Source organism: Rhineura floridana, chromosome 14, assembly GCF_030035675.1.
Source record: "Rhineura floridana isolate rRhiFlo1 chromosome 14, rRhiFlo1.hap2, whole genome shotgun sequence".
In the NCBI taxonomy this organism is placed as follows: Eukaryota; Metazoa; Chordata; class Lepidosauria; order Squamata; family Rhineuridae; genus Rhineura; species Rhineura floridana.
The window spans coordinates 31,805,003-32,958,435 of record NC_084493.1 but is presented as its reverse complement, the minus strand read 5'-3'; the positions used below and the strand labels follow the sequence as shown (position 1 = coordinate 32,958,435).

Sequence of the window (1,153,433 nt, the reverse complement as noted above, 5' to 3'; positions counted from 1 at the left end):
AAAATCACCAACCTTGGAAAAAATGCTGGAAGCTATGTAGAGGGCAGTGAATCTGCTTTGGGTTTTAGCCTGAACTTTCAAGGAGCTTTCCAAGGTGCTGAAAACTTAGATGACAAGCAAGAGCAGATTCACTTCCCCACTGACATCAAAGCCACCTGTCTCTACTGAGCAAAACATATGTTTCTCATTGAGCATTAGAATCTTGGTGCAGCTACTTTTTGAAAATGTTGTGATCTAATTCTCTTTGAAGTAGAGGGGAGGGATAAGAAAAGGTACCTTCTCCCAGGAGAGTCTGTGAATTATGAATGACTGCATATACAGAGACAGACAGACAGATAGACAGAGTTTGAAAGCTTGAAAGCACTGAAAGTTATGATTGTTGTTATTATTCCCTCTGCAGGGCATGTAGCAGAAGGGGTGGAACCTTGTGGGGCCTGTGAAGGGTCAAGACAGGGAGAGTTAATAGACTACTAAAAGATTGGATTCTTTAGAAATGTGAAAGGGGCAGGAACCCCACAGAAACAGCCTCCCAGGAGAGAAAAAGAACACAGATGATGATGCAGAAATGCCAGAGCCAAAAGTGAAACTGACAATTGGCCACAGGAGAGCGTGTGGCGAAGCAGGCCATCGAGAGGCATAATAAATCCTGAGCTTATTGCTAATGACAAATGAGGAGGCTGACCTGCAGAATTAGTAGCCAAGGGCAAAGGCGCAGGGGAGTATCAAGGATAAATCAAGGGAGGAGGTGTCCTACTTGGCAGGGCTACCTGAATGTAATTCCACCTGCTGGACAGCGTGTGAGCAAAGGAAGAACGTAAACATACATACGTACTCTCATGCTAAGGCAAGATGACACAAAAAGCTAGGCAAGCCCATAGGCAAAAATTGTGTGTGTGTCTAAATAAATATGGGGAAGATGTTGCTGATGGGGGGGGGAGGAATCAATAACCTAAAGTATAGGTTATTTAATTGTATCAAACATTAATAAAATTGCTTTAGTTCTCATCAGTTATAAACTGTACTTTTCATCAGTTGCACTCTAGAACTCCCTGCCTAGGGACATTAGACAGGTTGTATTATCTTCAGTGCCTGCTAACAATGTTTCTGTTTAGGCAAGCCTCACCCAGACATGTAAAGTTGACATGCATTTTAATCTGTAACTTTAGTTTATGTATATTTTTATGTATACTTTTAATTGATGGTTTTATTCATATTTTGATTTTTTTAAACTTGTTTTTAATTTAGATATGACAATTTTAACATATATTTTATAATTATTTGTAAACTGCTCAGAGGTTTATCTACCATTATTCTGTGTATAACTGTTCTTGAATAAAAATTCAATAAGTCTGTTATCACAGTGCCTTTGTGCTGATTGGCCAGAGCACTGGAAGGCAGGAACAGGTATAGTTCTCAGTGGAGAGTAATTGAGAAGACTCCTGACTCCATGCCCTTTTCTATCAGAGGTGGGGAACCTGTGACCCTCCAGATGTTGCTGGACTACAACACCCATCAGTGTGCATACTGGCTGTGGCTGATGGGAGTTGGAAACTTTTCTTTTTAAAAGAGAGCTTTTAAATTGAGGGATGGGGCCCTGAATCACAGTGTGGGGACCAGATCCCTGGTTTTCAACTGCACAGGGACATTCAAAGTTTGGAGGAGGAGTAGAGAGGGAGAGAGAGGAATGAATTTTTGCTTTGTGATTTGTTAATGTATTTTATTGGATGTTGTAACTGCTGCTTTTTGTAAATTGTATTGTTTTTATTGATGAATTTTTATATTTGTGTTTATTTTTTTTGTAAGCCGCCTTGAGGGCCTTTTGGCCAAAAGGCAGGGTAGAAATAAACAACAACAACAATAATAATAATGCCCCATTTGGGTGGCTAAACTCCCACACTGCACATCACACACAGACACACACGTACATACTTGGAAATGATTCTGTTTGGGCCTTATAGAAATGAACACAAACCCTATCATGATCTTGCCTAGCTCCTAATACTTGCAAAAGGGATGGAGAGGAGAATCTCCTGGTGCATTGCACTAGTTCTGGCTCCAGCTTTGAGGAGCCACAGATGAATTAGTCTCTGGTGGGGAAGGTGACTGTGAGGATCCTGGCTCTGGTTCCAAGGGTCCTGGTGATGTAGAGGCTTATTCGGGGGCTCCCACCTGCCAGTCTTGGGTTTAGTGGGCCCCTCATCACCAGCATCAAGCTCAGAGCCAGGAACTTGTTTTCCCCTCTGAAGCTGCTATAAAGTGGAAGACTGTTAATTTAGGTTGTCTCAGTTTCTCATTTTTCCAATCTTAAATTCTGTTCTCTTCTGCAGCAATTTGTGGGATTTTTTTTCAAAAAATTGTCAGCATTTTAGTATGAATTTCTTTTAACATACACATTTATGTATGCAGTTTTGACTAGTGTACACATTTTTTCAAGCAATTTTGCCTAATATAATGCATTTTAATGTTATCCTCACTAATATATTAATTTTTAGGAACACTTTTTTCTAACTTATGAATTTTTGTAAACATTGTTTGGAAAACTGCATTGCAAAATTTGGAGAATTGCAAATTTTGAAGGAAGGCTATGTTTTGGTTCTCATATTGTTTCAGGAAGTGTGGATTTGATAGATTATCCTTTAAATGTGAACTGAATCAAATTTCCCCCTCATCCCTAGCTGGCAAAACTGTAGTCTCTGCATGGGTGTAGTCCACCAGGGTCATGGGGGGTCATAGACCTCTTATTTTTGAGGGGGGAGCAGGGTCCCAGCCAGGTCCCTATGAGCCAACCAGCAGAAAAGGGGAGCGTGTTAGCCACTAAGAAGAGTTTTTTTCCTTTCATGCTAATTGGAGCCAATCAAAGGGGAAAGTGGTGAATCAGACACTGAGAAGACTCTTCTCAGAAGCTAACACAGCCTCCCCTTTCATGCTGATTGGCTCCTGGAGATGTCTATTGTAGTGAAGTGTGGACTTGGAGACAACACAGAAAGCAAGGGAGCTGAGGAAAAATAGAGAGGGGATGTCACTGTGAAGGGCTGTGGTATTACTATAATGAAGAGACTGTGCACTTCTGAATTTGTCACTATACTACTGAGTTTCTGGCTCAGTGTCCTGATCATTTTTGGACTCTGGGGTCATGACAGCGACAAGGAGAAACATCATTCCACCTGAGAAGAACTAGGAGAGAGGACAGAAAGAACTCTCTACATTTAGAACAGAACCTTCATCTCTAAGTGGCTCAGGATGGTATGCCCCCGGCGGGAAGGATTAGCGCAACCATCACATAAGAAATCCTAAACTAATTCTGAGGCACTGCAGCAGCTAAAAAGGCTTCTCGGCACTCGGCACAAACTGAGATTAGGGCAAGAGCTTAAATTATTTCAAACTCACTGACTTCTCTGCTGATCCCAGTGCCAGATGTCAAAGCCTGGATGCGGTTACTGTCTTGCCACATTGCAGATGCTTTCTTTAGGGGCAACTGCATGTTTGGTATTTTCTTGCATCTGTCATTCAAATTTGGGAGGGGGGTGTTAAATTAATCACACACACACACACACACAACTTCATTTGATTTTAAAGTGACTCTCTGCTGCTTTTTCTCTTGCTTTAATGAGCAGGCACCTCCACAAATATCACAGAAAAGCCTTGAGAGTCTCACAGGCTTTTCTGAGTCATGTGTGAAAATTCATGTGGGAGCACAGAACAGGAGGAGAAAAAGGTGTGCATCACAATTGGAAGTGAGGCATTTCATACATAAACACACTGGGGGATTGTTAGCGGGTGGCCTAGGAGTCCTGACACCCAACTCTTCTTAAGAACAAAACTTTGCTTACAGGGCAGCTGGTCATGCTGCAAAGGGCAGAGCTGGTGAGACTCCAGCCACCCACCATCTTAATTTGCTCAAAAGCCTATATTCGCATATGTAAAAGTTATGCAAATAAATTGGCATTTGCACAAAGTCTGGGGAATTTGTATCAAGGACCTATGCCTGGAGACTTTTAAGTGCCAAGCAACACCCCTACAAACACACATAGCAGCACTTCCCAAACCATTACACAGACAGGCAACAGTGCTTCACTAAATCACACAAAGGAGCGCCCCTGCTTAATCTATTCCACTACTACAGCCTGATTACTGTAGCAAGTTTTTTTTCCCCCTTTTGGGAAGTAAGCTCCACCAGGGAAGCTTCATCATGATAAGGAGGTATGGTTGAGATCCCCCAGACTATTAGTACTGGGGGATGTCAACATCCATGCTGAGGCTACTTTGTCCGGGTCAGCTCAGGACTTCATGGCCGCCATGACAACCATGGGCCTGTCTCAATATGTTAGTGGCCCAACACATACATCGGGGCATACTCTTGACCTGGTTTTTGCTACTGGACATGGGGATAGTGATCTGGATCTGGGGAGTTTTACATCTCTCCCGTTGTCATGGACAGATCATTGCTTGCTGAAGTTTAGACTTTCAGTAGCCTTTTCCCTCTGCAAGGGTGGGGGACCTATTAAATTGGTCGGCCCCCGGAGACTAATGAATCCTGAAGGCTTTCAAAAGGCTCTGGGGGTTTTTCCGGCTGATAAGACTGTCGAAGCCCTGGCTGATCTGTGGAATGCAGAGATGACCCGGGCCGTTGACACGATCGCTCCTGCGCGCCCTCTCCTATGTAGAGCTCATACTCCAGAGCTGAGAGCGATGAAACAAGACAGGAGGCGGCTTGAGCGGAGATGGAGACGAACTCCCGACGAATGCAATTACGAGCTGGTTTGTGCTTCTACTAAGCTCTATGTAGGAGCGGTGAGGGCGGCGAAAAAACAACATTTCGCCGCCACTATTCAGTCATCTCTCTCCCGCCCAGTGGAGCTTTTTAGAGCGGTTCGTGGTCTACTCCATCCAGGCCTACAGGACATGGCAGATACATCGGTAGCCCGATGTAATGAATTTGCTGAGCACTTCCAGCATAAGATCTCTTACATTCGCCGGGACTTAGACTCCCATTTAATAGCAGTTAATCCTACTGAGGTGTCCGGAGCACAGTCTTGTCATGTTTTGTTGGATGAGTTTCAGTTGGTTCAGTTCAAGGACGTGGACAAGGTGCTTGGACAGGTTCGTGCGACCACTTCGGTACTGGATCCTTGCCCCTCTTGGCTAATAAAAACTAGCAAGGAAGGAACAGTTGGCTGGGCCAAGGAAGTGATTAATGCCTCTTTACGAGAGGGAGTGGTCCCTGGTTGTCTGAAAGAGGCGGCAGTGAGACCACTCCTGAAAAAACCTTCCTTGGACCCAGAGGATTTCAGCAGCTACAGACCAGTAGCGAATGTTCCATTCCTGGGCAAGATCCTGGAACGAGTGGTTGCTGACCAGGTCCAGGCGCTATTGGATGAAACCGATTATCTAGATCCATTTCAATCGGGGTTCAGGCCTGGTTTTGGCACTGAGACGGCCTTGGTCACCCTGTTTGATGACCTATGTCGGGAGAGAGACAGCGGGAGTGTAACTCTGTTGATTCTCTTTGACCTCTCAGCGGCTTTTGATACCATCGACCATGGTATCCTTCTGGAGAGGCTCGTGGAGTTGGGAATTGGAGGCACTGCTTGGCAGTGGTTCCGCTCCTACTTGGCGGGTCGTCTCCAGAAGATAGTGCTTGGGGAACATTGCTCGACACCGTGGGTTCTCCAATGTGGGGTCCCGCAGGGTTCAGTTCTGTCTCCCATGCTTTTTAACATTTATATGAAGTCACTGGGGGCGGTCATCAGGAGCTTTGGAGTGCGTTGTCATCAGTACGCTGATGACACGCAGCTCTATTTCTCCTTTACATCTTCTTCAGGTGAGGCGGTTGACGTGCTGAACCGTTGCCTGGCCGCGACAATGGACTGGATGAGAACTAACAAACTGAGACTTAATCCTGATAAGACTGAGATGCTGTTGGTGGATGGTTTCTCTGATCGGATGGTGGATATATACCCTGTCCTGGATGGGGTTACACTCCCCCTAAAGGAACAGGTTCGTAGTCTGGGAGTCATCTTAGACTCTTCCCTCACACTTGAGGCTCATGTAGCCTCGGTGGCCCGGAATGCGTTCTACCAACTCCGGTTGGTAGCCCAGCTACGTCCCTATCTGAGTAAGGAGGACCTCACATCAGTGGTACATGCTATGGTAACCTCGCGTCTGGACTACTGCAATGCGCTTTACGTAGGGCTACCTTTGAAGACGGTTTGGAAGCTACAGCTAGTGCAAAATGTGGCGGCCAGACTGCTAACAAGAACCAAGCGGTCTGAGCATATAACACCTGTGCTGGCTCGCCTGCACTGGCTACCAATATGCTTCCGGGCCAGATTCAAAGTGTTGGTACTCACCTATAAAGCCTTATATGGCGCGGGACCACGATATCTGTCGGAACGCCTCTTCCGATATGAACCGGCCCGTACACTACGGTCTACTACGAAGGCCCTCCTCTGGGTTCCGACCCATAGGGAAGCCCGGAGGGTGGTGACAAGATCTAGGGCCTTCTCAGTGGTGGCCCCCGAACTATGGAATGGTCTCCCCGAGGAGGTGCGCTTGGCGCCGACATTATCATCTTTTCGGCGCCAAGTTAAAACTTTTCTTTTCTCTGAGGCATTTTAATTCGTTTTAAGTATAAACTATTATAATCTGATTTTAGACTGTACAGTTTTTGTACAGTTTTTATATACTATGTTATATTATATTGTGTTATTTCTTATTGTATTTTTGATGTTCACCGCCCAGAGAGCTGTTGCTAGTCGGGCGGTATATAAGCTTAATTAAATAAAATAAATAAATAAATAAATAAACAGACATGTGCCGTTTAACTTGCCCTTAGTTTAATACTGGATTGAAATGTGTACTTTGAAAATTGATAACTTTAGGGGGGGAAATGTAGGATTTTCACCAAAACAGCAAAAAGAAGACCTTGAATTTTTGACATAAACAAACTGCCAAAACGAGAAATTTAACACGTGTTCCCAGCAATGCTAGGAATGGGTGAGAATTTCAATTCAGTTTGCATTTCAAGACAAATCTATGAAATTCGCAATTTCCAAAACACTAGGAGAACTGAAATGCAGCCATCCTTCAACATTTGCACTTATTCAGATTTTGCGATGCAATTCAACCAAACAATGTTTACAAAAATGCGTATGTTAGGTGAAAGTGTGCATAAAATATATATATTTCACATGCTGGTATCCCCTGTGTGTGTGTGTGTGCATGCGCGCATTAGGGATGGAAAGATATGTCAATTTCAATTCTCTCTGTTTCTCATTTTCCCAATCTTAAATTCAGTTTATTTCTTTATTATTTTATTTATATCCCACCCTTCCTCCCAGTAGGAGCAGGAGCCCAGGGCGGTAGTTGGGTGAGGATGTTGAGAAGAGATCCTCAGCCGACTTCCCAGCCAGGGTTCCCTGCTGGCTATCAAATTATATCCATTTTAGTTTGTGGTGTAGATATGCAATCACATAGCAAAGGTTTGCTGGCCACAGAGACAGCAGGAACTACATCATGAATTAATCACAGCTGGATGGCTTGGATCTGGGAGGTTCCCACATAACAGCACAATGACTATTTCTGACAGCTAACAAAAGGAGATGAGCCTTCTTGAAGCAAGTCGCACATGGCCTGCTGATTAAAATGTGAAGCACTCCTGGCTCCTCTGCTGAACTCTAGGGCAGCATAATCATGCCAAAGATACCTACCACAAGATCAAGGGAGCCCAACAGAGAAACTGTACAGAAAGGAAACTCTGGGCCTTGATAGGAAATATCTCAGTCACTGGGAGGCTTCCGGTAGTGAGGGGAGTTAGGCTTGGAGATAAGAAGTCCAAAAACAAGCCCAGTGTGTTAGCCCTCTTCAGGGGCATTGCTTGATCCTTAAAAAACCTGGGACAGAGGCCCTTGATGCAAATTTGCATAAAATTTGGTATGCTAATTAATATGTAAAGGTGTAAATTTAGGCTAACTTTCAGAGGGAAGACCACTCTGTAAGCAAATTTCATTTTTCAAAAATACGTTTTTAAAAAAGGGGGGGAAGGACAGGAGATTCAGGGCTTGGTGCAAAAGAACTGGGACTCAGGCAGGCCCCATCAGCCATCCCCTAAGAATGTCCTTGGACCCTCTCTGATTGATGAATGCTTCTTTATTTGTGACCTGTAATCTTTCAGTTCTGGACTCACTCTGATTTCCTGAAATGCCTGAACCTGTATTTCTCATTTCAAGTGTTAAGCAGAGCTTTCGCCAACTTGCAAAGACAGAGCTTCCCCAATTTTGAGTGTTGTCTTGCAAAAAAAATTTCTTGGTCTCCTTTTGCGTGCCCACCCTTGCTCAGTACCTGCCCAAAGCCATATGTCACTAACAGGCAGGCTTGTCTTCCCTTTCAACAAGGCCAAAGGGGTAAGGGCATAGACAGTGGCACCACATCTCAAAGGCCGAGTAAGCATTCCCTCGACAAGATTTAGACTGCTGCTCCCCAAGGGAGCTATATTACATAAAGAATTACCCAGAGATCAGAAATGAGGCATGTAGAAGATCAGCAGCTTTTCTTCACAAAACTCTTTTGAGGATGTAGACAAACTCTTTGCAAAAGTTGCTTGATGAATCACTTAAGGAGATGCTGATTTGGTGCACAGACTTTGCAGTGTGTGTGTGTGTGTGTTGGGGTTGCCAGGTCAGAAGCATCCCAAAACCTGAGATTTTAGGGGCGGGCCCGAGTGATGTCATGGGGCAGGCCCGAGTGATGTCATTAAGCATGATACATTAAGCATCAATCACAGTTGCTTGGAGCGTACAATTAAAAAAAAATCTGATTGGAAATTAAGATAGAAATCTTAGCTAAAAGATGGAGCCTGGGTAGGGAACATTTAATCTAGCCTACTTGCTTTCGGCAAGAAGGGTTTAAATGCCTTCAGGCCAGGCCAGTCACCAGAAGGTCACTGTAGGAAGAAAGGAGCCTAGTGTTGTGGAGATGTTAGATGGGAGCATTTGGGATTAAAGATGGATGCCCCTGAAGGCTGCAATTCTAACCACACATACTAAGGGACTAAGCCCCCATAGAACTCAACAGGACTTACTTCTGAGTAGATATAGTTTGGATTGTGCTGTTGGTAAAGCTTGACTAGGGATCCTCTGCAAAGACATCCATATCCAAGCAGGGTTGGCAACCCCCTGCCTGGAATGCCCTGCCCTTATCTTTTAATGTGGCTGCTCCAAACTTCTTTGCAGATTTGACCTTCACTTCAGAAAGAGGTCTGAGAAATGAGTAACAGTAAGAAGATTCTCTACACTTTCTGTCTGCATAGATGCCCTCATCCTTCCCCTGCACCCAGCAGAAGCTCTGGGTCAGGCGGGATGCAGTGGCATCTCATAGAGGACACCCTCCCCTTTCATGGGGTTTATGATTTGTCCTGGCCCAGAGCAGATTTTGTGGTAGGCACCCCCAATTACTTATTTTTCCTGTATGTCTTTTTCTGCTTTGATTTTGTATAGATGCCTTCTTCTGTGCCCTGCGCCCAGCAGAAGCCAGGCGGAACGCAGTGGCATCTCGTAGAGGACACCATCCCCTTTCCTGGGGTATATGATTTGTCCTGTCCCAGAGCAGAGTTTGGGGTGGGCACCCCCAGTTACTTATTTTTTATGATTTTATGACATGATTATGTATTTATGATATCAGAAGCCTGATTATTTTGATTGCATAAATGTATTGTTATTCTTGACGGGGAGAGTCCCCTGATCACAGTGATATATATATACCCCAACATATATTTTGGGGTTCAGAGACGTGTTAAGTTTGGTTTGAAGTTGCTGTAGTTGTCAACTCTTCTTTTTTAGTGTTTTGAACTTTCAAGCAAATAAGGAACTGGGAACTAGGAACCAACTTCAGCATAGTATCAGTTAAATAGATTAAACAGTCGTGGGGGGGGGCGGCTGATGTTTTGGTGTATATCTCGGGAACCAGACCACCTAGAAACTTAATCCTTTTTTAAAATTGAAGCTGAGAGTCTGGAGATTAAGGGGTGCTAGCCGGAGAGCCGGAGGGCCCCCCCAAAAAACAGAGACTCCGGCCAAAAACCGGAGACCTGGTAACTCTACTAGGGATGTCTGTTGTGGGAGAAGGCATTAACAAAGATCTCATTCTCATCCCCACAGCCAAAAGAAAAAGAGTGTGGCTGTGACTGTCATGAAGGGACCCTGCACTTCTGTGTGTAAAATGGTCTTAAAAGTGGCCCAGAAAATGTTGGTGCCCAAGGCTTAAAATTAGAGCTGAATGAAATGTTCTCACAAGAAAACTCAAGAGTCTACAACGGGCAAATTTTCTGTGGGCTTTAAGAGGGGAACTGGGGCTGGCAGGAAAACAAATGAAAGAGATTTAGGGAAGTTTAGGGCAGCAATGGGCCTCTTTTTTCTAGCGGGGGGAAAAAGCAACATTTTATTTTGCTGCTGCTGCTGACCTCCCTAAGAAGTTACTATTTTCTTTCTCCCCAAAGGCCCCAGTCATGGCCTCATTCCAGAGCGTAATGGGGGTGGGGCTGGGGCTGGGGCTGGAGGATGGCAGACTGGCTTGGCCTAGCCCTAATTAGTTTCATAGTCAGCTGCTGTTCCCATAGAATCCTGGGAGCTGTAGTTCCACACGTGAGGAGGGGGACACAGGAGCCACTAATTGCCAAGAAGTGCTAGGCTCAAACTGGGAGCTTTGGGGGTTGTGCGCAGCTGCCCCACGTGGTGAGCCACTGAATTCCCTCCCAAACGATCTCCGCCATGCCCCCGCTATGATGAACTTCCACTGGGCCTTGAAGACCTGGCTCTTCAGACAGGCTTTTGGGGTGGGTTAGGTTTATTACTACTGTTAAGATTTTAATGTTTTAATGTATTTGTATGTTTTTATTCTGTACGTCGCCCAGAGTGGCTGGACAACCAGCCAGATGGGCGACTAATAAATCTAATAAATAAATAAATAAATAAATAAAAACTGCCTGTCGGTGCATCTGCCTAGGACAGTTTAGCATCCTCGCTGGTACTGGACTGACCCATCCACCCAGGCTGACTGTTGGGTCTTCCTTGACTGGAAGGACTATAAAGAAGGTTCCATGCTCCAGTTAAGCTTTGCTCAGGCAACACTGTTTTCCTCACCTTTAACATCTTTCTGTATCCTTTGGTTGTTCTTTGGTTCTGTCTCCTGTGTTGTCCATCGATTCCTGACTTGCTTTCCAGCCCTGAAAGCTCCTTGAAAGTTCGGACTAAATCCTGGAGCAGATTCACTGCCCCACTGAGATCAGAGCCACCAGTCTCCACAGCTTCTAGCTTCATCGCTCAACTTTACTCACCTGACACAACTCCTCGTTCCCAGATCATGGCCCATCTCAGACCATTGCCTATAGTTTAGACCTGACGCTAATCCAGGATGCTTTTCCACCTGTCCTCTCAGACAACAGGTTTTTTTATTCCAACAGCAGTTCCATATATATCTTCAGTGCTCTACATTACCAATACAGTGGGAAATAAACGACTACGGTTCATTTTTGTATGCCTTCACCTACTGAGATGAGATACTTTACTGCTGGAGGAGCAAAACACGGAGGGGGTGGGTGGGTTGTAGGTGTAAATATAGCCAGATAATTCTCAGCATCCTCACCAAACAACAATCCCTATGATTTGGGGTGAATGAGAAGCCATGATAGGAGCACAGCTTGGAAGATTACTTTTAAAAAGGAATAAATTATAATTACTGTTACATGGCCCCAAAAAGGAATAAATTACCATTACAATTACAATTGTTCTGAAAGGAATTGATTACTTTACCATTACTCAAAAGTAATCAGTACAATTACACTTAAGTTACTTTTTAAAAAACCACTAGAGTGCCTACAAGAGTGCTGGCCTTGGCTGCTGCACACCTAAGTTGCCTAAAACAACATTTAAAATAAACACACACAGAGAGAGGTACAGTAGGGCCCCACTTTACGGCGCATTGCTTTACGGCGCTTTGCTAATGCGGCGGTCTCAATTAGACGCAATTGGACTAAAGCCCCATTCTTACTGCGGTTTTCGGGCATCGCACGCCATTCTATTCAATGAGTTCTGCTTTTCAGCAGTTTTTGCTTTTCAGCGGGGGTCCAGAACATAACCTGCCGTATGAGTGGGGCCCTACTATAGTAGAATAATTCTTTTTATCCATAAGATAGCAGTGGTGGTCTCTCTGCTGATTAGGGAGGTGGAGAGGGAGGCAGAGGCCACTACTCAGATCTTTGCATGTCAAACCAAGTGCAACCCCCCCCCCAGCCAGCAAGCATAATATCTCTCTCACTTAACCACCTCCCGGACCCTGCCCTGCCACCAACTGAGGGACACCCACCCAAGCAAACATTTTCCCCTGAGATGCAAAAAAGATAAAACACTGCAAATGCAACAAAGTAGCCAGGGAAGGCAGCAGACGCCACCTTGTGTGCCAAGTGCAAACCCAGTATTCACACACACATCAACTTTCACCTCCACAGTCCTTTATCTCCATTCTGTTGCTGCCTCCTCCTCCTTTATCCATGTTCCTGCCCTCCAGCTCCTTTTTCCCTCCACTCCATTCTTCACCCCCCATTTTTTAAAACAATTGTTTTCTCCACTCCACTCCACCCCATCTCGCTCTCCACCTCCTCCCTCGCTGCCTCCTACCCACCCACAGAGCATGAGGGAAAAGCAACACTGCACAGAAGCCCAGTTTGAGGCACATGATTTTCATTGACAAATCAGAAGAGCAGAAGACTTCCCCTGCTTCCCCCCCCCAAGTAATGCCCAAAAGTAATGCTGGAAACATTACAATTACTCCCCAAAAGTAATAAAATTAGTTCTCATTCTATTACAATCAAAATGTAAAGGAATTACTCACTCGTTCCTCAAAAAAGTTATGAATTACAAGTAATTCATTGCTGAGGATGTTGAACGGTTATTCACGGCAACCATGTATTTTTGCACTTAGCAAACCCTGATGTTTTAAAAGGCTTACCTACCTCGCTGCTTGTTTGTTTTTAATTCTCTGCTCAGGTTCCAGCTTTTCATTTGGGGTTTACAGCTGTCCAAAGCAGGGAAATTTGAGTAGCTGCTACCTGACTTGTTACCTCCGCACTGTATGCACAGCTCCGAGTCAGCATTCTGATGATTTAGCATTTATATTCCTGACAGCTGTTTATTCCTCTCAGTGTAATTCCAGAGACAGATGTCCAGAAGTGATTTACTGTCCCAGATCTATCAGAAAACATATTTAAGATATTTGGTGGTATTTAAATAATAATAACAGCTATTATTCAATAATGTTAGGGTAAAAAGGGGAGGGTCAGCTTTGACCATTAAATGGCTTTATCTCAAAACTTCAAAAATTAATTTCAGAATTTAATATACATAAAATTAAGGGGTGGGTGGGTGGGGATTTTACCCACGTATATGGAATGTCAGTCTTTGGGTGCTCTGCTCCTGTTAAGATAGAAGGGTTCTGCAATATTTTTATTTTGACAAAGGGGATAGCACAAATGGGGGGAAAGTAACAAAAAGGGTGACAAACAGGGTTGTGGAACGGCTTGTCTTCGAAGAAAAGATTGAAATTGCATGCAGGAGGTCCCAAAGTCAGTCCCTGGCATCTCCAGGTAGGGCTGGGAGAGACCCCTGCCTGAAACCCGGGAGAGTTCGTGCCGGTCAGTTCACTGCAGGCAACCCTGAGCTAGATGGTCCAATGGTCTGATTCCATTTAAGGCCACCTCCTGTGTTCCTACCTCACATCAAAAAAGATCTGGTTATATATTGTTATGGGCTTGGGGGTTGAGATGGATGATTTCTATGAGTCCCAGCCTCTGATTTGGAACCCTGCACCTGGAATTGAGAAACCTGCTTCACTGGTCAGATGAGTCTCTTTTGTTAATCTAATAGAGTGGTCAGGTGAGCTAATGGGTCTATCAAGTACCCATTAATTGGTGCAGGGAGATCCTGTTGTTATTGAAATTGCTCAGGAGAGCCCCCCCTCCTGGGTCCAATAAAAAGGCTTGCATTTTCTGTTGGGTCCGAGGAAAGGCTGGAAACTGGAGGCACACAGAGAGGCTGCCTGCCCGCCTGCCCCATGGCTTTAGGGTACCCCCTGTAAGCCTGATGGAAAAGCAAGTGATTGGACTGCTGATGATTTGAACCCCTCCATCTTAAGCTTGGGTTGGAATGTGTGTAAATAAACAAACCATATTTCATAAAGACATCACAGATGCTGCTAACCTTCTTTCCAAGGCAATCAAACTCCTGGGTAAGCACAGGGACCCCTGGAAATTCTCACCGCTAGGAGATTGGTTTGGCATGCAACAATATTCTGTTATTTAATACTATTCCCCTTTGGCTCTGTGAAAACCCTGGAAGAATGAAACAATTTAAAATTTAAGCCCAGGGCCCTGGGCCAAAGCCCCCCCTATACAGGGGGCGCAGGGCTAAAAAGCCTGCCTGTGCCTCCCACCTTTCTCTCCCATCCCATGACGGACATGCTGTGTGCACATGCCTACCATCAACCAAGATGGCAGTGGGGGCATCAGCCCCGTAGGGAAGCCCCCACTGCCATCTTGGTTGATGGCAGGCATGCGCGCACAGCACACATGTCAATCACAGTGATGGGAAAGGTAGGTGGGGTGTGCATGCGTGCTTAATGAAGCCCACACTGACTGTGTGGGTGTGGGTGCCTGGGAGCTCCATCTCTGTGATCCGCAGCAATGTCGGGAGCCCATGCTGTGGTGGATCACAGAATGGGAATGCTACCCTCTCACCCTAAGGAGGGGGCCTTCAGGGGCCCCTCTGGGCCATAGGGGCCCTTGGCCAGGGCCCAACCTGGCTGCCCTCTGGCACCTGCCCTGTTTATTGTATAGCTTTTCAAAACTTAATACCTTGCATAATCTGTTTGTGGATTTATAGATCTTGTATTTGTTTGTTTGCATAGCTCTATACAGAATACAAGGACAGCCCTGAGGAGTTTACAGTCTCAAATTCGACATAGAGGAAACACCAGAGGGAGGGGAGGGGAGTCAGAGATAAACAGGCAGGGCCAGCTCCAAAGGGTGGCCAGGTGGGGCCCTGGCTGAGGGCCCCTGGGGCTACAAGGGTCCCTGACAGGCACCTCTGCTACCCTTCCACGATCCGCAGCAGAATTGCTGCCGTGGAACACAGGGTGGGAGCTTCTGAGCCCCCGCCATTCCCTCACTCCATTTACCTTTCTCTGTGGTGTTTTGTTGCTGTGCGCACCCCTGCCATCAACCAAGATGGTGGCAGAGGCTTCAGCCCCTTAGGGAAACCTTGGCTGCCATCTTGGTTAAAGGCAGCCTTGCACATGCAGTGCACACAGCCGCAAAACACAGCCGAGAAAGGTAGGTGGAGCAAGGGAATGGCGGATGATCTGTGGTAGCGATCGTACCGCAAATCACTGAAGGGGAGCACCAGGGGCTGGGGCAGGCTAGTGCCCAAGAGCCCTGGCATGCCTGGGACCCGCCCTGTAGGTTGTTGTTTCAGCCACACATACTTAGGTTTGGTTACAGTGTTAGTTGCATTACAGCAGGGGGTTAAGCCAAGGTGTCACAGGAAATATGGGGTTGAGAGGAGGGGCTTGAAGGAAGTAAGAGAAGTGGGATCATGCAGGTGTTCTGGAGGCAATTCCAGGCATAAGGAGCATCAAGAGAAAAGGGACAGAGTCTTTTGACAGAGCAGGAGACCAGCAGGGGGTAGAGGGTTATGGAGCTGGAGGAGTGAAGATCATGGGCAGGGATGTAAATGTGTTGGGATATAAAAGTGGTGAGATTAGGGGCAGCAAGGCTATGGAAGTTTTGAGTTACAAGGCACTTGTGCTTAATCTGGGAGTGTCTATTTTATGGTACAAGCCTATAAAAATTAAAAAGTCAAAGTATGCTCCAAACTCCTTTTAGCTTGGGAACAATAGCCCTGGAAGTCTGTTTGAATGCCAATAGGCTCTGTTCCTAAACTGTCTGGGACCAGGATATTCTCACAACCATCCATCCATCCATCCATCCATCCATCCATCCAAACCCAAACACTTAGGCTGTGTTCACAGGATACTCTTGTTTATTCTGCACCCTGTGTGTTCCCACCACTGGTTTGGGAAGCAATGTACAAACGTTAGCCACAATCCATATCTATCCTGACGTTTCTTATGATATGCTCAGAGCTTAGAAAAGTTACTTTTTTGAACTACAACTCCCATCAGCCCCAGCCAGCATATGCTACATTTTGATGCATTTCCCCCAAAGCCAGCTTGGATCCAAATTGAGAAAAAGAACAACCAAGCTGTGTTTCAAGTTGGTAACATGTGCAGAGCATATTCTCTTTGTCACCACCCTACCTGCTGCCCGAGAAACAGTGGGTGGTCACACAGGACAGAGCTTTACTCCACTGTAGAACACCTCCAAGGGATTCTCCATCTCTGGCTCTGTTGCTACTGACCTTAAGAACATAAAAGGAGTCCTGCTAGATCAGATCAAAAGGCCTGTTGTAGTCCAGTATTCTGTTCCCATGGTGGCCTACCAGATGCCTGTGGAATACCTTCCACCGCGTGGAAGCCCTGTTCTTCTTACTCACCAGCCTAATGGCTCTAGCTGGCTGGGAAGGAAGGAGGGTTTCCATCACTGACCTTCATGCTCAGGCAGGCTTATCCAGGTGCCAGGTGTGGTCACAAACTTTTTAGGGCTTTAAATCTCATATCCAGCATCTTGATTTGGGTCCAGAAATGTACCCCAGGTGAACTTTATGCTCATATGCGCCCACTCAAGCCCCAAGATTGATTTTGGAGACTCTGTGATTAGTTAAGGCCTAATGATGAATCCCAGCAGGAACACAGCACCACAACTGCGGAATTCCCTTCTGTGGAAATCTGGCAAAACCCCTCTCTTCCTGTCATTAGATGTGCTGTGAAGACCTTTTTCGTTGTTCAAAGCTTTTTATGAGTCACTCGTCTTAGAACAAGAGCCAGTGTTTAAAAAAGGTACAAGGTACAAAGGGTTTAGATATATAGACATCTTACAAAACTTGTGGCAGTTCCAAAACTGCCAGTCTTATCAGTGACTGCTGGGATGTGTAGGAAGTGGCAGGGCGATCCCCCCAACTCCATTCTGGAGCAAAAAAGTACATTATAAGGTATATGGAAGAAACAAGGCATATCTGCTAGAGAATCATATACATATTTCACACTATCTAATCTGTCTGACTTTGTTGGGGTTTAACCCATTTCTGAACCCTCCAAGAAGGGGCAACAAGAACCAACAATTGCATCATAAGGTACATGACTGAAACTGGTACCACCTGGTAGAACCACATGCCTGCATCATAAATATCCAATCTCCCTGTTTTATATGTGACCTGTCCAAAATGAGACCATTAAATATAGTTCAAGCCATAACACGGTTGTACTTCCTCTGAAAAAACAGGTCCATAGTTTGGGGGTTCTCCTGGATCCATCTTTGTCACTAGAGGCCCAGGTGATATCAATGGCCAGGAGTGCCTTTTACCAGCTTCGGCTGGTAAGACAGCTGCAGCTGTTTCTGGACCGGCATAGCCTGACCACTGTTGTCCATGCACTGGTAACCTCCAGGCTGGATTACTGTAATGCGTTCTACATTGGGTTGCCCTTGAGCTTGGTCCAGAAGCTGCAAGTGGTGCAAAATGTGGCAGTGAGACTGTTCACAGGAGCAGGTATTGCCACTGCTGCTGAAAGAATTTATTTATTTACTATTTTATTCATATCCCACCCTTCCTCCCAGCAGGAGCCCAGGGTGGCACTGGCTATCTATGAGTTACTGGGCTAAGTGCAAGGTTCTGGTTTTGGTGTACAAAACCCTATACAGCTTGGGACCAGGATACCTGAAAGACGGTCTTACCCCTTATATACCCAGTGGATCACTGCGCTCTGCAGCTGAGGGCCTCCTGCAGGTACCATCTTGAGGTCCATTCCACACAACATAGGAAACAGACCTTTATTGTAGTGGCACTTTGGAATTCCCTCCCCTTAATATTAGACAGGCGCCATCTCTTGTTTTCTTCTCTGTGCCTATTGAAGACGTTTCTCTTTCAGCAAGCCTTTTACATAAAGACCTTATCCCAGTCTGCATTTGTGTTGGAATGGCTTTTAGAATTGTACTGGGATTGTTTTTAGATTTTTTTAAAAAGATGTTTTAAAGATTTTTTTTAAAAAGATGTTTTGAAGATGTTTTTTAACAGGTGTTTTAAAAATATTTTTAGTGTTTTTGTTTGCTGCCCTGGGCTCCTTCTGAGAGGAAAGGAGGGATATAAATTTAAAATAATAAATAAAACAATTTCCATTGTACTTAATTATACCTATGCATGTTGGTTCTGAAATTATAAACTACCTTTAGCAATAAAGTCAAAGTTAAAAATTGTTTTTGGTCTTTTGGAATAAATGTTTTTGTATTTCTTTGGAATTCACTCCCCTTATATATTGAACAAGTGCCATCTCTGTTGTCTTTCTGGTAAAAAAAATAACATACAGCCTGCAGAAAACTGCAACACAAACTCTCTATTCCAGACTTTTAACCTCAAACTACCCATCACTTCCAAATCACTAGGCGACATAAGGTAGTGGTAGATGAAGCCAATGAAAAAACACAAAACTGGTTAAAACAAATTATTAGTCTTCCTCCTCACTGCAGTCCGGGGGATGTCATCCTTTGTGGGATGGTGGGCACATTTGGAATTTTGGAAGAGTACTGTGGGCTTGATTTTTTTAAGTTCAGTCAAATGAGGCAGATTTGTAATTTGATAGTGATCAAGTGGGTGAAGGGACCTGTTAAAAACTGTGCTATATCAACAACATCCATTTTACTTACAGCAAAGAGCCAGAATTATTGTCTCTATGGTGATTCTTAAATTCTATTTTAAAAGTTTTATGCTGGTGTATTCTATGAGCTTCCTTCTGATGGTTTTTACTATTTATTACATGTACATTTACCCCTCATCTCTATATTCATTTCTGGGCTGAATTTAAGGTGCTGGCCTAAACCTAAAATTCCTCTCTGTGTATCCACTTGCCCAAGTCCTTCGAGGGAGGCCCTTTTCCTCATCCTGCTTCCTGAGGAGATATATGGGGTAACTAGGGGCATAGGATAGTGCCTTCTCTGTGGCAGTGTCTCAGCTGCAAAATGTTCTCCTCCCTGAAGGCACCAACATAAGAAGAGCCTGCTGGATCAGGCCAGTGGCCCATCTAGCCCAGCATCCTGTTCTCACAGTGGCCAACCAGATGCCCATGTGAAGCCCACAAGCAGGACCTGGGTGCAAGAGAGCTCTCCTTCCTGAGGGTTCCATCAACTGGTTTTCAGAAGCATACCACCTCTGACTAAGGAGGCAGAGCATAGCCATCATGGCTGATAGCCATTATGGCTGGTAGCCATCGCTAGCCTTTTCCTCCATGAATTTGTCTAATCTTCTTTTAAATCTATCCAAGTTGATGGCCATCACTGCCTCTTGCGGGAGTGAATTCGCAGTTTACCTAGGAGCTGCATGAAGAATAGAGTTGCCAGGTTCAGGGCCTGAGACTGATCCTGTATCTTTAGGAGAAGAGAAAGTCAGGCAAGTGCAGGTGTTCTTGCAACACTGTAATGGGAAAAACCACAAGGTGGGATTCTCCCTTTCCCCTGCACAACTTTTAAAGATGCAGAAGACCTCTGGGAGGCTGTCTTCTGTATCTTTAAAAGTTGTGCAGGGGAAGGGAAAATTCCACCTTGTGGTTTTTCCCATTACAGGGTTGCAAGTACACCTGCACTTGCCTGACTTTCTCTTCTCCTAAAGATACAGGATCAGTCTCAGGCCAGGAACCTGGCAACCCTAGTGAAGAAGTATTTTCTTTTGTTTGTCCTGAATCTTCCAAAATTCTTCATTGTCTGGAATTGTTGCTGTTTTTAATTATGTTGTAACTTGCTCTAGGATCACATAATGAAGGGTAAGTTAAAAATAAATTTAATAAATCAAAAGAATAATATTGCTAGTCACCTTAGAAAGACATGGGGTGGTATTCAATGCTAGTCCTACTCAGAGTAAATCCATTAAGGTTAATAGACATGACTAATTTAGGCTTATTAATATCAGTGGGCCTACTCTGAGTAAGTCTTAGTTGAACTGAATACAGCCCTTTATGTGGAAAAATGAATTAAACAGACAAAGAAAGAAAGGCTACAGTGTTAAACTTACTTACCTGGGAGTAAGCCCAGTTGAATTCAGTGGACCTTTCTTTCAGGTAAAGATGGTTAAGGTCACAGTACATTAGAAATAGCCAACCCTTTCTAAAAAGTGTTGTTTGGCCTATAGAAGGAGACCTGATAGGACGGGATAACTGTACCTTTCAAGTGAGATCAAGGGAAAGATATACATCCTGATAGGATTACCATTTCCTCCCTCCTTGTTGCCTTTGTAGTGCTGAGCACAATCTTGGCACAGCTGTTCCAGGTGGCAAACTGAGACAAATGTCTTCCTCATTCAGAGATTCACCTTGACCTAACCATAGGTGAAGCCAGAAGCCAGAGCCTTCCCCAGAGCAACATTCATATTGGGTAACGCAAGGACAGCTTTCACTGTTGCTGCAAGCTAATCACGTGGGCCAGACTGCAAAAGGAGACTCAGGATCATAGTATTACAGCAATTGATCTTCTTAGTCACATGTATGGGGCTAATATTAATATGTGATCCCCCCACACCTCTACAAACCAGCTGCTGATCTGGTTTATAGACTTGCCAGCTGCTGATCTTAATTGCTGCTTTATATGAGGAAACATATAACAATTGAACCCAAAGACAATAGCACAGATCAGAGATAATGGCAACTGAGCAATATTCGTTCTGGCAAAAGAGAAGGGCCATGTAGATATGAAGCTGTTTAGAGCACTGTTCTTCAACCTTGGGTCCCCAAATGTTGTTGGACTACAACTCCTATCATCCCCAGACAGCATGGTCAATGGTCAGGGATGATGGGAGTTGTAGTCCATCAAATATCTGGAGACCCAAGGTTGAACAACACTGGCTTAGACTGAATAAGGCACCAAAGGGTTCGTCTTAATTTTGGTCAGAAAAGAGACTTTTTCTACCTTCTTTGATCCTTAACTACATTGGCTGGAATTATCTGCCCTTGCAAGGGAGAAAGAAACCCACAGGAGGGATCTACATGAGGAATAGACTGTGCAGATTTCAGAGAAATATATTTTCCATGTATTCTCAACAGGAAGACGAGGGTTGCCTTTTTGCAAGCGTGCCCACACCAGTCATTTACTTCAGACAAGTGCAAATGAGAGGCGGGTATAACGTTTGTGTCCAGCCGTCCAGCCAGTGTCATTTAAAGCCCACGTGACACAACCAAATGGGCATGTAGAGAACATGACTTGGAGTGGATCCCTGAAGAATCTGAAACATGATGATTGTGAACTGTTCTCCACCATTAACAGTCACTCTTCCAAAAGAAAACCTGGACTGTGACAATGCATCTTTCTTGCCTGGATGTAGGATGGATAGATGTGAGTGTAAGAATCCTTTTGACTTTTGCTTGACTGAAACATAGTCTACTTTGAGTACAAAGGTAAGAAATTTCAGAGCTTGGAAAAGTTGCATTTTTAAACTACAACTCCTATCAGCCCCAGCCAGCATGGCCACTGGATTGGGCTGATGGGAGTTGTAGTTCAAAAAAGTAACTTTTCCAAGCTCTAGAATCACATCTGTGGCTCAGCCTACTCTTGCTTCTGAAGTCTGGATCCACCCACTTTTTGTCCTGCCCAGTCCTGGCATGCAGTCCTTGGAAGATTGCCCAGAGGGGAAATGCAGCCCCCAGACTGAAAAAGGTCCTGCATCCCTGTTCCAAAAAGCACTTCCTTTGAGTCTTGAACAAAGGAGGGGGAATCATATCAGCTCTGCAAGGAGATGCGATTTTCCCTGATGCAGCAGCAGAACATGCACCTCCCTGAGGTGGGACATCCACACCTTTCCTCTTGCCATGTACATGGTCTGGAAGCACTGGAAAAGGGAGCACCAATCACTCACTCTTCCTCAGTCCTCCAATCTTTAGAATCTCCCTCTGCTTAGGGAAATGGAAGCAAAACACTGCGAACAGAAGACACACAGGAACACCTCAGAAAGAGAATAAAAAGCTGTTCTTCAGAAAACGAATATCAAACACTTCCAACCACTATTATTCCAGTGGTTTAATTACATTAATATAGTACCATCTAGTGGCCAAATCATCAAACAAAACTAATACTTGATAACAACAAAATAATCAACGTCTTAAGGAGAAAACAATGGCTATGTGTTTGCTCTCCTTGCAAAATGTTTCAAATGCAACCCATGCTTCTCAGGAAGAACATTAGAGCAAGGAAAAAACCAGCTTGGCCCCATCCATCAGCCACAGAACAAGCAACTACAGGGATCTTGCTTCCCCCTCCCTGCCAGAAAAAAAACCCCAGTCAGTTGTGCAACTGCTAGTTGCCCTGGGACTCAGGAGCAGAAGGGATGAACAGTTTAGCCTCTGCCACCAGCCAGATGACTTAAGACCACTGCTCTTCCTGAATCCAAGGAACATCACTGCCAGGGGGAGACCAACCTGACTCCATCCATCGGCCAGTGATGGAGCAGCTATTCTAGTGCTTGCTTTCCTCTTCCCTCCCCATTCATGTTTCCTTTTTGTATTATGTCTGTTAGATTATAACCCTGGCAGCAGGTTCCCCTCTATTCAGCACTGGGCAGGCCTTATCTTGAGTACTGCATCCAATTCTGGACACCGCATTTAAGAAGGATGCAGACAGGTGACTTCCGGGAAGTGGTGCTGGCTGGTGGTTGTCTCTGAGGGAGCTCTGCCTCAGAGGAAGCTTTTTTCAGGTTAAAAGTCAGCCAAGAGGAATCTTGGACTGGCTTAAATGTTCTCCAAGGTACAGGAGAACCGATCAGATCTTCCACAAGACTTCGTTGAGCTGTCGGCGGCTGGAATTGATCAGGAAATTCCTGAGATAAGAAGGCAGCCGATCGGCTGAAGACGGAGTCAGGATTTTCACGCAAGCTGGACTGGAATGAAGCGAAGCGTTTTTTCTTTTCTTAAAAAAAAACGTTCTTAACCAGCGAGCCCACTTCTGCCTAAACCTTATCATTTGGCTTAAATTACTGCAATAAAAGGGATTTGTTTATGAATCAGCAATTGAGAAACCTGGGTGAGTCATACTTTTTCTCTTTTAAATATAATTAAGGAAGAAAGAAAATATAAACAACTTATTTACTTTTCTACGACAAAAAGCTGGCTTGAATTTGGACTTTTAAAGTTTAAAAACGGAGGAGAGGTAATTATTATATTTTGGACTATTTTTCTCTTTGGACTATTTCTTGTTGGATGAATCCGCTGCTCGTATATGCTACTAATTGTTTAGTCTTGGCAACCAGAATTGTTTTGCATTCTTGGATGCAGATAAGGACTGTGTTGTGCTGGCTGGATTCCAATTACAGGCCTGGAATATTAACTCTTCTTTTTGGTGGAGGGAAAAAAAGAAGAAATAGACTGCCCTTAGGTTCTGAAACAGTGATTAATTTTAGAAATTAAAGGCCTCTTTTTGAAAATGACAACTAAAAAAACAACTAAGGCCCAGGGGCAAAGAGGTTCTATTGATACACAGGAAGAGGATATACCCCCAGAAATGTTTCAAAAAATAATGGAAGGGATTAATGCTATAAAACAGGAAATTAAACAGGAAATGAAAACTGAATTGACAGATATAAAAGACTATATTAAAACACAAGTGGATGAGATTAAAGGGACAATTGGGCAAATAAAGGAGGATGCAAAAAATACTAAAGAAAAGGTACAAACCTTGGAGAATAGAACAGATATACTAAATCTGGAACTAGAAAAAAATTTGGACTATTTAGCTATGACTGAAATGAGAAATAAAGAGCATTGTTTGAGATTCCGTGCAATCCCTGAGGAAACAGGTGAAGACATTAGAGACAAAATTGTTAATGCTTTAGTAAAATTTCTGGACTTGAATGAAGATAGGATGGAATTTGAAATAGACAAAGTTTATAGAATTAACTCCAGATATGCAACAATGAAAAAAATTCCAAGAGATGTGCTTGTTCACTTCGTAAAGAAAACGACCAGAGACATGGTTTTACAGCAACACTTTAAATATACCTTTAAAATTGATGGTAAGGAAATACTGGTGATGAAGGAAATTCCTATTAGACTTTTACGTAAGAGAAAAGAATATGCTTTCCTTACAGAAAAACTTAAGCAATGCAAAATTCAATTTAGGTGGGACGTTCCAGAAGGAGTGATTTTTACATTCAGACAACAGAAATATAGATTGAATACTGTTCAAAAAGCAAGGGACTTCTTGAGAAAAGCTTCAAAAGATATGGAAGAAGATAAACTCAAAGATATGGATACAGTTCCTGGGAAACAAAGTCAACAAGGATACGCAGAGGAGGGGAAGGAAGATGATGGATCAAAAGGAGCATCAGGCAAATTTTAAAATACACGCTTAACGATGGATTACAAATATCTAACTTGGAATATAAATGGAGCCAACACGGCGCAGAAGAGAAAGAAAGTGTTTCATTATTTGAAAAAATTAAAATTGGATATAATTTGTCTACAAGAAACTCATATTCAGAAGAAAGATTCTAAATATTTGATTTGTAAAAATTTGGGTGAAGAATTTATTTCAGCTGGACCAAAAAAAAAAAATGGAGTTGTTCTCTATATTAACCCACAATTGCTTCCTAAATTGGTATTATTGGACGATAGTGGTAGATTTGTGGGGGTTGAAATTACTTTACAAGGTACAAACATTTTGATAGTGGGTATTTATGCCCCCAATGAAGATAAAACAAGGTTTTATACAGGACTTATGGAAAAATTGTCAGAGTTTTCATATGAGCATTGGTGTGTCATGGGTGACTGGAATGGGGTAATCTCACCAAAAATTGATAGGCTTTCTGAAAAAAATATCAAAGAGACACAAGGTAAATTACCGAAGATTTGTTTTGAACTCATGGAACATCTAGAATTGGTGGATACCTGGAGATATATAAATGATAATGCAAAGGAATTTACTTATTTTTCAGAAAGACATAAAACATTTTCGAGGATTGATATGATTTGGATGTCAAAAATTTTAGTGAAGGATATTTTTAAAATGGATATATTACCAAAAACTTTTTCGGACCATAATCCTGTGATATTAACTTTAAAAAAAAAAAATCTTGGATTTAGATGGAGACTAAATGAATCTTTATTACAGAATGATAAAGTAGTATAAGAATGTAAGAAGAAATTAAAGGAGTTCTTTGAATATAATTTACATAAAGGAACAAGTGAAAATATTGTTTGGGATACAAGTAAGGCATTTATGAGGGGATACTTTATTAAATGTAATTCTGAATTAAAAAAAAAGAAACAACAGAAAATGCAATTAATTTTGGAAGAAATAAAACAAAAAGAGGAAGAATTGAAAAAGAATCCAGCTAAAGTTTCTATTGTAAATCAAATTAAAATGTTACAGAAGCAAGTATCAATGTTGACAGTTAGAGAAATTGAAAGGAAATTAAATTTTGCTAAACAAAGGACTTTTGAATTTGCAAATAAACCTGGGAAATGGTTAGCATATAAATTAAGAAAAGAACGTCAAAAAAATATTATTTTAAAGATACAAGAAGGAGATGAGACGCTGACAGACAATGTAAAAATTAAAAAGATTTTTCATCAATATTACTCAACATTGTATAAGTGTCAAGAAATTCCATCTGAAAAAATAGAAGAGTATTTATTTAAACAGAATTTGCCTAAAATTACAGATTTTCAGAGACAAGTTATTAATGGCCCTATTACGTCAAGAGAGATATCTGAAGCTATAAATAAAATTAAATTAGGAAAGGCACCAGGACCAGATGGGCTATCTGCAATGTATTATAAATGTTTGGAGGAAGAACTCCTGCTACCTTTACAGTCTACAATGAATTCTATTTTGCAAGAGGGAAAGATACCGGATAGTTGGAAAAATGCTAATATAACATTAATACCTAAAGAGGACCAAGATTTAACTAAAACAAAAAATTATCGGCCAATATCTCTACTGAATAATGACTACAAAATTTTTACAATGATTTTGGCTGAAAGATTGAAAATAATATTGCAACAATTTATTCAGGAAGATCAATCAGGGTTTTTACCTAAAAGACAATTACGTGACAACGTCAGGAATGTTTTGAATGTGTTGGAATATTTAGAACAACGAAATGATAAACAAGCAGCTCTGATTTTTTTAGATGCTGAAAAAGCATTTGATAATTTGAATTGGAAATTTATGTTCCAGGTTTTGGAGCAAATGGACTTTGGAGACAACTTTATAAAATGGATTAGATCGATTTATACATCACAGAAGGCCCAGATAATTGTTAATGGAGACTTAACGGACTCATGTGAAATACAAAAGGGTACAAGACAGGGATGTCCATTATCTCCCCTTTTATTTATTTTGGTTTTAGAAGTGTTGCTTAGAGATATAAGGCAAGATAAAAGGATTTCGGGATTAAAAATAAAAAAAGAAGAATATAAATTGAGAGCATTTGCTGATGATTTGATAATTGTACTAGAAAACCCTTTGGAAGGAATTCATATACTGATGGACAAATTAAAAGAATTTGGACCTTTAGCAGGATTTAAGATCAACAATCAAAAAACAAAGATGTTGGTGAAAAATTTAACTTTAAGGGAACAGAAAGAGTTAATGGACAAGACAGATTTTACAATAGAAAAAAAGTTGAAATATCTAGGCATCATCATGACAAATAAAAACTCAAAGTTGTTTCACAATAATTACGAAAAATTATGGACAGAGATTAAGAAAGACTTGCTAAGATGGGATAAACTACAACTGTCATTAATGGGTAGAATATCTGTGATAAAAATGAATGTATTACCGAGAATGATGTTTTTGTTTCAAACAATACCTGTAATATCCTCTGATTTACCTTTTAAACAATGGCAAAAAGATATTTCTAAATTTGTATGGCAAGGAAAAAAACCAAGAGTTAAATTTAAATTACTTCAAGACGCTAAAGAAAGAGGAGGACTGGGATTACCAAATTTGAGACTTTATTTTGCTGCCTGCTGTTTAGTCTGGATAAAGGAATGGATCTTATTGAGGAATAAAAGACTATTGGATTTGGAGGGCCACAATCTGAAGTGGGGATGGCATGGATATCTATGGTATGACAAAGTAAAAGTAAATGTAGACTTTAATAATCATTTTATAAGACGTCCTCTGTTGAAAATATGGAATAGATACAAACCAAGGTTTTATTCGAAAATACCATTATGTGTCTCAAGTCAAGAAGCGTTTTATAGAAGAGAAATGTCTGGAAAAGAGAAATGGTTAACTTATCAAGAACTATTAGAAAATGTACATGGAGAATACATAATGAAAGAGAGAGAACAATTGATAAAGGAAGGATATAGTTTTCATTGGTTTGCCTATTTACAATTGTTAGAAAGATATAAAATGGACAAGAAAATGTATGGGTTTGAAATAAATAAATCTGATTTTGAAATAGGTTTGTGTACAAATGATGAAAACATAATTGCAAAAATGTATAAACTTTTATTGAAAATGGATATGGAGGAAGAACAAGTAAAAGAGTGCATGGTAAAGTGGGCAAAAAATTTTGGTCATAACATACAAATGGATCAATGGGAAAATATGTGGAAAAAAGGCTTGAAATTTACATTATGTTATAATCTTAAAGAAAATTTTTATAAAATGATGTACCGTTGGTACATGACTCCAGAAAAGCTGTCAAAAATGTATAGTAATGTCTCTAATGTTTGTTGGAAATGTAAACAACAAGAAGGATCTTTTTATCATATGTGGTGGTCATGTAAAAAGGCGAAATTATTTTGGGCACAGATAGGTAGGAAGATGCAAAAAATTCTAAAGATAAATATTCAGTCAAAACCAGAATTTTTTTTATTGGGTTTTATGGATAAACAAATAGAAAAGAAATATGGAAGAATAATATTATATATGATTACGGCAGCAAGATTATTATATGCACAAAAGTGGAAAATGGAATCAACACCAACAATGGAAGAATGGTTATTGAAATTAATGGACTTAGTAGAAATGGATAAATTGACATGTTTACTTAGAGAAAAATCGACAGATACATTTCTTAAGGAATGGAAACCTCTCTTAGACTTTTTGTTGAAAGATCAAAATAAAATGATGATACTGGGATTCGACGATTAATTAAGACAGCCTATGGAGAAAAGGGACTCTGTATGTATACATTAAGGGACAGGTTTGATGTATATTATATACTTATAGCTGATCTGCGACAAATCGGAAGTCAACTATTTTATTTTCATTTTTTTGTTGATGTATTGTTATGTCTTTTTGACTTTGTTTTGTTTGTTTTTGGAAAAATTTGAATAAAAATTATTAAAAAAAAAAAAAAAAGAAGGATGCAGACAAACTGGGACAAGTTCAGAGGAGGGTAACAAGGATGATTAGGGGACTGGAAACAAAGCCCTATGAGGAGAGACTGAAAGAACTGGGCATGTTTAGCCTGGAGAAGAGAAGACTGAGGGGAGATATGATAGCACTGTTCAAGTATTTGAAAGGTTGCCACACAGAAGAGGACCAGAATCTCTTCTTGACCATCCGAGACTGCAGAACACTGAATAATGGGCTCAAGTTACAGGAAGCCAGGTTTTGGCTGAACATCAGGAAAATCTTCCTAACTGTTAGAGTGGTACAACGATGGAACCAATGGCCTAGGGAGGTGATGGGATCACCAACATTGGAGGCCTGCAAGAGGCAGCTGGACAGCTGTTGGGTATGCTTTCATTTGAATTCCTGCATTGAGCAGGGGGTTGGTCTTATTGGCCCCTTCCAACTCTACTAGTCTATGATTCTATGATATTTTAAAATATTTGTACAGCTAATACTAATGCTAATACTAATAATATAAAAAGTTGGCTTTGTAGGCAAAGTTTAATTCTTCCTCGAAGGTAGGAAACATTATTTGTTTTACTAATTTATATACGGTTTTTATCAATTTTTCCTTCAGATGATACGTCAAAGCAATTTTCAGTTTAAATGTAAATATACTGCCTTCAAGTCGATTCTGACTTATGGCGACCCTAAGAACAGAGTTTTCATGAGGCTGAGAGGCAGTGACTGGCCCAAGGTCACCCAGTGCTTACAGCTTGATTTGACCTCGGATTTTTTATTAAGTGTTGTTGCCAGTTTTGATGTTGGGAGACTGTATGCAGAACAATACCGTGTGGTGATTGTAAGACGTACTCCTTACACAAAGAACACCCATTTTATGACGAAAGGTTGCAGCTTTGGGGGCTTTTTAGTTTAGAGAAAAGGCGAGTGAGAAGCGACATGTTAGAAGTATATGAATTATACTTGGCATGGAGAAAGTGGATAGAGAAAAGTTTTTCTCCCTATCTCATAACACTAGAACCCATGGGCATCCAATGAAGCTGAATTTGAAAGATTCAGGACAGACAAAAGAAAGTGCTTCTTCATGCAGCACATAGTTAAACTATGGAATTCGTTCCCACAAGAGGCAGTGATGGCCACCCACTTGGAGGGATTTAAAAGAGGATTAGACAAATGCATGGAGGATAAGGCTATTGGTGGCTACTAGCCATGATGGCTGTGCTCTGCCACCATAGTCAGAGGCAGTGTGCTTCTGAGAACTAGGTGCCAAAAGCCATAGGAGGGGAGAGTGTTCTTGCACTCGGGTCCTGCTTGCGGGCTTCCCCCAGGCACCTGGCTGGCCACTGTGAGAACAGGATGCTGGACTAGATGGGCCACTGGCCTGATCCAGCAGGCTCTTCTTATGTTCTTATTTAGAACAAACTGGAACACACATTAAGCATGAAAAAGCCCATCAGAAATCTATCTCTTTGGCTGCCTCAGGGCACAGGTTACAAAGATTTTTTTTTTTTTTAAGATAGATTAGAACTGCTCTAGTCTGCAGTGAAACACATAAAACACTGACTGGATTCCCTTAACATTACCGTGATTACTCTCTGTTATGCTAGATCTGTTTGCTTCTCTCTCTTTTTTTCCTTGGCATTTTAACAAAAGAATAGCAGTGATTCCATGTAGCATATGGAGAGTTTATATTTCAGGCTGTTGTGGGATCATCTTATTAAATGCAAATAGAGGCTCCTCACCAGGAAGGGAGGTGAACTCTGTGTATGCTTGTACCATTTATTTCTGAGGCTCATAATTCTTCAGCATGTCCCCCCCATTCAACTTAAACCCCTAAGTTTGTGTCACATATTGATCAGGTAAAATATTGCCTGGACATTTTTTTTCTCAGTAAGCCAACTGGCAAGTGCCTTGCCTTTACACTTAAAAACAGGAACAGTTCACTGGAAGATCTAGAGGCCTAAATTAAAATTCCTTCTATCTGCTGTAGACTCATTGTATAGTTTTGGGTCTGTTGCTTTGGTACACTTTCAATCTTGGGTGTAGCCAACAAGCCATGTCTTATAGCAGAAATGAAGGAACAATCCAGTGGCACTTCAAAGGCTAGTAAATGTATTATTGCATAAGCTTTCATGGATTACCAAGAATGATGCATTTGGTGAAGCAGACTCTAGCCAAGACAGCCTATGCCATAATAAATGTGTGAGCCTTTAAGGTGCTAATACTGTTGTTTTTGCTGTTTTGCTAAAATAGCACTAGGATCTACTTTACGGTTTGATGTGAGGATAAAAAGACTATAAACACTTTGATATATTTAAAATGCTATTACAAAAAGTAGCATGGTGCAAACGATGGTTCAGATGAGAACTCAGTGTGCAGAGCCTATATGTAGTAACCAATGTTGACTGCACTCTGCCTGCGCTCCCACTCGAGAAAGTCTGTCCCAGCAGGCAGCCACACATTGGATTTGCAGACGACATACATGTAAAGTCCAATGTTTATAGGCCTAAATATACTGACTGTGTCCTCCCAGATACTTTTTCTTAGATCTTTATGGTGGTTTTTTTTCATGATTCTAACCCCCTGCCCATATCCAATCAAATTAAAAATAATGGACAGCAGGCTAGAGATAGACTTTTGATTATTATCATTCTTTATTCATCAGTGGTTTTATACCCATTCCACCTCTGCTCCAAGGAGTTCAAGGTGCATTCATGTGTCTCCTTTCCCCATGTCATCCTTGCAAAACCCCTGTGAGGTAGGTTAGGCTGAAAGATGGTAACTGGCCCAAGGTCACACAGTGCACCATGGCTGATTGGTGATTTTGACTCTCATTTCGCAGGTGTAATATTTCTCCACCTTATTCCAAATACAGGAAAGAAGATGTAGAGCTGAATAAACTGGGAGCAAGGAATAATCTTTTGCCATAGATCTGGAAATTTATGAGGTCCCCTAGTTAACAGTCTTGTGTGGCCCCTTTAACCAATTCAGACTGCAGTCCTATACATATTTCATTTATCAGGGAGCAATGCCCATGGAATTCAGTGTATGTATGGTTTCTTCGGCATGAACCCACATTAGAAATTGTAAGCAACTCTGAACCAAGGAAAGACAGGAGTTCAGCTGAGTATTAATAAAACTGCAATGTTTAAATGTCCACCACTTTGTTGCAAACTAGGAGGATAGGGAGAGAATAAGAACAGGTAGAGGCCACACAATGTTTCTCTCAGCAGAGAAGCAAATGCGACATTTATGGACATCTTCTGAACCAAAGTAAGACATTTTTCAGTTTAGTTAGGTGCTAAGTATTTGTACAACTGCAATGCTTAAGTGTCCACTATTTGCAAGAGAGGAGGGTGGGGAGAAAACCAGAACAACTGGCTACACTCCTGTAAGCGCATTGGTCACGTGTCCATGACTTTCTAGCAGATCTTTCAGGTCCAATGGGCATGGTGGTGGTGGGGATAGATTTCAGTTGAATGCTAGGAGAAATAACAGTTTGACAATGGAACCAATTACATCAAGGGGTGGTATGCTCTCCCTCACTGGAGGCTGGATACCCATAAGTTGGGGGTGCTCCAGCTCTCGATTTTCTGCACTGAGCAAGAGGTTGGATTCAATGGCCTACAACCCCTCTCCCTTCTCTGTGAGTCTGTGTATTTAGGATTGCAGCCTTAATTTATTCAGAATAATTGACCACCTGCGGATTTCCTTATTCACAAAGGAAATATGGATTAGGGTCGGTTTACATGTTACAGCTACCATACTGGTGCCACTTGAAATAGTCTCCTTGTGGCAGCTACTCCTTCAGGCAGCTTTATCAGGCCATAGGTAGGCTCTACATGCAGGTGGCAAGATTGGACTAGAGAGCCAAAATGCAGCTTCCTCCTTTTAGATATTTAACTTGCAGATTCCCTGTGCAGAGGAAGCTGAACTCTAAAAAATGACAAGTCTAGTGACTCCACACGAATAGCATTTTAACAAGGCATCTCTTTTAAAAGGCAAAAAAAAAGGAACAAGATAGCCACAGTGACTTTTCAGCAACAGAGGCAAGAAAGTCCCTGGGCTCCTACTGGGAGGAAGGGCAGAATATAAATCTAATTAATTAATTAATTAATTAATTAATTAAGAGGTAGAGACATGTTATTAGTATTTAATTCCTTTCCCCCCAAACAATATTAATTTGCCTTTCCTTTTGCAATTTCTTTAAGATTTCCTACATGTTTTTATTGATCCCATAGTCACCTCATAGTTATATTTATAGACAAAATTGGTAGCTTCCAATTGGTTGCCTGGTTGGCAGGAGAAACAGTTACCTTGGTTTTTAGCACTGTGTAAATTTATGCAAGGCTGCGTGGGTGGCATATGTACTTGGCTCTGAGTTATATTTTCTTTAAAAGTCATCTTTTGATATTTTTGTAAATGGTTACAAGTTCTTTGAGATTACATTCCATCTCAAGTTTGTGATTTTATAAGTAGGTATGTGATAGCTTTCCTTAACAGATGAAACTGGCAAGTATTGAATTCCCAAGTTATGTACTATATAAGGATTAATTGCTCCCGGTATATACTTTAACCCAGTCTTGCAAATAAAACCTACAAAGAACTCTTGCCGGGGGGGTCGACACCCAAACCCAGGGCAATTGATCCCAGCCAGGCACAACCCATGCCTCCCTTACCAGGGCTGAGTTAGACCAACACCAACCCTGTAAGGTAGGTAGACTGACAACACCCCTTTAACCTGGTCAGCCACTCTGGGCCAAGGGGAAACTCAAAGTGCCAGAAATAGACCTGCCAAGGATTCCAAAAGACAAGAGCCAAAGATGCACTCCTCGTCTTGGAGCGTTAAGACAAAATACCCAACAATACAGTAGTCTGTGGCTAAATGGTCAAGGTGCTGGATTTAGAGCCAAAATCCCCCCTGCAATGAACACACACTGGTGAATAAAACTAGTAACTTTGCCCTACAGGGCAACCAGGATGATCAGGGAACTAGAAACAAAGCCCTATGAGGAGAGACTGAAAGAACTGGGCATGTTTAGCCTTCAGAAGAGAAGACTGAGGGGAGATATGATAGTACTCTTCAAGTACATGAAAGGTTGTCACACAGAGGAGGATCAGGATCTCTTCTCGATCGTCCCAGAGTGCAGGACATCGAATCATGGGCTCAAGTTACAGGAAGCCAGATTTCAACTGGACATCAGGAAAAACTTCCTGTTAGAGCGGTACAACCATGGAACCAATGAACCAGGGAGGTGGTGGGCTCTCCAATAATGGAGGCATTCAAGACTAGGCAAGCTGGACAAGCACCTGTCAGGTATGCTTTAATTTGGATTTCTGTAATGAGCAGGGGGTTGAAATTGATGGCCTTATAGGCCCGTTCCAACTCTACTATTCTAGGATTCTAGTCTTCAAGATTTTTAGTAAAATAAAGGCACAAACCCATATTTGTGGCATGTCAGTGGTCTAAGAAAAAAGAACCAACTCTCTCCTAGTTTAGAGAAGTTTCTTTGCATGGTTATTTTGAGAAAAGTTTAGTTACAGCAAGTCACTGGGATAGCTTCAATTTACAAGCTTGTTTTAATCAGTCTTTTTGGTATGTTCCCTCTCTCCCCTGAGATTTTGGGGTCACCTAATTAAAGTGATAAGCAGTAGATTTGGGCCAGACTAAAGAAAGTACAAAAATTAACTTATGGAATTGGTTGCGACAAGATCTGGTATTGGCCATGGGTTTGGGAAGGAGCAGAAAAATTAAAGGAGTAGTATAGGTCTATCAAGTTATCAGCTTATTCACCATGATAGTAGAACAGAACCTCCATACTCCGAGGAAGTGTACCTCTGGCTACCAGTGGTGAGGAGCAGAGGGCTATTGCCTTTGAGCGTTGCTTGTGGCCTTCCCAGAGGCAACTGTATGGCTCGCCAGATGCTGGAAACAGGATACTAGATTAAATGGATCTTTGGTTAAATTGAGCAGGGCTTTCTTCTGTATGTACTTATCCAACATCACTTTGTGCAGGTTTAATCACCTTTTAAACACTCTGCCATACTTGTAATGGAATGGCAAAAGGGTGGATTTCCCCACCCTTTCATTGCAAGTTTATGTCTGATTGCTCATACAGAAGACATGGGTTTGTGTTTATGTTAGTGAATCCAGAGAAAATGGGTGTGATCTTCTGTATTTGACACATCCACATATGATAAATGGGAAGATTGCTCCACACCCCATTCCATCCTGCAATCTTTTTGAATGCCAGTTGTGGTGGAGGAAGCAGCCAAGTCTGTCTTTTTCTGTATATATACACCAGGCTCAAACACAAATTGGCAACTAAGATTATATGACTATTAAGAGTTTTCCAAATATCCTCCCACCCCTATCTAAATGAAGAGATCAGTGTAATTCAAAAGCTTCCCCCATCTTCATGCTACCAGTTGGCTCAATGAAAGATATTCTTACAGCAGCAGGTGAACTATTTAGGTAGATTGCTGGTTAATAGTCAAAATGGCTGGATGCTGCATTATCGAAAGGAGGGAGATAATAGTTAGGAGTTGGTTTCTAGTGTCATGACCCCAGGCCAGGAATTCTGAAAGGCAGATTCTTTCTATGACAGCAGCCCCAAGAAGGAAATGGATCCACTCCTTGGTCCACCCCACATGGAGCTGCAGCCACTGGAGCCTGCTTCTCCTCTAAACCCCGAGGAGAAACTTCTGCCACCAGACTCTCATGCTTGCTTCACAACCTTTTCAGAACACCAGGAGAGCACTGAAGAGATATCCCCATAGCATGAAACCCCAGGGCCTAGAAGAAGCCAAAGGCTGTAGAGCATTTTAACTGGCCAGGTGCAGCATTCAGGATGTGGGGCCTTTAGTCATGGAATTCCTAGCACAGGCTATAAAAACCTGCCATTTGCTCCAGGACACTGGTGAGACTTCTTGTGTGTTCTGCCTCAGCTGCAGGACCATTGTCCATGGTGCTGATACCCACCCTACAAACCCACTACAAAGTGCTGATCTTGACTTGATTTTCTGCCTGCCTGTAACCCTGGGACTACTGACTCCCTCCTTCCTTGGGTCATCACCTATCCACAGTGGTGAGAATTTTGACGGATCAGTGTCGTGAGCCCTGCTGGAGGGGGGTGGACTAACAAGAACGAAGCGGAGGAGGAGGACGAGGAGGAGGACTTAGAGTGGGATGGTTGACCCAATGAAGGGCCAAGCGGGTAGCTGGACTCAGTAGGTGCCCCAGCTCTGAACTTTGACAGTTCAACCCCTGCAGTTCCAGATACCCCTGTGGAGAGTCAACCTGACCAGCCAGTTGTTTCCCAGCCCGATTCTCCCCCTCTTCCTGAGCCCTCGTTGCCCGCAGGCAGCCCTCCTCCCTCTGACAGGGGCTCCACCTTTGCCTTGTGCCAGGAGGTGAATGCAGCAGGAAATTCAACAGACACAGCTGAGGCAGAGTCTTCGTCTGGGTGTGCTCCCAACAGTGACAGCTAGCACACGCAAGCAGGGTGCCTGCCCAGCCTTACTTAAGCCGAGTGGAGGGGGAGTAGTTGCTGAGTCAACATCTTAGTGCAGCAAAGTTGTGCCTAGTTAGACCTAGAGAGATGCTGAGTTCTGAGTAAGTCGTAGGTGGATTCATGAAGCGCACTGAACTGAAACTTTCTCTTACTTCAATAAAAGAAAAAACATAGTGTGTCTGAGTTCTTCGAGTTTGAGCAGGACAATCAGGATATACTGATATTGAGAAATCTCTGTATGCTTTTGAATGGGATGATCACTGGAGTTTGGAGAAGGTGCCATTCCTCCAGTTTAGGGAGCGCAGCCTCTATGTTTGTGTGTGTGTGCATGCTCAAGTAACTTGCTGGGAGATCTTCTGCCTGTGGTAGGGGAGCTTCTTTGCCCCCACTTATGTTCTGTTTATATATTTGTAAATAAAGCAAATATTACAAAGATAACATATCTCCAATGTTTTCTCATCTAAAGGAAACCAAACCCAATAGCAGTACCCCTGGAACTTCTCACTGCTTAGAGAAGTGGGGGCACATAACAATATTGTTTCATCAATTCTGCATCTTCATTTCACATTGTAACCTTGGAACTAGCTTTGAATTTTAATAAGGCTCTTGCAAAGAGGGGCAAGTGGTGGAGGGAGCTTGTCTCCCAATGCAAATCTCTGGATTAGGGCCAGTAGACAAAATACAAATCCCAAGATTGCATACCCTCCAGTTAAACCCCTATGCAATGGGGACACAAATCGAATTGAAATGAATGGAGGTAGCTCAAGGACAGGGCTGGATCATACCCTGACATATATTGTGCTGGATTAATTTAATTTATGTATTTTAGTGCCTTCAAGCACTTCTACCGTGCATCAGCTCGAGGGCTGATTCCCTATTTATCCACTTCTTCTCTGACAGTCTTTATGAAAAGATTCAGGCATTTTTTAATTAGTTTGTTTCTGGAGGTGACCTGCCTTGTGATATAATACGCGCAGAACAAATATATCTTCAGCGCAGCAGCATGCAATGTGAAGAACATGGAATTCAAAACTTACCGTAGGCAAATGGTCAGAATTTCAACTTCAGAGGCTATTCAGGTCAGTCATTTGTTTGAGATATTGAGTTGTATTCAACTAAGTCCTCTTAGAGCAGACCCATTAAAATTACTGAAGCTATGTTAGTCATGTCCATTAACATCAATGGGTCTACTCTGAGTAGGACTAGGGTTGAATGCCACCCACTGTTCTTTATATATTATTATTATTAATCGTAATAAGGATCACACACACAGTTGCTACATTTTGCCTAACATACTATCTCATCATTTCTTTTTTAACGGCTTGTAGAATCATAGAATAGTAGAGTTGGAAGGGGCCTATAAGGCCATCGAGTCCAACCCCCTGCTCAATGCAGGAATCCGACTTAAAGCATATTTTTTTTAATAATGTTTTTAACCCTTTTTTAAGGTTGTTTTTTTAAATGTTTTTAATGCTGTTTTGTTTTAATGTATTTTAAGATCTGTTTTATGATGTTTTAAAGTGTTTTAGTGCTTTGTTTGCCGCCCTGGGCTCCTGCTGGGAGGAAGGGCAGGATACAAATGAATTAAATTAATTAATTAATAATAAATAATACACAACAGTTGTATGGCTACTTGCACATTGCCAAAAAAGAGGACAAAAAAGGACACTTTTTTTAAAAAAAAGCATATATATATATATATATAAATTGCATATTTATATGCATAGACTCAAATTTAGAAGTAATTACTTTAAGGCAGCGGTACACCTCACTATACTGGTGGAAGACTTCGGCCATGTGACTATGTGCCTGCTCAGTCTGCTGCTGCTGCTGCTGGGCAACTTCAAGGCTCCTCCTGCTCTCCCATTTTATAGGAGCACAGGAAGCTGCCTTATATTGAGTCACACCATTGGTCCATCTAGCTCAGTACTGTCTGTAGTGATTGGCAGCAGCTCTCCAGGATTTCAGAGAGGCTTCTCTCCTAGTCCTACCTGGAGATGCCCTTGAGGATTGAAACGGGAATCTTCCAGATACAAAGCAGATACTCTGCCACTGAGCTATGGCCCTTCTCCAAAGTGAATCTTATGGTTCTTTATCTTTAAACTGGCCTTGGACTGGGCAGCCCTGCTAATAGAGAACACCATCTTATAGAGGACTATCCTTTGTAGAGCAGGACATGTGGCCAACCTAATTTTTTTGTATGCTTCTAAATGATGGCAATTTAGAATATAGGCAAACATGCTTGCCAAATATATATTAACCAATACTGGAGGGTGGGGAATGTAATTGTTGCAATTTGAATTTGCTTGCTAGTATTTTAATTTGCATTCTCTAATTAAAATTCTCTCTGTAGTCCTACTCGCGTTAGAATGGACAATAATTATGGGCCATAGCTTAATGGTAAAGCACATGGTTTGCATGCAAAAGGACCCAGGTTCTGTCCCCAGCATCACTAGTTAAATAATAATACAATTTTATTTAGCAGACGCCCATCTGTCCGGCTGAACGGACACTCTGGGCGACGTACAATATAAAATACAATCTGCTCATATACATAATCATCACATTATTAATATCATAACATCTCATCTGAAGACCATCTTACATTAATATAGTGTAAAACCTAACCCACCCCAGAGATCCCATAGGCCTGCCTGAAGAGCCAGGTCTTCAAGGCTTGGCGAAAAGTCAACAGGGAGGGGGCATGCCGAAGGTCAAAGGGAAGTAAGTTCCAGAGGGTGGGGGCCACGATCGAAAAAGCCCTCTCCCTGGTCCGCACCAACCTAGCTGTCTTAGTCGGTGGGACCGAGAGAAGGTCCTGTGAGGCTGATCTTGTTTGGCGGCATATTTGGTGATACTGGAGGCGCTCCTTCAGATAAACTGGGCCGGAACCGTATAGAGTTTTAAAGTTTAAAACCAACACCTTGAATTGGGCCCGGTATACAACTGGCAACCAGTGTAATTCAATCAACACTGGGGTGATATGATCGCGGCGGCAGGTCTGCTTTATTAAGCGTGCCGCCGCGTTTTGTACCAGCTGGAGTTTCCGGACAGTCTTCAAGGGTAACCCCACGTAGAGCGCATTACAGTAGTCTAATCGAGAGGAGATCAGGGCATGTATCACTCGTGGGAGCAGATGTATGGGAAGATAGGGTCGCAGCCTCTGTACTAGATGAAGTTGGTAAAAGGGTCAGGTGTTAGGAAAGATCCTTGCCTGGAGCCCTGGACAGGTGCTGCCAGTCAGAGTAGATGGTCGAATACTCTGACCCAGTATAAGGTAAGGTAGCTTCCTATGTAACTGGATGTAGGGGCATTGGGGAAAGAAGAACTGAACTGGGCAGGTTGATTTTTAAATGAATTTTAAAATGTTAGTAAGACTCTTGATTAGCTTTTTTTAAGTATCACTCCATTTGAATATTTTCAGACTTAAAATTCTGAAATTGCCAAATTCAAATGTGTCTGTTTTTTTTTTTTAATGGTTTTGTTTTATCACCATCTGAAGCATGAACATGATCCTGGCTGGAATAAAGGCAGCTCAGAGATGAGTAATTGAATGTATGAACCTCCACAGATCCACCTTGAAAGAGAAGGGAATCCACAGGCTGGCCTAGGGAGGAGATGGGTAACCTGCTGCCCTCCAGAGAGCAGCTATCTGGGGCTATCATCCTTGCTCATAGGCCTTGCTGGCTGGGGCTGATGGCAGTTGGAGTCCAACAACATCTGAAGGGCTACCCCTGCCCTAGTGGAAATGGCTTATTGGGGACCTTGGCCCCAGTTTTGTTTTTTGTTTCTTTGTTTTTACTTGTGACAAGAAATCATCTGATTATTCCCCTATATTCTGAAGCAGGGCTATAATTTATTTTATTAACATATTCATATGTCACTTTTTCAACAACATCTGGGGCCACAGGTGCCTCATCCCTGATTTAGGGCTTTAAAGGATCATCATCACTGGCAATTTGCATTGGGATTGGAAAAACATTGGCAACCAGTGAAGACTAAGCAGTATTGGAGTAATATGCTCCAAATATCCAGCTCTCTCTAGCAATTGGGCTGCAGAATTCTGAACCAGCTGCAGTTTTTGGACTGTCTTCAAAAGCAGCCCAAGCAAGGTGCTATAATTCAGTATGGATGCACCCAAAGCATGTGTGACAGTGACCAGTTCAGACCTGCCTTCAGCAGCTGCCACAGCCTCACCACTACACTGAGCTCCTGCCCTGCTTCAGATGGCTGAGTTTGGGAGCATCAATTTGCTACCGTGACCCTGATGTTGCATCCCTGTGGGACACTGTAAGAAATTAAAACAATGGTGCCAAGCCACCCAGTACTGATTTCAGCACTAGTGCTGCTGCCACTGCCAGATAAGCCTTCTGGCAATGGAGACTGGTGGCTCCGATGTCAGTGGGGCAGTAAATCCACTAACCCTGGAGTGGATTCACTGCCCCACCGACACTGGAGCCACCAGTCTCCACTGCCTTCTGGGGCCCACAGAAGTAATGTAGGACAGGACAACAAGAAGTGGTGCGAGGGGGGGGGAGGCGCAAAGCTGTTACCACCCTGGGCCTGATCTGCCTTTTCAACATGGCAGATGGCACACCAGTCAAAGCTATGCAAAGACATTCTTGGCCACAATGGCAATCTTGCCCTAGGAACAATTCATCTGTCCACTAGACCAGTAGTTCCCAATGTGGGGGTCAGGACCCCCGGACGCCCACAAAGTCATCGCAGGGGGGTTGCAAAGAGCCAAGAGAAGAATTATTTATTAATTAAAAATAATAATTAATGGCTGCTCTGTGCAGCACCAACTCGCAAGCCTGCACTGCGTGTGCACACAGTTGGTACTAGGGGAGAGCAGGTCTCTTGTGCCTTAACCGCTGTGTGGCAGGCAGAAATTAAACAGAAATTCAATTAGGCCTTTTTTAGTATGGAAATATAATTATGGGGAAAACTTCACCTGTTGACATTCTGTCTGTTAGATATATTACTATAGTCATATGGACCTTCCTGACCCAAGTGCTGAAGAGAAGACATTGTTGCGTACAGATGGAACACTTGAAACCAGAGTCCAAATGCCCTGGCATCAACCAGGCTCTGTTCATCACTCTGGGTGGTTTACTTTTATCTTCTTCCTTTCCTTTCCTTCAAAATTTTTTAAAAGTTGCATGTATTGCTATAACCTGCCCTGGGACCTGCTGGTGAAGGGCAGGTAATTAATATTATCATCATATTTGGTTTTGTGATATAAAAAGTGACATTATTTACTGCTGCATTATGTATTTTTTCAATTAACAGAGACTTAAATTACAACAATTAATGTGGGTGTTGCAAAAAAATTTTAGGTTACAAAGGGGGTCCCATACTGATAAAGGTTGGGAACCAGTGCACTAGATCCAAGCTCTTTATTGCTACACAGACACACGCAGTTGCAATGTTGCTTATTCCTACATCTTCTTTTACTTAAACATACCATAGGGAAGAAAAGAGTAAAAAAAACCCTCTTATCCAATGAATATTCAGGACCAAACAAGAAAGCATTTTGTGACTGACTAAAGCAGAGAAAATGAAAATATTGCCAAACTTTTAACCTGTATTTATTGAATGAGTGGTCCTCAGACAAAGGATTTCCTTCCAGGTCACTAGCTTCATTGGGTTCATGAATGTCCATATCTGATACTACTCTCAGCGCCGAGTTCCCAAAAGATATGCCTGTGAAACTTCTGGTCAACACACCTGGATTAGAACAAAGACATTACTTTAATTGTTGGTGCTGGATTCAAAGCCACTCTAGTTCAACAGAAAACCATTTATTTAGGTTTGGGGGGTTTGCATGCTTTTCAGCCCTGTTGGATTCCCAAAGCAAAATACAGTTAAAAATGGTTAGCAATATGAATATCAATAAGAAGCAGAGGCCTACGGCCATACTACCCTGAACACGCCCGATCTCGTCTGATCTCAGAAGCTAAGCAGGGGCAGGCCTGGTTAGTGCTTGGATGGGAGACCGCCTGGGAATACCGGGTGCCGTAGGCTTAGAGGAAGGCAATGGTAAACTACCTCTGAATACCTCTTACCATGAAAACCCTGTGAATATATCCGAAAAAGGTTCATGGACATGAAGGCATATAACAACAAGCAAAGAGATGTAACAAACTCAAGAGCTGTCTAACCCCGTATTGTCTCCTCTGTCTCATACCAGTTATACCTAGTCTCAGCAAGAAGGGCCTTTCCCATATCCTGCTACTTGATCTTTTTAACTGGAGATGCCAGGGGTTGATCCCAGATTCTTTTGCAGGAAAAGTAGATACTCCAGCAGAGCTGCAGCCTGTCCCCTGATCAGTGGGAATCTTTCTGTGTGTTTGATTGGGATAACCATCTAAAACTAAGGAGGGTCTCTCTCCCATCCTCCCTCCCTTCCTCTCACACACACACATAGCTAAGGGGCAGAGAATGACATAAACCTAAGGGGTGTGTGTATGTGTGTGTGTGTGTGTGTGTGTGAGAGAGAGAGAGAGAGAGAGAGAGAGAGCAGTTTGGAAGAGTTGGGGGAGTCAGCAATAGTCAGAGCTTGGAATATTACTTTTAAAAGTAATAAATTACAGCTACAATTACATGGCCCAAAAAGTAGTAATTACTGTTACAATTACAGTTGCTCTGAAAGTAACTGATTACTTTACTTATTCTCAAAAGTAATGACTACAATTACATTTCAGTTACTTCTTTTAAAAAACACCTACAAAGTGCTGGTCTTGGCTGCCACACATCTAAGTAGACTAAAACATTAAAAATAAACACACACACACAGAGGTAGTAGAATAACTCTTTTTATCCATAAGATAGCAATGGTGGTCTCTCTGCTGGTAAGGGAGGTGGGGAGGGAGGCAGAAGCCACTACTCAGATCTTTGAATGTCATACCAAGTGCAACCCCCCCCAACACGCAGCCAGCAAGCATAATCTCTCTCACTTATCCACCTCCTGGACCCTGCCTTGCCACCAACTAAGGGACACTCACCCAAGCAAACATTTCCCCCTGAAATGCAAAAAGGTTAAAACACTGCAAATGCAGCACAGTAACCAGAGAGGGTGGTGGAGGCCACTTTATGTGCCAAGTGCAAACACAGTATTCTCTCTCTCTCACACACACACGTTGTCATCTTTCACCTCCACAGTTCTTTATCTCCATTCTCCTGCTGCCTCCTTCTCCTCCTTTATCCATGTTCTTGCCTTCCGACTCCTTTTTTCCTCCACTCAATTCTTCACCACCACCATCCCTTGTTTTAAACATTTTTTTTCCACTCCACCCTGTCGCACTCTCCACCTCCTCCCTCGTAGCCTCCTACCCACCCACAGAGCACGAGGGAAGAGTGATGCTGCACAGAAGCCCAGTTTGAGGCACATGATTTTCATCCACAAACTGGAGGAGCAGAAGACTTTCTCTGCTTCCCCCCGCCAAGAACTGCCGAAAAGTAATGCTGGAAACATTACAATTATTCCACAAAGGTAATAAAATTACTCCTAGTTCTATTACAATCAAAATGTAAAGGAATTACCCACTCGATCCTCAAAAAAGTAATGAATTACAAGTAATTCGTTACTTGTAACAAATTACTTCCAAGCTCTGGAGATAGTTGTGAGCTGACTGAAAACATTGGGACTGAGAGTCTCTTTCTCTGGGGAATTCTGATGTTGTGTAGAAGATCTGCTACATTGTAGAATTGCCTGCTGTTTGCCTCCACATATGTTCTGTTAGTATGGCTATCATTAGCTATTGATGCCTATATATTGTTATAGGAATTGCGGTTTGGTATGGATGATGCCTTTGGGACCCCTCCAAGCCTGCAATTCTGTATCTAGGAGGTTGGGATTTGTAGTGGAAGGAACCTGCTGAACTGGTCATACTCTTTGTTATGGTAATGGGTCTGTCCAAGTTTGTCAAGTACCCTATTTAGATGTCCAAAGACTTGGTCAGGAGCACACGTGTTCCCACAGGAACAACTGGCTGGTGATGCTCTTTCTGGAGGAAGGGCTAGGGCTTCCTCCCCACTCACCTGGCTAGTTTGATATGGAGTTGAGAGGAGACAGAGAGGATTGACTGCTCTCTGTGCTGAATCCAAACCTATGGCTTTGGGGACTTTCCTAGAAACCTAATGGGGAAGCAAGATCTGCTAGCGTGTTAATGCTGGGAGCTCTTTCATCTTATGCTTAGGTTGTATATATGTGTAAAAAAAAATATCCTAAAGACACCACAGTCTCCAGTGACCTTGGAAACCGAACTCTGGGTAAGCTCTGGATCCACCAGAGAATGGGGTGTACAAAACAATATTATTTCCAGTATTGGAGACAGTATGTCTCCAAAGACCATTTGCTGGGCCACAAAGTGCTGTTTCTGGACTCTTCCCATAGGCATTTAGTTGACCACTGTGGGAACAGGATGCTGGACTAGATGGGCCTTTGATCTGATCCAACAGAGTCCTTCTTATGTACATATATTTACGGAATAATCTCCTAGATGAGGTGTGCCTGGCGCCAACACTGTTATCTTTTCGGCGCCAGGTCAAGACTTTCCTCTTCTCCCAGGCATTTTAGCATGTGTTTTTAAATTGTTTTTTATGTGTTTCTAAATTTGTATATTTGTTTTTAATGTTTTTAATTGTTGTAAACCTCCCAGAGAGCTTTGGCTATGGGGCGGTATACAAATGTAATAAATAACAACAACAATAACAATAACAATAATTTGAAAAGAAAGCAGACTTCACAGAAACACAGTAAGTATCCAATGCTCTCTCATCCAAAGAAAACTGCCACTGAGCAGCTCTGTCTCTCAAACTTCTCACTTCTCAGGGAAGGGCAGAATTCACAACATTTTAATCTAGATGTCTTGGCAAAAAAAGTGCTTTGGTGCAAATGTTGGCAGGATTTAAAAATGAAATAGAGCAAAATGGTATCTTTGAGGATACTGAATGAAGGCTAGAAACTTTTCTAAAGATGCTGTAGCTTCCTGAAAGAGGCCTTTCCCCCAATTTACTCCTTAGTATGATATTCTGTGGGCGGTGTTCAATGCTAATCCTACTCTGAGCAGGCCCACTGAAGTTAATAGATAAAACTAACTTAGGTTAATTAATGTCCATAGATCTACTCTGAGTAGGTCTTAGTTGGCTACAACCCTTGAATATTTGTGAAACATAGTTTTTGCTTTTGCATCCTTATCAGCATGATAAACCTGTCTAGTAAATCATAAGGAGGAAAAATAGAGAGATGCATGTTTGTCTGTTCATAGGTAAATTATAGTAAATAGTCTGTTGTTTTATTGCATAATTGTATTTGCAACTGTCAGTTTTAAAGATAATTAAGTTTACAAGTGTGAAATAATGGAGGCGCAAGCAGTGGCTATTTCAGAAGTCAAGTTAGTTTTGGAATAATATTCTTGAATCAGCACACCTTGGTATGCATTTGTTTACTGAAATGCAGCTGTTATATTTAGAAGAAATAACTATAGAAAACCTGTTGGGTTCTTTAATTTTCTCTTTTTATTAGATGTGTGTAATCAAAATAATGAACCCACAAACGATGTACAATCTTTGGGTAAATCAACCCCCCCACGCACACACTTCAAGTAACATGAGTTAGTAAAGCTAAAATACACATTACCTCAGCCTGCTTGAGCTAGAATAGGCTGTACTCTGAAACATACTAGGAAGGAAACCTATTGAACACAGTGTGCAAAGATGCTTAGGAGATGTTAAGCTTATCCAGTTTCCCTGAGGTAAATGGGATTAAGGCTGCAGTCCAATGCAGCCATCCCATCAATTTGGTTTAGGTGTTGTGATTTGACCTGTGAAATCTTTTCCTGATGTATATAATATTGCTGTCCCTGATGTTATGTTGCTAGCAACCTGCTTGTATCAATTGTTCTGCTGACCATTCCCTTCTTCAGTAACAGTTGTAGGTATGGTTTCATATAATAACGACATCCTGTGACTTAAAATATGGTAGAGCATGCATGAACATAACTGACATCTATCTATGTATCTCATAGGCAACATATCTGTGAATTACTACTGAATAATCCACTGAAACATAGAAAACAAAGGGGCCACTACATAATCAGATGTCTTTCTTTCTTTCCTTAACTTGACCACGTTTTTTTAATCAACTGATGGGCTATTCAGCACTGGTGATAATCTCAATTTAATAAAAAGGATACAATGAGAACTGGGAGACCTATGTACGCCACCTTGAGCTCCTTGGAGGAAAGGTGGGACATAAATGCAATAATAAATAACTAAATAATGTATGGTTATTTGAGCGGTAATAACTATTTTACCACCACTGCTTTAAATTACATACACAACCACATTCTCTTGATGCATCTCTGTTGCATTTCTTCTCCTGGGTTTCTCTGTTTTAACAAGGAGCTATAAAGAGAGCAAATGCCAGCCCAAGAGAGAAAGTAACTTCTAAATATAGACTGTTAGGGTGGAAGGATTTGAAGACACTGCCGATAACGCACTTGGAACATTTCAGAGCAGGACCTATGACCTTACCTTGATAGTCAAGGAGAATGGAAATGAGCAAATGGGGGCAGACCTCCTTCAGCACGGAACAGAAACTGGACAAGGCACTGGGGCCTTTGCAAGTGAGTTTCTCCAAAAAATATTCAGCTTGCTTCTCGCCGCACTCCCGGGACAAAATGTCTTTGTACTCCTCCAAGGAAAAGATTCTCTCACATACCAGATATGACAGTACTTTCTGCACATCCAGCTCTGCTTCAATTCTCTCCCTGTGGTTGCTTAGGATTTCAGCAAGCCAGTCGTTCCTCTCTCTGTTTTCTTTTTTTGTTGGTTTTGCACAGTTATAAAACCAAGACTGAGCTGACCATCCAAACATGTTTGCATTTAGGCTAAAAATAAAAAAAGGTATTCCAACTCTTCGTCGGCTGTGCAGGCTTTAGCAGGAGATGGACGCATAATGTGGACAGAGGGAATGCAAGCACATATTGCCTGCCTATAGTAACTGCAATTCTGCTGGAACAGAGAAGGCCTATGTCAAATTATAAAATGGGGGGGGGGAGGATGTCCACGCACAGTGCTTGCCACCCCCTAAGAGGATTACTTTACACTAATTAGCCCTTTACAAACGTGAATAATCATCTCTGCAACCATAATGAGGGAGACGGAGAAATAGCTGGCTATGGTTACTTTATAATTCTGTAACAATTCTTGAAAAAAATGCCCTGTTTTGTAAGAAGAAAGGACTTTTTGAAGAAGACAGAATATCAGATGACTCACCCATAGCAAACTGGTATTAAAGCAAGAGACAAGTAAAGGATGTGTCTTCAGGTGGATAGCAAATTGGACATTCAGGGGGAGGGGAACCACCACCCAAATCCTAGCATGGTTGGTTGGTGATTGCTCCTTTTAAGTAATATTTCATAGGCAATATGTTATGTGTAACACATTTATGAGCAGAAAAGCCTAGGAACCATTCGTGTGTATTGTTCCTAGGCGGAGGGAGGAGGAGAGGGGTTTTTCCCCTTGAAGCCTGATATTGGTAACTTTTATCTTTGAGCATGTCTTTCATGAGTGCTGGTAAATTGTTTTAAAAAATGAAATGAAGTAAAATAAACCCTCATGTGAAAGCTGGACAGGGAAAAAAGCTGATAAGAGAAAAATCAACGCATTTGAAATGTGGTGTTGGAGAAGAGCTTTGCGGATACCATAGATTGCAAAAAAGACCAATAATTGGGTGTTAGAACAAATTAAACCAGAACTATCACTAGAAGCGAAAATGATCAAACTGAGGTTATCATACTTTGGACACATAATGAGAAGACATGATTCACTAGAAAATAAAATAATGCTTGGAAAAACAGAAGGGAGTAGAAAAAGAGGAAGGCCAAACAAGAGATGGATTGATTCCATAAAGGAAGCCACAGACCTGAACGTACAAGATCTGAACAGGGTGGTTCATGACAGATGCTGTTGGAGGTCACTGATTCATAGGGTTGCCATAAGTCGTAGTCGACTTGGAGGCACATAACAACAACACTTAATGAATTAGGATTAAGAGGTGAGATTCGTACAGCTCCAGTGTAGGTGTTCTGCCAGCAGTCAATTATTCACTGAGGATCATGCTTGCATAACATCCTCTCTTAACATGTAAATGTCTGAAATCTGCAGCAGGTGATTGTATGTTTGGTCTGTTTGCTTTCTACAGGATTTTTTTAGACATTCATACTGCCTCTATCACCAGGGGCACCTCCTTTCCTTAATCATCAGATTGTCACCTTCAGCCCTCTCTGCACAAGGTATATTTTCACATACCTTTTTGTTATTTCCCATTGCATCCATTATTTCCTTCATATGTACAACTTGGTCTACAGCTCCCAACAACCTCAGCCAGCTCTGGAGGACACCAGGATGGTGAAGATTGGCCTACAGCTCACCATGTCTTCTGATTTTGCTTGCAGACCTAACAGTTGATGAGGGCTGGGATAGCTCTGCCCTTTTATAATAGAATCTAATGTGAACAGAATGATCTCAGCACTTATCATGGCTGGTGTGAAAAGGTGTCCAGAAGTAGACTAGGTGCCCTCTGGCACCCTATTGTATAAATCAGTTTTGTCATGGGGGAAAAATTAGATTCAGCTCACATTTAAAGCTGAATTTTTCAAATTCGCACTTCCCGAAACAACATGAGACCCGAAACAGCATTTCTCTGAATTTTGTGATGCAGTTCTCCAACCAACCAACCAACATTTGAAAAAATGCATATATTAGTGGAAAGTGTGCATAAAAATTAACATATTAGTGAAAATAGCATACAAAAATGCATTATATTAGGAGAAATTGCAAAAATGTGTACATTAGTAAAACTGCATACAAAAATGTGTTTATTATAAGAAGTTCTCACTAAAATGCTGGATATTTTTTTTTTAGTCACAAACAGAAGTTAAGATTGGAAAAAATGAGAAACCAAGAGAACTGACAGATCCTTCCAACCCTACAGCTATGATGGGAAGGTGGTAGGTATTCTGAGTAGAAATGCAGCCATGGGAGGGTATGCTTGGCCTTTTCTTCACAATCTGGTTTTATTGTACATTTATTGTGTACTTCCTCCAAGGAGCTCAGAGTACTGTACATAGCTCTGGAATATAAACCTGGCTGTCAGGGCCCGCTCCAGGCATGACAGGGCCCTTGGGCACCAGCATGCCCTGGGACCCTCCACTCCCCTTCCGTGATCCGCAGAAACAGCCGCAGGAGGGATCACAGGACAGGAGCTTCTGAGCCGCCCACCATCCCATCCCATCCCCCCCGCTTCATCTACCTTTCTGCTTTTTTTGCGGCTGCGTGCACTGTGCGTGTAGCACGCATGCGTGCCATCAACCAAGATGGTGGCAGAGGCTTCAGCCCCTTAGGGAAACCTTGGCCACCATCTTGATTGATGGGAAACTGCAATAAACAGTGGAGAAAAATCTAAGTGAAGCAGGGGGATGGCGGGTGGTTCGGAAGCTCTTGTCCCACAATCCACGGCTCCTGTCCTGCTTCCGCGGATCATGAAAGGAGAGCAGAGGGCCCGCTGCAGCTCCAGCGGCCCTCGGGCCAGTGCCCCACCTGTCCACCCTTTAGAACAGGCCCTGGTGGCTGTCCTTGGGTCTAGTTTGCTACTAATCACTACACCATATCGACTCTTATTTATTTATTTATTATTTTATTTATATCCCGCCCTTCTTCCCAGCAGGAGCCCAGGGTGGCAAACAGAAGTGCTAAAAACACTTTAAAACTTCATAAAAACAGACCTTAAGAACATAAGAACATAAGAAGAGCCTGCTGGATCAGGCCAGTGGCCCATCTAGTCCAGCATCCTGTTCTCACAGTGGCCAACCAGGTGACCTTAAAATACATTAAAACAAAACAATGTTAAAAACATTTTTAAAAAACCTTTAGAAACATCTTTTAAAAAGGGTTAAAAACATATTTAAAAAACCACTTATTAAGAAGCAATTCTAACACAGACGCAGACTGGGATAGGTCTCAACTTAAAAGGCTTGTTGAAAGAGGAAAGTCCAAGGTGCCGAAAAGATAGCAGAGATGGTGCCTACCTAATATTTAAGGGGAGGGAATTCCACACAGTAGGTGCCACCACACTAAAGGTCTGTTTCTTATATTGTACAGAATGAACCTTCTGATAAGATGGTATCTGCAGGAGGCCCTCACCTGCAGAGCACAGTGATTGACTGGGTATGTAAGGGGTAAGACGGTCTTTCAGGTATCCTCGTCCTGAGCTGTATAGGGCTTTATACACCAAAACTAGAACCTTGAACTTGGTATAGTAGCAAATGGGCAGCCAGTGCAATTCTTTCAGTAGCAGGGTGACATGTTGGTGATACCCTGCCCCAATTAGCAGTCTCGCCACTGCATTTTGCACCAGCTGCAACTTCCGGACCAACCTCAAGGGCAGCCCCACATAGAGCACATTACAGTATTACATCCTGGAGGTTATGAGTGCATGGACAACACTGGTCAGGCTATCCCGGTCCAGAAACAGCCACAGCTGTCTTACCAGCCAAAACTGGTAAAAGGCACTCCTAGCCACGGAGGTCACCTGGGCCTCTAGTGACAAAGATGGATCCAGGAGCACCCCCAGACTACAGACCTGCTCTTTCAGAGAGAGTACAACCTCACCCAAAGCAGGCAACTGACCAATTATCTGAACTTGGGAACCACCAACCCACAGTGCCTCCGTCTTGCTAGGATTGGCTCAGTTTATTGGCCCTCATCCAACACACCACCAAGTCCAGGCAGTGGTCCAGGGCTTGCATGGCCTCTCCCAATTCAGTTGTTACGGAGAAATAGAGCTGGGTATCATCAGCATACTACTGACACCTTGCCCCAAATCTCCTGATGACTGCTCCCAAGAGCTTCATATAGATGTTAAACAGCATGGGGGACAAGATGGTGCCCTGCGGCACCTCACAGCACAACTGCCAGGGGGCCAAAAGACAGTCACCCAATGCTATTCTCTGAGAGCGACCCTGGATATAGGATCGGAACCACTGTAAAACAGTGCCTCCAATACCCATCTCACCAAGTTGTCCCAGAAGGATACCATGGTCAATGGTATCAAAAGCCGCTGAGAGATCAAGTAAGAATAACAGGGTCGCACTCCCCCTGTCCTCCCAAAAAAGGTCATCCATCAGGGCGACCAAGGCTGATTCAGTCCCATAACCAGGCCTGAACCTAAACTGGGATGGGTCAAGATAATCTGTTTCATCCAAGAGTACTTGCAACTGCTGCGCCACAACCCTCTCAATCACCTTCCCTAAAAAGGGGGTATTTGCAACCAGTCGGTAGTTGTTGTAGACCAATGGGTCCAGGGTGGGCTTTTTCAAGAGTGATCGGATCACCGCCTCTTTCAAGGCACCTGGAACCACTCCCTCCCGCAATGATGCATTGACCATACCCTGGATCCACTCAGTCAGACCCCCTCAGCAAGTTTTAATAAGCCAAGAAGGGCAAGGGTCGAGAGGACGCTTTGCTGGCTGCATCATCACAAGCACCTTGTCTATGTCATCAGGCCGCATCAACTGAAACCATTCCCAAGAAGTTGCAGCAGATGTTGTACTGGACACCTCATTGGGGACTACAGTAGATGTGGAGGGGGCATCAAGACTGCTACAGAGGTGAGCAACTTTACCCTCAAAGTAACTTGCAAACATTCACAGTGGGCCTCCGAAGGGTCTAAAATTCCATTTCCTGGAGTTGATGTCAACAGACCCCTGACAATACGGAAAGGCTCCACTGGAGGTGATGGAGGCAGAGAAGTGGACCTTCATCGCCACCCTCACCGCTCCACAGTAGGCATGGTTATGATGTTTTACTTGTGCCTGATCAGCCTCACAGCATGTCTTTTGCCACTTGCGCTCTAGCCATCATCCAGCCTGTTTCATTGCCCTTAGCTCACTGGTGTACCAAGGTGCAAGCAGGGCTCCACAATGCCTTACGAGGAAAGGTTGCAGCATTTGGGGCTTTTTAGTTTAGAGAAAAGGCGGGTCAGATGAGACATGATAGAAGTGTATAAAATTATGCATGGCATTGAGAAAGTGGATAGAGAAAAGTTCTTCTCCCTCTCTCATAATACTAGAACTCGTGGACATTCAAAGAAGCTGAATGTTGGAAGATTCAGGACAGACAAAAGGAAGTACTTCTTTACTCAGCGCATAGTTAAACTATGGAATTTGCTCCCACAAGATGCAGTAATGGCCACCAGCTTGGATGGCTTTAAAAGAAGATTAGACAAATTCATGGAGGACAGGGCTATCAATGGCTACTAGCCATGATGGCTGTGCTCTGCCACCCTAGTCAGAGGCAGCATGCTTCTGAAAACCAGTTGCTGGAAGCCTCAGGAGGGGAGAGTGTTCTTGCACTCAGGTCCTGCTTGCGGGCTTCCCCCAGGCACCTGGTTGGCCACTGTGAGAACAGGATGCTGGACTAGATGGGCCACTGGCCTGATCCAGCAGGCTCTTCTTATGTTCTTAATGCCGGAGAGGGCACTCCGGGGCAACCATGTCAAGAGCCCAACACGCCTCGCTGTTCTACAATGTGACAAGGGCTTCAACAGAGTCACCTGCTCTATCTACTGGGAACTCCCGCAGGGCATTCAGGAATCCTGTGGATTTCATTAGGCTCCGGGGGCAGACCATCTTAATCTGTCCACCTCCCCTGCAGGGAAGGATTGGAGCCATAAGTCTAAACTTCACCAGGAAGTGATCTGACCATGACAATGGGGTGACATCCACCCCCGCTATCTCCAGACCACCCCTTCCTCCATCTGGAGCAAAAACCAAGTCGAGAGTGTGCTCTGCCCTGTGTGTTGGGCCAGTAAGAACTTGAGACAGCCCCATGGTCGTCATGGAGGCCATGAAGTCCCAAGCTGGAACACTAGAGGCAGCCTCAGCATGGACATTGTAATCACCAAGCACTATTGTTCTGGGCTCCTCCAACACCACAGCCGAGATGGCCTCTGGCAGCTCGGTCAGAGAAACTGCCAGGCACCAGGGTGGCCGATACACCAGCAGCAACCCTAGTTTACTGTCTCCTCGGCCTGACACCAGGTGCAGACCCTCACAACCAGCTCCAAGACAGAGTGGTTTCCTGGTGACAGAGATGGAAGTTCTGTAGACCACAGCAACTCCTCCCGTCACTGCAGCCTGTGCTGGTGTTGCACCCAGTATCCAGGTGGGAAAAGTTGGGTCAGATCAACTCCTCCAGGCTCACCCACCCAGGTCTCAGTAATGCACACCAAATCGGCACCTTCATCCACAATCAAATCATGAATGAGATTGGTGTTATTGTGTACCGACCTGTCATTAAACAACAACACACACAGGCCAGTGGGCAAAGCAGATGAGGAACGAGGAACCCATCCATGAGAGAAGTGGCAGGAAGGAACAAGGCGCAGCTAGCCTTGTCCTTGTCTTCTATGGTAATTCACCACCTCCACATGGCTATATTTCTCTCTGCCCGTAATCACTGAAATTGGGGTGGCATCACCCATGTTCCTCCTTACTAAGGCTTCTCCTAAACACCTGGTATGGACCCAACACAAGCCCACCAAGAAAGCCTGCTGGAGCCAATTATCCCAGTAGGCCTCTGCAAGAATTGGGAACAGTCATACCCATTCAAACTTTTTCACACAAGGCCCATCTACTCCCCCTCCTGTCTCACACCCAGGGAGGGCCAGCCTTCTGCCAGTTACAGACTCTCACTCTGAAGGCATCTGGTGACTTTCTTCTATAATTCAGTTCACTGCACAGGCTCCCACCGTGTGCAGGAACTACACATGCACCACACACCCTCCCCACCACCAATCTCCTCTAGATTTGTTTAAAAGAAAACAAATTAAAAAGAAAAGGGAAAAAGAAAAGAGAAGGGTGTAGCACCTTCATGACTCCCTATGGGACTCCCCAAGGGGCAATCACCCTTTGGTGTTGTCCCTTTGGTGGCAACCCCACCAACAGCAAACCTGCTGCCCAAGGGCAGCTGGGCCTTTATGCCTCTTGCCCCAGCCAGCAGCTAATGCAAGAGGCTGCAAGATTAACTGCAGCCTCTCTCTGAAGCCAGGGTCAGGCAGGGGTCGCAGTCCTTGCAGCACTTACTTGGGACTTCAGCTGTCTTCAGGGAGAGCAACCCAAAGGAGCGAGCAGCAAACACCCAGATGCTCAGATACTCACTCTCTGGGCAGGTCTTCTTCAGCCTCCTAGTGCTGCAGCTGTTTCCAAGGACCCCAAGGGCAGCTGGGCTTTTATGCCTCCTGCCCCAGCCAGCAACTGATGCAAGGGGCTGCAAGATTAACTGCAACCTCTCTCTGGAGCCAGGGTCAGGCATTCTTAGATAGTCATGGTTAGATTGTCTTTGAGCCTTGAGTTTTTGTTGTTGTATAGTATTGATTTTGTGGTTTTATTGCTGATATATTGTGGTTTATATATTGTGGTTTTATTATTGATATTGATGTTGTTGATATTTTATTATGTTAATTGTGATTTGATTTGTAATTTGTTCTGTGATTTGTAATCATATTATTTATTTTTATGCAAACCACTTTGAGGTCACTCATGACAAAAAAGTGCTATTTAAGCTTATTAAATAAGTAAATAAAATAGAACAGATAGTATAGCCAACAGAATTGCAATTCTTTAATTTTGAAGATTTGATATGTGAACCTGAAGTCTGCCTATGGTATTACATCTATATACATACATCTATGTATACATCAGAGCTTGGAAAAGTTACTTTTTTAAACTACAACTCCCATCAGCCCAATCCAGTGGCCATGCTGGCTGGGGCTGATGGGAGTTGTAGTTTTAAAAAGTAACTTTTCCAAGCTCTGGTATACATATACAGATGCGCACACACACACTGTCTTTTTACAAAAAAAATACAGGTTGCCCACAGTCAACTTAGGGACCATGTTTTTTTAAACCAAATGCTCTAGAATACTGCCATCTTGTGTTTGTTGGTAGATATAACAAGCCTCTGCATGGACCAAAGTTGCTTGTTGACTTTGTAGAATTCTGCCAGCTTCCAAATAGTATTTATATTCACTAATAGGCAAAAACCCTTGCAGTTTAAGAATATACCTATAGCCCACAGGTATTTCTATCAAACTTTAAAAAGCAAGGAAATTGGACAGCTATAGTGAATGCACCAGGGGAGCAAGAGACCTGACCTCCTATCTGAGATATTGTACTGCCCTACAAATGCAAACACAATTTGGGTTGGTCTTTCACAGTCCAATCCACTTCCTGTGTAGCTTGGAAGGATTTGGTAACATGTGCCTCTGAGCATATGGTGAGTGGTGGCAACACCTGCCATCTCCAAAGACAGAGAATTATATTTTTGTATGTTTGTTGGTGTTCTTCTTACTTTGCTTCTTTCCTGTGTTACTATTGTTTCTACAGAGAATCTAATCTAGAAAATTGTATTTCACTCATTATTTCCTTCATTATTTATTTCCCTCATTATTCATCCTAGAAACCTGTGTTAAATTAATTTTAATAATGTCAAAGCCTTTTTATTGGTCAATGTCATATGATGGTGAAGATAACCTCCAATTTGAAAGGCTATGTTCTATTTCTATCTTGGGTGCATTGACAGTTGAATCTGAAACTGCAGTTTGATGTAAAATCAGACTGATTACAATATGTTGCTACTTAAGCAATAACTCGAGCTGTTGGAATAAACAAACTTGGCCTGCCCATGATGCATGTTTTCAGCCTGCTATGTTTAAACCATTTTATTTAAGGAAAGGTGGGCATGTTCAATTAAAAACATAGAGCACACCTAGGAATTTGCTAGAATATATTTCACCTCCCACTGTTTTATCTTGCGTAAACTGAGATACTCCTGATGTCCACTGCAGACTATTCTGCAGAATAGTGAGTGTTATTATTCCACAATTGTTTTTGAAGTTTTTAAGTGTATATTTTGCAAAGTGCTGCTGTGCTTCACATATTCACAGAAACAGAAGCAAAAGAAAATGATTTACTATAGGAAACCACTAAAATTGCAAAGCAAAGCAAACATATTGTTGCGTGCCTCTCCAATCTCTGTGTGGTGAGACTTCAGGGGTCCCTGAGCATATCCAGGGTTTGGTTTCCTTTAGGAAGAAGGTCAGAGGAGACTGTGGCGTCTTTATGAAATATGGTTTATTTATTTACACATATTCCAATCTTATCTAATGGTGGCTGGTGCTCAGATATCCCCTATAGGAAAAGCCCTGCTGGATCAGACCAAAGGCCCATCTAGTCCAGCCATCTAATCCCACAGTGGCCAATCAGATGCTTCAGTTACCGCTCTCCAGATGTTGCTGAACTACAACTCCCAGCAAGCATGATCAATGGCAAAGGATGATGGGAGTTGTACTGGAGGGCCAAAGATTCCCCACGCCTGATTTAGAGGTATGCTGCCTCTTGTTGTGGGGTAACTTATTGCCACCTTGACTAGTAGCCATCAATGGCCTTATCCTCCATGAACGTATCTAATTCCCTTCGAAGACCGATCCATGAGGGATGCAATGCTGTGCAAAGAGGAAGAACTTTGACTTACCTGTCCTGAAGTTCCTTCAGCTTCACGGGATGACCCCAGTGGGCTCCATCATTATGAGAGGGGGGAGAGAAAAACACACACACCCTTCTCTCTGTCTACTCTCTCCACAGCATGAGTCATTTTATACACCTCCAGCCTCACAATGCAGAATCAAGACCAGGCACGTTAAAGAAAGGGAAGGGAAAATAAGGAGAATGCAAAATGCAGAAGAGAGGAAAAGGAGCTGGGTGCTGGGCCAAAGGACAGGCCTCCCAGTGAGAGGGAGATGGACGGGAAAGGTGGGAGGCAGGTGGGGGCAGAGAGGGTCACCTGAAGGGGAGCCAGAGGATGGATGGGAGGTCCCTCCTCAGTGAAGGGTCTGAGGAGAAGCATAAGGAGGGAGGCAGAAGAGGGGATCCCTGAGGGAAGGAGACCATGGAGAGGTTTGACAGGAGTGAGGACAGAGCGGAGAGGCTTCAGGGCAGAAGGAGGAAGACCAAGAAGAAGATGTTAAATGGATCAGTGCAAGAAATACTGAGAGATGAATGAACCTTTCCTTCCCGTCCTTTCCTCCTCTTTCCATTGCAGAACCGCAGGTAGAGGAATTCCTCCCTTCATCTGAGGTTAGTATATGGGGGAATGAAAGTGAAGACAATAAAGACAATAATAAGAGTAGCTACAAAACCCTTTAACACGAGTTTCCTTGCCCCCACTCCCACTCCCACCCCCACCCTGGAAAAATACCGTTCTAGGTGTTTGCCCACTGGGATTGGGGTGCATCCCCCTTTGTGCCCGTTACTTTTGCAGTTTTGCAGTTTGGGAAAATAAAAATCTTAAACCTGAGTTTCCTCACTTTCAGGAACTGGCCAGGGATGGATTTTTTTTTTTAATCTGCGTGTCTGCTGCCTGCCATAAAGCCTGGGAGAGAGGGCCAGGAATCAGTTCCTTTTTCGACAGACTCAGCAGCCCAGGCAAATCAGTTGTGGTGAGTGAGACGCAGGATGAGAAATCCTGTGGGGAGGCCTGGGGATGGGATTTGGGAGAAATTCCATGGAAGCGAAGCTTGTGGGTCTGGCAATAGGGGGACTTCACAGACCTTTGGAACAGAAATACCAATCACCAGTGAACTCAAACCTTGAGTGTGGGCCTGAAGCAGCCCTTCAGAAGTCCGAGGGGAATTGACTTTTCTCTTCTCTTGGATCTCTTCTCAGGACACCATGGAGAAATGGGGGCGATTTCCAGAGCCCTTGAGGAGCCTCAGAATGGCCCTGGAATCTCAGGCATATTGTTGGTGGGTAGGGCATTTATTCACAGTAGTTGGGAATCAGCAATGGGGGAGGCAGTTGTTTGAGTCAGTGGCTGGAAAAGGGAAGCCAAGAGAAGACATGAAACCAAAGGAGTGAACAAACAGGCCAACTGTCTGATCTTGAGCTTGGCAAGGAGCTGTCAGAGCAAGGGCAACCCATCCCAATCAAGGCTCAGAGTGGACCAAAGGCTTTCATGCTTGCAGGGACAGATGATTCCTCCCAGTTGTGTGTGTGTGTGTGTGTCTGCGCGTGAGAGAGAGAGAGAGAGAGAGAGAGAGAGAGAGAGAGAGATCACAGAAGCTAAAACTTGACCAACCCCTCCAGGGGTGTTGCTTGCATCAATAGCTGGTGGATCAACAGAATGCCTGGCATGAAGGAAGCTGGTCCCTCAGAAGGATGTGGAGCCCCTAATCTGAGGGGCTCAGGCTGTGGGCCAGGCCTGGTCCTGATGATTGGGCCTGGGCTTGTGTCTGCTGCTTCTACCTCCAGTGCTAGTGGTCTCAGGGCTCCATCTGACCCTACTCATCGACCCCTCCTCATTGAGTCACAGCCGGGGCTTCTGCTTGGGGGGGATGGGGAGCTAGCATATCAGAAGACTAATTTAAAGAGGAATCAGAGAGAAGTTTGGGGCTCCCACCACCCCTGTCAATTGTTCACAGGTCTTAAGAGAACTTGATCTCGTACATTCCACTCCATCTTGGGAGGAGTTAAACACCTCTTACAGCACTCAAGCTGCCTCCCCAACTAGCAGCCCCTTGAGGCTGCTTTCAAATAATAATAAATAATAGAAATAATAATCATTGGTATTTGAGGATCCTCATACATTTCATGTGTTTCTAGTTGAATACATGATTATTTTGCTCTATGTGAACAAGAAAACACAGATCCCTGTTGGTGCCATTTGGACAGGACTTTGGGGCAGAAGCTTAGAGCCCCACTCAGCAGACGATCAGGAGGGCCTCCACATGCAGGAAGGCAGATGGCTTTGCACATTTTGAACTAACACATTACCCTCTGGGGTAATGTGGGGAATGCAAAGACTGCAGAGAGCTCCAAAAAGACCTCTCCAAACTGACTGAATGGGTGGGAAAACGGCAAATGCAATTCAATGTAAAGAAACGTAAAGTGATGCATGTTGTGAACAATAATCTTAATTTCACATATATGCTCATGGAGCCTGAACTGGCAGTGACTGACCAGGAACAAGACCTTGGAGTTCTCATGTATAGGTCGATGAAGATGTGGACCCAGTGTGTGGCAGCGGTGAAAAAGGCAAACTCTGTTCATTAGGAAAGGAATTGAAAACAAAACTGCTGATATCATAATGTCATTATGCAAATGAACGGTGCAACCGCACTTGGAATATTGTGTACATTTCTGGTTGCCTCACCTCAAAAAAGATATTGCAGAGTTGGAAAAGGTTCAGAAAAGGAAAACCAGAATGATCAAGGGCATGGAGCAGCTGCCTTCTGGCAATTTTAGTTTAGAGAAAAAGTCAGTAAGAGCTGACATGATAGAACTCGTGGACATCCAATGAAGCTAAATGTGGGAAGATTCAGGACAGGCAAAAAAAAGCACCTCTTCACACAGCACATAGTTTTATTTATTTATTTATTAAATTTATTAGTCGCCCATCTGGCTGGTTGTCCAGCCACTCTGGGCGACGTACAACATAAGCATACAATACGTAGGCATTAAAAATCTAAAAACAATGAAGATAAAATCTAACCCACCCAAAAGCCTGCCTGAAGAGCCAGGTCTTCAAGGCCCGGCGGAAGCTCATCACAGAAGGGGCATGGCGGAGATCATTTGGGAGAGAGTTCCACAGGGTGGGGGCCACTATTGAAAAAGCCCTCTCTCTAGTCCTCACCAGTCTAGCTGTTTTAACCGGTGGGATTGAGAGAAGGTCTTCTGAGGCTGATCTTGTTGAGCGGCATCCCTGACGATGCTGGAGGCGCTCCTTCAGATAGACTGGGCTAAAACCGTGTAGGGTTTTAAAGGTCAAAACCAACACCTTGAATTGGGCCCGGTAAACAACCGGTAGCCAGTGCAACTCCTTCAGCACTGGAGTGATGTGATCTTGGCGGTGGCTGCCTTTAATCAGACGAGCCGCCGCATTCTGTACCAGTTGCAGCTTCCGGACCGTTTTCAAGGGTAACCCCACATAGAGCGCATTACAGTAGTCTAGGCGAGAGGTGACCAGGGCATGTACCACCGGTGGGAGCAGATGGTTGGGAAGGTAGGGGCGCAGCCTCTGTATCAGATGGAGTTGATACAGCGCCGCCCGGCTCACAGCCGAGACTTGAGCCTCCATGGACAGCTGGGAGTCAAGAATGACCCCCAGGCTGCGGACCTGGTCTTTCAGGGGCAATCGTACCCCATTGAGCACCAGGTCCACATCCCCCAGCCTTCCCTTGTCTCCCACAAACAGTACCTCGGTTTTGTCAGGGTTCAGCTTATTCCTTCCCATCCAGCCACTCACTGACTCCAGGCACTTGGACAGGGTTTCTACAGCCAACCTCGGTGAAGATTTAAATGAGAGATAGAGCTGTGTGTCATCCGCATACTGATGACATTGCAGCCCAAATCTCCTGATGATTGCCCCCAGCGGCTTTATATAGATGTTGAACAGCATCGGGGAGAGGATGGAACCCTGTGGCACCCCACAAGTGAGAGGCCAAGGATCCGAGACCTCATCCTCCAATGCCACTCTTTGGTACCTACCAGAGAGGAAGGAATGGAACCACTGCAATACAGTGCCCCCCATGCCTAACCTCTTCAGGCGGTCCAGGAGGATAACGTGGTCAACGGTATCGAAAGCCGCTGAGAGATCAAGGAGGACAAGGAAGGTGCATTCGCCCCTATCCCACGCCCTCCTATCATCTACCAAGGCGACCAAGGCTGTTTCAGTCCCATGTCCAGGCCTGAAGCCCGATTGAAATGGAAATAGTTAAACTATGGAAGTCACTCCAACAGGGTATAGTGAATGATGGCCCCCAACTTGAATGGCTTTAAAAGAGGATTATCCTTATCCCTGCCATGTGCCCACAGGGAACTCTAGACAGCATCTTGTAGAGGGTCCTCTCTCATTTGCTTGGGTATATGATTTGTTCTGGCCCAAAGCACGTTTTTGGGGGGTGCACCCAGAGTTATGTTTTCCAAATACTTTGGCTAATTTTGTTGTGTATAGATGCCCTTTTCCACACCATGCGCTCAACAGGAAGCGCTGGGCCAGATGGGATGCACTAGTATCTCGTAGAGGATGTACTCCCATTTGCTTGGGTGTATTGTTGCGCGCCTCCCCCAATCTCTGAGCGGTGAGATTTCAGGGGTCCCTGCGCCCCTCCAGGATTTGGTTTCCTTTGGGAAGAAGGTCAGCGGAGACTGCGGTGTCTTTATGAAATATGGTTTATTTATTTACACACATTCCAACCTCAGCTTCAGAATGGAGGAGTTCAATGCATCAGCAGTCCAATATCCAGCTTTTCCATCTGGGTGCAGGGGCATCCTACAGCCATGATGCAGGGATAGCCTCTCTGCATGCCTGCAGCTCCAGCCATTCTCTAGCACACACTAAAAACTCCAAACACACTTCTTCCAACTCCCAGGACTGGGGGAAGAGCCTCTCCTCCAGAAGAGTTTCAATCACAGGCGGGAGGTATTGACATCTCATAGATGACAGGCATGTTTATTTGGCCTAAAGCAGATTTTGGGATGGACACCCCCAGTTACTTATTTGTATGACGTCATGTTACAATGTCATCATGCATTGATGAGCATTCCTCAACCCTGTTCATTTTGATTCAATAACTTTATTGTCGTGAAGAGGTCTCCCCCCCCCCCCATCATGGAAATATATGACACGAGGGTTTCCCAGCCTGTATTTCGGGGGGCATATACAGTTTACTTCGGAGTTCAGGAACTTTCCTTCTTTTCCCATGTTTTGAACTTTCAAGCAAATAAGGAACTGGGAACTAGTAGCCAGCTGCAGCATCCTCCACCGACACCCCCATCTAACTTTTCCCTCAACGCCTCAATAAACTGATTATTTAAAATTTAGATAACAATAGTTATGCGTGTGTGTGTCTATTCCACATTTAGAGGGGGGCGACGGCCACCCTCTTTCTCCTCCCCGTTCTCTGAGGCAACCACAGCCTGAGCGGCCGTTTGCAGGAGGCGGCGAAAGGGAGGGCCCGGGCCGGCGCTCTTCCTCCCCGCCTCCTGGCAGCGAGGCCGATGCGTAAGGGAGGAGCGATGGCCGTCGCCGCCGCCGCCGCTTCGGCCGCAGCTGTTGAAGGGATCGCCTCGCGCTTGGCCCGGCAAGAGCAAGAGATCCGCTGCTTGGCGGCCGAGATCGGGCGCCTGAAGGAACCCGAGCGCTGGCCCGCTGGCCCCGACCTCCCGCTCCCGGCCCTGCTCGACGCCAGCCCGGAGCTGCAGGCGCTGCGGGCCGAGAACGAGAAGCTCCGCTACCGCCTCCTGCACCTCCAACGCAGCCTCAGCGCCGAGCTCGCCCGCGCCGGGACTCCCCACCACCGCCGCCGCCCCCTCCAGGAGCCCGAGCAGCCCCGAGGCCCGAAGGTGAGTGCGGCCAGGCCAGGCCGCCAGCTCACTGGGCGTGCTTCCTTGGGGGCAGGTGGTTGGTGGTGGAAGAAACCCATCTGGGTTGCCTGGGGTTCGGATCGCGCTGCAAGACGGGGGTTGTGGGGACCTACTCTGGAGGAAGCCCGTTCATAATCTCCGAGGGGGAGAGGGCTTGATTCAGAGCGTGTAACAACAACAACAACAGCAGCTGCATTTATTACCCGCCCTTCATCCGAAGGCCGCAGGGTGGGTTACAACAATTTTAGAACACAGCAAAACAACCTAGGTTGCAATCCTGTGCACGCTTCCTTGGGAGACATGCCGTTCAGCTGGATAAATGACTGGATACAATCTTGTGCTTGCTTACTTGAAAGTAAACCCCATTCAGTTCGGGAGCGGAGTGGGGGAGGTTGCTTCAGAGCCGAGGATGCATGAAAGGTTGCGATCCTGTGCTCACGTCCTTGGAAAGAAGCCCCCCCCCTTCAATGGGAGGAGGGCGTTGCTTCAGAGTATATAGCGAATGGCTGGGGTATATAGTCCTAAAGGCCACTGGACTTAGGAAGGGAGCTTGCGTCTGAGGCCAGGGGGCATGAAAGGTTGCAATCCTGTGCCCTATTACTGTCCAGTTTTCAACGGGGGTGCTGGGTGCAAACTTGCGTACAGTTGTGTGGAAACACTATTCCCCTGGGAAGGGAGGGACGCCAAGGGTGTGCAGACTTACTCAGGCTAGAGCCCCATGGAAAGAAACACTTGTAAAGGGTTCCATAGGACTCAGCTGCATGAATTAACGGTGCCAGAGCAGAAGCAAGCCTGATCTGCCTGCGAGTCACGCCTCTGTCCTAACAGGAAACTGTTATGCCCACCTTTCTTGTTGCTGTAATGTTGACTAATAGAGGATTCCTTGGTGCTGAATGGCAAGGAACTCTGTAATATGCTTACCAAGGCGAGAACAGGATGCTGGACTAGATGGGCCTTTAGTGTGATCCAGCAGGGCTCTTGGAGCAGTGCACATCATGCCTTAGATCAGTGGTTCCCAACCTTTATGAGCACGGGACTACCTTTGTAAGCTGAATTTTTTTTGTGACCCCCCTCCCCCCAGGGAGGCAGGCTAGCTGCCAGGAAGGAAGGGGGAAAGCAGCCTTTCTTTGCAGGCTTGCTTCTTTTTGCTTCACAAGAAGCCCTCTCCTCTCATTCTAAGTCAGGGCATTGCCAGTAGCGGCAGTGCAAGGAGATGGGAATCAGTAATAGTAATCCCTGCTTCTTCCTGGTAGCTCCACCCTTAGCCTCCTTTGGCATCTGCCATGTATTTTATAGGCAGATGCCTGCCCTTAGTGCTCCAGAAAGACGCTCTGGCGCTTCAGCAAAAGGCCTCCCCTCTTGTTTGGAGCAAGGGGGGTGTGTCATCTGCAGTGCCAGTGGAAAGCATACAATGTCGAGGGAGTGAAGACTTTTTTAAAAAATTAATAAATAATTCATTTCTTTACTGTTCACGGCCCCCTCTGGATTACTTCACGGCCCCCCTGGGGGTCTCAGCCCCCAGGTTGGGAACCACCTTCTTAGCTGAAACCACAGGCCCACCTTCCTGGAAGTAAGCCCCATTGAATTTAATAGGGCTTACTTCGAGAAGACATGGGTAGTTGCAGACTTGCAAGCACTTGCTGTGGCATGTGTGCCTTGTCTATAGAAAAGGACTTAATTTTTTTGAGGGGGGGAGAGTTAACTTTTTGATAGGAACAAGTAAGACAGTCTTGTTAATAGCACTGACTCAAGGCTGAGGTGCAGCCTGGAGGAGAAAAAGGTTTGGGGGCTCGGGCCAGGGCTGACCCTGTCATAAATGAGGGTTGGCCTAAGCCACCTTGGGTTTTGTTACAGAGTGTCAAGTTGTCAGTAATTTCAGTTATTGCTATTTGCTTAATTTTGGGGAAAATGTCATTTAGATTTATCTGCCTAGGAGGGAAATACCTCTTACTGTTGTTTTTATCATAGCTGTCCTGGGAGGAACTTATGGTCGGGTATATGGGGTTTGTCCCATTCTGTTCTCACAACCACCCTGTGAAGTGGGTTGCCTGACAGTAGTAGCTGGCTTGGGGTCACCCAGTGAGCTTCATTGCCAAGAAAATGCTTTCAAGTTTTCAAAGTGTTTCACGTGCATGTTGTACTTGCAATCCTCACAGCAACCCTGGGTGGTAAGTCTATTGCAGGGGTGGGGAACCTTTGGCCCTCCAGATGTTGCTGAACTACAGTTCCCATCAGTCTTAGCAATCATGGCCAATAGCCAGGAATGATGGGAGTTGTAGTTCAGCAACATCTGGAGGGCCAAAAGTTCCGCACACTTGCTGTGTTATTATCCCCCATGTTGCAGATGGAGTGACTGAGGCTGAGAGAGAGGGAGACTGGACATTTCATGAGTTTCTGGCAGAGGGAAGAGTCAAACTGGGCAACTTCCTGATTCATAGCTCAGTCTGATTTGTATGTATCACTGATCTGATGTCGAGTGCCCGTACAAGAAGTTGCCAGTCTCTCTAAAACATATGGCACTTTAGTAATGTATTGTTTTAATATACTGGCATTACAATTAAGAATTCTGAGCTTTAGAAATTAATTTCCTTAATTTAACTCTCTCTCAGTCCTTGTCCTTTGAATGATTGATTCTGACTTCTTTGCTTTGATAGTGAAGTAGGTTTTCATATTTATATAAATGTAGTTCTGTCTTTTCTTTACTTAGGAGCCTCCCAATGCAAACGATGCTACTCACCAGAGTAAACATAAAAGGGAGAAGAAGAAAGAAAATCTAGCGGTGGATGGGTGTAGGAGTGAGGTATGCGAACTTTTTAGTGGGTCCAGATAGCTGCTGTTGGCATTTTCGTTGTTTCTGTTGCGCATGTGGGCCAGACTTGATGAGACACTGAAGATCCTTGTGCATAGTTGTCTTCTCTTGAGGCAATAGCAGTTGGGTGGGGAGTCATCAGGAAACCAGCAGTAGTATAGTGGCAAATTCAGAAGTGCAGGGTCTTTTCGTGTTAATAACAGCCACCACCACCCCTTATTTTGCTGCTGGGCTGAGAATGAGATCCTTGTTAATGCTTCTCCCACAACAACAGATATCCCTAGGAACCAATCAGCATAAAAAGGGAGAGTGTTAGCTACTGAGGAGAGTCTTCTCAATGGCTGACTCACCTCCTTTCACTCTTGATTGGCTCCAATCAGCAGGAAAGGACAAGGAAGCATGTTAGAAGACTCTTCTCAGTGGCTAACACACTCCCCACACTTCATGCTAATTGTCTCATAGGATGCTGAAGACATTGGGACCCTGCTCCCCAAAAAGTAAAGGGTCAAGAACCCCTGAGACCCTGGACGACTACATCCCTGGAAACCAGTGCAGAGGAGGAAAGGATCAAGCCCTCTCCCCCAGTGATGTGATCTTGATTTTTTATTTGGCAGTTCTGTGAGTTCCCTTCCTGCAATCTGAAGTGGTGCAGCTGAGGCAGAGGTTTACCAGTGTAGTAAGAACTGGGCCCAAGTTGTGCATCAAATTGTGACTTTAAGAGGTGGGCTATGATTATCTGCAGATTCCCAGTTTTCAATAATGAGCTGGCTCTAGCCAATAATGAGTTAGCTGTAGTCTTAGAGATGTGCAGTGATTTTATTTGGCATTTGTTCCTTTCCGTGGAACATAGCCCTAAAACATGAGGTGCATACAAACGACAGATGTTCAAAACAAGAACCAGCTAGGCATGAGGGTTTCACTTGGGTAGGGTAACAGCCTGAGGTACATATGTGATTTAGGATCTTAATCCAGAGGAGCTGCTTGAACAGGAAGATGTGAACTGCATGTACAGCTGGACCTTTTGTTTTTGTTTTTGCCACTGCTTAACAAAGAGACAAGCCACTTCTAAACAGTGACTTGCCTCTTTGGCAATAGGAGCTACTGTAATAAAAATGTCAGCCTAGAATAGGTGTAAAAGAGATTGGTGGAGGAAATCTGAAATGAATGGGAGCTGCCAACCTCTTGTGCAACTCCCATTCATTGCAGTGGGACTTGCACATGAGAACCAGGTGGATCATGCCCTATTGGTGTTGATAGACTGCAGTGATACTCCACTTTGTGCAATTTTTACAGCAACAGCAGGAACCAAGCTTCATCAAAGACAGGGTGAAGGTATATGAAGTGCTGAAGAAAGAGTATGATGCTCTCCTTGATTCCAGAGCATCCAGCCAAAGCAGGCCTATCGAAATCACATTTGCTGATGGGAGGAAGATAGAAGGGGAATCCTGGAAAACAAGTCCACATCAGATAGCTCTAGGAATCAGGTAATTTTGAGTGCAAAGTAGTTTCATTGATGGAAAGCTTCCTGAGAGCATTGTACATTTGTTCCCCTTGCTAAACTAAAATTAGAGGCTAGCAACTAAAAGGCTCACTTTGTTGTTGTTGTTATATGCCTTCAAGTCGATTACGACTTAGAGCAACCCTATGAATCTTTTTTGGATGTATTCGTAGGGTTTTCATGGCAAGAGGTATGCAGAGGTGGTTTCCCATTGCCTTCCTCTAAGCCTACGGCACCCGGTATTCCCAGGCGGTCTCCCATCCAAGTATGAACCAGGCCTGACCCTGCTTAGCTTCTGAGATCAGATGAAATCAGGTGTGTTCAGGGTAGTATGGCCGTAGGCAAAGGCTGGTTAGCTGATGTTAAATCAATGGGTGTCTACCACCCTTCCTTCCTCAGGGTATGTAGATATGAAGTAGTGGCCAGCTGGTCAGTAAGAGGATGATAATGTACTGGCATTTGATTTGCTAGCATGCTTCAGAGACACGTGGAAAAAGAACAAGTCCTGAAGGATGGAGGAACAAAACAAGCTCAGTTGTAGGCCCCCAGCTGGCCCCCACTCCAGTCTTTCTCACCAAGAAAGAATTTTGTGGCACCTTAAAGATCACAAATGCGTGGTAGCATAAGCTTTGATCGACAGAGTCTAAATAATCTGACGTCCTCAGATGGCCCTCAGGTATATACATGTGTGTGTGTGTGTGGATGCATGCAAAAGCATGTAGAGATATATAATATTTTTGTAAGCCATCACACTGTTGCTCATGGGGGTGGGGCAGGATGGCAGGCCACTGAGGCGAGGAAGCAAGGATGGTAGGCAGGCGAGTGAGTGAGCAGGCAGGCGAGTGAGTGAGCAAGCAAGCATCAGGAGGGCAAGCAGGCGGTGAGTGGGCATCAGAGGGGAGTGAGCAGGCGAGCACGTGGGCGAGTGTCAGGGTGGTGAGCAAGCATGTGGCAGCAGGAATAATGTGAGAGGCAGATAAGCGGTTGAGCCAGGAGGACGGCATAAGGTGCATACAAGCACTACAAATGCTCAAAACAAGGACCAGCTAAGCATGAGGGTTTCACTTGGATAGGATAACAGCCTGAGCTACAGATGTGATTTAGGATCTTAATCCAGAGGAGCTACGTAAACAGGAAGATGAGAACTGTATATGCAGCTGGAGCTTTCATTTCTGTTTTTGCCACTGCCCTGCCAGGCAGGAGGCTGGTAAGAGCCTAAACAGGGCGGTGGCGAGTGCCTGGGGGGGTGTTTTGGGAATTGCCTGGGGATGGGGGAATCTTTGCGGGAGGGGGTAGCATGTAAAGCCATAGTGGTAAAGTCCCTAGCAGAGAAAAAAATGTATTTGGTGAATTCAGAGGGAAATGCAAGAAATACAGTGTGTGACAGCTAAAGCTTGCACTGTGCTTATTTTGCATACATTTATTTTATATGCAATTAAACTTTAACATCTGTTCTTCCCCTCCCCCCCATCCATCTATCCATCTCTCTGCAACTCTATAATAAAAAGTTTAACAGCCTCAAAAGGAGGCCATTTCTGGCAGTTTTCTGCATGTGGTAACACTTTTTACATGTCTTTGCCCCCTTTAGCCGAGGACTTGCTGATAATGCCATCATAGCCAAAGTGAATGGGGAATTATGGGATTTAGATCGGCCGATGGAAGGAGACTCTACCTTGGAGCTTCTCACATTTGAAAGTGAAGAAGCTCAAGCTGTATGTAAACTTCTCTCTCTCTCTCTCTCTCTCTCTCTCTCTGTGTGTGTGTGCGTGCGTGCGTGCGTGCGTGCAAAATAATTTCAAAGCAAAATCCCTGATCCAGCAAGGGAGATCCATGTACAGGAACAAGTAGCCAAAGCATACACGAGTGCTTATCCACATTGCAGTTATTATGTGGCCCAGCTGAATTAGCTGGATGTGTCTGTATTTGAAAATATACCCTTATCCAGGGTTCCAAGTTGTTGCAAAGCTGATCTGGGCCGATGTAATCAGATCACAAGTAATTAGGGTCATGTAGTCATAACTGCTGCATGCTGAGCCAACCGGGGAGTGGGGTAGTTTGCCCAAGCTGTTTAACTTTGTCACCGTATGGATTGTGAAGAATTTAGAACTGGGGAAATGTGATGAAGCCTGGCAGCAGTGAAGGGATGGTGGAAGAAAAAGGTTATATATAGGGCAAGGGCTGGTGGACGAGAATGTGAGCCAGCCTTGTCTAATCATGTTCAAGTGGTCATATAGGACAGGAATGGGCAGAAAACAGGAAGCTGCCTTATATTGAGTCAGACCAATCTAGCTCAGTATTGTTTACACCCAACTGGCAGCGGCTGTCCCAGATTTCAGATCGTGGATGTTCCCAAATTATTTCAGTTGGACTTAGATCTGAGTAGACATGGTTAGGATTCTCTGTAATTTTGTTATTCAAAGAAACTAACAGTAAATAAAAACAACTTCCCTGACACTGCCATACAATGGTAAAAATCTCCTAGTAGATCTGTGGGTAATGTGCAGCTAATTGGCAATTGTTTTTGATTCCTAATACCTTAGCAAGTAAAACTGCAAGTTAAAAAAATCTGTAGTAATGGCCTCTCTTAGCTTCATAGTTCTTCACTTGTAACACATGAATATGAATGGATTGCTTTTGACTAGGTCTTTCTGTTGGCTAATTCTGTGCTTGAACTCCTGATCTGAAGCAACTTATCTGTACAAATCTATATGTTATCCCTGTGGATGGCTCAAGATGTGCAGTAGGTAATGGGGTCTGTGCTCTCAGTTGCCATTTTTCATCTGGCTCTGGTTGATGAACCTTAAGGTTCTAGAAAAAAACAAAAGTAGATAGTGAAATCTGCCTGCCTCTGGCATATGGGACATAGTACAGGTGGAGGTTTTGTACTGGAAAATGTAAATATTAGATTAGATATCAGCAACACAATCAGTGAGGGGGAAGAGAGGGGAATTTCCTAAGAATTAATTGTATCATAATTCATTTTTTTTCATGTAGGTTTATTGGCATTCTAGTGCTCACATTCTTGGAGAAGCAATGGAAAGTTATTATGGTGGATGCTTGTGCTATGGACCCCCCATTGAAAATGGTTTTTATTATGACATGTACATTGAAAACAGGTATTGTTTTGCCAGCAAGTGTTAACGTCTTGGAGTTGGTGTAGTATAATTAAAGCATAGTGTATAAACTTGGTTAATCCTAACTCTTCCTTAAAAGTATGTTAAAAGATTTTTCATCTTCACCATAGCATTAGCATGTAGAAGCAGTAACACATTCTGAAAAGGTGTATTTGTGCTTATAGTTCCACCAGTGGAAATGTAAAATTATGACTGCTGTTAATGAAAATGCCTTTGGTTGTAGAATTTCATACCCCAAAGGTGGTGGGCCCCAAGATTTTTGTATAGATTTTGTGTTAAACCAGAACAAGGATAGGTTTAGTCACCTTGTCCTTTTTATTTTTCAAGGTAGCAGAGAATGATTGAGTAGTGGAGGCAAATCTTCCATATTTAGACAACATTAGCCAATTGACTGCAATACTGTTTTTTACTAGGGCTTAGAATTGGCAGAATCAAGTGATACTGATGTGGAGTGTGTCAGCTCAGGCTGTAGTGGGGTTTTGGATGCTTGCATACTCTCTCCAACTCTCCCACCCCCATCTTTTAAAAAAAAATCTCTGTAAATAGCAAGTTAAAGGGAAGGGTCCAGTCAAGGCTCTTTGCTGGCATGCTATTTTTTCCTATGTGCTGGGAGTGCCTCTTAAGTTTCATGGGGGGACACTGAAACATGCAAACATCTTCCCACTTGGAGGCTCAAATGGCAGCCCAGGCAGAGCTTTGCCACTTGAATGTCTTGATTGTATACATTTTAAAATTTATTCTATTTAGTAAAATACTTACACCTTGGCTCTTCCAACAGTAATGTCCAAAGTGGCTAACAGTGATCAAAGGCAATTCAGTTAAAACAAAATTAGCAGTAAATAACAGTAAAGTACGCAGCAGCAGTAAGGTTGTTAAAACAGAAAAGAGCAAAGCCAAAAGAGCTAAATGGCCAGGGATGTGTTGAAACAAGCATCTTTTTACTTGGTGTCTAAACACAAACTGCCCTTCATCCTTGCTACTACTGTCAGAATCCAAGATGATGAATGCAATATTTATTTATTTATTTATTTATTTATTGTTGTATTCAACAACAAATTTTCCTCTAAAGTGCTCAAGGTGGCATACAAACATGGCTTCCCCCCTCCTGATTTTGTCCTGATGACAACCCTGTGAGGTAGGTTAGACTGGGAGACAGTGGCTGGCCCAGGTTCACACAGTGACCTTCATGGCTGAGTGGGGATTTGAACCCTGGCCTCAGTCCAACACTCTAATGACTGCACCACACAAAAGTCAATATTGTTCATTAAAGTGTTTGCCCTTAAATGATATATTTAATTATGACATATTTAAAACATATGAACACAGGAACATTGCAGATTGCTTTAATACTGAGTCAGACCGTTGGTTCATCTAGTTCAGTATTGTCTACACTGACTGGCAGCTGCTCTCCCAGGTTACAAGACAGGAGACATTCCCATCTCTACGTGGGGATGCCAGGGCCTCAGGCTACTGCCTTGCTCTGCCACTGAGCTATGGTGCCTTCCTAATGTGTCCCACATATCAAATGTATAAGAACTCAGTCTGCAGTCCTAAACCCAATTATCATGAGAGCAGGCCCCATTGATTTCAGTTGGACTTACTTCTGAGTTGACATGGTTAGGGTTCTCTGTAAGTTTATAATTCAAAGGAACTTTAACAGTAAATAAAACAACTTTCCTTAAACTGCCATGCAATGGTACATTAAAAAAAACACCTGTATATAATTTCCTACTTGTATGCTTTGATTCTGATCTGTGCTATTTGCCTTACGATTATTGGTCTATCTTTTGTCTAGAGGTGTATCTAGTACAGAATTCTCAACACTGGAGAACATATGTGAAAACATCATAAAAGAGAAGCAGCCCTTTGAAAGGCTAGAAATCCGCAAAGAAATCCTGCTGGATATGTTTAAGGTAAGTCTCTGGGTTTTCTAATGTCGGAAATTGCCCAAAGCAAACATTATTCTTAACTGTGGAATATGAAGACTAGTACTCCCTCACGATGTCTGTTTTCGCAGCATGTAAATGTAGAGACTCCCTCAAAACCTTGACACTAAAAAGAATTAAGGGCTTTACTCTTTCACCCTCTGGGGTACAGGGTCTCCTACGGTAGGCAATACAGGGTTAGATAGGTTAATGGTCTGACAGAATAAGGGTGCCTTCCCCAACCTGGTGTTCTCCAGATGTTTTAGACTACAGCTTCCGTCATCCCTGAGCATTGGTGATGCTGGGTGAAGCTGATGACAGTTGCAGTCCACACCATCTACAGGGCGCCAACTCGGAGAAGGATAGTAGTATAACTGAGCAATCCCAAATATCAGGAAGCTGGCAGAGGAGGAGCCACAGAAAGCTCCGTGGGATCCTCCTCTTGCTGAGGAGCCACTGGCCCAGCTGAACACTGGCTCTGATAGAAGCCATGCGCAGGAGCTGGCCAGGGAACGCTGGCACCGACAAACAGGCCTCCCACAGAGTGAGCTGTTTCCATAGGCCTCTATGGGAATTTTAATTTTGTTTTTACTTTGCCAGTCTTTTGTTTGGTGGAGTTTGAAGGGGGATCAGGACCTAGGGGAGGGGTCTGAACATGAGGAGGATCTCACGTAAGTCCGTCTCCCCCCACAGCTTCACCCCCACCATGCCTCTGGAAAGCCCCATTTCAGGGCTTCTGGTGGTCCTCTTGTCCGTCAGGCTAGCCGCCCCCGGCGGACTTCCGGCAGTGCCGACCTCCTGATGGAGCCATGTCTCCACCACAGTGGAGGGCTGCTGCTGGCAGAGCCTAGCAGGCCGGGAGTCTCCTGGCGCAGACAGTGCTCTGTGGCATCCAACTCACCCCAGCCTGGTGGAAAGGTGAGTTGAATTGTGCCCTCAGGCTCCATGTTCATTCAGAAAAATCTAATTCTCAATTTGTTTCCTCCTCCCTTTGCCTTTCCTCCCCTCTTCTGCATAGTATAACAAATTTAAATGTCGAATTCTGAATGAGAAAGTTGACACACCAACAACTACAGTGTACAGGTAAAAACATGTACAATTTTGACTCAGACTTTCAAATGACTACTCATTTTTTATAGTTGGAAAGGACATATTTGTAAGAAGAATAATTTTAAATTTTGAGAGAGAATTGCATGCTCAAACACAGTATAGAAAGAAAAATGATGCTTTTTTATATAATGAGAATAAAGTTGGTGTATCATTGTTATTAACAATGATATACTGGTAACTTCATCAGTGTACATGGTCTCTTATAGAAAATGTAAGCAAGGGCAGGTTGCTGTTGCAAAGATCCTACAGTCTAAATTCAACAAAAAGAGGTTCAGGTGAGGCAAGATCAAAATGTGCAAATACAGTTTCATGAAGTTCTTGTGTTTCAGATAAACAAATATAATCTGTGATATGCACACATAGGTTCCATCTTATATCATGCCAAATCATGTTATGCATAGCAATTGACCTGTAAATCAGAAATAAACTGGCTTGAGGTGGATTTTGTAGACAGTGCTTTTGTGCTATGTTTTGGGATGATGTCTAAATTGAGAAACTGTAATTACAGCTATATGCTTCCCCTCAAAAGCTGATACACCATGGAGATAAGAGTGAACTTCTGAAAATAATAAGTGGCACAAGGATGCAAAACAAAAGCAGACAAGCAGCTCTAAACCATTGTTTCCAAACCACATTTGGGAGCACAAACCATGGCATGGTGTGATGTCTGAAGTTTCATTTTAACTGTAAGAAGTTGAGATTAACATACAACTACATGTGTAACACAGAGTTCCAAGTGTATTATCTTTTGATTGGCTATTATTTTTTTCTAATTAGATCTTAACCTTTATAATCTTCTAATAGGTGTGGTCCACTCATTGACTTATGCAGAGGCCCCCATGTGAGGCATACTGGAAAAATTAAGGCCTTAAAGATTTTTAAGGTAAGGGAGTACTTTAAAAAAATTGGGATTTTCAAGACAATAAGTTTTTCCATGTTGAAATGAGGTTACTTTGTAGTAAATATGTGTAAAATTTCACTGTAAATCACATAAAACGGTATTACAGTTTTGTGTGAAATTGTATAATGAGCCACTCACATTCCAAAGGCTATTGTATTGTTTGGCTGTTTAAACACTTTCTTCTACCCCAAACAAAATAAAAAACAAAAATTTAATTACGTGTCAACTTTGCAATTTCTGTAAGTGTAACAAATATTGTTTTGGTGGGAGGGTGGGAAGTTGTATTATTTTATTGATGATTTTGAAGATGTTGGTGGTTAATTTGTTAACCACTGAAATTTTGTATAAACAGTGGTATACAAATCTATTTTTAAAAGAAATTTAAAAAATCATCTCCATTTTGAACCTTGATAAAGTAAACCAGCAGGGAGATCTGATTTTTTTAAAAAAATAGAAAATGTTTAATTTATTATATATTTATGCTATACCATCCAGCAGACTATCCCACTCAGGAAAAGTTAGAGAATTTAAAAATCAGGAAGCCCGACTCCCCAAAGAGTGTTTTAAAACGTGCACAATTCAACATCTCTTTCCCATATAATGAAAATATAATGAAAATGAACATCATTGATTGGAGGAGATGTAAGGAACATGCATATCTCCTTTTTCAGTGTGTAGGGACAGCTCTTTAGGATACCTCAAAGCCACAAGGTTCAGGAGGCCCTTGACAAATTTCTCTGTAAACTTTTCAATAGTCCTTAGAGTAAGGGTGTCTGCTACTAAGGGTTTCTTCCTGTACACCTGAGTACAGGTCTTTGTAAAAGGTGAACCAAGAAGTAAGTATCAAGGGAATTAACTTCTGCTAGTACCTTTTGGGACAGCTGTCACTTAAACACATGGGAGCTGCTAATTTGTTTGGGCAGCCAGGATCCCTGGTTACTTTGTAGCCCCTAGCCCTACCTTGAGATGCTTGTGGGAGGACCATTTGCATTTTTATTTTATTTTTTAGCTGAGTATTTTGAACTACCGACAAGGTCTGGTTATAGGAAGATGTTGCGTATTCCTCCTCTGTGCCCTCCTGTCTTACTGAATCAGCTTCTGCCTGTTGTTTCATGTCTTGCTATCTGAGGAAGCCTAATGCAAGATGACAAAAGGCACATTTTCAGAGAAAGGGGGCGGGGTAGGAATGGGCAACTGCATTTCTAGAACAAGATTTATTTTATCATCAGCCTCATTTTAATAACATAAGCATTAACCTTGCTGGATCAGACTAAGGGCCCACCAAGCCGAGTGTTCTGCTTCTGACAGCAGCCAGATGACCCTGAGATGTCAGCATGGAGGTCACTGCCTTGCTTGTTCCTGGCGTCTTCTGCACATGGAGGTGCCTTTCTATGGAAAGGGAGCGCTTAAGTTACTACATTAGGTTAGGTTATTAAATATAGTGCATCCTTGTAAATAAACTCACAAAAGTTAACCAGCCTGCAAAAATATTTACTAGTCTGTTGGGGGCTGGCAGAGAAGGGACTCCATCCATCCTACAGTACCCTGCTGCATTCTTATGCCAGGTGCGGAGGAGACGGCTTTCCTCCTCTGGGTGCCCACTTTCCTTCTGTGCAAAGAGGAGGGACAGAGTGCGCTCTTTCCTCTGCCAGCCCACACACTCTGTGCCACCCAGTTGCCCTGCGTGCGTAAGCTCAAGGCTGGTGTAGTATAATACAACATAATAAATACATTTAATACTAAATTGAAAGTTAAGGTGTTTTGTTTTGTGGGATCCCACCTGTTTTGCTAAATTTGTATTGGTCTGTTGCATTTGTAAGGATTTTATGTGTTTTATCATTGTAACAGTTTTAGTGCTTTTTATCATTGTGTATTCTATTGCTGTCCCTTTGCATGGGGCCTTATGGTGAGGGGCGAATAAGAAATCTTGTATATAAAATATACAATATATATATATAGTAAATACCCATAATGTATCCCGTCTCTTTGTGCACGCTGCCTTGTGAAGGCTATGCTTGAAAATGTGTACTGCCTTCAAGTCGATGCCGACTTATGGCAACCCTATGAATAGGGTTTTCATGAAGCTGAGAGGCAGTGACTGCCCTAAAGTTACCCAGCGAGCTTCATGGCTGTGTGGGGATTTGAACCCTGGTCTCCCAGGTCGTAGTCCAACACCTTAACACTACACCACACTGGCTTGAAAAAGAGTCCTATAAATACTTTAAATAAATAAACATTGGCGGGCCAATTGTATGTATGTTGACTCAGAAAGGAGAGTATCCCTGAGCAGAGATGGTACTTAACTAGTACCATCAGTGTGCATATACTCTGTAAAGGGCCACGAGGACAGGTCTCTGCCTTCCAGGAGCTTGCAATCTAAAATTCAGCAGAGGAAGGGGAGGCAAATGGAAGCAGGGTTAAATAGGAGGAGAATATACAACAGCTACATGTGCTTAGGCTGATTTATAGGAGAGCTTGGGAACAAATGGGGTTGTGCCAAAAGGTTCACAGAAAGGGTGGGTTTTGAGGAGGGACTTGAAGGAAGTAAGAGAGGTGGCATTTCACATGGGTTTGGGTAGGAACTTCCAAGCCTACAGGGCAGCAAGGGAGAAAAGGGGGAGTCATTTGCGGGAGCTGGAGAACTTGAGGAATGAAGATCACTGTCAGGCTGTATTTACTGGGGCTTACACAAATGTAAACATGCACCGGATTGAAGGCTTGGTTTCGTCAAGTGATGCTGGGCAATCTGAGATGGCTCAGGTCACCAGATGACACAATTTCATGTTCCTTTCTTGAGTAGTAACTACATTTAATCCATTTTGGGGTGGGGGGTTATCTTTTACAACATTAGAATTCTTCCACTTATTGGGAAGGAAAGGCCAGCATGGAAACGCTGCAGAGAATTTATGGAATATCTTTTCCGGAAAACAAGATGATGAAAGAGTGGGAGAAGTTCCAGGAGGAAGCAGAAAATCGAGATCACAGGAGAATTGGCAAGGTAGGGGCTTGTGTGCAATTTTTTGAGAAGTGTAAGTGCGAAAAGGAAGTCTCTCCTTGTCACCTTAAAGACCAATGAATTTATTGCAGCGTAAACCTTTGTGGACCAGAGCTCTCTGTTAAATGTGCAAAATGATATCCTCAAAGCTCAGATGTATACAAGAAAAGCACACTGACTATTTACAACAGTAGTAATTGGTGATGAATGCTAAACTGTTCTGAATGGTTGCTGTGCTTATCTTGCATACATTTGAGCTTTGCATAGAAATGTCATACTGTACTTGTTTTATTTCATGGGCATTTTGGCCCCTCTGCTTACCATTCTTTTCCCTCTATGTAGGGCGTGTGAGTGTGTGTGAGAGAGGAGTCCGCCAGCTAAGAATAACACTTTGTCCTGCCCAGAGCCTGAGACACAAGATGGAGACAAGGCTAGGTTTAATTCTCGCTTTATTAGAGTGATGCTTACATCCAAAGCAGTGCACTTCATAAACCTGTCTACTCCAGCTCACTATGTTCCCTAACTAAGCTACCTAATTAGTCTCTGCAGCGTGTGGGGAGAGTTGAATCAGCACTGGAGCCTGGGCGGGCACCTGCTTAAGTAGGGAAGGTCTTTGCCCATAAACAACGGCTCCTCCGAAGTTCCACCCTCTCAAGGACCCTTTTCTCGTGCTGTCTTGAGTGGGGTGGGGTGGGGGCGAGCCTCCAATGGCCCATCTGACAGCAGGGCTTCAATAGGCGATGGCTCGACTTCAGGGAGAAGGAAGCTGGTTGGCTGGGAAGCGTTTGAAGTGCCAGGCGGGGGTCGCTTCCCAACGGCTCAGGTGGGGGGTCTCACAGGCAGAGCAGGGACTGCCTCAATGGGGAGGCTGGCCGAGGGAGTCTGCGGGCTGACTGTGCTCTCCCTTCCTTCAACGCTCCTAGGGACCTCGTCTTCATCTGACTCCTCTCCCTGAGCTAACTTCTGGTGCTCCTGGGGCACAACACACTTCATACATGTGATGAAGTGAACTCCATGCAAGCTTATGCTGCAATAAATCTGATCATTTTTAAGGTGCCACAAAATTCCTCTTGTTTTTGCAGCAACAGATGAACAGTTTCCTCCCTGGAATTGTTAAAATGTACAGAAGAGAATTGTTGGCATGTTTCCAAAGGGAGAGTGTGACTCAAGGCTAAAACTCAGGACCGGAACAGTTCCAGGTCCATTGTCATTTAAAAACGTAGTCATTATCAGTCCAGCACTGCAGTGCTGTGTTGAGTGTGAAGTAGTTTAGTGACATGATGGTTAATAAAAAAAGAGAGAGAGAGAGCTGTGATCAGCATTTTTTTGCTTATAACCCCTAAAGAGCTGACTGGCACTGGATGAGATTTTGCTACCCATTGTGAAAAATAGCCATGCCATTGTTTAAAATCCTTTTGCTTGCTAAAGTGTATACTCCCTCACTCAAAATACAAAGCCTGAGAGGCAGCAACCTTCTAAATAAAAAATTACTACTTGCAACACATAATTAACCTGTGGAACTCATTGCCACTGGGTTTTCTGATATTTGCTTTAATCAATTACTTTCTTAATTTTTTTATTATGAATATGATACATTTCATAAGTGCTCAAAGCATTTTATCTCCATTAGCACAGTAATCTACAACACTGTTACACTTGTGTTTTTTAGATTTTTTTTTTAAGTCCAAGTAAAATTTGCAGGAAAGCCATGTAAAAGCTTTTAAAATAAATCAGACATTCTGTAAAGTAATTGAATCCTTTTCCATGAGGGGCTGAGAGATGCAGAAAGTGTTTTGCCTAAGGGCAGTGAACTGAGGTTTGATTTGGAGACTTCCAGCTCATACCTTGAACTCTTGCATCTGTGCGTGTTTAGTCAGAAGAAAGGCCCGCTGTGTCCAATAGGACTGGCTCCTGGATAAGCATATTTTTAGGATTGCAGCCTTGACCGTTCTCCTGCGCTACTTTTATTCTATAACATTTGTCTCAGTGGACCATAGCTGAGAACAGTGAGTGGCCATCTGCCCCCATCCCAGTTCAGTTTCACTGTAGAGAAATAATGGGTCAGATGAATGACCTGTCCAGGTTTGTATTTCATGACTTCACAGAAGAATTTTTTTTTCCTGACTTCTTTTAACTTCTGATGCTTGTACAGGAACAAGAACTCTTCTTCTTCCATGATCTGAGTCCAGGAAGTTGTTTTTTTCTGCCCAGAGGGGCCTTTCTTTATAATACGCTCTTGGAGTTTATCAAAGTAAGTGACTATATTAAACGCGTACTAATTTGAAATTATTATACAACCCTTTTTTTCCTGCAGAGAGATCAATGTTGGCTTATTTATTTATTTATTTATTTAATTTTTATAATGGCCTTAAAATATCCTATGAACAAATGACAAACTCATTCTTCCAGTGTGGATCCTTATTTAGCCAAAGCAGTATTGCGCACTTGCAAGAGGGAGATTCCAGCCAAGATTGCAGAAGTACAAATAATATTTGGGGGGGGGGGTAACCACCCTGAAGAGTGGGAGTCTGAAGAACAGCCTAGTGAGGCTGGAGCAACCTCAGAAGCCACAGAATACTGACTGACTGTTGGAGGGGGAGAGGCGTGGAAAACTGGGGTAGGGGGAATGGAATGGAGTATCCTAGAAAGGGGCATGGCTAATCGGATGGAACCCTGAACAGGACCTCTCCACACTGCAACATTTTGTAGCTCGTCCCACTTGTGCCACTGAAAAGCAAGTGCTGTGTTCTAGCAATGAGAATGTTGGACAGTGACTGGAGCGGCCCAGCTTTGCATTTCCACTCTGCCAGGAAGCTTACTGGGTGATATGGGGTCAGTCACCATCTCTCCGCCTAACTTTCCTTGCAGTGTTATGGTGAGGACAAAATTAGGAGTGTGTGCACATGTGTGTCACCATCAATGCTGTACTATAAATTCCATAGAGGTATATTGCTTTGAATGTAAAGTATATACATACTAGTTAACTGAGTATAAATCAGTCATGCTATTTTCTGCATGCTGGACTAGATAACCCTTGATCTGATCAGGAAAGCTATTCTTATTTGGAAGTCTATTTGTCATGGTTTTGGCTAGCACAATTCTTCTTGTTGTTGTTTTTGTTGTTAATAATAATAATAATAATAATAATAATAATAATTTGCAAGTCTAGCATAAGCTAAGGTTAAAAGGATGAGCATTTTAAAGAGTAAAAATTGCCATTTTGTTTTTTGGGAGTGGTCATGTTTTGCTTACATCATATGAAACTTACTAGTTCAGTTTACTGGTGCAGGAAGAATATCACCGGCGTAACTTCACAGAGGTTGTGTCTCCTAATATCTACAACAGTAAACTGTGGGAAACTTCTGGTCACTGGCAGCACTACAGCGAAAACATGTTCTCTTTTGAGGCTGAGAAGGAAGTGTTTGCCCTTAAGCCGATGAACTGCCCTGGACACTGGTTGGTTTTTTCTTTTAATTATTCTCAATTATTGTATACTATTTGGGACCGTATTTTAGTTTTCATTAAATAAAGGTGCCTCGTAAAGAAAAATCGTGCAAACTCAAAAGCAAGGGTGGGGGAGGTTCAAACTTGGGGGGCGAATGTGGCCCTCCGAGTCTCTGGCCATTGGGACTCTTCCCTGAAGCGCATCCCCTACGCCTTGCCTCCTCCTTGAGTGATTTTGTCTGGCTGGGCTGTGTCCTTGAACTCTGATAAAGCCTCTTGCTGCCCTGGATGTAGGATGTAGAGGGGTGTGCGCGGAAACTAATGTACAAAGGTAACATTTACATTTATTATTCTGGCCAAGCCCACCACCGGTATGTGCTCCCCGGACAGTCGCCCAGGAGGGAATGCTGCCCTTAGACTGAAAAGTTTCCCTGCCCCTGTTCAAGAAGATCTGTTTTACCAGAGCAACCTTTTCCGTGTGTGTTCATTCTCTCCCCTCTCTCTCCTGATCCTCGGGCCATCCTGCTTTTCCCCGTCCATCTCCTTGGTCACTCTGTTCCCTTTCCTAATGCCCTGAGGTTGCAACCTGACCCTCTCCCGCCCAATTACCCCAGATCACTCTGCACTGCTGCCCTGTACCCATAAGCTTACTGGGGGCGTGCAGTCCGGACCTCTTTTTTGTCTGGGTGCCCTTCAGAGCATATTGCTGGTGAAGTTCCAACTTTGTGATACCTTCATTGTTTAGAGAATGCATCTGGGGTCCAGAGGCATTCTTTGGGTAATGGATGGTGGCAGGCAACTGAAGGCTCACCAGAGCTTTGCTTTGGAGCATGAACCCAACTCCCTTGTTTTTGTTTTGTTGTGTCTGGGTGGGGGAAAGCAGCACTGTTGGATCTCTTAACGTCTTCACTTTTATGTTAAAGCATAAAAGCAGGTGCAGAGAGGACTGTGTATCTGTTCAAAGCAGCAGTGTTGGTAGAGGAGGGGTTGACCCATCACTTGTGCACCATCTCTCTCTCCCCCCCCCCCCGCCCCTGTATTACTCTGCAGTGGAGAAAACATACATACATACAGGTCTAATACCAACTTGGGATTGGGAGGCAAGGAAATTTCTATTGGGGAAATGGAATAGTAGAATTGTTTTTTTCAGAAAAATACAATACCCAAACCTCTCCCTGTACCACTGGGCCAATCAAATCTGGAGCTTTTTGTACCTGCTTTAAAGTAAAAAGAAAATGTCCTACCATGGATTGTATGATTTAACAAATGTAGTCAAAAAGTAAAAATAAAAATGTTAGGAGAACCAATTGCAGATCTCCGTATCCTTTGTAGTTTGGCCTTATGTTGTGAAGCCCACTGAGTGACCCTGAGCCAGCTGCCATCTCTTAATGTATCTCACAAAATTGTTGCGAAGATAAAGGAAAACTCATCTGGAGGAGGGGCGGGACATAAATGTTGTACATACAGTAAATAAACAGGTCAAGTAAACGCGCTTGGTTCTGTTAAGCTGCTTTGTGTCTCCTAGCTTGATGTTTGCCCACCGTCCCCGGTCCTGGAGGGAGATGCCTTTGAGACTTGCTGACTTTGGAGTTCTTCACCGCAATGAGCTTTCAGGGACCCTAAGTGGTTTGACTCGAGTTCGGCGCTTCCAACAGGATGATGCCCATATCTTTTGCACCATGGAGCAGGTAGCGCATTTATGGCCGGATTGCTGCAACAGAGGGATGTCTTCATTTTTTCCTAATAAAGGAGTTCATGTTAAGTTAGCTAGTGTGTGATATGAGTGCTCAGTAGATAGCAGCTATTCTGAAAGCGCTTCCTTTAATATTGAGATTTCCACAATAGATTTATTTCTGTTTTAAATTTCAGATCGAAAAAGAGATGAAAGGCTGTTTGAACTTCTTGCAGTCTGTATATGCTGTCTTTGGTTTTACCTTCCAACTACATCTTTCCACCAGACCCGACAACTTTCTAGGGGAAAAGGAGATCTGGGACCAGGCAGAGAGGGTAATATAGGAGGAGATTTAATGCTGCCATTCTAAAAAAGGGGTGTAATGTCTTAGGCCCTAAATATCTGAAAGACTGCCTCCTACCCTATACACCTTTTCAGGTATTATGCTCAACAGAGAAGGCCCTCTGGGAAGTTCCACCACGCTCAGATTTATTTATTGAGCAGGGGCAATACAGGGCATTCTGCGTGGCAACCCCTAAGTTATGGAATTCCCTCCCCACAGAGGTGCACCAGACACTTTCATTATGTAGTTTCCATCAAATGTTGAAGAGTCACCTCTTTACCCTGCCCTTTGATATCTGAGATGCATATTTTTAGGGCCCACCCTGTCCTTGTGACTGTAATTAGTTTTAAACTGTTTTCAATACTGTATTTTTAAATTGCTGCAACCCACCCAGCTACCTTATGGTGGAGGACCAGTAAGAAATCAGATAAATAATAATAATAATAATAATAATAATAATAATAATAAGCATCCATCGTAGGGACAGAGGTTACATCGCTGGCATTTAAACTTTGTTCTTGTAATTTGTCCTTAGCAACTCCAAAACAGTCTAGATGACTTTGGGGAGCCCTGGAAGCTAAATCCAGGAGATGGAGCATTTTATGGTCCCAAGGTTAGTAAACGTTTCTGCTTTCGTACTGATGTTCTTGTTGACGCTTGTAGGTGGAAGATAAATGACAAAAGCTGTGGTATAATTGTGCCATTGTTGCCCTTTGCAGATTGATATTAAAATCAGAGATGCTATTGGTCGATACCATCAGTGTGCTACAATTCAGCTTGATTTCCAGCTACCTATCAGATTTAATCTTACTTATGTGGGGTAAGTTTGCAAAAAGAGTAATTTAGAATTTGAGCTGATCTGCTTAAATAATTTATTTATTTATTTATTTATTTTATTCGATTTATTAGTCGCTCATCTGGCTGGAAACCCAGCCACTCTGAGCGACGTACAAAATAAAGGCATATAAACATCAGACATAAAAGTATATAAACATCAAAAAAGAAGCAATAAAACTAAACAACAAAGTAGAAGCTATCCCCCAACCCACACAGCCCAACCCAAAGATCAGAAAGTCCTCCTAAAGAAGCTCCCTTTTGAAGGCTGGAGGGTGGGGCAAGGCAGGTGGAAGCAGCCTCCCCTGATGGCAACAGAGTCTCTCTCCCCTCATAGTCCTTCTCTTGAGGCAGCTCCCTTTTGAAGGCTGGAGGGTGGGGCAAGGCAGATGGAAACAGCCTCCCTTGATGGCAACAGAGTCTCTCTCCCCTCATCATATGTAGGCCCCCAAACGAGCAAGGAAGATCAGGAGGACAGAGGGATCAGAGGAAGATGCAAATGGATCTGGGGGTACAAAGAAATGTGTTTACATGTTTAAGGCATTGGTGTGGCGTGGGACTAAGACTAGAGCTATGGTAAGTCTGGCTTTAGTGGAGCCACAGTCTCAGCCTCAGCAGCTCCCCCCACATCTGCAATGGGGAGATAATAATGCTGACTTCTTTTAGAGAATCCTTGTAAGGATTACAACACAACAGTGTATATGAAAAACTGTGAAAACCCTAAAGCCAGGGGCAAGGGATCTTTTTGGCTCCATGGGCTAGATCCTTACAAGGATCTGCCTTGCAGGCCAAATTTGACAGATGGGCAGGACCACACTGAACAGGGAAGTCACTTGTGCACTCAAATCAAGCTGGATTGGCCTCCCCTCACATTGGGGCAATTGAGGAAGCCTGGTGGGCTACGTTTGGCCCATGGGCCGGAGGTTCCCCACCCCTGTGCTAAAGGAATTGTACTTACAGCAAATTAAATTTTCCAAGTGCCAATCCTTATGCAGCCAAAATTGAGCCATCCATATACAACAGAGGAGGTATCTGCAGGCTTAGTAGAGCCCCAAGGTTTACAAAAATACAAAAGGTGGGGAGGGAGAAAGCCCAAAGGGCTGTGTTCAGTGTTAGTTCTACTCAGAGTAGATCCATTGAAATTAATAGACACTCATAACCTAACACCGAAGAGGTTCTACTCTGATATGACCCAAAGAGGGGGCTGAGGGGCCCCAAAACATCGCATTGAAGACTGAATGTGCTCAGAGGGCCCTGACAGTTAAAATGGGGGTTAGAGGGATAGGTGTGTGTAGATGGAATGGAATGTCTTGGAAAATGGTATGGCTGGAACCCTGATCTGGAACTCTTCAGACTGCAATGCTTTGTTGCAAGTCGCACTTGCAGCTACTGTTGTTACGACTACTAAATGCTAGTACTATTACTACTACTAATAAAAGGAATTATTAGTAGCAAATCTATATATGCTCACACAGGCCTGGGCACAGCAAATAGCATATTTAGTTTTGTACCCTGTCTTCTGGTAGCATACAGTAGTTTTAAAAAAATAAAATATGTAAGGCACACTAAATGGAGAACTAAAAAAGTTGTTTCTAGGCCAGCAGCAAAATATACTTATAGCAGGAGGAACAATAAATAAGTCAACCAAATGACTAGGAAAAGTGAAAATATTTTCACAGTTTGTCAAAAGATCACTAGGAAAGGGGCCAATGATACATAGCACTAGGTGGGTTGGTGGGGTGTTTTGAATTGACTGAATGAATGCAGAGACAATCAGAGGGAAGCCTCTTCCAATAGCCACGTGCAAAAGAACAGATTGATGATGGAAAGTCTGTTGTGTGTTCTGTAAATGGAACAGAACCTGTTGAAATGGCACTCCTCTTAACTCCTTCATTGTGAGAAGTAGCACAGAACGTAAGAAGAGCCAGCTGGATCAGGGCAGTGGCTCATCTAGTCCAGCATCCTGTCCTCGCAGTGGCCAAACAGATGCCCACAGGAAGCCCACAAGCAGGACCTGAATACAAGAGCACTCTCCCCTCCTGTGGCTTCCAGCAACTGGTTTTCAGAAGCAGATTGCCTCTGACTGTGGTGGCAGAGCACAGCCATCATGGCTAGTAGCCATTGGTAGCCTTATCTTCTGTGTAATGAGAAGTGGTGCCTTTTAAGGTGCTAGAATTAATTCCAGTAAAAAAAAAATGGGTGTGTGTGTGTGTGTTTTCAAATCAAGAAACCAATAGAAGTGTAGAAAATGTTCTGCCTTTTAACTTTCTTTCACAGGAAAGATGGAGATGACAAGAAAAAACCAGTGATCATCCATAGAGCTATTTTGGGCTCGGTGGAGCGAATGATTGCCATTCTGGCAGAAAACTATAGTGGAAAATGGTGTGTACCAGATGTGTATAACTGGAAATAATTTTGAAAGTTGCAGAGATTAGAAACCTGCCTCTGATCTTGAACACAAACCAAGTTTAATTTCCACAGAGATACAGCTTTTAGAACAATTCCATCATGTTATAGTGCAGCCCCAGCCAGTGTGATGCCTTCCAGATGTTTTGGATTACAATTCTGTGTTTTTTTGTTCTTTTTTACTACCATTCCCATCAGACCCAGACAGCATGGCCATGCTGACTTGGGTTGTGGGAGTTGTTCTCTAAAACATCTGAAGGCACCAGGTTGGTGAAATCTATCATACTGGATAATAGAACAGAAGCTTCTGTAAACCATTTCAGCCATTCACAATGTAAAAGCTAGAAGGCCCAATGCTCATGTGACATGGGCCATCAATAAAGCGCTTCCCCCCCATTTTGTGTAAATATTCTGTTTTCTTAACCCCCTCCCCCCAGTTAAATGGTTGGAACCTTTGGCCCTTCACATGTTGCTGAACCACAGCTCCCATTATCCCAAGCTAATGACCATGCTTGCTGGGACTGATAGGGGTTTAGTTCACCAGCGTCTGGAGAGGCAAAGGTTATCTGCACCCGTTTTATTGCGTTCACTGTTAGCGCTCCAGCAGCATGCTCTTTCAGGATGCTGATTGCTAGCAACTGTCAGGACAGTGATTTCTGGCAACTGAATGCTACAAAAAGTGTGACCTGGCACAAAAGTGTGGGCTGGCTCCTACTGGGAGGAAGAGCGGGATATAAATCAAATAAATAAACAAATAATGAGGCAAGCAAATCTTTAAAAGATGGTTGGGGGCACATAGAATACTTGCACAAGTAATTCTTTACCTGTGGCCTGCACTTTGTGTACACTGAATCTAAGAACATGAACACGCAACACAATATAAACTAACATTTCCATAATGCAAACAGTATGTGCATGTGTGACTTATAAGCACTGTGAGCAACTGCCAGTTAAATATTTTTTGATGTTTGGTGGGAAGGAAAAGCTTACAATAGCTGCATATTCACCAAGGTTCTTATTTTGGCCAGGCCCTTTTGGCTCTCTCCTCGGCAGGTCATGGTGGTTCCTGTTGGCCATACCTGTGAAGAATATGCTCAACAGGTAAGAGCAGAAGTATCAACAGAAAAGAAGAGTGGTGAAAAATAATTCCAGCTGCGTGACCACTAAACCTTTTTGGTTAGATTCAAGTGTAATAATAAATTACCATAATTTTCAGCAGGGTTGTTTCCTCTTTTTTAAAGTTGATTTGAATGTTATAGAGGGATCTGCAAGAGTGTTCACACTGCCAAATTTTAATAACATTTGAGTTTGGCTTGGGAATCCTTTAAGTGCTAGTATTTATATCTGTCTGTCCCTTCTCCAGGCAATAATGTTAGTAGCCTCTTCATCTGCTGGTACCATTGTGCAATTACATTTTGTTATCTTTACGTAAATGATTCTTTTAAAGAGAAGTTAGAAGTATATTATATAAAGAAAAAGGAACTATTTGTTCCCTATTCTGATGTTTAGAACTTCAAGAATATAGGTTGCATGGGTGCAGTCTTCAGCATGCTTCTGCAGGAAGAAGTGCCGTGAACTCAGTGGGACTTCCTTCTAAGTAAACACGGGTCATGGCTCAGTGGGAGAGCACATGCTTTGCACACAGACGGCCCCAGGTTCAAACTGCAACATCTCTGTGTAGGGCTGGGAAAGACTTGTCTGGAAATCTGCTGCCAATCTTTGCAGGCCATGCTGACCTAAATGGACCAATGGTGTGTGTCAGTATAAGGCTGCTTCCTAGGTCTCTGTAGGACCAGCCTATAAGTAACATTTCTTAGATCTAAGTGTATGCTTTAATACTGTACAACAGCTGTTTTGAAACTGTTCCAAGGAACTAGGATTATTTGGGAGCTGATGATTCTTCTGCACTGAGATGATGATAATGGTGGCCAAGCTTCACAGAAGGACAGCTACTTTACTCTTAAGAGAGCTTCATGAACAGGGAGGCTTCTCACATGCACTCTGGACCTAGGGAAATTATGTGGCCCAACATATACTTCACTGGTGGTGTCCTGGGTGGAGAGTCCCATTTGGAACACATCCCAGAATATCACACACGTGGGGTTTTGTGATAGACATGCAGCAGGTTCATAGTACACAATCAGCCATGGGAAGGGTTCCATGAGCACGAGAGTCTTGAAAATGTCTATATAATTTGGCACAGAAATGGTATTATCAGGTCATGACATTAATCCATTTTAACATTGCCTTTTTTAAGGTTTGCAGTGACTTTTTTACAGCTGGATTCATGGCTGATGTTGATCTAGATCAGAGCTGCACATTGAACAAGAAGATAAGAAACGCACAACTGGCTCAGTATAATTTTATTTTTGGTACCTGTGACTTTCTGTTCATCTCATTTGTCTCCCATCTTACTCGTATGTAAAATCCAAGATGCCTAGCACCACTAAAGAATGGTATCTTAGTGGTAGAGAGAAGAGACCTCATTATTTTACCCTTTTATTGGCAGCTTCAGGATAGCTTGCCCCAGTGGACTTCTTAAAAAAGGAAAGGCAAATACTAATTTCAGTGACTGGATGTGTCTTGCATCATGATATGTTCAAGGGCTAATTAGCCCTCTTTTGCCTTCCTTATGCTACTTAATAGTTTGTTTTTAAAGCGTACTTCCAAATAGATATATAGGAGCAAAATACATAGCCTAGGGAGAAATAGCACCAGCAAATGCTTCTTGCATCTGTATGTTTCCTTGTGAACCGAGGCTTCCTTTTTTGGTCATAAAGATACTAATTAAAGCACAGAAACATGTAGATATGTAGGAAAACAGTGGCTTTTCAAATTCATCTCTGAAGTAAGTTTTGGCCCATCTTTGAAACGTCGTAGCTGTTGACTGTAATTTCTTTGGATTCAATATAAGTACTCACTAGCCATTTGCTGAGCTACTATACAGTATAGAAGTGGAACGGAATGTTTGTAATGTTCCAACTGTTTGACAGTGTAACAAAATGTCAGCAGACAAGGCCTTGGGATATATGGAAGTGTTGATGGAAAAGAGTAGAAAAGGGAGAACGTAGCATCATCATAGTAGAAGGCAGCACACAGAATTCAGTAAGACTTCCTCCCAAGTAAGCATCTGTAGGATTGCAGCAGTAGAAGGTATAATGGTGGTGTCCCAAGTAACATTGCTCTGCATTGTGTCTTGCAGTGGTTGGAGAAAAGGAGAAAGCCAATAATGCTGTGAATGTGCGAAGGAGAGACAACAAGGTCCATGGAGAAGTTTTGGTCACTTCTGCCATTGAAAAACTAAAGAAGTTAAAAGCATCACATACTTTACATGCAGAAGAAGAATTCTAGTCCTTGCTGATGAAGAGTGTATTAAAAGAGGAATATCAGTTCTATCCTACACGTGTTCACCTGCAAATTAGTACTGCTGAGCTTGTTGGGCCTTACTTCCTGGCACCTACACTTTGGATTGCAGCCTTCCATTAGGGCAGTAGCCTGATGCTCACATTACTTCATGACATTCAGGAGACTAAATGTGTAGCTGATGCAGGTTCTTTTGAAAATTTCCAGATGGGTACCTGTGTTAGTCTGTTGCAGCAAAGACAATATAGTCTTGTGATACCTAAAGACTTAGGGTGGTATTCAGTGTTAGGCCTGCTGATAGTACAGGGATGGAGAACCAAGGTGTTGCTGAACTACAACTCTCATCTGCCCCAGTAAGCATAGCCAATGACCAGGGATGATGAGAGCTGTAGTTCAGCAACATCTGGAGCAAAAGGTTCCCCACGCCTGTCAAAGTAAGTCCATTGAAATTAATGGACATGACTAATTAGGCCCATTCATTTCAGTAGGTCTACTCTGAGTATAACTTAGTTGGATATAACCCTAGCAATTTTATTATGGCATAACTTTAACACCTGTAACTCAGGATAATACTGCATGCACCTGAAGCAGACTGTAGTCCATGACTTAAGCCATAATAAATTTGTTAGCCTTTGAAGTTCCTGTGCGATACTGTGAAAAAGTAGAAACACTGTTAGATCCCATGGCAATTGCATGCATCTTATTTTTAAAAAAGTCACATTAAATTACATTAAAAAGGCACTTGTGTAATTAAAAAAATCTTTTTCATATAGAACGTAAGACCATAGGAAGTTAGTACAGAAGCTCTATTGCAGCTACTGATTGCTGAGGAGAGCAAAATAACCTCAAAATGCAGAATGTGTATGCATGTTTGCAAAGTATTTTGAGCCATCTTATTTGTAGGCAACCTGTTCCTACTGAATCCTCTCAGCGGTATGTCAGGATATGCCTTTATGTTTAAATGTCTTGGCACCAAGGTCAAAAATGACTGAAGTGTAGAAAGTGACTAGCTCCTTCATTAGTATCAAACTCTACATTGCCCCGAGTACTGGCTTACATGAATGGTTGTGTTACAGTTCTGTGCAGCACAGTAAGGAAATACCCATATTTAGTGTTGCCACTTTGGGGGCATGATCCATAAAGAAATTGTCCTGCATGAGCCTCACTGAAAACATTCATTTGAGTGGAGTGTGCATGGAAGAACATCCTGGTGGATTGTGTCTTATGTTCTTATTTTAAAAAAACTGACAAATTACTTAGAGTTGTTCTCCCACTTTAGAGTCACCAATAAGTCCACATACAAGCTTCAAGTTAGAAGCTTTTAAGTTATGGTGCAATGTAATTTGTCTATTTTTCCCTCTTTTTTTGTTGAATAAAATTTCAGTACTCAGTTTGGTATTGTCAAAGTCATTTTCTTCTTTGAAATAACACAGTCAAGCTAAGATATTCCTATTTTACCTAAAAGTATACTTCCTTTTTTGAAAAAGTTGCATAGAAAAAGCTTCACTGCTGATTTACTACTGCCAGTGCCTTGAATAAGGACAAGAGGAAAGCCATTTACATTACTGTATCAAGACTGCAGCACCTCATGCTTAATTTATATTAATATCAAGATACTTCTAATTGCTACACTGTCTTCTGAAAAATGAACATGCTTGCTTGCTTCTTCTTTTTTAATGTATTCTGTGTGGATTACTGAAGTATAAGTTTCTTTATGGTTGACTCAAACCACCAGGGTTGGCCTTAAATTAATTTTAATGGCTGGGGTGCAAAAGCCAATTGACAGGTTTATACTATTACCCATGGTATGGAAAAAAGTGGTTAGGGGGAGCATTTTTCTCCTACTTCTTGAACTCCTTAGTAGGGTTAGCCACTGAAATTAGTGGACGAAGTTAGAACAGACAAAAGTAACCGCTTCCCACACAAATTCAGTTCTGTGATTTGCTGCCACTTGAAGATGTGGTGGTAGCCAGCAATTTAGATGGCTTTAAAAGGAGAGCAGATAAAGCAGTAGAGGAGGAAGAGGAGTCTTATCAACCAATGCTAGTTATGATTGCTAAATTGGATTGCTACCGTTGGAGACAGTAGTCCTCTGAATTACTTGGGTCCTATCTATTCACTATATCATAATGCCTTTTTTCCCTAGACAATCTCCCCCCTCTCAAGAAGGACAATGCACACAATGGAAGGAGGGAAAAGCAGAGGAGGGAGTAAAGTTATTGGAGGCCAGGACAAAGTGTTACCCTCATAAGCATGCATTTATATCCAGTTTATATCCAGGAGTTGTAGTTGAGCAACATGGCTGACCAAAAGTTGCCCACATCTACTCTATTGCCTTCCATCTAGCATGTGGGCTTTCTGTTAGTCCCGTCTCAAAGGGTTCTTGCGGTATAAACAGAATAGCAGTGGGTGGGAAGGTGTGTGCCACCTAAGTGGAAAGGGGGGATATAAATGTACTAAATATCTTGGCACAGTCATTAACCAAAATGGAGACAATAGTCAAGAAATCAGAAGACTAGGACTGAGGAGGGCAGCTGTGAGAGAACTAGAAAAGGTCCTCAAATGCAAAGATGTATCACTGAACACTAAAATCAGGATCATTCAGACCATGATCTCTATGTATGGATGTGAAAGCTGGACAGTGAAAAAAGCAGATAAGAGAAAAAACTCATTTGAAATGTGTTGGAGGAGAGCTTTGCGCATACCATGCACCACGAAATAGACAAATAATTGGGTGTTAGAATAAATTAAACTAGAAATATCACTAGAAGCTAAAATGATGAAACTGAGGTTATCCTACTTTGGACACATCATGAGAAGACATGATTCACTAGTAAAGATAATGCTGGGAAAAACAGAAGGGAGTAGAAAAAGAGGAAGGCAAAACGAGCTGGATTGATTCCATAAAGGAAGCCACAGTCCTGAGCTTACAAGATCTGAACAGGGTGGTTCATGACAGATGGTCTTGGAGGGATTCATTGGGTTGCCATAAGTCGTAATCGACTTGAAGGCACACAACAACAATAACAAAATAACAATTGTGTGTGTTTGTTCATATCTGTTCAAACTCTGGCAAAAGAAATGCAAGAAGACAATAAGGGATGCTAAAAAAGAATTTGAGGAGCACATTGCTAAGAACATAAAAACCAACAACAAAAAATTCTATAAATACATTCAAAGCAGGAGACCATCTAGGGAGGCGATTGGACCCTTGGATGATAAGGGAGTCAAAGGTGTACTAAAGAACGATAAGGAGATTGCAGAGAAGCTAAATGAATTCTTTGCATCTGTCTTCACAGTGGAAGATATAGGGCAGATCCCTGAACCTGAACAAACATTTGCAGGAAGGGATTCTGAGGAACTGAGACAAATAGTGGTAACGAGAGAGGAAGTTCTAGGCTTAATGGACAATATAAAAACTGACAAATCACCGGGCCCGGATGGCATCCACCCGAGAGTTCTCAAAGAACTCAAATGTGAAATTGCTGATCTGCTAACTAAAATATGTAACTTGTCCCTCGGGTCCTCCTCCGTGCCTGAGGACTGGAAAGTGGCAAATGTAACACCAATCTTCAAAAAGGGATCCAGAGGGGATCCTGGAAATTACAGGCCAGTTAGCTTAACTTCTGTCCCTGGAAAACTGGTAGAAAGTATTATTAAAGCTAGATTAACTAAGCACATAGAAGAACAAGCCTTGCTGAAGCAGAGCCAGCATGGCTTCTGCAAGGGAAAGTCCTGTCTCAGTAACCTATTAGAATTCTTTGAGAGTGTCAACAAGCATATAGATAGAGGTGATCCAGTGGACATAGTGTACTTAGACTTTCAAAAAGCGTTTGACAAGGTACCTCACCAAAGACTTCTGAGGAAGCTTAGCAGTCATGGAATAAGAGGAGAGGTCCTCCTGTGGATAAGGAATTGGTTAAGAAGCAGAAAGCAGAGAGTAGGAATAAATGGACAGTTCTCCCAATGGAGGGCTGTAGAAAGTGGAGTCCCTCAAGGATCGGTATTGGGACCTGTACTTTTCAACTTGTTCATTAATGACCTAGAATTAGGAGTGAGCAGTGAAGTGGCCAAGTTTGCTGACGACACTAAATTGTTCAGGGTTGTTAAAACAAAAAGGGATTGTGAAGAGCTCCAAAAAGATCTCTCCAAACTGAGTGAATGGGTGGAAAAATGGCAAATGCAATTCAATATAAACAAGTGTAAAATTATGCATATTGGAGCAAAAAATCTTAATTTCACATATACGCTCATGGGGTCTGAAATGGCGGTGACCGACCAGGAGAGAGACCTCGGGATTGTAGTGGACAGCACGATGAAAATGTCAACCCAGTGTGCGGCAGCTGTGAAAAAGGCAAATTCCATGCTAGCGATAATTAGGAAAGGTATTGAAAATAAAACAGCCGATATCATAATGCCGTTGTATAAATCTATGGTGCGGCCGCATTTGGAATACTGTGTACAGTTCTGGTCGCCTCATCTCAAAAAGGATATTATAGAGTTGGGAAAAGTTCAGAAGAGGGCAACCAGAATGATCAAGGGGATGGAGCGACTCCCTTATGAGGAAAGGTTGCAGCATTTGGGACTTTTTAGTTTAGAGAAAAGGCGGGTCAGAGGAGACATGATAGAAGTGTATAAAATTATGCATGGCATTGAGAAAGTGGATAGAGAAAAGTTCTTCTCCCTCTCTCATAATACTAGAACTTGTAGACATTCAAAGAAGCGGAATGTTGGAAGATTCAGGACAGACAAAAGGAAGTACTTCTTTACTCAGCGCATAGTTAAACTATGGATTTTGATCCCACAAGATGCAGTAATGGCCACCAGCTTGGATGGCTTTAAAAGAAGATTAGACAAATTCATGGAGGACAGGGCTAAATGGCTACTAGCCATGATGGCTGTGCTGTGCCACCCTAGTCAGAGGCAGCATGCTTCTGACAACCAGTTGCCGGAAGCCTCAGGAGGGGAGAGTGTTCTTGCACTCGGGTCCTGCTTGCGGGCTTCCCCCAGGCACCTGGTTGGCCACTGTGAGAACAGGATGCTGGACTAGATGGGCCACTGGCCTGATCCAGCAGGCTCTTCTTATGTTCTTATGTCTCTCCCCCTTTCCATCCGGAAAAGCTGAGTCGGCTCTTAAGGGAGGCCCTGCGGTTTCTGCTCTCACGGGGGCAGCAAAAAGCACAGCCTGAACAAGCAAGGATGGAGGGAACAGCGAACCCGGCCAATCCACCCACCCCTTAACAGTCGCGCATGCGTAGAGGAGAGCAGGCGGGGCGCTCCTTCTGTCGCCCGACTGGTGGACTTCCTTCGGCACCCGAAGGGGAGGAGCCAAGGGAAGTACCCGGATGAAGGCAAGATGGTGGCGCTGGCGGCGGCCGGGCTGCGATCGCTGAAGAGGCTCTGCCGCGTCGCCCTCTTCCTCTCGCAGCTCTACGTCCTCTCCGGGCGGGGTGAGTGTGAAAAGGCAAGAATATATAGGGGGTATTAGTTATTGGTTATTAATTAGCTGATTAATGCTAATTAATAACTAATAATAGTGGTGTTGACGTCTCGGGCCCCGTTGAGGGGAGAGGTGCTGGGGCTCCAGATTCCCCCCTCCCCCCACAAATTGGGAAGGTCTTCCCTTCTGAACACGATGGTGGGGTGAGGGGAGTATGTCCGTAGTGCAGTTACTTAGCGCTGTGGAAAATGCTCTCTGCACGTGCTCAGGGGTGCTCATCACAGACGTGCCTGGTACGTTCCGAAACGATGCCTCTAGCGATAGGTAAGAGGCACTCTGGCCGAGGAGTCGTCCCCCCTCCCCCGTGCAAATTCAGGCCTGCAGAGAAGTCCCTGGCACAAGCTGAGACCTCAGAGGAGGGTCTTCACTGCCTGTCCTCTCATTCCTGGCTTCCCTTGATGGATCTAAATGGCGATCACATCATGACTGCTGAGGGGATGTGTGTCTGTGCAGTTTATATTTGAAAGCTAAAGAAACGTAGAGATGGCTTAATCTCGAGCAAAGAGGGGGAGCCAACCTGTTGTTGGACTGCAACTCCCACCATCCCTAACCATTTTCTATGCTGGCTGGATTTGGTGGGAGTCGGGAGTCCAGCAAGTGTTTTTCAGGATTTGAGTTGACATGGGGACATCTGAAAGAGTGTTGATGCTACAGTCAGTATTGGTGGTGGCTGGTGCCCTTTGGGACTGGGAGGGTAGAAGGCAGAGAAGCCAACAATAGGTGGAGGCAGAACCAATGAGGGGCAGAGCCACCTATTTCTAGTTTCCTCGTCCTCCCTGCGGAGTTATACAGAGCCATAGGAGGAGGAAGCTGACAGCCAGGACCACCACGCGGGCTGATTGTAATTAAGAAGGCAGGTAGGTGGGGGTGGCTGAGGAGAGGCTGTGGCTGGTGGGGCAGCACCCCATTCGCCCTAATGGACAAGCTTCCACTGCTTAGGCAGTGCTGACTGCCCACTACCAAAGTGTCAAACATAGGGTATTCCATTCTCAGATGTCGGAACTCTGCACCAAAAGGTGTCCCCCAGTCCTACCACTGAATAGACCAATTGTGCTAAGGTCCTTCTCGCGGACTTCCCAGAGGCATCTGGTTGGCCACAGTGAGAACAGGATGCTGGATTTGATAGGCCTTTGGCGTGATCCAGCAAGGTTCTTCTTATGTTAATATCAGATCTGAACGTAAGTAAAAAAATGCAAAAGTGTCATATAAAGTCAGTTATTGGGGAGTCATCTCACTGCTAGCCTCTACTCTGACTGGCAATTTCTATCTGGCAGAGAGAAGTCTTTCCCAGGCCAGCAGAGAAGATGTAGTGTGAGTTCTTGCTGTGTGCATTGTTAAGAGGCCGTGTAAGAATGAGAGACCTGTTGCCAACTGTGCAAATATCAGGCAGTTGTTCTCCTCTCTCATCCCGCAACCCAACCCAGGGCTTTCAGCCCCAGGAATTGGTGCTGTTATTTTCCCTTCCTGCAGGGCAACTATTTATTTTTCCTGTTCAGATATCAGTAAGCGTGGAAGGCTAACAGTAGCACTCCTTGGGTTGAAGGCCATGGGCTGGGGTGAGGGAGAAGAGAAAGTAAATTCTGTTGGACCACACTTTTCAGACTAGTAGTTCACAGGGCAGGGAGAGTCAGTACTTAGTGGGACAGCTAGCCTGTAGAGGAGGAGCATAACTCAGTGTCAGAGCACATACTGTGCAATTTAATCCATTTTCTCTTACGAGCACAAAAAGGATTTGAACGTCAAATCTAATGTTCTGGACCACACTATCACTTCCAAATGGTAACGATAGTGCTTTAAAACTTGTTAGTATTTTGTGTTTTCCCCCTCCCCAGGGTCACTGAGCTTAGAACACTCGCTTCCCCAAACTCTGCTGGCAAATGTTGCAATAGTACCTACAAGCACACAAATTCCAGCGTCTAAAGTACCAGGTATGTATTTTTTCATTCTGTTGTGATGTTTAGAATGAAAATATGTCTTTGTAAACCGTTTTTTGCACAAATCTTTAGAGGTTTGTGAGATGTATTTGCCTACAGAGCAGCTTACACCTGGATTCTCTCTTCCCCCCTTTTTAAACTGAATTCTAGAAACAAATTTTTAAGTTCAAGGAAGTGGCTAGGAAAAGTAGGTCTTTACATTTGCTAATATAATATATGAAAGAAGATACACCCTTCTGTCATATAAAACTGTCTATCTTGATCCTTAAATCTTAAATTGATAATATTTCTCAACTCAGGGTCCCTCTTGTGAACACTGTCCCAAACTAACACCAATGACCTGTTCTGAAGGTGAGTGTTCCACTTGTGTATCATACACAGTGTGGCCTTTAATGGGAGAAAGATGGACTGCTTGGTTCACCTGTACAGGAAACAAAAAATATAAGAATATCTAACCAAGGGTTCATCTAATACAGGATCCTGTTACCCACACTGGCCAACCAAATGCCTTTAGGAATACAGGAAGCTGCCTTCTACTGAGTCCGACCATCAGTCCATCTAGCTCAGGATTGTCTTCAGAGACTTGCAGTGGCTCTCCAGGGTTTCAGAAAAGGTTCTGTCCCATCTCTACCTGGAGATGCCTGGGACTGAACATGGGACCTTCTGCATGCGAGAGAGGCACTCTGCCACCGAGCTATGGCCCTTCTTTTAGGAAGCCCACAAGTGGACCAGAAGGGCAGTAGCCCTCTGCTATTGTTTGTTCCCCAACAGCATGCATTCAAAGCATTTTGTAGCACTAAAAGCAAAAGTCTTTCTGGTGATGAAATCTTGTTATCGTGTCGATCTCTTGGATATTTTCCTTGAGTTAAAAATGAAGGAAGTCTTCAACTTGGAAAACAGAACAATTGTATCCTGCAGATAAAAAGCTGTTACCTCCCTAGTGGGTGTGAAAGGACATTAACAAAGCTGAAAGTTGTTATCCACAACTGATCAGAGGAACTGGCATGAACTTTTGAGAACAGATAAGAAGAAATGCTATTGTGCATGTGGTTACAAATAATATTGCCATGTAGTATTCTTAATGTCAGAGCTATATAAACATTAGTTGCTAATTTAATGTTGTACTTTCTCTTCTCACTTTGCATTTTGTGAGAATAGTATTTTTCCCTCTCCAGGGATGGCAGCTCCTATTTGTATGCCTGCAACAGTACTTATATTACCGTATATTCCGGTGTATAAGACGACTGGGCGTATAAGACGACCCCCAACTTTTCCAGTTAAAATATAGAGTTTGGGATATACTCGCCGTATAAGACTACCCCTGCTTATGACATGCAGGTACTTAGCAGGAAAACTGTCACTTATAAACATAAGGCTGTTTGTCATCAAACATGTAAACATAAAACAGTGCAAGTGGATTAAAATTCCCTAACGGCTCTCAGGGAGACCGCAGCTGTGGCTCCTTTCATTTTTTCCCCCAGTAAATTGCCTACGGCTTTCAGGGAGGCTGCGGCTCCTTTTGTTCTCTGGCGGCTGACGCAGCTCTAATCAGGAGCTTGCGATCGCGGCTTCCTGGTCCGCTCCGCGGCATTTTTTCCTGACTTCTTCGGCTTACTTACATAAGGAGCCTGTACATACATACTTTTGCCTCCTGAAGCTCAGTGACGTTACGGGAGATCGCGGCTGCGGCTCTCCCCCCCCCCCACATAAGGAGCCTGTGCATACGGCTTCCTTTGCCTCCTGAAGCTCAATGATGTCACGGGAGACCGCGGCTGCGGCTCTCCCCCCCCCCCACATAAGGAGCCTGTGCATACGGCTTCCTTTGCCTCCTGAAGCTCAATGACGTCACGGGAGACCGCGGCTGCGGCTCTCCCCCCCCCACATAAGGAGCCTGTGCATACGGCTTCCTTTGCCTCCTGAAGCTCAGTGACGTTACGGGAGACCGCAGCTGCGGCTCTCCCCCCCCTACATAAGGAGCCTGTGCATACGGCTTCCTTTGCCTTCTGAAGCTCAGTGACGTCACGGGAGACCGCGGCTGTGGCTCTCCCCCCCCCCTACATAAGGAGCCTGTGCATACGGCTTCCTTTGCCTCCTGAAGCTCAGTGACGTTACGGGAGACCGCAGCTGCGGCTCTCCCCCCCCTACATAAGGAGCCTGTGCATACGGCTTCCTTTGCCTTCTGAAGCTCAGTGACGTCACGGGAGACCGCAGCTGCGGCTCTCCCCCCCCTACATAAGGAGCCTGTGCATACGGCTTCCTTTGCCTTCTGAAGCTCAGTGACGTCACGGGAGACCGCGGCTGCGGCTCTCCCCCCCCCCCACATAAGGAGCCTGTGCATACGGCTTCCTTTGCCTCCTGAAGCTCAGTGACGTTACGGGAGACCGCGGCTGTGGCTCTTCCCCCCCCCCCACATAAGGAGCCTGTGCATACGGCTTCCTTTGCCTCCTGAAGCTCAGTGACGTCACGGGAGACTGCGGCTGCGGCTCTCCCCCCCCCACATAAGGAGCCTGTGCATACGGCTTCCTTTGCCTCCTGAAGCTCAGTGACGTCACGGAAGACCGCGGCTGCGGCTCTCCCCCCCCCTACATAAGGAGCCTGTGCATACAGCTTCCTTTGCCTCCTGAAGCTCAGTGACGTCACGGGGGACCGTGGCTGCGGTTCTCCCCCCCTCAGCAAGCCACCTAGAATTAACTGAGAGCTTCTGGCTGCTGCTCTCAGTATTGCTGCCACTTTACCTTTTTCACTGCAGCTCCAGAGCCTGCAGCTGCGGCTCTGTGTCAGAGCCCCTATCTGGGGGGGTTGCTCCGCCTCCCCCGGCTCGTCTGCGGCATCTTAAGCCTACCGCAACTGCCTTTAGAGTCCGCAGCTGCGGCTCATTCTTTCCCTCGTTTGCTGAGCCCAATCGTGCTCTCGCAGCCCAGCGGCCCCAGAGTTTTGGTTTGAGACTGTTTTGTGCTTGCTGGTGCGTTCCTATGACCGCCATTGCTTCTTTATCACCCCAAGCTTCTCTGATTGGCCAATTTTCCCGCCGTTTTTTGCGGCCGCCATTTCACCCGGTGTATAAGACGACCCCCGAATTTTTGAGAAGATTTTCCTGGGTTAAAAAGTCGTCTTACACGCCGGAATATACGGTCAATACTTTGTATTTCACAATAGCAATCCAGTTAACCTTGCTCAAATTCTTCCGTAATTTTTTTTTTGCTTTGAGTGTTAACAGCCAAATCTGCTCTAACAGGCCCTGAGAGCCAATTCCTTGTCTTTCCTTGTGGATGTGACCCAGAATTTTCCCCACAGAAATACCTCTGAATTCTGAAAAGTCCCTGGGGCATGCAGAAGGTCCCAGGGTCAGTACCGGTCTTCTCCAGGTAGAGCTGGGCGGGACCCCTCTCCTGGTAGACCAAGTGTGGGGAACCTTTGGACCTCCAGATGTTGCTGAGCAACAACTCCCATTCTCCCTGGCCATTGGCCATGCTGTTTGGGGCTAACTGGAAACCAACATATCCAGACTGCAGAGGGTCACATGGTAGACACCGTAGTGTACACAGTACTGAATTAGGTGGACTAAGGGTCGAGCTCAGAATAAGACAGCTTCCTATCTTCCTAATCCTAAGCATACGTTTCATGAAAAGGAGACCCATTGAACTCTTTGTGACTTATTTCCTAGTAAATATGCTTAGGATCATACTGTAAGACTGCAGCCCTTTGCACACTGGGAGATAAGCCCCATTGAATTCAATGGGTAAACATCTGTAGGATCAGGCTGCACATTAAAATATGTAAAATAGAAATTGAGCAGGTTAGGAAAAAGGAGTTGCTTAGGCATTAGATATCAGCAACTGAGGACCTTCAGATTCCCCCCCCCAATCTTTGGTGTGGAGAGTACTGAAGCTTTTATTCTTACCAGATTTTAATTCTTCAGAGGCTACAGCGATCCCCTCGTATGTGACCCAGTGCCCTAGTAATGGACTGTGCGGTCGACTGCCTCCAGAATGTGTGTCTTGTAAAAAAAACTATTCCTGCATCTACGGGAAAACAACTGCCATTGAATGTGAAACCAAATCCCAGGTCCATTGTGTTGTAAGTAGAACATAGTCATTTGTAATATGTGAATCTTGTGGAAATACTACACCTTACTTGTTTGAAGGAGAAAAATGTATAAATATGTAATTGTCTAGATAGTCTGTTCAGGAGATGTTGGATATAGATGAATAAGGTGATATTATTATTATTAATTGAGTTTATATCCTGCCCTTCCTCCTTTGGGTTCATGGAATCCATGGCGGCAAACAAATGAAACAATTTAACAAGAAAAAAAAAGCCTCCTGAAACAGTAAAACATTCCAAGACACCATTACAATTAAAAATATTTTAAAACAGGAAAAAACATTCTTAGTGATCTTTGGGTTGCCAGGAACAGTTGCCTTCCTATCAGATGGGTCAAAAGGAATGATTGCAAATTCCTCCTTGAAAGTCAGTAATAATGGCAACAAACGCACCTCACTGGGGAGAGCATTCCACAAATGGGGAGCCACCACTGAAAAGGCCCCGTTATGGGTCAGCGCCAACCTGCAACACTTGGTGGGTCCAGAGTTTACATTTTAGCTGGGACTGGTAACCTTTATTCATGGCATTTATATCCTGCCCTTCCTTCCAGAAGGAGCCCATTCCATAGTTCAATTATAGAGTCTACAGTGATCCCTTACAACATTGCATATTGTAATGTATATAAATAAGTGCATGTTTTTAAAAAATACATGTCCTGTTTTATGCACACTTTAATTTATTTATACATTTCATTTCTGAATCGCTTCCTGTGAAACACCCTGAAGTGATTTAGCACTAAAATACATGTAAATACAATTTCTAATCCAATGCAGATAAAGGCTGGGATAAAAATCTCCACTTAACAGGCTTGTTGGAAGAGGAAGGTTGTTAGCGGATGCTGAAAAATTAATATGAATGACCTGATACGTAACGGGAGGGAGTGTAAAAGGCTAGGTGCTGCCATACTAAAGGTCTGATTCCTGCACTGTAGAGAACAGACCTCATTATGAGATGGTATTTGCAGAAGGCCTTCTTCTACAGCAGCCTTTCCCAACCAGTGTGCCTCCAGATGTTGTTGGACCACAATTCCCATCTTTCCTGACCATTGGCAATGCTGGCTGAGGCTGATGGGAGTTGTGGTCCAACAACATCTGGAGGCACAGACAGAATGGCCTCGGTGGCACGGAATGCGTTCTACCACCTTCGGTTGGTAGCCCAGCTACGTCCCTATCTGGAAAGCGACGACCTCGCCTCAGTTGTGCACGCTCTGGTAACCTCTAGACTGGATTACTGCAATGCGCTCTACGTGGGGCTGCCTTTGAAGACAGTCCGGAAACTTCAGCTAGTGCAAAACGCTGCAGCCAGACTGCTGACGAAGACCAGGTGGTCCGCGCATATTACACCTGTTCTGGCGCGTTTGCACTGGCTGCCTGTTTGTTTCCGGGCTAGATTCAAAGTGCTAGTTTTGACTTATAAAGCCTTACACGGTGCGGGACCACAGTACCTGGCGGAACGCCTCTCCCGATACGAACCTACCCGCTCATTACGTTCAACATCTAAGGTCCTGCTCCGAGTTCCGAATTACAGAGAGGCTCGGAGGGTCGTAACAAGATCTAGGGCCTTTTCAGTGGCTGCCCCCGCATTATGGAACAGTCTCCCCGATGAGGTCCGCCTGGCACCTACACTTCTATCTTTTCAGCGCCAGGTGAAAACCTTTTTATTCTCCCAGGCATTTTAATCTACCTTTTAAGCTTTTAATGTATATGAGGTTATTTATTGTTTATATTTATGTTCTATTGTTCTTTTGATGTTACTGTATTTTATCCTATGCTGTACACCGCCCTGAGAGCTTTCGGGCTGTGGGCGGTATATAAATTAAACAAAATAAATAAATAAACAAACAGCTGGGCATATAAGAGTTGAGACAGTCTTTAAGGTATCCTGGTCCCAAGCTGTATTGGCAGTCAGTGGTATTCTTTCAGCAGTGGTATAACATGATGACAATATTCTGTCCCACTGAGCAGTCAAGCTGTCGCATTTTGCAGGGCAACTTCAGAGGCAGCCCCACATAGAGTGTGTTGCGTAAATCGATTTGGAGGTCACCAGTGCATGGTTGACAATGGTCTGGTTGTCCCAGTCTAGAAATGGCTGGTTCCAGGGGAACCTGCCTGCTCCTCAAGGTCTTGGACCTGTGGGGGTGTCTAGTTCATCCTCTAAGCCTGTAAGGACTCCTTTTCTGGTACTGGATCAGGACTAGGCATGACACATGCTGACAAATCAGTGTTGTGTATGTCTGTCCTTCCAGCAAACAAAAGATGGTACATTTTCCATAAAAGATCATTCTTCTCTATTTTGCCAAGAAATATTATTTTGCTACTGATACATCTACTGTGTCATGTTGCTTGTCAATTAAACACACCTTGCTTTCTAAAACTTTATAATAGAGAATCTGTGAATTATTCCCAGAAGGGTGACTTAAGATTTCTGATTCTCACACAGGATGAGAAAAACAATCGCCCAGAAACCTTCATGATCAACATGACTTGCCAGTTTTGTTGGCAGCTCCCTACATCAGATTACATCTGTTCCAATCCTACAAACTGTAAGACAGTCTCTTGTCCACGAGAACGATACAGCGCCAATTGCACAGTGCGGGACCATGTTCACTGTCTAGGTGAGCCATGACCTACTTGTGGGTATTTGCTGTGGTGTGGAGAGGGAAAGCTTCTCTCTGAGCACTGATAATGCTCTACATTGCAGTATCCTCTGCTGATGGTGTTTTGTTGTTCTCCATCCATCACCTTTCTTTGCTGGCAGCAGCTGATATTTTTGCAGTAGGGATATACAAGCTGGAGGAAGTTTGTGATCTTTGGTTAAGACTAAGCTGCATGGTATCTCGCTTATCATTAAAGGAAGTGATATACACACTGGCTCAGCAGGTGTTATTGGACTCCCAACTCCCATAACTCCTGACCATTAGCACTAGTCAGAGCACTGCGGTAAGCTGACGTGGCAGTGCTGTGACGCCACTGTGGATGATTTACAGTACTTAAGAGACTGTTGCTAGCATCACACCCAGCTACTCTTTCATCTCCCTATCCCAGTGGGTCAGGCCCAACGATATAATGATACGATACAGTGGTAGACAAACTAAGTGGTAATTGCCTACCTTCCTGAAAGTTCCTGGTTCACATATCCTTGCTATACTTTGCTGCAAGAGATGATAATCATCAACGTATGTGACTGATAGACTGAGAGGAAAGCTTTCCAGATTATCAGTTGTGCTTTTCCACGCTGGCATCGAGTCAGTGGTTGAGGAGCTGTTGAAAAGAATGATTGGTGTGTCTCCTTAACTTAGGAAGGATAGTGGGACCTGACCTTGACTATTAATCCCAGGCATTGTCACGATGATCAAATCTGACTAGTGATGAAAGTACCCCTTGGACCACACTTGCAATTCAGCAAGTGATAAGATCCCTAAAATTAAGGCTGCTGGGTAAGATGTTCTCCCAAATGAATTTTATAAAACTTTTGCATATACTTTAAAAATTCAGTTGAATAATATTTTTAATGAATATAGATTGGTAGCAAAAATACCAGACTCTTGGGGGAAATGCAAAAATAATATTAATGAATAAAAAGGGAAAAGACCCAACAGTGACTGCATCAGATTAGCCCATAGCACTGTTAAATCAGGGATCTAAAATGCTTACCTATTTTTGCAAAAAGATGGAGTAAGATCATTTCAAAGTACATACCGCCAATCTAACAGGATTCATTGTGAGGTGCTATTCATCTTTGTGGCCTTGGCTTCATGATTTTAATTGTGTGTTTGTTTTAAGGTAATCGTACTTTTCCCAAGATGCTTTATTGCAACTGGACAGGTGGCTATAAATGGTCGACAGCTTTAGCTTTAAGGTAGGAATAGGCATTACCCAATTGCTTGTTTTTCTGGGTATCGAGAATGTGGTCATCCTGCACTCAAAAAAGTTAAATTAGTAGAGCTGTCAGGTTATGAAAAAGTGTTAGTTGAGACGCTAGATTTAATGTTTCAGGAGCACACAACACCAGTTGATTGTGATCTCCTATATTTATTTATTTTTACTATTAAGACTGAAACATACTTTCATACTTGAGGCCATTTCTGTGCGTCTGCTGTCGGCTTTAAACAATTTAATTTCTGCAACGGTGCTTGCTGTTGCTGACCACAAATGGTTAGCCTGCCAGTACGCGACTTTTATTCTAGAGAGCAAAAGTTGCACAAAGCTTAGAACAGCTGCACTGGCTCCTGATCCAGTTCTAGACATGATTCAAACTGCTGGGATTGACCTATAAAGCCCTACATAGCTTAGGACCACTGTTTCCCACATGAACCTCCTTATGTGTCACAAGGTGCCGCAGAGGCAGTGCAGCAGGTGGTGACTAGAGACGGGGCTTTCTCTGTGGTGACATCCCAGATTGAGGAGTTCCTCCCCATTCACCTGGTACCAAAGTCTCTTGTCTGTTTGCTGTCTTTTGAAAATGGAGGCCGCCTCTGACATTTTGAGGTGGAATAACATATTGCGCCCCTACCCCACCTCGCAATTCAAGTTCCATAGTACCCAAGGCTGCTTGAGTTATTTTGGCACCTGAGGCAGAAAATCTAATGAGTACCTCTGACGGGGAATTTTATATATACATACATGTATAGCTAATGGGGAATTCAATATACATAAATAATAAGCAAAATATATTCTTTTATAAAGCTATAAAGGTTCATAACATTTTAATAGTTTAGTAGGAAGCCAGATCTTTTTCTCTTTGGAGCTGTCTCCCTGACTATGCTGGTTGTTTGGAACTACTTGTACTCAAAACAATTGATAACACTGTGCTGAATATCTCGGTGCCTCTAAGACGTAGAAAGAATTGCAGAATAGCTAAAATGCATAGCTCGCTAGCTGAGATGCTTAGCTCACTGTGAAAATGTACTTTCATTAAAACACCAAACTCACTAGAACACAATGCAGAGAAGTACAGTACCTATGCAATGCCTATGCAAAATGCCTGTGTAATACTATCATGTCTGTGTCATTCTGATGTGTTAAATCCTGATTGGTAGATGCTAAAGTCTTTGTCCTGAAATGTATAAAAACCCCAGGCCAACAGTGCCAAGTGGCAGTTCTCCACTCACTAGGAGGGAGACTGACCAGGTGTACACTTGTCATTCAGTAAAGGCCTACCTTTTTGCTGCAAGCCTATGTCTTCAAAATTTTTATTCAGGGACCCCCAGCAAAAGAACCCAAGGAGAAATACAAAATTCTCCAACACCTCTCTCCCTCTCCAGAAGTAAAAATACAACAATAATATATAACAATTTGGTGCCCTTTCATGACAGCCAAAATTGTCTGCTTTAAATGGATGCCTGCTTAATAGCAAGAAGAGCTGGCTGAAAATCTTACTGTTTGTCCAGGCCTTCAAGATTTTTGTTTGTTATTAGGGTAGGCCACTGCTGGTTTGTTTTATTTGTTTGTTTTAAATATTTTTGAATATGATAATTTGTACTGGGGGCGAAGTATACATTTCTAAATAAAACCTTTTCTGTTTTGGACTTGATGTTTGGTTAAGCCTGTAAAAACTGTCTATTTTATTTTAAAGCGGTTCTTAAGCATGTTGCCTGCTTATCCTTAGGACGGGATACTACCAGGTGTTTTTTTAAGTTCTGAACACTAGTGGAAAGTTTTCATATTTGTATTTAGGTCATCGGTAGACATTTAAAATACATAATTTTTGTAAGTCAATGTTACCTTTGGTATATTTGCTAGTTACAAACTATATAAATGCCTTGCTGTAGACATCAAAACTAGATCAGTTGGATGCCCAGATGTAAGCAACTGCTAAGACATTGTGTTGTATTTGCAGCATCACACTTGGTGGTTTTGGAGCAGATCGATTCTACTTGGGCCAGTGGAGAGAGGGTCTGGGCAAACTTTTCAGCTTTGGTGGCCTGGGAATCTGGACTCTCATAGATGTGCTACTTATAGGAGTTGGCTATGTAGGGCCTGCGGACGGCTCACTTTACATCTAACCATCAATTCAAGAAACATCGGAGGTGGATTGCCCTTGGGAATACACAGGCCTGACTTCAAAAGTACATCTCAAAGCACTTGTTTCATATTTTCACATATATTTAATGTACAGTATCTGTACTTAGCCTGCCTTTAACAAGGTAAAATAAACGAATGGATCATTGAATGATACTTTTCTGGAGTTCGTTTCCTTTTGGCTTGCTAAATGCACTTTATGTTTTCTATGAAAAAATGTTTTAAGTTGCACAACTAAAGCGCAGTGCTATTTCTTGGACAGCTGTAAGCTAATTCACGATAGTGGACGTGTCTATCAAGTTTCCTAACCATGCCTGCACAAGCATATTTTTTTAAGATTCAAAATGATGACAAACAAGTCCAGACTGCCAAGCAGAAATTTTGCTAGGACTTTCTGGTCATTTAAACTGTTGCTCATGTTTGTTACTCATTGTTCTGTACCTTTAATTTGTGAAAGATGTAAAAAATCTAGCCCATTCTGAAATGTTGAAAAGTATTAACAGAGCTGCTGAAAAATTTAATGTTGGCCTGAGTTTGCTTTGATAGATGGCATGTTCATCCTATACTTCAAACATTGTGAGTAACATTTTTAACATTAAACTATCTTCTGTTTATGAATCTATTCAAATAAATTGCTATTCTTGAATTGAACCTGTTCCAAACAAAAACTGAATGTATGTTAAGAACTACATGGAGGAATCTGGGTCCCTCCAAATGTTACTGGGTTACAACTTCCTTCTTCCCTGACCATTGGCCATGCTGGCGGGAGCCGATGGGAGTTGGAGTCCATGTGATGCCCCTGTAAATGTTGTACAGTAATTATGGTAAGTGTCAGTTTTGTAGGGTAAATGTGGTAAAGAGTGAGTGAGAGGGGGGAGTACATGGGTTGGAATGTTGAATGCTGAATTGTGATTGGCTGAGCATCTGGGTGATTGAAGGTATATATGAGAGAATGACAGTTGTTGGTTGGTTGCTGGTTCTGGGTTTTGGAGGGGTGGATTTGTGTTTAGGCGGGTAGTGAGGCAGGTTTTAGTTCTAAGATATATAAAGAGAAAACTTATATGTAACCACACGTATGTTGACTGAACTTATAGCGATCTTGTTTATTCCTTGTGTTATTAAATAAATAGTTTTGGTTTAACAACACGCCTGATCCTTGGCTGGGATGTTACAGACCAGAAGGGTGGGCAGAGCAAATACCAAAGCCGGGAACAGTATCAATGGTGGCAGCGGTGAAGGGATAGTGTAACAGCAGCAGGTATCCAAAGCAACCCAGGGCTGTAATCTTTAAAGGCAGAAAGATACAGGGGGGTTGTGGCCTGTAAGTGCACCCAGACACTACGTAGCAATCTATGGAGGAGACTAAGGCACAGTCTCAGGGCAGTATTGTGGTGTCAGGTGGTGGCGCCTAGTAGTGGGATCGTGAGACCTGTGCTGGGGCCAGTGTGAGAGATCCATTATGAGACCAGACCCAGAGTATGGGTCTGACAGTCCAACATCATCTGGAAGACTACGAATTCCTCACTCCTATACCATACATCTGTAAGACTGGTGAACGACTCCTGAATTGTGAGCACTATAATTTACATTCTGCTCTATTCTGGAAGCTGTTGCAAACAATAAAGTGCAGAGTGCTGGGAAGTTCAGGACAATTTTACAGATGCTGTGTTTTGTTCTTGAATATAACCTCTATGTAGGAAATATTGCCGCTGTGTATGTCCTGTTTTGTCTTCACAACAACACTGTGAGGTGGGCTAGATGAAGAGTTGATGACTGGCCCAAGGCCACCCAGTGGGAATTTGAAGCTAGATCTCTCCAGTCCTCGATTCTCACCATTGTACCACACTACCTCTTCATTCTCACTTGAATAATGCTCATTCTAATAGTAACAACTTCATACTAATAACTTTCACATCCCCCACTAATTTGATTCTTTATTGTTACGGTCAACGACCAGTGTAAAATAAACATAGGACTCTCAAAGAAGAATATCCAAATATACAAAACAGTAACATGCAGTAAAATAGGATAGAATGAAATAAGATAAAACTGTTAAAACATCAACATTATAAAATTCCAGGAGGAAACCTTTATGAGAGAGCTAGGGTCAATTCCTGGTGAGTTTTGCTCCCTGCAGCACAAAGTTTGGCAACACTAAGAGTAGTAGATGTATTTTGGTCAGAAAGGAGCATCCCCCATTCTCCTCTGCAGGAGAGGTCTTGCTGCTGTGCCCTCTCGCAACAAAATGAAGCTAGGCAACTTTGCATTGTTAATAGTACAGCATCTGTTCACAGGGGTGCTTTCCATATTCTGTGAAGCAAACTTAATTCTAAGCATTGTTGAGATGAAAAAAATATCTTTCATTTGTTTCTTGCACTATGTCTTGCTTTAAATCACTGCTGCTAGTTCAAAAACTTAAAAAGTGTTAGAAACAAAGATACATTTTTCATGGTGTTTGGTGATCACACAAGCAGTAGTACCACTGCACCATTTTATGTTACCCCTCAAGCCCTAATAGTGTGTAGAATCCAATGCAAATTTGCTACAGATTTTGCCAATTGCTTCTGTAGAAACAAAAGGAACCTTTCAAAACATATCATTTCCGGTACCTGCTCAGTAATTCCACTGGTTAGTATATTCTAAATTTTTATTTTATCCCCTGAATTCTTCAGTTACTTGTTTTCTGAGAATGGTACATGTATGTGTATAGGGCACAGTGGATGTGTATTATCTAACTTAATACTTTGGCTCTTGCAGGATTAAGAAGTGAATGTTATGATTGCTGGATAACCTTAGAAGTTGAGTGTTCTAACATAATGGCCTGTAATAAATGGTCTTTTGTTTCATTATGTTTGTCTCCTTCAGTGCTTTCCTTTCTTGCTGGCAATGAGTAACTGGTTTAAATATGAGCATATAGAATTGCCTTTATACTGTAACATTAATAGCTGTGTCAAGCCTTGTGGTGTCCTGACTGGCAGTGGTTCAGCCTAGGTCTAGGACAAAGACCTGTGGCTCTCCAGATGTTGGACTTCAGCTCCCATCAGCCTCACTCAACACAGCCAGGGGTCAGGGATGATGGGAGTTGTAGTCCAGCAATGATTGGAGAGCATCATGTTGGCTACCTCTGAGCTAGGGACTTGGGCAGAAAAGCATCTTTTCACCACAGTCTGTCCAATCCTTTTTTAAAGGAGGAGGGTGTGTCAGGCTATTTGTTCATGTACCTTAATACTGGCAGTTGCTCTCAAACGTCTCAGGACCTAGCCCATATTACTTCAAACCCCTTTTAGAGCTGGGGGTTGAATTTGGGCTCTTTTGCATCTCAAGCATGCTCTGTCCCACTGAGTTATATTGCCTTTTCCAAAATCACTGTTTATCCCTTACTATATGCCCCTTTGTGTAACAGACTGGCTTATGCCTTACCTGTGAAGTCTTGTATTTATTTTTGGCTCACCAGACCCCTGCCCATTTACGAACAGTGGCAATGGTACTGAATAGACAAGGTGGGGAAGGAAGTCAGACTTGGCCAGAACCATTAATTTTTTTAAAAAAAGAGACTACTTTGATCACTTCAGCACCTTCTATCCCACCTTACAGATATAAAACCACAGTTCTGGTCCCCCCAAAGATGACATCAAGACTACCCCCAAAAATAATAATTCTGTAACAAGAATTGGTGGGACTTGGCAGACTTTTGTTACTATGGAGTAGTTGGCTGTCTGAGAGCCAGTGTGGTGTAGTGGTTAAGGTGTTGGACTACGACCTGGGAGACCAGGGTTTGAATCCCCACACAGCCATGAAGCTCGCTGGGTGACCTTGGGCCAGTCACTGCCTCTCAGCCTCATGAAAACCCTCTTCATAGGGTCGCCGTAAGTCAGGATCGACTTGAAGGCAGTACATTTCCATTTTTAATTGGCTAAGATTCATGGGTGGATGAGGGAGAGGGGTGGAAGGCTTCCACTTCTTTCACAACCCCAGACCCCTGCTTTTCTCTTCCCTTGCGCCATTCTCCCAGCCACTGCTGAAGGCGGAGACAGCAGGCATTTCCTGTCCTCTCATGCTGAGAATCAAGCCAAGGCAGCCTGTGTAAAAGTCATGTAAATTCTGAGGGATCCATGGTGCAGATAAGTAGTAGTATTTATTAGATTTGCTAGTTGCCTGTAAGGTAACAAGTTAAAAACATAAATACACTTTACCATAAAAGCAAAATAAACAACCCCCATAACACCCTCAGAAAACTTGAGGGCACGCTAAATATCAAAATAATACCTCAGTCTTTCAAACGCTTTTGGGCCATGTTGGTGCATTGAATCAGTGATTTGATGGTCATGGGGGGGGGGCATAAAAACCCAGAGGATGTGTGCGCCTGATCCATATTTTTGTGTCATACTGGCACAATGAAATATGGGATCTGCAATTCTTATGGTTCAGTTTATGGGCAGAGATGCAGTGTGTATTTTGAGAATGGTTGCTGGCAGATTCTGGGTAGAAATCATGCAGATCCATGCATTTATTATTTATTTTATTAGATTTATATCCTGCCCTTCCTCCCAGTAGGAGCTCAGGGCAGCAAATAAATACACTAAAAACACTTGTAACACATCATAAAAACAGTTTAAAATATATTACAAGAAAACATCCTTAAAAACATTAAAATAAAACATCTTTTTTTTAAAAAAAAGCTTAAACATCTTTTTTTTTAAGTTTTAAAACATATTAAAAAGCAATTCCAACCCAGAGGCAGACTGGGATAAGGTCATATCAAGGTAGTGCCAGATCTGAGACTTTACCGTTCAAGTCTGTAAAGACAGTTATTACCTGTGATTTGATGGCAGCTTTGAAGGCATTCTCTGAACAAAAAATAACGCAAATGCAAGAGGGTCCTTTGTTAAAAATGCCTTGGATCAGACTTCTACCAGGGCTGCCCCTGAGGCTCCACTCCGGCCTACGAGCAAACACCCAACCCCAGCGGGTCTGTCTTCTGAGGAAACGTGCCTGCGATTGCTTGACAAGCCTCTCTCCAGTAACGCCGGCTGACGGCTTGTAAGTGGGAGCCGGAGGCTGCTTGCGTCACGAAGAGCGCAAATACGCCCAAGGGCCAGATGGTCCCGATCAGCAAAGGCCCAGCTGCGCAAGGGTGTTCCCTTCCGCCTGGGCGAGCCACGTGGGCCTAGCGGGAGGGAAGCTCGGCAGAAGGAGGATGATGGCGGCGCCTGAGCTGAGCCGCTTTTACAAGGAGCTGCCGAAAGTGGTGAGCCTTGCGCCGCGCTTTGCCCGCCCGCCTGCCCTTCCTCCCTCTCCTCCTCCGGGGTGGGTGGCGCCTGGGATTTAACCTCTTTCTTCCTGGCTCAGCACAGAGAAGAAGCAGCAGCATCACAAGCCGGCTGCTTACACTTTCAGCCTGAGCACCGGAGCCATCCAAGCGTCAAAGCCAGTGCTTGGAGACGCCCCGGATCTAGACGCCTCTCCCTCCTCCTCCCTGGCCTCTCAAGCCTCTGGCCACTGCGGTTGGGACCTTCCGGTCTCTCTTTCACACACACACATGTACACACTTTTCACACAAGTTATGTTTACATCGAACCCGGTTTTCACTTTGCCTTACGGGCTTTAGTCAAATAACAATATAAAATAAGTAATTCAGACGGACACAAAATACATATTGAGAACCCGGTTTTCACTTACTTTATTTATTTATTTATTTATTTCATTAAACTTATAGACTGCCCCATAGCCGAAGCTCTCTGGGCGGTTCACAAGACAAGAAAAACATCAGAAATATAATAAACATGTATCAATATAAACACATTAAAAGTTTAAAATGTTAAAAATTAAAACAATGTCAGCACATAATAAACATGTTAAAAAGCCTGGGTGAAGAGAAAAGTTTTCACCTGGCACTGGAAAGATAGTAGCGTTGGCGCCAGGCGTATCTCCTCTGGGAGATCGTTCCACAGTTCGGGGGCCACCACAGAAAAAGCCCTTTTCCGCGTTGCCACCCTCTGAACTTCCCTATGGGTAGGAACTCAGAGGAGGGTCTTTGATGATGAGCGTAGTGTACGGGCAGGTTCATAGCGGGGAAGGCATTCCAACAAGTATTGTGGTCCTGTGCCGTGTAGGGCTTTGTAGGTCAAAACCAGCACTTTGAACCAGGCCCGGAAACAAATAGGCAGTCAGTGCAAGCGGGCCAGAATCGGTGTTATATGGTCGGACCGTCTGGTCCCCATTAGCAGTCTGGCTGCTGCATTCTGCACAAGCTGCAGTTTCTGAACCATCTTCATAGGCAGCCCCATGTAGAGCGCATTGCAGTAATCTAATTTTGAGGTTACCAGCACATGAACTACTGAAGCGAGGTTCTCTCTGTCCAGATAGGGGCGTAGCTGGGCCACCAGCCGAAGTTGGTAAAAAGCACCCCGTGCCACCGAGGCTATCTGAGCCTCGAGTGACAGGGATGGGTCTAAAAGAACTCCGAAGCTACGAACCTGTTCCTTCAGGGGGAGTGCAACCCCATCCAGAACAGGTCGAACATCCCCCATCCTGTCAGGAGAACCACCCACCAGCAGCATCTGTCTTGTCTGGATTAAGCCTCAGTTTGTTAGCTCTCATCCAGTCCATTGTCGCAGCCATTCATCGGTTCAGCACGCCGACAGACTCACCTGAAGAAGGTGAAAAGGAGAAATAGAGCTGCATGTCATCAGCGTACTGATGGCAACGCACTCCAAAACTCCTGATGACCACACCCAGTGGCTTCATATAGATATTAAAAAGCATGGGGGACAGAACTGACCCCTGCAGGACTCCATACTGGAGATCCCAGGGTGCCGAGCTCCCCAAGCACTACCCTCTGGAGACGACCCACCAGGTAGGAGCGGAACCATTGCCACACAGTGCCGCCCACTCCCAAATCAGTGAGTCGTCCCAGAAGGATACCATGGTCGATGGTATCAAAAGCCGCTGAGAGATCAAGGAGAATCAGCAGGGTCACACTCCCCCTGTCTGTCTCCCGACAGAGGTCATCATACAGGGCGACCAAGGCTGTCTCCGTGCCAAAACCGGGTCTAAAACCAGACTGAAATGGATCCAGATAGTCGGTGTCATCCAAGAGTGTCTGGAGCTGGTTGGCAACCACTCGTTCCAGGACCTTGCCCAGGAATGGCACATTAGCTACCAGCCTATAGTTGTTAAGATTTTCCGGGTCCAGGGACGTTTTCTTCAGAAGTGGTCTTACTATCGCCTCTTTCAGGAGGCCAGGGACCACTCCCTCCCGCAGTGAAGCGTTAATCACTGCCTTGGCCCAGCCAGCTGTTCCATTCCTGCTAGCTTTTATTAGCCAAGAAGGGCAAGGATCCAACGTAGAAGTGGTCGCACGCACCAGTCCAAGCACCTTGTCAACGTCCTCAAGCTGTACGAGCTGAAACTCATCCAAAAAATTAGGACAAGACTGTGCACTGGACACCTCATTCGATTCAGCTGCTACAACATTGGAGTCTAAGTCCTGGCGGATGCAAGAGATTTTATCCTGGAAGTGCCTAGCAAATTCATTACAGCGCGCCTGTGATGACTCCACCATGTCCGTAGGGCCAGAATGTAATAGCCCTCGGACTATTTTAAAGAGCTCCGCTGGACGGCAGATCGATGATTTAATGGTGGCAGCAAAATATTGCTTCTTAGCTGTCCTCACTGCCCCTAAGTACAACTTAGTATAGGCACTTACCAGTGCATCATTGCATCCATCAGGAGTACGTCTCCATCTGCACTCAAGCCGTCTTCTATGCTGTTTCATCGCTCTCAGCTCCAAAGTATACCATGGAGCTGCATGAGCTCTACACCGAAGAGGGCGCACAGGGCGATCGTGTCAACTGCCCGGGTCATTTCTGCATTCCACAGTTCCACCAGGGCTTCGACAGGAGCTCCAGCCTTATCAGCCGGAAAACTCCCCAGAGTCTTTTGAAAATCCTCAGGAATCATTAGTCTCTGGGGGCGGACCATCTTAATGGGTCCCCCACCCTTGCAGAGGGAAGAGGTCGCTGTAAGTCTAAACCTCAACAAGCGGTGATCTGTCCATGACAAAGGGACCGATGTAAAATTCCCTACATCCAGATCACCATCTCCCAGTCCCGTGGCAAAAATTAAATCTAGAGTGTGTCCTGCTATATGTGTTGGGCCAACAGCATGTTGAGACAGCCCCATGGTTGTCATGGAGACCATGAAGTCCTGAGCCGCCCCAGACAAGGTGGTCTCGGCATGAATGTTGACATCCCCCAGCACCAAAAGTCTAGGGGATCTCAACAGTACATCAACATACTTTTTGAATAAAATCCCCAATGACAGCACTAGAAAACAAGCAATGACAAAATCGCACAGCATAGCAGATTCAAAACAGGTAACAATCTGAAAACTCAGAGGCACCAACAAACTAATTCCAGATTTTTTTAAAAAACAGCAGATTAAACTCTTTCAATATGCCTATTCTTTAAAAAAAAAAAAAACCCACAGTAGATTAAAACTATATCAAAACAAAACAGCGCAACTCTGTGTATATTTAGTTGGAAGTAAGTCTTGCACCCAGGGAAGTGTGTATTAGATGTAGATTTAGAACCAGCGTTCTGGTTTGAATAAAACTCCTAAGGAAAATAGCAATAATAATAATAATGTGAAATAAGGTTAGATAAAATGCAGTGCAATGAAGTAATGAAAGCAACGTATTTAAAAAGGCTAAAAATATAAAAACAAGGTAGTATCAAATCAGTACCAGTTTTAAAAAACCCGGAGCAGAGTTAAAGCAAGCTGTATTAAACATTAATAGGTTACTGTTCAATAAAATCCATTACTAAAATGCCAGGGCAAAGGAGTAACCCAGAGCAATCCTAACTTTGCCTTGGGGAATGGTTAGAGCAGTGGAGTCACCACTGCATCCCAAACCCTCTTGGCTACTGCCGGTCAGGGCAGAAGATGTGGGAGGGATTGTTTCAAATTGGGTCTCTCGCCTAGCAGTGGCTTGGCTTAGGATCCAAAGGATCCACCGCAGGCCCTGGTCTACCCCTGTAATGCCCCATTTTGGGGGTTTATGATGGCCACCATGAGCAGGAATCCCACCAGCAGTAGCTTTCACCATTAGCTGAGGCGTCAGCTCAGGGGGCACTGCAGGAGCCGCCACAGTGGCAGAGCCCCCCAACCAGTGGAGCCTGGCAAAGGGACACACCATCGACCAGTCAAATCTTAGCCACCTCCAAGAGTGCAGATCAGAGGCTAAGACTGCTCCCTGATGCTTAAAACATATGAGGGTATGATGTGGCTGTTCCTGTGGAGGAAATTCTACAAAGGGGGCACCAAGACAGAAAAGGCCCTTTCCCTGGTTATCACCTACCTGACCTCCAAAGGTGGGGTCACTCAAGAAAGGGGCTCTGATTCTCAGATAGGAAAGGCAATGATCCAGATGGATTGCACCCATTTTGCACAATCCAGCCAACATTAAGAACCATTACATTCCTTTGATTTTATTGGGAGTGTTACAACCCAGCCGTAACGAGATTTTATTGGAAGTAAGACCCACGGATTTCAATGAGATTTACTTCCAATGAGTATATTTAAGATTGTAGCCATTGGCATATGTTTAATTCTCTCCCACTGAAATCAACAAGATGGAAAATTGTTTACTCTTGGCTGGGTGTTATTCTTACCATTTTTTTATTGAGAAGGAAATGATGAGAATGTTATATATATTAACAAATTTCAGTGAAGAGAAAAATAAATACTTTTAAATGATTTTCCATAGTCTGCTAGTTTCCACACCAGGAATAAACATCCCTTCCAAAATTTAGTTGCTTTTTGCCTTCCCTCTGTTACATCCATAGAACTTCCTCTGGAAATCCATGCATATTCTCATACTTGGAGATACCATCCGGCTTTGTGCTGCTTCTCCAGGATTTTGCAATTGGCAGGCAAGATTCTGCCTATTGGTTGTCTCTAGGTTGGTTTTTATAAAACAGAAGATCCCCAGAAAGAAGTTGGTTGCTAAAAAGAGCCTTTTTGGACCACCTAGTTCTCAGTCATAGATGTGTTTAGGGAGGTAGGGAGGTGATTGTGGTAGCTCAGCAATAAGGGCAAGCCCGTTTTCTCCAGGCAATTTGTTTTCTTCTTAAGGAATGCACAGTTTTAAGTTGGTTGCATCAGAACTTAAGAAGAGCTATGCTGGATCAAACTAAAGGTCCATCTTGTCCAGCGTCCTGTAACCAAGCAAGACATGGGCACTTACTCTTGATTGTCTCTAGTGTCCGGTATTCAGGCAAACTGAGAAGTGCAGGGTCCCTTTGTGATAGTCACAGCCATGACCCTCCCCCTTTTTTGCTGCTGGGTTGAGAGTAAGATCCTTGTTAATGACTTCTCCCACAACAACAGTCGTCCCTAAGAGTCAATAAGCAGGAACGGGGGGAGTGTTGGCTACTGAGAAGAGTCTTCTTAGTGGTTGACACACCTCCTTTCTCTCTGATTGGCTCCAATCAACAGGAAAAGACAAGGGAGCATGTTAAAAGACTCTTCTCAGTGACTAACACACTACCTTTCATGCTGATTGGCTTGTGGGAAGCTGGAGATATAGGGACCCTGCTGGGACCTTGCTCCCCCAAAAGTAAGGGGTCTAAGGCCCCCCAAAACACTGAATGAATACACCCCTGGGTATATTGCCTCTATACATGGAGGTTCCAGTTAGCTACTCGTGGCTAATCATTATGGATAGAGGTACCTTCTGTAAGTTTGACTAAAAGGAACTGCCCTTCTGGATCAGGCCAAGGCTCTATCTAGTCTAGTGTTGTTCTCCCCAGCAATGCCAGCAGGACACTTCTGGGAAGCTCTCAAGGAAGCCATGAAGGAAATAGCCCTCACCTGTTGTCACTCTCACACACCAGTATATTGCCTCTGACGATGGCCATCACTGACTGGGGATGGGTGAGAAATTCGATTCAGTTCACATTTGAAGCCAAATCTATCAAATTCACCCTTTCCGAAATAATATGAGAACCGAAACACAGGCATCCATCGAAATTCACGCTTATTCGGATTTTGCAATGCAGTTCGCCAACCAAACAATGGTTACCAAAAGGCATATTTTAGGGGAAAGTGCCTATATGAATGAAAATAGCATACAGAAATGCATTATATGATGAGAAAGTGCTTGCAGAAATATGTACTTTAGTCAAAACTGCCTACAAAATGGGTTTGTAAGGAGAAATTTGCACTAAAATGCTGGAGAATTTTTGTGATGATTTTTTTAAAAATAGCAAATTGCTTAAAAAATATGGAGAACTGAATTTAAAATTGGAAAAATGAGAAACTGAGAGAACCAAAATTGACAGAACTTTCCATCCCTATCACTGACAAGTGGGACCTGCAACAAAATGTTGCAGAGCGGGGCACTCCTGTTCCGGGTTCCAACCAGCCAACCATGCCCCTTTCCAGGGCTCGCATGGTGGACTCAGTGAACCTGAGTAGCTTCAGCTCATATCTTTTGTGATCTGAAGCTAAGGCCAACAAGGGTAGTTTGAGAAGAAGTGAATACTACAGCCTAAAAGGAAACTCCCAATCCAACAGGGGGAGAATCCACAAGGTACCCACAGGTCCTCAGCTAAACAGAGATTCTGAGCCTTTGGCTCCAACCATCTTCAAGGTAGAGTACATTTTTTTTCAAACTCAAGGACAGAACAAGAGAAATGCTTAGCCCTTAGAATGTAACATTCACTCGCTTTCTATTGCAAAATGTAAGAGTCTGAAGAATCCTGTTGCTTGTTTACACCAAAGGAAAAGATTACATCATCAGTGGTGACCAGGGCCAGCCCTATCCTTAGGCAGAGGAAATTCCCCCCCCCAGCTGTTCCTGCTGAGTCCCTCTCAGGCTTTTCCCCCTGAGCGCCACAGCCATTTCCAATCTGCAGAGCCAGTATCCCAGTGATGCTGTTGTTGATGCCCATCCTGTGGCTGCTAACCTTGTCTGCTGCCCTCAGGTGCAGTGGAAGATGCTGTCATGTCACCAGTGTTGAAGGACAGATGGGCTTCCCTAGGTGGACTGGAGGGGATGTCCTCTCGTCCATCCAATGAAGCTGAAAGGTGGAAGATTCAAGACAGGCAGAACAAAGCTCATCTTCACATAGTGCATGGATGTACTGGAATTTGCACCCACCAGATGTAGTTATAGCCACCAACTTGGATGGATTTAAGAGGGTTTTAGACATATTCATGGCAGATAAAGGGCGTGATGGCTGTGCCATCAGTATTGGAGGTGGTGTGTCTGTGAATACCAGTTGCTGTGGATCACAAGTGGGAAGGGGACTTTTGCACTCAGCTCCTAGTTGCCAGCTTCCCATGGACATCTAGTTGGCCGCTGTGAGAACAGGATGCTGGACTGGATGGGTCTTTGCTCTGACGCAGCTGGGCTCTTCTTGTGATTAATCATCTGTATTGTGCCTACTCTGATGGTGGTGATTAAAACACATTTTTTAAATATCTGAAGATTTGTATTGTAGCAAATCAATTCAGTATTTCCCCCCCTACTCTTCTTGGTTAATTTGGCTTTTGCTGGAGGCCCACCCGTAAGGTTGCTTCTGATAACGGTTTTGGCTCCATCCCCAAGGGCGGGTGTGTGTGTGTGTGTCTATCGCTGATGTTATTATTTTGCTGCCAGTGTATTCCTAGAAGCCTTTTCAGTGTCACAACGCTGAGATATGGAGTCCATCTGTCTAGTCTTAAGACTTGGTGAAACTGGCTGAAGAAGAAACATGGAGAAATCAAAGCACTGAATGGGATGGATTCTCCTGTCTTGCCACCTTTTACAGGGATGATTTTAGTAGGGATAAAGCACACCTAATGCTGCATCTGGATTGTAGTCTGTTGCTCTCTTCAGTGTCGTTGCTGGTGGAGACAAAATGGCAGCACACAAGCAGTAGTGTTGTGGCAGATTCAGAAGTGCAAGGTCTCTTCATCATAGTCACATCATAACCCCTCACAGCCATGCCCCTTTTTCCATTTGCCCTCATCTCCCTTGCTCTCCCTGTCATCTCACGAGTCCGCACTCCACCACAACAGACATCCCTAGGAGCCAGTCAGCATGAAAGGGGAGGCTGTGTGTTAGCTACTGAGAAGAGTCTTCTCAGTGGCTGACTCACCACCTTTCACTCTGATTGGCTCCGATCAGTATGAAAGGACGACTCTTCTCAGTGGCTAACACATTCCCTTTTCATGCTGATTGGCTCGTACATAGGGACCTGGCTGGGAACCTGCTCCCAAAAAAGTAATGGGTTTACAACTCCCCGCATCCCCAGATGACTACACCCCTGCACACAAAAGGGAGGTATTATTAGGCTTGGAGGAACTCCAATTTTGTAGAAGTACCACAAAAAAGGGAAAAAATACCCAAAGAAAGGGGGGAAACCCCAAATAGCCCAGTGAGGACTGAGCAAGCTCAGTAGTTATGGAATGCTAGCTGACAGACTGGAGTAGAGTATAATGGAAGAAATCAGAGGTGGCTGACTGAAACTAGAACAGGAGCACCCCAGACTGCAACATTTTGTTGCAGGTCCCTCTTGTATCTTGTCTTGCAGAGATGGACAAGAGGAGTGTAAAGCTGCTAGCTGCATGTGGCTTCCTTGCCTTTTCCATAAGTCCCAGCTCTACTATTTAATCATGGGGCAGTGCCTATTTTCTGACACTTGCTTTCTGACACTGTCCCTATTTTATTCCTAATTTGCTTTCCAGGGAATGCCTTGTTAAAAAGTTGTTAGCATAAGTTTCTAGAGTTGTTGCTGTTTAGGACTTAGCTCTTCCTTGGGGCTCTTGCAGTTAAATCTCTGAGTAGGGGGCAGTGATGATGGATGCATCTTGTTTCTCATACACATGCATGAAAACGCACACACACAAATGGAACTTCTTCCCAACTGAGGTTAGACAGGCACCCTCCTTGTTAGAGATTAGACAGGCACATGACTAAGACCTCTTCGTTCCAGCAGGGATTTTAACATAGCATTTGGTTTTATTATGATGTGAATGTGTTATTGTTTGATTTTCCTCATGGCTTCTTTTTATGTACACCACTTGGACATGTGAATAGGCGGTACATAAATGTCTTAAATAAATATTGCAGAGACATTCTGGCTTGGTCTACTTTACACAGTGTTATGCTGTCCAAGTGGTGAGAAGCTCCCAGGGTGCAACACTTACCCGGGTCTGGTTTCCTTTGGAAGGAGGTCACTGGAGGCTTTTTGGTGTCTTTATAATGTTTACTTTTATTTACAAATAGGCAGGTTGAGCAGAGGTGGAGGCACACCTTAGCACTCCAACAGGAAACCAAAGTCCACTGCTCCCACATCAGGTCTCCAGAGAAAGTCAATCAGTGTCTCAAAATGCAGTTAGCTTACAGAGCCCCCAGAACTGACCTCTCTGCCTCTCTTGCATCTGTTCGTGTCTCACTCAAAAACTACAGTATATTGTTTCTTCCCACTCAGACACTTAGATTACATCACCTTAACTAATTGTGGGGGAAGGAAGGGCATGCCCCTTTTAGATATTTCCTAGGTGAACAAAAGACTTAAAGAAAATCTAATAATTAGTTTCCATGGAAGCACATCACCTGCAGTTACACTAACAAAAGATGTGCCTGACAACTTTGCCAGGACTATTATGGGAGTCGCCTGCAATATTTCTGGCTCTTTGAACCCTCTCATATCCAAATTCCTAATGTTACAATAATACAGCCTTTCCCAACATCTAAGGACCCAAAGGTTGGGAAAGGCTGCAGTAATAGACGGTAAGCCAGGTTTTGCAGGAGCTTATGTGTATTTTTGCCAAGGTCCAAAAGACAGCCAGCTACAGATATAATTGATGTCTGCAGAGCCAGATACAAAATGGTAGCTCGGGGGCCTACTGCACCCCATGAACTGTACCCTGGGATGTCTTGTATATAAAAGCACAGTTCTGCATCTGCATTAGCACAGATCTGAAGTTTAAAAAGCACAAAAGCGTTTGGGTTGTTGCTATTAAGTAATTGGGAGTCAGAAACCCGTGCCAATGTATTGCAAAACATCCAGCTATCAGTGCGTAGGTCCAAACCTGCTTTCTGCCTGCCCCTGTTGTAAGCCACTTAGAGGCAGGGACTGTCTCAATTCACTGTCCTGTACAGCCCATGACAAACTGATGGCTCCATATTAAGATTAAATAATAAGGGTGGTGATATCCACTATCCTGACCTAATGCTATCTCAGAACAGCCATAAATGCCAATTGAAACGCTGACAGTTTCTTTTGAGAAGAGTGCCCTTGTTTTTAAAACATCTGTTCCTGTTCAATGGCTTTTGAGATGCTTTGAAGCAAATTACTCAGCTCCTGCAAGACTGTATCAGACGCCAAGGGCTGCAGGAGAAACATATGGAACTAAAGCAAGAAGGTGATAAGGGATAGAAATGAGGCCCAAGGCACGTAGACTGCAGAAGTAACTGGGCCTCAAATTGGTCCCAACAGGCTTTGAGCTGTTTGACTGTGGAACAGACTGCCTCAGAAAGTGGTGGGCTCTCCTTCCTTAGAGGTTTTTAAACAGAGGCTAAATGGGGATACCATAATACCAGATTTTTTGCATCAGCAGGGGGTGAAGTAGATGACCTTTGAGGGCACTTCCAACTTCCTGATTCTAAGGACATTTTTGTGCAGCATAACCAGTAACTTAATTAGAGGAATGACTCCTCAAACTGCATGCCATGAGAAACCTGCCAATAAATTCAACCCATAAATTCACAACTAAAACCATCCACCAAGGAGGTTCTGCTCTCTTTCTCCGCCTGAATCTCTGTCCCAGAGAATTCTGTTTTCAATCAGCCTTGTCTGGTGGCAAATAACCCTGCCACATCTCTGCATCAAACATGTCTGGATTATTCAATTGCTCTCACTGTAGAGATGCCACAGAAGTACCAGCAGTTCAGCTCATAGGAAGAGCCTTGCTGGATCAGACCGAAGGTCCATCTCATCCAGCCTCCCATTCCTAGTAGTGGTCAACTGGATGCTTTTAGGAAGCCCACAAGCGGGGTGCGAATGCAGTAGCCATTTTTGCTGCTGCTGTTTCCCAGCAACTGCTACTGAGTGGTATGAAGCGCCTCTAGAGAAGCGCCATATAGCCATCTTGGTTAGTAGCCATTACCTCCATGAATGGAGGACATAGCTTAGTGCAGCCTTTGCCAACCTGCTGTCTTCTGGTGGTAGAGTGTATGCTTTGCATGCAGAACATCTCAGGTTTGATCCCAGGTCTTTTCAGGTAGGGCTGGGAAGGTCTCCTGCCTGAAACACTAGAGAGCCACTACCGATCAGTGTCAATAGAACTATTACTGAGCTAGATGGGCAGTGGTCTGTCTTGATATAAGGCAGCTTCTTCTGTTCTCTAATTCCTATTTTAAAAGCCATCTAAGCTAGTGACCATCAGTGCATGCAGTGAATTCTGTAAGTGAGTGATGTGCTCTGTGGAAAAAGTAGTTTCTTTTGTCTTTCCTGAATCTATCAATTCCATGAGATTCCATGAGATGAGAGTTTATTTATATCTTTTATTTATGAATCGCTTCCTATGAAGCACATCAAAGCTATTTCACAATATAATAAAAGTATTCACTAATAGGCAAAAAACCTTGCGGTTTAAGAATATAGCTATAGTCCACAGATCTTTCTATCAGACTTTAAAAAGAAGAATCCTCCGTGGCGCAGAGTGGTAAGCGGCGGTAACGCAGCCGAAGCTCTGCTCACGGCCGGAGTTCGATTCCAATGGAAGGAGGAAGTCGAATCTCCGGTAAAAAGGGTCGAGGTCCACTCAGCCTTCCATCCATCCATGGTCGGTAAACTGAGTACCCGGCATATGCTGGGAGGTAAAGAAAGGCCGGGGAAGGAACTGGCAAGCCCACCCCATATATACGGTCTGCCTAGTAAACGTCGCAAGACATCACCCTAAGAGTCGGAAACGACTCGCAGTATAAGGGCGGGGATACCTTTACCTTTACCTTTTTAAAAATCAGGGAAATTGGGCAGCTATAGTGAATGCACCAGGGAAGCAGGAGACGTGACCTCTCTGAGATATTATACTGCTCTACAAATTTGTCAAAATGCAAAGACAATTTGGGTTGGTCTTTCACAGTCCAATCCACTTTCTGTGTAGCTTGGAAGAATTTGGTAATGGGTCTTTCAGAGGGAGTATGATCAATTATCTGAACTCGGGAACCACCAACCCATAGCACCTCCGTCTTGCTAGGATTCAGACTCAGTTTATTGGTTCTCATCCAGCCCACCACCGAGTCCAGGCAGATCAAGTATGAATAACGGTCGCACTCCCCCTGTCCTTCTCCCGATAAAGGTCATCCATCCGGGCGACCAAGGCCAATTCAGTCCCATAACCAGGCCTGAACCCAGACTGGAATGGGTCAAGATAATCTGTTTCATCCAAGAGTACCTGCAATTGCTGTGCCACAACCCTCTCAATCATGTTCCCTAAAAAGGGAGTATTTGCAGCCAGTCGGTAGTTGTTGTAGACCAATGGGTCCAGGGTGGGCTTTTTCAGGAGCTGTCAGATCACCTCCTCTTTCAGGTCAGCTGGAACCACTCTCTCCTGCAATGATGCAGTGACCACACTCTGGATCCACTCAGTCAAAGCCCCTCGGCAAATTTTAATAAGCCAAGAAGGGCAAGGGTCGAGAGCACATGTTGCTGGCCGTATCATCGCAAGCACCTTGTCTACATCATCAGGCCGCATCAACTGAAACCGTTCCCAAGAAGTTCAAGCAGACGTTGCACTGGATACCTCATTGGGGACTACTCGTGCCCAATCAGCCTCACAGCACGTCTTTCGCCACTTGCGCTCTAGCCATCGTCCAGCCTGTTTCATTACCCTTAGCTCACTGGTGTACCAAGGTGCAAGCCGGGTTCCACAGTGCCAGAAAGGGCACTCCGGGGCAACAGTGTCAAGAGCCTGACGTGCCTCACTGTTCCACAGCATGACAAGGGCTTCAACAGGGTCACCTGCTCTATCTACTGGGACTCCCCCAGGGCATTCAGGAATCCAGTGGATTCCATTAGGCTCCAGGGGCAGACCATCTTAATCTGTCCACCTCCCCTGCAAGGAAGGATCGGAGCCATAAGTCTACACTTCACTAGGAAGTGATCTGACCATGACAATGGGGTGACACCCCCCCCCATCTTCAGACCACCCCTTCCTCCATCTGGAGCAAAAACCAAGTCGAGAGTGTGCCCTGCCCTATGTGTCAGGCCAGTAAGAACTTGAGACAGCCCCATGGTCGTCATGGAGGCCATGAAGTCCCAAGCCGGAACACTAGAGGCAGCCTCAGCATGGACATTGAAATCTCCTCCAACACCACAGCCGAGACGGCCTCTGGCAGCTCGGTCAGAGAAACTGCCAGGCAGCAGGGTGGACGATACACCAGCAGCAACCCTAGTTTACTGTCTCCTCGGCCCAACACCAGGTGCAGGCCCTCACAGCCAGCTCCAAGACACAGTGTGACAAGGGCTTCAACAGGGCACCTACTCTATCTACTGGGAACTCCCCCAGGGCATTCAGGAATCCAGTGGATTCCATTAGGCTCCAGGGGTGGACCATCTTTTAGAAATGAAAATATCAGCTGTGTGTGTGTGTGACATTCAGGTTTGGGATTGCGTGTGGGAGTTTTAACTCTTCTCTCCACCCATCCACTCACCCACCCTGCTGCTCCCAATGAAAATCCTCCCAAGCTGCTATTTGCATTCAGAGTAGACACTTTATCCCAGTCTGTGTCTGTGTTGGAATTGCTTTTTAAGATGTTTTTAAAGCTGTTTTTTTTAATAAAAAAATGTTTTTAAAGATTTTGTTTTAAAGAATGTTTTTTAAAATATGTTTTTAGTGGTTTTGTTTGCTGCCCTGTGCTCCTACTGGGAGAAAAGGCAGGATATAAATTTAATGAATACATAAATAAAAATCAATAAATCAAAAGCACCCCCCCTTTTTTTACAGTTCTTCATTGGCAAGGTGGTCCAATGTTTTCTCCACCTTTTCCAGCTCTTGCAATATCCTTTTGATGCAGGGTGACCAGAATTGTACAATTTCATAGAATCATAGAATAGTAGAATAGTAGAGTTGGAAGGGGCCTATAAGGCCATGAAGTCCAACCCCCTGCTCAATGCAGGAATCCAAATCAAAGCATTCCTGACAGATGGCTGTCCAGCTGCCTCTTGAAGGCCTCCAGTGTCGGAGAGCCCACTACCTCTCTAGTAATTGGTTCCATTGTCGTATGGCTCTAACAATTAGGAAGCTTTTCCTGATGTTCAGTCGAAATCTGGCTTTCTGCAACTTGAGCCCATTATTCCGTGTCCTGCACTCTGCGACGATCGAGAAGAGATCCCGGCCCTCCTCTATGTGGCAACCTTTCATGTACTTGAAGAGTGCTATCCTATCTCCCCTCAGTCTTCTCTTCTCCAGGCTAAACATGCCCAGTTCTTTCAGTCTCTCCTCATAGGGCTTTGTTTCCAGTCCCCTGAACAGCTTTGTTGCCCTCCTCTGAACCTGTTCCAGTTTGTCTGCATCCTTCTTGAATTGTGGAGACCAGAACTGGACACAGTACTCCAGATGAGGCCTAACCAGTGTTGAATAGAGGGGAACTAATACTTCATGCGATTTGGAATCTATACTTCTGTTAATGTAGCCTAATATAGTATTTGCCTTTTTTGCAGCCACATCACACTGTTGGCTCATATTCAGCTTGTGATTAACGACAATTCCAAGATCCTTCTCACATGTCGTACTGCTGAGCCAAGTATCCCCCATCTTATAACTGTGCATTTGGTTTCTTTTTCCTAAGTGTAGAACTTTGCACTTATCCCTGTTGAATTTCATTCTGTTGTTTTCAGCCCAATGCTCCACCCTATCAAGAACCCTTTGAATTTTTTTTCTGTCTTCTGTATTAGCTGTGCCCCCCAATTTTGTATCATCTGCAACTTGATTAGCATGCTCTGTACTTCCTCATCCAAGTCGTTAATAAAATGTTGAAGAGCACTGGGCCTAGGACCAAGCCCTGTGGTACCCCACTCGTTACTTCCACCCAGTTTGAGAAGGAACCTGGAAGATGTCATGGGTTGCATCAGGGAGGGAGAATCTCAGCCTTCGGCCCTGAATGCCTCTCTGCAGGATTCTCTGTCTGGTCTTTGGGGTCTCCCCTGGACACCCCCTCTCACTGGCCCTCCTTTCCACTCTCCTTGGGTGCTTTTGCCTGGCTGAAAAGGGCCCTTGAACTCCAGGAATGCTGCTTGCTTGGAGGATAGAGAGGAGGGGAGAGTAAATCAACCTTTTTCGCTCCACTCACTTTTACTTCTCGACCCACCCATCACCAGGCATATTGCCCAGGGAAGGTTGCATGGAAAGGAATGGAGCCTTCAGGCTGGAAAAGTGTCTCCACCCCTGGGTTTATGTCAGCAGTTAGAAATAAACACACAATGCTTACGGTTACCAAAGGAAGAGAGAGGCCTTTTAGGGAAAAGGTGTAAATGTTGGGGATGGAAGTGACCCTTGGAAGTAAACACTGATTTGCTTCTCATTCAGGAACTCCATGCCCACTTGAACGGCTCCATCAGTTCTGCTACCATGAAGAAATTGATGGCCCAGAAACCAGACCTTCAGGTTCATTATGGAATGACCATGATTGACAAGGGGGAAAAGAGAAGCCTGGAAGAGTGAGTATGCCTTAAGCTGTGGACCTTAAAGGAATGGTGCTGGAGGTTATGAGGTAAACATTACACCATCTGCCAGGCCCAAACCCCCAAATATAGCCCAGTCTTTCTGTACTCGTTGATCAGACAGGTCTGTGGTGTGCTTTACAGGCAAGAAGTCCCCATGCTGTAGCTCCTGGCTAGGACAAAGTTGCATGTTTTTGGAGCAGTTGTCCTTAATATGGGGCATGGACCTGATTTTGCATACCCACCCCCTCATTCTCTGCCAAACCCTTTGAGTGGCACTCCTGTTCCTTCTGTATTGCATTATTTTTTACTTACTTATTTATTTATTTATTAGATTGATATCCCAGCCTTCCTCCCAGTAGAAGCCCAGGGCGGCAAACAAAAGCGCTAAAAGCACTCTAAAACATCATAAAGATAGACTTTATCTTACAACAAAACATCCTTAAAAACATATTAAAACAAAAGATTTTTTTCAAAAATAGCTTTCAAAACATCTTAACAAGCAATTCCAACACAGATGTCCGGCATAATTATTGACTCCTCTGTCAACTCTCAGCTGACTGCATCCAGCTGCAACAGGGAATGATGCAGGGCCACTTTCTCGGCACAACTGAGAGACCAGCAACGTTTGACACCTCCTTTCCCTGAACTTTTCCATCTGAGCTAGTCATTAGAAGAGCTTGTCACTAAGAACTTAGATTCAATCCCAATCCATTTTCATTTTGTGTTGCTTTTTCTATTATAAACCTGAAGGTAAGGCTTTTTTTCTTTTTCTGTAGTGATGATGTATAAACTGCTCTGGGAGTCTTTTTTGGCTGAAGAGTGGAATAAAAATTCTCTAAAATAAATAAATGTTGGTTTCCCTCTATGTTGAAGCAGCAAAGGAAGAAGAGAATTCCAGAGCTGGGAAGCAACCACCAAGAAGGCCCCACCGCAAATACATTTCTGTTCTTTTCAATGTGACCATTTAATTAATTAATTTATTATTATCTATTTATTAGATTTATATCCTGCCCTTCCTCCCAGTAGGAGCTCAGAAGTGTCAGCATGTGGGGACGGGTGCAGAGTGAATCCTGCATAATATATGCAGAAATGTATTTGAAATGAAAGTGATATGATGCGATTGGAAAAAGCTAATATTTGAGGAATGTGTCGCTATGTCTTTAGTTTTTTTAATGTATTTTCATTGTAACTCTCTTTTTAACCTTCTGTTTCTGCAGATGTTTTCAGATGTTCGAGATCATCCATCAGGTTACCAATAGAACTGAAGACATATTAATGGTAAACTCATTAAAGCTTTTTAATGTGTGCTCTTTTAACATGCTTCTGAGAGAATCAACCTTTTGCTGCAGGATAGCAAAGAGGAAAAGGAAGCAACTGCTGGCCAATCAGGTTTTGTTTTATGTTTTGTATTTCTGGGTGTATTATTTATTTCTTGTTGTTGTTGTGTTTAAGGAACCCAGAGTGCTGTACAGAGTCATCTCTCGTCCTGCCTGACTCAGATTTTCTCCTTGTAATAACTCAGGTTAGACTGGGTGATTATCCCTGGCCAAAGGCCACCAATGGCTGAGCAGGATTTGAACTGGGCCCTTCCCAGTCCTTTTTTGAGGTTGACTTTGGTGTCCTATTTCCATACTGATGATCAGCTGATCATTGCAAAGAACTGAAGAAATGCATTCATAATTACATGTAGGGAGTGGTCAGATAAGGGTTGGCAGCTGAGCAATGATTAAAAATCCATGAGATGGTAGACAGCCGAATTCTAATAGTCAATAATGGATGGAGTCCTTTAATAGACAGTTGGAAGATAACTTACTGTGTGGAAATTAAAATGGACAACATTGTGAAATGAATTGTATATGAAGCATAGATTTTTATATTATATAGATCTTTTTGAATATTCTTTATATTTAGTGATGATGAACTATTTTTGGAAATAGATTGATAGAACCAGGTACGAGTGAGTTTGAGAAGTTTTTTGGTAATTTTTTTTTAAAGCTTTGAAAACGACTGTGGAACACTCTGTGGATATCATTTCAGCTTAAAATGCTGATATGATTTCAGGTAACCAAAGATGTTGTTCAGGAATTTGCTGCTGATGGAGTCAAGTACCTGGAGCTAAGGAGCACGCCCAGAGATGAGCAAACCACTGGTGACAAATTGTTTTTCCTTGTATTTTATAATTGTCTGCTGCTTCCCACTAAGCACCCCTACCTTCCAACTTCGTCTCCAAGAAGAATTGCTCTTTTTTTCTCCTCACTCCCCCCTCCCCGATACAAAAATTGGGACCTTGAAGAAGGGAGAGATCCATTTTGGAATGCTGAAACATCCAAATGCCCACCCCTAACCCCTGCCCTTGCGGGGTTGGCTCTCACTTTCCCCTCTCATTTATTTAATACAGTTATTTATTTATTTAAAATATTTCCATCCCGCCCTTCTACCCTATAATAGGGCACTCAGAGTGGCTTACAATAAAATTGAGCATGTACATAATACATTTGTACACAATAAAAATCACAAAAACATTAAAATAAATTAAAATACATAAAATACAATTAAAATACATAAGATAATATATATACATATACACACACATGCACACATATATGCATATATAGGGAGCGGTACTGAAGTTATGAATATCCCACTGAAAGTATGCTGGCATGAAAGAATCTTAGAACTTAAAAAGACCCCTGCTGGTGAGGCCAAATGCCCATCTAGTCCAACATCCTGTTCTCACAGTGCCAAACTGGACGTCTTTGGGAAGCCCGTAAGCCGTCTTCTGATTCCTAGGAATTGGTATTCAGTAGCTGATTGCCACTGACAGTGGACGTAGAATAGAGCCATCATAACTAGTAGCCATTGATGATCTTATCCTCCATGAATTTTGGACCAGGACATTCAGAGAAATCAGCATAATTATGGGTCAGAGAGTCATATAGATAAGCAACAAATCTGAATGTTGTTAATGACATCAGTTTATTCCTCAGGACTATTGTAATTAAGATCGAACTTTCAGTGCACTCAGGTGAACTCGGTGTGGAGTTGGGAGGGGAGATCTTGGTTATTACTGTTGCACTTACCAGTTCTGTATAATTAATTTGTCACTTACCTGTATGCATTTTATGACAAACAGTCAAATAGGTATTTGTCTTGAATGTTTAAAAAAGCATTCTAAGTGAGTTATACTATGCCTATTGATTCAATTTATGTTTATACCAGTGGTTTTTGTTTGTTTTACACATTTTGACTGATAGATTGCATTATTGATGGTTGTGGAAATTGCTTTGTGACCATCTGTGGTAAAAAGCAGTCTATAAATATTGGAAATAAATAAAAGACACAGAGAGAGTTTGGAACGCGTGCATGGGCAAACCTCTGCATCTTCTTTTAGGCACAGTGGGCCCACGTGATTGGCTGGCGCTGTGAAACCACTAGATTGTCCAGGCTTGGGTATAAATAGCCCCGCATTTTGTCCTTTCCTGGTTAGCAGTACTGACCCTCCTGCCTGCTGCATTTCAGGCTGGATCTCTCAAACTCTGTGGCTGCTGGCTCCAGCACCTTTCTGCAATAGCGAGTGTGACCCTGGCTTGGCAAATGCCCAGCCCAACATCTGGGCAATGTGAAAAGAAAGCAGTGTGGTCAGGGTCATCCAAATAGTGATACATGGATTTGGGAATGGCTGTAGCTCACCCAAACTCCAGCACGCAACCAGGGAGCAAAACACTAGAATAGCTCGGGGTGTGTGTGTGTGTGTTATATACACATACCACACGCACACACATACGAAAAAAGCATGAAACAGCACTTCACACAAGCTTGCGCTGGATCCCTTTTGGGATTTAGGTAATCACTGAAAATATATATATGATACTGTAATTAACAAAGCTGCTGTGAAAAAGGCGGAAACCTAAATGTTTTGCAACATAAATTAAACCTCTGTTTTGTTAATCACGGTATCATTCATATCTATGTAAATATATGGATTATACTTTATACTTGAAATGAATACAAAGACCTTATCCTCCTAGGTATGACCAAAAGAATGTATGTAGAAGCTGTACTTGAGGGTGTAAGACAATGCAAGGAAGATGGATTGGATATAGAAGTTAGGTAAGTTATGTGCCCAAGCCCCTGTGTTTTAAAACCCACCAGTTGTGGTGCTGAATCCCCTCCAGAGCCCATTCAGTGTTCTTCCTGTCTCCCTAGCCGTTTCTACAATAGTAGCCTCTCATAGCTAGTTCCTTTAGCAGGAAAAGAGATTTACTGCCACCATATGATGTTGTTGCCCTGGGCTTCTTTTGAGAGGAAGGGCAGGAATAATAATAATAATAATAATAATAATAATAAGACAGTCCAGTCCCTACATTACACTCCCATTTGTGAGCTGAGCAATTTTTATTCAAAGCTTTCAGGAAAATATTAGTGCTGCTGTCCTTAAATCAATTATTCCCAAATGATTCTTGCTAAAACGAATGAGATTTACTGTGGAATAATGCAGCAGCTTGACAGCTCACTGGGACAGAATATCGCCATTGCGCTACCACACAGTTGGAAGAATTTCACGGACTGCCAATTAGCTACCAGGCTAGGTTCATGGTGCTGTTACTGGTATTCAAAGCCCTCTACAGCCTGGGACCAGGATACCTAAAAGATTGCCTGACCCCTTATATACGTTGCTGCACTATGCAGGAAAGGGCCTCGTGCAGATGCCGTCTCATCAGGAGGTCCGGTCCATACAATGTTGGAGTCGGGCCGTTAGTGTGGCGCTGTTACCCTTTGGAACTCCCTCCCATTTAAGGGTGGAAGGATCTGTCAGTTTCAGTTCTCTCAGTTTCTCATTTTTCCACTCTTAAATTCAGTTCTCCACATTTCTCTAGTAATTTGTGTGTGTGTGTTTTTAAAAAAAATCCTCATGAAAATTCGTCAGCATTTTGGTGTGCATTTCCCCTAACACACCCATTTTTATATGCAGTTTTGACTAAAGTACACATTTTTGCAAGCAATTCCTCCTGATATAATACATCTTTGTTGCTTATTTTCACTCATATATTCATTTTTATGCACACTTTCCCCTCACATGTGCATTTTTGTAAACATTGTTTGGTTGGAGAATGGCATCGGAAAATTTGGATGTGTGAATTTCGAAGGGTGGCTGTGTTTCGATTCTCATATAGTTTCAGAAAGGGAAAATTTGATAAATTTGGCTGTAAATGCAAACTGAATTGAATTTCCTTCCCATCCCTCTTTACATATCAGACAGGTGTTTCTTATCTTTTTCAGTGCCTATTGAAGACCTTCCTCTTCCAACAAGCCTTTTAAGTAGAGATTTTTATTGCAGTCTGTATCTATATTGGACTTGAACATGCACTTAAATAAGTTTCTGTTGCTTGAGTTAAATCCCTTTGGGATATTTCATGGGAAGCAAATCATAAATGAAATAAATAAGTAGCATGAGAATTGCCCCTGAAATAGGAGCGGGACCGTAGCTCAACTGATCAAGCACCTATTCTGCATGAAGGAGGCCCCAGGTTCAGTTCCCAGAAGCACCTCTAGTGAAAAGGCTCAGGTAGCAGCTGATGGGAAGGACTTTCCCTTCTTTGCCTAAGACCCTGGATAGATGCTGCCTGTCAGAGTAGACAGTACTGGTCTAGCCTGACCTTGGATGAGACTTGCTTGTATGCCCTTTACACTCTTGCTTTTGTCAGCTGTCGTTATGTCCTTCGCATAGTTAAATCTGGGTATTTATTTTTATTCTAGGTTTCTGTTATCAGTGGATAGACGAGGAGGACCAACAGTTGCCAAGGAAACAGTGAAATTGGCCAAAGACTTCCTGCTTTCCACTGATGGAGTGGTTGTGGGTTTAGACCTCAGTGGAGACCCTACTGTAAGCTTTCGTTTAAATAAAACAAAATGTCACCGCCAAAACTGTCACATGTCCTTATCGTGTTTTAAGACAGACTTTGCCAGCCTTGGTGCCTTCCAGTTATTTTGGACTACTACTCCCATCAGCCCAGCCAGCACAGCTCAGTAGCAATCCAAAACAGCCAGAGGGCACCAGGTTGGCAAAGTCTGGTGTCAGCATTCTCTATTCATCTATATTTTCTTTCTTAAACTATATTTGTGTTTCTTTTCTTTTTTTAATCTTCCAAGGCAGGACATGGCAAGGACTTTCTGGAACCTCTCTTGGAAGCCAAAAACTCCGGGCTGATGCTGGCGTTGCATCTTTCTGAGGTAACATTGTGAAGCTGACACAATCCCTGATTCAGGCGCTACTACAGGGTTTTGCAGTGGGAATGCTTCATGTGACAGCAGGAGTATTTTGTTTTTGTTTTTTAAAAAACATGTCCTGTGTAGGGTTCCATGTGGACAGTGATGCTTTCAAGCCAGGTTATTGTTGCCTATAAGCAGAGCATTGGTGCATCAGTGTGGCCTACACTTGGGTTGCAGAGCCAGGGTGTGCTAGCTTTGTATGCATAGGTGCGTGTAGCTGAATGGTGGGAGACTGTGGAGGCTGGTCCATTAGGGCAACTGGGGCTTTGCCCTGCCAACCTCAGTCTCCCCTCAGCCATCCCACCCACCTGCCTCCCTTCTTACTTACAACCAGTCCAGGGGGTGACCCTGTGTGCCAGCTTCCTCCTCCTAAGTCTCAGTGGTGCTCTTGTAGTACTCAGCAGGAAGGAAGATGGAGGCAAAGCCAGAGTTGGCTCCTCTGTCTGCCATTGGCTTTGGCTCCACTTACTGTTCGGGCTCCCTGCATTCCGCCCTACCATGCGCAATGGGCACCAGCCACCACCGGTGGGAGATTCAGGACAGACCAAAGAAAGGCCTTCTTCAGACACCGCGTAGCCGAACTGTGGAACGAACTGTGGCCCTCTGTGGCTGCCTACACAAAGCATTTTGTTCTGTAATCAATGGGGGCTAAGTACTTGTTTTTCTGATGTAGTCTGCGTATAATCTAGATGGATTCCTTATTTTTTTGCCCCTGAAAAGCGCTCTTGACAAACTGGTTTCATTTTTTAAAAATAAAGCTCATTGCAGATTGATTCTGCATTACCCTGCAATGTGTCCATTTGAAAACAGATGCAAGTGGTCCTGGCAATGAGGGATGCATCCCTTCCTGCCCATTGACATTGTGGATGGGCATATGCCAAGACTGCAACCACTGCTTTCTTCTTCATACACCTGGGGCATGTTGCAGGGAGGCAAAGGCATGGCTGACCTAATCAAGGGGAGGGTTTTCAAACACATATCAGGTGACCACATTCACCCTTGCGGTTGGCAGGATCTAAAATCAATCTAGATTGAAAGCAGCATGCTCAAGATGAGCCTGAATGATTCTGGATTGAGAAAAACTACATTTTTATGCTACAGATGGGTTAGTGTGTGTTTGCAGCGTTTTTATTTCTTTTAGATCCCAAACAAGGAAGAGGAGACCAAGCTTCTCCTGGGTCTGCCACCTGACAGAATCGGGCATGGTACATTTCTTCATTCTTCATCGACAGCCTCGCAGGATCTGGTGCAGCTGGTTCGGCAAAACCGCACGCCTTTAGGTAAGGAAAGACGTTGAAGAAAAGCTTGGGGACCTTCGGATCCCCCTTTCTCTTGCTGTTGGGGCCTCTGGCATCAAGGCTGTCATTTGTTGCTGCTGTGACAACCCTCACGGCTGCAGCATTTTCTCAGGTCTATAACATGGTGAGCGAAGAGGAAGAAAGGAAGAGGATCCAGTGCTAGCTGCTCATCATTGGTTCTCGCCCTCTTTCCTGATGGCATCCAGGTGAAACATGTGCAGTCTCAAGCTTCGCAGTGGGATCTGGAAACGCTTCCCTGTGAAAACTCTCCCCACATCGAACAATTCTCAATTCAGATGAATAAATGAATAAATCTTAGACCAAACCCTCTTTCTTTAATATGGGGCCAATTTTCATGTGGAAGTGCTCTCCAGCCAGTGTTTCCCCACAAGATATGAGATGGGCCACTACTGACACCATCTCACGTTGACCCTGTGGAGACAACCAAACAACCCCAGGTCTTTGCAACAAGGTCAGCTGCTTAGTCTCCTTCGCTGTGCTTCCCCACTTGTGGCAAGCCGATCTTTGGGCTGCGTTGCCGGAATGAAGCATTGCATATGCAAAATGGCCACTCCTGCTTTGGCACAAGTGCATTGGCTGTGCTGTGCACCCACCCTCCCTCTGTTTCATTTCCTCTGACCCAGTTGTCTCTCGTCTTCCTCAGAACTCTGCTTGACATCAAACCTCAAAGGTCAGACGGTGCCTTCAAGTGACCAACACCACTTCAGGTTCTGGTACAAGACCGGCCATCCCATCGTGCTTTGTGTAAGGCTCTTGGAATTATCTGGGATAGAAAGAGGCAGAGCAGGGACTCCCTTTCAAAAATGATAGGGCAACCCCCATTAACATGGGCCAGGTTCTCTTCTTCATCATCCCCGAGTGCAGGGCACGGACTAATGGGCTCAAGTTACATGAAGCCAGATTTTGGCTGAACATCAGGAAAAATTTCCTAACTGTTAAAGCGGTATGACAATGGAACCCATTCCCTAGGGAGGTGGTGAGCTCTCCAACACTGGGGGCATTCAAGAGGCAGTTGAACAGCCACCTGTCATGTATGGTTTAGTTGAATTCCTGAACAGGGATTGGACTTGATGGTCTTATAGGCCACTTTCAGCTCCACTATTCTATGATTCCCTGATTCTGTGACTTTTATAGTCTTGCTTCTCTGTCAGAAGAATGTAAATCCTGCCAGATCAGAAGGCGGTAACAGTTGCAGCATCCGTTTTTTTCATAGTGGCCAATTGCATATCGCCAGCAAGGCTAGATGGCAACAGCCCTCCCCTTTTCTGTTTCCAGTACCTGACATTCACAAGCACACTGCCCCTGAACATGGAGGTTCTGCCCTACCTCTAATGGCAAATAGCTTCTGGTAGACCCATCTAAGAACAGTCTTCTAGATCAGACCAAAGGTCCATCTACCCAGCATCCTCTTTTCTCACAGTGGGCACCCCAATTGCTGGTAGGAAGTTCCCAATCAGGACTTGAAGGCGACAGCCCTCCTCTGCAATTGCTGCTCAACAGCTGGTATGCAGAGGTAGACTGTCTTTGAACATGGTGGTTCTATGTTGCCATCATGACTAGTGCCATTGATAGATTGCTAATGCAGTGCCTCTTTAAGGGATGAACGGCCAGCTGAACACACCAGGCAGTTGCAACCTAGGGCAGAATGGCACCTGGGGTACCTGTACTCCCCTTCCTTGCTGGTGGGAACCTTTGGCTGAATAGAACTGTGGTTTTCAGACAGTGTCAGCCTCTGCCAGCATGGCCAGTGGGCAGGGATGATGGGAGTTGCATCATCTGGAAGGCACCAGGTTGGGGTAGGTTCCCCTAGAAGCTTCTCAAAGGTTCCTCAGTGAGCAGATTGTAAGAGCAGGCAAACTTCCCTAAATGCCCATCTGGCCTTTCACTGCCAATCTTCCCCCTCAAAGTACAACCACAAGGAGGATGTTGCTGTATCCCATGCAGGAGTGTAGTGGCAAATCCAGAAGTGCAGGGTCCTTTCATGATAGTCATGCTACGCCTCCTCACAGCCCTGCCTCCTCACTCGCTGGCTTGCTGGCTGCCGTCTCCACACTCCTCAGTCCTTCCCAGGCATGCCTTCTTCCACAATGACAGAGGTCCCTAGGAGCCAATCAGCATGAAAGGGGAGTGTGTTAGCTACTGAGAAGAATCTTCTCAGTGGTTCACTTCTCTCCTTTCAGTCTGATTAGCTTCAATCAGCAGGAAAGGACAAGGAAGCATGTTAGAAGACTCTTCTCAGTGACTAATACACTCCCTTTTAATGCTGATTGGCTCATAGGAAGCTGGAGACATAGGGACTCTGCTGAGACCCTGCTCCCAAAAAAGTAAGGGGTCTAAGACACCCCCCCTGAGACTCTGGATGACCACACCCATGATCCAATGCTTGAGATCACATGAGGCAGCCCCGAGGTCAAGTAGGCCTGACCTTACCCGTTGACTTCATGTGCAGAAACATTAGCCTAGGGATGGGGAAACCTTTGGAGCTGCAGATGTTGCTGGACTACAGCTCTCATCATCCCTGACCATTGGCCATGCTGGCTGGGATTGATGGACATTGGAGTCCAACAATATCTAGAGGGCCAAAGATTCTCCATCCCTGCCATCGTAAGCTGGACTGTATACTATGTCAGGCTGTGGGCGGAGGATCGTGTCTTTGAACGCTTACGTGTATTGATAAACTTCCTGCAATGTGGAAAATCAGCATATCAAGGAACATACTTCTAGCCAAACCATTATGCTGATTTTCTGTTTGCAAGGTGGAGTTTGTTTGTAACATGGGGAAACATTCAAATGTGATGTCTCGCACCTGCATTCTGGAGTGGTATAATCGAGTCTGCTGCCTCTGGAGACCCACCGTGAGTGAGCATCCTACAACATGCCCCAGAATCCTTTGCAACAAGCAGGGGTTCTATAAGCAGAAGCACAGGAGATCCTCACAAGACAAGTTGACAAGTGGGACCTGCAACAAAAGTTGCAGTATGGGGTGCTTCCTATTTAGGATTCAAACCCATGAACTTCATTCCGTTCCCTTTGCCCAAAACAAAACAGGCAGTAAGAACTTTGCTGCCACTGGGCATGCTCAGTCCTCATTGGGTTGTTTTGAGGGTTTGCTCCTCCTTAAAATGTTTGTATAAAGATTTTGTGTATATCTAGAAACCTATTTGAAAATGGAAATAGTTTGAAATCCACTGAGACAGAGGATAGGTTGTGGTCTGGGAATGTGTTCTGTAACGTAGCCTCTTTAGTGTCCAAAGCCTACAGAATTAATACACATCCTTTCACAACTTGTTTTACCACTAGACCGACGATAAAGGTGTTTTTGCAACAGACCTGTCTCGGGAGTACCAGTTGGTTGCAGACACATTTCAGCTGTCCAAAACACAGATATGGGACCTGTCCTATGATGCTATCAACTATATTTTTGCATCCAGTCACACAACAGCAAAGCTAAAGGAACAATGGCATCAACTGAAACCATCTCTGCTTGAATAGTCCTATCCGAACAGCAACAACCATAATGTACGTGTTTCACATCATGTTTCCTGAGTGAGTTTGTACATTCAGTAGAATCTGCTGGTAGAGCTTTCTACTGAACTATACCCCTTCAGCTTACAGCTCTTGTTGTCGAATGGCCCCTGATGTAAAAACTCTCTGCCTGTAGAAAATGAGCGCGTCAGGGGCAAAGTTAAGCTAAACATTTCTTCCTGATATTCTAGTTTTCTATATGTAAATTAAAAAACAAAAACATTGGGGAGGCATCTAACACAGTTTGCCCAGGAAAAGGTTTGAGTGCTTAATTATATGAAAGGCATAAACCAACCCTTAATTGCTCCACGCAATGAATTGGTTGTGTTCAGCAATTCATGAAATAGATGAAGCAGTTTTTGTTGTGGGTTGTACGTGTGTGTGTTGAGATTTGCAATGGCACGGACAAAAATTACCTGATTGATACAGTGATAGGGAGCAGCCTAAAAACATGTTTATTTCTGCTGCAGGAAATCCAAATTGCAAACCAACCTCCCTTCCACCCAGTCACTGATTGACATGAGGCATGGTTCATTGCAAAGTTCTCTTGTTCATACCATGCTTTTACACCGCTCCTGATCATTTCAGCATAGCTCGTATGAGAATATGTTACAGTGGATATTGTCCCATACAAATCAGTTGTGGGGTACCACCTCATGTACCAAAATATCCCAGGTTGACCCTACAAAAATTAGGTAAGGGAATGTATTACAGCATAGTAATATGGATATATTTATATCAACTGTGCAAAAGCAGTAGGATCTAGGCAAAGACCAGGAGGACGTGACTTCAATGTGTTCCTTTTCAGTTAGCCTAGGGGGAAGTATTGGGTCTAGCCAAACCTACTGTGTCTTTCCATAAATCTCTACCTGGCCATGGTAGGTACATTTTAAAAGCATGGAATGTGCCTTCATACTGCCTTCAGCCATAAGGACAGAAACACATTCTTGATTCTATGAATGATATGATAGATGGGGCACATTTATCAGCAAATGTGTTAGCTTTGCTTTTCATGAAGAATCTGTCAACATCACAAGGCTGATGCAAAAACAAAGCCACATCAGGTTGGAGACCAGGTGCAACTTCTTCATCAGAGAAGCAACACGATTTTCCCTCTCCACCTCCACTGTGTGCACACCCTTTTAAAAAAGTGTATTCTTTGATGGATGCACTGCTATTTGCAGATGTAGAAATGCAGTCTGTTGACTCACACATTCACCTTTGATAACTTGCTCATGTGTATGAGACAAAACACAGAGTGGGCTTTTGGAAGGGCATATATATAGCTCAGTGGTAGATCAAGTCCCATTTGGAAGATCCTAGATTCAATCCTCAACATTTCCAGGAAAAGGGATCTCAGGGTGGTGGTGGATATTTAGAAAGACCATTGCTTGGCACCCTGGAGAGGAGCTGTCATTCAGTGTAGAGACAATGATTTGATCTAATAAAGGCAGTTTGATCAATTCATCTAGCCCAGGGGTATCCAACATGGTACCTTTCCAGCTGTTGTTGGATTACAGTTCCCAACACCCCTGATTATTGACCATGCTGGCTGGGCTGATGCGAGTTTTAGTCCAAAACAGCTGGAAGACACCAGATTGGGGAAGGTTGCTTTAAAGGCCTATTTTGTTTGTTTAATGTTTCAAGGCATAGCAGAAGAAAATTGTTTTTAAAAGATGTGTTTTTAAATTTGTATATTTGTTTTAATGTTTTTAGTTACTGTAAACTGCCCAGAGAGCTTTGGCTATGGGGCGGTATATAAGTACAATAAATAAATAAGATGTAGGAGCCTTTTCTTACTGTAGCAATAAAATATAAAATACTCTGATGCTATAAAATGTCAGTTGGCTTGAATACGAAAAGGAAGTCCTAGTTTTGTCTCTTATTGAGAGAGAAATATGTTGCTCCAATGGCTGTTTTTGTATAACTAGGAAATTCAGCAGACATTGCTCTGAGATTATGGGGTTTTACCACAGGCTTAAGCAGGTGATGCTCTTTGCTTTTCTCTGCTTCATGGAGGGCAGCAGGATCATGGGCATATACAAAGTGTGGGCTGCATCAGTTCATGTAGGAGGTTGTTATTATTTCTAGAGTGCCTCTATGCTGTTCAAAAAATGAGAAAGACAGTCCATACCACCACCACCCTTCCTCATTTCTCATGTAAGATCCTAGACCCAGAGGCTGAAGAAGAGAATGCCAGTGCAGAGAGATACATTTAAAGAGAATGCATTAAAATGCACGACAGTAATGCCTGCTGTCAGGCCCTCCCTTAGCCAGTGCGGGGCCCGGGGCATAAGCATAGTTGGGGGCCCCCCACATTCTTTCTCTCTTTCAAACCTCCCGCCCAGAATAAGCCAGCAAGTGCTGCCTGTAAATGCGCTGCACAGCTGATGAGCAGGCGGCAGGCAGCACAAGGAAGCCACTCAGGCAGGGGATTCAAACCTCCCGCCTAAAAGCCTCACGCACACCCGCTTCACAGCTGATGAGCGGAGAGGGGGAAAACTGCTCAGGCACACAGCCGAAGAGCGGGAGATTCCCCAAGAGCGGGAAGTGTCTGGCGAGACTGCATGGCTTAAAAGGAAAAACCCTGCCGCAGCCCAGCTTCTCATCTCCAAGCGCGGGGCCCCCCAAAGCATGGGGCCTGGGGCAACTGCCCCCCTTCCCGGCGTCTAGGGGTGGCACTGCCTGTTGTAACTAACGGGGGGCTACCGGAAGGCCCAAAGAAAGTAATGGGAGATGCCAATGCCCGTTTAAAAGGCACCAGTGGAAGTAGCCAGATTGAGCGTAGAGCATTTCAACAGCAGGGAAGAGAAAGGGCACAATTAGGGATGGTGTAAGAGAGGCTGCATGAAACCAATCACGAGCAGCTATTAAACAACAGTGGTGTAATGTTTATTGTAAAACATTACACCTCTGTTGTTTAATAGTCGTTCTTGATTGGTTTCATTTTGCCACTTAGATGTTCCCCTCCCCAGTTTTTGCAAAGAGAATCTACAGTAGACTTAACCCCAGCAAACTGTTCTCATTGGTGCTGGCAAGTTTAATAAAAGCACAAAGAGCTTAGAGGTTGTCTGGGATTTTCCTTCTCTTTCTTGCCTTTAACTGGTCCAGAGCCAGAGTCGGTCGCACACTGAAAAAGACCAAAGAGAGTTGTAATTTGTATGAAACAATCCACTTCCAAGGCCCCAAGGGAGGACATGTACCCTATCTTCCCAGGAGGGACATCTAGGAAGCAGTACAGGAAGCTGAGGTTCTCACAATGCAGGACACCCAATGGGAAAAAATTAAAGGAGGTTTCTTGCCTGACTTCATCCTTCTCCAGTGGTGTGATGGGAGAGGGGAAGCATAGCTCAAAAACTTTTTTTCAGAGCAGGTGCAATGATGCTATTTGTTGGTGTGTCAGGGTAACTGACAGGATCTCTCCTTGTTTTGTGAATGTGATGATGTGACTTTCAAGTTTGTTTGTGACATCAGCATACAGAATGAGAAAAATAAGCAGAGGCTAGACACTGCTTTCCTTTTCTTGCATGGGGTTCCGACTTCATAGAGCTGAAAGGGTAACATCCCTTTTCAAGACTGCATTTCAGCTGGTTAAAGATCTTTTGTTCAACGTGTTTTCAAAGTTCAACCTATCCAGTCAGAAACACACTTACTCCCAAGGAATTATGCCTAGTATTGCAGGGATTATGTTATCTACAGCTTTGTGTGTAGCTACCTGAATTTTATTTATTTATTTATTTATCAAATACTTTTATACCACAATCTCATAAAAAATATCAAACTGGTTTACAACAATAAAAAATGCAAAATTTAAAACAGTTGACAACTAACTATTACAGAAACGAACTATTATCTTAACTGTCTGCATAACGTGGGGACCTGGGAAGCTGAGTCAGACCCTTGGTCCCTCCATAAATCTCTACCTGGCCATGGTAGGCACATTCCCTTCCCTCTCCAGCTGCACTCTGTATGACGATCACTACTTCCAACCCTTGTTAGTGCCAACAGGATCTTTTCAAGCATTGCTGTAGTGAGGAGGGGGTTGCAGGTGCAGAGAGTTGGCTCAACCTCTCCACTCCCCCGCCCATCAGCTGTGACCTTCCTGGAAATAGCCCCGATGCTACAATTAGGCTCTAAAATAGCTTTCTGTTGGCTCCAACAGGAAGCTTTTTTCAAACCTAAAACCAGGGCACGGAAGGGGGATGCTATGGGCCACCAACTGCCAGTTTCCTCCCCCGACTAGGGTCCTGCAGGCTGAATCATAGTGTTGGAGGGAGTCCTGCAGGTCATCTAGTCCATCCTCCTGCTATGGTGCCACAGGAAATGCAGATCTAAAGCATCCCCAGCAAATGGCTGCTCAACCTTTTGTCTTAGAGCTTATTTTCCATAGCCCTGACCATCTTAACTTCCCTCCTCAAATCACTCCTTGGCAGCTCCAATTGAAAGGAATTGGACATGTGATGCTGGGTTCGGCTTTTCCCCCAGACCCAGGAGAGCTGCTGCCAGTCAGAGTAAACAATACAGGGATGTACAGCCAAAATAGTCTGACCCTAGTATACGGCAGCTTCCTGTGTTCCTGTGAAATGTATCAGGTTTGGATTCTTTATTCTTCACATTGCTGTCCCAGGAACCCAGGGTGGTGTGCATGTGGGTTATATCTTCTTTCATCTTCACAACACCCCTGTGAGGTATGTTTGGTAGATAGTGCACAGCTGGCCCAAGGAAAGCGCGGATTTGAACCCAGATCTCCCCAATCCAGGCTAGTCACTATCCCACACTAGCTCTGGATAATGCAAAAAAATCCTGTGGCTTCTTATTCCTACAGGCCAAGACATGGCTTGAGCAATGAACATGCATGTGTGAATAAATGGCAGCTGATGGCTGCATATCAGTGCGGCAGTCGAATCTGCTTCAGGTTTTAATCTGACCTTTCAAGGAGCTGTCCAAGGTGCTCTTTGGAAATTTGGGCTAAAACCCAGAGTGGATTTCACTGCCCCACTGACTTGGAGCACCAGCCACCACTGGTGTGAACTGGCCCAAACTCATTCCAAGAACCCATGTGTCGTCTGAAAGAAGGGGGGGACAAAGGAGAGAAAAGAGGGGGGGAGAGAATCAGGCACTGACCAAAAGGGTTGCCAGCTGTTCTCCAGGGCCTGATGGAGTTAACAACATTGACATAATTGATCCATTTCTGCTCCCATGGAAGGTCACGTCCTGAAGAAAGGAAACTCACTAGTTAGCACAGTTTTCCATGTGTGGAAGAAAAATATTCTGTTTATGAATTAACTGGGATACTGCACTCTCATCCCCACAATACACTTCTTTATTGAACAGAAAAAATAGATTTTGGGGTGATGGTGGGGGGAAATAATTACAAAAATTGGGCTGGACATTATCAGATACTTTATTGCCCTATATCAGGGATAGGGAACCTGTGGCTCTCCAGAAGTTATTGGACTACAGATCTTATCATCTCTCCTTGTTGGCTAAGCTGGCTGGGGGCTGGTGGGATTTGGGAGTTGGAGGGCCACAGGTTCCCTGCCCCTGCCCTAAATGGCCAGACCAGGAAGCATCACTCCACAGCCCAAATTATGAGCGCCCAAATGACGCACTCCTCCTAGGGTTAGATCCAGCCCTTGTGCCAATTCTGGACCACTCTAAGTGGGGCTCAGAGAGACTCTTGCCTGAAAGCCTGGAGAGCTGCTGCTGGTCAGTGTAGACAATACTGAGCTACATGGCCCAATAGCCAGGCTTTGTATAAAGCAGTTTTCTACAGTATATTCTAAGTGGGGACGAATGAACTGTTTCCAGTTTTAATCCAAACAAACATGCCCCAAGTATCAAATGTCTGGGAAAACCTTGATGAAGGGTTCCTTGGAATAGCATTATTTAGCTTTGGGGTGGCAATGAGTGATGAAGACATCTTGAGTCATCAGCTTAAACCCTCTTCCCCAAAAATGCTTTTACCTGCAGCCTCGGTTAGGTCAATAATCATGGCTCCCCGGTGTTTAATCCCTTCTCTCATGAATCCACGGTAGTCCACAATCTTCAAGGAGACAAAAAACAAAATTAGGAACATAGGAAGCTGCCTTATATTGAGTCAGACCATTGGGTCATCTAGCTCAGTAGAGTTATAGGATTCGGGGGTTGATCTGGATGATGTCTTTGGATCCGCTTCCAGCCTGTGTTTTTGAATCTATAGATGGAGTGGAAGCAGAGAAACCTGCTGTACTGGTCAAGCCCGTTTCTTTGTTAGGTTAATGGGTCTGTTAAGTACCCAATCTACATGTGTAAAGATGTGGCCAAGAGAAGATGTGTTGCCATAGGAATGAGGGTAGCCCTGCTCTGGCTGGAGCAGGAGGTAGATTGTTCGAGTGAGTCTGATGTGAAGCTGAGAGCTGGAAGGACAGAGAGGGGTTTGACTGCTCTGTGCGCAGAACCCCAAGCCATGGCTTTGTGGAGTTCCCAAGAAACCTAATAGGAAAGCAAGATCTGTTGGAGTGTTAATGCTGAGAACCCGTCTGTCTTACACTCAGGTTGTACATATGTGTAAATAAAACCATGTGTCCTAAAGAATCTACAGTCTCTGCTGACCTTTATTCCAAGGAAACAGAGCCCTGGGTAAGTGGTGGAATCCCTAAAAACTTCTCACCATGCGGAGACTGGGGTGCACATAACAGTATTGTCTGCACTGACTGGCAGCAGCTTTCCAGTGTTTCAGGCAGGAATCATTCCCAGCCCTACATGGAATCAAACCAGGGACCTTTCTATATGCAAAGCGGATGCTGTACCACAGTCCTTTCCTGATTACTAGCAAAGTCAAAAAGTAAAGAACCAAAATGCTTTCCCCAACACTTGTTCGGTAATAATAGTAATAATAATGATGATAATGAATTTATTTTTGAAAATTTCAGTGTTGTATTCTCCATAGTCACACCCATTGTGGAGAAGAGCCATCGCTCAGTGGTACACTTGGCTTTGCATGCAGAAGGTGTCAGGTTGAGTCCCTGCTGGCATCGCCACCTACTTGGATCTAAGGCAATGGAAGTGAGAAGTCTGGAGAACCACTGCAGTCAGAGTAGACAGTACTGGACTAGATGGATTAATGGCAGCTGTATATAAAAAACCTGTTTTAAGGATATCAGCATAAATAAATTGCTCAGTACTTACCTGCGTGCAAATGTAGCTCTGTGGGGGAATCGGGAGTCTCCTAACAACTCTCAGCACCTTAACAAACTACAGTTCCCAGGATTCTTTGGGGGGAAGCCATGTTTGTTTGAAGTGGCATGATACTACTTTAAATGTGTAGTGCTGATGGGACCATAGTGAAGATATCCTACCAGGATTAGTGTTGATAGTCAGCATAATTGGGCACCTGCCATGTGCCCACACCCTAGCAGGGTGCTCATGGAGAAGAGCCCTCCTGGACCTGCTCTTTTCTTTCAACATTGCAACCTGCTTGTTCACCGGCCTCTCAGATCGCGGCGGTGGTGAGGAGGAGCAAGAGGAGATGGCACTGCCTGCTTGCTCATGGGCTCTCTGGCTGGCAAGCAAGCAAGTACAGGGAGAAAGGCCGCAGTTGGGGATCATGGTGGTGAGGAGGTGGATGTATTGGCAAAGGAGAGAGGCGGCTCATGGTGGGGGTCTTGCCCAAGAGCCCTCCAGAATCCAGAGCCAGCATTGGCTACCGGTTTTCTCTATCCTTCATTTGCAGCAAATGCTTTCTCATTGTCATAAAATTCCAATCTGGCTGTATCAATTTCCAGAAAGGCTGCCATGCAGCGATAACAACACAATGTCTTATGACCTGCTAAAGACCAACACAGTTGTTACATAGTAAGTTTTTGTGGTCCATAGTGCACTCTGCTTTTTCAAATCTGATGTTTGCAAAAGTGGATTGCCAGTTCAAAAATAAGCTTCAAAATCTTAAAATTAAAAACAACAGATACTGTGCTTGCTCTGGAAAAATTAATCTAAGAGGAAGCCTTTGAAGTTTGCCTATGAATCTTCAAATACACACAAGTTTGCAGTGATGCCCAGCAGTTCCCACACTGGAAACTGGGTCAGAAAAAAACCTGTGCAAAACCATTGGCCTGTAGCCCTGATGGTGAATATACTCTTGTCTGTCCATAGAAATTGCAAGTGGGCCACGGGACAGGAGTGATTGCTTGAAAATACTGAGCCCAAGTGCAACTCTAAACTTTATTATTTATTAATGGATTTATATCCCACCATTCCTCCAAGGAGGTCAAGGAGGCATACAAACATGGTTCGAACCCTCCTGATTTTATCTTCACAATAACCCTGTGAGGTAGGTTGGGGTGAGAGACAATGACTGGCCGAAGGTCACCCAATGACCTTCCTAGGACTCTTTCAGCTAAGACTTAGAGCAGTATATGGTAGATACAGGGAGAAAATTCAAACTTTCAGCCATCAGCAGTATGTGCTTTTGGCTCCCTGTTCCCACCAGGAAATGGATCACCACTTTCTCCCACTCATCAAGGGCAGCCCTACATTGAGCTCATAGTATAGTAGTCCAGCCTTGGAGCTACATCAAGTTCAAGACAATAAAAATAGGAAAAGAATCCATACTTACGGGACTAGGAATATAGAGGTAGATGGGCCTATTGATGCCATATTCTGGGGAGATGGCATATGGAGGCATATATGCTCTATGAAAAGATAAAGTGGAGTTAACTTTCCTGCTCTTTTTCTGTCAAAATGAGCCATATGCATATCCTGCACTGCAAATTCAGAAAAGTTGTGCCTACCCAGCAAGGCTGTGCCCTCTGCCCAAGTTGCCTCATCATGCCATCTCACACACTTTTGAAATTTCTGTGTGTGTGTGCATGTGAGAGAGAACAAACGATGGGGTGCTGTGGAGGGGGGGAAGGAAAGTGGACAAAGCAGAGGCCTACTAATCCAGTAAAAGAGAAAAGAAAACTATTCCTGGCATGAATAATGCCAAAACAAAACAGGACCCACATTTTTTACTTGGGACAGTACTAAGTATTCTGTGGTTGCTCAGACTTCACTAGGCTGGTTTTTTTTGGGGGGGGGCTGCGATCCTCCTAAAGATTTTCTACTTCTGCAAGGCTGGGATTCCTACAGCCGTGCTGATTCCCCTCTCCTCACCCTTGCTTGTTAGTGCCCTTGTTTTGGCTTCAGTCCTCTCGGCACTTATCAGCCGAGTTTGGTATTGGAGTGATCAATGCACTAGGAGGATGCAAAGCATCTATTTGCCAACAGTTCACAGTCCTGGTACAGCTTACTGGAAGCCTGTTGACTGTCGTGGATTTAACAGAATGAACATTATATTGCAGTCATGCTACGCAGCTCCATCAACCATACAATTCCTGTTCTCCCCCACTAACGCACCCCCCCCCCCCAGCAAACATCAGTCCAGCACAACATTTTTACTCAAGTAAACAAGTGTTGGCATTTAAAATCAGTGGTGGCTGGTACTCATTGCAGCTTAGGGTTGCCATGTCAAAAGCATCCGAAACCCTGATATTTCAGGGGCAGGCCCTAGTGATGTCACAGGGCAGGCCCTGGAGCTGGCTGCATCCCATTGGGGGGACGAGGAGGAACTTCCTCCTCCTCACCCCCCCCATGGGATGCAACCAGTTCCGAAGCCAGGAGTGTGTGCGACAAAGGGCCTAAATCTCCTCAGGGAAGGGAGATTTGGGCCAGTTGACGTGCCCCCGGCCCAACCCTGGAGCTGGCTGGAGCTGGCTGCATTTGATGGCGGTGGTGAGGAGGAAGTTTCTCCTCACCCCGCCATTCGACTGCAGCCAGCTGCAAATCTGGAGGTAGCATCAAAGAAGTTTGGGCCTGTTGTCACGCCCCTGCCGACCAGAAACCAAAGAGTGGTGTGCCTTGCCCAGAGACCCAGGGAGCACTCTCACAAATGGAGTTTCAGGGTAAAACCTGGAGACCTGGCAACAGTGTCGCAGCTGTTGGGGTGGAAAGGCCAACAGTCACTAGAGCCAGAGGCAAAGAGAGGCAGAGGCAGCTTATTCTACCTTTGCCCCCATGTGGTTCCCTGCTGAGGGAGGTTGTACAAGCGCAACGCTGAGGCTACATGCATAGGGCCGGCACCAGAGGATGACCAGGTCAGGCTCTGGCTAAGGGCCCCTCCTTAGGGTGGGAGGGTAGTGCTCCCATTCTGCCATCTGCAGCAGCGTCGACTCCCACCCTGCTGCAGATCACAGGGAGGGAACTCCCAGCCCCCCTATACAGTCCTGTGGTCCTGTGATGCCCATCCACATGCCCCACCTACTTCCACGCCCCACCTACCTCTTCCGTTGCTGTGAATGCTATGCGTGTTGCGCGGGCACACCTGTCATCAACCAAGATGGAGGCAGAAGCTAAAGGGCTGATGTTCCTGCCGCCATGTTAGTTGCTGGGAGCCATGTGCACGCAGCGCGCAGGGCATTCTCATGAAGTGACAGAGAGGTAGATGGGGTGGGTGGCTGGGTGGGCGCTGCGGGCCCGGGACAGGCTGGTGCCCAAGGGCCAGTTATGCCTGGGGCCAATTCTGTTTATTTATTGATGTTTATTTATTTATTTACTATTTGATTTATATCCCACCCTTCGTCCCAGCAGGAGCCCAGCGCAGCAAACAAAAGCACTAAAAACACTTTAAAACATCATAAAATCAGACTTTAAAATATGTTAAAACAAATCATCTTTAAAAACATTTTTTTTAAAAACTTTCAAAATGTATTTTTAAAAAATGTTTAAAAACATTAAAAAGCAATTCCAACACAGACGCAGATGGGGATAAGGTCTCTACTTAAAAGGCTTGCTGAAAGAGGAAGGTCTTCAGTAGGTGCTGAAAAGATAACAGAGATGGCGCCTGTCTAATATTGTTGGACTCCAACTCCCATGAGCTCCAACCTGCATCAGGGATGATGGGGAGCTGCAGTCCAGTCAGGCCCAGTGCCAGCAGACGGCCAGTTTGGGCCTGACCAAGGGCCCCTGAAGGGCCCCTCCTTAGGCTGGGATGGTGGAGCTCCCACTCCACCGTCCACACCAGCATCAGGTTGCAGCAGCCAGTGCCCTGACACTGCCATGGATAGCAAAGTGGGAACTCACAGGCAACATCCCCCCACAGCTGGCACGGGCTTAAACAAGGCCTCAGCCTCACTTACCTTCCCCATCAGCATGTTGTGTGTGCATGCCTACCATCACCCAAGATGGTGGTGGGGGTGTCCCTAAGGGGTTGATGCAGAGTGCCATCTTGGGAGATGGCAGGCATGCACGTGTGGCGTGCGCATGCTGACCCAGGAGGTTGGTGGAGTGCACAGGAGTGCTGGGAAGTACGACATTGCAGGCCCCAGGCAGGCTGGTACCCATGGTCCCACTCATGGCTGGCGCCAGCCCTGAGTCCAGCAACATCTAGAGAGCCATGGGTTCAACATCCCTGACTTACAGGGGAAAGTTGTAACCCTGGAGAGTCACTGCAAATCAGTGTCAATTATACTGAGCTGGATGGACCAATGGTCAAGCTCGATATAATGCAGCTTCTGTGTTTTAAGTGGAGAGTGAATGGAGCTTCCAGATTTAATCCAAACACATAGAATCATAGAATAGTAGGGTTGGAAGGGGCCTACAAGGCCATCGAGTCCAACACCCTGCTCAATGCAGGAATCCAAATCAAAGCATTCGCGACAGATGGCTGTCCAGCTGCCTCTTGAATGCCTCCAGTGTCGGAGAGCCCACTACCTCTCTAGGTAATTGGTTCCATTATGTCCCAAATATCAAACATTTGGGGAAACTTTGGTTAGGGGGCCCCTAGGAATTACATGGTTTAGATTCAGGCGGCAACTGAGTCTGAATCCTAGCAAGATGGAGGTGCTGTGGGTTGGTGGTTCCCGAGTTTGGGTAATTGGTCAGTTGCCTGCTTTGGATGGGGCCGTACTCCCTCTGAAAGAGCAGGTCTGTAGTCTGGGGGTGCTCCTGGATCCATCTTTGTCGCTAGAGGCCCAGGTGACCTCAGTGGCTAGGAGTGCCTTTTACCAACTGCAGCTGATAAAGACAGCTGCGACCGTTTCTGGAACGGGATAGCCTGAGACCACTGTTGTCCATACACTAATAACCTCCAGGCTGGATTACTATAATGCGCTTATGTGGAGCTGCCCTTGAGGTTGGTGCGGAAGTTGCAGCTGGTGCAAAATGTGGTGGTGAGACTGCTCACTGGGGCACATATCACCCGGCTGCTAAAAGAATTGCACTGGCTACCTATTAGCTACTAGGCTAAGTTCTGGTTTTGGTGTACAAAGCCCTATACAGCTCCAGACCAGGTTTCTTGAAAGACCGTCTCATCCCTTATATACCCAGTTGATCACTGTGCTCTGAAGGTGAGGGCCTCCTGCAGATACCATCTTATCAGGAGGTTCGTTCTGTACAGTATAGGAAATGGAGCTTCAGTGTGGCGGCACCTACCCTGTGGAATTCCCTCCCCTTAAATATTAGACAGGTGCCATCTCTGCTATATTTTTGGCGCCTGCTGAAGACCTTCCTCAAGTCTGTTTTTATGATGTTTTAAAGTGTTTTTTAGTTCTTATGTTTGCCACACTGGGCTCCTACTGGGAGGAAGAGAGGGATATAAATAAAATATTAAATAAATTTGTGATGAGGACATCTTGAGGACCTTTGCTTATCCCAAAACAATTTTTTTACTTGTAGCCTTAGATCAGGGGTTCCCAATTGGTGGTCTGTGAACCACTGGTAGTCCACAAGGTTGTCAGGTGATCCATGGCATGTTTGTGGATTTGTGGTTGAAGACAGGAGATGACACCCAGATCGCATGAAATGTACACATTGATTGTTAATCGCATTTTTATTGATTCTTTCTTTTCTTCTGTCGTATTTTATTGTATTACAACTTGAATTCAGCATTGAGTACAGCACATTACAATTGCTACAACAGACAGAAAAATCACTAAGTGGTCCGCCAAAACTCTCAGCAATTTTCAAGTGGCCAATGGGGAAGAAAGTTTGGGAACCACTGCCTTAGATCAATAATCATGCCCCGCCCCCCCGGACATTGACTACCCCTGCTTTAAAACACAAAAGCAGGGCTCCTCCAAATTAAAACTACAGATGTTAACCCCCCATCTCATTTTCCCAGTATGAGCATCCCAGCTGATACTAGTCCTGTTAAGAGGAAAATAAATGTACCCATATGTTTTCCTTAACAGAGAAAAGCTGTTGCAATTGGAACATACATCTAGAAGATGGCATTGGGGAGACAGAGAGGATTAACCTTCCCTTCCAGTACTGTGATCCTGTTGCAAGTCAGAATGCCTGCCCGGCTGATTTTTAAAGAAAGAGACAAGAAATCTGACCACAGATTGTCAACATCTTGTCTCAAATTGCCCCTCACCCTTTAGAGCAGGATAGCCAATGTGGTGTCCTCCAGATGTTATAGAGTCACAGAATCATAGAGTTGGAAGGGGCCTATAAGGCCATCGTGCAAGAATCCAAATTAAAGCATACTCGAGATGTGCTTGTCCAGCTGGCTCTTGAAGGCCTCCAGTGTTGGAGAGCCCACCACCTCCCTAGGTCATTATTTCCAGTGTCGTACCGCTCTAACAGGAAGTTTTTCCTGATGTTCAGCCAAAATCTGGCCTCCTACAACTTGAGCCCATTATTCCATGTCCCGCACTCTGGGATGATCAAGAAAAGATCCTGGCCCTCCTCTGTGTGGCAACCTTTCCAGTACTTGAGGAGTGCCATCGTGTCTCCCATCACTCGTCTCTTCTCAAGTCTAAAGAAATTGTTGTTGGACTCCAGCTCCCACGCCCCATAGACAGGGGTGATGGACGTTGTCGTCTAGCCACATAGGGACAACCACAGCAGGCTCCCCATCCCTGCTTACAATTCCTCTGGCATAGCCCTAGAAACAGGAAGGGCTGCAGCATGAATTCAGCTAATCTGATAAATGAAGGTTTGAATAGCAAGGCTGTATTATGTATATAGAAATATTACAAATTGAACTGATGGCACTTACCTGTAGGAGAAAGCCATATTAAGTTCATCCCAGCACGTGGCTCACCCCAGATCTCATTATCATTTTTGGGCCCTATAGATATTAACCATGATCTCACAAAGGCTTCTGCCTGAAGCTGATTGGCCGTTGTGGTGTGTGGCATCACTGCCACAGACTGGGCCCCTGTGATGCACAGACTTATTATGAGCTGGAACAGAAGCATTCAGGGGAAAGGGAGGCTACACATTAGTTATGTGATGCTCATCCATAAATATCAGAACCCAGGTGCCTGTATGTTGGGTGGGTGGATGGGTGGGGAAACTCAGGCCTGGGGGCCGAATGTGGCCCTCCAGGCACCACTGTCTGGCCCTTGGGACTCTCCTTAGGCCACCCCACCCTGCCCAGGCCACCCCCCTCATCAGCCCTGCTCTGCAACCTCCTCATGTACATCTGCCTGCCTGGAATATATTCTTCAACTGTGATAATGCCTCCTCCCTGCCTGGGTGGACAGATAATGTGCATGTAGAAAAGCTTCTGACATTTGCATAGCTGGCATGCACCTTACTGTACAAACACTAGAGACTACATCCATTGTTCCACTCATATTTGCCTCTGGCCCTGCCCACCACTGGCATGTGGCCCTCAAAAGGTTGCCCATGAGGTAATCTGGCCCTTGGGCTGAAAAAGGCTCTCCACCCCTGCTCTAGAATCAGAAAATACTCAAGAATCAGAATTGGGAGGTATTTCAAAAGGTCATCTAGCCCAACCCCTTGTTGATGCAAGAAATCTGCTGCTACAGCATCCCCGATAGGTGACCTTCCAGACTCTGCTTTAATACCTCCAGTGAAGGTCTCCCTACTGTTTAGCCAAAACCCCTCTTTTTCTTGCCATTCAGACCGCTAGGCTTGGTTCCTGTCCTCTGGAGCAAAAGAACATACATTTGCTCCACCATCTACAATATATGACAGCCCTACAAAGATTTGCAGATGGCCATCATATCTCCCCTTAACCATTTCTTCTCCAGCCTACAGCTTCATATGTAGGAATGTTGTCAGCCACTGAATTCTGGAGATAGATGGGCTTTTTGTTTGACATTTGTAAAGATCTTCCCATAGTGAAGCGAAAACACTGGAGTTTAAAATAAAATGGTAGCCATGTCGAGGCTAGGGCATCAGCCCCCCAAGTTCAGTTCTGACCTTTACAGTAGAGTAACAAGGAGACAGTTTCACAATATACTTCTGGGATACCATAGCCTTATCTATTAACATTGGTTGATAGATACTTCAGGTATAGGGTTGCCAGGCTCTGGGCCTGAGAGTGATTCTGTATCTTTAAGAGAAGAGACAATTCAGCCAAGTGCAGGTTTTCTTGAAACAGTGTAATGGGAAAAACCACAAGGTGAAATTCTCCCTTCTGCCTGCACAACTTTTAAAGATACAGAAGACCTCTGGGAGGCAGGGCCTGGCAACCAAGAGGTCTTCTGCATCTTTAAAAGTTGTGCAGAGGGAAGGGAGAATTCCACCTTGTGGTTTTTCAGTGGTGCAAGAACATTTGCACTTGGCTGACTTTCTTCTCCTAAAGATACAGGATCAGTCTCAGGCCCTGAACCTGGCAACCCTAATCTGCACTATACATGTAAAGAACTCCTATACCACTTTAAACAGTTGTGGCTTTCTCCAAAGAATCCTGGGAACTGTAGTTTGTTATCAGCATTGAGTGTTGTTATGAGACCCCTGTTCCCCTCACAGAGGAACAGTTCCCTCTACAATTCCCACAGTTCCCTGGGGATTAACTGTTTAACCACTCTGGGAATTGTAGTTCTCTGAGGGCAACAGAGGTCTCTTAACGACTCTCAGCACTTGTAACAAACTACAGGTTCCAGGATTCTTTGGAGGAAGCTTTGACTGATTAAAGTGGTATGATACTGCTTTAAATGTGTAGTGCATATGTGGCTGAAGTGGGAAAACCACCAATTTACATATTCCAAAAAGAGGCAGTTTTAACACATTTACACATTCCAAAATTCAATTTTTACCTGTCCAGCTTTAAGTCTGACATGACATTTTAAAATTTTTGCAGCTTTTTATTCATACTACCAAAAGTACACTTTTTTGTCTAGAAGACATTAGGAAATGTCTTTTCAAGATATGACACTAGCAAAATGTCAGAAACTCCAGAGTTCCTTGCAAAACATTACATGAATGAGAGACTTCAACATACCATTAGACCAATGGGTACAACTCTGACCACTGCACATACTTTGCAAAATAAAAAGTTTTTCCCCATAAAATGTTTGGTTATAGCTGGCATATCTATATGAAGAAAAAGTAAAATGCAGCAAAGCTGAGGTTTGAAAACAAGAAAAATATAATGACAACATGTAGATTAAGAGCAAATACAAATATACAAAGCTACACAGATAGAAAAGCTTTTTTTTTTAAATGAAAACACTGCCTTGATCCAAGTCCTTGAAGTGGACAATACTGGAATAATTCACTTGTTTGATGTACCACACAAAGCTTATTCATTCTTCGTGGGCCTGTACCTTTCATGACTGTTATAAAATCCCTTTGTACCATCAGGTCCCTTGGGTAAGCGCAGCACGCCAACTGGTAACCCAACTGCATTCTGTATTTTGGGACTCTGCATTGGGCTACCTACTGGACTTTTCTCCTGTGTTAGAGTCTGAGCCTGCTTCCTCCTCTGAACCCACGGGCTGCTGGAAGGAGTAATACTACTGTCCGATGAATAATCTGCACACCTCCTCGACATCTCGGGACTGGTGCTCAAGCTAAGCCTGCCATCTTCGGCAAGCGGAGACATCCTAGATACTTTACGCAGCGAAGAAGGGCTGCTCCAAGGGCTGGACCGTGGAGACACGTTTGGGCTGAGATGATTGTTCTGATAGGCAGAAAGGCTTAATTTGTTGGAAGAGCTGCTTCTGCGTCCTGACATGGGAGATGCTGGGTTGCTTTCTGGCTCCGAGGAGCTGTTGGCTGAAGATTCATCACCAACAAACTGAAGTTCTTCAACTCTCTTGTTCATTGAGCGTGTTTTGTTAAGGCCCTTACTAGAACCTTCGTCGCGGCTCTTGTCTTTGACGACCTTCTTCTTTGGTGGCTTCATTCCAATGAGGACAACTTTCATGGCGTTTTGGTTGTCAGTAACACACATTGACTCATGAGCTTTGATGGCAGCATCTACTTCTTCAAACTCTATGATTGCACATTCTTTGGTTCCAACTTGGCTGTATCGGCTACTGAATCTCTTGATATCTGGGGGAAGATCCCGGCCAGGTTTGAGGATACGAACCGACGAAATGACGCCAAACGTGACAAAGGCTTTAAGAAGATGCTCCATGATCTTCTCTTGAACACACCCATTCTCTTGCCCTTTATCCAGAGGATGGAGATCAGAAACCAGGCAGATGTCATAGACAAGCAGCATTTTGCTAGGGAGATTCTCGCTAGGGAATACAGGGACGGGTGTATTTCGCCGAACTTTTCTACTGTCTTCATTCAGCTCCAGAATGTCAGAATATTTCAGGGCATAAGCTGTGGTTCTCCAGTCACGGGTCAATTGTTTTACCTGTAACAAAAAGGTAGCCCATTGAGAAAAGCCTGGAATAGTTTCCATGACTTATTAACAAATCGTATCAAAAATGGGACAAGCCTTCGTTCACCTGTGTAATTGTCCATCAGCCTGGGGTGAACACTAAGTGCATGGCAAAGCAAGGGACAGATACACACACTCAAACTACCTAATTTAAGTTGCTGGAGAGGAAAGTAGAGCACAAGGTGGCCTCATGGCTGCTGGGCCAGCTGCATGTCCAGCAAGAGAGCCAGGACTGGCATGCAGAAGGTCCCAGATTCAATCCTTGGCATCTTCAGGTAGGGCTGGGAGAGACTCCTGGCTTGAAACCCTGGAGAGCCACTGCCAGTCAGTGTAGACAATACTAAGCAAATGGACCAATGGTCTGACTCAGTAAAAGACAGCTTCCTATATATCCAAGCTGTTGCAAGGGGGTCCTCCAACCATCTGCAGAAGATTTTCAGAAGGCCTCAGCAAAAATCACCCCCACTTCCACGAGTGCAATGGCTTATTGTTATTCTATGGGCACAACTCTTTATTGTTAATAATGAATAATTTTGTTTATGACTTACTACTGCTTTTCCTCCTGTTTTTACTGTAATTTTAACCAGAATCTTGATATCAAAATTGTTGTAATTTAACAGGGCTGCCTAGGAAGCTTTGGCTGAAAGACAAGCTGAGAAATCTTTAAAAAAGAAAAATAGGTAAAGCTGGAATCATTCTTCAAAAAGCTTTGAGGGCCCTTTTGATGCTTACATGTCTTCTAGCTCTGCATCTTAAAAGAACATGCCTCATTCTGAATGTAGCTAAGAGCCAGTGACTCTATGCAAATATGAACTCTAATCACAGACTGAACTCTGGGACTGGTGGGGAGGAAGGCAGGGAGCCCAACAGTAGGTGGTGCCAGAGCCAACTAATTCTAGATTTGTCCCCATCTTCCTCCCTGCTGAGTCCTAGAAAGGCAACAATGAGACTAAGGAGGCAGAAGCTGACAGCTAGAGCCATCTCTTGGGCTAGTTGTAAGTAGGAAAGCAGGCAGGTGGGGCAGTGCCCCGTTTGCCATAATGGACCAGCCGACATTGGGGTCAGGTGCACAAAGGACACCAATAGAATGAAAGAACTCAGCTCTTCTGTACGCATTCGGAGTCTAGGGCAGTAAATGCACTAGTTGCTAGAGCAAAGCATTTCCACTAGCCACATGTGCTCTAGTGGAAAGCTGAAGGATCTTTGCATTGAAGGAGTGGTCTGGTCTAGTGGCTGTGACTTTTAGTACATCCGAAGAACAACGACTTAATTATGAGCCTAGTTGAACAAGTAATAAAACCATTAATGATAAAGGCTTTGTTCTTCTGACAGACTGACAATTTCGAAGAGTATTGGACATAGTTCCTTCAATTGATATTCTGTGAATAGACCAGCTGTGTGACATTGGGATTGAAAAGCCTTAGTCTAAGAGGAGCTGTATATAAGAGTATCTTCAATATGCTATTGCCATCAATCAAGATGCAGAAACCATTTCAGCTGGTGCACAGGACATATTTGATGTCTCATCGCACCTGTATTTTTCCGTTCTTAAAAGGACAACGCTGTTTGCTTAATACTAAACACAAAATGGTTTCCTTGGCTCTGACCTCCCAGCACCAGTGCCTACATACATCTGCTGCTGTTTGTGTTTCCAAGGAAAGGGCATCATCCCAACCAGTAGACCATCGCAATAAAGAACTGGAGGGAGAAAATCTTACCACACTATCTGGTAACTTAGCCCAGAGAGACTCCATAGAACCAAATTCTGTAGAGCTTGATCCCTTACAAGACAAACCAATTAGTCTTGTGCAGAGATTCAAGAGAACGTTTAAACAATACGGCAAAATTTTGATCCCAGTGCATCTTTTGACTTCCAGCATATGGTTTGGAGCCTTTTACTATGCAGCTTTAAAGTAAGCGATGAACTTATCATCACTGTACTTATTAGCTTTCAGCAAATCTTAACAATTAACAAACATAATCACTTCTGCAGTATGGTTCTTATTGTATGTAAAAAAGTTGCAATGTTCCATTACAGTTATTATTTACTACAATCTCACGTTGTAAGAGCATATTACAATATTAATACCAGTCTGTTCCAGTCACTTTCAGTCTTTTGAGACCTGGGACCCGCCTATAAGCCAAACATGCATTTGGAGACCAGTTTCTTATTTTTTTTAATTCATTTACATGATAGTAGCACTGCTGTTGCAACCAACCTTGGATTACGCTGTGACCCAATAGTGGGTCCCTGCCCGCCAGTTGAAGACCAAGGTGCTGCATGTAGCAATCCAGCATTAGTAGTTAGTTGTTTTAATGATGATTTTGTATTGTTTGTATGGTGTTTTATGTTTCATTGTAGATTTTGTATGTTACTTTGATATTTTTTATGAATTGCCATCTACCTTAGTGTCTATTCATCAAAACAAGCTTCAAGTTGTTTTTATGATGATGTAAGCAGTTTTTGATGATGATGTAAGCAGTTCCCAGGTCCCTTCTTTGCTGCAAGATTCTGAGGGTGAGCTGTGTTTGGGTCCTGGGTGAGAGCCAGGAGCCTGAGAGGGTGTGTATGTTAGAAGGGACTGATATGAGTTTTATTTATTAGTAATTTGTATTGGTGCAACACTTGTATATGTCGTATTATGTAACATTGTAACATTTGTTGTTTAAGGTTTTTTTGGTATTATTTTGTATTTTGTAGCATTATTGGATGATAGTATGATTATTTCTGTATATTTTTGACATTTCTATGGTTGTAAACCGCCTTGAGTGCAGTGATGTAGAAAGGCGGCATACAAATTAGAAATGAAATGAAATCTGGAGGGGGAATGGGTTGAGCTCCAATCAGTTGCGAAAACTCTTTGAAGCTGACTTTAGAAAACAACACAAGCTGCTCCCACCAGGTTTTACAGTAAAAAAGGGTGGGGTTTGACTAGCGTCGTGGCCCCCATTTTCAGAAAAGAGAGGTGGAGATGCCCTGGAACTGGGAGAACGGTGAGTGTGCTTCTACCCTAGGACCTGGTTTGCAGCATCTGAACTTGGCGGCAGAAACAGCCAGAGCTAATGAGAGGCAGGGCCAATTAATTCCAGATTTGTCCCCATCCTCCTCCCTGCTGAGTTCTACAAGGACAATGCTGAGCTTGAGGAGGAAGAAGCAGACAGGGAATGCCACCCCCTGGACTGGTTGTAAGTTGGAAGGGAGGTGAGTGGGTTGGGTGAGAGTTGGGTGAGGGCATGCTGAAGTTGCTAGGGCAGTCACCCAAATGGACCAGCCAGCACTGCACAGGGATCAAAGGTGTCCAACTCTTTTTATCTCGAGAGCCACTGCATGCCAATGGTGGGTGTGATCACAAGTGGCCGTGATCACCTCACAGTTCCTCACTCACACACAGCAGCTAGTCCCAGGAAATCTGGTGCCAGGGTGGGCAGAGTTGTCAAGGCCTTTCTGCCCATGCCAGCATGATGATGAGGATTGCCACTTCCTGCTGATCAGATCATTTGATGAACAGGGCAAGGGGCCAATGTTGGTCTCCCAGACTAAAGCCTCTCCCGCCCAGCCCCACAATGAAGATGAACGCTGCTCAGTCCCCACGGGTGCTTTGCACATTTCCCCCCACCCCCAGTGGCTGGAGAATTGGGTTGCAGGCTGGTGTACCACCAGGAAAGGCTTGACAGGACAGATCAGGCACATCGGCCACCAGTTTGCCACTCATTGGACATAGATGGACATTCCTCAGCCATACTGAAACTCACAGGAAAACCAGATACATAGAGACCCATCACCTAAAAAACCCACTCTGTTGCCCTCTCTGGTTGTAACCATCATTTTATAGCCACCATACAACAAGGGTCCAGGATACCTTAAGGACTGTCTGAGCCTTTGTATCCCAGCCAGCTAACGGAGATCATCCAGAGGAAAGCAGTTAGTTGCCCCCTTTTAAAGAGGCTCAACTGGCCCCAACCAGAAGTCAGGTACTTACTGTTACCAGTCCCATGTGCTGGAACACTCTTCCAGCAGAGATGCAGCAGGCATCCTCACTTTCGATTGACGTCTCTTGAAGACTTTTTTTGTACTGACAGGCCTATGCAGTTTTGTAAAATGGTCTTTTGAGTAGCCAGTCATTTTCATTACTGTTTGGTATTCCTTGGAACATGTTTTTATCTTAGTGTACACTGCTCTGAAGCTTTGCGAGAGGGGGGCTTGTAAAGACATTGATAAATTACATAAAAGCATACCTTTTTGAAAGATGTCAGCAGCTTAACACTGACATATCCCATCTTGTTTCTCCGCACGTGCTTCAGGAGGAAGGCATCTTTTTCAAGGTTTTCATCTGAGAAGTAATACTCAATCTGGGCCACCAGCTTCAGGATCAGTTCATACTCTGGAGGTTTCCAGTTGTGGCCAAAGCCATCCCCATCATTCTCACCACCACTAACGGGAGGGAGAAAAGAAAAAAATAAAATAAAAGGTTTTGATCAACTCCCTTTCACAAAATCATATAGGAGTAGAGTTGGGAGGAGCCTATATGTCCAACCCCCTCCTCTGTGCAGGAATCCAAATTAAAGCATCCCCAATAGGTGGCTGTCTAGCTGACTCTTGAATGCCTCCAGTGTTGGAGAGCCCACCACCTCCCAAGGTCATTGGTTCCATTGTCGTACTGCTCTAACAGGAAGGTTTTCCTGATGTTCAGCCGAAATCTGGCTTCCTGCAACTTGAGCCCATTATTCCGTGTCCTGCACTCTGGGATGACCGAGAAGAGATCCCGGCCCTCCTCTGTGTGGCAACCTTGCAAGTACTTGAAGAGTGCTGTCATATCTTCCCTCAGTTTCTCTTCTCAAGGCTAAACATGCCCAGTTCTTTCAGTCTGTCCTCACAGGGCTTTGTTTCCAGTCCCCTGATCATCTTTGTTGCCCTCCTCTGAACTTGGTCCAATTTGTCTGCATCCTTCTTGAAGTGCAGAGACCAGAACTGGATGCAGTACTCAAGATGAGGCCTAACCAGTGCTGAGTAGAGGGGAACTAGTACTTCATGAGATTTGGAAACTATACTTCTGATAATGCAGCCTAATATAGCATTTGCCTTTTTTGCAGCCACATCACACTGTTGATGCATATTCAGCTAGTGATCAACAGGAATTCCAAGATCCTTCTTGCATGTAATATTGCTGAGCCAAGTATCCCCCAACTTATAATTGTGCATTTGATTTCTTTTTCCTAGGTGTGGAACTTTGCACTTATCCCTGTTATTTCATTCTGTTGTTTTCAGCCCAATGCTCCAGCCTATCAAGATCCCTTTGAATTTTGTTTCTATCCTCCAGGATATTATCTATTCCTCCCAATTTTTTATCATCTGCAAATTTGATAAGCATTCCCTGCACCTCCTCATCCAAGTCATTAATAAAAATGTTGAAGAGAACTGGGCCCAGGACCGAGCCCTGTGGTACCTCACTCATTCCTTTTGGCTCAGTTTCTCATGACAGTTTACACCCTCATTTCTTCTTCTTCCCTCATTTCCACAGGGTGGAAACAATTCTTCCAAGGTTAATTCTCATAGTGGTTTAACAGGTAATCTCTCTTCCTAGGGAAATCTGGGAATTGTAGCTCTGTGAGGGGAAGAAAGCTCTCCTAACCGCTCTCAGCACCATTAACAAAAATAGACTAGTGGCAAATTCAGAAGTGCAGGGTCCTTCATGATAGTCACAGCCACACACCCTCTCCCCTTTTTTGCTGCTGGGTTGAGAATGATGTTAATGCCTTCTCCCACAACAACCGACATACCTAGGAGCCAATCAGCATGAAAGGGGAGAGCGTTAGCTACTGAAAAGAGTCTTCTCAGTGGCTGACTCATCCCTTTCCACTCTGACTGGCTTCCAATTGGCAGGAAAGGACAAGGACGCATGTTAGAAGGTACTTCTCAGTGGTTAACACACTCCCCTTTCATGCTGATTGGCTCATAGGATGCTGAAGACATAGAAACCCTGCTCCCAAAAATGTAAGGGGTCCTAAGACTCCCGAGACCCCAGATGACTAGGCCTCTGCATAACAACCCACAGTTCCCAGGATGCTTTGGGAGAAATCATGGATGTTTAAAGTGGCATGATACTGCTTTAAATGTACAGTGCAGATGGGTTACCACATTGAGTAGCCCGGCCTAGAGATTCTCCTACTTGCCGTTTTGATTCCTGGCCCACAGCAAAATACTTCAGTAGGAAAATCATGTACACTTTTGTGTATTGCAGGGGTGAGGAACTTGCAGCCCTCCAGATGTTGCTGGACTACAACTCCCAGCATCTCGGGCAACTGGCCAGTTGATGGGAGTTGTTGCCCCATAACATCTGGAGAGAAAAGCAACATATGGGGAGCATCTGGAGAGCACCTCCCTAATCTAGCCTGCTGCTCTGCTTCCAGAACTGATCGGCCCTGTTGTCTGTCCCCAGTGCTGGGCGTGGGATTTGAGCTGCTTCATCCGCCTTGCTTCAGCCATCTTTCCAGACGTTCGGTTCAAGGGCAAGAAAAAACAAACGTTTTCTTAAATGATGGAATTATGTCAGCTCCTGCTAAATGGATGGCCCACCAGAAAAATTAATCAAAGTGCTATTGTCTTACAAGTGACACTTGGTTTGGGGGGGGGAATAGCAGGCAGGCTTGGATACTGATGCCCCCACCCCCAAAAGTTTGCATGTGTCAATATTCAGAAAAAGAGTGATGAACTCTTACGCTTCTGGAGCTTTGGAGAGCCAAAGGACAAGCGTTTATCCTTGACGCGTGCCTCTGTTTGGTTTCCTGGATGACTCACTAGCAGATGAGTCACAATCTAATAAGGTTGTTTTTCTGGCACTCCAATCATTTATTTTTTGACAGTCATATTCTCTAGAATAATGTAATCCACCTCCTCCCGTTGGATATTTTGAATGCAAATCACTAGGATCTGTGAAGTCATTGGGGATTCTCTTTCTCCACCCACTCACCAAGACTTTACTTTGGATTCAATAAACATGCATTAATTCAGTTTAAAAAATGAGACACCATCTGTTGAACCAGGTAGAATTGGGATATTGATGTGTTTGGGCTACAATTGCTTAAGCTCTGCCCAAACCAGAGCAATGCAAAGATAAGTTGAGTGAGATATTAGAGCCGGACTTCAATGAAATTACTCAAGCATTTGTGTTCTCCCAAAATCTGGTTTCTCATCCTGTGTCATAGAATCATAGAATCATAGAGTTGGAAGGGGTCTTGTAGGCCATCGAGTCCAACCCCCTGCTCACAGCAGGAAATCCACAGCTACAGCATCTCCCGCAGATAGCTGTCCAGCCTCTGCTTGAAGACATCCAGCGAAGGGGATCCCACCACCTCCCTAGGCAGTCGGTTCCATTGCCGAACTGCCCTTACTGTCAAGAAGTTCCTTCTAATGTCCAATCTGAATTTACGCTCCTGCAACTTAAAACCATTAGACCTAGTCCTACCCTCTGGGGCAGCAGAGAACAAATCTGTACCCTCCTCTATGTGACTGCCCTTCAGGTACTTAAAGAGTGCAATCATGTCGCCCCTCAGCCTTCTCTTCACCAGACTGAACATGCCAAGTTCCTTCAACCTTTCCTCATAATTCTAATTAGAGATACACCATTAGGAAGCTGTCTTACACCAGATTAAACCATTTGTCATTCTAGTCTAGTATTTCCCACTCTGATTGACAGTTGGCTTTCCTGGGGTTCAGAGACAGCCCTCTCTCATCACCTGCTTACCTGATCTTTTTAAGTGGAGGTGCTGGAAATTGAACTTGGGTCCTTCTGCATGCAAAACAGCTGCTCTACCCACTGAGCATTGGCCCATTCTCAACTTTGGGGTCTGAAAAAGTTTCCTTTCAGAGTTCAAAAGAGCAAGGATCTAAAATGAATATATGTGCCTCCTGCTACAGAAATACTGTTTTTAATCTACTGATTAAATATGTGCATGGTTAATAAAATACAACATACGATCAATCAACTAAAATGCCTTTAACAGCGTTGGAGCCCTATTAGGAATAGACTAGCACAGTAGTTCCCAAACCTTTCCCCCCCACAGGCCACCTGAAAATTGCTGAGGGTCTTGGCAGACCACTTCATGATTTGTCTGCCAGTTTTGTAGCAACTGTAATGCACTGTGCTCGATGCTGTGCTTTTTTAAATGGAATTTTTATTTCTTTTTCTATTGCTTATACAGTATTTCATTGTTTTCCAGTGTGCACTCCATAGAATTCAAACTGTGACACAATAAAATGCAGTATAAAAAATAAAAGAGGCAATAAAATAATTAAAAATCAATCTTTATTATTTATTTGATTTATATCCCGCCCTTCCTCCCAGCAGGAGCCCACAGCATATGAATGCCGTGAACCACCTGAATGAAGCCTGTGGATTACTGGTGGTCTGGGGACCTCCATTTGGGAACCCCTGCTTGGGAACATTTACTGTGCATAAGCTTTCATGTCAAAGCTACAGATATTTTGACCTATAAAGCCCTACACGGCTTAGGCCCAGGCTATTTGTCAGACCATATCTCCCTATATGAACCTACCCGGGCTCTGAGATCTTCAGGAGAGGCCCTCCTCTCAGTCCCACCACTGTCATAAGTGCGATTGGTGGGGATGCAAGATAGGGCCTTTTCGGCGGCTGCCCCTAGGGTTTGGAACTCCCTTCCGAGGGAGGCAAGAATGGCCCCCTCTTTACTGTCCTTTCGTCGACAGGTGAAGACTTATTTATTCCAGCAGGCTTTTGGAGTAGAAGTTGTTTAGGACAGGACTTCTAGAGGTATCCTGTATTGTTTTATGGTTTGATCACATTATTCTTAAATTGGTTTTAGGTATTTTTAGGTGATGTTTAATTGTTTTAATGCTGTAATGAGTTTAATTCTATTTTAAATGTAGATTTTTATATGTCCAAATTATATGTACCCATTTTTAGTTGTAAGCCGCTCTGAGTTCCAGTTTTGGAAAAAGGGCGGGGTATAAATAAAGATAAAAATAAAAGATAATAATAAAGTCACATGAAACATGGATAGGAGCCTGATTACTCTGACCAATCTAACTTCCCTTAACTATTCAAGCCTTGGCAAGTTAACACACAGCAAAAAAGCAAAGAGGGAAGCACCCAAAAGTACCCCGGCCAAAGAGAGGAAAACCCACAAGGTGTCAAACGAGCAGACAGCAGAGAGTGCAAATGGGAATTTTATTGCAGCTGAACACATTTTGGGTGTTGACACAAGCCTTTGTTAAGGGCAATCTTGTGCAAATAACAAGCTGATATCTCATCAATGAAACAATCTCTCTTTGGCTGAAGTTAACACTCACACACACAAAATACACCAGACTTTGCTGGGCTGGGGGGGGGGACCTGTCTTCTAACCACTAGGTGACACAGGGTATTTTTTAAAGGAATTGTTCTGGGTGTCCATTTCTTCATTCAAATAGCTTGCATATGGAAGCCTCTCTACCATGTACAAGCCCTGACATTTGGATTGAGGTGAAAGTGATTCAGACTAAAAAAGAGAGTGAACAGAATTTTGTTAAGGAGTTTTACAGAAAGACCGTTGGTTTGTACTAACCCTAAGAATTATTGTGTAATGTGCCTCAATGTTCTATGTTTCTGTTCAATTTCACTAAAATTTCATCTCTCTGGTCAGTGTTCCAGTGCCTTCCAAACTCAATCTGTGTTCTTGGTTTATTAATTAAATTTTATGTGTCCATTTGCATCCAAAAGCTAGGACTGGGTGTCCATTCGGACATACAACTATTACTTAAAAATGCATTGAGATGGCACTACCCAGCTTGGCATCTATTGATTCTCTGCTTCAGGGATAGGGAGCCTGTAGCCCTCTAGATACTGTTTGATGCAACTGATCACCATCCCTGACCACTGGTGATGATGGGGACCTGATGGGAGCTGCGAGTCCAGCAACATCTGGACAGTGTCAGGTTCCCCATCCCTGGCTGACCACCATGACAGCTGCAAAACTCTTCATGCTCAACCCTTGCTTTCAGGCTGCCTTCATCTTCACAACATACTTCTTCCCTGAGCTGCATTTTTCCATTCCTAGGCTTTTGCACAACATTCCCCCCCCCGCCCCCATTTGTTTAAAATGTTTGGAACAATGCAGTTTTCACCAGCCAAGGCGAGGTAAACACTCATACGCACATGTTTCCTCTTTATACAAATACTTGTGTCCTCATTTCCAAAACAACCCTACCGCCAAAACATAATTTGGGAATTAACTGCTGTGTTTTGCAGTGGGCAGCTCTACAAAGGAGGGAGGTGGGGGAGAGCAACATCTTGCCTTGCTAAGGAGGTTTAAAAAAACCCTGGCTATTTTATTTTTCAAGTGAGAGAAATACAGACCACACACCCGTATTGTCAAGAATAGCTAAGTTTGGTCAAGCTAAAATGGCTCAACCAGAGGGAATTCTGGGGGGCTTTGTCGCAAAGACCTCTGGGATACTCTGTGCTGGGGAAACGCAAGTGTTTTAGTGCCAGACGGCTGCAAATTGCTAATGTCAAGAAGATGCAGCAGAGTCCTATCTGTTATCTCTTATCTGCTTCCTGAGATCAAAGTCAGGAGTTTGGGTATTGCAGATCAGGGACCACTTGGTGTGACTGTCTAGTCCTCCTTATCTTCAGAGAATGTGATCACGGGAGGGGCGCCAGCTAAGCCCCATAAAGTGAAGGTGATCCTTCAGTTACTTGTTCCCTATTCCATCTACCCTGACACACCTGAAGACTCTTGTAAGCCATTGGGAACCAGGCTTTCAACTTGAAGTCAGTATTAGCAAGGATAGGTAAACTTTGTTATTTTTCTTTGTCTGCTTGAATCTCTCACAGTGTTATGTAAATGTATCTCTTACTCAGCCCCTTTGAGGGTAATTGGCTTTAAATAAAGGAATGCTGCTCTCTTTTTTATATGTACCTTTCTTTTCTTTTAAGTAAACTACCTTTTCTTAATGGTGTGTATTGCTTGGAGTTAATGACTCTACATCCAGACTTTGACCACACACCACACCCATACTAGACCTTAATTTCACGTGAGACAGTCATGGCTTCCCCCCAAAAATCCTGGGAAGTGTAGTTTGTGAAGGGTGCTGAGAGGAGATTCCTATTCCCCTGACAGAACTCCAGTGGCCAGATTGTTTTAAAAGTCAGCCACTCTGATTGAAGCTTGTGCAAACAAAATATTATATTTGGTTACTGTACACTTTCCATCCTGGAAATGTATTGCAAATCCTTTCTTATCTAATGCAGAAACACTTGGCATGTTGCAACTCAATTCAGGTACAAATAAAATATGTTCTGCTATGTTTTCCATGGTTTCATGAGGTAATTTGCATTTTAGAACAATACTGACAGCTCCATGAATCTCCATGTGTTGGCCATTAGCAGTCTGAATTTTTCCTTGAATATTTCTGTTTATTTCATCAAACAAAGCTTCATTAAATGAACTGTGAGTTGTACAACCACTGTCCAAAATCCAATTGTTTGATTTTTGCTTATAATTATTTGCCATCAGAACCTTATGCACAAAACGGAAATTGCTTTTTTGGGGGCCTGCTCTCTGAGGTCTTTTGTTATTCTCGAGGCAAAAGCTGTTTTTGTCTTTGTTCTCTCTGTTTGAAATTTGGAGAGCTACCATTGGTTGAGAAGCTCTTGGGTAAGTCACAGTGCTTAGCCAGGTGACCACACCTCCCACAGGTAAAATAGCATTGTGATTGGTTCTTGGGAGGGGCTTTCCCCTTCCCTTTGTCCTTCCCACTGGCCAGGTAATTTGAGCCACTTGTAGAACTCTGATCAATGCATTCCTCTCTTAGCCTTGCAATGGCTTGTTTAAACTTAATCTCATGTTTGTCGTTTAAAAGAGAAATAAATGGTTCAAATCTCTCTCCTGCCCATAAGGAAACCCAACTTCTCTTGGTCATTAAATTCAAGCCCAGTTAACTTCAACTTGCCAAATATAGTAATCAAAGAATTTGTGTTTTTCAGTTTTTCTTTGTTTCCAGTCTCAGCTTCATCATCACTTGAATCAGCATTGTTTCAGACCCAAAGCTGGTAAAGCCAAATGAGGTCTGGAGTTTTTCCAGCATTTCCTTAGGTGTGTTACATTCAGTAACACGGACTAGCTGATCATCTTCAAGAGAATAAAAAATAATGGCTTTTGCAGTTGCATTTTTCTTTTCTCATCTCTTATCTTTTTGGCATCTTCCTGTGGCTTTGGTTTTTCAACACAGGAAAAACTTTGTCTACTTCTAGAGCAATCCTTATTCTGCTCTTCCACTGTTCAAGGTTAAGAGCACTCAGTTTGGGCATCCTTCTGGTAAAGGCTTTATTACCTTGCAAATGCATTCTTTCTTGCTGGTCTGAGAAGAGCTTTGGTTTGCAAATTGACTCAGAACAAATAGCAGCCAATAAAGTCTCTTTTAAAACTAGTGTCTGATACAGAGCAAAGGGGGAAACAAACAAACATGCTAAAAATGCACAAAATAAATTCCTGAAAAATCTGGTTTAATTCTCAGCATACTCTGGACCCATAAGCTGTTTGAAGAAATAGGACTACAAACTGTTCCTATTTCATTTAAACCAAACATATTTCTATCAAACTTTAAAAAGCAGGGAAATAGGGTAACCATAATGAAAGCACCAGGAGAGCAGGAGACTTGACCTCCTGTCTGAGATATTCTGTTGCCCTACACATTTATCAAAATGCAAACACCATTTGGGTTGGTCTTTCACAGTCCAATCAGCTTCCTGGGTGGCTTGGAAGAATTTGGCAACATGTGCCTCTGAGCATATAGTGAGTGGTGGCAACACCTGCCATCTCCAAAGATGGAGAATGACATTTTTGTATGTTTGTTGGTGTTCTTCTTACTTTGCTTCATTCCTGTGTTACTATTGTTTCTACAGAGAATCTAATCTAGAAAATTTTATTTCCCTCATTATTCATCCTAGAAAGCTATATCAAATTTATTTTTACTAATTTCAACGCCTTTTTATTGGTCAATGCCATATGATGGTGAAGACAGCCTTCTGTGTTTCAAATTGGAGGTTATGTTCTATTTCTATTTTAGGTGTATTAACAGTTGAATCTGAAACTGCAGTTTGATGTAAAATCAGACTGATTACAATATGTTGCTACTTCAGCAATGACTCTAGCTGTTGGAAAAACAAACTTGGCTTACCCAAGATGCATGTTCTGCAGAATAGTCTCCAATGGACATAAGGAGTGTCTCAGTTTGCACAAGGCAAAACAGTGATGGGGGAAATATATTCTAGCAAATTTCTAGGTAGCTGTATGTTTTTAATTGACCATGCCCCCATTTCCTTAAGTGGAGTAGTTTAAGCATAGCAGGCTGAAAACATGCATCTTTGGGCAGGCTAAGTTTGTTTTTTCCAACAGCTAGATTGCTGAAGTAGCAACATATTGTAATCAGTCTGTTTTTACATCAAACTACAGTTTCAGATTCAACTGTTAATGCACCCAAAATAGAAATAAAGCATAACCTCCAGTTTGAAACACAAAAGGCATATGGCATATGGCACTGACCAATACAAAGGCTTTGAAATTAATAAAAATAAATTTGACACAGATTTCTAGGATGAATAATGAGAGAAATATAATTTTCTAGGTTAGATTCTCTGTAGAAACTGTCGTAACACAGAAAAGAAGCAAAGTAAGAACACCAACAAACATCCAAAAATGTAATTCTCCATCTTTGGAGATGGCAGGTGTTGCCACTACTCACCATATGCTCAGGGGCACATGTTACCTGTCTCAAATAGAGGCACATGTTACCTGCCACAAATTCTTCCAAGCTACCCAGGAAGTGGATTGGACTGTGAAAGATCAACCCAAATTGTGTTTGCATTTTGACAAATTTGTAGGGCAGCACAATATCTCAGAGAGGAGGTCAGGTCTCCTGCTCCCCTGTGCAATATCCCTGCTTTTTAAAGTTTGATAGAAATAGCTGTTGGCTGTAGGTACATTCTTAAACCGCAAGGTTTTTTTCCTATTAGTGAATCATTATCATGGTTGATAGCCATAGGATTGCTACATGATATGGTGTTCAGTTTGGGTTGCAAGAATGAATGGAACAAACATGAAGTTTGTTCACCGCCCTGAGAGCTATTTCGGTAAGGGCGGTATATAAATTGAAATAATAAATAATAAATAAAGTGTGTGTGGGCGGAATCCTGTCTTTGCATTAAAATACTAAAGGCCACTTTCAACAACAGTTAATGTAAGAAATATACAAGATAAAAGCAGAAGGTAAAATAAAATCAGGAAACAGAAGCGGGACCCCACCTGAGGCATTCAGTACATCTGTAGTTAGGCAAGTTAAATGCGCAACAATGGAGGGTGGCCTACTAGGGCAAATCGGGCACTGCCTCATCAACTTTAATTTGCCCTCAACAAGTCCTGTGCCCCGCCTGTCTTCTTACTTATAACAAGCCTGGGAGTAGTTGTGGCTTCATCTGCTGTTGGTCTCCCTGCTTTCCACCCTGCCAGTCCCAATGGGCACTGGCTGCCACTGGTGCCTGTCCAAAGGGAAAAGCCTCTGCAAGCTAATGGAAGGTCATGGGGGAGAAGGCAAGATGAGAGTTCTCTTGGGTGAGAATTCCACCGTCTGGGTGTGACTTACAGAGAAGGCTCCCTTTGTGTTTCAGCCTAACACACTTTGGATACTGGTGAGACCAGAAAGAGAGACTCTTTCTTTGGACACCCCGTAAAGCCTACCAGACAGTTTTCCAGGTCACACACCCCATTTGGACTTTTGCCTTTGGCTATCAAGATATTCTATGCCAGGCCCTGCTAATAAGCCCAGATGGTTTTTCAAAGCACATTGTCTGCTTACTGAGCAAAAGCTATTCTTGTCATGACCCCAGAGTCCAGCAGTAACCAGGACACTGAGTCAGAAGCTCAAGCATCACCATCTAAGAAGCCAGTCTGGATTCCTGGCTCTGAGCCTGATGCTGGTGATCAGGGGGCTAATGAACCTGAGAGTGGCAAGCAAAAGACCACCAAACCAGACCTCACAGGGACAGGGCCCATAGAATCAGAGTTGGGATGCTCACAGGTGCTTTTGCCTGGTTCCAAGAAACAAAGTTTCTTGCCTCTCACGCTGCCCCACTAGTTCAATGACACACAGAGTGCTCCAGGAGGGAGACCATGGAGCACAAAAGAAGTGTCCATCTTGTGGCTAGAGGGCTGACCCTTTAAGAGTCTGCAGTTGTTCAACAAAGGAGGCAGAGCCTAGGAGAGAAGTGGACTGGAGGCAGAGGTTCAAAAAGCCTCTGGCCACCTCCAGCCCTTCTCAGAGCAAGTAGCTTACTTGGAGCTCTCCATGGTGCTGAGACAACCAACCTGACTTGCTTTATGGGTTGCTCTGCAGGACCAAAACTGGGCAAACCATAGCATAACATAATACTGAATATAATACAGAGTATTATAATGCATATAAATACAATAAACAAATTAAGTATATGTAAGAGATCATTTGCCCCATATGTGCCTATTTGATTACTTCTATGGCACTTGCACTTTTACAAGTGCCACATTCTGCACTGGTGAGGGGTCGATCCTTTAGCATGGCTATGCTTATGCTTTGGAACTCCCTGCCCATTTACATTAGCAGGCACCTTCGGTATATTGTTTTAGGCTTTGTTTCGGCAAGCCTGCCCAGGCATATAATTTGGTTACCTAAATTCGTTTTAAAAGCTTGATTGGTTTAGTCTTTTTATGATTATGATTTTATGTATATTTGCTTATAATTGGGTTGTGGCTTTTAGCTGTGTTTTATTTACAATTTTATTTGCACACTGCTGAGAGCTCTTTGATCAAGTGGCTTATAAGGCCAAAGTAGTAGTAAAGTAGTAGTGTAGTGGTTAAGGTGTTGGACTACGACCTGGGAGACCAGGGTTCAAATCTCCACACAGCCATGAAGCTCACTGGGTGACCTTGGGCCAGTCACTGCCTCTCAGCCTCAGAGGGAGGCAATGGTAAAACCCCTTGGAATACCGCTTGCCATGAAAACCCTATTCATAGGGTTGCCATAAGTCGGGATCGACTTGAAGGCAGTACATCATCATCATCATCATCAAGTAAATAAAATTTAGCAGCAGTATTGAAGTAACAATAAAAGCCAATGGGTGATATCAGTGCTAGTCCTACTCAGAGTAAACCCACTGAAGTTAATAGACATGACTAACTTAAGCTTATTGATTTCAGTGGGTTTACCCTGAGTAGGCCTTAGTTGAATACAGCCCTTTAAAAACACGCCACATATATTGTGGGGGTCTGTGTTCCCAAAATGTTGAGAAGAGAGGTAAGGGTAGTACTCAAGAATTAGCCAAATTCACAAAGGATGGATCTCACTCTTACAATTAGGACAGGTAAATGAATCCTCCATGTCCAGAGGTGGTGTACCACCAAATGCTAGCGGCTTAGGAGCAACAGTCGAGGTGGACTACTGCCTGCAAGTCCTTCTTGTGAGCCTCCACAAATAATCTAGTAGACCACAGTTTGAAGCAAGTTACTGGACTAGATGGGCTTTCATCCTGATCCAGCAGGGCTCTTATGGACATACTTTTTTAAGAAAAAAGGTGTGGGGCTTGGGGGTTGAGCCGGAGGAAGCTGCAGCTGAGCGGTAAGGGACTTTTCCTTGTTATTTCACATTTGTTTAAAAGCCTTGAATGCATCTGCAAGCACTGCTTAGATTCTATTTCTGGGCTTTCCTGATTTGAGGCACAATGTTTTCCAAGTACATCACTGGGTCTCAGACTAAACTCTTACTTTCACTACAAACTGAAATTGGTTTTGCTGTTACCTCATGCTAGGGTTACTTAAGGCAGACGTGGAGTACTCTTTCAGAGGGCAGAAAGGAAAATCTGGTTTTAAACTAGATATGCATTTACCAAAGTAACCCTAGGAGTTGTAGGTTTAGGCCCTCTGGAACAGGATTGTAGGTTCTAGGATTCCTAGAGTTACTTTGGGAAATACATGACTAGTTGTTTCTTTGAGCCTCCTGAAGAAGCTGTCTCCCATCAAAACAAATCCTCATGTCCCAACACTGACAAGAAATTGTAGCCTTGAGTGAGAAACTGCAAGCCTTATCAAATGCAACTCCTCCTTGCTGACACACGAAACCTTCCCAAAAGACTGCTAACACGCTTCCCAAAACATCTCTATGCAAACATGAAGGCTAGGAAGGTTAAATACAACAAAAACAAAAATGCCACATAAGAAATTGGGACACAGAATTTGTGTTCGCATGGTGCTCTATGGCTAGAGAGATGGGAGAAAAGAGGGAGAATGTAACTAGCCCTAATATCATCAGAAATTTATTTAGATTCCCTCCCATGCCCCATTCTCTCCAAATTTATGTATTCTTGCAATCAGAGTCTTTAGGACAGTGGTAAACAATGTGGTGCCCTCCAGATGTTGCTGGAGTACAGCTCCCATCATCCTTGCCCATTGCCCATGCTAACTGGGGCTGATGGGAATTGAAGTCCAACAACATCTGGAGGCCACCATGTTGGCTACCCTTGCTTTAGGAGGCCAGGCAAAAACAGCAGTAAGTGACGGAAGGAAAGACAGACACATAATGTCCCAGAACTACTTCTCTATACTGCAGCTATCGGAAATGCCCACAGCCAGCTCACTAAGATGGCAGTAATCTGAGACTGTGCCTTGAGTCTTCTGATTCATTTATATTTAGGCAACTCCCTGCAGAGAGCCGCTAGTGCGCACAGCCCAGAGGGAGACTTCAACAAGCCAATCACACTAATTAACAACAGCTTCCTAACAGGCTATCCTGCCCTATTTTGCAAAGCTCTGAAGAACCCAGCCATCCTAATCTTCTTTTTTCTTCCACTATGTAAACACCACCCAGCTGATGAGATTAACAAAATGCACCCCTCTGCAGTTGTGATGGAAACAGGTGCTCAGCAGGTCATTCATTTAGCGGGTGGTGGCAGAAGAATCTGACATAACACATATCAGTGCAGCACAAACATCCCTGTACTCCAGACATCATTTGGGGATGGCAAACACATTGCAGACTCCTATGCGCCCTAAGCTTACTGTCATCACCACATTGATGCTAACTACAGCTAAGGCTAATAACCAGGACTACTTGGAAACCACAGTTTGGAGTGGTTTTGTAAATGGTGGTTTGTTGCAATCTCTAGGTAAAGGGGACAAAAGGCAACAGGTCTTTGAGTTCCCAGTGATGTATTTAGGTAATTTTAGACTCTAGACCAGTGGTTCCCAACCTTTATGAGTACGGGTCCCCCTTTATAAGCTCAAAATGTTTTGTGACCCCCTCCCCCCAGGAAGGCAGGCTGACTTCACAAAAAGTCCTCTGCTTTCATTCTAAGTAAGGGCGTTGTCTGCAGTGGCAGTGCGAGGAGACGGGAGACAGTGATAGTAATCCCAGAATCATAGAAGAGTTGGAAGGGGCCTAATAAGGCCATCAAGTCCAACCCCCTCCTCAATGCAGGAATCCAAATCAAAGCAATCCCGACAGATGGCTGTTCAGCTGCCTCTTGAATGCCTCCAGTGTTAGAGAGCCCACTACCTCTCGAGGTAATTGGTTCCATTGTCGTATGGCTCTAACAGTTAGGAAGTTTTTCCTGATGTCCAGTCGAAATCTGGCTTCCTGCAACTTGAGCCCATTATTCTGTGTCCTGCAATCTGGGATGATCGAGAAGAGATCCTGGCCCTCTTCTGTGTGACAACCTCTCATGTACTTGAAGAGTGCTATCATATCTCCACTCAGTCTTCTCTTCTCCAGGCTAAACATGCCCAGTTCTTTCAGTCTCTCCTCATAGGGCTTTGTTTCCAGTCCCCTGAACATCTTTGTTGCCCTCCTCTGAACCTATTCCAGTCTGTCTGCATCCTTCTTGAAGTGCAAAGACCAGAACTGGAAGCGGTACTCCAGATGAGGCCTAACCAGTGCTGAATAGAGGGGAACTAATACTTCACATGATTTGGAAACTATACTTCTGTTAATGCAGCCTAATATAGCATTTGCCTTTTTTGCAGCCACATCACACTGTTGGCTCATATTCAGCCTGTGATCAACAACAATTCCAAGATCCTTCTCACATGTCGTACTGCTGAGCCAAGTATCCCCCATCTTATAACTGTGCATTTGGTTTCTTTTTCCTAAGTGTAGAGCTTTGCATTTCTCCCTGTTGAATTTCATTCTGTTGTTTTCAGCCCAATGCTCCACCCTATCAAGAACCCTTTGAACTTTCTTTCTGTCTTCCACAGTATTAGCTGTGCCCCCCAATTTTGTATCATCTGCAACTTGATTAGCATGCTCTGTACTTCCTCATCCAAGACGTTAATAAAAATGTTGAAGAGCACTGGGCCTAGGACCGAGCCCTGTGGTACCCCACTCGTTACTTCCACCCAGTTTGAGAAGGAACCATAGATAAGCACTCTTTGAGTACAATTCTGGAACCAACTGTGGATCCACCTGATAGTTGTTTCATCCAGCCCACATTTAGGTAGCTTGCTAATCAGAATATCATGGGGCTCCATGGGGCTTCTTCCTGGTAGCTCCACCCTCAGCCTCCTTTGGCATCTGCCATATATTTTATAGGCAGATGCCTGCCCTTGGTGTGCCTGAAGGACGCCCTGGCGCTTCAGCAAAAGTCCTCTGCTCTCATCTGAAGCAAAAGGGAGGTGTCCTCTGCAGCGGCAGTGGAAAGCAGACAGTGTCCAGGGAGTGACGACTTCTTTTTTTAAATATTCATTTCTTTACTGTACACCCCCCCGGATTACTTTGTGGGGGGCCCTGGGGGTCCCAGCCCTCAGGTTGGGAACCACTGCTCTAGACTTAATGGTCTTACAGGGGTGTGTGTGTTCCTCTTTTTAGTTTCTAATATGTTATTACCTCACTTGCTACAAAATGGGGCAAGCGAACTCCGTGGCACTTGGGGGCCCACCTGCTCATTCGACTGAGTGGGACCTTGGACACCTGCCTCAAAGTCCTGCATTGATAATCCCACCACTGCTCATTCCTCTCTTACACAGGAGAAATATAAACTCATTTCTCAATATTAATTACCCTTAAATGATTTTTCATTAAAATTAGAATTTATTATGTCTTGTTTATGTAGTTTAGTTCACCTTCTTGTGGTACATTTCCCTAAATACTGAGTTAGAGATTTTTTCCCCTCCATCATCTTTACTTTTTTGATTCATTCATCTTATATTATTTGTTTTATACAATTTTACCCAATAATGTTACTCTCTCTCTCTCTCTCTCTCTCTCTCTCTCTCTCTCTTAAAGTCAGTGGTCATTGCTCCAGACTATGGTGATGGCTACCAAATTAGGTGGCTTTAAAAGAGAATCAGTCAAATTCAGGGACGCATGGAACCTCCATGTTTAGCTACAGTCTACCTCTGAATATCAAGTGCTGGGAAGCAACAGTGGGGAAAGTTGTTGCCTTTGGGGTCTGCTTATGGGCTTCCTAGAGGCATCTGGAAATCTGGATTTATTTATTTTCTTTAACAAAATGTATATACCACTTGATTGTAATAAAACCTCTATGCGGTTCACAAGAAATATTAAAATGATCAATAAAAATCAGTTAAAAACAAGTAACTAATTTTTTTTAAAAAGATAATTAAAATTAACAGCAGACTGAAAGGAGATTAAAACACATCAGCATCTATGTGTCTGGATAGGCTTGCTGGACTAGATTTACCTATGGTCTGATCCAGCCAACATCTTGGAAACCAAGTTCTGTGAGGAATGGTTGCAAGAGCTGGGTATATTTAGACTATGAGAAGAGAACATCAAAGGCAGAGACAATAACTGCCTTAAAATACTTGCAGGGCTGTTATGTAGAAGATAGAGGTGTTCAGTGGGTAGGAAATGCAGGAAATGCAGGAAATCAGATTTTTTACTAAATATCAGGAGAAACTAAGAGCTTTGGGAAGGAGTAAGAGCTTTGAATAGTGGGCCCTTCTTTATTGGAGTTATTTAAGCAGAGGAAGGTTGGCTATCAGTCACAGATGCATCTTGCACTGCAGACCCTGTATTGACAGGGGGTTGGGCTAGATGACCTCCAAGATATCTTCCAACACTTTCTTCCACATTCTTCATAAAATTAAAAATGTTTCAGCTGGAGGAGGAAACTCCATTCAGCACATCCTTAGTTATTCTCCAAGAGGATAACATCTGTAACATGACTGGGGAATCTGCAGTCCATTGGATTTTTGTGGACACCCAATTACCATTATCCCTGATCACTGGCCACGCTGGCTTCCTAGGGCTGATGGGAGTTCAGGTCCCACACCATCTGGAGAGCCACAGGTCCCTCACTCCTGATCTATAAAGAGCAGAGAGCTTCAAAAGGCAGCCGCTTACACATTACGTGCACGGCTCCTCCGAGTGGAGCCAGACTGATTCAGAAGGATGGAAAAGCAAGGGAAGGCACCTCCTTCAGCACCTCCTCTCAGCCCTCACCAGCATCAGATTACAGCCGCTCCTCTCAGGTGCCAGATCAGCAGGAGATCCCTGCCACCCCCACCCCCACCCCCAGGGAGAAAACCTCATCCCCCAAGCTCCCTGCCAGAAGCAACTTTATAGCATCGCATGGGCTAGAGAGGCTGGAGAAGGATGAGGCAGTGCTGTGTCCTACTTGGTGCAACATCCGGCTCCAATTGCACCAAGCTTCCTGCTGGATTTGGGAGCCTCCAAGCCTCTCTTGCGTCAGGCAGAGCCTGCGTCCACGAGGACAGCAATGGGCTCTCCTGGGGGCTGCAGGAGACATGCATGCTCAAAGCCAGCCCACGTGGCAAGGTTCATTCTCGCGTGCAGCTAGACACATTTTGTGCTGTCAAAAAGTGTGTGCAGTGTGCCATACGTTTTTGTGCTGTTGAGTGTATGGGATTTCATAACGAGCTAGGTAGTTTCTAAAAATGAAATTGATGAGAGAAGTTAAAAAGAAATAGAAAATGAAGATAATACCGGTTCCTTTCAAATCTTCTTAACCTTATACTATTCATCAGTGCTTTTTTTGGTAAGAAAAGAAGAGGTGTGGTATTTATATCTTGATAAAAGTGCCATGGGCGCTAGCACAAAATGGCAGGCATGGGCAGTAAAAAAAGAGATGCCTTGATTCCATACTGGTGAGTATTGTCACACACACACAAAAAGCCCTGGTAATAGTATATTATGGGCCTAATGACTTTGCTAGTCTGGGAGCAGGCAGCATGCTGGCTGCAAGTGCAGTAGGAAGAAAAGGCTTAGAAGAAACCCCACCACGTGCCCGTTTACAGAGAACCCTCTCCCTCTTTTATGCAGGCATCTATGCCAGGAGAGAATATGTCAACAGGTAATGCAAGAAAGGGGATTGCTACCCTCGTTTCCATATCAGTTGCAGCAGAAGATCAGGCAGGGCTGGCTCCTCCTCCCAGCGTCCCTGACTACTGGCCATGCTGGCTGGGGCTGATGCGTTCCAGTAACATTTGGAGGGCCACAGATTCCCCATCCCTGACAGTCGGGTTCTGTACCCAGGGTTTGGATTCTACTCCTGCCCTGGTGGAGAGATGCAGCTAATGGCAGCTTTGCCCAGGGAAACCCCTTTTCTGCACAGCAGAGGGAAGGGAAGGCCAAGTCTCAGAGATGCTGAGATGGTGGTGATGATGCAACTGGAAAAGGATAAAGGTTGGGGATTAGGAGGGGAATGAGGAAATGGGGCAGGGGTAGAAAGATACAACGTCTTGGTGGGCGAGGTGCCTCATGGGCCATCTTCATGCCCAGAGACAGGGTGCTTTCCCCTAAAGGAAAACTATACAGAGGATTTGTTTTTTTTAAAAGGACCACATTCTGTTCACATCCACCTAGATCCAAACGGGGACGCAATGTGAAATGCATCTTTTGCAATCATGACAGAGTTTACTGGGGAAGGGCTGCGGCTCAGTGGAGGAGCATCTCAGCTGCAATCCCTGGCATCTCCAAGTCAGGCTGGGAGAGCTGCTGCCAGTCAGTGCAAACAATACTGAGCTAGATGGATCAGTGGTCTGACTCCCTATAAGGCAGATTCATATATAACAGGTGAGCAGAGCGGGACACTTGTCAGGTCCACAGCACAGAGGGAGGGGAGGTTTAACTCTTTGCTCCCCCACTGTGGTATGACAAATATCTCCCCCACCCCCCCTGCCACAAGTTTCAGGGAAGCTACTATTGGTGTAATAGCACTTGTGGGAAGATTTTTGGGGGATCATGAGGGGGAGGAAAGGATTAAGCCTCCCATCTCAGCATGCTGTTGTCCTGATGAAGTCTCTCTCTCTCTTTCACACATACACATGCATGCCTACCACGAATGTTTTCAAGAATCCTGATGTGGTTGCTAAAGATACATTTAACATCGCATCTCATTTTGCCCACACCAAAGGGAGACTGACCTTTTTGTGTATTGAATTGGCATTGGCTACTGTGTGAATGAAAGATGAAACACAGTCTCAGGCACATGGCCATACATGCATCAAATGGTGACTGTTCACCTAATCTGGGTACTTTGTGCCAGTTCCAAACTGTCTCATTCTACTTGCCTTGTGGCCAGGGGTCCGCTGATTCATCCGCCTGCTCTCCAGTGGTAAGTGCCCCTCCAACAGAGGGTGGAAATTTTTGCTCGTGGAAAAAACCCTGTGCTTTGAAGAGCAAAGGAGCATTTATGGCTTTCCCTTACCACTGGCTTTTTTTTTTCTTTTTTGCAAAAGCTCAGCACAAGATCCAACAATCTTCCATTTCCCAAATTCAGAGAATCATAGAATTTTTGAATTTGAAGGGACCTTCGAGGGAATCTAGTCCGACCTCTAGCAACAGTAGGAGAGGTGGATTGAGATTCACGTTAACTAGTGTGGAGCTAATTACAAAGGTGTGCAGAAACAGAGTAATGACATGGGAGAGAAGAAAACCCCTGTTCTGCTGAAAAAACAAACTGTGGAGTGAATGCAAGATATTAGCCCAGTGTGTTTCAGGCTGCAGCACTAAGCACACTTATTAGAAAGTAAGTGGTACTGAACATTGTGTAAACATACATAGGATTCTGCTGTAAGGGTGCAGCCTGAAACACAGCTCTAGGGAGACCAGCCCACTGAATGTTGTGGGATCTACTTCGGTGTAAACATTAACTCTTTTGTAAAAGGATTTTGACTGTGTTTTTTAAATTAAACTATTTTAATTACTCCTTGCCCAGAAAAAAAAAACCCAGGTTATGAAAGGACTAATACATGTAATATAAATAAATAAATAAATGCCCCCACAGCAGAGGGGGAAATGCCAGAGTGGGCGGTGCTTAGGATGCTTCCAGACAACTGTTTTATGAGAGGATGGGTGCTACTTATGCATGCAAGGCTTTTAGCACCCATACGAGCTCGTTGGCGTGAAAATGCCAAGGCCACATTTCCCCTCCGATTTAATCCAGATTTTCCAGGAAAAAGAAAAACCTGTTGCCAAGGTCCCGTTTGGGACGTTAAGCCCCCGTCTTCAGTAAATACGTATGGGTAGGCTTGGGCTGTAAACGCTGGCGAATAAAGCAAGCCTGCCTCGGTCGGTTCTAGCTCGCAGAAGCCATCCAATTCTTCCAAATAAACTTAATCCAAAGGAATGAACAATCAAGCGAAAAAACAACCCTCCCCCAGGGGGACCCAAGTGGACCAGATTATTTCGCAAACCCAGAAGCCGGAGGTGAGAGCCCGCGGCTTCCTCTGGGATGGCGAAGGGCGCGCATGTTCAGCGGGTGCGCCAAGGAACAAACCGCGAGGTGGGGAGACGGCGCCCTACCTGGATCTCCCGCCACCACCTCCGTAGTACCGCCCGGAATCGTCTTCGCTGCAGCTGCCACCGCCCAGCGGAGTCAGGCACAGGCGCCCGCGGCGGCGATCCTCGTCCTCCTCCTCGTCGTCCTCCACCTCGGCATCAGGGGCCGTGGCCACGCGGATCTCAACGGGGACGGCGCCCCCAGCCAGCTCGCCCCCCTCCTCTGGCTCTGCCATGCCCTGGCGCGGAGGAGAAGAGGCGATCCAGCAGCCGGCAGAAGAGCGCTGCGCCGCACCCCGATTCGCCTCCTTTGCCACGGCACTGAGGCCGCTGGAGCCGAGGAACCGCCTCCAGCCTCTCCTCCCCCCCGTTCCCCGCCACCGTAGGAGGGGCCGGGCTCCCGCCTCCTCCTCCCCCCCGTCTCCTCCTCCCCCCCCCCGCCTGCGTTGGCCAGAGCGCACAGCCGAAGGAAGGCGAGGGGCAAGATCAAAGGCCTCCGTCTGTGGGAGGGCGGTCTGCGCGCTGCCTCGGCCTCAGAAGATCTGACTGAGGATCGCGGGGGGGGGGGCGCAAGCAAAGTAGGGGAGGGGAGAACAATGTTTCTGTAATCAATGTCATTATTTGTAAAAAAAGTGGGGAGAAAAACGTTAGGGGGACAGCACCCCAGCACACACACCCCCAGCTAGGGGCCTGGATCAGGGGTGTGAACTGGGGATGGAATGATGTGTCAGTTTCCTTTCTCTCAGCTCCTCATTTTTCCAGTCTTAAATTCAGTTCTGCACATTTCTGCAGCAATTTGCAAACTTTTTTTTTTAAATCCTCATGAAAATTTAAGTGCTGAAGAATTTTCATTTGTTTGATTTTCTCTTAATAAATATATTTTTGTATGCAGTTTTGACTGATGTACACATTTTTGCAAGAAAGTTATCCTCATGGAATGCATTTTTGCATGTTATTTTCACCAATATATGCATATTTATAAACAATGGGTTGTTGGAGACCCACAAATTTCGGATAAGTGTGGATTTTGAAGGATGGCTGTGTGTCGGTTCTCATATTATTTTGGAAAGTGCAAATCTGAAAAACTCAGCTTTAAATGCAAACTGAATATAAATTCTTGCCCATCCCTGGCGTGAACACGGGCCTCTCCAGCCAACGTCTGACAAGCTCACCCTAGGACAGTCAATGCGGTGCCCTCATGAGGCTGGACTACAGTTCCCATCATCCTTGACCAGGCATTGGCCGTGATGGCTCGGGTTTATGGGAGTTGGAGTCCAGTGGCCTATGGAGGGCATCATGTTGGCTACCCCTGTGCTACTTGCTACAGCGGGCATAGCTATTGTGGTGCCTGCCACACTTTGGTGATTTCACCTCCCCTCACCCCTGACCATGCTGGCCTGGGCTGAGAAGTGCTGGGAGTCAAATGACATACGGAGTGCACTCTGTTCGCTGCCACTGTCTTAAGGTGCTATTCCCAGCTGCTCTCAGCTGCTCGTGGGCTCTGGCTTCTCTTTAGTGGTGTGGCGAGAGGGGCTCTCATTATGAGTTCCTGCACTTCAGCATTTACCACTACATGCACTGGGCTCAACTGGCATGCCTGAACTCTAAGCAAAAATCAGGGTTAAAATAAACATAAAATTTCAGTATAATTTATTCATTTTTTGCCCTCAGTGGCAATGACATTCCTAGAAATTGGCCAAGGTAAATCAGCACCTGGGCTAGAACCACTTCAAATTGCAGGTCTAGTTAGAAGACAGGACGTTCTTCTCTACAAATTCCCTGTGCGAAGAAGATTGGCATGTCTGAGAAGACAAGGCTAAAGTCTTCCTCTCCTCCCTAGATTTCCATATGTAGGGAATTTGTATGTAGAAACATTCAATCTAGTGATTCATCAAAGGGCTTCTCCCGAACAACAGGCATAGACCACCTGTGAACAGGGAGGCTAATAGCTGCTGACAGACGTTACTCCTCACTGCCCCGCCAGCCCCTCTCACATTGTGTATATTTGCCTGCCAATATGCATCTGAAGAAGTGGGCTCTAGCCCATGTGAGCTTATGCTACAGTAAATTCATTAGGCTGCATTCTAATACATGTCTACTCAGAAGCTCCATTGGGTTCAATGGGACTTACTTCCAGTTAAGTGTATATTGGGTTGCAGCCTTTGTTACGCGTGGGGTCTGGAAACCAGTGAGGAGCAGCTGAAAGAGGAGGGTATGCTTAGCCTGGAAAAGAGAAAATTAAGGGCGAGGGCATGATAAGCAATCTTAAAATATTCTTTGTTGGCGCAGCCTGGTTCTCTGTTGCTGCAAAGGGCAGGAGAAGGACCAAGTGGTGGAAACTGCAGGGAAGTAGATTTTGGCTCAACATTAGGAGACACCTTCCTAAGGGTGAAAGTGGGCTCTCCTTTGTTAGAGATATTTAAACCAGAGGCTGGACAGCCATCTATCAGAAATGCTTGCATCCTGCCACTGTAGACCATTCATTTAGCAGAGGGCTGGTCTAGCTAACCTTCAAGATTGCCATTCCATCAGGCTGCCTCGGTGAGAGAGATGAGAAGCGGGCCTCATCCCATCAGCTTTGCCGGAAGACCAGCTCCATCAGGCACCACCTATCCCTGAACTGTATCTATGCTAGCTGGTCATTATAAGAGCTACTATTTAAGAATTGGTGCCTATTTGCTTTTTTCCTGTTCCCTTCCTGCCCCTTTTCTTCCTGTGTGTCATGCTTTTTAGATTGTAAGCCTGCGGGCAGCGAGGGCCTTGTTTAAATTGATTGCATGTAAGCCACTCTGGGAGCCTTTTTGGCAGAAGAGTAGGGTACAAATACTCCAAATAATTAAATAAATAATAAGATCCCTTCCAACTCTTCCAATTCTCTGGGAGATTTATGTAAACAATAAAATATAAATACAGGTACACAATAAAAACATTAAATATTTTTCTTTCTTTTTTGCCATTCTTTTATTGGTACTTTTATTTTATTTTCTTTAATTGCAACCTGCTCTGAAAGCAGTTGTTTGCAAGTGGTACATTTGACAAAGGCTCAAATAAGTGAAAAAGTGCAAGGTGTGAGGTAAACTTTATTTAGTTAAACTGAATTTATGACAACCTAGCTGTTACCATAGGGCAGGGCTGTTCTATCTGGTGCCCTCTCCAGATCTTGGTGGAACTCCACCTTCCCATCATCTCTGGCCATTGGCCTTGTTGGCTGAGGGCTGATGGGAGTTGGAATCCAGCACCGTCTGGAAGACCACACATTCCTCAGCCATGGGAATATTAAAAAATCAGGCATCTCATGTAACTCACACTTGCGGTTTCCATATGAACGCCACTAAATGAATGGGCAGGATGATTCTTGAGAAAGCCGCCCTGCTCGCTACCTCCATTATAGTTGGTGGCACCTGGCATTCGCTAGGAAACCTGTGGTGTGCATAGTTCCACGGTTTGCGTCTGTGTTGGAATAGCTTTTTAAGATGTTTTTAACTTTTTAAACTTTTTTAAAAGATGTTTTGTTTTAATAAATTGTAAAGTCTGATTTTAAGATGTTTTAGCGTGTTTTTAGTGTATTTGTTTGCCACCCTGGTCTCCCACTGGGAGGAAGGGCGGGATATAAATTTAATTAACAATAATAATAATAATGTCTGTGTTCTCTTGAGGGTAGTCGACGTGGTACCCTCTAGCTGCTGATGGACTCCGGCTCCCATCAGCCTCAGCTGGGTAGGCGGAGCTCTTTGGCCACGCCCTCTTATCTCTCGAAGAGGGCCGCGAAGCATTGAGAGAAAGAAAGAGAAGGTGGGGGAAACGATCCCTGCAGGAAGTGACGGTTGCTATGGCGACTATCCGGCGACTTCCGGGTTAGGGGAGGAGGGGTGGCGCTCTCGGGGTCCCTTTCTCTCTGTTGCCGCCGCCGCCGTTGCGGCAGGGTCCCGTTGCCATGGTGCCCAGCAAATGTCGGCCTGCCGCCGGGGGTAGGCCACCACACGCCGTCTCGGTAAGCTGGTGGGGGGCTGTGAGGCGAGAGCTGCCCTACTCCTGAAGGGCGCTGGGTGGGGATGCGGGTTCATCCCTCCTCCTCCTCTTCCTCCTCCTCCCGCCCTCCTCTCTTTGTGGCGGAGCCTTTTCTTTCTCCATTGATCCGTCCCTTGTTTGCCGGGATGCGCTTTTGGGGCTGCAGTCCAGTACGACCCTTACCTGGGAGTAAGTCCCATTGAACCCAATGGAGTTTACTTCTGAGTGGGCATGTGTTGGATGGCGCTGTAAGAAATCCCCCCCGTCTCTCCCACCCCAGAATGTAATTTATTACCTTCCTCTGTATCTATGTTGCCATTTTCTTTTTCATTTGCATTCGTGTGTGTGTGTGAGAGAAATAAAATTGTGTTCGTACTCGTGTACGTATTTATAAATATATGCTTTTGTGTTATTGCTGTAGGTGTGTGTTTGTGTATGCGTATACACACGCGTGCTCTCCATAGCGCTGCGCACATGCATTTCTCAGCGTGTGTGTGTGCACACATGCACGCACACACAAACACACACATATCTATAGTGCTTTTCTGGTGTAAAAAAATGAGGTGCTGGTACTCGTATCTTGATAAAAGTGACGGAGGTGCCACCAACAAATGGCTACCATGGACAGCAAAACAAGAAGTGCCGGTGCTCTGTACCATACAGACACACACACACACACACACAGCTCTAACACAGAGACAGATTTATTATTTATTTATTAATTTAATTTATGAATCGCTATCCATGCAATGTCTCAAGATAGTTTCACAATAACAAACACTGGTAGCTACGCAGCTTCATATACTGCATTTTGTGTAATGCATATAGGGAGTGTATTTATAAACTTGTGCTAATGGGTATCAGATCATCTATCTGTTATATTTTTCTGTTTCCAGAGGGCAGTAAAAATCAACAAAGAGCCTTGTGGCACCTTAAAAGCAAAAATGTTAAACGTTTAAGGTGCTATAAGACTGATTTTTTTCCTTCAGTGCAATCACAAGCAGACTTACGAGGAAGCAAGTCCCATTGTGCTCAGTGGGACTTGCTTCTGAGTAAACATGCTTAGGATTGCACTGTTGCAATTTTTATTATTATTTTAATTACCATTCTCTTATTTGTATGGTGATTATCAGATCATTTTTCTCTTGTTATATTATTTTTATTTTTATTTGTAAGGTTATTGTCGTTCGTATTAGTGTTTTCAGATAATCTAAGTGGAATTATATGGGGGAGATCCAATTGTGCCATCTTGCTTGTGCAGCCGACTTCTGCTTGCACAAACAGGACTTGCTTGCCCTCCTCTCCCCCTGCAACCTCCTGTGTGTTTCCATCCCCCTTTGTCTCAGAAGACTGGGAGGCCCTTCAGAGCAGATGAAAGGGCTGCAAGGGGATTGAAGGAAGGGTGATTTTGTTGTGCCCACTGGTGTGGCATTTAATCTCATCCAAGGTTTTTATTTTTTATTATTGCTTTCTATTTCTCAGTATTGCATTTGCTACCATAGTTATCACTATTTTAATTTTTTTTAGTCTAGCATTCTCTGCATTCTAGTGTGTTACTTGCTATTAGCTACCTTCAAGTATTTTGTTTTGGGAGTGGGGTGGGGGAAATGGCAGGGTATAAATCCATACACGAGTAAACAAATAACTTTAAAATTATTTGTTGGATCAATGATTTCCATGATCATTTTAACTTATTATGCTTATTGAGTTATGTATTTGTGCATTATTTTATGTAAACATGGGATATAAATCCTTAAATAAATACATTGTTTTATTTGATCATCTGTCTCTCTGGTAACATATTTATTTTTTATTTATTTTGGATCAATGAATCAAATGTTCAACAGACCATTAAAAAAGTACAAAATCCAAAGTAATTGGATTTCAGTAGAAGCAGTTATTAATTATGCAAGGTGACGAGCTAATGATTATAGCAGGTCTTAGAGATTATTTATCTCTGTGATGTTTCTTCCCTCCGTTCCTGACATTTTGATTTATTGGTTACTGAGATTTGTTAGCTGCCTTGAAGGCCTTTGAAAAAGACAGGCAGGTCTATAGATAGGTTTACTAAAAAATATTCATTGGATCATCCATTTGTATAATATAGATTTATTATTTACTTGTAAACATTGTAACAACTTCTGGTGCTCAATCAGGGGGTACCCCTGGAACCATTGCCGTCCTTTGAGGCCGTGGTCATGAGGAGCCCCTGTTTCCAGCTATGGACTTTCCTGGGGATTGGGATAGCCTTCCCAGAATAATCTCCTGATTAGACTGTTTTGATGTGCTCCACATGGGGTTGCCCATGAGACCGTCTGGCAGTCCAGCTGATGCCAAATGCCATTGTCCAATTATTGGGTGGTGGAACTAGGTATGACCATGTTATACCATTTCTAAAAGAGTTGCACTGGCTGCCTGTTTGCTAAGGTACTTTGGTGTATAAAGCCCTAGAAGTCTTGAGGCCCAGGGACTTAAAGGAGCACCTCTCCTCATGTATGTCAGCCCATGCATTGAGATCTGTTTGGGAGTCCCTGCTGATAATTCCATCCTTAACCATGGCCCCACTTGAACCCAGTGGGAGCTACTCCTAAGTAGGCATGGACAGGTTTGTGCTGTAAAGGTTTGGGTGGCTCATTTCCTGACTAAAGCTACAGTCCTGTGTATTTTCTCTCTCCCTCCCTCTGACTCAACTTCTGAGTAAACATGCATAGGATTGGGCGGTTATTGTTGAGGGGGGAAGTTTATAAGGCATTCCAGTATCACTGGCCATGCTGGCTGGGGCTGATGGGATCTGGGAGTCCAACAGCATGTGGAAGGCGTCATGTTGGCTTCTGCTGTAGGGCCTAAACGGATGCAGACATGATTATACAGGCACAAGAGTGGCTGTATACAGGAATACCCCGATTTATGTACCTTTGTTTAATGGACCCTCGCGATAATGGACATACTCCATACTCCACCATTCCCCACTTAACTTACACGCACTTCGCAGTTACGGACACTTAATGGCATGACGCCGCTGCCATCTAGTGGCGATTGCAGTGCAGTACATGCATAGATAATCGCTTTACTTTAAGTATATTTTCACTTTACATACATGCTCCGGTCCCATTGCGTATGTTAATGCGGGGTATTCCTGTACTGTAGACAGCGTGGATTTTTCACATTCCGCAATGTTTAATTGAAAATACTCTCCCATGCCATTCTGATGCTTCCCATAACCTCATTTCAAAACAAAACCTTACAAAACTTATAGTCCTGAACTCAGAAATGCTTGCTTAACAACCCTCTCAATTTTCATGGCAATGCACAAAACAATCAGAGAGAATCGAGAGTTCAAAGTCTAAAAAGAGAGGAAAAAAACCACAGAGCTCTTTTGGACTTTTTCCTGTCAGAGTTCTCATAATCTGTTGAAATTCATTAAAAATCAGCCATGTTCACAGAGTACCTGGGATCCTATTACTGACCTTGCCCCATACTCGGACCTTCATCTTCTGCAGTTTAAAAGTTTAAAAAATGCCTGGCTGATTTTTAATTAATTTAATAAATTTTGCATTGAACTGAATGATAATGTCGAACCAACTGTCAGTGTTCTAAAAGCCAGACTCCCAGCTGCTTGGCTTGGCTAATCAGGGGGCCACAGCCACACGATTTCACTTGAGACAGTAATGGCTTCCTCCAAAGAATCCTGGGAAGTATAGTTTGTGAAGGGTGCTGAGAGGAGACTCGTATTCCACTGACAGAGCTCCAGTGGCCAGACTGGTTTAACAGTCAGCCACTCTGATTGAAGGTCTGTGAGGGGAACAGGGCATCTCCTAGCAACTCTGAGTACCCTTCACTAACTACACTTCCCAGGATTCTTTGAGAGAACCCATGACTGTCCAAAGTGGTGTGGATGTGGCAAGGGACAGCTTTAGCTTAAATTTGGGCGGGAGGCTACATGTGCCTGCTGTAGAATAAAAAGGTGGGGGAAACTCTGAAAAGCAATGATACTGTTCACAATGTTTTCCTTTTGGAAAGAAGAGAGGCTTCCCCTCTGCCTAGTGCCTACCCACCTACCCAATCCTCTCCCCTCCCCCTTCTCCCCTCCCTGCCCCTCCCCCAGGTCAGTGTTAGACTACAACCTGGGAGACCAGGGTTCGAATCCTCACACAGCCATGAAGCTCACTGGGTGACCTTGGGCCAGTCACTGCCTCTCAGCCTCAGAGGAAGGCAATGGTAAAACCACCTCTGAATACCGTTTACCACGAAAACCCTATTCATAGGGTCTCCATAAGTCAGGATCGACTTGAAGACAGTCCATTTCCATTTTCAAACATGATTGCACAGAAATAAATCCCATTAAACTCAATAAGCATGCAAATGATCAAACCCAGCCTCCCTTCTCCTCCTTCCTATCCCTTCCCTCTTGCCCCTTCACTCCCCTTTCCTTTGCCTCTCCCTCCCTATCCCCATCCCCTTCCAATCTCCTCTTTTGCCTTTCCCGTCCCCCCCATCCCCTTCCCCCCCATGGTCAGTTTTACCTATTTTAAGCATGATTGCACGGAATACTGTTGAACTCTGTAAGCATGCAAATGATCAAACCTGCCCTCCCCTCCCCCTTCTTTTCCCCCCTCCAATCCGCTCTTTCCCCCTCCCCCTCCTCTTCCCCCCTGTCAGTGTTACCTATCCTAACCATGATTGCATATGAGTAAATCCCACCGAACTCAGTAAGCATGCAAATGATCAGACCTGCCTTTCCCCTGTTTCTCTTCTCCACTCCCTTCCTCTTCCCCTCCCCTCTTCCTTCTTTCTCCTCCCCTGCCCACTCCAACCCTCCCTCCCTCCCTGCCCTGGTCAGTTTTACCTATCCTAAGCATGATTGCATGGGAGTAAATCCCACTGATCTCAATAAAGATGCAAATGATCAAACCTGTCCTCCTCCCCTCCCCCTCCTGCCTGCTCCCATCTCCCTCCTCCCCTCTCCCTCCTCCCCTCTGCCCTTTCTCCCCTCCCTCCTCCTCCCCTCCCCATCCCCTGTGGTCAGTTTCACCTATCCCAAGTAGGATTGCAGGGGAGTAAATCCCACTGAACTCAGTAAGCAATCAATCCATTGTCGGCAAACTCATACAGGATCCCGTTTCTTACTTCCCGGGTTAAAAAGCAGAGAAATTCACTAACAGGCAAAAAACCCCATGCGGTTTAAGAACGTACCTATAGCCCACAGATATTTCTATCAAACCTGTGCTTTCTTTCCAGTCCCCTGATCATCCTTGTTGCCCTCCTCTGAACCTGTTCCAGTTTGTCTGCATCCTTCTTGAAGTGCGGAGACCAGAACTGTACACAGTATTCCAAATGAGGCCTAACCAGTGCTGAATAGAGGGGAACTAATACTTCACGCAGTTTGGAAACTATGCTTCTGTTAATGTAGCCTAATTTATCTAAGTATGTTCATGGTGTGACAATTGTCAAGAATAGCTAATTTTGTCAAGTTGAAATGGGTCAACCAGAGAGAATTCTGGGAGCCTTTGGTTCCCTAGGACTCCCTACTGAGCAGGGTTGTAGAGTCGGAGTCGGAAGCAATTTTGGGTGGAGTCGGTAGAAATGTACCGACTCCAGCTTTAAAATAAAAACTTTCATAGGAATTTAGGAAAGTTTTCTTGTTCAGAAATTTTAATCAAATAAATATGTTTTATGTTCTATCAATCTAGCCTGATGATTCACATGGTGGTGATGAAATGCCTTGTGCTATCACTTTACTACAGTAAATTTGTTATTACTAGTTAATATACATTTGCCATTTATGAAGGAGTCGGTGTCGGACAGTAGAAAAATAGAGGAGTCGGAGTCGAAGGTTTGGCGTACCGACTCCACAGCCCTGCTACTGAGGGAGATCCGCAGCTCTGTGTCAGACAGACAATTTGCAACCTTGCAAGAAGATGCAACTAAACCTTAGCTGTTACAAGTGTAAAATTATGCATATTGGAGCATAAAATCTGAATTTCACATATACGCTCATGGGGTCTGAACTGGCGGTGACTGACCAGGAGAGACACCTCGGGGTTGTAGTGGACAGCACAATGCAAATGTTGACCCAGTGTGCGGCAGCTGTGAAAAAGGCAAATTCCGTGCTAGGGATAATTAGGAAAGGTATTGAAAATAAAACAGCCGATATCATAATGCCGTTGTATAAATCTATGATGCGGCCGCATTTGGAATACTGTGTACAGTTCTGGTCGCCTCATCTCAAAAAGGATATTACAGAGTTGGAAAAGGTTCAGAAGAGGGCAACCAGAATGATCAAGGGGATGGAGCGACTCCCTTACGAGGAAAGGTTGCAGCATTTGTGGTTTTTTAGTTTAGAGAAAAAGCGGGTCAGAGGAGACATGATAGAAGTGTATAAAATTATGCATGGCATTGAGAAAGTGGATAGAGAAGAGTTCTTCTCCCTCATAATACTAGAACTTGTGGACATTCAAAGAAGCTGAATGTTGGAAGATTCAGGACAGACAAAAGGAAGTACTTCTTTACTCAGCGCATAGTTAACTATGGAATTTGCTCCAACAAGATGCAGTAATGGCCACCAGCTTGGATGGCTTTAAAAGAAGATTAGACAAATTCATGGAGGACAGGGCTATCAATGGCTACTAGCCATGATGGCTGTGCTGTGCCACCCTAGTCAGAGGCAGCATGCTTCTGAAAACCAGTTGCCAGAAGCCTCAGGAGGGGAGAGTGTTCTTGCACTCGGGTCCTGCTTGCGGGCTTCCCCCAGGCACCTGGTTGGCCACTGTGAGAACAGGATGCTGGACTAGATGGGCCACTGGCCTGATCCAGCAGGCTCTTCTTATGTTCTTATGTTCTTATCTCTTATCAGCTTCCTGAGATCAAAAGTCAGGACCCCTGGGTGATGCTGTCTAGCCCCCTTATCTTCAAAGGCTTCAAAGGAGTGGATCATGGGAGGGGCGGAATATGGCGTTTTGCCTCCCCCCCTCCTTGTTGACCGATAAACTCCATAAAAATGAAGGGTGCCCCTTCAGCCTTTGTTCCCTTTTTCCATCTACTCGACTCGCCTGAAGTGTGACAGAGAAAGCCGTTTGGGAACCAGCCTATTCTACTGGGAGAATAGGACCTATGCTACTGTAAGTATAGGATCTTAGCTTAGATAGACCTTTGTTATATTCTTTTGTCTGTATTGAACTTCTCTCCTTTGTTATGCCAATGTACCTCCTGTAGCCCGTCTGAGGGCGATTAGCTTTAAGGAATCAAACTGTTGTTCTCTTTTGTATATACCATCCTACTTACCTTTAAATAAACTATCCTTTTATAAATGGTGTGTATTGGCTTGGAAGAAAGGAAAGATTTCCTTGATTGCTGAACACTACTGATTACTGTTAATGAATTAGGCTTAATCCCATCAATATTCACAAAGGTCTCTGAGATCCCTTCTCTCAGAGAAAGGAACCAGGAAGAAGGGTGGTGGCAGAACTATGGAGTAATTACTCCTGAAGGAGGGAGAGTTGTTGCCTGAGAAGCAGAGACCCAAAGGAGTTGGGACTGTTCTCAGAAGCAACGAACCCTCCTTGGAGTGCTGAGGGCAAGGGACCCCAGGGGGACAATTCTTTGACAACAATATCCTGAAAAATACACAACACTTAAAGATACACTGTGGGAGAAGTTACAAATGGGTAACTTGATTTCTTATGAACATTTAGTTATCACTGGCCTTGATGTAGATAGATTATTTGGCCCTTAGAATATTTTTATTGGCTAAATTCCTTCTCCATCTGTGCTTAAATTCTATATTCTTGAAAGTTATTAATACTATTTTTCAATTTGCAGGCAAGCAATTATGGGCTTCAGCTGGTTCTCCAAAGTACATCAGTAGCAGAAAGAACGAAACCTGTGAGACCTGAACTTTTATTATTGAGATACAGATGTAGTAAGCTACATAGTTGTATTTGATATTTGTGATGTCTTACGATATTTGTACACTACTTCCTATGAAACTTCCCATATTTTCTTCATCTTACTGTTAAGCTTATTACAATGAGAGTTAATGGAGAATATATTTTGTATTTACTAAGTACTTTCAGTCATTTCTTGAAATGAATAAAGATTCTTAAAAGTGGTAACCAGTAAACACTTAATCCTATTGTGTATATAATACTCTTTAGCTGTTGGGAGGCAGAGTTGGGGTCCCGGGGGCTTGGAAGAAGGGGATTCAGACAGATGGCAGGGAGGAGGGGGAGCAACTTCGCCCGAGTGGAGCGAAGACGAAACAGAGGAAATGCCAGATATAGGGTTGCTTAGCAACGGAGAGCCTGAGAGCTTTGGAGTTTCAGAATCGTCCCTGGACATTCCCACGCCTCCCCTTCTCCGAGGCTCAGAACAGGAGGGAGAAGAGGGAGGGCTGCCCAAGGCAGAAAAGCCGCGAGGCAGTTTACCATCAGCCCCCCCCATCCCCCATACTGGAATCGGAAACTTCAGAAGAGGAGGGGCCGATGCTTCCCCCTTCGCCGTGCACACGAAGACATCTGAAAAGACAAGAGAGAAGAGGGGGAAGGCGGGTAGTACCTGAGGGGCAGTTAAGGAGGAGCAAAAGGTTGCGCGCCCATTTGGCTCCTTCTTAAAGAACAAGCGGGAAGCAGCTCCTTGCTCTGTCAACTTTCTCTCAATGCCGCAGGACCTGTATTTCTGTACTGCTTCATGAGAAGACGCAGTCTTTGTTTGGACATTACCCTAATAAAACACGAATTAACTACAGCCGTTGGTCTGGTTCCTGAGTCTCATCCTGGGCCTGACAGCTTGACAGAGCCTCCTCAATCACCCTCAACGCTCTCTTCACTTGACTGGGACAAGATGTCAAAGGGAGCGGGGGGGGGAACGAACCCCACTTCCGAGACGGAAGAAGTGAAACTCTTGAGGACTAAGGTAGCTGATTTGCAGACGGATGTCCAAGCCCTGCTAGCAGCCGTCAAGGCGTTGAAAACGGATAATCAAGCCTTGAAGACCACGATAGACCAGATGCGAACAGCCCCTCCAGTTGCCGCAGTAAAGGTTCCCATTGGATTGCCCCCAAAATATGCGGGACAGAGTGATCAGTTGGCAACTTTCGTGGCTCAATGTGAATTATATCTGGATGTCAGGCACACAGAATTTCCAGACGATGGGGCTAAAGTCGCCTTCGTGATTAGCTTTCTGGAGGGAGAAGCTGCAAAATGGGTGACTCCATATCTGGTGAGAAAGGATACTGTCTTAAGAAGATACAGAGGATTTATACAGGAGATGACCAAGATGTTTCAAGACCCGCAAAGAGCTGAAACAGTAGCGCGGCAGCTAGGCGCTCTGAAGCAAGCTAAAGGGACTGTTTCCGAGTACACTAACGCTTTTAAAATTTTGTCCCAGGAAACGGGTTATAATGATGCCGCTTTGATGTTTATGTACCGGAGTGGATTAAATGCTGAAATCCTGGATGAGCTGGCCAGGACCACCCCTCCCATCGACCTGCCAGGGCTAATCCGGCTATGCCTACAGATAGATCACCGGATGGAAGGAAGACGCCTGGAAAAGAAGCAGGAGGTCCCGAGATACTCAGCCTCGGCATCCCGCAGCAAGGCCCTTTCCACTGCAGGGGCGGCAGGTAATGCAACTGAGGGACAAGGAGGGGCTAGGCCAAGATTGTCAGAAGAAGAAAAGGAAAGACGACGCCGGGAACGTTTATGCTTTTATTGTTCAAGACCGGGCCATGTGGCCAGAGACTGTGGACTGAAAGGGGGAAAGCCAAGCCGTCGGGAAACTAGAACACCCAGTCCACGTGCAGGCCGGTGGACTGGGGGCCGCATTGTATAAAGGCCCTCCAACGATCCAACCTCCCTCAAAAGGGGTGTTGGTCTTACCTATTCGGATTACAACTTCCAGAGGAGTGGTGTTTAATTCTACTGCCTTGATTGATAGTGGAGCCTCCACAAATTTTATTGATGCAAAGCTAGCCAAGCATCATGGAATTTCCTGGTGGAAACTGGACGCTCCCCTATCTGTGGAGACCATCGATGGGAGACCCCTGAAGTCAGGAGGGGTGACACAGGCCACGGAGGAAGTGAAACTTCAAATCCCTGGGCATGAAGAGTTCATTTCGCTATACGTGTCAGATCTCTCGAACTTTGAGGTGATTCTGGGAATGCCCTGGCTAGCAAAGCACGAACCCAAGATAAGTTGGAAGGAGGCGGTGGTGTGGTTCACCTCACAGTATTGTCAGGAGAACTGCCAACCTGAAGGAATCAAGAACACCTTGGCGGCGGCAGCGCAGGAGAGCGAGCAAGTGACCCTGCCGCTGAAGTATGAGGAATTCAAAGATGTATTTGATGAAAAAGAGGCAGAGACTCTACCCCCCCCACCGCCCTTACGACTGTGCGATTGATCTCGTGCCAGGAGCCAGCATCCAATCGGGGAAAATTTACTCGCTCACAGAGACTGAGAGGGAGGCCCTGAAGGAATTTCTGGATAAAAACCTGAGATGAGGATTCATACGTCCCTCACAGTCCCCTGCTGGAGTGTCACTATTGTTTGTGAAAAAGAAAGGGGGGGAACTCAGACCTTGTAACGACTATCGCGCATTGAACCAGATCACCATCCCTAACAGCTACCCGCTGCCCCTGATTTCAGAGCTGCTAGACCGACTGCGCTCCGCAAAAGTCTTCACGAAGCTGGATTTGAGGGGAGCGTACAATCTGATCAGAATGAAGGAGGGAGATGAATGGAAAACGGGATTCTTGACCGCTTATGGTCAGTTTGAGTACCTGGTCATGCCGTTCAGGCTTTGTGGAAGTCCAGGAGTTTTTCAAAAGTTCATGAACGACGTGTTTAGAGACCTGTTGGACACGTATGTAATCTGTTACTTAGATGATATCCTGGTGTTCTCAAAGAACCAGGAAGACCATGATCAGCATGTGAAAACGGTGCTGAAGAGACTGAGAGAGAATCACTTGTATGCCAAGTTAGAGAAATGTGGATTTGACCTCAATTCTTTGGGCTTCCTTGGGTACCGAATCTCAGCGGAAGGAGTGGAGATGGACCCAGGGAAAGTAAGTTGTATATTGGACTGGGGCCTGCCTGTTACCAAAAAGGATGTACAACGGTTTCTAGGGTTTGCCAACTATTACAGAAAGTTCATTCCAGGGTTTTCCAAATTAACAGCTCCTCTGACTGACTGCTTAAGGGGAAAGAAGAAGTTTCAATGGACAGAGAATGCCACCAAGGCCTTTGAGGAGCTGAAGAGAAGGTTCGCTTCTGAGCCCATTCTGCGCTTTGCTGACCCGACCCGCCCTTTTGTCGTGGAAGCAGATGCTTCGGATTTTGCCATCGGGGGGGTCCTTCTGCAATTAGACCAAGGGGGAAAGGAGCTGCACCCCTGCGCGTACTTCTCTAGGAAGTTAAAGCCAGCAGAGAAGAATTACACAGTATGGGAGAAGGAGCTGCTGGCCATCAAGGATTCTTTTGAGAACTGGAGACAATACCTAGAGGGGGCCTCTCATCAGATTGAAGTGCGCTCCGACCACAAGAATCTGGAAAGCCTCCAAACAGCCAGAAAGTTGAACCAGAGACAGATAAGATGGTCCCAGTTCTTCACTAGATTCAACTTCAAGATTATTTATCATGCCCAAGCCAAAAACCAGAAAGCAGATGCTTTATCCAGACAGCCACAATTCAAAGAAAGTGAATCAGATGACCAGCCTCAGTACGTGATTCTGCCAGAGAAATTAACGTTGGGATCGTGTCAGCCTTCATGGGAAGAGGAACTCAAAAAGGCACAACAAGAAGATGTAGACATGCTAAGATATAGGCAGGAGACGGGACAAGATCAAGACTCAGAAGTAACTTTCCACTGGAGGGATGGACTGTTATGGTTCAAAACAGCCAGATATGTGCCAGAAGGGGAATTAAGGCTCAGAATCCTATGCCAGTGCCATGATTCCGTCACGGCGGGACACTTTGGGATTTACAAAACCATTCAGAACGTGGCCAAGGACTTTTGGTGGCCTAAAATGCGTCGGGATATTGAAAACTATGTAAAGTCCTGCTCTGTCTGTATGCGGACAAAAACACAAACAGGAAAACCAGCAGGACTGTTACAACCGTTACCTGTCCCACACGAACTCTGGAAGGACCTATCCATGGATTTTATAACTGATTTACCCAAGTCCCAAGGAATGACAGCCATTCTAGTAGTGGTAGATTTACTCACCAAAATGGCGCATTTTCTTCCTTGTGCAGGGGCCTTAGAGGCTAAAGAAACGGCCAAGTTATTCATCAAAGAAGTCTACCGGCTGCATGGGTTGCCAAACAGTGTAGTCTCGGACCGAGGAACTCAGTTCACAGCCAAATTTTGGAGAGCCATGTGGAAACAGCTGCAGATGCAGTTAAAACTCTCCTCCGCCCATCACCCCCAGACAGACGGCCAGACGGAACGCGTGAACGCCATTTTGGAAAGATATTTACGTAGTTATGTGTCCTATCAACAGACTGATTGGGTATCATATTTGCATTTTGCAGAGTTTGCCTACAACAACTCCCTGCATTCCAGCACTCAACAAACCCCGTTTTTCGCTAATTATGGATTCCATCCTAAAGTCTTTCCAAGCAGCTCAGAGGGTTTGCTGGTACCGGCGGCAGAGAACTTTCTTAGGGAATTGCAGGCGGCGCAACAGACGTTGAAACAACAGTTAAACGAAGCCAAAACGGAGTACAAGCGAGTTGCTGACCTGCACAGGAAGGAGGCCCCCCCCCTGCAGCCGGGAGATCGGGTCTGGCTGTCCACCCGCTTCCTCCAAATGCCAGGTAAATGTAGAAAATTACAAGACAAGAGGGTGGGTCCTTTTGAAATAGAAACTCAAATTAATCCCGTGGCGTACCGACTGAAGCTACCTGACACGTTTAAAATACATCCTGTGTTTCATCGATCCCTGTTAACAAAAGCCACCCCTCCCAGTGAGTTACGGCCGGAGGAGCCTCCCGGAGCTCCGCTCCTGGTAAATGAGCAAACTGAGTTTGAAGTTGGGGAAATACTAGACTCCAGAATAAGACACTGCAAGTTGCAGTACTTGATTCACTGGAAAGGCTATGAACCAGCTGATAGATCATGGGAAGATGAAGTTGACGTGCATGCTCCAGACTTGGTAAAACTTTTCCATCAACGTTTTCCCCACCGCCCCAAGTCAGCAAAAGGGGGGGGCAGCTTGGGAGAGGGGATGATGTCGGGAGGTAGAGTTGGGGTCCCGGGGGGTTGGAAGAAGGGGATTCAGACGGATGGCAGGGAGGAGGGGGAGCAACTTCGTCCGAGTGGAGCGAAGACGAAACAGAGGAAATGCCAGAGATAGGGTTGCTTAGCAACGGAGAGCCTGAGAGCTTTGGAGTTTCAGAATAGTCCCTGGACATTCCCACGCCTCCCCTTCTCCGAGGCTCAGAACAGGAGGGAGAAGAGGGAGGGCTGCCCAAGGCAGAAAAGCCACGAGGCAGTTTACCATCAGCCCCCCCCTATCCCTCATACTGGAATCGGAAACTTCAGAAGAGGAGGGGCCGATGCTTCCCCCTTCGCCGTGCACACGAAGACATCTGAAAAGACAAGAGAGAAGAGGGGGAAGGCGGGTAGTACCTGAGGGGCAGTTAAGGAGGAGCGAAAGGTTGCGCACCCGTTTGGCTCCTTCTTAAAGAACAAGTGGGAAGCAGCTCCTTGCTAGGTCTACTTTCTCTCAATGCCGCAGGACCTGTATTTCTGTACTGCTTCATGAGAAGACGCAGTCTTTGTTTGGACATTACTCTAATAAAAACTGAATTACTTACAACCCCTGGTCTGGTTCCTGAGTCTCATCCTGGGCCTGACATTAGCAGAGACTCACTTGAAGTATCTGAACCTTCCATTGTTACCATCTGCAGGTTCCCCATTACCATAGGGCATGTACAGTATTGCTGACCTGTGGGCAATTGCAGACAGCAGTATAACTCTTCTGCTATGTTTTGTTGGAGTGTACACGAGTACACTCATGGAGTGTTTGTACACATGGAATGTAAAAGAATGTTTTATTTTAGTTGTCAGGAGCCACCGTGAGCACTTTTTAATAGGAGAATAGCAGAGAAATTTAAAAAATAAATATAAACCAGTTTGGATTCATAAAAACCATAGACATTTGCCTTTAGTTTTTCCCTGTGGATTGTTTTCCACTTAGGGTTGGTATCACATCTGTCAGGGAGCCCATGTTCACAGTAGGACAATGGGCACCCCGTTCCCAGTGCATATGATCTAATGTAGCCTTTGCTATCATGGTGCCTTCCATATGTTGTGGACTATAACTCCCATCAGCCCCAGCCAGCATGTGTGCAGCACTCTGGTGAGAACAGACAGCAACACTTCACTCAGCTATTGACTTTCTTGCCTTGGTAGGTAGTTCAGCTAAGGTACTTCACTGCTCTCACCCTGCTAAACGCCTCTTCAATTGTTTTTTTCTCCTGCAACCACTCAGTATATATGAGTACACAGTTTAAAAATCACTGTATCTTCTAGTTAAGTTCTATGTTAAATAACTCCTTTCAGTTACCTCTCTGGGAAGAGGTTATTAGGCATTCAAGGTTAAGAGGATAGTTATTTTTACTGTATAAGTATTTGCAGCCTGAATACATTTCTCCCTCAATCCCCTTTGTAATATTTCTTATGTACGTTACGTTCCCCACATTCACACTCCTATGTTCTAACAGCTTTTCAGAAGCAAGACATAAGAAAGCTGGTAACAAAAAAATTCTGTAGCAAGGAGAAATAACAAAGCAGCAGTTCACTCTGCTTCGACTCCCTAGAACCTATGAGGACATTGCCATGCTTGTAATATTCTGCTGCTATCCTTCCTGTCTTCCTTTATTTACCATTTACATCCCCCTAGAAGTCTTTCCCAGATTTTCTCATAATTCTTCTGTCTAACTGTTTCTCATATGGTTTCTTTTCATATGCAGCTCTGGTCATTTCCCAGGGGTTTGAGAAGCCTTCAAACTTTGTAGAACAAATAATTTGTCGTATGATTAGCAGCACAGGAAGCTGCCTTATACTGAGTCAGATGCTGGGACATCCAGTTCAGTATTGTCTACCCTGACTCGCAGCAGTTCTCCACCCTTTCAGGCCAGAGATCTTTCCGAGCCATACCTGCAGGAACCAGGGATTGAACCTGGAACTTTTTGCATGCCAAGCAGGTGCTCTACCACTGAGCTGTGGGCCTTCCCCATAAGAATGTAGTTGTTTATATCCTATCCCGGTGCCTGGCTGAATTTCTAAACCACACCAGTCTATCATTGGGTTGTTGTGTGAGGTCTCAGCATATATCTATAACCAAGTTCATGGCACAATCCTATACCTTTGTGTTCAGAAATAAGTGCCATGGGGTTAAGTGGAGCATACTTCCAGGAAAGTGCAGCCTCAGTCTCCTGCCCAGTTCTTCCTCAAATTCTTTAAAGTACTTTGCAGTCCCAATATATGCAGATCCACTTTTCTATTGCCTTCCCTGCATGCTTGCATTGAAGTATAATAATTTGTTGTAATATTTTCTGTTGCAGCTTGAGTTCAGATTACACAAAGAGCAACCGTATCTTCATAACAGGTTCTTGCAGCATGATCTTGAAAAGAATTATTCAGGGAAACTGGGTAATGTTGGAAGACTTCTCTTTCTAAAGCTATGCATGCTAACTGTGAAACGAATAGGTGTGCTTACAACAGTAGCATATTTTCATTATATGTAATTCATTTTCCACTGTTTCTTGAAATAGATGACATAGCTGCCTGCAGGCAAACCAAAGACAAAGTTCTCTTGTTTAGGGCAACTTAGCAATTCATACAGCAGATACAGTTGCTGTGGATTTGCTGTTGCTGCATTGGTGTTCCCTGCAGCAAACGCATAAAAGGGTGGCTTACATACCCAGTGGAGATGCTGCTAGTGGGTGGTTCTTCTGACCAGATGGTGGATGTCCAACCTGTCCTGGATGGGGTTGCACTCCCCCTGAAGGAGCAGGTTCGTAGCTTGGGGGTTCTCCTAGAATCATCTCTGTCACTTGAGGCTCAGGTAACCTCGGTGGCACGGAGTGCCTTCTACCAAGTTTGGTTGGTGGCCCAACTACGTCCCTATCTGGACAGGGATAACCTTGCTTCAGTTGTCCATGCTCTGGTAACCTCCAAATTAGATTACTGCAATGCACTCTACGTGGGGCTGCCTTTGAAGATGGTTCGGAAACTGCAGCTTGTGCAAAATGCAGCGGCCAGATTGGTAACAGGGACCAGACGGTCCGAACATATAAAACCGATTCTGGCCTGCTTGCATTGGCTGCCTGTATGTTTCCGAGCTCGATTCAAGGTGCTGGTTTTAACCTATAAAGCCTTACACGGCTTAGGACCACAATACCTGATGGAACGCCTCTCCCAATATGAACCCACCTGTACACTACGTTCAAGATCAAAGGCCCTCCTCCGGGTGCCTACTCCAAGGGAAGCTCGGAGGGTGGCAACAGGGGAGAGGGCCTTCTCAGTTGTGGCTCCCAGATTATGGAATGAGGTTTGTGACGAGGTGCGCCTGGCGCCAACAGTGTTATTTTTCCGGCACCAGGTCAAGAATTCCTCTTCTCCCAGGCATTTTAGCATGTGTTTTAAATTGTTTTAAATTTTTAAATTGTGTTTTAAATTGTTTTTAAAATATGTGTTTTAACTTGTATATTTGTTTTAATGTTTTTGGTTGCTGTAAACCACCCAGAGAGCTTCGGCTATGGGGAGGTATACAAGTGCAATCAATCAATCAATCAGGGACCCCCTGTCTGCTCAGCTTCCTAAGCCTTTTGCTTGGGTTTCCAAAGTCACAGATAATATACACTTGATGTGCATGTTGCAGGAGATACTGGTGCTCCTATAGTAATTATAACCCTATTCTGCTCTTTTATACTTTTGATGTTGTTTTAAACTTTTGTAATTGTATATTTTTTTCAAGACGTTTAATGTTGTAAGCAACGATAAAAGTAGTAATTAATACTCTCTTTTACAATGAGGGATTGAGGAGAGGAGCATGTCACCTCTTCCCCTGATTGCAGTCCCTGTTTTTCTCCATGGGTAGGAGGGATAACTTCTACAGTGGGGTGCCTTTTTCTACTTCTGTAGACTCTGGGCAGTTTAGAAACTGATCTTCCAGGGCTCTAAATCATGTGGCAGCCTACACAAATAGAAAAGGCTCTCCACTGCAGAAGTTCAGCCTGCAACAGGTGGAGGGCAATGAGGATGGGGTTGGAGCTATTCTGTTCCTCTTCTTCCTCATCACATTGGGGATTTAGAATTTTTGAATAGTGCCACCATCTGTCACAACTGTAGAGCTGTTTTTATTCTTCCTTATAGATGGGTGCAAGCTGCACTGGCACCTGTTTAATGGAAGTCACTCTAGGACAGCCTTTCCCAAGCAGTGTGCCTCCAGATGTTGTTGGACCACAACTCCCATCAGCCTCAGCCAGCTTTGCCAATGGTCAGGAAAAATGGGAATTGTGGCCCAACAACATCTGGAGGCACACTGCTTGGGAAAGGCTGTTCTAGGACTTCGTGGGTCCCTGATATTTTGTTTTATTTATTATTTATATATTAGATTTATATCCCTCCCTTTCTCCCAGTAGGAGCCCAGGGCGGCAAACAAAAGCACTAAAAACACATCATAAAAACAGACTTTAAAATATATTAAAACAAAACCATTAAAAACATTTTAAAACAAGCATCACATGGCCTCTCCAGATTCAGATGTTACAGAGAAATGGAGCTGGGTTTTGTCAGTGTAGTGCTGACACCTCATCCCAAATCTTCTGATCACTCCCAAGGGCTTCATATAGATGTTAAACAGTATGGGGGACAAGATGGTACCCTGCGACACCCCATAGCACAACGTCCAGGGAGCTGAAAGACAATCACCCACTGCTGTTCTCTGAAAACGACCTTGGAGATAGGATCAGAACCACTGTAAAATAGTGCCTCCGACACCCAACTCACCAAGTCAGCCCAGAAGGATACCATGGTCAATGGTATCAAAAGCCGCTGAGAGATCAAGTAAGAGTAACAGGGTTGTACTACCCCTGTCCTTATCCCAATAAAGGTCATTCATCAGGGTGGCCAAGGCCAATTGCGTTCCATAACCAGGCCTGAACCCACACTGGGATGGGTCAAGATGATCTGTTTCATCCAAGAGTACTTGCAATTGCTGCGCCACAACCGTCTCAATCACCTTCCCTAAGAAGGGGATATTTGCGAATGGGTGGTAGTTGTCGCAAACCAATGGGTGCATGGGTTCAGGAGTGGTCAGATCACTGCTTCTTTCAGTGTGGTTGGAACCATTCCCTCCTGCAACGATGCATTGACCACACCCTGGATCCACTTGGCCAAACCCCCTCAGCAAGCTTTAATAAGCCAAGAAGGGCAAGGATCGAGATAACACATGGCTGGCTGCATCATCGCAAGCACCTTGTCCATGCCATCAGGCCACATCAACTGAAACCATTCCCGAGAAATGGCAGCAAACATTGCACTGGACACCACACTGGGGACTACAGTAGATGTGGATGAGACATCAAGATTGTTATGGAGGCGAGCAACTTTACCTTCAAAGTGCCTTGCAAACAATTCACAGTGGGCCTCCGAAGGGTCTAAAACTCCATTTCCTAAAGTTGATGTCAACAGACCCCGGACAATATGGAAAAACTCCACTGGATGGCTACTTGAGGATGCGATGGTGGCAGGAAAGTGGGCCTTTGTTGCTGCCCTCACTGCCACACAGTAGGCACGGTTATGATGTTTTACTCATGCCCAATCAGCCTCACAGCATGTCTTTCGCTACTTGTGCTTTAGCTGTCATCGAGCTTGTTTCATTGTCCCTAGCTCACTGGTGTACCAAGGTGCAAACAGGGCTCCACAATGCCAGAGAGGGCGCTTGGGGACAACCATGAAAAGAGCCCTACACGCCTCATTGCTCCATAGCACAACAAGGGCTTCAACAGGGTTACCTGCTCTTATCTATTGGGAGTTCCCCCAGGGCATTCAGGAATCCAGTGGATTCCATTAGTCTCTGGGGGTGGACCATCTTAATCTGTCCATCACTCCTGCAAGGGAGGATCAGAGCCATAAGTCTAAACTTTACCAGGAAGTGGTCTGACCATGACAGTGGGGTGACATCCACTCCCCCCATCTCCAGACCACCCCTTCTGGAGCAAAAACCAAGTTGAGGGTGTGCCCTGCCCTATGCATCGGGCCAGTGACAACTTGAGACAATCGCATAGTCATCATGGAGACCATGAAATCCTGAGCCAAAATACTAGAGGCAGCCTCAGCATAGACATTGAAATCATCCATTGCCACATCCTGGATGGCCTCTGCTGGCTCAGTCAGAGAAGGTGCCAGGCAGCAGGGCGGACGGTATACCAGCAGCAACCCTAGTTTCCTATCTCCTTGGCCCGACACCAGATGCAGGCCCTTACAGCCAGCTCTAAGACAGAGTGGTTTCATGGTGACAGAGATGGAAGTTCTGTAGACCACAGCAACTCCTCTCCCCCATTCCTGCAGCCTGTACTGATGGTGCACTGAGTATCCAGATGGACAAAGCTGGGTCAGATCAACTCCTCCCAGCTCACCGAACCAGGTCCTAGTAATGCACACCAAATCAGCACCTTCAACCATGATCAGATTATGGATGAGTGTGGTCTTATTGTGTACCAGTGTGGCATTAAACAACAGCACAGGCCAGTGGACACAGCAAATGAGCAATGAGGAACCCGTCCATGAGAGGAGTTTTAGAAGAAGTAATAGCAAGTCTGATTCCCTGAATTTATTACATATATATTCTACTTTGCTCCAAGAAGTTTAAGGTGCTTTGCATGGTTCTCATCCTCCCCCCTTTTTTCCTCACAACAACCCTATAAGGTAGGTTAGACTGAGATGCAGTTAGTGACCCAAGATCAGCCACTGAGCTTTATGGGGATGTAAGCCTGGTGTCCTGGCTCCCGCTAACAGTATTGGACACGGGACTCTCGGCTCAGTTATTGCCAGTGGCTTTAATCCACAGGTTAAAAGCACTACAAGGCATTAAGCAGCATGGCTACTCATGTGAAGATGTTGTCGCAACTCTAGGAACACCTTCTGAATCCCCTTAATGGGGTGGTCACAGCTACTTTTGTGGGGCTTTTCTCTCATCTCAGGACTGGACAAGCAAGCAGGCACTCCTACAGGTAGGCTGGCTAATGGGCTCAGTTTGTTTGCACCAGCGCAGTCGATGGCGCATCCATGGTGACAGGTGTTGGGATGACTCTGCCAGATCCTCCTCCAGAATCCTCTTGTGGGATGAGGGTGTGCCTGCTGCAGGAGACGGGCTCGGCACATGATTGGTGGCTTGGGGCAGTCCCCTCAGAGGAACCAATGGCTCAAACCCTTCGTTTGCATTACAAACACCATGGAGGGGCCCTCAGTGGGCAGACCACTGGGCTCCTCCATAATATTCTCATCCACAGCTCCCGGATTACTGGGCCCCTCCCTTGCATCCCAAACTACCTCCTCCTCAGACCAGTTGTGCTAAGAGTTCTCCAGGATCTTCCTGACCCTAGTCTGATGCTTTAACTGCTACAGCAAACTGGCTTTAATTTCAGCAGCCACCGACTCTTGCAGTCTTGACCTGTGATGCTCTTATTCCAAAGATCCAGTATTATACTGGGTGTTATAACCCTGTATTCTTGACCATTAGTACCCTCAGCTTTTACCCTCAACATAAACACTGCCCTGCTGGGTTTGTCCATCTCAACACAGAGCTCTGGCACCAAACTGATTCACCTCGCTCACTGTTTCAGACCGTGTGAAGCTCCTGCTTAAATCTCTTCCTATCCACTTCCATAGCTAGCATAAACTCTTAAACCTTACTCACTATGGCATGCTTGCCTTAGACAGCCTTGTACTAACATAGTAGCCACAGGCAGCCAGGAATTCAGTGATAGAAAGGCAAGGAAATAGGACATGAGAGAGGTGTCTTAAGTTGTAAGAGGGAGACATTCATCCCTCCTTAGCCCATTCCTCTCAAACCCCTTCTCCCCCCCCCCATTTTAGAAATGTTGAGTATAAGCTCCTCAAGGGCAAGGACCTGTCTTTTTCTTTGCTTATGTTGCTTTAAGTGCCATGCACATTGGGCATGCTGTAGACTCGTTAATATATTTTATTTATGGATTGATAAACTGCTTCCCTAACAAGTGTTTCCAAAGTGATATACAACAGAATATAAAAAAAAACCCAAAACATATAGTAAAACAATCTAAAAACGGATCTTAAAAACATCACACAGATTCTGTAGAGTATACAATCTAAAATGGCTGTCACCATTCAGGGTAAGTCCTCTTAATAGCTGCCTAAAAGCAAAAATGCTAGGTGCTTGTCTAAGTTCCATTGAGAGCTGGAGCTATAACACTAAAGGCCTGGTTTCTGGTTGTTGTCAGGCATACCTCTGCGGTGTACAGAACTCTTAACTGTGCCTCATTAGAGGAATGTAGTTGCTGGGCAGGGGTATATGGGGCAAGGCTTTCCCTCAAGTAAGCTGTCCCCAAGTTGTATACTTGCCGGCCAACATGGAGTAGTGCTTAGGTTGTCTCTCAGCCTAACCACCTCTCAGGATTGTTTGTAAAATAAAACGGGGTGGGGAGAACTTCCCTGAGCTCCTTAGGAGAAAGGTGGGATAAAACAGTAATTAAATCAGTTTGATGCCTCTTCCCCCCCCCCCCCCCGAATGTGGTTACCATCTGGTTGCCGGCTGCGAGAACAGTATCATGTACTAGATGGGCCTTTGGTCTGATCCAGCAGAACTCGTCATGTTCTTAATATGCAGAAGTTAAGATCTAGGAAGTATATCAGTTTGGTAAATTTACAGGCATAGCTGATAATTTACAGGTTTATCTGATAAAGTATAGCATAATCTTATATATATTACTCAGAAGTTGCTCACACTGATTTCAGATGGGCCTATTCCCAAATTAGTGTGGAAAGGATTGCAGCCACAGTTTAATCTGTGGTGATGGTGATGAATGGCACTGTCATAATCCATATATTTTGTTTTTGTTCCTCAGATGGAAGATTAAGTCCTTTATCACGCAGTAAAAAGTTGTACGCCCCTGTAGCGCCTAATTTTGCAGACATTCCTGGTCTGGAGATGAAATACGGTGCAGGCTCTCTGGCAGCATTTGGAGATTGCTCCTTTCCTACGCCTTCGAAATACAGAATTCAACAGGCTTGTCATAGCACTGGTTCAAATATTTCAGGTAAGTGATGTGCATCTGTTTGATGCATAAAGTAGTACTCCAAATGTTTTCTTTCAAATGAAAGTCAAGTAAAGAGGACATGAGAGAGGTGTATAAAATTATGCATGATGTGGACAGAGAAAAGTTTTTCTCTGTTTCCTAAAAGTAGAACCCAGTGGGAGATTCAGGATGGATAAAAGGACGTTCTTCACACTGCACATAGTTAAACTGTGGAATTTGCTGTCACAAGATGTAGTGATGGCCACAAACATGGATGGCATTGAAAGGGGATTAGACAAATTCATGGAGGATCAGGCTGTCAATGGCTACTAGCCATGATATCTGTGTACTGCCTCCAGTATCTGAGTCACTATGCTTGAACTCAGTTGCTGGGAAACACAAATGAGACACTTACAGGACTCATGTCCTGCTTTTGGGCTTTGCATAAGCATCTGGCTGGCCACTGTGGGAAACAGGATGCTGGACTAGATGGTCAGATCCAGTAGGGCTTTTCTTATGTTCTTAGATATAATTCCACCTGGCTGTAGCAGAGGGAGAAGTGAGAAAGGTCCCTTATATCAGCTTGGCTGGGACCACTCATCATGTGACTCCTCCTCTCCCTGAACTGTCTCCTGATTGTGACCATTCCACCTGTTCATTATGTATGTTGGCATTGGTACCTGAATTTGCTTGTTCTCCTCTTTGTACTCGACACCATTTCCATTTTGCATTGTGTCTTGAATCATAATCCACCTTGAGCGCATTGGCAGAAGGGCAATGTGTAAATGTAGGAAGTAGGCAGAAAACTGTGTGCCGCTGCCCTAGTTCCTGCCAGCAGATTTTGGTTGCTTCGTTAACTCGGGATGGGGAATCTGGCCCTCCAGATGTTGCTAAACTGCAACTCCCATCATCTCTGACCATTGACAGTACTGACTGTTGCTAATGGGAGTTGAAGTCTAACAAGACTTGAAAAGCCACTGGTTCCCATCTTCATTGTAACTAATACATACAATGATTTATTTAATTGTTTGACAGATTTCAAGCAGTCTTTAAAAAAACCCCTGAAGCTGTGTTGTCCGATGAGATCTCAGGTCTGCTGTGTGCCTCTGCCTCTCCTGTCATAATGGGCATTGCATCCTCCTTTCCCTCTTATCTCATGCCTCTTTATCCCAGTTCAGTGGTTCCCAAACATTTTTCCCCGCAGACCACTTGAAAATTGCTGACGGTCTTGATTAAAAATCACTTAGCTTTTTATGCCTGTTGTAGCAATTGTAATGCACTGTGCTAGATGCTGTATGACTTTTTAAAATTGGATTTTATGCTTCTTTTGTTTCTTACATTTTACAGTATTACAGTTTGAATTCTTTGGAATGCAGATTGTAATACAGCAAAATCTGATATAAGAAGTAAAAGAAGCAATTAAAATGCAAATAAAATAAATATGAATATTTACTGTGGACATATGCCACCAGACCACTTGAGTGAAGCTTGTGGACCACAGTTTAGGAACCGCTGGTCTAGTTCTTACAATATTTGTATTTTGCCAGTCCTCCAGGGATCTCCCTCCATCCCCTGCATTGTATCTTATCCTTAGAACAATCCTGTGATGCAGATTAGGCTGAGAGATGGTGACTGGCCTAAGGTCAGTGAGATTCATGGCTGAGCAGAGATTTGTACCTGGATCTCCCCAGTCCTTGTCTGACACTCTTAACCCAGCCTTCCCTAACATGGCACCCTCCAAATGTTTTGGACTACAACTCCCAGCCCCCCTTTAGGATGCACACCTTTACGTGGGGAGGGTGGTTTGAGAGTGTTGAAGAAGCTGAGAGCAATGCTGTCAGGAGTCTAGACCAAGAGGCTAGACTCCTAGCAGTGCCACTCAGGGCGGAATGGTTCTAGTATGTAGGGACAAAGAGAACTATTATAATAGTTATTGTATAGAAATAGAAGATGACAACAAAAAGGAAAGAACAAGAACCTTATTCCAAAAGATTAGAGAAATGAAAGGGAAATTTAAACCAAGAGTAGGGATGTTGAATCAACAAGGGAACACACTGACTGACCAAGATGAAATTTATTTATTTATTTATTTATTTTTAAAACTTATATACCGCCCGACTAGCAATAGCTCTCTGGGTGGTGAACATAGATACAATAAAATACAATATAATACAAAACATCAGTCTAAAATCAAATTTCACAATCTAAAAACAGCAAAGGCTAAAATCAAATTACAAACATTACAATCATTAACAAAAAATTAAAATGCCTCGGAGTAGAGAAAGGTTTTAACCTGGCTCCGAAAGGATGATAGTGTCGGCGCCAGGCGAACCTCCTCGGGGAGACTATTCCATAGTACGGGGGCCACCACTGAGAAGGCCCTTGATCTTGTCACTGCCCTCTGGGCCTCCCTATGAGTCGGGACCCGGAGGAGGGCCTTCGTAGCAGACCGTAGTGTACGAGCCGGTTCATAGCGGGAGAGGCGTTCTGACAGAAATAAAAGAAAGATGGAAGCAATACACTGAAGAACTCTATAAAAGAGATGCCAGGATGACAGATTCATTCATGGAGGAACCGTATGATGAAGAACCAGACATTTTAGAATGCCAGGTGAAAGCTTCTCTTACAATACTTGGAAGAAACAAATCACCAGGAATAGATGGCATACCAATAGAGGTGCTACAAGCTACTGAGACACCAGAGATCATATCGCAAGCATACGTTGGATAATGGAACGGACCAAGGAATTTCAGAAGAAAATCACCCTTTGCTTTACATTACAGCAAAGCTTTTGAGATCATGAAAAACTATGGAATGGTTTAAAAGAAATGGGGGTGCCACAACATCTGATTGTCCTGATGCGCAGCCTATACTGTGGACAAGAGACTACTGTAAGGACAGAATATGGAGAAGCTGATTGGTTCCCAATCGGAAAGGGTGTGAGACAGGGATGCATTTTATCACCCTATTTGTTTAATTTATATGCACATCATACAGAAAGCAGGAGTAGACCAAAATGCAGGAGGTATGAAAATTGGAGGGAGAAATATCAGTAATTTAAAATATGCAGATGATACCATACTACTAGCAGAAACCAATAATGATTTGAAACGAATGCTTTTTTTTAAAAATAATTTTTATTCAAATTTTTCAAAAGACAAACAAAACAAAGTCAAAAAACATAACAATACAACAAAAAAAATAAAAAAAATAATTGACTTCCGATTTGTCGCAGATCAGCTATAAGTATATAATATACATCAAACCTCCCTTAATATATACATACATGATCACTTTTCTCCATAGGCTATCTTAGTTAATCGTCAAATCCCAATAACATCATTTTATTTTGATCTTTCAACAAAAAGTCTAAGACAGGCTTCCATTCCTTAAGAAATGTGTCTGTCGATTTTTCTCTAAGTAGACATGTCAATTTATCCATCTCTACTAAGTCCATTAATTTCAATAGCCATTCTTCCGTTGTCGGTGTTGATTCCATTTTCCACTTTTGTGCATATAATAATCTTGCTGCCGTAATCATATATAATATTATTCTTCCATATTTCTTTTCTATTTGTTTATCCATAAAACCCAATAAAAAAAAATCTGGTTTTGACTGAATATTTATCTTTAGAATTTTTTGCATCATCCTACCTATCTGTGCCCAAAATGATTTTGCCTTTTTACACAGCCACCACATATGATAAAATGATCCTTCTTGTTGTTTACATTTCCAACAAACATTAGAAACATTACTATACATTTTTGACAACTTTTCTGGAGTCATGTACCAACGGTACATCATTTTATAGAAATTTTCTTTAAGATTATAGCATAATGTAAATCTCAAGCCTTTTTTCCACATATTTTCCCATTGATCCATTTGTATGTTATAACCAAAATTTTTTGCCCACTTTACCATACACTCTTTTACTTGTTCTTCTTCCATATCCATTTTCAGTAAGAGTTTATACATTTTCGCAATTATATTTTCATCATTTGTACACAAACCTATTTCAAAATCAGATTTACTTATTTCAAACCCATACATTTTCTTGTCCACTTTATATCTTTCTAACAATTGTAAATAGGCAAACCATTGAGAACTATATCCTTCCTTTATCAGTTGTTCTCTGTCTTTCATTATATATTCTCCATGTACATTTTCTAATAGTTCTTGATAAGTTAACCATTTCTCTTTTCCAGCCATTTCTCTTCTGTAAAACGCTTCTTGACTTGAGACACATAATGGTATTTTCGAATAGAACCTTGGTTTATATCTATTCCATATTTTCAACAGAGGACGTCTTTTAAAATGATTATTAAAGTCTACATTTACTTTTACTTTGTCATACCATAGATATCCATGCCATCCCCACTTCAGGTTATGGCCCTCCAAATCCAATAGTCTTTTATTTCTCAATAAAATCCATTCCTTTATCCAGACTAAACAGCAGGCAGCAAAATAAAGTCTCAGATTTGGTAATCCCAGTCCTCCTCTTTCTTTGGCGTCTTGTAGTAATTTAAATTTAACTCTTGGTTTTTTTCCTTGCCATACAAATTTAGAGATATCTTTTTGCCATTGTTTAAAAGGTAAATCAGAGGATATTACAGGTATAGTTTGAAACAAAAACATCATTCTCGGTAATACATTCATTTTTATCACAGATATTCTACCCATTAATGACAATTGTTGTTTATCCCATTTTAACAGATCTTTCTTAATCTCTGTCCATAATATTTCATAATTATTATGGAACAACTTTGAATTTTTATTTGGCATAATGATACCTAAATATTTCAACTTTTTCTCTATTGTAAAATCTGTCTTGTCCATTAACTCTTTCTGTTCCCTTAAAGTTAAAATTTTCACCAACATCTTTGTTTTTTGATTGTTGATCTTAAATCCTGCTAACGGTCCAAATTCTTTTAATTTGTCCATCAATATATTAATTCCTTCCAAAGGGTTTTCTAATACAATTATCAAATCATCAGCAAATGCTCTCAGTTTATATTCTTCTTTTTTTATCTTTAATCCCGAAATCCTTTTATCTTGCCTTATATCTCTAAGCAGCACTTCTAAGACCAGAATAAATAGAAGGGGAGATAATGGACATCCCTGTCTTGTACCCTTTTGTATTTCACATGAATCCGTTAAATCTCCATTAACAATTATCTGAGCCTTCTGAGATGTATAAATTGATCTAATCCATTTTATAAAATTGTCTCCAAAATCCATTTGCTCCAAAACCTGAAACATAAATTTCCAATTCAAATTATCAAATGCTTTCTCAGCATCTAAGAAAATCAAAGCTGCTTGTTTATCATTTCGTTGTTCTAAATATTCCAACACATTCAAGACATTCCTGACGTTGTCACATAATTGTCTTTTAGGTAAAAACCCCGATTGATCTTCCTGGATAAATTGTTGCAATATTATTTTCATTCTTTCTGCCAAGATCATTGTAAAATTTTTATAGTCATTATTCAATAGAGATATCGGCCAATAATTTTTTGTTTTAGTTAAATCTTGCTCCTCTTTAGGTATTAATGTTATGTTAGCATTTTTCCAACTATCCGGTATCTTTTCCTCTTGCAAAATAGAATTCATTGTATACTGTAAAGGTAGCAAGAGTTCTTCCTCCAAACATTTATAGTACATTGCAGATAACCAATCTGGTCCTGGCGCCTTTCCTGATTTAATTTTATTTATAGCTTCAGATATCTCTCTTGACGTGATAGGGCCATTAATAGCTTGTCTCTGAAAGTCTGTAATTTTAGGGAAATTCTGTTTAGATATATACTCTTCTATTTTTTCAGATGGGATTTCCTGACACTTGTACAATGTTGAATAATATTGATGAAAAATCTTTTTGATTTTTACATTATCTGTCAGCATCTCATCTCCTTCTTGTATCTTTAAAATAATATTTTTTTGACGTTCTTTTCTTAATTTATATGCTAACCATTTCCCCGGTTTATTTGCAAATTCAAAAGTCCTTTGTTTAGCAAAATTTAGTTTCCTTTCAATTTCTCTAACTGTCAGCATTGATACTTGATTCTGTAACATTTTAATTTGATTTACAATAGAAACTTTAGTTGGATTCGATTTGAAACGAATGCTGATGAAAGTTAAAGAGGAAAGCGCAAAAGCAGGACTGAACCTGAATGTCAAAAAGACTAAAGTAATGAGGACAGAAGATTTATGTAACTTTAAAGTTGACAATGAGGACATTGAATTTGTCAAGGATTATCAATACCTCGGCACAGTCATTAACCAAAATGGAGACAATAGTCAAGAAATCAGAAGTAGGCTGGGACTAGGGAGGGCAGCTTTGAGAGAACTAGAAAAGGTCCTCACTGAACACTAAAGTCAGGATCATTCAGACCATGGTATTCCCGATCTCTATGTATGGATGTGAAAGTTGGACAGTGAAAAAAGCGGATAAGAGAAAAATCAACTCATTTGAAATCTAGTGTTGGAGAAGAGCTTTGTGCATACCATGGACTGCAGAAAAGACAAATAATTGGGTGTTAGAACATAGAATCATATAATAGTAGAGTTGGAAGGGGCCTATAAGTCCATCAAGTCCAACCCCCTGCTCAATGCAGGAATCCATATCAAAGCATTCTTGACAGATGGGTGTCCAGCTGCCTCTTGAATGCCTCCAGTGTCGGAGAGCCCACTACCTATCTAGGTAATTGGTTCCATTGTCGTATGGCTCTAACAGTTAAAGTTTTTCCTGCTGTCCAGTCGAAATCTGGCTTCCTGCAACATGAGCCTATTATTCTGTGTCCTGCACTCTGCGACGATCGAGAAGAGATCCCTGCCCTCCTCTATGTGACAACCTTTCATGTACTTGAAGAGTGCTATCGTATCTCCCCTCAGTCTTCTCTTCTTCAGGCTAAACATGCCCAGTTCTTTCAGTCTCTCCTCATATGGCTTTGTTTCGAGTCCCCTGATCATCCTTGTTGCCCTCCTCTGAACCTTTCCAGTTTGTCTGCATCCTTCTTGAAGTGCAGAGACCAGAACAAATTAAACCAGAACTGTCACTATAAGCCAAAATGATGAAACTGAGGTTATTATATTTTGGACACTTCATGAGAAGACATGATTCACTAGAAAAGACAATAATGTTGGGAATAACAGAAGAGAGTAGAAAAAGAGGAAGGCCAAACAAGAGATTTATTGATTCCATAAAGGAAGCCACAGTCCTGAGCTTACAAGATCTGAACAGGGTGGTTCATGACAGATGCTCTTAGAGGTCACTGATTCATGGGGTTGCCATAAGCCGTAATCAACTTGAAGGCACATAACAACAGCAACTCCCAGCAGCCCCAGGCAGCTTGGCCAATGCTCAGGGATGATGGGAGCTATAGTCCAAAATATCTTGCGGCTGGGGAGGGCTGCGGAATTTGTTACCATGCTGGTTCCTAGTATTCTCCCCACCTTCTTACTGTCCTGGTAGCTGTGCAGCTGCACTCTGGCGAACAAGTATATGGTATTTAGATGTACAGTTTGCCCCACCCAAAGTCTTGAGGCAGAAGCTACCCCTCTGTTCCCCCAACAAGGGGAGTGATCTTTCCGCCGTAACCCTGAGTCCTCTTTCCTGAATAATCATGGCTAATTCAGCATACATGTAAAGTTAGGATATATATTACCCTCTTGTCTTACCTTGCATGTCACTTGCAGGCCCATCCCACCAAACCTGCTTAGGACTGGGGTATGAGGAGGACTCCCCTTCCTTAACGTAGCATCAAGTCACTCATGTTCAGTGGTAGAGTCAGTTAGGTGTGTGTATTGACTTACAGTAAAATAGTTATAATACCTGAAGTGTTCAGGGGATTTTTTCCCACAGTTAAATCTTTTAAAATGTTTTATTTTTCTATTAGATAATATCACTTATGGGAACACTGCTTTTCCTCTAGTGCACCGTAGTACAGAAGAGAAAATGCAGCACTCTGACAGGCTGACCCTTGAAAGGTAAGGATAGAACTGGTGCATGATGCTTTTTGCAGTATTGTGTGTGTTTACTTGGAAGGAGATTTTATGAGATTGTGTGGCACATGCTCATAGGCTGCAGTCATAACACCACTTAACCTGGGAGTAAGCCCCACTGAAATCAGTAGGACTAACTTCTGAGTAGACATGGTTAGGATTGTGCTGTTAGTCTGTCTGAGGAGGCCTTGAGAAGTGGTTAATTTTTGGGTTTTTTAAGAAAAAGATTTTATTGAATAATAAAGAACATTAAAAACAATTAGGGGATATACATCAAAGAGTATTTGTTTTTAAAATCACATTATGGAGCCACTCTAGTATTAACAGTTGAATGAGGTCAATAGAGGAGCCTAATTTTTATAAATCATAGTGGTTAATCTGTAAAAAATTATTTAATAGATTTGTTCAATCACTAGTTGATAACAATAATAATTGGAAGGAGAAGAATTTTAACTAAAAGTAGAACAAAAGCTTTACAAGTTTTGAAAAACAGAAGTACAATCCATTTGAGGGGAGGGTAATGACATAATTATTAGGAAGAAAAGAAGTTCTGTCTTGGCCCTCTGGAATTAGTAAATATCTGGTACTGTTTTCAGTCAGTTTAGTAGTAGGAAAACAGAATTAGATGAAAGGGAAATGAGGATTGAGAAGGAGAGGATGGTGGCAGTATCTTTTTGTCTTGTTAAGCTGGGCAAGGAGTCAGATGGCAGATTTATATTTATGTTATTGTTCCTGCTTTTTTTTTACTTTGTGAGCCACACTTGGGGGAAAAATGGGAGGATGGGATACAGATAACAAACAAATAAATAAATAAAATAGCAGGTTACTATAGCAGTTGTTTTTGGGAAATATGATTGTAGTCAAAGCAGTCCAGACAGCCTTCCTGCACGTGCAATGGTGCTGTTAGGTTCTTATTAGGGGGACGAGATCACGACATTTTGGCTGCTCTGACCACGACAGGAAGCAAGAAGGAGAGGTCCATCGACTGCAGGTGAACCAACCTAACTCCACTTCGGACCAAGAGAACACGGGCGCTTTTTATATTTTATTGGGGTGGGGGCCTGCCTGATCGGCAGACAGGGAGGGGGACATGTGTAGACCAGAGGGGATTGCTGTGGGAGGGGTGGGGAGCCATGACATTATAAGGCTAGGCGGTAGATCCTGGAGAGGTGTGGGTGGCAGGCCACGCCAGTTTAGGGGAACAAGGGATAGATGCATTATACCCATCCCCTGTTCCGGGCCTGTCCACAACCAGAAGATAACTGGGGAATGTAAGACTCCATCCAACCTTCGACTGCTGTTGTGCAACGCCAGGTCGGTAGTTCAGAAAACATCGCTCATCCACGATCTTATCCTGCATGAGAACGCAGACCTGGTGTGTATTACGGAGACCTGGCTGGATGAGGCCTCAGCTCCCATACTTGAGGCCATGTGCCCAGCCGATTTCCAATACACACAGCAGCCGAGGATTGGTAGGCGGGGAGGGGGAGTGGCAGTTATCTATCGGGAGTCCTTGGTTTTCACCAGACCCCCTCTCCATGAGACCAAGTTTGTTGATTGTATGTACTGGAGGTTGGGACCAAAGGGCAGTTTAGGGATTCTGCTTGTGTACCGCCCACCCCGCTGCACGGCAGACTCCCTGACCGAGGTGCTCGAGGTGGTCTCGGGTGCGCGGCTGCTCTCCCCCAACCTATTGGTTTTGGGGGACTTCAACGTACACGCTGAGACCACTCTTACGGGAGCCCCTCGGGATTTCATTGAAACCATGACTTCTTGGGAACTGCACCTAAGTAATACAGGCCCCACCCATGTAGCCGGTCATACTATTGACCTTGTGTTTGTCTCGGGAGAGGAGGGAAGTGTTCTGAAAATGGGGGCTGTTTCTTCTAACCCGGTGTCATGGTCAGATCACTATCTGGTGAATATGGATCTCTCAATGCCACATACCGTCCGCAGGGGACAAGGACCGATTAGGATGGTCCGCCCCAGACGTCTGATGGAGCCTAAGGGATTCCTGAAGGCGCTGGGTGATTTGGAGCTCACTGAAGGACGCCCGGTCGAGACCCTGGTGGTGGAATGGAATAGGGAGATCACTAGGGCAATAGACCGGGTGGCTCCGAAACGTCCTCTCCCCCTGAATAGAACTCAGACTGCACCCTGGTATACACCACGGTTGCGGGGTCTGAGACAGGAGGTGAGACGACTAGAACGCAGGTGGCGGAAATCTCGCACTGAAGACGATCGGATACTGGTTAGAGCGGCAATAGCGGCCTACCAGTTGGCAACAAAGGCAGCAAAGAGGCAATTCTTTGCTGCCTCTATTGCGTCGGCAGAGTGTTGTCCCAGGAGGTTGTTCCAAGTGGTCCGAAGCCTGGTCGGTCCAGCTGCTCAGGAACCCATGGAGCACTCCAAAGCCTCCTGTGACACATTTGCGAAACACTTTGCCGATAAAATCGAGTGCCTGAAGAGCATGATTCCGTACGCCATGGTTACAGGCAGTAGGCCAGAGTCGGCCAGTTGCATTCCGGTCTGTTGGGATCGGTTTCAGCCTCTTCTCTCTGAGGAAGTGGACAAGGTGCTCTCTACTGTTAAGCCAATCACTTGTTTGCTTGATCCTTGCCCTTCATGGCTCATTATGAGCTGCACAGAGAGACTGGGCGAAGGGATCAAGGCAGTGGTAAATGCGACCTTGGAAGAGGGTGCAATGCCATCAGCCCTCAAGGAGGCAGTGATAAAGCCCATCTTGAAAAAGTCCTCCTTGGATCCCCAAGAGTTGAACAACTTCCGCCCAGTCTCTAATTTACCATTCTTGGGCAAGGTGATTGAGCGAGTGGTGGCTAAACAGTTACAGACACACTTGGATGAAGCAGATTACTTAGATCCTTTCCAATCGGGCTTCAGGACTGGACACGGACTGAAACAGCCTTGGTCGCTCTGTTGGATGATATGAGGAGGGCGTTGGATAGGGGAGAATACACATTCCTCGCCCTCCTGGATCTCTCAGCGGCTTTTGATACCGTTGACCATGGTATCCTTTTAAACCGCCTGGATTTATAACCGATTGGGAATAGGGGGCACTGTTTTACGGTGGTTCCGTTCCTATCTCTCCGGTAGGCATCAACGGGTAGCATTGGGGGATGAGGTTTCAGACCCTTGGCCTCTCAGTTGTGGAGTGCCACAGGGTTCTATCCTCTCCCCCATGCTATTCAACATCTATGTGAAACCGCTGGGAGCCATTATCAGGAGTTTTGGGCTGCAGTGTCACCAATATGCGGATGACACTCAGCTTTGTCTCTCATTTAAGGCCTCACCAGAGTTGGCTGTGAATACCTTGTCCAAATGCCTGGAGTCCGTAAGTGGATGGATGGGAGAGAACAGGCTGAAGCTAAATCCCGACAAGACCGAGGTGTTGCTTGTGGGTGATAAGAGAAGGTTGGGAGATTTAGACTTGGTGCTTAATGGGGTGAGATTACCCCTGAAGGACCAGGTCCGCAGCCTAGGGGTCATTCTTGACTCCCAGCTGTCCATGGAGGCTCAGGTTTCGGCAGTGAGCCGGGCAGCTTGGTACCAATTACATCTGATACAGAGGCTGCGACCCTACCTTCCTGTACATCTGCTCCCACGAGTGATACATGCCCTGGTCTCCTCTCGCTTAGACTACTGTAATGCGCTCTACGTGGGGTTATCCTTGAAAACGGTCCGGAAACTGCAGCTGGTACAGAATGCGGCGGCACACTTGATAAAGCAGAGCCGTTGCCGGGATCATATCACCCCAGTGTTGGTAGACCTACACTGGTTACCAGTTGTTTACCGTGCCCAATTCAAGGTGTTGGTATTGACCTTTAAAACCCTATACGGTTTCGGCCCAGTTTATCTGAAGGAATGCCTCCAGTATCACCAATTATGCTGCCAAACAAGATCAGCCTCACAAGACCTCCTCTCGGTCCCACCGGTCAAAACAGCTCGGCTGGTGCGGACCAGAGAGAGGGCATTTTCGATCGTGGCCCCCACCCTCTGGAACTCGCTTCCATTGGACCTTCGACATGCCTCCTCCCTGATGGGTTTCTGCCGAGCCTTAAGGACCTGGCTATTCAGGCAGGCCTATGGGATTTCTGGGGTGGACTAGTTTTTATGGGTATTAATTGAAGGATGGTTTTAGATGAATTGATGTTATGGTTTGTTGATTGTATATTGATTTATATATTGTATTTTGCATTGCTGTAAGTCGCCTAGAGTGTCCGTTCACTCGGACAGATAGGCGACTAACAAATATTTTTTTATTATTATTATTATTATTAAACAATACTTCAGATGACTGCAAATGGAACTGAGGGGGCAAACCCCAAAATAGCATCTGATGAAGTCAGAAGAACATACAACACTGCCTAATGCCAAGTCATACCAGTATTATTTACTCTGACAGGCAACAGCTCTCCAGGGCCACAGGCAGAGGGTTTTTTTTAACCAGGCTTGCTACCAGACTGTAGATGCTGGGGAGTGACACATGTGTTCTACCATTGAACCTTTTTCTCACTACAGATGTTTACATGGGGGGATGTGGCAGCATGCAGTTTCGTTCATATTTGTGTGGCAAGTGGCAAAAATAGCTTACTTGCATGGAAGCAGTGCAATGTCTGTTTTCCCATTTAGAAATAAGAAGAGGGACCTGCAACAAAGTGCTGCAAAATGCTCCTTTCTAATAGGAGCTTACCTATTTAGGCAGTCAGGGTGTTCATATCCTCACCTCCCCCTGGTTTTCTTTTTCAACTGCCGCTCATTATTCCCTGGCTTCTGAGCATGCTCAATCATCATTGCACTTTTTTTTGCTTAAAGTTTTTTATATTTCTGAAAACTCAGGCTTCTTCTGAGTGTGCCGATGCCTCAGTCTTGTTTCTCATGAGTTCAATCCTGTCAGCACTCATTGCTTGAGTTTGTTATTAGAAGGAGTGATCCCCTATGTGTATTGTCACCTGTACTACTTAAAAATTTCTTAATTTTTTTTCCAGGCAAAAGCTGACTGTTTGCCCAATTATTGATGGAGAAGAGCACCTTCGTCTGCTGAGCTTCCAGCATAACTGCATAACTCGGATCCAGAATATTTCTAATTTGCAGCATCTTATTTTCTTAGATTTGTATGATAATCAGATAGAGGAAATTAGTGGCCTTTCTACACTAAGGTCCCTCCGTGTCCTTTTGTTAGGAAATAACAGGTAAAAGTGTATGTGTGTGTGGGTGTGTGTGACATGCTTTTAGAATTTTTTTTCCCCAAGTGTTCCCTGTGAAGCTTGCATGAGGTGTGTAGCCAAATAAGTCACCCTATAGTTGTCAGAGACAGAATGCTACATAATTGACTTCTCATGTAGGAAAGTTGCTTGGGAATCATAATATCTGAAATCATGACTTGTCTAGCTATCTGTTTGCAAAGTCAAAGCCAACTCTGAATATCAATCAGTTGGGGCATTTAACTGTGACAAATATGAAGATGACTGAGGTGTCAGAGTAAGGCAGAGTATTTGTGGATGTTCAGATAACATAGTGGTTTTGCCAGTTTGCTCCTCAAACTAGGACACACCTCAGCAAATGACGAAACTGAGGTGGTCGCAGGTCACAGAGTTTGAAACCTGCATAGTTATTCTTAAGTATCTTGAAGTGAGCCTTTGCAAGTAATTGCTCAACTGCTGAAATGTTACGGAATATTTAGTAACATTCTAGCTGTTCAGTAGCATACAGAGCTCAGTGCAGGTGGGGATGTGGGCTGTCAGTGGCAAGGAGTATAGAAGAGAAGGGAGTAGGCAGTGTTGGTCAACTGTTATGCGAAGTCTGTTAATGTTGGGCCAAATTTTATATATGTATGTCTGCTTAGGCCTCATTCAGTAATGACTCTCTGTGGCATCACAACTGTTAGGTCCATCCACAGTGCATAGAAATGTAAATCTGGCAGCACAGGTATTTGAAGACCCAATTACTAATGAGCTGTGAACCTTTTCTATTTAATGTGTGAAAGATGGTACATACTGGCTTTGAATGATATCAGCCTGCACTTCAATAGAGAGCAAGCCAAAACTGAACATGAGATGGAATGAGGGATGTACGTGTCATGGCCCAGGACTTGGATTATCTGAGGATATTGGGACTGGGATCAAGTGGGTGCAGGAACCATTCCCAGAAAGAGACCCAGCTTTGCCCCACCAGCGAATCCTGTGGGAGGGAAGCCTCTGCAGGCTCTGATTCCTTCTTTCCCTTGTAGCCTAAGGAGGTAGCCCTGCCCTTTTGCTGTGGGGACTCCATCTCAGAGCCTTTAGCAGTGCAGAAGGGCACCTCTTGGCTTCTGCACTACTTTCAGGGTGCAGCTGGAGGCTCCCCAGCTCTACAGGAGCCAGAGGATGAGTGAACACCCTTGTAAGCCCAACATTTTCTTCAGAGAAGAAGTAGCTGGTAACACAGAATCTGCGGGCAGGACGACCTGTGCCCTCAGTAAGCTCCAGCTCATATCTTGCAGTGCTTGGGTGTCCTGGGTCTGGCCTGAATCTACCTGGCTCTACAGTATGTTGTCCATGGTCATGATCCCTCTGCCTGGGCTCCTGCCAAGCTTCATTGGCCACTCTTGTGGGTCAGCCTAGAAAAGGTGGGGAGGGGGCAGAAATGCATGCTCCCCTTCCACATACTTGAATGCCTCAAATTAGGAGGGGAGGAGGGTGTTTATTGGTGGCTAGAAATGCAAATTTGAAAAGGGGAGAAGCCACCAATAACAAAATAAATGAAGTGGGTGTTCGTCCTCCATATCCTTTTAACCATCCTTAGATTGGAGGAAGGGGAGTTTTCAGTGGCAGCCAGGAACAGATTGTTTGTGGACTTATATGCTCACTCTAATAAGAGGACTCAGAAACTTCAGTTTTCCCAAGCTGTTGCATCTTGTCTTGTATCCAGCTTCCTGCTTTGCCCAGGAGCCGAGCACTCTACTTCCAGGCTAATGAATGGGGGCTTTCCATATTTTTCTGACTCTTTTCAGCATGTTGACTTTCCCATTTACATCAGTAGCAGGGATTGATCAGTGCTTGAATCCCACTGTCCTTGTGGAACTTCCCTTGCCTTCAGTTTGGAAAGTTGTGCATGCTGGAGGTTTTTTGGTGCACTGGCGCTCTCATTGTTTTAGGTCAGATCCTCTGATGGTTGGTTATGCTGGATAGAAGCTGAAAACAGACTAAAGCCTGGTGGGGGTTAAATGGGAGAATCCCTTTCTTTAAATAAAAATACTTCTTCAATGCTTGAATGTTTCAGAATAAGGAGAATATCAAACCTGGATAACCTTGTAAGCCTTGATGTCTTGGATCTTCATGGAAATCAGGTATAATTTGCCTCCCTGGGCTCCTGCTGGGAGGAAGGGTGGGATGTAAATTTTTAAAAAATGCTTGTTGTAGTTGTACCATGGGATCCCTGTTGTTGGCTTTTCAGGAGCTACCCATCATGTAATACTACTTCATATCCTCTCCTTCTTTTTATGAGACATGCTGAATTGAAGGAACTTGTGGTGTTGGAGGAGCCCAGAACGATAGTGCTGGGTTATTTCAATGTCCATGCTGAGGCTGCCTCTAGTATTCTGGCTCAGGACTTCATGGCCTCCATGACGACCATGGGGCTGTCTCAAGTTCTTACTAGCCCAACACATGGGCAGGGCACACCCTCGACTTGGTTTTTGCTCCAGATGGAAGAAGGGGTGGAGATGGGGGGTGGATGTCACCCCATTATCATGGTCAGATCACTTCCTGGTGAAGTTTAGACCTCTGGCTCCGATCCTTCCCTGCAGGGGTGGTGGACAGATTAAGATGGTTTGCCCCCAGAGCCTAATGGAATCCACTGGATTCCTGAATGCCCTGGGGGAGTTCCTAGTAGATAGAGTGGGTGACCCTGTTGAAGCCCTTGTCACGCTGTGGAACAGCGAGGTGCGTTGGGATCTTGACACGGTTGCCCCCGAGCGCCCACTCTGGCATTGTGGAGCCCAGCTTGCACCTTGGTACACCAGTGAGCTAAGGGCAATGAAACAGGCTGGACGATGGCTAGAGTGCAAGTGGCGAAAGATGTGCTATGAGGCTGACTGGGCACGAGTAAAACATCATAACCGTGCCTACTGTGTGGTGGTGAGGGTGGTGAAGAAGGCCAACTTCTCTGCCTCCGTCACATCCTCAAGTAGCCATCCAGTGGAGCTTTTCCGTAATGTCAGGGGTCTGTTGACTTCAACTCCAGGAAATGGAGTTTTAGACCCTTCGGAGGCCCACTTTGAGGGTAAAGTTGCTCGCTTCCGTAGCAGTCTTGATGCCTCATCCACATCTACTGTAGTCCCCAATGAGGTGTCCAGTGCAACATCTGCTGCAACTTCTTGGGAACGGTTTCAGTTGATGCGGCCTGATGATGTAGGCAAGGTGCTTGTGATGATGCAGCCAGCCACATGTCCTGTCGACCTTTGCCCTTCTTGGCTTATTAAAGCTTGCCAGAGGGTCTGATTGAGTGGATCCAGGGTGTGGTCAACGTATCATTGCGGGAGGGAGCAGTTACAGGCGCCTTGAAAGAGGCGGTGATCCGACCACTCCTGAAAAAGCCCACCCTGGACCCATTAGTTTGTGACAACTACCAACCGGTTGCAAATATTCCCTTTTTAGGGAAGTCGATTGAGAGAGTTGTGGTGCAGCAATTGCAAGTATTCTTGGATAAAACAGATTATCTTGACCCATCCAGTCTGGGTTCAGGCCTGGTTATGGGACTGAATCGGCTTTGGTCACCCTGATGGATGACCTTTATCGGGAGAAGGACAGGAGGAATGCGGCCCTGTTATTCTTACTTGATCTCTCAGCAGTTTTTAATACCATTGACCATGGTATGGTGAGATGGGTATTGGAGGCACTGTTTTACAGTGGTTCCTAGCCTATCTCCAGGGTCACTCTCAGAGAATAGCATTCTGTGACTGTCTTTCAGACCCCTGGCAGGAGTGCAACCCTGTTATTCTTACTTGATCTCTCAGCGGCTTTTGATACCATTGACCATGGTATCCTTCTGGGCCGACTTGATGAGATGGGTATTGGAGGAACTGTTTTACAGTGGTTCCAGTCCTATCTCCAAGGTCGCTCTCAGAGAACAGCATTGGGTGACTGTCTTTCAGCCCCCTGGCAGTTGTGCTGTGGGGTGCTGCAGGGTACCATCTTGTCCCCATGCTGTTTAACATCTATATGAAGCCCTTGGGAGCAGTCATCAGGAGCTTTGGGGCGAGGTGTCAGCAGTATGCTGATGATACCCAGCTCTATTTCTCCGTAACATCTGAATCAGGAGAGGCCGTGAAAGCCCTGGCGGTGCCTGGACTCGGTGGTGGGCTGGATGAGGGCCAATAAACTGAGCCTGAATCCTAGCAAGACAGAGGCACTGTGGGTTGGTGGTTCCCAAGTTCGGATAATTGGTCAGTTGCCTGCTTTGGATGGGGTCATACTCCCTCTGGAAGAGCAAGTATGTAGTCTGGGGGTGCTCCTGGATCCATGTTCATCACTAGAGGCCCAGGTGACCTCCGTGGCAAGGAGTGCCTTTTTCCAGCTTTGGCTGGTAAGACAGCTGCGGCCATATCTGGATCGGGATAGCCTGACCACTGTTGTCCACGCACTGGTAACCTCCAGGCTGGATTACTGTAATGCGCTCTATGTGGGGCTGCCCTTGAGGTTGGTCTGGAAGCTGCAGCTGGTGCAAAATGTGGTGGCGAGACTGCTCACTGGGGCAGGGTATTGCCAACAAGTCACCCCGCTACTGAAAGAATTGCACTGGCTGCCCATTTGCTACTGGGCCAAGTTCAAGATACTAGTTTTAATGTACAAAGCCCTATACTGCTTGGGACCAGGATACTTGAAAGACCGTGTTACCCCTTATATACCCAGTCAATCACTGTGCTCTGCACGTGAGGGCCTCCTGCAGATACCATCTTATCAGGAAGTTCATTCTGCACAATATAGGAAACAGACCTTTCATGTGGCGGCACCTCCCCTTGAATATTAGGCAGATGCCATCTCTGCTATCTTTTCGGCGCCTTTTGAAGACTTTCCTCTTCAAACAAGCCTTTTAGGTTGAGACCTATCCCAGTCTGCATCTGTGTCAGAATTGCTTTTAATATATGTTTCTTTTAATAATATGTTTTTAACCCCTTTTAAAAGATGTTTTTAAAGCTTTAAAAAAAATGTTTTTAACATTGTTTTGTTTTAATGTATTTTAAGGTCTGTTTTTATGATGTTTTAAAGTGTTTTTAGCGTTTCTGTTTGCTGCCCTGGGCTCCTGCTGGGAAGAAGGGCGGGATATAAATCAAATAATAAATAAATAAACTTTAGTCTGCAATTTTTTTCAGAAGCTTACATCAAGCTAAATTTGCCAGTGGCTTCTAGAGTGAGGGTAGCATCTGTTTCGTTGGAGCTCTAAGATGACTAGATGACCTCAGTTTCACTTGTCCCTTCACCGTATTGCAAAGCTAATACGTTTTGGGTGTTTGTATTTAGAAAAAAGACATCCAGGGCTAGGGGGAGGGGAGGGAGAGAAAAGACACCTGATAAATGGTTTATGAAATCATGAATGAAGTAGATGGAGAAGGATTTTTTTCTCCTGTAGGCTACATGTTAAAAAAAAAGTTATCATGCTGATTCATTGTATTTGTACTCTATTTTTCAGCCAAGGTTGTTGTAAGCCACTTTGGGAATCAGTTAACATAATGGGAATCAATTAAAATTAACAATTTAGTTTGTTTCGTCACAGACTTTAAATGTCAAATACAACATAGGGTTATGAAGACAACTATAGCACACATACGTAGGCACACAAATTGTGCCTTTTAAAATAAGAGTATAAGAGAATTCACAGTCAGAAATAGTTAAAAATACAGACAATTTTGGCTCTTAACTAATCTTCCCTTTAATAATTATGACCTGGTTTTGATAGCTGCAGCAAGGAGCTTGGCCATATTTTCTGTGACCTCAGAGTTGGCGTCTGCCATTAAAACTGAAACAAGTTACAGAGGGCACAATACATTAGGAGAGTGTGTGTGTTTGTGTATTTCAGTCTCTTTGCCCCTGGCAGTTGATGAAATTTTATTTATTTTATTTATTTATTTATTTAATTTAATTTAATTTATATACCGCCCTAAGCCCGAAGGCTCTCTGGGCGGTGTACAAAAAGATAAAAACAAGCAATGTATAAATACAATAAATACAATAAATCAAAAAACAAAACAAACAAATAATAAAGAAACCAAACAACATCCAAAATACAAAATAATAATGAAAATGCTATTAAAACACACTTTAAAATGCCTGGGAGTATAAAAAGGTTTTCACCTGGTGCCGAAAAGATAGTAGCGTCGGCGCCAGGCGCACATCATCGGGGAGGCTGTTCCACAGTTCGGGGGCCACCACGGAAAAGGCCCTGGTTCTAGTCATCACCCTCCGAGCTTCTCGATGGGATGGTACTCGGAGGAGGGCCTTAGATGTTGAGCGCAGTGTCCGGGTAGGTTCATATTGGGAGAGGCGTTCCACCAGGTATTGTGGTCCCATGCCGTGTAGGGCTTTATAGGTCAAAACCAGCACTTTGAATCTAGCCCGGAAACAAATAGGAAGCCAGTGCAGACGGGCCAGAACAGGTGTTATATGAGCGGACCTTCTGGTCCGCGTCAGCAGTCTGGCTGCTGCATTCTGGACTAGCTGTAGTTTCCGAACAGTCTTCAAGGGCAGCCCAACGTAGAGCGCATTGCAGTAGTCCAGTCTAGAAGTTACCGCTTTTCTTCCCACAAGGAGCCCACTTCAGGTACAGGGTTGGCGTCGAGGGTCAGCTTGGTTGGGCATCTGCTGAAAGCCTACTGAAGAGAGTCCGCTGGACTTGTTGCAATGAGTAGGTTAACTCACTGAGGGAGGGGGCCCCTATGGAGGTTGTCTTCCCTGAGACCTGTCCAAAACCTGGAGCTGATGCTGTTGAGGTATCAGCCCTTCAAGAGCAAAAGGGCAGAAGGAGTCTCAGTGAATGCTAAGGCTTGCTTATGGTAAAAACTTGCATAATTGCTCATCAGTTTGTTTGTAACTGTATGGGGAGAGTACATGGGAAGAATTTTTCTCTCGTCATAATACAACAGTTTATCAAATGAAGTTTATTTGTAGTGGGATCAGGGTAGACGAAAGAAAGTCCCTCTTCACACAACACATACTTAAGTAATGGAATTTGCTGCCTTAAAATGTGTTGATGGCCACGCTTAAGTAGCTTTAAAAAGTCTTAAAATTCATGGAGCTTTTTTTCTAAATGGCACTCCTGTGTAGAGAGTGAGTATCTAGTTGTTGGGGAAAGAGAACAGACTGACAAAGAACATCATCCCTAATCTTATGTGTGCTCAAACTATACTGCAATATTTGAGTTTTGTTTTATATAATGTTTTGTTTATACCTTTGTTAACCCTATAATTTCTTATCAATAAAACCGTATATATATTGTGTGTGTGTATGTTTGTTTAAAAAGGAGAACTGTCATAGGAAGCAATTCCATCAGCACTGCAAAGGGACGTTTATAAATAAACTTCTATGAATTCTTTATGAATTCTTCATGAATCCCAGATTTCCTTTCTTCAGATGGATGCTGGTGCTCTTTAGGAAGCAGGCACTGCTAGGACTCCTAATGAGGAGCCATCTTTGGAGAGCTCCAGACTTCATTCTTAGCCATCTGTTGTTGTTCTCCATGATGATGATGCCAGCTATAAATAAGTATTTAGGTGTTTGCTTGCCAACCTTTTTATTTCCGTTATGTATTTCTTAAACAGTTGGTAACTGCTTTACTCATACTTCTGCTCTACAATTATCCTCTACTTGTTTACTTGGAAGTAAATCCTACACTGTTCAATAGGACTAACTCTCAGGTAAAGGTGCATAAGGATTTGTCCTTAAGCATTTAACTTCTTCACCTTCATACCATCCAGATATACAGTTCAATCTTAAGAGATGCTGCTGATTTTACAGTCATATTTCATGAGAAGGAGCTTGGCCTCAGTTGGTAAAATATTTCTTCTTCCTCTTTTACAGATTGGTATAATAGAAAATCTCAGTCATTTAAGTGACCTCAAAGTGTTGAATCTTGCCCGGAATTGCTTAACATACATCGAAAACCTCAGTGGACTGGATTCATTGACAGAACTTAATCTTCGATATAATCAAATCAGATTTATGGTAAGTGATTGAACTGAATCAATTTGTTCTAAAAATACTATACTATACTTTGACTGAACTGCATTGTAACTGGAGCTTCAAAACTAATCGTTAAGTTTCTTGTGTGGCTTTGCTGTAGTATCACATTGTTTAACATATTATTGACATGCGTAATTTTCAGTTTAAGCAAGAGCCTATAAATATGTTTTGTAAAATACCTATCTGCAAAGTGATGTGCCTAAGGGATATTTGAATTGATGATACCTCTTGCTCTAATTGGCTGAATTGCCCTAAGCCTTAGAGTCAAAGGTCATGGAAGGGTGGGCAGGCAGAAGGGTTCCTGGCGTCACTGGCTGAGCTGTTTTGTCTTTAGGGAGGGAACAGTGAAGAGGAAGGATCTGGGCAAAAAAGGGTAGGAGAAGCAGAGGTCTGAGAAGTCCACAGGGCAAGGAAAAGAACAGGTCTTAAGAAAGGAAGACTGGAGAAGAGCCTGGCTTAGAGGAATGAGTCGGGGTGCAGGGAAAGGTCAGAGAGAGTGGGAAGAGGTACACATCACCAAGGGTCTGCAGCAGGGTTAGAGAGATGGATCCCCCTGGAGGGCTGGATACCTTATAACACCTCAACTCTTGGCAGACCAAATTTGACAAGAGGGTGGCACTGCCCGTCTGTCATTCACTTGACATTACAGTGACATTGTGTGACTCAATCCCCCCTCCCCCGGTGTGGTGTGCGACACATTGAAGCCCCAACCATCAGCTGATGGTTGGGACTTAGAAGCAGTGCACAGCACTCTCTGCAAGCACCAACAATCAGCTGATTGCAGATAGGTAAGGGCTGTTTTATTGCTGATATTTGTAAGCAACTCTGCTTTGGGAGCCTTTTTGTTCTGAGGAGTGGGTTAAAAATGCTTTAAATGAATAAAAAAAGCTAGAGAGAAGCTGTTGCCAGACTGTATTTGAGCATACTAGCCAGGCTGTACCACCACTTGCCCCCATGCTAGGCACAAATGGCAGACCCTGCCAAGAGGGAACCAGCCCTTGTGACTGAATGAGGTTGGTAGATTAGACTGTGCCACTTCAGCCTGCAGGTAAGGAGTGGGTTTTTTGTATGCAAAAGCTCTGCAAAAAGCTCCTTTTAAGTAGAAAACTAGCACATATGGGGGGGGGAAAGATTTGTCCAATCCACTCTTTCCTGTGATACCTAATTGCAGGGAGTGTGTTTTCTCCACACACAAGGGTATGTTAAGCTGGTCATAAGAACTTTGTAACACTGAGTTTGTCTATTTTTGTCTTCCCTCTTTACTCTTTTCCTTTTATGTCCTAGCTTTTTAGATTGTGAGCTTGAAGGCAAGACATTTTTAAAAAAAAATTATTTGTAAGACACACTGGGAGTTTCTCCAGCTAAAGAGTGAGGGTATAAATTAAAATAAAATAAGAAAGGATGACTGGAGAAGAGCCTGGCTCAGAGGAATGAGCGCTGGGGGTGGGGGATGGAGCGGAGGCTGACCAGTCGGAATGGATGGTATCAAATCAATCACTTCAGAACTATACCAGCTCATTCTGCTGCATGTGTAGACTAGGTCATATGGTGATTCTAAGAGAATTTAGTTTGTGATGCTAATTTCATGCAGAGATCTGTGACAAGAGACTGCCTGGTGGGTCCATGTGTGGATGACTACATGTGGCTGTTAGGGTTCTTTCCCAGGTAGCCAGTTGTGCAGCTTTAACAGAGCTGTATTTTTCCCAGTTGTGAAGTCATTTATGTACATCTGTGTATTTACACATGCATTTGTGTGAAAAGAGTGATGAGGCTACTTTATTTTAATACTTTGGCTATTGGAGCTGGCTTGGGAGAGAAATGGATGAAATGGTATCATTTTTTCACTTCCCCCCCCTTTTCTTTTTTAACCTTTTGAGTATTTTCTACACCAACCTTCATCAACCTCAATTTCCATAAGCGCCAGCCAGGTGTAGTCCAAAATATCTGGAGGGCACCAGCTAAGGCTATTCTACACAAAGGCAAGAAACTGCCGCAGTCTGGTCAGCCTCTGGCTTCACGAACATGATCTCTCTGAAAGTAAATGGATGAGACAGAAATCCATTTCTTTCTCAAAGCAGGTAACTTCCCCCCCCCAATCTGTTGGGTAGTATCTGTGCAACATGAGCCTTTATTATTCCATGTGAATTCATTCAAAAAATCTCCATCTCCTTCTTGCTCCCATACCCACAGTTGTGAAGTTTGGTTGAAATCCCCACTTTGCCTATAGACCTGCATTGAAAAGATAGGAAGAGTCTACCTATTGCTACGTTAGCCACCTTGACAGTGTGCATAGAATGACTGTTAAAGCAGCAACTAATCCTTGTTATCTTGAGCGTAGACCGCATGTAGTGTTGAGAGTGCATTGCGATTCTGTCATGTCATGTGGGCAGATGGTTTATGGAAGGTCTGGATCTCTGAAGTCTTGCCAGAAGTTAAGGAAACCCCAGAGTAAGTCAAAATGTCTGCACGACAGAGCGCATCTTGCCTTTCACAGTGGGTGGAGATTAGCCTACAGTGGTATGGGTGAGAAACCTCATGGATTGGCCCATAACATGTGGCCTATATGTTTGTCCATCCAGCTCCTGAAAGCCAAGAGAGACCCCTGACGCTCTGCATCTTTGGTAGGTTTGTATCCGCTAATTGCTAACTGGAGAACTTTCATGGGCAGGAAAGTGGCCACACCCATTGACTAATCAGTTTGTGTGTGGGCAATGGAAAAATAAATTAAGTAATTAATCTATCTCAAGTCGTGAAAGACTTCATTGGCATTGCTAAATGATCCACCTTCCCTGTGTTCCCCAAAGGTTATCAAAGCTAGCAACTGGGTGTTGCAAACTTTTAATAATTTTGTGAGATGTCTTTATAACGTGGCTCCAGATTGTTAACCTACTTGGGGAACCAGGGAAATGCCTGAAGAGTGCAGATCCACTTCTTAAGAGTCTGTCAGTTGCAGTACCGTTACTGCCGGTTGGATGGCTACATGCATGAGTTAGCACTTTGAGGCTTTAGAGAACAGCATGGCTACAGAATCGGATTTTATTTTGCGCATCGTTTGATTGCAGCACACTTTCCCCAGCAGCTGAAATGCTGAGGTAGCACCTTGGCTCCTTTCTGACAAGCCTGCTCAAAGAGGCTGCTTCACCTCTCTCTCTCTCTCTCTCTCGCTCTCGCTCTCGCTCTCTCGCTCTCGCAGTTGCAAGCAGTCCAGCTTATTTTCCAAGGGGATCTCTCCACTGAAACACTCCCTTCTAACGTGCAGCACATAGGGATGGAGCTGCATGTTCGACAGCAGTCAGCACTGCAGCAAGGTTACAGTAAATTGCAGTAGGCATGTTTTGTCCTCCGGAGTAGTGGAGTGTTCAGAGCATGCTCTCTTCTTCAGATGCTGAACTTGGTATTTTCTCTCTCTCATTCTAGAAAGATGTGGATACTTTGCCCTGCCTCCAACGTCTGTTCCTCAGCTTTAACAATATATCTAGGTAAGCAGAAACTGGGGAGAGGATCTCTTTGCTCACTCTCACTGCCTCATTTACTGTTTCTCTCCTGGTATCCATTTAAAATCTAAATATTTTGCAGATGGATCCATTTGTCTGCCTGCTAAAGAAATGATAAAGTATATGGAGGAGAACAGCCATAAAACCAAAATTTTGCAAAGCCTTTTACTTTTTTTTAAATGCACAGAGAAGAACTGTTCCTCTCCTGTTTTAAAATATGTCCTTACTGTACCTAAGTGGAAGGTCTTGTCATTGATATTGCAGGATCAATATTATCTGAGTCAGTCTGTGACTCACTATAATTCTCATTATTTTTTTTAAAATGGCCTAATGGGGTTTAGATTATACAGCCCATTATATTTGCTCCAGACAGTAACATAAACTGAGATCTCTTTAGCTGAAGTTACCGGCTTCCATTTGTGCAGGTCTTTGAACATCCTTTTTAGATACCTAAGATGCAGCTTGTTCCTTGTTGTGCTTCTTTTGAACCAGTTCATGAGATTGGGGTAACTCACCTTTTACTGTACAAGAGCTAGTTGCATTTGAAAGGGAAATACATTTCATTCTTATTTTCCCCCTTTTATTCTGTATTTATATTTTAGCATGTGTTTTTAAATTGTTTTTTTTTAAAAAGAGTTGAGAGCTTCGGCTATGGGGCAGTATACAAATGTAATAATAATAATAAGAATTTTGGCTGTGGCATTTAATTAAGACTGTTTTCAAAAATAGCATATACTTTTCCCAGATTCCCTTATGCCTTGATCACAGTTGAGTACATCTGAAATCCTTGCTCAGAGGCAATTAAGTGTTACAGCAATGCTTCATTGCAGGATATTCAATCTGGGTTTTCAGCAAACACTCACACATTGGGAGGAGGGTAGGGAGAGGTCTTAATTGCTCTCAGTGGAACTTCCCCATGTGGAGCTACTGCTGCTTGTGTTTTATTGTACTTATATTCTGCAGCAATGGAATGGAGAAGGGAATTAATTGTAATCCATAGGAGACTGTTAGCCTACTATGGTGACAGGAAATAATGCTTGCAGGATACAGTTTAAACAGTGTGGAAGGGTATGTGCCACTTGCTGAATATGACATTTGTGTGTTCAGTACTTATGTATTGGCAACAGCGCTGAAAACCTACATTCAGCATGTAGCCTTCCATAGTTTAGATTTGGAATTATTATTTAGATATGAACACAGCTGTCTATGATGTTAAGCCAGAACACTCCAGCTTAATCTGCCCCGCCCTTTGATGGTTTGGATTGTTTTAGCTTGAATGATGCTTAAAGCTTAACAGGATTTCACTTTTCTTTAAAAAAAGAAAAGAAAAGAAAGTTGGGACCGGCACAGCGGTTGAAAGACTGCAGAGGTTTGTTGCTCTGCCTTTAGGATGTAAAACCTGCATTCGGTGGAAAATTACTTTCTGCTTCAATGTAACCATACATCATACTTCCAGTCTCCCACTATCTCACCAAAAAAGTTCTGCTAGATAACTATGGTAGTTGTGTACTTGAAGAGGGGAGCTTTTTTTTTTTTTTTTTTTAAGGAAAACTGTAATGTCTAGACTAGGGCTGAACTGAAGTGGCCCCATTCTGATTTCACCAACCTGTTCTCAGGCTGTGAAATTGGAGGAGGCCATTTTAATGTGGGGGGGTGAGGAGGATATCACAAACAGTGGTGAATTGTTCACCCCACACTGTTGTTAATGATCACATTCCCTGCTGTTTTTTGGGTGCCATTTTATTAAAAATGTACCTATCAAATGTCAGAGTGAGTGCCAGGCTTTGTGGCCTTGCTCTGAATTCGGCTTCATGATTCCACCTACCCAATGTGATTTGGCTTCAGACGCTATCAATATAGCCAAGTTTGAATGAGGGTGGGAAACATTGCCCTCTTGGACGGCTTTAAAAGAAGATTAGACAAATTCATGGAGGACAGGGCTATCAATGGCTACTAGCCATGATGGCTGTGCTCTGCCCCCCTAGTCAGAGGCAGCATGCTTCTGAAAACCAGTTGCCGGAAGCCTCAGGAGGGGAGAGTGTTCTTGCACTCGGGTCCTGCTTGCGGGCTTCCCCCAGGCACCTGGTTGGCCACTGTGAGAACAGGATGCTGGACTAGATGGGCCACTGGCCTGATCCAGCAGGCTCTTCTTATGTTCTTATGTTCTTATGTTCTTATAGTTGTGCCTTTTTGACATTTCCTGAACAGATGTCATGACTCCAACCCTGAGTAGCAGCTGGAAGTGTGACACAGAGGGGAAGGAACCAGCTGGATGAGGATCACCAATGGCACAACCCCTAGAGGTGCTGAATGTAGGCACTGACACTCAGTTGGGATCCCCAGAGACAGCACCCCGGAGCTGGAACTGGTTCCCTTCATACCAGGGGACTTGTACTCCCCAGTGCAGGCAATGCACAAGGCATGAGCTAAAGGAGAGGTGATGGAGTGCTAGGATCTAGGCCAGAGGAATACCCCTTTAAGGTTCTCCACTCTTCAGGAAGAAGGTGGAGCCTAGAGGAGCTAGTCTGAACTAAGGAGGATAAAACTCCTCTGAGCTCCCCGCTTCCTTGCAGCAAGTCATGTGCATGGAGCTATCCAAGGTTCTGACTCCAGCCTGATGCTACCTGCCTGATTAAACCATTCTCAGTTGACAGTTTTATCCCATAGACTTATGGCCAGGCCAGGACAACAGGCAGCTGTGCAAAGAGGGTTTCATGAAACTTTTCACTCCTGCCTAAAGTACCCTCCTCCAGATTTGAGCCAAAATAAATGTGTTATGGTCCTCTGGATCACACACTTACCTTCTTTCTTCACTCCTGTATATGACTGTCATACTGATACCTACAGATGCTGCCCACCTTGTCCTGTTTTTTTCCACTTCTGAGATCCTTCCATGATTTGGAAAATAAACTCCCTTCCCTGGAAACATTAAATGTGATCCCTGCCATGTGATAACATAAAAGGCAGTATATTCTAAAGCTTGGCTGATTTCAAAAGGAGCCCAGGGTAGAAGATGAGACTTTTAAGATGATGAGCTAGTATCAATCCCATGTTGTTCAGGTCTCTTATTCTGTTTCTTGCTTAAAATAATGGTTAATCCAGCTTGTCAGAATTAATCAATCCTTTATATGCTAGTCAGAAGACCAGTAGTGGCCTGACCTTGTGATAATGGAATGTCTATGCAGCTTGTTTAAAAACCCGATCCTTTGAGCTGGATTCTTGGTAAATTGTGCCAGGAGGGCTGTTTCTGAACATGTTGATTCGATGATGCATTCGTGTCCATGCAACCTTGACATTTTGCTTCAGAAATTATTGCTGTGTTGGAATTGGGCCAGGGTCACCTTTGTGAAATTGATCTTTCTCTCACTGGCATTTGTAAATCTGGCAAATTGAATTGGAGCATATATTGCTTCCTTGTGGCACTCAAGATGGGGAACCCTCAGTGTCTGAAAGAGAAGCCTTGTTATAGGACCTTTATATATTAAGATTTGGCCAGCTGATTTTTGAGATAGCCATGATGTTTATTTAAATCACTCATGTGATTAAATAAAATCTAATGGTTCATTAATATTAAGGTTTTCTTTAAAGTAGGAGCTTAAATTCTCAACACTCTAAAATAAAGATGTAATAAAGAGAGCAAAAAAATCAGCAAAATTTGAATTTTGAAAGAAGCAGCCACAGCTGTTTGGTCCTTTTACTGTAAGGAATGAGGGAAGGAGATATCCAGGTGTGAGGTTGTCCCTTAAATGTCTAAACAATTTGGCCATACACTAGACTCTGTGAACAGATAGAGAAAGCAAACTCAGTAGGTAAAATTAGATCTATCAACAACTGTGACCTTTTTTGCATTAATTCTCTTATCTCCATGGTATTTCATCATGAGATCTGTGTTGTCCCATATATGGGGACTGTGTATGCATAGACCAAGGCATCTTTATTTAAAGTATTTTTATCTCACTCTTCAGCCAGACAAAGGCTCTTGGAAAGGTTTACACATGTGAGCAATAAGTCAGTTTCCAGGCTTACAATCTAAAAGTCATGACACACAAGGAAAAATGATTGGGAGGGAGGAGGAAAAAACCAGAACCAGGCATGATTTCTCAGTTACATAATTCTTGTAATACACAGTTGGAATGGAAAGATTTCAAGGAAAGGGCCCCCCAAATGTTGCTGGTCTGTCAGCAGAGCTGACGGAGAAGCCCTACAGTCCCATCTCTCTCATCCTCTAATAGCCTGATGGAATAGCTACTATAGATGACCTACACAGAACCTGCTAGAGATCTAGACAAGATAAAAATCACCCTCCCCTCCTGTTAGAATTTGGTGCCTTTTGTCTGTTGATGTCCTCCTAGTGGCAGTTGGAGAGTAGACATTTTTTGGGTTGTGGTGCTGTCTCTGGAACTCGCTGCCCAGGGAGGCTCGCCAGGCACCCTTGCTGGAATCTACTTGACACCAGATAAAGACCTCCCACCTCCCCCACATTGCCATTTTAATATTTCAATTGTATTGGTATATTGATGGTTTTGAATATATATATATATATATATATATATATGAACATATATATATATATATAAAATCTATGTTCACTTTCACTTCAGGAATAAGCTGCAATAAACTCAGTGGAACTTACTTCTGGTGATGTGTGTGTGTGTGTGTGTTCCCACCCCCGCTGTCTCCCACAGCCTGCCCTTTCCATTGGCTCAATCGCCCTGCCCCCACCTGCGCTCTCTCCCACTGTCTGCCTCCTCCATCATACTGAGGTGTCAAAGAGCAGAGAGCAACGGATTCCGTTTGTGGTAGATTTCCATCCAGCATCTCCTAACTATCACCGAGCAATCAAGGAAAGCTACCCATTGCTGGCAAACTCTGAACATCTTATCAGAGCCATCAGCAGGCCTCCTGTTATAGCATTTCGCCAACCTCCTAATATGCGCAGACTGTTGGTGAGAGCTGTGCTTAAGCCACTTATCACCAATCCAGGGTCTCACCCTTGTCACTCCAAACGCTGTATCACCTGTGTGTACCTCAGGGAGACAGCCACGTTTACAAGCACTAGGACAGGCAGGACATATTACATCAAACAGAACATCACCTGCAGGTCCTCCAATATAGTTTACATCATCGAGTGCAAAAGACCAGGATGTCATATCCAATACATAGGAAAGACCACAACTGACCTACGCATGCGCTTCAGGAACCACAAGTCGGCAATCTTGACAAAAAAAGTGGAGCAACCAGTTGCAAAGCATTTTAACATCGAGGGTCACAGCCTGTTGGACTTTTCCATTACAGCGATAGAGATGCCAGCAGATCCGGCAGCATTGACCAAAAGGGAGAACTTTTGGATATATTCTCTGGACACATTGGCACCACATGGCCTGAACCTGGAGGACCACCACTACTTAGCTTCTGCAAATGAAGCCCCTCTGAGCATTCCATCCTCAAAGCTCTATAACTGCCACCTTGGTAACAGCATTTGTATGTTAGCAGCTGATGAAGGCGGAAGGTGAAACGTTTTGTGAATATAATAAAAACCTCTGTTTGGTTAATCACAATTACGTTTATATATATCTATATATCTATAGATATATATAGGTAAACTGCCTTGAAAGCTGATATTTAAGGGTGGAAGAGAAGTTCTGTAATAGCTAAATAAAATAAATATATGAAGGTCCGTGAGCAGAGCAAGGTAAAACCTTCCCACAAGGTACTTCACAGCACAATATGTCTACTCAGAAATAAGTTCCACTGTGGTCAGCGGGCTTACTACCAGGTAAATGTGTGCATCAGATTGCATGATATATAGAAATGGGGAATCTTCTCTTCTCCACTAAACTTTCCACAAAACATTTCTGTGATTACCCCTATTCCTTCAGTATTCCCCATTGGGTTTTTTCTGTTTTTTGGATGGATTTTATGTGTAATTTTTCTTCCTATTTTTGATATTCCAGAGGAGTTCACCTGAAAAGTGTAGCTTCCACCTCAGATGGCACAACTGTTCCATCTTTGCTACTGTTTTTATATTTAAAATAGTGTGTTATAATTTTGTTACAGTAGGAATTATTCACTGCTATATGATAGCACTTTTTTTTACATGTCACACACACAGTTAAGCTGAAATGCTCAGAACTTTGAAGCAGTATTTCTTCACACAGTGCTCTCTGTAGGGGAGGTGCAAATGTTTTTATTACTTTAATTACCCACCCCTCACCCTAAGGTCCCAGGGCAGGTCACAACAATTTAAAAGACAGCAAGAAAAACAAATTACAATCACAAGAATAGGGTGGGTCCTAAAAATATCTCTCTCAAATGTCAGACACCAGGGTAAAGAGGTGCGTCTTCAGCACACAATGAGAGCTGTACATTGAAGGTGCCGGATGCATCTCTGTGGGCAACTACTCTGGGCTCCTGTGCCTGGCGCTGGTAACCATGGCCAGCATCCCTGCTGCCTCCTACCCTCCTGGTGAGGCTCCCCACCTCCTCCTTTCCTAGAGAAAGGCAGGGAGGGAGTAGGTGAAGGGCCTGCAATGCTGCAGCTCCTAATACAGTATCAAAAGAGAAAAAAGTAAGCTGGGTGGAGGGACGTCACCACCACTAAAGTAGCTGGAAAACAACAATAAGCAAGCTGGGGGAGGGGCTGCCGCCATCACTATGAAGAGGAGGAGGGATGGCAGGGAGGGGGGCACACTACGATTTGCCCCTGTCTCCACCTCTTGAAATAAAAATTACCACAATAGATTCTTGCTCTTCTGGGGAGGGAGTGCTGGTTTTTCGTTTCAAAACCGCTTCTAGTGTTGGAAGGTCTGGTCAGGAAGTAGTGTGTGCGAGTGAAGATCTAGCAGATGTGTAATATTTTCAACCCTAGCTTTGAAGGTCAAGAGTATTTGTTTATTTTAGATTACTGGTTTATGTCTCTGCAAAATTTAATCTAGTATAACAGAGGATCAAAAAGTGTTTACATCTTACGCAGTTGGGAGAGAGATGCAGACTTGCAGTCTTCTTCTAAAGAGTTAAATGTTGAGAGTTAGCTGTTTCTATATCTGAATATTTTAATCAGTATCACTGAAGACCTTTCCTACTGGTACTATGATTCGGTAAATGTACAGGTCTTGGTTATAAGTAACTAAGGGTACTATCCAGCTGCTATTTATGCTGGGCTGAGGGTTGTTGGATGCTGTGTAGCTGCAGTGGAGGAGGAAGGATGTCAACACCACCAGGCTGTACTGCCAGAAGTCCCCCCCCCCCGGGTGCTGCCGGGGAACTCTGCTGCCTGTCACCCTGCTGCTGTCACCTGGGTGCTGCAGCAGCCCAGCTAGCTCAACCAAGACCGATGCAAGTGGAGCCAGTGTAAGGCCCCCAAAAGGGATGTGTTAGGGCAGAAACAAGGGGAGGGGGACTTTGCCACATCCAGAGTCTGTTTGACTCAGTCCTGCAGCCCTCTGTCTTGGCAGCCTACATGCTGGGAAAAGGAGTGGATGTAGGATTTGCACTTGTAATTGGCTCATGGGAGCAATATGTAATTGAGTTCAGCCCTGAGCTGACATTTTGCATTTGGCTCCACCCCCTGAGATGCTATGCCTGCTGGACCTCCAGGTTCCAGTTTTTTTTTTTTAAATGCAAATCCTTCAAGCCTGAAGTGTGCGCACTCCCCTAAACATGAGGAGACTAGTATATAGGCCGGAAGTGTGTGTGTTATGTGCCTTCAAGTCGATTACGACTTATGGCGACCCTATGAATCAGCGACCTCCAATAGCATTTGTTATAAACCACCCTGTTCAGATCTTGTAAGTTCAGGTCTGTGGCTTCCTTTGTGGAATCAATCTATCTCTTGTTTGGCCTTTCTCTTTTTCTACTGTTTTTCCCAGCATTATTATCTTTTCTAATGAATCATGTCTTCTCATTATGTGTCCAAAGTATGATAACTTCAGTTTCATCATTTTAGCTTCTAGTGATAGTTCTGTTTTAGTTTGTTCTAATTATTTGTCTTTTTTGCTATCCATGGTATCCACAAAGCTCTCCTCCAACACTACATTTCAAATGAGTTTTCTTTCTCTTGTCCACTTTTTTCACTGTCCAACTTTCACATCCATACATAGAGATCGGTCCTGATTGAAGGTTTACTGTTAAATCAGGCATGGGAAACCTTTGGCCCCCCAGCTATTGTTGAATTACAACTCCAATCATCCTATGGCCATTGACCATGCTTGCTGGGGCTGATGGGAGTTGTAATTCAGCAACAACTGAAGGACCAAAGGTTCCTCATGCCTGAGTTGAATCCTCACTGATAGAGAAGTCTCAGATAAGTCTCCCTTTGGCCATTGCCTCGTCCTTCCATTATCAAGCCACTGCCTTTATTTGCACTCATTCACTACTGTCACTTTCTAGGCTCATTTTATTACCTTCAGGGTCCGATTTCATGGGGGAGGGGCTTCTCTCTCTTTTACCATGCTGCACAAATATTGGAAGTGTAATTGGGTATATTTAACATTTCTCAAGGGGGTGGGGTGGGAAAGCATGCTTGCAGGTCCCGGAGGAAGAAGCAGAGAAAACATGTACACTTTTTTTCTTTTTTCTTTTCTTTTTTAAAAAAGAACCAGGACAGTTGTAACAGACAGCACGTTCCCCAGCAGACTCCATTCCCAACTGCCTCTATATTGGTCAATTAGCTGTAAATATTTATTATGGCAGATTGATCAGTAAACAATTTGGTTGAAACCCCAGGACAATGAAAGCCAAAAGTGATATGAAATGCCATAAGACCTGATCTGGATACAGCCTAATTCAAACCTTTGCAGCAGGAAACTCAGTAACCAGCAAACATTATAGAAGAACGCTGAAACATCCCATTAAGTTTGAAACAAAAATAAAACCAGCTATGTGATGAAATCTTGATCAGCTATTGTCAGAATGCTGCTTTATCCATCTGATATGGGGAATAATTATTATTACCAGTTATTTTTAATAGTAGAATAATGTTATTAATGGTTATTTTAAGCTAAGTAGCTGTAGAAATTGATGTTTGTATGTTTGATCAATGATGTTTGTTATTTCCTTTTGCTTTTCATTCAGTTTCGATGACATTCTGTGCCTTGCTGATTCTGCATCCCTTTCAGACATCACCCTAGATGGCAACCCAATAGCGCAAGAGACATGGTACAAGCACACTGTTCTCCATCATATGATGCAGCTTCGACAGCTCGACATGAAGAAAATCACAGTAAGAAAAACCCACTTGGGAAAGAAAACTGGGTTAAACCTTGAAATAAGGAAAATGCTTAGCAATCTCCTCTCATTTGCTTTAATGACAGTCCTATAATGTAGAGGTCAGAATGTTTGCTCAACTAGTCCTGTGTGAAGAAGGTGTATTTGGACTTGTGTTTGGAATTAGGCATCGAGTGGACTGTCTGTGTCTGTATAAGTTTCTCATTCCATAAGATCATTCTCTGAGGCTGTTCTCTGGGTGTCTTCTCTTCCAAAAGTTGGGCTGTGGCAGCTGGAAAGAGCCCCCCCTAGCCTCAAAGTGATAGAATTCCCTTCCCATAAATATTTGCTATTTATTTAATCTATACGCAGAACATATCATACGGAAAGCAGGATTGGACCAAGATGAAGGCATGAAAATTGGAGGGAGAAATATCAATAATTTAAGATATGCAGACGATACCATACTACTAGCAGAAACCAGTAATTATTTGAAACGAATGCTGATGAAAGTTAAAGAGGAAAGCACAAAAGCAGGACTACAGCTGAACGTCAAAAAGACTAAAGTAATGACAACAAGATTTATGCAGCTTTACAGTTGACAATGAGGACCTTGAACTTGTCAAGAATTGGCACAGTCATTAACCAAAATGGAGACAATAGTCAAGAAATCAGAAGAAGGCTAGGACTGGGGAGGGCAGCTGTGGGAGAACTAGAAAAGGTCCTCAAATGTAAAGATGTATCACTGAACACTAAAGTCAGGATCATTCAGACCATGGTATTTCCAATCTCTATGTATGGATGTGGAAGTTGGATAGTGAAAAAAGCGGATAAGAGAAAAATCAACTCATTTGAAATGTGGTGTTGGAGAAGAGCTTTGCGGATACCAAAAACACAAATAATTGGGTATCAGAACAAGTTAAATGAGAACTATCACTAGAAGCTAAAATGATGAAACTGAGGTTATCATACTTTGGACACATAATGAGAAGACATTATTCACTAGAAAGACAATAATGCTGGGAAAAACAGAAGGCATTAGAAAAAGAGGAAGGCCAAACAAGAGATGGATTGATTCCATAAAGGAAGCCACAGACTGAATTTACAAGATCTGAACAGGGTAGTTTATAACAGATGCTATTGGAGGTCGCTGATTCATAGGGTCACCATAAGTCGTAGTCGACTTGGAGGCACATAACAACAACAACAAACATTTGCTGGACACCAACTTCATTGCCTTTTTTAAAAGGAAGCTAAAATGGCTGTTCTCTTCGCTGTTGTTAAGTTTGGATATTATACTTAGCATTTTAGTTTTATGAGTATTTTGATATGCTTGTTGTAAGCCACTGTGAAACAGGAAGATGAGATGTAAATGTTCTAAATGAACACAGTGAGCAGCGCTCCTGGTTGGTTGGTAAGCTGCTTTAGAAAGTGGGTATTCAAAGTGGTTTATAACGCCACCAGAAACCCTCAGGCTCTTTTGGGCAAACCTAAGTAGCGCTCTTTGGATTCCAACCATAGTCACCAGCACTGTTTTAAAAAAACCTGAGGCTGAAAGGCTGACTTATCCCAGGCTGTCCAGTGAGTGTGTGGCTGAACTATCATTTGATCTCATGTCCAGTTACAGAGACACACTGATTCCAGTTGTTCTTTGTAACCCTACATAGCTTGTTTTATTTTATTACATTTATATCCCACTTTTCTTCCATAGAGCTCAGGTGGTATACATCAGAGTTCTCAGGCAGTCTGCCATCCAGACAGTGCCAGAACCAGATGTGTTTAGCTTCAGCCAGGTGGCTTGCGTCTTGTGCTTTCAGAGCGTACTCTGGATCCAAGGGGAGAAGTACAAGAAGTGGAATATCTGTAAATATTCCAGCTATGTCTCTTTAGGGAGGGAGTGTAGGTCAGTGGTGGTACACCTGCTGTGCATCCTGAAAGCTTCCTCTTCATTCTCTGGCTTCCCCAGCTAAAAAGAATCAGATAGCAAGTGATGGGAAGGTCCTCTCTTGGCCTGAGACCCTAAAGAGCTTCTGCTGATCAGCATGGACAGTACTGGGGTAGATGGATAATAATCAGATGGACTGGACTTCCGGGAAGGGTGACTTCGCTTGTGCCTGCTTTTGAGATGGGCTCCCGCCTCAAAAGAAGCTTATTCAGGTATAAATCAGTCAGAACATTTTTTTTTTGACTGATGAAATTTCTCCCGGGCAGGGAGAAACATAGAGATCAACCTCAAAAGCCTGTTTTTGTTGGGAGGACTGGATTTCATTAATTTATGAGAAAAGGTCCAGCCAGCAATGCCGGACGGACTTCCGAACAAGCTCTATCTGATTAATGCGATACGTTTATCTTTTCTTCAAAGAGAAAACGGAGTAACAGGCAAGCACCCTTCTTTCTATTATTTTTTTTTTACTTGGTTTAAATTGTTGCAGCAAAAAGAGATTTGTCAAATGAATCAGCTTTAAAGAGCTTCTGGGTGAGCTATAACTCTTCTCTGTTATTCACGAAATTAACAGCTTATCTCTGTTTCTATTGCAAAAAGCTGTCCTGGAAGTGCATTCTAAAGATATAAAGAGAAGAGGGATTTCTATTCCGAGGAACATTATATTGTCTGGGACTATTCTCTTTTTGGTCTATTTTATTTTGACGAATCTGCTTCTTCACGACGCCACAAACTGTTTTGATGCTGGGAGCTAAATTTGTTTTGTGTTCTTGAACATAGAGAGATAAGGCAGGCTGCTCTGTTTATACTGTGATGTCATCAAGCCTGGAATATTAACCCAATTGTTGCTGAAATAAGAAGTGGTTCTTCTTTATTTTTGTTTTGTTTTGTTTTCGTGGTTTTAAAAATGGCAATCAAGAAAGTGGCTGAGAATCTGGAAGTAATTATGTTTCAGAAAATAATGGATGAGATTGAGATAACGAAACAAACCCTGCGACAGGGCAGTAAGGAGCTGAAAATTGAACTGAGCAAAATGACGCAGGAGCTTAAAGAAATAGGGGATCCTGTGAGAGAGGAGAATGAGATCAGAGATGAGAAAAGAAAAAATAAAGGGAAGATACAAGCCCTGGAGATTGGAACAAATGTGGAATTGGAAAAAGATCTGGAGTTTATGGATATTAGAAATAAAATCTACTGTTTGGAATTTAACGTTATCTCTGAAGAAATTAATGAAGATATTAGAGATAAAGTTATCAATGGCTTGGATAATCTTCTGGACTGGAATGACGTGATGGAGCTTGATATAGAGAAAATCTATGGAATTAACTGCAGCCATGTGACAGTGGAAAAACTCTCAAGAGATGAGCCAGTGCATTTTGTAAAAAAGAAGAACAGAGATATGACTTTACAACAATATTTCAGCAACTTATTCAGAATTGATGGCAAGAAAATATTTGGGATAGAGGAAATTCCCATCAGACTCTTATTATATGACTATGGCTATGACAGCAAGATTATTATGGAATACTGATAATGGAAGATTGGACACTGAAATTACTGGACTTAACAGGACTATTGAAGATGGAAGATGGAATTAATATGGATAATGGAATAATGGCTATTGAAATGATTGGACCTAACAGATTTTGATGAGATGGATTAATCGATATGTTTATTTGGACTATGGTTATGACAATAAGATTATTATTATTATTAACGAGATGGATTAATCGACATGTTTATTTGGAGAAAAATTGATAGATATATTTCTTAAAGAATTGAAACCTCTCTTTGACTTTTTGTGGAAAGAATAAAGTAATGTTTATGAGATTTGATGATTAATTAAGATAACTACTGGAGGAAAGTGATTTTATAATATAATTTAAGAGACAGGATTGTTATATATTGTAGACCTACAACTGATTTGATCTGCGACAAATGGGAAGTCAACATTTTATTTTTTTGTTTAATCATTTTTGTTTTGTTTTGTTTTTTGTCTTTGAACGTTTTATGATTTTGTTTTGTATGTTTTATGAAAATTTGAATAAAAATTATTGTAAAAAAAAAAAGATAATAATCAGATGGACTAATGGATGAACAAAAAGGCAGTGTAAATTTGGCTAAAGCTAAACTTGTGACAATGACCATAAACTCAAGATTGTAGTGAAACAAACAATTTATTGATGCACAATGCTCAATAAAGAGCAAAGCCTTTCCGCTACTGTCATCTATTTGGATTCATCATGGCTACACTGTGGTTCAAAACCAGTCCTTTGGACCACAGCAGGGCTGGATTAACACCCTCTCCCCACCTCAGCGAATACCATGTGGAAATGACTAATGGAGCAGCTGGCAGATTATTTTTGTGTGTGTGTGTGGCAAGTTCTTGCTGGGATGGTGGAAGGCTACTTCTCCCCCCCAGTATCTTTTGGCTCTCAGGTTGGTGACTGCTGCCAGGCTGTCCTTCCACTTACTTGAATGCCAGCAGACAGTGTGGTGTAGAGCAAGTAGGAGGGGCAAGTATCCCAGCAGTTTTTTGTCCTCTGGGATGTTCCTGATGTCAGTCTGATCTCCCATTTGCTAATGAAGGTCTTGCTTGGGTGAGGGGGTAAAGCCTCCTGCTGGCTCTGGGTCTCCAAGCCAGCATCTGGGGTCAGGGTGTCCTTCCCCTTACTTGTGTAGCCATAGGGCAACTTCAGAGTTGCTCCCCTTTTGCATTAGAACCCGTTTAAACAGGAGCAACACTGAGGAAAATGCAGTTTTTGTTGCTGGTTTTCCTGACACGAGATGTCTGTGGGATGATCTGAAGTTGGCAGCAAAATGGTATAATCCAGTCCATGCTGCCCACTAGGGGGAGCCACTAGCACGGCGGAACAGTGGATGTAGCGCTTTCTTTTTTCTTGTTACATGTTAAACAGCTTCAGTTTAACTCAAGGAGTTTAAGGAGGCAGCAGGAGACCCGACACTCATGAACAAACGGGGGGGGGGGAGAGAGAGAGAGAGAGAGAATCTCTTTTTGATGTTAGCAGTTGTGTGCTCTCCTGGCCTGAATGAATAAATGAAGTATTTTTTTAATCATATCCCATGCTGTCAGTCTGTGTGGCACAAGACAACTGATCCTTGACCATAAAATCAGATAGGGCTGAGGAGAGGAAGATGGAGGTGAGGGTGAACAAGATGCATCTAGTTCAACTACACTCATTTCGGCTGTTTTGGTCGGGGAAAATATGGATTGAGGAAAGGAGGAGGGATTTGAAGTAAGACAAAGGTGCCATCATGTGTGTTTTGGTTTAAAATATCAATATTCAAGGCTAGTCCTATTCAGAATAGACCCATTGAAGTTAATAGACATGGCTAACTTGAGTTCATTAATTTCAATGGGTCTGAGCAGGATTCAGTTGCATACAACCTCTCATGTTGTAATAAATAACAGTAACTCCTAGCAGTAATACGTAGCTATTGCAAGATAGGTGTGCTTGTCTGGAGTGCTGTTGTAAGAGTGGTCTTTTTGAGAGGGACACCACCATGAACTCTCTCCTGTTGTCTTTGGTGTCTACACTGATCAGCAGAGTTTTCATGGTTTCATGCAGAGAAAGGCATTTCCTACCTATCTGGAGATGCCCTGGACTGAATCTAAAGGGGGGGGGGAGAGAGAGAGTGCAAAAGCATTTGCTTTGCCACTGAGCCATGATACATCTTTACAATGACTGTTTAGCAGGCTGTTTAACAGCTTAGGCTGACAATATTGGAAATTTCTTGTTTTAATATTATTACCATCTCTCAATAGACACTCACCCAGCTGCCACTGAAAAATACTAATTACAATGAGAACTTAAAAATATGTATGTCCCAAGTAAATGTGACATTACGGATTTTCTGTTTAGATTCACCTTCTGCTGAATACCCTTATTTCATTTTAATATGTAATGTCTATCAGCACATAAAGTGGATTCAGTCCTTTCTAGACCATTCTGTAAATAAAAATATATTTTACATTTTTAGAAACTTTTGAATAAACGTCCAAGAGGGATGCAAATCAATCAAAATAAATCTGAAAGTATGCTTCACAAAATATTTGTGTTGGAGAACCTCTTAACATTTGATTTCTTTGTGAACATTGCTTGGTTACTTGGAAAATATGCATTCTAAAAATACTGTGCTATGGAAATAGTTGAACTTCTCTTAGTGGGATTATACAGTCCACCCAATAGGGATGTTTTTGTTTTTGATGCAGAGTCTTGTTGAACTTGAAAGGTTCTTCATGACTTTGTGATGTTTTACAAACTCTAGCATGACTGTGCTGTTACTCTGGATCCCTTCCACCTCCCCACTCCCAATGGACTGATGTGACTCCTTGCAAAGTTTGACTAGTACAGTTGTGTGTCTCACAGTAAAGTGTCCTGGTTTTTTTACCCTAGGAAGAAGAAAGGCGCATGGCATCTGTTGCATTACGAAAAGAGGAAGAGAAGAGGCGTGAAAGCCACAAGCAGACCTTATTGAAGGTATCCAAGCTGTGGCATTTTAATGATGCAAATTGAAGGGAACTGAGCTCATTCCTCCCACCACTTGTCCCACCACCCCTGGCAGCTGTGCTTCTTCCTTATGGCAGCCCCTTCTCTGTCAGGAACAATCCCCTTCACACCCTCCATTATAGAATACTCATATTCTGATCTAGTCTGTCCATTCCTTCTGGATCAGACCACAGCTTCCTGCTTCTCACAGTGGCCAACCACGTACTTAAGCTCACCAGCAACTTGTCGAGAGGCATTCAGCCTCTGATTGTAGGGGCTCTCTAAAGCCATTTTGGCTAAAAGCCACGGAAGGACAAATCTATGGAGAAGGAGTCATAGAATGATAGAATAGTAGAGTTGGAAGGGGTCTATAAGGCCATTGAGTCCAGCCCCTGTTTAGTGAAGGAATCCAAGTCAAAGCATATCCAACAGGTACCTGTCCAGCTGCCTATTGAATGCCTCCAATGTTGGAGAGCCCACCTTTTCCCATGGCAACTGGTTCTATTGTTGTACCATTGTAATAGTTAGGATGTTTTTCCTGATGTTCAGTAGAAATCTGGCTTCCTGCAATTTGAGCCCATAATTCAGTGTCCTGCACTCTTGGATGATTGAGAAGAGATCCCGGCCCTCCTCTGTGTGTAAACCTTTCAAATACTTGAAGAGTGCTATCATATCTTCCCTCAGTCTTCTCTTCTCCAGGCTAAACATGCCCAGTTCTTTCAGTCTCTGCTCAAAGAGCTTTGTTTTCAGTCCCCTGATCAACTTTGTTGCCCTCCTCTGAACCTGTTCCAGTCTATATACCCATTTCAAACCATGTAAGCCAGTGGGCATCACTGCATCTTGTATTCCATAAGATAAATTGGCATTGTGTAAAGAAGCACTTCCCTTTGTCTGCCCTGACTCTGTGGCCCATCAACTTCATTGGATGACCCTGAGGAGTTCTAGCAGTATGAGAAGAAGAAAAAGAAAACTTTTTGAATTTCCCACTCACAATTTTTATGAACCTCTGTCATGTCCCTCCCTCAGTCATCTTTTTTGCAAACTGAAAAACCGAAAGCATTTTAGTATTTCCTTGTTAGAATCATCTTGATTTGGTGAGACAGAAACAAATAACCGGCTGTAATGAGCATTATTTGTGTGATTTCCATAATTCTGTTTGTTTTGATCTTGGTTTTCAGAATGTTTTTCACTTGCAGCAAATTGTGGTCTCAGCTTGTATATTTGTGTATCATTTCAGGAGAAGAAACGGTTAACTATTAGCAATATTGCCCGTCAGTGGGAGAGCCAACAGAATCGTTTTGCCCTTCCAACTTCCAGCCAAGAGAACAACAAAGACAATGAATCGTGCCCAAACAACAGAAGTGATCCATATGCATTTCCCGAGGAAACCAGGTATGGAGGTGTCATCCTTTGTACAGAGTGTGCACATAAGACTTCACAACCTCAGATGTGTCTCAAGAGTAGACAACCTGTAGACCTCCAGATGCTGCTGGACTACAGCTTCTTATCATCCCTGGCTGGTGGCCATTCTGGCTGGGGCTGATGAAGAATTGGAGTCCAACAGTATCTGGAGAGTCACAGGTTCCCCACCTCTGGTCTTTCTAGCTCAGCACACTATCTGGCAACAGATGCCCCAGGGAAGCACACAAGCAGATGGAAATAGGCATCTCTTGTGGTGTCAGGGCACAGTGGGTTCAGCAGACTAGGCTATTTGCACAAGAGGTGGCTGTTTAGGTCCCAGAGATAGGCAGACAGGAATCCAAAGGACCATAGTCAGATGATCAAATCCTTATTAAATTGGATAAAGGAATCCTTGTCAAATTTGCAGAGGACGCAAAATTGGGAGGTATTGCTACTTTGGAAGATGGGAATACAATTCAAAATGTTGCTGGTAAAATGGATATCTGGACAAAAACCAACAAAATAAAATTCAACAGAGACAAATCCAAAGTTCTGCCTTTAGGCAATTAAAAAAGTCAAATGTACAGAAATGGGCTGGGGGATACCTGGCGTGGCAGAAGAACATGTCAAAAGAATCTTTGGTTTCTTGTTGTTCATAAGCTGAAATGAATCAGCAGTGTGGTGCAGCTGCAAAAAAGGCAAATACTATTTTAGGCTGCATTTATAGAACAATTGTTCCCAAGACATGGAAAGTAATAGTTTTACTTTATTCTGCTCAAGTCAGACCTCCTATAGAGATTTGCATCCAGTTCTAGGCACATTTTAGGAAGGATGTAGACAAAGGAGTGAGTTCAGAGGAGGGCAACTAAGGTGGTCTGAGTTATGGAAAACAGATCCTGTGAGCAAAAATTGATGGAATTGGGTATATTTAGCCTGGCAAAGAGAAAACTGAATTGGGATACAATAGCACTTGTCAAAAACTTGAAGGACATTTAGTTGTCATAGAAGAGAGCAACGACTTGAACTCTGCTCTGTCCAAGTGAGCAGATCTAATGGGCTTAGGTTACTGGGAGGTAGATTTTAGCTGAATGTTAAATCTTGATTATAAGAGTGGTTTGGTAATGGAACCAATTTGTCTAGAAGTGTGGTGGCCTCTCGCTCACTAGACAGTTTCTGACAGGGAAGTTCTGACTTTTAACTTCCTGCACTGAGCAAGAGATTGGACTAGGTGGCCAACAGGGCTCCCTCCACCCCTGGAGCAGGCTGGCAAGGTTAATGCCAGCAAGCTAAAGCAGTGAGGGAGGTGTCTACTTAATACCCTCTCTTACAGATGCATAGTTCAGACTGAGGAACCAAGCCTGGCTCACAATTACATATGGCTGCACAGGTTCCTTTTGGTTCCTTTTGAGATGATTATGCTGTTGTTCTGTCCCTGACTTTTACAGGGGTGGTGCTGCATCACAGCAGAGGCACCCTCTTTCCAGAGCCCTCAGTTCATTTGCCTTATGTGTTTGGACAATTTCCTAGCACTCTACATGTTGCCTCCACCAGTGTCTGGTAACCAGAGGTATATTGCTGCTGAGTATGGAGATGACATTTAGTTGTCATGGGCCTATCCTCCATCATCTCAGTGAAGAGCCTAGGAACAGAGGTAGCTGCCTTGCACTGAGTCAGACCATTGGCCCATCTAGCTCAGTACTGTCTACACTGACTGGGAGTGACAGCAGCTCTCCAGGATTTCAGGCTAGGATTTCTCCCTGCCCCACCCGGAGATGGCAGAGTTTGAACATGGGGCCTTCTGCATGCAAGGCAGATGCTCTGCCACTGAGTTGTGGCCTTTCCTGATTCTTCCTCACCCACCCCCCAACAAACCCACATGTTGTACTTCCATTGTCAATATATTTTGCTCTGAAGGGTGAGAACACACATGCAACGTTTTTATTGAAATAGTTTGCTAGTTACAGTCTTATGGTTTCTGGATCTTGGTTGAAGGGAGGTTAAAATCATCTCTTTTAAAAAAACCCATCATTATTATTATTACATGTCTTATTCCTTTAACTTTTATCCTTCATCATATTAATTGCAGAGCGTGGGACCAAAGTACTGCCTGAGGCATTATACAACTGGATGGTCAAATTCCTTTAAAAATGAATGGAAGGGATTTGTTAGCTGGGGGGAGAAGTAGATTTGTTAAAGACATCTGTCATGGGTAGGCAGAGCCTTGCTCCAGGCATATGACACTGAAAAACTTTGAAGAAAGTTTACATTACACCGGTGTGTATCACAGAGAGTTGTTCACTGTGTGCAATTTGGGCTGTTCCATAAGCCTGAAATGTCATCATTCCAAGGTTTAAAGTAAATATGTGTCTGTGTGCATTCTCCAATGCTGCAACACCTAGTCATCCTTTGGAAAGGGTGCTTAGGCTTTTTTGTGACTCTTTGGTTCAGTTTGTTTTGGACACCCCTCATCCTTGTGTTAGTGTTTGTAATGGTGGTGGTGAAATTTAAATTACCAGAGGGCCATAAGAAGTACAAGAGGAAATACAGACCTTCCTCCTCTTGCTAAAGTAAATCAGAGAATCCTGTGTAAATGATAAGTGTACCAGGAATATTACAGCAATGTGCAAGTATTTATCATTAAAATTTCATGTTTGTGTTGCACTTATTGTTCCATTTGTAATTGGAAGACCAGGGTTAAGCTGTTGGTGCTAGCGAAGTCAAGAGAAATGTGGTGCATCAAGAAATTTTATTTACTTTAGGGAATGTTGTACCCTGTCTTTTGGTGTGAAGCCCTCAAGGTGGGTTACTTTCTTCCTCCTTCCTCTCCAGAAAGTGCACTAAAATAAATACAAAGAAAAAAAAAACCCTAAAAATAGGAACAGCAGGATAAAAGAAGCTTAAGAGCATTGGATGAAATTGAATAAATGAGCTCAAATCTGCCCTGGCGCCACTGGGTGGTCAGCTCGGGGCGCTGGCCAAGCGCCAAGTGGCCCAGAAGGGTCCCTAGGCTGGAAGGGTGGAGCTCCTGCTCCATGTTTAGTGCCATCATCGGGTCATCTGCATCGGGAGGGGCGTTTGGGGAGCATGATGAGCATCCATTCATTGTTACTAATGATCTTTTGAAATGGAAGATTTTCTGTGAAGAATAAAGCATTGGGAAGTTTTCTGTCGTACATCATTGGCTATATGGAAGGAGCAGATGCTTTGCAGAGAGTTTTTTGGCAAGTACATGATCTGGGTAGCTGTCCCGCCCAGAGCCGAAAGAATGAGGCTGGAGCGTGTGTGCAAGTAAATCTCGTTTTATTAGAGTAATGGATACATCAAAAGTATTGCGCTTCATAGGAAACCCTATGCTAACTCACTAAAGTCCCTAACTAAACTCTAGACATGCTCTGCAGCATGTGAAGGAAGTTGACTCAGCGACCTCCCCCGGGAGCAGCAGGCTTATATAGGAAATGTTTTCAAACGTAATCTCTGACTCCTTCGTAACTCCTGTCTTTGCCCTGTCCGTTTCTCGCGGCGGCGGGAACGAGGAGACAGGGGCCGTGCCTCCACTTGCTCATCCAAAGACACCTGCTCCCGAACAACAGGCTCGAGGTCAAGAGGCGGTGCCTCATTGGAATCTTCCTGGGAACTGCTTGGGAAAGGAGGAGCTGGCACTGCTTCTGAAACTTCCTCCCACAAGTTCTCTGCATCAACTGGGGGCGGTGCGCTCGGCTCCTCGGAAAGGGTGTTACTCGTGGGAAATGGCTGAAGAGCAGGTTGCCCCCCTCCCGCACGCTCCTGCTCAGACACAACAATCCCCAACTCTGCTTCTTCTGACTGTGGAGGCACCTGAAATTCATGCCCTTCTGAGTTGGCTGCAGCGTAACAGTAACAGTAACAGCGTAACTGTAGCTCAAGAAAGCACATCAAGTCACATAGAGTGTGATTATATAGTTTTACCATCAGGGTTTGTTATTTATTCAGTGAATGATTTCAGTTCGTAACCTCTGTGGCACCTGACGTACAATCTTTTTTGTTCTTTTGTGTGAATAACTTGATGTTTCCATGTGCTGTTCAATCCAATACATTTATTCTGCCATGGACAGTTTTTTCTGTTGCAAAACTTGATTTTTCTTAAAGTGCAGTGGATGACAATACCTGGGAAAGTATACATGTCCCTGAAACTGAGAGCATATTTACATTATAGGTGCATACTGTTTCAACATTTCTTCTCTCTTTCAAGGGATCCTGAGAACTATAGTTTGGTGGGGTGGGCTTACGGGGTTGGAGATTAGGAAAACAATTTTAGCACCCTCACCAATATGTCTGTATGCCATTGGTCTTCAACTTGGTAAGTCATGACTAGGGATTCAGTTCCCATTTGAAGGCAAACCTACCAAATTCACACTTTCTGAAAATATTAAAACCAAAACACAGGCATCCTTCAAAATTTGCACTTAGCCAAATTTTGTGATGCAGTTTTCCAACCAACCAATGTTTACAAGAACCCATATTATTAGGGGAAAGTGTGCATAAAAATGAATATATTAGTGAAAACAACTTACAAAAATGCATTATATTAGGGGAAATTGTTTGCAAAAACGTATAAATTAGTAAAAAATGCATACAAAAATATGTGTACTAGGAGAAATGAGCACTAAAATACTGATGAATTTCAGCAGGATTTTTTAAAAGAATTTTTTGCTTCAGAAGTGTGAAGAACTGAATTTAAGATTAGAAGAAATGAGAACCTGAGAAGCCAAAATGGACAAGTCCTTCCATCCCTAGTTATGACCCACACTCAGGCTAGCACTGGTTGCTATCCTGCTTTTTCTTTATTATTTAACTTTTCTCAAGGAGAAAGACAAAGAGAGAGAGAGAGATGAAGGGAGGAGGACTTATATACAGTAAAATATTTACCTTAAAACAAAACAGTGAGTCCAATGTTGCAGACTAGAAAGAAGTATGTTGTATGTTTGAAAATATTTTGTAGACAGTAGGAATCAAGTAAAGGACAACTAAGAATGCTCTCTTGATCATCAGCATTACATTACTCCAGGTAGCAGCCTTCCCCAACTTGCTTCCTTCTGGATATTGCAGGTCCCATTGTCCTTAACTGCTGGCCATGCTGGCTGGGGCTGATGGGAAGTGGAGTCCCAACAACAATTGGAGGGCACTAGATTGCATACAGTGTAAGCACACTGTATTTTCAACTTTCCAAATACTTCCTTTTGATAGGGATTTTGGTAGTTCGTTGATAAAACAAGCATTTCTTAATAGTTAAAGGAGTATATGATCCCCCATAGACACAGCAGTCTTCCAAAGTACTCTTTTTTCACGGGTATTTAAATCCTGGTTTTTTTTCTTCTTTTTCTCTCCCCTCCCCCATTGGCAGCATTCATTCAAAATATACAGCCAGTTTAATGAGATCAAACAAACAATCGGATAATGCTTATTTTGCATTTAGCAAAATCAGCTGAATGAAGCTGTTAATTCTTTGTGCATGAATAGACTTCATAAACATAGGCTCCTCTGAACAGCTCTTCATAAGCTGAACTGTCTGCCTCCCTAGTTGACGCCTGCACCTGTGTTATTTTAACAGAGACTGTTCTTTAACTGTTACTTTATTGATGATTCATAAGATAATTTCTGGAATTATTTTGGTCTTTTTCTCATAGCTTTGAGTTTGCCTGCCAAAGGCAATAATTGTAATTTATTTAAGTAAAAAAAAAAACACAAGACAAAAAAAATCTTTGAAATAATGGCATCAATGCTTCTTTCAGGATTCTAAAATGGAAACTTTGTGAGACTGGAATTTTTGATGACATAAAGTGGAGGCAGATTTGTCTGACATCCTTTCCGTATGCAGTATTTATTTGAAGGCATAAGTTCATATGTTCAAATAGCAAGTTACTCATTGTGGGACAGGGCAGATGAAATGCTGGCTCCCTCTTACCTAGGTGTGGGAGAGTAATTCAACACAGTTCACATTTAGAGGGAAACCTACCTCAGTGCCACTTACCAAAACAATATGCATACCAAAACACACTACTCTTCAAAATTCACACTACTCTGATTTTGCAATGCAGTTCTCCAGCAAAGTAAAATATACAAAAAGTGCATATACCCTGGTAAACTGTGCATGAAAATAACAAAAAAAATATGTTATTAGGGGAAAGTGCTCATCCAACATGTATATTAGGTGGAATTGCTTGCAAAACTGTGTATATTGGGAGAAATTTGCACTAAAAAAACCAGTTCGCAAACTGATGTGGAAAAGCAAGCTTGAAAATAAATTGGACTGCCTTCAAGTCGATTCTGACTTATGGCGACCCTATGAATAGGGTTTTCATGGAAAACGGTATTCAGAGGTGGTTTTACCATTGCCTTCCTCTGAGGCTGAGAGGCAGTGACTGGCCCAAGGTCACCCAGTGAGCTTCATGGCTGTATGGGGATTCGAACCTTGGTCTCCCAGGTCGTAGTCCAGCACCTTAACCACTATGCCACACTGGCTCTCTAAAGCAAGCTTAAGAGTGGAAAAATAAGGAACTGAGAGAAACCAAAATTGACAGATATGCCTATTCCTACACTTAGCCCTGGTTAAGAAACTGGGAACTACTGTGCTTGATCTGGTTGAAGTCAGACACAGACACGAAGATGTGCTTTTAAAAAAAATAGGTTTAATGGGAAATTTCAGTTCAGAGCACTTCATGAATCAGCTTACAGGTTACACAGGATTCATGATCTCTACTAGGAATAGCTAGGCACAACTACACTGCACTAAGATGTTGTCGCAGCAATTAGACATGCCTCCTCACCAGTCTCAAGTAAGAATGGGCAGGCTCCCTACTTGCATGAGACAAGTGTCACAGTCGGGAGCATGCACATGCTTGCACTTCTCGTCAGAGGGACAGTGGGAACCCTTTGAGACTACCAGCACCACAGCCTACGTGTTTGAGGCAAGGGCGGCTGGATCACTTCGGCAAGGTCCTCCTCTGGGAGGAGGGCTGTGCGGCGGTGATGGCAGGGTGAGCGAGGAAGGGGGGTGAAGGGAAGGCAGAGAGACAACTTCCTGATCGGGTGGGGCCTCATTGGTGGTAATTGGATCTATGGAGGTGGAGCTGTCACTTGTCAGCAGCACGGGAGCCTTCAAGTTCAACCGTGTCTGCATGCACATCACTAGAGCCTTCCCCCCAGTCCCAAATCTGACTCCTCGTCCTCATCGCTCCATGCCCTTTCCACGGGAATCATGACAGGAACCAGACTTTATCATGTGCCTTGCCACAGCCTTTCCCCTAAGAACACACGAGTCCGTAGGATCAGTAGGATCCATCTCTTCCAGCATCCTGCTTCCCACAGTGGCCACAGCTGCACATGTACAGAAAATCCACAAGCAGGTATTCCGTAGCAGTTCCATTCTACTGTCATGGCTACTGTGATAGGGAAGGGCCATAGCTCAGTGGCAGAGCTTCTGCTTTGCTCATAGAAGCCCCCAGGTTCAATCTCTGGCATCTCCAGCTAGGGCTTAGAAAGACTTCTGCCTGAAACCCTGGAAAGCTGCTGCCAGTCAGTGTAGACACTACTAAGCTAGATGAACCAAATGGTCTGAATCTATATAAGGCGGCTCCCTCTGTTCCTGTGCTTCCAGGCACCCTTTGCAGCAGGACACTTGGACGAGGTCTGCAGATGTAGATTTCTAAATACAGGACAGGAAGAGTTGCCTGGTCCTTTACCCTGGAGGCCCCTTCCCCAGCATCAAATGAATCAATGCTTGCAGAGGTTAAGTGCCCTTTCTATGGTGGCATCCCTTACTCTGCAACACCCTCCTCAAAGAGGTATGATGGGTGCCAACTTTGCAATCTTTTCTGCACCTCGTTAAAATATTTCTATTTGTCCAGGCATTTTAAATGATGGGATTTTGTTGTTGGCTGCATTATAGTTCAAAATCATTATTGCTGCCTGTTATTTTGCTACTGCATTACAAACATTGGTGTTTTATTCTTTGGTATTAGTATCTAGTTGGAATAGTTTTGTTCACCCTACCTGAGGTCCCAGGATGGGTTAAAACAGTTTAAAAGGACAGCATTAAAAACAATTAAAAACAACTTAAAATCGTATCATCACAAAAAATGAGGTGGTTTTATTATTTATTTTATGCATTGCCCTGGAATCTGTGTGGATGATAGGTGATCTAGAAGTGTTATAAATGAATATGTTATGATATGTTACGGTTTATTTCTGTGCCGCCTTTTGGCCAAAAAGGCCCTCAAGGCTGCTCACAAAGAATAAACATAAATACAAAATACACATCAGAAAAGAACAATACAGTTTACAAAAAATTAAATAACAAAATATTAACATTGTTAAAAAGCAACAGCAACATCTTTCAATAACAATACATAAATAAATCAAAGGGATAAAAGAAAAGCACTCTGTACATTCAGAGAAATTGAAGCCCCCTTTCCTCCTGGCTCAGCTGTGAGACCGGATGTGAGCTGGGCCAAAGGGGGAACGCAGCTGAAGCAAGAGGGTTCAGGGAGGTGAGGTGGGAAGGAGCATGGCTTAGCCATCCTCCCCTACTTGTCCCTTTTCGTGTAAGAAATAGACCCCAGCCCCACTTTTTACCAGGGCAGGGCAGTTGTTGTTATGTGCCTTCAAGTCAATTACAACTTATGGCGACCCTATGAATCAGTGACCTTCAAGAACCACCCTGTTCAGATCTTGTCATGAACCACCCTGTTCAGATCTTGTAAGTTCAGGTCTGTGGCTTCCTTTATGGAATCAATCCATCTCTTGTTTGGCCTTCCTCTTTTTCTACTCCCTTCTGTTTTTCCCAGCATTATTATCTTTTCTAGTGAATCATGTCTTCTCATCATATGTCCAAAGTATGATAACCTCAGTTTCATCATTTTAGCTTCTAGTGACAGTTCTGGTTTAATTTGTTCTAACACCCAATTATTTGTCTTTTTCACAGTCCATGGTATGAGCAAAGCTCTCCTCCAACACCACATTTCAAATGAGTTGATTTTTCTCTTACCGGCTTTTTTCACTGTCCAACTTTCACATCCATACATAGAGATCAGGAATACCATGGTCTGAATGATCCTGACTTTGGTGTTCTGTGATACATCTTTGCATTTGAGGACCTTTTCTAGTTCTCTCATAGCTGCCCTCCCCAGTCCTAGCCTTCTTCTGATTTCTTGACTATTGTCTCCATTTTGGTTAATGACTGTGCCGAGGTATTGATAATCCTTGACAAGTTCAATGTCCTCATTGTCAACTTTAAAGTTATATAAATCTTCTGTTGTCATTACTTTAGTCTTCTTGATGTTCAGCTGTAGTCCTGCTTTTGTGCTTTCCTCTTTAACTTTCATCAGCATTCGTTTCCAATCATTACTGGTTTCTGCTGGTAGTATGGTATCATCTGCATATCTTAGATTATTGATATTTCTCCCTCCAATTTTCACACCTCTTTCATCTTGGTCCAGTCCTCTTTCCGTATGATATGTTCTGCATACAGATTAAACAAATAGGGTGATAAAATACACCCCTGCCTCACACCCTTTTCTATTGTCCAGAGTATAGGTTGCGCATCAGGACAATCAGATGCTGTGGGACCCCCATTTCTTTTAAAGCATTCCATAGTTTTTCATGATTTAGACAGTCAAAAGCTTTGCTGTAATCTGGGTGATTTTCTTCTGAAATTCCTTGCTCCGTTCCATTATCCAACATGAATAAATCCCATCACTTCTTAATTTGACTTCCCCAACCCCATATAAAATCATAAACACACAACACAAGTAATTGAGGTGCATTCAGCACTCTGTCCTCTAGTGCCAGGCTTTTGCGCTAGCAGACAGGTGAGTTTTAATGTAGCACAGCAGAGGAATCCAATGCAACAGTTGCCCTAGCAGAAACTTGTGTACAACAAATTTTCCATCAAAATGATTACACATTCTCTCACATAATAGTGTTCCATTGGTGCAAAGCATTTCACCAGTGGAACAAGTATATCACTAAGTGATTTTTCAGTTACACGGAACCTAAGTCTGTTTAGACTTCACAACAAAATTTAAAGAAATAGATTTGTTAGGGGCCTTTAAAAATAATTTTGGGTTATGTTGTAAAAATGTTACATCCTGCAGTAGTGTCTATTATTGTTAATAGTTTAACTCCTTTCCTTGCCCTGAGAACTCTGTTAGTACAGTATTGAGAGATTTCCCCCTCCATCCAGTTAAAGCAAAGTTTTTTCTGTAATGTTTTCTTTACCTGTTCCAGTATCATGGAATTGCAGGGATGGTGTCAGAAAGGCTAAAGGTAAGAATGAGCTGAGGTTAGCGAGGGATGCTAAAAGCAACAAAAAAGCTTTCTTCAGGTATGTCCATAGTAAAAGACAGAGAAAAGAAACGGTGGCACAGCTACTCAATGAGGATGGCAAAATGATAACAGATGACAAAGAAAAGGCTGACATCCTCAATTCCTACTTTGACTCAGTCTTCTCCCAAAAAAAGGATCTGTCACTCTCCCGGGAAACATGAAGTAGAAGGGGCAGGATTGGAGCTTGAGATTGATAAAACAAATGGTCTAGCAATACCTAGTCACTTTGAACGAGTTCAAATCGGCAGGGCCCGATAAACTGCATCCTAGAGTATTGAAGGAACTGGCTGAAGAACTCTCAAAGCCACTGTCTATTATCTTTGCGAAATCATGGAGGACTGGTGAAGTGCCGGATGACTGGAGGAGCTAATGTTATCTCTATCTTCAAAAACCGCAAAAAGGAGGAACCGGGGAACTACAGACCAGTCAGCCTAACATCAATCCCTGGAAAAATTCTGGAGCAGATTATAAAGCAGTCAATCTGTAAGCACCTTGAAAAGAATGCAGTGATTACTAGGAGCCAGCATGGATTTATGAAGAACAAATCCTGCCAAACCAATCTCATCTCATTTTTTGACCGGGTAACTCCCCTTGTAGACTGTGGGAATGCTGTGGACATAATATACCTCGACTTCAGCAAAACTTTTGACAAAGTGCCCCATGATATTCTGATTAGCAAGCTAGCTAAATGTGGGCTGGACGGAACAACTATCAGGTGGATCCACAATTGGCTCCAGAATCGTACTCAAAGACTGCTTATCAGCGGTTTTGTCTCAAACTGGGCAGAAGTAATGAATGGGGTACCACAGGGTTCAGTCCTGGGCCCTGTGCTCTTCAACATTTTTATTAACAACTTGGATGAGGAGGTACAGAGCATGCTTATCAAATTTGCAGATGATACAAAATCGGGGGGCATAGCTAATACCATGGAAGACAGAAACAAAGGGACCTTGATAGGCTGGAGCATTGGGCTGAAAACAACAGAATGAAATTCAACAGGGATAAATGCAAAGTTCTACACCTAGGAAAAAGAAACCAAATGCACAGTTATAAGATGGGGGATACTTGGCTCAGCAGTGCAACATGTCAGAAGGATCTTGGAATTGTCGTTGATCACAAGCTGAATGTGAGTCAACAGTGCAATGTGGCTGCAAAAAAGGCAAATGCTATATTAGGCTACATTAACAGAGGTATATTTTCCAAATCGCATGAAGTATTAGTTCCCCTCTATTCAGCACTGGCTAGGCCTCATCTGGAGTACTGTGTCCAGTTCTGGTCTCCACACTTTAAGAAGGATGCAGACAAACTGGAACAGGTTCAGAGGAGGGCAACAAGGATGATCAGGGGACTGGAAACAAAGCCCTGTGAGGAGAGACTGAAAGAACTGGGCACGTTTAGCCTGGAGAAGAGAAACTGAGGGGAGATATGATAGCACTCTTCAAGTACATGAAAGGTTGTCACATAGCGGAGGGCCGGGATCTCTTCTTGATCTTCCCAGAGTGCAGGACACAGAATAATGGGCTCAAGTTGCAGGAAGCCAGATTTCGACTGGACATCAGGAAAGGCTTCCTAACTGTTAGAGCCATACGACAATGGAGCCAATTACCTAGAGAGGTAGTGGGCTCTCCGACACTGGAGGCATTCAAGAGGCAGCTGGACAGCCATCTGTTGGGAATGCTTTGATTTGGATTCCTGCATTGAGCAGGGGGTTGGACTCGATGGCCTTATAGGCCCCTTCCAACTCTACTATTATATGATTTTATGGGACAGGCTGTGAAGCTGGATTATTCTTAGTAATTTCCTGATCATGGACACCGTGATTCTTTAGTCATGCTCTCTATAGTAAAATGTAAGGTGTAAAGTAAGTTTCCACGTTCTTTCTGGAAGATATAATTAAATGGAAGAATTGCTCCACCTTTATTCCTCTAAAACTAAAGTGGCAAAAATACTACTTTTAATACAAAATAACCTAAACTACTTTACCCTGTTATAGCCTTGCAAAATTTATAATGATTCTTGGTATTTTCCGGGCAGTGAGCTTTTTTATTTCTCTCTCTTTTTGGTAAATAGGCTTGCAGTTCTCAGTGCCATTTACTCTAAAGCAAGACTGTTAAAGACAGTCTATGTTGGAGCAGGCAGGTTTTGGATGCAGTCAGAGCTTGCCTCCCCCCCCCCCGACTCAAGAGGCCTTTGTCAGGGCATTGTCAATAGTTTCTCCAGTGTGCACATTTCTGAAACTGCATTACATTTCTATACATCAAAATGACATAGGTAGTAAAACAAAAGATCTTTTTCTTTATATTAGACTGCTGAGCACATACAGGTAGAAGCTGTGCTGCTGCTGGTCAGGGTCAGGATGTGAGCCTGCTGTGGCCCCCAGAATCTGGGACTTGAGAATCTGGGACTTGAGGCATGCCACCAGGGAGTTTGCCCAGGCCAGCAAGGAAGCCTAGTAAAAACTGATAGGCTATACTCCCTGATAGTCTGTAAAAGCTTTCACTTACTTATCTGAGCACCAAGAGGACTGGAACTCCCCCCTCCCCTTGTGATAATCTACCACTTTAGAACTCGCCTTCTGCCACTTGACTGTAGCTTGATCTGACTGTGTAGTGAGGAACTGAAGTAACTCTTCCTCCCCCTCCCGAGATACCATCCTCATTATCTGCCATGCCCAAGAAGGAGTTTGAGTACCTATATTTCTTTCTGATGTGCTAACAGAGAATGCACTGAGGGGTTTTTTTTTGTGGTGGGACAGACAAATTAGGATCTATAATGCATCATGCACATGCATAATCTTGTATTTATGTGGAAGTTTGATTTTCATTACATTTTGATAGTGGAGTCAAGAGGTAGTATTTCATGCTAGTTCTACTCAGAGTAGACCCACTGAAGTTAATAATCAATCCTAACTATGTCTACCAAGAAGTAAGCCCTATTGAATTTAGTGGGACTTACTCCCATGTAAGCAGGATTAGGAGTGCGACCTAACTCAGGTTCATTAATTTCAGAGAGTCTACTCTTAGTTGAATGCAAAGATGTATGGGCGGGTCTGTAGCTTATGGGAAGAACAGGTGCTTTATATGTAGAAAGTTCCAGGTTTAATGCCCAACAGTTGAAATGGATCTGTGGTAGACAGACTTGGAAAGACTATGTGATGCTCTCTTCCATTGTGCTATCTCATGTAGCAAACAAAAACATAAAATAAAATTCAATCACTTCCTTGTTTCACCTTCTCCCCCCCCCCCCCCAGCATTTTACTTGTTATGGAAGTCTTCGCCAATGTGGTATCTTCCAGATATTCTGGACTACAAGTCCCATCAGCCCCAGCCAGCGTAGCCACCTGGAGGCACCAGGTTGCAAAAGGACGTGTCATGGTATAATAGGCTATCTTGAGAGAGGTAATGTTTTTATTTTTAAAAACGTCAACACAATCAAGTTTATTTCCAATTCCATTGCTCCAATTTTCTATGGAATTATTATTTTTTATTTCTGTATGTGAGGAATTTGAAGAATTGAGCCTGTACAACAGTCTACGGAAAGTAAACTTAATGCCCAAATGAACATTTTCTGGGTGGTGCCTTGACTCCTTTATATTTTCAGAAATAATGCCCAATTGATTATGGTGCCAGCGGTTTTTTTTTAAAAAAAATGTTGGCACAAAGAATGAATTCTTCCATATATAAGCTTGACCCATAAGTGCTTAGACAAATGAAAGCAGGTACTTTACAATATCCCCCTATCCCAAATATTTGACAGAGAAAGTTAGATAAAAATCTTTTATGTTAAATAAGCAAGGGCTTCATAGTTGAGTAGTTAGAAACCTAAATAGGAATATTCATAGCACAGCCTCTGTAAAGCATATTAGCATTGGAAGTACTTCATATGCACTCTCTCAACAGTCATGTAAGATAAGTTAGTATTATCCATACAGTGAATAACTACAACAAAGTATTGCAGTACATCCTTGGCTATTAACAGGAGTGCTTAGGTTGAGTTGACAGGAGGGGGAAGGGAGAGGAAAAATACTTGCCCCTTCTCTCCCATCCTCCTGAAACCTTCTCCTGCTGTGCTGTGTAGTGCTAAAGGGATCAGGTTTGGGACTGGCTGCCAGCCATGAACCCCTAAGCTCTTTATTGCTAAATTGTATGTGTGTGTGAGTAGGTTTCTGGAGAACAGGAAAGACAAAAAAAGTGTCCTTTTTCTTCCCTCCTGAAACCTCCCTGTTTTGTGCCGACCAAGAGGGGAGCTTTCTGATCTCATGACATGTGTTATCCTGACCCCCTCCCCCTCAATAAGCTGATGGGGGTTCAAGCAGGCCAGTTCCATTCTCTTCTTATCCTCACCCCACAAGGGGATTGGGCTTTTGGCAGAGTTCCCTTCCCCCTTAATTTCCAAACACATTTCAAAACACATTTGGTCCCTGGCAAACTAACAGGGACAAGACCATTAGATCTGCAGGAATGATACTGCAGACTGGTGGGCAAAGCTGAGACAGAGTTCCTTGCCAAAGCCCCCCTATGTGTTCGGGACAGAGGAGGAGAGTAGCACTTTAGCTACTTGCATGGGGCCGGGGGGCATCCACTTCCAAAGAGCATCTTGCAAGCTGATGCTGCCTTACAGCCCAAGGAGCATGTTTGTGTTTAGTTGTTAAGCTTTGCATTGTTACACAACTTGCTCCTAAACCACTGGAGCTGAAATAGTGTCAAAGCTTAGGATACCCTAGCAAAGTGATACAGTTCCTAAGCGCAATATGCCAAGTATTGCAAGCAGGGCTGTGGAGTCAGTACACCAAACCTTCGACTCCGACTCATCTATTTTTCTACTGTCCGACTCCACCCAAATTTGCTTCTTGTCAGTCAAAATTTATTTGGAAGTCGGAGTCGGTACATTTCTACCGACTCCGACTCCCACCCAAAATTGCTCCTGACTCCAACTCCACAACTCCGACTCCACAGCCATGATTGCAAGCTGTAGCTGGCTTCATACAATTTCTCTATATGATCTGTATGCATCAATTACCTGATCCATCTGCTGTAGAATGAAACACCCTCTTGCCCATCTTTAATATGTTCCTATATATGTGCATTATCCTAAACAGGAATACTACCATGTAAGAAACAACAGTAAGCTCATGGGCACAAAAATATAATGTTAATTCTTCTCTTCCTTTGAAAACTGTGCAAGGTGGAAGGATATTTGTTTGTTTCAAATTCCTATTTTTTAAAGATGCTTGATATTTAAGAGGTGACATTTTTCTCCCATTTGCCAAATTCTGTTTATCCTGTAGCAACAAGGCTATTCTCAGAGATGTTAGTCATTGTTACTTCTAGTAGCAATTAGGAGACAAAATGTTCCTCAGTTCGCCATCCTAGTTGCATGATGTAGTCATATTCCAGGGGCATTCTGGGTAGGGATTTGGAATGGCAGCCACGAAGAAGAGCTCTGCTATTCCAGACAGCAGCAAAAATACACTTTTAAAAAAGTTTTTTTTTCAGGAGCAAAGACGTCACCATTTGCTGTAATGGTAACCCCTTCCTTCAGAATTTTGGCATCTGAAATCACCCTCTTCCCATTTCAGAGTTCTGAAATTGGCCCCCACAGGCAACAGTGAGTCAAAAGTCAAAAATATTTAACTTTTGGCTTGGCTCTTGTAGCAATATTTGCTTTACAACAAGCATGCTGATACACTACAACTTTGTTCCATCCCTAAGAAGACAGACCCCTGAGAATCTGGCCTCCAAGGATTGCAAAGTTTACCATTCTTGCCCCTATGAATGGAAAAAGAGGTGTGAAAATGAGTGTTACTAAAGCAAGTAAAATGGTCACAATTGTGGGTTTGAATATAACTGAAGCTGCTTTATGCTGCCAGGCCATTTATCCATCTCTCCCTGTATTGTCTGCAATGATTACCAGTAGAAAGGATCCTTGCCCAGCTCTACCTAGAGACCCCAGGAACTGAATCTGGGACCTGCAAAGCATGTGCTCTACCACTGGGCTCTGGCTCCTCCCTGCAAATTTATAAGATTTATAAGATTTATTTTGAAGCGGCATCATGTCTGTCAGTTGAAGTGCGGTGCTAAGGCTGATACACAAATTGGTCAGTGTCGACACTACTGAGTTACATGGATCGTTGGTCTGACTCAACTTCTTACATACTTACCTATTTCACTGCTGAGATACAAGAGGCCCCATCTGTATTGGCATTCTGCCAGCTTTTAAAGACAAACCTGTTTTCAACAGGCATTTCCTTGACTCTCTACTTGAGTTTCCTATTTTAATTGCTGTGTTGTTTTAATGGGATTGTTGTATTGCATATTTTAATTATGGTGTTTATATTTTAAATGCTATGTAATTGTTTTTATACATTGTGAGCCATGTAGAAATCTATTTTGGCTTTAAGTGGTATGTAAATTAATCAGGGCCGGCGCTAAAGGGCGGCCAGGTCAGGCTCTGACCAAGGGCCCCTGAAGGGCCCCTCAATAGGGTGGAGGAGGAGTAGTGCTCCCCTTCCGCAATCAGCCCCCTGCCCATTTGCTGGCTTCACCTGCCTGTCTCTCCTGTCTTTTGCGGCTGTGCGCACAGGGCTGCCATTAACCAAGATGGCGGCCGAAGTTTCCCTAAGGTGCTGATGCCCCTGCCGCCATCTTGGTTGATGGTAGGGATGTGTGTGCCTAGCACGCATGCGTGCTAGCAACCAAGATGGCGACAGAGGCTTCAGATCCTTAGGGAAACCTCAGCCGCCATCTTGGTTAATGGCAGCCCAGCACGCACAGCTGCAAAAGACAGGAGAGACAGGTAGGTGAAGCGTGCGCGCTGGGGCCCGGGGCAAGGTGGTGCCCAAGGGCCCTGGAGTGCCTATTGCTGGCCCTGAAATTAATAGACAATTTTTTAAAAGATCTGTTCTACTGACATGGGTTGCTGAGCCATATGCTTGTGGGCACCTCACAAGTGCTCATTTTAAGTAATGGTTCTGTTTCTCCTTCCAGGTCTCTTGATTCACTTTTGAACAAAGCTCCACAAGGGCTGTCTGTCCTAGACTCACACTTGGTAGAAATAGAAGGTGACACTCTCTACTTATATGGTTCTGGAGCTCTCGAATCTCTGGATCGAAACTGGAGTGTTCAGACAGCTGGAAGTATCACCACAGTCTTCTTTATTTTCATAGACTTTGATGAAATTGTTCCAGTGTTACCAAAACTGAGGATCAAATTTTCCAATTCTCTGGTAAGAAGCTTATTTTTTGATCTAGCAGTCTGGGGTAAGTTGCAGGACATCCGAATGTTCAAGAAAAAACATAACCTAAGGAGGTGGCGGGCTCTCAACACTGGAGGTATTCAAGAGGCATCTGGACAGCCACCAGTTGGGTATGTTTTAAGATGGATTCCTGCATTGAGCAAGGGGTTGGACTTGATGGGCTTATAGGCCCCTTCCAATTATTCTATAAACCTGCTGGATCAGGCCAAGGCTCCATCTAGTTCAGCCTGTTGTTTCACACTGTGGCCAACTGAATGGCATCTGGGAAAGGCCATGAGCCGGACATGAGGACAATAGCTCTCTCCCTTCATTGCTCCCCATCATCTGATATTTGGTAGCACACTACCTTTGAATGTGGAATGTAGCACCAGTGTGGTGTAGTAGTTAGACTCTCAGACTAAGACTAGGGAGACCCAGATTCAAATACCGACTTGGCCGTGAAGCTCACTGGGTGACCCTGGGCCAGCCACATTCTCTCAGTCTGACCTACCTCACAGGCTTGTGAGGATAAAAAAGGATGAGGAATGCCATGTGCACAGTCTAGAACTCCTTGGAGATGGGATATGCATGCAATAAATAAATTCTATTTAGCCATCATGGCTAATGGCCATTAACAGTCCTGTTCCTTCTCCTTGGATTTGTCTAATTTCCTTTTAAGGTCATCTGATCCATGGCCAATTCCATATCTTGTGGCAAGAGAATGTCAAAAATTATGCTTTATGTGAAAAAGTACTTCTCTTTTGCCTGTCCTGAACCTGCAGCCAACCAAATTTGCCTTTTTGTTTATGTGACTTGATTTAGCTTGTCTGCCTTGCATATTAGTATGGCATGCCACATATCGCAAATAATTTATTGCACAGCCCTTGACTTGCAGTTGCATACATGGATGAGAGACACCCATGTTGCAGCAGAAACTGCAGTCATTCCTGGATAGCCTCTTCTGATTATACTTGCAAGTGGCTGCGTGTGCATGGTGGGCAAACTCATAAAATCAGAATTTGGCACGTGCTGCTGACTTCTATGATGGGACTGGAGAGGCTTATTCTTCCCACCCATAGAAAATAATTAAATGAAGAGCTATTTCAGTGACCTGATGCTTCTCCATAAATGGCTGTGTTTAATGGCACTTGTATACACATGGTGATTCCATCACAACATAGATAAATCAGCACCCAAATGCTTGTGTATGTGGCCGTGCTTGTTTAAATAGAAATTTGCATGCTAAAACATGTTTTGGAATGACAGATACCAAGATAATGTACAACAATGTGACACCTTCAACTTACTGTAATCCTATATACAGCATATGAAGTTTAACAATAATTGTACAGTATTGTACAAATTATTATTGAATAAATCATTTAAACAAAGAAATCTGCATGCTAACTTTGGCAAACAAGGGCAGAAATATCGAGAAACATTCCATTGTGGGCTGACTACCTTGTGTGGATCACCACTGCTCCCATTTGCTTGCCCTGCTAGGCCCAAGGTACAGGCCCAGAAGGAGAGGGCAAGGCAAGTGCGGAAAAGCTGCTCTGCCTCCTTGCTTTCTGCTTGCATGCTTGGAGAGTGCAGATGAACAGGCAGAGACAGCAAGCAGGAGGTCCTGCGGTGGACAGCAGGCTCCGTGCTGGGGTATGGGCCTTGGCATGTGCCCAGCAATGCCAGCCTCTAATTATGGTCCTGTCCAGATCAGAAATATTCAGTCCAGGTCCCAGGTCCGCAGTTATTGTCAGGGCTGGCCCAAGATGTTTTGCTGCCGGAGGCAGAGGACAAGATGGCACCTCCTTCTCCTCATATGAAAGCTGACTGGGCTGGCAATTGAATCTTACTGCAACACTGGCCATGTGACAGCCTCCTCCACTGCACCTGAGGTTAGCAGGGTGGTGCAGAGCAGAGGGCAGGCCGCGTGGCACTCAGCTCTATGCTTCATACCTCTCAGTGTCTGCTGCTGGAGGCGGCTGCCTCACTCTGCCTAATGGTCAGGCTGGCCTATTTGGTTGATTGCATTGGGTCTCGGTACAAAGGCCTAGTAAACATTACAGCTAGTAACCTTAGAAGGTCTTTTGACTACCATAGCCAGTCTGGTGTTGTCTGATGGTTTTAAAATGGCTGCTCAGCTCCGTGCAATCTTCCATCTTACACCAAATGTCTAATGCTGCTTGCCTGCTTGTTTGTTTATTTACAGCACTTGAAATTTAAGGAGACCAACCTTGTCATGTTGAAACAGTTCAATGCTCTAGCGCAGCTTCGCCGCCTTGAGCAGTTAACAGTTGACGCTCAGGGAAATCCAGTCATCAAGTTTTCCCTGTGGAAGTATTACGTTCTGTTTAGACTGGGCCATTTTAACCTGCAAAAAATAAATGGGACAGAGGTAAGCAAAGACAGTACTGTCAAGGCATGGGTTGTCAAAGTATTGTCCAGGTGCTTAGAGATGGTTCACATCATCCTACCACTAGCTTAGTTCTGCAGAAGACATTGCTTGTGTAAGAGGTGTACTCACAGTGTAGAACAATCTAAGGGACTTAGATTCAGAGCTTGGAAAAGTTACTTTTTTTGAACTACAACTCCCATCAGCCCCAGCCAGCATGGCCACTAGATTGGGCTGATGGGAGTTGTAGTTCAAAAACAGTAACCTTTCTAAGCTCTGCTTAGATTCCACAGCACTTTCTTGAGCAGGGCTATCCCCTCATCCCCAGCATGCCCCAGTTATGAAGGATTTGTGAGAGTTCTTCCTGTTCTGTGTTGCATTGCTTACATGTTAATAGTTTGCACCATTTTTGTGTGTGTGCCGAAGTAAGCCAACAGACCCATCAACTGAGCCAGCTCTAATTCCAACAGTAAAAAAATGAGAAAATGTTGTCATTGGAGGAACTAGGCAAGAAATCCTGAGATCAGGAAGGAAAAGAATAAAAATTAAAATGTGCACTGCAGGGTTTTGTTTTTTTTAACTATTCTGTCTTTTGATTAGTGTGGTTTGTTTAATTGGTGATATTGGTCATACAGGAAACCCTTAAATTTACTGCGAATTAGAAACCATTGTTTATAATTTGTTACAACCTGGGCTTGTATCAGATAACTAATGAAATATATCTAGATGTACAAATTGTAAGATATACTTTCCAGTTCTTTTTTGGCACACATTAATCGTGGAGCAGAGTGCTTTGGGGGGGGGGACAAATTACTAAACTTAACTGAAACCTCCCGCAGGGAGGAAAAAGAAAGTCAGGGAATACTTCCCTGCTAGTAATTTAGGATCTTATGAAGGAGAACATGCCATTAAATTTCTAACATTATCTTAGAATGGACATTTTTCTTAGCTAAATGTAACTATCTTTATGAGAACATTTTAGAACCATCTGGTATTATCAAGCAAAATTCAACATTCCCCACCCCCATTTATCTGTGACCTATTGGGGATGCTATGCAATTTAAATGTTTGAAAATCTAAAAGGATATACTGTTCCTGTTCTTTGATAGGTGTATTAGATTACTGGACAGGGGTTGACAACAAGTGCCAGCTGCTGTGGTGTATGGGTTGTGAGTGAGGCCCCTGATTCCAACCTTGGCTGAGCCAAAAGCTCAGTAGGCAAGCCATTGGCTGCATTTGAATGTAACACCAAACTGAATTGAATTGAATTTATTTAATTCGGTCCAAGACCAGCAGTGTAACACCAAACCATGGCTTGGCATTACAAGGACAAGCTGCAGCAAGCTTGCCTCTCTTCCTGTAACGCAGCCATGAGGAAGAGTTCAGAATCATTTTGCTTCTGTTTTAGATTAACCACCGTTTGTTGTGATACTAGAACCCGGACACAAACTGTGGTTAATCTTAGCAGTGTTTTGTTGCAGGGAGGGGGAACCTGTGGTCTTCCAGATGCTATTGGACTTCAGTTCCTATTAATCCCAGCCAGCATGGTCAGGGATTTTGGGAGCTGTAGTCCAACAACATCTGGACAGCCACAGATTCCCTACCCCTGTTTTATTGAAACAAGCCAGTTTCAAACCTTGGTTTATGAAACTGGTTTGTTTCAGCAATCCAGATTTAAGGTTAACCATGTAGTGATTGAGTATAAAGCTAAACTGCAGTGAATCTAAAACAGAAGTGGAAGCTTCCAACCTTCTCCTTGAAGCCATACTGGAGGAGTAAAGGGGGATTGTGTCATCCTGAGGCTCTCTGTGGCTAAACCTGGTAACACTATCAGTGGTTTTGCTTTATGTATGAACTCAGCCAATCTCTCTGTCAACCTGACGCAGCCCCACATCAACAATATGGGAGAAGGGGATGCTGTTGTACCTTATAGGGCTGTTAGTATAAACTGCAGAGAGAGAGTTTAGGTATTGTGGTTTTGAAAGATAATTGTAGAAAGGCTACGGCACCACATTGGGAAAGGCTGTTGTGCAGCTTGTTCCATGAGTGATGCAGTGAGCTCATGGGACGAGGCCCAAATCCTAGCCTTGTTGCCATGGAAGTGGAAGTTGCTATCTGGAGGTGATAAAAATATTGTCCTCCTACAAGGTTGTTGGAAGGATGATTGTGTAAAATGCTTTGAAATGCTGTGTATTATTGTCTGCAATACAGTAGGGCCCCACTTGTCGGCGTTCCGCTAATACGGCAGTGCCAGCGGGGTGATCAGCTGTAGTGCGGGGAGCTCCAGCCACTGCGCTCCAGCTGACAGCTATCAGGGATAGGGATCAGCTGGACAGGGATAGGGATCAGCTGACAGGGATCAGCTGGAGTACACGAGCTCCCCACGCTACAGCTGATCAGCTGGAGCTCACAATCAGCTGTAGTGTGGGGAGCTTGCGTGCTACAGCTGATCGTGTGCTACAGCTGAGGGGAGCTCTTGTACTCCACCTGATCCCTGTCAGCTGTAGCGCAGGGAGCTCTCCTGCTCCAGCTGATCCCTGTCAGCTGTAGCACGGGGAGCTTGCGTGCTCCAGCTGATCGCGTGCTACAGCTGATCAGATGTAGTGCAGGGAGCTCGCATGCTACAGCTGAGTAGGGCCCTGCTTTCCGGCGGTTTTTGCCTTTCGGCGGGGGCCTGGAATGGAACCTGCCGTATGAATGGGCCCTACTGTAGTAGCATAAATAATTGTCAGCTCAGTTGTAGTCTTTGCTGCATGGTCTCCGACAAGTTGCATGTCAGTTTTAGTTCTCTGTCTGCAAAATGAAAATAAAAATGACCTATTTGATATGATGGCTGTGAAAGAGAAAGGAGGAGGTTTGCAAAGCACTTCTGCATACTACAGAAAGGGCTCTTTGAATGGCGGATGAGAGTGGGTGCAAGCCACCCAAAAGTAAACACTTTTAAGTCACATTTGTTTCAGTGGGAGAGATTTTACTGCATATTAAACCAAGGAGTCCACAAATACTGTAGCCATTGGCAACCTTTAATTTTAATTCTGGTGACCAGCAGGAAAATCTCTAGCATAATCTATTATAGGAGTAAGAAGCCTTCGGCAGTAGAGGGAGGGCAGAGAGCACTTTTGTCAAAATGGCAGGGGGACTGATACACACAGGTGTTTCCAGCTGCTCCCCTCCGGCAAAAACTCCACACTCAGCAGTTAATACCAAAAGGACATACTTGTCTCTGTGGGTGTGGACATGGGAGTCCTGACCCCCTCTAGTTACCAGAAATCATGAGTGGCTGCCAAGCCAAGTCAAAATTTTTGGAACATTGTAGACACTTCTTCTGATGAAATTGGAAGCACTTTGGAGCGCATCACTGTGGCCCAGGTTGCACCCGTGTCAGCCCCTCCATCTTTCCCCTTTTGCAGGTAACACAGAACGACATGGTTATGGCCGAAAAACTCTTTGGTGTCTTAGCCTATGTAGCATCTTCAGACGTTCCCTATTGCCGCCTACTTTCGTTGCTTGGAGATTGCAGGTACAAGAGTCACTTTGCTTTGTAGGGATTCCTTGGAAGCAAAGATTCTGATATGAAAGCCAGTCATGCCCAGTTATCAGTGCATAGAGCTCCCTGGCATATTGCTTCCCCATTCACAAAGTAAATTCATGCACATGTAAACTGGAGGGGGGATAAGAAAAGATGTCTGATAACAGGGCTGGGGAAGACTGTATCTTGAGACATAGGGGTTGCCAGTTGGAATGGACAATGTAGGGTTAGACGGACAGCTTGTGCTTAATTTGCCTGCCCCGACTTACGAGCCTGCTTGAGAACTCCATTCCAAATTGGAGACCCTCCTTCAAGTCCCCTGCTGTTGCCTGCAGAGTTGGTAGGTACCTGGTAGAGGTACCCAAAATCTAGAACATCCTCCTCAAAGGGGTTCACCTGGCCCCTTCGCTACAGTGAAGACCATTTTATTTTGGTGGGTTGGTCAGAATTGTGTGATGAAGGGGTTAAGTGGCTGCTCTTGCTGCTGTTTTAAATCTGCCTCTTCAGTATGTTGACCTCCATGTGTGCTTCAGCTTTTTATCCTATTATTTGTATTGTGTTACCCTCTAATTGTCAAAGTCCTCCTTGAATACTCCTATGAAAAGGCAGAATATTTTTTTAAAAAATGATAAGTAATCATTTATTTATTTAGAAGAATTTGTGAACCACTTAACAAAAGAAACCCTAGGTCATATATTATGGTTTGATGATGACAAGAGACAGGGCCTTTTTAGTGTCTGCACCAGTATGGATGGCCCCCTCTCTGGATGCTTTTTGTAAGCTGACAAAAACACAGGGTTTTCCTGCTGGGGCCAGATTATCTCTGTTGTTGTGGCTTTTAAAACGATTTGTTGTGTATTTTAATATATTTTTTATTGTTTTGTGATTTTGAAATGTTGTAAGCCGCCCTGAATGATGCATGGCACCTTAAGAGCAGGACAGAAACTTTCATATAAAATTGAATAAATGAAATATTTAGTTTTGACTATTACTTTTTTTCAGTTTTCATTTCTGCCCCCCTCCACCTTTTTAAGATTTCTCGGCCCCCACCGCTTTTCTTGTTTTTGGAGACTCATTTATAATATCTGTCAAATATGTATATTAAGGGGTTGCAGATCTGAGATAACAGATAAATACCTTGGATGCATCAGGCAATGAGATGTGCAGTAAACTGGGAACTCATTCTCATGATTTTAAATGGACAAATACAAATGAAAGGCCAGTCATGCAATTGCCAACAAGGATCTGCTATAATTCAGTCCTGTAAATCTCTCGCTCTTTCTCTTTTTTCTGTCTGTCCTTAGGAAGAAACAATTGTGTTATCTTTTGGAGGCAAAGGGGAAGAAATTGGGGAGCGCAAGTGAGGATGGCCACGACCGCCGAAAGCTGGGAGGAGAAAATGCCAGTAGGTTGACTTTGAATTACACCACAAGAGATTCCCAGACAGAAAAGTTGGAGGTAAGGAGCCTGGGTGGAACAGGCGGTATGAAAAATCCCAACTGTTTGTTTCTGTTGCGGTAGCTCATCTACTTTTTAATCAGTTTCTTATATATTTTCTTTTGCTTGAAACAGCACAGCTGACTTCCATCCAGTAAAACAGTTTATTTCAAGATTTAACTGGGACATAACTGATACCTCTGGCTCTACAACCTACAAGTAGCACTATTAAAAGTATCCATAAAACTGACACACATACATTTGTTGTAAATGGAGATGGACAGGCTGGACTTACACAAAGGCATACTCTTTCTCCCCCCTCTCCCTCTTTATTCTGCCGTAAAATGAATATAAACAGGTTTGGGTTTCACTGGCAAAAACCTGTAGATATATATTTAGTGTGGATGTACAGTTGGGAATGAACAAATACAGATTTATTTATTTTCATTGACCGCCTTGCAGCCATAAGAGCTCCCAGGTGGTTTAAAATTCATGGTTGAATCAGTTGCGGGGGAGAACAGCAAAAGGTGGCTCTTTGTGTGTGTGAGAGAGAGATATACTGTATCCTCTACTGCTACTACCACCACCCTGGTAGCCCTCTAGAATTCAGGTAGTTTTCTTATCCTTTCACACACTCCAGGTGCCTCTTAAGTGCAGCGCTTTGGGTAAGTTTGTTTGGCACAGTTGATTAATTTACTTTGTTCAAAAAGTTTTTGTGATGTTTAGGGAAGACCTCCAAGTGGTGACCTTATATGTGTCTAGTCAGATGTAAGCCCGTTGGATTCAATAGCATGCGTTCCCAGGCAGTTGTGTTCAGGGTTGCAGCCCAAAGTCACAATAAACAGATTAAAACAGCCTTTTTCTCCAGAGGTGGTGAACACATTTGAATCCAGGCAAACCTCTCTGGCAATAGACCATTTCAGTGTTGTTGCTTTAAAGCTGATGAGATTGTAGAATCATAGAGTTGGAAAGGGTCTACAAGGCCATCTAGTCCAACCCCCTGCTCAATACAGGAATCCAACTTTAAAGCATACCTGACAGGTGGCTGTCCAGCTGCATCTTGAATGCCTGCAGTGTTGGAGAGCCCACCACCTCCTGAGGTCATTGGTTCCATTATTGCACTGCTCTAACAGTTAGGGATTTTTTTCTGATGCTCAGTTGAAATCTGGCTTCCTGTAACATGAGCCCATTATTCCATGTTCTACACTGTGGAATGATCAAGAAGAGATCCTGGCCCTCCTCTGTGTGGCAACTTTCAAGTACTTGAAGAGTGCTATCATATCTCCCCACAGTTTCTCTTTTCCAGGCTAAACATGCCCAGTTCTTTCAGTCTGTCATAGGGCTTTGTTTCTAGTCCCCTCATCATCCTTGTTGCCCTCCTCTGAATCTGTTCCAGTTTGTCTGCATCCTTCTTAAAGTGTGGAGACCAGAACTGGATGCAGTACTCAAGATAAGGCCTAATCAGTGCCAAATAGAGGGGAACCAATATTTCATGTGATTTGTAAACTATACTTCTGTCAATGCAGCCTAAAATAGCAGTTGCCTTTTTTTGCAGCCACATCAGACTGTTCCTTCATATTCAGCTTGTGATCAACAACAATCCCAAGATCCTTCTCGTATGTAGTATTACTGAGCCAAGTATCCCCCATCTTATAACTGTGTATTTGGTTTCTTTTTCCTAGGTGTAGAACTTTGCACTTATCCCTGTTAAATTTCATTCTGTTGTTTTCAGCCCAGTGCTCCAGCCTATCAAGATCACTTTGAATTTTGTTTCTGTCTTCCAGGGTATTAGCTTTTTTTATCATCTGCAAATTTGATAAGCATTCCCTGCACCTCCTCACCCAAGTAATTAATAAAAATGTTGAAGAACACTGGCCCAGGACTGAGCCCTGCAGTACCCCACTTGTTACCTCCCCCCAGTTTGAGAAGAAACCATTGATAAGCACTCTTTGAGTACGATTCTGGAGCCAACTGTGGATCCACCTGATAATTGTTCCATCCAGCCCACATTTCGCTAGGTTGCTACTCAGAATATCTTGGGGCACTTTGTCAAAAGCTTTGCTGAAGTTGAGATATATTATGTCCACAGCATTCCCGCAGTCTACAAGAGAAGTTGCCCAATCAAAAAATGAGATAAGATTAGTTTGGCAGGATTTGTTCTTCATAAATCCATGTTGGCTCCTAGTAATCACTGCATTGTTTTCAAGGTGCTTATAGATTGATTGCTTTATAATCTGCTCCAGAGTTTTTCCAGGGATTGATGTTAGACTGACTGGTCTGTAGTTCCCTGGTTCCTCCTTTTTACCCTTTAGCTCTCCTTCAATCATGTGGCACTTCACCAGTCCTCCATGATTTCGCAAAGATAATAGACAGCGGTTCTGAGAGTTCTTCAGCCAGTTCCTTCAATACTCTAGGATGCTGTATTTTGGGCCCTGCCGATTTGAACTCATTCAAAGTGATTGGTATTCCTTTACCATTTGCCTATCAATCTCAAGCTTCAATCCTGCCCCTTCTACTTCATGTTTCCTGGGAGAGTCATAGACCCTTTTTTGGAAGAAGACTGAGCCAAAGTAGGAACTGAGCACTTCTTCCTTTTCTTTGTCATGTGTTATCATTTTGCCATCCTCATTGAGTAGCTGTGCCACCATTTCTCTGTCTTTTACTATGGATGTACCTAAAGAAAGCTTTTTTGTTGCTTTTAGCATCCCTCGCTAGCCTCAGCTCATTCTCAGCTTTAGCCTTCCTGACGCCATCCATGCAATTTCGTGATACCTGCGTGTACTCTCATTTGTGGCCTTGTCTTCTTTCCACTTCCTGTATGTGTCTTTTTTTGTTTCCAGGTCATCTCTAAGCTTTTTGTGAAGCCACATTGGCTTCTTCTGCTGTTTCCCCCTTTTTTCCTTGTTGGAATTGCTTGCCATTGCACTTTTAGAATTTCCTTTTTTAGAAACTGCCACCCATCTTGGACTCCTTTTCTCATTAGGGTCGCTTGCCACAGAACCTTCCCTACCATTGTTCAAAGTTTATTAAAATCGGCTTTCCTGAAGTTCGGGGTACACATATGGCTACTCTCAGCTTTTGCTTCCTTTAAAATCAAGAACTCAAGTATAGCATGGTCACTTTCTCCCAGAGTTCCTGTAACTGCCATTTCATCCACCAAGTCATCTCTATTGGTAGAATCCCGTCAAGGAGAGCTGATCTTCTAGTTCCTTCCTCCACTGTCTGTAGGAGACAATTATCTCCAACGCAAGTCAGAAATTTCTTGGAGGGGCCATGTTTGGCAGAATTTGTCTCCTAACAGATATTGGGGTAATTAGAGTCCCCCATTACTCTAATCATCACTTCTCCTCGAAACATTAGCAATTTGCAAAAGTTTCATCCGTGTCTTCTCCTTGGTTGGGTGGTCAATAGTAGACTGACAATGTTCCTTTTATTCCTTGACCCATTAATTTTATTAAAATACTCTCAGTGGAGCTACCAAGCTCATTCTCCTGTATTTCTGTGCAGGGATATATATTTTTAACATATAGCGCAATTCCACTTCTCTTTCTATTCCTTCTGTTCTTTTTGAACAAGTTATATCCTTCAATTGCTGTATTCCAGTCATGGGAATCATCCCACCAAGTTTCAGTTATACCTATCAAGTCGTATTTACTCTCATGTATTAATATAATAATAATAATAATAATAATAATAAAATTTTATTTGTTAGTCGCCTATCTGTCCGAATTAACGGACACTCTAGGCGACTTACAGCAGCATGATAAAATACAATACACAATTCAAACACATTCATCAATTAAACTAACATCAAAAACATCAATTAATACATCAGAAACTAATCCACCTCGAAGTTCCTGTAGGCCTGCCTGAATAGCCAGGTCTTTAAAGCTCGGCGAAAACTCATCAGGGAGGAGGCATGTTGGAGATCGTAGGGGAGAGAGTTCCGGAGGGTGGGGGCCACAACCAAGAACGCCCTCTCTCTGGTCCGCACCAGCCGAGCTGTTTTGACCGATGGGACCGAGAGGAGGTCCTGCGTGGCTGATCTTGTAAGGCGGCCTAATTGGTGATACTGGAGGTGGTCCTTCAGATAAACCGGGCCGAAACCGTATAGGGTTTTAAAGGTCAATACCAACACCTTGAATTGGGCCTGGCAAACCACTGGTAGCCAGTGAAGATCTATCAACACCGGGGTGATATGTTCCCGGTGACGGCTACGCTTAATCAAGCGTGCTGCCGCATTCTGTACCAGTTGGAGTTTCCGGACCGTTTTCAAGGGTAACCCCACGTAGAGCGCATTACAATAGTCTAAGCGAGGGGAGACCAGGGCATGTATCACTCGTGGGAGCAGTTGTACAGGAAGGTAGGGTCGCAGCCTCTGTATCAGATGTAATTGATACCAAGCTGCCCGGCTCACTGCCGAGACCTGAGCCTCCATGGACAGCTGGGAGTCAAGAATGACCCCTAGGCTGCGGACCTGGTCCTTCAGGGGTAATCTCACCCCGTTAAACATCAAGTCGATGTCTCTCAACCTTCTCTTATCACCCACGAGTAACACCTCGGTCTTGTCGGGATTTAGCTTCAGCTTGTTCTCGCCCATCCATCCACTGATGGACTCCAGGCACTTGGACATGGTCTTCACAGCCAACTCTGGTGAGGACTTAAATGAGAGATAGAGCTGGGTGTCATCCGCATATTGGTGACACTGCAGCCCAAAACTCCTGATGATGGCTCCCAGCGGCTTCACATAGATGTTAAATAGCATGGGGGAGAGGATAGAACCCTGTGGCACTCCGCAATTAAGAGGCCAAGGGTCTGAAACCTCATCCCCCAATGCTACCCGTTGGTGCCTGCCTGAGAGACAGAAATGGAACCACTGTAAAACAGTGCCCCCTATTCCCAATCCCTCTAGGCGATTTAACAAGATACCGTGGTCAACGGTATCAAAAGCCGCTGAGAGATCCAGGAGGACGAGGAAGGTATATTCTCCCCTATCCAACGCCCTCCTCATATCATCTACCAGGGCGACCAAGGCTGTTTCAGTTCCATGTCCAGTCCTGAAGCCCGATTGGAATGGATCTAAATAATCCGCTTCATCCAAGTGCATCTGTAGTTGTTTAGCCACCACTCGCTCTATCACCTTGCCCAAGAATGGTAAGTTAGAGACTGGGCGAAAGTTGTTCAACTCTTGGGGATCCAAGGAGGGCTTTTTCAAGATGGGTTTTATCACTGCCTCCTTGAGGGCTGATGGCATTGCACCCTCTTCCAAAAAGAGTTCAAGTTTGTCCTGTTTGTTTCCCTTACTCTGGGCATTAGTATACAGGCATCGAAGACCATGTAATTTATGGCCTGGCTTCCTTACTACATTTTTATGAACATTATTATTACTGGGCCCTATTAGAGCTGTTCCCTCAGTTCCTTTTGTTGTGCACAAGCTTTTGTTAGCTGTTACTGTCAAGTTTATGTGTCCCTCCCCCTTACGATTCAGTTTAAAGCTCTCCTGATGAATTTCTCCCTGCTGTGGCCAAACACATTCTTCCCAGTCCTTGTGCAGCCCATCACTTGCCAGCAGTCCATCTTCCAGGAAGCGTAGCCCATGGTCCCAGAATCCAAATCTCTCACGTCGGCTCCAGTCATTCACCCAGAGAATTTTTCTTTCTCTTTCTACTCCTAAGTACCCGATAGGCTCTGTTGAGCTGCTCTCAATCGATAGTCTACCTTCCATTTTCTGAACCAATTGTAGATTTCGAGTAGTCTTCAAAGGCATCCTCATCCATAACATATTAAAATAGTCTGGCCTGCGTATGACCAGGGCATGGTATCACCTATTATATATTAATAGGTGGGGGCTGAGGTTGAGAAATGGCCAAGGCCAGCTAGTGCTTTCATTGCCAAGGTCAGATTTAAATTGGGGGCCTTCTCAGCACATAGAGCCATGTCTGTAAAATCCTTATTAAAGAACAAGAAAAGTGAGGCTGTGTAACAGGATTTAAAGCAGTGAATAGTATAAGAGGCAAAGTAATGGCAAGGCTTTACTCTCCATTTCCATTCTATTGCAAAAAATAGCAAAATAGGTCCTTTGAGGAATCTTGCAATCGAGTAAGGTGCAGTGTGTAGCAAGGTGCCCATTGTTAGGAAAGGCAGCATTCTATATGTGGCTGTAAATCAGAGGTAGCCAATGTGGTGTTCCCCCAATGTCGTTGGGCTTCAGTTCCCGTTATCTGTGACCACTGGCCATGTTGTCTAGGTCTAATGGGAGTTGGAGCCCAGCAAAAATCTGGAGGGCACCACATTGGCTACCCCTGCTGTAGATTTTGCGGAACATCCTATGGAAACAAGCGAAATGAGCATTAAATGCCAATTCAACTTGTCATCAACAGCAAACTGTTACCATAAATGTGACAGCTATTTTACCACTGAGGATGTTATGTTTTTAGATGGAGGCAGCTGGAAGGGATTTGCCTCTTCTTTTACTACGCATTAAAAACAATTCTGTGTGGCTTGGAGGAGCAAGTCATAACCTCACATTTTCAGCTGTGCTATAAATCAATTGGATTTAACACTGTGGCAGTTTCCAAAGGGCCAATTGTTATAGGGCTTTGTGGAAAGCCTTCATAAAAAGGGATTAGGATAATTGAACAAGAAAGCCTCAATGCTGTGACAATAGATTCTGCCCTCCCGCTTTGTTGGGGGGAAGCCATAAAGCCAGGCTTTGGCAAAATTGCATGGTTTTTCTAGATCTCATTGATCAAAAAATGCATCCAGCACAGGTGTGTGTGTGTAATGCAGAAAGATAAATTTAATACCTAACAATGAGAAATTATGCTGCCTGGCACAATATTAAGGTACACTGAATAAATTTGTGTATATACCAAACAGTTTCATATAACAATATACTTAAAACAATATTGACAGTGTAAGTTACTGCATCCAAATGGCTAATGCCTGCCAACTGTAAGAAATGCACTTTAGCAGCATTAATAATCACATCCAAATAGCTGATGACTGCCAGTTGTGATGTTAAAAGAAGCACATGCTGTGGGGTATCTGGTAATACCACTCTTACTTTTTTAGGCTGCAGTCCTAACCCCACTTCCCTGGGAGCAACCGCCATTGAATTCAATAGGACTTACTTCTGAGTAGACATGGTTAGGATTGCACTGTTGTTCTTTAGGTGCTGCTATTTTTCAACAAAATGAAATACAAGGGGGAGCACATACTGGTTTCTGCCAGATGTTAACATATTGGCAGTAGGGCTCTGTGGGAAGTTTAGGGTGGTACTCAGTCCTAGTCCTACTTGGAGTAGACCCTTTGAAGTTAGTAGACATGACTACAAATCCTGCCAAACTAATCTTATCTTGTTTATTGATCGGCTAACCTTCCTTGTAGACTGTGGGAATGCTGTGGACATAATATATCTCGACTTCACCAAAGCTTTTGACAAAGTGTCCCATGATATTCTGATTAGCAAGCCAGCTAAATGTGGGCAGGATGGAACAACTATCAGGTGGATCCACAGCTGGCTCCAGAATCATACTCAAAGAGTGCTATCAATGGTTCCTTCTCAAAATGGGAGGAAGTAACGAGTGGGGTACCACAGGGCTCAGCCCTGGGCCCAGTGCTCTTCAATGTTTTTATTAACGACTTGGTTGAGGAGATACAGAGCATGTTTATCAAATTTACAGATGATGAAAAATTGGGGAGCACAGCTAATACTGTGGAGGACAAAAACAAAATTCAAAGGGACCTTGATAGGCTGGAGCATTGAGCTGAAAACAACAGAATGAAATTCAACAGGGATAAATGCAAAGTTCTACACTTAGGAAAAAGAAACCAAATGCACAGTTATGAGATGGGGGATACTTGGCTCAGCAATACGGATGTGAGAAGGATCTTGGAATTGTTGTTGATCACAAGCTGAATATGAGCCAACAGTGCAATGTGGCTGCAAAAAAGGCAAATGCTATATTAGGCTGCATTAACAGAAGTATAGTATCCAAGTCACATGAAGTATTAGTTCCCCTCTATTCAGCACTGGCTAGGCCTCATCTGGAGTACTGCGTCCAGTTCTGGTCTCCACACTTTAAGAAGGATGCAGACAAACTGGAACAGGTTCAGAAGAGGGCAACAAGGATGATCAGGGGACTGGAAACAAAGCCCTATGAGGAGAGTCTGAAAGAACTGGGCACGTTTAGCCTGGAGAAGAGAAACTGAGGGGAGATATGATAGCACTGTTCAAGTACATGAAAGGTTGCCACGGAGAGGAAGGCCGGGACCTCGTCTCGATCGTCCCAGAGTGCAGGACACAGAATAATGGGCTCAAGTTGCAGGAAACCAGATTTCAGCTGAACATCAGGAAAAACTTCCTAACTGTTAGAGCCATATGACAATGGAACCAATTACTAGAGAGGTAGTGGGCTCTCCAACACTGGAGGCATTCAAGAGGCAGCTGGACAGCCATCTGTCGGGAATGCTTTGATTTGGATTCCTGCATTGAGCAGGGGGTTGGACTTGATGGCCTTATAGGCCCCCTCCAACTCTACTATTCTATGATTCTATGACTAACTTGGGTTCATTAATTTCAGTGGGTCTGCTCTGAGTAGGACTTAGTTGAATACAACCTTTACTTTTCACTATTTGTATCTTAAAACCATGGAGAGAGAAGGAAATGAATACTGATGGAAATGCCTTTGTAAGGTTTGGAAGGGCAATAAATTCAACATGCACACAATTCTCCCCTTCTGTGGCCTGCAAGATATACGTGTCGGATTTGTTTCTTGTCCTTCAGACACAACAAAGATATATTTATGGTGCCATTATGGAACTCCTCTAGAGAGCTCTCCCTCTTTTCCCTCTTTCTAGAGAGGTTTTGAAAAGGCATTCAGTGTTTGATTCTTTTTCTGCTGTTAGGATTATTTTCTGCTGTTTCCTGTGCTGCAGATTGATTTTTACTGCCACAATATATTTGTACTGTTATTTTGCCATGTTTTGATACATTTGTGGAAAAGCAAAGGGAAAGGGGTAAACTGATTTGAAAAATTGTATTTTTATACAAACATTTTTTGTGTGTTTTTATTGTTATTGTACACTGCTATAGAATTTTGTAATGTTTAATGGTTTGTAAATATTACGGGAAATAAATAAATACCATAATTGACAACAAAATATATTTCCAAATTAAAAAAATTCCAAGCAAGAGAAAGTAATATCCTGAACATCCCTGAATGCTCATGAGCACATTGCAATAATGGCTAAGCCATGCTTTCACCTTGACATCTGAATTGGGCCACTATTTTGTATATTTGTTTGAAGTGGAAAATACCTTGACATCAGGTAGTCATCTGAAGTCACTAACATATTTTTGTTTTCAGCGTCACTTCTCTTGCTTTATAGCTGAAAATTAGCTTCCTTTCCTTCTACTGAAGGAGCTTGGCAACACTCAAAACACTTGAATTCTCTTACACTGCTAGAAGTTGCTCCCAAAATACAGATCCCCTTACCTCTTTTGGTATCTCTTGTTCTCTTGGGAGTAACGTGTCAGCCACTGCTTCCCTTATGCCTCTGGTATTTTTGTAATTAAAGTTTGCTGTTCCAAAGGGATTTGTTTCCTGATCTTTGTCCTCGACAATGGTTCTTTTGTACAGGAAATGAAGGAAAGGAAGGACTTCTGCCATTCCTACATCCAAGACTTAGTGAAGGAAGCAGCTGACATAAATATGAAAAATGAGTCCTTGCAGAAACTCTGGCCTCAAATGTTCATTGAACTCGTCAGGGACGCAGTCATCGAGATTCGCAATAAGGATTCCTACAGGAAGCTCTGCTTACAGCGGATCGCCGATCAAAAATCATAGAGTTATGGCTTTCCCTGCACTTCAGTAGCACACTGTATTTTTCACAAAGGTCTAAAATGGTTTAAAAATTACCATCCTAGAACATTGGGTTTTTTTTAATATATAAAGGTTGCCTTGAAGAAACCTCGCTTACACAGTAAAATGTTCCCTCTTTCACATTTCCAGATGAATTTCTTTTTCTTTGTTCAATTATACACCAATGTGAGTATATATATATTGGCTTAAAGCAGCAATATGCAGTTCCGTTTGCATCTGTGCCATGGTTTACTGACTCCTCTCCTTTTTGTTACTGATGCTGCTATTCTTTGCGTGCCAGAGTTCTCGTATTAAGGGAAGAAACCCCACTCTCTCTTGCCCTTAACCTTTCATTTGTTTTCCTCATTTGACACTCTTGTTGCTCGAGTTGGGGTTGGGGTGGAATTTCTCAGTCAAAAATTCTGGATTTTGAGGACTGAAAAATAAATAAATTATTCTGTTTATCAACCTCATGAGCTTTTAAATAATTGTTTTGCTTTGGTAACGGTGGAACTCTGTAATACTGGGCGTAAGTAGCAAAAGTTACTAATAGACCCTGCAAGCATTAAGAAAGATGTTTTATAATAATAATAATAAAATAAAATTTTATTTTTAGGCCGCCTATCTGGCTGAATGAACGGCCACTCTAGGCGGCGTACATAATTAAAAATACAACATATAATACTGTTTTAACATATAAAACAATTAAGCATAATGTGCAATTCTAACACATGTTTGGTACTCCTACACACATTAGGGAGATGGAATTAGTGTCAAGTTCCTTTTGCCATGCAGATACTTACTTATTTAGGATTTATTCCCCTGCTCTACAGTCTCAAACTGGGATGGGGAACCTGTGGCCCTCCAGATGTTGTTGGACTACAGCTCTGATAATCTCTGACCATTGGCCATGCTGACCGGAGCTGATGGGAGTGATGGAGCAGGAGAGAGCTTTCCCTGCGGCAGCCCCTAAATTGTGGAACTCCCTCCCTCCAGAGGTACTCCTACCATCTTTGTTACACAGATTTTGCCACATGCTGAAGATGCATCTCTTTACCCTGGTCTTTTGATATTTTTGATATTTTGTATTGATACTTTGTTTTGTGGGACTCACATCTTTTGCTGAAGCTATACTGTTCCAGCTGGAATGGTTTTACTTTGTTTTTATAATTGCAACTGTTTGATTTGTTGGTATCATGATATATTATATTGTAACTCACTGAGGGATCTTATGGTGAAGGGTGGGTAAGGAATCTTATAAATAAACAAGTATTGGGGGGGCACCAGATCCTACATCCCTAGTCTAAAAAGACTGCCACGGTGGCATGCAAACATTTTAAAACATTAAAATGCAAAGCTCAAATAAAATGGTAGAGCAGGCAGAAAGGGTTGGAATTTCCTGCAGAATTAAAACCTAAGGGTTGTAGCCACCTAAGGTCTACTCAGAGTAGAACCATTGAAATTAATGTTCCTAAAGTAGTCATATCCATCAGTTTCAATGAGTCTACTCTGAGTAGGACTAACTTTGGATGCAACCTCAAAAATTGAAAAGGCCTTTTTTTTTGTCAAAAATCAAACATTTTGGGTGCTAGGCAGTATTCTAAACCATTTCAACACTTTCAGCCAAATGGTTGTATCTGCATTCACACCACTCACCTCACCTTGGAAAGTGGGGAATCATAGAATAGTAGAGTTGGAAGGGGCCTACAGGGTCATCAAGGCTCAATGCAGGATTCCAAATCAAAGCATTCCCCACAGATGGCTGTCCAATTGCCTCTTGAATGCCTCCAGTGTCGGAGATCCCACTACCTCGTTAGGTAATTGGTTCCATTGTCGTATGGCTCTAACAGTTAGGAAGTTTTTCCTGATGTTCAGTCGAAATCTGGCTTCCTGCAACTTGAGCCCATTATTCTGTGTCCTGCACTCTGGGACGACTAAGGAGACATCCCAGCCCTCTTCTCTGTGGCAACCTTTCATGTACTTGAAGAGTGCTTTCATATCTCCCCTCAGTCTTCTCTTCTCCAGGCTAAACATGCCCAGTTCTTTCAGTCTCTCCTCATAGGGCTTTGTTTCCAGTCCCCTGATCATCCTTGTTGCCCTCCTCTGAACCTGTTCCAGTTTGTCTGGATCTTTCTTGAAGTGTGGAGACCAGAACTGAACGCAGTACTCAAGATGAGGCCTAACCAGTGCTGAATAGAGGAGAACTAATACTTCATGCAATTTGGAAACTATACTCCTGTTAATGCCGCCTAATACAGCATTTGCCTTTTTTGCAGCCACATCGCACTGTTGGCTCATATTCAGCTTGTGATCAATGACAATTCCAAGATTCTTCTCGTATGTCGTATTGCTGAGCCAAGTATCCCCCATCTTATAACTGTGCATTTGGTTTCTTGCTCCTAGGTGTAGAACTTTGCATTTATCCCTGTTAAATTTCATTCTGTTGTTTTCATCCCAATGCTCCAGCCTATCAAAGTTCCTTTGAATTTTGTTTCTGTTTTCTGCTGTATTAGTGGTGCCCTCCAATTTTGTATCATCTGCAAATTTGATAAGCATGTTCTGTGCAAGTCGTTAATAAAAATGTTGAAGAGCACTGGGCCTAGGACCGAGCCGTATGGTACCCCACTCGTTACTTCCACCCATTTTGAGAAGGAACCATTGATAAGCACTCTTTGAGTACGATTCTGGAGCCAACTGTGGATCCACCTGATAGTTGTTCCATCCAGCCCAGATTTAGCTAGTTTGCTAATCAGAATATAATGGGGCACTTTGTCAAAAGTTTTGCTGAAGTTGAGATATATTATGTCCACAGCATTCCCACAGTCTACAAGGGAGGTTACCCAATAAAAAAATGAGATAAGATTAGTTTGGCAGGATTTGTTCTTCATAAATCCATGTTGGCTCCTAGTAATCACTGCATTGTTTTCAAGGTGCTTATAGATTGACTGCTTTATAATCTGCTCCAGAGTTTTTCCAGGGATTGATGTTAGGCTGACTGGTCTGTAGATCCCCGGTTCCACCTTTTTGTCCTTTAGCTGTCCTCCAGTCATCCAGCACTTCACCAGTCCTCCATGATTTCGCAAAGATAATAGAAAGCGTTTCTGAGAGTTCTTCAGCCAGTTCCTTCAATACTCTAGGATGCAATTTATCGGGCCCTGCCGATTTGAACTCATTCAAAGTGATTGGTATTCCTTTACCATTTGCCTATCAATCTCAGGCTCCAATCCGGCCCCTTCTACTTCATGTTTCCCGGGAGAGTCATAGACCCTTTTTTGGAAGAAGACTGAGCCAAAGTAGGAACTGAGCACTTCTTCCTTTTCTTTGTCATGTGTTATCATTTTGCCATCCTCATTGAGTAGCTGTGCCACCATTTCTCTGTCTTTTACTATGGATGTACCTAAAGAAAGCTTTTTTGTTGCTTTTAGCATCCCTCGCTAGCCTCAGCTCATTCTCAGCTTTAGCCTTCCTGACGCCATCCATGCAATTTCGTGATACCTGCGTGTACTCTCATTTGTGGCCTTGTCTTCTTTCCACTTCCTGTATGTGTCTTTTTTTGTTTCCAGGTCATCTCTAAGCTTTTTGTGAAGCCACATTGGCTTCTTCTGCTGTTTCCCCCTTTTTTCCTTGTTGGAATTGCTTGCCATTGCACTTTTAGAATTTCCTTTTTTAGAAACTGCCACCCATCTTGGACTCCTTTTCTCATTAGGGTCGCTTGCCATCGAACCATACTTACAATTGTTCTGAGTTTATTGAAATCAGCTTTCCTGAAGTCCAGGGGGCGCGTATGGCTACTCTCAGCTTTTGCTTCTGTTAAAATCAAGAATTCAAGTATGGTGTGGTCACTTTCCCCCAGAGTTCCCATAACTGCCACTTCATCCACGAAATCATCTCTATTGGTTAGAATCAAGTCCAGGATAGCTGATCCTCTGGTTGCTTTCCTTTTCTACTCTTCTTAGTACTGGAAGGATGGATGAAAAAACTATCTAGGCCCCCAAGTCCTTGAGTTTCCTTCCCAGAGCTTCAAAGTGTGATGTGATTTCTTCATAGCTCTGTTTGGCAGTATCATTTGTTCCCACAGGGATAAGGATACATGTCGGTGGGCTTGATGAGTGATGGCAACCCTTCTGTCACATCTCTAATCCGTCCTCCTGGTAGATAGCATACCTGGGAGTCCACAGATCTTCTTGGCATACTTGGGTTTCAATCCCATGCAATAGGGAGTCTCCCACTATTAGTACTCTTCTCTTCTTGTTGTGGGGCGTGGTTTCATTGGCCCTGCTTGATTGAGCTTCAGCCTCTTCCTCGTTGTCGCATGGGTCTCCTGTCATTATTCCACCACAGGCTGTCCTCCAGTCTCTTCCTCGAGTGGTTGAAAGCGGTTCCATAGTTCCACTGGTGAAGGGTGTCTTCTAGATCTCCTGCTCCTGTCACCCTTTCCCACGAAGTTTTCTCCACTTCATTGTTGCTCTCCAAAGCAGTCTCCTCTTCTGCTACCACATGCTGTTGTTCTTCCACCTCCACTTCTCTTTGCTCCTGTTGTTCCAGTGTTCTGTCTTAGAACTCTTCATCTTCTCTTATAGTCTTCAGTGTGGCCACCTGCCATTCCAGGCCTCTCACTTTTTCTTCCAACAGTGCCACGAACTGGCACTTGTTGCACGTGTACGCCAAGTTCTCAGGCAAGAAAACAAACATGGCACACACCTTGCAGGTCACAACTGGAGTATCCTTTCCATTCATACTCTCTTCTACCTTTTGTTTCTTTCTAACTACTTGTTTTGGAGTGGCCTGTGCTTTGTCCTGTCCTACTTCAGGGTAACCTTGAGAGTCACACTAGTATGCAGGGTGCTGTACAAGAAGAATTACTAATTTTTTTTTTAGGGACCTCCCCTTGACCTCTGTTGAGCTCCTTTGTCAAACTCCTAGTTGCTCTCCCTGTTTGCTCGCTCTGTTCTCTTGCTTTCTGAAAGCTGGCTTGCTTGTATCTCCTCTCCTGTGGACCAGCTGAGACAGCTTCCTCTGCTCTGCTCTGCTCTGCTCAGTTAGGAGTCAGGAAACAGAATAAAAGTCCCAGGACACACAGCTGCTGCTTGTTGCCCTCAGCAGTTCTCAGGCCACACCCTTAAGCCAATAGCTATCAGGCCACACCCCTTCCAGTCAAGCAGCTATGGAGCCCTTCAGAGCACTCGGCTTAGAGCGCACAGCTTCAGAGCCCTCTTGACAACATGAGGACACAGGGAAGAGCTTCTAAGGATCTTAAAGCTCAAGCAGGTTTGTGCAGGAGGCTGATCTTAGATAAATATCAATTGAACTAACTAATAACAGCTAGCAGATCTGTCTTGGTATATCTGTCTTGTTGATCTCTATTCTGGCTTTATTCAGATTCCTTATTGGCAGGCAAGTGCATTCAGTTGAGTATGCAAAGTGTGATGTTCCAAAGTGCAGGTTAATCTGTTCATTTGCACGCCTCAGTTGAAGAAGAATTCTTGCAGCAAGGAGAATTTGGTGTCCTGGTTACCTGCTGATTCAGGTTGGATTTCTTCAGTTGAAAGATTGCCCAGGCATAATCTGTCACCTGTGGCAGGTCCCCTTGCAGAATTCATGAAGACGGTTGGTATGGATCATCAAATTACAAGTGTGTGCCACATTTGCATTGGCTGCGCATCCATTCAAACAAAGAAGAACCACCAGCACTATTGAACTCTTTGCTGTTCTGAAAGACAGCTGTTCTTGAACTGTGTTTATTTATTTATTATTTGATTTATATTCTGCCCTTCCTTCCAGCAGGAGCCCAGGGCTAGGGAGTTGTTGGGTCCTTCCAGAATCTTTTTTGCATTCTCAATAAGAAAATCAGAAATGGCAGATGAGCTTTCATGAGTGACAGCTTGCCATGATAGTTTCCCCGGGACTACTAATGCGCAATCACAGGGAAATGTTGGTCATATTCTATGGTACACTCTTTGATGCATAGCCTCTCTTGTTTTCATTACTTCATTTAAACACAATAAGGATTTTATAGCAGCTATTTAGAGCAGTAGTCCCCAAACCTTTTCCCCCATGCACCACTTGAAAATTGCTGATGGTCTTAGCAAACCACTTAATGACTCTTCTGTCATTAAAAGAGGGCTGCTTCACACACCAAAAGATGTTTTAAGCATAATGTGCGATTCCAACACGTTTGGTACTCTTACACTCATTGGGAAGATGTAATTAGTGTCAAGTTCCTTTGTAGCAAACCCACATTTGCCTCTGCATAATGTGTGAAATGGCCCCAAGTTAAATAAGAACAGAGGATACAGTTCTATAAACGTCTGTTTATTTACGTCCTACGTTTTTATATTCTTCCAAAGCACGCAGTGTGGCTTATGCTTTATAATAGTCCAAAGACAAGATAGGAAAGGGAAGAGGATTGGTGAAGGAAGAGGGGAATAAGCGTCTTCAGGCCACCAGCTCTTCCAAACTTACATAATTTGTGTTTACAATTAGCCACTCAGTGGTTTGGATTCCTGGTGGGACAGTCCCTGTAGGAGGCAGTCCTGGAAGAGGATAAGCTAAATGGCAAGTGGGTCCCAGCAAGGCCGATGGAGGAGGGCCTCCTTTTCTCGCCTCTTTCTTTGAAGCAGCCGTAACGAAATGCCTGCTGACGGAGGCAGTTCTGGGAGAGGAGGAGCCAAAGGACAGTTTGCAACCATTGTAATGTGTCATGCTAGATGCGGTATGATTTTTAATTGTATTTCTACTGCTTCTTTTATTCCTTATATTGTATTTTATAGTATTACAATTTGCATTCCATACATTTCAAATTGTAATACAGTAAAATACAATATAAGAAAATAAAGAAGCAGTAGAAACACAATTAAAAATCAGTATGAATATTTAATGTGGGCATGCCACACACATAAGAAGAGCCTGCTGGATCAGGCCAGTGGCCCATCTAGTCCAGCATGCTTTTCTCACAGTGGCAAACTAGATGCCTGTGGGAAAGCCTGTAAGCAGGACCTGGGTGCAGGAACATTCTCCCCTCCTATGGTTTCCAGCAACTGGTATTCTTGTGAATATTGATGGCCATCAACTTGGAAAGAGGATTAGACAAATTCACGGAGAAGGCTATCACTGGCTAATAGCTGTGATGGCTATACGCTTCATAGTAAGAGGCAGTACGCTTCTGAATACCACAGGAGGGGAGAATGCTACTTTAGAAAAGACAATAAGAATAATGTTGGTCCATCTGGAAAATGGAAATGGACTGCCTTCAAGTAGATCCCGACTTATGGCAACCCTATGAATAGGGATTTCATGGTAAGTAGTACTCAGAGGGGGTTTCCCACTGCCTCCCTCTGAGGCTAGTCCTCCCCAGCTGGCCAGGGCCTGCTCAGCTTGCCACAGCTGCACAAGCCAGCCCCTTCCTTGTCCGCAACTGCCAGCTGGGGGGCAACTGGGCTCCTTGGGACTATGCAGCTCGCCCACAGCTGCACATGGGGCAGGCCACGTAACCCCTGAGCCACTCACTGTAGGGGTGATCTTTAGCTGGCCCTTGACGCCCAGGAGACATGAGTGGGGATTTGAACTCACAGACTCTGGACTCCCAGACAGGCTCTCCTCTCCACTGTGCTAGGAGGAGCCATCCCTAACCAGGAATGTCCTCCATCTCTATCTACAAATAGAAATTCACGGTAAGGAAAATTTCCATTTTCTAACATGCTATTAGAGGTTGCTGATTCATAGGGTCACCATAAGCAGAAATCGACTTGAAAGCACATAACAAGAAAACCTGCTTGTGGGCTCCCCATCGGCATCTGGGTGGCCATTGTGAAAAGAGGATGCTGGACTAGATGGGCCATTGACCTGATCCAGCGGTCTCTTCTTTGGTTCTTTGCCTGCGGCATGCCCACATTAAATGTTCATACTGATTTTAATTGCATTTTTATTGCTTCTTTTATTTCTTGTATTTCTATTTGAATTCTATGGGATGCAAAATTCTGTGGAATGCAAACCAGACCACCTGGATGAAGCTCACAGACCACTGTGGACCACAGTTTGGGAACTCTTGATTTAGAGGATAGGGGCCAATGGAGGCAGAAATCATCCATTATGTAACATAGGTAAAAGGTTTGCAAGCAGACCTTAGGATAGCGCCATTTCTCCCACTTTTGTGTACCATGTCTAGCCTCTCTCCCCTAGTCAACCTTAACTAGCCAAAAATTGCTATCCTGGAATAAATGCTAGCCATGATTTGAAAGGTTTTGTACCTCATCTCTGAGGAGCACCGAAGTAGGGCATTACAATAGTCATCCCTTCTTTCAGTCTACAGCTTTTGGTGAACAGTAAGTCTGCTGTCAAAACTTTTAACAGGTGCAGTTCTCGAGCCTCCAAACATGCGCATTTTAAGATAAAATACATGCATACACTGGGATGATGTATGTATTTAAATAAGGATTTTTGTAGGGATCTAAAAATCACACATTAGTGCAGAAATGGGGCAGAGCAGATTTATGAGTAAACATGCAAAATTAAAATGAACCAGAAACAGATCCAACCATCCCTAGAGCATATATACCTCTGCCATGGGAATTAGATACTCATATGACTTGCATCCATTGCAGTGCTAAGTAACTAACTAGTTCTGTTTGCACAAGGATTTACACTTGAACAATGGAACTTCCTCCTCTCTTTCCATGCACCCTCTAAATCTGTTCTGGGAGTTCCCCAAGCCCCCTAGCACAGGGTGCATGTGGGGGGAGGAGTGGGGAAGTTCTGTTGCACAAGCATAAATCCTTGCACTAACTTGAATACCACCCTGTGTACACGCCCTGTAAGGGTGTGTATCAAGTCCTGAAGTCTTTCATGGGTTGGACATGTTTATGCATCCTAGTGGTTAGAGTGTTGGACTGTGACCTGGGAGACCAGGGTTCGAATCCCCACACAGCCATGAAGCTCACTGGGTGACCTTGGGCCAGTCACTGCCTCTCAGCCTCAGAGGAAATGGAAAACCACCTCTGAGTACCACTTACCATGAAAACCCTATTCATAGGATCGCCATAAGTTGGAATCAACTTGAAGCCAGTCCATTTCCATTTCATACAGAACAAGAATCCAGATCTTGATGACTAAGGCATATCTCTTTTCCTGGTTTGGAAAGAGGATCTTAAATAAAAGAGCATGTGTGCAGTTTTGTTTATCTAGAGTCTCTGTAGCATGAAAGGAGCAGCAATTCAACACAAGATGCTTCTGCCAGCACTGGAAAGAGAACTACGTGTGTGTGGGGTGTGTGAGAGTATTTTATTCATGTGCAACTTGTTAGATAAGCAGCCTTGTTCGACAATAAAGATCCCTCTCCAAAGAATTTGTAGTTGCATTCTCCATCCTGCAGTCTAACTCTGAACCACCTTGGCACAAGTTTATATATAGACTATCTCCCCTTTTCATCATCTTAATTACAAACCTTTCAAAGTACAAAATTGAAACTATCCTACAGTTCAGCCCATTTCAGATGCACGTTTGCCCTTAGCATCTCATCCATTACAAACATAAATACATTTACTCCCACTCTGTTGCCTCTCTGTTAAAAAGAAGTCAGTGGATAGATCTTGCTAATTTTAGCCATCATTTTGCTACACTATTGAACTAGTAATTCATGGCAGCAAACAGGCAGCTAGAAATATAGGAGATTATTGTTGGCTTTTCTATTAAGTTCAAACTTCTTTTAACTTTTAAGTCATCTTGTTGCTACTTGTCAGTCTGTTTTTTTTTCTCCATTTCCCTCTGTCCCATCATTCATCAAACACTAAACTTCTTATTAAACCTCTGGGGCCGTTGCTAGGTACTCAAAAGATGTGAGGCCCAAATGTGCAGATATGAATGTATATGTATATATGCAAATTCAGGCTTCAAATGTCACAGAAGGCAAGCTAACTAATTTCTCATTCAGATCGCCCCAGATAAATGCTTTAGGTTGCAATCTAATACATGTCTACTCAGAAATAAGCTCCATTGGGTTCAATGGGGCTTTCTCCCAGGTAAGAGTGTATTGGAGTGCAGCCTTAGTTGATTTGCACCATAGCCCAAATCATTTCTTCTTCAGTTCATTTCCCCCCATCAATTTCTCAACAGATTCTGATCAAAATAAATTCAACTCCCCTTTACCCACCAAATCTTCTCTAGATGAAGTCACCTTAATTTCCCCGAATTAATGTAACCAGATCATCCTTCCCGCAATCTGATTTTCTCCAAATTTATTACCTACCCAGAAAAACTCAGGGCAGAGGAGGCTGGTCCATTCGAGCAAGTGTGTTGCTGTCCCTCCAGCCTCAGTCTGCCCCTAGCCAGTCTGCACCTGCCTGCCTTCCTGCTTACAGCCAGTCCATGGGGTGGCACTGCCTGTCAGCTTCCCCCTCCTCCTTAGCCTCAGTATTGCCCCTTGCAGAACTCAGCAGAGGAAAGGCTTGGGGGTCAAAACTAGAATTATTTGGCTTTGCTTGTCATTGGCTCTGGCCTCACCTACTGTTGGTCTCCATGCTTTCCACCCTACCAGTCCCAAGGGGCACTGGCTGCCACTGTATTTGGGACCTGTGCCCTATAGGCGCGCCGCTTTCATCCCCCCTGTTAAACCTCCATTCTCTCATGTTAAATCTCACTTTGCATCCTCTCTCCTAGCCCCTTCTGTGTGGAACTTTTTTACATTAAATGTCTGTCTGGTCTTCTTTTGTCTCACTCTTAAGAAATTATTTCTTTCTCTCCTGAAGATGTACCTGACTTCTGTTTCTTCCTGTCTCTAGCTTTCCCCTTTTTCTCCTCTTGTGCAAGTTTCCCCTTTCTGTCAACTCACCTCTGTTTTTGTGTACCCCCCCTTTAAAACCAAGAATGTGAGCCTGTGGAACTGGATTTGTATGTTTTACTTTTGTACAGTGTCTAGCATGTATTAGGCGCTTTTATTTATCATAAATGATGGTGGCTTGTAGATGGATGGCTCTCAGGAGGGGTGGGGGGAGGAAATTGCCCTGTCTTTGTGAGTCATTCCATCTGCAATGGCCCCACCAGTTATGAAGATTCAGCTTGGAGTGTTAGTGTGGAAAGAACTCCTCTGCAGAGCTGATCCAAAGTGGTTTATCTTGGACTCACTGGCATGAGAAAGCAAGCTTTTAGCTATATTTCTCAGGATCCCACCCTTTCTCCAAGGAGCTCTGTGTGGCTTGCATGGGGTTGCCTCAGTTTTTCTTTACCATAACCCCTGAGAGAGAGAGAGAGGTTGTGCAAATGTTGCTTGTTTAAGGCCAACAGTTGGCTTATAGCTCTGCAAGGATTTTATTTTATTCTGTTTACTATTCACAGTATCTGGTATTTTTTATCTCAAGACATCCCCCAACCCCAAAGGTGGATTCTACAATATATAAGAACAAAGTATAACACTATGAACAACGTCACAAGAAAATTGCACTAAAACACACATGGCAGCCATGTTATAGCACCAGAACCTAGGAAGCTGCCCTGTTATGAGTTCCGATCACTGGGCCACCTAGATCAGTATCCTCAATACATGCACTAACTATTTGCAGCATTCTTGTAGGGATGGGGGAGAAATTCAATTCAGTTTGCATTTAAAGGTGAACCTGTCAAATTCACACTTTCTGAAACAATATGAAAACAGAAGCACGGCCATCCTTTGAAATCTGCACATATCCGAATGTTGCGATGCAATTCTGCAGCCAAACAATGTTTACAAAAAGGCATGTTTTAGGGGAAAGTGTGTATTAAAACAAATAGTGAAAATAACAAAAATACATTACATTCAGAGAAATTGCTTGCAAAAATGTATGCATTAGTCAAACCTGCATACAAAATGTATGTATGAGGAGAAATTCACAGTGAAATGTAAAAGAATTTTCTTGAGGATTAAAAAAAACATCACAAATTGCTGCAGAAATGTGGAGAACTGAATTTAAGATAGGAAAAATGAGAAACTGAGAGAACCGAAATGGACCGGTCCTCCCATCCCTGCTCTGTAGGGCTTCCGAAAGGGCTCTCCCAGCCCCAGATGGAGATTCCAGGGACTGAACCTGGCAGCTATTCCATGCAGAGCATTACTCCGTCATGTTGGTTCTGAACTCACACAATGCATCTCTCTTGCTGAAGATAAGCTGGTCTGAATCTGGTCAGTGCCTGGTTGAGTTACTACCTGGCAATCACACTGGGTTTCATGTCAGAACATAAGTGTAATCAAAAGTGTAATCATAAAGTGTAATCAAAGACATAAATAAGGAAGGTGTTCCACAATGACTATACTATGATTGAAAAAGCTATATTCGTTCTGTCTTCCTGCATCACTTCCAAAATTGTATGAGAAATGGAGCAATGGGCTTCAGATGTTGACAGGTGCATGGGAGGGAACAGAAGAAGAGACTGACAGGATCAGGCCAGAGGCCTATCTAGTCTAGCATCTTGTTCTCATAGTGGCCAACCAGATGCCCTTGGAAAGGCCACAAGCAGGACCTGAGTGCAAGAGAGCTCTCATCTCCTGTGGTTTCTAGAGACTGGTAGTCAGAAGCATTGTGCTTCTGACTGGAGGCAGAGAATGGCCATCATGGCTAGAAGCCATTGATAGCCTTATCCTCCATGAATTTGTGAAATCCTCTCTTAAAGGCATTCAAGTTGATGGCCTTCACAGCCTCCTGTGGGAGCCAATTCCATAGCAACTGGCATCCAGAGGTATACTGCCTCTGGAAAGAGGGTGATTTTTTATGGGTTTCAGGTGCTTAAAGGTAAGAACCAACACCTTGAATTGGGCGCAGAAACTAACAGGTAACCTACAATTATGATATATTTAGTTGTATGCACCATTCTGCCAGATCCAGGCAACACCCTGGCAGCAGCATTTATAACACTAGGTGGGATATAAATATTTGAAATGATGTCTGTTTCGATGGGGGTAGTCCTGCAATGTCACGGTTTGATCCACAACACAATCAGTTCAAAGTTGTGTGTGTGTGTGTGTGTGTGTGTGTGTGTTTTAAACTGCCTTGCCTTTCACCTCACACATTTGGAGGCATCATGTGGATACTGAAGTGATGCGAAGTGAAACCCCCTTCTGTTTCTGGACTGCTTAAAGTGGGGAACATACACAAAATATGCTAGCCTTTCTACCCCCCTCCCAACATAAGTCTGTGTATTCTATACCTATGCAAGGATTAGGATAAGGGGGAAAAATCCCTCCCCTTTTGCATGGCTTAGGCTGTGGCTTTAACACTTAAGTGTAAGGGAGGATAGCCCAGAACCACATCTGGTTTCCATCAGCTTAAAATATACTGTTAGACAAATGATTGTAAAGTTAATTCAAAATACAGTGATGAAGAAACTAGGCCTATGAAATGTTGTGTTTGCATTACTTTATATACACCCATCGTCTAGACATCTTATTTGGGTATGCGAGAAACTTTAACAGCATTAATGTAATTTACATTTGGTGAAACAAGCCATGGCAGCATTTCAAAAAATGCACGGCTTTTCAGCCATGAATTGTCTTGGTGGTGTTTTTGCTATGTGCTAGTGCTGGTCCCATGCCTTCGCACCCATGGCAGGCATCAATGGACACCCTCTAGATTTATGATCAAGAAATCAGATTACAATCCTCCATAATCTGTAAATTTTGAATGTGTGCATCAACAGGATGTAGTAAAAATGTTTCCCCTGCCATGATTTTTACTGAACACCTGTTGTTAGGCTATCATTATATGAGGGGACTGCAAGTTAGTCTGGAGATCTTACAGAACAATGTCTTGTGAGAGATTAACATACAAAGACCTCTGCTGGATTAGACCAATAATCCATCTAGTCTAGCATGAAACCCAAAAGCAGGCCATGAAATGAACCTGGTGGGTTTGACCCCAGCAACTGGTATATAGAGGTATACTGCATTGGTATAGAGAGGTTTTATATTTTCATGAAGACTAAGAGCAATTGACAGACTTATCTTCTGTTAAATTATGTTAAGAACTCCAAGCATGGCCTTGTAAATACTACTGACATAACTCACAATAATTAAAATTCAGTATGACTTTTCACATTGCTGAGTACTGTAGAAGAAAGGGTTTATCTTATTGAAATGGTCATTAGCTACAGACAATAAAAATCTGACTCGCTGAATTTACCAGCTTGGGAAAAAGAGCTGTGAAAAGGGGACACAGGAGGCATGGCGGATGCTATGGATGGCACTGAGAACTGGTGGAGAAAGAGGATATGCAAATGTGGTTGTGTCATTCCTTGGATCCTCCAGTGCAGAAGGTGTTGGACTTTCTCTGGACAGTCTCTTCCTTATAACTTCCATTGATGGCCTTATAGGCCCCTTCCAACTCTAATATTCTATCATTCTATTCTGTGGGGAATGCTTTGATTTGGATTCCTGCATTGAGCAGGGGGTTGGACTTGATGGCCTTATAGGCCCCTTCCAATTCTGCTCTTCTACCCTTGTAATCTGTCTATTAACAGTGGAACAAATGCTTTTCAGGTACTGAGTGGCTTAGAGTTAGTATTAAAAAGTGCTAACTGTTTTTACAGAGGAGTAACCCTGTTAGTCTTTTGCAGCAAAAACAATGGAAAGTCTTGTGGCATCTTAAACACTAACAGAATAAATCTTAGTCTTTAAAGTGCCACAGCACTTTGTTATTTTAACAGTGCAATGAAATACCATGCCAGGTTATGTGAATTTTAACAATGCACAAGGCTGTTGTGTAAATTTGCAAGGGTAAATTTCTAAAATGAGCTATTAGCTATACATGGAGCAGCTTGATTGCAGTGCACCATGGAATTCAATTAACCAGAATCTTTCAACCAAAACCGTAAGTGTGTAAGTAATTGCCTCTGGGCAAATAGGTCATCCTTGTGGTTACCCAGTCTAAGCCATGGTCAGTTAATGGCAGAGTGCCTGATTATTTGAACAAAAACCGAAATATGAATTTAAATGTAAAAAAGTATAAAGCTTTTTGGATATGCAGTGTGTCAAAAATAATGATTGTAGCTGTGGTTAAGCTCAGCTAGCACTGAGATGAGGCATCAGAAAACAGTCTTTAAGTTAAACAAGACATTTGCTATGGTTTGTAACTTATTCTGCAGTAGTTCTATCCCCTTGTTCTGAACCAGTTTATTCAGGATAACAGTGTGTCTGACTCTGAAGTCAGATCCCGAATAGTTTCTTAAAACAGCTTCTTCAACAATTTGGGGGGATGGTAGATAAGTACTGCTTGTGCAATTCGGACACAGAGCTAATGCTGGACTTCATAACTTTTCTGCTGATTCTGCACTGGGTTTTGTGTCTTCTATATCAAGTTGTTAGATTTAACCTTCATGCAGACACGGCAAAATAAAACCCCACACTGGCTGACTTTGGGATATATTTGGACCCCAATGAGATTTCCAGTGGAAGGGTGGGGTCACTTTATACCCCAGATACCCCTTTTTTGGTCACCACAAGTGTGCTTGACACCACCAAAGCATCCTGAGCCAAAAAACACGTATTCAGAGGAGGTAGGATTTTTCTGAGCAGTATATGTTGCCCCCTTCTCCATGCATATTGAGTAACCAACACAATTTCTGGGGCATTTTTGGACTGCAGTGGGGGGTGGGTTCTGTTTCCAGAAGGAAAACAGTAAGTGGCAATTGGCTGAAATTTGGGGATGTTGTCCTAGAACAGCCTTTCCCAACCAATGTGCCTCCAGATGTTGTTGGACCACAATTCCCATCTTTCCTAACCATTGGCAAAGCTGGCTGAGGCTGATGGGAGTTGTGGTCCAACAACATCTGGAGGCACATTGGTTGGGAAAGGCTGTCCTAGAAGGACAACCCTGTAGGTCTACTCCTGTGTAAATGAAACAATAAAAGGCAGAAATTTTTGCTGGGGTATTTTTGGCCCCCAGTGTTTTTGTTTCCAGAAGGAAAACAGTAAGTGGTAACTGGCTGAAATGTGGGGATGTTGTACAGATTAAAATTTATGACAATCCCTGTAGATCTACATATGTGTAAATGACACAATGAAAAGTGCACCAGGGGCCAAAAAGTGCCCTGTGAATTTGTAATTAAATTACAAACTAGCCTTTTAATTTAAAAGTGTGTGATTTATAACATCCAGCAGCATCACCTCTGTGGAAGAGAAAGGGGCAGCCTATATATGCAGAACTTAAAATTGGTAAGTCCTAAAAATGTGTGAAAAACACCAAATGGAGAGGTCCAGGTGTGGCTCAGGTAGTATTCCCAGTTTACATAGCTTTCCTCTCAGCTATGCTGCTTTTTGCCTTTAATTGCAAATACCGTCCTGTATTTTCTCTCTAGGGCCATTTCTCTGTGTTGATCAGTTCCAGTTTCTCTAGCACCATCTTCACACCTAGCATGGAAATATCTTTGGATTTGGTTCCTTTTCATACATTGCTCAAGTTTATTATGGCTAATGTCAGTGGACGATTGATTAGGTGGTTCTTAGCTAAAGTCATTTGGAAATTTGAAGAGGGGCTGCCAAATACTGGAGCTTTATTCTGGTAGTTTAATTTTTACTATTTTCTTTTTTTCAGCACATAACTAACCTCTTTGAAATTGTTAAGCAGTTTAGTAGAAAATGAGCTTCAGCTCAATTAAAAACAATTTCCAGCAGAAATCTAGCCGCATCTTTGTACCTCATTGGGACTGAATCCTACGATGTTCTTGTTTTCCATAACTTTCTTCTGCATAACTCTGTGACTCTGACAAGGATGCATCTTTGCTTCTAAGTGACTAAATTATATAGAATCCCAACATCAAATTCCTTGCCCCCTCTCTGCTAGTCTCCAGTTCTCTTCCTAGGCCAAGGTGACATGGAATGGGAAGCCGCTTTCTGTTCCTAGGATTGTTTGATGGCGTTGACCATAAATCAAGGAAAGGCAGAGCTAACAGAGTTGGAACATCTGGCTTACCTTGACCAAAGAAAACACATCTTATCTGCCAGAAAGAAAATCCCTTGACTGCAGACTGCATTCATGAGCATACAAAGGGCAAGCAAAGTTTACAGCACAGTCAGAATAAGTCATCTTTTCCCTCATGAATCTGTCCAGGTTTTATGAACACGCTTGGAGATACTTCTCCAGGCTCTCTGCCACTGTCTGTGGTGTGGCATGGGATGACTGCAAAGAGAGCCTCCTTCGTTGTGGAATCAGAATAGTAGAGTTGGAAGGGGCCTATAAGGCCATCAAGTCCAACCCCCTGCTCAATGCAGGAATCCAAATCAAAGCATTCCCAACAGGTGGCTGTCCAATTGCCTCTTGAATGCCTCCAGTGTCAGAGAGCCCACTACCTCTCTAGGAAATTGGTTCCATTGTCTTATGGCTCTAACAGTTAGGAAGTTTTTCCTGATGTCCAGTCGAAATCTGGCTTCCTGCAACTTGAGCCCATTATTCCATGTCCTGCACTCTGGGACGATAGAGAAGAGATCCCGGCCCTCCTCTATGTGACTACCTTTCATGTAATTGAAGAGTGCTATCATATCTCCCCTCAGTCTTCTCTTCTCCAGGCTAAACATGCCCAGTTCTTTGTCTCTCCTCATAGGGCTTTGTTTCCAGTCCCCTGATCATCTTTGTTGTCCTCCTCTGAACCCGTTCCAGTTTGTCTGCATCCTTCTTGAAGTGCGGAGACCAGAACTGGATGCAGTATTCAAGATGAGGCCTAACCAGTGCCTGACTGGAATACCTTGCTCTGCACTTGCCTGTGGCCAAGTCTGTTTCCTTACAGAGTCACTTCTCTACTTAGGTCTTTTTGAGCTTTGAAGACAGGGGTGGGAAACCTGTAGCCTTCTAGACATTGCTGGACGACATAACTCCCATCATTCCCAACCACTAGCCATGCCTGCTGGGGCTGATTGGGAGTTGGAGTCCAACAGCATCTGAAGGGCTGCAGGTTCCTCCTATTTTAAGATCTTTGGGTTTTATGCTGTTTTCCTGCACTTTTTTTTAATAATTACATTGATTTTTTTACAGTGTTTCTTTGATTTGGTTTTCTACTGTATGCTGCTCCATGGAGTTCTGCCAGCCAGCTGAGTAGCAAAATATAAATATGCAGAGTAGACAAGGAAAACAGTCATTGAGCATATCGTCGTCAGGAGCTGCCAGGGCTGGATCAAGGGGCTCTTGGCTCTATGTCATTGCCGTGTCTGGTGAGCCACAAAACGGTGGTTTGGAGCATCTCTGTTGGCAGTGAGGAGCCAAACTGGCCCCGGCTACCCACACTAGGGGCCTTCTAGATAAGGAAGACTGCAAACGAATTCCTTTTGGGGATGAGACTTTGCTTGAGCAAAAAGGTCTTCCTGGCTATGTTCCCCAGCTCTGATTCCTGGCTTTCTTTCCCATTCCTGGCTTGAGTCCTGGTTTCTAGCTCCTGGCTCACCTCTGACAGCTGCTTATCGCTCAGCCTTGACAATAATGATGCTGAATCCATGATGTTGCATTGGAATCTGGGGCAACAGTAACTACCTACCTCCTGCACACATCCAACACTTTCCTGCTTCTTGCCATGATCCTAAGACACTGATTCTGATTGCAAAGGTCTCTCCTGATCTCCTAGCAGAGTTCTGATTGGATGGTGAAAGACTAATTTGATCAGCATCACCTAAGTGGCTGGAATATGACATTTGAAAACTGCCTTACACTGAGTCATCTAACCCAGTGATGGGGAACCTGTCGTCCTCTGGACTCCCATCAGCCCCAGCTGGCGCAGCCATTGGTTAGTGAAGATGGAAGTTGTCCTCCAAAAATACCTGGAGGGGCCCAGGTTCTCCATCCCTGATCTAGTTCATTAGCCTTCAGCAGGTGGATTGAGGCATACAGGTGGGTTGTGTCACTGATGCCACTGCCACTTTGAAGGGGAGGAGTCTCTTCCTATCCCTATCTAACCTGAATGTTGAGTGTACACTACCAGTGTGCTGTTTTTCTCCCTCCTATTGTCCTGGAGGGAGAAGGGGAGGTAAGGTGGAGCCCTACACACTCAGAAATGGAAGACGTATAGGGGGCAGTGGCTGCCTTTTGGGCAAAATGGATCTTTGAGCTCTGCTCAGCTTGGAAGTGGACCCCACATTAATATAAAGATTTCAGTTTGGCCCCAGCTCTTGACAAGCTGAGGGCCACTGAGCTGGCTTTGGTGACGGTAGGCAGGGTTGGTGAGTGAAGTGAGTTGGGGCGGCAGCCCCTAGTAATATTAAAAGAAGGAAGATAGAGGAACGGATATAGAGGTGCATGTTTTGGAAGTAGGCTGGTGTCGCTTGAAACATTTGCAGGACTGAAGCAGGGCCGGATTAAGCTGAGGAGGGCCCCTAGGCTGATTGGTGTTTTGGGGCCCCTTCTCCCTACCTTTCCGCTTTTTTTGCAGCTGCACGCACTGTGCACGCAGGTTTGCCATCAATCAAGATGGCGGCCGAGGTTTCCCTAAGGGGTTGAAGCCTCGGCCGCCATCTTGATTGATGGCTAAACGCAAAAAACGGGAGAAAAAGGTAAGTGAAGCAGGGGGATGGTGGGCAGTTCGGAAGCTCTTGTCCCGCGATAATTTTTTTTAGCTTATGCACGGGCCCCTAAGAGCTCCGGGCCCTTAGTCTTCAGCCTACTAAGCTTAATGGATAATCCGGCCCTGGACTGAAATAGTTATTAGTTAAAGCCATTTAAATTCGATGAACCACTTAAAAAGGAGAAGAAAACCTGATCCAAATTCACATTTTTTCAGGCCAGTGGTGAAGCTTCTCCAGCTACTGACTTAACAATTGGTCTTTCTTTTCTCATACATAGGAGAAAATCAAAATCAGGGAATTACTGTTCCACTAAGGCTACCATCCTATCCAGACCTTTTTTATTGGAGCCTGGGAAGAAGCCCCATTGAACTTAGTGAGACATGCATTTTTAATTGATTTTTATAAAACATTTCTACATAACCTTTATACTGAGTCAGACCATGTGGTTCATTTGGCTTAGTATTGTTTACACTGACTGGCAGTGGCTGTCCAGGATTTCAGGCAGGGAGTCTCTCTCGGCTGTACCTGGAGATGCTGCTGGAGGATGAACCAGGTACTTTCTCCATGCAGAGTAGATGCTCTACCACTGAGCTACAGCCCAGGGGATAAAATGTCAGTTATTTTTTTTGAAAAAGCATTCAGACATCAAGTAAACCATTTCCAGGCAAATATGCACTGGGTTGCACTATAAGTCATCAACATGATCCAGATGTCTGTTTAAACAGGGCAATTTATTGTAGATAGTATGGCGTTTTGATTCAATTATCTTTCTCCCAGACCTTTGCTTAAAAATGTAACTGTATTTTCACTGGCAAGAAGGGTGCTTCAGCTTGTGGTTTGCCTGGATTCAGATATTGTTATCCAGATGCATTTGGATTATTTGGAGTGTCCCTTCGGCAGCTCCTTGCATGTGGTCTGGCCTGGGGCGTAGAGGCTCTGTCCAAAACCTTTCTGTGCTGGTTAACCAGGAGACCGAGGAATGTCTCTATGCTCCTCTTGAATCAGGGGGTAGCCCTTGAAATGTGTAGCAAGACGTTTCCATCTTCACTCTTGCTTTTTTGGAAACGGTTCGTCCCTGAGCAAACATTTACCCACCAAGCTATTTGCTTCTCTGGCTCAACTTCAATTGCCTTGTCCTCCACTCTGACATCGAGCAACCACTCACATGTTTGCCTAAACTTTAATTAGCCCCAGTAACCACCATGGTGCTCCTGTGAAGGACTGGTAAAAGAGCTACTGATGGAAAGAAGGAATAGCCACTAACCTCTTCCTACCGGGCTTTGATGGGCTGAAACATCCAATGCAAATAGTTGCAGTGACCAAATTTTCTTTAACTGGAACCAACATTATACAAAACAATACAGAGATTCCTCAAAAAGATCTACATGCATAAGGAGTTTGTTTTTAACAAATGAATAATCCCTCTGGTCCCAAGCGAACACTAGACAATGCTTGCTTGCAAACTTTGTAGATAGGCAAAGATGGTGTAGCTGTTAGTGTATTGGACGAGGACCTGGTATACCTGGGTTCGAATCCCCACCCAGCCATGAACTTGGGCCAGCCACTGTCTCTCAGCCTGATCTACCTCACAGGGTTGTTTTGAGGATACAAAATGGGTAGGGGAGAGAATAATCTTGAGCTCCTTGGAGGAAATGTGGGATATAACTGTAATAATAAATAAATAGTTCACCAAGGCGCTGGACAATTCAGAATTACTTTTTTACAAGCATTTTTAGTCCCAAAGCAACAGGACAATTGCAGCAAGTGGCAAACTTAAAACTTGCATTTCAAAGGACATCGCCCTGAAATCACAGAACAAATATAAGAAACACCAAATATGCAAGAAGAGATTCCCCATCTCTTTATTAACTAACCATGCAAATACAGAGTTGTATATAGTTCTGAACAGAAGTCTATTAAAATTAGTGGACATAACTGACTTGGGTCAATAAATTTCAGTGGGTCTCCTCTGAGTAGAACTCAGCTGGACAGAACCCATAATTTTAATTTAACTTATACAAAGTGATGAGAACCCAGAAATGTTTAGCTCCCCAAGCAAAACAAGCTTCAGTCTTCTTCTCGCTCTGTACTGAGTGACTCCACCTGCTTGGATTAAACCAACCCATTCATCAATAATTTAAAATTGCACACATTACTGTTGTCACAGAACATCTGCCAAAACTGGGATGGGGAGTTGTCAGAAATTAAGAGTTGGATTATCTGTCCAAAAACTTTGTTTCTCTTCTGAGGCCTGGTTTAGGTTCCTCTGCCAGCAAAAATACAATGAGTTGATACTTGGGACAGGGCCTTTTCAGTGGTGACACCCAGAATTTGGAACAGCCTCCCCAGGGAGGTCTAGCCAGGTAGTGGGAGCTTGTATTTAACTGTATTGTTGTTCTACTGATCTCATACCCTTATCTGCCTGGGTCTGCCCCCTTACCTAATTAGTCAAAACATACCTCCTAGCTCTGCCGCTGAGTAGGTATATTTATTTAAATTCCTGTTAATAACCTTAATAACAGCCAATGATCCATTTTTAAGACCACAGGATCCTGCCTAAGTGTACTGAGACAAAGCACTTGTCCACCTGGTCCAGTATGGTTTACTATGACTGGCAGCAGCGCTCCATGGTTTGAGATAGAGGCCATTTGGGGATCTTCTTCTGAACTCTGCAGATGCTTTGTCTCCATGAACAATGTGCTCTTCTCCCATCCCAACTGGAGATGTCAGAGATTAAACCTGATAACTTTCGCATGTGCTACCCCTGAGCTATGACCCTTCCAGTATGTGAGAGGATAGGCTGCAAAAATGAATGCAGTTTTACTGGCTATCAGAAGGCAAGCACTGATGGAGTTTGATGGACCTCCATTGGAAGGTCATTCCAGAATATTGGTGCCACAGGAGAGAAGGTCCCTTTGTGCCTAGTCAACAGCCTTCCAACAGTAGAGTCCCACTAGCAGGACCCCAGAAGCTTCATACAGGAGGAGGTGGTCCTTAAGATATCCTGTCCTATCTTAGTTAAAGTTCTGTTCCCTCCCTCCTGCCAATCCTTCTTCAAATCCTTTTAGGAAAAAACTTACTGTTGGGTTGTTGTGGGTTTTTCTGCTAGGGTGGGGGGGAAATGACATGTACACACACCATGAGCAACAATGATGCAATCGTACCCCTTCCAACTTTCTTTAAAGGAGCTGCAACAGATTGATTTTTAAAACTTTTGCTTGGCTCAAGCAATCAAGCCCCTGACTAATCAGAAAGCATGCATAGCTATCTCTCTGTCTCTGTCTGTACATATGCACACATAAGCATGCACACATGCATGTAAAAAAATCCAGGTGCAGCACAGGAAGGTGCTTTATACTGAGTCAGATCTTTGATCCATCTAGCTCAGTAGAGTCTACACTGCCTGAAATGACTACATTTCAGGCAGGGGTGTCTCACAACTAGGGATGAGGGAGAAATTTGATTCAGTTCACATTTGAAGGGGAATCTATCCAATTCGTGTTTTCCAAAACAATATGAGAACCAGAAGACATCCATCCTTTGAAATGTGCAAAATTCTCTGATTTTTTAGTTCTCCAACCAACATTTACAAAAAATGCATATATTAGGGGAAGGTGTGCATAAAATGTGTATATGTATATACATAGAATAGAAAAATGCATTATATTAGGAAAAATTGCTCATAAAAATCGATACATTAACGCTGCATGAAAAAATGTGTTTTTCAGGGGAGATTCACACTAAAATGCTGATGAATTTTCACCATTATTATTATTTTTTTGAAAATCAAATTGCTGCAGAAAGGGGAAGAACTGAATCTGAGACTGGAAAAATGAGAAACTGGGAGAACTGAAAGTGGCATAACATTCTATCGCTATTGACAGCGCTCCCTAGAGATGCCAGGAACCTGTAGTCTTCTGCATATAACATGTGCTCTGTCACTGAGCTATGGTCCTCCCATCCAAGTGGACAGAACCATTTAAAAATGGCATCTCTCTCTCTCTCTCTCTCTCTCTCTCTCTCTCTCTCTCTCTCTCTCATAAAAGGAAATGGCTTTTAAGATAATGTCCTGTGTGAGATGTATGCATCAAAAGAAATGAAGTATGCATGCTTCCGTAATATCAGTTTTACCTTAGCCTTTGTTTAATCAACTGCAATTCATGCAGTTAATCAACTAAGGTCTTTTTTAAATCAAGCTAGTGCCCTAATTTATATTGTTCATGGAGGCAAAACATCTGCAGAGTTCAGAAGCAGATCCCCAAATGGCCTCTATTTAATATTATTTATTTAAGTATTTATAGGCTGCATTTTTTGTAGAATACATGAAGGCGGCTTGATAGAAGCACCTCCACTGGGACTCCTCTCCTTGAGTCACATGCAGAATTAGCAACGCTTTTTGTCGCCTCTGGCTTGCCCTCTCTTATTTCTCTCTCCCCATAAAGCTTGTCTGGGGCCATCAGGCTGAGCTCTGCAAATGGAACAATTCCTTTGATCTGCATCTCACACCCTGACCTTGGATCCAGGTTTCTACTTTTCTGAGGCTGGTTCACCGCTTGCCAAAAATGGGGAACAAAAAAGACATTCTTGCCATTTCTCTCTAATTAGCTCTAGTGCTGGACATTGGCAATTGCTTGTTTCCAGGCAACAGCTGGATGTAAACCCAAGTTAATCAAGTCTTCAAGGACCGGGCCATCACCTTGCATTACTCCAGTAAATCAGCCTGACTTGGAAAGCTAGCAGTTGGATTTTGTAAGCTGCCAAGAGTGTCTGTACGTGTTCAATAGATTGTGCATTACTTTTGTGAACATTCCAAGCTTGGTTTTCTTCGGAATTTTCCTGGGATAGATAGACCCATTCTCTGGACTCTTACCCCAAAACTGTGGTCCCAATCTAGCTAAATCCAGTTAACTCCTATTGAAACCAATGGAGTGTGTTACACATAACTAGCTGAAACTCCTGCGCCTTGCAATAGGACTGAGACAGCAATCCTATGCACACTTCCTTAGCAGTAAGTCCCACTGTGCCAAGTACGACTTTCCTCTCACCAAAAAGCATTGTACTGGTTTGGACATCACTTTAGCAGGATCAGGGCCAAAATATGTGCCAGGTGTGCAGTGCTGGCTAAATTATTTTGAGAGAGACAATGTTAGTCCCTAGCACCTTCAGTTGATCAGTGGATCATAGGTAAGGGAGATCAAAGCACTTAGGCAAAAGAATCACATATAGAAGGGGCACCCCAGATACCTTCATCCTGGCTTCAGAAAGACAAACATTTCTATCAACAAGACTCCATCTCATCTCTGTTCTTGTTCTCTTATTCTAACAGTTCTCTTATTTGTCTTTGTTATTTTTCCTTGACAGAGTTTGGGATTAGGGTGAATTCAGACGTGCTGGAGATCCCCCCCCCACTTCCAAAAAAAGGGTGACCATTTCCCTTTTATGCAATGATTGTATCAGCTAGGAAACTCACTGGTTGGCCTCAGTATCTCAATGGTATAGAGACAGTGAGAGCTGGGTGTAATCTGCATATTAATGGCCTTGCCAAAAGAAAAATATTACAGTTGAACCAGGTTCAAGGCTCCTGTGTTGTTATACAAAGTCCTGAACAGCTTGGGTCCAGGATGACACAAGGACTGCTCTGTGTCTGAGATCATCCGGAGGAGTGCTGTTAGCTGTCCCGTCAGGCATTTAGTGTCGCTAGTCCCATGCTATGCAGCACTCTTCCGGCAGAGATGCAGCAGCCATCCTTGCTTTTTTTACTTTCAGGCATTTCTTGAAGACTTTTGTTTTGTGCCAACAAGCGTATGCAACTGTTCAGAGTGTCTTTTGAGTAGCAAGTCATTTAAATGATGGTTTTGCATTGCTTTTAAATGTTTTTATGTTACTGTGCACAAGCCTGATGTTTTGTGAGGTGGCAGTATAGAGATGCTGTTACAGGTATAAATAAATGAATATACTATTCTTAAGTGTCTGTTAAATGTCAACAATTGCTTTTCTTTTCTTTCCCTCTACCCACCCCTCTAACCCTATCTGCTACTCTAAGAAAAAGAAAAAGAGCCACTTCACACCATGTTTTGTATCCTCCCTCTGCTTCCCTCATCATTTGCTGATAATCTCATTTCAGTTCCTCCGCCTGTATCCTACCCGTCCCCTGCCTTTTAAAAGACGTGGAGCTCCCTTCCAGTAAATCAATGTTTCTTTAGCACTCCACATATTTCTCACCTGCCTGCGTGCTCAGTCAAAGGGGAAGAGGAAAGTTCACTCTTGTCTCTTGCATATAGAGACATACCTTGGAGGGGCTGATGTGAAAATATGTTTCCCTTTTTTTCTTTCTGCCTTAGGGAGCTTTCTGTCTCTCTCAACAACTGCCTTGCTTGGCTTTGAGCTGAAGAAATGAGAGAATTTCCTGTCAAAGGAGGTTTAGATACCTCAATCTCTTTGAAAAGTACCTTGATCTCAGATATATTATACAGATTTTTAAAAGACCCCATCTTTACTGAAATGCGCTCTAGTTTAAAAATACGAGAATCTGTCAACATGGGTTTCTCTCCGTTCCTAATTTTTCCACTTTTTCAGTTCTTCACGTTTCCACACTAGTTTGTGATTTTTTTTAAAAAAAACCAAGTCCTTATGAAATTCTGCAGCATTTTTAATGTGACTTTCTCTCAATATGCACATTCTTCTGTGCAATCTTGCCTAACGTACACATTTTTGCAAAGAAACTGTCCCTTATATAGTTCATTTTTGTGTGGTGCTTTCACTAATAAATGCATTTGTATGCACACTTTTTCGTACTGTATGCATTTTTGTACGCATTACTTGGCTGGAAAACTGCATTGAAAAATTAGGAAAAGTTTAAATTTGAAGGATGGCTGTGTTTCAATTAGTGTATTATTTTGAAAAATGCAGATTTAGGTAGTCTTGCCTTTAAATGTGAATTGCACCAAATTTCTCCCCCAGGTCTACTCTAATGTGTTTCAACAATCTAACTGAAATGGTGATGAATATTCATGAGGAGAGGTATAGACAGATAACAGATATAGATTACAAACTGATGTGGGAAATGTAGACAACTGAATTTGAGAGTCTGGAAAATGAGAAATTGAATTGACATCCCTAGTTACAGCAGAAACAGCACACGTCATTGCGCTATCATGGGTATAGGAAGTCAGTTGTGTAAACTGCATTGTGGGGTATGTTTCCCCACTTTTTGCCACAGAACAGCTGTGAAAAATTAAAATGAGGCAGCAAACTTGGCAAATGTCCTTTTTCTCTGTGTGTTCTGACATCAGAGCAGTAACTTTTTATATCTTGTACTAGATGGTCCTTCCACAGAATCCCCTGGTGAAAGAGCTCGAGATGATGACAACATGCAGATAGACTGAACGTCTGACAAGTTTTAGCTTTCCCTGTTTTCCCTGCTCCCTCAAATGTCTACTAACAATTCAGGAGCATTAACAGCTCTTTTTAGAGTTCCGGGAAAGTTTTAATTCTAATTGTTTTTAATTCTATTTACTCCCTTATCTTGCCCGTGAAGTTTGGAGCTTTGATATAGCTAGAGCCTGGGAGTTTTGGGGTCTGACAGATTGGCTTCTGTCTTTTTTAAACAACAGGCTGCTATCTTTTTTAAGACTGTAAGCCTTAAGCTAATGCTGGCTATTGAGATTTTTGGAAGCTCAGCGTTCTACTCTTCCCTCAGTGGTCTGGAGGGCCGAGAGGCTCTTCATACTCGTTCTGCCAGAGAATATCTATCAGAGCTCCGGAGGATTGGAAAGGCTGCTATTTCTATTTTAGCAGCTGTTTGGTATATTAATCCTCTCTCTGGTTCGAGGACTTGGACTGCAAGCTACTCTGGTTAAACAGAGAGATTACCAAAGTTCGGTGATATTATATCTCCCCCAACGTCTCTCTTTTCTTTTATGTTGCATATTTTATGTGTTTTGGGGGGATATTTGTAAGAAAAGAAATTCATTTTGAGACTACTTTTGGGAGGAAACAAATTTCTGTGCTGCCACAACATAAAGCTCCTGTGTTGATGTAAGGTGGAAGACAGCCTCTGGAGTGCGCCTGGGGACTGGCCAATTTGGGTGGAAGGAGGAGTGAAAATCTACTTAAGAAGACTTTTTGTGAAGACAGCTTGGTACTTCTCATTGTAGGACTTACCACTTAGGAGTACCTTCCCCGTCTGAATGGACTCGATGTATATGATGTAGAAATAAGTCTTAAATAAGTCCATGCTGGGAGGAGGGGAATGTGTTTATAATACATAAATAAGTCTCTCTTTGGAGGAGGAGATTTTGTTTATATTTTGTTCTATGTTTTAATATAGTTTTGGTTTAATATTTTAATATTCAATAATTTTGATTGCTATTTTAACATATTTTAACAGGGTTTTCTTGTCTAGATTTGCCTATGAAAGGTAGGAAAAGATGTAGCTCTCTGAGCGATCTGGTGTCTCAACCACTTTTCTTCCTTTCAAAAGACCTCAACTGAAAGAGACGGCCTTTACTATTCCAGTCACGAATAGCATTTGCTGAGGATAATGAGCCTCCTCCTCTTCCTAGAGCTGGAGATGCTCCTCCTGCACCTCCTAAAGTTGAGGCTACTAACCTGAGCCTCTTCCCTTTGACTTATCTTTCACACAACTTTTGGCAAACCAGTGCTTTTGATGGCTGATAAGACACAAAATATCGATTCCCAATTAAGAGAAACAGTGAGGATCTTCATCCACTTAGTCTTTCTTGCTCCAAGCAGAAGCTTAGCTACTGGGAATCTTCATGCTTCCAATCAGCCCCCAGTATTGGCAGAGAAAGCTACCTCTTCAGCCCGATCTAAATCATCAGCTGACTAGATCCCCAAAGAAAGGAAGGAGCAACCTTTAGGGGGCACAGGATGACATCTGGTTGTACAGGCATACCAGGTTGTCCTAAATATTATACCCTTTAATGGAGGTATGCCATGGTGGGATTCAATTCAGATGGTTAAACATCACCTAAGGCAACTATTGGGGGTTAGATTCATTGATTTGAGAGCTGTTGAATTGCTGTCTTCTTTACCAACACACACCAGATTTCTCCTTAGTTTCAGCAAAACAGATATTCCTACTCTTTTAATCAGGAAAAGGTTTTTGCTTAATTCGTTTGGTATTTCTCCTACAAGAGTTTTTAAAGATCTATCCCTTAAGCCTCTCTTTCCTAACAGGAGACATGGTGGTGCCATAAGAGGTTCTGGCACTAGTTTTAACATTAAGGGTGTCAGCAGGAAGAGATCAGATAGTATAAAAAACAGTCTATCCAGGGTATTCCATCAGGCGGTGCAGATCCAAAAGGTACTAAATATGTTCAACAGACCACCGTGACATTTCCATCTACCTAAAATATAGCACCTAATTTACAACACGATCTAATCTCATTAAAAGAAAGCCCAGATTTAATTAAATGGGATGATCCCACATTTGCTGAGTTGCCCGTCTATAGTTATTCCCTCAAATCCTCCACAGTTGGAATTAAAAAAGGCAAAGTATATGCCTTCTATATCTCATTCATTATGCCAGGTCAGAGATGACTTCTGGAAATTGGAGGAGTCCCATCTCTTTGGTTCCTGTTCTGCACTCCCACAGGCAGAGCAGATAAATATCATAGAGAGGTTAATATTGTTGTGAGTTTGGGGGTTGAAATGGATAATTTCTATGAGTCCCCTTTGAGCCTCCAATTTGGAATCCTGTGCCTTGGGGTGAGAAACTCACTCTGCTGGTCAGATGAGTTTCTTTTGTTAAGCTAATAGAGTGGCTAGGTTTGTTAATGGGTCTATCAGGTGCTCAGCAACTGGTGAACGGGCCAGGAAGACCCTTTTGTGATTGTGATTGGGGCCAAGGAGAGGCTTGTGTTTTCAGCTGTCTCAGAGAAAGGCTGGGAACTGGAAGCATGGCTTTGGGGTGCCTCCTGTAACCCTGATGGAAAAGCTGGATATTGGACTGCTGATGCCTTGAACTCTTCCATCCTAAGCCCAGGTTGGAATGTGTGTAAATAAATAAACCATATTTCATAAAGACACCACAGTCTCCACTGACCTTCTTCCCAAGGAAACCAAACCCAGGGCAAGTGCAGGGACCCCTGAAAATCTCACCGCTCGGAGATTGGGGTGGCGCACTACAATATTGTTAAAATTAAGCTTCTGAGACTTTTTATAACTAATGGGAAATCAGATAAACCCCATGAGGATTTAACAGTTCCACTGCTACCAACCACTAAAGTACTCTCCCCAGTCTGTATAGTCAAGAAACCAGAGCAAGATGGAGCATTTAAAACTATCGCTGTCCATCCTGAGGAAGGACTGGTGGTTAAGCCTAATGCTCTTATAGTAAATGCTGGTGCCGCTTGCTCAAAGGATTGGGTTGGTTTCCAGTTTTTGGAATCTCATGAATTAGGCTCACCTCCTATTTCTAACCCTCCTAGGCCCTTTAATAAGCAGATTTTACCAATTATTTATTTATTTATTTATTTATTACATTTATCCCCCACCTTTCTTTTCATGATTGAAACCCAAGGCGGCTTACATATGGTTCCCAGGTGGTCTCCCATCCAGACATTGACCAGACCTGACCCTGCTTAGCTTCAGCAGGGAGCTGGCCTCATGTGCCTTCAAACCATAGCCTGGGACCGTTTATCACTGATCTGTCATGGAACTGAAGACTCCTATGTCCAACAGTGGATTTGTTTATATACCGCTGTCCTAAAATACAATCTTCAAACAAGTTTTAATGTATCTAAAAAGGACAACAGTAAACCTGAAAATAAAACCCATGTAGAAAATACTGTGTTTCTCCAATAGGCAGCAAAGCCATTTTGCACTTAAGAGTGGCAGTGTTTTTTTAGATCAGGAAGGTGTGTTGGAGGAACTTAACCCTATTGATTGACTCCCTAAGACACATAACCTTCCATCCTTGCTCAGATGTCTCTCTTGGAACATAGCGCATTGGAAGGGGAAGATTAGGGATGGATCATTTATTAATTACATCAAATCCTTTGATATTGTTCTGCTGCAGGAGACCTGGGCTTGTGAACAGATCATGTTCAATGGGTATATTGCTACCCTGCTGGCAGCAACTAAATCTTCAAGTAGAGATAGGCCCAGTGCAGGATTGCTTTGCTTGGTTTCCACATCCCTTAATGTGGAGGTACTTGCACTCCCTAGCTGCGGAACTGTTGCTATGGCAACCCTAATTACTTGTTTTCAAGTTTTACTGTTTAACATCTATGTCCCTCCAACTACATGTTCTGGTAAGAAAACCCAGTGGGAAGAGCTAGAACAATATATTGCCCATATTGAGGTAAAGTTTCCATTAGCACAGGTCCTCATGGCCGGTGATGTTAATGCCCGGCTTGGCGCCGATGATAATACACTAGCAGGATCATACCTGATCATACTGTAGGAATTGATCATACAATAGGGCAATCTCTGTATATCAAACATTCTAAGGATGTTACAATAATTTTTGCTGGCACGTGCTTAGCTCTTCTTGCATGCCACCATAACAAAATTATTTTGAATGGAAGTACTCCAGGCAATATGATAGGTGAGTTTACTTTTAGTTCCTTGTTAGGGAGTAGTACTGTTGACTATGTCAGTGTTACTTAGTCACTCAGAACGTCAATTCAAGCTTTTTACATTGATGACCATACAGAGTGATCACTATCCATTAGTGACATCAATTCAACCTCCCTGAAAGATTTATTTCGCTACTGGACCTCCATTATTGGACCCCTCTCTGTCTTCTTGTGTGAGAAGGATTAAATGGATGAATAGAACAGAGGGTAAGTTCCACTCTTTTATAGAATCTTCTGCCCGTCTTCAATTATATCAAAACATTCTAGTCTCTACCAGTGAAGAGAAGCTGTATTATTATGAGGTACTTATTTTTTATATCCAAGGGGCAGATAGTTCTCTGGCTGGTGGTAAATGTTGGAAGTGGGGCAAGAGCAACTTCTGTTTTGTTCTTTTGTTTATGTTCCAGAAGGGAAATAGAGTTAGGGTCCTCCAGATGGATAGGCTTGTTTACCTTTACCTGTGGTGCTCTGGCTGACTTCCTTTCGTTGAAGCTTATCTGCCCCTCCTCCTTCTGCCCTTTCCCCTCTTCTCTTCTCCGACTGTCTGGGAGAGAGCAGACACCTTTTGTCTCTGCTCTCTCTCTCCTAGCCATGAGGTCAACTCCCAAGCCTGGGCATTGCACCTCCAACTTAGTTAATTAGAACTAGGTATGCCTTTCTATCTACTATGTAGTTCTATAAATAAAGTAGCTTTTCTTATTTTACTAAGTCTCAAGTCTCAGTGATCCTGATGCAAGGTAAAAGCCTGTTTTCTTAGGTAAACGCACACACACGCTGGCACACTCATATTTCAGACCGCAGTTACTCTCTGCTCTGCTGCTTAAACAAATTTAGCACCAGCAACAGTAAATATTATAGGAACAAGAGCTGGTTTGACCATGATTATATGTTGCTTAAGAATCAGATTAGCCAGGTTTATTCCATATATTGTAATATAGGTGATAAATGTCTGCCTGAAGTATAAAATGAAACGAGAATACAAAGCATTTATCATTCAAAAGAAAAGAGCTAAAGAGAGAGGGAAATGGAATCAGCTACTATATGCCACACAAAAGAAGGATAGCAAATCATTTTGGTGAATTGTTACAGGGGCTCTCTCAGAGTGACAAGAACTCTTGCTTGCTGTATTTCCAGTTATGAGTGGGAAAGATACTTTTCTGCAATCCTTCAGGATCCAAATAATTTCTTATTGTGTAGTTTCCAATTGTCCCCTGATGCCCCAGAGTGGCAATCTGTTACTCTCAGTGAAATTATTGATTTGATTACTGAACGTAAATCTGGCAACACTCCAGGCCCAGATCACCCCCTGATCTCTTAAAATCTAATCCAGAATGGTGGGCTCTCCTATTAGCAGCTCTATTGACTTTTATTAATAACTCTGGAAAGATTCCAGATATTTGGAGTAAAGCTATTACAGTTCCCATTTTTAAGAAGGGTGACCGGTCCAATCTAGCTAATCATCATCCTATCAGCCTTCTTTCAGTTATTGGGAAACTTTATGCCAGGTATTTAAAATGTAAGTTTGTAACTTGGATGGAAGATAATAGTATAATGTGAGGAACAGATTGGTTTTAAAGCTGGCTGCTCAACTTTAGACCACTGCTGTGTGTTAGCTCACTTGGCAGAAAAATACACTTTATTTCTTGGTGGTAAGCTTTTTACTGCCTTTATTGACCTTAAGTCTTCAAAGCCTAATTTGGCTGGTTGTGGCATGGATTTACCCATTCTATGCTGATGGCAAAGAACCAGCTGGGTAGCCCAACCTAGGTGTGCCAGTCAGCTGTGGGAATGACCAGACACAGAAGCCAAGCTGGGATAACCCAGGGTTGCAGGAGGAAGAGGTAGGTAGGGGGCAGAGCCATGATGCTGTCAGGGGGCGTGCCAGAGGGTAGTGCCTGTACTGAGCAGTTGGGAGGGCCTTAGAGTGAACCAACACCCTGTTGAAGAGGATGGAGGAAGTCTGGGCAGTTCAAGGTTAGGTAGACCATCAACTCCCTTTCAACCTCAAGCCCCGAGTTGGTTTATTTATTAATATTTTTATTTCTTATATTTATACTCTGCCTTTCTTTCATCAAGAAACCTAAGACAACATACATGTGGTTCTCAGATAGTCTCCCATCCAGGCACTGACCAGACCCAGACTTGCTTAGCATCAGCAAGGTGGTGGCCTCATACATAGCCTGGGAACAATATGGGAAGTGGTGTTCTCAGAGCTTGGAAGTAACTAGTTACAAGTAACGAATTGCTTGTAATTTATTACTTTTTGAGTAACGCGTGGGTAACTTCATTACATTTTGCTGGTAATAGAACGAGTAGTAACTTCATTACTTTTGAGGAGTAATTGTAATGTTTCCAGCATTACTTTTGTGCATTACTTTCAATCATTACTTGGGGGAGAGCAGGGGAAGTCTTCTGCTCCTCTGATTTGTGAATAAAAGTCAGGTGCTTCAAATTGGTCTTCTGTGCAGTGTTGTTCTTCCTTCATGCTCTATGGGTGCTTAGGAGGCGACGAGGGAGGAGGTGGAGAGCGAGATGGGGTGGAGAAAACAATTGTTTAAAAATTGACAGGAGTGGAAGGAGAAAAGAGCTGGAGGCAATATATACATACAAAAAATATATGTGTTGGGGTATCATTGCTGGGGGTGGGGTGAGGGGATGTGAGATTCTCTTATGCCATTCTGTTAATCTTACGGATAAAAAAAATATTCTACTACCCTCTGTGTGCACGTGCTTATTTTTAATGTTATTTTAGGCTACTTAGATGTGCAGCAGCCAAGGCCAGCACCTTGTAGGCAATTTTTTTAAAAAAAGTAACGAAAATATAATTGTAGCAATTACTTTTGAGTAAAAGTAAAGTAATCAGTTACTTTCAGAGCAATTGTAATTGTAATGGTAATTACTACATTTTGGGGGGCATGTAACTGTAACTGTAATTTATTACTTTTTAAAAGTAATCTTCCAAGCTCTGGGTGTTCTGATAAATAATTGGGCCCCAGGCCATTCAGGGCTTTGAAAGTCAGTACTAAAACCTTAAATCAAGCCCAGTAACACATAGGCAGCTAATGCAGATTCCCTAGAATGGGTGTTATGTGTCTTCGCACAAAAGCACAACACTCTCACAACTGCATTCTGCACTAGCTGAAGTTTCTGAACCAGTCTTCAAGGGAAGGCCTACAGAAAGTGCATTGTAGTAATCCAGGTACATGAGTGTTTTCCAGCTTTGAATCTGGCATTCATGGGCTAAATAAGTTTTCTAGTCAGAATCTGGCAAGAGGAAAAACATACATTTTTTTTAATGTCCGGTCAGAAGCAGAAGAGGTTGTTTAATTCTTTTAAATTAGGTTACAGCAGCTTTGAATATTTTATACCAAAAAAATAGTATTATACAGCCACAAGAGTGGCTGTATACTATAGCCAGCATGGAGTTTTCACATTCTGCAATGTTAAATTGAAAATACCCCCACCTTACTGCTGCTTCCCATAAGCTCATTTAAAAACAAAACCTTACAAATCTTACAGTCCTGAACTCAAAAATGCTCACTTAACAACTGTCTACGTTTTCATGGCAATACACAAAACAGTCAGAGAACAGAGAGTTCAAAGTGTAAAACAAGAGGGGGGAAATCCAGACCCCGTTGGACTTTTTTCTGTCAGTGAAATTTGTTGAAATTAATTAAAAATCAGTCACATTCACAGAGTACCTGTAATCCTATTACTGACCTACCCCATACTCTGACCTTCATTTTCTGCAGTTTAAAAGTTTTTTTTAAAAGCCTGGCTGGTTTTTAGTTAATTTAAGAGATTTAACATTGGAGTCAATGATAAGCAGAGGAATGCTCAGCAAGAACCAACTGTCAGTGTTCTAAAAGCCAGACTCACAGCTGGTTGGGCTGCCTAATCAGGTGGCCACACCCACACCAGATTTGATTTCACGTGAGACAGTCATGGCTTCCCCCAAAGAATCCTGGGAAGTGTAGTATGTGAAGTGTGCTGAGAGGAGACTCCTATTCCCCTGACAGAGCTCCAGTGGCCAGAGTGGTTTAATAGTCAGCCACTCTGACTGAAGCTCTGTGAGGGGAACTGGGCATCTCCAAGCAACTCTCAGCACCCTTCACTAACTACAATTCCCAGGATTCTTTGGGAGAAGCCACGACTGTCTAAAGTGAAATAAAGGTCTGGTGTGGGTGTGCCCAGGTACAGCTTTGGTGTATATTTGGGTGGGAGGCTACATGTGCCTGCTGTAGAATAAAAAGGTGCAGGAAACACTGAAAACAATGATGTTGTTCACAATGTTTTCATTTTGGAAAGGAAAGGGGCTTCCCCTCTGCCCAATGCCCAGCCACCCAATCTCCTCCCCCCTCCTTCCTTCCTCCTCCTCCCCTTCCTGCCCTACCCCTCCCCTCCCTGCCCCTACCCCTCCCCTCCCTGCCCCTCCCCCAGGTCAGTTTCACCTATCCTAAGCATGATTGCATGGGAATAAATCCCACTGAACTCAATAAGCATGCAAATGATCAATCCATTCTCAGCTTGCCCATCCTGCCCTCCCCCTCCCACCTGCTCCTATCTCCCCCTTTCCCTCTGCCCTTCCTCCCCTCCCTCCTCCCCCTCCTCCCCTTCCCATCCCCTGTGGTCAGTTTCATCTATCCTAAGCATGATTGAAGGGGGGTAAAACCCATTAAACTCAATAAGCATGCAAATGATCAATCCATTCTCAGCAAATGTGCACAGGATCCCATTTATTATCTCCTGGATTAAAAAGCAGAGAAATTAATATCGAATAATACTGAATAGGAATTAGAATAAATGTATGTGTAGTTGTCACACTTCACATTGTTATTGTTCTGGCCTGCCTGCTAAATAACTGCACAGCAAATTTGTCAAGAACTTATAATCTAATGCAGGGCTTTGATTCCATCTTCTGGACAGCTTTCCTCTTGGACGCTGGGATATCTAAGCAGAGGGAAAAAGTAACCCAAGCCAGTTCCCCCTCAAATTTAGTTTGAGAGGTGACTCCTTTTGACGTCTGCTATTGACACAAAGGTTCATGCCACAGGAAGTGCCATACATCTGAATGATTAGCTTTTCGAGTGATGGACCTGTCACCCTGAGGAATGCAGTTCCAGATTTTTTGCATGTACTGCTGAAGGGCATTATTTTGGCATGAAGTATTGGGTGCCCTGGATCTTGTTGCTGACAGAAATTCTCTGCTTGAAGCTATTAGCAAGATGGCTCATCTGGCAAAAGGGAGGGAGGAAGATTTTGGAGATGGCTTGTTTTACAATGAGGCACCGAGAGCCTACAGTGAATCTACAACTGTCTTCCTCAATATGGTGTCCATCAGATGTTGTTAGACTTCCAGCTCCCATCATTTCTGACTATTGGCCATGCTGGCCAGGGCTGATGAGGGGTGGAATCCAATAACTTTTGAAGGGTGCCAGCTGGGAAAGGCTGATCTGCAGTCAGGACAATCTTCCTACTGGCACATTGGAGGAACTAGGAATGGGAAAGCTGTGAGCTGGGTTCAAATGTTGCCTGAATCATAAACCTCCTAGGTAGCTTGAGGCCATAGGCAGGGATGGGGGAGGAATTTGATTCAGTTTGCATTTAAAGTTGAATCTATCGAATTCACACTTTCTGAAACAATATGAGAACAGAGACACAGCCATCCTTCAAAATTCACACTTATCCGAATTTTGCAGAGCAGTTCTCCAACCAAACATTGTTAGCAAAAACACATATAAGTGTGCATAAAATGAATGTATTGTGAAAATAGCTTACAAAAATGCATTAGAAGAAATTGCATGCAGAAATGTGTACATTAGTTAAAGCTGCATAAATTCACACTAAAACACTGAAGAATTTTCATAAGGATTTTCAAAAAAAATAATCGCAAATTGCTGCAGTAATGTGGAGCACTGAATTTAATATTGGAACAATGAGAAACTGAGAGAACTGACAAATTCTTCCATCCTTACCTAACATATCTCTAAGACACACAAATGTGTTATATTAGGAGAAAAGGCAAAATGTGTGCATTAGTCTAAACTGCATGCAGAAAGGTGTTTAGGAAAAATTTGCAGTAAAATGCTGATGAATTTTCAAGAGGATTTGTTCTTTCAAAAAAATTGCAAATTGCTGATGAAATGTGGAGAACTGAATTCTAAGTCTAGAAAAAAATGAGCAGCTGAGAGCCCTGAAATTGACAGATGGTTCCATCCCTATCCAGAGGGAGGGGCTGTCCGCTAGTGGCGCAGCACATGCTTTACAAGCAGAAGGTCCAGGGAGGGGCAGGCCAGGCCAGGCCAGGCTTTCCTCTGAAGCTCTGGAGAGCTGCTGCCAGTCAGTGTAGATAAAACTTAACTAAATGAACCAATGGCCAGACAGTGTCAAGCAGCTTCCTATGTTCTTCAGCAAGTTACTGTTCTCTCTGCTTTCAGTCCAACCCAGATATGCTACAAGGATTTAAAAATCCTGATAGGGCTGTAACAATGCACTCCACATAGGGCTACCCTTGAAGGTGGTTCACAGCTTACAGGTGGTGCAGAATGGAGCTTGTCAGGATTTTAAGCAGAGCAATAAAAGGAGATAATGTGTGTCTGATCCTTAAACAGATGTGCTGGATGCTTGTTTGTTTGCTACCAGGCCCAACTGAAGGTGTTGGGATTGGTGCATAGAACCCTGAATGGCTGGGGACCCAATGAGCACCTCTCCCATTATCTGCTGACCCTGTCCTGAGAACTTGGGGAAGGCCCTGCTTGTGGTCCCACTGATCTACTTAGTTCACTTGCAGTGAAATGGGTCAGGCCCTTTTTGGTTGTGGCACTCCATCTGTGGAATGTCTTCCCATGCACTTGCTTTCCTTGTCGTAAGCTTTCTGCCATTAGTTGACATGGCCGGCCCTACTGTTGGGCAGAGTGAGGCAGCTGCTTCAGGCAGCTGATTTGGGATACCATAAAAGGGCAACAAATTGTTAGTTATTTCATGTTATTGTTGTATTTTTACTAGCACAGATAGGGAAAGGGGCTTGTGAGATTTTCTGGTGATAAAACAATTTGTCCAGCCTTGGTTATTATGCCCTTTGAGTTGTAGAATGAATAGGGATTGACAGAGTTATCAGTTTTGGTTACTCATTTTTAGTTTCTCATTTGTCCATTCTTAAGCTCAGTTCTCCACATTTCTGCATCAGTTTGTGATTTTTTTCTAGTCCTCATGAAAACCTTTCAGTGTTTTAGTGTACATTTCTCCTAATATGTACATTTTTGTATGCAATTTTGCCTAACATTAAGATATTTGCAAGCAAATTTCCTTAATAAAATGCACTCTTAACATTATTTTCACTCATACATGCATTTTTATGCATGCTTTCTCCAAATATACATGTTTTTGCACATATTATTTGGTTGGAAATCTGTCTCACAAAATTCGGAGAGGTGCGAATTTCAAATGAAACAGTGATTCAGTTTGCTTCTTGTTTCAGAAGCTGTGGACAAGGTTTTCATTGACATTCAAACTGAACTGAATTTCTCCAGCATCCCTACAACTGGAGGGGGCATCATTGGTTGTTGTTCAGCCTCAGGCAGCACTTTTTGTCTTGGACTGGCTCTGTCCATTGAAGATGGGTCTTTTCCTTTGAGCTTTTAGGGGATAAACACTATGTGGAACTCAGAAGTTATTATTTTGCCTGCTGTTGTACAAAAGGTGCTTATGATTGTAACGTGTTTGCCGAGCAAGGTGTTTTTATTGTTTTGTGATGTTGCATTTTATCTGATTGTGTTGTAAACTGCCCTAGGATCTTATGGGATGGCGGGTGGTCTAAAAATGAAAAAAAAATGAACTAGTAAGTTGATGAAAATAAATTAATAAAATATGCAAATGTCTTTGCATCTGCGAATGTTCTGGCCAACAAGAGCCAAAATGCAGGGATGACTGGCGAACAGTAGGCAACTGTTTGTGCTAGGGATTCCTTCAAAGTCTTGAACAAAGTCTTCATTAGGGCTTACCTCCTTCTGAATGCATTTCTCTATCATCTTATATCAGCTGGAGAGGCATTGCTTCTCATCTTCCCATTGACAGAAGCGAAAACTGACAGGACTTTGAATGGAATGTTCTTTGGAATAGGACCCACCTTGTGGGAGTGCTTCGCCAAGGATATTTCTAGCTCCTACTCTTTGTACTGTCTCTACTGACACATGAATGTGTTGCTGTATAAATATCTCTGGTCACCTTAAGATATATTTTAATGTGTGTTTAATGGAGGCTCTTTTAGGTTGGTTTTGTGAGGTGGTGATGGCTGGGATCCGGCCTGAAAGTGACCCACTTCCTTTGCAGGCATTTGCTGAGTTTCCATGATATCACAGAATATTCTGAAGAATCCTCCTACAAGATCTAGGTAAGGAGGGCTGAAGCGCACTTAAACTATGATCCTCCCGGGAAACATGAAGTAGAAGGGGCAGGACTGGAGCTTGAGATTGATAGACAAACAGTCAAGGAATACCTAATCACTTTGAATGAGTTAAAATCGGCAGGGCCTAATAAACTGCAGCCTAAAGTATTGAAGGAACTGGCTGAAGAACTCTTGGAACCACTGTCTATTATCTTTGTGAATTCATGGAGGACTGGTGAAGTGCTGGATGACTGGGGGAGAGCTAATGTTCTTCCTATCTCCAAAAAGGGCAAAAAGGAGGAACCAGGGAACTACAGACCAGTCAGCCTAACATCAATCCCTGGAAAAACTCTGGAGCAGATTATAAAGCCGTCAATCTGTAAGCACCTTGAAAACAATGCAGTGATTACTAGGAGCCAACATGAAATTATGAACAACAAATCCTGCCAAACTAATCTTATCTCATTTTTTGATTGGGTAACCCCTGTTGTAGATTGTGGGAATGCTATGGACATAATACATCTCAACTTCAGCAAAGCTTTTGACAAAGTGCCCCATGATATTCCGATTAGCAAGCTAGCTAAATGTGGGCAGGATGGAACAACTATCAGGCAGGTCAATATTCAGGGGCAATGGGGGATTTAGCAGTTACAGGGCCATTGGTCCACCATCTCAGGACTTGATGGGCCTCTGGTCTGATCTAATGGGACTGTAACTATGTTTTACATCTGATGCCCTGAGGCCCAGTATTTTATCTATTTATTTGTTATTACATTTATATCCCACCTTTCCTCCAATCAACTCAAGGTGGCATACATGGTTCTCCTCCTCCCCATTTTTATCCTCAGTAATCCCATGAGGAAGCTTAGGCTGAGAGACTGTGACGGGCCCCAGGTCACTCAGCGAGCTTCATGGCTGAGTGGGGATTTGAACCCGGGTCTCCCAGGTCCTAATCCAATACCCTAAGCACTACATCATACAGGCTCTTATTTATAAGACTTGCTTATGCTGCCCTTTAGGGCAGCTACCCTCCCAAGGTAGTTTGCCCATTATTGAATTGGGCCCTTGGGCTGAAAATGTTCCCTACATCTGGTCTAAATGATCTGTGACTGGGATACCACACTAACCTGTTAAGATCTTCATGCCCGGTTCAAAGTATCCCCATCTTCTGAGGTGAAGTGGATGGCAACTTGGGACAGGAACATTTTCTGCTGGGGTACCTTGTCTGTGAATATCTTTGCCCCGTCCACTCACCTTCCACTCTCCTTGATGGCATTCAAATGTTAGCACAACATGCTGTTTATACAGCCACGAGAATAGTGGCTGCATACTATAGTCAGCATGGATATTTTGCATTCCGCAATGTTAAATTGAAAATACCCCCCATGCCATTCTGATACTTCCCATAAGCTCATTTCAAAACAAAACCTTACAAAACTTATAGTCCTGAACTCAGAAATGCTTGCTTAACAACCCTCTCAATTTTCATGGCAATACACAAAACAGTCAGAGAGAATTGAGAGTTCAAAGGGTAAAAAGAGAGGGGGGGGAAACAGACCCCTTTGGGACTTTTTTCTCTTAGTTCTCATAATCTGTTCAAATTCATTAAAAATCAGCCAAGTTCACAGAGTAACTGTAACCCTATTAATGACCTTGCCACATACTCTGACCTTCATCTACTGCAGTTTAAAAGTTTATGTGAAGGGTGCTGAGAGGAGACTCCTATTCTCCTGAGAGAGCTCCAGTGGCCAGAGTGGTTTAACAGCCAGCTGCTCTGATTGAAGCTCTGTGGGGGGAACAGGGCATCTCCTAGCAACTCTCAGCACCTTTCACTAACTACACTTCCCAGGATTCTTTGGGAGAAGCCATGACTATCTAAAGTGAAATAAAGTTCTGGTGTGGATGTGGCCTGGGACAGTTTTGGTTTAAATTTGGGAGGGAGGCTACATGTGCCTGCTGTAGAATAAAAAGATGGGGGGAATCCTGAAAAAGAATGATACTTTTCACATTGTTTTCCTTTTGAAAAGGAAAGGGGCTTCCCCTCTGCCCAGTGTCCACCCACCCACCCAATCTCCTCCCCTCCCCCTTCCCCTCCCCCTTTCCCAGGTCAGTTTCACTTATCCTAAGCATCATTGTACAGGGGTAAATCCCACTGAACTCAAAAAGCATACAAATCAACAAACCTGTCCTCCCCTCCTATCCCCTCCTACTGGCCCCTTCCAATCCCCTCCTTCTCCCTCTTCCTCCTTCCCCTCCCCTCCACCCTCTCCTTCCTCCCCCTCTCCCATGGTCAGTTTTACCTATCCTAGCCATGATTGCATGGGAGTAAATCCCACTGAACTCAATAAACATGCAAAGGGTCAAACCTGCCCTCCTCCCCCCCTCCTGCCTGCTCCCCTCCCCCTCCTCCCCTCTCCATCCCCTGTGGTCAGTTTCACCTATCCTAAGCATGATTGCAGGGGAGTAAATCCCATTCAACTCAATGCAAATGATCAATCAATTCTCAGCAAACTTGCACAGGATCCCATTTCTTACCTCCTGGATTAAAAAGCATATGGTGAGTGGTGGCACACCTGCAAATTTTCTATATTTGTTTGTTTGATTCCGTTTATTAATTACTTCCCTTAAATTCCCTATATATAACAACAATTTAATATGTAAAAACCAATTTCAAATCTGACACAGATACAGACAGGGGTAATGATATCGACTTAAAAGGCTTGTTGGAAAAGGAAAGGCTTCAACAGGTGTTGAAAAAATAGACATGGTGCCTGTCTGATATTTAACGGGAGTTCCAAAGGGTAGGTGCCACCACTCTTAAGGTATGTAGGTCCGATTCCTACATAATAGGGAACAGACCTCCTGATCAGATGGTATCAGCAGGAGGCTCTTCTAGTATTTAAAAGATTGTCACACAGAGGAGGGCCAGGATCTCTTCTTGATCATCCCAGAGTGCAGGACATGGGCTCAAGTTACAGGAAGCCAGATTTCAACTGAGCATCAGGAAAAACTTCCTAACTGTTAGAGCAGTAAATAATGGAACCAATGACCTAGGGAGGTGGTGGGCTCTCCAACACTGGAGGCATTCAAGCCTAGGCACCTGGAGGGATTCAAGCCACCTGTAGGGCATGCTTTAACTTGGATTCCTGCACTGAGCAAGGGGTTGGACTCAATGGCCTTGTTGTCTCCCAAATGGGTTAGTTGCCCGGTGCGCAGTACAGCCAAATGACCACACCCAGGTTGAAGGGTCCAACAAACTTATTTCATTCTGGCCAGAAGAGATGCAAGGCAATAATTCGCAAAACAAGCACACCCCTTATGGGGATGCTACACTTTTATACATTGCAAGCAAAAATTCATAGCACATTCTAATTGGCCCCCTAATGCCATCCTGCCACCTTTCCATTGGTCCATCTTCTAACTTATGCATGCTCATCATTTCTTATGCACCCGGCACATTAATTTCTCCACCCATATCTGCATTCCAAGCTAGCCATCACACAACAGCTTCCCAGCACGTATTTTTACTGATAAGCTTCAGCACGACATGTAACTCCTCTAGGCCTCCTAAACTTCGTTTCTTTTTTCCTTGAAAACGCTGGCCCTTGAAAATGCTGGCCCTGAGTCATCAGCCTTACAGGCCCCTTCCAACTATATATTCTATGATTCTATGAGGCCCTCTCCAAATGCAGTTATCAATTGGGTATATAAGACTGAGAGGGTTGTTTTCCAGGCATTTAGGCTGTAACCCTATACATCTGGGATCGGGAACCTTTCTCAGCCCAAGGGCCACATTCCCTCCTGGGTGATCTTCAGAGGGCCCTATGCCAGTGGTGGGTGGAGCCAGGCCAAGCATGGGCAGAGCAATGAATACAAATGTTACCCTTGTATAGTAGGCTGGTTTCTACACACTCTCTCACACGCCTCTCTGTCCCTCATCTAGACAAGCAAGAGGCATTATTGGAATGTAAGGCCACATTCCACCCAGGCAAAAACAGTAAGCGTATGAAGCAAGGCCAGTTAGGGGCATGGCCTGAGGAGAGTTCTGAGGTGCAGAGAGGAAGACCTGGAGGGCCACATTTGGCCTCTGGAGCTGCTGTGTTTTGCTTTTAAAGGTCTCTCTCTTTTTCTCTGTTGTTGCCCATGATGTGCCTTGGACATCACAGCAGAGTGGCAGGATATGAATATTTTTAAATGCATGAAATGCTATTGCCTGCTCCACACTTCCAAGGACAAAACTGCCTGTGCCTGGTTTTCTTTGCGGGTGAGAGATCACTAGAGACCAACAGTATTTTGTAATCTTTGCTTTGTTTGCAAACATGTGAGTGGAGCATCAGCAGAGGCTCAGAGCCGCGAGCCCTCCTAAAAAGCAGCAGATTCCCAGAGACAGATCTTGCACCCCAAGCTGAAGTTCAGCCAACAAAAATTCTATGTTTATTTGGTTTTTGGTCTCTTTGTGTTGCTGACTGTTCTATTGATGTATTTGGCAAAAGCTGCTTTGGAAATTTTTATTTAAAAGGCAGAGTACAAAATGCATATGAATTCCCAGCACCCCCCTTTTCCAAACAGCAAAATGCAGTGCACACCCCTCCTTGTCCCCTATCTTAAATCTTCTACATCCCTCTTCAAAACACTTAACTGACCTGCAAGTAGCAGGAGATCATCTCCTAACAATGAGCTGCCATAAAAAGCCATCAACTGATCGTTCTGGGCTACCAGTGCTTGAGCAGAAACAACGGCAGCATGAGAAGCCGTTTGTATTCCTTAAGCAATCCTTAGAACAGGCCGAGGAGTCAAGAGATACATTTCTCCTTAGTTTTCAAGCTGAAAAACAAATGGCTTAAAGTGGGGAGCCCCTGCTCTTTTGTCCTCCAGATGTTGTTGGTCTCCAGCTCTTGTCATACCTGACCATTGGGCCATGTGCTGAGGTTGATGGGAGTTGGAGTCCAACAGCATCTGGAGGGCACCAGCTTAGCCAGCCCTGCTTTAAGGCCAGGCTGAAGAAGGCATTTCAAGGTAGGTGGTTCTAAACAGAACTTAGGGCAGATTTACGCCATACATTTAAAGCACATCTATTTAAATGACATGACGTCCCCCAAAGAATCCTGGGAACTGTGGTTTCACCCTCACAGAGTGACACATTCCCAGCAACCTTAACAAATGACAACACCCAAACTTCTTTGGGGGAAGTCATGTCATTTACACATATGTTGGATGTGCTTTACATGTGTTCAGATGCCTTTGGTGTAACCTGCTTAGATGGGGCCTTCAGTTGTCTATGACTCTCAGGGCCCACTGGGATATGAACCAGGAGCATTCTGAGCTGGGTACTGTTTCCCCTTGCAATATAAGGGAAAGGTGTGGCACTGTCATCTTCAGGCTCCACCCCAGACAGCCAATTGGCTCCTCCTGACCTACCATGCTTATAAATACTTCCAGATGAGATAGCACTTTCTTGATTTAGGCCTTGCTACCTGATGGACATATGCTGAACCAGACCCTTAGTCCACATAGGTGAGTATTGTGTATACCTGGGCTAGGGAATGGTGGCTCTCCAGATGTTGGTGGACTACAACTCCCATCATCCCAGCATTCCAGCCAGGCTGGCTGGGGGTGATGGGGGCTGGAGGGCCGCAGTATCCCCTGATTGGCTGCAGCTGTCCAAGGTCTCAGGCCAAGAAGGTCCTTTCCTATCACTTGCTACTTGTGCCTTTAAACTGGAGATGCCGGGGAGGGAATGTTCTTCTTGGCGATCACTCGAGTAAGATTGTCTTCCAAAATATAGTCTTTAACAATGGATCCGTCTGAATCTGTATCCACCGCCGATGTACCGGACCATGACTAGGGGCTTCTGGATTTTACAGTCCTGCCCCCGTCGCCATTTGCCAATTGTCATGGGACTTTTGTTATGGAAGAGGCCTGTGCGTGAATTTGTTTTATGTGGGGAGATCGGTGCACCACGATCAACACACAATCTTGACAGAAAAAGGCTTTGGTCCAATGGCATGGGTACCATGACGATTGGAAGTCCTTTATCTGCTGCAGCCTTCATCCGCCTTCACAGCCGTTGTAACGTACACATTGTTATCCTCCGCCTGTTCTACCATTGAGGACTTTCTTGGATCGTTCTTTGTCTGGTTCCTTTCCCTTGACCTTACCGCCATGGGTGACCCTGCTGGAAGCACATGACTCCCGACAGCATCGCTCACAGGGTTTATTGGAACATGCAAGCCCACTCACACTACAAATAAATAAAGTGATGATCCAGCGAGGGGGGAGGGAATGTGGGACCCTCTACATGAAAAACGAACGTGCTCTGCCTCTAAGCCATGGTGCCTTTCCTCCCGTAGGAGGCTGAGCAGTACTGTATACCCCTGCTATATATTTTAATTTTGTTTAATTTTTATGCTGGTTTAATCTTTTTTTACTGATTGTTAAGTCGCTTTGGGTTCACTTTTGTGAAGAAAAGCGACTAACAAATGTATGTAAATGAAGAAATACAGGACAAGGGCGGGGAATCTCAGGACCAGGGTCCGAATACGGCTCTCTAAGCCTCTCTGTTTGGCCGGTGGGTCTCTCCCCAGGCCAGACCCCTCACTGGCCTTGCTTTGCACCCTCCTTGAGCGTTTTTGCCTGGCTGAAATGCCGCCCTGGGCTCCTGCTGGGAGGAAGGGTGGGATATAAATCTAATAAATACATAATACATAAATGTGGCCTGGAACTCTGGGAATGTGTCTTGATGGCCTGGATGGATCATAGGGAGGAATGTGCAAACGCAGGTAGAAATTTGCCAAGTGTACAAAGGTGAAATTGTCATTTGTCGCTCTGCCTCTTTTGCCTCTATGGTCTTGGAAGATTGCCCAGAAGGGAATATGGCCCGCAGGCTGATCACCTCTGCTTTTTGGAACATTTTCTCCCTCTCCCATAACATTAAAACTCAGGGTCACCCGGTGAAAGTAGATTTAGAGCAGAATGCACAATTATTATTGTTTTTAAAAATCATTGCCACGAGATGTGGCGGTGGCCTCTGGCTTACATGTTATAAAAGAGGATTAGACACACTCACGTAGGGTAAGCCTATGACTGCTAAACAGAACCTTGACTATACAGAGGCAGTGGACCAATGAGAAGCAACTATGGGGGAGGGCTATTGTTTTCATGCCCTGCTGCTGGGCTTCCCAGAGGCATCCTATTGGCCACTGGGGGAAATGGGATGTTGGACTAGATGCACCCTTCTTCTGATCCAGAGGGGCTATTTTTGTGCTATTAAAAATAAAAAGGGAAACAGAATATTTGGCTGTTGGATTTTTGTAGCTTTACAGTCATAGCCTTTCTTTCTTTCTTTCTTTCTTTCTTTCTTTCTTTCTTTCTTTCTTTCTTTCTTTCTTTCTTTCTTTCTTTCTTTCTTTCTCTTTCTTTCTTTCTTTCTTTCCAACTTGTTCCCTTTTTCAAATAATCTTTTCATTCCTTCCAACTCAGGGACTGGATATAAGAGGATAAGAACATTTGTAGAGAGTTGGTCTATCGATGGTTATTGGCAGTGGTGACTACATGGAACTTCCAGGTCCAGAGGCAGTATACCTCTGAATACCAAACGGTAAAAGGCAAACAACAAGAGAGGGCTATTGCCTTCATGCCCTGCTGCTTGTAGGATTTTCAGAGGCATCTGGCTGGCCACAGTGGGAAACAAGATACTGGACTGTATAACCCAAGGATGGGGAACCTTGGGGCCAACAGATGTTGTTGGACCAACTCCCATCAGCCCCAGCAACATGGTCAACGATTAGGGAACATGGGAGTTGTAGTGTCTGGAGGCCACATCCCAGAGACAGACTTTTGGTCTGAGATCCAGCAGGGATCTTATTAAACAGTTTCATACATTTATCCATCTATTTTATCCTTGCAACAACCCTGTGAGGCAGTTTAGGCTGAGAGAGACAGTGGCCCAAGGTCACCCAGTGAACTTCATAGCTGAGTGGGTAGTCGAACCCTGATTTCCCAGGTCATATTAACCATTACACCATACTGGCTCTCTATAATTATTGTAAAGTCCTAATACCCTCTCATACAGGAATCATTTTCACCAAAACCACTTGTGTCTTGCATATGAAGATGTCATGGATTTTTTTTAAAAAAATGTTTTTCTTAAGGTTATTAAAAATCTTAAGACTAAATGCTCAGAAGCTCTGGAGAGTGGTACTGACAAGAATCCTTAAATTCCTTTCTCTGTTTACATTTCACCAATTTGATGGACAGGACCTTAAGCATCGTGATCTTGGGCGGAATGTGACTTAACATTTTGGTAGAGGCTGAACCGATAGTGGCGTGTTCCAAGGATATTGCCCAAAACACCCCAAGTTCTATGACTGAAGCTCCATGACTGGTCTAATTAATCCTCATTAGGCAGCATTGCTATTCTCTCTGATTGTGTGTGATTTAATACGTACTGCTAATTAGGACTATCAGCCAATTAAAGGCTATTTTTTGAAGTTGGCTATCAACAATGAAACACAAGTGTAGGATGAGCTGGAGGAGCTGAATGAACAGATTTTAAGACGAACTCTGCATGTGAGTGCCGTGTACAAAATTCAGAAATACAAAAATGCAAGTGGGACTTGAAACAAAATATTGCAATGCAGCCTTGCCTTCTAATTGGAGTGCTCTTTTTCTCCAGTCAACCAGCTACACCCTCCTCCAGCAGGCCATCCCATCCCTCCACCCACTCCCAATTTTCTGTTTTCTTTTCCAGCTGGTGCTCAACATTCTGTGGCTACTGAGCATGCTCAGTCCTCATCTGTTTTTTGGAGAGGTAGCAGGCCTTCCCCTAGGTTGTTGGACCCACACTGAAATACCATGTGTATAGTAAATGTTAAATGGCCAGAAAATTGCAGGAGCACAGGAAGCTGCCTCATACTGAGTCAGACCATTGGGTCATTGAGCTCAGTATTGTCTACTCTGACTGGCAGCAGCTTTCTAGGGTTTCAGGCAGGGCTCTCTCCGTAATTGAACTAGGGACCTCCTGTGTACAAGACAGATGCTCTGCCCCTAAAAAACAACACAAGAAGAACTAGCTGGTTTTATTTATTAATTTATTAATTTATTAAATTTATTAGTCACCCATCTGGCTGGTTGTCCAGCCACTCTGGGCGACGTACAAAATAAAAACATACAATACATTAAAACATTAAAAATCTCAACAACAACAATAAAACCTAGCCCACCCCAAAAGCCTGCCTGAAGAGCCCAACCCTCACTCAGCTCTCAAGTGCTGTGTGAAATAAAAGCCTTAACCTCAGGGCCAGTCCTGATTTGGAGGGTGGCAAATAATTTGAATTGTTATTGTATTTTTGTTATCGGGGGGGAGGGATTATGGTCCTTCAGCTGTCAGACTAGAGCTCCCATCCTCCTCTCTGACAATTCACAAGGCTGGCTGGGGCTGATGGTTGTCCAAAACCATTTGGAGAGCACCATGTTCCTGTATCCCTGGGTAACCACAACTGGTAATCTGAGGTACACTGTCTCTGAACATGGAGGATCCATATGACCGTCAAGGCTAGTAGCTCTTGATAGGCTGATTCTCCATGAATTTGCCAAATCCCCTTTTAAACCCATCTAAGTCCTCAGTCATTGTCATCGCCACATTTTGCGGCAGCCCTATTCATGAATGGGCAACATACTGTATGAAGGCCTTCCTTTTGTCTGTCTTTAATCTCCAGCTCATCAATTCACTGAAAACTTTAAAGAAATTCATTAAATAAATGTGTCAGTGAGGTTAATTCGTAGTTCATATCCTCCTGTTAAAAGTTGAAAAGCTGAAATATGAAATTCTCTTTCCAACTGCAATGTACAAGAAGATGCATCTGGGAGTGTTGCATATAAACACATAAAACGTTGTGATCATATCCCAGTTTGCATCTGTTTTGGAATTGCTTTTTAAGGTGTTTTTAAAGGTTTTCTAAAAGATTTTAAAAAAATGTTTTTAAGATGGTTGGTTTGAGATTTTTAAAGATATTTTAAGTGTTTTGTCCTTGTTTGCCAGCCTGGACTCCTTCTGGGAGGAAGGACAAGGCAGAACTTTAATTAATTAAACAATAACATTAGTAATAATAATATATTATTGTGGTTATGTTAGACTTGTTAACTGCTTGTTATACAGAGTCTTCCAAGAAATATACACATATTTAAAAACATGAATACATTATAATAGTGACACATTTATACAAATACACATGCATATACAAAACAGCCTCCCCCCTAACAGCTGCAGAAAACTTTGCCAGCCCTTTGCAGTGGAGGGGACTGTTTTATTGTGAAGATGGCAATCCTAAATATTACTGGAAGGGTGTGACTAATATGAGGGAGTGGCAGGAGGAAAAAAAGTAAACAGTGAAAGAAATGATTAAAAAAAAATCCCCCCACCCTCGACATTTGAACACACAGTCTAATACAGTTCTGACATGTGCAGGCAAGAAGCAGGAACCTGAGCGAAGAATCTGGGGTGCTCCAGGTGATCCATGTCATTGCGGTCTCGTTTTCCTTTTAATGACACTGCAACCATGTCACTGTTCAAAAGACTCATTCTTGTGTAACATTTTTTGCCCTGAAGAGATTCCCTTGTCAAGGCAGAGGAAGGACAGGGCCAGAATCTTGACAAAGAGTTTATCCCAAAGTCAATATTTCTGCAAAGTAGGGATGGTTCCTCCGTTAATTTTAATTTCCTTCAGTTTCCCCATTTCCCAATCTTAAATCCAATTTGGAACATTTCTGCATTTTCTGATTTTTTTCAAAAAAGCCTCATGAAAATTCATCACCATTTTATTGTGCATTTCTCTTAATATATACATTTTTGGAAGCAATTTTACCATACATATTTTTGGAAGCAATTTTTTCTAATATAATGCACCTTTCACCTAATATACACATTTCACCTAATATATGCATATACATCGTTTGGTTGGAGAACTGCATCATAAAATTCAGGGAAGTCCAAATTTAGAAGGACAGCTACATTTCCGTTTTTGTATTATACAGCCACAAGAGTGGCTGTATACTATAGCCAGCATAGATCTTTTGCATTCCGCAATGTTAAATTGAAAATACCCCCATGCCATTCTGATGCTTCCCATAAGCTCATTTCAAAATAAAACCTTACAGAACTTATAGTCCTGAACTCAGAAACGCTTGCTTAACAACCCTCTCAATTGTCATGGTGACAAACCAAACAGTCAGAAAGAATCAAGAGTTCAAAGAGTAAAAAGAGAGGGGGAAAAACAGACGCCTTTTGGACTTTCTTCTCTGAGTTCTCATAATCAGTTGAAATTCATTAAAAATCAGCCATCTTCACAAAGTACCTGTAATCCTGTTACTGACCTTGCCCCATACTCTGACCTCCATCTTCTGCAGTTTAAAAGTTAAACAAAATGCCTGGCTGATTTTAAAATAATTTAATAAATTTTGCATTGAACTCAATGATAATGTCGGGCATGCTCACTAAGAATCAACTGTCAGTGTTATAAAAGCCAGTCTCACAGATGCTCGGCTAGCCTAATCAAGGGGACACACCCGCACCAGACTTTGATTTCACTTTATATAGTCATGGCTTCCCCCAAAGAATCCTGGGAAGCATAGTTTGTGAACAGTGCTTAGAGGAGACTCCTGTTCCCCTGACAGAGCTCCAGTGGCCAGAGTGGTTTAACAGTTAGCTGCTCTGATTGACGCTCTGTGAGGGGAACAGGGCATCTCCTAGCAACTCTGAGCACCCTTCACTAACTACACTTCCCAGGATTCTTTGAGAGAAGCCATGACTGTCCAAAGTGAAATAAACACCTGGCCATATGGCCAGGGACAGCTTTGGTTTAAATTAGGGTGGGAGGCTACATATGCCTGCGGTAGAATAAAAAGGTGGGGGAAACCCTGAAAAGCAATGATACTGTTCACAATGTTTTCCTTTTGGAAAGGAAAGGGGCTTTCCCTCTGCCCAGTGCCCACCCACCCAATCACCTACCCTCCCTGCCCCTCCCCCACATCAGTGTTAGACTATAATCTGGGAGACCAGGGCTCGAATCCCCACACAGCCATGAAGCTGACCTTGGGCCAGTCACTGCCTCTCAGCCTCAGAGGACCTTGGGCCAGTCACTGCCTCTCAGCCTCAGAGGAAGGCAAAGGTTTAAGAATGTACCTATAGCCAACAGATATTTCTGTCAAACTTTAAAAAACAGGGAAATTGGGCATCTATAGTGAATACACCAGGGGAGCAGGAGACCTGATCTCCTCTCTGAGATATTGTACTGCCCTACAAATTTGTCAAAATACAAACACCATTTGGGTTGGTCTTTCACAGTCCAATCCACTTCCTGTGTAGATTGGAAGAATTTGGTAACATGTGCCTCTGAGCATATGGTGAGTGGTGGCAACACCTGCGATCAACACAAATAATAGAAAGAAGACATGACCTGTGCCAATCTTGTTTTAGCAGGGAGGAAGCAACATTATTAAGACAGTTGACAGAGTTCAGATAGTCACTTTAAATATGTCTGATTTACTTTGCAATTTTAGTGTAGTTTCCCATAGGAAATCATTTTCTTTTGCTTCTGTGTCTGTCAACATGTGAAGTACAGCAACACTTTCCAAAATTTACTCTAAAAAAGTCAAAAAACAATTGTGGAATAATGGCACTGACTATTCTGCAGAATAGTCTCCAGTGGACATCAGGAATGTCTCATTTTGCACAAGATAAAACAGTGGGAGGTGAAATATATTCTAGCAAAATTCTAGGTGTGCTCTATGGTTTTAATGGACCATGCCCACCTTGCCTTAAATGAAGTGGTTTAAACATAGCAAACTAAAAACATGAATCTTGGGCAGGCTAAGTTTGTTTCATTCCTCAAGTAGAAACATATTGTAATCAGTCTCATTTGACATCAAACTGCAGTTTCAGATCCAACTGTTAATGCACCCAAAATAGAAATAGAACATAACCAACAATTTGAAACACAAAAAGCTGTCTTCACCATCATATGACACTGACCAGTAAAAAGGCTTTGAAATTAATAAACATAAATTTGACATAGGTTTCTGGGATGAATAATGAGAGAAATAAAATTTTCTAGATTAGATTCTCTGTAGAAACAATAGTAACACAGGAATGAAGCAAAGTAAGAAGAACACCAACAAACATACTAAAATGTAATTCTCCATCTTTGGAGATGGCAGGTGTTGCCACCACTCACCATATGCTCAGAGACTCAGGTTACCAAATTCTTCCAAGCTACACAGGAAGTGGATTGGACTGTGAAAGACCAACCCAAATTGTGTTTGCATTTTGACCGATTTGTAGGCCAGTACAATATCTCAGAGAGTAGGTCAGATCTCCTGCTCCCCTGGCGCATTCACTATAGCTGCCCAATTTCCCTGCTTTTTAAAGTTTGATAGAAATATCTGTGGGCTATAGGTACATTCTTAAACTGCAAGGTTTTTTGCCTATTAGTGAATCATTTTGGGTATGACGTATGAATCAAATAGGTTCTGTGAACTGAGCTGGATTCCCCCCACCCCATCACAACCTACAAGACAGTTGGGCCATCATGGCTTCCAAGGTATTGGAGGGCTGGGTGATGCCTCTTGAGATGCAACTGGCTCAGACAAGACAGGTGTCTGGTGTGGGGTCTTCTTCTCAAGCGGCATCCCCTAAAATAACATGGGGATCTCCTGTGATAATCTCCTCTTGTCAAAATGAAGATTATGGGGATGAGGCCTGGGTGGAGGTAGTCAGGGAATTCAGCTGTGTCCCCTTGATGCTCATAACAGTAGATCTGGAAGCTCTTATACAGGCCAGAGGAATACCATTTGAGTCATTGTGGCCTCTTGCTAAGGATGGGTGGATCTGTCCACTGCAGTTTCTCTCTGTGATTTTTCCAATCCTCTGCACATTCCCACATCAGTTTGCATTTTAATTCATCAGAATTTTATTTATTTTTATATTTATAAAAGTATTTATAGACCACCTTCTTGCAAAGCATCATGGTGATGTACAACAAAATGAAATTATTTATACAACCAAACATTTGCATAGGCCTGTTGGCACAAAAAAAATCTTCAAGAGACACCTGCAAGTCAATAATGAGGATGCCTGCTGCATCTCTGCTGGAAGAGTGTTCCACAGCAAGGGACCAGGGATACTAAATGACCGACTTCTGGTTGAGGTCAGTCAGGCCTCTGTACCAGGAGATTTCAGTGTGAAATCCTCCTAATATAGACATTTTTGTTTGCAAGTTTGCCTGATATACATATTTTTGCAAAGCAATTTTCCCTGATGTAATGCAATTCTGTTTGTATTTGTATTTCACAAATATGTGCATTTTTGTACACATTACTTGGCTGCAGAACTGCACTGAAAGATTTGGAGAAGTGTAAATTTCAAAGGATGACTTTGTTTTCTATTTGCATCTTGCTTCTGAAAGTGCAAATTAGGTAGAATCATAGAATAGCACAGTTGGAAGTGACCTATAAGATCATCAAGTCCAACCCCCTGCTCAGTGCAGGAATCCAACATAAGATTAAGGGTAGCTTTGCTTTTAAATGCGAACTGAATCCCTTCCCCATTCTTTCCTATTGTCAGTCAGATGCATTGCTGCTCGTCTAACTGCTTTTCCTGTCATTCCTACATTAGGGGCAGGAATCTGTTTTAAATGGATTTATACATGGAATTTGGTGATTCTGACCAGAATGAGCTTTGCCTGCTTCAAACCATCTCTTGCATTGAGCACCCACTCATGTCCAAGACACTTGTGTGTTGTTGGGTTTTTTTTTTGTAAGCTACAAATTATAAGCAAATAGTATATTATACTTACATATGAAAAGTCAATCCCCATGTGATACTATATTTCTGCACCACCATTTTGTTTAATACATATGTATTTGTATACATCGTATGTATCTGCATATCCACAGGTTATTTAAGGAAATCTGGAGGGTATGTGTACATAAAATGCATATAATACTATGTGTATAAGAAAGCATATAATCAGTGCACATAACAATGTATATCATATGCAATAATTGTTTATATTTTAGCAGAACCTGGAAAAAAAAGCGCTTCTTGAGGTCAAGGAACGAGATGGGAGTGAGAAAAAGATCTATGCGGATCTGGTCAGCATTGAGATTTTCAGACAATTCCATCCCCCATCATCCCCCATTTGTGACAGGGCGGAGGGACCCCAGAACAGAGAAAATCCCTACTCAACGTCCTTCAGGACTTTGGTTCAAGTTTAGCTTTTCCCCTCCCTCCTCTCAATCCAATAATATTTTAAGGACCATCAAGCTTCTCCAATGAAGAGTCCTGCTGACCCCTTCCACCAGCCTCTCTTCCTCCCTTCCCATAATCATTGCCTGAACCTGATCCACAGCCGTGGTGACTTTGGGGCAATTCACACTTTGCTTTAGGTGTACACCTATCAATGTATTGTGTGAATGGAACAAGCAAGCACATACCTCTTACTGGCATACTCATCAGCCTGCCAGGATTGACTTCCTCATTCTTGCCAGGATTGACTGTGGTTCTCCGAGGAGTGTAGACTGGGTCTGCTCTCTGTAATGTGTGAAACAGCCCTCTCTAAAGTTCATGCATAGATTTGTAAGAAAATATAGCAATTGGGATTGGAATCAAAGCAGTTACAACATGTTTGTTGCATTTATCTACCACCTGACTAGGGTTGCCAGGTCAGAAGTATCTCAAAGCCTGAGATTTCAGGGGTGGGCCCAAGTGATGTCATGGGGGCAGGTCATAGTGATGTCATGGGGATGGGCCATAGTGATGTCACGGGGCAGGCCCAAGTGATGTCATTAAACATGATACATTAAGCATCAACCACAGTTGCTTGGAGCATACAATTCGAACAAAAACATTTCTCTGATTGGAAATTAAAATAGAAATCTTAGCTGAAAGATAGAGCCTGGGTAGGGAACATTTAATCTAGCCTACTTGATTCTGGCAAGAAAGATTTAAGTGCTAACCCAGTCACCAGAAGGCCATTGTAGGAAGAAAGGAGCCTAGTGTTGTGGAAATGTTAGATAGGAGCACTCAGGAGTAAAGATGGATGCCCCTGAAGGCTGCAATTCTGAACACACTTACTAAGCCCCATAGAACTCAACAGGACTTACTTCTGAGTAGATATGGTTTGGATTGTGGTGTTGGTAAAGCTTGACTAGGGATCCTCTGCAAAGATATCCATATCTAAGCAGGGTTAGCAACCCCCTGCATGCAATGCCCTGCCCGTACCTTTCAACATGGCTGCTCCAAACTTCTTTACAGATTTGACTCTTCCCTTCCGAAAGAGATCTGAGAAATGAATAAGAGTAAGAAGATTCTTTATCCTTTGTGGGCTGCTATAAATGCACTTTGACAGCCAATCCAATTCCTGTGAGTAATAACTGAGATAGAAAACTCACATGCTTTGATCTACCTTCACAGACAGCAGCTTGGGAACAACAGTTGCAGCCACACTTCCCAGTATGTGAATTCTCTTCTGCCACTATTGGGCAAAAAACAAACCGTCATGCAACCAACAAGGTGCATTAGTGGGTTTAAGGGGGTTGAGCTGAGCGCATGGAACCACTGTTTTTGCTTCTATGGATGTAAGGGAGTGAGGTTAAAGGTAAATGAAATGCAAACAAAAATAAAAATAAAAGACAGTGATGATTTCCTAAATGCAATACCGTACCAACCCCAACAAAATTCCTATGAGTAAGGCAGAAAACTCAGCATCCCGCAACCAGTCAGGATTCCTAACCAAAAACCAAAACTAAAACACTCCTGGCAGCCAGTCAGCCAAGGTTACAGAAATCCCCATGCAGCACAACCTGACCCAAGGGCTGAAGTTAGTGCAGAATGCTGTGGCATGATTGCTGACAAGAGTGAGACCCTATCAGCACATAATACCTCTGCTCTGAAATCTGCACTGGTTGCCGATTTGCTACCAGGCCAAGTTCAAGGTGTGCTTTCCATGCTACGGGTGCCACATAGTACTTGTTCTGCTCTTGTAAAAAATCAGTGCTTTAGTGTGGTAGCACCTATGCTTTGGAACTCCCTGCCTATTGACATTAGGCAGACACCTTCATTGTATTGTTTTCAGCACCTGCTAAAATCATTCTTGTTTAGGCAAGCCTATCCCGGCATGTAGAAGCTATTGTGTTTTTTATATATTTTGAATATTTTTAAATATTTGTCTTTGCCAATACTTCTGTTGTTTTAATTCCTTGTGTAAACCCCTTTTAGGTTTTTTACAATAAAGCGGTATATAATTGTTGTAAATAAAATACATAAATAAATTTTGGAGTCACTGTGGCCCTTGAGTCTCTTTCCACTTTTAGGAACAAAAGAATCTACCTTATACCAACTCAGGCCATTTGATACCATCTAGCTCAGTACTGATGACATGGACTAGCATTGGCTTCCGGTATTCCAGGCAATAGTCTTTTCCAAAAATTGAATTTTGGACCTTTGCGTGCAAAGCATATTTATTTATTATTTTATTTATTATTTCAATTTATATACCGCCCTTAGCAGAATAGCTCTCAGGGCGGTGAACAAACAAGATAAAATACAATATATCATAGTAAAACAAAAACAAAAACATGTACAAACAAACAACAGAAAGCACAACAAAAACGAAATACAACACAAATTAAGAAGGATACATGTTAAAAGTAGAAAGATTAAGAAAATTAAAAGATTAAAATGCCTGGGAGCATAAAAAGGTCTTTACTTGTCGCCGGAAAGATAGAAGTGTAGGCGCCAGGCGTACCTCTTCGGGGAGGCTGTTCCACAACTCAGGGGCCACCACAGAAAAGGCCCTAGATCTAGTAACCACCCTCCGGGCTTCCCGATGAGCTGGTACCTGGAGGAGAGCCTTAGATTCTGAACGAAGTGAACGGGTAGGTTCATAGCGAGAGAGGCGTTCCACAAGGTATTGAGGTCCCACACTGTGTAAGGCTTTATAGGTCAAAACCAGCACCTTGAATCTCGCCCGGAAGCAAATAGGGAGCCAGTGCAGATGCGCCAGATTAGGTGTTATATGCGAAGACCGACTGGTCCTCGTCAATAGTCTGGCAGCCGCGTTCTGCACCAGCTGAAGCTTCCGAATTGTCTTCAAGGGCAGCCCTACGTAGAGCGCATTACAGTAATCCAATCTTGAAGTTACCAGAGCATGAACAACGGAGGCGAGGTCGTCCCTGTCCAGATAGGGGCGTAGTTGGGCTATGAGACGAAGATGGTAAAATGCATTCCGTGCCACCGAGGCCACTTGGGCCTCGAGAGACAAGGAAGAATCGAAAAGAACCCCCAAACTACATACCTGTTCTTTCAGGGGGAGCGTAACCACATCCAGAACAGGGTGAACATCCACCATCTGAGCAGGGAAGGCATTCACCAGCAGTGTCTCGGTCTTGTCTGGATTGAGTCTCAGTTTATTAGCTCTCATCCAGTCCATTATCGTGGTCAGGCAACGGTTCAGCACATCAACAGACTCACCTGAAGAAGATGAAAAGGAGAAATAGAGCTGCGTGTCATCAGCATAATGATGGCAACGCACTCCAAAACTCCTGATGACCGCACCCAGAGGCTGCATGTAGATGTTGAAAAGCATGGGGGACAAGACCGACCCCTGAGGGACTCCACAATGGAGAGTCCATGGTGTCGAGTGATGTTCCCCAAGCACTACCTTCTGGTGACGGTCCGCGAAGTAGGAGCGGAACCACTGCCAAGCAGTGCCCCCGACACCCAACTCCGCGAGTCTCCCCAGAAGGATACCATGGTCGATGGTATCAAACGCCGCTGAGAGATCAAGGGGAATCAACAGAGTCACACTCCCTCTGTCCCTCTCCCGACAAAGGTCATCATACAGGGCGACCAAGGCTGTTTTGGTGCCAAAACCGGGCCTAAAACCGGATTGAAACGGATCTAGATAATCGGTTACATCCAAGAGCGCCTGGAGCTGGCCGGCAACCACCCGTTCCAAAACCTTGCCCAAAAAAGGGACATTCACCACCGGTCTATAGTTGTTCAAGTTATCTGGGTCCAAGGAGGGTTTCTTTAAAAGAGGTCTCACTACTGCCTCCTTGAGGCTACCAGGGACTACTCCCTCCCTCAAGGAGGCATTAACCACTTCCTTGGCCCAACCGGTGGTCCCAGCCCTGCTAGCTTTCACTAGCCAAGATGGGCAAGGATCCAGAACAGACGTGGTTGCCCGAACCATTCCAAGCACCTTGTCCACTTCCTCGAGCTGCACCAACTGAAACTCATCCAATAATGAAGGACAAGGCCGTGCTCCGGACACTTCAATGGATTCATCTGTCACAACATCGGAGTCAAGATCCCTGCGGATACATGCGATCTTATCTTGAAAGTGTCCAGCAATTTCGTTGCAGCGGGCTTCCGATGTTTCCGTAGTATCATGGGGGCCAGAGTGTAAGAGCCCACGCACGACTTTAAAAAGCTCCGCTGGGCGGCATAGGGATGATCTAATAGAGGCAGCAAAATAAAGCTTCTTTGCTGTCCTTACCGCTTTTGTATACAACTTATTGGTGGCACTTACCAAGGCATGATTGTATCCACTGGGAGTTTTCCTCCATCTGCACTCCAGCCTCCTCCTCTCATGTTTCAACTCCTCCCTGATCAGCCACCCAGGTTTCGGTTATACATGCCAGGTCGGCACCCTCCTCCAGAATTAAATCATGGACAAGTGAGGTTTTATTATGTACCGACCTGGCATTCAAAAGCAGCACTTGGAGATCCGAGAGCTGGCTGATAGGACAACCAACAAACCTGTGGGTATGAGGAGAACCGGAACAAGGCACAGACACAATTTGTCTGGGATGAGTTCCCCTTACCTGGCCTGTTCTCCTCCTAACGCCATACCTCCCATTACCCGTCACTACGTTAATTGGGGCCCCCGAAAGCCCCCCCACGAAGGATGGAATCTTTTCTCCCAGGCACATGTTAAAAATACACAAACTCACAAAGACAAGCAATCATACAATCATTCACCCAACAGTAACGCACACACACACCGAACAAACAACGTTAAAATTAATTAGTCCTCTTCAAACAACAATGGCAGTCTCGGGCCCCCCAGCCAAAAACGAGCCGCCAGCGATGGCACCAGGACAGCAACACAGCCCCAAGCAGCGACAACAGCGCCCACACACGAGCAGAGAAGCGGCGAAGGCAGCGGAGCCGCAGTGGTGATATCCTGGGCAGCGGCACGGTCCTCGGCGACGATGAAACGCCCGCAACCAGCGGCGGCGATGGCGGCAACACGAGCCGCAGCGACGAAGTCTCCGGCAGCAACACGGTCCCAGCAGCGGCGAAAACGCCTCGCGCGCAAGCGGGCAAGCGGCGACAACGGCGGCGCGGGCCGTGGCGCAGAGTCCCCCGCAGCGGCACGCCCCACGGCAGCAGCGACAACGCCCGCATGCAAACGGGCCGACAGTGGCAACAGCGGCGGCGCGGGCCGCGGCGACAGAATCCCCGACAGCGGCACGTCCCCCGGCAGCAGCGACAACGTCCGTATGCAATAGATGGTATCTCTCCTCATAGATGTTCTTGTAGGCTTCTAAAACTGCCGGATGGTCTTCTACTTCTTCCAGCTTCTGCCAGATTTAGTTTAAGATGTAACAGGCGCCTGTAGATGGTATCTCTCCTCATAGATGTAATCTATAGGTGTCCGTCACTCCCAGGGCCCAGATCTGCAACAGTCAATGAGCATCCGCCAAAGCAGGAAAGTGCAGATACACAGAGTGTCACAGATGCAACTCAGCTAAACACTAGCCGCCACAACACCACAACGTTATTCAGTATCAACTCTCCTGTTGGGCTATATTCAATCAGCATCCTCCTCCACTCAAGACTGCTGAATCAGAGATAACAGACCATGGCCTACAGAGGCCTCTCACAAACATTCATCAGCAGTATTCACCCAACAGGGTGGAACCAGCTCAACAGTCAAAGTAGATGATAAACTTAAAATATCTTTTTGTCTTTTTCTTCTTAGTTCCACAGTGATTTAGTTATAGTGTGGGTTAACTCCTATGATGTTCCTTTCTGAGTTGTTTTCGGTTGCTCTCAATAGCAACCCCGGCTCTGAGCTGCTCTAAGCTGCTGTAGATGCCAACAGATAGTACGCCACTCCCCAGCTGCAATCTTATCTTCAAGGCCGCTCAGTGGCGTATTATAATCTCATCCAAGACAGAGTGTAATTAAATAAAAACTCTTAACTTACACTCTCCTTGGGCAATGTTCCTTTATACGCCCCTTCCCAGCTGCAAGCAAGTGCTGTTTTGGAGTTGGAAGACATATGCCCTACCACTGAGCTACAGCCCTGTTTAAAAAAGTATCTTTTAAAATTGTTCTTTTCAATTCACTAATGAATGCATATCATACCTAGGGCAGATCCACACCATTCATTTAAAGCACATTCAAAGCACATTTGAAGCACATGAATCCCACCACAGAATCATGGGAACTGTAGTTTGTTAAGGGTGGTGGGAACTATAACTGTGAGGGGGCAACTACACTTCCCAGGATTCTTTAGGGGAAATCATATGCTTTAAATGAAGAAATATTTATATAGGCATGACTGTCAAAGATGTTTATTATTTACACAACCTGTAAAGATATTTGCAGTGCAATCCTATGTTTGTTTACTCAGAAGCAAGCCTCAATATATTCAATGGGGCTTACTCAAACAGGGAAGTGTGCACAGAACTGCAGCCTCAAGTGATAAGAAACACTCGCCCAACCAAAAATTCAGAATCATGCCACTTTAAGCTATTTTGCAAGTGTTTATACTTGTTTTTATGGTTATTGGATTTTTTCTGGTTGTGAGCTGCCTTGGTTTCCAATCAGCAATCCTACCTCATAGGGTTGTTGAGAAGACTCCTCTCTCTCTCTCTCTCTCTGGAGATGTAAAAATACATAGACCCCATATAATAGTTTATTGTCCAAATGAGCTGGTCATTGCAGAACATTTTTTGGAAAAAAATAAAGTAAGTATTTGTTTCCTACATAATAAAAGCAGTGATATCTATGCAAACCCTGCCTAACTGCTTTAAAAATAGGACTGGAGAGGGTGAGAAAGATTTACAACACAAACACAGTTCTTTACTATGTTCACTCAAAAGTCCCATTAATTTACAGCACAATCCTAACCATGTCTACTCAAAAGTAAATCTTATTGAATTCATTGAATTCACTGCCATGTTCAACAGCCCAGGAAAATTTAAACTTCTGTGACTTGTGAACACAAGAGAAAAAAAGCTGTGGTATTTACACAGGAAAAAACAATCGTTTTCTACCTTTCCAATTGAGTCTAAGGACTGCCTGCAGGCCCAGAAATCCCTTGTCAATCACAACCCTGACTTCACTTACTGGCTGCAAACCTGAAAAGGTGGGGTTAGAGCAGCCAGCAAAGAGATAATTTCACGTAAGGTGCGGGAGGGGGGTGTTTGCTGACGTTTTGGTGTACATCTCAAGAACCAGACCACCTAGAAACTTAATTTTTTAAAAAAAATGAAAGCTGAGAGTCCGGAGATTAAGCTGACTCACCCGGAGACTCAGAAAAGACCCCCCAAAGTGAAAGTATCCGGCCAAAAACTGGACATCTGATAACCCTACACCAGACTTCCAAGGAACTCAAGGAAAAGTGCACAGTGTCTGCCTCCTCTCTTATCCTCACAGCTGTCTTGTGGGGTAGATTAGGCCAAGAGAAAGCTTCATGGGAGAGTGGAGATTTGAACCCAGGTTTCTGGAGCCCTAGTAGTCCAAGAATCTAACCACTACATCATCATGATGCATGGAACAGGATTGGTCCCTGTCCTATGTTAGCACTTTAACATAACACTCTGAACAAGCTCTTACATAACGAATACACCAGCATTTTGATCTTTCTGTCGCTAAGTCACAGTAACACCGGTCTGTTGGGGGGGTCTGTCTTAATTTGCAGCAGAGCTAGAGACCTACAGCATGCATCATGTCCCAAGGGGGCTGTTTTGTATCTGCTTCCACTGTATTGCTTTTGTAAGTAAAACCTTACTTCTTATTTTATATTTGTAACAACAACATGCAGAATGCTTTCCAAGCCCCCCCCCAAGAAAAACGACTTGGTTCAGTAATGGGAAAGCAGTTTGCTTGACATAGGACTGGTGTTCCCTAAGTGGCTTGGTGTGTCATGAAGAAGGGGAAGTCCAGGATGCTTGTTAAGTGCAATTTTTTCCCCTTGGAAAAGAGCCATGTGCAGTGATGGAGCTTAATAGATAATGTATATAATATGAGGAAGTGAGTAAATACTGGGTTTTCCTTTTTTGGTCAGTGGGAGAAGGGGTACAGAACACAGAGGAAGCATCAAAGGGCTGTCTACTCCAAATCCCAAGATGACATCAAATGTTGTTGACAAAAAAATGGGAACATGTCGAATAAAAGCTTCAGCGTTTTACTGGCATGTGATGGCAAACAAGGCTTATTAACCATTTGCAAATGGACAGGGAGAATGTTGATTTCTGTTGGCCTTTTTCATCTGTTTCAAATTAACTGGTGGGATTCATTACTCACAAGCTGTGGTGATAGCCAGTTGTTTCAGTGGGTTCTATGCTTATTCTTATAGGATGAGATGAATTCATGGAATATTAGTACTGGGGCCTTTGGCAACTGCCAAGTAAGAGCCTGGAACTGGAGGCAGCTCCACCACCCACTCCTGTATACAGCTCCCCTTTGATTATCCAGCCTGGCTGCAGGTTGGAGCATCTCCCTGGGCAGTTAAGGATTCTTAGGTACTGGGATGGTGCCAAAGGGGGGGGGGCAAGCACCACCCAAAACAAGGAGCTCACCCACATAGTATATTTCACCCACCTAGGAATATACTTTGCCCCTTCTGTCCCCCCCCAAAGTTGTCTGTGCCCCCCCCATTTTTTTCCTGGTGCCATTGCTGGCAGGTGTCCAAGTGGCTCCATCCGGTCAAACTACTTACTGGCTCTTCTCCACAGAGGGAGGACTACAGCGGTTTCCTCTGGAAGCTGAAGGTGAGTTACAGGTGGTGTGGGGAGGTGCGGAGCTACCCTCCGGATGCTGCTGTTGCTGCAGTTTACCTGGGTGGGGTCTGGACAATGAGGTCCAAGCTGCACAGACACCAGATTGGTGTGTCCACATAATCCTGACCTTCATCCAGGTAAGCTGCTGTGATGCCAGTGTTAGAAGGGTAGGCCTGATGCTTTGCCCCACTACACCAGTTGCTACTGTTCGGGGTGTTGACCTAAGAAAACGAGAAGAGCCCTGTTGGATCAGGGCAAAGGCCCATCTAGTCCAGTACTCTGTTCCCACAGTGGCCAACCAGATGTCCCAACGGGAAGCCCGCAAAGCAAGATATGAGAACACCTGTGGTTTCCACCAGCAACTTGTACTCAGAAGCACATTGCCTCCGACCATGGGGTCAGAGCATAGCCAGCGTGGCTAGTAGCCACTGATAGCTTTCTCCTCCTCCACGAATTTGTCTAATCCTCTCTTAAATCCATCCAAGTGGATGGCCATCACTGCCTTTTGTGGGTGATGACCCCATAGTTGAACTATCCGCTGTGTGAAGAAGTACTTTCTTTGTCGGTTCTGAATCTTCCACCATTCAGCTTTATTAGATGTCCACAAATTCTAGTGTTATGAGAGAGGGAGAAAAGCTGTTCTCTATCCACTTTCTCCATGCCAAGCATACTTTTATACACCTCTGTCATGTCCCCTCTTAGGCTGTAAACACACCAGTCGCCAGATCAAAGCGCTTCCATTAGCCACGCCTGCAGGGGGAACAGGTTGATCTGCTGATCAGTTGCAAAATCTCTTTGAAGCTGAATTTTACAAAAACCCACTCAAGCTATTGCCACCAGGTTTTACAGTAAAAAGGGCGGGGTTTGACAAGTGTCGTGGGCCCCCATTTTCAGAAGAGAGAGGTAGAGACGCACTGGAACTTGCAGAATAGTGAGTGTGTTTCTAACCTTACTTGCCCATTCTATAATCTAAAAGGCCCCAAATGTTGTAACCTTACCTCAGGGGGAGTCGCTCCATCCCTTTGACCATTTTGGTTGCCTTTTTCTGAACTTTTTCCAGCTCTGCAAGATCCTTTTTGAGGTGAGACAACCAGAACTGTACATAGTGTTCCAAATGCAATCACACCATAGGTTTATATAACAGCTTTATGATACTGGCAGTTTCCCCCCCAGTTCCTTTCCTAATGATCCCTAGCATGACATGAGCCTTTTCTGCAGCTGTCTGAGCAAAGATAGCATTAGGAATACAGAAAGCTGTCTTATACCAAGCCAAAGCATTGGTACATTTTGCTTAGCGTTGTCTACACCAGATTTGAGGGCAGATTTGAGGCTTGTTGGATCTACTCTGTCTTTTATTGGAACCTTGAGATCTATCAGCTGGAGCCTGATCCAAAAGACATACAGTTAGGATTAAAGGGCAGGATGTCTCTGAGCACAATCTGACTTTGTTTTGGGGACCAGTACTGAAACAAGCTCACGGTCTTTCCACACAAACCTCTCCAGCAAGCTCTGGACTGCAGTGGGGCTGAGTGTGTGGGAAGTAGGGATGGGATTTGCTGCCTAGTCCCAATCCGCTTGTATTCTGACAGTCCGATGGTCAATCCTGATCTGCCATTTTTTTTGTTCTCACTTGCTTTTGCACTTGCCAATTCAATCTGCTATTGTTGTTTTTTTGGTGGCGAAAAAATTATGTAATTTTTAACATAAATGCTTATGTAAATCCATGGAAGTTAATGGATAATAGCGATTGTAATTACGAAAGTAATTACATACAATCGGGGGACTTTTTTTGGGGGGGGGAAGCCATGCCGATTATAGCCACGGCCTGCCGCAAGAAATTCGTGCCGGTCCGAAAAGACAGCGGACTGTTGGATTCAGTCAAAATCCAGTACTAAATCTGATTTAGCGGATATTCTCCCCCATCCCTAGTAGTAAATGACTGAGAAATTGCCCTATAGCCAGAGCTTGGAAATGTTACTTTTTAAAATTACAACTCCCATCAGCCCCAGTCAGCATGGCCACTGGATTGGGCTGATGGGAGTTGTAGTTCAAAAAAGTAACTTTTCCAATCTCTGCCTATAGCAGTACAGGGCATCAAACTAACACAGCTACCTCTCTGGAAATCCTTAAATCCAAGGACCTGGACACTTATTCAGCAGTAGCTAGGAGCACAAGAAGCTGCCTTTTGCTGAGTTAGACACTTGGATTGTTGACAATCTGGCAGTGATTCTTCAGGGTTTAGGAAAGGGGACCTTTCCAGTCCTACTTGGAGATGCCATTGGGGACTGAACCTGGGACCTTCTGCATGCAAAGCAGATGCTCTGCCACCATGGCCCTTCCCTCTCAGGTACAGCCTTACCCTTTTTCAGCTGAAGGAATCACATCCAAGGTTGGCCATCCCTCCAGTGGTGGTTATGATCAAGGCTGTTGTTGCTATATACACCCTCCGCCATCTCATTCACATACAGACATGAAGGCACATGCCCTTAGTCTCTCTTCTCCAGGCTAAACATGCCCAGTTCTTTCAGTCTCTCCTCACAGGGCTTTGTTTCCAGTCCCCTGATCATCCTTGTTACCCTCCTCTGAACCTGTCCCAGTTTGTCTGCATCCTTCTTAAAGTGCATCTGATGAAGAGGACTGCAAACCATGAAAGCTTATGCCATAATAAATGTATTAATCTTTAAGGTAAATATGAGAAAGGAGACCCCATCTCAAGATGCTCAAGATGCACTTCTTATTGATGTCTAAAGCATTTTGACCAGAATGGGCCTTCCTCGGGGGCATCAATGTTTCCTTATAGACATCTCAATAAAGTCCATGCTGAAAACATTGCAGGCCAGGTGTCAGGTACCTTTGGCCCTCGAGCTGTTGGTATGCTCCAACGCCCAGCAAGCATGGCCAACAATGGGAGCTGTAGTTCAGCAACATCTGGAGGCCCAAAGGTCTCCCATAACTGGCCTACAGTGTTTTCAGAACAGATGCTTTCTGAGGTCCATAGAAACATAGGGAACATAGAAGCCCCAGAGGAAGGCGTGTTCTGGCCAAAATGCATTCGACGTCAGAAAAAAGTGCATTACTCTTTGTTAAGCATCTTGAGATGAAGCCTCCTTTCTCATCTTTTCCATTGGATGCTTCCCATTTTTCAAGTGTGCGCAATTAGTCTTTGAAGTGCTACAAGATTCTAATTCTTTCATTTCATCTTCATTTTATTAAATTTATATACCCCCCATAGCCGAAGCTTCCTGGGCGGTTCACAACAATCAGCATAAAATACAATGAAACACATATTTAAAACAGTTTTTTCTTCCCATTCATTCATTCCGCGTATGCCTATTTATTTATTTAAAATATTTCTATCTTGCCCTTCCAACCCTACATTAGGAGGCTCTCAATAAAATCATACACAGTGAAAAACACAAAAACATTAAAATAGATTTAAAAACACATAAAATATACAGTTGAGAAATATAGGGGAGTGATATTAAAAGGGCACTAAAAAGGTAAAACTAGAAAGGGAGGGGTAAATAAAATCAGTTTCCGGCTCAGCCTCCAGTCCCTCCTAAAGGCTCTCTGGAAAATGATGGTTTTCAAAAGTGTCCAGAACGTCCTCAGGGGAGGAGCAGAGAGGGCTTCTTGTAGGGTTGCCATATTGCCCAGATAGCCAGGTTTTACCCGGATTCTATGCATGCCACCCGGCGCCCGGCTAGCCCCTTACGTGGCCCGGATTCTCAGCTTTAATTAAAAAAAAAATTAAGTTTCTAGGTGGTCCGGTTCTCGATATATAGATAAAAACGTCAGCCACCCCTCTCAACTGTTAAATCTTTCTTTAAACAGTACTGTACTATAGTACTTTGTAGCTTTAACCCCGCCCGTTCAGCATTGCAGCCAATCAGGGATTGTGTTTCAGTTTCATTCACCTGAGGCAGTGTCTAGAAAACAAAATGGTGGTTTCACCCACCCACCCCCGTTTATCTGAAAATCTCATAAATTGGGTAAGTATATACATTTCAGTTTTTTTTCCTCTTGTGTGCAGGAGTCAGAGCTTGGGCAGTGTTTTGAAAACCTTCCCAATACTTGCTTTTTGTAAAAGCAATGCTAATCCCATATGCCCAAAGTAAATCCCATTTAATTCAATAGGACTTACTTTGAGTAGACATGGTTATGAATGTGCTGAAAATCAATGGGACTTTCGAGTGAATGTAAAAAACAATTATGTTTGTGTTCAAACCCTTTCTGTCTCCAGTCCAATTTTAAAGCAAGTAGGCAGGGCTTACTTAGGTATTACAGTTTTTATTCTGTAGGAAAGTAATACTGATTTTTAAAAAACTAATACTGGTTTTTCTGCAATGACCAACTGGTTTGACAATAAACTATTATATGGGCTGTATGTATTTATACATCTGCTGTGTGTGCGTGTGCGTGTATGGAGTCTTTCCAACACCCCTGTGAGGTAGGGTTGGAAACCAATGCAGCTCACAACAAGAAATAAAACCATTTAAAATCCAATGACCATAAAACAAGTATAAACAGTTGCAAAACAGCGTAAAGTGGCATGATTTGGAATTTTGGGTTGTGTGAATGAAGTTGCTTATCACTTGAGGTTGCAGTTTTGTCCCTGTTTGAGTAAGCCCCACTGAATATGCTGGGACTTGCTTCTGAATAAATAAACTTAGGATTGCACTATAAATATCTTTACAGTTTGTGTAAATAATAAATATATTTGATAGTTATGCTTATATACATATTTCTTCATTTATCATATTTTTGGTTTTTGGTTAGGAATCCTGACTGGTTGTGAGATGCTTAGTTTTTTGCCTTACTCATAGGAATCTTGTTGCGGTTGGTATGGTATTACATTTAGGAAAGTGTTACTGCCTTCTGTGTTTTTTTTTCCTATTTGCATTTCACTTATCTTTAACACTCGGTTACAGCCATAGAAGCAACAGCAGCATATGCAAGGTAATTAACTCCCATTAGTGATAAGAACAAGAATTTATAATTATTATTTCAATTAAAACAAGAGGCTTATCAATACTTTGAAGAGGACCAGATATTTATTTTCTTTCTGAGGACTGGGTCTTTCATGATGCCCGGTGTGTGTGCGGGAGCAGGAGAGTAGTCGATAAGATCTAATTAGCAAGGTATGTGTGGGGTTGTTGCACACTTCCAGGCCCAGTTTCATTTTGAGTATGGAGGTGGAACCTGTGTAGATGTGGTTGAGAAATTTTGAGTTAAGCAAAGCTCTGCTTTTATAAAACCTAAGAAACATACAGATACTTTGAATGTCTGAGTGCCTGCACCAGTGGAATACTGGAGGAACTTGTAAAACTTGCTGCAACAGTATTTAGAACTGAGCATGTGGCATGAAAGACTCCTTTTCCTAACATTTTGGCTTGTTTTTCTCCACCCACCACATCTCTGAAATATATTGTATATGTTATGGTTAACCGTGCTGCTGCCCTGACTTACTTTGTTTGTTGCTATTTTATGTTTTTATTATGTTTTTATATTGATTGTGTATTTTTATTGTTTTTATTATATTTGTAAGCTGTGCTGAGCTCTGTTCTTAACAGCAAAAGGGCAGGATATAAATTCTCTTAATCAGTCAATAAATACTCCATAGTGTTGGAAACTAAAGTCTAGGCATTTAAAGCTGAAAATGTTGCTTTAAAAAAAAAGATTTCTCACATCTTTCCCCAGCTTTTGGTGGTAATTCCTAGGCACAAAAACAAAACAACTGGACAATCCAAATATTAACATGCAAATATTTGCATAATATGCAAATTAACCTGCCCGGATTTGTGGAACTGGAATATGGCAACCCTAGCTTCTTGGGGGTAAGGTATTCCAGAGCTTGGGGGCCACTTCTGAAAAGACTCTCTCCCACTTGCCTGTCAGGTTATGCATGCAGAGGAGACTAGAGGCAGATGATCTTAAATCCTGGGCAGGTACATATGGGTGTAAGCGGTCCCTCAGGTACATTGGTTGAAGGCCGTTTAGGGCTTTAAAAGTCAGAACCAGCACTTTGAATTGGGCCCGGAAACAAACTAGGAGCCAGCAGAGTTGATAAAGCACAGGGGTGATAATGTGATCACCCAGGCAAGTCTACACAATTCCTTTTGTCGTTCAAGGTTAGTTCAGGTAAATGAATAGAAATACCTTAGCGTCAACAGTGATCTAACTAAAGAGAGCACGATCTGCATTCCATCTCTGCCCACTCACAGGGGAAAGGCTCTCGGAGGGTAAAATCTGTGCTGGCATCCAACATGCTTTCTCTGTACATAAACATGTTGTGCAAGAGAAGAGTGATGAGTAAATTGCTTGCCTGAACTGATTAAAAGAGTTCAGGATTCTCCTGGCCTCAGTATGGGTTTTTTCTGGAAGGACAGAAGCCTGAATAAGAGGGAATAGAATGGAGTATTCTGCAGGAGGACGTGGCTGGCTGCAACCCTGAACTGAAACACTCCACACTGAGGCATTTTGTTGCCGGTCCCTCTTCTATGCATGCATTTCTGTTGCACATACTTAGGCTTGATAAGGCAGGAATCAGGCTGCCTGGGTCAGGCTGCCGGGCCATATCTGGCCCACCCTCTGCAGCCCAGTTTTGGTAGGTGAGTGGGGCCACCTACCTGTCAATCATCTGATGTCAGGTGATTCAAAGTTCAAAGGAAGACTGAGAAGTGCACTCTAAGTATCTTCTTGACTCCTCCCTTTTTCCTTTGCAACGTGACTACCAAAAGTGGGCCTAGCAGTCAGCCCTGAATTGAAGCCCTGCTCCTGGCAGAGACTGGCTGTTGAAAAGGAGCTACTGTGTGGAACCATTCTGAGTGGGCCTTGCCTTTAGTGACAAATTAAAAAGTGCTGAAGAGCAGCCTTGTTTGCAGAGGAATAATTGGGAATATGCATTAAGGCTCCCAGTTGCTCATTTGCACCTGTGGCTTTACTTACCCCACACCTGACATCTGATGTGGGGCATGTGGGTGTGGCTGGGGTGGAATGACCTCTTGGGCCATGAAAAGCTAAGAGGAGGACGCTGAGAGGCAGGCCCACCCCGTGGACCAGTTGTTGTAAGTAAGATGGCAAGGCAAGTGAGGGCTGGCTGAGCCACAGACTGAGGTTGGTGGGATTGCCCCCTGTTAACCCAAATGAACTAGCCTCCCCTGCTTGTGGTCAAATTAGGGCCTGTGGGTTGAAGTTTCCCCATTTCTGCATTAGTTTATGGGGAGTAAAGTGGGAATGCCAAAGGCTTAATGGAAAACAGGAGATATGAAGGGGGTAGCATCATGCAGGTGTTCTGGGGGGCAGAGTTCCAGGTGTAAGGGGCAGCAAGAGAGAAAAGATGCCGTTCTTGGAGGAGACTTACTGAGGTCTGAGCATGTTGGAGCTGGAGTGGCAAAGATCTGTTTCACCTCTGGAGTCATCAGGTTGATTTGCTAAATGTAGGTTGACACCCTTGTCAGTTGACCACCGATTATTGATTTGCACTCAAATATTTCATGATGCCCAGATGCTGCTGCTGCTGAGAGCACTGGCCTTTTGCCTCCAGGGCACAACTGCCTTTGAAAAGTTCCTTTCAGTTTTCATCATTTCTCTATGTTGTATAATATATCCGGAAGTGTAAGCCAGCTCTGGCATTCTGGTATTCCAGGATAAGAAGATGGCGAGCAATTCCGTGCTCAGTTTTAACAATGTTGAGGTATGTTTTTTATAATTATCTACTTTAAAAAAAGCAAATATCCTCATTTCTCAATAACGTTCACTTGTTTTGTTTCTGTAATTTGGGGTGGGGAACCAGAGGCCCGGTGCCTGAATGCCCCCCCCCCAGCCTCTGTATCTGGTCCTTGGAAATTTCCCTAGACCACCCCTTATCTCTTCAGGCCATACTCCTCAATGGCCCTCTTTTGCACCCCAAATATTTTTGCCAGGCTGGAACGTGTCTTGAACTCTCCTAGTGCCCCTTGGTTGTCTGGATGGAGGATGGAGAGTGGTATGTGTAGAAGGCCAGGCTACTGTATAAAGGTAAAATTTACATCCATTGCTCAGCCGGCTTTTGCCTCTGCACACACCTTCCTTGGGCATTTAGCCCTCAGAAGGAAATGTGGTCCTCCTGCTGAAAAAAGTCCCCCCCCGCTGTAATTTAAAGAACTGTCAAGATTATATAAAACAGTTCTATATATAGCCCAAGGCAAAATGAAATTGTTTGCTTGAGCGGGCTGAAGGTGGAGGGGTTGATCACTCTACTCTTCTTCTGCCTGTCCAGCATCCAAACCAAGTGGACTGCCGGAAGAGGGAAACTGCCTCCTCTGTGCTCAGTGAAATTCAGCAAGCTGTCACAGAAGGGACAGAGATATCCATTCATAGGATCACAGAAGAGTAGAGTTGGAAGGGTCTTATAAGGCCATTGAGTCCAACCCATGGCTTAATACAGGGAATCAAGCTAAAGCATGCCTGACAGGTGGCTGTCCAGATGCCTCTTGAATGTCTCCAGTGTTGGAGAGCCCACCACCTCCATAGGTCATTGGTTCCATTGTCATATCGCTCTAGCAGTTAGGATGTTTTTCCTGCTATTCAGTTGAAATCTGGCTTCCTGCAACTTGAGCCTGTTATTCCGTGTCCTGCACTCTGGGATGATCAAGAAGAGATCCTGGCCCTCCTCTGTGTGACAACCTTTCAAGTACGTTGAGAGTGCTATCATATCTCCCCTCAGTCTTCTCTTCTCCAGGCTAAACATGCCCAGTTCTTTCAGTCTCTCCTCACAGGGCTTTGTTTCCAATCCCCTAATCATCCTTGTTGCCCTCCTCTGAACCTGTTCCAGTTTGTCTGCATCCTTCTTAAGGGCCCTCCAGGCTTCACTATCAACCCTTGGCCTCTCCTTGTAGATCACAGCCCCTTCCTCCAAGACACACCTCCTCAGCTTAAATCTTCCTTGAATGCTTTTGCTTGGCTGGTACTGTGAAAGTGACCCCTGCTTACCTATATGGAGAGATCTTTAGCTTTTGGGGGGCTGGAGTGCACCTGCCTGTACAAAGGCAAGAGCTGTATCATTGTGCCACCCGCTTTTGTCTTTGGTTACCCTGGCAACTGTCATGCAGGCCCCAGAAGGTTCCTAAGGAGGGAGTGTGGCTCTCGGGCTGAAAACGTTTCCCTGCTCCTGTTGTACACTATTAATTCATTTTGATAGCTGCCTTGAACATCTCTGGCTGGAAAGACCTGCCTTGGGATATGCATTATGATGGCTGATAAAAGGACTTTTAAAAATAAAGTGAATTTATTAGGTCAGTTCCTATGTGAAGAGAGGAGCAGATTTATTTATGAATTTTGTAAACATAATTGTGTTTTAATGTTTTATTAAATTTGCAAATAATTTGATTTGAATTTGAAAATAAAATGAAAAAGAAGAAGTTGGTGTAAAAATCTCCCAAATAACTAAATAAACAAGTGAACAGAAGTAAAGATTTGACTTGTCAAACGCCCAACCAATATTTTACCTTCCCAGAATGTTCCGGGAGGATCTTTTAAAGTACTGTTTCTCCAGCGACCAGCAGGTGGCACTTGGAGCAACACTCAGTCTGTTTCTCTGCTTATTGACAAGCGCGTCGCTTTCCCCATTCAGCAGGAGGCTACCAGCAGGACTGAAAGAGAGTGAGTGTGCGTGCTTGCCCGGGAGAAGAACTTTTCCTTTGGGAAGCGTGTGGAGGGAAAGAAGCCTGCGTGGTCCCACAGGGCTTCCTCCGTCTTTGGGATTAGCTCCGGACCTCTTTGCATCCCACGTGGCTCTCTTGGAACAGCAGCTTCAGCCCCGAGATCTTCTGGAGAGCCAAGTGGCATTGACAAGGTAAAAAAACACAAAAAACTTGGCTGCAATTTCCAAACCCTGACCCTGCTCATTGCCTCCTTTTACCCAGGAAACTAGTTTTTGGTAATGAAGATGGCCTGCAGGGATTTCCTCCAATCAGGTGTGGTAGGGGGTACTAAATCTGCTAAACCTTGGGGGTTTGAATTTAGGGCAAAGGGTGAAGAAAACATTACTATCATCACGTGGTAATTCTGGAGAGGGGAAAGGGTTAAAGCCTTTTTGAACTGTAATGGGGAGCAGTTTTCAAAGGCAGTGGGGGGGTGCGTGTGCGTGCACGCGCATATAAACGGGTCATAAAATGCAGTTATAGCTCTTGAATTGCATTGATTTCAAACATGTGCTTAGCTCTCCCTGTGAAATCCAGGTGATTTGTAGCTTTACTCCAACCACGTTTATGTCGAAGTCCCATTGCATTCAGTGGGGCTTATTCCTTTGTAGGTGTGTGTTTACTTCTAGAATTGCAGCCTTCAAGGTGCATACTTTGGCTGGATCGTCATGGCCTCATTTTGCAAGAGGAGTTGTTCTGGCTTGGAACACCTGCTGTGTAGTTCCTTGATCCTGGGCAAAAGTGAAAGAAACCTGTGGTGCCTTGCTGCTGTTTCAAAGGGTTGCTGTTGTCTGTGCACATTGCAGTTGGGCTCCCAAATCGTGGATACATTCTCCCTCCTGCTTCTTCTGCAAGGGATCATTTCAGGATTACTCCCCTTGTGTCCCCCCCCAGCCTTTGGAAGTCTCAGAGTCATAGTAAGTGATAAATGTGTGTGTTTAAATGATGGTTGGGGGTGGGTAGGGGATGAACCGTGCTTCTCGTTGGGTTTGAAGTCTCTCACAATTGAAGGCGATACTGGGGAAGCTGGTTCCAGGCAGCATGCAAGCAAAATGTCTGCTTTTTAAAAGAACGCACAGAATTAATTACTCCACATTTTTGGCACTCTGGCAAGATATCTGTTGGGCCGAAGGATGTGTTTCCAGTGAAAATGTGTAGCGTGCATTTGAAAAAAAATATGAATGGATTTGGAAGGGCCTTTCGTTCCTTTGTAGATTGCGCCCCCCAAAAATGAATGGAATACAGCTCCATGTGGATTTTTTGGCAAGCATTCTGGGCTTTGTTTAATTACATTTTTATGCCATCATTACCCAACGGCACTCAAGACAGCGTGCATGGTCTCCCCTCTTTATTCTCACAATAGCCCAGTGAGGTAGGTTCAGCTGAGGAGTAATGACTGGCCAAACTTCACCTGGTGAGCATCATGGCTAAGTGGAGATTGGAACTTGTGTCTCCTTGCTCCTAGGCTGACTTTCTAAGGACTATGCTGCCTGCAGGCAGGATGTTCGATTCCTGACAGCTGCTGCTTTTGGACAGGTGTGCTGTTTTAAGAAGGGGGGGGGAGTGCATCTCCTCCCTGTCATGTTTTGGATCCCATGTGATTATTTCTTAAGGCAGCCTGTATCTGCAACTCTGGTTAACTGGTTCTACACAGTTTGTGATTATTATTATCAGCAGTGAAATGGATCTATGTATTAGGTGTGAACGCTAGAGGCACAAATGACCTTGTGACCTGTGATGATAACATGCTGTGGAAGATAAACAGGTTACCACAAGAAATGGTCTTACAAATCTTTGCTGCTTTGGGAAATTAATCTTAGCCAGAAGTGGACCTGTAGTCCTTGCCTCTTCTAAGAATCTTCCCTCTGCCAAACAGTTTTGGTTTCATGCTTTTGAAGTCTGAGACCCAGGTATGGATTTTTCATCCAACACAATCATACATGGGTTTTTCATTAGAATATTTATGTATTTTCCATGCAGTCCTCTATGGAGGGAAAATTTGCACATTAGAATTGTCCTTGTGTGTCTTGTGTGTGCATGTGCAGGCATATATGTGTGTAGGCAAGCACAGGAGGCAAAGCATCAAAGGGCACATCTTCTAAATATCATTTACAAAAGATTATGTCAAGTTTGTTTCTTCCCATCTTCATCCTTGTTTTCCAGCCTTTATATCCCTGACTTCTTTTTCAGGCACACCTGATTTACTTACGCTGCTCAGTGCTTTGGGGCTTGCAATGTGCTGTATTTCAGCCACCTGGAGTAAAAGTGACCCATGTAACATACTGATGGTTTGTTGCTGGGACTTTGCAGGAAGAGGCAGTGTTACTCCTGGGGTACTTGTGGTTGTGTTTCATGGTTTTCACCAATGGTAGTTGAGTGTTAAATTAGCAGCTCTCCACACAGAGATGTAGAAGTGAGTTTGCTCAAAATTTTTTATTTAATGGATGAATGATGGGGGAGGGATATTTTCCAAATCAGATGATTTTAGGGGTGCAGGGATGGGAAATAGATGGCAACTGGTACAGCAAGAATGTTTAAACTGTTAGGTCTAGTGGAAATGCCAGTTCAGACAGAAAAATGTCTTGGGCCAGCACTGCAGGGTGTGTGTGTGTATGTACATACACAGCAACACTGGAAGCTGCTTTAAACCAGGTCAGACTGTTCAGCCATCTAGCAGCAGATCTCCAGGGTTTCCCTCATCACCTGCAGCCTAATCCTTTTCAACTGTTGCAGACTGAAACTGGGAATGTCCTCCCCTCCTTTTACCATCTTATAATTTTATTTTGCTTATATATATGAGTACTTACAAGGATCTCTATATATGAAACTAGATATACAGCCCTTATTTTACACATTGTTTCCAGAGCTTGGAAACGTTACTTTTTTTGAACTATTTATTTATTTATTTATTATTTCAATTTATATACCACCCTTAGCAGAATAGCTCTCAGGGCGGTGAACAAACAAGTGGCCATGCTGGCTGGGGCTGATGGGAGTTGTAGTTCAAAAAAGTAACTTTTCCAAGCTCTGATTGTTTCCTGTTTCCTAAGGCTGTCATCGTGCTGTGGCACTGCAAACTACAGCATGATGGCAGTCTCCTAAATGCTGTAGGGTTATGGCAGGTGAGGTGGGCGGTGGTGACCAGGCAGCCCAAGCAACCTGCAGGGGAACAGTCATGACAAGGCGGGGCAGCTCCTCAGCAATTGTCTTGCTCTGCTGCCATCGCCACTCACCACATCGACAATGCTGTTTTAGCCTCAGTGGGAGGAGGAGGAGGGAAGTGGCAGGAGAGCAGGCCAGTTACTGAGAAGCTGCCCCGGCTTGTCCTGGGTGTTCTTCCACAGCTCGCATGGGAGAAGCAGGAGGAGGATCTTAAAAGGCTTTTGGCGGCTCTAAGGGGAGGGGTGGTGGTTTACACAAGGGTATTGGGTGGCAGGGTGGGCGGGTGAGCAAAGCGAGCAGGGGCAGCAGCCCTAGTATATGTATGTGTGTTGGGATTACTTTTTAAGATGTTTTTAAAGTTCTTTTAAATATGTTTTTAATATGTTTTCACAGGTGTTTTGTTGTAATATATTTTAAAGTCTGTTTTAAAAAAACCTTTTAGAGTGTTTTTAGTGTTTTTGTTTGCTGCCCTGGGCTCCACCTCCTGTTGGGAGGAAGGGCAAGATATATATTTAATAAATAATAATAATAGAAATGTGGCTGGCAAAATAATTATAAGAGCGAGCTGGAGAATGGAAGGCAAATGAGCTGCCCTTTCTCATGCTCGGTTGGGTCCAGGTCCACAGGGTGGACAGTGTGGGATGTATTTTCCCTTTTTCTTTTTTTTGCCCTCCCTCCCATATATGCCATATCAACTATACCAGCTGTAGGGCCGGTGTAGTTTCTCTATATGTGTTGGAGGAACAGGAGGGCTCTCTGGGCACCTTCTACCTGTGATAGATTCACTTTTAAATGCAAATGAAATTGAATCCCCCCCCCAATTCCTACCTGGGATGCCCCTCTTGGAGACCATAAGATTGCAGCCTTAGAGGACAATTCATTATATGCCATCCACTGAGGATCAGAGGTGTTTCCCAAACTTCTCATGAAATATAGGGCTGTCTAGCTTAAAAGCTAAGAAAATTGAAATGATCAGTGTATACACCTCCTCCTTTCTTAAAACAATCTAAAATGGGGAAGAAGCCTTGAAAGCAAAATATTATGTTTATGAAATTTATTAGGTGCATTACCTACCTCCTCTTTGCTTAAAGGTCCCAGGGTGGGCCGCATAGTTATAAAGCAATGAAATGCAACACATAAATTATGTAATGTAATTATAATTGAAACAACTAAGATCACTCAATCATAACCATTATAAAATCACTAACTGCAGAGTGACATTGTATAAATCTGTTTGATTTATCCATAAAAATGTAAATGTACTGCCTTCAAGTCGATCCCGACTTATGGCGACCCTATGAATAGGGTTTTAATGGTAAGCAGTATTCAGAGAGGGTTTACCATTGCCTCCCTCTGAGGCTAAGAGGCAGTGACTGGCCCAAGGTCACCCAGTGAGCTTCATGGCTGTATCAGGATTCGAACCCTGGTCTCCCAGGTCTTAGTCCAACACCTTAACCACTAAACCACATAAAGAGATCTAATTATTGCTGGCTTTTCTCAAACCGGGGACTGTGCCCTATCCATGAGCTAATCCCCTCTTGGTCTATTCAGGGCATCTCAATTTCTTCACTTCCTGTCATCTTCAGTCAAGAGGATCTCTCTTTTCTTTGCCTGAAATTCTGGAGAGCCATTGCCAGTCAGGTAGACCAGGGATGGGCAACCTGTGGTCCTCCGCATGTTGTTGGACTGCAGTGAGCCTGAGCCCAGCATAGCCCAATGGCCAACGATGACTGGAGTTGGAGTCCAGCAGCATCTGGAGGACCATACTCTCCCCACCCCCCATGCTCTGACTGGGTATAGAGTTGCTTCATATGTTCATCAGGCTGTTCTGAGATGTTTGGGGAACTGGGTGTTCGAAAAGCAGGCAATTTTTCTATAACCCCTATTTGCAGAATCGGTACCAATGGAGGCTGGTGCTCATTAGGCCTGGTGGGGCAGAAGGCAGGGAGCCCAACAGCAGGTGGCGCCAGAGCCAATGACAGGCAGATCCCACAAATTCTTGTTTTGTCCCCTTCCTCCTCCCTGCTGAGTTCTGCAAATGCGACCCTGAGATTGAAGAGGAGGAGGAGGAAGGTGACAGCTGGGGCCTCCCTCTGGACCATTTGCAAGGAAGAAGGCTGGCAGGTGAGGGCTGGTTGCAACTGGTCCCAGGTTCAGTCCCTGGCGGCATCTCCAGGAAGAGCTGGGAGAGATCCCTGGTCTGAAGTCCTGGAGAGCCACTGCCAGTCTGTGTAGACGCTACTGAGCTAGATGGACTAATGGTCTGTCTCAGCACAAGGCAGCTCCCTATGTCATGTGCTGAAGATGCTGATGGGAATCAGCCCACCCCTTTTGCCATCTTAGACCTGCCTCCATACCATCTCAGCTACTTTGGATGGAGAGAGCTAGTGTTTGTCAGGCTTCTGCTTTGCCGTACAACTTTGGTTTGCAGGATCTACCGCCTGGCGTATCTTTATGCAAGGTATGTTGTACAAGGAGATGCCACCAACACTGGGGCTTTTGGCATGGATGTAAAGTCAGTGTTATGTTTGCACCTGTTTTTATTTCAGTCCTTTGTAGCCTTTCATGTGTTTTCTACCTCTCTCTCCTTTCCATAATTTGGTTTCAAAACAAAGCGAGGGCCTTTTGCTTCTTCTGAGACATCTAATCAGTATTGTTAATTGTAATAGGATAGTGACATGAAAGCAGTTTCCCAGTTAGAGCTTTGCTCCTGTATGTGAAGAGAATATTATTTAATTGCCAGCGCAGTCAGTGCCCATGTTGCCTTAGAGCAGGGGTAGCCAATGTGCTGCTTTTTAGATGTTTTGGACTACAGCTCCCATCTTCCCCAGCCAGCCATGGCAAAATGGGCACCATATTGGCTACCCCTGCCTTGCAGAACCCAGTGAGCTTGCAATCTAAAATCTGACACAGGGAAAACTCCAGAGGAAGGGATGGAAATGGAGTTATGGGTAAATAGGGAAGAGATATATGGCTGGGTCATGTGTTTAGGCTTGGGGTGCTTCCAGATATGGGCAGTGTGGCTTAAGCTGGTAGTGGAAAAGCAACTTTGCTTCCAGATTTTGAACCCTGAAGCCACGTTGGCAGTCCCCCTTCAGCCCCAAATGAGTGGGCGGGGGAGGAGATGGTTTTCATTGGGACCACTGTGTGTAGCGAAAGGGTGAAACATTCTCTTCTTTCTCACTGTGCTCCTAATCAGTATTGCTTCACCACTGCCATTTAGGTGGCAAGGGAGAAAAGAAACAGAACTGAGAAGTGCTGTTTGGAAAGGGAAGGGCTAATGTGATCGAGTTGGCTGCTGGAGAGGAGAGGCAGACCATAGAGAAGGAACAGGCTAGAACACAAGGCAGAAAATGGCCCGCTCAGTCTGATCAGCCTGAATAACAGTACGATAGGCACGCTGCACCTGGGGAAATTGCACAGCTATTCCATGGAGTTTTGGGATTGTTGAGCTCTGAAAAGAAAAAGGGAAGCTGAACAGGGAAAATATCAGAGGTGGATTCCCCCCCCCCATGCAGATGCCCCATAAAAAGTAAACAAACAAAGCGTGGGAATTTCACGATAAATGTCCAGTGTAGAAGCAGTAGGGCCTGGGCATTGGGGGTTGAACCAGACGTTCTGGGGAAAGGTGGGTTTTGAGGAAGGATCTGAAGGTGGCATCACACAGGTGTTCTGGGAGATTCTTCCAGGCATAAGGGGAAGCAAGAAAGAGGGCAAAGTCAGGTATGGGGACTCTCAGGCAGTGGAGGATGGTGGACTGCAGGTTGTCGGAAAGGCCATATCAGGATATCCTTATTGCAAGGAACTCTGGACACTGCATGTAGATTCTGCCCCCCCCCATCCACTGTGAGGTAAGTTTGGGAGAGAAAGACTCTGCACTGAAGACCAGCTTGGGGGAGGAGTGTTGTCTGCTGTGATCCTGAGAAGGCAGAATGTGAAGCCGCATCCCCTTCTGTTCATTTCTAGTTCAAAGCACCAGGTCAAACTAACTGAGACATTGTTCCTGAGAATTGCCGGATGATATCTTGCACCCCTCTCATCTTTGCTGAAGAAGAGCTTGGAATAAGATGAAGAGCAGGGATGCCTTTTGTGAGATATGTTGCCGCAAAGTAACCGAAATGATTCTCTGCTTAAATATGACACACCCAGCCTTTTAACCATGCCAGTAAATGTGCTAGCAGTTAAGAGCTGGCTTCTATTGTGTGCGTGACCAGATGTTTTGAAAAAGGTCGTATAAACTCTTTAAAAAGAAACACAATTCTTATTTCCATGTAATTGCAGTCCTTGGAGTGGTTGACCTGAGGCAGCTTAATCTACGTAGTGAGCTGGTTTGTCATGGGAGGGAGTTATGATCTGGATCAGCCCCTTCGCCAATCTGGCGCCCTCCAGATGCTTTGGAGTAGCTCCCATTGCCTGGGGCCGATAGGAATTGCAGCCTGAAACATCTGGAGGGTGACAGGTTGGCACAGACTAATCTAGATAGTTTGTTAAGAGTGGGGGGGGGTTACTTCCAGAATGTCAGTATTTTGTGGGAGAGGTTAAAACACATATGAGGAAATTTTTAAGTTTGTGCTTTAAAGTGGTCTGTCACCCTAGGATAAGAAATCCACTTAAAAAAAAGAGAAACTTGCTCTTTGCCATTAGGAAAGTTGAAAAGTGTGGAACGAATGGATGATTAATAGGGAGATGTATAGACGTCATCTAACCCTCCTGCAAACAAATCAAAATGAATGCTCAATAAAGACAGTTTATAATGTAAGCTTTGTGCAAGCAAATCAGGATTAATAAACAGGTGACCGGGAGGAGTCCAGAGAGTGAGAAGGAATTAGAAGATGCTGAAAAAAATGGAAGACCATCTCCTTGGAACAAATGATTCAAAAACAATGATATCAGTGCTTGATGTCTGTACCTAGTTCCGATGCTGATAATTATTTGAAGAATTTGGAATTTCTCATCAACGGGAGTGGCATAAATGGGGGTGTGGGACAGGGAATTTGGTTAGGCAGGCTGGCCCTAATTCTGAGTTCAGCAAGGGAAGAAAGAAGTGGGTATATTTTTTTAAATAGACAGAGGGCTTTGACAAACAACTTCCTTTGGTTTTGTGACACATTATGCTCCTCTTCTGGAATACTGAGTTTTAAAAGCCAGATATTATACTTTGCTTGGTTTTGATTTCTGTGTGTGTTTGCTTTGAAGGGGAAAAAATGATACAGGTGCCACAATCTCTGAGCGGTGAGAGGTTTCAGGAGTTCCTGGGGTAGTTTACAACGTAATATTAAACAATAACATAATCCTGAAAGGGAGTGAAAAATCAAACAGAAAACAGAACCATTCAATAAAATCAAATGACAGGAGAAGGCCTGTAGCTCACTGGGAGAACATCTGCTTTGCAAGCCAGAGGTCTCAGGTCCAATCCCCAATGGCGTCTCCAGATAGGACTGGGAGAGAACCCTGCTTAAAACCATGGAGAGCTGCCACCAGTCAGTGTAGATAATGCTGAGGTAGTATAGCACAGTGGGGAGGAGAGCTTGGCTGGGAGTCCAGAGTCTGTGAGTTCAAAGATCACCCCACAGTGCAGCCGTGGGCAAGCTGCAGAGTCCCAAGGAGCCCAGTTGTCCCCCAGCTGGCAGTTACAGAGAAGGAAGGAGCTGGCTTGTGCAGCTGTGGCAAGCTGAGCAGGCCCTAGCCAGCTCGGGAGGACTAGCCTCAAGGGAGGCAGTGGTAAACCCACTTCAGTCTGAATACTGCTTACCATGAAAACCCTATTCATAGGGTTGCCGTAAGTCGGGATCGACTTGAAGCAGTCCATTTCCATTTTCCAGGTGGACCAGTATAGAGGGCAGCTTCTTATGTTTGTTATTTATTTATTTATTAGATTTATATCTCACCCTTCCTCCCAGTGGGGACCTAGGGTGGCAAAGAAAACACTAAAAACACTTTAACACATCATAAAAACAGACTTTAAAATATATTACAACAAAACAACCATTAAAAGCATATTAAAACAAGACATCTTTAAAAACATTTTTAAAAACGCTTTAAAACATTTAAAAAAAGCTTTAAAAAGATCTAAAAAAAGTAATTCCAACACAGACGGAGACCGGGATAAGGTCTCAACCTAAAAGGCTGGTTGAGAAAGGAAGGTCTTCAGTATGCACCAGAAAGATAACAGAGATGGCGCCTGTCTAATATTTAAGGGGAGCAAATTCCACAGGGTAGGTGCCACCACACTAAAGGTCTGTTTCCTATGTTGTGTGGAACAGACCTCCTGATAAGATGGTATCTGCAGGAGGCCATCACCTGCAGAGCACAGTGATCGACTGGGTATATAAAGGGTAAGACGGTCTTTCAGGAATCCTGGTTCCAAGCTGTACAGGGCTTTATACACCAAAACTAGAACCTTGAACTTAGCCTGGTAGCTAATAGGCAGCTGTTTATATGTTGATATAAAGCCAAGTGAGTAACAGAATCCATTTAAAGGCCCAGTTTCCTGAACCTTTCCAGAGCAAAACTCTTCATCTTGCCTCCGAAGGGATGAAAGTAGGAGTTCTTGAGTGGGGAAGGGATGGCATGCTGAAGTATCTGGGCTGTTACTAAAAAGGCCCTGCTCCTTATGGATGATAATCCTGCACCCGCAAAAAGTGCTGCCTTTGTTCTGGTAACTTGGATACAGTGGAGGCTTGTGTCTCTGATGTCTGGGCAGTGAATCGGCTCTGGGTTTTAGTGTGAACTTTCAAGGAGCTGTCCAAGGTGCTTCAGCACTGGAGCCATCAGCCCATTGCTTGGATATCTGAAAGATTGTCAGCTCCCATTTGAACCTGCCTGGATAGTTGAATCTTCATCCAAGGTCCCTGCCTTACAAGGTGAGACAAGCATAGGTGGGGACGCTTTAGTAATGGCACCCTCTACCAAAGGTCTGCCAATCACCTTTGTTACTAGGTTTTCACATCAGATGAAGGTCTTTTTATTTACCCAAGCTTTTTGATAAATGTGTGTCACAATCCTATTCCTGTTTATTCAGAAACAACAGAATGAAATTTAACAGGGATAAGTGCAAAGTTCTGCACATAGAACAAAGAAACCAAAGGCACAGTTATAAGATGGTGGATACTTGATTCAGCAATACTACATGTGGGAAGGTTCTTGGGATTGTTGTTGATCACAAGCTGAATATGAGCCAACAGTGCAATTTGGCTGCAAAAAAAGCAAACGCTATATTAGGCTGCATTAACAGAAGTATAGTTTTAAAATCACATGAAATATTGGTTCCCCTCTACTCGGCACTGGTTAGGCCTCGTCTTGAATACTGCGTCTAGTTCTGGTCTCTGCACTCCAAGAAGGATGCAGACAAACTGGAACAGATTCAGAGGAGGGCAACAAGGATGATGAGAGGACTGGAAAAAAAGCCCTATGAGGAGAGATTGAAAGAACGGGGCATGTTTAGCCCTGAGAAGAGAAGACTTGAAGGGATATATGATAGCACTCTTCAAGTACTTGAAAAATTGCCAAACAGAGGAGGGCCAGGATCACTTCTCAATCGTCCCAGTATGCAGGACACGGAATAATGGGCTCAAGTAACAGGAAGCCAGATTTCGGTTGAACATCAGGAAAACCTTCCTAACTGTTAGAGTGGTATGACAATGGTACCAATGACCTCAGGAGGTGGTGGGCTCTCCAACACTGGAGACATTCAAGAGGCAGCTGGACAGCCACCTCTCGGGTATGCTTTAATTTGAATTCCTGCATTGAGCAGGGGGTTGGACTCAATGGCCAACTCTATGATTCTACGATTCTATTCAGAAGTAGGTCCCACTATACTCAGTTGGGATTTATCCCAAGTTAGTGTGCATACAATTACAGCCACAGTGAGGCTGATTTTTATTTCTTGCTTACCAACTGTTTTAGATACTGTTTTCATAGATTGTTGCTTTTTAAATGCTAATCATGCTCTAATGTTGTACATTTGATTTTTGTTATTGTCTCTATGTTTGCATTTCAGTATATATTACGCCACTTTGTAGAAGTTTTAAAATTGAAAAGCAGGTGAGAAATTACTTAAAAATACAATGAAATTAATGAACTAAACTCCAGTACTTCTAGCAGGGCCTCTAACAGCTGGGATTCCTTTGCCTTGTGTTGTAAAATCTGAAGGCTCTAACAACAGGAGTATAGCATAGCAACATGAGGACAGAAGCAACACACATGTATATGCAGTAAGCAGATGCACAGGTAATAACTACAAACTCCAGAAATGCCCTGTGCACATCAGGAAGAGGACTAGGCCAGTGTTCTGGTCCTTGATGTGCTTGCTTTCCACAGCCAGGGAATTTTTGATTTTTGGGAGCATTTAATCATATGATCCCTACTCTTGTATGCTGAAGTGTTACGGTTCTGTCAGAAAGGCACCTTTCACATGCACGCCAGCTCTTGCAGAAAAAGTCTTTCCTTAGCAACAGAGGAAGCTGCCTTATAATGAGTCAGACCATTGGCCTATCCGGCTCAGTACTGTCTACACTGACTGGCAGCAGCTCTCCAGGGTTTCAGACAGGAGTCCCTCCCAGCCCTACCTAGAGATGCCAAGGACTGAGCCCTGGGGCCTTCTGCATGCAAAGCAGATGTTCTACACTGAGCTATGGCCCTTTCCTTGCCAACTCCCCTAAATGACTCTTGTCTGTATAACTAAGATTTATATTATGCATAGGGGTGTTTATCTTCCTATTATTGCCCTTGGAGGTGGTATGTGTGTGGAGGGAGGATATCCTAAAGAGTTCAAACAATAGTGCTGCCTCTGGACTTTGTTAAAAGTTGGAATTAATACATCTGCAGCTGAAACTTGTATTTGTTTATTTTCATGGTCTTTAATGTTTCAGGTATGACTGAGAAGTACTGATTCAGGGCGGGGGATTCAAAGAGGAAGAAAACTGGTTCTTTTTGCCAAAGTAAAACAATTCTGTTCACAGGCTTCTGGGAGGGGAAACTGGCACTACCTATTTTGCAGGTTGACCCTCTGGTCATGGGGAACAAATGGTGCCACTCAGTGCTTTTGGCCCGTGTAAGGCCACAGGCAAGTCAACGAGTTGTCTTGGGATTCTTGCCCACACTAACTTCCAGTAGACCAAGTACAGGCAATGGGTGATTTATACTATATACATATTACATTTCCTTACATATATCTCCCACTGCTCCTCTAGGTCAGGGGTGGGGAACCTCAGACACGGGCCAAAGTGTCCCTCCAGGCTCCTCTCTCTGGCTCTTGGGACTCTCCCCAGGCCATGTCCTTCATCGTCCTTGCTTTGCACCCTCCTTGAGTGGTTTTGCTTGGCTGGGATGTGTTTTTCAACTCTGATCTGATCTTGCTTGCCTGGATGGATTGTATGAGCAGGGCTGTAGTCGTCCGGGGTCTGGGAGGGTCTTAGACCCCTTAATTTTTGGGAGCAGGGTCCCTATGTCTCCAGCATCCTACAAGCCAATCAGCATGAAGGGGGAGTGTGCTGACCACTGAGAAGAGTCTTCTAACTTGCTTCCTTGTTCTTTCCTGCTGATAGTCAATCAGAGTGAAAGGAGGTGAGTCAGCCACTGAGAAGACTCTTCTCAGTAGCTAACATTCTCACTTTTCATGTGGATTGGCTGTTAGGGACGCCTGTTGTTGTGGAAGAAGGCATTAACAAGGATCTCATTCTCAAAAGGGGGGAATGGTTGTGACTAACAGGAAGGAACCCTGCACTTCTGAATTTGCCACTGCACTACTGTGTATGATTGTGTGTTGGAAGGAGTCTACTTTACATTCACTAGCACACCCACTTTTGCCTTTGGTCCTGCTGGCAACTTTGCATTTGGCCCTTGGAATGTTCCCCAGGAGGGAATGCAGCCCTTCGGCTGAAATAGCTGCCCCACCCTTGCTCTAAGTAATTGATTCAATTGTGAAATCTGTTTTCCCATGCCACTTGACCATCTTCGTTTGAAGCTAGTGGCCGTTTCCAGTGGATTCCAAACATCTAGTCATGCCTTGTATGCAGTGGAGGCTGATGGCTCCGATGTCAATGGGACACTGAACCTGGTCTGGGTTTTAGTCTGAACTTTCAGAACCTTGAACAGCGCTTGAAATTTCAGACTGAAACCTGGAATGGATTCACTGCCCTTCTGGTGTTGGAGCCATCGGCCTCCACTGCTTGTATGAAGGAGTTTGTTCTTTTGTCTGACCTGAATCTACTGCCTGTCATTTTTGTCAGATGACCCCCGGACTCTACTACTATCAAAGGCAGAAAAGACTTTTCCCTAGGGATGGAAGGATCTGTCACTTTATTTATTTATTTATTGCATTTGTATACCACCCCATAGATGAAGCTCTCTGGGCGGTTTACAACAATTAAAAACATTAAAAACAAATATACCAATATAACAAATTGCAGTTCTTTCCATTTTTTCCAATCTTAAATTCAGTTTTGCACATTTCTGCAGCAATTTGCTTTTAAAAATAAAAATCCTCATGAAAATTCATCAGGATTGTAGTGGGAATTTGTCACAATAAATATATTTGTGTTGGCAGTTTTGCAAGCAATATCTCCTACACATTTTTGTATGTTATTTTCATGAATGTATTCATTTTTATGCATACTTTTGTTGTCTGGTACATACATTTTTGTAAATATTGGTTGGAGAACTATTGCAAAAGTTGGATAAGTGAGAATTTCAAAGGATGGTTGTCTTTCATTTCTCACATTGTTTTGGAAAGCAAATTGGATAGATTTGGCTTTGAATGGGAACTGAATGAGATTTCTCCCTGACCGCTACTTCTCTATCTACGTTTCTCTTCACCAGGGATGGTGAGCCTGGTGCCCTCTGTAGTGATGAGACTCCCATTCCCATCAGCCTCAGCCAGCAGGTCAGGGATGATGCGTATTGTGCTCCAGCAACATCTGAAGGGCCAGAGGTCTCCCATCCCTGCTCAGTCTACACCATACAGAATTTTACAAACTTCTTTCTGTGTCCCCCTCTTTTTTCATTTACTTCTGATAATTAAGCATCACCAGAAAAGAAACTCTGAATTCTGCATACTATTCCATTTCAAACCAGAGAAAGACCACCTTGGAAGTTAGACTCTTCTCTTACGTCGCCTGATAGAAATGTTTGACACGTGCCAAACTGGGCAGTGTTCAAACGTGTGTAACCCAAGAGTCTGTCTCCCCCTTTCCCAATTCTCTGACCAAATCCACCACTAAAAATGTCTGTGTTATCCTGCTACATAGAGAATTGGGCTTTCTCATTTTAAGGGACGGGGTCGGAAGCTTTGGGGTCGGAAGCTTTTAGGCGGCCTGATTGACGCAAGCTGTTTGCTTTAGAAATAAAAGAAAAAATAGCTCCTTGTTGCATCTCAGACAGTAGTTGTCATTAGCCGGGTGAGGCTGAAGAATAATGTTTCCTGTCACCCTTTTTTCCACAGTACAGTACGGAAGTACCCTTTGACCACCACAACATCATTTTTCACTGGATTGGATTGGCCCTATATCATCCTGACATGCACTGTACTTTAATCTCTGTGTACACATGCTCACAATTAGCTGCGTGGAAGTATTTATTGTTTCCTAAGGTCTTGCTAATAAGATGGATCATAAAGAGAGACTAGTAAGACAGACCTCTGTTCCATCCAGAATACTTTTACTGTAGCTGAACCACAAATCCTATGAGAATGGCAATCTGCTTTGGGATATCATCATATTGTTGTTGGCAAACTCTGGTTCCTGAAAGGCTCATGCTGTTGGAGAGTGGAAATACTCAGCTTCAGATGTTATAAACAAGCGGAACAAGAGGAAGTGCTGAATTTTCTGTCTAGATGCCTCCACACAATCTTTGGAAGTAGTTATGGGTTAGTGTATTTGGGTATATTTTAGCTTTGCAAGCTTTGATCAGTCTTAATTGGTAGATCAATTGACTCAAGCCCAAGCTGGCTGATTGGTAGCAAACTTTCATTAGCAAACATGAGAAGTAACAGTGCAATCCTAAACCCCAGCTTTGCTGATTGGAGGGCGGTTGGAAGGAGCGGAGGTGCCTCTTTGCTGGTGGGGGAGCAGTGCACCACAGAGACTCCTGCTATGGTTGCATGGGGGTTGGCATTAGGCCCTGAAATGAGGCATTCTGGGGATGGGTGTCTTGAAGGCCTTTTGGCCTCAAAACCAAGATGGAAGGAAGCAAGGTTTATTCTAAGCTTTTCTTCCTTCTGTACAAGCAGCCAGCACACTGCCTGCCCCCAAACTAGTGAAGCCATTTGTCCCATAATATACTATTACCCGGGCTTTTTGTGTATGTGTGTGTGTGATGATGCTCACCAGTATGGAGTCAAGGCACCTCTCTTTTTTTGCTGCCCATGCCAGCCATTTTGTGCTGGCACCCATGGCACTCTTACCAAGACACAAGTACTGGCACCTCTTCTCTTTTTTTTAACAACAACAAAAGAATAAGGTTAGGAAGATATCAAAGGAACTGGTATTTATCTTCATTTTCTATTTCTTTTTAACTTTTCTTATCTATTTGTTTTTTAGAAACTACCTAGCTCCTTGTGAAATCTCATGTGTTCAACTGCACAAAAATGTATTTTGCACTGCACACATTTTTTTTGACACTGCACACAACGTGTCTAGCTGCAAATTAGAATAAAGTAAACCTTGGAAGGAAGGCCTCTTTGTTTGTTGGGGAGGTCCCAGAATCAGACTCTCCCTTTTGCCAGACTGAACCTGGCATAACCAATGCCTCGGGCTGGATGTGGCTAGGAACAAACCTGAACTTAATTTAGATAAGGTATATAAAGAAGAGGGGCTGCCTGAGGCCTCAAGTTGCCTTGAGGTCACCTGGAAAAGAAGATCAGAAGAAGATCATGGAAGATTCCTTGTTCTTATTGTTTTGTTTGGTTGTATTCTGTTATTTTTAATGCCGATTAAGTGTTATTTCATTGTTTAGTATTTTAGATCTGTTGTTGTTTCTGTATCATTTTGCTTTGTACATTGCCTAGAGTGGCTGGATGGTCAGCCAGATAGGCAATTAACAAATTGAATAAATAAATAAATAAATAAATAACTAATCTCCCTGCTCACCCCCAAATTAGAACTAATGGCAGAGGAGGGTGGTGGCAGCTGCGGAAAGAATAACAGAAAAGTTCCATGTGGCAAAACAAGGTAAGCCTGACCCCTGCACGCCCTGCCCGACATGGGCTGGCAGGGCTCCACCCCACTTAGGACTGCATTCTAAGGGTGTTCAGGATGGGTTTTTATTGTGGGATCTGTGCTGCTCATGCATACTTGGGTTTTTCAGCGTCATATGACATAATTGCCACCAGAATGCCAGCTGGCATTTCTTTCTCTCTCTCTTTGAGGGCACAGTCCAACCCCCCAGTGTGTAGCAGTGGAGGTTAATAGAGTGGCAGACCCACCACTGCATCTGGAGCCCACATCTCATGCTGGCCAGGGTGGAAGGTGGGTGTTCTGTAGTTTGGCTGGGGCAGCAGAGAGCTCCAGATCAGACCCACTGTGGGAACTTGCTGGTAGTTGAACCAGGTTAGGATCCAGTGGATCTGTTGCTGGCTCAGCTGCACCCCCTTCCGCCCTCTCCCTGCCCAGATAAACACCAGCTACCACCAGCAGTGTTGTCACCAACAGTAGCTTCTGTCCACCTGCAGTATGTGCAGGCACAGTTGAGAGCCCACCCCCACAGCCAGATCCTGGCTCTCTCAGATGGAGGGGCACCTGCACCTAATCCAAACTCCCTGTGGGGTAGCAGATCAGTGGTTTGGATTGCTCTGCCCATCTGGATTTGTCATTTCCAGGGGAAATCTGATATGTTCAATAAAAACTGTTGTCAACAACTCACGTGCACTGTTTCAGTCATCCTTTTACAGTATTAAGTGCCAGTCTCGATGCACGCTCTGGGTATACTTCGGTGCTTCTCTGAGGCTGCTTTGGATGTGGTTGGTGAGTGTAATAAGGGATGAAAAAGCGAGGATGATGATGATTACTTTATTTTCTTGAATTTATATCCTGCCAGAGTGGCAAACACATCAACAAAACAATTTAACAATAACAAAAGTGCATGCTAAAAACAGTGAAAAACATTCTGAAAACAGTTAAAGATGAAAGCATTCTCCCATCCAGTGTAGGGATGGAAAGATCTGTCAATTTCGGTTCTCTCAGTTTCTCACTTTTCCAATGTTAAATTCAGTTCTCCACATTTCTGCAGCAATCTGTGATGGAAAAAAATCCTCATGAAAATTCTCCACCATTTTAGTGTGAATTTCTCCTAATAAACATGTTTTTGTAGGCAGTATTGACAAAGGGACACATTTTTGCAATCCATTTCTCATCACATTATGCCTTCTTGCATGTTGTTTTCACTCATGTATTCATTTTTATGCACTTTCCTCTAATATCTGCATTTTTATGAATGTTGTTTACTTGGTGAACTGCATCCCAAAATTCTAATAAATGCAAATTTCGAAGGATTGCTGTTTTTCAGTTCTCATATTGTTTCAGAAAGTGCAAATTTGATAAATTCTGCTTGAAATATGAACTGAATCGGAATTCTCACCCATCCCTAATCCAGTGATCTCCACATTGCCAGGAACATTCTTCTCCTTAGGAATGGATGGTAGCCAAGGGGTAGACCTTTGCAAGTTGATGGCCCTGGGTTCAATTCCTGGCAATTGCTAGTTAAAAGGATCTGGTAAATTAGTGGTGGGGAGAGCCGACTTCTAAGAGCGGCTGCTAATCAGAGAAGACAATACTTGGCTAAATAAACAAACATTTATTTATTTATTTATTTGGTTCTGCTTATGAATCGCTTCCCATAAAAAATCTCAAAGTGATTTCACAGTCAAAACATCACCAATAAAAATAATTCCATATATGCAAACAATTAAAAAAAACCCAATTCCATATATAAAATAAATTAAAAACAATGTCTTATGTAAAAACAATTTCAAATCCAATATAGATGCAGACTGGGATAATGGCCTGACCTTCCAAGAGGCAGCTCCTATGTCAGTCTATCTAATGAGTGGTTTTCTTGATCATTTTGTAAACCATTTTATCCTTCTTTCAGTGTCTATAATGAGCTTTTGGCTGTGCTGTATGCACTTCTACTTAACTAACCAACTGACTTTTTTTTCATCAGCCCAGAAAGTTAGCAAAAGTCCAGTTCTGTGGAGATGGAGTTGTATTTGTTGGCATGGAATATAGCTTGGTGGTTGTCAAAGATGATGACAAACTAGGAATGCTGCTTTTGTGATGCATTTTAGGGGACAAACTCAAGGCCCCAACTAAGTTCACCAGAACTGAAGCAATCCTCCGTGTTGACTTTTGGATTTAGTCTACTGGAGTAAGCCTCCACAGAGACGTCATTAATGGAATAAGTTTATTGTTAAAAGGTTCCTATTGAGTGGGATACTTCTGGTCTATGGGCCTAATTAGGACCACCAGGCCTCTTGATTTGGCTTTTCAGGCTGTTTCGGCTAAGCCATGCTTACTTGCCTTACACCTGACATCATATATGATATCAGAGAAAGATGGGGCTTGGACAAAAGGAGCTTTGCAGGCATAATGGATCAATGGATCTGCAGAGTCTCATGTGCAGTGCTTCCCAAATAGACAGTATCAGCTGATTGTCAGCAGGTGTCTCCCAAGCAGTAACTATCAGCTGGTTGTCAGCACTTGGGAAATAAGGTGCTCAGCTCTTTCTCTGGCTAGATGTGTACCAGAGGGCTGCACCAGGCTTTCCTCTAGTCCAAGGGAGGAGGGAGTCTAGGTTGCACTTAAGAAGACTGTGTGCCGTTAATTCACCCTGTGGAATATAGAACATGACCTCCTCCTCTTCCTTAAAAATGCAGTACCCTTATTTCTGTTACTGATGCACATATTCCAGTTGGCAAATGTACAAATGGCACAGAAAAATCTCATATTTGGTGACGGTGGCAGGATTTAATGGTAAAAGTCACCCCCATGAACATTTTTTAAAACCTGAGCCCCTTTTTTATATATTGTAATATTTATTTAATATTTAATATTGATTTAATACTTAACCCTTTAAAGTCAAAGAGTGGAAGGAAATGAAGTATGTGAGAAAAATCCCAACTAGTACTATGTCAGGAACATATTCCGTGTTTTACCCTTCTCTATCTATTAAGAAGAAAAGAAACTGCATTTGAAAATGGTCAAAGCGGAGAAAATTATCAATGGGAAGAGAAAAATTGCAGGGAAATTCTTATGGGTGTGGTGCAAGGTTTTTGTCTTGCTTGCCTTGCTTTTGAGAGGGCTGAGAAGCGTTTCTTCACTCTACAAGCCATCTTATTCATTTATTTATTTATCTTATCAGTGTTCTGTGCTCTGCAGCCTTCCCAGGTGCCTGTGTGTCAAGTAAAGTAAATCCTCCCCTGGGCCTTTTTCCAGATCAGGAAGTTAGGGAGGGATCAGATCAGTGAGGGAAGTTAGGGAGGCTGTAGAGAGCTGGAGAAATGTTTACAGGGAAGAAAAACACATCCACTACCCAGTGGAGACTGGTCCATTAGAGTGAATGGGACACTGCCTTACCAACCTCAGTCTGCCCTCAACCAGACCCAACCAACCTGCCCTCTTTCTTATAACCAGTTCAAGGGTTGGGAGGTGGCACTGCCTGTTGGAGCCATTGTCCTCCTCCTCCTCAATCTCTGTATTGCAATTGGAAAACTCAGCAGGGAGGAGGATGGGGACAAAACTTGAATTCATTGGGTCTGGCTGTCATTGACTGTGGCGCCATCTACTGTTGGGCTCCCTGCCTTCTGCCCTACCAGTGCAAATGGGCAGCAGCCATCACTATCCTTGGTTATTTCATAATTATAAGGTAAACTCAAAATTCTACATCCACCAAACTTTTAAAGAAATTCTCCAGTGCCCTGAGAATGTTGAAGTAAAATGGAAGCCACTTTCTTAGAGGAAAAATATTTTTGGGAAGCTAGAGGACAGATTTCAGCGCAGCATGAAATTCAACTATACAACCATTCTAGGGTCACAGTCATATCTTTTGGGCCTTTCTGATGTTTTGCAGCCGACTCAGATGTGGTTCCAGAAATGGATGATTTAGTTGTGCTCTCTCATTGCCTATTCTGCTTTAAGCTGGCCCTGCAAAAGCAGCTCTGCTTCCGGCTTCTTGTACTGAGGGCACATCTGCACAATACATTGTAAGCAGTATCATACTACCAGTGGTGACTGGTGGCTGGTGCTTCAGCACCTTGGACACCTACTTGAAAGTTTGGACTAAAACCTGGAATGGATTCCACTGTCCTACTGACATGGAGCCACCAGATGCCACTGCATACTACTTTAAATACTCATGGCTTACCCCAAAGAATCCTGGGAACTGTAGCTTGTACAGGGTGCCGAGAGTTGTTAGGAGACCCCTATTCCACTAACAGAGCTACAATTCCCAGAGTGGTTTAATAGTCAATCCCTCTTCCCAGGGAACTCTGGAAATTGTAGATCTGTCAATAGGGGAATAGGGGTCTCCTAAGAACTCTCAGCACCTTTTACAACCTGTAGTTTGCAGGAATCTTTGGAGGAAGCCATGGCTGTTTCAAGTGGTATGATACTAACTGCTTTAAATGTATAGTGTGGATAGGGCTGCTCTGTAGCCACCTACAGTACCGGCATTTAGGCATCTGCTTAAAACATCTGTTCACCCAGGCTTTATTTCGCTGAAGGGGTTACGCTGCTATGTTCATCTGATCTACTGATTTGTGATGCATGCTGTACTTTTTAAATGAATGTTATTTTACTGTTGATTTCTGCTGTTCACTGTCATGATATATATTTTTTCTTAATGTTGGCAGGATATACTTTTTGTTTGGTTGTTGTTGTTGTTATGTGCCTTCAAGTTGAGTTCGACTTATGGCGACCCTACGTATCAGTGACCTCCAATAGCATCTTTATGGAATCAACCAATCTCTTCTTTGGCCTTCCTCTTTTTCTACTCCCTTCTGTTTTTCCCAGCATTAGTGTCTTTTCTAGTGAATCATGTCTTCTCATCATGTGTCTAAAGTATGATAACCTCAGTTTTCATCATTTTAGCTTCTAGTGACAGTTCTGGTTTAATTTCTTCTAACACCCAATTATTTGTCTTTTTTGCAGTCCATGGTATGGACAAACCTCTCCTCCAACACCACATTTCAAATGAGTTGATCTTTCTCTTATCCGCTTTTTTCACTGTCCAACTTTCACATCATACATAGAGATCAGGAATACCATGGTCTGCATGATCCTGACTTTAGTGTTCAGTGATACATCTTTGCTCCAACCATCAGGAAATGACAAGGAAACAAATTAGAAGACTCTTCTCAGTGGCTAGCACACTCCCCTGTGATTGGCTCACAGGACATTGGAGACATAGGGACCTTGCTGAGATCTGGCTCTCAAAAAAGTAAAGGGTCTAAGATCGCCTGAGACCCTGGATGACTTTGTTGTTGTTATATGCCTTCAAGTCAATTATGACTTATGGCAACCCTATGAATCGGCGACTTCCAATAGCATCTGTTATAAACCACCTGCTTGTGTTGCATTTTGGATACTCTGTTCATAGGGTTTTCCTATGAACTTGCCTTCCTCTGAGTCTGGATGCATCCTAATCTGGTGTCTCAGCTTTGACCATTCCTCCTTGGGTGTCCCTGCTAGGAGTCGAGGCTCTTGCTCTAGCCTCCTGACGGCATTGCTCTCAGCTGCTTTGACACTGTGCAGAGGAGGTTATGGCAGCAGCTGGGGGGGGGGAAGAGATAGTAACCATCAACCAACAGTCACCAGCAAAATTGCTTGCTTTCCCTGCATGTGGGTTTTTCAGCCCACACAAATTTAGGAACATAGGAAGCTACCTTATACTGAGGCAGACTATTGATCGGTCTGGTTCTGCACTGACTATCCAAAGATAGGGAACCTGTGGCCCTCCAGGGATAGTTGGATTTATTTTATTTATTTATTTATTTATTATACTTTTAGACCGCCCTTTAGCGCCAAGCTCTCAGGGCAGTGTACAACAGAATAAAACTACATTAAAATACAGGTGAGTGTGTGTACAATACAACTATAAAAACGTTTTAAAAGCAAGGTTAAGACAAAGATTAAAATAAAATTACAATTAAAATTAAAAATTAAAATGCCTGGGCAAAGAGGTAGGTCTTTACCTGGCGCCGAAAAGATAACAAAGAAGGCGCCAGGCGTATCTCATCAGGGAGGGCGTTCCATAATTTGGGGGCCACCACTGAGAAGGCCCTAGATCTAGTTATTGCTCTCCGGGCCTCCCTATGAGTTGGGACCCGGAGAAGGGCCTTCGACGTCGAGCGTAGCGAACGGGTAGGTACATAGCGGGAGAGGCATTCCACCAGGTATTGTGGTCCGATGCCATTAAGGGCTTTATAGGTAAGAACCAACACTTTGAATCTGGCCCGGAAACATATTGGTAGCCAGTGCAGTTGGGCCAGGACAGGTGTTATATGGTCAGATTTTTTAGTCCAAGTAAGAACTCTGGCCGCAGCATTCTGCACCAGCTGAAGTTTCCGAACCGTCTTCAAAGGTAACCCTACGTAGAGTGCATTACAGTAGTCCAATCTAGAGGTTACCAGAGCATGGATAACTGTGGTGAGGTTCTCCCTGTCCAGGTAGGGTCGTAGTTGGGCTACCAGCCGAAGCTGGTAGAACGCATTCCGTGCCACCGAGGCTACCTGAGCCTCCAGTGACAGGAGCAGATCTAATAAGACCCCCAAACTACGGACCTGCTCCTTTAGGGGGAGTGTAACCCCATCTAGGGCAGGTTGGACATCAACCATCTGGACTGAGAGCCCCCCCACCAACAGCATCTCAGTCACATCATCCTTGACCTATCACCGAATGGGCTGGGACTGATGGGCGATGAGGGTTGGCATCTGGAGGGCCACAGGTTCCCCATCCTGATCTAGACTGACTGGCAGTGGCAGCTGGTGGTTCCCTGTCAGTAGGGCAGTGGAATCTGCTCCAGGTTTTAGTCTGAACTTTCAAGAGTGGATTCCACTGCCCCACTGACATGAAACCACTAGCCACCACTGCTGACTGGCAGTGGCTGTTCAGAATATTTTTCCCAGAAACCAGTCCATCCCTCAGCCTTGATAGACCAGAGAACATTAAGCAGACTGTCCCACTCCTGCAAGGTGACAGCAGATTTATGAGAAGCTGATTGAGAAAATTATAGGTGATCAGAGTGTGCCTTCCCTTTTAATCTAGAAAAGCGGGATCTGTCTCCCAGTATCAAAGCACAGGTGGACAGCTTATGCACGGAGTACTTGTCAAGATAATGTTGGCGTTTTCTCGATGGATAAAAGACTGCTGTGTCTCGTTTTGAGGCAACACCTTCTTTCATCTGAAATGCTTCTCTCTGAAAAACGTCTGGAATTCTGCACTGTGTTTCTGCTACTTCAAACAATGCTTTGCAACTCATTCTTTTTCCCACTTTGACCAACCGCACTAGATAACAAAGTCCCATTAAAGTAAGATGACAGGCTTTCTAATCCCTCTCCTCTCAGGGCTCTGGCTGTCTTGCTGGTAAGTAAGAATGCTCCACGCGAGAGCTTTTGTGACTGATGCGCTCCCAGCAACTTCCTGTTGGGTGCAACAGACTAATTCCAACACTCTTCAGAGTTGGCTTGTCTCTCCCCCTTGTGTCCATTCAGTTTTCTCCTTGCAATATGTCTTGAAGGCTTCCTTATCTTACACCCCACTCTGTTGCTAAGGCTTGGTTGGTAACTACATTGCCTTTTCCCTCCTTAAGACAACGTTCCCCGCATGAACCGACCTGGATCCTGAGATCAACCTCTGAGGCCCTTCCCTGTGTCCTCCTCCAAGAGATATTCAGAGGGTGGCAATGACAGAACAGGTCTTTTCTGCGGTGGCCCCCTGATTATGGGCTGTTCTCTCCTCAGGGAGACTTGCTGTCATCCTTCTGGTGCCAGGCAAAGACTTTTTTTTTCCTTTGGGCATTTGGACATCACTCATGGTCAGGCTTTTTCCATTTTAATGGATTTTTATAGTATACAGTATTGTTTGTTCCTATAATCTAATTATTATTATTATTATTATTATTCCAGTTTTATAGAGGGAGTTGAGGACTAGCACAACACATTGGTAGCTTGTTCACCTGGTATAACTCTCTTGGCTTTTATGCAGGTGAAACTTTCATGTTATATAAGATCGTTAAATGACCCTCGATCTGCTCATTTACCGTAGCTCAGTGCAAAAGCATCTCATTTGCTTGCACCAATCCCCAGCATCTCCAGGGCTGGGAAAAAAACTGCCTGAAACCCTGCAGAGCTGCTGCCAGTCAGCGTAGACCAGTGGCTCCTGAACTCCCCCCCCACAGACTGCTTGAAAATTGCTGAGGGTCTTGATGGACCACCTAATGAATTTTCTCCCTGTTGTAGCAACTGTAATGCCCTGTGCTAGATACTTTAGGAATTTTAATTGTATTTTCTTGCTTCTTATGTTTCATAATGTATTTGATTGTAAAACGGAAACTGTACTACAATAAAATCCAATATCAGATATAAAAGAAGCAATAAAATACAGTTAAAAATCAATATGGATGTTTAATGTGATGACTGTGCCATCTGCTGTCGGCATCCAGAAATCAACATACACCTGAATGAAGCATGGACCACGGTTTGGGAACCCCTGCGGTGAACCATATTGAGCTAGCCAGACCAATGATCTGACTCGGTATAAGGCTATGTTCCTGTGGTACCACTGGAACATAAGAAGCTCATACCAGGTCAGATTGTTTGCTCATCAGTTTAGTAATGCTTACTCTGTTGTGATGGCTTTCCAGGGTCTCAGATCCTGTTTTAACTGGAGATGCCAGGGGTTGAACCTTCTGCATACAAAGCTGGTGTTTACTACTGAGCGGTGGTTCTTTCTTCTGTGTGTATCAGAATAGACAGCGTACACTGAATGCATTAGAATACCTGGGCAAATGATGAAGAAAAAGCCTTAGCCTGCCATCTGAAGCTCATCGAGATAGGCATCAGGCAAACCTTCCTGTGGGGAGTGTTTCAGAGTCGGGCCAGCATGGGAAAGGCCCTCTTCTTTGTCACCAGCCATCTAATTGTATTTATTCATATATTTTATTTCCTTATACATTTATATCACAGCTTTCCTTCATAGGAACATATATTGAGTCAGACCCACTGGGCCACTTAGCTCAGATTGCCTACACTGACTGGCAGTGGCTTTCTAGGTAGCGAATCTGCTTTCTGAACTCTTGAGGAGCTGTCCAAGGTGCAGATTCACTGCCCTATTGACATCAGCGACACCAGTCTCTGCTGTTTATGAAGCTTAGAGGCATGGTGTCATGATGGCTGGGATAATTCATGGAGGCATCTATTTTCATTTGAGAAGTACTGGAGTGTGCTGAGGTGGGTAGACTGCTGGTCACCATCAACAAAGCTGTAAATGAAGGGTGGGGAACCTTTTCGGACCGAGGGCTGCATTCCCTTGTGGGCATCCTTCTGGGGACCATATGCCAGTGGTGGAGAGAGTCAGAAGTGAAAGTGGGTAGAACAATGGATGTGACTTTTGTACAGTTGGATACATCCCAGCCACACCAAAGTGTGAGGTTTCTGACCCCTGTCCTCCCCCATCTCTCCATCTAGGCAAGCAAAGAGACGTTATCATTATCAATGTTCCAGGACAGATTCAAGCCAGGCAAAATCACCTGAGGACAGCACAGAGCAGGGCTGGTGAGGGTGTCGCCTGGGGAGAGTCATAAGGCCAAATAAAGAGGATTGGAGGGCCCCCATCACTGCCATAAATGGTTTGGGACCAGGATAGTTGGAGGACCCCTTCCCCAAATGTGTCTGCCCACTGCGATCATGGCATTTGGGATGGATACATTATGAAACTCCTTACCCCAGAAAAGCCCAAATGCTTTACTTTTTATTATTATTTTGGTGTCCTGTCAAAACTTTTTGGCTTCATTCTGCCCCTTTGGCTTAGTTTGTCCTCCACACTGTGCTAGTGGGGGGTTGTGGGAGTAGTAATCCTCAATAGTGTAGTGGCAAATTCAGATGTGTAGCATCCCTTCATGATAGTCACACCACATCCCTTCACCGCCATGCCCCCTTACTTGCTCTCCATTGTAATCTCCACACTCTTCAGTCCTTCCCATGCACACTTTCTCCCACAACAGATGTCCCTAGAAGCTAACTAGCATTAAAGGGGAATGTGTTGGCTACTGAGAAGAGTCGTCTCAGTGGCTGACTTACCTCCTTTCACTATAATAGGCTCCAATCAGCAGGAAAGGGGAAGGAAGCATGTCAGAAGATTCTACTCAATGGCCAACAGACTCCCCTTTCATCTTGATTGACCTGTAGACACTGGAGGCATAGGGACCTGCTCCCAAAAAAGTAAAGGGTCTAACCCCCCGAGCCTCCAGATGAGTACACCCCTGTCCCACTGTGTTTGCTACCCCAGGTTTATAGAATGTCTCATGCCACGCTGAGACAGAGGGACTCTGTCTCATAAGGCTGTTTAGACCACAGGGAAGGGAATACTGAATGCTGCATGGAAAAAAATAGAATAAAAAAAATTAAAATGGTTATTGATGCCCTGTGAGGAAGAGCAGAATCTGGATGGAAATGGCCAGTTCAGTTTAGTAACGCACAGCTGTACCACTCAATTGTCTAGAAATGTAAACCTTGTTGCATCAGACATAAGGCCTACATTCTAGTCTAACATCCTGTTTTGCACAGTTGCCAACTGGATGCTGAAGCTGATGCTAAGGTGTGGAGAACTGAATTTAAGACTGCAAGAATGAAAAATGAAGAGAAAGTGAAGTTGGCAGATTTGTCCATCTCTGCATGAGAATAATAGTCCTCTCCCACTGTTGTAGTATCTGAGGCAGCAGCAGCGCTGAAGCTCAGCAGAGCTGCCTGATCAGCTCTTTAGATGGGAGAGTCCCAAGAACACCATGTAAAAATAGGATCTTGTAATAAATATTTTTTGAAAGAATGCTCAGAAAGATTTGAATGCAGGAGGAAGTCTGGGCAGGTGAGGTTTCAATGTACATGCACACGCCCTCTCATGTGTCTTGAATTGTATGCTGTAGGATAGAAGTGCGAACTGGGATGGGCAAGAAATTCATTTCAGTCCACATTTAAATATGACTTTATCAAATCTGCACTTTCTGAAACATCATGAGAACTGAAAAAAGCCATCCAAACTTCTCACTTATCCACATTTTGTGATGCAGTTCTTCAACCAAGCAACAGTTGCAAGAATGCCTGTGTTAGGGGAAAGTGTGCATAAAAATGAATATACTGGTGACAATAACATAAAAAATGCATTACATTAGGAGAAATTGCTTGCAAAAATGTGTACACTGGTCAAAGCTTCATACAAAACATGTGTTTAGTAGGATAAATTCTTACCAAAATGATGAAGGATTTTCATGAGGATTTTAAAAAAAATTAGCAAATTGCTGCAGAAATGTGGAAAATTGAATTTCAGAATGTAAAAAAAGGAGAGAAACTGAGAGGACCCAAACTAACAGATCCTTCCATCCTTAGTGTGAACACAGGGAGTGGGAAGTTATCCAAAGGACATATGTTGTACGTACAGTAATAAAAAGGACTAGCTAAGGCCGGTCTTATTGTATAAGCAACAAAAGCTGTTCCTGGGGTTGGCAATATTTTTAGGATCAATGGCAGCCGCCAGCGAGATCACATAACTCCAGTGCTAAAAGAGTTGCACTGGTTACCAGTTGCTTGCCGGGCCCAATTCAAGGTGTTGGTTTTGACCTTTAAATCCCTATGTGGTCTCGGCCCAGTCTATCTAAAGAAGTGACTCCAGCATCATCAGCTATGCCATCCAACAAGATCAGCCTCAAAAGACCTTCTCTCTATCCCATCAGTCAAAACAGCCAGAGTGGTGAGGACTAGAGAGAGGGCTTTTTCAATTGTGGCCCCCACCCTGTAGAACTCCCTCCTAAATGATCTCCGCCATGCCCCCTCTATAATGAGTTCCCGCCGGGCCGTGAAGACCTGGCTCTTCAGGCAGGCTTTTGGGGTGGGCTAGATTTTATTCTGGATGGGCGCGCAGACCTGGCATGTATTACGGAGACTTGGCTGGACGAAGCCTCTGCTCCAATTCTTGAGGCCATGTGTCCGCCAGGTTTCCGTTATGCACAGCAGCCGAGGGTGGGAAGGCGGGGAGGGGGCGTGGCAGTCATCTATCGAGAGTCCTTGGTTTTTGCCAGACTCCCTCTCCATAGGACTCACTTTGTTGATTGCATGTACTGGAGGTTGGGCCCGAAGGGCAGTTTAGGGATCTTGCTGGTGTACCGCCCACCCCGCTGCACGGCAGATTCCCTGGCCGAGGTGCTAGAGGTGGTCTCGGCTGTACGGGCATTGTCCCCAGAGCTGGTAGTGCTGGGTGACTTTAACGTGCATGCCGAGGCCGCTCTCATAGGAGCCCCTCGGGATTTCCTGGAAACCATGGCTTCCTGGGAACTGTACCTAAGTAATACTGGGCCCACCCATGTAGCCGGTCATGCTCTCGACCTAGTATTTGTCCTGGGAGAGGAGAGAAGTGGTCTGAAGTTGGGAGTGATTCATGCCACTCCTGTGTCATGGTCAGACCACTACCTGGTAAATATGGACTTCTCGTTGCCATGCCCCCTCCGCAGGGGTGAAGGACCTACTAAAATGGTCCGCCCCAGACGCCTGATGGATCCGGATGGATTCCTGACTGCGCTTGGGGAATTGGAACCTGCTGAAGGTCGCCCGGTCGAAACCCTGGTGAAGGAGTGGAATGTGGGGATCACCAGGGCATTAGACCAGGTGGCTCCGAAACGTCCTCTCCCCCTGAATAGAACTCAGCTAGCTCCATAGTATACACCGCGGTTGCGTAGCTTGAGACAGGAGGTGAGACGACTAGAGCGCCGGTGGCGGAAATCCCGCTCTGAAGATGTCCGGACACAGGTTAGAGCAGCAGTAGCTGCCTACCAGGTGGCAATAAAGGCAGGAAAGAAGGCTTTCTTTACTGCCTCTATTGCGTCTGCGGGGTGTTGTCCCAGGAGGCTGTTCCAGGTGGTCCGAAGCCTGGTTGGTCCAGTTGCTCAGGAACCCTTGGAACAGTCAAAGGCCTCCTGTGACCTATTAGCAAAACACTTCGCTGATAAAATCGAACACTTACGGAGCTTGATCCCGCGCGCCGTGGACACAGTCGATGAACCAGAGTTGGCCAGTTGCAAGCCGGTAAATTGGGATCGGTTTCGGCTTCTCCATTCTGAGGAAGTGGACAAGGTGCTTTCATCTGTGAAGCCAACCACTTGTCTTACTGATCCTTGCCCTTCGTGGCTCCTTGTGAGCTGCAGAGAGAAATTGGGCGAGGAGATCAAAGCGGTGGTAAACGCATCCTTGAAAGAGGGTGTGATGCCATCAGCCTTCAAGGAGGCAATTGTAAAGCCCATCTTAAAGAAGCCCTCCTTGGATCCCCAAGTGTTAGATAACTTCCGCCCAATTTCGAATCTACCATTTCTGGGCAAGGTCATTGAGCGAGTGGTGGCCAACCAGTTGTCAGCACACTTGGATGAAACGGATTATTTGGATCCATACCAATCGGGTTTCAGAACTGGTCACGGAACTGAAACAGCCTTGGTCGCTCTGGTTGATGATTTGAGGAGGGCATTAGATAGGGGAGAATCCACCTTTCTTGTCCTCCTCGATCTCTCAGCGGCTTTTGATACTGTCGACCACAGTATCCTTCTGCTTCGCCTGGAGGGATTGGGAATTGGAGGCACTGTATTACAGTGGTTCCATTCCTTTCTCTCCGACAGGTACCAACAGGTAGCGTTGGGGGAGGAGGTATCAGACCCTTGGCCTCTCAATTGTGGTGTGCCACAGGGCTCTATCCTCTCTCCCATGCTATTTAACATCTATATGAAGCCGCTGGGAGCAATCATCAGGAGATTTGGGCTGCAGTGTCATCAATATGCGGATGACACTCAGCTCTATCTCTCGTTTAAATCTTCACCAGAGTTGGCTGTGGAGACCTTGTCCAACTGCCTGGAATCCGTGAGTGGATGGATGGGAAGGAACAAGCTGAAGTTGAACCCTGATAAAACCGAGGTACTACTTGTGGGGGACAAGAGAAGGTTGGGTGACATTGACCTGAAGTTCAATGGGGTGAGTTTACCCCTAAAGGACCAGGTCCGCAGCCTTGGGGTTGTGCTTGATTCCAGGCTGTCCATGGAGGCTCAGATTTCGGCAGTGAACTCCCTCCCACAAGATCTCCGGCATGCCTCTTCCCTAAGTGTATTTCGGAAAGCCTTAAAGACCTGGCTTTTTCAGCAGGCCTTCGGGTATCCGGGGAGGGTTAATCGATATGATTGTAATGCCTCCTACCCAGTTTTAATATTGTTGTTGTAGATCTATTGTTTTTATTGTATTACTGTATTTTATTAATTGTATTTTAATAATTTTGTAAGTCGCCTAGAGTGGCCATTGGCCAGATAGGCGACGAAGAAATTAAATTTATTATTATTATTATTATTATTATTGTTTCCAGATTTTAATGCTTGTTGTATTTGTATGTTTATTTTGTGCGTCGCCCAGAGTGGCTGGATAGTCATCCAGATGGGTGACTAAGAAACTCAATAAATAAATAAATAAATAAATAGGAGGTTTCAAGGAAGAGGCATGTGATGTGAAATGTATATCCGGGATCCTTTGCAATGTTGTGCAGGATGTTGGGGTGCAGCCCTCAGATCTCATGCAGCTGCGTGGAGGGATGGTCAAAATTATCAGTTTTGGTTTCTCTCGGTTACTAATTTTTCCAATCAAGTTCAGTTCTTAACATTCCCACCTAAGTTTGTGATTTTTTTTAAAAAGTGTTCATGAAAATTCATCCGAATTTACTGCAAATTTTCCCCAATACACAACTTTGTATGCATTTTTGCCTAATACACACCTGTTTGCAAAGCAATTTCCCCTTATATACGACATCTGTTATATGCATTTTAATGCATAATTTACCCTAGAATATGTGTTTTTTGGTATAAATTACTTGGCTGGAAAACTGTATTGTAAAATTTGGAGCAGTGCAATTTTTGAAGGATGGCTATTTTTGATTCACATATTGTGTTAGAAAGTGCAAATTAGAGGAGATATGATAGCACTCTTCAAGTACATGAAAGGTTGTCACACAGAGGAGGGCCGGGATCTCTTCTCGATCGTCCCAGAGTGCAGGACACGGAATAATGGGCTCAAGTTGCAGGAAGCCAGATTTCGACTGAACAGGAAAAATTTCCCAACTGTTAGAGCCATACGACAATGGAACCAATGACCTAGAGAGGTAGTGGGCTCTCCGACACTGGAGGCATTCAAGAGGCAGCTGGACAGCCATCTGTCGGGAATGCTTTGATTTGGATTCCTGCATTGAGCAGGGGGTTGGACTTGATGGCCTTATAGGCCCCTTCCAACTCTACTATTCTACAATTCTATGAATTGAATGTCTCTTCCATTCCTAGCTGTGTGACATCTGAAGGCTGAACCCTGGGATCTGTTTTGGCATTGTAAGAGAACTTATAGATTGATACTTAGAACATGTGGTTTGGGGCCATCCTTAGGAACAGAATCTCTCATTAAATGCATGCCCCACTTTTCCATTAATATTGATGCTCAAAGTAGTGTATGAATTCTTTTTAAAAATCCATTATATAAGCAATTAGAAACAGTTAAAACATGTAAAAAACACAATGTGAAGTCTGCAATTAAAAATACAATAAGATGGCAACATGAGATGAAGGTTGCAATCCTATCCTCACCTGAGTAAAGTCTGTTCAACTCAATGGGACTTACTTCTAAGTAAGCAGGCATAGGATTGTGCTGTAAAACTATCTCAGAAGAAAGATCATTAAAAGACTGAAGAAGCATGTTTTGAAATCCCATCTGTGCAAGGGAAGCAAGGGGGGGGTAATGAATCTCACTAGGGAGGGACGTTTAGGGGACCACACTGAAAAGACCCCATCTCTTACATCTGTCTGTCAAATTGGGGCCCTGAAACCTACCTCAAGCTTCAGGCTGCACCTAAAGTTTCTTGGTGCTGTGCAGAAATTAAGAACAGCACAAGCCATGCCTGCAGGCTTGCAGCCTGGTCCTAATAGGGGTATTACGTTACTGTTACTTATCTGGGATTTTTAACATGCACATAGGGCTTTCTCTTTTTGCAGCACCCCATAAATCAGGCATGTGGACCCTGTGACCCACCAGATATTGCTGGACTATGGCTCCCATCTCCCCAACCATTGGCCGTGCTGGCTGAGACTGATGGGAGTTGGAGGCACAACAACTTCTGGAGGGCACCAGGGTCCTCAGCCCTACTATATATGGAACTCCCTGCCACAAGAGGTAAAATCATCTCTTTTTATCAGTGTTCTGCTGGCATTTAGAGATGTTTCTTTTTAAACAGAACTTTGATTTGTTGTTGCTGTTTAATTTATGTGTTGTGGGTTCTGGGTTTTTCAGCATCCCTCTTTTCTTTTTTTAAATTCTGCTTTTAGTTCCATGCTGTTTTAATGACAAGATAATTGTTATTTTTGTTTCTACTTTTATTAGTTGCTTTGAGAGATCTGGAGGAGAAAAGAGCGATATTTTTTTTACAATTTATTATTACATTTATGTCTCACTTTTCCTCCAAGGAGTTCATACATAATTCTAAGTAGATAATTCTCCTCCTCCCCATGTTGTCCTCACAACAACCCTGTGAGGTAGGTTGGGCTCTAAGAGGCAGTGTCAGGCCCAAGGTCACTCAGTGAGCTTTATGACTGAGTGAGGATTTGAATCCTGTCATCCCAGGTCCTAGTCTGACACTCTAACCACTACACCATGCTGGCTCTTTATATCCCACCATACCGGGACATGCGTTTTTATATATCAACATTCACAACATTTTGAACATTCATTGCAACATTGAATGGGGATGCTACTTATTTTCTGTTCTCTGAAAAGCTATTTGCTTGGCCTCATTGGCTGTTAAACTTACACAAAAGGAATGAGGTTATAAATCAAAGGGAAATACTCCTCTGAAAGAAAAAAAGCCCTGAAGTTTCTTAGCTACTTCCCCTAGAATTGTCAGTAGCAGCTGGCAAGGGACACACTCTAAGCCGAAAGATAAATACCAGGGGAAATTTAGTTTGGCTTGCCATATATTTAAGTCAACAAGGCAAAATAGATTACATAGCACAGACCTATCCTGCGCTTGAGTGAGTCTGGGATATAAATCTAGATGATGTACAGTTGCTCCAGGTGAAAAGCTCTTAGCTGAACTTTCATGTTACAATGTTTGCATATACAGAGATTAAAAGAGACGCTGGGCTGGGGATGGGGGGGGAGGTTAGAGAGAGCACCCTACTTTGCAGGAAGAGTTTTAAGGCATTACTGATGTCACGTTGGGAGTTTGTGAAAGTGAAATTTGTCTGTGTCCAATAAACAAAGGGCAAAGTCATATAATCCCAAAGGAGCCGTCTCAAGAAAGTCAAAAGTGCCAATTAGGAAGTTGGTGGTTTCCTCCCCTCCCCTTTCCTGTTATAGTTTAGAGAAACATATTTAAGGCTGCAATTTTAGACTGGCTTACCTGGGAGTCAGCCCCACTGAACTCAGTGGGACTTTCTTTTGAGCAGACGTACAGTTAGAAGATTGTGCTGTTAGGTTAATTAACGTTGATTAAAAGCATTTTTTTTGGTAATTCCAGTCTTATTGCATTGGATCCAAAGATGCCCTTCTGTGAGAAGGAGTCTTCCAAAGAAGTTGTCCTTCCATGGATGGAAATACTCCTTTCCTAAGCAGAAGGTCATATTTTGGATCTAATTAGTTGTGTTTCTTCTGCTTGAAAAACTGTGAAGGGTCTTTGGGATATGGGTGGCTGGTCTAATGAAAATGGTTTCAGAGGAGATCACATCTTCATGCTTCGCCCTCTGAGTGTCTCTGTCTCATTTTTTATACTCCCAGCTGTCCACCTATAGATGTTTAATGTTTGAAAAGGGTTTATACAAGCAAAATTCAAAGTCTAAAATGCGTTATTGATTCTCTTCCCAATTCAGGACTGTTCCAGGAGATCTGAGCTATGCATGTTGGATTTTATGGGCTTTAAATGTTCTGCTTGTGCATAGATGCTCCAGGGGTATAATATCCAAGCCTGGCAGGTAGGGTGCAAAGGCATGATCAGACCTGTATCGTGCATAGAGAGAAGTTAAGGGACAGCATAGTCCAGGGGTAGCCAATGTGGCCTTCAGATGTTGTGGACTACAATTCCCATCGTCCCTTTTATTGACCATGCTGATGCAGTTGTTGTCCTCAACCTCTGAAGGGCACCACATTGGTTATCCCTGGTATAGACTAAAGTGGGTCAATTATGAAGTCCAATATGAGCATATGATGTTGTTTACTCATTAATGAGAGAACCTGGTTTGATCCAGGCATGCCTTCAGAGGCATACACAGACTTTCAAATGCATCTTGGCTATTGACTTGTAGAAATGATTAGTGTACAGTGGGAAGAAAAAGCCTTGGCTAATGAATTGGATGTAACCTTGAATGTGTAAATGATTTACAAAACCAGATATTAAAAATGTGGTATATTGTACTAGCACCACACTCAAAAAACATGTTTGGTTGTTTTTGTGTTCTAACGTTGTTTCTGTCATCTGTGTGTTGTACAAGGCCAGGTCAACGATTTAAGTATCACAGAATCATAGAATAGTAGAGTTGCAAGGGGCCTCTAAGGCTGTCAAGACCAACCCCCTGCTCAATGCAGGAATCTGAATTAAAGCAATATCTGAGAGGTGGCTGTCCAGCTGCTTAGTCTTGAATGCCTCCAGTGTTGGAGAGCCCACCACCTCCTAAGGTCATTGGTTCCATTGTCATACCGCTCTAACAGTTAGGAAGTTTTTTCTGATGTTCAGTAGAAATCTGGCTTCCTGTAACTTGAGCCCATTATTCCATATCCTGCACTCTGGGATGATCCTGGTCCTCCTCTGTGTGATAACCTTTCAAGTGCTTGAAGACTGCTATCATATGTCCCCTCAGTCTTCTCAGTTCTTTCCATCTCTCCTCATAGGGCTTTGTTTCCAGTCCCCAGGATGTGGGTGTCCCTGTAAAGATCCATGTGAATTGACTCCCATGTTACATCTTTGGATGTACATTAAGGTCTCAGGGCCAAAAGAGGAAGAAAATCCCATTTGAACTTGCTAGTGCTAACTTTGAAGTAAACAGTCAGAGGACTGGGCAGGAAATGTGTCTCAACTTATTCAGAGTTCAGAATTAGAATTTTCTTGGCATGGAACTTGGAATCCCCTGAACAGGCATGGATCCGACTGCCCCCTTGAGTTGAGAGAGCTGTTTAACTGTTTTTAGAAAAATTACAAGCCATGTTTGTCTTGGGCAGATAACTAAATCCAGTGTTATCTGGCCGATAATGTCAAAGTTTCTACAATAAACAGGTTGTAAGCTTTGTACTGAGCTGTGCACATGGTGGTTTATAAGATAAACCCTGGCTTTTCCTGGCAATCTTTCAGTTATCTGATTGGTTGACAGAAAAGGATAACACTTTATCTACAAGAAGCAATGCTGTAATGTTTTACTTCAGTGCCCTGCAAGTTGAACACTGTGCTAGTTGTAAGCAGCAAGGCGACAAAAACTGGGCCTGTAGAAGAGGTAGATTCAGTTTTAAACCTTATTCAACAGAAACAACAACAGTTAAAAACAACTTTATAGGCTTTGGGGGGCATTTTACTACCCTCTTCTTGGGATGGAGGGAGAATGTCATGTGGTTTGTATTTTCTGTATTTTTAAGTGAACATACGGGTTTTTTCAAACAAAAACTGATCCTGGGAAACTGATCCTTCTTGACACAACATGCGCATAGCTTACTGTGGGGCATTTTACTACCTCAAATTAGGGGATAGCCGAATCAGTCTATTTCGAGTCCATGCCAATTTTGCATGCATTAATTCATAAATTTGTTCCATCCTGTTTCTGCATTAATCTGCAATTTAAAAAGTGGTATGAAAGTTCATTCTTAAATAGAGATTTAAATATGTACTTATATAAAAATATGTATTTAAATATGTTTAAATGTATTTTATCCAAAATGTATTTTTTTCTTTTTACACATTTGGGTACTTTTGAGATGAGAACTGTATTGCAAAACTCAAAAGAATTGCAAAATCTGAAGGATTATGAGATTTTGAACCATATATTAGTTGGTCTGGGATGTGCAACTTAGGTTTATGTTTGGAAAAACCCCAGAGGATTTCAGTACCCCAAGACTTTCCATTGGCTGAGGTAAAAAAATTCCCAAATACAGGATTCAGGAACCAGTAGGGAATTCCTTGGGATATATTTTGTTCTAGTCTCTTTTTGTTTTGGAAGGAAAAGTCTCTACAGGTGCTTAAATCTACTTCCCTGGATCAATTTTAATGGACTTCTTTTATCTTAAATTGGCTGAGGTTTGAAGATGGTGTTGATAATGCACCAAATACAAGGATTCAGTTGGAATTGCTTTTTGAAAGAAAATTCTTCAGGGGAAAAAAGTAAATGATAATTGGCTGAAATTTGAGATCCTTGTTTACTGCCATGCAGGCATCAATGTTGCAGAACAAAGGTGGGGATCCTTTTTCAGTCCATGGGCCTCATTCCCTCTTAGCCAGCCTTCTGAGGGCTGCATGCCAATGGTGGGCAGGGCCATATGCAAAAACGGGGTGTGGTCAGAGGCAAAAGTGAGCAGAGCATCAGAGGTGACAGAAGTCAGGCATGCAAGAGCCAGAGGTGTGTATATATATATATATACACACACACAACTCTCTGTCTTCCATCCAGGCAAGCAAGAGGTGTTATCACCGTTCAGAAACATACTCCAGCCAAGCAAAAACAACAAGGAGGGTGTGGAGAGGTGTGGCCTGCAGAAGGTGCAAGGCCTGGGGAGACCCCCAAGGGCTGGATAGAGAGGCCTGAGGTTACCCACTCCTGTCCTTGAAGGACCACATTGTAGATCTATGTCTGTGTAAATTTTGCAGTGGAAAAGTTCTCCTGGGCTAGATTTTAGCCCATTTGGTTGGAAGACAGTTTAATACAGAACAGGACAGAACTTTTTAACTTTATATGTGATAAGGAATACATGCTCTCTCCCCAACCTCTCCTGTGAGGGCCTTCTAATTGTGAAGTCCAGGTAGGCGACCATTTTGTAGGAATACATAGAATTTCAGAAGCTGCTATATACCAGGTAAGACTGTTTTCCATTTAGCCCAGTATAGACTACTGTGACTGACACACAGATGAAGGCAAGGGCTCTGTTCCTATCAGTTAACAAAAAGCAAAATGTCTCTCCCTAAAAAGTAGGTGTGGAAGTTGAACCAGTGTTCAAATGAAGAATTATGTTGCAGTCACCTATACCAAGTTTCATGGTCATATCTCTGTGTTCCAGGCAATTACAATAAAGAGAGGCAGGTAAACTGGGAATCCTTTTCTGGCTTGGATTTTAATCTCAGTCAGAGGAGAATATGGTCTCTTCTATGTGACCACCTTTCAGATATCTCAACAGTTGTTCCATAGATGGCAAAGATTTGTTCTCTGTTGATCCAGAGAGCAGGACCGACTCTAATGGGCTTAAGATACAAGAGGGTAGATTAGGAGAAGCTTCCTGACAGTAGGAGTAGTCTAAAAAGTGAACCGATTACCTAGAGGGGTAGCAGGCTTTCTCTTGCTAGAGGTCTTTGAGCAGAGGCTAGGTAGCCAACTGTTGGGAGTGCTTTAGCTCCGGAGTTTCTGCATTGAGCATGGGTTAGACTAGAAGGCCTCCTCCTACTCTACAAATCTATGAATCCAGGGCTCCTAATGCATAGCACTTTTTTGCTTTTGAGGTGAGCATGCATTGACCTGAAATTTGTATCCGAGTGTCTGATGAATGAGTTTCACTGGCGCCTCTGGTTTTCTCATATGGAAGCCATAACCAGATGTTGCTGTCTCTAATAAGCATGTATACATTAACATGGCCCTTTGAATATAAGCTGTAGCTCTGAACACATCGTAAGTTTCATAGGAATGTGCTTCATAAGAAATGCTGATAAGTAATTGATCCTGGTTTTGTTTTGTTTTGCTTTTGTTTCCCCCAGGATTTTTCTATAACCACCCTGAAATTTTCTTACACTGGAAGGAGCTATTTTCTCCCAGACACATTGTAATTAAGGGTCCACAACCATGCTAGACAATTTTAAAGGCTCTTTAAGGTAAGTATTCCTCCCCCCAAGTGACATACACTGGACATTGCACCTTGGAGAATCTATTCTTATTTTCCTGCAGGGCAAGGAGCAGGGAACCTTTTTCAGCAATGAGGGCCACATTCCACCACAGGCAACCTTCTGGGGGCCACATGCCAGTGGTGGGTGGGGTCAGAGGCAACAGATATAACTTTTACCTTTGTGCTGTGGGCTGCATCCTAGCCATGTAGGAGGTGTCAGCACTTCTCTATCCTTATCAAGGCAGGCAAGAGGCATTATCCCAGGTTGAGGATGCATTCCGGCACTCAAGGAGGGCACAGAGAATGGCTAGTGAGGGGCGTGGCCTGGGAAGAGCCCAGCGGGCTGAAGAGAGAGGCCTTGGAGAGGTGGAGCTATTTGCTCCTTGGGCCTGAGCTTCCCCACTTCTGCTGTAGAGGCTGTCAGGGTGGAATGGGGTGGTTCACGTTTTTTAGGTCTTGATATTGGTTGCCTTCCACAATGTGACTTACTAGGAACACAATGGTAACCCTGTTCATAAGTTCCCCTCACCTGTGGAGGCTGGTGGCTCCAATATCAGTGGGGCAGTGAATCCGCTCTGGGTTTTAGTGCAAACTTTCAAGGAGCTGTACAGTTCAGACTAAAACCCAGAGTGGATTCACTGCCCCACTGACATTGGAGCCACCAGCCTCCACTGGCCCTTAAAGTGCAATCCTATGTTCACTCTGAAATCAGCACCACTGTGTTCAATGGGGGGAAGGGCTGTAGCTCAGTGAGAGAGCATCTGCTTTGTATTCAGAAGGTCCCGGGTTCAACCCCCAGCATCTCCAGGTAGGGCTGGGAAAGGCTGCCTGGAGAGCCGCTGCCGGTCAGAGTAGGCAACGCCAAGCAAGATGGACTAATGGTCTGACCCAGTGTAGGCAGCTTCCTATGTTCCTGTGCTTAATCCTTAGTAAATATTTTTCGGATTGCAGCTTTAATTTATATGTGTTTTCCAGATAGGTTAATTCAGCCTTTCCCAACCAGTGTGCCTCCAGATGTTGTTGGACCACAACTCCCATCAGCCTCAGCCAGCATTGCCAATGGCCAGGAAAGATGAGAATTGTGGTCCAACATCATCTGGAGGCACACTGGTTGGGAAAGGCTGGGTTAATTGAATGTAATAGTGACTTTAGCAGAGAGTGAAAGTACTGTCTCCATAGGAAAGCCTTTTCCTGCCCTATATTAACACATATTTGCAAGTGACACATCCCAGATTATTTTTGTTGTGACTCGCAGAAGCATTTTCCTCCTTGGCTGTGACATCTGTGTTCCCATTCCAAAGTACTGTGCTGATTTTATTTCTTTTCCAGTTTTATTTGGCTCTGCTTTGTGACTTTCTTGCATCTTAATATTGTCTGCCTGTAGCAAATCCCTGTGGAATCAGAAGGATCTATTTTTGTAAGGTTGGGAGGAAAGCTCCTTTAAAAAAAAAAAAAAAAAAAAGCAGGCACGGAAAAGCATGTAAGATGCAGTTAATTCAGCCAAAACAAACTATCACTTGACACAACATAAAATATATCAATATATTCACTTAAATCACAGCACACTGAATCAAAATGAGGAGGTTTTCCTCAGGAAGGACTGTATGATTCCTGCCAAAATTCCTCTGTGCTTGAAACAGAAAGTTGATAACAGCGTTGCAATTTGAGTCTACCAGACATATACCCAGAGCATGCTAGAAAGGAGCTCCATTGTCCAGTTGGGTTTCCACGCACACACACAGACAGGCCCTGATTATAATGTTCTCTTTGGAAAATGGTTGGGATAAGCTTGGTGTGGAATAATCACTCAAATTCTAAGGACTTTTAGCTCTGGAGTGAGAACTTTTAATCCGTTAAGCAATTTGCTTTGAAGATTAAGGTCTCTGCTCATTCCCAAAGAGTAGCCTCTTGCGTGGGATTCTTTGCAGAATATATTCATGGAAATGCACATCTTTGCACACAGATTAGTAAATCCTATTCCTTTCCCCCGCCCTTTGAATTGCAAGTAGTAGAACTGACCATGTCATGTACTTGAGTTCTTGATTTTAAAGGAAGCAAAAACTGAGTGTAGCCATTTGCTTACCCTGGACTTCAGGAAGGGCAATTTTAATAAACTCAGAACAATGATAAGTACCGTTCTGTGGCAAGTTACCCTAATGAGAAAAGGAGTCCAAGATGAGTGGGAGTTTCTAAAGAAGGAAATTCTAAAAGCACAATGGCAAGCAATTCCATCAAGGAAAAAAAGGGGAAGACAGCAGAAGAAGCCAATGTGGCTTCACAAAAAGCTTAGAGATGACCTGAAAACAAAAAAGGACACATACAGGAAGTGGAAGGAAGGCCAGACTACAAAGAAAGAGTACAGGCAGGTATCACAGAATTGCAGGGATGGCATCAGGAAGGCTAAAGCTGAGAATGAGCTGAGGTTAGTGAGGTATGCTAAAAGCAGCAAAAAAGCTTTCTTCAGGTACATCCATAGTAAAAGGCAGAGAAAAGAAATGAGGATGGCAAAATGATAGCAGAGGACAAAGAAAAGGCATAAGTGCTCAATTCCTACTTTGGCTCAGTCTTTTCCCAAAGGAGGATCTATGACCCTCCTGGGAAATGTGAAGTTGCAGGGGCAGAATTGCAGCTTGAGATTAATAGAAAAATGGTCAAGGAATACCTAATCACTTTGAATGAGTACAAATCCCCAGAGCCTGATGAATGCATCCTGGAGTATTGAAGGAACTGGGTGAAGAACTCTCAGAACTACTGTTTATTATTTTTGTGAAATTGTGGAGGACTGGTGAAGTGTCGGATGACTGGAGGAAGCCTAATGTTGGCCCTTATCTTCCAAAAGGGCAGAAAAGAGGAACCTGGGAACTACAGACCAGTTAGCCTGACATCTATCCCTGGGAAAATCCTGGAGAAGATTATAAAGCAGTCAGTCTGTAAGCACCTTGAAAGCAATGCAGGGATTGTCAAGAAAAATCCTGCCAGACTAATCTTATCTCATTTTTGATCGGATAACCTCCCTGGTAGATTGAGGAAATGCTGTGGACATAATATATCTTGATTTCAGCAAAGCTTTTGACAAAGTGCCCCATTATATTCTGATTAGCACACTAGCTAAACATGGGCTAGATGGAACAACTATCAGGTGGATCCACAGTTGAATACAGAATCGTGCTGAGTACTTATCAATGGTTCCTGCTCAAACTGAGGGAAGGTACTGTAGAACTTGGTCTTGGGCCCAGTACTCTTAAATATTTTTATTAAAGACTTAGATGAGGAGGTCCAGGGAATACTTATCAAATTTGCAGATGATACAAAATTGGGAGGGATAGTTAATATCCTGGAGGACAGAAACATAATTCAAAGTGATCTTGAAAGGCTGGAGCATTGGGCTGAAAACAATAGAAGGAAATTTAACAGGGATTGGTGCAAAGTTCTATACCTAGGGAAAAGAAACCAAATGCTCAGTTATGTGATGGGGGATACTTGGCTTAGTAATACTACACGCAAGAAGGATCTTGGAATTATTGTTGATCACATGCTGAATATGAGCCAACAGTGTGATGTGGCTGCAAAAAAGGCAAATTCTATATTAGGCTGCATTAACAGAAGGATAGTTTCCAAACTGTGTGAAGTACTTGTTCCCCTCTATACAGCACTGGTTAGGCCTCATTTTGAGTATTGCATCCAGTCCTGGACACCACACTTTAAGAAGGATGCAGACAAACTGGAATGGGTTCAGACGAGGGTGACAAGGATGATCAGGGGACTGGAAACAAAGCCCTATGAGGAGAGACTGAAAGAACTGGGCATGATTAGCCTTGAGAAGAGAAGACTGCGGGGAGATGTGATAGCACTCTTCAAGTACTTGAAAGGTTTTCACACAGAGGAGGGCCAGAATCTCGTCTTGAGCATCCCAGAGTGCAGAACCAGGAATAATGGGCTCAAGTTGCAGGAAACCAGATTTCGGCTGAACATCAAGAAAACTTCCTCACTGTTAGAGTGGTACGACAATGGAACCAATTATCCAGGGAGGTGGTGGGCTCTCCAACATTGGAGGCGTTCAAGAGTCAGCTGGACAGCCACCTGTCGGAAATGCTTTAATTTGGATTCCTGCATTGCGCAGGGGGTTGGACTTGATGGTCTTATAGACTCCTTTCAACTCTACTATTCTATGATTCTACGATTTTAACAAGGAATTCCCAGAAGAGAAAAACAGTGACTTAACCAGAGATAAGGGGCAGAAGAGGAGGACTGTCCCTGGGGATAGTTGGAGTGTGATTGATTGCCTGGCTTTCTCAGGAAGGTTAACCAGAACAGTTGCCTCCACAAGGGGGGGGGAGAGAACAATGTGCTCAGTGAAACCCTGAGGCTTGCAGCAGTTCAAAAAATTCTTCCCTAGACTCGCCTTCCTCCTGGATACCTCATTGCATTCTCCCCCCCCGCCTCGCCCCAACAGTGCAACATGGACTGAGCATGCCAGATAGCCAAACAATGTTGAACATCTTTTGGGGGAAGGGAGGAGAATGGAATAAAGTGTCCAGGACGAAGGCAGGGCTGGGGTAGACTTTTTTAAAAATTAACAGGGTCTGCCTATTTTATTGTTATTATTTCTTACCTGCCCATCACCATACTGTCTTGGGCATGTGTCAGCAATTTAGAAATACAATATTAAAAACAGTTTTAAACATGTCTATCCTCTATATCAGGAGTGGTGAACCTCAGACCCAGGGGGCCAAGTGAGGCCTTCCAGGCCTTTTAAACAATTCTTCATTTATTTATTTAATTAATAAATGTACGGATTCATATTTCAGCAGAAATCTCTAAGTGGTTTAGAAATCCCAGCAAAAAAGAATCGATATAATTAATACAATGCAAATTCAACATTTCCTCATCCCTCATTCTAAGTAACATAATTAAATATCTCTAAACAATGTATGCAAGTAATACAACTCAGAGCAACGAAGCCTTCAGGACTCCCCTGAAGCCGCTTCCTTCCTGGGTCCTGTTCTGTGCCATCCCTGAATGCTTCTGGCTGCCTGGAACGTGCCCTTAACTGTGATAACACCTCTTGCCTGCCTAGATGGAAGGTGGCGGGGTGTGTGTGTGTGTGTGAAAGATCTCTGGCTTTTCTGCATCTGGAACGTAGCCTACTGTAGAAAGGTAAGAGACGCATCTGTTGCTCCGTCCCCCATTGCTTCTGGCCCCACCCACCACTGGCATGTGGAAGGCTGTCCACAGGGCAGTGTGGCCCTTGGACTGAGAGAACGTTCCCAATTCCTGATCTACATTGTAGCTCAGCTTGAGCACCAAGAATAGGGAGCGTTATAATTCTAAACCAGTAGAATGAAGTGTAGCATCTGGAACAGGGAGACAAAAGCTACATCCTATAGTTTGTTTTAGTCTGGGTTTTTCAAAATTACTGCTGTTATTTTCCCCTAGACATTCATGTCCCTTTGAGGTTGTCCCAGAGAGACTTGATGTGTGGCGGTGTAAGTTTTCTGGTGGGCCCCGCAGTGATTAATTTAGACGCAGAAAGTGTCAGAGTTCAACCCTGCCTGGAAGTTGCTCTCCATGCTGACCTAGAAGCCCAGATGTGTGGTCTGTGGCTGCTTAGCAGTGACGGGGTATGTGTGTGGGAGAAGCTCTGGTTATATGATCCAACATAAGAAGTTGCTTGTGGTTTTGCCTGAATCTTGGAACTCAGCAGAAACTATTTTGTCCTGCAGGCTTCTAAGTTCTATAGTGGTCCTTGGATTTCAGCTTGTCATTCCGCAGTCCTCAATTGAACACAGAAAGGTAAGTTACACATGCAATGCAAAAGCCTGAACGTTGCTTTTGGTTATTTGGCAGTGCAGGATATTCTAAATCACTGTGGGTCAATCTGTTCTATTTTGCCTCCTGATAATTGCAGAGCTATTGCTGAAAACCAGCTACTTGTGTCATGTTACATGTGTTTAATGTGTTTTCCCCCCAGAGATTTATGTTATAAGACCACTAATTTAGCAAAGCAAAAAATGCAGGGGTTCCTAATCATGGATTTCTAGACATTATGTTTGGTTTTGCCCAAAGGCAGATGGAAAAGTGTGTTTTCTGAGTATAGTGTTAGGTAGATCACTATGATTTTTATTTTATTTTGTAGAGAGGAAGCTGGGGCAGTCAGTCGGGGGGAATTTAACCCACCACAACTTGCAGATGGATGAAGTCCTCATGAAAATTAATCAGCATTTTTTGTGTGAATTTATACATATTTGTACGTGGTTTTGCCTAATATATACATTTTATATACAAAGCAAGTTCCCCTAATACAATGCAATATGCCATTTTCTGTGTTATTTTCATTAATATATGCATTTATATGCACATTTTGAAGGATGGCTGTGCTTTGCTTTGTGCAATATTTTGGAAAGTGAGAATTAGGTAGGCTCACCCTTAAATGCATACTGAAGCAGATCTCTCCCTCATTCCTGCAATGAATCTATGGCAGAGACAAAGCACGCAGCTCCCACCGAACTCTGTATTCGTGCTGGGTTTCAAATGAGGTGGAGCTCAACTTGCAAAACTATCCCAGGCAGAAATTCCATTTCAGTTTGATCTCTGGGCTCAACCCTGCAATAACACACTGATCTGGTCATTAATCCCTCTAGATGAATGTACTTTTTCATCCTTAAGAATTCACCTATTGTGGGTGAGCAAATGGCATTTTTGCCCTGAAGGCACGATGAGATCCACAATGATTTTAATCTCTGTTGGAGGAGGGAAACCAACCAATTCCCTTGCCTCCACCCCCAGTAATAAGCATATGCTAACTACTGAGAAACGTAACATTTCCTTTGGGAAGCCCCCACACCTTGGATTGACAGTTCCATTGTTCCTAAAGAATGTGGCTGTTGCACTAAGGTGCCTAGGATCTTTGCACAGGTTACACAGGGTCACCAGTAACTTAACAGCTTAAATGTTCAAAACGTGCACCGTCCTAAATTGCTCCCTTTTGCGATGGACTGGCTGGCCAGGGCCCCTCAGAGCATGTTACTATTTAAATAATTGCATTGTTTGGACCTGAGATGGGCAGGCTTCTCTTTTCAGTATTGGGTTTGTTATTTATCTTGGCCTTGTACAGTGCCAGCATGGGCGACAACAGCATAATTAAGCTCCCAAATAAGAAGACATTGAAAAAACAAAACAAAAGTGTGTAAGCTATTAAAGGAAATGGAATAAGTGCAAAAAATCACTTCATTCTTAGCTCCAGAGCAAAGTGTAACAAAACTATAAATACTTTCTTTGGGCACATGGGATTAAACTAAATAAATTGCAAGTGGGAGGCTCCTTTTGCATTAGTTGAAAAGGTCTGGCGTTGGGGGACATTTTTCCAGCTCCTTGCGAGCACCGTTGGCGACCATCTTGAAGTGGCCCATTTTGCTGGGAACAAGGGAGGGTCTGAATTCCAGCCACCCACCCACCCAAGGGAAAGTTCCGCTCTGGCTACTGAGTCTGGAGAGGCACTCTTGGAATTTGTGTTATAGGACAGGATTCTATTCACATTGAGCTGAACTTTCAAACAGAAGGTGCACACTTATTAAACTTTGTGGGACCCAAATCAGCCACAGAACAAGAAAGTTGCTGTTTCTTCTCCTTGAGGCTAAGGCAGACCCCTTTCCCATGAAGTGAGAGTTCCTTATGAGCGAATGTCCATTTCAGTTTTTCATTTTACAAGTTCTCCACATTTCAGCATCAGTTTGTCATTTTTTTAAAGTCCTCATGAAAATTTGTCGGCACTTCAAATTTTTCCTATTACAAACATTTTTGTATGCATTTTTGGCTGATATCCATGTTTTTGCACATTCCCTTAATACAATGCATTTTATATGCTATTTATGCTTTTTTCACTTATACATTTTAATGCACACTTCCCCCTAATTATATGCATTTGGATGGAGAACTGGATCACAAAATTCAGAGGAGTGTGAATTTCAAAGGACAGCTGTATTTCAGAAAGTGCAGATTAGGGAGGTTCTGAATTTGCATTTAGCATTAAAATCTGAATTGGGCATTAAAATCTGAATTGCACCGCTTTTCTCCCTCTATGCTGCATACAGGGCTGTCCTGTCCATGTGGCAAGATGAAGCAGGCTGCTTCAGGTGGTGGGACAGAGAGGGACAGGTAAAGGCAGGACTTGATGACCGAATGGTAGACAATGGTGTTGGCTCCAGTAGGGGTGTGCAAGAATGTCACTGGGTGCTCCGCTTCAAGGAGTAAAATGTCTTGTGATGGCACTGGTTGGATCCTGAGTTTTAGATATGTTTGCTGGGGATGACAACAGATGAGCATTGGAATACTATGTTGGTTCAAGGAATTCTGTTGTTTGCCAAGAGGTGCTAGCACAAAGTAATTTTGTTGATATTAGGGATGGGCTCTGTTGGCCGGTGCCAGTTCAAAAGCATACCGATGAACTAACAGGCCAGTATCAAGTCAAGTTTGTTCGTTGTAGCTGCTGCTTTTACGGATCCATTTTTCCCCCCTTGCAAAAAATAATGATATTAATATCGGGAAATATAGATTATTTTAAAGGAAATGTTGATGTTTTGAAACTAAATATTGATATTTTGGAAAAAGAAGTTGATAAAGGAAATAATTGATAAAATTATTCTACTTAATATCAATATTTTAGATGGTGTTTTTTAAAGTCCATTTTTGAAAATAGCTGCGGAAAATCACCAGATAAACATCTGATCTGCAGCAACAGAGAATAAGCAAATTAATGGGAAATTCGGTACCAAATCCTAATTGGGTGGAATTCTAGCACACCCCTAGTAGGTATACATGTGGCATTAAAAACATAAGGCTTGCAACAAAATGCTTCTAATAATGAACAAAAATCATATGCAAAAACCAACCAAACAAACAAACCCTCCCCCCAAGAAGTCCATCATGAAATCAGGTTTCCAGGTAGGACGATCATCTACATTTTTGTGTATTGCCTTGGTGGGAAACCTGTGTGACACTCCCAATGTTGTTAGACTACAACTCCCATGATCCCTGACCAGTGGCCATCCTGGCTGAGGCTAGTGGGAGTTGGAGTCCAACATCATCTGGAGGGTTACAGATTCCCTATCCTTGGTTTATGATCATTGGATTGGCAGTGCTTAACTGCAGCTTTATTTAGTGTAAGAAAAAGTGAACACTTAACCCAAGGAGAGAAGTGGGAGCTATGATAGCAGGCCTGTGTATGCATTAGAATCTCCACAGAGCTGCCAATGAACATTTGGAAACTGGAGGAGGGGCCAAGTTTCAGCTTGAAGTCTGATGGCTCCCGGGCAGGGCAGATTGTCTCCTCTAACCTTTCCTTTGGCTTGTGTTTTCCATCACCATGTGCCACACTTGAGGAAGCTGGGGAGGATGGCCTCTTGAAATTGGGTCTTCTGAGAAGTGGAAAACTTACTTCAGGGACATGCACCTGGTGCCATCATTGTCAGTCTTTAGGTGGTAGGCTAAGACCTTTGTGTTCACCCAGTCCTTTGGTAATTCAGTTACCTTCCATTGTGGTGCTTATTTTTCAGTGGGGTGGGTAGGACTTGCCCTTTATTAACAAGTTTTGGATGAGCATATTACGTATTTTGAGTTCATCGCTTAATTTTTTCCTGGATTTAAATTGTTTTTATTTATGGTATTTTATCTTGTTGAATTGCTTTGAGACATTTTTTTTGTACAAAGTGACTGACAAATGTAAAGAAGTCATCATCATTTGAGGTCCTGGAGGGAGTGCTCCTGGTCACTGCCATTTTTAATCCCACAGTTTCCTTAAGCGAGGGCAGGGAGGATGCCCTGCCCAAATTCTAATTGGCTTCAGGATGTCACAACACAGCATTGTTCTGAAGCCAATCCGAGTGAGGACAGTGCTTTCTGACGTTGCTCAAAGGAGTTAAGGGGCAGGGGAATATGGCAGCAGCCAGGAATCCTAGGAGTGGAAGGGCTGTAGCTCAGTAGCAGAGCACCTGCTTTGCATGCAGAAGGTTCCAGGTTCAATCCCTGCATCTCTTGGTAGGACTGGGAGAGACCCCTGTCTGATATCCTGGAGAGCTGCTGCCGGTCAGTGTAGAAAATACTGAGCTAGATGGACCAATGGTCGGACTCGATAAAGGGCAGCTCCTTATGTTCCTGTGGCTTCCATTGTGGTGGCAGAAAGGTTTGCGCCTGGCTTTGCTTCTTCTGCAAATCCTTCAGATAATTTCCCCTCCCCCCATTTTGCAACCGGTGAATGGATTCAAGAAATTGGATAGGACTTTTGTGGCTCTAACTGAAGATCAGAAATTAGCAAATCACTGATGTTGGAACCACATTTTCTATGAAGATCTTGTTCAGTGGTGCAATTAGATACTTCTGAACTCTGGATGATGAGGGCTGTGGGGTGGTCTTTAGATGGTAATGCATATTATTTTAAAATGTGGGGTCACTCCTACTCATTCTGCTGAGTGGAGCCCTGGACATCTGCTCCAAAGTCCTGTGCTGATCATGCCACTGGCCTTGATCTCTGGTCTAATGTTTAGTACAACTTCCCTTATGTCACAATGTCACAGAGTTGCACCTTTCCCCACCCATATTCCGTGGCACTCATGGGGGGGCTTTGTGGGGGGATGGGGAGAGAGAAGAAAGGAAACTCTAGGGATGGATGTATTAGCCTATTTCCATTTTGTGTCAGTTGCACATGTGCTCCATCGTACGTCTCTTCTGTCTAATTTTTTGCGGATGGGAAAAAATCACACAACAATAGCATTTAAATTGTGTGTATTCACTAATAGGCAAACAAACCTTGCAGTTTAAGAATGTACCTATAGCCAACAGATATTTCTATGAAACTTTAAAAAGCAGGGAAATTGGGCAGCCATAGTGAATGCACCAGGGGAGCAGGAGATCTGACGACCTCTCTGAGATATTGTACTGCCCTACAAATTTGTCAAAATGCAAACACAATTTGGGTTGGTCTTTCACAGTCTAATCCACTTCCTGGATTCTTCCAAGCTATGCAGGAAGTGGATTAGACTGTGAAAGACCAACCCAAATTTTGTTTGCATTTTGACAAATTTGTAGGGCAGTACAATATCTCAGATAGGAGGTCAGGTCTCTGCTTCCCTGGTGCATTCACTATAGCTGCCCAATTTCCCTGCTATTTAAAGTTTGATAGAAATATCTGTTGGGTAAAAAAAAGTACATTCTTAAACCACAAGGTGTTTTTTTTTGCCTATTAGTGAATTTCCCTGCTTTTTAAACCGTGAGGTAAGAAATGGGATCCTGCACAAGTTTGCTAAGAACGGATTGATCATTTGCATGCTTATTGAGTTCAGTGGGATTTACTCCCCTGCAGTCGATTCTGACTTATGGCAACCCTATGAAACAGGGTTTTCATAGTAAGCGGTATTCAGAGGGTATTTACTATTGCCTCCCTCTGAGGCTGAGAGGCAGTGACTGGCCCAAGGCTCAGAAACGTGCTTTTTCCTGCTTTTCTGAACATCTCACAGATTGAATAAGTAAGCTTTCAGTCTTTTTCTCTCTTGTGTATAGGAGTCAGAGAGGTTTAAATTTTGAAGAGGGCAGTGTTTTGCAGTCTTCCCAAATTGAAGCTTTAATCCTCTTTCCTCTTCTCCCAGGTATTTTAACATCGGTTAAGCAAGTGTTTCTGAGTTCAGGACTATAAGTTTTGTAAGGTTTTGTTTTGAAATAAGCTTACGGGAACGATCAGAATGGCATGGGGGGTATTTTCAATTTAAGATTGCGGAATGTGAAAAATCTGTGCTGACTAAAGTATACAGCCACTCTTGGGGCTGTATAATACATTCTCACTAAAATACACATTTTGTATGCTTTTCAATATTCTTCCAATAAGAAATATTTGTGTACACAATCCTTCCCCCCACCCTCAGTTGAAACTGCATACGAAATTTGGAGAAATGTGTAATTCAGCTGATGGGTGTGCTGTGATCCTCATTTAAGTCGGAGACTGACAGACTAGGTCAGTTCACTTTAACATGCAGAACAAACTAATTTCTTCACCATTCCTAAGAAGCACAAAGCATCACAATACACTGCTAGCTGAACTAAAACATTAAGGAGAAAGGAAGAATTAGCCTCATGGCTGCAGCTTGTGACTTCTGGCTTTTGGTAGTGTGTGTGCTTCCAACCTGTGTTTTTGGGACAAGTTCAAGTTTAGGTTCCCTAGGCTTAGATTGCTTAATGTTGGCATTCCTCCCCAGTAATTTTATCCACCAGCTACAGGGAGAGTATTGTCCATAAATCAGTCGACAGGAGTCACAGGACAAATATCTCCTGCCTCAACAATGAGATTCCTTACAATCATAGTGCTGAAACAATTTTAAACTGGCACACTGATCTGTAGAAATGTTTTTTTTAAAATATGTTTTGTGTGTTTGTGTGTGTGTGTGTGTAAAACTGAACCAGGACCAACCTTGACCCACAGAGCCTTCAGCGCTGCTTTATTAGAATGGATTTGAGTTAAACCAGCCAGCCTGTTCCACACTGACACCTCCCCTCCCCCCAAAAAACCCCACATGTGCTTTTCCTTAAGCTTAAAACACTGCATGTATGTACGTTCTTAAGGATCAGAGAGTTTAGGTTTTGGTGAAGGAAATGTTAGGATTCCTCTGTGTGCACCTTGTACATCTGGTTTTGCTCTGGAAGGTAAGCACAGGAAATATAATCAGACTTGGAGGCTTGAATAGTTGGGGGAATGTTCCATTGAGATATTTGTAAATAGTTCGATATTTTCTTATGGCAAAGTATATTGGATATGAAGTGAAAACAAGAGAATCTGTAGTGTATTGGATGGGAATCAATTTAATCGCCAGTTCTCTGTCCCTGGACAGCTGTACTGCAGCCAGGAGCTTTCTTTACAGAGGATTTGTTTGTGTTTTATTTGTATTTTATTTATTTTTCACAACTATTTCTAACCTGCTCTTTCAGCTTTCCAAATGTCCAAAGCAGCATTAGTAAATAACAGAAATTCATTAATAGTGATGACAGCATCTCTGCCTTGGGTGTAATTTTTATGTGCAAAATAAAATAAAATAGAAACAGTGCAGCAGGTAAAATGAATGGTTAAATAGCAGTATAACAGCAGCACTAGCTGTTAAAGAATCCCGTCGTTAAGGCTGTTGGTATGGAATGAAACTGAAGTCTGGTTAGGTACACTGATATTTAAGGAATACTTTGAAATGAACATGACTGACTCAAAGATTCTAAGGAGAAGGACAATCCTGCCTACCCACTGCCCAAATTCCATACCTAGAGGCTAGGGATAGGCAAAAAAATTGATTCAGTTCGCATTTATTCACACTTTCTGAAACAATATGAGACAAGAGACACAGCCATCCTTTCAAATTCACACTTGTCTGTATTTAGTGATGCTGTTCTCCAAGCAAACAACTTGTACAAGAATGCATATACTAGGGCGAGTGAGCATAAAATGAATATAAGTGGAAATAACATATAGAATGCATTATATTAGGAGAAATTGCCTGCAAACATGTGTACATATGGCGCATGCAAAATGTGTTCATTAAAGCTGCTTTCACACATGGGGCTGATTGCGTTAGTTTAACAAATTAAAAAGATAGCGCTTCTGTCCCGATTTCTAAAATCCCTTTCATACTGCAGTACCTTTTGTGTTAAGGAAGTTGTTTTCAGCCGTTATACCGGCATTTTGTGCAATGGTCTTTTACATGGCTGCAATGAAAGTCTTGTTTTCGTCCTTCATCCATTATGCACATGCACACTGTTCCCCACTGTGTAGGAGATCTAAGATCTTGTCCTGTCACTATGCAAGCCCTCTCCCCTTAGGATCTGACTTTTAAAATTCTTTAAATTTGGGTGGGCGTTGGGAAATGTTCCTGCTATCTGTGCTGATGCAGAATACCGGTACAACATTCATCAGGCAAACACCCACCCACCCCACATGACTAAGGGGGGGGACGCAGTGCATGCTGGGATGCCTGTCACATGAGCGGCTGCAGCTAGCGAAAAACTCCTGCAATCTTCCGGGTTCCCAGCTTTCCTAACGAATTATTTCTGGTATCATTTATCATGGAAATTTGTGCTAAACTTCTACTACATTCCACTAGAATTCTGGAGCTAGCTTGTGCATCATGTGAAAGATCAAATATAATGCACAAATTACCAGGTAAGAAATCGTTAGAATAACGAAATAAAGTGCAGTGTGAAAGCAGTCTAAGAGAAATTTGCACTAAAATGCTGGAGAATTTTTATGTGAATTCTAAAAACAAAACCTTCATTGCTGCAGAAATGAGGAGAACTGAATTTAAGACTGGAACAATGAGAAACTGAGAGAACTGAAATTGACAGATCTTTCCATCATCAGTGTTGAGTAAGATTCAACTATGGGACAGCATCTTCCACAACATCTGAGACCAGCGGACTAACTTAGGGGCCACAGGGCAGGCCAAGTGGCATACACAGCTGTATCCTCCCACACCTCACCACCACTCCTCATCACCCAAAATCTGCTGCTTGAGACAGCCGCCTCTCTCTGCCAAATGGGGCTGCCTTTGAAGATGGTTTGGAAGCTGCAGCTTGTGCAAAATGCAGTGGCCAGATTGGTAACAGGGACCAGATGGTTTGAACATATAAAACCGATTCTGGCCCACTTGCATTGGCTGCCTGTATGTTTCCGAGCTCAATTCAAGGTGCTGGTTTTAACCTATAAGCTTTTGCGGAACACTTCCAAGACAGGATTGCTTGCATCCGTCAGGACTTAGACTCTGATGTTATTACAGATGATTCCATTGGAGTGTCCAGAGCGCGGTCTTGTCCTCCATTGTTGGATGAATTTCAGTTGGTGTAGCTTGAGGAAGTGGACAAGGTGCTTGGAATGGTGCGGGCGACCACGTCCGCCCTGGATCCTTGCCCATCTTGGCTGGTGAAGGCCGGCAGGGCTGTAACCACCGGCTGGGCCAAAGAGGTGATAAATGCCTCCTTGAGAGAGGGAGTAGTCCCTAGTAGTCTCAAGGAGGCAGTAGTGAGACCTCTTTTGAAGAAACCTTCTTTGGACCCAGATGTTTTGAACAACTACAGGCCGGTGGCGAATGTCCCTTTTTTGGGCAAGGTCTTGGAACGGATGGTCGCTGGCCAGCTCCAGGCGCTTTTGGATGAAACCGATTATCTGGATCCGTTTCAATCTGGTTTTAGGCCCGGTTTTGGCACCGAAACAGCCTTGGTCTCCCTGTATGATGACCTTTGTCGGGAGAGGGACAGGGGGAGTGTGACTCTGTTGATTCTCCTTGATCTCTCAGCGGCGTTTGATACCATCGACCATGGTATCCTTCTGGGGAGGCTCGCGGAGTTGGGAGTTGGGGGCACTGCTTGGCAGTGGCTCCGCTCCTACTTAGCGGATCGTCACCAGAAGGTAGTGCTTGGGGAACATTGCTCGACATCCTGGACTCTCCATTGTGGAGTCTCTCAGGGGTCGGTCTTGTCCCCCATGCTTTTTAACATCTACATGCAGCCTCTGGGTGCGGTCATCAGGAGTTTTGGAGTGCGTTGCCATCAGTACGCTGATGACACGCAACTCTACTTCTCCTTTTCACCTTCTTCAGGTGAGGCTGTTGATGTGCTGAACCGTTGCCTGACCGCGATAATGGACTGGATGAGAGCTAATAAACTGAAACTCAATCCAGACAAGACTGAGACACTGTTGGTGAGCTCTTTACCTGCCCAGATGGTGGATGTTCATCCTGTTCTAGATGGGGTTACACTCCCCTTGAAGGAACAGGTTCGTAGTTTGGGGGTCCTTTTTGACCCTTCCTTGTCGCTTGAGGCTCAAGTGGCCTCGGTGGCGCGGAATGCATTTTACCATCTTCGCTTAGTAGCCCAACTACGCCCCTATCTGGACAGTGACGATCTCGCCTCTGTTGTTCACGCTCTGGTAACTTCTAGATTGGACTACTGTAATGCGCTCTACGTAGGGCTGCCCTTGAAGACCGTTCGGAAACTTCAGCTAGTGCAAAACACGGCAGCCAGGTTGTTGATGGGGACCCATTGGTCCGCGCATATAACACCTGTCCTGGCCCGTTTGCACTGGCTACCTATTTGTTTCCGAGCCAGATTCAAGGTGCTGGTTTTGACCTATAAAGCCTTACACAGTGTGGGACCGCAATATCTGATGGAACGCCTCTCCCGCTATGAACCTACCCGTTCACTTCATTCAGTATCTAAGGCCCTCCTCCGGGTACCAACCCATCAGGATGCCCGGAGGATTGTTATTAGATCTAGGGCCTTTTCTGTGGTGGCCCCCGAACTATGGAACAGCTTACCTGAGGAGATACGCCTGGCGCCTACGGTACTTTCTTTTAGGCGCCAGGTTAAGACCTGGTTATACTCCCAGGCATTTTAACATTCATGTTTTATATTCAATGTTTTTTACTCTACCTTGTTGTGACCTTGTATGTTTTATTGTAACTTTGTATTTTAACTCTGCTGTTCACCGCCCAGAGAGCTATTCGCTATGGGCGGTCTATAAATAAAATAAAATAAAATAAATAAATAAATAAAATCAATACATGGCTTGGGACCACAATACCTGATGGAATACCTCGCTCGACACGAACCCACCCGTACACTACACTCAATATCCAAGGTCCTCCTCCGGGTGCCTACTTGGAGGGAAGCTGGCACCAAGGGAGAGGGCTTTCTCAGTGGTGGACTCCAAATTATGGAATGATCTCCCTGATGAGGCGCACCTGGCGCCAACACTGTTATCTTTTCGGCACCAGGTCAAGACTTTCCTCTTCTCCCAGGCATTTAGCATATGTTTTAATTGGTTTTTAAATTTGTGTTTTTAAATTTGTGTATTTGTTTTTAATGTTTTAATTGTTGTAAACCGCCCACAGAGCTTTTGCTATGGGGCGGTATACAAATGTAACAAATAAATAAATAATGGTAGGGCTGGCCATGGGGAAGGGGTCAATTTATGTTTATACTTTTATTCATATATGCTCTGCCAATTAGATGAGGACTCCATGGGTTACTCCCTGCTGTTCTAAATTCGCCTTCCCCAACCTGGTGCCTTCCAGATGTTTTGGATTACAACTCACGTTGGCCACTGCCAGCGTGGCTGTTGATGGGAGTTGTCCAAAACTGATGGCAGAAAGCTGGGGAAGCCTGCTCTAAACATACACATTCTCCATTTTGGGCTAGCTGACATATATCGATTTGAGAGAAAAATTAATGCAATGGCCAGTTATGCATTACCAACACAGAAGATTAGCATCAGGTCCCAGGCTATGGTCTGAAGGCACATAAGGCCAGCTCCCTGCTGAAGCTAAGCAGGGTCAGGTCTGGTCAGTGCCTGGATGGGAGACTGCCTGTAAGCCACCTTGGGATTCTATCATGAAAAGAAAGGTGGGGTATAAATGTAATAAATAATAATAAATGTTAAAAAATGTAAAAAGAGGACACAAGAGATCCCAATTTGCAGAAATGTTGCACGTGGTAATCTAGTGTATAGATGCAAATTTAGAAATAATTGCCTTGATTTAAATACATCTGAACATAGAGGGGACGACCGACCAGGTGATGCGTGTGCTTGCTCAGTCTGCTGTCCAGGGATGGGAGACTCCAGTCTCCTGTGCTCTCCCTCTTTATGGCTCCTTATCTTTAAACCAGTGAGCTCTCAAATAGAAGACACCTTCAGACAGAGTGCTATCTTTTGGCAGCCCTTCCAAACAGTCCTCTGTAAAGCAGGACACATGGACACCCCAGAAATCTAGGGTTGGGAAGGCTGAGAATAAAAACAGCAAGGGGAGTTGATTAGTTTTTGCTTGCTGTCGCAAAGTGAGGGGGCTGTGAGTCAGTAGCTGAGCACATGTTTTGCATGCAGATAGTCCTTGGCATCTCAAGCTAAAAAGAATTAACAGTAGCAGGTTTGGAAAAAGCCTCTGCCTGAGATCTTGGAAAGTGACTCGCAGTTGGATTTAAGGCTGCCTACCTCAGTATAAGGCAGCTTTGGATGGATGGATGAATGGCAGTCCATTTCATTTTTCATTTTAAAAATGGGATATGGCAGCCCTGCTGCATTTGGGGGCTGTGTTGCTCATTCTGCTCTACGATCCTTCCCTGATGGCATTGCTGGTTGTTGATCAAGTTGCTTTGTAAATGTTTGGGAACTCCTGCCCCAAAGAAGTGATTTACAGATACACTGCAGGAAACATTTGTTGGTGTCACTTGCCATCTTCAACCCTGAAAGCCATTAGATTTCATTGCGCTGTTGATCTTTTCTTGTGGGGGTGGTGAGGGAACGTTGGAATGCCTAGAATACAATCCACATTCCACCCATGCTCTTTCACCACAGGAGTTCCCAAACTATGTCCCATTGATCTCAACAGGAGCCTCAGCCCTGGTGGTCTGGAGGCATTGCATTATCCAAGTCGGTTGTCATTACTGGGCAAGACAGGCTGGTTGAAGCAAAGTGGGAAATGGGTTCAGCATAAGATGAGCCCTATTAGATCAGATCAAAGGCCCATCTAGTTTAGCATGCTCTTTCCCACAGTGGCCATTGTGGAGTAGTGGTTAGAGTGTCAGGCTAGGGCCTGGGAGGCAGGGTTCAAATCCGCACTCATTCATGAAGATGACGGAGCAACCTTGCGCCAGTCACTGTCTCTTGGCTTAACCCACCTCACAGAGTTGTTGTAAGGATGTTGTGAGGATGAAATATGAGGGAAAATGGGGGGGGGGGAATCATGTGTCCTTCTGGAGTTTTTGAAGGAAAGGTGGGATATACATGCAACAAACAAACGCACACAGTTACAACTCCAGGAAGGACATGAGGACCTTTCCTGCTGTTTTTCCCAAGCCACTGGTATTCGTTGAGACAGTCCATCAAAGGTAGGTAAACTGGCAAGCAAGTTAGCACCTGTTGCCGTGGAGACTGGCCCTTTTGGGCAAATGGGGCTCTGCTCCATCAATGTCAGTCTGACCTCAGCCACCACCACCACCCCTCCTGCCTTTCTGCTTACAACCAGTCCAAGGGGTAGCAGTGCCTATCACGTTCCTCTGACATTTTTATGTTGCCCTTGTGGAATTCAACAGGGAGGAGAAGGATGTGGAAAAAACTAGAATTAGTTGCCATTGGCTTTGGTGCCACCTGCTGTTGGTCTCCCTGTCTTATGTCCCGCCAGTCCCAATGGGCACCAGCCGCAACTGGGGAAAGGTCCAGAAAGAAATCGTGTCCAGCAAATAGGAATGGCTGGAGTGTGTGAAACTGCACTTAGTTCAATCCCCTTAGCTGCAAGACTCATTATCTTAAACACCAATCCACAGTGTCTTCATTGTTTCTTTGGCATGCAAGGTTAGGTCTGAGGAAGCTCTGGATGCTGGGTAAAATTGTTCCAAAGTGGTTTGCCCCCCAAGGATTCAGATAAGAAGTTTAAGTCCTTTCAGGTATGGGCAGTGTCACTGGTGGAGCAGTTATGCTTTCCATACCTTGCTGACTTCCATAGTAGGTTTGCAGACACAAAGATATCCTGTTTCCAGAGTACTGAGGTCCCTTAAACGTCACTCCCACCGATGTTCAGGCAAGCTTTAAAGAAAGAGAAATAACGTAGAAAGAATAGAAATGAAGACCAATTAAAGCAGCAGCATCAAGAGCATAGGAAGCTGCCCTATACAGAGTCAGACCACTGATCCATCAAGCTCATTATCTACACTGACTGGCAGCAGCTCTCCAGGGTGTCAGAGAGAGACTCTCTCCCAGCCCTATCTGCTGGGGATTGAACCTGCGACCTTTGTATTCAAAGCAGATGCTCTGCCACTGAGCTATGGCCTTTCCTTCACTTTAATGTATTGATTTCCTGCCCTGCTGACTGTATGAAAACAAGCCCTTATGGAAATATGCCATTGTATCTCCCCAAAGATTCCCCATATCACAAACCAAGTGAGGACTCTGCCCATCAGTGCATTTAGCGGTATCCAAACAGCAAAACCCAAATGTATGCCAAAACCTTTGGGTGAGCCTACTCATGTGCTAGCCTCTGTGCATTGATAAAGTATTGCATCATGTTACAAATTTAGCATTTCTGAGCGCTTAATACATATTCAGTTTCTTGTACAACGAGTTAGTTCTAGAATAATTGCCGCTTCTAATTCCGGCAATATTTCCTCCTCAAGGGTGTTCTTGCATAGTGAAAGTTCAACAACTGTAGACCAAGTCCTGAAATGTAGCTCTTGTTTCTTCCATGTCTAAATGGAAGTGGGGTTAGAATTTATACAGCAATTTCAATAGCTTATGGATGCCTGTGTTTAGTGGAATGTTTGAATGGGTTCCAGAGCCATGGTGCATGTTTGGGGAAATACATGTCTTGAAAAGTTATTTATCCATTATTCCCTATTTAGCAAGCATCTAAAGTCAACCCACCATGGGCATAATTCAGAAACATAAAAAGGAAGGCTAAGTGTGACCTGTCAAGTTATTATCAATATAGTCTTTGTCATTAGAGGTTTCTCTTGTAATAGCAAATTCTGGCAAATGTGGAGGCAAAGTTGAATTAATGGTGGCCTACTCCAAAATCTGAAAATGAATTCAAATTTCAGAGGTTTGCTTAATATTTAACTTCCATTTCCTCTTCCCTCCCCAACAAGCACACTCAAAAGCTCAGATGTCTGGAAGACATAGGAACAATTAAGGGAAGCAGCTGTTGAAGGATGCATACTGTAGATCCAGATTACTTACTACTTAATGACCCCAATCCAAGTCTAGATGCATACAGCAGCCAGAGCTGTGTTATTTATTATGATGTCCCCTATTAAATACTCTGAATACCACCAATCTTGTTTAGCAAGGAGGGATCCAGCCTCCCACTTCCTGGGCCAAACACTTGATAGGTGCTATTCAGAGTAACTGGGCTAGGGATGTGCTAGAATTCCACCCAATTCGAATTTGGTACCATTAATTCTTTTTCAGAGCAAAATAATACACAGATTGGTAAAAGCAGTGACTAGGGGATAAAAAACAAACTTGAATCAATGACAGCCTGTTAGGTCGACGGAATGCTTTCAAACCGGCACCAGCCAACAGATCCCATCCCTAGGTCATGCACACACAGTTCATATGGGGATTTGTGTGTATAATGGATGTTTGCTCACATAATCCCTCTCTAGCTACAGCAATTATGGGGAACCTGTGACCCTCCAGATGTAACAACTCCCATCAGCGCCAGCCAGTATGGCTAGGGATGATAAAAGTTGTAGTCCAACAACATCTGGAGGGCACAGGATCCCTATCCTTGAGTGACAGAATCCAAATGCATATGGCCCCAGCTGGATAAGGATGAATGCGTTCGTCCACTCCTAATCAGGGTGGTCAGAGGGGTGGATTTCCCCACTCTTTCAATGATAGTTGCCCCTTTGGTGCCTAAGTTGAAGGTTCCTGCACAAACGAAATATCAGATGCATTTCTGCCGGAAACAGAAAGAATTAAGGTAATTTTTGCAAAATTGCTCTGAGGAGTCTTCTGTGTATCCTTGGTTTTCAATGCACACCTATGGGTGACAGCTATATAGTTTTGCAACAGAATGAATATCTTTGAAGCTGTCTCTGTCAGGCCGTTGCTCATTCCGCCAGACTATTGCACTTCAGTCTTCATTCTGTGCCTTTGGCTTCATCACATATTGGGATACTTATCTATGATTGCAAATACATGGATTTCTTTCCCCCCTTAGGAATTAAAACAACAAACCGCCATGAAAATAGATTTACATTTCTAAAAAGAGTCAGATGCAGATAAGCTCTTCAGCTTGTCCTGAACTCAAGCACAGGAACATAGGAAGCTGCCTTATGTGGAGTCAGACCATTGGTCCATCTAGCTTAGATTGTCTACACTGACTGGCAGCAGCGCTCCAGGGTTTCAGGCAGGGAATCTTTCCCAACCCTATTGGAGATGCTGGGGAATGAACCTGGGACCTTCTGCATGTAAAGCAGACGCTCTACCACTGAGCTATAGCCCTTCACTTGCTGGAGAAGGCGCTTCTACTTGGCCTCCAAGTCAAACAGGGCTTTGTGCACCAGAATTTGGGCCTGGTGGCTAATGGGTATCTAGTGCGGAGTTGAAGGATCATTGTAATGTGATCCCATCTTTTTGCCCCACTTCACAGTTTGGCAGCAGCATTCTTAATTATTTAATATATAATATATATGAGAGCAGTTGCAATTTGTTTTCAAATTTGTTGACAAATGGTAAAACAGCTTTAGGCACCTCCATTCATATTATTTCTCTTAATTGTTCACATGAACCTTATGTATAAGAGGGCATTTCCTACAGATATGTGAGTATCACACTTGCTGAATGTGGGCTGTTTGGAACAACTATCAGGTGGATTCGTAGCTGGCTACATAATGGTATTCAGAGTGCTTATCAGTGGTTCCTTCTCAAACTGGAGGATGGTGACAAGTGGGGTACCGGGAATGCTTACAAAATTTGCAGATGATACAAAATTGGGAGGGATAGCTAATGCCCTGGAGGACAGAAACAAAATTCAAAGTGATCTTGATAGGCTGCAGCACTGGGCTGAAAACAACAGAATGAAATTTGACAGGGATGAGTGTAAAGTTCTACACCCTGGAAAAAGAAACCAAATGCACAGTTATAAGATGGGGAACACTTGGCTCAGCAATACGACATGCGAGAAGGATCTTGGAATTGTCATTGATCACAAGCTGAATGTGAGCCAAAAGTGTGATGTGGCTGCAAAAAAAGGCAAATGCTATTTTAGCCTCCATTAATAGAAGCATAGTTTCCAAATTGTGTGAAATACTGGTTCCCATCTATATAGCACTGGTTAGGCCTCATCTTGAGGACTGCATCCAGTTCTGGGCACCGCACTTTAAGAAGGATGCAGACAAACGAACAGGTTCAGAGGAAGGCAACAAGGATGATCAGGGGACTGGAAACAAAGCCCTATGAGGAGAGACTGAAAGAACTGGGCATGTTTAGCCTGGAGAAGAGGGGACTGAGGGGAGATATGTCAAGTACTTGAAAGGTTACCACACTGAGGAGGGCCAGGATCTCTTCTCAATTGTCCCAGAGTGCAGGACATGGAATAATGGGCTCAAGTTCCAGGAAGCCAGATTTTGGCTGAACATCAGGAAAAACTTCCTGTTAGAGCAGTATGAAAATGGAATGAATGATCCAGGGAGATGATAGGCTCTCTAACACTGGAGGCCTTCAAGAGGCAGCTTGACAGGCACCTGTCGGGTATGCTTTAGGTTGGATTCCTGCATTGAACAGAGGGTTGGACTCGATGGCCTTGCAGGTAGGGTTACCAACTGTACTCTTTTAAGAGTACATGTACTCTTTTTGAGATGGTGCAACAGCATAGTGCAACTTTTCACTTATCGAAGCCAAATGTACTCTTTTTGAAGTGACAAAATGATGGTATTATTTATTATTATTAAATTTATATACCGCCCGACTAGCGATAGCTCTCTGGGCGGTGAACATAAAATAGTATAAAAATACAATGAATAACAAAATAATATTAAAATACAATCAACAATACAATAAACATTATTAAAATTAGATCAATGTAACTTAAAATGCTTCAGAGAATAGGAAGGTTTTGACCTGGCGCCGGAAGGAAAGCAGAGTCGGCGCCAGGCGTACTTCCTCAGGGAGACTGTTCCATAGTTCGGGGGCCACCACTGAGAAGGCCCTAGATCTTGTCATCACCCTCCGGGCCTCCCTGTGAGTTGGAACCCGGAGGAGGGCCTTCGTAGCAGAACGTAGTGCACGGGCCGGTTCATATCGGAAGAGGCGTTCGGCAAGGTATCGTGGTCCCGCACCGTATAAGGCTTTATAGGTTAATACCAACACTTTGAATCTAGCCCGGAAACATATTGGCAACCAGTGCAAGCTGGCCAGAACAGGTGTTATATGCTCGGACCGCTTGGTCCTTGTCAGCAATCTGGCCGCCGCATTTTGCACTAGTTGTAGCTTCCGAACTGTCTTCAAAGGTAGCCCTACGTAAAGCGCATTACAGTAATCCAAACGTGAGGTTACCAGAGCATGTACCACTGATGTAAGGTCCTCTTTACTCAAATAGGGACGTAGCTGGGCTACCAACCGAAGTTGGTAAAACGCATTCCTAACCACCGAGGCTACTTGAGCCTCAAGTGAGAGGGAAGAGTCTAAAAAGACTCCCAGACTACGAACCCGGTCCTTTAGGGGGAGTGTAACCCCGTCCAGGACAGGGTATATATCCACCATCCGATCAGAGAACCCGTCCACCAACAGCATCTCAGTCTTGTCTGGATTGAGCTTCAGTTTGTTAACTCTCATCCAGTCCATTGTCGAGGCCAGGCAACGGTTCAGCAAATCAACAGCCTCACCTGAAGAAGATGAAAAGGAGAAGTAGAGCTGCGTGTCATCAGCATACTGATGACAACGCACTCCAAAACTCCTGATGACCTCTCCCAACGGCTTCATGTAGATATTAAAAAGCAGGGGGGACAAAACTGACCCCTGCGGGACCCCATATTGGAGAGCCCGCGGTGTCGAGCAATGTTCCCCAAGCACTACCTTCTGGAGACGACCCGCCAAGTAGGAGCGGAACCACTGCCAAGCAGTACCTCCAACTCCCAACTCCGCGAGCCTCTCCAGAAGGATACCATGGTCGATGGTATCAAAAGCCGCTGAGAGATCAAGGAGAATCAACAGAGTTACACTCCCTCTGTCTCTTTCCCGACATAGGTCATCGTACAGGGCGACCAAGGCTGTCTCAGTGCCAAAACCGGGCCTAAAACCCGATTGAAATGGATCTAGATAATCAGTTTCATCCAATAGCGCCTGGAGCTGGCCAGCAACCACCCGTTCCAAGACCTTGCCCAGGAATGGAACATTCGCCACTGGCCTGTAGCTGTTAAAATTGTCTGGGTCCAAGGAAGGCTTTTTCAGGAGTGGTCTCACCACTGCCTCTTTCAGACAGCCCGGGACCACTCCCTCTCGTAAAGAGGCATTTATCACTTCCTTGGCCCAGCTACCTGTTCCATTCCTGCTAGTTTTTATCAGCCAGGAGGGGCAAGGATCCAATACCGAAGTGGTTGCACGTACCTGTCCAAGCACCTTGTCCACGTCCTCGAGTTGAACCAACTGAAGCTCATCCAACAAAACAGGACAAGACTGTGCTCCGGACACCTCACTAGGATCTACTGCTATAACTTGAGAGTCTAGGTCCCGGCGGATACATGAGATCTTATTCTGGAAGTGATCAGCAAACTGATTACAGCGGGCCTCCGATGATTCCACCCTGTCCGGAGGATTTGAATGGAGAAGCCCCCGGACAACTCGAAAGAGCTCCGCTGGGCGGCAAAGAGATGATTTAATAGTGGCAGCAAAATGATGTTTTTTAGCTGCCTTCACTGCTCCTACATAGAGCTTAGTCGAAGCACTAACCAGCGCATAATTGTATCCGTCGGGAGTTCGTCTCCATTTCCGCTCAAGCCTCCTCCTATCTTGCTTCATCGCTCTCAGCTCCGGAGTATACCATGGAGCTGTATGAGCTCTACACAGGAGAGGGCGTGCAGGAGCGATCGTGTTTACAGCCCGGGTCATCTCCGTATTCCACAGAGCGACCAGGGCTTCAGCAGGAGCGCCAGTCCTATCAGCCGGAAAATCCCCCAGAGCCCTTTGAAAACCTTCAGGATCCATTAGTCTCCGGGGGCGGACCATTTTAATAAGTCCCCCACCCTTGCAGAGGGAAGAGGTTACTGAAAGTCTAAACTTCAGCAAGCAGTGGTCTGTCCATGACAAAGGGAGTGTTGTAAAACTCCCCACATCCAGATCACTTTCCCCATGCTCAGTAGCAAAAACAAGGTCTAGAGTGTGCCCCGATACATGTGTTGGACCACTAACATATTGAGACAGCCCCATGGCTGTCATGGAAGCCATGAAGTCCTGAGCCGCGCCAGACAAAGTGGTCTCGGCATGAATGTTGAAATCCCCCAGTACTATTAGTCTGGGGGACCTCAACAATATATCCGAGACCACTTCCGCCAGCTCAGTTAGGGAAGCCATTGGGCAGCAAGGTGGGCGGTACACCAAAAGGATTCCCAGCCTGTCCCTCTGGCCCAACACAAGGTGTAAACACTCCAGGCCAGTAACTGAATGAACATGGTGCTTGGTGAGTGAGATGGAACTCTTATAGACAACAGCAACCCCACCTCCCCGACCCTCAGATCTACCATGATGCTGGACCAGGTACCCCGGTGGGCAGAGCTGAGAGAGACCAACTCCTCCCTGCTCACCCACCCAGGTCTCGGTTATACATGCCAGATCGGCTGTCTCATCCACAATCAAATCGTGGACGAGGGAGGTTTTATTATATACCGATCTGGCATTTAATAACAGCAACTGGAGATCTGAGAGTTGGCTGATAGGACTACCAACGACCTTGCGGGTGTGGGAAGGACCGGAACAAGGCACAGCCACAACATGTCTGGACCGCGTTCCCCTTACCTGGCACGTCCTTCTCACAGCGCCATACCTTCCTTTGCCCGTCACTACGGCAATTGGGGCCCCCTCAAGTCTCCCCACCTGATGGATAAAACTCTCTCTGAAGCACATAATACAACTAAAATATACAACAATTAAACGTATAAAAACAGCTATATATACAGCCATATATACAGCATATAAACAAACATACATTCATGTAATCAGGCACCCATTCATCTCAAATTGCATCAACACACCAACAAAAAGTAAAGAAAAAGAAAAGAGGGACAGGTGGTAAGAATCAGTCCTGGCTGGCTGGGTACCTGGGGCCTGGTCCTGCCAGGCAGAAGTCCCTCTGGGAAGGGTGGTGGAGGTGGTGGTCCCGCAGCAGCAGCAGCACAGCAGCAGCAGCCTCTCCTTCCCTTGGGGCAATGCTTTCTTTCTCCTGCAGGGCCTGGGTCTCCCAGGCCACCTCAGCCAGCCGGCTTATGTATCCCTCCAAAGAGGGACAGGTGGTAAGAATCAGTCCTGGCTGGCTGGGTACCTGGGGCCTGGTCCTGCCAGGCAGAAGTCCCTCTGGGAAGGGTGGTGGAGGTGGTGGTCCCACAGCAGCAGCAGCACAGCAGCAGCAGCCTCTCCTTCCCTTGGGGCAATGCTTTCTTTCTCCTGCAGGGCCTGGGTCTCCCAGGCCACCTCAGCCAGCCGGCTTATGTATCCCTCCAAAGAGGGACAGGTGGTAAGAATCAGTCCTGGCTGGCTGGGTACCTGGGGCCTGGTCCTGCCAGGCAGAAGTCCCTCTGGGAAGGGTGGTGGAGGTGGTGGTCCCGCAGCAGCGGCAGCACAGCAGCAGCAGCCTCTCCTTCCCTTGGGGCGATGCTTTCTTTCTCCTGCAGGGCCTGGGTCTTACAAACCAATTTATGAGATTTTCAGATAAACAGGGGGTGAAACCACCATTTTGTTTTCTAGACACTAGGTAACCCTACTTGCAGGCCCCTTCCAACTCTATGATTTTATTTCAGAATTTTAAAACTAGTGCTGTTTCTTGTGAGCAAAAACCCTGTGAGCAAAGTGGTCCAGTTTTGATTTACACGAAGAACAGTTTAGGAATAGCAATGTCATCTTTGCCCTCTCCACCTCCCTTCATCCAGGCTACACAGAGTAGGTGAGCAGCATAATCTGTTGTCATGGTTAGACAAGGGATTATAACTGCTGCTGCAGGCAGGGCCAGGTCAGCAGACTGTAGCATTAGGATAGCCTTTCTTTAGCATTAATTTATGGCAGTTGCTCAGATGTAATTTGCCCATCCCAATCTCCTGCTGACAAATCCTGCTGCAACATTCCGCACCAGTCCACCATCTCATATCATAGACTTCAAACGTTTGTGTTTTTATCTGTGCCCTTAACAGTCTGAAGGTGCTCCCCACAGCCTGCACCCAATTCTTAAACTAGCAGCCATACTTTCATTTCATTCACATCTCTTCAGTGAGGGAGGCAGACATTCGCGTTTGACAAATAAATAAATAAATAAAATTAGATGATTACTCAGCTCTATCCCAAATGCTCAAACCATGTAGTAACTGCCATCTTACAATTACAGGGCAGTGTAGGATCCTCTGCTTAACATTCTTCAGGAGAACCAAATCATCTAGATAATTCAGATGCCCCAAAATTGGTGAGCAAGGACAAAGGAGATGGATTGAGGAAGTGAGCTACACCTTAGCAACTAAACTCTTGCAAAATTTAGCTTGCTTATCCCAGTTGCCAGTTGTTCCCACTCATTTCAATTAAATTGATTTGGGGGCAATCAAAACACAAGATACAAAAGTAATAGGTGAGGTGGTCAGATCTTCTACCCAAAGAACAAGAGCTGGCAGGCTTGGTCTTAATATTGAACTAGACTTAATATAAGACTAGGAACCAGGACCGCATATATGTACAAGCTAACCAAGCGACAGCTTAGGGCCTCACATTACGAGGGGCCTTGTGTTAGAAAGGAAGAAAAAGTTTACAACATTGCCACCGGGAAACCATAAACATCATACAAAATGAAGATAATTTTTGGTAGGTATTGAATATCATTGTTGCGGCTTGCTTGTCGACAACAGTAACAGTAAACAATTCTATAGAACATTGTACACGTGTGGCCTTTTGGATTCTTGTAGAAAACAGCCTGCGTGTATATATAAATTATATCTAATTTATATATTATAACGTTATGTTATATTGTTTAATTGTGTCGTGTTTGACAAACTCCTAAATAAAGAATGTGCACACATATAACATGCATTTTAATACCTATATTACACAACTATCGAATTCCGTTTAATTGTACAGCCCATATTTTGCATTTAAAATTTTTATTATTTGTTGAAGAGGGAAGGGCCTCACTCATGTTATAGCTTAGGGTCACAACAAGATTAAATCAGGGGACTGATTTGCCCATCTTTGTGCCTCTCTATGCCTTTTCCATTTCAGATCATGTCTATCAAATGGCAAGCCATTGTTTTAAAGTGTAAAGCACTTCGAATGTGTTGGCAAAAAGGCAGCATACAAGCATACACTGCACAAACAGACAGTATGTCATGGCATTTCTTGATTCTTGGCAAAGCCATCCGTCTCATAAGGCCTGTTCCTACATGACTGGTAGCCCTTGTGAGATCTCCTTGGGAGGTGCTGCTTGTGTGAATTGGTGGCTCCACGGTGGGGGGCCTGAGTCTGTGTTGGTATGTCTGTTGTTGCTGTCAGAATGGGGCTGTTTTAAGTCACTGCCAAACGGAGGTCAAACAGTTGTCTTTTGCTTTCCATATTTTGGCATCCTTGACTCCAAAGCTACAAATTCTCTTGACTTCTGAGGCTCTTCCTGCTTTGGCAGGAAAGCTTTCAAATTCCTTTAACCTGCACAGTTGACTAACTGCCTGTGTATTAAATAAGTCATTGCACACAGAGCTAAGAGATTAAATTACCAGCAATCTTAAAATTGTCCCAAATTGCTTGTTTCAGTCACATTGTCAGGGGGCCAAAATGTTGCACATATGATGCTTCCGCTTGAGGGCTTATTATGATTTTATTATCTAATATTCCCAGAGTGATTAACTTGTTGTTCATCTACCCTGATTGAGTATGTGCCCAGGAGTTACAGGACATTTGCCCCTTTCTTATTTAATGTTCCTATTATAGCCATATGAACATGCTTGCACTCAACATTGTGCATTTTTATTGTATTTTTAATGTTCACCGCCCAGGGAGCTGTTGCTAGTCGGGCGGTATATAAGCTTAATTAAATAAATAAAAATAAATAAATAAATAAACATTGGTTCAATAGCCGTCTTCACTATTAGCCTTGCCCTGGGTTGAAGATTTTGCATTCCAGACTATGCTCTGTTTTATTTTCTCTGTTATTGCATTTATATCTTGCCTTTCCTTCAAGGAGGTGGCATACATGGTTCTCCCCTCCCTGTTTTGTCCTCACAACAACCCTGTGAGGTGGGTTAGGCTGAGAGACAGGGAGTGGCCCAAGGTCACCCAGCAAGCTTCATAGTTGAGCAAGGATTTGAAATCTGGTCATCAGATCATCAACCTGACCACTGCAACACCCTGGCTCTCTGAATATCTGTTGAACTATACCCTCCTATCCTTTGGTACTCCTTTTGAACTCAGTCTGAACTTCTCCACTGAGCCTTGGAAATAACGTTCACATAAAGCAGCTGGTGGTGAGCGGTACTCCTAGCTTAAATGTTAGAAACAGCCTGTTCCATTGCAACATACTGTACCTGGAAACTGGTCCTGGACGTTCTAATGCATTTCGGCCAAAGTTCACTGGTATATAACGTTTGGACTGTGAAGCTGCAGAATGAGAAGCTCCATAGTTGGAGGCAGTAAAATCATAGAATAGTAGAGTTGGAAGGGGCCTATAAGGCCACTGAGTTCAACCCCCTGCTCAATGCAGGAATCCAATTTAAAGCATAATACCAGTTGAATACCAGTTGGTGGAGACTGCAGGAGGGGAGAGTGCCCTTGCACTCAGGTTGTGCTTGCATGGCTTTCCATGAGCATCTGGTTGACTACTGTGAGAATATGATGCTAGACTAGATGGGCCACTTGCCTGACTCAGAAGGCTCTTCTTATGTTCTTAAATAGGTATTTAAAACAATACCACTGACCCAGATCTCATGTGACAGCAACCCCCACATTTTCACCCTGGAAGCTGCATTGGGCTCTTGTCCAGACTGTGCTTGTATGGAGAGTCTGTAGATTTATAGCAGCAAAGGGGAACCTGTGACCTGCTAGATGTTGAAACTCAACTCCTATCATCCCCACCCAGCATGACCAATGGCCAGAGATGATGGGAGTTGTAGTCCAGCAACTGAAGGGCTATGAGTTCCTCACCACTGATTTATAGCCTCTGCTATTTTGGAAGTGACTTGAAATCTCTGCCAATTAACCATCAAAGTTTTTGTCTGTTTTTCAATTTAAGTGTGCCTAACTTGATTTAAATTTGCATATAAGTAAATGCACACACTAGTGCTGAAGCAAGAAATGCTTTTTCTTTAGTTTTGGATGATGCGTGCAAGCATCACGTTAGAAGAAGCATTCCCTCCTTTGTGTGAGAGAGAAAAAAGATACAATACCTACAATACCACTCGCCTTTCTGTGTTATAAATGCCCCCTGCCCCCCCCAAACCAACTCATGTTAAATTTCCATTTTGGTTCATGCTTTAGATTGAAGTGCCTAGAATTCTGCCTGCAGCAATTTGCCAGCAGAACTTGAGTGCTGCCTGGGATTAACACATGTGAAATTGTACCTTTCTGACTGCCTTGGGCCCTTCCAAGGTATCCTTTTATCTCAAATCTCTCCTGAAGTCTTCAGGCTTTAACAGCTGGGAACCCCCACCCCTACCCCCAGCCCTCTCCTGCCCCTCTCTGCTGCAGGCCAGTACTTGTCACTTATCAGTTTCCTCCTTTCCCTCTTTTGGATAACTGAATCATTTTAAGTGATGGTTTTTAGCTGCTTGCAATCTGATGAATGTCTTGTGACTTTGCAAAAGGTGCTGTTGAGGGCTATAAAATGAGGGCAAAGCAGCACAATGAAGGAAATTTGAGCGGTCTCTGATAAAAATGGACTTTGAGCCCTGCTGAACAGCGAAAGAGAGAGAAGTGTGTCTGTGTAGGCGCTCACAATTCATACTTTCGGGAAAACAGTTGAAGACATTTTTGTTTCAACAAGCTTGTCTAGCTAGATGATGATGGTGATCTATTAGATTATTTGTTGCTGACTAGTGTGTGTGTGTGTGACACACATACATACACATGAACTAGGGTTGCCAGATCAGAAGCATCCCAAAACCTGAGATTTGAGGGGCGGGCCTGAGTGATGTCACGGGGTGGGCCCCAGTGATGTCATTAAGCATGATAAATTAAGCATCATTCACAGTTGCTTGGAGCATACAATTAAAAAAAAATCTGATTGGAAATTAAGATAGAAATCTTAGCTAAAAGATGGAGGCTGGGTAGGGAACATTTAATCTAGCCTAGTTGCTTTCAGCAAGAAGGGTTTAAGTGCCTTCAGGCCAGGGCGGTCACCAGAAGGCCACTGCAGAGACAAAGGAGCCTAGTGTTGTGGAGATGTTAGATGGGAGCTTTGTGGAGTAAAGATGGAGGCTCCTGAAGGCTGCAATTTTAAACACACTTACTAAGGGATTAAGCCCCATAGAACTCAACAGGACTGACTTCTAAGTAGATGTAGTTTGGACTGTGCTGTTGGTAAACCTTGACTAGGGTTCTTCTGCAAAGACATCCATATCCAAGCAGGGTTGGCAACCCCCTGCCTGGAATACCCTGCCCATATCTTTTAACGTGGCTGCTCCAAACGTTTTTACAGATTTGACCCTTTACTTCAGAAAGAGGTCTGAAAAATGAGTAAGAGTAAGAAGTATCTTTTAAAATTGTTCTTTTCAATTCACTCTTGAATGAACATCATACCTAGGGCAGATCCACACCATTCATTTAAAGCACATTCAACTCCCATTTGAAGCACATGAATCCCACCACAGAATCATGGGAGCTGCAGTTTGTTAAGAGTGGTGAGAACTATAACTGTGAGGGGGAAATGACACTTCCCAGAATTCTTTAGGGGAAGTCATGCGCTTTAAATGCGAGTTGGATGTGCTTTACACATATTGTGTGAATCCACTTAATACATTTTGCCTGCATGTAAATTGTTTTAATTAATTTTTCAAAATGGAAATGAGCTATAAACTGTAGTGGGTGACCATGGGCTACTCACCATCTTTCAGCCTATCTGCCGCTCAGGATGAAAACAATGGAGAACCATGACTACCCCAAGGCATACTTAAAATGTAAAGGAAGTATTGTACAACCATAGTATGAAATCGAATACTTATAGGGACACAGCATGACAAAACTGGGTGGAAGTAACGAGTGGGGTACCACAGGGCTCGGTCCTGGGCCCAGTGCTCTTCAACATTTTTATTAACTACTTGGATGAGGAGGTACAGAGCATGCTTATCAAATTTGCAGATGATACAAAATTGGGGGGCATAGCTAATACCGTGGAAGACAGAAAGAAAATTCAAAGGGACCTTGATAGGCTGGAGCATTGGGCTGAAAACAACAGAATGAAATTCAACAGGAATAAATGCAAAGTTCTACACTTAGGAAAAAGAAACCAAATGCACAGTTATAAGATGGGGGATGCTTGGCTCAGCAGGACGACATGTGAGAAGGATCTTGGAATTGTCGTTGATCACAAGCTGAATATGAGGCAACAGTGAAGTGGTGGTAGGTAAATTTATTGTCTGTAGCCAGTGGCCATCACAATATAGTACAACCAATCAAATAGGAAAAGGCAAATAAAACCATATAAACTATAAAAGACTCCTATTACAAGAGATCACACATAATACCTAAAATGCATTAAAAGAAAAACAAGCCAAGGGGCTTATAGTTAAAATAGACTAGTCAAGGGCGGGTTCCGGACGCATACCCACAGTTGCTAAATGACCAGCTCTCAATTTCCCTGCCACCAAGGCAAATTTTGCCACTTGAAGTGTTACCCATGGATCGGAAGGAGCAAGAAGAACACACGTTTGCTCCAAAGGTGGTCTGTATCTCCAGGAGTATAAAATGGCAGCAAGGAATTTCCTTCTAGGCTTGGTATACAGCGCACATCGTAGTAAATAGTGCGCGATGTCCTCCACTTCAGGAAATTCACAAATACAGAGTCTTTGATGAATAGGGCGTTTTGCGTATCTCCCCTCCAAAAAAGCAGAGGGCATAGTTTGAAAGCATAAGGCCGTAAAGGCCTTTCTAAAAGCTGTGGAGGTCAGATAGACGAAATATTGTTCAAACCCAAAAGATGTTTTAACTAAGGGATACCACCGGGAAAAGGCTGACTGAGTAGAAGCAAACACGTCCTTCCTTCTTGAGTAGAACAGAAGAAATCTTACTTGGGGGGTGACACAGGAGGGCAAAATTTCTGTGTTTATCCCATATGAGGACAGCATTAATTTAGCGCGCATAGCCCAAGTGTTAGAAGAGGGGCTCTGTAGCTGCTCCAGAAAGCATTTCTTAACAAGGCGGGCATCATTCAAGGATGATAGTTTTAGCCAGTAACTGGAAAGGGCTGCATTGCACAAGGGATTCTATTGACTGGAGCCCAGTTTCCATCCTTAAAAGAGGGGCAGGCGTGCCTCTTGGGAGGGCAAGGATGGAGCTCAAAAAGGAATTTTGTATTGTCTCAAAAAAGGCGAAGTTGTCATGCCCCCAAATTTGGGCTCCATAAAGGAGCTGAGGGATCACTTTCCCCCGGAAAACCTCAATCATAGGGGAAACTAAACTGCCCCCATTAAACCTAAAAAAACGAAGAAGAGAGTGAACCGAGGGGGATGCTTTTAATTTCACTGCCTGCAGGTGAGATTTCCAATATTGGTTGGCCGTAAAGTTAACACCTAAGTATCTAGCATGGTGGAATTGGGCAATAGCCTGGTTGTTCAATTTCCAGCTATGGAATTTCCTTCTCTTTCCGAATACCACTACATTGGTTTTTTAATAATTAATTAAGAGATGTTCTTTGTTGCAAAATTCTCCCAAAGCTCTTAGTAGCCTCCTCATTCCAACCAAGGTGACGGCAACCAAGGCCAAATCATTGGCATAAAGTAAAACTGAGAGTTTAGTGCCCAAGATGGAAACAGGAAAGAACTGTGGGCCACTCAAGTCTTGCACGATATCATTAACATAGAAATTAAAAAGAAAGGGTGCCAAAAGGCAGCCCTGCCTTACCCCTTTAGTCGTTGGAACTGACTGCGATAGAAAGCCACTAGCGCCAACTCTAACCCTAAGTGAGGTGTTCGTATGTAGTATACATAGTAAGCAAAGAAGTCTTCTATCTATGTTAGTCAAGGAGAGTTTGAACCATAATCGATCTCTATCGATAAGGTCAAATGCGGGCGTGAAGTCCACAAAGGTGACAAATAATTCCTTGTTTCCCCTTCCAGCGTATTTTTGAATTAAATGGGATAGGATAAAGCAATGATCTATTGCTGACTTCCCTTTTGTAAAACCCACCTGCTCCTCCGTAATAATTGCATTTTCGGCAGCCCAATCTTCAAGCCTGCATAGCAGATACTTGGCATACAGTTTGGCCACTATATCCAGTAGGCTGATTGGTCGAAATTTTTTTGGGTCAGCCTTGGATCCCTTTTTGTGGATTGGTACAATTATGCTGACTCCCCACCCAGGAGGAACTTCACCTCGATGGTTTATGAAGGTGAACATTTTGGCGAGAATTGGTGCCCACCAGTGAGGATTTGCTCTAAATAACTCTGTAGGGAGCATGTCCTCACCTGGAGCTTTCTTTATGGGTAAGTACGAAATCAGAGTGGAAATTTCTTGGGGAGTAACGGGTTCCCACTCCGGACAATGGGAGAGGGTGAAAGATTCACCAACAAGAGAGGGATAAACCTGTGGCAAGCAAAGGGGGCAGTTGTAGAAGGCATTAAAATAGGAGCACCATTGAGAGGAGATAATTTGATTATCAAGGGGGAAGTAATTCTCCCTAGTCCCTTTAGACACTAGAGCCCAAAATCTATCTGCATTCTTTTCTTGAGATGCCAGACCGAGGTCCAGCCATTGCCGTCGGATATACCATTATTTTTTCCTTCGTAGAAGATTTTTATATTCTCTTCGAGCAGAGATGTAGGAGTTAAAGTTTGCTAGGGAGTCAACTCTCCTGAGCTTCCTCATTGCTCTTGTGAGAGATCGTTTTATTCTGGCACAGTCATACCAGCCAGATTTTTTTGGCCTAGGGACATAACATTTACTCATCAATGGTTTTATCTCTGATGTTATTAAGCAATAGTGATCCAAAGGATTGTCCACAGCCAGGAGTTGACCTCTGAACACCTGTAGTCTGGGGAGGATAACAATAAATTTGTGGCCGTTTGAATAGTGCCATTCCAACAAATCCCTCTAACGCCCTGCGGTGAGAGTGTCTCCATCGGCGCAGCAGGAATTGAATTATAGTCCATCGGAAGCGTGAAGCAGGCACGGATGGGAATATGATCACTCTCAGTTCTAGCCAAGACTGCGAATGATTCACAGAAGGTATTGCAAGGGCGAGAGAGTATCATATAATCTATAACGCTCTTTCCATTCGGACCAATATATGTATAATAATCCGAGGATGGATTATTAGGTGTGCCGTTACATATAACTAAATGGTGGGATCGGTTTCAGCCTCTTCCCTCTGAGGAAGTGGACAAGGTGCTCTCTACTGTGAAGCCAACCACCTGTCTGTTTGACCCTTGCCCTTCATGGCTCATTATGAGCTGTAAAGAGAAGCTGAGCGAAGGGATCAAGGCAGTGGTAAATGCATCCTTGGAAGAGGGTGCAATGCCATCAGCCCTCAAGGTTGCAGTAATAAAGCCTAGCTTGAAAAAGCCCTCCTTGGATCCCCAAGAGTTGAATAACTTCCGACCAGTTTCTAATTTACCATTCTTGGGCAAGGTGATTGAGCGAGTGGTGGCCAAACAGTTACAGACACACTTGGATGAAGCAGATTATCTCGATCCATTCCAGTAGGGCTTCAGGACTGGACATGGAACTGAAATAGCCTTAGTCGCTCTGGTGGATGATATGAGGAGGGTGTTGGATAGGGGAGAATATACCTTCCTCGTCCTCCTGGACCTCTCAGTGGCGTTCGATACCGTTGACCACAGTATCCTTTTAGATTGCCTGGAGGGATTAGGAATAGGGAGCATTGTTTTACAGTGGCTCCGTTCCTATCTTTCAGACAGGCACCAACGGGTGGCATTGGGGGATGAAGTTTCAGACCCTTGGCCTCTTAATTGTGGAGTCCCACAGGGTTCTATCCTCTCCCCCATGCTATTCAACATCTATGTAAAGCCGCTGGGGGCCATCATCAGGAGATTTGGGCTGCAGTGTCACCAATATGCGGATGACACTCAGCTCTATCTCTCATTTAAATCGTCACCAGAGTTGGCTGTGAACACCGTGTCCAAGTGCCTGGAAGCCGTAAGTGGATGGATGGGAAGGAATAGGCTGAAACTAAACCCCGATAAGACCGAGGTGTTACTCGTGGGAGACAAGAGAAGGTTAGGAGATATTGACCTGGTGTTCAATGGGGTAAGACTACCCCTGAAAGACCAGATACGCAGCCTTGGGGCCATTCTTGACTCCCAGCTGTCCATGGAGGCTCAGATTTCGGCAGTGAGCCGGGCAGCTTGGTATCAATTACATCTAATACAGAGGCTGCAACCCTACCTTCCTATCCACCTGATCCCACGGGTGATACATGCCCTGGTCTCCTCCCGCTTAGACTACTGTAATGCGCTCTATGTGGGGTTACCCTTGAAAATGGTCCGAAAATTACAGCTGATACAGAATGCAGCTGCACGTTTGATTAAAAACAGCCGTTGCCGTGATCATATTACTCCGGTGTTAATAGATCTACACTGGCTGCCAGTTGTTTACCGGGCCCAATTCAAGGTGTTGGTGTTGACCTTTAAAGCCCTATACGGTTTCGGCCCAGTTTATCTGAAGGAGCGCCTCCAATGTCACCAATTATGCTGCCCGACGAGATCAGCCATGCAAGACCTTCTCGGTCCCACCAGTTAAAATAGCTAGGCTGGTGCGGACCAGAGAGAGGGCATTTTCGATTGTGGCCCCCACCCTCTGGAATTCCCTTCCTTTCGATCTTCGCCATGCCCCCTCCCTGATAGGTTTCCGCCGGGCCTTGAAGACCTGGCTGTTCAGGCAGGCATACGGGATCTTTGGGGTAGATTAGTTTTTAATGCTGTTATTAACTGGGAGGGTGGTGTTTAGATTAATTATTGATTGTGGTCCTCATTGGTTTTTATAGTGTATTTTACTGTTTTATGTACGTCGCCTAGAGTGGCCGTTCATTCGGCCAGATAGGCAACTCATAAATAAAATTTTATTATTATTATTTATTATTTGAAGATAATTGCAAAGAGCGAGTGACCTGCAATATCATGCCCGAATCTCGTGAGTCTCTGTCCGGAAGGGCTGTCAGATCTTCTAGGGTCAGTCCAAGTTTACCACCAATTATGGAGTTGTTTGGGCCGATCCTAGCATTCATATCTCCAACCATTATAGTTAAAGGGTCAGAATTAGCTTGATATAAAAAATCAAAAACCCTTATATCCGACCAAAATGACAAACATGCATATTTAGAGTTAGCAGGGGGCAGTAAACATTAATTTAAAAGATTTTACAGCCAGAGGGCCAAGTAATTTGCAAGATTAGTATATTGCTGGAGGGGACCAACTCCAGCTGGAGAATAGCGGGGTTGTAGTCCACCTTAATTAGCGTCGCCAGGCCAGCTCGGGGCCTACCTCTCCTCCCAGGATTCGCTGCTGGTAGAGTAAAAGGAATATAACCAGGCAGCGAGGGGAAAGAAGATGAAATTACCCATGTTTCCTGGATGCAGAGAATTTGAAATTGCTGGCAGAAATCATAGAAGGAGGAGTCAGCAAATTTAGAAGCCCAACCCGCGACATTCCATGATACAATGTTCGTAGATAAACACTGAGTGGGAGGGGGCGTTCAAAGGGGCGGTGGAACATTTTCAACTTCCCTTAAAGGGTCTGTATGTTCGTTCTCCCGCATGTGAATAATCGCCTCACAGGTATAATTAGGTCTACTGACATTGGAAAATCTAGGTCTGGGCAAGGGTTGGGACACCTTCGGAGAGTATTTGGGGGGGGGGAACCCATTTCATCCTTCTCTAAAAATCTAACGTCTGTCCATGAGGGAATAGAGTGAGTATTCAAGACGCAAGACCTCCGCGCTAACTCTGATGAGGAAACAGTCTTTATACAAGAGGAGTCCGGCTTAGTACAGCGGGGAGCAGCAGTTTCCTGAGTGGCACTGATCTGTTTCTCTAGCAGCAAATGAGGAGGGTGTAGAACTCCCACTGCTTTCGTATCCTGTTGCAGATCATGGTGATTAGGCAAGATCAAATGGGAATAGATAATTCTATTCGAAAGGTGGTAAGCTAGTCTGTGTAGTCTTTGGATAATGTCATGCTGTTCTGGGAGTGGTAGTGCGTCGAAAGCATTAAAAGGGGATTCCTCCTCCACAGAAAACAGATCGATGGGAATATCGTTGTTGCACAGATTAGAGGGAGTCTTTAAGGATGGGACACTTTCTTCACCAGATCCAGCAAGGAGACGATCTGCAGTGGTGATCTCAGTATAGCTCAGAGATAAGGCCATTTACGGTTGTACATCCGAAGCTTTCTCAAGTGACCGAGTAAGGTTATTCTGTTCCTCCAAGACACAGGGGTTAGCTTTTCTCGGTAGATATAATACATGTGAAAACAACGGCAAGGGTCTGGCTGAATTCCTAAAGTATCTTTGTACCTCTATTCCATGTCTGCCTAATATATGTCTGTTTGCCCGAATGAGGTTCACTTGTTCCACATTCCTAAGCATCAAAAGGATCTTAGAGTTTACCGGTATACTGTAAAGGGGTTCCAATTTAACAACACCCTCGAAGAAATGAGTGAAGTGTATTAATAATATGATATTTCCCAAGTGGATACTTATCAGATGTGTTTAAACCCTGCACAAACAACAGTATTATTTTGTCTGGTATAAGTCTAAGCTTAAGAACATAAGAAAATAAGAACATAAGAAGAGCCTGCTGGATCAGGCCAGTGGCCCATCTAGTCCAGCATCCTGTTCTCACAGTGGCCAACCAGGTGCCTGGGGAAAGCCCGCAAGCAGGACCCGAGTGCAAGAACACTCTCCCCTCCTGAGGCTTCCGGCAACTGGTTTTCAGAAGCATGCTGCCTCTGACTAGGGTGGCAGAGCACAGCCATCATGGCTAGTAGCCATTGATAGCCCTGTCCTCCACGAATTTGTCTAATCTTCTTTTAAAGCCATCCAAGCTGGTGGCCATTACTGCATCTTGTGGGAGCAAATTCCATAGTTTAACTATGCGCTGAGTAAAGAAGTACTTCCTTTTGTCTGTCCTGATTCTTCCAACATTCAGCTTCTTTGAATGTCCACGAGTTCTAGTATTATGAGAGAGGGAGAAGAACTTTTCTCTATCCACTTTCTCAATGCCATGCATAATTTTATACTCTTCTATCATGTCTCCTCTGACCCGTCTTTTCTCTAAACTAAAAAGCCCCAAATGCTGCAACCTTTCCTCGTAAGGGAGTCGCTCCATCCCCTTGATCATTCTGTTTGCCCTCTTCTGAACCTTTTCCAACTCTATAATATCCTTTTTGAGATGAGGCGACCAGAACTGTACACAGTATTCCAAATGCGGCCGCACCACAGATTTATACAACGGCATTATGATATCGGCTGTTTTATTTTCAATACCTTTCCTAATTATTGCAGCACGGAATTTGCCTTTTTCACAGCTGCCGCACACTGGGTCGACATTTTCATCGTGCTGTCCACTACAACCCCGAGGTCTCTCTCCTGGTCGGTCACCGCCAGTACAGACCCCATGAGCGTATATGTGAAATTAAGATTTTTTGCTCCAATATGCATAATTTGACACTTGTTTATATTGAATTGCATTTGCCATTTTCCCACCCATTCACTCAGTTTGGAGAGGTCTTTTTGGAGCTCTTCGCAATCCCTTTTTGTTTTAACAACCCTGAACAATTTAGTGTCGTCAGCAAACTTGGCCACTTCACTGCTCACTCCTAATTCTAGGTCATTAATGAACAAGTTGAAAAGTACAGGTCCCAATACCGATCCTTGAGGGACTCCACTTTCTACAGCCCTCCATTGGGAGAACTGTCCGTTTATTCCTACTCTCTGCTTTCTGCTTCTTAACCAATTCCTTATCCACAAGAGGACCTCTCCTCTTATTCCATGACTGCTAAGCTTCCTCAGAAGCCTTTGGTGAGGTACCTTGTCAAACGCTTTTTGAAAGTCTAAGTACACTATGTCCACTGGATCACCTCTATCTATATGCTTGTTGACACTCTCAAAGAATTCTAATAGGTTACTGAGACAGGACTTTCCCTTGCAGAAGCCATGCTGGCTCTGCTTCAGCAAGGCTTGTTCTTCTATGTGCTTGGTTAATCTAGCTTTAATAATACTTTCTACCAGTTTTCCAGGGACAGAAGTTAAGCTAACTGGCCTGTAATTTCCAGGATCCCCTCTGGATCCCTTTTTGAAGATTGGTGTTACATTTGCCACTTTCCAGTCCTCAGGCACGGAGGAGGACCCGAGGGACAAGTTACATAGTTTAGTTAGCAGATCAGCAATTTCACCTTTGAGTTCTTTGAGAACTCTCGGGTGCATGCCATCCGGGCCCGGTGATTTGTCAGTTTTTATATTGACCATTAAGCTTAGAACTTCCTCTCTTGTTACCACTATTTGTCTTAGTTCCTCAGAATCCCTTCCTGCAAATGTTAGTTCAGGTTCAGGGATCTGCCCTATATCTTCCACTGTGAAGACAGATGCAAAGAATTCATTTAGCTTCTCTGCAATCTCCTTATCGTTCTTTAGTACACCTTTGACTCCCTTATCATCCAAGGGTCCAATTGTCTCCCTAGATGGTCTCCTGCTTTGAATGTATTTATAGAATTTTTTGTTGTTGGTTTTTATGTTCTTAGCAATGTGCTCCTCAAATTCTTTTTTAGCATCCCTTATTGTCTTCTTGCATTTCTTTTGCCAGAGTTTGTGTTCTTTTTTATTTTCTTCATTTGGACAAGACTTCCATTTTCTGAAGGAAGACTTTTTGCCTCTAAGAGCTTCCTTGACTTTGCTTGTTAACCATGCTGGCATCTTCTTGGCCCTGGCGGTACCTTTTCTGATCTGCGGTATGCACTCCAGTTGAGCTTCTAATAGAGTGTTTATAAACAACTTCCAAGCATTTTCGAGTGATGTGACCCTCTGGACTTTGTTTTTCAGCTTTCTTTTTACCAATCCCCTCATTTTTGTGAAGTTTCCTCTTTTGAAGTCAAATGTGACCGTGTTGGATTTTCTTGACAATTGACCAGTTACATGTATGTTTAATTTAATAGCACTGTGGTCACTGCTCCCAATCGGTTGAACAACACTTCCAAGCTTCCAAGATTTGACCACATGAGGCAATGAGTGGTCTACTGGTGCTTGACCAGGACAATCAATTTCCCCCTGTACCTCAGTAGAGTTGGACATATGAGGGCTAACAGATCGAAAAGAGTCCGAGAGAGGCACAACAGGGGGGGACGCTGGCTCCATTTTAGTCAGGTCCTTAAGTTTTCCCTGAACTGAAGTGCTATTGGAACGGGCATCCCTGGACTGTAGTAGTGATTCAAGAATTCTAAATAGCTTAGAGAAATTCATTTTCCTTGTCCTCATCTGTGGAGCCCTCAAATTCTTGATGTTTTTGTTTTTTTCATGTTTAGCACTGGCTTCCTTTTAGCGTCCCGATTTGTCTTTCTTACATTTGTAAGATTGGAAGATTTATGTGAAAACCCAAGGCTGCAGTTCCGTTCAATCGAAACTTGCGGAGAATCCGGGGCAGCCTTGGCTATAGCTGAGTCAGGGACTGAAGTCTGCGCTGTTTTCTTAAATTCATTTACAAGAGTAATCAACAGTTTATTTGTTTCAGTTATAAAGTTCTTAATACAGGCAATTTCAGACCCAATGTCAGCCAGTCTAGGAGCCAGGGAATTATATGGGGATAGTTGGGAAGGATCATAATTTTTGTAGTCTCCCATATACGCCACCGGAGGGTTAGATGGAGAAGATAACTCCAAAGTATCCTGGCCTTCCTGCACACCCTCGCCCTTAGTGGCAAGGTCATGCAATTTTGGAGGTAAGGTCAGAAAGGGGTTCTCTGCTAGATTCAATTCTGCAGCAAGGGTAGCTGTGGGCGAGATCGAATGGTCCCATGGGAGGATCCCCTTTGTATCTATCGACCAATCCAAAATAGATACACTTGGATCAGTGGTATCCAATCTCGGAGTCAATCCCTCCACAACGCCGTTGTCATCAACCTTAGGGACTGTGTTTTTGCCCAGAGCGAAGGTATGAGTATCCGGAGCCTTTTCCTTTTCCCTTTCCTTATCTGGTAGGATAGTGGGGAAAAAAATGAGTAATTTGCAGCTGCTTTACCCGTGGTAAATTTAACCCTTCATCTGGGAGGATCCCTTGTTCTCGATAAGCTTTCCTGGTGAGGACCATGACGTCCGCTTTAAGAGATTACTATTCTCCAGTTTACAACTAGCCACATCAACGTCATCCAAGTTTGTTAAAAGGGAATTAGGGTTAGAAGTTGTTGTGAAACAGGAGAAGCTTCAAAGACAAAATGACCAGAAGTAAAAGGGCTGCGTTCCGATGTAGCTGGTGAAAAATCTCTAAGGGAGATAAGGAAAGTAAAAACAATACCTCCCTCAACAGTTGGGAGCATTCAACACCTCCACTCAATCCTCCAGCATTATTTACGACAGCAGCCCATTCCAGGCGAACGAAACGAGGAAGTAAAAGGAAATAATTTGTCTGTCCAACTTAATTCTGGGAGTTAAAACCGAATGAGCCTTTCAAACTCAGAGGATGTTTGTGGGAGAGACAAAACGCCGTCCTTCTACCTGCAGCCATCTCCGGCAGCCATTTCTTTTTTTTTTTTGAGCCAACAGTGTGATGTGGCTGCAAAAAAGGCAAATGCTATATCAGGCTGCATTAACAGAAGTATAGTTTCCAAATCATGTGAAGTATTAGTTCCCCTCTATTCAGCACTGGTTAGGCCTCATCTTGAGTGCTGCGTCCAGTTCTGGTCTCTGCACTTCAAGAAGGATGCAGACAAACTGGAACAGGTTCAGAGGAGGGCAACAGGAATGATCAGGGGACTGGAAACAAAGTCCTATGAGGAGAGACTGAAGGAACTGGACACGTTTAGCCTGGAGAAGAGAAGACTGAGGGGAGATATGATAGCACTCTTCAAGTACTTGAAAGGTTGCCGCACAGAGGAGGGCCGGGATCTGTTCTCGATGGTCCCAGAGTGCAGGACACAGAATAATGGGCTCAAGTTGCAAGAAGCCGGATTTCGACTGGACATCAGGAAAAGCTTCCTAACTGTTAGAGCCATGCGACAATGGAACCAATTACTAGAGAGTTAGTGGGCTCTCCAACACTGGAGGCATTCAAGAGGCAGCTGGACAGCCATCTGTTGGGAATGCTTTGATTTGGATTCCTGCATTGAGCAGGGGGTTGGACTTGATGGCCTTATAGGCCCCTTCCAACTCTACTATTCTAGGATTCTATGAAAATATTTATATAAGCATGACTATCAAATATGTTTATTATTTATACAACCTGTAAAGATATTTATAGTGCAATCCTATGTTTGTTTACTCAGAAGCAAGTCCCAATTTATTCAGTGGGGCTTACTCAACCAGGGAAAACTGTACCCTGAAGTGATAAGGAACTTGTTCTTTTAACAAGTCTTTTAAGTTGAGACCTTATCCCAGTCTGCGTCTGTGTTGGAATTGCTTTTTAATAAGTTTTTAAATCTTTTCTTAAAAAAAAATGTTTTTAAAGCTTTTAAAAATGTTTTTAAAGATGTTTTGATTTAATATATTTTAAAGTCTGTTTTTATGATTTTAAAAGTGTTTTTAGTGCTTTTGTTTGCCGCCCTGGGCTCCTACTAGGAGGAAGGGTGGGATATAAATCAAATAATAAATAAATAAAAATAAATAAATAAACTTCATTCATTTTTTAAAAAAATCAGTATTAGTTTCCTACATAATAAAAACTGTGATAAACCCTGCCTAATTTTTTAAAAATAGGGTTGGAGGGAGAGAGAAAGATTTACAACACAAACACAAGTCTGCGCTATGTTTACTCACAGGTCCCATTAATTTACAGCACAATCCTAACCATGTCTACTCAAAAGTAAGTCCTAATGGAGTTCAATGGGGTTTACTCCAGGTACATGCTTTACTCCCAGAAATTGCTTTACTCCCAGAAAAGCAGATATTGGATTAAATACTTTCATATTCCATAGCCCAGGGTCTGACTCTTGGACAGAAGAGGAAAAAAAATGTTAAGCCATATTACTTACGCAAACTGCAAAAATCTTAAAGCCACCATTTTCTGACGTTCAGCCTAGGCGTGCCTGGATCAACAAGTCACAACTCTAGCTTCATTGGCTACAATCCTGAAAGGGCGGGGTTACAGCCAGAGCTTTGAAAAGTTACTTTTTTAAACTACAACTCCCATCAGCCCCAGCCAGCATGGCCACTGGATTGGGCTGATGGGAGTTGTAGCTAGAGCAAGGATCTGTTAAAAAAAAGTTGCGTGGGGGTGGTGGTTGACGTTCTGGTGTATATCTCGGGAACTAGACCACCTAGAAACTTACTTTTTTTAAAATTGAAGCTGAGAGTCCGGAGATTAAGGGGTGCTAGCCGGAGAGCCGGAGGGCACCCCCCAAACCGGAGACTCCAGCCGAAAATCGGAGATTAGACAACATGGAGGCAATTCTGGCTGGAGGTGAGAAAGGCAAGGGCAGGGCCGGAGATCTGGCAACCCTAACATTAACACATACGTATAAGGTCTCTGCCTTGGGGTTTTATTGTTTTAAAACCTATCTTGGTTGTTTTTTCTTTTTGGTATTGTTTTTATATCCAATTTTAGTTGTTTTAACTGTATGATAAATCACAATGAGATTCATAAACTGATAATATGATAATTCGCAACAGCAACAACAATGTGCCCTCATATATAACTTTTTTATGTTACCTGCAAGTAAAATTTCTCTGGGAAGATTATGGTAAAATAATAATAAAAATGGTCAATCTTAAATCAGGAGCATGTTTGTACAGAACCTTGAGCTCCTTGGAGGAAATATGGGATATAAATGTAATAAATAACTAAATACTACAATCGAGCAAGCAAATGGCAGTAGGAGGAGCCATGGGGGGAGAGAAGTAGCTTGCTCAGAATTGTCTCAATGAACAGTCAGCCTGAAAGAGGTGCAGCTGGGCATGGGTGGGTCTGATGAGAGACAGGACGTGTCCAGACCCCTCCCAATGGCTTGTAGGCCTCAAAGGGAGCCTGGGGAAAGCAAAGAAAAAAGGAACTGGTGGGGAGTGGTATGCTTGGTTATCTACCCTCCTCCAAACCCTTTCCCAAGGAGCAGAGCTTTTCTGGTCTGATGGGCAGACAGAGAAGGACTTGTGCCCCTGAAAGAAGCGAGGAGGAGCTGCCCTAAGTTCTGAGGGGTCGGAACCTGCAAATGGCAAAACATGAAATTTTGTAGAACAAATAAAACTGGGGAAGTGAAAAGCTGTCTTCCTAGAGCCAAAATGGCATCCAAGCTAGTGCTGTGGGAGCCTCTGTGGAGAGGAGGCCACAACCAAAAAACAAGCCATTCAACCGCAAGCAACATGCGGGGGGGAGGGGGAGCAGGGCAAACACCCTCTAGAAGCCCCTCTTAAGAAGAGGACAATAATGTATTATTTCACTTACTTCAGGGGCCCCTCTCTGAAGTAGGGATGGATGAATCTGTCAGTTTCATTTTCTCATTTTTTCAGTCTTAAGTGCAATCATCATGCCTCTAAAGTGATGTTTTGCGAACTGCCTTCCACCAAAGCCTCTGATTTTCTTGCCTTGGCTGTTGAGCGATGCGTTCTGAGTGTGGCAGAGTTGCTTTCAAGCTTGGTCATAATCTTTGACTGCAAGTGCTGCCTGTAGATCTTAATCTTAACCATGTTGGGGTGTGGGGAGCAAAATGTCTAATGACAGCATGGTGTTTTGGAGGACTCCCATTCTGAGGCAAAGAAAGTGACCTGTAATAATTGGGTGTGTGTAAGAGGTTAATCTGTGTACGTGCCTTGACCCATTTAGGCCTGAAGTAAGCTCCATATTTGTACATGGAAGAGTAGAATGGGGCTAAATATTGTAGAAGCAGTGATGCCTATTCTTGCAGAACGCATGTTTAGTCTGATCAGGGTAACTGACTCCCACATAAATGTCCATAGAAATGTACATATATGGAGATGGTAATGTGTATAGGGTAGACTTTACTAACCAGGTGTCCTCCAGAATATTTTTGGACTACAACTCCCATCAACCCCAGCCAGCAAATGCTGGCTGGGGCTGATGGGAGTTATAGTCCAAAGCATCTGGAAGGGACCAGGTTGGTGAAGGCTGGAATAGGGTTTTACAAGGATACTTTTATCCAGATTAGATCAGATTAGGTTTATTAAATCTTCACATTACTTTCCACTAAGGACGTCCTGAAGTGACTTACAGTCAAAGTAAAAATAAATTCGCATAAACTATTAAAAACAAATTTAATGGCGCATTTGTTGTATAGTTGGTGTCGTCCAAAAGCCTGGGAAAACAAAAATGTCTTTGCCAGTGCTGAAATGATGCCAAGGTTGGTGCCAATTTGGAGGAGTGCATTTCATAAATGGGGGGGGGAGTTGCTACACAGAAGGCCCTGTTATCTTGTCATCACCCTCTGGACCTTCCTCAGAGTTGGCCTATAGGCCCTCTGGTAATGAGATCTAGGTCTGGACAGGTTCATATGGAAACAGGCAGTCCTAGGTAAGGATGGAAGGATTAGTCACTTTTGGTGCTCATTGTTCCAATTTTAAATTCAGTTCTCCACATTACTGCAGCAATTTGCGGTTTTAAAAAAAATCCTTACAAAGATTTTCCCGCGTTTTAGTGTGCCTTTTCCCTAATAAACACATTTTTGCATACAGTTTTATCACATCTTTTGCAAGCAATTTCTCCTAATATAATGCATTTTTGTTTGCTATTTTCACAAATATATTCATTTTATGCACATTTTCTCCTAATATAATGCATTTTTGTAAACATTGGTTGGTTGGAGAACTGTATTGCAAAATTCTGATAAGTGAGAATTTTGGAGGATGGCTGTGTTTCGGTTCTCATATTGTTTTGGAAAGTGCAAATTTGACAGAGATGGTTTTAAATCCAAACTGATATGAATTCCTCCCCCTTCCCTAGCTGCATGAGAGGATTTCTGGGGTGGGGACTTACCTCGCCAACTGCTAGATTGACTTTCCCTCCACAAAGATCCCTTTCATTTTCTATGTAAAGATCAAAGAGGAATAATCAGACCTGTCACCAGAAGTGAGACGAGGAAGTGAGGTGAAGAAGATGTTGATGATTTTCTCACTTCATTCCCTCAACTGCAGAAGACCCAGAATCAAATTGCAGACAGCCTGATACGTTTACACATTTAAATGAATGACTTCTTTGTGAGGTTGATGGATAGAATACTGCCCATGCGGTTTTCCTTGTATCTCCACAAATAAAGGGGACTAGAGCCTTAGTTTTCAACTGAAAGCTGACACACAGCTACCCTCCCCCCCCCATATTTATGGTTCTAGCTTCAGCATTGTCAAAAGCTGTAGCATCTTTTAAGGAAATTTCAAGATCAATGCTTGCTGCACAATACAGTTCAGTGACGGAGGAAGGTGGAGGTAAGAGGCATTTCTCAGCTTTTTTAAGGTATCAAAAACTGGACACTTTCTGTATAAGCACACAGGCAGTCCAGTGTTTTGCCAAAGACATGCAGTATGACTTTCAGAGATTGTGGAGCGAAGCGGCTTTTATCCAAAGATGTGTCCGTTTCACGGTGAATTCCTGCTTTGCTAATTTGTCTGCTCGGATGCCCTTAGGTTCCACAAAGGATAGAGGAGCAAAATGCTGGCACAGAAGATGACAATTCGGGGATCCCTGGGACATGGGGCGCTTGGGGGCCCTGGTCGGCCTGCTCTAGAAGCTGTAGTGGTGGAGTGATGGAGCAAACACGGCCCTGCCTTCCGGGATATTATTACGAAAGGAGCTATCGTAGGCCTGGACAGTTCTCAGCCTCTGAAAAGACTCTTGCTCACCAGCAACCCCACCACCATGAAGACTTGCTGAATCCTTATTCTGGGCATGTCATCTCCGCCATCCGCACATCAGTGCCTCTTCACAGGAATGAGGAGCAGCTGCGAGCAGGCCTCTGGACCAGAGTCTCCTCAGCAGGCCATAACGACAGCCACTTGAACCAGGGAGCCTCAAGAGCAGGTCGGCTTTCTCAGTCTCGGAGGCGTAGCCCCAAGGGCGAAAGAAGGTATGGGGTTTTTTTTGCAGATGATAATAATAATGGCAGTCAAATCAAATCAAATTTTATTACGGTCAACAGACCATTGAATCATCCGATGAAAACAGATATTATTACAACCTCATTAAAAAAAATATAAACAGAATATATATAAATGAGTGAAATAATAATAAAATATTACAGAGGACCAAATAATACATAGTTGGTTTGGAGACTATCAAATGTATGATACATTAATCATAATCATAATCATCATAAATTAATAACAATTAAATAATTTAGGCAGCCACAAATCATGGCACTGAACATGCATGATGATGGAAATATATATTTTTATTTATGATATTGAATGAAAACTTTTTTTATGACATATCACTGTTCTTCAACCTTGGGTCCTCAGATGTTCTTGGACTAAAACTCCCATAATCCTCAGCTAGTTTAGCCACTGGTCAAGGGATCATGGGAGTTGTAGTCCAACAACATCTGGGGACCCAAAGTTGAAGAACACTGATTTATATAGCCCCCAAAAAAGGTAAAAAGGAGAAAACATTTAAAAATATAAATACAGAAAAAAATAACAAAAACAAAAATAATGACTGCATATAATAGAAAATAGTACTTTTAACATTTACATTTTTGGTGTGAGTGTAGGGTTCCTGTGGGTAGTCTGATTAATGCTGATTAATGGTGTATCTTTTTGTACACCGCCCAGAGAGCCTTCGGGCTTAGGGCGGTATATAAATTAAATTAAATAAAAATAAATAAAAAAAATATTATTATTTCTCACCTTTCCTCAAAGGAGTTCAAGGTGGCATATACAGTTTTCTCCATTTTAACCTCACAAACAACCCTATGCGGTAGTTAGGCTGAGAGACTGTGACTGGCCCAAGGTCACCCAGCAAGCCTCATGACTGAGTCGGGATTTGAATCCTGGTCTCCCAGGTCCTAATCCAACACTCTAACCACTACACTGTATGCATATGTATTTTTATACAGATATATACATTGTTATCTGTATCTGTTGATATACTGGTTGCTTTAGGAGATCTGGAGTGTATATGTGTACAATATATATATATATAATTTGTATAATAATGTGTATAATACAGAAGTCCATATTTTTAGTGGAACTCAGGGAGAAAATGTGCTCTTTGTTGAGATTAAGAAGTGAAATGGGAATGAGAAAAAACTGCAAATAAACTCAATGTTGAAATTTTCAGAAACTTCTATCCCTCGTGAAATGTCTGGAGGAAAAATTATGCACTATTTCTGGGTGTACTATGCTGAGCTCCTTTTGTGAGGAAGGGCGGAATATAAATTTAATAAATAAATAATAGCAACTGCACAAGTAGAGGCACAAACATTAAAAAATTAAGTATCTAGTCCTCTATTTGTGGAAGTAATGTTTTCAAAACATGTAGGCGAGACCTCCAGAAGATTCCTGTGTATAGGGCAGCCTTTCCCAACCAGTGTGCCTCCAGATGTTGTTGGACCACAACTCCCATCAGCCTCAGCCAGCATTGCCAATGGTCAGGAAGATGGGAGTTGTGGTCCAACAACATCTGGAGGCACACTGGTTGGGAAAGGCTGGTATAGGGTGATGCTTCCTGTTGGAGCATCCCACTCTAGCAGATATTGGTTGGAAAGAGCCAAGACCTACTGATTTTATTTATTCATTTACATCGTGCCTTTCACCATATGGTCGCAAGCTGGGTTACAATAACAATGGAAACAGATCCCAAACAAATAGTGATAGTTACATATGTACTTCCACTGAAATGGTTTCAAAGCATATGTGACTGCATATTTGAGGCCTGCTCTTGTTATATAGATAGCTCCCACCTGGGCTAATATGGTAATGTTAAGAATCTCTGCTCTTACCTGGGACACTTTTCTGTATGTTTATAAGGCAGCAAGTGTGTGCGTATTTCAGTACTTAAAACACTAGCATAATTGGCTCCTGTGTCATCAGTACTCCATTTCCATTGCAAGCCTGTCTCTGAGCTCTGTACTTTGGGGGTGCCCTCTAGGCTGCAGTACCAGCCAGCCTAAACATTCTGTCACATGACTCCAAGGGCCAATCACAGCTCACCAGACCCTTTATAAAGACTCTGCCTCAGAGCTTGCTGCTATTCCAAGCACGTAGTCTCTGGTGTACAGCATTTGCTAAGCACTTCATTTCTCTGATTACTGCCTTGGATCTTTTTGATTTTCTGCCTGGTTTGGACTACACACCTCCTTCTGGCCTAATTGAACTGACAGCCAATTGGCCCCCACATTTCTAGTTCTTTGACAATCCTGGAAAATGTAGGTTGTATTCAACTATGTCCTATTCATTGTAGACTCCCTGAAATCAATGAACCCAAGTTAGCCATGTCTATTAATTTCAGGGGGTCTACTCTGAGTAGGACTAGCATTGAATACCATTCTGTGTGTGTACACACAGTGGACACACCTTCCTACTTGTTTGCTGAGCAGGCTCTGCTTTAGGGGTTTATTGCATTCTTTTCTTACAGAGACAGCAGAAATGTCCCAAAGCTGAACTATTCCAGCAAAAGTACACATCAAAACTGGGCATTTAGATCATAGATCTGTTCTTTTTTTAAAAAAAGGAAAAGTGAGTTTGCATTTTGCAAAATGTCCTTTGTGGATATATAACATTCCCATATGGAATTAAATTCAGCTGTTTTGCTAGCAACTACAAAGCAGATTGAAAGCAGGGGGTGGGTTGGTGGGGTTTGGCATTGAAGATAATATTTAAAGTGAAATGGTTTAGTGTGATAAGCCTAATATGTTTTCTTAATTTTGCACAAACTCCAGAGGTCAAATGTATAATGCAAAGCAAGTGGCTTTGACTGTAGATAGATAGCAAAATCAATGGTAAAACCTTGTTGAACAAGTTGGCTATGGGGAATATCTAAAGATCTGAAGTTATTCCAATACAATAATGCATTGTATTGATGGAAAGCTTTTGAAATATTTGCTTCCTGCTCCCTCCCCTCCCATGAGACTAATATGCCAGACATCTATAAAACAATAAAATAAGGATTAAGATTTGTGACTGAGATGAACTCATTCTGGAGAACATCGTTCAAGATGAAATGGGACAGGATCCAAACCAAATAGCCTCCGAGAGCTGTGGAAGCCCTTCAAAGATGCAAAATATAACATTTGTACCTCTTGGAGACAAGTGGAAATGTCTTAAGGCTGCTGCTAGGCAGCTCACCAGGAAAACAGACTAACAAATGCAGTTGAATGATTGGTGCTGTGGGAGTCAAACCTGGAGCTCTACGAGTGCTGGTTCTGACTAGGGATGGGGGAGAAATTTGATTCAGTTTATATTTAAAGCTGAATCAATCAAATTTGTACTTTCTGAATAACAAAAAGGCACAGATTAGGGGAAAGTGTGCATTAAAATAAATACATTCGTGAAAATAAAATACAAAATGTGTTATATTAGGAAAAATTGCTTGCAGAAATGCGTACATTAGTCAAAACAATGTAAAAATGTATTTATTAGGAGAAATTCCCACTAAAATGCTGAAGAATTTTCATGAGGATTTTTTTTAAAAAAATGCAAATTGGTATAAAAATGTGGAGAACTGAAGATTTATTTGGAAAAATGAGAAACTGAGAGAACTGAAACTGACAGATCTTTTCATCCCTAGTTTGACTTTTAAAGCCCTTCACTGCTTGGGACCAGGGTACCCAAGGACTGCTAATCTCCCCACATGTCTACATATAGATATAATTATTTAACAGAGGGTCTTCTTCCACTGCCTCCATTGTCAAAGGTTCAGTGGGTATCTACTGGGACAATGGGTCTTCTTGGTCGTGGCTCACCTTTTGTGGAATATTCTCCCCAGGGAGACTTGCTTGATGCCTACCTTGATGTAATTTTGGTGCCAGGTGAAAACCTTTTTATTATTTTCCCTGGCATTTTAATCTCACTTGTTCATTTATGCCAGGGTAGCCAACATGGTCCCATCCAGATGTTGTTGGACTACAACTCCCATGTTCCCCACCTAGCATGGCCAATGGTAAGGGATAATGGGAGCTGTAGTTGAAACAAAATCTGGAAGTCTTCTGGTTCCTCATCTCTGATCTATGATAATCGCTTCTATGCTTTTTAAAGCTGTCTTTTTTTTTTAAAAAAGTGTTGGTTTTACACTGCTTTTATTATAATTTGGATGCTTCATAAGCTTCCCTGGGAATTTGTTGAGGTACAGGGTGTAACTCCCTATAAAGCATAAATAAGTAAATAATGAATGCACACCAGGCACCAGTTCCCTCCTCTCACCAGGTTTTCCAGAAAAGGAAAAGAGCAGGATGCTCAAGCCAGAATACTAACACCACAGACTCTAGCCCACCTGGTCCATGGAATCAGGTGATCCCAGAATGCCTGCCACTACTTCTCTAAAGCTCCACGTTCTGCTGCATTCTGCTAGTCTGTGCAACTGATTACCAGGGGTGCTGTTGTGGTGTTTGCACCGGGCTCCTGATTTCCTGTCCATTTCTTCCCCCCACCTTTTACATTTTTTCTTTTAAAACATACAGGGCAGGTGGGTGCGCTGCAAAGATCCCATCCCTCAACTATATTAATTTGCCTAGAGGTATCTGCTGCTATATATGTTAGCATATGTATTGCCCTGGGCCATGGGCTGCTTCAAATTTAAGTTCAGTACCAAGGAATCAGTGAGTCATTCAAAGTTTACTCACAAAGGAGACATTTATTGAGTAATTTAGCGAGCACACAGGCATATTCAATAACATGGAATGGGCTGCAAGGTCCTGGCATAGACACTTGCAGTCTGAACACTGAACTGGGCTACATGGGTGCCTTTTATAGCAAAAATCTTGGCAAAGCACGGTGACGGAATACATCATTAGCCGCTATCTTACATCAGATCATTGCATCTTGACAGGATACATGATTAATTATGTTATATCAACCTAGGCATCAAAGCTACCCCATAGCCTAATTGGCTATTGCTACTATCTCATTATCTTTGAAGTATCACAGTCTCTTGATCTAGGGTGTCAAGGCACTTGATGGATTATCCCATCTACGTGAGAGGACACTGTTCTGGTGTAAACAGGTCATCTTGACCTCTCTATGCGACCCTCCCTGGGCACATGCACTACTGTTCCTTGACGCGTGCAGATCATTAGAGCTATCTGGATGAGCTTCAAGGCCACCATCCTTGAGGGTACATCAAACGGTCTTCCCCAGCCCATTAGCCTCCTAGATAAGACACAGCTGGGTGTAGATTGTTTACCCATTGACCGTTCCTTGACCCAATCTAACAAGCTGAACTTCTTGCAGGTGCTTAAAGTTGAGAAAAACATAATTATAAGCTTCCATTTGCAAATCTTAACCTCTTAAAGGCAAGTATACATATAAAAATAGCCATACATATGCATTGCAACAATTACATGAATGCCCCATGGACTACAGCATATGGGGCGGTATATAAATGCAATAAATAAATAAAAATATAAATAAACATGTTATGCAAATTTATATTACAGGCCTGCAACCTGACCTAGCAATGCCCTTGCTTATTACGTGAGACTTGCTTACTATCTCTTTTCCATTTTCTCGTCCTTCCTTTCATTCTCGTACTCCACTTTTTGGTGAAGATTGGCTCCCAAAGTGGCTTAAAATTAAAATTCATGGAAACATATAGATAGGATCTGTCATGATAATATATTATCATTAAGATGAACACCTCTCTCTTTATTGCCCTGTCCAAACATTCTGCTCAGCTGCCTCGCCCACCTGTCAAAATAGCCTCTGGGGGCTGGGAGGAGCTAGGCATCCAATGTCATTACTTCAACAAAGTTAATAATGATAAATAATAATGAAACTGTTGTTGTTATGTGCCTTCAACTCGATTACGACTTATGGTGACCCTCTGAATCGACAACCTCCAAGAGCATCTGTCATGAACCACCCTGTTCAGATCTTGTAAATTCAGGTCTGTGGCTTCCTTTATGGCAGCCTTTCCCAACCAGTGTGCCTCCAGATGTTGTTGGACCACAACTCCCATCAGCCTCAGCCAGCATTGCCAATGGTCAGGAAAGATGGGAATTGTGGTCCAACAACATCTGGAGGCACACTGATTGGGAAAGGCTGCTTTATGGTATCAATCCATCTCTTGTTTGACCTTCCTCTTTTTCTACTCCCTTCTGTTTTTCCCAGCATTATTGTCTTTTCTAGTGAATCATGTCTTCTCATTATGTGTCATAAGTATGATAACCTCAGTGTCATCATTTTAGCTTCTAGTGACGGTTCTGGTTTAATTTAATGGGCTTCTGCTGGGAGGAAGGGAGGGATACAAATAAAATAATAAATAAAATAAAATAAATAAATAATTTAGAACAAATTTAGAACACCCAATTATTTGTCTTTTTAGTGGTCCATGGTATGCGCAAAGCTCTCCTCCAACACCACATTTCAAATGAGTTGATTTTTCTCTTATCTACTTTTTTCACTGTCCAACTTTCACATCCATATTTATTTATTTATTTATTACATTTGTATACTGCTCCATAGCCGAACCTCTCTGGGCAGTTTACAACAATTAAAACATTAAAAACAAATATACAAATTTAAAAACACATTTTAAAAAAGCAAATTAAAAACAATTTAAAAACCGATACATAGAGATTGGGAATACCATGGTCTGAATGATCCTGACTTTAGTGTTCAGTGATACATCTTTGCATTTGAGGACCTTTTCTAGTTCTCTCACAGTTGCCCTCCCCAGTCCTATTGATAATCCTTGACAAGTTCAGTGTCCTCATTGCCAACTGGAAAGCTACATAAACCTTCTGTTGTCATTACTTTAGTCTTCTTGATGTTCAGCTGCAGTCCTGCTTTTGTGCTTTCCTCTTTAACTTTCATCAGCATTCGTTTCAAATCATTACTGGTTTCTGCTAGTAGTATGGTATCGTCTGCATATCTTAAATTATTGATGTTTCTCCCTCCAATTTTCACACCTCCTTCATCTTTGTCCAATCCCGCTTTCCATATGATCTGTTCTGCATACAGTAGGGCCCCACTTTACAGTGCTTTGCTTTACAGCGTTCTGCTAATACAGCGGTTGTGGATTGTAGAAAGGCCCCGCTTTACAGTGCTTGTTCCGCTTTTACGGCGGTATTTTGCCGCTGGGTGCCATTTTGGTCAATGTAAGTCAATGGGATTCGCTTTACAGAGGTTTTCGCTTTACAGCGGGGGTCCGGAATGTAACCTGCTGTATGAGCGGGACCCTACTGTATAGATTAAACAAACAGGGTGATAAAATGCACCCCTGTCTCAAACCCTTTCCGATTGGAAACTAATCGGTTTCTCCATATTCTGTCCTTACAGTAGCCTCTTGACCACAGTATACGTTGTGCATCAGGACAATTAGATGCGGTGGCACCCCCATTTCTTTTAAAGCATCCCATAGTTTTTCGTGATCTACACCGTCAAAGGCTTTGCTGTAATCTATGAAGCACAGAGTGACTTTCTTCTGAAATTCCTTGGTCTGCTCCATTATCCAACGTATGTTTGCGATATGATCTCTGATGCCTCTTCCCTTTCTAAATCCAGCTTGGATGTCTGGCATTTCTCACTCTGTAATGCGCTCTATGTAAGAGCCTTTGTTGTAGAATCTTGAGCATTACTTTACTTGCATGGGATATTAAGGCAATAGTTTGTTAATTACTGCATTCCCTGGGATCCCCTTTCTTTGTAATTGGGATGTATATTGAATGCTTCCAGTCTGTGGGCCATTGTTTAGTTTTCCATATTTCTTGACAGATTTTTGTTAAAATGTGGACAGATTCAGTCTCAGTAGCTTGTAGCAACTCTATTGGTATGCCATCGGTTGCAAATACTCCATTTTTAGGGAAGGTGATTGAGAGGGTGGTGGTGCAGCAATTGCAAGTGCTCTTGGATGAAACAGATTATCTTGACCCATCCCAGTGTGGGTTCAGGCCTGGTTATGGACTGAATCGGCCTTGGTTGCCCTGATGGATGACCTTTAGCAGGAGAAGGACAGGGGGAGTGCGACCCTGTTATTCTTACTTGATCTCTCAGCGGCTTTTGATACCATTGACCATGGTATCCTTCTGGGCTGACTTGGTGAGATGGGTATTGGAGGCACTGGTTTACAGTGGTTCCGATCCTATCTCCAAGGTCACTCTCAGAGAATAGCATTGGGTGACTGTCTTTCGGCCCCCTGGCAGTTGTGCTGTGGGGTGCCGCAGGGTACCATCTTGTCCCCCATGCTGTTTAACATCTATATGAAGCCCTTGGGAGCAGTCATCAGGAGATTTGGGGCAAGGTGTCAGCAGTATGCTGACAATATCCAGTTCTATTTCTCCATAACGTCTGAATCGGGAGAGGCTGTGCAAGCCCTTGACTCCTGCCTGGACTCGGTGGTCGGCTGGATGAGGGCTAATAAACTGAGTCTGAATCCTAGGAAGACGGAGGCACTGTGGGTTGGTGGTTCCCAAGTTCAGATAATTGGTCAGTTGCCTGCTTTGGATGGGGTTGTACTTATTTTATTTGTTTATTTTTTATTAAACTTGTATACCGCCCCATAGCCGAAGCTCTCTGGGCGGTTTACAATAACTAAAAACAAATACAATTTAAAATACATCTTTTAAAAAACAATTTAAAACACAATTTAAAAATTATTTATTTATTGTATTCCTCTGAAAGGGCAGGTCTGTAGTCTTGGGGTGCTCCTGGATCCATCTTTGTTGCTAGAGGCCCAGGTGACCTCTGTGGCTAGGAGTGCCTTTTACCAGCTTCGGCTGATAAGACAGCTGCGGCTGTTTCTGGACTGGGAGCCTGACCACTGTTGTCCACGCACTGGTAACCTCCAGGCTGGATTGCTGTAATGCGCTCTATGTGGACCTGCCCTTGAGGTTGGTCTGGAAGCTGCAGCCGGTGCAAAATGTGGCAGCAAGACTGCTCACTGGGGCAGGGTATCGCCAACATGTCACCCTGCTGCTGAAAGAATTGCACTGGCTGCCCATTTGCAACCGTCCAAGTTCAAGGTGGTAGTTTTGGTGTACAAAGCCCTATACAGCTCGGGACCAGGATACCTGAAAGACCATCTTACCCCTTATATACCCAGTCGATCACTGCGCTCTCTGCAGGTGTGGGCCTCCTGCAGATACCATCTTAACAGGAGGTTTGTTCTGCACAACATAGGAAATGGACCTTTAGTGTGGCGGCACCTACCCTGTGGAATTCCCTCCCCTTAAATATTAGGCAGGCACCATCTCTGCTATCTTTTCAGCACTTTTTGAAGACTTTCCTCTTTCAACAAGCCATTTGGGTTGAGACCTATCCCAGTCTGCGTCTGTGTTAGAATTGCTTTTAATATGTTTTCTTTAATAATATGTTTTAACCCTTTTTTAAAAAGATGTTTTTAAAGCTTTTTTAAAAAGATGTTTTTAACTTTGTTTTGCTTTAACGTATTTTAAGGTCTTTTTATGATGTTTTAAGTGTTTTTAGCGTTTCTGTTTGCCACCCTGGGCTCCTGCTGGGAGGAAGGGCGGGATATAAATCAAATAATAAATAAATAAATAAAATCTGTTCCTGGTGATTTGTTTCTTCTGAGTATTTTAAGAGTAGCTTTTACCTCACGTTCTAAAATTTCTGGTTCTTCATCATACGGTTCCTCCGTAAATGAATCTGTCATCCTGGCATCTCTTTTATAGAGTTCTTCAGTGTATTGCTTCCATCTTCCTTTTATTTCATCTCAGTCAGTCAGTGTGTTCCCCTGTTGATTATTCAGCATCCCTACTCTTGGTTTAAATTTCCCTTTCATTTCTCTAATCTTTTGGAATAGGGCTCTTGTTCTTCCCTTTTTGTTGTCCTTTTCTATTTCTATACAATAACTATTGTAGTAGTTCTCTAGTTCTAGTTGCTGTATTGTTGCATTTAGGGTTCTGACCGTGTTTCAATCTCCTTTTGCTTTTGCTTTCCTTCTCTCTCTAACCATTTTAAGAGTTTCTTCAGTCATCTATTTAGGTCTTTCTTTTTAACTAGAGGTATTGTCTTTTTGCATTCTTCCCTGATAACATCTCTGACTTCACTCCATAGTTCTTCTGGTTCTCTGTCAACTAAGTTTAAAACCTCAAATCTGTTCCTTTTTTATCGTTATATTCTTCTGGGATGTTATTTAAATTATAATTTGGCATTATGATTGCTTTGTTGTTCTTCTTTAGCTTTACTCTGATTTTCGATATGACCAGTTCATGATCTGTACCACAGTCTGCTCCTGGTTTTGTTTTCGCAGGAAGTATGGAACTTCTCCATCTTCTGCTACCAATTACTTAATCATTTTGATTCCTATATTGACCATTTGGTGATGTCCATGCATACAGTCGTCTTTTCTGTTGCTCAAAAAATGTGTTTGCAAGAAACAAATAATTGGCTTCACAGAATTCAATAAGTCTTTCTCCTGCTTCATTTCTGTCTCCTAAGCCCCATTTCCCCACAATTCCTAGTTCTTCTCTGTTCCCTGCTTTTGCATTCGTCCCCCATGATTATGAGCACATCTTGTTTTGGTGTGTGATCAATTTCTTCCTGTACTTCTGCATAAAATCTCTCCAATTCCTCTTCTTCTGTGTGAATTAAATGATTTAAATGGGACTTATTCCAGTTAATTGCAGCTTTAGCTTTTCACTGGCTTTTCCATTTCCTGAATGTTTCAACATAGCTCTCTGCTCAAAAGAATGTATCAAAATACATTCAGAAATGCCTATGTTGAGAGGAAAATAGGTTTAGATATACATATTTTGGGAGTCTGCGTATTTAGAAAATATGCACTGAAATGCAAAATGTCGTGCAGCTTTTTTAAAAAATAGTACGCTGATGCAGAAATGCAACAGAATGGACATATGAGTGAACTTATGGGAAAATGGCATGGGCTAGAAACAGACCGATTCAGCCATTTCTCCTTAAGTTATTTAGAGAAGCCTGGAAGCAGGAAATTCTTTGCATAGGAAGAGGTTTTTGGGGATGGCCTGTTTTGGCTGTCTCCGTTTAGGGAGATTTCCCAGCCTGCACCTGTCCAGAGTTGTTCTGCAACAGTGCTGAAAATCTAGGGTGGCAGCCTTAGCAGAAGCTGTAGGTGGTTTGCTGCTTTGATAAATATGCCTCCAGGGCTGCTTCCTACATTATATTTTTCAGACACAACACGACTCCTGTAAGCCGCTCCCATGTCTTCATGAGTAACATATGGCTTTCTAAATGAGTAACACACCCAGCTGGCTTTCTCCCTAGCAGACTCCTGAAAAACACAACTTGATTAAAAGTTCTGAAGTTCACAAATCTATGGGCCAGTCTTGTATATTATGAACCAGGACCAATGAAAATTGGCAGGCTTTTTTTTATGCACTCTGTTAACATTTGTTTAAGAAATATTAATTCTGTCCAGTGGCAGCTGGTGGCTGCATGTCAGTGGGGCAGTGAAATCCGCTCCAAGTTTTAGTCCAAACTTTCAAGGAGGACAGCTCCTTAAAAGTTTGGACTAAAACCTGGAGCAGATTCCACTGCCCCACTGACATGGAGCATCACTGATCCTGCCTAAGCCTTTATATTTATAAAAAAAATCCTCAGGATGTCGTACAAAAAATCCAGAAAAATAAAAATACTATTTATGTATTAAGGGTTAAATGAAGTTAGTTATGTCCATTAATTTCAATGAGTCTATCCTGAGTAGGATTAATGTGGAATACTACCCTCCATTCTATCTTGCCCTTCCTCCAAAAGAAGGCCAAGGCAACAATAAAATAGAGTAAAAGCAAAAATGATACTGTGATACAAAATAAAACCAGAACACTATAAGACATAAGACATGGGCTCCTACTGGGAGAAAGGGCAGGATGTAAATCTAATAAATAATAATAATAAATAAGTAAGGGTACTGCCTTCAAGTCGATTCCAACTTATGGCAACCCTATGAAGAGGGTTTTCATGAGGCTGAGAGGCAGTGACTGCCCAAGGTCACCCAGTGAGCTTCATGGCTATGTGGGGATTCGAACCCTGGTCTCCCAGGTCATAGTCCAACATCTTAACCACTACACCACACTGGCTCTCTAGTAAGACATAAAAGCCATTGAGGAAAATTAAGGCTGCAATCCTATACCCACCTATCTAGAAGTAAGCTCCAGTGAACTCAGTGGGGCTTACTTTTGAGTAAATGTTCAGTAAAATAGAATAGTCTTAAGTATGTGCTTAAATACAGTAGTTATGGCACTCTAGTGAGGAAGTTTCAAAGCTGAAGAGGCCGCCACAGAAAAAGTCTCTGACATTGATAGCCACATGCGTGACTTGAAATGGCAAGGAGGAGCACCTCAATCACTGATCGTAACTGATATTGATCAGTTAAGGTTGTAGATCAGCGCTACAGCACATGCTTTGCATGCAGAAGCTCTCAGGTTCAACCTCTGACATCTCCAGGTAGGGTTGGGAGAGATCCAGGTTTGAAATAATGAGAGAGCCATTGCCAATCAGTGTAGCCAATACTGAACTGAATGGACCAACAATCTAACTTGGTATAAGGCACCATGATCATCAGTGGCTGCCAGTCAGCAAAATGGTTACTGGGTTCAAAGCCAACTAAAGTTTCTGCATAGTTTTCAGGGGCAGCCCCATATACAATGGGGCCTGTATGTTACTGAAGCTTAGATACATTTGGCCATATCACTTTTTAATATAATAATATAATGTGTTTTATTTTTGTTCCACCCTTCCTTCAGGGAGCTGGAGCTGAGGGTGATGCGTATGGTTCCCTCCTCCAATTTTATTATCACAACAGCCTTGTGAGGTAGAATAAGCTGAGAAATAGTGACTTGCCAAAGGTCAGCCAGCGAGCATCATGTCTCAGAGCTGCTTGGCAGGCGTCAAGGATGGAGGAAGGCAGACCTCCCACTTTTTCTCCATTGGCAGAGCATCACGAAAGATGAGGAGGTTTCTGAGAGGGGGTTTAGAGGCAGGTAGACAGTGAGGGAGGCCTACCTCAAGTTCATTTCCAGTTTGGATTAAAATCTGAGCTAAGGAAGAACTCATGGGATTGTGATGCTCATCTCGGAATCGCATTGACTTGAGCATTACGAGCTGAGCCCACTGAGATGTGTGTTTCTGAGCTTTGAAATGCAAATTTTGGACCATGTGGTATCAGAATGTGTGTCTTCAAGTGAAGCTTGGCCCCTTGTTGCCCTTTCCTTAGAAAGTAACCACCAGTGCTTGTTCATTGGCTTTGGGTAATTATAGGAGCTCCGTGCCTGTTTTTCTGCTGATGGAGGCTGGTGTGGGCTCTCATCTGAATCAAATCCTTTATATGCTTCCCTTTGCAGAAGGGAAAAAATGTAATTGTCAATTAGATTTATGAGAGGCTAATGAAGTGGGTGGGTAGCTTAGCCTTAAACAAACAGTATGAGTTGAAAGGAATTATGTCTCCCCCCGTAGTAATGAAAAACATTGACCTTGCTTGCAATTTTGTCAAAATATTAATGGGGGAGTGGGTGTGAGGGTTTCTCAAAGACATTTTTATACGTGGAAAGGAGAGGGGAGGAAGTAGCCAGAGGAAGGAAGGATTTGTACCAAAAAGTCATCAGCATCTCATATTGCTACAATGCAATTTCTCCTCTCTTAGTGCCAACAGAGCAGGGGGGAAAACCAACCCTCTTTTGCTGCAGTTTTATACCAAACATTTCTTCTTGTTGCAATTTATAGCAGAGGCCAGGCATTATATATTTTTGCATGAAAAGGTGTTTCTTAGCAATTAAAAACCAAATACTAATTTAGTGAAGACTCATATGTGGGGCTGAGTGAACATGTTGCCTTTACGTTCTGTACCTTGTTTACAGGCAGCAAAATGGGGGGGGCAGTTTGCCAAATTGAGTGATGGGGGAGCCATTTGTCATGGGGAGAATGCTTGCCTCCCCTCTTGTGCCACCTTTGTTAAAACATTCTTATCTATACCCCCCACTACTTTTTAAACTCCCCCTGAATGCATGCTTGGCACTTATGTTTTGGCAGTACGCCAAGGCACAACTTTTCACCCATGCCTTTGGTGATGGCTGAATGTGAATTAATCCTTTGGGATCTGAAGTTGCATATGGTTGTACTTTGGGTTGGTGTTTTATGCTGTTTGATCTTTAGATAATGATTGCATTTTTGTTCTTTTTGTTCTCTGCCCTTGGACTTTTACTGAAAAATCTAAAATAAACAAATAATGTAACAAATCTTATCATTGAGCCCTATCATTGAGCAAAGAGAGATTGGCTGCTTCAGGCGGCAGAAGCTGGGGAGTGGCAGTGTTGGAGGACAGAGCTGTGTGCGCTTGTGTGCCCATGTGGTTTGCCCTGAGCCCCCTAAGCCAGCCCCTCAGGTGTGGTGGAAGATGTTATTTTCTCTCCAGTGCTGAGGTAAGAGTCAGCTGCCATTCCAGTTGGCTTTTGTACATACCTCAGGCTGCAAAATGTCCTGGGTCCATCTGTCTTCTATGAAACATTTGTGTGGCTCATGCATGCACGTCCCTCTGGAGGATCATGCCCACAGTCTACATGATGCATGGACGTTTAGATAGCAAAATGGGCAATAAAATTGCAGCAGTGCAACATTCTTCTTTTGAACAGATGATCTTCCACTAGGCTTGCCAAAGGCGTTCCTCTTGTTGTCTGCCTGTACAGTATGGCTTGTATTTAAACTTTAATCACCCCATTTGCTTTAAAAGCTTGACAGTGAAATGGGAGTGCTTGGAATGTTAATCTGCACAGCGTGGTGGCAGCAATACACTACAGAAAGGTGATATATGGGTGGCTTTGCTTCAGACAAGGCAATAAATCCACCTGGCTGTTCAGATCACTTTTTCCTGCGTGAGGAGATGGCCCTGCAGCCTCGAGCATCATCCTGTAAGCACCAGCTGTTTGTCAGATTCCATTAAAATAACCCTCCAAGTATGAACTAGGCCGCAGCTAAGGCTGAGCATGGACAGATTTATAGAGAGAGAATTCTGAGAAATAACAGACTGGGCAATGATAACGTTTAAGATGTTGTGTGTGTCCTCCCAGCCAAGCCCAGAGGCTTGGCTCATGCCGGGGCTTCCCCAAGACATTTTGCTGCCCAGGATAAAGGACAAGATGGCATCCCCCCTTTCAGCGTACAGAGACTGACCTCACTGGGAGTTGAATCTTACTTCAACAGTGAGGATGGGAGAACATCCTCTACGGCACCTGAAGGCAGCAAGGTAGCTTAAGGGTGGGGGACAAGCTATGCATGGCACATACAGCTCTGTTCTCCAGCACCCTGACACTGCCCCCAGCATCCACCATCTCGCTCTGCCCAATAGAACGGCTGCAATTAATTTCTGAGTAGGACAGCCGTGTGGCCTCCTTTAGACAGGACAGTCTGTTGCTTGAAGGCATCCTTTGTCTAAAGGGCTGACTGGACAAGTCAGCCCTGTAACCATCCTACATTGTTAGGTGAGGCAGCCATGTTTCTAGGTGGGGCATTTTTTGGGGGGGGGAGGTGCAGAGCACCAGCCAATCTCCCACCACTCACTGGTGGAGAGGATGTGAGGGCCAGGCCAGGGGAAGGGAAAGGCTTTCCCCCTCACTCGTCCTCCATGCAGAGTGTGTGTTAACTTGCATAATGGCTATGTAAAGGTCAATTTTCAGAAAATTGAGTATAAACACAAGGAATTAAATGGCATATTTTTGTTTCATAAGAAAAAAGAATGTTAAGCATACAGTGAACGGGGATATCAAAAGACAGAAAACAAGATAGTTTATGCTATAACTAAAAAGTTAAAAACTAGTGTGGAGCTTGTTTTTCTCAAAAGCTCAGTTCTAATCTTATATCATGACAACACCAATACAAAAAAAACCAGGTTTAGAATCAGAGTAAGAGCACATTACAGTGCAACCACAGTCAAGCATTTAGGGAGAATGGTGCTAAGCACAATATGCATAATTTTCTTGTGGAAGTCAATGAAATTGAGTTCTTAATTTTGTGAAATAGTTTCTGCAGAATATACTTCCTTTTATAAACTTATACAAATGCTTGATAAAAATACAACAAAGCTTTCTGAATGGTGGGTTCACAATACTTACCTTTGGAGAGAAAATAAATACTTTACATGTGTCATTGGGCTTTACAAGGCTTCTTTTATTGTTTTATATTATTATTTGTATTATTTTAAATTGTTTTTAGATTTTTAAGTGCCTTTTACGGTTTTAAGGTTGTGTATAGTTTAATTGTATTTTAATTGTATTTTTCTATGTTTTTAACTACATGTAGTTCTATTTGTAAGCCGCCCTGAGTTCCAGTTTGGAAAAAGGGCAGGGTAAAAATAAAGTTTCAATTTCAATTCAATTTAGGTTAGATGCACAGAAATGAAAGAGTTGACTTTCTCTAGAGGATGTTACACACCCTAGGGGGAGCTAGACTGATTTAGTTACAGTAGGGCCCTGCTTCTCGGTGCCCTGCTTTTCAGCATTCTGCTAATACGGTGCCAGCGGGGCGATCAGCTGGAGGGGGGCTGGAGCTCCCCGTGCTACAGCTGATCTTCCCCTCCTTGGGAGCAATCAGACTCCCGCACTCCTGCTGATGGCACCGGAGGAGGGGATCTTCTCCTCGGGGGCGATAAGACTCCCGCACTCCAGCTGATCTCACTGGAGGAGGGGAAGATCAGCTGTAGTGCGCTATAGCTGATCTCTTCTGGCGCTATCAGACTCCCGCGCTCAACCTGATCACGCCGGGGGAGGGGAAGATCAGCTATAGCGCGCTACAGCTGATCTCCTCCTTGAGGGCGGTCAGACTCCCACTCTCCTGCTGATGGCGCCTGAGGAGGAGAAGATCTTCTCGGAGGTGATAAGACTCCTGCACTCCAGCTGATCTCACTGGAGGAGGGGAAGATCAGCTGTAGTGCGCTATAGCTGATCTCTTCTGGCGCTATCAGACTCCCGCGCTCAACCTGATCACGCCGGGGGAGGGGAAGATCAGCTATAGCGCGCTACAGCTGATCTCCTCCTTGAGGGCGGTCAGACTCCCACTCTCCTGCTGATGGCGCCTGAGGAGGAGAAGATCTTCTCGGAGGTGATAAGACTCCTGCACTCCAGCTGATCTCACTGGAGGAGGGGAAGATCAGCTGTAGTGCGCTATAGCTGATCTCTTCTGGCGCTATCAGACTCCCGCGCTCAACCTGATCACGCCGGGGGAGGGGAAGATCAGCTATAGCGCGCTACAGCTGATCTCCTCCTTGAGGGCGGTCAGACTCCCACTCTCCTGCTGATGGTGCCTGAGGAGGAGAAGATCTTCTCGGAGGTGATAAGACTCCTGCACTCCAGCTGATCTCACTGGAGGAGGGGAAGATCAGCTGTAGCGCGCTACAACTGATGTTCTCTTCTGGCGCGATCAGACTCCTGGACTTGAGCTGATCGCAGCCGAGGAGGGGAAGATCAGCTGTACAGCTGATCTTCTCCTCATCTGGTGTGATCAGCGGGTTAGGGTCCAGGCCCCAGTGCTACAGCTGATCCACTTTTTGGCGCTTTTCGCTTTTCGGTGGGGGTCTGGAACCTAACCTGCCGTATGAGTGGGGCCCTACTGTTCTCTAGTTTGTCAATGTTGTGTATGCTGGGTGAGGCCTAGCACAAAACAAGCTCAGATGTTTTACTGTTTAAGAATTATTAAATAAAGAAGCTCTACTTTATCCTAGGTCTCATCCTGATTAATATAACATGGTGTCAGAAGTTAAGAAATCCTCATAGTGTCTCCAGAGTAGCAGAGCTCCTGGGACAACTGAAAAAAACAAAAACAAAGGAAAGCAATGGCAAAGTTTTCCCCACCAGAGGCCTTTGATTTCACCAGGCCTGCAGCATGGCCAGATTGGAAGCAGAGGTTTTCCACATACCACATTGCTACAGAACTGAATGAAGAGAAGGTAGAAATTCAGGTATACTCCTTGATTGGGCCAGCAAGCAGAGCAGATATTTAAATAATTTGAGTTTGCTGCTGCTGCAGAGGACCAGGATGACTATCTCCTAGTCTTGGGGAAATTCAATAAATATTTTGTGCCAAAGAAAAATCTGATTCATGAGAGGGCATGCTTTCACCAGAGAGATCAGAAACCAGGGGAATCTGCAGGACGCTAATAAAAATGTTGAAGAGCACTGGGCCCAGGAACGAGCCCTGTGGTACCCCACTCGTTATTTCCACCCATTTTGAGAAGGAACCATTGATAGCACTCTTTGAGTATGATTCTGGAGCCAGCTGTGGATCCACCTGATAGTTGTTCCATCCTGCCCACATTTAGCTAGCTTGCTAATCAGAATATAATGGGGCACTTTGTCAAAAGCTTTGCTGAAGTCGAGATATATTATGTCCACAGCATTCCCACAGTCTACAAGGGAGGTTAGCCGATCAATAAACAAGATAAGATTAGTTTGGCAGGATTTGTTGTTCATAAATCCATGTTGGCTCCTAGTAATCACTGCATTGCTTTCAAGGTGCTTACAGACTGACTGCTTTATAATCTACTCCAGAGTTTTTCTAGGGATTGATGTTAGGCTGACTGGTCTGTAGTTCCCCAGTTCCTCTTTTTTGCCCTTTTTGAAGATAGGGACAACATTAGCTCTCCTCCAGTCATCCGACATTTCACCAGTCCTCCGCGATTTTGCAAAGATAATAGAAAGCAGTTCTGAGAGTTCTTCAGCCAGTTCCTTCAATACTCTAGGATGCAGTTTATCAGGCCCGGGCAGGTTCATATAGGGAGATACGGTCTGACAAATAGCCTGGACCTAAGCGGTATAGGGCTTTATAGGTCATAACCAGCACTTTGAATTGTGTCTGGAAACAGACTGGCAGCCAGTGGAGCTGTTGCAGCAGGGGAGTTGTATGGTCCCTGTAACCAGCCCCAGTTAACATTCTGGCTGCAGCTCGTTGCACCAACTGAAGTTTCCAAACAGTCTTCAGAGGCAGCCCCACGTAGAGCACGTTACAGTAGTCTAACTGTGGAAAAGCATTCCTGGCCACCGCAAAAACCTGGGCCTCCAGGTTTAAGTCTGAGTCCAGGAGCACACCCAAACTGCAAACCTGCGTCTTCAGGGGGAGTGTAACCCCATCCAGCACAGGATGAACCCCTATTCCCTGATCCGCCTTTCAACTGACTAGGAGCACCTCTGTCTTGTCTGGATTAAGCTTCAGCTTGTTCACCCTCATCCAGTCGACCACTGCTATCAGACACTGGTTTAGAACCGAGACAGTTTCCTTGGAATTAGGTGGAAAGGAGAAGTAGAGTTGGGTGTCATCTGCATACTGATGGCACCGAACCCCAAACCTCCGGACAACCTCTCCCAGCGGTTTCATGTAGATATTAAATAGTATGGGGGACAAAACTGAACCCTGAGGGACCCCACAGGCCAACGGCCAAGGAGTCAAACAGGAATCCCCCAGCACCACCTTCTGGGTTCGCCCCTCCAGGAAGGAATGGAGCCATCATAAAATGGTGTCCCCAAGTCCCATCCCGGTAAGGTGACCCAGAAGGATACCATGGTCGATGGTATCAAAAGCTGCTGAGAGGTCCAACAGAACCAACAGGGACACACTCCCCCTGTCCAGTTCTCTGCATAGGTCATCTACCAAGGCGACCAAAGCCATCTCCGTCCCATAACCAGGTCTGAAACCAGATTGAAATGGATCTAGATAATCTGTTTCATCCAGGAATCCCTGGAGCTGGGAGGCCACCACACGCTCTATTACCTTGGCCAGAAATGGGATATTAGACACTGGCCGATAATTATCCATAATAGAGGGGTCCAGGGAGGGCTTTTTCAACAAAGGCCTTACAACTGCCTCCTTTAGGCACATTGGAACTCTGCCTTGTAGAGAGGCATTTACCACTTCCTTCACCCACTCGGCCAGGCCCCCTCTGGCACTTTTAATAAGCCAGGCAGGGCAAGGGTCTAACAGCCATGTGGTGGGCCTCACCTTTCCAAGGATCCTGTCTACATCCTCGGGTTGTACAAGTTGAAAAGAATCCATTATTATTGGACAAGCAGGAGCCAAAGTTACATCCACTGAGCCTGTATCAACTATAGCATCCAAGTCGGAACGAATCTGAACGATTTTGCCTGCGAAGTGCCGTGCAAATTCTTGACAGCGGGCTGATAAGTGGCCTATATTACCCTCTCAGGGGCCAGAATGTAGGAGACCCCTGACCACTTGAAACAGCTCTGCTGGTCGGCTCCCCGCAGACACAATGGTGGCTGAAAAGAATAATTTCTTTGCTGCCCGCACTGCCATGGAGTAGGCCTTCAGATAGGCTCTAGCCCGTCTTCGGTCAGACTTGCTCCGAGTCTTCTGCCAACGTCGCTCTAGTCTCTGTCTCATTGTTTCATCACCATCAGCTCCCTGGTAAACCAGGGGGCTGGTTTGGCTCCATTCCGTGAGAGGGGATGCTCAGGAGCTATCATGTCCACTACCCTGGCCATTTCCCCATTCCAGAGGTCAGCCAGAGCTTCAACAGAATCACCTGCCGAGGTGAGAGGAAAACCCCCAAGGGCTCTCAGGAAACCATCCGGATCCATCAGCCTCCTGGGGTGCATCATCCTAATCGGTCCCCCACCCCTGCAGAGGTTTTGAGTCCCAGTGAGTCTGAACCCAACCAGGTAGTGATCTGTCCATGACAACGGAACTACAGAGAGTTCCTCCACACCAAGATTACCATCATCCCATCCAGCACAGAACACAAAGTCCAGAGTGTGGCCAGCAGCATGAGTGGAACCAGTTATTACTTGGGAACAGTCCTATTTGGTGATAGAATTGTTATTTCTGCTACAATGCAACAGGAAATATTGGGACAACTCCAGGAAGGTCATCAAGGAATCACTAAGTGCAGAGAATGTGCAAGATTAACTGCTTGGTGGCCACGAATAGGGCAAGACCTCAAGGCAATAATAGCAAACTGAGTTTTGCCAGACAAATAAACCTTCACAATGGAAGGAACCACCCATTACCACTCCATTGTCAGATAGACCGTGGAAGAGAGTGGGAGCAGACATCTGAGTTACGAGGACAAAAGTACTTAGTTGCAATAGACTATTTCTCCAGATACATAGGGATTGCATACATGACTGATTCAACAAGTTCTACTGTTACCAGTTGTCTGAAGAATATATTTGCCAGATGGGGATGCCCAAATGAACTGATAACAGATAATGGACCACAATTTTCAGGGAAAGAGTTAATTTTGTTTGCAAGGAAATAGTCACATTACAGCCAGTCTCCATTACCCACAAGCCAATGGGGAAGCAGAGAGAGCAGTACAAATAGCAAAGCGAATCTTATGTCAGGAAGATCCCTTCTTAGCATTGGTAAGCTACAGAGCAATACCTATCAACACAACGAAGTGCAGTCCTGCACAAATGATAATGGGAAGACAATTAAGAACACCAATTCCAACCTTAGAAGCAAATTTGTATCCTAAGTGGCCTGATTTGGGAAAAGTCTGTGTCACAGACAACATGGCTAAGAGAAACTACAAATACTACTACGACAGACGTTATGGAGTGAGGACACATTTCACTACAGGTGTGTTTTTAACTTCTAAAGGGTCCCTCCTAGTCTTGTTCCTGACCTTTATATTTTCCTTCCTATTGGACAATCAAGGGGAAAAAAATTAATGGTTACTATATAAAGGACTAACTAAGCAACTGGAAACTAATTGGGGAAAGCAATTTTTTCTGGTTGCAGAGTTATTTTTGTGCCCAGAAACCCTGAAAAGGCCTCATGCTGAGCTGCACACATTGGGAACATCAGAAATTTGGCCTGAGTTACAGCCTAGGTGGTCAGACATCTTGCTAACTGTAGTGGGCACAGCAATGTTTCTATTTCTCTAGGGCTGTTTTCATTCTTTGCTATCAAGTACTAAAGAAAGGGAACAAAAAAATAGCCACTATGATTGTCAGTAGAGTGAGTGCTTTAACAGACTAAAGGGTAATGGTGGGTAGATTTTTTTGAAGATCACTTTAAGTTATCTCTTTATTTCACCCATTAGCAATAAGCACCTAATCCTGCTGTTCTCATTATAATAACTCTGGAATAAACAAACTCTTACTTCTTACTGCAGGCAAACAGATATGCTTCTTTTTTGCTGGCTGAGTAGAGAACATAACTGAAACTGAAAAGCAGAGCACAGAAAAGTCCAAGGGGGACTCTTGGTCTTTTTTGGGCAAGTGTTTTCTTCAATTTTTAATTGAACTGCCTGTTTGATTATTATTATTTAATTAAGCCCTACTTTTGGGCCCAATTCAAAGTGGTGTTTTTAACTTGTTCAACCCTACAAGGCCTGAGATTCTAAATGCATACTTGATCTTGACAGGGCCAATAGTATTACTTGCATCAAATTGGCTAACTTAAGCCTAGTTCCCCGTCTTAAAATAAATAAATAACACTACACACTGAACCTTTTAAATGCTATTTGAAATGCTAGGTCTAAATTCGTCCCTTGGGTTGACATAATGGAGCACCAGAAACTCAACTCCTACCAGGTGCCTTAAAAAAATTCTGCAGAGCCTTGGAGTTTTATTCATTGTGATATATGTTTTGAAATGTTAATTTGAGATTTTAAAAAGAAGGCAGTGTCTGAAATTACAGAAGGCAGTATCTTGTAAAAATGAAATGATAAGCAATAAAGTGTGAGACGCTTGAACTCTGCTGGAAGACTGGAAGGGAGAGATACCCATCAAGGCAATAAAAGGTGTTTTATTTGAGTCTGCTGGAGTCGGCAGAGATGGGAAGAGGGAGGAGGGAAGGGGTGCAGGGATTAAGCTTTGTGAGATTTCCAATTGTTCTTGGATTCTTTTGAAGCGGTCAGTGGCATTGCTGGGGCCAGTATCCTTATCAGGAGTGAACAGCAGGGCTGTGGAGTTAGATGCCTGGAGGGATACCAGCAGGTTCTGCTAGTCAAGCTCTCCAGAACTGATCTGGGGTGTTATCACTGTTTCTAAACCAAGAGGGAAAGGCATTAATAACTTCAGTGGGGAGTAACAAGCAGGGAATTTTCCAAGATTGTTATGTGGCTGTTTTGGTTGCTGTTCATTCTTCTTGTCTTACCAAACCAGGGTGAGAGAGACATTTGCTTTGGTTTGCATTTGAATCTGAATTTATCAAATTTACACTTTCCAAAACAATACGAGAACTGAAAGGCAGCCATCCTTCGAATTTGCGCTGATCCAAATTTTGGGATGCAGTTCTCCAACCAAGCAATGTTTACCCAAATGCATATATTAAGGGAAAGTGTGCATAAAAATGAATAGGTGAGTGAAAATGACATACAAAATGCATTATATAAGAAGAAATTGTTTGGAAAAATGTGTACATTAGTCAAAACTGCATACAAATTGTGTTAATTAGGACACGTGATCACTAAAATGCTGAAGAACTTTTGTGAGGATTTTTGCTGCAGGAATGTGGAGAACTGAATTTAAGATTGGAAAAATGAGAAACTGAGAGAACTGAAGTGGACAGAGCCTTCCATCCATCCTTTCCACTAGGCCCGAGATTGTGGAAGGTTGGGAAGGTCTGAAATCAGGCCTTTGAATTGGGGGCAATGACTTTTGGGGGAGTCACTCACCATTCTTCACCATTGCAAAAACAGCATTTTTACTTGGTTGGCACAGCTGTCATTCCCTTACTCTCAGAGTGGCCCAGATGCAGGGCTGTTCCATTTATTTATTTATTTATTTATTTATTTATTTATTTATTAAATTTATTAGTCGCCCATCTGGCTGGCTGTCCAGCCACTCTGGGCGATGTACAAAATAAAAATATACAAATACATTAAAACATTAAAAATCTCAACAATAATAATAAAACCTAACCCACCCCAAAAGCCTGCCTGAAGAGCCAGGTCTTCAAGGCCCAGTGGAAGCTCATCATAGAGGGGGCCTGGCGGAGATCATTTGGGAGGGAATTCCACAAAGTGGGGGCCACAATTGAAAAAGCCCTCTCCCTAGTCCTCGCCAGTCTAGCTGTTTTAACTGGTGGGATAGAGAGAAGACCTTTTGAGGCTGATCTTGTTGAGCAGCATCCCTGATGATGTTGGAGGCGCTCCTTCAGATAGACTGGGCCGAAACTGTATAGGGTTTAAAGGTCGGAATCAACACCTTGAATTGGGCCCAGAAAACAACTGGTAACCAGTGCAAGTACTTCAGCACTGGAGTGAAGTGATCTCGCCGGCAGCTGCCTTTAATCAGGCGAGCCGCCGCATTCTGTACCAGTTGCAGCTTCTGGACTGTTTTCAAGGGTAACCCCACGTAGAGTGCATTACAGTAGTCTAGGCGAGAGGAGACCAGGGCATGTACCACAGATGGTTGGGAAGGTAGGGGTGCAGCCTCCGTATCAGATGGAGTTGATACAGTGCCGCCTGGCTCACAGCCGAGACCTGAGCCTCCATGGACAGCTGGGAGTCAAGAATGACCCCCAGGCTGCGGACCTGGTCTTTCAGGGGCAATTGTACCCCATTGAGCACCAGGTCAGCATCCCCCAACTTTCCCTTGTCTCCCACAAACAGTACCTCGGTTTTTGTCAGGATTCAGCTTCAGCTTATTCCTTCCCATCCAGCCACTCACCGACTCTGGGCACTTGGACAGGGTTTCTACAGCCAACCTCGGTGAAGATTTAAATGAGAGATAGAGCTGCGTGTCATCCGCATACTGGTGACACTGCAGCCCAAATCTTCTGATGATACCCCCCAGCGGCTTCATATAGATGTTGAACAGCATCGGGGAGAGGATGGAGCCCTGTGGCACCCCACAAGTGAGAGGCCAAGGATCCGAAACTTCATCCCCCAATGCCACTCTCTGGTACCTACCAGAGAGGAAGGAAAGGAACCACTGCAATACAGTGCCCCCTATGCCTAACCTCTTCAGGCGGTCCAGAAGGATACCATGGTCAACGGTATCAAAAGCCGCTGAGAGATCCAGGAGGACAAGGAAGGTGCATTCGCCCCTATCCAACACCCTCCTCATATTGTCCACCAAGGCAACCAAGGCCGTTTCAGTCCCATGTCCAGGCCTGAAGCCCGATTGAAATGGATGCAGATAATCCGCTTCCTCCAATTGCACTTGCAACTGCTTCGCCACCACCCGCTCAACCACCTTGCCCAGGAATGGCAGATTTGAGACTGGGCAAAAGTTGTTCAGATCTTGGGGATCCAAGGAGGGCTTCTTTAGAATTGGTTTTATTACTGCCTCCTTGAGAGCTCATGGCATTACTCCCTCTTCCAGGGATGTATTTGCCACCATCTTGGTCCCCTTGCCCAGTCTATCCTTGCAGCTCATAATGAGCCACGACGGGCAAGGGTCAAGTAAGCAAGTGGTTGGCTCTAAGGTTGAAAGCACCTTGTCCACTTCATCAGAAGGAAGAAGCTGGAACCGATCCCACACCACCGGAGCACCACTGGCCACCTCTGGCTCACTCACTGTATCCACAGAGCATGGAATGCACTCTTAATACGATCGATTTTCTCTGTAAAGTGCTTTGCAAACTCATCACAGGAGGCCTTAGCATGTTCCATCGGTTCCGGGGCAACTGGACTGACCAGGCTCCGGACCACTTGGAACAGCTTCCTGGGACAGCACTCTGTGGACACAATAGAGGCAGCATAAAAATCTTTTTTTGCTGCCCTCATCGCCACATGGTAGGCTGCCGCAGCTGCTCTACCCCGTGTCTGATTGTCGTCAGAGAGAGATTTCCGCCACCGGTGCTCTAGCCGTCTCACCTCCCACCTCAGAGTTCGCAACCGTGGAGTATACCATGGTGCTGTTTGAGCTCTATTCAGGGGGAGAGGGTGTTTTGGAGCCACCTGGTCTAATGCCCTGGAGATTGCAGCATTCCACCCCTCCACCAGGGTCTCAACCGAGTGCCCGTGTGAATGCTCCAAAGAATCCCCAAGCACATTCAGGAATCCATCTGGATCCATCAGACGTCTGGGGCGGACCATCCTAATGGGTCCTCCACCCCCGCGGAGGGTTTGTGGCACCAAGAAGTCCACCCTCACCAAGTGGTGATCTGACCATGACAAGGGGGTGATGGATGTACCCCCAATTTCCAGATCACTCCCCTCCTCTCCCGAGACAAATACAAGGTCAAGTGCACAACCAGCTACATGGGTGGGCCGCGTTAGAATAAGGTGCAGCTCCCAGGAAGCCATGGTATCCATGAAGTCCTGAGGCACCCCTGTGAGGATGGCCTCCGAATGTACATTAAAGTCTCCCAATACTAACAAGTTTGGGGACTGTGCACGACCACCTCCAGTACCTTGGCCAGGGAGTCTGTCGTGCAGCGGGGTGGACGGTACAAGAGCAGAATCCTTAGACTGCCCTTTGGGCCCAACCTCCAGTCCATGCAGTCAACAACTTTGGTCTCATGGAGAGGAGGCCTGGTGAGAACCAGATAATTGTGTGGCTGCTGGACGAACGCTCACACACGGATGCACACACACACTCTGGTTTCCAGTGTGAGCTTCCATTTGTTCTTCACAGTACAACAATGGAGCCAATTCCCTAGGGAGGTGGTGGCCTCTCCAACACTGGAGGCATTCAAGAGGCAGCTGGACAGCCACCTGCCAGGTATGCTTTAATTTGGATTCCTGCATTGAACAGGGGGTTGGACTCAATGGCCTTATAGGTCCCTTCCAGCTCTACCATTCTATGATTCTCTGTTCCACAATGACACTGCAACTATAGCAATCTGTGGAAAACAAAATAAGCCCCCCTCTCCCCCAAAAGGTGTGTTGCTATTGCAGTGGCTACAATGAAAAAAGAAGAAGATTCAAGTTGATAAAGAAAGGAGGACTCATTATGGTTTACCACAATGGCAGAGTTTAAAAAGAAAAGAAGACATACTGGTGACAGGAGGTAGACACAGAAACTGGAAAGAATGTGAACTTGTTCTCAAAATGCTAACTCGGGTTCCTTCTTCAGGAGCAATCTCAACCTTTCAAATGGAAATGCTGAAGAATAGCTGAAGCAACAAATACTGCTACCTGTCTGGTATCATGAAGAAGACTCTTAGGGTGAGACAGGAAGTCATATTTGTGCAAACTGCTTCAGTTGTTCTCCAGAATTTGAAGGTTGGAATTGCTCTGGAAGAGGAAGCTGTGCTCTAAAATGCATTGAGGTGTAATAAATCTTAACTGGCCCCAGGTTTGTTCTTTTTGTATTCTTAATAGTGAGCCTGAACTGGCTTATGTGATGAAAGCAAAGTAGAATAAACAGGGTGGGTTTTTTATGTTTTAAATTAGTTGCCAATATTAAAAGCCTGGAAAAAACACAAACGTAAATACAATAGCACAAAGTCTCAGAGAATCAACTGTGTGCAATACAAAGCTCTTGGCCCGTTTTGGAAAAGTTAAGCAGCCAAGTCTCCATAGAAAGGGAGTTCCACAGGTGTGCTGCTACTGAGAAAGCACTGTCACAAATAACCAAAATAGGGGTTGGGACATGGATTAATGGAATTGTTCCAACAAGCCTCTAATCCAGGAAAGTGGCCATAAATCAGTTTTGCCTTATGTGCTTGAAATATAAGTTTTGGTTCCCTTTTGTCTTTTAAGAGTTCCTTTTGCAGAGGGAAAGAACTACTCAAATTTGAGGAGGCTACCACTCATTAAAAAGAAAAAAAAAGTAGTATGGTAAGCAAATCAATTCTTTATTGGAGCAGTAAAATCTGTTGGCAGAGGAAAACTTATCGTCTGACATTTCCAACGTCAATCCCTCCAGACAGAGCATCTTTTGATCTTTGTCTATATGGCATTTTCATTCCTTTCCTGTTTCTCTGATTTTTTTTCCAGTTTCCATCTCCCCCCTCCATTCCTTTCTCTGGTTTACAGCAAGTCCAAGAAACAAGGACATTTGATTTTGTGACAAAGATAAGGGACCATACAATGAATTCATAGGGCATATCTAATCTATAATCTTTACTTGGTTTAGTAGTCATTCCAGCACTGTAGCCAGCCTTCTTTCTCAGATGGGGCAGACACATTTCTTGGTGGGGCATTTTTGGGAGGGGGAGGTACATAGCACCCATCAGTCCCCTCCCCCACTAACTGGGGGAGAGGATGTGTGGGCCAGGCCAAGGGAAGGGAAAGGCAGTGACCTTTCCCCTCACTCCTCCATGCAGAGAGTGTGTTAACTTACATAATGGGCTATGTAAAGGTCAAATTAACAGAAAATTTAGTATGAACACCAGGAATTAATTGGCATCTTTTTTGTTTCATAAGAAAAAAGGATGTAAAGGATACAGTAAACAAGGGAATACCAAAAGGTGTTAACTCTTTCTTGAAGGTCCCTCTTTCTAGTCTTGTTCCTGACCTTTAGATTTTCCTTTCAGTTGGACAATCAAGAGAAAACTTTTAAACTGGTTGCTATATAAAGGACTAATTAAGTAATTGGAAACTAATTGTGAAAAGCAATTGGATTTTTTTTTACTGGTTGCTAGGTTGATTTTTCTGCCCCGAAACTGTGAAAAGGCCTCATGCTGAGCTGCACACATTGGGAAAATCAGAAATTATGCTTGAGTTACAGCCTAGGTGGCCAGACAGCTAGCTAGTTGTAGTGTGCACAGCAGTGTTTCTATTCCTCTAGGGTTGTTTTCATCCTTGGCCATCAAGTAATCAAGAAAAAGAAGATAAAACAGCCACTATGATTGTGAGTATATTGAGCGCTTTAAAAGAGTAAAGGGTTCTTAGGGTAGGTATTTTTTTCAGATCACTTTAAGCAATAAGCACCCAATCCTGCTCTATTCATCATAATAACCAGAGCTTGGAAAATTACTTTTAAAAGGTAATAAATTACAGTTACAATTACATAGTCCCAAACAGTAGTAATTACTGTTACAATTACAATTGCTCTGAAAGTAACTGATTACTTTTTCACTACAATTGCATTTCTATTACTTTAAAAAAAAATGCCTACAAGGTGTTGGCCTTGGCTGCTGCACATCTAAGTAGCCTAAAACAACATTAAAAATAAACACACACATACAGAGGTAGTAGGATCATATCACGCCGGTGTTAGTAGATCTACACTGGTTACCAGTTGTTTACCGGGCCCAATTCAAGGTGCTGGTGTTGACCTTTAAAGCCCTATATGTTTTCGGCCCAGTTTATCTGAAGGAGCGCCTCCAGCATCACCAATTATGCCGCCTGACAAGATCAGCCACACAAGACCTTCTCTCGGTCCCACCAGCTAAAACAGCTAGGTTGGTGCAGACCAGAGAGAGGGCATTTTCGATTGTGGCCCCCACCCTCTGGAATTCCCTTCCTTTCGACCTTCGCCATGCCCCCTCCTTGATAGGTTTCCGACGAGCCTTGAAGACCTGGCTGTTCAGGCAGGCCTACGGGATCGCTGGGGTGGGTTAGTTTTTAACGTTGTTGCTTAAATGTATAAGGGGTGATTAGTTTAATTATTGAGTGTGGTTGTATTGGTTTTATATTGTATTTTTATTTTATTATGTTGATGTACGTCGCCTAGAGTGGCCGTTAATTCGGCCAGATAGGTGACTCACAAATAAAATTTTATTATTATTATTATTATATATAATAAATAATAAATAAAATAAATATACTTCTGTTAATGCAGCCTAATATAGCATTTGCCTTTTTTGCAGCCACATTGCACTGTTGGCTCATATTCAGCTTGTGATCAACAACAATTCCAAGATCCTTCTCACATCCGTATTGCTGAGCCAAGTATCCCCCATCTTATAACTGTGCATTTGGTTTCTTTTTCCTAAGTGTAGAACTTTGCATTTATCCCTGTTGAATTTCATTCCGTTGTTTTCAGCCCAATGCTCTAGCCTAAAGGTCCCTTTGAGTTTTGTTTCTGTCTTCCACAGTATTAGCTATGCCCCCCAATTTTGTATCATCTGCAAATTTGATGTACCTCCTCATCCAAGTTGTTAATAAAAATATTGAAGAGCACTGGGCCCAGGACTTCTGCCCAGTTTGAGAAGGAACCATTGATAAGCACTCTTTGAGTACGATTCTGGAGCCAACTGTGGATCCACCTGATAGTTGTTCCATCCAGCCCATATTTAGCTAGCTTCCTAATCAGAATATCATGGGGCACTTTGTCAAAAGCTTATCTCCTTCTCCTTTATCCAAGTTCTTGCCCTCCAGCTCCTTTTCCCCTCCACTCCATTCTTCACTACCACCATCCATTGTTTTAAACAATTGTTTTCTCCACTCCACTCCATCTCACTCTCCACCTCCTCCGTCATCGCCTCCTACCCACCCACAGAGCACGAGGGAAGAGTGATGCTGCACAGAAGCCCAGTTTGAGGCACATGATTTTCATCCGCAAATCAGACGAGCAGAAGACTTCCCCTGTTTCCCCCCCCAAGTAATGCCCAAAAGTAATGCTGGAAACATTACAATTACTCCTCAAAAATAATAAAATTACTCCTAGTTCTATTACAATCAAAATGTAAAGGAATTACCCACTCGTTCCTGAAAAAAGTAATGAATTACAAGTAATTTGTTACTTGTAACAAATTACTTCCAAGCTCTGATAATAACTGCATAATAAACTCTTACTTTTTAATGCAGGTGAGCAAACATGCTTTTTTATTGCTGGCTGGATAGAGAACAAAACTGAAACTGAAAAGCAGAGCGAAGGAAAAGTCTAAGGGATGGAATTTAACTAGCTCGTAATGCAGAGTTCTAATATTTAACTCTGCAAGGATCATGTTACTATACAGACTGTTTTTTTCAGGACGCTTAAGTAATTATTTATTTATTTATTAAAATTATACCCCCCCTTATGGCCAAAAGGCCCTCAAGGCGGCTTACAAAAACACGAATATAGCAATACATATGTCAATAAAATAATGCAATTCTCAAAATTAAATGACAAATAACATTATTAAAAAAAAAGAAAAAAACATTTAAATGTGTCACGATAAGAGAACCGCATTCAGCCAGGTTTTTTATACTTGATATGCTCTGCTCCGGAGTTAGGACAGTCTCAATTTGAAAGGACACAAATTGGCTCTTCTTCAGCTTTTTCAGGACCTGATCTTCGTGACTCCCAAAACCACCGTCCTCCATTTGGTAACTTACGAGACAAGAGACATGTGGCATTGCCATTTGCTGTAATGTTTACATGGCCTTTGGAACCTGGCCCATTTCAGTTGAAATCTTCTGCAGGACACTTTTGTTTCTAATAGTCCTCCGTTCATCTTCTTCTCTTCCCTCTGTTTCCTCTTTTTCTCCTCCCTGATCCTTCTTTCCTCAAAGGCCCGCTAGAGATAGATCCCAGTCTGGTTGGCTTCTGTACATGGAATCGAAGTGGAGGGGGTATCTTGTTCTTCAGCTCAGACAGTCAAATGTCTTGGGCTGGCCCATGCACCTGTGCCTGTAACAGCAGCTTGAAGCCTCCTGGGATCCGAACAGAAGCAACTGTAGGGTGATTGTGATCATGAATCCACCCTCAGTCAGGGAAAGTGTTCAGTGAGCAGACTTTGGGGGGGGCTCTTTCAGATGAGGCTTTTGTTGTGACCCTGCTGCATTGACTGAATTTTTCAGAGTCACATTCTCTCAGCCTAACCTACCTTGCAAGGTTGTTGTGAGGATGAAATCTTGCATGCAATCTTGAGCTCCCTGGAGAAAAAAGATGGGATATAAATGTAATAAATAAATAAATACATACATATATAAGACCCATAAAGAAACCTAAGGTATATTACTACTGGGAAATAAAGCCGTTCTGAGTGCAGACATTCATGTTGCCATTACAGAGTCAGCAGGCTAGCTCTCACACACATTATCAGTCTAACTAGCAAGACGAAGGAGGAAAGAAGTAAAGCCTGAGCAAGCATATCAACAAGTGGTTTTAAAAGAAGGAATCAGCGAGGGAAGAACAGGTTGCCTTTCTATCACCTTCCCCCCACCCTGCTTCAGGTTATTTGTTACAAGTGTTGGTGCTGTACTCTCAACAAATGGCACATACGGCCTGAACATCAGAAATAAAAATGGAAATGTACTGCCTTCAAGTCGATTCCGACTTATGGCTACCCTAGGAATGGGGTTTTCATGAGGCTGAGAGGCAGTGGCTGGCCCAAGGTCACCCAGTGAGCTTCACGGCTATGTGGGGATTCGAACCCTGGTCTCCCAGGTCGTAGTCCAACACCTTAACCACTACACCATACTGGCTCCCTTAGAAATAGAGGGAATTTATTTGCTTTCAACATTTCCCTTGCACAAGGGGTGGCATGGGGGCTGTCAGTGGATCAGAAAGCAATCCAGGCATCTCTCCAGGACAATCTAAATTACATTAGCCGGTCTCTTCCTTGGTTTCTCTATCAAACCAACAGTACAATCCAACTCAGAGGAAGCCGGCGTAAGTTCTGCTGGAGCAACAGAAGCTGGTGTAAAGTTCCACTGCATCCAGTTGCCATTCAGGAGCTTCTGAGTTGGCTAAACGCCAGCTCAGCTGGAAGTTGTGCGCAGGGACCAGAAAGTAAAAACCTGCTCCCCCAAATACTCCTACCGGGGAGTAAGCCTTCTCCATTGACTTCTATTGCAATTATTTTCTTAGACCGACATTTTCCCCAGCGCAACTTTTGCCTGGATTGGGATCTGCAAGAGTGCTTTGAACATGAGCTGGATATGGCCTAAGTCCCCTCCCCTTGACCCCTCCCCTAACACACCTCCAGCATGCCCCTTTTTCAGGCCTCACGCAGACGTACACCGGCTCCACTTGTGCTGGTCTTGGCTGAACTGACTGGGTCCTGGCAGAGCCCTGGCTGAGTTTGGCTGAGGGACTTACATGGGTGTAGCCCGGCTGAGCCAGGACCCAGCCGACTCAGGTGGAGATCTGCCGCATCCAACTCCCCTTGGCCCAGCATAAATGCAAGTTGGATTGCGCCCCAAGCCAGGATTTGTTTTACGATGGTAAAAACAAAAATGCATTCTAAAAGGCACATTACTACATTTTTTAAATTTTGAAATGGGAAACTCTATCAAAACCTTTTACAAGCCTTGTGGTACCGTGGAGCCTACTTACGTCTCTTTGAGCAGGAGATGGTTTTCAGTGATGTGCAGGAAGTGATGTCCACCTGAGTGACATAGATGGCGGCTGAGCCTTCCAATGTTTTTTTCCCCTCCTTCCGAATTTCACATCATCAGGTTTCCCTTCCATTACTAAATAATTTCCTCTATCAGTTTTTGGGCTGAACATAGTGGCTGCAAGTCGTAATGGTCTGCAGGTTCAGGAAGCAGCATGCATGGCAGATGCCAGCCTCTGGGAAGTTGCTGGGCCCCCTGAAGAGCCCACTATTAATACTTATCCTGGAGTCATTCTGGAGCTTTGATCAGTGCCACGCAGCTGGGCCTAGCTGCCATATTAATTTCCCACAGAGTCCTGGAGGAACACTGCATAGGGAAGGGGGCATTGTGGGAGCTTTAAATGTCAGTTCTGCTTGGAAGAGTTCTGCCCACCACCAGGTAAACCCACTGGCTTGGTGAATGGAGCAGGGGGCTCACTAGAAGGCACTTTGCATAGGACCCCCCTCAAACAGTGAACTGGCCCTGGAGGTATGTGATGTTGATTGGGAGCAACAGCAGGAGAGGGTTACTGCCTACAAGTGCTCCTTGTGGGCTTCATGATGCATCTGGTTGGCCAGTGTGGCAAACAGGATGCTGAATTAGGTAGACTTTTAACCTGACCCAGTAGGACTCTTTGCATGCTCTTTTGCAAGGCCGTCTGTCGGCTCGTAGAAAGCACTTGATCATGCAAGCCTCTTGGGCCTCCAGTGGCAGAGTTGGACCAACAAACATCTCCAACCTATGAGCCTGATTGTCCAAGGGAAGCACAGTCATACCTGGAACAATATGGGGACACTGGGATGCATGCCTGTGGGTACTTTGCAGGGCAAGTTGCAAATGACTCATAACTAAAACAACCCTACTTAAAACCTTTTCCCACATGAAATAAGACCTGAGCTAGAAAAAGCATGGACCCCATGTCTGTACTGTTATAATTTGTTTCTGGGTGGATGTGCTGCAGCCCAATTGCAGTGATGCTGAAATCCAGGAAAGTGCTCACTTTTGCCCTGCGGGAGAGAAAATAACAACAGCCAAGAGCATCCAAATTAACGGACATTCCACCAACGGACCACTGAATGGTGACTCAAGCCATTCTGATCTCTATGGACATCACTGCTTTCCTTACATAGCAACCGTAGCTACTGTGAATTCTCTCACAAAAGGAGGGGCCAGGCTCATTTTTCACTAAATAGTTAGGCAGAATATTGTCTGCAAATTTTGCTATATACCTCTGGATCTATAAGGTGTGTAGCAGCCCTACCTGTTGCCCTCTAGATGTTGTGGACAGCAACTTCCATCAGCCATAGCCAGCGCATGCCGTGCTGGTTAGGGCTGATGAGAGTTGTAACCCAAAATATCTGGAAAGCAACAGGTTGAGGAAGGCTGGTGTTGAGACATGGCCAGCCCCACCATTAGACTGACTGAGGTAGTGGAGCGGTGGGGAGGCCTTGGAGGACAGAGCTGCCCTCAGAATGCAGAAAAGGACAATGTTGTGTCACCTGCATTGAAGAAAGAAGCAGCTGCCTGTCTGATGAGCTTTAGTACCTGGAAATTGGGGGAAGAAGAGCTTCACCTTAGACATCAAAACGTTGTGGACTGGCTCTGTGTAGAGATGTTTTAAACACACACACACACACACACAACTTGTATAAACTTGGAATCTGAGTCAGGGTGGGCCCTAATGGTGGTGAGCCCTTTTGCCCATTGAATAAAAAGGCCTTGATTCATTGCCCCCATTCACGTCACCTAATCCCTGGTTCTCTTTGTTGCCAGTCCCTGACATCTCCTTTGGGAGGTCAAGCAGAACTCTTGTGGCTAGAAAATAAACAACAGGCCTGCAGTGGTCCTTAGGGGGAAGTTACCCGCAGCTTTACATGTTATCAGAGAGATAGTGCCTCTACTTCAGATAAGTCCAGTAAATCTGAAAGCCTCATGAGATGTTGAATGTCATGAAATCCTTGTCTTTCAACATGTGTTATCTGTTAAAACAGTAGCTTGCTTTTTGATGATAGCTTCCTTGCTAACAGCACTTTTTTTTTGCCTGAGTACTGTTGAGATGAATGCTGATTGAAAGGAATGCAACCCTTTCCCCTTTATAAAAGGATGACAAAACTTTTGGTACTGACAGTTTGCTTGGAAATGGAATTTCATACAGTTTGTCACAAACACAATTTGTGATAAGCAATATGCTCACTTTGCTGGGAACAAATTATTGCTTTATTATTTGAGAAAAGGAAAACTTTTATTTGTGAAATGGAGGACATCTCCATTTGTTTTATATTCATATCATTATCATGGTTTCTTTTAAAGAATCCTGGGGTTTTAGTGAGGACACAGAGACCTCTTCCCCATCGGTTTATGTGGTATAGGTTAACATGATAAAACAACATAATTGTGGGAAGAAAACAGATTAAATAGGACCCAGACAGCACCCTGGTACACACCATGGTTGCAAGGTCTGAGGCAGGAGGTGAGACGACTAGAGCGCCGGTGGCGGAAATTTTGCACTGAAGACGATCGGACACTGGTTAGCACAGCAATAGCAGCCTACCAGGTGGCAACAAAGGCAGCGAAGAGACAATTCTTCGCTGTCTCTATTGCATCGGCAGAGTGCTGTCCCAGGAGGGTGTTCCAAGTGGTCCGGAGCCTGGTCGGTCCGGTTGCTCAGGAACCAATGGAACACTCTAAAGCCTCCTGTGACATATTTGCTGGACACTTTGCCGATAAAATCGAGCGCCTAAAGAGCATGATTCCGCACGCCATGGATATAAGAAGTGGGCCAGAGTCGGCCAGTTGCATTCCGGTTCAATGGGATCGGTTTCAGCCTCTCCTCGCTGAGGACATGGACAAGGTGCTGTCTACTGTGAAGCCAACCACCTGACTACTGGATCCTTGCCCTTCTTGGCTCATTATGAGCTGTAAAGAAAGACTGGGCGAAGGGATCAAGGCAGTGGTCAATGCATCCTTGGAAGAGGGTGCAGTGCCATTAGCCCTCAAGGAGGTGGTAATAAAGCCTATCCTGAAAAAACCCTCATTGGATCCCCAAGAGTCGAACAACTTTCGCCCAGTCTCTAATTTACCATTCTTGGGCAAGATGATAGAGCGAGTGGTGGCCAAGCAATTACAGACACACTTGGATGAAGCAGATTATTTAGATCCATTCCAATCGGGCTTCAGGACTGGACATGGAACTGAAACAGACTTGGTCGCTCTGGTGGATGATATGAGGAGGGCACTGGATAAGTGTGAATATACCTTCCTTGTCCTCCTCGACCTCTCAGCGGCTTTTGATACCGTTGACCATGGTATCTTGTTAAACCGCCTTAAGGGATTGGGAATAGGGGGCACTGTTTTACGGTGGTTCCATTCCTATCTCTCAGGTAGATACCAACGGGTGGCATTGGGGGATGAGGTTTCAGACCCTTGGTCTCTTAATTGTGGAGTACCACAGGGTTCTATCCTCTCCCCCATGATATTTAACATCTATATGAAGCCGCTGGGAGCCATCATCAGGCGTTTTGGGCTGCAGTGTCACCAATATGCAGATGACACTCAGCTCTATCTCTCATTCAAATCTTCACCAGAGTTGGCTGTGAAAACCATGTCCAAGTGCCTGGAGTCCGTAAGTGGATGGATGGGCGAGAACAGGCTGAAGCTAAACCCTGATAAGACTGAGGTGCTACTTGTGGGTGATAGGGGAAGGTTGGGAGACATCGACGTGGTGCTTAATGGGGTGAAATTACCCCTAAAAGACCAGGTCCGCAGCCTACGGGTCATTCTTGACTCCCAGCTGTCCGTGGAGGCTCAGGTTTCGGCAGTGAGTCGGGCAGCTTGGTATCAATTACATCTGATACAATGGCTGCAGCCCTACCTTCCCATACATATACTCCCACAGGTGGTACATGCCCTGGTCTCCTCTCGCTTAGACTATTGTAATGCGCTCTATGTGGGGTTACCCTTGAAAACGGTCCGGAAGCTACAACTGGTACAGAATGCGGTGGCATGCTTGATTAAGCATAGCCGCCGCCGGGATCACATAACTCCGGTGTTGTTAGATCTACACTGGTTACCAGTGGCTTACCGAGCCCAATTCAAGGTGTTGGTGTTGACCTTTAAAACCCTATACAGTTCCGGCCCAGTTTATCTGAAGGGACGCCTCCAGTATCACCAAATAGGCCGCCTTACAAGATCAGCCACGCAGGATTTTCTCTCGGTCCCACCAGTCAAAACAGCTAGGCTGGTGCGGACCAGAGAGAGAGCGTTCTCGGTGGTGGCCCCCACCCTCTGGAATTCTCTCCCCTACGATCTCCGACATGCCTCCTCCCTGTTGAGTTTTCGCTGAGCCTTAAAGACCTGGCTAATCAGGCAGGCCTATAAGAATGTTGGGGTGGAGTAGTTTTTTGTATCTTTTAATTGCTGTTTTTGTGATGTTAGATTGATTGTTGAATATGTTGTTTTTATATTGTATTTTAAAATGTTATGTAAGTCGCCTAGAGTGTTTGTTCAGTCAAACAGATAGGCGACTAACAAATAAAAATTATTATTATTATTATTATTTAAGGAGCATTTAAAGAATTGTTTTTTCATAAATGACCTGCCTGACTTCTTTCTGGCCGAACTTCACTGGGATAATTATATCCTCTTTGGGACTTTTTTGTCAGGTTAAAAATCAGTGAATTTTATATGATAAAAGGAAAACTAATGTCTGTGCAAAACAATGAATGTAGCGTGCAAACCTGGGCAGAGTATGAAATAAGACTTAGGTTGCACCAGATCCTAGTATTCTTTTCACAGTCAGACTGAGGGCAACCATCAAGTGGGAACTTGGAGTGCTGGTAGTTAGTTGAGATGGGACTAGGGAGAAGGGAGACAGAACAATAGAACACACCCTGAGGCAGCACTGCTAAGGCAAATCTGCAATCTGAGTAGGAAGCCTTTAGATTCCTTCCACTTCAGGAGACCCAGTGGCTAGCCTGGATGGGTGGAGTCCCTCCAGTACCTGGGAACCTTTACTGCCCAGAGAGATATTCCATATTTTAATCCTGAGGGCGCACGACATGGGGCTGCTGTGCACAGAGCCATGGATTCCCAATTCTAGCCCTGGCAGCAGTCTTCTGATAATAGGGCCGTGGTTCAGTGGTAGAGCATCTGCTTTGCATGCACAGGGTCCCAGGTTCAGTCCCTGTTATATCCGGATTGGACTGGGAAGCATTCCTGTCTGAAACACTGGAGAGATGCTATCAGTTGGCATAGACCAAAGATTGGGAACTTGTAGATGTTGTTGGACTCCAACAACCATCAGCCCCAGGCAGCATGTTCACAGAGTACCTGTAATCTCATTACTGACCTTGCCCCATACTCTGCCCTTCATCTTCTGCAGTTTAAAAGTTAAAAAAATGTCTGGCTGATTTTTAATTAATTTAATAAATTTTGCATTGAACTGAATGATAATGTCGGGCATGCTCAGTAAGAACCAACTGTCAGTGTTCTAAAAGCCAGACTCACAGCTGCTTGGCTTGCCTAATCAGAGGGCCACACTACACCACACTACACCAGACTTTGATTTCACTCGAGACAGTCATGGCTTCTCCCAAAGAATCCTGGGAAGCGTAGTTTGTGAAGGGTGCTGAGAGGAGACTCCTATTCCCCTGACAGAGCTCCAGTGGCTAGACTGGTTTAACAGCCGCTCTAGAGGACTGAAGCTCTGTGAAGGGAACAGGGCTTTTCCTAGCAACTCTGAGCACCCTTCACTAACTACACTTCCCAGGATTCTTTGAGAGAACCCATGACTGTCTAAAGTGAAATAAAGGTCTGGTGTGGATGTGGCCAGGGACAGCTTTGGTTTAAATTTGGGTGGGAGGCCACATGTGCCTGCTGTAGAATAAAAAGGTGAGGGGAACACTGAAAAACAATGATACTGTTCACAATGTTTTCCTTTTGGAAAGGAAAGGGGCTTCCCCTCTGCCTACTGCCCACCCACCCGATCTTCTCCCCTCCCCCTCCTCCTACCCTCCCTGCCCCTCTCCCAGGTCAGTGTTGGACTACAACCTGGGAGACCAGGGTTCGAATCCCCACACAGCCATGAAGTTGACTGGGTGACCTTGGGCCAGTCACTGCCTCTCAGCCTCATGAAAACCCTCTTCATAGGGTCGCCATAAGCTGGGATCGACTTGAAGGCAGTCCATTTCCATTTTCAAACATGATTGCACAGAAATAAATCCCACTGAACTCAAAAAGTATGCACCCTGATCAAGCCCTCTCCTCCCTCCTATCCACTCCCTCTTGCCCCTTCCTTTCCCTCCCCCTCCAATCCCCTCCTTCCCCCTTCCCCACCCCCTTCCCATGGTCAGTTTTATCTATCTTCAGCATGATTGCATGGGAATAAATACCATTGAACTCGATAAGCATGCAAATGATCAAACCTGTCCTCCTCTGCCCCTTCCTTTGCCCCTCCTCCCCCCACCCCCTCCTTCCCCCTCCCCCTCCTTCTGCTCCCCTCTCCCCTCCCTTTCTCCTCTCTCCTCTCCCCTCCCCCTGCTCCTCCCCCATGGTCAGTTTTATCTATCCTAACCATTATTACATAGGAGTAAATCCCATTGAACTCAATAAGCATGCAAATGATGAGACCTGGCTTTCCCCTCCTTCCCCTCTCCTCTCCCTTCCTCCTCCGCTTATTATTCCACCTTTATTTTTGGAGTTTTTTTAATGTAAATTTTGCAAAGTGTTGCTGTACTTCACATATTCACAAAAATAGAAGCAAAAGAAGGAAACTTCACTAAAATTGCAAAGTAAATCAGACATATTTAAAGTGACTATCTGAACTATGTCAACTGTCTTAATAATGTTACTTCCTCCCTGCTAAAACAAGATCAGCACAGCACATGTCTTGTTTCTATTCTTTGGGCGGTGTTGCCACTACTCACCATATGCTCAGAGGCACAATGTTACCAAATTCTTCCAAGCTCCACAGGAAGTGGATTGGACTGTGAAAGATCAACCCAAATTGTGTTTGTATTTTGACCAATTTGTAGGGCAGTCCAATATGTCGGAGAGGAGGTCATGTCTCCTGCTCCCCGGGTGCTTTCACTACGGCTGCCCAATTTCCCTGTTGTTTAAAGTTTGACAGAAATATCTGTGGGCTATAGGTACGTTCTTAAACTGCAAGTTTTTTTGCCTATTAGTGAATATATAACTGAACTCATAATTGCCTACCTCAAAGCAGAAAACTGCATTCCTAATTTCAGGTTGCCAAGCCCTTGCAGGCAAAACCAAAGCTATTAACAGTTTCTTTTTAAGTAAGGTGTGAGTTAAGATAACAACATGAACCACGATAAAGGCATTAACAATAATAATAAAAAGGTGAGTTAAGCCTTTGTTTTCAAATGCTTATTCAATGAAGGAAATATGACTTTATCAGCCATGTAAGGTCACCTATTTCTGCAATAAAATTGAGTGAGGTTGGTTCAGCAATAAGGCCAAGCCAGAGTTTGGTGCTATGTGAATGAGCCTGGATGGCCTCTTGGCCTCGCCTGCTCCCTCCTTTCCTGGTTCAAGGCAACCCACAGTTGGCCTTTTCATCTGAACTAGCAAACCATGATTTTTCCTTGTTTTGCAAATGTGGTTTAGCAATGCAGAGCTCTTCCTTCATGCCATTGTCACAGAACGTCAGTTGAAGGTAAGAAAGGGAGTTGATGTGAATGAAGTCCGGCAGGCAGAACGTAAGGGCTTTTCTGGCTCAGATTAAAAATCTGAGTTGAAAAAGAGCTTTTGAGGCTGTAATACCTTGTGTTGGAAGTCAACATTATGAGTTCTCTAATTTATATTTCTAAATCAGGGAATGTGAATTTTGGCAATAGCACAGCACCTAGGCCTGTGGGCACATTTTGGATTTTTGAGCAAGTCCCATGGGTGCCACCCCTTTTGGTCACTTCTGACCCCTCCCCTGGATCAGCAGCACCCAAGCAACAAAGAGATGGATTAATCTGGATAAAAGTTAGTTCCATGAAGACTTTTGCACCTAAGTGCTGAATGAGGAAGTGGGAGAGAGTGTTACTCTTCCAGTGACTTCCTTCAGCTCCATGTACTTTTGGGAGAGAAAAAAAGGGGGCCCAGAGGCTCCATGGTTGCCAGAGGAAGACCTCAAGGGCAACATTGTACTCATGGGGGCCCCCTGTGATTTCAGTAATAAATGGAAATAAATGAATTAAGAAAGATATGTCCAATGGATTCAATTTTGGGGGAAATAGCAAACCAAAGAACTTTCGGGGCTTTAATGGTCACTTTGTATTTGAGGCATCATGTCATGCCCAGATTTGTATTACCAAGTCAGGAAACACAAATGTTGAGGACATTTCATCATGTAGTGTTTGGGTATGGGTTGTATGGGCTTGTGACATGCATTATAAAAATAAATGAAATAATTATGTGCTCAGTGGATTAGTTCCAGCCAGGAAAAAAAATGGTTTATTCTCACAGGCAATGCTTGAGGTATACACCAGGCCAGAAGGACCTGCAGGACTCAAGTGAGCCCTGCTACTTGGCACAGGAAAAAAAAACCTGACAAAACTGTGGGCATAAACTAATCTGATGTGTGGGAATATTATTTCCGAATTGCACACCTTAAAGTTTTGAAGGGGTTTGAAAGTGTCAAAAAAGCTAAGAGCAATGCCGTCAGGAGTCTAGACCAAGAGGCTAGACTCCTAGCAGGGGCACCCAAGGCGGAATGGTCAAAGCTGAGACACTAGACTAAGATATAAGATGTAAGTATACAATGGATACAATTATTATTATTATTATTATTATTATTATTATTATTATTATTATACCCCCCCTTATGGCCAAAAACACGAATATAGCAATACATACATCAATAAAATAATGCAATTCTCAAAAATTAAATAACAAATAACATTATTAAAACAAAAGAAAAAAAACATTTAAATGTTTCACGACATAGAATCAATTACAATTAGTCCAAACATCTGAATGGGAACAGATATGCAAAGGCTGTGATATGATCTGATGTTATACACTTATTAATGTTATACACTTATTAAACACAGTTTTGGACTAAAGATGAATTCATGCAATCTGTTTCCCCTCCCCCACATAATCAGTGATAACACTTGGCACATATATAACACTTTTAGAGAGTTCAGGGTGCTTTGCATACATTATCTGAGATATCCTTATGACAACACTCTTGTCTCATAAGTTAGGTCAGTATTTGTTTCCACCATATTGCAGTTGCTGAGAGCTGAGACTGACAGAGCATAGCTAGATCTCCTTTGGAGCATAGCTGAGCATGGTTCAGTCGTAGAGCAGCATGCAGAAGGTTTCAGGTTCACTCCCTGGGATCTCTAGGCAGTGATGGGGAAAAGCACTGCTTGAAACAATGGGAGAGTCCCATGTAGATGGACAGACTCAGAGGAAGACACCTTCCTATGCTGCATCCTTCCAAGCTGTCAGCTCATGTTTAAGATTTAACTGTTCCACAGTTCCTGCTTGCAGATTTGATGACCTTGGATTGGTTCATAGAATCATAGAATAGTAGAGTTGGAATAGTAGAGTCCAACCCCCTGTGCAATGCAGGAATCCAAATCAAAGCATTCCCGACAGATGGCTGTCCAGCTGCCTCGTGAATGTCTCCAGTGTTGGAGAGCCCACCACCTCCCCAGGTCATTGGTTCCATTGTTGTACTGGTCTAACGCTTAGGAAGCTTTTCCTGATGTTCAGCTGAAATCTGGCTTCCTGGAACTTGAGCCCATTATTCCATGTTCTGCACTCTGGGATGATTGAGAAGAGATCCTGGTCCTCCTCTGTGTGACAACCTTTCATGTACTTGAAGAGTGCTATCATATCTCCCTTCAGTCTTCTCTTTTCAAGACTAAACATGCCCAGTTCTTTCAGTCTCTTCTCATAGGGCTTTGTATCCAGTCCCCTAATCATCCTCGTTGCCCTCCTCTGAACCTGTTCCAGTTTGTCTGCATCCTTCTTAAACTGTGGTGTCCAGAACTGGACACAGTACTCAAGATGAGGCCTAACTAGCGCCGAGTAGAGGGGAACCAGTACTTCATGAGATTTGGAAACTATACTTTTGATAATGCAGGCTAAAATAGCATTTGCCTTTTTTTGCAGCCACATTGCACTGTTGGCTTATATTCAACTTCTCATCAATAATAATTCCAAGATCCTTCTCTGTAGTATTGCTGAGCCATTGGTGATGTTCAATGCTAGTCCTACTGCAAGTAGACTCATTGAAGTTTATTTATTTATTTATTTATTTATTTGATTTATTAGTCGCCCATCTGGCTGGTTACCCAGCATGGCTGGTTAATAGCATGGCTACCTTAGGTTTATTAATTTCAATGTGTCTACTCTGTGTTGGACTTAGTTGAATACAACCCATCCTGATTTGTGCCATGGGTAGGCTATTGTGGTGAATTGCCATTCCTCTTTTCTATAATATCTAGCTTCAATAATCACATGCAGTTTGTTGCGGACCACTCATATGTTGTCATAAACAGAAAAGCATCACCCTGAAAGAGGACACAGATTTGTATGTGTTAATTTTTTATTTATAGGTGCATGCTTAGAAGTCATTACTATAGTTGAAATACAATGCATCTCACCATAGCAGGGAAGACTGTGACCAGGTGACATGAATGCCTGCTCTGTCTGTTGCCCAGATGCTCATTGCTAAAAAACAACTTCAAGACCACTGCTGCTCTCTTTTTGGAGGATTCTTTATCTTTAAACTGGACTTGGACTGGACAGCCCTTTAAATAGAGGACTGGCTTCTGTAAAACAGGACATGTGACCACCCTAAAGTATGGTGAGCTACTGTGGTATAATGTTGGACTAGGACCTGGGAGACCAGGGTTTAAACCCCACTCAGTCATGAACGAAGCTCACTGGGTGATATTGGGCCAGCCACTGTCTCTCTGCCTACTCTGCCTCACGGGTGTAGTGAGAATAAAATGAGGTGAGGGGAATCATGTACACCACCCTGAGCTCCTTGGAGACAGGGGTGTAGTTGTCCGGGGTCTCAGGGGGTCTTAGATCCCTTACATTTTGGGAGCAGGGTCCCAGCAGGGTCTCTATGTCTTCAGCATCCTATGAGCCAATAAGCAGGAAAAGGGAGTGTGTTGGTCACTGAGAAGAGTCTTCTAACATGCTTCCTTGTCCTTTCCTGCTGATTGGAGCCAATCAGAGTGAAAGCACTTGAGTCAGCCACCGAGAATACTCTTTTCAGTAGCTAACACACTCCCCTTTCATACTCATAGAAGGTTGTATAATCTTAGAAGGAGGTGTAGCTATGAGGGGGATGGCTGTGATTATCATAAAGGGACCCTACACTTCTGAATTTGCCTCTACACTACTGCTTGCAGAGAAAATGGGATATGAGTGAATGAATAAATAGTGTCCTTTTCCTGATCACAGTTTCTTCTCAGCAAGGACTATTCTGGTGGAGAGCTAGTACTAGCAAAGGAAATTCCATGCCAGAGGGTCACCACTCCTGCTCTGTGGGGTTAAGCAGACACTTTGTATTGGGGTAATTTTCATGCATTGGGAATTAAGTCCCCCCCCCCCAAAAAAAGTGTTTCGGATGCAATATAATAGTCCACACTGCCCATGGTGATAGACATTTGCTAAATACTAATTGTGGGAAGTTTTGGTAAAATGATACTTTTTCCACAGAGTACAGTGGACTGAGGAACCTTGTAGTCCTGAAGATGTCATTGGCTCCGACTCCTATCTGTCCCAACTAGGATAGACAGTGGTCTGGGATGCTGGATGGCATCAGGTTCAGCTCAGAGTTCAGCTCAGTTAGGTCCATTGATATTCCTGGGCAAAACAAAATGGCAGCTGCAAATTGAATGGAAGCTGGAGAACTCCCAGGAAATGTGCAGCACCACAAATGATTTAATTCCCTCCTTTTTTGACATTTCTTTTGCTTCATCTGCACAACTTTGCCATGTTCTTACTTTTATCGTTTCCTCTACTTTTGCTTTGTCATCATAACTGCCTCCCTTTCAGCCTTCAAGCCCAGTTAAATGCATTTCAATCTGTCATGACAGAAAATGGAGAGAGGTGCCTCTACAGTGCCCACTGCTGTCAAAGAACAAGCAAAGCCATGTAAACAAGTCCTGAGTGACAGCTTCTCATCTGGCAGATTAAATCAACACTCTGGTTATACATGCTTAAAATGCGGAGATTGATGATAAACCCCGGGGGTGCACAAATGCTGAAAAGTTAAGGAAATGACTTGCAAAGATATTGGTGTAACAAGCCAACGTAGTGACAGTGGGAGAGGGTGAGTAAGAAAATAAACGCAAAGAACAAGGAATTTGGAAAGAGTCTTTGCACTGATAATTGGAGCTTCCTTGATTTCTGTAATGCCCCTTTCTGACTGAAAATGCGTATCAGAAATGTTGATTCCATGCTTTTGTCGTAGCTCAAGAAGAAGTCATTTTAATGAAATGCTCTGCAGTATGACAGGTGGCATGTATGCAGAGGAGGAGGGGACAGTGCTTGGCAGAGACCTGGATGAGGAGCTCTGCATGCTGAAGCACTGGGACCCCTTGTGGCATCTCAGTTGGACCATCAGGAGAGGGCATGTTTTGCCCCCATTGTGGCACTGTTTCCAAGTGCAGATTTTCCCCTAAGGGCATAAGAGAGTCCTCTCATGTTGCTCATGAGGCATTTTAAACATATTTTGCCTGCCCTTTGTCAGCTACACTGGTTCATTATCAGTTTCCAAACCCAATTTCAAGTGCTGGTTTTAACCTTTACAATCCTAAACAGCTTGGGACCAGGTTACCTGAAGTCTGCCTTCTCCCATCTATAGATACCTGGTCCTTATGATCTTATTTGGTGGCCTTGGTCTGGGTGCCCACACCAAATGAATTGACCACTAGGGAAGAGGACCTATTTAGTAGTGGCTCCCAGGTTATGGAAAGACCCTCCGTGGCGCAGAGTGGTAAGCGGCGGTAATGCAGCCGAAGCTCTGCTCACGGCGGAAGGAGGAAGTCGAATCTCCGGTAAAAGGGGTCGAGGTCCACTGAGCCTTCCATCCATCCGTGGTCGGTAAAATGAGTACCCAGCATATGCTGGGGGGTAAAGAAAGGCCAGGGAAGGAACTGGCAAGCCCACCCATATATACGGTCTGCCTAGTAAACGTCGCAAGATGTCACCCTAAGTGCCGGAAACGACTCGCACTATAAGTGCGGGGACACCTTTACCTTTTTTACCCAGGTTATGGAACAGCCTTCCCAGGGACACTCGCCTGGTGCCATCTTTGTAATCCTTTTTAGCACCAGATGAAGACATTTTTGTTCACCCAGGTCTTTCAAATAACTGACATGGTCTGGGCCTCTTGGGTTTTAAATCTGTACTTTAGCTTTGGGGGTGCATTGAGTTTGTTTTCCTGTTGTATTTATTTATGTTGCCTCTGATTTTATCATCTTAGTTTGTACTTATATTGTTTTCTTACTTGTTTGTTGTAAGCCAGCAAAAGAACTTTATGTTAAGGGGTGGCAGACAGTAACACTCATTAATTAGTGTTAATGCTGCCCTGGGCTCCTGCTGGGAGGAAGGGCGGGATATAAATCAAATAAATAAATAAATAAATAAAATTAACTAATATAACTCCATTAGTGTGAACTGTGCTTCACAAAGGTACAGGTCCCTGCTCCCGGGAGCTTAACATCCAACACTTAAAATCTAACACTTGTCACAGAGGAAGGGGAAGGGAGCAGGGAGCAAATAGAGAAAGATTGCTTTATATATACAAGCTTAGGCTTGCTTAAAGGCTTCATTCACTAGGGCATGAAGACATAGGCATTGACCCAAAGTTGGGCTTTTAGGAGGGTTCTGAAGGAAAGAGGTGACATCATGCAGGGGTTCTGGGAGACATCTCCAAGGATACGGGGCAGCTGCTTTTCTCAGTGGCCAAACTGTCATGACCTAGAGTCTTTGTAGAGGACTCTGATGAAGACTAAGTTCAGACTGCTTTTTGTTGGGGAGAATCGTCAGTAACTTATTTGGGATCCTCGTGTTAGGAAGCCACAGCCCTACCACCCTCCTCTGACTTACTGGTACTACAGGGGATTCATATCCATCTCCCCAGGAACACAGAATCCAAAGACTGCAAAATAAGGCGAGGTCCCTTTAGCTACCCAGCCAGCTCCACCTGGGAGGTGGTGCCTACCGTACTCCAGGTCTGGTCAGGCTACCTGAGGTTTCAGTTGGCTCTAGCTGAGATAACATTTTTCTGTAGCTGCCTTAGGAGGAGAGCACTTCAGCCAGCGGGGAGCTGGCCAGGGTCATGTTACTGATTGCCTTCTGACATTGCCTGCTTTTCCTGCAAGCCTCAAGCTCCCACAGAACTGGCCACAACCACATATGAATATAAGAATCTGCAGGATCAGGCCAATGGTCCATCTAATCCAGCATCCAATTCTCCACAGTGGCCATGCAGATGCCTATGGGAAGCCCACAAGCAGGGCTTGAGTGCAAAAGAGCACTCTCTTTTCCTGTGGTTTCCAGCAACTGATATTCAGAAGCATACTGCCTTCAGCCATGGACATAGAGCATAGCCATAAGAACATAAGAACATAAGAAGAGCCTGCTGGATCAGGCCAGTGGCCCATCTAGTCCAGCATCCTGTTCTCACAGTGGCCAACCAGGTGCCTGGGGGAAGCCCGCAAGCAGGACCCGAGTGCAAGAACACTCTCCCCTCCTGAGGCTTCCGGCAACTGGTTTTCAGAAGCATGCTGCCTCTGACTAGGGCGGCAGAGCACAGCCATCATGGCTAGTAGCCATTGATAGCCCTGTCCTCCATGAATTTGTCTAATCTTCTTTTAAAGCCATCCAAGCTGGTGGCCATTACTGCGTCTTGTGGGAGCAAATTCCATCGTTTAACTATGCGCTGAGTAAAGAAGTACTTCCTTTTGTCTGTCCTGAATCTTCCAACATTCAGCTTCTTTGAATGTCCACGAGTTCTAGTATTATGAGAGAGGGAGAAGAACTTTTCTCTATCCACTTTCTCAGTGCCATGCATAATTTTATACACTTCTATCATGTCTCCTCTGACCCGCCTTTTCTCTAAACTAAAAAGCCCCAAATGCTGCAACCTTTCCTCTTAAGGGAGTCGCTCCATCCCCTTGATCATTCTGGTTGCCCTCTTCTGAACCTTTTCCAACTCTAGAATATCCTTTTTGAGATGAGGCGACCAGAACTGTACACAGTATTCCAAATGCGGCCGCACCATAGATTTATACAACGGCATTATGATATCGGCTGTTTTATTTTCAATACCTTTCCTAATTATCGCTAGCATGGAATTTGTCTTTTTCACAGCTGCTGCACACTGGGTCGACATTTTCATCATGCTGTCCACTACAACCCCGAGGTCTCTCTCCTGGTCGGTCACCGCCAGTTCAGACCCCATGAGCGTATATGTGAAATTCAGATTTTTTGCTCCAATATGCATAATTTTATACTTGTTTATATTGAATTGCATTTGCCATTTTTCCACCCATTCACTCAGTTTGGAGAGATCTTTTTGGAGCTCTTCGCAATTCCTTTTTGTTTTAACAACCCTGAACAATTTAGTGTCGTCAGCAAACTTGGCCACTTCACTGCTCACTCCTAATTCTAGGTCATTAATGAACAAGTTGAAAAGTACAGGTCCCAATACCGATCCTTGAGGGACTCCACTTTCTACAGCCCTCCATTGGGAGAACTGTCCGTTTATTCCTACTCTCTGCTTTCTGCTTCTTAACCAATTCCTTATCCACAAGAGGACGTCTCCTCTTATTCCATGACTGCTAAGCTTCTTCAGAAGTCTTTGGTGAGGTACCTTGTCAAACGTTTTTTGAAAGTCTAAGTACACTATGTCCACTGGATCACCTCTATCTATATGCTTGTTGACACTCTGAAAGAATTCTAATAGGTTACTGAGACAGGACTTTCCCTTGCAGAAGCCATGCTGGCTCTGCTTCAGCAAAGCTTGTTCTTCTATGTGCTTAGTTAACCTAGTTTTAATAATACTTTCTACCAGTTTTGCAGGGACAGAAGTTAAGCTAACTGGCCTGTAATTTCCGGGATCCCCTCTGGATCCCTTTTTGAAGATTGGTGTTACATTTGCCACTTTCCAGTCCTCAGGCACGGAGGAGGACCCGAGGGACAAGTTACATATTTTAGTTAGCAGATCAGCAATTTCACATTTGAGTTCTTTGAGAACTCTCGGGTGGATGCCATCCGGGCCCGGTGTTTTGTCAGTTTTTATATTGTCCATTAAGCCTAGAACTTCCTCTCTCGTTACCACTATTTGTCTCAGTTCCTCAGAATCCCTTCCTGCAAATGTTAGTTCAGGTTCAGGGATCTGCCCTATGTCTTCCACTGTGAAGACAGATGCAAATAATTCATTTAGCTTCTCTGCAATCTCCTTATCGTTCTTTAGTACACCTTTGACTCCCTTATCATCCAAGGGTCCAATCGCCTCCCTAGATGGTCTCCTGCTTTCAATGTATTTATAGAATGTTTTGTTGTTGGTTTTTATGTTCTTAGCAATGTGCTCCTCAAATTCTTTTTTAGCATCCCTTATTGTCTTCTTGCATTTCTTTTGCCAGAGTTTGTGCTCTTTTTTATTTTCTTCATTCGGACAAGACTTCCATTTTCTGAAGGAAGACTTTTTGCCTCTAAGAGCTTCCTTGACGTTGCTCGTTAACCATGCTGGCATCTTCTTGGCCCTGGCGGTACCTTTTCTGATCTGCAGTATGCACTCCAGTTGAGCTTCTAATATAGTGTTTTTAAACAACTTCCAAGCATTTTCGAGAGATGTGACCCTCTGGACTTTGTTTTTCAGCTTTCTTTTTACCAATCCCCTCATTTTTGTGAAGTTTCCTCTTTTGAAGTCAAATGTGACCGTGTTAGATTTTCTTGGCAATTGGCCATTTACGTGTATGTTTAATTTAATAGCACTATGGTTACTGCTCCCAATCGGTTGAACAACACTTACATCTCGCACCAGGTCCCGATCCCCACTGAGGATTAAGTCCAGGGTTGCTGTCCCTCTGGTCGGTTCCATGACCAACTGGTCTAGGGAATCGTCATTTAGAATATCTAGAAATTTGGCTCCTTTGTCATGACTGGAACACATATGCGGCCAGTCTATGTCTGGGTAGTTGAAGTCACCCATTACGACCACATTTCCTAGTTTGGATGCTTCCTCAATTTCATATCTCATCTCAAGGTCTCCCTGAGCATTTTGATCAGGGGGACGATAGATCGTTCCCAGTATTAAGTCCCTCCTGGGGCATGGTATCACCACCCACAACGATTCTGTGGAGGAGTCTGCCTCTTTTGGGGTTTCGACCTTGCTGGATTCAATGCCTTCTTTCACGTATAGAGCGACTCCGCCACCAATACGTCCTTCCCTGTCCTTCCGATATAGTTTATATCCAGGGATAACTGTATCCCACTGGTTTTCTCCATTCCACCATGTCTCCGTTATGCTCACTATATCAATGCTGTTCTCTAAGACCAAGCACTCCAGTTCTCCCATCTTGGTTCAGAGGCTCCTAGCATTAGCATACAGGCACTTGTAAGCAATGTCTCGCTTCAAGTGTCTTTGGCACTTGTGGTTTGGCCTGTGGTAATTTTGCCCTTCTGAATTTATATCCTGTGCCCCTGCTCTCACAATGCCTACTTCTAGGCCTACCCCTTTTAAAATTTCATCATTTCTTTGGTCTTTATCCCAGGGGGGAGGTTTATTCCGAACCGGACCTTCCTCAGCTCCTGTCGGGTTTTCCCCCTGAGTCAGTTTAAAAGCTGCTCTGCCACCTTTTTAATTTTAAGTGCTAGCAGTCTGGTCCCATTCTGGTTCTAGTGGAGCCCGTCCCTTTTGTACAGGCCCAGCTTGTCCCAAAATGTTCCCCAGTGCCTAACAAATCCAAACCCTTCCACCCAACACCATCGTCTCATCCACGCATTGAGACTGCGAAGCTGTGCCTGTCTGGCTGGTCCTGCGCGTGGAACCGGTAGCATTTCAGAGAAAGCCACCTTGGAGGTCCTGGCTTTCAGCATCCTACCTAGCAACCTAAATTTTGCTTCTAGGACCTCATGGCTGCATTTCCCCATGTCGTTGGTGCCAACGTGCACCACGACCACTGACTCCTCCCCAGCACTGTCTACGAAACTATCTAAACGACGGGCGATATCCGCAACCTTCTCACCAGGCAGGCAAAACACCTTGCGGTCTGCATGCCCATCACACACCCCACTGTCTATGTTCCTAATGATCGAATTACCCACTACAAGGATCCCTCCACCCCCTGGAGATATATCCTCGGCACGAGAGGATAGCTGCTCATCCCCCAAGGAATGGGTCCCTTCTAAGGGATCGTTTCCCTCTTCCTCAGCTGGATGCTCTCCTTCCCCGAGACCATCGTTCTCCATGATAGCAGGAGAGCTATCATCGTTGGAGTGGGGCCCAGCTATAACGTCCCTGAAGGCCTCCTCCACACACCTCTCTGCCTCTCTCCGCTGTTCCAGGTCCGCCACCTTGGCCTCAAGGAAATGAAGTCATTCCCGGAGAGCCAGGAGCTCATTGCACCGAGGGCACACCCACGACTTCTGTCCAACAGGCAGATAGTCGTACATGCTGCAGGCGGTGCAAAACACTGGAAAGCCCCCACACCCCTGCTGGCTTCTTACCTGCATAGTTTTGTTTAAGGTTTATTATGTCAATGGGTTGGAGACTGTGGTTTAGTTGAGGTCAGGGAACAGACGGGTAGAGTGGGGGGGCCCTGGCCTCCTCGCCCTGCTGCCGAACTCGCTCTGCTGCTTGACTCGCCTTGACGCTTCGTCAGCTGGGGCTCCCTCTAGCTTGTGGAGCAGGCTCCCTCGCTAGGGCGCTCTGACTTTATATGTGTGGCTGGTACCTCCCAGCTACTGCTGCCAGCCAATGATGTGTTAATTGAGGCTGATGGCCATTGATAGCCTTTTCCTCCATGAATTTGTCTGATCCTCTTTTAAAACCATCCAAGTTGGTGGCCATCACTGCCTCCGGTGGGAGCGAATTCCATAGTTTAGCTATACAGCATGCTGGCTGTGTGAAGGAGGACTTTTTCCCCAGCTTATTGGATGTCCATGAATTCTCTAGTACAGTGGTTCTCAATCCTTTTTGCTTCACCGCGCACTGTAAAACATATAAAAAATTTCTGGCGCACTTTGTGTACAAAATTAAAAAAAAAAATTTAAACTATGAATAAAAATAACTTAATAATAATAACAATATACTTTCATAACATTCGCGGCACAGCTAGCCACCTCTTGCGGTGCACGAGTGTGCCATGGCGCACCGTTTGAGAATCACTGCTCTAGTGTTATGAGAGAGGAGCTTTTTTCTCTGTCCACAGTCTCCACACCATATATAATTTTATCCACTTCTTTCATGTAACCTCTCACTCACCTTTTCTCTAAACTAAAAAGCCCCAAATGCTGCAGCCTTTCCTGAATGGGGAGTTGCTCCATCCCCTTGATAATTCTGGTTGCCTTTTTCTGAACCTTTCCTTCCAGGAAGACTGTTAGTAGGGCATGAATAATGGCCCTTGCTCATTATTCATTGCCAACAACTGATATTTACAGACATACGTATTGGCTCTGCAAGGTCCCTTCCAATACTATAAACATGGAAGCTCTATTTGTTCTCTGTTGGTCCTTTGAGTAAAACTGGAAATGGCGGGAAGGTAGATCTTGGCTAAACACTAGAACAGCCTTTCCCAATCTTTGGGTCCGCAGAAGTTGCTGGACTACAGTTTCCCGTAATTCCTGACCACTGGCCATGCTGGCTGAGGCTGATGGGAGTTGTAGTCCAGCAGCATCTGGGAACCCAAAGGTTGGAAAAGTCTGCACTAGAAGAATTTTCCCAATGGGAAGAGCTGTTTGACAGTAAAATAAAGTGTCGGGAGGTGATGGGCTCACATTTGCTGGAGGTATTTAAGCAGAAGCTGAATGGACTTCTGCTGGGGATTCAGTAGCTACAAGTTCCCTGCCTTGAGCAAGAATCCAATCCTCAGTAGTCAAATGAAACGTGAAAGCCAACCCCATAGCACTGCCCACTCTATAGGCGTACTGTATTCATTCTGGGCAACTGGTTGCTGAGAGGAGGTATGGTGGGTGGTATTCAATGCTAGTCCAACTGAGAGTAACCCATTGGACTTGACTAACAGGAGCATTAATTTCAATGGGTCTACTCTGAGTAGGACTTAGTTGAATACAGCCCTACACGTCTGCTTTCTTGTTCCCTGTGGGTTGTAACCTGCTGTACTTGCTTTCTCTTCAGTTCTGTTTTGTCTGGCTGTATCAGTCTGGAACTCACAGCCAAAGGAATTGTCATCTTGGCTCTGAATGGCTGTCTGCAGTTTGGCCTCTGTCTCTTCAGCTACCTCTGCTCTTTAGCTGCTCAGGCCAGACCTTTCCACTAGAGATGGAAAGATATGTCACATTTGGTCCTCTCAGTTTCTCATTTTTCCAATCTTAAATTCAGTTCTCTGCATTTCTCTAGCAATTTATGATTTTTTTTAAAAAAATCCTCATGAAAATTATCCAGCATTTTAGTGCAATTTGCTGCTGATAATCACATTTTTGTATGCAAAATTTTGACAAATGTACATGTTTTTGCAAACAATTTCTCCTTCAGAGCTTGGAAAAGTTACTTTTTTGAACTACAACTCCCATCAGCCTAATCCAGTGGCCATGCTGGCTGGGGCTGATGGGAGTTGTAGTTCAAAAAAGTAACTTTTCCAAGCTCTGCTCCTAATACAATGCATTGTTGTATGTTATTTTCACAAATATGTTTATTTTTATGTCCACTTTCTCCTAGTATGCATTTTTGTAAACATTGCTTGGTTTACAAACAATGGAGTTTGTAAACCAGGAGGCAGGAAGGGGTTTGGGTAGCAATCCTTGCTAGGAGATTTGGTTCTTAACAAGGTTGCAAACTGCTCTGGAGAGATGGCTGCACTGGTCATTCTTGGACCTAAGAGCCTTGACTAGGACTAATTTCTGCTGCAATTTGGCCCACCTACCTGATCTTCTGCAGGGGGGAGCCACCAGCCATTTTGATTTCCATGCTGCCCTGGAATATCCAGTGTAGGGTCATCCCAGAACTTTGTGAGCTAAACATGGAGGGCTGGTGGCTTCCCCTGTTCAGCTTCTGCCACTAGCTAAGCCAGGAGTAACCAAAATGGTGCTTTCCAGAAGTTGCTGGACCACTGTGCCCATCAGAGACAACCTACATGGCCAATGCACAGGGTGTTGTAATAATTGAGCAACATCTAGAGGGCACCTCGTTGAGCTACGCCAGTGACTGAGGGAGTGAGCAGGGATGGCCACCGACATGGTTAGAAGAGTGCCTGGGAGCATCTTGCCAGGGCCCCTTCGAACCTGGAACTGGCCTTGAAGCAGTTTATTAAATTCATGTTTTTTTAAAAATGGTTGCTGAGTTAACTTCCTCATGTTTCCCCCCATCCCCCTGTCTCCTGTACTCAGAGGCAGAAACAAAGATCCCATTGGACCTGGGAAATATGGCTATGGGAAAGTGCCCTATATACTACCCTTGCAGACTGACACAGGACAGGTGCCAAAGCAGCCACGAAAACAGCGGAAGGCAGCCCGGAATACAGCAAGCCAACAGGGTGCAGCTGGTGGGACCCCCTTTGCTCATCAGGTAAACCCTTCGCCTCATCATGGAAGCCTGTACCAAGAAGATCACAGGTCTCCATTCAGGCCTCAGGTTGTAAGTGGCTCCATTTACCCACAGGCTGTTTCCCGCCTGCAGGCCTTCCCAGCATCTCAAAGTTTGTTCCATGGCATGGACTTGAGTGCGCATGTTCCCGTAGCTCACCAGCCAGCCCAAAGCCAGACTGCTGCTCAGAGGACCTCAGCGATCGTGTGCACTGGAGCCTACAAGCAGCACAAACTCTGCAACACAAATGTAAGTGGATGCCATTCTCGTTCATTTTTAGGAACTTTGCTGGGTTTATAGGGCTGTTAAGAGCTTCTCAGGAAGGGAAGAATTGCTTTGCTAGACAAGGTCCATCAAATTGGTTTCCAATAGCAGCCAGTTGGATGCCTCTGGGAGCTTTCAAGGAAAGCATGAAGGAGGGCCTGTGTTGTTTGTCTCCAGTACCTGGTGTTCAGAGTGCCTGCACATGGAGCTCCTATTAAATTATTATGACTAAAAGCTGACAATCCTGGAGAAGGGCTGCAGCTCATTGGTAGAGGATCTCTTTTGCATGTGGAAGTTCCCAGGTTCAATCCCTGGCATCTCCAGGTTGGGCTGAGAGAGACCTAGGCAGTTACCTGATTCACTTTGTATGTGCAGAATTAAGTTTTTTGCAATATTTGTACAATTTGTTTAAAAGACAACTTTGGATACAGATTTCACGTTTGGTACGTGAGTATTCAGATTGTCCCTTTTCCCGTTTCCCGTTCCTTTTTACTATGTATGCTGTGAGTTGATACAGATATTGATTATACTTATGTGTATTTTATCTCTAGCCCCTGACGAAGGCTGAGTTTTATGTGGCTGAAACGCGTTGGGCTCATTCTCTCAATAAATCAATTTGGATTTTTTTTCTTGCATTCCTTTGTCTCCAGCATCTTGGGTTTCCCCCCCTCATCTTTGCCAACTGTGGATCCACCTGATAGTTGTTCCATCCAGCCCACAGAATATGCTAATCAGAATATCATGGGGCACTTTGTCAAAAGCTTTGCTGAAGTCGAGATATATTATGTCCACAGCATTCCCGCAGTCTACAAGGGAGGTTACCCGGTCAAAAAATGAGATAAGATTAGTTTGGCAGGATTTGTTCTTCATAAATCCATGTTGGCTCCTAGTAATCATTGCATTGCTTTCAAGGTACTTACAAATTGGCTGCTTTATAATCTGCTCCAGAGTTTTTCCAGGGATTGATGTTAGGCTGACTGGTCTGTAGTTCCCCGGTTCCTCCTTTTTGCCGTTTTTGAAGATAGGGACAACATTAGCTCTCCTCCAGTCATCCGGCACTTCACCTGTCCTCTATGATTTCGCAAAGATAATAGACAGTGGTTCTGAGAGTTCTTTAGCCAGTTCCTTAAATACTCTAGGATGCAGTCTATCGGGCCCTGCCGATTTGAACTCGTTCAAAGTGATTAGGTATTCCTTGACCATTTGTCTATCAATCTCATGCTCCAATCGTGCCCCTTCTACTTCATGTTTCCTGGGAGGGTCACAGATCCTTTTTTGGGAGAAGACTGAACCAAAGTAGGAATTGAGAACTTCTGCCTTTTCTTTGTCACCTGTTATCATTTTGCCATCCTCATTGATTAGCTGTGCCACCGTTTCTTTTCTCTGTCTTTTACTATGTACATACCTGAAGAAAGCTTTTTTGTTGCTTTTAGCATCCCTTGCTAACCTCAGCTCATTCTCATCTTTAGCGTTCCTGACACCATCCCTGCAATTCCGTGATACCTGCCTGTACTCTTCCTTTGTGGCCTGGCGTTCTTTCCACTTCCTGTATGTGTCCTTTTTTGTTTACAGGTCAGCTTTTTGTGAAGCCACATTTGTTCCTCTGTTGTTTCCCCCCTTTTTTCCTTGTTGGAATTGCTTGCCATTGCACTTTTAGAATTTCCTTTTCTAGGAACTCCCACCCATCTTGGACTCCTTTTCTCATTAGGGTGGCTTGCTATGGAACCGTACTTACAATTGTTCTGAGTTTATTAAAATCAGCTTTCCTGAATTCCAGGGTGCACGTATAGCTACTCTCAGCTTTTGCTTCTGTTAAAATCAAGAATTCAAGTATGTTGTGGTCACTTTCCCCCACAGTTCCCGTAACTGCCACTTCATCCACCAAATCATCTCTATTGGTTAGAATCAAGTCCAGGATAGTTGATCCTCTGGTTGCTTCCTCCACTTTCTGTAGGAGAAAGTTATCTCCAACAGAAGTCAGAAATTTCTTGGAGGGGTTGTGTTTGGCAGAATTTGTCTATTGCTGTATTCCAGTCGTGGGAGTCATCCCACCAAGTTTCAGTTACACTTATCAAGTCTTAATTGCCCTCATGTATTAAGAGTTCAAGTTTGTCCTGCTTGTTTCCCATGCTCTGTGCATTAGTATACAGGCATCAAAGACCATGTGATTTATGTGTTGGCTTCCTTACTATATTTTTCTGAGGACTGTTACTGGGCCCTATTAAAGCCGATCTCTCTGTTCCCATTACTGTGCACAAGCCTTCATCAGTCGTTACCACCAAGTTTACGTCTCCCACCCCCTTAGGATTCAGTTTAAAGCCCTCCTGATGAACTTCTCCATGCTGTGGCCAAACACATTCTTCCCAGTCCCTATGGTTCAGTCCTGACACAACTAAAAACTCTAATTGTTTTCAGGGTAAGTCAGAGGGGCTCACACATCACTATTCTCTGTCTGCCCCCCTTCTTTTCTTAAAAAAATTCTTAAAAGAAAATAGGCTGCAATCTGGTTGGGTTTGTGACTCATCAGTATCTTTGATCAGCCAGCCTGATGCCCTCTAGATGTTTTGGACTACATCTCTTTTCAGCTGTGCTGGCTGGGGCTGATGGGAATTGTAGTCCAAAGTATCTGGGGGGCATCAGGTTGGCAAAGGCTGCCCTAGAGGAATGGTCTAAAAAACAAAGGAAAACAGGAAAATGGTCTAGTGTTTGATGCTAGGAAATCTATAATGTTTCTCCCCATTTTTTGTGATTCCCTAGTTCATATATTTGGGCAGTATTTTAATTTATTAACTGTAATGCTTTGAAGGCCCCTGCTGGCATCTAGAGAACACGGTGGTGTTTTTCTCTCCCTTTTATGTGGAACATTCCATGAGGTTAATATAAATTATCAAGGGGAAAGAGCTCTGTTAATTGGAATCCTGGTGTTGGGTCACTTCCCCCTATGGATTCTGCCTGGGACAGTTAATTAATTACAAATTAAGTCTATGTGCTTTGGTCCATTAGGTCATTTCCTCATTGTTATATTTTTATTGTTTTTTCATTTACGGCAGAACTTGCTTTCTCGAGACGACACTTTGGATCACATGAAGTTTGAGCTTAGCATTTTGGTTTGTGTGATTCTGAAAACAATAATGAAAAAGAGACTGGTGCCTTTTTTGGGTGGTTTATTATGACAACTTTATTCTTTCATGTTTTTGAAGTGCCTGAGGTTGTGCTTGGTGCAGTGCAAGTTAAAAACAAAAGCCACAGCAAGGCCCTGCTGATTGCCTAGAATCTGCAAACGGCACAATGGGATATGGAACCGGAAGGGAAAGGAATAATTAAAACAAACAAAACTGTGGGTTGTTTTTAAAGTGCAGCTAACGTAGATGGGAACTGTTGAGGCTTGCCAGATGTAAAGGTTGGTCTCAGCAGGAGGTGAAGTTTCTCCTATATAATGAACTGCATGAATTGTTAGTTAATATCAAGTACTTGTACAGTACCCAAGGTTCATGCAGCTCTGTTCAGCACTGGTTAGGCCTCATCTTAAGTATTGTGTCCACTTCTGCTCTCTTCCCTTCAAGAAGGATGCAGACAAACTGGAACAGGTTCAGAGGAGGGTAACAAGGATGATCATGGGACTGGAAACAAAGCCCTATGAGGAGAGACTGAAAGAACTGGGCACGTTTAGCCTGGAGAAGAGAAGACTGAAGGGAGATATGATAGCACTCATCAATAATAATAATAATAATAAATTTTATTTGTTAGTCGCCTATCTGTCCGAACTAACGGACACTCTAGGCAACATACAACAATATAAAATACAATATACAAATCAAAAACCACAATCATCAATTAATCTAAAACCATCCTTCAATTAATACACCATAAAAACTAATCCACCCCTGAAATCCTAATCAAGTACATGAAAGGTTGTCACACCTTATAGGCCCCTTCCAACTCAACTATTCTGTGATTCTATTATTTTCAGACTCATGTAAGAACAGCCCTGCTGCCACAGGCCAAGGCTCCATTTAGCTCACTATTTTCTTCAAGCAAGAGGGGCCAGCCAGAGTTACTGGGAAGCCTCGAGGCAGGATGGATGCATCTGTCCAGTGTGGTTTTCTCCATTTCTCATTCTCTTTGCCCCCCCCCTTCCCCACAAGTAAAGTGCTGGTGAAGCAGCACCCAGCAGGATGAAACCCCACCCCCTGCCATCAGCTGGTGAACAGAGGTTTCAATCCTGCTGGTGCTGCTTCATGCATTGATGCCAGTTGATGGACCGGTAGGCGTGTCTTGTGGGAATTGGCCTCGCAGGCCAACTTGGCTCCCTGGTGGGCTGAGACTGGCCTGTGGGCCAAAGGTTTCCCACCCCTGCTTTAAGACATGAAGAACCAAAACAGCATCATGACACAGACCTCATTTCCAGTCTTGCACCTGAGGAGCTGCTTGCTAATTTAGCCACAACAAATGTATTTTTAGCCATTTCAGAATTGCACATAAAATAAAATGCCACATCTCCTGAAAGGGGCTACAATTGATGGGCCTGTTTGGACATCCCAGGTTCAACTCCCGATGAATACATTTTGGAAAAAAAGAGAAAGCAATCTCAAGCTGACATCTACCAAACAAAAAATGCGTGAAGTGTCCTTAAAGCGTTCTCAAAATAACTAAGACTAGTCATAAATTATCCCCTAGTTACCACATTAGGTGAAACGGAGGTGTTTCCGCTGAAACGTGGCAAACGCCAGCTTGTAACAGCTGGTGTCCCTCCCCACCCCTTTGCTCTGAAATGAAAATTAAAATCTAACAGCACTCCAAAGACTGTTCTTTTAAAATCTCAGTGAAGTGTGACTAGATCAAATTCTGTTTTCTCCTTCCTGTTTTCGGAATCCCCACCAACTCCATTGAAATCCAAGACAATTTTCCTGGTTTTCACCCCGAGTTTCTCTTTTTGTTTTTGGTCTCAGTTTTTCACTTCATTATGCCTGCTTCTCCTAGGTATATTTCCCACCACTAATAATATCTCACCATTGCTTGGTATTTATAGCCTAGCCTGTGTCCTTCTCACTTACTGGTCAGCTAATTCAGACATACTTCACTTTTTCAACCGGTTCTGACAGCACCCCTGTCTGTGAACTCCTTCTACATTGCGTGCACACCTTTAGGGTTTGTTGCAAACTGTGTGGACATGCTTGGCTTTCGCATTCAGTGTGCCTGACAATATTTCTCTGGCGTCCATGCAATGATGAAAGTAATTTAAACTCAACATACATAACATTTACACAACCCTATCACCCATTTTGGGTGGAGGAACTTCAGTTTGGTGGCTAGATCTACATTCTGGCATTCCTGTTTTCCTCCTTCTCTAACCATTTTTCAAAGCCAGGGGTTTTCAGTTACAAATCATTGCCGCTAAATGGCTCTAATCCATGTTGTGTATAAGTGGCTATGTGCACACACTGCGTCTCGGAACCTTTGTGGGAGAGTAAATATTTTTTCACTAGTGAGCTTTGTGATTATAGGAAATAAAGTGGTACTCTCTTCTAAAGTGGTAAACTCTCTTCTAAGTGGCTACCAAAAAAAAGGAAAGAAAAGAAAAAGGTCAAATTCCATTTTGTTTTGTCGAGTGGTGAAAGTGAGTATTTGTGGTGTTTGCCTTACCTTAGTGTGTGCTGATGGGGAGATGATAAATGCCTCTATAGTAAATAAATTCGATTCTCCTCCTCCTCCATCAACAGAGCACACAATTATTAGTCAGGTTCTTGTTACCCAAAGGTCTTACAACATATTAAAAAACATAAATATAAATACATTGTGTGCATAGCCATTTTTAGAGTGGAAGAGGGCAGGTCCTTGCCCCGAGGGGCTTACCATCTAAAATTCAACAAGAGGGGATGCAACAGGACAAGCGGATGGAAGTGGAGGCAGGGATAAACAGGGAAGGAACATGCAAGAGCATGGAAATGGAATGGAAAATAGGATTGCTGAGGCAAGGAGATGGGTTTTGAGAAGGATTTTGAAGGAAGCCAGAGAGGTGGCCTCACACAGATGTTCTGGGAAGCACTTACAGGCATCGGGTGGCAATGGGGAAGGATCAGAGCCTCTGGAGGAAACCAGACACCTTCAGATGGCTGAGGGTAGTGGAGATGGAGGAGCCAAGGAATATATTAAGATAAAAGAGCAGAGGGAGAAAGGGATGGGGGAGGATTTGAAGGCAAGGCAGAAGAGTTTGTACTGGAGTAGACAGAGAACCATTGCAGGGATTTAGGGAGGAGTGTCACATGGTCCAAGTGATGGATTTGGGCAGCGGAGTACTGGAGAGATGCTGGTGGGCCAAGGTGAGATGATGGAAGACTGAAGCGGAAAAGAGTGCAATAAATGAAAATCAGGACACACTATTGTAATGTCTTGTTTCTCATAGTCCAGCCTTCCCAAGACCCAGTGCCCTCCACATGTTGATAGATGTTGGACTCTATCAGCCTCAGCAGTCAGCATGGCCAAAGGTCAGGGATAATGGGTGTTGGAGTCCAGCGATATCTGGAGGGCACTAGGTTGGGGAAGGTTGACAGAGTCCATTACACATAGTCAAGGCTCTGTTCCATCTGTTGTATACTGTGTTCCTTTAGTCTTCAATAGCTGGTCCAGCTTGCTTTGAAAGCTCTGACGTGTGTGTGTGTGTGTCCATTAGGAATGGGTGAATCTGTCGATTTCAGTTTTTCTCTGTTTCTCATTTTTCCTATCTGAAGTTCAGTTCTCCACATTTCCACATCAGTTTGTGATTTTTTCTCAGAAAAGGTCCTCATGAAAGGTCATCAGTAGTATAGTAGTAATTTCTCCTACTATATATACATATTTGTATGCAATTTTGCCTAATGCACACATTTTTATAAAGCAGTTTCCCCTAATATAATTTATTTATTATTTGATTTATATCCCACCCTTCCTCCCAGCAGGAGCCCAGGCTGGCATACAATGCATCTTTGTATGTTATTTACAGTAATATATGTATTAATATGCACATTTTACTCCAGTAAATGCATTTTTACACATTACTTGGCTGAAGAACTGCTCATTGCAAAATTCAGATTAAGTGTGAATTTTGAAGAATGGCTGCGTTTTGCTTTGCGTTTTGTTTCAGAAATCACAAATTAGATAATTTCACCTTTAAATGTGAATTGAACTGAATTTCTCCCCTACCCTGAGAACCTGTAGGCTAGAATAGCATAATTGTCCTGTGATGGCTGTGCTCTGCCACCCTAGTCAGAGGCAGCATGCTTCTGAAAACCAGTTGCTGGAAGCCTCAGGAGGGGAGAGTGTTCTTGCACTCGGGTCCTGCTTGCGGGCTTCCCCCAGGCACTTGGTTGGCCACTGTGAGAACAGGATGCTGGACTAGATGGGCCACTGGCCTGATCCAGCAGGCTCTTCTTATGTTCTTATGTCCTACAGTTTCTTACCAGTGGTTGAAAATGAGCCCTGCCAGCATATGCAATGGCAGGCTGGGCACTGCCTGGTGCCTTAGGGCATGTGCACGAGAGACAAGATGCATCCACCTCCACCCATCTGGGGAGGGGAGATGCTGAGCCCTGAAGGATGACTTTCACCAACAGCATTTCATTTATTTATTCAAAATTTATAACCCATTTACTACAACAAAAGGCCTCTAAGTGATTTATAATAAACAATCTAAAATCATGAAAATGCCAATTAAAAACAAATATTAAAAACAAATTACATATATAAAATCAGTAATCCTAAAACACTTATACTGAAACAAAAAGTTTTTTTAGCAGCCACTGCCTGCCTAATATCAAATGAGGAGGGAGTTCCAAAGAGTTGGTGCTGCCACCCTGAAGGACCAATTTCTTGCAAGTGCAGAATGAACATTATGGGGCACTTGTAAAACAAGGCACCCCCATTAGGCAAAAATCAGGATAGTGGTTTTTCAGGAACAGGTACCAGAAAAGGACTATCCCCGTTGAATAGGGACTGTTGGAAGTGCTTCCAAGGCCACCCTGGTATTCTTTAGGTACGTCAAGAGGAAGAACCTACAGCTCAGTAGTTGTGCACATCCTTTTCCTGCAAGAGGTCCTCAGTTCAGTCCCTGACACTTTCAGTTTTAAAAAATATCTCACAAGAGGTTGAAGGGAAAGGCCATTCTTTGCTGCAGGCCCTGTAGAGCTGCTATCAGTTGGAGTAGACGAGAGATGGGGAGGCTGTGGCCTGAGGTGAGGCAAGAGCTGATCTCAGGCAAGGGCAGGGCTCGGGCTATGCTGTGGGAGGCAGAGCTCTGGTGTTACTTCAGCAAGCATCACATTGAACTTGTGTCCTATATATATATAACAGCAGCAGCAGCATTAGCTGCTGGATCTCTGTTGCTAGCCTCGCCCGCACTGGAAGGTGCCTTTCAGTTGAAGGCCCCCAGCTGACTACATCAGACAGAACAGAGGAGACTCTGGACTTACTGGGGCCTCTGTGATGGAGTCCTCTGAATTTGAGGATGGCAATGCTACATGCTCAGCCTGGGGCAAGGACACCAAGGGCGCATCTGGTGCAGATGGTTCTGGGGCTGTCTCTACATGCCCTTCCTCTTCTGCTTCAGAGTGCTTGCCTTCATTCCTTGAAGATGAGGAATGAAACTCTGGGGTCATGACATGGCCCTCCAGATGCTGTTGGACTCCACATCCCATCATCCCCAGTCAGCATGGTCAGTAGTCAAGGATGATGGGAGTTGTCCAGCTTCACCAACTTCTGCTGGGCTGCAGGTTCCCCGCCTGGGAGTAGATAATATATGAGGCTTGAAAAGCACAATGATCTGATTTTTGTATGCCTCTGAATAACCCTTGCCAGTATTGCAAGTAGTGTTGGACCTCGAGGCAGTTTATTGGGGGGGGGATGGCAGGGGAAAAAGCTTGCATTCAGCTGGATGGGTGTATCACTTGGAAACCACATGTGCACCACCATGATGGAAGGAAGGTGGGATGTACAGTAAATGTAGGAAAATACTACTACCACTGAATACTACCACAACTGAATACAACTGTGTTCTTTTTTTCTTGTACACCGCTTAGAGATATTTTTATATATTAAGTGGTATAGAGATAGTCTAAATAAATAAATGCCACCACTACTGCAAATAACAACAATGTTCTTAGGTATAATGGCTTCCTAGGTTCCTACATGTTCACTACAGTTGGGACACTAAAACCCAGGAATATCTGATGAGACAAAGCTAAGGTGCTAGTTATACTGTGATCTGTGTAAGACAATCTGGGGTTTGAGGGGACACTTTTCAAGAAAAGCTGACAAGATGGTTGCTGATATGGGTCTAGAAATTCTGTAGTAGGCCAGGGATTCCAAAACTGTGGTCCATGAACCAGCAGTGGTTCGTGAGCTTCATTCAGGTGGTCCATAGCATGTCTGTGGATTTGTGGTTGAAGATGGGAGACTACTCAGTGCTTCAGAATCTCCAGAGTTGCTGGAGAACCTAATTGCTTCAGGTATATACATATATCAATCACTCCTGGATAAAGCTAAGTTTGATTGGCAGATTCTTTGGGAGCAGTGGAGAAAAGACCTAGAGTGCTCAGTAAGGGAACAACAGTGGAAGGCAGTTTTGGCTTCAGTGCAAGTAATTTCCTTGGACCTTAAATTGCATTTAATCCAACAGAAAATTTTATTCAGAGGGCAGGTCCACATCATACATTTAAAGCACATCCAACACACTTTTAAAGCACATGAATCCCCCCCCCCAAAATCCTGAGAACTGTAGTTTGTTAAGGGTGCTAGGGAGTTGTAGCGCTGTGAGGGGAAGAACACAGTTTCCAGAATTCTTTGGGGGAAGGCATGTGCTTTAAATGTGTGTTGGATGTGATTTAAATGTATGGTGTGGATAGGCCCACAGTGTATTGGACTCCTTGGTGACCACCAAAAATGCATTTCAGGTGCAGACAAATGCTAGCACCACTGTACATCTCCAGCATTTTTAATACATGTGAAAAGGTCCTGCCCAGTGGTAATGTTGTTTGGATCAGAAGTCCTTGCATAGACTAATCTAGTGCTACAAGAATATTTTACATTTACAGATGCTGATGCAATCTTGAACTATATTCCAATTTTATGGGACCTCAGTGAGGGGCAATGAAATTGGATCCTGCGGGTGCTGATGCTGCAATAATGGAAAGACCATCTCTAACCTCCAATTGTGCAATGGTTTGTTCACACTGGCAGCATAGGAGTGGGCAGCTTTTCACAGGCGGCAGCAGGGTGAGAATATCTTAGTCTGCATACATGGGTTTATTTGCATGAACTAGAATGTGCCTGGGCTTCACCGTTTAAGATTTGTCAAGTTTAGGAGCTAAATGACCCTTGACCTTTCCCCCCTTTCCCTCGCCTTACTTTTTGTGTCTCTCTGTGTGTAAGTGGCTCAAAATAAAAAAAAAATCAAAATCTGTATCAAATGGATTCCTGAACTTTTGTTTCCTGAACTTTTCATGCAATTGAGTATTGGTAAGTTGATTTTATTCAGTAATTAGAAGCTTTCAGAGTTGCTTTAAGTAAGTAAATGGAGTTGGATATATTGCTTGACAGGGAGGCTTGCATAATCTGATCAATACATCAGGTCCAAGTGATGGTCTCAACAGTGAAAACTAAATTTCGGTGCTGATTTGTTGAAATCCATTTCTGAATTAATTTTTCCCACTATAAACCTGGCTCCTCCAGGATTTAGGAAATTGCTGTTTTGTGTGTGTGAACTACAGGAATACCCCACATTAACGTACGCAATGGGTCCAGAGAGAGTATGTAAACCGAAAATGTACTTAAAGTGAAGCGCTACCTTTTTTTTCACTCAAACACAGTAGGCCTTATTTTAAGAAAAAGGGTAAGCTTACCTTTAGCTAAGTTCAGTGTGTGTGAGAGGGTGTGGGACTATGTGTGTTTCTGAGTTTGTCTATCCACTTGTTCCCCCTCCTTTCTTTCTCTCACTATTTTGGGGGGTTGTCTTCCCCATTTTTCCCCACCCTTCCCTCATTTGGGTTGGGGGCAGCGGCGGCTGCCGTTCCCCATTCCCTGTCAGGTGAGATGCTTTTGCGACTCTCAAGCCCTTTTTGCTGCTCTCGAAGTCTGTCCTTGCCACCCGCTTTCTTTCCATTCAGGCGGCGGCTTTGTTTTTTCGGCTGCTAGGAGCTTGCGGCTGCGGCTCCCTTTTTTGCAGCCCTTGTTGGCGATGGGGGCGGCTTTGTAATTTTGGATGCAGCTCCCTTTTTGCAGCCTTTGCTGTAGTCTCACTTAGCATTTTCAGCTGCGAGGTTTTCTCCTTCCCGGCTCGCTACCACGGCCGTCAGGAGACCGCCGCTGCGCCTCTTCCTCCCGGCTCGTTTCTACACTCTCTCCAGCTCGCTACTGCGGCTGTGAGGAGGCAGCGGCTGCTCCGCAGCTGATTCCCCCCTCCCCCCGGGTTTCCTTCTGCGGCCGTGAGGAGGACACATTGGCTGGTCTTATTTTTACAGCGCCGACTTCTTGTCCATACTCGCGAGTGTCCGTAAAGTGTATATGGGGAAGAATTTTGGTTCAGCTTGCATTTTAATGCAAACCTATTTAATTTGCACTTTCTGAAGTAACACGCAAACAGAAACACAGCTATCCTTTGTGACTCACATGTCTGATTTCAACATGCCAGCCCATCCAAAAAAGCATACAAAAATGTATGTATTAGGGGAAAGTGTGCTTATAAATGTGTATATTAGAGAAAGCAACATATAAAGATTAGGGGGATTGCTTGCAAAACTGATTTATTGGGCAACATTGCATACAAAAATGTGCATATTAGGAGAGATATGAGCTAAAATGCTGATGACCTTTACATAAATTTGAAAAACTGATGTGGAAATGCAGTGAACTTGAAAGTAAGATGGGGGGGAATGATAAACTGAGAGAAACCAAAATTGGCAGACTGATCCATCCCTTGTGCACCCAAGTGAAATAGTTTATTTATTTATTCATACATTTAGAAGATGCATATCTTACCTTTTGATTGAATGATCCTCAAGGTAGTTTACAATAGGTTGCAATAATAATATAGCCCCTGCCACATCAACCCTGCAGCTCTTATTTTCCTGACTGATGACTGGGTTTTCTAGCCCAGCAGGAATTACAAGAAGCTTGGGTGGTTCTGCAGTGCTATGCACCTGATCCAGGCATCCATGCAAGCCTTTTTCCAAAGTTTAAACACAGGGGCAATAAAGCCTCAGCACCTCATTCAAATAGAAGCCAAACACTCCCCCATCTAAATGTTTGCTAAGATTTACCCATCTCCTAAAATTTCCCTCCTTCCCTCCCTCTCCATTTCACAGGGGATGAATGGTTCCCCCCCAAATAGGGAGGGAATTTTGGTTCAGTGTCAGTTTTTGCTGTGGTTGCTTTAGCCACCTCACCATGCACTGAAAATTGATTTGGCTCTGCTATGGAACAGCAAGATGAGCAGCCTGACATGCAGGCAGCTATAACATGCTCTGGAATTTTGTCATGTACATGCAGCAGATTTGGGATAGAATAAATCATCCAGACCTGTAGCCAAAACGTTCTCTCTCGTGTGTGTAGGAGGAGATCGTTTTTCAAAGTTTAGAAGAAGGGGGACTCCTTGGCCCCTTATTTAAGTAAGACAAGTAAAAAACCCCTCTAAAAACAGTTTGATGAAATTAATGACAAAAAAGTGGCAAAATGACAATTTATTAGTAAAAAAAATGCAACCCTCTTCTCATGCTGGAAAATAGCTACAAAATAAAACCTTGCCTGGGGGCTGGGGAATAGCTCTGTGGTAGGACAAATGCTTTGCTTGCAGAAGATCACAGGTTCAATTCCTGACCTCTCTAGTTAAAAGGACCAGTTAGCAATTGACGGGAGAGATCACTGCTTGAAACCCTGGAAAATTACTGCTAGATGGTGTAGACCACAATAGATTTGCAGGAATGTGTTGATGCTGTTTTATTTTATTAAGGTATGTTGCTATGTACAATGCCATCCCACAGTTTTATTTTATATTTTTCTGGTGTGGGGGTAGGATTTGAAAGGTTATGATACTAATTTAACTGTTCTTACTAGGGAATCTTTTGGGTATTTTCTCTTTTTGTAACTTCTTTCTTGAAATATAATAAAATGTAAAAGTGTGGACCAGGGGTAACCCTCCAGATACTGTTGGATTTGAACTCCCAGCATTCGTAACCAGTATAGCCAGTGACCAGGGATTAAGGGAGTTGTAGTCCAGCAACAACTGGAGGGCTCCTTGTTGGCTACACCTTGTATAGGAGGTATTAGATGGGCTAATTATCTGGTATAAACCAGCTTCCTACAACAACAGTCAGAAGACTGCTTTGCCACTTGGTCAACTGTAGTGCTCTTTAGGCCCATCTAGTTCAGTTCTGTCTACACTGACTGGCAATGGTTCTCCAGGGTTTCAGGCAGTGGCCTCTCCCAGTCCTACCTGAAGGTGCTGGGGATTGAACACGGTACCTTCCGCATGCAAAACAGATGCTCTGCTACTAAGCTACAGCCCTTCCCTTTGGAAGCACTATATTCTTCTTGTGGTGACTTTGATTTGCGTGGATTGCCCCCAGTTCCATGTGTATTCCATGTGGGGTTGAAAGCAAGCATGTGGATATGCTCTTAGCTTATGTGAAGCCAGATTGCTGCATTCCTGGCATGTATATTTAATGTGTCTTTAATAATTCCCTGTAGATCTGAGCATCAGCCATTTTTCCGCCTGCAGAAATGTACGCTTAGAAAGCGTGATAAAGCATTCCAGTCTGTCTTCGGTTCTTTTCTCAGTTCATGTAAGATGTGTTACCTGAATATCTGGTGCATGAATGTGAAATACATCCTCCATGTGCAGAAACTTCACTTAGAAAATTGCTTTGTTGGTTTAATTGCATACAGGTTTTAGGAAGCTTTTGTGCGTGTGTGTGAAATGGTCTGTTGGATTCAAGCAAACACCATAAAATTTCTCCCTTTACCCAAATGATGTAGTGTTCAAAAGTAAAAAATGTGCATGCTGTTGGAAGGCAAACTGGAGTGGAATGTTTGTACAAGAGAGAGCCGAAAGTTTTACTGATGTCCTTGTGTTCGCAAAAGGGTATTCCCATCTCTCTTTTCAAATGTAAAGGACTTTTGCTTGAAATTTCCCTTGATGTTATTTCCAGGTTTACATCTTGTGCTTATTTTAAATATTTGTATCCCACTTTTTTTAGGATGAGGTCCTTAACAAGGCAACTTACAACACAAACTTTAAAAACAATACTGTACAAGAAATACATAATACAGCTATGGATGAAAGGATCTGTCAGCCTGAGTTCTCCCAGTTTCTCTTATTTCCAACCTTTTTTTCTTTAAAAAAAAATTCATGAAAATTCTCCAGCATTTTAGTGTGAATTTCTCCTAATAAACACATTTTTGTATGCAGTTTTGACTAATGTACACATTTCTGCAAACAATTTCTCCTAATGTAATGCACTGTTGTATGTCTTTTACAGGAATATACAGTATATATACATTTTTATGGACACTTATCTAATCTATGCATTTCTGTAATGTTCGGTTGGTTGGAGAACTTCAAAATTCCTGTAAGTGTGAATTTCAAAGGATGGCTGTATTTTGGTTCTCATATTGTTTTGAAAAGTGCAAATTTGATAGATTTTACCTTTAAAAGTGAACTGGGCTGAATTTCTCCACCATACCTGAATACAACCTATGAAACTGCATCAGGTACAATGTAATGAGTCAGCATAAAATTGGTATGGTGATGATACTTTGCTTTATTTCTTGCTGATATCTGAGACGAGATCCTGCGGAAGGGTTGATGCAGTAACTTTTGGCAAATGCTCCAACAGTCTGTAGTTGCCTGGAGCAGACCCTTGGTGGAGAGGTGGGGGGCTGTCATGTTGCTGGTAAACCACAGTCTCTATTCTGTTCTTTCCCCCCTTTGGGGGGGATGCCTTCATGTTGTTAAAATGATTTGCTGAACTGGTTATTCTTTAGGGTTCAAAACCTTCCCCAGCTTCTCTGTAATCTATCTCTACAAGATGTTACAGTTTCCCATCCCAATAGAAAGTAGTAAACACATAAGAACATAAGAAGAGCCTGCTGGATCAGGCCAGTGGCCCATCTAGTCCAGCATCCTGTTCTCACAGTGGCCAACCAGGTGCCTGGGGGAAGCCCACAAGCAGGACCCGAGTGCAAGAACACTCTCCCCTCCTGAGGCTTCCGGCAACTGGTTTTCAGAAGCATGCTGCCTCTGACTAGGGTGGCACAGCACAGCCATCATGGCTAGTAGCCATTGATAGCCCTGTCCTCCATGAATTTGTCTAATCTTCTTTTAAAGCCATTCAAGCTGGTGGCCATAACTGCATCTTGTGGGAGCAAATTCAATAGTTTGACTATGCGCTGAGTAAAGAAGTACTTCCTTTTGTCTGTCCTGAATCTTCCAACATTCAGCTTCTTTGAATGTCCACGAGTTCTAGTATTATGAGAGAGGGAGAAAAACTTTTCTGTATCCACTTTCTCAATGCCATGCATAATTTTATACACTTCTATCATGTCTCCTCTGACCCGCCTTTTCTCTAAACTAAAAAGCCCCAAATGCTGCAACCTTTCCTCGTAAGGGAGTCGCTTCATCCCCTTGATCATTCTGGTTGCCCTCTTCTGAACGTTTTCCAACTCTATTATATCCTTTTTGAGATGAGGCGACCAGAACTGTACACAGTATTCCAAATGCGGCCGCACCATAGATTTATAAAATGGCATTATGATATCGGCTGTTTTATTTTCAATACCTTTCCTAATTATTGCTAGCATGGAATTTGCCTTTTTCACAGCTGCTGCACACTGGATCGACATTTTCATCGTGCTGTCCACTACAACCCCGAGGTCTCTCTCCTGGTCGGTCACCGCCAGTTCAGACCCCATGAGCGTATATGTGAAATTAAGATTTTTTGCTCCAATATGCATAATTTTACACTTGTTTATATTGAATTGCATTTGCCATTTTCCCACCCATTCACTCAGTTTGGAGAGGTCTTTTTGGAGCTCTTCGCAATCCCTTTTTGTTTTAACAACCCTGAACAATTTAGTGTCGTCAGCAAACTTGGGCACTTCATTGCTCACTCCTAATTCTAGGTCATTAATGAACAAGTTGAAAAGTACAGGTCCCAATACCGATCCTTGAGGGACTCCACTTTCTACAGCCCTCCATTGGGAGAACTGTCCGTTTATTCCTACTCTCTGCTTTCTGCTTCTTAACCAATTCCTTATCCACAAGAGGACGTCTCCTCTTATTCCATGACTGCTAAGCTTCCTCGGAAGTCTTTGGTGAGGTACCTTGTCAAACGTTTTTTGAAAGTCTAAGTACACTATGTCCACTGGATCACCTCTGTCTATATGCTTGTTGACACTCTCAAAGAATTCTGATAGGTTACTGAGACAGGACTTTCCCTTGCAGAAGCCATGCTGGCTCTGCTTCAGCAAAGCTTGTTCTTCTATGTGCTTAGTTAATCTAGCTTTAATCATACTTTCTACCAGTTTTGCAGGGACAGAAGTTAAAGCTAACTGGCCTGTAATTTCCGGGATCCCCTCTGGATCCCTTTTTGAATATTGGCGTTACATTTGCCACTTTCCAGTCCTCAGGCACGGAGGAGGACCCGAGGGACAAGTTACATATTTTAGTTAGCAGATCAGCAATTTCACATTTGAGTTCTTTGAGAACTCTCAGGTGGATGCCATCCGGGCCCGGTGATTTGTCAGTTTTTATATTGTCCATTAAGCCTAGAAGTTCCTCTCTCGTTACCACTATTTGTCTCAGTTCCTCAGAATCCCTTCCAGCAAATGTTAGTTCAGGTTCAGGGATCTGCCCTATATCTTCCACTGTGAAGACAGATGCAAAGAATTCATTTAGCTTCTCTGCAATCTCCTTATCGTTCTTTAGTACACCTTTGACTCCCTTATCATCCAAGGGTCCAATCGCCTCCCTAGATGGTCTCCTGCTTTGAATGTATTTATAGAATGTTTTGTTGTTGGTTTTTATGTTCTTAGCAATGTGCTCCTCATATTCTTTTTTAGCATCCCTTATTGTCTTCTTGCATTTCTTTTGCCAGAGTTTGTGTTCTTTTTTATTTTCTTCATTCGGACAAGACTTCCATTTTCTGAAGGAAGACTTTTTGCCTCTAAGAGCTTCCTCGACTTTGCTCGTTAACCATGCTGGCATCTTCTTGGCCCTGGCAGTACCTTTTCTGATCTGCGGTATGCACTCCAGTTGAGCTTCTAATATAGTGTTTTTAAACAACTTCCAAGCATTTTCGAGTGATGTGACCCTCTGGGCTTTGTTTTTCAGCTTTCTTTTTACCAATCCCCTCATTTTTGTGAAGTTTCCTCTTTTGAAGTCAAATGTGACCGTGTTAGATTTTCTTGGCAATTGGCCAGTTACATGTATGTTTAATTTAATAGCAAAAAGCCTTGCATTTTAAGAACGTACCTATAGCCCACAGCTATTTCTATCAAACTTTAAAAAGCAGGGAAATTGGGCAGCTACAGTGAATGCACCAGGGGAGCAGGAGACCTGAGCTCCTCTCTGAGATATTGGACTGCCCTATAAATTTGTCAAAATGCAAACACCATTTGGGTCGGTCTTTCACAGTCCAATCCACTTCCTGTGTAGCTTGGAAGAATATGGTAACATGTGCCTCTGAGCATATGGTGAGTGGTGGCAACACCTGCAATCAGCCCAAAGAATAGAAAGAAGATGTGCTGTGCTGATCTTGTTTTAGCAAGGAGGAAGCAACATTATTAAGACAGTTGATATAGTTCAGATGGTCACTTTGAATATGTCTGATTTCCTTTGCAATTTTAGTGAAGTTTCCTATAGGAAATCATTTTCTTTTGTTTCTATTTCTGTGAATATGTGAAGTACAGCAATACTTTGCAAAATTTAAACTAAAAAAACTCCAAACATCATAATGGCACTGACTTCTGCAGAATAGTCTCCAGTGGACCTCAGGAGTGTGTCAATTTGCACAAGATAAAACAGTGGGAGGTGAAATATATTCTAGCAAAATGTTAGGTGTGCTCTATGTTTTTAATTGACTGTGCCCACATTGCCTTAAATGAAGTGGTTTAAACTCAGCAGGATGAAAACATACATCCTCTTTTTCCCCACAGCTAGAATCATTGCTGAAGGAGCAACATATTGGAATCAGTCTGATTTTACATCAAACTACAGTTTCAGATTCAACTGTTAATGCACCCAAAATAGAAATAGAACATACGTCCAATTTGAAACACAGAAGGCTGTCTTCACCATCATATGACACTGACCATTAAAAAGGCTTTGAAATTAATAAAAATAAATTTGACACAGATTTCTGGGATGAATTATGAGGAAAACAAAATTTTCTAGTTTAGATTCTCTGTAGAAACAGTAGTAACACAGAAAAGAAGCAAAGTAAAAAGAACACCAACAAACATACAAAAATATAATTCTCTATCTTTGGAGATGGCAGGTGTTGCCACCACTCACCATATGCTCAGAGACTCAGGTTACCAAATTCTTCCAAGTTACACAGGAAGTGGATTGGACTGTGAAAGACCAACCCAAATTGTGTTTGCATTTTGACCGATTTGTAGGCCAGTACAATATCTCAGATAGGAGGTCAGGTCTCTTGCTCCCCTGGTGCATTCACTATAGCTGTCCAATTTCCTTGCTTTTTAAAGTTTGATAGAAATAGCTGTGGGCTATAGGTACATTCTTAAACCGCAAGGTTTTTGCCTATTAGTAAATATGTATATAGATTACTTGGAGCTGCTATTTAACCCAGGATCTTCAGCATGCAAGGCATATGTGCTACCATCAGTGGAGGGTGGTACATTTGGACAAATGGGGCCTTGCCCTGCCACCCACAGTCTACCCTCAGCCAGCCATCATCTGCCTCCTTTCTTACCTACAGCCAGTCCAGGGGGTGGCAGCACTGCCTGTCAACTACCTCCTCTGTAGCCTCAGGGTTGCCCTTGTAGAACTCTGCAGGGATGATGGGGACATAACTAGAAATTGTGGGCTCTGCTTGTCATTGGCTCTTCCTCTGCCTACTGTGGGCCTTCCACCCTAGCGGTCCCAGTGGCCAACAGCCTCCACGCGCTACCAATGAGTTATGACCTTTCCCTTCAAATCAGATGAATCAAGTTAAGGCTGCAATCCTATACGTACTTACCTACGGATAAACTCGATGTGTCCACTGGAACTTTCTTCTGAGTTAAGATGCATAGAATTGCACTTCAGGGGGTACCTCCCCCCAAATTTATCTTGTCTCTATTGCACATGCATGAACATTCAGGTGCCAAGTAGCTTGGAATGGAGAGAAATTAGGTTTGGTTCACATTTCAATGAGAACGTACTTAATTCCCACTTCCCCCAAACAATGCAAACCAAAATTCAGCTATTCTTTGAAATCCTTGCCTCTCTGAATTTTGTGTATTTTAGAGGTAAGTGTGCACAATGCATATATTAGCAAAAATAACACACACAAATGCATTATATTAGGAACAATTGCTTGCAAAAATATGTATATTAGGCAAAATTGCATTCCTAAACATATGTACATTAGGAGACACATACTGAAATGCTGACAAATTTTTGCTATGACTTTTAAAACAAGAATCTGGAGACTGATGTGGAAATGTGGCAAATGTGAGCCAATGGGGATTGCTGCCATTGGTCTGAAGAGCCCTGATAAGCTCCAACCCTCTTGCCTGTGCTAGTGTGCCCACTGCTAAGGGCAGCAAGCTTGAATTAGAGCAAAGTTGCCTACGTTAGGAGCAGCCATCTATTTTTGTAATAAACTGATTGACTTTGTCGAAAACTCTTAAATGAGTAGAGGAATCTATCCCTAGGTGAGCTCTGTAAAAGGCGGTCCTGGATATAGTGCTCTTTGATCTGGCCTTAACCACATACACAAAGACAGTCCTTTGTTGGCCTATTAAATAATTTCCCAGTCAGGTATTTTGTAGGCAGAGTTTGAACTTTTCACACTCTGCAGCTGCCAATGTATCTTTTTAATATGTTCATAAGGTGCAGTGTATGTTTTCTCGTATATCTTTCACCAAAAGCTCAGATGCTCTCTTGGTGTTTAAATTAGCAAAGGACAGGATGTTGCAGAATAAATGAATGCAACGTACAGCAGGCAAAGTACATCCTTCAGCAATGTGCATTGAGGATGGGGGACTTGGGTCGTAATCTTTGCTATGGAGTTGGGGTATTACAAGCATGTCTGTTTGTTTTTTTTCCATCTGAGAAATGTTGGAGGACATGCCAATGCCATCTCCAGGTTTTGGAGGTCCTTGGACAAAGGTGCTTTTGGTAGGTAGCTGCCCTGTCCTAGCTTGATTAGAGTCTTCCAGGGGAGGCTGGGTTGTAGCAGTGGCACTTTCTGGAAGAACAAAAAATGTATTGTATTAGGAACAATTGCTTGCAAAAATATGTATATGAGTCAAAATTGCATACAAACATGCGTTTATTAAGAGACAGGGTCACTACACTGCTGCAGCAACATCCACTCTGCACATGCTGGAAGAATGATGTGGGGATAAGAAGCACCAGCACAAAAGTGGTAGAGCATCATGCAAAAGGTCCCAGATTCAATCCCTAGTATCTCTAGGTAGGGCTGGGAGAGGTTCCTTGCCTGAAACCCTGGAAAACTGCTGCAAGTCACTGTAGACAATACACTGACCAGTGGGTCTGAACTTCGTAGAAGCCTGCTTCTTATGTTCCTACCTCCATCCATTCAGTGAGCATATGAGAAGGAGTGAGATCACACTTCCAGTCCGTGCCACGCAACACTTGTATGCCTGCTGGCCATATCCTTGGGCCATGTTAGAATGAAAGGGAGTCTATTTGTGCATTACAGCTGTGTGTGCCCAGGGCTTCTCTACGTGTTCAGCAGGTACACCAGCTCCAAGGCAGAGGCAACATGGCATTTACTCATGCGTCCACCAAATACTGCCTCCTTTGTAATTTGGGCACTGGGCTATGCTTTTCTGTTCCTTCTCTGATTCAGATTTGCCACCTTCCAAGGGGTGCTTTGCAAGGAAGAAGAGGCAACCGGGATTTTGTTGCACGTGGCTGCAGTGTAATGTGTAGTTTGCCCTGCTACCTTGTGAGTTCTTCAGTACCATTGGCAGGCCCAGATCTGGTTCACACTAGCATCTGGTAACATGAGTGAGGAAACAGGTGCTGTTCCTATCAAATTGGCACAGATGGCAGAGGACATGAACCGATCCTGGTCGTTGGAAAATTGAACCTCAACTTCTATGCCTTGGAAGCTCCACGCTCCCGCTGTAAGCTTAAAAAAACACACTTAAGTGTTGGTGCTAGCTTGTAAGTGATTTCTGGAAAATTGTTTAGGCAGATTGGCTGAGACTGTGGGATTAGATTTTGCCAAAAAAATAAACCTTTGGATACAGATTTGTGTCTAGAAACAGCACACGGGATCAATGGCAAACATCTTAGCCAACTTTGCTGGCAAAACTCCATGTATGGTGCTCTGAACACTTGTGGAATGTGCTTCCCAAATTCCTTACAGTTGTGCAGCTTCAGTGTGCACATGCTCCATACGTTTAGATCAATGCATGTGGCAGAGGTATTTCATGTTGCATGTGGATTGTTTGCAAGGGGAGTTTTTCAGTAGCAATCACAGGTAGAGAGTCATGATTGAATTGGGCCCCAGGCCACACAGGCTTTTCAGAGGAGTGTGTGATTTTGCTTGATGGGGCACATCAGGAATAGTGCTGCTAGTATTTAGTTAGTTAGTTAGTTATTCTTTATTTGTATCCTGCCATCCTTCCAGGACTGGAACTCACGGTGGCTTCCAGATAAAAGCACATATAATTAAAACATACAGAATCGACATTAAAATGAAATTAAGCTATATCCAATATTAAAACCAATCATATGCTAGATAAAAAGGAATCAAAACCAATTTAAAAATAGTAAAATTCAAGCATTAGTAGTGCAGTTCCCAGCAGTCCCAACTTTAGCAACCGTCAGTACCAAAAGCTTGTTGGGATAGGAAAGTCTTTGCTTGACGCCGGAAGGACTGCAGGGAGGGGGTCTTGGCCTTGGAAGATGTTCCGGGCTATTTCATGGAAGAGGAAAACCCTTGCCTGACAGGCAGTTAATACAAGCCCCTAGATCAGCCTTTCCCAACCAGTGTGCCTCCAGATGTTGTTGGACTACAATTCCCATCTTCCTGACCATTGGCATTGCTAGCTGAGGCTGATGGGAGTTGTGGTCCAACAACATCTGGAGGCACACTGGTTGGGAAAGGCTGCCCTAGATGCTGCAAGGCTGGCACGCAATGGCTGATGAAGTTTAAATTAGTTATATATTGAATGAATGTGATGTGTCTGTGCCAAATTAATATGTGCTGCTGTAAGAAGAAAAATGGTTCATTAGAGGAGCCTGTGATTGGAAACATCAGTCAGCATGACTGTGCTTCCCTCTTGCCAAAATACTGATTTGAAAAATGTTTTTCAGAGTGAGAGTGTTTATAGAAACAGTGGAACAGTGGTGCGGAACCTGTGGCCATCCATAGATTGCTGGTCTACAACTCCCATCATCACTGGCTATTGGCCATTCTGGCTGGAGCTGATGGGAGATGGAGTCCAACAACACCTGAAGGACTACAGGTTCCCCACTTCTGCAGTAGAATTAAGTGGGACAGCTCTTCCCAGACTATTCCATTTCAGGTACCAGCTAAGGCAGGTGTGGAACCTTTGGCCCTCCAGATGTTGCTAGACTACAATTCCCATCCCTGGCCATTGGCGAAAGGCTCTCTATTCTTGAGATAGAGGGTTGTATGTCCCTATCATGGTGTTGGTGTTGGTGGGGAGGCAGGGTGAATTTCTATTGGCAGGGAAGTGAAAGAACATCCAAGAGCCAAAACTAGTGTTTCTGCTACTCCAGAACACAGTAAGCTAAAAATTTCCAGAGAACTGCTTTCTTTCACTGTTTTTTGTTTTTTTTTTGCCGGGGGGGGGATAGGAAAGAAATAGAGTTGGTCTTGTTATAATTCCAACATAATTCATACCATGTAACATTTGAAACAGGAATAAGCTTATAACATTCTTATGATCATACCAAGGATTACTGCTCAGTCCTTCCCCCAATACACATGTTGAGAGGCTCTATTCACCCTCAAGTAGGCTATACTTGTTTTTTCTGCATTAGCCTGTCCACCTGTTTCAAAAGAGATGATGATAGTGATGATGATGATGATGGTTCTGTTGGTTGCAGATATATTTGAAAAGCATAACTGTCCCTCAGATGCATTATCAATCAAAGTTGGGCTCAAATATTTAAGTGACAAACCTGTCACATTAAACTTATTTTTAAATCAGTGAATCAACTTTAAAAGTGCTTCTGATTTATTATGCTGCAGACTTTGTTGTTTTTGTTTTTTAAGTGTCTGTAACTGCACATAGCATGCTGGTGGCATGTATTAAAAGATGCATTCTTCTCTCATGCACAAGAGGAATGCTTCTTTTGAGATGCGCCATCTAAAAAAGAGAAACAACATGCTCAGCAAAACAACATGTTCAGAAAAACAACATGCTCATATTTTTTGGCTCATATGCAAATGTATGTAAATATAATTGATCATACAATAGATTCATATCTATTTAATTGGATTGTATGCTTATTCAGAATATATATTGGCAGCTGTAGTCTACATAAAATGGTAGTCTGTGCTTGGCATGGTGCCCCAGTGTTCAAAATGTGCATGCATTTTAACTACACTTGTGTAAGAGAAGAGGTGCATTCACCTACCACACTCAGAAATTTACATTTCAGAGACTCTGCGGAGGGAGCTAAACTCTCATGAATTGCAACATTCACACAAATAGCATTTTAACAAGGTTGTCTCCAAAAGAGAAAATCAGAACAGTAATTATCATTTTCCATGACCAAGTGTTGGAAAATAGACTTATGCCTGATGAATAGAAACAGTTGGAACTAAAGCTGAGCTGAAATTTCTCAATACATATTTTTTATATTTTTCTTTTTCTTACCCTGCCTAACAAAAGAAGGCCATTTTTGCAGATTTTCTCAGAATATTCGTATGTATCTAGCACACCAGCTACTGCTGTTTCTGGATCGGGATAACTTGGCCACTGTAGTCCGTGCATTGGTAACCTCAAGACTGGATAACTGCAATGCACTGTATGTGGGGCTGCCTTTGGGCCTGGTCCAGAAGCTCCAGCTATTGCAAAATACAGAGGGTAATCTGCTGAGGGAGGCAGACAGCCAACAGCATGTGAGACCTCTGCTAAAACATCTGCACTGGCTGCCCATATCCTACCGGGCTAGGCTCAAGGTTCTTGTGTTCATATTTATATAGCCCTGAGCAATTTGGGTCCGGGATATCTTAAGGACTACCTGAGCCCTTATATCCCAACCTGATCACTTAGATTGTCCAGAGGAGAGTTGTTAGTTGTCCCCCATTTTACAGAGGTTCAACTGGCTCAGCGGTCCCGTGCTATGGAACACTTTTCCAGCAGAGATTTGGTAGGCGTCCTCACTTTTGACTTTCAGGTGTCTCTTGAAGACTTTTTTTGTGTCAACAGGCCAATGCAGCTGTTTAAAATGTTTTTGAGTGATTGTTTTACATTGCTTTTCTACAGTAGTGTAGTGGCAAATTCAGAAGTGCAGAGTCCTGTCATGATAGTTATGCCACCTCCCCATATAGCTTTTCCCCCTTTCCCACTTCTCCTTGCTCTCCCTGTCGTCTTGGGAGTCCATACTCCACTACAACAGATGACACAAGGAGCCAATCAGTATGAAAGAGGAGGCTGTGTGTTAGCTACTGAGAAGAGTCTTCTCAGTGGCTGTCTCCCCTCCTTTCACTCTGATTAGCTCCAATCAGCACGAAAGGACAAGACCTCTTCTTAGTAGCTAACATGCTCCATTGTCATGCTCATTGGCTCATACATGTTTTTATGTTGTTGTACACTGCCCTGATGTTTTGCGAGAGGGAGGTATATAACTTAAACAAACAAACAAATAATAAAATATTCTCTGCATTTTTTGTGGCTCTTGCCACAATTCCCAAGAATGGTGCTAGGCCCAGGGCATTATGGAGACTGCAAAATGGTGGTCAAGCTGCTCACACTGTTGCTGCCACTTTCCTTAGGGGGTAAAAGAGAGAAGCTGTGCTCCTGCCACTGCTAATGGTGAGTTCTGCCCTTGAGAAACTTTTGGGGAAATTTCTCCTTCCCCTGGAGAAATTTGGTGAAATGGACTTCTTTTCCTGATGAAGAACTTCGAGGTGCCATTTGCACACAGCTCTAGTTGCAGCGTATAACAGATACCCATAGAACACCCTTTTCCAATCCTTGGGTCCCCAGATGTTGCTGGACTCCATCTCCCATCAGCCCCAGACAACTGGCCAATGGTCAAGAATTATGGGAACTGTAGTACAGCAACATCTGGAGACCCAACGGTAGAAAAAGGCTGTCATAGAGTGTGTGCTCACTGTTTCTCATCACAAGTCTTGCAAATTTTCTGTTTGACCAGAGACAATTGCAGTGGGACAATCAAAATGTGTCTGTTCTATACCAGGAGAATCTATGCTTCTGTTATGTCACCTTCAGCTCTCTTGAACATCATCTTTTTTGGTGAACATTTTTATTATTTTTTCTGTCTTATTCAATTACTATTCAATACACAAAGTGAAATCACATGTGTGAGACACTATCATTCTAAGTAAACAGAAACCTTAACAAAAAAATTAAGCAACCCCCCCCCCCCAATGCATGTGCACCATAACAAGAAAGTAAAAATCTCCAACAAAACTTAGCTTCCACTTATACAGTATGGAGAAGAAAGTAAGAGAAGAAAACTGTAAGAAAAGTGCAAGCATATCCTTTTGGGGGGGGGGGGCAAGGCTGCTGCCATATTTTCCAAGTCTGCATACTTGGTCTGTGTGACAGTAAAACTGATGAAAGCATGCCAAATCATATAAAAGGAGCCTGGATGTCCTTGACTCCTTTGTCTCTTGCCAGCATTGCAGGGAAGGATTATAAGAAACTGCCTCATGGCAGCTCAGAGTATTTTATTTATTGCTTACTATGTAATATTTTTTGAAGCATCACACTACCTGTGAATGCTTCTGCGCAGACATGCACCTGCACAGAAGTGTTCACAAGTAGCTTAATGTGGCAAGGTGAGGCAGTGCAATGGTGCCAATGGTGGTGGCACGCAGGTGAGCAAGAGAGTGAGAGGGGCAGAGGTGGCTGTGCTGGCTGGCCCTGGCCCTCAGTGGGTGTGAGGGAGTGGGGAGGGCAAGCCATGGGGGAGGGGGCAGGTGACCCATAGGCAGAGAGGGTGGGCTGGTGACCCATAGGGAGGGGGAGTGCTGGTGACTTGTTGGGGGAAGCACTGGTGACCCATGGGGGGAGTGGGAGTGCTGGTGACCCATGGGGTGGAGGCGGGAGGGGGAGTGCTGGCAACCCTTGGGAGAGGGGAAGTGTTAGCAACCAGTAGGAGGGAGCGCTGGCAACAGTAGGTGGGGTTGGCAAGTGAAGCAAGCAGGGGCGGAGCCCCTAGTATAAAAATATTTATATAGTGTCCCCTCATCATCAAGATATGTTGAAAGATGTATATAAATGCAGCAAAACATAAGATACCATAGAACAATACTACATAATCATAAGAATGACTGACTCATATTGAAACAGCAGCAAGTATTTAAAAAAATGAGAAAGAACCCTAAACAAGGAGAGAGAATCCCTTTGGTATGGGATTCCAGAAGACAGAGACAGATTCAAACGTTACCTTTCCAAGCTCAGTTTCAGCATCCTGAAGCTGTGTAAATCTGTCATGGAGCCAGAATGAGCAGTTAGGAGCAGGAGGAGCATTTCAGCTCTTTTAGGTCTCTCTTAGATTGGGAGCACAACAAGGCAATAGAATCCTTATCGAGGCTACATTCACACCTTACCTTTATTCCACTATTACTCCACGGCTTCCTCCACAGTCAAGGCTTCCTCCAAAGAATCCTGGGAAGTGTAGTTTGTGAAGGGTGCTGAGAGTTGTTAGGAGACTCCTATGCTCCTCACAGAGCTACAATTCTCAGAATGGTTTAACGATCAGTCCCTCTTCCCCAGGAACTCTGGGAATTGCAGGTCTGTGGGGGGAACAGGGTTCTCCTAACAACTCTCAGCACCTTTCACAAACTACACTTCCCAGGATTCTTTGGAGGAAGCCTTGACTCTTTAAAGTGGAATAATAGTGGAATAAATGAATAGTGTTAATGTGGCTGTAAACTTCGTAGTCCGGAGTTCCACTTCGCACTGTTTCTGGCATGAAGGTGTTGCTTAGAGTAGGTGTGAAGTTTGAGCCCAAGCTGAAGCCAGATAATGGCACTCACAACTGCTCCATAAGTGCAGTTTTTAATCTAAGAAGTATGTGTATGAAAAGGAGAGGTGTGCTGACATGTGGACAAATAAGAGAGAATGGGAGGGTCTGGGGAACCTTTGCCCCTCCAGCTGTTATTGAACTACCCATCAGCCCCAGCAAGCATGGCCAGTAGCTAGGCATGATGGAGTTATAGTTCAGCAACATCTGGAGAGCCAAAGGCTCCCCACACCTGTTCTAGAAAGAGGCAAAATTCAAATGGTTAAAGTTCCTTCTAAGATGGACAGCAAGAGTAACATCCCACCCCAAACCACTAATTCCAGATGATGGGGAAATTTGAAGTAAACAAGTACTGTTTTTAGCAGCATCTGTTATTTGACAGGAGGAAATCCACTCCTTTTAGGATTAGATAAAGAGTTTCAGTTAGGGGTCTCCACCCCACGGCCTTCACTTTGCCAATTTATCAGTTCACCCCTTATTGTAACTGAGGTCAAGCACTTTCTGAGTTTTTAAAACTCATGTCACAAAACAAGAAAGGGTCAGAGAAGGGGGTGTATGATCCCATAATGCCACACTGGTTCTGCCAAGTTCTTAGTGTAATTATGAACCCAAGGGAAGGTTGGCCAAGTGCTTCCATCTTACAAAGGGCGGCCAAACATAAAGTGCATTGCAATAATCTAGCCTAGCCCAGTAGTGCCACAGCTTTTTTTCTCCAGGGTCTGAGGCAGAGGCATTTCCCATCATCAGCTACCTTTTGTCTTGGAGACAGAAAATCTGTGGATCTCTAGATGTTGTTGCACTTCAGCTACTGTTAGCCCCAGCTAGCACCACCTGTGAGCTCTAGTCCAGCAACATCTAGAAAGCCACATGTTCTCCATCCCTGTTTTAACTGGAGATGCCATGGGGCCACACGTGTGTGTGTGTGTGTGTGTGTGTGTGTGAGTGTGAGTGTGTGTGTGTGTGTGTGTGAGAGAGAGAGAGAGAGAGAGAGAGAGGCCCCATACATACACAGAATGTATGCCCAGAATGAAGCTGCTGTGGCTTTACTACTCAGGGCTAACCTCTCCATGACAGGAAAGTGAATGCCAAATTCCTTACATTACTGAAGCATTCACGTTGGGGGTTGATGAACTCACTGAGGGCAACAGTAGTTCCTCTCGTCGCCAAGCAAGCTGGACACTGATTGATTTACACGCAGGGAGAAGCCAACAAAATATTTCTCACCAACCGCCTGCATCCCTGCCTTCTGTGTCTCCAAAGCTACTCAGCCAAGGAATGCGTTTTACTCCTCCTGTTCCCACTCTGCTCACCTCCTTAGTTTATGTTATAATTTCTCTCAAGATAAGCACATCTTGTTACCACCCAGAGGAAACTCTGGGCAAGTGAAGGGTAGATTTTTTGTGGGTATCATGTATGCTTTACAGACCCACAGTCAGGGATACTTATTTGTGATATAAAGAATTCAGCCTAAATAACTATTTCTTGGGGGTGGGCAAGGGGAGGAAGGCAGAAGCGGAAAAGGTGAGGGGAGAGAAAAAATGTTTTAATGTTTATGCAGTGTTTATATACTGATATCCACATGAGTTCTTGTGCTTTGGTTAAAAAAAAATAAGAAGAATTGTGGAGCACACAACTGCTCATACAATGGGATCAAAGTTGCATTTTGCAGCGTTTTATTAATGATTTACTGAAGGCCCCCCAAAAGGCTCTCAGAGTGGCCCACAAAAATCAGAATTAAGACTATTAATCATGACAGCCAATGCCATATGTGGAGGAAACCAACTGAAAACTGGTGAATGGTACATCTCTATAGATATTTCTTTCTTTCAGGTCTATGCCTGCCTTTGCAATTTGAGTATAAAATACAGACATATAAAGAACTAAAGCAGGTAAAATTAGCAAATGGGCAGAGCAATCCTAAGTATAGGAAGCTGGCAGAACTTACACTGGTATAGGTTACGCCTATTCCAAGCTCTGTTCAGGAGTGGGGCTGCTGCTGGTTTAGGCAGCCTGAGCCTGGCAGAGGGAAAACAAGCCTTCGAAGCAGAGCTCAATCCTTTTTTGCTGGTGTCAGTTCCACTGGGTTGCCAGGTCAGGTGACTGAGCTGAAAGAGGTTTGGAGTTGGTGTAAGTCTCTCTTTGCCCTGTCCTGCCCTCAGAATGCCCTCTTTTTTGGACTGACCGCGTTGTAAGTTCCACCAGCCTCAGTCCCACCAGCCGAGCCAGTATAGCCTCAGCTCAGCAAGGCTGAGGGAGTTACACCACTCTAGAGCTGGGACAGCCCAAGATTCCAAACTTGCTCATCTGATGGATTGTGCTATAACTTAAAACACCATTGTAGTGTGCATTGTACAAAATTTGGAAACACACAAACATAAGAAAGAAAGAAAATGAATGGAGAATTTTTAATATGTTGGTTCAACTCTGGAAACAAGATTTCCAAATTCACAATCTGGGGAGAAATTCAGGTGAGAAGAACTTCAGAAGTATTCCTAAATATATGTAGTCTTTTAAACTGGCTTAAAATTTTGCCAGCTCTCCCAAAATCTTTGCTCCTGCCCCCTACTGAAATCCAAAATGGTTTCTTGGAACATGGTCCTTATCCCACAATTGTACCCTACTTTCTCAGGTCAATTGCAAAGCCAGTCCTCATCTACTCCAAGAAAACTTGCCATTGGCAAGAATGAGATATTTGGAGCATGGCATGACTTCTGTTCATCTTTGCAAAGTAGTGGCATCCACCCACTTAAAAACAGAAGTGGCAAAGTTAAATAAATATCACTAATAGGCAAAAAAAACAACCCCTTGTGGTTTAAGAACGTACATATGGCCAACAGATATTTCTATCAAACTTTAAAAAGCAGGGAAATTGGGCAGCTATAGTGAATGCACCAGGGGAGCAGCAAACCTGATCTCCTATCTGAGATATCGTATGGCCCTACACATTTGCATGATGTTTCTTATGTACTGAATTGCTACATTTCCACCAAAACGTGACACCTTTTGCACTTTTTTCTCAAATATATATATTCACCAATAGGCAAAAAACCTTGCGGTTTAAGAGCGTACCTATAGCCCACAGCTATTTCTATCAAACTTTTAAAAGCAGGGAAATTGGGCAGCTATAGTGAATGCACCAGGGGAGCAGCAGACCTGACCTCCTCTCTGAGATATTATACTGCCCTACAAATTTGTCAAAATGCAACCACAATTTGGGTTGGTCTTTCACAGTCTGAACTACTTCCTGTGTAACTTGGAAGAATTTGGTAACATGTGCCCCTGAGCATATGGTGAGTGGTGGCAACACCTGCAATCAGCCCAAAGAACAGAAACAAGACATGTGCTGTGCTGATCTTGTAAGAAAGTTGATATAGTTCAGATAGTCACTGTAACTATGTTTGATTTTCTTTGCAATTTTCCTATAGTAAATCATTTTCTTTTGCTTCTGTTTCTGTGAATATGTGAAGTACAGCAACACTTTGCTTTTTAATCCAGTGGGTAAGAAATGGGATCCTGTGCAAGTTTGCTGAGAATGGATTGATCATTTGCATGTTTATTGAGTTCAGTGGGATTTACTCCCGTGCAATTATGCTTGGGATAGGTAAAACTGACCATGGGGATGTGTCTCCAAGTCTAAATTTCTTAAATTAATTAAAACCGGCCAGGCATTTTTTTGAACTTTTAAACTGCAGAAGATGAAGGTCAGAGTATGGGACAAGGTCAGTAATAGGATTACAGGTACTCTGTGAACATGGCTGATTTTTAATTGATTTCAACAGATTATGAGAACTCTGACAGAAAAAAGTCCAGCAGGGGTCTGGTTTTTCTCTCTCTCTTTTTACACTTTGAACTTTCGATTCTCTCTGTTTTGTGTATCACCGTGGAAATTTAGAGGGTTGTTAAGCAAGCGTTTCTGAGTTCAGGACTGTAAGTTTTGTAAGGTTTTGTTTTGAAATGAATTTATGGGAAGCATCAGAATGGCATGGGGGTATTTTCAATTTAACATTGTGGAATGTGAAAAATCCATGCTGACTATAGTATACAGCCACTCTCGTGGCTGTATAATGATGATCTTTGTTAGAGTTTTGTATAGTGTATTTATTAGAGGTGTGCAGAGGCCTTAAGATTCACTTTGTATCCATGTTTTTTTTTTTAATTCCAATCTGTTTTGGAGATGTTCTGTGCTTTCCTTACTGCAATCTTTGTTTCGAGTTTTGAGCTGCTCTGTACAAAATGAAGATCTGTGTTTCCCTATTCTTCATAATGAAGAATCTAAGAATGGCTATAACCTTTTCCCCTTTTTGGCCAAAGTGGATGAAATTTATAGGCTCAGTGTAAATTAATCCACAGAGTGCATTAAACCTCCCAAATTCAAAGATGTTTGGGGACTTTGGGGGGGATTAAAAGGGGGAGGGAGCAGGGGGTTGTGTCTTGCTCTTCTTCACCTCAAAATAATTAAGAGGTGGTTGAGTAGTGTTTTACAGGTTCTTGCTTTACAGTTTATTTTAAATTGCAGCTTCACACCAATCTTAGTTTCCAGTGCCTCCAATAGACCTTACAGGTCTTGTCTCTGTCCTCTGATAGGCCACAGATGTCAAATATAGGCTTTGTAATGTGACACTGTCAAGAATACTGTCTGAACAATTCTAAAGTGCTTTGAGATTTTTTGTTTTGTTAAAGCAGAGCAGTGTAAGATTAAAAAAACACCCTTAAATTAAACTTTTAACTTTTAAAAAATGAAAATCTTCCACTGTTCTTAACAAAAAAACCCAGAAAACCCCAGCAGCAATCCAGAGCCCTTCATTGCTTCGCAGGCAACAATTTGGACTTCCCTTGGATCAAGAGGAACATAGAGATGTAGGAAAACACCCAGCTGTTCTGTATTTAAAAAGTACCAAAAACAGAGCAACAGACTGCTTCGGGGCTTTGTAGGGGCCCTGATTCATCGTGGGGTATGATTGTGTTTTGACCTTTGGAGGAATGATGGCCCCCAGATCAATGGGGACTTACTCAAACAGGGATGTGTGCACAGAACTGCAGCCTCACGTGGTAAGGAACACTCACCCAAACCAAAATTCAGAATCATGCCACTTTTAGATGTTTTGCAAGTATTTATACTTTTTATGGTTATTGGATTTTAAATTGATTTATTTAATTTATTTACTTGTTGTGAGGGCTGCCTTGGTTTCCAATTGGCAATCCTACCTCACAGGATTGTTAGGAAGACTCCTCTCTCTCTCTCTCTCTCTCTCTCCCCCCCACCCCCTCTCTCTGGAGATGTAACAAATACATAGACCCCATATTGTCCAAATGAATTTATTGTCCAAATGAGTTGGCCACTGCAGAACATTCTTTTTACAAAATAAAACCAGCATGTTTCCTACATAATAAAAGCAGTGATATATATATATATATATATATATATATATATATATATATATATATATATATATGTAAACCCTGCCTAATTGCTTTAAAAATAGGATTGGAGGGGGGTGAGAAAGATTTACAACACAAACACAGTTCTTTGCTATGTTCACTCAAATGTCCCATTAATTTGCAGCACAATCCTAACTATGTCTACTCAACAGTAAGTCCTATTGAATTCAATGGGGTTTACTCCAGGTATGTGGGATTAGCATAGCAACTTTATTCCCAGAAAAGCAAGTATTGGATGAAAGCTTCATATTGGGAAGGTTTTCAAAACACTGTCATATTCAACAGCCCAGGAAAATTTAAATTTGTTTGACTTGTGAACAGAAGAAAAAAAAGCCTTTTGGTACTGCTGAAAGCTATACACTTACTCAGTTTATGAGATTTTCAGATAAACAGGAAAAAAACCAATCATTTTCTATACCTTTGCAATGGAGTCTAAGGACTGCCTGGAGGACCAGAAATCCTTGTCAATCACAACCCTGATTTCATTTATTGGCTACAAACCTGTAAGGGTGGGGTTAGAGCAGCCAGCTAAGAGATCATTTCATGGAAGTTGCGGGGCAGGGGCGGCTGACATTTTGGTGTATATCTCTATACCTAGAATATATATCTATATATATCTATACCTAGAAACTTAATTTTCTTTTTAAATGAAAGCTGAGAGTCTGGAGATTAAGCTGACCCAACCAGAGACCCGGAGAGGACCCCCAAAAGCCAGCCGAAAACTGGATGTCTGGTAATCCTATGCATACCCCTAGTATTTATAGTGCTGGGTTAAGAAGTACTCACTTGCAAGTTCTCACTTGCTCAGTGGTCTGAAAGGGTGTGAGATTTTGCCTGGATGGACAAATTGACTAAATATGGGTGTCTGACGGATAAACACAATTGGGCTCATTATGATAAATGAATGGGTTTTGTTTTACATTTAAACAATAATTCTTTGGCAGAGCGTTTTTCAAATCAATACGAATCCGTTTGAGACTTCTTTTCTGTATGAAGTTTGAATTATTGCTATGTGTTAACACAGATCTCCATGGAATTAACAAATGTCCAGTTTTTGTTATAATATGTGTATGTATTTTCTTGTTTTCTTTGGATTTATGATTTGGTTTAACTGTATTGTTTTGTTGGGAGGTAGGCAGTAAAATACTGTTAATTTGGTTCTCGGTTGAGAATGTTTGGGCTTCATGGGGGCAGGAGGGGTGCTGAAACAAAAGAGGGAGGTGATATGGACTCCCCTCTTTCATATTTGTGGTGGTGTATTGCCCATTTCAGAGGGGGAAGGAACTCCTAGTGCAAGTTGGTAGCCAGCATTTTTTATTTCCCAAGAATGACTGGCATGGCACTATATCAGCCTTTCTTAACCTGGTGCCCTCCACATGTTGTTGCACTCCACTTCCCATCAGCCCCAGACAGCATGATCAATGGTCAGGGATGATGGGAGTGGTAGTCCAGCAACATCTGGAGGGCACCAGGTTGGAAAAAGCTGGTTTAAAGCATCTTTGCCCAGTGCAGCCAGTTGAGGAGCCAGAAGGTGATTAGTGCTTGGACAGCTTTCAAACTTCCAGCCAATTTTTGTCAAATGGAAATAACTTTGACCAAGTGACCTCTTGCATTACACACATTTTCTATAAATATTCTAGGCAAGGGATATTTGGATGGGTTTTTAGAAGTGTATATATAAAAAATGTGAGGCTGTAGTTGGGAAGGAGAACAGCCAAGTTTGTAACTAGTTAAAGGATTTGCTCGAAATAGCAGTGGCCTCGAGTTGATGCCTGACTGGGATTGCTCAGAGAAGATCCCTTGGACAGTCAAGACCAAAGATGTCATTACTTCTGCATCTCACTGTGAACTGAGCTCCAACAGAAACTTGGAAAAGCGATGTTAGGAATATTTTTTTCTGTTTTCCAAATTTATTCTCAATTCGCTTTAAGCTATTGGCCTTCAAGGATCTGGGAAGACTGGTCAAGTTCAGCTGGCTGTAGTTCAAGTATGTACAGCCATTTTAGTTGGGGAAAATTCTTAGAAAGGGGTCACCCTGTGTGTGAATTTGCATGATCCTTCTGTTTTGATTGATTTTACAGTGCTGAATCTGAATTGCGATGTTAATGGGCCATCTGATGCTGCCTCTTTTCTGGAAATAGCTAAAGCTGCTGTAGATACAGCAAGAGTGAATTCCACATATGTATCTGTAAAGTAGCTTTCCACGCCTCTAGATGTTTTGTACTTCAACTATCATCAGTCCCAGCCAGCATGGCCAATGGTCAGGGATTTTGTGAGATTTAGTCCAAAACATCTGGAGGCCATTACACTGCAGAAGGCTGCTCTGAAGTGTTGCTACCTTTTTAATAAACCATTATTTATTAACACCTTTCGTGAAGCACTTTTTAGCAAGTCCTGTTACCTACATGTAGTTAATTTACTTATCTGTAATATTTTCTATCCTGCTTTACCTTTAAAAAGTTCAAGGCGCCTATTAACGCTAAAGTTAAAAATACATAAAATCAAGATTACTAAAAGCAGAAGAATACAATAAGATACAAAGCAGCAATTCAAACAATTAACTCCCTCCTCACAGTGAAAATAATTCAGTGTAGTGACCCTATCTGCAGAAAGTGGACCTTGCATCAGTTACATGTGCTCTGGTTATATTTATTCATTCATTGACTTTATATCCCACCCTTCCCCTGAAAGGAGCCCAGGGCAGCAAAAAGACTAAATAGAGACTAAACTATTGTAATGTACACAGCATAGGACTACCTTCAATGATGGTACAGAAACTTCAGGTTTTAGCCATTGGGCAGAGCTGCCATAAAGGAGAAGGCAAGATAAGCCTTCCAGTGTGTTTTTCTTTCTGTAGCAGACCCGAGTTCAATAAATCTTAAGAGTGTAGAAAGGTAGCAGATGGCTTGAAAGGAAGAGGCTGCATTATAACCTGGAAAAAAGGCAGTCTTTGGGAATGCTCAGTTTGTGTGTCTGAGTTCGTGAACTGAAAATCACTCAAATCTTGTAAGGAAGGTTTTTGGAATAAATGGAAGGTTTGGGACAATATGGAAATCAGCAGTCCTGGGGACGGATTAATCTATTTCTAGTTCGTGTCAACCATAATTTCCATTCTATTCCATTTCTCTCTGTCTTTTTCTTTTTTCTTTTTAAATCTTCTCAAAGCAGTAACAGTCCAAATGATTGAAAGCCAGAATAATTTATACCAGGATGCCAATTACGCCTATTCCAAACTCCATTCAGGAGTAATTTGACTTACACGACCCTTTTTGCTGGCTATGTGCTGCCAGGTTGCTAGGTCATGTGAACAAACTGAAAGGGGCTTGGAGCACCCCTTTTGGGGGATTTACCCTGGCCTTAACTCAGCTCGCTGAGCCCCAGCTAAACTAGGATTTATATCAGCATATCTCTGCTTGAGATGGCACGAAGAACTTCAGCCAACATTGCCCTAGCTGGCCCAGCTGGAGATCCTCCAGTTCCAAACTCTGCTTATCTTGGTGCATCTTGGTTTTGGATTCTTCTCTAAGTGTGTGTGTAGGTTTTTATTTATATGCAAAGAAAGAAATATTCCATTAAAGTAGAGAATACAGAAATGTTAAAATGTGATTCTCAACAGTTCTTACATATACTATAATACTGCATATGTTTCTATTTAAGCAGTTTGAGTTATTTTGATACATTTAAACTGCCAAGAAGAGGGTAATTCAATGGAAAGTTAACTTCTGATCTATGCATTACGTTGAGAGGTATGAATCGGATCATTTGTAGGAATTGGCAAAAACTTGATTTCCTCAAGGTTTCCCAGGGATGGCACTGAATAAGGACTGCTCCTTCTTGGCTTTGCATGCAGCTGTCTGTCTAGGTTTTGGTGCACAAGATTCCTCTGTAGGGATGAGGGCGGGATTCTCTTCAGTTTGCATGTACAAGGGAACCGACCTAATTGGCTCTTTCCAAAACAATATGTGAATCAAAACAGAGCCACCTTTCAAAATTCACACTTCTCTGGATTTCCACTGCAGTTCTCCAGGCAAGTAAATGCATATACTTGGTTAAAGTTTGCATAAAAATGCATATATTTGCAAAAATGGGTATATTAGGAGAAATTTGCACTGTAATGATGATGAATTTTCACAAGCATTTCCTTTTTTAAAAATAGCAAACTCATGTGGAAATGCAGAGAACTGAAGCTAGGTCAAACTGAGAGGAACCAAAATTGACAGATTAGCCCATCCCTCCCTGCTCTTTTTTCTAGTTGCTTATGCAGAAATTGCATCAGAATGGATCAGGGACTGTTTGGTCAGTTATTGGAATAGTTCCACCAAGAGAAGGGTGGCTTCTATAGCGCAATAAGCTTGCTCTTCAGGGAAGAGGGAGCATTGCAGGTGCTTGAAGATCAGGTGTCAGAGGCTTTGAGTGGACAGCCAGCCCAGGAACTGTTAGCTTAGGACCTCTTGGTTCCTAATATTCCCATTCTTAAATTCAGTTTTCCAGGGGTCTGCAGCAATCTGCGATATCCTTATGAAAATTCTTCAGCATTTTAGTGCCAATTTTTCCCAATAAACATATTTTGTCTGCAGTTTTGTACACGTTTTTGCAAGCAGTTTGTCCTAATATAATGGATTATTGTATGTTAGTTTCACCAATATATGCATTTTATACATATTTCCTGCTAATATATGCATTCTTGTAAATATTGCTTGATTGAAGAATGGCATCGCAAAATTCAGATGTGTGAATTTCAAAGGATGGCTTGGTTTTCATATTATTCTGGAAAATATGAATTCAATAAATTTGGCTTTAAATGCAAACTCAGTCCGATTCCTCCACCATCCCATGCAGCGGCTGTTGTTGAGCATTGTTGTTATGTGCCTTCAAGTCGATTACAGCTTATGGCGACCCTATGAATCAGCGACCTCCAATAGCATCTGTCATGAACCACCCTGCTCAGATCTTGTAAGTTCAGGTCTGTGGCTTCCTTTATGGAATCAATCCATCTCTTGTTTGGCCTTCCTCTTTTTCTACTCCCTTCTGTTTTTCCCTGCATTATTGTCTTTTCTAGTGAACCATGTCTTTTCATTATGTGTCCAAAGTATGATAACCTCAGTTTCATCATTTTAGCTTCTAGTGACAGTTCTGGTTTACTTTGTTCTAACACCCAATTATCTGTATTTTTAGTGGTCCATGGTATGCGCAAAGCTCTCCTCCAACACCACATTTTAAATGAGTTGATTTTTCTCTTATCCGCTTTTTTCACTGTCCAACTTTCTCATCCATACATAGAGATCGGAAATACCATGGTCTGAATGATCCTGACTTTGGTGTTCAGTGATACATCTTTGCATTTGAGGACCTTTCCTAGTTCTCTCATAGCTGCCCTCCCCAGTCCTAGCCTTCTTCTGATTTCTTGACTATCGTCTCCATTTTGGTTAATGACTGTCAAGGTATTGATAATCCTTGACAAGTTCAATGTCCTCATTGTCAACTTTAAAGTTACAAAAATCTTCTGTTGTCATTACTTTAGTCTTCTTGACGTTCAGCTGCAGTCCTGCTTTTGTGCTTTCCTCTTTAACTTTCACCAGCATTCGTTTCAAATCATTACTTGTTTCTGCTAATAGTATGGTATTGTCTGCATATCTTAAATTATTGATATTTCTCCCTCCAATTTTCACACGTCCTTCATCTTCCCAATCCCACTTTCCATATATGTTCTGCATATAGATTAAACAAGTAGGGTGATAAAATACACCCGTCTCACACCCTTTCTGATGGGGAACCAATCGGTTTCTCCATATTCTGTCCTTACAGTAGCCTCTTGTCCAGAGTATAGATTGCGCATCAGGACAATCAGATGCTGCGGCACCCCCATTTCTTTTAAAGCATTCCATAGTTTTTCATGATCTACACAATCAAAGGCTTGTAGACCTGAACTTACAAGATCTAAACAGGGTGGTTCATGACAGATGCTATAGGAGCTCAATGATTCATAGGGTGGCCATAAGTTGTAATCGACTTGAAGGCAAATAACAACAACAATAAAGCACAGAGTGATTTCCTTCTGAAATTCTTTGGTTCGTTGCATTATCCGACGTATGTTTGCAATATGATCTATGGTGCTTCATCCCTTTCTAAATCCACCTTGGACATCTGGCATTTCTTGCACCATAAATAGTAAGAGCCTTTGTTGTAGAATCTTGAGCATTACTTTACTTGCATGGGATATTAAGGCAATAGTTCAATAATTCCCTGGGATCCCCTTTCTTTGGAATTGGGATGTATATGGAACGCTTCCAGTCTCTGGGCCATTGTTTTGATTTTCCATATTTCTTGACAGATGTTTGTCAAAATTTGGACAGATTCAGTCTCAGTAGCTTGTAGCAACTCTATTGGTATGCCATCTGTTCCTGGTGACTTGTTTCTTCCAAATATTTGAAGAGCAGCTTTCACCTCACAGTCTAAAATTTCTAGTTCTTCATCACACAGTTCCTCCGTAAATGAATCTGTCATCCTTTCATCTCTTTTATAGAGTTCTTCAGTGTATTGCTTCCATCTTCCTTTTATTTCATCTCAGTCAGTCAGTGTGTTCCCCTGTTGATTATTCAACATCCCTACTCTTGGTTTAAATTTCCCTTTCATTTCTCCAATCTTTTGGAATAGGGCTCTTGTTCTACCCTTTTTGTTGTCGTCTTCTATTTCTATACAATAACTATTGTAATAGTTCTCTTTGTCCCTACGTACTAGTTGCTGTATTGTTGCATTTAGGGTTCTAACTGTGTTTCCATCTCCTTTTGCATTTGCTTTTGGTTTCCTCCTCTCTTTAACCATTTTAAGAGTTTCTTCAGTCATCCATTGAGGTCTTTTTCTCTTTTTAACTAGAGGTATTGTCTTTTTGCACTCTTCCCTGATAATGTCTCTGACTTCACTCCATAGTTCTTCTGGTTCTCTGTCAACTAAGTTTAAAGCCTCAAATCTGTTCCTTATTTGTTCTTTATATTCTTCTGGGATGATATTTAAATTGTATTTTGGCATTATGATTGCTTTGTTCTTCTTCTTTAGCTTTAGTCCGATTTTCGATATTACCAGTTCATGATCTGTACCACAGTCTGCTCCTGGTCTTGTTTTCTCAGAAAGTATGGAACTTCCCCATCTTCTGCTACCAATTATATAATCAATTTGGTTCCCATATTGACCATTTGGTGATGTCCATGTGTACAGTCATCTTTTCGGTTCCTCAAAAAATGTGTTTGCCAGAAACAAATTATTAACTTCACAGAATTCAATAAGTCTTTCTCTTGCTTCATTTCTATCTCCTAAGCCCCATTTCCCTACAATTCCTAGTTCTTCTCTGTTGCCTACTTTTTCATTCCAGTCTCCCATGATTATCAGCACATCTTGTTTTGGTGTGTGATCAATGTAGATGAGCATAGGAAAGGTTTATTTAGACATTGGGATTCTACCTGAGCCACTCTGCATACAGAGAGCTGGTTGGCAGCCACAGAGTGAAGTTGAACAAGATCCTTAGTAACGTGGAGATCCTTTACATTTCTCCTATTAATAATTTCCATGGAAAGGTAGACTTTTCTGGAGTGATACATCAGTTAGTTTTTCTCCCTTTCACTCCTTGCGTTTTGTTTCCAAAAATCCTAAATAGTCAGTGAACTACGCCTGACCCGGGGGAATCCAGGAGAGCTTGAGTGATTAGGATTTTTTCTTTTTGCTAGATCCTGGAGGGCCATGCAAACTGAACTGTTCCAAATACTTAGTGAGTACTCTAATTGCTTTTTGGGATGGTTCTGGCAACCAAGTGACTCACGTGGCTACTTTTCCAAATGTGTATCATCTCAATGCGGGGCTGGAGCAGCTGTGCTAATCTGCAGGTATTTAGCCAGTATGAACTTGCAAGTGTCCAGGAAAGTGATGGCATTTTGGAGGCATTTGGCCAAAAAGCTCCTAACAATGGCCAGGTATCCGGAGGAAAATTGCAAAATGCATTTCTGTCATTTACTTTGAAGAGAAATGGATGTGCTGAGGATGCAAGTCATTTCGTCCATGAGTGGGAAAATGGCTGCGGTGTCGTGGGGGTGTGGCTTAACAGACAAATGAGAGAAGGGGAAAGGATTAAGCCACTCTTTCCCCTTCCCCACTTCCCACCACTCTTTTGCCCCTGTTCACAGCTTTCCAAGACTTCATTTTTAAGAAGTTCAGGGAGGGCAGAGAGACACAGAAATCCATAATAGCCACCAAAATATCTAATAAGTGTCCCATAATCTGTGCTTGACTTAAAGATATTGGATTATATTCAACTACTTTTTACTCAGGGTAGACCCATGGAAATTAATGGACACAACTAACTTGTGTTCATGGGTCTATTCTGAATACAAGGCAATTGAATACAACCCATAGTGATATATTGATGTTACTAAGTCACAGAGGATGATTTGTAATGCATTCTTTTCTTTACTTTGTCTTTATTGATTTCCATGCAAACTTAAGTGCTATTGTATTTTTTCTTAATGCATTTTTTTAATAAAAAGATTTATGGTGTTTGTACCCAGGGCTGGCCCCAGACATGCCGGGGCCCTTGGGCACTAGCTTGCCCTGGGCCCTGGCACGCATGTGCGCACACACACATACACGTGTGTGCACGCCCAGGACCAGCCCCAGACACGCTTGAGCCGTTGGTCAAAAGCCTGCCCCAGGCCCCAGCGCTCCCCTTCTGTGACTCGCACATGGCGAGAGCTTTGGGACTCTGCCATTCCCTTCCTTAACTTACCTTATTCTGCGGTTGTGCCCTTAAGAAAGATGGCGGCTGAGGTTTCCCTAAGGAGCTGAAGCCTCTGCCGCCATCTTGGTTCATGGCAGCGATGCGCGCGCACAGCACGTGGAAGGGGAGCAGAAGGGCCCCTCAGGGGCTCCTGTAGCCTCAGAGGCCCTCGGGCCAGTGCCCCACCTGGCCGCCCCTTGGAACTGGCCCTGTTTGTATCCCAGACCACAGCTAAAAAGGCTGCCAGACATATAGTCAATTAAAACAGGACGGTCCCTGGCTTACAATAAAAACACACAATATCAAAATTTATGGAAAACTGTGATTGTGGAAAAAATAACACAGCATAAAAAAAAGGCTCACAAGGACAAGTACCTCCAAGACTCATTCTATCTTATTTAGCATCCTTTTATTTCTTACACAATGGATGCTTCTTTTACATGGAAACCCCCATCACATTATTGGGACACATGGAAATGGCTGTAATCTCAATGTCTTCTTCTTAATGACTTTCCTTCTTTCTTCCTTGTTCAACTACATAGCAAGACTTCTCATTTTCACTGAGATATGCTACTGGACAAAAAATTCTGTATTTCCCCAGACATGTAGCATGCCTTTGATAATGTTCATTGTCATATTTTAGTTATTACAGTTTGTGTTATGTGTATGTGTTAATAACCACATGAGGGACAAGAGAATGACAGAATGACATTCAACAGGGATAACTGCAAAGTTCTACACTTAGGAAAAAGAAACTAAATGCACAGTTATAAGATGGGAGATACTTGGCTCAGCAGTAAGACATGTGAGAAGGATCTTGGAATTGTCGTTGATCAAAAGCTGAATATGACTCAACAGTGTGATGTGGCTGCAAAAAGGCAAATGCTATGTTAGGCTACATTAACAGAAGTATAGTTTCCAAATCGCGTGAAGTATTGGTTCCCCTCTATTCAGCACTGGTTAGGCCTCATCTTGAATACTGCATCCAGTTCTGGTCTCTGCACTTCAAGAAGGATGCAGACAACCTGGAACGGGTTCAGAGGAGGGCAGCAAAGATGATCAGGGGACTGGAAACCAAGCCCTATGAGGAGAGACTGAAAGAACTGGGCATGTTTAGCCTGGAGAAGAGAAGACTGAGGGGAGATATGATAGCACTCTTGAAGTACATGAAAGGTTGTCACATAGACGATGGTCGGGATCTCTTTTCGATCGTCCCAGAGTACAGGACACGGAATAATGGGCTCAAGTTACAGGAAGCCAGATTTCGACTGGACATCAGGAAAAACTTCCTAACTGTTAGAGCCATACGACAATGGAACCAATTACCTAGAGAGGTAGTGGGCTCTCCGACACTGGAGGCATTCAAGAGGCAGCTGGACAGCCATCTGTCGGGAATGCTTTGATTTGCATTCTGGCATTGAGCAGGGGGTTGGACTCGATGGCCTTGTAGGCCCCTTCCAACTCTACTATTCTATGATTCTATGAGAGAGAGGTTGTGCTCGCTTGTCCTGCCTCCACTGCTGTGTCCTGCGCCAGTCCTTTCACAACACTGTCGATGTGTTCGGATGCAGGTCTGCAGTGAGGCAGCCTTCTAACCTGTGTTGGCTGTCCCAGTGGGGTGGAACTCTGAGTGCTTGCAGTTCTAGATCATGGGGACATAAGAAGCCTTTTAAGGTGAGGCCTTAACGCAGTCTGCGTCTGTGCTGGAATTGCTTTTTAAGATGTTTTTAAGACATTTTTAAAGTTGTTTTTTTTAAAGATGTTTTTAAAGATGTTTTGTTTTAGTATGTTTTAAAGTCTTGGTTTTTGAGATGTTTTGAAGTGCTTTTAGTGTTTTTGCCACTTTGGGCTCCTTCTGGGAGGAAAGGCGGGATATAAACTGAATAAATAAAGAGCCTGCTGAATTAGGCCGATGGCCCATCTAGTCTAACCTCCTGTTCTCAGATGGCCAACGAGATGCTTCTGAGAAGCCCACAAGAAGGACCCGAGTGCAAGAACAATCTCCCCTCCTGCAATTTCCAGTAACTGGTATTCAGAAGCATGCTGCCTCCGACCATGGAGGCAGAGCATAGCCATCATGGCTAGTAGCCACTGATAGCCTTATCCTCCATGTGTTTCAATGGAGCCTCAAACTTGGGTTGGGTGAGCTGCCCTGCTGCAGACATGCTCTGAAAGACAATTCACTTGGGCAGCTGCAATACAAACTGCTAGCTACCAGGATGAAAAGAATATGTTCAGGATTAAAGCAATCAGATATATATTTGATGGAGATTGTAATCTGCTTTGCAGAGGAAGTTAAAAGAAGGGACATTTTTAAAACAAACGAACAAGTAAATAAATGGTGATCTCTAACCGTGAGCAGCTCCTTAGGATGGTAAAGTTGGTAGTTCAGTGCTGGGCCCACAAGAGAAAAACCTGTGCCCCCCGCAGATGTTGTTGCACTCGCAGCTCCCATCAGCCCCAGCCAGCCTGCACAATGGTCAGGGATAATGGGAGCTGTAGATGAAAACATTCAGGAGGCCTTATGTTTCCTGTTCTGGATGTAAAGGAGGGATGAAGGCAAAAAGGAAAGGAAAGCTGAAGCAAGCTCGGAGCAGCATTTTGCACACAATTTAGAATGGGTGGGGAACCTCTGGTCTGGGGGCCCAATGCAGCCCCCACATGCCTCTCTCTGGCCCTTGGAACACTCCCCCGGCCACACCCCTTATGGGCCCTGCTTTGCACCCTGAGTATATTTCCCTGGCTGGAATGTGTCCTTAAACTCTGGTCACGCCTCTTGCTTCCCTGGATGGAGGACAGAGAGGAGTTTCTGTGTGTAGAAACCAGCCACCTGGTCAAAGTTAAAAGAATACATTCAGTGTTCTGCCTGCACATTCCTCTGGCCTCGTCCATCACCAGCATGTGGCCCTTGGAAGGTCTTCCAGACAGGAAAATTTTTTCCCACCCTTGTAATAAATATTTCCTGAGGCGTTTCACTGTCCTTCCTCAGTACAACTTGTGCAATCTCTCTCTCTCTCTCATTCTCTCTCTGGGTGGTGTATGCCTTTTTGAGTTTAGGAAAGGAACCATAGCTCAGTGGCAGAGCACCTGCTTTGCATGTAGAATGTCCCAGATTCAACCTTGGCCTCTACAAATAAAAGGATAAGGCAACAGCTGTTGGGAAAGACCTGCCTGAGGTTCTGGAGAAGTGCTGCCAGCCAGAATAGACAGTACTGGGTTAGATCAGAGATATCCTCTAGGTGATGTACAAACCTGGTAGTTCAGTACTGGGTCTGCAATAGAAGAACTTGTCCCCCTCGCAGATACTGTTGGACTTGCAGCTCCCATCAGCCAATGACCAATGACCAGTGATGATGTGAATTGTAGTCCAACACCCTCTAGAGGGTACCACATTGCTTACCTATGGGTTAGATGAATCAATAGTTTGACCTGGTATAAGACAGCTTCCTATGTCCTGTTTTACTTAGTTCATATTTACTAAGGTGATTTATATATTCTCCTTTCCTTTTAGCCAATGCATGCCAATGGTCTATGGTTTAGAAAAAGAATGGTAATGAACGTAATACAAAAGGGAAAAGGGATCATGAAAGGAAGAGGAAAGTGATCAAAAAACAGGTCATTAACCATTACAGGAGAGTATTTTGGGAGGGGAAGAGCCAGGTGGCAGTTGGTACCTGCTGATGGAAAGATCTTCCCTATCTCCCCTCTCCCTCATGCAGCCAGCTTGGATTGAGGCTATTCTGGGAGGGGAGGAACCATAAGAACATAAGAAGAGCCTGCTGGATCAGGCCAGTGGCCCATCTAGTCCAGCATCCTGTTCTCACAGTGGCCAACCAGGTGCCTGGGGGAAGCCCGCAAGCAGGACCCGAGTGCAAGAACACTCTCCCCTCCTGAGGCTTCCGGCAACTGGTTTTCAGAAGCATGCTGCCTCTGACTAGGGTGGCAGAGCACAGCCATCATGGCTAGTAGCCATTGATAGCCCTGTCCTCCATGAATTTGTCTAATCTTCTTTTAAAGCCATCCAAGCTGGTGGCCATTACTGCATCTTGTGGGAGCAAATTCCATAGTTTAACTATGCACTGAGTAAAGAAGTACTTCCTTTTGTCTGTCCTGAATCTTCCAACATTCAGCTTCTTTGAATGTCCCCGAGTTCTAGTATTATGAGAGAGGGAGAAGAACTTTTCTCTATCCACTTTCTCAATGCCATGCATAATTTTATACACTTCTATCATGTCTCCTCTGACCCGCCTTTTCTCTAAACTAAAAAGCCCCAAATGCTGCAACCTTTCCTCTTAAGGGAGTCGCTCCATCCCCCTGATCATTCTGGTTGCCCTCTTCTGAACCTTTTCCAACTCTATAATATCCTTTTTGAGATGAGGCGACCAGAACTGTACACAGTATTCCAAATGCGGCCGCACCATAGATTTATACAACGGCATTATGATATCGGCTGTTTTATTTTCAATACCTTTCCTAATTATCGCTAGCATGGAATTTGCCTTTTTCACAGCTGCTGCACACTGGATCGACATTTTCATCGTGCTGTCCACTACAACCCCGAGGTGTCTCTCCTGGTTGGTCACCGCCAGTTCAGACCCCATGAGCTTATATGTGAAATTCAGATTTTTTGCTCCAATATGCATAATTTTACAATTGTTTACATTGAATTGCATTTGCCATTTTTCCGCCCATTCACTCAGTTTGGAGAGGTCTTTTTGGATCTCTTCGCAATCCCTTTTTGTTTTAACAACCCTGAACAATTTAGTGTCGTCAGCAAACTTGGCCACTTCACTGCTCACTCCTAATTCTAGGTCATTAATGAACAAGTTGAAAAGTACAGGTCCCAATACCGATCCTTGAGGGACTCCACTTTCTACAGCCCTCCATTGGGAGAACTGTCCGCTTATTCCTACTCTCTGCTTTCTGCTTCTTAACCAATTCCTTATCCACAAGAGGATGTCTCCTCTTATTCCATGACTGCTAAGCTTCCTCAGAAGTCTTTGGTGACGTACCTTGTCAAACACTTTTTGAAAGTCTAAGTATACTATGTCTACTGTATCACCTCTATCTATATACTTGTTGACACTCTCAAAGAATTCTAATAGGTTACTGAGACAGGACTTTCCCTTGCAGAAGCCATGCTGGCTGTGCTTCAGCAAGGCTTGTTCTTCTATGTGCTTAGTTAATCTAGCTTCAATCATACTTTCTACCAGTTTTGCAGGGACAGAAGTTAAGCTAACTGGCCTGTAATTTCCGGGATCCCCTCTGGATCCCTTTTTGAATATTGGCGTTACATTTGCCACTTTCCAGTCCTCAGGCACGGAGGAGGACCCGAGGGACAAGTTACATATTTTAGTTAGCAGATCAGCAATTTCACATTTGAGTTTATTTATTTATTTAGTTTCATTTATAAACCGCCCATAACCAATGGCTCCCTGGGCGGTGTACAACATACAAAAGTACAATATAAAATACAAGTGCGCTAAACAATATCAAAAACAACTAAAGCAATTAACACATCAAAATACTTAAAAATATATTAAATATATTTAAAATGTATTTAAAATGCATTTAAAATGCCTGGGAGAATAGGAAGGTTTTAGCCTGGCGCCGAAAGGATAACAACGTAGGCGCCAGGCGTACCTCCTCGGGGAGACTGTTCCACAATTCGGGGGCCACCACAGAAAAGGCCCTGGATCTTGTCATTACCCTCCGAGCTTCTCAATGACTCGGTACTCGGAGGAGGGCCTTAGATGTCGAACAAAGTGCACAGGTAGGTTCATAGCGGGAGAGGCGTTCCATCAGGTATTGCGGGCCCACACCGTGTAGGGCTTTGTAGGGCAATACCAGCACCTTGAATCTGGCCCGGAAACAAATTGGCAGCCAGTGCAAACGCGCCAGAACAGGTGTAATATGTGAGGACCGACTGGTCCTTGTCAATAATCTGGCTGCTGCATTTTGCACTAGCTGCAGCTTCCTAACCGTCTTCAAGGGCAGCCCCACGTGGGGTGCATTACAGTAGTCCAATCTAGAGGTCACTAGAGCATGAACAACTCTCGGGTGGATGCCATCCGAGCCCGGTGATTTGTCAGTTTTTATATTGTCCATTAAGCCTAGAAGTTCCTCTCTCGTTACCACTATTTGTCTCAGTTCCTCAGAATCCGTTCCTGCAAATGTTAGTTCAGGTTCAGGGATCTGCCCTATATCTTCCACTGTGAAGACAGATGCAAAGAATTCATTTAGCTTCTCTGCAATCTCCTTATCGCTCTTTAGTACACCTTTGACTCCCTTATCATCCAAGGGTCCAATCACCTCCCTAGATGGTCTCCTGCTTTGAATGTATTTATAGAATTTTATGTTGTTGGTTTTTATGTTCTTAAGCAATGTGCTCCTCAAATTCTTTTTTAGCATCCCTTATTGTCTTCTTGCATTTCTTTTGCCAGAGTTTGTGTTCTTTTTTATTTTCTTCATTCGGACAAGACTTCCATTTTTTGAAGGAAGACTTTTTGCCTCTAAGAGCTTCCTTGACTTTGCTCGTTAACCATGCTGGCATCTTCTTGGCCCTGGCGGTACCTTTTCTGATCTGCGGTATGCACTCCAGTTGAGCTTCTAATATAGTGTTTTTAAACAACTTCCAACCATTTTCGAGTGATGTGACCCTCTGGACTTTGTTTTTCAGCTTTCTTTTTACCAATCCCCTCATTTTTGTGAAGTTTCCTCTTTTGAAGTCAAATGTGACCGTGTTAGATTTTCTTGGCAATTGGCCAGTTACATGTATGTTTAATTTAATAGCACTATGGTCACTGCTCCCATTCGGTTCAACAACACTTACATCTCGCACCAGGTCCCAGTCCCCACTGAGGATTAAGTCCAGGGTTGCCGTCCCTCTGGTCGTTTCCATGACCAACTGGTGTAGGGAATCGTCATTTAGAATATCTAGAAATTTGGCTTCTTTGTCATGACTGGAACACATATGCGGCCAGTCTATGTCTGGGTAGTTGAAGTCACCCATTACGACCACATTTCCTAGTTTGGATGCTTCCTCAATTTCATATCTCATCTCAAGGTCTCCCTGAGCATTTTGATCAGGGGGACGATAGATCGTTCCCAGTATTAAGTCCCTCCTGGGGCATGGTATCACCACCCACAACGATTCTGTGGAGGAGCCCGCCTCTTTTGGGGTTTCGAGCTTGCTGAATTCAATGCCTTCTTTCACGTATAGAGCGACTCCGCCACCAATACGTCCTTCCCTGTCCTTCCGATATAGTTTATATCCAGGGATAACCGTATCCCACTGGTTTTCTCCATTCCACCAGGTCTCCGTTATGCTCACTATATCAATGCTGTTCTCTAAGACCAAGCACTCCAGTTCTCCCATCTTGGTTCGGAGGCTCCTAGCATTAGCGTACAGGCACTTGTAAGCAGTGTCTCTCTTCAAGTGTCTTTGGCACTTGTGGTTTGGCCTGTGGTAATTTTGCCCTTCTGAATTTATATCCTGTGCCCCTGCTCTCACAATGCCTACTTCTAGGCCTACCCCTTTTAAAATTTCATCATTTCTTTGGTCTTTATCCCAGGGGGGAGGTTTATTCCGAACCGGACCTTCCTCAGCTCCTGTCAGGTTTCCCCCCTCAGTCAGTTTAAAAGCTGCTCTGCCACCTTTTTAATTTTAAGTGCCAGCAGTCTGGTTCCATTCTGGTTCTAGTGGAGCCTGTCCCTTTTGTACAGGCCCGGCTTGTCCCAAAATGTTCCCCAGTGCCTAACAAATCCAAACCCTTCCACCCGACACCATCGTCTCATCCATGCATTGAGACTGCAAAGCTGTGCCTGTCTAAATGACGGGGGATATCCACAACCTTCTCACCAGGCAGGCAAAACACCTTGTGGTCTGCATGCCCATCACACACCCCACTGTCTATGTTCCTAATGATCGAATCACCCACTACAAGGATCCCTCCACCCCCTGGAGATATATCCTCGGCAAGACAGGATAGCTGCTCATCCCCCAAGGAATGGGTTCCTTCTAAGGGATCGTTTCCCTCTTCCTCAACTGGATGCTCTCCTTCCCTGAGACCGTCGTTCTCCATGAAAGCGGAAGAGCTATCATCCTTGGAGTGGGACACAGCTATAACGTCCCTGAAGGCCTCCTCCACACCTCTCTCTGCCTCTCTCAGCTTTTCCAGGTCAGCCACCTTGGCCTCAAGGAAATGAAGTCGTTCCCTGAGAGCCAGGAGCTCATTGCACTGAGAGCACACCCATGATTTCTGTCCAACAGGCAGATAGTCGTACATGCTGCAGGCGGTGCAAAACACTGGAAAGCCCCCACACCCCTGCTGGCTTCTTACCTGCATAGTTTTGTTTAAGGTTTATTACGTCAATGGGTTGGAAACTGCTGTTTAGCTGAGGTCAGGGAACAGACGGGCAGAGTGCGGCGGGGCCTGGCCTCCTCGCCCTGCTGCCGAACTCGCTCTGCTGCTTAAGTCGCCTTGACGCTTTGTCAGCTGGGGCCTTGACGCTTCGTCAGCTGGGGCTCCCTCTAGCTCGTGGAGCAGGGGCTCGTGGAGCTGGGGCTCCCTCTAGCTCGTGAACCAAATGGCAGCTGGTGCCCAGCAGGCTGAAGAGGAGGCTTTGCTGCCTTGGCTCTCCCAAGCTCAGAAATTTCAGAAAAGGGCAACCAGAATGATCAAAAATTTGAAGTGACTCCCCTATGGGAGTTGCAGCATTTGGGGTGGGGTCATTTAGAGAAAAGGTGAGTCAGTGGCGACATGATCAAAGTGTATACCATTATGCATGGCATGGAGAAAGTGGACAGAGAAAAGGTTTTCTTCCTCTCATATAGCACTAGAACTAAGGACATTCAATGAGGCTGAATGTTAGAAGATTCAGGACAGACAAAAGAAAGTGCTTCTTCACACAGCGCATGGTACAACTATGGAATTTGCTCCCACAGTAGGCAGTGATGGCCACCCACTTGGAGGGATTTAAAAGAGAATTAGACAAATGCATGGAGGATAAGGCTATCAGGGGCTACTATCCATAATGGCTATGCTCTGTCTCCATTGGCAAAGCCAGTGTGCTTCCAAAGACCAGTTGCTGGAAACTGCAAGAGGGGAAGTGCTCTTGCACTCAGGTCCTGCTTGCGGGCTTCCAATGGGCAACTAGTTGACCACTGTGAGAACAGGATGCTGGACTAGATGGGCCACTGGCCTGATCCAGCAGGCTCTTATGTTCTTATATTCAAGTGGGATGGCTGCTGATAGAGGCTGTTCTGGAGAGGAAGAGCCGCACAGCAGCTGGCCACAGCCAAGCTGATGGAGGAAACCATGCTGTCTCACATTTCTAAAAATCTCTCCAAATCCCATGGTTATTACGGGGGGGGGGAGCCTCAGGAGCTGGCCATGTGGCCCTTGGGTGGTGGAAAATATTTTGCAAAACTCATTGATTGCATGTCTGTTGAAGGAGATCACACATTCACCAGTATGTTTGGATGTGATATATGATTAATGCATGTGAGAAGGTGAGCAATCGTGACCATTGTATGTGTTTCTAATATAATACTCCTGTTCCATATTTAAACACACTTTCTGTAAACACCAACTTCATTTTGGAATCTATTTGGACATTTAGATGGCATATATCAATCTCTGTGTGTAAATTAGGATGGATGTATTGACGTTTGTTGTATAGTTAATGGGAGCTGTTGGGTTTTTCCTTTCTCTTTTTCTTTTTTTTACTTTCTTTCTCCTGTTCTGTTTTTAATAAATTTGCAAGAAAAAACCATAATACTCCTGTCCTTTATTCCACAGGTGTGTCCTGAGAACAGAAGCATCAGGGAGGTACAGTGTGCATCCTACAACAACAAGCCTTTTATGGGGCGATTCTATGAGTGGGAGCCTTTTGCGGAAGGTAAGGGGAGATAAATCTCCATTTTTTTAATGCAATGGTTTCTTCCTTGGGTCAATATGATGCAACTTTCACTGTTCTGCAACACTATTAAACTGTTGTTGTTGTTGATTTGGTATGTATATTTAGAAAGACCAGTGGGGAGCATTTTACTCTCTCAACACATTCTGCAGCAGACTCTACAGCAAAGGTGAGGAACCTTTTTCAGCCCAAGGGGCCACATTGAGAGTGGGGTGCATGCCAGTGATGGGCAGATCCAGAGGTAAACGGGGGTGCAGCAATGGGTGCAACTCTTACCTTTTTAGTTATTAAAATATTTATATACCTTCCTCTCGCAAAACATCAGGGCGGTGTACAGCACCATCAACACAATCATTAAAATGACTGGCCACTCAAAAACATATTAAGCATCTGCATAGGCCTGTTGACACAAAAAAAGTCTTCAAGAGATGCCTGAAAGTCCAAAGTGAGGATGTCTGCCGCATCTCTGCTGGAAGAATGTTCAACAGCATGGGACTGGCGACATTAAATGTCCGACTTCTGGTTGAGGCCAGTCGGGCCTGTGTAATACAGGGGACAACTAACAGCACTCCTTTGGATGTTCTCAGTTACCAAGTTGAGATATAAGGGCTCAGGTGGTCCTTAAGGTATTCTGGACCCCAGTTGTCCAGGGCTTTGTAGATCAACACAAGAGCCTTGAATCTGGGCAGGTAGTGTATGGGTAGCCAGTGCAGATGTTTTAGCAGGGGTGTCACAGGCTGTTGGCTGGCTGACCCCATCATCAGTCTACCTGCTGTACTATGCACCAGCTGGAGGTTTTGAACCAGGCCTAAGGGTAGCCCCACATTTTGTACATGTAGGCCACATTAAAACCAACTAAAATCTGTGGTGTCTAGTTTTACCCTCCCTCCATACACACATTTCTCCATCCAGGCAAACAAGAGGCATTTTTGGTTGTTTTCAAATTGTATTTCATGTCAAACATGTCAAAACGGTTGTAACCCACTCTGGGACCTTTGGCTGAAGGGCGGGTGGTAATTGCTGCTGCTGCTGCTGCTGCTGATAATAATAATAATAATAATAATAATAACAACAACAACAACAATAATAATAATAATAATAATAGCTTAAGGACACATTCCAGCCATGCAAGAGAGCCTGGAGCAGGACCAGAGAGGGCTGTGGTCTGGGGAGAATCCTGAGGGCAAGATAGAGAGGCCTGGAGTTACCCATCAATGCACAGAAGTTGCCATACTGCAACAAAAATTTTTCATGGGAGAAGCTGACAAATAGGGATACCTGAGGAATGTAACGCAACCTAACCTGATCAACACATTTTGGACTCGTGTGGATTGAAACTTAGTTATCCACCAGCTTTTGTACTTCCCAGTTGTTCTGACATGGTTCTTGACTCAGTGCAGTAGACCCATGAAACCTTCTGCCACTACAAGTGTGTTAGCCTTCAAGACATCACAAGACTCTACATTTGGGATTTTTGTTGTTGTTGCAGCAGATTCATGTGGGTGGAATATTTAAGAGACGTTCCTTCTGAATGTTTTGAGAAAAAGAATGTGACTTTCTGAGTCCAGGGGGAGGGGGTTCTTCCTCATCAATTCTCTTTAAATATCTGAAGGGCTGTCACATCAAAGACTTTCAGTCTGTTTGACCTGTTTCGTAAATCATCCAAGTGCCAAGTCAGGGCATTTAAGGATATGGAGGAAGATGTTGGCCACATCCTCCACCTATAATCTCTGTGACACTGTGATCTGTGTAGAACTAACACACCTCTGGGATGGAGAGGAGCATCCTGGCAGCAGGCTCTGCCTCTGATCTATACATCCTGGTTTGAACGTTTGAAGGGAGCATATGTGTGAATGAATGAATGAATGAATGAATGAATGAATGAATGAATATTTATTACGGTCAGTGACCAGCAGAAATCACAGTACAAACTATAAAAAGCATTATAAAAGCTAACAGTACAATAACTGTATACTGATAAGACTATAAACTCAGTCTAAAAAACGTTCTTCAAACTCCAACGGTCATTGCTTTGGCAGCGCTTTTCGATATTTAATCACCGCATCACAAAAACTCGCGACCTTGGATGTTACTAGGGTTTTTTTATCAGCTAAAAGATAATGTACATAAAAAGCAGGGTCCCTACCCGGAAATTTCTGAAGGAAAGGAGTAATAAACCGGATGCGGAGGGCGTGATAAAGGGAGCATTCTAGTAAAACATGACTCACAGTGTCTACAGCACCAGTATCACATGGACAGTGACGTTCAGCGAGTGGGATTTTCTGGTACCTACCCTCTAGGAGTGCAGAGGGTAGGACGTTATGTTTGGCCAGTGTGAATGCTTTCCTGAGTCTGGGTATATGGAGGAGGGCCAGATAGCGCGCCGAGGTAAAAGCTTTTGGATAAAGGCTAGGGTCAGAGTTAAGACCAGCATGGGACAGGTGGTTTTGGAATTCCTTATCGAATATTCTCTGCGTAATAGCCGACTTCGCTTGGGAGAAGCCTAGCGCTAGGAGAGTAGAGGAAGAGAAACCCAGAACGGAAAGTTTAGTAAGTAGAGATTTTTTTCCATTTTGACTGGTACATATCAGATAACACGAGAGGGGCCAAACCGACTGGTGCAAAGATCAGTTTTAGCCAATACCTGAATTTAAGCACCCATATATGAGCCTCAGTGGTAGGCAGCCCAGCTTCAAGGTGCATTCGGGACACATGGGGGAGTGCCCAAAATGTTCCTGAGAAACTTAGTTTGAATAGTTTCAAAGGAAGTATAGCTGTCTATTTTCTGAAATAGACACTTATCTGGGCGCCATATAGTAATTTGGGAGATGACTTTAGCAGAGAATACCTGCAGCGCGGATGGAACGAATTGCCCGCCCTTCGTGTAGAAGAAGGAGAGGAGTGCCTTAGTGCTCCTCATTGCATTTGCCCTAGCATTTTTTGCCTGCAGGTGCCATAATCCGGAGGAGTGAAGGGTTATTCCCAGGTATCTGTATGCTAGTACTTGTTCTATGGGGATACCGTTTACTCGCCACCGATGTTTCACCCTCTTCCTTGTAAATACTACAACCTTAGATTTACTGTGATTAATGACCAGCAGTTCGTTGTTACAATAACTGGCGAGGGCTCTGAGCAGGCGACGAATGCCAGTACTTGTGAGAGACAAAAATACTACATCGTCTGCATATAGAAGAATAGAAAGAGGCCTATTCGACAAAGTAGGATGGTGCGTGGGGCATTGCGTCAGGGTTTTGATTAGGGAGTTAATATATAGATTGAACAACGTGGGGGCTAAAATACAGCCCTGCTTAACTCCTTTGAAGGTGGAAATGGGTCTAGACAAGTTGCCAGCGCTATTACATCATATACGAACCTGAGTATTCTGGTATAGGCCACGAATCAAAGCTAATAAGCGTCTGTCAGTATTGGTGGATTCAAGTTTTGACCAAAGCTTATCTCTTGGAATAAGATCAAATGCTGCCTTAAAATCAATGAAGGCAGCATAAAGAGTGCCCCCTGGCTTGGAGGTATATTTTTCAACAAGATGTTGTAGGACAAAGGCGTGGTCCAAGGGGGAGTGACTCGCCCCGAAACTGACTTGCTCTTCCTCCAAAATATTTTCCCAAATTTCCATCCAAATTTGCAGTTTTGAAAGTAGGTGACTTACGTAAAGCTTGCTGAGAATATTTAGCAAGCAAATCAGTCTATAATTGGCTGGGTCCGCACGACTACCCTTTTTGAAGATTGGAATAATAGTGGCAAGGCCCCAGTCCTCAGGAATGCAGACAGTTTGATCAATATTCATAAATAAAGCTGCCAGGACCGGTGCCCACCACTCTGGGTTAAATTTGATTGCTTCTGGGAGAATGTTATCAGGCTCTGGAGCTTTACCCAACTTCAAGTTAGTGATTAAGGAGGTGATTTCCTGAATGGAGACTGGGGGCCAATTGGGGAGATTGTTTGTGGGGTTCACTGCCCAATCGGCCCCAATTTGGCCTCCTGAGTAGATGTTATGGAAATGCGACTCCCATGAATTTGCGGGTATATGATAATTCAACGAGGTAGAAGTGTTGGGCCAACCCCTGGCTACCAGCTTCCAGAAGACGGACGAGTTCTTAGATCTTGAGGCTGCGATCAAGGACTGCCAAAGGTGAGCCAGCGCAGAACTTTCCCCCCGCTTAATTAAAAGTTTGTATTTCTTTTTTAATGCAAGGCACTCGGCAGGCATATGCGTGCATGGGAAACATCTTCTGTCTTTACATAATGATGTTAGAAGAGCTGTGCTGGATCAGACCAAATATGCTAATAACCTCCTGTGTAGACTACTGTAATTCACTCTGTGTGGGGCTAACCTTGAAAGCTGCCTAGAAGCTGCAAAAAATGGAAATGGACTGCTTTCAAGTCGATCCTGACTTATGGTGACCCTATGAATAGGGTTTTCATGGTAAGTGGTATTCAGAGGGGGTTTACCATTTCCTTCCTCTGAGGCTGAGAGGCAGTGACTGGCCCAAGATCACCCAGTGAGCTTCACGGCTGTGTGGGGATTCGAACCCTGGTCTCCTGGGTCGTAGTCCAGCACCTTAACCACTACACCACACTGGCTCTCCCACTTTCTGTTTATTGTGGGGGGTGAGATGGGGGGATCAAATTATTGTGATCCCCAAATCTCTGCACTGGCTGCCAGTGAGCTACTGGGCCCCATTCAAAATGTTGATGTTTGGTGTAAAAGGCCCTGGATAACTTGAGACCTAAGAACCTGAAGAGCCTTCTCCAGGGATGCCCTGTTTGTCCTGATGGTAGAGTTATTGCTAGCTGGGCGGTGAAGCAGGGCAGAGTGTTCTTGGTGGTGGCCCCTAGATTATGGTACTCCCTTCCCAATGTGGTTTAATTGTCTCCCCCACTGGCCACATCTAGGCACAATGTGGAGAACTCTATCAAGGCCTTCAGGACACAAATAATAATTTTTCTGACTCTGCTGTGGTGTTGTTCATTCTGTATTTTAATATGATGATGATGTTTTGATATTTTAACTGTTTATGATTGTGATGTTTTTATAGTTAATAGCCCTGTGCTCCCATTGGGAGGAAAGGTGGGATATAATTATGGGCTGGATTATTTTGGTTAATTTGATAGAAGCCTGCAGTTTAAAATTTTGGCTAGGTAAGCAGTTCTAGTTGTTTGTTCTAGGAATAATATTATCTGGCTATTATTAACATTGCTTACCCACCGTTCATCCAGAGGTCCCAGGGCGGGTTACAACAATCTTAAAATATGGGATTAAAAACAATTAACCTAAAAACAATCTATTTATGGATGCTTTTGTTTTTCCAGTATATTCTGACTTTCTCCCAGTCTGTCAGGATTGAGTAGACTGCGAACTGTATAAATAACAATAGCAATAACAATGCAAGGTTATTCACAGTTCACCATATAATTTTCCTCTTTGTGGGATTATCAGAGTTCTGTCCTAAGTGCTGTCGAAAGGGACATGGCAGTCTAACAGTGCAACCCTATACATATCTCCTCAGAAGTAAATCCCATTGAGATCAATTGGACTTACTCCCCAACTTAAGTGGGTATAGAATTGCAGCCTAAAGATAGTAACCTTTTTCACTGCAGTGTATTACAACATACACACACAGAGGAACAGCGAGTGAACGTGCCAACTTCTTTGCTGAGCAAGATGGCCCTCGGGAGCACTAGTCTAGGCCTTGTAATTACATGGAGATGATAATTGGTTCCATACCGTGAGCAGTGTGTGCCCCTGCTCTTTGAAGCAGTAACAGTGCATATGCTACTTTGGAAACCTCCTTCCCACAGTTCACCAGCAATGACTCATTCTATATGGTGCCAGCAAAGGAAGCTTGTGGGCATCAGGGTATAGCTTCTACCATTTCTCTTTCTCTCTCCTGAACAACACAGTCCTTTTTACACCTCATGTTTGTATTGGAACTCTTGGAAGGGCACCTAACCCATCATTTACTGCCAGGCCTGAATGATGGAGTTAAGAATAATTTTACTACCTATTTCTTAAGTGTGTGTGTGTATGAGAGAGACCATGGTAGGCATACAGTTTTATTTCTGCCATCTTCGCAATGGTGCAGCTGCAGTTTTAAACCATGTTTTGTCTGCTGCTGTTCCAGTATAAGCTTTCATCTTTATTAAGAGAGGCCATATTTAAGGGACTGAGAACCCTATCAATTTAGAATCAATGAAGGATGCTAGTTTGTATTGGAACAGGGGAACCTCACAATTTGTTAAAGAGAGGAGAGAGGTTGGCTTTTCGAATAGAGAGAAGGTTGAAGAGGTCAAAAGATGAAGAGTGCATAATCCTGAGAAGAAAATGTGATTGACTTGCAGGGCCGGCCCTACTGTTGGGCAGAGTGAGGCCGCTGACTTGGATGGCAGATGCCCAGGGTGGAAGCAGGCCCCTCACCATTCGTTCTGAATTCCCTAAACTATCCTGCTTTCATTAGGTAAAGTGGGGGCTGTTGTCCTGTTGCCACTTTGAAGAGTCATGTACCAGTCCAGTGGGATTCTGTAGGTGGAATGTGGGGTGGCTCTGTCGTATTCTTTCCTTCAGGCAGCAAAATATCTTGGGCTGGCTGGGCTATAACGTCTTGTTGACACCAAGATAAGTTATATTTTGAGGCAATTTTCCTAATGCCTCTTTATTAATTGAAGACTTGGGACACAATCTTCCACCTTATCCCTGGAAATTCAGCTGCACAAGCTGTATTGCATGACCAGCTAAGACATTTTCCTGCTCAAGGTGAAGGACAAGATGTTACTTCTCTGTTCCATGTAAAGAAGCTGACATGTTGGTGACTCCACCAATATTTTGTCCTACATGGGATAGAGGATGTTGCCTGCCAGCTGAGCCCTACTGTAGTTGCAGAAAGGGTGCTTCCCGTTGTCTGGGAGCTGATTTCCTTGTTTATTTTAAGAGAATAATATATGTTTTTGGGTATAACAGTGAAGTAGGACTCTGGTTTAATCCAGAAGAAAATGAATGGTCGGGGAATCAGTGTGCTAAAGTTTAGAGCCTCTTGAAAAATCCAGGTAAATTAGGTCATTCTATTTATCAGTGACTACGGCCATACTACCCTGAACACGCCCGATCTCGTCTGATCTCAGAAGCTAAGCAAGGTCAGACCTGGTTAGTACTTGCGTGAGAGACTGCCTGGGAATACTGGGTGCCGTAGGCTTAGAGGAAGGCAATGGTAAACCACCTCGGAATACCTCTTACCATGAAAACCCTATGGATTTATATATAGGGGTCACCATAAGTGGTAATCAACTTGAAGGCATATAACAACAACATTTATCGGTGAAAATAGCTGAGCTGAGTTAGCTCAGCTAGAGAAAGTTTAGAAAGTACCTGAGTCAGCATTAATTCCCAGTGCTGTCATTTCAAATATGTGTCTCTTACATACTAACATAACACAGACGTAAATGCCTAACCTGTGCTGTAGGGTAATTATCAGAGCTGTATCCTTCCCTTCCTCATTCCTCTGTTTTATTTTGGCCTTGATCATTTACAAAGAGATCTCCCCACCCCAACAATAATGAAACACATGCAAAATGTTGTATCAGAAGAGCTGATTCAAGACTTTGTTCCTTGTCTCCTGACTTGTTGACAGATTTCGATGTAATTGATGATTAGTCTGAGTGCTATAAACCAAGATTTAAGCTACATTTTCCTGCTGAACCATTTAGTGCTTGCAATAACAGGGGCCCCAACTAGGTGTGCTATAAATAGCATGACTGCAATTAATGTAGTGTAGGAAAGGGTGGTAGCTCAGTGATAGAATTCCTGCTTCATTTGCAGAAGGTCCCAGGTTCAATCCTCAGCAGTCTCCAGGTAGGACTGAGAGAGACTCCTGTCTGAACCCCCCTTGAGAATAGCTGCCAGTCAGAATAGAGAATATTGAGTTAGATGAACCAATGGTCTGACTTAGCATAAGGAAGCTTCCTAATGTGTCTAGTTGGTAACATTTACATTGTATCTTTGAGTGATGTGTGATCAGGATTTGGGCTATGTCGTCTGAAATGAGCTTTTGACACTCGTTGCCCTATTTTTGCCACTTCATTTTTAAAAAGCATCCTTGGAAAAAATTGCACATTTAATGCAGAGACAGGATGGAATGGGCTTTTGAATGGAAACATGTAAAATTGACATGAACAGGAAATAGACTGATCTGTCCATCTCCAGTCATATGTTTTCCGTAAAACAACATATGACGAATATTGGCATCTTGTATTAGAAGTGCAGTATAGTGGGTGATGATGGCCAATGAATAGTGCTGCTTGCTGGCTGGCTCACCCCTCATTCCACATCAAAGTTATCTATCATCTCATAACTTATTTGGGATATACCTGAGCATTCACGCTAACTTGTCATCATGCCCGCAACTCCACATCTTTACTACATCTTTGTTTCCTCCTATGTCCTGGGGTTGTATCCAGGGCTGGATTTAAACTTGTTGTGGCCCTAAGCTATAACATCAGTGAGGCCCTTCCCTCTTCAACAAATAATAAAAATTTTAAATGTAAAATACGGGCTGTGCAATTAAATGGAATTTGATAGTCGTGTAATATAGGTATGAAAAATGCAAGTTATATGTGTGCACATTCTTTATTTAGGAGTTTGTCAAACACATAACACAATTAAACAATATAATATAAGGTTATAATATATAAATTAGATATAATTTTCTGCAAGAATCCAAAAGGCCGCATGTGTACGACGTTCTATAGAATTGTTTACTGTTGTCAGCAAGTGAGCTGCAACAGTGATATTCAATACCTACCAAAAATTATCTTCATTTTGTATGATTTATGGTTTCCCAGTGGCAATGTTGTAAACTTTTTCTTCCTTTCTAACACGAGGCCCCTCGTAATGTGAGGCCCTAGCTATAGCTTGTTTAGCTTGTATGTAAATCTGGCTCTGGTTGTATCCAGCTAAGTCCTGCTCAGACCAAATCTATTGGAATTAATGGACTGAAGTTCTAATCTGAGTAGGACTAATGTTGAATACAACCCTTAGTTGTATACAAAAAAATGTAAGTTTTTTTTACATGTGCAAGCATTCAAATTCAGGGTCTCTGCCCCACTCCAATGTTTTGTATAGGGTGGCCATTTGTCCTACTTGACAGAGGAGAGTCCTCTATTTGGAGGTATCCCTACTGAAGGTGCGGCCAATCCAAGTCTGTTTTAAGATAAAAAGCTAAAAGGAGGAAGGGCAGGGGCCTTCAGGTTGCTCATCCTGGATAGCTACTGAGCTGGCATACAAGTCAGCTGCTCACAGTCTTTCCCATTATGGTGAGATGCATTGTATTTCTATTTAAGTTATAGAAATTGTTTCTAATTTTACATCTATACATATATATTGGTGTATGTAGATTTTATGCTAATAAGCACCCTTATATTTTGGTGATTTCATTTCCTCTGTTTTTGACGGTCCACGAGTGGTCACACTGATTTTAAAATGGAGAAAAACTACATCCCATGGTTGTTCTGAATGCAAATGTTTGCTCTAAATTTGGCTAAGATGTAGGGTTGGGGACATGGTGGGATGGAAAGGTTGTATTGAAGGAGAGATAGGTGGGGGCACAGATGCATGAGCAATGCATTTCCTGAGGCCCAGGGCAAAAGAGGCCTTTTAAAGCTTTGCCCAGTTTGAAATAAATGATGTCAGTTTAGTCTCCAGACACTCATCCTTCAGAATGGAAAGCAACAGGCACGTTTTCAGATGGCCTGGTGCATTGGCTTCATTGAATGCTTAAGTCCTCACATCTGTAGAGAAGACACAGTAAGATAATCCACGATGGATGCTCCTTGTGAGCTTGTAAATTCTTGGCTCAGACGTGGCCATCTCTGAAGCAAAAGCTGATGTTGTCTTGGCCTGCTGGCTCTTGTCTTCCACAAGCATTCACTTTGGGACCAACTAATACTCATCTTTTGACTTAAAATGTCACCATCCTGGTTACTTAATGTTGCAGCCAAAGTCCAGAATGATTTCCTCGTTAATTGCAGTTTACCTTAAATAAACTAATTTGAGTTGGTGGCCCTGCAGATGTTTTGACAATGTACATGCTTATCTCAAGAAGTAATCCAGCTGTGCTGTTTTTTATCCAGCTGTGATTACTTCCAATGTACCAGCTGTTTTATGGCTTTTTTTCTCATGGCAGTAGATTTCCCCTCCCCCGCGGTCACCATTCTTTGACTCCACCTGTTGGAGATTTTTTCTTTGTTATTTCTATTTCATTCTGGAAGGAGGATTTTTAAAGCTTCTATTTTAATTGTTTCCAGTTACAGCAGGACTACATAAACCAGTGTTTGTTGTTCTCACTTTTATGTGAACTACTGTTGTGGAGCCAGTTAGGGCAAAGGGCAAACCATAGCAAAAATTAGATGGGAGATTGAGGAGTCGTGAACTTCCAACAGGAAACATTGCATTTCTATAATATTTGAAAGGATTAATATCCCTGATTCAGAACTAGGGCTGGAAAGACCTGTCAGTTTTGCTTCTCTCTCCTTCTAATTTTTCCAATCTTAAATTCAGTTCTCCACATCTTTGCAGCATTTATTATTATTATTATTATTATTATTATTATTATTATTATTATTATTATTATTTATACCCTGCCGTTTTTCCAAATTGGAACTCACAGCGGCTTCCAGATAAAAAACACATACAATTAAAAAACCTACCAAAATTAAAAGCATATAATACATAAATGATAAATATAGACAAATATAATTAAAAAGTGTAGACATAATTAAAAATGTAGACAGGTATAATTAAAAAAATGACTCTAATTTAAAATAACATCAATTTGCAGTATATATATATATTTAAAATCCTCATGAAAACTCTCCAGCATTTTAGTGCAAATTTCTCCCTATTAACCCATTTTGTAGGCAGCTTTGACTATTTGAAACCAATTTCTTGTCATATATTGGATTTCTATATGTTATTTTCACTCGTATATTCATTTTTATGCATCCTTTCCTCTAATATGTACATTTTTGTAAACATTGTTTGGTTGGCAGTGCAAAATTCGAATAAGTGCAAATTTGAAAGGATGGTTGTGGTTTGGTTCTCGTATTGTGTTGGAAAGTGTGAATTTGATAGATTCGGCTTGAAATACAAACTGAATCAAATTTTGTGCCCATCCCTATTCAGAACCCATCTTCATCCTATGAGCAGTATTGGCATCAGGCATGACTAAGCAGCTGTTGGGAGGTGTGGCTGTTGGGAGGGCCCCTCCAAGCTGAACCCTGAATTTGGTGCAATATGTAAACTGCTCTTCTGGTATATGAAAAACCAGGAATATTGGTTAGTGGAGAAGGCAGGGGTGTAGTTGTCCAGGGTCTTGGGGGTCTTAGTCCCCCTACTTTTTTAGGAGCAGGGTCCCAAGGTCTACAGCATTCTACAAACCAATCAGCGTGATTTGTCACATAGAGGAGGACCGGGATCTCTTCTCGATCGTCCCAGAGTGCAGGACACAGAATCATGGGCTCAAGTTGCAGGAAGCCAGATTTCAACTGGACATCAGGAACAACTTCCTAACTGTTAGAGCCATATGACAATGGAATCAATTGGCTCTTTGACACTAGAGGCTTTCAAGAGGCAGCTGGACAGCCATCTGTCGGGAATGCTTTGATTTGCATTCTGGCATTGAGCAGGGGGTTGGACTCGATGGCCTTGTAGGCCCCTTCCAACTCTACTATTCTATGATTCTATGAGAGAGAGGTTGTGCTCGCTTGTCCTGCCTCCACTGCTGTGTCCTGCGCCAGTCCTTTCACAACACTGTCGATGTGTTCGGATGCAGGTCTGCAGTGAGGCAGCCTTCTAACCTGTGTTGGCTGTCCCAATGGGGTGGAACTCTAAGCGCTTGCAGTTCTAGATCAAGAGGCAGCTGGACAGCCATCTGTCGGGAATGCTTTGATTTGGATTCCTGCAGTGAGCAGAGGGTTGGACTTGATGGCCTTATATGCCCCTTCCAACTCTACTCTTCTATGATTCTATCTATGAAAAGGAAGGGTGTTAGTCACTGAGAAGTGTCTTCTAACATGCTTCCTTATCCTTTCCTGCTGATTGGAGCTGATCAGAGTAAAAGGAAGTGAGTCAGCCACTGAGAAGGCTCTTTTCAGTAGCTAACACTCCCCCCTGCTGTTTGGCTCCTGTCTGTTGTTATGGGGGAAGGCATCAAGGCCGGTGCCAGGTATGACTGGGCCCTTGTTCTGCTGCTGAGCGTGCTGCGTGTACAGGGCTACCATCAACCAAGATGGCGGCGGAGGCTTCTCGAAGGGGCTAATGCCCCTGCCGCCATCTTGGTTGATGGCACACATGCACGGTATGCTACATGCCCGTACATGCCTGCCATCAACCAAAATGGCATTGGGACATCAACTCCTTAAAGAAGCCTCCACTGCCATCTTAGTTGATGGCAGTCCTGCATGCACAGCAGCAGAACACAGGAGAGAGGTAGGTGGAGTGAGTGAATGGGCGGATGGCCTGGAAGCTCCATCTCTGTGGATCGCAGAAGGGGAGCACTATTTTCCCACCCTAACGAGGGCCCCTTCAGGGGCCCTCAGCCAGGCCACAACCTAGCTGCCCTTTGGCACCAGCCCTGGAAAGCATTAGGAAGGATCTCATTCTCATCTCAGGAGCAAAAAATGGTGTGTGTGGCTGTGACTATCATGAAAGGACCCTGCTCTTCTGAATTTGGCACAGCATTACTGGGAGAAGGGCTGTATCTCAGTGGTAGGACACATGCTTTGCACGCAAAATGTTCCACATTCAGTTCCAAGCATCTCCTGGTAGGACGAGAAAGACTCCTGCCTGAAATCCTGGTGAGCTGATGCCAGTCAGTGAAGAACACATTGAGCTTGATGGATTTGGTAAAGGACGGCAGCTTCCTTTGTCCCTGTGATGGTGTGAAACTGACATGAATGGGATACTGTCTTTCTGGGGAGAGCCCCCTGCCTACCTAGACATAAAGCTCTCTTGTGTCTAGACCGGTGGTTCCCAAATCTTTTTTACCATGGACCACTTGAAACCTGGCAGACCACTTACTGATTTTTCTGCCTTTTTTAGCAATTAATTTTACTTTTATTGCTTTTTTTATATTGTATTTTGTCGTATTCCACTCTGCATTCTGTAGAATTTGAATTATAATACAGTAAAATGCAATAAAAGAAATGGTAGAAATAAAATTAAAGATGAAGATGAACATTTAATGTGGATATGCCGCAACCCACCTGAATGAAAGTTGTGAACCACAGTTTGGGAACCCTCAGTCTAGACAGCAGACCTCCTTTCTGTTAAGTGTGTGTTTCCTAAGTGTGTTGTTCCTATGTTTGCTGCAACCCCGTCCTTCACACTGCTTTCCCAGTGGTGATTCCGAAGTGAATCGTGGGAAGGCCTGGCCCATCGCTGTACTTGACATATGGCATCTGTGCATCCTGCAACTTGGAGGTGTTGCACCTTCTCAACTATTGTGGCTAAAACAATCTCGGATTGAAAAATAATCAAATTATATTGCACTGAAATATGGGTAGAAACATCTTATGATAGCCGAGGGGCCACCAACCTTTTTGAACCAGAGGGTGCACCAGTCTCAAAATGGCTGCCATTGGCATGTGCCATAAAACAAAATCGGGTCCCTTGGGGACGTGGCATAACACAAAATTAGAGAGTAGTCGTGGTGAAGCTTTTCCCATAATTGTATTTCCATACTAGAAAAGGCTTGACCTGTTGAATTTTTGCCTGCCATACATCTGTTATGGCACAAAACTGTTTTCCCCCCAATACCAACCCTAAACCAAAGCCTAGGCTGTCATCCTGTATCCACTTATGAGGAAGTAAGCCCCATTAAACACAAACTTGCACTTGACGAACAGCAACAGGAGAGGATTGTTGTCCTCACGTCCTGGTTATGGATTTCTCAGAGGCAGCTGGATGCTTCACTAGATAGAATGTTTTAAGAATGTTTTTAACCATAACAGTTTTTTTTAAAAAAATGTTTTTAAGTACTTTAGAATCGCTTTTCTTTTGCTTGTTGTTAAATTGCTTTGTTGATGTACTTGCTGCCATGGGCTCCCTCAGGAGGAAGGGTGGGATATAAATGTAATAAATAATAATGAATAGTAGACCTTTGGTCTGATCTGGCAGAGCTCTTCTTATGTTCATATATATATATCCAGCAGGAAATTCTTAGCACTCTCAAACTGTATTCCTCAGGATTCTCTGGGGGACAAGCTGTCTCTTAAAACTGGTATAAGTATAAATATAAATGAAAAGAATATAGGTGCTATATCTACAGTGCTGTAGTTGTCCAGGTTCTTAGGGGGTCTTAGACCCCTTACTTTTCTGGGAGCAAGGTCCCAGCAAGGTCCCTATGTCTCCAGCATCCTATGAGCCAATCAGCATGAACGGGGAGTGTGTTAGCCACTGAGAAGAGTCTTCTAACATATTTCCTTGTCCCTTCCTGCTGATTGAAGCCAATCAGAGTGAAAGGAGGTGAGTCAGCCACTGAGAAGACTCTTTTCAGTAGCTAACACTCCTCTTTCATGCTTATTGGCTCATAGGGACATCTGTTGTTATTGGAGAAGGCATTAAGAAGGATCTCATTCTCAACCCAGCAGCAAAAAAAAGGGGGGGGGAGGGCCGTGGCTGTGACTATCATGAAGGGACCCTGCACTTCTGAATTTGCCACTGCACTACTGTGTATCTATTAAACAGAAATAGCTGGAAGGGATGAAAATGTCTCCAATACTGCTTTACTGTCTAAATCTGGAGCTATGAACAAGTAATAATATTGTCTCCAATGCTATAATAAATAATGCTGCAGAAGCAGAGTCTAGTCGCATACAAAAGAAGTGAATGATTATATATTAAAATCATATCTTGCCGTATAGCTGTATTAGTTTTTGGTTTGTTACTTCAGGGAAAACAGATGGGGGTCTGCAACATTCTGTACAGGGATGGGGGAGGCTTGGTTAAAAATATGAGACCCTTCCTAAATTTCATACTTAATCAATTCCTCTGTTTCCTGGCCATCTGCTATGCCTGTATTTATCTTGGAAATGGTAAATAAAGCCTGTAGTTACTCTGTTACTAGCGAAATATGCACAGTCCTCTGGGGACAACTTCTGAATACCCAAATCTGGATCCTGCCATTTTGGGAAGTGCATTTTTTTCCACTCTGACACTTGTTGAATCAAGTCTGCCATTTAATTAAATGGGATTCTATAAAGTCCTTAAGGGGATCCCAGGGAATGCAGTAATTATCGAACTATTGCCTTAATATCCCATGCAAGTAAAGTAATGCTCAGGATTCTGCAACAAACGCTCTTACCATATATGGAGTGAGAAATGCCAGATGTCCAAGTTGGATTTAGGAAGGGAAGAGGCACCACAGATCATATTGCAAACATACGTTGGATAATGGAACGGACCAAGGAATTTCAGAAGAAAATCACCCTGTGCTTTATAGATTACAGGAAAGCCTTTGACTGTGTAGATCAGCCTTTCCCAACTAGTGGGCCACCAGATGTTGTTGGACCACAACTCCCATTAGCCTCAGCCAGCATTGCCAATGGTCAGGAAAGATGGGAATTGTGGTCCAACAACATCTGGTGGCCCACTAGTTGGGAAAGGCTGGTGTAGATCATGAAAAAACTATGGAATACTTTAAAAGAAATGGGGGTGCCACAGCATCTGATTGTCCTGATGCTCAGCCTATACTCTGGACAAGAGGCTACTGTAAGGACAGAATATGGAGAAACCGATTGGTTCCCAATTGGAAAGGGGGTGAGATAGGGGTGTATTTTATCACCCTATTTGTTTAATCTATACACAGAACATATCATATGGAAAGTAAGGTGGGACCAAGATGAAGGAGGTGTGATAATTGGAGGGAGAATATCAATAATTTAAAATATGCAGATGATACCATACTACTAGCAGAAACCAGTAATGATTTAAAACAAATGCTGATGAAAGTTGAAGGGGAAAGCACAAAAGCAGGACTAGAGCTGAACATCAAGAAGACTAAAGTAATGACAACAGAAGATTTATGCAAGTTTAAAGTTGACAATGAGGACATTAAACTTGTCAAGGATTATCAATACTTGGCACAGTCATTAACCAAAATGGAGACAATAGTCAAGAAATCAGAAGAAGGCTAGGACTGGGGAGGGCAACTGTGAGAGAACCAGAAAAGGTCCTCAAATGCAAAGATGTATCACTGAACACTAAACTCAGGATCATTCAGACCATGGTATTTCTGATCTCTATGTATGGATGTGAAAGTTGGACAGTGAGAAAAGTGGATGAGAAAAATCAACTCATTTGAAATGTGGTGTTGGAAGAGAGCTTTGCTCATACCATGGACTGTGAAAAAGACAAATAATTGGGTGTTAGAACAAAGTAAACCAGAACTATCACTAGAAGCTAAAATGATGAAACTGAGGTTATCATACTTTGGACACATCATGAGAAGACATGATTAACTAGAAAAGACAATAATGCTGGGAAAACCAGAAGGGAGTAGAAAAAGAGGAAGGCCAAACAAGAGATGGATTGATTCCATAAAGGAAGCCACAGACCTGAACTTACAAGATCTGAACAGGGTGGTTCACAACAGATGCTCTTGGAGGTCTCTGATTCATAGGGTCGCCATAAGTCGTAGTCGACTTGAAGGCACATAACAATAACAAATAAAGTCCTTAACCTTGCCTGGATTGCACTTTTCCTTATAAAAACTGAACTCCACCACCTAAAAGTTTATTGCCATTTCATATTAAAGTAGATACATAGGCCAGATAAGACAATACCTTGCCCCCTACTGGACTATATCAATCTTTGTAGCATGGAATACAAACTGTGCAACTTTGCAAGCATCTTTTAACTAAACACACACACACAAAAAAACACAAAACCCCTGGAGAAAAGATCACCATCTCACTTTGCATAACTATCACACCATTTTTGTGCTTTCATTTTATTAACTTTTACCTCTGCCATAAGGAAATTTGTCCTTAACTGCAGACGAAGGAAAGCAGAGCTGCAGGACAAATTGAGAATGTCAATGTGGCTTGAAGACTATATGTGTATATTCTCATTGCAAGGTTTATAAACCACATCAGACTTCCTCCTAATTCCATAATCCTGGTAAATATGGCACATCTGGCACATCGAAGGCACTAGAGTAAAATGTTGCTTATACAACTTCTGTCATCTGGGATTATTGAGTATCTGGCTCGGTAAATTGTCTGTAAAGCTAAACTAACCAAATGAAACCAATTAAAATTAACAAGCTTACTGGCTTTAGTTGTCCCATATAGGACAGCAAGATGACTGAGCCCAGCAGCGCTGCAGATAACAGCTGGCTGGGGGAAATAACACAAGACTGACTTTCTGGAGGTCCATCTAATTTAGCATTATGATTCCAAAAGTGGTGAAGTAAATGGTTCTGGAAAGACCCTCTCCCCGCAAGCCGGGCATGAATCTGATAGCCATCCTTTGTTTGTTATTCAGATGTATGAAGCATTTGAACATAGAGGCTCCATTTACCTATCATGGCCTATTGGGAGAACTTTCGTCCATGGCTCTGATCCAGATAAAGTAAGCATTGGGACTTTAGTTAAATGCAACGGAGTTATTGGTCTCAGGTGGTGGGACTTAATCACAACTAATATTAGCTGGATTGGGGACTACAAAGCTAGTCTAGTCCTCTCTTGATACCACCTAAACAAGTGCTTGTTGCCATATCTGGTGGCAATGAGTTCCAAAAGTTATTTATGAGCTGTGTGAAGAAGTACTTCCATCTGTCAGGCCTTAACATACTGCCAATCAACTTCACTCAAAAACATAAGAAGTGCTTGCTGGATCTGGCCAGTGGCCCATCTAGTCCAGCATTCTGTTCACACAGTAGCCAACCAGATGCCTGTGGGAAGCAGCAAGCTGGACCTGAGTGCAAGAGCACTCTCCCCTCCTGTAGTTGCCATCAACTAGTATTCAGAAGCATATTGCCTCCAACTGTGAAGGTATAGCATAGCCATCATGGCTAGTAGCCACTGATACTGTTTTGTTTTATTAGATCTCACTTTTCCTCCAAGGAATTCAAAGCAGCATAAATGGGGCACCTCCACGAAACCCCTGTGAGGTAGTTTAGGCTGAAAGAGAGTGATGCTTCGTGGCTGAGTGGGGATTTGAACCTGGGCCTATTATGCTCCATTGCCTCCTAAGGACTAAGAAGAGGCCTGCTGAATAAGACTGAAGATCCATGTAGGCCAGCATTCTCTGTCACAGCCACCAACCAGATGCCTATGGGAAGCCCATAAACAGGAGATGACTGTAACAGCCATCTGCCCACTCATGTTTGCCAGGAACTGGATGATGATTATGATCACTGATACATACTATCTCCAGTACAATGGGAGAGGACTCCCTTCTGTATGCCATTCATAATTTTAAAAAGACTTTGTTTCAGATCTCTTTATTAAAACAAACAGAAACCTCATGTGTCTTCCTAGAAGCAGAAGAATCTGTTTCTTCTAAGTTTGCCTACACCAGCTGGTTTTAAAATAGGACAGATCTCTACGTCATGCTCAACACAGAGTTGCTTTCAATGATGAAATCTCTGTTATGCTCTCCTCCCCACCCACCCCAAGTGGTGGTCGGTGGCCTCTGGGACTGGTAGGGCAGAAGACATGTAGATCAACAGTGGGCAGATCCAGAGCCTGTGACAGGTGCAGCCAAATCATTCTAGTTTTCTGCCCATCCTCCTGCTGAGTTCAACAAGGGCAACACAGATTGAGGAAGAAGAAGAGGAATAGCCAGGGCCACCCTCTACAGAGGTTGTAAGTATGGAGGAAGGCAGGTGTAGGGACTGGCTGAGGTTGGTTGGGAGGTTTTCCATTTGCCCTAAAAGACCAGCCTTCTCTCCTTTATCATCATCATTATCTGCTTTTTGTCACCACTGTGGTTAAGCATACGGTGGAGAAACAGCCAGTCCCAGTGGTGTGTCTGTGCCCTGCCCGAATGGGTCGAAGTCAGACGTGGACATGAAGGTGTGCTTTTCTCTAATAGGTTTAATGGGAAATTCCAGTTCAGAGCGCTTCATGAATCAGCTTACAGGTTACACAGGATTCAGCATCTCTACTAAGAATAGCTAGGCACAACTACACTGCACTAAGATGTTGTCGTAGCAATTAGACATGCCTCCTCATCAGCCTCAAGTAACGATGGGCGGACTCCCTACTTGTGTGAGGAAAGTGTCACAGTTGGGAGCAGGTGCACATGCATGCACTTCTCCTCAGAGAGACAGTGGGAACCCTTTGAGCCTGCTGGTGCCACAGCCTACGTGTTCGAGGCGAGGGCGGCTGGATCACTTCAGCAAGGGCCTCCTCCTTGGAAGGAGGGCTGCAGCAGCAGCAATGACAGGGTGAGCGAGGAAGGGGGATGAAGGGACGGCAGAGAGACAAATTCCTGATCGGGTGGGGCCTCATCAGTGGTAATTGGATCTACGGGGGTGGAGCTGTCACTGTCAGCAGCATGGAAGCCTTCAAGTTCAACCGTGTCTGCATGCACATCACTAGAGACTTCCCCCCAGTCCCAAATCTGACTCCTCATCCTCATCGCTCCATGCCCTTTCCACGGGAATCATGACAGCCTGTGCCTTTTGGGACTGGTGGGATGGAAGGCAGGAAGCCCAGTACTGGTTGGAGCCAGAGCCAATGGCAGGTGGAACTGACTAATTGTAGTTTTGTCCCTGTCTTCCTCCCTGCTACGTGCTAAAAGGGGAAAACTGAGACTAAGATGGAGAAAGGGGACAGAAAGAAGGCAGGTACACGAGGTTGGCTGAGGGCAGACCGAGGTTGGTGGGGCACTGCCCCATTTGCCCTAATAGGCCAGCCTCCCCTGGACAGCACAATGGCGGCATAAGAAATAGTTTCTTCACACAACATAACTTATGGAATTCTCTGCCACAAGATAGTTTTAAAATGGGATTAGACTAGTTCATGGAGGAGAAGTTCTATCAGTGGCTATTAGCCACCATGACCATATGGAACCTGCATTTTCAGTATGAATCCAGGTTGCTGGGGAGCAGTGGAAAGCTTTTGCCTTCAGGAGCTTCCCAAAGGTATCTAGATGGTGACTGAAGGAAACAGGTTGCAGACTAGATCATTTAAAAAAATTATTTCTCACATTTCTATCCTGCCCTTCCTCCAAAAGCAATTTATCCTGCCAACAGACCTCACAATAAAATGTATACATCAATTAACATACAAAAATAGGATATAAAATGATCAAACATTTTGGCATGTGTTTTTAAATTGTTTAAAAAAATTTAAATTGTGTTTTAAATTGTTTTTAAAAGATGTGTTTTAAATTTGTATATTTGTTTTTAATGTTTTTAGTTACTGTAAACCGCCCAGAGAGCTTTGGCTATGGGGCGGTATACAAATACAATCAATCAATCAATCAATCAAAAAATCAATCAATCAATAATACTATTAACGTACAGGAAAACATGACTGCATTTATTTGAATGAAAAGTGTGCTTGTTTCATCCTTGTTCTCAACTGGACTTTAGCAACAGTTTCTGTAAACATTTTATGTGCATCGGAGATAAGAAAAAAATCCAGTTGATCTTCTAGGTTACAAAAAGGCTAGTGGATTAATCAACTCTTTCTGGTGATTTTTTTTAAAAAACACACAAAATAATATGAAAATTCTCCCTAAATCTCCCATTCGAAAGATTTGATCCATCAGGACTCTTCTTTATGTTCCCATTTACAGCATTGGGCAAGTGACCTTACAAATTATGGTAAAGATGATAAGAACAGGACATGAACAACGAAATGCAATCACATCTATCGGGTGGTATCCAACTGACCTTTTGCGCTAGGAAAGGATTAGTGCTGGTGCAGGGGGATTTGCCCTCCCCCCCCAACATGTGTGGTCCCCACTGCCTCCAAATCTGCTGCAGAGGGCTGGGGGAAGCCCCAGAACAGATGTGGAGGGTGTACAGGTGGAAGATAGGGGAAGAACACTGACAGAACCTTAGCTGTAGTGTTCTGTTGTTATACAACCCATTATCTTGGAAGAATGATTAATCCTAATAGATCAGTAAATCACAAACCACCAGGATTGGTTTGATAGTCTCAAATGGGTGGTTCACATTTAGGAACACTGGAAGCTGCTATATAGTGCATCTATCTGTTAAGCTCAATAACATCTACACTGACTGGTGGAGGATTTCAGACAAGGGTCTTTCCCAGCCCTATCTTGAGATGTTGGCGACTGGACCTGGGACCTTTTGTATTCAAAACTGATGCTCTACCACTGAACTATAGTCTTATGCCATAAGAAAAGAGAGGACTATAGGCAGCTGTCTCATACTGAGTCTATCCATCTAGCAATATACCAGTGGCTAGTATCTCCATGCCAGTAGGACGTGGAATATGCTCTGTGTTTTAATCCAAAATTTCAAGGAGCTGAAGCATTTTGGACAGCTCCTTGAAAGTTTGGATTAAAACCCGGAGCAGATTCCAGTGTCCTACTGACATGGAGCCACCAGCTGCCACTGCAATATATCGTCTATGCTTTCTGGAAGTAGCTCTCCAGGAGTTCAGACTAGTCTTTCCCAGCCCTACCTGGAGATGCCGGGGATTGAACTGGAGACCCTTTGTGTGCAAAGCAGGTGCTCTGCAAATGAGCTGTGGCACTTCTGTGGCCCCAGTGAAGAAATTATGCCGCAATCTCTGATCTTCTGCCTTTTTCATGCTTTCATTGTATGCTGTATGTTTCCTCTGTCAACACACTTACGATAATGGTACAAATAAGAGCACCAAAATCTATTTGTGATATCCCTGAGTTGTTGGAGAAGGTCCTGAGAAATGTCACTGTAAAGTACCTCAGGCACTTGCGATCCAAGAGTTCAGCCACCTGTCAACACTGTTGCTTGCCTCCCCTTGTACAATGGGCTCTCTTTCTTCCTCTTTTGAAATCCTTTTGAAATAAACTTTGCCAGCTCTGAATGAGTGCCTCTCGCCAGCAGAGTAACAGAGCCATGCATTAGCATGGCCAATTATCATTAATCTCCGTAAGTGATTTGTAGGTTTGTGTAAAGGGAGGGATGCATTTTTAAGGTTTCATTAACCAGGCATGAAATACTGGAGGTCTGACTTCATGCTGTTAGAAAAGGAGCACTAGCTGATTGGATCCAGATGCTGTCAGTTATATCATTGTATTGTGTGATGTTTATGACTTGTAAGCAAGGGTAGAAACAGACAACAGCTTCTGATTGCGAGTTGATATTCAGAAGCACTTACGATTTGGAAGCAGGATTGGCCTAAGATATTTTGCTCCCTGAAGAGCAGCAGCAAAAAGCAGCCCGATTGCTGCCAAGTCAAAGCGCTTAGTAGCTCTGAACAGAATGGGTTTTAAAGGAACATGTTATTTCAGATCAGTAGATAGAAGAAACATAACCTCCTTGACTATGTTGCCTGCGGGCTCTTACCATATGGTAAGATGTAGGCTTCGTAAACACAAATGGTCATATTCAATTAAGTCCTACTCAGAGTAGACTAGGGATGGAAAGATCTGTCCATTTCGACTTCCGGGAAGGGTGACTTAGCCTGTGCCTGCTTTTGAGACGGGCTCCTGCCTCAAAAGAAGCTTATTCAGATATATCAGTCAGTTTTTTCTTTTTTTTTGACTGATTAAACTTCTCCCGGGTAGGGAGAAACGAAGAGATTAACCTCAAAGCCTATTTTTGTTGGGACGACCAGATCTCATTAATTTATGGGACGAGGTCCAGCCGACGAAGGTGGGACGGATTTTCAACAGCAAGCTCTATCTGTTAAAGCGAACGTTCATCTTACCTTCTAAGAGAGAACGCACTAACAGGCAAGCACCCTTCTTTCTATATTTTTCTTTTACTTGACTTAAATTGTTGCTGTTTAAAAGAGATTTGCCAGATTGATCAGTTTTTGACATCTCACTGGGGAGCCATAACTTCTCTCTGCTACGCACTAATTAATAGCTTATCTCTGTTTTTGTTGCAAAAAGCTGTCCTGGATTTGCATTCTAAAGATATACACAGAAGAGGGATTTCTATTCCAGATTTTTATTTTGAAAAATATTATACTGTTTTGAGACTACTCTCTTTTTGGTCTATTTTATTTTGACGAATCTGTTTCTTGACGATTGCCATTAATTGTTTCGATCCTGGGAACTGCATTTTGTTTACTTAACTATTGGAGAGATCAGGCTGTCTGCTCTGTTTATACTGTGATGTCACCAAGTTTGGAGTATTAACCCAATTGTTGCTGAAATAAGAAGTGGTTTTCCTATATTTTTCTTTTAAAATGGCAATTAAGAAAGTGGCTGAAAATCTGGAAATAACTATGTTTCAGAAAATAATGGATGAGATTGAGATAATGAAAATTGAATTGAGTAAAATGAAGCAGGAGATTAAAGATATAAGGGTCCCTGTGAGAGAGGTGACCCTGGAAGGGGTCCCTGTGAGAGAGGAGACCCCGGAGATTGGAACAGGGGTCCCTGTGAGAGAGGCGACCCTGGAGACTGGAATAGGGGTCCCTGTGAGAGAGGAGATCCCGGAGATTGGAACCAACGTGGAACAGGAACAAGATTTGGAGTCTATGGACTTTAGAAATAAAATCTATTGTTTGGAACTCAATGTTATCTCTGAAGAATTGAATGAAGATTCTAGAGATAAAGTTATCAATGGCATGGATAATCTTCTGGACTGGAATGATGTGATGGAGCCCAATATAGAGAAAATCTATGGAATTATCTGCAGCCATGTGACAATGGAAAAACTTTTAAGAGATGACCCAGTGTATTTTGAAAAAAAGAACAGAGATATGATTTTACAGCAGTATTTCAGCAACCTATTCAGAATGGATGGCAAGAAAATATTTGGGATAGAGGTAATCCCCATCAGACTCTTACTATATGACTATGGCTTTGACAGCAAGATTATTATGGAATACTGATAATGGAAGATTGGATATTGAAATTACTGGACTTAACAAGACTACTGAAGATGGAAGATGGAAAATGGAACTAATAGAGATAATAGAACAATGGCTACTGAAATTATTGAACCTAACAGATTCTGATGTGATGGATTAATTGAAATGTTTATTTTGACTATGGTTATGACAATAAGATTATCATAATTAGTAATGAGATGGATTAATCGATATGCTTATCTGGAAAAAAAAATTGATAGATATATTTCTTAAAGAATTGAAACCTCTCTTTGACTTTTTGTGGAAAGAATAAAGTAATGTTTATGAGATTTGATGATTAAGTAAGATAACTACTGGAGGAAAGTGATTTTATAATATGACTTAAGAGACAGGATTGTTATATATTATAGACTTATAACTGATTTGATCTTTGACAAATGGGAAGTCAATATTTTACTCTTTATTTTTTCTTTTTGTTTTTTTTTTTCTTTTTTTCTTTTTGTTTAACTATTTTTGATTTTGTTTTTTGTCTTTGAATGTTTTATGATTTTGTCTTGTATGTTTTATGAAAATCTGAATAAAAATTATTGAAAAAAAAAAGAAAAAAAAGAAAAAAAAAGAAAGATCTGTCCATTTCATTTCTCCCAGTTTCTTATTTTTCCAATCTTAAGTTCAATTTTCCCCATTTCTGCAGCAATTTGTGATTTTTTTTTTAAATCCTCATGAAGATTTGCTAATAATTTAGTGCACATTTCTCCTAATAAACACATCTTTTTGTAGGCAGTTTTGACTAAGGCATATATTTTTGCAAGCCATTTCTCGTCATATAATGTATTTTTGTATATGTTCACTCATATATTCATTTTTGTGCACCCCTTTCCTTAATATATGCATTTTTGTAAACATTGTTTGGTTGGCGAACTGCATTGCAAAATTCGAATGAGTGGTAATTTTGACAAAAGGCCGGGTTTCTGTTCTCATATTGTTTTGGAAAGGGCAAATTTGATAGATTTGGTTTCAAATGTGAACTGAATAGAATTTCTCGCCCATCCCTAGAGTAGGCCCTTGAAACTAATGAACCAAAGTTAGCCATGTCTATTAACTTTGATGGGTCTGCTCTGAGTAGGACTAGCATGGAATACCACCCATAGAACTGAAGTGAGGTCACAGATAAATATTTACAATGATGTACAGTATATCACATGCATGCCTTGCCCCACATTCTGCCGCTTTTACACATAAGGAATTACTTGAGGAGGGCTGGGGAATGTTTGGGGGAGCTGCTGCTAATGCCACCCACTTAGGATCTGCCTGCTGAGGTAGTCACTTCACTTTGCGTATGGTAGGACCAGCCCTTTTTGAAAACTTCTGGATTGTGAATGGTCCTTTGAAAAGGAGTGGAAAGAGAGATCTTTACTTAAGAGCTGAACAATCTTGAATTTTGAAGTTCAGAAACACAGTCCCTTTAAACACATATTTACATGTTGTTTTGCTAGTTTCTCAATTCTATTCCAGCTGAATCATTAAGGCTAAAACACCATTTTATTTCCTCCCCCCATCCAGTAAAACAAATAAATGCCATGTGATTTGGGCCAAATTCATACTTGTTGATGAGGTTTTTGCTAATCCTCTTTTGTTAAATAGATACTTATTTATAGCTTTTTCTCTCCCCAAATAAACTGATTCAAGATAGCATGGGTGAAAGTGAGTGTTCAGTACTGGCTATATGAACCAGTCAGCCTTCCCCAGTTCAAATCTTGCTCAGACTTGGTCCCATCTGCAATTTTTTAAATCATTTCTTTATAGGCATATTTATAAACCATAAGAAAAATGTTGTGGAGATGTATAATAAAATAATTAAAAATCATGCATATAGAATTTTGGGTAGTATTCAATGCTGGCCCACTGTAATTAATAGACATTGGCAACTTATGCCCATTAATTTCAGTGCATGTACTCTGAGTAGAACTTACTTGAATACAACCCTTGTACTCAGGTAAGTGCTACTCAGAGTAGACCCACTGATAATTTTGGGGGGGTGGGAGAGGGCAAAAAGAACCAGAGAAAAAAAGTGGTGTGGAGAAAGTTCAGATGTCTTTGGGGGGCACTTTTGCAGGTAGAAGAATTATGTATTTTTTTCGCAGGGGGGCAGTTTGAAACAGTAGCTGTCTGCAGGGTTGTTATGATTTCAATCAAATTGATTGAAATCGTGATTGAAACCTCTTTTCTGAAGGACTCAATTTTACTGATTTAAATCACGGTTTAAATCACTAGTGAAGATTCTATTTAATCATCATTTTTTAGTAGAAGTACATTATTGTTTAATACAATCTTAATACATATTCAGAGTTGTAGGTTTCATTAGAAGGTAGGTACACACTAAGCAATTATTCTAAATTATTCTCAGATTAATTTTCATCAAAAATGGGATGATAATTTGGTCATTTTAGTACTAGAGCAGACTGAACTTGTGAAGTCATTCAGAAGAGGAACCAGCTCCCAGTGTTCAGTTAATCATGATATTTTTGTCTTGATGTGCCAGAATTACCACCACCAAACCGGCTTTAAATTGTACTAATAAGATTGTTTATTCTTCTGGTTAGTTTTCTTCTCCATCAAAACAACATTAACAAAACACACACACGGAGTTTTGAATGGTTAACTATTTCAGTTTTTAGATAAATGTAAATTTCTTTAAAAAAGAAAATTTAGGCAATTTAACCAAGTCAACATGAGAACCTTAAAATATTGGATGGTACAATTAACTCAGTCTTCATCTTCACCTTTGTCCTTGTTTATCGTCTTCCTGATGAGGTACGCCTGGCGCCGACATTACTATCTTTTCGGCGCCAGGTTAAAACTTTCCTCTTTTCCCAGGCATTTTAGTATGTGTAAAAATGTTTATGTTTTTTTAAATTTTAAGCTTTTAAAAAAACTGTTTTAAATATGTGTTTCATTGTATTTTATGCTGATTGTTGTGAACCGCCCAGGGAGCTTCGGCTATGGGCGGTATATAAATTTAATAAAATGAAATGAAAAAAATGAAATGAAAAAGAAATGCAGACTTTCCTGATTTTTCCGTTCCTACTTATTTCTCAGTTTAGAATGAATTAGTCTCTCTACACCTGCAGAAGAGGCTACTGCTGTTAAGAGCTGGATTACCACTTCAGTTGTCTCCTCCTTGTTCAGATCTCCCCAAATTCTGTATTCATTGACCCTCTTTGTCTTTGCATTTAGAGAGAGGCAAGGCAAGAGCAAGAGCAAGAGAGCGTGCACTTCATGTACAACACTTGTAGAATAGGACTGATCAGGTTATCCCTCATCTCCATAAACTGCTATTAACACATTGATAGAATATAATTAGAAGTTGTATAATTAGTATTAGTATTCAGAAAATTTTGAAATCTGAATTTAAAATTTAAAAATCCAATTTAAATTTAAAAAATCATTTTTTTTTAAAAAAATGATTTTTTAGCAACCTTGGCTGTCTGAGGCTTCTCTTTTTTAATCTGCTGCCTTTTCCTTCTTGCTTTAAACTGTCTTTCCCACCAGTTCCCTGCAGAGACAGTAATCTTTCATCTGTCCAGGGACAATGTACTTCACAACGAATCCAAGGAAGTTCCCTTCCTTCCCCAGGAAACCTTATAGGTTTTCATGGCTCTGAAGGAATGGCGGATCACTTGGGGAAGCACCGTAGCTCACTACCATCTGTTTTCGATGGTATAGGATCACAGGTTCGGTCAGTGGCATCTCCAGATAGGGCTGGGGGAGACCCTTGTCTCAAATCATGGACAGCTGCTTCCAGTGAGTCTGGGCAATACTGAGTTACATACAGCAATGGTCTGTCTCAGTATAAGGCTGTTTCTTCATTCCTATGTATGCCAGTAGATAGGGATAGATATATCTGTCAATTTGCCGCCCTGGGCTCCTACTGGGAGAAAGGGCAGGATATCAATCAATCAGTCAAATAAATAAATAAATGTTGGTTCTCTTGACGGGGAATTTGGGGATTCGTTGGACTGGGGCCCTTAAGGAAATTGAAAAGACAGGCGTGCAGCAAAGATAGACCTTTTTGGTTACGTGTGCACTGTCAGTCTCCCATGATGCTTGGTGGAGCTCTGCAACCTGGCGCTGCTTGCATAGGGTTTTTATACATTTTAGAACAAAGACAATAGCATATCCAATCAAGGGGTTATACATGAGCATTACGTAGCTGTTACACAGTGATTACGTAGTGGTTACGCTGTCTACATTAACTTCTAGCCAATCAGGTAATTTCTCAGTAATTCTAATACCAGGACATTTCAGTTATGAGCTATCTACATTACAATGTTATTTTGTCCCAGGCCTTGGAGAGCTGGATATTCAGTTCTGTTCTACATTTATCTTATCATTGGAGTCAAAACATACTAGTTACCATGGATACAGGCAGAGAGGCCAGTTCCAAGCAGACAGCACCAAAGTGAGAATGAGAGGATTTACCTGAGAGAATGAGGGGATTTTTATAATAGAAAATATTAGAAAAATTCTAGTTCCCTAAAGAAATATATTTGTATATAAATACAGTCCTCCTTCACTCTGTTTTCCACCCAGACGTCAGTTCTCCACATTTCTGCAGCAATTTGCATTTTTTAAAAAATCCTCATAAAAAATTTCTAGCATTTTAGTGCGAATTTCTCTAATAAACACATTTTTGTAGGCAGTTTTGACTAATGTACACATTTTTGCAAGCAATTTCTTATCATATTAGGCGTTTTTGTATGTTTTCACTCATATATACATGTTATGCACACTTTCCTCTAACACATTCATTTTTGTAAACATTGTTTGGTGGGCGAACTGCATTGCAAAATTCAAATATGTGTGAATTTCGAAGGATGGCTGTGTTTCGATTCTCATATTGTTTTGGAAAATGTGAATCTGTTAGATTTGCTTTGAAATGGAAACTGAATTGAATTTCTGCCCCATCCCTATCACGGAGGCACAGCAGTGAGGGAAACTGCTTAAAGAAAAAAAGGAAGAAAGTGAGAATGGAAAAAGTGAGAATTTTAAAAAAGAATAAACCCCAGGACTGCCACAGTCTCTCACTGCTAAAAATGTAAGTCCCCTGCCTATGAAAGTGTCCAGCTAAGAAATTCTCTACCCCATTCCCAAACGTGGAAAAAATGTCTTCCTGCCTTCATAGCCTGAGAATGGAGCTGCAAAACATTCAGTGCAGAGTCTTCCTCCAATGAAGGCACCCAAAAGTTCAAACTGAACTCCAAGTCTAAAGCCAAATTTTAGCAATCAGAGGGTGCTCTCCATTTTCCACACTGAGGCATGCTGAGCAGTGACACATTATGTGCACAATCAGTTTTTTAAATATAGTGAGGCCATTAGTGAGGATTGCAAGCTGTTCCTGTTTCACATGAAAAAAAGTGATTCTTCCGTCCAGTTTTAATACTTTGCAGCTCAGTGCAGCCTGTGTGTGTGTGTGTGCATGAGAGAGAGTGTAACTGAAATGACAAGAGTAATACTTCAGATGTGTTGGTAATCTTGAAAGACCTTTGGTATGACAAACTTTGCAGAGGTCTTAGCCATAGCTAGCATTTGTATGGCCCATTAGAGACTTAGCAATTCACACTCATGATTACAGTGAACCAGGGAATTATCCAAAAAGGTAGATCGGCGTTGTTTTTATATCATCACACTTCTGTAATGTTCTTCTCGCTGGCTTCAGTTCTCTGCTTTCAGCTTTTTGTACCAACTGTCAAATGTCTTGTGCCTCTATATGGGCAATCTGTGGCTTTTAGACAACTCCCATTATTCCACACCACTGGCCATGTTGGCTGGGTCTGATGGGAGATGAACATATGGAGATGAACATCTGGCAGGCCACAAGTTCCTCATTCCTGCTCTGTATGATCCTTCTCAGACACATCACTCTGCCAACTAGTACACCTTTCCTTTCCTTTCTAAACATAACACAGAACATTAGAAGACCCTGGCAGATCAGGCTGGTAGCCCATCCAGTCCAACATCTTATTCTCACAGTGGCCAACCAGATGCCTCTGGGAAGCCCATAAGCAAGACCTGACCCCAAGAGCACTCTCCCCTCCTGCAGGTTCCAGCAACTTGTGTTTGGAAGCTTACTGCCTCCAGCCATGCAGCTAGAGCATAGCCATTTTGGCTAGTAGCCATTGATAGCCTTATCCTCCATGAATTTGTCTAATCCTCTTTTAAAGCCATCCAAGTTGGTGGCCATCACTGACTCTTGTGGGAGCAAATTCTACAGTTTAGTAATGTGCTATGTGAAGAAGTACTTTTATTTTGTTTGTCTTGAATCTTCCAACATTCAGCTTCATTGGATGTCCACGACTTCTAGTGTTATGAGAAAGTTTTTTTTCTTTATCCACTTTCTCCATCCCATACCTAATTTTAAACCTCACCTCTTACTCACCTTACTCACTCTAAACTAAAAAGTCCTGAATGCTTTCTCTATTGCCCACCTGTCCCCTTTTCGCTTGCAGTTCTCTATAGCTGAAATAGTCTTCCAGTGGACATCCAGCCCTCTCTTCCCTAGCTTCCAATTCCCTCTCTAGGATCTTGACTCTGCTTTAATCAGGACCACGCAGGACACAGTCTAGCTAAAGTCAGGCACAAAGTCCCAATGATTTAAATGAGGAATGTAGGCACATGCTTGAATCTTAGGACATGCTTGAATCTTTCCCATACAGGTCAATGGGGCTTAGCTTGCACTGAATCATGCTGGTCATATATTGTGTTCAAATCTTTCTAAATAACCCCCATTCTTTATGCATTTCATAACATGGAGAAAACGTTGTTGTTGTTGTTGTTGTTATGTCCCTTCAAGTCGACTATGACTTATGGTGACCCTATGAATCAGAGACCTCCAAGAGCATCTGTTGTGAACCACCCTGTTCAGATCTTGTAAGTTCAGGTCTGTGGCTTCCTTTATGGAATCAATCCATCACTTGTTTGGCCCTCTTTTTCTACTCCCTTCTGGTTTTCCCAGCATTATTGTCTTTTCTAGTTAATCATGTCTTCTCATGATGTGTCCAAAGTATGATAACCTCAGTTTCATCATTTTAGCTTCTAGTGATAGTTCTGGTTTACTTTGTTCTAACATCCAATTATTTGTCTTTTTCGGGTCCATGGTATGAGCAAAGCTCTCCTCCAACACCACATTTCAAATGAGTTGATTTTTGTCATCCACTTTTGTCACTGTCCAACTTTCACATCCATACATAGAGATCAGAAATACCATGGTCTGAATGATCCTGAGTTTAGTGTTCAGTGATACATCTTTGCATTTGAGGACCTTTTCTAATTCTCTCACAGCTGCCCTCCTCAGTCCTAGCCTTCTTCTGATTTCTTAACTATTGTCTCCATTTTGGTTAATGACTGTGCCAAGTATTGATAATCCTTGACAAGTTCAATGTCCACATTGTCAACTGTAAAGTTACATAACTCTTCTGTTGTCATTACTTTAGTCTTCTTGATGTTCAGCTCTAGTCCTGCTTTTGTGCTTTCCTCTTTAACTTTCATCAGCATTTGTTTTAAATCATTACTGGTTTCTGCTAGTAGTATGGAATCGTCTGCATATCTTAAATTATTGATATTTCTCCCTCCAATTTTCACATCTTGGTCTAATCCCGCTTTCCGTATGATCTGTTCTGCGTATAGATTAAATAAATAGGGTGATAAAACACATCCCTGTCTCACACCCTTTCCGATGGGGAACCAGTCAGTTTCTCCATATTCTGTCCTTACAGTAGCCTCTTGTCCAGAGTATAGGTAGCGCATCAGGACAATCAGATGCTGTGGCACCCCCATTTCTTTTAAAGCATTCCATAGTTTTTCATGATCTACACAGTCAAAGGCTTTGCTGTAATCTATAAAGCACAGGGTGATTTTCTTCTGAAATTCCTTAGTCCTTAGTCTTATCCAAAGTATGTTTGTGATATGATCTCTGGTGCCTCTTCCCTTTCTAAATCCAGCTTGGACATCTGGCATTTCTCGCTTTATATATGGTAAGAGCTTTCGTTGTAGAATCTTGAGCATGACTTTACTTGCATGGGATATTAAGGCAATAGTTGGATAATTACTGCATTCCCTGGGATCCTTTTTTTTTTTTGAATTGGGATGTATATTGAACTCTTCCAGTCTGTGGGCCGTTGTTTAGTTTTCCATATTTCTTGACAGATTTTTGTCAAAATCTGGACAGATTCAATCTCAGTAGCTTGCAGCAGCTACTGAGATGATTTGTTTCTTCCAAGTATTTTAGGAGCAGCTTTCACCTCACATTCTAGAATTTCTGGTTCTTCATCATATGGTTCCTCTATGAATGAGTCTGTCATCCTGGCACCTCTTTTATGGAGTTCTTCAGTGTATTGCTTCCATCTTCCCTTTATTTCATCTCGGTCCGTCAGTGTGTTCTCCTGTTGATTATTCAACATCCCTATTCTTGCTTTAAATTTTCCTTTCATTTCTCTAATCTTTTTGTTCTTCCCTTTTTGTTGTCCTCTTCTATTGCTATACAATAACTATTGTAATAGTTCTCTTTGTCCCTACATACTAGTCGCTGTATTGTTACGTTTAGGGTTCTGACCGTATTTCTATCTCCTTTTGCTTTTGCTTTCCTTCTCTCTCTAACCATTTTAAGAGTTTCTTCAGTCATCCATTGAGGTCTTTCTCTCTTTTTTACTAGAGGTATTGTCTTTTGCATTCTTCCCTGATTATGTCTCTGACTTCACTCCATAGTTCTTCTGGTTCTCTGTCAACTAAGTTTAAAGCCTCAAATCTGTTCCTTATGTGAACTTTATATTCTTCTGGGATGATATTTAAATTGTATTTTGGCATTATGATTGCTTTGTTCTTCTTCTTTAGCTTTACTCCGATTTTCGATATTACCAGTTCATGATCTGTACTGCAGTCTGCTCCTGGTCTTGTTTTTGCAGAAAGTATGGAACTTCTCCATCTTCTGTTACTGATTATATAATCAATTTGATTCCTATATTGACCATTTGGTGATGTCCACGTGTACAGTCATCTTTTCAGTTGCTCAAAAAAAAGTGCTCGCAAGAGACAAATTATTGGCTTCACAGAATTCAGTAAGTCTTTCTCTTGCTTCATTTCTATATCCTAAGCCCCATTTCGGCACAATTCCTAGTTCTTCTTTGTTCCCTACTTTTTCATTCCAGTCTCCCATGATTATCAGCACATCTTGTTTTGGTGTGTGATCCATGTGATCATTATTGTTTTAATATTGTTATCATTTATATAACCATATTGAGACAAAAGGAAACCAAATTTGTTCAAAACAATTCTTATTTATTCTGTGCTCTTAGTTATATATGTACACAGCCAGCATGCATTTTCATTTGGAAAATGTATACCCTGTTTGTTAGACTTAAAAGGGCTTTGTCATGTCTGCCACTGCACAAATGTTTATTACCCGTTCTTTTATAAAAAGAGCTTTTAATTCTAACATTTAGCTGCTGTTAGGATCTCAGCTGCTGTAAGTAAATTTAACAATAACCTTATTTATAAAATGATCATTTAGGAAATAGACACCAGAAATGAGTAGCTACTGCTCACTTACTGAAAGAAAGACCCTTCGAGCAAGGGTTAGGGTATCTGGAATTTTTTTTCTGTCGAGGATTGTATTCCTTTGGGGGGAGGAATATTTTAGGGGCTGCATGCCAGCAGTTGGTGGGACTGGAACCAATGTTGCATGAGCCACAACCAAAAGATGGATAGGTCTCCTACTACTATTACTACTACCAGGAAGGGTCATAGCTCAGTGGTAGAGCATCTGCTTTGCATGCAGAAGGTCCCAGGTTCAGTCCCTGGCATCTCCAGGTATGACTGGGAGAGACACCTGTCTGAGATCCTGGAGAACCATTGCCAGTCAGTGCAGACAATACTGAACTAGGTGAACCACTTCAAGAAGGATGCAGACAAACTGGAACAGGTTCAGAGGAGGGCAACAAGGATGATCAGGGGACTGGAAACAAAGCCCTATGAGGAGAGACTGAAAGAACTAGGCATGTTTAGCCTGGAGAAGAGAAGACTGAGGGGAGATATGATAGCAATCTTCAAGTACATGAAAGGTTGTCACACAGAGGAGGGCTGGGATCTCTTCTTAGTCGTCCCAGAGTGCAGGACACGGAATCATGGGCTCAAGTTGCAGGAAGCCAGATTTCGACTGGACATCAGGGAAAACTTCCTAACTGTTAGAGCCATACAACAATGGAACCAATTACCTAGAGAGGTAGTGGGCTCTCCGACACTGGAGGCCTTCAAGAGGCAGCTGGACAGCCATCTGCCGGGAATGCTTTGATTTTGATTCCTGCATTGAGCAGGGGGTTGGACTCAGTGGCCTTATAGGCCCCTTCCAACTCTACTATTCTATGATTCTGTGATTCTATGACCAATGGTCTGACTCACCAAAAGGCAATTTCCTATGTTTTTCTTCTCACTCTTCTTCTCTCGTTCTGCCACCCCATTTTCCTCCTTTTTGCCACACACATGTGCTTAGACTGAGGGCCACATATGGTCTGAGGGCCACAGGCTCCCCTTCTTTGCATTAGAGGCATGCCACAGACAGAGCAGAAAGTGAGTGGCAGTTTTCACCTAAGTGAAATTTAAAGACATGAGGCTCTTGGCTAAACAGTTGTTGGAAACATATAATAAAAGGTGGGTCTTGTTTCGGTGATAAGATTGAGACAAATGGAGAAAAACAAGCTATTTTCCTGAAACGCATTAACATGTGAATGAAGTATCCATTAAGATTTTGGTCTGAAGAGATGTGTCGGGGCAAAGTGAGGTGAGACGAGGAGAGAGTCAGTACCTGTTTGTTAGAAGTAATTTAACTCTGCCTCTCTTCTTCTGCCAAATTTACTGGCACACCTCTTCACACTATCAAATCACTTTGTAAAAATAGAAACAACAAACTGGTTCTTAAGCCTTAACAACCTGCTGCATTGAGCTCTCGGAACCAGCTTTCTTGGAGACTCATACTTCAGAATCCAACAAAAATCTGTAATGCAGATCCTGTGCCCTTTGCTGCTCCTGAGCATAGTAAGCCAAGTTCCTGGCTTTCAAAGTCTACGTAGAGGCAAAGTCCTCCCAAGGCCTAGTCACTTTCACAAAACAACTAGGCAATTATTCTGAGAGAGTAATGTGATACAGAAGCAAGGTTTACGATGGATAAACAATGAGATGTTTGAAGATGGAGGATCAAGGGCTCAGCATTTTACTTGCCATGAAGACTGAGTAAAAATGGGGAAGGTTCATGCTTCTCCCTGTGAGTGTGGCCTCCCTTTCAGGTGATCTTTTGAGGAGTCTTTTATGAGTGTGTGGTGCTGCAGAGGGGCTGTGATCCCTCCCAAAAACCCCACACACATTCAGGAAGCCCCTCACTTTCTGTATTTGGTAGTTGAGCATTGGCTATTAGTTATTTATTTGTTTGTATGTCCTGCCTTTCTGCCTGACAACAAGGCCTCCAAGACTGCTGATATTAAATTTATTTATTATTTTATATCCCGCCCTTCCTCCCAGCAGGAGCCCAGGGCAGCAAACAAAAGCACTAAAAACACTTTAAAAATCATAAAAACAGACTTTAAAGTACATTAAAACAAAACATCTTTAAAAACATTTTTTAGAAAAGCTTTCAAGACTTTTTTTTAAATAGGTTAAAAACATTTTTTAAAAGTTTTAAAAATATATTAAAAAACAATTCCAACACAGACGCAGACTGGGATAAGGTCTCAACTTAAAAGGCTTGTTGAAAGAGGAAGGTCTTCAATAGGTGCCAAAAAGATAACAGAGATGGCACCTGCCTAATATTTAAGGGGAGGGAATTCCACAGGGTACTAAAGGTCTGCTTCTATATTGTGCAGAATGGACCTCCTGATAAGATGGTACCTGCACGAGGCCCTCACCTGCAGAGCGCAGTGATCGACTGGGTATATAAGGGATGAGACGTCTTTCAGGTATCCTGGTCCCGAGCTGTATAGGGCTTTGTACAAAACTAGAACCTTGAACTTGGCCCGCTAGCAAATCAGCAGCTAGTGCAATTCTTTCAGCAGCGGGGTGACATGTTGGTGACACCCTGCCCCAGTGAGCAGTCTCACCACCACATTTTGCACCAGCTGCAACTTCCGCACTAACCTCGAGGGCAGCCCCGCATACAGCACATTACAGTAATCCAGCCTGGACATTACCAGTGCGTGGACAACAGTGGTCAGGCTATCTTGATCCAGAAATGGCCACAGCTGTCTTACCAGCCAAAGCTGGTAAAAGCCACTCCTAGCCACAGATCACCTGGGCCTCTAGCAACAAAGATGGATCCAGGAACACCCCAGACTACGAACCTGCCCTTTCAGAGGGTGTATGACCGCATCCAAAGCAGGCAACTGACCAATTATCCGAACTTGGGAACCACCAGCCCACAGTGCCTCCGTCTTGCTAGGATTCAGACACAGTTTATTGGCCCTCATCCAGCCCATCACTGAGTCCAGGCAGCAGTCCAGGGCTTGCACGGCCTCTCCCGTTTCAGATGTTGCAGAGAAATAGAGCTGGGTATTGTCAGCGTACTGCTGACACCTTCCCCCAAATCTCCTTATGAGCGCTCCCAAGGGCTTCATATAGATGTTAAACAGCATAGGGGACAAAATGGTACCCTGCGGCACCCCACAGCACAACTGCCAGGGGGCCGAAAGAGAATCACCCAATGCTATTTTCTGAGAATGACCTAGGAGATAGGATCGGAACCACTGTAAACCAGTGCCTCCAATACCCATCTCACTAAATCGGCCCAGAAGGATATCATGGTTAATGGTATCAAAAGCCGCTGAGAGATCAAGTAAAAATAACAGGGTCATACTCCCCCTGTCCTTCTCCTGATAAAGGTCATCCATCAGGGCAACCAAAACTGATTCAGTCCAATAATGAGGCCTGAACCCAGACTGGAACAGATAAAGATAATCTGTTTCATCCAAGAGTACTTGCAATTGCTGTGCCACAACCCTCTCAATCACCTTCCCTAAGAAGGGAGTATTTGTGACCGGTTGGTAATTGTCGCAGACCAATGGATCCAGGGTGGGCTTTTTCAGGAGCGGTCAGATCACCGCCTCTTTCAAGGCAGCTGGAACCACTCTCTCCCACAATGATGTGTTGACCACACCCTGGATCAACTCAGTCAAACCCCCTCATCAAGCTTTAATAAGCCAAGAAGGGTAAGGGTCAAGATGACATGTTGCTGGCCGCAGGAATGCAAGCACCTTGTCTACATCATCAGGCCGCATCAGCTGAAACCGTTCCCAAGAAGTTGCAGCAGATGTTGCACTGGACACCTCATTGAGGATTACAGTAGATGTGGAGGGGGCATCAAGACTGCTACAGAGGTGAGCAACTTTACCCTCAAAGTGCCTTGCAAACAATTCACAGTGAGCCCCTGAAGGGTCTAAAACTCCATTTCCTGGAGTTGATGTCAACAGACCCCTGACAATACGGAAAAGCTCCACTTGATGTTTACTTGAGGATGTGATGGAGGCAGAGAAGTGGGCCTTCTTTGTCGCCCCCATTGCCACGCAGTAGGCACAGTTGTGATGTTTTACTCGTGCCTGATCAGCCACACAGCAGGTCTTTCGCCACTTGTGCTCTAGCTGTCGTCCAGCCTGTTTCATTGCTGTTAGCTCACTGGTGTACTAAGGGGCAAACCGGGCTCCACAATGCCGGAGAGGGCACTCGGGGACAACCGTGTGAAAAACCCGATGCGTCTCGCTGTTCCACAGCGTGACAAGGGCTTCAACAGGGTCACCTGCTCTATCTACTGGGAACTCCCCCAGAGCATTCAGGAATCCTATGGATTCCATTAGTCTCCAGGGTGGACCATCTTAATCGTCCCCACCCCTGCAGGGATCAGAGCCATAAGTCTAAACTTCACCAGGAAGTGTTATGACCATGACAGTGGGGTGACATCCACCCCCCATCCCCAGACCACCCCTTCCTCCATCTGGAGGGTGTGCTCTGCCGTATGTGTCAGGCCAGTGACAACTTGAGACAGCCCCATGGTCGTCATGGAAGCCATGTAGTCCCAATCCTGAACACTAGAGGCAGCCGCAGCATGAACATTGAAATCACCCAGCACTATCGTTCTGGGCTCCTTCAACACCACAGCCGAGACGGCCTCCGCCAGATTGGTCAGAGAAGCTGCCGGTCAGCAGGGTGGACGGTACACCAGCAGCTACCATAATATACTGTCACCTCGGCCTGACACCAGGTGCAGGCCCTCACAGCCAGCTCCAAGATAGAGTGGTTTCCTGGTGACAGAGATGGAAGTTCTGTAGACCAGAGCAACTCCTCCCCCCTGTCCCTGCAGCCTGTGCTGGTGTTGCACTGAGTATCCAGGTGGACAAAGCTGGGTCAGATCAACTCCTCCCAGCTCACCCACCCAGGTCTCGGTAATGCACACGAAATTGACACCTTCCTCTACAATCAAATTATGGATGAGATTGGTCTTATTGTGTACCGATCTGGCGTTAAACAACAACACACAGGGGCCAATGGGCACAGCAGATGAGCAATGAGGAATCCGTCCATGAGAGGAGTGGCAGCAAGGAATAAGGCGCAGATAGCCTTGCCCTCGTCTTCTATGGTAATTCACCACCTCCCCATGACTATCTTTCCCTCAACCCCTGATCACTGAAATTGTGGTGGCATCACCCATCTTCCATGAAAACTGATGTGTAAAAACACAGTAATAATACTGTTTTTAATATTGGGTTTAAAATTGTTGTAACCTGGGCTGGGACCTGTTGGTGAAGGGAGGGTAATAATAGTAATAGTAATAGTGGTGATGGTGGTGGTAATGATAATAATAGACTCCTTTCTCAGACTTATGATGGCTCTGGTGGGGGAATGCTGATAGACCTTATGGCTCATGGTTGTTTGGCTGTTCTAACTATTGCTGTTCAAAGGTGTCACCAAGAACATAGGGAAGAATAGGGTCCCTGCTGAATATGTGCTATCCAGGATCAGGTAGAACCAGTTGTTTTAGTCCCTGGAAAGATGGGACATGGCAGCTGGAGAGTCCTGATGATGTTGGGGGGCTGGTGAATACTCGAGGGGATGCTTATGGAAACTGTTCTCTCTCCAGGCCTTAATTGCTGCTAGAGATGGACAAGAAATTCAATTCAGTTCGCATTTCAAGCCAACTTTATCAAATTTGCACTTTCTGAAACAATATGAAAATCAAAACACAGCCATCCTTCGAAATTTGTGCTTATTCAGATTTTGCAATGCAGTTTGCCAATCAAACAATGTTTACAAAGATGCATTTGTTGGGGGAAAGTGTGCATAAAAATGAATATATGAGTGAAAATAGCATACAAAATACATTATATGATGAAAAATTCCTTGCAAATAATGTGTGCATTTAGTCAAAACTGCCTACAAAAATGTGTTTATTTTAGCACTAAAATGCTGGAGAATTTTTTAAAAAAATGCAAATTGCTGCAGGAATGTGAATTGAATTTATGACTGGAAATGAGAAATTCAGAGAACTGAAACTGACAGATGTTTCCCTCCCTAACTGCTGCTGATATGGCTGTTTCAACTACATAAGAAGAGCCCTGCTGGATCAGGCCAATGGCCATCTAGTCCAACATCCTATTTTCACAGCGGCCAACCAGATGCAAATTTGGAAGTCCACAAACAGGGCATGAGTGCAACAGCACTCTCCCCACTTGTGAATCCCAGCAGCTGGTACTCGGAGGCATACAGTGTAGAACATATCCATCATGGCTAAAAGCCATTGATAACCTTACCCTCTATGAATCGTCTAATCCTCCTTTAAAGCCCTCCCCTTCGGTGGCCGTCAGTGCCTCTTGTGAGAGTGAATTCCATAGTTTAGCTATTTGCTGTGTGAAGGACCTTCTTTTGCCTGTCCTTAGTCTTCATTGGATGGCTCCAGATTCTAGTATTATGAGGAATGTTACTACATAATATATTTCTAGTATTATATCTAGGATATATTATATCTAGCATTATTCTAGTATTATGAGGAAGGCCAAGTATGTAGGGATAGGACCATGGATCAGTGGCAGAGTAGATGTTCTGCATGTAGAAGGCTTCAAGTTCAATCCTTGCCATCTCTTGATTTTTTTTTAAAAAATGGTCAGGTAGTAGATGGGGAGCCTTTTGTGATCTATTTGGACAAACAGTTTGACTTGGAATAAGGCACCTTCTTATTTCTCTTTTTGCAGTCCCCATTGGTGGCAGTTTCAGCATCATTTTTCTTCATTCAAAAGAGCCCTGCTTCTTAATAACAAATATATCATTGTATAGCCAGATTTCGCTAGAGGACACTGCTGGCAAACAAAGCTAGTTCAGAATCAGGACACTGCTGTGTAATATGTGAAATTGTGAATTTTTTTGCTGCGTTTCTTTCTGCTATTGGGAGGATACCTTTATTGAAGAGGATTCCATGGATTCAATTATGACGCTAGAACACATGTTGATAATCTTTGGCTTAATCGTTTCCTTGTTTGTTAAGAATTCCTCAATGTTAACATCTGGTAAAATAACTCTACTGCTTAGGTCCCTTTTCTCCTCTATTTTCCAGATGTTTTCACTGATCTGTGGGGTTGTGTAGAAACAGCAATGTATTGTGAATCTTTGGAGATTTCTACCATTTTGTTCTGGAGAAATTGTTGAAAAAAGAAAGAAAAGCCAGGTGTGCATTTCTCTCTGAAACTATTAGCTGAAGTAGTTTTAACTTTCAGCAGTTCATGGATTAGTTTTTCTCTGAAGGGAGGGAGGGAGCACCTTGTGCAATTTCTTGTTGGGATAAAGAAATGTTTAGAAAGCTGTTCATCTTATAAAGCTATCTCGATTCGGGTGATTGAATCTGCAGAGGCTAGATCCTGTTGCCCAACACTGGATAACTCTACCACTTCTGGTTCCACTCTACAAATGTATGATGCATCTCTTGAGTGAATTCTAGTTAGGGATGCTTGCGGAATTTGATCTTTGTGAATTCTGATAGGAACGAATCTGATCCACACATCCTAGACTAATGTGCATATTGAAACAGGCTTTTACTCAGAGTAGATGCATTGAAATTAATGCACCTAAGTTAGTCATGTCCATTAATTTTTGCTGGCAATCCAGCACAGGTCCATTCCATCCTCTTTTGTGTAGGGATGGGGGAGAACATAAGAACATAAGAACATAAGAACATAAAAAGAGCCTGCTGGATCAGGCCAGTGGCCCATCTAGTCCAGCATCCTGTTCTCACAGTGGCCAACCAGGTGCCTGGGGGAAGCCCGCAAGCAGGACCCGAGTGCAAGAACACTCTCCCCTCCTGAGGCTTCCGGCAACTGGTTTTCAGAAGCATGCTGCCTCTGACTAGGGTGGCAGAGCACAGCCATCATGGCTAGTAGCCATTGATAGCCCTGTCCTCCATGAATTTGTCTAATCTTCTTTTAAAGCCATCCAAGCTGGTGGCCATTACTGCATCTTGTGGGAGCAAATTCCATAGTTTAACTATGCGCTGAGTAAAGAAGTACTTCCTTTTGTCTGTCCTGAATCTTCCAACATTCAGCTTCTTTGAATGTCCACGAGTTCTAGTATTATGAGAGAGGGAGAAGAACTTTTCTCTATCCACTTTCTCAATGCCATGCATAATTTTATACACTTCTATCATGTCTCCTCTGACCCGCCTTTTCTCTAAACTAAAAAGCCCCAAATGCTGCAACCTTTCCTCTTAAGGGAGTCGCTCCATCCCCTTGATCATTCTGGTTGCCCTCTTCTGAACCTTTTCCAACTCTAGAATATCCTTTTTGAGATGAGGCGACCAGAACTGTACACAGTATTCCAAATGCGGCCGCACCATAGATTTATACAATGGCATTATGATATCGGCTGTTTTATTTTCAATACCTTTCCTAATTATCGCTAGCATGGAATTTGCCTTTTTCACAGCTGCTGCACACTGGGTCGACATTTCCATCGTGCTGTCCACTACAACCCCGAGGTCTCTCTCCTGGTCGGTCACCGCCAGTTCAGACCCCATGAGCGTATATGTGAAATTCAGATTTTTTGCTCCAATATGCATAATTTTACACTTGTTTATATTGAATTGCATTTGCCATTTTTCTGCCCATTCACTCAGTTTGGAGAGGTCTTTTTGGAGCTCTTCGCAATCCCTTTTTGTTTTAACAACCCTGAACAATTTAGTGTCATCAGCAAACTTGGCCACTTCATTGCTCACTCCTAATTCTAGGTAATTAATGAACAAGTTGAAAAGTACAGGTCCCAATACCGATCCTTGAGGGACTCCACTTTCTACAGCCCTCCATTGGGAGAACTGTCCGTTTATTCCTACTCTCTGCTTTCTGCTTCTTAACCAATTTCTTATCCACAAGAGGACCTCTCCTCTTATTCCATGACTGCTAAGCTTCCTCAGAAGCCTTTGGTGAGGTACCTTGTCAAACGCTTTTTGAAAGTCTAAGTACACTATGTCCACTGGACCACCTCTATCTATATGCTTGTTGACACTCTCAAAGAATTCTAATAGGTTACTGAGACAGGACTTTCCCTTGCAGAAGCCATGCTGGCTGTGCTTCAGCAAGGCTTGTTCTTCTATGTGCTTAGTTAATCTAGCTTTAATCATACTTTCTACCAGTTTTGCAGGGACAGAAGTTAAGCTAACTGGCCTGTAATTTCCGGGATCCCCTCTGGATCCCTTTTTGAAGATTGGCGTTACATTTGCCACTTTCCAGTCCTCAGGCACAGAGGAGGACCCAAGGGACAAGTTACATATTTTAGTTAGCAGATCAGCAATTTCACATTTGAGTTCTTTGAGAACTCTCGGGTGGATGCCATCCGGGCCCGGTGATTTGTCAGTTTTTATATTGTCCATTAAGCTTAGAACTTTCTCTCTCGTTACCACTATTTGTCTCAGTTCCTCAGAATCCCTTCCTGCAAATGTTAGTTCAGGTTCAGGGATCTGCCCTATATCTTCCACTGTGAAGACAGATGCAAAGAATTCATTTAGCTTCTCTGCAATCTCCTTATCGTTCTTTAGTACACCTTTGACTCCCTTATCATCCAAGGGTCCAATTGTCTCCCTAGATGGTCTCCTGCTTTGAATGTATTTATAGAATTTTTTGTTGTTAGTTTTTATGTTCTTAGCAATGTGCTCCTCAAATTCTTTTTTAGCATCCCTTATTGTCTTCTTGCATTTCTTTTGCCAGAGTTTGTGTTCTTTTTTATTTTCTTCATTTGGACAAGACTTCCATTTTTTGAAGGAAGACTTTTTGCCTCTAAGAGCTTCCTTGACTTTGCTCGTTAACCATGCTGGCATCTTCTTGGCCCTGGCGGTACCTTTTCTGGTCTGCGGTATGCACTCCAGTTGAGCTTCTAATATAGTGTTTTTAAACAACTTCCAAACATTTTCGAGTGATGTGACCCTCTGGACTTTGTTTTTCAGCTTTCTTTTTACCAATCCCCTCATTTTTGTGAAGTTTCCTCTTTTGAAGTCAAATGTGACCGTGTTGGATTTTCTTGGCAATTGGCCAGTTACATGTATGTTTAATTTAATAGCACTGTGGTCACTGCTCCCAATCGGTTCAACAACACTTACATCTCGCACCAGGTCCCGGTCCCCACTGAGGATTAAGTCCAGGGTTGCCGTCCCTCTGGTCGGTTCCATGACCAACTGGTCTAGGGAATAGTCATTTAGAATTTCTAGAAACTTTGCTTCTTTGTCATGACTGGAACACATATGCAGCCAATCTATGTCCGGGTAGTTGAAGTCACCCATTACTACCACATTTCCTAGTTTGGATGCTTCCTCAATTTCATATCTCATCTCCAGGTCTCCCTGAGCATTTTGATCAGGGGGACGATAGATCGTTCCCAGTACTAAGTCCCTCCTGGGGCATGGTATCACCACCCACAACGATTCTGTGGAGGAGTTTGCCTCTTTTGGGGTTTCGAGCTTGCAGGATTCAATGCCTTCTTTCACGTATAGAGCGACTCCGCCACCAATACGTCCTTCCCTGTCCTTCCGATATAGTTTATATCCAGGGTTAACCGTATCCCACTGGTTTTCTCCATTCTACCAGGTCTCCGTTATGCTCACTATATCAATGCTGTTCTCTAAGACCAAGCGCTCCAGTTCTCCCATCTTGGTTCGCAGGCTCCTAGCATTAGCGTACAGGCACTTGTAAGCAGTGTCTCTCTTCAAGTGTCTTTGGCACTTGTGGTTAGGCCTGTGGTAACTTTGCTCTTCTGAATTTATATCCTGTGTACCTGCTCTCACAATGCCTACTTCTAGGCCTACCCCTTTTAAAATTTCATCATTTCTTTGGTTTTTATCCCAGGGGGGAGGTTTATTCCGAACCGGACCTTTCTCAGCTCCTGTCGGGTTTCCCCCCTCAGTCAGTTTAAAAGCTGCTCTGCCACCTTTTTAATTTTAAGTGCCAGCAGTCTGGTTCCATTCTGGTTCAAGTGGAGCCCGTCCCTTTTGTACAGGCACGGCTTGTCCCAAAATGTTCCCCAGTGCCTAGCAAATCCGAACCCTTCCACCCGACACCATCGTCTCATCCACGCATTGAGACTGCGAAGCTGGGCCTGTCTGGCTGGTCCTGCGCGTGGAACTGGTAGCATTTTAGAGAAAGCCACCTTGGAGGTCCTGGCTTTCAGCATCCTACCTAGCAACCTAAATTTTGCTTCCAGGACCTCACGGCTGCATTTCCCCATGTCGTTGGTGCCAACGTGCACCACGATCACTGACTCCTTCCCAGCACTGTCTACCAAACTATCTAAACGACGGGCGATATCCGCAACCTTCTCACCAGGCAGGCAAAACACCTTGCGGTCTACACGCCCATCACACACCCCACTGTCTATGTTCCTAATGATCGAATCACCCACTACAAGGATCAGCTTTTCCAGGTCCGCCACCTTGGCCTCAAGGAAATGAAGTCGTTCCCGGAGAGCCAGGAGCTCATTGCACCGAGAGCACACCCACGACTTCTGTCCAACAGGCAGATAGTCGTACATGCTGCAGGCGGTGCAATACACTGGAAAGCCCCCACACCCCTGCTGGCTTCTTACCTGCATAGTTTTGTTTAAGGTTTATTACATCAATGGGTTGGAGACTGCGGTTTAGTTGAGGTCAGGGAACAGACGGGCAGAGTGGGGGGCCCTGGCCTCCTTGCCCTGCTGCCGAACTCGCTCTGCTGCTTAACTCGCCTTGATGCTTTGTTATCTGGGGCTCCCTCTAGGGTGCTCTGACTTTATATGTGTGGCTGGTTCCTCCCAGCTACTGCTGCCAGCCAATGATGTGTTACTTGAGGCTGATAGCTCAACTATCAGCTGGGGCTTAACTCTTTAGGATTATCTCAGGCTTCCTTCCTTTGAAGGCAGGAAGACAGGCTTCCTTCCTGAGCGAGGGGCGGGGCGGAGAAATTTGATATGGTTCACATTTAAAGATGAATTTATCAAATTCGCACTTTCTGAAAAAAAATATGAGAACCAAAACATAGCCGTCCTTCAAATTTCACACTTATATGAATTTTGTGATGCAGTTCTCCAACCAACCAATGTTTACAACAATGCATATATTAGGGGAAAATGTGTATAAAAATGAATATATTAGTGAAAAATTACATTTTATTAGGAGAAAAATATATTAGTGAAAAAATAATGTATTTTATTAGGAGAAATTGTTTGCAAGAATGTGTTCATTAGTCAAAACAGCAGACAAAAATGTGTTTAGTAGTAGAAAATGCTGAAGAGTTTTCATGAGGATTTTTTTTAAAAAAATCACAAATTACTACAGAATTGAATTTAAGGTTGGAAAAATAACAAACCGAGAGAATCAAAATTAACAAGTCCTTCCATCCCTAGTTTTGTGCAGATTTCTTGAAAGATTAAACAAAAAGGCTTTTTTGAAATTGTATGCATTTCCCCTCAAATACGTATTTTCAGTGCTTTCCAATGCATTTTTCTGTAAAATATGCATTTTTGATGCATTTTTACCATAATGTATTTCTGTGCTCACTCTTTATTTGCACTGAAACTACATCGCAAGAAGTGTGTAATCCGATTGGAGCTGCATTCTGATCTGCAAGCAAGATCAGGACTGTTGAATTGGATCAGTCCACTGCAAAAGAAGGACCAAACAATTTTTTCCTCTCACTCTACAAGCATCTCAACCTGAAGTGAAGGTTATGATTCATATAAGTCTGTTGTGCAGCCTACTCATAACATGATGCAGATCTCGCACAGGTCTGCAGTACTTCAGGTGTAATGTAGTGATTTTATGGTTGTTAATTTTATATGGTTGTTTTAATGATTTACCATGTGAAGCTTCTGCGTGCTTTGGAAGGGTAGGGTATAAAAATATCTAATGAATAAAATGCAAAAATTATGAATGAGCATGGTTCTGATGTGGAACTTTTGACTTGTATCAATGTGACTAAAGTTTTTGCTTAGGGCTAAGTGGCGTTTCTGGTTTTAAGCTTTTGCCTCTACTTTTTGGGGGGCAGTGATGGTAAAAAGGGGTGCTTGAAATGGATATTTTTTGGGGGGGAGAAGAGACTTACCATTAGGAGTCAGTCAGCAGTTTCTATCCATTGCCCTCTTTTTTTGTTGCTTACTGTGGTAATTTTGACAGAGCTCCTCACACCATTTTTCTCCCCCAGAAAATCTCTGGAAAAATGTTTTGCCAAGGTGTTGCATCATTCTGGGGAGGAGGTCTGGGGGAGATCGGCCTGTATTTCCTCCCAAGAATCCCCCTTGGAATGACGCTATATCTTGATTTTAATTTCATTCCATCCCTCTGAAGCTGAAGGGGCAGCTGTTTTTAAATGTCTCCCCCTTCCACTGATTTCTGTGGGATGGAAATTTTTTGCAGCAGGTCTGGAGCTGGAATAATGTGTGTTGTCTGTGCCTCCTCTGTGCCGCTCATATCCTGTCCACTTCTCCACTTTGTTCTGCTAGCATATCTGGGGTGTCCCATGAGCATATCTAAGGTTCCACCAGTGCAGCATCCTGCCAAATCCTCAGCCATCGCACCTTCAGTTTAGGATTGTGCCGTAATTCATCTCAGGTCATGGTAAATAATGCTACTGAGAGTGGCTGTTGAGGCACTCCTGCAAATGAGCTCTTCTTGGTAAGTACATTTTAAAAAATAAAAATAAAGGAAGCAAGCCAAGTTGCTTACAAACCCTACATTTGCAACAGTTTGTTTGCTTGATTGATCTGCTAATCTGCTTTCCAGATTACGTCCAGGGGCAAGGGATGCAAATGCAAATCCCGGCCACTTTTGGAATGTATAGATTTTAGCACATATATGTGGGGCAGGAGGATGCAAAAGGCTCAAGGGGAGAAAAAGTTATGAGAATCTTTTTGTATCATAATTGCTGGTGAAACAATAATGTGACAGGCCTGGAAAAGGATCACAAGAAACTGTATGGCTACGTTTGGGTCTCTGCTTTAGATACCAAGTATAAAAACAGATCTCAGAGAATGGAGCCTGTTTTTTTTCACAGGGAAAGGATTTTTTTAAGGCTGGTGACATCATTGGAGTTGGAAATTATATAGATTTTTTTTCTGTGTTCCTTTGTTGCCATTATCCCTGATAAGGAGGCAGCTCATGCATGTAAAATGCATTCCTGCAAATACACCATCAAACTCTCCAACCAAACAAGGGGAGTTCATGAAGTATCTGTTGAGTAATTCCAAATGTTTAATCCACAGTTGCCAAAATGGCTCACTGGCCAGCAACTAGTCCAGGGACATTGGGTTGGAAAGAGTTGGGGACGGGCATTGCTCAGCTGCTGGTGGTGAATGGCTGCAGTTATGCTAGACTCAAATAATGACATCATAAAGCTAATTTATTGTGCAGCCTTGGCTTGGCTGCTTAATGGCTTTGCTAACCAAACGAAAATCCTACACTGCTGGCCAAAGAACACTTGCCTGCCTCTGTTAATTCTCCCATTGTCTGTCTGACTCTGTGGGGTTAAGCAATATGGCTCATCCCCACATCAGGGAATTATTATTTTTTAAAATCCTAGGTGCGCGGGTAAAGCGACAATTTTCCCATCAGGAGTTTAGTGCATGGGAAAGGGAGGGTTAACCCTTCTCTCTTCAGCCATAATCATGATGGAAATTAGTGATGAGGAAAAGAGCTCCCACTTGTGCTAATAGGAGCTTTTTAAAACTACTGCTAATTTCAGAGCAAGGGTGATTTCCAGCAAGATCTAAGCTGGAGAGGGAAGGATTAAATCTCCCTTCTCCAATGCACTGTGGTCTAGGGGAAATCAATGGCTTCCATGCCTGGGGATGAAAATGGTAAAAATCTGTTGATGTGGCTGTAAGCCACACAATTAGCATAACATGGGGTTAAACCCTCATTAAGGTTCCTTATTGTCTTCCCTTCAGGACCAATGTGCAGAGAATCTAGGACAACTGTGGTACAGTCTCCCAATACATTTTTAATTTTTTTGTTTTATTTTCTTACATTTATGGAACCCACCTTTCTTCCATCATGGAACCCAAGGCAGTGAACATATGGTTCTCATGCAGTCATCCATTCGGGAAATCTATTTTTTTATTTTACAAAAGTTATGTGCCTCTTGATTGTGAAAGACCTCTAAGCGGTTTACAAAAAAGATGATAGTTTCAGCAATGTGGTGGCCGGGGAGGAGGGCTAATGTGGCCCTTCAAGCCTCTTCAGCCAGCCCTCAGGACTCTCCCCAGCCATACCCTCATTGAGCGGTTTTTTCCTGGTTGGAATGCGCCCTTGAACTCTAATGATGCTTTTTGTTTGCCAGGATGGAGGATGGAAAGAGGTGTGTGGAAACGAGCCTACTGTTTCAAGATAACATCTACATTAATTGCTGTGCCTGCTTTTGGCTCTGGCTCTGCCCACCACTGGCATGTGGTCTTCAGAAAGTTGCCTAGAATGGAATGCGGCCCTGCTCCCGTTCTAGGATTTTTCCTAAAATAAATACATGCTTCTGTATTGGAGGGGCAGCACTGGGGGAGGAGTTTCTTAGCTGTCCCCAGTGTGATTTTCCTAATGTAAATACCATCCTAGCCTTGGGTTTAGGGTGGGGGTGGGGTTGTCCCACAGATACAAATGCCATTACCTTTAAAAGCTGAGGAAGCCTTTCAGTGCCCTCCCTTCTTGGTAAGAATGAGTAAATCTTCACATGCTCCAACTGAAAAGAAATTTAAGTTCTGCATCTGAGGATCTTCAGTATGTGAAGGAAATGGATATGTTGTTCTGTGCTGTCACAGTAACTGATAAGTGATCATGCTGGGTTTTTTGCTATCCGGCATGAACTCTTCAGCGTCTGTCAATGCAGAAGAAACACGTCTCAGCAGATTTAGGAAAACAAAGTCTTCACTAACACTGGAGTTATAACTTGTGGAAGTGGTTCCTGGAGAGCTAAGCTATGAGGGCATGAAGAAGGGGCACTTCTTCCTTACCTTTCTGTTGCTCTTCCTGCTGTGGAAATAAGGTTCCCTTTGCCTTTTCAATGTGGCTGAATGGGATAAATGCCTGAGAATATTATGGGAAAGAGAGGCTGGTCCATAGGCTCCTATTGAAGATGAGGAAGGATCAGAATCAGCTCCTGCTTCTTGAGATACAAGATAACTTTCTGCTCATCCTAAAACAGACTCTTCCAGGCACAAAGACATGTTACTTTCCAAAGAGTATGAAGGGATTTTGGAGGTCATTTAGTCTGACCTCCTGCCCAGTGCAGGATCAGGGATGGAAGGATCTGTCAATCTTGGTTCTCCCAGTTTCTAATTTTTCTAGCCCTAAATTCAGTTCACCACATTTCTGTAGCAATTTGCGATTTCTTTAAAAAAAAAAAAAATCTGAGGTTCTGCTGCGCATTTCCCTCCTGGAGTCAGTTGACAGAAGTCCAATATGACCATAAGGTGGAAAGCAAGTACTGCCCTATCCATCCATCTACCCTTCTCACACTATGTATGCTGCCTTGGGCTCCTTTGAAGAAATGCAGAGTATGAAAGCCCCAAATAGTGTAGAGATTACTGAGATGCTGAGAAGGAACATTTCTTGAATGTTACATTTCTCTAGGTCCTTGTCCCCTCCCCCCAGCCTTCCTAATAGCAACCCTTCTATTTATTTAATAGAACAACAAACCTCGTCACAGCCAGAGGCCATTGAAGCAGTGTACAGAGGTGATGTGCTGGGGACCCAAGCAAGGATGTGAAATTAAGGAGCCTGTTGGGGTGGGGAGCAAAGCCCAGATGTTGGCATGAGGGGAAGAGTTTTGTCCCAATCACAATGTTTCCTCATGTGCAGTTTCTTACCTTTTTCATGGATGAAATGTCCTGGAGAGCAGGATTAAAGCAAAAGCTGGTGTGTGTGTGAGTGTGAGTGTGTGTGTGTGTGAGTGAGTGAGTGAGAGAGAGAGAGAGAGAGAGAGAGAGAGAGAGTTTTGGGGGAGAGGAGGCAGGGAGGTTATTCTGAAGAAAAGTACAGATGAACTAGCCCCTCCCTGAAAATAAATTGGACTCTTTTTTTTTTTTAGCGTTTCACTGGAATGTTCCTCAAAGCCTTGAAGGGTTATGCGAGCATCCGGAATGCTCAAAAAGCCCACTTTAGCTACTGTTTGCCTCAGGGCTGACAGAAGACCTTGATGTGCACCGCCCAGACTTGATGTGCACCGCCCAGAGAGCTTGCTATGGGCGGTATAGAAATTGAATCAAATAAAGACCATTTGCTGATTGAGACAAAGGAAATGATAGCACCCTCCTGTTCTCTCCTGTTCTCTCCTAGTCTCATGCTGGATCCCACAGAGAAAGCATGAGGTTGGTCAAAGGTTGTTTGACTACAGACCGCTCCAAGTGAGCCACTAAATTCAACAAGGGTTGGGAGCAGACGGAGGCCTTTTAAGCTTCTGTACCAGCCAACCTACAGGCTCCACCCCCTTATAGAGAGCTCCAGAGCCTTAACAGGTCAACCCTCTCTCCTGAAGATGGACACTCTTCCTCTGTTCCATAGCCTCCCTCCGCTGCCCACTTGTAGGTGGCCTTGGCTCTTTTGTAATTGTCCATGTAGCAATTGTTGCAGAGGTTGCAGCTCCTGAACATATTCTATAGCAGCTGGGATGGCTATCGTGGTGGTGGGGTTCTGAAAAGAGTGTGGGTGATACCCGTAGTTGGCAAAGAAAGGGGTCTGCTGAGTCGGTATTCTGCCAGAGGCAGTAAGGACCCATTTGTCTTGCTGGTAGTTGACATAACAGTGGAGGCATTTCTCAAGGGTGTCATTGGTCTTTTCAGTTTGCCCATCCATCTGAGGATAGCGGGCAGAAGATTTCCAGCAATTCGAGCAAGGCATGCCAGAGCCGAGCAGTAAATTGAGGGCTTCAGCCTGAGACCAGACTGTTGGGAAGGCTGTGCAACCAGAATACATGTTTTATAAATAGCCAAGCCAGTTTCTTGGTGGTAGAGAGACCAGTCCAAGGAGTGAAGTGAGCCATTTTACTGAATGTGTCTAGCACAACCAAGATGGTAGTATTTCTCTGTGAGGGTGGTAGATCTGTGATAAGGTCCAGTGTCACCACTCTCCACAGTCCTGCAGGTGTAGACAGAGGCTCCAGTAAACCTGCTGGCAGATCAGGAGCATGTTTAGCTCTCATACAGGTAGGCCAAGTTTGTGCATACTTCTCCACATCATGTTGTACCCGAGGCCACCAAAATCCCCATGTGACTGCCTGCAGAGTCTTGAACTTTCCAGAGTGGCCAGCAGTAGGATTATCATGGTACTGTTTTAATACTTTGGCCCAAAGTTCTCCTGGGTTGCAGCAGGAGGGGGCTGATACAGGAGAAAGCTTCAGCACTTTTTGACAATGACAGCTCGGCCCCATGTTTCCAAACAAAGACAGGTGCAATGGTCCCAGTTTTTTGCATATTTCCACTTCCACATTGCATACATCCCGAGTGCTCAAAACCACAGAGCTGATGCACTCTCTCACAAGCCTGAATGCAATGTGTTTAGGGAATGACCCCCTCTTTGTCAATGTCATCCTGATGAACAAGATAGTGGTGGCCACTTGCACTGATCCCTGGATTGAAGAGTTGTATATAGCCCAATAATGAAATCCTTCTGCTCAAGAGCCAGTACAGGAACTTCAGGATCCCTCCCAGGAAGTGGAGCCAGCCTCTGTATGAGTGACAGGACTGCTATACCACTAAGATGCTTTGTATGTGCATGGCTGGCCCTTATGTTGGCTTTTATCCTCACAACAGCCCTATGAGATAGGTTAGGCTGAGAGATGGTATCCAGCCAAAGGTCACTCCAGTTAGTTTCATGGCTCAGCAGGGATTTGAACTTTTGTCTCCCTAGGCCTAGTCTGGTCCCCTGACCACCACACCACACTGGCTTGCCTATGTCCTCCAAGAAGTCGTTATCGATAGTAGACAGATGTGCACAGTCTGAGCTCATATATACAAATGAGCCACGATGGTATGTGAGAAGCAAGTTTAGAGTCCTCGATGTGTTTTTGCATGTTGGGCAGAAGGATGTAGCCTCAGGACTCAGCAGACTTCTTGGCACTGGGGTTACTGACAATATTATAAATAATCCGATATTGGGTTTCCTTGAACCTCAGATGTTTCCAGCATTTCTTTATGCGACCTGCCAATAATTTCAAAAGAATGGGAGCTAGAATCTGAGCCAATTAAAGTTTGTGTTCTGTTGAATAAAAGATCAGTGGAGATTACTTTTTAATAGCCACCACCTTCCAAAGTGCTCATTTTAAAAACAAAACAGAGGGTAATTTGTTGTATTGTTTGGCATAATCTTCTCCATTTCTCCCTCCTCCCTCACTTCCCTTAGTTGATTTACTGGCATCTGTGCTATTTGTGTTTACCTTGGCTCAGTCCCCAAATTTTCCCTTCTGTATGTCTCTTATATTTGTTGTGGGTTCACTCACGCTATGTGTGAGGGATGCCACTTGGGTTACTACAGGATGGCGGAGAGCTCCGCAACAGAGCACCTGGTTTGCATGCAGAAGGTCTTGTGTTTTACCCGTTTGGCATCTTTGATGATGGGAAAAGTCCTTATCTGCCGCTCCACTGCCAGTTAGCAAGCTAGTACAAGGCAGCCTCCTGTGCTCTAGATAGGGATTGAGGAGCAATTCATTTTCAGATCACATTTAAAGCTGGATTTATCAAGTGCTCACTTTCCGAAACAATTGGAACTGAAACACACCCATCTTTTAACATTTGCAATTATCTGAAATTTGCAATGCTATTCTCCAACCAGACAATGTTTACAAAAATACGTATATTAGGGGAAAGTGTGCATAACAATGAATATGTTAGTGAAAGTAATACAAAAAACATTATATTAGGAGGAAGTACTTGCAAAAATGTGTACATTAGTCAAAACTGCATACAGAAAGTGTTTATTAGGAGAAAGTTGCACTAAAATGCTGAAGAATTTTCATGAGGATTTTATTTTTAAAAAATCACAAATTGCTGCATAGTGTGGACAACTGAATTTATGATTGGAAAAATGAGAAACAGAGAATACTGAAATGGACAGATCCTTCCATCCCTAGCTGTAGATTTCTGCTGGTACTGAAAAAGGTACACCGAAGGCGCTTGCCTAATATCAATGGGCAGGGAGTTCCAAAGTGTAGGTGCTGCCACTCTGAAGGATCTATTCTTTGTCTGTGAGGAATGAAGTAGCACTTATAAAAGTGCCAATTCTACAGATTCAAGCGCTCAAGTGGGCATATCTCTCAAGTGGATCATGCTGTTTTCCTGAACCCTCCTCATGACAGATTCTATATACTTCACTTTGACCTGGGAAAAATAATAACTGGAATCTGGATACCAGAAACTCTTACACAAGCTAGGTGTGTGTGTGTGAAAGCTGGTACTTTAACTTGTAATTCCCCAGAGGTTCCTGGAGGCCAGTCATTGGCCTTGGGAATGGTGCCTCCCTCTGGGTCAGCAGGCAGGGTCCACTTCAGATGACTTCACCCTGGGGGAGGGGCCATCCCGCTCTCTTCCCAGACCGCCCTGCCTGCTGCAGCGTTCGATAGGGGCAGTTTTAACACGTCACCCTTTTATCATTCTTCTTTTTCTTTCTTTCTTTCTTTCTTTCTTTCTTTCTTTCTTTCTTTCTTTCTTTCTTTCTTTCTTTCTTTCTTTCTTTCTTTCTTTCTTTCTTTTGCCCTCCCTTCCCCCCCCTCCAGCCGTCCTTAGCTTAGCTTAGGGGCAGGGATTCACTTAGGCACGTCAGCGCGAACATGGAGGCTTTTTGCAGCAGGACTCATCTCTCCCTCGCAGAGGCGCAACTGCTACGCAGACAAGCGATGGCTACTACTGCTGTGCTGACCAGATTTCTCCCTCCACCGCGCATTGAGCGGAGAAGCTCGATTTCTCAGCCGCGGAAGGAAGAGTGGCTTTATCGGGGGGCCCAACCCTCACCATAGGATCGGCTGGGGTCGCAACGCACAGAGGTGCCATGGAGGAGGCAGATCTAGGCTGCCTCTTGGAGGAGCCTGAGGCCTCCAGCCACAGCCTTATCGAGGAGGGGCGTGGCCAGGTTTTGGCACCAAACACGTGCAACCAGCAAATGGAGGGGGTGAGTGCTGATTCTTTTGCCTTTCCCAAGGGAACAGGAGTTCCCTAAATTCCAGCATTGGGTGAAGGGCATAGTGGCCAAGGAAGTACAGTTCCTTATGGCCCAATGCCCCCCCTCATGAAAAGAAAAAGAGGAAGCCTTCCCAGAAGAGGGCTCAGGCAAAGAGCCAGGTCCCCTTCTCCAGTTTCCTCCTCCTCTTTCTCCCCCTCGCCCTCCTCCTCCTTCCACCATTTCTCCCTCATCTTCCCAGTCATCCCCAGAGCCAAAGAAGAGCCATGGCAAGGGCCACAAATGCTCTTCTAAGTCTAAACACAAAACTAAGATGAAAAGGGTTAGGAAAAGGAGACATAGTAAGGCAGTGGTGACTGCTTTGAGGCTTCTTTCAGAGGGGCAGTATTCTTCAGAGGACAGTGAGGAGGGGGAGCTTTTAGAAGAAGAGCTGGAAGCCCTACCTTCCAAGAGCAGGCTTTTCCAGGCTGAATTTTTTCCACCCTTAGTAGCTAAGGCTAGGCGGATCCTGGAACTCCCTGAAGAAAATGAGAAGAACCTAGAAATGTCAACACCCTCTACTTCAAAAGGTTCCAGATCTGTGTTTCCAGAGGGTTGACCATGAATGGCCAGCCTTCCCTTTCCGGATTCCTTTCATGTTTTCTGCAGCTTTTGCAGCCATGTCAGTGATGGCAAGGGCTTGCTTGCTCTGGGCAGAGGAGCTCGCATCCAGAGAGGATGTTTCCAAAGACATTAAGGACAGGCTGAAGAAAATCTCTATAGCATCAGCCTTTCAAGCAGGTGCTTCCAGGGACGCCCTGCAGTTCAATGCTAGGGCAATGGCAGCCAGCACAGTAGCACATCGCAACATCTGGCTACGAAGCTGGGAGGTGGATCCGGGTTCCCAGAGTCATTTGGCAAGTTACCCCTTTAGCGGGTCCAGGTTATTTGAGGACCCTCTGGATAAGGTGCTGATGGAAACAAGAGACAAACAGAAAGCCCTCCTGAATGCCAAGAAGGACGACCGCAAGTACAGGCAGCAACAATCCTTTCGGAACTTCAGATCTTATAGCAAACAGCGTTCCTCTGGAGGCTGCAAGTCACACCGGGGGAAGCTGGACAAACCTTCAGGAGCATCCATCTCACACCTCCACCTACTCTTCTGGAAACAAATTCCAGAAAGGAGCAAAGAAGGACCAGTCGGCATGATACCACATCTCCAGTCCCACAGGGAGCCATTGGGGGCAGGCTTCTGCATTTTGCACACATGTGGGCAGAAACAACAATGAACAGATGGGTCCTCCTTTTGAACCACTAGCCATGTGCAGTTTAAATTTACTAACCCTGAAGACGGTGTTCCTGGTGGCAATTACCTCTGCTCGGCGGGTGTCAGAGCTCGGGGCTCTCTCTTCTGATGCTCAGTTGTGTATCTTTCACACGGATAGGGTGGTTTTGAGGACAGACCCCTCCTTCATTCCTAAAATCAGCTCGCTCTTTCACAGGGCTCAGGAGGTGGTTTTGCCATCATTTTGCCCAAATCCTTCTTCCCCTAAGGAGAAGGCATGTCACACTCTGGACGTGTGTAGGACTCTGCATTTCTACCTAGACAGGACGTCAGGATTTAGAAAATCAGAAGCACTGTTTGTATCTTTTGGAGGGACCTCCCAAGGAGGTAAGGCTTCCCCCTCCTCAATTTCCCGCTGGCTTAAGCAGGCGATAGTTCAAGCCTACCAGTCTTTGGGAAAATCTCCCCCGGGGGGTTTAACAGCACATTCTTTGAGGGGGGCTTCTACATCAGCAGCATACAAGGGTAACTTTCCCATACTAGACATTTGTAGGGCAGCGACATGGGCTTCTGTTCACACCTTCTCTAAACAATATAAAGTCAATTCGTGGACCTCTGCTGATGCAGCCTTCGGGCAGAGAGTCTTGCAGAGGGTGGTTGTGACCTGCATTACTGGAATCCCACCCTGTTTAAGGGCTCTGGTATGTCCCAAGGCCAATGACTGGCCTCCAGGAACCTCCGGGGGGGAAACGGAAATTCTTGCCGTGAATTTCTATTCCCGGGGGTTCCAGGAGGACAGTCTCTGTCGCTTCATTCCGGGGTTTTCGGTCTATGCAAGTCAGGGGTTAGTGGCTTCTGCCAGCGCCCTACATGTGGGGTGGTAGTTAGGGCCACCCGGGGATTTCCTGGCAATTTCTACTCCTCTCTTCAGTTTCTGTTCAAGTCAGGAAACGTCGGAAGGATGGACTCCGACAGTCGAGTCAGGTGATCCGGGTGGGGGGAAAGGGGTGATCTTGCTTGTCCAGCTGGTCTGGAGAGAGCGAGATGGCCCCTCCCCCAGGGTGAAGTCATCTGAAGTGGACCCTGCCTGCTGACCCAGAGGGAGGCGCCATTCCCAAGGCCAATGACTGTCCTCCAGGAACCTCCGGGAATAGAAATTCACGGTAAGAATTTTGGTTTTTTCCATGCTGTTGGGTACACAAGTGAATTTATAAGTGCATTAAATTCTGTCTTAGTGAAAGATATTTTACTGAACCCAGAATATAGGCTGGTACACAGTATAAACAAATTGTTTAGATACAAGGTTGTATCTAATATTAGTCCTACTCTCAGCAGGCCTACTGAAATGGGTGGATGTAAGACCCCCACCTGTGGTCTGGTCTCGTAACGGATCTCTCACACTGGCCCCAGCACAGGTCTCTCATGATCCCACTACTAGGCGCCACCACCTGACACTCTGTAATGCAATACTGCCCTGAGACTGTGCCTTAGTCTCCTCCATAGATTGCTACCGAGTGTCTGGGTGCACTTACAGACCATAACCCCCCTGTATCTTTCTGCCTTTAAAGATTACAGCCCTGGGTTGCTTTGAATACCTGCTGCTGTTACACTATACCTTCACCGCTGCCACCATTGATACTGTTCCCAGCTTTGGTATTTGCTCTGCCCACCCTTCAGGTCTGTAATATCCCAGCCAAGGATCAGGCGTGTTGTTAAACCAAAACTATTTATTTATTAACAGAAGGAATAAACAAGATTATTTTAAGTTAAGTCAACATGTGTCTGGTTACATATAATAGTTTTTCTCTTTATATATCTTAGTCCAAAAACCTGCCTCACTACCCGCCTAAACACAAATCCACCCCTCCAAAACCCAGAACCAACCACTACCAACCAACAACCCTCCGTCATTCTCTCATTTATACCTTCAATCACCCAGATGCTCAGCCAATCACAACTCGGCATTCCTCAACATTCCATCCCATGTACTCCCCCCTCACTCACTCTACTTACCACATTTACCCTACAAAACTGACACCATAATTACTGTACAACATTTACAGGGGCATCACAGTGGACATGACTAATTTAAGTCTATTAATTTCAGTGAATTTACTCTGAGTAGAATGTAGTTGGAGACAAGCTTATGGTTTTCAAAGCCTGTCACTGGCATTTTCCAGAATGGGCTGTGTGTGCACACACTTGTAGGTGCAATTTTGCATCCTATACTCCCAGCCCCTTCTCAAATTGCAATCTGCTTGTGTACAAATTCAGTGCTGCAAAGATGGAATGAAAAGAGCACCTATTTATATATGTAGGTCCCAGGCTGTGGTCTGAAGGCACATAAGGCCAGCCCACTGCCGAAGCTAAGTAGGGTCAGTTCTGGTCAGTGCCTGGATGGGAGACTGCCTGGAAACCATATGTAAGCCACCTTGGTTTTTTTATCATGAAAAAGAAGGTGGGGTATCAATGTAATAAATAATAATAATGGTTAAAAATTAAAAAAGAGGACACAAGAGATCCCAATTTGCAGAAAATTTGCACCTGGTAATCTAGTGTATAGACAGGCCTTTGCAAAAGAGTCCTTGCCATGTTTAAAATATATACATGTGTACAAATCTTTTTCAGTATGCTGTGATAGTTTGCATAGGATAGCAATGGGCAGCAAGGATGGAAACCAGTCCTGATGGCGAGTGAGTAGGTGGCAGGTCAGACCAGTGAGGGGTCTGTCTGAGTTCTGGAGCCAGTGGCACCGATCCTGCTGTGGCCTAGGCAGGTCCTCCTGGTGCCTTTGTTGACATCTTTTTAGTGCCAGGTAAAGGCTTATCTTTCCCCCCAAGCTTTCCATAGACTAAGATGTTGTTTAGTTACTAGTGTGCTGCCAAAGCTTCTTGTGGCTGGAGTGAGGGTTGTTCTGTACTGTTTTTAGTGTATAATGTGTTTATGTTTTAAATGTGTTGTAAGCTACTTGGAGATCTTTGGGTAGCAAGCAATTGACAAGTCTAAATGAGGAGGAGTAGGAGTTGGGGTGACCTGGGGACAGTCCCAAGAACTGGATAGAGTGTGCCACATTTGCACACACACACCCAGCCTGAGGTTCCTCATTCATATTGTATAGGCTCTGTCTGCACCTTTGAGCCCCCTATTATTCCAGGATTCCCCATGTATTATTTATTTATTTTATTTAATTTAGATCCCGCCCTTCCTCCCAGAAGGAACCCAGGGTGGCAAAGAAAACACTCATGCTATTACACTGTGAGTAACATACAGATGGCAGGAAGTGGGGCAAGTGGGTGAGATCCCTCTGTATGTACATTCTAGTCATAATGTATGAATAGTGATGTTTGCAGATGCTGTTGGAGGGGAATATGCAATACAAAGCAGTGGATCCAGGAGCAGAATGTGGCATTTAAAAATGGTAAGTGCAAACATAGCTCTGGAATGTGGAAAAGCACTTTTTGAATAGTTCAGTGTGTCAAATGGCAGAAGTACACTTCCAGTTACTAACATTTTGGATTTAGCTATTTTAATTGCAATTTTCTTTCTTCTTTGGATTACATTCTCCTTTTTAAAAAAAATATCAAGGAAGATTTTCTCACTGAACAGCATTGCGGGTGGGCTATCATGGGAGATAAACAAACCTACCCTTCAGATAAACTTTTTTCCCTTATTTATTCTTCTGTATTTCACTTGTTTAACTTATGTTTTAGTGGTGTTATTGTTACTGGGGTTTTCTCATTCGAAAGCAGAGCTGAGGCAAAAGAGGGTTTCTCTATTGCTGTGGCCAAACTAGATGTGATACTGGGTAGCTTATAGTTGTTGCTTTTAAATTAAAAATACAGTCAAGGAGACTAGAACTGAAAAATCCACACTGAGAAAGGGAACAAGGGTTTTTTAAATGGTTTAAAAAGGCTTTCAGAATTGGGCTTTGGAAGGGGGCCAACTTGTTCACATCAGTTGCTTTGCATTCACGTATTGATTCTTTGGCTAAATTTTAGGTTATTCATTATTTTCAACATTTCAACTATTGGGCTGTCTTCTTGTGTTCCTGTTCTCTCGCACCTTGTCAATGTGGTTTGCTCTGCAGTGGACACAACCCCATGTGGATACGTATAAATCTATGTCCTCTGAAGAGGATGGGGAAGCTTTTCAGCCTGAAGGCATCTTTCATTTCTGGACAACTTTGAATTGCTAGAGGTCCAGGTGACCTTATGGGCTAGGAAGGCCTTTTAACAGCTTCAGGTGGAAGGACAACTATGGCTGTTTCTGGACCAGGATAGCTTGACCACCATTGTCCATGTGCTGGTAACCTCCGGGCTGGATTACTGCAATGTGTTGTATGTGGGGTAGCCCTTGAGGTTGGTCTGGAAGCTGCAGCTGTTGCAAAATGCAGTAGTGAGACTGTTCACTGGGGCAGGATATTGCCAACATGTTACCCTGCTGCTGAAAGAATTGGATTGGGTGCCAAGCTAAGTTCAAAGTGTGGGTTTTGGTGTATAAAGCAGCAACAGAAAGTGGCTAGCAAGTAAAAACAGGGGAATATGAGGAAGGAAACCAAAATGCTAGAAAAATAGGCGTTTATTTGTAATCCAAGCCCAACGCGTTTCAGCCTTTGTGTATTTAGGCCTTCATCAGGGGAATAAAAGCTGGCAAGAAGTATCTTCCAATAAGCAGACTGCTTTCACTGATGGTTTCCTTCCTCATATTCCTTTGGTGTATAAAGCCCTATACAGCTTGAGACCCAGATTTCTGAAATATCATCTCACCCCTTTTATACACCCAGTCGATCACTGCACTCTGCAGGTGAGGGCCTCCTGCAGACACCATCTTATCAGGAGGTCTGTTTCGCACAATATAGGAATCAGGCTTTTAGTGTTGTGGCACATTATCATCATCATCATCAACAACAACAACAACACTGTGGGACAGAGGCAAAAGTGGTGGGCAGGGAAGAGGCAAGAGTGGGTGGAGTAACAAATTGAAATTTTACTTTTGTACAGATTAGTTTCTACAATCACACACACTCCTACTAAGGCAAGCAAGATGACCCTCTTGGACTAGGCTGTACCAAGTGCCTCCTCCTTTACCCACTGTTGCTGACTCCCATTCACTTGTTTTGTTCCTCTGGGCCCAATCAGCATCACCTCTGAAAGAGAGGTGGGGGGAGGCAAGGTATGCACTGGTTTCTGCTCCTTCACTCTGCCTCCCTTTACTGCTCCCTCATTTGGAGATGCTAGTAGAAGAAAGGAAGAGGAGCAAAGAGGGGGGCAGATTTGTCTATTTCAGTGTTGCAATCAGTTCTTCGCATTTTTGAGGAAACAATTTGCATTTTTTTAAAAAAAGTATGAAACATTTTCTGCATTTTAGTCGGCATCTTTCTCAATGCCCATGTTTTTCAAAGCAATTTTCCCTAACATGCATTTTTGTATGTTATTTTCACAAATGTATACATTTTTATGCACACCTTTCCCTACTGTATGCATTTTCATACATGTTGTTTGATTGGAGAACTTTGTCACAAAGTTAGAAGTGTGCATTTCGAAGGATGGCCATGTTTCAGTTGACATATTTTTGGGAAGTTTGAATTGGGTAGATATGCCTTTAAATGTGAATCTCATTGAAGTCCTGCCTCATCCTTGGGAACAACATGGCCAAAAGGCTCCAGGGCTTGGCAGGGAGTCTTCTGTCTGGACTCTTATAAGGAGGAGTTGTAAACGGAGAGGTATTGCTGCAGAGGTGAGACTGTACTGGGATCATAAAGGGGCAAGCTTTTCCACCTGCCTTGCCCCCTCACCCCTGCTCTTTCTGACATATTTCTGGAGACTGCGCTTTACCAGGAAGATGAATGTATTTGGTATTTATTTGCTATTGCCAGGGCTGGCATGAGCCCACTTCAGACCCCGCCTCCCCCATGCATGCAAGCTGATATGTGAGGTGAAGCAACCTGGCATATTTAAGTGCCCGCCAACTGCGTGCACATGCAGGGGTGATGTTGTCTGGGAGAGCAGTGCACTTGCTCCGCAACCTGCGCCACTGTCCAGTTGTGCCCCATGCCCTGATACTGGCAGGGAGCTCCATCTTCCCAGCCACAGGGGCCCTCAGCTAGCAGCATGGGCCCTTGGCCAGTGCTCGATCTGGCCACCCACTGGTGCCAGACCTGGTTGTTGCTTTTTGAAATGTTAAGACTTTGCTGTCTTAAATTTTTGTAAATTGAACTTTTTTTTCTTTCATACTTGTATTTTGTATTTGTGTATTCTTTGTAAGCTGCCTTGGGGGCCTTTTTGGTCAAAAGGCAGCCTGCAAAATAAGCCATAACATAACCTATTAGCAGATGATTGATGATGCTGACCTCTGATGCTGGCTGCCACCGCTGTCTGATTCACCCTCCTTGCCACTTTAAATCTTTTTTTAAAAAAATAGTTGGAATTCCAAGCCTAGGATTTTGTCTTTACAGCAATCATGAGTTTGAAACAATAGAAAATAGTTCTGAATCTATGCAGAAGATAGAGAAAAAAGAAGAGGGAGAGATGGTCGCTACCTCCCTCTGCCTCTGAAGTGCATTAGAAACCCAAGTACTGTTGTGCTTGCATGAAGTCATAACTTGGAAATCTGCCAGTGTGCATGTGTCAGGGTGGAGGAAGAATGAAAAATATCCTGGGTATGTGTTGTTGCTTGTCATGAGGATATTACCTTTGCCCTGCTGGCAGTACTGATGTGTCTTCAGTGCAAACATTAGATGCTTGCTTTCTTGGCTACAAGTATAATTCCCTCAGTTTTTCATCTTTAAAAAAAAAAAATCCTTGTCAATATTTGCTCTTATTTGTGGTCTCTCTGACTCTGCAGTGGTTTACTTAAAACCACATTCTGCGTCTGTGTTGGAATTGCTTTTTAATATGTTTTTTAAAAACCTTTTTTTAAAAACATTGTTTTTAACCCTTTTTATTTAAGATGTTTTTAAAGCTTTTTAAAAAAATGTTTTTAAAGTTGTTTTGTTTTAATGTATGTTAACGTTTGTTTTTATGATATTTTAAAGTGTTATTAGTGCTTTTGTTTGCCTCCCTGGGCTCCTGCTGGGAGGAAGGGCGGGATATAAATCAAATAACAAACAAACAAACAAACAAACAAACAAACAAACAAACAAACAAACAAACAAATAAATAAATTCTTCTAAAGGTCTCTTCTAAGGTTACATTTTCCTCCTTGTGTTTTAAAAGAATGCCGCTCAACAAGATCAGCCTCAAAAGGTCTTCTCTCTATCCCACCAGTTAAAACAGCTAGACTGGTGAGGACTAGGGAGAGGGCTTTTTCAATTGTGGCCCCCACTTTGTGGAATTCCCTCCCAAATGATCTCCGCCATGCCCCCTCTATGATGAGCTTCTGCCGGGCCTTGAAGACCTGGATCTTCAGGCAGGCTTTTGGGGTGGGCTAGGTTTTATTATTGTTGTTGAGATTTTTAATGTTTTAATGTATTTGTATGTTTTTATTTTGTACGTCGCCCAGAGTGGCTGGACAACCAGCCAGATGGGCGACTAATAAATTTAATAAATAAATAAATAAAAAGAATGCATTGGAAAGAAATGGCCAGGAAATTGCTGAAGATGCTCCTCTTTGGGATGTGCAAACAAAATGACCAGATGTGAGAATCCTGGCCATGCTGCAGACTTTTTATTTTGAGGTTGATCTTACAGATGTGCATCTTTGGCTGCTTCGTAGGTGTTTCTGTTTCTAGGCAGATTACGGCTGCTGGTGGTGGTGGTTGGGGATGTGTGGATCTCTTAGTTATGGCTTTTATCAGTTTTTCATTTTTCCAATTTTCTCCATATTTTCCATACCAGTTTGTGAATATTCATCATTTCCCCTAACAGACACATGGTTTGTGTGCCATTTGGCCTAATACACATATTTTTGCAAAGCTTATTTTCCCTGATAGAATGCCTTTGTGTATGTTGATATATGCATTTTTGTACACGTTGCTTGGCTGGAGAACCGCACTGCAAAATTCAGAGCGGTGCGAATTTTGAAGGTGGCTATGTTTCAGTTCTCAGATAGTTTTGGAAAGTGCAAATATGGCAAGTTCTCCTTTAAAAAGCTCATGAAAATTCTCTAGCATTTTAGTGTGAATTTCTCCTAATAAAAACATTTTTGTAGGCGGTTTTGATTAACGTATGCATTTTTGCAAGCAGTTTCTCCAGATATGATGCATTTTGTATGCTATTTTCACTCATATATTCATTTTCTCCCCATACTTTCTCCAAGTGTATGTATTTTTGTAAACATAGTTTGGTTAGCAAACTGCATTGCAAAATTTGAATAAGTGCAGTTTTCGAAGGATGGCTATGCTTCAGTTCTCATATTGATAGTTTCCACATGAAATGAGAACTGAATTGAACTTCTAGGTGGGACACATGGCTCCACCCTCCACCTTGCTTCCTATTCCCCAGCATCTGTCACCTGATGTGGCCATCACACTTTGCCTGATGATGGGGCTGGCCCTATGTGCAAGGGAAATAACTCCCTAATGGAATCCACCGGATTCCTGAATGCTCTGGGGGAGTTCCCAGTAGATAGAGCAGGTGACCCTGTTGAAGCCCTTGTCACGTTGTGGAACAGCGAGGTGCATCAGGTTCTTGACACACTGGCCCCTGAGCACCCTCTCTGGCATTGTGGAGTCCGGTTTGCACCTTGGTACACTAGTGAGCTACGGGCAATGAAACAGGCTGGACGATGACCAGAGTGCAAGTGGTGAAAGACGTGCTGTGAGGCTGATCGGGCATGAGTAAAACATCATAACCGTGCCTACTGTGCGGTGGTGAGGGCGGTGAAGAAGGCCCACTTCTCTGCCACCATCACATCCCCAAGTAGCCATCCAGTGGAACTTTTCTGTATTGTCAGGGAAATGGAGTCTTAGACCCTTCGAACACCCACTGCAAATTGTTTGCAAGGCACTTTGAGGGTAAAGTTGCTTGCCTTGGTAGCAATCTTGATGCCCCATCCACATCTAGTCCCCAATGAGGTGTCCAGTGCAACATTTTCTGCAACGTCTTGGGATCAGTTTCAGTTGATGCAGCCTGATACAAGGTGCTTGTGACAATGCAGCCAGCAACATGTCATCTCAACCCTTGCCCTTCTTGGCTTATTAAAGCTTGATGAGGGGGGTTAATCAAGTTGATCCAGGGTGTGGTCAATGCATCATTGTGGGAGGGAGTGGTTCCAGCCGTCCTGAAAGAGGCGGTGATCCGACTGCTCCTGAAAAGCCCACCCTGGACCCATTGGTTTGCGAGAACTACTGCCCAGTTGCAAATACCCCCTTCTTAGGGAAGGTGATTGAGAGGGTTGTGGCACAGCAATTGCAAGTATTCTTGGATGAAACAGATTATCTTGACCTATTCCAGTCTGGGTTCAGGCCTCATTATTGGACTGAATCAGTTTTGGTTGCCCTGATGGATGACCTTTATCAGAAGAAGGACAGGGGGCGTGTGACCCTGGTATTCTTACTTGATCTCCCAGTGGCTTTTAATACCATTGACCATGGTATCCTTCTGGGCCGACTTGGTGAGATGGGTATTGGAGGCACTGTTTTACAGTGGTTCCAATCCTATCTCCCAGGTTGTTTTCTGATAATAGCATTGGGTGATTCTCTTTTGGTCCCCTGACAGTTGTGCTGTGGGATGCCGCAGGGTACCATCTTGTCCCCCATGCTGTTTAACATCTATATGAAGCCTTTGGGAGTGGTCATCAGGAGCTTTGGGGTGAGATGTCAGCAGTATGCTGACAATACCCAGCCTTATTTCTCTGTAACAACTGAATTGGAAGAGGCTGTGCAAGCCCTGGACTACTGCCTGGACTCAGTGATGGGCTGGATGAGGGCCAATAAACTGAGTCTGAATCCTAGCAAAACGGAGGTGCTGTGGGTTGGTGGTTCCCGAGTTTGGATAATTGGTCAGTTGCCTGCTTTGGATGGGGTTGTACTCCCTCTGAAAGAGCAGGTCCATAGTTTGGGGGTGCTCCTGGATCCATCTTTGTTGCTGGAGGCCCAGGTGACCTCAATGGCTAGGAGTGCCTTTTATCAGCTTCTGTTGATAAGACAGCTGTGGCTGTTTCTGGACCAGGATAGCCTGACCACTGTTGTCCATACACTAGTAACCTCCAGGCTGGATTACTATAATGTGCTCTATGTGGAGCTGCCCTTGAGGTTGGTGTGGAAGTTGCAGCTGATGCAAAATGTGGTGGTGAGACTGCTCACTGGGGCAGGGTATCACCAACATGTCACCCACATGCTGAAAGAATTGCACTGGCTACCTATTAGCTACTAGGCTAAGTTCTGGTTTTGGTGTATAAAGTCCTATACAGCTCGAGACCAGGTTACTTGAAAGACCATCTCATCCCTTATATACCCTCTCCGCTCTGCAGGTGAGGGCCTCCTGCAGATACCATCTTATCAGGAGGTCCATTCCACACAACATAGCAAGCGGATCTTTAGTGTAGTGGCACCTATCCTTAGGAATTCCCTCCTCTTAAATATTAGACAGGCGCCATCTCTGTTATCTTTTCAGTGCCTGCTGAAGACCTTCCTCTTTCAACAAGCCTTTTAAATAGAGATCTTATACCAATCTGTGTCTGTGTTGGAATTGCTTTTTAATGTTTTAAACCTTATTTTAAAAAGGATGTTTTAAAAGATTTTGAAATATTTTAAAAAATGTTTTGTTTTAATATATTTTAAAGTCTATTTTTATGATGTTTTAAAGTGTTTTTAGTGCTTTTGTTTGCTGCCCTGGGCTCCTATTGGGAGGGCGGGCGGGATATAAATCTAATAAATAATAAATAAATAAAAACAGGAACAGCAATTTACCAGTACAGCAGCCTTCACCAACCTGATATCCTCCATAGGTTTTGGACTACAACTCCCATCAGCTGCAGCTGGCACAACTGTGCTGGCTGGGTTTGATGGGGGTTGTAGTCCAAAACCTATGGAGGGCACCAGGTTGGCCAAGGCTAAGGTACAGAGACTTGAAAACAGGGACTGACCATGGTAAATTGACCCTGTTTGAGTATATGCTTAATCAGCTACGTTCCAGATGTGGTTCCTTTGAGGTTTTATTACAATCAAGTAATCTATAAATTCTGCTAAATAAAATAAAACTTGTTCCTTTGGTGTCTGCCCAAGTGAGCAGTATGTTACCTATACCTAGGAGCCACCAGCAATCAAACCCCAGTAGTTATTTGAGGAATCATCTCATAGTGAAAATTTCTTACAAACCAAATAGCAGCAGCAATAAAAATCTAATGCAATGTTCCTCGCGCTCACTTTTTATTTAGCTGTAAGCTAAATGAAGGGTCATCTTTCTTCTCTTTGCATGGCCATAGTCCTGTCATCCAGGCTGCACGTGCCCAGTTTGTTTTAAACAATGGGAAGTGTCATCTGTTTTCTCAGCAGAAACAATTTGATACGGCCTTTCAAATATAGAACCAGAGCATTAAAAAAAACAAGGTTGAAGTTTAGCTACTGCAGCTTGAACAAGGAGTTACTTGTTATCTAATTTAATTGGCAGCTTTATTCGTCTTATATGTCTGAACAGCAAACACATAGTTTCCAATGAAGGACCTTATTGGGTTGAATGGGTAAATTGGGTATAAGTGGGAGATGCATATTAAACAGAAACCCCCCTAAATATGTATTGTTAGGAATCACAGACTTCTAAAGGGCAGAGCTACAAATGAATTGATGGTTAAGTGGTGTGTTCTCTCCATTGTCAGTCTGCATGAAAGCTCTGACTGTCTTGGGTTTCAATGAATGACAACCTTCCCCAACCCGGAGCAGGCATTTGGGACCACATCCCTGATCATTAGCTATGCCGGCAAGGACTGATGGGAGTTGTCCAAAATATCTGGAGGGCATCAGGTTGAGGAAGCTGGATGTAGAGGATCAAAGCAAAATGTGCATGTAAAAAGCTGGGTTCTGCCTGGAATGTTGTGCGTGTCCCGCTGGATGCTGCCTCGAATGAGGGATGTACAGCCATCCTTCTGATTGCCCCCAAAGAGATTGAGCCTTTGTGAGCATTTCAGATGAACATATGCTAGTTGTACTCAGAGTAGACCCATTGAAGTTAATGGATCTGACTAACCTACATTCATTCATTTCAGTGGGTATACTCCCACTGAATACAAACTTTTGTGTTTACAAGGCCTACATCTTACCACGTGGTAAGAGCAGGCAGGCAGTATAGTCAAGTAGATTATGAAGTAACATGTTCCTTTAAAACCAATGAATTGCAAAGCTTGGATGTGCCTGGTGGAGCCTTTATGGTTTCTTCTGTTGCTGCCTTCAGAAAGTGGAGACTGTGTCCTGCCCAAACTGGTCAAAGTCAGACACGGATGCGAAGTTGTGCTTTTTAAAAAATAGGTTTAATTGAAAATTTCAGTTCAGAAGCCTTCATGAATCAGCTTATAGGTTCAACAGGATTCAGCATCTTTACTAGCAGTAGTGTAGTAGCAAATTCAGAAGTGTGGGGTCCCTTCATGATAGTCACTCCCACACCCCTCCCCCCTTTTTGCTGCTCGGTTGAGAATTGGATCCCTTGTTAATGCCTTCTCCCACAACAACAGACATCCCTAGGAGCCAATAAGCATGAAAGGGGGAGAGTGTTAGCTACTGAGAAGGGTCTTCTCAGTGGCTGACTCAAATCCTTTCTCTCTGATTGGCTCCAATCAGCAGAAAAGGACAAGGAAGCATGTTAGAAGACTCTTCTCAGTGGCTAACACACTCCCCTTTCATGCTGATTGGCTCATCGGATGCTGGAGACATGCTGCTGGGACCCTGCTCTCAAAAAAGTAAGGGGTCTAAGACCCCCTGAGACCCTGGACCACTACACCCGTTTACCAGGTATAATTTGGCACATTTGCACACTGTGCATTTGCAACTGGTTTTGTCAGTTGTATCTGGTTGAAATCTGTTTATAATCTTAGGCCTAGCTGAAGAGCATGGAAGCAATTTTTGCAGCTGTGGAGGGTGAAAAGTATTTTGTAAAAGAAAATCAGAGCAACAAGGAACATAAAGGAAGCAGTAGGTTTGAAGCAGTGGTTTTGATCCCCACTTTTTCAGTTTCCCTTTGAGAAAGCTATTAAAAAGTCTGTTAACTCCATTGAAAAATGATCACCTCTGCAGAAGCCTCTGTAAATATACCTGTGTGTACTGTAGGTAGGGATTGACGAGAAATTTGATTCAGTTCGCCTTTAAAGGTTAACCTATGTAAATAACACTTTGTGAACAATACACACTTTGAAAGCTACCTGGAAAGTTTGGTAGCCTGTGATGGTCTTTAAGTGCTGGCCGAAGACAGTCCATGTTTTGGTTTTCAGAATGTGAATATGGTGAGCCCTAGATGGGCCTGGTGGCTGAATTCTGCATTTGGATTTTCTGAAAAGTCTTCAAAGGAAGTTCCTCATAGAGCTTGTTGCAGTAATCTAACCTCAGCATAGCATATAACTAGAACATGGATAACTCTGGGTGCTTTCAGACAGCAGTTTATTCCATATCCCTAACGGTTCCTTACCTCATAATTTTTGCTCACTCGCTTTCTCTTTTGTTTTTGGTCTTTCACGTGACATAATGGGCAGTTTTGGAAATCTAACCAAATACAGAGGAAGTTTAGCATTTATTTCCATGATAAATGATTCCAGAAATATTCTGTTTGCAAGGCCTAAAAATATGTTAAATCGTGGGAGTTTTGTGCTGTCGTTTTCCCATGATCATGCTACCATCTCTCACGTGACCAGAGAGTGTGCTGTATGCCAGCATGCAATTCACTCACATGGCAACGTAATGAGATTTTAGATCCTCTCCAGAAAGACACCAGCAAAAATGAGAGGGGAAAAGCCCATGCATATCCGCACAGTGAATTTTGAGGGAACCACAGTGCGCACGTGTATAACGGTGAGTGATGGAAACAAATTGTTCATGGTAGCAGTGTGAAAGACATTTATTTATTTATAGAATTTATTAGTCGCCCATCTGGCTGGCTGTCCAGCCACTCTGGGTGACGTACAACATAGGCATATAATACCTAGACATTAAAAATCTAAAAACAATGAAGATAAAATCTAGCCCACCCCAAAAGCCTGCCTGAAGAGCCAGGTCTTCAAGGCCCAGCGGAAACTCATCATAGAAGGGGCATGGCGGAGATCATTTGGGAGGGAGTTCCACAGGGTGGGGGCCACAATTGAAAAAGCCCTCTCTCTAGTCCTCACCAGTTTGGCTGTTTTGACTGATGGGATGGAGAGAAGGTCTTTTGTGGCTGATCCTGTTGGGTGGCATAGCTGATGATGCTGGAGGCGCTCCTTTAGATAGACTGGGCCGAAACCGTATACGGTTTTAAAGGTCAAAACCAACACCTTGAATTGGGCCCTGTAGGCAACTGGTAACCAGTGCAGCTCTTTTAGCACTGGAGTTATATGATCTCGCCGGCAGCTGCCTTTAATCCAGCAAGCAGCCGCATTCTGTACCAGTTGCAGCTTCCGGACCATTTTCAAGGGTAGCCCCACGTAGAGTGCATTACAGTAGTCTAGGTGAGAGGAGACCAGGGCATGTACCACCGATGGGAGCAGATGATTGGGAAGGTAGGGACGTAGCCTCCGTATCAGATGGAGTTGATACAGCACTGCCCGGCTCACAGCCGAAACTTGAGCTTCCATGGACAGTTGGGAGTCAAGAATGACCCCGAGGCTACAGACCTGGTCTTTTAGGGGCAATTGTACCCCATTGAGCACCAGGTCCAAATCCCCTAACCTTCCCTTGTCTCCCACGAACAGTACCTCGGTTTTGTCAGGGTTCAGCTTCAGCTTATTCCTTCCCATCCAGCCACTCACTGATTCCAGGCGCTTGGATAGGGTTTCTACAGCCAACTTCAGTGAAGATTTAAATGAGAGATTTAGCTGCGTGTCATCTGCATATTGGTGACACTGCAGCCCAAATCTTCTGATGATAGTCCCCAGCGGCTTTATATAGATGTTAAATAGCATCGGGGAGAGGATGGAGCCCTGTGGCACCCCACAAGTGAGAGGCCAAGGGTCCGAAACCTCATCCCCCAATGCTACTCTTTGGTGCCTATCAGAGAGGAAGGAATGGAACCACTGCAATAGAGTGGCCCCTATGCCTAACCCCTCCAGGTGATCCAAAAGGATACCGTGGTTATTTAGTGCAACATGGCAGTATATCAGTCAACAAGCTATGATTCCTGGTACCGCAGTGTGAAAGGGATTTTAGAAATCGGGACAGAAGCTCTACCATTATAATCCATGAAACTAACTTAATAAGCCTCCTGTCTGAATGCATCCTCTTTCTTTCTATGAAGAGTCCCAGCTGAACCCTGAAAGGTTTAAAATACTTTCACAATAGGTTGCCATAGTAAAAACTGTTGCAGCGCGTGTTGATACCGAACAGTGCAGAGGCACTGGAGCAGGTCCGAACCGGAATAATGCAGGCCAGGCAAAGTACTTTGTAAGAGTCTTTTACTGACACTAAAGTTAACAAACGCAGTCCTCCTTCCATACCAACTTTCCCCCACACCAGAGCTGCCTTGAGTTCCCTTCTTATCTCAGCGGTTGCCCTTGTCAAAACATCTGCTGACCTTGGCAGACCTGGCACACTCTCTTGCTCTGCTTAACTCTTTTGCTTCAGGTTTCCAGAGCCTCTTTCTGTGAGACACACAGAACACATTACAGGTCAACAGCCCCCACCTGTGACTCACAGAAAGCAATATACATTTATCTTATTTTCAGTTATACATTACAATTTCAATACACATATATACACACATCATTTTTGTTTCTCATTACAGTCTCTATTTCCATTTCAGTTTTGTTTCTTTATTCATACAGTTCATTCAGCATGTCTGTTGACTTCATTTTACAACATTTTCTCAGAGTCATTTATGTTTCGTACATTAAGCATCTGTACTAGAGATTGGTATTTGTCTTCACTGAGTGGTTTCGTCATTATGTCTGCCAACATATGCTTTGTGTCACAATATTGTAGCCTAATGACTCCCTGTTGTACGCAATCGCGAATATGAAAATATCTCACACTGATATGCTTCGTCCTCTTTGTATTAGCTTCCGATGTTGCTAATGCAATACAAGTCTGGTTATCCTCGAATACTGTTATGGGCAAGACAGTATTCACATGTACTTCTTGAGCAAGTTGTGTAAACCACTGTATTTCGTTACAGGCAGCAGACAGACCCACATATTCTGCCTCAGCACTGGATGTTGCTACAATAGCTTGCTTTCTGCTGCACCAATCCAGTACTGAGCCATGCAATCTAATTACAATGCCTGTTGTAGACTTTCGACTGGCTAGGTCTCCGGCATGATCTGCATCGACATAACAGTCCATGCCTCCTTGTTTCTGTGCTGACAGTATTAAACCCTTGGTTCTTGTGCCTTTCAGGTATCTTAGCACTCTTTTGACCCCCATCCAATCATGTTCTGATGGCTTTTCCACTTTCCTACATAATATGCCTACGGCATTGCATATGTCTGGTCTAGATACCTTTACAAGGAATTGCAGTTTCCCTATCACATGTCTGTAAAACTCTGGCTTTTCATATGCTATGTTGCATTCTTCTTGCTGGAATGAAACTGTCATTGGTGTACTCACAGGATTGCATTCACTCATGCCACATGTCTCTAGCAGACGATCTATTTTCCCTGTCTGCGATAAGGCAAACCCACCATCTGCAGTGCATATTATTTCCGTTCCTAGATAGTGAGTAACTGGCCCTAGGCGCTTTGTATCTACCTGTTGTTGTAGACTATCAAAGAATTGTCTTTCTTCTGACTCTCCAGGGCAAATATATAAAATGTCATCAACATAAATAGCACAATATGTTTTCTTGCCATTTATGTTTTTCACATACACGCATGTATCAGCAACACATCTGGAAAAACCCATATCCTTTAACACTTCGTCCAATCGCATATTCCAGCACCGCGCGCTTTGGCGCAAGCCATACAATGATTTATGTAATTTACAAACTAAACCTGGTGTTTCGGTGAACCCTGCTGGCTGTTCCATGTAAATGTCTTCTGTTAACACTCCATGAAGAAAGGCAGTGCTAATATCGTAGTGAAACACCTGCATTTGATTTATTGCAGCAATCTTGAGTAACAGCCTGATTGATTCGAACTTTACTACAGGCGCGAACACATTATCATAGTCAGTGCCATAAATCTGTGTGTAGCCCTTCGCTGCTAAGCGGGCTCTATATCTCGTGACTATACCTGCACTATTCGTCTTTCTCTTAAATATCCATCTACATCCCACAGCCTTTTTTCCTTCTGGCAATGTACATAGTGACCAGGTTTTATTTTTCTTTATGGCATTGAGTTCTTCTTCCATCGCTGCCTTCCACTTCTCTTGCTCAGCCACCGGTAACAGAGCAATATCAGCCAAATTAGAAGGATCCCTTTGTGTAGTAACTGAGGCTACGACGTCTATATGGGACTGATTTGCTACAGAACATTCCTTCACAGCTGGCTGTGCTTTGTTTATGTCATGTATCTGCCTTATGTTTGCATCCTTTGTGGCGTGTATATTTTTATTCGCTCCTAACCAGGCACATGTAGGTTCAGCATGCTCACTCTGAACTATGAACATTGAGTCTTGTAATTTCCCCTGCATACATATTACATTGCCTTTCTGCACAATGCATCTATTCCCTTCAAAAGTTATTTTACAACCAATCTGAGTTAATTTTCTCACTGAAAGAATGTTATATTTTAAACCAGTAACTAATAATACATCTGTCAATATCGTTCTCAAATTACTTAACCTTATCGTGCCTCTTGCAATTGCGTCCCGAGTTAATCCGTCAGCCAGATAAATCTTCTCTTGCACAGGCTTTGAAGTGTAAAACAAACGTAATCAGGCAATTAGATGCACCACTGTCCAAAAGCCATTTAGTGCTAAGTGTTTTAGTGTCCTTCTCAGCAATAAAGTTTACACTTGGTTTCTGCCATCCATAGTCTCTGTTTCTCCTCTTCTTATTTAAACAATGTCTCTGTATATGTCCCCGGGACCCGCAAAAATAACAAGTTTTATTCTCTTGCCTGTTTCTTGAATAATTCTGTTGTGCAGCTTCAGCCTCTTTAGACTCAGTCCTTTTACTCTCTTGTCTTCTGTTCCATTCTTGTTGCAGCTTTTGTTCCACAAAGTCTAAAGTTAAAGTCCCATCAGGTAACGTTTCCATACTTGTTACCAAATTGTCCCATTTTTGATCCAATGAAGATAAGATGATATAAATCATTTGAACGTCACTGTGATTCACTATCTTGAAGCTCAGCAAACAATCTACGAAATTCAGCAAGATGCTCACTCACAGTCACTTCATCTGTAAAACGCATCTGATAAAGTTTCCTCGCTAAACACAGCCGGCTCCCTGCTGTTTGTTGCACATGGGCAGCCTTTAGCGTCTCCCACATCTGGTATGCTGTCGGCTCATTCCTTACATGTAGCAGTTGAGTATCAGACAGCCCTAGAATAATAAATGCTTTCGCGTTCTCATCTTTCTTCGTCCACGCTGCTGATGGAGCGGCCGGAGGGGTTTTTTCTATCACGTCATACAAATCTTCTTTGACCAGAACTGCTTTCATTCTCCACTTCCAACTGGCATAATTAACGGCACTCAATCTTTCCATCGCCATCCCGGTTGTCAGGTTTATTGCCATGTTGCTTACTCTTTTACTTTCCTCTATTTTCCTGCCTTCTCTCTCTTCAGCACCGGATCAGAACAGCACCAGAACCTCTTGCTTTGTTCTGTATGCTGGGCCCATAACCCGTGTTGCAGCGCTTGTTGATACCGAACAGTGCAGAGGCACTGGAGCAGGTCCGAACCAGAATAATGCAGGCCAGGCAAAGTACTTTGTAAGAGTCTTTTACTGACACTAAAGTTAACAAACGCAGTCCTCCTTCCATACCAACTTTCCCCCACACCAGAGCTGCCTTGAGTTCCCTTCTTATCTCAGCAGTTGCCCTTGTCAAAACATCTGCTGACCTTGGCAGACCTGGCACACTCTCTTGCTCTGCTTAACTCTTTTGCTTCAGGTTTCCAGAGCCTCTTTCTGTGAGACACACAGAACACATTACAGGCCAACAAAAACCCCACATTCCTAAAATGATGAGTGAAAACTTATGAACTAGTTTTCTCTGCCAATTGTGAGATTTCATGGGGTTGGTAAGGGATCTTGACACAAAGGATTTGTAGTATTGTTAACTGCAGCCTTTGCACATAAATCCTTGCAGAAGGGTTGAATGTTTTTAGGGTTAGGGTCAATTAAAAAGGTGGCTGGTTCACATCATAAAATGAGACATGCTAACACAACACAGCATCATTTTTCCAGCATGTACATTCTGTCAGCCATGGAAAATGCATTCCCAGCGACTTCCCGGAAGGAGTGCTGGCTGGTGGTTGTCTCTGAGGGAGCTCTGCCTCAGAGGAAGCTTTTTCCAGGTTAAAAGCCAGCCAAGAGGAATCTTGGACTGGCTTAAATGTTCTCCAAGGTATAGGAGAACCGATCAGATTTTCCACAAGACTTCGTTGAGCTGTCGGCGGCTGGAATTGATCAGGAAATTCCTGAGATAAGAAGGCATGCCGATCGGCTGAAGACGGAGTCAGGATTTCCACGCAAGCTGTACTGGAAAAAAGCGAAGCGTTCTTTTTTCTTCTTAAAAAAAAACGTTCTTAACCAGCGAGCCTACTTCTGTCTAAATCTTATCATTTGGCTTAAATTACTACAATAAAAGGGATTTGTTTACGAATCAGCAACTGAGAAACCTGGGTGAGTCATACTTTTTCTCTTTTAAATATAATTAAGGAAGAAAGAAAATGTAAACAACTTATATACTTTTTTTACAACAAAAAGCTGGCCTGAATTTGGAGTTTTAAAGTTTAAAAACGGATGGGAGGTAATTATTATATTTTGGACTATTTTTCTCTTTGGACTATTTCTTTTTGGACGAATCTGCTGCTCGTATATGTTACTAATTGTTTGGTGTTGGCAACCAGAATTGTTTTGCATTCTTGGATGTAGATAAGAACTGTGCTGTGCTGGCTGGACTTCAATAACAGGCCTGGAATATTAACTTTTTTGTTGGTGGAGGAAAAAAAAAGAAATAGACTGCCTCTAGGTTTTGGAACAGTGATTAATATCAGAAATTAAAGGCTTTTCTTGAAAATGACAACTAAAAAAGCAACTAAGACCCAGGAGCGAAGAAGAAGTTCTACTGATCCACAGGAAGGGGTTATACCCCCAGATATGTTTCAAAAAATAATGGAAGGGATTAATGATATAAAACAGGAAATGAAAACTGAATTGACAGATATAAAAGACTATATTAAAATACAAGTGGATGAGATTAAAGGGACAATTGGGCAAATAAAGGAGGATGCAAAAAACACTAAAGAAAAGGTACAAAGCTTGGAGAATAGAACAGATATATTAAATCTGGAATTAGAAAAAAACTTGGACTATATGGCTGTGACTGAAAGGAAAAATAAAGAACATTGTTTGAGATTCCGTGCAATTCCTGAGGAAACAGGTGAAGACATCAGAGATAAAATTGTTAATGCTCTAGTAAAATTTCTGGATTTGAATGAAGATCAGATGGAATTTGAAATAGATAAAGTGTATAGAATTAATTCCAGATATGCAACAATGAATAAAATTCCAAGAGATGTGCTTGTTCATTTTATAAAGAAGACGACCAGAGATATGGTATTACAGCAACACTTTAAAAATACCTTTAAAATTGATGGTAAGGAAATACTGGTGATGAAAGAAATTCCTATTAGACTTTTACGTAAGAGAAAAGAATATGCTTTCTTTACAGAGAAACTTAAGCAACGCAAAATTCAATTTAGATGGGATGTTCCAGAAGGAGTGATCTTTACATTCAGACAACAGAAATATAGATTGAATACTGTTCAAAAAGCAAGGGACTTCTTGAGAAAAGCTTCAAAAGATATGGATGAAGATAAACTCAAAGATATGGATATAATTCCTGGGGAACAAAGTCAACAAAATATGCAGAGGAAGGGAAGGAAGACGATGGACTAAAAGGAGCATCAGGCACATTTTAAAATACACTCTTAAAGATGGATTACAAATATCTAACTTGGAATATAAATGGAGCCAATACGGCGCAGAAGAGAAAGAAAGTGTTTCATTATTTGAAAAAATTAAAATTGGATATAATTTGTTTACAAGAAACTCATATTAAGAAGAAAGATTCCAAATATTTGATTTGTAAAAATTTGGGTGAAGAATTTATTTCGGCTGGACCAAAAAAAAAAAATGGAGTTGTTCTCTACATTAACCCACAATTGCTTCCTAAATTGGTATTACTGGATGATAGTGGTAGATTTGTGGGGGTCGAAATTACTCTACAGGGTACAAACATTTTGATAGTGGGTATCTATGCCCCCAATGAAGATAAAACAAGGTTTTACACAGGACTTATGGAAAAATTGTCAGAGTTTTCATATGACCATTGGTGCGTTATGGGTGATTGGAATGGGGTAATCTCACCAAAAATTGATAGGCTTTCTGAAAAAAATATCAAAGAGACACAGGGTAAATTACCGAAGATTTGCTTTGAACTGATGGAACATTTAGAATTGGTGGATACCTGGAGATATATAAATGATAACGCAAAGGAATTTACTTATTTTTCAGAAAGACACAAAACATTCTCGAGGATTGATATGATTTGGATGTCTAAAATTTTAGCGAAGGACACTTTTAAAATGGATATATTACCAAAAACTTTTTCGGATCATAACCCTGTGATATTAACTTTAAAAAAGAAAAATCTTGGATTTAGATGGAGACTAAATGAATCTTTATTACAGAATGACAAAGTAGTACAAGAATGTAAGAAGAAATTAAAAGAGTTTTTTGAACATAATTTACATAAAGGAACAAGTGAAAATATTGTTTGGGATACAAGTAAGGCATTTATGAGGGGATATCTTATTAAATGTAACTCTGAATTAAAAAAAAAAGAAACAACAGAAAATGCAATTAATCTTGGAAGAAATAAAACAAAAAGAGGAAGAATTGAAAAAGAATCCAACTAAAGTTTCTATTGTAAATGAAATCAAAATGTTACAGAAGCAAGTATCAATGCTGACAGTTAGAGAAATTGAAAGAAAACTAAATTTTGCTAAACAAAGGACTTTTGAATTTGCAAATAAACCTGGGAAATGGGTAGCATATAAATTAAGAAAAGAACGCCAAAAAAATATCATTTTAAAGATACAAGAAGGAGATGAGACGTTGACAGATAATGTAAAAATTAAAAAGATTTTTCATCAATATTATTCAACATTGTACAAATGTCAGGAAATTCCATCTGAAAAAATAGAAGAGTATATATCTAAACAGAATTTGCCTAGAATTACAGACTTTCAGAGACAAGCTATTAATGGTCCTATTACGTCAAGAGAGATATCTGAAGCTGTAAACAAAATTAAATTAGGAAAGGCACCAGGACCAGATGGGTTATCTGCAATGTATTATAAATGTTTGGAGGAAGAACTCTTACTACCTTTACAGTCTACAATGAATCTTATTCTGCAAGAGGGAAAGATACCGGATAGTTGGAAAAATGCTAATATAACATTAATACCTAAAGAGGAGCAAGATTTAACTAAAACAAAAAATTATCGACCAATATCTCTATTGAATAATGACTATAAAATTTTTACAATGATCTTGGCAGAAAGATTGAAAATAATATTGCAACAATTTATTCAGGAAGATCAATCAGGGTTTTTACCTAAAAGACAATTACGTGACAACGTCAGGAATGTCTTGAATGTCTTGGAATATTTAGAACAACGAAATGATAAACAAGCAGCTTTGATTTTTTTAGATGCTGAAAAAGCATTTGATAATTTGAATTGGAAATTTATGTTTCAGGTTTTGGAGCAAATGGATTTTGGAGACAATTTTATAAAATGGATTAGATCGATTTATACATCTCAGAAGGCTCAGATAATTGTTAACGGAGATTTAATGGATTCATGTGAAATACAAAAGGGTACAAGACAAGGATGTCCTTTATCTCCCCTTTTATTTATTTTGGTCTTAGAAGTGCTGCTTAGAGATATAAGGCAAGATAAAAGAATTTCGGGATTAAAGATAAAAAAAGAAGAATATAAATTGAGAGCATTTGCTGATGATTTGATAATTGTACTAGAAAATCCTTTGGAAGGAATTAATGTATTGATGGACAAATTAAAAGAATTTGGACCGTTAGCAGGATTTAAGATCAACAATCAAAAATCAAAGATGTTGGTGAAAAATTTAACTTTAAGGGAACAGAAAGAGTTAATGGACAAGACAGATTTTACAATAGAGAAAAAGTTGAAATATTTAGGTATCATTATGACAAATAAAAATTCAAAGTTGTTTCATAATAATTATGAAAAATTATGGACAGAGATTAAGAAAGATTTGCTAAGATGGGATAAACTACAATTGTCATTAATGGGTAGAATATCTGTGATAAAAATGAATGTATTACCGAGAATGATGTTTTTGTTTCAAACAATACCTGTAATATCCTCTGATTTACCTTTTAAACAATGGCAAAAAGATATCTCTAAATTTGTATGGCAAGGAAAAAAACCAAGAGTTAAATTTAAACTACTACAAGATGCCAAAGAAAGAGGAGGACTGGGATTACCAAATCTGAGACTTTATTTTGCTGCCTGCTGTCTAGACTGGATAAAGGAATGGATTTTATTGAGGAATAAAAGACTATTGGATTTAGAGGGCCATAATTTGAAGTGGGGATGGCATGGATATCTATGGTATGACAAAGTAAAAGTAAATGTAGACTTTAACAATCATTTCATAAGACGTCCTCTGTTGAAAATATTGAATAGATATAAACCAAGGTTTTATTCGAAAATACCATTATGTGTCTCAAGTCAAGAAGCGTTTTATAGAAGAGAAATGGCTGGAAAAGAGAAATGGTTAACTTATCAAGAACTATTAGAAAATGTACATGGAGAATATACAATGAAAGAGAGAGAACAAATGACAAAGGAAGGATATAGTTTTCAATGGTTTGCCTATTTACAATTGTTAGAAAGATATAAAATGGACAAGAAAATGTATGGGTTTGAAATAAGTAAATCTGATTTTGAAATAGGATTGTGTACAAATGATGAAAATATAATTGCGAAAATGTATAAACTCTTATTGAAAATGGATATGGAGGAAGAACAAGTAAAAGAGTGTATGGTAAAGTGGGCAAAAAATTTTGGTCATAACATACAAATGGATCAATGGGAAAATATGTGGAAAAAAGGTTTGAAATTTACACTATGCTATAATCTTAAAGAAAATTTTTATAAAATGATGTACCGTTGGTACATGACTCCAGAAAAGTTGTCAAAAATGTATAGTAATGTTTCTAATGTTTGTTGGAAATGTAAACAACAAGAAGGATCATTTTATCATATGTGGTGGTTATGTAAAAAGGCAAAATCATTTTGGGCACAGATAGGTAGGAAGATGCAAAAAATTCTAAAGATAAATATTCAGTCAAAACCAGAATTTTTTTTATTGGGTTTTATGGATAAACAAATAGAAAAGAAATATGGAAGAATAATATTATATATGATTACGGCAGCAAGATTATTATATGCACAAAAGTGGAAAATGGAATCAACACCAACAATGGAAGAATGGTTATTGAAATTAATGGACTTAGTAGAAATGGATAAATTGACATGTTTACTTAGAGAAAAATCGACAGATACATTTCTTAAGGAATGGAAACCTCTCTTAGACTTTTTGTTGAAAGATCAAAATAAAATGATGATACTGGGATTTGACGATTAATTAAGACAGCCTATGGAGAAAAGGGACTCTGTATGTATACATTAAGGGACAGGTTTGATGTATATTATATACTTATAGCTGATCTGCGACAAATCGGAAGTCAACTATTTTATTTTCATTTTTTGTTGATGTATTGTTATGTCTTTTTGACTTTGTTTTGTTTGTTTTTGGAAAAATTTGAATAAAAATTATTAAAAAAAAAGAAAAGAAAATGCATTCCCAGCATGATGTGTGGGGGTCTTGCTTGGTTTTTCAATTTGTGTTTTTGTTCCTTTGCCTCCTCCCACCCCCTGATCTTACAGAAGACCTGTGTTGATACTTTTTGCATTTCTGCAAAGTGGGTGAGTTGCCATTGCTGTCTTGCTTTGCTGTTTTGCTTGAACCAAAATGGCAAACTGTTTGCAGATCTCCTCCTTCAGCAGAACAGCACAGGGATTTCCAGGGTTGCCTAGCAGGATTTCTCAGAGGGTTCTTAACAGCCCTAGGTTGTCATCAGAATTTCTCCATAGCAACATTTAATGCCAATTAAAGTCATATTCCATCAAGCAAAAGGTGTATAAAATTATGCATGGTGTAGAGAAAGTGGGCAGAGAGATCTTTTTCTCCCTCTCTTGTAAGACTAGAATTCAGGGACTTCCAATGAAGTTGAACGTCGGAAGATCCAGGACAGATGAAAGTTAAATTATGGAATTCTCTCCCACAAGAGGCAGTGATGGCCACTACCTTGCGTGGCTTTAAAAGAGGATTAAACAGATTCATGAAGGATATTGCTGGCAGTGGCTACTAGCCACATAGACTATGTTCTACATATGCTATCAGAGCCAGTAAGCCTTTGAATACCAATTTCCAGAAATCACAAGTAGAGAGAGTGCTGTTGCATTAAGGTTCTACTTATGGGCTCCTCGTGGGCATCTGCTTGGCCACTGTTGAGAACAGGATGCTGGCCTAGATAGGCCTCTGGCCGCATCCAGCGGGCTCTTCTTAAGTTTTTATGTAAGCAAAGCATCTGGTGATTTTTGAGAAATCAGTTCCAATGAGGCAAGCAAAAATTCTTAGAGGGGCTCCACATATCCCTACTTAATGGTAAGCGGCGCACTCTTCAGCTCAGTTCAGGATTGGGGTAGCAGTTATGAGCATCACTGGAATATGCTTGGGGAGGGAAATAATTATTTTCCTCTTGAAAGCTTTAAACACATATTTAAGTGTTCAGGGAGAGACCAACGGGCAAGCCCAAAGATTCTTCCAATGTTTTGGGGTGGGTGGGAAGGGGAAGGAGCTGTGCAGTCCTTGAGCTTCTCTGAACAAATCTCAGATATCCACTAGTATATGCAAAGGCAATACACGTAGACTAAAAGGATATTCTGCATATGTCCTGAAGATGCTCCGTTCACATGTTGTGCTGTAGAAAATGTCTCGATTTGTAAAACATCTAAGCGTTTATACGCTGGGCAACCTTGTATTCTGAATTTTGTGCTACACACTTCAGCAGGCTTGCTATCCCTAATATGTTGATGCAGATGACATGATTGTCCCCTTTCATTGTCTCTGCAAATTGTTTTTTAATTCCCTATTTTAGTACGAATCTTTATCTCCTCATTAATTCAACAAAACACAGCAGGGGAGAGAGCAGAGTTGCAATAGTTCTTACCCCTTCCGTATTGCTGTTTTTTGGGGGAAAATGATGTTGCAGATCTTTGAATCCCTGGCAATTTTGAAACTAGTATTGGGGTAGATCATTCTTTCAGCAAAAGTTGGGAAAAATTCCAGAGTGACAGTTCCCTACTGCTAAAATGGGAATGATCAAATTCTTTTGCAGACTGAGGTTTTCCTTGAGGGAGGGGGAAGACTTGATGACATGCAGGTTTATTTCTTTTTAATAACTAACACACACATACACACGCATGCGCGCATGCATACATTCTGTGGAGTAGTTGCACGTATCTTGAACCCATCCTTGGCAAGAATTGTCACAGGAAGCAGGAAGCTATAGTGGTTTCCAGCTTGTTACAGACAGTTTAATGGGAAGTCATCAAGGCATTATCCAGGCCCCCCTTTTTTAATTTAGGGTGGTGGCTAGATTTAAGTGTTCTGGCAACTAAACAGCCAAATGCGTTTTTTCCTTTCTTTCTGGCAATGCAAAGAAAGGATATATAGAGATTGTTTCTCAGTTCCAAAGAGGGAATAAGAGAAGCATGTGAGGAAACTGATACATAAAAATATGGATTCCAGCAGAGCCAGGGCCAGGCTTGAGGGGGCCCTCAGAACAGTGCCAACTGAGTCCGATTGTAAACTGCCCAGAAAGCTTCGGCTATGGGGCAGTATATAAGTACAATAAATAAAATAATAAATAGATAAATAGATTGAGCTTACTCTTGGGCTTACTCTTAGGTAAATGGGTGTAGGATTGCAGCCTGAATCATGCAAAATAGGATAATATGTATGCATATTGATGCAGGTTGCAGAATTCCATGTTCCCCTATTGATGCAGGTGACAGAATCCTATTTTTTCAGTGCAGAATTAAGATTCCCTCCTGTAAGAGCATACATGGCTCTACTACTATGTATCTTTAAGTAGGTGTCATATGGTACAGGAAAGGAAAAAAACGGACCACTCAAAACTGAACACATTTTGAGTATTAGAGGATTTTTTAAGGATGGGGTGGGCTTCCCAGTCGCAGTGATGGTTTCCTCCTCTTCTTTATTTTAAAAATAGCAATGGAAGTCTTGGTCATTAGCCTATCTGAATGCTCCAGAACAGCATTGCATGGGGGGGGATTCTGGGAAAACAGTGGTGGCCACCAGCTGCTGGTCACCAAGCAGAAATCTGTTTTCAAAATAAAAATATTTTGTTTCTTGTGTATGTTTTACTGTTGTACATTGTATTTGATAGGTTTTCTGTGCTAATGTATAATTAAAGTTAATTTGTGTTTTTATTGGGCTGCAGCCTCTATTTGGTTGCCTTATTAATAAATTTAAATATGAAAAATAAAGAGAGAGAGAACCCCGACCACACAGCCATCAGTGGTAACTCTCCTCCAAATTCTTAAAATCCCCCCATTGCAGACCCTCCACACCAGTCCTCCAAGCCATTCTAGTTAATTCTCAGACTTGTTATTTTCAGGCAAAAGGACGAGAATGAGTACTATTTGTCCAGAATCGGCAAACACTAATGATGTGATTTCTGGTGGTTGTTGATTTTTTTTAAAAAAAACCTTACATGCTTATCAGAATGAAAATACTGTCTATGAATTGTGGTAGCCTATGGCTTTGAGCAATAAAGATTCATTTCATTCTGTCTATTGGTGTTTGGGAAATTAGAGAAGATATTTGAGAAATGTTGGATTTGTTGTTGGATGATTGCTTTAAAAAATAACCACTGGATCAGTTGTCTTTGGGGCATTGTTAGGAACACTGGATGCAATCCAATTTGAAGAAGATCAGACTGCACACTGTAGTAATTTTTGAAACTCTAGGCTTGCTTTTTCCTTTGCCTGAACAGCTGCAAGGAGAACTGATGGGGCTTCTGCTATATAGAAGGGGAATCACTCTGGCAGCTTTTTTTGGCTCGGGGTCCTTTTCAGAGGACACTAAGGATCCAATGCTTGAATTGATTGTCCGTCTTGCTTAATTCCACATAATGAATGTGACTTCTACATTTGGAAGCACTGCCTGGATGAATACATTTATTTATTTATTTGTTTATGTATGTATGTTAGAATTAATTTATGTGTGCACTGCTGGAGTTCAAATTTCTCTATCTACATTGTAGCTAGTAGAATCCTATAAATGTCAACTCAGAAGTAACCTCCATTGAGTTCAGTGGGATTTAGGCATAAGATTGCCTAGGGTTGCTTAGTAATAAGTCACAGTTTTATGCACAGATATGTAAGAGTAGTCACACTGAACAGAATGGGACTCTGAGTAACAGGATTGCACAGTAAGGCTACAATTTTATTTAGTGGATAGTAAATCCCATGAAACTCAGTGATATTTACTTCTGTGTAAATATGCTTCGCTTAAGATTGTTCAGGCTGCCATCCAATGCATGTCTGTAAGTAAGCATCATAAAGGTAAATGGTACTTCCTTTTGAGTACATATTGAGTTCAGTATTAATCACAAACAGCTCAATTCTATGCATGGTTATACTGATTTAAATCTACTGGGTTCATTGAGGTGGGTACAGAATGGCAGTCTAAAGCTTGCTGAACTAAGCAGGATAAACATCTGAGTATAGTCAATGGTTTTATGATTGTATATGATTCTTCTGTCAAAATAATGTAATATTTAGGAAATATATTAGCAAATTTGGGGAATCTTTAACATAAATATTGAATAGATCCCTTCCCCTTTGAGTGAAATAGTCATCTCTGTTCTTCGAACTTTGTAAAAACAAAATCTGGTGAATTTGATTTGATGCTATTTTCCTCATTTTAAAAATGTCACTGTGGCTTCTGTATTTACTGCAAAGTGCAGCTGATGTCATATTTTCTCAGGAAAATATTGTGAGAAAGTAGAGAGTCGGTCAGGGCAGGAGGGTGGGTTTGATTTAGTACTCGAGCACAATCTCCATTAGTCATCGTGCTCTGTTTTTCGTTGCAAGATTTCACAATGACATCTTGGGGTTATATCTGGTTTGCTTCACCACAAAAACTGCACTTCCCATCATCCTGACATAGACTGGCTGCATATGTGTTCATGACAAAGAGGCAAACTTTCTAGATGCCTTAAATGATTGTGCCCTATAACAGTTGGTCATAGAACTGACCAGAGGGATAGTGACCCTGGACTTAATCTTAAGTGGAACTTAGGACCTGGTGTGAGATGTGTCATTGAAGTTATTGGGAACAATGACCCTAGTGCTACTAAGTTAAACATACATGTAAATGGCCAATTGCTAACATGGTCACATTTGACTTCAAAAGAGGACACTTCCCCAGAATGAGAGGTTTAGTTAAAAAGAAAGTTGAAAGGCAAGGTCCAGAGGGTCAAATCACTCGAAAATGCTTGGGAGTTGTTTAAAAACACAATATTAGAAGCACAACTGGAGTGTATACTGCAGATCAAGAAAGGTATCACCAGGGCCAAGAGGATGCTGGTGTGGTTAATGAGTAGAGTCATTAGAGGCCAGAAGCTATTAGAGGAAAGAAGTCTTCCTTCAAAAAATTGAAGTCTTGTCTGAATGAGAAGAATAAAAAGGAACACAAACTCTACCAAAAAAAATGCAAGCAGACAGTAAGGGATGCTAAAAACATAAAAACCAACAACAAAAATCTTTAAATACATTCAAAGCAGGAGACCATCTAGGAACCCTAGACAGTTGGACCCTTGGATGACAAGGGAGTCAAAGGTGTGCTAAAGCAGGATAAGGAGATTGTGGCCTATTGCCGAAATAAAACACAAACACCACTCATTGGGTTAAATCATGGGCCACTTTATTAAACGGAATCAATTAGAATAATGTACCTGCAGAGGGGAAATCAAGTGCGGGAGCATTCTGATGATCCAGGCAAAGCCTGCTTGCAGCCATAGGGCGACCAAACCTTGCCTGAGCCTGGGGCTGCCTTGTGCCAGACCCCAGTTCAGGCCCCACCCTGAAGATGTGTAGGGGGTCCAGCCCGCATCACCGCCCCCCGGAGCCCTGAAACTCTGAGCTGATGAGGCACGTTGGCCCCAAAGGCGGCCCATGTTCTGCCCCCCGGGCCGTATAGCCCTGAGCGGCAGGCCCCCAGACCGCCAATCGCCCCGAAAGGTGCCTAAAGGTGTCACCTAGCTGCCCTTTCCCTTTAAACCTTTTCCTGCACTTCTTTGCCACAAAAGGGGGACAATAATAAATAATAATAATAAAATTTTATTTTTGAGTCACCTATCTGGCCGAATTAACGGCCACTCTAGGTGACGTACAACAGCACAATAAAATAAAATATAAAACCACCACAACAACATTCAATAATTAAACTGCCCACTCTTAAATGTAATCAGCAGCATTAAAAACTAACCCACCCCAGAAACCCCATAGGCCTGCCTGAATAGCCAGGTCTTCAAAGATCGGTGGAAAGCCATCAAGGAGGGGGCATGGCGGAGATCTAAAGGAAGGGAATTCCAGAGGGTGGGGGCCATAATCAAAAATGACCTCTCTCTGGTCCGCACCAGCCTAGCTGTTTTAACTGGTGGGACCGAGAGAAGGTCTTGTGAGGCTGATCTTGTCAGGCGGCATAATTGGTGATGCTGGAGGCACTCCTTTAGATAAACTGGGCCGAAATCGTATAGGGCTTTAAAGGTTAATACCAGCACTTTGAATTGGGCCCGGTAAACAACTGGTAACCACTGAAGATCTACTAATACTGGAGTGATGTGATCACAGCAACGGCTGTTCTTTATCAAACGTGCCGCCGCATTCTGTACCAGCTGTAGTTTCCGGACTGTTTTCAAGGGCAGCCCCACGTAGAGCGCTTTACAGTAGTCTAAGTGAGAGGAGACCAGGGCATGTATCACTCGTGGGAGCAGATGGACAGGAAGGTAGGGTTGCAGCCTGCATATCAGATGGAGTTGATACCAAGCTGCCCGGCTCACTGCTGATACTTGAGCCTCCATTACACAGCTGTGAGTCAAGAATGACCCCAAGGCTGCGGACCTGGTCCTTCAGGGGCAATCTTACCCCATTAAACACCAGGTTTATATCTCCCAGCCTTCTCTTATCTCCCACAAGCAACACCTCAGTCTTATCAGGGTTCAGTTTCAGCCTATTCCATCCCATCCATCCACTAACGGCCTCCAGGCACTTGGACATGGTATCTACAGCCAACTCTGGTGAAGATTTAAATGAGAGGTAGAGCTGAGTATCATCTGCATATTGGTGACACTGCAGCCCAAACCTCCTGATTATATCCCCCAGCGGATAGCATGGGGGAGAGGATAGAACCCTGTGGTACTCCACAATTGAGAGGCCAAGGGTCTGAAACCTCATCCCCCAATGCCACCCGTTGGTGCCTGTCTGAGAAATAGGAATGGAGCCACCGTAAAACAGTGCCCCCTATTCCTAATCCCTCCAGGCGATCTAAAAGGATACCATGGTCGACGGTATCAAAAGCCGCTGAGAGATCCAGGAGGACAAGGAAGGTGTGTTCTCCCCTATCCAACGCCCTCCTCATATCATCCACCAGGGCGACCAAGGCTGTTTCAGTTCCATGTCCAGTCCTGAAGCCCGATTGGAATGGGTCTAGATAATCTGCTTCATCCAAGTGTGTCTGTAACTGTTTGGCCACCACTCGCTCGATCACCTTGCCCAAGAATGGTAAATTAGAGAGTGGACGAAAATTATTTAGTTCTTGTGGATCCAAGGAGGGCTTTTTCAGAATAGGCTTTATTACTGCCTCCTTGAGGGCTAATGGCAATGCACCCTCTTCCAAGGATGCATTTACCACTGCCTTGATCCTTTCATTCAGCCTCTCTTAACAGCTCATAATGAGCCATGATGGGCAAGGATCCAGTAGACAGGTGGTTGGCTTCACAGTAGAGAGCACCTTGTCCACTTCCTCAGAGGGAAGAGGCTGAAACCGATCCCATTGAACCGGAATGCAACTGGCCGACTTTGGCTCACTCCCTGTATCCACGGCGCACGGAATTGTGCTCTTCAGATGCTCGACTTTATCGGCAAAGTGTTTCGCAAATATGTCACAGGAGGCTTTAGAGTCCTCCATGGGTTCCTGGGCAACTGGACCGACCAGGCTTCAGACCACTTGGAACAACCTCCTGGGACAACACTCTGCAGACGCAATAGAGGCAGCAAAGAATTCCCTCTTTGTTGCCTTTGTTGCCACTTGGTAGGCAGCTGTTGCTGCTCTAACCAGTGTCCGATCATCTTCAGAGCGAGATTTCCGCCACCGGCACTCTAGTCGTCTCACCTCCTGTCTCAGACCTCGCAACCGTGGTGTATACCAGGGAGCTATCTGAGTTCTATTCAGGGGGAGAGGACGTTTCGGAGCCACTTGGTCTACTGCCCTAGTGATCTCCCCATTCCACTCCATCACCAGGGCTTCGACCGAGCGGCCTTCAGCAGGCTCCAAATCTCCCAGCACATTCAGGAATCCTATAGGCTCCATCAGGCGTCTGGGGCGGACCATCCTAATAGTTCCATGTCCCCTGCGGAGGGTGTGTGGCATTGAGAGGTCCATATTCACCAGATAGTGATCTGACCATGACACGGGGTTAGAAAGAACAGCCCCCATTTTCAGAGTACTTCCCTCCCCTCCTGAGACAAACACAAGGTCAAGAGCATGACCAGCTACATGGGTGGGCCCTACATTACTAAGGTGCAGTTCCTATGAAGTCATGGTTTCCATGAAATCCCGAGGGGCTCCAGTGAGGATGGTCTCGGCATGCACGTTGAAGTCCCCCAAAACCAATAGGTTGGGGGAGAGCAGCCGCGCACCCGAGACCACCTCGAGCACCTCGGTCAGGGAGTCTGCCGTGCAGCGGGGTGGGCGGTACACAAGTAGAATCCCTAAACTGCCCTTTGGGCCCAACCTCCAGTACATGCAGTCAACAAACTTGGTCTCATGGAGAGGGGGTCTGGCGAAGACCAGAGACCCTCGATAGATGACTGACACTCCCCCTCCCCGCCTACCCACCCTCGGCTGCTGTGCGTATTGGGAACCGGCTGGACACATGGCCACAAGCGTAGGCACTGAGGCCTCATCCAGCCAGGTCTCCGTAATACATACCAGGTCTGCGCCCTCATCCAGGATCATATCATGGATGAGTGCTGTCTTATGGGCCACAGACCTGGCGTTACACAACAGCAGTCGAAGGTCGGATGGAGTCCTGCGTCCCCCAGTTATCTTCTGGTTCTGGACAGGCCCGGAACAGGGGATGGATATTAAACATCTATCCCTTGTTCCCCTAAACTGGTATGGCCTGCCACCCGCACCTTTCCAGGATCTGCCACCTAGCCTTTTAATATAATGGCTCCCCACCCTCCCCACGGTACCCCCCTCCGGTCTGCACATGTCCCACTCCTTGTCCGCTAATCAGGCAGGCCCCCCCACCCTTAAAACAACACCAGAATGCCCCAAATCCAACAGACAGTCTGAATCTCTGCTGGTTTTTTACAGATATTAAAAGTAGCCTGATCACTGTCCCCATCCACAGCGCAGAGTAAACAAGGCATAGACGGCAGATGACGGGCGCTACAAGTCCAGCCGCAGCCTTTACTCACAGGTCCCAAACTGGACCTGAGCGGCAGATCCAGCAGCCCTCTCTTGCTCCACAGATGAAATTGCAGCCAGTGGGCCTCTCGTCTCCCGTTGCTCCCGAATCTCCACCACAGCTCTCTCCTTGCCCACGCAGCAGTACTGTCCCCACTCCTCGCTACCCTCCCGGTACAGCCAATGGCTCCTCTTCTTCATCAAGGCCGGAATATCTCGCCGTCCTTCTCACCGTCCTTCTCCCGCGTCCCGCTTCTCCTCCCGTGTCTCGTTCCTCCTCCGGAACAGCCGGCAGAGGGCGCACCACACCGTGCCGATTAATGCCGCGGCCTCTCCCCGCTCCTCCGCCGCGAAACCGCCGGAGAATGAGGCGCGTGACGTGGCCCAGGCCTTGGGGCTCCACACCCTCAGCCAGCCGGTTCCTCCGCCCGAGCAGGCGGCGCCCAAAGGCAACCAAGCGGGAGGTGCAAGCGGGAATCGCAGGCCACAGCGGACTAAGCCTCTGCTTAGTCTCCCTTTACCCCACACCCGATAAGAATCTCGTGCAGACCCCTCTGCAGGTCCATCAGGAAGATGCCATCATTGCCTCACGAACTGCATGTCCACGCATGCCTGCCACTGAGGGCCTTGCCCTCCATGTCTGACCACAGCAGACGACCCAAGGCTACCGAGGCCTCAACTGCATGTCCTCACATGCCTGCCACTGAGGGCCTTGCCCTCCATGTCTGACCACAGCAGATGACCCGAGGCTACCGAGGCCTCAGCTGCATGTCCTCACATGCCTGCCACTGAGGGCCTTGCCCTCCCTGTCTGACCGCAGCAGATGACCAGAGGCTATTGTGGCCTCAACTGCATGTCCTCACATGTCTTGCCTTTCAGTAACCAAGGTAATTCCCACCCAGGGGAATGACCACCACCTGCAGAACCTTCCACCCTGAACCCTGCTGGAACAACATGGGTAGGAGACCATTCCAGCGCATACTCTGTCGACCCAGCCACCAAACCATGGCCCACCGTCAGAGGCCCAGCTGTGAACCAATGTGCGTTTGCGGCCCCAAGGCCAGACTATATAACTGAACACAGGAGGGCTTACTTCCAAATAAATACACACAGGGTTGTACAACTGATTGTACAACATCCAGCACAATAGGTTGCTATCACCCCTCCCCCAACGCCCCAATGGAACTGCAATATAACTGTTCAAAAAGCTGTTGCTTTATTCCGGACATTCATACGTAGCTGTGCATGTATGATTCCCTCTTTGGAAAGTGAAAACCACAGATATTCATTCCATCCCTAGTATTTAATGCTTTTTCTTCTGCCTGGACATGCTGAAAGGTCTCTTAAAAAAAAATTCTTAACTTGCCTTTTAGGTCTGGTACTCATCCTTAAATATTCCATGCAGCTCGGGGAATCATGTTCCGTAAGGTGCTTCAGGTCCATTTACTAGCTGACTTTTAGCAAAATAGCAGTCAGTAATTCAGGAGAGATGACTGGAGGGAGCCGTTGAAAGGCTGTGGGCTATGCGTGCATGTATATAATATCGGCCTGAGCCGATGCAGAATGGTTACAATGGAGAGTGGATAATGGATAACATCAGCTTTTGTGAAAGCTGCTCTTTGGCGAAAAGAGGAACAATTTATAGCTTACAGTTTGCGAGTGCATTATTTTTTGCAATTAGAGTTTGCAAAGATCTCCCCACCCTTCTTTCCTCCTTTCCTGTTGGAATATTGCCAGCTGGTAAAGACACCATTCTCCCTTCACTCTTTCCACATACAGAATTGACTGTCTAGAGTTGGGGGAGAGTGTCCAGGTACCCTTTCTGGACTGAATGAAAGATCTGGGGTGTCAGGCACCAGGGTTTTCATGAACCAGCGTTTCCTGGCTTAATTTCCTTTCCTTGGTTTCCACTACAAACCAGCCTGCCTGAACATTCCATCAAATGACTCCAAGGGCCAATCCTAGCCCACCAGGCCCTATATAAATCCTCAGCCCAGACCTTGCTCCTCAGCCCATGCAACTTGTCTCTGGTGAAACTTCCTAAATTTTTAAGTTGTGGAATTCTCTCTCCACAGAGGTATGTCTGGCACCTTCACATTTTTTGGCAAATGCTGAAGGTGCCCTTCTTTACCCTGGCTTTTGACATCTGGGGTGTGTGTTTTCAGGACCCACCCTATTCCTATGACTGGTTTTAATACTAAATTTAACGTTGTAATCCACCCTGGTGAAGGGCAGGTAATAAATTTAACAACAACTATATTGGATCTTGACCTTTGCCACGTTCTAATGCTATGCCTGCCTCCTGTCCTTTGTATTCCTGTTGCTGCTCTGGAACTCAGCCCACTTTGTCTTTAGACAACACACTTCCTTCTGGCCCATTTGGACACACATCCAGTTCCCCTGCTCCCAGAACTCAGCTCACTGGTGTTTGACCCTTGCTGAGACCTGATAGGGATTCGAAGTTATTAGGTAGGAATGTAGGAAGTTGCCTTATCCTGAGTCAGGACAACGGTCCATCTTGCTCAGTATTGTCTACATTGACTGGTCACAGCTCTCCAGGCTTTCAGACAGGATCCTTATCTAGCCCCAGCTGGAGATGCTGGGGATAGAATTTGGACTTTTTCATGTAATGCATGTTCTTTACTGTTGAGTTATGGCCCCTTTCCTAAGGCAGTTGGAATGATGAATGGATAGATGGACAGTTGGGTAGGGCAAATTGGCATCAAAATATATGCATATTAAAAGTTAAACGAGACATAAAGGAAAAATCAACTGGGCACAGATAACCTGTGCATCTGCCACATTATCAGCTACATGTCCTTGTGACATCAACCTCTGCTTACATTCCACCAATAAATTTCATCTTAACTCTAATAAAATGTGGCAGGGGGAGAGAAGATGCAAAAATCCAAATGTGTGCACATTGCAGAGAGTCGTCCTGGAGAGAATTCCTTTTCATCTCACTCTTCCATCATTGCAAGACTGAAACATCTTCCCTTTTTATCAGGTTCGAGTTTGACAGTCTCTGGCTATGGTTGGAGACAATCTGAGCAAGCCAGCTGGAATTAAATTTGGACAAATTTGAAGTAACAGTCATGAGGTCTTGTGAAATGGAGAGGATTGGGACATCCATCACTGATGAGGTTGGCCATATCTTGATGGGTGTGCCTTGTGAATGATTTATCAATGATCTTGGATGCCTGGGTTGTAGCAGTGACAAGCACAATTGTATTCTACAAGCTACACTGAGTGAAAAAGAGTAGTCTTTTCCTGTAGTCAGACCTACCAACTATCATTGATGCCTTCATAATCAAGGCTAGACTACTGCCACATGCTTTATTTAGGGCTGCCCTTGATGACAGCTCATTGTCATTGTCATTGTAGCCCACATTCTGAAGGTGGGTCATTGGGTGCATATTAGACCAATATTCCAGTGTTTGTTTTTATTATTTGGGTATTACATTATATACTAATTTAGTGCTAACATTATTTCCAAATGTGGCTTACAATGTGGAGCCACACAAAAATACAATTAAATAAGGGATATGTTTACTTGGGGTATGGGGTGGGTCTGTTTTGTTCTTGGCTGTTGATGTCATAAAGCAGAGGCAAAACTCTCTCTCTGCCAAAGGAAGGAAACGGAAGGATAGGTAGGAGGCTGAAGGGCTGGCTGTTGGTCAATGTGCTAACCTGTGGAAACATTTCTTACTAGGGATGGGGGACAAATTCAATTCAAGGTTTCATTTAAAGGTGAGCCTTTGCACTTTCCAAAAAAATATGCGAACTGAAACACAGCCATCCCTCAACATTCACATTTTCCCAACTTTTTCAATGCAGTTCTGCAGCCAAAGCCCAACATTAACATATTGGTACCATACACACACCTCAGTCTTTTGGATGGGCAGATAATTCAATTGCACAAATAAAAAAAAACATTCTTTTAAAAAGTTTAGTTTTGTGAAACCACAAAGATTTGGGCTTCACTCTTTTTGTGCAAGATGGATACCATGCCTCAGTTTTATATAAAGACGGTTGATTTTACTTAAAGCTCTCATTCCCAGTTTGGAAGGATTTCTGCTATCCCGCTTTCTGCTTTCCTCCGGCGAACACTGCCTGCTCATATATTTTCCTGTGATCTATGATTGGCCAAGATCAGAGAGCTTCCTGGGGTAGTAGAAGCATAACTTTTGAAGAATTAGCTTTGTCCTTGGCACAGCGGCAGCTCTGAGCCTTTTAATAAAGCCTTGGTTTTGGTTATCTCATTGTAACTAGAGGAATTTTTCTTAAGGACCTTAAGGGTCAGATTGATTAAATATTTTAAAAAATCTTCCAAGCTGGCAGGGAGAGAGAGAGAGAGAGAGAAATCCTGGTAATTGTTTGGGAACAGGGAGCTGGAAAACGCTTAAACCTTGTAATGATTCCATTATAAGATTAATATGCCACAGCAATGCCTGAGGGGAACCTTCAGTGGGGAGCTGAAGCCATTGCTGGCAATTACATTCAGGCAATTTAACTTTTATTAATGACCTTTCAGCGACTTGGCTGCTTACATATTGCCTTGTCTGATGCGGTAAAGATCGTTTTGGCTGCTCCACATTAAATCGTTCCACGAAGGTGGATTGCAAAACACCTCACTAACAGCTGTCCTGAAAGATACTATCATCGATTTATCCATCTGGCTGTTTATTTGTTTAGAATATTTTATCCCACATTTTGGTCTAAAGACCTTCAAGGCAGCTCACAACAGAAGCTAAAACAGTCTAGTGTGGTGTAGCGGTTAGTGTGTTGGACTAGTTGCTGAGAGACCAGGGTTCAAATTCCCACTCAGCCATGATGCTCGCTGAGTGATCTTGGACCACTTTGCCTCTCAGACTAGCCTACCTCACAGGGTCATTATGAGGGTAAAATAGGGAGAGAGAGAAGCATGTATGCCACCTGGTGCTCTTTGAAGTAAATAAATATCACTAAATTAAAGAATCAAAAATCTGACTTGGTGATCTTGGGCTAGTCACCGTCTCTCTCCTTCTCAGAGTTATTAATTTCATTTATTAATGGCTGGGTCCTAGGGAGATCTGTTGTGGGAGAAGGCATTAACAAGGATCTCATTCTTAACCCAGCAGCAAAAAAGATGGGGGGCATGGCTGTGACTATCATGAAGGGATCCTGCACTTCTGAATTGGCCACTGCAGGGCCGCTTGCACTGCATGACGCTACAGTCTGTCCTTCCCGGGATATCCCCCCTCCCCACCCTGTATACAGATATGATCATGTTTTTGTGCTTTTGATTTCCCTGTGCTTTTCACATTCAGTTTAAGAATCTCTTTCAAATGTAGTCACTCTGTTGCTCCTGTTTATTGTTCATCTCTACTATTCTGACTTTACATCTTTCTGGTTCTTGTTGCTTGTTAACCCCTGGATCACATCTTCTGTCTCATGTCTTCCTGCTCCCCCCTCCCTTAGTGATGATTATCCGTGGAATTCTTTACCAGTTAATTTTTTCCCTCTCTCTCTCTCTGTGTTTTTTTAATGCCTGGGCAAGCTCATTTATTTTGGCCGGCCTATGCTTCCCCACGCTTTTACTTTCTTCTCCTCTCCAAGGAAAGGCCTGTACGGGAGTGCATGCTTTGCCTGGAGAAGATCCCAAACTGAGTCCCAGGCATTTCCAGTTTGATGGTTGGGATATAAGCGATGGGAAGTAGCTCTGCTTGAAACCTTGGAGAGCCGCTGTTAGTAAGAGCAGACTTTACTGGGCTAGATGAGCAAATGGTCTAAATTGGTCTAAGGCACCTCCCCAGGCCTGTAGGTTGGGGAGTGCCCCCCCCCAAAAATTCCCCCTAACTTTTTTTTTACAAAAAAATAAATTTAGTATAGGATTTGTTTCTTGCCACGTCCCTACTTTTTTGGGTTGCCCCCCAAAAAGTGTAGGCTGGCTATGGGACTGCACCTCCCTACTCTTTCTTCTTAGCATTTGTCTAAATTAGATTGTAATCCCATTGGTTAGACCTTGCTTTTTTATGTGATTTTCATAGCCTTGTTTTACATCATCATTATCACCATCAATCATCATTATTATTTTTCCACCTGTTAATAGCACTTAAGGCCTTTGGAAATTGCATAGTATCATAGGCGTGTCACATACAACACAATATAAGTGTATTAAATCTTTCCAAAACAGTTGGAGCATAGCAATACAAAAAATATACTGTATGTGTTATATCTAAAGATGGGGGAGAAATGTGATTCAGTTTGTATTTAACCCCAAATCAACTGCACATTTTCTGAAACTGTATGGGAACTGACACACCACTATCCTTCAAAATCTGCCCTTCTCTGAATTTTGTCATGCATTTTTCCAACCAATGTTTACAAAAATGCATATGTTAGGGGAAAGTGTGCATAAAAATGAATATATTAGTGAAAATAACATACAAAATTGTATTATATTAGGAGAAGGTGTTTGCAAAAAAATCTGTACATTACTCTAAACTGCATAGAAAAATGGTTTATTGGGAGAAATTGCAATTAAATCATGAAAAATTTTCGTGAGGATTTAAAAAAAAATTGCAAATTTATACAGAAACATGGAGAACTGAATTTGAGATTGGAAAAATGGGAACTGGAGAGAACCAAAATTGACAGATCCTTCCATCCCTTGTTGGATCTTTCTTTTTTAAAAGCATTCATTAAATCAATTAATGGCTCCACTTAACAATAATTTAGGGAACAATGCATTTCTTAAACAAACTGAGTAGCACAGAAGAGGTAAACACAAAGTAGCTTTGTTTGTGTGTTATAGCCATTGACTTTGAACATACTTTATGAATTCCCAGAGATTTTAACATATTATTCACTTATTTTTTATGCTAATGACAGAGATTACTCTGTGTTGTTATGTTCCATAGGGTTTTTTCCCACCAGTAAACTTGTAAGCTCTTTGACTTTGTGAACATAAATATTCTTCTTGAATTATTGCTTGGAATGTTGCTTTCAGTCCTACGAGCTGAAACTTGATGTTCCTTTCTTCTTCCTCCCCTCCCCCTTCCTTGTTTTTCTGTGATGTGGCACACAATGCTTGTTCGGAGCTGCGTTCCAAAAGATTGTGCAGAGAACAGAAATGCTCATAATCTGCTGATCTTTCGGGGAAAATTAAAAAAAACTGCAGTGGAAGGTAAACTGAGGCCACCTTGGCACCATGCACCTTGGAGGAATTTCCATGCAATTCTCCTTTGTCTCTTACTATGCCTCCTACTCTTGTCATTGTCATTAAGGGACTTGCCAAATTCCAGATTTAGATTAAAGTTTGGGTTTCATGCCCCCCCCCCAAGATTTCTGCCAGGTGGTGGCAGAGTTTAATGGAGTGAGGCCCAAACTTTGAATCCTGATCGTTTGAAGAATGAATGTCATGATGGAGGAGGAACATTTTGCAGCCCCATGGAAGATTATGACAATGGCAAGAGGTCTCCTTTCATGGTGATGACATTTCCACAGTTTCTGGCTCTTTTTTCCTATCAAGAATTACTATTTGTTCTATTTTATATCAGGGATGGGCAAATCTGTCAGTTTTGGTTTCTCAATTTTCCAGTCTTAAATTCAGCATCAGTTTGTGATTTTTTAAAAAAATTCACCAGCATTTTAGTGCACATTTCTTCTAATATACATGTTTTTGCCAGCAATTTCCCCAATAGAATACTTTTAAAAGTTATTTTCACTTATATATGTATTTTTGTGCACAATTTCCTCTTCTATACATATTTTTGGTATATTTTGGTTGGACAATTGCGACACAAAATTCAAAAGTGCCAGTTTTGAAGGACAGATGTGTTTTCATTCACTTATTGTTTTAGGAAGTGTTAATTAGGTAGGTCCAATGAGGTAGTGCAAGCCAAAATGAATTTCTGTCCCATCCTTAATTTAAATAGTGCTTTTGTATAGTTGATTTATTGAATTTGCTGTGGTGATGGCCACTGGCTTAGAAAGCCAATTAAACAAATTCCTGGATGAGGAGAGGCCTATTTAGGACCACTAGTCATGCTGGCTGTGTGGAGACCATGTTCAGAATATCTGGAGGGCACATAGACGATCCCAGATCTAAACAGCAATACAATACATCTCTGCACAGCAGGGAAGACTGTGGCAAGGTGATCTATGTGCCTGCTCCATGTTCTCCCCAGCTGCAAACTGCTGAGGGGCAACTTTAAGGCCTCTGCGGTTCCTCCTTATGTTTTGTTCCTCAAACTTGGACCAGACAGCCAAGTTCGGACAGAGGACTCCTTCAGAGAAAGGAAATGCCCTTCAAAAAAGAAGCCTGTCCTCTGTAAAGTAGGACACATGGACACTCTGCATGCTTGTAATACCCCCATTTTTGTGTTAAAGGTCACTGCTTGCTTGACCCCCCCTCAAATATGCATTAATAAAGGCTCTGCCCTACCTGCTCTATGATGTTTCCATTTATTGTACAATTACCTTTCTTCTAGTGATTTGAAAGCCAAAAGGATGCTTATTCTTTCAGTTGAAGATATGCTTAGGGCACCCCCCTTCCCCAAATTGTCTTGCAATCTGTTATCAACAATTCAAAACACACATGAGCAGCTGCACTGTATGGGACCTCAAGCTGTGCACCCCATGGCGCTGGTCAGTGGTCATAATTGTACATTTGAGGTACATTCCTCCTCTCTCAGACACTTAACTTCTAGAGAGACTATTGAGGCGGGGACTGTGTGTGTGTGGTGAGGGGTTGAACCCTGATGAATGATTAGCCACAACTCACAGTAATAACATTTTAATAAGGGATCTCCTAAAGGCAGGATTAGGGACAGTGATTTACCCGGGACCAGAAAATAGGGACTGTTGCTGGTAATTCAGGATAGCTGGAATTTATGGGTTTCCCAGATCTTGGTTAAAATGCTAGCAGCTGGTCCAAAATGCAGCTGACACAAAATCCTGAGAGAGCAAAACTGTCAGGATGTTTGTCATTTATCTATTTGTAAAATTGGGCACTAGGCAAAAGCAGTTTTATTCACTCCTGCCTTTTAATAACATGTTGATAATGCTTTTTAATCTCTGCTGGTTGCTTCAAGTTTTTTATTGGTTTATTGATGTACATTCTGTTGTTTTTGAAGGAGTCAGCTGTTTTAAATAATTTTAATATTCCTTTTTTGTTAATTGTGATTAATTTTAAAAAATTGTGAGGGGCCTTAGTTTTTGAGATCCAAAAATACTTTAATAAATGATCCCTAACATTCAGAGACTGATGACCCATTAAATAGCAATTTGAGATATATCTGTACAGAAGAGACTTCTGATCTAAGACATGTTTTCTATAGGTTATGTTTGAACTATAGGTTTATTGCTCTCATTTTGGATAACGTGGGCAAAATGTGTCGTTCCTTGGAAGACGCTAAGTCTCTCTAATTAGCTGGCCTGTGCTGTGGCCTGGACCCTTAATTAGAGCTAATGGTTTAATATATGTTCTATGTGGAGCTATTATCCTGAGTACAAGCAGGGAGAAAGGGTGGTGGTCACTTGGTGTAGAAGCTTTTCCTTTCCATAAACTGTAAGGAAAGTAAGTTATGTAAAGATTAAAAACTTAAAAAGGAAACCGATGAAATTTGCATTTGGCCTGTCAGACGAAAACGTCACCTTGCTTCTGATGTGGAGCAGTGGAGACACCCTGTGGACGCATACGCTAAAGGCAAGTTCTGTTCTTGCTATCTGTTAGCGATCCTGTTCATTTTCCATACCTAATCAGCCTCTCTCAGTTTCTATTCTGTACTCCCTCCACCCATCCTCTTCCCCTTCTCTCATGACTTGGCAGGAAATCAAACTGGCACCCTCTGTGCCATTTTGTAGTAAACAAAAATAACTGACAATGTGCTGCTTTTTAACGGCACTCCAGAAGTGGCCACCTGATGCAGGATGCCTCACTCTGCTTAACGTTGTCGACGGTCCACTTCTTAGCGCTGATGAAAATCCCCCCCTGTAAATTTGCCACTTCATTTGCATGTAATGAAGAGGGGCAGTTTGGTGACTTTTTCCCCCCTTGGCAGAGATTCAATGATTTGATGTGTTGGGTTGGGGTCTTACTTACTGTTATCACTGGCCACAGCACCTCCCCCCTCCTTTTCAAACATTGTTTTGCTTCTCTTTTCCCTTCCTGTGCCCTCTTAGAATATTGCTGAGTTTGTTGTCTTTTCCATGGAAGCCTTTCAGACTTTTATTTAAACTTGGATTTTATCTGCTGAGTCTGTTGTTGTTTTGCTGTAATTGTAAATGCTTATCCCATTATTTATATATTTTATATTATCCCCCCTCCCATTATGACATCTTGGAGCTGAAACTGCCTGTCCTGAACCATTTTGGCTCAGTCCTATCAGTCCTAGTTCTGTTAGATGTCATGGGACTTGGGGAAAGGCTGTAGTTCAGTGGTAGAACATCTGCTCTGCATGCAGAAGGTCCCAGCTTCATTCCCTGGCATCTCCAGGTAAGCCTGGGAATGTCCACTGGCTGAAACCCTGGGGAGCTACCACCAGTCTGAGTGCACTAGATGGAGCAATAGTCTGACTCAGTATAAGGCATATTCTGTGTTCTGTGGGAAATCTACCTAGTAAGCAGACAGGACTGAGTCACTCTACCTCCCCTCTTCACAGAACCTTATAGGTTTTCCAGATACAAGCTTAACAGCTCTCTGGTTATGCTGCAATGCAGCTCCAGGCTTAATGAAGTCCAGCCTTAAGAACAGCTGAAGGAAGCTGACTCAGACTTCTCTGGAGAACTTCCAAGAGCTCCAGTGAGGATAACCATGCAAAGCCTCCTGTAAGACTGAAGAGCTCTTTTGGATCAGACCAAGGGTCCGTCTCGCCCAGCACCCTGTTTTCAGCAGTGGCCAGCCAGAGGCAACAGTCCACCCCAGATGTTTGACCTCTTCCCACTTCCTTTGGTATTCAAAGGAATACTGACTCAAACACTGAGGTCCTACCATATATTGTGGCTAATACCTATCGACAGACCCAGTATCCATACATCTGTTAAATCCCCTTTCAAAGCCATCTAAACTATTGTCATCACTAGTAGTAGCAATGCATTCCATAAGTTAACTGTCGGTTGTATAAAAGAAGCCCCTAGAAGCAGTTTCCAACATGTTCAGTTGCCCAGCAGTGGCTACAGAGAGAGTATACATGCAGCTATGCCCATTGATTAAATCAGGGATGAGGACCTAATGACTGTCCAGAAGTTGTTGTACTCTAAGTCCCATCAGCCCCAGTCAGCATGGTTAGAGATGCTGGGAAATGTAGTCCAACATCTTGTGGGTGGGGGGCACAGGTCCCCATCCCCCCAACTTAAATGATTAGAGCAAAAGGGAATATGTGGAGACACCCCTGCACTGACATCAACAGGAAAGCCCTTGTGTGCAGAGCTGCTCCATCTGAGGAGGCTTCTGCCCCAAGGACAGGAGTCAACTTATGAAGATGAGTGTTGAACAGATGGGAAATTATGGCAGCTCTAAAAAGCAGTATGCTTCTGAATACCAGTTGCTTTAAATCGCAGGAAGAGTGCTGTTGTACTCAGGTCCTGCTTGTGGGCTCCCCATAGGAATCTGGTTGGTCACCATGAGAACAGGATGATGGACTAGATAGGCCACTGGCCTGATCCAGCAGGCTCTTCTTATGTTCTTATGGTTTGCCTGTTGTATGTCTAGAAGCTCAAACGATAGTTATAGGTCAAGGTTGGAAACATTAGGCCTGGGGGCTGAATGAAGCCTTCTCGGGCTCTCTATCTGGCCCTCAAAATCCTTCCCAGGCCATGTCCCTTTCTTAGGCCACACCCCTCACTGGACCTGCTCTGCTTTTGCCTAGCTGGAAAGTGTCCTTGAATTGTGAGAATGCCTCTTGCTTGCCAGAATGGAGGTGCATGTGTATGTGTATAAACTCTGAAGTTTTGAGTGGCTGTGATGTAGCCTACTGTACAGAGAGCCACATCCATTGCTCCTCCCACTTTTGACTCTGGCTTCACCCACCACTGGCATGTGCCCTCCCCAAAAGTTCCACATGAGGTAATGTGGCTGTTGGGTTGAAAAATTCCTCACCCCGGAAGAGAACTAAGGTTAGTGCAAACCACGGTTTTGCATTGTGTCTGTGTGCATTTGTGTTCCAATACCCATCAGGAGGCCCTGGTTGGTGCTGAAGGGAGTTAACTATGCAGAGCTAATTACAGACATACCATTGGCCAACCAACAATAGTCTGATGCTTTGAAAACATATTCATAACTTTATGACATGCTGTGATCAGAAACAGGCGCCGGTATTTATAGATGTCTCATTTTATTGCTCCTTTATAATGATACTATCAGCATCTCTCCCAGGGTCTGTAAAATGCATTACCAGACTGCTCTACCCCATATCCCCCCCTTTTAAAACCAGAATCCTTGGCGGCATCCCAACTGTCAAAAATATTTGCAAAAGAACTGAGCATTTACATTTCCGAAGTGTCCCTGCTTTTTCATTCTAAAACTTTTGTTCTAGGGAGTGGCTTGGTTAATTTACTCTGACATCTGTAAAGAAATGCTGTTACTTACAATAGAATTTATTTTGATTGCTTTCAACAGAAGGAGGTGTATGAACTATATTAATCATGAAGGATCGTGTAAATATATTTTCTTAGGTCTAGATGGGCTATGGGGCTAAGCCTCTGGCACCACCCTTGACAACGGCTCTCCGGGCCCCACTGTCGGCATATTATCATAGATGTCTTAAAGTGGGAAATCTTGCATGTGTAGACTTCTCTATGCCCTATAACCTTGATCTTGCAGTTTTCTAGCATTCAGGGAAGCCTACAGTGTGATGCCCCTTCATGTAAATAACACATGAAGGGGGGCTAGAGAGATTGTTCAAGAAATATTAGGAATTATAGTTTGAAAGGCAGAAGTTTGCCTCTCTGTGTAAGATGCTTTTTGATGAACTGCGTGTCCTAGAGTTTATGTGTTTATTGTCTAATATTCCACACAATAAATAAAGTATCTGTTTATTTATTTTAAATATTTCTATCCCGCTTAATTATTTGCATTTCTTAGCAGTGTACATAAAAACAAGCCATACATAACATGAAACAATAAAACAATAAAATCATCATAAAACCACACATTACCTTAAAATGCCTGCTAAAACAAGAAAACTTTAGTCATAGGCCTGAAGTTCAACAAGGAGGGTGCCTGTCTAATCTTGCAAACAATTCTAATAAGAAAAAAGGTGGAAGATGGCAGAAGAAGCCAATGTGGCTTCGCGAAAAGCTTAGAGATGACCTGAAAGAAAAACAAAACAAAAAGGCACACAGGAAGTAGAAGGAAGGCCAGGACATAAAGGAAGAGTACAGACAGAATTGCAGGGATGGTGTCAGGAAGGCTAAAGCTGAGAATGAGCTGAGGTTACCAAGGGATGCTAAAAGCAACAAAAAAGCTTTCTTCAGATACATCCATAGTAAAAGACAGAGAAAGGAAATTGTGGTTCAGCTACTCAGTGAAGATGGCAAAATGATAACAGATGACAAAGAAAAAGCAGAAGTGCTTAGTTCCTATTTTAGTTCAGTCTTCTTGCAAAAGAGGGTCTTTGACTTGAAGGGTTAGGATTGCATCTTGAGATTGATAGACAAATGGTCAAGGAATAGAATGAAGTAATGAGTAATGAAGGAACTGCCTGAAGAACTCTCAGAATTCTTTGTGAAATAATGGAGGATGGGCAAAGTGCTTGATGACTGGATGAGGGCTAATGTTGTCCCTATCTTCAGAAAGGGCAAAAAGGAGGAATCTGGGAACTACACACCAGTCAGCCTAACATAGATCCCTGGGAAAATTCTGGAGCAGATTATAAAGTGATCAGTCTGTAAGCACCTTGAAAACAATGCAGTGATTACTAGAAACCAACATAGATTTATTTATTTATTCATTGTATTTATATACCGCCCCATAGCCAAAGCTCTCTAGGCGGTTTACAGTACCTAAAAACACTAAAAACACATATACAAATTTAAAACACATCTTTTAAAAACAATTTAAAACACAATTTAAACATTTAAAAACAATTTAAAAACAAAGAACAAATCCTGCCATACTAATCTTATCTCATTTTTTTGATTGGGTAATTTCCCTGGTAGACTGTGGGAATGCTGTGGACATCATATATTGTGACTTCAGCAAAGTTTTGACTAAGTGATCCATGATATTCTGATTAGCAAGCTAGCTGAATATGGGCTAGATGGTTGGTACAGTTGGTTACAGCATCGCATTCAAAGAGTGCTTTAGAATGGTTCCTTCTCAAACTGGGGGAAGGTAACAGGGAAGGTACTGCAGGGCTCGGTCCTGGGCCCAGTGCTCTTCAACATTTTTACTGATGACTTGGATGAGGAGGTGTAGGGAATGCTTATCAAATTTGCAGATGATACAAAATTGGGAGGTATAGCTAATACCCTGGAAGAAACAAAGTTAGAAGGGATCTTGATAGGCTGGAGCATTGAGCTGAAAAAAACAAAATTAAATTAAACAGGGATAGGTGCCAAAGTTCTACACCTAGGAAAAAGAAACCAAAGACACAGTCATAAGATGGGGGATACTTGGCTCAGCAATACTACATGCGAGAAGGATCTTGGGATTGTTGTTGATCACAAGCTGAATATGAGCAAACAGTGACATGGATGCAAAAAAGGCAAATGCTATATTAGGCTGCATTAACAGAAATATAGTTTCCAAGTCACATGAAGTACTCGGTCCCTCTGTTCGGCACTGGTTAGCCTCAGCTTGAGTACTGCATCCAATTCTGGACACTGCACTTTAAGAAGGATGCAGACAAACTGGAATAGGTTCAGAGGAGGGCAACACGGACACTCGGGACTGGAAACAAAGAGAGACTGAAAGAACTGGGCATGTTTAGCCTTGAGAAGAGAAGACTGAGGGGAGATATGATAGCACTTTTCAGGTACTTGAAATGTTGTCACACAGAGGAGGGCCAGAATCTCGTCTCGATCATCCCAGAGTGCAGGACACGGAATAATGGGCTCAAGTGACAGGAAGCCAGATTTCAGCTGAACATTAGGAAAATGTTCCTAACTGTTAGAGCCATACAACAATGGAACCAATGACCTAGGGAGGTGATGGGTTCTCCGACACTGGAGGCAGCCAAGAAGAAGCTGGACAGGCACCTGTCGGGAATGCTTTGATTTGGATTCCTGCAGTGAGCATGGGGTTGAACTCAATGGCCTTATAGGCCTCTTCCAATTCTACTATGTTATGTTTCTATTATTCTACTTTCATTTGGGGGGGGAGTTCCACAGGCTCAAGTATCTATGTGGTGAACATAGCATATCCATGAAACAGCATAAAAATATTTAATCAACATCTGACTACACAATAACTGCTGGGTTGAGCAGTACGTCAGCAAATACCTGTGTAAACAGAAGAGTCTTAAGCAGGTGTCTGCAACAAAGTTCTGATGGTACGTGCATAATATTAAGGAAATCCATAACCTAGGTACAGATGCACTAAAAGTCCTATTTCCTGTAGAAGCAAGGTGATCATCATATGGTACCCTTAATAGTGCCTCTCCAGCTGCACATAATCATTTGACATATATATGTCCATATATATATATGAAATGAAATGAAATTTTTATTTTGGTCCCAGACCAGCCGTATATATATATATATGTGTATATATATATATATATATGTGTGTGTGTATATCTATCTATCTATCTATCTATCTATCTATCTATCTATCTATCTATCTATCTATCTATCTATCTATCTATCTATCTATCTATATCTGTATATATATATGTGTATATATATATATGTGTGTGTGTATATATATATATGTATATGTATGTATATATTTTATTTATTTATTTTATTTAATTTATATACCGCCCGAAGCCCGAAGGCTCTCTGGGCGGTGTACATAAAAGGTAAAAGCAAGGACAATATATAAATACAATAAATACCATAACTCAAAAAACAAAAACATACAAACAATACAAGAACCAAATAACATTCTGAATACAACATAGTAATAAAATACTATAAAAATACACTTTAAAATGCCTGGGAGTATAAAAAGGTTTTCACCTGGCGCCGAAAAGATAGCAGCGTCAGCGCCAGGCGCACCTCATCGGGAAGACCATTCCACAGTTCGGGAGCCACAACCGAAAAGGCCCTATTTCTAGTCACCACCCTCCGAGCTTCTTGATGGGATGGTACTCGGAGGAGGGCCTTAGATGTTGAGCGCAGTGTACGGGTAGTTTCATATTGGGAGAGGCGCTCCACCAGGTATTGCGGTCCCATGCCGTGTAAGGCTTTATAGGTCAAAACCAGCACTTTGAATTTAGCCCGGAAACAAACAGGAAGCCAGTGCAGACGGGCCAAAACAGGTGTTATATGAGCGGACCTTCTGGTCCGTGTCAACAATCTGGCCGCTGCATTCTGGACTAACTGTAGTTTCCGAACTATCTTCAAGGGCAGCCCAACGTAGAGCGCATTGCAGTAGTCCAATCTAGAAGTTACCAGAGCATGAACGACTGAGGCGAGGTCGTCACTGTCCAGATAGGGACGTAGCTGGGCTACCAATCGGAGATGGTAGAAAGCATTCCGTGCCACTGAGGCTACCTGAGCCTCAAGAGACAGGGAAGTGTCGAAAAGAACTCCCAAGCTACGAACCTGTTCTTTCAAGGGGAGTGTAACCCCATCCAGAACAGGGTAAACATCCACCATCTGGGCAGAGAAGGCACTCACTAACAGCGTCTCAGTCTTGTCTGGATTAAGCTTCAGTCTGTTAGCTCCCATCCAATCCATTATCGCGGCCAGGCAACGGTTTAGTACGTTAACAGCCTCACCTGAGGAAGATGCAAAGGAGAAGTAGAGTTGCGTGTCATCAGCGTACTGGTGACAACGCACTCCAAAACTCCTGATGACCGCACCCAGCGGCTTCATATAGATGTTGAAAAGCATGGGGGACAGTACCGATCCCTGTGGGACTCCACAATGGAGAGTCCAGGGTGTCGAGCAGTGTTCCCCAAGCACTACCTTCTGTTGACGACCCACCAAGTAGGAGCGGAGCCACCGCCAAGCAGTACCCCCAACTCCCAACTCCGTGAGCCGTCCCAGAAGGATACCATGGTCGATGGTATCAAAAGCAGCTGAGAGATCAAGGAGAATCAACAGGGTCACACTCCCCCTGTCCCTCTCCCGACAAAGGTCATCATACAGGGCGACCAAGGCTGTTTCGGTACCAAACCCAGGCCTAAAACCGGATTGAAACGGATCGAGATAATCAGTGTCATCCAAGAGTCCCTGGAGCTGGCCGGCCACCACCCGTTCCAGAACCTTGCCCAGAACGGAACATTCGCCACAGTTCTATAGTTGTTCAAGTTATCTGGGTCCAAGGAGGGTTTCTTCAGGAGCGGTCTCACTACCGCCGCTTTTAGGCAGTCAGGGACCACACCCTCTCGCAAAGAGGCATTGATGACCTCCTTGGCCCAGCCGGCGGTTCCGGTCCTGCCAGCTTTCACCAGCCAAGAGGCGCAAGGATCCAGCACAGACATGGTCGCCCGCACCAGTCCAAGGATCTTGTCAACATCCTCAAGCTGCACCAACTGAAACTCATCCAATAAATGAGGACAAGACCGTGGTCTGGATGCTTCATTGAATCCAACTGCTATAATATTGGAGTCTAAGTCCCGACGAATGCAGGCGATCTTAGTTTGGAAGTGTCCGGCGAACTCATCACAACGGGCTACAGATGGATCTATAGTATCCCGAGGGCCAAGATGTAAAAGCCCTTGTACAGTTTTAAAAAGCTCCGCTGGGCGGGAGAGTGATGCCTTAATACTGACAGCAAAGTAACTCTTTTTTGCTGTCCTCACCGCTGCTGTATATCGCTTAGAGCAGGCACTTACCAAAGCATAATTGCATTCGTCAAGAGTCCGCCTCCATCTGCACTCAAGCCTCCTCCTCTCTTGCTTCATCGCTCTCAGCTCCGGGGTATACCATGGAGCTGTATGAGCTCTACATAGAAGGGGGCGCATGGGAGCGATCGTGTCAACCGCCCGGGTCATCTCCGTATTCCACAGTTCAACCAGGGCTTCAACAGGAGCGCCAGTCTTCTCAGTCGGAAAATCCCCTAGAGCCCTTTGGAAACCCTCAGGATCCATTAGTCTCCGGGGGCGGACCAATTTAATAGGTCCCCCACCCTTGCAGAGGGAAAGGGTTGCCGTAAGCCTAAACCTCAGCAAGCGGTGATCTGTCCATGACAATGGGGTAGATGAAATATCCCCAACCTCCAGATCACCATCTCCCTGCCCAGTGGCGAAGATCAAATCAAGGGTATGTCCCGACACATGCGTTGGGCCAGTAACAAATTGAGACAGCCCCATGGTTGTCATGGACGCCATGAAGTCCTGAGCCGCCCCAGATAAAGCAGTCTCGGCATGAACGTTGAAGTCCCCCAGTACCAACAGTCTAGGGGACTGCAACAATATCTCCGAGACTACCTCTGTCAGCTCAGTTAGGGAATTTGTTGAGCAGCAGGGCAGGCGGTACACCAACAAAATTCCCAACCTGTCTCTCTGGCCCAGCGCAAGGTGGAGACACTCCAAACCAGTCGTCACCTGTACAGGGTGCTTGGAGACTGAGAAAGAACTCCTATAGACCACGGCGACCCCACCTCCCCGACCTTCGGTTCTTCCATAATGCTGAACCATGTACCCAGGTGGGCAAAGCTGGGAAAGAGCAACTCCTCCCATATCACCCACCCAGGTCTCGGTTATGCACGCCAGGTCATGTATGTATATGTATATATATGAGGCAAGACAGTTCCAAACTGCTCAGGGTTTCATATACTAACAGTAAGACAATTAACATAGAGCTACCATTGATCCAATGGTAGCCCTACTCAGAGTAGACCCATTGAAATTAATAGACACAACTAACTTCTCTCCATTAAGTTCAATGGGTCTACTCTGACTAACACTTAGTTGGATGTAACCCACAGTCTGGAGGGGGGTAGGAGAGAAGGAGACACAGGCAACCTCTAGGTGGTTCCAACTTGACCCATAGTCATCTGAGACTGCCTCAACCCACTCTGGATGAATCCTGAATCAGCCTGAATCACTCCGATTTGGCTCAAGTTTCAGCCAGAGTGGTTGGACGACCATAGTAACAGCAGTTTGAAAATGGGGAAAAATGACCTAGAAGAGTGGTAGTTGGTGTTTCTTAGCTGGAATCCCACAAGCGGAGGCTGGAGAACCATCTGTTGGGGGTGCTGTAGCTCGGCAATCCTGGCACTGAGCTGAGGATTGGACTAGATGGCCTTCAAGGCACCCCTTCAGTGATTCAAATTGCAAATTCTTGATCAGTGCCAATGGCATCCCTTACTAGAAAACAATCAAGGACAAGTGGCAAAACCAAAAGGGTTCTATGGGGATACACTCTCATGTGGGAAGTTCTATGTGTGGTGGTCATGGGAAGGCACAGAACATGGTATCTATGTCTATAGCATTCATAGAATTTTAAGGTTTTTAATATTTAGGATTGTGAACTACATTACTCTATTTTGCAGAAGTTGAATATAGAGGAAAATCAAATATAGAGAATGGTACATGTATGGGTTCTGCTTGACCAGGAAGCTACTCTCTAACTAGCCAGTGCTTTCAATGTCATTATGTCAAAGCTTTTGACAGTTTATTACTTACACATGAGACATGAACACATACATGGACTTCATGGGAGGAAAACCATATGAATAGGGAGAAACATTTGCCAGGAGAAAATGAAATGAAATCAAGGAGCGGAACTGCTCCCTACAATGGATTGCTTTCAAGTGATATTCTCTAAGCAAATAAGATTCATCTTCAGGCCTAATAAGGAGAATATATCTCAATGCAATGAAATAAAAATAGAGCAAAACAAGGACAAGTCCTTCCATTGAAATATCCAAGCTTAGTTATGTGACTGGTTTAAACATCTTCATATGTGTGGGAAGTTAATGCGTACATTTTATGAGTGGAATTCTCTTGAAGCAGAACAATTTCTTGGAGTAAACAAATGGCATTCCATAGGGTCATTACCATAAGATTTTAATATGCAGCCCAGTGGTGAAATGCAGTTCTCAATCATGGTGTGTTATTGGAAGAAGTGGTGATTGAATGATGGAGATTTGCCATTCAGTTGCCCAGAATGGAACCCAGCAATGGGTTTTCCAAAGAGACATGGAGGAGCCCCTGCCAGGGCAGGCCTCAGTGCCTCCCTCACCGCCCCAAGTTAGCTAATAAAAATGGCAGAGTGGGGCGGCCAAGGCGGTGGTCGGAACAGCGGTAGCGGCATCGTTGTGTCGTTGGCTGCAGCCTGGGTAGGGACATCACCCTCCTGCCAGACGAGATCTTCCACAGTCTGGAGAATGCCAAGCGGTTCGCCATTGATATCGAGTTTCTTAACGTTTGGAGGTGGTTTAATTCCCAGGTCTTCCGGGTGGCCCCTCCGTTTGTCATAACCTATCTCGTTTATTCCTGGAGGACCGAAGAATTTGAATGTCTGAAAAGAAAGAACCCAGCTGACTGTGGAAATGACGAGTAATTTGACTGATTACGAAAATAGTTGCCAGCATTATTCTTGTTCTTGGCTTGTGGACATGTATATACAAGTATTTAAAGTAACACTTGCTCATTAATTTGCTTTAATAATGTTATTTGTTATCTAATTTTGAGAATTGTTATTTAATTTTGAGAACTGTATTATTGTATTGAGGTATTATGTTCTATTGACGTATTGTTATGTTCGTTTTCTTTTGTAAGCTGCCTTGAGGGCCTTTTGGCCATAAGGCGGGGTATAAGTTTAATAAATAAATAAATAAATACAGGCATCACAGGTGCTGAAGAATGGGCGGGATCCACTTGGTGTTCTTATGCTCACAAAAAGGCATTTGATCCAGTGGGATGTTCCACTAATACAGGGGTTTGGGAACCTTAGGCCCAGCGGTCGAATACCACCCTCCTAGCCTCTCTATCTAACCCTTAGAACTCTTTCAGGCCATGATCTCTCTCAAGCCGTACGCCTTGCCAGACTGCTGCATGTGTTCTCCTGAAGTGCTTTTGCCTGATTGGAAAGTCTCCTTGAACTGTGATAATGCCCCTTGCATGGAGGACAAAGAGATGTGTCTATTTTTGTTTCAGTGTAGAAACCTCTGACTTACATGACTGGGATGTACCCTACTGTATAAGGGTATGAGGCATGTAGTTGAAAGGTTGCCACACAGAGAATGGCCAGGATCTCTTCTCGATCATCCCAGAATGCAGGACACGAAATAATGGGCTCAAGTTACAGGAAGCCAGATTTCGGTTAAACACCAAGAAAAAGTTCCTGTCTGTTAGAGTGGTGCAACAATGGAACCAATTCCCTAGGGAAGTGGTGGGCTCTCCAACAGTGGAGGCATTCAAGAGGCAGCTGGACAGCCACCTGCTGGGTATGCTTTAAGTTGGATTCCTTCATTGAGCAGGGGGTTGGACTTGATGGCCTCATAGGCCTCTTCCAATTCTAATATTCTAATATTCTATGAATCTTTGATTTGCTCTGCTGAGCCCCACACACCCCAGAAGGTTTCCCATGAGGGGATATGGCCCTTGGACTGAAAACAGTTTCACACCCCTGCACTAATGAAAGAAGAGGGGAAACACTATTTCCTAATTCCCCTTCCCTCAGCAGGCTCCAGTCCCCCCTACAAAATAAGCTCCAGAGAGTTCCAGAACAAGGGTTGAAGGTGGTATGTGGGACTCGGGGAGGGAATAATAATTTAAAAAATCACCCTCTCCATAGGATCTCTGTATCTTTTCTCCTCTTTGCAGAAAAAGATCAGTTTGGCAGAGGTGAGTGAGCTGGAAAATGACCAGAGGACAAAGGGTTAAGTCACTGTTTCACCATCCATTCTTCCTCTGTGCTGAAATTGCAGTTTGTGACTTGAAAAAACTGCAGAGGGAAGAACAAAGGATATAGTGTTTTTTTAAAAAAGTAAGATATAAATGATTGTATACTGCGTGAATGGCTGACCTTTTCAATTGCTGCTACTGAATGTGACAGCCAGAAAACTCACAAGGCCAATCAAGTGAGGATTTAAGAAACAAATTCATTTTTCTTTCCTCTACAGTTTAGAATGATTTTTTTAAAAAGCAAAACACTGAGACCAATCAAACAGTCCTACAAATGTCTGCTCAGAAGTAAGCCCTTTCCCATCAAATTTGGCTTATTCCCGAGTAAGCGTTCTAAGATTGAGCCTGAAATGATAGGATGCTGTAGCAACAAAGTAGCCAACAGCTGAGGATTTATTTTTTGCTTCAAGCCAATATACTCATAAAAATGTCAATTACAGTGCTAGACGTATACTTCTGTTATACAGCATTATTCATTGCAGAACCCATAATTTAAAAGATGATGATGTTTCATAAGTGAAAACAGGAGGACATAAAGAGGTAGAAAAGACAAATTATATACTAAGTGAAAATAAAGGGATGATCAGAAAACTGGAACAGTCAATGTTTCAATAGGGTTATTAGAGAGTATGAAATCATACACAGGGCTTATCTGAAGGCCCTAGTTGAGATGTATGAGTTCTGTTTGCTGGTCCAAAAATAATTGAGTGGGATTTGAATGGCAGTTGTATTCTGAAGACCGGCATGTTTATATGGAAACAAACATTAGACCAGTTTAGACTATATATGTGGGCAATCTAATGTATCACATGGAAGAGAAAAGAAGTGCTCTCCCTGGGCGCATCATCCACATGGGGTTGGCATATCAAAAGTCAGCCAACACATATAAAATTCAGTGTGCATATCCCTCAGTCATAGGGGGTTGATATCCAGCATTTGCCCACATGACCAAGGCCTGCATATGTTGAATTTTACATATGGAAGCTAACTTCGGATGTGCCTCCGCACATGTGGATATGCAAGGAGAGCAGAAGCAGGCACATCTGTTCCTCTGTTCAATGTGATAGGCTGGATCAGCATGAAGATATTCCCTGATCCATCCCATTTCATTGTTAGATCAGGCAAAAGTCTTCCTTAGGGAAGGGTTGTAACTCAGTGGCAGAGCATCTGCACTGCATGCAGAAGGTTCAATCCCTGCCATCTCCAGGTACAGCTGGGAGAGATTCCTGCCTGAAACCCTGAAGAGCCACTGCCAGTCAGTGTAGACCATACTGAGCTAGAGGGATGAATGATCTGACTTGGTATAAGGCAGCTTCTTAGGTCCTGTTTCATTTAGCATTCCACATCCACCAGTAGCCAGCCAGGTAGCAGTGGAAGTTTGTGTTAGGAAGGTGGTACCCTCCCAGTGTAATAGGCCTCCGGTTTCTGGGAGCCAGAGACACATACTGGCTCTCACCATGGAAATAGTATTCTTCACAGAGTTTATGTAATACAAATCCTCCCCTTTCTCTCTCCTCCCCTCAAGAAGGGCTTTACAGTTGCATTTTCACTTTTCAGGCCTGCCCATAGGAATGCCTTTTTCTTTTTCTTTTTGGAGCAAAATGTATCCATTGTAACTCAGATGCTGACTGATTTGGTTAAGGTGCCCTAGGAAATAATCCGTCCCTGTGCCCTCTTCCCATCTTCCATTGAATTTAAAAGTGAACATAGTTGGCTGTGTCATTTTGATAAATAAGTAACTTTTTTCTCCCGAGATCCAGTGCCTGCAAGGGAAGAGGACCATCACCGCCCAGGGAGGGAGAGCCATCTGCCTGCTTTGCTGCTGCAGCTTGGCCAACATCTCTGCTCTCTCCTTCTTGGGCTCCTGCTCTGCACGTGGGCACCTTGCAGGACCAGGCTCCAGGTACTCAGCCAGCTGTGCCTGATACTGTTCCACCTGTCCCTTCTCTGGAGGGGATATATAAGCCGGCTGGCTGAGGGGGCTTGGGAGATCCAGTGCCTGCAAGGGAAGAGGACCATCACCGCCCAGGGAGGGAGAGCCATCTGCCTGCTTTGCTGCTGCTGCTTGGCCAACATCTCTGCTCTCTCCTTCTTGGGCTCCTGCTCTGCACGTGGGCACCTTGCAGGACCAGGCCCCAGGTGGCGTTTTACGTGGGAAGAAGAACGGTCTTAGAGCTGGCGTTTGGGCGCACAGAATACGGGACTGTGTCTTCTGTGTGGGTTTGAAGTGGATGAATGGGTGTTATATGAGTGTATGTTGTGAGTGAATGTGTATTTTTATGTATATGAGTTTTTTGTATTTATAGTTTATCATGTGCCTCGGGAAGAGATTTTATCATCAAGAGGGGAGACCTGAGGGGGCCCCAATTGCCGTAGTGACGGGTAGAGGGAGGTATGGTGATATGAGAGGGACGTGCCAGGTAAGGAGAACGCGGCCCAGACATGTAGTGGCTGTGCCGTGTTCTGGTCCTTCTCATACCCGCAGGGTTGTTGGTTGTCCTATCAGCCAACTCTCAGATCTCCAGTTGCTGCTTTTTAATGCCAGATCGGTACATAATAAAACCTCCCTCGTCCATGATTTGATTGTGGACGAGGTGGCCGATCTGGCATGTATAACCGAGACCTGGGTGGGCGAACAGGGAGGAGTTAGTCTCTCCCAGCTCTGCCCACTGGGGTATCTGGTTCAGCATCATGGTAGATCTGAGGGTCGGGGAGGTGGGGTTGCTGTGGTCTATAAGAGTTCCATCTCACTCACCAAGCAGCATGTCCATGCAATCACTGGTCTGGAGTGTTTGCACCTTGTGCTGGGCCAGAGGGACAGACTGGGAATCCTTTTGGTGTACCGCCCACCTTGCTGCCCAATGGCTTCCCTAACTGAGCTGACGGAAGTGGCCTCGGAGATACTGTTGAGATCCCCCAGACTATTAGTACTGGGAGATGTTTTGTTGGATGAGTTTCAGTTGGTTCAGTTCGAGGACGTGGACAAGGTGCTTGGACAGGTTCGTGCGACCACTTCGGTACTGGATCCTTGCCCCTCTTGGCTAATTAAAACTAGCAAGGAAGGAACAGTTGGCTGGGCCAAGGAAGTGATTAATACCTCTTTACGAGAGGGAGTGGTCCCTGGCTGTCTGAAAGAGGCGGCAGTGAGACCACTCCTGAAAAAACCTTCCTTGGTCCCAGAGGATGTCAGCAGCTACAGACCAGTAGCCAATGTTCCGTTCCTGGGCAAGATCCTGGAACGTGTGGTTGCTGACCAGCTCCAGGCGCTATTGGATGAAACTGATTATCTAGATCCATTTCAATTGGGGTTCAGGCCTGGTTTTGGCACTGAGACTGCCTTGGTCGCCCTGTTTGATGACCTATGTCGGGAGAGAGACAGAGGGAGTGTAACTCTGTTGATTCTCCTTGACCTCTCAGCGGCTTTTGATACCATCGACCATGGTATCCTTCTGGAGAGGCTTGCGGAATTGGGAGTTGGAGGCACTGCTTGGCAGTGGTTCCGCTCCTACTTAGCGGGTCGTCTCCAGAAGATAGTGCTTGGGGAACATTGCTCGACACCGTGGGTTCTCCAATGTGGGGTCCCGCAGGGTTCGGTTCTGTCTCCCATGCTTTTTAACATTTATATGAAGCCGCTGGGGGCGGTCATCAGGAGTTTTGGAGTGCGTTGTCATCAGTATGCTGATGACACGCAGCTCTACTTCTCCTTTACATCTTCTTCAGGTGAGGCAGTCGACGTGCTGAACCATTGCCTGGCTGCGACAATGGACTGGATGAGAACTAACAAACTGAGACTCAATCCTGACAAGACTGAGATGCTGTTGGTGGATGGTTTCTCTGATCGGATGGTGGATATATACCCTGTCCTGGATGGGGTTACACTCCCCCTAAAGGAACAGGTTCGTAGTCTGGGAGTCATCTTAGACTCTTCCCTCACACTTGAGGCTCATGTAGCCTCGGTGGCCCGGAATGCGTTCTACCAACTTCGGTTGGTAGCCCAGCTACGTCCCTATCTGAGTAAGGAGGACCTCTCATCAGTGGTACATGCTATGGTAACCTCGCGTCTGGACTACTGCAATGCGCTTTACGTAGGGCTACCTTTGAAGACGATTCGGAAGCTACAGCTAGTGCAAAATGCGGCGGCCAGACTGCTAACAAGAACTAAGCGGTCTGAGCATATAACACCTGTGCTAGCCCGTTTGCACTGGCTTCCAATATGCTTCCGGGCCAGATTCAAAGTGTTGGTACTTACCTATAAAGCCTTATACGGCGCGGGACCACGATATCTGTCGGAACGCCTCGGCCCTTACACTACGGTCTACTACGAAGGCCCTCCTCCGGGTTCCGACTCATAGGGAAGCCCGGAGAGTGGTGACAAGAGCTAGGGCCTTCTCAGTGGTGGCCCCCGAACTATGGAATGGTCCTCCCGAGGAGGTGCGCCTGGCGCCGACACTATCATCTTTTCGGCGCCAGGTTAAAACCTTTCTCTTCTCTGAGGCATTTTAATTCCTGTCAATTCTAAATTATTATATTTTGATTTTAGACTGTACAGTTTTGTGTACAGTTTTGTGTTATTTTTATAGTATTTTTAATGTTCACCGCCCAGAGAGCTGTTGCTAGTCGGGCGGTATATAAGCGTAATTAAATAAATAATAAAATAAATAAATAAAATAATGCATATCATACCTAGGGCAGATCTACATAAATAAATAAATTTACCTCTTTTCTTCTCCCTCAGACACACACATTTTTCTTAGGAAGTGCAAATAGAATGCATAAGAGAGTTAAAGAAACAGTGTGTTAAAAAAAGTGAATGTGAACCATTACTTCCTACTGAATAGAACAGAATTAACCAGGCAGTGTGGGGTCTTCGCCTACTCAGATGCTGCTTCTAAATGAAGGTCCTGCTGGGAACTTGTTACTTCTAAATAATTTACGATTCTGGAGTCTCCAGGTTGCAATGGGAATAGTCAAAGATCTTGCTCCACTGCAGTGGAGTAACAAAATGTGTGATTGCTTCACAGTGGGGTTGCAACAGAAACATCCATAGAATCATGGAAGGGACCTAGGGGTCATCATCCAATCCAGGATCCATTAAGCAGGATGCAACTACAGCATCCCCAATAGATGGCTGGGTGACTTCAGCACCTTGGACAGCTCCTTGAAAGTTCTGGAGTGGTTTCCACTGCCCCACTGACATGGAGTCACCAGCCACCACTGCATCTAGCCTCTGCTTCAATACCTCCTGCAAAGGAGAGCCCACCACCCTGAGGTAATTTGTTCCACTGTCAAGCAGGTTTTGCCATTAAGATGTTTCTCCTGATGTTTAGCCAAAATCTGCTTTCCTGTATTTATCTCCCATTGGTCCTAGTCCTGCCTTCTGGAGCAACAGAAAACAAGTATGCTACATATTTCACATGACAGGCCATACTGATGTTGTGCCAAAAATCTCTTCTGCATTTTTTTTGCCATTCTCCACATATTAAAATAGAAAAGAAATTGCATTTGGGAATTATCTAACGGGAGAGAAAATGTTGGTGAAATTCACATGGATAGAGTGCAGGGGTTTTCATGTACTTCCCACACATATGCGGAGGCCAAGGGGCACTTGTGTGTGTCCTTTTTGTCATTCTGGAAATAATCTCACCAGGGGTCTGCATGCTTCCCGGGTGCCCAATGAAAGCCCAAGGTGTTGCGCCCCAAGTGCAGGGAGAGTTAGATCAGGAAGAGGAGTCAGATGAAGATGAGGTTCATGGGGGCATTGGAGAAAGGGAGGGCTCTGACAGCCCAAAGACTCCCCTGGCCGGCACCCCCATTGAGGCAGGTCCAGCCCCTCCTGCAAGTTCCCTGCCTGAACCATTGGGAACTTCCCTTCGTGTGCTCCAATCCTGCCCATGCAGGAATCCCCACCTGGCACTTCAAATGCTTTCCTGCCAACCAGCATCTCGCTTCTAGAGCCCGCGTTGTCACATAGTGAAGCCCCGCTGTCGGATGGGCCATCGGAGGCTCGCCCCCCTTGCCGTGCTCGAGGAGGTGTGAGAAGAGAGACTTTCAGAGGGTGGAACATTGGAGCCATCATATACGCACAAAGACCTTCCCTACTTAAGCAGGTGCCTTGTCAGACTCTAGTGCTGAGTCAACTCTCCCCACACGCCGCAGAGACTGTTTAGGTAGAATAGTTAGGGAAAGCAGTGAGTCAGGGTAGACAGGTTTATGAAGCACACCGCTTTGGATGTGACCATCACGTTAATAAAATAAGAAACAGAACAAACCTCACCTCAGTTTGGTTCCTTTGTCTCTGGGCAGGACACAGGGGAAGATAACTCCTCCCATGGGGCTTTTATGCATCAGGAAATGGGGGAACCCAGGGAGGCTGCAGGGTGCTGGAGAAAGGTTTATTGGGGGAAAAAACACCATGCACCACCCTTGGCCATCTCCCTATGATAAGGTCAGCTCAAAACCTCATCCCAAGAAAATTCTAAAGAAATTCCCAAGTGCCCTGAGAATGAAGCAGAAAAATGAAACCCTCTTTTGCAAAGGAATACTGAGACACTAGAGGACATATTTTGACACAGCACTAGCCTGTACAGCTATTATGTCTGCTCTCAGTCTTAATCTTCTCCAGACTGAACATGCTCAGCTCTTCCAATCCTCTTAGGACCATCCTGGTCTCCCTTCTTTGGATACGCTCCAGTGTGTCAGTATCTGCCTTAAAATGTGGCACCCAGAACTGGACATAGTGCTACATAAGAGCTATTTTGGGAATAGGTTTCAGTACCTTGGACAGCTCCTTTAAAATTTAGATTAAAACCCAAAGAGGATTCCATTGCCCCGCTGACGTGGAGCCACCTGCTGCCAATGAGAAGCATAAGAAAAGCCTGCTGGGTCAGGCCAAAGGCCCATCTGCTCCAGCATCCTGTTCTCACAATGGGTAATCAGATACCCCAAAGAGATGCCTGCAAGAAGGACGAAAGTGCAAGACCACTCTTCCTGCTTGCTGTTTCCAGCAACTGGTGTTCAGAAGCGTACTGCCTCTGATCACGGAGGCAGAACACAGCCATCATGGCTGTTAGCTACTGGTAGCCTTATTCTCCATGAATCTGTCTAATTCTCTTTTAAAGCCTCATAGATTCCAAATCCTCATAGATTCAGTTTGCAAACAAATGTTCTTAACAATAGCATATTGAAACTCTACGTACATAGAAAATTGGAGTGCTTGGAGAGCATCTGTGATGTGCTAATTTTCTGCATGCAGGGATTTGTTTTTCATGGTTGAGTAAACACACCAGCTCCTAACACCATTCTGAAGTGGTACAGTCAAGGAACAGCTTTACCGCATGATAAAGTGCTTGTCTGGACAGCACTTAATCCCAGAATTCTTCTTCCTCAGATTTTCACATAGCTGTAGTGGAGTGATAACTTTGGTTAAGCCAGAGTTGAAGGCTAGAGTTCACATGAGAACATAAGAGCCCTGCTGGATCAGGCCAAAGATCCATCTAGTCCAACATCCTGTTTGCAACTGTGCTCAGCCTCATGCTTGGTATGAAAAAAATTTTAAATTTAGAATTAACTCTACTTTCATTCTTCCTTCCAATCATCCCAGCATAGTTACATTTGAAAGAGTTGTCCTATGGGAGGTTGAGAGATTTGAACAGCTCTCTCACAGAATGTGGCATAATTTATCCCGGATAGAAAACCATGCCCTTCATTCATTATCTCGGAATACTAACATAGTCATTAAACATGTCGATAAGGGAGGAGCAATAGTGGTTTTGGACAGGGCACATTATCACCAGGAGGTGATTCGTCAGTTAGAGGACACCAACAGCTATAGGCACCTTTGTAAAGACCCCACTCAGGACATCCAATTCATTATCAAGACAGTTGTACAGAAGGCTTTGGCCATGGGTTATATAGATAACAGCATTGCTGCATTTTTGGTAAAGGAGTGTCTTAGGTCACCATTATCCTATATTCTACCTAAAATTCATAAGGAGGATTTTCCACCTCCGGGTAGGCCAATAGTTTCGGGCTCTGGGTCTCCTTTGGAACCTTTAGCTCAGTATCTTGACTCCTTCCTTCTTCCTCATGTTATTCAATCTTAATCATATATCAAAGACACTGGGCATTTCATTCAGCAAATAGTTACAGATGAATGAGTCTGCCCATCTCATCACATTAGATGTTAATGCCCTGTGTACTTCCGTACCTCACGAGGCAGCCAGAGCTACAGTTGAAAGGATTTTACATTCACGTTCCCATGCAGACCCCCCTTCATTTTTTCTTAGATCTTTTGGATATTGTATTAGAAAATAATTATTTTCATTTTGACACTCATTTTTATCTATAAACCAAAGGGGTAGCTATGGGCAGTCCTGTTGCTCCTAGTATCGCCAACCTGTGTTATGACAGATTTGGAGAACTCTTATATCATTAACGCAACATGTAATCCTTATAAAATGTATTTCAGCTTCTATGGCTGATATATAGATTTTTTTTATAGCGTTCACCTGTGCTTCAGAAGTGCAGCAATTTTTTGTTTGGATCAATTCCATCAGTAGTCACATCAAATTTACATGTCATGTGCATCATCAACAAATTCCTTTCTTGGATGTTTTGGTGTATATTCATTCCAATCGCATTTGCTTACGAAGTTATAGGAAATCAACTGACAGGAATTCATTGTTGCATTTTCCTAGCCATCATCCCACACATCTTCGTAATAACTTACCATATGGGCAGTTTTTAAGATTGAAATGAAACAGCACTTTTACTCACAGCTACAACATATAGGCTGGTCAATTTTCTAGAGAATTATCATCAAGGGATTTTCCTAAAAGTGTCATCGCAGCATCCAGAGCCAGGACAGATTTGATTCCTAGACAATCCTTGTTACAGTCTCAGTCTAAACAGATGTCTGATAGATTATTCTGGTCCATTGAGTTTAATAGATTTGTCCAGCAATTTAAATGTGTCATATATAAACATTGGCATTTGGTACAGGATATACCTGGTTGCAGCATTTCTCCTGTTATAGAGTTTAGGAGAACTTCAAACCTGGCTGACAGACTTGTTCATTCTGATTATCTTCACAGAATTTCTCTTTCCCGTGACACTACTGACCATTTTCCCTGTGGACATTGCTCATGCTGCTGTCAAAGTCTTCAAGTGAAGCGGTTCACTAATCCTATTGACAATCACACCTATGTCCTTAGATCTTTTACTAATTGCAATTCACATCATGTCATCTATATTATTATGTGCCCATGTACCAAGATTTATGTTGGACAGACACCCAGACCTTTAAAATCCAGAATCACTGAACATAAAAGCAAAATACGTACTAACTCTTTGGAAGCTCCGCTTACTATGCATTTCCATCAATATCAACATTCACCTGAAGAGTTAATATTTTTGGCTTTGGAATGGGTGCAACCCTCTCCCTATAAAAAGGTTTCACTCACAGACATCTTACTTAAATAAGAGGCCTTTTCTGGATATACAAATTAAAATCTATATTTCCTGGGGGTCTTAATGATCTCTTGGATCTGTCTGTGTTTCTGTAATTTGTGTACTTGCCAGTATTTCATCTTTTAAATGTTCATACTATGTGTATATTATTAAAATATTTTCAAATTTTCATATATTGTTAAAATAATTCTTCTTGGCAAATTTCATTTTTCAAGTTATCCCAATATCTCATTTCCTATCATTGTTCAGCATTTCAGGTGGACCAGTGTATTGTGGGTTGCTTTCCCTCGCATACATTTAATTGGGTTCCTGTTATGGTCATCTACACCAGTTTCATTTACCTAGTCTCTTTTAACTGATGCCAGCAGCTGACCTTATTTATACCATAATTACAGATGAAATCTCAGCTTGGTTTAGAGCAGGGTTTGCTTCTCTCCTGAGAGTAGAAGTGGCTATTTTCTCACATGAGGTATGTAAATGGTTAGATGCTTTATCACACACACAATTGGCTGTTTTATTGATTGACTTCTTTATAATACTTGACTTATGTGTGGGTAACATTTCTCACATTTTAACAGATATTTAAAAATAGAAATAAAGATATTGAGACTCAAAGCTGGCTGCTGAAATTTGAATACTATGAATGTCTGAAGAAGCATTTGAAACAGTTTAACAATCTGGAATAACTGTCATCTTTACTTTATTGTGTCATTTCCCATTGCCTGTCATTGTATATTTTTTCATGTTACTATATTCACTGTGGCAGCATTTTGCATTGTTACATATTGTTGTTTCAGGTCCCATGTTCTGGGCCGCTCATCATAATTATCCATTCTGTTATTCACAGTCATTGTGCTTGCCTTTATTATTTTACTAGTTTTCATTTCAGCTGCGTGCCACAGTGTTTTCCATTTTCCTTTGCAGATTTGGGTAGTGACTTTTTCTGTGTATCTTGTGATTGCACTAGGAACCTTCTCTTTTTGGTTGGCAGTGGTATGAAAAACACACACACCCCTTTTCAGTGTCCTGAATCTACTGCCAGTTAGTGACACCAAGTTTTAATGCTGTGAGAAAGTGAGGAAAAAGATCACTTTTTCTCCATACACTTCATCATATCATGCATAATTCTGTATGCTGCTGGGTCAGTTTCCGATGTTTAGGTATTTGCAATTTTTTTTAAAAAAAACCCACTGTTTTGTGATTGTGAGTTGTGTTGGAAAGACTTTGAAGCCTTGTGCATACATTACAGCAGGAATGGGGAAACCTTTTTGTAAGCAATTCCCCCTTGATATGGTCAGCTTGCTAGCTCTACTGTTGTATCTCAAGAGAACTAAGTTCTTCTTTTTCATTGGTAATTTCCATAGTATCATTCATAGCCTTGGTACATAGAAGATGGTTCTTTTTTTACTTTCTTAGTTATTGAAACAAAGAAAGAGTGGTAACGGTATATATCTGACTTATTGTGACAAGTTTTGGAAGGGAAAGTTGGAATAGTGTCATATATTTTGTTTGGATTCCTGTTTCTTTCTTCCATTGTAGAAAATGGCTAAAGAATCTCTCAGGTCAAAAAGAAGGTCCTGGGAGCAGGCTGTTGTTATGCTTAATTAGAATGTGTGGCAAAACAATCCTTGAAGAGATGCTAAACAGATATGGAAAAAATGCCAATTTTAGATTTTTGGGTTTTTTTTGGTAGAGCTGCCTAATTAGGTTTCCTGGGTTGGTAGTCTGACATCAGTGGTTCCACACTGGTGTACTGCTGTGTCAAGATAAAGATGATCAAGGGTATTTACTTATTTAAGGCATTTATGGATGGGGTGGGAAGCAAATTCCAATGCAGAATCACCTGTTCCATCCAATGTGGGGGTTGGATTTGGTTCCTCTCCTGAATCCATATTGCTAGATCCCCGACTTATTATTTATTTATGATTTATATCCCACCCTTCCTCCCAGTAGGACCTCAGGGCGACAAACAAAAGCACTAAAAACACTTTAAAACATAAAAAAGACTTTAAAATACATTAAAATAAAACATTTTTAAAAACATTTTTAAAAAGCTTTAAAAACATATTTTTTTAAAAAGAAAAAGCAATTCCAACACAGACACAGCGTGGGATAAAGTCTCAACTTAAAAGGCTTGTTGAAAGAGGAAAGTTTTCAGTACGTGCTGAAAAGGTAAAAGAGATGGCATCTGTCTAATATTTAAGGGGAGGGAATTCCATAGGGTAGGTGCCATTACACTAATGGTTCTTGTCCTATGTTGTGCAGAATGGACCTCCTGATAAGATGGTATCTGCAGCAGGGCCTCACCTGCAGAGCTCAATGATCAACTGAGTATATAAGGAATATCCCAGTAGGCCTCTGAGAGAATTGGGAACAGTCAAACCCACTCAATATCTTTCACACAGGGCACGTCTACTCCCCCCCGTCTCACACCTAGGGAGGGCCAGCCTTCTGCCAGATGAAGACTCCCATTCTGAAGGCATCTGGTAACTTCCTCTTATTGTTCAGTTCACTGCACAGGCTCTCACTTTGTACAGGAATTACACATGTGCCATAGCCCCTCTCCACTACTAATCTCCTCTAGAATGTTTAGAATGTTTTTAATTCTAATTGTGTTTTGGAATGTTTGTAACTATTTTAGGTATGTTTTTCTTTTCCTTGTTAAATGGTTTTGTTTATTTTTGCCATCCTGGCTTCCTTCAGGAGAAAGGGCAAAACAAATTCACTTTCCCCTAATATATGCATTTCGTAATCATTCGTTGAAGAACTGTATCACAAAATTTGGCTAAGTGCGAATTTTGAAGGATTGTTGTGTTTTGGTTCTCATATTGTTTTGTAAAGTGAATTTGATAGACTCAGGTTTAAATGCAAACTGAATAGATTTTCTCCCCCATTCCTGTATCCTGCAAAGCAACTTTTTAGTTCAAATGATATCAGTGCAACTTTGAGTAAGGTACCTGCTGAGTAAGTTGGGAGATTTTGCAGAAGAGATGTGATTGGTTGTCCCTTTCAGGACAAAGGGTTTCCTTGGGTCAGGAGAATGAGGACAGCCTCCATTCCAGCCTCCAGACCCCTCCTTGTTTAGCCCTTCAGCTGAAGTCATAAGGCTTTCATCTCCAGCCCAGCAGAAAATGAAGAAAGCCTGGAGCCAAACAAGAAGGAAGTTTCTAATTACCCACAATAGCTACTATGTTACAAGCTGCTTGGCCAAGACAAGGCAAAAGAATAATGTTTGAAATTGAAGCAAAATAAGTTCTTTTGCAAGATGACAGTTGGGTCAGGGTGTAGGTAGGCTTGATAGCATGGATATCAGTGCTTTGCAAACAGGTTTTGTCTTATTTAGAATGGAGCAAGGGCTGGCAGTTTACCAGTGTTGGCTGTGCTCACTGGCTCTGCAGCTCCTCACTTCCATATGCTTTGACTAGGCTCCTGCACAAGAACAAGCAGCTGTAGTACACCAGAGGAACTTCCACTGATAATCACATTGGAAGGGAGGAGGGGATTTTAAGATGCTGCTGACGTTTGTTTAATGCCTGGTTTGAAAACAAACACCAGCAGCTTGTGATATTTGCCTGTGTTACAGGACAGCTGTCATGGCCTGACAGTTTTTCCTTTGGATAGGATCAGAATCCAAGCTAGGGTGGCCAGTTATGCATCTCCCAAAAAGAGGGTTGCTATTTGTATAAAATCTGCATATGCTAATTTATATGTACAGATGCCAGTTTAGAAATAATTACTGTCATTTAAACAGGAATATAATAAAATCTCACCAGAGTGGGGAACAGGGCTTTGGCCAGACTGACCTGCGTGCCGGCTTGCTCAGTCTGCTCTCTGGCTGGTGATAACTGTTGATAGTCAACTTCAAGGCCCCTCCTGCTCTTCCTTCTTAAGGTTCTTTATTTTAAAACCACATTTGGACAGGACAGGACTCAATTGACTAAAGGACTTTCCTCTGACCGCCCTTGAACTAGAGGATTGTCCTCTGTAAAGGAGGGCACATGGCTGCCATAATTCAAACTGGAGATGAATCTTGTGCGTCCTCCCAAAGATCACACTTCATGTGTCACCAAGGCAAGCCTCTGGGCTGCTTGTGATCCTTTTGAAGGATGAGTCAATAGTTCCTTCTCCTGCTCAACCTCACTTAAGCCTCTCTCTCTCTCTCTCTCTCTCTCTCTCTCTCTCTCTCTCTCTCTCTCTCTCTCTCTCTCTCTCTCTCTCTCTCTCTCTCTCTCTCTCTCTCTCTCTCTCTCTCTCTCTCTCTCTCTCTGTCTGTCTGTCTGTCTGTCTGTCTGTCTGTCTGTCTGTCTGTCTGTCTGTCTGTCTGTCTGTCTGTCTGTCTGCATGTATGTATGTATGTATGTGTGAGAGAGAGGGAGGGGGGAGGACATGCAGCCTTTCCTTATAATGGCCTCCATCGCAAGCTACTTTAAAATCTCTCCTCCAGCAGTAGCCTTGTTCAACCTTCTTCAGCCTGAGTCCAGCCCTCCTGGGACTTCAAGGTATCAATCCTGCAAGAACAAGGGAAAATGCTTAAAATGGCAGACAGAGCCCTACCTCTTGACAGCCCTGGATTGCGGGGGAGGGGACCCCAATTTCAATAAGTCTACTCTGAGTACAATTTTAGTTGAATATACAACCCATAGTTTATCAGTTCAATCTCGTTTGGATACCTATTTGGACATATGGGGTTGTATTCAGCTAACGTTTGCTCAGAGTGGATCCATTGAAATTAATAGACCTGAGTTAGTCATGGCCATTAGTTTTAATGGTTCTCTGAGTAAAAGTTAGTTTAATACAACCCATGGACTTCCTATATTAATGTATACATTTAAGTCAGGATTGATGGAATGTTTTTGCTAATGTCAGCTGACAATGTTTCTCTCTTTTACATGTGCAACAAAATTATAATGAAATGCAGATCTCTTGAAATTCAAAACTCAGTAACTTTCCTGGAGAGAAAAAAACACCATGCAATTTTCACAGTGAATCCACTAATTCTAGAAAAGCTCCTGAACCAGATCGGCAGGAGTGTCACAAAATACCCCCACCCACCCCTTTTTAAAAAAAGGTGAATTGATTTCTGCACATTAATGTGCTGAGCCAGCCCCTTTAAGGAGGATTCAGTTATCAGGAAAATGAAATGGAAGGCTTTTCTTTCATTTCTTTTTGGAGACATGGGAGGCTTGTATAGGCAAACAGAGTGAGAAGGGAATTTGATAACCATCCTGCCAGCATGGGTCTTGGATTTGGAGGTTAACCTACTCATTTGGAATCATTTTCTTCTTTTGGTTAGTCTAGAGTAGCAATGGGGGAGGCATTTGTTTGGTCCACTTTTCATAGCAGACCAACACACACATACTTCCTTGTGTATAGAAGTGCAACTCTCAGTTGGATTATGTACTTTTCCGGATTCTCAAGTACATTTTCGGTCAGCAAAGAAGTACATACAAAAATATGTATTTTACATAAGGGATGCATGAAAATGCTTGCTTTAGTGGTGAATGGGGATGGAAGGATATCTCAATTTCAGTTCTCTCAGTTTCTCATTTTCCCAATCTTAAATTCAGTTCTCCACATTCCTGCAGTAATTTGTGATTTGTTTTTTTAAGTCATGAAAATTCTTCAGCATTTTAGTGCAAATGTTTTCTAACACACACACACTACACTTTTATGTAGTTTTGACTAATGTACACATTTTTACAAGCAATATAATGAGCTTTTGTATGTTATTTTCACGGATATGTTCATTTTAGGCACACTTTGCCTGAACATATGCATTTTGTAAATATTGGTTGGAGAACTGACTTGCAAAATTCAGATAAGTGTTGTAAACCGCCCAGAGAGCTTTGGCTATGGGGTGGTATACAAATGTAATAAATAATAATAATAAAATAATAATAATTTTGAAGGATGGCTGTGTTTTGATTCTCATATTGTTTCAGAAAGTGCGAATTTGATAAATTCAGCTTTAAATGCAAACTGAATCACCTTTCTCCCCCATCCCTACAGGTGAATGCATTGAAAAATGTGCATTTTGTGTAAAAAGTGTGCATTTTTTTACATACAACTGTGCACAACTGCATACATATGTGTGTAATGGGATGCAATGGCATGCAGTGACATAGAGCAGGATGCAATGGCACTCAGTAGGATGGAACAGAATGGAATGGATTTATGAGTGCCAGCAAGACTGATCCATGATAGAATTAGCTGCCTATCCCATCCATAGCCTTGAGCACCTTGGACACATTTTATTATTTAAAACTTTTATACCCCATAAAAATTCAAGGCAGCTAACAATAATAAAGTGTGTGTGTGTGTGTGTGTGTGTGTGTGTGTGTGTGTGTGTGTGTGTGTGTAAAAGAAGCAGCTAAAACCAGATGAGAATATGACCATGTGCAGTGTCAGATCAAAAAATACCAAAACTAGTAAAATTGATAAAATGACATATTTTTTTAAAAAACAAAACATAACAATGCAAACAAAATACTAAGCAGAATCCTGAGCAGAAGCAAAGCCTTCCTACCAGAGACAGGGAACGTGTAGTCCTACCAGGTGTCTGCAACTCCCATCATCACTTACCATTGGCCATGATAGCTGGGTCTGATGGCAGCTGGAGTCCAACATCCAGATGACTACATGCATGTCGGGGTCTATATATATATCTGTATGTGTGTATGGCGGGAGGGACTCCCTGCAAGTAGGAATCTAGCACAGGAGGGAACAGACTGAACTAGATGCTATGTTTTTACTTGTAGAGAGTTTTATTTAAAAAAAACCCCACCTGTGGGAGTATTAAAAAATGGCAAACCCCACCTGCCACCCGTAGCAGCAGGGTCCACTTCATCATCACCTCAGGATTCTACCAGATTAGGTCTCAATCTGGTGAGAATCTAGACAAGTTATTACAGCAAAGGTTTTAAACCTGCCACATGAACAAGGAACTGTCTTGCTATTTTGGCTGTGTTAGTGGAAAAGACTGCTAGTTAATTGGAATGAACAAACCTACTGTCAGCATCCACCAGGGCTCTGACACCCCTGAAGGCCTACCACTGATGCTTGCCTAATACCACCTCCTCTTTAATTATTTTTTCCCAGGCAGTCCAATCAGTACTGGCCACCAGCCTTCATTTTAACTTCCTGCTGTGCCTCTGATGTAGTGTTGCTGCTGGGCATTGTGGGAAATTTCAATTGAAACTTCCAACCATTTGGCATCAGTTGGAACACTGGGTGTTGCTCACCCAGTGTCCTGGCTCTCAACCAGAGAAGCAGATTCAGGACTCCCAAGACTGGGTTTGCATAAAGCTTTATTCAAGATGTCAGTACAGGAATGTAGCATCAAAACATTTTAGATGTGAATCAGGATACAGAGCTCTGGCAGGTGCATTAGGCATATGGAAGTAACAGAAAGGTATGGCAACAACCTTATCACACCCACTTTAAATAAAAGAGAGGTTGGTGGGCACTCTACTAGCTAGAGCTAAATCTAGCACTTTCCAATCTTAGAAGTGAGGTGGGGACTTCTCCTTGGAAGAGATGAGGATTTCTTTAGCTGAAGCCATCTCTTGTCTAGCCTATGTGACTTTGGAAAAACTGTTATTTCTGGCTGTGAAAAATTATCTTCATCCTTATCTCTCCGGAAGAATCCAGCTGGTTTATTAGAGTCTATCTGTTCAAAGGCTAAGTCTGGGATGGGTGCCAGTGATGATTCCTCTCTCTCCATCATAGGTGAAGGGGGCTTATTGACAGTAATAGGCTCACTAAGCATGGAAGTGCCAGTGGTTTCAGGAAGCATTTTCCCCAGGGTTTCCCTAGCCCTCACGTCAACATCTGCAACCCCTTCTCCCAATCCTGCCAAGTATTCTCCATGGTGACCCATGACACTTAGGGTTGCTGGATGGATAGGGCTCCTGTGCTTTTAGCATGAAAAGCTGCATCCACTGAACTTTCCTCTTATTTATTTATTTAATTTAATTTATATACCACCCTAAGCCTAAAAGGCTCTCTGGGCGGTGTACATCAGAAATAAAACAAGCACAATATTCTATTCAACTATTACAGATCATCTCACCCTTTATACACCCACTTGATCAACATAGAAAGCTGTTGTGGCACCTACCCTCTGGAATTCCCTCCCCTTAAATATTAAACAGATACTGTCTCTGTTGTCTTGTTGGCGCCTGCTGAAGACCTTCCTCTTTCAACATGCTTTTTAAGTGGAGACCTTATCAAAGTCCACATCTGTGTTGTAATTGTTTTTAAGATGTTTGTAAATATGTTTTAAAGCTTTTTTAAAAAAAATATAAAATATGTTTTGTTTTTATGATATTTTTAAATATGTTTTTAGATGTTTTTAATCTTTGTCATTTGCTTGCCACCCTGGGCTCCTTCTGGATATTATTATTACTGGCACAAGAGCCCTGTCCTCTTTTTCACCTCTGTCCATCCCATTTGCTGCAGTCAGGTAAGCCTGCCAGGGCTCACCCGTATAGGAAGGGGCACACCAGAGGTGCTTCGAGTCCCTCAAACTGAGAGTCAGCCCTGCAGATGAATGACACCGTTTTAATGCTTTTAAACGAGGACTAACCAGTATTGAAAGATGTGGCTGTTTTATTCTTTGTATGTATGTATTATTTGATTTATATCCCGCCCTTCCTCTCAGCAGGAATCCAGGGCGGCAGTTAAAACTCACTAAAACTGTTAAAAGCAACATTCTACAAAAATAACAGGCTGCGGATGCTTTTTGGCCATGATGTGTAAGCCTTTTAAAAGTTGTAATTAAATAGTAACTGCCTCACCTCTTCTGTCCGCTTCCCATTTATGGTCTTCCATCATTATAACTTTGGCCACTGTACAGATCCATTAAGGGATTTGGACAAGCTGTAGGCCAGCTGCTTCTGAGCAAGTTCTGACGAGGCCCAGATTTCTCTGCTTTCCCTTTTAATTCTGTGATCTCCTGAGCCAGCAATCAATATAGACACCACCAAAAGCGGAGAGGTGGTGCACAGCTGTGAAGATGCAGAAAGGAATCTTGAGGGGGGAAAGTGGGGATAGGGGTGGAGAAAAATAGGGAATAGAATCCTTCAATTCAGACATTGTGATTGTTTGAATGTGGACCAGGTTAATCTGCTCCTATGGCTACGGATGGGGAAGAAATTAGATTCAGGTCATATTTAAAGGCAAACTTACCTCATTTGGACTTTCCAAAACAATGCATAATCTGAAAAACAGCCATCCTTCAAAAGTCACACTTATCTGAATTTTAGATTTCAGTTTGTATGCTAGAATACAGTTTGCATAAAAAGGCAGACATGAGTGAAAATAACATAAAATGCATTATATTATGGGAAATTGCTTTGCGAAAATGTGTATATTAGGCAAAAATGTGTATAGTAGGAGAAATTTGCACAAAAATGCTAATGAATTTTCATGAGTATAGGAGTATAGTAGTAGTATAGTATAGTTTATTTATATACCACTTTTGGGCCAAAAGGCCCCCAAAGTGGTGAACAAAATATTATAAAACATATTACAAAAAAGGTTACATAAGAAATAACCAGTAAAAATATACGGTAAAAATACAATACAACAAAAACAATGCAACAAGAATGCAACAAAAGCAAAAAAAATTGCAACAAAAACTATGTTTTCAAACGATGCACACAATTACCACAGCAGATGTGGTCTTAGGAGAGGCATTCCTTCTTTTCTCAGAGACGCATAATGCCTCTCCACCTCCACTCCACCTTGTTGTTGGTGGGCTGGTCCACCTGCCCAGGCTGCGGGGAGGATGTCCATCTCAAATTCATCCTGGCTGAAGTGCTCTGAGCAGAGGCAGGCACCCAAGCCTGGGATCCACAGCTTCCTGGATCCTGGTTCAATGCGAGTCACAGCCAACATCCACTTCTTCTTCAGCTCGTGGGCTTTGGGGAAGCTTACAGCCCTAACCAGAGGACGGAGACACGTCCCTCTCTCGAGTGCTTGACTTTCCACCTGAGCTACCCCTGCCAAGCTGACTCCATTCCATTTATTCTCTGCCACCCACTCCGCAAATAAACTTTACTCTCCCTCCTGGAGGCTGTAGTGATGACCTGACAGGTGGCATCACTTTCGGCCAGTGTGCTTCCTAAGGCTACACTGAGATCTGGACTTTTTAAAAAATCATAATCTGGTGTGAAAACATGAAGAGCTTAACTAAAGATTGGAAAAAAACAGAGAAAAACTGAAATGGACAGAATCTTCCATCCTTACTGAGTCATTCCTTGTGCTGTTTTCCCCACTTCACGCACTACAGGTGGAGATGTACTTATTTCTTAGGATTGCTAGATCCTGATACAAAGGCATAGGGTGGCCAGAAGCAAAGGGGGATGTACGTGGAGAGTTGCTACCTTACAAGGGGAAAAAATGTTTGGCCTGTTCCAATGTCTTTTAAATAACATTGTTATCTGCAGAAATAAATAGGGATAGCTTTTCACAGCACAGAAATAAGCATAGCTGGTTGGTTGACTGATTGATTCAATTTATATCTTGCTTTTTCACTGGCATCCTCAAATCATCTTGGAGTCATGGATAGGGTGATTTATTTTGGATTTAGAGTTCCTTGAATTGTTGTCGGAGATTAATGCACAAAGAATTTTTCCCTTCTACCCCAAACTGGATGTTAGGAGCTCTCTCCCACCACATGTATCAAAACTTGCATATCCAAAGCATTGCAAAGTAATTGCCTTGGCAAGAATGAATAGGTTTCCCTCTGCAGTTAGTTACATTAAGGCAGTTCAGAGGGATTCCCTCGGAGGAGCACTGGTGTCAGGGTAGACAGCCAGCTGTGGAAACCCTGGAACACAGTGCAGTCTTGTGTAGTTGTCCAAGACAGAAATTCATAGTAAAGTGTCTGGAGGACAAAAGGGATTAGAGGGAAGAGGACGTACTAGTCTTTCTGCTGTCAAGCCAGCCCCACGGGATCATATTTAATCTAGCCAGCTTCCTAGTTGCAGTTCTGTCCGTTTTAAAAAGGAATGGGCCAAATCTCATGTGGTTGACTGCCAGCATGATTCAGAACAGTGAAAGTGGGGAGGAAAGGGAGAAAAAGCTGGATAACAGGTGGTGGCTAAATCTGGATTAAAGTATCGAGTTAAACTGTAAATATATGTGACATTTCATCTTTTTTTAATGTGCTATTGTTTGTTAGTCCTGCTGTAATGTGGAAGATGAGGTGTGCTGTTTTGTTTTTATCATGCTCTGAGTGATTTATTTCTTGTATAATTGATGGCCCTTGGCCAACTAATAAAGACTTTGAGCTTTATAAAATGCATGTATGCATTAAAAGACATGTGAGATTTTTTTAAAAAGCAACAATGAAACAAAACAAAATGAGCCTAGCTGGAACAAGAGCAGAGGTCTGTGCCCACTTGGCCTGCCTCTCCTTTTAATTGAATTCTTCCCACCAGGAAGTTGGTGGTAGATGGCTCTATGGTCCCAGACTCCCTAGACCAGCAACCTTTCCCTGCCTCCCTTTCTCTCTTCTGCTCCTCCTGCACAGGGCATTTTGCATTCTTTTGCTGAAGAAATGTATTGTAAATTTCAGAGATGTGTGAATTTCAAACGAGAACTGCATTTCATTTTGTGTATTGAAGGGATGTGGTCTTCCAGATGTTGTTTGGCCAACAACCCCTGTCATTCCTGACCATGGGCCATGCTGGCTGGGGCTGATGGCAGTTGGGGGGCAACAACATCTGGAGGGTCACAGGTTCTCCATTTCTGGTGTATGGGTTGGAGAAGTTGAACATTGGGTAGGTTTGGTTTAAAATGCGAAGCCAACTAATTTTTCCCCTATCCCTAGGTAGAGGTAGTCTGTGCAGGGAGAGAGGCCACTGGTGGCATCTTGCCTCCAAAACCTGGAGCCAGCAATGTCCCTAAGTGCACCAAAGGCAGAAGTAGTGAATGTAGGAATGGGGAGCTCCATGCTCCAAACCCGTCCTCCCAAGCCTGTCTTTGAAGGGCTGTTTCTACTATGGTGGTTATATATACATAGCCCAATCTATCCATACTCATGATGATCTTTTCTTTGTTTGTTTCAGTTAAGGGCAGTCAGAAATGTGAACTCAACTGCCAAGCAGTAGGTTACCGATTCTACGTGAAACAAGCAGAGAATGTCATTGATGGGACACCGTGTGACCAAAATGGAACCTCTGTCTGTGTCTCCGGACAATGCAAGGTAGGGATGATGGCATTCTAGAGAATGGTTCATTGTATAGATATTGCTTTGTCCTGCCAGGATTTCTATCCACAAAGACAACCTTTTCTCTTTAAACCTAGCTTTCTCTTCTGTGTCCTTGCTTGTCCATATCTGGACAACATCACATATGTTAATGTGTTTTGTTTTTAGCTATTGAATGCATTGTTGGAAACTTTGTGCTTTCTTTGTAGATGACAAGTAGATGACGTGCAGGAAACTATCTTCTTGAAATTGGTCTGTTTTTACTCTCTACTTTATTCGGTTGTTTATTTGTCTTTATATTGTTTTAATTTTTGTTGTTGTTTGCAATGTTGAGTCCTGCTGAAGAAAGGCAGGCTGCAAATGTTTTGAACATATGCATTTTAAAGGAGTGTCTCACCTTAACAGTGTTACCCCGATCTTAAATTTGGTTCTTCGCATTTCTGCAGCAATTTGCAAAGAATCCCATGAAAATTCTTTAACATTTTATTGTGAATTTCTCCTAATAAATGTTTTTATATGCAGTTTTGACTAATGTACACATTTTTGCAAGCAATGTCTTCTAATATAATGCAGTTTTGTTTGTTATTTTCACCAATATACTTTTGTGTACAGTTTTCCCTAATGTATGCATTCTTGCATATATTGCTTGGTTGGAGAACTGCATTGCAAAATTCGGAACAGTGCAAGTTTTGAAAGATGGCTGTGTTTCGGTTCTCATATGGTTTCAGAAAGTGCAAATTTGATAAATTCAGCTTTAAATGGAACTGTATCAAATTTCTCCTCCATCCCTAGCCCCACATCCTCAAGGAGGTGTGCTCAAGAGTTTGCTCAATCACAATTATATTTCACATGTGGATAAATAGATTGGGACCAAGCTTGAGATGTCATCTGACCCTTGGTTTTCAGTCCTTCTCACAAAAAATCATGTTTAAAATGGTGGAAGGATCTGTTAGTTTTGGTTGTCTCAGTTTCTCATTTTTTCCAATCTTAAATTCAGTTTTCCATATTTCTGCAGCAATTTGCAATTTTTTAAAAAAATCCTTATGAAAATTCTACACCATTTTAGTGAGAATTTCTCCTACTGCGTGTGCAGTTTTGACTAATGTACACATTTTTGCAAGCAACATATTGTCAAATAAATATATTCATTTTTATGCACATCCCCCTAATATATGCATTTTTTGCAAACATTGCTTAGTTGGATAACTGGATTGCAACATTTGGATAAGTGCAAATTTCAAAGGAAGACTCTCATGTTGTTTCAGAAAGTACATTCGGCTTTAAATGCAAACTGAATCAAATTTCTCACCAACTGTAGAAGCAGTGTGCAGAAGGGGGAGTGGCCCCTGACAGATAATCCCGGTGGGTATGTGGCCATTCATAGAAGAAAAGTGGTCCATTCCACTTTAATCTCTCTACATGGAGATTTTTGAGATTCCACATATTGAAATATGTTGGGTCAGTACAATCTCTCTCTTTTTTTTTGTGCACCCTTGGAATTTCCTCCACTCCACCCTGAGAGTCATAGGAACTATAATTTATCAAGGGTACTAATTGTTAGAGAACCATTTACAAAACAGTGGTTTCCAGGTTCTATTGGAGCATGTGAATGCTCAAGGCTGTAAGCACACCCTCAGTGGACAAAATGTGGTTGGTGTGGGTGAGGGCACTGTTTCAGAAATATCATTTGAGGGAGCTCTGTCTTTTGACTGGTAATGCCCTCAGCTTGCAGTCAGGGGAGTTGGCTTCCAAATCCATTGCAAGTCAGGGTTTGAAGCACTGGGCTAAGAAATGTCAAAGGGCTGCCTCAAAATAAGGCGTGCCCTTTTACCATTAATGAGAGAGGCTTTGGCTCAGTGATAGAGTATTTGCTTCATGCTGGAATTGGCCTTAGGTTCAGTCCTTGGCATCTCCATGTTGAAAAAGCACCAGATAGCAAGCAATGGATCTGCCTGAGACCCTGAAGAGCTGCTGACAGTTGGAATGGGGATTGCAGGTCCAGATGCACCAGTGGCCTGAGGTTGGTATGAGGCAGCCTTCTATATATGTCCCTGTACAGCCTGTAGCCCTCTAGATGTTGCTGGACTACAGTTCCCATCATCCCTGACCATTGGCCATGCTGGCTGGGACTGATGGAGCTGGAGTCCCAACAGCTTCTGGAGATCTACAGATAAACCACTCCTGCTATGTAGGCTGGCTCCTATCATTCTAAACACAACATCCCTTGCTTGCAAATCTGACACAGGACTTAAAAGGGAGTATTCTCCTTAAGGTCCCTCTCCTGAGGGTGGGGCCATGGCTCAGTGAGAAAGCACCTGCTTCTTTACACAGGAGGTCCCACCTTCATTCCCTGCCCCCCCCCAATTAAAAAAGGATCTTTGGAGAGCTGTTGCCACTCAGAGATTATTTATTTGTTGCATTTATACCCCACCTTTCCTCAAAGGAGCTCAAGGTGTGCTCTTCATCTCTATATTATCCTGACAACAAGCCTGTGAGGTAGATTAGACAGAGACAGGGTTACCCAGCAAGCAACATGTCCCAGTGGGGATTTGAATCCTGGTCTCCTAGGTACTAGTCTGACACTCTAGCTGCTATGCCATGCTGGTGCAGATAAAACTAGGCTGTGTGGACAGATAGTTTGGCTTGGTGTGAGGCAGCATCCTATGTTCCCCTTGCTCAGCAGATAAAGGCTGCAGGCACACTAGTTGCTTCAAAAGCAGCCAGAGCATTTTCTCTGGCTGAGGGTTGAAATGACTCTGCCCAGGGCTGAACACAGCTCCCTTCCCCACTGCTGCTTAGGACCACCCACAGCAATCACTGTGTCTGCCTGAACCTACATCAAAGTGTTTTCATTGGACACACCTGGAATGGCAATGGGCTTGATGGCCATTCAGTTCTAAAGTCTCTATGAAGCTGACTTCAAAATAAAATGCACTGGAGCTGCAGCTTCTGAGGTAAAAGGGGGCAGAGTATGACTAGTGTTGAGTGTCCCCACATTCAGAAAATGGAGGTAGAGGTGCACTGAAACCAGCACAACCACAAGTGTTTGCTCTTTGCTTAAGAGACTGAAACTCTTTTCGACAGATTCTAATCAAACTAGTAGAATTATGGGATTAAAAATTAAAGGATCTGCCGTGTAGGAATGCAAAGATTGTTGCCAGTTGATTAGTGGAACTTGTACTTCCATTTCAAGTGATCTAAATGTTCCAGAAACAAAATTGGCATATCACTAATCTGCATTTTAGAGCGGTTAAGGAATCATAGCAACAAAATTGATTTGCCTCCCTGCACTCACCTTTGAATGTTGATGTCAGTGATCTTCTGAATACTTTGCTGAATATTTTCCAAATACTTGACATCTTATGATTTCTTGATGTCAATATTTGATACTATTTGTCAGTATTTGATCGCTGGAATGCAGTAGATCTGACAGCAGGATATTTAGCATTTGACTGTACTTGGAATTTGACAGTATTTGATAGATTATGTGAAATGGTGTTTAGTATTTGATGGCTGGTGTGTTCTTGTATCTGATGCTTGTCAAAACAATCAATTATTGTTTACTAAATTTGTATCCCACTCTTCCGACAAGGAGGCTGTGTGCATGATCTCGCAGCTCACAATTTTATCATTCCAACAACCTTGCAAGGTAGGTTAGGCTGAGAGATTATGATTGGTCACCCATTGCTCAGTGGGAAAATCAAGACACATCCCCAGTCTAAGTCCAATTGTAACGGCAGCTATGCCACACTGGCATCGAGAGACACCAGTAATTCTAAAACACCTAAACTCTGAATTTTGAGAGATTAAAAAATGTGTATCTGAAATGTGAATCCATTTTGTGCACTTGATAAATTCACCTTTATTTTTTATTTATTATTAGATTTATATCCCACCATTCCTCCCAGTAGGAGCCTAGGACGGCAAACAAAAGCACTAAAAACACTTTAAAACACCATTAAAAAAAGCCTTTAAAATATATTAAAACAAAACATCTTTAGAAACATATTTAAAAAAGCTTTAAAAACATTTTTAAAAAAAGAAAAGAAAAGAAAAGGTTTAAAAACATATTTAAAAAGCAATTCCAACATAGATGCAGACTGGGATAAGGTTTCTACTTAAAAGGGTTGTTGAGAGAGGAAAGTCTTCAATAGGTGCCAAAAAGATAACAGAGATGGCGCCTGCCTAATATTTAAGGGGAGGGAATTCCAAAGGATAGGTGCCACTACACTAAAGATCCTCTTCCTATGTGTTGCAGAATGGACCTCCTGATAAGATGGTATCAGCAAGAGGTATCACTTTCAGAATGTGAGAGGTGAATCTGGAGGAAAAGGCATCTTCCAATATATGTGTGAATGCTTCATCTTCAATCTAAGATGGGCAGTGTGGGTGGGAGAGCGAGAACCAAAAGTGAGTGATCTGCAATATCTGAAGCTGAGCTGTCACTGGGAGCGCAGAAGCAAGAGTGGAGCAGTGATTCTGATCTTCTCTGTGGTTTTCTTTCCCCTGCCCCCACTTTAAACTATTTCCCACTCATTGGAACAAAACTAGGGATGGAATTTTCTGAAAATGTGTATGTCAGGTTTATCAACACAGATTTTTTTCCCTAATTTTCTTCTTTCTCCGTAATATCAGGGAGAAGTTAGGTTCCGTGCCCCTGCCCCTCCTTACTTCTACTAAAAATATGAACAAGTTTCACATTGTTATACACATTATTATACAGTAGGGCCCCACTCATATGGCAGGTTAGGTTCCAGACCCCAGACGAAAAATGAAAACCGCTGAAAAGCGGATCAGCTGTAGTGTGGGGGTCTGGAACCTAACCTGCTGATCGTGCGGAGGAGGAGAAGATCCGCTGTAGCGCGCTACAGCTGATCTTCCCCTCCTTCCTGCGTGATCAGCTGGATTGGGGGTCTGGTCGCGCAGCTGAATGCTAGCTACTCTGGCAGAGGAAACAGAAAAAGACTCGCCTGCATATAAAAATCCAGTGTTTCAGAGAGAGCGCTGCCAGAGACCCTGCCTGCCTGCTGCACTAGCTTTTTCACCTGTGGGGTTCCTTGCCAGGGAGAGCTTTCCATCCGGTGCACGCGCACACACACAAGGAGCCTTGCTCCCTCTGGCAGCCCAGCTGCCTCCTCCGTGAGAAAGGAGGCTGGCAACGTGCCGCCAGCTGGCTCAACCCGAAGAGGCACGGAACTCTCCCCATGCTTGCCTGCCTGCCCTGATGCCTCCACTCACCCAGCTCCGCCACATTGCGCACATCCCCAACAGCCAGCTGGGCTGACTGCAGCAGATGGAACCAGCTGTTGGGGTATATGGGCGGCAGCTGCCTGGTGCGCTGGCTCCTGTGTATGCAGTGGGTGGCCTGGGTGCAGCTTCAGCTGGCCTCTGGCAGGTAGCCCACATTGTCCAGGGCCCGCAGAATGCATAGTGGCCGCAGCGCCAGCCAGGCCGTGCCTCCCCCGACAGCCCAGAGCAGCAACAGCAGCAGCCCCGACAGCAGGGCCAAGCCCCCGTTACCCAGCAGCAGCGCCACTGCCTTGGTGATAGAGCCCAGCAGGAGCACGGCCAGCCCCATTGCGCCTTCGCTGGAGGAACCTGCCTTGCTGCCACCCCTCGCAGTTATAGCCGCAGCCTGGTTAGGGGCTCACTGCCCGCCCAGCCTAGTGTGGTCCGGCTGATCGCGCCGGAAAGAAAACCATCCTCCCCCCCCCCAAGCCTGGTTTGTTTTTGTTTTTCCCGAAAAATGGGGGCAGGGAACAGAAAAACCCATTTGTTTTTTTAATTTTCCAGTTTTTTTCCAGGCCTTCACATCTCTAACACATTCTAGGTTTCCTTTAGCAACCGACACATAAACAGGTACATACAACAATGCACAGAACTATATAAAAATGCACATTTATTAATATGCTAATACGATTACATTGCAGAAACTTGGTAAAACATGAGGCTTGTCTCTTTTATATATATTTTATGCATAATACACATTTGTGTGTTCATGTAATTAGGCTAAAAAGAAAAGGCACAAGCAGCTCAGACATAATTCCATGCATAAAACTGTGTAAAATGGATTCCTCTTCCATCCCTAGGGAAGACACTGAATTCTTCAGATCCTATTCTTCCCCTGTTCCTCCTGAGAGATACCTCCAAACCACCACTACGTGCCCCCCTTTTGCCCTGCTGTTGCAGCTCCAGCTTTGGTGGAGCAAGGGCCATCGAAGTTCCTCAGGGGCAGGGAGGGGGGATACTATTGGACCTCTCTCTGTGAGGTCAAAGTGTTGCTATGGCCCCTGGACCACCCTCCCAGGCTTGCAAGAGTTATTTAGTCACACATTTGTTTGCTAAAGCATTTGTTTCCTGCCTGTTGAGCTACAAAAGGTCTACCAGGCAGCTAACAAAATCTAAAAATCCATTATGCAGAAGAAAATAATGATTTAGACACAAATGAGTAAGAGGAAACTTATTGACTTTTGGTATATATAGCAGCACAGTGCAGAAATGAACAGTCTGGTAAGACTAATGGTTGAAAGAATAGAGAAATTTAACATTTATTACACTCCTGGGAAATAAAGCCATTCTGCGTACAGGCATACATGTGGCCATGATGAAGGCATGAGGTTAATAATAATAATAATAATAATAATAAATTTAATTTCTTCGTCGCCTATCTGGCCAATGGCCACTCTAGGCGACTTACAAAATTGTTAGAATACATAGAATAGCATTCCCCTGCACTTGAACTTTTGATTTTATTAACTGCTTTGACTGATTGTTCTTAACTGTTTTAAGTATTGTGTTTTAACTTGTTTGTTTTACTGTATATTTTAAGGATGTTTAAATGTGATAATTGAATTGCCATTCCATATTTTAACTATGCATGCATTTTATAACTGATTTTATCCCCATCTGCATCTGTTGTTGGCATAGGAGTGTCTTCAGTCCAAGGGCCACATTCCCTCATGGACAAGCTTCGAGGGTCCACGGATATGCTAGTGGTGGTCATAGGCACAAATAAAAAGTGGGTAGGCCAGAGGCAAAGGTGGACAGAACAATGGTTGGGATACTTGTACAGTATTCCAGCTGTGCAAAAGTTGGAAGATTCTACACAAAAATATCTCCATCCTCCATCCAGGAAAGAGGCATTGTCACAGTTGGACACATTCTAGCCAGGCAAAAGATTTCAAGGTCACAGAACAGGACCTATCAGTGGTGTGGACACTCAGGCACAAAAGACAAGTCCATGCTTTGAAATCCAGTTTGTTCCTTCAAAATGCATACAAACAGCACCTCAAGAGAGAGTTAGGCCCTCTTCTGTGAGCATTTGGAAGGGGAAATTTTGAATATTATATATTAATACTTAATTAATATGAAAGCCTTCTGACTTGCTGCAGTGTGTGTGAATTTTGTGCAAAGCAACCTGAAAAGTATCTGTAGTCAAGGTATGCACAATCTGAATTTCACTGTTTTTCTAACAGAGCTTGTTTGGGGCTTATGCATGTTTCAAATTGTTTTGCAGTGTTGATACAGTATGTGTAGGCTGCAAATACAGTTTCTCCTTTCTCTAAAATAAATACATAAGATCTTAGGGTATAGTGACATCTAGTGTTAATCTGACACATTGTAGTATCAACCAGACTTGCATCTAATTGAAGTCAATGGCATTTAAGGGTGGAATTCTGTGTGGTTAAGAAGTGGCAGATGCTGTCAAAAGTGGCATCCTTGTGTCGAGTTTACCCCCATATTTCATAGGATCCTTTATCCACAGTCTTCATTTCCTGGTCCACCCCCCCAAGGGCAGGTAGGGGTGACAAATGGAAGGATCTGTTAATTTTGGTTCCCTCACTTTCTCATTTTTAAAGTCTTAAATTTAGTTCTCTGCAGTTCTGCAGCAATGTATATATTTTTTTAAAAAACCTAATGAAAATTCTTCAGCATTTTACTGGGAATTTTCCCTAATAAATACATTTTTAATACAGTTTTGAGTAAAGTACACATTTTTACAAGCAATTTCTCCTAACACAATGCATTTTGTATGTTATTTGTCCTAATATATTCCCTTTTATGCACACTTTTCTCTAACGTGCATTTTTGTAAACATTGGTTGGAGAACTGCATTGCAAAATTCAGATAAGTGTGAGTTTTGAAGGATGGCTGTGTTTCGGTTCTCGTATTGATTTGGAGAGTGCAAAATTGTTTTGGAGAGTGATAAATTCAGCTTTATATGGAACTAAATCACATTTCTCACCCATCCCTAGTAGGGGGCAGGGAAACTCACTGTATCGGATAAGCAAATCTACACATTTCAAGAGGTGAACTGAAACTAGTGATGCCATTTTGGTGATATACATGTGATTCCATCCTAAATCTGTGTTGGACTGAAGCCAGAATTTCTATATCCTAACATCTGTCTGCGGAGGAGGGACAGTCAAGGAATATTAGCAAGCTCTGTTGCAGATGGCCAGGTTATGGGGCCAGCAGGATGAGGAGCTCCTATTGGGTATGTGGAAAAGAGGGTTTGGTACTCTTAAAGATGTGTGTGTAGAGGGGGACTGAGATCTTCATTCTGTTCTCAGCAGTGGACTGAAGAGATAAGTCTTTGGTAAGAGAGAGACAACCAAATCTTTGGCCATATTAGAAAAATGGGACCTCCTTTTGTGACAAGCTATTTAGAAAGCAAATAAAAATCTACCTGTGATTAATCTTCACTTACCTGTATTGATTTGGAAAGCCTCCTTTGCAAGATCATGTCTTTTCAGTCTAGCAACTGCATTTAAGCAGTAACCAATGACTCATAAATCAACATATTTTTTCTTACACCCTCAGCTCTTGTCTCTGACATGTTCTTACAATACTGTGGTTAGCTGAGGCTGTCTCTTTGAAACAACAATGTGCGCTGTGGTGAGAGTGGTATTTCCAGAGAGCAGTTATGAAACATGACTGCAATGCAATATAACAAATCAGCTTTGCAATTGCAAGGTGTGTCGATTTCATATATCTACCCCCCAAAAAAGGTACCCCAGAATGCAGAGCCACAGAATTATAGGTCAAATATGGGAGTTTTCTACAATGCTGCAGTTGACATTGGGTCAATAGGTTTTACTAAATCACATAGACTAAGGTGGTATTGTTTTGTTATTAGTGTGCTGCCAAAGCTTCCTGTGGCTGTTGTGGGTTTTCCCCCATGTATTATGGTATAATATATTTGTATTTTTAGCAGTGTTGTAAGTAGGGTTGCCAGGTTTCTGGCCTGAGATTGATCCTGTATCTTTAGGAGAAGAGAAAGTCAGCCAAGTGCAGGTGTTCTTGCAACCCTGTAATGAGAAAAATCACAAGGTGTGATTCTCCCTTCCCCCTGCACAACTTTTAAAGATACAGAACACCTCTTGAAGGCTGGGCCTGACAACCAAGAGGTCTTCTGTATCTATAAAAGTTGTGTAGGGGGAAGAAAGAATTCTACCTCGTGGTTTTTCTCATTACAACGTTGCAAGTACACCTGCGCTTGGCTGACTTTCTCTTTTCCTAAAGATACAGGATCAGTCTCAGGCCAGGAACCTGGCAACCCTAGTTGTAAGTCACTTGGAGACCTCCAGGTATAACAGCTGTAAGTGGGAGTTCACTTATGGAACAACACTTTCCTGCTCTCTCATCCCTCTTGCACCCACCTGTTTTCATCAGAGTTGTCCTTGGGAATGCAGACTATGGAATGCGGAGGGTGCATATGGAGGGGGAATACTTGGAAATCATTGATTCTCCTTGGGCAAGCAAAAATGCTGTCAGCTTCTGCAAGGGCCCTCTTGGATCCAGCTCACCGAGTTTACTAATTTCAACAGTTCTTGGTTTTCTGGATTTTACAGAAAAGTGGTTTAAAATATAAATCCTTAAAATGTGTTTAATTGGCCTTTGGTGCCATCTGGTGGATCACTTGTCACTCTACTGCCCAAAGAATCCTACTGCTCAAGGAGCTGTTTGAAGAAGCAGTCATGGAGCCTGGACTTAGTAGTGACTGCTTGTGCTTTGAGAAGTAGTAGAGAATTAACTTCACGAATTAGAGGGGGAATAATAAAAAATAGGTTTCAGTTCTTGACCACAATGGTCAGTAAGTTTAACTGCCAATATCACAAATCTATGGTGTGACCACCCTTGGAATATTATGTACAGTCATTGGTGGCTGGTGCCCATTGGGACTGATAGGGTGAAAGGCAGGGAGACCAACAGTAGGTGGCACTAGAGTTGATGATAAGCAAAGCCAGTTAATTCTAATTTTGTTCCCATCCTCCTCCTCACTACTGAGCTGTACAAGAGCATCGCTGACACTGAGGATGAAGTTTACAAGTGGTGCCACCCTCTGGACAGGGTTCTAAGTAAGAAGGCAGGCAAGTGAGGATTGGCTGAGGGCAGATGGATATTGGTAGGGTAGTGCCTCAATTTTCCCTAATAGACCAGCCTCCACTTTGTACAGTTCTGGTCATTGGACCTGAAAAGGGGTATTGTAGAGGTGGAAACGGTTCAGAAATGAGCAATCAAAATTATCAAGAAGCTGGAGCAACTCCCATATGAAGAAAAGTTGTAACATTTTGGGCTTTTGAGTGAAGAGGATGGGGGAAAGCAAGTAAGGTGGAACATGAGGAAAGATTACAACATGGTAGATATTTATAAAAAACACTGAGTCAGTGGGACGGGGACATGATTGAAGTGTATATAATGATGCATGGTGCTGAGAAGGCAGAGAGAGAGAGAGAGTTTCCCCTCTGTTCTCATAACTTCTATTTATGTATTACATTTGTTGATCACTTTTTACAAAAAAGTCTCAGAATGACTGATAAAAATATGCACAATACAAACGTTACTAGAAAATAGATAAAATTCTAGAACATAGAAATGCTGCATATTTGTCCAGCAACAACAATAACAGGGAAAATATCCTACTGCACCACACAAAAAGATGAACAGCAAAACATGCCATGAATTACCCCCACCTTAAGATCCATAAGCCTGGAAGAAGAGGAATTTCTTTGTGACACTTAAAAGCTGATTATATTAGTGCCAGGTGTGGTTCCTTGGCAGAGATATTAGAACCCAATGGAGTCATCCAATGAAGATGAATGTTGGGAGATGCAGAACAGACAAAAGGAAAGACTTCATACAGTGCAAGTTAAACTATGGGAATGATCCAGAAGGGCTTTTCTTATGTTTAGGATCTGATCCCCTTCCTTCTCACCCCAGAAACCAAGCCTTACTGCCTAAGCAGCCCAGGAACCAAAACTTACTAGCTAACCAGTACAGAGCCACAGAGGGGCAGAAAGTGGCTTCTACCTCTGGACAAGTCATTCATCTTTATGCTTGACTTCTGGTACCATCTGTACGTATGCACAATCTTGATGAATCTTGATGAACACCTGCAGATATTCTTATATTCTATATGTTTGCCTTGTTCTGTTTTTTAATCCAGTTTTAAAAAGTGTCATTTTGTAAGTAGAATGTTCCGTAGGTCAGTTGCTTTGCTGGATAAAGAAAGTCCTAGTTTTTTCAGTCTTAAGTTTATTTTACCCATTTCTGTATCAGTTTGCAAATATGACTTGCATGAAAATTTGTACTTTTAGGGGTGTGCATTGGCTCTCTGATCTGGTTAAGAGCCTGATCCAGCAGTTGATCCAATCTGGATCTGATTGAAGGCTGACCCAACCCAGATCTGGCCCAAAACTGATTTGGGGACCTTGCACTGTGGTTAATAAAGGTTCAAAAATCCCAATTAATCTTGTGGTTGGGGGTGCGGAGAAGGAAGCATTCACTGGCTGATTGTGCATTTCCATCTCCTCCCCTCCTTGCTCCTGGACCATCCCCCCTTTTTGACATCCCCATAGTGCTGCAGATAGACCTGATTCAACCCAGAATGATCCAGGGCTACTTCAGTCCCATCCAGCCAAATCCCAGGTTGACCCAAATTGACCTGATTTCATTAGGGATCTGAGATTTATCTGGATCTGGTGTACATATTTTCATTCATGTTTCTCCTAATATACTCATTTTTGTATGTTATTTTCACTAATATATATATTTTGTGAAAGCAGCCTATATCATCATCATCAGACCAAAATTTTTAGAAAAAGTGTGCATGGTCTCCAGTTATACAGAACTCCTTTTCACCACACAAAGACATGACCACACTGGTGTGCTCCACTCTAAAGAATGAAATCTACAGTGTGTGTGTGTGTGTGTGTGTGTGTGTGTGTGTGTGAGAGAGAGAGAGAGAGAGAGAGAGAGACTGAGACTGAGACTGAGACTGAGACTGAGACTGACTCCAGAAGAAGCAATAAGATTTGGCTGACAGTGGCTATTTTGGATAGCAGTTTTAAAAACTTTTGGAAGCTCTTCCAGTCTAAGACATTTTGGCGCCTGTGGAGTGAAGGAATGAATATATCTGATCATAGATCTTGTTATACTCTTATTTTAAAAAGCACAATTTATGTGCATGTAGTTTGTCTCTCCCTCCCCGCTGCTGTAATTGTCTTGATAACCCTATACTGTATTTGATGTTTATGGTCTGTATACCAAATAAAATTAAGGTTAAGTCAAGGCATGTTTTGACATCAGTGGGAAGTCACAAGATGTATCTCCTCTGCTAGTTAAAACAGAACAACTTAGTAACATCCAGGAAGAATAATGTAGGTAGGACAGTGACAAGCATCAATAGTGTGAAAAATAGGGTTAAATCATTCATGATTAACTGACGCTCCCATATTTAGCTTACAAAAAAGAACAAGAAATAAAAAGACAGGGGAACTAGGAATGTGCAGGAGGAAGAACTGGATCTCAGGTGAGACCTTGCAGGTGTTCTCATGTGATGAGGGGGATAGTGAAAATGTGCTGTTGAGCTCTCCCCCACCCAGTACATGATTGTCACCCTCCATGCTTTGGAGGGCAAACGTCTGCATAGGAATGGGGGAGAAATTCAGTTCACATTTAAAGTCGAATCTAACAAATCTGCACTTTCCAAAACAATATGAGAATTGAAACACAGCCATCCTTCAGAATTCACACTTATTTGAATTTTGCAATGTAGTTTGCCAACCAAAAATATTTACAAAATGCATATGTTAGGGGAAAGTGTGTATCAAAATGAATATATGAGTGAAACAAAATACCAAACTGCATTACATAATGAGAAATTGCTTGCAAAAATGTGTGCATTAGTCAAAGCTGCCTGTAGAAATGTGTTGATTAGGAGAAATTTGCAGTAAAATGCTGGAGAATTTTTTAAAATTGCAAATTTCTGTAGAAATGTGGAGAACTGAATTTCAGATTAGAAAATTTAGAGAACTGAAGTGGCCAGATCCCTCAATTCCTACATCTTCAGCTGGGAACATTTGGAATCTGTTTGGGTCCTAAATTGTGTGGGAAGCTTTTGTGAGTACAGCAGGCTGCCTGCTGTGGATGCTTGGAGGGCTTGCAGGTGATGGGAAGGACATGATGGCAAAGGCAGAGCTAGCTAGCACGTCCATGCTCTCCCCTCATGCACTTCTAATTATGTGAAGGAGGAGAACACCTGCATCAGGCTTCTTATTTCTCGTGAGCTGGACACTGTGCTTCTGTTAACACAACCTAAGATTTCCTAGGTGTCCTTTCTGCAGCAGTGTGTAACTGAGCTGTTTTGCTTCCCGCTGGACTTGTAACTTGATTTTTACTAGTGACTGAACTCTCAGTGAGAATGTAGACATTTTGACTTTACAACCTTTTGCTTAAAAAAAAACCCTCCACCCAAATCCTTCACGCTGAGGAAGTCGTATATCAAACAGTGAGCTCCAAACATTATTGTGAAAGAAACTCGGTCAACCATAGCTATGGAGCCTGCTTGTTTAAAGGCACTCCAAAGCCCAACATCAAGTGAAAGGATCTGTGTGCTGCATCCTAAACATAAATTAGGACACTTGCCAACTTACATAAATGGCAGCGAGGGGAAAAAGCCAACTGTGGGAACCGTCAGCTTTCATGACTTAAAGAGTGGCAAAGTGCAGACATCACCAGGCAAGGAAGGATGTCTCTATTAAAGGAAGAATTATCTCTCTCTTAGGGATCTGGCCATAGTTAAGCATGGTTTGCTCAGCTGCTAACAAGGAAGTGTTCAGAGAGGTTTTTTTTTTTAAAAGAAGGGGGCCAGTATCTAGATATGTAAGAAGAAGGCTGGACTTGTGTCTAGGAAGAGAACATGAGGACGTAGGAAAGTGCCTTATACCAAGTCAGACCATTGTTCCATCTTGCACAGTATGTCTGCATTGTCTACATCAGGTGTGATGAACCTTTGGCCCTTCAGATGTTGCTGAATTCCAGTTCCCATCATCCCTGTCCATTGGCCATGCTTGCTGGGGCTGATGGGAGTTGGAGTTCAGCAACATCTGGAGGGCCAAACGTTCTTCACACCTGGTCTACCATATAGATGCTTGGCAAAACAGTGAGCATGTTTTAATTTAACTTCTTTTAAAACCAGTGTTGTGCTTCCTCTGTGGCAATGATTTTTTACATTTTTATTTCTTTTTAGACTATTTTACTGAATGATTCTCTTTGTTGCAGTTTAGCCATAGGCCATTATCATTCATTGATACAAACAGCACATGGACAACAATAAATCTTATGTGTAAACTATATGCAGCAAAAGGGAGTGATCTATTGATTTATTTTATTAGATTTCTACCCCACCCTTCCTCTCAGTAGGAGTCCAGGGTGGCAGAGTGATATGAATGAATGAAGCCCCAGTGAAAATGAAATGGAATGAGTGAAAATGCCAACTGTATCCCCACCAACATGAGCACCCTGAAAATCTCTCTCTCTCTCTCTCTCTCTGTGAGAGAGAGAGGAACAGACTTACTGCTGGCAGACAAAAGACAGTAATCTACTCACCAACTTATTTACCCTTAATGTCTTCATATACCATTACTCCTGCAGCATTGTGGGAAATTTTAAATGGCAGATGGCTTGCAGCTGTCTGCCACTGAATTGGCCTTGGCAGGTGCATAGGCTAGACCCAAAGGAGACATCAGGCTTGCTTGGACCCCAGCCATTGCCTGGAAATGCCAGGTACTGACACTAGACCTGAAGTGTACCATTTTAAATACAAATATATACAAAATCCAACATAATGCATGCCACCAGTTAACATCTGATTACAAACTAGCTATAGTTAGATTCCTGGTTTACTATCGCTCCCCATCAAGCTTCTATCCCTCATGCTTGGAGAAAGAAATTTGCAAGTGTCCCCTTGTTTTTCCAGTGCTTGACATCCAAAAGTTTGATTCTGGTCACCTGCTCCTGGCCCAGCTTTGTTGTTGTTGTTATGTGCCTTCAAGTCAACTACGACTTATGGCGACCCTATGAATCAGCGACCTCCAAGAGCATCTGTCATGAACCACCCTGCTCAGATCTTGTAAGTTCAGGTCTGTGGCTTCCTTTATGGAATCAATCCATCTCTTATTTGGCCTTCCTCTTTTTGTACTCCCTTCTGTTTTTCCCAGCATTATTGTATTTTCTAGTGAATCATGTCTTCTCATGATGTGTCCAAAGTATGATAACCTTAGTTTCAACATTTTAGCTTCAAGTTATAGTTCTGGTTTAATTTGATCTGACACCCAATTATTTGTCTTTTTTGCAGTCCATGGTATGCGCTAAGCTCTCCTCCAACACCACATTTCACATATGTTGATTTTTCTCTTACCCTCTTTTTCACTGTCCAACTTTCACATCCATACATAGAGATCGGGAATACCATGGTCTGAATGATCCTGACTTTGGTGTTCAGTGATACATCTTTGCATTTGAGGATCTTTTCCAGTTCTCTAACAGCTGCCCTACCCAGTCCTAGCCTTCTTATGAACATATAATGTTATATGTTAAAGCCCTCTTTAATTTAATGTTTTGGAATAGTGTGAGAGTTGCAACATACACATATTGAAACAAACATGGCTGTGTGTCTGTGCAGTTTTTATAAAGATAGTCATACTCTATCAAGTTAGTCATACTTTGCCAATACAACAGAGATTCTCCTCCTCTTCTTCTGATTTTAGAACTTGTGGCTGCTTGGTAATATTGATGGGCAACAGATTCAGGAACCATGAAAGAAGGTGCAAACTTCACACAATTCACAGATGTGCTTATGACCAGTGATTTAAGGATCAATCCAAACCCAAGATCCACCAGAATGGCGGGGGTGGAATAGGCAGATCTCTGGCTGAAGTTTCCCATCCCAGGTTAGCTTGAGATACACTGGTGTAGCGATTGCTTGAATTTTGCAAAATTCTGATTTGACACCAGATTTCCTATTTACTCGTGCTTTTTTTTTTTGTCCATGCAAATTAGTTTTTTCATAGTGGTTTTTCATGGCAGGAGTGGATTTTTTTTAAAAAAAATTGCCTCAAAAATATAAAGATTAGTATCAATATTTTGAGGAAAATATTGATATTGATATTGATAGTCCATTTAAAATATCATTTTTAATTTATAAAAATTATTTTTAAAAATATTGATATTAATATCAATATTTTTTCTGAAAAAAAGACTAGTTATTTATAGCAAATAGCAAACATTGATCCCTGATGAGGCAGTACCAGAAGGAATTTCAATGGAATGAAAATTGAACTTGCACCAAAATGCGGATCCCATCCCTATACTGGTATAAATCCTCCATCCTGGCTCAGCTGGGGCCCAGCAGAGGCCAGGGTAAGTCCTTAAAAAGGGGGGATTCTGGGGAGATGTACCCTTATTCCAAACTCCTTTCAACTTGATCACATGACCAAAAATGGCCAAAAATGTGGTGTAAGTCAAACTCTATTTTAAAGGCTTTTTAAACCTCTGCCAGGGCTGTGGGCCAGCATAGCCAGCAGCAGCAGCCTCGCTCCTGAAAAGAACTTGGATTAGAGATAATTTACTCCAGTTTAATTTAGGCTGTCATAAATTACGGTGGCTATATATAGCTTGGATTGCTCTGCCACAAGGCTTTCAGAAAGCATCAAGGAAATTCATGGTGCATGGGGTGAGGGGAGTAAGGCTGTCAATAGGGATGGAATAATTTTTGATTCTCTGTTTCTTATTCTTCCAATCTTATATTGTTGTTGTTGTTGTTGTTGTTGTTTATTTCTATGCCACCTTTTGCCCAAAAGGCCCTCAAAGCGGCTTACAAAAAATAAACACAAATATAGAAATACAATTAAAACAGTACAATTTGCAAAAAATAAATAACAAGATGATAACATTATTAAAAAGCAACAATAACAACTTTCAATGAAAATACAATAACAAATCACACTTTCCTAATAAATTCCTAACAATTAGATAATGTGTGCTATCAATATGTTGACATCAAAACATGATACCACTGAGGTGTCCTGCTGGTACTGCACCTGCCAGTCCTAAAACAGGAAAAGGAGCAGGAGCAGTCCAACTTTTTGCCAACATAGACATTGTCCACAGTTGATGTTCCGGCTGTCGTAGGTCATTGCAAAGGTGGAAACAATGGGCTTGGAAAGAAAGGAGAGGAAAGAAGTAGAAGCCAGCTCGGCATGGGTGGGTCTGCCCATGGGAGAGATGGAAATGGCAGGCTCTGAGAGGAAGGGAGAGGAAAGGGGTGGAGGCCTGCTCGGTGTAGATGGATCTGCCCACGGGGGAGGTCCCAGCGCCGGAACTCATATCGTTGGAGAGTTGGTACAGGTCTGCCATCACAGCTGGGCTGGACGATGAGAGGCCTAGCAGGGAGGGCGGCGGCAAAAAAGACTCGGTGGTGAAGATTGGCAGGCAGCACTTGGTGGCTCTGGGGCTTCAAAGGTGAAAGTGGCACAACTATCCTTCTGCCAAACTGGACAAGAAAAAGCCCAATAGGAAGGGCAGCGGCAAGGAAGACACAGCGGCAGAGAGGAGCGGCAGCATTCGATAGCTCCGGAGCTTTTCGAAAATAAAGGTGGCACAACTGCACCTTTCAGTTCTCCGCCTTTCTGTAACAGGAGGGAGTTCCAAAGGGTGGGTGCCACCATGCTAAAGGCCTGATTCTTTCCGAGTGAAGTGAACTTTCCAATGCAATGGGGGCCTAAAATGTCACAAGTCCTAAGCCTGTCACTTCTGCCCACTATTGAACACAGACTACAATGTTGACCTGCATTGAGAGCATACACTTTTCAGAGGGGGAAGAAGAATGTGTGAAGATTGTGTGTACAGGTTTTAGTGAGGAAGAACACAAATCTCTCCCTTTGTTCAGTTTACTTTTTGTACAGTCTGATGGTAATCTTTCCAGATGCTGTGAAGAAACTGGAATGTAACAGCGAGACTCACTAGACGGAGATGAGGATGGAATCAATTCCTGTTTTATTAAAGTAACATCGAAGGCAATATGTTTCATATTGCTATGCTAGCTCTCTGCAATCCCTAACTAATCTACCTAGGTAAACTCTGCAGCGTGTGAAAGAAGTTGAGTCAGCATCCCGGTCGGGGGAGCAGGCTTAAATAGGAAATGTCTTCGCCCTTAATCTCTGACTCCTTCGAAGAACCTCCCTCTGACCGAAGCGCTTCTCCCGGTGTCTGGCGTGGGGCGAAAGGGGGCATTCCTCAGCTGGCTCATCCAGCAATACAGCCTTGATAGGTGCTGATTCAGCTTTGAGATGTGGGGAAGCACTTGACATGCCAAGAGGGGAGCTTGGGGGGGGTGTGGAGTTGGTGCCCGCACCAAGACATCCCCCAACGGCTCCCTGGCGGTGTCTGGAAGCTGAGCCCAGTCTTTGGCGGGAGAACTGTCCGTGGGAACTGGCACAGTGTCAAACATCCCCCCTCCCGCCTCATCCTCGCTAGCCACAACACCGTCTGATTTTTCCCCTTGCTTTAGCAGCCGGTCCTGACACTCATCCAGCCCCCCTCCTTGATCCTCTTGAGAGAGTTGGGGCTTGACACAATGTCAGTTTCACAGAACTCCATGGCGTCATGGAAGGTATGAAGCTGAAATACCACTTTTTAAAAAACATGTCAGTGCTCACAATGATGTGAAATGGGCAGATTTACAGTCTTGCTACAGCACTCCACATGGAGATTGACACTGGCACGCTGTGTGATGACTACTGTGTTTTACAACAAATAAGAGAAGAGATTGTCCCCAAGGAGCAGAACATAGATCAGATATGGGTGGAGGTTTTCAGAGAAATGCCAGAGGTAGTGGCAGGCAAATGAAGTAACTAGTCTGTTTTGCACTTTTCATTCCTTTGTCTAATACCTACTGTAAGAGGGTTTTCAGTTTAATGACACAGCTGTAGATCAAGGACAGAAACAGGCTGAGTGATAACGTTGTGAAGGCCGAGTTGTAGGTGAAACTGAACATTATCTAGACTTCTTATAAAAGAACCCAGATCTGCCAGTTCAAGTATAAATTTAAAAAGCAGGAATCTGAGGACAAGCCAACCCAGCTTTAAGGTAAAAACATCACATTACATTTCAAGTATTTTCATATGAAGGTATCATGCTGGCCGCCTAGCTGCAGAGGAGTATAGAACAAGCTTATGTCTTTAGAGACTCTCCCTGGGGTTTACTGTTTTTTAATATGTGTGTGTGTGTGTGTGTGTGTGTGTGTATACTCTTTGTTTTAAAGGTTTTCATATTTTTTTACAGAATGACAACAAAAGAACAAAAATAATATAAAATAAACAAAAAAAATAAAAGGGGGTGTGCTCTCAGGCCTCTGAAGTCCTGTTTCCCCAACTTTGGGTTTAAACAGTAAAGGTGAATTAAAGGGGTGAAACTGGGTCCATGAATTTAGACAGGCAAAGCAACATGTAGAAATTTGATCTCAGTTCGAAAAAAATCTGGAATTTCCTCAGCCAGAGTTGGCAACTCTAGTTCCTGTCAGATGTTTTAGACTACATCTGCTATTGTCTCTGACCATCAGCAATGCTAACTGAGGCTGATGGGAGTTGAAGTCCAACAACATCTGGAAGTCAGTAGGTTGGGGAAGGCTGCATTAAATCATTACTGCACAATCTACAAGGCTGTGGACTGCCTCATATCTGCAAAGATGTGTGAAAACTTCTCTTTCCCCCCTCCCTGTATGTTTAAGAGAACCCAGAAAGTAGCCTTTCCCCCCTTTTTTGTATCACGTTTTTCTCAGGAGCTCAATTTCACAATTTAGTTCTTCCATTGCATTTAAATTTCACAATCACTGTGTTTGAATAAATTCAAATTGCAGTGTCAAGGAAGCCTCTTGAGTACAGTCTGGATTCTCATGCTGTGCAACTTCTTTGCCAAATCATAACTTGCCCTCTGACCTGACCTCCCAGGGTAGTGGGTGAAAAGGAACCTGAAACCATGTGATGATCTGTGGGGGTTTTAAATGAAACTTTGGGCCCCATAAAAAGTCTAACAGAAACATTTCACAGCTTTATTTATTCTATTATTTATTTATTTATTAGATTTATATCCAGTAGGAGCCCAGGGCAGCAAACAAAAACACTAAAAACACTCTAAAACATCATAAAAACAGACTTTAAAATATATTAAAACAAAACATCCTTAAATACATATTAAAATAAAACATCTTTAAAAACATCTTTTTTAAAAAAGCCTTAAAAGCATTGTTTAAAAAAAGCTTTAAAAACATATTAAAAAGCTGTTCCAACACAGACACAGAGCGGGACGAGGTCTCTACTTAAAAGGCTTGTTGAAAGTTTTTCAGTAGGCACCAAAAAGATAATGGAGATGGCGCCAGTCTAATATTTAAGGGGAAGGAATTCCAAAGGGTGGGTGCCACTACACTAAAGGTCCACCTCCTATGTTGTGCAGAATGGACTTCCTGATAAGATGGTATCTGCAGGAGGCCCTCACCTGCAGAGCGTAGTGATCGACTGGGTATATAAGGGGTAAGATGGTCTTTCAGGTATCCTGGTCCCAAGATATATAGGGCTTTGTACACCAAAACTAGAACCTTGAAGTTAGCTCGGTATTTAATAGGTAGCCAGTTCAGTTCTTTCAGCAATGGGATGACATGGTGGTGATACCCTGCCCCAGTGAGCCACCCCATTTTGCACCAGCTACAGCTTCCAGACCAACCTCAAAGGCAGCGCCACATAGAGCACATTACAGTAATCCAGCCTGGAGGTTACCAGTGTGTGGACAACAGTGGTCAGGCTATCCCAATCCAGAAATGGCTGCAGGTGTCTTACCAACCAAAGCTAGTAAAAGGCACTCCTAGCCACTAAGGCCATCTGGGCCTCTAGCAACAAAGATGGATCCAGGAGCACCCCCAGACTCCAGACCTGCTCTTTCAGAGAGAGTACAACCCATTCAAAGCAGGCAATTGACCAAATATCTGAATTCGAGTACCACATACCCACAGCGCCTCCATCTTGCTAGGATTCAAACTCAGTTTATTGGCCCTCATTCAGCCCACCACCGAGTCCAGGCAGTGGTCCAGGGCGTGCATGGCTTCTCCCGATTCAGTTATTACAGAGAAATAGAGCTGGGTATCATCAGTGCCTCAAATCTCCTGATGACCACTCCCAAAGGCTTCATGTAGATGTTAAACAGCATGGGGGACAAGATGGTACCCTGCATCACCTCACAGCACAACTGCCAGGGGGCTGAAAGACAATCACCCAATGCTATTCTCTGAAAACAACCCTCGAGATAGGATTGGAACCACTGTAAACCAGTGCCTCCAATACCCATCCCGCCAAGTCAGCCCAGAAGGATGCCATGGTCAATAGTATCAAAAGCCGCTGAGAGATCAAGTAAGAATAATAGGGTCGTACTTCACCTGTCCTCCCAATAAAGGTCAGCCATCAGGGCGACCAAGGCAGATTCAGTCCCATAACCAGGACTGAACCCAGCCTGGAATGTGTCAAGATAATCTGTTTCATCCATGAGTAGTTGCATTTGCTGTACCACAACCCTCTTGATCTCCTTCCCTAAAAAGGGGGTATTTGTGACTGGGCAGTAGTTGTCACAAACAATGGGCCCAGGGTGGGGTATTTCAGGAGTGGTCAGATCTCTGCCTCTTTCAGGGCGGCTGGAACCACTCCCTCCTGCAACAATGTGTTGACCACACACCCTGGATCCACTTGGTTAAACCCCCTCATCAAGCTTTAATAAGCCAAGAAGGGCAAGGGTCAAGATGACACATTGCTGGCCGCATTGTCGCAAGCACGTTGTCCACGTCATCAGGCCGCATCAACTGAAATCGATCCCAAGAAGTTGCAGCAGATGTTGCACTGGGCACCCTACTGGGGACTGCACTAGATGTGGATGGGGCATCAATATTGCTACAGAGGTGAGCAACTTTGCCCTCAAAGTATCTTGCAAACAATTCACAGTGGGCCTCCAAAGGGTCTAAAATTCCATTTCCTAGAGCTCATATCAACAGACCCCTGATAATATTGAAAAGCTCCACTGGGTAGCTACTTGAGGAGAAATGGACCTTGTTTGCCACCCTCACCACCACACAGTAGGCACAGTTATGATGCGCTCTAGCCATTGTCCAACCTGTTTCATTGCCCTTAGTTCATTGGTGTACCAAGGTGCAAACTGGGCTCCACAATGCTGGAGAGGGCACTCAGGGGCAACCATGTTGCTGTGGTCTATAGGAGTTCTTTCTCACTCACCAAGCACCCTGTACAGGTGACGACTGGTTTGGAGTGTCTCCACCTTGCGCTGGGCCAGAGAGACAGGTTGGGAATTTTGTTGGTGTACCACCCGCCCTGCTGCTCAACAAATTCCCTAACTGAGCTGACAGAGGTAGTCTCGGAGATACTGTTGCAGTCCCCTAGACTGTTGGTACTGGGGGACTTCAACGTTCATGCCGAGACTGCTTTATCTGGGGCGGCTCAGGACTTCATGGCGTCCATGACAACCATGGGGCTGTCTCAGTTTGTTACTGGCCCGACGCATGTGTCGGGACATACCCTTGATTTGATCTTCGCCACTGGGCAGGGAGATGGTGATCTGGAGGTTGGGGATATTTCATCTACCCCATTGTCATGGACAGATCACTGCTTGCTGAGGTTTAGGCTTACGGCAACCCTTTCCCTCTGCAAGGGTGGGGGACCTATTAAATTGGAGACTAATGGATCCTGAGGGTTTCCAAAGGGCTCTAGGGGATTTTCCGACTGAGAAGACTGGCGCTCCTGTTGAAGCCCTGGTTGAACTGTGGAATACGGAGATGACCCGGGCGGTTGACACGATCGCTCCCATGCGCCCCCTCCTATGTAGAGCTCATACAGCTCCATGGTATACCCCGGAGCTGAGAGCGATGAAGCAAGAGAGGAGGAGGCTTGAGTGCAGATGGAGGCGGACTCCCGACGAATGCAATTATGCCTTGGTAAGTGCCTGCTCTAAGCGATATACAGCAGCGGTGAGGGCAGCAAAAAAGAGTTACTTTGCTTTTCAAAACTGTACGAGGGCTTTTACATCTTGGCCCTCGGGATACTATAGATTCATCTGTAGCCCGCTGTGATGAGTTCGCTGGACACTTCCAAACTAAGATCGCCTGCATTCATCGGGACTTAGATTCCAATATTATAGCAGTTGGATCCAATGAAGCACCCAGACCACGGTCTTGTCCTCTTTTATTGGATGAGTTTCAGTTGGTGCAGCTTGAGGATGTTGACAAGATTCGTGGATTGGATGGGAGCTAACAGACTGAAGCTTAATCCAGACAAGACCGAGACGCTGTTAGTGAGTGCCTTCTCTGCCCAGATGGTGGATGTTCACCCTGTTCTGGATGGGGTTACACTCCCCTTGAAAGAACAGGTTCGTAGCTTGGGAGTTCTCCTCGACTCTTCCCTGTCTCTTGAGGCTCAGGTAGCCTCAGTGGCACGGAATGCTTTTTACCATCTTCAATTGGTAGCCCAGCTACGTCCCTATCTGGACAGTGACGACCTCGCCTCAGTCGTTCATGCTCTGGTAACTTCTAGATTGGACTACTGCAATGCGCTCTACGTTGGGCTGCCCTTGAAGATAGTTCGGAAACTACAGTTAGTCCAGAATGCAGCGGCCAGATTGTTGACGCGGACCAAAAGGTCCGCTTATATAACACCTGTTCTGGCCCATCTGCACTGGCTTCCTATTTGTTTCTGGGCTAAATTCAAAGTGCTGGTTTTGACCTATAAAGCCTTACACGGCATGGGACCGCAATACCTGGTGGAGCGCCTCTCCCAATATGAAACTACCCGTACACTGCGCTCAACATCTAAGGCCCTCCTCCGAGTTCCATCTCATCGAGAAGCTCGGAGGGTGGTGACTAGAAATAGGGCCTTTTCAGTTGTGGCTCCCAAACTATGGAATGGTCTTCCTGATGAGGTGCGCCTGGCGCCGACGCTGCTATCTTTTCGGCTCCAGGTGAAAACCTTTTTATACTCCCAGGCATTTTAAAGTGTATTTTACAGTATTTTAGCATTATTTTGTATTTTGACATTGTTTGGTTCTTGTATTGTTTGTCTGTTTTTGGTTTTTGATTCATTGTACTTATTGTATTTATATATTGTACTTGTTTTTATTTTATGTACACCGCCCAGAGAGCCTTCGGGCTTAGGGCGGTATATAAATTAAATTAAATAAATAAATAAATAAATGTTAAATGCCCAATGTGCCTCGCTGTTCCATAGCGTGACAAGGGCTTCAACAGGGTCACCTGCTCTATCTACTGGGAACTCCCCCAGGGCATTCAGGAATCCAGTGGATTCCATTAGTCTCTGGGGATAGACCATCTTAATCTGTCTACCACCCCTTCAAGTCAAGGGTGTGCCCTGCCCTATGCGTTGGACTGGTGACAACTTGAGACAGCCCCATGGTCATCATGGAGACCATGAAGTCCCAAGCCTGAACACTAGAGGCAGCCTCAGCATGGACACTGAAATCACCCAGGACTGCCATTCTGAGTTCCTCCAATAGCACAATTTTACAAGCCAGCACCTGTAATATTCACTGGTAATAAATACTGATCCTACTAAACTGGCCTTTCTCAGATGCTCCAGTTGATGCTGGACTACATCTCACATCATCCTTGACCATTGCCCAAGCTGGCTGAGGCTGATGAGAGCCCGGCAGCAGTTCTAAATATTTAATCCTAATATACAGCTGCCAGGTATTGATTGGTTTCTACGTCTAATGTGAGATGGCAGTTTTGGATGGTAGCTTTATTGTTTTTGGGTGGCAGTGTTATGAACTTCCTCATAAGCATAGCTCACTAGAAATGGAAGTTCCCCTATTGTGAGTGCAGCAGGATCTTTCGCTGGAGTTACCCGCATGTCACCCCCCAAAGTGTGTATAAATCTACCCTTAGCCCAATGACACACTCACAGGAAGTAAAATAAAGAGTGGTTTTATTAAGAGAAGAAACAAGGAAAAATATTGCAGTTTACAATTACAATTAACAAGGAGCAGCTTTCTAATTATGATTCATTTATTGAGCAATACCAGATAGACTAAAGCAAAGAAACTAAACTTATGCACACTTTCACATCAAGCTCACCCACACAGAAAGAAAAGGAAAGAAAGAAACCCAGAAGTTGTGTATACCTTTCCTGGAGAGTTGCTAGGAGTCTAAGGCTGGAGAGACTTTCGTATCTAGCCCAAAGAGCCAAACCTCTGCCCTCGTGTAACCAGCACTAGATTTGAAATATCTCACCCAAATCCTTAGCTCTGAAGTTCTGCAAATTGTCCCAAAGATGCTGGAGAGTGTTGGTAAGAAAAGCAGCTGTTGGAGCCCTCCAGAAGAGGAATTGCTGACCCTTCAAACCTCTCATGTTTTATACCTTTTTCTAACTAAACTGATCCCAGTGTAAACCTACTGTAAATGTGACCAGGAAAATGTGGACATGACAAATAAGAACAATGAAAACGTTTAGGAGTACTGGTGAAGGAATCTTTTTTTTCCAGAAACCATTCCCTGATAAGTTCCCAGATAATAGCTGTGATCTCCCTGCTGTAAATTCCTAATGTTTCAGATAATCATTACCCTGCCTTCTCCTAAAGGTTAAGATTATCATAAACCTTATGCAAACTGTTTGTTTGAAAGGAGCACCTGATTCTTACTGGGCAACATTCCCCAAATTTTCATAGGTCAGGAAGTCCATACCGTCAGGCTTTCAAATATGTAGCTGCTCAGAGGTCATGGAGAGGCTTTTTCCCAGGAATCTTTGCTGTTGCAGGCTTTCCAAACTCTGGTTCACTGAGGTGAATCAAAGATTAAAAATCCCCAATATTTTGTTCCCCATTACAGTAGCTTTATTGGTATGTATGTATGTATGTATTTATGCCTTATTTATTTTACACGGTTTTTACCTTGTTCTTTAACTAAGGCTCCCATAGCAGCCGCAGAGCTTGGAAAAGTTACTTTTTTGAACTACAACTCCCATCAGCCCCATCCAGCATGTTGTAGTTGTAGTTCAAAAAAGTAACTTTTCCAGGCTCTGAGCAGCTGACATAAGTTTTGACAAAAAAGGTCATTCCTGCCTGTAGGAATATAATTGTAAGAGGCATAACACAAAAGGAAAAGAGGTTGGGGAGGGAGAAGGAACACAAACAAAATCGGGCCTCAGGCCTAAGTCCCACTGAACTTAATGTGAATTTATTTTGAGTAGACATAAATAATCAGTACACATCAGGGTTGCCAGGTTCTTGGCCTGAGGCTGATCCTGTATTTTTAAGAGAAGAGAAGGTCAGTCAAGTGCAGGTGTTCTTGGAACCCTGTAATGAGATAAACCACAAGGTGGAATTCTCCCTTCTCCCTGCACAACTTGTAAAGATACAGAAGACCTCTTGGAGGCTGGGCCTGGCAACCAAGAGGTCTTCTGTATCTTTAAAAGTTGTGTAGGGGGAAGAAAGAATTCTACCTAGTGGTTTTTCTCATTACAGCATTGCAAGTACACCTGCACTTGGGTGACTTTCTCTTCTCCTAAAGATACAGGCTCAGTCTCAGGCCAAGAACCTGGCAACCCTGGGTGCAGCCTGGGTGCAAGTTAAACCTGGCACAAAGCAGAGGCCGCAGTGGAAGGAAGTGTCTTGTATGGTCTGGACGTGCAGTGAAGCTATCAACCTGCTTTCTGGAAGAGGTTCTTCAGCTCTTCATTTCAAAGAAGGCAAAACCTGATCTCTTGAAACCTCCCTCTTCAAAATTAATTTTAGACACACACAATACTGGAGTTTGTTAGAGCATTCTTCTATAACAGTGGTTCTCAAACTTTTTTGGTTCGCGGCGCACTGTAAAACATATAAATTTTTTCTGGCGCGCTTCGTGTACAAAATTAAAAATATATTCATATATTTTAAACTATGAATAAAAATAACTTAAACTATAGAAAACTATTACTTACCCTATACAAATGGGTTTCTTCTCATTTTTAAAATATACTTTCATAATATTTGAGGCACACCTAGCCACCTCTTGGGGCGCACCAGTGTGCCTGGGCGCACCATTTGAGAATCACTGTTCTATAACCATGATGCCCTTGTCATTCTTTTATTCAAATGTTCATCTTGTAGTTTTGGGCTGCATAACCCTCCCCCCCTCCACCACCCAAACTTCATAGCAGGAGAAAATTGGCCGGTGTGTTGGAAATCATGTTGTGCCTACGGGCTGGCAGTTGCAATTGCTCCCTGGCAGTATTTTATTTTAATTAGGCTTGTCTGTAGTTTTTATAGACTCCTGTGTGGTATAAATTGGAAACATACGTTAGCCGTGTACATCTCTCCTAGGAAGGAGAGGGTGGGCTTGGACTCGAGATCTGCTTTCTGTTATATTCTGAATGGAAAGTGCTTGTCCAGGCCTCTTTATCTGTTTCCCTCATCGGGAGCATGCCAGTATTAGTAATGATAGCTGCAGGTTGGCAGGCTGTTAGAATAATAGGAATTAGAGATGGTAAAAAAAGATTATTAGGTCACACAGACGATTCCCTTGAAAATACAGGTCTGTTCTTTATAGACCAAGTCGGGGTTTTTTTGTCTTTCCTTCTTCTATGGTTCAGTTTAGTCTACATTTGAGTTATGCATAAATACTTAAGCAGGTGGGCTTCCTGTAGGGAAAGGGTTTGTTTTGTTTTTGCTTGTTGGATGTTGATTTTGAAGACTGATTTCCTTATGCGAACAAAGAAGGAAAATGATCAAAAAGGGAGCCAGAGGTTCTAGGATGGGAAAGCTGCGGCCCTCCAGATGTTGCTGGACTACAACCCCATCATCCCTGACTATTGGCCATGCTGACTAGGCCTAATGGGAGTTGGAGTCTGACAACATCTGGAGGGCCACAGGCTCCCCATCCATCTTCTAAGATAAGAAGTGGCCATGAGAGAAAGGACAGGACTGTGTGGCTTAAGAAGGCCAAGGCTGGCACCATCAGATGGGGGCCCCAGTAGGGTCCACCTTGGAGGCCTTTCCCAGGGTCCCTTTTTACATCTTTTCACATTGCTGGTACATGAGGTAGGCCAATGCGACCATGTGTCATTGGTCCTGGACATATTTGCGCTGGCTGCCAGTGAATTAGTGGGCCCAATTCATTAGTGCTAGAAAGCAAAACCCTGAAAGAGTTGGGACCCCCGTACCTAAAAGGGCACCTTGCCCAATATCTTGGGCTCTACAATTTCCAGACGAGCTCGCGATGCCGCCGCTGGGGCTGCCCAGTTGACCGGGCCATTTTAGTGATAGTTTCCCATTTGTAGAATGACCTCCCTGGTGAGGTATGTCTGCTTCCAGGACTTTGAAAACATCCCTGCTTACCCAGGCATTTGATGGCTGAAAGATAACTGTTCTTGGCAGGCCTGAAATTATTAAGTGAGAGAATGTGCTTGTTTTTAATGGGGTTTTTTATGGTTTTCAACTGTTTTTACAATGTTTTTAATGATATTATTGTTAATGTGTTTGCAGCTCTCTTGGGAGGAAGGATAGGTTATAAACTGAATAAATGATAAAAAAATAATAATCATGGCAACTATTTTGGAGTCTCTCAAAATTCCACAGTTGCTCTTTTTCACCTCCATATTCACTTGAATTTCAGGTAATAATCTAGGGCTGATCAGAACCCTCCAAGAAAGCACCTTCAGAATTGCACAGATGCTTCACCTTGAGGACCACTGACTCCAGATTGTGCTTCTGTTTTCATTTTTTTTTAAAAAATGAAAATTTGGAAGCATCTCCCTGTGTGAATCTTTGTCTCTCAAATCTAGTCTTACAGCTAGGTAGAATAGAGGCAAAGATAACAAGATCCCAAACTCGTCCTCTAACACCAGAGTTGTGATTCTGGAGCTTGGAAGAAAACTCCTTTCCCTTCTTTGTAAGTCAACTCTTCTTCCTGCCAAGGGCCAGACACCTTCAGAAATGCAGACAGTGAGCGACAGCACTCATGAGCACAGAACAATAGGCTGTAGGGAGGGACAAATCTGCCATTTTTAATTTCTCTCAGTTTCTCATTTTTCCTGTCTTAAGTTCAGTTCACTACATGTAATGAGCCCTGTGTAGAACTCCTGGGAAGGTGGACAGGGGGATCCAGGGGAGGGGTCCAGTGATCTGCAAAGGGTTGAAACTGGAGAAGACTTTAGTAGTCTGGCCAGTGACAGCCCACCCAAGAGGCACCAGTTGCAATAGATGAGATGGTGTCTGACAGAGAACCTCCTATCACCACAGACCTTCAGACTCTGCTTTGCCTCTGAAGCTGCCTCCCGCTCCACCCCCAGGACACGCGGAGTCAGAGGTGTGGCTGGAGGAAGTAACTGGAGAGCAGCTGGCTGAGGGGTCTCCTCCCCCATCACCAAGGACACACTGCACAGGTGCGAACAGACTGAGCCTGACCGTAGGAGTGCCTGTTTGCTGGCCTAGTCCTGACCAGAGGTGTAGTCATCCAGGGTCTCAGGGGGTCTTAAACCCCCTTACTTTTTTGGATGCAGGGTCCCAGCAGGGCCCCTTTGTCTCCAGCATTCTATCAGCATGAAAGGGAAGCCATTGAGAAGAATCTTCTAACATGCTTCCTTATCTGCTGATTGGAGCCAATCAAAGTGAAAGGAGGTGAGTCAGCCATTGAGAAGACGCTGTTCAGTAGCTAACACTCTCCTTTTTTGTGCTGATTGGCTCCTAGGGATGTCTGTTGTTGTGGGAGAAAGCATTAACAAGGATCTCATTCTCAGCCCAGCAGCAAAAACAGAGGGAGGGGCATGGCTGTGACTATGATGAAGGGATCCTGCACTTCTGAATTTGCCACTGCAGTGCTGCTTGTGCCGCCTAATGCAGCTTGTTTTTCTCTTTCAGTCTGACCTTCACATATCTCCCCTCCTCACCCCACGTGCAGATATAATCATGTTTCTCTGCTTTTGATTGCCGCCCAAGTAGTGATCCGGTTCTGAGTCTACTTAAGTGGTCTTGAGGTTTTTTTTTGCCAAATTATTATGAAAACATCCTTGCTTGAGTAGCCACATCTAGCCATGCCATGAGGCTTGTGTAACTTGTAATCTGACCTACGTACTACGCTAGAATTTATTTATTTATTTATTTATTTCTTCGACTTATTAGTCGCTTATCTGGCTGAATTGTCAGCCACTCTAAGCGACATACAAAGCAGAACATGTAAACATCAAAACATTAAGAGACTAACAATAACGTAGAAGCAACAAGTTCCAATAATAATAGGGCTTCTTTCCTGTATAGTCCGGAGGTGTAACTACCAATGGAGGTTCCTGGTGTGAGCATCGAACCAGTGTGGTAATAGTTCATCTGCAAGATGTAAAGCAACATCCTTCCCTGATCTTAACATCCAGCAACTCCAAGAAAGAGAGGGGCGGGACAACAGGCCCTCGAAATCAAAACCAACAGGGCAGTTCTCAAGGAAGCCAAGGCAGAGGAGCCAGGGTGTAAATACGACTGATAACAAGCAAAACAAACAGAGGCCACATGGCAAAACGACAGCCGCCGCAGGGGCGCCTCCCACTCCTCAGAAGCCGAAAGATTATCACAGCAACGGAATTAAATTTTGCATTAAAAAGAATGGAGATAAGCATGTCAATGATCCTGATTCTGATTCTGATGGATTGAGTCAGGACACTACATTTCCACATCAGTTTGTGATTTTTTAAAAAAGTCCTTGTGATGGGCCACAGGGGCTTGCTGGTCCTTTTCCAGTACCTTGCCCTTTTAATAGACCCTGATTTGCACTACTAAGCATCAACCAGGCAATGGCTCCTGGGAGACCATATGTGGACCCTAGGGACAGGGAGACGCTTGATTCAATTCACATTTGAAGCTGAATGTGTCAAATTTGTGTTTTGTGAACAATATGAGAACCAAAACACAGCCATCGTTGAAATTTGCACTTGTCCAAATTTTGCGATGCAGTTCTCTGACCAAACAGTGTTTACAAAAATGCATATATTAGGGGAAAACGTGCACAAAATGAATATATTGGTAAAAATAATATACAGAAATACATTATATTAGGATAAATTGCTTGCAAATATGTGTATATTAGTCAAAACTACATACAAAATCATATTTCTTAGGAGAAATTTGCACTAAAATGCTGAAGAATTTTCATGAGGATTTTTCTAAAATAAATTCACAAATTGCTGCAGAAATGTGGAGAACTGAATTTAAGGTTAGAAAAACGAGAACCTGAGAGAGCTGACATGGACAGATCGCTCTCTCCGTCGTGGACAGTGCCTGGAGGTTCCACCTGTGCTAGGAGGAGCTGGACAGGGCTCTCCCATTCCTCTGTCTGAGGGAACGGATAGAGAGCAGCTGCAGGGTCTCAGCCAGAAAGGAAGGGTGGGGACCCCTGGGGGCTATAACATGCTTCAGAGAGAGGAAAGAGGGATAGTGGAAGTCCAGAGGAGAGGCTGGAGTAGCTAGAACTCTAAGGGAGTGTCCTCCACCAAACGAAGGGAGGCTTGGCCCTTGTTCCGCTGCCAGGGGCCAGCTGCAGACCCTCTCCTTAAGCCCCGCTGGATGGGGCCGAAGAGGGAATAGCATCATTTCAGGTTTGCCCAACCCCCTTCCTCCACAGGAAGGCCCTGGAGTCCCAGACTTGAGCTTGCCCAGGCAAACAGCATGGAAGCCAGGCATCCCAGGGGGAGGAGAGGCCTACAGAAGGACTGTATTACTGGTGAAAGTAACCTGGGGCAGGGTGGAGGCTGGCCTGTGAAGAAACAGGCCTCAAATAAAGCCACACTTGGAGCTGACCCACTGTGAATCAGGGCCTTCTTTCACCCCTTAATTGGTTGTGGGACCCTGGGATATATGGGGTACCCCTCTTTTGATGGCCTCCCCTCTTATGGTACAGCTCAGTTCTCATGAAAATTTGTCAGCATTTCTTCTCACATTTTGGTATGCAATTTTGCCCAATATATGCATTTTTGCAAGCTATTCCCCTCTTATATAGTGCATTTCTGTATATTATCTTCAACAATATGTGCATACTTCCCCCTAATATAAACATTTATGTACTCCAATCTCGGTAATTACATCACAACATTTAGAAAAGTGCCAGCTTTGAAGAACAGCTGCACTTCAGTTCATGCATTGTTTCGGGAAGTACAAATTAGGTGGTTTCACATTAAAATGTGAACCAAAACGATTTTCTCTCCCATTCCTGGTAAAACTGACATCCTTCTCTTGGTCAGGTAAATGATGCTCCATTTTTTCAGGTTGCTTCTGACTTCTGCCGGATGGGCTTCTTTGGGGAGAAGGGCGAGATATAATTTTAATTAAATAACAGCAGCAACTTTCTGCCTAAATGTAACTCCTTCTCCACTTTACCATTAAACATATGAGAACTGCAACCTTTCCATATATCCTCAGCCCAGGGAGGTTGGGGAAACAATGGTAGTGACTAAAATAATGAGAATAATACAAATGTATCTGCTGCTGTGGTTGGAATTTTATGAAGTACGTGTCAAAATTTGGTGTTAGCGGAATTCCCAGTGTTCTCAGATTGTGTGTGTGTGTATTCATTCTTGACCTGACGATTTAATGGCTTCCAATCATTCATCAGTGCTCTTTACCTTTTATAGAGAATAGATGAAATTTATTTGAAAGAGGGTTTTATTGTCATCCTGGTGGAAAATTCTCACCTTACTGGGATTTTGTTTATTTCTTCTAAACATATGTTTCCAAGTAAAACTGAGCATTAAAATAAATGTTCACTGTTCACTTGAGCTTCTTCACCCTATTATTTACTTACTTATTTATTATTAGATTTATTCGTTGCTTGATCCCTGAAGGTACCACAAAGCTATTCTGTTATGAGTATTATAGAAGGAAATTTTAGTGTGCAACTTTCCCCTCGCTCCCCACCCTTCCCTCTTAATTCATGAGCTATCTTGCAGGTTGTTTGTTAAAGCTCCTAGAAGGTCTTCTATGCTGTCTCAGTGCAACTATTCAGTAATTATACAGCCACGAGAGTGACTGTATACTATAGCCAGCATGGATTTTTCACATTCTGCAATGTTAAATTGAAAATACCCCGATGCCATTCTGATGCTTCCCATAAGCACATTTCAAAACAAAACCTTACAAAACTTGTAGTCCTGAACTCAGAAACGCTTGCTTAACAACCCTCTAAGTTTTCATGGGAATACACAAAACAGTCAGAGAGAATTGAGAGTTCAAAGTGCAAAACAAGAGAGAGAGAAACAGACTCTTGTTGGACTTTTTTCTGTCAGTGGTCTCCTAATTTGTTAAAATTAATTAAAAATCAGCCATGTTCACAGAGTACCTATATTCCTATTACTGACCTTGTCCCATACTCTGACCTTCATGTTCTGCAGTTTAAAAGTTAAAAAAATGCCTGGCCGATTTTTAATTAAATTGTGAAATTTAGCATTGGAGTTAATGATAAGCCCAGGCATGCTCAGTAAGAACCGTCAGTCTTCTAAAAGCCAGACTCACAGCTGCTTGGCTTGGCTAATCAGGAGGCCACACCCACACCAGACATTTATTTCAGTTTAGACAGTCATGGCTTCCCCCAAAGAATCCTGGGAAGTGTAGTTTGTGATTGGTGCTGAGAGAAGACTCCTACGCCCCTGACAGAGCTCCAGTGGCCAGAGTGGATTAACTGTCAACTGCTCTGATTGAAGCTCTGTAAGGGAACAGGGCCTCACCTAGCAACTCTCAGCACCCTTCACTAACTACACTTCCCAGGATTCCTTGGGGGAAGGAATACATATCCCTCCTGAAGAATAAAGAGGTTGGGGAAACCCCTGAAAAACAATGATACTGTTCACAATGTTTTCCTTTGGGAAAGGAAAGGGGCTTTCCCTCTGCCCAATGCCCACCCACCCAATATCCTCTCCGTCCCCTTCCCGCTCCTCCCCTCTCTGCCCCTCCCCCAAGTAAGTCCACCTATCTGAAGCATGACTGTACATGAGTTAATCCCATTGAACTCAAAAAACATGCAAATGGTCAGACCTGCCTTTCCCCTCCCCCTCTCTCTTCTCCTTCCCCCTCTCTCCTTTCCCTCTCCTCTCCTTTCCTTATTCCTCCCCTCCCCTCTTTGTTCTTCCTCCTCCCTTGCCCACTCCAGACCTCCCTCTTCTCCTCCCCTATGGTCAGTTTCACCTGTCCTAAGCATGATTGCAGGGGAGTAAATCCCATTGAACACAATGCAAATGATCAATCCATTCTCAGCAAACTTGCACAGGATCCCATTTTTTACCTCCCAGATTAAAAAGAAATTCACTAATACGCAAAACAATCCTTGCGGTTTAAGAACGTAGTTATAGCCAACAGATATTTCTATCAAATTTTAATAAGCAGGAAAATTGAGCAGCTACAGTGAATGTACCAGGGGAGCAGGAGACCTGACCTTCTTTCTGAGATATTGGACTGCCCTACAAATTGGTCAAAATGCCAACACAATTTGGGTTGGTCTTTCACAGTCCAATCCACTTCCTGTGTAGCTTGGAAGAATTTGGTAACATGTGCCTCTGAGCATATGGTGAGTGGTGGTAACACCTCATAGTGAATCAGCCTATATTTGGGTGAGTTGTGGAGGGCTCAATTAACTTGCATTGTCTCCTTAAGCCAGATTCATACTCTCTTTTCCCTTTAGCTAGGAAAAGCAGTGCACTGAGAGTCCTGCTAGGGAGCTTTCTATAAACCCTGTTTCATAGTTGCTGCTGCTGCTACTAAACTATATATTTTGTAAAGTTGTTTATTTGCTGTGCATTTTCACTCCTCTTAAGATATCATAAACAAACTTTCCATGATGGTTCTTTAAATCAAGGAACAGGTATTCTATGTTTGGATACAATTCAATGCCATTTTGAATCAAGACGGCAGACTGAACCTTTCAAAACCGCACTGATTTTAACCACTCATTTAAAGACTGCACTGATACTTTTGTTTCTTAGAACGTCTAATTAATGCCGGGGCTGAGGCTGGTAGTAATTAATGATCGGCATTGGGATGGATTTTTCTTCTCTGCTCCCACTGACAAGTAAAATCCTTTAATTTATGTTTGTCTTTCCATGTCCAGCATGGTTTAGTTGGCTTTGATATTCTGCATTTTATGACCAGATTAGGCAAAATGCTGTAAATTAGGGGTAGCCAATGTCAGGGCCAGGGCCAGGTTTCCGGGGGCTGTTGGGTACAGAGGGCCCCTCACAACCACCAGTGCGTGCCTGCTCACATCCTCCCGTCACCTGTCTTTGTTGCTCTGGGGCGTCGCTACCTCCTCCTCCTCCTCCTCCTCTGCCCATCCCTTCAGTGGCTGGAGGCTCCGGGTGCTCTGCTGCAAGCCCTTCCACAGCCACCACCACCTTCTGGCATCGAACCTCCATGGCATGAGAAACTTTGCCTCACAGACACTGTAGCCGCAGTGGTGTCAGAGAGGTGAAGTTTACTGTGCCATGAAGCAGCTTCCAAGGGGGTGGGGCCTGACATGCTTCTGGTGGCATTGGCTGCAGAAGGGCTCACAGCAGAGCACCTGATGGTGAGGGGCTCCTGTGAGCTCCTGGGCCCTCGGGCCAGTGCCCAACTTGGCGCCAGCCCTGGCCAATATGGTGCCCTCTAGATGTTGTTGGAGTACAACTCCTATCACCCCTGAGTATTGGCAAGGCTGGGTGGGGCTGATGGGAGTTGGAGTCGAACAACAGCTGGAGAGCAGCATGTTGGCTATCCTTGATATAGATCTTTTTTGTTGAAAGTAGTCACAGCGAACAATGGGCAGATGGATGGAGAATAAGCCCTTTGGAACGGGTTAACACTTCCTTCCATGGTTTCCCAGTTTTAACCACCACCACCAAGCACTCACAGGTATCTGTATGAAAAATAGCTGGGGTAGGTTGGGAAATAGGTGAGCAAAAGGGGTGCACACACAGTTTCTTGATCAGACCCCTCACCTGTTCTGAACTAAAATGCCTCCCATGAAATTCAACTGCAGAGATTCAGTTCACTTAATGGGCAAGTTTTGTATGTCTTTTGTTATCTAGAAGAACATTGGCATTGCAGAACAACAAGATGCAAGTTAATGCCTTCTGAATTATGAATCTGTCCCCCTGCTTTAATTCAGCTTCAGTTTGTAAGTTGACCTCCAACATGGAGTTAATGAGGAACATTGCAAGGCTGGCATGCAGAGGAAATGAAAGGATTTAATGTATCACCTAAGAGTTTCTTTTAAAACAAAAAAGAAATAAAAAGGTATACCATTTGCCTTTTCAGCATAGATTAATTATGAATTTGTTTTTTTTTCTGCTCATTTCCTTACTTTTTCTGTGGGTTACTTGTAGGATTTGGGGATTTTGAGTGTACTGTTGGAGGCTGAAGTGGGGGGATAGAGTAAGTACATTAATTCCACCCCATAATATTTAAACCCCCACAGTCATTTGTGGTTTGGCCACGTTACCATATTTAAAATCATGCAGCATCTTTCATGCTCCAGATCTGGTCCGGAGTATGTATCGAAGTAAGTGGATGAAATACAACCTCTTCTTTTAAAATCAGGCAATTTATGCTAATGCACAAACTGTGGATTATGCATGGATTTTTTTGAGATCTCGCCTTCAGTGCTTATGTTGCTTCTAAATTATAACCTTCTCTAAGACAGGAAAGGTATTTGGGTAGGGAGAGGCTTCAAATTCAAAATAAATAATGGCCATGGGTTTGATTTTTGCTGCGTGAGATGGTGATTACTGTGTTCTTTACCATTTCCATTGTGTTTCACCCAGGGATGTGGAAGAAGTTTCATTCAGTTTGCATTTAAAGGCAAACCTACCTAATCTGCACTTTCTGAAACAATATGAGAACTCAAACAGCCATGTTTGAAATGCATATATTTGTGAAAATAACATCCAAACGTGCATTGCATTTAGAGAAATTGCTTTGCAAAAAATGTGCATGTTAGGAGAAATTTGTTGCTGAATTTTCATGAGGACTTTTTTTGAAAAAAATCACAAACTGATTTGGAAACTGGAGAACTGAACTTTAGACTGGAAAAATGAGAAACTGAGGAACCAAAATTCACAGCTTCACCCATCCCTAGTTTCACCCTCACGGCAGCCCTGCAAAGTACATCATTTCTTATTCCCATTTTACAGATAGCAACTTGGAGGTCTCCAAGACTGACTTGCCTATGAGTTCATGGCAGTGGCAGGAGTTGAGCCCAGGTCTTTTATGTTCCCCAATCTGGTACTTTACATGCTGAGAGATCAGCATATGGAAACAGGATGGCCCTCTTCTACCACCAACTGCACACTGAGAAACATAGGAAGTTGCCATATACCAGGCAGGTCACTGGTCCATCTAATCCAGCACTGTCTACTTCAATTGGCAGCAAGTATTCAGGGCTGGGGTCTTCCGTGGTACTGGAGATCCTGAGGATTAAACCTGGGTCCTATTCTATGGACCTTTGCTCATGCTACAACTTAAGGATGGACAAATCTGTTCATTTTAGTCACTCTCAGTTTCTCATCTTAAGTTCAGTTCACCTATTTCCATGTACATTTTTTATTTTTTAAAAAAAGTTTGCTTGAACATTAGTACACATCTATTTACACATTTCTCCTAATATACACATATTTGCATGCTATTTCGCCTAGCATATGCCATAAGTAATTTTCCACAAATAGAGTGCATTTTGGTACGTTGATTTCATACACATATACATACATACATACATAGAGAGAGAGAGAGAGAAAGAGCACTTGTCACTAATATACATATTTTTGTATGTATTTGTTGGAGAGGTGTGTTGCAAAATTCAGAGAAGTGCAAATTTTGAAGATTTGTGTTTTGATTTGCATATTGGTTTGGGAAATGCAGATTTTTCAAATGAATTTCTCCCCAATGCTCAACTGAGCTAGACTATTCACATCCAGTTGAGCCTCTTCTATGCCTTTTGGTCAACTGAATGCAGGTTACTGTTCTAACAAAAACAGGAGTAAAAGTGCATGCAGGGGCCTAGGGAAGCAGCATGTCCTGCAATGCGCCAGATTTAGCTTGATGTCAATGGCCTGGCATGCTTGGAAAAGCAGGGGTGCACCAGATGTGGAGACAGCTGGTCAGAAAGCCTGGGTTCTACGGGCAGCTTATTCTGAGTACACAGGCTACAGATCTCTATCCATTGGACCACGTGTCCTAAACTGAATGAGAATATCATATGGGAAGTATTATTTTATTTATATTTTGGTATACCTCACTTTTCAACCAAAATTGGCTCCCAACTGAAATCCACAAAAAAAGTACAGTATAATTACTGGTGGGGTGTGATGAGGGGTTTACAGCAGTCTTTTCTGGAAACCTGTCACATGGGAAATTCCTGGACTGTCGCTACCTCTAAAAAGAGTTTCAGATGGACTCAGGGGCTAGCCGATAGCAAAGATGGCACCCTGCAGGAACACCTCCATTCAACGGCAGAGTCTTCTTCTTCATGGAAGTTGGTGATACACTCCAAGCTGCAGGGACTTCCTTCTAGAAGGAGGAAGCAGAAGGTGCTGCAGGTGGACTTAAGGGCTTGCTGATGGTGAAGCTTCCAGCTTCCAGAATTAGCTTGTCCATTCGTTGATACCAGCCTTCCCCAGTTTTGTGCCCTCCAGATGATGCTGAACTCCAACTCCCATCAGTCTTAGCCACCACGGCTAATGTTCAGAGATGATGGGAGATGGAGTCCAAAATGTCTGTAGGGCACTAGGTTGGGGAAGGCTGAGCTATACACAGACTGATTTCAAAAAGAAAATTCAAGAAAGACTTGGGTGTGTGAGTGTGTGTGTGTGTGTGTGTGTGTGTGTGTGTGAGAGAGAGAGAGAGAGAGAGAGAGAGAGAGAGAGAGAGAGAGACTCTTTCCATGTAGAATTTTCATGCAATTGAAGACATTACTTTGCATCTCAGTGTGTTAAAACATTATGTGAAAGAGACCCTTGGGACAGAGTTGACCTAGCGGCAAAAGCTTAAGAACCCGTGGATGTCATGATGTGGGAAGAATTTTCTTTCAAGCCTTATGCAGCAGTGATGTATACTTTTCCGCTATGTAACATGTTTTATTATTCATCAAATAGCCAACAGAGTTCAAAACATATGTAGGTAGTTACATTTTGGGATGCTCCACATACCGAGAAAAAAGAAAAAAGAGTGTGTATTTCATGAAGCTTCTGTAGTGATTCCAAAATAGCTTGGACAATTTATTTGAAAGAAACAAAATACTCTTATATTGGTTCGGGTTACAGCTAAATCATTTTGCAGGCCATTGTTATTAAGGCAATAAAATCCAAATTTGAAGACTCTCTCTTGATTACTCATGTTTGGGCATGGGCTGAAAAGAAATAGTTGTGGCACATAGGGCAAAAGAACAGCAGAAACCCTTTGCAGCATGTGGGCACCAGCTTTCCTTATTTTTTCTTTAGCCCCCCGCTTCTGTCTGCCAAAATCTTTTGTTATATGGAAAAACAAAAGATTTTGTAATAAATCCACTGCTGATTTTCTATGATGAACAGAGATGTGCAGAATCCTGCTGAAAAATGTCACTAGATTTATAAAACATTTTTTGGATGGTATTGAATGTGTGTCCTACTCAGAGTAGACCCACTGAAATTAATAGATGTGACTAATTTAGGCTCATTAATTTCAGTGGTCTACACTGAGTTGGACTTAGTTGAATACAACCCTTTGTTTTCCTTTGAAATTTTTCACCAGCAGAAAAATAGTTGCTGCAGATTTCATAGGAATATGCAAAACTGCCTTTGACCAAGTCTGATTAATGTTCCTTCTCACTCAGTATTGTCCATTTGAACTGGCACCAACTCTCCAGGGCAGCCTTATGCCTTTAAATATTTTGGTATTTTTATTTATTTATTTATTATTACATTTATATCCCACCTTTCCTCCAAAGAACTCAAGGTGGTGCACAAACATGATTTTATCTTCACAACAACCTTGTGAGGAAGATTAGGCTGAGAGACAGTGACTGGCCCAAGGTCTCCCAGGTTCCTCTCTGATACACTAAACACTACACCACCTGGTTCTCAATGGCCTCCAGTATGGCTGACAGTCAGGGATGATGGGAGTTGTAGTCCAAAACACCTGGAGGACATCAAGTCAGGAAAGACTGCTTCAAAGTTTTTGGCCTTGCTATTGGAAATGTTTACAGAATCTGCTTTGACTGGATTCTGCCCCAGATTTAGTAGTTCTTTATAGCTGCATGGTTTCTGAATTGGATCATGCAGGGATGGATCAAGCAGTCTTTTTCTAAGCCATGCCACTTTAACATGTGTTCACCTATAAGTCCTTTCCATCCTGTTTCCACATTAACCTGTAATTTAACACACATACACATTTTGCATGTAAATGCATTTCCCCCCTAAAATACACATTTGTAAATGTATTTTTATTTTTTGCCAACAACTGTTGAAATGTTTGGGGTTTGCAACAATCAAATTCCTATATCATCCCTAGAACATGGTAGGGTGGGATCGCTTTGTGGGTCAGATTTAAGGAATATTAATGGTCTTTTTTTCCACCTGGGAGAAAAAAAACTTTTTTTTACATAATGGTTTCTATTGACATCATGGTTTTCTGACAGAAAATAAGCTACAGTAGTCCACTGGGCTGGTTTTGGATGTTCAAACAAATTGCAGTTGGCTAAACACACTGTGGCTTAGCATTATGTGTGAACCAATGCCTGTTATTTGCAGGTGTGTAGAATTTACAGTTGCTCCATTGTTCTAGCTGTACACTTCTGTTGCTATGATCTCTGGTTTTGTCCGCATAAATAAAACACTGCTGATGCCTATCATGGCTGCTGCACATTAATGGTTGAAGTCAATGGAACAGCTGTGGTGTCTTGCCATGTCACACATACTTTTCCATGTTGTAACTATTCTAATGGAGCCAATGAAATTTGCAAATAGTAGAGTTGAGGTTGAATCTAGAGATAGTGAACGCCTTAAACAAATTCTCTAAAAATGTTGGCAACCTTATCAAAATCTGCAGTAATGCTCTAGAACCTGCTTATGCATCTACATCTCACAAGTTTCTAGAAGTATTTCAACTTTATTTTATTTTATTGTAAACCACCTAGAGGTTCTAATGGCAGTCATGTTGTATATAATTTTTCTTAAATACATTAATTACAGCACTGCTCACTTTACATTTTCATATAATCTGTAATCCAGCAACATGTTTTTTGAAACTCTTTTGTGTCAAAGTATATCCAACTGTCTTCTCTTTTGCTATCATGTCTTGCATCAAAGGCCTGCTAAGGAGTGAAAAACAGCCACTCTTGAAGACCCCATATCCCAGACTATGGTGCTCCTTGGAGCAAATATGCATGCACAGTTTGCATGGAAACAATTTCCAGATCCACTATAGAGGAATTATGGGGAAATATTTTAAGGGCCACCTACAACCTCATGATCCTACCACCCACTGATTATTTGGTGGGAGGCTGTTCTTTGTTCTACCACCTTCAGGGCCTTCTCAGCTGCAGTACCCAGACTGTGGAGCTTTCTTCTTTCAGAGGCTTATCTGGCCCTTTCCTTTTTAACTCTTGGATATCTGCAGAAGACTATCTCATTTTGATGGGCATTCAGTCCTGGTTAATTGCTTCCCCTTAGTTTGTATAGTTTTGATAAGGCTGATGGCTTTGTTGCTGAGTTTGATACTTCTCTTGGGATCACTTTCAGGTATTTTTTTTTATTAAGCATTCTTTTTATTCAATTTTTTAAGTGTACAAATCAAATTCTTCAAGTAAATATAGGTACCTACTACAATGTACTAACATATATAGTTTATACAATCAAAGCATGTATACATATATAAAAAGGGGAAAAACACAACGAGACAAAAAAGAAAAATGTTTCAAATTATGACAACAATAATTTTAAAAATTGCCTTGTGTTTTGTTTGCTCACTATTTTGAGAAAATTCTGGTTGATCATAATAAAGGTATTGCCCAACTGTTTTTTTTAAAGATTAGTCTATATCTTTAAAGATGATGATGATGATGATTCATTTTCCTGTTTTTATTTTTTTGTTCTGTTGCATGCTGCTTTGATAGCTCTTTCTGGGTAGAAAAGTGGCTTATAAATTGTAATATACCCAAGTAAATAAAATATGTGCAGTGTCTGATAACCTGAACCTTCCAGAGGGAATTGAAACTGGTAGTGGAAATTCTCTCAACGGTTTCCAAATCAAAACTTTTATATATTTATGTAACATTCGCATAACGGCCCTAGGAACTTCTTGTTAGACAAAAGATACTGGTTCATAATGCATCAGGAACATGTCTCCCTTAAAATATCTGATCTAGACAGTGGCTCCTTATGTTACTTACATTACTGTGTCTATAGTCTGAATAGAAGTATCTTTCCCTACAATGATCTTTTTTCTCTTCTTGTTGCGGACCCTATGCACACACTGAGATCATGGGGATTGCAGGGAGGGGGGAATAGGAGGGGTTCCAAAAATGCTATTTTCCAAGATGCTGTAGCTATCTGGATTTTCACTGCTGTGTTCTCCAAATCCCTCTGCTGCTGACATCAGCTGGTGTCTTGGCATTCTCGTACCTGTCACTTTGTTTTTCCACCTCTGGGAAACTCATTCGACTTTCCCCCTAACCAGCAATTCATTTCCACCCCCCCAATGCAGTGTTAATTATCAGAGGTAGGTGTCATTAGGGGAAATGGCAAGAGCAGTTGGCTCTGTTATCTTGCCAAGGTATAAGGCGACTGTTAAGGAGGGATTTAAACACAATATAGGGAGATAAAGTTACAACCCAAACTTTTAGCCTAGACTTGCATCAACTTAATTTTAGATGAGGTTCTGCTCTGATTCCACACCCATTGTGAGGGACAGTGCCTTCTTGGTAATGGCACCCTGGTTATGGAACAGCTTGGCATGTGAAATCCAGCCAGTTTTGTCTCTATAAACCTGTAACTTTTGCCTAATTTCCAAACATACCTCAATGGTCTTTCTTCCTAAGTTTCCTGTTGGGTCTCCTATTGACTGCACAGAAATACAGGCAGATGAGCTTGGTAGCTCCACCGATAGTATCTGGATTAAAATTAATGGGGCAAGTAATAAAAGAAATGTGGTGCTTGGAGTCTTCTACCGACCACCCAATCAAGGAGAAGATGAGAATGTAACTTTTGAAAAGCAAATTGCTTCCAGGAGGCATGATGTAGTAGTAATGGGGGACTTCAATTATCCCGATATCTGTTGGAAGACAAATTCTGCCAAACATGGCCCTTCCAAGAAATTTCTGACTTGTGTTGGAGATAACTTCCTCCTACAGAAAGTGGAGGAAGCAACCAGAGGATCAGCTATCCTGGACTTAATTCTAACCAATAGAGATGATTTGGTAGATGAAGTGGCAGTTACGGGAACTGTGGGGGAAAGTGACCACACCATACTTGAATTCTTGCTTTTAACAGAAGCAAAAGCTGAGAGTAGCCATACGCACACCCTGGACTTCAGGAAAGCAGATTTTAATAAACTCAGAACAATTGTAAGTACGGTTCCATGGCAAGCCATCCTAATGAGAAAAGAAAAGGAGTCCAAGATGGGTGGGAGTTTCTAGAAAAGGAATTTCTAAAAGGGCAATGGCAAGCAATTCCAACAAGGAAAAAATGGGGAAAACAGCAGAAGAAGCCAATGTGGCTTCACAAAAAGCTTACAGGTGAGCTGAAAACAAAAAAAGGACACATACAGGAAGTGGAAAGAAGGCCAGGCCACGAAGGAAGAGTACAGGCAGGTATCACGGAATTGCCAGGGTGGTGTCAGGAAGGCTAAAGCTGAGAATGAGCTGAGGCTAGCGAGGGATGCTAAAAGCAACAAAAAAGCTTTCTTCAGGTATGTCCACAGTAAAAGACAGAGAAAAGACACGGTGGCACAGCCACTCAACGAGGATGGCAAAATGATAACAGATGACAAAGAAAAGGCAGACGTTCTCAATTCCCACTTTGGCTCAGTCTTCTCCCAAAAAAGGGTCTATGACCCTCCCGGGAAACTTGAAGTAGAAGGGGCAGGATTGGAGCTTGAGATTGATAGACAGATGGTCATATTTTATTATTATAATCACTTTGAATGAGTTCAGATTGGCAGGGCCCGATAAACTGCATCCTAGAGTATTGAAGGAACTGGCTGAAGAACTCTCAGAACCGCCGTCTCTGATATTTACAAAATTGTGGAGGACTGGTGAAATGCCAGATGACTGGAGGAGAGCTAATGTTGTCCCTATCTTCAAAAGGGGCAAGAAGGAGGAACCGGGGAACTACAGACCAGTCAGCCTAACATCAATCCCTGGAAAAATTCTGGAGCAGATTATAAAGCAGTCAATCTGTAAGCACCTTGAAAGCAATGCAGTGATTACTAGAAGCCAACATGGATTTATGAAGAACAATTCCTGCCAAACTAATGTCATCTCATTTTTTGACCGGGTAACCTCCCTTGTAGACTGTGGGAATGCTGTGGACATAATATATCTTGACTTCAGCAAAGCTTTTGACAAAGTGCCCCATGATATTCTGATTAGCAAGCTAGCTAAATGTGGGCTGGATGAAACAACTATCAGATGGATCCACAGTTGTCTCCAGAATTGTACTCAAAGAGTGCTTATCAATGGTTCCTTCTCAAACTGGGTGGAAGTAACGAGTGGGGTACCACAGGGCTTGGTTCTGGGCCCAGTGCTCTTTAACATTTTTATTAACGACTTGGATGAGGAGGTACAAAGCATGCTTATTAAATTTGCAGATTGACTGGTTTGAGGAAGGTGAGAAACCCAGCAGAACCTACACCTTGCTGCTGTGGCCTCCTGCAAAACTCCATCTGCAGGCTTCCTCAGGTGTCATCTGCTACCCCCTGCAAGGCATTGGGTGCCAGCTGAAGTCAGTTGGGGCTAACAAGGGAGAAGACAACTGCCAGAAGGTGGGGAAGAGAGCGCCCCTTCATAAGAGCCACCTCTAGCCAAGCTTCCCCCCCCCAGTGTCAGGCTTCTTTTAACATGTGCCAGGGTAGGAGTAGTCAGGGGCCTGCCATTGAGGTAATACCGGGCAGGGGATGTAATAGTGGTGGGAGGCAGACTGGCTGTTACAGGGGAAGGAATATAAGACATCTTCGTGCTAAACCACTTTAATTCAGGACTTAATCCTGGATGAATGCGCTGACCTTGCTTGTATTACTGAAACCTGGCTAAATGACCAAGGTGGAGTAGGTCTCTCTGAGCTCTGACCATCAGGTTTTGTGGCACTCCAGCAGCCTAGATCCAGGGGACGTGGAGGTGGGGTCACTATTGTCTGCAGGGAATCTATCTCTCCTGTCAGGTACCCTGTCCCTAACACCTCCAGCTTTGAGTGTGTGTGCCCGGCGTTATTATTATTATTATTAATTAAATTTATACCCCGCCTTATGGCCAAAAGGCCCTCAAGGCAGCTTACAAAAACACGAATATAGCAATACACACATCAATAAAATAATGCAATTGAAAAAAGTTTGTGCTGTAAACCCATTCTTTCAATGGTGATATGCTCCCCTGGTGGCTGCTGCTACTTCGCACAATTTTCCTTTTCCTCTGCCCTCACTTCCCCGGCAACATTCGTCCACACTGCTTCTTAATCCAATTGGCTGTGGTGACCCAGATGATTTTGTTTATAGAGGTTTGTGACATCATCTTGTTGGCTGTAGTATTGTGACATCAAGAAAATTGTGGGCTGTCCCATCCAATTGGATCAAAAGTCAGTATGAGCCAAAAAAGGAAAAATTGGGTCAGGGAGACAGAGTGGGGATTCTGTTGGTGTACCGTCCACCCTGCTGCCCAACAGTCTCCCTCCCTAAGCTGGTGGAGCTGGTCTTGGCATTGGTATTGCAGTTCCCCAGGCTGATGGTCCTGAGTGACTTCAACATACATGCTGAGGTTAGACTCACAGGTCCAGCTCTGGACTTCATGGCTGCCATTACAACCATGGGGCTGTCTCTAATATCGTCTGGACCAAAGCATGTGGCAGAACACATACTTGATCTTGTGTTCTGTTTGGGACAGGAAGAAGGTGATCTGAGGTTCTTAGTGCCTCCGTTGTCATGGACAGATCACCACCTGACAGGGTTGAGACTTTGTGCCCCTGGTAACCTTCTCAGGGGTGAAGGACCGATTAAGATGGTCTGCCCCTGGAGAGTCATGGATCCAGATGGTTTTCTGAATGCTCTGGGGGATATTCCCAGCATGGCTGATGATACTGCCGAAGCCCTGGTCAATCTCTGGAATATGGAGGTGACCTGGGTGGTGGACACTATTGTTCCAAAGCGCCCTCTCCCACCAGGGAAGGCCCATAATACACCTTGGTTTACTCAAACCTTTGGCCTGATGAAACAGCAGGGACGATGGTTAGAGCGACGGTGGAGAAAAACTCAATATGCTTCCGATCGAACGCAGGCTAGAGCTCATTTTCGAGCCTATCATGTGGCGGTGATGGCAGTGAAGAAAGTGTCCTTCTCTACCTCCATTGCTTCCGCTCAGTGTCATCTGGCAATGCTTTTCTGGGTGGGCTGGGGTCTTTGGGGCTCTGCCCCTACATTAGACCCTAGGCCCTCAGTCGCTTACTGTAACATGTTTGTGAACAGGGCCGGCCCCAGGCATGTTGGGGCCCTTGGGCACTGCCCTGCCCCAGGCCCTGGCACTCCCCTTCACAACAGGATTGATACCACGGATTGCAGGGTAGGAGATCCCAAGCCGCCCCCCAATTCCCCCGCTCTAGTTACCTTTCTCTGTGCTGTTTTTTTGGCGGCGCACCTACACGTGCAGATTTGCCATCAATCAGGATGGTGGCTGAGGTTTCCCTAAGGGGCTGAAGCCTCTGCCGCCATCTTGGTTGATGGCACGCATGCGTGCTACACACGCACATTGCTACTATCAACCAAGATGGTGGCAGAGGCTTCAACCCCTTGGAAACCTCGGCTGCCATCTTGATTGATGGTAAAACTGCGCACGCAGTGCGCGCAGCCACAAAAAAGAGCGGAGAGAAAGGTAGGTGAAGCGGGGAAATGGCAGGCGGCTCTGAAGCTCCTGCTCTGCTATCCGCGGCAGCAATCCTGCTGCAGATTGCTGAAGGGGAGCTCAGGGGCCCCCAGGGGCCCTCAGCCAGTGCCTCACCTGGGCGCCCTTTAGAACTGGCCCTGTTTGCGAGGCACTTTGCAGATAAAATTGCTCGCATTCGGACTGACTTGGACTCCTCTTTAACTTCAGTTGTGCCAGATGTCCTCGAAGCGTCCTCTGTTCATTTTTCTATGGATACTTTTCAACTTGTAAAGCCTGAGGTTGTGGACAGGATTCTGGGAGAATCAAGGGCTACTACTTGTTCCCTAGACCCTTGCCCATCCTGGTTAATCAAATATGCCAAAGGGGTAGTGGCTGATTGGTTGGCATATTTAATTAACACCTCCCTAAGGGAAGATTCTATGCCATCATTGTTGAACGTGATACGACCTTTGTTAAAAAAGCCTTCCTTAGACCCTGTGGATTTTAACAACTGCCGCTCAGTCTCTAATCTCCCCTTTCTGGGGAAGGTGATTGAAAGGGTAGTGACTGCCCAGCTCCAAGTTTTCCTGGATGAATCGGATTAACTAGACCCTTTTAAATCAGGCTTCAGGCCTGGTCATGGGACAGAGACTGCCTTGGTTGCCCTGCTTGATGACCTACGCCATGGATCAGACAGGGGGAGTTCATCCCTGTTGGTGCTGCTGGACCTCTCGGCAGCCTTCAGTACGTTCGACCATGGTATCCTTCTGGGCTGTCTAGCTGGGATGGGATTGGAAGGCACTGTTTTACAGTTGCTCCGGTCCTACCTCACGGGCAGGACCCAGAAAGTGGTGCTGGGAGACTACTGCTCAACCCCCTGGCCATTGGTCTGTGGGGTACCGCAAGGTTCCATTTTGTCTCCCATGCTATTTAACATTTATATGAAACTGCTGGGAGAGGTCATCCGGAGATTTGGAGTACAATGTCATCAATATGCTGATGACACTATAGAGCTATCTCTCCCTACCACCTGATTGCAGGGAGGGAGCGCTCATCCTAAACTGGTGCCTGGAGGCTGTGAAGGGCTGGATTTGGGCTAACAAACTGAAACTTAATCCAGACAAGATGGAAGTACTGCTAGTCAAGGGAAAAACTGCACCAGGGATGGGGTTGCAACCTATTCTGGAAGGGGTTGCACTCCCCTTGAAGGAGCAGGTCCACAGTTTGGGAGTCCTCCTGGATCCTGCCCTGCTGCTTGAATATCAGGTGGCTGCGGTAGCCAGGAGTGCTTTTGGCCAACTTAAACTGGTCTACCAGCTGCATCCGTACCTGGAGGCAGTGGACTTGGCCACAGTGACACATGCATTGGTGACATCGAGGCTTGATTACTGTAACATACTCTATGTGGGGCTGCCTTTGAAAACTGTTCGGAAATTAGAGTTGGTTCAAAATGCAGCGGCCAGAATGTTAAATGGAACACAGCGCAGGGAGTATATCACCCCTGACTTATCGACTCCACTGGCTCCCAATTTGCTTCTGGGCCCATTTCAAAGTGCTGGTTCTGACCTTTAAAGCCCTAAATGGCCTTGGACTAATATACCTGAGGGACCGCTTACGCCCATATGTACCTGCACAGGATTTAAAATCATCTGCCTCTGGTCTCCTCTGCGTGCGTGGAATAAAAGATGTTAGACTGACAGGCATGTGGGAGAGAGATTTTTCAGCTGTGGCCTCCAAGTTTGGCACCCTCTACCCCAAGAAGTCCTCTCTGCTCCCTCCCTGATGGCTTTCCAGAGACTTCTGAAAACAATCTTGTTCCAGAGAGCCTTTGGGAGGGACTGAAGGTAGAGCCTGACACTGATTTTATGCCTTCTACGTTAAATTTTACCCTTGTAGTCCCCTTTAGTACCACTCCCTATGTATGTGTGTGTGTGTGTGTATTGTATTTTATGTATTTTAATTGTACTTTATGTATTTTAATTTATTTTAATGTTTTTGTGATTTTATTGTTTACAATTTTATTATGTACGTGTTTGATTTTATTTTTGTAAGCCGCCCTGAGTGCCCTATTATAGTGTAGAAGAGAGGGATAGAAATATTTTAAATAAATAAATAATTTATAATCTGCTCCAGAGTTTTTCCAGGGATTGATGTTGGACTGACTGGCTTTATTTGTTATTTCTTAATGTATATAAGGCTTGATGCCAAAATAATCTAAGTGATTTGCAAAATATAAAAATCATTATCCAACATTGTTAAAATGCACAATAATTAAAAATACACTATAAATAAAATTCATTATGAAATAATCCCATTAAATCACAGCAATTAAAATGAGAGATTCAGGTCAAGAAATCAAGATAATGTCTCTCTCTTCTCCCTAAATCACCTAAGTCTCAGGATCAGGTCATTTTTCTTACGCAAAGGCAGATGCTTAAACTCATAACCTTTAATAGAGAAATAGGCGCAAAACAGACACATGCTAAGATAGGGATCTGGCTGGGCCTAAAGGGGGGCAATGACCATAGAAAAATGAGTTAGCCCAATATTTTTCCTCCTTTAGTGTGAAATTTATATATGAAGCTTGACTTTTCTGCCATTCCTTGGATGTTTTTCCTTTGTCCAATCCGGGAAATAAATCAGAAGTTCATCATGGACTGAGGTTTATAGGGGTATTGGGTGGCTTTTTACACAACATGTTTTGTGTATCACATATCAAGAGTCAGCAGGAGAGCAAAGTTGCCTCAAACTTTCGTAGTAAAGGGTGGCCAATTCATTCCTTACAAGCATTCCCTTGAAACTCAGTGTGCATATTTGTAAATACACAGATATCACAAAACTGCCATAATTCTCTAGTGTGCTGCCCACTGAGTAAGGAATTGGGAGAGTAAACAACAACAACAACAACACATGGCAAATATAACAATGTTTCAAAACAAATTATTTCGTAAGTAGGTGTGTGTTATGTGCCTTCAAGTCAATTATGACTTATGGTGACCCTATGAATCAGCGACCTCCAGTAGCATCAGTTGTAAACTACCCTTTTCAGGCCTTGTAAGTTCAGTTCTAGTAAGTTCTGTGGCTTCCTTTATGGAATCAACCCATCTCTTGTTTGGCCTTCCTTTTTTTCTATAGCCTTCTGTTTTTCCCAGTATGACTGTCTTTTCTAGTGAATCATGCCTTCTTATTGTGTGTCCAATGTATGATAATCTCAGTTTCATCATTTTAGCTTCTAGTGATAGTTCAGTCATACATCTTTGCATTTGAGGATCTTTTCTTCCTTCCCCCTCCCAAAGGACTTGTTTATTCATTTAGAAATTTTGAAAAACATATATATTCATCAACAATCTAAACAATACTACTTTACCCCATTCCCCCCACATAAATCTCCCCTCTTCCCACCTATGCAACATCTTCCATTTTCCATTGAAATGCACAGTTACAGAGTCTGAGAATGTTAACTTAGCCATAGTCTTTCAAAAGGAGTTGGTACTTGACCTGTTCTTTCATCTTTTGCAGAGAAGAGTATGAAGGGCCACCAGTCCTTTCCGAAAGTCTCTTTGTTTTTCCTCTTTCCTTTTGCTAATCTTAAATTTTCTAATAGGGCAATTTCCCACACCTCTCAACGCCATCTAGTCAGAGGCAGCATGCTTCTGAAAACCAGTTGCCGGAAGCCTCAGGAGGGGAGAGTGTTCTTGCACTCGGGTCCTGCTTGCGGGCTTCCCCCAGGCACCTGGTTGGCCACTGTGAGAACAGGATGCTGGACTAGATGGGGCACTGGCCTGATCCAGCAGGCTCTTCTTATGTTCTTATGTTCTTATCTGTCCAACGTGAGACCTTCCAGAGTTTTCCAGACCCATGCAATCACCGTTCTGGCAGCCACCAACAAGAAGCCAATCAATTTTTTATAATGTAAATTCTGATTTCCGTCTCTAAAAAGGTTTAGTAAAGCCAGTTGTGCTGGAAAGATTATTTTTTGTCCAGTTATTCTTTGAATTTCTGTATGTATGAGAGACCAAAACTTGGCTACTTTATCACATTCCCACCACATATGCATAAAGGAGCCACCTTCCCCACATTCACGCCAGCAGGAGGGGTCCCCCGAGATAGTGATTCGTGTTAAATGTGCAGGAGTCATGTACCACTTTTGAGCAATTTTTAAAGCCATTTCCCTAAAAGATGATACTACTGATTTAAATGGGAATTTTAACCACATACCCGTCCAGATCTCATTTTCTATTTTACAACTCAATTCAGTTCCCCATATTTCTTTAAGTATTTGGTTACTGCCCATATCCTTTCCCAATAAAAACTTGTATAAGGAGGAGACTAGACCTTTTTCAGTATTGCCTGCATTCAATATTAATTTTTCTCTTTGAGTTGGTTCTTTTGTTCCCTGAGCTATAATGTAATTTTTCCTTATAAAAGTACTGATTTGGTACCATGTCAACCAAGAAATGCCCACATCCCCCAACTTCCTATGCCAGGTATCTTGAGGTATGCAATTATTATTGACATAAAAATCCTTTAATCTAAAAATATCATTTTTAATTAACTCTTTATCATCTATTAATCTTTCTTTCTTATAGAAATCTGGATGATTATGGAAAGGAACCAAGGGGAAAACACCTGGTAAAAACAGTTCCTTTCTATGTTTCCATACCTCCAATAATGGTGTCATTATTGTATGTTGTAATTTTATACTTTTTTTTACTTCTTTTTAAATATATGGTAGCCCTTTAGGATTATTACGACGTAATAGATATCTTTCCATTTGGACCCAATGTCTTTCTGTTTTAAGATCTAAAAATGAAATCATCTGATAGGCCTCGTAGTACAAAAGTAACTTAGGGATTCCCCATCCTCCTTGAGGACCTTTTCTAGTTCTCTCATAGCTGCCCTCCCCAGTCCTAGCCTTCTTCTAATTTCTTGACTATTGTCTCCATTTTGGTTAATGACTGTGCCAAGGTATTGATGATCCTTGACAAGTTCAATGTCCTTTCCCCCTCCACTCCATTCTCCAATCTTCTGTTGTCATTACTTTAGTCTTCTTGATGTTCAGCTGTAGTGCTGCTTTTGTGCTTTCCTCTTTAACTTTTATCAGCATCCATTTCAGATCATTACTGGTTTCTGCTAGTAGTATGGTATCGTCTGCATCAGAACTTGGAAGTAACAAGTAACAAATTACTTGTAATTCATTACTTTTTTGAGGAACAAGTGGGTAATTCCTTTGCATTTTGATTGTTATAGAACTAGGAGTAATTTTATTACTTTTGTGGAGTAATTGTAATGTTTCCAGCATTACTTTGGGGCATTACTTGGGGGAGCAGGGGAAGTCTTCTGCTCCTCTGATTTGTGGATGAAAATCATGTGCCTCAAACTGGGTTTTTGTGCAGCGACACTCTTCCCTCATGCTGTGTGGGTGGGTAGGAGGCAACGAGGGAGGAGGTGGAGAGCGAGACCTGGTGGAGTGGAGAAACCACTTCTTTAAAAAAAAATGGCTGGTGCTGGTGAAGAATGGAGTGGAGGGGAAAAGGAGCCGGAGGGCAAGAACATGGATAGAGGAGAAGGAGGCAGCAGCAGAATGGAGATAAAGAACTGTGGAAGTGATGACAACATGTGTGTGTGTGTGCGTGCTCATGTGTGCATGTGTGTGTGTGTGTGTGTGTGTGTGAGAGAGAGAGAGAGAGAGAATACTGTGTTTGTACTTGGCACACAAAGTGGCCTCCATCACCCTCTCTGGCTACTGTGCTGCATTTGCAGTATTTTAACGTTTTTGCATCTCAAGGGAAAATGTTTGCTTGGGTGGGTGCCCCTTAGTTGGTGGCAGGGCAGGGTCCAGGAGGTGGTTAAGTGAGAGAGATTATGCTTGCTGGTTTCGGGGGGGTTGCACTTGGCTTGATGTGCAAAGATCTGAGTACTGGCCTCTGCCTCCCTCCCCATCTCCCTTACTATGGGAGAGACCACCATTGGTATCTTATGGATAAAAAGAATTATTCTACTACCTCTGTATGTGTGTGTTTATTTTTAAGGTTGTTTTAGGTTACTTAGATGTGCAGCGGCCAAGGCCAGCACGTTGTAGGTGTTTTTTTAAAAAAAGTAACTGAAATGTAATTGTAGCGATTACTTTTGAGAAAAAGTAAAGTAATCAGTTACTTTCAGAGCAATTGTAAACCACCCAGAGACCTTCGGCTATGGAGCAGTATATAAATGTAATAAATAAACAAATAATTGTAATGGTAATTACTACTTTTTGGGCCATGTAATTGTAACTGTAAGTTATTACTTTTTAAAAGTAATCTTCCAAGCTCTGGTCTGCATAATTATTGATATTTCTCCCTCCAGTTTTCACACCTCCTTCATCTTGGTCCAATCCCACTTTCTCTATATGTTCTGCATATAGATTAGACAAATAGGGTGATAAAATACACCCCTGTCTCACACGCTTTCTGATGGGGAACCAATCGGTTTCTCCATATTCTGTCCTTACAATAGTCTCTTGTCCACAGTATAGGTTGCACACCAGAACGATCAGATGCTATGGCACCCCCATTTTGTTTAAAGCATTTCAGAGTTTTTCATGACCTACACAATCAAAGGCTTTGCTGTTTATCTATAAAGCACAGGATGATTTTCTTCTGAAATTCCTTTCTCCGTTCCATTATCCAACGTATGTTTGCGATATGATCTCTTGTGCCTCTTCCATTTCTAAATCCACCTTGGACATCTGGCATTTCTTGCGCCATAAATAGTAAGAGCCTTTGTTGTAGAATCTTGAGCATTACTTGTATGGGATATTAAGGCAATAGTTCAATAAATACTGCTTTCCCTTTGGTCCCCTTTCTTTGGAATTGGGATGTATATTGAACACCTCTAGGCTGTGGGCCATTGTTTTCTTTTCCATATTTGTTGACAAGTTTTTGTCAAAAATTGGACAGATTCCATCTCAGTAACTTGTAGCAAGCTCAATTGGAATGCCATCTATTCCTGATTATTTGTTTCTTCCAAGTATTTTAGAGTAGCTTTCACCTCACATTCTAAAATTTCTGGTTCTTCTTCATACGGTTTGTCCATGAATGAATCTTTCATCCTGGCATCTCTTTTATATTATTCTTCAGTGTGTTGCTTCCATCTTCCTTTTATTTTATCTCAGTCAGTCAGTGTGTTCCCCTGCTGATTATTCAACATCCCTACTCTTGGTTTAAATTTCCCTTTCATTTCTCTATAATCTTTTGGAATAGGGCTCTTGTTCTATCTTTTTTAATATGCTCTATTTCTGTACAATTATTGTAGTAGTTCTCTTTGTTCCTACGTACTAGTTGCTGTATTATTACATTTAGGGTTCTAACCATGTTTCTCCTTTTGCTTTTGCTTTCCTTGTCTCTTTAACCATTTTAAGTTTTATATATTTAATAAATATAATTTAATTCAATTCAGTAGCTGACTATAACTTAAACAGCAAGAAATCATAATGAAAATCAGAAAATATCTGAAAGCTGTTAACTAAAAACAGCCTCCATATATAGCACCACAAAGGCAAGCATCATTCTGCTTCCCCCCCCAATGACTGTTAGAAAATAGATTTATTTCTGAAAGTGTTGGAGATTCAATGAGCAGCTGTAATGAGGATCTTTGTTCCTTGCTGCTTGCTGTGTTGTGGCTCTGCAAGCATTTTTAATATGTGTCTTTTAAAATACTGAAGGAATTATTTTCAGGTCTAGTTTCTCTGAAGGTGTGATCTCAATTTAATTATAAAATCTGGCGGCGGATAGTCCTTCACCTATCACAGTCTAGGTTCGCACTCTAGGTGGGCTAGCCCTTTGAACAGAGCCACCAGACACTAGAAATAGATTAGAGAATTTATTATACGAAAGAATAGTCTCTAATACAGAGTTGGAAGGCTAAAAGTTTAACAGCACTAGATCAATGTACATACACAATCAAGAGCATTTTAAAATGATGGAATCCCATGTGAAGACACTTTACACCCCTGAAGGTGGAGTTTCCCCCTACAACTAATTAAATATCATTTCCAATTGCCTTTGCCAAATCCACTGTAGCGTCACAAGTGAAGTAAACTTCAAGCTATCTTATTGGTCCAGCACAAATACTGTGAGACCAATTCCCTGTTCTCGTGTGAAGTTTTCCTCATGTTCATGGGTGATCTTGCTTCTCTTTTCTTGTGATCAATATGTACCCTGCTGCTGGCCCATGTTTTTCCAATAACAAGATATTACCAGCTGTCTAGTTTATTTTGAGTACTTGGTCTTCTACTTTTAAGCAGTACCTTAGCAAAATTCAGCTTTTTCTCTTGCAGCACATACTTAGCCATTTGTTTACCCATAATCCCTTGACATTAGCCTGATTAGAAATAATGGGGTTCAATTCTCTCTCTCTCTCTCTCTCTCTCTCTCTCTCTCTCTCTCACACACACACACACACACACACACGCACACACACACACACACACACACACACGGTGTGTCTATAAGCTACAAAATTATAAACTGCTTCACAACAGCTAGTAACTTGTATATCTGATTCCTCTGTGCGTGTGTGTGTGTGTGTGTGTTTGTGTGTGTGTACACACACATAATATCCTGCTTTCTGTCATGGAATCCAAGATGATATACATGTGATTTCCAGGCAGTCACCCATCCAGGCAATGACCAGCTGCAAAATTATTCTGGGACAAACACAATCAGTTATTTTTTAATGCACATTTCTTGTGGTGATTATTATTTTGTCATTTCCTATGTTTGTGGCTTAGTGGTGAATCATTTTAAGAAAAAAAACAGTTTGACCAGTCACTTTTGACCACTTTCTCTAAAGCTGTTTCCACAAGATGATGATGACACAGTTAATGTTTCTCTGATAAAGTATGTTTGGATAACAACTTCCATATTTCAAAAGAACTCACAGCATTGTTTGAAACCAAAGCTATGCTGGAGTCTTATAAGCATCAGCTAAGGGCATGAACGGTGTAACAAATACATCCCTTTTTTGTTTGAGAATTTTCTGGCCAGATCCTAGTCCTCTTCTTGAGATTTTTATTGTTTAGAGGCCAGACACAAGCTGAGCAGCACTGCTATGAACTGGAATGACAAACATGTCAGTTAGAAATACTCATGCAAGAGAGCCAGGAGTCTAAAAAAAATTGGCTTGGGTGTCGCAAGAATTCACAAACCAGGTTTCTCTGGACGAGAACAAGGAGTTGCAGGGAGTTGGGAGGGATATGTGATTTTTGGAGATATGTATATTATGCAGATTTGCAACATGTGAAAGCTGATGCAGAGTGCAGTACTGAGCATCTTTAAATTTGTAGAAAACCAGGGAAAACCTAGGCAACCTTTCTGATAGGATTTTTTGCAGTCTAATCCTTTGTTTCCTAGGAAGTAAGCCAAGGGAACGTGCCACTATAGCTCAGTTGGAGAGCATGTAGTGGACCATTCAAAAGGCCCAGGTTCAATCTCTGGCATATTCAGTTGAAAAGATCAGGTAGGGATGATGATAAAGAACCACTGCATTGAGACCTTGGAGAGCTGCTGCCTGTGAGAATAGGCAATACCGGGTTAGATATTCTCTGATAGATAATACCCTGATCCTGTACAAGTCAGCTTCCTAAGCCCTAAACCCTATTGTGTTCAGTGGGGCTTTCTCTGAAGTAAGTCTGCATAAGATTGCAGGCTTAGTGAATTAATCAATTGAAATAATCAATTAATCAATCTTTTCTCATACTGAGAAGTTGGGGTGGTGGTGGTATTTGTGTGTGTGTGTGTGTGTGTGTGTGTGTGTGTGTGTGTGTGAGAGAGAGAGAGAGAGAGAGAGAGAGAGAGAGATTTATCACTGGTAGTGGTACCATTTCCAAGAATCCAAATGGCTGGCAAGTGTCATTTCTCCCCTCCCTCCCTCCCTCCTTAGATATCTCTAGAATGAGAGTAGGGAGCATTTCCCTCAGAATTGGCTTCATAACAATACTATATAATGTGATGTGATGGCATCATCATGAAGCCAGTGTGAGGGCAAATGCTTCCTGCCTAATTTTATAGGGAATTCTAGGGTGTAGTTGGGAATGGTGTCCACCAGCTGCTGGGATTCCAAGGAGCTCCATCACCATCAGGATAATGAATCCTTCTGACTCCACACCGACCCAGAAAACATGCTGATTTAGGTGGAAAAGCTCTGAAAAGAATGTTCAGCTGAGCCCTAGACATGAGGACCAGCTTTATAGCTTTCCAGACCCATGCCCAGCTCATTCTCTCCTTCTCTACATTGGGGCTCCTCAACAACTCAATTCCTTACCATTCTCCCAGCAGGAGCTCTCCCTCTACATGCCATATGTTGTCTGAAAACTGGTTACCTCTGCTGTCCATGCGGTGCCATCCTTCAATTAGCATCTCTCCCCTGCCACACTCCCCTGATCATTTACAATTCAAACAGCTGAAATACTCTGTGGTCCTGCAGCCAGCCATATGTCCTGTTTGCATTATCGCAGCCTTCAGCTCCATCTGCATGAGACCTGTAGTAAATCTCTTCATGGTGAAGGTAGCCAAGTTGGAACCACGAATTGTTTCTCAAATATTTAGCACAGCTTCTCCACTCCAACCTGACTGCAGGGAATGGACTTGACTCCAAGAGAGATACTAGTTGTATCCTTAAGAGATTTCCCCCTCCTTGGGTTTTCTTTTTTTTCCGGGGTGGGGAGGAGCTGAATTCCTCTTACGTTTGTCTATACAGACCTGCTAAATGGAAAATAAAACCATCCTGGATTGAGGGTGGGGGAAAAAGGTCTTGTGGAACATTTAATTTTTGTCATGTTGTTGTGAGACCAGTTTCCTCAGTTTGTCCATTTTTAGAATAGATACCTTATGTGAAGTTTGGCTTCTAGGCAATGCATACAATATTTTGGTTCTGGTGCCAAATGAGAAATGGAGAACATGTGCAGCATGAAATAAAATAAAACACCTCGGTTCCATTCACGGCATGTATGTAAAACATGTACAGTTCTACATAGTCAGGGTTTTGGCATCAGCTTTTAACATGGAGGTCTGGGAAAGGGGAAAGAAGGTCAGTGAGTCTTTCTTTGTCATTGAGGAGAAAAGATGGGACTGTTTGATAGTGAAAATAATTCAAACTATACATGATTCTGCCAATAAGGCCACATTCAAACCAAGCTTCAGCCACAGATCCCTAAGTCATTTAGAGTCAGCTTCAGCTCATCTCCTTTGAGCTTTGCAATGGGATTGTAGATGGTCACTGATCAATCATGGGCTTTCATCACCTTTCATCACCTTACTGAAACAAAGGAAAGGGAATTCTTAAACAGAAATTAGGCATGGCCAGATGTAAAACCACAAAAATATGAATTGGGATTTTGGGGAGGACAGAGTGTCCATTAGAGAGCCAGTGTGGTGTAGTGGTTAAGGTGCTGGACTACGACCTGGGAGACCAGGGTTCGAATCCCCACACAGCCATGAAGCTCACTGGGTGACCTTGGGCCAGTCACTGCCTCTCAGCCTCGGAGGACGGCAATGGTACACCCTCTCTGAATACCGCTTACCATAAAAACCCTATTCATAGGGTCACCATAAGTCAGGATCGACTTGAAGGCAGTCCATTTCCAGAGTGTCCATTACTGTTCTGCACAGAGTGGGAGACACAAGGCAGAGGCAAGACTGTAAGTAATTCTTGCTTTATTAAAGTAACGGTTACATCAAAAGCAGTGTGCTTCATAGCCCTAACTGTGCTGACTCACTGATGACCCTAAGTAGGCTAACCAGACATTCTCTGCAGCATATGGAGTAAGTTGACTTAGCACTCCAATCAGGGGGATGCCACCTTATATAGCCCATAATCTCTGACTCTTGCGAAGGACCACCTTGTGACCATCCCATTTCTTGCATTGTCTCATGCGGGGCGAAAGGGGGTGAGCCTCCGTCTGCTCATCTGACAGCAAAGGTTTGCTAGGTGCCTGCTCAATCTTGGGGGCAGGGTGCACGTTGGCCGGGAAGCATCTGAAGTGCCAGGCTGGGAATCCTGGCGGCGTGGAGTTGGCGCGCATGCTAGATCGCTTGCCAAAGACTCTGTTGGAGTGCTTGCAGTCGGAGCAGGAGCCCTGTCAGTGGGAGGGCTGTCGGTGGGAACTTGAGGGATGTCAGCATCTCCCCCTCCCTCAAGGTCCTCAAAAACCTTGTCGTCCTCCTCCGATACCTCTCCCTGATCCACCTGGGGGAACTGGGTCTCAACAATTACTGCCAGATCTAATTCTGAAGCCAGTGGGGGTTTGATCTGACCCATGCTGCTTTCTTTTCAGAGACTATTTGTCACAACTAATAAGTCATGTTTTTTACAGTTTCGAAATAATTAAGATCTGGTTGGTTTTGGGGTTTTTTTAGTGCTGACGAGCTCTTGTGTGGTTCCCATTATTATATTGTCTGTGTTATGGTATTATGGACAAAGCTGTGCAAACTTTGGCTTTGATCTCATGTTTGGCTACCACCACTGTTTGGGAATGCTGTGCTGTTGCAATGTCCTGAATTGTGTCATTTAGGAATAATTAAAACCAAACAGCCAGTTACATTTTATTTCCCATCAGTGACTCTTTCAACAAATGTGTTCAGTTTGTGAGCATATGCCATTTAGATTTGGTCCTTGGGCAAAGCAATCTCATAGGAACATAGGAAGCTGCCTTATTCTGAGGCAAATCATTGGTCCATCTAACTCAGTACTGTTGACACTGACTGGCAGCGGCTCTCCAGGTTTTCAGGCATATTCCGTCCAGTACTGGAGGTAGTGCAACCTCATCAGGGCAGGAACTGATCCTCTTCTACTGTGTAAAATGTCATGCACGCTGATGGCACACTCACACAACAATATTACTTTGCTGGCATCCCTGCCATGATGCCTGGGCAGCTCTTTTGTTTCTGTATGATAAAGGTGGTGCTTAGTCTAATTTAGTCTACATTTTAGGGCTGTATCATTTAAATAAAAACAACTGGATGTTTTCCACATTACATGGCCCATTAAACCAATACTAGCATGTTTTTAAAATTGCATTAGTGATACAAGAATCTTCTAAGCATCACTTGCAAAAGCAGCTCTAAATACATATTTGAGACCAATATGAATAATTTAACATGATTTGCACTTTTTTATGTTGCAAAGCCAATTTCCTCACATACGTCACCACATCTATCTCAGTGTAATTTTGGAAAAATTAAGATTTACACCACATAAAACTGAGGTCCATGTTTTATAGGAAACCATGAAGCATTTTAAAAAGCAAGTAATGTAGTATCTGGATCTATTTCTTGCAAGATAACCTGCTGTGCTCTTCTTGATCATATTGCAACATTTTCCTGCATTTAATTTAGGCATGCAGCAATAATGACTAATGTGAATCTCTACACCAACCTTCCCTGAATCTTTGATACATGACGCTCAGGATATACCTCCCTGATTAAAATGAGGTACCTTTAAGAACATAAGAAGAGCTTGCTGGATCAGGCCAATGAGGCAAACTTCCAGAGTGCTTTAACAGTCAGTCCCTACTGCTGGTATAGCACAGTGGGGAGGAGAGCCTAGCTGGGAGTCCAGAGTCTGTGACTTCAAATCCCCGCTCGTGTCTCCTGGGTGTCAAGGGCCAGCTAAAGATCACTCCCACAGTGAGTGGCTCAGGGGTTACGTGCCGTGCCACCTGTGCAGCCGTGGGCAAGTGGCATAGTCCCAAGGAGCCCAGCTGCCCCCCAGCTGGCAGTTGTGGACAAGGAAGGAGCTGGCTTGTGCAGCTGTGGCAAGCTGAGCAGGCCCTAGCCAGCTCGGGAGGACTAGCTTCAGAGAGAGGCAATGGTAAACCCCCTCTGAATACTGCTTACCATGAAATCCCTATTCATAGGGTCGCCATAAGTCAGGATCGACATGAAGGCAGTCCTTTTCCCTTTTCCCAGGGACCTGTAGCTCTGTGAGGAGAATAGGAGTCTCCTAACAACTCTCAGCAAACTACACTTCCCAGGACTCTTTGGGGGAAGCCATGACTGTTTAAAGTGGAATAAATGTATGGTGTAAATGTGGTTGGAATCATGCACCCTTCTCCCTGGATGGATGCTTTGGGGTCATTTCAGCATTTTTGTTGTTGTTGTTATGTGCCTTCAAGTCGATTACGACTTATGGCGACCCTATGAATCAGCGACCTCCAAGAGCATCTGTCATGAACCATCCTGTTCAGATCTTGTAAGTTCAAGTCTGTGGCTTCCTTTATGGAATCAACCCATCTCTTGTTTGGCCTTCCTCTTTTTCTACTCCCTTCTGTTTTCCCCAGCATTATTGTCTTTTCCAGTGAATCATGTCTTCTCATTATGTGTCCAAAGTATGATAACCTCAGTTTGATCATTTTAGCTTCTAGTGACTGTTGCAGGAGCCCAACTGGGCTACCCCTGCTAAGCTCAATGCTGGGAGGCCCTATCCACCAACAGTCTCAAGACACAAAATTGATGCTTTGATTAGATAGCTTTATTTCAAGCAATTGCTAGGGAGGTTGCCCAGAGATCAGATCTCAGTGCAAGCCCCCCGACATGTGGCAACTCTTCATCTTATATACCTTTAAAAAGTTACATGATTACACAATTATCACATGATGATAGATAACAATATGTCACTCCGTCCCATAACTTGGCACGAGTTTTCCTTACTTGGCATAAACAAGTAACTACATTTCTACGACATATGCATCTCAAGATAACTTTTCGCTTCCTTTCACATACAAATTACTCCCTTTTCAATATGTGGCAATGCAAACAAGCACTTTGGTACATTTCAACCATTAACTTTTTCCTCACAGCTTTATGAATGCAGTTTCAGCAATATGCATAGAGATATTGAGGCCTAGCCATTTTGGAGGGCTCACAAAACCTGAACCAATGTGGAAATTCTTCAACATGACAGTTCTGGTTTAATTTGTTCTAACACCCAATTATTTGTCTTTTCCACAGTGCATGGTATGTGCAAAACTCTCCTCCAACAACACATTTCAAATGAGTTGATTTTTTTCTTACCCGCTTTTTTTACTGTCCAACTTTCACATCCATACATAGAGATTGGGAATACCATGGTCTGAATGATCTTGACTGTAGTGTTCAGTCATACATCTTTGCATTTAATGACCTTTTCTAGTTCTCTTAAAGCTGCCCTCCCCAGTCCTAGCCTTCTTCTGATTTCTTGACTATTGTCTCCATTTTGGTTAATGACTGTGCCAAGGTATTGATAATCCTTGACAAGTTCAATGTCCTCATTGTCACCTTTAAAGTTTCATAAATCTTGTGTTGTCATTACTTTAGTCCTCTTGACGTTCAGCTGTAGTCCTGCTTTTGTGCTTTCCTCTTTAACTTTCTTCAGCATTCGTTTTGAATCATTACTGGTTTCTGCTAGTAGTATGGTATCGTCTGCATATCTTAAATTAGTGATATTTCTCCCTCCAGATTTTACACCTCCTTCACCTTGGTCCAATCCTGCTTTTCGTATGACATGTTCTGCATATAAATTAAATAAATAGGGGGATAAAATACGCCCCTGTCTCACACCCTTTCCGATGGGGAACCAATTGGTTTCTCCATATTCTGTCCTTACAGTAGCCTCTTGTCCACAGTATAGGTTGCGCATCAGGACAATCAGATGCTGTGGCATCCCCATTTCTTTTAAAGCATTCCATAGTTTTTCATGATCTACACAGTCAAAGATCCTCCATGGCGCAGAGTGGTAAGCAGCGGTAACGCAGCTGAAGTTCTGCTCACTGCCGGAGTTCGATTCCAGCAAAAGGAGGAAGTTGAATCTCCGTTAAAAGTGGTCGAGGTCCACTCAGCCTTCCATCCATTCATGGTTGGTAAAATGAGTACCCGGCATATGCTGGGGGGTAAAGAAAGGCCAGAGAAGGAACTGGCAATCCCACCCCATATATATGGTCTACCTAGTAAACGTCACAAGATGTCACCCTAAGAGTCGGAAACTACTCGCACTACAAGTGCACTGGTGGTGACCGACCAGGAGAGAGACCTCGGGGTTGTAGCGGACAGCACGATGAAAATGTCGACCCAGTGTGCGGCAGCTGTGAAAAAGGCAAATTCCATACTAGGGATAATTAGGAAAGGTATTGAAAATAAAACAGCCGATATCATAATGCCGTTGTATAAATGTATGGTGCGGCTGCATTTGGAATACTGTGTACAGTTCTGGTCGCCTCATCTCAAAAAGGATATTATAGAGTTGGAAAAGGTTCAGAAGTGGGCAGCCAGAATGATCAGGGGGATGGAGCGACTCCCTTACGAGGAAAGGTTGCAGCATTTGGGGCTTTTTAGTTTAGAGAAAAGGCGGGTCAGAGGAGACATGATAGAAGTGTATAAAATTATGCATGACATTGAGAAAGTGGATAGAGAAAAGTTCTTCTCCCTCTCTCATAATACTAGAACTCGTGGACATTCAAAGAAGCTGAATGTTGGAAGATTCAGGACAGACTAAAGGAAGTACTTCTTTACTCAGTGCATAGTTAAACTATGGAATTTGCTCCCACAAGATGCAGTAATGGCCACCAGCTTGGATGGCTTTAAAATAAGATTAGACAAATTCATGGAGGACAGGGCTATCAATGGCTACTAGCCATGATGGCTGTGCTCTGCCACCCTAGTCAGAGGCAGCATGCTTCTGAAAACCAGTTGCCAGAAGCCTCAGGAGGGGAGAGTGTTCTTGCACTCGGGTCCTGCTTGCACGCTTCCCCCAGGCACCTGGTTGGCCACTGTGAGAACAGGATGCTGGACTAGATGGGCCACTGGCCTGATCCAGCAGGCTCTTCTTATGTTCTTAAGTGCGGGGACACCTTTACCTTTACCTTTACACAGTCAAAGGTTTTGCTGTAATCTATACAGCACAGGGTAATTTTCTTCTGAAATTCCTTGGTCCATTCCATTATCCAATGTATGTTTGCAATATGATTTCTGGTGCCTCTTCCCTTTCTAAATCCACCTTGGATGTCTGGCATTTCTTGCTGCATATATGTTAAGAGCCTGTGCTGTAGAATCTTGAGTGTTCCTTTACTTGCATGGGATATTAAGGCAATAGTTCGATGATTACTGCATTCCCTGGGATCCCCTTTCTTTGGAATTGGGATGCATATGGAAAGCTTCCTGTCTGTGGGCCATTGTTTTGTGTTCCATATTTCTTGACAGATTTTTGTGAAAATTTGGACTGATTCAGTCTCAGTAGCTTGTAGCAGCTCTATTGGTATGCCATCTGTTCCTGGTGATTTGTTTCTTCCAAGTATTTTAAGAGCAGCTTTCACCTGCATTTAGGGTTCTGACCGTGTTTCTGTCTCCTTTTGCTTTCCTTCTCGCTGTGACCATTTTAAGACTTTCTTCAGTCATCCATTGAGGTTTTTCTCTCTTTTTAACTAGAGGTATTTTCTTTTTGTATTCTTCTCTGATAATGTCTCTGACTTCACTCCATAGTTCTTCTGGTTCTCTGTCAACTAAATTTAAAGCCTCAAACCTATTTCTTATTTGATTTTTATATTCTTCTGGGATGGTATTTAAATTGTATTTTGGCATTATGAATGCTTTGTTGGTCTTCTTTAGCTTTACTCTGATTTTCAAGTTCAAGTTCAAGTTCAATTTATTGTAGGGCCATAGGCCAACACAAATACAATATGCAATTCAAAAATATAACACAATATTATCATAATAAGTCAGTTAAAATTGTTGGTTACAATATATAGTGTACAATACTATATATACAATACAATATATAGTGTACAATATGAGATTGTCATAGTAGAGCAGTTGAAGTTATTAATTAATTTGGTTAAATTTAATTTAAATAAATTAGTTAGTTGCCTAAGACAAAGATGGCTCTTAATTTCTGAGCTGCCAGAGCAAAGAGGGATACCTTATGTGTTATCTCATGATTTAAGTCTGATAATAGAAATAATATTTTTTCCTCATCCATGAGCATCTCGTGGGAATCAAACCATTTCTGCAAAACTTTTACTCTCGGGTTCTGATAGATTGGGCAGTGTAGTATAATATGCGGGAGATCTTCCGCTCCGTCAGAGCCACAGACACATTTTCTTTGATCCTTTGGGGTTTTGGATATTCTACCCTCTCTGTCAGAATTAGGTAATGTGAAAAAACGGAGGGCCGTAAATGCACGTCTGAGAGGCACTGGTAGAGCCTGTAAGAGGTATGGAGAGCACACATGATCTTTTTTGAATTTCCAATACCATGTGGCAGTACTACAGTTTATTAAAGTCAAATGATCTAAATAGTTACAATGGTTAAAAATTAACTCACGGAGTCTCTTATTTGTGTCTATATGAATGAATTGCTGACGAGTTATATGATATCTTTGTAGAATTCCATCAGTTCTACTGTTCCAAGTAGTATGGAAGAGAGGGTGAGCAAAGCATATATTAAGTAGATCTCTGCCTTGGTTTAAGGTGGGCGATCTCCTAAATTTTAAGAGGGCTAAATGTATTCGCGCACTCAGTGGCGGGAGACCAGTTTCCGCTCGGAGCATGGCTGCTGGAGTTCCTTGGGGTAAAAACAGTAAACGCCTTAAGAAATTGTTTTGGATCGTCTCCAAGGCTAAAGTTGCTTTTTCTGTCCAGCCCCATATCGTTGCACCATATAGAACTTGAGGGATTACTTTGGCCTCATAGATTTTTAAGGCTGGGAGGATCAAGTGGCCACCAGTGGAGCGGTAGAACTTTATAATTGCACCCACTGTTTTTAAGGCTGATTGTTTTACAGATTGCCAATGATGTTTCCAAGTAAGAGTGTCCAAGAAAATTACTCCCAAGTATTTAAATAAGTGGCACTGTTCCAGCTGATGATTACCCAGTGACCATCTATGGCTCACTGGCCTTTTTCCAAAAACTAAAATTTTTGTTTTCTGGAAGTTAATGTTAAGCCTCTCAGTTGTACATAAATCGTGTAGCTTTCTCATTGATTTCCTCAAACCAACAGGGGCTAAGGAGAAGAGGACCATATCGTCCGCATAGAATAAAGTGGAAATCTTCTTTTGCCCTATAGAAGGTGGGAAGTACTGTATATCTGATAAGTCTGAGATTATATTGATTAAATATAGATTGAACAATAAAGGGGCTAAGGGGCACCCTTGTTTGACGCCCCTCTCTACCCCAAATGGTGGTGTCATGTGGCCATGTTGGTTTACTTTAACCTGGGCTTCAGTGCCTGTATTTAGAGCTTTTAATAGATATAAAAGGCGGCGATCAATGCTCATATTATATAATTTAGTCCATAACCTGTCTCTATCTACAGAGTCAAAAGCTGCGGCCAGGTCTATAAAGGCCGCGTATAGGTGTCTTGTGGGACCAGATATAGATAGAGTTGCCAGAAAGTTCAGAGTTAGACAATGGTCAGTTGGAGAAGACCCCTTCCTAAATCCAATCTGTTCGGGAGGTATAAGTTGGTTACGGCCAGTTCATGATCTGTACCACAGTCTGCTCCTGGTCTTGTTTTTGCAGAAAGTATGGAACTTCTCCATCTTCTGCTACCAATTATATAATCAATTTGATTCCTATATTGACCATTTGGTTATGTCCACGTGTACAGTCTTCTTTTCGGTTGTTCAAAAAATGTGTTTTCAAGAGACAAATTATAGGCTTCACAGAATTCAATAAGTCTTTCTCCTGCTTCATTTCTGTCTCCTAGGCCCCATTTCCCCACAATTCCTAGTTCTTCTCTGTTCCCTACTTTTGCATTCCAATCCCCCATGATTATCAGCACATCTTGTTTTGGTGTGTGATCAATTTCCTCCTGTACTTCTGCGTAAAATCTCTCCAATTCCTCTTCTTCTGCGTTTGATGTTGGAGCATAGACTTGGATGATGGTTATTTTAATAGGTTTCCCGTTTAATCTCATTGATATCACTCGCTCAGACCTTGCGTTGTAGCTCCTAATTGCTTTTGCTACATCACTTCTCACTATTAAAGTAACCCCATTTCTTCTTAATTTCTCATTTCCTGCATAAAATATTTTGTAGCTGCCTGATTAAATTGTCCCATTCCTGTCCATTTTAATTCACTCACGCCAAGTATTGTAATGTTGATACTTTCTATTTCTTGCTTGACAATTTCTAACTTTCCCTGGATCATGCTTCTCACATTCCATGTTCCTATTGTGTGCGTCATACAACTTCGGAATCTCCTTTCGCATCTGTGCGCATCAGCCTCTGGGCTTCCTTTTGGCTTTGATCCGTCTGCATCATTAGTCACAGCGCTACACGTACTTGTCCTTTGTTCTTCCCCAGTAGCTCGGTGAGTGCCTTCTGACCTGGTGGTCTCATCTTCCAGCACTGTTGCATTTTGGATATTCTGTTCATAGGGTTTTTGTGGTAAGAGGTATTCAGAGGTGGTCTGTAGTTCCCAGGTTCTTCCCTTTTGCCCTTTTTGAAGATAGGGAGTCATCCAGCACTTCACCTGTCCACGATTTCGCAAAGATAATAGATGGTGGTTGCAAGAGTTCTTCAGCCAGTCCTTTCATTACTTTAGGATGCAGTTCATTGGCACCAGAGATCTGAACTTGTTTAAAGCAATTAAGTATTCCTTGACTACTTGCCTTTCAATCTCAACCTGCAATCCTGCCTCTTCAAATTGTACTTCATGTTTGCCAGGAGACTCATAGACCCTCTTTTAGGAGAAGACTAAGCCAAAGTAGGAAGTGAATACTTCTGCCTTTGTCATCTATTATCATTTTGCCATCTTCATTGGCAGCTGTACCACCATTTCTTTTCTCTGTCTTTTAATATGGATGTAGCTGAAGAAAGTTTTTGTTGTTGCTGCTTTTGGCATCTCTCACTAATCTCAGCTCATTCTCAGCTTTTGCTTTCCTGACGCCATCCCTGCAATTCCGTGCTACCTGTCTGTTCTCTTCCTTTGTGGCCTGGCCTTCCTTCCATTTCCTGTATGTGTCCTTTTTTGTTTTCAGGTCATCTCTAAGCTTTTTGTGAAGCTGCATTGGCTTCTTCTGATGTCTTTTCCTTGTTAGAATAGTTTGCGATTGTACCTTTAGAATTTCCTTTTTTTAAAATGCCCACTCATCTTGGACTCCTTTTCTCGTTATGGTCATTTGCCATAGGACCTTACTTCTTATTGTTCTGAGTTTATTAAAATCAGCTTTCCTGAAGTCCAGAGTACATGTACGGCTACTCTCAGCTTTTGCTTCCTTTAAGATCAAGAACTCAAGTATAACATGGTCACTTTTCCCCAGCGTTCCCATAACTGCCACTTCATCCACCAAGTCATCTCTGTTGGTTAGAGTGCCTTCTGACCTGGGGTTCATGTTGCATTTTGGGTATTCTGTTCATAGGGTTTTTTGTGGTAAGAGGGATTCAGAGGTGGTTTGCCACTGTCTTCCTCTGAGTTTGGATGCATCTTAGTCTGGTGTCTCAGCTTTGACCATTCCACAGAATGAATGGGTGAGACCTCTGGATTTAAGATAAAACCCTGGAGGATTTGTGTTCAACATGGAAGGCATCCATATCAGCCCATTTCCTACGATTCTAGTGGTGGCGGTGGTCTGTGTGTTTGTGTGTGATGAGGGGAGGGGGAGAATATTGCTTTAACCCTCCTGGACCCCCTTTGTTTTGAGGAGGCTGCTGCTGTGAACTTTTTTGAAATGAAGTAGTTCGTAAAAAAGAAGGATTCAAATTAAAAATAGGCGAGTTGGAGTTCAGGCTCTTCTGGGACACCACAAAAGTTGTGCTTGGCTGCTTTGTGACAAGAAAGTAATTTTATTCAGTTTTGCTCTAAGGCCAAATGAATGTCTGGATTTCTCATGGCACACATCAAGAAGGACTGGCTTTTTTATAAAAAAAATAGTGTGTGGTTGCATGCCAGCATTAAAAAAATAAATAAATAAGGTGATAGAATCAGTTTTCATTGCATATAAATTAGCCCATTCACTTTATTTGGGGTTGTGGAGCTTAATGTCTAATTTGTCAGCAAGCAGTGGCTTCCCCCTTTGCTTGCTAATCTTCGGAGTGACCTGAAGTTACAAATGTTCCTCTGAGTTCAATGACCAAGCTCCCTTTTGGTCTCTGCAGTAATTGCTAGCCTTGCCACTGTATTACGATGGAACTGGCTCAGATTATGATCCAAGAAGGCATCTCAGTATATGGATGATACACACTACTGTTTGGTTTTTTTTTTAGCAACAACACTGCCATGCCATTGTGCTGCAGCCACACATGAGACTTGGGTCTGAATCCTTGAGACCTGCCAGATTGAGCATCCCAGACTTGTCAGCTGAGTCGGAGAAGTAAGATGATGCTGGCAATTTTTCTAGATGTTCTGTTAAGGTATTTGGGCAATGGATGGTTAAGAGTCATCTGAAGCAAAAGATGCAAAGCTCCTTTTGCTTCTCTTGACCTTTTGGTGCACCCCTTTTTTGTCAAGAGTCATTTGTATTGCTGAGTGTGACTCAGAACTATTGTGCAGTTACCCAAGCAAGGGACCCACTGGCACACCAAGGGCTTACATACACCTGCACTGGGAAAAGGTGTTAGGCAGCTATCTATGGAAGTTGTAGCACACTAGGAATCCAGTTAAATTGTGGCCCACTTTAACCCAAATAATGTTTTGAACATCTCAGTTTCTGAACTTCTCTCTGTGTCTCTTTTTTGCTGTCTTAACTTCAGTTCTCCACATTCCTGCAGCAATTTGCAGTTTCTTCAAGAAGATTCTTCAGCATTTTAGTGTAAGTTTCTCCTAATAAACACATTTTGGGATGCATTTTTGATGAACGTACACATTTTTGCAAGCAATTTCTCCTAATAGAAGCTTTTCTATTTTCACTAATATATTTATTTTATACATATTTTTGCCTAGTATATACATTTTTAAAAACATTGGTTGAAGAACTGAACTGCAAAATTCAGATAAGTGTGAATTTTGAAGGATGGCTGCGTTTCAGTTCTCAGGCTGTTTAAGAAAGTTCGAATTTGATAAATTCAACTTTAAATGTGAACTGAATAAAATTTCTTCCCCATCCCTAAATGAAATGCTGCTGAGAGTCTTATATCTGGGCTTGCAATGCCCTCCTCAAATATGAGGGGAGCATCACTATTCTTCTTTGGCTCCTTTGCCCAAATTTAAGCAGGATTTCCCCTCCAAGCTAAAGAAGAATTCTTCACCTTTCTTCCCTCCTAGCCTGCCTTCATAGCCATTCTCTGACACCCCACTGACAACTTCTGGTGCCTCACTGGGGAAGGGCCGTAGCTCAGCGGCAGAGCATCTGCCTTGCATGCAGAAGGTCCCAGGTTCAATCCCCGGCACCTCCAGGCTGGAGAACCCAACCCAAAACCCTGGAGAGCCACTGCCAGTCAGTGTAGACAATTCTGAGCTAGATGAATCGGTGGTCTGATTCAATATAAGACAGTTTCCTCTCTTTCCATGTTCATAGCAACCAGCTGAAGGAAAAGAGGTTCTTTCCCTCCCCCACTCCAAACCTGAAATGCTGCTATGCAACATGTGTGCAAAGCAGCTCTTGGGACATCCCACTGGGATTGTAAACATTATAGACCCATTCTTATCTTCAGGTGGCAAAAAATATTGGTCCACTTTAGTCTGTTTGGTATTTGGTAAAGCCACATCATCATCTTTGTCCAAATTCCTGGGTCTTTTAGATTCCTGGGTCATCACACTGGTCTTCAAGCAAGACCACTTATATCATATCTAAATTAAGGATTTCCTGGATGGAATCCAGCAGTTGTCCATCGACTCAAATAATCTCTGGAGAGTTGAGATTATTTGAAAAGAAATGTAAACATTGCAGTTGATAATTACCTGTTAAAATATGTTGAGAAAATGACAGTATTATTTATTTATTTATTGTACTTGTATACTGCTGCATAGCCAAAGCTCTCTGGGCGGTTTATAATAACACAGTCCGTTGATTTTCCCAGTGTGTATATATTGTTGTTTATATTTTTTTGTAAAAATTCAATAATATGGATACTAGTACAAATAATCACCATGGTGTGACCAAGAAAGGGATCTTTAGTCAACTGAAAAAGTGGTTGTACCCAACTCTCTTGTTTCAGGATAGGACTTGGGATGTGGCATTCAGATGAAAAGTAGCAAGGTACAGGTCAGACAGGTGAGGGCCAGGACCATGGAGAGCTCTCTATGGAGCAAGATTCAGGATTAGGCTGGATAGCAGGAGTATGCAGCGGTCACAAGATTCTGTAGCATTTGGAAATAGCCCAATATGTTTCAGATTTGCTCTGTGTCATTCTGATTCAATTCATTTTTGGGTCCAAAACTGTTAACTTCCTACTGAGAGGAAGGGTGGGATATAAATGTTGTCGTTATTGTTGTTAATAATAATAATAATAAATTTCAAAGTTCTGTTCTGTCCCCATTAACTATAATGAAGAATCTAAAATGGTTGTAACTTTTTTCCTTTTCATATAAATGGATGAAATTTGCAGGCCAAGAAGCCCCTATTTAATGAATCAAGCCTACCAAATTTCAAGTAGGACCATCGCGCGGTTTTGTGCAGGGAACATTTCAAGTCTCTAATTTTTTGATGCCGTTGGACACAAATTGCAGGAATGGTTGCCTCTTTTGAGGGGATGAAGTCTGCCTAAGTTCTCATGCAAGGGCAGGCATTACCATTTGGGGGTGGAAAAATAGAATTCATGTTCCCTTTGCTAGTTTTTTTTGGGGGGAACAATCAGTTTGAAAACTGGGAACATGAGGGAGGCACCTCTGGGTAAGAAACCTGGCAAAGTTCAGAGAAATAGGTCTGGGGGCTATTGTGCTAGGTAATTTTACCTTTGTTGCAAGAAAAGTAATCATTTTTTCTCATCACTCCCTCTTTCTGGAAGTGCCCTCCATATAAAGAGAGAGAGTGAGAGCTATGTTTTTTAATTGATTTTTTTAGGGTAAAGACTGATTAGGAAAGAAGCAGGCCAGTCCAATAGTCTAACTCTGGTGCTTATGCTGAGCATTCACAGCCCAAATTTGGAGGAGAATGATGACCCATGTGAAGAAGTAACATTAATTCCTCTCCCAAATCACTGTGATTGGAGTGCACTGGGGAAATAATTCACTGTGATTAAAAGCTAGACCTGTCAGTCAAAAAGAAAGATCCCCCTACCCCTCCACCCACTCCCTCTCAAGCTGTGGACATTTCCAGAGACCATCTGCACTGTGGGGTGTTGTTTAAGGGCTTTTGTTTGCCCAAAATTTAATTCTGGAGGTAGTTATATTTGCTGTTATTGGGATTATGTTTTTGTATTTTATTGTTACACCTTATCAATCATAAATGTATTCTTTACATTTATTTTATATTCACGAATAGGCAAAAAACCTTTGCAGTTTCAGAGCATACCTATATCCAACAGATATTTCTATCAAACTTTAAAAAGCAGGGAAATTGGGCAGTGTCCTCTCAACCCTTTCCCTTCTTGGTATTATTATTATTTATTTATTAAATTTATATACTGCCCGACTAGCATAGCTCTCTGGGCGGTGAACAACAGATTAATACAAAATACAATAAAATCCAATAAAACGAACCACAAAGTACAAAGAATGGGAGATCTAAAAACAATTACAATACAATTTAAAACAGAATTAAGTTAGATTAAAAGCCCTGGAAAAGAGGAAGGTTTTAACCTGGTGCCGAAAAGACAGCAGCGTCGGCACCATGCGTACCTCATTGGGGAGACTGTTCCACAGTTCGGGGGCCACCACCGAAAAGGCCCTAGTTCTTGTAACCACCCTCTGAGCCTCCCTGTGGGACGGAGCTCGGAGGAGGGCCTTTGATGAAGAGCGCAGTGTATGGGCAGGTTCATATTGGGAGAGGCGTTCCAACAGGTATTGTTTAAATTAAATTAAAGCTTGCTGAGAGGATATGTCCAAAAGGATCCAGGGTGTGGTTGATGCATTGTTGCGGGAGGGAGTGGTTCCAGCCACCCTAAATGAGGCAGGGATCTGACCACTCTTGAAAAAGGCTACCCTGGACCCATTGGTTTATGACAACTACCACCCGGTGGCAAATCCCCCCCTCCTTTTAGGGAAGGTGATCGAGAGGGTTGTGGCGCAGCAAGTACTCTTGGATGAAACAGATTATCTTGACCCATTCCAATGTGGGTTCAGGCCTGGTTATGGGACTGAATTGACCTTGGTCACCCTGCTGGATAAACTTTATCGGGAGAAGGACAAGGGGAGTACGACTGTTCTCTGGGGCAGGGTGTCACCAACATGTTACCCCTCTGTTGAAATAATTGCACTGGCTGCCCATTGGCTACTGGGGCAAGTTCAAGGTTCTGGTTTTGGTGTACAAAGCCCTATACAGCTTGGGACCAGGATACCTGAAGTATCGTCTTACCCCTTATATATCCATTTGATCACTACATTCTGTAGGTGAGGGCCTCCTGCAGATACCATCTTATCAGAAGGTCCATTCCGCACAAAATAGAAAGCAGTCCTTTAGTGTTGTGGCACCTACCCTTTGCAATTCCCTCCCCTTAATATTAGACAGTTGCTATCTCTGTTATCTTTAGGGTGCCTGCTGAAGACCTTCCTCTTTCAACAAGCCTTTTAAGTAGAGACCTTATCCCAGTCTGTGCCTGTGATGCTTTTAAAGTTTTATTTAAAAGATGTTTTTTAAAGATTAGTTTTAATATGTTTTAGACATATTTTATTTTAATATATTTTAAAGATATTTAGTTTTAATATACTTTAAAGTTTGTTTTAAAATATTTAGTGTTTTTGTTTGCCATCCTAGCTCCTACTGACAGAAAACAGTCCACCAGGGGTCTGGATTTTTTTTATTCAAGTTTCAGAATTTCAAGTCTGGATTCTTTCTGAGTGTTTTGTGTATTGCCATGAAAACTTAGAGAGTTGTTAAGCAAATGTTTCTGAGTTCAGGACTGTAAGTTTTATAAGATTTTATTTTGAAATGAACTTATGGGAAGCAGCAGAATGGCATGGGGGAGTTTTCAATTTAACATGGCAGAATGTGAAAAATCCATGCTGGCTATAGTATACAGCCACTCTCATGGCTGTATAATTTCTTTAACTTATTTTTTTACTATTTTGAATTTTGTTTTGTAACAGAGAATTATGTAACATAATTGTTGTGAGCTGCCTTGAGCATAGATTACTATGGAAAGGCAGTATACAAATAAACCATGATGATGATGATGATGATTTTCCCAGTCAGCTTGGTTTCATTTCAAAGACAAAAATATAAGGAAAGGCAATGCAACAGATACAACAGAGCTACTTGGCAGGCTGAGGTTTCTGTGACCTGGTTCAATATGCCTTGTTAATGGCATGATCTAACTTGTGGACGTGAGAGTCTTCTCCAGATCATCCCAATTCACTTGGTTATTGGGACACACACAGAGTTGATGCACATTCCTACTGGATACTAGACTCACTTGACAGCCAGAAAGGAGGAGTGTTTATCCAGTAGTAATCTTGATATGACTGATACTTTATATAAACTTTCCCCAACCTGGTGCCCTCCAAATGTTCGACTCCAATTCCCATCAGTTCCAGCCAGGATGGCCAATGACCAAGGATGATGGGAGTTGTAGTCCAAAATGTCCAGAGGTCACCAGGTTGGAGAAGGCAGCATGTTGTAATCCTGTAGAGGGAGGGGTGTGAAGTTGTGTATCTCTGGATGTGGTCTACTTAAAAAGTAAAAGGGATGCATTACTCAGATGTGCACTCTGATGGGGCTGAAATGGTTGCTGTGCTTTGTAGGGCAGGGGTAAAGGAGTTGCAGGTAAATCAAGGGGAAGTCACCTGATGCTAAGGTGAGGGTCAGAGCTTTGTCTCTAGAATAAGGAATGAACTCCCCACTGTCTGCTGAGGCTGTTCCTCCATGCCTCAAAGACTGCTTCCTAGGGAGTTTCAGGGACCACAGTAGGATCCATCCTCATAATCTTTGGAGCTCTTTCTGGATTGAGGAGGTTCAGGGTCACTCTGCTCCCCCCCCCAGCTCCATGAAATCCATGTAATACAAATGACAAATATATCCATGAGCAGTTGGAGGCTTGGATTCAGTTGTTGTAGTCGTTATGTGCCTTCAAGTTGATCGTGACTTTTGGTGACCCTATGAATCAGTGACTTCCAATAGCATCTGTCATGAACCACCCTGTTTACAGGGTGATTTTTCTTCTGAAATTCCTTGGTCAAAGATCCTCCGTGGCGCAGAGTGGTAAGCGGTGGTAACGCAGCCGAAGCTCTGCTCACGGCCAGAATTCTATTCCAATGAAAGGAGGAAGTCGAATCTCTGGTAAAAGGGGTCGAGGTCCACTCAGCCTTCCATCCATCCGTGGTCGGTAAAATGAGTACCCGGCATATGTTGGGGGGTTAAGAAAGGCCGGGGACGGAACTGGCAATCCCACTCCATATATATGGTCTGCCTAGTAAACATCACAAGATGTCACCCTAAGAGTCAGAAACAACTCGCACTACAAGTGCGGGGACACCTTTACCTTTACCTTTACACAGTCAAAGGCTTTGCTGTAAGCTATAAAGCACAGAGTGATTTTCTTCTGAAATTCCTTGGTCCATTCCATTATCCAATGTATGTTTGCAATATGATCTCTGGTGCCTCTTCCCTTTCTAAATCCACCTTGGATGTCTGGCACTTCTTGCTCCATATATGTTAAGAGCCTTTGCTGTAGAATCTTGAGCATGACTTTACTTGCATGGGATATTAAGGCAATAGTTCGATAATGACTGCATTCCCTGGGATCCCCTTTCTTTGGAATTGGGGTGTATATGGAATGCTTCCAGTCTGTGGGCCATTGTTTAGTTTTCCATATTTCTTGACAGATTTTAGTCAAAATTTGGACTGATTCAGTCTCAGTAGCTTGTAGCAACTCTATTGGTATGCCATCTATTCCCGGTGATTTGTTTCTTTCATGTATTTTAAGAGCAGCTTTCACCTCGCATTCTAAAATTTCTGGTTCTTCATCTTATGGTTCCTCCGTGAATGAATCTGTCATCCTTGCATCTCTTTTATAGAGTTCTTCAGTGTATTGCTTCCATCTTCCTTTTATTTCATCTTGGTCAGTCAGTGTGTTCCCCTGTTGATTATTCAACATCCCTACTCTTGGTTTAAATTTGCCTTTCATTTCTCTAATCTTTTGGAATAGAGCTCTTGTTCTACCCTTTTTGTTGTCCTATTTCTATACAATAACTATTGTAATAGTTCTCTTTGTCCCTATGTACTAGTTGCTGTATTGTTGCATTTAGGGTTCTAGCCGTGTTTCTATCTTCTTTTTCTTTTTCTTTCCTTCTCTCTTTAAACATTTTAAGAGTTTCTTCAGTCATCCATTGAGGTTTTTCTCTCTTTTTAACTAGAGGTATTGTCTTTTTCCATTCTTCCCTGATAATGTCTCTGACTTCACTCCATAGTTCTTCTGGTTCTCTGTCAACTAAGTTTAAGGCCTCAAATCTGTTCCTTATTTAATCTTTGGATTCAGCAGGCATCAAAATGTTTATTTTGGCTTAAATTCCAATTAATTATGTAGAACTTCAATCTTTGAAGAGATAGTTTGTTTAATCATTTTAATGCTGTATTTACCTTGATTAACCACAAACAATAAAAATCCATCCCTCAATATTTCAAGGTTGGGGTGGGAAGGGGAAAGGGGGGTGGCATTTTATTTACTCATTTAATTACTATCCCACCCTTCCTTCCAAAGGATCGCAAAGCAGCAAACACCAAAGTGGTAAAACAATACTATTAAAAATAAAATAAACACACATATTTAAAACTTTTACAGACATCTAAAAAGATGTAGAACAACCACATGCCCTCACAGCTAATAGTTTAAAGGTTGCCAGCCATCAAATGCCTGGGTAAACAGAAATGTTGTTCAATTCCTCTTGAACATTAACAGTGATGGAGATAGATGCCCCTCACAAGGAAAGGCGTTCCACAGACAGGGAACCATCAACGAGAAGGCCATGTGATGGGTCAATGCCAATGGGGGAATAGGCAGAAGCGGCACCCCCAACAGCTCCTTCTGTGCCAATCATAGATCCTGAGAAGGTTGCTATGGGGGGAGGCACTCCTTTAGGTGCTTGGGTCTCAAGCCTTTTAGGGTTTTGCATACTAGCACTAACACCTTGAATTGGGTGTTAGTTCACTGGCAGCTATGTAAATTTGGACAGTAAAAACAAAGTCAAGAATTGCCCTTGAGCAATATTTCCCTGTAAAATGAAGTGATCCAGTCGAGCTTTTATATTTTTAAAAAACGAGTAAAATACAAACTAACAAAAACAAAAAACCAGCAGTGATAAATGCCATGCTGGGAATCCGAAAACACTCATTAGATTAATCCAAAGGCTTTGGTTGACAAATCCTCCCCATAACATACCACAAAGGATTTTTTTTTGTTTCAGTTTCAGTCTTTTGCCACACAGCATTTCTATATTTATTTATTACGTTTATACCCCTCCTTTCTTTTCATGATAGAAACCCAAGGCGGCTTACATATGGTTCCAAGGCAGTCTCCCATCCAGGCATTGACCACACCTGACCCTGCTTAGCTTCAACAGGGTGCTGGCCTCATGTGCCTTCAGACCATAGCCTGGGACCATGGTGTAGTATATGTATGCAAAAGCAGTTGAATGACTCAACAGCCAGGCAACATTCCTCAGGGGAGGGTGATTTAACTCAGTGCCCTCCACTTGCTGTTCCCTACACCAGGGTTATAAGGAGGCAGCAATTTCCATCCCCCCCTGTGTTTGTCACAATCAGCACTGTTTCCATTCCACTACAGTTCAGCGTCCGCTGAAACCTGCGTTATTTGTTCAGCTATCTGTTGCAGCCAAAATGAGCATAATTAATTATATAATTAATTACATAATTAACATCAATGCATTTCAATGGAAGGGAGATGTCAACAACTATGTAGAAAATAATATAATTATTTATGTAACTTGAACTTGGTTGTTCAGGCTGAAAAACCAACAATAGCAAATACCACTAGCACACATATGAACGGTGGCCATTTCTGCTCCTATTTCCATTTCTGATGGAATTCTCCAGTGTCCATGCCCTACACTGTCTGAAGTGTACACTTGTATTCAAGTGAGATTATCTGTAAGCATGCACAGATAGTGATGGGGTGAGCATTCAGAGAGTTCCCCTCCCTTTGGAAAATGTGAACAGTCTTGCTCCAATGATCAGAGCAGCCTTCAAAACTGCTTTGGACTACAACTCCCATTAGCTCCAGCCAGCACAGCTTGTTACACCTCCCCCCTTCCTTGGGATAAGGATTTTTCCCCCTTGGGAAAGTGTGTGTGTGTGTGTGTGTGTGTGTGTGTGTGTGAACTGCCACACAGAGTGGAGGAGTGGCAGACCCTGAGTGGAAGAACTGCCCAACTTGTTTGTATGCCACTCAAGCAGGTAAACCTTATGCTCAGATTGAATTAGTTCAGATAACACCACTCCTTACAAAACCAAGTGCAGGGATGGAAGGCCTCTCCACCCCTTAGAGGGCTGGGGCAGAGTGGAACTGGAATCGATTCGGCCTGCTTTTTGCAGCAGATCATCCTGATCAGGCAGTGGCCGCTGGTGGCTCCATGTCAGTGGGTCAGTGGAATCCGTTGTGGGTTTTAGTGAGAACTTTCAAGGAGCTGTCCTAGGTGCTTCCTTGTATGTACAGACTAAAATCTGTAGCAGTTTCCACTGACATGGCACTACCAGCCACTATTGTGATCAGATACTGCCAAACTTAATTGTAGATTAAATCACAACTTCCTGTTGGATCATGCACTTCTCTGTAATTTGTGATGCTGTTTTGGTGTGCAAAAAGTGCACAAAAACAGATATTTTCCATAAAGGATGTGTACAAAATGTTTATTTTGATGCATTTGTTTATAAACGCATTGAAAAGTGCATGTTTTTCATTAAAAGTTATAAAAAATATTATGTATGAATATGTTTTATAGATGTTTTAATGTTTTGTAGTTGTTTACCACCCTGGGCTCCTTCTGGGAGGAAGGGTGGGATATAAATTTAATATAACAACAAGAGTGTACAATTTAAATATAGACATTTTGTGCAGTCTTTAAAAAAACCTACACAAAATCAGCCAAAATTCAACTTTGACTGAGAGCCATAGTTCAGTGGCAGAGCATCTGCTTTGCATGCAGAGGATCCCTGGTTCCATCCCCAGCAGCATCTCCAGGTAGGGCTGGGAAAGACTTCTGTCTGAAACCCTGGAGAGTTGCTGCCAGTCAGTGAAGGCAGTGCTGAGGTAGATGGACCATTGGTTTGACTTTGGTATAAGAGAGCGTCCTATGTTCCTGTGTGTCATCCCTACAAAGCTGCCATATTTTAGCGGTGATAATATGCCTAGAATTGTGAGTAGATGTATTTCAATTATATGAAAATCTTGTAGCATAAGCCTAAAAAAATAAATAAATGGCTTTAAAGAAAACCAAAGAGCACCAAAGATTTATGTGTTGTTTTCGGTTTAGCAACAAGACAGTGTCGCTGTTCAACTTATGAAATGAAAAAGGGATAAGGTATTTGGTGTTCCATTGACAGTATGTGTTCAAAGGCCCTCCCATCCATTCCAAATTTCTAGGGGAAAGACAGGCCATTTTTTTAAATCTCAGTTTTGAAAAGAATGATTTGCATGGGAGAGGAATTTTTGGATCTCATTGGCTATCAGAAATCCTCGCCTCTCCAACATGTTTGAAGATATGATTTGCTGCATACACAGCATGAATGCAAAGCCCAGAATAACAATACTCTAGTGGAAAGATTCAGACCCAGCTGGGGAGATTGCAAAGCTCAGCTTGTTACAGGAGGCCTAAAGACGATTGTCTGCCTTTGTAAGTGTGTGTGGGAAAACAAACATGGTTTAATTATTCTACGATTAGCATGCTCCTCCAATGAATTTGATAGCAGCTGCTTAAATTCATTGAGATGTTTCCCTGGAGAAGAATGAGCCTTTTCATGAAAGACATCGGCAGAAGAACACAGTGTGCCAATCAACTTTGGTTTGTCTTTGCGGAAACTAGTTGAGGTCAAGGAGTTTGTACATCTGTTAAACTGAAAAGCCAGCCTTGAGAAATAGGTGCTGTAGCCAGAGCTCTCAGGCAGACTGAAACCAGACTTGTGAGACCAAAGAAGGTTTTTCTTTAACGGGGACTCTCCCATTCAATGAGTTTTGACCGGAATTGTTCAGGTTGAAAAGTAACTAATTATCCTGAATGTGCTCATTAATGGACAGGATAATTTGAGGTTTCATTATGCAGGAAGGGCTATGGCTAAGCACCATACCCTGGGGAGGCTTGCTGTCTTGATGGTATGTTGTGGGAACATTGTGCTTCTGTTGTACAGTACATGTGGAGAGTTCTTGGGTTGAATGAAAGGTTTTGTCTGTCTGCAACAGATGTCCTGTGATTGCATTTGCTGAAAAGAATGTAAGTCTTCAAGGTTGTTTTCTTTCTTGGTGATTGTAGTTTAGTGGTAGAGCGCATGATTTGCATGCAAAAGGTTGCAGGTTCGATCTTCAGGTAAGGCTGAAAAAGTCTTCTGTCTGAGACTGGTGAGGATCTACCAGTCTGTGTTAATGAAACTGACCTAGATGGATCAATGTGCTGAATCAGTATAACAAGGTTGCCCCTGGATGCCCTCTCTGGCATTGTGGAGCCCGGTTCGCACCCTGGTACACCAGTGAACTAAGGGCTTTAAAACAGGCTGGACAACGGCTAGATTACAACTGGTGAAAGATATGCTGTGGGGCTGATTGGGTACAAGTAAAACATCATAACTGTGCCTACTGCATGGTGGTGAGGACGGGGAAGAAGGCCCACTTCTCTGCCACCGTCACATCCTCAAGTAGCCATCCAGTGGAGCTTTTCCATATTGTGAGGGGTCTGTTGACATCAGTTCCACGAAATGGAGTTTTAGACCCTTCAGAGGCCCACTGTGAGTTGTTTGCAAGGCACTTTGAGGGTAAAGGTGTTCACCTCCGTAGCAATCTTGGTGCCCCAACTTCATCTACAGTAGTCCCCAGTAGTTCACTGCAACGTCTGCTGCCAGCAGCGTATCCTCTTCACCCTTGCCCTTCTTGGCTTATTAAAGCTTGCTGAGGGGATATGAGCGAGTGGATCCAGGGTGTGGTTCATGCATCTTTGGGGGAGGGAGTGGTTTCAGCCACCCTGAAAGAGGTGGTGATATGACCGCTCCTGAAATAGCCATTGGTTTGTGACAATTACCATCTGATTGCAAACACACCCTTTTAAGGGAAGGTGATTGAGAGGGTTGTGGCTGAAACTCATGGATGAAACCGATTATCTCGACCCATTCCAATCTGGGTTCAGGTTTAGTTATGGGACTAAATTAGCCTTGGTCGTCCTGGTGGATGACCTTTATCAGGAGAAGAACAAAGGGAAAGCGACCCTGCTGTTCTTACTTGATCTCTTGGCAGCTTTTGATACCATTGACCATGGTATCCTTCTGAGCTGACTTGGTGAGATGGGTATTGGATGCACTGTTTTACAGTGATTCTGATCCTACCTCCAGGGTTGTTTTCAGAGAATAGCATTGGGCAATTGTCTTTCAGCACCCCTGGTAGTTGTTCTGTGAGGTGCTGCAGGGTATCATCTTGTCCCCCATGCTGTTTAACATCTACATGAAGCCCTTGGGGTGAAGGGTTAGCTGATGATACCTAGCTCTGTTTCTCTGTAACATATGAATTGGGAGAGAACATGCAAGCCCTGGACTGGTATTTGGATTCGGTGGTGGGCTGGATGAAGGTCAGTAAACTGATTGTGAATCCTAGCAAGACAGAGGCACTATGGGTTGGTGGTTCCCAGTTCAGATAATTGGTCAATTGCTTGCTTTGGATGGGGTCATACTCCCTCTGAAAGTGCAGGTTCGTAGTCTGGGGTGTTCCTGGATACATCTTTGTTGTTAGTGGCCCAGGTGACCTCAGTGGCTAAAGTGCCTTTTACCAGCTTTGCTGGTAAGGCTGCCAGGTAACTCTGTGGCAATTTCTGGACAAGGATAGCCTGACCACTGTTGCCCATGCACTGGTAACCTCCAGGTTCGATTACTGCAATGTGCTGTATGAGGGGCTGCCCTTGAGGTTGGTCTGGAAGGTGCAGCTGGTGCTAAATGTGGTGGTGCAACTGCTCACTGGGGCAGGATATCTCCAACATGTTACGCCACTGCTGAAAGAATTGCACTGGATGTTCATTAGCTACCGGGCCAAGTTCAAGGCCTCTTGCAGATACCATCTTGTCAGGAGGTCTGTTCTGCACAACATAGGAAGTGGACCTTTAGTGTTGTGGCACGTACCCTTTGGAATTCTCTTCCCTTAAATATTAGTCAGGCATCATCTTGGTTATCTTTTCAGTGCCTACTGAAGCCTTTCCTCTTTCAACAAGCCTTTTAAGTAGAGACCTTTTCCCAGTCTATGTGTGTTGGAATTACTTTTTTAGATCTTTTTAAAGCTTTTTTTTTTAAAAAAAGATGTTTTGTGTTTTTAAAGATGCTTCGTTTTAATATGTTTTTAAAGATATTTTGTTGTAATATGTTTTAAAGTCTTTTGTTTTTAAGATGTTTCAGAGCGTTTTTAGTGTTTTTGTTTGCCACCCTGGGCTCCTTCTAGGAGGAAGGGTGGGATATAAATTTAATAAATAAATACAAGGCAGTTCCTATTATTTGCTTTGTGTAGAGATGGCCAATGTGGCACCCTCTAGGAAATGCAGTCCAGCAATACCTGGTGGGCACCATGATGGATACCCCTGGATCAGAGACTCGGGGCAATGGGCTTCAGTTGGTGTGCATTTCTGTTAGCCCAGTGGGAATGTCATTACATCATGGCATAGCATTGCTTCACATCATATTCTTGGTAAAAATGAATGGCTGACCTCACTGGGCAGTCATGACATAGCATCATTTCCAATGTGCCATTCTCAACTAGGAATACAAGTGGGCTGGGTTACTGCAGCGCTGCCTTTACTTAAAGCGGCAGTAACCCTTTCCCCCCCACTTAAAAAATTCTATTCCAGTTTGTTTCTGTTCAGTTCAATTCAATTCAATTGTTTCAATTCAAGGTGCTCACACTAGTGTTTAAAACCCTAAATAACATAGGTCCCAAATATCTGGGAGACTGTCTCTTTCCCTACAGACCCTCTCAGGTGTTAAGATCAGCAGAGGGGGGCTTCTCAGTAGTTCTGCCACCCTTAGAAGCTCAGGGGTGGTGGTCCAGGAGAGGACTTTCTCTGTTGTAGCCCTTAAGTTGTTGAATTCCCTCCCTACAGAGGTGCATCTGGTACCTTCACTGTACAGTTTTCAGCAAATGCTAAAGATGCACCTCTTTACCCTGGCCTTTGGCACTTGAGATGTATGTTCTCAGGAACTACTCTGTTCCTGTGAATGTAATGTGTTTTAATTGTTTTTAATACTGTATTTTAAATATCTGTAACCTACCCTGGGGGCTACTGGTGAAGTTGTTGTTATATGCCTTCAACTTGATTACAACTTATGGCAACCCTATGAATCAGCAACCTCCAATAGCATCTGTCATGAACCACCCTGTTCATATCTTGTATGTTCAGGTCTGCGGCTTCCTTTATGGCATCAATCCATTTCTTGTTTAGTCTTCCTCTTTTTCCACTCCCTTCTGTTTTTCCCAGAATTATTGTCTTTTTCAGTGAATCATGTCATCATTATGTGTCCAAAGTATGATAACCTCAGTTTCTTTTTCATCAACATTCGTTTTAAATCATTACTGGTTTCTGCTGGTAGTATGGTATTGTCTGCATATCTTAAATTATTGATATTTCTCCCTCCAGTTTTCACACCTCCTTCATCTTGGTCCAATCCTCTTTCCGTATGATATGTTCTGCATACAGATTAAATAAATGGGGTGATAAAATACACCCCTGTCTCACACCCTTTCCGATGGGGAACCAGTCGGTGTCTCCATATTCTGTCCTTACAGTAGCCTCTTGTCCAGAGTATAGGTTGCACATCAGGACAATTAGATCCTGTGGCACCCCCATTTCTTTTAAAGCATTCCATAGTTTTTCATGATCTACACAGTCAAAGACTTTGCTGTAATCTATAAAGCACAGGGTGATTTTCTTCTGAAATTCCTTGGCCCATTCCATTATCCAACGTATGTTTGCGATATGGTCTTTGGTACCTCTTCCCTTTCTAAATCCTGCTGGGACATCTGGCATTTCTCGCTCCATATATGGCAAGAGCCTTTGTTGTAAAATCTTGAGCATGACTTTACTTGCATGGGATATTAAGGCAATAGTTCGATAATGACTGCATTCCCTGGGATCCCCTTTCTTTGGAATTGGGATGTATATGGAATGCTTCCAGTCTGTGGGCCATTGTTTAGTTTTCCATATTTCTTGACAGATTTTAGTCAAAATTTGGACTGATTCAGTCTCAGTAGCTTGTAGCAACTCTATTGGTATGCCATCTATTCCCGGTGATTTGTTTCTTCCAAGTATTTTAAGAGCAGCTTTCACCTCGTATTCTAATATTTCTGGTTCTTCATCATATGGTTCCTCCATGAATGAATCTGTCATCCTGGCATCTCTTTTATAGAGTTCTTCAGTGTATTGCTTCCATCTTCCTTTTATTTCATCTTGGTCAGTCAGTGTGTTCCCCTGTTGATTATTCAACATCCCTACTCTTGGTTTAAATTTGCCTTTCATTTCTCTAATATTTTGGAATAGGGCTCTTGTTCTTCCATTTTTGTTGTCCTCTTCTATTTCTATACAGTAACTATTGTAATAGTTCTCTTTGTCCCTATGTACTAGTTGCTGTATTGTTGCATTTAGGGTTCTGACTGTGTTTCTATCTCCTTTTGCTTTTGCTTTCCTTCTCTCTTTAACCATTTTAAGAGTTTCTTTAGTCATCCATTGAAGTCTTTCTCTCTTCTTAACTGGAGGTATTGTCTCTGACTTCACTCCATAGTTCTTCTGGTTCTCTTTCAACTAAGCTTAAAGCCTCAAACCTGTTCCTTATTTGATCTTTATATTCTTCTGGGATGATATTTAAATTGTATTTTGGCATTATGATTGCTTTGTTGGTCTTCTTTAGCTTTACTCTGATTTTAGATATGACCAGTTCATGATCTGTACTGCAGTCTGCTCCTGGTCTTGTTTTTGCAGAAAGTATGGAACTTCTCCATCTTCTGCTACCAATTATATAATCAATTTGATTCCTATATTGACCATTTGGTTATGTCCACGTGTACAGTCGTCTTTTTGGTTGTTCATAAAATGTGTTCACAAGAAACAAATTACAGGCATACCCCGCTTTAACATTTGCAATGGGACCGGAGAGTATACTTTAAGCGAAAATAAACTTTAAGTGAAGCAATTGTCTTCACTTGTACTGCACGCAATCACCACTAGATGGCAGCGGCGTCATGCCAATAAAGTGTACGTTATTGCGAAGCGCGCAAACGTTAAGCGGGGTATGGGGACGTATGGAGCATGTACGTTATAGCAAGGCGACATTAAGTGAAGCGATGTTAAGTGGGGTATGCCTGTATTGGCCTCACAGAATTCAATAAGTCCTTCTCCTGCTTTGTTTCTGTCTCGTAGGCCCCATTTCCCCACAATTCCTAATTCTTCTCTGTTCCCTACTTTTGCATTCCAATCCCCCATGATTATCAGCACATCTTGTTTTGGTGTGTGATCAATTTCTTCCTGTACTCCTGCGTAAAATCTCTCCAATTCCTCTTCTTCTGAGTTTGCCGTCGGAGCATAGACTTGGATGATGGTTATGTTGATAGGTTTCCTGTTTAATCTCATTGATATAATTTGCTCAGACCTTGCGTTGTAGCTCCTAATTGCTCTTGCTACATCACTTCTCACTATTAAAGCAACCCCATTTCTTCTTAATTTCTCATTTCCTGCATAACATATTTTGTAGTTGCCTGGTTGGAAATGTCCCATTCCCGTCCATTTTAGTTCGCTCACGCCAAGTATTGTAATGTTGATGCGTTCCATTTCTTGCTTGACAATTTCTAACTTTCCGTGGTTCATGCTTCTCACATTCCATGTTCCTATTGTGTGCGTCATACAACTCCAGAGTCTCTTTTCGCATGTGTGCGCATCAGCCTCTGGGCTTCCTTTCGGCTTTGATCCATCTGCGTCATTAGTCACAGCTCTACTCATACTTGTCCTTTGTTCTTCCCTAGTAGCTCGGTGAGTGCCTTCTGACCTGGGGGTCTCATCTTCCAGCATTATCTCGTGTTGCATTTTGGATACTCTGTTCATAGGGTTTTCGTGGTAAGAGATATTCAGAGGTGGTTTACCATTGCCTTCCTCTGAGTTTGGATGCATCTTAGTCTGGTGTTTCAGCTTTGACCATTCCGCCTTGGGTGCCCCTGCTAGGAGTCCAGCCTCTTGGTCTAGACTCCTGACGGCATTGCTCTCAGCTTCTTCAGCACTCTCAAACCCCCTCACCATGTTAAGGTGTGCATCCCAAGAGGAGGCTGTGCATTCAGGCATAAATTTAATGTGTAGCCCTTAAATACCACAGAATCTTTACTTAACCGCATTAGTTGCCTACCTTTCACATTCCTTTATTTCTGACTCTTTCCCTTCAAATGATTCCCTGCCCCTGAATCATACGTTTCTGTGCTATACACACTGGTGTCCATGAAGTACAGCTTCTTAGCCAGAGTTCGGCGCACAGCTAGTATGTAGTTTTATAGCACTGACTGTGGTTTAATTACAATGTCAGTGCCACGGAAGCAGATGCCAGGCAGGAAAAGGGGAGGAGAAGGAAGCAAATGTAATCAGAAATAATGCTATAAATGGATTCAGACTCCACATCTAATGTTATTGCTTTCCCTGCAAACATAGCTGGAGTGCAATATTGTAAACATTCCAAAATATTTTAATGTAACTCTTTAAACAGTGGAAATGTTATTCGGAGCCTGAACTGGCCACAAGCTCATCATACTTTAGCATTTTAATTAGGTGTGATCTAATCACCTTTCACTGCTCCAACAACAAGGCACATATTTATTTCAATCTGCAGCATAATTAAGAGAGTTTTGAACTGTTTCTACAGTCTCTCTCTAGTTCTCTCTTAAATTAGATTGTCTAAAACCACCATAAATATTTCCTAACACAATGCAACTCACTGGCCATAGTTTGATTCCATCTTTTGGAGGGAGTCTGTATGTCTAATTAAGTGTTGTATTGATTATTGTTTCCCTAATAGTTTTTTTTTTCTGTAATAGGAACACACTGGTGTGTGTTAATTATTAGGAACAATGCAAATGCTGTTAACATTTTGGAAATATACTTAATGTTGTTCATGACAAACATGCTTACTTTAGACAGCTGATTTACTGAACAAAAACTGACGGTAACCATGTGCAGGACCAATGACAATTTGGAAGACTTCTTAAATCAGCTTGCATGTCTCCTCCTGAGTCAGACATGACTGTTCTAAGCTTTTGCTACTATCTCACATCTGACTAGCAAACATGTAATGGTTCCAGTTTTGGAGAAGATTTACAAGAATATTCCTATAGGTATGTAGCGATTTGATACCTTGCTCCTAAATTTAAACCTATCCCGTCCAGAGTCGAAAGAATGAGGCTGGAGTGTGTGTGCAAATAAATCTCGTTTTATTAGAGTAATGGATACATCAAAGGCATTGCGCTTCATAGGAAACCCTACGCTAACTCACTAGAGTCCCTAACTATACTCTAGACATGCTCTGCAGCGTGTGAAGGAAGTTGACTCAACGACCCCCCACTGGGAGCGGCAGGCTTATATAGGAAATGTTTTCGAACATAATCTCTGACTCCTTCGTAATTCCTGTCTTTGCCCTGTCCGTTTCTCGCGGCGACGGGAACAAGGAGACAGGGGACGCGCATCCAACAGCTCATCTGAAGACACCTGCTCCCGAGCAACGGGCTTGAGGTCAGGGGGCAGTGCCACACTGGAATCCTCCTGGGAACTGCTTGGTAAAGGAGGAGCTGGCACTGACTCTGAAGCTTACCCCCACAAGTCCTCTGCATCAACTGGGGGCGGTGCACTCAGCTCCTCAGGAAGGGCGTTACTCGTGGGAACTGGCTGAAGAGCAGGCTGCCCCCCTCCCATTCACTCCTGTTCAGACACAACAATCCCCAACTCTGCTTCTTCTGGCTGCGGAGGTGCCTGAAACTCATGCCTCCCCCCTTCCTGTCCCTTCTGAGTTGGCTGCAGCGCAACAAAACCATCCTTGGCAGGTGCCTATCATAGCTTTCCTTGAACATATCCAAGGAAGATGAATTGACAGGTACATTATACAATGTATTCCATAGCTGAACACAGGTTAAGAGTTTTTCTCTGTCTCTACTGCTAAACTTGGTATGTTTAACCAGTATGTTGTTGGGGTTGCTGTGGTTGTTAAAACAGAGTAACACTGGAATTTTAAAGAAACTTAAATGAAGCCTCTTACCTTTTTTTTAACAACAACGAAGTCTGGAGCTCATTTGGTTATTGAATTGTGCTTTGACACAGGAGGAAAAACTCATGAAAGTTCACCAGAATTTTAGTGAGAATTTCTCCTACTAAACACATTTTGTATGCAGCTTTGATTAATGTACACATTTTTGCAAGCAATTTCTCCTAATGTGATGCATTTTTGTATGTTATTGTCACTAGTATGTTCATTTTTATGCATACTTTCCCCTTAGGCATTTTTGCAAAGATTGCTTAATTGGAGAACTGCATCACAAAATTCTGATAAGTGCAAATTTTGAAGGATTGCTGTGTTTCACTTCTCATGTTGTTTCAGAAAGTGCAGATACATTCGGCTTTAAATGCAAACTGAATTGAATTTCTTACCTATCCCTAGTTAACCGATAACAGCTCCCTAGGATTTCTGGCAGAGCTGTTTCCCGGCTCTTTGTGGAGCTGCTGGGGATTGAAGCTGGGATCTTTTTCCTGCAAAGCAGATGCTCTACCACTGTGCTTTGGCACTTCCTCATACCTTTAAGAAGGTATTTTCTACCTTGTGTAAAAGAGAGGATATTGGCTGGTGTGGTTTGCAATAGAAAAGTTGTGCTTAACAAAAGTCCCTCTTTTAAACTGCTGTTAAAGGTACGGGATCTCTGGTCACTCAGAGGGTTAGGAAAAGAGAACACTCACTGTTGTGAACAATTGTCTAATGAACATGCTAAGTATAAAGCAAATCTTGTCTTTGTCTCAATTTGCCAGATTCTTACATGTGTATCCAGTGCGTCCATGGCTCCAATGTCAGTGAGAATCTCACATATTTCCAAGCAGTCCAAATGGACTGTCGAATGCTCTTTGGGAAAGATCAGCCAAGAACTAGCTGATATGCAAGGATAAACAGAGTTTTAAAAGGCCGCAAGATGTCAGAGTAATTAGTCCCAGATAGAGATTTATCACAAGAAGAATACCTCTGTGTGTGTGTGTGTGTGTGTGTGTGCTTATAGTTTATCACAAATTCTTGAAGATTTGCTAAAAGACTGAGATAATTATGGACCTGCAAAGAATAGCCAGGACAGTGGATATTCTGGCTGCACAGCACAACTTTTTTAAAACAAAGAACATTTCATTACTCTGCTTTATTTATTTATTAATTTACAAATTTATAATCTGCACTTTCATAAAAATATATCAAGGTGGTATACAACATATTTTAAAAATCAGCAAAAAGCATCCATAAACCATTTAAAACATAAATAAATACAGATTGGTTAAAAAGAGAAAATTCAAATGGCAAACACCTGTCTAACTAGTATAGTTTTTAAAAGATGTCTGAAAGAAAAGAGGGATAGTTCCTGCTGAACCTCTACTAGTAGGAAGTTCCACAGGGCAGGGCCTTTCCCACTAAAGCCTCAAGGTGCATCATAAGGCATCAGAAGGTCCTTAAAGGACAAGACTATAATTATTACAAATGTTGTAATTTGCCCAGATTGACTTGTCATTCTACCCCCACTATCATGGGCCTCGTGGAGAGTTCTTAGCAGAGTGATCAGGAGGAGGAGCACTGAGATCCTAGGGAGGGATCCAGTGGGCTGCAACAGGAGGGGGCTACAACAGGAGAAGAGGTCAGCTCTGCCTCCTTCATTCAGGTTACATTTGGTGAAAGTCTGACAGTGAGCTGGCCCCTGTTCCACATCTCAGCCCTGCTTTGTTGCGTGAGCTGCCACTTGAGCCTTCCCCCAAGGGAGAGGGATTGGAGGCTCAACCTGAGGCGGAGCTGGCTGAAGTACCTCCACCCCTTTGGCCAAGGACGCAGGAATGCTGGCTTGCTAACCCAGTTCCGTTCTGAGAAACCTTCCCCACGCAAATAGAAGGCCTGCCCTGAGCCTACTTAAAGGATCTCAGGGGGCATGTCCAATTGCTGTAACAATGTCTTAGCTTGGGTAGTCATGCCTACTTATGCTGTGTAGAGATGCAGAATCCTGTGTAACCTATAAAATGATCTGTGAAATGCTCTAAGCTGAAATTCCACATTACAGTAAGCACATATTAGTAGCTATAGGAGGAAATTAACAAACTGTTCGAAAATGGTGGTGCCATAATATAAACTAAAACAGGGAGAGTGGAACATACAACTCCATAAGTTCTATGGACTGAGGCAGCCCAAATCTAGACTAGGAGGAATCATTTTTAAATGGATTTATACATGGAATTCAGCAACTTTTACCTGATCAAGATTTGCCCATATTGCACCACATCATGCATACATTGAGCAGCACCTGCTTATGTATGAGCTACTCAGGCAATATAGTTTTTTTTAAAAGGCTAATTGTACATAAAATCCTCATATACTATGTAATATATATGGAAGAGTCAAGCCCTATGCATTATTATATTTGGGCAGCATAATTTTGTAAGTGTTAATACTGACCTATTTTTATACAGTATTATGCATTGTTTTATGTATCTAATTATATGTTGGTTTCTTTAGGAAATCTGGAGTGTATATATGTGTAATATGCATATAATATTATGTATATAATAATGTGCATAATAATGCACCAGACATCCATATAATAATGCATATAGCAGGCAAGTATTGTTGGGATTTTCCATTGACCTGACAGGCTGGTATCAATTTGCCAAACTGTAAAACCCCCCTCACTTTTAAAGATCAAGGAACAAGATGGGAACTATAAAAGAATCTGTGCAGATAGGCATGACATGGAGATTTTCAAGAAATCCCATCCCTAGACTGGAGTCCCTTTAGCCGGCATTCCTCAAGCCCAATTCCAGTGAGTGAGAAGCATCCTAATCCCCTTAAGGGCCTCATAGGCTTTTGAGATCGCTTGCTAGTGCAGCCAACGCACCCCACAAGAAACTAGGGATGAGCTAGAATTGCACCCAGTTCAGATTTGGTACTGAATTTTCCATTAATTCGCTTATTCTCTGCTGTTGTGGATCGGATTTTTATGTAAAGATTTTCCACTGCTATTTTTGAAAACAGATTTTTTTTAAAAAAAGATCAAAATTAAGAAAGATGTTTTGATTGATATTTCCTTTAAAAATATTAATATAATTATTTTTTGTGAGGGGAAAAGAACTGACTAGCAAAAGCTGCAGTTAGCAGAAAAAGAATGAACTCATGTTGGTATCAGCCTGTTAAGTCAACAGAATGCTTTTGAACCAGCCAACTGATCCCATCTGTACAAGAAACCACAGATAGACGATTAAGAGATGCCTCATTTAAGGCTCTGCACTCCTCAGCGTAGAGGCAGAGCCTTTGAGGGTTAATCAGAAGTATAAAAGAACAGCTGAGACTGGGTCCTTTGGGAGCAATTTAGCTACTCCCTGGGCTCTGTCCAAGGTCCTGAAATACCTGTCTCTGATTGTCCTTGTTCATTGGAGTCTTAATCCAGGATTGGACCCTCCCTATCCCCTCTCTCTGCCACAGACGGTTTTCTGGACCTATATCCTCCTGACCCATCCATGGGCTCTGCCTCCCCAAGACTTAATCAAGGGGGTGAGATTTGGATTCGGGCCATGGCACTGGAGGAAGGAAAGATCCACCCCCTGCATTTTGTACATTTAAGGGTTACACCCTCCTCTCCCAGCACTGCAGCCCCAATCCAAAATCATTGATCCTTCCCAGTCCCCAGCAGCTGTATTTGCCAATTCAAAAACTACAGATGATCCAGACATGGATTTCCTGATTGTCTCCAAGCTCAACTTTGTTTTCACAGATAATAAAGCATTATCTTGGAACAGGTTGTGACTTGCTGTTCTTAACTAGGCAATGATTTATGATATTTTCAATATAAAATTGACAAAATAAAGCTGGCTTCTGGTTTTAGATTTTAAGCTAATATTTACTCAGAAAAGATTTGTACTTAACAAGGCAGACTGGTTCCAAATATTGGTTCAGACCATTAAAGACCAATCTTTTTTTCTTACTGGGCTTGACTGTGGCATGACATTATTGGCTTTAATCAAGGAAAAGCATTGTGGCAGAATAAACTGTCTAGTCTGGGTTGCTGAAATGAGTGGATGGATGCATATGAAGTAACATTTGGAGGAAAATTTGGAAGGTCCTACGTGTCCAAGGGATCTTGAGGAAAGTCAAAGAGGTTTCAGTATGATTAGCCACATTTCATGCTCAGACCTAAGTCATTCACTATCATGCCATTATGAACTAGGAAATAACTACCCAGAGAAGGTAGGTGGCAGATGCAAATGTGCTCTTCTTCCCACAGTGGATTCAGGCCTGGTTTATACAGTTTCTGCACTACTAAGAGAGAGAAAATAATACACATACCCCATGAAGAAAGCTTGCATCATTTGGGGCTTTTTAGTTTAGAGAAAAGGCAAGCTAGAAGTGACATGGAGAAGTGTATAAAATTATGCATGGTGTGGAGACTGAAGACAGAGGGAAAAAGCCTCCCCCATAACATTAGAACTCATGGACATCCAATGAAGCTGAACATGGGAAGATTTGGGACAGATAAAAGAAAGAACTTCTACACACAGCAATTAAGTTATGGAACTTGCTCCCAGAGGAGGAAATGATGGCCACCAACCTGCATGGCTTTAAAAGAGAATTAGCAAATTCATGGAGGATATCAATATCAAAGGTTACTAGCCACAGTGACTATGCTCTGCTTCCACAGTCGGAGGCAGGAGGCTTTTGAATACCAGTTGATGGAAGCTGCAGGAGGGGAGAGTGCTGTTGTGCCCAGCTTCTGTTTGTGGGCTTTCCATGGGCATCTATTTTTTTTTAGAAAAAAACATATATAATGAGAACAGGATGGCGGACTAGACGGGCCACTGGCCTGATCCAGCAGGGCTCTTCTTATGTTCTTATCCAACTATAGCACATTTTGCTGCCTGGTGTGAAGGACAAGATGGTGACCCTTCTCAGTTTAATGTACAAAAACCATTGAGACTGGCAATTGCATCTTATTTCAACACTGGCAACTGGACAATATCCTCCATGGCATCAGAGGACAGAAGGGTAGCTTAGATGCATCCACACTACTCTGTCCTCCAACACCATGCCACCACTCCTTGCTCCCCAATGTTTGCCGACTGAGGCAGCTGCTTCACTCTGCCCAGTGGTAGGGTTGGTCCTGCACTCCATATGGAGCACACACCTTATGTTCCTGTTGGAGAGTAGGAGTTCATATTCCTTTTTTTGGACACATAAATTGAGGAGGACTCCTAGATCAGTGACAGAGTTCATGAGTTGCTATCAGAAGGTCCCAAGTTCAATCCCCAATATCTCCAGCTGGAAAACATTTTGGGCAGCAGGTGATAAAAAAGACCTCTCTCAGCCTGAGTCCCTGGGGAGTTGCTGCCAGTATTGGGCTGCATAGGCAAATAGCATTAGTAAAAAGCAGACAGGTTCCTATGGTTCCTGCTTACTGGGAAGGGGCAACGTGGTGGTGAGGTCTGCACAGTGCAGTGCACTGGCACTACTTCATCCCCTTCCCAGTAAGCAGCAGCGACTCACCTGCTAGGAGGTTAGGTAAGTGCCTCCACCCCATCATGCCATCCATGAAGACTGCTCGGAAACTTAAATTGGTACAAAGAGCTGCAGCCAGAACGTTAACTGGAGCTGGACTCAGGGAACATACAACCCCTTTGCTATACCAGCTCCACTGGCTGCCAATCTGTTTCCGGGCACAATTCAAAGTGCTGGTTTTGACCTATAAAGCCTTATATGGCTTAGGTCCAGGCTATCTGCTAGACCGTGTCTCCCTCTATGAACCTGTCCGGATTTTAAGATCATCCGGTGAGGCCCTTCTTACTATTCCATCTTTCTCGCAAGTTCTTCTTGCCGAGACACAGAATAGGGCCTTTTCGATGGCTGCCCCTAGATTGTGGAATTCCCTCCCTAGCGAGGTTCGGTTGGCTTCCTCGCTATTGTCCTTTCGCGCCCAGGTGAAGACTGTTTTATTTAGGCGGGCTTTTAACTGAAAATGTTATAGTTTTAATCTATTTTGATTTAATCTATTTTTAATTGTTTTTAACATGCATACTGGTTGTTCTGATTGTTTATTGTTTTAATTGTGAGCCGCCCTGAGTTCCTCGGAAGAAGGGCGGGGTATAAGTATTTTAAATAAAATAAAAATAAATCCACTCCTGGGAATATGGCCATAGCTCAGTGGTAAAGCACATGGCTTGCATGCAGAATGTCCAGGTTTCATCTCCAGGTTTGAAAACCTGGGGAATTGCTACTAGTAAGAGTAACTATACTAGATGGTCTGATTCTGTATAAAGTGGCTTTTCACTATTCCATCATGAGCATAGCCCAAGCGAGTCTACAGAGCTTAGGTTGTCAATATAAAGCTTAAGCGACTTGTAGAAACTCTGTGTGCCAGTGTGTTGGTTAGATTTTATCATTATTGTTTTCAGATTTGAATGTCTATTATATTTGTATGCCTATTTTGTATGTTGCCCAGAGTGGCTGGATAGCCAGCCAGATGGGCGACTAAGGAATTCAATAAATAAATTGGCATTCCACTTTTCACTTTGAACAAATTTCAGAGCAGCTCACAATGAAATATTAACAACAATGGAATCTGACTTAAATATGCAATCAAATGTGAAACCAAATAGCAGCAGGATCAGATAAAGAATAGGATCAAACAGTGATAGAGTAATATACTAGACATGACGGGTACATGCTCCTTCCAGAATAGGAATGGATGAAGCTGCCAGTTTCAGCTTGTCTCAGTTTCTAATTTTTCAATCTTAAATTCAGTTCACCCCTTTTCCACATCAGTTTGTGAATTTTTTTTTAGAAAAATACCTATATAATGCACATTTTTGTGCAAACATTTTCCCCAATACTTGCATTTTTGTACACATCTTTTGGTGAGGAAACTGCATTGCGAAAGAAAAAATGGAGACGTGCAAATTTTGAAGGACAGCTGTGTTTCAGTTCACATACTGAAGTTCGGGACATGTGAATTAACAGATTTTTCTACGGTTCCAACGCCAAGGTCAGAGACGACATGCCTCTTGAATACCAGCCATTGAGGAACAGTGACAGAGAGCTACAGCTCTCACATCAAGCGTGTGGGCTTCCCAGAGGCACCTGGTTGTCCGCTGTGGGGACAGGATGCTGGACTAGATGGCCCTTTGGCCTGATCCAGCAAGGTTCTTCTTAAGTTTTTAATTAAACACTATATAAAGCAACAAATAAAGTAGACTGGAAATTATAGATAAAATCATGCCCTAAGCAGTTTGGGACTCAAGAACTTGAATGGGCATCTCCTCCCATATCAGGGCTGGTGTGAGGCATGACTGGGCCCTTGGGCACCAGCATGGCCCGGGCCCACGGCACCCACCCACACCTACCTCTCCCACTGTGATAAATGCTGGCTGCACTGTGCACACATGCCTGCCATCAACCAAGATGGTGGCCGAGGCTTCCCTAAGGGGCTCATGCCTCCACCGCCATCTTGGTTGGTGGCAGGCATGCACGCAGCACAGCCAGCCTTCACCCCAACGAAAGAGGTAGGTACAGTGTACAGGCGGGCATTGCGGCCCGGCATGGCTGTAGGGGGGTGCCTGGGAGCTTCCTCTCTGCAATTCACATTAGGGTTGGGAGCCAATGCTGCTGCAGATTGCAGAATGGGAGTGCTACCCACTCACCCTAAGGAGGGGCCTTCAGGGGCCCTCAGCCAGGATGTGACCTGGCTGCCCTCTGGCGCTGGCCCTGTCTCATATAAACCTGACCATAACTTAAGATCATTAGCCAATGTCCTACCCCAAATATTGCCTCCATTGGTTTTTTCCAAGAGAAAGGGCTCTTTCTCTGTAGTTGTAGAGTGTCCTTCCCAAGTAGGTCTGTCTGACACCAACCTTCTTGCATCAGAGATACCAGACAAATACCTACTTATTCAACCAGGTTTTTTTTTAAAAAAAAAAATCACCACCATCTAAATATTTTGATTTTTTGGTATTCTTGTCTGCTGCATTTTTGTATTGCTGTTGTTTTAGATGGTGGTTTTAAATTCTTGCAAATGTCCTTGAAAGCTTCCTGAGATAAGGTGGCATATACTGCATATGTTTCAAATAAACAATACAAGTTTCTCCTTAAAGGGTTTTCACTTGACACCTGAAACATCTGGCAGGGGGTGGTTGGAGGCACCAAGGATGAATTCTCTAGGAAAGGTATTTCACCCATGGAGTGCTACAGCTAGGGATGAGAAAGAAATTCAGTTTCATTCACATTTAAAGGTGAACCTCCCTAATTCCCATTTTCCAAAACAATATGCAAACTGAAATGCAGTCATCCTTCAGCACTTGCACTTCTTTGAATTTTGCAATACAGTTCTCCATCACCGTAATATGTACAAAGATGCATATACTAAAGTGTGCGTACAAAATGCATATGTGAGTGAAAATAAGATACCAAAGTGCATTACATTAGAGAAAATTGCTTTGCAAAAGTGTATTGGGCAAAATGACATACAAAATTGTGCATGTAAGGAACAAAATCACTGAGATGCTGGTGAATTTCCATAAGGACTTTGAAAAATAAATGTGCAGAATGATGTGGAAGCTTGGAGAATTAAATTTAAGATATATCTTTTTAAAAAGAAAAACTTGGAGAAACCGAAATTGACAGATTTATCCATCCCAAGCCACCACTAAATGATCCTTACCCAATCACTATTTGCCTATCCTGGGTAGCTGAAGGATAGGGAGGAAAAGGGCCTCCAGCAAAGATCTTAAAGCCCAAGGCAGGCTTGCTTAGGAGTAGGCTGTCATTTAGACAATAATATTATGGTGACCTTGATTGTACCAGTCCTCCCTTTAGCATGTCTTTCTTTGTGAGAACATGTCCAAATCAATCATACCTTTAACAGCTTGGAAAAGAAATCATGATTTTTTGTTAGGAAGTGTTGATGGGGCGGCGGAGTCCACAGCCTCCCTGTGAAAACTGAGTGTGGTTGCATATTTGACTCAGCATATACATCCCACAGATGTTTAAGGCATTGTATAGAAGCCCTGTCTAGCCTTGTAAATCTGCATCTTCAGACCACTTCAAAAGCAACTTGTGTTGCAGACCTGCGGGAGAAAAAGAGTCCAGTTTAAAAGACCAATCTGGCTTTTGTATACTCACAAAGTTCAAAATTCAGAAAGTTCAATATACCTTGGTAAGATTTACATTGGTTACCAGGGTATATAATGCAGATGTTTTTCATAAAATCTACTTGTGTTAAGTAAAAGCTGTGTCAATTTAAACTTTCAGTGGGTTTTTTCCCACACTAGACTCACAGAAGACCTCTGTCAAGGTGTGCTGAGGTGGAACAGTATCAACTTGATATCCTGCAAGAAGTTTTCCTGTTATGTTATGTTACATTTGGCTTCTGGTCCATTCTCATTCTTGCAGGAATATGTCTTTATTTTTTCCCCTTTCCATGGATAGAAAATGAATGGATATCTATGCATTTCATTTATTTATTTTCATGTTATTTTATTTTATATTACATTTATATCCCACCTATCCCCCAAGGAGTGCAAGGCGACATACATGGTTGTCCGCCTCCTATTTTATCCTTAAGACAACCCTGTGAGGGAGGTTAGGCTAAGTGACTGACCCAAAGTCTCCCAGTTATCTGCTTGTGGCTGAGTGGGGATTTGAATGCTGGTCTCCCAGGTGCTTTTCTGACCAAAGAAAATTCGTGCCAAAGTGGCTTGTAAGCCGCCTGTCAAACATACAACAAAATACAATTTAGGTCCATCTGTAATGCAACAAAGTTCTCAAAACACTATGTCAAAACTTTCCTGAAAGACAAGAGGACCAACACTAATCCAGCATAATATAAATTTATCAAAATAAGATTAAAACTACTACTTTTATGACTCAGAACAAATTAATTGCTAATTAATTAGTTGCTGACAATTTATATATGGCTGCACCCCTTAGTTTCTAAGTTATATGAAAAAGATACAATACAACTACAGTGTTAAATCTAACCCATAAAATCAGAAAAACTTTCTTAAAATGCCTGCTGAGATAAAGAAGTCTTTGTTAGGCACCAGACGTTCACCAGGGAGGGAGCCTGTCTCATCACAGCTGGGAGGGGGTTCCACAGAGTTGGGTTCATGATGATGAGCACACAGCTCCTGGTGGATATGAGCTGTGCATCTGAGCCATGGGGGATCACTAACAGTGACTCCCCCAAAGACCTCAGTGATTGGGCAGGTATATAAGGAATCAGGTGGTCAACTGGACCAAGTTTCTAAAGGCCTTGTAAATTAATACAAGAACCTTGCACTTGGCCTGGTAGCATATGGACAGCCAGTGCAAGCTTTTAAGCACTGGAGTTATGTGCTGTTGGTGGTCTGTCCCCACCAACAGTCTAGCTGCAGAATTTTGCACCAGCTGGAGTTTCTGGACCAGGACCAAGTGTAGCCCCACATTGAACACATTGCAATAATAGAGTATTGAGGTTACCAATACACCATGGCCAGGTTATCCCTGTCCAAGAATGGTTGTAGCTGGCATACCTGTTGGATGTTTTGGGAGTGCTTAGCATTTGGTGGTGATGGTAGCATTTCCCCCTTTTATTTTGACTGTATTTACCGCCACTGTAAGCTGTCTTTCAGCACATCTCAGATCCCCCCTAGTGGTGGCTCTTAACAACACCTCTTGGATGTCATGGATATTTGGGAGAGGAGACTTGGGACAGGTGACTAGGTGAGAGAAGATCCTATATGACTCAGCCACAGTGACAAGTAGCGGTAGCAGTAGGATTAATCAGCAGAGGAAGATGACCATCAGTTATGAGGCAAGTCTTTCCCTCTTGGTTGGACTGTGGGAATGGTCGTGGCATTCCCAAAGGCTAGAGTTAGGCAGGTGTTGTGTCATCTGAGATGCCCATTAAAGATGCCCTAAGAGAGAGACTCCACATTTGGCATCTGTACTGAAAGTGATGCAGGAAAGATCCTTCCCTGGGGATGCATGGCACCGCCTTGAGAAATCTAGGTAGGTGTTACTGAAAGAAAACAATATCTCAAGGTGGACTTGACATTTCCTGTTTCTGAAGGACTACTGAAGGTTGTTGGTTTTTTTAAAAAAAAAGCTTTGATAAGACTTGGGAATTTTCTGCACATTGCTATATGATGTACTTCCTAACCTTGGAAGAAAAACAAACAGGGCTATCCTTGCTTGCATGAAGCTCCATATAAGATTATACTGGAGTTATTTATATGCAATTCAGTCATACGCATTTTATTTATATGCAACTGAGGATCAGCAATAAGAGCTATTTCTTCATATTAGACGCTGGACAGAGGGTTGCTTGTACTGTTCTCTGTGTTTGGAAGTTAGGATGAAATGGTTGGCTCCTATTTTGGATACGAGATGACTGAACTGCAAGTTCAGGGTTAGGTAGTGATTCCCCCCAGCTGCCAAGATACCGACGAACACATTCTCTGACGGGAATGAAGTTGCCCCTTTTGTACTTTCTACCCTAAAGTAAAAATGACCTCAACTTTGCATCCTGCAAGGTGGAGGGACAGAAGTAGTGGTTTCCCAATTGTGTGCATACGATTGAAACCTGAACTGCATTAAGCTGATAGCAACTGCTGAAATGCCTTCCAAAAGCGAAAGCTTTTAAATGGTTTGTGACAACCTGCAGAGTAGGACTTACGCAAATCTTTAAGGTGGAATATGTCTCAGGGACACCATCAGGAAGGCCTTGCAACACCTTTCCATTGAGTTTGTCTCATGAATAGAGAGTCTCTCAGCAGGGCTTCTCTGGTGAAACTCAGAAGACAAGGCTGAGAGAGGGAGAGATACTCAACAGGGCATTTATGTGTGCAAGGGGACAATAATTTGTCCAAGCAAAATAGAGGAATGCTTTTTAGAATGAGGCAGCCAGAAGATAAATGGTGTGTTGGAATAGATCTTCAAAATGGATTCCCAACCCCATCTCCAAGCTAATTCCATGCATTGGAGTCAGCCAACAATTTATATTCTATTCAATGATCCAGTTAAGGGGAAAAAAAAACCTGCTAGTTGTTGACCATTGAACTGTACTGTCACTGAGTTTATTTTCCATCAAGTCTGCAAGCCTGGAATCTGTAGCTAGGAGGAGTTATGTCTTTGCCCAGTCTGGGAACGGACAGCCAAGGCCGTTGCCATGGTAGCATCAAGATAGACTGGGAGAGTTCTAGCAGCTATCTGTGTTGAGCTGAGTCTTCTGTGTCATGTCTTTGAACTGAGCACTTCTCTCCTAGGGGGGGAAGCAACTCTACATGTAATCTTAAAGCCTTAAGCCATAATGTCTTGTAGTAAAGACTCTTAACCTGATCTAATGCCTCGGTGGTGTTTCTTGCTCAACTTAACTCCAATGTAACGTATGCTGTTTCACGCAACAACGCACACACGTCAACAGGGTTATGGGCCCAGATCCACAGCGTGTTACACAAGAGTAAGTTGCTGGTCTGAACGGCAGATGGAGTTCCAGAGGGCAGCTTGATCGATTGTACCAGACAGAGGTGAGCAACATGGCTGTAAACCTGTCTGGGGGAGGCTTGCCAATGGAAAGATTGACGGAAAAGAATTATGCCAGCTGGAAGCCGAGGATGCGGGCTTTGCTGATAGAAGAGGATTTATGGGACATTATAGATGGACCCCCTCCGGCAGTACCGACCGCGGCCTGGAAGCGTCGAGACCAGAGGGCGCAGGCGTTTATAATCTTGGCTCTATCGGATTCTCAACTGATGTGTGTGAGAGATGAGCCGTCGGCTAAACAGATGTGGGACGCGTTGCAGGATTTGTCCCAGGATTGGCAGCGGAGACAAGAGGCAAAAAGTGCTGAGGAAAAGCAAAGAGCCAAGCTGAAAGAAGAAAGCAGCTGCAGACAGGAAAACAAGCTGGAGCAACAGCGGCTGAAATCTTGTTATGCCTGTGGGGCTTGTGGGCATCTTCAAAGAGACTGTGCAGTCAAGTGCAACTCCAGGGAAGGAGGCTTGAAGCAGGGAAGTGTGAACTTTGTTTGTAAACAGAAGTCTCAAGATTTAGGACCTGTTGACTGGCTTCTTGACAGCGGGGCAAGCCATATATTAATCAAAGACAGGAGTTTGTTTTACACTTCAGAAAATGTGCAGGACTTTGTTTTACTTGCGGATGGATCGCAGAAGAATGTGGAAGCCCGAGGACTGGTGAGGTTTGATAAACTTGGAATAATGTCAGATTGTTTGTTTGTACCAGAACTGCATCATAACATGTCGTCTGTGAGAAAACTGGTGAGTTGTGATTTTTCAGTCTTGTTTCACAAAGACCAATGTTTTGTAATGAGGGGAGATCAAGTGTGTTTGCAGGGAAGCCTTAATGATTCACAGTTTGTAATAAAGAGCAGTCAAGCAGGGTGTGCTGTGTTAAATGTTGAGGCACAGGTACATCAGGGCTGCGTCCATGAATGGCATCAAAGGCTGGGGCATGCAAATTTAGACACGATTAAGAAAACCCCAATGCATAGTGAAAACATGAAGTTGAAGGACTGTGGACAGTTAATGGATTGTGATTCTTGTCATAAAGCTAAAATGACTATTGCACCAATTAACCGGGAGGCTGAAAGAACCACAACAGCTCCCTACCAGCTAGTTCATGTTGATTTATCAGGGCCAATAAATGCTTCACGCAGAGGTGCAAAATTCTTCATGGTAATTGTGGATGATTTTTCAAGATTTTGTCATGTTTTTCTGTTAAAGCATAAAAGTGAAGCTGAGCAGAAGCTGAAACTGTTCATTAAGAGAATCAAAACTCAACATGGCGTCACTGTGAAAGCGATACACTCAGACCAGGGGGGGAATTCACGAGTAAAGCATTGGGTGACTTCCTCGAGAGTAAGGGAATACGCCAGACTTTCACAGCTCCTTACAGCCCGTTTTCCAACGGATCTGCTGAGAGAAAAAATAGGGTGCTTCAGGAAGCAATGAGAGCCATGCTGATGGATTGCAGTTTAGGGAATTCTTTCTGGGCAGAGGCGATTTTGTATGCGAATTATATTCACAACAGGGTGTTTCATAGTGCTCTAGGAATGTCTCCTTATGAGAAAATCACTGGTAGAAAGCCTAAAATACAACACATTCAAAAATTCGGGGCACGTTGCTGGGTCCACATTTCACAGGGAAAAAGAAGAGGCAAGCTGGAGCCCAGAGCACAGCAAGGTTTTGTTTTGGGATTTCAGAATGCATATTTCAGAGTTTGGTGTCCAGAAACACAACAATTAATCCTGAGCAGAAGCATTAAAGTTGCAGAGAAGCCTTGGGATCAAAGGCAAACAGTCATTCTTACAGGGTCAGATGACACACAAGCACAAACATTTAAGCCAAATCTAGACATAAAGGTGGAGGGCACACATATTCCACTCAGAGATCCGTTAAATGAGCTCATTTGTGGGAAACGAAGATCGAAGAAACACAAGGCTGAGGAAATGGAGGATCCTGGGCACGCTGTGCCAAGCACAAGCACAAATGGGGGGGCAGAGAGAGCAGACGCCCTAGTGCCTTTAAGACGTTCTACAAGATCAAACATAGGGAAACCGCCAGAAAGATTCACAGTGGGGGTGGTGACCAGTCCTGGAATGCACAAACAGGTTAACATGGATCCTGAAACGTTATATTTGACTTGTGTTCAGCCAAAGTTTGATTGAATAAAGTGTTGGCTAAATGTGCAGATATGTTCTGAACTGTACTGAAATGTAAACTGTATTGCAAGATGTATTGTAGAAATGTATCATTGTTATTGATGTCATGAATTACAGACATGATGGGAAAAAGGGGGAATTGTTGACCATTGAACTGTACTGTCACTGAGTTTATTTTCCATCAAGTCTGCAAGCCTGGAAATCTGTAGCTAGGAGGAGTTATGTCTTTGCCCAGTCTGGGAACGGCCAAGGCCGTTGCCATGGTAGCATCAAGATAGGCTGGGAGAGTTCTAGCAGCTATCTGTGTTGAGCTGAGTCTTCTGTGTCATGTCTTTGAACTGAGCACTTCTCTCCTAGGGGGGGAAGCAACTCTACATGTAATCTTAAAGCCTTAAGCCATAATGTCTTGTAGTAAAGACTCTTAACCTGATCTAATGCCTCTGTGGTGTTTCTTGCTCAACTTAACTCCAATGTAATGTATGCTGTTTCACGCAACAACGCACACATGTCAACACTAGTGATCACTTTTGATGTATTATTCCTGTTGAGCGCCAGCTATCCCAAGCGCATCAGGGAGAGCAGGCAGAGGAGGACGAGACTTTTGAGAGCTTTGAGAGAGGGGGGAGTGTTAGCAGCCCTCCAGGTTCCCTGGACAATCCCCTGGAAGACCTAGACTCCGCTCCACCTGAAGGCACCTTGCCACCTGCAAGCGCTCTGCCACAGCCATTGGGGAGCGATCTGTCTCACATGCTAACCTCAGGACTCCCCGCCTGGACCTTCAAATGTTTCCCCACCAACTTGTGCCCTGCCTCCTGAAGTCAAGCGAGCACCTAGCAAGCCTTTACTGACTGATGAGCAGTTGGAGGCTCACCTCCCTTCGCCCTGTGTGAGACGGTGCGAGAAGCGGGACAGTCAGAGGGTGGAACCACACAGGAGTTGGAGATTACAGGCGAAGACCTTCCCTACTGAAGGCAGTGCCCCCCTGGTTGAGGTGCTGAGTCCACTTACTCCACACGCCACAGAGAATGCTTAGTTAGCAGAGTTAGCATCTGTAGTGAGTCAGCCTAGTTAGGTCTATGAAACGCACTGCTTTTGATGTAACCATGACTCTAATAAAGAAAGAATTATTGCCAGTCTCACCTCCGTCTCCTGTGTTGGGCTCTGGGCAGCACAATTTCCCAGTGTTTTCCTCCATATTTTATTTTATTTTATTTTATTTAACAAAATGTATATACCACTTATTTGACAGAAATCCTCTGAGCAATTTGCAAAGAACCATCTAGAATATTCAATAAAATACCAATAAAAGCAAACAGTAAAAAAAAAAAGTTGATGCAATACCATGATATTGCCTAATATTAATGGGCAGGAAGTTCCAAATTGTAGATGCTACCACACTGAAGAATTGATTTCTTGCAAATACTGAGCAAACATTACATGACACTTGTAAAATACCAGTTCCATAGATTGAAGCAGTCGAGTGGACATATATGGGGTAAGGTGAGTCTTCAAGTAAGCTGGTCTTAAGCTGTTCAAGACTTTGAGCTGGTAACAAATCAGTAGCCCGTGCTGGTCTCTGAACAGAGTGTAATATGTGCTGACAGGATCTCACTTCCGAATGCTGAAGAGGACGTGAGAAGGTGGCAGTATCCTTACATAGCAAGGCAGCCATCCTCTTCCATTGGCCAGATGGCCAAAATGTCACCCCATCACACTACCTTTGGGAGGAATGCTCATGTGACTTCCTCAATGCGAAGGAGAATAGGGCAACTTCATATCTGGTCTAAGGGGCAGAGGGGTACCATTCACACAAAAAGCCCTACAGTGGAACTGAGGGAGAGGGAAAGTGGAATGACCTATACTGAGCTCCCCTAAAAGTTTGCAAACTCAGAACCAAACTAACACAAACTGGGGGGGGGGAGAGAACAAGAAAAGCAGCAGAATAAAAACAAATGGATTGAAATACTGATTTTCAGTGGTTTGTTAGGAAACAGAAAGTAATTGGGAAGAATGCCAACACTCTTCCCCCAAATTACTGTGATTGAAGTGCCCTGGGAAAATCATCCCAGTGGCAGTATCGTAGCCAATGAGGTTATTACAATTATTGCTAATTGAAAACCTAGACCTGTCCATTGAAACAAAAGATCCCGCCCACCTCTCTGCCCTCTCCTCTCTCCACCCCTCCCCAATCAAGCTCAGGGGATTTCCCTAGTCAGCTTGGTTCGCTTGAAATGAACTAAAATACAGAGGTCAGGTTACCTTAAATGGCAAAATGCAATATTTTGGGGGCACCCCTAAGTCCAAAGAGTGACTTGGGACTTAGGGAGTCCCTGACCCATCTTGAGATACCTTGTTAGCAGTGCAGCCCAACTCAGGTTTGTGAAAACCTCTCCCAAATCATTCCTATTTACCTTGTAATTAGGAGTGCACACAGATTTGATGTTTCTATTTTATGTATATTATCAGCCCTTGCAGGCCAGATCCATGTGGTCTTGTTGAACAACACTTTTTTTAAAAAAAAAATTCATATAACAATTATTTAAAAGGAGAGGGAAAGCATCAAAGCACCAACTCATCCACTCGCTTTTCTTCATAAACTACTAAAAATGCAGCCTATAATTGAGTAGTTTCCAAATTTTTATTTTCACTAGGTTAATCACCACAACTATGTTTTCTTTGTTATTTAAAACAAGGGTCACTCTGTTTGTTCTGGCATCTGAGTCATGACTATAATTTGCACCAAGCATGTAACAGATCTGTTATTTGCTCTGTGTCTTTTCCTTATTCTGGCTGACAGAGTTCATTGTGACCATTCTTGACTCAGCTTAATTGTACTTAGTTTCTTAAATATGTGACACAAGATAACATACAGTTAATGCACCGGTGCTTCTGGGCTCCCTTGTGGTTCAGTGAGGTACAATATGCATTTGTCACTTTTTGTGCTTCTGAAAGTTTTTTGTTTTGTTTTACAAAACATGCAGACATAACTACCCCAAATGGCAGTCAAACCAACTCCTTTCCACTGGGTTACTACCCAAAGTTGAGGGCCAACTAATGAGTTTCATGGCTGAACAGGTTTCTCTGTGTCTGTGCTGGGCCTTCATAACTATTTAGAGAGAGTCAGGTGCTGTGAGACTGGTATCACAGCCAGACCAGGCTAAGACCAGACCACCTTGCTAAAGATAAGCAGCTTTAGTCTAGACAGTGTCTTGATGGGGTACTGCATAGAAACCACATGAACATTCCTTTGAGCTCCATGATGAAAGAAAGGTAGGACATAAATGTAAGAAAACAAAAACAAGTAAGACATGAAGACAGTTGTTACCTAGGCAAAGTCCCTGCCTGACCTTGAAGTCTTCCGCATCTGAGGGACCTAAGTGCAGGCCTTAGTGAAGTCACGCTGGAACTTGGGAGCAATTGATCACCCAGAGAACACTGTGCAGAACCCTGTGCAGCCTATGAAAGTCCATTGTTTCCTAGTCATCGCTCCAGCACATCCTGACACCTTTGACCCAATGTTACAGCCACTTATATTGCCCTATGCTCAAAGTTAAGCATGCTTAAATCCCATTCATTTCAATAGTCTGCACACTTAATTTTAGATTGCATCCACTGAAAGGCAGAAAATGGATACCTTGTGGAACTTGGACTTTGTAGAAAGGACCACACAGCCCTCTGGGCGTTGCCTGACATATCAGTAATATCAGAACAAGATGAGTTCTCCTTGGGCTGTTCTCTTTAGGCTCTTTGCAGTGTGGAGAATGCCTTAGGAATTTGCTTTGTTGTTGGGGTTTTATTTTTTAATGTTTCCTTTTGGGATGAAGGAGCATTGGTGTTGCCTCATTCCAGCAGCTGTGCAAAGTTTAATCCAGGGTGTTTGATCCTGGTTTCAACTAAGCCTCGAGATTGCAGCCAATGGTTCATTTGGTGATTGGAGTTTGCAGTGCTGTGGTCCCTCTCAGCATCATTTACAATTATGGGGTCTGAAACCTGTTTTTCCCCCCCAATAAATGGATAGTAAAATGTGTCTGGAGATTAAACATCATTCTTTGTAGCATGTTCTCTGAATGAATGAAGTGATTTTGCATTCTAGATGATGTTAGAAGGGTGTATGGTCACTTGTAGAGAAATAAATGCGGCTGGTAGCTAGAGATGTGACGGCCCAGGAAAAAAGGGAACATTTGGGGGGAAACATTTGTGTTCCCCCCTCTTTTTTGTGGAAAAATATTTTTAAAATCAATGTTTTCCCCAATTTTTCAGTTTTTTCCTGAGTCTTTACATCTCTACTAATGCTAGCCACACTCAGAGTGGACCCTTTGAAATCAGTGGACATCCATTAATTTCAGTGGATCAGCTTTGAGTATGATTAATATTGGGTATCGGTCACTGACTTTGGAAATGCTGGATGTTTTGCCCTTTTGAGGCAGGACCTATCCACAAACTTAATGTCTCCCTTAGCCATACATAGGATTTGAGTCCATGACCTTTCACATTTCCTGATAATCAAAACCTAGTTTACACTGAGGTGGTCGCTCTGCCCATGGTTTGTACCACTCCAGAATCAGAGCTGGTTTAACATTAGGCAGAGTGAGGTGGCTGCTTCTGGCAGCAGGTGTTGAAGAACAGAACTGTGTGTGCCATACACAGCCTGCCCTGTGCCCTGTAAACCACCCTCCTGCCCTGAGATATGGTGGAGGACATTGTCCTCTTGCCAGTTTTGAAAGTAAGATTCAGCTGCCAGTCTGGCTGGCTTCTGTATGTGAAATTGGGAGGGTGTGTGTGCACGGTCCTGTCTTCAGGCAACAAAACGCACTTAGCTGGCCCTGTTCAGAATTGTAGGTAGGGTTTCACAGGATAGAATATTCCTCCACACAAAATTTCTCCTGCACTTAAAAAACTAGATGGTCAGGGACAAAACTAGGCTAAAAGCCTTCTCTGGGACATGCTGCTGCTTTTCTATGCAAAGGGAGTTAGTATGGCGCAGTAGCCAGGAACCTCCAGGCTTCTCTGTCTGGCCTAACAGACTCTTCCCCAGGCCACACCCCTCACTACACCCCCCTTGAATACTTTGGCCTGGCTGGAATGTTGCCTCTTGTTTGCCTAGACCCAGGATGGAGAGTGGTGTTTGAATAAATAGAAACTTCTGACTTTTGCATGAATGGAATGCAGCCTACTATGCAAAGATAGGGCTTACATGTATCGCTCCTCCCAATTTTGCCTTTGGCCCTGGTCACCTCTGGCATGTGGTCCCTGGAAAGTTGCCCACAAGATTATATGGCCCTCAGTCTGAAAAAAAGATTTCTCTAACCCTGATATGGGGGAACATTCATTGTTTTGATCCCCCACCTGAAGTCTACAGGGTTACAGCCCAGGCATGGATTGACCACCTCAGTGTGAACACGGCCTCATTCATAAGTTAATTAAGTGGGAATTTCATCTATGGTCAAGCCAAATGGAATGGGGTAGGAAATTTTAAAGAGGCAAGTTGGGCTAAGCAGCCATCCACATCAGACATTTTGGTGCCGCTGCATAGCACAGAAGGGACATCACTTCCAGGAAATGTCAGTAGCCAGCGGTGGTGTGTTTGTAAACTGGATGGATAACAAAAATCTGCAGAGCAGAAAGGTCAAGAAAATTAGTCTGGGACAGTGACATAACCATGATATGTTATGGAGTATGAGGCTTTGTGTATGGGGAATACTTGGGAATTCATCTTGAAGGGAAGAAGTCTTAGGTCTTCAACTGGCCCTAGATCCAAGAAAGCACTTAAACATATGCATCCTTTATTTTTAAGAGCATCAGTAATCCATTTGCTAAGCTACTCACCCTTGGATTTCCTGAAGTAAACTGAAACCTGATTGGGCTGAGACAGGGAAAGCCCATGACCCCCCCTCTTTCTCTCTCTCTCACACACACACATTCTTGGGACTGTTGTCCACACCTGACTATTTTGCCAAAGCGGGCGGGATGTTAATGAAATACAAAACTACAAAACACAGGTTAAAAATGTTCAGCTTTTGAACCACAGTGTCGTTTGTTTCAACTGTGCTAATAAGCACCAGAGGAGATGATTTTTTAAAAAACCCACACCAATATGTATCTTCTGTTCTGTTGGGGTTCCTCAGGAGTCTATTGTACATGGTGACTTTCAGTGACCTCATAAAATATTATGCTTCTTAATTCCATCTGCATACTGATGACTCTCTCCTCTACCTCTCTACCTCAGAACCTAGCTACACATCATGCGGGAGTCAGGGCATGTGCCTGCTGCCAATTCTCTCCCTCACACCAACCTGGTTTGTATTGCATTGCATCCAGTATTTCATCTTCCGCACTCCTATTAATTGCTTGCTGCTTGTAGGTAGCGCTTGCCCTACCATTAGGCAGAGTAGGGGTGGAAAGATCTGCCAATTTAGGTTCTCTCAGCTTCTTGTTTTTTCCAGTCTTAAATTCAGTTCTCCACATTTCTACAGCAATCTGCCTGCTTTTGTTTTTAAAAAGATCCTCATAAAAATTCTCCAGCATTTAAGTGTGAATTTCTCCAGTTTTGACTAATGTACACATTTTTGCAAGCAATTCCTCATCGTACAATGCATTTTTTCATATGTTACATTCACTCATATATTCATTTTTGCACACTTTCCCTTTCCCTTAACATGTGCATTTTTGTAAACATTGTTTGATTGGCGAACTGCATTGCAAAAGTCAAATAAGTGTGCATTTTGAAGGATGGCTATGTTTCAGTTCTCATATGGTTTTGGAAAGGGTGAATTTGACAGATTCGGCTTGAAATGCAAATGAGCCAAATTTCTTGCCCATCCCTAAGGCAGAATGAGGTGGCCATTTCAGGCAGCTAATTTGGGGTGCTATGCAAGGGCAGCAAATTAACTATTTAATCAATGAGGAGAGACTGATTAGCCTTGAGAAGAGAAGACTGAGGAGATATATGATAGCACTCTTCAAGTGCTTGAAAGGTTGTCGCATAAAGGAGGGCTAGGATCTCTTCTTGATTGTTCCAGAGTACAGGACATGGACTCATGGGCTCAAGTTACAGGAAGCCACATTTCAGTTGACCATCAGGAAAAACTTTCTAACTGTTAGAGCAGTATGACAATGGAACCAATTACTTAAGGAGGTGGTGGGCTCTCCAATACTGGAGGAATTCAAGAGTATGCTTTAATATGGATTCCTGCATTGAGTAGGGGGGTTGGACTTGATGGCCTTATAGGCCCCTTCCAAATCTACTATACTATGATTTTATGTATTACTATTGTATTTTTTTTCTCCCAGGGAGAGGTACATGTGGAATTTTCTGTTGCAGGTGCCAAAAATAACTTGGCCAGCTGTGAGTACTAAGCACCTTGACTTGAGAGGGGAACCATTTCCTTGCTTCGCTTCAGGCACCAAACTATCTTGGGCTGGCCCAGTCTGTGGGGGGCATTCAGGTGTTGACAGTGTTGCCCATCATGTCATGTACCTCTTTCAACAAGTGGATATGTGGAGTGGGAGGTATGTGGATCAGCAGAAAGTCCACAATCTCCATCACATGGAGCCATCCATTCCTGTGCTGTCTGAAAGTTTCTCCCAAATAAATTTTTTCCTGACCATTCTCCATCAATTAATGAGAAAAGAAATTATATTTTGAAATTTTCAAAGGGGGCAGAAAAAATGGTGAAATTCTCATGGGGGTGTGTGGCTACAGGGTTTTTGCCATGCTTACCTTTTAAGGTGGCTGGGGGGTATTTGTGTGTGTCCTTTCTTTCATCCCACAAATCATCTCACCAGTGCCCTGCACTCTGCAGCCTTCCCAGTTGACCATGCTTCTGTCTAGCCCAGGAGAAGATATTGTGAGGTAACTCCTCCCATGGGCCTTTTTCAGATCAGGAAGTGTGGACAGCCAGGGAGGATGCATATCAACAAGTTCAGGCAGCCAGAGAGGCTGAAGAAATGCTTCCTGGAAATAAAAACAAACACACATACACACTCCTTTGCCATCTCACAATGAAAATGTAGCTTCAAAACCCCACACCTCCCTAAATTCTAAAGAAATGTTAGTGCAGTGAGAATGAGGCAGAAAAACTAAAGCCTCTTTCTCAGAGGAAGAATACTTTTGTCCACAGGCCTAATGCTGTGAATTAAATTTATACTGTAGAACAGGACTTCCCAAACTGTGGCCCGTGGACCACCAGTGGTCCGCAAGCTTCATTCAGGTGGTCCATGGTGTGTCTGTGAAGGACACATACAATTTAAATTCTACAGAATTCAAATTGTAATACAACAAAATATAGGAAACAAAAGAAGCACGAAAAATACAATTAAAAATCTTACAGCATCTAGCATAGCACATTAGAATTGCTACAAGAGGCAGAAAAATCATTTAAGTGGTCCTCCAAGACCCTCAGCAATTTCCAAGTGGTCCATGGGGAAAAAAGTTTGAGAACTCAGAGGGTGGGACAGAGAATAAGACAGAGTCTGGAGTGGGGACACAATAAATTGGCTAGATCCAATTAAGCAATGGGGCAAATGGGGGAGAATTTGTGCATATCGTACAAAGATTAAAAGGATTTCCGTAATGATTTCCTGTTTCTGGAAGAGAATCCGTAACAGGAGAACGTGGAGGATTATCTCAAACGTAATAAGGCAATTCACTCATTTACATTATTCAGTGATTATAAACCAATTTGTGTTCTAAACAAACTCACACACAAATACAAACAAAGTTGGAAGTTAGTCAGAAAAGGTGTGAAAGGATGACACTATTTCCTAAAGTAGACCAGTTTACTTAGAAAACAACAGTAGTATGAACTATGGGGTCACAGCATTTTAGGCTCCCAAAGTTAAGGAGAAATATTATTCCTCAAAGCTGTCTGTGCAGGAGGAAGAGATAAGGGTAAGCACTAGTTCGTATCCAGGGAGACCCTGTGGAGCTCCCCTTGGCCATCTGCTGCAGTGTGGTCCTGTGTAGCAGAGATGAAGACCCAGGGCAGAATTTTTTCTCACACAGACGTAGGCTGCTTTCAGACATGGAGCTTATTGTATTAGTTTAAAGGATTAAAAAGGTAGCACTTGTGTCCTGATTTCTAAAATTCCTTTCACACTGCAGTACCTGTTGCGTTAAGGAACAGTAGATTTTTCTACTGTAGATATACTGGCATTTTGCGCAACTGTCTTTCACACGGCTGCAATGAAAATCATGTTTTTGTCCCTTACCCATTATACACATGCACATTGTAGTTCCCCACTGTGTAGAAGGACTAAGATCTCATCCTGTCGCCATTCAACTCTTCCTTTGGCATCTGACATATATACAACTAAGATATATATATTAGTTGTATAGACACAGGGGGTGGGTGGGAAATGCTGCTACTACCCGTACCTACGCCGGAATACTGGTACAATTTTTGTCAGGCAAAAAAAAGTGCACCTAAAGGGCGAGAATACACTGCATGCTCGGATGCCTGTCACGTGAATGGCTACAGCTAACAAACTCCCTCCCACAATGTTCTGGGTTCCCAAGTTTGCAAACAGATTATTTCTGGTTTTATTTATCATGAAAATTAGTGCTAAACTTGCACTATATGCCACTAGAATCCCAGAACTTAGCTTGTACATTGTGTGAAAGGTCAAACATAATGCGCAAATTACCAGGTAAGAAATCGTCAGAATAATGGAAAATAAAGTGCCATGTGAAAGCAGCCATAGGCACACACATGGTAAAGTGTTCTTTAGAACAAACATCCCAAAGTGGTTTTCCTACCTGGTTTCAGTTATTTTGAAAAGTATTTTAAGAACCTGTAATTGTTAGTGTGTGTGTGTGGGGGGAAGGGTTTGTGGAGTCCCCCCCCCCCATTTCCATTAGGGATGGCAAATCTATCCATTTCAGTTTCTCATGGGTTCTCAGATTCCACACTTAACTTCAGTTCTCTACATTTCCACATCAGTTTGCATTAAAAAAAAAAGTCCTCATGAAAATTCATCAGCATTTTAGTGCAAATGTATCCTAACATATGCATGTTTATTTGCAATTTTGCCTAATATACATATTGCTATGCACATTTTATCCCCAATATATTGGCTGTATGCATTACTTGGCTGGAGAACTGCATTGCAAAATATGGAGAAGTGTGAATTTCAAAGGATGGTTGTGTTTCTGTTTGTGTATTGTTTCAGGAAGTGCAAATGAGGCGGGGTTGCCTTTAAATGCAAACTGATTTGAACCCCCCCCCCATCTCTGGTTGTAAGGCAGACAAGCATAAATGCAGTAACTTGATCATGCATCTTTTGCATTGAAGACACAAGCCCCCACCTTTCTATGTCTCTTCCTATGGCAGGATTGCTCACACATCAGGGTATATACGCATATCAAGTCACTTCTAGGTGGATGCACTGTAATGTGCCAACAGACCTTCAGAGACCAAAGGTAAGAATCTGCCCTCAAAAGTTCACTCTAATGCATTGCAGATGAAAATAAGAAATTATTCAAAAATGACGCAGACAAAACATCTGCAATGATCTTGACTTATAGCTAAACTGTACTCCCTGATCAGAGAAATAAGATAGGATGACAACGTTGCACTGAATTGTGAAATCCTAACCCCACTTATTTGGAAGTGAGTCCCACTGATTTCAGTGGAACTTACTTCTGAGTAGACATGGCCAGGATTGCAGCTATAGATGGATTTGTGGACCATTAGCCAGTTCATTAACTTTGTTTTTAAGATGCCGGAAGGCTCCTTGCTGTTTTTGCTTCATCTGGAAGTACTTTTGCATTCCAACTTGTCACTGGAGTCCCAAGTGGCTTCTATGGCTAGGAGTGCTTATGCCCAGCTGAGGGTGATTCACCAGTTGTTCTTGGATTGGGATAGCCTGGCCTAAGGTGTCCATGCTCTGGTGACTTCCTGTCTGAACTACTGTAATGTACTGTATGTGGAGCTGCCCTCAAGGACAGTCTGGAGGCTGCAGCTAGGCAGAATATGGCTCCTAGGTTGGTAAGTGGAGCAGCCTGATGAGACCATGTATCAACCGGCCTGAAAGTGCTGCACTGGCTGCCAGTGAGCTACCAGACTCAATTCAAGGTATTAGTACTAGAGTATAAAGCCCTAAATGGTTTGTGACTCAAGTATCTAAAATATCATTTTCCCCAGTATCAACCATCTTGAACCCTATGATCCTTGGCCTTGTTGGTGATGCTACCATCAGGAGCTGCCCAGTTGGTGCTGAGACATCACAGGCCTTTTCAGTGGTTGCTCCCCATTTGTGGAATGCCCTCCCCGGTGTGGTGCGTCTGTCTCCATCACTAATGACTTTCAGGAGGAATTTGAAAACATTCCTGCTTACTCAGGCATTTGATGGCTGAAGAGAACTGTTCCTGGCAACCTGGAGATCACTGGATGAATGAATGTTTTTAGCTGTAACTGTGTTTTAGAATGTTTTCAAGTGTTTTTAGAATGCTTTTCTTTTGTTGTTAAATTGTTTTGTTGATGTGTTTGCCACCCTGGATTCCTTTGCGAGGAAGGGTGGGATATAAATTCAATAAATAAATAACTTTGAAACTGAACTTATATTGAAAATATGTATATTCCTGCATTGGTGAATGACAAAACGGAACACAAACTTGTGCAAAATAAACAATTGCAGTACTGCTCAGAAGATGTACAGGTCTTTGGGGCAGAGCATGAGAAACATCTATCCTTCAAAATGTGCACATATCTGAATTTTGCAGTGCAGTTCCCCAAACAGTGTTTACAAAAATGCATATATTAGTGGAAATAACATATAAAAATGTGTAACACTAAATTTTAGATGGGAAAAACAAGAAACAGAAAGAACTGACAGATCTTTCCATCCTTAGTTGCAACCTATTCCTCCCTCCATTCCCCAAATTATCTATTGCCAAGTTCCAGTTCCTCACCTATCTTTTTATTCTGGGGTTGGCGATTGAGGAGATAGGTGGCAGCTGGGCCAGATTTTATACAGGAATTGCTAGTTCCCAACCCTCTTAAGCAGTCTGCTTGGGAGACATAGCTATTGCAGGCTTCCCCCAGGCACCTGGTTGGCCACTGTGAGAACAGGATGCTGGACTAGATGGGCCACTGGCCTGATCCAGGAGGCTCTTCTTGTGTTCTTCTGACTCAAGTAGGTATTTTGCAGGGTTAGGTTTTACTGCAGAAATGCTATGTTTTTTGAGGTATTTGTAAACTATGGAGTTGCCACCGTTGTTTGACTCTGTCTCCATAACTCAATTATTTCCTAGAAACACTGGTGTGTGTGTAGTTAGAGCAGCAGCAGCAGCTTTAAAAACTTGTACTGTTTAATTGTCCAGAGGTACCTTCAGCCCCCAGTCCTCCAGCCATGCATGCCTAAGTTAATAAGGCACTGGCAAAATTCCTTGTGTAGAAAAAGTTGCTGTAGCTTCTTAAAGTTTTATAAATCAGAGCAGATGCCGGACTTCTTGTTGCCCATTTTCTGGTCCCTCCCCTTCTTTTCTTAATAGACACACACACGCACTCTCACACACCTCTTTCCTTAGCTCATTGCCCCCTCCCCAAGCAGGGAGAAGTCATTATATGCAAAGATCAGCTTACCAGTTGTCTTCAGAGCAGAGTGGCTGAGCGCAGAAGCTCCCAGTAGTTAGGCATAGTGAGTGAGGCAGAGGAGAGAGACATGCATTGAGCAACAGCCCAGGACTGTGATACTTTGGAGAGACCAGTCCATCTGTTAGCTGTTAGCACTTGGCAAAAGGGATCCCACCTCTAGGAGGGTTGTCAGGTTGGGTAATCATGTTTTTCAGCTACCTGTTATTAATATTGCTCCACTTTCAAGCCGTGAATCTAGCAAGACCTGAGGAAGAGGTAAGCTGAGGATAACACCTTGTCAGAAATCATCCCCACATTGTTTTTGCTCCTCTGCCCTATCTCTACCTGTCAAAAGATGGGAGGTTGTTCTGTGCAGTGGGTTCGCCAAATACTGTTGGTGCAACAGAAGGAACAGAAGTAGCTACTGAAATGGTAGTTCGCCTGGTTTGTTTGACGAGTCGATGCGTTGTGTTTTCTGTGAAATGAGATGAATATGTTGTGCATGCCAGGAGAACTTGAAGAAATTGCTTTAAATGCTGGTCTGTTTATTACACACTGCAGTATTAGACATCTGTGGGTGGGGCTGTGTATTTTAGAGAATTCTGTAGGAAGAAGTGTGTGATGGAAGTTTGCTATTTTTTGTCGTCTGGTTTTGGGAATGTCCCAGCTCTTCTAGTTATGAGCATGTCCAGTTCACATGTTTTGAGAAGGATTAACTAGCACAGGAATAGTGAAAACTGCCTGTTTTGGAATGCATGTCTGTGGTTTTATTTAGAATGTGTTTGGTTACAAGCATATTGAAAGGAGTATATGAAGTTGGATTCTCAGTCTGTGCCATTTAATACAAAGGTTGTAATCCTGTGCATTCTTACCTGGGAGTAAATCCCATTGTATTCAGTGGGACTTTCTTTGGAGTAGACATGCTGTGAGTGTGTTTAGTTGAAGGCAAGTTCCTTTGAAACCAATAGGTCTCATCTCTGTGTGCTTTAGATCTAAGCTTTCTATGAGAAATGTTGGAGATCAGCTGTGCCCTCCTACGTAGTTGAACCAAAAATCTCAGAGATCCATTATATGGACTGAAACAGATTTGGAAAGCCACACACCTCATAAAACAGTTTAATTATTTGAAAGACTGCCATAAATATGCTGATTGCATTTGCCCTTTCCATTAACTTCTGTTCCAACCAATTTCAATACATATTTATGTCTGCTTATAAAGATCAATGGATAGAAGTCTTCCTGTATGCAGAAGAATTAAATAGAAAGTGCCAGCTAAGCCTTTTGTTACTCTTGTCAGACATTTCCAGCATAGCTTTATAGGCTACTCTCAACTACTTTCCCTGTTGCTGGAGTGAGCTGAGCTTTACATCTGTGCCTCTAGCAGCTGGCTTGATGCTGCAGATCACTTTCACTCCTAGCAATATACTGTGTGCATGTGTCTTTGGAAGAGATGGGGGATGAATCCGTTCAGCAATTTCTGAAACCAGAGCTTTGTTTGGAAGTCACTCTGGGTAGGGAAATGCCTTGGCTGATGTAATTAAATAAATGCACAGAGCTCCTTGGAGTGGAGTCTGAATTAATTTTGAGTACATTGATGTTCACTGTGCCAGGCGGCTGCCCCTTGCCCTATGTTTGTTTGTAAAGTTCATTTAATTTTGTGTTGGTTTTTACTGAAGCAAATAGAAGTGTAGATGGACTTGGACACAGGAATCTGTCTTTATAAGGAGTCAGAGCTTTGGTCTATCTAGCTCAGAATTGTCTACACTGACTGGCAGTGGCTCTCCAGGGTTTTGGGTTGGGTTCTCCAGCCTGGAGGTGCCGGGGATTGAACCTGGGACCTTCTGCATGCAAGGCAGATGCTCTGCCGCTGAGCTACGGCCCTCCCCCAGTGAGGCACCAGAAGTTGTCAGTGGGGTGTCAGAGAATGGCTATGAAGGCAGGCTAGGAGGGAAGAAAGGTGAAGAATTCTTCTTTAGCTTGGAGGGGAAATCCTGCTTAAATTTGGGCAAAGGAGCCAAAGAAGAATAGTGATGCTCCCCTCATATTTGAGGAGGGCATTGCAAGCCCAGATATAAGACTCTCGGCAACATCTCATTTAGGGATGGGGCAGCAATTGAACCTGGGACCTTCTGCATGAAAAGCCAATGCTCTGTCACTGAACTAGAGTCTATCCCATAAGAATGTAGGTGTGATTTCTACTGTGATGACTAGTGCCTATAAAGAATCAAATAAGACTGACATATGCACGTAAGAAGTTGCCTTTTACCGGGTCAGCCCATTGGTCTGCATACCTCATGATTGCATAGAGTGACTGCAGCATCTCTCCAGGGTTTCAGATGGGGGGCTTTCCCAGCACCACCAGGAGGTGCCAGGGGCTTTGCATGCACAGCATGTGCTCCATCACTTAGCTATAGCCTCCCCCCTGCTAGACTTTCCTTGCCCTGGCTAGAGAGACTGTGGCTGCTCATATGGAAAGTATTTCTGTCACCACGGAGTGCACATGTGGTCTTGAGAAAACCATATGAAGCTCAAATCCAGAACGGCAGCGGAGGGTTTGGCTGCCAGCTGCCCTCATTAGCCATTACAGCAGACCCTGTGTTCTTACCTGGAAATGAATTGCTGCAGGAGGAGTTGCACCATGGAATGTTTTCACACTGTAAACTGGCTGTCACATGCTTTAGACTTTTCCCAGTCCATTAAGCTCAGCGCTCAAAAGCACACAGAATGTGAAAACAGGCTGTTTTATTATCTCTGAAACGGGGGGGGGGGACACACTGCTTTGCTAGACAAGAGGGAGCATGGCCTCATTGTTGAGGCAACTGAGCCAGCTTGGACTGGACTGGATCTTTCACCCAACCCAGTCAGCCAGTCGCACCTAGTTGGCTGGCTGGGGTAGGATAAGTGAGGAAGCCTTGCTGTGCAATGGGGGGGAGGGCTCTTTAGATACTAATATGTATAACTTAACTTACATCAAATGTTTTTATGCTCTCCTCTTTAATTGGTAATGTACATATCTTCAGTCTTGCAGGGCGGCTTCCTGCTCCTACTGCTGCGTGGGGCCCTGGGCATCTGCCCCAAAGTCCTGCCCTGATGGCACCACTAGCATCAGCAACAGGGGTGTCTTCCCGCCACTTCCTTCCTGTATTAAGGTTGAGGACAGTGGTAGGGTCACTGGCAGCTGGTGGCTCCGTGTCAGTGGGGCAGTGGAATCTGCTTTGGGTTTTAATCCAAACTTTCAAGGAGCTGTCCAGGAAGCACCTCTTGAAAGTTCAGACTAACACCCAGAGTGGATTCCACTGCCCCAGTGACATGGAGCCGCCACAGGGGCTGGTTTATGTTCTGTTTTTTGCTGATCTAGCTATGAATGGTTACTGCTCCTTTCAGCCAAATTGCCTTGCAATCATTAAAAGTCATAAGCCAACATAGCTAGACAGAAGGTTGGGAATCGTTTTCAGCTTGAGGGCCACATTTCCTCATGGGAAACCTTTTGCCAACCACATGCTAGTGGTGGCTATGGCCAGAAGCACACGTGGGTGGAGTAATGGGTGTGGCTCTGATCTTTGTACAATAGACCACATTCCAGCCATTCAAAAGCTATAGGTTTCCACACACAGACAGAGACAGTTTCTCTCTCTCTCACACACACATACACACACCCCTCCGTCCTTCATCCAAAGTCCACATCCTAGCCAGGCAAAAGCACTCAAGGAGGCACAGAGGAGGATGCAGTCTGGGGAATAGATGGTGTAGCCTGGGGAGAGTCTTGGGGGCCAGATGGGCAGAAAGACGCAAGACGTTGGTACTCTGCAGGTCACAAGAGAAGTAAGAAAGTTATCTGAAGAAGACAGAAAATAAATCTCAACAAACTAACCCTGTATTATGTAAGAATAGATGGATCAGCCTGTTTCTGTTTTGTATGAGTTCCACATCCATTGAGTCTTAATCTCGTTCCATCCTGTTTTCTGCAAATTTTTAAAACACACATTAAACTAATTCAAGTTGTATGCATTTTTATACACTTTCCATAAAATACAGATTTCCTCTCAAAAGTATGCACACTTTTTTCCATTTCCTTCACAAAACATGCATTTTTGTACTCGTTTGAAATGAAACTATATCACACAATTTGAAGAAGCGCATAATCTGACTATAAATTGCTTTCTGATCCTCACCTAAGCCTGGGAAATGAAAATTAGATACATGCAGACTGAACGAGCCAGGCTGACCAATCCCAGCTGCAGTGCTGCCCAGGCACTAGAAATGGGTGAAAAATTGGATTCAGTTCTCATTTCAAGCCAAATCTGTCAAATTGCACTTTCTGAAACAATATGAGTACTGAAATGCAGCCATCCTTCGAAATTCACACTTACTCAAATGTGGCATTGCAGTTCACCAACCAACCAGTGCTTACAAAAATGTATATGTAAGAGCGAAGTGTGCGTAAAAATGAATATATGAGTGAAAATAGCATACAAAATGCATTATATGATGAGAAATTGCTTGCAAAAATGCGTACATTAGTCAAAACTGCCTACAAAAATATTTATTAGAAGAAATTCACACTAAAATGCTTGAGAATTTTCATGAGGATTCTTTTTAAAAAACAAATATAGCAATTTGCTGCAGAAATGCGGAGAACTGAATTTCAGATTGGAAAAATGAGAAACGGACAGATCTTTCCATCCCTACTAGGTACCCAAATGATTTCCCCAGAATCTGAAACAGTTGTTCATCCCTGTGCACAAATTATACCTTGGAATGTTATATTGATGTGTGTAGGAATTTAAAATATTTTCCCCAAGCCCTGTTGAGAGCTACAGGAAGGGCTGTAGCCTAGTGGTAGAACATCTGCCTTGCGTGCAGAAGGTCCCAAGTTCAATCCCCGGCATCTGCAGGTATGGCTCGCAGAGAACTCTGTCTGAAATTCTGGAGAGCTACTGTCAGTCAGTGTAGGCAATACTGAGCTAGATAGACCAATGGTCTGACTTGATATAAGGCAGCTTCCTAGGCTCCTATGTATTCACATTTGGAATTCATGGTGGAAATCATCTTGCACATCATGTCCAAACACCTCTTTACAAAAAGAAAGATAAAAAGGGGACACTTGTGATTTTTCTCCTGTATCCATCTGGAAATGCTTTTCATGAAGCTGTCAGATACTGTGGGAAATATTGAGGCATACAAATGGCTTTCAAGCCTCAGAAAATGTTTTAATTAAAAGTTCGAAAGTTCTTGTCAAAATCTGGCCTAGCATTTCAATACAAAATCTCACTATCATCACCCTTTTAGCAGGTTGGCTTAATAATTATTTTGGTGTATCACTATGCATAGCATTCTTTTTGCATATTATTCCTCTGAGTATGCGCAGCTCTGTCTGGGAGAGACAAGTGTGTTAATGGAATTATTCTGCATCTTTCCACCAGAAGCCCATCTGGAAATGGGCCTGGCTGTGCATGTTCATTGTCTGCTGAGTAAACTGTACAGAGCTTTGTGCTGTTAGTGTAAGGTCTCTCTCTCTCTCTCTCTCTCTCTCTCTCTCTCTCTCTCTCTCTCTCTCTCTCTCTCTCTCTCTCTCTCTCTCTCTCTCGTGTCTCCCTAAGGCGATAGCTGGATTACTGGCAATGCTCACTGGGCTGTGGAGCAGGACACTTGTGGATCATGGAATTTAATTGCAATAGGGAATTTTTAAGCAAGGTTGCTTGGGTGAAAGAGAGATGGCCTGAGATACACAAAGCACAGAGTGCCAAGAAAGCTCATCCTAGGGGAGGGTTGTGGTTTCAGCTCCAGGCATAAGTGTTGATCTTGACCATGAGGCCTGTCCAAACACAATCTGGAACTCTGGTGATAAAACCATATCTGGAGTAGGGATGGAAAGATCTGTCAATTTAGGTTCTCTCAGTTGCTCATTTTTCCAATCTTAAATTCAGCCCTCCACGTTTCTGCAGCAATTTGCAATATATATTTTTAAATCCTTATTAATTTTTCCAGCATTTTAGTGTGAATTTCTCCTAATAATCTTTGTAGACAGTTTGCGCTAATGTACATATTTTTGAGAGTCATTTCTCATATAATGCATTTTTGCATGTTATTTTTGCTATTATATTCATTTTAATGCACTCTTTCCCCTAATATATGCAATTTTGTAAACATTGTTTGCTTGGCGAACTGCACCACAAAATTCAAACAAGTGCGAATTTCAATTCTCATAGTGTTTTGGAAAGTGTGAATTTGATAGATTTGGCTTGAAATGCTAACTGAATCAAAACTCTCACCAATCTCTACTCTGGAGTACAACTGAGACAAGCGTATTCTCTTCCAATCTTTTCCATCAAAATGCATGAGATGTGTGGACACCTCAGTGAATTTCGGGAGGGGACAAAACTTGTACAGTACAGAGTACTCTGGCTGATGCCCCCCATGCCTCTCCCCCATCATAAGAATAAGGCTACCTGATGAAATAATATTGCTCTAATGGGATATCCTAGGTAAAATAAAAATGCCAGTTCCTGGTTTGTCTAACTCCATTGCTTATGCCCTTCTGTCACAACCAAAACTTGGAGGATAAGGATGACCCATGTGTTTACTTCAACATGTTTCTGCCTGCCCCATCACTGGTGATTAGAGTGCACCAGGAAAATAATTCACTGTGATTAAAAGCTAGAACCTATCTGTCAAAATGAAAGATCTCTCCACCCCCTCCCTTCCCCTCTTCTGTTTTGAACTCTGGGTGTTTCCTCAGTCAGCTTGGTTTTATTTCTCAGAAAAGAAAAGGGAGAGACACTCGGAAGATTGGGGACTCGCTGATATGTTTAGAGACACCTTGTTAATGGTGCAGTCTGACTCACCAATAGGAAAGAATGTGCCTGATCACATTGTTATTCAGGGTGTACATTTTAATTAAAAGATGGGAATACACAATGCACAACCCTGCTATTTTGCATGATTTAATTTTGTCTGTACTCTGCCCAGGGCTCCTAAGAGAGAAAGGGTTGAACAAAGTAGCATTGTGCTGAAAAATTCTTCCACATTTTTTAACCATTCTCCATCAATGAATGAGAAAAGAAATAGCATTAGAAAATTATCAATGGGAAGATAATTTTTTAGTGAAATTCTCATGGATGGGCTGTGGGGTCTTTGTTTGCATTTATATTATTTTTGAGGTGCCAAAAGGGATTTATGACTCTTCATCATCATCATCATCATCTTCTTTCATTCCACAAATCTCTCTCAGTTGGTCTGCATTCTGCAGCCTCCCTGGGTGCCTCCAGTTCCTGAAAACACCATGCCATCCTCAGCTGTACTTTACAGGTGTGAAGCTGGGGAGGCTTCCTAATGTGGACCTGACAGCTATTCCCTGTTATAAATATTTTAAGTGAAGTCTTTTTTATTTTTAAAGAAATCAGTACAGATTTTTTTTTTTAAAGGACTTCCTAGGGATGGGCAAATCTACGAGTTTGGTTTCTCTCGGTTTCTCATTTTTCCACTCATCACTTCCCCACCTTTCCACATCAGTTTGCGATTGTTATTTTTAAAGTCCTCATGAAAGTTCATCAGAATTTTGTGCAAAATTCTCCTAAAACACATTTATTTTGCCTAAAATAAGCATTTGCGTAGCAATTGTCCCTTATATAATGCATTTTGTATGTTATTTTCACTAATATATGCATTTTAAAATACACTTTGCCCCAGTATGGACACATTTCTTGGCTAGAGAAAAATGCAAAATATGGAGAAGAGTAAATTACAAAGGATAGCTGTGTTTTGGTTCACATACTGTTTTGGAAAGTGTGAATTAGGTAGATTCACTTCTACATGTGAACCGAATTGACTCCCCCCCCCCCAATTTCTTGTACTTCCGTCCTTTACTGCTGAATAGACATGCAAAGGACAGCTTTCTCAATCTGCATGATGTATCCAAATAAGATGATAGTGAGTAATAATCAGAGGTACTCATTATTACTCCTTGTACCACATATCTAGAAGTGGTACATCAGCATTAATACTTGAAGTTTGCTTTGCTCTCTCTCTAAAACTAAACTGCTGTAATTTATTTTCATTCAGTCTATTTGCATTAATTTTAACAGCCTATAATCTATTCTTACAGCAGTTTAAACCTTAATTAAGTAATGGCTTGCCACCCGGTTGTTTATTTCAACAAAGCGTGATTTCATAGAAAGACATCCATCCTGACGTAGGAAGAACAGCGATACATTCTAAAAGAGGAGACATATTTGATTAAATGTTCCCACTTTCCCATGTGTGCTTGGTATTTGCTAACTTGAATTGAATTGAAACTTTATTTTTACCCCGCCCTTTTTCCAAACTGGAACTCAGGGCGGCTTACAAATAAAACTACGTGTAGTTAAAAACATAGAAAAACATACAGTTAAAATGCAATTAAACTATGCACAACCTAAAAACCATAAAAGGCACTTAAAAATCTAAAAACAATTTAAAATAATACAGATAATAATATAAAACATTAAAACAAGCCTTGTAAAGCCCAATCCTAAACACCTTCTATCCCAAAAGCCTGTCGGAATAAAAAAGTCTTTATTTGCCGACGGAAGGATGGCAAGGAGGGGGCCATTTGTGCCTCCCTAGGAAGGGAGTTCCAGAACTTAGGAGCAGCCACCGAGAAGGCCCTATCTTGCGTCCTGACCAATCGCACTTGCGAGGGTGTTGGGACTGAGAGAAGGGCCTCTCCTGAAGATCTCAGGGCCCGGGCAGGCTCGTACAGGGAGATACGGTCTGACAGATAGCCTGGACCTGGGCCATATAGGGCTTTAAAGGTCAAAACCAGCACTTTGAATTGTGACCAGAAACAAACTGGCAGCCAGTGGAGCTGTTGTAACAAGGGAGTTGTATGTTCCCTGTAACCAGCCCCTGTTAATTCTCTGGCTGCAGCTCTTTGTACCAGTTTAAGTTTCCGAACAGTCTTCAAAGGCAGCCCCACGTAGAGCGCGTTACAGTAGTCTTCTCTCATGCAGCTAAAGTACATGATTGATGGGGGCAATCTTGTCTATCTGGGGGATCCTTCATTTTCCAGTGGAGAAAAATAAGCCTTTCAGCCATAAAGAAGCTCTTGCATAAGCAACACTGACATGATATGCTAAATATACATACTACCGTGGCAATGATTTCAATGTGTAGTGTGTTTTTGCATTACCACTGGTGGTATGCCATACTGTTCATGCAGCACACCACAATGGTTATAACCGCTGTTAGTGATCTATGTGATGCATGGTAAACCAACCTGTCTCATAGTTGTTGATTGATAATTGTAGCTGGAAGACAGGCATGGTAACTGCAATTGCTGCTTAATTGTATGATTGCTCTGGAACCTGCCTACTGACTGCTTACATACACAGAAGTTTATATATCAACGATTGAGCTTCTGCAATCCCCACACACACTCACCCTGGTCCATTTGGGGTCATAACCATAGCTGGGAAATTTAGTGGAACTGTTTGTTTAAAAGAATGCTTTATGCCTGGTTGCTGTGGGTTATTTGGTAATGAAACAGCTGGATGTGGTTGCAGATGACACATGATTAAATGCTGCTGAAAGATTTATGTCGCAGAATAACAGGGCTACAGAGATTTGAGGGGATTCCTGCTCTTGGTTTGAAGACTTCTGGTTTGAATAGTGCATCACAACCACAGATTTCTTATATCCCCATCATTTCACCATTAATCACTGGACGTGGTCATGGATGACACATGCAAAATGCTGTGCGTAGATTTCCCCATCATCATCACTCACATGCTATTGCTACTGACTGGAATGTCGGAAGCTGCCTTGTGCTGAGTCAGACCGTCTAAGCCAGTGTTATCTACTCTTGATTGGCAGCAGCTGTCCAGGATCTCTGGCAGTGATTTTGCCCATCACCTCCTGTTTTGGGGTCCTGTTTAACTGGAAGTGCCAGGGATGGAACCTGGAACCCTCTGAATGTAAAGCATCTGCTCTGTCACTGAACTATAGTGCCCCCAGTCTCTGCATAGACTTTTTTGTGCATGGAGGTGAAAGCTTTCCTTCTCATGTCTGCAAAAGATCTTTTTTCATGTGAAAACCATTGAGCTGCTGATGCTCTTAGATGGGAAGCACCTTGGACAGCTCCTTGAAAATTAGGAAGCATCTTGGACAGTTCCTTGAAAATTTAGACTAAAACATGGAGTGGATTTCACTGCCACACTGACATGGAGCCACCAGTGGCCTCTGGGGGGATTTACAAGTGTGCCTCCATCTGTATCTATGAAATGTTGATAGGCATGAAGCACAGCACCAGTAAACAGCATGAAAAGACTTACTGTGCACAGCCACTGATTGTTCATTTTGGTGCAGGATTTTATAAAGCATGCATCAACTCCTTTTTGACAAATCTGCAGGCTGTCACATATCCCAATAAGGTCCTTTTTGCTCATGCAAATGATGTGTACTTAAAGATATATATTTTTAAGCTGCAAGCACTCCACCTTATCATATTTCCAACATGACTAAGAAATGGTACCTCAGCTAAGTAGCAAATCTCCCATTAAGAATGGCATGTACATAATTTATTTTATATTCTGTTGCCTAATCTGAAGCAAGTATATCAAGTATTTTCAAATGATATGATGAGTGAATTTGTGTTTACCATAATTATATCTTAATTAAATTCTGGTTTGGATGATTCCATCCCCTGACCAAGTGACCCATTTCTGATGGTTGCTTGAAAGCATATTATAGGCACTCACATAAAACCACATGTTGTCTCAGTCTGGCATCAACACATGGCATGGTTGGGCAAATGCTGGAGCCCACATATCCCAAGATGCCATCTACATAAATGATATTTGCTAGCATTGTAAGCTTGGGGGATGGTGCTGTTAAAGGGCAGATCTAGCATGGCACATGTTCCCTTTCATAGGTAGGCTGGGCTCACATAGTGACTGGCCCATGGTGAACTTCATGGATTTAAGCACAGGTCTCCCCAGCCAAAATTCAGCATGCTAACTGCTACCCTACCCTTTTGCCAACTTAGTATTCCATGACTATTAGTTAATCCTAATAAAATGCTGTTGCACTGTGTGCTGCTGATTTCTGGTGTATGTATATCTCACCTACCTGCATGTTTGGACGCTCCTTGGGGCATGACTATGCATGCTGTTTGCCAGCGTGGTATGGGGCCTGTCATACTGAGCTCCTGCATTTCCATAGGTGCCCCCAGACCAGTCTCCTCAGCATGCTGTAGGTCATGCTACAGCTCAAGCCCTCAGCCTCTAGCACCTGACCTCAGGGGCCCTGGGTGTGAAGAACCTATTGTGGATTTGGGTCTAGCCACTCCCTAGGCCCAGGCCGGCTCTGACATTATCCTGTCAGTGCTGTCTCCCGTCATGTATGCCATTCCACTATGTAAACTCGCCATTTGGTAAATTCCATTCATTCATTAGTGATCACTTGTGGCCGAGTAAGATTGTCTTCCAAGATAAGGTCTTTAACGGTGGGTCCGTAAGTGACTGTGGAAGCCAATTCTGGATCCACACAGCCCTCCATAGTGAAGACATAGGTTTCCAGATGGAAGATGGTCGTGATGAGGATTTGTTTGACGTGCCAGTTAGCTCGTTTGTCCCATTCACCCTGTATTTGTGCTTCTTTGAAGTCCATAGCGCCTTTGATAATAGCCGACCTCCATTTTGGACATTCATGGGCCGAGACTTCCCAGTTCTCGATGCTCATGTTACATTTTTTTAGATTTGCTTTAACAACAACTTTAAACCTCTTTTGCTGTCCACCGATATTCCGTTTTCTATGCTTGGGAGTAAAGTAGCTGCTTTGGAAGATGGTGATCAGGCATTCAAACAACATGGCCAGTCCAGCAAAGTTGATGTTGAAGGATCATTGTTTCAATACTGGTAGTCTTTGCTTCTTCCCAAACGCTAACATTAGTCCACCTGTCTTCCCAAGTAATTTGCAGAATTTCCCGGAGGCAGCGTTGGTGGAATCTTTCAAGAAGTTGAGAGTGGTGTTTATAAATGGTCTATGTTTCACAGGCGTACAGTAAGGGTGGTAGTACAATGGCTTTGTAAATAAGCATTTTGGCCTCCTTGTGAATATCCTGATCCTCGAACACTCTACGCTTCATTCAGGAGAATGCGGCACTTGCAGAGCTCAGACGATGTTGAATTTCAGCATCGATGTCAGCTTTTTCAGAGAGATGACTGCCAAGATAGGGGAAGTGATCGACATTCTCCAGTGTCACACCATTAAGCTGGATTGATGGTGCTGCAGAGGGACTAGTTCGCATCTGTTGATGAAGCACTTTGGTTATTTTAATATTAAGTGAGAGCCCAAGCTTTCCATATTTATTTTATTTTATTTATTTTTAAAACTTATATACCGCCCGACTAGCAATAGCTGTCTGGGCGGTGAACATATGCTTCTACAAAGACGTTTAGGATAGTTTGAAGATCTTTCTCTGAATGTGCAGAGACTACATTGTCATCGGCATATTGAAGTTCTACGACAGAGATTGACACTACCTTACTTTTTGCTTTCAGCCTACTGAGATTAAAAAGCTTTCCATCTGTTCGATATATGATTTCTACACCAGTAGGAAGTTTCCCCTCAATAAGGTGTAGAACCATAGCAATGAAGATAGCAAATAAGGTAGGAGCAATGACACATCCCTGGTTTACACTTGATCCGACTCTGAATGGATTGCTCTGAAAGCCATTGTTATCCAAAATTGTTGCTGTCATGTTGTCATGAAGGAGTCAAAAAATATTCACAAATTTATCAGGGCATCCAGTTTTCAGAAGGATAGTCCAGAGAGCAGTTCGATTCACAGTATCAAAGGCCTTAGTCAGATCAATAAACGCCATATATAAAGGTCGATTCTGCTCCCTGCATTTTTCTTCAAGCTGTTGTGCAGTGAAGATCATGTCCACTGTCTCCCTGGAAGGACGGAAACCATTTTGAGATTCAGGGAGGACATCCTCTGAGATAGATCGGAGGCGATTTGCGAGGATCTTTGCAAGGATTTTACCTGTGGTAGCAAGAACACAGATACCTCAATAGTTCCCACAATCTGTTCTATCACCCTTCTTTAAAAGGGTGATAATTATGGCATCCCTAAAGTCTTCCAGGATCTCCTCCCTCATCCAGATGTTTTTGATGAGCTTATGAAGTTGTTGTGTAAGTTCAGGCCCACCTTCTTTAAAGACTTCAGCAGGGATCCCATCAGGTCCACTAGCTTTGTTGTTCTTCATTTGTTGTTCTTCATTTGATTGATGGCTTTACTGACTTCATCCAAATTAGGGGATACTGCAAGCTCGTCTCTGGTTTGTTGTTGTGGAATTTGCAAGAAGACCTCACCAGCCACAATAGAGTTACGATTAAGGAGGTCTGGTAATGCTCTTTCCAGCGCAGTGCAATAGACTCTTTATCCTTAAGAAGTTTGGTACCATCCATTGAATGTAAGGGATTTGTACCATAATTTGTTGGTCCGTAGATGGCCTTTGTGTCATTAAAAAAGCCCCGTGCATCATGAGCATCTGCAAAATGCTGGATTTCTTGAGCTTTCTTCATCCACCAGGCATTCTTAAGTTCTTTAGTTCTTCTTTGGACCTCAGCCTTTGCACTGGCATAGATTTTTTTCTTAGCAGCACAATGTCTTTTTGCCATATCTGGAAGGCTTTCCTTTTTTTGTCAATAATATGTTCAATCTCACTATCATTCTCATCAAACCAATTCTGATATTTCTTTGTTTGGTATCCAATAGTTTGTTCACATGCTGCAACAATGGATGTCTTCAGTTTAACCCAGAGTTCCTCGACATTTTCAGGGAGTTCCATCGGTAGATGTTTCTTGAGAGTTGTTTGAAAGCAGGCTCACTTAATAGGATCTTGAAGGGCATGGATGATGGCTTTTTTCCTTGAAGCCTACATTGAGGAACAATATTAATGGCCATAGTGGATAGAATTAATCGGTGATCTGTCCAGCAGTCATCAGCACTCGTCATGGCCCTAGTGAGGAGTACATCACAACTATCCCTGGCATGGACAATTACATAATCCAGGAGATGCCAGTGTTTTGACCGAGGGTGCTTCCATGATGTTTTAAATTTATTTTTCTGGTGAAAGAGTGTGTTTGTGATAACAAGATTATGCTCTGCACATTTAGTCAGAAGTAGAATGCCATTGAGGTTGCTATTGCCAACTCCTTTTTTCCCAATGGTTTCTGGCCATAAATCAGAATCATGCCCAACTCTTGCATTGAAATCACTGAAGAGGATAATTTTATCCTCCTTAGGTATCTCTGATAAGATGGTGTCCAGCTGGGTATAAACATTTTTCTTGATGTCCTCATCAGCATCTAATGTTGGTGCATAAGCACTTAGAATAGTTGCCTGCTGGTTTTTGGTGAGTTTTAACTGGAGAGTTGAGAGTCGTTCATTAATGCCAATAGGAACTTCTAACAAGAGCTTCACAAGATTATTTTTAATAGCAAAGCCTACTCTGTGTATTTGTCGTTCTTGTTCAGGCAGTCCTTTCCAGAAGAAGGACTTTTTCTTCCTTCAGTTGTCCTTCTCCTGCTCTTCGAGTTTCTTGGAGTGCTGCTATGTCAATATTAAAATGTTGCAACTCCCTTGCAATGATGGCAGTCCTGTGTTCAGGACATTCACTATCTGTATTGTCCAGCAATGTCTGTATATTCCATGTTCCAAAGTTCAATTGTCTTTTGCAACCATTATGTGGTGACCCCACTGGATGCGATAATCCAGTCAGGGAGAGACATGAGACAGACTATGTTTAGGGCACCTTTTCTAGCCCCCTCCCCATACGGGGTGAGCAGAGTGGATCCTGAATAGGACTGCTCAGTCATGGATATAGCTGCTGAACTACTCAACTGCCTCGGTCCTTGAGCCAGGATGACTGAGTCTGTATCCATCGCCCATGTGCCGGTCCATGACTAGGGGCTTCCGGATTTCACAGTCCTGCCCCGTCGCCATTCGCTGATCACCATGGGACTTTTGGTTTGGTTTGGTTTGGTTGGAAGACGCCTGTGCGTGAATTTGTTTTATGTGGAAGATCAGTGCACAACGATCAACACACAATCTTGACAGAAAAAGGCTTTGATCCAATGACATGGATACCACGACGATTGGAAGTCTTTTATCTGCTGCAGCCTTCATCCGTCTTCACAGCCGTTGTAATATACACATTGTTATCCTCCGCCTGTTCTACCTTTGAGGACTTTCTTGGATCGTTCTTTGTCTGGTTCCTCTCTCTTGACCTTACCGCCATGGGTGACCCTCCTGGGAGTACATGACTCCCAACGGCATCGCTCATAGGGTTCATTGGAACACACAAGCCCACTCACCACTACAAAGTGACCATCCAGCGAGGGGTTGGTAAATTACTTATGACAGGATACATCAGTTTTGTTTCAGACTCACAAGTTGTAACTTCATTTGTGAGATTATTCTGAGCTGTGTAATGTTGATTACGTAGAGTTGGCTGATGCAATGAAGACCTTTCTGATTGTTCTGGACATTCCCCTTAAGGCAACTGGGAGCTGGGGAAAGAAAAGAAAGAAAAATAGTAGTCATCGTCCAGGTTTGCAATAAACTGACCACGAGTTGGTACTCATGTTATTCTGGAGTGCAGTGGCATCCTCAGGGAGAGGCTTTACAATGTAATCTCACATTCTGAGGTGTCCTTTTGAAAATGTGCCCATCTAAGAAGAAGAGCCCTACTGAATCTGATCAAAGTCCCATCTAGTCCAACATTCTATTCTCACAGTAGTTGACCAGATACTTGTGGGAATCCTGCAAGCAGGCTATGAGCACAAAAGCACTCTCCCCATGTGTGTTCCCCAGCAATTGGTATATTGTATTGTATTGTATTGTATTGTATTATTACCCCCAACTTTCCAGTGAAGGGGTGATGAAATTGTGAGAGGCATTTCAGCTCATTTCTTAGAAAGCAGAATTGCAGGATCTTTCCTTAGTAACTCGTACATGGAAGATTCAGATGCAGACATCTATCCTGGAGGCTACACAGCTAGTTCTCCAGCATTGGGCACCGAGGATTCTTCTTGCAATAGAAATGTGGTTCTTTGAATTAGAATCTGTTGCAATGAGGAGAAAGGTGGTGTTCCAAAAACAGGGGATTCTTTGATATGTTTAAGAACATCTGGGGGAACCTTTTAGTAATCTGTAAGTAAGGGGTGGTATTCAGTGCTAGTTCCACTCAGAGTAGACCCTTTGAAGTTAATAGCTATGTCCTAAGGTTCATTAATTTCAGTGGGTTTACTCAGAGCCCAAGGAAGTGGCTGAAAAGAGGAGTGGGAAAGGTCAGATGGTTTACTGAGAGGACAAACCATAAGCCTTTCCCAGACTGTGACTCAACCTGGAAAGAGATAGCCTTGCTACAGTTACCCATTTATCTGCCAAGATTTACATACTGCTTAATTAATTAACGAAAACCTATAAATAGTTTGCATAACACAATGTAAACATTGCTTAAAAATACCACTGAATTATTCCTTTTGCACACAACTATTTCCACAGGGGCTCTTTTCACACAAACTAAGGCGTATTCATAGGTCCAGGGAGGAGTCTCCCATTATGATGCTCCTGTCTCTCCCACACACATTCATAGAAGCCCTATTAATGTTGGGAAAGGGCAGCTGGGTAGCTTAAGATCTGAAATCAGAGCTTGATTCCAGTCCCTTTTTCAAAGTTTGTGTGAGTGGATATGTGAACATGAAGAATATATGAAAAAGGAGAGGAACTGAGAGTTAAAGATGTTTGGGAATGGTGCAAAGTTAACTGTGGCTGTTATATGTTCTCTTTGTTGTACAACTAAGAAAAAAATAGAGTTGAAAAACTGATTTTTAAAAAGAGCCATTCTGAAAGGTTTGTCTGTCCTTGAAAATGAGGCTGGTTCCTCTGTTTCATACAGCCTTTGTACTCATTCAGATTGGACTATGATCAGATGTGATCAAAGTCTTCTGTGCCTTGAAAGCACCTGAGAGCTGATGAGGCAGCTTACGTGGAAGCAAAACAAGTTGGAACATGTACACATTTGATGTGAAGTTTGGAATTATGCATCATTGTGTTCAGTGGGGAAATCTTGACCATGCAGTGACCCAATAAAAACTATAATAGGTTCCCATGAGTAAGGGTGTAATCAAGTAGGAAGTCGTCCCATAGAATATATGCTTCTTCACACATATAAATTAGCTAAATGGAAGAGCTGCTTCATACATGCATGTATGTTAGTTTGATGGAGAGCCCCTTAAGGGGCCCTGGCCCCAAGCGATTTAGGCCCTTGAAAATTAATGAAGGAAAAATGGATTTCTTTCCCCTTTGACACACACAGCAGGCATTAAAAGCAGGCCTCCGTGTACTAAGCAGAAAAAGGGTTAAGCTCACCCTGCTACAAAATTCCTGAGCATCTTTCTGTGCCAAATGGCTATGCATGACCGCAGATCATTAATCTGATATTGTTTGAACAAATGTGTACAATCTCTTAATGATTTTTTTTTTCACTATGTGATCTTGAAAACTGGGCTTCTGATCTCTTTTACTAATAGAGCAAATGGTTTCAGCTAAAGGGAAGTTTTATAACAGAATCTAGGTAGAATTGAGATAGAATTTTGGCTTGATATTGATTCTTTTTAAATAGCACCATGGGTATGATGTGTACAATTTTATAGAAATTGCCAGTCACTCTAAGAAAAGCCAGATTTGGCTTGTAATCATGTCTTCACCCAAGGAACATGCTGTTATGTCCTAGAGATGTTCCTTGACCAGCTTGGCTGATCAGAAACCATGATAGAAAGGAATGTAATGGTACATATTGGTTTCAGAACAGTACAAGATTATCAGTAATATATGACAATAGAATAGTGGTAATATCAGCCAAGGGGACGGACTGACATCAATAAACACAATGGGGATGGGAGGTATTTACTTGATTATGAATATCCATGAATTCATTTTAATAAAGTTATCTGGTTTGTTGGAAATATTTCAAGAGGGAAGAACTATTACAAAGAACTTAGGGGATTGGTAAAACTAATGTCATGTGTATTCAATAAGGTATAAAGGATCTGTTCAGACTGTACTTCTTTACAGTCCCTCTTAAATTTCTGGGGGGCTGTCCTTGCATATGCTTGTCTACCAAATAAAGGCCTACCTTTTTACTTTAAGCCTGTGTCATAGATTATTTAAAGGACCCCCAGCAAAGACCCCACAGGAGAAATAGAAAAATTCTCCAACGTTGATTTTTCTGGGTCTGGATCACACATTTGGTACCCCACAGATGACCACCTGGGGCAACACCAGAGACTGGGATCGTGGGATCGTCTGCATGTCAAGCCTGTGCTCTGCCACTGAGCTATGGCCCCTTCCAGAGCTTTGACCCCTTCCAAAGAAGGCTGCACATATTCACCTTGCTATTTGTCTGATTGTAGTTGTCTGTTCTGAGCAGTCAAGTTTGCATGATAGAGGAGGGCTATATGTACAGCCCCACATAAAGACACTATCCAGTTCTGTGTGTGCTTGAGGCTTGCAGAGGAAAATTGATAGTGTCCATTCACAAGTCCAAGTGAAGAAGAGACCATACAGGACCTTGGAGAGCTCCAAGTGGCCCTGCTAAGATTGTCTCAGCAGAGAGCCAGAACTAACTGAAGACGTGGTGGGCAAAGCCGTCCTAGAAGAGCTAACTAATTGGTTAAAGGGTTCTTATCTTATTTTGCAGCTTTTGGTTTTTGTGAGGCTGAGGATCCAAAGGTACTTCAGCTGACTCCTCCTCTGAGTGATAGGATGGCAGATAAGGTACTGATAGTTCTCTCCCTGAGGAAGTCTGAACCTCATCCTCAGTCTGCACTTCAAGGTCCCCAGGTTGTGGGTCATGACAGTCACCAATTCACACAATGGTCATAGGAACTGGGGATGGAAGAATCTGTTAGTTTCAGTTCTCTCAGTATCTTATTTTTCTAATCTTAAATTAGTTTCTCCACATTTCTGCAGAAATTTGTGAATTTTTAAAAAACCCTCATGAAAATTCTTTCTCTCAGCATTTTAGTGTGAATTTCTCCTAATAAATCATAGAATCATAGAATAGTAGAGTTGGAAGGGGCCTGTAAGGCCATCAAGTCCAACCCCCTGCTCAATGCAGGAATCCAAATCAAATACATTTTTGTATGCAGTTTTTACTAATGTACACATTTTTCAAGCGTTTTACCCTAACATAATGCATTTTTGTATGTTACTTTCACTAATGTATTAATTCTGTACACACTTTCTTTTAATATATGCATTTTTTGTGAATGTGCATCCACACACGTGCTGGGCATGGGCGTCTGGGGTCTCTCAGAACCCTCCCCGATATTCTCCCTTCCCCCAACTTCCCAAGGGATCTCATCCTCCTCTGATTCCTTTCCCTGATCTAGCTGTCCCTCAGTCTGGGGCACAACATCATCCACCTCTTCATGCTCAAATTCCCCCCACCCCACAGACTTGGGCTTATCCAGGTAGGCTTCATGGAACTCTCTCACCAGATCCAGCACATGAACATCAGTAGCTGCTTCCCAAGAATGCTCTGCCTGGTCATAGCACTTCCACGAGTCCAAAATCTGTTCCATCTCTTACTCCTCTTGCCCATCCACATCTATAGGTGGTGGTGGCACCTCCTGCACCCTATGGGGATCTGGATGCTGCGCCAGCATAAGCAAGGAGCAATGGAACACCAGGTGAATCTTGAGGGAGGGCAGTCACAAACAATAGGGTTGATCTGAGGGTCCCAGTCTTCTCGCTTCCAGTTTATGACATCGCGCCCGGGTTGGCAAATAGTGAGTGGATGGCCATATCTTGTCTCCCACATGAATTTCTGGCCCCGCCTGTTGATGTTGATCAGCTACTTTCTGGTAGTTGGACTTCTCCCTCTCCAACTGTTCTTTTGACAACTCTGCATAGCCCAAAGTTCCTGTACAAACTCCTCAGCCACCAGGACAGCTGGACTGGCATTGGGGGGTGGCAAAGGTTTGAGGGTGATACCCCAGGTTAGCAAAAAAGGATGTCTGCTGAGTGGTAGTGTGCGCTGCATTGTTGTAAGCGATTTCTGCTAGAGGCAGGAAGGACACCCGGTTGTCTTGCTGGTAATTGACATAACAGCGGAGGTACTGCTCTAGGGTGGCATTAACCTCAGTCTGTCCATCTGTGTGCGAGTGATGAGACGAAGACAGCCTCAACTCATTCTGCAGGAGCTGCCACATAGTGCACCAAAAATGAGCCGTAAATTGCAGGCCCCGATCCGAAAGCCGACTGTCTGGAAGTCTGTGTAGGTGTTAAATATTATGAACATATAGCTGAGCTGTCTCCCATGCATTTGGAAGCCCTGAGCATGGAATGAAATGAGCCATTTTGGTGAAGGCATCCACGACAACCAAGACTGTCATTTTCTCCTGAGAGGAGAGGAGGTCAGTAATAAAGTCCAAGGAAACCATTTGCCAGGGTCCCTCAGGTGTAGGGAGCAGCTCCAAAAGACCTGCTGGTCATCCCATGGTGTGTTTGGCTCTTGTACAGGTGGGGCAGGACTGGATGTAACACTCCACATCATGTTTTATCCTTGGCCACCAGAATTCCCTTGTGATGACCTGCAGGGTTTTAAAAACTTTGAAATATCCAGTGGTAGGAGAGTCATGGCACTGTCGCAGAACCTTGGCTCTCAAGTCTCCTGGGGGCACATACATAGCTAAGTAATGATACAGCATCCCCCCCTTCAGCGAGAAGTCCACTGCACTTCCAGGAGGCTGCCGCTCCAACTCCAGCCACCTTTCCTTAACCAAAGGATCTTGCTCCTATGCCGTTTGTAACTCCTCAAACCAAGAGTCCTGGCACGCTGCCGCCACCATCTTCTCGAGGGTATAATGAGTCACAGCGGTCTCTGGGCCTGATTTTCCAGATACTCCAGGCTGCTGGACAGTGCATCTGCCCTCTATTCTGCGCTTGTGAAATGTAATGAATCTCGAAGTGAAAATGAGCAAAGAATTGAGCCCAACACATTTGTCTCTGGTTCAATTTGCGCTCAGTATGGAGACTCCAAATTCCAATGATCTGTGTGAACTATCTCATGCTGTGCCCCTTCCAAGTGATGTTGCCAAGTTTCAAAGGCATCACAGTTGGCCAGTAGCTCCTCAGACACTCTCCTTTCTTGGCTGGTTGCAAAAGCACAGCTCCGATGGCCACATCCGAAGCATCCGACTCCATCACGAAAGAGCGTGTAGGATCCGCATGCTGAAGTATGGGTTCAGAGTGAACAGGACTTTTAACTCCTCAAAGGCTCTTTGTGTGGCTTCCATCCAACAGAAGGGACCTGAGCCCTTCAGGCAGCCCGTGAGCAATACGGTTTTGTCGGAGTAAGCCACGATTAACCTATGATAGTAGTTAGCGAACCCCAGGAACCACTGAAGATCCTTCTTTGTTTTGGGAGGTTGCCATATGAGAACACAATGAACTTTGCCCAAATCTGAGGGAGAAATATGGTATCACAGGAAGTCTAACGTGGTACTCCCTTCTGCTCTCCTCGAGGGCAGGTATAATAAAATACCTTACTTAAAAAGGCTATGTCCTTGTGGATACGACGAGATAGAAACTAGCGAGCATGTGCTTCTTCGTTGCTCCTTTTATCAAGACTTAAGACAACAACTAATCGTGCCCATTTTAAAGTCATTACCCGGTAGACCAGAAAGATTTTATGTGGATTATTTACTAGGGGATTGTTCTCCCCAAGTTACTCTTGTAGTTGCCAAATACACAGTTGCTGCAATCCGTTGGAGAAAAATATGTATCCCTGATTGTTAAATGTGTGCCTTTTAATTTTTAAATATTTAAAAACTTTTATACCTCTTCGTGAATTAATCTTTTGATATTGTTGCTAATATTTTATTGTATCTGGTTTTTTGACTGTAATAAAGTATACTACTACTACTAACGTGGTCATGTCAAAGCCACCCTTTTCCAACTTGGCATAAAGGTGATACTGCAATACCACTCGTACATACTCCTCATGTTGAGCTGGGTAGTCTGCGTAAATGAGGATATCATCTAAATACACAATCATGAACCAGTCTAGATAGTCTCTAAAGATGTCATTCATAAAACTGTGGAAAACCCCAGGCCTATTAGAAAGCCCAAACAGCATGACCAAGTAGTTGAACTGTCCATATCGGGTCTTGAAAGCAGTCTTCCATTCATCCCCCTCCTTGATTTGCACAAGGTTGTACGCCCCCCTCAAATCCAACTTGGTATAAATTTTAGCTGAACGCAGTCATTCCAGCATCTCAGTGATGAGCAGCAAGGGGTAGTGGCTGGGAATGGTGATCTTACTTAACTCTCTGAAGTCGTTACACAGCCGTAACTCCCCATTCTTCTTCTTGACAAACAGGAAAGGTGCCCCAGCAAGTTACTGAGACTGTTGGATAACTCCCCCTTTTAAATTGGTGTCTAGAAATTCCCTTAGAAATTCCACATAGCGTGGAGGCATTCACACTGGCTCTGACACGGGCTGCTGGTGCGGCTGCTTGAGCCACACCCTGTTGAGTAGCTTGGTTAAACAAGACATGGAGGTTCTGGTTCATGAGTTGGAGATTCTGGGTTTGTGTGCAGAGGTTCTAGACTTCTGCATACAGGGCTTTGGAGACCCCCTTCAGCTCACCTCCATGCCGTCTGTCATGGGAACGCTGGTGAAAGGAGGTGGTGGCTGAGTCAAGCTGTCATGCCCAGAGCCAAATGATTCAGACTGAGGTAAGGTGATGTTTTTTCTCTTTTTATTAAGGTTATGGTTACATCCAAAGCGGTGCACTTCATACACCTGATTACTCTGCCTCACTACTTTTCCTAACTATCCTAAGCAGTCTCTGCAGCATTTGGGGGAAGTTGACTCAGCACTTGTGCCTCGGACGACACTGGCTTAAGAAGGGAAGATTTTCACGTATAAATGGTGGCTCCGCCTGAGTTCCACCTTTTGAAAGTCTCTCTTCTTGTGCCTCTTTGCACGGGGTGAGGAGGGTGAGTCTCAGATGGCACATCGGTAAGGGGGGCTTTGCTAGGTGGCAGCACGGGCTCTGGAAGCTGGACACTGATTGGCTGGGAAGTGCTCGAAGTGTCCGGTGGGGATTCCTGTGCAGGCGCCGAGGGCACAACTGGGGAGTCTCGCCCCAACTGCTCAGATGTTGAACTTGCAGAAGAGGCAGGAACTGCATCCACAGATGTGCTGGGCATGGGAGTCTGGGGTCTGTCAGAATCCTTCCCAATATTCTCCCTTCCCCCAACTTCCCAAGGGATTTCATCCTCATCTGACTCCTCTCCCCGATCTAGCTCTCTCTCAGTCTGGGGCACAACAAGTGCTTAACAGACAATAACAGTCCCTGTTTACTGTATTTTATGTTATTTCCTTTCAATTATAAATTGCTTCCTATGAAACATCTCAAAGTGGTTTAACAATAAAACCATCAACCAAAACAGTTTTTTATATAAAAGCTGTTTTAAATCCAATGCAGATGCTCCAGTGATAAAAGGCTTGTTGAAGAAGAAAGGTCTTCCAATAGGCACTGAAAGACAACAGAGACAGTGCCTGTCTAATATTCAATAGGAGAGCGTTTGAGGAATTCAAAATAAGACAACAAAAATTATAAAATAATGAAGCAATTTAAATCAATAGTTTAAAGCACTGTTCTTCAACCTTGGGTCCCCAGATGTTGTTAGACTACATCTCCCATCATCCCCAGACATCATGGTCAATGATCAAGGATGATGGGAGTTATAGTCCATCAGCATCTGGGGACCCAAGGTTGAAGAACAGTGGTTTAAAGCAATAGTAAACAAACAAGTCACCATAGTTCTAGTTTTCTGATTAATCCCTGAAGATCTCAAGACACTACAAAGGAACTTATTTCTAGAAAAAGCCCGATGCATTTTGGCCTGTGATTATTCATCATGCCACATAAATTATCAACAATAAAATCAGACAAATCAGTTACTTATAAATTGTTTATGAATTCTGCATAGCACAATATAGATGGAACCACATGAACAACTTAAATACAACATAGATTAGATGAGGTAAAATGGAAGACCCTCTCCAGAGACGAAACTCTCATCATGCAAAACTGATGAATGTGGTGAAGGGTAACATGGATGACCTATCGATATGTCAGGGCTTAAGTACATCATTCTTTTTCTGCACTGATGACCGCCGCCTTGCAAGCTTGATCCATCATCTCCCCTCTGTCAAAGCTACAGCAAGACCTCTGCAGGGTACTTGTCAGATCACTTTGATGGGACACATTCAGACTGATCCGTTTCAAACCAGGGATTTCAACCACTGCAGGGTGACTTGCAGCAGAGTTAGGCATCTTTCCAAAGCCCTTTTTATTGCAACAGCCTTCAGCACACCTAACTCCTCACATGACCAGGTTTTCAGCAGTTTTGTTGTGAAAATCCAGATGTCATCTTACATTCATTTTATTATCAAACCAGAAGCCATGCATTGCATAATTTAAATTGTCAGATGGCTTTTGAGGTCTTTGGGAGTATCTTTTCCCATATGACCCCCTCCTCATAGCCACCTATTAGATGATAGGCTATAGAAGAATTTCTTTTGTAAATTGCTTTCAAGGGCTGTTCCCTGCAGCTGAAGGCCCCTTTTTAATTTCATAGAATCAGGGAGTTAGAAGGGACCTTGGAGGTCATCTAGTCCAGCCCCTTGATCAATGTGGTGGCATGCAGGCTGCAACTTCAGCATCCCTACCAAATGGCCATCTAGCCTCTGCTTAAATGCAGGAGAGACCCCTGCCACATACATACTTTCTGAGTGAGGCCTTTGGGTGAAGTATGGTTATAGGTTGTTCTATTATAGTTGGTTTGCTGATAGCTATTGTTGACTTATCCACTGGTTCTAGTGTTGGTCTTATATCTGTTTAATCTGGTGTTTCCCCCCTCTGATTGTTTTAAATGTTTGCTTGTTCTGTTTTGTAAGATGCCTTGTAGTCCTGATACAGAGAGCAAATAAATAATGTTGGCTTGTAATTGGCAGTTCAGCAGGATTTATTGTAGAAGGTTGATGCATGTGTTCCCCATAAGGCTGTGAATCAATAGGGTTTTTTTATGTTTTCTTTTCCCTTCATCCCTCAGTCCGGTGTATCGGTTTTAAGGTCAGTTGTACTTCACCCCCATTGTTAAACCTTGACACATGATCCAGAGCAGAATAATTTAAAATCCTAGATCCAGTCTTCATGACAGGAGCCAGAGAGAAAGAAACAGGAAGGAATTAACATGTGTAACTAAAGTCTCCCTCTTACTCTTCTCTCTCTTTTGGAAATGTGGGGATTTTTTTTCTCTCTGAAGGAAAAGTATTGACTCTCTTTTGGTATTTTGAATGCCTTGAAATGTTAGGATAATGTGAAACAGATGAAAAGCGGCACTGACTAAGGGCCTTTTCCAAAGCCTGTTGGTGAATCTTCAGCAAACGTCAGTGGGTTTGGGGATCGAACCCTTAAAACTATTTATAGTGTGATCACGGGAGAATTGAGATTATCTTTGAGAGTGTCAAATTCTCCTTAAAGAGAGAGATGCATCTCACTGTCCTAAAGCAAAGTGCTTTACATTTATTAGGGGATGGTTAGGATGCTTGCTTAATTCTAGGATATTTGGTAGCCGCATGCTGCTTCACTTGATTAACTGCAGCATCAAATGATGGTTGCATGTATGAATTGATTACTGTGTGTCAGTGACTTCTACTCATGATGTCTGTGTACTGCCTGCACAGAGCTTGGAAAAGTTACTTTTTTGAACTGCGACTCCCACCAGCCCAATCCAGTGGCCATGCTGTCTGGGACTGATGGGAGTTGTAGTTCAAAAAAGTAACTTTTCCATGCTCTGCAGTATCAGAAGACATGGGCCTCTGAATACCAGTTGGTGGGGATCACAAGTGGGAAAAGTGATGTTTTGTTCATGCCCTGCTTTAAGATTTCCCAGCAGCATCTGGTTGGCCACTGTGGAAACAGGTTGAAGAACTAGATGGGCCTTTGGTCTGACCCAGCAGGGCTCTTATGATTTTGCCACAAATCAAACATCACAAAAAAAGCTCTCGACGCCCCAATGGCTTTTCCCTGGCGTTGGTTCTCACATTAAGCTGCAAGGCATTGTGGCTTAGATCATCACGTACATCTTCTCATGATTCTTCTCTTGTATCATGCAAATTCATATCTGGAGATATCATTTGTATAATGCTTTCTGTCCAGTCAGCTTTGTTTTATTTTATTTACTTAAAAGATATATACACCACCCTTCAGCAGATATTCCATGGTAATTTATGAAAACAAAGGTAAAATACACAAATAATATATCAAGATACTGAAGGAATCTTTAATTGTGTGAAAATATATAATAAAGTCTAGGGGGATAAAAAATGTTTCTGCCTGTCATTGAAAGGATAATAATGGGGACTCTTGTGTCTCTCACACATGTATCACCTCCTACCTTTTCTCAGTCTGCATACTGAAGGAAATGGGTGTCTTTGGGCAGGCTCAGGTATGAACAAATTGGGCTATAGTGCTAAGTTATCCAGTGATGTATATAAATGCACGAAACATCCTCATGTTCTTCTCCATCAGCATTATTACCATTAATAGTGGAGGGGAAAGAATGGAGGAAGCCAGAAGGAGGGTTTGCACAGTGCTGACCTGCCCTCCGGCTCACTCCTCCCAGTAAGCCATGGTGACTCACTTGCGAGGCGGTTCTGTCCCACCTGATGAGCCACTTTTGGAGGAAGCTTCTCCACTATTGCTGTCCTTCCCACATGCCTCACTTCTTGCACAAGCCACTGAAAGAGGCATTTTGGGGAATAGGCTGTGTCAGGAACTGCTGACCGCTGCCCCATGATTGGTTCTCAGCTATCATTGTATGTGCTTTTACTGCTGCTTTGATCTTCTTTCAGTGTGGGTTTTAATTTTCCCCCATTGTTTTGTTGTTTTCATGACTGTTCTTAGCTGCTTTGGACATCTCCATTTGGAGGGGAAAAGGACAGTGTATAATTTATTATAAATAAATATGTAAATAGCAAGCAGGAAACTTCTGCTTACCTATCATTATAACTCTGTTTAATAACTGCTAAAGTGGAATTTATGCAGGCTTGAAGCAAAAGGACAGTTTCACTCTATCCATAGATGGCCTTTAAAATTACCTTGTCACTAATCTCCTATTAGATATAATGAAGCTCTATGTTGTCTTTGAGATGGATTCCATGGCCCAGGTCACATGTAACTCATTAAGGCCATTCAAAAATGTCTTTGTGATTATAGCAAGAGATGCTAGTAAAGATTCATCCTGTGGGTTCAATTTTTTAAACATATAGCTGCACAAATGTATTTTGAATGCATTACATATACAACTGGTTTAAAGTTTCATCCAAACAGTATGTCTGGAGATAAACTTTAAACCAGTGGTGGCCAGATTTCCAAAGACTGATTGCATCAGCCTGTGGAGTTGGCTAAAGTTCAGCAGCCAAATACTCTGTTTTGCTGAGCTAGATTGTTGTTGATTTGGTAGCAGTTATTGTCAAGGCAGTAGTTCTTCTTCTTCTTCCTCTTCTTCTTCTTCTTCTAAATATCCAGCTGTTTCCACCTCTGCCTTCTGAGACTTGCAAATTGCAATGTCACAAAGCTGCCTTTTTCTTTTGCAAGAGGCCCTGATGTAACTATCTGATGGGAATAAGTAGATGACTGTTTCAGGCAAAGATGAGACCCCTCCACCAATGTGGCTGTGACCAGCTGCCAGATTAGGTCCTTCCTCCCCTGCCAAAATTTTAGCCAATTACACCTGGCTTCCTCCAATGGAGAGGTGAGTCAGCAAGGCCTCTTCCTGGCTTAGCTGGGACCAACTCCTCCTCTCCTAGAACTGACTCCATCAGTAGCCATTCCAGTGGTGTCTGGTGCCCATTGGGACTGGTGGGATAGAAAGCAGAGAGACCAACTGGATGTGGAGCGAGAGCCAATGACAGGCAGAGCCAACTGATTCTAGTTTGGTCTACCTCCTCCTCCTTGCTGAGGCCTACAAGGGCACCACTGAGACTGAGGAGGAGGAACCTGATTGGTAATGTCACCCCTTGTCAGGCAGGTGGGGGCTGGCTGATGGCAGACTGAGGCTGGTGGGGTGCTGCCTAGGGTTGTCAGGTCAGGAGCATCCCAAAGCCTGAGATTTCAGGGGTGGGCCCTAGTGATGTCACGGGGGCAGGTCATAGTGATGTCATGGGGATGGGGCATAGTGATGTCATGGGGCGGGCCAAGTGATGTCACAGGGGCAGGCCCAAGTGATGTCATTAAGTAGGATACCTTAAGCATCAACCACAGTTGTTTGGACCATACAATTCAAACAAAAACATTTATCTGATTGGAAATTAAAATAGAAATTTTAGCTGAAAGATAGAGCCTGGGTAGGGAACATTTAATCTAGCTTGCTTGATTCTGGCAAGAAAGATTTAAGCGCCCTCAGAGGAGCCTAGTCACCAGAAGGCCATTGTAGGAAGAAAGGAGCCTAGTTTGTGGAGATGTTAGATAGGAGCAATCAGGAGTAAAGATGGATGCCCCTGAAGGCTGCAATTCTAAACACACTTACTAGGCCCCATAGAACTCAACAGGACTTACTTCTGAATCGATACGGTTATTATTATTATTATTGTCTTTATTTATACCCCACCATCCTTCCAAAACTGGAACTCACGGCGGCTTCCAGATAAAAAACACATATAATTAAAACATACAGAGTCTAGATTAAAATAAAATTAAACTAATTGTGCTGTTGGTAAAGCTTGACTAGTGATCCTCTGCAAAGGTATCCATATCCAAGCAGGGTTGGGAACCCCCTGCCTGCAATGCCCTGCCCATACCTTTCAACATAGCTGCTCCAAACTTCTTTACAGATTTGACCCTTCACTTCTGAAAGAGGTCTGGGAAATGAATAAGAGTAAGAAGATTCTCTGCTCTTTTCTGTCTACCTTGTGGGCTGCTATAAACTCACTTTGACAGCCAATCCAATTCCAGTGAGTAATAATTGACATAGAGAAAACACACATGGTCTGATCTACCTTCACAGACAGCAGCTTGGGAACAATTGCAGCCACACTTCCCAGTATGTGAATTCTCTTTTGCCACTATTGGGCAAGAAACAAACTGTCATGCAACCAACAAGATGCATCATCAGTGGGTTTAAGGGGGTTGAGCTGAGAGCATGGAACCACTGTTGTTGCTTCAATGGATGTAAGGAAGTGAGGTTAAAGGTAAATGAAATGCAAACAGAAAAATAAAAATAAAAGACAGTGATGATTTCCTAAATGCAATACCATACCACCACCAAGATTCCTATGAGTAAGACAGAAAACTCAGCATCCCACAACCAGTCAGAATTCCTAACCAAAAACCAAAACTAAAAAACTCCTGTCAGCCTGTCAGCCAAGGTCACAGAAATCCCCATGCAGCACAACCTGACCCAAGGGCTGAAGTTAGTGCAGAATGCTGTGGCACAATCGCTGACAAGAGTGAGATGCTATCAGCACATAATACCTCTGCTCCGAAATCTGCACTGGTTGCCAATTTGCTACCAGGCCAAGTTCAAGGTGTGCTTGCCATGCTACTGGTGCCACATATTTATTTATTTATTTATTTATTTTTATTTCATTTTTAAACCGCCCATAGCGAATAACTCTCTGGGTGGTGAACAAAACAAGATTAAAATACAATATTACAATAAAATTACAATAAAATCAGCAACAAGTTAAACGAAAAAAAAAATTAAATGAAACACATTGAACATTAAAATGCCTGGGAGTATAGCCAGGTCTTAACCTGGCGCCTAAAAGAAAGTACCGAAGGCGCCAGGCGTATCTCCACAGGTAGGCTGTTCCACAGTTCGGGGGCCACTACAGAAAAGGCCCTAGATCTAATAACAATCCTCCGGGCATCCTGATGAGTTGGTACCCGGAGGAGGGCCTTGGATATTGAATGAAGTGAACGGGTAGGTTCATAGCGGGAGAGGCGTAGTACTTGTTCTACTCTTGTAAGAAAACAATCCTTTAGTGTGGCAGCACCTACGCTTTGGAACTCCCTGCCTATTGACATTAGGCAGACACCTTCATTGTACTCTTTTGGGCACCTGCTAAAAACATTCTTGTTTAGGCAAGCCTATCCAGGCATGTAGAAACTATTGTGTTTTTTTATATATTTTGAATGTTTTTAAATACCTGTCTTTAACTGTTTTTGCAAATACTTTCATTGTTTTAGTTCCTTCTGTAAACCCCTTTTAGGTTTTTTACAATAAAGCCATATATAGATGTTGTAAATAAAATATATAAATAAATTTTAGAGTCACTGTGGCCCTTGGGTCTCTTTCCACTTTTAGGAACAAAGGAATCTACCTTATACTGAGTCAGGCCATTTGATACCATCTAGCTCAGTACTGTCGGGAATGCTTTGATTTGGATTCCTGCATTGAGCAGGGGGTTGGACTTGATGGCCTTATAGGCCCCTTCCAACTCTATTGTTCTGTGATTCTATGATGACATGGACTAGCATTGGATCTCCAGGATTGCAGGCAATAGTCTTTCCCAGAAATTGAATTTTGGACCTTTGCATGCAAAGCATGTGCCCTACCACTGAGCTACAGCCCTTTCCCTGTTTAAAAAAGTATATTTTACAATTGTTCTTTTCAATTCACTAATCTGGCTTCCGGGCCAGATTCAAAGTGTTGGTACTTACCTATAAAGCCTTATACGGCGCGGGACCACGATATCTGTCGGAACGCCTCTCCTGATATGAACTGGCCCGTACACTACAGTCTACTACGAAGGCCCTCCTCCGGGTTCCGACTCATAGGGAAGCCCGGAGAGTGGTGACAAGATCTAGGGCCTTCTTAGTGGTGGCCCCCGAACTATGGAATGGTCTCCCCAAGGAGGTGCGCCTGGCGCCGACACTATCATCTTTTCGGCGCCAGGTTAAAACCTTTCTCTTCTCTGAGGCATTTTAATTCCTGTTAATTGTAAATTATTATATTTTGATTTTAGACTGTACAGTTTTGTGTACAGTTTTGTGTTATTTTTATAGTATTTTTAATGTTCACCGCCCAGAGAGCTGTTGCTAGTCGGGCGGTATATAAGCTTAATTAAATAAATAAAATAAATAAATAAATAAAATAATGCATATCATACCTAGGGCAGATCTACACCATTCATTTAAAGCACATTCAACACCCATTTGAAGCACATGAATCCCACCACAGAATCATGGGAACTGTAGTTTGTTAAGGGTGTTAGGAACTATAACTGTGAGAGGGAAACTACACTTCCCAGGATTCTTCAGGGGACATCATGTGCTTAAGCATGACTGTCAAAAATGTTTATTATTTACACAACCTGTACAGATATTTGTAGTGCAATTCTGTGTTTGTTTACTCAGAAGCAAGTCCCAATGTATTCAATGGGACTTACTCAAACAGGGAAGTGTGCACAGAACTGCAGCCTCAAGTGATAAGGAACACTCACCCAACCTAAAATTCAGAATCATGCCACTTTAAGCTGTTTTGAAACTGTTTATACTTGTTTTTATAGTCATTGGATTTCAAAGGGATTTATTTCTTGTGAGCTGCCTTGGTTTCCAATCAGCAATCCTACCTCATAGGGTTGTTGGAAGACTCCATATACACACGCACACACATTGGAGACGTAAAAATACATAAAGGTAAAGGTAGATTCCACTAGGTGGTGACCATTGGAGCAACAGGGTAAGCTGTGAGCTCTGCTAACCCTGCAGCCTTTTCTTCGAAAAAAGCCTTGACACAAATTCCAAAACTCCTCTTAAAAATATCTGACGGAACCAGGAATATCTCCTGCAGAGTTAGATCAACAGCAGTACTTCTTATCTTGACAAAACAACCTCTCGCTGGACACATCGTGAATCAAAGCAACCTGAAAACCTTAAAATGGTGGCGAAAACATCAACATCATCAAAAAGTGAGTTAATACAACCCTTAATCCCTGACTCAGAGCAAGACCCAGCTACAAGCCTCCTCTCTACGCAAATTGCCTCCTTACAAAGTTCACTATTTCAAAAATGGGATGATAGCTTTAAAATCTTAGATGAAAAAATCTCATCCTTGGCAACCAAAATGGCCGATGTTGCTAAAACTGCAGATGAGGCCTTAGATTTAGGCACTCAACACACAGAGGTGATCAAACACATTATTCTCAATCAAAAAGAAATATTAACCCGCGTCGATGACCAGGAAAATCGAAGCCGTCGCCGGAATTTAAGAGTGCGTGGGATTAAGGAATGGACTGATAATAAAAATGTTATTCAGGCTTTAATATCTTGGTGGTCAGCAACCATGCCGGAAGCAGGCATTATTGCATCAGACATAGAACGCGCACACAGAAGTCTGGGTCCTAGCCCAAAAAATAATGCCCCTCCTAGAGACATTATAATTGCATTTTATAATTTTGCAAAAAAAGAAGAACTGCTTAAAATTGCACGTACAAAAAATCAAATCGAATTCGAAGGCAGCCCCGTCTTATTTCTACAGGACCTGAGCACTGCAACACTGCAAAAACGTAAAGCATTTCGCCCTGCTACAGAACTACTAAGAAAAGAAGGCATTAAATATCGGTGGGGCTTCCCATTTGCGCTAATAACAGAAATTGATGGCATTCAACATAAAGCATCAACTAAAAAAGACATGCTAAATTTACTGGCACTATTCAGCATCAACTCTCCGTGGGACGAAGAAGAAACAGAATCAGATGAGCTGTTCAATATGTTACTGGACTGTGACAATTTGAAATCCTTCCCTCATACCATGAGATGCAGAAGACGTCCAAGAGTGGACACAGTCAGCAACTCAATGACTACTCAAAGAGCACTGAGATCCACATCTACAAGGAAAAAATGAACATTCACGGATAGAACACTACAAGAATCAACATACAAACAGATTTCTCAAGGACTGAATCACAAATTTCTAACATGCACAAAGGCTAAGTTGGTGCAATTTATCACAGGCCAGGGTTGGCAGAAACATAATAAGCTATTTAGTTAAAAGTTTTATCTATTTGCTACTATTCAAATTTATACTATTTTATTCTTCTCAGAGGTAATAAACCTCAGAAATTCGACCGACTAATACAGGGCTGTCAATGACAACACCTGTAAGCACTCTGTCTTCTATTAGTCAGGTACGGGGGCTGCATGTTGAGGGGAAAGTTATGTTTTACTTGGGGTTCTCAGAGCTACACATTCAATATAAGCTATAATATATGGTTAAACACAGAAATGTTAAGATGGAAATGGTACAAAGATAAAGGATATTGGTATATTCAGGTGATCAAAACAATCAATGTACTTATCTCTAATGGCTGAACTTAAAATATTAACTCTAAATGTGAGGGGCATGGGAGACGTAATCAAAAGACGGAGAGTTTCAGACTATATCAAAAGTCAACAACCCTCAATTATATTTCTTCAAGAAATATATAAACCAAAACCTAACTATCATCTTCTTCCACATAAATATTTTGGTAAGCAATTCTTAGCTATGGGAGGAAATCACTCAAGAGGAGTAGGAATTGTTTTTGCTAAAACATTAGATTTTCAGATTCAAAAACAACACATAGACCCAGAGGGCAGATATATATTCCTCTCAGGACTATTACAAAATCATAATTACACTCTAGCTTCAATTTACTCTCCTAATACTAATCAGCTAAATTTTCTATCTAAAACACTCAAAAAACTCCAGAAATTCGCCACAGGTGAAGTTCTTATAGGCGGAGATTTAAACATGAGCAGTGACCCTATACTAGACAAAAGCATACAACTACCAAAATCGCTTGCAAAAACGTCATGTCCCATGCAAACTCTACTACAAAAACACGGGTTAATAGATGCATGGCGCCACATAAATACTAATATCAAAGATTACGCATATCAATCACCCAGATTTAAAACTTTCTCGAGACTAGACTACATCCTAGTATCTTCCACACTCCTCACTAATGTCACCAAAGCAGAAATATACCCCAGATTGGTATCAGATCATGCTGCAGTAGGAGTAAATCTAAACACCCTAAAATACACTCCATACAACTCAATATGGAGATTTGATTCTTCCCTTGTTACTGATCGATCAGTCACTAACACACTACAAGAAAAATTAAAAGAATATTTTGAATTCAACACTACCCCTGACATTATGATGAACATTTTATGGGACGCAATGAAAGCAACAATGAGAGGTCACTGTATAAATAAAATGGCCAAAAAGAAACGTCACACCGACCCAATTAAAACCCAATTATTAAAAGAAGTGGACAAACTAGAATCTCAATATAAACAAAATAATTCAGACACCACATTAGGAGAACTACAACAGAAAAAAAAAGAATTAGAAGCTATAGATTCTACGAAAATAGCTAAATCACTCTGGTATACTAAACAAAAATACTATGAATGGGGAAACAAACATTCCAGATTACTAGCTCATGCTCTAAAATCACAATATACAGCCACTACAATTACAACAATTTCACATCAAGAGAACATGACCTCTGATATTAAAGAAATCAATAAATGCTTCAGGGACTTTTACAATAAACTATATAGTACTACACCTATCAAAACAGAGGAACTTCAAAATTATCTTCTTGACTTTTGCCCACCCACTCCTTCAGATGCTCAAAAAAAAACACTTCTAAACCAAGATATAACAATAGAAGAGGTCTCTACGGCAATCAAACACCTCAAACACAATAAGGCACCTGGACCAGATGGCTTTAATAGCACATTTTATAAAATCTTCAAAGACACATTAACCCCACACCTCACACAATTATTTAATTATATCTGGTCAGGTGGAATTATCCCAGAAACCTGGAAAACATCCCGTATAATAGTTATACCTAAACCAAATAAAGATAAATCAAAAGTGGAATCCTATCGCCCAATAAATCTTCTTAACCAAGATCAAAAATTATTTACTTCTATATTAGCAATCAGAATCAATTCAATGATAACTGATCTTGTTCATGTAGATCAAACAGGATTCATTAAAGGAAGACATATATCTGACCCCATCAGAAGACTGCTTAACATCATATATCACGCCAAAACAAACAAAAAACCATTAGGTATTTTATCCTTAGATATATACAAAGCCTTTGATTGTTTAAACTGGAACTACCTAATTAAAGTACTAGATAAATATAAATTAGGAAATAGGATACTAAAAATGATTAACTGATTATATGACATCACTACTGCAGTAATTCGCACTAATAATTTGGATTCTGACCCCATAATAATACAAAGAGGAACGAAACAAGGATGTCCTCTCTCACCATTACTATTTGCTCTGGCTCTGGAATCTCTAGCCATGAAATTACGCTCACATGCTCAAATACAGGGTTATAAAATTAATAAAACTGACGAAGAACATCTATTCAATTTATATGCAGATGACATGACATTAATGTTAGGAAACCCATCACAATCAGCCTCAACACTTAAACTGATGCTTGAAACATTTACAGAAATATCTGGTCTTAAAATAAATTTCAACAAATCCTCTATAATGTTTTTTCATGTTGGCCCTCAAGACCAATTGATCACCCGCAGAATATTGGGAATTAATATATGTAACTCTGCTTTTAGATACCTGGGAGTCTTGATTCCCAAAAATACATCAAAACTGTTTTATATTAATTATTACCCTTTAATACGAAAAATGAAACTAGATCTTAATAAATGGAAAAAACTCAATTTAACCATAATAGGCCGAATAGCGACCGTTCGCATGAAAATAATCCCCAGATTTCTTTACTTATTTCAAGTACTTCCTATTCTTATCACACATACTACTATTCGCAAATGGCAAACCATGATAAATAACTTCATCTTTCAAAATAAAAGACCAAGACTAGCAATGACATCCTTTTACACACACACAAATTCTGGAGGTTGGGGTCTTCCGAATTTACATTTATATTACATAGCATTTCAACTTCGCCAACTTAGCTTCATCATAATGAAATCAAACAAATCTTGGATTAGACTAGAAGAAAATATGTTATCGAAAGACAAGATTTGGAATCTACCCTTCTTACCAATCAACCACAAATGGATTAAAACTATTAATAATCCATATACAAAATCCACATTCTCCATCTGGAAACAATGGCAATTAAAATTATCTTCAATATATTCCCCTTTAACTCCCTTACCTGCTTACCCGAAAGCAGGAGACGATTTCTTGAAAAAATATATAGAAATAGGAGAGGAGAAAAATTACTTTAGATTGAGGGATTTTTTTCCGCAAGGTAACCCAATCACTATTCAACAACTAAAAATTGATATTCCGTCTTGGAACTTAGATTGGTTACATACATACCAATTACAAACTATCTTAAAGGACCCTCAAATCAAAACATACGCTACTAAAAATATCACACAATTTGAAAAAATATTACTAGATAGTGGTCACTCTGGTAAAGGAATAGTCTCTAATCTATATAAAATATTACTAGAAATTGATATGGGAAAACTAACAGGTCTGAAAAACCAATGGGAAAAAGATGTGGGATATCAACTAGAAACATCTGAATGGTCTTCAATTTTTCATTCTAAACATAACAAAACAATTTCTGCAGCACATAAAGAAACTATGCTGAAAACAATTCACAGATGGTATTATACACCAGTACAACTTTCTCATATATCTTCATCAACATCCCCCTTATGTTGGAGAGGATGCAATCAGAAAGGAACATACTTCCATCTATGGTGGAGCTGCCCACAGATCAAAAAATTTTGGACTTCAGTACATACCGAACTTAACAACATTACGAAAGAAAAAATACACTTAACACCGGAACTATTTTTATTATCTTTATTCAAAGATGAAAACAAAACATTAAAATCAAAACATCTGCTATGTAAACTACTCATAGCAGCAAGACTAACAATATTACTACACTGGAAAAATCAAGATGGACTTAACCTGCAAATCTGGTTCAACAAAATATGGACGATAGCTATACTAGACAAAATCACGCTACATCTTCGATTTCTAAGAGGTGCAGCAAAACTGGAATTGTTTACGTCAGTATGGTGGAACTATATGGAATACACCTCACAACGAGACCTACATACCCAGCTTTCTTCATCTGCAAAAACTATCTGGTTTTCCTAAAGAAATAATAATACTCCTGCAATTTTAAACCATCTCATGATAATATTGTATTTAATTTTTACTTACTACAATAATCACCTATATACCAATACTTACCAATATACTTTCCATAACATAGCACATAAACCGAATCAAAACAGGAATTGGCTCTAAAGTAGGGGGAGGGGGGAGGGTATTAAAGTTAAATTGATGTATTTTTGTATCATTATATTATTCATGTTAAATTACTATAAAATCAATAAAAAACAACTTTTTAAAAAAAATAAAGGTAAAGGTAAAGGTGTGCCCGCACTTATAGTGCGAGTCGTTTCCGACTCTTAGGGTGATGACTACAAGGCAGACCGTATATATGGGGTGGGATTGCCAGTTCCATCCCTGGCCTTTCTTTACCCCCCAGCATATGCCGGGTACTCATTTTACTGACCTCGGATGGATGGAAGGCTGAGTGGACCTCGGCCCCTTTTACCGGAGATTTGACTTCCTCCTTCCATTGGAATCGAACTCCGGCCATGAACAGAGTTCCGACTGCGTTACCGCCGCATACCGCTCTGCGCCATATAATAGCTTATTGTCCAAGTAAGTTGGTCATTGCAGAACTTTTTTTTTAAAAAAAATCTGTATTAGTTTCCTTCATAATAAAACAAGTGATACCTAGGTAAACCCTGCCTAATTGCTTTAAAAATAGGATTGGAGGGGAAAGAAAGATTTACAACACAAACATAATTCTTTACTATGTTCACTCAAAAGTCCCATTAATTTGCAGCACAATCCTAACCATGTCTACTCAAAAGTAAGTCCTACTGAATTCACTGCCATCTTCAACAGCCCAGGAAAATTTAAACTTGTGAACACAAGAGAAAAAAAGACTTGGTACTTACTCAGTTTATGAGATTTTCAGGTAAACAGAAAAAAACAATCATTTTCTGCCTTTGCAATGGAGTCTAAGGGGCCCAAAAATGGAGGCCCAGAAATCCATTGTCAATCACATTCCTGACTTCACTTACTGGCTACAAACCTGAAAAGGCGGGGTTAGAGCAGCCAACAAAGAGATCATTTCACATAAGTCGTGGGTGAGGCTGACATTTTGGTGTATATTGCGAGAACCTGACCACCTAGAAACTTGATTTTTTAAAAAATGAAAGCTGAGAGTAGTGCTGCCCCATTCTCCCTAATGGAGCAGCCTCCACTGGTCATTCCACCTGATTGAATCCAACAGGCCCCCTCCATTGTTCTGGCCAGATCAATTGCCATTTGGGCTCCTCTTCTCCCAGTATTGCCTCCATGGACACTTATTCCACTTGGTTGTGTTAGGGACAGAGAGCAATCCCTTTCCCCCATCCCTTTCCACAACTGTTTCCTGCAATGGCCATCACATCTGGATTTGCTTATTTTCCTCTTCCTTTCCTACCTCCTTTTCTTCTACCATGTCCATTAAACGATAAGCTGACATTTACTAGATAGTGCTGGAGGACATTCCTCAGTAGGGATGACTCCTCCTACTGGTTGTGACAGGCAGGGTCTCTAAGCTTCTTTGTAGCCTCTCCTGTGGGAGGAGTCGTCCCTCTCTCCAGACCGGCCCTGCCTGCGGTCAGTGAAGGTCTGGAGTTAAGCTCTCTTCTCTATTTAGAGCTTCTTTCTTTCGTTTTCTGCTTCTACCTCTTAGTCTTTTTCTTATGCTAATCTTCTCCTCTCCTTGCGTTTGTTCTATTTCCTGCCTGTTTCCTTCCCCTCCCCTACCTTCACTCCGTGGGGGCTCGGGTTTGTGAGGCTAGGCTGAACCCGGCTGGGTTCACAGACGTTGGAAAGGAGGCCAAAGAAGGGCAGAGCATGGCTAGCTGCAGCGTGCCAGCAGATCAGCAGCCGCCCAGACGGGAGTCTCTCACCTCACTCCGCGGTGCCGCGTTTCTGCAACCCTCGCGTTCAGCGGGATCGCGGCTCCTGGCTCCCCCCCCTTCACCAAAGGCTTGCCTCGTTGCGAGAGAATGTCCCAGCAGGGGGGTGAGCGGCGCCCGCTAATGCGGCTCGCCTGTAAAGTGATTCCCGCGCTTTTCCCTCAGTGTCGGAGTCAAGGCCGCCATATTATGGCCTCACCTGCCTCCTCTCTGCCTTCCCGCCAAGAGCTTCACCACGTGGGGGAGGCAAGGGACCTAGAGGACTCACAGCAATCAGTCTTCTCTCCGTCCCAGAGCGTAGACAGCGGGGGGATGAATCTCCTAGATGAAGGTATGGATGTTCCCCCCCCCACTCGCAGTTTCCCAAATTTATGACCTGGGTTAGAGCTCATTGCTTCTGAAGTCAGTGGCTCTATTGCACACGCATGTAAAAGTAAGAAGCGCAAACATTCCAGGAAGCGCTCCCACAGGGGTAAGCGGAGGCGCTTATCTCCCTCCCCAGGCTCCAGCAGGGAGGACAGGCATGGCAGCTCATCTTTAAGAGACAGCCACTCCAGGTCCTCTTCCCTTTCCAATCAAGACATGATGCGGGGGGGCTCGCCCCCACCCTCCTACATTTTACACAGTGAGCCAGCTAAAGATGCACCCAGGGGTGACAAGGAGCACCTGGGTCATAGCGCGTTGGGGGGGATAGCAAGGCGTTCCTCCCCACAGACTCATGCAGGTCCCTCATCCTCAATGGTTCGGGATCAGCAGGCACAGGCACAGTCGCCCAGGCAGGCTCCTGTGCAACAGGTGGTATTATCAGATTCTGAAGACCTACTCGAGCAGGACAGGGAAGAGGGGGAGCTTTCGGGTGAGGAAATAGAAGTCACCCAGATGCAACCCAGACTCTTTGCTCCAGAGGTTTTTCAGCCGCTCCTTTCCAAGGCCCGCAGAGTGCTACAACTGCCAGAGGCTGAGGCGGAAGGTGATGCACCCACTCAGTCAGCCTCGGCAGGTGCAAAGAAGGCCTTCCCCTCCATGGACACTAAGCAGGTTTCAGTTCCCTTTCTCCAGGCATTTGATGACATGTGGGATGCTGAATGGTCATCCCCATGCAAACCAAAGCCATCCGCCAAGTGGGGAAAGAAACACTACGTCTTTGCCGACAGGATCATGGCAAAACTGTGTTTTCCCACAGTGGACCCGCCTATTGCTGCCCTTGCTAGCTCTGCAGTGATCCCTACAGAAGGGGAGGGGGGGCCTAAGGACCGGTGCGACAAGCAAGTCGAAGGGGCTCTTCGCAGGAGCTTTGAGGCAGATGCAGTCGGATTCAGGGCCGCAGCCACTTCCTCAGTTTTCTCTAGAGCGGTTTTTATGTGGGCCGAAGAGTTAGGGGCATGGGACGATGTCCCAAAATTTGTAAAGGATGGGTTAAAGAAAATGGCATACGCCTCGGCCCTGTCAGCCAACGCATCCATGGATGCCCTACAGTCTACAGCGCGCTCTATGGCTGCCTCCACTGTGGCAAGGAGTAACATTTGGCTCAGGCAGTGGGCTGTGGACTCAGGGTCACAGACCCGCCTCACTGCCCTACCTTTCTCAGGTTCTAAGCTATTCGGGGAGCCTCTTGAGGCCCACCTGGTGGAAACTAGGGATGAGAAGAAAGCACTCCCTATGGCCAGAAGAGAGGAACAGAAGGGCAGGCAGAACCAGTTTTTTCGTTCCTCAAAACAGCCCTCTAGATTTCACAGTCAACCTTCCAACAGGTTTTGCTGGGGCAGACAAGACAAAGGGGGTGGACATGTTTCCTCCATTAAACTGGGAGGCACCCCATTCTCCTCAGGGAGGAACCAGAAAGGGGTCCAAAAGGGCTCCTCCTCCTGACTGGTGGTCCCCAGCAGCCTCTCGCGGAGTGGGAGCCAGGCTTCTAGAGTTCGCCCCCCACTGGAGAGGCATCACTTCAGACAAATGGGTGCTGGACACGGTGTCCATGGGATATGCCATAGAGTTTCTTTGCATTCCACACGACAGATTTCGACCCACCCCAAGGTCTCGAAGGCCGGAGAAGCACCTGCGCCACCTGGAAGCTATTCAGCATCTGCTGAACATCCGGGCAATACAGCCAGTAGTTCCCTCGGAGAGGAAGTCAGGGGTTTATTCAATTTTTTTCTTAGTCGACAAAAAGAATGGGGACAAGAGGGCTATTTTGGATCTCAAATGGATCAACAGGTGGGTGGCCAAAAAACACTTCAAAATGGAAACCCTTCGCTCCATAACTGCAGCCCTAAGAAAAGGGGATTGGCTGACCTCTGTGGACCTCTCCGAGGCGTATCTACACATTCCAATTTGCAGACAACACAGGCGCTTTCTCCAGTTTTCATACGACAACAGACACTTCCAGTACAGGGCCTTACCGTTCGGCCTATCCTCAGCACCAAGAGTTTTCACCAAGGTCCTGGTGGTCCTGGTGGCACACCTCAGAACAATGGGGATATGCGTGCATCCCTATTTGGATGACATCTTGGTGAGAGCGCCATCCTGGGACCAGTCACACACAGGAACCCATCTCACTGTATCATGGCTCCAATGGTTGGGCTTCATAGTGAACTTGGAAAAGAGCATGCTGACCCCATCCCAAACTATTCCGCACTTGGGGGTGATCCTGGACATGCAACTTTTCTGCATGAGGCTCACCGAAGAAAGGGCCTTGAGACTTCAGCTGTTGCTTCAGGAAGCAGTTGCTGCACCAGCATCGGACCTGATGAGGCTAGCTCAGCTCTTGGGGTCCATGGTGTCAGCATACGACCTAGTTCAGTGGGCCCAATTCCACTCAAGAACACTACAACAGACCCTTATGCCCTACCAGGAGGCAATTCTCCTACGACACAGACGCTCGGTCTCCGTGCCTCCAACAGTACGGACAGAGCTCCGGTGGTGGCTGGAACCTCAGAGGTTGGCCCACGGAGTCAGCCTAGAAGAACCCCACGTATAATCATGACCTCAGATGCGAGCTTATACGGATGGGGGGCTCACCTGGACCACAATGTAGCCCAGGGGACATGGTCTGCAATGGAGCGGAGCTCAATATAAATATACTGGAGTTGCGGGCCATCAGACTGGGCCTACAAGCCTTCGCCCCAGAGATCAGGGGGAAGCATCTACTCATACGCACCGACAACTCATCGGCAAAATCTTATGTCAACAGACAAGGGGGCACGAGAGCGAAGGGCCTAATGCTTGAGGCGGAGCACCTGCTCAAATGGGCGGAAAGGCATCTTGCCTCTCTGAAGGCCGAGCACCTGGCCGGCACACACAACTTTGTAGCCGACTGGCTCAGTAGGACAGCTATCAAGGAGGCAGAATGGCAACTGAACCCGGAAGTTTTCCAACAGGTGGTGCGCAGGTGGGGAGAACCAGTATTGGATCTCTTTGCCACACCCGCAAACGCACATCTGGACAGGTTCTTCACAAGACATCCGTGTCACCAGGCTCAGGGCACAAACGCTCTAGTCACACCGTGGCCACAAGGCCTCCTGTACACCTTTCCTCCGTTTGGGCTGATACAACGCACGATCCAGCGGGTTCGGACATTGAGGGCGGAAATTATTATAGTGACGCCCTATTGGCCTCAACGTCCCTGGTTTCTGGACCTGATGAACAAGATGCGGTAATGGCCACCAGCTTGGACGGCTTTAAAAGAAGATTAGACCAATTCATGGAGGACAGGGCTATCAATGGCTACTAGCCGTGATGGCTGTGCTGTGCCACCCTAGTCAGAGGCAGCATGCTTCTGAAAACCAGTTGCCGGAAGCCTCAGGAGGGGAGAGTGTTCTTGCACTCGGGTCCTGCTTGCGGGCTTCCCCCAGGCACCTGGTTGGCCACTGTGAGAACAGGATGCTGGACTAGATGGGCCACTGGCCTGATCCAGCAGGCTCTTCTTATGTTCTTATGTTCTTATGTCAGTCGAGACACCCTGGCAGGTACCCTCTCGAACGGATCTTCTGATTCAGGGACCAGTCTGCTATCCTCGACCCGAACTGTTCCGGCTAACAGCTTGGAGGCTGAGCGATAAGGGCTTTAAGGGGAAAGTGCTTGACACGCTACTGGCCTCGCGTAGACAGTCCACGAACCGGGTTTATTCATCCACGTGGAAGGTTTTCCTGTCCTGGTGCTCTGCAAATACAGTGGAACCTTGGTCTCGAGACGTCAGGGGTCCCCTTGGGTTCCTCCAGTAGGGCCTAGATAAGGGTTTGAGCGCAGCCACAATCAAGAGACAAGCTGCAGCTCTTAGTAGCATTTTGTTATGCCTGGGGGGCCCCCGCTTTCCTCCAACCCATTCCTTAAACGCTTTTTAAGAGGGGTGACGCTGGTTTCCCCACCAATGATTCACAGGTTTCCAAACTGGAACCTTACCTGGGTACTGACGGCGCTGACGGGACCGCCATTTGAACCGATGGCTACCTGCCCCCTGAACCTCTTGACGCTTAAAACAGTTTTTCTGGTTTCCATCACATCGGCACGTAGAGTTTCCGAGTTGGGGGCATTGTCCTCTGACCCTCAATTGTGCGTGTTTCACCAGGACAAGGTAGTCCTCTGCCCAGACCCGGCATTTCTGCCTAAAATCAATTCTGTTTTCCATAGGTTGCAGGAAGTGGTTCTCCCTTCATTCTGCCCCGCTCCCTCCTGTACCCAGGAACGTAGGTGGCACTCGCTCGATGTGAGGAGGGCCCTTCGTTTCTATTTGGATCGTACCTTAGAGTTCAGGAGGTCTAAGGCCCTTTTTGTCGCCTTCTCTGGGAAATCAAAGGGGTGTAAGGTGACAACCTACTCTATCTCATGCTGGCTCAGAGCAGCTATAGCACGTGCATATGATGCTCTGGGTAAGGAACCTCCATTGGGTACCACGGCGCACTCAATTAGGGGGGCAGCGGCTTCAGCAGCGTTTAAGGGAGGGTTCCCCATAATGGATGTCTGTAGGGCGGCTACATGGGCTTCCCCACACATTTTTATCAGACACTATAAAATAGACTCATTCTCATCAGCCGATGCTGCATTTGGCAGGAAAGTGCTCCAGAAGGTGTTGCCTTCTAGCTAGAGGAATCCCACCTACAGTCCTGGTACACTGCTCTGTCATATCCCTACTGAGGAATGTCCTCCAGCACTATCTAGCAAAAATGGAAATTTTACTCACCGTGAATTTCTATTTGTAGGTAGTGCTGGAGGACATTCCACCCACCTCTTATTCCTCTGTTTCACCTTCTGGAGTGGAAGGGGGAATGCGGGGAGTTAGGGCTTCTGCCAGCGCCTTACATTTGCACACGTTGTTTAGTATTGTGTGTCTCCCTTCATGTATGACCCGTCTTCCAGCACGTAGGTTCCGTGTTGGTCTGTCGCTTTTCTTCAGCTTCTCCTGGTATAGGCTTCCACTCTAGGGACGTCTGGGAAGATGTGGATATGGGCCTGAGGAGTGTTCCTGGCTCTGTCAGTTCGGTCTGGAGCGAGGGACGACTCCTCCCACAGGAGAGGCTACAAAGAAGCTTAGAGACCCTGCCTGTCATGACCAGTAGGAGGAGTCATCCCTACTGAGGAATGTCCTCCAGCACTATCTACAAATAGAAATTCACGGTGAGTAAAATTTCCATTTTTTCTACTATGAATCTCCTTGAGCGCATTGGCAGAAAAGTATAAATATAGTAAGCAAATGAATAAGATAGGTAAGTAAGAAATGTGACAATGATTCCCAAAAGCTGGGTCTCAAGGCATGTAGGCAGGGTCCATGTGTGAATGTGCTCTGGATCCTGAAACTTCTATGAGAAGAAGTGGGGGATGCTTATTGGGATCTCCTTTTTTACTCTTTGCCCCCCTTCAATGCACAACCCTCCCATTGCCTGCTTTGCAGATTGCCAAACGTAGCCTGACAATGTGTCCTTAAAACTGGAACATACTGAGAGTAGGGTTGGAGGAGACATTCATTTGGTCTGCATTTTAAGGTAAACATCTAATTTACTGGCCGTGCACTTACCTGTGGATTGGAATGCAGCTATTGATTGGATAACACTCTTCTCCAAATGTTGTGATGCATTTTCAGTTTGTGTATTTTAGGGGTGAAATATGCCTAAAATATGTATAAAATGCATATAATTTAAATGCAAATTTTAAAAGAAACCTGTTGGAGCTATAATGGAACTAACACCGGTCTCTTGCTTATATTTTGGAGTTGTCCAAAAATACAGGTGTACTGGAATCTGAACTGTGAGTTGATATGGGATATGCTGGGTTATTTAATATCAAACAATCCCAAAATATTGCTGCTTGGTTATTTGAGAGATATTGCTCTTGAAGATGACTTAGAGATGATATTGAATATTTTGACTGCTGCCAAAATCAATATTGCAAAAGCCTGGAAACAGAAAACATTGCCCCCTATCTTTGAATGGTGTGAGAATATTTGGGATATTGTTACACTATCTAAGCTGATTTTCTATAGGAAAGAGAAATATGGATAGGCAAATAAGTTTATGGAAAGTTGGGTTGTCTTTTTGCAGCATTGGAACAACACATTTGAAGATAATATGCATCCATATAATTTGTGAACTTTATTATAAGATGTTGTCATATTTATGTAAGTAATTATGCATGCATTTTTCTTTAGTGAGATTTTATTTATTATTAAATAAATGTTATACGGGGGGGGACTGGACTGAATGGACTTACGTTAATCACATGCAAACTTGACATGGAAAGTCAAGTCTAGCTGAGAAGACCATGCAGAGAGCTCAAGACATCATCTCCAACTGGGTGAGAACTAGATATTTTGAAGGCATGTGTCCTGGACCATTGTGTTAAGGAATTCAGTGGTGTGACTATACAGCAGGGATTGTCAGTGTGGTGCTTCTGACCAAATATGCACCCACAAAGACCTCCCTTGGTACCAGCAAGGTCGTCTTCCCTTGCTGAAATTATGTTTCAGATTAGAATTATGGTATAGCCAATAGAACAGGTTACAGTGTGTGCTCAGATGCAGGATGTGTGTGGTGGTCACAACAGTTTCTCTGGTTTGGCAGTCCCTGCTCTATAGGAATGAATGATGCAGTAGTGATGTCCCAGAGCCACAGAGAACTTTCAACAGGGGAGTGTAGGAACTGGATTGAAATGTGACTGTATTATTATTCAGGCTTGCAAATTTCATAAACTCTTTTGACTCTGTTTTAACTGCAACCATTTGTTACTTTTGGAACTAGCACTTTGAATTTTTTTTGACCTGGCTAGCCTTCAAAGCACAGCTATTTATGTTTTATTTTTTTCTGAAAAGTGGAAAATGGCAGAATATTTACTTGAATTCTTAAATCTAGCATTGGGTTTCAGAGGGTTGAATCTCTTGATACATTTGTTGTTATATAATATTTTTTTAAATATTATCCTTCGGACAGTTTTTGTGCTCCAAAGTATACAAGGTAGCCTCTTGGTAGCAGCTACCTTTCACAGAGGCATGTCAGGAGTTGATACATTGTTGTACATAGGGTGCATTTCCCCAAGTGTGCATCCCTTACGTGGCATCAGAACTGGGAATTCAGAGGCAAGTCAGGAGGCTTTTATGCAAACATGCAAGAGTGCATGATCAGAGAGCTGCTCACACTGAATTGCCAGGCTAGAGCCAAGTCCTAGATAGGACTAGGTCAGGAATGGAGAGCCTGTGGCCCTCCAGACATTATGGGACTTGATCATCCCTGACCTTTGGCCATGCCAGCTGGGACAGGTGGGAGTTGCAGTCTAGCAGCATCTGGTGGGTCACAGGTTCCTCATCCTTGGATTAGTCAGAACCGCACATGACCCTTCAGTCATCTGATCCGTGCTGAACTGGTAGCTGCAACATCCCCGTGTCCACCAGCCCTCAAGGCACAGCAGTGCATCCGTCAGCAAGACAACATCCCTTTTATCTGATAATGGAAAGGGTAAGTGGTGCTCCTTTTCAGCTGATTGGGGGTAGGGAATACTACTGTTGTTGTTTTAGTTTTTCAGATTTTTGCCCAAGCCCCTGGAATTCTTCTGCCAATCAGAGTAGACAGTACCGGGACAAATAATCTGTTTGCTTATTTATTGATGGATAGTACTTCCATGACACTTTCAGGGCAAAGCCTTCCCAAGGTGGTATACAAAAGTTATTTAACTTCATATACTGTATGTGATAATCCAGCTTTATCTGTCTGTCTGTCTGTCTGTCTGTCTGTCTCAGTGTGACATTGTGCTTCCAAATAATTTGCAGTACAGTCCACTTGCTTCCAATCCAGCCCCCCGCCTTTTCCCCATCCTCCTGGAATCCATCCTATGGTGCCTGATACCTTCCCCCAGCCTGACTCCATCTCCCTCCTTTGATGGTTCGATGCTTATGGGTTGCATCCAACTAAGTCCTACTCAGAGTAGACCCATTGAAATGAATGGACCTAAGGTAGTCATGTGCATTAATTTCAATGAGTCTGCTTTGGGTTTACTTAGAATTAGATACAACCCTCAGCGTGTGGCTTTGTTCCAATGATGTAATATTGTTTTCTGTGTATATTAGGAGAAATATGCACTAAAATTTTGACATTTTTTTCTGTGGACTTTTTTTTAAAAGAGAGACAATTATGAACTGATGCAGAAATGTGGCAAAATGAATGGAAGACTAGAAGAATGAGACTCAGAGAAAATGAAATTGACAGTTCCCTTGAGACTGTAATGGACATTGTTTAAACAAGGGAATAATCCTTGTTAAACCAGAATTAAGGAGACGTAGAAAAAAACCAGACCAGAGAGAGCCAGGTGAATAAAGAAAGGGACTGGTCTGTATATGGGTCACAATTAGAGCTTCATACTTAGACATATAGTAGGACAGGAGATGGAAGGCCAGTGACTCAGTGGCAGAGCACCTGCTTTGCACGCAGAAGGTCCCAGGTACAATCCCTAGCATCTACAGGGAAGGCTGGAAAAGACCCCTTACAGCCACTGCCAGTCAGTGTAGACAATGTGAGGGAAATGGACTAGTGGTCTGACTCTGTATAAGGCACCTTCCTCTGTTCCTAGTCGGTAAGCTTTAGTGACGTTATTTGACATTTCCAGATGAAGGAAGATGAGAATCAGAATGTCTTTCATTTCACATCTCCTTTGTTCACCAGCACCAACTAACCTATTTTTTACATTTCTCCAAATCAGAGGGCTGAGGAAAGACCCCTTCCTGAAACCCTGGAGATGACATCGCCAGCAAGTGTAGACTGAACAGGACCATTGGTCTATCTTAGTATAAGGCAGCCTCCTATGTTTCTTTTGAGTTTTGCTCTCCATTTTCCTCTTTTGTTTGCAAGTTGTCTTTCTTCCTCCCTTCCTTTTTTTTTTTTTGGCGCAAAACAGTTAATACAGCAGATCAAATGTTCAAGTCTCAGAGTTTCAAGCTTTTGCTTCTTTCCATCTGCATATTACAGCAAAAGTGTTGGGTCTAGGTGTGTAAGACAGACAGCAATTGCTGCATTATTTCTGCAGAACTTGGCAGACAGTAGAACATTTGGGCAGTGTTCCTCCTTAGTTATAAGGTTTGGACAGACAGACAGACATATAGCTAGAGCGAGGATGCAGTGAAAGCTGCTATTCTGCAAAAACAGCGGAGGACCTCCTTAGGCATCCACATACATAGGGCTTGTTTTGTGACAGTACTCTCTAGTACGGCGTACTGGCACTTCTTGTTTGTTACCCATAGCAGCTATTTTAGGCAAGCACACATGAGACGTTTATTAAGATATAAGTACTGCCACTTCATTTTTTACCAAAAAAGCACTGCATGTACGTACTCACTGCAAGGTCAGTGGCAATGGGGGAAGCAGTGGCTGGATAGCAATGAACATACTGGGGTTTAAGGGAAAGGAATATGATGGGCATTTTCTTCATCTCCCTAAGAAAAAGGCTTATGGTGGTTCCGGAGTCATTTTTAAGGACTTCCAGCCCACAAATGTAGTTCCTCTAACAGTATCATAGAGTTGGAAGGGTCTTTGGAGGTCATTTAGTCTTTAGTCCCCTTCTCAATGCAGGATTTGTGTGTTGCAACTACAGCATCCCTGACAGATGGCCCTCCAGCCTTCAGTTTAATACCTTCAGCGAAGGAGAACCCACTAGCTCATGAAGCAGCCGGTTCCATGGATGAACAGCCCTTACCGTTAGGAAGTTTGTCTTAATATCTAGAAGAAATCTGCTTCCTTGGTGTTTCCACTCATTTATTCTAGTCCTGCCCTCTGGAGCAACAGAGGTCTGTTCTATCATCTGTGTGACAGCTCTTCAGGGTGTTTGAAGTCTGCTATCACGACTCCCTTTTAATCTTCTCTTCTCCAGGATAAACATACCCAGATCTTTCACCCATTCCTCATTGTTTTTCAGATCCCTAACGCTCCTTTAGATATCTTCCAGGTTGTCAATGCCCTTCTTAAAATGTGGTGCCCAGAACTGGACACAGTACTCCAGATGCAGCCTGACCACAGCAGAATGATCCTTCCCATGTTCTGGATACCATGTTTCTGTTAAATGCAGCTTAAGACTGGTGCACCACAGTCAGCTTTGGGGGTTGGCTTCCTCGGTCACCCACCAAGACTCAGCAGAGGACACTGCCTACCCCCAAGAGCTCACTGCTTGTGCTGATGCTGATCCAGTTCCTCCTTGTTGTTGATGGCTATTCACTAGTTTCCCCTAAGCAACTGAGCAGTGACAGAACCAAGAAGCAGCTTCTGCTTGCCTCACCATCTTCCTCTGTGTCAGGTGTGGGAAACCTTTGGCCCTCCAGAAGTTGATGAACTGCCATGGCCATCATCCCTGGCCACTGAATGTGCTCGCTGGGATTTATGGGAGTTGTAGTTCAGCAACATCTGGAGGGCCAAAGGTTCCCCACACCTGCTGTGCATGGTGGCTGGTAGGGATGGGATTTGCTTGCCTCCAATCTCTCTCTCACCTCCAGCATCATGGAGAATGAGAAGGCAGGCGAGAAGGGGCGCTCCCCGGGTGAAAGGATAGAGTGGCTGCCGCAGCAGAAGCCTCCTGAAGCAGGGCTAGACTGCAGAGGAGGAACAGGAAGAAGCGGCACCACACGGAGGGGAAGTGACAGGCTGCATGCTAGGGTGGGTGAAAGATCTGCTTCAATCTGACTGCCAAGGGTTGGAATTAAGCAGATGTTTGCCCATTGCAGCCCTGCAGTGTGGCACCTCCTGTGCCTGTTCTTCCTCCTCCATGGTCTGGCCCTGCTGGGGAGGCTTTTGACAGGCCTGCCTCTCTGTCCTTCCACCCAGAGAGGGCTCCTTCTCTCCTGCCTCCTCCTTCTCTGTGCTGCTGGGGTGAGCTGGGTGGAATGGATCTGGGGGGATGAATCCTATCCCCAGTGGCTAGGGATGAGCAAATATGTAGATTTAGCTTTCTCATTTTTCCAATGTATTATTATTATTTATTTTATTTATATACCATCCTTCCTCCAGTAGGTTCAGTTCAGTTCAGTTTTAAGTTCAGTTATCTGCATTTCCACATCAATCTACCATTTCTTTTCTTTCTTTTAAAAAAGTCCTCATGAAAATTCATCAGTGTTTTACTGCAAATTTATCCTAATATAAACATTTTTACATTGCAATTTTCCCCAGCAAAATGTGTTTTTCTATGTTATTTTCACTAATGTATGCATTTATATGTATACTTCACCCTAATATCTGCATTTCTGTGGCGATTACTGGGCTGGAGAACTTCATTGCAAAAATTGGAGAAATGCAAATTTCAATGGATGGTTGTGTTCCAGTTTGCGTATTGTTTTGGAAAGTCCCCATTAGGTATGCAAAATGAATCAAAATTCTCTGCCCTTCCATGGTGATGGTGCAGATTATGTCCAGAAAGAGAAGGCAAAGACAAATTTATTTTCCAGAGGATGCTCCTCCATTATTATGCAGTGATAAAAAGTTTACATTTACTGACTCTGTAATAGCGTTTCCTATCCTGGTTTCTAAAAGAAGTGTGTTTGTCAACTAACCATAACCAATTCCTCCCCACTCCTAGCAAATGTAAGGATATTTTTATATACTGTTTAACCTCATATATGGATGAGTTTGTAAACACAGGAACATAGGAAAATACTGTATACTGAGTCAAACCCAGTGGTCCATCTAGTTCAGTATTGTCTACACTGGCTGGCAGCAGGTCTTCAGGGAATCAAGCAGGATTCTTTCCCAGCCTTACCTGGAGAGACCAGGGATTGAACCTGGGACCTTCTGAATACAAAGCAGCTGCTCTGCCCCGAGATATTGGCCTGTAATTCAAACACAGGGCATTTGATGGGCCATTAATGCGGAGGGGAGGGAAGAGATGCAAGAGAACTAGGGCATTCTTCTAGTCTCATCTCTCATGCACATGTCAATAGTATTGCAAAAATTTGTAAAATATATTTTGGAATCTTCCCCAAATGGCAAGGTTCATTATCAGGGACAGTGTTACTTGTGATTGCAAGAAAATATGGAAAGTCACTGATAAATAGGGACAGCAGGAACATATGCTCTCCTCTGTTCCTTACCTTCTCCCTCCTAGACACCCCCCCTTATTTAGTTTGTAAGCTCTTCTGGCCAGGGATCTGATTTGTATGTTTGTGCGTATATATATATAACTCTGTAAAGTGCCACGTATATCTATGATGCTGTATAAAGAAAAGAGAAATTAAGTCTCTCAGAGGATGTAAAGTTACATATTTGTATGTTTCGTTTGTGGGCATTGTAATTGACGTGCCAGACTCCCTCCCACCCACCCCCAGTTGCCAAGATCTAAACATTCGGTACAAAAATTATTCAATTGCTGGCAGGGGTGTAGTCGTCCAGGGTCTCAGGGGGTCTTAGACACCTTACTTTTTGGAGGAGCAGGGTCCCAGCAGGGTCGGTATATCTCCAGCATCCAATGAGCCAATCAGCATGAAAGGGGTGTGTGTTAGTCCCTGAGAAGAATCTCCTAACATGTTTCCTTGTCCTTTCCTGCTGATTGGAGCCAATCAGAGTGAAAGCAGGTGAGTTAGATACTGAGAAGTCTCTTCTCAGTAGCTAACACTCTCCCCTTTCATGCTTATTGGCTCCTAGGGATGTCTGTTTTTGTGGGAGAAGGGATTAACAAGTATCTCATTCTCAACCCAGCAGCAAAAAAAAAGGAGGGGGGGCATGGCTGTGACTATCATGAAGGGACCCTGCACTTCTGAATTTGCCACTGCACTACTGATTGCTAGAGGTGAAAAATCCTTCATTTTTTCCCCTCTTCCATCCTCGAGTTGGGAGATTAATAGTATTTTCCTTACACAGAAAAAAAGGAGTCCTGATTTTCCCATGCCCTTCATGTATATATTTCTTTGACTGTTTCCTTATATCCCCTGGTATTTTTCTTAAGTGAAGAGGGGAGAAGGAAATCCCTTGCCATGTCTAGAGAAATTTATAGCCACCCTGCTATAAATTTAAAACTCAGTTATGGCTGCTAGCTTTGTACCACTCTGTGCTAGAGAAAATAGACCTAAATTTGCTGCTTTTTGTTTTGCTAAGTTATTACAGGCACATGGCAGAGCTGAAAAAAGGAAATGACTCAGGATCCCCCCCCCCCGCACTTGAATGCATTAGCGTGAGCAGAACTTGGAGCTTCAGTCTCCTTTTACATGACTTATTTATTAAGTGGTTATGCAATGCAAAGGCAAGAGGCCATGTAGATAGATTCCACTTGAGGAAATCATTCCATCTGGCAAACAAGTTTGACCTAACAATATAGACCCCCCCAAAAAAAATACAAGGATGAGGGTCATGTCTTCCCTTTGTGCTTCCCTTGACCAATAGTTATACATTTGAAGCATCTCCAGAAGGCCCCTGTCAAACCATGTAAAAAATATATTTTTAAAGTGTTGTGATGTTTATGACATTTATAACCTTGTAGGGGGGCTAATATCTTAGAAGAGAGAAGCAGGATTCAAGATCTTGACAAGATGGAAAACTGGGCCAAAATTAATTTCAACAAAGATAAATGTCTAGTTCTGCATTTAGGAAAGAAAAACCAGGTGCACAAATATAGGAGGGGTGATGTTTGGCTTAAGAGAAGTACATGTGAAAAGATTCTAGGGGCTAATAGACCAGAAGAGTTTAAAACACACACACTGAAATTCTAGGCTGCATCAACACAAGTGTAATGTCCAGACAGCAAGAAGTAATTATACTATTCTGTTTTGCTTCAGTCAGATCAGATCTCACTTGAAGTACTGGATCTAGTTCTGAGCACCACAGTTTATGAAGTGTATTGGCAAGCTCGAACACGTCTGGAGGAGGGTGACAAAGATGGTAAGGGGCTTGGAGAGCGACTATTATAAGGAAAGGTTGAAGGAGCTAGTGCTGTATTTTAGCCCAACTAAAGATTAGGAAGGACTTTCTGATCATACAGGTTGTTCAGTGGTGGAACAGACTTCCTTGGAAGGTGGTGGATGCTTTCAAGCAGCAGTTGGATGGGCACTTATCAGGTGTGCTGTAGCAGTGAGAGACTCTTGTCTGAGACTCTGGGAAAGCCATTGCCAGTCACCATAGGCCAGTCTTTGCCAACCTGATGCACTTCAGAAGTTTTGGACTACAACTTCCATCACCCTCAGCCAGATGATAGGAATTTGGGCAGGCAGAGAGCACACTGGGGAATATTTAACATAGAAATTAGCAAAGGAGAATTTTGAAGGATCCAGTTTAGATTCACCTCTGAGTAGACACTATTCCACCACCCCAATCTTTAAGAATTGATTGGAAAGCTATTAATTCATTTGGGACAGTTATCACAGATTTTACCCTAATAATAATAAAAAGTAATAATGATACCCCCCCAAAAAAATTAAATGCATCCCTGCTTTAATTTAACCAAGAAGATTCCATAACTTTCCATAATTATTTAAATTTATATTCTGCCCTTCCTCCCAGTTCCTACTGGGTGGTAAACAAAAACACTAAACACACTAAAACATCATAAAAACATATTAAAATATATTAAAATAAAACACCTTAAAATTACTTAAAGAAAGCACGTTTAAAACAAAACATATTTAAAAACATATTTTTAAAAAGGCTTTAAAACATCTTAAAAAGCAATTCCAACACAAGGTCTCTACTTAAAAGGTTTGTTGAAAGAGGAAGGGCTTCAGTAGGTGACAAAAAGATAACAGAGATGGTGCCTGTCTAATATTTAAGGGGAGGGATTTCCAAAGGGTAGGTGTTACTACACTAAAGATTTGCTTCCTAAGTTGTGTGGAATGGACCTCCTGATAAAATGGTATCTGCAGGAGGCCCTCACCTGCATAGTGTAGTGATCGACTGGGTATAGAAGGTATAGAAGGAGTAAGGTGATCTTCAGGTATCCTGGTCCCAAGCTGTACACCAAAACCATGAACTTAGGCCAGTAGCTAATAGGCAGCCAGTGCAATTCTTTCAACAGCGGGGTAACATGTTGGCAATACCCTGCCCCAGTGACCAGTCAGCCACATTTTGCACGAGCTGCAGTGTCCAGAACAGCCTCAAGAGCAGCCCCACATAGAGCGCATTACAGTAATCCAACCTGGAGGTTAGTAGTACATGGACAACAGTGGTCAGGCTGTCCCTGTCCAGAAACGGCCACAACTGTCTTGCCAGCCAAAGCTGGTAAAAGGCACTCCTAGTCACTGAGGTCACCTGGGCCTCTAGCTACAAAGATGGACCCAGGAGCACCCCCAGACTATGGACCTGCTCTTTCAGAGGAAGTACGACCCCATCCAAAGCAGGCAATAATACTAAAAATGAAAAAGTGTGTGAGAGAGTGAGTGTGTGTGTGTGTTAACTAGGGCTGAAACAAAATGCCCTCCCTCAAATTTGCCTCTTCATTCACATGTGGTAAAAAAGGGGTGTCCATTTTTCACAGGGGGTGGACTTTTGTGAAAGATTTGGGAAATCTTTGCTTTGGTGGCAGTGGTGGCTTTTTTAAACAAAAAAATATTTCTGCTGTCACCACAGGAATCAATTAGGCCCACCAATTTGTCACAAGCCACCCCCTTGGAACAAAGGCCGTTTTTTGTTCTCCCAACCTTGGGGCCTCCAGATATTTTGGACTACAACTCCCATCAGCCCATCAGGGATGATGGGAGTTGGGGGAGGTGACTGTAGCATCTTTGTAGGGGCTTTCAGAGAGGGTGGGAGAATTGTGACTGCCGACAGGAATGTCACCTCTGGCAGTAGCAAAAACAGAGTAAAAAAAATCAGGGTTTATCTTTCAGCGCAATTTCCACCATAATTTGAATGTTTTTTTCTGAATGCAGAGAGAAACCTAGGAAGTTATCAATACTCTTTCGGGTCCCTTTGACATTTCTATTAACATTACCATTGAAATTTTGCCTAAAACTCTTGATCCCACATGGTGCCTTCCAGATGTTGCTGGACTCAAACTCCAGCCCCAGCTGGCATAGCCAGTGGTCAGGGATTGATAGAAGCTAGAGTCCAGAAACATCTGGAGCGCACTAAGAATGGGGAAGAAATTCAATTCAGTTTGCATTTGAAACCAAATAAAGCCAGATTCGCATTTTCCAAACCAAAACAGTATGTGAACCAAAACACAGACATCCTTCAAAATGTTTACTAATCTGAATTTTGCAGTGCAGGTCTCCAACTAAGCAATGTTTACAAAAATGCTAAAAAAAGAAAAGAATACATGGTAAAAATAACATATAGCAATGCATTATATTAGAAGTTTCTTGCCAAAATGCGTACATTAGTCAAAACTGCATATAAAATGTATTTATTAGGAGAAATTTGCACTAAAATGCATGAGGATTTTCATGAGGATGTTTTATTTTTTAAAAAAATCACTAATTGTTGCAGATATGTGGAGAACCAAATTTAAGGTTAGAAAAATAAGATGCAGAGAGAACTGAAATTGACAGATCATTCTATCCCTAGAAAGCATCAAGATGGGGGAGTCTGGCCTAAAGTGAGACTAAAGTCAATTTTGAGGGGGGATCTTCCTGGTGCAAAACACTGACTTAATTTTGAGGGGATCCAAAAGGCTTTCAGCAGTATTCCTTTGGTGGTGATTACACATACCCCATATTTCTATGCATGCTTTGCTAGAGAAGAATTTGCTGAAGTCACCTTCACCTTGACTTTTTGAAGATTGTCAGTTGCTCTGAGCTGCTTGTGAAGCAGAGCAGGGCACAAATAAATTATTATTATTGTAATGAAAGTTAAGGGCCCACTTTGCCCAGATGCTTCCATAATGAAGAGGGCAATGTTGTATTCAAGCTCGGGATGGGCAAATCTGACAATTTTGGTTTCTCTCAGCATCTTTCCCCCCCAGTCTTAAATTCTGTTCTCCACATTTCCACAACAGTTTGTGATCTTTTTAAAGCCCTCCTGAAAATTCACTAACATTTTAGTGCACATTTCTCCTAATACACACATTTTTCTGTGAAGTTTTGCCTAACATGCACATTTTTACAAAACATCTACCATGATATAATGCATTTTGTATGCTATGTTATGTTTTATTTCTAGGCTGCGTTTTGGTCAAAAAAGGCCCCCAAGGTGGCTTATGCACAATTAAAAAACACAAATACAAAATACAAATAAAAACAATACAATTTACAAAAAATCAAACTAACAAAATTATAGCATTTCTAAAAAGCATCAACAGCTATCCAAAAGCATTCATCTTCCTGGTAAAGGGCAGTCCCCAGAAATATGTCACTGAAAGCAGGGGTGAGGGGGCAAAGCAGGTAGCAAAGCGTGCCCCTTGATGGTCCCAAGCACAGTCTCACCCCAGGAGCACTATTTTCACTAACAGAGACAATTTTCTTACGCATTACGTGGCTGGAGAACTGTATTTCAAGAGTTGGGGGAGTGCAATTTCGAAGGATGACTGTGTTTCTATCCACGTATTGTTTCAGAAAATGCAAATTAGAGAGGTTTGCCCTTAAGCTTGGACTGAATCTAATTTCTCTGCCAACCCTAAGCCAAGCCTGGTTTAGCGTTTTAAGAGACTTGTAGCTTATATACCATCCAGTTGGAGAGAACTTGTTCAGATTTAGTCTCCCTTGTGTTACTGATCCCCACCACCACTGCCGGTCATACTCCACTTGGTCATTTTTCATTTCACACCTGTGTTTGCTCCCACCTCTAACTATGTAAACAGTTGTTCCATTTTTTAACCCATGCACAATAAAATATTGTTTTAGGCTTGGAAACTCAACATCTGGATTCCTTTGCCAGTGATGGCAAACAGCGAATATGTTAGTTAATTAACTCTGCTTTCCTGGCATACACCCATCAGAAACGTAAGACACTCTGCCAACTCATAATGCCATGCAAGATGGCTTCCAAGGCCTGATAGTTTCCACACACATGCACCCATTCACACTCATAGGCACAGGCACAAAAAGATCGACAGAAACAGAGCCTTCTGCAGCACTAACACGGATTAAGCAAGGCACTCAAAACCTGCATCTGCTTGTTTGGAAAGCCTTTTTTTCAAAGGGAGAAAAAAATGAGGATTAAATCAAATCCCACCCATGATGTCATCATCACCAGTGCCTTAATGGATCATTGCACAAGCAACAACTGCAGGGCATTCTTGATGTACTTGTCAAAAAATTAAGTGAAGCTAAAGAACTGTATTATCTCCTATTTCAAGACCCCTTCCATTTAAGAAGCAAGCTCAGCCTTCAACTTTTTAAAGTCATGCTAATTTCATTAACTCAATTTTCTGACCTTCCCCAGGCTTTGGTTACACAAAAGCATCCTGAAAAGAAATAGGAATAGGAGGGCCCCTCCCTCCCTCACACTTCCCCAGGAGGTGAAGTATGAGGTTCTGTGTGAGGCACATAAGTCCTACAGTAGAGTTGTGGCCTCTAGGACCACATGGGAAGTTCACTATGGAGAAAAGAGGGTGGGTTTGATCATTTGTATACTTTTTGAGTTCAGTGGGATTTATTTCTGTGCAGTCATGTTTGAAAATGGAAATGAATTGCCTTCAAGTCAATCCCGACTTATGGCAGCCCTATGAATAGGGTTTTCATGGTAAACGGTATTCAGAGGTGGTTTTACCATTGCTTTCCTCTGAGGCTGAGAGGCAGTGACTGGGCCAAAGTCCCCCAGTGAGCTTCATGGCTGTGTGAGGATTTGAACCTTGGTCTCCCAGGTTGTAGTCTAACACTGACCTGGGAGAGGGGCAGGGGGGGAGGAGGGGGGAGATTGGGTGGGTGGGTACTGGGCAGAGGGGAAGCCCCTTTCCTTTCCAAAAGGAAAACATTGTGAACAGTATCATTACTTTTCAGCGTTTCCCCCACCTTTTTATTCTACAGCAGGCACTTGTAGCCTCCCACCCAAATTTAAACCAAAGCTGTCCCTGGCCACATCCACACCAAGCCTTTATTTCACTTTGGACAGTCATGGCTTCTCTAAAAGAATCCTGGGAAGTGTAGTTAGTGAAGGGTGCTGAGAGTTGCTAGGAGACGCCCTGTTCCCCTCACAGACCTTCAATCAGAGTGGCTGACTGTTAAACCAGTCTGGCCACTGGAACTCTCTCAGGGGAATAGGAGTCTCCTCTCAGCACCCTTCACAAACTACACTTCCCAGGATTCTTTGGGGGAAGGCATGACTGTCTCAAGTGAAATCAAAGTCTGGCATTGGTGTGGCAATCTGATTAGGCAAGCCAAACAGCTGTGAGTCTGGCTTTTAGAACGCTGACAGTTGGTTTTTACTGAGCATGCCCGGGCTTATCATAGGGTCCCAGCCAAAATTTATTAAATCAATTAAAAATCATCCAGTCATTTTTTTAACTTTGAAGCTGCAGAAGATGAAGGTCAGAGTATGGGGCAAGGTCAGTAATAGGATTACAAGTACTCTGTGAATATGGCTGATTTTTAATGAATTTCAACAGATTATGAGAACTCTGACAGAAAAAAGTCCAAAAGGGAACTCGTTTTTCTCTCTCTCTTTTTACACTTTGAACTCTCTATTCTCTCTGACTGTTTTGTGTATCACCATGAAAATTTGGAGGGTTGTTAAGCAAGCTTTTCTGAGTTCAGGACTATGTGTTTTGTAAGGTTTTGTTTTGAAATAAGCTTATAGGAAGCATCAGAATGGCATGGGGTATATTTTCAATGTAACATTGCGGAATGTGAAAAATCCATGCTGGCTATAGCATACAGCCACTCTCCTGGCTGTATAATTTAAAACAGTATAATTCTACTTGAAATGTGTAGTGCAGATGTGGCCAAAGACACATATAACAGCAACTAATCAGCATCATAATTATGACATAGAAAACTACTTACAAACCCAGTAACAGAAAAAACCCAAATTAAGCACACAGCAGCATCTGCCTATGAAGAACCAATAACATGAACAGTACCCTGACATATGTCCACAGTAGGGAGAATTCCGCCCAATTCAGATTTGGTACCAAATTTTCCATTGATTTGCTTATTCGTTATTGTTGTGGATTGGATTTTTATGTAGTGATTTTCCATGGCTATTTTCAGAAACGGATCAGTGTCTAAAATATTGATATTAATATCAATATTTTTATCTATATTTCTTTCAATCTATTGATATTTCCTTTCAAAATATTGTTATTAATATCATTTTTTTCTGAGGGGGAAAAACAGATCAGTAAGAGCAGTGGCTTGAAGACAAAGAATGAACTCAAATTGATACTAGCCTGTTCAGTTGATGAAATGCTTTTGAACCAGCACAGGCCGACAGATCCTAGTCCACAGGCAGACCACACCACTACTGTTGAAAAGCCCCCATCTCTAGTGATAGCCAGCCACACCTTTAACAGCAATAGGACACGCAATAGAACCTCCAAAGCACACATCGGCCCATGGGCAGGCAACTGCAGTGAGATAGCTCCTTCCCCTTTTCCAATGTGTGAGGAATAATATTTCCATTCCGTTTTCCACTGGTTAGCTGAAACAGACATACGGTGTCCAGTTCTAGACATCATATTTCAAGGAGTGGAGTGTGTCCATTAGAGGGTGACAAGGATGGTGAGGGCTTTGGAAACCATGTTCCATGAGGAACGATGGAGAAAGCTGGGTATGGTTAGCCAGAAAAAGAGAGGATTAAGGGGAGACATGATAGTGTTCTACAAATATCTAAAGACACAGAAGATGGAGCAGCCTTGTTCTCTGTTGCTCCAAATGGGTGGAAATTTTGGCTAAACGTTAGGAGAAATACCCTAATGGTAAGAGCTGTGGAAAAGACAATCTCAGGACATGGTTGGCTCTCCTTCACTGGAACTGCTTAAGCCAAGGCTGGATGGCCTGATTGGCAGCAACTCCTGACAACATCCTGCCAGGGATGCTGTAGTTGCCCTTCTGCATTGCAGATACTACATTGATCAAGGGCTTGGCCTAGATGGCCTCTAAGGTCACTTCCATCTCTATGATTCTATGCACATATGCAACACACCACACACTGATAGAAAGCAGGCATCATCACTGTATTGTTTCCGGCACTTGCTAAAAACATTTTTTGTTCCAGCAAGCCTATCTAGGCCATGTCATTTTAGTGCACAATATTAACATTAGTAAACTTCAGTAAGTATACATGTTTTAAAGTTCTGTTTTTATTTTATATTTTAACATTTTTATTTGGCTAGTTTTAATGCTTCCTTTTCACTGGTATTTTTAAAAAATGTTATAGACTACTGTAAACCACTTAGAGCTCTTTTGTTCCAGTAAGCAGTGTATAAATTTTCTTGAATGAACACAACAGCAATACAGAGTCAGGGGGCTGAAGGAAATGATTGGAAGGGGCTGAAAATAACAGCAAACTGCACACACTCCAATTCTGAATTAATGTCAGGAATTTTCCTAGTTGATGTGGAATTGAGGAGGAATGGGATGAAGACCAGTGCAAAGCCAGAAAACAAGGAAGGAATGGAGTAGAACTGGGAAATCCGCTCATATGTAGGAAGATGTTATGAGTCTGAAAGGAGAGGAAGGGCAAGAATGGAGTGATGGAATAAGGAAGGGTTGGAATCCCCCACCCATTCAACCTTATTTCCAATGGGCCCAAACTGCCTGTCAAATTTCACAGGGCTTTATATGGTTTGTAATACCACTGGTTAGTGGCAGTATCTGGCCACAAGAGTCTTTCAAGACTCGCTTGATGGCTCTTCTGGTGAAACCCAGGCTTGATACTGAAAAGTAAAGCAGGGCATTTAAATTGTACTGGATTATGTCAGAAAACTGAAGCCGCTTGAAGGAACTGTAATCTCATAATTGCGGCATGTCTCTAATCTTTTAATTTGTCTTGCATTTAGATTCCTGTTTACAGTAAACATTGGCAGTGCTTAACGGTGAGCACTCTAAAGAAGGGATAATTGTAATTCACATTTTGGGACATTTTCTAGCCGTTCTGCTAGTCTAAACTGGCTAATATATCAAAGCTTAAGAGCTTAATACTAAGAAAACAAAAAAGGTTTTGTTCTTCTAATTGTGATATATAGAGCAAGGATGGCTTGACTCCCATCTTGTGTGACCTGCTTTTTTTTAAATCAATTGTCTAGGTCTCAACCTGTTTCCAATATCCAACCATAGTTACAAACAAAACCCAGCAAATGTTGCGAGGCAAGAAATTCAACAGCCTGCAAGAGCCAAGTGTGCATGTTCAGAAACCCTGTGGTATTACAAACCATATAAAGCCCTGTGAAATTTGACGGGCAGTTTGGGCCCATTGGAAAGAAGGTTGAATGGGTGGGGGATTCCAACCCTTCAAGGGACATGAATTGTATTCACTGTTGTTGATGCTTTCAGTCCACAAATGATGCATAATTATGTTCCCCCTCTGCATCTGCCTTGCATTTCCTTTGCATTGAAATGAATGGGGTGAAATAATGTACTGACAACATAGTTTATTCAACTGATTATGTAAGTTACATAATTTCACCAACAGCAGACAGCAGGACATATAATACCATTTTCAGTGTAATATAACCTGCAAAGGAATGCTCCATGTTCCATACAAACTGGAACAGGTTCGAAGGAGGGCAACAACGGTGATTAGGGGACTGGAAACAAAGCCCTACGAGGAAAAACTGAAAGAACTGGGCATGTTTAGCCTCGAGAAGAGAAGACTGAGGAGAGATATGATAGCACTCTTCAAGTACTTGAAAGGTTGCCACACTGAGGAGGGCCAGGATCTCTTCTTGGAACAATGGGCTCAAGTTGCAGGAAGCCAGATTTCAACTGAACATCAGGAAAAACTTCCTAACTGTTAGAGCGGTATGACAGTGGAACCAATGACCTAGGGAGGTGGTGGGTTCTCCAACACTGGAGGCATTCAAGAGGCAGCTGGACCTGTTGGGTATGCTTTAAGTTGGATTCCTGCATTGAGCAGGGGGTTGGACTTGATGTCCTCTTCCAACTGTACCATCCTATGTTTCTATGTGACGAATACAGGTCAGAACAGAAAATGATGCCTTCTCACATCCCTACTCATAAGTCTGTTCCATTTCCATATTAATTTGTGTTTTTAAAGAAGTGTGTCTCTACATCAAAATTTACATTTCAATATGTATTTTGAGCATATGTTTTCAAAAAATAGGCATTTCTAGATGCATTGTCTTCCAAAAACATCCAGCTAGTCCAATATGCTTTGAAATAATCCTAGTAGAGAGGGGCAGATTGGGCAATTGTGGATTCTCTCACTCATTTTTCCAATCTTAAATTTAGGTCATCACATTTCTGCATCAGTTTGAGATTTATTTATTGTTTAAAAAGTCATCACAAAAATCTGCCAACATTTTAGTGTACATTTCTCCTAATATACTGGGGGTGTTCAGTGACTCTCTGTGGGGACCCAATAATGAAGGAAATTGGAATGATTAATGAGTCTTTCCCCCATCCTGAGTAAAAGCATGATGTCAATAACCTGGCATTACAATTCCCAACCCATCTGATTGCAATAAAAAGTGGTCACTGGCTCCCTATTTATTTCAGGATTCAGTACAAGCTTCTAATTTAAACTTTTAAAGCTTTACGTGATCTGGCTCCTCCTTATAGCCCTGCTCGGGATCTCTGCTCTGTAAACTCTGTGCTTCTGACCCATCCTAGGGTTGTTAGCTCTTTAGCATATCTTCATCCATTTTATCTTCATCCATTTTATCTTGGTGCTCCGTATTCCTGGAATTGTCTCCCAGAGCACTTATGGACTGCTCCTTCAATCTCAATTTTTTACAAGTTATTTAAAAACCTTCCTTTATTCCAAAAGCTTTTGGAATTTCAGCTTAGGGGTTTTTATTTAATTTTCTATAATTCGTATACCTAGATTGTATAAATTTGAAATCCTTGCTTTATCCTCTATGTTTTTATCCTTCCTTTGTTGTCCTCATTTTATTTTATTTAGATTGTATGCCTTTTGGGGCAGGGACTTGTTTTTATTGTTTTATTTTACATACAGTGTCATCTGCATGTGATTGTGCTATATAAATAAATAGATGATGATGAAGATGATGTTACTGGCAGACCTTGCTTTGCATCTTTGAATGTCACTTCCAATGCTGAGTTTTCATAAGACATTTAGAGATGAATTGGGCAGTATCAGTGTGTCTCAGCTTCCCCAGTTGCTCCCACCCTCCCACAATACAAGAGAGGTGGGAAATCTTGTCACTGCCAATAAACTAGTCCCAACTTGATTTACATCAGAGTTCTGTTGATTCAAGTGTTCTCTTTTATAAAGAAAACACTTGGCTGCCTTTCAAGGTAAAGGGAGGGGGAAAAACCCTCCTTCAAGCAATAAAACATTTTAAAGGACAGATGTCAAATCTTGTAATGGCAGATAACATTATATAAATATATCCATGCAATAAATACTATATGCATTGTGGGCTTCTGAAACAGGTACTATTACTCTCAGTAGTAAATTTTAAGGTGGCCATATTTTAAGAACAGGTCATTAGAAGGGGGATCTATATTACTGTTTTTCAACTTTGGATGTTGTTGGACTTCAACTCCCACAATCCCCAGCCAGCTTAGCCACTGGTCAAGGGATGATGGGAGTTGTAGTCCAACAACATCTGGGGACCCAAAGTTGAAGAACATTGATCTACATGAAACCCTATCCTAGAGGAAGGGAGTTTGCAGATGTTGTTGGACTACAACTCCCATCCTCCCTTGACCATCCCTTGGACTCCAGTCAGCTCAGCCAGCATAGTCAGTGCTCAGGGATGACAGGAGTGGGAGTCCAACAACATGTGCAGGGCCACAGGTTCGCCATCCGTGCTATACCCACTCGCTCCAAAATAACTGTTCTGTACTATAAATCCTTCACAACCACTCCCACCCCTTTGAGATTCTAAACAAGGATTGGAAAGGCATGAAAGAGGATGGGGGAAATCTTTGGTTTGGTTCCTGTTGGTTCCTGTTGGTGAGGTCATGACATTCCATGCTCTCTTCCATAATTATAGGCAACAATATATTAGGGACGGGCATCAGTTCTGGGTGTACCCACATAACAAGGTGTAGTCCTTCATATTGCTGAGCAAGAAAGCACTATTAACAAGGTCGGTCAAGATGGATCAGGGAGCCCCCAATCTTCTGAGTAGATCTGTTGCTTCCATTTTTCCCCATAAAGTTAAACAAGCAGATGGTGGTGGGGAGAAATTTGATTCAATTCACATTTAAAGCCAAATTTATCAAAACCACATTTTCTGAAACAATATGAGAACCAAAACATCCATCCTTCAAAATTCACAATTATCCAAATTTTGCAATGCAGTTTTCTAGCCAAATGATGTTTACAAAAATGCATATAAGGGAAACGTGTGCATGTATATATATTAGTGAAAGCAACATAGAAAATGCATTTTATTAGGAGAAATTACTTGCAAAAATGTGTACATTAGTCAAAACTGCATACAACAATATTTATATTAGGAGAAATTCACACTAAAACGCTGAGCAACTTTTAAAGAGGATTTTTTTAAAAGTCACAAAATTGGTACAGAAATGTAGAGACCTAAAGAGAAGTAGTGGGCTCTCCGACACTGGAGGCATTCAAGAGGCAGCTGGACAGCCATCTGTCGGGAATGCTTTGATTTGGATTCCTGCATTGAGCAGGGGGTTGGACTCGATGGCCTTGTAGGCTCCTTCCAACTCTACTCTTCTATGATTCTAAGATTGGAGAAATGAGAAACTAGGAGAACCGAAATTAGCAGATCCTGCCCATCATTACAGGCAGATATCCTCACCCCCTTTTCTTTTCTGACTGAGGAAAGACCCACAGCTCAAGATGGGAGAGAGTGGAAAGAATGAGGGGTATAGAGATTGAAGGGGCATCTTTCATTTTGATGGACAGGTCAAAGCTTTAATCACTGTGAATTATTTTCTGAGGCCACCCCAATGATAGTGATTTGGGAAAGGATGTTGACATAAACATGAGTTTGGGCTGTGAGAGGGGATTGTAAACAGTGGGCTTAGATTCCTGGGGTGGACTGTCTTCTCCAGTCATTCTTTTTCATAACAACAAAAAAGCCGTAACTTTCACTGTATTTTCTTTATCAAAAACGTTTCCAAGTTTTTTTTAATAATGAAGGTAAAATCATTTAGCATGATAGCCCCCAGAACTATCTGTCTGAACTTTGGCAGGTTTCTTACCTAGGGTCACCTTCCTCATGCTCCCCTCCAAAAAAACCTAGAGTTAGGAATATGATTTACATCTTCCCCCCCTCAAAAAAATAGTTAAACTGTGCCCTTGAAGGAGAACTGCTGCACCTATTAACTTCTCCTTAACACATAACCTCAGATTAAAATCTGAGCTAGAGGAGAATTCCTTGTTTCCTCTCACTCCTAACTGTGTTGATGGCAATGGCACTCTAGCTATAGGGAGAGAGTACCAGAACACTAGAACCCAAGGCTCCAGCGGCCCTGGGAAAATATAGCTTTCTCCAAAGTGATTGACACAGTAATAGCCTTGCAGTGTCAGAATGAGAGTAGGGTAGGGGTCTCATGGACATGAGAGTTACAAAATTTGGATTGGCACAGAAATAAACTAAGTCACACTGGGGGGCTCAAGGGGAAAATATTTTAGGGGCTTTACAAATCACTCCTCGCAATTTGATATGGAAACAAAAAGAAAACTTATTTCATTTGGGATATCAATAGGCAAACTAGGTGAATAGATTGAGGAACAATTCATTGAAAATTCCCACCATCTCCAATGTTCAATGGACTAAGAATGGGTATTGTACAACCTGTAACTTCTTTGATATACAAATTGCAGCTAGTTTTCTTTGCTTCTAATGTGAAACCCAAATGTCACTCAGAAAATGAATGATCCACATTCACTAGAATTCAGTTAGGCACCTTTGAAAACCACCCTCCCAACCATCAATATACTGCTTTTGCTCTGAGTACAAGACATCACAGCTTTAAAGCTCAGAATAAGACCTATCCGTCTTCCTATCAAGAGTGAAAACATAATATTCTTGTGCCCTTAGAAGCCCCCACAGCACATTTTATAGCAATGGCTCCTAATCAAATTCCATGCTGCTGCTGAATATTTCCCAGTCTTTCATGCCAAAGCTTCCTTGAGTCATCACCTGAAATGTTTCCATGAGTCAAAAAAGGGCAAGAATGAGGGAGAAAAGTGGAAAGGATGAGAGCAAAAGGACATGAGATCATGGAGAAAGCTGAAAATGAGATGGATGGTCAACCAAACCTGGTCTGTTATGGAGAACATCAACCATTTGTTCAAGACTAGCTGTGCCACAAGAAGCCTTTATCGCTTTAGGTATAGTAAGGTGGTATTCAGTGATAGAAAACTGCATATGGCTAGTGTCACACCTCACAACACATCAGATTTTACATCATGATGAGAAATGGAGGATTCAGGAACTGGAAAAGTATACCAACTCATACTTTGATGTGACTTTCTGATTTTACATTGTGTTAATCTAAATAGTTCAGCTAGAAAAATCGCAAGAGGCCTAACATTTAGATATCTGTCTGTGGGATTGTATGGGAATGACAAGTCCAGCCCCTTTAGTCTTCTGCCTTCTCAGCTTTTTTATTTATATTTTTTAATTATTGTTGCCCGACATCTGCTCTCCAAATGTGGGCCTGTCATTTTTCTTGTTGAATTTTCTTTCCTGCAACCAACCATGGATGAGAGAGGGAGAGACAAAAGGCCAAGCACTCAACACCTCCAAAGTCTAACTCCTTTCTCCTTTTCTTCTTCATCGCTGACAATAAACAAGATAGCCAAATGCCAGTCACTTATGTTGCTGAAAATGTTTCTGGCGTAAAAAAAATTTCATTTTGCATGGGGTTTAACTTTTTTTAAAAAAGGGTTTACTGAGGATATGCTCTTCTGGAAGAGATGCTGAACCCTAATCCACCTTTAAACCACATTTTAAAAATTGCATAAAGAATAAACAAAGAAGGGAGATTTTCTTGGAGACTGTGGTCCTATTGGGCATTCTGAAAAGGCTTAAAGCAGAGATCAAGAACTTGTGGCCCTTCGGATGTTGTTGGACAACAAGTTCCATTATCCCTGACAGTTGTCCATGTTGGCTGGGGCTGATGGGAGTTGGAGTCCCAACAACATCTGGAGTGCCACAGGTTCTCTATCCCTGGCTTAAAGCAACAGGGAAGGAGCATGCACAAGCACACTAGCTACAACAGGGAAACTCTCCGGAGACTCCCATGCACTTAGGAGCCTGGTTTTTGAGGTTTTCAAAGCAAATGGAAGCCCTCAGTAGTAGAGAAGGGCTCCCTGCTGCAGACAAGTCACCCTGGAACACATGGAGGGCAATAGTGACAAGGATGAGGGGACGGAGCTTGCATACTCATGCATGCTTTCTGCTCCTCTCATTTTGCTTGAAGCCAGGGGTGGGGGATCTGTAGTCCTCCAGAAGTTGTTGGACTACAGTTACCATCATCCGTGATAGTTAGCCATGCTGGCTGTGGCTGGTGAAAGCTGGGGTCCAGTAACATTTGGGGGGAGGGCACAGATTCCCCACTGCCGCTTTAAGCCCCTTTCAGATAAGATTAAATAGGGTTAATCTTGTCAAAAGAAATTTAAAAAGCACGAAGATTCAGGGGGCTTTACCCAATCAAGGGAGAAGTATAGCAAAGTTAAGATGAAGACTCAGAGTCCTGGAATTGGAATTTATATGCTATGCTAAATAAAGACAAAGAAATCATATAAAATAAAATATTCCTGGTGCAGTATACCCGTCAGCTGAGTAATTTTTTGGATCATTTTATCTTTGCATATCAATACTGAATTGCAATTTTAGGCTGCAGTCCTTATCCCACATACCTAGAAGAAAATCCGATTGAATTCAGTAGGATTTACTTCTGAGTAAACATGGCCAGGATTGTGTATGGCACCTGGCATGTACTTAGTAGTTCTCAATTCACTCAGGGCAAGGCCATGGCATTCATCAGTGGTTCTGAGAGATATTTAACCAGCAGCAATTATCATTTGTTTTCCTTTAGATTAATGCATACTGGACTCATTTGCTGCCACTATTTCAGTCATCAGCTGCAAAGGTGATAACCACGTTAGTTGAATTTCTTGACTTTATGGCATCTACTAACCTGCTTGAGAGCCAGTGTGGCATAGTGGTTAGAGTGTTGGACTACGACCTGGGAGACCAGGGTTTGAATCCCCACACAACCATGAAGCTCACTGAGTGACCTTGAGCCTGTCCCTGCCTCTGAGCCTCAGAGGAAGGCAATGGGAAACCCCCCTGAATACTGCTTACCATGAAAACCCTATTTGTAAGATTGCCATAAATCGGAATCGACTTGAAGGCAGTCCATTGAGATTGAGATTAACCTGCTCACACAAATGTCAAAGCTGGCAGTAATATGTGATATCACTGACTGATATGTGCAGTGACTCGACTTTTCTAACCTCTGATTTTAGCACTTTTAAATTCTGTGGTTGCAAAGGCCTTTCCAGTTGATGGGGTGGAAAAACAAAACAAAAACAACCCTGATCTTATTTTCAGTGCTCTGTTCGTAAAGGCTCCAACTCTCCCTATATTATGTTACTTGTTCTTGGTAAATCACTGGGCTGCATCCAAATTTAGTCAAGCTTCGAGTAGACCCATTAAAATCAACCTAAGTACCATAGATTTCAATACGTCCACTCTAAGCATAAGTAAGGATTCACTCTACTGCCTCTATCTTTTTTTAAAAAATGTTATTTAATTAATGAATAAAAAAAATAAAACTACAGCAAATGTCCTTCATATACACTTGGCCAATAATTTAAAAATTACAAAACAAATATACATAAATAAGAAGAGCCTGCTGGATCAGGCTGGATTCATAAATGTCTCTGTGTTTAATTAACATTTAATTAATTCCTTCCACCCTCTGTTTTCCCCATGCTTTAACTTATAAGGCATGTGGCCCTATTTTTATCCTTTTAAAAAATGTTATGCACTCCTAGTTAAATGTCCCCAGAGACAACCCAACAATTTGGATGGCTGTAGACGATTAGACAAATTCATGGAGGATAAGGAAATCAGTGGCTACTAGCCATGATGGCTATGATCTGTCTCCATGGTTGGAGGCAGTATGCTTCTGAAAACCAGTTGCTGGAAAACACAGGAGAGGAGAGTGCTTTTGCACTCAGGCCCTGCTTGAGGGCTTCCCATGGGCCTGTGGTTGACCACTGTGAGAACAGGAGGCTGGACTAGATGGGCCATTGGCCTGATCCAGCAGGCTGTTCTTAAAAGTGAAAGCTGCTGATAGAAATCAATAGAAAAATCAAATATTTCAATGTAGTTGGGGTTGGGCATAAGTCTGCCCACACTTCCCACCTCCTAACCCGCTTTTCCCCAAAACAGATCAATTAGGACTGAACATGCTGAAAGTGTTTAGAAAGTTGATTGGCTGTTGTTGGGGGGGATTGGGAAACATTGGGGGGGGGAGAACTGAATGGAGTGCCCAGAATCCTGAACAGAGGTAATTCCACACTGCAACATTTGGTTGCAGATCCCTTAAGAAAGCTGGCCCATCTAGCCCCGCATCCTGTTCTCACAGTAGCCAACCAGATGCCTGTGGCAAGCAGGACCTGAGCACAACAGCACTCTCCCCTCCTGCACATTCCAGCAACCGGAATTCAGAAGGATGCTACCTCTGTCAGTGGAGAGGGAGAACATAGCTGTCACAGTGGTTAGTAGCCACTGATAGCCTTATTTTCCAACCCTCTTGTGAACCCTCTGATACAGGGGTGGCTAATGTGGTGCCCTCCAGATATTGTTGGACTCCAACTCCTACCATCCCTGGCCATTGGTCATGCTCCATGTTGGTTATCCCTGCTCTTTAATGTACATTGCAGGAGAATAGTGGTCTTCCTCTGAAGGCAATTTCAAAAATCCCTGCTTGAAAAATGGCTTTGCTAGGGGAGAGTGGTGGTGGAACTTATTGGAGATGTTGTGAGCACAAATAATGAGGGTTGAATGTTAGGAAGAGGAAGCAGAGATTGCACAGTGATGATATGGGTGCATCCCTCAGTTGGGTGGAAATGGCCAGTCTGCTGTGGTCTGGTAGTCACTATCTCTCTATATGAGTTAGTTTCAGGATTAAGAAAAGTTGATTCCCTCCCTTCCATATGGTGCAGTGGAGGCTGATGGCTCTGATGTCAGTGGGGGCAGTGAATCCTCTCCGGGTTTTAGTCTGAACTTTAAGAGAGCTGTCCAAGGTGCTCAGCGTGGGAGCCAGCAGCCTCCATTGTTGTTGTTGTTATGTGCCTTCAAGTCGATTACAACCTATGGCGACGCTATGAATCAGTGATTTCCAGTAGCATCTGTCATGAACCACCCTGTTCAGATCTTGTAAGTTCAGGTCTGTGGCTTCCTTTATGGAATCAATCCATCTCTTGTTTGGCCTTCCTCTTTTTCTACTCCCTTCTGGTTTTCCCAGCATTATTATCTTTTCTAATGAATCAAAGCTCTCCTCCACACCACATTTCAAATGAGTTGATTTTTCTCTTATCCGTTTTTTTGACTGTCCAACTTTCACATCCATACATAGAGATAGGAAATACCATGGTCTGAATGATCCTCACTTTGGTGTTCAGTGATACATCTTTGCATTTGAGGACCTCTTCTCGTTCTGTGCCAAGGTATTGATAATCCTTACAAGTTCAATGTCCTCATTGTCAACTATAAAGTTACATAAATCTTCTGTTGTTATTACTTTAGTTTTCTTGACGTTCCCTGCTTTTGTGCTTTCCTCTTTAACTTTCATCAGCATTTGTTTCAAATCATTACTGGTTTCTGCTAGTAGTATGGAATCATCTTCATATCTTAAATTATTGATATTTCTCCCTCCAATTTTCAGACCCCCTTCATCTTTGTCCAATCCTGCTTTCCGTATGAGATGTTCTGCGTACAGATTAAATAAATAGGGTGATAAAATACACCCTTGTCTCACACCCTTTCCGATGGGGAACCAGTCGGTTTCTCCATATTCTGTCCTTACAGTAGCCTCTTGTCCAGAGTATAGGTTGCACATCAGGACAATCAGATGCTTTGGCACCCCCATTTCTTTTAAAGCATTCCATAGTTTTTCATGATCTACACAGTCAAAGGCTTTGCTGTAATCTATAAAGCACAGGGTGATTTTCTTCTGAAATTCCTTGGCCCGTTCCATTCCAACATATGTTTGCAATATGATCTCTGGTACCTCTTCCCTTTCTAAATCCAGCTTGGATGTCTGGCATTTCTCGTTCCATATATGGCAAGAGCCTTTGTTGTAGAATCTTGAGCATGACTTTACTTGCATGGGATATTAAGGCAATAGTTGGATAATTACTGCATTCCTTGGGATCCCCTTTCTTTGGAATTGAGATGTATATGGAACGCTTCCAGTCTGTGGGCCATTGTTTAGTTTTCCATATTTCTTGACAGATTTTAGTCAAAATTTGGACTGATTCAGTCTCAGTAGCTTGTAGCAACTCTATTGGTATGCCATCTATTCCTGGTGATTTGTTTCTTCCAAATATTTTAAGAGCAGCTTTCACCTTGCATTCTAAAATTTCTGGTTCTTCATCATATGGTTCCTCCGTGAATGAATCTGTCATCCTGTCATCTCTTTTATAGAGTTCTTCAGTGTATTGCTTCCATCTTTCTTTTATTTCATCTCGGTCAGTCAGTGTGTTCCCCTGTTGATTATTCAACATCCCTACTCTTGGTTTAAATTTCCCTTTCATTTCTCTAATCTTGGAATAGGGCTCTTGTTCTTCCCTTTTTGTTGTCCTCTTCTATTTCTATACTGTAACTATTGTAATAGTTCTCTTTGTCCCTATGTACTAGTCGCTGTATTGTTGCATTTAGGGTTCTGACTTTGTTTCTATCTCCTTTTGCTTTTGCTTTCCTTCTCTCTTTAACCATTTTAAGAGTTTCTTCTGTCATCCATTGAGGTCTTTCTTTTTAACTAGAGGTATTGTCTTTTTGCATTCTTCCCTGATAATGTCTCTATAGTTCTTCTGGTTCTCCTGTTGGTCTTGTTTTTGCAGAAAGTATGGAACTTCTCCATCAATCCTATATTGACCACTTGGTGATGTCCATGTGTACAGTTGTCTTTTCGGTTGCTCCAAAAATGTGTTCGCAAGAAACAAATTATTGGCTTCACAGAATTCGATGTCTTTCTCCTGCTTCATTTCTGTCTCCTAAGCCCCATTTTCCCACAATTCCTAGTTCTTCTCTGTTCCCTACGTTTGCATTCCAGTCCCCCATGATTATGAGCACATCTTGTTTTGGTGTGTGATCAATTTCTTCCTGTCTTCCTGCATAAAACCTCTCCAATTCCTCTTCTTCTGGGTTTGCCATTGGAGCATAGACTTGGATGATGGTTATGTTGATAGGTTTCCCATTTAATCTCATTGATATCACTCGCTCAGACCTTGCGTTGTAGCTCCTAATTGCTTTAGCTACATCACTTCTCACTATTAAAGCAACCCCATTTCTTCTTAATTTCTCATTTCCTGCATAAAATATTTTGTAGTTGCCTGACTGAAAATGTCCCATTCCCGTCCATTTTAATTCACTCACACAAAGTATTGTAATGTTGATACGTTCCATTTCTAACTTTCTCTGGTTCATGCTTCTCACATTCCATGTTCCTATTGTGTGCATTGCACAACTCCGGACTCTCCTTTTGCATCTGTGCACATCAGCCTCTGGGCTTCCTTTCGGCTTTGATCCATCTGCGTCATTAGTCACAGCGCTACCCGTACTTGTCCTTTGTTCTTCCCCAGTAGCTTGTTGAGTGCCTTCTGACCTGGGGGTCTCATCTTCCAGCACTATCTCGTGTTGCATTTTGGATATTCTGTTCATAGGGTTTTTGTGGTAAGAGGTATTCAGAGGTGGTTTACCATTGCCTTCCTCTGAGTTTGGATGGATCTTAGTCTGGTATCTCAGCTTTGACCATTCCGCCTTGGGTGCCCCTGCTAGGAGCCTAGCCTCTTGGTCTAGACTCCTGACGGCATTGCTCTTAGCTTCTTCAACACTCTAAAAACCCCTCACCATGTTAAGGTGTGCATCCTAGAGGAGGAGCCTCCATTAATATGATGCAGTAGCTAAAGAAACAATATTTGGATCTCCCACAAGAAGAGGATAATCGCTGCACATTTATCACATGGCAAAATGTTCTGAGTAACAAACATATATAAGTACATTGTTTTATTTAAACCACTTAGAGGTTTTTCTAATTGAGCAGTATACAAATCTTGTTAAATAAATAGGTCATGGGCCTATCTAGTCCAATATTGTCTCCTTTGACTGCAAATGTTCTCCAAGTTCTTGGGCAAAGTTTTGTTACCCTTTAAAAAAATGGGGAGGGGGTGGATTTGACTCCAATATATATCTGTTCAGCACATGGATGTCTGGAGGATTTTTTCCAGGAATGGGAGGGCAGAGTAAAATACTTTAAGTGGGGAGCAGGCTAGTTTCTCACACATACACAAAATGAGAATAGTGCCTGCACATTTTGCCTCATATCTCACATTCTAAAAATAATAGAAATTTATTCTTTTTTTAAAATGAAAGTTGAGCACCAAAGGATGATATTTCATTTGAGGAGGGAGAAGAAATGCCTCCCCTTGTCCCTTCTCCAGACACCCATGGTTCTACTACGAAGCTGTGGGTCCCCTCCTATATTTTCAGTTGTGCAGACCCCCTCCTTCTTAAGCGAGGCCAGAGGCAGCCTAGAATCAGCCTAAGAACAGCATAAGAACACAAGAGGGAGACCTCCTGGACCAGGAGACCAGGGTTTGAATCCCCACACAGCCATGAAACTCACTGGGTGACCTTGGGCCAGTCACTGCCTCTCAGCCTCATGAAAACCCTCTTCGTAGGGTCACCATAAGTTGGAATCGACTTGAAGGCAGTACATTTACATTTTTTAAGCCAGTGGTGAAGAATTTGGTGCCCTCCAAGATGTTGTTGGACAACAGCTACCACTGTCCTTGGCTATTGGCCATACTGGCTTAAGGTGATGGGAGCTGGAGCCCAACATCATCTGGGGGCATGAGGTCTCCCATCTCTGATTTAAGCTAAAGTCACCTCTAAAATAAGGTCAAAATAAACACCCGTCCCAGCCGCTCAGCACTTTGAAACACATTAGTCTGTGTTTCTTAAGCAAAAGGAAAAACCTTACTGCAGTGTTTCTCAACCTTTTTTTATTTTTTTGTTGCTGGACTACAACTCCCATCAGCCCCAGTCAGCATGGCCAATGGTCAGGAATTATGGGAACTGTAGTCCAGCAACAAAAAAAATAAAAAAGGTTGAGAAACACTGCCTTACTGCATCTGTTATCAGGCCCTTCTTTTGAGGAGCTTGGGCTGCTCTACATTTTGAAGCAAATATGGAAGGTTCTGCATCAGTAAATAATTGGAGGAATTTCAAAGGAACAATAAGACTATCAAAATGTCTTAGAGGGTTTCCGCACATCTTCAATGAGCTTACACACAGGCTATTTTAGAGAAGTGGGCATGACTGAATAGAAGTGGAGACAGAGGAAACATGGAGTGCCATTTATCCATGTAGAGTTTCCACCAGACACATCTGAACTCTTAGCAATGCAGCCTCTTGTGTCCAGCCCTTAGACTCACTTGAAATGCAACCAGATCTCTGCTTGCATCAGTAACTCTGAAAAGTCCCACTGCAACACCATTGTATGTTTCTGGGGAGGAAAGAATTTTAAGCCAATGAAGATTTAGCTGCCATTGTGTGGCTGTGAGGCGTGTGAGCTCATTTGAAGCTCATTGGAGGCCCACCTGCTTTTCAGGGGGATGGCAGAGGGCAGGACTCAAACGTTGGGGGAAAGAATGGCACCGTGCTCTTAATGGCCAGTAATATTGGTGCATCTTTGGAAGAGGGGGTCTCTAATGAGAAACACCTTTTGTGTTGCCATTGTTATTGATGCTGAAAGGGGATCAGGGTCTTTTGAAAAGGAAAGCATTGGATGTACTTTGGTTTTTGATAGGCTTTCCAAAGCTAAATGAGTACCAGATTCAGCTAAGCATCCTTGATGGGTGACCCCCATTGGACATTGCCATCTCTCTTTCTCATTGAATAGGTGGCCAAATCAAAAGGTTGTTTCAAGTTGTTCCAGTAGAATTAAAATAAGCCATTCCTTTAGATGTAGGAGATTTACATGCACGCACACACACACACACACACAGGGGAGCTCTCCGGTTTAGACCACATGTGTTAATTTGTTAACTTGAGAAATATCCTGTTTGTTTTTTGTTTTAAGTACATGTCCACACATGTATATTTACAGATGGTGAACATCTGTCCTGTAGCTGATAGGGGGTTTGCTGCAGCTATGAAATGGAATGGGGGAAAAGAATGTTATCACTTTGCTAAACTGTCATTATGTTATAGTGTGGGAATGGAGTAGAGAAGGAGCCATCAATGAAAGTTTTCTGCAGAGATGTTAATGTCCTTAACGTTTTATGGCTGAAATGTACCTTACTGAGAAATGTGGGCCAGCTTTGGAAGAGTTCTTCAATGCACATTTACAGCGCACAGCATGAAATGTGTGTCTGTGGGTCTGTTTGTATTAAAAGAGACATGGTGCTGTTATTTTTTCCCCTAGGCAATGAGTGATAAAATATGCTAAGTGGTCATTCTGAGCATGAGGACTGGAAATCAGCGGGAGATTGGTGTGCGAGAACTTTTTAAAAACTTAGCTGTTTGTATTAAGCAGGCTGAGTGCCCAGTTGGCAACCCAGTCAAGCCCCAGTACTTGGGTTTAAGCTGATTTATGACTCAGTACTATGAACTCTTGAATTATTCTAGCCAGGGTTGCCATTTTAAGCTTCAGTGCCTGGGAGAGGAAGAGGACAAGATTCACAGGAAGGTTCCAAGGCACGATCTTGGATAATTTGCAAGAAGGCAGTATGTTTTTAAAAAGATTTGCTTTTTTTATACAACTTATAATAAGCAGAGATATGGCTGATATAGAGAAGTAATCATACATGTTCTAAAATGGGGGTGAGTGGATTATGGCCTCACTGGTTGGCCAGCTAGTGCAGGGATAGAGAATGTATGAACCTCTCAAAGATGTCGCACTACATATCCCATTGAACCCAGCCAGCATGGCCAATGCTCAGGGAGTCATTGCCCAACCGCCTTTGGATGGCCACAGGTTTCCTATCCCTGACCCACTGGTTGCTGGAATTCTTGCAGAGATTGGTAGACTAGCTACACTTTGTTCTGATCCAATAAATGGTTCAACTCCCATTGCCTCTCCCTACCGACTATGCTGGCTGGGGCATCTGGAGAGCCGCAGGTTCTCCATACCTGTTTTTAATCATGGATGACTGAACACAGTTTAGTTATTTGTGAGCAGTTATAGGATCCCATGTATGTTCTATGGAGCAGGAGCCTCATTTCTGTTCTACCTGTTCCTTGTGGTGGCACTACAAGCTACCACATACATTGATGACTTAAGGATAATACAAATGTAAAATAAAATATAGTCTAAATGTCAAAAATTAGCATTGGAATAAAACTCAGATTAAATCATAAAAACCTACTTTGGTGTCTTCCTTCAAGAATTTATGCAGCGCATATCCTTTACCATTGAACTACAGTGCACCACCGTGAATGGAATTCTATGTGCTGCATGAAGAACATTCCAACGTCAATACGTGGCATCTCTGTGTAGGCCTAGGAAAGGCTCCTGCCTAACATTCTAAAGAGCTGCTGTTGATAGGGGTGTAAGACAGGATCGCTTTCTTTCTGCCCTGTCTTCATCTCATGCATCGCTGTTTCTGTTCCACTGCAATTCGTTTTCCACCAACAATGGCATTATTCACCTCGCTGTCCACTATGGTGAAATTGTCTCACTTATGTAAGTTACATAATTCATTATATAAATTGCACAAGTTATATGTTGCCATTCTTTTATTCCATCCCATTCATTTCAATGCAAAAGATACACAATGCATATGGAGAAAAACCCCCACAATCAATTACTTAACGTTTACAGGCTGTAAATAGCAACAGTGAATACTAGCCATATTTGCTGGATTGATTTTCATTCCAGACATGAGATGACCACCACCAATGAAATGAACACTAGCAATTTCAGTTTCTGTTTCTGCTTTCATCAGAATTCCCCGACATCCCCAACTGCCAGTCACGGTAAACAATATTGAGCTATATGGACCAATAATGGTCTGATTTGGTATGAAGCAACTTCCTGTTGCCAGCTATTTGTGCTTTTCCCATTGCCCATTTCTCATAATATTAGAACCCAATGGGATCATCTGGTAAAGCTGGATGTTTGAAGATTCAGGACAAAACTCAGCGCATAGTTAAACTATGGAATTCACTGCCACCAGATGTAGCATTGGCCACCAACTTGGATGTCTTTAAAGGTAATGGAGGTTGAGGCTATCAGTGAATACTAGTCATTATGGCTCAAGATCAGAGATGGTATATGTTTGAACACCAGTTGCTGGAGATCACTGGGGAAGTGCTGGTACACTCAGGTCCTGCTTGTGGGCTTCCCATTATTATCTGGTTGGCCACTTTGAGAACAGAATGCTGGACTAGATGGGCATTTGGTCTGATCCAGCAGGGCTCTTTTTATGTTCCTATGTTTTTAATAGAAGATCTTCATGAGCAAGAGGATAATGGCATGTAGGAAAAGGTAGTCCTTGGATACTATATGCAAAGGTTCATAAGAGTGTTTTGCAGTTTTGGTTTGGAGAAATTTGTTTATTTAATTACATGATTTCTTTCCCACCTTTCATCATAAGGTCCCAGGGCAGGTTACAACAACATAATATATGATTCTAAAATATATATACAAGTGTTGCAGTTATAAAAGCAAGCAAACCCATTTCAACCAGAACCAAACAATAACTGATCCTCTGGTTGCTTCCTCCACTTTCTGTAGGAGAAAGTTATCTCCAACACAAGTCAGAAATTTCTTGGAGGGGCCGTGTTTGGCAGAATTTGTCTCCCAGCAGATATCGGGGTAATTGAAATCCCCCATTACTACTACATCTTGTCTCCTCAAAACATTGGCAATTTGCTTTTCAAAAGTTACATTCTCATCTTGTCCTTGATTGGGTGCTCGGTAATAGACTCCAAGCACCACATTCCTTTTATTACTTAATCCAGATACTCTCGGTGGAACTACCAAGCTCATCTTCCTGTATTTCTGTGCAGGGATATATATTTTTAACATATAGCATGACTCCACCTCCCTTTTTATTCATTCTGTTCTTTTTGAACAAGTTATATCCTTCAATTGCTGTATTCCAGTCATGGGAGTCTTCCCACCAAGTTTCAGTTATACCTATCAAGTTGTTATTGCCCTCCTGTATTAAGAGTTCAAGTTCGTTCTGCTTGTTTCCCATGGTCTGCGCATTAGTATACAGGCATAATAAAATGAGTTTATTTTGTTTAAAGATAAACACCACTCTCTTTCATATTCTTTTATATCTCCAGTGAACTCTGCTGCATAAAGCAACCCACTTCATGGATAAGCATAATGGTGAATAGTAATATGAAGTTAAGGGATTGTAGTTAGTGTAGGTGGGTGCACACATTTTACCTTTTCTTTCATTAGATCATAGACATCTCTTCAAATTTCTGGATTTGGTTTTAAGACTGTAAGGAGAAAAATGCTTCTTAGGGTTGCCATATTGCAGTCCCCTCCCCCAACTCCAAAACTCCAGGTAGCCTAATGTGTTTATTATGCAAATCAGTATCATAACACTGCTTTCACTTTCTTTACACACAATCCACAGTTAGCTTTAGAAGATCAAGTTCCAGCGTTAAAGGTTCTGTGTTAGAATCCCTTCCAATCTGTTATGTAAATGTGTATAAATGAGCAGAGATCGTCAACGGTCTGAGATGAATGTGTGCCAATGTGTGCGTTTACCTAAGTAGTGGGGTTTTACCCTGCATTGAGATAATTGAGACTTAAGATTTAGTAAAATAAGAAAAGTTACTGTATTTATAGAAATACATAGTAGATAGGAAAGGGATACCTAGTTCTAACTAACTAAGTTGGAGGCGCAATGCCCAAACATGGGAGTCACCCTCATGGCTCAGGAGAGAGAGCAAAGACAAAAGTGTCTCCTCTCTCTCGGACAGTCGAAGAAGAGAAGAAGGAAAGAGCGGAAGGAGGAGGGGCAGATAAGCCTCCCTAAGCATATCAGTCTGTGACAGAAGGAAGTCAATCAGAGCATCACAGGTAAAGGCAGTCAAGCCTAGCCATCTGGAGGACCCTAACTCTATCTCCCTTCTGGAGCATGAACAAAAGAACAAAACAGGAGTTGCTCTTGCCCCACTTCCAACACCCCTTCTCAATGAGTGTTTGGTTCAGCCCACGAGGTTCATTTTGTCTTGCAGCTTGCAATGTCTGACTTTGCCCAATGCCTTCGTAAGAGCGTCTGCAGTCATGTCTTCTGTTGGACAATACTCCATCTTGAGTAGTCCTCTGCAGTAGGTATCTCTAATGAAATGGTGCTTTGTGTCTATATGCTTGGTTCGTGAACTCACCCCTTCTGACTCCATGAGTCTGATGCATCCTTGGTTGTCCTCATGCATCACAACAGGCCCAGGTATAGAAATGCCTAACTCTTTGAACAGTTCAAGCAGCCTTTGCATATCCTACTAGTTTGGGATCTTTGGGAGCTGCTTGCTTCAGTTTCATGGCTGTAGTGCCCTTTAGACATCTTGCCATGCTCTTTATTGCTTCCCAGTCCTTCTTGTTTGGCGAGCTGGTTTTTTGCCACAGGTATTTAATTTATTTTAATGTTTTTGTGATTTTACTGTTTACAATGTTATTGTGTACGTGTTTGATTTTATTTTTGTAAGCCGCCCTGAGTGCCCTATTATAGGGTAGAAGGGCGGGATAGAAATATTTTAAATAAGATAAGTCCTTCCATTTTTGAAGTACTTTGACTTTTCTCTTTTAGCAGGTACACTGTAGTATACCTTCAGTAGTAATCTATAGAAGTCAGCATGTATAAATTTCCACCCTGTGATGGCATTTTCATGGGTCTACAAAGATCTGTGTGAATTAATTCTAGAGGTTTTGCAGTTTCCCTTTCACTTTGGTTTCACACTTGTTGTCTTTATTCAACGTTCAACATCTTTCTGTGCATTTGCATTGTCCCATTTTAACGCCGCTAGCCAAATTCTCTTTCTCTAGAGCACTTACTCTGGCTAAGCTGGCATTTTCCATTCTTCTATGCCAGATATGCAAACATTCAGAATTACAGGTTTCCTTGACCACATTTGCATGCATAGTTTCAAGATATTCTAAATGCAAAAGTCATTTTTTCAATTTTGTAGTGCAACATATTTCTCCTTCATTTAGAATGTGGCAAAATCTCAGGTGTCAAAGGCCAGGGTAAAGAGGTGCATCTTCAGCATTCACAGAAAACTGAACAGTGAAGTTGACAGATGCTCTTCTGTGGGGAGGGAGTTTCACAGGGGCTGAGTTATTGCAGGGGCTGCAATAAAAAATGCTGTTTCCAGGCCACTCTCTGAACTTCTGGAGGTGATGGAAATAGCAAGAGAGGCTATTGATCTCAACACCTGAGAGGGTCTGTTGGGAAGGAGGCGATCTTGCAGATATTTGGGACCTAAGTCATTTAGGGATTTAAAAACTAACATGAGCACCTTGAACTGGGCTTGCAACAAACTGCTTAAACAATTGTGTAACCCTGCTCCAATGTAATCAAGTTCCCCCATCGCTATAAGCATTTCTTTTCTTTTAAAATCCACATGAAACAGGTTTTGGCATTGAAAAGAAGTGCGTGCGCGTGTGTGTGTGCGTAAGCGTACGCGCAAAAGGGTTTGCTTAGAAAATCACTAAGAAGGTGAACCTAAAGGAAATTGCTATCCTTGCATATTTGTTTGATTTAAAAGGTTTATGGTTCCCAACCCAGGTACAGAAATGTAGGAACTCCTGCTCTACAAGGTTTTCACCTCATAAACCTGACAAAAAGGGGTTAAAATGGTGATGATGAGAAGATCCGTTGCTGGCACATCCATGAAGACAATTGGAAAATATTTAAAAGGATGAAACACATATTCTTTCCCCCCCAAGGTATCTGTTTTGAAACACTTGATAACTAGCTTGGTATTATTGGGGGGGGACACACACCAGCTATCCTCATGTCCTTCTGGGACCCTCTTGTTTCTGTGTTAGGAAACAGCATAGAGATGGATGAATGTTTTCTTATTTCATGTTTTTCAAAGATAAGGGTTGACATGGTGTGGCGTATTTGTTAGGACAGCCTTTCTAACCCTCAAGCCCTCCAAGACTACAACTCCCATCAGCCCCAGCATGGCTGATGGTCATGGACTGGTTTGGACTACATCTTATATCAGCACCAGGCAGCATAGCCAATGGCCAAGAATGATTTGAGCTGCAGAACAAAACATTTGAAGGGGAATGATGGGTTAGGACATGTGTGGGGAACCTTTGGCCCTCTGGATGTTGCTGAACTACAACTCCCATCATCCATGGCTGTTGACCATGTTTGCTGAGGCTGATGGGTTGCAGTTCACCAATATCGGGAAGGCCAAAGGTCCCCCACTGTTGGGTTAGGACATGAAAAACTCAGGTTTCTGTCTCCTACCAGGCCATCAAGAATACTGGGTGACCTTGGCACAAATCATTAGTGGTGTAACCTAAGCTACCTCACTAGGCTTATTGATAGGACAGACTGGAATGGGAATGAAAACAGCAAGCCTTTATTTATGTATTTATTTTACAAGTTTGTGCTAAGTCAAGCACAGCTCACTAAGCACATATTTGTGGTCCGCAAATCATTCAATCAATTAATCAGTCTTGTTGTTGTTGTTATGTGCCTCCAAGTCGATTACGACTTATGGCGACCCTATGAATCAGCGACCTCCAATAGCATTTGTTATAAACCACCCTGTTCAGATCTTGTACGTTCAGGTCTGTGGCTTCCTTTATGGAATCAATCCATCTCTTGTTTGGCCTTCCTCTTTTTCTACTTCCTTCTGTTTTTCCAAGCGTTATTATCTTTTCTAATGAATCATGTCTTGTTCTAACACCCAATTATTTGTCTTTTTTGCAGTCCATGGTATCTGCAAAGCTCTTCTCCAACACCACATTTCAAATGAGTTGATTTTTCTCTTAATCAGTCTTGACGAGCCCTTTATTATTGCAATAGGCCAGCAGTGGGAAAGACCATAGCTCAGTGGGCAGAGCATATGCTTTGAATGCAGAAGGTCCCAGGTTCAGTCCCTGGCTGTTTAACTTTTGGCAGTCTCTTTCATTCTGCCTTGTACATTATTTTGATGCAACTTTTCCAGGCTTGTTTTTATGTACTCTGTGTTTGTGTGTGTGTGTGTGTGTGATGAGATTATTTTGAGATTGCTTGTTTGAAACGTGGTGTATAAATATTACTACTAAATAAAAAACAAAATCCCTGGTATCTCCAGTTCAAAAGGTAACGTAGGAGGTGATGGGAAGGGTACCTTTCTGGCTGAGGCCTGGAGAGATCTGCCACTAGTAAAGTAGACAGTACTGGGCTAATCAGTGGCTATTAAGCCTGATGGCTATGTTCTATCTCCACTGTTGGAGACAGTATGCTTCTGAATACCAATTGCTGGAAAGTGCTGGAGGGGAGAGTGCTCTCGTGCTGAGGTCCTGCTTGCGGGCTTCTCATGGGCATCTGGTTGGCCACTCTGAGAAGAGGATGCTGGACTAGGTGGGCCACTGGCCTGATCCAACAGGCTCTTCTTACATTCTGAACAGCCCTCTCCCCACCTGTGCTCCCTGGCAACTGGTATTCAGAGGCATACTGCCTCCAACGCTGGAGATGCTGCATAGGGCAATAGATTGCTGGCTTTGCATACAGAAAGTCTTAGATTCAATCCCTGGCATCTAAAAGGATCTTGGGTGAAAGGACTGGGAAATGATCTGTTTTTGCCTGAAACCCTGGAGAAGCCACAGCCAATAGAGGGCTAAAGGGACTTATGGTCTGTCTGACAATCTATATGGCCTTTTTGTATGGATCACTGGCAGGACACCAGGTATGGTGAGTGAGCCATGGTTGAGCCATAGTTAAACTGTGGAATTCAGTCCTACAGGAGACAGTGATGGCTACCAACTTGGATGGCTTTGAAAGAGGACTAGAGAAATACATGAAGGATAAGGCTATCAGTGGCTACTAACTATTATGGCTATACACTGCCTTCATAGTCAGAGGCAGCATGCTTTTGAATACCAGGTGCTAGAAAACTGCAGGAGGAGAGAGTGTCCTTCCACTCAGGTCCTGCTTCCAGGCTTCCCATGGGCAACTGGTTGGCCACTATGAGAACAGGATCCTGGACTAGATGGGCCACTGGCCTGATCCAGCACGGCTCTTCTGATATTCTTATGTTCTCCCTGGCCAAGACCTTGGAGAGAGCTGCTGCCAGTAAAGTAGACACTACTGGGCCAGACAGATAAATATCACAAACAGCAAAACAGGAGGACAATGGTCACAGTGCTGTTTCCCTCCATCACGGGTTGAATCTGCATCATGGATGGGGAACATATGGTCCTCCGGATCTTGCTGGACTATAACTCCCATCATCCCTGTTGACTGGCCATGCTGGCTGGGCCTGATGGAGTCCAATAACATCTGGAAGGTCACAGATTCCACATGATCTATGTACTTTCAGTAAGCCTGGAAAGGGTTGATAGGAGGTAAGGAGGGGATATTTTTGGTAGTGAAATTGGAAAGAGAGAGGGGTGGAAGATGGAATTGTGGATAGGATGCTGTGGTGAAGGTCTACAGCTGGCAATAGGGAGGGAAATGCAGAGTTAGACTTCCAAAGTGCCACCGATTGAAATGTTGACATAAAGCCTATTTGTCTTAAGTTTAAAAAAACACAAAAATCCTGCAGATTAATCAAAGTTGATACATTTGCATGATGTCCAGACTCTTGATAAGATGAAAACTGGAATAGCGGATCAGAAATAATTGGGTGAAGAATTTGCACCTTGCATGAGAGAAATACCTGACTTTTTGTATCAATAATATCTTGTATGTTAAGACCTGTGGTGAATATGATGATATGCTGAGAGCAGGGATAACCAACATGGTGCCCCCCAGATGTTACTGGACTACATCTGTTATCATCCTGACCATTAGGTATACTGGCTGAAGCTGATGGAAGATGTTGTTGAACATCTGGAGGGCACCATCCCCTTAGCTCAGAGGAATGATGAGTTGGGTGACGGCTTGTAATTAAATTGTTAAGTAGGCATTATTAATATTAGGACAGATCCAACCTTCTCTTCTCACCATCTGACATGCCAATCATGCCAATCACATATTCAGGGATACGTTGACCATTTTGCCCAATGTTGTCTTATCAGAGCAGGAGCCTCTGTATTTGCTCTCAAAATTTTACTTGAGGTAAAATTTGGTGGCAACTCTAATAAATCCCTAAATGTTTTGATATCTGAAGGACTACCTGCTTCCATATGAGCCACTTTCAGTGGCTGTGATATGGGTAGCTACAATGGAGGAGTCTCTCTCTGTGGTTGTACCCCATTTGTGGGACTTCCTCCGCATAGTTGCCTACTTTATTAGGCATTAGGTTAACAATTGTAGTTTGCCTGGACAAGTAATTACATTCAATTGTAAATGAATCATGATATTTTTCCTCCTGGCACTTGCTATTATTCTCTGTCCAGTTTTTTAAAAAAATGTTGATTGTTTTGTTATCTTAAATATATATATATATATATATAATTAAATGATGGACAATAAACCAACTTGGGGACCATGTGTTCCAAAGGTAGGGCAGCACTATTTTAAATAATTTATTTATTAAATTATTATTATTATTATTTATTAATTATTTATTTTAAATAAATAATGGCATTGTTGCAGGGCACTCTTCGGTAAGCATGGACAAGCTGCATAAAAGTGTGGTAACAGTTGTGACAAAACTGGAAGTATGCGTAAGTTGCACGTCCTAGTTTTCTTTAATTGCTTTAACATTTGAACAAACTAACTGTGTGTGCAGCAATGCTCCATCTTGCAAATCTCTTCAGCAACAGTTTCTTCAAACGGTGGTAGACCATGAGTGTGCCCTTCTTCGCAACTGTGTCACATATGTAATGTCGTATGTGATTTGAGCATGGAAGCCTGAAAGCATGTAGGTCCAATTTGTCTTCTCTCCCCCTCCCCATTTTTCAGAGGGAGAAACAGAGAATTGACCCTCTACTCAAATCAGGCCTCAAAAGGGGGAACCTGCCCACACATACATGTTCATGGCAGTGGAGGCTGCTCCATTAGGGCAGATGGGGTGCTGCCCTCAGCCATTTCCACCTGACTGTCTTTTTACTTTGAACTAATCCAGGAGGTTGCACTGCCTGTCTGCATGTTCATAGAATCGTAGAGTTGGAAGGATCCTATAAGGCCACTGAGTCCAACTTCCTGCTCAGTGCAGGAATACAACTTAAAGCATAGCCAACAGGTGCCTGTCCAACTGCCTCTTGAAGCCCTCCAGTGTTGGAGAGCCCACACCCTCTCTAGGTCATTGCTTTCATTGTCGTACAGTTCTAACAGTTAGGATGTTTTTTCCTGATGTTCAGTCAAAATCTGGCTTCCTGTAACTTGAGCCCATTATTCAATGTCCTGCTCTGTGCGATGATTGAGAAGAGATCGGGGCCTCCTCTGTATGACAACCTTTCAAGTGCTTGAAGAGTCTTCTGTTCTCAAGGCTAAACATGCCCAGTTCTTTCAGTCTCTCCTCATAGGACTTTGTTTCCAGTCCCCTGATCATCCATGTTGCCCTCCTCTGAACCTGTTCCAGTTTGTCTGCATCCTTCTTACAGTGTGGTGTCCAGAACTGGACTCAATACTCCAGATGAGGCCTAACCAGTGCTGAACAGAAGGGGACTAGTATTTCATACAATTTGGAAACTATACTTCTGTTAATGCAGCCTAAAATAGCATTTGCCTTTTTTGCAGCCACATAGCACTGTTGGCTTATATTCAGCTTGTGATCAATTCAGCAATTGATCCTTGTAGAACTCAGCTTGTGATCTGCCTCCACTTCCTGTTGGTCTTCCTGCCTTCCACCTCATCAGTCTTTCGCTGTTTCATGGCAAAGGGAGATGTGCGATGTGCACCCTCCATCATTTCAAGGAGAGGATTGGTGCATCCTTACAATCATCCAAACTGGTTCATCCAAGTATGTGTAATACCATACAGACAAATCAAAATCAGAGTCAGTGTTCATCTAGTTGAGCATCTTGCTTCTCACAGTGCCTGGTCAGGTTAGCATGACATGGTATGAGGCACCTTCTTCCATGTTCCATTTTATCTCACAACAGCCATATGATCCAGTTATGGATGGGGGAGAAACTCAATTCAGTTTGCACTGAAAGGTGAATCTATCAAATCTGCACTTTCCGAAACAATATGAGAACCTAAACACAGCCATTCTTTGAAATTCACACATATCCAAATTTTGCAATGCAGTTCTCTGAACAAACAATGTTTACAAAAATGTGACCATTAGGTTAAAGTGTGCATAAAAATGAATATGTTCAGGGGAAAAACCACAAAATGGTTGCAAAATGTGTACAAAACTGCATAAAAATATGTTTTTAGACGCTGAAGAATTTTCATGATTTTTTAAAATGCAGATAACTGCATAAATGTGGAGAACTTAATTTAAGACTGGAAATATTGGAAATTGAAATGTATAGATCCTTCCATCCCTAGATGTAGATTAGGGCTGAGAGAGAGTGGCTAAGGCTGCAATCCAATACACACTTACCTGGGAGTAAATCCAATTGAACCCAATGGTGCTTACCTCTGAGTAGACATGTATTGGATTGCGCTGTCACCCAGGTAAGGAGGGATTTAGTGGTTAATTCCAATCCATTTCAGGCTCACTGACCCATAGTCATAGGTCTCTTCCATTCCATTTACACAGATTCTTTGAAACAATGCACAAAAATCCCACAGTCAAAATTTTGCACACACTTCTTACATAAAGTATGCATTTTTAACATAAAATACTTCTCAGTGCTTTTCAATACTTTCATCCTTAAAATACACATTTTAGATTCATCTGTTACACACTATACTTATTTTTGTGTGCACTTTTCTTTCACCGAAACTGCAAAGCAAGAGCTGGAGAAGTGTATAATCTGACTGGAAGGACCATAGCTCAGTGGTAGAGCATCTGCTTTGCATACAGAAGATCCCAGATTCAATCCCCAGGTAGAGCTGGAAAAGAGCCCTGCTTAAAACCCTGAAGAGCTGCCCTTCAGTGTAGACAATATTGAGCTAGTTGGGCCCAATAAGTCTGACTCAGTATAAGGCAACTTCCTATGTCCCTTTAACCAGGAGTTGCATCCTCATCCATAAGCAAGCTGGAGAGTTTCAGGTTGGTCTGCTGTGTGAAGTGGACCCAATAAGTCCTCTCTTGTTCCTGAACCCAAGTTCACTCACCAAGCTCCATGGCTGAGACTTGAATCCAGATTCCCCCCCCCCAATCTAAGCCCACCAGTGTAGCCACTACACCACAACTCTCTGCCTTCTCATCCTTTCATCCCTGATGTGTACCTCCCTGGGTGATTTGCTGTTGATAATTTCAGCTAATCACCAACTGCTGCTACGCCAATCCTGATGCTTCAGAATTGGACTCCATTATCGACACATAATTCTTGTTTTCGTTCATGATATAGTGCCACTAGATCAGCGAAATCAAATGATTGTCACTTTGTATTATGTACACTGCCATTGCTGTGCTTGTTTAAATATATTCTCTTAGCAATGAAATGTTAACATCTGCTTTCCATTTGGAGAATCAGCACTTCGTCTCTGTGAATGGCTGGCAGCTAGCCCCCTCCTGTTGTGTACATTGCCTTAAATCCCTGTGAAGTTCACCACTGAATGTTTCATCCTGATCGCCCCTTGTTTTTCTCGAGGGTTTTCATCTAAATTAAATTTGGCACACAATTGGATGTAAGTTTTGAACAGATTCTGTGGCAAGAATCTGCAACTTATAAAGTTTTTGGAAACATGTTGCAGGCTATATTTGTGAATCCTAAAGATGTTTGGCGCATTGCATGACTTTTTTTTCAAAGTAGAGTTAAATCTTTGGTGTAAAACATAATGTTACAAAATGTATTTTAGGTAGACAGATGTTCATGGTTCTCTCATTTAGTGTTCAGGAACAGCTGTGGAGTCCAGACTATGCAGCACATAAGAATTAAAATAAGGGCTGCAACATTTTGTTGATCAATCAGAACATCTTTAATCACCTAAAAAAAGTGGTCTTGATTTAGTGGGCAGCAGCAAGGTGTGCACATACCATTCCATTCTGCAAACCTTGGGGCTGCCCCCAAAGGTGCTGGTGCTTCCCTTCTGAGTGTGCATGGTGCTGTTTTGGTTACATAAGGATTGGCACCTGAAGCCTGAACATTGGAAGTAGAGGGAAACACACACACACACAGCAAATGCTTACAGAAACTGCTGATGTCAAGCATCATCTTAAAAGAGTATTCTTCCTTCTCTCTTGCAAACAGAAGGAATTCTTCTTCTAAGCGAAAAGGCCGCCTACGACACTTGTGTCTAAAAACAATGCTTCTTGTTTCAGAGTTATTGCTTTTACCCACCTGTAGATTTAATCTATAGATTACTGGTCTTGAAAACATTATATAATCAATTGATTAACATTTCTTTCGCATGACAATATCATTGCCGAGATAAGAATAATTGCTGGGAAGGGAGATTAATGCCCAAAACTCTGTATCATGTCTGGTCTCAACTGTTGCTGAGAATCTTCCTTCTGTAGCTACTAAATGCCACTGGTGAGGCTACCAGAGGGAAGGAGGGCAGCCACTGTGCAACCCTTCATTATGCCTGGATCAACTGAGCCCCCACCTCACCCTTGTCGTGCAACACTTTGTATTGCATTTTAATAGTTCTTTGTACTGGAGTTCAGTTACTTATGCACCCTTCTACAAGGCAACTTTGGCTAACAAGTGGAATACAGATTGATTGAATGAATGAATGAATACAGCTGGGTTGGGATGGGATAGCACCTCCCCCCCGTCTGGAAGAACCAAGCACACAGCTTGGGGAGGAGGATCTCCTGGACCTGACAAAGCCTATGTATTTGATGGGCAGGAGTGCTTCTTACCTGCTTAGGATGGCTCGACATCTGAGACTGTCTCTGGAGAAAGTGGGCCTAGTCTCATTCCCCCATGTGCTGGTTGTACTCTGATTAGACTGCTGTGGCATCCTCTCTCCAAGAGTGCCTTTAAAGACCATCCAGAAAATTTATTTATTTATTTCATTTCATTTATAAACCGCCCATAGCCAATGGCTCCCTGGGCAGTGTACAACATACAATAATACAATAAATGAACAAAATCACAGATAAAAATACAAATTCATAATAACATAGCTAAAACATTAAAACAGTAAAATACATAGAAATATATTAAAATGCCTGGGAGAATAGGAAGGTTTTAGCCTGGCGCCGAAGGATAGCAGCGTAGGCGCCAGGCGTACCTCCTCGGGGAGACTGTTCCACAATTCGGGGGCCACCACCAAAAAGGCCCTAGATCTTGTCATTACCCTCCGAGCGTCTCGGTGAGACGGTACTCGGAGGAGGGCCTTAGATGTCGAACGAAGTGTACGGGTAGGTTCATAGCGGGAGAGGCGTTCCATCAGATATTGTGGGCCCACACCGTGTAAGGCTTTATAGGTCAATACCAGCACCTTGAATCTGGCCCGGAAACAAATCGGCAACCAGTGCAAACGGGCCAGAACAGGTGTAATATGTGAGGACCGCTTGGTCCTCGTCAGTAGTCTGGCTGCTGTGTTTTGCACTAGCTGCAGCTTCCGAACCATCTTCAAGGGCAGCCCCACGTAGAGTGCATTACAGTAATCCAATCTAGAGGTCACTAGAGCATGAACAACTGAGGCGAGGTCGTCACCGCCAAGATAGGGGCGTAGTTGGGCTACCAAACGAAGATGGTAAAACGCATTCCGAGCCACCGAGGCTACCTGAGCCTCAAGTGACAAGGAAGGGTCGAAAAGAACCCCCAGACTACGAACCTGTTCCTTCAGGGGGAGTGTAACCCCATCCAGAACAGGATGAACATCCTCCATCTGAGCGGAAAAGGCACTCACCAACAGCGTCTCAGTCTTGTCTGGATTGAGTTTCAGTTTATTAGCTCCCATCCAGTCCATTATCGCAGCCAGGCAACGGTTCAGCACATCAACAGCCTCACCTGAAGCAGATGAAAAGGAGTAATAGAGTTGCGTGTCATCAGCATACTGATGGCAACGCACTCCATAACTCCGGATGACCGCACCCAGAGGCTTCATGTAGATGTTGAAAAGCATGGGGGACAGAACCGATCCCTGAGGGACTCCACAATGGAGAGTCCAGGGCATCGAGCAATGTTCCCCAAGCACTACCTTCTGGAGACGATCCGCCAAGTAGGAGCGGATCCACTGCCAAGCAGTACCCCCAACTCCCAACTCCGCGAGTCTCTCCAGAAGGATACCATGGTCGATGGTATCAAAAGCAGCTGAGAGATCCAGGAGAATCAACAGAGTTACACTCCCCCTGTCCCTCTCCCGACAAAGGTCATCATACAGGGCGACCAAGGCTGTTTCTGTGTTTGGGGCCAAATGTGTTTGGGGCCAAATTCAGCTGCCAGAATGCTTGTGGGGGCCAGGTGGATCACTCCTATTATACTAGGGATGGAGAGATCTCTCAGTTTTGGTTCTCTCCATTTCTCATTTTTCTTTCCTTAAATTTGGTTCTCCACATTTCTGCAGCAATTTGCGATTTTTTTAATTTAAAAAATCCTTATGAAATTTCTTCAGCATTTTATTGTGAATTTCTTCTAATAAATACAGTAATACCTCAAGTCAACAATGTAGATGCATTTCTGGACATTACTTCTTCAACAGAAACTTTGGTGCCAGAGGTAGGAATAACATGGAAAGAATTGGGATAGGGTGCTACACCCTCTCATAGTTGGTGGGGGCAGCTTCAACAGGGACTTTAAAGGGTGCTTACCCAGAACCTACCCACACCCCTCCTTCCCCCTCCCCTCTTTCTCTTTCTCTGAATCATATTGGATCCTTCCCTCCCCAGCCCTGGGAGAAAGCAAGAGATCTCTTTAATGCAAAGCAAACACACAGACTTTTCTGTTTCACCCTAGTTTGTCCATAGCAAAGCAAAGACACAGGCTGGTCAGTTTCACCATGAAACAAAGGCACAGGCTTGAAAGTTTATCTGTAGCAAAGCTAAGCTAGTCAGTTTCACCTTTTAAAAAGCCTTGGTTAAAAGGAGCTTTGTTCCTGGAGGATTAGGTAATCGAAGTATTACTGTACATTTTTGTATGCAGTTCTAACTAAGATACACATTTTTTGCAAGCAATTTCTCCTAATACAATGCATTTTTCATGTTATTTTCACCAATGTATTCATTTTGTGCACATTTTCCCCTACCATATGCATTTTTGTAAGTGTTGCTTGGTTGGAAAACTGCATTGCAAAATTTTGATGAGTGTGAATTTTGAAGGATGGCTACGTTCCAGTTCTCATATTATTTCGGAAAATGCAGATTTGATAAATTGGGCTTTAAATGTGCACTGCATCTAATTTCTCCCCCATCCCTATATTATACCCATTTTGCATCAGCTGTATTGGCTAGCTGTTCATCTCCAGGCTCTGATTAATGTCCTGGGATTAGCCTTTTAAAACCTTGAACATTTGGGAACCAGGTTATTTGCAGGACTGCCTACATTTAGATGAAGCTGCTCGGGTTCTGAGATCTTCCCCAGGTCACACCTATCTCCCCAAGGTACCCCTTTCACCAACACGGCTCTATGGCAGGAATGTTTCCTTAAACTGCCATAAGGCCTCTTTTCTGCAGTATGGCTGGTGATCACTGAGTCCAGTCGGGCGGAAGGCAGAGAGCCCCAACAGTAGGCAGACTGAGGCAATGAATTCTAGTTTTGTCCCCATCTTCTCTGATGAGTTCTACTGAGACTAAGGCAAAGGAAGCTGATAGCCAGGGCCACACCTGGGACTGGATGTAAGTAGCAAAGTAGGTAGGTGTGGGCTGGCAGAAGGTAGACTGAGGTTAGTGGGGCAGTGCCCCATTTGCCCCAATGGACCAGCCTCAACTGCTTGTCTGGGTGGAAAGAGGTGTGCAGAAACCTCTGGTTTTTGCCTGGCTGGAAGGCTTACAAAGGTAAGAGCCACATCCATTCCTATACCCACCTTTGCCTCAGAGCCTGCCCATCATTCGTATGCAGCTCCTGGAAGAGTGCCCTTAAGGGAGTGCATCCCTTGAGCCACAAAATGTTCCCCATCCCTGCTGTATAATGATGGCCCAAATCTGTGAAATTCCCTCCCCCAAGAACTTTGCTTAGACTATGAATAGGCAATCCCTGGCCACAAGATCCTCCTCAGATTGGCTTGGGATATATCTAGGCTATCCAAGAAATAGAGAAACCCAAAAACGTCTTCCGAGACAACCTGAGGGCTCACCAGACTATCACCTTGCTACCACTTGTTGCTTCTCTGCCATACTGTCTGCCCCTGTTGGACCCTCCCAGCCCCACAAACACCCTTCTTTCCCTTGTAGCAGTGCAGCAGGAGCAGCACAAAGGTGCATGGGGGCACTTTGTTCTCTCCCTCTCTTTCTCTCCCCAGACCACCTCTCTGTTGTGATTATAAGGATGTTAAGTAGGCATCAGTTTCCATTACAGCCCGTGTTCTTCATATGCAGCACTGTTTCCATTCTGCTGCAGTTCAGCTTCTCACAGAATGATGTTATTTGTTTCGCAGTCTGCTGTGGCAGAATTTCATTTAATTAATTACGTTACTATTACTTTATTCCACTCCACTCATTTCATTGCAAAGGCCATTAATTTCCATGCAAAGGACACAGAATGCAAATGGGTGAAAAAATGTCATCAATTATGTATCTGAAAACATGTATCTGAGCTGTAAACAGTCACAGCAAATACTAGTTGTGGTCATTGGATTAATTTCTGTTCTGGACATGGGATGAATAAGTGAACATGGGCAATTTCCATGCCTGTTTTCCATCAGAATCCTTCAACAACCTTATATGTTTGTAGCATGCATGCACAGGATACGCTCAGAGCAATAGTTCTCATAGGAGCTTCTGCAACTGAGGGGTTTTGGGAAAGGCATACAATTTAGGGGGGGATAGCCAAGGGCATATGACATTAGAGCAGGTCCTCTCTTCCTCCTCCATGCATTTATTATAACAATAGAGCAGGGATGGAGAATAGATCTGGTCACTGGACTGGACCCTTACCTTGTGGACCAGTTTTCACAGGTGGGCAGGGCTCCCCATCTGTCAATCACCTGATGTCATTATGATGTCAGGTAACAACTTCAAACAGGATTGCTGTAACTGTTGATCAGCTGTTCAACAGTTACAGTTAGCCCTTTTGAAGCCTGTTTGCAGATGCAGTTTGGATTCAACCTGCTCTTGCAAATGGACATTTTTCTTCTGTTAGAAGATGGCCTCATGAGCAAATTTGGGACCCATGCCAGGCTTAATCAGGCTCATGGCTGGAAGTCCCTCATCCTTGGAGTAGACTAAATTTTAGATTGTACAGTATAATTTTTGCCAGCATACTAAGTATAAACATCAAAGAGTGGTATTTGTTTTTTGATACCAATGATTAGGAGTGGGCATTTACAAATAGGATTGCATCAAGTCGCTAATCTACAATATTAGGTTAGAAAAATCCAAGAGAAACAGCTGTGGAGAGGGAGGGAGGGAGGGAGGGAGGGTATCTTTTATTTGTAACATGTTTTGAGAATTATTTCCTCCTTCCAAGAAATCCAAACTTAACAGTGAAATCAGGAGAGTTAGAATCTGGTTTCAGTCATCATCTTGAAGATGGCATTATTGATGAGTGGATTCCAAATGCCACATAAGAATGATCATACTGGATCAGATCAAGGGCCCATATAGTCCAGCATCCCATTTTACACAGTGCCTGACAAGGTGCTTCTGGGAAGCCCACAAGCAGGACATGAGGACAATGACCCTCTCCTGTTGCTAGTCCCTGGTGAGTGGTATACAAAGGTACATTGCCACTGACTGTGAAGATCGCCTACAACTATCCTGATTAGTAGCCATTAATAGCCTTATCCATTAACTTGTCGAACTTCATTTAAAGTTAGTGGTCCTCAGCACTTCATGTGGCAGTGAATTCCATAAATCAAAAGTAAACATGGAAGCATCTGTCAGTTTTGGTTCTCTCAGTTTCATATTTTTCTAAATATTAAATTCAGTTCTCCACTTTTCTGCAGCAATTTGTGATTTTTTAAAAATCCTCATTAAAATTCTGCAGCATTTGAGTTCAGACTTCTCCTACTAAACACATTTTTGTGTGAAGTTTTGACTCACACATTTTTGCGAGCAATTTCTCTTTCTATAACACATTTTGTACTCACAAATGTGTTCATTTTTATGCACATTTCCCCCTAATATATGCATTCTTGTAAACATTGGTTGGAAAACTGCATTGCAAAACTTGGATAAGTGCGAATTTCAAAGAATAGCTGTCTTTCACTTCTCATGTTGTTATGGAAAGTGAGAATTTGATAGATTCAGCTTTAAATGCAAACTGATCAAATTTCTCCATCCCTAGTGAAGAAATGTTTTCTCTGTCCTGAGTATTGATCAGTTTCACTGGATGATCCTAGAAGGATTCTAGCAGTTTAAGTGAGAGAGAGAAAGTCTCCATCTGCTTTTTTCACATACCTTTATATGCGTCTATCATGCCCCCCTGTATCAACCTTCTTTTCTAAACTAAAATGCCACACATGTTGTAACCTTGGGTCTACTCTGAGTAGGACTAACATTGAATATCACCCTCTGTGTACAGTTCTGGTCGCCTCACCTCAAAAAGAATATTGTAGAGCTGGGAAAAGTTTAGAAAAGGGCAATCAAAGTAATCTAGAGGTTGGAGAAGCTCCTCTACGAGGAAAGGTTGCAGCTGTTGGGGCTTTTTAGTTAGAGAAAAGATGAGTAAGGGATGACATGACAGAAGTGTTTAAAATTCTGCATGGTATGTAGAAAGTGGAGAGAGAGAGGTTTTTCTCCCACTCTCATAATAGTAAAACTCAGGAACATTCAATGAAGCTGAATGTTGGAAAATTCAGGAGAGACCAAAGAAAGTCTTCTTCACACAGCACATAGTTAAGCTATGGAATTCACTCCAACAGGAGGCAGCTGATGGCCACCAACTTAAATTGCTTTAAAGACAATTAGACAAATTTATGGGGGATAAGGCTGTCAATGGCCACTAGCCATGATAGCCATGTTCCGCCTCTGAATACCAAGGTCCTGCTTGTGAGCTTCCTATGGGCATCTAATTAGCCACTGTGAGAACAGAGTGCTGGACAAGATGGGCCACTGGCCTGACCCAGCAGGGCTCTTCTTACGTTCTTTTACTGTTCTGCAATGATATAATGGACTGCACCAACTTTATACTGCAGATGGGGATAGAGTGTCACTTTTTAAAAAAATGCTCCCTTATGTTTTTTTTTTTTTAAGAAAAGCTGTATCCAAATAACAAACCAAGCTTTTTTAAGTAGGGCAGCATTGAAAATTGCATCCTATGCCCATAGTTCAAAGTGGTGCAGTCCATTCCTTAGTAGGACCACTTAACTCTGCTTCCAAGTGTAGGTCCCACCTGAGAGATAATGCCTTATGATGTTCTTTGAACCCTCCAAAGCACTCTATGGAAAGCCATTTCCTCCTTCGGCCCCATTTAATCTTTCCCTGGCCTGCATCTTTTTCCTCTTCCTGTTGTTTTGTTTCTAATTTGTCATCTTCTAATCATCTGGTCATAATTTATCTCTCTGAAGACTGGAGCAAAGCAGGTTTCCGGCAACTTGCTCTGTCTTCCATTAATAACTCACCTTCCCCGTTGAGCTGTAGACCAATTTTTTTCTTCATCGTCGCTGAGCATTCCAGAGTGCTGAGCAGCTGCTTTTAAAACAAACAGAAACTAAAAAAAATACAATACAATAAAATAAAAATTAACTTGCCAGAAAAATTGCTTTCTTCTTCACCCCTAAAATTATTTTGGCCCAAGACAGTTAATATTAAGTTTTGGATCAATTACAGGTGTCTGGTCCAATATGCCATATCAGTGTTATAAATATTGGCTTCATACTTTTGGAACATAATACAGAGGTTCACTGTATGCCTTTGTCTGGCAGAGCACTGGTGATTTCCCCCCCCAATAGAATTCAACAGCTACTGCTGAAATGAAATGATGGCAACTTTAGTAAATTCTGTTGGCTAGAAATGGGCGAGTGATCCAAGGTTTGTAAATAAGCTGAACCATTCAGTAGGTTTGCATATTGGGGAAGTAAAGAGGCTACATCTCAAAAAAAAAAGCCCTGGTGGTAGTGGTGAAACACCTTGGGGCAAGGTGGCCCTTAGTATGTGTAGGGGTTGCAACCTTGTTCTATTCCCAGGATTCAGGGTCTGGGCTGCAGAGGTGGGTAAGTGAAGGATTCTTCTCTTTCTTTGACTTTAATCCATTCAGCAAAGCAATTTGTGGGCTCCTAATTCTTGCCCCTGATCTAAGGTGAGCAATATTAACCCTCAAAGCTTGTATCCAAGCCTGAGACCAGCAAGCTTTGCTGCCATCTATATCGTTCATATAAGAGCCCAATGCTAAGACTTGCTGCCTATTTAAAATGGTTGTACACTGACATCTGGCCCTCACAATATCAGAAGACATGGACACATCCATTTGCAGAAGCCTAAAGGTCCATGTTACCTTAAGAACTAACCACCTCCCTTCTGGGCAGTGGTGGCGGCTGTGGCAACGGAGGTTGCTCTGGCAGGGGCTCTGGGGCACTCATGCAAGGAGGCAGCCGCAGCCTGGCCACAGGGGGCTGTGTGGCTGCAGAGGGCTGCCCATGTGGAGGAAGAGGTGGAGGGGACACTGCCATGGCTGCTTTGGCAGCAGGGGGCCTGTCATCATGGATGCACTGCTTGGAGCAGGTGCTGGAAGAGGTGGCCACCAGTGGTGCCCTCAACCTGAGCGGCAGGAAGCTGAGAGATTATCCACAGGGCAGCGCCGCTAGCCATGACCTTGGTGATACCATCCAGGCTGTACAATATTTCTTCGCCTCTGCCTCCTGGTCCCAGTCCCAGTCCTGGCCCTGCTTTGCAGGCCAGCCGGCCATGAACTTCCAGGGCGGGCCCGTCACCAGGTGGCACACCACAGCCACAGTTCGGCCTCTCTAAGTCAGCAGCCGCACGCGTTGAGATCGGGCGCTTTGAGTCGGTGCACCCTAACATTGACACCCTAACATCTATGCCATCTACGACCTTGTTGAGCGCGTCGACGATCTCACGCTCCAGAGCTGGATTTGCGAGCACGTTCTCTTCACTGAGGGCCACAGAAATACAGCTGGAAGAGCTGGATAAAAACCATGCAGGAGGCGAAGCCGCGACAACTCAAGCCAGAATTTCCAACAAGATCAGAAGGATCCAGTATGATTCCTACTGTATGATTCATTCATTCATTCATTCATTCTATTTCTATGCCGCCTTTTGGCCAAAGGCCCTCAAGGCGGCTCACAAAAAAATAAAATAAACACAAATACAAAATACACATCAGAAAAGAATACAGTGCACAGAAATTCAAACAACAAAACATTAACATTGTTTAAAAAACAAGGTTCTTTACAGGCCTGGAGGTAATCTGTCCTTAAAATGTAGCACTGCCACTCCAGGAATTTTAGTCCTCAAACATTGAGCAGCTGTTGTAAAGGATTTGCTCACCAACACCATCTGATTCTTGCCCAAAATCATTGTCCGTAGACTTGAAGTAGAACTTGTAGTTGGGCCGGTTGAGGAGCACCTTGAAGTCGCCCAGTGTCACCTGCTCAGCCGGGATGAGCAGCTTCACCAGGTACGGCTTCTCCTGGTTGTCCAGATGGTAGATGATCTTGGTCTCCACCACTGCCATTGCCGCCGCTGCTCTTCACGGAGGGCACCGCCGGCCGAGCCCGGGCCTTGCTGTCTGTAGCTCGGACGTCATGGCTGTCCTCGTTGGAAAAGCCCAGCAGCTGTTTTTCTTTTTCTGCTAAGTGAGACTCGAGAAAGGATGTTGGTCGAGAACTACCCTCCCAGTTGGCTCAGGGTCGCGGGGAGGGGCGTCAATCCAAGAGCTCTTCTCCTGGGACACCCCTCCGCCCCTTTCCAGGTACAGATTCCGTGCCCGCGAGGCCCTCTGCTTCCTGGCCATGATACCTACTATTGGAAGCTTGTAATTGCTGTTTTATTTTTTATTTTTTAAATAATGTTATTTGTTATTTAATTTTGAGAATTGTATTATTTTATTGATGTATTGATGTATTATGTTCTATTGATGTATTGCTATATTCACGTTTTTTGTAAGCCGCCTTGAGGGCCTTTTGGCAATAAGGCAAGGTATAAATTTAATAAATAATAATTTAATAAATAATAATAATAAGTGAACCCACCCGAGTATTAAGATGATCCTTGGGGGATCCGCTCTGGCCCCTCCTCCCTTCTTAGGCAAGATGGGTGATGTCTAGGGACAGAGTTTTGTTGCTTGTGGTGTCCTGGTTCTGTGATATGCTCCCCCTTCTCTTGGCAAGAGTTGAGCTGCTATTGTGTTTCCCACAAAAGAGAGTACATGAATTTCTGGACAGGCACTAAGAATGTCTCCCCACAGGGTCAGGCCTTTCATGAGGTAAGCTGAAGCAGTTGTTTCAGGCAGAGGGTATGGGGGGAGTGGCACATTGCCCCCTGCCCCCCGCATTTGTTTGCCTCATTGTCCGCCTGACCAAGCCCAGCCTAGCCCTGCTGCTGCAACTCTGGTCTCCTGCCCTTCTAGTCACTAGAAGAACTCTTTAATCTTAGGGAAAAAATAAAATAACCTAGTAGCTTAATGTTTTTCTAAGTTTAAAGAGCATTTTTCGACATCATGGCAACCCACAGTGCAGGCGCTATCCTGGCCACTGTGTCCAGCATGCCTCACTCTGGGGAAGGACCCCCTTGGCTCTTCCTAGAGTGAGGCAGGCACAAGGGGTGTATGGGCAGCAGCTCAGCCAGCACAATGTATGGTGCCAAGCGGTGTCTCACCACCTGCTTCATTGTATAGACCTGGTTCATGGCACAGTTAGAAGGTGGTGCTTGGCTAACGTCAGAGGTGGCGCTGAGACACTTCACAATCAGGGAAGCCTTCTTGGAAAAGTAGGGCAAGAATTGCTTGGAGTTTTCCAAGTCATTGCCAACACTGTGAACATCATGCCCAAAATAAACTAAGTAAATATCAAGAGGCAATAAATTATGGTGAGAATATTATTTTTTTCTCATACGTACATAGTTTCTGTACTTTGGTGCTTTCTCTGGGTATTTATACATTTAGAATATTTAAAGCCAATTCTTCCAGACAAGAACTCAGTTGTTTTTTGAAATGGTGTGAGGTTGAAATCTTTCTGAGTTTCTTCTTGATCATGTTTTGAGGGAGTATGTCCTGGCTCCCTTCTTAGCACAACACATTTAGAACAGAAGGACTGTGGCTCAGTGGCAGAGCACCAACTTTGCACGCAGAAGGTCACAGATTCAATCCCAGGCATTTCCAGGCTGGGAAGGGCCCCTGTCTGAAACCCTGGAGAGCTACTGCCAGTTAGTGTCAATGTGGACAATACTGAACTGGATGAGCCAATGGCATAAGGCAGCTTTCCTGTCTATTTCTATGTTTCTGTCTCTAGAAACTTTCCACTCCTTTCATTTTTTGGCTCTTGACTGCAGACATCTTTGGCCCATCTGCTACATCAGATTGTTGGATCCACAACTGCGTGTGGCATGATAAGTAGCTTCTATTGACAAGTGCTGGTTCCACAAGTTGAGGTGGTTGGGTGGATATGGTCTAAGCCCATGACATGTGAGGAAAGCTATGTATATGTTTTCTGCATTCAAGGACCTGAAAAGCCTCATTCGTATATAGGGTTGCCAGGCTCAGGGCCTGAGACTGATCCTGTATCTTTAGAAGAAGAGAAAGTCAGCCAAGTGCAGGTGATCTTGCAATACTGTAATGAGAAAAACCACAAGGTGGAATTCTCCTTTCCCCCTGCACAACTTGTAAAGTTACACAAGACCTCTTGGTTGCCAGGCCCAGCCTCCAAGAGGTATTCTGTGTCTTTAAAAGTTGTGCAGGGGGAAGGGAGAATTCCACCTTGTGGCTTTTCCCATTACAGTGTTGCAAGAACACCTGCACTTGGCTGACTTTCTCTTCTCCTAAAGATACAGGATCAGTCTCAGGCCCTGAGCCTGGCAACCCTATTCGTATAGTACCATACAAACAAGCCAAATCATATTGAGTTCTGTAAGCACAACTGCCTCTACTCATGGTACCATCATGCTAATAGTTACTGCACTGGAGGTGGCCAAGTGATCTTATGTATGTATATATGTATTTTTTAAAATTAAAGTATTTATAAGCTTCCCTTTCATAAAAGTCCACCAAAGTGGCTTAAAACATACAAAATCATTATAAAATTAAAAGCCAATAAAACATATTCAAAAACAATAATAAAAGCCTCATACTCTGGACAAGAGGCTACTGTAAGGACGGAATATGGGAAAACCAATTGGTTCCCAGTCAGAAAGGATGTAAGACAGGGGTGTATTTTATCACCCTGTTTGTTTAATCTATACACAGAACATATCATATGGAAAGCGGGATTGGACCAAGATGAAGGAGGTGTGAAAATTGGAGGGAGAAACATCAATAATTTATGCAGATGATACCATACTGCTAGCAGAAACGGGTAATGATTTGAAATGAATGCTGATGAAGGTTAAAGAGGAAAGCACAAAAGCAGGACTACAGCTGAATGTCAAAAAGACTAAAGTAATGACAACAGAAGATTTGTGTAACTTTAAAGTTGACAATGAGGACATTGAACTTGTCAAGGATCTATCAGTCAACCAAAATGGAGAAATCAGAAGAAGGCTAGGACTGGGGAGGGCAGCTATGAGAGAACTAGAAAAGGTCCTCAAATGCAAACATGTATCACTGGACACTAAAGTCCATGGCATTCCCAGTATGTATGGATGTGAAAGTTGGACAGTGAAAAAAGTGGATAAGAGAAAAACTCATATGAAATGTGGTATTGGAGGAAAGCTTTGTGCATACCATGGACCCGAAAAAGAAAAATAATTGGGTGTTAGAACAAATTAAACGAGAACTATCACTAGAAGCTAAAATGATGGAACTGAGGTTATCATACTTTGGACACATCATGAGAAGACATGATTCACTAGAAAAGACAATAATGCTGGGAAAAACAGAAGGGAGTAGAAAAAGAGGGCCAAACAAGAGATCGATTGATCCCATAAAGGAAGCCACAGACCTGAACTTACAAGATCTGAGCAGGGTGGTTCACGGCAGATGCTCTTGGAGGTCGCTGATTCATAGGGTTGCCATAAGTCTTAATCAACTTGAAGGCATATAACAACAACAACAATAAAGGCATCAACAAAGACTGCATTCATTGAAAAGGAAACATACACACACTCCACCTTGCTTCTCTTGAAACTGACAAGGGGTCAGTGTGTCTACAGATCAGACTCAGGAACAGCCAGCATCTGTGTCACAGAAGCCCGGATGGTGAGGAAGCAGTACATGGTGACAGCAAAGTCAGGGTGGCTTGGGAGTGCCCTAGACCACCCTGACCTCTGGCGGTATGCCCAAACAGCTCCAACCTTGACACCACCACCCCCTGCCTTCCTACCATACTGGTACATGGCAGTGACATTGCTGCCAGCAAGCCAGGTCTGCAACACCAACACCACCCTGTTGGCCATTTCTGCCCAGATTCTGCCCAGGTTCACACTGGCTCCTGTAATCTGCCCAACTCCTCTGTAGGAATGCTTGAGGGAAACAGGAAGCTGAACTGTATAGGCCAGGGATGGCTAACCTTCAGCCCTCCAGGCATTGACGGACTACAGCTCCCATCATCCCTGGCCATTGGCCGTGCTGACTAGGGCTGACGGGACTCAGTCTGACACCATCTGGAAGGCCACCCCTGATACAGGTCTTTGGTTGGATCCAGCAGGGCTCTTCTTATATCCATTTCTACTCCTCTGTCGTATATAAAATACTTGTTTGCACCACGACTCCCATCTGGAGCAGGATGCAGGTAAAGTGGATTAGTTAGTTTACTGCGCTACTGACTACATCTTCAAAGCCACAAGTAGCCAGCCCGTAGCTCCTGACCTCATTTAATGCAGCCCCTCACCTCCTGAAACCCACCCATCCTTCCATCCCATCAGAGTTCCTTCCTTTCCGTTAATTTCCTTGTTACATTTCCTTGCTTTCAAAAGTGTTTCCCTGTATTTCTGTGTAGGTTCATCAGGGCCGGCCCCAGGCATGCCAGGGCCCTTGGGTACCAGCCTGTCCTGGGCCCCTCTGTGATCTGCAGAACTTAAGCATACGTGGACCGAAAGACAGGAGCTTCCACACAGCCCACCATCCCCCTGGTATCCCCACACTTCCATTGTTTTTTGCAGCGCATGCAGGGTTGCCATCAATCAAGATGGTGGCCAAGGTTTCCGTAAGGGTCTGAAGCCTCTGCCGCCATCTTTGTTGATGGCAGCAACGCGCGTGTGTAGCACACATGCGTGCCATCAACCAAGATGACGGCAGTAGCTTCAGCCCCTTAAGGAAACCTCGGCCGCCATCTTGATTGATGGCAAATCTGCGCGCCGCAAAAAACAAAGGAAAGGTAGGTAAAATGGGGGATAGCGGTCCGCGGATGCTTCCACAGATCGTGGAAGGAGAGTGGAGGGCCCCCCATAGCTCCAGGGGCACTCAGGCCAGTGCCCCACCTGGCCGCCCTTTAGAACTGGCCCTGAGGTTTGTAACAGTTGGAAGGGGCAATATTTTGAGAAAGCTTTTTGAGATTTTTCAGAAACTTCTTCCTGATCATATGGCTTGAAGGAAAGCAATTAACTCCTCCCCCAGCTGTCTGAAAATGAATGAGTAGGCTTATGTAGTGTGTCTGTGATACTAAAATCAGAAAGGAATTACTTCAACTTGCTTTCCAGAACAGCAGCTGTTATTAGTCTGTTTTTTATTATAATAATCCTCTGTATTCTTATTTCAGAGTCACCCTGTCAAACACAGTGGGGCTTGCTTCTGAGTAGATTTGTGTACGGGTGGGAATTCTAATCCAAGGCAGTCATGAAAATTGTGAAGATGGTCTTTATTGCAAATTAGTAAATCCAAAAAACTTTTTCTGGCTCCACCCATCATCATCTCTGGCTCCACCCATCATCATCTCTGGCTCCATCCACCATCAGCATATGGCCTTCAACAGATTACCCCAAAGGAATGAGGTCGTCAACAGAAAAAAAGGTCACCCCAGGATCTAACCATGTGACCTTTTCCATTAGTTTTATCCTAAGTCAGACTATTGGACCATCTAGCAGAGTGTCTTGTCTTGTATGTCATCCTGAAGGTCTCAGAGTAAAATGTGATCTTTCCATTCCAGCTCCACTATCTGCTATCCTGGAGTGGCAATCCTGGAAATTCTGCATGCAAAAATGTGCTCTCCCACTGACCTCCATATTAGTTTTGTTGTTTTCCTAAAACAAATTCTGAGGCATTACATTAAAGTGTTTTAATTACATTTATTGCTCGTTTTTCTTAACAGAGTATTGGCTGCGATGACTATCTTGGCTCCGACAAAGTGGTAGACAAATGTGGAATATGCGGAGGGGATAACACAGCTTGTCAAGTTGTCTCTGGTGTCTTCAAGCATACCCTGACCAATCTTGGCTACCACAAAATAGTAGAAATTCCAGAGGGGGCTACAAAAATCAACATTACAGAGATGTCAAAGAGCAACAATTACTTAGGTGAGTCATATTTCCTCTTGCAACTTCCTCTTTCAACAAGTCTTTTAGGTTGAGACCTATCCCAGTCTGCGTCTGTGTTAAAATTGCATAATATGTTTTTTAATAATGTTTTTAATCCTTTTTTAAAGTTTTTTAATGTTTTTAATGCTGTTTTGTTTTAATGTATTTTAAGATCTGTTTTTATGATGTTTTAAAGTGTTTTTAGCACTTTGTTTGCCACCCTCGGCTCCTGCTGGGAGGAAGGGTGGGATACAAATTAAATAATAAATAAATATATCATTCCAACAGGAAACGTGATGTTAGGAAGTCAGAATAAGGATAGATAGATCAGTCTTGTTTTTGTTCGAGATCAGTTCCACTTGTGTTCAGTTGTAAGCCTATTCGGTACCAAGCCACTTTCTGTCAATTTTTTAAAACACCGCATGAAAAAGCACATTTAAATTGCACATATATATCTACACATTCCCCCCCATACACATATATCTGTTTTTCTAGGCATTTTCCCCTAAAATAAGTATTTTTGTACACATATTTGAGCTGAAACTGCATTCAAAAATGAGGAAAGGTTAACTGCTTTCTTGTCTGCATTTAAATATGGGGACTATGAATTCCGTTGGTTCACTTTAAAATGGAGAAAGGTTTTCTCTACCCCTAGGTCACAAGAGCAAAAACAGAGGCAGGCCTCAAACTGATGCTTGACAGGAGCAATTTATTATGCCCGCAAGGAAGACCATCAGCCTTAAGGAGTGGGTCACCACTCATGTATTCACCTTGAAAACCATCAAGAATTTGTGAGCACTCTTTACCAAAACCTCGGTGGGCTTTGGAAGCACTTTACAAAAAACATTTGCAAATCCCTGATGCAGTCTATGAATGGAGTTTTGTTTTCCCCATTCATTTCAATGGGCAGAGTTTGGCTGCAGAGAGGAAAACCACTTTGACTCACCACCCTTGTGAGCCTCGGGCGAGTGGGGTGGCAAGTGGGGGCAAGCAGGGGAGCAGGAGGGAGAGCGAGCAAGTGTGTGGGTGGGTGGGGTGGGCGAGAGGGTGAGCGGTCAGGGGTGGGAGGGTGAGTGGGCAAGTAAGTGAGCAGGCAGGGGTCGGGGGTGAGCAAGCGAGCAGGAGGGCGAGCGAACAGGAGGGTGGTGGTGAGCGAGTGGGGGGGCAGGAGGGCGAGTGAGCAAGCAGGCATGCAGGAGGCAAGCAGGCGTGCAGGAGTGAGCAGGGAAGGGCAAGTGAGCAAGCAAGCAAGCAGGCAGGCACGGGTGGGCTGGCAGCTCCCTCCCTGTGATCCACAGCAGGATCCTGCTGCAGATCGCAGATGGGGAGCGCTACTCCCCCACCCTAACAAGGGGCCCTTCAGGGGCTCCTGTGGACCACGGGGCCCTCTGCCAGGGCCCAACCTGGCCCCTCTTTGGCGCTGGCCCTGATGCTACTGCCTGTACACACACATTTGTGTGTTTGGTGGGTGGGGTTGTTTTGTCTTCCTGGTATACTTGTGTTTTAATCTGTTAGTAGTGATTATGATTTATTATGTCAGTTATTTTTGGTTATATTAATGTTTACAATTTTTAAAAAATGTTTTGTATTGTTTTAAATGTGTAATTTGGTTTTTATAATGTTCAATGTTAATGCTAAGATGTTAATGTTTAAGATGGTATCTTTTACATGTTTTGTATTGTTTTAAATGTGTAATTTTGTTTGATTTCTTTACAACACTGTAAACCACTTAGTGGCTTCTTTTCTGGTATGAAGTGGTATACGAATTAAATAAATAATTATAATAAATAATTATATATATAGAAAAGCATATTTTTAGAGATGCATTCAAAATATGTGTTTAAACACATTTAAATACATAAACATATTTAAATACATATTTGAAAGCATATTTTTGCAAAAATATTGGCAGATTAAAGCAGAAACAGGATGAACAGATTTACAATTGAACATGTACAAAAAATGACATGGACTGATCCATTGATCCCTAAAAGACAGTGGGCATGATCCTGCCTCCCCCTCTCCATGCATTCAGTAACAGCATGAAAGAGTCTTTAGGATCTTGCTTTCCTGAACGTATGGCTAAAAATGAAAGTCTGTGTTCTCTGAATCCGTTCTCTATATTCCTGTGCACTAGCACTGTTTTTTTAAAAAAAATCTGTTCCGCATCTGAAATACAGATGTGGTTGCTGTAATAAAAAAACAGCTCTCTCATCAGCTGATTGCAACTTGTGAAAACAGGAAACATGCTTGCCTTTATGGTGCAAGCAAAGTGTCTGTTAGTTAGCTGGATGGAACAGCAGCCATGGGAACCTTCAGTGTTGGGAGACTGGGGGTGGGGGGAAGATTGATTTGGTGCCCAAATCAAGGTCCAGCAACCAGACCGTCAGCTTTAAAGTGAACCATATGTGACAGGTTTTTAAAAACATCCACCTTGGGGTTGGCACAGGCAAAGCCATGGGGACTCTGGGGAATTGTGTGAGGCCTGGGAAACCGGAGGCGAGTTCGGTTCCCATACTTGCCAACTGCCCTGCTTTCTTTTTAGAACAGAAATGCTGCTAGTTTATTGCAGTGTTTCTTCAGTGAAATGCCACTGCATGTTCACATCAGGGCTGATCTCTCTCTCTTTCTCTTTAAAGCCCACCTCGCCACCCCCATTTGCTCTTTCTTATATTCAATAGTCTTTTCCGTTAGTTTGTCTGGAAATTTCCCCTTTTCCTTCCACTTGCTGATGGAACTATATACCGCATGAACATGTTCTTTCTTAAACTGGTTCGTGAAGGCAAAGATCATTGGCTTCAGTGAGAGGGAAGATGCGTTGTTTCAGGTCTGCCCCCTCAGAGCTAGAAGTAGGGATGTGCTAGAATTCTGCCCAATTTGGATTTCCTTACTCTCTATCGTTGCAGATCGGATTTTTATGTAGCAATTTTCCACGGCTATTTTCAGAAATAGTTTTTTTTTAAAAAAATCTGTGTCTATATTCCCTTCAATGTATTGACATTTCCTCTCAAAATATCAATATTTCCTTTAAAAACTGATATTACTTTTTAAAATATTGATATTCACAACAATGTTTTTTTCCCCCAAGGGGTAAAAAACAGATTGGTAAAAGCAGTGGCTTGCAAACAAAGAACAAACTTGAATCAATATCAGCCTGTTAGGTTGATGGAATGCTTTCGAACTGGCAACAGCCAACAGATCCCATCCTTAGCTAGCAGCCACAGCTTTCAGGGCCTTTAGCTGAAACCCTCTCTCATGTTAAGCCAATTAGCCTTGATATAAACAATCGTAGCTCCTACCTCTTAAGAGGTAAATATCTTACAGATTTCCATATTTCCACCAGGATTGAGCCTGGCTTCTGGTTTCATAGATTGCCCAGGGGGAGACAATGTAGCGCTCTTCAGTTTTTGTTTGACTACAACTCCTGTCATCCCTGGCCACTGCCCGTGCTGGCTGGGGCTGATGCAAGTTATAGTCCAACAACATCAAGAGGGCTTCACATTGGATACCCCTGAGTTAACCAGTTGCTGGTAACCCTTCACATTGTCCCCCCAAAATTTAAATTTATCCATTCATCCATCTATCCTATTTATAGAAGAATGCTTTTCAATGATCACCCAATCTGCTAGAAAAGATTGACCAAACAAATATTACTGAACTGCTAGTTCCCATATTTTGCTGCAAGGGTGGACAAACTGTGGCCCTCCAGATGTTGGGACTCCAAGTACTATCATCCTTGACCATATGCCATGTGAGTGCATGGACCCCACAACCCCACATGTGCATCCTGTGACAAAACCGATGTAAGCAACAAACAGGCATGGCTCAACTCAGAGGAGGATTCCTCTAGCAATACAGTAAGGCTTAGATGCTTTGTACAGCAATAGAGGAGCAAGATAATGTGAGACATCTTTGATGATCCCAGGCCCTTCATCATCCCCAAATGGTCTGAGTCTTGAAAGACCAAGATATTTGAAACATCTTTTGGCTGATACCAACAAGTTGACCTCAGAGCTAGTAGCTGTTCCTTTTTTCAGTTCAAAGAATACGTAAGAAGGTCCTCTCTTTCAAACGGTAATGTTCCACTTTAAAGCCATATTGTATAATTTATATTTTTATTGTATATTTTTAAATGTTTTATAGACTGTTCTCTTTTATCTGATTATTTGTCTTATTGGGTCTGTGACCGTACAATAAATTGAAAATTGAAAGACCAAGGAAGAATGTGGTTGAATGGATCACAAGCACATCTTGTGACATTACATAGCATCTTTGTGATCATGGGGCATGTCTATTTAGACATCATTCTCGGCTTCCAATTTCCTGGCTTTGTAGAGCTTGAGCCAACTTGAGATAGCCTTAACTTTGACCTTAACCATGCAGGCTTTTTGATAATTGAATTTAGAAAATGGAAGGAGTTTTGGCTGCTGTTGCTGTTGCTGCTCCAAATGTAACATTAACCTTGCTTTCAGTGTCTTTCTTTCTTGGTAAAGAATACTTTATTCTGGTGGGGGGGGTTGGTTGGTATTGTTAGTTTTGGTTTGTTCCTAACCTGCCAGAACAGTGGAGCTGGATGTTTTTTAAAAAACCTCAGTAAGCTCAGTAAGATTAGCCCCCTCCCCGTGGCAATCTGTCTAACGTATTTTGCATGTCCTTCTCAGTGTCTAGAAGCAACGGTTGATCCAATTAATGCTTCATTTGTTGTAAATAGACCATAAAATTAACATACAGGAATGTATTTTCCCCAAATGTTTAATCCATCCCCTAGCCTGGCCAAATGATAGTGAAAAAGTATATTTTCCAGAGCTGGAATTGAGATTTTGGCTTCTCACTTTAAAGTACTATTTTGAATTCTGTTATAGGAAAGCATGCTTTTCAACAGTTTGCAAATTCATGTAATATATTATGTACATAAGAGGGCTGCATGTTGTGGGTTGGATCAAGTCATTTTGTTGCATCCAATGGTATTGCATAGCTTGTGGTAAGGCAGAATCTGCCAGTAGAATGGTGAGGGAAGCTAGACAGGGCTGGCATCAGACTGTAGCGGATCCTTGTGTCCCTGCTGTGTGCACTTGCTTAAACACACCTGGTCAGGGCACTTCTTGTGTCACCATGTCAGCGTTCCCACTGCCATCTGGCCCCCGCCACCATCTTGGATGATGGTAGGCATGCATGCACAGTGCGCTGATACGGTAACACAACAGATGGCACGACTGGGAAAAATTTAAGCATGTGCCAGCTTTGCACACATGTGGTGGTGATGTCTCCTGGGAGAGTGGAACTCCTGCTCCATGCTCCAAGAAACTTTCTGTCATGATTTGCAATCATGCCCTGCAACCCAATGATGGCAGGAATCATGGAGTGGAAGCTCCGCTCTTCCTGCCCCAGCTGCAGGGGACCATGGCCACCCTCAGGGCCCCTCAGGTAGTGTCCAACCTGGCTGCCCACTGGTGCTGGGCCCGACCCTAGAACTCCCCACATGCTCTAGCCCAGCCTTTCCCAACCAGTGTGCCTCCAGATGTTGTTGGACCACATCTCCCATCAGCCTCAGCCAGCATTGCCAATGGTCAGGAAAGATGGGAATTGTGGTCCAACATCATCTGGAGGCACACTGGTTGGGAAAGGCTGGGCTAGAGGGTAGAGAGATCCTCCAGAGCAGGGGGGGGGGCTGGAGGAAGGAGGGGAAATTACTGCAAATTGGTTACCTCTCCATCCTGCTTACAGAAGCCTTACTGTCAGCTGAGTGACACCATTAGATACAATCCTAATAATGTTCTTCTCAAAACTCAAAATTCAGTGGGGCTTACTCCCAGGTAAGTGGGGTTATGATTGCATTCTTAGTCAATCTTTGAGTAAAGCCATTGAAAATAAGACTTAAGAGGGTCACTCCCACTCTTGAAGTGGGTGGGTCTGCTCTCACTCCCCTCTTGATCAAAGAAGGCTTGGGAGATTGTCTCCCAAAGGAAGAGGGCTGAAAGGAAGAATATGTGGTAACCTAATGGTCAATTGGGGGGGGGTTGCTGGCTTCATCCCTGAGCTTTTCTCCTTGCATCTGTGTGGCTCCCTCCCTCCCTACATGCAGTGTGGACTTGGCTAGTCACCTGTTGAAGGCACTAGCTAGGATTTTTTGGGGGTGAGATTCCTTGATTGACCTTAGGATCCCTCCTTTTTCACTTGCTTCACACTGTTGAGATGAATATGGGAGTGACATGGTTCGGTTGCCGTTTGGGGCATAGAGTCCAGGCAGGTGAGGAAGTTGGGGAGAAAAATACTTTGGTATATTGAAGCATTATTGGGCTCAGGGGATTTTTAGGGCTCTGCCAGTGCTTCATGCCTTGGGGGACCTGGGGCAGGTGCCCTTTTGACCTCACATGTGCATTTTTGATGAATATGGGTACAGTAGGGCCTGGTGCACATGTTATGTCCATACCCAAGGCTCAATGAGTAAGGAAGGAGTAATTTCTTCCCCATCTTTTGCTTTAAAGGGCATACATGCAGCCTAAGCTACAAAGTCTGTGATTCAAATCCCACCTCTGTCATGAACCTACTAGATGGCCTTAGGCAAACCACTCTCTCAGCCTCAGTCCCACCCCACCCCACCCCACAATATGGGAGATAATAATTCTGACTTGCAAGTAAGAGCTACAGCTGGATAATGCATGTGGAGTGCTTTGAGCAATTGAAAGCACTATACAACTGTTAAGTCTTGTTCATTCATATTCAGTAGCAGAGTCATATTTACATATATTTATATAAAATAATATATTTTAAAGTCTGTTTTATTATGTTTTAAAGTGTTTTTAGTGCTTTTGTTTGCCACCCTGGGCTTCTACTGGGAGGAAGGGCAGGATATAAATCAAATAAATAAATAAATTCCTTGAAATCATGACATTTTGCCAAGAAGGAAATGACTGGCATCTTAGGTCTGGCGATAAGGTTCACTTACCATCCCTACCACCACCACCACCACCCTGCCCCAGCCAAAATGGAATTAGGCTGCCTTTTACCAGGAATTGAGTATGATCATACCTTCCTTAAATTTGGAAACCAGTATGGTGCATGCAAACTGCTATCTTCTCCAATGGTTTAGGAGCATGTAAAGCCAGCATTCTGCACCAGCAGCTTCAGCTGAGGCGAACTAAAGAAAAATGCAAGCATGTAACGATCAGGGAAATGAACACACATTAAAAAGGAAATATTCATTTTACAATGAATTCATGATTCCACAGTGCGTTGCAAGTGTTAACAGCTGCAAAGTGATGTGCTTTTTTGAAAAGCCAGATTCAAGGAACAATACATTGTTCCTCTCTTGCTTTGGAATTGAAGACTTATTTTAAAAACACACTTGTTAACCTTGAGACTTGGACCAAACCTCATTTTATACATCATAAGTTAGTAATTTTGCTTAATCAATTTACTAGAAATCTGTTGTTAGTTCAGCAACCTTTCCCTGCGAACATTACAGTCTGCCTGGACCTGAGCCTAACCATTTGAGCTGTGCTTTGAATATTTTTATAGATATGAAACTCTCCAACAATGTATATGCAGCCTTGACCCATTTTGGCAGAGGAGATTTTCTTTATGAACTGGATTCATATCTGGCAGACAATCTTCCACACTGTTATCCTGCTGGCCAACCTTGCATTTGTTTGCAATAACATCAGCTTTGACAGAGCCACTCAGGCCATCAAGTTGTGATTGAAAACTGCAAGATAAGGAATAGGAGTAGACAGATTTGCTGATTTATGTGCTTTGATGTGACAGAAATATCGGTACTGGACTTCTGTCTGGAACTTCAGGGTCACTTTTGCCTTACAGTTCTCCTTGCCTTACACTTCTCACTGCCAATGCTACAAACCCAGTGCGCATCCACCTAAGAAGCAGCTAACACAGAGCACTTCTGGCCTGTGTTCAAGAAGGAGAGACTCAGGTTTGCATGGCCACAGCAAGGTTGCCCTACGATCTCTGGGAAACCGGTTAAATTCATTTAAGACACATCTACATGCTCCTGAAAGAAAGGGCTTGTAGTAGCCCTAGACCAGGGATGGGAATCTGTCTCAGTGTTGTGGTAGAAATTAGCAATCTCCCTAAGGTAGATTTCCCCCCCCCAAAAAATGCACACTTAAGGTTGCAACACTAGATACACTTTCCGAGAAGCAAGTCTCATTGGATGCAACGGGTCTTACTTCTGAGTAGACTTTATAGGACTGTGATGTTAGAGCTAAGGATGGGGGAGATTTCAATTCGGTTTGTTTTTAAAGCCAAATCTATCAAATTGGCATCATTATGAGAACTGAAATGCAGCCGTCCTTCGAAATTCACACATATCCAGATTTTGCATTACAGTTCTCCAACTAAAGATACATATATTAAGGGGAAATTGTTTGCAAAAATGTGTACATTACTCAAGACTGCATACAAAAATGTGGTTATTAGGAGAAATTCACACTAAAATGCTGAAGAATTTTCATTTTTTAAAAAATTGCAGATTGCTGTAGAAATGTGGAGAACTGAATTTAAGAATGGAAAAATGAGAAACTAAGAACCAAAACTGACAGATCCTCCCATCCCTAATTAGAGCACAATCCTGTGCATGCCTCTAAATAAAAAAAATTATGAAAGAAAAGAAAAAGAAGTCCCATACAGCTGTTTATTTTTTTTATTTATTAGATTTACGTCCCGCCCTTTCTCCCAGTAGGAGCCCAGGGTGGCAAATATGGGGCTGCAGCCCTAGAGAATGTGGTGGATATATTTTCTAATCCTGTTAGGTACCATGGGTTCATCTGGCAGAAGCTGTTGCTTGCATCATCCAGGAGTAGTCACATCTGTAGTCTCACCCAATTGGAGATCATGCAGAGAACGGAATGACATCCCCACACCATGGAGCCAATCAGATGTTTGTATTTGATTATGTCACTGAAGGCCAGTGAGGGCTACATAAACAAATCAGCAATAATTTCATGAAGAGTGTCCTCTCCTTGCCCTCCCCCCAAAAAAATCACCAAAGAGGAGAGGATTTTTAAGCCATGCTGAAAAGAAACTGTGAAAAATATGTTAATGTTTTTATGGATTAGCTCTGATTAAAGCTGTGATAAGTCTGGAATCCTGCTGAAACAATTTCTCAACACATGCGAAGGAGAAGGCATTAAAAAAAAATAATGTAGGGAAGGTCCTAGGAATTCTTAATATACATACTAATGTTACCTCTGCTGTGTAAATAATTTCTCAGGAAAGGCTTGAAACTTTGTCTCTTGTTCTTATAATGGTTCAGGGATCAATATAATTAGCAGTTGCACTGAAACATCCATTTATCCCTTTGTCATCGTCGCCACTACCCTTGTCCTTGAAATATTCCAACAGTGTTTGCTTTTTTAAAAAGAGCTATTGAAAGGAGCTAAGCTTCCCTGTCTATCATTTTTGTAGAGTTAGAAGAAGCAAGTGAGCAAGTGCAGGGGAGGGTGTATTGAAACGATGTATTGCGTTTCTCCCCGGTGAGAGAAAAAACCTTGGTTAACTGATTAGTTGGAAAACATGAGTGAGTTTCAGAGAACTTTTGCTGTTTTTTTGGCAGCACCTAACCTGCTACTCACAGCCATTATGCATTTTACTCAGCCAACTTATTATTTATATTGTAGCTCTGTGAGGTACCAGTTGTCAGAGTGTGTGTGTGTGTGTTTATATGTAAGAGCAGGAGAGGCTTTCATTGCAGATGTGTGCTCTGATTTTGTTGGCTTGCATGTAAAAAGGACTGCTGTTGTATCAGCTGGTTTTGGTTTCTTTGGACGAATTGGGTAGGAATTTTCTTGTAGCTTGGAATTTTTAAGGGTGCTTCCTGGTATAAAATGGGGAAAATAAAAGCAGAAAAATTGAGGGGGATGGGGAGGGGGTGCAAAACAAGGAATGATTGGATGATTGAAAAACACACAGCCTTACAGATCACTCAGCATAGACCATGTCTCCAATACTTATTTTGGGGATTGGACATACCCCTTCTCCGATCCAGTCCCTGCAGCCTATGCTGCAACTGATGGGTCAGACGTAGCCAGTCAGGGAACCATGCTCATCCTTTATCAGATGGCTGAAGGGAAATGGGAATTGGGGATCCAGTTCTTGTTGTGCCACAGCTCTGAGCAAATCTCTTCTGAGGCAGTTGCTAGGGGCAACTTTCATCTTGATCATGATGGTAGAGAGACCCCACTTTTGCCCCTGGAATTACAGAGAATGGAAGACCCAAAGAAGAAGTCCTGTGCATAACTAGCTTCTGGATGCCATAGCTATACTGGAAAAAAATCAATGCCAATTTGAGCAGGCCCCTCAGGAAGGTGGAAAAGATGCAAGGGTGAATTATGGACTATTTACCTTTTAAATCACCGAACATTTTTTGGTGATTTCCCCCCCTCTCCTGCCTGTTTCCAAGCCTTGAAGGCAGACGTGCCTGTCCAGCCTACAGAAGCTGCTGGTGGTCTCTTCCTTTCCCTATCCTTCACTTTACTGAAGCAGAGAAAATTGATGGTTTCCTGTCTGCAGTATACTGTGAAGCCTTTCCTTTCCCTGTTAAATCTTGAGGGAAGGGGCTGAATGGTAAGTCTGGAGTGCAGTCTAGAACTTTTACATTTCCTTTCTACAGAAGTTGGAAACCCAAGAGTGAGACATACTTGGGTCAAACCTGGCTTCACATCCCCAAAGTGGGCTCAGGTAGGTAGCTGAGAGTAAGAAAACTTCGGGAGTTGAACCCTCATAAATCTTCTGCTGTTCTCCCAATTAAATTGCTCTACTGACAAAAGCCCTGTGTGTATGTCACCATGAAGGGCTGTAGCCTATTGGCGGAGGTAGAATGCATGCCAAAATTTCCAGAATTTTTGTCCCTAGAATTTTCATATAGATTCTTGTCTGAAACTCTGGAGAGTCAATATAGGCAGGAAATACTGAGCTAGATGGGCCAGTGCTCTGGCTTGGTATGAGACAGCTTCCTATGTTCCTAGCCAGTGGCAAAGTATGGAGGGATGGAACAATGCCAATGAACACAATCCCAACCTTTCCCTCCACAGAGCACATTTAAACTATGGAATTCACTTCCATAAAACATGGTGATGGCCACCAACTGAAGTGGCTTTTAAAGGGCAATATAATATTCATGGGGGATAAGGTTTTCAGTGGCTGCTGGTCATGGCTACAGACCTCCAGAAGCAGAGGCAGAATGCCTCTCAATAGCCATCTGGGGCTGATGGGAGTTGTAGTCCAAAATGTCTGGAGGTCACCAGGTTGGAGAATACTGATCTTGCACAACACATTTCATATATTAAATTAGCACAGAATGAGCAGAGGTATATACTTCCATAATGAGCTGGTGTTGCAACGTGACTAAAATACAGAGCTATAATTCAGTTAACCCCACTGCAAATTTCAAAGAATTTCAGATGTTGAAGGCTAGCTGCATTTCACTTCCTGTATTGGTTTGGGAAATGTGAATCAAGTAGATTCTCATTAATATGTGAAGTAATCAAATTGCTCCCCATCCCTAATATTTTTGATAAACTCTGTAATTACATACATATTTCAATGCATATTTAAATATGAATTTTCATGTGGAATCCTATATAAATGCAGACATGCAATGTAACAGCCCTATGAACACATGCAAAATTAATTCACTAATAGGCAAAAAAACACCTTGTGGTTTAAGAACATACATATAGCCAACAGATATTTCTGTCAAACTTTTAAAAGCTAGGAAATTGGGCAGCTACAGTGAACGTATCAGGGAGCAGGAGACCTGACCTGCTCTCTGAGATATTGTACTGCCCTACAAATTTGTACCCCCTTTAGGATGCACACCTTAACGTGGTGAGGGGGTTTGAGAGTGTTGAAGAAGCTGAGAGCAATGCCATCAGGAGTCTAGACCAAGAGGCTAGACTCCTAGCTGGGGCGCCCATGGTGGAATGGTCAAACCTGAGACACCAGACTAAGATGCATCCAAACTCAGAGAAAGGCAATGGTAAACCACCTCTGAATACCTCGTACCATGAAAACCCTATGAACAGAGTATATGAACTTACAAGATCTAAACAGGGTGGTTCATGACAGATGCTCTTGGAGGTCACTGATTTATAAGGTCACCATAAGTCGTAATCGACTTGAAGGACATAACAACAACAACAAACAAATTTGTAAAAATGCAAACACAATTTGGGTTGGTCTTTCACAGTCCAATCCACTTCCTGTGTAGCTTGGAAGAATTTGGAACATGTGCCTCTGAGCATATGGTGAGTGGTGGCAACACCTGCAGTCAGCCCAGATAGCAGAAACAAGACATGTGCTGTGCTGATCTTGTTTTAGCAGGGAGGAAGCAACAACATTAAGAAAGTTGATATAGTTCAGATAGTCACTTTAAATGCGTTTGATTTACGTTGTGATTTTAGTGAAGTTTCTATAGTAAATCATTTTCTTTTGTTTCTGTTTCTGTGAATATGTGAAGTACAGCAACACTTTGCAAAATTTACACTAAAAAACTCCAAAAACAATTGTGGAATAATGGCACTGTCTGTTCTGCAGAATAGTCTTCAGAGGACATCAGGAGTGTCTCAGTTTGCACAAGATAAAACAGTGGGAGGTGAAATATATTCTCTCAAATTTCTAAGTGTGCTCTATGTTTTTAATTGACCATGCCCACCTTTCCTTACATGAAGTGGTTTAAACATGCATCTTGGGCAGGCCAAGTTTGTTTTTTCTAACAGCTAGAGTCATTGTTTAAGTAACAACATATTGTAATCAGACTGATTTTACATCAAACTGCAGTTTCACATTCAACTGTTAATGCACCCAAAATAGAAATAAAGCATAACCTCCAGTTGAAACATTGTGTTTGCATTTTTACAAATGTGTAGGGCAGTACGATATCTCAGATAGGAGGTCAGGTCTCCTGCTCCCCTGGTGCATTCACTATTGCTGCCCAATTTCCCTGCTTTTTAAAGTTTGATAGAAATATCTGTGGGCTATAGGGACATTCTTAAACTGCAAGGGGTTTTTTTTTTTTTTGCCCATTAGTGAATTTCTGGGAGGTAAGAAATGGGATTCTGTGCAAGTTTGCTGAGAATAGATTAATCATTTACATTGTTACTGGAATTTATTCCTCTGCAATTATGCTTAGGATAGGTGAAACTGACCATGGGGGAGGAGGAGAAGAGGGAGGGAAGGAAGGAAGCCTGAAGTTGGCAGGGGAGGGGAGGAAGAAGGGAGGAGGGAGAGAGAGGAGAGGGTAAGGTGGGGAGGGGAAGGATAGAAGGAGAAGGGAGAGGGGGAGGGGGAAAGCAGGTCTGATCATTTGTATACTTATAGAGTTCAATGGGATTTACTCCCATACAACCATGCTTAGAATATGTAAAACTGACCATGGAGGAGGAGGAAGGGGAGGGGACAGGAGAGGGAAGGAGAAAGGGAGGGGAACATGAGGGAGGGGGAAGGAGGGAGAGGGGATGGGAAGCAAAGGGGCAAATGGGAGGGGATAGGAGGGAGAGCAGGTTTGATCATTTGCATGCTTTTTGAGTTCAGTGGGATTTACTCCTGTACAATTATGCTTAGGAAAGGTGAAACTGACCTGGGGGAGGGGCAGGGAGAGGGAAAGGAGAGAGAAGGGGAGGAAAGGTGGGGGTAGGGAGGAAGTTGGAGGGGAGGAGATTGGGTGGGTGGGCACTGGGCAGAGGGAAAGCCCCTTTCCTTTCCAAAAGGATGGATGAATGAAATTTTTATTGTTCAGAGCCATAGGCCATCACAATTAAATACATTTAAAAGGAAAATACAAAAACATATTAAAATACAGATCCAAAAGGAAAACACTGTGAACAGTATCATTTTTTTCAGGGTTTCCCCTAACTTTTTATTCTACAGCAGGCATATGTAGTTTCCCACCCAAATTTAAACCAAAGCTTTTCCCTGGCCACATACACACCAGACCTTTATTTCACTTTAGACAATCCTAGCTTCCCTCAGAGAATCCTGGGAAGTGTAGTTTGTGAAGGGGGCTGAGAGTTGCTAGGAGATGCCCTATTCCCCTCACAATCTACAATCCCCAGAAGAGGGGTTGACTCTGGCCACTGGAGCTCTGACAGGGAAATAGGAGTCCCCTAACCAGGGCTGGTGCCAAAGGGTGGCCAGGTCGGGCCCTGGCTGAGGGCCCCTGCAGCCCAGAGGGGGCCCTGAAGCGCCCTTCCTTAGGCTGTGGGGGTAGTGCTCTCTTTCCACGATCCTCGGCAGGGTCGACTCCTGACCCTGCTGCAGATCACAGAGATGGAGCTCCCAGCTCCCCACAGACCATACAGGGCTATGGCACCCACCCGCTCCACCTACCTCTCCTCCCTTTCTGTGAATGCCCTGCGTGCTGTGCGCGCAGCTGCAATCAACCAAGATGGCAGCAGAGGGTTCTCTTAGGGGCTGATGCCCCTACTGCCATGTTGGTTGTGGCAGACATGTGTACGCACACAGCATAGCGCACATGCGTGCCATCAACAAAGATGGTGGTGGGGGTATCAGCCCCTTAGAGAAATCTCAGCCACTATCTTGATTGATGGCAGCGACCTGCATGCCCAGCATGCAGGTCATTCACAGAATAAAAGAAGAGGTAGGTGGAGCAGTCCTGCACGGTCTGTAGGGGGGCTGGGAGCATGGGGCCAAGGGCAGGCTGGCACCCATGGGCCCAGTCACGCCTAGCGTTGCCTCTGCTCCTAACAACTCTCGGCACCCTTCACAAACTACACTTCCCAGAATCTTTGGGGAAAGCCGTGACTGTCTAAAGTGAAATAAAGGTCTGCTGTGGGTGTGGCCCAAGGCAAATAGCTTTTAGAACACTGAGGGTTCTTACTGAGCATGCCTGACTCCAATGTTAAATTTCTTAAATGAATTAAAGATCAACCATGCATTTTTTTAACTTTTAAACTGCAGAAGATGAAGGTTAGAGTATGGGGCAAGGTCAGTAATAGGATTACAGGTATTCTGTGATCATGTCTGATTTAATTTCAACAAATTATGAGACCAGTGGCAGAAAAAAGTCCAACAGGGATCCGGATTTCCCCCCCTCTTGTTTTACATTCTGAACTCTCGATTCTCTGACTGTTTTGTGTATCACCATGAAAACTCCGAGAGTTGTTAAGCAAGTCTCAGCAACCTATTAGAATTCTTTGAGAGTGTCAACAAGCATATAGATAGAGGTGATCCAGTGGACATAGTGTACTTAGACTTTCAAAAAGCGTTTGACAAGGTACCTCACCAAAGGCTTCTGAGGAAGCTTAGCAGTCATGGAATAAGAGGAGAGGTCCTCTTGTGGATAAGGAATTGGTTAAGAAGCAGAAAGCAGAGAGTAGGAATAAACGGACAGTTCTCCCAATGGAGGGCTGTAGAAAGTGGAGTCCCTCAAGGATCGGTATTGGGACCTGTACTTTTCAACTTGTTCATTAATGACCTAGAATTAGGAGTGAGCAGTGAAGTGGCCAAGTTTGCTGACGACACTAAATTGTTCAGGGTTGTTAAAACAAAAAGGGATTGTGAAGAGCTCCAAAAAGACCTCTCCAAACTGAGTGAATGGGTGGAAAAATGGCAAATGCAATTCAATATAAACAAGTGTAAAATTATGCATATTGGAGCAAAAAATCTGAATTTCACATATACGCTCATGGGGTCTGAACTGGCGGTGACCGACCAGGAGAGAGACCTCGGGGTTGTAGTGGACAGCACGATGAAAATGTCGACCCAGTGTGTGGCAGCTGTGAAAAAGGCAAATTCCATGCTAGCGATAATTAGGAAAGGTATTGAAAATAAAACAGCCGATATCATAATGCCGTTGTATAAATCTATGGTGCGGCCGCATTTGGAATACTGTGTACAGTTCTGGTCGCCTCATCTCAAGAAGGATATTCTAGAGTTGGAAAAGGTTCAGAAGAGGGCAACCAGAATGATCAAGGGGATGGAGCGACTCCCTTACGAGGAAAGGTTGCAGCATTTGGGGCTTTTTAGTTTAGAGAAAAGGCGGGTCAGAGGAGACATGATAGAAGTGTATAAAATTATGCATGGCATTGAGAAAGTGGATAGAGAAAAGTTCTTCTCCCTCTCTCATAATACTAGAACTCGTGGACATTCAAAGAAGCTGAATGTTGGAAGATTCAGGACAGACAAAAGGAAGTACTTCTTTACTCAGCGCATAGTCAAACTATTGAATTTGCTCCCACAAGATGCAGTAATGGCCACCAGCTTGGATGGCTTTAAAAGATTAGACAAATTCATGGAGGACAGGGCTATCAATGGCTACTAGCCATGATGGCTGTGCTCTGCCACCCTAGTCAGAGGCAACATGCTTCTGAAAACCAGTTGCCGGAAGCCTCAGGAGGGGAGAGTGTTCTTGCACTCGGGTCCTGCTTGCGGGCTTCCCCCAGGCACCTGGTTGGCCACTGTGAGAACAGGGTGCTGGACTAGATGGGCCACTGGCCTGATCCAGCAGGCTCTTCTTATGTTCTTAAGTGTTTCTGAGTTCAGGACTGTATGTTTTGTAAGGTTTTATTTTGAAATGAGTTTATGGGACGCAGCAGAATGGCGGGGGGTATTTTCAGTGTAACATTGCGGAATGCAAAAAATCCATGCTGGCTGTAGTATACAGAGCCACTCTCGTGGCTGTATAATGTCATCCAGCAATAGACTATTATGTCTATTCCTAGTTATAAAGCCAAGTAGGTTTTTTAAAAAAACAAAATTAGAATTACTTGTATGTAGCCAGTAGGGACGGGAGAAACATTTGCTTCAGTTCTCATTGCAAGGAAAATCTACCACTAAGAAAAGGCTATTGCAGAGTCAATAAATACAGACTAAGCTTTTAGCAATGTGTAATAATGGAGGGCCCAGAGGGGTGCTCTCTGGAAAATAAATAAGAACACAAATGTCCCAATTTTCACATGTCAAAGTCTGGACAGTGTGCATAGATTGAGAAGAATATCAGTGCAGATTTCAGGTTTATACGCACATTAGGGATGGGTAAGAATTTCTATTCAGTTCACATTTCAAGCAGAATTTATCAGATTTGCAATTTCTGAAACAATATGAGAACCAAAACACAGCCATCCTTCGAAATGCGCATTTATTAGGATTTTGGGATGCGGTTCGCCAACTAAACAACATTTACAAAAATGCATGTATTAGGGCAAAGTGTGCATAAAAATGAATATGTGAGTGAAAATAATATGCAAAATGCGTGATGAGAAATGTCTTGCAAAAATGTGTACCTTTGTCAAAATGGCCTACAAAAATGTGTATTTTGAGAAATTTGCACCAAAATGGAAAACGTTCATGAGGATTTTTTTTACAAAAATCAAAGATCACTAGAAATGTAGAGAACTGAATTTAACTTTGAAACAATGAGCAACTGAGATAAGCGAAACAGACAGATCTTTCCATCCCTAGTGTATATACATGCAGAGGTCTCTTGTGCAAGATGCTCTTGATGTCCTTGCTCCCCCCCCCCCAAGTGAAGCCATCTCCTCTGGGCTTCAGTCCATTTATTTGTCTTTTTCTTCTCCTTTTGGACATAATCTGCACAACCACTAGGGGTGGGGAAGAAATTTGATTCGGTTCACATTTAAAGGTGATCCTATCTAATGTATACCTTCCAAAACAATTAGCAAATCGAAACGCAGCCTTCCTTCGAAACTTGTACTTCTCCTAATTTTGCAGTGCACTTCTCCAGCCAAATAATGTGCACAAATGAATTTATTAGGGTAAAGTGTGCGTAAATGCATGGATTGGTGAAAATGACGTTTAAAAATGTATTATTTTTGGGAAAATTGATTTCCAATATTGTGTATATTAGGAGAAATTACTTTGCAAAATTGTGTATATAAGAAGAAATTCACTGTTGAATTTTCTTGAGGGCTTTAAAAATGTTTGCAAACTGATACAAAAAAGTGGAAAAGTGAACTTAAGGTTGAAAAAATGAGAACCAAGAGAAACCAAAATAGATTTGCCCATTCCTTGTAGCCAGCACCCCTCCCTCATCCTGTTCCTGAACAAATTTCTGAAACTATTAATATTCCATTCAAGCTGGTTATTAAAAGATCAGATTTAACTCCCTTCAATTCTCCTGTGACATTCAATAATGCAAGGCTATTAGAAAATAGCAGTTTCATTATCCTTGTCTGAGAATTCCATGCTTTATTACCACCAAGGAGCAGAGAACCTAACAAAAACATGCAATTGGTGTTACATCTTGTGCAGAAACTTCATTTTTACTATCTATGTGATGCGTTTTGACATCATCTACAAAATACAAGGCAACAAGGAATATAATAATGTACAGAACCCTCCAAGTGAAATATGAGCTGTACAACTAATATTGATTCAAGCTCCAACAAAAGACTGTCCCACATTTGTTTTGATTTAAAGAGGCCCAGAGTCTGCAGCTTATCTGTGCTGATATTTATGAACAAATAATGGCATGAGAAAAATGTCATTACACCAGAAGCAGACTGTGTTCATCACCCATATTTGTGTTTGGTACAGAGAGTTGGGTGCTTAAATTGTGGTCCAGTTCAGACATTCAGTGGTCCCTTAGAAACTGAAGGGCCATAGCTCAGTGGTAGAGCATCTGCTTTGCATGCAGAAGGTCCCAAGTTCAATCTTTGGCATCTCCAGATAGGGCCAGCTGAAAATGTTCCGTGTCTGAAACCCTGGAAAGCTATTGCCAGTGAGTGTAGAGCAGTGGTCTTCAACCTTGGATCCCCAGATGTTGCTGGCCTTTAACTCCCATCATTCCTAGTCAGCTTAGCTAATGGACAGGGATTATGGGAGTTAGAGTCCAGCAACATCTGGGGACCCAAGGTTGAAAAACAGTGGTGTAGAGAATACTAAGTTAGATGAACCAATTGTCTGACAGTTGGAAGGCTTTTGCAAACCATTGGGAACTCATGCAAGTTGTCGTGACCTCATAGCCTTTAAATGCAACTGAGGACTGGTGGCTTGATATAATTCCAGCAGTGTTCTGAAGATACCAGTGACCTTGGTTGCTCCTGCATCTGATTGACTAGCAAACCAGTTCAGTACTGCTGGTGTTGGAAGGAAAGAAAGAGTAGCACCGTGGAGATGTGGGAAGGAAGCAATCTGAAAATGAAAGATGACAAGCATCTTGAGGGGGAGAAATCACACGAGCAGTTTGCTGCTGTCGATGCAGAGCTCATGCCCATCTCATACATTACATCTCCCACATGTCTGTGGTGATGGAGGCTGCTCCATGTGGAGCAGTTTTGAATGTACAAGCAAGGGCTGCGACATATTGTGGGGTCTGTACCTCATCAAAATTCCATGTGATTAAAATTGGCCATAGGCTTGTAAGCACTCTGCTACTAGCACATGATTTTTTAAACAGAAACACCCTTCACTAGAAGATATACTTTGTGCATTCTTGGCAGTCAAATGCTGGGGAAGATCCTAAATAAATTTAAGTTTATTCAGCCAAGATTTATGTCTGTTTTGTCAGCCTTTATCCAAATTGAGAACAAGCGAAGAGTGAAACTGTTCAGTATGGTTTTTTTTCAAAAACACTGTGAAATATTGATTTCTCTCTATCTTCCTCTCCTCTTCCTTCTTTTTTTTATTCAGGATTCAAACAGATGGAGCTCTGTTATCTATTGCATTTGGGCCATTGTGTAATTGTGCATTTATAAAAATGCTGAACTTGATATGCACATGTGACCTTTCAGTAGATGGGTGGTAATTTATCATGTACAAACAAAGTAACACAGTCTGAATTGTAATATGAGCAGGGAAAAGGTGAAATAAGAAAGCCATTTGCCCATCAATAAATTTAAGGAAGCAGGGGTACAGGTCATAAACTCTGGCTGGCGTACACCTTGGGGGAGAATTCTGCTTCTTCCACGTCTTCCCACCAACATAATTGGATGCACGTTGATGAACTTCCATCCATCTGTTTTAAAGAAGAGTTGGTTTTGTTATATGTGGCTGTGATTTGAGAGCATAACAAGAGTCCTGCTGTTTCAGAGCAAAGGCCCATCTAGTCCAGCATTCTGTTCTCATAGCGACCAATCAGATGCTCATAGGAACCCTGCAAGAAGGTCCTGAGGACAACAGTAGTTTCCCTTCTTGTGATCCTCAGCAACTGGTATTCAGAGGTATGCTGCTTCTAATCCTGGAGGCAATATGTAGCCAGCATGCCTAGCAATGCCATTTAATAGTCTCATCATCCATGAATTTGTCCAAGCCCCTTTTAATGCCATCCAAGTTGGAGATCATCACTAAATCTTATAAGACTGAATGCTATAGTTCACTATGTTTTGTGTGAAGAAATACTCCTGAACCTCCCATTCAGCTTTATTGGATGATACCTGGTTCTTGTCTTCTAGATAATCATCCAAGAGTACACTCGTCTTCCACATTCTCATTATGAAGAAACACAGATTTGTTCTCAATGCCTGTTTCCTAGGAGACGCTGTACCACAATCTTCCATCTTAGATGCCAACCAGTTGAAACAGACTTCTGATATTTGCAGTTTGGTGAGAGTGCTGATAATGTGTGCTCTCAGTTGTTCATCTGCAACATGGTTTGCATACAGTGCTATTTAAATTTAGCACTTAATGCAACCCCCACTGCTGTGCAGCAGGTGTGGCTCCACCTGACATCACATGGCACCATATGACTAACAGGTGGGTGGACCTTCCCATCTGTCAAAAGTGGTCTGCAGAGAGGTATCTCCCACCCCTGGTCTGGAACAACAAGGCTCTTTGGCATCAGAATTTCTTGGCCTGAAACTACTGATCCATTTCTGTACAAACCAGGGCAATAAATATTAGTTGCAATGAAGAAATTATGGAGATTTGACCTCTTCCTTCCTTATTTCAGAGTGAGACAGCAGGACAGTCTCTGAGAAGAGCAGAATGACACTACTTGCCTGTTCATATGTATGCTAAATCTCTCTTTGACTGTCCATTATTATTGTGAAGCTCCAGAGAAATGCTTTAATCCTCCTTTTTCATTTTGTTAAGCTGTTCACCTGAATCGTGTAATAAGGCAAGGAGAGTGATTTCAGATCAAGCAAATTAAAAGAAAAAAACACTTCAGGAGAAGTAATATTGCATGTTATGGATGAAGGCTTCAATTTAAATAAATCCCTTCTCAGATAGAGTTACATTTAATTGGATTTCGCTGTTTAGCTTCTCCCAACTGGTACTGCTATTGGGTTTTGACTCATCTCTGTTCTGCCTGGATCATTTTCCTGGAATCTCCTGATGAGTAAGGTCATGTCTGTGCCTCGGTTCTGAGTGATGACCAATCATGAAGTCAAACTAGCTACATCACTGTCTTCCTAGGGTTGGTGTAATGGCTTACCAAGGAAAATGTTTCTGTCTTTCTTGGAGACATTTTTCGTGTTTTAGAATGTGTGTTACTAAAGCTGAGCTGAAAGTTTGAGATCCCATGGGCATCTGGTTGGCCACTGTGAGAACAGGATGCTAGGCTAGATGGTTCACTGGCCTGCTCCAGCAGGCTCTTCTTATGTTCTTATATTTATCTTCTTTTTCTGAACAATCATTACCAGTTCTGTGATGGCAAAGAGCACTTTTCTCTTCCACCCTGGCTTCTGGGATTTCTTTTCTCCCCCCCCCTTTCTTAAATAGTCAGGACTTCAGTGATATTTCTCTCCATTGCTGAACTGCAAAAACAAGAGGGGGGATTAGGCATACCTATGCTACTAAAAGCACATTCTCCTGCAAAGTTCAGTCTTAGGCAGAACTAGCCAGAATAATACAACAATCTCAGCTCTGATGAGGGGTCCAATAATCCTAGTGAAGTAACCCTGTGCTAGATATATTGAAGCAGGGCTAAAATCACAAACCCACAAATATGTGTGGTTCCACTCCCTATGGCAATCCACTGGGGCTAGAGCAGGAGTGGGCAACCTCAGGCCTGGGGACTGAATGTGGCCCTCAAGGCCTCTCTGTCTGGCCCTTTGGACTCTCCCCAGGCCATACCTCTCACTGCTGTGCACCCACTTTAAGTGTGTTTGCCTGGCTGGAATGTGTCCTTGAACTGTGATAACACCTCTGGCATTGCCTGGATGAAGTGTGTGTGGCACATATGTAGAAATCTCTGATTTTTGCACAGTTGGAATGTTGCCTCCTATATAGAGGGAGGAGTTGCATTTGTTGCTCTGCTCATTTTTTCTTTCTGGCCCTGCTCACCAAGTTTCTGGTTTGTGCTCCCAGAAGGTTATCCATGAGGGAATGTGGCCTTCAAGGTGAAAAGGGTCCCCCACATGTGGCCTAGAGGTTGGGATGTTCCCTGGGCAATACTGGTTTTTTAGGCTTCAAAGTGGCTCCACTCACTCAAGCTGCCTATTGGGTTTCTTCCCCTGGAAGGGGTATAAAGGTTACTGGGTAGGGATAGAAAGATCTGTTCATTTCAGCTCTGTCAGTTTTTCATTTTTCCAATTGTAAATTCAATTCCCCACATTTGTGCAGCAATTTGTGATTTTTTTTTTAAATCCTCATGAAAATTCTCCAGCATTTTAGTACAAATTTCTCCTAATAAACACATTTTTGTAGGCAGTTTTGGCAAAGGTACACATTTTTGCAAGCCATTTCTCATCATAAAATGTATTTCTGTATATTAGTTTCACTCATATATTCATTTTTATGCACACTTTCCCCTAACATATGCATTTTTGTGAACATTGATTGGTTGGTGAGTTGCATTGCAAAATTAGAATATGTGCAAATTTCAACAGATGGCTGTGTTTCGGTTCTCATATTGTTTCGGAAAGTGAGGAATTGATAGATTCGGCTTCAAATGTGGATTGAACCAAATTTCTCATCCACCCCTATTCTTAGGTCACACTGGGACTTTTCCTGGACATCAGCAATATCCTCAATGTGTGGCCAGCGATCATAATTCTGGCTTCTGTTTTATAGCTACTGGCTGTCTCTGGACCGGTCTGAAAGCAGAGTTGCCAGCAAAATTTCAATCAAACTTTACATGACATGTTTGAGGCACTCTAAGGAAAGTCTCCCCATCACAAGAGTTTTTATAAAAACAACTTTTTTTTTCCAGAGGCAGGTGGCGACGTTGGGTTGGGTTGGGGAATGTTAAGATATCACAAAAGTAACTGCTTTATACAGGTCAGAGCATTGGTCCACCTAGGCTAGGGGTAGGCAATGTGATGCCCTTTGGATGTTGCTGGACTACAAGTCCTATCATTCCTGACCATTGGCCGGCTGGGTTGATGGGAATTGTAGTCCAACAATATCTGGAGTGTACCACATTTCACTGCCATTCCCAGGGTTCCTTGGGGACAGGGAATGAATGTTAAAACCTATTGAATAGATGTAGCCCCTGAGCCTTCTCTGGTTTTGTTAGAACAAGTATTCTAAATGGCTTTGTATAATTCTAAAGGCGCAAGTCAATGTCTAGAACTGGAGTTTTCTTCTGACCATTGACCATGCTGGCTGGGGCTGATGGGAATTGTAGTCCAACAACATTTGGCTGTCACCTCCTGCTACCTAACCCTTTTTTAGCTGGAGATGCCACAACTGAACCTGGGGACCTTCTGCATGCAAAGTATGAATTCCGCCATGGAGCTATGGTTCCCCTCTCTCCTTGAAGCTCGTCTCCGGATTTCATTGAAGGTGGGATTAAGAGCAATTTAGGGGATTCTCCCTCAGGCAAGCCGTCTGAGGAATTTTTGAGGGAAGGCAGCAATAACTGCCAAAAATCTTGGCAAATAAGCATCATTTTCTTGGACTATGTGTGTTTGAGAGGTTTGTGCATCCCTAGTTGGCAACAAGCCTTTATTTTCCTTTACCTGAATAACTCACTTTCTGAACAAATGTGATTTACCCCTCCCCCCCAAAAGCGCACCTCATGACTGCAAGTCCTTGTGAAGCCTAAAAGACATGAGCAAGCCCCCCCCTTTCAATTCACTTACGTTCATCCATTCTTAGGACTCGGTGCCAAGTGCATGCTGGGTTTTCGTGTTGAGCAGTGCTGGGAGGAATGTCCCATCTCTTTAGGAACATTAATAAACAGCTTGTTCAACCTTTGGAGAGGGGGCAGCCTGGCATGTAAGGAAGCTGCTTGTGTTCTGTGTTGTGTTGTGTGTGGAAGCTGCTGATTGGAAAAACTGGAGAATTTGTGACCAAACAAGCCCTAAGTAGGTTAAACAAAATTCCATGGACAACATTTGTGTTGTGAAAGCATTGTTAAAAGTTTTAAGATACTGCTCAGGGCAAACTCACAACTGGTCTGTATGATGCCATGTTGGCTTTCTCTGTAGCAGCCCCTAAACTATGGAACTCCCTCCCCACAGAGATGTGTCTAGCATTTTTGTTGTATGGCTTTTGACTCTGAGTAGGAGTGTTTGGTCGGAGCTCCGCATATATCCACTTTTTGCTACACGTCCTGATAAGTGACTGATTAGGAGAGCATGTATGTTTGTGTTTTCTTTTCCTACTTCTTTTAAAGTATAATTTTTAAACTTTAAAAACGTTTTGAACTTTTAATTCAAAAATTTTTTTTGAATTTTTAATTCTTAATTTTTACGTCAGTGGTTTTAACTCGTTTGAGCTCAACATGACTTATAGCAGGCATATAGTACCTGCATATATCTAAAGGCACACAAGGCCAGCTCCTTGCTGCAGCTAAGCAGGGTGAGGTCTGGGCAGTGCCTGGTTGGGAGACCATCTGGGAGCCATATGTAAGCTGCCTTGGGCTTCATGAAAAAAGAAAGGTGGGGTATAAATGTAATAAATAAATAAATATATTCTTACTCACCCTGTGCTCTAGGAACGAGCTCTGCTAGCTAATAAGAGAAAACAAAGAGATCTCTTTCCAAAGTTTATACAAACATAGTGAACTGACCAGAAGTGGAGCAGAGAAACAAGAGATAAGGTGCCCTCACAGCTGCACCAGAGAGCAGTGAACTGCGTTAATTGGGGCTCATGCATCTATATTATTGAAAACAGTTTAAACAGCTTAAACCTTCACCTTGGGAAGCCAGAGTCGGATTCTACATTAAAAGATATGGTGCTAACCAGAAAAGGCTACAGGACTCAGGGCATTGCTCCCCTTGAAGGCTACGCCCCTTTAAGCAAACCTAAAAAGCAGACTACAATAACTCAATTTTTCATGAATAGAGAACTTATAAATGAGCCTGAACATACGCCCTCGTATACCCCAAGTTCCATCTTAGAGTGGACTCTAGACTACAAAGGAAACACTCAAGATTACAGTGGAGCCTTAACCTGCGCTGATTTAGCAGCTGAGCTGGCTGTTGCTGAGCATAACTCATCTGTAGGGTTAACTCAGACATTTGCAAAGAACAATCAGTCAAATGACCAATTTAATGATCTAAAGTCTAAGCAACTTGAGGAGCTGGCCATCAATGAGGACAAGACAAAAACAAAAGATTGTTCAACCCAAAGTGAGTCACTACAAAGTGACTGCTTACCAATTGAGGGTTGGATTTATTTACTGATGAAAGATTGAACATATAAAATCCTTTCTATCTGTGAGCAACAGTCTCTTGACAGCTCTGGTGGAAACACATAAAAGGATGAAGAGTGGAGGGGAAAGCCTGATAAAGGACTTGTGCGACATGTGTAATTACAAATCTCAAACAAATAGACATACAGCGTCAAAGGGAAAAGCATGCAGGAGAAAGCTGACCATGAAAAGACCTAATATTTTAAAGAAGGGGACAAATAACTTTAAAAAGAGCAAAAATACAAAGCCAATACATTATAAGAAAATGGACTTTGAAAAACTTTTTAGAGAAAAGCCCCAAGCAAAAAACTGAACAAAATATCAGGGAAAATCCTAAACAAAAAGTTGAGCAAAATATCAGGGAGAAAGTCAAGAGTAAGGAACTTGTTGAAATCAATGACAAGTTTCTTTTTGAAACTAATTTCAGCCTCTCCACACAGCACTTTATATCTCAGGACCAGATGAGGAGGACCGATGTACAAGATCCTTGGGAACATATTTTGTTGACAAGAAATCCTCTTCAAGAGCAGATAAAGTCTGGCAAAAATTGGGTGTTAATGCAGAATCGCCAAAAGTTAGTTTTCAACAACTACCCCAAACCTAATGGGCTATAAAGTCAGCATGATGGCAAATCCCATCTTTTGGAAATCTTGGAGTCAGCTCTCCCAAGCCTGTTTTCTCTAAGTGATATAGAACATGTGGAGTATTTATTTTCAGCTATACTCATGCATGTGCAATGATTACCTTTAGAGAACAGGGCCTAGTCAATGTTGTACTTGCCTCCAGAGACGTCTTCACTGAGAATAATATCTCAACCTCAAGATTTTTTGAGAATCTAGCTCCTCCCCAGGCTCTGATTACACACCATAAAACCACCTCAGAAACTATTCCCGTTGCAGAGCCTATTCAACCTAAAAATCTAATCGATCTGGATATTCTTACTGAATTGTGTAAAAATAACGTAGTCCTGCACACCAGTGAGCAAGAAGGGCGTGGAGATGTTTGGGCCCATCCAGCAAAGCATCCCCTCTCTGAGGAGAGAGAATTTGTTAATGAAGAAAAACTGTTACTCGACTCCTTTTGTGCACTGCCCCTAGAGGCTCAAGACGAAATCATGTTGACCTTTTAAAATCAAATTTGGCAGCCAAGCAGCCAAGGTTAAAAAGCTGCCCAAACAAAATAAAGGTACATGGTGATTTAGTGCAACTGATCGGAAACACGAATAGGAGTAATGAAGCTACTGTAGGACCTGAAGGGGTACAGAAACGCACCTTGAGTTTTCAAGTCACTGCAGAACTCAATCTACTATCAAAGGATAATCCTATTAAGAATGACCTAACCTTTACATCACCAACTGTAAATATTCTGAATAACAAGCCCACCACCTGGCTTGAAATGAGATTTTTAGAGGAGGAGGAACGTGGTTCACCAATGAAGTTAACTAATCCTACTGGTTGCGTAGTAAATCATGCACCCCGAATGAGTTCAAATGTCACCAAGCTGAGCTCTAGTATGGAAGTAATTGAACACTTAGAGCATGGGTTCTCAACAAGGGGGGAATTCCCTGCCGGGGGGGGAATTTAGGGTTCCAGGGGGGGAATTGGGACCATTATTCAGCAAAGTGTGATGTCCTGTAGATTATGTACGATCTGTAAAATTGTAGTTTGTTTTTAATTTAATCTGCGACATTCAATAAAGTTTATTGAATGTCACAGATTAAAATCGATTCTTGAACATGCAGCATTATTTTCATTTGCAAAATTAAATTATTATTTAAAGACCAGAAAGTGCTCCAAGAAATTCTGTTATAATATAAACTAAGAAATTTTTCTCTCACGAGAAACACCACCATCACTCGCGAAACGTCAACATACTATGAGAGACTATCTTGGGAAGGGGGGAATTATATTCTGAACAATGATGAAAGGGGGGAATGGAGCAAAAAAGGTTGAGAACCACTGACTTAGAGGATGAATCTGAAACAGTTGAGCTGCCCCCCATAAAAAATCAGAAACAACAGAGAAAGAAGGACCCTTCCTCAGCGAATATGGGTGGGCTATGCCCTCAAAGAAAAGCTCTTATGAATAAAGACCAAACTGCACAAAGTAAGAAGACCCAGAAGAATCCCCAGTGACAAAAATCACAGCAGCCTAAGAATCATCTGACATTACTGTCCTGGAACATTGCAGGCTGGCAATGCAAAGCCACAGATTCTACCTTCTTGGACTTTATAAACACGCATGATATTATCTTGCTTCCAGAAATATGGGCAAAGGAGGGCCTGGTCTTAAATAGCTTTGCTTCATATTGCCTTGAAACAGTTCCCAGCTCTAGGGGGGGTCGCCCTAAGGGAGGACTTGGGGTCCTGGTATCCACTGCCATCCGAGTGGTCACTAGTCCATCTTGCAACCTCCTTGGTTATCAAGTATGGGTCAGTCAGTCTACTGATAATAAATGTTTACCTGCCCCAGCAGCGGTATAAACAGCAGATTAAGAAAAACTGGCCCAAATTAGAAGATTATATTACCAAACTGGCGGCTTTGTACCCAAAATCCTTTGTAATAGTGGCAGGCGATTTAAATGCCAGAATAGGACAGAATGATCTTGCGCTGTATTCCCACTTCCATGAATGTCCGCCTAACCATGAGGAGACCCATATGGTTCCTATTAGACAGTCCAAAGACAAGGTCTGTAACTTCGCTGGCCTTTGTCTAATGCAAATGGTTAACAGACTGGACCTAGTAATACTAAATGGGAGTGTAGAAGGTGATATTAATGGCGAATTCACATTTCTTTCAGGGTTGGGTGCCTCCACGATTGACTATTTTATTATTTCATATGACCTATTAAACCTAGTGTCTTGTTGTAAGGTGGGCAAGCGTATGGAGAGTGAGCATTTACCCATGGTTTTATCCTTGAAACTCGGATCTCAAAACATTTATGCAGACTATGAACTGTTGCTAAACTCTGAGGCAGAGTCAAAAACCACATGTGTAAAGTGGTCAAAAAAGATAGGGCACACTTTAACAGAGTGGTTGTACTTGGATGACAGCCTATTCCATCGCGAAGCCATGCTAACACCAGATTCTCCAAGAGTAGTGCTAACTTTGTTTCAAGAACTGATTTTCTCCTTACATAATTGTTTAAAAGCTAAAATTCCAGCAAGACCAAATATTAGCAAATCCAAACATTGGTTTGATCGTGAATGCATTGATATGAAAAAAATCCCTAATTGAGAAATATCAGTCATACAGGGATCAAAACCTGTCAGCACTACCTCCTGAGTGGTTCCAGTTAAAGAGGAGGTACAAGGCTTTAATTACAATAAAAAAGAAGCAGGCCACAAGGGAGGCTTGGTAAAGCTTAATTAAAGCGACAAGAGCACATGACGCTGCAACTTTTTGGAGTGTGGTCGCGAGGGGCTACCAGAAAACAACAAGCAACATGGACAGCTATATCCCAGTGACTTCTTGGGAATTGTATTTTAGCACTATCTAAGCTGTCACCAGACATTAAAGACAGACATAAGTAGTTTCCCCGAGTGGCTGCCGGTCACCTCCCATGAAGTCAAAAACCTTATCTCTAAATTGAAAGCTGGTAAAGCACCAGGGAGTGATAATATTCCACCAGAACTCCTTAAGTTAAATTTAGAGTGGTGGGCCCCTATCCTAGCATCATTATTTACATGCATTTATCATACAGCATGTGTTCCAGTGGACTGGGGGCTAGCCATCATTATCCCAATATATAAAAAAGGAAAAAGGTCCGATCCTGCTAATTACAGACCGATAAGCTTGCTACGTATAATTAGCAAGCTATATGCTTCTCATTTGCATGAGAAACTATTAAGGTAGCTAGAGCAGGAAAATATACTTGGTGTTAGCAGGCCGGTTTTAGGACGGGTCGCTCCAAAATTGATCAAGGACTTGTTCTTCGACATCTTATGGAAAAGTATGCTCTATCAGCGAAGGAGGGGCTTCACGCAGCTTTTAGACTTTAAATCTGTGTTGATTCAATTTCAAGAGACAAACTATGTGAAAAATTTGAGACCACAGACATCGATAGGAGGCTTCTTATATTAACGCATAGCCTTTATGAAAACGCACACTTGAGGGTTAAATGTGATCGTGTTGGTCATTTAACAGGTCCCGTTCCCACTTTTAATGGAGTGAAACAGGGATACATTTTAGTTCCCACGTTGTTTAACTTCTATATTAATTCTTTGATCGAAACCCTAGCAAAGGTAAATTCTCATCCTCCCAAGTTGGCAAATAGACCCGTATCAATCTTTCTCTACGGTGATGATGCAGTACTTTTATCTTTGTCAAGAATTGGTCTGAGACATCTTTTAAGTGCTTTAGCCTCATATTGCAAAGAAGAACGACTGACAATTAACTATGACAAGTCTAAGGTCTTAATTTTTAATAGAAGGAGGAGTAGGCATCAATGGCAGATCAATGACCATCAAATTCAGCAGGTTACCTTCTATAGATATTTAGGTGTAACCTTTCATTCAACAGACTCATGGAAAGTTCAAATAAAAAATGCCATTGCGAATGCCCAGAGAAGTACAAAGGCACTGCTATCTTTTTATTACACCAAAGGTGGCCAATATATCCCCGCGGCCCTACAGGTTTTTGTTGCTAAGAGCATAGCCCAGATGCTGTATAGTTCCCAGCTATGTGTTTTCGATAATTTTGCGCATTGATATATAAGATAAACTTCTGGCTAAAACTAATATTCTTTCCAATGGGTTTAGCTCCTTTGACTCTGGTAGATACTTTTCAATCCAGATGGAAAAGAGAATTGTCAATGAAACTGTTGCATTTGGGTTTTTCTATCCCCGCTATTATAACATTAGGCTATGTTCAAGCCAAAAAGGCTGTCTCTCATCAAATCATGGACACTGATTTACAAACCCATTTGAGTCTGGCTGCACCCTATTCCAACTATGGAGATTATGCGAGAAAGTTTACAACAACAAATTATATGAGAAATTTGTCAACTGCTAAGCACAGAAAAGTTTTCATACTTGCTAGACTTAATGTCTTACCTTCTGCGCTTTTAGAAGGTAGATTTAGCAAGGTGCCAGTACGGGAGCGTTTATGCCCCTGTGATACGGGAAGTGTGGAAACTGCTGCACATGTGTTGCTGTATTGTTTGTTTTATCGAGACTCCCGATTCGATCTTATCAACCCAATTCTCCAAAATATCCCAGGGAAGTCTGACGCATTTTATTTAGAATATTTACTCTCTGATAGGAACCAGCAGGTGACAGCCAAGGTGGCAAGATTTTGGGCTTCGGCTGTTACCTGCAGGAGAGTGATGACGGCAAATAACAATGAAAAAGAAGGAGGGGCCAAAGCCAAGATGCTGGAAAAATAGAAATTGATTGTATTGTGAGCCCAACGCGTTTCAGCCTGTTAATTTTCAGGCCTTCATCAGGGGCTGTAAATAAAACAATGATAAATTTACTCACATAAACATATAAAATCATACATATAAAAAATCTATAAATCAGTCTGTGACTTACAATGCAGGCTAACAAGAAGTTTGAATGAGCAGACCGCTTACAACAGTATAAAGGCCTCAAAAAGCAGAACATTAGGCATGGTCCCTTACTTGTTTTCCACCCCCAGGTGGTTGTCATTTAGCAAAGAGGAATACACTTAAGTGATTTCACTGGTATTCTATATCTGGTTGCTTATGTATATATATTCATGCCTAATATTCTGAATTATCCTGCTGCTGTATTTTCCTCCCTTCTGCTTTTATTTTTACTATTTTATTGTATGAATAGTGTGTGTGTGTGTGTGTGTGTGTGTGTGTGTGTGTGTGTGTGTGTGTGTGTGTGTGTGTGTGGACTCAGGAAGTGCTAGAATTCAGCCTAATTTGGATTTGGTACCAAATTTTCCATTCATTTGCTTATTCTCTGTCGTGGCATATTCGATTTTTATGTAGTGTTTTTCTGCGGTATTAAAAAAGTCTGCCTCTAAAATAATATTAAGAATGATAATTTTACAGATATTTTCTTTCATTTTATTGACTTTTCCTTTCAAAATATTGGCTTTCCCTTCAAATTATCAATATTTCCTTTAAAATTATAGATACTGCTTTTAAAATATTTTTTTGTGAGGGAAAAATGCATAATTAATGCAGTGATTAGCAGACAAAGAGCAAAATTGAATCAATATCAGCCTGTTAGGTAAACAGAATGCTTTTGAACCAGCACTAGCCAATGAATCCCATCCCTAATGTGGGTGGGTGGGTGGATGGATGGATGGATAAGCTGTGGGGTCCTTTAGTTGTTATCTTTGGTGCAGAATAAGGGGATATAAATATTTCATTTAAATAATAATTATTGCCATTGGGCCGTTGACCTTTTTACTGGGGAGGAATCCATTTTCAGCTTCTTCACAGGACAAATTCAATGAGAACAGACTGACCGTATGTGATGCGACTCCATAGATGAAATATTCTGATGAATGTCTCATTTTTGTCTGCAGTTTTGACTAAAATACACAGTTTTGCAAGCGCTTCTCTGAATTGTTAGTTCAAAACATATCAAAAGCATATCAAAATGCATTTTAAAAAATAATAATTTTGGGTTGTTTGTTCCTTGCATTTTTCCATTTGACTTTTACCATGAAGCAAGTGAGTATGTGTGTGTGCCCATCCTTTGGCTCATACACACCTGAATGTGCATGAGAAAGTGTCAAAGAAAGCACCAGTGTGCTGAAGTGGTTACAGTGTTGGACTAGGACTGAGAAGACCAGGGTTCAAATCCCCACTCAGACTGGTGTCCTTGGGCCACCCACTGCCTCTCAGACTAACCTTCCTCATAGGGCTGTTGTGAGGATAAAATGGATAGGGGGAGAAACATGCCATCCTGAGCTCCTTGGGGGAAAATGGGATATCAATGCAATAAAATAAATAAAATGCCATGTGAGCTGGAACAGCACGTGTATACTAATGGTCATAATTGCAATATGTCTCACATTCCATAGGCCAGTGGTCAAAGATATGCATTGTGTGCAAAGGGTTCCATGTCCAATACCTGGAGAGGGGCCTGGATCCAGATGGTGGGCTGTACATTACCTCCCCCACCTCCTGCAGGACAAGTTTCACAGGTGTGTAGAGTCCACATATGTGGCCTGTTTTTGCCCATGTGGACAATCAGCTGATAAGGCTTGCAAAGCACCATGGACACTATGCAAAATCCAATGAACAACTTATCAGCTTATTGTTGGGGTTTGTGAAGTGCAAATCATGGTGCTACTGATCATTGGGGTTTGCAAAGCATGGTTTAAGGGGTTTTGCACAGTGCTTTTCAACCCCCCACTCATCCTAGCTGTGTCTTTACCTGCCCCATCAGCTGTTGGGCATGTCTGACTTCAGGTGGGTGTGGCTTGGCCAAAGCCTGAGAGGCCAGATGGGGAGGCCAGAGGGACTAATTTGGCCTGTGGGCCAGAGGTTCCTCACCACTGAGTTTATGGGTTGTGGGAATGACCTCTGGCAGAGGCCCTGTTGAGCTGTACTGCGAGTCAGAGGAGACAACACTGGGCTGGATGGATCAGTGGTCCACCTTTGTGTAAATGTAGAGACAATATGATCTAAATATATCCAAATAGTAGGCATATATGCCATTAATACAAGTTAATAACCACATACAAAATCTTAATTAACTATACCCCACAATAATAATAATTTTTAAAAACCCAACAGCTGCAGATAATCTCTACAAAACCCATTTCAATTAGATTTCTTTCACTTTCTGCAAATAATTGATGCCTTCTGGTTCTTCAGGAAGAAGTTTGTCAGATTCCAGCTTAAATGACTGATAAGGACTAGTAAGCAGAAAATATGTGCATATTTTAGGAAGCAAGAATAACATTGTATACCCTGGGGCATGTATGTGGCCGCTATAACCATTATGCAAGGCTGCCTTACTGCTTTTATATGTATAAGTGCCTTTGAGGTTAAGATGTAATAGTTAAGCTCATAATGCTGTCTTCTGTAGCTTTGGACACCTGCCAGAGACCTAGCTTGTTAGAGATTAGGTCACAGAACAGTCAATGTCCCTCAGCTGTGTCTTATCTGTGAGAGGCTAGTGGGCTGAGAGATGGTCTTTTGATGTACCTTCAAGGACAGTAGCTTTGGCACTGGGCCAGATAGCTCTAATGAGCCGCATGTGCCAAGGATGGGCTGCATGTGCTGATTAACAGTAGGGCACGTGCCATAGAAAGGGGGGCATAGACAGGTCAACACGTCCTGCTTACACCAGCACAGTGTTCTCGCACGTAGATAGGAAGATCCATCAAGTGCCTTGACACCCCAGATCACGGGACAGGGATACTTCAAAAAAAGTAAGATAGTAGCAGCTTTGATGCTTAGTTTGATATAGATTGATTAATGATGTACTTATGTCAAGATGTCATGATTTGATTATTGCTGTATGCCCTCATCATGTATGCTTTGCCAAGCTTTTTCCTATAAAAGGAGACCATGTAGCCCTGCTCGGTGTTCAGACTTCAACGCCTCTCTGCGAGAGACCTTGGGTCTGCTCCACTGGGTATGCATGCCTGATATATACCCAATAAAGCATTCTCCTTTGTGAGTAAACCTTGAATTTGCCTCCTTGATTCCTTGGTACCGACCCTAAAAATCGGAAGCCCACGGCCGGGGCGAGACAATAATCTAGAATTTTGCTAGAATATATTTCGCCTCCCACTGTTTTATCTTGTGCAAACTGAGACACTCCTCATGTCCACTGGAAGCTATTCTGCAGAATAGTCTGTGCCATTATTCCACAATTGTTTTTGGAGTTTTTTTTTTACTGTTGCAAAGTGTTGCTGTACTTCACATATTTACAGAAATAGAAGCAAAAGAAAATGATTTACTATAGGAAACTTCAATAAAATTGCAAAGTAAATCCAACATATTTAAATTGACTATCTGAACTATATTGTTCTTTCTTAATGTTGTTGCTTCCTCCCTGCTAAAATAAGATCAGCACAGCACATGTCTTGTTTCTGTTATTTGGGTTGACTGCAGGAGTTGCCACCACTCACCATATGCTCAGAGGCACATGTTACCAAATTCTTCCAAGCTACACAGGAAGTAGATTGGACTGTGAAAGACCAACCCAAATTGTGTCTGCATTTTCACAAATGTGTAGGGCAATACAATATCTCAGAGAGGAGATCAGGTCTCCTGCTTCCCTGGTGCATTCACTATAGCTGCCCAATTTCCCTGCTTTTTAAAGTTTGATAGAAATATCTGTGGGCTATAGGTACATTCTTAAACTGCAAGGTTTTTTGCCTATTAGTGGATATATGTATAAATCAGAAAGAATGATAATCACCTTTGTTGCTTGATTATTTTTATATGTATTTTATTCAGAAAATCAATTCCAAAATTTATTTATATTTATTTAATATGCCACCCTTACTTCCAAAGGAGCCCAGGACAGCAATATATAGATGCTATTTGGATATATTGGATCTCTTTATTTGTTGCGTAGTATAAGACAGCTTCATGTACTGACACAATTGTGGAACTCCCTCCAATCATATGCATCAACATTTATTGATTGATTTAAATATTTATAATCTGCACTTCCATAAAAATATTTCAAGGCAGTATACAACATATAAAAATAAAAATAACAGAAGATGTCCATAAAAGCATCAATAAAACACCAACAAATAACAGATTGGTTAAAAAGAGAAAAGTCATATTGCAAATGCCTGTCTAAACATAGTTTTCGAAAGATGTCTTTCTCTTCACGTCTTCTACTAGATCTTGGTTCCATGGTGTGGAGAGCTGGCCCTCAGTTCTAGAAGCAACAATATTGAGCTTTTGAATCAGTAATGTGTCCAGGACACAGTTTGGGGACCCAGCTCTGAATAATTGGGTTTAGGTGAATCATGACTCAGTCAATTTTTCCTAGGGTGTTGTGCCACTGGTTCATTTCTAAAGTATACTGCAGATGGTAATCAAGAATCCTCTGTCCCAGTTACTTAAGCAAGAAGGAAACATGAACTTGGCCGGATAAAGTCATAAGGCAGGCTTGGAACAATCAACTTCGTACAATTTGCTGTGTTCCATCCATCCATCCAAAGTGGGAGGAGAGTTCTGACTGATGATGTCATCCTCTTATGGCGACCTGCTGCCTGTCTCTTTAGTGACATCTTTATTGAGATGCACCTCACCCTGAAAACTCATTTCTCAAGCTAAGGAAATCACTATTCATATCCCATAATGATGAGCAACTGCCAAAGACAGAACTAACGACAAAGACAGGTTTGCTCCTTCTTGCTTCTTCCCTCATTATCCTGCAAGAACGGAATGATTTCCATCACAACCCCTTTTTGGCCAAAGTTAACAGGCTCACTTCATAAAAATGAAAAATTATTCTCCCTTCTCCTGTATCCCCCCCCCCAAGATTCAGTTCCTCTTTGTGAAAAGGGTTTAAAAAACCTTTGAAAATAGACAAAGATTCACTGTACTAACAAAGACTAATGTCTTCAAACCATCACTTCTTATTTCAAAGCACAGGGACAATGCTTTACTTGTAGAGTGCTCCCAACCTAGTCTTACAGCAGGGGACAGAAAACCTATGGCCCTTCAGACTAGGAATGGAAAGATCTGTCAGTTTTGGTTCTTCCAGTTTCTCATTTTTCCAGTCTTGCATTCAGTTCTCCACATTTTTGCAGCAATTTGCAAATCTGCAAAAATTCTCATTCATTTTTTCTCAGCATTTTAGTGTGAATTTATCCTGGTTTTGTATGCAGTTTGGAAAGCTGTTTCTCATAACACCATGCATTTTGATGTTAATTTCACTAATATATTCATTTTAAGTACACTTTCCCCTAATATATACATTTTTGTAAATGTTTGTTGGAGAACTGCATCGCAAAATATGGATACGATCGAATTTTGGTTGTGTTTTAGTTCTCATATGAAATGCAAACCAAATTGAATTTGTCCCTCATCTCTACTCCAGATCTTGCTGAGCTACAGAACCCATCATCCCTTATCATTGGCAATGCTGGCTGGGTGGAAGCTGGAGACCACAACATCTGCAAGGCATCACGTTGGCTACCCCCCTAGCATAAGCAATCCAGGGCACTCTCCCTTCCCCTGGACCAGTGGGTGAACTTGGACCATGTTTATAGCCTCTCCTGCCCCAAAGAATCAATGGCAGGACTTTCCATCTTCACAGCCCATAAGCAGAGTTGAGCAGTTATGGCTGATGTTTCAGGTCAATCCTAGCCTTATCAAAACTCTTTTGCTTCCCTTGAAATTCTTCTGATGATTTTGCCTAATCAGGAACCTTTTTTTTTCTCTTTGAAAATTCACCTTTGGTAAAACTCAGTGACAACTTAGATTCTGGCTACACATTGCATTTTTCATCTTTGTAGGACAGGAAATGCCCCAGTTCTGGTTTATTTGTTTTTCTACAAGTGCTTTTCCATTTTTAAGTGAGTTTTACATTCTACAGATGTTATTAAGTTACCCATTGCATTAGAAGTTACTGGCATAACTTCTGGCTTGAATTCCAGCCAACATATGAGCTGTTAATCTAGCAGCCACCTTGATACACACTAAATTGAGCTCTTAGAGCCTCTCTAATCCACATCAAGCCACTCACCCTTAAAAAGTTCCAGTGCCAATTTATTTGCAACACTGAACATTGGGCTGGTTTTGTTCTCTAGCAGGAGATTCAGTGATAGCAGAGACTCATTTGTAAGCTGTATCTTCAGCATAAATTTGTGGATCTCTAGCTAGCTAGCTAGCTAGCTTCTCTGCTACAGATCTGTTTTCAGTTATACGTATCTGAACACTGGGACCCCAAAAAACAGCTCCTAAATCATGGCCCTTCCTATGTCACAGCTACATGATAACCTACCCTCTGTCCACCTTTGCTCATAGCAACATCTGGAGACCCTAAGAGCTTGAGTACATAAAATATTTGAACTCCAGTTCTTATCACAGGAACACGGGCAACTGCCTTCTACCAAGCTAGACTAATGGTCCTTCTAGCTCAATATTGTACACACAGGCAGTGGTTTTCTAGTATTTCAGATGGGGACATTTGTAGTCCCACTTAGAGATACTAGTGAGAACTTCTGCAAGCAAAGCAGATGCTCTACCATTGAGTAACCGCCCATTGTCACCCAGTGGTAAGGCAATGGCCTATGGCTTGGCCTACAGTTACATAGGAAGATAGGAATTCAGCTTGTCCTGAGTCAGATCATTGGGCCATCTAGCTCAGTGTGGTCCACACTGACTGGCAGCATCTCTCCAGGATTTCAGACATGGAATATTCCTAGCCCCATCTGGAGATACTGGGGATTAAACCTGGGACCTTCTGCACCCAAAGCAAATGCCATGCCACTGAGCTACAGTTCATTGTAAGCCAATGGCAAGGTAAAGGTCCATCTGTGTCAGCACCGGCAATGGCAGGTTAGAAGCATAGAATCATAGAATAGTAGAGTTGGAAGGGGCCTACAAGGCCATCAAGTCCAACCCCCTGCTCAATGCAGGAATCCAAATCAAAGCATTCCCGACAGATGGCTGTCCAGCTACCTCTTAAATGCCTCCAGTGTTGGAGAGCCCACTACCTCTCTAGGTAATTGGTTCCATTGTCTTATGACTCTGACAGGAAGTTTTTCCTCATGTCCAGTCGAAATCTGGCTTCCTGCAACTTGAGCCCATTGTTCCATGTCCCTCACTCTGGGATGATCAAGAAGAGATCCCAGCCCTCCTCTATGTGACAACCTTTCATGTACTTGAAGAGTGCTATCATGTCTCCCCTCAGTCTTCTCCAGGCTAAACTTGCCCAGTTCTTTCAGTCTCTCCTCATAGGGCTTTGTTTCCAATCCCCTGATCATCCTTGTTGCCCTCTGAACCTGTTCCAGTTTGTCTGTATCCTTCTTGAAGTGTGGAGACTAGAACTGGACGCAGTACTCAAGATGAGGTCTAACCAGTGCTGAATAGAGGGGAACTAACACTTCAACAACAAGAAGAAGATGCTACAAGGAAGTTCAGAATCAAGCAACAATAGACACATCTTCCTCCTGTGTTGTAACAAATTCCATGCCTGGATACGTAGGTTGCACTTTTGGCTAACTTAGTTAATCACCACCAAGAGATCTGTTCTTCCCACATTTATCTCATCATACATGAGAACTGAGGCACACTGGCTCCAAAGCAATACAAATGATGGAATAGGGCCTTTGAAGCTTCTTCCCACTCATTTGGTGTATTCCCTTCCCATTCCAGCGGCCCCTGGAGAGAGTTTCTCATGATTTCTGTTACTGCAACACTTCTGATATACATGACATAACTTTGGATCTCCATGACTTAGAGGATTGCTACCTCTTTCGAGAAAGATATCAGACATTTGTTTTATGGGGAAAATGGAAAGAAGACAAATGCAGGATTGACAGCAGTTGTTTTAAAGGGATTTCTGGGGGTGGGTATAGTGACCCCACTTATAGCTAAAGATGGGGAAAGCATTTGATTCAGTTTGCAATTAAAGATGAGGCTACTTAATTTGCACTTTCTGAAACAGTATGTGAACTGAAACACAGTCATCCTTCAAAATCCACACTTCTTCGAATTTTGCAGTGCGGTTCCCCAGCCAAATAATGTGTTCAAAAATTCATTTACTGAGGTAAAGTGTGCATAAAAATGCATATATTACTGAAAATAGCATACAAACATGCATTATATGAGGCAAATAACATTCAACTGTCTGTATGCTAGAAGAAATTCACACTAAAACAATTATGAATTTTCATGAAGACTTTTTTTTTAATGCGAACTGATGTGGAGAACTGAACTTCAGACTGGAAAAATGAGAATGTGAGAGAAACTGAAAGTGGCAGATAAACCCATCACTACTCCTAGCACTGATATTGGGTGTGCTTAAGGAACTTGTTCGGCTTCAGGAGAAGGAACTGACACATGCCTCAGAATGTCTCTACTACTATGGGCAGTGTTTCTACATGAAGCCTTCCTTGTTCTGTCAGTAGATATTTCCATTTTGGACAAACATTGACCATACATGTTCAGGACATGAAAACTTCAAAAGGGCCCTGCTGGATCAGGCCAAAGGCCCATCTAGTACAACAACCTAGAATCGAGTTGGAAGGGACTGATGAGTCCAACCCCCTGCTCAATGCGGGAATCCAACTTAAAGCATACCCGATAGGTGACTGTCCAGCTGCCTCTCGAATACCTCCAGTATGACTCTGACAGGAAGTTTTTCCTGATGTTCAGCCAAAATCTGGCTTCCTGTAACTTGAGCCCATTATTCTGTGTCCTGCACTCTGGGATGATTGAGAAGAGATCCTGGCCCTCCTTTGTGTGGCAACCTTTCAAATACTTGGAGAGTATCATCATATCTCCCCTGTCTTATCTATTTATCTATTAATCTATCTATTATTTATTTATTTATATCCCACCCTTCCTCCTAGCAGGAGCCCAGGGCAGCAGTCTTCTCTTCTCAAGTCTGAACATCTCCAGTTCTCTCAGTCTCTCCTCGTAGGGCTTTGTTTCCAGTCCCCTGATCATCCTGGTTGCCCTCCTCTGAACCTGTTCCAGTTTGTCTGCACCCTTCTCCACAAGCTGGACCTGAGTGCAACAGCGCTCTTCCCCACAGGGCATTCATCTGCAGAATTTACCCAAAGGCAGGGTTTTCTGACCAGTTCGCTTACATAGCAGCACTATGAATTCATTCTGACATACACGTTCCCTCACCTCTCCATGTGAGGGACTGAACTGGCCTCATGTGGGTGGGGAAAAGGGAGGGGGCGCTTATGTTGCTGTTTGTGTGATACTGTACTGCTCTAGATGGAGGTGGATGACTGAACTGATTGTAAATTTTGCTGAATGCTGCCAGGGATTTTTTTGTAGACCAGACATTTGTTTTGCAACAAATGGTGGGCAGGAGATTAGCTGCATTATGGGTATGGCTGGTGGAAATGCTTCAGAGTGAGGTTTGTATGTGCAAGGTTGCTAAGGATGTATGGGAGATGTTTGGGAGATGTTACTGGGGTGGGATGTGGGGTCTGTTTCTATATCAGTTATTTTGCTTAGTTGTTAATGTTGTGGAATTTTATTGTATTTTTGTATTTGATTTATATCTATATATTTTTTAAAAAATTAAGACCCCCCCACGCTGTTAATTACGCTGCCTTACATGTGAATCTTTATTGTTATTTGTATTTGAACTTCATTTGTAATGCTTTATCTTTATAGTTTGCCATGTTCTAGTTGTCTTTTTTTTAAAAAAATGTAGTGGTGTAGAAATTATATTCACTGTCTCCTAGGGATGTGCTAGAATTCCACCCAATTCAGATTTGGGTCTGAATTTTCCATTAACTCGCTTATTCTCTGTTGTTGTGGATCAGATTTTTATGTAGCAATTTTCCACGGCTATTTTCAAAAATTGATTTTTTTATAAAATAATCTGTCTCTAGAATATAGATATTAAGAACAAAAATGTTATTGATATTTCCTTCCAAAATATCAGTATTGCCTTTAAAATTATCAATATTTCTTCAACACCAAATACAAAGAATTTTCATGCAATCATCAATGTCATCTCATCAAGACAGTGTTTTGGCAATCGTGCACATATACAATAGGAATACAAACGGGGAATGAAGGTGAATTGAAAGAGCTAAAAGGTCAGCAAACTGCACATGCTCCAGTTTGAAATAATTTTAGGAATTCTCATAGTTAAACAGGAATTTGGGAAGAACAGAGTGAAGGACAGACCAAATCCTGACGGTAAAAAGGGAACAGATTTGGGGAAAACCCTATCCATCCATCTTTAGGGATATATCATTCTTGAGCATTCAACCTGTCTCCTTTTCTAATTCCGGATCTGGTTTACAATTTGGAAATCCAGCCAGGTTTTTACAGTATATCGTCATTATTGTAATGGGGAGAAACTAATAAGTAATTTAACTTTACCATTTCTAAAACCCATCAAGATTTTAATTTTAAAAGTATGAAATAGGAATCCTTTCACCCTGCAGGATTTATTAGCTTCACTATTACATATTCCAGACACATTAATGGTTTGCAATTTGGCACCTGGGAAAGATACAGTTTTCATACCCTGAGTGACTGTCCAAGTGTCCAAAAATAAAATAAAATAAAATGCTAGCCTTGCATAAAGGGAGAACAAGCCCTCCACTCTATAGTCCAACTCAAAACTACACAAATCTTGCATTCTGGAAGTGCTTTCAACATATGGAACCATGTTTCCCAAGAAATCAATTTGGCATACTCAGTATTGGCGATTAAGGATGACTTGCCAGATGCTGTCCAGCTCTTTTGAAGGCTAAAAGTATTGGATGCCGGACTAGATAGGTTTTTTGGGCCGATCCAGAAAGGCTTGTCTGGTAATCATAGAGATACTGCTGTTGCATTGCAGGGCCTCAGATAGTGATATTATATCAGATAAGAGGCTCATTAAGGTGTACTTTGGGGGCACCTCATTCTCCTGAGGCCTAGTTGGAGGGTATAGTAAAGGCTGGTGGAAATGGGTTGTTGGGGCCACAGAGTGGATTGTTTGGGGTAATTAGGGCCTGCAGAAGAACCCCTAAAAGTTCATTTCCAAGTTCTGCTCAGGAGAACTTCACTGCCCTGACTTCTCCAAACATTTAGACAGACACACTTTGGTTTAATCACAAGGTAGCGCTAGCAAGCCCAATTTAATATCAAGCTAGAGTTTTCACAGACTGATTAGTTTCCAAACACCAATTTTTGTTTCATTATTAATTACTCAATCCTTCCCAGCAATTTTCCTTTTTATTGTTATTCTTTTGATTTAAGAAAAGTACCAAGGAGCTGCAATAGGAATTATTAAAATAAAATAACAATTGCACATTTAATAGAGGCATTCCATATTAAAATTAGTTTAAGCCTTGGCGAAGAGAAAGCTTGTCAAGTAGATCTGTAGCACAGGTGTTTATTCAGCCACAAGAGTGGCTGTATACTATTGTCATCATGGATTTTTCACATTCCGCAATGTTAAATGGAAAATACCCCCATGCCATGCTTCCCATAAGCTCATTTCAAAACAAAACTTTACAAAACATACAGTCCTGAACTCAGAAATGTTTGCTTGACAACACACTTAAGTTTTCATGGTGATACACAAAACAGTCAGAGAGAATCAAGAGTTCAAAGTGTAAAAAGAGAGGGAAAAAACCTAGACCCTTTTGGACTTTTTTCTGTCCAAGTTCTCATAATTTGTTGAAATTAATTAAAAATCAGCTGTGTTCACAGAATGCCTATAATCCTATTACTGATGTTGCTCCATACTCTGACTTTCATCTTCTGCAGTTTAAAAGATTAAAAATGCCTGGCTGATTTTTAATTAATTTAAGAAATTTAGCATTGGAGTCAATGATAAGGCCGGGCATGCTCAGTAGGAACCAATGTCAGTGTTCTAAAGGCCAGACTCACAGCTGCTGGGCTTGCCTAACCAGGGAATCACAACTACACCAGACCTTTATTTCACTTGAGATAGTCATGGCTTCCCCCAAAGAATCCTGGGAAGTGTAGTTTGTGAAAGGAACTCCTATTCCCCTGGCAGAGCTCCAGTAGCCTGGGTGGTTGAACAGTCAGCTCTGTGAGGGGAACAGGGCATCTCCTAGCAACTCTGAGCACCCTTCACTAACTACACTTCCCAGGATTCTTTGGGAGAAGCCATGACTGTCTAAAGTGAAATAAAGGTCTGATGTGGATGTGGCCAGGGACAGCTTTGGTTTAAATTTGGGTGGGAGGCTACATGTGCCTGCTGTAGAATAAAAAGGTGAGGGAAACCCTGAAAAAGAGTGATACTTTTCACAATGTTTTCCTTTTGGAAACAGAAGGGGCTTCCCCTCTGCCCAGTTCCCATCTACCCAATCACTTTCCCCTTCCTCCCTGCCCCTTCCCTTTCTGTACTCCTCTTCCCCTCCCTGCCCCCCACCAGGTCAGTTTCACATATTCTAAGCATGATTACAAAGGTTAAATCCCACTGAACTCAAAAAGCATGCAAATGATCAAACCTGCCCTCCCCTCCTCCTCCTCCTATACCCTCCCTCTTTCCCCTTCCCTCCCCCTTCCATCACCACTCCCTTTCCTTCTCCATCCCCTTCCAATCTCTTCTTTCCCCCTCTTCCCCCTCCTCCTCCCCCTCCACCATGGTCAGTTTTACCTATCCTAATCATGATTGCATGGGAGTAAATCCCACTGAACTCAATAAGCATGCAAATAATCAAAGCTTCCCTCCCCTTCTCCTCCCTCCCATCACCTCCCTTTTGCCCCTTTTCCTTCACACCTCCCCCTCCCCTTCCAATGATGGGGAATTTTGGGTTCTTGGACCAGGGGTCCTTGAAGAAATTGAAGACACAGGCTTGCATCAAAAAGGTAGGCCTTTATTCGTTACAAGCACATGCAGGGTCAGTCCCCCAAGAGTGCCTGGTGAGGACTGCAACGTGGCACTGTCTGCATGAAAATGATCAAACCTGCCCTCCCCCTCCTCCCCTCCCCCTCCTCCCCTCCCCCTCCCCCTCCTCCCCTCCCCCTCCTCCCCTCCCCCTCCCCCTCCTCCCCTCCCCCTCCCCTGTAGTCAGTTTCACCTATCCTAAGCATGATTGCAGGGAAGCAAATCCCACTGAACTCATTAAGAATGCAAATGATCAATCCGTTCTCAGCAAACTTGCACAGGATCCCATTCCTTACCTCCCAGATCAAAAAGCAGAGAAATTCACTAATAGGCAAAAACCCTTGTGGTTTAAGAACATACCTATAGCCAACAGATATTTCTATCAAACTTTAAAAAGCAGGGAAATTGGGCAGCTATAGTGAATGCACCAGGGGAGCAGGAGACCTGAACTCCTCTCTGAGATATTGGACTGCCCTACAAATTTGTCAAAATACAAACACAACTTGGGTTGGTCTTTCATAGTCCAATCCACTTCCTGTGTAGCTTGGAAGACTTTGGTAACATGTGCCTCTGAGCATATGGTGAGTGGTGGCAACACCTGCAACCAGCCCAAATAATAGAACAAGACATGTGCTGTGCTGATCTTGTTTTAGCAGGGAGGAAGCAACATTATTAAGACAGTTGATATAGTTCAGATGGTCACTTTAAATATATCTGATTTACTTTGCAATTTTAGTGAAGTTTCCTATAGGAAATCATTTTCTTTTGTTTCTGTTTCTGTGAGTATGTGAAGTACAGCAACACAATTTGGGTTGGTCTTTCACAGTCCAATTCACTTCCTGTGTAGCTTGGAAGAATTTGGGAACATGTGCCTCTGAGCATATGGTGAGTGGTGGCTACACTTGCCATCTCCAAAGATGGAGAATTACATTTTTGTATGTTTGTTAGTGTCCTTACTTTGCTTCTTTTCTGTGTTACTACTGTTTCTATAAAGAATGTAACCTAGAAAATTATATTTCTCTCATTATTCATCCTAGAAATCTGTGTCAAATTTATTTTTATTAATTTCAAAGTCTCTTTATTGGTCAGTGTCATATGATGGTGAAGACAGCCTTTTGTGCTTCAAACTGGAGGTTATGCTCTATTTCTATTTTGGGTGTGTTACCAATTGAATCTGGAACTGCAGTTTGATGTAAAATCAGACTGATTACAATATGTTGCTACTTAAGCAATGACTCTAGTTGTAGGAAAAAACAACCTTGGCCTGCCAAGGTTTTTTGCCTATTAGTGAATTTAATTAAATTGCACTGACTGTATCTTGCTGACTGTAAGTTATTATCTCAGGCACTTCCACACTGTCTTTTTAACAAAATTTTGAAAAGCCAGGAATGTAGGTAATTGAATTCTCCCATGTTAATATTATACTCTTCTCCCCATATCAGTAGGAAGGTTCACATATCTCCTACATGTTGAAATATCATATATGTGTGTGGGGAGATCATGGCTGTGGGGCCATGCAAATTAGGTGTTCGATGACACCATGCATGATGGAAATGCCCCTACGGCAGCTGGATGTAACAGAAACCCTTCCCTGCCATTTGCATATTTAGCTGGTGTGGGAAAGAGCTCTACACAAGGAGAGACTCTGGCTCAATCCCTCCTTATGTGGAGGAGTTTTATGCACATACATCAGCATGTGCATAGAGGTCTTTCTCATGCCAGCGGAATGCACAGATGGCAAGGAAGCACTTCCATTGTGCATGATGGAGGAAGGCTTGGATGCGGTGCACTGTTGATACTGCACAGAGCAGTATGTGGCTTTACAAGACATTTGGCAGTTTTCTGAACTTCCCTAGTGATACAGATTCATGAAAGAAGTCTTGAACTCAAAGCATAGTTTTGCAGATTTCCTCGGTTCTGTTCCTCAATTGTTCCTTCAGTTGGTTCTCTCCTGTGTGCCAATCTCCCAGACTTCTAGTTCAATTAGAGGAATGCATAAACTTAATTCCAGAATTTGAGCCAGCTTAGCTTCAGATCCCTTAGTTCATTTTTGAATTTACCCAATTCTTCTTTAATAATGGCCATGTGTGGATTGATAAAACTCTGCAAGAGACATTTTCTGTGATTGTACTTTTTCCCTCGTTTGGCCACAGTAGCCTCTTCTGGGTAGGGAAAGGCAATGAAAGGATTGGGGGAATGATGTGCACTCATTCTCAAGGTCACTTAGACCTTAAGGCTTAGGGGGCATAGCTCAGTGGTAGAGCATCTGCTTTGTATGCAGAATCATAGAATAATAAAGTTGGAACGGAGCCGATAAGGCCATCGAGTCCAACCCTCTGCTCAATGCAGGAATCCAAATCAAAGCATACCCAACAGGTGGCTGTCCAGTTGCCTAGTCTTGAATGCCTCCAATGTTGGAGAGCCCACCACCTCCTGAGGACATTGGTACCATTGTCATACCACTCTAACAGTTAGGAAGGTTTTCCTGATGTTCAGCCGAACTCTGACTTCCTGCAACATGAGCCCATTACTCTGTGTCCTGCACTCTGGGATGATTGAGAAGAGATCCTGGCCCTCCTCTGTGTGATGACCTTCAAAGTACTTGAAGAGTTGCTATCATATCTTCCCTCAGTCTTCTCTTCTCAAGACTAAACATGCCCAGTTCTTTCAGAATTTCCTTGTAAGGTTTTGTTTCCAGTCCCCTGATCATCCTTGTTACCCTCCTCTGAACCCATTCCAGTTCAGTTTCAGACAGGTCCCAGTTTCAATCTGCAGCATCACCAAGTAGAGCTGGGAGAGAATCTTGCCTGAAACCCCTGGAGAGCCACTGCCAGTCAGTGTAGACAATACTGAACCCGGTGGAGCAATGGTCTTGCTCACTATAAGGTAGATTCCTGTGTCACACAGTCTGATGGTGCTGGCACAGAAACTAGAATATGTAAGTTGATGTGGAAAGGACCTAGATCAAGGGTGGCTGACCTGAGGCCCTTCAGATGTTGCTGAACTACAGCTTCTATCATCTCTGACAAGTGGCTATTCTGGCTAGGACTGATGGGAGTTGCAGTCTAATAATAACCACGAGTTACCCAACCCTGATTCAAAGGGTAGATGTTCCTCATTTATGCTAGGTTCCTATTCAAGGCTCATCCTTGTGGAGGAGCTATTGCCCAGTGATGGAGTAGGACCATGGAAAGAACATTCAGTCCAGGAAGCAGGTGGATTCAAGTGTCAGAAAGAAGGAAGCACACTTGAAGAACATGCAGTCCAATAACAGTGAATGCAAAATATTGGCAAGGTGTCAGTACCATGGACAGATCATAGGGGCGAGGGAGAAGGGCACCAAGCTGGACAAGCAATTGTTCAATCTGAAATACTGCTGTTGGTAGGTTGGGGTTCAAGCTCCATCTCTCTGGTAAACATAAACTTACAATTAGAGTGGACATAAGAACATAAGAAGAGGTGTTCTGGATCCAACCAAGGGGTCTATCTAATCTATTATCCTGTTCTCACAATGACCAGCCAGATGCCTATGGGAAGCCCCCAAGCAGGACCTGACAGCACTTAGAGGCACACTGCCTCTAATCTTGGAGGTAATATATGGTCAACTTTCATTTTTTTCCATCTTTCATTATTTCAGCAGATATTTTAGGTGATTTTTTGCTGATCATATGGTTAATTTTAACTGATGTTATGATGTATGTTGTGTCCCTATCACAACTAATGTTAGCATGTAGGTTGTATTCCTGTTGTCCACTGCTTAGAAACTACTGTATTAAGCAGCATAGAAATAACTAAAATAAGTCTTTACTAGTAGCCATGTGGCCTTTACCATCCATGAATTTGTTTAATACCCTTTTAAAGCCATCCAGTTTGGTGGCATCACTGCCTCCTGAGGGAGTGAATTCCACAGTTTAACCATGTGCTGTATGAAGGACTTGCTTTCCCCCTATCCTGTATCTATTAACATTCAGCTTCATTACATGGAGGGTAAGCCTATCAATGGCTACTAGCTATGATGGTAATGCTCTGCCTCCACAGTCAGAGGTAATGTGTTTTTGAATACCCATTGCTGGGAATCACAAGTTGACAGAGTGTTACTACACACAGGTCCTGCTTTCAAGCTTTCCATCTGGTTGGCCGCTGTGAGAACAGGATGCTGGACTAGATGGGCCATTGGCCTCATCCAGCAGGCTTATGTTCTTATGATGACAACAGGAAGGTCTAGTACTATGAGAAAGGGAGAAAAGTTCTATCCACTTCCTCTACATTGTGCGTTATCTTATACAACTCACTCGTGTCATAGACTCATAGAATCATAGAATAGTAGAGTTGGAAGGGGCCTATAAGGCCATCAAGTCCAACCCCCTGCGCAATGCAGGAATCCAAATCAAAGCATTCCCGACAGATGGCTATCCAGCTGCCTCTTGAATGCCTCCAGTGTCAAAGAGCCCACTACCTCTCTAGATAATTGGTTCCATTGCCGTATGGCTTTAACACTTAAGAAGCTTTTCCTGATGTCCAGTCGAAATCTGGCTTCCTGCAACTTGAGCCCATTATTCCATGTCCTGCACTCGGGAAGATCAAGAAGAGATCCTGGCCCTCCTCTATGTGACAACCTTTCATGTACTTGAAGAGTGCTATCATATCTCCCCTCAGTCTTCTGTTCTCTAGGCTAAACATGCCCAGTTCTTTCAGTCTCTCCTCATAGGGCTTTGTTTCCAGTCCCCTGATAATCCTTGTTGCCCTCCTCTGAACCTGTTCCAGTTTGTCTGAATCCTTCATTAAGTGCGGAGACCAGAACTGGATGCAGCACCAGAGAGATTTAAGAGAACAAATGCACATTCACTCCGTGGTTCCCTCCTAAGCACCAGCCCTGCACCTGAGACTTTACCTGAAGTTCTCATGCTTCACATGAAAGATACAAGAAAATTACGGTCTCTTTCATGTGGGCTGAAGAGTGGGCATGATTTGAGCCATATCTAGAATGAACACGTGCAAAACTGAAGCAGGCTGGATACAGGCTGATCTGTCCCTCTCTAAGTGGAGAATCTGGGCCATTCATTCACTTGTGATTGGTTGCACTAAACATGTAATAAATAAATTAAATAGTTATCCTCCCAACTCCTAAATCCTCTCTTGTCACTTTGCTTGACAAAGTATAATCAGAACAGCTTCAGAATGTGCTTGCGCCCAAGTTTTCTTGATGCGAACATTGCTTTGTCTATATAATATTTTATGTATTACAAATATATTATTTCTTTTTATCACCATATCACATTCTCTCTCCCTCTTCTTTCTTACAGCATTGCGGAGTCGATCAGGGTGGTCTATTATCAATGGGAACTGGGCAATTGATCGGCCTGGGCGATATGAGGGAGGAGGAACAATATTCACCTACAAGCGCCCCAATGAAATCTCAAGCACTGCAGGGGAATCCTTTCTTGCAGATGGCCCAACAAATGAAATCTTGGATGTCTATGTAAGCTGCAAATCTTCAGTATAATAATACCACTTTGGCTAACCACAAGTCCATTTTGTTCTCTCTCACTAGCCTAAAATAACCTTATTAGTTAGAAATACACACACCAATGAATTGTTGAAAAGAAAACTCCTTTTTTCAAGCAAGATTATTATTTATCAAATTTCTATCCTGCAAGGAGCTGTGGGTGGCGATTATCCCATTTGATCCTCACAAAACCCTGTGAGATAGGCTAGGCTGAGAGGTAATGATTAGACTGTCACCCAGTGAGCTTCATGGCTGCACACAGAGGAGAATGATAGGGCTTATTGTTTCTCTTTGACTTCATATCCATTTTGTTTAGTTGATTCTCCTGCTTGCCCACAAGTCCATGTTTTTCCCTTCATCTTGTTACCTTTACACAACACTTTGTGCCAGCTAGCTAGGGATGGGAGGATCTGTCAGTTTCAGTTCTATCAATTTCTCATTTTTCGAATCTTAAAATCAGTTCTCCACAGTTCTGTAGCAATTTGCAATTTGTTTTTAAAAAATCTTCATGAAAATTCTTCAGAATTTTAGTGCAAATTTCTCCTAATAATCACATTTTTGTATGCAGTTTTGACTGATGTACACATTTTTGTAAGCAATTTCTCCTAATATAATGCATTTTTATTATATTTTCACTAATATATTCATTTTAGTACACACTTTCCCCTAATCTATGTATTGTTTGGTTGGAGAACAAAAACTGTGAAGTTAAAATCTACCTTAACGCAAACACAGTGCTCCAAACAAAGTTAAGGTACAGACATATAATTATAAAATGATATCAAAAATTTAATATGTATATGAACGGTCAATATAAAATCCAGCAAAATAATACAAAAATCAGTGCCCATACACAATAAAATACAAAATATATGATATAGTCAAGATAATATCAATATAGAATATAGATATATTGGCATATGGCAAATTTGGTGTATGGCAAATATATTGGCGTTGGCAAAATTGTCAATATATTTTTTACAATTGAGTGACAGAAGGAAATGAACAATTGAGTTAATGAATAGCCCACATATCAGTTCATATCTTAGAACATAATACACAAAATGTATACTCATCATGAAAGCCACTGAAGAAGACTAATTGTCGAAATGCGTTTGGCTATGGTATACATTTTGCAATTTATTACATATGGGCATTGACTTACGCGTATTGGCCACTGTTCACAAGTTGCCCTTTATCTCCATATTGATATTATCTTGACAATATCATATATTTTGTATTTTATTGTATATGGGCACTGATTTTTCTATTATTTTGCTGGCCTTTTTATTATTATATGAAAATATCTATAGGGATTTTATATTGACTGTTCATATACATATTAAATTTTTGATATCATTTTATAATTATATGTCTGTACCTTAACTTTGTTTGGAGAACAGCATTGCAAAATTTAGGTAAGTGTGGATTTTGAAGGATGGCTGTGTTTTGGCTCTTACGTTTTTCCAGAAAGTACAAATTTGATAGTTTCAGTTTTAATTGTGAACTGCATTGGATCTCTCTCCCATCCATACACATAGCAAATGTGATCGGGTCAGGGGTTCCTTTCCTAATAGGAGGGTTTATTTTATTCATACTTTTTTATTGGAGACCTGCACATTTCTGAAGTGGGCAAAGCAAAAAAACAACACCTGGTCAAATGGAACTTCAGTTCATTCATCTGTATTTGGTTCCATGGTGACATGCAAATGATGAACTGCCTATTTCTGGCATAATATTTCTCTGAAACACATGGATCTGAATACAGTCCAGAATACTTTGCACTATATTTCTCCTTTCTCCAGCACCTGGCAAGCCTCTACACAAAGTGTTTGGTGCAAGGAGTTCTGGGTAATGTGGATTTCCTAAGGCAGGTGGCACCAATACAGGCACACATTCCTACATTCCTTCATTCATTTTTTTCTAAGTACAAGGCTTCGCTTGCTGAACCCCACCTCCAAGCACACAGGCACACATCCCAGGCACCCTGAAACACATGGGCGCACATCTCAGGCATCCCCAAGCACACAGCCACACACACCAGCCACATGCATGAACACATTCTCTCTCTCTCTCTCTCTCTCTCTCTCTCTCTCTCTCACACACACACACACACACACACACACACACACACACAGACACACACACACACACACAGAAGGACTTACTTTCTCTCATACACACACACTCCCCCTTGCTGCCACCCGACCCTCCCTCTCCTCTGAAGTTGGGTTGGTCTCCACCAAGGACTGAGCTTTTAGTATGGCAGGCCATCTCTCTCTCTTTTTTCAGGCATCTTTTGAAAACTATATAGCTATTTGAGGCAAGCATTACAAGCCCCTAAGATTTCTATCTCCAAGTCTGGAAATAGGGGTCTCAGCAACATCTCTAAACCATTTGTTTGCTAAGGAGAAGATTAAGCCCTCTGTCTGCCTAAACACTCATTTGGCTCTTTTCTGTCTTAGATGATTCATCAGCAGCCCAACCCAGGCATACATTATGAGTACATCATTCCAGGGCCCAACATCATTAGCCCTCAGGTGCCTCTTCATCGACAGCCAGGTAAGGCAATCTGTTCCTTTCTCAAAGAGTTGTCTGCTATCTCTTGTTCAAGCAAACTCTGTGAGCTTAGATATATCTAGTTAAGATCATGGCTTTTTATTGGGAAAAAAATACTGAAGTCCATTGATTTTAATGGATCTACTGTGAGAAGTCATACTCAACTGGATATCACCATCTCATAAGCCATCAAATTCATGCACTGTTTTTGAATATAATTTTATTGAGTTCTGTGTGATACAGTAAAAAACAGAAACAAAAAAGAAAAAACAAATATTTCATTATACATAATTATTCAAATTATTAATTTTATTCATATTAGAATTATTCTGATATTGGAGAGCTGTAATGTAAATATCTAAGAGGAAGAAAAGCTACTGAGGGTTTATGAAGTCCAAATTTCCATGGAGGCTGTAGCAAATTGAAATTGTAAATCTTTAGTATTAATACATGCAATAAAATGATGCCACCCCAATCTCAGTGATCATGAGTAGAGGGAAATATAGCCATGGGGAGGTGGTAAATTACCATAGAAGATGAGGGCAAGGCTATCTGCGCCTTGTTCCTTGCTGCCACTCCTCTCATGGATGGGTTCCTCATTGCTCAACTGCTGTGCCCACTGGTCTGTGTGTGTTGTTTAATGCCAGATTGGTACACAATAAGACCACTCTCATCCATGATTTAATCATGGATGAAGGTGCTGATTTGGTGTGCATTACTGAGACCTGGGTGGGTGAGCTTGGAGGAGTTGTTCTGACCCAGCAACACCAGCACAGGCTGCAGGGACGGTGGGAAGGAGTTGTTGTGGTCTACAGAACTTCCATCTCTGTCACCAGGAAACCACTCTGTCTTGGAGCTGGCTGTGAGGGCCTGCACCTGGTGTCAGGCCAAGGAGACAGGAAACTAGGGTTGTTGCTGGTGTACCGTCCATCCTGCTGCCCAGCAGCTTCTCTGACCGAGCTGGCGGAGGCCGTCTCAGCTGCGGTGTTGGAGGACCCCAGAACAATAGTGCTGGTGATTTCAATGTCCATGCTGAGGCTGCCTCTAGTGTTCCGGCTCGGGACTTCATGGCCTCCTTGATGACCATGGGGCTGTCTCAAGTTGTCACTGGCCTGACACATAGAGCAGGGCACACCCTCGAGTTTGTTTTTGCTCCAGATGGAGGAAGGGGTGGTCTGGAGATGGGGGGGGTGGATGTTACCACATTGTCATGGTCAGATCACTTCCTGGTGAAGTCTAGACTTATGTCTCCGATCCTTCCCTGCAGGGGTAGTGGACAGATTAAGATGGTTCGCCCCTGGAGACTAATGGAATCCACAGGATTGCTGAATGCCCTTGGGGAGTTCCCAGTAGATAGAGCAGGTGGCCCTGTTGAAGCCCTTGTCATGCTGTGGAACAGTGAGGCATGTCAGGCTCTTCACATTGTTGCCCCAGAGTACCCTCTCCGGCACTGTGGAACCCGGTTTGCACCTTGGTACACCAGTGAGCTAAGGGCAATGAAACAGGCTGGACGACGGCTAGAGCGCAAGTGGCAAAAGACGTGCTGTGAGGCTGATAGGGCATGAGTAAAACATCATAACCGTGCCTACTGTGTGGCAGTGAGGATGGCAAAGAAGGCCCACTTATCTGCCTCCATTGCATCCTCAAGTAGCCATCCAGTTTTCTGTATTGTCAGGGGTCTGTTGACAGGAAATGGAGTTTTAGACCTTTCAGAGGCCCACTGTGAATTATTTGCAAATTGTTTCAGGGTAAAGTTGCTCACCTCCATAGCAGTCTTGATGCCACATCTACTGTAGTCCCCAATGTGGTGTCCAGTGCAATGTCTGCTGCAACTTCTTGGGAATGGTTTCAGTTGATGCAGCCTGATGACGTAGACAAGGTGCTTGCCAGCAATGTGTCCTCTCTACCCTTGCCCTTCTCAGCTTATTAAAGCTTGCTGAGGGGGGTTGAGCAAGTGGATCCAGGGTGTGGTCAACGCATCATTGCATGAGGGAGTGGTTCCAGCTGCCTCAAAAGAGGTGGTGATCCAACCGCTCCTGAAAAAGCCATTGGTTTGTGGCAACTACCGACTAGTTGGAAATACCCCTTTCTTAGGGAAGGTGATTGAGAGGGTTGTGGCACAGCAATTGCAGGTACTCTTGGATGAAACAGATTATCTTGACCCATCCCAGTCTGGGTTCAGGCCTGGTTATGGGACGCCCTGATGGATGACCTTTATCGGGGAAGGACAGGGGGAGTTATTCTTACTTGATCTCTCAGCGGCTTTTAATACCACTGACCATGGTATCCTTCTGGGTCAACTTGGTGAGATGGGTATTGGCGGCACTGTTTTACAGTGGTTCTGATCCTATCTCCAAGGTCATTCTCAGAAAATAGCATTGGGTGACTGTCTTTTGGCCCCCTGGCACTTATGCTATGGAGTGCCACAGGGTACCATCTTGTCCCCCATGCTGTTTAACATCTATATGAAGCCCTTGGGAGAGGTCATCAGGAGATTTGAGGAGAGGTGTCAGCAGTATGTTGACGATACCCAGCTCTATTTCTCCATAACATCTGAATCAGAAGAAGCCATGCAAGCCCTGGACCACTGCCTGGACTCGGTGGTGGGCTGGATGAAGACTGAGTCTGAATCCTAGCAAGACGGAGGCACTGTGGGTTGATGGTTCCTGAGTTCGGATAATTTATTTATTTATTGTACTTATATACCATCCCATAGCCGAAGCTCTCAGGGCAGTTTACAGTAACTAAAAACATTAAAACAAATATACAAATTTAAAAACACATCTTTTCAAAACAATTTAAAACACAATTTAAAAATTTAAAACAATTTTAAACACATGCTAAAATGCCTGGGTGAAGAGGAAAGTCTTGACCTGGCACCAAAAAGATAACAATATTGGTGCCTGGCGCACCTCGTCAAGCAAATCATTCCATAATTTGGGGGCCACCACTGAGAAGGCCCTCTCCCTTGTTGCCAGACTCCCAGCTCCCCTCCGAGTAGGCACCCGGAGGAGCGCCTTCGATCTTGAACATAGTGTACAGGTGAGCTCGTATCGGGAGAGGCGTTCCATCAGGTATTGTGGTCCCAAGCCGTGTAAGGCTTTATAGGTCAAACCCAGCACCTTGAATCGAGCTCGGAAACATACAGGCAGCCAATGCAAGTGGGCCAGAATTGGTTTCATATGTTTGGACCGTCTGGTCCCTGTTACCAATCTGGCCGCTGCATTTTGCACAAGCTGCAGTTTCTGAACCGTCTTCAAAGGCAGCCCCACGTAGAGTGCATTGCAGTAATCTAATTTGGAGGTTACCAGAGTATGGACAACTGAAGCAAGGTTATCCCTGTCAAGATAGGGATGTAGTTGGGCCACCAACCGAAGTTGGTAGAAGGCACTCTGTGCCACCGAGGCTACCTGAGCCTCAAGTGACAGAGATGGTTCTAGGAGAAACCCCAAGCTACGAACCTGCTCCTTCAGGGGGAGGGCAACCCCATCCAGGACAGGTTGGACATCCACCATCTGGTCGGAAGAACCACTCACTAGCAGCATCTCAGTCTTGTCTGGATTGAGCCTCAGTTTATTAGCCCTCATCCAGTCCATTGTCGCAGCCAGGCACTGGTTCAGCACATTGACAGCCTCACCTGAAGAAGATGAAAAGGAGAAATAGAGCTGCGTGTCATCAGCATACTGATGACAACACACTCCAAAGCTCCGGATGACCGCACCCAATGGTTTCATGTAGATGTTGAACAGCATGGGGGACAGAACTGTCCCCTGCAGAACCCCATACTGGAGAGTCCATGGTGCCAAGCAATGTTCCCCAAGCACCACCTTCTGGAGGCGACCTGCCAAGTAGGAGTGGAACCACCACAATGTAGTACCTCCCACTCCCAACTCAGCTAGTCTCCCCAGAAGGATACCATGGTCGATGGTATCGAAAGCCGCTGAGAGATCAAGGAGAATCAACAGAGTCACACTCCCCCTGTCTCTCTCCCAACAGAGGTCATCATACAGGGTGACCAAGGCTGTTTCTATGCTAAAACCAGGCCTGAAACCCGACTGAAATGGATCCAGATTATCGGTCTCATCCAAGAGTGTCTGGAGCTGGCCCGGAACCACTCGTTCAAGGACCTTGTCCAGGAATGGAACATTTGCTACTGGCCTATAGTTATTAAAATTTTCTGGGTCCAGTGAGGGTCTCTTCAGGAGTGGTCTCACTACCACCTCTTTCAGGCAGCCAGGGACTACCCCCTCTCACAGAGAGGCATTAATCACTTCCCTGGCCCAGCCGGCTGTTCCATCCCTGCTAGCTTTTATTAGCCAAGAAGGGCAAGGATCCAGCACAGAAGTGGTTGCACGAACCTGTCCAAGCACCTTGTCAACGTCCTCAAGCTGCACCAACTGAAACTCATCCAAGAAATCAGGACAAGGCTGTGCTCTGGATACCTCGCTTGATTCACCTGCTATAACACTGGAGTCTAAGTCCTGGCAGATGCTAAAGATTTTATCCTGGAAGTGCCTAACAAATTCATTACAGTGGGCCTCAGATGGTTCTACCATGTTCCTGGGGCCAGAGTGTAATAGCCCCCAGAAAATTCTGAAGAGCTCCGTTGGGCGGCAGATTGATGATTTGATAGTGGCAGCAAAATATTGTTTTTTTGCTGCCTTTACTGCCCCTAAATACAGCTTACCATATGCACTGAACAGTGTACAATTGCATCTACTAGGAGTTCGTCTCCATCTGCACTCAAGCCGTCTCCTATATTGTTTCATCTCTCTCAGCTCTGGGGTATACCATGTAGCTGTACGAACTCTACACAGGAGAGGGTGCTCAGGAGCAATCATGTCAACTGCCCGGGTCATTTCTGTATTCCACAGCTCAACCAGGGTTTTGACAGAAGCGCCAGCCCTGTCAGCCGGAAACTCCCCAGAGCCCTTTGGAAACCATCCGGATCCATTAGTCTCTGGGGGTGGACCAACTTAATTGGTCCCCCACCCTTGGAGAGGGGAAAAGCCACTGTAAGTTTAAACTTCAGCAAGCAGTGATCTATCCGTGACAGAGGGACTGATGTAAGGCCCCCCACATTCAGATCACCAACTCCATGTCCACTTGCAAAAACCAAATCTAGAGTATGCCCTGCTACATGTGTTGGGCCAATGGCATATTGGGACAGCCCCATGGTTGTCATGGAGACCATGAAATCCTGAGCCGCCCCGGATAAGGTGGCCTTGGCATAGATGTTGACATCCCCCAGAACAAACAGTCTGGGGGATCTCAACAGTACACCCGAGACCACCTCCGTCAGCTCAGCTAGGGATTCTGTTGGGCAGCGGGGTGGGTGGTACACCAACAGAATCCCCAGTCTGTCCCACTGAACCACCATAAGGTGCAAACACTCCAGACCAGTAGTCACATGGACAGGGTGCTTGCAGAGGGAGATGGAGCTCCTTTAAACCACAGCAAACCCCCCTCCCCGACCCTCAGGTCTACCCTGATGCTGGACCAGGTACCCTGGTTGACATAGCTGGGAGAGACTGACTCAATTGGTCAGTTGCCTGCTTTGGATGGGGTCATACTTCCTCTGAAAGAGCAGGTTCATAGTCTGGGGGTTCTCCTGGATCCATCTTTGTCGCTAGAAGCCCAGGTGACCTCAGTGACTAAAAGGTAAAGGTGTCCCCGCACTTGTAGTGCGAGTCATTTCCAACTCTTAGAGTGATGTCTTGCGACATTTACTAGGCAGACTGTATATATGGGGTGGGATTGCCAGTTCCTTCCCCAGCCTTTCTTTACCCCCCGGCATATGCCAGGTACTCATTTTACCAACCATAGATGGATGGAAGGCTGAGTGGACCTCGACCCCTTTTACCGGAGATTTGACTTCCTCCTTCCCTTGAATATGAGGTGCTTTGCTCCAAAGGAACCATGCAGCCTTTGTATATGAACCAATGTTGTGTTTTGCCATTTAAACACACTTTTGCATAAACATCCCAACTCATTGTGAGGATTTTGCCTTGCTGCATTCAGACTGGCTCACGGTTGAGAGAAACGTCTATTATTTTAAGCAGTTATTGTCTCTGTTTCCCCAGGGAAGCCATTCAATGGCCAGTTGGATGTGACAGACACAGTGAATTACAGGGAAGGCGATTTGCACGGGGAGACAGGCACTCACATGGGTCAGCCTATAGGGACCTTCCCAGCTATTCAGCCAGGAAGGTTTCTTCATCATCAGCCAGACAACCAGGTGCCTGTTGGTCAGCCACCAAGACGCAGCCGAGAGCACAACTGGAAGCAAATTGGAATGACTGAATGCTCCACTACATGTGGGAAAGGTAGGTGGTCTGGAGTGTGTGGACAGTTGACACATATATTCTACCTTGGGGAATCCCGGTCTGCCAAAGGCAAAATATGTAGTAGGGGAAGGACTTACTAACTGTGTTGTCTTTGTCTCTAACTGAGGGTCTAACCAAAGTCTGCCTGTAAAACATGGTGCACACCTCAGTTCAAGGCAAATAGAGGATGTATTCATAGAAGGAGGAAATGTCCCTTGCAGGAGCAATGGAGAGAAACCAGTTATGATCCCGGGATGGGAAACTTGGTGCTCTCCAGATGTTATTTGGCTACAGCTCCCATCATCTCTGACGATTCACCACGCTGGCTGGGGCTGATGTGAGTTGGAGTCCAAAAACAACTGGAGGGTCATAGGTTTCCCATTCCTTTTATAATCCCTTCCAGTGGCTACCTGTAAAAAGGAAAGACCATAGCTCTGTGGTAGGTCATATACTTTGTATGTATAAGGTCTCCAATTCAACCTGGCATCTCCAGTGAAAATGCCAGCTGTCAGCAAAGGGAGGCTCACTTCCATCATTTCAGCAAGTCCTCTAAGATCTTTATCGCAGTTGTTATCTGTCTTAGGATTGAACTGATTTTATGTTTTAAACCAATGGTTCCCAAACTTTTTTCCCCATGGACCACTTCAGAATTGCTGAGGGTCTTGACAGACCACTTATTTATTTATTCATTCTATTTCTATGCTGCCTTTTGGCCAAAAGGCCCTCAAGGCGGCTCACAAAAAAAATAAACAAACACTAATACAAAATACACATCAAAAAAAGAATGCAGTGCACAGGAATTTAAATAACAAAATATTAACATTGTTAAAAAAAACAAGGTTCTTTACAGGCCTAAAGATAATCTGTCCCAAAATGTAATACTGCCACTTCAAGAATTTTAGTCCTCAAACATTGAGCAGCTGTTGCAAAGGATTCGCTCGCCAACATCATCAGATTCTTTCCCGAAATCATCGTCCATAGACTTGAAGTAGAACTTGTAGTTGGACCAGTTGAGGAGCGCCTTGAAGTCGCCCAGTATCACCCGCTTGGCCGGGATGGTCAGCTTCACCAGGTACGGCGTCTCCTGGTCGTCCAGATGGTAGATGATCTTGGTCTCCGCCATGGCCGCCACTGTTCCCTGCGGAGGACTCCTCAGGCAAAAGTCTCCAGGCGCCACCAGCCAAGCCAGGACCTGTTTGTACAGAAGTGGCCCGGCCCGCCGACAGCGGTGGTGGCAATGTGGCAGGCAAGCTGTCTGCCTGCCTGCTTGCCTGCCCGCCTTGCTTTTTTCACTTGCTCAGTCCATCGTCCTCTCAAGCCAGGGGGGCGGCTCCTGCAGGCCAGGCAGGCCTCATGCTGCCCGGTCTCTTGCTCACCTTGTTCTCCGGCCGGGTCTCACCGCCGCCTCAGGCGATTCAAGTGGATGCTCACGAGAGACACACTCGAGGGATCGGAGCTCACTGCAGTAGCGACAGAAGTAGAGCTGTGAGAGCAGCATGCAGATCTCCTTTCCGCCCCGCACTAGATAGAAAAATGCCTGGAAGGTTGCAAGTGGAGCGGCTGGCCGGAGCCGAGGCCTACGTGGGCTGCTGCTGCTGCTATGTTTTTTCTTCCTGTCATAGCAACTGTCATGTGCCGTGCCAGATCCTGTATGATTTTTTAATTATATTTTTATTGCTTCTTCTATTTTTGTATTGTATTTTACTGTATTCCAATTTAAATTCCACAGAAATAAAATTGTAATGCAGTAAAACACAATATAAGAAATGAAAGAAGCAAGAAAAATACATTTAAAAGTCAATATGAATATATAATGTGGACATGCTTTGGACCACCTAAATGAAGCTCATGGACCACTGGTTGGGAACTCCTGTTTTAAATTGTTTTTATATTTATAATTGGGGTGTTTTTTTAATTGCACTGGGATGCATCTTGGGAAGTGATTCATAAATGAAATAATTAAAAATAACAAGAACATCAATATGGACTCAGCGAGTTCCAGACCCACTTCCTTGCTGGAGAGGACATCAGGGGGAGCTGCTACCTAGTCAGTGGAGGCCAAAGAGCAACATTCAGGGAAGGGCAAACTTGGGGACAGGAAATGCCACCTGAATCATCTTGGAGTCATAAGGACGCCATGCACTTTCTTCTTCTCCTACCACATTTTGAATCTGGTTTCATTATTACTAGTAGTCATAGTATTAGTATTATTGTGGCAATCTTTTGAATGCCACTTTGAGAACCTCCCAGGGATATATAGTGGGGTTATAAACCTGTTTACAACCGCTACAAAAATCTCAGAAATCAACCCTTCCAACTTTGCAGCCTGCAAAGAGGGTGGAAAAATGGGGGATGGTTCTCTATTCAGCCCTAGTTCATTTTAGTGCTCAACAGAAATGTACCTTATCCCCCCCACATAAACACTCACAAAATTGCCATGCCATATACAGATGGTGAAGTGGAAAGGCATTTTGGTGATTTTCAGGGGGTTTAAATAATCTGTGGGGGCAGGTTTACCCTGGCAGTAGGATGGCAGTAGGGCAGTGTCAGGTTCCCTCACCTTTTAAATGTCAATAACTGTGATGGGGAGCTCCTCTTGGTGGCCACCAACTGGTAGCTGCCATGTTCCCTCCATTAAGCCCCAGAAGCAGCATCGTTCCAGGGTGTTTTCTTTCCAGAGAAAATTGCATCTATCACAGGAAAGGGTGTTTAGTGTGGCAGCATGGACCCTGTGGAACTGTATTCTGATTGCTGTTCAGGAGGCACCATCAGTAATAAATTTTAGATCACTGCTAAAATGTATTTATTTAACTCAGGCTTTTGTAGGAAATGGCTTAGTTCTGAGTCAGACCATTGGTCTGTGTAGCTCAATATTCCCTACACTGATTGGCAGCCGCCCTTCAGGGTTTGAAGCAAGAGCTTTTCCCAGCCCTATGGTGGAGATTAAACCTGGGAACATTCTGCACGCAAAGCATCTGCATAACTATGGCCCATTTGTGATGTGTGATTCAGCCATATGTGATCTGTACATTATGAACACTTTTATTTTTGTTTATTAAATGTATGGGGCCCATTTGTGTGTGTTTGTGTGTGGATCTGCACCCACGCACACATCTGAGCCAAACTTTCCTTGCTGAGAACTTTTAGCTTAGCTCTGGTTTATTCTGAATTCTGTGATTTCTACACACACACACACACACACATATTTGGGGGAGGGGTAGAGACACACACTTTCCCCATTCTGAATGATTAATGTTGGCTAGGGTCTCTCTCTTCTGTGCTCCATTTGTCTTGGCAGAGAGTCAGACTCTTCAACTGAGGCATCAAAACTAGGAAAAGTTACCCAGGTAGTGAGGGCAGTGCCATGCCCACCCACTCTGCCTGCCAAACTGAGCATGTCAAAGCAGTTTGTAACTTCTGGAAATAATAAAGAAAGACTCCACAGGCTCTCACGTGCACTGCCCTTTTAATACATCCCATCCTTCACCACAGACCAGGGCTTTAAACTAGGGCTGTACACAGCTCCCCTGATCTGCCTGTTTGCTCCAATCTGGGATCAGGCTGACCTGGGGGCTACCTGTCTCACCTCAGAGTCACTCCCAAATTTATTTATTAAAAATATTTGTATACTACTGTTCATTTAAAAAATCAAAGCAGTTTACAACATATATAAATGCCCAATAAAACCACATGCAATTTAAAATCAGAAATCATTAACTATCTATTGCAGAAAGATATCCTCAATTGCCTGCATAAACCTGGTGACATAGAAAAGTTTTCAGCAGGTATTTCAATGTCAGAACAGAAGGTGCCTGCTGAATCTGTATTGGCAGAGCATTCCACAGGACTGGGCCGGCTCAATTTATTGTTGTTGTCCAATGAGCCTTACCAACTTGGGGGATAACTAGTGATGCTCCTGCAGATGATTCCAGTGATCGAGCTGGGATATAAGGGTTCAGGAAGTCCCTAAGGTACCTTTGGCCTAAGTGGCTCAGGGCTTGGTAAATTAATGCAAGGACCTTGAACCTGACTTGGTAGTAGATGGGAAGCCAGTGGAGATGTTTGAACAATGGTACCACATATTGTTGGCCATATACCCCCATCAGCAGTATGGCCACTACATTCTGCACCACCTGGAACTTCCAAACAAGCCAAAGGGCAGCCCCACATAGAGCACATTGCAGTAATCCAGCCTCAAATAAGTTTATGGGCAGGGCTAATGTTTAATTACATTAAAAAACCATAAATTAAACATACAGGGAGAGGGAGACATTGCACCTCTTTCCCCCATTCCTGACCAAGGCCGGGGGTCAATTCTGCAGGGTACTGTTTTGCAAGCAGTTTTCCTTCAGTACCTGCACCCCACAGAATCTATCCCTCCTCTCAATAGCTGTGGGGCAGTGCTCAGAGAGGAAGGAGGTCTGCAGCATTGGTCCTGCCTTCTCAGCCTTTTGTGGGGTTTCCATCTAACGGCTGACTCTTTTTACTGCTTGATGCCTTGCCGTCTGACAGCCCCAGATCACTCTGGGTCATCCAATCCAACCCATAGCAATCTGGCTGTTTCAACCTGACTTGGCTGAGGCCCCAAAACCTCCAAATAAGCCCAGTTTTGCTCAGTCGAATCCTTTGTATAGCCCTACTTTAAACAAAAAAACCCAACTCCTAGCTTAGATATAAACGGGAGCATAGATCCCGTAAGTGTGATTTGGTTGTAACCAGGATGTTCACTTCTTCAATTAGAATCAGCACATTGAGAAAGGGAGCTAATAAACAGCAAGCAGAGCTTGGAAAAGTTACTTTTTTAAACTACAGCTCCCATCAGCCCCAGCCAGCATGGCCACTGGATTGGGCTGATGGGAGTTGTAGTTCAAAAAAGTAACTTTTCCAAGCTCTGCAAGTACCGACCTATGCCAAAAGTTTCACATTTCCTGCAAATTCTGCAAGGAGAAGAAAAATAGCCCTAGAAGTGAAATTACTGTAAATTAGTATTTGCGATGCTGAAAGCTTTCCTCGTTGAATACACTGTTGAATGCATTCTGTTTTGGCACGAACTTTCCTTTTCATGTCTTTTATGAATAAATCTACTCTTTTTCTCCCCCCCCAAGTAGCCATTATACTACAGATACTTCCTGTGTTTTGTTTTATTTCCACTATGAACTTTGCAGTATTTAAGCCTAAGATCAATCAAAGTAAAGTGCTGCTTCGTCTCCTTCACTGCAACATGCCATGGATCTGTAATGCAAGACTCTAGGTTTGGTGCCTTTCCCTGTTGTACTAGGTTGTTGTTGCTCTGCTGCAATGCAGCTGTGCTGCTGCCGCTGTAAGTGGTCAAAGGGTACAGCTACAAGCTCAGTGGATGTCAGTGACACAAAGGGCCAATAGTGTTCCCCCTGAGCTTATGAAGCTAGAACTAGGGGGGGGGGATGACACCATTAAGACCTTTCCTACCTTCGACACTGCTTGCTTATATAGCCACAAGTAGGGACATCAGGTTATTTGGCCCTATTAGAGCTGATCTCTCTGTTCTTTTTACTGTGCACAAGCCTTCATCAGTCATTACCACCAAGTTTACGTCTCCCTCCCCCTGAATCTTAAGGGGAAGGGAGACATAAACTTGGTAACAACTGATGAAGGCTTGTGCACAGTAATGGGAACAGAGAGATCGGCTCTAATAGGACCCAGTAACAGTTCTCAGAAAAATGTAGTAAGGAAGCCAAGCCATAAATCACATGGTCTTTGATGTCTGTATACTAATGCACAGAGCATGGGAAACATGCAGGACAAACTTGAACTCTTAATAAAGGAGGGCAATTACGACTTTATAGGCAGAGCTTGGAAAAGTTACTTTTTTGAACTACAGCTCCCATCAGCCTAATCCAGTGGCCATGTTGCCTAGGGCTGATGGGAGTTGTAGTTCAAAAAAGTAACTTTTCCAAGCTCTGTTGATAGGTATAACTGAAACTTGGCGGGATGACTCCCATGACTAGAATACAGCAATTGAACGATATAACTTGTTCAAAAAGAACAGAAAGAATAAAAAGGGAGGTGGAGTCATGCTACATGTTAAAAATATATATCCCTGCACAGAAATACAGGAAGATGAGCTTGGTAGTTAATTAATGGGGCAAAAGGAATTAATGGGGCAAAAGGAATGTGGTGCTTGGAGTCTACTACCGACCACCCAATCAAGGAGAAGATGAGAATGTAACTTTTGAAAAGCAAATTGCCAATGTTTTGAGGAGGCATGATGTAGTAGTAATGGGGGACTTCAATTATCCCGATACCTGTTGGGAGACAAATTCTGCCAAACATGGCCCCTCCAATAAATTTCTAACTTGTGTTGGAGATAACTTTCTGCTACAGAAAGTGGAGGAAGCAACCAGAGGATCAGCTATCCTGGACTTGATTCTAAGCAATAGAGATGATTTGGTGGATGAAGTGGCAGTTACGGAAACTCTGGAGAAAGTGACCACACCATACTTGAATTCTTGCTTTTAACAGGAGCAAAAGCTGAGAGTAGTCATATGTGCATCCTGGAATTCAGGAAAGCTGATTTTATTAAACTCAGAACAATTGTAACTACGGTTCCATGGCAAGCGACCCTAATGAGAAAAGGAGTCCAAGATGGGTGGGAGTTTCTAAAAATGGAAATTCTAAAAGCGCAATGGCAAGCAATTCTAACAAGGAAAAAAGGAGGGAAACAGTTGAAGAAAGAAATATGGAAAACTAAACAATGGCCCACAGACTGGAAGCATTTGTTATACATCCCAATTCTAAAGAAAGCTTTCAGGGAATGCAGTAATTATTGAACTATTGCCTTAATATCCCATGCAAGTAAAGTACTGCTCAAGATTCTACAAGAAAGGCTCTTACCATATATGGAGCAAGAAATGCCAGACATCCAAGCTGGATTTAGAAAGGGAAGAGGCACCAGAGATATTGCAAACATACGTTGGATAATGGAATGGAGCAAGGAATTTCAGAAGAAAATCACCCTGGGCTTTATAGTTTACAGTAAAGCCTTTGACTGTGTAGATCATGAAAAACTATGGAATGCTTTAAAAGAAATGGGCGTGCCACAGCATCTGATTGTCATGATGCGCAACCTATACTCTGGACAAGAGGCTACTGTAAGGACAGAATATGGAGACACCGATTGGTTCCTAATCGGAAAGGGTGTGAGACGGGTGCATTTTATCACCCTATTTGTTTAATCTATACACAGAACATACCATACGGAAAGCGGGATTGGACCAAGATAAAGGAGGTATGAAAATAGGAGGGAGAATATCAATAATTTAAGATATGCAGACAATACCACGCTATTAGCAGAAACCAGTAATGATTTGAAACGAATGCTGATGAAAGTTAAAGAGGAAAGCACAAAAGCAGGACTACAGCTGAACATCAAAAAGACTAAAATAATGACAACAGAAGAATTATGTAACTTTAAAGCTGAGAATGAGGACATGGAACTTGTCAAGGATTATCAATACCTTGGGCACAATCATTAACCAAAATGGAGACAATAGTCAAGAAATCAGAAGAAGGCTAGGACTGGGGAGGGCCGCTATGAGAGAACTAGAAAAGGTCCACAAATGCAAAAATGTATCACTGAACACTAAAGTCAGGATCATTCAGACCATGGTATTCCCAATCTCTATGTATGGATGTGAAAGTTGGACAGTGAAAAAAGTGGATAAGAGAAAAATCAACTCATTTGAAATGTGGTGTTGGAGGGGAGCTTTGTGCATACCATGGACTGCAAAAAAGACAAATATGGATGATAGAACAAAGTAAACCAGAATTGTCACTAGAAGCTAAAATGATGAAACTGAGGTTGTCATACTTTGGACACATAATGAGAAGACATGATTCACTAGAAAAGACAATAATGCTGGGAAAAACAGAAGGGAGTAGAAAAAGAAGAAGACCAAACAAGCGATGGATTGATTCCATAAAGGAAGCCACAGACCTGAACTTACAAGATCTGAACAGGGTGGTTCATGACAAGTGCTCCTGGAGGTCACTGATTCATAGGGTCGCCATAACTCATAATCGACCTGAAGGCACATAACAACAACAAACGTCCCTTGTAGACTGTGGGAATGTTGTGAACATAATATATCTTGACTTCAGCAACGCATTTGACAAAGTGCCCCATGATATTCTGATTAGCAAGCTAGCTAAATGTGGGCTGGACAGAACAACTCTCAGATGGATCCACAGTTGGGTCCAGAACTGTACTCAAAGAGTGCTTATCAATGGTTCCTTCTCAAACTGGGCAGATGTAATGAATGGGGTACCACAGGGCTCAGTCCTGGGCCCAGTGCTCTTCAACATTTTTTTAACAACTTGGATGAGGAGGTACAGAGCATGCTTATCAAATTTGCAGATGATACAAATTGGGGGGTACAGCTTATACCATGGAAGACAGTAACAAAATTCAAAGGGACCTTGATAGGCTGGAGCATTGGGCTGAAAACAACAGAATGAAATTCAACAGGGATAAATGCAAAATTCTACACTTAGGAAAAAGAAACCATATGCACAGTTATAAGATGGGGATACTTGGCTCAGCAATACAACATGTGAGAAGGATCTTGGGATTGTCGTTGATCACAAGCTGAATATGAGCCAACAGTGTGATGTGGCTGCAAAAAAGGCAAATGCTATATTAGGCTGCATTAACAGAAGTATAGTTTCCAAATCACGTGAAGTATTAGTTCCCCTCTATTCAGCACTGGTTGGGCTTCATCTTGAATACTGCATCCAGTTCTGGTCTCTTCACTTCATGAAGGATGCAGACAAACTGGAACAGGTTCAGAGGAGAGGGCAACAAGGATGATCGGGACTGGAAACAAAGTGCTTTGAAGAGAGACTGAAAGAACTGGGTGTCAGCTTCAGGGCTGGGGGCTGGGCAGTAACGAAGCAGCCGGCAGTTAGCTGGGCAATAAATCAGTCAAGGCCAGGCAGATAACGGAGGCTGGCTGGCAGGCAGAAGAAAGGCTTGACACACTAACCAGTAGCAGTGTCCAAGAGCGTTGTCCATGTAGGGAAGCAGAGTTCAGAAAGCCAGGGGTCCAGTCTGAAGGTCTAGAGGCTAGCAACGGTGTTACACGTGAGGGGTCACAACCGACGTTGTAGTCAGCAGTCTGTTGCAGCCATGAACTGCCTTTTATAACAGACTCCCTGTGCCCATGATTACTCTCCCAGCTGCTCAGGGCTGCTTGTTCTTAAACGACCAGACCTCTTCCTTCGTTGCTGTGCTACTCGCTGGCGTCTCCTTTCTGCAGGGGGGAGGGGAGCCTCCTGTTCATACCCAGAATCCAATTGAGGGGCTTCAGCCAGGTCCTCGACATTCTCCAGCTGGGGAAGAGCTGGAGTTGTGTCCTCAGGGGTTTCACTAGTTCCTTCTCCTGGGTCTGCCAACTGTGCCTCTTCCTCTTCCTCTGAGTCCTCTGAAGGGGCCATGACACTGGGCACGTTTAGCCTGGAGAAGAGAAGACTGAGGGGAGATATGATAGCACTCTTCAAGTACTTGAAAGGTTGCCACACAGAGGAGGGCCGGGATCTCTTCTCGATGGTCCCATAGTGCAGGACATGGAATAATGGGCTCAAGATGCAGGAAGCCAGACTTTGACTGAACATCAGGATAAACTTCCTCACTGTTAGAGCCATACGACAATGGAACCAATTACTAGAGAGGTAGTGGGCTCTCCAACACTGGAGGCATTCAAGAGGCAGCTGGACAGCCATCTGTCGGGAATGCTTTGATTTGGATTCCTGCATTGGACAGGGGGTTGGACTTGATGGCCTTATAGGCCTCTTCCAACTCTACTATTCTGATTCTTTGATTCTAGGTTGCTGCTCTTTTCTAGACTGGCCTGAGCCAAAATGGTCCCTCCCAATTTCACCCCCCCACACACAAGATAGATTCAAAAGATATAAAGAGGAGCTATTTCAGAGGCTATTTCAGAAATGTCTGAGGGAGCGGACTTACCCCTGGTGCTTCCAGGCCTTCTATGTAGCCTCTAATATTTTATCCCATGATTCCTGCTACAGTGAGGACTGGAAGCCTCCCTCACTCTCCTTAGATCCAGAATGATATTGTGATGATATTGACAGTAACATAATTCTGAAGTTGCAGGAGGGAAGCACAGAATCAGAAGGGCCTGTGTGATGTTCTGTTTGCACAGTTGTGCCATGTCAGACAGCAAGTATGAGACCAAATGTTTGAATGTTCTCTTTTTTGGGGGAAGGTTTACCGTACAAAACTAACATGTCAGGAAGTTGGTTAGACTTCCTTTAAGCATGCTAAGGTTTCATTCCTATACAACCAGGGGTTGGGAATCTCAAGCTTGGGGCCAAATGTGGCCCTCCAGGCTTCTCTGTCTGTTCCTCAGGACTCTCCTTATGCTATGCCCCCTCCCCAGGAAAGACCCCTAGCCATTCCCGTGCCATTCCCTCAAGTGCTTTTGCCTGGCTGGAAAGTGTCCTTGAACAGTGATAATGCTTTTTGCTTGCCTGGATGAAGAGGGACATTGGTGTGGGTGTAGGTATTGGTGTGGGTGTAGGTACCTCTGGATTTTGTGTAACTGGAATGTGGCTTACTGTAAAAAAATATGAGTCACATCCGTTGCTCCACTCTTTTTTCCCTCTGGCCACACCCACCCCTGGCATGTGACTACTGAAAGGATCCCCGTGAGGGAATGCTGCCCTCAGGCTGAAAAATTTTCCCAGCCATCTTACAGATTTTTTACCTGAGAGAATGTCCCAAGGTTCACACTGAATTCAGTGGGACTTAATTCTGAGTAGTCATGCATAGGTTCTTATTGTACATTTCATTGTGTGAAATGAAATGTTTCAATATAAGAGGAAAATGTTCATACATTTCAGAGCCAGCTCCAGGAGTACCTTGGCAAGGTATCATCCAGAGCCCCGCTCTCCCACAGTGGTGGGTCAGCTTCCCTAGGGCAGCTTTCATAGTGGGGCCCTGGGTAGGGATATAAGAAGGCATCATTTTACATTCCACCCTCTATTCATTGCATGTAGCACTGTCTCCATTCTGCTGCAGGTTGTCTTCCACTGCCACTGTGGTGAAATTATGTAACTTAGGAAAGTTAAATAATAAATTAATGTCGGCATTATGTTATTCTACCCCTTTCATTTCAGTGCAAAGGAAACACAATGCAAATGGGGGGAAAGGTGATCAATTGTGTATCATTTGCTTACTAAAAAATATCAGTGGTAAATACCAATCATATTTGCTGGATTGATTGGTGTTCTGGACATGGGACGAATAAGAGAACATTGGCAAATTCCACTCCTATTTCGGTTTTCAGCAGAATTCTCTGACATCACAAGTCCGGGGGGCAGGATGTTACTTAGCCATGGTGGCTATGCTTTTCCTTCACAGTGTCTCAGAAGCTGAGTCAATTTCTGTGGCATTATATAGCAGGAAAAACATGACTTCTGTCACAAAAAACCCACTGCAGATCCATGCTTTGTGCCATGTTTTTTTTTCCCCCAGTGTGTTTTTCCACTAATGTTGTGGAGGTTCACTCAGATTTGGGGGCATTGTCAAAAGCAAAGATGGCCATCTGTAGCAGGTAACAAGATTAAAAAAAAGAGGTTGCAAGGCAAACCTTTATGGTGGACCATGCTGCCAGGGTTCAGACCTTAAACCTGAGATCTCCTCAGAGGAGAAGCAAGGGGAGCTGTACCCTCAGGCAGATCTCCACACTCCCAATGATCCTGAGGAGCCATCCAAGTTGGGCTTCTCTGTCCCGGGATTGGAGGTCTGCACACCAACTGCCTGAGTGCCTGCTTTATTCTTATCCCCCCCATCTCCCCCAAGGACACAGGGGCAAAGGAGATGGCAAGCCAGGCAGGGATTTCAGAACTGCCAACAAAGTGCCAAGCTAACTGCTAGTGAGGTTACTCAGGAGTAGGAGAAAGCATATGGAAAACACCTGCTTGGATCAGGACATAGTTGAGAACCAGGAAGGGTGGGGACTCCATCTCCTATATAAGCTCCCAGTCAGAGCTGCTTCATTGTTGAAGCATCAACTCTCTTCCAAGTTTCAGTCTTCTTGACCTGGGAAAACAGACACCTGCTGAGGTCCCAGGATCTCCCTAAGGATGTCATGTAGTGACGTTGGTGGGCCTTTTCCATGTTGATCTCCCTAACTATGTGAAGTGGTAGAATCCGGCAACATACATATCACACAAGGCTGCTAAATCTATGTCCATCTCTTAGCTGGGAATACTGACACATTCATGGGGATCGTAAAGCTGTGGATTATTTCTTGCCTCATAAGAGCTGTGGTATTGTTATCAAAATACACTTCAGAGTTGGCACAAGCCCATCCATGTGTCATATTTTCACTAGGAAGATTATCCAACTTGGTCCAAGTTCCCGCCCTGGAGAAATTGGCAAGAAAGAGGGGCCTCTCTGGTTTGAATTCAAAAAGGGATTTATTCTAGGACTCACAGAGGAAATTTTTTTTAAAAAACCTCCTGAGGTTTGCAAACAAATCAGGATCAGTTATGTGACATGATATAATGGGCAGCCCAATCCTAAGGGTTTGGGAAACATTTCCGACAAGGAGGAAAGGAATCCTCCTTTGTTCAAAATGTACTTTGTTTTAGCATAGGCCATAACAAAGGTGCAGCAAGATACAAGAGGATAAACTCTGTAACCAAAATCAAGATTGTCATAGTGATTGAACTGATGTACAAGTGGCCCAGTGCAAAGGAGTACATATTTATCTTTTTGTTTAATCTCATATGTTCTGGCCAGTTATTATGCACTCCTAACATTTGAGAGAGGAATGTGTTACATACATACTGGGTTCCTATTTTGTATTGCTTCCTTGCTACTTAAGAACATAAGAATAACCCAGCTAGATCAGGCCAGTGGCCCATCTAGGCTAGCATCCTGTTCTCACAGTGGCCAAACAGATGCCCATTATGGGAAGCTCACAAGGAGGACATGAGTGCAAGACCACTCTCCCCTCTTGAGGTTTCCAGCAACTCAGAAGCATACTGCTCCTGACCTTGGAGGCTAGTAGCCATTGATGCCCTTATCCTCCATGTATTTGTCTAATTCTCTTTTAAAGCCATCCAGGTGGGGGGCCATCACTAATTCTTGTGGGACTGAGTTCTATAGTTGAACTGCCCTTCTGTAGTTACTTGTGGTTTTCTTTTTGTTTGTTTGTTTGTTTGTTTTGGTGGATAGCTATTTCTGTTGGGAGGGTTATCTTGCTTAAGGTTACTGTTGTTGCTTCCCTTCCACAGGTAATAGCACCGGGGGGGGGGGATTTCTCGGGAACATAGGGAACTGCCTTATACCATGTATGGCCTATCTATTTCAGTAGTGTCTTTACTGACCAGCAGTGGTTTCCAACAAAGATCTTTCCCACCTCTACCTGGAGATGTTATGGATGGCATCTGGGACCTTTTGCATGTAAAATATGGGCTCTGCCACTGAGCTATGGCCTTTCATCATTTCCACTGGGGAAAGGGGGGAAAGGTTAACACCCCTGCCGACATCATGGCTCTGTTTCAAACTGAGCTGTATCTGGCTACTTTTTAATCTAAAGAAAAGGATGTTGTGAGATCCAGTCCCAGAGTTCCTGTGTCACAAATAGTTTGTCTCTCTTAAAAAAAGTATTGATAGTAATTTCTACCTAGAGCAACTCAAGTTCTGTAATATCCAAATCTGGACTCTGCAAATGATGTAGGATTGTACCCAGTGTTAGTCAGCCTCAGAGCAGGTCCACATGACTAATGACTGGGCATGACTAATTTATGTCCATAAATTGCATTGGATCTCTGAGTAAAATATCTGCAGTACATTTATAGCACTGCTATACCACTTGAAACAGTCATGTCTTCCCCCAAAGAATCCTGGGAAGTGTAGTTTGTGAGGGGTGATGAGAGCTGTTGGAAATAGACTGCCTTCAAGTCGATCCCAACTTATGGCTACCCTATGAATAGGGTTTTCATGGTAAGAGGGGGTTTACCATTGCCTCCCTCTGAGGCTAGTCCTTCCCAGCTGGCTAGGGCCTGCTCAGCTTGCCACAGCTGCACAAGCCAACCTCTTCCTTGTCCTCAACTGCCAGCTGGGGGCAACTGGGCTCCTTGGGACTATGCAGCTTGCCCACAGCTGCACAGCACGTAACCCCTGAGCCACTCACTGTGGGGGTGATCTTTAGCTGGCCCTTTACATCCAGGAGACACAAGCAGGGATTTGAACTCACAGACTCTGGACTCCCAGCCAGGCTCTTCTCCCCACTGTGCTTTACCAGGAGACCCCTATTTCCCTCACAAAGCTACAATTCCCAGAGTTCCCTGGGAAGACAGGTTGATTGTTAAACCACTCTGGGAACTGTAGGTCTGTGAGGCAGAAAGGGTTCTCCTAATAACCTCAGCACCCTTAACAAACTATGCTTCCCAAGATTCTTTGGGGGAAGCCATGGTATGATACTGCTATAAGTGTGTAGTGCAGATAGGGCCAAAGACAAGCACAACAGCAACTAATGAAATCATGATTATATAATAGAAAGCCACTTACAAACCCAGTATCGGGGGAGGGGGGGAGGGGAAGCCACAGACAGCAGCTTCTGCCCATATAGAGCCAATAGCCTGAACAAACAGTCTCCATTGCTCATCCAGAATTCTTTGGGGGAAGCTGTAGATGTTTAAAGTGGTATGGTACTGCTTTAAATATATAGTGCAGATGGGTCCATAACTGGATGCAATCCATAGCATTCTGAAGAATTGGAACAGTATTTATTGTACCATCCTCCAATAACTGTTTAATATTTTGTACATTTTTGTGGCTGGTGAACTGTAGTGTGTGCACACTTATTAATGAGTCCTGATAAAATATTTAAACTGGAGATTACAAACTGCTTCTTTTTGCTTATGTGACTCTGTACCATTTCACGTAGCTGTACACTGATGGCAAAATATCAAGCCATCAGTAAATAAATGTATGTCATTAAATCAGTATATAAATATCTGTCATTTTTCCCAGTGCCTTTTACTTTTTATTCCTTTCTTATCACCCCAGGGTCACAGTATCCCATCTTCCACTGTGTAAACCGAAATTCTCACGAGGAAGTGTCCGAGAGTTACTGTGACATCAGCACCAAGCCCACCCCTGAAGAGGAAGCCTGCAACATCTTCCCTTGCCCTGCCTTGTAAGAGGATGATGGTTATTATTTATGCAGTTCTATCAGTGCTCATGGCATGCTGCAGAGAAAAACAAGAGAGGCCCCTGCCCCAACAGACCCACTCTCAAAGCCAACAAATGGGAAACAGCAGGGGAAGGAGAGGGAGATGGGAACAGGGATAAAGTGGAGGAAAATGTTCTGGTTTGGTGTGTCATGAAAAGGCAGCATGTTGTTAGTTGTTGTTGTTAGGGCTGCAGGAGAAATTCAGTTCAGTTCCTATTTAAAGCCAGATCTATCAGATTTGCAATTTCCAAAACGCTATGAGAACTGAACACAGATACCCTTCAAAATTCACATTTTTCAAAATTTTGTGATGCAGTTCCCCAACCACCAATGCTTACAAAAATGCATGTATTAGAGGAAAATGTGGATAAAAGGAATGTTTTAGTAAAGATAACATACCCAAATGCATTATATTAGGAAAATGTGTACCTTAGGGAAAACTGCATACCAAAATGTGTTTATTAGGAGATGTCAATGAATGTCAATGAATTTTCATGAGGATTTTTTAAAAAAAAACACAAACACAAATTGCTGCAGAAATGCAGGGGACTGAATTTAAGATGGGAAAAATAAGAAACTGAGAGATCCAAAATGTGTGGATCCTTCCAGCTCTAGTTGTTAGTTTAATATATCTTGATTTGCTCCCTGTACATCAGTGGTGGCTGGTGACTCCATGTCAGCCGGGCAGTGGAATCCACTCTGCGTTTTAGTCCAAACTTTCAAGGAGCTGAAGCACCTTGGACAGTACCTTGAAAGTTCAGGCTAAAACTCGAAGTGGATTCCACTGCCCCCCTGACATGGATTCCACCAGCCACCACTGATAAACATTGATTTGGAACCAAATGTTCTCCCAGCGAAAGGCATTTGTGGGATTTTCTGCCTCAAGTGCCCTGGTCTTGGGTACTCTGCACCTTAACTTGTGCTGGGGGCTAGGGAGAGAGAGTGAGAAATGGTTTTTCTGCCTAATGTAGCAAAATGTCTTGGGCTGGCCCTGGGTGACCACCACTGGTTGCTGTCGAAGTCCCCCTCCCCATGCTCCTCAAAAGAAAGCATTTTGGGAAATCTAACATAGTGGTCATCACCATGATAGAGCTTCAACAGCTGCAGTGAAATTCACCTCCTGCCCCATTTCCAAATAGCCCAAACACGCCCCTCCATTTCCATAGCCAGAAAATGGGACTGTGAAAGAGGGAGGGGGCATTCTTGCTCACCTCTAGAGTTTCCAGTGAACCCAGAGTTCAAAGGGGTGATGGTCTGATAAGGCAGCTTCATATCTTCACAAGTAACTTCATTATGACACTGGAAGTGTTTTGGCTAGAATAATGGACAAGGTTGAACCAAACTCGGCAAACATTTTGTACCTCAGGGAAGTGGCTCCTGTTTCATGCAATTTGAACTGGAATTGGATATCCCAAGTACTTTTTCTAGCTGGCACATAGAACGGGGTGGGCGATCTTTTTTTCTGCCCATGGGCCATGCTCTGTGTGCCAGTGGTGGGTGGGAAAAGAAACAACAGTGGATAAAGCAACGAATGAAGATATAACCTTCCTACGGTAGCCTAGTTTCCAGGCCAGCAAGGTGCATTATGGGAGTTGAAGGACACACTCCTGCCAGGTTGTAAAGCTCAAGGAAAGTGTGAAGAAAGGTAAATGAGGGGTATGGCTTAGGAAGAAGGGTGTGCCTAGGGAAGATTCCCAGTGGCCAGATAGAAAGGCCTTGAGGGCCACATTTTCTCTCTGGGCCTAAGGTTCCCCACCCCGATGAGGGATTGAAAGATATGTCAATTTGGGCTCTCTCCATTTCCCTTTTTCCCCAGTCTTAAATTTACTTCTCCACAGTTCTGCAGCAATTTACATTTTTAAAAAAAATCCTCATGAAAATTCTTCAGCATTTTAGTATTGACTTCTCCTAATATACATGTTTTGTATGCAGTTTTGACTAATGTACACATTTTGCAAGCAATTTCTCCTAATAGAATGCATTTTTGTATATTATTTCCATGAATACATATTCATTTTTATGCACATTTCCCCCTTTTTGTAAACATTGGATGGATAACCACAACACAAAATTCTGCTAAGTGCAAATTTCAAAGGATGGCTGTGTTTCGGTTCTCATATCATTTTGGAAAATGTGAATTTGATAGAATTTGGCTTCACATGCAAACGGAATTGAATTTCTCCCCCTCCCTACGCCTGACAGATATTAAATGACCCCCTCTTTTCCTTCACACCTCTCTCAGCTGGGATATAGGGGAGTGGTCAGAATGCAGCAAGACCTGCGGCCTCGGAATGCAACACCGCCAAGTTCTCTGTCGGCAGATCTACGCCAACCGCTCCCTCACAGTCCAGCCTCACCGCTGCCATCACCTGGAGAAACCAGAGACCACAAGTACGTGCCAGCTGAAGATCTGCAGCGAATGGCAAATTCGGACAGAGTGGACATCGGTAAACAGGAATGTTTCACAGTGTGACACACACCCCATGGAGACTGATAGCTCCAATGTCAGTGGGGCAGTGAATCTGCTCTGGGTTTTAGTCCGAACTTTCAGGTGCACCTTAGACAGGTCCTTGAAAGTTCTGACTAAAACCCAGAGCAGGTTCATTGCCCCACAGACATCCAAGCCATCCGTCTCCACTGTCCACCCCCCTCCCCATGGGTTTATTTTTTTCAGGAGCAATTTCTCCTAATAGAATGCATTTTTGTATGTTATTTTCATGAATATATTCGTTTTTATGCATGTTTCTTCCTATTCTAGGCTTTTTGTAAACATTGGTTGGATACCAGCTTTGCAAAATCAGAAGCATTATTCCAGATCAAGGACATGTCCCCCCAGGACACAAACACTCAAAGAGGGTGCAAAGCAAAGAGGGGAGAGAGGGTGTGGCCTGGGTAGAGTCCTGAGGGCCAGAGAGAGACGTGAAGAGATGCATTTGGCCCTCAGGCCTGAGGTTTCCCACCCTTGCCTTAAAGAGTTAGCCACTGAGAGAAATATCACCGTACTGGGAAAGGAGAGAGACCAGCATGCTTGAGTCCACTTTCTTTAAAGGTGCATAATGACAAATGTGGGGAGGTACTCAGCATGTAAAGTACTTTTTACTTGAAGAAAGCATCATTTCTTTTCTTTAACTGATTAAAGTTGTGGAGGCATCGCGTGTGTACATATGAATGGGGGAAGAACTGTGACCTATTAGGTACCGGTGAAAATCAGCAGTGGATGACTAGGGGAAGAGTTAATATTCATTTGTACCCTCTGAAGCTGATGCAGTTTCTGCAGAGGTCAAAAATCGGAGAAAACTTACCCATATTCACAACACCAAGTGGGCTATGTGGGTGGCCCCATTTCCTTGCCAAAGAACTGCATGCGGCAGATGTGATCCCCCTTTAGTCAAGCTATTAAAGACTAAATAGATTAACAGGACTTATAGTTTCCTGTCCCAGAAGCATATGGTTGGGTGAACTCCCTTGAGTCACCTGTACTGTCTACTATGCAATCTTATTTCAACATTTTCCTAAGCACTGGGATCTTCATGGCGCATAAGGCCTTATCGATAAGACTATTGATGCCTACTATCCACTGTTGGTGGCAGTATGCCTCCCAGTACCAGCTGTTGGGACCCACAGCGAGGAGAGTGCTGTTGTACTCAAGTCCTGCCTGCAGGCTTCCCATAGGTATCTAGTTGAACAGGATGCTGGACTAGATGAGCCTTTGGCCTGATCCAGCAGGACTCTTCGAATGTTCTTACAAATTATGTTTGTCATTGGGATGTCCTGTCAGCAACAACTAATCCATCGTGATGAGGCAATTGGAAATACTTACTATGAGGATAAGGGCCATTGTGTTTTGAGTCTCTAAACTGCTGCTCCACCTTCCAGGCACCTAAATGGGATGGTGTTGAAACTCATATGTTGATCCATGTGGTGGATAGCCCTCAATGTTACATTAGAGTGGAAGATGGAAAAGATGCCATCGGGAAGCCGTGTTCACAATATTATAGAATCATAGAATCATAGAATAGTAGAGTTGGAAGGGGCCTACAAGGCCATCGAGTCCAACCCCCTGCTTATTCGTGCTCTGACTCTAAAATATAATCTGGATTCCTTCCAGTCTGCAGCAGCAACCTCATACAACACATCATTGCGGGAGGGAGTGGTTCCAGGCGCCTTGAAAGAGGCGGTGATCCGACCACTCCAGAAAAAGCCCATCGTGGACCCATTCGTTTATGACAACTACCGACCGGTTGCAAATATCCCCTTTTTAGGGAAGGTGGTTGAGAGGGTTGTGGAGCAGCAATTGCAAGTACTCTTGGATGAAACAGATTATCTTGACCCATCCCAGTCTGGGTTCAGGCCTGGTATGGGACTGAATTGGCCTTGGTTGCCCTGATGGATGACCTTTATCGGGAGAAGGACAGGGGGAGTGCGACCCTGTTATTCTTACTTGATCTCTCAGCAGCTTTTGGGCCGACTTGGTGAGATGGGTATTGGAGGCACTGTTTTATAGTGGTTCCGATCCTATCTCCAAGGTCGCTCTCAGAGAATAGCATTGAGTGACTGTCTTTCGGCCCCCTGGCAGTTGTGCTGTGGGGTGCCGCAGGGTACCATCTTGTTCCCCATGCTGTTTAACATCTATATGAAGCCCTTGGGAGCAGTCATCAGGAGCTTTGGGGTGAGGTGTCAGCAGTATGCTGACAATACCCAGCCCTATTTCTCTGTAACATCTGAATCAGGAGAGGCCGTGCAAGCCCTGGACTGGTGCCTGGACCCGATGGTGGGCTAGATGAGGGCCAATAAACTGAGTCTGAATCCTAGCAAGACAGAGTCACTGTGGGTTGGTAGTTCCTGAGTTCAGATAATCGGTCTGTTGCCTGCTGTGGATGGGGTTGTACTCCCTCTGAAAGAGCAGGTCCGTAGTCTGGGGGTGCTCCTGGATCCATCTTTGTTGCTAGAGGCCAGGTGACCTCTGTGGCTTGGAGTGCCTTTTACCAGCTTCGGCTGATAAGACAGCTGCGGCCATTTCTGCACCGGGATAGCCTGACCACTGTTGTCCATGCACTGGTAACCTCTAGGCTGGATTACTGTAATGCGCTCTATGTTGGGCTGTCCTTGAGGTTGGTCCGGAAACTGCAGCTGGTGCAAAATGCAGTGGCGAGACTGCTTACTGGGGCAGGGTATCGCCAACATGTCACCCCGCTGCTGAAAGAACTGCACTGGCTGCCCATTTGCTACCGGGCCAAGTTCAAGGTTCTAGTTTTGGTGTACAAAGCCCTATACAGCTCGGGACCAGGATACCTGAAAGACCGTCTTACCCCTTATATACCCAGCCGATCACTGCGCTCTGCAGGTGAGGGCCTCCTGCAGATACCATCTTATCAGGAGGTTCGTTCTGTACAGTATAGGAAATGGAGCTTTAGTGTGGCGTCACCTACCCTGTGGAATTCCCTCCCCTTAAATATTAGGCGGGTGCCATCTCTGCTATCTTTTCGGCGCCTTTTGAAGACTTTCTTCTTCCAACAAGCCTTTTAAGTTGAGACCTATCCCAGTCTGTGTCTGTGTTAGAATTGCTTTTAATATGTCTTTTAATATGTCTTTAACCCTTTTTAAAAGATGTTTTTAAAGGTTTTTTTAATGTTTTTAACATTTTGTTTTAATGTATTTTAAGGTCTTTTTATGATGTTTTAAAGTGTTTTTAGTGTTTCTGTTTGCTGCCCTGGGCTCCTGCTGGAAGGAAGGACAGGGTATAAATAAAATAATAAATAAATAATAAAATAATAAAATAAATACAAAACATTATTTCTCTCCCAGATATGTTTTTTCATGCCCTGCCTGTCTGTGCCATCAGGGAAGATTTATCCTATCACTGCCCCCACCATGAATTTCTCACTGTATTGTAATGTAGAAAATATAGCTTTACAAGCATACTTAACATTTTATGGTCTCCTAGATTCTTCCATGGAGTTTGACTTTCATTTGGCAAATGAGTATTTTTTTGTTTCTTTTTTGGTTTCTTTTTTCATTAAAAAACTACTTTAAAAGAGAGAGGACATTATAGTGGGACAGTTTGGTTATTGAACAGAGTCTTGATTTGTGTGATCTTTCTGGAATTCAAGGAGGTCCCCATTTTGGAAGTATTTTCCTGATCTTAAAAGCAAACACATGTCTTAAAAATGCATGTGCAGTGGCCACATTTCCCCAGCATTGAAAAACATAAATGGAGTTGTCTTTGATCTTGAATTCTGTAGAGGGAAGATGGCATTTTTAATTTTACCAAGCTCAAAATGATTCCATTACATTAGTGAGCTCTTTCTAAAATATAACCAGAGTTAACTTCTGGTGAATCAGACAGTGGGGGTCAGGAGTAATGAAACAGATGATGTCATCATTTGCACAGTGTTCCATTTGCATTCCTTCTTGGCAAGATTAGAAGATGTCCCTAATAGTAAGCTTGTCCATCCCTAGAGCAAGGGAGCTCTGTTCTCAGAGGTAGATTTGCCTGAACTGTTTTGATAGGGGGACGTTTTAGAGTAGACATGAGTTTGGTCCCTAACCCTTTACATTCACTTAAACGTTGATGGTGAATTTTCTCTGTCTTCTTGATGCACACATATTCAGTCAATATTGGGTGAAGTTTATTATGCAGCACTGGGATTTGTTATTCAAAGGTTATGGAATTGCTCTGAACTTCTGGCACCTAGCATGCAGTGATTCTGGCCACATTCACAGCATACACTTATTCTGTTTTTATTCCACTTTAAACAGTCATGGCATCTCCCAAAGAATCGCAGGAAGTGTAGTTTGACAAGGGCACTGAGAGTTGTTAGGAGACTTCTCACAGACCTGCAGTTCCTGGTGTTCCCAGGAAAAGGGATTGATTGTTAAACCACTCTGAGAACTGTAGCTCTGTGGGGGGAATTGGAGTTTCCTAACAACTCTTAGCACCCTTCACAAATTATATTTGCTATGATTCTTTGGGGGGAAGCCATGAGTTTAAGCCACTGTTTAAAGTGGAATAATAGTGTGAATGTGGCCAATATTTGGGAGAAGAATTATAATTTAGTTACTTGCACATTAATTGCATTCAAAATAACTTCTGAGTTTATTTTTAATTTTTGGACCTAGCAACTTTGATGCTGATCAATATCATCTTCTCAATCAAAATTATCAGCTTTCCAAGGCTGAAGTCAAATTTCAATCCCCAAGGCATTTTTAGGTCAAATGTTGGCATTCATATCTGAAGCCAGAAATTAACGAATACACCAGATATCAAAATTGTACAAAATTTTGCCTCATTTTCAGAAAGTGTTCTCTTCCACTATTTAATATGCTATATGCCTTAAACATCGCTTGAAAATGTCCTACAAAGAATACTTCATATCCTGTCTTTTTAATTTGCTGCATTGCTGAAATCTTGTAAACAGGAAAAAACTCCTAATATGTGATTTAGACTACTTCTCTGAAAACACACTGGCCACAAAGTGGTATGTGAAGAAAGGCTCCCTTTGCCAAATATGGCAGATTAAGATATATCTGACATTTAAGGTTATATCTTAGCTTCTTGGCTTTTTCCTCTCAAGCAAACTATTTTTAATCAAACCCTCCACAAAAACTCTGTTTTATCTTTGGACATTTTTAATGGAATTGTATTTGTCTACACTGTACATTGCCCTGGACTCTTATAGAGGAAGGGCGGAGTAAAAATGAAATGGAAAGAAAAATAAATAAATACAGATGACCCTTGTGTGAATGTCTGACCCAAATATATTTCTTCTTTTAGTGTTCAGTGCCATGTGGAGTGGGTCAGAGGACACGAGATGTAAAGTGTGTCAGTAACCTCGGAGATGTTGTTGACGATGAGGAGTGTAACATGAAGTTGCGCCCAAATGATATTGAGAACTGCGACATGGGTCCTTGTGCAAAGAGCTGGTTTCTTACAGAATGGAGTGACCGGGTAAGGCTTGCCATTGTCATCTTCCAGTTCAAGGGGAAGGACTTGAGCCAGGGATGGAAGGATCTGTCTATTTTTATTTTTATTTTCTCATCTTATATTCAGTTTTCCACATTTCTGCAGCAATTTGCATTTAAAAAAAACAATCCTCATGAAAATTCATCAGCATTTTAGTGTGAATTTCTCCTAGTATATTTTTGTATGCAGTTTTCACTAATTCACTAATAGGCAAAAAAACCCTTGCAGTTTAAGAATGTACCTATAAGCCCACAGATATTTCTATCAAACTTTTAAAAGCAAGGAAATTGCGCAGCTATAGTGAATACACCAGGGGACCAGGAGACCTGACCTCCTTTCCGAGATATTGTACTGCCCTACAAAGTTGTCAAAATGCAAACACAATTTGGGTTGGTCTTTCACAGTCCAATCCACTTGCTGTGTAGCTTGGAAGAATTTGGCAACAAGTGCCTCTGAGCATATGGTGAGTGGTGGCAACACCTGCCATCTCCAAAGATGGAGAATTATATTTTTGTATGTTTGTTGGTATTCTTCTTACTTTGATTCTTTCCTGTGTTACTAATGTTTCTGCAGAGAATCTAAATGAGAAAATTTTATTTCCCTCATTATTCATCCTAGAAATCTGTGTCAAATTTATTTTTATTAATTTCAAATCCTTTTTATTGATCAATGCCATATTGACAAAGACATTTCAAATTGGACGTTATGTTCTATTTCTATTTTGGGTGCATTAACAGTTGAATCTGAAACTGTAGTTTGATACAAAATCAGACTGATTACAATATGTTGCTACTTCAGCAATGACTCTAGCTGTTCGAAAAAAGGGGATGCATGTTTTCAGCCTGCTACGTTTAAACCACTTCATTTAAGGCAAGGTGGGCACTGTCTATTAAAAACATAGAGCACACCTAGAATTTTGCTAGAATATATTTCACCTCCCACTGTTTTATCTTGTGCAAATTGAGACACTCCTGAGGTCCACTGGAGACTATTCTGCAGAAATCAGTGCCATTACTCCACAATTATGTTTGGAGTTTTTTTAGTGTAAATTTTTCAGTGTTGCTGTACTTCACATATTCACAGAAACAGAAACAAAAGAAAATGATTTCCTATAGGAAACTTCACTAAAATTGCAAAGTAAACCATATTTAAAGTGACCATCTGAACTATATCAACTGTCTTAATAGTGTTGCTTAATAATGAGGCTAAAACAAGATCAGCACAGCACATGACTTGTTCTATTATTTCGGCTGATTGCAGGTGTTGCCACCACTCACCATATGCTCAGAGGCACATGTTACAAAATTCTTCCAAGCTACACAGGAAGTAGATTGGACTGTGAAAGACCAACTCAAATTGTGTTTGTCTTTTGACAAATTTGTAGGGCAGTCCAATATCTCAGAGAGGAGTTCAGGTCTCCTGCTCCCCTGGTGCATTCACTATAGCTGAGCAATTTTCCTTCTTTTTAAAGTTTGATAGAAATATATGTGGGCTATAGGTACGTTCTCAAACCGCAAGGTTCTCTGCTTTTTAATTTGGGAGGTAAGAAATGGGATCCTGTCCAAGGTTGCTGAGAATGGATTGATCATGTGTATGCTTATTGAGTTCAGTGGGATTTACTCCCATTCAATCATGCTTAGGATAGATGAAACTGACCACAGGGGATGGGGAGGGGAGGAGGAGGAGGGAGGGAGGGGAGGAAATGCAGAGGGGAGGACTGGGATGGGAGCAGGCAGGAGGGGGAGGGGAGGAGAAGGACAGGTTTGATCATTTACATGTTTATTGAATTCAGTGCGATTTACTCCCATGCAATCATGCTTAGGATAGGTAAAAGTGACCGGGGGGAGGGAGGGAGGACTGGAGTAGGCAGGGGAGGAGGAAGAAAGAAGAGGGGAAGGGAGGAGGAAGGGAGAGGAGAGGAGAAGGAGAGAAAAAGCAGGTCTGATCATTTGCATTGAGTTCAATGGGATTTACTCCTATGCAATCATGGTTAGAACAGGAAAAACTGACCATGGGGAAGGGGGAGGGGAAAGGGGAAGGGGAAGGACCATATTGGAGGGGGACAAAGGAAGGGGGAGGGGAGAGCATGTGTGATAATTTGCATGCTTATATGGTGTGCAAATGGCATTTACTTCTGTGCTATCATGCTTAAGATAGGTAAAATTGACCATGGAGAGGAGGAAGAGGAGGGGGAGGGGGAAGCGGAAGGAGATAATTGGAAGGGGGTGGAGATGGGTAGGGAGGGGAAAAGGAAGGGGGATGGAAGGGGCAAGAGGGAGGGGATAGAAGGGAGGGTAGATTTGATCATGTGCATACTTTTTGAGTTCAATGGGATTTATTTCTGGGCAATCATGCTTGAAAATGGAAATGGACTGCCTTCAAGTCATTCCTGACTTATGTTGACCGGTCTTCATGGTAAACGGTATTCAGAGGTGGTTTTACTATTGCCTTCCTCTGAGGCTGAGAGGCAGTGACTGGCCCAAGGTCACCCAGTGAGCTTCATGGCTGTGTGGAGATTTGAACCCTGGTCTCCCAGGTTGTAATCCAGCACTGACCTGGGGGAGGGGCAGGGAGGAGGAGGGGAGGAGGAGGGGAGGAGGAGGGGAGGAGGAGGGGAGGAGGAGAGAATGAGATTGGGTGGGTGGGCACTGGGCAGAGGGGGAGCCCCTTTCCTTTCCAAAAGGAAAACATTGCAAACAGTATCATTGCTGTTCAGCTTTTCCCTCACCTTTTCATTCTACAGCAGGCACATGCAGCCTCCCACCCAAATTGAGACCAAAGTTGTCCCTGGCCACATCCACACCAGGCCTTTATTTCACTTTGGACAGTCATGGCCTCTCTCAAAGAATCCTGGGAAGTGTAGTTAGTGAAGGGTGCTGAGGGTTGCTAGGAGATGCCCTATTCACTCACAGACCTTCAATCAGAGTTGCTGACTGTTAAACCAGTCTGGCCACTGGAGCTCTCTCAGTGGAACAGGAGTCTCCTCTCAGTCCCCTTCGGAAACTACACTTCCCAGGATTCTCTGAGGGAAGGCATGACTGTCTCAAGTGAAATCAAAGTCTGGTGTGGGTGTGGCCCCCTGATTAGGCAAGCCAAACAGCTGTGAGTCTGGCTTTTAGAACTCTGACAGTTGGTTCTTACTGAGCATGCCCGGGCTTATCATAGGGTCCCAGCCAAAATTTATTAAATTAATTAAAAATCAGCCAGGCATTTTTTAAACTTTGAAACTGCAGAAGATGAAGGTCAGAGTATGGGGCAAAGTCAGTATTAGGATTACAGGTACTCTGTGAACATGGCTGATTTTTAATTAATTTCAACAAATTATCAGAACTCTCAGAGAAAGAAGTCCAAAAGGGCTCTGGGGGTTTTTTTCTCTCTTTTTACACTTTGAACTGTCTGTTCTCTCTGACTGTTTTGTGTATCACCATGAAAATTGAGAGGGCTGTTAAGCAATTGTTTCTGAGTTCAAGACTGTAAGTTTTGTAAGGTTTTGTTTTGAAATGAGCTTATGGGAAGCACCAGAATGGCATGTGGGGGTATTTTCAATTTAACATTGTGGAATGTGAAAAATCCATGCTGGCTATAGTATACAGCCACTCTCATGGCTGTATAATGTACACATTTTTGCAAGCAATTTCCCTAATATAATGCAGTTTTGTGTGTTATTTTCATGAATATATATGCATTTTTAAAAACATTGCTTGGTTGGAGAACCGCATCGCAAAATTTGGATAAATGTGAATGTTGAAGGATGGCTATGTATCGGTTCTCCTGTTGTTTCACAAAGTGTGAATTTGATAGATTCACCTTTAAATGCTAACTGAATCAAATTTCTCTTCCATCCCTAGTAATAGCTCAGTGGCGGGCGCAGTGACTTTGCAGGCAGAATGTCCCATGTTCGATTCGTGGCATCTCCAGTTTACTAAAAACGAAAGAACAGGTAGCAGGTGATGGGAAATACTTGTGCCAGAGATCTTGGAGTGTTGCCGCTGGTTAGGAGTGGCTCACCTGTGGCTGTCCTGATGGAGGCTGATGGGAGCTGGGATGCACCACAGGTTATTCACCCCTGGCATAAACAATACTGGGTAAATGGCACTGTTGCTCTTTGCCAACACATCTCTGCAGTGCACCTGCTCCAGGTGTGAGGCTATACACTGTGGTCTGGGATACATAAGATCTGGGGGGTAGATGTTCCTGTTTGTGGGGAAGAGGAGAATGAGCTGGGGGTTTTTAGTCTTCCCACACAATAATTTTATGATGATTCTCACATCTTTCCAGACAGTTGTGAGGCTCTGCCAGAATCTCCCCGCTCCTCAAAGCCTGTTTGTCCAGGCAGAGGCTCAAAGGATCTGGTTGTAATAGCAACTCATTTCTAATTTATAATCATGAAACATTTTTGGTGTGTTTGTTTATTTTCTTTTGCACAGAGATGAATGCCTCTTTAGAAATCTATGGAGCAATATTTCATGTGCATGAAAGAAAAAGAATTATTCTCCAAGACAGTGACACATAAATAAACTTACTAAAGCATTCTGGATTATATCCAATGCTGGTTTAAATTCACCAGTTTGAATATCCAGATTAGCTTTGGGTCCAGTTTTCTTTCTCCCCTCCTTCCAAAGAGCTGTTTGTTCCCACAGGTTTAAAAATATGACTTCATTTTTTGTTTTACATCCGAGAATGGCTTTTAAAACATTTTTGCTGAATGCCTAAATGATAGGTTGTGAATGCTGAATTGCATTTATCTGTTTATGTTAAAGAGGAGAATCCAAAAATGAAGGTGCCTTTGTGTTTAGGGTGAGGGAGAGCCGGGGATCTGTTTTTACGCCTTGCATGCATTAATGTCAAAAAAGGGATACATTGCATGACCACTTCTAATTAACGATTTCCAACTGTTTGCTACTGTGTTGGGGACAATTCATTAGCAGTTCTTTCATTATTCCATTTGGAGTTTGAATTTTAAAAGGACTCATTTTAATTAGAGAGGGAGGGAGAGAGAGAGAGACAGAGAGACAGAGAGACAGAGAGCAAGCAAGAGGAGCTTGAAGTCTTAGTGCATCAAGGCAAATATGACATCATAGGGATAACAGAGACTTGGTGGGATGACTCCCATGATTGGAATATAGCCATTCAAGGATATAAACTCTACAGAAAGAATAGAAGCAACAGAAAAGGAGGGGGAGTAGCGTTATACATCAAAGACAAATACACCTCTATGGAAATCCAAGAGAGCGAACAAAGGGGTCCGGTAGAGACCATTTGGGTAAAAATAAATGGAGAAACAAATAAGACCGACATGGTAGTAGGTGTCTACTACAGACCCCCTGGCCAAGAAGAGGTGGTAGACGAGGCCTTTCTCAAACAAATCTCGGAAATCTCAAGGAGGCAAGAAGTAGTAGTGATGGGGGACTTCAACTACCCGGATATCTGCTGGGAGACAAACTCTGCGAAGCACAAAGCCTCCAACAAATTCCTGATGGGCCTTGCTGATAATTTCCTCTTTCAAAAAGTAGAAGAAGGAACAAGGGGATCGGCAATCCGGGACCTGATCTTAACTAACAGGGACAAATTGGTCACGGGAATTAAAGCGGTCAGTACCTTAGGGGAAAGTGACCACGTAATGCTGGAATTCGGGATTCTGGGGAAAGCCAAAGAAGAATATAGTCAAACATGGACCTTGGATTTCAGGAAAGCCGATTTTAGCAAGCTCAGGGAAATGATGGGTAGGATCCCGTGGCTAGATAGACTAAAGAAAAAAGGAGCCCAAGAAGCGTGGGAGTTCATGAAGAATGTATTACAAAAAGCGCAATCGCAAACAATTCCAAAGAGGAAGAAAAATGGAAGACATCGGAAGACTGCTGGAGGAGGTCAAAATAAAAAAGAGCATGTATAAAGAATGGAAGGAAGGACGCATCACCAAGGAAGAGTACCGACGAGCGGCTCTTGCTTGCAGGAATAGCTTAAGGAAAGCTAAAACCCAGAATGAGCTGAGGCTGGCGAGGGAAGCGAGGAACAACAAAAAGGGGTTTTTCAGATATGTTCGAAGCAAGAGAAAGACCAAGGAAATGGTGGGTCTGCTGCTCAATGAGGATGGCAAAATGTTGACAGATAACAAGGAAAAGGCAGAACTGCTCAACACCAATTTTGCCTCCGTTTTCTCCCAAAAAGGGAACAGTGTGCAACCTTGCATCGGTAGCAATCTCAGTAAGGGGTCGGGATTGCAGTTCAAGATTGATAAGGAGATAGTCAGGAAATACCTAGTTAACCTCAATGAGTTCAAATCTCCAGGGCCTGATGAACTGCATCCCAGAGTATTGAAGGAACTTGCGGATGTACTCTCGGAACCTCTTGCCATCATCTTTGAGAAATCCTGGAGAACGGGAGAGGTGCCGGAGGATTGGAGACGGGCAAATGTCGTCCCGCTCTTTAAAAAGGGTAAAAAAGAAGATCCGGGGAATTACAGGCCGGTCAGTCTGACTTCAATATCGGGAAAGATATTAGAACAGATAATGAAAGAGTCCATTGGCAACTATCTAGATGACAATGCTGTGATTAGTAGGAGCCAGCATGGGTTTGTCAAGAAAAAATCCTGTCAAACTAATCTCATCTCTTTTTTTGATCGGGTCACTAGCTTAGTAGATGGTGGAAATGCTGTAGATGTCATCTATCTAGATTTCAGCAAGGCGTTTGACAAAGTCCCCCACGACCTTTTGATTAGCAAACTGGTCAAATGCGGACTAGATGGAAATACTGTCAGGTGGATTCACAACTGGTTGGAAAACCTTACTCAAAGAGTGGTCATCAGTGGCTCTGCTTCGGACTGGAAGGAAGTTTCAAGTGGAGTGCCACAGGGTTCTGTCCTGGGGCCAATACTCTTCAACATTTTTATCAATGACTTAGATGACGGGGTGGAGGAAAGCCTTATGAAGTTTGCGGATGATACGAAACTGGGAGGGATAGCTAACACAATGGAAGACAGGAATAAAATCCAAAGGGACCTGGATAGACTAGAAAATTGGGCTGAAATTAATAAAATGACATTCAATAAAGACAAATGCAAGATTCTGCATTTAGGCCACAAAAACAAAATGCATGGGTACAGGATGGGAAATACCCAGCTTAGCAGTAGTGCGTGTGAGAAGGACCTTGGAATTGTAGTGGATCGCAAGTTGAACATGACCCAGCAGTGTGATGCTGCGGCAAAAAAGGCAAACGTGGTTTTGGGCTGCATAAACAGAACTATAGTTTCCAGGTCGAGGGAAGTAATAGTCCCACTATATTCTGCATTAGTCAGGCCTCATCTGGAATACTGTGTTCAGTTCTGGGCGCCTCATTTTAAGAAAGATATAGACAAGTTGGAGCGGGTTCAGAAGAGGGCGATGAGGATGATAGCCGGTATGGAGAACAAGTCTTATGAGGAAAGGTTGAAGGAACTTGGCATGTTCAGTCTGGTGAAGAGAAGGCTGAGGGGTGACATGATTGCACTCTTTAAGTACCTGAAGGGCTGTCACATAGAGGAGGATACAGATTTGTTCTCTGCTGCCCCAGAGGGTAGGACTAGGTCTAATGGTTTTAAGTTGCAGGAGCGTAGATTCAGATTGGACATTAGAAGGAACTTCTTGACAGTAAGGGCAGTTCAGCAATGGAACTGACTGCCAAGGGAGGTGGTGGGATCCCCTTCGCTGGATGTCTTCAAGCAGAGGCTGGACAGCTATCTGCGGGAGATGCTCTAGCTGTGGATTTCCTGCTGTAAGCAGGGGGTTGGACTCGATGGCCTACAAGGCCCCTTCCAACTCTATGATTCTGTGATTATTTCACAGGAAGAGAAGAGCAAGGGAACATTTGCTAAGATGGTATCTTAAAATGATATGATTGCTTTATGGTGAAGGTACACCATAAGATTCATGCAGGAGATTCATGATCAAGGCAGAGCTTGGAAAAGTTACTTTTTTGAACTACAACTCCCAGCAGCCCCAGCCAGCATGGCCACTGGATTGGGCTGATGGGAGTTGTAGTTCAAAAAAGTAACTTTTCCAAGCTTTGGATCAAGGTGACATTCACATTGTACATTTATTCCACTGTTATTCCACTTTAAGCAGTGATAGCATTCCCCAAAGAATGCTGGGAAATGTAGTTTGTGAAGGGTGCTGAGAGTGGTTAGGAGATTCCTGTTGTCCTCAAATAACTGCAGTTGGCCGAGTGGTTTGACAGTCAGTCTTCCCAGAAAATCCTGGGGATTGTAGCTCTATGAGGGGAATAGGGCACCTCCTAACACCTTTCAACACCCTTCACAAATTATACTTCCCAGGATTCTTTGGAGGAAGCCATGACCATTTAAAGTGGAATAATACTGTAATAAACATATGGTGTGAATGTGGTCAATGTGGGAACTCCCAACATCTTTAAAAGCAGCTACGTGTTGCCTTTGTGTGTGTGTGAGAGAGAGTTGGATCAGGGACTCAGAGGAAGGGGGCTGACCCTTCCCCTTGTGTTGTTTCCTCTTTTTAAATAAGCAAGAAACCTGCTGTTAGTCTTAGAAAGCAAAAGGGCTGATAATATGGTTTGTGCAGAAACCTAGTGTTGACCTCTTCTCATAGTGTAATTTTTAAGGAGCTTCCAGGATGATGGTGGTAGTGGAAAAGTTATGGCAGCCCACAGCCACCACTCAGAGCTAGGGACGGACAAATGTGTCGATTTTGGTTTCTCTCACTTTCCCATTTGTTGGGTGTAAAGCACCAATGCATGTAACAAGCAACCTGACTCAGTTGGGGGGTTGGGGGGAGAATAGACAGAAAGGCAACCTATTCTGCTAGGGATGGCATCCGCATTTTGGTGCCCGTTCAATTTTCACACTGTCAAATTTCCTTCCAGTACTGCTTTGAAAGGGGTCAGAGTTAGCTATTTGTGATAAATACTGATTCGGGGGTTTCTTCTGCAAAAATAGGGCTTTTCATCGATTTTTTAAAATATTTATATTTTTCTCAAAATATTAATATTGATATTTTGAGGGAGATATCAATATTAATATCAATATTTTTGAGGCACATTTTTTAAAAAATCTGCTTCAGCTGCAGAAAACTGCTAGAAAAAAAACCCAATCTGCAAGAACAAAAAAAGCATGAATAAATAGGAAATCCGGTGTCAAATCCAAATTTTCCAAAATTCAAGCACATTCCTATATTCTACCGTCTGTTGATTCCTCCTCTAAAGTTTTCATTGTTTTTCACAGGCTTTGCTCCTCCCCTTCCTCCTGTCTCTTCCTGACTTTGTTCTCAGTTAGATAGTAATGGCTACCTGAGTACAGGTCACATGGCTGCTTCAGCATGTATGACTTACCTCTTTGTAGTAATAAGCCTTAAGTTTCTTGTTTATTTCGACTACAAGTATTAACAGACCAGTTATTTCTGCACTCCGCTGCAATATATATTGCACACACATACCACTGTAACAATCTTAAGTTCACATGTTCATATTTCCACATCACTATGCTTTTTAAAAAAACAGCTCTTCATGAAAATTCTTCAGTATTTTAGTGCACATTTGTCCTAATGTACATATTTTTGCATGTATCCTAATATAATGCACTTTTGTATTTTATTTTCAGCAATATATGCATTATTATGCACACATTCCTCTGACATACATATTTTTGTACATATTGTTTTGTTGGACAACTGTACTGCAGAATTCACAAAAGGGAAGGATGGCTATATTGTGCTTTGCATCTCGTATTGAGAAGCACACAACAGGGAAGTTTACATGAAAATGTGAACTGAAGCAGATCTCTCCCCCATCCCCAGTAAGAGCTTTCCTTGAAATTAGGGGTGGTGTCAATAGTGATGGTTGCTCCCTGATCTTCCACGCGTGTGCACACACACTCAATTTCAAGCTGAAGACACTTATGGAAGAAGTTTCTGCTCAGCAGTTGCAAAAACTTAGCCTGCACACTTGTTGCCAAACTGGAATAATGATGAGCATCAGGATGGGGGGGGGGTTCAATTGGCTTCACATTTGAAGCCGAATCTACCAAATCCACACTTTTCAAAACAATTCGAGAACCAAAACAGCCATTCTTCAAAATTCCCACTTATCCAAATTTTGCGATGTGATTCTCCAATCAGTTTAAAAAAACACCCTAGAATACGGGGAAATGTGCAGAAAAATGTGAAAATAACATGCAAAGATGCATTCTCTTAGAAGAAATTGCTTGTAAAAATGTGTAAAATTAGTTACGCATGTTGAAGAATTTTCATGAGGATTTTTAAAAACAAATTTGTTTAATGGAATGGTGATTGTACCCACCCCAGTATTTTTGTTGGAAGTGGGGCAAGAGCAACTCCTGTTTGGGTTCTTTTGTTTGTATTCCAGAAGGAAGATAGAGTTAGGGTCCTCCAGCTGGCTAGGCTTGCCTACCTTTACCTGTGCTCTTCTCTGCCTAACTTCCTTCTGTTGTAAACTGATATGCTCAGGGATGCTTATTTGTACCTCCTTCCTTTGTCTTATTTCTTTGACTGTCCGAGGAGAGAGGAGAGAGAGTCTTGTTCTCTCCTCTGAGACATGAGGGCAACACCCAAGTCTGAGCATTGCACCTCCAACATAGATAGCTAAAACTAGGTATGCTTTTCCTATATATTATGTATTTCTATAAATAAAGTAGCTTTTCTTATTTTACTAAGTCTTAAGTCTCAGTGATTTAACTGCAGGATAAAAGCCTGCTTCTAAGGTAAATACACACACTGGCACATGCAGCTCAGAGTGCTGAGTATCTCTGCATACATATACATATTACCATAACACTTTTACCAAACAAAAACCATTAAAATCACTAATTTATTATTTATTTATTTATTTGTTACATTTATACCCCACCTTTCTTTTCATGATTGAAACCCAAGACAGTTAACATATGGTTCCCAGGCAGTCTCCCATAATAAAAACAGTTAAGAACAAGCAACTAAAAACATTTTAAAACAATTAAAACATTAGTAAGGAACATACCGAGAGTATCTGGATTAAAATTAATGGGGCAAGTAATAAAAGGGATGTGGTGCTTGGAGTCTATTACCGACCACCCAATCAAGGAGAAGATGAGAATGTAACTTTTGAAAAGTGAATTGCCAATGTTTCAAGGGGACATGATGTAGTAGTAATGGGGGACTTCAGTTATCCCGATATCTGTTGGGAGACAAACTTCAAACGTTAGATACCTGAAAATTGGGGGGGGGGCTTTTTCCTGACTTTTGAAAACATATTCTAAGTGCTTGGAGCAGCTAGAAAAAATAGCAACTGCCACACAACTTGGAAATGGAGTAGGGGAAAAAAATTGTACTGCCTTGTGGTAATGAGGGCAGCCATCTTTTCTTCATACATAAATAGTTAGCCCTTTCCCAAGTGGTTCCATAAACCACTGCACAAGCTGGTTATCAAGCGTTACTCCTTTGCCCCCATGGTGATGCTAACAGCTTAGAACGCCAGCAGTGGACCAGCCAGTGGTTGCTGTCTCTTCCTCTGCAGTTCATCCAACAGAGAGGGAAGAGGGGCCTAAGGATAAAATAAGAGGGTCGAGGTGGCACTGTGCACAGACTTTGAGGCACAAGGCACTAGTTTCAGAGCCTCAGCAGCTGCGTCAGTGTTCACCAGAGTGAACATGATGTGGGCGGACGAGCTGGCCAGCAAAGAGGACGTTCCCAAGATCATCAAAGATGGTCTGCTGAAGACTTCTTTGGCAGCAGCCTTCCAAGTAGATGCCACATGGGATGCTATGATGTTTAATGACAGGGCAATGGACTCCAGCACAGTGGCGAGACATAACCTGTGGCTCCATCATTGGGACGTGGGCCCAGGATCCCAGGGGCATCTCGCCAACTCTCCTTTCGGGGGGGGGCAAGCTTTTTTGGGAACCACTGGAAAAAAACTAGGGACAAGCAGAAGACACTGCCAGGCGCAAAAAAGGACGAACATAAGTCTAAACAGATTCAGTCCTTTTGTAGCTCAAAGCCTTTACATTGTCAAAACACATCATCAGGATACAAGGCTCAGTGGGGGAGACAAGATTGATACACAAGTTCCAACCAGTCAAGATCCCATCCACCTCCTCATCCCTCCCAATCTAAGTTCCAGAAGGGCGTGAAGAAGGGACAGTAATCCTCACACCAAGTTGTTGGTGCTCCAGGGAGCCATAGGGGGATGCCTGCTTGACTTCAAGACAGTCTGGACTGCGACAACATCCAACTGCTGGGTCCTGGCAACAGTTTCCTCAGGGTACTCCGCACATCCGGGGCTGCCATGTTCTTGTTCAGACCGACAACGTTTCTTCAAAAGCATATCTCAATCATCAGGGAGGGACCAAGTCGAGAACCCTGATGGAAGAGGCACAGCACATCTTCAACTGGGCAGAGCTACACCAGCTGTCCCTGCGGGCAGAACATGTGGCGGGACTTCAGAATGTGAAGGAGGACTGACTCAGTCAGACCACGATCTTCGACTTGGAGTGGCAGTTGGCATCCGGAGGTTTTTCACCAGGTGAACGAGCATTTTGGTTGCCCGATCATCGACCTCTTTGTAGACACTCACAATGTATCTATGCCAGAATATCAGTACAATTTTCGTCAGGCAAAAAAAATGGATGCACTGCTAAAGGTCAGGAATGCACTGCATGCTGGGATGCCTATCATGTGAGTGGCTTCAAATAGAGCAAAACTTCCAGCTTCCCAAGTTGCAAACAGATTATTTCTGGGATCATTTATCATGAAAATTAGTGCTAAATTTCCACTAGATTACACTAGATTTCTGGAACTAGCTTTTACATTGTGTGAAAGATCAAATAAAATGACTACTGCAACGCACTCTACGTGGGGCTGCCTTTGAAGACAGTTCGGAAGCTTAAACTGGTCCAACGTGCAGCTGTAAGAATGCTAACAGGAGCCGATATTCATGCTCACACAACTCCTCTGTTGCAACATCTGCATTGGTTACCGATCTGCTTCCGGACTCAATTCAAGGTGCTGATGTTGACATTTAAAGCCCTTTATGGCTTGGGCCCTGTCTATCTATCCGACTGGCTGTCTTTTTATAACCCTCCCCGTTTTCTTAGGTCCTCCGATAACTCTCTCCTTAAGATACCCTCTTCCACCCAAGTTCATCTGGTAGGAACCAGAGACAGGGCGTTCTCAGTTATCGCCCCGAGACTCTGGAACTCCCTGCCTATAGAGGCACGGTTAACCTCCTCACTCCCTGCATTTCGTCGCCAGGTTAGAACATATCTTTTTCGTCTTGCTTTTAACGCGGATTAAGGATTAGGAAATCTTTTACCTATGAGATGATTAGGATCATTTTATTGTATAGGTCTTACTATCTAACGTTGTTTTAAATGGGTATTCTTAGCTGCTACTGTTGTTTTTACATTGTATTTTTTATCACGGAATTGTTCGCCACTCTGCTTCTTCGAAGATAGAGCGGCATAGAAATGTTTTAAATAAATAAAATAAATAATAAATAAATAAACTACCAAGTAAGGAATTGTCAAAATAATGGAATAAAGTACATTGTGAAAGCAGCCCAGGTCTCAAATTGTGTGTGGCTGCCCCATGTGACGAGCCAGGGAGCTGCACATTGTAGCATTCACCTAGACTGGGGTTGCTTTCACACATGGGGCTTAATGCGTCAGTTTTGCAGATTAAAATGATAGTGCTTTTGTCCCAATTTCCAAAATTCCTTTCACACTGCAGTATCTGTGCATTAAGGAAACATGGCTTTTTCAGCCAATATAACAGCATTTCATGCAAATGTCTTTCACGTTGCTGCAATGAACAACATCTTGTTTCCATCCCTCGCCTGTTGTACATGTGTAGTGTAATTCCCACTGCGTAAGAGGTTTAAGGTCTCGTCCCATCACCCATCACCTCTCCATTTAGCATCTGACATTATCCCCCCTTGTGGGAAGGGGAAGCTTCTACCTGCGCCTACACCGGAATACCAGTATAATTTTCATCAGGCAAAAAATCCTCTGACGCACACCTAAAGGGCAGGAACTCATTCCATGCCAGGATGCCTATCATATGAGCAGCTGCAGCTAGCACAAAACTCTTATGATTTTCCAGGTTCCCAAGCTTACAAATTATTTTGGAATTATTTATCATGGAAATGAGCACTAAACTTCCACTAGTAGGTTTTATGCTGTTTGAAAAATTAAATAAAATGTGCAGAATACCAGATAAGAAATCATCAGATTAACAGAATAAAATGCAGTGTGAAAGCAGCCTAGGGATGGGGAACCTTTGGCCCTCCAGATATTACTAAATTACAACTCCCATCATCCCTGACCATTGGCCATGCTTGCTAGGACTAATGGGAGTTGTAGTTCGGCAACAACTAAAGGGCCAGAGGTTCCTCACACCTGGCCTAAACACTTAAGCATCCTTGTCTCCCACCCAAGCTGTCCATTGAACCCCGGGGGACAGGAAGTGCATAAAGACTTCCTGTTTTGGCTAGGCCCTTGCCTGAGCCTGAGCAATATACCTTCTTGACTCTGGCATATTCCCGTGTGTCCTTCAGTTTTGCTCTTTGGTCCTTACCCCTGGCTTTGTCCTTAGCTCCTTCAGATTAACTTCTGTTTACCCTTCAGCTGCAATCTCTGACCCATCAGGACTTGTGGTTGACTTCAGTGGGACTTCAGTATAGTGCTGACAATGTGCTCCCACATAACATCAACCTGAGCTGCTGCCTGGTGCTGTTGTGTGCTGCTACAACTTTCCTCCACCTCCAGTCCCTCACTTCACATGCACACCCACCCTGCAGGGCCCACAAGTGTATGGCAAACAGAGATGGCCACTCTTTTGTCAGGTATTGCATTTTGAATAATCCGCCATGCTGGGTGCCCAATGTGGTTCAAAAAGCCAAGCACAGTCTTGGCTTCTTGGCAGAAGGGCTGCCACAGCCCACCAATAAAAATGCGTGGGATGGGAGTGGGGAAGGTAAGTTGAGGTGAGTGACTGACAACAGTGGCATGGGTTGGCAGGATCAAGGCAGCTGGAGATGGGCCCTTCTGAGACCTAGGGCCCTTGGCAAGTGTCTAACCCAGCCTTTCCCAACCGGTGTGCCTCCAGATGTTGTTGGACCACAATTCCCATCTTTCCTGACCATTGGCAATGCTGGCTGATGCTGATGGGAGTTGTGGTCCAACAACATTTGGAGGCACACTGGTTGGGAGAGGCTGGTCTAACCATTCCTACCCCTGGTGATGTGCTGGGCCTGTGGCCTGTACTTTGGTTTTAATATCTGCTTTTTTGTCAGCTCTGAATCCCCAGCTGGCTTTATTTCTTTCCCCTTTTTAAAGAAATTTACACATCTTAATCCTTATACAAAAATACAAAAAGAATGTGGAACACCTAACTTATTTGGAAAGAAGGAGGAGGAGCGATGGAGAGAAAAAGGAAAGTATATGATGTTGTTCCAGTGCTGCCAACAATATCTGTGGTTCAGCATTATCCTGTATTTTGTTACACGTAATAAAAGGGCTCCATCTCTCAACAAAATAATTTCCCACCTGCCTCCCTTCCCTTGTTTTAATAATACTAGTTTGTTGATTTATTTATGGCGTTTATATCTTGGCCTTTAGCCATAAAGGCTCCCAGGGTGGCTTCCAAAAGTCAGTACCAAGTCATTCCCTTCCCCTTATGCTTACAATTGAAAACACACGGCACACAAGGAAAAAGGAATGGGAGGAAAGAGGGGAAAGCAAGCTTAAGCTCAAGTTCTTAAAGTTATAGCTGTTGTAACTCAGTTAATTTTTCAACTTCTTGCCAATATCGGGGTGGTTCTGGATGTCTGGCTCATAATAAAGAACACACACACACACGAGGAAGCACTCCCTCCACCCCCAGATCAGAGCTGGTGACAACATCCAGGCCAGGAAGACAGAGAAGCTGCTGCCACACAGTCTTGATGGCTGTTAGAATCCTCACAGGAGAGGACTTGATGCATTTATTCTCCTCCCTCTCTGCTGTCAATGGTGGTTCTGACTGTCTGGCCCTCTCTGGAAACATTCTGCCATCCACCCCCTGCCCAGATAGATCCAGGAGCTGAGCAGGCATCTGGCTCAATTCCGGCCTCATGATTCCCAGCCCCAGATCTTGGTCCCTCTTGGACAGCTGCCTACAGCTCAGCCTTGACCACATAATTGCTAATATCAAAGATGTCTGTTTGAGCCCTAGACATTCTTAACCTCTGGCAAGATTCAAACCCAGACCTGGTTCTACATTACCTGAATGGTTCTTAACTCCCATTGCCACCTCCACCACTTTATAAGAAAATAATAAGAACATAAGAACATAAGAAGAGCCTGCTGGATCAGGCCAGTGGCCCATCCAGTCCAGCATCCTGTTCTCACAGTGGCCAACCAGGTGCCTGGGGGAAGCCCGCAAGCAGGACCCGAGTGCAAGAACACTCTCCCCTCCTGAGGCTTCCGGCAACTGGTTTTCAGAAGCATGCTGCCTCTGACTAGGGTGGCAGAGCACAGCCATCACGGCTAGTAGCCATTGATAGCCCTGTCCTCCATGAATTTGTCTAATCTTCTTTTAAAGCCATCCAAGCTGGTGGCCATTACTGCATCTTGTGGGAGCAAATTCCATAGTTCAACTATGCACTGAGTAAAGAAGTACTTTCTTTTGTCTGTCCTGAATCTTCCAACATTCAGCTTCTTTGAATGTCCACGAGTTCTAGTATTATGAGAGAGGGAGAAGAACTTTTCTCTATCCACTTTCTCAATGCCATGCATCATTTTATACACTTCTATCATGTCTCCTCTGACCCGCCTTTTCTCTAAATTAAAAAGCCCCAAATGCTGCAACCTTTCCTCGTAAGGGAGTCGCTCCATCCCCTTGATCATTCTGGTTGCCCTCTTCTGAACCTTTTCCAACTCTATAATATCCTTTTTGAGATGAGGTGACCAGAACTGTACACAGTATTCCAAATGCGGCCGCACCATAGATTTATACAACGGCATTATGATATCGGCTGTTTTCTTTTCAATACCTTTCCTAATTATTGCTAGCATGGAATTTGCCTTTTTCACAGCTGCCGCACACTGGGTCGACATTTTCATTGTGCTGTCCACTACAACCCCGAGGTCTCTCTCCTGGTCGGTCACCGCCAGTTCAGACCCCATGAGCGTATATGTGAAATTCAGATTTTTTGCTCCAATATGCATAATTTTACACTTGTTTATATTGAATTGCATTTGCCATTTTTCTGCCCATTCACTCAGTTTGGAGAGGTCTTTTTGGAGCTCTTCGCAATCCCTTTTTGTTTTAACAACCCTGAACAATTTAGTGTCGTCAGCAAACTTGGCCACTTCACTGCTCACTCCTAATTCTAGGTCATTAATGAACAAGTTGAAAAGTACAGGTCCCAATACCGATCCTTGAGGGACTCCACTTTCTATAGCCCTCCATTGGGGGAACTGTCCATTTATTCCTACTCTCTGCTTTCTGCTTCTTAACCAATTCCTTATCCACAAGAGGACCTCTCCTCTTATTCCATGACTGCTAAGCTTCCTCAGAAGCCTTGGTGAGGTACCTTGTCAAACGCTTTTTGAAAGTCTAAGTACACTATGTCCACTGGATCACCTCTATCTATATTCTTGTTGACACTCTCAAAGAATTCTAATAGGTTACTGAGACAGGACTTTCCCTTGCAGAAGCCATGCTGGCTCTGCTTCAGCAAGGCTTGTTCTTCTATGTGCTTGGTTAATCTAGCTTTAATCATACTTTCTACCAGTTTTCCAGGCACAGAAGTTAAGCTAACTGGCCTGTAATTTCCGGGATCCCCTCTGGATCCCTTTTTGAAGATTGGTGTTACATTTGCCACTTTCCAGTCCTCAGGCGCGGAGGAGGACCCAAGGGACAAGTTACATATTTTAGTTAGCAGATCAGCAATTTCACCTTTGAGTTCTTTGAGAACTCTCGGGTGGATGCCATCCGGGCCCGGTGATTTGTCAGTTTTTATATTGTCCATTAAGCTTAGAACTTCCTCTCTCGTTACCACTATTTGTCTTAGTTCCTCAGAATCCCTTCCTGCAAATGTTAGTTCAGGTTCAGGGATCTGCCCTATATCTTCCACTGTGAAGACAGATGCAAAGAATTCATTTAGCTTCTCTGCAATCTCCTTATCGTTCTTTAGTACACCTTTGACTCCCTTATCATCCAAGGGTCCAATTGTCTCCCTAGATGGTCTCCTGCTTTGAATGTATTTATAGAATTTTTTGTTGTTGGTTTTTATGTTCTTAGCAATGTGCTCCTCAAATTCTTTTTTAGCATCCCTTATTGTCTTCTTGCATTTCTTTTGCCAGAGTTTGTGTTCTTTTTTATTTTCTTCATTCGGACAAGACTTCAATTTTCTGAAGGAAGACTTTTTGCCTCTAAGAGCTTCCTTGACTTTGCTTGTTAACCATGCTGGCATCTTCTTAGAAGTACTTAGTACTTAGAAATAGGGAAAGTAAGTAAGGAAAGAAGTATAGGCATAGGCTATCTGCAACACCAAATTAAAGCATCCTTTGCTGTGTGTATGTGTGTGTTTTCTTTTTCTTTGAAAGAACTGGAAGCTGATTGAAATACTTTGGGATACTGGAATGTGAAGAATGCTAGTTCTACTCAGAGTAGACTCCACTGAAATTGATGAAACTAGGTTCAAGGGTTCTATTCTCAGTAGGACTAGAACTGGACACAACCCCTAAGGGTGCTTCCAGACAGGATTTTGCAGGAGGAATTCAATCACGTACCATGAAATTTAGGTTTGCACAATGAAAGTGCAACAAATCCACTTTTAAAAAGGGAACACATTCTTTGTGGTTAGGAAAGTAATGGAGAAATGCATTGTAAATGCACTGTAAATGGGAAGAAGTATAAGCACTAGGCAAGCAAATGAGGATGAATGCAGGATGAAGGCTCATTGTTGTGTAATCTCCCCACAAACAAATAAGAATGAATGCTCAGTAAAGTCCAGATTTAATCTAACCTCCATGTGAGTTTTGTGCTAGTGAATTAAGATGAGTGCTCAATAAATAGGTTATCTGGTGGAGCTCTAAGAAAGTGTATTTTCTTCAGCTAATTTTAAAAACAGTGTAAGTTAAGGGCACGTGACTGCTTTCTCCCACTGCAAATGGTGAGATCAACATGATGATGCTCCATCTCCAACACGTCCTTGGCAAGCCTGATTTAGGAAGCTTGCCAAACACATGTGCCTTCAAGCTCCAGCACATATTTGGAAGCAACACACATATAGTTCCATGTGAACCAGACTTGCTTCTCTTCACGAGAAAAAGGAGCAAGGAATATTCCCCAATGCTGAAGAGGAAAAGGCATCACCTGGATTATGCATTTATTTATTTATATTTAGAAGGTTTCTAACCTGCTTTTCAATTAAAAATTATCCCAGAGCAGGCTGCAATTTGATATGCTTAATGCACATAATGAAATATAATGTTATATGAAACAAACAAAACTTTAAAATCTCAGCACAAACAAAATTCCATTTTTAACTGGTGCCGAAAGCCAATCATTTGGTGCTTTGGAGTTCTATATACCAGAGTTAGCAAATGTGGTGCCCTCCAGATGTTCTTGGACTCCAACTCCCATCAACCCTGAGCATTGGCCATGCTGGTTGGGGGCTGATTGGAGTTGGAGTCCAACATCTGAAGGTCATCACATTGATTACCTCCTGCCATATAGCTTTGGATTCCAGCCACAATGGCCAGTGAAGTAAATGCACATGAGAGTGTTTCATAGGTTTCATGTCATCAGGCGGTGGCTGAAATGAAATCACTGAGTGTTGGTATGAAACAGTTGCATGAATGCACACTGGTGGCTGCATTGATTTCCAAACACAGGAGATTTAAGGTGAATGTACAATTGTGTGTGATGCCTACACATTACTTATGTCAATGGTGGGGAACCTATAGCCTGCAGGCCTAACTGGGGGTCCTAATTTGGCCCGTGAGGCTGTTTTTCTCAAATGACTGCTACTTGCCCCACACATGACATCATATATAACTGGCGTGGGGCAGGTAAATATGTGGCTGCAAAGGAACAATTGGGAGCTTAAAGTGTGCTTCAGATTGTTCCTTGGCAAGTGAGGCCCCCAATCAGTGATCAGTGTTGACAGGGATCAACTGTTGACAGGGATCAATAGTGTTGACACTGGGATCAACTATATTAGGGAATTCCCCATCAGAGACTCCCTAGTGCTGCCAGTGGGATTGCTTGTAAGGGGCTTGAATACAAGCTATCTGCAAACAGAGTTCAAAGAGCTGGCTCTCCCCATCCATCAGCTGCCTGGTGCAGAAAAGCCATCCCCTTTGAAAGTGAGATTTTGGCACCAGTCAGCTGAAAGGTCCAGTGTACTTGTGTTGAATGGGTGTGTGTGTGTTTGTTGGAATGTGTTTGTGTGAGAGAGAAAGAAGGGAATTTAGACAAGGGCTGTCCCACCCACATTTTACTTTTGGCCTTGCTACTTTTTGCTTCGACTGCTCCCACCACCACCACCAATAACGTGGCCCCAAACACTTTACCCATAGGGAATGTAGTCCTCGGATGCCTGCCCCTTACCAACAGGATGGGTTGCCTTAGTACTATAGCACAGTCTGGAGTATCTCTATCTAATACTTTGGATGTGACCATGGATAAGTAACAAGAGACAGATGACGTCTTGAAAATCTCTCCATGTCTTTCCTCTCTTTCTGTTTTGTCCCATCCCCTCTTCCATGCCAAAAATCCATTTTTAAAGATATATTCTGATTGCAGAATGTGGATTTACTGATTGTGGAATCTGATATGGATTTGTGTCCTTCCTTGTGCCAGATAGCCTTCCTGTTGTCTCCCAAGCTTTGAACAACCAGTTCTACTAAAGCAGCAGTTGGTCTAACTTATATCTTTGTTGTCTTCTGCCATGACAGTGTTCAGCTGAATGTGGCTCCGGTGTCCGGACACGCTCCGTCATATGCATGACCAACCACATCAGCAGTTTGCCACTCGAGGGCTGTGGGCACAACAGACCGTCGGAAACAACTCCCTGTGACAATGGACCGTGTTTGGGGAAAGTAGAATGGTTTGCTGGAAGCTGGAGCCAGGTACTATTTATCTTATCTTATTTATTGAATTTATATCCTGCCCTTCCTCCAGCAGGAGCCCAGGGCAGCAAACCCATCAACAAAACAATTTAACAACAACAGCAACATCGGGGGAAAAGCATGCTAAAAACTGTTTAAAACATTCTAAAAACCAGTTACAGTTAAAACATTTTAAAAGCAGTTACAGTTAAAAGTGTTCTTGGATAATGTGTGGGGAAAACCCAGTCAAAATTAAGGGAAATTAAGTACAAGTGATTTCATAACAAAGCTGCAACCCTATGAACACAATGGGACTTCTGAGCAGATAGGATTGTGCTGTAAATCTTTCCCATTGAAATGGGTGGGACTTGGCTTGGAACTGGGGCAAGCCCATTATCTGTTCATCACCACCCCAGTATAAAGAAAAAAACCCTTACTGGATCGTCACCTTGTAGTGGAAACCGATGTCCTCACTGTGGGAGGCTGTGTGGATCCAGAATTGTCTCCACAGTCACTTACAGACCCACTGTTAAAGACCTTATCTTGGAAGACAATCTGACTCGGCCACGAGCGATCGCCAATGAATGATAAAGAGAAAATGTTTGGGGCAATTGTCATGTTCCAGAGCATGTGGTTTTTTTATTGTTATTATCATTTTTTCCCTGAAGAATTATCCTTTGTTTGCTCCATCTGTTTTCAATGTATTTTCATATTTACGTGTTTCATTACTAGGACAAAGTATATGATGATTCAAAGGATATTGCTTTGTTTCTCTGTGGGTAGGAGAGGCATGAAGGCACCATTGAGGACTGGGAGGATGAGCAGGGAGAGGGGACAAGCAACAGGGAGAGTTCTCAGAGCACGCACATCCCAGTCACTGACACCTCGACTTCTCCTGCCTCTGCCCTCCCACTGAAGCACCACAAGGACTGATAGAGACTGCCCCTGTGGAGACTGAGCTGGTACACACGTACCCTCTCCTCCGCCCACAGTCGTGGGCCATCTGCTACACCTGACATTTCCCAGCTGGGCATCCTGAAGGTTCCCACGGTTGAGCAGGCTGACCACCTGCAACTCTCAGAGGGAGAAGCTGGGAGCCAGCCTCCTTCGCCCTTTTCCCACTGGCGGCAGAAGAGGGAGTTTGAAGTATCATTAAGGAGGATCCAATGACTTCGCACAAAAAACCAGGCTTCTTAAGGAGGTGCAGGGAGGGTATTTCTTTGCTGCGTCAACTGTGGAGTGCTGCAGAGTCCTGCTTAGTCATAGTTAATCAGGGCAAAGTTCTTAGAAAGCATAGCTAGGTTGATGAGTCGTAAAGCTTTTGATGCAACTGTTTAATAAAAAGAGAAAAACTCACAGAACAGAGTAAGCCTCCATTCCTTGACTTTGGGCAGAACAGCTTGACGCAGCCCCTTACTTCTCCACCCAACGACACCATGACAGAGATGGAAGTGAGAGGTGGGCAAGGAGAAAGTCTCCAGGAAGCATTCCAGAATGTGTTAACCGAGCTCCAGCAACTTCATGCTGAGAATCAGACCTTGCGACAGCAAATGACCCAGCTAGCTACCCAGATGGCCAACCTGCAACCAGGGGCAGACATTGTGCCCAGTCCTGCACCTCAAGCCAAGCCTCCTGTCAGTTTGCCTCCACGTTAAAATGGGGATGAGTTATTTGCAACATTCATAGCCCAGTGTGAGTTGTACAACTGAGTCAGGCAGCCGAACTTTCCTAATGACACCTTGAAAGTGGCTTTCATCATCAGTCTTCTAGAGGGGGAGACTGCTCAATGGGTGACTCCCCTGCTGCTTCGCAATGGCTCCATGCTAAATCAGTTTGACAACTTCATGAGGGAGATGGTGGAGATCTTCCGAGACCCTCAGAGAAAAGCCACTGTGTCCCATCAGCTGGGGAAGCTGTGTCAAGGCAAGGACTCTGTAGCCACTTATACCAATGCCTTTTCGAATCCTGGCTCAGGAGTTGGACTGGAATGACTCAGCTCAGATGTACCGTTACCAAGAAGGTCTTAGCGGGGAGATCCTGGTTGATCCCTGTCGGCTTTCATTCAGCTGTGTTTGCAGATAGACAGCTTGAAGGTCATCATCAGGAGTGCCCAGCGAAATCTACCAGAGCTGCACCTCCCACCCCCCTTCCTTGCGCCCATTACACTTCCAGCGTGGGAACCTCACCACAAACAGAGTCTGAACCCATGCAACTGGGGGGGGGGCTTGGCCGCACCTGAGAGGCAGAGAAAGAGAAGCAACAAAAGGAGGGCTTGTGTTTATGTTGCAGGAACCTGGGGCATATGGCCAAATCCTGCCCGGCCAAGTCAGAAAACGCACCAATGCAGGAAAACTACCACTCCCAGCTCTTGTAGAGATCAGAGAGCTGGGAGCGACTCGAGTCAGAGACCTCAGGAACAGCCTCTGCCACCTAAGTCCACCTTGCATCTGCCCATTTGCTTGAGATTGCCAGAGGGTCCCAATCTCCAAGTTTACACCATGGTGGATTCAGGTGCTTGCATCAACTTTATAGATCTGGAATTTGCAAAAGAGCATCACGTGCCCATCATGGAGCTCACGTTGCCGCTGTTGGTGAAGACCATAGATGGCCAACCACTGAAATCAGGGACTGTCACCAGGGCCACCAAGCCCCTGAAAGTGGAGTTACTGGGACATGTGGAAAATATGTTGTTTTACTGGGCAGCACTCCCCCCCTTCCCTGTAGTGCTGGGCATGACTTGGCTGGCTTAGCACAATCCGGTCATCTCTTGGAAGGCCATAGTGTCATTTCAATCAGAGTACTGCAAACAGCACTGCCAGCCCCCCAAGGAACCAGAATCTGTCAGGTTAGCAGCTACCACCCTGCAGGAAGAGTCCAGAAAAGTATCAGGACTTTAAAGACATGTTTGACAAAAAAGAAGCTGACCAGTTGCCTACCACCACCCTTATGACTGTGCCATAGACTTGTTGCCTGGAGCAAACATCCCTTTGGGGTGCATTTATTCCTTGCTGGAGCCAGAGTTGGAGGCACTGTGGGAGTTTTTGGACACCAATTTACAGCGAGGATTCATACGACCATCCAAGTCCCCCGCTGGTGCAACTCTGCTGTTTGTCAAGAAAAACAATGGCAAGTTACATCCGTGTCACGATCGCGATCCCCAATAAATACCCCCTACCTCTTATCAGCGAGATGCTGGAGTGCCTACAGTTGGTAAAAATCTACACCAAACTGGACTTACGTGGAGCTTACAATTTGGTCAGAATAAAGGAGGGGGATGAGTGGAAAATGGCATTCAAGACCCGCAAGGGATGCTTTGAATACCTGGCCATGCCGTTTGGACTATTGAACGCTCAAGCTGTCTTCCAAAATCTCATGAATTACATCTTCCGGGACTATTTGGACCGCTTTGTGACAGTTTATTTAGATGACATTCTTATTTACTCTAATTCCCCAGAGCAGCATGAGGCGCATGTGCAAAGAATGAGAGAGCATCACTTGTATGCCAAGCTGGAGAAGTGCGGATTTGACCTGACGACTTTGGAGTTCCTGGACTATTGCACCTCTTCAGCCGGAGTGGAGATGGACTCCGAGAAGGTGCGTAGTGTACTCTCTTGGCACCCTCCCAAAACCAAAAAGGACCTTCAGCATTTCTTGGTGTTTGCTAACGACTACAGGCGCTTCATCACCACCTTCTTGAACCTGACCGCCCCACTCACTGACTGCCTGAACGGCCCTGGACCCTTTCGTTGGTCTGAAGTGGCCCAACAAACATTTGAGGAGCTGAAGCTGCTATTTTCCTCAGAGCCCATTCTCCAGCATGCTGACCCCCAGCAACCCTTTGTGATGGAAAGTGATGCATCAGACGTAGCCATTGGAGGGGGACTTACGACCCTGCACTTACTTCTCAAGTGCTGAGAGGAATTATACAGTCTGGGAGAAGGAGCTGTTGGCCATTCGTGATGCCTTCGAGACCTGGCACCATCTGCAGCCTGCAAGCAGAATCAGTGACAGGTTCGGGGAGCACAGTTCACCAGGTTCCACTTCTGCATCCATTACGTCCCCCAGGCTCAGAACCGCCAGGCAGATGCATTGTCCCACAAGCCTGAGTACCAGGACACCCAGCCTACCATGCAGCCCTTTGAGAAGATGGTTTCAGCCAGTTGCCCTGACTCATGGTTCAAGGAACTGCACAGAGCCCAAGAACAAGACCCATTCGCTCAGGAAAGGGTGTGGGAGCTGGAGCACTCACTGCAAGACTGTGCGAAAGGATTTTCCCATCGATCTGGTCTTCTTTATCACTATTAGTCTCTGCATGTGCCTCCGGGAGTGTTGCATGCCAAGGTGCTTTGCCAGTGTCATGACACCCCCATGGCCAGTCATTTTGGTGTTTTTAAAAGGCTACAAGCTGTCACGTGGGACCTCTGGTGGTCGAAGGTTAAACATGATGTAGAGACATACGTTCAATACATGTCTAAGGGCAAAGCACACCCCAGGGTGACCTGCTGGTTTATTGGAGCCTCTGCCCATGCCCAAGGGATCCTGGCGAATGATGACTTGGTGGGCATGATGCTTTCACCAAAATGGGCCACTTCATCCCCTGTGCAGGGTTGCCAAACGCCCGAGAGACTGCCCAACTGTTTGTGCAGCACATTTTCTGTCTGCACGGCCTCCCCACCAGTTTGGTATTGGACCAGGGAGCCCAGTTTACAGCACATTTTTGGTGAGCTCTGTGGCAACTGCTTCAGAGTGAGCTAAGATTGTTGTTTGCACACCACCCCCAGACAGATGGACAGACAGAGAAAGTGAATGCTACTCTGGAACAATATCTTCACTGCTATGTCAATTATCAGCAAGACAATTGGCTGACACTATTGCCCCTGGCTGAGTTTGCCTACAACAACTCAGTGCATGCATCTACTCAGCAGACACCGTTCTTTGCCAACTTTGGATTCCACCCGTGTACTTTGGCCAACCCCAGCTCTACACCGGCTGTCCCAGTGGCAACACAGTTCGTGCAAGAATTGCAGGCAATGCAGCAGTTATTACACAAGCAACTTTTGCAAGCGAAAGCCGATGACAAGCGGGTGGCAGATCAACGTTACCAGTCTGGCCCAGAGATACAGGTTGGAGACAAGGTGTGGCTTTCCACACATTATCTGCCCACCTGTGTTCCCAGCCATAAACTAGAGGCTTGAAGACTGGGCCCCTTTGAAATGGAAGCTCAGATCACTCCAGTGGCTTCTTGTCTACATCTACCTGCTTCTCTCAAGATCCATCCCGTCTTTCATCACTTCTTGTTAATGCCAGAGAAACCACCAGACCCCCACAGAGTGCCTGAGACTCCGCCTCCTCCCATTTGGATTGATGGTTAGGAAGAGTTTGAGGTGGAGAAAATCCATTACTCTCATCGGCACCGGGGAAAGCTGCAATACTTGATCCATTGGAGGAGTTTGGGTCCAGAAGAAAGATCTTGGGAGGCAGCGACCAACATTCATGTGCTGGACTTGGTGAGAGAGTTTCATGATGCTTACCCTGACAAGCCAAAGCCCCCAGGGTGGGGAAAGATTTGCCATTTGGGGCAGATGATGTAGTGACCCAGGTGGGTAGGGGAGGCTTCGAGGCACCAGACTCTGACATTGAGGACTGGGAGGATGAGCAGGGGGAGGGGACAAGCAGCAGAGAGAGTTCTCAGAGTACGCACATCCCAGTCACTGACACCTCGACTTCCCCTGCCTCTGCCACCCCACCGCTGAAGCACAACAAGGGCTTGTGGAGACCGCCCCTGTGGAGACTGAACTGTTACGCACACACCCCTCTCTTCCACCCACAGTCATGGTGCAGCCTACTACACCTGACATTTCCCAGCTGGGCGCCCTGCAGGTTCCCATGGTTGAGCAGGCTGACCGCCCGCAACTCTCAGAGGGAGAACCTGAGAGCCAGCCTCCTTCACCCCCTTCACGCCGAAGAGGGAGTTTGAAGTGTCATTAAGGAGGATCCAATGACTTTGCACAAAAACCCAGGCTTCTTAAGGAGGTGCAGGGGAATGTTTCTTTGCTGCTTTGACTGCGGAGTCATGCTTAGTCAGGGCAAAGTTCTTAGAAAGCATAGCTAGGTGGATGAGTCATAAAACTTTTGATGTTACTGTTACTTTAATAAAAAGAGAAAAAGTCACAGAACCGAGTGAGCCTCCGTTCCTTGAATCTCTGCATCTACAGTTGTATTTTCTCTGGCTACAATCACAGCACAGATTAAAATGGAGAGAATCTGTTGTTGATAGATTAATTAAGGATCTGTTCCCCATCCTAACTAGTTGGTTGTTTCTTCATAACTTTTAACTACTGATGGGTAACTGGGCTTGGCAAACCAAGCTATTCTCAACCCAAAACATAAACCAGAAAAGAACTCAGTGTATTCCAAACTGAAACCAAATTGGACTCTGACAACATTGGGAACTGGATGGGGTGTGATCTCTTCCCCCTAAACCAGTGGTGGGGGATTTCAGGCATTGGGGATGAATATGGCCCTTGCTTGTCTGGATGGAGGATGGAAAGGTGTGTGTGTGTGTGTGTGTGTGTGTGTGTGTGTGTGTGTGTGCATGCGTGCGTGCGTGCGTGCATGCACACTCACACATGTACATGTGTGAATGTGTGAGAGAAAGTGTGTGTGTATAGAAACTAGCCTGCTGTACAAAGATAAAATTTAGATTTATTTATTTTTATTTATTTATTATGAGATTTGTTAGTCGCCCATCTGGCTGGTTGGCCAGCCACTCTGGGCGACATACACGTTAAAACAGTATATAAAACATTGATCCATTGTTCCACCCACTTTTGCCTCTGGTTTTGTCAACACTGGAGAGTAGCCCTTGTAAAGTTGCCCAGAAGAGAATGCAGTGCTTGAGCTGAAAAAGGTTCCCTATCTCTGCCCTAAACCCTATAAGCTATGCCCCCTTTTCACACCCCGTTCCATGTTCTTGTGGGGAGGGAGGGATAGACAGACAGTTCCTCTTACTGCTGGAACAGCAACCAGTTGAATGGAAGAGACAAGGGGGGTTCTTCTATAGCTCAGATTTTAATCTAAGCCAGAAAAGAACTCAGAGATTATAATGCTTACCCCATATTTAAAACGAGCATTAGGAATTGGCAAGGTTTGTAATCCAAGCTAAGGAAGTTAGATGACACCACTACTGGTGACTTTTAATCCTATGCTTTTTTGGAGATAGAAGGTAGTAAGACTGGAGAATACTACAGAAAATTAGCAGGGATGTCATGAGGATACAGGTGTGTCTCACTTAATATCAGGCAGTTTCTTTAGAGGCATTCAGAAACATGAAAACTAAGTGAGTAGCCTTGGTTCAGCTCCATTCAGAATTGATAACTGCTGATATCATCAATAATAAATGACAATTGCCAATAATTCTCACCTATGTACTGTTGCTGGTGCTAAATTTGCTTAAGCAGCACAGCAGAGGGTAACAGCGGTCTGAAATACGAGTGTGCCAGCGTGTGCGCGCGTTTACCTAAGAAAGCAGGCTTTTAACCTGCATCAGCCTCACTGAGACTTAAGACTTAGTAAAATAAGAAAAGCTACTTGTAGATAGAAAGGCATACCTAGTTCTAACTAACTAAATTGGAGGGGAAACGCCCAGGAGTGGGAGTTGACCTTATGGCTAGGAGACAGAGAGCAGAAACAAAGAGTGTCTCCTCTCTTCCGGACAGTCGGAGAAGAGAAGACAGGGCAGAAGGAGGAGGAGCAGGTAAGCTTCCCTAAAAACGTATCAGTCTAACAGCGGGAAGGAAGTCAGACAGAGCATCACAGGTAAAGGTAATCAAGCCTATCCATCTGGAGGACCCTAGCTCTATCTACAATGTATTCACCTGTGCTATTTTTAGTTTGGTTTTTATTCTTTATTTTTTTCAACACAGTACTTCCCTCCATTCTCCCACTCAAATTAGAGATGTAACAATAGTAAGACAACCAGCGATGTCCTCTGTGACATTTGAAAAAGAAGAGATATTTTCTTAAGGAGCATAAATTAAGTCTTTTTTGTATTAGGCTACCCACTGACTGGCCTCTACAGATTCTGTTGAGAGCTAATAGTTTAACTTAATTTTGTTGACTGTATCATGGATGGTGTATCGATTTTGCTGTAGAGTACATCCATCCGAGTCCTGAACATATAGAGTGCACTGGAATGTACTCCTGAGCAAGGCAGGGATATCTTTGTGGCCATGGGTCAAGCCCAACTCCTGCCAAGGTGGCAGGAGGGGGGAAGAAGATCTTTAAAAATGCCGCCCTGGAGTCCTGCTGGGAGGAAGGGTGGGATATAAATCAAATAAATAAATAATAAAAAGGAAAGCAGATGTGATGGAGCAGAGCTGCCCAGTTGCTGTCAGGTGCCCAAGGGGACTATAAAGTTTCAGGTACACTTTGAAGAAGAAATAGAAATAGAATGCTCAAGGATAGAATGCACCCTAGATTAGGGAGATAAACCAGGATCAAAGGTAGTGTGAATACAATTCAGATGCATGACTTGTCAGTCAAGGTTAAATTGATTTTGTTTTACATACAGGCGTGCTAGATTTTGAAGAGCCTGGAGGAGACAAAAACTCTGGGCTAGTGGCCAGTTTATCTGGCTTTTCCACTGAGTTAAATCCTTCCCTTTTCTCTAATCTTTCAACATCTCTTTTCATTCAGAATTGAGGGGGGAACACATCTTTTCCCAACTGAAGGAATTCCAGATGCTGTCAAGATAGTTACCTCTCATTTTGTGCAGATTCTTTAGAAGTATTTCAGGACTAGGAGGTTGCTTGTCCCAATGTTCTGTTCAGCTAATAGGGGTGAAGCTGTTGGGTGGGCTTTTAGTTCCATTGCATCCCAAAGCACAGGACTGGAAAGAGAAAGCAAGATTATGCTGGGCTAATTCTGATTGAGGCAAAAACCCTGTGTCTATGCTGTTCTCCTTTATCAGGACATAACACAAATCAGATCTGTTGGGTCGGACCAAACGCCCATCTAGCCCAGCATCTTGAAGCATCTTCAAGCTACAAACAGCACATGAGAGCAATAACCCTCTTCTGGAACAGACAGATATTCAGGAGCAGATATTTAAAGGCATACTCTCTCTGGACCTGGAGAGTATTACGACTAATGCCCATTAATGCAAGATGCCTCATTCATAAATTGGTTTAATTCCCTTCTAAATCTTATCTAGGCTCCTGTATCATTGCTATAATTTATAAATTTATAAAGTAGAAATGAAGAACCTGTGGCTCTCCAGATGGTGCCATAGTACAACTCCCATAATCCCTGACATGCTGGCTGGGGCTAATGGGATCTGGGGCCCAACAAGCCCAGGACGGCAACAGGTTCCCCACCACTGCTCCAAGTGCTCACTACATGGGGCAATCGAGCCATGAGGTCTGAGTTCTAGCATTGACTGCTCCTGAGAAGAAAATGAAGAGGTCAGTTGCAGAGGCAAAATATTTAGGAGTGCCAATGAAGCAGGGCAGAGTCCAAGAGCTTTTCCTCCAGCACGCTCTGCAACAGGGGTGGGGAAACTTTTTCAGCCCAAGGTCCACATTCCCTTCTGGACAACCCTCTGGGAGTCACATGCCAGAGGTGGGTGTGGCTAGAGGCAAAAGTGGGTGGAGCAACAATGTTTACCTTTGTACAGTAGACTAGTTTCAACTCATGCACCCCTCTCTATCCTTCATCCAGGCAAGCCAGGGACATTATCAGAATTGAGGGACACAATGCTGTTAAGCAAAAACACAGAGATGCAAAGCAGGGCCAATGAGGGGTTTGGCCTGCAGAGAGTTTCAAGGGCCAAATAGAATTCAGCACCCCTCAGTCCACCACCCCCACTCTACAACATAACCTCAGTGAAAAGCCTTTCAAAATGGAGTGGGCCTAGACATACCCACACACCATCACACACCTTTAACGTTTGGCAATGAAAACACACATTTCTTAAAAAGAAGGCAGGTTTCAATTGATTCTTTTTGGGCCAATGTGGGTACCTGATCTGGATTGGGACTTAGGGATGGGGTTCGTTCTTTTGTTCCGGTCTGTGTTTTGGTTTTCACAATTGGCTTGTGGTGCTGATCCGCATTTTCCCTCAATTTCTTTTCTTTTCTTTTCTTTTGCTATTTCGATCTTTCTACCAATGGTCTCTTGGGTTTTCTATTCGGCAGATCATCACCTGTCAATTCTGCCTATTGCCTCAGGCTACTGCCGTGCTGACCAAAGATGTTAATGGTAATTGTTATCACCTCATTGAGACACAACTTCAAAGGAATACACATTGCAGCACTTTAGAGCAAAGCTGTTGATGGTTAATAATGATGTCAAATTAGCCCTGGATTGGTTTTTTTAAAAAGCCAGTGTCGCTGACAGTCACAAGCATTAGTACATACCCAATCCAAAGACATACAGTATAGGATTTATGGATTCTGACAGAATTCAGTAACAACTCCAAAAATGCTGAAATCCGCCCCATTTCTAATTGGGACCAAAGTGGAGAACAACTGGTTAAGCCTCTCTAACATCACCACCACCCTTACCCAATGCCACATTACCAATCCAGATCAGGTCCCCAGTCTTGCAAATTTCTGCTATTCCTCTTCCTTGGGTTCCTCTTTAGTGAGCATGGGACCCAAGGCAAAGGGGGGAAGGCCAAGTAGCGGAGGGCCTGAAGCACAGCTAAGAAGCCCTGAGCTGCATCCAGCCCAGGGGATGGCCCACCTCTGCTCTATAATCTGGCAGCAGACTTCATTTTCTGGGCCCATGTCTTGAATGACAGTTAAGCCTCTTGGGGGTGGGAAGGTGGCCATCCCCCCCCTGCCTCCAGCCTCGAGAAGTTGCAGAAATTCTGTTCAGTTTGCATTGAAAAGCAATTCACAGTTCCTGAAATAATACATGAACCAAAAAGCAGCTATTCTTCAGAATTCACACTTCTCTGAGTTCTTAAGCCAATATGTACCAAAATGCATTTGCTAGGGTAAAATGTGGGTATAAATGCATATATTGGTGAAAATAACAAAACTGCATTGTACTAAGGAAAATTGCTTTGCAAAAATGTACACAGTATTTAAAGCAAAATTACATTAAAATATGTTTACTAGGGAAAATTCACACTAAAAGGTTGATGAAGACTTTTTTTAAAAAAAGCAAACTGATGTGAAGTTGGAGAACTGAACCTGCATTTTGGGTGGGAGGCAGACAACAAAAATGTATTATTATTATTATTATTATTATTATTATTATTATTATTATTATTATTATTTTGTTCGCTGATTATATAGCTCTGATGGTCTCTAACCCAGAAGTGTAACTGAGGCCATCAGAGTAATTGAAGCCTATGGAGAAGTGGCAGGTCTTACAATTAATAAGTCTAAATTTGAAATACTATGTCTGAATATCCCTACCATAGACATAACAGGATTTAAATTTTTTATCTCTAAATTTTCAACCAAATTGCAAAAGCTAGTTTTTTCTCCTTTATTAAGAGATTTCAAATCAGATTTCAAAAATTGGTCACAGATAAATCTTTCTTGGATGGGCAGAGCAGCCACACCAAAATGAAGATTTTACCAAAGTTTGTCTTCCTTTTTCAAGTTTTGCTGCTAACAATTCCATCTAAACTGTTACAAAATTGGCAGAAACCAATCATTTCATTCGTTTATGAAGTTAAGAGACCAAGATTACGCTACTCAGTTTTATATTGCCATAATACGGAAGGTGGCCTGGGAAATCCCACAACTGCAATGGTATCATGGGGCAACTCCTCTACATAATCTACTTAATCCTCAGTGGGGACCGGGACCTGGTGCGAGATGTAAGTGTTGTTGAACCGATTGGGAGCAGTGACCACAGTGCTATTAAATTAAACATACATGTAACTGGCCAATTGCCAAGAAAATCCAACACGGTCACATTTGACTTCAAAAGAGGAAACTTCACAAAAATGAGGGGACTGGTAAAAAGAAAGCTGAAAAACAAAGTCCAGAGGGTCACATCACTCGAAAATGCTTGGAAGTTGTTTAAAAACACTCTATTAGAAGCTCAACTGGAGTGCATACCGCAGATCAGAAAAGGTACCGCCAGGGCCAAGAAGATGCCAGCATGGTTAACGAGCAAAGTCAAGGAAGCTCTTAGAGGCAAAAAGTCTTCCTTCAGAAAATGGAAGTCTTGTCCGAATGAAGAAAATAAAAAAGAACACAAACTCTGGCAAAAGAAATGCAAGAAGACAATAAGGGATGCTAAAAAAGAATTTGAGGAGCACATTGCTAAGAACATAAAAACCAACAACAAAAAATTCTATAAATACATTCAAAGCAGGAGACCATCTAGGGAGACAATTGGACCCTTGGATGATAAGGGAGTCAAAGGTGTACTAAAGAACGATAAGGAGATTGCAGAGAAGCTAAATGAATTCTTTGCATCTGTCTTCACAGTGGAAGATATAGGGCAGATCCCTGAACCTGAACTAACATTTGCAGGAAGGGATTCTGAGGAACTAAGACAAATAGTGGTAACGAGAGAGGAAGTTCTAAGCTTAATGGACAATATAAAAACTGACAAATCACCGGGCCCGGATGGCATCCACCCGAGAGTTCTCAAAGAACTCAAAGGTGAAATTGCTGATCTGCTAACTAAAATATGTAACTTGTCCCTCGGGTCCTCCTCCGTGCCTGAGGACTGGAAAGTGGCAAATGTAACGCCAATCTTCAAAAAGGGATCCAGAGGGGATCCCGGAAATTACAGGCCAGTTAGCTTAACTTCTGTGCCTGGAAAACTGGTAGAAAGTATTATTAAAGCTAGATTAACCAAGCACATAGAAGAACAAGCCTTGCTGAAGCAGAGCCAGCATGGCTTCTGCAAGGGAAAGTCCTGTCTCAGTAACCTATTAGAATTCTTTGAGAGTGTCAACAAGCATATAGATAGAGGTGATCCAGTGGACATAGTGTACTTAGACTTTCAAAAAGCGTTTGACAAGGTACCTCACCAAAGGCTTCTGAGGAAGCTTAGCAGTCATGGAATAAGAGGAGAGGTCCTCTTGTGGATAAGGAATTGGTTAAGAAGCAGAAAGCAGAGAGTAGGAATAAATGGACAGTTCTCCCAATGGAGGGCTGTAGAAAATGGAGTCCCTCAAGGATCGGTATTGGGACCTGTACTTTTCAACTTGTTCATTAATGACCTAGAATTAGGAGTGAGCAGTGAAGTGGCCAAGTTTGCTGACGACACTAAATTGTTCAGGGTTGTTAAAACAAAAAGGGATTGTGAAGAGCTCCAAAAAGACCTCTCCAAACTGAGTGAATGGGCGGAAAAATGGCAAATGCAATTCAATATAAACAAGTGTAAAATTATGCATATTCGAGCAAAAAATCTGAATTTCACATATACGCTCATGGGGTCTGAACTGGCGGTGACCGACCAGGAGAGAGACCTCGGGGTTGTAGTGGACAGCACAATGAAAATGTCGACCCAGTGTGCGGCAGCTGTGAAAAAGGCAAATTCCATGCTAGCAATAATTAGGAAAGGTATTGAAAATAAAACAGCCGATATCATAATGCCGTTGTATAAATCTATGGTGCGGCCGCATTTGGAATACTGTGTACTGTTCTGGTCACCTCATCTCAAAAAGGATATTCTAGAGTTGGAAAAGGTTCAGAAGAGGGCAACCAGAATGATCAAGGGGATGGAGCGACTCCCTTACGAGGAAAGGTTGCAGCATTTGGGGCTTTTTAGTTTAAAGAAAAGGCGGGTCAGAGGAGACATGATAGAAGTGTATAAAATTATGCATGGCATTGAGAAAGTGGATAGAGAAAAGTTCTTCTCCCTCTCTCATAATACTAGAACTCGTGGACATTCAAAGAAGCTGAATGTTGGAAGATTCAGGACAGACAAAAGGAAGTACTTCTTTACTCAGCGCATAGTTGAACTATGGAATTTGCTCCCACAAGATGCAGTAATGGCCACCAGCTTGGATGGCTTTAAAAGAAGATTAGACAAATTCATGGAGGACAGGGCTATCAATGGCTACTAGCCGTGATGGCTGTGCCGTGCCACCCTAGTCAGAGGCAGCATGCTTCTGAAAACCAGTTGCCGGAAGCCTCAGGAGGGGAGAGTGTTCTTGCACTCGGGTCCTGCTTGCGGGCTTCCCCCAGGCACCTGGTTGGCCACTGTGAGAACAGGATGCTGGACTGGATGGGCCACTGGCCTGATCCAGCAGGCTCTTCTTATGTTCTTATGTTCTTAATACACTCAGTTTTTTACAAGATACTGATAATTGCTTCTGGTTTCACATAGAATATGATAAACTAGATTTTAAAAGGTTATCGGCATTGCCCTTTCTAGTTTATTATAAACCTTTGCTGAAATCTATTACAACCCCCTTTCCAGCTTCAGACCTTCACACTTGGTATAGGTGGCTTTCAGTGTTGTGCCCCACCACCAGTTTCTCCTTTTATCCCTCTCCCCTTTCACTCATTTTTTAATAATACAAATAGATTTTACGTACCTGTAATTGGAAAGAAATAGGTTTATAGAGAATGAAGGGTTTTTATCTTAATGATTCCCCATTAACTTCCCCATTAACAACCGTGCACAGTTGTCATGGAAACTATGCAAGTGACTGATTGGTTGGATCCATATGCATCAAATATTGCATGTTATTACCAACCCTTCAGATCATTAAGCCCATTTGAAAATTTGGTTATAAACACTACCCTGACCTCGAGAAAACAGATGATTTTCTTGAAATTTGGTACCCATTTATTGACTTTGCAAGTGATAAATCTAGAGAATGGCAACCACAATCAACACATGTAAATTTTTGGAATGGTGTTTTTTTTAATAATTCTTGAATTGCTTTGGGGAGGGGGGTTGTTATGATCATAGGCTTGTTTCTTGGATGTCCAAGATACCTTTGTAATTTAAATTTAATTTAAAAAAAATAAAAAGATGGGGAAAATGAGAAACCAAAACTGAGGTTTGCACATCCCTTCTACAGGCCAAGTTTGGGATCTGCATAGGTTTGAGGATGGAAGTTCTTACAAGTGTATGGTTCTTTCCAAGGACACATCTGAAAAATTTCCAGACTAGTGCACATATAACATGGTTTACAAGGACCCCGTGGGTCAGGTCTTAATTGAATATGTTTCTAAATGTGTGCTAAAATAACCAGAAAGGGTTTTTTTTCCTGGGCATTGCCCAAAAATGTTCACAAAACATAGTGAGTATTTTAGCTCAGCTCAGCACTGGCAGAAGATCATCACCAGGATCATTAATAACACTTAACAGTTTTCAGTTTTGATCCAGGCTGGTCACATCTGAAGAACTATCCCCATAAAGTTAAAAAGTGGGAAACGATTGTTGGATTTCAGTACAATTGCTTTTCACTTCTAATGATATTGTAACAGGTGATGATGATTTGTATCCCCCCTTTCCATCAGAGATCCTCAAGGCGACTTAGATTGTAATAGTACACGCACCCCCCAAGCCTACGCAACCTCGGCAGCGCTTAGCCATCATCCAAGGCAACTGGCAGCTAGAGCTAAGTGTTCTTTCTAGCAAAGGAGGCATGGGTCAAAGTTCGTGCAGCTTCTCCCTCTCTGACTGATGGGTGGGACCATGCTGATTTTTCTCTTTGCCATGATTTTCTTTCTGGGAGACAAAGAGTATGACATTCCAGTAGCCCTCAGTCTCGGGTTCCCAGTGCATTACACCCCATGGGTCAGGTCTGTCTGTCTTTTAAAAATGCATCTGGGTTTATGACAAATTACAAACTGAAGAACCCTGAACCCTCAAAACATATTGTCGAGATATAGCCTTTCATAGTCCAAGAGCCAGAAGTTTGCCGGAAGTTTGCTTTACTCGAGTTTCCCCTGCTGTGCCATGATTCCACACAGCCTGCCTACTCGTGCAACACATAAATGTACTCTCTTTCAAAACCACAAAGAGAGATAGAGAAGAAATAAGCTGACAATGGAATATGGTTTGGTTTCAGCACTGGAACAGCCTAGATCTCTCACTCTGAAGAATCAAAACTCTCTCATTTTCCTAATTGACCCCTTGATGCGGCTAATTATGCCGTTGGGCCAAATAGTCTGACAAAAAGAAAGATAAAAAACCTTTAGGACTTCAACTCTTTCCGCAATGGAACTTTTAATACATCCTGCCCCCTTCCTCCTCTCTCGGCACATTTTGTCAGGAAAGGGACCTAAATTAGATTAGTGGTGAGCTATGTAAACAAAAACAACTTAAGGCAATGAAAATACCAGCTGAGAATTTCACAGAAATCCAGGCGATTGTTGAGCCCAGGGATGTTGAGCCCAGCCTCTCTCCTAAGGATCAAGGAGAGGGAAGGCATGAGTTGCAGGCGCCTCAGCCGTCAGTGGGCATAGACGATCCAGCTGTTGTTGATTCTAGCCCAGACCTTGAGTAAGACAGCGAGCTAGATGCCCTGCCAGTTCCCACGGATGGCCCTGCCCCTCAATGGGACAGCGCTCAGCCATCAAGCACCCCCACGGAGCCGTTAGGGGAGGATTCCGAAAGAGCAGTAACTCCTCCTGTGCCAAGCAGTATCCTAGAGACGCCCGACGCTTCCCAGCCCTCTGCTTCCCTGCCTGCAGATGAGGACCCTGTTCTGTCAGATGAGCCCGTGGAGACTCACCCCCCTTCACCGCGCTCACGACGTAGGGAGAAGCAGACAGGGCAGAGGGCATGTGTGCGAAGGAGTGAGAGGTTACGCTCCAAGACCTCTCCTATTTAAGACTGCCGCGCTGTGAATGGGGCGTTGAGTCAACTTTCATCACACGTTGCAGAGCATGTCTAGAGGGTAGTTAGGGACTTGTAGTGAGTTAGCATAGGATCTTTTCTATGAGGCGCTCAGCCTTTGATGTATCCATTACGTTAATAAAGCAAGAGTTCCTTGCACCCTGATCTCTGACTCGTGATTCCCGCTCTGAACTGGACAGCGATGGAATCGTAATGAAATGCAGCACTCCTCTACCATGCATGTATATGCACACTTCTCACAGACCCAGAAGAAAAGATGATCCAACTTGAAACCTCCTTTCAGTTAAATAAAATCAACATCTTACAGCTTTGTTTTTTATTAGGGTATTGCAGAGTGTGTAGTCCCGGAAAAGCCATTTATTTCTTTGCATTCATCATTTCTGAGAGTCCCCAGTCTATGCTGAGCACCCAGTTCTTGTTCTCCTTGCATAAACATCTTTTCCAGAATATACTTCTGAATGGCAATGCTGGGTGGACCAGCTCCAAGGCTTTGTTTTGTTAACTAGCACCCTCAGAGTTAATTGCCTTTAGGGCTAACAATTTACAGTGCTGTTAACAGGAATTATGTCTTGTTAACAGGAATTGTGTCTTGAACTCCCGGGCACCCCTGGAGAGTTTATCATAAATCTACCATATTGCTTCAGGCTTCTGATTTATATCTCTCAAGTAATAAATTATTTAGAAATATGCAACCATGGACATTTTAAAACCCATGATACTTTAATTCTCCACTGGTCAGCTACAGTATATAATATACTGTAAAAAAATATGTATATAAGATTGATTCAATGAGAAAATGGTAGTCACACTGTTCAGACAGCCTGATTTGTAGTCGTATTTAGAGCAGATCAGTGTCTTTCAAATTGGTTTCATTAAGATCCTGTGACCATTTCTAATCATGTTTGCTAAATTATCGTGTCACCATTTCCACACTGCATATCTGCCATCTAGAGCCACCACCAAAATTTCTCTTCAAGTGAAATTTCAAGGAAATCTGGGCAACTTCTGAACCTTGGGAGATTCAGGATAGACAAAAGGAAACACTGCTTTACGCAATCCATAATTAAACTATGAAATTTTCTACCACAAAAAGTAGTGATGGCTTTACCTGGGTGGCTTTAAAGGGGGATTAGATAAACTAATGGAGGAGGATAACATTACCTCCACTGTTGGAGACAGTATGCTTCTGAATATCTGCTACTGAGGATGGCAAATCAGAGAGAGTGATTGCACTTATGTCTCACTTGAAACTCAGGGGCTTGTATCCAATGCAGCGCTGGGACTTTTCTCCCTCTCCACCCCCTGCACACCTCCTAAATCTGCTCTGGGTTTACCCCTAACCCTCTGCAGCAGATTTGGGGAGGGTGTGGGAGGCACGCAAGAGGGGAAGTGAGAGTCCTTGCACTTAGCACGGCTTTGGAAACAAGCCAAGGTTCTAAAACTCAAGCAGGTAAAATGGAATTAGCTAAGTTAGATGGACTTTCCTGGTTTCAGTTGAAAGTCTCTGTTCCTTCCTTCCTCTTTTCTAAATACACTTTCTTTATATACATTGGGATTTGGTTTCATTGGCTTAAATTTCACTGGAACTTCTTGCTTAATTTTTTTCTGCATGGGATAAGACTGCATGGTTGTCAAGCTATCCCTTGCTTTTCAAGGACCGTTCATACGTTTCTGCAAGATTCGGTATTCTCTGAGGCAGAGGAGGCTGGTGGCTCCGATATCAGTGGGGTAGTAAATCTGCTCTGGGTTTTAGTCCAAACTTTCAAGGAGCTGTCCAAAGTCCTTGAAAATTCAGACTAAAACCCAGAGTGGATTCACTGTCCCACTGACATCAGAGCCACCAGCCTACACTGCTTTGAAGTTTGGGGAAATACAATTAAAGATCCTTGCTTTTGCTTTTTTCCTAGAGTTGGGCTAGAAGGAAGGCCCATTCACTGTAGGGCTTAAAACACCCCTCTCTAGGCAATTGGTTCCATTGATGAATTGTTCTTACTATCAAATTTTTCTTCTAATATTCAACCAAAATCTACATTTTCCACTCTTAAATTTATTTTGCAACAATTCTGTATCAGTTTGTGATTTTTTTAAAAAAAGATCCTCAGCATTTTAATGCACATTTCTCCTAGTATGCATCTTTTTGCAAGCACTTGTCCCTTATGTAATCCATTTTTGTATGTTATTTCCATGAATATGTAAGGTTATATGCACATTTTCCTCTAATATGCACATATTTGTGTATACATTTTTGAGTTAAGAATTCAGAGAAATGTGGATTTCAAAGGATAGCTGTGTTTCAGTTTGCATATTGTTTAAAGAACTACAATTTAGGTATGTACACAAAAAATGTGAACCAACTGAATTTTCCCTCATCCCTACCTTCCTGTATCTAGGGATGGATGGATCTGCCAATTTCAATTATCTCAGTTTCTCCTTTTTCCAGTTTTAAGTTCAGTTTTCCACATTTCTGCAGCAATTTGCAAGGCTTTTTTAAAGAAATCGTCATGAAAATCTATTAGTATTTTAGTACAAATTTTGCCTAATAAACACATTTATATGTAGTTTTCAGTAATCCTACATTTTTCTAAGCTGTTCCCGCTAATGTAATGCATTTGGTTTGTTGCTTTTACTAATATATTAACTTCCATGTGCACCTTCCCTTTATACATGCATTTTTGGAAACGTTGCTTGGTTGGACAACTGCATTTGCAAAATTTGGTAAAGTGCTTAAAATCCAAAGGATGGCTGTGTTCTGGTTCCTTTTTTCTTTTTCTTTTGAAAGTGCAAATGTGATAGGTTTGCCTTTCATTGCAAACGGAACTGAATTTCTCCCCCATCCCAAGCTAATTTGAGCCACTTTCAATCTAGTTCTTGCCTCTCAGGAAATAGAGGACAGTGTTTCGCCCTCTTCTATTTGGGAGGCCTCCAGGTATTTGAAGAGTGTTATCATGTCAATTTGAAAATTATTAATTGGGGTTGGTTTCGGCTGCATGCTTTTCATAGTGCCTTGTGAATAATGTGACTCTTAAGCTTAATGTGATCATGTGTGGATATTATTTCAGATCTTGGTTAGTATGTGATCCTAGGTAAAGTGTATGTTGATTTTTCTCAGGACACCCTGTACTTTTTACTGGTACCAAGGATGAGTATCTATTCAGGACATTACAGAAATTCTACCCAAAGTATAAACAATGCTCCTGCCTACTTTTTTTAAATAAGTCATTGGTGCTAGGCTTAAAAAACCCTTTGGAGATCATGCCCTTTCAAGTGACAGAGAAACCAATATAGTCTTGGATTTGTCTTCTAAAGACCTTTTTCAAAAAATGCCAGGAACAGTAGTGTGTGTGTATTTAACCTTTAAACAAGCAGTCAAGGGCTCTCTGAGCCAAAAATTTGCATTTCTGAACAGGGACCAACACCCTTTGTTCATGAGTGTGTTACGAAGATGAAAAGGAAACCCTGGGGGAATCTGTTCCTCTCCAAATATCACACAGAAGGGGGGGGTGTTGGAAGCAAGCTAAGCTGAATTCTCACTTTTTGACAGTTTCACTGTTCCTCGACTTTTGGTAAATGCTTTTATATACCATCATCTTGGGAGAACAGTAACCTATTGAGGGTACTTCTGTGATCATCCAAGGGAAGCAAATAAGTGCTCTGCTGGATCTCAGATGCAAGATTTATTTATTTATTCATTTAACAAAAAAAAATTCTTTTCTTTTTTCTTTTTTTTAAGAATTGCTATGCAAAAATAACAACAAAGAGAAACGAGAACACAAAACTAAGGCCAAGCCAAGGTAGTACATAGGCAGTTACAAATCACCATGACAGAGATCACATTAAAATTTTATTTATTTATTTATTTGTTACATTTATACCCCGCCTTTCTTTCACCATACATGTGGTTCCCAGGCAGTCTCCCATCCAGGCACTGACCAGACCTGCTTAGCTTCAGCAAGGTGGTGGCCTCCTGTGCCTTCAGACCATAACCTGAGACCATATAACCAAATCATGACAACCAAATTTCTTGTGCTGGAGCAAGTGATGAGTTATACACCACAGTATCTGTAGAATAAGATGTGAACTCCCACCAAGTTGTGTGGATGGTCTCTGGATCCTTAGACCCTTTGGACATCCTCAAGTCCAAAATTCCATACATTCTTGTACCATAAAGGCAGGTGAAGGTCCTGTGCTGTTTTCTACTTTTGTGCTATGGAAATCTGAGCTGCTGCCAGTAGCCATGTCAACAGTGCTTTAGAGTGAAAACTTGCCCCTTGAGAGTCCCATAGATTTAATTAAGAAAGTTGAGGAGTAGCTGGAATGTTAATCTGAAATATCTTGGAAATTTCTTGAAACACTTCCACCGATAAATCGTGTACAGAGGGACATTCCCACCATAAGTGAAGGAATGTTCCTGTGACCCCACATCCTCACCAACAGGCCAGGGATAGGCTAGAAGTTATATGAGAAAGTTGTATAGGTGTGCAAGGCCACCTATGTGCCACTTTCAGAGAACATTCTCTAATATATGCTGACACAGATGTATAGGGTTTGGATGACCATAACTCTTTCCATTTAGAATCGCTAATCTCCATACACAAGTCCCCTTCCCATAACATTTTAAGCCCTTTAAAAAAATTTATATACATCTTGATTGTAATAAAAACAAGTGGTTTACAAAAAAAAAGAAGGAAGGAAAAGCAAGAAAACCACTACAATTATCAGTTAAAAACAGTTAAAAATAAGTAATTAAAGGCAAATGATCTGAAGAGAAACTAGAGTAAAGCAAACAATTAAAAAAACAAAAGATAATTAAAATTTATAATAATCAAGAAAGAGATTAAAGCACATCAGCATCTATGTTATCTGGATAGGCTTGTCTAAACAAAAATGTTTTAAGCAGGTGCTGAAAAGAGGACAGTGAAGATACATTCCTGCTATCAATAGGCAGGGAGTTCCACAGTGTAGGTGCTGCCACACTAAAAGATTGGTTTCTTACAAGTGTGGACCAAGTATTAGGTGGCACCTGTAACAATGACAGTTCCGCAGATCAAAACAGTCAGGTGGGCACATATGGGCATCCAGCATGCTGCATCCCATGGTGGCCAACCAGACCCCCCCCCGGAAGCTGACAAGTAGCACATGAAGGCAACAGATCTCTTCCATTGTTCCCTCCTCAGTCAGTGGTACACTATCACTTAACATGGAGGTTCCATAGAGCTGTCAAGACGAACACCCATTGATAGACCCAGAATCTCAGTGTGACAATAGCTGTAAACTGCTACAATTCATTAATGCTGGAAATAAAGTGTTCCACCATCAGATATCACTGTGAATGGATGTCACATGTGGGTTTTCCTGGCTTAAGAAGATGTTTGATCCAAAGTTGGGGAATTGGGGATGTCAGGTATTTTCAGGCTTAGTTAGACTGTCAGCAATTTAGAGGTGGAAGAGAAGAAGACCTGAATCAAAACTTCCATTGCCTCCTACCATCTCCTGAACAGATGGGGAAAGGTCAAACCTGTATTTTAAAAATACTATTACTACTACAACTACTATACTGATTATTTATATAATTTGTTTAATTATATTGATTATTGTTTATTGATTATTTGATTATTGTTTAATTTATATACAGCTTAATTTTTATTTTTGTATGATTTCTTCTGTTGTAACACTTAAAAAAAAAAAACGCTTAATGCCAAAATTGGCTTCTAAGCAGTTTACAAGTATAAAAACACAAGCCCTGAAGTATAACCAGCCATAATTAGAATTCACCATTAAAACACACAATAAAACCTCATCAATACATTAAAATATAAACATCCATAATTAAAATACGCAATTTTTAAAATCCCATTGAGAGACCAAGGTCCCTCACAGACAAAAAAGATCTCCAGAGGTGAGGTTTTGATGGACTTATCCACACAGGAGCCTAACTTCATACTAAAGAAGCTGCTTTTACCATCACAATAGCTTTTTCAGGTCCACCCTTCTTGCTCAATGGTAGTTTCCAATCTGCTATTTTCCATTCACACAAGTAGGCATTCCTCTGGAAAGGTGTAATGTCACTGTTTCCTTGTAGCCCTGCCCCCAATTTTACATGTTTACTTTCTCCAGAGTATCAATATTGATAATGGAGAAGGGGAGGGTTTTTTTTGTCAGTTTCATTGTTTCTTCTCAGTTGCACACCTCTCCCTGCTGAAGAAGGGGATGCAAGTAGCACCAGACTTCACTGTGTGGATGAGCCCAAAAAGAAATGTGCCCATAGGGGGAAAGATAAGAACCCTTCTCTCTGACTGTGTTTATTTATTTAAAATATTTCTATCCCGTCCTTCTACCCTATAATAGGGCACTCAGGGCAGCTTACAATAAAATCGAACATTTACATAATAAAAATTGTACACAATAAAGATCACAAAAACATTAAAATAAATTAAAATGCATAAAATACAATTATGCACATACATATAAGGAGTGGTACAGAAGGTACTACAGAGGTAAAAATTAACAAAGAAGGCATAAAATCAGTGTCAGGTGCTACCCTCCCAAAGGCTCTCTGGAACAAGATTGCTTTCAGAAGTCTCTGGGAAACCATCAGGGAGGGAGCAGAGCAGGCTTCTTGGGGTAGGGTATTCCAAAGCTTGGGGGCCACAGCTGAAAAGGCTCTCTCCCATGTGCCTGTCAGTCTAACAGAGTCTAACACAGAGGAGATTAGAGGTCGATGATCTTAAATCCCGGACAGGTACATATGGGCATAAGCGGTCCCCAGAGCTTGGAAGTAATTTGTTACTTGTAATTTCTTACTTTTTTGAGGAACAAGTGGGTAATTCCTTTACATTTTGATTGCAATAGAACTAGGAGTAATTTTATTACTTTTGTGGAGTAATTGTAATGTTTCCAGCATTACGTTTGGGCATTACTTGGGGGGTAGGGTGAGGATCCCACCTCAGACCTCCACCTGTCAGGTCCCTCCAGTCAGGATCCTGGGTTTTATTTGTTCTCTCACCGGCTCTAGCACAGATCTTGCAAGATTCCACTGCTAGGCAGCACCACCAGCCACTCCCTGTTTCACAATATTGCCGTAGGACTTTGCCTTAGTCCCCTTCTGGCTTATTGTTACTTTGTGTCTGGGTGCACTTGCAGGCCACAACCCCCCTGTATCTTTGTGCCTATAAAGCATACAGCCCTGGGTTGCCCTGGATATTCGATGATACACTATCTCTTCACTGCTGCCACCATTTGATACTGTTTCTACACCTTGGTAATTACCCTGCCCTCCCTTCTGGTCTGTGTAAACCCCACCCAAGGATCAGGCTTTTCGTAAACCAATAAAATATTTATTTATAAACACCAGGAAATAACAAGATTACTTATGGGATATTTAACAAGTGTATGGTTTCATATAGTGTCACTCTTTATGTTTCCAGTCATATATAATCTGCCTTAATACCAGCCAAATATAATCCAACCCACAACCAACTTCAACCCACAACCCACCAACCGACTCAACCAACAGAACCCTTTCTCAACTGTCATCCTCTCATTTATACCTTCAGCCACTCAAATGCTCAGCCAGTCACAATACAGCATTCTCCAGCATTCTACCCCATGTACTCCCCACTCTCACTCACTCTACTTACCACATTTACCCTACAAAACCTGCACTTACCATATTTACAGTAATGAAAATACAGGGGCATCACAGGGGGAAGCAGGGGAAGTCTTCTGCTCCTCTGATTTATGGATGAAAATCATGTGCCTCAAACTGGGCTTCTGTGCAGCATTGCTTTTCCCTCCTGCTCTGTGGGTGGGTAGGAGGCGACAAGGGAGGAGGTGGAGAGTGAGATGGGGTGGAGTGGAGTGGAGTGGAGAAAACAATTGTTTTAAAAAATGGGGGTGGTGGTGAAGAATGGAGTGGAGGGAAAAAGGAGCCGGAGGACAAGAACATGGATAAAGGAGAAGGAGGCAGCAGCAGAATGGAGATAAAGAACTGTGGAGGTGAAAGATGACAACGTGGGTGGGTGGGGGTGTGAATTCTGTGCTTGCACTTGGCACACAAAGTGGCCTTCACCATCCTCTCTGGCTTCTGTGCTGCATTTGGAGTATTTTAACTTTTTTGCATCTCAGGGGAAAATGTTTGCTTGGGTGGGTGCCCCTTAGTTGGTGGCACGGCAGGGTCCGGGAGGTGGTTAAGTGAGAGAGATTGTGCTTGTTAGCTGAGTGGGGGGGTTGCACTTGGTTTGACGTGCAGAGATCTGAGTAGTGACCTCTGCCTCCCTCCCCACCTCCCTTACCAGCAGAGAGACCACCATTGCTATCTTATGGATAAAAATAATTATTCTACTACCTCTGTATGTGTGTCTCTATTTTTAATGTTGTTGTAGGCTACTTAGATGTGCAGCAGCCAAGGCCAGCACCTCATATGAGTTTTTTTAAAAAAGTAACTGAAATGTAGTGATTACTATTGAGAAAAAGTAATCAGTTACTTTCAGAGCAATTGCAATTGTAATGGTAATTACTACTTTTTTGGGCCATGTAATTGTAACTGTAATTTATTTCTTTTTAAAAGTAATCTTCCAAGCTCTGGTGGTCCCTCAGGTACATTGGTCCAAGGTCGTTTAGGGCTTTAAAGGTCAGAACCAGCACTTTGGTTTGGGCCCGGAAACAAATTGGGAGCCACTGGAGTCGATAAAGCACAGGGCTATACCTTCCCACAACTGCTTTGGGATTTGTCTGTCTGTTTTTTAAAACCAGCCTTGGAACAAGCTCTCATGCAACTGACTGTAATGTGTAGTTTGACCCTTTATGTATCTCCTTCATCTTAAAGTGAAACTATGTGTTTCTCTGGTGTAAAAAGACTCCAGCCATATTTGGCTTAATCTCATAAATTGATTCAGTTGCTATGTTAAAGTTAACAGTTACTAAACCTGAAGGGTTGAGCCTCCTGTATATTTTGCTTTCTGAGCAAAATCAATTAATCCTTTTGATTAAAGTCAAACGCTTTCAGCAGTTCTTGGGCAGAAACAGTCATATCTGTCTCCAGGAATAACCCTGTGATAAATACAAAGAGGCCAAGTGTAAAAACTGAAGACCAGCTGTTACTGGAACAGATCTTTAACACAGTGACACAACACCCCTGCTATGTTAACAGTTTCTGTTTTTTGCAGTTTTGAGTGAAGGCAGTGTTGGCTTAGTTCCATGTCCTTTCGGTTTTTGTTTACTTGAACCCAGTACCTGTCTCTTTAGCACTCTGTAGGGTCTCCCAATCACATATCTGTACAATTTTAAGGTTCTAGTCCTCACAGCACTAAAGCTTTTCAGTTTCTGGATACTGACTCTGAGCCTGGTTTAGACATTACATATTAGAAATTACATATTTAAACGTGTTTATTTTAAAGCAAGAGAGAGATTTATTTGGAACTGATACAGAAAAGACATAAGAAGGAACAAACACAGTAATGAACTGGAAACAGGATAATTCACCCATACCTATTCTCATTTATATTGCTGAGGTTATTATGTGATCGCTGATTGGGTAGGATCCCTAAGAAGCCCTAAGAAGGGCATCAAATAAGGGAAAGGGGAGATGGATAGTACCAAACAGGCTAAAACAGAAGAACGGAAGAACCTAAAAAGGATAATTATTACTGGATTGTTGTTTTTCCAGACCTCCATTTTTTGGCTGGAAATGGTGAATATTCACCTTATAATTTAGGTAAGATTTATTGGAAAAGAAATACTAAGCTTTGGGAAATGCCCTCAGTCAAAGCCTGCCTGTCTGAATGCATTATGGCATTGCCCTGAGAGCAGAAGGTTTTGGAGCAGGATTGTTTATGGTTAAGTCTTGCAGAGGGGAGGAGGGGGATAGGAGCAAGCAGAAGGGGGAGGAGAGGAGAAGGACAGGTTTGATCATTTGCATGTTTATTGAGTTGAGTGGGATTTACTCCAGTGCCATCGTGCTTAGGATAGGTAAAACTGACCGGGGAGAGGGTGGGAGGGCTGGAGTGGGCAGGGGAGGAGGAAGAAGGAAGAGGGGAGGGGAGGAAGAAGGGAGAGGAGAGGGGAAGTAGAGGAAAAGCAGGTCTGATCATTTGCATGCTTATTGAGTCCAATGGGATTTAATCCCATGCAATTATGGTTAGGTAAAACTGACCATGAAGAGAAGGAAGGGGAGGGGGAATAGGGGGAAGGGAAAGGAAGGGATTGGAAGGGGATTGGGATGAAGAGGGAGAGGCAAAGGGGATTGGGATGGAGAGGGAGTGGCAAAGGGGATTGGGATGGAGAGGGAGTGGCTGTATAATTACAAAGGTTGGCTGAAAAGTCTTCAAGCAGACTTCTGGGATGCTTTTCAAACCCATGTGCACTTTTCACTGTGTAACTTCTAGGACATTGTCACAAATTTTAATCTGTACGACATCCCCAAATTTCAGCTACTTACCAGTTACAGTTTTCTTTCTAGAAACAAACAAAAAAAACCCCACAAAAATATCTCAGCAGAAAGTCCTGGGGGCAACTTTTTGCCTTTTATTGTGTAACTTGCACATGAGTTGGGTTGTCACAAACTGTCACTGGTACAATGTCCCCAAATGTTAGCCAGTTACCATTTACCACTTTCTTTCTGGAAACAAAAAAAAACCCCAGCTGGGGTCCAATTATAGCCATTTTACTCAATATGCATGGAGAATGGACCAACGTATGCTGCTGAGAAAAATTGTCAAGCACACTTGTGGTGACCAAATGTCTGGGGTATAAAGTGACTCCATCCTTTTATTGGAAATGTCATTGAGGGTCCAAATATTTCCCAAAGTCAGCCAGTATGTTTTTTCTTTCTTTTTGCCAGGTCTGCATTGAGAGTTAATCAAGTTTGTCCATTTAAGATGGCAAACAAGTAGTGAATGGGGGGGGTAGTTTTATATTCACTGCCTTCATGACATCTCACCATCTCTGCTTGCTGTCCCCTTATGTAGTGTTCAGTGGAATGCGGCAATGGGACCCAGCAGAGAGAAGTCATTTGCATTAGGAAAACTGAGAACAGCTTTGATATGTTGAACCCCTACGAGTGTTCATTTCTGGAGAGACCTCCCAGCCAGCAAACCTGCTACCTCAAGCCTTGTGGGGCTAAATGGTTTAGTACTGAATGGAGCTCGGTAAGTATTTTATTGAGGGGTTTTGTCCACCCTTTTCTCTACATTAAAACTGAAGTTTGCTCCTATGCCCTGCTCTGAAGAACCGCCCTGCTGCCGCCTATTTTTTTATTTATTTACTATTATATTTAATACCTGCCCTTCATCAAAAGTTCCCAAGGTGGGTCAAAATAGTATAAAATACAATGTTAAAAACAGTTGACAACAAATTACATTCACAAGTAGAGGGTTCCAATATATATCTTATTATATTGTATTTTTGTAAGCATCACACCAGCCTTGAATGCAGGTGCATGCCTGCACTGAAGCGTTCACAAGTAGTGTGACGCTTATAGGTGAGGAGGGCAAGGAGAGGCAAACCTTAGCTGCGATGATCATTTTATTATTTATTTATTATTTGATTTATATCCTGCCCTCCCAGCAGGAGCCCATGATGATGATGGGAGATGATGACAAGGGGGTGGCAGGTGGGCCTAGCAGGCAGGGTTTAATGGTCGCGAGAGTGAGTGAGTGAGCAGCAGTAAGGTCATAAGGTAAGGGGGGAGTGGGGGGAGGTTTGGAGAGTTGTGGAGAGGGCGGGGGGAGGTTTAGAGACCTGGGAAGGGGGAGAGGGAAATTTTGGAGACATGTGGGGCATGGGGGGAAGTTTGTAGATCTGTGAAGGGGAGCAAGAGGTTTGGAGACCCTTAGAGGGGGAGGGGGAGAGCTTTGGTGACCAGTGTGCTTGCGGGGTGGCTCTGGTGACCCATGTGGGGTGGGGTTGGTGAGGGGTTAGGGGGATGGCTAGCGCCACCTGGCAGAGGCAGTGGGGGCAGTAATATGGGTGGCATAGCAGAGGGGATGGGGAGATAGCTAGGGGGTGCCTGGCAGAGGAGGCCTTGGGGTGCTGTGGGTTGGATCTAGGTGGGATTGGCGAACAAAGTGAGCAGGGGTGGCAGGCCTTAGTGTGTGTGTGCTTGTGTGTAGTGTCAAAGGCCAGTGTGAAAAGGTGCATCTTCAGCATATAACAAAAGCTGTGTAATGAAGGTGACAGACACCTCTCTGACAGGAGGAAAATCCACAACCCAGACACAATGTGGAACATCTTCCTGGTGAGGGAGATGGATTTTTTATGGAGTATCTCAACTCCCTCTCCCTGCCCCTCTGACATGGAATGGTGCTGCACCAGGCAGACACAGCTGGGTTAGCCTTGGGCCACTAAGCTCATCAGGCCAGGCCTCAGGTATGCATGCCAAGTCAGTCCCCCTCATCTACAAACAAATTGGTGAAAATAGATGTTTTATTCTGGACAGACCTGGCATTCAACACCACCACCACAAGGAGTTTGCCTGACTGGTACCCCCCAGATTCTGACATGCAGCAGGGCAAAGCCAAGGAGGTGAGAGCTTTGATGCAATTAGCCCAGCAGCCTCTTCTCGTAGCGGCCAACCAGATGTATATGGGAAGCCCACAAGTAGCAACAGTGCTCTCTCTACTTGTGCTCCTCGTTAGCTGGCAGTCAGAAGCACACCACCTCCAATACTAGAGACAGCACATAACCATCCTGCTTGGTAGCCTGTAGTGGTTGGCGGAGTAGGGCACAGTGGGTAGGGCACTGCTTTCCTAGCTTCCCATTAGGTCACTGCCAGTTACCAAGAGGAGTGGTGGTGGTGGCTCCACTGCTGTGCCCACACCGCACTGTGACATCCCCCCCCTTGGTGACCAACAGTGACCCCCACACTGGGAAGCCAGCTAAGCAGCGCCACCCCCACACTGCCCTGCCCGACTGAGTGCTGCTGCCTACTAGCCATGAGGTCTGCTTCCTGTCTCCAGTACTGGAGGCAGAAAGAGGAACTTATGGCATTCCAGATATTGTTGAACTCCAACTCCTATCACCCCTGACCGTCAGCCAAGCTGCCTGGCATTGATGAAGATTGTAGTCCCAACAACATCTAAAGAGGTGCAGTCCTCCCCCACCATGCTTCTAAGCTTTGATTCTTTTGAGAATTAAACCCTTTGGATTGGGAATCTCGTTTGGCCTGGTGGGAGCGGGAAGAGAAGGGGGGAGGTGAGAAGCATCAGCCTTTAACCTTCATCCATATGCATTTCGATGAGAAGAACGTTCACTTGGAATTTTCAGAATTTAATTTCTAAATTAAAAACATCATGGTAGTTTTATGAGATGGTCAACTCAGTGGAGTCAGCTGACAGGAGCTATGAAGGTGGTATTTGGGCCTTAAGGCACATCTATGAAAAAATAACCTCTAGCATGATCAGGGGAAAAAAAGAAGAAATAATAAAAGTGGACTCATGATTTATGTCACACTGTCACTTACCCTGGTCCAAAAGTTACCCTGAAAAAGGGCATCATTTAAGAAATGATAAATCAAGACTGGGAATTGCCTGGTCCCCCTCCCTTTCAAAACTGTGGATCAGGGCATCCGACCACACCTGGGCTATCTCATAACCATGAGTGACATCATTGTATTTCAGTGGTGTCTGTGGCTTTAGCTGACCATTTCTGCACCAAGAGACTTTTCTTAGCTATAAACGTACTTGGGGATGGATGGGCTGGAAATGTAAATAATAATCTGCATTGTGTTATTGTATTGACATTTTAATGGCCATTGTTATTCTTGTTGGTAAGTCACTTCAGGGGTCCTAGGACAGAAACGCAGGATAGAAATATGTTGTTGTTTTTAATAAAGGAAAAGGAAAACATAACTTGAATACTGTTTGAGTGTGTGTTAAAGACCAATAAGGCTGCGATCCAATACACACTTACTTGGGAGTAAGTCTCATTGAACCCAGTGGAGCTGACTTTTGAGTAGACATGTATTGGATTGCAGCCTAAGAAAGGTTTCTTGTGGAACACAAGTGGGGAGAGAGTGATGCTGTTGCACTCAGGTCCTGCTTGCCATCTTCCCAGAGGCATCTGGCTGGCCATGGTAAGAACAGGATGGTGGTCCAGATGGGCCTTTGGTCAGATCTAGGAGGACTATAATAATGTTCTTATGAACTTCATGGCTGAGTGAGGATTTGTATTTTTTTATGTTCTGACACTCTTGCCACTGGGTGACTGGCTCCAAATCAAATCAGAAACATTTTAATAATCTGTCATCTCAAATTAATTTATTAGCTGAACAAGCCATATGTATAACAACCCATTATGGGGGAAATAAATGAGGTTTATTAGCTTCAGGAGTGCCCATTGTTTTTTGGTTTGAGATCTCTGGTGCATCTTTTGATCAGGAGACTAATTGCTTACAAAAGCACTGGATCTGATCAACACTCGGCATTGATTTATAGCTACCCATTCTGCATTTCTTCTTATTGTATGGATGGGGAGCCTTTTGCTGCCTGAGGGCTGCATTCTCTTCTGGGCAACTTTCCAAGGACCATAGGCCAGTGGTGGGTGTGGTCATAGGAAAAGGTGGGCATAGCAACCGCACATTAGGCTAGTTTGTGGCCAGAACCAAGAGACAGGAGTCAAGGCAAAGAGGATGGCTTAAACTAGGGCCACGTTTCAGCAGGGTGAAGTGAACGCTGTCAACAGCTAGACTAAATAAATGCCTTGGGTGAGCCAAACCTTGGCCGGGACAAGGAGCATGATAGGTCATAGCCCCTTTACCTAGACCACACCTTTAAAGTGGTGAAAGGAAGCTTTCCTGATGTCCTCCTTTCCAAAGGCCCCACAACTTCGAGCAGGTTAACCTCAAGGATACTCTCTATCCAGGCTAAGGGCCCTGCAGCTCTTAGCAGCTAGCATCCAGATGCACCCATGACCATCTTGCTACTTGTACCAATTAGCCTGTTTATAGATGCCAGCCTTCTAGGCCCATAATGCGGAGCTACAATCCCCAGAGTGGTTTAACAATCAATCCCTCATCCTAGTTCTGTGAACTCCTACTAGGAGAAAGGGCGGGATATAAATTTATTTATTTATTTAATTAATTAATTAATGGGGTCTCCTGTCAGCATCCTTAACAAACTACACTTCCCACGATGCTTTGGGGAAGCCATGACTGTTTAAAGTGGGTATAATAGCGCCTTAAAATTATGGTGCGGATGGGGCCTGAGTCTAACCTCAGGGGTAGGGGAACTTTGTCAAGTCTGACAGGTGAGTGGGGCTGCCTATGTGTTAATCATCTGATGTCACAATGCCATCACATGAGCCATTTTTGCCCACATGGATGATCAGTTGATCAGTTGCAAAATTCTGTGCACAGGGCTCTGCAGGTGCACCCAATTACCTGAGTGTGGGGGCCTGCAAACCCCCTTGGGCTCTGCCATGTTTTTACCTGACCTACACCTGATGATGTATATGTTGTTAGGTGTAGAGCAGGAGGGTGTGGCTTGGCCAAAACAGCCTTGTGGGCCAACTGGGGAAGCCTAGCAGGCATAATTAGGCCCCACAGGCCAGCTGTTCCCCACCCCCTATCTACCTCCTCACTGAAGCAGGTTCAGGGGGCTCCTACTAGTGGATCTCTGCGTGGGGTGTGTGCACTTGGTCAATGCCCGACCATGCCAACCCTTGACACCAGGACTGCCCAAGGTGGCTTCCAAATTAAAACACCACAAGACAGCAAAAATAAAACAATGACATCAGTACAACAAGGCCATGAAAACCAAAATCCACTGTAACTTTGAAACAACAACAGGAAAGAGTGAACATGTGTCCGTTTAAAATAATGCGAAGCCATAGCAGGAGGAGGTTAACTTACAGCCAATTAAAAGCAAGATGAAACAAGGAAGTCTTCACTGTCCCTCCTGAAATCCAAAAGAGAGGGAGTTGTGCAATGCTCTTTGTGGGGAAGTTGCAGCATTGGGGTGCCACAACTGCCAGGGGCCTATATAGTATTTTAGTTACTATGAGATGTGCTGAGAATTCATGGTTGGCTGGGAAACAGGAAGATCATATGACTAAAAATACATCTCCACTGCACTGCAGTAGTAGCAGCAATACTGGCTGGGGTGCTCCAGGTTCTAGCCTACCAGGGATCAGGTGACATGAGGACTGGATTTGGTCCCATCTGGACCTATAAAACTGCTGGTATAAGCCTGGCTCCTCAAACTGAATGTAGGAATCTGCCTTATAGTGAATCAGACAATTTGCCCATGTAGCTCAGTATTGTCAACACTGACTGGCAGTAGCTGTCCAGGGTTTCAACCAGGGGCTTTCCCCAGCCCTACCTGGAAAAGCCATAGCTTGAACCAGGCATCTTCTGCATGCAAAACAGATGCTTAACCACTGAGCTCTACAGTTGCTCAGATACAGGCCAAGTTGCTCGTAGACTGTCTTCCTGCTTGATTCTTTGCTGAACTGCCTCCCTCTCCTCTCTGCTAAACTACCTGTCTGCCTCCAGGCTACTAGACCTGACACTCTCCACGTTTTTCCATATATAACAAACTCTTTTGCAGGACTTGACTTACAGAAGTAATCTGTGCAGTGGCATTTAACACTGCATGAATGCAAGTCAGAAGTTGTCTGCTTTCCAGACGCTGATGAAAGCTTCTTTGGCAAGGAACCCAGCTGGCTGGTCATCAGCATCTTGTTCTCCTAGGTAGCCATGTGCAACCACAATTTTCCACAAATATGTTTCTAGACCTCATGTCCCTGCCAATCCTCCCAGAGCTTCAGCTGCCTAACCTAGGAAGCCCTGATCTTGAGATGTTTGGGTCCCTGGAGCAATCTCATATTGACCATATTGTGGGCAACAACATCCTCGGGGTCAGAAATTGATTGCCAGAAGTTTGGTGTGCAATACTTTGAAGGTTCTAATTGGGTGTGTTTGCGTCATAAGGCTTGTTTTTGACATTTAGACCCCTGCCATTGAAAATGTCCTTCACTGGTAAATTATTAGGGCTGAGCAAAAAGGGAGGGGGGGTAACAGTGACTGCTCTTTGAGAACACCTTCACCAGAGGTCAAAAGTGTTGTTCCCTTTGGACAATTGCTCGGGGAGTGCAATAAAAGAGGACAAAACTATTGCCCCATTTAGAGTGAGGTCGAATGGGCTGGAGTCACCATGTGACCAATGTCCAAAGGTCCTCATTCATTGTCAAGAAGCTTCGCCCTACATGATGTTGTCATGTTGCCAAACATAAGCACCGTTCAGCTGTTCTTGGAAGAGCCATCCCTGACCTTTCTGAATTGTAAGCACATTCAACTGAATGTGGTTTCAATCCTGTCTGCACTTGGGACCCCTGATTTTGTATTTAAAATCACCCTTCAAACCTTCCTGCTCAGCATGGAAAAGTCAGGCATAAAGGGGGTTCCCCGATTACATGTGCTCCCATGCCCCCCTCCTTGAATGTAATTTACTTACATTTGATTAGGGTTAATGCCATGATATCCTCAGGTTCCCTGATTAGCTGGGGCCATGTAGTGAAAGAGAAAGAAGAAAGAAGAAAATATTGGCTGCAGGAAAGAACAAGGAAGACTCTTCTCAGTGGCTAACACATTCCCCTTTCATGCTGATTGGCTCACAGGATGCTGGAGACATAGGGACCCTCCTGAGGCCCTGCTCCCAAAAAAGTAAGGGGTCTAAGACCCCCTGAGATGCCAGACAACTACACCAGGATCTTAAGACTTGTGAGCAAATGACATTTACCAAATTTGTGACACATGAATTTGGAATTGGATAGATATGAAAGAACATGGGCATGTATAGTATATGTACAGTACAGTTATGCTGCTTTGCATGAAAGGCACTGAAGACAGCTGACATCTGTTGGCAACGCTTATTTGTTTGTTCAAAAGATTTACATCCCATACCCTTTATCCCAAAATCTCAGGACAGGTAACAACTACAGCAATCAAAACATCAAACAGTTACAAATAAGAGCAGGCAAAGATTAACCGTTAAGCATCTAAAGCAGCAGGGTGTGACATTTCCAGCTGGCATTCAAAAGGCCAGACAAAATAATCATGTTTTTAGCTGGCGCCTAAAACACAACAAAACTTGGGTCATCCTGATTTTAAAGGGGAAGGAGTTCCATAACAGGGGTGCTACCATAGAGAAGGCCCTGTCTTGTGTCACTGCATAATATATAACACCTGGCAGTGAGACCCTGGCAGAACACAACATACATGCAAATCTAAATAGGGAAGGGCACTCCTTCAAGCATTTAGGACACAAGTCATTCAGGGCCTTGTCATCAACAGGTTGAATTTGAATGGGAAATATATTGGGAGCCAGTGCAACACCTTGCAAAATATGGTTCCAGCTGATTGCTCCACTCCACAGCCAAGCATTTTGCACTAACTGAAGTTTCTATGTTGTCCCTGAGTACAAAATGCATATTATGGTAATTCATAATGAGGGGTTAACAGAGCAGGAATTACAGTGGCTATAACTGTCAATATGTCAATACTTCAGGCAATGTGGTATAACTATGTGAGTTTCAGACTAGGGCCTGGGAGACCAGACTTTAAATTCTCACTCAGCCATTATTATTATTATTATTATTATTATTATTATTATTATTATTATTATTATTATTATTATTATTATTATTATTATTATTATTTCACTTCCAACAAGGCATCCCAAAACAATTTACAATATAATAACATGTATAAAACTGATAAGATGGTATCTACAAGTTGCCCTCTCCTGCTGAGATAGTTGAGGAATGTAGGGGGTCAGATTATCTTTTAGCCATGAAGCTCACTAGGTGATTTTGACCAGCCATTTTCTCTCAGCCTAACCTATCTCACAGGGTTGTTGTGAGGATAAAATGGAGGGTCAGGGGAAGAACCATGTACACTGCCTTGAGCTCCTTGGAGGAAAGGTTGGAAATAGAAGTAGTAAATAAATATATAAGCTAAATATTCTCTACATTCCCCTGCATCATCAAACTTGAGAGGAAAACCTATCTCTTCTACACAACTGAGAACCAAAAAGTCCTATATCTCCTTCAGTTAAAAACTAACAAAGTCCTTAAAGAATATCTAGTGGTTGCAAAGGACTCCTCCTTACTTTGATATTGTGACAGGGCTGCATATGTGGTGAACTCTCTCATTCCTCTTTGATTTCATTCTTGGAATCTCCTCCACCTCCTTCACAGAGTCCATGAAAATAAATCCCATCTGATGCTCTTCACCCACAGATTGCTAAATGTGGAAATTGCTTTGGCTCTCCCAGTCTTGCCCACTCTCCCTGTTTGATTATTTTGCTTGCTGAATAGCTCTTCATGAAAACACAGGAGAAGGGCTAGTTTCTTTTGCTACCCTTGACAATGGCATATCTGACATTTTGAAGGCACTTGTTTTTTATCTTTTTTTTTGCAGTAAACTAGAAACTGGATTCGACACTCAGCAACAATGGGGTAGAAACACACTCACAGTTCTGCCAGTTCCAGTGCATCTCCACCTTTCTTTTCTGAAAATGGGGGCATGCGATGCTAGTCAAACCCCGCCCTTTTCCCCTGTAAAATCTGGTGGGAGTAGCTTGAGTGTTTGTTTGTTTTTTAAGTCGGCTTCAAAGAGATTTTGCAGCTGATTGGCAGATCAACCCATTTCCCCTCCAGGTGTGGCTAATGGAAACTCTTTGATCTGGTGGCTAGGGTGTTTACCGCCATAGATGTAGGGCAAAATCACAGTGCTGAGATTCAGTTGATATTGTTTTGATTTTGGCTGATCCTGAGTTAACATCTGGAGTGCCACAGATTTCCCAGCCCTGATCTGTAGTGATTCCAAAAATGATGTGTGATTATGGAATTCACTCTCACAAGAGGCAGGGATGGCTGCCAACTTTGATGGCTTGAAAAGACAAATTCACAGAAGTTCAGGCTGTTAATGGCTACTAACCATGATGGAAGTGTTCTAGTATGCTTCTGAATATCAGCTACTGGAAACTACAGGAGGGGAGAGTGCTGTTGTGCTCAGGTCCTTCTTGTTTGCTCCCCATAGGTTGGCCACTGTGAGACTAGATAGGCCATTGGCCTGATCCAGCAGGCTCATCGTGTGTCCTTATGTTGTGATGACTTGGGATTGGGTTGGATGCGGTAACAGGAATTCAAGACCACAAGTGCAGTGGATTATGCTACAAAGGGGGTTGCTTCTGCAGTAAAACATGCATACAGTTGCCCTGCTAATGTGACTTTCCTAATTTCAAAGTTTGCCATAGCAAATTGCATTTTTTGCATTACAGTGCTCCAAATCCTGCGAAGGTGGCTTCCGAATCCGAGAGGTGCGATGCCTCTCAGATGATATGATACCCAGTAGCAAATGTGATCCACAGCTTAAACCTGAGGAAAAGGATCAATGCAACACTCAGGACTGCATACCTGAAATAGGTAGGGCAATCTTACAATCATTCTTACTGTGGAACTCCATCTAGTGGAGGAAAAATGAAATTAAGCCACTGTGCACATTAAGGCAGGCAGAGACTGTCAGAATCATAATTCGGTCTAATGATTTAGGGTGGGTTTTTTTCAAAACAAAAATAAACAAGTCTGTTTTGAAAGGTATATTAGTTTTTCATTTGAGATTTAGACTGTTTTTTATTGAGCTCTCTCTCTCTCTCTCTCTTCCCCCCCCCCATATATAAACCCAAAGTTTGCATTGGAGTGCCCAAGAATCTGGGGAATCTTTTTCATCTGTAAAAATGGCAGTGTTCAAGCCTGTTTTGGTGTCTGTTTCATGAAAACATTCTGCCGCCTTGAATGTTTGCTTTAGTGGAGTCTGCTTTGAAACAAACCAACCAAAAAAAACCCCCCAAAGCATGGTATGCTAAGTTTCTAACAGATTTCACAAGAAACTGTACACTGTAGATCAGGGATAAATAATGTTGTGTTTTTCAGATGTTGTGGGCTTCATCTCCTTTTAGTCTCGACCAGCATGGCCAGGGACAGTGGGATCTGTGGTCTCCAACATCTGGAGGGCACCACCATGGCTATCCTCCCTGTAGATCAGAGTTCCCACACTTTTGAGTCTATTGACTCCTGGATGAGCATATAAAATTGTCAACACCCCCAAACCAAATGCACAGGAATGTAAATGAAATAAAGTCAAGAAATACCAACATGTAATCAACATTTATTAATCATTAATCACCTTTACTAGGAATCATAAAATGTAAAACATAAATCCCTTATTAAATACAGGGGCTCCTCATTAGCAAGGAAGGTTTACTTGGTACATGCCCATGTTCTTTATTTCTGAGGTTCTTGATTTTTGCACTACTCTTCTTTCTCATCCCTTGGCTGCTTTCAACTCCTAGATCTTTAATCACAGTCCCATCGACCCCAGGGAGTCAATCTCAACCACCATGGGAAACCCTCCTGTAGGTGAGCACAGTGGTAGAGCATCTACTTTGCATGCAGATGATCCCATACTCAGTCCCCAGCAGCATCTCCAGCATCTCCTGCCTGAAACCCTGGAGAGCTGCTGCCAGTCAGTGTAGGCAGTAATGTAGGCAGATGGGTAAATGGTCTGATTCAATATAAGACAATCATTCATTCATTCATGCAACTCTGTTGTACATTTATGTACCAATCAAAATGAGCTATTATTATTTTCAACTTGTATGCCCTTTTCCATATAAATATGTCCAAAGTGGCTCACAACCCTACAAAAATGCAACTCAATACATTATTAAAATAACATTGAGATACTAGATAATTTCAAAACATAACAATCTAAATAATTCATTTTAATCATATAAACATTATAACATTTTAAATTATTATAAATTATCAACCATTAAACATATTAATTAATAATCAAATATAACAAGCATTTTCAGTACAATCGCATATCAACAATCATAAAACCAATAGCCGCTGCATGGCAAATGAAAATGTTGCATTCATGTGACCAGCTGAACTGAAACAAGCATCATGTTCACATAAGGCTGCAATCTTAGGCACTCTCATTACAGGGATGGACAAATGTCACATCTTCCACTTGAATCTTGTTTTGAGCCTGTTAATGTGCCTGAAACATGGGAAAACTTCCTTCAGCTCTTCCCCTTCTTCAGTTGCATCCCTGCAGACTTTCACAGGCTTTCTGTGCTCCTTGTTCTTTCTTTCAAAACACTTTCCCTTCCAGTGGAAGAGTGGAACTTCTTGCACTCATCAAATTTGTGGTCTTGTATTAAAGCTAATGGAAGAATGGAGGCATTCAAATTCCTATTTGGCACTCCCCCACCTTTCCTGAGTAGTTCAATAAGAGGCGAGGGACCTGTGGCCCCCCAGAAGATGTTGGATTGCAACTCTCATCATCCCTGATCATTGTCCATGCTGGCTGGGACTGATGCGAGTTGGTGTCTGAAAACATTTGGAGGGCCACAGGTTTCCCATCCCCGATTCTATTGCTCAGGAAAGGAAAAAACCAATAATTGTCAAATAGAAATTTGAATTTCCCCACTCTTCTGTCAGGTTTAATTCACATCCACAAACATTGGAGTTCACCTCCAATGATACATGTATGTACAACATTTCAGGGCTATGGCTCAAATTCAGGATTTGCATCTGCAAAATTGAAGAACTTGTAAGACTAATACATGCTGCTGTTTTTGCGGTTTCTCTTCCACTTTAAACAGCTGGGTTTTGCCAAGCAATTAACACTTGGCTACAATGCCTGTCAGTCAAACACAGCTGCCTGCTACCTTGTGTTTGGTAATCATGAAAATGGAATTGATTTGTACTCGAACTAAAGTGATTGGGCACATGCATTTTTTAAGCTGTGTGGTTTGGGTACATGTATTATTTAAGAGAAGCTAGATGCAAAGAAAAAAAACCCATCAAGTAACACTGTGAATGTTAAACCCTCATCTTGATGTTCCCTCTCCTCTGAAGAGTTTCCGAACCAAATTTTGATTTTAACATTTATTGTTGTAAAATATCCCTAATCCTATGGCTTAAACTAGCATTACAGGCAGAAACTTGCATCCCATTGAATGTTAAGCATAATCCAAACTTTGGAAGCAGAGCACAGCTGGCTTGCTTTGGCTTTCCAACAAAACAAAAGAGGAAAAAACACACCCTCCTGTAATCTCTTTCCAAACTATGACACATCTCCCAGCATTGGAAGGCTCTAGGCTACTTTTATAGGTCAACTAGCAGGAACAGGTAAGAGCAGTAGAGTGGCTATAAAAGGCCTTGGCCTGCTGGCCTGTTTCTTCACATGCCGGTTTTCCTAGCAACCCTCCTTCAGTTTTAGTGTGTCACTGAGCTGTTTCTAACAGAGGTGCTGATTGACGGGACTGGATAGGTTTTCCCCTCAATCACAATGGCTCTAGGTTTTTCTGCCTATCCCTCAGTGATTGCTGTGCAATGTTAGGTGTTCTTACGCTTCTGTCACAACTTAGGCAGAAATGGCATTGGGCAGGATAAAACATAAGGAGGACTCCCATAGTGGGATAATTGCTGGCTGCGCTGGCATTGCAACATTCAGCTCAGAACACCCCCCCTACTGGTTGGACAGCAGAACCACAACTAGCTTGGGCTTGCTTCTTACCTGGATCTAACACTGGCCAAAGACCAAGCAGGTCCTGCACCAGTGGATAGCCAAGTTGAGTGCCCATGAGGCAGAATAGGATCTCCATCCTCCCAGGCAACACCACTGCAATGTAGTAGGCGCAGACTTAAATGGGCTAATCTGCCCCACCCACTTCCGGTATTGCCGCAACAGCGTGCTTCACACACACACCTACCAACACCCAAGATGGCAGCGGGGGCATCCCTAAGAGGTTGATGCCCCCACTGCCATCTTGGGTGATGACGTGTGTGCACGCAATGTGCTGATGGTGATGACACAGGAGGTAGGTGAGGTGGACACACCTATTTAAGCCCGTGCCTCCTGAGATGGGAGGGTTTTTTGGGGAGCATGATGACTCAGACCCGAGGCAGTCTGGTGCCCAAAGGCCCAGTCATGCCTGGTGCCAGCCCTGCTCCCAAGGGTGATTCCCAACTGCTTGTTGGACAACTCAGCATTCCCTCAGCATGGGCTGCTGGAATGGAGGTGGATCCTCGCCCTACTGCCATGCCAACCCCACTTGTTTGCTCTAATCAATTAAGTTGTGGCCTGTTTTCACCCATTGGCTGTTTTATTCCAATTGCTAATGGGGGACATATCTTGTGCCTGCTTCACCATGAGAAACTACCATAGTCACACTTCTCAAACCAATGCATGAACTGAAACATAGCTGTCCTATCACATTTGCTGAGTAGTTTTCTGAATTCTGTGATGCACTTCTCCAACCAAACAATGTGTATAAATATTAGGGGAAACTGTGCATAAAATGCCTATATTCATGAAAATATGTGTTATGCTGCAGGAAATTGCTTGCAAAAATGTGCATATTGATCAAAACTGCATGCAAACCTACAAATGTTCATGAAGATTTTGCAAAAAAAATTTGAAATGAATGTGAAAGTGGGGGGAAGGGAATTTAACATTAGAAAAATGAGAAACTGTAATTGACAGATTTGCCAATCTCTGTGAGGGAGTTCCATAACCTAAGCAAGCCTTTGCCAACTGATGCCTTCCAGATATTTTGGACTACACCTCATCCCACCCAGCACAAACATGCTGCATGGGATCATGGGGGGGCTGTAGTCCAAAACATCTGGAGGGTGCCAAGTTGGCAAAAACTGACCGAGACTTTGCTATCAAAATGACCAGTTGAATTTCTTGAGAGTGTTGGTACATGGAGCAGAGCCTTCACTAGTGGTCTTGACAGCCAAGAAGGCTCACGTCGCAAAAGGTGGTGCTTTAGCTGTCAACCATATAAGAAATTATTGTGTCTATGGATTTCTTTCCAGATGAAAACTGCAAAGACAAGTATTACAACTGCAACGTCGTAGTGCAAGCCCGGCTCTGTGTCTACACGTATTACAAAACAGCGTGCTGCGCATCCTGCTTGAGAGTAGCCAATAGGCAGTCAGGGTTTCTGGGACGCAGATAACACTGGCTCCATTGGCTGTGCCATCAGACTTCTGCCCAGTCCTTTGTGGCTGTTTGGACTGCAACAGATTCTACCTTTTTTAAAGGAGAGGTTTTCCATACTGGTGAGTGCTTCAAGGGTGTGATTAATGCACACCTCTGTGATATCACGAACACACACTGTATAGGAACATTTTGCCTTCAAAACAGCATCTGGCAGAACTAACTGAGAGCCCATCTTGGAAGATGTAAGGAACTGTCTTATGCAGTACAATGATAATAATCCATGCAGAGGACCCATAATTTAAGATCTTAATTGGAAGCCAACTAAAGCTGCAGTCCTATACGCACTTACCTACACCCACAGTAGAACTTACTTCCAGTTAGGGATGGGATCGGCTGGCCAGTGCCAGTTCGAAAGCATTCTGTTGACCTAACAGGCTGGTATCACTTTGAGTTTGTTCTTTGTCCACTAGCTACTGCGTTTACTGATCCATTTTTTTTCTCACAAAAAATCTTAATGTTAATATCAATATTTTGAAAGGAAACATTGATAGAATTATTCTAAATATCAGTTTTTGATATTTTTAAATCCCTTTTTTAATCCATTTTTGAAAATAGCTGTGGAATACTGCTGCATAAACATCCGATCCACAACGATAAAGAATAAGCAAATTAATCAAAACTTCAGTACCAAATCTGAATTGGGCTGAGTTCTAGCACATCCCTGCTTCCATTGCTTCCATGCATAGGATTGCATTATGAAAATCCCAAAGTAATGGGTCAGCTTTTGGGTTTCACCAAGCTCTTCCTCAAGCTCTTTCTTTATGTAATAATTCCAAGACATCCAGTAAAAAGGTTGAAAATTTTACTAGTACGAAGGTAGGAGTTCTAGCTATAACAATTGGTAACCACCAGAATGAAAATAGGAATGGCATTTTCTGAAAATCTCAATATTCAGTTTATCTAAACCTCAACTAAGGGTGCAATCCAACTTGCATTTATACCAGGCTGAGGGGAGTTGGATGTGGCAGATCTCCAGCTGAGCTGGCTGGGTCCTAGCTCAGCTGGGCTACGCCGGCGTAAGTCCCTCAGCCTGGCCAGCCAGGACCCAACCTACTCAGCCGAGACCAGTGCAAGTGGAGCCGGGCTAAGCCGGTGTAAGGCCTGACAAAGGGGCATGTCAGGGTGTGTCAGGGCAGGAGCCAAGGTGAGGGGACTTAGGCCACATCCAACTTGTGTTAAGAGCACTCCTGCGGGTTCCAAAGTTACACTGGGGAAAAGGTCAGGCTAAGAAAATAATTGCAATAGAAGTCAACGGAGAGGGTTTGCTCCCTAGCAGGCTTTTACTTTCTGGTCCCTGCATGCAGCTCCCAGCTGAGCCGGCGTTCAGCCATCCCAGAGGCTCCTGAGTGGCAATTGGGTGCAGCAGAACTTTACACCAGCTTCTATTGCTTCAGCACAATTTACACCGGCTTCTCCTGAGTTGCATTGCTCTGCCCAGCAGCCACTTTTTCCTGAAGAAATTAGGAATGGAATTTTCTGAAAATCTCAATGTGCAGCTTATCCACACAAATTTCTTCTCATTTGTTTTTTTACCAGTTTTGCTAAAAATGTGAGCAACTCTCAAATATTATGTGCATGATTATATAAATCATTATACACATTACTGTATGTATAGTATTATAGACATATGCACTCCAGTTTGCCTAAAAGCAACCAGTACAAAAACAGAGACACACATTAATGCAGAACTGTATAAAAATGCTTAAGTATTAATGTTTATAAATTATGCTGCAGAAATATAGTAGCGCATGGGCCTTGACTTTTTTTTGCACATAATTTTGTGTATAATTGTGCATTTAATTAGTCCAGCTTTTTTTAAAAAAATGACAATGCACAAACAGCTCAGACATCAGTGGGGAATTGGTGCAAGAGGTAATCCAATGCAGGCAAAAGCTCAGTCAGGTCAGAACCTCCATAATTCATGTATAAATCTATTTAAAACTAATTCCTTCTCCATTCCTAGAAGAAACCGTATCAAAACAACTATGCATTTCATGAAGGGAACATTCTCAAATTCCCAACTGCATACAACAGACAATCTGTACCATGTAACACTTCATTTCTGTTTGCAGCTTTATCCATAGACTCCACATATAATTTTATCTGATTTGGTTTTACTACATGTTATATTGTTGAACTGCTCAACTTTTTTATTGGAACCAGCAAGCAGGAAAAAAACGGGTGTTTCCCCCCAAAGGCAGGTTAGAAATAAATAAAGCCAATGACCGCCTGTGAATCCCAATTACTTCTAAAGACCAGTTTAAATAATTGCTGACATTTGCCTATTGCTTATTTGCTGCAAAGGGAGGTCTGTATCAAGCAATGACCTTTCCATTAATTAAAAAAAATTATGTCAAAGGGTGGCAGAGATAATTTACAAATAATTGGAATAGATATTTTGCACTGAAGATAATCTAAACTGCCTAGTAAGTCTGCAAAGAGCTGCTGGACGTACCATTCTAAGACTAGCGTATTGCCAACAGGAAGGCTACTATGCCCTACCAAACAATGGTGGCTGTGCCCATTTGGATTGGTAGGGCAGACGGCAAGGAGACCAAAGTAAGTGGAGCCAGACAGGAGGAGCCAACTCATTCGTTTTGTCGCCATCCTCCTCCTCCTCCCTGTTGAGTTCTACAAAGGCAACAATGAGACTAAGAAGGAGATGTGTAAGTAAGAAGGCAGGCAGAAGTGGGCTGGCTGAGGCCAACCTGAGAGATTGCTGGGGCAGTGCCCTAATTGTCTTAATGGACCAGCCTACGATACTACAAATGCAACATATTTTTCTATTCATCCACTCCCCTTTCTTTAAAAAAAACTCATTCCTGAGGAAGAATTCTGTGAAATTTGAAAGCTTGCTTATTGTTTTGTGATAATTCTAAAGTTGGTCCCAATAACAGTTATGCCGTTGCTGTCCTTGTTCAGATTTTTTTATTCCCAATGTACTAATATGACTGCTTACCAACACCCCCCCCCCCATTTTTTTTGAGAATTCCAACAGTTGTTGAACACCAGTTGTCCTGAAGGGCATCAAAGTCAAAAAGGCATGAATAACCAAATTCAGGATGACACCATTTATTTGACTGGCTCCCTCCACCATGATGGAGGGAGCCTTTTTCTGTGATCACTAAAGATAAATTCAGAAGTCCACAGGTCAGATTTTTTTTCACCATCTAATTGAGTAACAGACTACTCTGACTGGCAGCTAGAGTGACCACATGCCCTCCTTTACAGAGGAGAGGCTTCTGTTTGAAGGGCTATCCTGTTTAAAAAAAGTCTAGTTTGAAGATAGCCCTTACAAGGGGGAGCAGGAGAGGACTTGACACTGTCTGCCTAGGCCTGGAGAGCAGACAGAGCAAGCCTGCAGCTCACCTGGTCAGCTTTCCCTACTATGGTGGGATGTGTCGTACATCTAAATTATTTATAAATTTGTATCTATATATGCAAATCTATGTCCTCTTGTGCCCTCTTTTTGGTGATGCATTTCCTCACCACCACCACCACCCCTGATGTGTAAGTGACCATTGTTACTGACACCAGCCTCCAGGCTCTGAGGCTGAGGTCTTTCCCATCATCTGCTACCTAACTGGGGATGCCAGGGACCAAACCTGGGCCCTTCTACATGCAAACCATATGCTCTGTCAGTGAGCTATGGTCCCTTCCCATGCCTGTTATTTGAGTACGCAAACCTAATCTTGTTGATATTCATCCCACACATTTGCTTTTCACACTGCACTTCAAAGTGTCTCTGTCCCAAGCAGAGGGCCCCAACACAGATCTCACCCCCTATGGTGGATGCAAAAGGTAAATATCCTCTCAAAAATCCACAATGCATGAGAGACTGTCAGCTCGTTCTGCTCAGTTCGTGTTTGCACAGGCTGAGCCTCTCCTACACTGAACATTCCCCTTTGAACAGGCCCACATTTCTTCAGGTGCCAGGATTTATTTTACCTAGCCACCTTGCCATTCTCAGCAGAGGAGAAGTCCAAAGTTTCTCTCTGTGAATGAGCATGATGGTGGTTGATATAGGTGCCTTTTTTCCATTGATGAGGCAGCTGATGGGGGTGGGGACATGCCTGCACCAATTTGTGCCTGTCTCTGGTCTTTTGGCTATGACAGCCATTCTGCATTATGCCACATCCCCATGGCAGCCATTTTGTCACTGTTCACAATAATGTCTCAAAATTCCAAATGTGGCCCAAAAAGGTTGGCAACGCCTAGTCTAGGGTAGGGAGCAAATGGAAAGGAAACCTTCCTGAGTTTCAGGTATGTACTACCCCATTGATTATTTGAGCTTCATTTGACTGGAGTGGCTGTTTACCTATCCAACATTTGATGCATCATTCCTTTCACCTTAGACTTATTAAAAGGCAAACATTGCTAGGACCACAGAGCAGTTTTGTAGTAAGAAACTTACTCAGCAGCCTCCAGTAGTCCTGGAGAATTTTTTTTCTCAATTACCTCAGCTAATCTGTAGTAAAGCAACATGTAATTTAAGTATTGTTCTTCTAACCTACATTCCTTTTTTCAGTTATGTGGCAAACTTAAGCGGTCACACTTTGAACTGCCTACATTTTTCACTTGTAAAACTAGTACAAGAGTAGATGACACAATAACCTCCAGATGTTTGGACCACAACTCCCATCATCCCCGACCACTGGCCTTGCTGACTGAGGCTGATGGAAGTTTTAGTCCAAACCATCTGGAGGACCCCATGTTGGCTACCTCTGCACTATTGTATGAAATAGCCACTTTTTCATTTTCCATCTGTGTTGTTGAGGCATGCTTGCAATTTAGTAATATTCATTTCTTTCTCTTAGCAGAGATGGAAAATAGTGTTAGATGCACATAGCCAATGTTCAGACATGGCCACGTTGATATAACCATATAATCAGTTGATATAACTGATATACATCAGTGTGGTGCCATCCAGATGTGGTAGGAATTCATCTCTTAGCCCAAATCAGCATGGCCAACAGTCAGGGATGGTGGGAGTTGTCAAGCAACATCTGGAGGACACCATGTTGGCTGCCTCTGATATATATATATATAAAACAGATACTTTTGGCTCTTGATGTAGACACCAGAAGAAATAAGGCTGTCAATAGTAGAGATGTCATGAGACACATATTTCTGTAGCTGGAATTATGAGCCTTGGAGGCTCATAATGCTCATCTCAAATAGAAGGAGGAACACTGAACTCTTCTCCAGCTTTGATTTAATCTGAGGGGAAGAATCCCACTCTTTCCCTTCTCAGTCCTACTCATCCAGCTCATAAATTAATTCAGATTGGCTCAGAAATCAGTAGAGCTGCTTCCGGATTTGGGGGGACATAGCTCAGCTTCTTTTGAGATGGGGAGGGGGGTGGAGTTTGCCCATCACTCAAAGGACACATAAAAAAACTCAGCCAGATCTTCCCATAGAAAACAGAATGAACCCTGTTGTCAGACGCCTGAAATTAACCCAATCTGCCTGAAACAAGGAAGGATATACTTTGTTATAACTTATTTTTTTATATTTGTAAATACCAGATGTCTATAGGGAAATATGTATTCAAAGCTGTGTCTATATGGAATAAGCCACTGCATCAAAATAGTTCTATTATTTAGAATATGAGAAAAAATGGGGTTTTTTTTACAAAAAGGGACTAAAAGTGTATTTATTTATATATGCCATCTACATTTCTACCCAGCTCTTTTGGCTACTAACCAGCCTTTGCCTTGGAGTTTTATACCACACTGACATATATAAAAGTATCATATTGTAAATCAATAGTTAATGGTTTCTTTATTTCATGGTTAATAATCCACTTCTACAAATGGATTTTTTGAAAAAAAGAAAAGAAAAAAGTGGAGATGTATAAGTTCGAAAGTACTTATAGGCTAGTTCAGGAATATATATGCCCAGCAATGCACCTGAACCAGATCTGTACAGCATCCTTTTCATATTTGTATACATATTCTCCAATGGGGGAAAAAGTTTGATATTTTTGCTTATGACTAATTTATTTTTATTATTGTGGAAAAAATAAAGTAATTAAATAAACATCCCTTTGTGTGAGTTGTATGTTTTGGGGTTAAGAATGTGAGCCACAGTTTGAATCTTGGCTCTTCCATAATGTCACAATATGATCTTATACAAGAAGGGCAAGCCCTACTATTAGGCAGGGTGAAGCAACAGCCTCAGGTGGCAGATACCGGGAGGCAGTAGCCCTCAGCTGTGCTTTTTTGGAGTTCACCACCGCCCCAGACATTCATCTTTGTGGATACATGGCCTGCTGCCTCAGGTGTAGTGGAAAATACTATCTCACCAACACTGTTGAAGTACACTTTGTTGTTATGTGCCTTCAAGTCGATTACGACTTATGGCGACCCTATGAATCAGCAACCTCCAAGAGCATCTGTCATAACCCACCCTGTTCAGATCTTGTAAGTTCAGGTCTGTGGCTTCCTTTATGGAATCAATCCATCTCTTGTTTGGCCTTCCTCTTTTTCTACTCCCTTCTGTTTTTCCCTGCATTATTGTCTTTTCTAGTGAATCATGTCTTCTCATGATGTGTCCAAAGTATGATAACCTCAGTTTTATCATTTTAGCTTCTAGTGATAGTTCTGGTTTTGTAGTTGTTGTTATGTGCCTTCAAGTCAATTATGACTTATGGTAATTTGTTCTAATACCCAATTATTTGTCTTTTTTGGGTCCATGATATACACAAAGCTCTCCTCCAACACATTTCAAATGAGCTGATTTTTCTCTTACCCACTTTTTTCACTGTCCAACTGTCACATCCATACATAGAGATCGGGAATACCATGGTCTGAATGATCCTGACTTTAGTGTTCAGTGATACATCTTTGCATTTGAGGACCTTTTCTAGTTCTCTCATCGCTGCCCTCCCCAGTCCTAGCCTTCTTCTGATTTCTTGACTATTGTCTCCATTTTGGTTAATGACTGTGCCTTCACACCCAATAGCACATCCACAAACCTGCAGATGCGTGGGAAATAATAAAAAAAGATATACGTTTGATATCAGTAATTTTATTTTCAAATTCTCTCTCAGTGATATCTGGCATGGAATATGCCTTTTGCACAGCTGCCATCTTAGTCAAGCTTTCTACTACAAGCCCAAGCTCTCATTCCTGGTCAGTCACCATTATTTATTTATTAAATTTATATCCTGCCTTTCTTTTTTTCATGAAACCCAAGGCAGCTTACATATGGTTCCCATCCAGGCACTGACCAGACCTGACCCTGCTTAGCTTCAGCAGGGAGCTGGCCTTATATGGCTTTAGACCATAGCCTGGGACCATCAGTTCAAACCCTATTAGTGTATGTGTGAAATTAGATTGTTTGGGGTTTATACATTAAACTTTATACACTTTCTTACATTGAATTGCGTCTGCCCTTTTACTGCCCATTCATCCAGTTTGAAGAGGTCCTTCTAGAGCTCCTTGCAATCTTTTGTTTTCACCACTTCGAACAATCATCAGCAAACTTGGCTACCTCACGGCTCACCCCTAACTTTAGAACATTTATGAGCAATTTAAAAAGCATAGGTCCCAATACCAATTCTTGGGGAATTCAGTTTTCAACACTTACTGCCTAACACATCAACAAACGGGCAGTGGCTAATTTTGCAGCCTGTGAATCAGGTTGCAAAGTTACTAGTTTAGTTTCAGGTCTGCCCACATGCTCTTATATTTAGCATAATGTGCTTCTTATAAAATGGTTAACGTATCGTTTTCCCCAGCAGAATTATGTTAGACTGAGCTGTCAGCTTTTTGGATTCTGTTTCTTGCTCTTTACACAATAACAAGCCAAGAGAGTTGAAGGATTTACATAAAGAATAAAATGGGAACAATACTTGGCTTGTGGACATTAAACCTACCCTTCCAGATGATTGGGTTAAAAGCTCTCAGCCTTTAGAAAACATCAAATGGAAACATTTATGGACATTTTAGAATCTGAGTGAAAATATTTCTGTAATGTGGTTCTTATATAGGTTTAATCCAAAGTCAATATTATGGAGTTATGGAGATGTGCTTTGGGCGCCACTATTTTTTTTTTAACTGCATGAGGAGCATCAGTCCTGGTGGATGAATGTGGCCCTCCAGGCCTCTCTCTCTCTGGCCCTCAAGAGTCTCTCCAGGCCACACCCTTCACGGACCCTGCTCCATGCATGCCTAGAGTTTAGCATCTCAGCCATACAGAAGACTAATGAGACATAGCTTGGGTAAATGTTATATTTATTAAAATACAATTTTTGGGAGAACCTGCAGACCCAATCAAGCAAATTAACCTAAGTCAGCTGTGTGGGGCTGATCTGGATTTAATTTTATCTGGTAGGGCATAATTTCCTACATTCCTCTGGGAATGTCAACCAGCCACCAGCTGTGGCTCCCCAGCCAAGGATTGTAAATAAATACCACCCTCCTTACTAGGTGAACCTTGGGTATGTGTCAAACCTGTACCAGGGCTGGTGCCAGGCATGCCCGGGCTCTTGGGCACCAGCCTGCCACAGGCCCAGGCACACGCACGCATACCCCCACCTTTCCCTTGGTGAATGCTGCCTGCACTGTGCACACATGCCTGCCATCAACCAAGATGGTGGTCGAGGCTGCCCTAAGGGGCTGATGCCTCTGCCACCATCTTGGTTTATGGCACGCGTGTGTGCTACGCACGCACCTCCCACAGCTTACGCCCACAGTGCAACCAGCATTTACGTCAAGGGAGAGATAGGTGGGGCATGCCGGCGGGTGTCACAGTCCTGCACGGCAGTAGGGGGGACGCCTGGGAGGTCACTCTTGCATTCTTGTGGAATGGCTGAAACTTGAATGGATCGTGATCCACAAGCAGATCCACCTCTAACTGATGTTCACCCCAGTGCGTGAGTCAAGTCACAAGCCCTCCCCCAAAGGTATGAAGTGCTGGAAAATCGCTAGAAGGTGCTCCTTAGCCCAAGAATATGTAATGAGGAATCAAATATTAGGAATTTTTAATCTTTGATTCATCTCAGTGAACCAGAGTTTGGAATGCGGGCTACAGCAAAGATTCCTAGAAGACAGCCCCTCTGTGACCTCTGAGTACATATCTTGCAAACCTGAAGATATAGACTTCCTGACTCCTATGGAAATTTGGGGAATGTCACCCAGGAAGAATCAGGAGCTCCTTTCAAACAAAGAAACGGTTTTACAGTGGAGTGTTTGCACCTTGTGTTGGGCCAGAGGGACAGGCTGGGAATCCTTTTGGTGTACCGCCCACCTTGCTGCCCAATGGCTTCCCTAACTGAGCTGGCGGAAGTGGTCTCGGATATATTGTTGAGGTCCCCCAGACTAATAGTACTGGGGGATTTCAACATTCATGCCGAGACCACTTTGTCTGGCGCGGCTCAGGACTTCATGGCTTCCATGACAGCCATGGGGCTGTCTCAATATGTTAGTGGTCCAACACATGTATCGGGGCACACTCTAGACCTTGTTTTTGCTACTGAGCATGGGGAAAGTGATCTGGATGTGGGGAGTTTTACAACACTCCCTTTGTCATGGACAGACCACTGCTTGCTGAAGTTTAGACTTTCAGTAACCTCTTCCCTCTGCAAGGGTGGGGGACTTATTAAAATGGTCCGCCCCCGGAGACTAATGGATCCTGAAGGTTTTCAAAGGGCTCTGGGGGATTTTCCGGCTGATAGGACTGGCGCTCCTGCTGAAGCCCTGGTCGCTCTGTGGAATACGGAGATGACCCGGGCTGTAAACACGATCGCTCCTGCACGCCCTCTCCTGTGTAGAGCTCATACAGCTCCATGGTATACTCCGGAGCTGAGAGCGATGAAGCAAGATAGGAGGAGGCTTGAGCGGAAATGGAGACGAACTCCCGACGGATACAATTATGCGCTGGTTAGTGCTTCGACTAAGCTCTATGTAGGAGCAGTGAAGGCAGCTAAAAAACATCATTTTGCTGCCACTATTAAATCATCTCTTTGCCGCCCAGCGGAGCTCTTTCGAGTTGTCCGGGGGCTTCTCCATTCAAACCCTCCGGACACGGTGGAATCATCGGAGGCCCGCTGTAATCAGTTTGCTGATCACTTCCAGAATAAGATCTCATGTATCCGCCAGGACCTAGACTCTCAAGTTATAGCAGTAGATCCTAGTGAGATGTCCGGAGCACAGTCTTGTCCTGTTTTGTTGGATGAGCTTCAGTTGGTTCAACTCGAGGACGTGGACAAGGTGCTTGGACAGGTACGTGCAACCACTTCGGTACTGGATCCTTGCCCCTCCTGGCTGATAAAAACTAGTAGGAATGGAACAGGTAGCTGGGCCAAGGAAGTGATAAATGCCTCTTTACGAGAGGGAGTGGTCCCGGGCTGTCTGAAAGAGGCAGTGGTGAGACCACTCCTGAAAAAGCCTTCCTTGGACCCAGACAATTTTAACAGCTACAGGCCAGTGGCGAATGTTCCATTCCTGGGCAAGGTCTTGGAACGGGTGGTTGCTGGCCAGCTCCAGGCACTATTGGATGAAACTGATTATCTAGATCCATTTCAATCGGGTTTTAGGCCCGGTTTTGGCACTGAGACAGCCTTGGTCGCCCTGTACGATGACCTATGTCGGGAAAAAGACAGAGGGAGTGTAACTCTGTTGATTCTCCTTGATCTCTCAGCGGCTTTTGATACCATCGACCATGGTATCCTTCTGGAGAGGCTCGCGGAGTTGGGAGTTGGAGGTACTGCTTGGCAGTGGTTCCGCTCCTACTTGGCGGGTCGTCTCCAGAAGGTAGTGCTTGGGGAACATTGCTCGACACCGCGGGCTCTCCAATATGGGGTCCCGCAGGGGTCAGTTTTGTCCCCCCTGCTTTTTCATATCTACATGAAGCCGTTGGGAGAGGTCATCAGGAGTTTTGGAGTGCGTTGTCATCAGTATGCTGATGACACACAGCTCTACTTCTCCTTTTCATCTTCTTCAGGTGAGGCTGTCGATTTGCTGAACCGTTGCCTGGCCTCGACAATGGACTGGATGAGAGTTAACAAACTGAAGCTCAATCCAGACAAGACTGAGATGCTGTTGGTGGACGGGTTCTCTGATCGGATGGTGGATATATACCCTGTCCTGGACGGGGTTACACTCCCCCTAAAGGACCGGGTTCGTAGTCTGGGAGTCTTTTTAGACTCTTCCCTCTCACTTGAGGCTCAAGTAGCCTCGGTGGTTAGGAATGCGTTTTACCAACTTCGGTTGGTAGCCCAGCTACGTCCCTATTTGAGTAAAGAGGACCTTACATCAGTGGTACATGCTCTGGTAACCTCACGTTTGGATTACTGTAATGCGCTTTACGTAGGGCTACCTTTGAAGACAGTTCGGAAGCTACAACTAGTGCAAAATGCGGCGGCCAGATTGCTGACAAGGACCAAGCGGTCCGAGCATATAACACCTGTTCTGGCCAGCTTGCACTGGTTGCCAATATGTTTCCGGGCTAGATTCAAAGTGTTGGTATTAACCTATAAAGCCTTATACGGTGCGGGACCACGATACCTTGCAGAATGCCTCTTCCGATATGAACCGGCCCGTGCACTACGTTCTGCTACGAAGGCCCTCCTCCGGGTTCCAACTCACAGGGAGGCCCGGAGGGTGATGACAAGATCTAGGGCCTTCTCAGTTGTGGCCCCCGAACTATGGAACAGTCTCCCTGAGGAAGTACGCCTGGCGCCGACTCTGCTCTCCTTCCGGCGCCAGGTCAAAACCTTCCTATTCTCTGAAGCATTTTAAGTTACACTGATTTAATTTTAAAAATGTTTATTGTATTGGATTGTTGCTTGTATTTTAGTATTGTTTTGTTATTTATTGTATTTTTATGCTGTTTTATGTTCACCGCCCAGAGAGCTATTGCTAGTCGGGCGGTATATAAATTTAATAAATAAATAAATAAATAAATACATAAGCATTAGGATAATTCATAACCTTTAGGAATCATCAGGAATCTACAGCAGGGGACTTCCCAGGAGGATCGCTCCTCCTGTGCTGCCTCTGGGACGGGCTCCCGTCTTGGTGGAAACTTTTTCAGTTTTAAAACCAGTCAGAAGGGCTTTTTGACTGGGGAAAATTTCTTCCGGATAAGGAAGAAACGTAGAGATTTTCCACAGAGCTTTGTTGTGTTTGTTGGAGGCTGGAATTCTGTGAAAGAAGGTCTTCCAGCAGCTCGGACGGAGCTAGGATTTCCAACCAGCTCAACTGATTAAGTGAGCCGGTTTTTTTTCTTCAAAGAAAAACGGATTAACAGGCAAGCATTCTCCTGTCTTTTCTCATTATTTTGTTATCAATACAGCTAAAGAGATTTGTCAAAGAACCAGCAATTAAGAAACCCTGGGTGAGTCATAGCTTTCCCTTTTATTCACGGAGCTAAGGGGATGAAAATAGAAATAGTTTATCTTTATTTTTATTGCAAAAAGCTGGCATGGAATTCAACATTATAAAGATTACAAACGGTTGAGGGGTTTTTAATTTAAAGAGATTTTTTTTTTAATTTATAAGACTTTTGAGTAATATATGTCTGGGACTATTTTTTCCGGTCTACTTTTTTTTTGATGAATCTGCTCATTCTTCCTGCTACTAATTATTTGGATGCTGTGAATTAAAGTTCTTTTGGCACTTTTGGACATACAAGAGATAAGGCAGTTCGTCCTGTCTAGAGGGTGACGTCAGCTGGCTTGAAAGATTAACTCCTTTGTAACTGGATAAAGAAATAAACTGTTCTTTGCTTGGGACATTGGAAATTGAAGGGATTTTGTTTTTTTGTTTTTAAGAATGACAATCAAGAAGGTGGTTGAGATCATGGATGTACAAGAAGGGACTTTCTCTTTAGATATGTTTCAGAAAATAATGAATGAGATTAAGCTAATAAAACAAGAACTCAGACATAACAGACAAGTGATGATAAGTGAATTTGGTGAAATGAGACAGGAGCTGAAAGAAATTCAGGATTCTATGAGAAAGGAGAACAAAGATAAATTTGGAAAATTAAAAAAGGATGAAAGAAAAATTAAAGGGAAGGTTCAAGCCCTGGAGATTGGATTAAATATGGTCTTGGAAAAAGATTTGAATTTCCTGGCTGTGATGGATCCTGGAGACAAATATTACTGTTTGGAATTCAATGCTGTCCCTGAAGGAATTGGTGAAAAAATTGGAGATAAAGATATCATCGGTTCGAAAAAATTCATGGACTGGAAGGATTTGATGGAACTTGAAATGGAGAAAGTTTACAGAATTAATTCCTGTTTTGTGACAATGAAAAACCCTTCAAGAGATGTGCTAGTGCATTCTGTAAAAAAGAGGAACAGAGATGCGGTTCTGCAACAATACTTCAGTGATACGTTCGGAAATGATGGCAAGAAAATATTTGTGATGAAGGAAATCCCTATCAGACTCTTATTATATGACTATTACAGCAAGATTATTGGGTGCGTAAAGATGGAAGATGGAAGATGGAATCAACATGGATAAAGGAAGAAGAGCGATTTGAAATTACTGGATTTAGTAGACTTGAAGAGTTGGATTAATTGACATGTCTATCTAGAAAAAAATTGATGGACATATATCTCAAGGATTGGAAACTTCTCTTTGACTTTTTGTAGAAGAATAAAATGATATGATGTTAATGAGATTTGATACCAACTAAGATAACTGCTGGAGGAAGGTGATTTTATAATTTATCAAGAGACAGGTTTGTTATATATTATAGACCTATAGCTGAACTACGACAAATCGGAAGTCAATAGTTTTTTTTTTTAGTTTTTTTTCCTTTTTATTGTATTAGTTTTAATTTGTGTTTTTGTTTTTGTATTGTCTTGATTTTGAAAATTTGAATAAAAATTAATTGAAAAAAAGGAATCTACAGCAGGGAGGTCACTGTGAACTTATCAGGAAATGGATTGGTTCACATCCTCCTAGTCACATTTACATTGGAGTCAGTTTAGTGAGAAATAGGTATAAAACATGAGGGGTTGGGAGGGGTCAGGAGTTCCTCTTCTGGAGGGCTCCAACAGCTGCTTTTCTTAACAACACACACTAGCATCTTTGGGACAATTTCAGAGCTAAGGATTTGGGTGAGAACTTAAAAATCTAGCGCTGGTTACACAAGGGCAGAGCTTTTTGGCTCATTGGGCTAGATACGAAAGTCTCTCTCAGCGTTAGTCTTGCAGCAACTCTCCAGGACAGGTATATGCAAATTCTGGGCCTTTTCTTTCCTTTTTCTTTTTCTGTGGGTGAGTTTAATGTGAAAGTGTGCATAAGTTTAGTCTCTTTACTTTAGTCTATCCAGTGTTGCTGAATGAATGAATAGTAGTTAGAAAGCTGCTCATTGTTAAAACTGTAATTGTACATAGCAATATTTTTCCTTGTTTCTTCTCTTAATAAAACCACTCTTAATTTTACTTTCTGTGTATGTGTCATTGGGTTAAGGGTAAATTTATACACGCTCTGGGGCTGACGTGTGGGTAACTCCAGCCAAAGATCCTGCTGCTCTCGCTCAATAGGGGAACTTGCATTTCTAGTGAGCTCTGCTCATGAGGAAGTTCAAGGTCCCTTTGTAACAAATGCCTCAGTATACCTCATGTTCTCCTCCCAGCCTCCTCACCTACCCAGACTCCACAATAACAGGCAACCACACCATCTTGTGAATCAAATGAATCAAACCCAGTAGTGTGGAGCAGGCAAAAAAGGGAGGATCCCAAAGGCAGAATCCCACCAAAAAGTCCTACTCAGCACCTAAGAGGTGACTAGCTCATCCCTCTCTGCATAAAGGGAGGGAGGGTGGGTGTTGAAAAGATGTGAAGAAGAAGAGTTGGGGGCAGAACTGGGTTATAAGCCATGCTCCTCCCCTTTCTGACTGGCCATGTATGACCACATGACCCCCCCACCTTCAGCAGAAACCACCCAAGTCTCCTTTCAAGGGAGGGGGTGGAGGTAAGTATCCCACCCACCCCTGTTGAAGGCAGGAATGTCATTGTCTGGCTGGAATGTGTTTCTGAACTGTGGTAATGCCTCTTGCTTGGAGAGAGAGAGAGAGAGAGAGAGAGAGTAGAAGTCACATTCAGTGCCCAGCTCATGTTCACTGCTGGTGCCACCCATCCTCCACTGGCATGTGGCCCCTGAGGCAAAGTGGCCCTTAGACTGAAAAAAAGTTCATCCCCTCTTCTTAAGCCTGCAGTAGATGATATGCACAAATCACAGACTAGTTATGGAAAATTTCCATTGGAAACCCAAATACATGGAATAAAATCTTTTATTGAATCTAATGTTTTTCTCCATAGTCAGTTGCTATTTCCAGTTAAGAGTGTTCCAAAAAAAAATCTGTCTGGGTGTATTTGCCGGAATCAGCCTTCTATGCATTTTACTCAAAAGTAACTCCATTTTTTCAGTGGATCCTGCTCCTCATAAATGTGCTTAGAACTGATAGGGTCTGCTTTATTTCGTGTACTCAGAAAATATACATGGAGAGCTGCTGTGTAAGTTGAGTGTTGATCTTAGTTCAAAAATCCCTTTGCAGCCATAAAGCTCACTAGTTGACCTGGTCAGTATCTATTGCCCAGCTGAATTCACCTCACAGTATACCATGTATACCAATCAGTTCCTTGGCAGAAGGTCAGGATGCAAATGTAACTAATAACAATAAAAAATGGGTTCTGTTCAACTAATTTTCAATCAGCGCAAACCCATAAATTAGTCATGGTCATTAGTTTAAATAGGAGCATAAGTTAGGTGAATACCACCCAATGTGTCCAATGCTGGTGCAATAGAAAGATTGGAAAAGGGAAGTGCCAGTTGGCAATGGTCTCAAGAGAAGAGGACAGGGCTGCCCCAAGGCATTTTGGTGCCTGAGACAAGATGGTGCCTCCCCCAATTCCCAGTATAAAACCAACGAGACTAGCACTTGAATCTTACTTTGACATTGGCAATAGAGAAGCGCCCTCCGCTGCACAGGAGGGCAGCAGGCTAGCTTCAGAGACACTGGGCAGCCACATAGCAAACACAGTTCTGCATACTCCCTGCCCCTCAGCGGCTGTTGTTTGAGGTGACAGCCTCACTCTGCCTCTCAGTAGGGCCGGCCCTGGAAAGGAACAATCCACAGGAAGAAAGATTCCATTGAAATAGCCCTTTGAAAGAAAAATTGAAAGCAGGTTCTCACATCTTATTTTGGTTAAATACTCAGCTCTTCAAGGTAAGACTTATCTTAAACAATCAGGTTGCTAACCCCTAGCCTCATGTGCCCCAGCAAATGTTTCTGGTGCTGGAGTGGGTTCTTTGCCTGTGTGTCCTTGTCAGAGTATGGTGTGCACAACCCTTTATGTCCACACCCACTACTGGCATGTGGCTCCCAAAATGACCTAGGGTACATCTGACCCACAAGCAATTTTTTTTAAAAAAAAATCCACGTCTGTCTTATCTATCCCCTCTCCCACCATCTCAGGAAAAGATAAAATTACCCCACTTCTTCCCCAGAGGGAGTAAACACAATTGTGTTGATCAATTTTCAGCAGAACTGGGATGCAAGTCGAAAGAGTTATGAATCCTTTGTTCTCCTGTGCTGGCCTCAGTAGCTGCTTTTGCGTAAAAGGAAGGGATGTCTCTAAAGAGACTCACAGATCTTAATGTCGCATGTAGCCCAATCCATAAAAGACAGTCAACTAGAAATTCAGAATGGATTCCATATTGGCTTTTATGGCTGTGTACATACCATACCATGCATTTAAAGTCCCCCCCCCCGCAAGAAACCTGGGGATGGTAGTTTGTTCAGGGGCTGAGAATTGTAGCTCAGTGAGGAGTAAACTACAATTCTGAGGATTCTCGGGGGGTGTTCTTTAAATGCATGGTGTGTATTCAGCCTATGTGAAAGGAAACACACACACACACACACATCACTGTAGGGGTGGCCAGTACACTGTAAAAACCATTCATTATTAAACAACTAGTTAGACCAGTAATGGCCCTGAGCTAAAGGACATTAATGGTTTTGTGAAAGGCTGAAGGAGAGAGTGCAAGAGATCCTTTTTAATTTTGTTTGCAATTTGCATGTTTAACAAGGCATGACCTGAACTGTGCCACTGGCATCAAACACCAGGACGGATGCAAAGTACAGCGTTCCAAGGCTATTTAGCGAGGACCATCTAGAACGGTGACAGCAAACAACAAGTTCCACGAGCCACAAAACACCATCCCCTCATAGGCTGATGAAACTCAGGGGGTTGCAGTGTCCCTAAACTCACACCAAGGGTTACCTCCCTCAAGACAATCCAATCCAAGATTGGGAACCACAGGGCAAGGAGTGTTGCCAGCCCTATGCTTTTGCAGGCCACCTTGCACTAATCCTTTCCACTTCTGAAACTGACATTTTCAAGGTACAAAGGAAAAGCATGGGGAGGATTGCCAAGCCCTTTGTGATCCCGCCCGTGCTTCTCCTTCCCAACCCGAATGCTGGAGGTGCACAGAAGTGTTGCAAGGATTGCGAAGGGTTTCGCAAGCCTCCCCATGCAGCTCGATTCTATGCCCTATGTCAGTGGTGGAAAGCAGACACAGTGTTAGTTGATCTACACTGGCTACCAGTTGTGTACCGAGCCCAATTCAAGGTGTTGGTGCTGACCTTTAAAGCCCTATACGGTTTCGGCCCAGTTTATCTGAAGGAGCGCCTCCAGCATCACCAATTATGCCGCCTGATGAGATCAGCCACACAAGACCTCCTCTCGGTCCCGCCAGTCAAAACAGCCAGGCTGGTGCGGACCAGAGAGAGGGCATTTTCGGTTGTGGCCCCCACCCTCAGGAATTCCCTTCCTTTTGACCTTCGGCATGCTCCCTCCCTGATGGGTTTCCGCCGGGCCTTGAAGACCTGGCTTTTCAGGCAGGCCTACAGGGTTTTTGGGGTTGATTAGTTTTATGATGTTATTGATTGGAAGGCTGGTTTTATGTTAATTATTGACTGTTTTTTTATCTATATATTGTATTATTATGTTGTTGTACGTCGCCTAGAGTGGCCGTTAATTCGACCAGATAGGCGACTCACAAATAAAATTTTATTATTATTATTATGTGAGGCAGCTTCAAAGCGAAGCCCTGGGAGGGAGGAGCAAGCTTCCCTTGAGCAAGACGTGCCTATCATCCATCAGCTCATATTGTGGGCATTTGGGAATGTGGCTTGCTCCAGCAAAGGGACAATTTGGAGTCCACTTTAATCTCATCATTCTTTGGGAGCCCCATCCTTACCTGCGCCACACCTGATGTCATGTATGATGTCAGGTGTGGGATGGGTGGGCATGGCTTCCTCAAAACAGCGTCACAGGCCAAATCAGGAGACATGTTAAGTCAAGTGGCACGCAGGCCAGAGGTTCCCTACACCTGTAAAGCAAGGGTGGGGAACCATCAGTCCATGGGCCAAGTGTCCATCAGTCCTCTCTCTCCAGCCTGCAAGCATCTCCCCAGGCCTTTCCCCCAGGACTCACCAGCCCTGATCCGCACTCTCAGGTGCTTTGTCCTGACTGGAATGTAGTCTTTGAGCTGTGAGAACAGGTTTTTCCAGTGGTGACCTATTTATGAAATGTTTTCCCCAGGAAAACTTGTCTGGCACCAACAGCTGTTAGGTTTTAGGCATCATTTTTACAATTTGTCATCATCATTTATTTACATGCTGCCTTTCCATAGCTGAGCCATGCTCAAAGCAGCTTGCAACATCAATAATGCATAATTCACTCTGGCAAAAATAAAGCAAAATGTCAATAATCAAACAATATTAATAAACAATACACTAATGAAAACATCTCAATAAATATACAAAAAGATTAAGCGGTTACTACATGCATCATAATAACACCCGACAATAAAAATGCAAAGCCATGCTCCCAACAACAGCAAAAATACATTTCTAAAAATAAATCTTGACACACACACCCAAAAAACAAAATCCTAAACAACACTGTATCCAAGCTTTTGCTGGTAAAGTTAACCTCTGCTGTGCTATGGGGTAGGACTTGTTCTTATTGTTATATTGGAAAATCTTTGTATTGTACGCTATTTTAAGCAGAGCTTGGAAAAGTTACTTTTTTGAACTACAACTCCCATCAGCCCCAGCCAGCATGGCCTCTGGAGAAAACCAGTGGGATACGGTTATCCCTGGATATAAACTATATCGGAAGGACAGGGAAGGACGTATTGGTGGCGGAGTCGCTCTATACGTGAAAGAAGGCATTGAATCCAGCAAGCTCGAAACCCCAAAAGAGGCAGACTCCTCCACAGAATCGTTGTGGGTGGTGATACCATGCCCCAGGAGGGACTTAATACTGGGAACGATCTATCGTCCCCCTGATCAAAATGCTCAGGGAGACCTTGAGATGAGATATGAAATTGAGGAAGCATCCAAACTAGGAAATGTGGTAGTAATGGGTGACTTCAACTACCCGGACATAGACTGGCTGCATATGTGTTCCAGTCATGACAAAGAAGCAAAGTTTCTAGATATTCTAAATGACTATTCCCTAGACCAGTTGGTCATGGAACCGACCAGAGGGACGGCAACCCTGGACTTAATCCTCAGTGGGGACCAGGACCTGGTGCGAGATGTAAGTGTTGTTGAACCGATTGGGAGCAGTGACCACAGTGCTATTAAATTAAACATACATGTAACTGGCCAATTGCCAAGAAAATCCAACACGGTCACATTTGACTTCAAAAGAGGAAACTTCACAAAAATGAGGGGATTGGTAAAAAGAAAGCTGAAAAACAAAGTCCAGAGGGTCACATCACTCGAAAATGCTTGGAAGTTGTTTAAAAACACTCTATTAGAAGCTCAACTGGAGTGCATACCGCAGATCAGAAAAGGTACCGCCAGGGCCAAGAAGATGCCAGCATGGTTAACGAGCAAAGTCAAGGAAGCTCTTAGAGGCAAAAAGTCTTCCTTCAAAAGATGGAAGTCTTGTCCAAATGAAGAAAATAAAAAAGAACACAAACTCTGGCAAAAGAAATGCAAGAAGACAATAAGGGATGCTAAAAAAGAATTTGAGGAGCACATTGCTAAGAACATAAAAACCAACAACAAAAAATTCTATAAATACATTGAAAGCAGGAGACCATCTAGGGAGACGATTGGACCCTTGGATGATAAGGGAGTCAAAGGTGTACTAAAGAACGATAAGGAGATTGCAGAGAAGCTAAATGAATTCTTTGCATCTGTCTTCACAGTGGAAGATACAGGGCAGATCCCTGAACCTGAACTAACATTTGCAGGAAGGGATTCTGAGGAACTAAGACAAATAGTGGTAACGAGAGAGGAAGTTCTAAGCTTAATGGACAATATAAAAACTGACAAATCACCGGGCCCAGATGGCATCCACCCGAGAGTTCTCAAAGAACTCAAAGGTGAAATTGCTGATCTGCTAACTAAAATATGTAACTTGTCCCTCGGGTCCTCCTCCGTGCCTGAGGACTGGAAAGTGGCAAATGTAACGCCAATCTTCAAAAAGGGTTCCAGAGGGGATCCCGGAAATTACAGGCCAGTTAGCTTACCTTCTGTCCCTGGAAAACTGGTAGAAAGTATGATTAAAGCTAGATTAACTAAGCACATAGAAGAACAAGCCTTGCTGAAGCAGAGCCAGCATGGCTTCTGCAAGGGAAAGTCCTGTCTCAGTAACCTATTAGAATTCTTTGAGAGTGTCAACAAGCATATAGATAGAGGTGATCCAGTGGACATAGTGTACTTAGACTTTCAAAAAGCGTTTGACAAGGTACCTCACCAAAGGCTTCTGAGGAAGCTTAGCAGTCATGGAATAAGAGGAGAGGTCCTCTTGTGGATAAGGAATTGGTCAAGAAGCAGAAAGCAGAGAGTAGGAATAAACGGACAGTTCTCCCAATGGAGGGCTGTAGAAAGTGGAGTCCCTCAAGGATCGGTATTGGGACCTGTACTTTTCAACTTGTTCATTAATGACCTAGAATTAGGAGTGAGCAGTGAAGTGGCCAAGTTTGCTGATGACACTAAATTGTTCAGGGTTGTTAAAACAAAAAGGGATTGCGAAGAGCTCCAAAAAGACCTCTCCAAACTGAGTGAATGGGCAGAAAAATGGCAAATGCAGTTCAGTATAAACAAGTGTAAAATTATACATATACGCTCATGGGGTCTGAACTGGCGGTGACCAACCAGGAGAGAGACCTCGGGGTTGTAGTGGACAGCACGATGAAAATGTCGACCCAGTGTGCGGCAGCTGTGAAAAAGGCAAATTCCATGCTAGCGATAATTAGGAAAGGTATTGAAAAGAAAACAGCCGATATCATAATGCCGTTGTATAAATCTATGGTGCGGCCGCATTTGGAATACTGTGTACAGTTCTGGTCGCCTCATCTCAAAAAGGATATTCTAGAGTTGGAAAAGGTTCAGAAGAGGGCAACCAGAATGATCAAGGGGATGGAGCGACTCCCTTACGAGGAAAGGTTGCAGCATTTGGGGCTTTTTAGTTTAGAGAAAAGGCGGGTCAGAGGAGACATGATAGAAGTGTATAAAATTATGCATGGCATTGAGAAAGTGGATAGAGAAAAGTTCTTCTCCCTCTCTCATAATACTAGAACTCATGGACATTCAAAGAAGCTGAATGTTGGAAGATTCAGGACAGAGAAAAGGAAGTACTTCTTTACTCAGCGCATAGTGAAACTCTGGAATTTGCTCCCACAAGATGCAGTAATGGCCACCAGCTTGGATGGCTTTAAAAGAAGATTAGACAAATTCATGGAGGACAGGGCTAAATGGCTACTAGCCATGATGGCTGTGCTGTGCCACCCTAGTCAGAGGCAGCATGCTTCTGAAAACCAGTTGCCGGAAGCCTCAGGAGGGGAGAGTGTTCTTGCACTCGGGTCCTGCTTGCAGGCTTCCCCCAGGCACCTGGTTGGCCACTGTGAGAACAGGATGCTGGACTAGATGGGCCACTGGCCTGATCCAGCAGGCTCTTCTTATGTTCTTATGTTCTTAATCCTGGAAGGGCGGGGTTAGAGCCAGAGCTTGGAAAAGTTACTTTTTAAAACTACAACTCCCATCAGCCCCAGCCAGCCTGGCCACTGGAGTGGGCTGATGGGAGTTGTAGTTAGAGCTAGGAGCTGTTATAAAGATCTGTAAAACAGATTTAACAGTCGTGCGGGGGGGGGTTGATGTTTTTGTATATCTCAGGAACCGACCACCTAGAAACTTAATTGTTTTTTTAAATTGAAGCTGAGAGTTTGGAGGTTAGCTGGAGAACCAGAGAGGACCCCCAAAACCAGATACTTCAGCTGCAAACTGGAGACCTTGTAATCCTAGGTAGGAGGCCTGTGGGACTGGAAGGGCAGAAGGCAGGGAGCCCAAACATTAGTGGAGCCAGAGCCAATGACAGGCAGAGCCCACTTATTCTAGTTTTGTCCCTGTCCTCTTCTTTCTCTTCTTTCTCTGCTGAATTGACTAAGGAGGAGGAAGCTGATAGCCAAGGCCACACCCTGGACTTGATGTAAGTAAGAAGGCAGGTAGGTGAGGGCTAGCTGAGAGCAGACCGAGGGTGGTGGTAATTTGTCGGGGAGTGCTGTCTGACAGTGGAAGGAACCAGGGCAGAACTGTGCTCTACATAGGGCTGCCTCTGAAGACAGTCCGGAAGCTACAGCTGGTGCAAAACGCAGCGGCCAGATTGATAACGAGGACCAAACGGTCCAAACACATAACACCCGTTCTGGCTCGCCTGCACTGGCTTCCAATTTGCTTCCGGGCCAGATTCAAAGTGCTGGTTTTGACCTATAAAGCCTTATACGGCGCGGGACCACAATACCTGTTGGAACGCCTCTCCCAATACGAACCTGCCCGAACACTGCGTTCTACATCGAAGGCCCTCCTCCGAGCTCCGACTCATAGAGAAGCTCAGAGGGTGGTAACAAGAACTAGGGCCTTCTCAGTGGTGGCCCCCGAATTGTGGAACAGTCTCCCCGATGAGGTGCGCTTGGCGCCGACATTGTTATCCTTTCGGCGCCAAGTTAAAACCTTCCTCTTTTCCAAGGCTTTTAATTTAATTTAATTTAGTTTTAAAACCTGCTGTAATTGTTTTTAGATTTTTTATTTTTTGTATTTTTCATTGTATGTTATTGGATTTTATTGTATATACCTGTTTTGCTTTCTTGTTCACTGCCCAGAGAGCTATGCTAGTCAGGTATAGAAATTTAATAAAATAAATAAATAAATAAATGGGCAGAACTGGAGACAAAAGTGTTCTGGATTAACTAGTCTGGAATAAAAACCACCCTGCTCCAATTTTAGCATTCGGAATAGCGGTCTAAATCCTATGCAGGTCTGCTCAGAAGTAAACCCCACTGGTTTTGATTGAAACGCATTTGGGAAAGATCTAGTTCAAGATCTGGTTGCATGGAATGGATTAAGGATATTTTATTGCCATATATGGTTGTTCTTAATAATGTTTTATGATTGTTAGTTAATATAGTATATACATATACTTTAAAATTACATTCTAATAATATTTTAATAGATACAGTACCTAGTCCAACTGAGTTGTTCAGAGGTTGCTCTAAAATACATTACAGCTCTAAAATAAAGTACAGAAGGTGAAAGGAATTCCTTTCTGACTTTAGAGTGCAACACATACATGCACATGACGGAAGCCCACCAATCCGCAGACAGCTGAGGAAAAGGCTTATCTTTTCCAGTGAGGGGGGAGGAATCAATTTATTTTTATATCAAATAAAATACTGCCCCTTCCATTTATTCTGAAATGACATAGGAAGAAGGGGGGAAAGTCAGGAATATGGAGGAAATAAACAGGAAGGAAGGAATTCTGACGGGATGGATGAACAGGGTAGCTTCAAGAGGTGTCAGGGTCCACATAAAATGAGGTTGGGGGGCACATGCACAGGGTTATCCCCTCTGTGCTATAGAATCTCTACCCATAAAAAGGAGAGATTCTAAGGAAATAGTTCCCCCTACACCATTCTCTAGGAACACCTTCCCCAACCTGGCACCTGCCAGATATTTTGGCCTATTATTTTATTTATTTATTTATTTTATTCAGCTTATATCCCGCCCGACTAGCAAACAGCTCTCTGGGCGGCAAACATAGAAACATATACAATAATAAAATATCAGATCAATATGACAAATATAAAAATACATCATCTAATATAAAAATTACAACATTTACATAAATAACTTAGATTAAAATGCCTCAGAGAAGAGAAAGGTTTTAACCTGGCACCGAAAAGATAATAGTGTCGGCGCCAGGCGTACCTCCTCGGGGAGACTATTCCACAATTCGGGGGCCACCACTGAGAAGGCCCTAGATCTTGTTACTACCCTCCGGGCCTCCCTATGGGTTGGGACCTGGAGGAGGGCCTTCGTAGTAGACCGTAGTGTACGAGCTGGTTCATAACGGGAGAGGCGTTCCTGCAGGTATCGTGGTCCCGCGCCGTATAAGGCTTTATAGGTGAGTACCAACACTTTGAATCTGGCCCGGTAGCATATTGGAAGCCAGTGCAAGCGAGCCAGAACAGGTGTTATATGCTCAGACCGCTTAGTTCTTGTTAGCAGTCTGGCCGCCGTATTTTGCACTAGCTGAAGCTTCCGAACTGTCTTCAAAGGTAGCCCTACGTAGAGCGCATTGCAGTAGTCCAAACGTGAGGTTACCAGAGCATGAACCACTGATGTAAGGTCCTCCTTACTCAGATAGGGACGTAGCTGGGCTACCAACCGAAGTTGGTAGAACGCATTCTGTGCCACCGAGGCTACATGGGCCTCAAGTGATAGGGAAGAGTCTAAAACGACTCCCAAACTACGAACCTGATCCTTTAGGGGGAGTGTAACCCCGTCCAGGACAGGGTATGTATCCACCATCTGACCAGAGAAACCATCCACCAGCAGCATCTCAGTCTTATCAGGATTGAGTCTCAGTTTGTTAGTTCTCATCCAGTCCATTGTCGCGTCCAGACAACGGTTCAGCACTTCGACCGCCTCACCTGAAGAAGATGTAAAGGAGAAGTAGAGCTGCGTGTCATCAGCGTACTGATGACAACGCACTCCAAAACTCCGGATGACTGCACCCAATGGCTTCATATAGATATTAAAAAGCATGGGAGACAAGACCGAACCCTGCGGAACCCCATATTGGAGAACCCACGGGGTCGAGCAATGTTCCCCAAGTATTATCTTCTGGAGACGGCCCGCCAAGTAGGAGCGGAACCACTGCCAAGCAGTGCCTCCAACACCCAACACCACGAGTCTCTCCAGAAGGATACCATGGTCGATGGTATCAAAAGCCGCTGAGAGATCAAGGAGAATCAACAGAGTTACACTCCCTCTGTCTCTCTCCCGACATAGGTCATCATACAGGGTGACCAAGGCCGTCTCAGTGCCAAAACCAGGTCTGAAACCTGACTGAAATGGATCTAGATAATCGGTTTCATCCAATAGCGCCTGGAGCTGGTCAGCAACCACTCGTTCCAAGACCTTGCCCAAGAATGGAACATTTGCCACTGGTCTATAGTTGTTAAAGTCCTCTGGGTCCAAGGAAGGTTTTTTCAGGAGTGGTCTCACCACCGCTTCTTTCAGACAGCCAGGGACCACTCCCTCTCGTAAAGAGGCATTTATCACTTCCTTGGCCCAGCCAGCTGTTCCATCCTTGCTAGTTTTTATAAGCCAAGAGGGGCAAGGATCAAGTACCGAAGTGGTTGCACGTACCTGTCCAAGTACCTTGTCAACGTCCTCGAACTGAACCGACTGAAACTCATCCAACAAAATATGACTAGACTGTGCTCCAGACACCTCATTAGGACTAACTGTCATAAAATGGGAATCTAGGTCCCAACGAATGCATAAGATCTTATGCTGGAAGTGCTCAGCAAACTCATTACAGCGGGCTACCGATGTATCTGCCATGTCCTGTGGGCCAGGATGGAATAGCCCTCGGACAACTCTAAAAAGCTCCGCTGGGCGGGAGAGAGATGACTTAATAGTTGTTTCTTCGCCGCCCTCACTGCTCCTACATACCGCTTAGTAAAAGCACAAACCAGCGCATAATTGCATTCGTCGGGAGTTCGTCTCCAACTCCGCTCAAGCCGTCTCCTATCTTGCTTCATCGCTCTCAACTCTGGAGTATACCAAGGAGCTGAATGAGCTCTGCAAAGGAGAGGGCGCGCAGAAGCGATTGTGTTGACAGCCCGGGCCATCTCCGCATTCCACAGATTAGCCAGGGCTTCGACAGGAGCACCGGTCCTATCAGCCGGAAAAAACCCCAGAGCCCTTTGAAAACCTTCAGGATTCATTAGTCTCCGGGGGTGGACCAATTTAATAGGTCCCCCACCCTTGCGGAGGGAAAAGGTCAGTGAAAGTCTAAACTTCAGCAAGCGGTGATCTGTCCATGACAAAGGGAGAGATGTAAAACTCCCCACGTCCAGATCACTATCCCCATGTCCAGTAACAAAAATAAGGTCGAGAGTATGCCCCGATATATGTGTTGGGCCACTAACATATTGGGACAGCCCCATGGTTGTCATGGAGTCCATGAAGTCCTGAGCCGCCCCAGATAAAGTAGCCTCGGCATGAATGTTGACATCTCCCTGTACTAATAGTCTGGGGGATCTCAACAATACCTCCGAGACCACTTCCGTCAGCTCAGTTAGGGAAGCCATTGGGCAGCAAGGTGGGCGGTACACCAAAAGGATTCCCAGTCTGTCCCTCTGGCCCAACACAAGGTGCAAACACTCCAGACCAGTAGTTGTATGGACATGGTGCTTGGTGAGTGAGATGGAACTCTTATAGACCACAGCAACCCCACCTCCCCGACCCTCAGATCTACCATGATGCTGAACCGAATACCCCGGTGGGCAGATCTGGGAGAGACTAACTCCTCCCTGTTCGCCCACCCAGGTCTTGGTTATGCATGCCAGATCGGCTGCCTTGTCCATAATCAAATCATGGACGAGGGGGATTTTATTCTGTACCGATCTGGCATTAAAAAGCAGCAGCTGGAGATCTGAGAGTTGGCTGAGAGGACAACCAATAACCCTGCGGGTATGAGAAGGACCGGAACAAGGCACAGCCACAACATGTCTGGGCCGCGTTCCCCTTACCTGGCACGTCCTTCTCATAACACCATACCTCCCTCTGCCCGTCACTACGGCAATTGGGGCCCCCTCATGTCTCCCCGCCAGGTGGAAAGATCTCTCCCCCAGGCACATTGTAAACTATAAATACAAAAAGAAAAATACAAAAGACTCAAATACATAAAATACACACTCATTCACAACATACATTCATACAGACACCCACACATCCAGTTCAAATCCATACAACATGCATAGTAATAATATTATTATTATTTATTGAAAATATTTGTATCCTGCCTTGCTACTCTGAAATAGGGTGGCATGATAAGATTATACACAATAAAAAACACCAAAAAAAGATAAAAATACATAAAATACTGTTAAGAAATCTAGGGGAGTGATATTAAAAGGGGAACTAAAGCAGTAAAACTAAAAAAGGGGAGGAAATAAAATCAGTTTCTGGCTCAGCCTTCAGTCCCTCTTAAATGCTCTGGAACAGGATGGTTTTCAAAAGTCTCTGGAGAGACAGCAGAGCGTCCAGCTGCTGGAGCTGCTGGGAGTTGTTGAGCAAATCTTCTGGAGGGCACCAGATTGGGGAAGGCTGCTCTAGGGGGTTGTGCCCTTCCTGCTTTCTTTTTCTAAGACATAATGAAGGCCAACCCCCCCCTCACACACACACAGAGAGGCAAATGTGCTTGCATTGTAGCGATCAGGGTACTTTTGATTCATATTCCAGCATGACAACCAAATTGGATCTGAAACCAGCAGGCATGAAAAATGGAAAGTCAGTGTGGAATTTGACTGGTGATACGTCACTGTCTCATAAAGCACAACCAAGAGTGAATTCTTACTCTCTTTAGAGGCTGATATTTTATTTACTCATAAGCCCTTTCATTTGCCTTGTCACAATGTGGGTTGTCACGATCCACAGCTCTGTAGCATACCAGCCTATTTGTATTCAGACACACAGATCAAGCTGTAAAGCTACTGTGACCTATGGCTTCCAGACTGGACTACTGCAATGTGGGGATTGCCCTTGGAGGTTGACACTGGAATATGTCCCAGAATTAAGGATGGGGAAATGACTCTGTTTATGATTTTATATCACATTTGCATGCACTCAGCCACCCAAGTCCGTTCTCTCCTGCTTGAATCTGTGATTTTAACAAATCTGCAGAAAAATACACATTTAAATAGTATTTAGATATGTATTTCTAAGAATACAATCTTATACATGTCTATGCAGTGGGGCTTACTTCTGAGTAGACATGCCTCGGTATTGCACTGTTAGACACATATACTTTCAATATACTTTCAAGGTTGGATTAAGGTGGTTGGGAGCCTTGATGCAGTTCCTTAAAGAGAGCCCCTGTCAGCCAGAAAGGAATGCATTATTTTAAAAATATTTTAAACCCTATTTGCCAGTGTTAGTTGGCCAGCAGGGATCCAATTACATTCCTACTTTTAAAAGCACCATTAATTGCGGACAAATGGAGCCGGGGGGGGGAGTCTTCCAATTACCGATAGTTTGGCTCTCCCTGTTTCCACCTGAAATACTGAAATCAGTGCCAAGCAGGTAGGGCATATACCATACAGATTGATCTGTGTGCCCTTGATCTCCACATCTGTCATAGTCCTGCCCCCAAATGGCAACTCTCAAATGGGAAGCGAAGGCAGGGTGTCTTTTTAATCTCTATGGAGCAAAGAGGAAACGGAAGATACAGCCCCGTGTCCACTTGCCTGGGAGTAAATCCTGTTGAAGTGAATGGGATTTACTTCTTAGTTGGAATGGGTGAGAATGATTCAGTTTGCATTTCAAGCCGATTTTGTCAAATTCGCACTTTCTGGAAACAATGTGAGAAGTGAAACATAGCCATCCTTTGAAATTTGCACATTTGAATGTTCCAGTGCAGTTCACCAACCAAACAGTGTTTACAAAAATGCATGTTAGGGTTAGGCATAAAAATATGCATAAATATGCATTAAAATATGTGTGTGAAAATAGCATACAAAAATGCTTTATATTAGGAGATACTACTTGCAAAAAATGTGCACATTAGTCAAAACTGCACGCAGAAATGTATTTAGGAGAAATTTGCACTAAGACGCTGGAGAATTTTCAGGACTTTTTAAAAACACACAAATTACTAACTCTAGTAGCCTGAAGGAAAAAGATTTCATGCTGGAGCATTCCTACTCACTCCCTAAGCTCTTTCACACCTCCCAATCAAAAAAGGTGTGACTGCTCCATTGATTTACAAGGACTCAACAGCAACAGCAACAGAATTTATTTGCTAACGGTATGGTCAGGATGCTTAACAATGTTGATGGCAGGGGCATGTGAGTGATGCATCACTGAGGCCCAAGCCTCTTATTTCTACCGTCTACTCTGTCTGCAAACTCTAGGTGCTTTTTAAATTATTTATTTATTTATTTTTATTTATTTGTTTACTTATCACATTTATATCCCACCTTGTCTCCAAGGAGCTCAAGATGGCATACATGCTTCTCCCCCTCTTCATTTAATTTTCACAACAGCCCTGTGAGGTAGGTTAGGCTGAGAGGCAGTGACTGGTCCAAGGTCACCCTGTGAGCCTCATGGCTGAGCTGGAGATTTGAACTCTGGTCTCCCAGGTCTAGTCCAACAGTTTTTAGACCAAGACATCTCTTGCTAATTGAAGTGAATCAGGTGAAAAAAATGAGTGGGTGGAAGCAAGAGGGACGCTTGCATACATTTGGTACAATTGCTCCAGCTGATAATCCTACCTTGTATTTTTCAGCACTATTCTGAATTTTCCTCCAGAGTTCAGTAAGCCTTTCTCCCATGTAGGAATGGGGCCTAAATATATTTTATCTCAAAATACAGTTTTTAAAATGTATTTTTTATACTTTTTGGAGGCAAAACCTACCAGAACATTTGGGAAGTACAAATACCAGTGGATAATCATGTTCCAATCAGCATGTTTGCAAGGGAGTTGAAGTTCAGTTTGGTTGACAAATATAAGATCAGGGAGCAGGGGCATCCCTGGCATGGGGCAGGGCCAGAATGACTGCGCCAAGCCTCTACTAACATTTATCTCGCCTGTGATCACAGGATGAGTGCCAGAAAAAGGTGATTATCCTTTAAGCATCCCTACCTGAAGCTTCAGTTGATACAGTTGATCCTGCTTAGCTATTGCTGAATGCAGATTGGTGAGAATGATTACAAGGGAGACTCCCAGGCACAAAGACATGAGAAGGGTACCTACAAGTGGTATTTGGCTTCTGCCCTCCCACGATTGTCTCTGTCAGCCACCAATTCACCTGATTGCATCAGAAACAGAAGGGCAATAACAAGCCCCCCCCCTTTATTGGCTTGATGGACTCCAAAAATGGCATCCCCTTCCAAAATTGCCTTTTAAAGCAGCCAGGGTACCAGAACGCCATCTTCATTCCCTTTTTGATTCATTATTAAATTGTAACCCATCTTTGAAACTGCAAATGGCCTTGAGTGCCTTAGCAAAAAGGTGCTGTATAAATTTGGAAGCTAAAATAAATACATTTAAATAACTAATTAATGAATATGGGAGAATAAGGGCATTGTTTATGGGAACATGAGACTTGGGTACAGCTGAGAGAAGGGATGGAAGGTTCTGTTAATTTTGTTTCTCTCATGTTATTTTTCCAGGCTTAACTTTAGTTCGCCACATTTCTGCAGCAATTTCCCCTCATATAATGCAACTTTCACTTATATTCATTTTTATGCACAGTTTCTCTTAATATATCCTTTTTTGGCAAACATTGGTTGGTGAACAACTGCACTGCAAAATTGGGAGAAGTACGAATTTTGAAGGATGGGTGTCTTTCTGTTCTCATGTTGTTTCAGAAAGTGTGGATTTGATAGATTCACCTTTAAATGTGAGCTGATTTGAACTTCTCCCTGCTTAGCTGAGGGTGAAATTTAAAAAATAATACACAGAAATGTGCTAGCGCTGTTCCTGAAGAACCAATGCATTCATTGTATAAAGTTTTGTAGAAGGATAAATTATCTATTTCATGCTGAATTTAACAGCAGAATCCTGTCTTAAGTGCAGGGTGGAGAATCTGTGGCCCTCAGATTGCAGCCCCCAGCCAGTGGTCAGGGATGATGTGAGCTGTAGTCCAGCAACATCTGGAGGGCCACAGGTTTTCCCCTCCTGGTCTAACATAATACTTCTTGGTTTCTCACAGGTTACACTTCCAAGAGATCCAGTATTTTCAAGGTGTATTGCAGTTTTTCTCGCCCACACCTCTCCTTGGGATGCTTTTGTAAATTATCATGTGAATGAATGCTTTGGCATTGTCAACTGTCTGGCTTGATTAATGAAGCCATCAGCCAATTAGGTCTAGGGAGCGAGATTATCTTTAGCAATTATTTGTGATGTTCCCAGGAAAATTAAAGTAAGAGGCTTTGTTTGGCTTCCATGCTCACAAACCCAAACTAACTGCCTTTCGTTAAAGCTTTTGACCTGACATAGTGTTCCAAGTGTCTCTTTGCCAATGTAATAAAGCACTACTTATGAGGAACTTTCTATTCCCTTGTGTTAAAAAATAAAAAGCTGTGATACAAACATTTGTTCATTTTGGAGATGGATAGCTTGTCAAATTGTTCTGCCAATCATTATAAAGAATTCAATGTTGTAACAAATCCATGGGACTTTCTTTGCCAGCAACGGTTGAGTTTGACCATCACCAAAGATAGTTTAGGTAAGAATCTTTCGTTTTGGGATGGCAAAATCTCCCCTTAGGCATCTGGTTGGACACTGTGAGAACAGGTTGTTGGACTGGTAGGATCCAGTAGGATCTTCTTATGTCCATGTTAGGAATGGAGGGATCTGACAGTTTTGGTTCTCTTCTCATTTTTCCAGACTCGAATTAAGTTCTCCACATTTCTGTAGCAATTTGTTGTTCTAAATGTGCATAAATATAAGGTGGAAAAATGTTTTTATTAATATAATCAATTGTATCCATTCAGGAGACATGGTTGCTTCCTTATCCCCTTTCAGTATATAGATTGCTTTGCCCCAACTGTTAAAGTGCAACACTCCATTGAACAGGAAGGACAGTTTTGATTCCCTGACTCCTTCTAAGGAGTTGTGGCTTTGTAGCTATTTCTTTTAATTTTCTGTTCAATTGGAAATGCCATAAGTAGTGATCGTTACCTTCCAACCAGAAGAAGGTTTCAAAAACAAAACCACACTCCAGCCATACTGCAGAGTTCACACACACAAACTTAAAAAGATTCCAGACTTAATTGGATTCTAGTTTGACATACCTGTGCTGAATTAGAAGCAAATAATTGGATTTCCTTCCTCAAAACCTTGTGAAAGTACTGCTTCTCTCCAAAGCAATTTACACCCATAAACTCTAGTATAAGCCATTTCATTCATTTTGGATGTAGACAATGCATCCAATTATACCTGGTCCTTTTTTACCCACTTGCTGCAGTACCTTTTTGGAACTCATTTTCGACTGGACATGACTGGCCATAATTTTACAGGTCTTTAAGAAAAGGTTTAAAACTATCTTTTTCTTTTCACTTGCATGTGCTGGGTGCTCTGACTGATTACTGTCCCATTATAGTTAGGAAGCTGCCTTAGACTAGTGGTCCATCTGTTCTAGTATTGCTTTCTCTCCAGGGTAACAGATAATAAATAATAATAATAATAAATTTAATTTATGTGTCGCCTATCTGGCCAGTGGACACTCTAGGCGACGTACATACAATAAATATGGCAGAATACAATACAAAAATACAGTGAAATAATATAAATTATAAGAGCAAACAATACATAATAGGAGGCATTTAAAACAGAAAAGGGACATTTCCAGCTGGGGACAGAACCTGCGCCCCCCCCATTATAGGTTCACCAAATCTACCCACAGTGCATTCCTCAGAAAGTCAGCCCCATTGACTTCAACTAGTTAGGCTGTTTCAAGGAGGGGGAGATGTGGTGAAATTTGATTCAGTTCAAATCTGCAGTTTCTGAAACAATAAAAAAACTGAAACATACCATCCTTTGAAATTTGCCGTTCTCTGAATTTTACAATGCAGTTCTCCAGCCGAGGAATGCATAAAAATGCATATACTGTAAAGTGTGTGCATAAAATGCATATATTAGTGAAAATAACATACAAATATTGTTCTATTAAGGCAAATTGCTTTGCAAAATTTGTACATCAGGTAAAAACTGCATCCAAATATATGCCTATTAGGAGAAATTTGCAGTAAAATGCTGATGAATTTTCATGAGGACAATTGTAAATTTATATGGAAATGTGGACAACTGAATCTAGATTGGAAGAATTAGGAGCAGAGAGAAACCAAAATTTACAATTCTCTCATCTCTTGTTGCAACAAAACCTATACAAAGACTCCTTACACCTGAAAAATGGCAAGAATGCTAAATGCCGTTACAAAGCGATCCCCAGAATGGAAATGAACAAATCCTTGTATAAGCCCTGTTGCTGACATTTAATATGAAGGTAGAAGTTAATAATGGGAAATGTTTTCCCAATATTTTCTTTTGCAATCTGTCTCCCTTGCCCAGATAAGCCTGTGAGAAACAATTTTCTTTCTTTATAAAGTTACACTTTGGACAAGTAATATTTTTAAATTCTTTTCTCATATCCAAAGTCTGTTCAGTAATGCTCTATATTTGCTTTTCTGCCATATAGTGTCACTGTTGCATATCAACACAAAGCACTGCTATTTTTGTCCCCGCAGAATGTGTTTGCTGTCGAAAGTCAGCTCTGAAAGAGAGGTTGAAATGATTATTACAACTCAACCCCAAGGTTTTTGTTTCCAGTGGAGAAGAGTTTGAAGAACTGTGAAAAGTTATATTTCTTCACAGCCATCCCAGGTCAAAAGTTGGGACAAATATATTTAATCAAATGTTTATGATCAAAATGTCCAAAACTACAAATCAACCCCCAGAATGACATTTGCCAAGATAACAATAATGTGAGCTGGGGACATTTTTAGGAAGTATTGGAAGCCAGCAGAGGTTGCTGTTTACCCTGTTTATTCCTGTTTACCCAGGCATTTGATGGCTAAAGGAGTTCCATTCTGAATGATAACTGTTCCTGGAAAGCTGGAGATCACTGGATGGAAGAATGCTTTTACCTGTAGCTATTTTTAGAATGCTTTGAATTGTTAGAATATTTGTTGTTGTTAAATGTTGTTGATGTGCCCTGAACTCCTTGAGAGGAAGAGTGGAATAACAATAATAACAATAATAACAATAATAACAATAACAACAACAACAACATCAACAACAACAACAACAACAACAATAATAATAATAATATTTCAGTTCATGTGTACTCATTCTCTCCTGGATAGGTTTTGTTCCTTCTATAGATTGGCTGGGGGGAAAAACGTTAAAAATTGTGTCCAGGCTTGTGTCCAATTAAGCACTCTCCACCCTGCCTGCTGATTATCCCCTACAAACGCTCCCCATTCATATAAGCATTAAAAGGTTGGGCTTCCTTGTTTAACTAATTATATTACATTTATTTCTCACCTTTCCTCCAAGGACCGCATGATCCTCCCCCTTCTCATTTTGTACGTCGCCCAGAATGGCTGGATAGCCAGCCAGATGGGCGACTAAGAAATTCAATAAATAAATAAATAAATTATCCTCACAGCATCCTTTGAGGTAGGATGACAGGCAGTGACTGGCTCTAGGTCATCCACTGAAATTCATGGCTGAGTGGGGCTTCAGACCCTGGTCCAACACTCTAACACATCTAATCCAGACAAGACCGAGACACTGCTGGTGAACGCCTTCCCTGCTCAGATGGTGGATGTTCACCCTGTTTTGGATGGGGTTACACTCCCCCTGAAAGAACAGGTCCGTAGTTTGGGGGTTCTTTTCGATTCTTCCTTGTCTCTCGAGGCCCAAGTGGCCTCGGTGGCACGGAATGCATTTTACCATCTTCATCTGGTAGCCCAACTACGCCCCTATCTGGACAGGGACGACCTCGCCTCCGTTGTTCACGCTCTGGTAACTTCAAGATTGGATTACTGTAATGCGCTCTACGTAGGGCTGCCCTTGAAGACAGTTCGGAAGCTTCAGCTGGTGCAGAACGCGGCTGCCAGACTATTGACGAGGACCAGTCGGTCTTCGCATATAACACCTATTCTGGCGCGTCTGCACTGGCTCCCTATTAGCTTCTGGGCAAGATTCAAGGTGCTGGTTTTGACCTATAAAGCCTTACACAGCGTGGGACCTCAATACCTTGTGGAACGCCTCTCTCGCTATGAACCTACCCGTTCACTTCGTTCAGAATCTAAGGCCCTCCTCCGGGTACCAGCTCATCGGGAAGCCCGGAGGGTGGTTACTAGATCTAGGGCCTTTTCTGTGGTGGCCCCTGAGTTGTGGAACAGCCTCCCCGAAGAGGTACGCCTGGCACCTACACTTCTATCTTTCCGGCGCCAGGTAAAGACCTTTTTATGCTCCCAGGCATTTTAATCTTTTAATTTTCTTAATCTTTCTACTTTTAACATGTATCCTTCTTAATTTGTGTTGTATTTCGTTTTTGTTGTGCTTTCTGTTGTTTGTTCGTACATTTTTTTTTTTTTACTATGATATATTGTATTTTATCTTGTTTGTTCACCGCCCTGAGAGCTATTCTGCTAAGGGCGGTATATAAATTGAAATAATAAATAAAATAATAAATAAATAAATAATACATATCTAACACAGCACATTGTAGTATTAGTTATGGGTGGGATCCATTCACCTTCTTTCAGAACAGGATCACATAATAAACATCATTCTTTTTCTCTGTGAAACTGAAGCCCCATCTGGCGGTCAGTGAGGTCATGCCCCAAATATCTCAGGCACACGAAGATCTGGGATGCAGGTTCCAGAACCGCTGACATCTTTAGTAATTATGCAGAAATCCTGGGCAACTGCATTTCCCAGGGTCCCTTGTACCTGGGATATTGTCATTTCAGAGTTGACGATGCCAAGTAAAGAGAAAAATCAAAATTTATTCCACATTACCCGTTATCTCTCTTTTCTTTCCTGTTATCGCCACCAGTTAAGTTTGGGTTGAAGGGAAGGGGATAGCTGCTGTGTTGGTGCATGAGGACCTAATATCTCTATTTCCAGTCCACGGCACTTCTGTTCGTGGTTACACATCATTTTGTTCCATTTCTGTGTTGCTCTTGTTTTTTAGAATCTATCTCTGGACCAGAGCTTGGAAGATTACTTTTAAAAAGTAATAAATTACAGTTACAATTACTTGGCCAAAAAAAGTAGTAATTACCGTTACAATTACAATTGCTTTGAAAGTAACTGATTACTTTACTCTTTCTCAAAAGTAATCACTACAATTACATTTCAGTTACTTTTAAAAAAAAACTTCTACAAGGTGCTGGCCTTGGCTGCTGCACATCTAAGAAGCCTAAAACAATATTAAAAATAAACACACACACACAGGGGGTAGTAGAATAAAAAAAATTATCTGTAAGATTAACATAACGGCATAACAGAATCTCACATCCCCCCAAGAAATGATGATACCCCAACTCTTGAAATCAAATTTTACACTTGAAATGCTTTTATAATATGTTTCTGTTATGTCTCAAAAGAACAAGATGCTCAAAGAGCATGTCAGACAAGGAATGTCTTTTTACAGTCATTACGTTGCCACCAGTACTGAACAGGCGTTCTACTGCGGCGCTTGAAGGCATGCCTGTGTTGTGCTGCAAAAAACACCGCAGCACACGTGGAAAGCCATGGAGTGATGACACTTCCCTGCTGGGAGACCTCAGGTACCTCACCAGTTCCTCCTCAGCAGTGTCCACTGCTGACTTCTTGCCCTGGGGCAGAAAGTTAAAGAAGTCATCTTCTAAGTCATCTCCTTCCTGGTCTTTATCTGAAGACTGATCACTGTCCTCATTAAGTACACCCATCTTTATTTCAGCTTTCAACAAGGCTTCCATTGTGTATCTAAGAAAGAGAGAGGATATGTTAACACATATATGTTAGGAAACCATCATCTGCTCTTCATTTCCTGATGCTTGTCATGTCCCCTGGTTCAGGGTCCAGCCTGAGCCTGTGGATGATGACATGGAAGGTAGGAAGGTGACCAAGTCATCACACTCATGGGGCAGCACAGCAGACCCTTAAGGATTACCTGCAGCAACCCAAGGTTGTGATGAGGAGCCCCAGGAAGAAAAGGCCCAGCCCCTGCCTACCACCTTAAGCCCTCTGATGCCTCCCTTGAGACAACATTTCCCTTGGAGTAATCCACCCAAAGGGCTTCCCTAATGTTCTTGTTGGTATGGGTGGCGGCCTGACACGATTCCAGCCAATCTAGTTTGAAGCGAGGGTGTAGGCAGGCTGCCAGAAGAAGCCTCTTGTCCTCCCAGATAGCTGCAAACTGCTTTCTTAGGGCTTCGCGCACACCTCTCAGCAGCTGAAAACAGTATGTGTACCTCTCAGGTTTGTTTTCCAGTCCTTCTAACTTGCGGTCCAGATTGCAGAGCGTTGGTAGCAAATACCCCATGAACATGCCGTTCTCCCGTTGCAGGATATCTAGGGACTGGGCTAATGGCTCCATAATCTCTGTGTATTCCTGTACCACTTCAATCTCAGCAGCTGTGATCCTGGACAAGGAGCAGCGGTCCATTATGGCATGCATTTTTAGTGGCACAGTTGACAGGAGCTCATGTAGTTGCTTCAACGCATCAAAGGTGGAATTCCACCTGGTCTTATTCGGTACCTTCAGATACACACCACATTGCGCATGGATATACTCAGCAATCTGTGGTGACTGGTTCTGCTTGGACCACAACTTGCTGCACTTTCCCATCAAGGAACGAAACTGTTTCTTGAAAGGACCAAGAAGACTACTACTACTACTAATAATAATAATATTTAATTTGTTTGTTGCCTATCTGGCAATTAGCCACTCTAGGCGACGTACATTAAAAGAGATAAAATACAATAACAGATGTAATCACATTAATCACAATAGGTAAAATACTGGACAGTCATCAATACATATAAAAGCAATTATAACAACAACATACGATAAATGACAGAATCATGGTGATTTACCCAATGACCTCAAAGGCTTGCTGGAATAGCCACGTCTTCAGGGCCTTGCGGAATACATCTAGGGAAGGGGCATGTCGAAGATCATATGGGAGGGAGTTCCAGAGAGTGGGGGCCACCACAGAAAAGGCCTTCTCCCTAGTACCCACCAACCTAGCTGTTTTGGTTGGAGGGATTGAGAGAAGGCCTTGTGTGGCTGATCTAGTTGGGCGGCATAATTGGTGGCGGTGGAGGTGCTCTTTCAGGTAAGCTGGGCCGAAACCGTACAGGTTTTTAAAGGTTAAAACCAACACCTTACTTTTGGAGGAGTCAGAAAGCATGGCCTCTATGTCTTGTGTTGCCACAAGGTTGAGGGTGTGGCCAGCACATCTCTGGTGTGGTGGTAAAACAAAATCCTCTCCTGAGTCTGCAGCTTCTTCCTCTGCCTCAGGTCCTGTGTCCAGGATCTCACAGATAGGCACAAACTCCACCTCAGCCTCCTCCTCCTCCTGCTTATCACCATCATCGTCACTGGTGCCTGCAGCTTCCACTGGTTCTTTGGCCATGAAAACTCTGAACACTTTCACAAAGTTGGAGCCATTGTCTGTAGTAGTGCACATAACTTTGTTGTGGATCCTGTACTGCACATGTACATCATGCAGTGCTTTTGAAAGGACATTGTATGTATGGCGCCCCTTCAGACGCTTACAAGCCAAGGCCCCGACCTCACATTTCAGGGTAGTTGGGTTGATCCAGTGGGCTGTTACCCCAAAGTAACTCTTCTTGCCATTGGTCCAACAATCTGCAGTGGTTGCTATATATGCCACAGCACCCATTCGGTTTGCAAGAGTTTCTCTCAAGTGGTGTGCTCTCTTCTCAATTCTGTCTCTCAGAGTCTTGGCACATATGATGGTGAGATCTTTGGGGAGTCCAATGCGAACCAGATTAATGAATGATGGTTTTCCACAGTCTGAAGTGGTAATGTCTCCTCTACAATGAAATCAATGATTCTCCTGTCGAGATTGCTCTGGGTGACAGGCTCCCTGCCAGATCCCCACCTCTCAAGGGTTGTCTGCTGCTGCTTCAGCATTCTGGGAGGAGGGGTGTCATGCATTGGTTCAGGAAGGCCACGTCTCCTTGCCTTTATTGCTTCTTCAATTGCTCTCAGCTTCTCAGGGTGTGCCCTCTGAGGAAGAAGAACAAAGCATGAATCCAAGAAAAAATGGAAGAGGAACTTCACAATTTAAACATAAATAGACAATGGACACTCTTTGAGGACCAGCATGACAAAGGCTTACCTCAAAATGTTTCTTCACATTGGATGAGGGGGAAACAGCTGATCTCAGATTTTTGATCCTTGGAAGGCAGTAATTGCATCGTACAACAACATTTTTCCCACTCTGGCTCACAAATGTACAAGCTTTCTCAAAGCCAAACCATGGTACTTGCTGTTCTGCAGATGTGGCTGTGGGCAACTGGCACTGCTTCATGCCCTTCTCCTCCTCATGCACAGGGCCTCCTTTCTGAACCTCACTTTCTAGTTTTGCCTCCTCAGGATCAACAAGCTGTGACTCAAGTGGCCGCACTAACTGACTGCTGCTCTCAGCAGCAAAACCTGCAACAGGCATCTCTGTAATAAACAAGAGATAATGCTCCTATATGGGTGAACTTCAGCTGTGATGCGCCCCCATCTCTTCCCCATGCTGCAAGATGCCCCAGTCAGAGTGGAAGTAAGCAGGTCGATAGCACAATTAAAAGAGATCCTATTTGCATCATTTTTGCTCACTGAATAACCCTGCCTGGGCCAGTCTAACCTACTATCTCACAGGGTTGTTGTGAGAACAAAATGAGACTAGGGTTCAAATCCCCACATAGCCATGAAGCTCACTGGGTGACCTTGGGCCAGTCACTGCCTCTCAGCCTCATGAAAACCCTATTCATAGGGTCACCATAAGTTGGAATCAACTTGAAGGCGGTACATATATTTTTTATTTTGAATATGATGATTATGATAATAAATATGCAGCATTTCAAATTAATTCTGTATGAGAAGCATTCCATGCCAAGCTTGGAAAACCAAGGATGAGGTATAAAATGTAGACAAAAATACTTTTGACAAAATGCCATTTATCTTTTATATCTATATCTATAATTAGCAATACAGCTGAATGATGTATGTAAAGTATTTTTTCTTTCCCTTTTCTTTTTTATTAATATTTTAGTACTACTGCTAAAGTCCTGATGAAAGAATAAAGCATTCATTAGCCAAATTCAAATGATTAGAACACATCACATAAATTCCACTGAAGTTGGAGTTTTTGCCATAGAAAATGAAAAAAACATATAACCTATGATAGCCCAATAGACAATCAGAACTAATATAAAACCCTATTGCTTCTCATTTGTACAGGTGGCAGGGCATGTCACCCCTGAGCCACTCACTGTGGGGGTGACTTTAGCTGGCCCTTGATGCCCAGGAGACATGAGTGGGGATTTGAACTCACAGACTCTGAACTCCCAGCCAGGCTCTCCTCCCCACTGTGCTATACCATCTGTAATCAATCTATCTATCTATCTATCTATCTATCTATCTATCTATCTATCTATCTATCTATCTATCTATCTATCTATCTATCTATCTATCTATCTATCTATCTATCTATCTATCTATCTATCTATCTATCTATCTATCTATCTATCTATCTATCTATCTATCTATCATCTATCTATCTAATCTAAGGCTGTTGTCACTCTGTATTTTGTGGCACCCTCTGCTGACAGATGGTGTTGCAAACTTGAGCCTGATGACAACCTTCTGAATGCTGCTAGGCAATGGCAACAATGATGGAGGACGGTAGAGGTAGTGGCGGCAGCCGGCCAGCCCAGGCAAACCAAGAAAGAACAGTCCTGACAGCCTGGGTCGGCTCCATTGCAACTGCCTTTGTCTGCTGCATCTACCTCACTAATGATGCTGTTTCAGCTTCAGGAGCAGAGGGCAAGAAAGCAGGATGGTAGCTGAGGAGCTGTCCTGGCCTGTTGTGAGAGTATTCATGTGCAGCTCACCTTGGCCAGCCTCCTCCCTCCTCTGCTTCCTTCCTCCTTGCAGGGGGGAAAGGTGGCTTGGCAACTTTCTGGACTCCTTCTGGGAGGAAGGGCAGGATATAAATTTAATTAATAAGATTAATTAATTTTATTATTAATTTTATTATTAATTTTATTATTTTATTAATAATTATTATTAATAATTATTAATTTAATTAATAAGATTAATTAAGATGGAGGGAGGAGGCTTGGCCATGTCTAAAGGGAGGGGAGTTTGGAAAGTCTGGGGCAAGGGGGGGTTGGCAAGGGGGCTTAGGTGGGTTGGCATTCCCTTGTACCTCTGGGATTGAGAGGGAAGGAGAAGGGGGGGAAGATCATAATAGGCTTTTGGTGGTAATGAAATGGTGGTTAAGAAATGGGAATATAGCATCAAATCCGCCCCATCGACACCACTGGTTTCACCCTGCCACACTACCAAATCAAAAGGGGGGGATATTTATCACAGCCATTGTGATTAGTATCAGAGCAAGCTGCTGGTTTTCAACAGCTGAGTTGACAATCCAGCTATCAGATTCACAGTCCAGGCAGTCTGCTTTAGACAAGAGGATCAAAGCAAACAAATTGTAAGGAGTTGGCAGCTATTGCTCAAGAATTAGCACTGCAGTTTCTCTGTGGATTATATGACAAAATGTTCCCACTTCCTCATAATTTATATAAAAAGCAAATAACCCAGGAGATCAACAAAACAGCAGCTTGTTGGGAAGGCAGGAAGCTTGAGAGGTGCCTGGCACAGAGGCATTGCAGAGAGACACTTTTTCCAGCTCTGCCAATTTCCCTGAATATGTCCACCCGTGAAGAAAAGAAACAAGGGACTTTGCAGGGGATTGTCTAACTTTATAAATGTTCTTCTATCCAGCACAGGCTAGTCTGTTAGGGTCCAGCCCCCACTAGCCTGTCTTAAAGTATTTACTTAGAATGGGTTGTATTCAACTAAGGTTACTCAGAGTAGACCTATTGAAATTAATGGACCTAAATTAGTCATGTTTATTAATTTCAGTGCCTCTGCTCTGAGTAGGGCTAGCACCTAGTTCTACAAGGCCAGCACTGTCCAGGAGATGGCACTGCTTGTCTTCCTCCTAAGTCTCAGTGTTGGCCTTGTAGAACTCACCAGGGAGGAGGCTGCAGACAAAACTAGAATTAGTGGGCTTTGTTCTACTGTTGGGGCTCCCTATCTACCTGCCAGTCCTAATGGGCACCAATCATCACTAGAGCTGCTCACAGCTCCCCCATCTGCCCCGCGGCTCTGACCCAGGGGGCATCAGGCTGACCCGCCCTGGGCTGACATGGGGACCCCCCCTGCCCCAGTTCCATTCCAAAATGTTGGGGGGCAGGGCTAATGTTTAATTAGGGTTAATTAGGGCCTTGTGGCACCTTCTCTCCTTCTCCTGACTAAGATGAGGGTCAATTCTGCAGGATGCTGTGATGCCTCCCCCCCACCCAATAGAGGCATTGATGGCGGGGTAGACATTGCAGCACTAGAATCGGCCTCTCCACTGAACAGCTGTTGAGTGAAGAGGGATGAATCTGGTGCAAGTAATGCTCTGCAAATGGCTTGCTTTCTTAAAGCATCATCTGCACCATGCAGAAACAACGCCAGTCTTGCTCAGGTGATGCTCAGTAAGTGACTTTCCTTTAGGTGCACTGAGGGAGCAATCTTGGGGCAGAGAGGGGAGGAGGAGGTCCCAGCCGAGATGGGGTTTTCCTGCCTTAGGCTAGCTCGCCTTCCTGCCAGGGTCCCCACCTCAGCCACGGATTGCTCTGGGTCATCAAAATTGACCCATAGCGGTCCGTGGCTGTCTGAATCCAACCCACCGAAAACCTGAGAAACCGGATAGATCTGATTTGGCTCAGGCCTTGGTTGAATCTGGTGCACAGCCTTAATAACCACTAACTGTATCCTCTTTCTGGGAGGGTGGGATATAAATTTAATAAACTGTTTTCTCCCCAGGGTCCTTTTATGTGAAATGGAGCATCTGACAGGGAAAGTTGAGTTGACACAAATATAATTTCAGTGCCCCTGAAATGGCTAGTATATTTGCCAGCAATGGGGAAGACAAAGAGCTACAGGAATACCCCGATTTACGTACCTTCGTTTAATGGACCCTCGCTATAACATACATGCTGCATACGCCACCATACCCCGCTTAACGGACGCGTGCTTCGCAATTACGGACACTTAATGGCATGACGCCGCTGCCATCTAGTGGTGATTGCAGTACAGTACATGCATAGATAATTGCTTCACTTTAAGTACATTTTCACTTTACATACACACTCCGGTCCCATTACGTATGTTAATGTGGGGTATTCCTGTATAGGGATCAGGTTGGTCAGGCTAATAGAGTATTATGAGTGCTGATAATGGAGTATTGATTCATGCTGGAGCTGGCATCAGAAAACCATCTATTTCCCCCCTCCAACCCCCTGCCCCTCAGAAAACAGCTGCTGTTTCTGAGCCCAGGTTCAAGCTAAGCTGGACCCAGTCTCCTCCTCCAGGATGTATGCAAGCATGACAGGTGCCTGTCTCTCCCCCTAAGGAGATTCTAAAGGAGTAGTATTCAATGTTAGCACTAAGTAGATTGTTATTTCTCAGCGCACAGTAGAACACTCCCTCTTTCCTCCTTCTGCATTTTATCTAACTATTTATTTATTATTTGATTTATATCCCACCCATACTCCTGGAGCCCATGCCCTCTATTTGGGGATGTCAAGGGGTGCACACGGGGAGAACAGGTGGAGAAATTCCATTGAGCTAGTGTGACTTTTTAGTTGAATACTGCCCTAGTTCATAACTGTGTGCCAGAGTTCAGCATCAAGGGAGATAGACACATAGGAAACTGCTTTATACTGAATCTTTGCTTTGCAGGTTTCCCACAGACGTCTGGTTGGTCACTGTGCTAGATAAGCCAATGCAGGCAGGTCATTTTCTCATGAATGTGATAATGAGAGAGACTTTGGAAGTCAGAACTGACACCAACACATGTGACCTAATTTAACTCAAGGAAGAGCAAACCCTTTTATTCCTGTTCTGGGTTAAGAGTGATGACAGTTTTGACTAATGGACACATCTTTTTGTAAGCAACGTCTACTAATAAAATGTATTCTTGTATGTTATTTTCATGAACATTTTATATGCATTTCCCCCTTATGCATACATTGATTGGAGACCTGCACCACAAAATTCAGGTAAATACAACTTTCAAAGGATGGCTTTATTTCGATCTCATATTTTAGAAAGTGAAAATTTGATAATTTCAGCTTTGAATGCATACTCACTTGAATTTTTCTCCCGTATCTATGTGTCAATGGAGCCCTGAGAGTTGGGGGAGATGTTCTGGCAGTTCTTTTGCCTTTTGAGCTTAGTTGTACTGAAGTGGCTCTATCACTTCCTTGTATATTAGCAAGCTAGCATGCCAGGAGGGAAGCTAGATTGGAATCCTTCACCCTGACACCTAGTTTTCTATATGGAGGTAAATTTCATGAGGGGGCATTCTATCAAGTGTACCCTCACAAGTGATCTGGTCCCAACACAGGATTGCTGCATTAGTCAAAAGCTGGCCTTGAATGCTTGGATACCTTAAGGAAATCCAGTGGTTGCCTACTCTTTCTGAGATTACTTGAAAGGTTGTCACACAGAGTACGAGCAAGATCTTTTCGCGATCATCCCAGAGTGAAGAATAATGGAATCAAGTTACAGGAAGCCAGCTTTCAACATCAGGAAAAGCTTCCTAACTGTTAGAGTGGTATGACAATGGAACCAATGACCTAGAGAGGTGGTGGGCTCTCCAACACTGGAGGCATTCAAGAGGCAGCTGGACAGCCACCTGTCGGGTATGCTCTAAGTTGATTGCTGATGCAGGGGTTTTGGACTTGATCGCTTTATAGGCCCCTGCCAACTTCGATTCTATGATACTATGAGATTAGTGGGATTACGTTTTGAATAGTGATTTTAGGGTGGCGAGGAACATCTTTCTCCATATGGCATTTTAGCTGGTCTGATTAAATGTTGTTAACCCTGTAGTAAATTAACTTGCAAACTAATTAACTTCACCTCATGGAAGAATAATTCTGCATTTCCATATTTGGCAGATTATGAGCTGAATTTCTGCCCAGATAACTACAAGTTTTTAAAAATATCAGATTTGTTGCTGAAAATTGACACAATCTACAAGGCTGTGGATTATTACTATTACTATTATTATTATTATTATTACTATTATTATTATTATTATTATATCAGCTTTGACTTCTTGTGATTGTTAGCAACTTTAAGAAGCACAACTTTTTAAAAAGAAAAATCTGCAGCAGTTTTTACGTTATCTTTATAATCAGCATTGCTCTAAACCAGCGTTTCCCAGCTTTTGGGTCCCCAGATGTCGCTGGACTAAAATTCCCACCAGCCCAAGCCAAAGTTCAGAAAGCCTGTGTTTCTGTGTCAATGACGTGTTAAGAGCAGCTATTAACATCCTTAAAAAAATATTTCACTTTTAAAATTCAGAGTTCAATGTCAGATCTTTCTGCACCCATCAAAAAAATAAAAAGGGGGTCTTAATGTAAACTCTTGGCTTCAGAACCTGTTTTGGACTGCAAAAGGTATAAAATAAAACTACTGGTCCAGTTCTCAAGGCTTTGATTTGAAGCGTTTCGATGTGATTTAATTTCTTTTACCATGTAGTGCCTGTTCTTCACTACTGGGTAATCGTTGCCATGTCATCTGCAAGGATCTCATCTGCGCCTGTCTATGTCAGAAATAAGCCTTGCTGAATTCAATAGCACATTCCTAGGTAAGTGTGTATAGGATTGCAGTCTAATTCTTAACGGGGGGGAAAAAGAAAATATAAGCAAAAATGTCCCTCCTTGTAACGTTTCATGTTTCTTTTTCCTCTGTGTGTGTGGGCATGGGGGGACAAAAGAGCCCATGCATAGCGAAACTGGTCTGCATTGCTTCTTTAATTTTAAATAAATAGACAGCTGTTTTATAAATATATGTTGCTTCTCGCCCAGGTGTACAGTACGGATTGGTGAGAAATTCAGTTTGCTTTTGAAGCCAAATCTATGAAATTCAGACTTTCCAAAATAATATGAAAAGAGTAAGACTGCCATCCTTCAAAATTCACACATTAGAAATTTGCAGTTCACCAACCAATCAATGTTTACAAAAATGCATAAGGGGAAAGTGTGCATAAAAGTGTGCCAACTGCTACTGCGAAGCATGACACCACACACACTCTGCCAGTGTAAACTTCTGCATTTACTCTGCAGTCATAAGGGCTAGAAACTTTCTTTTTAAAACTAGAAGCTTGTTTACTATGCCAGATTCTGGAACCTGTGTTTTCATTCCAGTCATGCATATAGCTAAAAATGCATACATCAAGATGCAGGTGTTCCATGTTTTATTTTCACTCTCTTTTTCATTGAGAAGTTCTCGGGGAAATGGAATAATTTGTGTTTGGGGGTTTTACATGGTTGCTTGCTCTTGAATGCTTCATGAACAGTATCTTGCAAAAATTGATCTATACACTGACAGCACCATTTTCACTCTCTCCCCCTCCCCTCCCCATTTCAACTTCCCTGGAAGTTTGAAATTAGATTTCTGAAGGGCAAATCTAATGCTGACTTTATTTTCAGAGCCACAGGCCTTTCCTGGGTCATATCTATCAAATACAATTTGGTGTGTTCTCAAAGATCTAACGTGGTTTGTTTGTGTGTATGTAGGAATTTTGTTTGTTTCTTCATATGTTGTTTTAGGTAGCCTACTAGGGAGTCATTTGCTTTTTGAATGTAATTAGCTGAAACGTTGCCTCTTCTCTCTTGTAATATTTATGCAGAGAAATTGTTAGATGACTCATAGACTAAATGTTTTATTTATTTCTTTAGCGATGCATTTTCCAAACAAAATTACCAGAAGGGCAAAGGATTGGTGCTAATGGCAACCTTGGCAATTGCCAGATCTTCCTATCCCATGTGAGCTTCTCTCACTGCAATGCGTGAAACTGACAATTTCCATTTCTTTCAGTCTCTCATTTTTCCAATCTTAAATTTGGTTCACTATATTGTCACATCAGTTTGTGCTTTATTTATTTTTTAAAGCCAGTGAGAATTTCTCCTAATACACAAATTGTTGTATGTAATTTTGCCTGACATACACATTTTTGCGAAGCTATTTTCCCTAATATAATGCATTTTTTGTATGTTATTTTCACTAGAATATGTATAAAGCACAGTTTACCCTAGGATGTCAATTTTGTATACATTACTTGGCTGAAGAACTACATTGCAAAATTTGGAGAAGTGTGAGTTTTGAAGGATGGCTGTGTTTCGGTTCACATTTTGTTTCAGAAAGTGCTGATTATCTACCATTTAAATACAAACTGAATTGTCCATCCCTTACTGTGAGTCTACTGCTATTGATAAGAGACACAATTTTGGATTTGTGAACTTGAGGGGCTGTGAGAGATTTTCCATGTGGGCATATATAGTAGGACTTTTTCAGGAGTGGCCCCAGAATAATGGAATTTGATTCCAAGTGATATCAGGCAAGCCTCATCTCCTGTTAATTTCAAATGGGCCTTCAAGGGTTTTAAGAATGGCCTTTGGGGACTAATAAGGATCTGTAAACTGGATGCTATTCTTTGACTTAGTTCAGATATTCTTTCTTTTATGGTGTTCCGTTTATATATTTCTGGATGGATATGTATGTTTCCAATTTTTAATGGTTTTGCTTTGGTTTTTGTTAGATATGTATTGCTTATGGTTGTAAACTGCCTTGGGTTGGATTTTGTCCTAAAGAGCTATCCTAAAGTCTATACAATAGAGAACTTAATTTACTGAGAAGAGGCAAGGGAATCAGAAGCTGGGTTGTTAAATGCCTGCTCTTAGGGAAAGTTGGTGGGGAAAGGTGGGGAAAGGCAGCTCCACTTACCGCCTGTCAAGGGGGAGGTTGGCATGGTGCAGGCACAGCAGTGGGAGTATGCAATTGGCTCCACTGGTGCTCCTACAGCAGCCTCCTCATCCCTCACCCTTTCCCTCCTGGCAAACACAGCAACACCACTGAGGCAAAGGCAACGGCCTAGTGACACCCCCTCCCAACCATCCAGTTTTGCCCACTTTTGGGGATGCTCAAGATTTCATTGGAAAGACAGACAGACTGTATTTTAAGAGCATTTGTTGTAGAGATTATATTTCAAAATAATCAAATCCATGTATTCAGAACAGCCCATCAACATTGCATTTAAGCAAAGGGATTTTTCTCATTGTTTAATCAGGTGTAGCCAATCTAGTGACCTCCATATGTTAAGGACTACAACTCCCATCAGTCCCTGGCAGGATGCCCAACAGTTGCAGTCCAACAACATGTCAATTACACCTGGCTGGTTGTTGCAATGTAATCTTTCCTTCCTCCAGGGCACATTTTAATGGCAGACATTTGGTTAGAGACACCTAGCAGTGCAATCAGGCAGCCTTGCAGCATTCTGTAGTGTCCAGACTCAATTCTGAGGATTTCAACTTTTTCTATCTTCTTTGTTTCCCTTTTTTCTTTTAAATAATGATGACAGAGTACAGTTTGGTTACTGGCTGCCTCCTCTCCTTTTAAATCTAAAATGAACAAATCTTTTACCTATGATCTGCTAACTAGCCATCCTGTTGACAGTGCAGGGCAGAAACTCAAAGCATAAAACACAAGCAATCACATTTTTAGCCAAAGTGAGACAACAGATCAATAAAACAATTTTCAGCTATTAGAATGGAGAGGCTGGAAATAGCTGTTAGTGGGCTTTTTCTGCAGTTTAGAGAAAATCCAGCCCTTTCACTGAAATACTTCATCTGTTATGGTGGTAACCTGTCCTAGGAGAGTCTTCTGATTTTGGAAAATAGAGCACTTTTCCTCTTGGCCTCACTACTGTTTAATCATAGTGGCCAAGCATGGCTTATGAATGCTAGACAGCAAATGACTCTTTTCCACCTATATTCATGCCGTTCCAAATGCTTATAAAGAAACATTTGACATGCAATATACAGTAGTGGTGCTGGTGAAATTATTCCAAGCTAGACTTGGATAGAAACGGAGGGAGGGGGTGTGTCTGATAATAAAAGGTGAAATTATAAAGCCACTGAATCTGTTTTTAGCTCAGATTTTCATCTAAGCAAAGGAAGATTTCCTGGCTTTCTACAAGGGATGAATAGATGCCTTAAAGCCTGGCCAGTCCCAGTTCTATGGGAACAGGCCTAGGTTTGTCCCATTTCCAGTGTTGACATGGGGGCAGGCCATTCCTGTGCCACGCAATTCCTTCTTACAGCCCATAAAACCTCATCAAGTCCCATGCATTCTAGGGAGACTTGTTCCTCTACTCTAGTCAAAGTGTGTGATGGCAAGAAGCCCCAGGCTTCAGAAGCACCAGGCTGTGGGCACCTGGAGGACTTCTGGAGACTGGAGCTTTTAAAAGAAATAAACAAACCCTGAGACACAGGTAGCCCTGAAGCCCTCTGACCACCTTGTAAAGGAGTTTGCCAGACTGTGGATTCTGAAGTGGTCATGATCCGGCTGGATGGAATTAGGCGAATCTGCTTTGGATCCAAGTTCTGAAGATCCCTTCCCCATTCCCTGCTTTCCACCTATCCACGGTCATTAGTTCTCAATAACCCCACACAAACTTCCCAACCAATAGTTTCTCACTCAAACTTCCCTTTCACCTTTCAAATGGAGATGTGAGCAGAGGAGGGAGGTTAGTCCCATTGTGTATTCTCCCTTCCCCTTGATATGCAAAGCCTAGGGGACCATAGGAGATGTAGCTCTCCCCAGAGCTGCTGTAATGCAGAAGTGGTCCTCCAGAGGCCAGTGAACTACAGCTCCTGTCTTCCTTGACCACTGGTTGTACTGGCGGGACCTGATGGGGTTTTGGCATTCAACAATGTCTGGAAGGCCACAGGTTCCCTAGTGCTGCCAAATTGCTTAAACTGACCAGCTTTTGTAGTTAAGAAAGAAAAACCCTTAGAGCTGTTTTCTGTAACAGTCAATTTTGCTGAATCACTGAATCTCAGAGCCTTTCCAATTACATTGAGCCTTTTTACATCTTCCATCCTTGATATTTAATACAGCAATATGGATATTACTCCTGGTCCAACCCCCATACCTGCTAAATCCCAAATGGCACAAGTACTTCTGGAATAGCTACTTGGATTTGTTCCCCCTGTGGATCTCCACAAAAGTCAACAGGTGTTTAAAATAAAGGCAAATGTCTTGTATGCTAAAATCACTTCATGAAGTCTTTATGAGACCATTTCTTATGGAAACACTGAAGAGCGAGCAAACTGGAGGGGATTCCCCCTCCCTTCCTCAGAAGCCTCGTGTATGTTGTTCCCTCCAGGGGAAAGGGAAAATCCCAGAAATAATTAGTTTGCAGGCAGAGGTGGCCAAGTTTGCCTTAGGAAAGAACTTCTCAGTCCATTTTGTGTTCTCTCTGTCTCTCTGCACATGTGTATGTCACATGTGGGACACAAAAAACACTTTGCTGATACTTGGAATGTGACATGTATCATATCATTCTTTCTGATAGTAGAAAATGGATTTCTTTGAGCTGCAGGATCGTATTTAGACTGAAGTCTTACACCCATGTACCCGGGAGTAAGCCTCACTAAATTCATTGGGACATTGCTGAATGGGCATATATAGTGAATGTGGTGTAGTGGTTAAAGTGTTGGACCTGAGAAACAAGGGTTCAAATCCCCATTTAGCTATGAAGCTCACCTTATTTATTTATTTAATTTGTATCCCACCCTTCCTCCCAGCAGGAACCCAGGGCGGCAAACAAAGCACTAAAAAACTTTAAAACACCATAAAAACAGATCTTAAAATACATTAAAACAAAACAGCATTAAAAACATTTTTAAAAACAACCTTAAAAAGGGTTAAAAACATTATTAAAAACATATTAAACAATTCTGACACAGATGCAGACTGGGATAGGTCTCAACTTAAAAGGCTTGTTGCAAGAGGAAAGTCTTCAAAAGGCGCCGAAACGATAGCAGAGATGGCGCCTGCCTAATATTCAGAGGGAGGGAATTCCACAGGGTAGGTGCCGCCACACTAAAGGTCTGTTTCCTATATTGTGCAGAACGAACCTCCTGATAAGATGGAATCTGCAGGAGGCCCTTGCCTGCAGAGCATAGTGATTGACTGGGCATATAAGGGGTAAGACTTTAGGTATCCTGGCCCCGAGCTGTATAGGGCTTTGTATGCCAAAACTAGAACCTTGCACTTGGCCCGGTAGCAAATGGGCAGCCAGTGCAATTCTTTCAGCAGCAGGGTGACATGTTGGCGATACCCTGCCCCAGTGAGCAGTCTCGCCACCGCATTTTGCACCAGCTGCAGCTTCCGGACCAACCTCAAGGACAGCCCCACACAGAGTGCATTACAGTAATGGTTACCAGTGTGTGGACAACAGCAGTCAGGCTATCCCGGTCCAGAAATGGCCACAGCTATCTCACCAGCTGAAGCTGGTAAAAGGCACTCCTGGCCACTGAGGTCACCTGGGCCTCTAGCGACAAAGAGGGATCCAGGAGCACCCCCAGACTACGGACCTGCTCTTTCAGAGGGAGTACAACCCCATCCAAAGCAGGCAACTGACCAATTATCCGAACTCAGGAACCACCAACCTACAGCGACTCTGTCTTGCTAGGATTCAGACTCAGTTTATTGGCCCTCATCCAGCACACCACCCAGTCCAGGCACCGGTCCAGGGCTTGCACGGCCTCTCCCGATCCAGATGTTATGGAGAAATAGAGCTGGGTATCGTCAGCATACTGCTGACACCTCACCCCAAAGCTCCTGATGACTGCTCCCAAGGGCTTCATATAGATGTTAAACAGCATGGGGGACAAGATGTTACCCTGCAGCACCCCACAGCACAGCTGCCAGGGGGCTGAAAGACAGTCACCCAATGCTATTCTCTGAGAATGACCCTGGAGATAGGATCGGAACCACCGTAAAACAGTTTCTCCAATACCCATCTCACCAAGTTAGCCCAGAAGGATACCATGGTCAATGGTATTAAAAGCCGTTGAGAGATCAAGTAAGAACAACAGGATTGCACTCCCCCTGTCCTCCCGATAAAGGTCATCCATCAGGGCGACCAAGGCCGATTCAGTCCCATAACCAGGCCTGAACCCAGACTGGGATGGGTCAAGATAATCTGTTTCATCCAAGAGTATTTGTTGTTGCTGTGCCACAACCCTCTCAATCACCTTCCCTAAAAAGGGGGTATTTGCAACCAGTCGGTAGTTGTCACAAACCAATGGGTCCAGGATGGGCTTTTTCAGGAGTGGTCGAATCACTGCCTCTTTCAAGGTGGCTGGAACCCCTCCCTCTCACAATGATGTGTTGACCACACTCTGGATCCACTCTGTCAGACCCCCTTGACAAGCTTTAATAAGCCAAGAAGGGCAAGGGTTGAGATGACACATTGCTGGCCGCATCATCGCAAGCACCTTGTCCACGTCATCAGGCCACATCAACTGAAACCATTCCCAAGAAGTCGCAGCAGACGTTGCACTGGACACCTCATTGGGGACTACAGTAGATGTGGATGGGGCATCAAGACTGCTACGGAGGCGACTTCCCAGGAGGAATCGCTCCGCCTGTGCAGCCTTTGAGACGAGCTCCCGTCTCAGAGGAAGCTTTTTCAGTTATAAAACCAGTCAGAAGACTTTTTGACTGGAAAAAATTTTCTCCCAGGCAAGGGAGAAACGAAGAGATTATCCACAGAAAGCTTTGTTTTGTTTGTTGGACTGGAATTCATTGGAATCGCCTATGAAGGAAGGTAGCCAACAGCGTCGGACGGAGCCAGGGATTACAAACAGGCTCTAACTGATTAAGCGAGACTTTTTTTTTCTTCAAAGAAAAACGGAAATTAACAGGCAAGCATCCTCCTGTCTATTATCATCATCTTGTTATCGTTACTGCAAAAGAGATTTGTCAAAGAGTCAGCAACAAAGAAGCCCTGGGTGAGTTATAACTTTCTCTTTTACATACGGAATTAAGGAGGAAGAAAATCAAAATAGCCTATCTTTGTTTTTTATTGCAAAAGCTGGCATGGAATTGAGCATTTTAAAGATATAAATGGATGAGAGGCATCTAATTTGAAGAGAAGATTTGATTTATCTGATATTTGAGTATTATATGTCTGGGACTATTTTTTCTGGTCTACTTTTTTTTTTTGGCGAATCTGCTTATTCCTTATGCCACTAATCATTTGGACACTGTGAACTAAATTTGTTTTGGACATATAAGAGATAAGGCAGTTCGTGCTGTCTAGAGGGTGATGTCTTCTGGCTTGGAAGATTAACTCATTTGTGACTGGAAAAAGAAATAAACTGTTCTTTGCTTGAGAATAGTGACTATATTGGAATTGAAGGTTTTGTTCTTTTGGTTTTAAGAATGACAATCAAGAAGGTGGCTGAGACCCTGGATGTTCAGGAAGGGGTTCTCTCTCTAAATATGTTTCAGAAAATAATGAATAAGATTAAGCTAACGAAACAAGAGCTGGGACAGAACAGACAAGAGACGAAAATTGGATTTGGCAAAATGAGACAGGAGCTGAAAGAAATTAAGGATTCTATAACTGGACAAGAAAAAAAAGATGAAAGAAAGATCAAAGGGAAGGTTCAAGCCCTGGAGATTGGAATAGATTTATCAAATATGGACCTGGAAAAAGATTTGGATTTTATGGTTGTGATGGATCCTAAAGACAAATATTACTGTTTGGAATTCAGCGCTGTCCCTGAAGGAATTGGTGAAGAGATTAGAGATAAAGATATCAACGACTCGAAAAAATTCCTGGATTGGAAGGATTTGATGGAACTTGAAATAGAGAAATTATAGAATAAATTCCAGATATGTGACAATGGAAAAACTCTCAAGAGATGTGTTAGTGCATTCTGTAAAAAAGAGGAACAGAGATACAACTTTACAACAACATTTCAGTAATACATTCAGAATTGATGGCAAGAAAATATCTGTGATGAAAGAAATCCCTATCAGACTCTTATTATATGACTATGGCAGCAAGACCAAGATTATTGGGTGTGCAAAGATGGAAGATGGAAGATGGAATCAATACTGATAATGGGAGAATGGGAGAAGAGCTATTGAAATTACTGGACTTAGTAGACCTGAAGAGATGGATTAATTGACATGTCTATTTGGAGAAAAATTGATGGATATATATCTCAAGGATTAGAAACTTCTCTTTGACTTTTTGTGGAAAGAATAAAATGATGTTAATGAGATTTGATACCAATTAAGATAACCACTGGAGGAAGGTGATTGTATAATTTTATTAAGAGACAGGTTTGTTATATATTATAGACTTATAGCTAATCTACGACAAATCGGAAGTCAATAGTTTTTATTGTAATAGTTATTAATTTGTTTTGTTTGTTTTGTTTTTGAAAATTTGAATAAAAATTAATGATAAAAAAAAAAGACTGCTACGGAGGCGAGCAACTTTACCCTCAAAGTTCCTTGCAAACAATTCACAGTGGGCCTCCAAATGGTCTAAGACTCCATTTCCTGGAGTTGATGTCAACAGACCCCTGACAATACAGAAAAGCTCCACCGGATGGCTACTTGAGGATGCGATGGAGGCAGAGAAGTGGGCCTTCTTTGCTGCCCTCACCACCACACAGTAGGCACAGTTATGATGTTTTACTCATGCCCAATCAGCCTCACAGCACGTCTTTCACCACTTGCACTCTAGATGTCGTCCAGCCTGTTTCATTGCCATTAGCTCACTGGTGTACCAAGGTGCAAGCCGGGCTCCACAGTGCCAGAGAGGGCGCTCAGGAGCAACCGTGTCGAGATCCCAATGCGACTCGCTGTTCCACAGCATGACAAGGTCTTCAACAGGGTCACCTGCTCTATCTACTGGGAACTCCCCCAGGGCATTCAGGAATCCAGTGGATTCCATTAGGCTCCGTGGGCGGACCATCTTTATCTCTTCACCACCCCTGCAAGGAAGGATTGGAGCCATAAGTCTAAACTTCACCAGGAAGTGATCTGACCATGACAATGGGGTGACATCCACCCCCGCTATCTCCAGACCACCCCTTCCTCCAACTGGAGCAAAAACCAAGTCGAGGGTATGCCCTGCCCTATGTGTTGGGCCAGTAACAAGTTGAAACAGCCCCATGGTTGTCATGGAGGCCATGAAGTCCCAAGCCTGAACACTAGACGCAGCCTCAGCATGGACACTGAAATCACCCAGCACTATCGTTCTGGGCTCCTCCAACACCACAGCCAAGATGACCTCCACCAGCTTGGTCAGAGAAGCTGCTGGGCAGCAGGGTGGACGTTACACAAGCACCCTTGACCCAATCAAGCCGCCCTTACTCCCAGGATTGTTGTGAGGATAAAAAGGGAAGGGGGGAAATTGTGTGTGCCACCTTGAGCCCCTGGAGGGCACCATGTTGGCTCTAGGCACACCCTATGAGACGGGTACTACAAAAACAAGTTACTGCATAGGTCTTTGGAACTGTACTCCACTGAGCCCCACATTAAAGGAGGGATGTTAGGCTTTTGCACTGTCTTGCGCAGAAGGTCTACGCAGATTTAATTTACACTGGGGAAGAAAAATACAGGGGCCATTGATCCCCAGGAGAGGGATACAGACAAAAAGTGGGAAGAGGTTGCACTTGTACGATGCTTGCCTCCCACTGGAGTTCCTTCATGGAATTGGCCTGTCTCTTGCACAGTTTCCTCTGCAGAGAGAGGCCAGCGCAGTGATGGCTAGTCTACTAGGGCAAATAAGGTACTGCCCCACCAACCTCAGTCTGCCTTGAGACCAGCCCAGGAGGTAGCCTTGGCTGTCATCTACCTCTCAGTTTCGCCTTTGTAGAACTCTGGAGGGGGATGGGGACATAACTCTAGTTCAAGCTAGATACACATTGTTCATGGAACAACTGAGAAACATGAAAAAACCCCAGATCCCCTTTATTCACCTTGTAATGCTGGATAAACCCAGAGGCGATGCAAATATACATATACTGATTGCGGTGTGGTAATTTTTCCACTATATAAACATTCAAATAACTAAATCCCCGTTCACAAATCCTTTCTGCCATCCCGCATAGAAGCTTTTAGTGTATCAGCGTGAATTATTGAAATGCGTGGCCTACTAAAATACTCAGCCAAGACAAGTTACAAACTTAGACTCTAAGATTACAACAGCATCACTAGCAACCACCACCATGGGGAAGCTGATCTAGAACATCCTGTGCATCATTTTTTTAATGATATTTGTAATTCTCCAAAACTTCAGTTAAGCTCAGAATGAAGTATACAGTGCTACTTCACTAACGGGTTCATTAGCTCAGACTAATTTGCACAAGAGATGGGTTCCTCCTCCTTGCTCCTTGCAAATAGCCCTCATGGTCCTGAAACAGAGTATGCAATAGCTAAAGAATTTTAAGTACTTCTTATATGCAAATGGATAATGCATTTTCATTAACTGCATTTTCTATTTCACACTGCAAGATAATTAAAACCTCATTGAAATAACAATAAGAGAAACACTTCATCTGACGTTTAAATACTGTACTTTCCTCCTTTCACTTTCTCCCTCTTGGGCTTCGTAAACTGTGGATCATAAAACTGCTACATTTTATACAGCAACATCTCTGCAACTGTGCTTCCCAACCATCCCTACTCTATTTTAATATCTCCAGCTTGATTTCTAAGTTTTTCCTTGTTGCTGTATCAGACGATCTAATTTAACAGCAAATAATAAAAATGGAAATGGACTGCCTTCAAGTTGATTCCGACTTATGGTGACCCTATGAATAATGGCAAGTGGTATTCAGAGGGTTTTCCATTGCCTTCTTCTGAGGCAATGACTGGCCCAAGGTCACCCAGTGAGCTTCATGGCTCTGTGGGGATTCGAACCCCGGTCTCCCAGGTGGTAGTCCAACGCAATCACTAAGCCACACTGGATCTTGCAAATAATAAAGGAGGCAAATATAAACTTTAAAGAGGGAAATAAATAGTAGCTTTGTGAGGGGAATGAAACACCCCATTTGGGGGCTTGCCTGCTCACAGATTCTGCACCTCTACTCTGATATGTATTTTGTATAAATGAGCAGATATCATTCTGGCGCCACATCTGGCCTGGTAACACTGCTAATATCGTTTTCCAATGGCTTGTCACAACTTTTCCATCAGTGGCTGGCTTTTTCTTGAATATCCTGTTGCAGCCTATAGGTTTCCTTCCTTGAGGAAGCTTAGTCAGTGTCCCAGTTTTGTTCTTGTGTAGAGCTTCCAGCTCTTCCTTGGCTTTCTTGGCTGGCTGCCTCCAGCTCTCAGATTCAACTTTGGGTTCTGGTCTTTAGTTTTGGAAGTTCATCTCTCACAAGGTAAGCAAGTCTTTCTGGTGGTACACCTCGGTGCTGGCGCTTCAGCTGCCCCTTCTGGCTCATACTCCTCGCTGTCCTCTGCAGGTGTATTATTGTTATACCTTCTGTTGTGGAAGAATAACTCAGTTTTTTCTTCCATTTCACTGTCATCTGTTTGGTGCGGCGTTCCTTCTCGGTGTGCACACTTTCCTTCATCAAAGTGGACAGCTCTGTATACTCCAACTTCACCAGTTTTGGGACTGATTACTCGATATCCCTTCTGCATTGAAGAATATCCAATGAATATTACTTCCTTGGCAGTGTTGTCAAATTTTGACTTGTTTAGGGATGTGCACAAAGGCCTTGCAACCAAATACACAAAAGTGAGACATGCTTTGTGTCCTATCATGCCATAGTTCAAACAGTGGCAGATGCTGGAAGTGGGTACTGCAGGTAGGTGGCAGTAACTGCTAGTTTTCCCCAGTACTTCTGTGGTAACTGTGCATCTTCCAACAAGGAATGAATCATCTGTCCAACGGTCCTGTTCATGTGTTCCTCGACCCTGTTCCAGACTGTAAACAACTGTAGTCTGGTGCTCTGTGCCTTCCTCGTGGAGAAAGTCTTGCATAGCCTGAACACATATGCTCCTCCATTGTCAAATCTTATGATCTGTGGCTTTCTGCCAAATTTGTTGGACACAATTCTGACATAGGGCTCATCCAGACAACTGCAAAATGTGTGACACGCCCGCTATGTGTGTTCATTATTTTTCGGTCGTCCAAATGACATCTCGCGCTGTTACGCATTTTCACGGGTTAAATCCGCTCCTTGCAATACCGGCAAAAATGCGATTTGCTGTTTAAAATTGGTAATCATCCGCTGTGCCTTCAGGAGTTAGGATGCAATACCGCGGACTTTACAGCTGATGGGTGGTTCTTGGGCATTTCCCCTTACCCCTTCTCCTCATTCCAGCCAATCACATATCTGCACTTTTGCGCATGTGCAAGAATAAGCCCTGGAAAATTGAACCAATCATCGCAATGGTGGGGTGTTGGGAGGGTGTCTGCAACTACTGCGCAGATGCATTTAATTTTTTGCCAGCCTGCAAACTGGGTGGCTGCTCTGAGTGAGATCTGCAATGCACAGCAAGCGAGAAAGGGGGGGTGGTCGGTTTCAGCCTGCCTCCGAAAGCCTTATCAATTTCATTCTACTTGCTGGGGTTTTTGCTTCAAATCAGAAAAGCATACATTCGTTTAAGTGTAATATCGCAAATACAAACTTAGAAAAGGGCTTCTGGTCGGTTTCAAGCCTGCTCCGGAAAGCTTTGTGGGAAGGAAAGGGAGAAGGAGGGGTGTGTGACACGTTTCTTGCTTTTTTGGAGAAATAAGTGCAATTGCCAGCGTGTGTATCTCCTTAAATATCAATAAAGGCAGAAAAGCATACATTTGTTTAAGTGTAATATTGCAAATGCAAACTTAGAAAAGGGCTTCTGGTTGGTTTCAAGCCTGCTCCAGAAAGCTTTGTCAATTTCATTCTCTGTGGGAAGGAAAGGGAGAAGGGGGAGGGGAACACGTTTCTTGCTTTTTTTGAGAAATAAGTGCAATTGCCAGCATGTGTGTCTCCTTAAATATCAATAAAGGCAGAAAAGCATACATTTGTTTAAGTGTAATATCACAAATACAAACAAGGCAGGCGTGAAACCGACCAGCAGCCTTTCCTTCCGAGGCGAACTTCTTTACAGCCATATTGTGCTTCGTTGCAAAGGGGGAGAGGAGCATACATAATTTTTTGGCTGGCCAATTGGTTGATAGGGGGAGGTTTTAGAGGCGGAGCTTGGAAAAAGTGAAAAGAATGTAGGGGTCTTACCGCTGCCTGTGCGGTGCAAAAAAGCATTTTTTTTCCATTGGGAAAGAGCGAACTAAAAGGCAAAGTGAGGACTATCAGATGACAAACCGAATATGGAAACCGTGGATTATCCCGCTCCATTTGGATAAGCCCATAGTCCAGTGTTTGATTTTGTATTCCATTCCTGCCTCAGATAGTCTAGGCTTCCCTTAGTTTGCATTTTTGATACGGATGCAAATAACTACAGCTGCACAAGGTATGCATAGCAAGTGTAATTGCTTCCATCCGGATATGCTGAGCCTATCAGGTTAAAAAAACCCAAATACGATTCAGGTAAAAAGCTGATAACTGCCAGAACACTTCCTTGGGGAGGTTATATACTTGCTGTCAGTTAAAGCTATCGTCCAGACTGGTATATTGGTTTAGCTCAATCCCCAACCTGACACCATCAAGATGTTGCTCATCTCCAACTCTCACCAGCCCCTGCTGCCAGCCTGACCAGTGGTGAGATATGATGGGAACTGGAGTCCAAAACAATGGGAGAGAACAAGTTTGAGGAAGACTAGGTTTAGTTGATCAGGGACTGGAAACAAAGCTCTATGAGAGGAAGAACTGATTGAGAAAAGAAGACTTAGGGGAGACATGAAGTTGCCACACAGAGGAGAGCCAGGATGCCTTCTCGATCATCCCACAATGCAAGGCAAGGAATAATGGGTTCAAGTTACAGGAAGCCAGATTTCAACTGAACATCAGAAAAAACTTCCTGTTAGAGTGGTATGAACAATGGAACCTATGACCTAGGGAGGTGGTGGGCTCTCCAACACTGGAGGCCTTCAAGAGGCAGCTGGCCACCTGTCAGCTGTGCTTTAAGGGGATTCCTGCATTGAGCAGGGGGCTGGACTGGATGGCCAACTCTATAATTCTATGATTCTAGTTTACTGATTCCTGTTTTCTTCCACAGGATTTTGTTTTTGTGGGGGGGGGGCACTAACATCCAAGTGAGAAATCTCCTATGTTTGTTTATTAATATCCGGTCACAGACCCATTCAAATAAAATAGTCAATAAAACATCAGAATAGTTAAGATATAGGAATATAACAGTATAACATAAAGGAAATAACAGTTAAGAAATAAGAATCCTATTGCGACTCCTTTGGGCAGACAACCTTGATGGACTCCCTTAGTAACAGAAATAGAATTTGTCAAGTTACCTTCTAATTCACACCTTACTTGAAGCATAGTGCGTTGGTGGAGACATATGTTAAGATAATGCAATCTCTTGTCAATAGAAGAGTGAAGCAATTTGAGCCACGGTTTGTCTCTTGGGATTCAATCAAAAGCTGACTTCAGATGATAAATGCTATAAACAATCCATTTTGAAAAGAGGTGGTATATTTCTCGGCCAAATGGTTTAAGACTACACAGTGGCCGATGATAGATCTACCCTTTCTAAAACCTGCCTGTTCATTTCCCAAAATATTCTCATCCTCTATCCAAGCAGCAATCCTAGGGTTCAAATAACTTACCCGCTATCGACAATAGACTGATAGGTCCGATGGATCTTCCCTAACCCCTTTCTTAAAGATTGGTATCACAATAGCCTCTAACCAAGCTAGCTCCCACAAACATTTCATAAAAATACCGCTCCCAAATGTCAGCAGAGATGTTACAGCTGACTGGGCTTGATGCGGTGCCGAGGCACCAGTAACCAAAGCCCAAAAAAGTTTAGAGTTATTGTTTAATGATCAATGCCTTCCACTCATTTTGGACTGCTCAAGTAGACCACCCTCGGCAATTTTTCCACAGCACTGAAGCCATCTGATGGTTGATTAAACCACATTTCTTCATGAGACTAGTGTGGTAGAGCTAAAAAGGAGGTTAAAAGATCCTTTTCTTCTGGGACAAGGGGGACTATAGGCTCCTTTACCATGAGAGATGTTTCCTGCTTTGTACTTTGCTGGTTTGGATTGTAGTGCTGGCCCTCCAAATTAGAATCCTCCAAGGAAATGAATTTACCAACTTCCATCTTTTGTCCAGGGCTTAAGTTTGTATGATAGCTGTAGGAATATTATTCTTGAAGAATCTAGTCTCCTCCATGCCCATATTTAGAGGTCTTTTTGTCGCAAATTTCTCTAGTAATCTGTTCTCCTGAATGTCGCCACGGCATGTGCATGATATTAGTCATAGAATAAATACTCTATATTATGTATATCACCCATTTTAAGCACTTGTGGGGAGACTTTATCCACAAGTTGTAAAATATGTAATTTACGCTGTAGGTGAGAGAGCATGCCTCTAGGTTTGGGAAAATTAAGAAAGGCTAACTTTGGGCAGTTTAAAATCAATTTCCACTTATGAGAAGTGATTAACTTTGTTCCTTCTTGTTCCACCTTCTCTTTGTTATATGTTAAACCAGTTCAACCAAGAGCATATGGCCATAGGCCCTGTATTCCATCTGCAGTAGCCACTAAATCAGTTTTCCCATTTGTGGGTAAAGATAGTTTTGAGTCTATTTGATCTAAAGGCAACATCACTGGGTTGGGGCATCTCATAATTCTTAAGTTCCTTCAGGGTTGATATTGGTGTTTTCTTAGTTGTTTTCTTAGGTGAGTCCTCTAATAATTTTAAAAAACCTATTAAACCATATTATTGTGTTTTTTATTCGTTTTTTACTTTCTTAACAATGGTAATATTTTTAGGCTTTTAAGTCTTTTTATGTGGAATTTCATAAGAACATAAGAAGAGCCTGCTGGATCAGGCCAGTGGCCCATCTAGTCCAGCATCCTGTTCTCACAGTGGCTCACTTCCTTTGCCTTATCTGTAGTTATAGAAGCTATATCCTTTAAATGGCAACCATATACACATTTCCTACTTCCCTCATGTTTGTTCTTGGTATCACTACTTTTGGAGTACGCCAGCCCTTTGTCTTTCTTACAAAGTTCAGCCATAATGACTAACAGACCATAACACTATGACAGTTCTTAATTAGTTCCAATTCTTTATTAGCTCAGAGTAGTTTTTAGAGATCAGTTCTTTAGGGACAGTTTCCCTGCATAACACTCCTATCTCTGGAGATCTCGAGTTGCTCCAGGTGCTTTGAATCACCTCAGGAGCTATGTCTTCACCATGAAGAATGTGGGTGTGTGTGCTTCTGAATCCAGATTTTGCAATCTTCCTTTAAATAAACAACCCGAGCTTCTCCGTACCCCAAAAGTTAAATCCTTTAATTTTTCAGCTTGAGCGATTTCAGGTGCTAAGTCTGTCTCTGCTTGTAATGCCACTTCTGATGTTTCATAAGTTTCAAGTCTATTCCATACACCATCAACCGTCCAGTCGAGGATGCTGGTATGAGTGCTAATTACTTCCTTTTTCTTGCCTTCATTTATTGAAGGAAAATAAGATATCTTTGCTTGTTGTTTCCTTTCCTTTGAGGAGGTTCAAGGACAGAGAGGGGGAGAACCCCAGGCTTTGTTAAAACCATATTGATATATCCGGTCGCGAAGCTTAGTTAATTAGACAGGTTGAGTGAAATGGAGACAGCTGGAGACTTTCCTAGAGAGCTCCTATCAAATAGGCATAATAAGCACAAGTTTATACAACTGCAGATCCAGATAACAACTGCTGGCGAAGACACCCGTTTGTTCTACTAGTAAAAATTGCAGCTCTTGTGAAGGAATTGAAAATATTTACTTTAGCCCAAAGTAATCTTGCTGTTAGCTTACGGTTCCCCTGCTTCTGACTGGTGCTCTCCAGCAGTTTGGGGCTAAAATTTTAAGTTTCTGTAATGACAAGAGAGAGCTTACAAACCAGCTATTGATGCTGCTGATGCCATTTTTTCTTGAATTCTTCCATGGAGTTGACACAAGAGAATGTTTTAAAAGGTTGGCATACATCCAGGGACTTCTATTGTGTGATCCCAGATAGGGGTGCGGGTGGGATTTGCCAATAATGACTATTACTTTTGTGGTAATAATTATTATTGTTACTTTATTAGCAGCATTATTGTTTTTGTTCTGGCATGGTTGATGCCAGCTTCCCCCCCCCCAAAGTTAGTTATGATCAGACCTATTAGCCCTTTTATTGAGGGCACAGCAGGGTGTGAGACAATGGCGTAAAGTCTTGCTTACAGTCTATATTGTCGATCTCTCACTTTCACTCTACAGCTATTCGCTTGGAATGTTCAAACTGCTGTTCTTACAGTAGCCTTTGGAATTTTCTATGCAAGGAACTCCCTCCCTGAACATGATCCTCATGCCACCTCTTTTCCTTCTTTCTCCCAAGGGAACTCTAGGAACTGTGATTTTGTGAATGGGGCTAGCGGGGATTCATAATTCTCAGCACTCTCACCAAAGTGGAATTCCCACAGTTCATAGCAAATTAAGCCATGGTCGCTGGCAAGAAATCAGTATAAGTTGGTAGCATATATACACAACTGGTGGGCAACATCCAGACTCTGTACCCACAGAAATTGATTGGGGAGGGAGAGAGATGGAACGATCTATCAGTTTTGGTTCTCTAATTTTTCCAGTCTTAAATTCAGTTCCCCACATTTCTGCAAAGATTTGCGATTTTTAAAATAATCCTCATGAAAATTGCATTTTAAAAGTGCATTTTAAATATTAATGCCCCACTGAAAATGCTATTTGCAGCCCAATATACTATAAAGGGGATGTTCAACACACGTAAAGAATGAAAAAAAAGGCACACAATCATCTCTGATGAGATCCATAGCATAATATATGCAGTATATCACACTGATATCCAATAAAGAACCATTGTTTTCTTAATAAGTGGGTTGCCACCAATCTGTTATTAAACCATCTGTCATCAAAGAATTTCATATTTAAAACTCAGAGTACTAAATCTGTTCTGCGTCATTTCATCTACATAAATAAGCTTCAAATGAACATGCCATCGAGAATGGAGGGGGAAAAAGAGAATGAAACAAACCTTTGTTTAAAAGTTAGCTAACTTTAACATCTTTTTGTGTAAATTGCAGAGGGTATAGGATTCTATATAAATACTAGAGGAAATAGGATTAATTTGTGTGCCAGCAAAATAGCAACCATATCATGGTAGTGGGGAAGGCACAAATCAAGATATCAATCAATCAATTTATTGTGCAGTCACAGATCCAATAAGACAAATCATCAAATAAAAGAAAATAGTCTATAAAACATTGAAAATATACAATAAAATATAAATATAAAATATGACTTTGAAATGGAATGTTACAGTTTGAAAGAAAGGACCATATACGTACTCTTTGAACTGAAAAAAGGAATTTAGCTACTAGCTCCGTAGTCTTGTTAGTATCGGCCAAAAGATGTTTCAAATACCAGTCCAAAGACCTACCAGGAAAACTTTCCATAATAAGACCAAGGAATCTAGTACAAGACATGAGCAGGGATTCAACTACAGGAGCATAACCGATTTTCATACGGCACACCTTGATATCGTCCTTCTAGTATTGCTGAAGGGAGACAATTAAATCTGGCTCTGGAAAAAGCATGTCTGTATTTTGGGATGGTCTCTTTTTATTAGCTAGAAGCTGTTTATACTTTTTTAAAAATTGTATAATATTCTTGGGGTAAAACACTGGAATTTCCCTTTTTGTATTGATTATATACCGTTCTCAAGTGCCTCTTGACTGCATAGCATTCCTTACCAAACCATCTAGGAGCAGTCTGTTTTTTACTTTAGGACCATATTCAGGGCTGAAATCAATTATGAATAATCGTTAAGAGTAGAGATAACTTCAGTAGCTTCTGAGATGCTAATTTTTAAATCTTTCCCCTGAGAGGAAATCCAGTAAATCCTCTTATGTCTAAGGCTAAGGGATTTATCTTGATACTGAAATTTTGCATCCAAATCTGCTATAACAGATAATAACAAAGTAAAATTAAGAGATAAATGGTCACTGTCAAACCTATCACCTACTGTAAAGTTAGTGATCCAGTTAGACAAGGATTGAGAAATCAGTACATAATGAACCACACTGTTTCCATGCCCAGAAACATAAGTGAATTTTGCACAGTTGTCAAAATTTTTATGTCCATTCAAAATCAAAAGATTGAGGCGGCCCACCATTTGTGTCAGGCATATTCCACTGTAGTTCACCTTAAGATCCTTGGAACTTCTATCATGTCTAAAAATATAGTTCTCGATGTCTGCTACCCCCCATAAACCACATGAGAAAAGAATGTTGTTGTTAGGGCCAATTCGTGCATTAAAGTCTCCCATTATAATTAAATACTCTCTGGGATATATAGATTCTAGTTATATATTTCTCCAAATCATCCCAGGCCTGTTTTATACCACTCCTTGAAGGGGGGGGGATATAATCAACATTAATCAACAAAAAGGGCATCGTTCTAAACTCCAATAAGCCAGCCACTGCGATTTTTCCATATGGACCAAGCCACTTAATATTTTTTTTAATAATTTTTATTCAAATTTTCAGAAGACAAACAAAACAAAATCAAACAACAAAAACATAATAATACAATAAAAAATCTTCTTGACTTCCGATTTGTCGCAGATCAGCTATAAGCTATAAGGTTCAGAAGAGGGCAACCAGAATGATCAAGGGGATGGAGCGACTCCCTTACGAGGAAAGGTTGCAGCATTTGGGGCTTTTCAGTTTAGAGAAAAGGCGGGTCAGAGGAGACATGATAGAAGTGTATAAAATTATGCATGGCATTGAGAAAGTGGATAGAGAAAAGTTCTTCTCCCTCTCTCATAATACTAGAACTCGTGGACATTCAAAGAAGCTGAATGTTGGAAGATTCAGGACAGACAAAAGGAAGTACTTATTTACTCAGCGCATAGTTAAACTATGGAATTTGCTCCCACAAGATGCAGTAATGGCCACCAGCTTGGATGGCTTTAAAAGAAGATTAGACAAATTCATGGAGGACAGGGCTATCAATGGCTACTAGCCATGATGGCTGTGCTCTGCCACCCTAGTCAGAGGCAGCATGCTTCTGAAAACCAGTTGCCAGAAGCCTCAGGAGGGAGAGTGTTCTTGCACTCGGGTCCTGTTTGCGGGCTTCCCCCAGGCACCTGGTTGGCCACTGTGAGAACAGGATGCTGGACTAGATGGGCCACTGGCCTGATCCAGCAGGCTCTTCTTATGTTCTTATGTTCTTATGTTCTTATAAGTATATAATATATATCAAACCTGTCCATTAATACATACAAGATCACTTTTCTCCATAGGCTATCTTAATTAATCGTCAAATCCCATTATCATCATTTCATTTTTATCTTTCAACAAAAAGTCTAAGAGAGGCTTCCATTCCTTAAGAAATATATCTGTCGATTTTTCTCTAATTAAGCATGTCAATTTATCCATCTCTACTAAGTCCATTAACTTCAATAACCATTCTTCCATTGTTAGTGTTGATTCCATTTTCCATTTTTGTGCATATAATAATCTTGCTGCCGTAATCATATATAATATTATTCTTCCATATTTCTTTTCTGTTTGTTTATCCATAAAACCCAATAAAAAAAATTCTGGCTTTTGACTGAATATTTATCTTTAAAATTGTTTGCATCATCCTACCTATCTGTGCCCAGTATGATTTTGCCTGTTTACACAACCACCACATATGATAAAATGATCCTTCTTGTTGTTTACATTTCCAACAAACATTAGGAACATTACTATACATTTTGGACAACTTTTCTGGAGTCATGTACCAATGGTACATCATTTTATAGAAATTTTCTTTAACATTATAGCATAATGTAAATTTCAATCCTTTTTTCCACATATTTTCCCATTGATCCATTTGTATGTTGTAACCAAATTTTTTTGCCCATTTTACCATACACTCTTTTACTTGTTCTTCTTCCATTTCCATTTTTAACAGAAGTTTATACATTTTCGCAATTATACATTCATCATTTGTACACAGACCTATTTCAAAATCAGATTTACTTATTTCAAACCCATACATTTTCTTATCCATTTTATATCTTTCTATTTGATTGAAAGGATGCAGATATCAATATTGCCAAGCCTGCCTTACGTCTACCTTTTCCTTTTAGTAGACCAGGTTTCCTGGATAAAAATTACATCATAGTTTCTTAAAAATTCTGAACCTCACGATGACTTTGCTTGAAGACCCATCCAGCTATGTTCCATGTGAACATTTTAAGCTGGTCGTTTGCTGCATCTGTAGCTTTCTGATTAACCCGTGGGCAGACATCTAATTGAGAATTAAGGGTTCTAATTAAGGGACCGTCTTGGTAAGGTGCTTGTCAGTTTAACAATAATCTGGTTCAGCTCCCCAGTTGTCCACAAAGACACTGCCAGTTCTGAGGGCTTAACAAGTAGCTTTTCGACTGTTGCACTTGATGGTATCATTGTAGATACGTATCCCGATTCATCTGGGTAAAGATACCTTCTTTGTAACCATTCTGTACTAGTCATTGAAGCCCCCGCAGGGGCAATGAGATTATATTCTTTGGGGGGAGGAAAGTTCTCTCCAGATCTATCATTCGATATTTGTTGACTATCATTCTCCTCTCTTTTCCTATAGTCTGCTCTTACGACTGCAGGTTGTCTCAATGCCCCATATCTGGGACTTCACATCTTTATCCGGAATCATGGAATGAATGAGAGTATCTCTTAAAAACGAAAGTCTGGCAATTATTTCCTGTGGCTGAGATGGCAAAGATAAAAAGGTTTAGAAGTTCCTTTTCTTCTGGAACAAGGCTGATTTTAAACTCATATGTTTTTCCATTTTACACTGTGTCTGGGACTTTTGCAATGATCAATATGCTGAGAATCTTCCAAGTTAATGAATACACCGGTCCCATTATCTTTTTTGGTAAAACCTGGCTCTTTATGGAATAAGTCAATGGGATTTTTGTTCTCAAATAACCTAGTTATTATCATTTCCACATTATAAAATTTATTTTTTTCTCATATAGTAATTTTGCAATTGCCCAGCTCCCAAATGTCACCACAGATTGAGCATGCTGCTAATCATAAAATAAATACTCAATATCAAGAATATCATCAATACTGAGGACATGTGGGGCTATTTTGCCCACCAGTTCCAAAAAGTGGACTTTACATTGGAACAGAGACAGCATACCTTTAGGTTTCGGAAAGTTAGAGGAAACTAGCTTTTGGCGGTTTAGAATCAACTCCCATTTTTGCTCTGTTTTAGGCTTTAGTGTATTTCTCCCTGTCTCCTGGTCGTTGTTTCTGGCCCACATCAAGTACATGTTGCCATGGATCCTGCATTATATCTGCTGTGACTGTTAATTCAGTTTTACCGTTTGGCACTACCTTTACGGTGTCTGTAGGTTTCATTTTCCCAATAGGAGATTGAGGTGACTTAAAAAGTGGTTCTAGCTCTCTTTGAGTGGTGTACTCCTCATTGGTCAGTTGTGATGCCTTACTTTTCTTAGAATGTTTAATTGATGCCCTTAGTGGGTCCTCCAACAAGTTAAAAAGCTTTTTAAAATTCATTTCCTTACATTGTTTAGCTGATTTTTGGCCCTTCCCTTTAGACTTGATGTTTTTACTCTTTTTCTGTACTGCTTCCTTTGAGTTTCGCTTTTCTTTGCCGAGATTTTTCCTTACTCACCCTTTTAAAGTCTGTCCTTCACATCATTCCCTTTGGTCTTGACAGTGTCCTTGGCATCATTTCTTTTCAAATATACTGGCCCTTTTGTGTAATTTAGCTATAATAACTAGCAGACATTCTGACAAAAATTTCTTGATTGAATTTCTTGATTGAATCCAGTTCTTTAGTTATTAGCTCCAAATGCATCTCCACTTTGGATGAAGCTAAATTATCCTGGCTTGAAGTCATATCTCGTTTATCTGAAAAGGAGCAAACAGTTGGGTTTGTGTCCTTAGTAATCTTGAGTTCAGGAGGTTTTAGGTCCTTGCATTTATTCTGGGTCAGTTCAGTGGTTATAATCCCCCCGTACTGGATGTGGGAGCTATCTAGGTCTGGATCAGGTGCAGCTGCTTGTGAAGAGGTGTCAAGACCCATGGGGTTGGACTCACTAATGATTCTGCTTGAGCAATTTCAGTTGCCAGGTCTAACCCTTGTAAAGTCCTCTCTTTCAGATAGATATCAAGGCCATTCTTTGCATAGTCCACAGACCAATCAAGGTTAGTGGAATGAAGATTTGGGACTTCCTCTTCTTTCTTACATTCCTCTTTCGAAGGGAAATAGGAAAGGATTTGGTTTGTCTATTCCTTGTCTTTTCTGGAACATGGGGGGTAAGGAGACCCCTAAAGTCTTACTCACTTGGCGTGTAAGAACCACAATAAAAAACCCTGTAGCCTTAAATTGTCCTATAGTAAGCTTTGCTTGCCTTTGTCTACTGCCAAATACCCCAGCACCATTTAAAACTTGATTGTATAAAATATACAACAACCTTACTCAGTCGTAGCTCCTTGACCTTTTCTCTCCCCAAAATAAAATATTTAACAAGAAATATCCTGACATTTCCTCTCTCAGCTGGGATTGTTAATGTCTAACACTAATGCAGATGCTGTGGAGCAGCCTTCCCCAACGTGGTGGCCTCCAGATGCTTTGGACTACAACTCCCATCAGCCCCAGCCTGTCATTGCCCTGTGGAGGACTCTTGGTAGAGTGGAGGAGAAGGAGGTGGAATGGGATCCTGGGGAGGGGACCAGTAGACTTCAGTGAGAAGGGGCTGAAAAAGGAGGTGCCAGCCATTTCAACAGTGACAGCTGTGCCCCTTTCATTCCAGTTATGACTGAAAAAGTGCTCTCTGACAATGAGCCAGCCCTTGTCCCACCTCTCAGCCCTGCCTTTCTCCTGAGCTGCCAATTGTGCCTCCTTCTGGAACGTAATTGGAGGCTCAACCAGGGTGGTGTCAGAGAGGGGTCTGGCTGAAGTGCCGCCATCCCATCAAAATGCACCAGCAGATGTGCAGGCACAAGCAGAAAGCACAAGCTTCTCAAGCTGTTTGTAGGAGGGCTCATTTGCTCACACAGTCCAGTTCAGAGAATCCTTTCCCATGCAAATAAAAAGTCCACCCAAGCTATTTAAACGGTCTCAAAGGGCATATCTCTAATTGCTGCGATGATGTCTTAGTTTGAATACTCATGTTTAATTATGATTGTGTAGAGAAACAGAGTGCTGTATAATCTGTAAAATGATCGATAACACGCTCTAAGCTGAGATTCCACATTAAATGTAACAGAGACAAACAGACCAGTGTGTCTGAATCTGACAGTGTTGTCCAGGACCAGCACAGGACCAGGCTGGGGTTGATGGGAGTTGTAAGTCTCTAATGTTACAAAGGCCTGACTGGCTTCAACTAGAAGTTGGAAATTTTGCTGTGCAATACTCTTCTGACAGAGATTTTGGCAGGCATCCTCACTTTTGTCTTTCAGACTTCTTTTGAAGACCTTTTTATGCCAACAGGCCTATACAGCTATTTTCTTTGGTTAGCCAATCATTTTAAAGATTTTATGGTGTTGTATTTTATTATATATTGCTATACACAGGTTTGAACTATATGAGGTGGTGGTATACAGGCCTTTTAAGTGGAGACCTTATCCAAGTCTGTGTCGGAATTGCTTTTTAAGAGATGATTTTTTTTCATACGTTTTAAAGTCTTTTGTTTTTAAAATGTTTTAGAGTGCTTTTAGGGTTTTTTGTTTGCTACCCTGGGCTCCTTCTGAAGGGCAGCACATAAATTTGATAAATAAGCAAAGAAATAAAGAAATAACATAAATTTAAAAAATACATCTGAAGGGTGCCAGGGATGTTGGTGCTCATGCAATTACCTTGGATTCCTTTTAGGTTGGGTGTGATGGGAAGAGTGTCCAGACAAGTCCAGGCTGTGAGGGTCTCCGATGCCTGCTCCCCTCCTTCCCTTCCCCCCATCCCAAGGCTGTACAGGAGAGTACTGAGGCCCAGCAGCAAGAGATAAACAGCAACATTAACAAGTGTGCACCCACGACACCTACCTAGAGACTCAAACAGGCCTGTGCATTAAAAAAGACCCAGTGCCGTATATATGTGCCGAACCTCTACCATCAAATATCCTTGAATGGCATTATGTCGTATGGGGAGCTGAGATGACTCCATATGAAGGTAAATCACAGCTGGCATGTCAAAGGCAAAATAAAATCAAACAAGACTGTGAAGTCAACAAGCCTTCCTCAAAACATTCAGTCATGAGCACTTGCAATGTTCTCTGTTTATTATCTAAAAAAAGGCTCCCAGAATGACTTACAAATATCAGTGGTGGAATTGTTGTGGAATTTTCTCCTTATGGAGTCCTTGTCCAGCAAACGACACTGAGGCAATTCTGTGATACCTGCCTGTGCTCTTGTTTGTGGCCTGGCCTTCTTTCCACTTCCTGTATGTGTTCTTTTTTGTTTTCAGGTCATCTCTAAGCATTTTGTGAAGCCACATATATATGTAGTAGGCAAATATGTACATACATCTGGAAGTTTATTCTTAATATATATATATTATATATAACCTGTGGTCCTCCAGATGTTGCTGAAATACAACTCACTTCATTCCTGACTAACAGCTGTGCTGGCTTGGAGTTATATTTTGGGAACACCTGGAGGGCCACAGGTTGGCTACCTCTGTTTTATGCAGCAGTACATAACGCCTACTAACACAGATTTTCTCCAATCAAACTGTTTAAACAACAAGCTATACATTATTCTCAATTGGAGTGACTGAGTTTTGGTCTGGCTGGATGTTTTACTTTGGCTTTTATTAGGTATGTTTATCATAACAGTATTTTTTATAAGGGCTTTAGTCCTTAAAGGCACATAAAATATTTTAAATAAATACACAGCATTCAGTCTGAGATTCAGCAGAGTGACACATTTCTATAGCCAGGTTGCATTCATTTTCAAGATGCCTGGAGAAATTATAGAAATTACCACCCCACCCAACCCCAGAATAGTCAATGTTTCTACCAAAGAGGACTTGCATTTTCCACTGGAAACAATTTGGAAAAAAGGTTAGCAGGAAAACTCACTTGTGAACTGTGAAACCTTACAGTCAGCAAAGTTGCAAGCTGGAAAATCACAGTCCATGAACATTTAAATTTAGGACTTGCACACTTCTTCAGCCCCCCAGGAAGATAAATTACTTGAGCTGGTAATCCAATCTGAAAACCTTTTTCTCAGGATATAAATTGAACCACAGAGAGGTTTTTCTTTACAAGAGCCATTCTGATAATGGCAGTCATTTCATTTAGCATGCGAGGCCTCAGAGATGACTCATAGCAAATTATAACTAATATCTGAGAGATTGAGCAAAGTATCCAAAGGACACCTCCAGCCAGTGAGCCATTCAAACTCTGGTAAAGAATAAAGGAGATCTTACCATTTTGTATATGTTTGACTTCTCATAGATCAAGCAGCTTTGTTTGAATTCTACAGTTCCAGCACATCATCATTTTTTTACAGCTTGGCAATCAGTAAAACAGCAAGAACCTGAAGATGGTGCTGGAGAATAGGATGCCTTTGCCGTGAATCTACTCACATCTCTTTTATTAGGCTTGAAAACTGTTGACAGAAATGATTCCTCTCTTTAGGCTCTCTGCTTTTGAAAGTTCAAGTAGACAGAGCAAGAAAGCCTTCTGAGAAGGACCCAGTTGAAAAAGAAATTTGTATGTTCTGAAATAGAAACAGGAAGGTTTATTTTCAAACCTCCTTCAGGAGCTCATTTATTAATTGGTCATTGGTTCAGGAGAGGGCTTTAAGAAGGCACTGTTTTCCATTCTGGCCTGTATTAATCACATGCAGTGTTGTTTCCATTCCACTGCAGGTCATCTGCCACCAACAATATTTGTCTCACTGCCTACTTGTGCAAAATTACCTTATTTCGCATCATTCATTTAAGTGCAAAGGAAAGCAATACAAATGGAAAGAAAAACTATAATAAATTGCTTGTCGTTTATGGACTGAAAACAACAACAGTGAGTACCTGTCATATTTACTGGATATGTTCTGGTCATGCGATGAATAAGCAAAGATCAACAATTTCCACTTCCATTTCCAACAGGCCAAGTGGATGAACTACTGACATGCTGCCTCTGATTGCAAACGCCCAAGTACTCATAGCAAGTGCATAGTGTGTAACAACCAATGCTCAATATTCATATCGATGGAACACACCATTTTGTGCCTGACATGACTTTAAAAGGGGATTAGACAATAATAGGACAGGGCAACCAATGGCTATTGGCCATGGGACTTGTGTGGAAATTCCATGTTCAAAATTAGTATACCTATCTGAATACCAGATGTGAAGTACAAACTATGAAAGAGGACTAAAAATATTTTCTTACATTTATGTCCTGCCTGTTTTCTGCAATGTGACCCATAATGCGGTTCCATCATCATCTCCCATCCAGACACTAACCAGATCCATACATGCTTAGTTTCAGTAAGGTGGTGGCCTCATGGGCTTTCACACTATTCCTAATTGCCTTCTATTCTGCTAACCAGTGTTGAAAAAAATGGAGGGGGGCTGCATTCCTGCACTCAGATGTGGGTTCTACTGCAGTTCAAATGCCTCCAGCAGCCCTTCACGATGGGAGGATGGAGGTGGAAGGTCTTCTTGCAGTTCAAGAGAGGCATCATCTGAATCTGACATCAACAGAGCTACCACCTTGGAAGCCAGGGATGCAGGATTCATTCTATGAGAGCCTCTGCTGGGGTCACAGCCTGGGAAATTGCTTCCTGAGGACGTTCATAGATAGAATTGTCTCCATCCTTGGAGTCTTTGGAGATCTTCTCTGTCAGAGTCAAAGTCATGGGGTAGGACACCCCGTGAGAGCACCCAACATGCAACCAACTCATGCAAAGAGTAAAAGATATTATATATAATGTATGGAGAGGCTGGGGGGAGGCAACTGGAAGCCATGCTGTCTTTTGAATCAGGCTAAAAGATTTTCATTTCATCCAGAATTTGAGCAGAAATCGGACAGATACATGCTCCAGCTGTATGGAACCTTTACATTGGCACGTCTGTGTAGATCTATATTTGTAATTTTTTAGCTGCAGACAGGATATAATCAGAAACATTTCTTGCTAAGGCAATGCTGGGATTCTTCAAAGACTCTGCAACATGCCACAGTATTCCTCTGAGAAGCCTACTAGCAGGGCATAAGGGTAATAATGTTCCCCTGCTTATGATCCCCAGCAATTTATAATTCAGAAGCGCACTGCCTCTGAACCTGAAGGTAGCATATAGCCATCAAAACGTAGACATTATTCAAATTAACCTAAACACATTTCTCACATCCCTGTTTGAAGCTGTACTGTTGGTGGCCAGCACTACAGCCCTGTGGTGGTAAATTCCAGGGCTGTTTCACTCATGGGGCTGATTGCGTTAGTTTCACGGATTAAAAAGGTAGCACTTTTGTCCCAATTTCTATAATCCCTTTCACACTGCAGTACCTTTCACATTAAGGAACAGCAGCTTTTTCAGCCAATATACTGGCATTTTGCACAACTATCTTTCACATGGCTTGTTTTTGTCCCTCCCCCCTTATACACATGCATACTGTTCCCCACTGTGTGTGAGGTCTAAGATCTCATTCCATCGCCATGCAAGCCGTCTCCCTTTAGACTTTTAAAATTATTTTCATTGTATTGACACAGGGGTGTGGCTAGGCAATGCTACTGTTATTTGTGCCGATGCTGGAATACAGGTACAATTTTCGTCAGGCAAAAGAAACCCTAAGCGTCTAACGGGAGGGATGCCTGTCACGTGATCAGCAGCAGCTAGCGGAAAACTCCTGCGATCTTCCACGTTCCAAGCCATGCTAACGGATTATTTCTGGTATTATGTATCATGGAAATTAGTGCTAAACTTGCATTATATGCCACTAGAATTCCAGAGCTAGCTTTTATGTGAAAGATCAAATGTAATAAATTACAAGGTAAGAAATTGTCAGAATAATGGAATAAAGCGCAGTGTGAAAGCAGCCCAGTATAATGATGTGCTGTGTAAAGAATTACTTCTTTTTGCCAGTCTCTTTGATTGGATAACCCCATCGTGTTCTAGTGTTATGAGGAGAAATACAGTATTTTTCTCAATCCACTTTTCTGCACACCATACATACCTCCTTCATGCCTTCCCTTGACTTTTTTTTGTAAACTACAAGTGGGGCTTTAAAGCAATCGTGCATGAGCACACTGCCTCCATTCGTTCATAGCCGTGTTTTGGAAAGTGCGAATTAGATATGTTCATCTTCAAAGCTGAACTGAATCAAATTTCTCCATCATCCCTAATTACAACTCTTTGATTATATATACCTGTCATCGAGGGTGTAATCCCCCTTTAAAGCCATCTAAGTAACTTGCTATTTTCACATCTCGTGACAATGACATTCCATTCATTGCATGCTTTCTGATCTTCCCTTCACTTGTCTGTCTCCTCCCATATATAGTATTATGCATTCACATAAAGCAAAGAGGACTTCCAGTGAGAGCCCCAGGCCCTTTGAAGTGTGGCAAGTGGCCACAGCAGTGGGAACTTCTTGGTAGTGGTGTCTAAAGCCCCATTCACTATATATGCATGGTTTTTTTCCCCTAGATGTAGAACTTTGCACTTATCCCTGTTAAATTTCATTCTGTTGTCTTCAGTCCAATGCTGCAGGCTATCATGGTCCCTTTGAATTTTGTTTCAGTCTTCCAAGGTATTAGCTACTCCTCCCAATTCTTTATCATTTGCAAATTTGATAACCATTCCCACTTTGATAAAATTTCCCACGATAGCCCCACTGCAGATGGTTGATTCATTTGAATAAACTTTATTAAAGTTTGTTGTTTGATAAACATGGACCATGTTTTCAACCAACTTCACGTGTCACGGATCTTTATTTCTGGGTTATGGTCTCAATCACTGAAAGTGATTCAACTGCTGAATTCCCTTCACAATAATGCTACTCTCCAGTTCTCTGCCTCCGTAAGGCTGAGATGCAGTTCTTATGCATTTGCCTTGCTGGAACTTAATTGGTCTTAAGAAATTACTGCTATGTTTTGTTTTTCTTAATTGGAGAACTGTCATTTTAAATCTATATGTGCAATGTTATGATAGTTTTATTGTGTTATTTTATGGTTTTAACGGCTTTGAGAGCATGGCGATGGAGCACTATATACATTTTTGTAAAAGAGGGAGACACATATTGTAGTTTCACTAAAAGGCAAATAACCTTGCAGTTTAAGAACATTTCTATAGCCCACAGATATTTCTATCAAACTTTCAAAAGCAGGGAAATTGGGCAGCTATAGTGAATGCATCAGAAGACCTGACCTCCTCTCTGAGATATTGGACTGCCCTACAAATTTGTCAAAAGACAAACACAATTTGGGTTGGTCTTTCACAGTCCAATCCACTTCCTGTGTTTCTTGGAAGAATTTGGTAACCTGTGCCTCTGAGCATATGGTGGGTGGTGGCAACACCTGCCATCTCCAAATATGGTGAATTATATTTTTGTATATTTGTTGATCTTATTTTGCTTCTTTTCTGTGTCACTAATATTTCTACAGAGAATCTAATCTAGAAAAATTTATTTCTTTCATTATTCATCCTAGAAATCTGTGTCAAATTTATTTTTTATTAATTTCAAAGCCTTTTTGTTGGTCAGTGTCATATGATGGTGAAGATAGCCTTTTTTGTTTCAAACTGGAGGTTATGGTCTATTTCTATTTTGGGTGCATTGAATCTGAAACTGCAGTTTGATGTAAAATCAGACATTACAATATGTTGCTCCTTCAGCATTGACTCTAGCTGTTGGAAAAAAGAGGATGTATGTTTTCAGCTTGCTATGTTTAAACCACTCAATTTCAGGCAAGGTGGGCATGGTCAATTAAAAACATAGAGCACACCTAGAATTTTGCTAGAATAGACTTCACCTCCCACTGTTTTATCTTGTGCAACCTGAGATACTCCTGATGTCCACTGGAGACTATTCTGCAGAATAGTCAGTGCCATTATTCCACAATTATGTTTGGAGTTTGTTTAGTGGAAATTTTGCAGTGTTGCTGTACTTCACATATTCACAGAAATAGAAATAGAAACAAAAGAAAATTATTTCCTATAGGGCAGCTTCAGACTGTCTCTGTGTTGTTTCCTGGACAAGAACTCCATTAGGAGAAAAATTCCGCAACAGGCACATGTTACAAATTCTTCCAAGCTACAAAGGAAGTGGATTGGACTGTGAACAACCAACCCAAATAGTGTTTGCATTTTGACAAATTTGTAGGGCAGTCCAATATCTCAAAGAGGAGGTCAGGTCTCCAGCTCCCCTGGTGCATTCACTATAGCTGCCCAATTTCCCTGCTTGACCTTGTGCCAGTCACTGCCCTCTCAGGCTCAGAGGAAAGCAATGGGAAACCACCTCTGAATACCGCTTACCATGAAAACCCTATTCGTAGGGTCTCCATAAGTTGGGATTGACTTGAAGGCAGTCCATTTCCATTAAAGTTTGATAGAAATATCTGTGGGCTATAGGTATGTTCTTAAACTGCAAGGTTTTTTGCCTATTTGTCTGCTTTTTAATGAATTTGTCTGCTTTTTAATCCAGGAGGTAAGAAATGGGATCCTGTGCAAGTTTGCTGAGAATGGATTGATCATTTGCATGCTTATTGAGTTCAGTGGAATTTACTCCCCTGCAATCATGCTTAGGATAGGTGAAACTGACCACAGGGGATGGCGAGGAAGAGGAAGAGGAAGAGGGAGGGGAGGGAGGGCAGAAGGGAGGAGGGTGATGAGAGCAAGAAGGAGGGGGAAGGGAGGAGGACAAGTTTGATCATTTGCATGTTTATTGAGTTCAGTGGGATTTACTCCCATGCAATCATGCTTAGGATAGGTAAAACTGATGGGAGGGAGGGAGGGAAGGCTGGAATGGGTGGGGAGGAGGAAGAAGGGAGGGGAGGGGAGGGGAGGGGAGGAGGAAGGGAGAGGAGGGGAAGGAGGGGAAAGGCGGGTCTGATCATTTGCATGCTTATTGAGTTCAATGGGATTTACTCCTATGCAATTATGTTTAGGATAGGTAAAACTGACCATGGGGGAGGATGAGGGGGAGGGGGGCAAAGGAAAATAGGAAAGCCATCCAACCAGCCACCCTCCCTGCTGGTTCCACCTTCAGGTTCATCTCTAGCTGCTTGCTGCAACTTAACAACATACTCTTAAAAATAAACCTATACTTGATGCCATAAAGTTGGGGTTATCCTCTACTATAAGTGTGACTCCTGCTAAGTAGACAAATGCCCTCCTCACGGCATGAAGACATTCCTTCCTTCCACTCAGGTTGGAGTGCTCCCCCTCCCCTCTCCTGCGAGAAGAACTTTCCTTTGTCTGTCCTGAATCTTCCAACATTTAGCTTCATAGGATGTCCACGAGTTCTAGTGTTATGAGAGAGAGAGAGAGAGAGAGAGAGAGAGAAACTTCTCTCATCCACTCTCTCCATGCCATGCATAATTTTATATGCTTGTGTCATGTCACCTCTTACCAGCTGATTCTCTAAACTAAAAAGCTTCAAATTTCCTCATAGGGGAGTCACTCCATCCCCTTGATCATCTTGGTTGCCCTTTTTTTGAATCATACATTTAAAGCACATTAGGCAGCTTCCCCAAAGAATCCTGGGAACTGTGGTTTATTAAAAGTGCTGGGAAGTGTAGCTGCATGGAAACTACAGTTCCCAGAATGTGAGAAGCCATGTGCTTTAAAAGTGCATTAAACATGTCTTAAATATGTGGTGAGCTTATTATTACCCTCTCTTCTAATTCTCCTTCTGAATGTGCAAGCTTGAACCACATGAATGGCAATTCATTATTCATTCATGTCCCTCTTTAAATTGAGGATGCTGAAGATGGAGAATCTTTTTGTTTAAGAGCCCTTCCCTTTCAGTGAAGCCACTTTTTGAGTTTTTTTTTTTAAAAAATTAATTTCAAAGGTGTGCTCTCCATGTGGGCGGGTTGTGTATCACCAAGAAAACTTTCAGGGTTGTAGAGCAAGTGATTCTGAATCCAACAGTATAAGACTTGTAAGCTTTTGTTTTGAATTGGGACTGTACAAAGCACCAGAATGGTGTGTGTGTGGGTATTTTCATTTAACATGGTAGAACATGAAAAATCCATGCTGGCTATAGTATACAGCCACTCTCATGGCTGTATACAGGGCTGGTTCTAAAGGGTGGCCAGGTTGGGCACTGGCCTGAGGGCCCCAGAGCTACAGGGGCCCTCTACTCCCCTTTCTAGATACGCCCCCCATGCCCCCCACTTACCTGTCAGCCGGCTTTTTAGCATTGCCCTTAATGAAGATGGCGGCCACAGCTTCCCTGCTGCCATCTTAGTTGATGGCAGAGATGTGTGCACATAGCACGCACGTGTGCCATCAACAAAGATGGCGGCGGAGGCTTCATTCCCCTTAGGGAAACTGTGGCTGCCATCTTCATTAAGGGCAATGGTAAAGACTAGACAGGTAGGGGGGCATGGGGGGGCTGTGCAGGGGCCCATGAGTGCACATGTATGTGCGTGCACACCCACCCATCCACCGGGGGGCCAGGGCAAGCTGATGCCCAAGGGCCCCCGCATGCCTGGAGCCAGCCCTGGCTGTATAATTCTTTTTCCTAAAGTGACTAAGAGATATGTAGGCTACACTCTAATGGAAATGGACTACCTTCAAGTAGATCCTGACTTATGGCTACCCTATAATTAGGGTTTTCATGGTAAGTGGTATTCAGAGGGGGTTTACCATTGCCTCCCTCTGAGGCTAGTCTTCCCCAGCTGGCTAGAGCCTTGCCACAGCTGCACAAACTGGCCCCTTCCTAGTCCACAACTGCCAGCTGGGGGGCAACTGGACTCCTTGGGACTCTGCAGCTTGCCCACGGCTGCACAGGCGGCAGGGCACATAACCCCTGTGGGGGTGATCTTTAGCTGGCCCTGGGTGTAAAACCCAGGAGACATAAGTGGGTATTTGAACTCACAGACTCTGGACTCCCAACCAGGCTGTCCCCCCACTGTGCTATACCAGGACACTGGGAGGGTGTACCAGGAGCCACAGGATACTTTGCTTCTCTCTCACTGGAGGCACAGAGTGAGAGCGAGAAAGGGAGAGGGAAATCTGACTTTGTATGCCTCCTCTGTGAGCTGCAGAAAGTCCTGCAGTCAATGCTCTTCTGACATCAGAGCTCTGATATCAGAGAAGGCAATAAGGAGGCATTCTGGGGGCAAGCTGGGACATTCCAGGAGAAGCTGTGGATTCACAGCATCCAAAGTTCTCCCCCAGATGGTGTTCTTTATTCCCATTGACACAGGAACATAGGAAGATGCCTTACACTGAGTCAGACCATTGGTTCATCTAGCTTTGTATTGCCCACTGACTGGCCTCAAAAATCAATGGGAACACTGGAGGTGGGGGGGGAGGGGAAATGTCTCTTTCGGGGGGGCTGCTGGATTAAGCCTGGCGAGATACAAGTAAAAGCAGCTCATCTGCTTTTGGTTCTTCCTCTCCCTTTTAGGTTGCTTGTCAAGGTCTTAAAATGATTCAATTTTCACCTTTTCCCACCTCCTCTGAATAGCAGTTGCTAGTTGAGGGATGAAGAAATTCAATTCAGTTCGCATTTAAAGCCGAATCTATCAAATTTGCACTTTCTGAAACAGTATGAGAACTGAAACGCAGCATCCCTCGAAAGTTGTAATCTGAATTACGAGGATGCAGTTCTCCAACCAAAGAATATTTACAAAGATGCATATAGGAGGGAAAGTGTGCATAAAATGAATACACTGGGGGGGGGGATTGTACAATAGTCAAAACTGCCTACAAAAATGTGTTCATTAGGCGATATGCACACTAAAATGCTGAAGAATTTTCAGGAGGATTTAAAAAACAAACAAACACAAATTGCTGCAGATGGGTGGAGAACTGCAGCCAAGGTGGCAGTGATGCAGCATGGGGGATGGAATATTCATAAGTGCTGCGTTTGCACAGTGATATCAGGTGTTACCCTACAGATTGTGGTATCTCCAGTCTACATGTCCAGACGTTTTCTATTGTTTCTCATTTTTAATGTCAAGGTAGAATTAAAGTTTCCTGCTCAGGAAAACCATCATTATCTGCATCAAGCAAACCCATGCAATTTCCCCTTATAGCCTGAATTTTCACTTGTTGCACATATCTGACGATGCAAATGCCTTAAAGAAAAACCTAAAAGAAAAAAAAAATCACCTCCAACCACTTATGCTTGCTAACTATCCCTTAAGAATTCCTCCACTTAGCGACCTAGGCTGCAGTCCTTTTCTTACCCAAGCGTGTCTCATTGAATTCAATAGAACTTACTTCTAAGTAGACATGGTTAGGATTTTACTGCTCACCATCTGCACTTTTCTGCAATTTATTTTCTCATGACTTTCACTTACACACACAAAACTATGTATTTATCTGCTCAAAGCTCAGTATACCACGTCATGCATTTGATGAAGTGGGCTATCAGACAAAAGCTTATTCCTTCATTGGGAATGGGTGAATCTGTCTATTCAGTTTCTCATTTTTTCAATCTTTCCTCCAGATTTTCACACATGCTTTTTTTAAAAATAAAAAAGGCTTCATTCAGCTAATTGTGATGGATGGTTGTGTTTCAGTTCACGTATTGTTTTGGAAAATGTAGATTAGGTAGGTTTGCCTTTAAATGTAAACTTCAAATGTAAATGTAAATGTAAACTCAATTTTCTCTGCCGTTCCTAACCTTAATGCATTTGCTAGTCTTCAATGTGCCACAAATGTGTTGCTTTTAGTGACCCATGAGCATTGAAAAATCTACCCAATTAGAGTGATGCTTCATCTGTCAAACCCACTTTATTCACATAAACAGACTTGTCCATTCACTAGATTTTAGCTAACATGGAAAATTAAAACTGCAATCAGTGTTCTGAATGTGGAGCTGAAAAATTTCTGAGCATTCATTGCTGAGAGTGTTATTCTCATATCATTGCACTCATGATCAGGAACTGTTGTACAAAAACAGGCAACTTCCCCTCTATTCCCCTTTAAATCCCTATACGGTTTCGGTCCAGTTTATCTAAAGGAGCGCCTTCAACGCCACCAATTGTGCCGCTCGACACGATCAGCCACACAGGGCCTTCTCTCAATCCCGCCGACAAAAACAGCTAGATTGGCGGGAACTAGAGAGAGGGCTTTCTCAGTGGTGGCCCCCACCTTTTGGAACTCCCTCCCTCAAGAACTACGGCACGCCTCTTCCCTAAATGTATTCCGTAAAGCCTTAAAGACCTGGCTCTTTCAACAGGCCTTCGGGATTTCCGGGGAGGGCTAAATGCTATGATTAAATGCCTCATGCCCTGTATTATTATTGCTTTTGCTGTCGCACTGTTCTATTTTGTATTTTGTATTATTGTATTGTGTTTTAATTTTTCACATGTAAGTCGCCTAGAGTGGCCATTGGTCAGATAGGCGACGCATAAATTAAATTTATTATTATTATTATTATTATTATTATTATTATTATTATTGTTATCCTTGCAAAACATGTTATTGTTGTGTTACAAAAATCGTTGTGTTAAAAAAAATCATTTCCAAACCATCGGTTGGTTTATCTACCTCTTTTATCGCCAAACAACAGCACCAAACTATGTCACTCATTATTTTGTGCAATTTACCATTCTCTTTTTTTCCCCTCGCACAAAACATTTCAGAGGAGAAAGCAAACAGTGTCAAAACATATGTTTGGCATCTACTGTGTTATAAACACAGCTTTTCACTACATCTTGCAATGAACTGCGAAGGAAAAGTTAGGCCAAACCAGATTATCAAAAGTAAACACACAGAGGTGAGGAAATCCATCATCCAGTGGTTCCAAATCCAAAGAAAGTCTGCAGGTGTTTGGAGAATGGATGAAGTGTCTGTGTGTCAGACAAGTCATTCAATTTCTGACATGGGGGGGGGTTAAGCCCTTGAGAAGATGTTGCATCTGTGTGCACAGAGGCAGCTCCTGCAAAGTGCAGCATGCCTCATACAGGTAGAATTTGATCTCTGCAAGTTCTGATACAACCTTATCTGGTTTGCACTTCTCAGACTGATGTGGAGCCAGGAACTCAACTACCCACTGGACTTTGCATCTCTCCAAAAGCTGTGAAACAGTGCTGGGTGGTTTAAGCATGTCAAAATATGAATTCAAATACATAGTTTGGGAGGGATTATGCAGTTCAATATGTGCTGTAATAAACATTCAATAATATGAATAAAGGAAAAAAATCCTTGCAGTTTAGGAATGTACCTATAGCCAGCAGATATTTCTATCAAACTTTTAAAAGCAGGGAAATTGGGCAGCTATAGTGAATGCATGCTCAGGTCCTGTCTACTGCTACTCATTCTTGCCAGTGCATTCTCTCTCTCTCTCTCTCTCTCTCCTTGGTCTCAACAGCAATATTACCTGCTCCTTTACAACCTAGGAACACAGGAAACTGCCATAGACTGAATTGGCTACACTGACTGGCAGTCAGTTCTCCACAGCTTCAGGCAGAAGGCTCACCCAGCTCTAACTGGAGGGGCCGAGGATTGGATTTCGGACCTTCCACATGCAAGGCAGATGCTCTACCACCGAGCTCTGGCCCTTCCCTTAGGAGTCGGGAACATAGGAAACTACATTGGTACATGTAACTCAGAATTCTCTATGCTGACTGGCAGAGTTTCAGGAAGAAGTCTCTCTCAGCCCTACTTGGAGATGCTGGGGACTGAACTGGGACCTTCTGCATGCAAAGTGGTAAGCCCAGTATACTTGATTTTGACCTGTTTCTGTCAGGCATACCAATATCAAAATAGGACCTGGACAAGCTATTCTCCGTAGGTTAAAAAATGTAAGTGTACTGACTTCGTCGATTCCAACCCTATGAATAGGGTTTTCATGGTATGAATAGGGTTTTCATTGCCTGTCTCTGAGGCTGAGAGGCAGTGACTGACTCAAGGTCACCCAGTGAGCTTCATGGCTGTGTGGGGATTTGAACCCCGGTCTCCCAGGTCGTAGTCCAATGTTCTAACCACTATGCCACACTGGCTTATAGGTAAGCATGGTTTATTCCAGCAAACCAGCCCACACCAGTGTTATCTTTTCGGCGCCAGGTCAAGACTTTCCTCTTCTCCCAGGCGTTTTAGCATGTGTTTTGAAATTGTTTTTATATTGTTTTGAATTTTAAAACTGTGTTTTAAATTGTTTTTAAAATATGTTTTTAAATTGTGTATTTGTTTTAATGTTTGTGATTGCTGTAAACCGCCCAGAGAGCTTCGGCTATGGGGCGGTATACAAGTGCAATAAATAAATAAATAAATATCTAGTTCCTTCATAGAAGCCCTTCCTTGCCACTCTCATTGGCCTTGCAGCACCAGTTCCAAATTGATCTTCCTCTTAGTCCCACAAAATGTTGGGTTTAAGCAAGCTTGCATGCTGCCCCCTTAGATAGGGAGATGTTCCCACTAACCAGTATTGAGCATATCTCTATAGGTTTGCTTACCACAATGCAGCTTCCTTAAAGGGTGGGGTTATTTAACCTTCCTCTTCCTTTGTCAAATAGAAATTCCTGCATATTCTCTATTAACCTCTAGCCGAGGGAGCAGCCAGACGCTACTTTCAAGAGCATCCTCACCAATGACTGAAAATGGACTATGTTGTGGAATTTTCTCCTTAATGAAGTCCTTGTCCAGGAAATGACACTGAGGCGGGTGGAAGCTTACAGCTGTTTATTATACTTACAATTGCAAGGAGTCCCTGCGAGCATGTGCTATGGCGGGAGACTGCCTTCTTCCCCACACCAAGGGTCTTTTATAGATTTATACAAGGTACAGTCATGTCCCAAGGTACCCAATAAGGGGCTTTACCTGTTTCCCGCTTCCACCTGGCTCCGTGATTCGTCAGGTAATTCTCCATTATTGGGAAGTAAGAACGCACATACGCATCTTTTGTCTGCCCTGTCCTGTCACAACATCTGTCCCCTTCCACCTTATCTACATACTAATACCAACGATGCTCAGAAGTGGAATTTTCCACTTCAACTGCATTTCTGTCTAAGCAAGAGCCTATGTTTTCTTAAACACATGAAGGTCGTGATAAAATATTTTATTCTTTTTACCTAAGAAGATTGTCTCTGTAAGTTGTTTGATTAACTATTATGTCTGAGAGAAGGTGTGGGACTGGTTATTCTCAAATCCACTGTTGCATTTATACTTTGCTAAGAAATAGGACTACATATTGTTCCTATTTCATTTAAACCAGTTCTCAGGCTATGGTCTGAAAGTACATGAGGCCAGCAGCCTGCTGACCAGGTCTGGTCAGTGCCTGGATGGGAGACTGCCTGGAAACCATATGTAAGCCGCCTTGGGTTTCTATCATGAAAAGAAAGGCGGGGTATAAATGGAATAAAAAAATAAACCAGATTTTGGGGGATTTTATTTTGAGTATTTTTAGTGTTTGTTTTCCCTCTTTGCTCTGTATCAGACACTAGTTTTAAAAGAGACTTGTCGGCTGCTGTTTTCTGAGCTGTATTAGCAAACCAAAACTCTTCTCAGACCAGCAGGAAAGAATGTATTTGCAAGACAATAAAGTCTTTACCAGAAGGTTGCCAAAATTAAGTTCCCTTAACTATCAACAATGGAGAAGCAGGATTAAAATTGCTCTGGGGGCAGGAGGAGCCCTTTCCTTTGTTGAGAAACCAAAGCCATAGGAAAATGCCCAAAATACGAGTTTGGGAAAGGAAAGTTGCAAAAGCCATTATTTTTGATTCTCTTGAAATCAAAAAGCTGGTTCATGTAAGTGAATGCAGCATAGCTAAGGAAATGCTGGAAAAACTCCAGACGTTTGGTTTGACAAGCTTCAGATCTCAGACAATGTTGATTCAGGATATGGTCAAGCTGAGACTGGAAACAAAGGGAAATTGTGAAAAACATATAATTTCCTTGATTACCTTATTTGGCAAGTTGAAGTTAACTGGACTTGAGTTTAATAACCAACAGAAGTTGGGTTTCCTTATGGGCACAGTAGGAGAGAAATTTGAACCATTTATTTCTCTTTTAAGAGAAAAACAAGATTAAGTTAGAACAAGTCATTGCAAGGCTAAGAGAGGAAGGAATGTGTTAATCAGACCCTCAGCTGCATGTGGCTCAAATTACCTGGCTAGTGGGAAGGACAAAGGAAAGGAGAAGGCCACTCCCAAGAGCCAATCACAAAGGTGTTCTACCTGTGGGAGGTGTGGTCACCTAGCCAAGCACTGTGACTCACCCAAGACTTCACCAGCCAATGGTAGCTGTCCAAATTTCAGAGAGAACAAAGACAGCATGTTTTTCCTAAGCATAACAAGATACCTCAGAGAGAGGAATCCAAAGGAAGCAATTTCCTTTTAGTGCATAAAGGTCTTATGGGAAACAATTATAAGCAAAAATTAAACAACTGGATTTTAGACTCTGGTTGTACAGATCACAATTCTTTTAATGAAGCTTTATTTGATGAAATAAAAAGATAGTAAAGGAAAAACTTTGACTGCTAACGGCCAACACATGGATATTCATGGAACTGGACGTGTTGCTCTAAAATGCAAACTACCTGATGAAACCATAGAAAATGCAGCAAATCATGTTTTATTTGTACCTGAGTAGAGTTGCAACATGCTAAGTGTTTCTGCATTAGATAAGAAAGGATTTCCAGGCTGGAAAGTGTACAGTAACCAAAGATAATACTTTGCACAAGCTGTTGAAAATGATGGTGTTTATGAACTGAGTGTACTAAAGGAGTCAAGCGCATGAGATGCTAAAGAGCTATATCTCGATGCTGAGTACGAAGTTTGACAGGAAACTAAAAACTCTACAGAAAATGGCAGTGAGTTTATATCCAACCAAACACAGAGTTTCCTAGAGGAACAAGGCATTTTGCACAAGAGGACTGTCAGACTCCAGAGCAGAATGGGATTTCTGAAAGCAGACAGATCTCTTCTGGAAATGACTAAATGCATGCTTGCGGATGCTGATCTACCCAGCATGTGGGGTGATATGATTGTAGCTGCAACGTATACCCAGAAAAGATTGCCAACCAAGGGCATCACACACACACCATTCCAATTGTGGAATGGCAGGATTCCAAACCTCGCACATATTAGAGTGTTTGGAAGTATTGCTTTTGCCTACATAGCAAAACAAAAGAGGCAGAAGCTAGATGCTTGATGCTAGAACAGAACAGACTATTTGCTACTCCTGGTAGCAAAGGCTGCAGAGTTATGAACCTAAAAACAGGTGAAGTCAGCACAAGACATGTTGTCTACTTTGATGAGCAACGTAGAGCTGACACAAGAGGGAATGTGCTAGATTTCGCAGAAGAGCAAGGACACCACATCTAATCTTTCATAGATATGCCAGTACCCACATACAGAACACCAGTGTGGTCATGATAAAAAGATGAAATGAACACAGATACTAGTAGGACTATGCTGTGGCTGGTGCCATGGATGTATCATGACAATGTCAATCCATTTAATTGGCCTGCCACTGAATGAGTTTTCATTTTCTGTTGGTTTCCCTCTGTAGAGGAGGTTGTAAAAGTTTGTTTTCGATTCTCAATTTTATTGTTTGCCTATACAGTTAATTTTGAAAATATTCAGATCATCACTACATGATCTAGAAGGCAAATAGGATTGGACCAAACTCTTCCTAATTTAAGGCTACAGGAAATTTGTGCAGATGTTGAACTTTCATGTGAAGCATTGGTAGCCCACAGCAGCATGAACATGAGACTAAACTCAAACTCTTTGGAAAGCAGTACAAAGTAATCCAGTTTCATCTTCATGCAAATAACCTGACTATTCTTCTGAAAACTGGGTTTGCAAAATTGAGCTACAGCAAACTCCCCATATCAAATCAAGTTTTAATTAGCAGCTTTCAAGGTTAAGAGATTACTGACAGCTGGTTTCTCCTGCCCATAACTGGGAAGATTTTGTTTCACCAGAAGGACTTTAATAGCTGCTTCCCAACACTTTCTAAGGCTTCTAGATTTTAATTTAAATAGAAAGGGGGGGAAAACCAAAGGTGTTCCCTATTGCTTTGCCAATATTGATGTCTTTCATTAGTGAGTCTCTAATTATAGTTAATGAGGAGGCCAAATGTGCCAGAAACAGAGCATTTCTATCTCTGCTTAAGAGCGTGTAACTTGGTAAAAGCAAGGGTAGGGGACCTGTGACCCTCTGGAAGTTAGCAGACTTCAACTCCCATCATCCAGGACCATTAACTACACTGGCTGGGGCTGATGGGAGTTTGAGTGCAGGGAACAATTGAAGGGTCACAGCATTTTCCTTAAGCACAGGAAACTCACTGTGGTAAACTTTGATCAAATGATGTCAGAGAAGATTATTTGTGTCTTCCACAATGAATATAGGAAGCTACCAGAGCATTGGTCCATTTAGCTCAATCTTGGCTGTCCAAAGTTTCAGACCGGGATCTACCTACCTGGAGATGCTGGGGACTGAACGAGGGATATTTGGCATGCAAAGCAGATGCTCTACCACTGAGCTATGGCCCTCCCCTAACATGATGCAGTTCTTACAACCAGGCTCATCACCATCATGTGACAAAGTTGGGAAAATACTGGGAACCCTTCAGCAGCCACAACTGCAACCATCATCTTTATTTTCTGAAGGCACAAGCAGCTCTTGCTCCAAATAAAGTCTGGTAGTGTGTGTGGGAGACATACCTGCAGCCCCCCCCATTGGTGACTGCCCACCCACATGCCCTTGGAGAGTGGTGTTCACTTGTACGTTCAGGAACTCAAGCGGACATGGAGTCCATTCTTCAAACTTTGCTCTGAAGACTAGCTTTCCACTAGGCTGATCCATTTGGAGAAGTGGGGCACTGCCCCACCAAGCTCAATGTCCCCTTAGCCAGCTCCCACATACCTGCCTTCTTGCTTATGTTAGGGATAAATTGAAACCCCCAGAGCTTGTAAAACTATAATTCACTTGTCCTACCTAAACCAGCTTGGGCTTCACGGGAAATAGAACCAAAGTAGCCTTTATTTGACTTTTGATATAAAATGTCGGTTTATTTCCTGGTGACCTGACCCTTACCTACATTCCAGTGGCTCGCATAATAAAAGCCGGTTTAAGCTGGAAACTTCCCTACTATGCATTTCTGTATCACATTTATGCTTATAACCTTGCTTATTGTTACTAATGTGCCTTGCATAGGAATGTCAAACGCTGTTCCAATGTCCCACAAACCTTGACTTGTAAAACTCCTTTGATATGTAAGCAAAGTAATATCATGTCTGTCTCCAGTTTAGGGGGCGCCCGGTTGCAGCTGGGCCTCCCCTCAATAGTTGCCTTTGTCTGCTCCTGCATAATGCTTATCTCAAGGACATGCGAAATATGCAGACATAGAGTCTAAGAGATAGTCTTGATGTTTCCACTTTGTCCTTCCCCCTGTACCCCTTTACCTCCTTACATATGCCCTAAAGCTATGACAGTTAGCAATTGCTTCTTTTGTATTTTATGACGTGAACCCGATATTGTAAACTTCGGGGTAAGCCTATATAAACCCTTGAACACCAATAAACGAGGTTCCCATGCTGGCCTGCTTCGGCTTGTAAGTATTGGGTCCCCTTTGCAAAGGTTTTTGTCTCGTGTTACTTGATCTCTGATAGTGGGTTCATTTGCACTCAACTCCGCACTCTTCCCGGGTGTAATAAGCGAGTTGGGGTTGACAGGGCGACTTGCGTGTTGGGTTTGGACCTAACACTTACAACCAGTCCATGTCACTGTCTGTTGGCTTTCTCCTTCTTAGACTAAGCACTGCCCCTCAGCAGGGAAGAGCAGAGAGATAAAATTAAAATTAGTTGACTCTGTCTGTCATTAGCCCTAGCTCAGTGTAATGTCCTCTCCATCCCTACTAGCCAATCAGCATGAAAGGAGAGGCTGTTAGATACTGAGAAGAGTCTTAACCTCCTTTCACTCTCATTGGCTCCAACATGCTTCCCTTTCATGCTGATTGGCTTATACACAGGGACCTGACTGGGACCCTGCTCCCAAAAGCAAGGGGTCTATGCCCTCTTGTGACCCTGGACGACTTACACCTCTGTTCTCTAGCAACATTCTGGTGGCATGTTAAGACTTTATTTTTAATGTTGTCATCCTTTGGAATGTATTGCAGGGAGGTTTTATACTGCAGGTGTTACCAATTGCCTTTCATTGTGATTTGATTTTAATTTTAAACTTTTAATTGTTTTTATGTGTAGAGGTTTTGTTAGCCACTCCGGGCTTCCTTTTGGGAGGAAAGGTGGTTTATAAATTTGATTGTATGAATAAATGAATAAAAAATAAATGTCTCCCAGTGACCCTCATTAAATGGCATTGTCTGAAGACATACGGTGCAGCAATCTTTCTGAAACTGGGTTTCAGCCAAGCCTGGATGGGAAACCATCTTAAAACCCTTTGAGATCCATCATTGCAGAAAGTCAGAAAATAAATAAATTGAAAGTTGTAATGTACAGGAGCTCATAGAGAGATATAGGTCCCACTGAATTATTCACAGATGTTACTCAAAGCAATGTACATTAGGTTCCTAAGGCTTTAACATGCCTTCATCATGCTTTGGGACCTTGAGTCCCAGACTGAGGTCCCAGGATTCGTCTATAAATGGAGGTCTCTCCACCATCAACCCATCTTTTGTTACTTACCAATGGCAGCACTATTCATGTTCTGTAGTGCACAACAGAATCTAGTGTCCTGGCCACTAATGTACACTTGTGGTGTATGGAAGGGAAGGGCCATAGATTAGTGGCAGAAGATCTCTATACATGCAGAAGGTCTCAGGTTCAACTCCCTGTATCTCCAAGTAAGGCTGGTAGCAGATGCTGTCTGAAATCCTGGAGAGTCAGAATTAGTGTAGAACACTGTTCTTCAACCTTGTGTCCCCATATTTTTGGTACTACGATCCGTCTCAACTGTCTCTTGACACCTAGGCAATCCTTATCGAACCATCTGGGAGTACCAAAGGAGGAAGGGGCCCTTGAGGAAGAAGATGACGTCGTAATAGAGTCTTTAAGGTTTAAAGTTAGGGACTTGTACGCTATTAACGCTAAATTTGGATCAGTGGCAAAAATAATCTCCTTCTGCAAGGACAGAGCAGAGGGAGAAGCGAGAAAAGAGGTCACTTTAAGGGCTACAGTGGAAGTCCAAAAGGTCCTTTTGTGAATAGAATGGTTTAGAGTGGCCATTGTATTGTGGGTTAAGAGCAAACAACCCTCTACCAGTAATAATAAAGAAAAAGTAAGGGGAAGATGATCGCTGTCCTGTCTAAAGCCAACAGAAAAATTTAAAATGAACTCAAACAAAAAATGGGAAATTAGCACATAATCGATGACACTACATCCAAGGCCAGAAATGTAGGTAAATTCCGCACATGGGTCTATCTGACTGTGACCGTTCAGCATTATCAAGTTATGTCCAGCAAGGAATCGATTTAAACATATGCCACCATAGTTTGTCTTAAGATCCTTGGAAAACCGGTCATGGGATGGAAAGTAGGGGGAAATATCCTCACCCCCCCAGAGGTTTGGCTCGCAGTGTTTCTGGAGGATTGTTGCTGGCTCCATGAGACCATTAAATCTGGCCCCTTGTCACATCTCTCCTTATCTCTGGGAAAAATATTTTTCTGCTTGCAATGAATCTGCTAATGTGGATCTTTTAATTGATACTCCAACAAATCTTCCCATATGGCAACCAGTAATTCAAAAAGAAATTGCCGGCCTGATTGCCTGTTTGAAACCTGGTAAAGCCCCTGGTCTCCATAATATTTCCTCTGAAATGCTGAAAGCTCACCAAGCTTGGTGGGTCCCCCTTCTTGCAAATCTTTTTACTTTAATTAATAACGCGGGATGTATTCCTGAGTCCTGGCTTGAATCCATTGTAATCCCTATATTTAAAAAAGGGAACAAAGAAGACCCTGCAAATTATCGTCCAATCAGTCTCCTTTCCATTATCGGTAAACTTTATGCCTACTATTTAAAAGGGAGGCTCTCCTCGTGGCTTGAGGAGGAAAACATTCTTGGGAGGGAGCAGGCAGCCTTCAGGAAAGGTAGGTCTGGGATCGAGCATTGCGTGATATTAAATCATTTAGCCGAAAAATATAAGAATCGCTGGGGCAACGGTCTTTTTGTTGCCTTTGTCGATTTGAAATTGGCTTTTGACTCCATCCCAAGGGAGATACTTTGGGCTAAATTCGCTAAATCTACAATCGATAAAAGACTCCTTTTTTTAATTAGTCGTCTTCACCAACACACATCTTTCCAGGTCAGGTGCAGTCGCGATGGTCACCTTACAAATCCTATTAATACTACAAAAGGAGTCAGACAGGGCTGTATCCTTGCCCCGCTATTATTCAATTTTGTCATGAATGACTTGTCTTTACACTGTCAATCCCCGGATTTCCATTCCCCCAAACTAGCGAATTTGCATTGCCCATTGCTACTGTATGCTGCTGCTGCTGAAGGCTAGATTTAATTGTCTCTATTCCGCCTTATTAGAAGGGAGATTTCAACGCATTCCTTACGCAAATCGTTTATGCCCATGTGGTGTCAGCGCCATAGAAACCCTATTCCACGTCGTCTTTGAGTGTTCCTTATATGCTGTATTTCACTCTAAATTTATAATTCCTATTATAAATAAATTCCCTAATAAACCGCTTGACCGCTTACTCTGCTACCTTCTGTCTGCGGCTAACAGGGATACTACCTTGCTTGTAGCCAAATATATTTCTCCGGCTCAATCAGTCCGGAGGGTACTTACCCCTTCAGATGTTTCCCTCTCCATGTAACTGTTTTTATTGTTTTTATACTTCTCTATGTTTTTGATATGATTGTACAGATGTATTTTTGTTATAAATGTACATAGCTTTATTTATATAAATGTTTTGGTCTATGACTGTAACAATAAAGAATTTGAATTTGGTACTACGATGCCCGTTGCCCCAGCCAGCTTAGCTATTGTTCACAAGATCATGGGAGTTGTAGTCCAACAACATCTAGGGGCCCAAAGTTGAAGAACACTGGTGTAGAAAATATATAACAAGATGGAGCAATGGTCTCACTCGGTATAAGGCAGCTTCTCACTTTCCTATAGGAAATTACTTTGCAAATTGTCCTCAGGATGGGACAATTGGCTCCATCTTTGTATGGGCTCTAGAAACAGGTGCACAAATTGACAAAATTACTGACAGGTATCTATTTAGTCTAACCCAGACTAAATCCTGCATATATATTGGAAAGTACACATTTTTTGCAGATGGGAAGACCTCATATCCCTAATCAGAAGTAGAGTCCTAATCAGGATACTGATTAGATACTGTGCAGAGTACACAAGCAGTTTCTAGGCCATATTTCAAGGGTTACAGACCCACCAATAGTATGTATCTATTCTACACATATTGTTTGGAGAGTATGCATAGATTTTTGCTCTCTGTCCATACTTTCTTCAAAACAGATGATTGTACACTGACTCACAGTTCCATTTTTTACTAGTATGATGAAACAAAGATGGTGGATAATGTGTGCATGTCTTTTACATGTAACGTGAGAGCATGTTTGGCTTCTGTTGCCGTAGTTAAAATCATATTTATGTCGCTTTCCACACACAACATTTATAGAAAAGTTTATGACTAAATGACATGCAGACGGTGCAATATAATCATCGCATCGCTTCAGACAAAGCATGAAATAATAATGCTCCCCATCTGTGAGTGCTGAACTTAAGTAGGTAAGCACATCCACCAGAGAATAAAAGCTGTTCATTAATTTGGTTTAATGTGTTCTTTCATTCTTTGCAAGAGAGAGTCTAGATTGTGCTGGGATTTGGCTGGCCTGTCATTTATCACTGCTTTCCTTGCAGTTTTGGCAACATTCCAGGGAAGGCAGGTCTTTTGTTGTTGTTCACACAAGTTCATAAGAACTACACAACATTGATAAAAATCTCACCATTCTGTGAATTTTTGCACTCAACTGGGTATTCCTTTTATCCAAACATTAATTTCTGTTAAACTGCCTCCTTGATGTCCTGAGGAACGTGCCTGTGTTTTAATAAGTTATGGGGAAATCATCACACAGTTATAGTCAACTAGACATTGCCCAAGATATACAACAAAGGATGGGTAAGTCTGTCAGGGTTGGTTTCTCTTCATTTCTCATTTTTCCAATCTTAAGTTCAGTTTCTCACATTTCTACATCAGTTTACACTTTTTTATTTTAAAAAACACAAAGTTAAAGTTCAAGTTTTGGTTTTGGTGCACAAAAGCCATACACAGTTTGGGACCAAGACAACTGAAGGACTGTGATCTGCAGGTGAGGGCGTCCTTTCAGATACCATCTTAAACATAGGAAGCGGATCTTTAGTGTAGTGGCACCTACCCTTTGCAATTCCCTCCCCTTAAATATCAGACAGGCACCACCTCTGTTATCTTTTTGATGCCTATTGAAGACCTTCCTCTTTCAACAAGCCTTTTAAGCAGAGGCCTTATCCCAGTCTGCATCTGTGTTGAAATTGCTTTCAACATTCAGAGTGAGATGCTTGCTTGCTTTTTAAGGACTACAGCCTGGTAACCACACCAGAATCACACCTTTTGTCCCTGAAGTGCTCTTTCCACAGGAACAAGGCTCTCACTATGAGGAAGAGTTCCAGAAAAGTGAGGTCATGGGTAAACCCAGCATCCGAGCTTGGAAGTAACTTGTTACAAATAATGAGTTACTTGTAATTTACTACTTTTTTGAGTAACGAATGGGTAACTTCATTACATTTTGCTTGTAACAGAACGAGTGGTAATTTCATTACTTTTCAGCTGCAACTGTAACGTTCCCGCGTTACATTTGGACGTTACCAGTGGTGTGCTGGAGCCGGTAGTTAACTGAGGGAGCAGGGGAGTCTTCTGCTCCGCTGATTGGTGGATGAAAGACATGTGTTAGAAGCATGGGCATCTGGGCAGCTCGCTCTGAGAAGGGGTGTGTGCGTGCTTGCACTGAGCAGGAGAAGAAGCTGCTTCCCCCACCCTTCATGGCTACTTGCTCCGTCTGTGCTTGGTGAGCTTTGATGGTTGCTAGCTGAGAGGGTGTGTGTGCGTGCTTGCACTGAGCAGGAGAAGAAGCTACTTTCCCCACCCTTGGTGGCTTCTTGCTCTGTATGTCCTTGGTGAGCCTGGATGGCACGCAAAGCAGCTGAGTGGTGGCCTCTGTCTTCCTCCCCTCCCCTCCTCCCTTGGGCAGGCAAGCCCCACAAGCCTGGATGGCACGCAAAGCAGCTGAGTGGTGGCCTCTGTCTTCCTCCCCTCCCCTCCTCCCTTGGGCAGGCAAGCCCCACAAGCCTGGATGGCACACAAAGCAGCTGAGTGGTGGCCTCTGTCTTCCTCCCCTCCCCTCCTCCCTTGGGCAGGCAAGCCCCACAAGTACCTTAGTTGCTGGCAGGGGACGTTTGTTCCAAATAGGTCTTTCCTTCCAAAGTAAACCCATTTCAAATCATCCATGCCCCCCTTAAGCAATTTTATGATAGTGCATAGAGGCTTGTGCAGAATTATTATTAATACTAATATTTTTAAATAATGCTTATTAAGGAAAAGAAAATTACACAGTACTAAAATAATAAGAAAAGAGAAAGAGAAAAAATGCTTTACATACATCATTAAGCTTTATTACTAATTATAGATATAGATATATTGATTCATGATTCATTAGAAAAGACAAAATGCTGGGGAAACAGAAGGGAGTAGAAAAAGAGGAAGGCCAAACAAGGGATGGATTGATTCCATAAAGGAAGCCACAGATCTGAACTTACAAGATCTGAACAGGGTGGTTCACGACAGATGCTGTTGGAGGTCACTGATTCATAAGGTCGCCACAAGTCGTAATCGACTTGAAAGCACATAACAACAACAACGACTGTTTAAAGTGGTTTAATACTATAGTAAATGTATGGTGCTGTTGCCATCAGCAATAGCCTTCTGAAGACTGTGACTGATCTGGGATTAAGTTTGTTTCTAACCCGGTGCTATTGTATTTCTCTCTCCTCACTTTGTTACCTTTACCTTAATACTAGAGGTAATTTGTGTAATTGTGATTGTTCGATTTCTTTGAATTGAGCTGAGAGTGGATCGTTCCAGGCTGCGTCCCAAATGTTGCCTTACACCTGGAAGTTGGGGCTCTCCAAATGGAGTCGCGAGCTTGGATTCTTAGATTTAACTTCTGGCTTAAGATGTCATTTGCACCTTTAGGCTTAGCCCCTCTTACTCTTGTAGATACTTTTCAATCTCAGTGGAAACACTCTGTAACTAACAAACTGCTTACTCTCGGTTTCTCAACAAAAGTGGTATTAGATCTTGGCTTTTATAAGGCCAAAGATGCCATTATTCAACGAATAAGGGATACTGAGTTGCAAAATAGTTTGAGCCTATTAGCAGCGTATCCCAACTTGAGGCTCAGGGATGTCTCCCCCCACACCTGTGGATTATCTAGCTAACTTGAGTATTGCTAAGTATAGAAGGGTGTTCACACTAGCGAGATTTAATGTACTTTCCTCAGTGCTCTTGGAGGGTAGATACAAGAGAGTCCCTTATGAACTACGGGTATGTCCCTGTGGATCTGGGGCTGTGGAATCAGTGGATCATGTGATATTATATTGCTCCTTATACCGAGATCTCCGGGACACTTTTATTTATCTCCCCATGTACAAAACGTGCAGAGGTCCCGAGTCATCTGCAGTGTATCAACTCTTGGAAGACCAGGAACCACATGTCACTATTATGGTGGCCAAATTCTGTGTAGCTGCTATCGCCCGCAGGAAAACGTTGGCTTAGAGATTTTAAAGGATTTTATTATTTTATTGGTTTTGGTTGACTGCCACTTTGTAACTATACATTTTATTATTTATTTATTATTTATTATTTTCAATTTATATACTGCCCTTAGCAGAATAGCTCTCAGGGCGGTGAACAAACAAGATAAAATACAATATATCATAATAAAAATCATAAAAACATATACAAACAAACAACAAAAAACACTACAAAAACACAATATGACAAAAATTAAAAATACGGATTAAAAGATTAAAATGGTTAAGAAAATTAAAATGCCTGGGAGCATAAAAAGGTCTTTACCTGGCGCCGAAAAGATAAAAGTGTAGGCGCCAGGCGTACCTCTTCGGGGAGGCTGTTCCACAACTCAGGGGCCACCACAGAAAAGGCCCTAGATCTAGTAACCACCCTCCGGGCTTCCCGATGGGTTGGTACCCGGAGGAGGGCCTTAGATTCTGAACAAAGTGAACGGGTAGGTTCGTATCGAGAGAGGCGTTCCACAAGGTATTGAGGTCCCACGCCGTGTAAGGCTTTATAGGTCAAAACCAGCACCTTGAATCTCGCCCGGAAGCAAATAGGAAGCCAGTGCAGACGTGCCAAGACAGGTGTTATATGCGAAGACCGACTGGTCCTCGTCAGTAGTCTGGCAGCTGCGTTCTGCACCAGCTGAAGCTTCCGAATTGTCTTCAGGGGCAGCCCTACGTAGAGCGCATTACAGTAATCCAATCTTGAAGTTACCAGAGCATGAACAACGGAGGCGAGGTCGTCCCTGTCCAGATAGGGGCGTAGTTGGGCTACCAGACGAAGATGGTAAAACGCATTCCGTGCCACCGAGGCCACTTGGGCCTCGAGAGACAGGGAAGAGTCGAGAAGAACCCCCAAACTACGTACCTGTTCCTTCAGGGGGAGTGTAAACCCATCCAGAACAGGGTTAACATCCACCATCTGAGCAGGGAAGGCATTCACCAACAATGTCTCGGTCTTGTCTGGATTGAGTCTCAGTTTATTAGCTCTCATCCAGTCCATTATCGCGGTCAGGCAACGGTTCAGCACATCAACAGACTCACCTGAAGAAGATGAAAAGGAGAAATAGAGCTGCGTGTCATCAGCATACTGATGGCAACGCACTCCAAAACTCCTGATGACTGCACCCAGCGGCTGCATGTAGATGTTGAAAAGCATGGGGGACAAAACCAACCCCTGAGGGACTCCGCAATGGAGAGTCCATGGTGTCGAGTGATGTTCCCCAAGCACTACCTTCTGGTGACGATCTGCGAAGTAGGAGCGGAACCACTGCCAAGCAGTGCCCCCGACATCCAACTCCGCGAGTCTCCTCAGAAGGATACCATGGTCGATGGTATCAAACGCCGCTGAGAGATCAAGGAGAATCAACAGAGTCACACTCCCCCTGTCCCTCTCCCGACAAAGGTCATCATACAGGGCGACCAAGGCTGTTTCGGTGCCAAAACTGGGCCTGAAACCGGATTGAAACGGATCTAGATAATCAGTTTCATCCAAGAGCGCCTGGAGTTGGCTGGCAACCACCCGCTCCAAAACCTTGCCCAGAAAAGGGACATTCGCCACCGGTCTATAGTTGTTTAAATTATCTGGGTCCAAGGAGGGTTTCTTTAAAAGAGTTCTCACTACTGCCTCCTTGAGGCTACCAGGGACCACTCCCTCCCTCAAGGAGGCATTAACCACCTCCTTGGCCCAACCGGTGGTTCCAGCCCTGCCAGCTTTCACTAGCCAAGATGGGCAAGGATCCAGAACAGACGTGGTCGCCCGAACCATTCCAAGCACCTTGTCCACTTCCTCGAGCTGCACCAACTGAAACTCATCCAATAAAGAAAGACAAGGCCGTACTCCGGACACTTCAATGGATTCATCTGTCACAACATCAGAGTCAAGGTCCCTGCGGATACATGCAATCTTATCTTGAAAGTGTCCAGCAATTTCATTACAGCGGGTCTCAGATGTTTCCATAGTATCGTGGGGGCCAGAGTGTAAGAGCCCTCGCACGACTTTAAAAAGCTCCGCTGGGTGGCTTAAAGATGATCTAATAGAGGCAGCAAAATAGAGCTTCTTTGCTGTCCTTACCGCTTTTGTATACAACTTATTGGTGGCACTTACCAAGGCATGATTGTATCCACTGGGAGTTTTCCTCCATCTGCACTCCAGCCTCCTCCTCTCATGCTTCATCGCTCTCAGCTCCGGGGTATACCACGGAGCTGTATGAGCTCTACAGCGAAGGGGGCGCGCGGGAGCGATCGTGTCAATAGCCCGGGTTATTTCTGTATTCCACAGTGCGACCAGGGCCTTGACAGGAGCACCAGTCCTATCAGCCGGAAAATCTCCCAGAGCCCTCTGAAAACCTACAGGATCCATCCGGCTCCGGGAGCGGATCAACTTAATAGATCCTCCACCTTTGCAGAGGGAAAGAGCCGCTGTAACACTAAATCTCAGCAAGCGGTGATCTGTCCATGACAATGGGGTAGATGAAAAACACCCCACCATCAGATCACCATCTCCATGTCCAGTGGTGAAGATCAAATCGAGAGTATGTCCTGACACATGTGTTGGGCCAGTAGAAAATTGAGACAGCCCCATTGTTGTCATGGAGGCAATGAAGTCCTGAGCTGCGCCAGATAAGACAGCCTCAGCATGGACGTTGAAATCCCCCAGTACCAAAAGTCTAGGGGACCTCAAAAGGACCTCCGAGACTATCTCTGTCAGCTCAGCTAAGGAAGCTGTTGGGTAGCAAGGTGGACGGTACACCAACAGTATTCCTAGTCTGTCTCCCTGGCCCAACACAAGGTGGAGACATTCCAAACCAGTCGCCGTCTGGACAGGGTGCTTGGTGAGAGGAAAAGAACTCCTATAGACCACAGCGACCCCCCCTCCCCAGCCCTCAGATCTACCACAGTGCTGAACCAAATACCCGGGTGGGCAAAGCTGGGAAAGAGCAACTCCTCCCTGATCAGCCACCCAGGTCTCGGTTATACATGCCAGGTCGGCACCCTCCTCCAGAATTAAATCATGGACAAGTGAGGTTTTATTATGTACCGACCTGGCATTCAAAAGCAGCACTTGGAGATCCGAGAGCTGGCTGATAGGACAACCAACAATCCTGTGGATATGAGGAGAACCGGAACAAGGCACAGACACAATTTGTCTGGGACGAGTTCCCCTTACCTGGCCTGTTCTCCTCCTAACGCCATACCTCCCATTACCCGTCACTACGTTAATCGGGGCCCCCGAGAGCCCCCCCACGAAGGATGGAATCTTATCTCCCAGGCACATGTTAAAAATACACAAAACCACACAAACAAGCAAACATACCAATCATTCACCCCACATTAGCCCCCACACACACCCAAACAAATGTTAAAATGAGTTAATCCTCGTCAAGCAGCGATGGCAGCCTCAAGTCCCATCCAAAGGCAAGCCGCAGCAAGGACACCAGGACAGCAACACAGCCCCAAGCAGCAACAGAAGCGCCACACGCGAGCAAGAAAGCGGCGAGGTGGCAAAGAAATACGCCGCAGTGATAGTGTCCTGGGCAACAGCACGGCCCTCAGCGATGATGAAGACGCCCGCAACCAGCGGCGGCGATGCCGGCAACACAGTCCGCAACAGCAAAGTCCATCGGCAGCAACGCAGCACCTCGGCGAAGATGACAACGCCCCGCGCGTAAGCAGGCAGGCAGCAGCAACGGCGGCAGCACGGACCACAGCAACGGAGTCTCCAGCAGCGATATCTCTTGAGGCCTGAATCTTGAGCGACCTTTCACAGTGCTGAAAGAACTGTCTTAATCCCACATCAGTAATTTTCCAGGAATCATCATGGCAATGATCAAGAGTGAAACGCTGGGGATGGCGATTCCCTAAGTGGATCAACCAGTCATCATTCAAGCAGTGGCAGTTTGTAAGCTGGATCGCCTTCCCTTGTATGAAGAATAGCTGGCCGTCAGTCATGCCCAGTTTCATTCCTAGAATCAGATCGTGCTGTTCAGCTTTCTTGTCTCAACTTCCTCCATGGCCAGCAGAACAAAGCAGAGCAGAGCTGCTGATGTCAGCTAATTAGCTCTGCACTGCTTGACTCTGCATGCAAGATCCAGCTTATTAGCTCTAACATTTATAAACCTATTACTATCCCTACAAGAAAAATAAGAATTTGAAATCTGTATGTATATATTCACACAGCCCCAGGCTTGTAAATGCCACAACATTCCTGCTAAATATGGTCGTGACAGTAGTCAAGGATGAATTAGTCTCCAAGCCCTCCTCTGCCCCCTCGGGGGGGGGGGAATACCTTTTAATTCTCAGTTGAAAAGAATCTTGTCTCCAGAATCTTGATTGCGCTGTATATTTTATGTCTGCTAGTCGTTTACCATAATAAACTTATTTACTATTTTTGCTGAGAGTGGATCTGCCAGTAGTATGCTATTTAAGAAGGAAATTATACCTTTTAAATTTTTGTCCAAATTAACAGAAGAGTTTTCAAAGAAAGTCAGGCTTCTGTGTGAAGCAGGTAGACAATTAATTGTTTTGTTGTTTTTATTTATTTATTTGTTATTTAATTTATATCCCACCCTTCCTCGCAGCAGGAGCCCAGGATGGCAAACAAAGTGCTAAGAACACTTTAAAACATCATAAAAACAGATCTTAAAATACATTAAAACAAAACAGCGTTAAAAACATTTTTTAAAAAAACTTTCAAAAAGGGTTAAACACATTATTAAAAACATATTAAGTAAAACTAACACTGACGGAGACTGGGATAGGTCTCAACCTAAAAGGCTTGTTGAAAGAGGGAAGTCTTCAAAAGGCGCCGAAAAGATAGCAGAGATGGTGCCTGCCAAATATTCAAGGGGAGGGAATTCCACAGGGAAGGTGCCGCCACACTAAAGGTCCATTTCCTATATTGTGCAGAATGAACCTCCTGATAAGATGGTATCTGCAGGAGGCCCTCACCTGCAGAGCGCAGTGATCGACTGGGTATGTAAGGGGTAAGACGGTCTTTCAGGTATCTTGGTCCCGAGCTGTATAGGGCTTTGTACATCAAAAGTAGAACCTTGAACTTGGCCCAATTGTTGTTATGTGCCTTCAAGTCGATTATGACTTATGGCGACGCTATGGATCAGTGACCTCCAAGAGCATCTGTCATGAACCACACTGTTCAGATCTTGTAAATTCAGGTCTGTGGCTTCCCTTTATGGAACCAACCCATTTCTTGTTTTCTCTTCCTCTTTTTCTACTCCCTTCTGTTTTCCCCAGCATTATTATCTTTTCTAGTGAATCATGTCTTCTCATGTTGTGTCCAAAGTATGACAACCTCAGTTTCATCATTTTAGCTTCTAGTGACAGTTCTGGTTTAATTTGTTCCATGTAAATGTACTGCCTTCAAGTCAATTCCGGCTTATGGCGTCCCTATGAATAGGGTTTTCATGAGGCTGAGAAACAATGACTGGTCTAAGGTCACCCAGTGAGCTTCATGGCTATGTGGGGCTTCTAAGCCTGGTCATCCAGGTCGTAGTCCAACACCTTAACCACTATACTGCACTGGCTCTAACACCCAATTATTTGTCTTTTTCGCAGTCCATGGTATGAGCAAAGCTCTCCTCCAACACCACATTTCAAATGAGTTGATTTTTCTCTTATCAGCTTTTTTCACTGTCCAACTTTCACATCCACACATAGAGATTGGGAATACCATGGTCTGAATGATCCTGACTTTAGTGTTCAGTGATACATCTTTGCATTTGAGGACCTTTTCTAGTTCTCTCATAGCTGCCCTCC

The 1,153,433-nt window shown here is 43.2% G+C and overlaps 7 protein-coding genes, 2 non-coding genes and 1 pseudogene across 24 annotated transcripts; 8 read left to right on the top strand and 2 right to left on the bottom strand.

Annotated features, from left to right (window-relative positions):
• The first annotated feature begins 41,929 nt into the window (after positions 1–41,929).
• LOC133370169 (5S ribosomal RNA) lies at positions 41,930–42,048 on the top strand. Its single transcript, XR_009759089.1, has one exon. It is a non-coding gene; the product is annotated as a 5S ribosomal RNA (ribosomal RNA).
• A 20,015-nt stretch (positions 42,049–62,063) lies between these two features.
• On the top strand, positions 62,064–90,328 carry TARS3 (threonyl-tRNA synthetase 3). Of its 3 annotated transcripts, XM_061595049.1 has the most exons (20): positions 62,064–62,489; positions 65,218–65,310; positions 66,613–66,803; positions 68,406–68,529; positions 69,812–69,933; positions 71,747–71,864; positions 72,895–72,959; positions 73,791–73,869; positions 76,739–76,885; positions 79,035–79,133; positions 80,172–80,338; positions 81,852–82,014; positions 82,196–82,333; positions 82,877–82,954; positions 83,061–83,161; positions 83,620–83,751; positions 85,453–85,557; positions 86,610–86,682; positions 87,839–87,953; positions 88,784–90,328. In XM_061595049.1, the coding sequence occupies exons 1-20, from the start codon at positions 62,145–62,147 to the stop codon at positions 88,930–88,932; spliced, it is 2,604 nt and encodes an 867-aa protein (XP_061451033.1). In that variant the 5' UTR covers positions 62,064–62,144; the 3' UTR covers positions 88,933–90,328. The 3 variants fall into 3 exon arrangements, with proteins under 3 accessions (XP_061451033.1, XP_061451034.1, XP_061451035.1); XM_061595050.1 differs by lacking the exon at positions 83,620–83,751; XM_061595051.1 differs by lacking the exons at positions 62,064–62,489; positions 65,218–65,310; positions 66,613–66,803 and adding an exon at positions 67,386–67,493.
• Positions 67,042–67,160, bottom strand: LOC133370068 (5S ribosomal RNA). Its single transcript, XR_009759066.1, has one exon. It is a non-coding gene; the product is annotated as a 5S ribosomal RNA (ribosomal RNA).
• Positions 90,329–94,218: 3,890 nt separating the features above from the next.
• TM2D3 (TM2 domain containing 3) lies at positions 94,219–106,658 on the top strand. Of its 3 annotated transcripts, none has more exons than XM_061595546.1 (6): positions 94,226–94,394; positions 96,277–96,372; positions 100,283–100,455; positions 102,922–103,096; positions 104,265–104,340; positions 106,321–106,658. In XM_061595546.1, exons 1-6 carry the CDS (start codon positions 94,301–94,303, stop codon positions 106,484–106,486), a joined length of 780 nt encoding a protein of 259 aa, XP_061451530.1. In that variant the 5' UTR covers positions 94,226–94,300; the 3' UTR covers positions 106,487–106,658. The 3 variants fall into 3 exon arrangements, with proteins under 3 accessions (XP_061451533.1, XP_061451530.1, XP_061451532.1); XM_061595548.1 differs by having other exon boundaries at positions 94,233–94,394; positions 100,298–100,455; XM_061595549.1 differs by lacking the exon at positions 104,265–104,340 and having other exon boundaries at positions 94,219–94,394.
• Positions 106,659–111,646: 4,988 nt separating this feature from the next.
• ADAL (adenosine deaminase like) lies at positions 111,647–155,010 on the top strand. 3 transcript variants are annotated; one of them, XM_061594971.1, is made up of 11 exons: positions 111,647–111,750; positions 127,089–127,219; positions 128,443–128,503; positions 129,287–129,374; positions 131,254–131,335; positions 132,983–133,109; positions 133,376–133,456; positions 134,637–134,775; positions 135,458–135,558; positions 138,115–138,333; positions 154,921–155,010. In XM_061594971.1, the coding sequence occupies exons 1-10, from the start codon at positions 111,700–111,702 to the stop codon at positions 138,304–138,306; spliced, it is 1,053 nt and encodes a 350-aa protein (XP_061450955.1). In that variant the 5' UTR covers positions 111,647–111,699; the 3' UTR covers positions 138,307–138,333; positions 154,921–155,010. The 3 variants fall into 3 exon arrangements, with proteins under 3 accessions (XP_061450955.1, XP_061450954.1, XP_061450956.1); XM_061594970.1 differs by lacking the exon at positions 154,921–155,010 and having other exon boundaries at positions 138,115–140,501; XM_061594972.1 differs by lacking the exons at positions 127,089–127,219; positions 154,921–155,010 and having other exon boundaries at positions 111,680–111,750; positions 138,115–140,501.
• Positions 153,823–181,096, bottom strand: LARP6 (La ribonucleoprotein 6, translational regulator). Of its 2 annotated transcripts, XM_061594967.1 has the most exons (3): positions 180,777–181,096; positions 160,190–160,385; positions 153,823–155,926 (listed from the first exon to the last, which is right to left on the bottom strand). In XM_061594967.1, the coding sequence occupies exons 1-3, from the start codon at positions 180,986–180,988 to the stop codon at positions 154,859–154,861; spliced, it is 1,476 nt and encodes a 491-aa protein (XP_061450951.1). In that variant the 5' UTR covers positions 180,989–181,096; the 3' UTR covers positions 153,823–154,858. The 2 variants fall into 2 exon arrangements, with proteins under 2 accessions (XP_061450951.1, XP_061450952.1); XM_061594968.1 differs by lacking the exon at positions 160,190–160,385 and having other exon boundaries at positions 180,777–180,854.
• Positions 156,633–158,291, top strand: LOC133369620 (protein FAM210A-like). Its single transcript, XM_061594973.1, has one exon. It carries the CDS (start codon positions 157,412–157,414, stop codon positions 157,868–157,870), a length of 459 nt encoding a protein of 152 aa, XP_061450957.1. The 5' UTR covers positions 156,633–157,411; the 3' UTR covers positions 157,871–158,291.
• Positions 181,097–184,520: 3,424 nt separating the features above from the next.
• Positions 184,521–284,110, top strand: LRRC49 (leucine rich repeat containing 49). 3 transcript variants are annotated; one of them, XM_061595643.1, is made up of 17 exons: positions 184,521–184,743; positions 192,579–192,641; positions 200,328–200,415; positions 206,874–207,065; positions 214,974–215,028; positions 220,050–220,253; positions 222,322–222,388; positions 228,114–228,257; positions 231,693–231,754; positions 240,842–240,989; positions 247,334–247,417; positions 248,664–248,818; positions 266,176–266,413; positions 268,632–268,817; positions 272,225–272,334; positions 273,648–273,801; positions 283,425–284,110. In XM_061595643.1, the coding sequence occupies exons 1-17, from the start codon at positions 184,687–184,689 to the stop codon at positions 283,629–283,631; spliced, it is 2,214 nt and encodes a 737-aa protein (XP_061451627.1). In that variant the 5' UTR covers positions 184,521–184,686; the 3' UTR covers positions 283,632–284,110. The 3 variants fall into 3 exon arrangements, with proteins under 3 accessions (XP_061451627.1, XP_061451625.1, XP_061451628.1); XM_061595641.1 differs by having other exon boundaries at positions 214,938–215,028; XM_061595644.1 differs by lacking the exon at positions 192,579–192,641 and having other exon boundaries at positions 214,938–215,028.
• A 72,848-nt stretch (positions 284,111–356,958) lies between these two features.
• THSD4 (thrombospondin type 1 domain containing 4) lies at positions 356,959–1,056,308 on the top strand. Of its 7 annotated transcripts, none has more exons than XM_061595167.1 (20): positions 356,978–357,046; positions 357,701–357,811; positions 395,246–395,359; positions 401,094–401,163; positions 444,048–444,487; positions 499,165–499,342; positions 499,454–499,609; positions 551,052–551,151; positions 684,748–684,884; positions 905,522–905,726; positions 955,012–955,187; positions 957,680–957,776; positions 963,857–964,099; positions 979,182–979,311; positions 981,590–981,794; positions 987,122–987,295; positions 1,008,258–1,008,431; positions 1,036,178–1,036,357; positions 1,045,490–1,045,634; positions 1,050,108–1,056,308. In XM_061595167.1, exons 3-20 carry the CDS (start codon positions 395,331–395,333, stop codon positions 1,050,248–1,050,250), a joined length of 2,982 nt encoding a protein of 993 aa, XP_061451151.1. In that variant the 5' UTR covers positions 356,978–357,046; positions 357,701–357,811; positions 395,246–395,330; the 3' UTR covers positions 1,050,251–1,056,308. The 7 variants fall into 7 exon arrangements, with proteins under 7 accessions (XP_061451148.1, XP_061451151.1, XP_061451149.1 ...); XM_061595165.1 differs by having other exon boundaries at positions 499,436–499,609; XM_061595163.1 differs by having other exon boundaries at positions 499,165–499,609.
• LOC133370070 (5S ribosomal RNA) lies at positions 558,259–558,377 on the top strand (annotated as a pseudogene).
• Positions 1,056,309–1,153,433: the final 97,125 nt, after the last annotated feature.

Excerpts from the sequence above, each read along its gene's own strand:
- TARS3 (XM_061595049.1), top strand. The coding sequence starts at position 62,145 with ATGCGTAAGGGAGGAGCGATGGCCGTCGCCGCCGCCGCCGCTTCGGCC. Across the intron at positions 72,960-73,790 it reads CCAACAACTACAGTGTACAG|GTGTGGTCCACTCATTGACT; the intron begins GTAAAAACATGT and ends ATCTTCTAATAG. Across the intron at positions 79,134-80,171 it reads CGCTCTTGGAGTTTATCAAA|GAAGAATATCACCGGCGTAA; the intron begins GTAAGTGACTAT and ends TTACTGGTGCAG.
- TM2D3 (XM_061595546.1), top strand. The coding sequence starts at position 94,301 with ATGGTGGCGCTGGCGGCGGCCGGGCTGCGATCGCTGAAGAGGCTCTGC. Across the intron at positions 96,373-100,282 it reads TCCAGCGTCTAAAGTACCAG|ATTTTAATTCTTCAGAGGCT; the intron begins GTATGTATTTTT and ends TATTCTTACCAG. Across the intron at positions 103,097-104,264 it reads GGACCATGTTCACTGTCTAG|GTAATCGTACTTTTCCCAAG; the intron begins GTGAGCCATGAC and ends GTTTGTTTTAAG.
- ADAL (XM_061594971.1), top strand. The coding sequence starts at position 111,700 with ATGATGGCGGCGCCTGAGCTGAGCCGCTTTTACAAGGAGCTGCCGAAA. Across the intron at positions 127,220-128,442 it reads GAAAAGAGAAGCCTGGAAGA|ATGTTTTCAGATGTTCGAGA; the intron begins GTGAGTATGCCT and ends CTGTTTCTGCAG. Across the intron at positions 129,375-131,253 it reads CAGAGATGAGCAAACCACTG|GTATGACCAAAAGAATGTAT; the intron begins GTGACAAATTGT and ends TTATCCTCCTAG.
- LOC133369620 (XM_061594973.1), top strand. The coding sequence starts at position 157,412 with ATGCTATTGCCATCAATCAAGATGCAGAAACCATTTCAGCTGGTGCAC.
- LARP6 (XM_061594967.1), bottom strand. The coding sequence starts at position 180,988 with ATGGCAGAGCCAGAGGAGGGGGGCGAGCTGGCTGGGGGCGCCGTCCCC. Across the intron at positions 160,386-180,776 it reads GGTGGTGGCGGGAGATCCAG|TGGTGGTGAGAATGATGGGG; the intron begins GTAGGGCGCCGT and ends CCCTCCCGTTAG. Across the intron at positions 155,927-160,189 it reads TGCTGACATCTTTCAAAAAG|GTAAAACAATTGACCCGTGA; the intron begins GTATGCTTTTAT and ends TTTTTGTTACAG.
- LRRC49 (XM_061595641.1), top strand. The coding sequence starts at position 184,687 with ATGGTGCCCAGCAAATGTCGGCCTGCCGCCGGGGGTAGGCCACCACAC. Across the intron at positions 184,744-192,578 it reads GGCCACCACACGCCGTCTCG|GCAAGCAATTATGGGCTTCA; the intron begins GTAAGCTGGTGG and ends TTCAATTTGCAG. Across the intron at positions 247,418-248,663 it reads ACAAGCAGACCTTATTGAAG|GAGAAGAAACGGTTAACTAT; the intron begins GTATCCAAGCTG and ends GTATCATTTCAG.
- THSD4 (XM_061595164.1), top strand. The coding sequence starts at position 395,331 with ATGCTAGACAATTTTAAAGGCTCTTTAAG. Across the intron at positions 684,885-905,521 it reads GTGTCTCCGGACAATGCAAG|AGTATTGGCTGCGATGACTA; the intron begins GTAGGGATGATG and ends TTTTCTTAACAG. Across the intron at positions 1,045,635-1,050,107 it reads GGACTGCATACCTGAAATAG|ATGAAAACTGCAAAGACAAG; the intron begins GTAGGGCAATCT and ends ATTTCTTTCCAG.